Genomic DNA, 1153433 nt, shown 5'->3' with positions numbered 1-1153433 from the left:
CACAAATAACTGTTGAATAGGAGGAAGGTCCCCGCATGGGCTGTGCCTGTGCGCGGGGACCGAGTTGCATTGGATTTTGATCAAGTACTGCACCGTGTAATAGTTTATTATTATTTTTAAGAAGAAAAATAAACATACACATATATGTTCACATATGCATGTATAGACCTACACATACAAATGCATACCGTACATACATAGAGAGAGAGAGAGAGAGAGAGAGAGAGAGAGAGAGAGAGAGAGAGAGAGAGAGAGAGAGAGAGTGAGAGAGAAAAGAAAGAGAGAGATAAGAATATAAGGATAATGAGGAAATTAATGTAGAATAGGATCTAAAATCTGAAGAGAAGATATAATATTATAGAACTGAGAATACAAAGATAAAAATAAGATTGGAGATCATTGAAGATAATATATCAGAAGGGAGGAGAAACTATAAAATGTATTTTTAAATATAAGTGGTGTGGGCTGACCTTAACATATTTTTAGAAGATTCTCTACCAGTTTGAATTAGCCATGAGGTAAGCATTCTTTTGTAGATATTTGTGCTTGGTAAAACTGTACGCAAATCTGTTGGGATATTCTGGTAGATAATATGGATAAGATGGTGGGGGTTGGATGCTGATGCAGATCTATTGATAGGGGGGACAGTTATGCCGACATTAATTCTATATCTAGTTGGATAAACATGGTTCACAGGTTGCAACATATTGACATTTCTTTTAAAACCAAACAAAAGCAGGCTCTTGATGAAAAGTTGTCTCAGGTCCAGCACTTTAAATGAATTGAACAACGTTATTATGCAATGATGCATGCAATTAATAACTGAAAGTAACATAGTATGGAGACCTTTCTCCGCTTTTAACTTGGGCTGACCTGTTGCCAGTATGTCTTGAAAAAGTTTAGCTCTTGATGTTAGCATTTTTGATACACCAGCCATTAGCCGTTTTCACACTGATATCTCGCCGAACGACATAGAGACGGAAAGTAATCTGATGGACAGTAAGTATAAGAAGATGCTGTGGTTTATAACTGTACGAGGTCTAATTCAAATTCTTTTATTGTTGTGAACATTGATACAATGTATATCAAAGTCATAGAAACATAGTATAATAAAATATGAAAGTATGAGAACAATACATAGATAATGAGATCAACATAATAAAATATAAAATATCACACTGTTCACTGTATCACTATGTACTGTTCACAGAACTACTAGCTATGAAATTATTGAAAAATATAATTCCTTGCTTAATAAAATATAAATGATTATTTTAAACGAGAATGAACAGTTAATATTACATCAACAAGCCCGTATCAGCTACCGTCTATAGAAGGCATTAACAAGACAAAGTATCGGCAACATTGACCTGCTATCTTTCACCACCGTTATTATAACGTGGACCTCACTATAATTCTGACTCTTTTCAAGATGGCGGATTTGGTACACGAATTTGTTTGATTCTTCCATCTATATGATATATGTTCTGTGGTCTCGTCTCTTGACTTGTCAGACCGGTTGTTCACTCTTGTCTTCACTGTTCATTGGTTCATTCAGTTTCAGTCATAGTTTTCGTCTCAGTGCTTCGGTTGATGTATTCTGCATGCCAAGTTCAGTTGATTTTTGGCTTCCTAACCTATTTCAAGTTGAAAATACTGTTATAAGAATATCTGCCGATAGCATTTCGAACAGTGTTCTTTAAGGTTATAAAATACGGTACCGGTAGCATTAAAGTGTTGTTCGTAATGTAGGAATTTGCAACTCAAAAACTTTTTCACAAATAAATCTGAACAGTTTTGGTTTTTGCACATAGAAAGGATATTTTTGCAATTGCATTGGTAAGTCCGTTTCAGCTCTTATGTGTTTTTGCAGATCATTGTTTAATTGATATTTGAAACTTGGCAATAATAAATTGTATTTGAGTGTTTTTCATAAATCTAAGAAGTGAATCAGTCCACGTTTTAATGGCAGTTGTGGAGAAAGATAAGGGAACAGAGTTGCCGACTCTCTGCCTTGACACTGTCTTCTGTTGAGGATAGCTTATACTAGTAATGTGATGTAATATTAATACTGTTTATTATTCATGATTGAAATAATCAATTATGTTTCATTCATCAAGAAAATATCCTTTCATTTCAATGATCAAAGTAATGAATTTCCATATTGAGATGATATATTTTGTTAGACTAGTTAATTATTTTCCTACATTGTTTAAAAACGATCGGGCAACGTCGAGGAGCTAGCAACGAAAAGGATAGTGCTATCTTCTTTGTTGAATGATAGACAAGAATAGCAACACCAATGTTAATCAAATACTGCCATTATAGGTATAACGTGGACCTCGCTATAGAGTCGTCGCTTAGGAATTGCATCTTTTAAGCAAGACAAATTCAACTGTACAACACTGTAGACGTTTTTATAGGCAATCGGAGAGCTTGCTGTACCGACCAAATAAACGCCTCTTGTGGCTTCACCATTAGCGACGAATCTAGCCGCGCGGCTCAAGCGTTAATGTATGTCAGAATAGCAGGTAACCCGTGCTCCGCAAGGGTATATTTTGAAACTTGGTAAACTGAAAACTTGACGTAATGAAATCTTGAAGGGTTTGAAATATGCTTAGAACTATCCTCGGTTAATTAAAAATCTATATGCGAAATTTCAAGTGGTTTCTAGAGACCCCTACCTGTGCACATCTTTACTTGTCTACTTGACTACATCTTCTAATCGCAGTACAATGTACAAGATTATGACTAGTCGTGGTAATAAACCTCAACAGTCAGTGATCTAGAAAGACAATTGTACATTGTTTCCAGGCACTTATCTTTTCCATGTACATTTTATTACCTCTCAAGTCACTTTATAAGAAGTTGGTATGGTACAGTGTCTATTCTCATCCAGTTGATGAATTAAAATGGAGTTGAGCCGAGCGCTCGGTGTGACTAGACGTGATTCTGTAGCTCTTCAAATTTTCAAATAATATCAGTGTTTACTCACGTTTAAATAATATTTTATTAGGTGTGTTGAGTTCCCGTATGTGTGAGTGTCACTTACATCACCTAATTCTGCTGGAGCTGTGAGTATAAGGAAGTTATGGTTGATTTTTAGTTTCTTCTTTTTCGTGAAAGGGCTAGAGGTTAGACAGTTCCATTGCTTGAACTTGTAATCAACCGAAGTATTGGAGTGAGAGAACCGTAGATTGAAGTGAGAAAAAAGAGAAGTCTCTATCTAATCTTCGACGATTTTTCACTTGTCAAAGTGGTCGTCCTTAGCAACTGAAAGGCGTCCTTAGCTACGATACTTCTTGTCAAAGTGTGCATAGCCTGCTTGATTGGAATTGTTTGACAGAGTCTGATGTTATCATTGTTTGATATTATTGTTTAACTGTGCTATTTGAAAACAGCTGCGAAACCATAAGCAGTCTATAAGCCGCGCCAAATTCAATTTCATAGCTCTTCAAGTGCATCACTTTCATTCTTCTTTTGGTTTAGTAACAACGTAGTGCAATACTTCGGAATAATAATAATTATCATTGACTGCTCTAATATTAGTGAAAATCCTATTCTTAATCCATTTTCCTTATTACAGGAGCTACCCTATCACTTCCTGCCTTGATAGCTCTCTAGGCATTTCCACGCCCTTTCTAAATTCCCATTCTCATTTTTCACTAAGGCTTATAAGAAATAAAAATGACTAGAACGCGAAGCGAGTTTGAGAAAGCGAATTATTCAGCACAGCAAAGTCTAAATAATATTAAAAATGACCTGATCCACCAGGAAGTAGCGGAGATTGCGGTGAATATTCACGGTATCCTTTCTGTGATTTGTTGCAAATATTCGAGTGACGCGATAATCGATTTGGTGCCTGAAGTCACATCATTACTCAATAAGTATGATTCCGCTATTAAGGTGAACAACGACTTACAGGTCTCTGTAGCTAATATACTTGAAGAAAATAAATTATTAGTAAAATCCATTGAGTCAGAGAAGAACAAGAGACGAATTGATTTTGAGGAGTCTTTGCAATGTGAAGAGGTAGCGGAGGGTGAAATCAAATCTTTGAAGATGGAAATTGAAGAGTTTAAAATGAGTCTGCTTGTATTGAAAAAAGAAGTACAAGACAAGGATACAATAATCGATCTACTCCGAACTGACTGTGAGAAACTTTCTTCCACAAATGAATCGACAAATTTTAATTCCGGGACCGAGTTTGTTTTACCCAGACACACTGCCAAACCAAAGAAGTGTGACTCTAACCTGACAATACCGACTAAGAACAGATTTTCCATATTAGAGAGTAATGATTCGCATGACATGCAACCTGCCAGGGAAGATGTTCGGAAGCAAACTAGTTTTCAAAAAGAAAATTCAACACCTTCTGCTGTAAAGCAATCACGAAGAAAGATGTCGTGTAATGTTCGTTTATATGCTGACAGCCAAGGCAGGGATGTTCACAGGAGCTACAAGGGTGACAATAATAACTTCACGGCCATGATCAAACCAGGAGCTCGCTTCAGGGATGCTGTGGAGGAGTCTGGTCAATTGAACGACAATGATGTCAATGTCTACTTGGCTGGCTCAAATGACATAGCCTGCAATGAGAGAGAAGAGCTGCATTCTGCTCTGAGAAATAAACTGCGTGATCTGCAAAACCGGAGGGCTGGCAAAGTGATTGTGTTTTCTGTGCCTCACAGGCATGATCTTCCACGATGGTCTGTAGTCAACAAGGAAATTCGGAGGGCAAATAAGGAGAACTCGAACTTGTGTAAACATTTTAGAAATGTCACTTTCGTGGATATCAGCAACTTGGGTAGGAGATTCCACACATCGCAGGGCTTCCATTTGAATTCTTTGGGGAAAAGATACGTGAGTGACAGGATCATGGACGTGGTGTGTGAGCTAGCTCAACAAGAAAAAACATCTGACTCAATCCCCCTCAACTATTACACTAACTCTTTTTTAGGAGTGGATCGAGTTCTGTAGGATTGTCATGCTCTGAATACCAAAACATTGTTAGTGATGCGGAACAGGCAGACCCGGAATCACAGGTTTTGCAGTCTGATTTTGCAATGTTTCATTGGAATGTGCAGGGTGTCATGAACAAAACTGATGAGTTGGGTGATTTGATTAGAGAGCATAATGTCAGCGTTTTGGGTATTTGTGAACACTGGTTGAAAGCTTGTGAGATAATTGAGGTTGGTTTGACTGGCTATAGATTGGCTAGTGCATACAGTAGACCTATAGAACGGAGGGGTGGTACGGCTATTTATGTAAGAAATGATCTAGAATACTGTGAGCTTACTTACTTGAAGGAAATGTCAATAGCCAGTATATGTGAAGTTTCTGGGGTTCTTGTTTCGAAATGGAATGTGATTTGTCTTGAGGTGTATAGAGTACCAGATAGGTGTAATTTTGATTATTTCATTGAGACGCTTCACGTTGTTTTGAATGTTGTATCACAGAAAAAAAAGTCAAATGCATCCATTATTCTCAATGGAGATTTTAATGTTGATTTACTGGTGAATGATGTACATAGATCTATTTTTGTCAACTTATTAAATAGCTTCAATCTTAATTTAACTGTGTTTGATGTGACAAGACCAAGCAGGATATGTATTGACAGAGGAACATGTATAGACAATATGGCTACTTCCATACATAAAGATAGAATTAAGTCTGTGTCTGTTATACCGACCTTAGTATCAGATCATCACTCATTGCTTGGCTTATTCACGTTGTCTGGTGGAAATGACTTGAAGCAGAGTGATAATGTTTCTCGAATCATTCGTCCGATTAATAATAGTTGTAATAAAAAGTATTTCACTCTTCTACTGAGCAAAGTTAATTGGTTGGATGTATATGCAACAGGCAATATTAGTGAGAAATTTGAGTACTTTTTGAACAAATTCCTAAGTATAGTTGATACAGTTTTTCCTCTAAAAACGGTCAAGTCCTCCAAATTGAAGAAAACCCCAAAGTCTAGATGGTACACTGATAATTTATCAGCTCTCAAAGAGGAATGTTTGAATATGTATAGTCTTCACAAGTACACGGGTCTGGCTTACCATTGTGAATTGTATAAGATATTGAGATCCAGGTATAAATACATGGTATTTCATGCTAAGCGTGAGTATTATTGTAATAAAGTATTGCAGACTAAAAATAAATCACATGCTATTTGGTCAGTCATAAAAGAGAATTTGAATGTTAACGATAGAACATCGGTACCACAGGTAACTGATCTCACAAGTGATAAATTTAATAAATGCTTCCTTGATAATGTAGAGTCAACAAAACAAAATATCCAACAATCAAAACATGATATGCCATATTATTTGAATAAATTTGTTCATGCTAGACAGAATAATATCAACTCTGTTTTCTCAGTTGGCCATTTCAGTGTTGAAGAGGTCTATAACGCCATTTTTTCTCTCAGTAATAGTATGAGTTTGGATATGTATTGTTTGAATTCTGCTCTTTTAAAACTTGCTGCACCTTATATAGTGGAGGTATTGTCATATTTATTCAATCAATGTGTTAAAGAGGGTGTAATTCCTGTGTGCTTGAAATTGTCAAAAGTTATTCCACTGTATAAGAGAGGTACTAAATCTGATTGTAGTAACTATCGACCAGTGTCAATCATACCAATTATTGCGAAGGTTTTTGAAATATTGCTGAATACTCGACTAGTTAAATATTTTGAGGGTGAACAGCTTTTTTCAGATAAACAATATGGTTTCAGATCCAAAAGAGGAACCAATACTGCAATTCGTAATTTTGTGAAAGCTTGTGTGGATGCTTTAGATAGTAGAGAAAAGGTCATGGGGAGCTGGTATGATATGAGTAGAGCATTCGACACAATATCCCATGATATATTGTTATATAAGTTGAAATACTATGGCTTTGATCGGTCTGCTTTACAACTTTTTAAAGAATATTTGTCAGGGAGGTACCAATCGGTTTATTTTAACGGGTCCTTTTCAGCATATCTGCCTCTCAAATCAGGGGTACCTCAGGGATCCATATTAGGACCCACATTGTTTATAATATATGTTAATGACTTACCATTAGCGATAGGAGACGATAGAGTGAATACATACATGTATGCTGATGACTTGGCAATTCAGGTAAATAATAAATGTTTAAATTCAGTTGAACGTTTTATAAATGATGCAAATACTGTTATAAAAGACTGGACAGCAGCCAACTCACTTAGTCTGAACAGCAACAAAACCCAAACGATGAATTTTTCCTTGGCTAATTATTCAGAAAATGGGGAGGTGAAGTTTCTGGGTGTGACGTTAGAGTCAAACATGAAATGGGGCATACACATTGAAAATATAAGTAAAAAAGTTGCTAGGGGTGTATTTCTCATCAGGAAATTTAGACCTTTTGTCAATGTTGATGTATTGCTGTCAATTTACTATGCACACATTCAAAGTCATTTGTCATATGGCATAGTGGTTTGGGGACACTCGTCTGAAATGAAAAAGCTCATGATTTTACAAAAAAGAGCTGTGAGAGCTATTTTTAATGTCCACTGTAGAACTCATTGTAAACCTTTGATCAGAGAGCTAAGAATACTCACGGTTCCATCTCTTTTTATTCTTGAGTGTCTGTTGTATGTAAAAAGTTACATGCATGAAATGCAGACAAATAATTACATTCACAATTATGGAACACGCCAGAAGACATTGTTGCATAGAAGTCAATGTAACTTACAACTAACTCTGAACAGTTTTCATGAATTTGGTAAGAAAATTTATAACTTGTTGCCAACGGAAGTCAGAGAATTAAATATGAGCAGTTTTAAAAAATGTGTGAAAGATATGTTGTGTGAGCTTTGTGTCTATAGTGTTAATGAGTTTGTAGAATGTTTGACATTTGATAACACATCTATAGACATATAGAATATTATTGTTCTTGTCCTGTTTTTATATTGTTGATTTGTTATTACTATTATTATTGTTAGTGTTACAAAACGTTACCATACTTATATTGTATTGATGAATGAAGAATGTTATATTGTGAATGTACCTGACCTTGTTATACAATTTGTTTTGTAATGACAATAAACAATTTTGATTTTGATTTTGATTTTGAAATAATATTTAATAAATCGAGGCATAATAATATTAAACAAAATTTGATACATTACCAAATGGAGGCAATTCTATCCCCATCTATTCATTTTCGAATCCCTTCTGAAATGTATAAATCTATTAATCGCATAAAAACTTATCAAGCCTTTTATTCTCCAGTATTTTGGAGTTGTGGTCTAAGCATTGTTATTATCAAATATTTATTATTTTTATGCTGTGTCATGGAAATATTCAATTTGCTTTATTGCTATGTCAACTCCTTTTACAAAACTCAGGGCTCACAATGATTTAACTTGGAATTTCCATTTTTGGTGCTGAACCATAGAGAGAATTGAATTCAATCAAATACTGCACGGAAATTAATATGAGTTTATACGACCTGTGGGAGTTCATATTCGTTCAATTAATTCAGCTTAGGCTATTGTATAATAAATTGAAATTTAATCCAGTATAACGAAAAATCCAATCTAGAATGAAATGAATCAATGCTCTCCACAATGCTATTGTTAAATGATTCTAGTTTCCTCCAATTGATTTGATATTGCAAAGATCAATTACAAATGGAATCGTATTAAAATTGAAAAATTATTAAACATTGATTAGACCAACGATTGGATTGTATTAATTACATCTGAACTTTACACAAAATATCTAATGCCACCAATGAATTAGAGAGGTTGAAATTGTTTCTAGCATTAATTGTTTCAGAAGCTTCAATTTCAACTTTTCATTTCCACTATGAGATTAACAACATATTTCTATCACCTCGTCACCTCATTATTTAAGAATCAATATGAAGAATTTCAAGTTAATTAGTCCAGTAGTTCAGACGTGATAATGCGTCAAACGTAATTTCCCTATCCGTATTATAGGACGGGATATTATATTATGCTTATTTTCCTATAAACCAGTTCTGTCTTTTATTATAGTCATATCGGGGGACCGAGCTTTGCTCTGGAGTGTAAAAGCATGGAAAATTTGTAACGAAAGATTGAATTTATAGTTTATATTTATTTAAGTTATTCATTTTCTCAGTCGTACAATTATTTTTACAGTTATATGAGGAGGCACAACAGGCTTATGCCCAAAACTGTCCCTTTTCAAATTTATACTACAGTCCAAATCAAAATCTAGGTTAAGCTACTATCACTCATCAAAATAACAATTTATTCACACTTCAAAAAACAAATACATCATCAATTACAAATAGATATACTATGAATTCGATTTAGGGCTAAAGTGCACGTCCAGTGCCAACATACCTGTCATAAAATTGTTGGTTGGGATCGATTTAATATGTTATTTTGAGCACAAAATCACAAAAATTAAACGGCGGTCACTATTTTTTTAAAGATAAACTAAGTTCAAAGTAGCACAACTTTACATGCATTTAACCTATAAGTAGCTAAGGTTAGGAAAAGCTTTAGGTTAGGAAAGCTTAGGTTAGGAAAAGCTTTGGGTTAGGAAAACTCAGATTAGGAATATCATAATTTGATGATTTTAATAATCAAAATGGCTGCTACTCATAGGTTAGTTAAATGCATGTAAAATTGTGCTAATTTGAACTTAGTTTATTTTAAAAACAATAAGTGACCGCCGTTTAATTTTTGTGATTTTGTGCTCAAAATAACATACTAAATCGATCCCAACCAAAAATTTGATGACAGGTATGTAGGCACTGGACGTGCACTTACACCCGATTTAGAATAATATACTATGTTTGCTACAATATTTGTTAATATACTAAGTATCACTAATAGCATCTAGCTACTATTTTGGATTTTCTAAAGTAAACATGTTTTCTAAAAAAAGATAAATGAACGAAAATAAGTTTCTCTTGCTGAATCTTTCTTCTTGTGAGATCAGCTGGATGATCCCACACACATGCACTTGTTCACTCTCTTCCATTACGGTATCTACAGACGACAAAATTTCCAGCTTTTTCTCCAAGGACGTATTTATCCTTTTAATGTTCCTCAGCGAGTTATCCAAGGATTGAGACCTAGTGCAATCGAATTTTCATATCATAAACCTACTTTGTTCCAAATTTCGTGAAAATCGTTATAAATATATAGGTCTACCCATATAACCATATATCCAGATAACCACATAACCATATAAAAATAAATATACAGAAATTGTTCGCTTAATATTATAGGATAGATAGATATAGATATGAGTGCTTTTAAATCCGTGAAAAAACAGAAGTGATTGAAGGGCTGTAATTAAAAAAAAAAACAAAAAAACAGCTGTCATTGATTATAATCAATGGAGGATCTTTTTCTTATCATACCAAGAAGACACATGCATTAATAAAGAGTATGTTTGAATGCAGAAAACGCAATTTGCATCAGGTCATAAGGTTTCGCCCTTGAAACTTCACTAAAAAACTGACATTGGTTGTGAATTATGATCAAAATTTTGAACTCAGTGACAGAAATTTCACTAGTCTATGAATGTTGTTCAATCAGTTATCATTGTTCAACTGAAATGGCTTTGTAATTCATTTTAGCTGACTTTTGGCCTTTTCACTGTATAATTCAATTTTGCCAATAGGCTACACATGCAAAATCTTTGGCTGAGTAGTAGGCCTATGTAGGCTAACATAGACTACGTCTTTGATAGACATATTCTTTGTCGGCTATGATTGTAATGGATGGTGCATTATGAAATGAGAGATAAAATGAAATCAAATTTTATCCCTTCCTAAAAATGAAAGAAAAAAAAATATCAAGTAACTTGAAAAATAGTGAAAACTTTAACGTAAATTGAGAAGCTGCTATTTTGAGGTATTGGACATATTTTAGTATCTTTCTGATTTTTCACACGCCGTCAAATCAAATCTAATATGAATCAGATAAATGAGTTCCATGAATCTTGTTCTCATACTTCAACCTATTTAGGAATAAATATAATCTTGAATTTATGTAGCCCCCCTCCGATCATTCAACAACCTATCGGCAGAATTGAAGCGAATCGATTATAGGAAACATTTTAAAAATGAAGTAAAAGCCTGGCTTCTATTACAAAATGATGTGTGGAGTTTATTTTCATGCCTAAAATAAATATGAATTTGCGGGTTTCATTGGATGAATGGATGTCTTATTTCACTCTCGGAAATTATATGAAGATACATTCATTATTATTCAAGATACATGAGTTGTTTTCGTATAATGTTGTATGGAGGGAAATTTATAAAAAGAAATATGTATATGAGGCTGCTTAATTACTTGAAATGTGCATCTATTGTTTGTTATTTTTCTAAATGAGGGAAAGTGGATTGAAATGTTAATTTTATTATCTAATTTGAAATTCCTTACCCTGTCATATTATGCAAGCTCCGGTTCGGCATGATAATTCTTTGTTCCTTTTTTTCTTAATTAAAAATATGATAGTACCCCAAACAGAACTGTTAGTCCTCGGGGTACTTGAAATGATTTATTCTTCTATTGATGTAGATGAGCTATTGGGATTTCTTTGAACAACGTGTAATTGTATATTTTATTATCTTTATTTATTTTTATAATTTGCAATATTGTTGTGATATACTCTACTTTTAATAATTTGTTATTATGTGTAATGTATCAATCGGGAGAATAAGTTAATTTATTACTACTATTATATAATAATAATAATTATTAGTCTATTATTATGTTTCTCAGTCATAGGAGGTGAGATGTTCAAGAATACTTTTCTTCTGCTCTTATAGTTTTTTCGGATTATCCCATTTAGAGAAAGAAGCCTTCTTGTTTATAACTATAACTAGACATAGTTGTGATCATCTATAATATAATCAAGTAAAGAATTAGCTTATACATGTACGGTATAGGAAGTTCACGAATGACGCATATCACGTCTGACCTACTGAAATGATTAACTTTAAATTTTGCATACAGATTCTCAATTTACCGAGAATGGTTGTAGGCCTATTTTGAATTGTGCAAGATCTCAGTAGGTACGTCAAGTTTTCAATTAGACTCTTACGGAGCACGGATTACCTGCTAGTTATAAATATAAATAAATTGAAACAATGTAAAATGCAATGTCACCAATTTGAAGACATAATCTCATATAATGACCTTGAACGTGCTAAAGAGAGAGAGAAAGACGATGAGAGAAAACTTTAAAAAACGTCCGAACGTGAGTTAAAAAGTTTGAAAATAATGTTGAGAGGGAGGAGTGAAAATAAAGATGAGAGGGTCAGAAGAAGGAGAGGCTATGGGAGAGTGAGTGAGAAGTATTGAGGTACAAATTGTTTGGCCAGTCTATCTTGTGTTGCTTCAGTCAGAGAGTTTAGAAGGGAATCTCAACCTACCGATTGCGCTCAGCGGTCAGAATGTGTTTGGCCACTCACATATTGATTTATTTATTAGGTTAGCAAAAACAATATTGAACGTAACAAAATGAACGTCAGTGACGTCATCATGAGTAACGTCATTTCGCTCTCACTATCAGCCGACATTATGTGTACCCCGACTGAAGGAGCGAAATTCAAACTCACTCCAGTATCCTAAGGAAACTTAAAACAAAACACTACTGTATTATGACAACATATTAGCCAAGTTAATGAGATACAGATTTCTATCCTATAAATCCATTCTAATTGATATTAAACGATTGGGCTAGAATCATTCATTCTTTAAGATCTTGAATGAATGATCTCTGTCAAATTGGTTCTAGCAAAAACATCGTCTCAATCACTTCTGAATTTGTTTTAATGAGTGATATATATAGATATTATATATATATATATATGTTATAAATTATAACCTTCAAAAACTAATAACTTCGAACCTCTGTCACTTTGCATAGCAAACATATCACCACTGTTCATATTCTCACTCATGGTGACAGACTGAAAGAGTCGAAATGTGCTGATTATCGGAAAGTTGACGGGGTGGTGCGGTTTCGACAAACCGGGGGATTCCCGGTCGGTAACAGCTTCGACATACTGTCAGAGCTGTAAATTCAATGTATTTATGATTTCAAAATTCTTCAGAAGTTTAGTCGAGATAAATCAATGGAACACGGAAGGAATGGTCGTTATAAAGCAGATGGTTATCGGAAAGTATACATTAATACCGTTATCACTTCAACAGAGAGAGATTGATTGAGTACTTTATTTATGTAGATTACAATATATACTGGCTTATACACTTATATACCATAGCTTACAATACAGCAAAATTATAGATGGAATTTACATAATATAGACTAAGAAAATAATTATTGAACTGCATATGATATGAAAAAAGCAATTGGTAATAGCTATAGATAATATTGTTATGCATCTACATAAATTGGCGGAGTTTGGACGTATCAATGTCCATTCTTCGGAAAGAATATACAATGTAGAATGTAGAATGTCCAGTGTCTTCTCGCTGTAGTTTTCATCTTCTTTTTCTCCTTTTCTCCTTGAATTACTTGTAATTGCCGGTTACCTGCTCAGCTCTAGTCTCTGGTCATCGAGAATCGCCGAAGAAAAGAGAAAAGTGAGCGAGAAAAAGAGTGTGAGAGAGCAAGTATGTGTGTGAGGTTGAAAACAGAGAAGAGGATCGTCAGAATGTGTCGGATAACCGGATGAACCGTTACAAAATTTGTCTGAAAGCTCTAAAACTGCAAAATTGTCTCTGGTCCATTAGTTTTGAAATTAATGCAAATTGATTGAAATCCTGCCGTTTCTAGATCTAGCATAGAAGAGTTTGCTCATCTTTGCTTAACCTATTTCGGACTATATGTAACCTTATCTCAATTTGGAAGAGGAATAGCACAATGTTACCTTATGCTTACTCTCTCTATCATTTTAATGATTTACTTATTGTATGAATCAATTGTATACTTTTTTAAGAGAAAAAATTTCCAACTTCTCTAAATTTCTCTTTATTGTACTTTATCAGCTGTTAGATTTTTTCTTCTTAGTTTTTATAGTGCATAGTCACAGTCTCCTTCTTTCTCACATATTCTCCTTTTCCTTCTCATGTATTTTTCTCTAGCTTTTTCTTTTTTGCCTTCTTTTCTTTTGTTTCCTTCCTTCGTTAACTCCTCTTTTTTCTCTCAACTTCTTCACACTAGTCTTCTTTCTCCTTTTATTCCTCTTTTAAAGAAAGAGATAACGAGAAGTCTTCTACATCTTCCTCCTGTCTCTACACACTTTCTTCTCTCCTGTCCTTGTTTCATTCTTCTTTCATCACTTTTTCTCTCGTCCTGCTTATTATTCTCATTCGCCCTTTTTCTTCTTTCTTCTCGCATGTCTTTGTTTCATTCTTCTTTCATCATTTTTCTCTCGTGCTGCTTTTTTCCAATTCGCCCTTTTTCTTCTTTCTTCTCTCGTGTTTTTGTTTCATTCTTTTTCCATAATTTTTCTTTCGTCCTGCTTCTTTTTCTCATTCGCTCTCTTTCTTCCTGTATTTTTCTTCTTCCTTCTCTCGTGTCCTTGTTTCATTCTTCTATTATCATTTTTCTCTCGTCCTCCTTTTTTTCTAATTCACCCTTTTTCTTATTTCTTCTCTCGTGTCCTTGTATCATTCTTCTTTTATCATTTATCTCTCGTCCTGCTTCTTTTTCTCATTAGTCCTCTTTCATCCTGTCTTTTTCTCCTTTCTTCTCTCGTATCTTTGTTTCATTCTTCTTATATCATTTTTCTCTTGTCCTGCTTCTTTTTCTCATTCGCTCTTTTTATTCCTGTCTTTTTCCTCTTTCTTCTCTCGTGTATTCATTTCATTCTTCTTTTATAATTTTTTCTCTCGTCCTGCTTCTTTTTCTCATTCGCCCTTCTTCCTGCTACTGATTCTCCTCTTCCTCTCTCCGCTCTCTGGAATAAATGAGTGATCTGACCAAAGAATTGGAAAAAAATCAATTGCCTCGTTCATTGAAAACTGAGTGAAAATGTTGTTACTGAGAAATTTAAACAATGAATCATTGTTAACAAGTAATTGATATTGTTGCACACAATGTCATGGATTTTGATAATAGTACAATGAATACAATCAATAATTGAAGTTATTTTGCAATATTTGGTGATTAGTCTGGGGTCATTGTGCAAACTCCATTGTAGTGACATTCACTCACTGCCAGCAAAGATTTAACGGGAAGCATTGGTGTTATCAATAAGGGATACTGACAGTTTGAAGTGAAACACTATACTGGGTTTCAACAACCTCGAGAGCTCAATGAATTAATTACATGCCAAATTATTAGCTATTCATATTTCGATAAGCATGTATGGAAAAGTAATTATGCATTTGAATGATTCTGATTATAGTGGAATATCAATATTATGAACGTTCTTGTGTTCCAAAGTTGGTGAATCGATTAGATTATCTGATAAAATTCATTTACATGTATTGAGAACAGATATCTAGTTTGTGTAGAAAACTTCTTTGGATAAACGCATGTATTTATTCAATCTTCTCAACCAAACTTTTGATCAATTCAAAAATTCTCCCCAACTCTGATGAGTTAGTAGCCGTACAGTTCACTTTCTATATAATGAAAAGTCAATCTTGAAATAAATTTATTTCAATTATTATAAAAATATAAAGAAATGAAAATTGTATTCAAATCAATAAATTTCATCTCATCAACTTGCACGTTCATTCTACAATTTCTTGGAGGTAATTCATATGAAACAGTAAAACTCAGCCCGCTTGATGGGATCACCCTGGGGACTTAGGCTCAACTCACACTTACGCAACTCAAGTCGAGAAGAGACTGCAACTGTAGTCTTTTCTCGACGCAGCATGTGTTTTCAAATGGAGACGTCGCGGAGACGAGAATCGACTGGTCTGAGTGTCACCATTTGAAAACACACGCTGTGTCGAGAAGAGACTAGAGTCGCAGTCTCTTCTCGACCTGAGCCACGTAAGTGTGAGTAAGGCGGGATGCACACCGGAGAAACGCGTTTCGTGAAAAAAGTTTCAGGAAACGTGAAACGAAAGTTGCTCACAATCGACTGAAACGCAAGCGCAAGTGAAACGGATTGCATGAAACAAGTTTAATGAAAGATGGCTTCACGAAATGCGTTTATACGGTGTGCATCCCGCCTTAGGCTCAACAGTTCGGTCCTGCTGAGCGTTCGATCAGCGGAGGGTCACTAGAATACAATACTACCCGTTCAAAGACATCATTTTTGAAAATATCTTTCCATAAGCAATAGATGCTCTTTTGTATCTTCACAAAAGCAACGTGTTGCATCCGAATAGATACACAAGGAGCTTTATTCTATCTTTCCATAAGCAACAGATGCTCTTTTGTATCACCTCAATAGTAACGTGTTGCATCTGAATGCAACAAGGTGCTTTATTGTATCTTTCCGTAAGCAACAGATGCTCTTTTGTATCTTCACAAAAGCAACGTATTGCATCTTCATAGATACACAAGTAGCTTTTATGTATCTTTCCATCAGCAACAGATGCTCTTTTGTATCTTCACAAGAGCAACGTGATGCATCTGAATAGATACAGAAGGAGCTTTCATGTTTCTGTCCGTAAGCAACAGACGCTCTTTTGTATCTTCTCATAAGCAACTTGTTAGGATACAAAAAACGTTTATTGAGTAAAGAAGCTACCTTAAGCGAACCACAAAGAGGCTGCTTGACAAGGTTCCATTTTATACAAAACATGTAAATTCAAATATAAATATTATATATATCAGTGAACGTTATTTTTACAAGAATTTATATAAAAGTCAATTTTATCATGATATTAACTAATTGTTGCCTCAGCTCTCAAAAATCTTCAAAGTGTTATAATGTATAGTCAACCTGAACTAACTTACATACAAAAAAATTAATAATAATAACAATAATAATACTGATGGTCTTGCCCATATAAGCTCTTAGGCTTGTGCGTGGGTAATGAGTGAGAGGGATGATGATGAGAGATGACTACTACTTTTTAGGTAGTCGGGACCGACGACCTATCGTCTCCTCCGAAAGATGGTATTATTTCTATATATTTATTTTTTTATTTACAAAATGCATACAGGTATGGGAACAACAGGCATTATATCCCAAAACTGTACCCGATTCAATATCACAAAGTTCTTCATAAGTAACATGAGAAAAAAGTTAATGAAAAATTGAAAATTAGTACAAATAATAAATAAAATAATAGGGAATATTAGGAATAATGTAGGATATGAGTACTAATATCAGAAATAATACACAAAATAATTTAGTTATGAATATGAGAGGACAATAAAACTGAATTTTGTTTCACTCCAAAGCAGCACAGTTAAGAGGACAAAAAATACTGATGAGAAAAAAATCATAATATGTTATACTGTTGTAATAATAATTAAACTACCATCAAGAGACAGGCCATACAACTCATGCTTCACCGACCACATAGGAGCCACCCTACTTGGACAAGCGCACAAGCCAATTTTTTATATAAATTTCTGTCATAGATAACTTGTACGTCCACTACCCCTCCATCCCATAGAAAAATCTGATATGATTTGCATCAATACGCTGCATGAGAAGGGAGTGTTTCGGCCTTTAATAATCATGTGTTAGCCTTCAGATAAAAGGACTCATTCAATTGAGCCCAATTCATCTCTAAGTCAGGTTCAAGTTATAATGACAGTGTTTGATTAGCAATGGTATTGCTATCCTTGTCTATCATTCAACAAAGCGGATAGCGCTATCTCTTTCTCGATTTGCTATGTTGCCAGATCGATAATAAGAATGTAGAATTAATAATTAATTAACAAAATATTCCCTCTTAATTATGAAAATTCATTATGAAACTATTGAAAAATATAATTGATTATTCTAAACAAGAAAGAACAATTAATAAACTTGTATCAGCCACAGTCTATAGAAGTCATTAACAAGACAGAAGATCGGCAACGTTGTTCTTCTATCTTCTCCACTGCCATTATAACGTGGACCTCACTATAGTGATCGCATCCCAAATAAGTGCAATGGAATAGAAATAAGTTAATTATATCAATCGACCATCAAACATTCTGATTTGACCTATATTGCTCAATTAATGTCAATAAAAATTATTAGATCTTTGATATACAGTTTTTCTGTATTCATTCTTAATAGAAATGCTTTTAGAGGGCCGGTTTCCGAGCTCGGGATTCACAAAGCTCGAGATTTTGAACAGCTGGAGTCAGAAAATTTGCTCTCTGTAAAGGGCGTAGTCGTAGTCAACGTTTAAATTAAATTTCGAAAAACTAGAAAATTGAACACAGAATAAAATGAAGAGAAAATAATGTAAAGTTTCAGCTATTTTGAATTATTTAGGAATGTTTCATTTCGTCAAGGTAAAACGTTTCCAATTATAGAAATGAGAAAATAAGGATTATCATAAAAACTACGTCTACACTGGTTTTGGAAAGCCTATTTTCTGGCTCCAGCTGTTTAAAGTCTAGAACTTAGCTAAATCCCGAACTTGGAAACCGGCCCTTAGACATTAATCAATGAATGATGGAGCCAATCTGGAAAATTCGTACTTTTTACTTTGGAAAGTATTGCTTTCCAAAAGAAATTAAGGTACTCAAATTTATAAATTTCTATACGTTTCAAGGTCCCCTGAGTCCAAAAAAGTGTGTGTGTGTCCCAATCTCGTCTCCCAATCAACGGAATAACTTGAAATTTGGAACTTAAGGTTATAATATAAATATAAATATCCACTATAAATATACTATAATATACACTATAAATATCCGACACGAACAATTTCATTCATATGCAATTCATGATGGCGGCTAAAATGGCGAAAATGTTTTGAAAAACAAGGTTTTCTGCGATTTTCTTGAAAACGGCTCCAACGTTTTTGATCAAATTTATACCTATAATAGTCATTGATAAGCTCTATCAACTGCTACAAGTCCTATATCTGTAAAAATTTCAGGAGCACTGCATCATCTATGCAAATTTTGATTTTAGATTTTCAATTATCAGGCTTCAGATACAATTTAAACAAAAAATTTCAATTGGAAAAGATTGAGCATGAAAATCTCTACAATTAATGCTCAGTAACATTTTCACCAAAAATTGAAAATAAGCTCGAAATTAGAGAAAATAAGATTATTGAATTGCAAACTGTTGGCAACTGTTGATTCTATTAAATCATTCACCATGGAGAGATAGTAGACCTCGTGTGTCTCCAGCGTTATAGTCCTGTCAAAAGCTCGCTCAGATCTTAGAATAGTACACTTGAGATGCGCGTGAACACTAGCGTCAGGTGATCAATTTTCATAACGGCAAGGAAAGTTGTGTGAGTGCGCCACTCTACTACAAACCAATGTTAATCACTTTTTGTGTAGTTGTGAATTTGATATTGTGGTAATTATTTATATTAAATATAAATAAAAATCGAGCCTCAAATTTTGACCTTCAATAACGTTTTATTTGTGCACCGATCTTGATTATTCTTTTTTAGTTGTGTTCGTTATGTTCAGGACCAGGTTTATGGCCTATCAAATCTATCATCCGACTTCAGGACTCTTTCCTACAGTCCTTTAAAGTTTGCATGTAATCCTAAGGCTAGGGCCACACGAGCGTACAAAGTGCACCCGTTGCAACTTACTTTTTGACGTCCGTTGTAGAAATGCATAGAAGTGAATTGGTGACAACACACGAGGTACGTGTGTACCAAGTAACGGAAGTCGTAATGGACGGTGATTTTTGAACTGCGCAGAAATGCTACAACGCACGTCGAGCAATGCTAAAGTTATTGCTTCGTCTGTCCCATGATTGGGGTGATGTTTTATTCAGTAATGATGTCAACTATAAATTTGATAAATTTCTTGAAGTCTTTGAAAATTACATTGCGTGTTCAAAAGTGAGAGTCGAATCTCAAATAAATTCAACAAATTTAAAGAAGCTTAAACCATGGATAACTGATGGTCTATGTGCAGCAATCCACTCGCGCAATAAATTATTTAAAAAAATGAAAGCAAACCCAGAAAACCTAAGGATAAAAAATAATTTAAAAACTTATTCTAGAAAAATAAAAAATTGGATTAAAATTCAAAAACAAAAGTATTATTCTACATTAGATCAAATGCCCCCTCGGAAAAAATGGCTAGTTCTAAATAAACTGTGTGGAAATCCGAGAAAAACTAGATCTCATGATGAATTGAAAATAGAACACAGGAATGAAATTGTAACGGATCCAAAAACAATAGCAAATCTATTTAATGATTTTTTTGTTAACATTGGCAGAGACGTTTTAGCTACTTCTTATGGTGCAGCTGATAATGAAAATGACTATCATAACACCTTCAAGGAAAGAAACCATCAAGCGTCTATGTTTTTTGAAGCTGTCACCTATGATGAACTGTTAATTTACATAAAACAATTAAAAAATGGTACTTCTTCTGGAGATGATCTTATATCTTCTAGAATTTTGAAGGATGTTGCTCTGACCATTGTTCCCATTCTAGTTGATATTTTCAATTGCAGTCTATCTACAGGAATATTTCCTTCTGGGATGAAGCTAGCAAGAGTGGTGCCAATCTACAAATCCGGTTCTAGATTCAAGTTGAACAATTATAGGCCTATATCTCTGCTGTCTGTCTTCTCAAAGATATTGGAAAAGATAGTGAAAAGAAGACTTCTCAATTTCCTCAACTCATATAACTTTTTCTATAATAAACAGTTTGGCTTTCGTGAACGCATGAATACTGAAATGGCTCTTGAAAGACTCATGTCGGTTGTTTTCTGTGGCTTCAACTTCAGGCCAGCGCGCTGTGTTGCAGGACTGTTTTTGGACATCAGAAAGGCATTTGACACGGTTAACCATTCAATCTTGTTGAATAAATTATCTAAGGCTGGTATCAGGGGCATGGTTCTGGATTGGTTCTCTTCATATTTGAAGGACAGGCAGCAATATGTATCTATTGGGAGAGTGAAGAGTGAGGTTCAGGGAGTGGACTGTGGTGTACCACAGGGTTCCGTCCTTGGACCAATCTTGTTTCTCATCTTTATAAATGATCTCTACCGGTATTCGTGTGAGTTCAATGGTATGCCTGTGTCCTTTGCAGATGACACTGCCTTGGCATATTGTGGACTGGATGGCCCCAACTTAGAGAGAATGATGCAGGATGATTTGGATAAGCTATTGCTTTGGTTCAGGCACAATAGAATACAGCTCAATCTTACAAAAACAAAATATATATTGTTCACATTAACAACACCATGGACACTGCCTTCTGCACTGAAGTTTCATGGTGCCTGTGATCGGAATGACTGTGACTGTGAGGTCGTTGGTCAGACCAATGCCATTAAATATTTAGGTGTGATTGTTGATGAAAAGCTTAACTGGTCTCAGCATATATCTATCATAAAAACTATCTGTTACTCGTCCTGCGAAAATTCTATTTCTTGAATAAATTTCTCCCTTTAAATGTTCTTAGGCAGTTATATTTTGCATTTGTTGATCCAAAAATAAGTTATGGTATTAATTGTTGGGGCTCCACCTATATTTGTCACTTGAAGCCATTGATAACGGTGCAGAAATCGATAGTCCGTGTTATAAATAGAAAGGGTAGATATGAACATTCTTTTCCTCTATTTCAGTGCCTTGGATGTTTGCCTCTTAGATATATGTATGTGTTTAAGGTCCTGTATATGTTCTTTGTAATGTCTGGAAACGGTGGTCATACGTTGCTCAGGGATGTTCCCAGCTATCAAACTAGGAGAGTGACAGCTGATTTACTGAGACTTCCCAAATCGTATACCACTTGTTTCCAGAAATCGTTTGTATTTCTTGGCCCCAAGTTTTTTAATAACATCCCAATTGAAATCAAGAGGCTTCAAAATCAACTTGTTTTCAAAAAAAGAATTCTTAGATGGCTCAGAGGTCTTATGCCTGACCATTTAGAATCCTTATTCAATGTTATTTCGTAGTTAAAATGAAATTTTGGTGGCTGGCAATAAGCATTAGTAAGATGAGCTGTTATTGGAAAGTGTGCAAGGTGTGTGAATGTGAGAGTGAATGGTTGCTAGTCTTTTCTTTCTCTTTTCTTTTTCTTTCTCCTTTTATTCATGCATTTAAAATTAGTTGAAGTGATATTCATTCCTGCTTGCAAACGTGGAGTATTGTATACTTCCAGCAGGTAGTATTTTTTATTCCGATTCACAAATTTACCGTATATCTAATAAAACATACCAGTATTTATTTTATTAATCTTCCATTAATTATTTTTTATCTTACTGAGCTGAGTGTTTTGTTTTTCTTATTGATTCTGAATGTGAATATTGTGAGTTTGAATAAATAAAATTTGAATTTGAATTGTATAAAGCCAACTGACGTTGACGCACCACACTCAACGCTCGTGTGGTGTCTTTGGCGACGGCCGCAAAAAGTAATTGCAACGGACTCGCTTTGTGCGCTCGTGTGGCCCTAGCCTTATGGGAGAAGATTTGTGAGCTGGCCACAAACAGAAATAAAAATCAGCTGTTATAATCATTTGCGTCATCCAACAGCCATTGATAGATCTGTTTCAAAATTTTATTTTTACTGATTCACAAAATTTTAATTTTTACTTTCCTTGCCCTATTACCATGGGTAAGGAAAGTATTGCGTTCCGAAAAAAATTAAGGTACCCCAATTTCATGTTTTCTATACGTTTCAAGGTCCCCTGAGTCCAAAAACATGATTTTTGGGTGTTGGTCAGTGTGTGTGTCTGTGATCACAATAACTCCATTCCTAATTAACCGATTGACTTGAAATTTTAAACTTAAGGTCCTTATACCATGAGGATCCGACAATAAGAAATTCAATAAAATTCAATTCAAAATGGCGGATAATGGCTAAAAAACCATGTTCTTCACGGTTTTCTCAAAAACGGCTCTAACGATTTCCTTCAAATTTATACCCTAAATAGCTATTTATAAGCCCTATCAACTGACATGAGTCTCATTTATGGGAAAATTGCAGGAGCTTCGAAATATTCCTGAGAAAAATGAATTTTCGCCACACTGCACAGAAAGCAGCTGTTTTCCAGTCCCTACGTAGATCTGAAAGACCTTGTTTGCAGACGACGTCAGAAAAGGGTTTCTTTTCCGGTCTAGGCCAGAAAGTTGTCTCTTTCCAGCCGCTTATGGCTGGAAACAACGCGCTAATTATTATTAATAAGTCATCCGCTAGATCGGGCGAGTGTCCACTTTCATAATAAGCTGAAGTCGCCATGATTTTACTTCCAGTTTCGAATCAAACTAATTCGCTTCGCAACCAGTTTTATTCAATTATTTATTGTTGATTAGTGCATTCCGAATTTTCAAAAATGCTTGAAGATGACTGTGGTATTCCAAGTGAAATTTTAAAAGAATCTGAAATCCTGACTGCAAATCTTCTACCACTAAAATCAAGAGATAGGTACGATAGCTTAACGAGTATTCTTTATTTTGTATTCTTTATTTATTTTGTCAGCAATACCTGTAGTGTGGCGAAAAATATCGTTCGCACCACGGGCAAAAATGTTTTTCCAGCTCTCAATCTTTTCTAGTCCTCGGCCTACGGCCTCGGACTTGAAAACCGATTTCGAGCTGGAAAAATCTCATTTTCTGCTCTAGGTGCGAAATATACTATTTGTTAAATTTCTATCACGATTTTCTCAAAAATGACTTGACCGATTTTTTTCAAATTCATACCCTGTATAGTTATATATCAGTTATATATAGTTATATAGTAATATATCTATTAACTGGCATGAGTCTCCTCCCTGAGAAATTAATAGGTGGTCCACCCCATCCTTGAGAAATTTACTTTTCCTACAGTTACGTTGAAAAGTGGCCATTGCTGCACTGATTACAGAACGCAAAGAATCACTTTTCCGCTCTAGTGCGGGAAAAATTTTTCTCCACTCCAGATTTGCAACATGGCAACGCAAAATACTTAGTAGGTTATATGGAGTAACAGTGCAGCAAAATCAAAATGAAGTTGGTAACAGTGACTGGGCTGCTATAGTGAGCAGAGGTGCAACGAAGCACAACGCGCTAATTATTACTATTATATATTATAACGAGGACAGCAACAGCACAGTGCCACCACAGCACACACCACACAGTCGCCTCGCCATTCAAACACTACTAAGTTATTTGATGGATTTCAGGCAATTTTACCCATAATTACCCACTTTTCATATTCAATGGTAACTGTAGGAAAAACTTAATGTGAAATACGTGCGCAAAGTTCCTCTGCTGCACTCAAGAAACCATTCCGCCCTCGCCTACGGCTCGGGCGTAAACGTTTCTTTCGGTGCAGCAAACTGTCACTTTGCGCACTAGTTGCACAAATAACTATTGTAACCTCCTTCCCGAGCGTGAGGTAGGTAGGTAGAGCAGTTTATTCAAAAGAACACATGTCGATATTTTATTTGTAGAACAGCTGTTTTGACAACTTTTAAAAAATCCTCAAATTTCATAATTCAAACAAAGGAAAATGTACTCTGAACACAATCACAATAGTATAATCGTAGTTTCAATTATTTAGCCGCCAATCGGCATAATGTTATTCCCTAAATTATCCTCGTTAATGAGGCTTATAGATCAATGAGCAAGGAAAGTTGTGTGAGTGTACCACACCAGATTTTTAATAATGCCGCGGTACGAACGTTGTCCAAACTTGGGTCGTAGAGCTGGAAATGCTGTAAATTTAGAATATTCACGAGAAAATCAGCAGCAAGGAGATATACCATTCAATTCCCAGCAAGCTGCATTCAACTAAATCTAAAAATACAAACTGCTGCACAACTAACTAAGCACATAGGAAGTCCTTATTGAATTATAAATGTAAATACTGATTGTTGCATAATTTTTATAAAAATATAGTGCATCAGATTAAGCTAAGGCTAAGCACACTTGAGGAAGAAGCGCGGCTTGGTGATACAAAGTGTTGATCTTATGGAGATTGCCTTATCCCACCGTTCCACACGGTGGAACGTCCATTCAAACGAATAAGCAAGAAGCACCTGGATGCAGAATGCCGCATCGCGCCTCCTCAGGTGTGCATCCAGCTAAAGTTTGTCATGAGATGCATTAACTATTTGGCGGTACGAAGTTCGCCGGGCCAGCTAGTATTATAAAGTCAGTACCTGATTAACATTGTATTAAATAAAAAGACTAAGAAATTGTCAAAAACCACAGATGGTCAATGGCAGGCGTTCAAGCCCTTGACCAATAGCAGTACTCGCCTACTAGTATAAATTCTTCTGCTCTTGTATTTAGTTTTAGTTTATCAGATATTGACAATGGTGTAACAACCGTAACCGGTCTTTCAATAAAATCTGTGGTTTTTGACAATGTCTTAGTCTTTTTATTTAATACAATGTTAATCAGGTGCTGACTTTATAATGTGAAACCAAATGGAGGTAAAATTTCGAAGTTAGTATGAATGTATATTTACTTGTTTTTCTTAAAATGTATGAGTTTAGGACCTCTTTCTTTTATTTATAAAATATAATTATAGTAGTCTTTGGAATTAATAAAATCATAGATTAAGAATACAAATGACGACAACTAATTTCAGTGTTCACACCATCGTCAGGTTATGAAAATAAATTTCAAATAAACTTTTGATAATAGTTTTATCTTCAAAAAGTAGTTTAATAGTTGATAATTAAATTTTTTCTTGCTTTTATCTCCAAATTGCTCAGGAAATTACAAGTTTTATGCGATTCAAAACACATGTGGGTTTAACTGGATGCTGTCCATAATCTAGTTTACTTTCCAATTTTATTTAAAGGATTTTATGATTTCTGGTGCAGAGCCAGACGTTTCTTGTATATTTATTTCCAGGAATACAGTATATTTATACAACATGCAATACACTAGAACTTAGCTGAACCGACATATCGGTTAATCTAACCCTATTGGCGGGTCAATATGATCCTTCCTCTTCTTTTTATATCAGGCTTCTTCTTCTTCTTCTTCTTCTTCTTCTTCTTCTTCTTCTTCTTCTACTACTACTACTACTACTACTACTAATACTACTACTACTACTACTACTACTACTACTACTTCTTAGATTTACTTTTTAGATTTTTGAGAGCTGAGCCAACAATTAATTAATTAATATCATGATAATTTTAACTGTTAAGTAAATTCTGTAAGTAAATTTGACAGTGTAATAAACTGATAAGTGAATTTAACTGTTAAGTAAAAATAAAGTTCACTAATATATGTATAATCATATTTGAATTTACATGTTTTGTATAATAGTACCTTGTCAAGCAGCCTCTTTGAGGTTCGCTTAAGGTAGCTTATTTATTCAATAAACGTTTTTTCTATTCTATTCTTCTTCTTCTTCTTCTTCTTCTTCTTCTTCTTCTTCTTCTTCTTCTTCTTCTTCTTCCTCTTCTTCTTCTTCTACTTCTTCTTCTTCGTTTCTTTCTTTTTCTTCTTCTTCTCCAGCTTCAAACCATATAAGTCTTTCTATAAATCGCATAATATGGTGATTTTCTCGTTATACACGTAAGGTGTGTGGTGATGATAGGAACGCAGTGCTACAATAATTTCTCCATTCCCACTGCCTTCTATAGTAGGTAGCTGTGATTCAAGTTATACCGATAAATCTGATCTGAATCACACCTTTTATTCAATCTTAACCTATAATCTATATTATAATAAAGGAAAGAACTGGCTTACGGGATAGGAAAATTATGTTTGACGCATCATCACGTCTCAACTACAGGACTAATTAACTTGAAATTCTTCATATAGATTCTTAAATATCGTGGGACCAATCGTTGCTCTGAAGTGTAACAGCATAGACAATTTGTGAAGAAAGATTGAATTTATAGTTTATATTTATTTATTCATTTTTTCAGTCGTACATGCGCTATTATTTTTACAGTTATATGAGGAGGCACAACAGGCTTATGCCCAAAACTGTCCCTTTTCAGATTTATACTACAGTCCAAGTCAAATTGTAGGTTAAACCACTATCACTCATCAAAATAACAATTCATTCACACTTCAAAAAACAAACACATCATCAATTACAAATAGATATACTATGAATCCGATTTAGAATGATATACTATGTTTGCTACAATATTTGTTAATATACTATGCACTATTCTACACTAACAGCATTTAGTTACTATTTTGGACTTTCTAAAGTAAACATGTTTTCTGAAAAAAGATAAATAAAAAAAAATATTTTTGCTGGATTATTATTCTCGTGAGATCAGCTGAGAAATAACCCACACATGCACCCGCTCACTCAGTTCCATTAAGATATCGAGAGACGACAAATTTTCCAGCTGTTTTTCCAAGGACGTATTCATCCTTGTAATATCCTTCAGCGAGTTATCCCAGGGTTGAGACCTAGTGCAATGGAACTTTCATATCAAAAACCTACTTTGTTCCAAATTTCGTGAGTATCGTTAGAGCCGTTTTCGAGATCCGGTCACATACAGATATATATAAACATCTAAACAGAAATTGCTCGTTTAATAGTATAGGATTAACCGAGGATGGTTATAGGCATATTTTCAATTCTCTATTTGTTGAGCAATCTCGTTATAATAGCAGTGTTTGATTAGCAATGGTAGGCCTATTGCTATCTTTGTCTATCATTCAACAAAGCGGATAGCGCTATCTCTTTTTGCTTTGCTCTGTTGCCAGATCGTCTTTTAACAATGTAGAATTAATAATTAATCAACAAAATATATCAAATATATATCATCTCAATTATGAAAATTCATTATTCAATTATTAAAAAATATAATTCCTTGCTTAATAAAATATAATTGATTGTTTCAAACGAGAATGAACAGTTGATATTACATCAATAATCCTATATCAGCTACCGTCTGTAGAAGGCATTGACAAGACAGGATCAGCAATGTTATTCTCCAATCTTTCTCCACTGCCATTACAACGTGGACTTCACTATAAATAAAGCTGAGATTAAAGATATCTATAGCAGTTCTATGGGACGCTCAAACTCTCAATCAAATACATAATATTAACCCTCCTCTGGTCAGTGTAACATGTTCATTGCTCATTGTTATTTATATGGGGATTAACGTGATGGAAGTCTGTTTATATGAGTAAATAATGGGGTCTAAATAGAAGATGATGGGTTATTACTTCATTTGGACCTTGCCTCAGCTTTGTTTACATGCTTGGATTAACATAATGATAGTGATTGTGTGAATATAAGGCATGTTTGTTTGTTCTCTTCCTTTATTGCTATAGATTTTGATATGATTGATTATCGTTTGAAATGGATGCTGGAGTGTATGTAGAATTTTTAGTGGGGTTTGTTGATTAGAATTTTGCTGGTATGTGATTGTTTTTTGAGATGGAAACCCATTATTGCCTAAAGAAGGAATAACAGAGGTTATGACTTAGAGAGGCAGTAATGAGATAATATTTTTTGTGTTGATTACTTATGTTGATTGCCATAGATGCAAAATAATGATTAATAATGTTGATTGCCATAGATGTGGATGATTACTTATGAATCTTGATTGCCTTTGAAGCAAAATATTATTGATGTTTTGAATGATTTCTTGTTTAATGATTGATAGTAAAGTTTTGTCATGAAATGTAGTTTGTGTTTAGAACATTGAAAAGTCGAAATAAACTATAGTATCCAACAAACAATGATTAATAATATTAAATAATTTGCTTTTTATACAATATTTGAACAAAAATTAAAATGAAAATTTATAAATGTGTCCACATAAATAATTTTAAATCCCTGAATGATAAATCATAAATGTGAAATGGATTGAAATGTTATACTAAATGATAATGAAATGCAGATATATTGTATTATGAAATGATTGTGAATAGAAGACCAATTGTCTGAAATTTATTGAAATATGTATTGAAATTATTTTTGTTGTGATGATCTGATGTTTTTTACAATTTTGATAATGATACAGGGTGTAATGAAATTTATGTAACATGTATTTGTTTATGTTCTAAATTTTGAAGAATGGATTAAATTTTGTTATTTGAACAGTGAATAAATGGAAATGAAATTTTTTTTATTAAAATTTTGTAATTGATGTCTCCAAATTTCACAATTTATGTATTGCTGACTGTATAATTTCATTTTTATATTGATTATATACTTAGAAATAATTTTCATGTGTATTTGATTGTATTGGTAGCCTAATAAAAATTTTCTTTCTAGTTTATAAGCATTTTAAGATAACAGGTACAGCGTGGACATTAACATCGAAATAATTATCACATGAATCTCGAAATCAGCAACAAGTGAACACTATGAAGAGTGTTAAGAACATTTGGGTGATTTTCGAACTAGTGTGACTCATTAATTGACTATCAACGCCAATGTCGATGCCAATGTCAACGCCAATAACTACACCGATGTCTACGCCAATGCCTGCGCCAATGTCGATGCCAATGCCACACCAATATCTACACAAATAACTACGCCAATATCTACGCTGATGCTCATGCCAATGTCAACACCAATAACTACACCGATGTCTATGCCAATGCCTGCGCCAATTTTGATGCCAATGCCAATGCCAATATCTACACCAATAACTACACCGATGTCTACGCCAATGCCTGCGCCAATGTCGATGCCAATGCCAACACCAATATCTACACAAATAACTACGCCAATATCTACGCTGATGCTTATGCCAATGTCAATGCCAATAACTACACCAATGTCTACACCAATGCCTGTGCCAATGTCGATGCCAATGCCAACGCCAATATCTACGCAAATAACTACGCCAATATCTATGCTGATGCTTATGCCAATGTCAATGCCAATAACTACACCAATGTCTAAGTCAATGCCTGCGCCAATGTCGACGCCAATATCCACACCAACAACTACGCCAATATCTACGCTGATGCTTATGCCAATGTCAACACCAATAACTACACCGATGTCTACGCCGATGCCTGCGCCGATGCCAATGCCTGCGCCAATGTTGATGCTAATGCCTACAACAATGCCAACGCCAATGCCGACACCAAAGCATACGCCAATGACAATGCCAACGCCTATTGCTGACCATGTAACTCAAACCTCAACACTACCACATTACCTGGAGGTAATTGCCATCCATGTTCACGTTCACAAGTTTGAATTCAGAATAACAGTCACAGTATCATGAAAGAATTGATTCAAAAAATCCTCTCCTAAATTATTCCTGTATGCAGAACTCTAAACCTTGAAATCTGAAAATATCAAAAAACCAAACGTTACCTAAATTGATCCTCACCTAAGTTAATCCTGTATGCAGCATCTATCTCTTTTCCAAAAAAAAAAAGAATTACTTTGCCATTTCAAGCCTGAAATGTACATTGTATAATTATATGATACAAAATTTACGTGACTCTGTATCGAGTTTGGTATGCAGCCGTCTACTACAAGCATGAGGCAATGCTAACTGAGATGTCACCTGTATTGAGTTTGGTATGCAGCCGTCTACTACAAGCATGAGGCAATGCTAACTGAGATGTCACCTGTATCAAGTTTGGTATGCATCAGTCGACTACAAGTATCAGACCAACACTATGAGTATTTGGATCAGCCCAACACTGATGTCATCACACTGGAGTCACACTTAACTGAAATTCATACTGAGTTCCTTAACAGACTGTTTTACAAAATTTGCATCGATAAAATCAACCACATCAATAGTGAAAGAAATGAACATTTTTTGATTTATTGAAATTTTATGTGAAAATTAAATGTAACAATTCATCAATTCATTTAAAAAAAAATTTTTGTTCAACATACAAATTTTTTTTTATGCAATAAAAAATTGAATTTTTTTATCTTTTAAATTTATGTGCAATTTCAAAAACTATTCTTTATATATATATTAAACTTACCATTGAGATATTTTCCTTTAAATTATAAAGCTAAATCAAAAGTAATTTTGATATTCTAAACTTTGAAATATTGTTCGGAAACGTATAACAAATGCTATTGATGAAATTTTATAATAATTTTCAATTTTAGTTGACATGTAATGTTTTATAGAAAAAATTGTTACTGTTCTCAAATTTAATTTCAACAATTTCCATTTGTTTCAATGTAATTTTTTTTCTTTAAATTCTCAAACAGTAAAATGTTTTATGTCAAGAGGGGGGTATTTGTAATATTACATTTTTTCTTGATTAAAATCGAATCTTCAATTCGAGATCTATAAAACTTGATAGTAAATATCAGAGTAATCGATATGCGGACAACTTTTTAACTGAGAATTTATTGTAAATAATTGTGTTGCATTCCATGGTATCACCAAAACAGAGAAACAGAATTAATAGATTATTATAAATATAGAGGATATATAAATTTAAAATAACAGTTTCGAAATAAAGTTTTATTGAGAACAAATGTAAAATGTAAATTCTAAACTTGTAATTTATAATTTTTTGGAATTTAATATCGGTGACATGTTCATGAAGTCATCACTGATTTTGAGGTGTGGTTTTTGCTCTGACTTGTAGTGTCTTCTCTAAAAAATGATGGTTGGCTATGTGTTCTAATTTTGTGCTCTCTGAATATTTTTCTGTTTAATTGAAATTTTAATGTTTTAAATTGAGTTTTGAACAGTTGTATAGTGTTCTAAGTTTGTGTATTTTGATTTGTGTGTCTACAAGCCTATAGCCATTGTTTTCAACTATATAAGCTGGATAAGTATTTTAGCTTGTAATGATGCTAGGATGTTTAAGTGTGTAAGGTATTGTTTTGTGGATTTCTGTTGTATATTGCCAAAATTCTTCTGAAGATTATAAGTTGGTTTGCTCTGAAAACTGGATTTCTCATTCATAGGCTATAGATCCATTCATAGTTTATCAAGAATCTACCACTTTGGAGCCGATAACTTCCTGTAGGTTAATAGGTGTGAAATGCTATCCAACCTATTTAGGAGAAATTGGTAGCACGGCATACTACTACTACTACTACTACTACTACTACTACTACTACTACTTCTTAGATTTACTTTTTATATTTTTGAGAGCTGAGCCAACAATTAATTAATTAATATCATGATAATTTCAACTGTTAAGTAAATTCTGTAAGTAAATTTGACAGTGTAATAAACTGATAAGTGAATTTAACTGTTAAGTAAAAATAAAGTTCACTGATATTTATTTATAATTATATTTGAATTTACATGTTTTGTATAATAGTACCTTGTCAAGCAGCCTCTTTGAGGTTCGCTTAAGGTAGCTTATTTATTCAAGAAACGTTTTTTCTATTCTATTCTTCTTCTTCTTCTTCTTCTTCGTTTCTTTCTTTTTCTTCTTCTTTTCCAGCTTCTAACCATTCAAGTTTTTCTATAAATCGCATAATATGGTGATTTTCTCGTTATACACGTAAAGTGTGTGGTGATGATAGGAATGCAGTGCTACAATAATTTCTCCATTCCCACTGCCTTCTATAGTAGGTAGCTGTGATTCAAGTTATACCGATAAATCTGATCTGAATCACACTTTTTATTCAATCTTAACCTATAATCTATATTATAATAAAGGAAAGAACTGGCTTACGGGATAGGAAAATTATGTTTGACGCATCATCACGTCTCAACTACAGGACTAATTAACTTGAAATTCTTCATATTGATTCCTAAATATCAGGGGACCAAGCGTCGCTCTGAAGTGTAACAGCATAAACAATTTGTAACGAAAAATTGAATTTATAGTTTATATTTATTTATTCATTTTTTCAGTCGTACATGCTAATATTTTTACAGTTATATGAGGAGGCACAACAGTCCAAATCAAAATGTAGGTTAAACTACTATCACTCATCAAAATAACAATTTATTTACACTTCAAAAAACAAACACAACATCAATAATTACAAATAGATATACTATGAATCCGATTTAGAATGATATACTATGTTTGCTACAATATTTGTTAATATACTACTGTATGTACTATTCTACACTAACAGCATCTAGTTACTATTTTGGACTTTCTGAAGTAAACATGTTTTCTAAAAAAAGATAAATAAACAGAAATAAATTATTTTTGCTGGATTATTATTCTCGTGAGATCAGCTGAGGAATAACCCACACATGCACTCGCTCACTCACTTCCATTACGGTATCGACAGACGACAAATTTTCCAACTGTTTTTCCAAGGACGTATTTATCCTTTTAATGTCCTTCAGCGAGTTATACCAGGGTTGAGACCTAGTGCAATGGAACTTTCTTATCATAAACCTACTTTGTTCCAAATTTCGTGAGAATCGTTAGAGCCGTTTTCGAGATCCGGTCACATACAGATATATATAAACATCTAAACAGAAATTGCTCGTTTAATAGTATAGGATTAACCGAGGATGGTTATAGGCATATTTTCAATTCTCTATTTGTTGAGCAATCACGTTATAATAGCAGTGTTTGATTAGCAATGGTATTGCTATCCTTGTCTATCATTCAACAAAGCGGATAGCGCTATCTCTTTCTCGCTTTGCTCTGTTGCCAGATCGTCTTTTAACAATGTAGAATTAATAATTAATCAACAAAATATATCAAATATATATCATCTCAATTATGAAAATTCATTATTCAATTATTAAAAAATATAATTCCTTGCTTAATAAAATATAATTGATTGTGTCAAACGAGAATGAACAGTTGATATTACATCAATAATCCTATATCAGCTACCGTCTGTAGAAGGCATTGACAAGACAGGATCAGCAATGTTATTCTCCAATCTTTCTCCACTGCCATTACAACGTGGACTTCACTATAAATAAAGCTGAGATTAAAGATATCTATAGCAGTTCTATGGGACGCTCAAACTCTCAATCAAATACATAATATTAACCCTCCTCTGGTCAGTGTAACATGTTCATTGCTCATTGTTATTTATATGGGGATTAACGTGATGATGGAAGTCTGTTTATATGAGTAAATAATGGGGTCTAAATAGAAGATGATGGGTTATTACTTCATTTGGACCTTGCCTCAGCTTTGTTTACATGCTTGGATTAACATAATGATAGTGATTGTGTGAATATAAGGCATGTTTGTTTGTTCTCTTCCTTTATTGCTATAGATTTTCTAGACAGATTGAACAATAACCTCTGCAGCGGGGGGGGGGAGGGGTTGTGAGCGAGAGAATGAGGAATGAATGAGAGAGATAAGATTAGACTTATTTATTCATTTATGTATGTTACAATATTTACTGGCTTATACACCAATTTACATTAAATGATGGTAAAGCTAATTATTCAACGAATTTTACAAGGTATAACAAATTAATCAATGAGAATAAAGATTGAATACAGTTAGAATATTTTTTTTTTATTTAAAAAATCGGCGGTTTTTGAACAAATAATTGTCGATTCTCTGAAAAGGATATGAAGTAATACCAACAAAACACGACTGGGATAGTGAGAGAGAAATAAATGATAGAGTGACGGGGGGTGAAGGAGAGTGAGAGAGGAATAAATGAGAGAGATAAGATTAGATTTCTGTAAGTTACATTACATGCTGGCTATGAATAGTAAATGGCAATGTAATTTTGTAATTTATTAAAAATTTCCAATGAATTTTGAAAAGTATGTAGTATTTGAACATTGAATCAGAATGAACATTGAATACAATTTCCACTTATCTACAATGTTTAAAAGGAAAGAATTGGCTTATACATTTTGGGGATAGGAAATCCACGAATGATCACATCATCACGTCTGAACTACTGGACTGATTAACTTTAAATAGAGATTCTTAATTTACCGAGGATGGTTATAGGCCTTTTTCAAACCTCAAGATTCCGCTCGGTCAAGTTTTCATTTTTCAGTTTTAAAATAGACCCTTGCAGAGCGTGGGTTACCTGCCAGTCAATAATATAATAAAGGAAAGAATTGGCTCATACATGTAGGGGATAGGAAATAATTCACGAATGGCGAATCATCACGTCTCAACTACTCAACTGATTTACTTGAAATAACCTAATTGTTAATTTACCGAGGATGGTTATAAGTCTATTTCAAACCCTTCAACATTCCAGTAGGATCAAGTTGGACCGATTTCTCCTATGCTGGATTCATTTTGGGTATCAATTCTCGTACGAAAACGTGAGTTATGTGTGAGTGTAGCCTAGGTCTAAAGTAGTCCTATATAGTGAGGTCCACGTTATAATGGCAGTGGAGAAAGAGGTGGCATGCCAAATGACCGATTCCCATTTGGTCGAAATTATTATTTTGTCGCAAAAGATCGAAAATTGAAGAATCCCAAATGATAGAATTGAAACTTTTACTCTCCCAAATGGTCGAATACCAAATGATCGAAAAGTTTCAATATTAATCCCATTTGGCCGAAAATCTCAGCTGTCGCAAAACGTCGAAGATTTGATTTTCCCATCTGACCGATTCTCAAACAGTCGAATCCCATTTGATAGGAAAAAGTTGTAGTTCGTCGCAAATGGTCGAATCCTATTAGGTAGAAGAGTTTTGTAGTTTGTCGCAAATAGTCGAATCCCAAAAGGTCGAAAGTATACTTTCCCATATGGTCGAATCCCATCTAGCCGATGAGATTCGATCATTTGCGACGAACTACAACATTTTTCTACCAAATGGGATTCGACTGTTTGAGAATCGGTCACATAGGAAAATCAAATTTTCGACCCTTTGCGACAGTTGAGATTTTCGGCCAAATGGGATTACTATTAAAACTTTCCGATCATTTGGGATTCTTCAATTTTTAATCTTTTGCGACAAAATAATAATTTCGACCAAATGGGAATCGGTCATTTGGCATGCCACCAAACTTGTACTTTCCCAAATGGTCGAATCCCAAATGATCGGAAAGTTTTAATAGTAATCCCATTTGGCCGAAAATCTCAACTGTCGCAAAAGGTCGAAAATTTGATTTTCCCATCTGACCGATTCTCAAACAGTCGAATCCCATTTGATAGAAAAATGTTGTAGTTTGTCGCAATTGATCGAATCTCATCGGCTAGATGGGATTCGACCATATGGGAAAGTATACTCTTCGACCTTTTGGGATTCGGTCAGATGGGACCCCACGGAGAAAGATAGGAGAAAAAAGTTGCCGATCCTCTGTCTTGTCAATGTCTTCTATAGACGGCATCTCATAAAGGTTTATTGATGTTATATTAACTGTTCATTCTCGTTTAAATTCAACCAATGCTGTCATTTTGAAGGAAACCTAATCGCTCTAATCTGTCAACCAGTTTTCTGGATAAATATATTTATTTGTTTAAAATAATAAATTATATTTTATCAAGCAAGACATTTTCAATAATTTCATAATGAATTTTCATATTTAAGATGAAATATTTTGTTAATTAATTTCTAATTCTACATTGTTAAAAGACGATCTGGCAACATAGCAAAGCGAGAAAGAGATAGCGCTAACCGCTTTGTTGAATGATAGACAAGGACAGCAATACCATTGCTAATCAAACACTGCCATTATAACGTGGACCTCAGTATAGTGAAGAGTAGAGTGAGTTAAGTTTTGTGCTAGGGAAATAACTGAATCGCCCACCAAACAATGCAATGCAGAAGACACACATGCAAGACGCTGCTTCTACCCTCCTAAATCCGGACATTGACAATTGTTCATTTGATGACAGTGCTAGGCTGGCCATGGCCTCCATTAGAAAACGAGAGAGAGAGAGAGAGAGAGAGAGAGAGATCGTATGAGAAGGAAAGAGGGACAGAGGAGAAAAAGAGGAAGAGACAGACAGTGAGAGGTAGTGGTGAAGCGTTAGTGAGGAGAGACAGAGAGAGAGAGAGAGAGAGCGAGTGAGTGAGTGAGTGAGAAAGTAAGTGAGTGAGAGTGATGGAGAAAGAGAGATTAGATTAGATTAGAGCTATTTATTTATTTTATCTCTTTTTTTATAGGGCTACTTTTTAGAGAAATAGAAAGAAAAATAAAAATCTAAGTACCCTTATTGAATTATTTAATCACAACATGTTTCGGACATTGATGCCATTTTCAGGCTATAATTTTACAGATATAAATTCCAATATGAAAATACTAAATTATGGTAATAAAAGTGAAAAACTGAATGTTAAAGAAGAATTTCATATTTATAAAGCGGCAAAATTAAACAGATAAAATAATAAACTTAATTCAATTAGACACTTTAGGCAATAACCCCATTTTTGATAGAATCATGGGAATTTAAATCCACAATTTATAGTTTTAGTTCATAAAATCATATGAATACACTAACATATGATCAAAATAAGAATCTTCCAGCAGTATTAATTTATTTACTTCATATCACTTGAAAATGGCATCAATATCCGAAACATGTTGTGATTAAATAATTCAAAAAGGGTACTGAGATTTTTTACTTTCCTTGCCCTATTACCATAGGTAAGGAAAGTATTGCTTTCCGAAAAAAATTAAGGTACCCCAATCTCTATACAGTATTTCTATACGTTTCAAGGTCCCCTGAGTCCAAAAAAGTGGTTTTTGGGTATTGATGTGTGTGTGTGTGTGTGTGTGTGTGTGTGTGTGTGTGTGTGTGTACACGATATATCATCTTCCAATTAACGGAATGACTTGAAATTTGGAACTTAAGGTCCTTATACTATAAGGATCCGACACGAACAATTTCGATCAAATGCAATTCAAGATGGCGGCTAAAATGGCGAAAATGTTGTCAAAAACAGGGTTTTTCGCGATTTTCTCGAAAACGGCTCCAACGATTTTGATCAAATTCATACCTAGAAAAGTCATTGATAAGCTCTATCAACTGCTACAAGTCCATCTGTAAAAATTTCAGGAGCACTGCACCATCTATACAAAGTTTCATTTTAGATTTTCAATTATCAGGTTTCAGATACAATTCAAACAAAAAATTTCAATTGGAAAAGATTGAGCATGAAAATCTCTTCAATTAATGTCCATTAACATTTTCACCTAAAATTGAAAATAAGCTCGAAATTAGAGAATAGAAGATTATTCAATAATTGCAAACTCTTGTCAACTGTTGATTCTATCAAATCATTCACTATGAAGAGATAGCAGACTTCGTGTGTCTCCAGCGTTATTGTCCTGTCACCAGCTGGCTCAGATCTTAGAATAGCAGACTTGAGATACGCGGGAACACTAGCGTGAGTTGATCAAATTTCATAACGGCAAGGAAAGTTGTGTGAGTGCACCACACCAGATTTTTATTTTTCTATCTATTTCTATTTATCTATGTATGTGTCAATATTTAGTATCGTTCATTCATTTATTTATAATTTGATAGATACAATATCTTTCTCAACTGTGAATGATTGGGAAAGGAACAAAAGGCTTAAAGCCCAAAACTGTTCCTTTCCCAAATTTGGATAGAAATTGTCCAAAAATAGGTTATGTTTATCACTTCATAAGGCTTGTCTAATTTACTGGCAATACATACCCTCATTAACATTAAATGACGGTAGGCTATTGTTAATTATTCAGCGAATTTTAGAAAGTATGAAAAATTAATCAATGAGAATAAAGATTGAATGCAATTAGAATAACGATAATATAATATTGTGATGTACCTTCATAAATCGGCGGTGTTTCAACAAATAATTTATTGTCGATTCTGTGAAAAGAATATGAAATAATATCCTTCCCATCAACACACGACCGGGAAAAGAGAGAGAGAGAGAGAGAGAGTGAGGAGTGAGAGATTAGATTAGATTTCTTCATTTATGTATGTTACAATAGTGGTAGTGAGGAAGAGACAGACAGAGAGAGAGCGGGAGTGTGTTGAAGAACCCTGTCAAACGAAAGATCACATGTGTTACCACAGTATTAGATGTAGGCCTATCATTCTTCAATCCAGCCCCCCTCTCTTCCTGTATCCGACCGTCTTCCTTCATACCTATTTTTTATATGATTGACTTTTCTTCCTTATTTGCTTAAGAATCTTCTCCCTCTTCTTTGAACCTAATCATGTACATCCTTCCCTGTCTTCAGTTTTATTCCATTTATCATAATATGTCTCCTTCTGTTCCTTCTTCTCATTCCATTCACCACTCTGTTCCAGTTGCACATAGGCCTGTTAAATCTTAATCATGATTAAATGATAGTCACTGTAATGATAGCCTCAAGACGTCACAGTGATTAATTGCATTATTACTTTATCATATAGAATCGTAGTACAAAGAAGAAATATAAATTTACGACCAAAAATAAACAATTTTAAAAAGGGTACTCAGATTCTTTCTCTCTCTAGTATGTAGTACTCTTAAGTTTTGTCTTTTTTCTGAGCCTTTGCGAATTTTGTATACTAGGTATGATACTTTCTTTAGCATTTCAAAAATTAAATCATAGATTACTTCGTACTTGACCGGAATTGAAGCGGAATAAGTTAACTGCAATTCATTGCCAACACACACGGAATCTTATGTTGACAGTGCTAAATATTACGTTGATAATATTGTTATACTCAAGTTGCAATCAGTGTCTATTTGTATTGTATACTCTTGTAATTATATTGTACAAATATTTATATATTTGTGATTTTTGGCTATGCATTCGATTCAATTAGAAAAAAATGCCTCGAGAACCAATCAGGGAAGCCTTATTTTCTAAAACGCCTCCTTTGATTTATTCTTGTGGCATTCAATCTTGATTGACTCATAAATCATCCCGAAGACTTCTGCTACTGCAAATATTGACAACAGGATTAACAGCTAGATGGAAAGACTTTTGGATAGTAGCTCTCATCGAATTTCCATCTAGCTGTGAGCATCTGTTGCTTATGGAAAGATACATTTTCAAAAATGTTGGATGTTTCAGTTATAAAAGTTTTATATAAAAGTTATAAGGATATTTTAAAAGTTATAACTTCTATTATTTAGAAGTTCATATAAGTAATATAGAAACAATAACTAAATGTTGTTGTCAATATTCACATCAATAGAAAAAAATACAGTTTATAGAGGCTAACAGCTTTATAACAAAAAAAAAAACAAGCCTCATTGAAAATCGATTGTTTCACTGTATATTGTAACATACATAAAGAAATCTAATCTAATCTGCTATTTTAGTCCAGTCACTATATACATTGGTGCATGCAATTTATATTGTAGCTCTGATTTTTTAATATATTATTTGGGTACATAAAAGAAGTCCAGAACCAATTTCTTCATGCAGAATTTCCTTGTGCTAGATACAGGTGGCCCAAAAACCTTGTATTTTCGGCTCATTTTCCAGTTTTCAGCTATTTCTGCCAAATCTTGTAATCGGACTGAGTTATGATTTTTCAAAAATGAGTGAAATTTGAAGGAAAATCAATTATTGATGAATTTTAGATTTTGATCAACAATATCTTCCAATTGTTACCATTTAGATGTATAATTCAAAATCCCTCTGGGCGTATTTTTGTGCTCTACAATCTGAGATCAGGTAGAGATCTCTATCTCATATAGATTTCCAGGTACTCCTGACAACAATGCTCCTTGTATTGTGAAAACACCTAATTTTCAGCTTCAACCATCATCACCAACTACATAGTCTTCACATTGATATTTCGCACAACGACATAAGCTCATAAGATTATGCTCTATGAGAATCATTCGTTAGATGCATTTTATTTCAGTATTTCGTAGTGGAGAGGCGCGCTTAAGGACACCTCAAGGATCAAAATATCAAACACTTATAACTTCTGACACAATGCTCACATTCCACACTTCATTCTTCTCGGCTCGTCAAGGCGGTCCAAAATCATGCATCATAAGTCAAATTCGGGCGAAAAATTCATTCTTAAACAAAAATCGGTCACTGCCACATCTAGTTGGTGCTATAGCTCGTTGGTTTTTAGTACAGTGTCTGTCTGGTTTTACAGTTGTTTATGAGTGTGCAGTGCAGTGTGTATTGTTTGTGTGTGCGTGAATATATACAGGGTATATGTGTGAATGTGGAGAAAACCGGCGTAATAAAAATGCATCGTAATTGTGAGTACACAGTTTTTCGTTTTATTTCTGTATTCGCTCGTGGCCTAATTATTTCCCGTCGGCTTTTTTCTAAAGTACTTGTCTGCGCTTGGAAAGAGAGGGTTGCAGATCAGTTACAGGACAACTCTAATTTGTGAGGTTGGCAACAAAACCATGGCATAAGTCGATGCAGTGCTACAAAGACTGTATTTCTGAAAGATGAGTGGGTTAAGAACTTAGAAAGATGAGAGTCTCAGTTCGTCAGATTATCGATCATCAAGTACCTATTTTGGCCATTTTTTGACATACTTCAACTAGGGATGGGTATCGAAAGACAAAACATCGATGTTTTTTTCATCCTAACATCGATAAGTGAAAAACATCGATGTTTTTAAACATCGTTTATCGCCCTACGTTTTTATGGATGATACTATTAGTCCAGTCAATATAGACATAAAAAAGGGGGTGTGGTTGCAATTTATATTGTAGTTCTGATTTTGGGTACATAAGAGAAGTCCAGAACCAATTTCTTCATGCAAGATTTCCTTGTGCTAGATACAAGATAGCCCAAAAACCTTGTATTTTCGGCTCATTTTCCAGTTTTCAGCTATTTCTGCCAAATCTCTCCCAGATTATATAATTCTGAAAAAATAAGATCACTCGGAACTCTCTATCTCCAATGAGTACTTTGTTATAATTTTTCAAAAATGAGTGAAATTTGAAGGAAAATCAATTTTGATGAATTTTAGTTTTTAATCAACAATATCTTCCGATTGTTACAATTTAGATGTATATTTCAAAATCCCTCTAGGCGTATTTTTGTGCTATACAATCTGAGATCAGGTAGAGCGCTCTATGTCATATAGATTTTCAGGTACACCTGACAACAATGCTCCTTGTATTGTGGAAAACACCTAATTTTCAGCTTCAGCCATCATCACCATCTACTTTGTCCTCACATTGATATTTCGCACAATAACATAAGTTCATGGGTAAGAATCACCCGTTAGATGCACTTAATTTCAGTATTTCCTAGTAGAGGCACGCTTAAGGACACCTCAAGGATCAACATTTCAAACACTTATAATTCACTTTGACACAATGCTCAGATTTCATCGTACTACACTTCATTCTTCTCGGCTTGCCAAGGCGGTTCAAAATCATGCATCAACAGTCAAATTCGGTCAAAAAATAGAAAATTTATTGTTGAGTGTAGGTACTTATTCATATTCAATACATGAGAAATGGCCAATTTCTATATTCAAAGCTATGTATCTCGGTAACCCCTTATTATAAAAATTATTACATGATCTTGGAATCTACAATAGAATTTTCTATTTCATCTACTGTAAACAATTCATGAAAAAATATGTTCGTAAAGTGAGATTTGATTGTTGAAAAAATCCGGAAATTGTAGATATTTTTCTCATATTAACGGTTTTGGCAGTTCTATGATAGCGAAAAGTGATTCAAGATGGACTTTAGGCAACTGAGCTCGTAGAGGATGAATTTATCTACAATTTGTAATCAATCGTAAGTTTCTATGATGTATCAGACTCGTTTTAGAAACTCTTGATCACCAGTAAAATTACGAAAAAAATGTAAAAACTGAAATCGCCATTTTTAAAATCTTAACTTCCAAATTGTTTTGGAATCGAAAGTATTATTTATTGGAGTGGGTAGAGGGGGACAATTTTCACATTCTCACTAGATTTGGAAATTTTATCAGAAGTATTTCACAAGACATGCAACTTTGAATATAGAAATTGGTCATTTTCTGTGTATTGGAATATGGGCTTAAGTGTACACTCAACAATAACTTTTCCATTTTTCCACCGAATTTGACTTATTATGCTTGATTTTGAACCGCCGTGACGAACCGAGAAGGATGAAGTGTAGTACGATGAAATCTTAGAATTGTGTCAAAAGTTATGTGTTTGAAATTTTGATCCTTGAGGTGTCCTTAAGCGCGCCTCTCCACTAGGAAATACTGAAATGAAGTGTATCTTACGGGTGATTCTCATAGAACATAATCTCAAGAACTTATGTCGTTGTGCGAAATATCAATGTGAGGACAATGTAGTTGGTGATGATGCTTGAAGCTGAAAATTAGGTGTTTTTTACAATACAAGGAGCATTGTTGTCAGGTGTACCTGGAATATGAGATAGATCGCTATACCTGATCTCAGATTGTAGAGCACAAAAAGAGCTTCTAAAGTGACTACAATTTTATCTGGAGCTATTGTTCCAATATTTCAACAGTTACTAACTGGAATCACAGCAATTTTGGACTTGTGGTATTCAAGTAACAGTCTTTCGAATAATTAAAGTCAGGTTGTGACTAGAAAGATACATCAACTCTAGTTCACAAGATTTGTCATCTTCATGGTTTAGTCTGAAACCTCTCGGGATATCCTTGAGGATTCGGTCTTGAAATTTCACCCTAAGCTAATTTTAGCAATCATTGATACTCATATCGTATTCATTCAATACTTGATAGATTTTTTAGGAAATGAAAATGGATTAAGTTTTTTTATATGGATATCTGCACTCCTTACAATACGAGGACCTCTTTTCCAGAGCTAGATTAATTAGTGTTAAACACATGTTGAGGAAATAATTGTAGTAAGAAAAAACTCTTTCTTCCTAAGAAACAAAGAATCCGACCTCTTATTCGATTCTAAATTCAATTCTAACTATCTAACCTTGACACGGGCCACAGAAGTAATGTAAACCGTCAAGAGTATCCAACAGTCTCACATAAAAATACAGAGAGCCTGATTGAAAAATAAAAATAGCAATCTGCAGGAAATCAAACTTATGCGAGATCTTTCACAAGAGTGATCTATATTCACAAAAACACTAAACAGAATACTACACTAAATATGATGAGATAATGATTGTAATTCTGTTACTATTGCTTATTGCTCTCAAGATAATCCTCTTCAAACAAAAAAATAAAAAAAAAAACTTGTATCAAATAATTAAAAAATTAGAATTGTTTTTACTTTTTAGTTGGGAAACACATCGAATGACCGATGTCTAGGTAAAACCATCGATAAGTGAAAAACATCGAACAGTAAACATCGTTGTTAAAAACATCGATGTTTGATGTTGATACATCGATGTTTTTAAACATCGATGTAGCGATACTCATCCCCAACTTCAACAAGTGAGCCTTTCAGTCCGTCAAGTTTCACGGCATCAAGTGTTCGTTGCAGGCTGATACACAGTCAGCTACATGCTTCACCGTTGCATACTACAGTCACAAAATAGATACAGAATGGAAACTCGGCTAGTACCCTGGCACAAAAATCCGCCATCTTGTTAGAAAGTTCAGTATTGTAATAGCATAAATGGGAGGTTTGGATCACTTTACTGATCCGGATCAATCGGTCTCGTTCACTGCCGCGAGCAAATCAAAATACAGGATTTTAACCTCTAACAAGATGGCGCAGTTACGTGATCTGTCAAGTAAATTTGTGACATGTAAAAAGCATAGGTTGGATAGGCGTTTCATTGACAGTTTCATTCTGTATCTATTCTGTGCTACAGTCTCGGACTCATGGAGTCACTGACACTATTTTGGACATCGCATCTAGGGGGGCGCGACAGTCGAGGCCTGCGACCGAAGAGGACTGTTTTCCTGTCCTCTACGGTCGTAGGTCTCGATTGTCGTGCCTGTACAAAAATTTAAGAGGTCTCAACTGTCATCTAACGCAGACGACATTTGACTGTACGGACTGTCGGGCCTGTACAAAAATTAGAGAGTCGCGCTTGCAGCAGATGACAGTTGAGGACACATCCTACTGCGAAACCTGTACTAATGGGTCAATAGTGCATCTTTATCTAGTGTATGAAATACACTTTGTTATGAAATAACATTTTTAAACAATTCATTCCTTTATTATTTATAGATTTGTAATCTATAATGTACTGAGAATTTGACAGCCAAGTATCAAGAAGGTATTCACGAGTTTGAAAATTTCGTTTTTTATGAAGAAGCATCTAAAGTATATTATTACAGTTGTAAAGTTGCAATACTTATTTATAAGATGGTAGGAATAATGGGATATAATATATTACTAAATTACTGGTAAATCCATACTAATTAAAATGATAACTCTTTTGGTGCTGTCTGTCAGTCTGGCTTAGCGCAGGCCTAGAGCCTAGCGCAGGCGACATTTGAAGAATCTTATTTCTTATTTCTTAGGAGTCCTCTACGGTTGCAGGTCTGTACAAAAGTTAAAGCGGCCTTAACTGTCGTCTAACGCAGGTGACATTTGAGGCCTCTTTTTCAGGAGTCCTCGACGGTCGCAGGGCTCGACTGTTGGGCCTGTACAAAAATTAAAAAGGGCCACAGAGAAGAAAGAAGAATTCCTTCTACTTTGTAAAAGGCATCAACTGTCGCCTTACGCAGGCGAAATTTGAGGCCTCTTTTTCAGGAGTCCTCTACCGTCGCTGGCCTCAAATGTCGCAGGTCTCTACCGTCGCTGGCCTCGACTGTCGCAGGACTCTTCTGTCGTTTGCCTCGTTTGACATCGATCCCATCTAGCCTCGGAGAGACATCTAAGGAGGACAACAAAGTGAAAATAATACTTCATTAGTCTAAATTGTACAGTGTGGGTCCTGTAGCTTTGCCTATCGGTGGAGAGCCACTAGACTACAATACTACCCGTTCAAAAACATCCAACATTTTTGAAAATGTATCTTTCCATGAGCAACAGATGATCTTTTGTATCTCCTCAAAAGCAACGCGTTGCATCCGAAAAGATACACAAAGAGCTTCAATGTATCTTCCCATAAGCAATAGATACTTTTTTGTATCTGCTCAATAGCAACGTGTTGCATCCGAAAAGATACACAAGGAGTTTTAATGTATCTTTCCATAACCAACAGGTGCTCTTATCTTCTCAAAAGCAAAGTGTTGCATCCGAAAATATACACAAAGAGCTTTAATGTATCTTTCCATAAGCAACAGATACTCTTTTGTATCTTCTCAATAGCAACGTGTTGCATCCGAAAAGATACACAAGGAGTTTTAATGTATCTTTCCATAACCAACAGGTGCTCTTTTATATCTTCTCAATAGCAACGTGTTGCATCCGAAAAGATACACAAGCAGCTTTTTGGAGTTAAGTCCTTGCAGCACAACACAGCCTATCAGCTGACATTTGTTCAACATGCTATTTCCATTGTTGGTGTTACATTGCAACTCTCTCATTCATGAGGAATCTGTGTGTAGGAAGCTTCCTCCATCTAGGGATCTAGCGTCTCTGAAGCCTGGTGTTTTTGCAAAGCCATGAATATTACCAGTATGCCGTTTGCCGTTTCAAAATAATGGAGTCAAAGCTAATTTTATGTGAGTGTAAATTATTGGCATTCTAAGAAACTAATATCATTATTGTAATTATGATTATTATTAATACTATTACTATTACTGTTGTCAGTGTATTTTTGTAGGTGTGTGCGGAAATTTGGTGTTGAAAATATGACGAGGGAACTTTTAGACTTGTGTGGTAATTTTGTGTGTGTTGTGTTGGCAGTGATGAGCGGTTGTCCGAAGGCAATGGAGTAGCCGTTTCGGCGTCAGTCGTCAGTCGCCATGTGTTCGGCGTGGAGTGATGACGTGGACCCGCTAGCATGCTGCCGTCTCGACTCCCGGTGCACGGGCTCAATCGTCGTCCTCGGCTGTCATCCTCGGAATGGCTGCACGCAGGTCTAAGCTGTCCTGGGCCTGTGGCCTCATTCTCGGACTGGCTGCCGGCCTGGTCATCCTCGGCGGACGCCCCGGATCCGGACCGACAGTCTCCCGGTGTCAAGGCGCCGACGAACAGGTAGGACCAGTTATGTATAATAATGAAGGAAAGAATTGGCTTATACACGTAGGGGATAGGAAATTCACGAATGAGACATTACGTATCAACTACTCAACTGATTAACTTGAAATTTTAAACAGATGGTTAAAATTGGTAACTGAATATAACCAGTCCAATTTTGTCAGGTTGGCATTAAGTTGAGGAAGGTTTCTAAACAAGATTTGAATTCTGTCATTTAATTATATTGTTAACAATTTGAAGAACTTATCTATACCAAGTTATAATAAAGGAAAGAACTGGCTTACACGTACGGGATAGGAAAATTATGTTTGACGCATCATCACGTCTAAATTACTGGACTGAAATTAACTTGAAATTTTGCTCATAGATTCTTAATTCACCGAGGATGGTTATATGCCTATTTTAAATTCTTTGTGATTTCAGTAGGTCATGTTTTCAGTTTGTCAAGCTTTTAATTAGATCCTTGCGGAGCACTAGTTACCTGCTAGTCAATAATTGATTATTGATTGATGTTAATATCAGATAAGATAATTTTTTGAAACATATTCAAATACTTAAAATTGAATATTAACATAAACATAAAGATTCTGAAATGTTTCGCTTTCTCTTTGTTTGGGAATTAAATACAGAAGTCAAATTGTGTCAACGCAGGTTCGAATCTATTGATAAGAAGACATCATATCATCATCATCATCATCATCATCATCATCTTGACTGACGACTTTTAATCAGTGATATTTTGTCAACTGAACTGGTTTGAGGACCACGATGATGATGATGATGATGATGATGATGATGATGATGATAGCAATAACTATGTTAAAGGTGCTGTAGTAATGTCCACGTTATAATGGCAGTAGAGAAAGATAGGAGAAAAACGTTACCGAACCTCTGTATTATCAATGCCTTCTATAGACGGTAGCTGATACAGGTTTATTGATGTAATATTAACTGTCCATTCTCGTTTAAAATAATCAATTATATTTTATGAAGCAATGAATCATATTTTTAATAATGGATTTACATAATAATTAAGATGAAATATTTTGTTAGTTATTAATTCAACATTGTTAAAAGACGATCTGGCAACAGAGCAAAGCGAGAAAGAGATAACGCTATGCGCTTTGTTGAATGAAAGACAAAGATAGCAATACCATTGCTAGTCAAACACTGCCATTGTAACGTGGACCTCACTATAGTGTTTTGAGGACAGGTGAGTATATTGATTTGTCAACAGAGCGTTGTCAAAATTCGGCAGCCGGTGTGATTGTGACGAAATAAGACGAGAACTTTTTTATTGCCTGTTTTCGCCCCAAAATCACCGATGAAGTTAGCAACATGCCTGACAACTTTCATCGCCGTATCATTGAATAATGTCATTCGCCATAAAATATCCGGTTGACTAATGAGGTGGTAAAATTTGTATGTGCCCACACTTTCCAAACAGGAGCTATTCGTTTGATAAGAGTAAAAATAGGCATACAAGCCTGTGAACATAAAACGCTCCACCACGTAATAATGGCAGTGGAGAAAGATAAGAAAAACAACCTGGCCGATCCTCTGTCTTGTCAATGCCTTCTATAAACGGTAGCTGATACAGGTTTATTAATGTAATATTTTAGTTCATTCTGTTTGAAATAAACTCTTTTATTTTATTGTACAATAAAATAATTTCATAATCAAGATGAATTATTTTGTCGATGAATTATTAATTCTACATTGTTAATAGAAGATCAGGCAACAGAGCAAAGCGAAAAAGAGATAGCGCTATCCGCTTTGTTGAATGATGGACAAGGATAGCTATACCATTGCTAATCAAACACTGCCATTATAACGTGGACCTCACTATAGTATAGCCATCCTCAGTAAATTTACAATCTTCATGCAACATTTCAAGTTGATCAGTTAATTAATCAATAAATTTATTAAGCCTAAATATACAATCGTATGTAGGCCTATATTAGGCTACGACACAGAATATTTTATAAAATTACAATACATAATCAAGTCATAATTACGTCTCAATACATAATGAAACAATAGGAATAAAAATATAAGTATCCTTTTTTAAAAATTGTTCACTTACGACATGTTTTGGTTATGATGCTATTATCAAGTAATTAAAAAATAAAATGACAATAAATATCTATTTTTTCAATTACTTGATAATGGCATCATAGCCGAAACATATCGTATGTAAACTATTTTAAAAATCTGGTGTGGTACACTCACACAACTTTCCTTGCTCATTGAACTGTAAGCCTCATTCTTAAACGAGAATAATTTAGGGGAAATTGTGAAATTCGATGATTTTTTTTAAAAGTCGTCAAAACAGATGTTCTACATGTGAAATATATCGACTAAGTGTTATTTTTATAAACTGCTCTACCTACTTACCTCATGCACGAGAAGGAGGTTACAAAGTCCATTTCTCAAGGATGGGGTGGACCCCCCATTAGTTTCCCAGGAAGGAGACTCATGCCAGTTGATAGAGCTGATAAATAACTATACAGGGTATGAATTTGAAAAAAAATCGGTCAAGTCATTTTTAAGAAAACCGTGAAAAACATGGGTTTTTAGCCATTATCCACCATTTTCCGCCTGTTTGAATTTAATTTTATTGAATTTCTTATTGTCGGATCCTCATGGTATAAGAACCTCAAGTTTAAAATTTCAAGTCAATCGGTTAATTAGGAATGGAGTTATCGTGTTCACAGACATACACACATACACACACACACACACACCACACACACACACACACACACACACACACACACACACACACACACACAGACCAACACCCAAAAATCGTGTGTTTGGACTCAGGGGACCTTGAAACGTATAGAAAACTTGAAAATTGGGTAACTTAATTTTTTGGAAAGCAATACTTTCCTTATCTATGGTAATAGGGCAAGGAAAGTAAAAAGGGGTACCTAGATTTCTATTTTTATTCCTATTCAAGAGTTGCCCTAACGAAAAAATACACCATAAAATGATTTACTTACTTTTATGAAATGAATAATTGATTTATATTGTAGGCATTCGACAGCATGTACCCCGTGGAAGAGGACCCGTTCGCGGTGATCGGACTGGACGCTGAGGGGGGAGAAGGAGACCCGCCCAGCCGGGGTCCGACAGACCCCCGTCGCTCGCTGCTGTTTGTCGGCGTGATGACCGCCAAAAAGTACCTCGCAACACGAGCGGTCGCGGTCCACGAGACCTGGGGCAAAGAGCTGCCCGGCAAGATCGCGTTCTTCTCGTCGGAGGGGTCCCGCAGACCCCCCGGGCATCCACGGCTGCCTCTGGTCGCTCTGAGGGGCGTGGATGATTCGTATCCCCCTCAGAAGAAGTCGTTCCTCATGCTGCAGTACATGTGGGAAAACTATGGTGACCGGGTAAGTTTTCCAATCTTCTATATAATAAGGCCCAAATTCACCAAAAACGAAAACTAGGTTTGAGCGGCAGTTTGTTCTAAGTCAGATGATTTTGAATTGGTTCTGTCATATTATTTTTTGTTCATTTAGAATCAACTGACGCTCAAACCAAGTTTTCGTTTTTGGTGAATTCTGTCCTAAGAGAGAGCAGGGTTGTGTTTGTTTGTTCGCATCAAAAAATGTCAAATTGTGGATTGCATACCGGAAAAACGGGAATGATATAGATCTCCAAATTCTGCACATCGATTCTAAAAATATCAATCTCGTGCCCCCCGAAGCTCAAATTTCAATTTTCCTTCCAGATTTTATGTTCAAATTTCAATCATGGGACATGAATACCTACCATATAGGCCTATTATGTTATAATATAGAACTATAATCTAGAGAGACTACCTCTTCGAAACAGATGGTTAAAATTGGTATAACCAGTCCAATTTTGTCAGGTTGGCATTAAGTTGAGGAAGGTTTCTAAACAAGATTTGAGTTCGGTCACTGTATCATGTTAGTACAAAGCTGAAGAACTTATAAATAAAAATATAAATCTCATTACCCTTTCAAATCATTTTGTCACAACAAAAGTGATCACTTGAAAATGGCGTTAATGTCCGAAACATGTTGTGACAAAATAATTGAAAAGGGTACTGAGATTTATATTTTCATTCATATTAAAAGTAGCCCTAAAGGAAAAAGACAATGAAGAACTTATCTATACCATAATAAAGGAAAGAACTGGCTGGCACATCCTCTGTTATCGACAGACTACGAAATTATCATCTGTTTTTCCAAGGATGAATTATCCTTTTCATGCCCTTCAGCGAGTTTTCCAAAGGATGAGACCTAGTGCAATCGAATTTTTATATCATAAACCTACTATGTTCCGAATTTCATGAAACGCCGTTTTCAAAATCAGTTGGACATAAATAAGAAATATAAATAACCAGCAAATATAAATAAATAATATCGAGCTTCGCTCGTTATTTTCATTTATTGATAAACAGAACACAATTCACTAAAGGTGTGTTTTCGTAACTGGCAGACGACAGAATTCACTTTAAATTAACATTGGTTCTTATGGGAGTGTTCACCCATCGGCAGAAAGTTGAGCAGAAAAAAAGAACTGTTCAAATCAGAGACGAACTGTCGTTCATTTTGTCGTTCTTTATAAGGCCTATCAACACAATGCTATTTTGCTTCGACCGATCACTGCGCGTGAACCGTTTTGTCGAAAAAGAACTAATTTCGGAATTCTGTCGACGAGAACAGACAGCTTCGAATTACTTTTCTGCTCTGATCACGTGACACCGGCAGAATAATCTTTCTCTGGATCAGACGCCATGTTCTTTTTAACCTCAATCTTTGATTGTTGGATGGTTTGTTTTGATATAATTTTGCTGTTGGTTGTCAGATTTCGGATTGCTACTATTATTTACTGTTAAATTAATTTGCAGTGGAAAATTGAAGTATAAAATATTTCTATTGGTTTCTTTATTCTTATAATTTTTACAAGAGAAACTGAAAATGGATTTACAACAGAAAGGCGTGAAATTTTCAAAGTTCAAAGTTTTGTACTTTCCAGACCTGCACAACGAATTACCTATTTGAAAAATAGAATATGGTTAAAAATTGCTGATGTAATAGAGGATTCAAGTAAGTACACTTAAATTTCTCATAATAAAGTAGGCTAGATCTACCGTACACAATTATTAGATATAAATTTTATAAGTAGCCTACTAGAATGTTTACAATTTTTATTCAGGTAGCCTACTGTAGTAGGCCTTTAATAGCCTAGTCTCTAGGTCTAAATTGCTACCTTTTTCATTTTTTAAGAAGTTAGAGGTTGACAAAAGTTTATTTATTTATTATTTATTTATTTAAAGTTTAATTTCTAGTATTTAATAATAATGTAAATCCTAGACTAGTTAGTTTGTGTATGGTAGAGAATTATCACAAGAAAGAGAGAAATCTAATCAATGATTAGATTTAAACTCATTCAAGATTGATTAATTAGAATAACATTAAATGATTAGATTCAAAACATTATTCAACCAAGATAACATTTAGCATTTCATGATAAGATAGCATTTCATGCTAACAATCTTTTACACTTTCATTGAGTTGGCCTAATCACAAAATACATTTTTTATAATGCAGCTAGTAGTTTTCACAAACAGATTTATTGAAAATAACATCATAAATTGACTTAGAATTTATGTCATTACATTCTAAGTCCTAAACTTCCATTATCCTTGTTGCATCTCAAAATATTGTAAACCCATAGTTTATCAATATAATATCAAAACTAACCTGACTATTAGAACATTTACTTTGTCTTTAGTACCTATCTATGAATTAATCTTCTTTTAATCTATAATTTAAAATTACTTGGAAACAATATTAAATAGATTGTTATAGTAATAACTTGATCAGAGTCAGTGTAATTGAATATTGAAAGACTGCCATTAAAAAAATTTAAAATAGGTAGGCTACTATTTTTCTGGTTGACCATTGCTACCAAACTCATTTAAAACTATAATAGTAATGTATTTGAAAAACTTATTCATGCTCTATTGATTAATATATTGCGTGATGCCAGGTATATCAATGTGAATAGTATAAATTAAAACAGGAGACACACAACATAGATAGATTAAAAACACTGAAAAACTTACATTATAATCGGAAATTTTCGAGGAAATCTGTCCCCTTTCTTAACCGAGCAGAGAGTGTAATGTAAGTTTTTCAGTGTTTTTAATCTATCTATGTCGTCTGTCTCCTGTTTTAATTTATTTTATAAAACTTTAAAGTGTTTTCTGTTATGTGCTACGAATGTAAGTATATACTTATAGTATGTATATCTAATGTAAATAGTTTATTGAGGCCCAGTTCACTTCTAATTTATTCAAAGTCCAAACTATGTCTTATCATTGATGATTAACTTCACTTTATCTCCAAAATGAATATGTTGAAAGATTATGTTTCTTTTTTCAGGTACCATTTACAAACAAAAATATTGAAGAGAATGTGCTCAAAGGAAATGCATATGATTTCTTTTTTGTTGACCAGGATGGAACAATTCTTTGGGACCATAGTTAGAATAAGTTAGTTAGGTAAGATAAAATTCCACTCATTTTTTAAACTTTATATAGGCGATGTACAGTTTTACAGTATTTATAAAGTTCCCATTTTTTTAAAAAGTTTATCCACTTCAATGTTTTATTATCGATTTGATGGTAGATATTCTAATAGTAAGACTTAACTAGGGTATGTGACTAAAATAATAGAAAAACTGACTGAATTTTGAAATCATTAATAGCTTACAGGAAATCTTAATATTTCGAAACTACGTGAAATCACATGAGATCAAGATGAACAGTTGAGAAGAGTGCTTAAAAAACAATGTATTCACTTATCATTCAGGGAATAGAGTTATTCATAATATTTGGGATTCCTTCCATGAAGAAATAATTTATGTAACATTATCTAATAATGTGATAACATTACATCAATAATTTGATGTTAAAATTGTTTTTAGAACACTCTTCTCAACTGTCCATCTTGATCTTGAGTGGATGTTGACTTTATAAATGATCATACATTAGAACTATGAATAGATGACTTCAAAATTCACCCAGCAAGTGCTGGTAGAAAACACTGAATAATAGCTTTTAATGACAGTGATTCCACCTTTGAAAATTTATGATTAAATTCATGAATGAAATACCTGCATTGTTTTAAGAGAGATTTATGTATTTACAGTTTGGTATTCATTTTCAAATCACTTAGTTCTACTTATAATGTTGTAGATAATCATCATTTCAGATCAAGCAATTAATTGATTATATTTCCATTTGTTTCATCAAACTTGTTTCTCTAAATATAGAACCAATAATTACTTTATGCAGTACATTTTTGAAGAGTCAAGTAAACCAAACGGTCGAGAAGTAGGCCTACTGACCACAGAAATGAATGAATTGTTCATGGTATCCAAAAATATGTTGTTCACCAACAAGTTCTTTTGACCTTGGGACACACTGATCAATCCCAATTCCTGCATGGAGATTGATGCTAATAATATTTCAACTGATAGTTGGAATTTCTCATATAATATTACTTTTCATTATTGGGGGTTCTTTGCCAAGAAATATAATTGAAAACTTATACAGATTACAAACAATCAATTTCAGAATTCACTTTGCAAAGTTTTTTATAATGAATAATAAATTATAACTTTTTGATTTCAGGCCTAGTGGTGTACCAGCCAGAAGTAGAGGATGACAAAGAAAATCAACTATGAATAATATTCCATGGATATAATTCATGTATGATGTAGTAGCCTAGTAGCCTACAGAAGAAAGAGCTGGACTAATCTAAGAAATATATTAATTTTTTCAGTAAATCTTGATGTGTTTATTTCATGTTATTCATAATAATATCCTCTTTGGGGGGGTTGGGCGATCGCTCCTGCTAACTGCTTCAATTCAGGTAGTTTAAAAAAACAGCAAGTGACATGAAGCCAATAAAATTAGTTTTGATGGTTTATACTTGAGGGATTTTTATACTATATTCAACGCAACAGCATCGAACTCTTATTAACAACTTTATTGGTTCTGTATGGCTTCTGCTTCTTTTGGAAATAATAAAATTATGTAACATTGCTGACTGGCAAATGCTATAGGTAACATGTAAAATAATAGACTTGAATTTGATATAAAATAGGGTAAGCTATCACAATAATTATGTATTGCATTAAGAATTAAATAATAGTACTTATATACTGCATTGAAATGGTAATAATTCTTTGAATATGAAAAATAACTCAAGCAAAAGTTGAAAATATTATGTTCCAAGCCACATCAAATACAATTACTTTTAATTCTACCTTCTAGACTATATTTCCAAGGTTTTGATTAAAATTGATAAGCTTTTAGAACATTATAGTAAATAAGGAGTTTGAATGGCTACTCTAATTCTAATGAATATCTAATAAAGTATTCATTTTAATAGGGCAACTTTAATGTTTAATTATGAGAAATAACAAGTAGGCCTACCCTAATATATTCAAAATAAGCATGACCAGTTTCTAGTTATGTCATTGTCAAGAGAGTCCTTATTGAAAATGTCAAAACTAATCATTATTCATTTTGGAATATCACAAGGGTACTACTTACCTTCTATAATCAATAGATATTTATTCATTTTAAAATAGGCTATGTGTTATTTAAAGTACCATAACAGAACCTGTTTATTCTAGCAAGATATAGTTATCTCAACAATAATTATTAGAATTAGTTCGCCTGTTTGAATACACTTTGTACATGTCATATGTGTACAGTAATATATAATAATAATTTTTAATATTCGTATAGCTTTTACTGGTGAGGAGTCCCCAATTGAACCTTGCCTGAGAAGGCATATTGATTTAGGCAGTCAATGGGCCTCACGATTCTTATTTAAGTATATCAGCCGGGACCGTACCTATCCAATGATCAAAAAGGGGACTGCTAAAATAAAATTGCCTAAGAAACGTTTACAATATTTATTTCTCTTGGTGTAATATAACCCGTAGATTCCAAAAATGCCAAAAGTAAAGCACTTATTTATTAATTTGAATTTTTTTCGATAGAGCTTCAATAGGCCTTTGAAGTTGAATACGGTACTCATACAAGTAGGTAGGCCTACCTATAGACGATGTGATTCAAAGAACATGCATTGACTCTGAAGGCAATTGATTCTAGTTAATAAAATAATATAATATCTTATTAATAATGGAATGCTTCTAGTTAATAAAATAATATCTTATTAATAATGAAATACAATTAGTACTTCAAATAATTTACCCCTACAAATTTCAAGCATAGGAAATGAAAAGTTAACTCATTGATTGACATGCCTATAAAGCATAAAATTTAGCATAATTGAAGTAACTAATAATTGTGGAAAAGTTATCTTAGTTATAAAAAGCAATTAATTCACTTTATTGAATCAAATATCCAATAATCATCTTAGAATTACCTTTTGAACAACCCAAAAAGTTCATTACCCATAACACATAAAGCAAAATTCATGTCAAAGAACTAGTTCTTTGAGTATTACTGTTTCTGCCCGCTTGGGTGCGCTGCAATCGATTCTGCTTCTGCCCGTTACGAAAACACAGCTTAAAATGATCATGTTTATATTTCACAGCTGGCTATACGTCATCTTATGAATTTCGGGGATGCGATATTTTGATTTTTCTCATACTCACTTTTTTACTATCTACAGCTGTTTAAGCCAAGGATGAATTATCCTTTTAATATCGTTCAGCGAGTTTTCCCAATGATGAGACCTAGAGCAATCGAATCTTTATATCATAAACCTACTATATTCCAAATTTCGTGAAAATCGTTACAGCCGTTTTCGAGATCCGTTAAACATAAATAACCAGATATAAAAATAGCCAGATATAAAAAGATAAACAAAAATTGCTCGCTTATTGACCGAGCGAAGTGAGGCCTAAGATTCAAGTCGACGGTTTGGCATTTCTCTTAATGTTTAAATGTTTAAATTTTTATATGTTTATATGTTGCGCATTTACGGCGAAACGCGGTTTAAATTGCGCGTCGACATATACAAGGTTTTTTGAAATTTTGCATTTCAAGGATAATATAGAAAGAAAAAGGAGCCTCCTTCATACGTCAATATTAGAGTGAAAATCAGACAATAGAATTATTCATCATAAATCAGCTGTCGAGTTGACTATAAATTGCATGCCATGACGCATGCAATTCAATATCTCAATGTAACTTGGTAAAAAATTAGCAGCTGTGTAGACTATAAATTGCATGCCTCATTGAATGCATTTTTCATGCACTATTAAATAGGATTTATTTTAGCACTTTATAACAGCTCGTCTGGGCGCCTAGATGTCTTCTGGTTTTCTCGCGCTAAATTCCGGAAAGCGTTATATGATAATTAAATCTTGTGTAAGCATGATATGATCAAATAAATAGTTAGTGTATCAGTGTGGATGTGCTTATGGTTTGGGACGTCGTTATAACCGCGCGAGGTCTACTGTTCACAGAACTACTAGTATAATAGGATTGTTGATTCATTAGCATCCGAATAAATACAATATCTCAGTAATTTTCATTTATAAAATTCATTTAAACATTCAACTGTGAATACTCTCCACAAAGACTTGAGTCTGTGAGTGGAGAGTGAGTTCTCTCGAATGTGCGTGTGCAACCTGATCCCTCTCGCATGTTTGTCAAGCTATCAAGTCGACTCACCCTGTTCATAGAATAGCGAACGATCTATTTCAATTAAAAAACAAATTTGGCGACATTTTGTGTCTCCGAAATGGATTCTTTTGAGTAGTCAAACACTAGATTAGCCAATCTTCTTGTCTATTAACTCCTCTCATAGAGAAACGAAAGCTATATTCGTTCATCTCTGTTACTCCACTCTACTTCATTATTTTTTTATATTCCTCGTCATTTTCTTCTATTCTTTCTTCTACCCGTACCATGTTGGACATACACGGATAGCGCCCAGCGGTCAAATGGGAGTGATACATGGCACCTATACACACGTACACTGTTTACGTAGTGACGTCATCATCACTGCTAGTAAAAATATAAATTATTTGTCCCGCTCACTCACTCTCTCTTTGTTGAAGTGATAACGGTATATATACTTTCCTATAACCATCTGGTTCATAACGACCATTCCTTCCTATTCGACTCCATTGATTTATCTCGACTTGTGGCAAATTTTGAAATCATGAATAAATGGAATTTCCAGCTCTGACAGTATGTTGAACCGGTCAACGACCGGGAATCCCCTGTTAGTCAAAATAACACCTCCCCATCAACGTTTCAATAATTAGCACATATTGACCCTCTCAGTCTGTCACCATGAGTGAGAATAAGAACAGTAGTGATATGTTTGCTATGCTGAGTGACAGAGGTTCAATGTTATTAGTGTTTGAAGGTTTCAAGTTTTCAAAAATTATACATCTATATCTATCACCCACATTGTCTTTGTCATTTAAACAAATTCAGAAATGTAAAGTCAAAACATCAGAATGAATTATTGAGACGATGTGTTTGCTAGAACCAATTTGACAGAGATCAAAGATGACTGAATGATTGATCGTACAATCATGGTTTTAGCCCAATCTTTTAATATCAATTAGAAAGGAATTTATTATAGGATAGAAAACTGTATCTCGTCAACTTGGCTAATATGTTGTCATAATACAGTAGTGTTTTGCTTGAAGCTTCCTTAGGATACTCGAGTGAATTTGAATTTCGCTCCTTCAGTCGGGGAACGTAATGTCGGCTGCTAGTTAGAGCGAAATGACGTCACGGACGTTCACTTTGTTACGTTCAATATGTGAGTGGCTAAACACATTCTGAACGCTGGGCGCAATCTGCAGATTCCCACCATGTTTCCCCTCTTCATAATCCTCCGCTTTGTTTGTGCTTCCTTTTATTCTATCTTCCTCTTTCTCTCATTCCATTGTCGTTCAAAGCTATCTTGATTTTTTCTTCATCTCATCAATATCCACCTTTCATGTCCTCCTGTTCATTCCACCCGTCTTGTCTTGTCCTGCAGCCATTTTCCACTTTATCTTTTCACTTCATCATCTTGCATTGCTCTTTTTTCTCCTTCTCTTCTCTATTCGCCATCCTCCGTGTTCTCTTTTTCCCTCTTATTTTACATGTCAATCCTCTTAATCTTTGCACATCCTGTTCTCCTCACGTTTTCTCTATTATTTTTCTCATCACACCTTCGCCTTCTACTATTTTCGCTTTTATTGAACGAGCATCAGCGAGTTCTCACTTTCGACTTACTGAAGGCCAAAGTCGTTGTCCGTCTGTTTGTATGTTCTACGAGAATTTTAGAAAGAATTGATCAATCAGCTTCATATTTTGAACAGGTCAAGTTCGTTGGACAACAAAATTGACTCATTCCTTCGTCCTTTTTCAGGATATAAAAATAAAATAGAAAGTGCATAAGAAAAAAATAGTTGTGATTTATCATTAAGTCAGCTGAAGAACTCATTGCATGCATACTAAAGCTTTTCCATTCATTCATTCATTCATAGCTTCAGCTGAGGCTATCTGGGAGCTATCACAAGACAGTCAATCTCTCATGCACTGGCACATGATTTCAGCTAGTTAATATACAACATAACAAGTGATACGTGTTAAGGTGCGGTTTTCGCCATTGAAACTCTGTATCGTAAGCATGTTTCACATAACCACATTTCCATTCAAAAAAATAAATTTTAACTCATATGAGGGACAAAGATGTTGAAGCGACAGAGTATTTTTTTATTTCAAAAAGGATCCCTAATGAAACCTACTGTCAAATTATTCTTGTAAAAAAATTTAGCTGTTTTCAACATTTTCACCAACTCTGTGTAAATAGAAAATGCGGGCTTCAAAGATTGCAATACAATAGTTCATGAGCGAGCTCTCCAACCCAGGTGGTCACTACCACTTCTCTCTTCAATATATCTCTCTCTCTCTCACTCTCTCTCTCTCTCTCTCTCTCTCTCTCTCTCTCATCTACTGCCGTGTCGTATCTTCCTCTTCATTTTCCCAAGTAGCCTATACAATGCACTATTTTCATTATTCTGTTTCCCTCTTGATTTACTTTTATTGTCTTCTTTCGCCTCATCTGAACTCTCTCTCTTTCTCTCTCTCCCCCTCTCTCTCTCTCTCACACACACACACACACATACACTCAGTCTCCCTATTCTTCATTTCCCCTTATTCAATTTGCTCTCTCTTTCTCTCTCTCTGTCTCACACACACTCAGTCACCATATTCTTCATCACCCTTTCTGTAATTCAAGTGCAATGAGTTATGAGTTAAATTGACCACAATCATCTTTAACAGCGTTCTTGATTGCCGATTGCCTTGAGGGTGTGCCTGAGTCGGCACGGCGTTGAAAAAATCAATTCACATCCAGCAAACCCAGCAGACTGTGGGTCTCTAGCACGCTACGTTACGTGTCTGTACATTCCGGGTCCTGTAGCTTCGCCTATCGTCGGCGGAGGGCCACTACACTACAATACTACCCGTTCAAAAACATCCAATATTTTTGAAAATGTATCTTTCAAACTTAGTAACTTATTAATGTATCTTTCCATAGGCAACAGATACTCTTCTGTATCTTCTCAAAAGCAACGTGCTCCATCCGAAAAGATACACAAACAGCTTCAATGTATCTTTCCATAAGCAACAGATGCTCTTTGTATTTTCTCATAATCAACGCGCAGCATCCGAAAAGATACACAAGAAGGTGACAGTGATCGATACAGCAGTGCTTAGTCTCACTTCAAGGAAGAAAGAAAAAAGTATTTTTTGTTGCTTTGTCAATTATTCAAATTCATCATTTGAAATGAAATTAGTATATCTAATAATGATTAGATATTCTAATGGTTAGGATTGCTGATTTTATAAGAAGAAAGCATAGAGAAAAGATATCATAATGATCTTCACTATACAGGGTGGGTGAAAAGTCCAAGAACGGCTTAATATCTCATACACAAAGGTAATTTCACGGTGGGTGTGATTGGGGATCCTATTCAAATTGAAAATACTACTTTACTATGACTAAAAAAATCTGGTCCGCCATATTGGATCCGACATATTAAATGCAACTTTATTTTTTTAAATAGGAAGGTGGTCTTGCGATACATGATTTCGATACAAAATTTCAAGAAAAAATGAATAGTGGAAACCGCATATCGATATCTCAAACCGTTCAGAAGATATTCACATCATTAATCAATATCATGCATATCAGAAATGAAATACATAAGTGATATTGATTAATAATGTGAATACTGAATATCTTCTGAACGGTTTGAGATATCGATGTGCGGTTTCCACCATTCATTGTTACTTGAAATTTCGTACCGAAATCATGTACCGCATGACAACCTTCCCATTTAAAAAAATAAAGTTGCATTCAATATTGTGGATCAAAGATGTCGGACCAGATTTTTGAAGTCATAGTAAAGTAGTATTTTCAATTTGAGTAGGATCCCCAATCACACCCACCGTCAAATTACCTTTGTGTATTAGATATAAAGCCGTTCTCGGAATTTTCACCCACCCTGTATGTTTATTTTTTCTCCATGATGAAATTCACTAAAGAGATTACTGTTGTATATCTATAATTATTATTTAACGGAAATCCAATCCATTTTTTCATAAATACAATAGCTCAGTAGTTTCCATCTGTAGACTGGCTAGCCGCTGGTATCCAGAGATTGTCAGTTTGGTGTAAGGGTAAAAAATCCTAACTGGCAATTAGGAGGCACCGGGTTCGATTCCCGGTCTGACAAATAATTTTTGAATAGTAGCGTTTATCGAATTTCCATCAAATTCATTAGCGTAGTCGAGTGGATCAGATGCTGGCTTTATGATTCAGAGGCCCGGGTTCACATCCCGGCCCGGGCAAGATATTTATCTCGGGCCACTCCCGTTTTTCGGGTGGACACTTTAAGTCATCGGTCACGGCTGCTTCGTTAGGTCATGTCAGAGGCCCTGAAATTGATCAGTTGCGACCTGAAAACTCTGACACCAGACCTGAGCCAGCCAGTTCACTCGATATTATTATTATTATCATCATCATCGAATTTCCATCTAGCTATTTATCCTGTTGTCAATATTTGCAAAAGCAGAAGTCTTCAGGTTGATTTGGATTTTTGTTTAATAATAATTATCAATTCATTTGTATTTGGATAAATGCAATATCTCAGTAGTTTCCGTCTGTAGCTGTGGTAAGTTTGTTTAATAGCTTGAATTGTTTGTTTTCCAGATTTGAGTGGTTTGTTCGAGCAGATGACGATGTTTACATGCGACCAGATCGCCTGGCTGCCTTGCTTCGCTCAGTTGATTCTTCGCGGGCCTACTTTGTGGGTCAGGTGAGTGTTAAACTTAAATATTTTTTCGCCACACTTGGATGTAATGAGCTGGTTTACGTGCGTCATATGGAGGCCGAAAGTGATTGTTTTCCGACCAGGCCGGTAAAACTTTACGGCCCTAGGGCTGTAAAATGACCTTGAATAACAGCTGATCGTGTCCGATCTCACAAAAATCATAGAGAGATAATCTCATAACGATTGTAATAATCTATATAATTATGTATCGTGAATCGCGGTATTATGTCTATAATATATTTTATAAATTACTGTTTCATAATTTAATATTTGTTATTGTGTTTTTGATATCAAACAATAGAATACGATGATATCTCCATAGCCTCAACAATATACTTGATGTTGGTTGCATTGTCCATTGTCAGAAAGGTACGTATCGCAAGTATTTAAAAGTGAAGAATCGAATTTGAAATCAAAGTACAATAATTGTATTAATATTTAAAAGTGAGGTAGAGTAATAATTGTTTCTTTTTTATTGTCGAATTCCACTTCTTAATGCAATACAATCAACAATAATACGGTAATAAGAAAATACAGCAGAGATCTGAAGTTTAAGGTAAGCCTACTGGTAAAACTCAGCCTTGACTGAAAAATTCCTAGTAATTTTTCTGTAATTCATTATTAAAACTTTTAGATAATTTTTATTCAATATTAAACCATATAGAGAAAACATTAGGCCCACTCAAGATTGAATCTTCGAATGTTTTCTCTATGATTTAACTATTTTCAGAGCAATATTTTGTTGTGGAAATGCCGGCAAACCGGCTAAGTGTTTCAGTCAGGCCCCCTCGTTCAACAATACGGAATGGCCGAGAGCGTAAAGGCGTAATACATCAAACCTCAAAGCTCAGTGAATAACAACAAACATATGATCTAGGTTCGAATCTCGGTCAATGACATTTTTTTTTGTCGATGAATTTCGACTTTTATTAGCTATTTTTTATATTAGTTACCGTAATTTAAATTTCAATAAATTTTTTTGATATATTTTGAGACAAAACTGTGAAATATGCAATTATATTTAATTTTTCACATTATTTCAAAATAGTAATAAAAATTCTATTCATCCATCTATCCATGAGATATTGCACCGGGCGCAAAGCGCGAGCTATAAAAATTCAAACAATTATTCGAAATATTAATAGTATAAAAATATGGTCACTATTGTAAATTATTAATTAGTAATATTGAAATTAATTGACAGTAAAAGTTGTCATAACCAAGATTCAAACTATCAAAATAGGCTGTTTGAATTTTATTTATTTTTCAATTTCTTATATATTGGGAAGTTTTTTTTTGGTGTGGCGAAAAATAGCGTTCGCAACACGGGCAAAATGTTTTTCCGGCTCTCGAACGCTTCAAGTTCTCGACTTCGTCTCGAACTTGAAAACCGCGATCTCGAGCCGGAAAACGTACATTTTCGACCCTAGGTGCGAAATATACTATTAATCATTCAACAGCACTTATTTTACAGTCCGGTTCCTGTAGCTTTACCTATCTGTGGAGGGCCACTAGACTACAATACTACACATTCAAAAACATCAAACATTTTCGAAAATGTATCTTTACATAGGCAACAGATGCTCTTATGTATCTTCTCAAAAGTAACGTGTTGAATCCGAAAAGATATACAAGGAGCTTTTTGGAGTTACATCCTTTTAGCACAACACAGCCTATGAGCTGACATTTGTTTAATATGCTCTTTCCATTGCTGGTGATACGCTGCAACTCTCATTCATGAAGAATCTCTGTGTGTATGGAGCTTCCTCCATCTAGGGATATAGAGTCTCTGAAGCCTGATGTTTTTGCAATGCTGTGCGTAATACCCCTCCAACCATACCTTGCCTATAAGCCGTTTCAAAGTCACGGAGACAAAGCTACGGGACGTGTAGTGAAAACGCCCCTTAAACAATGGTGTTGTTCAAAATGAAAACACTGGGATATTGTCAGAAATATCATTAATTTATAACATACCAGTGTTTTCGTTATGGATAGATATCACAACATCTCACCAACAACATTGGTGAGGTGTTCTCTATCTTACACTATATCTGAAGTGTTCTTTAATTTGAGTGGATGGGGAGTTGATGTTTGTTGCATGGTGACAGGTGACAGGCAGCACTGGCTACATTAACTTTCTTTCAAGATGGCTGATTTTGGCGACACGATTCTATAGTGAGGTCAACGTTCTAATGGCAGTGTTTAATTAGCAATGGTATTGCTATCCTTGTCTATTATTTAACAAAACGGATAGCGCTATCTCTTTCTTGCCTTGCTCTGTTTCCAGGTCGTCTTTAAAAATGTAGAATTAATGAGTAAAAGAAACGAGACGGAGCCGCGCTACCTGTACCCTGGGCTGTTGTTCCAAAAATGTTCATCCTCTAACTCTTGACTAGCATACTTTATTGTCCTCTGATTCTGCTTCATTGCCTTCATTAGTGGCTCCGTGTGGTTTCTTGAAGGCAATTCTAGCCTCTAACATATCTATTACTTTGCACCGTACAACTGTACTTGTATTTTCTACAATTATTGAATCTAAGTCATTGATCCAGTACTTGTAATTGTATTATTCCCAATGGTTCATTTGATGGAACTCAACTTGCTCACTAGCTGTATACAGACCAACTTGAGTTGCATACAATTCGATACTTATTGAACGTACGATTTTTTGGGGTCCTTTTAAATTCTATTAGGTTGAATATAACTTGGCAAACATATGATGTGTATAATGTGTTTGTAAAGTTCCATTCAATCTCGTAGAATGTATAAGGACGGCAAACAAATGTATGTCCAAAAATCGATGTAGGCTTCACACACACCATGTACGTTTGACTAAATTTGTACTCATCATCGATAGTGATGTGTGTGTTTATCCAATCATGAAGGCTGCCACTGGTTTACAGCTGAAAGTGCCTTTAAGTAACCAGACTGGTCCACCAATATATTCCCTGGAGTGGAATAGACCACGAAAATGTCGAAATTCAATAACAATAGGCGACCACTAAAGGGTCACTGGAACTTCTACCTGGCCATCCATTGTTTTCGGCGGCCCAGAGTTAATAATTAATCAGCAAAATATTTTATTTTAATTATGAAAGTTCATTATAAAATTATTGAAAAATATAATTTCATGCGTAATAAAATATAATTGATTATTTTAAACGAGAATGAACAGTTAATATTACATCAATAAACCTGTATCATCTACCGTCTATAGAAGACATTGACAAGACAGAGGATTGGCAACGTTGTTGTTCTTCTATCCTTCTCCACTGCCATTATAACGTGGACCTCACTATAGATTACCTTTCTTTCAAGATGGCTGATTTTGGCGACATGATTCTAGCCGATTTTCCATTCTGTATGTATTGTGTGGTTGATTGACAGGCGGGTCGGGGTAACCAGGAGGAGTTCGGTTCGCTGTCTCTGGAGTACGACGAGAACTTCTGTATGGGTGGCCCTGGGGTGGTACTCAGTCGGGAGACGCTGGCTCGGGTGGCCCCCCACGTCAGGGCGTGCCTCGGCAACCTCTACACCACCCACGAGGACGTCGAACTGGGTAGATGTGTGCGTCGCTTTGCCCGTGTTTCCTGCACCTGGTCTTACGAGGTAAACTACTCCATTCAGTTCCTAAATGCTCTAATAGTCTCTTCAAACTTTGCTATACTACGCTGATGTATAACCTAAGAGGGTCGCCGTCTAGTTGTCACCCCGACTACTCGACACCTGGTCATTTTGGCCATAGGCGACTACTTGTACCCTCGTAAAAATATACCATTGGCGTCAAGTTGTCACCCCGACTACTTGACACCTACTGGACCTGAGGTGCCAACTAGTCATGACCGAAAACGACAACTTGACACCTCGCACCCTCGCGTCAGGGTGTCCCACCGACTAATTGTCACCTCCTCAGAAAGGAGACAAGTAGACGGGTATGGCTCACGTCTACTTGTCCTCTAAAAACCGATTTTAAAATGGGACAAGTAGTCGGGGTGGCACCTAGTCGCATTCCCACCAACTCAACCTAACCCAAATCTATCATAACTTACAGCTACACTTCTTTTCTAAGCGCTATAGACCTGGGTGGACCTTGGCTTTCTCAACTATTTGCCTCCATTCATCTCGCACCACCGCTTTTCGTCTCCAGCCTTCCACTTTTACCTCTCTTCCTTTTGCCCAGCATCCTGCCTTCTGTTTCTGTATTCTATTGTCGCTCATTCTGTATACATGTCCAAGCCAGCTGATTCTCCTGGATTTGACAAAACGTAAAATATTGGCTACTTGAGAAATTCTGTCATTTTCTTCATTGGATCTTATTTTAAATTCTCCATCGTAATATACAGGCCCATATATTTTCCTAACAATTCTCCTTTCGAATATTCTGAGGACATTGTCTTTAACGACGGAGAGTGTCCATGTTACAGCTACACTACGCTACCATACAACTTATACTAACCTAACTCAAACCTAACCTAACATAACCTATCTCCCAATGTTAAATCCAAGCTACAAGTTTGTCTCATTCACATCAGCGTAGTGTAGCTTTCAATATTGAGAAATAGGACGGCTACGTCTTTCGAAAAGTATTTCATCTTAGTGTAGCTAAGGGCCGGTTTCCGAGATCGGCATTTAGCTAAGTTCTAGACTTTAAACAGCTGGAGTCAGAAAATTGGCTTTCCATACGAGGCGTAGCTCTACCTCCGTAAACAAAACCGTTGTGCATTCGTGTGACGTCAGCACAGGTAGGGCTCCTACACCAATAAAAACACTAGCTGATAAAGATCAGCTGAAATCAACGAATTTTTATTGGTGTAGAGACAATACCTACTATTACTTAATAAGTAATAGCTACTATTACTTAATAAATGTTAACCTAGCGTCGCAGTGCAGGATGGTTTCTTACAGCTTGGCGTTGTTGTCATTCGAGATAGGTGTCTGGCTTGGAAGTGTTTCGGCCGCATTGCAGGATGACTGTTAACGGTTGCCGGAAGATCAACAGCTGGACTTTTTTCGTTATTTTTCGTGATAGAGAAATTCTGATTGCAGATTCGTTCTCAGCGACCCCAAGTTTAGCCTAAAGGCTCAGAATGACAACAATGTTTTTAAATAATTAAAAATCATCATGAAAAGTCATTAATATGGTAGTACACCACGTTTCTGGTAACTTTTTACTGGTGACTGGAGTTATTATTGACACAAAAATCAAAATAATCGTGAGAATCAAATCAAAATCAAATCAAATCAATTTATTCCTCTTTATAAATACACATTACAAAAAATTATAGAAAGCATTATAGGAAATTCTCTTCACATGGACTATGATGCCTGTGTCCGAAGAAGAGTCCGAATCATTTAATATATTCATTTTAATTCAGAGGAGGAAACAAGAGGAAAAACTAACTAAAGAGAGAGAGAGAGAGAGAGAAAAAAAATGGAAGAAGGGAAGAGAAGGGGAAAGAAAGAGAGAGTAAAAAGGAGACAGATAGATAGAAAGAGAGAGATAGTAAGAAGAAAGTACAGAATAGAAAAGTTTTAATTTGGGTCGAGGATCATCCATCAGGGCCGCCAGGCAAGCACATGCCAGAGACGGACATAGCAAATTAAAAACAGATTATTATTTTCAAAAAACCTTCTAGAAATGGTAAGCAGACCGCAATAACATCTCCGATGTTTCTCTACTCTGTTGGAACAGCCAAGAGAGCAACTTTTTCTTGTATGCGGCATTACTGTATGTGTTAAAGATTGACAACTGAACAGGCATGTTGCAACACAAGCGATGAGCAATATAATAGGGGCATCGGGATGAGGCCAGACTCGTCAATCCTTAGAAAGAAAACTGCTGATGAACGCGAATAAGACCGCCACTCCATTGTTCTATTGTCTCGGCTGCTTGGCTGAGCCTGGCTGGAGGGATAAACAAATAACCGACTGGTTTGATCTTTCGTCTGTCCACCAGGCGGAACTACGCCGACCATTGCTGGGTGGAAGATGTTACTGCGGCCGCTCGCATTCCCACCAACGCTGCTATTATTTGCTGTCTCAGCGCCTAGTCCGATTCAGCCAAGCAACCAGCCTGCACTGCGGAGCTAGGTTTAGAGACCCTATCTGTGCTGACGTCACACGAATGCACTACGGCTTTGTTTACGGAGGTAGTGGGCGTAGTCGCAGTTCTCATGATAATTTTTATTTTCACATTTCTATAATTGGAAAAAGGTAAAATATTAAGGTAAAATAACGTTTTTCCTTGACGAAATGAAACATTCCTAAATAATTCAAAATAGCTGAAACTTTACATTATTTTCTCTTTATTTTATTTTGTGTTCAATTTTCTTGTTTTTCGAAATTTTATTTACAAGTGGGCTGCTTCTACGCCCCGTTTCAAAAAGCCAATTTTCTGACTCCAACTGTTTAAGGCTGTGCTCCGGCTAAAAATAAACTTTCTACTGGTGATATTTTTCAAAGTTTTTCGATTTGTAAATCATCAAGCTATCAAAATGAAAAAGTTTTCACAGGAAAACATATTTTTCCAATCATTACTTTTTGAGATATGAGCGCCTAAAGTTTAAAATTTTGGGACAGGACATTTCAAATTGGAGATAAATCTGTGAAATTCAGAGGATAAATTCTTCATGTTATTATTGTTGATTGAATAAAATAAAGATTTTCTGAAAATATCAATTTTTGAGAAAGTTATTCAATTTACTAAAAATTACTCAACTAAAAGTTATTTTTGATAATTTTTAGTAAATTGAATAACTTCCTCAAAAATTGATATTTTCAGAAAAAAATGTTTTATTCAATCAACAATACTATGAAGAATTTATCCTCTAAATCTCTTGGATTTATCTCTTACCGATTTTAAAATGTTCTGTCCCAAAAATTTAAACTTTAGGCGCTCATATCTCAAAAAGTAATGATGGGGAAAAAACTTTTTCCTAAGAAAACTTTTTCATTTTGATAGCTTGATGATATACAAATCGAAAAACTTTGAAAAATATCACCAATAGAAAGTTTAGTTTTAGCCTTTGCACAGCCTTTTTAGCTGAATCCCGAGCTCGGAAACCGGCCCTATAAATTAGTTGAACACTTGTGTTGGGAGTTTTTTGACATGATGGATGACTGACATGTATCCAACACATGTGCTACCAACAACACCCCATCTCTTGGCTTTATGAAAGAACACTTCACAGCCAAAAGATAAGAAGGGTCTGTCATTATAGGGGTTGGAACATTCCGTGGGAGTCACTTTTTCTTCCTTCTCTTCTGTCTCCCTCGTCTTCATTTTCTTTCTCTTTTCTGCCAGTTATCCACTCTTATTTCTCTACTTCCTGTTTTCTTCATTATCTGACTATTTATATACCTTTATTATATTCTTAAAATTTATGTATTATGTATGTATTAAGGGCTACTTATTATTTATAAAATATAATATTATAGTACCATTTTGAGATCAATATAAAATGATAGATTCTAAACATAAATTATAACAACTAGTTGAGATGTTCCACATCATATTCAGGTTTTAAAAAATAAATTGCAAATAAATTTCTATTTAAAAGAATTTATCCTCTAAATCTCTTGGAGATTTATTTATTTCTTACCGATTTTGAAATGTTTTGTCCCAAAAATGTAAACTTTAGGCGCTCATATCTCAAATAATAATGAAGAAACCTGAAAAACCCTGAAGATATTCATGAGAACCTGAAAAAACCTGAAAAAATGATGTGGAACAACTAAAAAATTTATTTGAAATTTATTTTTTAAAACCTGCAAATGATGTGCAACAACTAAAATAGTTGTTGTAATTTGTGTTTTTAATCTATTTTTTTATATTAACTTCTGAAATTTAAAGAAAATTTACTTTTATAAAACTGAAAATGATGTGGAACATCGAAACTAGTTATTATAATTTGTGTTTCTAATCTATTATTTTTTATCAATTTCAAAAAAGAATACTATAATCCTATTTTATAAATAAAACCTTTATAAATCTAATAAGAAAACAAGGATATTGTCAAATTTCACTTTTTTAGTGAAATTTAACAATATCCTTGTTTTCTTATTATGGAGAGATTTCACTACATCACCATCAATTTTACTAATTTTACTTTATAAATCTATTTCTTCTCCGTGTTTCTGCTCTGTTCTGCTCCATTTTAGCTTCAATACTCATTTTTTGACTTCTCTCCTTTTCGACTCCTCAATCTTCTTATTTTTCTCATACCATTTCCCCTCTTCTAGTAGTATTGATGTTCTATTAACGTATTCTATTACTATTCATTTATTTTTATCTCATTTCTTATTCTCTTACCTACCATAATTCTGCACCTCCCTATTCCTTCCATATTCTTTTTCGTTTCTACTTCTTCTACCTTTTATTCTCCTCCCTCCTCTCTCAATCTCTTTACTTGTATAATATTGTAATATAAATTTTATATATTTCACTTTATTCTTCTCATTTTCCATTCCATTCATTTGTTCATCCATCATACATTTCAATTTCTTAGTTATTCATAGACAAAAGAAAAATAGAATCAATTCGTATTTATAAGTAAAAGATCAAAACGGAATGATCAGCTCATAACCTTCTATTTTCATTATCATCATCATCATCATCATCATCATCATCATCATCATCTTCTTCTTCTTCTTTTTATTTTTTCTTTTTCTTCTTCTTTGTATTTTTCTTTTTCTTCTGTTTTTTTTTCTTCTTCTTTTTCTTCTTCTTCTTCTTCTTCTTCTCCTTTGTCTGTTTTCTTCTTCTCCTGTCTTCTTCTTTTTCTTCTTCTTTTTCTTCTTCTCCTGTCTTCTTCTTTTTCTTCTTCTTTTTCTTCTTCCTCTTCTTTGCCTTCTGTATTATTTTTCTTCTCGACTCTGCATTCCCCCAGAATGATGTATTAGTTGTAGGCCTGTCATTTTGAATGATATACATTTCAAGGTCACGCATTCGTCCCTCGCGCTCTGTTAGGGGTTGGCTTCATTCATGATTCATCTCTATGTTTTCTCACTCCATCTCACTCTTGTACTATTTCTTCGCCTTCACCATCTTCCTCTTTTTCTTCCTACTGTATTTCTTCTCAGTTACTTTTATCAAGTTGAATACTTTTCGAGATATGTGCGTTCCAAGTTGATATTTTTGGATAGATCATTATTTTATGTCCTATGGATGATTCCATGACATTTTTTAAAAAGGTTCATTTTAAGTTCGACTCATGATACATAATTTTAAAGGTCGTGAAACAAACTATAACATTAGAATAGAATATATTTTATTCCTAAGTTTATATAGATTATAGAATCGGAAACGTCACAAAATGTTCAAATTATACAAAAATCAAAATCACTGACTGATTGATTGATTTATTTATGATTGATTTAGCTCATACATAAATAATGTTACAAGCATATATATAATTCAAATATATTCTCATACACTAAAATTATCACCAATCTAATATTAATGCATTATGGAACGTATAGTTAAAAATAATTACTATTATAAAATAATAAATCTATTTCCTTAAAAAAAATACAAACAAGCAATTAAAACATAAAAAGTACAAAATATCTAAAATACAATACAATAAGTCTATAAAAATATGGAATTCAATTTGATTGGAAATTAACCTACTCAACTATGGGAAACCCATGTAGCCTACTAGAGTAGGTGATATATATATATTTTTCTTATATATATAATATATATATATATAATATATATATATATATTATATATATATATATATATATATATATATATTATATATATATATATTATATATATATATATATATATATATATATATATATATATATATATATATATATATATATATTCCTATCCATATCAAGAAATTCCGACAGTGAGTAAGAAGATTTCTCTGTCAAAATAGTTTACAATCTAAGTTTAAACAAAGAAGCAAACATGGCTCTCACTGAAGCATGAAACTTATTGAAGATTTTCAAATAAATTAGCTTCAAATTCATCTGCACTCTATTCAGCTGGGTTAACACCAAAGTTATTAAAAAAATGTTAATAACTTAATCCTTATAGATTCTATTAGATTGAACGCAACTTGACAAACACATATGTTTATCATGTGTATGATAAGTTATGCTCAATCTAATAGAATCTATAAAGATAAAGTTATTAACATTTTGTTAATAACTTTGGTGTAAACGCAGCTTAATTAATTTGCTGTCTATTTCTTGTATTATAGTGATGAATGTCCTCCCTACATAGAAAAGATTCAATATTTTCTCTTAAATTCAGTGACAGCAAAAAGTCGAACAAGCTATAGACAGCTGGCATTTAGGCTGTAAGAAACATTTTTCTTGAAAAACGGATGCGTAAACTTTTATTAGACAAAATATGAAGTTATGAGGTGAAAATTTCCTGATTTTCTTGCTCCAATCTAGGGTCCAGGGTAGAAATCGCATCTCTTTCTAAAAGTATATATTTTTTTATGGTGATCAAAGGATTTTACAGTGTAGAATAATTTACTATAATTAACTTTCATGATTCTATTCTGAAGATTCATGTAGACTACTGTATATATCCCAATACATGTTTCATGTTTGATTCAATTTGTAATTTGACGATACTGTATTTGATAACCAATTGACTTGTATGAGGATGAGTAAAAAAATAATTTGATTCATTCTATGTTGATAGATGATGGGTAATTTTAAGGTAAAATAAAACGATATTGTCAGTTCCACATAATTTGGAACTACTAATATTGTATATTGTCATCCACACAAAATTATGTGGAACTGACAATATCGTTTTTATTTCACCTTAATGTGGAGAAATTCCACAATGTCTCTGTTCATAGTTGTTATGTTTAGGTTTTTATTAATAAACACAAAGTTTCACACGAATTATTTTATTGAAGCACTACAACAAGATACAAAAACTTGAAACCTGACATCTTCTAGTAAAGTATCGATATACAAACTATCATACTATCGATATTACATCATCGATATACAAACTATCACACTATCGATATTACATCATCGATAAACATAATATTATGACAATAGTGTAAATGAGTATTTTTTTCAGATGCAGACAATTCTCTATCATAATTCTAGCGGTAAGGATGCATTTACAGGCAGTCTAAAAATGAAGGAGGTACATAGAGCGATCACTCTGCATCCCATAAAAAGGCACAACCACCTCTACCGGATACATAACTACATGAAGGCAAGTTCTTCATATTGGTCTATCAAAATAGGCATGGACGTAACGTAAAAGTAGAGTAAAGTGCGGTGAATAAACCCACTCTGGTTTTCACTAGTAGAGTTGGTGGTCGAGTAACTGGCATACTAACTCTACCGAGCTAACTCTACTCTACTTACTTGGTCGAGTAACTGTTTTTACTACAATTGAGAATAGTAGGTAAAGTGTGTTGTCTAGTGAACAGAACTAACCTTAAAATGACAATACGGAAAATCATTAGCTCTACTCTACTAGCTCGAGACTGTTTTCATTAGCATAGTAGTGGTAGAGTAGAGTGAGAAGCGGTGGTGGGGGAAGGCAAGTGGTAGATTATTATCCCACTCCACTCTACTAAAAACTGGTGCTCTACCAGGAGTCTTCTCTACCATGAACTTTTTCATTGGGAGATAGATATTGTTTATTGTTTTTGAAGGGACGGATTCAAGGATCCAAAGGTTCAAAGAAACCTATACGTCAACCGAAGCTTATTGTGCTCCCAGTAGTATGTTAGTTAGGCAAACCAATACCTATGTTCTTTACAAGAGTAAAGAGTTTTCCCTATACTAACATCGCATTCATCACCCGGTTGCTTGTTGCAATCCAGTGTGATATGCTTTGTAGTCTCTTCAGACTGATTAGTCCTCGTGACCTATGTGAGTTCCACTCCTGGTCTTTTAGTAGGTCCTTCCGCTGAGAGAGGGGACGCCAAACTGCCTCTAGGGCGCCCGGCCACCCTCGACTCAGCCTCTTGACCCACATTTGTGCCTGGAGTTTCACCCATCTCTGGTCTCTTGGGTTTTTCTTTTTGCCTCACTGAAACTCTGCAGGTTCAGAAGCCTCACTCTCCCAAGAAGTTTTGCCTGAATGGCCGCCCTTCTCTGTGCAGTGGTGTGTTTTCGTCTCTCCACCCACAAACTCGTGACCAACGTGAGTTCCACTCCTGGCTTCTTTGTAGGTCCTTCCGCTGAAGGAGGGGTCGCCAAATTGTCTCTAGGGCACCTGGCTACCCTCGACTTAGCCTCTTGACCTACATTTTTGCCTGGAGTTTCACCCATCTCTGGTCCCTTGGGTTTTTCTTTTTGCCCCTCCGAAACTGCCCTGATGGGGCAGATCCCGTGGGTTTGAAGGCAAGGCAACTTCTGGAGTTGCCTTGAGGTCCATTTTAGTCGCCTCCTACGACAAGCATGGATACTGTGGGTGAATTCTGGTTTTCAACACATTCTTGAGTACGATGATCGACTCAAAGCTCCCCCAACCCACAGGGGGCTGGGAGATAGATAGATACAATAGATAGATAGATAGAAAGCCTATTAATGGTACTATTAGTGGTACCGTGGTACAAGATACGAACGGATACAAAGGGATTCCGTAATGCCCAAATCGATACCTATCCAGATAGATATTCAATCCATTCAACACAGTGTACTCATTATTACACAAGCAAACAGTTGAACGTCGTCAAATTATTGCAAATATGAATATAGTCTACTAATTAAAATAGTAGCGATCCCTTCAATGATCCTTCAAATACTCCTGCACCGTGTAGTAGGCTTTGTCTATAAGATATTTTTGAAGGTCGGTTTTAAATTTTTTAAGTCGAATGCTGGTGGATGCACGCTTTAAATGTAAAGGAAGCTTATTATAAAATTTGCGGCCTGAATAACTAGGCTTAGCCTCAAAATGCTTCCTCCTATAGTGAGGTCCACATTATAATGGCAGTGTACGATTGACAATACTGTTGCTTTCCTTTTCTATCATACAACAAAACAGATAGCACTATCTCTCTCTCTCGCTTTGCAATGTTGTCTATTGGCCAGAATATTCCATATTTACTTTTGACAGTGACTGTACAAAACTGAACAAACCATATTCTTAGGCGCCATTTTTTTTCTTCATTCTATCAAATACTTGAGTACACAAGTCGTATAATTGATTTAAAATGTATTTTTGAAACAATGAAATAATTTTTAAACATTACCTTATGAGAAACACAAATTGAAATACCTGAAATGACATTTTAAAAGTTGATAACTAACCATCCTAGACTTCATCCTTGCTTAAGTTAGCCTACCCTTTTAGTTAGATCCACTCGTACCGGTATAAATAATGTTGAAAAGTTATTTCAGAATTAATCCATTGAAATTACTTATTTTTAAATAGGATTTCTATTTTTCTATTATTTTTAAAGGAAATTGGAATAGAATACCTACCAAATAACTCAATTTCTGTTGTTTTGAAATTCAGATTGTTGTATCACAGCTTTTTAAATTAGCCGCCATTTCAGGTTTGTATAAAAATAAAATCTTATCTCAGTTATGGAAGCAAATTTTTGAATCAAATTATGAAAAAATATATTTTCTTGATTAATTTGACATTAAATTGATTATTTTATCAAGGAATTATAATTATTATTAGATTAAATTTAATGGGATGAAGTGAGTAACAGCTGTGTACAGTCAGTGACAAAATGGAGAGACTTGGCAACGTGTTTCTCCTATCTTTCTTCACTGTCATTATAACGTGGACCTCACTATATGCGGCTGAATCGCAAATTTTGTCTCTGCCTCTAGTGTTGTAGGAGTGCATATCGGAGATAAGTGTCAGGTCCATTCTATTTTTTACAGTATGCATGACCATTCTAAACATGTAAATCGAAGGCACCTTCAGCAACGACAATGATCTGAACGCATCTCTAAGGGGTGATTAAACCCAAGGCCCGCTATATACCGTATTGCCCTCTTTGCAATACAAAGACCCTCTGCATATGGGAATCTGCAACTTGCGCCCAGCGGTCAGAATGTGTTTGGGCACTCACAGATTGAACGTAACAAGTGAACGTCCGTGACGTCATCACGAGTGATGCCATTTCGCTCTCACTAGCAGCCGACATTACGTTCCCCGACTGAAGGAGCGAAATTCAAATTCACTACAGTATCCTAAGGAAGCTTCAAGCAAAACACTACTGTATTATGACAACATATTACCCAAGTTAATGAGATACATATTTCTATCTTATAATTGCATTCTAATTGATATTGAAAGATTGAGCTAGAACCATGATTGTACGAACAATCATTCATTAAGATACAGTCATCTTGAATGAATAATCTGTTTTCAAAATTCATCGTCTCAATCATTCATTCTAATGTTTTGACTTTTCATTTCTGAATTTTGTTTTAATTACAAAGAGAATGTGGGTGATAGATAAATATATTTTCTTTGAATACTTAAAACCTTCAAACACTAATACTTTGAACCTCCGTCACTCAGCGTAGCAAACATATCAACATTTTCATTTTCTCACTCATGGTGACAGCCTGAAAGAGTCAATATGTGCTAATTATCGAAAAGTTGATGAGATGGTGTGGTTTTGACAAACCGGGGGATTCCCGGTCGTCAACCTTTCCAACATACTGTCAGAGCTGGAAATTCGATGTATTCATGATTTCAAAATTCGTCACTAGTCGAGCTAAATCAATGGAACACTTTTGGAGTCCAATAGGAAAGGAATGGTCGTTATAAAGCAGATGGTTGTCGGAAAGTTTATATGCCGTTATCACTTCCAGTGAGAGAGAGAGACAGACAAATAATGTGACTGGCAGTGATGAAATCACGACGTAAACAGTGAACGTGTGTATCGGAGCCATGTATCACTCCCATTTGACCGCTGGGCGCTACTTGTGTATGTCCCTGCATATTTTCCTTTGTGGGACATACTTCGTAAGATTTCTTAAGAGGAAGAGACTTTCACTTATAGAGTTGGTGGAAATTATGTTAACAGCTAAATATTTCTTCTGCAAGAATAATTATAGACAGTAGGTTTCATTGGGGTTCCTATTTGAAGTGAAGAATAACTCTTCAAAAATTTCTTGTCGCTTCAACAACGTTGTCCCTCATATGAAACCAAAATCATGATACAACATGATTTCGATAGATAGTTCCAAGAGAAGATGAATGATGAAAACCGCGCTTTGATATCTCAACCCGTATCTGTTAATGTAAAATTTGTAAATAATTATGTTGTATATTAACCAACTGAAATCATATGTCAGTGAATGAATGTCTGTCTGTGTGACATGAATATTCATTATATTCATATGTCAGTGAATGAATGTCTGTCTGTGTGATAGCTTCCAAATAGCCACAGCTGATGTTATGAATGAATGGGAAACCTGTTGCATGCAATGAATTCTTCAGTTGACTATAGTCTGTGTAAAATAAGTTGAGACTTGGCCTCCATCCCAAGAAATCACAGAGTTGCCAAATCGTGTAAAATTGCAAATTTCCAATTCAACGTCAGAATTGGATGTATAATATCATCCCCGATATCCTAGTAGTGTTAGAAAAGATCCAGTGTTGAAGGATTAAAAGGAAATTTAACTCTTATGATAAAATTGGAAACATCGCGAAAATTTGTTTTTCTTCTGAATAGCACTTCTCTCAGATTCATGGGGCGGAGTAATGCGTAATAATTTTATATCAGATTAACGGGGAGAATGTGTCCTTTCTATTGGTGTCTGAATGATATCCGACCTATAGTTGGTTATTTTTTAATTAATGTTTATGTTCGTCAATGTCGAGACATTTCGAGCAGAGAACATAAAATTTTCGACATGCTAGAAACCTTTTTCTTTCGAAAGATAAGTAGGTGGTGAAAGCGAGGAAAGTTTCTCAGAAATAATTGAGATTATTTTTCCAATTGTCAAACGTACTCGGAAGAACGTATTTTTGCCTCTCAGGAGTTTCACAGTCAAGGATAGCGGCTGAATGATGTGCCACCATATGCTATCAATAGCTGAGATCAACAAATTCGAAATGAAGATTGATTGAAAAATTCAGCAACTGCAAGCCAGATGATCATAATAATAGTGAAAATGACAACCTCGCCTCGAATAATCCAAGCAGTGTTTCATTGCAGCCTTTCTAGAGGCAATCAGCTGCTTAAGTTTGAATTAATTCAGTCAAATATCACGTAAATTGCCAGCTTTTAGCATACAATTTGGTACACAATGCATACCATGCAGCCGCTCTCCTAACTTTAAAATTCCTTGGAGACCAAAATACGATCTTCCGACTACTTTTGACAATTGAAAAAATAATTTTAATTATTCCTGAGAAACTTTCTCGCTTTCACCACCCATTATCTTTTGAAACAAAAAGTTTCCAGCATGTCGAAAATTTCATGATTTCTGCTTGAAATGTCTCGACATTGACGAACATAATCATTAATAATGAAAAATAACTATAGGTCGGATGAAAATTATCCACCAATAGAAAGGAAACATTCTCCCTGTTAATTTAATATAAAATTATTACGCATTATTACGACGCCCCATGAATCTGAGAGAAGTGCTATTCAAAAGAAAAACAAATTTTTGCGATGTTTCCAATTTTATCATAAGAGTTAAATTTCCTTTAATCCTTCAACCCTGGATCTTTTCTAGCACTACTAGGATATCGGGGATGATATTCTACATCCAATTCTGACGTTGAATTGGAAATTTGAGGAAGTTGCAATTTGACACGAACTGGCAACCTTGTAATATATTTCTTCGGATGGAGGGCCAAGTCTCAACTTATTTTACACAACCTATAAAAAATGATAAATCACATTAAATGTTTTTTCTTATGCACTTTCCATATTTTCATATCCTGGAAAAGGACAAAGGAGTGATTCAATTTTGTTGTCCAACGAATTTGACCTGTAAAAAGGTTCGAAGAATACGTGTTAAAAATTTGAAGCTAATTGATCAATTAGGGAGGGTATTTCTTAATTTATTGTAGAACATACAGACGGACAACAACTTTGGCCTTCAGTAAGTCAAAAGTGAGAACTCGCCAACGCTCGTTCAATAAAATTTGTAAAATGCATTTTATTACTTCCTTACCTTATGATGTGCGCGATTTTTCGATTACTCTGTATAATATTATGATTTGTCGCAAGGTCTATAAATACAGGTCATGACACATAAATGAATAACTAATTTAACACATGAAGGATAGGATTATTCCCAAAATTCTCTCACGGATTTTGATAGTAATGCTAATATTGTCTAAGTTATGGTATATTCTCAGTGATGATAATTATTTTGTATGCAACAGGGTCTGAAAATACATGACGCTCAGCAGAGAATTCTGCAGCTGCATCGAGACTTGGCGGCCATGACAGCTCTGCTGGGGCGTCCCATTAACCAAGTGATCTCCGAACGGCCGTTCCATAGCAAACTGATTGGGGACTCGTCAATGCTAGGTGAGTTGGTGGCTCGGAACACACCTTAAAACTGGATTGACACATATCAGTGTCAGCGAAAATATCCTTTTCATGAATTTTGATGGAACTACTTTCACTATGGCTTGATGGGTATAGTCCCATTAGAACACATGGGAGAATATTTTCACTGAACCGGACGCAAACACTGATACTGATTTGAAATTTGAAATTTATTTGCCAAAAAATTCATGCATTACAAAAATTTTATATAGACAAGTCCAACAAAAACACAATATCTTAAACTAAGAAATAACATAAAATAGAACTTGACTAATCATGAAAACTTAAGATAAAAGTAGAGTTTTTTAGGCGCCACCAGCAAAAGAAAAAAACATCTTGCCCGCTGGTGGGAGTATTTGTATGAATAAATAAAAACAATAACTTGAAAAAAGTTCAACTAGAAAGAATAAAGTAGCCTAAATATATAGATAGCTTAAAACGATGAAAAACAAAATTGAATGAGAAAAAAAGAAAAATCAAATTGACATTACCACCATTCCGCTCCCAGTGAAAAAAGAACCTATCCTTAATCCAGGTATCAATCATTCTATCTCGGACTTTTAATTCAAAATCAAATGGTAAAATATTTATAAATCTAGTGCTCATATGCATGATCTATCTTCTTATAAAGCTCAACCTTGAATCGTGAATAATATATTTCAAAGATGTGTCAGGTCTTAAGTTATAAAACGGTTTATCAGTTCTGATAAATGTTTCTTTGTTTTTAACAATATGTTTAAGAAGTCTTTTGAAATAAAGTCGCCTTATTGTCATTACATTAAATTCAACAAAGAGGGATTCACATGGATATAACCTAGGTTTTTTTAAAATTGTCTTAATTATGTACTTTTGTATTAAAAATAAATTAAAAAGGTGAGTGCCATAGGCTCCACCCCATACAATTAAACCATATTGAATTAAAGACTGTACAAAAGCATAGTATATCATCCTAAGACTTTCCAACTTGAAAATGTTGTTAATTTTGTAAAATTTATAGTTTGCTTATATTAGTTTATTGCAAAGGAAAGTTATGTGCGGACTCCATCTCAAATATTCGTCTATTATTACACCCATATATTATTAATTCAACTTTTTCAATAGATGGGCAGTCACAGGACATTTATGGGAATATGTTTCTCACATAGTGTCAGCGTCCGGTTCAATGAATAGATTCTCCTCAGGAATTCTGATGGGGCTATTTGGAGAATATTTTCACTGAAACGGACGCTTGCAAAGACATCATGCAAACGAAGATGCTTGCAAAATCATCATGCTTTGGTGGTGGGAAGTATGCTTCACTAAGCACGTTGGAACACTGTAGGGAATGGGCTATGATTATTCAGTGGTTATGTTCATTTGAATTCAATATTCGAAAATGTATATAGATTAATCACACTGCATTTAGCTAAGATAGATTGCAAAAATGTGTATACCAGCTTTTACTTGATATGGCAGATGCGAGTTGCGTTACAATCATGGAAACCCATTGTTGGCAACAAGGTATTTTTCCTTCCTTTTTTTCAGCACACTACACTATTTGGCCGTTTTTTCTATTGTGTCTGTTTTTATTGTACAGTAGCCCCGTAGCTTCGGAGCCTCGGTGACTTTAGTCGAAATAATCAATAGTCAAAATTCTTTATTCTTCAAGAACAGTAATTGTTGTCGAAAAAATGCTACAATTGTTTGGTAACTACAAAGAGCATAATTCATTATTAATATTTGTTGCTTCAAAAATATATTTAGTATATTTTTTCACTGCCAGTCTGAATCTCTTGTTTCAAGAAATTCACATACTTCATACATGGGACTTCCTTTGAGAAACTCAAAAACTCTCCTTTGAAACGGCAGATAGGCAAGGTATGGTTCGGGGGGTAATATTCACGGCTTTGACAAAACATCAAGCTTCAGAGACCCTAGATGGAGGGAGCTCCCTACACACAGAGATTCGTCATGAATGAGAGAGATGAACGTATCACCAACAATGGAAAGAGAATGTTGAACGAATATCAGCTGATAAGCTGTGTTGTGCTGAAAGGAAGTAACTCCAAATAGCTTCTTGTGTATCTTTTCGGACGCAACACGTTGTTTTTGAGAAGTTACAGAAGAGCATCTGTTGCTTATGGAAAGATGCATTAAAGCTCCGTGTGTACCTTTTCGCATGCAATACGTTGCTATTGAGAAGATACAAAAGAGCATCTGTTACTTATGGAACGATTCATTTTCAAAAATGTTCTATGTTTTTCAACGGGTAGTATTAGGCTAGCTTCACAAACATTCGGTTTCATTCGGTTCGGTTCGTTGCCGAAAACGAATGAGACTTTCATACATAATCAGGTTTTAATTCGTACGGTTGTAATTTGCTTTTTTCTTCTCAGATACAGCTGTGTTTGGATTTTCACAATATTCATGCTGGTATTAAAATAGTAAGATGTGATTTCTAAGGCGGGCTACACACTGGTGTCGTAGACATGATGTCTACGACAAATCTCATGTCCGAAGTATGTCGCATATGAAACCAACCTGTGTTGTAAAATCAGAGCTTACTCACTGCTTGCGACATATGTTCGAGGCATCGCCTGTGTATCGGGCAGGTGTCTCACGGAACCGGTTAGCCGGCTCCATGCGACACATGTGTGAGACATCACTCCGCGCATGCGCTCTAGCCACTGTTTACTGCCAGCACTGAGCACTGTTTGTCACTGCACATGCTCAGTTTGTAATACAGCTTTGTAACAACCGAAAATCACAAGACATGCGACAAGCGACAGAGAAATGCAAAAGACATCCATGTCTCATGAAATTTGATAAGACAGGACAAGCGTCTTGAGACGCGTGTCTTGCCACACCAGTGTGTAGCCCGTCTTAAACTACAAAATTTTAAAGTTAATTCAAAATTGTGGACTCTTTGAATAGTTTCTTTTTGTTAATTTTGGACGTTCAGAGTGATTAGTTTTTAAATCGAAATTTTTTATCTTGTTTTTACAGATGGTACATAACCTTCATCTTTTCTCTCCATCAATGAAATCATATAATTTTCATGGAGTAATAAAATAATAATAAAAATTCTCCCTGAGTTTTAATTCAGCTTCATATTTTTCTAGCAAACTATTAATTGAGATAAAAAATCCTGCAGTGAACCAACTGAAATGATTCGACCATTATGATTTTGACATAGATAATCACGATATCAGGCCAAAATAAAAATAAGAAACCGAGCGTGTGTGAAAGACATAGCAAAGAATTCGAATATGATAATATTCCTATTACATTATTATATGATAATATTCCTAAACCTATTCGTGTCGAGGAGGTGTTCGGTGCGATGCCGTTGCTATTCGCAACCGTATTCAAACCGAATCACCCTTCCTCACTTATCGGAATTGGCCGAAAACGAACCGAACCGAATGTGTGTGAAACTAGCCCAATTGTAGTCTATAGTGGCCCTCCGCTGATAGGCAAAGCTGCAGGACCCGGACTGTAGCTGTTCTATTTTTATTGTTTTGTGTGTTAAAATAAATTTAATTGATTTTTGTGTTTAGGATTGAAACCCAGCCTTCACAAGTTCCAGCCGCGCGTGGAACAGGACGTTATAGAGTGGGACTTCATCTATCGGTCGCTGTATTCCAGCTCCAACTTGAATCCGAGGCGTCGGATGGAGTCGGCCCTTCGCGAGGGCTTGGACGATGTCATAAGAGAGGTCATCAACTTTTCAACATTAAGGCTCAACTCACACTTACGCGACTCAGGTCGAGAAGAGACTCGACTCTAGTCGAGAGCATGTGTTTTCAAATGGCGACGTCGCGGAGACTAGAATCGACTGGTCTGAGTGTCACCATTTGAAACACATGCTCTCGACTAGAGTCGAGTCTCTTCTCGACCTGAGTCGCGTAAGTGTGAGTTGAGCCTCCCTGTCATTATCATATCATAGAGTGGCCGTAGTCGAGTAGATTAGATGCTGGCTTCATAATTCAGAGGCCCGGGTTCAAATCCCGACACGGGCAAGATGATTTTTTCGGGTGTCGTATGGACACGTCAAGTCGTCGGTCCCGGCTGCCTAAAAATCAGTCGTTAGGTCATGTCAGAGGCCCTGAAATTGATCAGTTGCAACTTGGAAACTCTGATACCAGACCTGAGCCAGCCAGGTCACTCGATATTAAATTAAAATACTAAGAAATTGTCAAAAACCACAGATTTTATTCAAAGTAGAAAGACCGGTTTCGGTTGTTACACACCATTGTCAATATCTGATGAACTAAAACTAAATACAAGAGCAGCAGAATTTATACTAGTAGGCGAGTACTGCTATTGGTCAAGGGCATGAACGTCTGTCATTGGCCCAGCTAGACAGTCTCCTCCCTTCCAACGGTGCATGTAATAGATACGTCACAAAATGGCGGTTTAAGCAACAGACTCGCCATGATAACAAAATTTACTTACAGTACAAAATAATAAAACCAAAGAAAACAAGTAAAATATAATAAAAAAAATATGTAAATAGAAAAACTATCGACAATGTATGTTAACAAGATTATGATAAAACTAAATTATTAGTGCTGTGTTGGTTGAAATGAATTTTTGTCATTTAGACTATACTGGGAATTGTCCTAAATTACTCTTAGTATTTTTAAAGTCTTTAGAATATTCAAAAATCTGCCTTTGTTAGTTACCTAACATGCGGAAACACAACATTCTTCTCAACTGTGAACTTGTAATTATTTGTTATCAAATGTTCCGCAAAGTTAGTGAGTTCCATGTTATAATGGCAGTTTTTGATTAGCAATGGTATTGCTATCCTTATCTACCCTTCAAAAAAGCGGATAGCGCTATCTCTTACTCGCTTTGCTCTGTTGCCAGATCGTCTTTCAACAATGTAGAATTAATAATTAATTAACAAAATATTTTATCTTAGTTATGAAAATTCATTATGAAATTATTGAAAAATATAATTTATTGCTTCATAAAATATAATTGATTATTTTAAACGAGAATGAACCGTTAATATTAAACCTGTATCAGCTACCGTCTATAGAAGGCATTGACAAGAAAGAGGCAACGTTTTTCACCAATCTTTCTCCACTGCACTTCCTTATCTTATGATGTGCGCGACTTTTCGATATTAGGTGTATTTAATGTTAATTAATTTTATGACGGTTCAGGTGATGGACATGATCAACCAATATTCGAGGCAGCGTGGTCGTGTGATCGATTTTAAGGAAATTTTATACGGCTACCATCGCATGAATCCCGTATTTGGAGCTGACTACATTCTAGATTTGCTGCTGGTCTACAAAAAGTACAGGGGCCGGAAAATGACTGTGCCCGTGAGACGTCATGCTTATTTGCAACAGCAATTCACAGGTAGGTACCGGTAATATATTTACAAAAACGACTTATACTTTTCCAATACAGTAAATTGTGTGTTTGAAAAACGGCTCTATACTCTGATAAAAAACCAGTATCGTACAAACAATATTGTAATCAATTATAATAATACAGTGTGTACAAAAAAGAATGACCCGATTTTAAATAGCCATATTTATTAGGAAGAAGGATTTAAAACTAACAAATTTCATACTCAAATACTCAAAAAATATTGGGTTTAACGAAAATCTATATAAATAAAAATCGAACCTCAAATTTTGACGTTCAATAACTTTTTTTATGTGTGCACCGAATTTGATGTTTTTTTTTAGTTTTGTTCGTTATGTTCAGGACCAGGTTTATGGCCTATCAAATTTATAATCCGACTTCAGGACTCTTTCGTATGGTCCTTCAAAGTTTGCATGTAATCCTTATGGGAGAAGATTTGTGAGCTGGCCACACACAGAAATAAAAATCAGCTGTTATAATCATTGCGTCATCAATGACAGCCGTCGGTAGGTCTGTTTTTCAATTTTCTTTCCACTGATTCACAAAATTTTCATTCTAATAATAATGCCGCGGTACGAACGACGTCCAAACTTGGGTCGTAGAACACGAAATGCTGTAAATTTAGAATATGCACGGGAAATTCAGCAGCAAGGAGATATACCATCCAATTCCCAGCAAGCTGCATTCGAATATAACTTAAAATACAAACTGCTGCACAACTAACTAAGTACATAGAAAGTCCATATTGAGATAAAAATGTAAATACTGATTGTTAAATAGTTTTCATAAAAATATAGTGCATCAGATTAAGCTAAGGCTAAGCACACCTGAGGAGGCGAGACTTGATGATACAAAGTGTTGATCTTATGGAGATTGCCTTATCACAGCGTTCCACGCCATGCCCGATTCAGTGTGTGTGAGTTCTTCCATTCAAACCAATAAGCAAGAAGCACCTGGATGCAAAATGCCTCCTCAGGTGTTCATCCAGCTAAAGTTTGTCATGAGATGCATTAACTATTTGGTGGTACGAAGTTCGCCGGGCCAGCTAGTACATCATAAATGTTCAATATGTCCTCCATTGGCTGCACGGACAACATCTAGTCTGTAACTTAATTCATCCCAAACTGAGCGTAAGGTGTTTTCTGTCTCTGAGGCTACAGACGCTGATATTCGGGTTTACAGTTCATCAATGTCACGAGGTAAGGGAGGAACGTAAACATGTTGTTTAACATATCCCCACAGGAAACAATCGCATGGTGTTATGTCAGGGGACATAGCAGGCCAAGAGTGTAAAGCTTGGTCTCGCGCTCCTGTACGCCCTATCCAACTTTGAGGCAACGGCAGATGTCGTCCGTGCAGCCAATGGAGGACATATGGAACATTTATGATGTATTTTCGTAAACTCCAATATTTTGTGAGTATTTTAGTATGCAATTTGTTAGTGTTAAGCCTTCCTTCCTAATAAATATAGCTATTTAAAATCGGGTCATTTTTTTGTACAGACTGTATATTATAATAATTATGAATATGTTTTATCAATAAACTCCTCTAGTTGCGATTCATTGCCAATCAGACAAATTATTATTAATTATGATCTTGTTTGTTGTTAGTCGCTTATCTACAAGATGTTGGGCGATACAATTATCCCATTTCTTCCTAGGTCTTCCCCTCTTCCTTGTGCCTCCGTTATCTACAGTAGGCATCCCGTAGCTTGGCCTCGGTGACTTTGAAACGGCACATAGGCAAGGTATGGTTCGCGGGGTAATATTCACGGCTTTCCAAAAACATCAAGCTTCAGAGACCCTAGACCCTGAGATGAAAAAGAGATCCTAGATCCCTAGATGGAGGTAGCTCCCTACAGAGCTCCCTTGAAGCTCACTACACACAGATTTTCTTCATGAATGAGAGAGTTGCAACGTATCACCAACAATTGGAAGAGCATGTTGAACAAATGTCAAATGATAGGCTGTGTTTAACTGAAAGGACGTAACTCCAAAAAGCTCTGTGTATCTTTTCAGATGCAACACGTTGCTTTTGAGAAGGTGCAAAAGAGCATCTGTTGCTTGTGGAAAGATACATTTTCAAAAATGCTGGATGTTTTTGAATGGGTAGTATTGTATTCTAGTGGCCCTCCGCCGATAGGCAAAGCTACAGGACCCGAACTGTAAGTGGTCGATCGGTTTTCCCACTTAATCGTCCTCCCTTCTCTCCACATGTCCGTACCACTGCAGTCTTGTATTCTCTTTGATATTTTTGTATAAATTGATATCAGCTGAGCTATAATGTTCAGAAGTTTCTGTTTCTTTCATGGTTCCAAATTCTCTTAAATATCTTAATATTATATCGTTACAAGTGGTAATTGATTGAAATATTTCCAATTAATTTTTACTTTCCTTGCCCTATTACCATAGGTAAGGAAAGTATTGCTTTCCGAAAAAAATTAAGCTACCCCAATTTCTAAATTTCTATACGTTTCAAGGTCCCCTGAGTCCAAAAAAGTGGTTTTTGGGTATTGGTCTGTATATATGTGTGTGTGTGTGTGTGTGTGTGTGTGTGTGTGTGTTGTGTGTGTGTGTGTGTGTGTGTGTTGTGTGTGTGTGTGTGTGTGTGTGTTGTGTGTGTGTGTGTGTGTTGTGTGTGTGTGTGTGTGTGTGTGTGTGTGTGTGTGTGTGTGTGTGTGTGTGGTGTGTGTGTGTGGTGTGTGTGTGTGTGTGTGTGTGTGTGGTGTGTGTGTGTGGTGTGTGTGTGTGTTGTGTGTGTGTGTGTGTGTGTGTGTGGTGGTGTGTGTGTGTGTGTGTTGTGGTGTGTGTGTGTGTGTGTGTGTGTGTGTGTGTGTGGTGTGTGTGTGTGTGTGTGTGTGTGTGTGTGTGTGTGGTGTGTGTGTGTGTGTGTGTGTGTGTGTTGTGTGTGTGGTGTGTGTGTGTGTGTGTGTGTGTGTGTGTGTGTGTGTGTGTGTGTGTGTGGTGTGTGTGTGTGTGTGTGTATGAGTGTATGTGCGTCTGTGTACACGATATCTCATCTCCCAATTAACGGAATGACTTGAAATTTGGAACTTAAGGTCCTTACAATATAAGGATCTGACAATTTCGATCAATTGCAATTCAAGATGGCGGCTAAAATGGAGAAAATGTTGTCAAAAACAGGGGTTTTCGCGATTTTCTCGAAAACGGCTCCAACGATTTTGATCAAATTTATACCTAAAATAGTCATTGATAAGCTTTATCAACTGCCACAAGTCCCATATCTGTAAAAATTTCAGGAGCTCCGCCCCATCTATGCAAAGTACGATTTTAGATTTCCAATTATCAGGTCTCAGATATAATTTAAACGAAACATTTCGAGTGGAAAAAATTGAGCATGGAAATCTCTTCAATTAATGTCCTGTAACATTTTCACCTAAAATTGAAAATAAGCTCAAAATTTGAGAAAATGTAATTATTCAATTGAAAACTTTTGGCAACACTGTTGATTCTATTGAATCATTCACTATCAAGAGATAGCAGATCTCGTGTGTATCCAGCGTTATTGAACTGTCACCAGCTGGCTCAGATCTTTGACTTGAGATGCGCGTTTACAATAGCGCCAGGTTATTAATTTTCATAACGGCAAGGAAAGTTGTGTGAGTGCGCCACACCAGATTTTTTCATTTAAACCATCTAAATTTAAAATTTATATTGTCCATGTTTATTTTTGTGTAAAATTGTATGGGTGAAATTCTAACCTTATCTTGGACTGTATGTATCATCACCTATATATTATTTGGATGAAAAATAGCACAAGGTCTACCTTATTATTTTATGCAAATTCAAATTCAAATTCAAATTTGTTTTGTCAATCAAAAAAATTACAATTTCAAAGAAAATAGTATAAATCACAGAAAATATAATCAGAAAACTCCTTAATAGTCAAAAAATGAAATAGAATTAATCATATAACATGAGCTTAGTTTATCAAGAATGTATAAATAGGAAAATATATATAAATGTATACAATAATATTTATAATTTAAAAGATGATTTGACAAATTTTACTGATGTTATAACATGACGTTATGATGTTACATTGCATGATGTTATGACAAATTTTATATCGTAAATAAATAAAGGATAATGCATTCCAATTGAATTTGCAGGACTGGAAATACGTGAAATGAAGAATGGGGCGGAAGTAGTGCAACCACACGACGAGCCAGTGGGTGAAGGCACAGAGGACGACAATGAAGGAGTTCAGGGCCAAGAAGAGGCGGGAGGTCTACGGGAGGGACTGCTACGTTTGACTGAGGGCCTCATGATGTCGGCCACTAACGAAAAACAGCCCGAAAAACTCATCAACTTCATCCTGCCACTTGCCGGACGATTCAGCACATTCCAACGATTCGTGAAAAACTTTGAAGAAGTGTGTTTAGAGCCTCGTGAACGTGTTTCACTGATTGTGGTATTGTTTCCCAGTGAAGACGACAGTAGTGTGGAGGAGACATTCACACTGGTTAAAGCTCTACAGAGCAGACATGTGTGGGCCAGAATTGAAGTGATCCCAGTGTTTGATGGTTTTGCGAGGGCTAATGCGTTGCATCTGGGCGCTCAACATGTCAGCTCGCCGGTTGATGATCTCCTACTGTTCATCGATGTAGACATGGTGTTTGACGCGTCAGTGTTGAGACGTGTCAGACTGAACACAGTGCGCGGCAAGCTGGCCTACTTCCCGATTGTGTTCAGTGAGTTCGACCCGGGTGTGGTGTATGCTAATGGCACGGCAATCAGTCACTTCCACATCGACGAGGTGACGGGCTACTGGAGGCAGTATGGCTTCGGCATAGCCAGTGTCTACAAGAGCGATCTCATTCAGGTAATATTAAACACAATAAATAGAAGTTTAGGGCCGGTTTCCAAGCTCGGGATTTAGCTAAGTTCTAGACTTTAAATAGCTGGAGTCAGAAAATTGGCTTTCCGAAACGGGGTAACTTAGTCGCAGTCCACGTTTAAATTAAATTTCGAAAAACTGGAAAATTGGAACACAAAATAAAGATAGATAGATAGATACATTTCTCTATCCATGCATCTATAGATGCATAAGATCACGTAAAATTGAAAATAAGCTCAAAATTTGAGAAAATGTAATTATTCAATTGAAAACTTTTGGCAACACTGTTGATTCTATTGAATCATTCACTATCAAGAGATAGCAGATCTCGTGTGTATCCAGCGTTATTGAACTGTCACCAGCTGGCTCAGATCTTTGACTTGAGATGCGCGTTTACAATAGCGCCAGGTTATTAATTTTCATAACGGCAAGGAAAGTTGTGTGAGTGCGCCACACCAGATTTTTTCATTTAAACCATCTAAATTTAAAATTTATATTGTCCATGTTTATTTTTGTGTAAAATTGTATGGGTGAAATTCTAACCTTATCTTGGACTGTATGTATCATCACCTATATATTATTTGGATGAAAAATAGCACAAGGTCTACCTTATTATTTTATGCAAATTCAAATTCAAATTCAAATTTGTTTTGTCAATCAAAACAATTACAATTTCAAAGAAAATAGTATAAATCACAGAAAATATAATCAGAAAACTCCTTAATAGTCAAAAAATGAAATAGAATTAATCATATAACATGAGCTTAGTTTATCAAGAATGTATAAATAGGAAAATATATATAAATGTATACAATAATATTTATAATTTAAAAGATGATTTGACAAATTCTACTGATGTTATAACATGACGTTATGATGTTACATTACATGATGTTATAACAAATTTTATATCGTAAATAAATAAAGGATAATGCATTCCAATTGAATTTGCAGGACTGGAAATACGTGAAATGAAGAATGGGGCGGAAGTAGTGCAACCACACGACGAGACAGTGGGTGAAGGCACAGAGGACGACAATGAAGGAGTTCAGGGCCAAGAAGAGGCGGGAGGTCTGCGGGAGGGACTGCTACGTTTGACTGAGGGCCTCATGATGTCGGCCACTAACGAAAAACAGCCCGAAAAACTCATCAACTTCATCCTGCCACTTGCCGGACGATTCAGCACATTCCAACGATTCGTGAAAAACTTTGAAGAAGTGTGTTTAGAGACTCGTGAACGTGTTTCACTGATTGTGGTATTGTTTCCCAGTGAAGACGACAGTAGTGTGGAGGAGACATTCACACTGGTTAAAGCTCTACAGAGCAGACATGCGTGGGCCAGAATTGAAGTGATCCCAGTGTTTGATGGTTTTGCGAGGGCTAATGCGTTGCATCTGGGCGCTCAACATGTCAGCTCGCCGGTTGATGATCTCCTACTGTTCATCGATGTAGACATGGTGTTTGACGCGTCAGTGTTGAGACGTGTCAGACTGAACACAGTGCGCGGCAAGCTGGCCTACTTCCCGATTGTGTTCAGTGAGTTCGACCCGGGTGTGGTGTATGCTAATGGTACGGCGATCAGTCACTTCCTCATCGACGAGGTGACGGGCTACTGGAGACAGTATGGCTTCGGCATAGCCAGTGTCTACAAGAGCGATCTCATTCAGGTAACATTAAACACAATGAATAGAAGTTTAGGGCCGGTTTCCGAGCTCGGGATTCATCTATGTTCTAGACTTTAAATAGCTGGAGTCAGAAAATTGGCTTTCCGAAACGGGGTAACGCAGTCGCAGTCCACGTTTAAATTAAATTTCGAAAAACTGGAAAATTGGAACACAAAATAAAGATAGATAGATACATTTCTCGATCCATGAAACATCTATAGATGCATAAGATCACGTCAAAACACACACACACATGATAGAGTACAAGTCAAATTATTATGCCTTTATGGTTTCAATGGTTTTTATAGCATTACAGGTCTATGCTGGATTCAGGCAGCTGTAAAAACTTCAAACAGCTAAAATTAAGAGAAAATCGTGTAAAGTTTCAGCTATTTTGAATTGTTTCATTTCGTCAAGGTAAAATGTTTCCAATTATAGAAATAAAGATTATCATAAAAACTGCAACTACGCCCCGTTTTGGAAAGCCAATTTTCTGACTCTAGCTGTTTAAAGACTAGAACTTGGCTAAATCCCGTGTTCGGAAACCGGCCCTTAATCTATTATAAGTAGAGGTATACAGAAATCACTTACATTTTTACAACAGATGCTCGAAACGGCCCTGAGTAATAGAATTGAAAGGGCTGGAGTAACCCTTGCTTCACAATAGTTCTTGAAAAACACCAATATATTGAATTACTTAATAAAGCCCCGGTTAAATTTTTATCGTGATCAATTTTACTAGAACCAATCAGAGAAGGCTATTTCGAAAAATAGGCTTCTCTGATTGGTTCTCGTGAAATTAATCACGATTAAAATTTAACCGGCTTTTGTGCAACCGGCACTAGGTATGGTAATAGAGTAGAATGAGCAGGAGTAACCCTTGTTGATGTTTGTATTTCCAATTTTTTCATGTTTATGTTTTCTGCGCTGCTCTATTTGAGGTTCAATGATTCAATGATTTATTTCAGCCAAAAAAATACATTAAGTACATTAGGGTAGGTAAATTTACAGATAAGTCATACTATTACAATAACAAATTTATTATCACAGAATGCACTAAACTTAGTCTTTGAAAATATAATACATGCAAAATAGTCTTAAGTTTGCAAAGTTAGTCATGCAAAAGTTTTAATCCTCAGAGATGAAATTAGTATAGCCTAAAAATGTAATGTGGTTAACTTGCGAATATAATAGGTAGATAAAATAATTACAGTACAGATGAGCTGGCAATCATCGAATTGAGGTTGGCCTCCCTGAATTCATTAATAGAATAGAAGTTGTAGATCAACCATGACTTCAACCTTCTATTGAAAGTCTCAAGGGGCAGGCTTCTTATTTTGTTAGGTAGCATATTGTAAAACCCAATACCAGATGAGGGGAAAGCTTCTACTTGTTTGCTCCAGTCTGACTCTTCACTAGAATATATTCTGGTTTCTCCTTGTTACATGACCATGATTTTCATTAGATGAAGTGAATGAATTTTAAAGGTTAAATTATTTTTCTATCATTATAATTTTTAATTTTCCAGTAATTTATTCATTGTTATTAGTTGTTGTATATTTTATATTCAACCAATCATGTTCTACCGTTGGTGACCAGCCTTAGTTTTTAACACTATAGTCCGAGAGATATTACTTTTTTCTTACTCAAAGACAGAGAGGCCCGTTACTCTTTCCTTCACTGATCACTTCTATACTACCTAACAGCATTCCCCTACTATTGTGTCAGCATCCAATTGTGTGCAGCATGCTTACTCCTCTACACAACCCTTTCGTGTGATGATGGGAATGATATTATTTTATATCCTTTTCAGAAAATCGACAATTATTTGTTGAAACACCGCCGATTTATGAAGTTACATCACAATATTATATCATTGATATTCTAATTGCATTCAATCGGTATTCTCATTAATTTGTTATAGCCTACTTTGTAAAATTTGTTGAATAATTTAGCAATTAGGTCATTTAATGTGAATTATTAGTGTATAATCCAGTAAATATTATAACATACATAAATAAAATCTAATCTATTCTACTCTGTCCATGTGGAACAAGAAACTGGTTTGCGCTCTTCATGTTAAAAGTTATACAGAGTGAGTCATATTAAACTTTCCGGTTTTGGAAGGGCGTTGCACGAAGAAGGGAAGGAGCAGAAGGGTGGGGATGGTGTCATTAGACGCGCCATGACATTCAGTTTTAGTGTGAGCAATGGCTTGGTCGGGTCAACATCTTGCGTTCGTAGTTTGAGAGTTTATTAAAAATGGCGGCTCCGTGATTACAACACAGCGTGAGTTCCGTTTACATTTCTCTATTGGTCGACGTGATCCCATTCCCACTGGACCAACAATCAGAAATTGGGTATCAAATTTTAGAGCAACATTATCAGCATTAAAAACAAGACCACAAGGCCGAATTAAGACGTCAACATCAGCGGAAAACGTGGATAGAGTGCAGGCTTTAATTCAACAATTCCCTCGGCGTTCTGTTCGGAAACATGCCGCTTCACTAGGATTATCTTTCAGTAGTGTCCGCAGGATACTGCATAAGAGACCTTAAATTTCACCCATACAAGATTCAGGTAGTGCAAGAATTAACAATTAAAGAATTAGACACACGAACAAATTCATGCCGTGACATTCAGCAGATCCCCCGCACTGCTGTTTTGATCTTCAGTGATGAGGCACATTTTCACCTCGCCGGAACTGTTAACAAACAGAATTTTCGATACTGGGCTGAGAATAACCCATGAAACCTACACAAACGACCACTCCAAAGCCCTCGTGAGACAGTGTGGTGCGCTATTGCAGAGTTTGCTGTCTGGGGTCCCTATTTTTTTGAAGAAGATGGTCAAGTCGCACGCTGTGTTGTGATCACGGAGCCGATTACACAGTAGTCCGATTGTAGTTTCAAATATGCTGCCGCCAATCTTCATTATGTTATTCCTCTAAATTATTCTCGTTTAAGAATGAGGCTCACAGTTCAATGAGCAAGGAAAGTTGTGTGAGTGTACCACACCAGATTTTTAGATTATGTTGTAACACATTGTTTGGTCACGTACGTTTTTAAAAATTATTTTATTTGCAGTTTTTATAAAAATGTTGTGTATATCACGAGTGAAAGATGTTTTTTCTCCCTCAGGAAAATTGTTGCCCTCGGCTTCGCCTCGGACTTCAAATTTTTCCCTCATGGAGAAAAACATTACTTTTCACTCTAGATATACAAATAACTATTAGAATTGAATTTGTGACGCAGGTGGGTGGCTTGAACGTGTCAATCCGCGGCTGGGGGAAGGAGGACGTAGACCTGTTTGACAGATTCGTGGCAGACGCACGCCTGCATGTGATGCGCGCGCCAGATGCGCGTCTGGTGCACGTGTGGCACACGGTCGAATGCAGCAGCCACCTCAGCGAGCAGCAGACGCGCATGTGCTGTGCGACACGCGCCGACACGTATGCTAGTGCCCGGCAACTGGGCTCGCTCATCCTCGACTCGCCGTCCAAAGACACATGGCTCAGCTTTGCACGTGCTAGGAATGCCATCACTACAAGCTGACATCACCACTTACACCCATCACTACCAGCTGACATCACTGGGTCCATACTTTACTTTACCTCACTCTACTATACCGTACAGTCCGGGTCCTTTTGCTTTGCCTATCGGCGGACGGCCACTAGACTACAATACTACCCGTTCATTGAAAATGTATCCTTCCATAAGCAACAGATGCTCTTCTGTATCTTCTCAAGAGCAACGTGCTGCATCCGAAAAGATACACAAGGAGCTTTAATGTATTTTTCCATAAGCAACAGTTTAGTTTTATTGTCGAAACTTGCCTTAGTGGTTTTGTATTTTGTTTTGGTTTTGTATATGTTTGGGCTTTTTAACATCAAAAAGAACTTTATTTAGAAGTGAAAAGTGTAAATTTAAAGTATTGTGCTCACTATAACCTTAGTGTCCGGTTTCTCATTAGGGAACTTTGGACTATATAGAATATAATAGAATTTTATTGGTCATAAAATATTCACATGAATACAAGGACTTCGTCAATTTTTTTATCACTAATGTAAGTCAAAACAAAAACAAAAACACTAAGATCAGTATCAGTACAATACAATAAAATATGAATGACATAAATTCATTAATTCAACAATTTTTTCAAACTCTGATGAGTTGGTAGCTGATGTTGGTGATACGTTGCAACTCTCTCATTCATGAAGAACCTCTGTGTGTAGGGAGCTTTCTCCATCTAGGGTCTCTGAAGACTGATGTTTTTGCAAAGCCTTGAATATTACCCTGCAAACCATACCTTGCCTATATGTCATTTCAAAGTCACGGAGGCAAAGCTGTGGGACGCGTACGGTGGATTAAATCAATACTCTAGTGTTATTCACAATGTTCAATAACGGCTGAACGGTTGTGCTGAGCTAAGAATTCTAAAGGGGACTCTAGACGGTCAGTGCTTTTATCAAAATTTTGAATCGTCTCAAGGTATAGTATCTATTCACAATGTTCAAATTACTATACTAAAAAAAATGTATATATTTTTTTCTTTTATTCCATGTTATTCAAAATATCAGCCAACGAATATTACTTATTAACTAATCAAATTTGAAACGGGAACTTCATCATAGCTGTAGTTTTGGCTGCCATGTTGTTACAACTTTAGCCGACAGATAGTGCTGTCGGAGGAGAACTGTGATTACAAGTTTTTATAAAAATGTAGGTGGAGGAAAAATGTTGTGTATATCACGAGTGAAAAATGTTTTTTCTCCCTCAGGAAAATTGTTGCCCTCGGCTTCGCCTCGGGCTTCAAACTTTTCCCTCAGGGAGAAAAAACAGCACTTTTCACTCTAGATATACAAATAACTATTTAAATTGTGTGCATGTGAGTATATACGGCGAGGTGTAACTACCCTTGGGTATCCCCACCATTGAAAGCCATACGCTAATAATAATAAGCAACAGATGCTCTTCTGTATCTTCTCAAAAGCAACGTGTTGTATCCTAAAAGATACACAATGAGCTTTTTAGAGTTACGTCCTTTTAGCACAACACAGTTTACTTACAGTCCGGATCCTGTAGTTTTGCCTACCGGCTTATACTTGGAAATTTTCAGTGGAAGCTCATCAGCAGACATTCGTTCAACATGCTCTTCCCATTGTTGATCGTTGGTGATACGAAATTGTTTTTAATAAACGCAAGTATTTATTCAATCTTCTCAACTAAACTTTTCATTAATTCAACAATTTTTCCAAACTCTGATGAGTTGGTAGCTGATGTTGGTGATACGTTGCAACTCTCTCATTCATGAAGAATCTCTGTGTGTAGGGAGCTTTCTCCATCTAGGGTCTCTGAAACCTGATGTTTTTGCAAAGCCGTGAATATTACCCTGCCAATATGCCATTTCAAAGTCACGGAGGCAAAGCTGCAGGACGCGTACGGTGGGTTAAATCAATACTCTAGTGTTATTCACAATGTTCAATAACGGCTGAACGGTTGTGCTGAGCTAAGAATTCTAAAGGGGACTCTAGACGGTCAGTGCTTTTATCAAAATTTTGAATCGTCTCAAGGTATAGTATCTATTCACAATGTTCAATAAGCTGAAGTGTTGTGCTAAGCTTCGAATTCTGAAGGGGACCTTAGGCGGTCAGAGTTTTAGATCAAAATCGATCAATATCGAATCGTTGACCTTGATTGAATCGATTTATTTGGTGCTAGGAGCTTCGGGACGAACAACTTTTACGGCTAAACGGTTCCGACATAAGAGATGATGGTTCTACGCAGGTAGAATCAGTCTCCAACAGGTGGATGGACATTGTTCTTCAACACTTTGGCCCGGTTGCACAAAAGCCGGTTAAATTTTAACCGTGAATAATTTCACGAGAACCAATCAGAGAAGGCGTTTTTGAAAAGATGACTAAAAAAATTTATTGAAATTGATTTTATTTCTTCTTCGATTACAGAATACAATATTATCTACAATATAAATTGTGAAGAAGGCGGTGTCAATATCAATTGTGAGGAGCGAGTTCCAAATACAATTGAGTATTCTATACTTATAAGAGTAAAGACAAATCAAAAAATAGTAAAGATTTCAACTTTTAGAGTTATTGATAAAGAACAAGCGACAAAATACTTATTAAAAAAATACATATATTCTAAATACCTATAAGTAGTATAATTCAGTATCTTTTCAAGTAGGTACATTTTTCAAGCATCGACAAAGATGGATGCCAACATGCACTCCGAAACACACGAGCACACACACACACACACACACACACACACACACACACACACACACACACACACAACTTAAACAATTCATAATCTAATCTAGACTTCTATGATTGGTTCTCGTGGAATTAATCACGATTAAAATTTATACGGGCCAAAGACGTTTATCACATATACTACTTACTTACTTACTGCGGTGGCCACTCGTACCCCAGTCGGTACTTAGCCTCATCAACTAGAAGTACTAGCCTAAGTACTAAGTACTAGGTACTTAGCCTTTCCAGAAGTTTCGGTTACCCGCATCCTCCTCATATCTTTCCGGACCTGGTCCCACCATCTAGTTTATGGCCTTCCAGCTGGTCTCCTTCCTATAGGATTATTCCTCAGTACACTGCTTGTCAGAGCGCTTTCTTCTTATGTAGAGCGCGTTCATCACATATAGAATCAGCAATTCAGTTGCAGGCCTATCGATCTATTGAACATTAATTTATATATTTTATAATAGAACTTCTATTGATTATGAATTTTATTCCACCGATCCCAGCCGAGAAAGCGTAGTTACACACACATCGATTTTTGGATGTACAATGTTTTGCCGTCCCTCTATTAGATTGAATATAGCTCGGCAAACAGATGATGTGTTTGCCAAGTTCCGTTTAATCTGTTAGATTTTATAAGGACGGCAAAAAATCGAACGTCCAAAAATCGACGTGTGTAACTGGCTAAAAAGATTGAAGATTATTCTCTATTCTTTATCCATTTATACAATAAGTACATTATCAAAATGATTTGATCAAGAGATTGGGTCAAAGGCCTCATTAAGGTTGATTCAATGATTTGATCAAGCCGATTCATCGTACTGTGTCTCCTTGAATTGTTGTATTATACTCTGAATTAATCAATTAATAAACGCCTAGATTTATGTAAATAAAGTGAGTAATTCCATATCTTCTTAAAATGTATGAATTCAGGGCTACTTATTTTTATTTATAAAATATAATTTTATTACCCTGTTTTTGAAATTTAAAATACAATTTTTTTATTTTTAATCTATTATTTTATTAATTTCAAAAATGGTACAATAATTATATTTTTTAAACTTGAGTAAATACTTCCATGGCAAGAAGATGTTCCTAAATTTGCAAGGTGGCCCGATCACAGACCTTTATTCGACAAAAATTAGATGTAAACAAGAAATTTTGCCTCAGTTATTAAAATTATCAGTTGCAATTGAATTTCAGAGTATTAGATGATAATTCTTATCTTTATATTAATAATAATAATATCGAGTGACCTGGCTGGCTCGGAGTTTTCAGGTCACACCAGACCAATTTCAGGGCCTCTCACATGGCCTAACGATTGCTTTTTAGGCAGCCGGGATCGACGCATTAGCGTGTTCATCCGATACATAGGAGTGGTCCGAGAGAAATATCTGGGATTCGCACCCAGGCCTATTTATTTGAAAATAGGCTACCAAATCATTAGTAGAAAAATAATGAAGTTAACCTGGATGAAAAACAAATTTGTGTAATCAATCAAAATTCTATTGACAATTCAAACAATAATTGAGTGTCCTGCCAAACCCAAATGTTTTTCGGCGGGTGACCAGTTAGAGAAAAACAAGTTACTACAGTTGAATAAACTTACAAAATAAATATGACACTACAAAGAGTTGTTCAATTTATTGTAACTGACTAAAAAAACTACTCAGTAACATCAAGTCATAACGAAATTAAATTGTGGATGAATCAAATTCAGCAATCTCCAACCGTTTTATCTCTATAACAAAATTTATTTTGCATCACGACTATAAAAAGTTTTGACACCCATCAAAATTATTTTGATGGGTGTCAATACTGTAGGCTTTGGAAAAAATGGAAATTTTTTATATGCTACATGGAAGGAGTATTGTATTCTAGACTCTTGAGACTTATAGTATGTCGAAAACTTAGGAAAATTACTATTGCATGTATTACAAAAGGTTGTAACATTTCATAGTTGAAATAATGTCAAAGGCAGCTGAAAGTATATTGATTAGGCTACTCACATTACACTAAAAAAGAATCTCATATCTTTTCCATTCGATTTAGTTTTTTCTTATATTCTAATTTAATTTATGATTATGCTATTGGGCCAATCATCTCTTTATTTTTAAAATTAACTCTTCCTCTACATGAAATTTGTAAAGCAAACAGTATATCAATTTGTTTTTGATGATAATTATTCATGATTTGCCCATAGAAATTGATAATCCAAGTTACAATTTTTCAACAGCTATCAACAATAATTCATATAGGTCCGGCCACATAGAGAGCAATCATATTATATTTGTGTCTTTATCGATATATATCAAAGTCAAGCACCATAGGATTGTTGCACCCTTATTTCATTATCAGTAAACCGTACCATGAATAAAGTTCATAATTTTTCGTTCCAAGCTTTTATTATTTGGCATAGCTTTGTATAATTATGTTACTGTGATGCTCTCTAAATGTATTTCATTTTGTGTCTTGTTGAATTATTGTCATAATCACGTGCTATGTATCATTGAATATTAATTATTAGTTGTGATTAAACTTATTTTATTATAAAATTCAGTAGATGAGACATTTAGTATTATTTATAAAGTTCTATTTAGAATAAGGAAGAGTTGTGCCTTATCAAGCATCTGTGATTAGACAATTTATGTGAAGAATAAAATTATATTTTGAAAGAAAAGTAGTGTTTTTCAAGCAAGGTACTCTCCAATCTTGTAGACTTTGACTTTTTATAATGATATTGATTGGTTTTTTGTGATGTATATCTGAATTGGCCGAGTGTCCGACTTACTACGTCGAGTGAGAAAACAAATGATTTCAAACGTGTAGGGACACATACTACCGCACCGCGTCAGCACCGTCACCGTGTTTGTTGCTTGAGCAGTGCCCGCGCCGTCACCGACTAGTTCATTTTTCTTTTTGTCAGTGACGGTGCTGGCGTCTTTAACATAGAGAGAGAAAAACTTATTAGAGATACGGAAATTTCCAGTTTTGTAGGATGAAAGTGATGAGATATATGGAAAACGGAAAAATAAGTTGAACCAAAAGTAAAAGTATAACCAAATAATAAGTTAAGCCGAAGGTATAATAGACGTAATAAAATAAACAACAAAAAGTATAAAAGAAGGAACCCGGGACTGTGTCTTAAATTTTAAAAGTAAAACTAATCACGTTTAGATACATAAGGCAGAAGATAATAATTTCATTTCTGATATATATTTACGATACTGATTGTGGTATTGTTATACACCGAAATAATTTATATACCAGCACTATGATTCTCATCTTCTGTGTCTACAGGTACCTAAAGGTTTAAAATTGAAAAATATCAATTTAAATCGGATGTAACGAGCTTTAATAGTGTTATATTATTAATAATAGTTGAACACATTCATAAATCAGACGACAGTAGCACTACAGAACTGAGACTCGGCTGTCGCACGGATATGTGTGTTCTCCTACCACCATCACCGTGTCGCGGGCGTAGAGACTTGCCCGACGGAGTATGTGCAGGAGCATACATATAGTCACTACACGGGACGAACGGGGGACCAACAAGACTAACGCGAAAACCCCATCGAAGGGAAGATATCTGACGATTCCCCGGTCACCAGACTGCGGAGAAGACTGGACAAGTAACAAGTAAGTACCTCGTCTTTACCTCGGCACGGTTTCGGTGCGGTTATGTGTGTCCCGACCTTTAAGAATAGTGATGCGCCCCCAATCAGTGTCTACAAAGCAACTTGTAAATTGATTTAAACGTTTTTCGTGTTAGGCTAGTTTCACGTACATTCTGTTCGGTTCGTTTCGTTTTCGGCCAATTCCGATAAGTGTGAAACGGTGATTCGGTTTGAATTCGGTTCAATAGCAACCGAATAACGCCCCCTCGACACGAATAGGTTTTATCAAGGTACCTAGAATACATGTATTCTAGATACATTGGGTTTTATCATATTCGAATTCGTTGCTAAAAAACAGGAAACAAAAACAAAGTCTTTCACACACGCTCGATTCTTTGTTATTATTTCAACATTATATATTGAGATTATCTGTTATAAAATATTCTATGTCAAAATCATATGATGTCAATTCATTTCACTTAGTTCACTGGAGGATTTTTTCCTCAATGAATAGTTTGCTAAAAAAAACCTGAAGATAAAATTAAAACTCGTGAGAATATTTTATTTTTCCATGAAAAACACATGATTTCATTTATGGAGAGAAGATGTAACATGTGTCAAAACAAGAAACAAATTTTCAATTTTAGAAAACAATCACTCTGATGAACGTCCAATATAATCAACATAATCAAAAAGAAACTATTCAGAGTTCACAATTTTGAATTAACTTGAAAATTTTGTAGTTGGAGAAATCACATCTTACTATTTGAACACCAGCTGTTATATTTTAATACCAGCATGAATTGTGAAAATCCAAACACAGCTGTGTCTGAGGAGAAAATACTGAATTAGAACCATACGAATTGAAACCTGTTTATGTATGAAAGTCATTCGTTTTGGCAACGAAAACGAACCGAACCGGATGAAACCGAATGTGTGTGAAGCTAGCCTTAATGATGTTTGAAACCCGTTCAAAATTCTAAATTTAACACCCAAATAGTAGTATTACTACATTGAAAGCGGACTGCAATAAATCTCCAGAGCTTTTAACTGGAGTGGTTGGGGGCTTAATTCCTCCACTTCTTCTAGGTACTTCTTAAGGTCCATTTACATCTGAAGTGTTTTCCTCAGAGTTTTTAAGGCTGTGCAAAGGCTTAAAATAAACTTTCTACTGGTGATATTTTTCAAAGTTTTTCGATTTTTATATCATCAAGCTATCGAAATTGAAAAGTTTTCTCAGGAAAACATTTTTTCCGATCATTACTTTTTGAGATATGAGGGCCTAGTATAAATTTTTGAGACAGATCATTTCAAATACAGTAAGAGATGAATCCATGAGATTCAGAGGATAAATTCTTCATGGTATTGTTGATTGAATAAAATAAAAATTTTCTGAAAATATCAATTTTTGAGAAAGTTATTCAATTTACTAGAAATTACCAAAAAAAAAACTTTTAGGTGAGTTATTTTTGGTAAATCGAATATTTTCCTCAAAAATTAATATTTTCAACAAAAAACGTTTTATTCAATCAACAATACCATGAAGAATTCATCCTCTAAATCTCATGGATTTATCTCTTACTGAATTTAAAATGTCCTGTCCCAAAAATTTAAACTTGAGGCGCTCATATCCCGAAAAGTAATGATCGAAAAAAAATGTTTTCCTGAGAGAACTTTTTAATTTTGATAGCTTGATGATATACAAATCGAAAAAAAATGAAAAATATCACCAATAGAAAGTTTATTTTTAGCCTTTGCACAGCCTTAAATGGTATATTTTCGACTTTTTCATTTTTATCTAAATCGGTTGCAGTAGGAAAACTCAGTGATACACGGATGGTAATGATTAATGAAAGTCATGAATCTCCTGAAGATAATGATCAATATTATCTTCATTACTCTCCTCAATGATCTCCTAAGACCATTGGGATCATATTGAATGTTTCATGTCCTTCCTGTGCTCTGAAATCATGTCCCTGCAAAATCAAACGATAATACTACTTAGTTGATAGGCCAAGGAAACACATCTATAGTGAGGTCCACGTTATAAAGGCAGTGTTTAAGGCCCGCCGCAAAGTAGACCCACACTAATCCACTAAAAGCAACCCACGCCTTGGGATGTTTTGAAAATCATTGCTAGGCTACCTCTAGACATCTGTCTAACACATGCAGTGAATCCACTTGTCAGCTGATTGATCTATATATAAAAGGCGAAATGGCACTCACTGACTGACTGACTGACTCACTCACTCACTCACTCACTCACTCACTCGCAGAACTAAAAATCTACCGGACCAAAAACGTTCAAATTTGGTAGGTATGTTCAGTTGGCCCTTTAGAGGCGCACTAAGAAATATTTTGGCAATATTTTAACTCTAAGGGTGGTTTTTAAGGGGTTAAAGTTCGTCTTTTAACATGTATATTCTTCTTCTCCCAATCTCTTAATTATAATTGAAATTTCCATATCGTATATCATATGTTACTATAGAGCTATAATCTAGATAGAGTACCTCTTCGAAACAGTTGTTAACTGGCAACTAAATTAATAATTTTGTCAGGTTGGCATTAAGTTGAGTTGACTTTGTTAGGTTGGCACCAAGTTGAAGATTTAAATGCATTTATCGCGGAAAAATTGATTGGGCACTGCTACTTCAATCCTGGAAATATTATATTACTAGCCGTCAGGCTCGCTTCGCTCGCCATATCCGTTTAGCCAGACGTTTAGTCTGGACCCCGACTGGATTGTCCTAACATATGATAAAAATGCTCAAATGAAAAATGCAGGCGAGCGAAGCGAGCCTGCTGATCTCATTCTTGGACGATCCAGTCGGGGGTCCAGGGGGCGGAGCCCCCTGGCTAGACGGATATGGCGAGCGAAGCGAGCCTGACGGCTAGTTATGAATAATTCTATAGTAATGGTTTACAAAACATCTCACGGCGTGGGTTGCTTTTCATGGATTAGTGTGAGTCTACTTTGCGGCGGGCCTAATTAGCAATGGTATTGCTATTCAGACAGTTAATCTGTCTACTAACGTTGGGTCTATACCTCTTTAAGGTCTTTGGTTAAAATCAGCTATTCCTGTACTATGTCCAATCTAAATTTTTATGAAACAGTCTCCAGATTTAAAGTCAGAAGTCTATAAAAATAACTATCCAGAAAAAAATGCTGATCATTCAGTCGTTTATCGTCGTTGATCATCATAGAGTAAGCTGTTTAAATGTTTTCACAGTAAAGTGAACTTCTTACAGTAAAATTACACAAGTAAACTTTATCCAGTAAAGTTTCAAAAAGTTGAAGTTTTTCACTCTCCATTTTACACGACAAAAAGTAAACTGAACTAGTCGGTGACGGCGCGGGCAACAAACACGATCACGGTGCGGTAGTATGTGTCCCTACACATTTGAATGCATTTGTTTTCTCACTCGCCGTAAGTACGTCCGACACTCGATTGACCGTACGTCGGCGCGGGCTCGGTGCAGTTATGTATTACTTTTTGGCCATTACTTTTTGACGGTGCGGCCTCGTGTGACATGGTGAGTGAAAAACTTATTGAAGAGGTAAGTTTCATTTTTATAATTTTCCAGTTTTGTACGATCAAAGTGATGAGAAATATGGTTGAACGGAAAAAATTAGTTAAAACAAAAGTAGAAGTATAATCAAATAATAAGTTAAGCCAAAGGTATAATAGACGTAATGGTAATATAACAAATAATAAAATAAAGTAAATAGTATAAAAGAAGGAAACCCTTGACTGTGTCTTAAATTTAAAACTAACTACGTTTAAATACATAAGGCAGAAGATAAAAATTTTATATTTTCGATACCTGATATGACTGATTGTTATGTGGTATTATTGTTATGCACCGAAAATATATACGGCCTCCGCAACCTCAGGCAGAGGTTGCGTAAAATGAATTATGCTTTTGCACAGCTGGGAAGGTTCCTGAGTCCTGGCCACTGTCGTTCTGTCTACTATGCATATGTGCAGACATTGCTTGAGTATGGCATCTTGGCGTGGGGCGGTGCCTCCTTGGGTGTCCTGCGTCCTGTCGCGGTCTCACAGAGAGCACTTATTAAAACACTATTGGCCAAAAATCATAGATATCCAACACATTTACTTTTCCAAGAATTCCCTGTATTAAATATAAAACAATTATTTATAAAAACTTTACTTCTCTTTATAAAAAAAGTAACTTTGTCTTCAATGAAATTCAACATTATTATCCCACTAGAAACAGATTGCATATAAATATTCAATTTCCCCGTTTAAGTAATTCAATTCACTTGAAACTGTTTTCATTTAGCCCAGGCTTTTACCGTATGTACCGGCCGAGATTTCAACTACTGAGGGGTTAGCGTTGCCGTCTACAAGCGAGAGTGACCGGTGCTGCTCTGCATCGGTTCAGATGCTGCGGAGGCTCTTCTACATTCTCCATATAGATGAATATTTCTAGTTCTGAACACAGAAAACATTCAAATATTACACACAGTACCACGCTAATAAAGCTATATTACTCCCAACTCAGCCCTTTAAACGCCGTCGAGCTGACACTTTTATTTTATTTATTTATTGTTTTTTTTTTCTATCTTTAGTTTTAAAATTTATTATTAAAATAAACTCTCTTATTATTCTTTCAAATTTATTTATTATTCATAGTTTGTAATTTATTTTATAATTGCTAGTGTTTGCCATCTGTCTGATAATTTGCGACTCCTCCCTGCACACGGACAAATCATCCAGGCAGGGAGAAATTTATTCATGTAATTTATAACACTTTTATATTTTGTGAATATGTAATATTTTATGAATAAAACAATTTGAATATACCAGCACTATATGATTCTCATCTTCTGTGTCTACAGGTAATTAGTTTAAAATTGAAAAATATAAATTTAAATTGGATGTAACAAGCTTTAATAGTTTTATATTACTAACAATAGTTTAACACATTCAGAAATCAGACCACAGTAGCTCTACAGAAGTGAGACACTGCTGCCGCTCGGCTGTCGCACGGATATGTGTGTTCTACTACCATCATCACCCGTGTCGCGGGCGTAGCTCGGCCGTACGTCGGCGCGGTTATGTGTGTCCCGGCCTTTACCTGTGCTTAAAATACCTGTTAAGAGTTGCCGTTTTAAATAAATACAATATTATAGTTATACATTATAGTTTTTCACGTCCACTATTCGTGACCATGGTAACAATAAGAATTCGTTTATTATCCTCTATAAAATCGATATTATCTACTTTAAATTCGATATTTCCTCTATTATATCAATATCATTCTTTATTTTGATATCGATGTTCCAACTCGACACCGGTATTATAGTCAAAAGCTTGGCGCTAATTTTGAAAAATAATAAATTAGTTTTTCCAAATATTATAAAGTGTAGCCAAATTAAAAAAATATCTTCAAAAACTTATTCTATATTTTACCATAAATAAAATACCGTATTCTCTCACATTGATTGTAATATTTTTAATTTAGTTTGAATAAAACTTACTAACTTAATTATTGTGAATAACATGGTAGACCCTGTGATTATTGAGACTGTTATACTGTTGCCATGGTAACCTTTGAAGACTAGAATACTGGTGTTTGATAAATTTACAACTTTTCAATATTGTTTTTATAGTATAGGCTTTTATTCAACCTTGCAAATGACGTCAGGAATGAGTTATTCGTCAATAAAAATAGCTCATCAAGTTAGAGAGTTTGTAAGTAGGTCATTCAAGGGTATTAATCATTTATCTTATAATTATATTGTTACAATACCTTCCACTATGCTGATGCTCACAATAAACCAGCTCTATGAAGTCAGTTCTCATTATATTGCTTGTATAAATTTATTATAATCATAAGATATAGAATTAACTCATATAATGCTAGTAATAATCTTCAAAATTTTATTTAAATAGCCTATCTTGAAATCTTAGATACCGTGGGCTACCAGAATTGATTTTGCATGAATAAAAGTTGTGCTTTCCGCAATTAAAATCTAGTAGCATATTCTAGATATAACTTACACTGCTTCATATCCATAAGTTATAACTGTCAGTAGAAAAATTAACAAATTGAATTTTCAAAAAAAGGTACAAATAATTCATTTTAGAATATAAAGGTTTCAAAACCGAAAAAATCAAGAAAAAATAGATATTTGCATATTGCATGATTAAGCAATTTAAGTTTATGTAATTATAGACAAGCATAAAATTTTAAAAAATCTATAATAACAATTTATTCTAGGTTTTATCTTTAAAGTTGAGCTTAATACTCAAGCAATAATGATTGGAATTATTTATGTATATTTGAAGAGTAGAATAATAATTCTTTATTGTATGAATTTGTGATATAATGATTAGGTAGGTATTCCACCTATAGTTAGGTCAACGTTATAATGTCAGTAGTTGACTAACATTGATGTTGCTATATATCCTTGTCTATCATTCGACAAACAAATAAAAAGCTATCCTTGTCTAGCTCCGCAAAGTTGCCAGATCGTTTTTGAGCAATGTGGAAATAAATTATTGATCTCATTCATGAAAATGTTTCATCTAGTACCGAAACTAAAAATAGTTATTTGTGCAACTAGTGCGCAAAGTGACAGTTTGCTGCACCGAAAGTAACGTTTACGCCCGAGCCGTAGGCGAGGGCGGAATGGTTTCTTGAGTGCAGCAGAGGAACTTTGCGCACGTATTTCACATTTAATTTTTCCTACAGTTACCATGGAATATGAAAAGTGGGTAATTATGGGTAAAATTCCCTGAAATCCATCAAATGTTTTTCTGTGTAATTTTATTATTAATAAAAACCTCAATTTATTGTCAAATTGAATAATGTAGTGGTGTTTGAATGAAGGGGCGGCTGTCACTCATGTCGCTGTCCTCGTTGTCCTTAATATTATTATAACGTACACCATAGTCATTGTTACCAACTTCATTTTGATTTTGCTGCACTGGTGCTCCATATAACCTACTAACTATTTTGCGTTGCCATGTTGCAAATCTGGAGTGCAGGAAAAATTTTTCCCGCACTAGAGCGGAAAAGTGATTCTTTGCGTTCTGTAATCAGTGCAGCAATGGCCACTTTCAAGGTAACTGTAGGAAAAAATATTTTCTTGACGAATAAAAATTCAAAACGAAGAGTGAAGTCGTCAGTTAATAAAAACAGGTAGGCCTACAAAGTCCAATCAATTTGTGTATTATTTTTCAATTAATCTTTTCATTAATATAATTGATTATTTTTAACAAGAATGAACAGTTGAAATTAGTTTACATCAGATGTACCGGTTAGCTATCTTCTCTATAGAACAGTAGAAAGTCAGAGAATCGGCAACACTGTTTTCCACTGCCTCACTATAGTCGTTTTTCATTAGAAGGCTAGGACCTTAAATTAGACTTTTTCTAAAGAATTAATCAAAATATCGTGTAATTTGCTATTAATGTACCTATATTTTAAACAAACAGAAAATTATAAAACCTTATGATATGACACGTTCTATAACTTGATTTATTTCTGAAAATCTATAATAATTTTCAATTATCAATAAATGTAAATAGCAAGATACTTTTTATTAGTGATTTTTTCAGGCTAGAAATATCAACAAAAAGAAGATAAACCAAATTTGCTTTCACTGTTATTCGCTTCAAATTTGTGTGTATGTTCTTATGATTGTGTTTCAGGAAGAAAAAAGATCGCAAGATCGAAAACGAAATTTACTTTGTTTGATTCATCAGTACCTACTTGATGAAGGGTGAGTTGTTATTTCTAAAATTAAGCAAATAATAATTATTTATTTATTATAAATATATTTTCTGTGATGCTTATGGGAGCATAGGCTACCTATAATTTATTTGTAGTATTTTTATTCTTAAGAAGTGTTTCCAATGAAAAAGAAAAATAATACCATTGACTCTTGAATTCCCTGTGCTTTATTGAATGTATAACATAACCATAATAAGTTGTGAATAATTATATTGAAGAGCCACTTGAAATTTTCACTCGTTTTGGAAAAAAAATAATATACAAGTTTCGGTTGTTACACACGATTTTCAATTTCTAGAAAACTAAAACTGCGTTTACACCATAGTTATTAACAAAATGTTGATAGCTTAATCCTTTCAGATTCTATTAGATTGAGCATAACTTATCAAAATGTTAATAACTTAATCCTTATAGATTCTATTAGATTGAACGGAACTTGACAAACACATATGTCTATCATGTGTATGATAAGTTATGTTCAATCTATTAGAATCTATAAGAATTAAGTTATTAACATTTTGGTAATAACTTTGGTGTAAACGCAGCTTAAGAGTTTCAATATTGAATCAATTCGATGATTGCCAGCTCATCTGTACAGTATATTATCCTATCTACCTATCATATTCGTAAGTTAATCACATTAAAATTTTTAGGCTATACTAATTTCATCTCCAAGGATTAAAACTTATGAGTATTTTGCATGCATTATATTTTCAAAGACTAAGTTTTTTCATAGAGAAACAATAGCATAAGTAGATATCCCATGGTATAGGGCGTTTATGTCGCAACTTTTACTGTTATCTCAAGCTTATAGTCCACGTACTTCTTCCCTGTGAAGCTTTATGACGCTGGTAGTCTCTCATATTGTGCCGTTCATACACTCTTACCCAGTCAAAGCAGTAAAAATCGACAGTAATTGGCTCGAGATAACAGTAAAAGTTGCGACATAAATGCCCTATACCAAGGGATATCTACTTATGCTATTGTATCTCTATGGTTTAGTGCATCTGTGATGACAATTTAAGTTGATAATATGCATGTTATTGTGGTGATATGACTTATATCTGTAATGACCTAGCCTATAGTGTGCTTGATGTGTTTTTTTTGGCTGAAATAAATCATTGAATATCAGAGTATAATAGAATATCAGAATATCATATTTGAGTGGGCCCAAATCTCATAAACTATCTACATAAGGCATCTTGAACTAGTGCAGCTGATAGACTGTGTTGTGCTAAAAGAACGTAACTTCAAAAAGCTCCTTACCTTTGTGTATCTTTTCGGATGCAACACGTTGCTTTTGAGAATATGCAAAAGAGAGTCTGTTGCTCATGGAAAGATACATTTTAAAAATGTTGGATGTTTTTGAACGGGTACCGGTAGTATTGCAGTCTAGTGGCCCTCCGCCGATAGGCAAAGCTACAGGACCCGGACTGTATATATCTTAGAAGTTTTCTCTCTCGTAGTCTGGAACTGAATTTCTCTTACAACTTAAGGCTGTGCAAAAGCTAGAAATAAACTTTCTACTGGTGATATTTTTTAAAGTTTTTCGATTTGTATACTATCAAGCTATCAAAATACTAATAATATTAATTAGCTTTCTAATTAATTTGTTAATTTAAGCCATCTAAATTCAAAATTTATAGTTTCCATGTTTATTTTGAACTAAAATTGTATAGAAATTGTACACGTGACATTCTACCCCTATTTTGGACAGTATTATCACCTATAAATTTGGAAGAAAAATAGCACAAGAGCAACCTTTTTTTATCAACTAATGTTATATATATAATATCAGTTTTATCTGTACCGTAAATTAATAATAAATAATAAAATAAAAAAAGCTTTCTCAGGAAAACATTTTTTCCGATCAATACTTTTTGAGATATTAGCGTCTAAAGTTTAAATTTATCCTCTGAATCTCATGGATTTATCTCTTACCGAATTTGAAATGTTCTGTCCCAAAAAATTAAACTTTAGGCGCTCATATCTCAAATGTAATGATCGAAAAAATGTTTTCCTTAGAAAACTTTTTAATTTTGATAGCTTGATTATAAACAATCGAAAAACTTTGAAAAATATCGGCAGTAGAAAGTTTATTTTTAGCCTTTGCACAGCCTTAAACAGTATTTTTCTCTAGACTGAAGAAATTATAGTAAATATTTTGTAAGTCGAAACATTTCTATCTCAATTTTTCAACAAATAATAAGTCATGATTGTGACATTTAATTTATAGCTGTTCTATTTAGAGTATTTCATATCAAAATTTCTGTTTTTGATTGACTTTCAGATACCATTTAACAGCAGAGACATTCGATAATGAATCACATATTACTAAACAGCTAACAGTGTGTGATAACATAGACTTATCAACCGTTCTCCAAGAATACGAGACTTATTATTTTCTGCGATTTCAAAAGTATCCAAAAATTTGTAGAAAAACAACGGCAGCTGCAAGTGGCAATCCAGTGGTGGAGAAAGTAAGCCGTTCAGTGCGAAAAAACTTGGAAGCATCCAATACTAATACTACTACGTTGGAAGATTCCTCGACTGCAAAGGTGAAACTTATAGTCTACTTATTTTCATAAATCTCATTCAAAAGTTGACTTTCCCTTTTTCCATATAATATAAATGAATCATTAATAAAACAATACGAAAACTTGTAGTACCCTTTATTATTTGAAATGTTACAACGACTAGTTTCGTCCATAGCTTAGGTCATTTTCAAGTTGAAATCTTCAGGTTGATATCAACTTGAAAATGACCTAAGCTATGGTCAAAACAATGGCATTGTTAGCCTTATTGAAAAATAATAATAAATAACTTGAGAACAAAATTATGATGAATAATCTCTCATCAATTCTATGTATTCAAAGATGGTTCAAATAATTTTTTATATCAGATTTATTCATTCTCAATCTATTAAAAAAATCATATATCCTACATATACGGAGTGTTTACGAACTCCCTACGAATACTCTAGGGCATTGTTACTGGGTAAAAAACATATCTAAATATCATATTTAAATTGACCGGAAGTCTTCAGTTACTCACACAGCGGCCATTTTGCTTTTTCACTTATATTATTTTTTTCTAAATAAGGTTAAATATAAGGAATTGAAACTTTGCACAATCATTTACAACAACTAGACAAAGCTACAAAAAATTATGATAATTTTCAAATTCATAAAACAAAATAGCGGCCATTTAAAATGTTGTTTCTCAAATAATTCAAAACCGTTGGTTTTTCAAAAAAATTACAAGAATAATTTTTTTTTAGTAAATTTAATTACCTATCGATTAATTCCCGATGTTTTAAGATTGGACCAATATTAACTGAGATATGACAGCTTTAGTGATAGGGGGCTAGTTGCAGTGCATGCCAAGGCATGCAGCTAAAGTCTGCCACAACATCGCAACAGTCTCCGTCTGCTTTGCATGCCATTTGTAAGCTATTTTATATTATTTGAAACAAATAATGTTACATAACCATCATGGTCTTGGCATAAGTTTTAGCAAAGCTGCCATATCACAGTTAATATTGGTCCAATCAGGTACAATCGATAGGTAATTAAATTTACTAAAAAAGTTATTCTTGTAATTTTTTTGTAAAACCAACAGTTTCTGAGTTATTTGAGAAACAACATTTTAAATGACCGCCATTTTGTTCTATGAATTTGAAAAACTATAATTTTTATGTAGCTTTTGTCTAGTACGTTGTCATAAATTATTGTGCAAAGTTTTCAATTTCATATGTTCAACCATTATGGAAAGAAAATGATAATTGAAAAAAGCAAAATGGCTGTAGTGTGGGTAACTGAAGACTTCCGGAGAATGTATGATATTCAGTTATGTTTTTTACCCAGGAACAATGCCCTAGAGTATTGGTAGGGAGCTCATCGTAAACCGAACACTCTGTGTATGATGAATCATCTAATTTAACAAATGTTATCATGTTAATGTATGATGTCACTATAGGTAGAATAAGAAAGGACACAATTAAATAAGGAGACTGAGACTGTCAAATAGTCAAGAGAAACATTCAGGCTTGAATATATTTTTATATTTTAGTACATGTGTTGTGCTTGTAGGCCTATATAAAAACACTAGCCATCAGGCTCGCTTCGCTCGCCATATCCGCCTAGCCAGGGGACTCCGCCCCCTGGACCCCCGACTGGATCATCCAAAAATGAGATCAGCGGGCTCGCTTTGCTCGCCTGCTTTTTTCATTTGAGCATGCTTCATTCCATCAGAAAGTCAAAGTCAATGCTGAGCTTCTATATATAGTAAATTTGAAATTTTCTGTTCGTTTGTTCTCGATAAAGCTGAGAAAACGCAAAAAATGCAGATTTTGGGCGTGTCTTTGGCGTTATTGCGAATTCCTTCTAACACAACATTATTACACCCTAGCTGAGCTTCTGTACTGAATTTGAACATTTTCTGTTCATTTTTTCTCGATAAAGCTGAGAAACCGCTAAAAAAACGCTGGAAAACGCAGATTTTGGGCGTATCTTTGGAAATTTTACCAAATCCAAGTTCTTAGTGCGCCTCTAAAGGGCCAACTGAACATACCTACCAAATTTGAACGTTTTTGGTCCGGTAGATTTTTAGTTCTGCGAGTGAGTGAGTGAGTCAGTCAGTGAGTGAGTGAGTGACATTTCGCTTTTATATAAAAATATAGATGAATGAACAATCAGTGGTAAGGAACAGTTTTGGGCTGTGCCTGTTGGACCTTCCCCAATCAGTGTTCTGAATTGTGTTCTGTGTATCATCAAATAAATAAATATAACATTAGATATCCCGATATCAGCTATATCTTCTGAAGAAGGCAGTGGCAAGGCAGAGAATCAGCAACGCTGTTCTCCTATTTTTCTTTACCGCCATTATAACGTGGACCTCACTATAGTGTATTCGAATTGAGTAAAATAAATTAAGTGATCGTTGCTGATTCTCTGCCTTGCCACTGCCTTCTACAGCTGATACCGGAATATCTACTGTTGTGATATTAACTGTTCATTCATATTAATACTTGTAGGTGTATGGTTGAATATGTAAAGTGTTTGAATTTTAAAAACACTTAGTGCCGGTTGCAGAAAACCCAGTTAAATTTTGACCGTGATTAATTTCACGAGAATCAATCAGAGATGCCCTCTTATTATAAAGAAGCCTTCTTCGATTGGTTTTCGTAGAGTTAATCACGGTTAAAATTCAACCGGCTTTCGTGCAACCGGGCCTTATGAAGTGAAAATGCACTTACTATACCAACAGTGTGACTATAGTGAGGTCCACGTTATAATGGCAGTGGAGAAAGATAGGAGAACAACGTTGCCGAACCTCTGTCTTGTCGATGCCTTCTATAGACGGTAGCTGATACAGGTTTATTAATGTAATATCAACTGTTTATTAAAATAATCAATTATCCTATTATATTAAGCGAGCAATTTCTGTATTTATATATCTGGTTATTTATGTTTAACGGATCTCGAAAACGGCTCTAACTATTTTCACGAAATTTGGAACATATGGTAGGTTTATGATATAAAGATTCGATTGCACTAGGTCTCATCCTTGGGAAAACTCGCTGAACGACATTAAAAGGATAATTAATCCTTGGCTGAAACAGCTGTGGATAGTAAAAAAGTGAGTGAGCGAGGGAGTATGTGGAAAATCAATATATCGCATCCCCGAAATTCATAAGATGACGTATTATAGCCAGCTGTGAAATATAAACACGACCATTTTAGAGAATTGTGTTCTGTTAAACAATAAAAAAAGAATAACGAGCGAAGCTCGGTGCCCCGATATTATTTTATTAGGAAAGAAATTATATTTTTCAATTAACTCATAATGAATTACTTCATAAGGTAATGAATTTTCATAATTAGGATGAAATATTTTGTGATTAATTATTAATTCTACATTGTTAAAAGACGATTTGGCAACAGAGCAAAGTGAGAAAGAGATAGCGCTATCCGCTTTGTTGAATGATAGCAATACCATTGCTAATCAAACACTGCCATTATAAGGTGGACCTCACTATTAATATACCAATATAGTAGGCCTAAGTGCATTTTCACTTCATGAGTGTTTTTAAAATTAAAGTTTTATTTCATTAGTAAAAAATTATGGGTATGCATCAGAGAAAATTTCACATTCAATGTAAAGTGTGTTTACTTCCAATAAATTTGAATTTGGTACTTTTTCAGATACCGCCATCATCGTTACCCTCTTCATCTAGCAATTTGAGCCGGGCGAACACCAGGCCAGCCAACGTTGCCCGTGCCAAAGCCAATGTGGGAGCCAGGTGTGCCAACCTAGAGGTGATAGTCACTCCTCTCACATCGGCTCTGTCGGAACAACAAGAGGTCACCTCCTCTACTCATAATACTGCTCCAGAACGATTGGCCAAGCCCTACAGCTCATGCTACGCTAGCTTGGGAGCTGAATGGAGGGAATACATTGACTCAATCTCCAAGGTATTGCAGCGAAATCGATTGACAGAATCACTTTAGTCGGAAACACGTTATAATGCCAGTATTTGAATTACAGTCAGAGTCCTGTAGCTTTGCCTATCGGTGGAGGGCCACTAGACTACAATACTACCCAAACAAAAACATGCAACATTTTTAAAATGTATCTTTCCATGAGCAACAAACGCTTTTTTGTGTATCCTCAAGTGTTGCATCCGAAAAGATACACAAGGCAAGGAGCTTTTTGAAGTTATACGTTTAAAAACATGCAAAATTTTTGAAAATGTATCAGTAGATGCTGACTTTATAGAGTGAATTTCACTATACAGTATAGTCTTGACCATAATATATAAGTGAACGTCACTATACAGGGTGTTTTCGAACTCTGGGCATTGTTCCTGGGTAAAAAACATATCTAAATTTATCTAAATTGTTCGGAAGACTTCAGTTACTCACACAGCGGCCATTTTGCTTTTTTCATTTTTTTTAATTAATGGTTGAACATACGAAATTGAAACTTTGCACGATCATTTATAACAACTAGACAAAGCTAGGAAAAAAATAATGATAATTTTTCAAAGTAGGTATTAGAAAAAATGGCAGCCATTTAAAATTTTGTTTCTTGAATAACTCAGAAACCGTTGGTTTTACAAAAACTTTACAAGAATAACTTTTCTTAGTAAATTTAATCGCCTATCTATTGGTACTATATTTTTCAAGATTGGACCAATATTAACTGAGATATGGCAGCCTAAGTGATAGGTGACCACTGATAGTTTGTTGCAGTGCAAACCAAGGCATGCTGATAGAGTCGCCTCAATGAAGCAACAATCTCTATTTGCATTGAATGTTAATAGTAAGCGAATTTAGGTCATTTCAAACAATAAAAAACCGTTACATAACCCTCTAAAGGTGGGTCACCAACCACTAAAGCTGCCATATCTTAGTTTATATTGGTCCAATCTTAAAAAATCTGGTGCCAATCGATAGGCAATTGAATTTACTGAATTTTTTTTCAACCAACTTGTTTCTAAGTTATTTGAAAACAAAATTTTAAAAGGCCGCCATTTTGTTTTATGAATTTGAAAAATTATCATAATTTTTTCCTAGCTTTGTCTAGTTGTTTGATCGTGCAGAGTTTCAATTTCGTTTGTTTAACCATTATTTGGAAAAAATAATAAGTGAAAACAAAATGGCCGCTGTGTGAGTAACTGAAGACTTCCGGTCAATTTAAATATGATATTTAGATATGTTTTTTACCCATTAACAATGCCCTAGAGTATTGGTAGGGAGTAGGAGTCTGTATAACGGAATATTATATTGTTTATTATACTACTATTGTTACGACGACAATCTAATGGTCGAATGTGGTGCATTTTATTATTTATTTATTATATTTCACAATCACAATATCAAATTCTCCCACCGATCCCACAAACACAATATCAAGTTAATGATTGGGAGAGAATCAAGGATAAACACAAAACTGTTTCTCTCCCTAATTTTGATGAAAATAGTCCAAATTAGATTATGTAAACACTTTTAAAAATATCACATAAATGTACAGTCCAAATATACATTAAGCTTATACTAATAATTTTGTATCTGGGTTAATCAGAAAGATGGAATAAATAATTATTATTACACTTGAAAAGACATTCATAAATTGAAAAACATTAAAAAAACTCGATAAATTTTAAGCCAGAAAAATCACAATAACATCACATTTTGATGTTATTATGAGGAATCTCTCTGCTTAAATAAAAACATTATCAATATCGTATTTCATAAAACTTCAAAGTGGAAAGACATTCACATTCTTTGATGTGGCGACGTCCGTTTCGTGCTACTGGTATTGCACATTTTCAAGCCAAACAGAAACTGAAATAATGTGAGTGTTTTTTCACTTTGAAGTTTTATGAAATACGATAGTAATAATAATAGTGGAAACAAGATGGATAACCAACAACGAAAAACTTAAGGTTGTGAATGAAGTTTTGTGGCAGGGTACATACGAGAACTTGGCGGCATAAATTCAATAATCAAAACACACATCATCCTGGCGGCATATAACATGAACATTAATTTATGTTTAATAAAACAATAAATCTACTGTACAGTAATGGAATCATTTATCTCATTTTTTGTATTATTTTTGAGGGTTATTATCAATAGTTGTTCTTTCACTGAATTAATTTGTATTACCTTACCCATCGGTTTCATTTTTAAAACAATGTGTCTTCACGTTTATCATTTACAAATAGTCTTTGTTTATTTTTAATTTTCCAATTTCTCATAAAATGTTTTATTTTTTCAAGGAAATATTTGTTGAGAACACAGGCGTAGCATGGAATGACGTGAAGGGTGTGGAAACTGCTAAAGCACTGCTGAAAGAGGCGGTTGTATATCCAACAAAATATCCTGAACTTTTTAAGAACATTCTGACTCCATGGAGAGGTTTTCTGCTGTTTGGGCCTCCTGGTACAGGTAGCTTACATCTATTCAAAATGAAGTTCTTCACCATATAAATTCATAACATACAACTTGGATTCCAGACTTCCTGATTAAGTTGAAAACGTAAATCTAGTGATAAATTATCATATTATTATTATTCTTATCGCAATTGTCCAATTACCTCAAGGCAATAATTCTTCATAGAAATATACTCGCCCACATAAAGCAAATAGAACCTCTCTCAACATTTTCGTTTGTGCGTAAACTTCCGCAGTCGACGACGACAAGCATTGTTGACATCATATATTGTCCAAATTTCAAGTGTGATAAGACAGCTGATCAAATAACTTTTCATTATTTGTGTTTTTATTATTCAAGAATAAAAACATTTCCAATAGTCTCAACATTTTCCATTTAAAAGTAGCCTATAGAAAAGTATAAACTCAACCTACCTGATTGAAACATAATATGGAACATAATATTTAAGGTTATTTAGACAAATTGAAAAGCTACCCAATGTGAGATCATCACCCTGTCGTGGTTGACGCCGGCATTTACGCACAAACCAAAACCCAGCTTTACAAACAATATTTAAATATGTGGCTATTTGAAACCGGCAGGGATGCCGCCGATCAGCTCATCTACCTCCTCTTACCGATTTTAATAAGATGTTTATATTTTTCTTATTTTCATCACCTAAGATATTGCTCATAATGCATCATTCTTTAAGTATTACATTTTTATCTTGTGCCTTGTTAAAGCTGTAATATATTGTAATATTTTATATTGTGCTACTCCAATTCAAACATATATTTCCTTCTCTAAATTTAATTAACTTTTTATATTAAGTTCAAGTGTAAATATTTATTATTTTCTTTTTAGCACCAAGTTATGTTCCATGAGAATTCTTTCCCACTCACAGACTTGTCTATGTGGGGAAAATTCACAAGTGTTAAATATTTTTTTATTATGTATGTACTGAATTTGTGAATAAAACTTTATTTGATTTGAATAGATGAGGTAAATCGCCTTACCAGCCAGAAATTTGACCAGCTGGCTCGTCTTGCTATAATGAAGTGAGGTCTGCATTTATCATTTGAGCTTGCTTCCTCCTCTAAATGGACCTACCACAATCAAAAACGTTGAGAGAATGATGAAAACGCCGATTTTAAGAGTTAGGCTTGGGGAATTTTGATGCTCTTCACTAATTTTCTGGACTCTAGTTGAATTTCTGTATCAAAATGACAGCTTCTCCTCCTGGAATCACTGATGGGCATTCACTTGAAATTCAAACTGTTTTGTAGTTATATACGTGTTCAAAAAATCTATTGTGAGGTCCACGTTATAATGGCAGTGGAGAAAGATAGGAGAAAAATGTTTCCGATCCTCTGTCTTGTCAACGCCTTATATAGACGGTAACCGATACAGGTTTATTGATGTAATATTAAGGGTTCATTCTCGTTTAAAATAGCCAATTATATTTTATTAAGCAAGAAATAATATTTTTCGATAATTTCATAAGGGATTTTCATAATTAAGATGAAATATTTTGTTAATTAATTATTAATTCTACATTGTTAAATGATGATCTGGAACAGAGCAAATCGAGAAAGAGAATAGCGCTATCTGCTTTGTTGAATGATAGACTAGGATAGCAATACCATTGCTAATTAAACATTGCCATTTTATAACGTGGGCCTCACTATAGCATTTTTATTATCTTGTTTACAGGCAAAACTTTACTTGCCAAAGCAGTTGCTACAGAGAGTCAATCAACATTTTTCAACATATCTGCCAGCTCTATTGTCAGTAAATGGCGGGGGGAGTCTGAAAAATTAGTTAGGGTGAGTATATAATATATGGTACAGTACCATTTGCGATATTATACTAGCAAGGAGGCGCAGGACACCGTGCTACCCTCTTAATAACAATTACAATTATAAAATGAATATTAGAACCCACATAGACTATTACGTCTTAATGGTCTCTATTATAATATACGATAGTGGTCAATATTAATTTTTGGTTAGGGCTACTCTCAATAAGAAATAAAAAATCCAAGCACCTTTTTGAAAATTTTATTCACTCACTTGAAAATGACTTCAATGCTGAAACATGATGTGAGTAAAAAATTTGAAAAAGGTACTTATTGATATATATTCTTGATATATATATCAATTACTATCTTTTTCTTGGTATATATTAGTCAATATGAATAGTTCTTTCTTATATCAATCATACCACTGAATTCATATCATAGGTATTGTTTATTATCTATGTTAATCGTTTACTGTAATATACTTATATACAGTATAATCATTACAATACGGTATACAGAGTGTATAAAGAAGGCCACTAGACTATAATACTACTATGTTTTCAAAAACATAGAAAATTTGTGAAAATGTATTTTTCCATTAGCAGCAGATGCTCTATTGTATCTTCTCAAAAGCAACCGAAAACATACACAAGGAGCTTTTAGGAGTTACGTCTTTTCAGCACCACACAGCCTATCAGCTGACATTCGTTCAACATGCTCTTTCCATTGTTAATGATACATTGCAACTCTCTCATTCATGAAGAATCTCTGTGTGTAGGGAGCTTCCTCCATCAAGGGTTTCTGAAGCCTGATGTTTTTTCAAAACCGTGATTATTACCCAGCGAGCCATACCTTGCCTGTATGCCGTTTTAATGTCACGGAGGCAAAGCTACGGGATTCGTACTGTACTACTTTATTTCATTGTGTTTGGCAGGCGTTGTTCGAGGTGGCAAGACAACAGGCACCCTCCATCATATTCTTTGACGAGCTAGACTGTGTGGCCAGCAAGAGTGACGCCGTGGAACACGAGGCATCTAGACGACTGAAAAGTGAATTGCTCGTCCAATTGGATGGTTTGGCTGACACTGGCGACCGTGTTTTTCTTCTGGCAACCTCCAATAAGCCATGGTCAGTTCATATATTTGGTCTTTTTCATGCAGAAAATTCAATGACAGCGACTGTTAATCCGTTCTGAGAGCTATATGCCAATAGAAATGAATCTTTAGTCAGGCAAGTTGTGTACTAATAACCTCTATTCGCATTGCTGCACCCTTTTGTACATAGTAGTCTCTGTTGAAAATTTGTTTATATTTCATCATGAGAGGGTTGGATTCTAACCTTATCTTGGACTGTGTCATCACCTATAAATTTGTAAGAAAAATAGCATAAGGTACCTTATTATTTCATTGCTGTTGCTTTCCATGACGAAACACTACCTATATAATATATTTTGTTGTAGCTTAGACACTGTTACATTTGTAAGTATCAGCTTCAAGAGGCTGATGAAGCTCCTCCTCAGGAGTGGAATGCATAGGCCTACCTCAAGAAAAGTAGGTGTTTTTCAAATATTTACAAATGTAACACTATATCTAAACTACAACAAAGTTATTATTTAATCTACCAATGTTATTACATCAGTGTCATTTGTATTGTTAATAAATTATGAATAGTATTACTTGAGGGATGAATTTACTCTTCATATAGTTCGTACTAGAAGACAAATCTTCTGTTTGAGAGTGGGCGTATATTTTCATTTCCAACCAATATAAAAATGAAATGTAGTCAAATATTAAAATCTATTCTTTATTGTCATGAGCATTTATACAAATACATATGGACATCGTCAGGTACATGAGAGCAAATATCACAAAAACAGTCCTATATATTTGGGAAGGAAACAGTTTTGGGGTTCAAGCCACTTGTTCCTTTCCCAATCAATCAGATTTCATCAGCTGTTAAAAGGCCTTAGTACTTCAAAAAGATCTAGCCTATATTCATAAAGCTTCTAAATTTTCAATTACCGACTCATCAACTTATACGACGTATATATTAAGTTATACAGTGGTATTTAAAATTTTGAGCAAATTACATAGATGGGTTGAAAATAAAATAAATAAAAATAGAATAAATAATATATTTATTACCTTTTGATTTACAATAAACATTGGTCATTGTCACAAGTGTACAATCAACAATACAAAAGTCTACACAGCTAAAACACAATTACATCTAAAATTTACTTCTTAAACAAGATTACAAACTATGTTTACACAGCCTAGATCATACACAATAGTAACAGATTTACATAGATTGTGAAATTTTATAAAATTCAGGTACCTTGTAAAGTTCACCTCTTATTAGGCCTTTCCTAACTCTATCTTTATATTGGGTGGCATCTAGGTCTCATACCAATGACGGAAGGGCATTATAAAATCAGAGAGATTGGGCCCTGAAACTTCTCAATGATGCGCTGGAAGAGCACCATTCGACACCTATATTACTTGCCCCTCTTGTATTGTATGTATGCCTATCAGAGTTGAGGCTTAATTTATCCAGGCTCTTTTTGACATGACACAGACATTCCAGGACATACATAGAAGGAAGAGTCAGAATTTTATTCTCAATAAACAATATATAGTCTACAATGACTACGTGGCTCTTCATTGTTTAATATTCTAATGGCTCTCTTCTGTAGCAGGAAAAGTTTACCAGCCAAAGGACTATTTCCCCACAAAATTGTACCATAGGCTAGGTGACTGTGTATAATCACAAAGTAAACTGTTTTCAAGACCTCTATTGTCACACTTCCAGCCAACCTTCTCAACATAAAAAGCCCTCTTAGTAGTCTATTATAAATATTTCCTAAATGGGTATACCATTCAAGATTAGATTGCAAAAAAACTCCGAGGAACTGGGTAGATTCAATGTTTGGGCTGTTGGCTAGACTGAAACTTATAGTAGTGTTTTTTTATCATTATATAATAGCTAACCTATTTGCCTTACTCCAACTGTCAATCAAAAGATTACATTGTTCTAAATTGGACTTTGCATCTGTCTGATTTCCATCGCTAATAATAACTGCCAGGTCATCTGCATATAAAAATATTCTTCTTCCATTGCCTTCCAAGTAAGTAGGTAAGTCATTAATATAAATTAAGAACAGTATTGGTCCCAGTATAGATCCCTGAGGTACCCCTCGTTCTACTGATAAGGAATCAGAACTCAGACCACAATGGTAAACTGACTGGAACCTCCCCTCTAGATATGTTTTGAAAAACTTCAATACTTTATGATCAATATTGTAGGCAGAAAGTTTTGTTAATAGTATTTCATGCGAGACCGTATCAAAAGCACATGAATGATCGTACATTCTGGCAACATTGCTCTTATTGTCCTCAATTCCGTTCATTACAAACTCCACAAACTCAGATATGGCAGATGTTGTGCTCAAATCACCTCTAAACCCAAATTGACTTGAACTAAAAAGTTTATTCTCTTCAAAATACTGTACAAGAGGTTCACTAACTAGGTATTCAAAAGCCTTACCAAAAATTGGAATGATGGTTATGGGTCGAAAGTTTCTGACGTCACTTTTAGAGCCTCTCTTATGTATTGGTAATACTTTACTATATTTTAGGAAATCTGGGTAGATGCAGTTATTTATACATTCATTGAACAGGTAGGTGACAATTTCCGCTATGTAAGGGGCTGCAATCTTTATTATTAATGATTTTAAACCATATACATAATATGATTCCCTATTTTTCAACTTCATCAAGGTATTGTACACTTTGGTAACTGTGAATTCTGGGAACTTGAATTTTTCACTTATACATCTATTATGATTAAAAAGTGGCACATCATTTCTACTATTACACTCAGAGACATTATAATTTATATTGTGTCTATTTACAAAAAAAAATATTGAACATATCTGGAGATATATCTCTTCCTGCCGGCTCTTTCTTATCTTTCCTATTCAAAGAGTTATTTATTATATCCCACATCGCCTTAGCCTTATTATTAGAACTACCTTTTGTTGTTTTCAAGCTTAGTATTATGTATTGCAGCTCTATATTTTTTCTTATAATATTTGTATTCTGCATTCTCTATTCCAGTATCTCTATACTTTCTATACAATGTCAGACACTGAGTTCTAAGCTTCTTTAACTCTGCATTATATACCATCTGTTTATTTGACCATTTAAGCGTCCCTTGCACTTTATTTTTCTACTTGGGAAGGCTACTTCAACCTGTTGCATGAAATGATGGAAAAAATACTCTACATTTTCAGTGATTGTTTTGAAAGTATAAATTGGCAACCAATTGAAGTTATTCAATAAATGACAGAAATGTTGACAGTGGGAACTATTTATTACTCTAAGAAATCTATATGATGCAACAGGGCTTGGTACTTGACCATCTTTGTTAATTTTCAGCACAACTGCATCATGATCATACATGACTGTATGCAGAACCGATGAGATGCGATTCTCCTCTTGAATTGTTGTGAAAATGTTTTCTATGCATGTTCCACTATTATCTCTTCCTGGCCTGGTAATTTCAAAGGTTACAGGGGAGTAAGTTAAAGGCTTCAGTTGGAGCCAGTAAACTCCTTGTAATTCTATTGCCTTCTTTGATATTGATATTGAAGTCTCCTGACACTATCAATGACTTATTTCCCAGTGGCGGCTCGTCCTATGTGTTCAATGGTTCATTGAACCCCCAGAATTGAATCAACTTCCTATACAATGATGAATTTGCAACTCAAATAATTATATTTTTATTTTATTCTCATTAAATTACATCACAACATTTTTCATCTACGTAAACTTAACGTTGATGTTTTGCTGCCGGTGCTTGAGATCCCGGAGTGGCTTGCTTGATACAGCACCGAATGGGGATGACGAGACGCGTGGAGGTGGAAGGCAGTGTTCATTCCCCGATGTGAACCCAAAAACAGGGCTGGGTGAGGTAGTGGAACGGAGGAGGGGAATCAGTTTGCTAGCACGGATTTGGTTCACAATCCAGTCTGAACCAATTTTGCACGAGTTCATCCGAGAGTAGCCGAACCTAGCCGAGGCAAGTGAAGCATTCGGTAAACCTCGGAATGAATCGTGAATATTCGTGATACGGATTCAGTAGCAGTGCCATCTTGAACATAACCAATAAATTCAAATTTGGTGGCAGTAAACAGTAAAAAAGCGGTAAACAAGAAGTAGAAAGCGTGACAGTTTTAAGGTTATACGATATGATTTCGGGTATATATATTATACTGTATACAGTTGTGATAGATTTCACTGCATTTTTCGTTGTATAAATTGTTTTTGCGTGTAGTAATATATGAGAATATAGTAATTTCTAGTGTGTTTCGTGTATTCGTGAGTATTTCTAGTGTGCCCATTTTCTTTTAGTGAGAGTGTGAATATAATTTATTGTGTCACCGTAACAGCATTTTGATGAAGAAATATGAATAAGGTTCAGTATTTGTTAAATACAAACAATATTGATATTGAGGGTAGGTGTAAAATAAAACATAATGGTGACCAACTCCCGAAGTAAAAATCAAACAAGAAAAATATGAACAGGACAAAAAATTTATATTATTGTAGAAAATATGCTCAATCTTTGGGGTGTAATTCCTTAAAATTATTATTGATCACCTTTACACTTGATTATACTCAATACTCTATATCCTCTTGACCTTTCTCTCCAATAGATCATGAGGTTGAACCCCCAAGCTGGAAGATCACGAGCCGCTACTGTTATTTCCTCAATTTAGCAAACATAATACATCATCAAACACAGAGAAGAACAACTAAAGATTAGTGTCAGGTCTGTATATGGACAAACATATTACATTAAGGATAGGAATCTCAATAGCTGATATTTCACAAACATGCTCTACAGATAACTCATTAATTTTATAGTATCAAGACAATTCTTAACTATAATTATTGTTCCTCCTCTAGGCATATTGGCTCTATAATAGTAACTTGCAATCTTATATCCAGGAATACCCATAGACTCAACCTCAGCTCTATTTACTAACCAATGCTCGCTTATACATATTATATCGAATGAACTCTCCTTTATCAAACATGTCAGTTCATCATAACTACTATTAAATCCTTGAGTGTTCCAACCAACAATAGAGATATACCTTTTACATGATTCAGTTTTTTTCTTATGTACCGTATGTTGTTCAAGTTTGCTCGTGAATTGTTATTGGTAGGCCTGGAGATATGAGATAAAATGCTCAAATCTTCACACAATTATATTGACGTTGAATTATCATCTTCTTTATATCTACACCCATTATCTGATATCCAAAATTGATCATATTCAACATCGGATAGCTCTCCTAGTTTTTTAGAATTATCGGCTCCCTACTACAGCTAGCAACTGAATTATATATGATTCAGCTCATTTAAAATACACTTGACAATATATTCTTTACCCCAATAATTCAGGTGCAGACCATGCTGTGTATGAAACTCGATTCCAAGCCCACTCAACTTGAAAACTGTAACATTTTTAAAATGCTTACTTATTTTATCAATCTCTTTATTTGTCCACTTAATAGCTTCATTCACACAAGACCATTTAGGAAGATCATATCTGTAGGGGACATCAAAGACAAAAACTCGTGTATGCCTCATCTCTTGAAGCCTTCGACGCAGTGTTGATATGAATTCCTTGGCTTCATTCCTAGACACATCAATTGTCTCCGCTACGAATACAGGTACATCTCTTGGTCCAAGGTTAAAACAATCAGTTATAGATTCTTTGGTTACATCCTGAAATTTAGCGCCAGGCTTTAGAATACTTCTAATGTCTGAATTATTACTTTTATTAATTAGTTTATTAACAACATTTCTGCCCTGACTATCCATGTACAGCCTGATTTTTGTTTTGGGTGCTGATATTTTTGTTGCTGGTGTTGTGGAAGAAAGAGGTTGTTTATTTGGTTGACTAGGCTTTGAATTTATCTGACTCCTCCTCTTCTTAGTAGGCTCACTACTCAAAGTCTGTGAAAAATTGTTTCTAGTTTCTAGGCGGGTTTTGTTTGTTACCGTACACTAATTTTGGAAGGCACTGAGGCATTTACTGATATTATTGGGAGTGCCATATTATAGCTATTTTGAGGTTTCAAGTAATTACATATTATCTTCAAGACATGCCATCTATACATATTAGTGTCAAAATTATCAAACTTAATAATCTTATCAAGGCAGCTATTCTTATCTTCAGATCTAGATTTTACATAACTTTCGAGGTGGAAGAGAACAAAAATTCCACAATCATATGAATTTGTCTGCTGCAAGCAAGTCACATGAGTCACCTTTTTTGTATCAAAAAATGGGATTCAGTCTTTCCACTAGTGCATTCAGTGTTCGCTTATTAAAATTCGATAGTGAGTCAAAATTATAGAAGGATTTGTCAACATAATCATAAATAACCAGGCTCCAATGTGTGCCGTTCCACCTAAAATTTGAATCAACAGAACAATGTAAAATCTGACAAAGCATTTATTGGAACGGTTCCACTTTGTTACTTGTTCTGTTACTACGTAGATGTCATGTCGTCATTTTGTCCATCTGCGCTGTCTGGTGACGTCACAGTCAAGGTTCCACGTCACTGCCACAATCAAGTTTGTTTTCTATTATTCGTCGTTTCAATTTTAATATTTGTATTATTCAATTTTTTGGAATTTATTTTGTCCTTCAAGGCATCTTACTTTCTAGATATTTGCCACTTTTCAACAAACATTTGTAAACGTTTTACGTATGTGGCTGACATTTCCGCCTTCCTTTTTGTTGCTAGCGCCTTTAGCTAGCCTTTTGTCTTTCAATGGATTCTAGTCGGTGAGTGCACATCTCCCTCCCGGTCTAAACTTTTCATCCAAATTCATCTAGTTTACGGAACGTTTTTGAAAGTGAATTATCCCTTCAAATTAATTCGTTTACTCTATTCTTCAATTGTGATTCAATTATTCATCAATTTCTTCACATATTTACGCTGATAAACTTTGTCAAGTTCACAACCTCGTGTTGGCGTCTATCGCCATTCTCTAACAACTGGCTTCACCACTTGAAACTCAAACCTTCAATTTCATCATCTCTACCGTTTGGAATTCAATCTAAAAATTCCACAACTCGAAATTCGGATTATTTGTTTGGAATTCTACATGCTCCTGCTCATATTTCCACTGGGGGAATTGCCTACTGTGTTGGACGCTTCCATTCTTGTCATCGCATGGCCAGATCACATCGTCGCTTGCTGATGTCCTGTTCTTTTGGGTACCGTGGATTCCTTGCCTGTCTGCCTGGCTGCATCTCTTCTTCAAAATTTTATTCAGGTTACGTAAATCGTTCTAATCAACTTTCATTTACGCATGTATTACATAACTGTTAATGAAAATGCTACAGTGTGTTGATACTGGACCACGTTGTTCTCTATTTCTAATTCAAACATTCTTATGTGCATTCATATGATTTTCGTAGCTATCATTCAACCTTTTCGGCAATTAAAAACATTCAATTGTCCATACCTTTGACAATCGAGCCTATGTACATGAATTCAATATGTTACAGTGTATGTCTCATTGAGAGCACTGTCCTACATAATGTCAAGGTTATAATATGTACTTCATTCAATTTTGTTGATAGCTACCCTTGGCTTTACAAGCGTATTAATGTCGACCAAGGCATTCAATTTTGATAGCTACCCTTGGCTTCATAAGCGTATTAATGTCGACCAAGATATTCAATTTTGTTGATAGCTACCCTTGGCTTTACAAGCGTATTAATGTTGACCAAGACATTCAATTTTGTTGATAGCTACCCTTGGCTTGCAAGCATATTCCCATATCTGAGTTGTTCAATTGATGTCTAACTTGACATTCAATTCACTGAAGGCCCATGTCGCCTGTATTCAACATTGACAATTTTTACATTGTATTTGATAGCTACCCTTGGCTTGCAAGCGTATTCCCATATCTGAGTTGTTCTATTGATGTCTATCTTGACATTCAATTCTCTGAAGGCCCATGTCGCCTGTATTCAACATTGAAAATTTTTACATTGTATTTGTCAGCTACCCTTAGCTCATAAATGTTATTTTAAGGCCACTGACACCTATTAATTGTTCTATTGATGTCTATCTTGATATTCAATTCACTAAAAGCCCATGTCGCCTGTATTCAACATTGACAATTTTTACATTGTATTTGACAGCTACCTTTAGTTCATAAGTGATATTTTAAGGCCACCGACGCCTATTTCAATGTGTATGACAAATTCATTTCTGAACTTATTTGTGTTAATGTCGACCAAGGTATTTTAATTTCTGAATTTACTTACTTGTGTTAATGTCGACCAAGGCATTTTCATTTCTGAATTTACTTACTTGTGTTAATGTCGACCAAGGCATTTTCATTTCTGAACTTACTTACTTGTGTTAATGTCGACCAAGGCATTTTCACTTCTGAATTTACTTACTTGTGTTAATGTCAACCAAGGCATTTTCATTTCTGAACTTACTTACTTGTGTTAATGTCGACCGAGACATCCAATCATTCTAAGATTATTTGTGTTAGTGTTAATCAACATTTAACCATTTCTATATATAGAGCATTATCTACATCTCATTGTCATTTGTTACTATTCCTTTTTAAGAATCATCAAGATTGAATTTTTCAGCAGTAACTTTATCATTGCATCACCTAAATTGTCGATTTTCAATTCAGGTATCATTAATAATACTTTTTCAATTATTGTCAGGCTTCAATGATCATTAGTGTCATTGACCTAATTTCATTTAAATTTTGTATTTTTTCTAACGGTTTTATTACATGTTGTAATTAAATTTCTAAAGATTTTATTCGATTTAATCTTACACTTGTTTTTGTATGTGGCCATCTGCCTATTATTTTATTATTATTATTAAATCTCATCTTGTTGACTCATTTTGTCTTTTATTGGCGTACTTACCACACTTCAAGCTATTAGTATTTTTATGCACAGAATTCAGAAATTTTTTTTGTAGATATTAATACCAACTATCATTCAAAGTCCACTGCCCTGACTTTGGATTCTGTCAACAATAATAATTGTCATTAAGTATGAAAGCAACATTCTTGTTGACATACAGACCTGAATTGAAAAAAGAGTGAGCATAGTCACCATCGTTAATTAAGAGTGTAACCACAACCGGGTCCACAACAACTAGGTCATATAGCTAGAGAACAATGATTCAGTATAAACACTTATATCGGTCATCACTTAGCCATTCCTTACTGATAAATGAAGACAACCGTTTTGTCATTGTGCCATCTTGGGCTTTGGCGGTGTGGGTATCAGCATCAGTTTGAGTCTCTGTATCCTTGGCACTTACAGCATCAATATACGCTGCAAGCGTTGGAGATCCAGCTCAATGGACCGATTCAGGGCGGCATTCCCGCTGCTCCTCCATCTCCCGAACGAAAGAATATCAAACTATTACACCTAGAATATCATGAGTGATAAATGTAGCTCATTCATTACAGTATCCTTTCTCAGTAACTATTCTCAGTAACTTTCTCAGTTCACTACAGCAACTGACCTTTCTCTTATGAATAAATTTCTCAATGACAGGAACCTTCTTCTAAATGGGGGGAAGTCAGTCGTAATTTCATTTTCGACGAATCAGAGAAAAAATGAAATTTGCCCAAATGTCCTTATTAATAATGAAATGTTGGAATTAGTAAACGGTACACGATTCCTGGGTTTAGAAATCGACAGTAATTTATCCTGGAATAGTCATGTTTGGCAGGTAGTCAAAAAAATCTCCCCTGGGCTGTATGCTTTAAGACAAATGTCAAATAAATGCAGTCTTCCAACCATGAAAACGCTTTATCATTCATTGGTACACTCCTATCTGGCCTATGGTTTATGCATCTACGGAGCCACGACCAAAAGCAATCTTGATAGAATTCTCATTCAACAGAAAAAAGCACTCAGAATAATGATGAATCTAAAAAGAATGGACTCTGTAAAACTGGTTTTTTCGCAGCTTGGCATTCTTACAGTTTACGGACAATATTTATTTGATGTAATCATGTATATGTTAGGAATTACCCTGTAGAAGAGCTACGGAATGAGACTCATGGGTACAATACTAGATTTGGGAGGATAACGGAAAGACATAGGTTAGAATTTTTTAAGAAAAAGACGCACTACATGGGAAGGAAATACTTCACAATGCTGCCTTTAGAATTACAGGCAATAGAGAACATTAAAAAATTAAGTATAAAACTCAAGGAGTTTTTAATATCATTGTGTCTGTACTCCCTGCAGGAGTTTGCAGATAGCACTTTGCGTTTGTAATTGTTGAATATCGATTTTTGTTTATTTATATAGGAGGTTTTAAGACTTACCCTTCTACTACATTTTATGTTCATGTTGTTTGTGTATTGACGCTGTTCCTAATGTACCTGTACATGTTTATGAATAAAGATTTTTTCAATTCAATTCAATTCAATATCCACACATTTTTCTACCATGAAAAATCTGATATGGCGCACTCCCACAACTTTCCTTGCCATTATGAGAATTGATTACCTGACACTAGTGTTCCCGCGCATCTCAAGTCTACTATTCAAAGATTTGAGCCAGCTGCAGACAGGGCAATAACGCTGGAGACACACGAGGTCTGCTATCTCTTCATAGTGAATCATTTAATAGAACCAACAGTTGCCAACAGTTAGCAATTGGATAATCAAATTTTCTCGAATTTCGAGCTTATTTTCAATTTTAGGTGAAAATGTTACTGAACAAGTTATTCCGTTAATTGGGGGACGAGATATCGTGTACACAGACGCACATACACTCATACACACACACACACACCACACACAACACACACACACACACACAACACACCACACACACACCACACCACACACACACACACACACACACCACACACACACACACCACACACACACACACCACACACACCCACACACACACACACACACACACACCACACACCACACACACACACACACACAACACACACACACACAACACACACACAACACACACACACACATACAGACCAATACCCAAAAACCACTTTTTTGGACTCAGGGGACCTTGAAACGTACAGAAATTTAGAAATTGGGGTACCTTAATTTTTTTCGGAAAGCAATACTTTCCTTACCTATGGTAATAGGGCAAGGAAAGTAAAAATATAGTATAGAAAGTAGTAAATAAGTGCTACGAATTTCTATTTGTTTATTGGATAGAGCAAACAGTACAATAGTCAGAAAAGAAAAAACATGCTTCTCTTTATTGATTCTTACAATAATAAGTAGCCTACATCATCAAAAATTATAGGGAGAGAAAAAATAAAGTAAAACAATTCTCCCTTTCAAATTAAGTTTTATTATATACGGCTCTACTTTTGATGGCTCTAATTTGTTGTATATTTTTTTCTTTTTCAAAGGGACTTGGACCCAGCCATGCTAAGACGCCTGGAAAAAAGAATTCTGGTTGATCTTCCAAATGTGGAAGCGAGAGAGTTGATGATTCGTCATCATTTGCCACCAAAAATCATTGAAGAATCCAATACAGAATTAAGATGCGAGTTGGATTATAATTATTTGGCAGAGGTTTGGTCTTCCATGATATATCAAATCATATATTTTTAGTACATAACAGAAAACACTTTACAATTTTATAATACTAATTAGAACAGGAAACACACGACACATATACATTAAAAACACTTGGAAACTTACATTTTTTTGGAAATTTTGGTGGCTTTGCCAACCTTCTTCAACAAATTAGAGTTGTAGTGAGTGGTCTCATAGTTGAGGAAGGTTGGCTAAGCCACCGAAAATTTCGAAAATAATGTAAGCTTCCAAGCTATTTTAATCTATCTGTTTCGCGTGTTTCCTGTTTAAATTCATATATTTTGTTTTACTAAATTTGAGTTAAATCATTATAGACCGAACGAAGTGAGGTCTATAGGTGCGTACAGATATACGCGCCGCGAACATGAGGAATTCACATTTAATCAGCTGATTATAACTATATTTTCACAGAAACGGTAAGATAACTTACAGATATAAAAAGTTTGGCATCAACTGATTAAAAGTGAATTGCTCATGATCGCGGCGCGTAAATCAGTACGCACCTTAAGATTCAAGTCGACGGTTTGGCATTTCTCTTAATGTTTAAATGTTTATATGTTGTGCATTTACGGCGAAACGCAGTAATAGATTTTCATGAAATTTGACAGGTATGTTCCTTTTTTAATTGCGGGTCGACGCATATACAAGGTTATTGGAAATTTTGCATTTCAAGGATAATGTGAAAGGAAAAAGGAGCCTCCTTCATACGCCAATATTAAAGTAAAAATCAGACTATAGAATAATTATTATTCATCATAAATCAGCTGACAAGTGATTACACAGATGTGTGGAGAAGCTAGTCTATTACTGTATTTCCATAAGGTCTATAGTTTCAATCAGGTACATGTGGATGAGAATACTGCGTGAGGTCTACTGTTCACAGAACTACTAGTAATAGTTGAAAATTTTTGACGGGCCCATATAATTTTTATATCATACCTCATGAATATAAATTTATAGGACTATTTTGAAAAGTAGCTTATGTACCGTCCAGCCCATTACAAAATGTACGGTATTGTAATTTTCTTCTTTCATTCTGAATTTTATAATCTGTACAGTATACTGATAACTAATTATTATTATGGTTATTTATAAACTGCTGTGTACTTTTACATAACACAGGCGAGCCTATATTAATGGTAGCTCATATATATATGCATAATTCGTGATATAATAATCCTAACAGGATGGGTGCGGAGATTGCATAAAAATATTCCTTTTTAATTCATTGGAGAGTGATGATTGAATTGTAGAGTAATAATAATAATTTTTTATTATTTTTTTTTTCAATTAAAACTCTCACATTACTTGAATGATAAGTTTCACAAATTGAATTAATCATTATACAGGGTGATTCATAATTATGGTAAAATAATCTAATACGTGATAGTAGAGGTAAAATAAGAAAAAAATTTCCTATGAACATATATCCATAAACGCTTCATTAACGAGCTATACAGGATGAAAGATTTCGCCCGGAATTCAGTTCCTCTGGTGAAATACACCGATGCTGAATTTTTTGGGGACTAGTTTTTGAAAAACTTATGGTGGATTCATATGGAAAAATGTCTGAAAAATTGAATAAAACTATTCCGGTAGCTGTAGTGTGAGTAGATTTCGAGAAAAAAGTTGAAATATGCAAAACATCTAAGTAGAAAAACACAGACTTCTAAGTTTGATGCCCAATAACTTTCTTTAATGACCAGTAAACGAATAATTTTTTTGCAATAAAAATTGTAGAGAATTTAATTCTGAAAAGAATCATGTAAGCTGTGTGAACTAAATTTGAATAAAAGTTGAATAAAATGTATTCTTATGTAGTTCATTACACCACAAAAATTTGCTGTCTTATGAGAGAACTAATAACTCTTATAGGTTGTAGCTGATTGCAAATAAAACATGCATTCAAGTAACAGCTGTTCCGAAACAGCTGATTCATTTTGTTCTAAATAAGAAACTATTTGAAAGAAACTATCAGCTGAAAATTATTTTCAGAAATATTTTAGCTCACTGTTGAACAAAACAACAAACTGTAAGATAGGCTTACTGTAGCCGCGCTGTGTATTTTGTTTAATCTATTAACCAGTTATTTGTAACCATTTCACTTTGCTTTTGTGTTAAGTGTTAGATTTTTGAAAAATGGCAGGTAATTTCAGACATTATTCATACTCCGAATCAGCTGACATGCATTTAATGTATGGGATGGGACACTGTAATACTGTAGTGCTGAAGCAAAACGTTTGTATCAAGAGAACTTTCCTAACCGAGTATGTCCAAGTTCAAGATTTTTGGCCACTATTCATCAACGTCTGTCAGAAACAGGCTATTTGATGTCCAGAGAGCACATTCATGCAGGCAGACCACGATCTACTATGACTGTTGAGTTGAAAGTTCTTCATGAAATTTATGAACATCCAGAGAAGAGCAGGAGAGAATTGTCAGTGCAGTTTTATGTCAATCAATCTATTATTTGGAGGATACTAAAAGAGCAACAATAACATCCATACCACCTCCAGAAAGTTCATACTCTATTGCCACAAGACTGTATTCCCCGTGCTGGCATTTGCCGATGGTTTTTAGAAAAAACTTGTTAACCCACACTTTTTAACAACCGTTCTATTTACTGACGAGGCACACTTTACAAGAACAGCTATCGTTAACGTCCACAACCAACATATTTGGGCAGCTGAGAATCCTCATGCCATCAATCCTAATCATCCACAACATCAGTTTTCAGAAAACATTTGGGCAGGAATCATAGAGATCATCTACTTCTGTTCGAGCTTCCTCGCAGGTTTAATGGCATAATCTACTTAAACGTTATGAGAGAGGAGCTATTTATCTTACTTGAAGATGTACCTCTTCAGTTGCACCAAAACATTTGGTTTATGCAAGATGGAGCTCCAGCACACTTCAGTGTTGCTGTTCGTGAACACCTGAATCACAGCTTTCCAAATCAATGGATAGGCCGAGGTGGGCCAGTACCATGGCCAGCTAGGTCACCACACTTAAATCCTTTGAATTTTTATCTTGGGAACACTTGAAAACCTTAGTTTACAATACTCCGATTGATATCATTGAATAAATCCGATTAAGGATTTTGAATGGAATAGAAATGATAAAGCAGACTCCTGAAATATTTGAACGGGTCCGACAATCCATGAGAAGACGTCTGAACATATGCATTAAGAACAACGGAGGTCACTTTGGACATCATCTTTAATCTTTTGGTATAAGTTTAATGTCATTTAGATATGTTACTTTCATATAAAAATAAAACTCTCAATAAAAAACCGAATATTTTATTTGCAATCAGCTACAACCTATGAGCACAGAGGAAAGAAACACTACTTTATGCTTATATGCTTATTCCGTGCTATGAGTTATTAGTTCTCTCCTCATGAAACAGCAAATTTTTGTGGTGTAATGTACTACATAAGAATACATTTTATTGAACTTTTATTCAAATTGAGTTTACACAGCTTACATGATTCTTTTCAGAATTGAATTCTCTCCAATTTGTCTTGAGAAAAATTATTTGTTTACTGGTCATTAAAGAAAGTTATTGGGCATCAAACTTAGAAGTCTGTGTTTTTCTACTTAGATGTTTTGCATATTTCAACTTTTTTCTCGAAAACTACTCACACTACAGCTTCCGGACAAGTTTTATTCAATTTTTCAGACATTTTTCCATATGAATCCACCATAAGTTTTTCAAAAACTAGTCCCCAAAAAATTCAGCATCGGTGTATTTCACCAGAGGAACTGAATTCCGGGCGAAATCTTTCATCCTGTATAGCTCGCTAATGAAGCGTTTATGGATATATGTTTATAGGAACTTTTTTTCTTATTTTTACCTCTACTATCACGTATTAAATTATTTTACCATAATTATGAATCACCCTGTACATATATCATCTTATATCTTTCATACATCATCATAGTGAGAATCTATTAAAATTTTCTTATTATATTTTTGTGGCTGCCCCATGAAGCTAATTTTAGCTTATATTGAGGCATTGTACATACTCAGAGATATTTTTGTAAGATTTGAATTTATGGATGGAAATGTTTTAGGAAATACAAATTTGTAGATGTGTTTATTTCGTGGTAATAATGTAAGAGTGATATTTTTATCTAGTGAATTGTGGAGTAGTAATTTTTAATATCTATTTTCACTTGTCTGTAAGTGTCTAGATGTTGTAGATGATTCGGTAAACTATTGAGAATGGATGGTACAAAATATTCTGGTACAGCTTTTCCTATTTCAGTGAAGTATTCTGGTGTTCTATATTGTGTGTGTCTGGTGTTGTATCTGTTTTCATTGGTACGTCGATAAGCATTTTCAAAATAGTACTTCAGCAGTATTATATAATTGTACAGGTTTCTGAATGAGAGCAGTTTTAAAGTGTTTTTATCCACTCCTTGGAAAAATATTCTTTTGATTCTGTTGATTAGCTGACTTACTGGGTTCAATATATAATTGGGTGCATGTCCATAGACAGTTATACCATATCGTATTTGAGATTCAACCAAGCTGAAGTAGACTGTTCGTTTTGCTTTCAGAGGCAGTAATTCTCTCATTTGGTAACACCTATGTGCTATGTACCTCAGTTTTTTTGCTAGCATCTGGGAATGATGGGTGTGCCACTTCATGTTTGAGTCAAAATTCAGTCCAAGATATTTTACTGTATCTGAGTGTTTAATTTTCTTACAGTTGCATGGATTGAAAGTGGTGAAGCATTTATAGTTATGACTTTTATCTCTATTGTTTGGGTCAAGGATGTTTATACTCATTTTTGGGGTTTTAAATACCATTGTTTTTGTCTTTGTACTGTTTATATGTATATAGTTGTTGTGGAAGTATTTTGTTATTGTGTTCAAATCTTTTTGTAAATTTTCAGCTGCAGTTGTTAAACTTTTACTTGCAAATAGCATAGTGGTATCATCCGCATAGTTGTATACTTTTCCCTTGAAGTTGCAGTTTTTAAGATCACTTATATAAGTTGAAGAGTAGTGGTGATAGAGGGGAACCCTGAATGACTCCAAATGTTTGGGATTTTGGTTTACTAATATTGTTTCCAATTTTCACCATTATTTCTCTGTTACTGAAATAATTCTTCAATAACTCTAGATCCATTCCCAATACTCCCATCTTGCTCAACTTCTCTATCAGTATTTCATGCTGGATAGTATCAAATGCCTTGCTCAGATCCAGTAGTACTGCAAGGGTTGTTACTCTTTTATCTATATTCTTATTTATTTTGTATGATACTTTTTCTAGCAGTTGTGTTGTAGATTTGCCGGGTACAAAGCCATATTGGATTTCATTCAGCAGATTGTTTTGTGTTGAATAGTTGAGTAGGTCTTCGTGCATAATAAACTCCAGTATTTTCATTATAATGGAGATCGCACCTATGGGTCTATAGTTTTGTATATCTTTTTTCTGTCCATTTTTATAGATAGGTTTGAGGATCGTTGTCTTCATTTTTGATTGAATTTTTCCTGTTTTTATTATGGTGTTGTATAAGTGTAATAGGATTTCTTTCAAGTTTTCAAAGTGATCTTTTATATGTTTTGGTTTAATATTGTCTATGACGGGTGATACTATATTATATATAATAATAATAATAATAATAATAATATAATAATAATAATAGTAGTAGTAGTAGTAGTAGTAGTAGTACCTAGTATAGTTGACACAAAACACTTCGAATTCAGATTTATTCATTAAAAAAACATCCACAAAATATTAGTGTAACAATAATATAAATAATGGATGATTTGTTGGTGCGCAGGGAGGAGTCGAACTAAATCAGGTAAAGTACACTGGATTGAATTCAGGAAATAATGATACTTAAACATAGCTTGGAATTGAAAGTAAAATATTTAAAAAATATTTATATGATTGTAGTATACACATACAAATTATAATAATAAATTTCAGATCAACGGCGCTTGAGGGTTTCACTCAGCAGTCATTATTTTAATATTGTGTGAGGAAAAATAAAAAACCTAATAATAAGGATGAATATGTGAAATAACATGCTGGCATTTTCAAAGGAAATACTCATCTATTAGGCGAATTTAGGAGAGCCTCCGAAGCCTCTGCCCCAATGTAGAGCAGCCACCTGCTCACTCTACGCTTGTATAAGGCAACGTTGCCTCTACCTTGGGAGAAGGAATTGTCTTAGGTCATAGGAAACTCTGTATAGATTAGACCCAAAATATGGATATTCCATGACAATCTATCATCCACAACTAATCCAAGATATCTTATGGACTGATTTCTTTTCACAACAGTAGAGTTGCACTGCGATCAATTTAATTATAGAAAAGAGGCACATCCAACATGAATTATGACAAAGAATAGGTCAATTAATTTGCTTTTGCAGCATTCAGTTTCAATTTATTGTAATCAAACCAAAGGCAGAATGTATCAAGATCTTGCTGTGTCATTACTTTTGCAGTTCATCTTGTTCCTGATTATGATTGATGATCTGAGACTGGAAGACTCAAGCCTTCTCTTTGCAGATGATACCACAATCATCGGTAGTGGCGGTGGAGCCACAGCGGCAGGATTGGGAGCACAGCCACAGTATACATACTGTATGGAAACTTGGCTAGTACCCTGGCGCAAAAATTCGCCATCTTGTTAGGAAGTTCCGCATTGTAATAGCATTGATGGGAGGTTCGGATCACTTCACTGATCCGGATCAATTGATCTCATTCACTGCCGCGAGCCAATCAGAAGACCAGGATTGGAACTTCCTAAGGTCACGTGACATGTCTAGTATTTGTGCCATGTAAAAAGCATTGGTTAGATAGGCGTTTGATTCACAGTTTCCATTCTGTACCTATTCTGTGGCACAGCAACTCTTTGATGAGACAGGGACTGGTTCTCAGCGAATAGGCTCCTTCTCAATGAAGGAATACCCCAAAAGTGATGTGTAGGCTACACAGATCTTAACCAGGCACCAGTCAACCTCCTTGGTTTCAATATTGATCCAAAGCTGACCTTATTCTTTAAGTGTGCAAGAATAAGCCGTCAAGAGTCTTATATATCTTCAGGAAGCTGAGAAGGCTGCTAAGAATTGAGCGATTGTTGATGTACCATACCTATCGCTACAGTTTTTGGTAGCCACATAAAAAATGTGTTTTTTATAAAAAAACACAGTTTTGATAAAAAAATGAGTGAGCGAGTGAGTATGTGAAAAATCAAAATATCGCATCCCCGAAATTCATATGATGACAATAGCCAGCTGTGAAATATAAACATGATAATTTTAGAGAATTGTGTTCTATTCATCAATAAATAAAAATAACGAGTGAAGCCAATACCTACTACTGTATTACTTAAGTAATAGTAGGTATTGGAAAAGCTCGGTTCCCCGATATTGGTTTACTGATCTGAGGTCATTAATTTATCATATGCCAGAGACATTCTACTGCTTCAAAAGAAAGCTCTTAAAATCATCACATACGGTATATAGCTTAGCAAATATGATGCACATTGCTAGTCATTATGAACATTAGTGTATGCAATTTTTATTGCAGTTCTGATTTTTCAATATATTTTTTGGATACATAGGAGAAGTCCAGAACCAATTTTTATGCAAAATTTTCTTGTGCCAAAAAATTATTACAATTTCAGTTCATTTTCCAGTTTTCAGCTATTTCCGTCAAATCCAGTCATCGAAACAGACAGAAAAAATCGCTCTCGCCTTTTTTACAATATTGATTATAAAATTTTGAATAGAATGGCATCATTCGGAGCTATTCATTGAGTGAAGTAATATTGTAGAGTTGAACATTTTTAGGTTGAGTATATGAGTTTAAGAAAAACATCAATTTTGATGAAGTTTTCAACATTTCCCAAGTGTCATTATTTGAATGTATAATTAATTCAAAACCCTCTGGGCATAATCCTGTGTTCAACAGCCTGAGAACAGGTAGATCGCTTTATCTTAATATATAGATTTCCAGGTAATCAGGTATACTTAATAACAAAGCTCCTTGTATTTTGAAACGTACTTTCTAGCTTTATCCATTATCATCAACTTTATTGTTCTCAAATTGGGAATTCACACAATTTTATAGTTTTATAAAAGATCATGTTCTAATCAAAATTACCAGTTAGATGCACTAAATTTCAGTAACCCAGTTCCTAGTGGCAAGGCGCGCATTGCCATGTGCGCATGTGCTATGAAATGAACATTCTTTCAAATACATTGTACTACGGATAAATTTTATAACGGAGAATTATTGATTCACATTTGTGACGTCTAGCTTCATGAGATTCGCTAGATTCAATCATACGAGATGTAATCAAATTATTTTCACACAATGTTTTTCATTATATAAAATCATATTCCAATAACAATAAGATTCGACCCTTGTATAATTCTTTACATGTTGTGTTTGAGTGTAAAAGTATACTGTTGGCTGCCTGCAAAATTCAGTGAATTATTAGATCAGCGCATGCGCAGTATTCGTTATTCTGGATTTCCAGAGTTCTTTCTGTAAACTTAATCAGCTGTTTACTTTGCCCTCGGCCTTGAGCTATTGAAAAATTTGGCAGTGGTGGTGATTCACGTTTTGAGGTTCGGTTCGGTTCAATTTTTTGGTGAATTTAAAAATTTACCTACTAACAATAATTAGTGTATCAGTCTGTGTGTATTGTTTGTGACACTGAAAATTTGGTACGGTAAGAATTAAACTGTATTAGTTTTTAGAATTCTGTCTGTGAATAACCTTCACGGACCTATTATGTCTGTGTAGACTGTGGCTTTGTTGGTGCTTTCATACAAGTTCACATTCAACCAAGTGTTAAATTTCAAAGTATTTTGTAATTATGGAAGCTCTTATACCAGTTACCAACAAACTTCAAGATGTCTTTAATACAGTCGGCACCGATATTATACAGCTTCCTCAAATAGTTGTAGTTGGCACACAAAGTGCTGGTAAAAGCTCTTTGATTGAGAGTGTAGTCGGAAAAAGTTTCTTGCCGAGAGGAACAGGAATTGTCACCAGGTGTCCCTTGGTTCTTCAACTTCATTACTGTCCTAAAGACGACAGCGAAAAAAGAAATATTGATGATGGAACGTTGAACATTGACGAATGGGGTACATTTTTGCATAGGAAAGGTAAAGTATACAGTGATTTCACTGAGATTCGTAATGAAATTGAATGCGAAACAAACAGGAAAGCCGGAAATAATAAAGGAATTTGCTATGAACCGATAGTGTTGAAAGTATTTTCACCTCATGTACTGAATTTGACGCTGGTCGATCTTCCTGGCTTAACTAAGGTTCCAGTGGGCGATCAGCCCGAAGATATTGAACAACAAATAAGAAAGTTGATTCTCAAGTACATTGGCAATCCTAATTCTATTATACTTGCAGTTATTACTGCCAACACCGACATGGCTACTAACGAAAGTATAAAAATAGCAAAAGAAGTTGATCCGGACGGGCGTCGAACGCTAGCCGTGCTCACCAAGTTGGACTTGATGGACGCTGGAACAGATGCCAACGATATTTTGTGCGGACGTGTCATTCCAGTCAAACTCGGAATAATCGGTGTTGTAAATCGCTCTCAGAAAGACATCAACGAAAACAAATCTATAAAAGACTCTTTGAAAGATGAAGCAAACTTCATACAAAGGAAGTATCCGACGTTAGCTACACAAAACGGTACTCCGTATCTAGTCAAGACACTGAATCGACTGCTGATGCACCATATAAGAGAGTGTCTGCCTGAACTGAAGGCCAGAGTTAATGTGCTAGCTAGTCAGTATAACATCCTTGCCAGTTCTTATGGGGAAGACATATCGGACAAGGGAAAGACACTGCTACAGATAGTCACTAAATTCTCGACCGCTTACTGTTCGACAATAGACGGCACAGCAAAGCATATTGAAACGTCCGAGTTGAGTGGAGGTGCTCGCATCTGTTATATATTCCACGAAACATTCGGAAACGTTCTGAAAAATATCAATCCTCTGACTGGTTTGAGCAAGTTTGACATATTGACAGCGATTCGTAACGCGACTGGACCGCGGCCGGCGCTATTCGTGCCCGAGGTCTCGTTCGAGTTACTCGTCAAGCGCCAGATTCGCCGCCTCGAAGACCCCTCGTTGAGGTGTGTCGAGTTGGTGCACGAGGAGATGCAGCGCATCATTCAGCATTGCGGAGTCGAGTACCAGCAGGAGATTCTTCGCTTTCCCAAGCTGCACGAGAACATCATGGATGTGGTGACAAATCTGCTGCGACAATGTCTGCCCACTACAAATCGTATGGTGGAGAATTTGATAGCGATTGAGTTGGCGTACATCAATACCAAGCACCCCGATTTTTGCAAGGAGTTTGCGTTGGTTACAAACATGTTGAATCCAGCTAATTCGATACGTTCGAACCTCCAGCCGACCACCAATCATAACGATAATGCAGGTCAGTTGAAGCGAGGAGGGGGACAACGATCTCAACCTCAACGTGATGACGAAGGGGAAAATGCAGAGGGAGGAGTGATGGTGAACGGTGAGGCGTCGACAAAGCCCTCTCCCGAACACGAACAAACCACACCGACACCTTCCAGCTTCATGACAGACACCACTCGACGCATGACCGACAAGGAGCTGCGCGACTGTCAGGTGATCGAACGTCTCATCAAGTCCTACTTCTACATAGTGCGCAAGTCCATCCAGGACAGTGTGCCCAAGGTGATAATGCACTTCATGGTGAACCACGTGAAGGAGAACTTGCAGTCTGAGCTGGTGACTCACCTCTACCAAGGCGACAAGATCAATCAGCTGGTGATCGAGTCGCCGCACATAGGCCAGCAACGCAAGGAGGCCGCCGAAATGCTCAAGGCCCTACAGAAAGCGCATCACATCATCAGCGAGATCAGAGAAATACATCTGTGGTAGTTGGCCTACTGGTGAGTGCTCACTTTGATGGAAAGTCCATATTTATAACATCAATATCGATATATTCCCTGCTTGATTCAAATCCAAATTCAATTTTATCAAGCCAAAACACTTAGTTTATATCTACCACTGTTACAATATAATATGTATAGAAATGATTACAAAAATTATAGACATGATTACAAAAAGTATATAATCTACAATTACTTACAAAGTATTAATACAATTGGTTGATTATTTGCTGATCTAAGAAAATGTGGCCCCCATTACATATGAACATGTTTCAGGATGCCAATAATTTTGCTATTGTTTAAGATTTTATGCCAAAAGTAAAAAAAATCCAATAAAGATACATCTTTCGAGTCATTAGAAGTTCATGAAAACCACATTTATATAGGCCTACACAAATTTAAAAAAGAAAACTGATAATTTAAGATGTAGAAATTTTATATAAAATTTAACATAAAAAACATTTATAATACTCATGGGAAAAATCATTAAAATGAAAAAAATAAGAGTGAAACAGTATGGAAATACGGTAAATGACCGTATGGAAATACGGTAATGTAAATAGAAGGTACCGTAAGCTAAGAATATTCAAAGTAACAAAGGCCTGAACTCTGAACTATGTATGGACTTGTGAAGGCTTTGTACAACTGGACTACTGTAGTCCATACGAACAAATCCATACATAGTCCAGGCCTTTGTTCCTTTGGATATTCTTACCTTACATTCTATTTACATACCGTATACAAATTATTAATTTTCATCCACATCTATATCTCGAAACTGGTCACAAATGCAGAAGTACACAATAATTATAACACTATAGTGAGGTCCACGTTATAAAGGCAGTGTTTAATTAGCAATTTTATTGCTATCCTTGTCTATCATTCAACATAGCGGATAGCGCTATCTCTTTCTCGCTTTGCTCTGTTGCCACATTGTTTTTTAACAATGTAGAAATTTAATAAATTAACAAAATATTAAATCTTGATTATGAAAATTTATTATGAAATCATTGAAAAATATAATTTCTTGCTTGATAAAAAATAATTGATAATTTTGAACGAGAATGAACAGTTGATATTACATCAATAAACCGGTATCAGTTACCCTCCATAGAAGGCATTGACAAGACACAGGATCGGCAACGTTGTTCTCCTATCTTTCTCCACTGCCATTATAACGTGGACCTCATTATAGAAGTAGAAACAAACTAGCTTTAATACAGTATAGGTTGAAACTTTATGAGAAAATTCCTTCTTACATTGGTGCTAAATGATACAATAAATTGCCTGCCGAGTTGAGGTCCAAGTCAAAGAGCGTAAGCTCATTCAATAAGAGAATATACAGCTTTCTTGCTGCAATGGCTTACTATAGAGTGAACGATTTCTGTAATACCTAGTACAGGCACTGTAATACAAGTATATGCACTTTATTTTAACTCTCTCGGTTCAATCTTGTTCTCTAATTTTATATTTCATAGATGTGAGGGTTCTTTTAATAACCTATTCTAGTTTAGCCTATATTTCTTTGACGATGTTCAACTGTTTATTATATTGTACTGTATGATATACTGTGCTGGATAAATGGATATCTTATCTTATCTTACAAAATTCCTTTGACTTGGAGCAGATAAATGGAGGGAGATCAGCCAATCACAGTGATGAATAGAGTCATAGGTAGAAGCGCAGTTGCCAATTATTTTTAGACTTAGTTGACTCAGTGCTTTCAGAGAGGAAACTATTCATGTGTGTCATGAGCACTTGAAATTAGAGAACGCTGGCCGGTTTAGAACGGTAACATCGCCGCGGCTGTAACCATACAGTACGCGTCCCGTAGCTTTGCTTCCGTGACTTTGAAACGGCATATAGGCAAGGTATGGTTCGCGGGGTAATAGTTATAGCTTTAAAAAAACATCAGCTTTAGAGACCCTAGATAGAGAAAGCTTCCCACAGATGTTGGATGTTTTTGAACGGGTAGTATTATAGTCGAGTGGCCCTCCGCCGAGAGGCAAAGCTACAGGACCCGGACTATACCTTTCTCTGCTGCGCATGTCCCTCCAAGTCAAAAGTAACTTTATTTATTCAATCATTCAAAATTATACAACTTACAGAAAAGTACTACAGGCTTACGCCCAAAACGGTTCCAATTCTAATTTATACAACAGTTAGTATGTACTATAGGTGTATTTCAGCTGGAAAATGAGGTGAATAGTTTTGTTGATTATGAATGAGTGAGTGAATGAATCAGTTCAACTTTGCTTTTAATAGATAAGTTGATGTTGAATAATGTTTGTTTCAGGCGTTAGAAGGCTATTCCGGTTCGGACATAAGACTGGTGTGCAAAGAAGCGGCAATGTGTTTAATGCGGAAAGCCTTTGCTGCTCTCGAAACTACCCAAAAAAGTAAGCTCCAACTTCTTATTTTTAATTTCAGGAATTATTCCTGATTTAATCAATCGTTGTTTTGTGTTCTATCACAGCCATCTGTACAGCAGTGGCGGCTGGTGATTGAAAATACTGGGGGCTGCTGTTTTTACAATATAATCTTCAATAACTGGTACCTTAATTGACACGCGTCTGATGTGTGGGGAGGAGGTAAGAATTTAACTTAAATGATTAAAACAAATATTTATTCAATTTGTGATTCTATCTTTACACAGCAATAAAAGCCCATCCAAACAAAACATTCTCCAAGTGAAACCATGGCGTAATTGGCAGCTGAGAATTTTCTACTCTGATAAAGATAAACAATGTAATTTTTTACAAAATGATAAATAATTATTCTATATTTCATGGTTCCTGGACAAATGGAAGATTGCATATTATGACACAAAATAATTCAGGACAGTCCATTTTTTATTGGACCAACTTGTTTTGTTTCGAAAATATCAAAACAATTGAACAAGATATTTATTATAATGTTATTTTATTAAGATGATAAATTATTACATCATGCTATTGAGGCTGTTATAATATTATAATAAAGCCCCATCAAAAGATTATATACTCATGGGAGAGCAGATAGCAGACTCACATTCATCAGAATCTGGTACGGGGTAATTTCACATCTAGTGTGGTATGGACTGCTAGCGACTCAAGCGGATGGTTGCAGAAAAATTGCCACCACATTGGTCTTATGGGCTCGAGTGGAGAAATATATCACACTACTAATATACATAGTAATAGTGCGCGTACATGAGTGGTTGCAGGAGGATTGCTACCTCCAATGCTATATTCAATATTCAGTTCCACCACAGCGTCTGATTTCGCGTGAAATGCGTGCACGTTCTACAGTTTGCTGCTCTTATTATAGGATTATGATGAAATTGCGAAGCTAATATCAGTAATTGAGATAATAATAGAATTCACTTATAAATTCACTTAATTTACTCCTAAAAAATATTTCATTTATTGTCATCAAAATAAAGGAGGTTGTGCAACCATGCATCCTTAACACGAGCCGCCACTGCTGTACAGTGAAATTCACCTTATTCTATTCATTCATTAATAATCCAATATCGGGGGACCGAGCTTCGTTCTGGCGTACAAAAGCATAGACAATTTATAACGTAAGAGGAAGAGCCCTTTATCGGGGGACGGAGCTTCGCTCTAATTAATTTCCTGCCGGATATTATTTCTGAGATTATGAGATCAGCGGATTGAATGAAATAGTTCAACTTTTAGTTGAGTTATTTTTGGTAAATTGAATAAATTTCGAAAAATTGATATTTTCAGAAAACTTTTGTTATATTCATGGAAAATGTATCCTTAAAATTACATGGATTCATCTCTTACCGAATTTGAAGTGATCTGTCCCAAAAAATTTAGGCGCTTATATCTCAAAAAGTAATGTTCGGGGAAAAAATGTTTTCCTGAGAAAGCTTTTTTTTTTTATTTTGATAGCTTGATAGTATACAAATCGAAAAACTTTGAAAAATATCACCAGTAGAATAGTTATTTGTGCAACTAGTGCGCAAAGTGACAGTTTGCTGCACCGAAAGAAACGTTTACGCCCGAGCCGTAGGCGAGGGCGGAATGGTTTCTTGAGTGCAGCAGAGGAACTTTGCGCACGTATTTCACATTTAATTTTTCCTACAGTTACCATTGAATATGAAAAGTGGGTAATTATGGATAAAATGATGGCTGAAATCCATCAAATGTTTGTGTGTGTGATGCTGTTATTAATAACTTTAATTCATTTAAAAATGAAAAATCCAATTGAAGTTGAAAATTCTCAGCCAAAGTTCTCATCTTTATTCATTCAAGAATCAGAAAAAATACAGATATAACAAAAAATTCGCATTCAAAATACACGCCAACAGCCATGACTGCAGAATGGCTGAACCGACAAGCGCGCGACCTAGCGGGAAGAATCGTACCTAACTTCGTTTCATCCAACTAAAAACAGTATTCAGATATTTAGACATGGTAAACTTACTAAATTACCGAAAAATAATATAAGTAAACTAAAAAATATTTATAAAATAACATAGACAACAGAAAATATTTTATTGTAGTATATTCTAATATTTTATTAATTTTATTGACATGGATTTCGAACGGTAATTATTTAACCTGAAAATTCGAGTTTCATAATGTGTGTTTGCTACATTTCTCATTGCTTATAGTTGAAATAATTATTACTATCAATAGAAAATAAACATTATTTATTATTAAATGATGAGAAGTTATTATTCAATTATGATTTAGATAAACATTATTCTTGTTTTGGATCTCTAGATTGGGATCTTATCATAAATGTAAGGTAGCCATTGAAATGATTCTTATCTAAATCTAACCACAGTCATTGTTACCAACATAATTTTTGTTTTCGTGCACTAATCCTCCATATAGCCCACCAACTATTTTGTGTTGCCATGTTGCAAATCTGGAGTGCAGGAAAAATTTTTCCCGCACTAGAGCGGAAAAGTGATTCTTTGCGTTTTGTAATCAGTGCAGCAATGGCCACTTTTCAAGGTAACTGTAGGAAAAGTTATTTTTTAGTCATTGCACAGCCATAATTTCAGGAGCTACTGTCAAACATCTGTTTTATTGTTCAAATCCTCTCGCTGATGACAAAACATGCATGATGAACATGTGTGTGTGTTTGTGTCTATATGTTTTTCATGCATGTCATACCGTTAGTGGCCAGCCTTATGTGCACCTGTTGTATGTGAACTGCAAATAATTACAGTAGGCGTCCCGTGGCTTTGAAACGGCATACAGGCAAGGTATGGTTCGCGGGGTAATATTCACGGCTTTGCAAAAACATCAGGCTTCAGAGATCCTTGATCCCTAGATGGAGGAAGCTCCCTACACAAAGAGATACTTCATGAATGAGAGAGTTTCAATGTAACACCAACAATCTATGGAAAGAGCATGTTGAACGAATGTCAGCTGATAGGCTGTGTTGTGTTGAAAGGATGTAACTCCAAAAAGCTTCTTGTGTGAACTTGACGAGATCCATATATATTTCAATATTTGTTGATCAATAAAACTATTCTATTCTAGTAGCCGATAGGCAAAACTAAAGGACCCGGACTGTAATTGACGTTATTTGTCTATTTTTTTTTACTTTCCTTGCCCTACTACCATAGGTAAGGAAAGTATTGCTTTCCAAAAAAAATTAAGGTACCCCAATTTCAAGTTTTCTATACGTTTCAAGGTCCCCTGAGTCCAAAAACATGATTTTTGGGTATTGGTCTGTGTGTGTGTGTGTGTATGTGTGTATGTCTGTGAACACGATAACTCCATTCCTAATTAACCGATTGACTTGAAATTTTAAACTTAAGGTCCTTATACCATGAGGACCCGACAATAAGAAATTCAATAAAATTCAATTCAAGATGGCGGAAAAAATGGCGGATAATTACTAAAAAACCATGTTTTTCACGTTTTTCTCGAAAATGGCTCTAACGATTTTCTCCAAATTTATACCATGGATAGCTATTTATAAGCCCTATCAACTGGCATAAGTCTCATTTCAGGGAAAATTTCAGGAGCTTCGTAATATTCTTGAGAAAAATGGCGGATAATGACTAAAAACCATGTTTTTCACGGTTTTCTCGAAAACGGCTCTAACGATTTTCTTCAAATTTATACCATGGATAGCTATTTATAAGCCCTATCAACTGGCATAAGTCTCATTTCAGGGAAAATTTCAGGAGCTCCGTAATATTCTTGAGAAAAATGACAGTTACTAAAAAACCATGTTTTTCACGATTTTCTCAAAAACGGCTCTAACGATTCTCTGCAAATTTATACCATGGATAGCTATTTATAAGCCCTATCAACTGGCATGAGTCTCATTTCTGAGAAAATTGCAGGAGCTCCGTAATATTCTTGAGAAAAATGGCGGATAATGACTAAAAAGCCATGTTTTTCACGGCTTTCTCGAAAACGGCTCTAACGATTCTCTGCAAATTTATACCATGGATAGCTATTTATAAGCTCTATCAACTGACATGAGTCTCATTTCTGAGAAAATTGCAGGAGCTCCGTAATATTCTTGAGAAAAATGACAGTTACTAAAAAACCATGTTTTTCACGATTTTCTCAAAAACGGCTCTAACGATTTTTTCAAATCTATACCCGTATAGTTATTTATTAGCTCTATCAACTGACATGAGTCTTTTTCCTGGGGTACTAATGGGGGGTCCACCCAATCCTTGAGAAATGTACTTTGTAACCTCCTTCTCGTGCATGAGATAGGTAGGTACACGGTTTTTACTTTTTCTTCTTCCATATACCGTGGGTACGGTAGGTAGAGCAGTTTATAAAAAGAACACAGTCATAGTCAAGATATTTCATCTGTACAACAGCTGTTTTGACGAATTTAAAAAAAAACATCGAATTTCACAATTTACATAAAGGAAAAAGTACTCTGAAAACAATTGTATATACACATATACAGTAGTCTGATCGTAGTTGCAAATATGTTGCTGTCAATCGTCATTATGTTATTCCCCTAAATTATTCTCGTTTGATAATGAGGCTTATAGTTCAATGAGCAAGGAAAGTTGTGTGAGTGTACCACACCAGATTTTTTAAGTTTGATGAAAATTAGCTATGATTTTGTTGATTTTGTCAGGTGATGAGCTGGATCTGGACATAATGACCACAGCTGATGTGATGGAGGCCATTCAACGAACCAAACCCTCTGCATGTGATCTGGTGCAGCGCTACCGTGCCTGGTTCCAGCAAAGCGGTTCTGCTTAGATTAGGTTAGAATCTGCGCAAGCGCGGACTGTCACGAGCAAAATATTGTTGTTGTAGTAGTTGCCTACAAACAAAACTTTCTAGCCAAAAAATGCTTTTTAAACCGTTTAATTTTTGTAAATTTCTAAGCCTCAAATGTTCTCTGTGTATTATTATTGATTCGAAATCGTTGGGTATAAAATATTGACTATACAGGGTGTAACAGCCATATATACTGCATGGATTTAGCAACAAAAAATGTTTAGTAAAATTTTCATATATAAACCTTAGTTCTCGAGATATATTAATTTTAAATATATTAAATAAAAAGACTAAGAAATTTTCAAAAACCACAGATTTCATTGATAAAGACCGGTTTCGGTTGTTACACCATTGTCAATCTCACAATTGTCAAGACAGATTGACAATTGTGTAACAACCGAAACCAGTCTTTCTAACTATCAATAGAATCTGTGGTTTTACACAATTTCTTAGTCTTTTTATTTAATATGAATAATTACCACAATATCAACTTCTCAACTACACAAAAAAATATATACATTTTTGGATATTTATGAAAAATGTCATTAACAAGAAAACTATCAGTCAAAATCTAATTTTAAGGATATTTTTGGAAAGAGGGTGAAATTTTTAATAAGATTCGTGTAATTTGTTTCTTTGTATGACGTTTTTGAATTTTATATGAGCGTTCAAACTGTTTGAAATTTGGCTTTGAACTCAACGAATGTACTTTGTTCAACTTTGAGCTCCCATAAAAAATCCAGAAACTTCAATCTAAGAAACAAATCATAGGAATCGTGTTGGAAATTTCTTCCTCTATCCAATCATTTCCTTAGAATACGATTTTGACTGATAGTTTTCTAGTTATCGACGTTTTTCGAAAAATCGATATATCTTGAAAACTAATGTCGATAAGAGAAAATTTCACTGGGCATTTTTTTGTTGCAAATTGAGTGTAGAATCTATGGTCTTCGGCTTTTACACCTTTTGTCGGACACTCTGTATAGTGGGAATCACTTTAGACTGGTAGTATTGGTTCTTCTAGGGTTGTGTGGCAGAGAGTACCTAGTGTCCTAACTCCGCCCTTAATAAAGGAAATAATTTAATTCTCTTTCGAAAATGTAGCACAACCAGTGTGTTTGTTAGAATAATCTGTATCCTAACGTCGACTTGTAAAGCCCTGCTTTACAGTGAATTTCTGCTCTGCTGGACGGACTGGGATACTGGCTGTTATGGGAGAGTTCAGAAATTTCCATTCTACGAATGTGTGAACTCTCCCATAAGAACCAATGTCATTCTAATTCTGCCCAAGGTATTAGAGCAGAGCGCGATCAACTTTAGTCTGGGATCACCACATTCATAAGCTGGTATGATCAGCTAATAAGATGAATGAAACCCATCCTAATCACATTTTTAGTCATATTTTGTTTTGTTTTCCCTGATGTACGGTGGGTGCATATAGGGTGCACTGTTAAAAACGTTGATAAATTGCTTGAATTTAGAATACAGGTCCAGTCAGTTGTTCGATAAGAAGATGATACCAGTATTGAGAAAACTACCCTAATCACATTTTTAGCAATATTTTGTTTTGTCCTGATGTACGGTAAGCGACATAAAATTCCAATGACTTTCCACTTTGAGGTTATCAATCGTCATCACTGATCATTTCAAATGAATTCTGATCATCAAAAATGTTTGTCATTATCGTTTGAGATCATTATCATAGTTTGAATCTCCATGAACGTCCATTTATCTATGTACTTACTCTATATGCAATAACCTTTTTTTGTTAGGGCTACTCTCAAATATCAAGAAATCAAAATATAAGTACCTTTTTTTAATTGTTTACTTACGACATGTTTTGACATTATCCATCTATATAGAATGTATGATTCATAATCTAAAGACTTAGTATGAATGGACTCGCATAATAGATAAAACTATGAATACTGTTTGAGGCACCTTTTTTGCACATTGATCTATCAACTATATTCATCATGTTTCTGTTTAGTATTGAAAGTGATATAGTAATAGTTATCGATAATAAAAATAATTATTAAGGATGTTAATTACTTGATTTATTACGAACTGCGATGTATACACTACAATTGATTACAGACATGCGGTTATCAATTTTATACTTGAGGCTTTCCCGGTTTCCGAGCTCGGGATTTAGCTAAGTTCTAGACTCTAAACAGCAGGAGTCAGAAAATTGGCTTTCTGAAACGGGGCGTATTCTTAGGCTAGGGCCACACGAGCGCACATAGTGCGTCCGTTGCAACTTACTTTTTGACGTCCGTTTTAGAAATACATAGAAGTGAATTGGTGACAACACACGAGGTACGTGCGTACCAAGTAACGGAAGTCGTAACGGACGGTGATTTTTGAACTGCGTAGAAATGCTACAACGCATGTCGAGACATGCAAAAGTTATTGCTTCGTCTGGTTCAATTGCGTAAAGCCAACTGACGTTGATGCACCACACTCAACGCTCGTGTGGTGTCATTGGCGACGGCCGCAAAAGTAAGTTGAAACGGACGCACTATGTGCGCTCGTGTGGCCCTAGCCCAAGTCCACATTTAAATTAAATTTCGAAAAACTAGAAAAATGATCACAAAATAAATAGAAATAGTGTAAAGTTTCAGCTATTTTGAAATATTTAGGGATGTTTCATTTCTTCAAGGAAAAGCGTTCCCAATTTATTATAGAAATGAGAAAATAAAGATTATCATAAGAACTACGACTACGCCCCGTTTTGGAAAGCCAATTTTGTGACTCCAGCTGTTTAAAGTCTAGAACTTAGCTAAATCCCGAGCTCGGAAATCGGCCCTTAGTGACTGCTGAGATTTTCATCAAACTCCAGTCTGTAAATAAACGAATTGTTTTCAATGTTGATATTAGTGACTGCATAAATCGGAATTCAAGCGAAAAATTGTGAGAATCAGAACAATCCAACCTTGTTGGAATATTGAAAAGTCTGTCTTCACTGAAACACCATGATCAATCGACTACCCCTTTTCCAATTTATTGTATTTGAGAAAGTATCAATAATTGTAATTGAGAATAGTCATTTGTATTTGAGTATAGTGAATTCTATTTGAGAAGTCATCACATGTAATTGAGAATAGTAAATTCTATTTGATAAAGTATCAATTTAATTCGAGAAATTATTATTTAAAATTGACAAGTTGTCAATTTGTACCAGGTGATCGTTTTTCTCATTTTCAATTGATATCTTCTTATTTACATTTGACACTTCTCAAATACAATTCACTGTTCTCTATTACATAATATGATGAGTTAAATACAATTTACTACTCTCATTCACATCTGACATATATTCTCAATTACAAGTGACTAGTCTTAAATACAATTGGGAAAGGTGTAGAACTATAAATATTATCAGAGCTTGAGAAGTTGGAGTTTACTAGATTTATAATGGTTTAACTAGCGGAAATAATTTATACTTTTCTAAACAAATTTTTGGTTTTTTATTCTATTCTAGTACTGGTCAAAAGAACAATATGATTACACAGTTGATTTAAGCTGGATTCTCACGTATCAGTGAAAGTGAAAGTTTTTAGTACAGTGATAATTGTATTCCTATAAATTCTATGGGACTATTCAGACTTGCTCTGCGGGGAATACAAGGTCTATAAATGGGTAAATAGGTTTTTATAGACCTTGGTGGAATAGTCTAATTAGTGCTCATGGGAATTCTGTTTTCACTGATAGTGTATGAACTAGATATGAGCAGGGAATCCAACTTTATGACTGGAAAACTTTGCTAAAAAACTTGTAATAACATGCATTTATTTATTGAGAATAGGTCTACATTACATGAAAATAATAATACAACTCAAAGAGGTTTTGTACCAATATAATATTTTGATGAGCCATTGAGTCGAATAACAGAATTGCCCCCAATATACAGTAATTAGTTTTAAGAAACCGTGTTGTGAAATTCTTTGAGTCTGTAGTATAACCATATTTGATACTTTTTAATTGAGACCTTTCAATTCAAAAAATGGCATCATTTTAATTCATTCAAGACTCCCAGGGTAATTGTATTGTACAAAAGATAACTCGCTTTCCTAGATTAATTTGGGAGAGCAATAACGATTTTTATAATCTGGTGTAAGTTATATATCAGAGTGTAACAGTATTCTTCATTATTACCTACAATAATTACATCATTTAAATGATCGGGAGAGGAAAAATAAGGTTACCGTACATTATTACGATACTACAACTTTTCAATTTTATTTGAGAAAATATCAATTGAGTTTCAGAAGATGTCAAAATTGTATTTAGTCATTTGTAATTTAAATGAACTTGGAACACAAGATGTAAATGTGAACAGCTAATTTTATTTGAGAAGTAGGATCTCATGCAATTGAGAAAAGTGATTTCTAATTATTTCGAAGCAGTCAATAAAAAGTTATCAATTGAAAATTAGAGACTTTAAATCCTATATTTTGTATTTCAAGTTGTGAACAAGATCAGCGGGGTTTTCAGTTGGATTTCTCAATAATTATATTACAACTGACTTCTTTTTCTCGATTACAAATGATAATTTCTCAAATATAGTCCGGGTCCTGTAGCTTTGCCTATCGGCGGAGGGTCACTAGATTACAATACCACACATTACTTCCCGTTCAAAAACATCCAACATTTTTGAAAGTTTCAAAGTCACGGAGGCAAACCTACGGGACGCGTACTGTCCACTATTCTCAATTACAAGTGATACCGTAACTTCTGTAATACAATTTGACTGTTCTCATTTAAAAATGAGTATTTTGAATCACGGTCGATACTTCTCAAATAAATTGGAAACGTTTTGGTATTTTTGATCCTAGTATGATGAGGAAATGAGAAACATTGTGATGAATAGATTAAAGATGATGGTTTCTCGATCCATTCCGAGCTGCGATGTATTAACACACTTTTTTCTCGTGTGAAATATACATAAAAAGTGTATGAATAGATTTTTTCTAAAGTCTTCATCCTAACTTTACTGTTGATAATTACTGAACTTTATGAAGCACTTTTTCACTTTCACAATAGTAGGCTAATTTCAACTTATTGTTCAATGCAGTGCTGAATATTGGATCCATCGCCCTGAAACCTGTCCTCCTCCCTCACAAAATAAATTGAAATTTTACTATTGTAAAAGTGAAAGAATGCTTTATAAAGTTTAGTAGCAAATAGATTATAATTTAAATAAAATGTATTTTGCCGCAGTGCCATGAAACTGGTCAATCAGTGACAAAACTTCAAGTGCTGTCGTAATTTGGAAAACAAATATCAGTTTATTATCATACATCCAACATGAAAAGTTCAAAAGGTTCTGCTATTCCATGTTTTTTCTAGTTGAAAAGGTTTTGCTATTCCATGTTTTTTTCTAGTTTCTAATGTCTGTTTTGAGTTGGCACTAAAATTAATCGAGGCCGACATTGTAATTTGTACGTAGAAAGAGGATGTATTCTATTATAATTACCTAAAGTGTTTAAATCTAGAAGACTTATTATGTGAAGCAAAATGTTGAAATACTCTGTTGATATTGTAATCCTTGAAAATATAGTTGTTAAATGAGACTGTTGTAACTATTTTTAATTTCCATGCTGACGCACTGACTTTGAATCTGTTTTCAAATTTGTAAAAAGAAGGAATAAGATTAATTTACTGAGGATAGTATTCAGGTAGAACAAAAACTTGAGGCTTCAGTTTGATGAGTAGCCTAAGGCTAGGCATACACCAGTTAGTCAAGAAGACATGATCAGACACAATACTTCACATAGTTGCTTATGAAGACATGTCTAATTGCAATGACTAATCAGTGTGTGTTGCTTCATAAGCAACTATGTAAAGTATTGTGCCTGATCATGTCTTGTCTTGACTAACTGGTATGTGCCTAGCCTTATATGACTTGATCACAGTCTGAAGGCCTGTGTACAGACGGACGTATGCAGAGAGAAAAAATCCTCTTCTGGTTATCGAATGCTGCATCGCATACAGAGGTCAGTCTTTATGCTTATGTATGCAGGCAGCCATTTATACAGACGTTTGATTTTTCCTCAGTCTGTCTGTTGCTGTGTACGTTGGTTTGAAGGGAGAATAATTCTAATAATATTGGTAAAATATTGCTGTCACCTGCTGGTCAGCCCAAGTTGGAGAAAAGTCGAAAACATGTGAACTCTACGAATGGAAGTACAGTATCTGATTAACATTGGCGTTGGTATCCTTGTCTATCACTCGACAAAGTATAACGCTCGATAAAGTATTAACGCTTTTCTACCTTGGCAACGTTGCCAGATTGCTTATCAACAATTTTAATTATGAGAATTTAAGCTAGGTATTATTTAATCATTGGACAATATATTTTTCTTCTCATCCCAATTATAATTCTATAAATCTATTTGAATATTTTTAACAAGAATAAACAAATAATATTTCATTAGATATACCGGTATCAGCTATCCTCTATACTATAGAATGCAGTTGCAGGTGAGAGAATTGGCAACGCTCTCTCATACCTCTATCTTCTGCCATTATAACGTGGACCTCACTATATAGGCCTACCCAAGGAGGATTGTCCTTGGGTCTACCTATGATGAGGTCCATGTGGAAAGTGGAGAAAGATTGGAGAACAACGTTGCCGATCCTCTGTCTTATTAATGCCTTCTATAGACGGTAGCATCCATTGTCAAGTTAACAATAAAGTTAACATAACCTCATTCTTCATTTTTGAGTCTCACTTCAGAAATTCAAACTGTTTTTTTTTATGTTTTAATTAGTCTTTCAATATAAAATTCATTGAAGCAACACCTATTTTCTCTTCTTCTTTCATCAGAAATAAAAATTGAGTTGATACCTTCAAAAATAGTTGATACTAATATATTTAGAATTGTCCTTTCTTCAAAATAAGGTTAGTTTTGAAACAGCTATTTCTAATATTAAAATCAAACTAAATTGTATAAAAATAGGCTAGCACGCTTTATTTTCGTCTCCTCTTTCATTTAAAAAAATTTTAGTCGATATCTTCAATTGGATGATTGGTGTAGAATAGCCTAAATGACACATGACATGACACAAACATTTCACTGTTACAAAATGGACTGTATTACGCACGAAGATCAATGAAACAAAAGATCTTAAAACTACGAGTGTTTCGCACTTTCACTTATTACACAAGAAATCAATGAAACAAAGATCTTAAAATTATGAGTGTTTCACACTTTCACTCAAAAATAGTCAATTGTCTGTACTTCATTTCATAGTTCACAACTCATCACCAACTCGCCAACACCAAGTTCATGCGTAGGCAGCATGGCCAGATGGGTTTACACAGGAAGCTCTTAACCGAGCGCTCACAAAATGATACAAAACGGCGGTAACATCAATAATAACTGAGATAACAGGGGGAGCTCACCGGCTAGAATTTTGCCAAAATTTTCAACATCTTGCTATGCTTGTTCAGCTAATCCTTAGAAATCGGCAACAATGTAACACTTGAAATGTTTTTACCTCCTCTACTATCAATATGAAGGTCTGAATGCTGCTGGAAGCTAAACAGCACATATTATACAAAACTGCAGCCAAGAAAATAGGGCTCTGCAGTAGTTAAAGCCGGCCATAATTCAGTAAAATAATTAGGCCAATTTTTTACAGTTATTAGTAAGCACGTTATAATTGGAATTAAATAAACTCTTATTATTAAAGTTTATTTTTGAAAACGCATAATGTATGAAATTAATTTTGCAAAATAGCTGATAGAGGTTTATTGATGTGATATCATCTCTTCATTCTCGTTTAAAATAATCAATTATACTTTGTTAAGCAAGAAATTATATTTTTCAATGATTTTTCATATTTAAGATGAAATAGGCTATTTTGTTAATTAATAATGATTAATTATACATTGTTGAAAGACAATCTGGCAACAGAGCAAAGCGTAAAAGAGATAACGCTATCCACTTTGTTGAATAATAAACTACAATATTATAGCTAATCAAATACTGCCATTATAACGTGGACCTCACTATAGTTCAAGATGCTTTAAGTTGGTAATTGCATGCATTGCAATCAAGTCAGATTATTGATTTGTTTTTTGTTTAAACATTTATAACTTGGTGCATTCCCTCTGAATAAGTTAAATGGGAAGCATTTGGCGTAATTTATTCTTATTTGTTTAGGATGATGCCCTCATGAGCTACAGGCTTGTGTGTGTGTGTGTGTGTGATGAGACGGGTGCAAATTAGAGATGATTGCGTCTTTGGCTACAAATCTCATGAATGAATCTGGTCTTTAAATATTTATACCTGAACCAATTATCAAACAGTTCAGAAAACGGTCACTCTATAATCGAGCAATTGTTATTTATGAGTTGGTGAAATCCATACAAAGAGGGGATGACTAAAAGGTCAGTTCGTTCCTTTCAATAAAAAATATGCGTACTCTAGATATCTAGTGTCTAAGCTCATGTGATGTTCTGCAAAATGCAAATTGTAACCTCAATCAACAGATGATTTTGTTTTATGAAAGGTAAGGTCATGACAATAGTCTATAATATTATAATTATTATTGAAATTGAATTAATAATAATTGTAAGTTAGAACAAATTTCAAGTGATCATGCTCATGGTTTCAAAATTTTAATTTTTCCTCTGCAACAATATTACAATCTGCAATAGATAACGTATGCTTAAAATTACAGGAAGTAAAATCTGTTTTATCCAAGTTTTTATAGGTACTGTACTATTTATTATTAAGGTATTTTATTTTTACCTTGAGAAGTTATTTACTACTTTAATAGGTGAGTTCATATTAGAGGATACTACCATTCCATGACTCTAAAAAGAAAACAAAAATATTGCTACTCTGTCAAGGAAATGGAATAGTCAATGATTACCATAACCTCAAAGTAACTGTCTGTTGATAGTCTGTTTTTGATAGTCTGATGGAAAAATATTAGTTGAGATATGTTAATAATTATTTATATTCTCCCTATAATTTTTTATAAATTGAAATGATTTTTAAAGAAATGAACTAGATAAATGTAAAAGTATTCCCTTAAAGGTGCATTTTCGTTTGTGCGTAAATTTCTGCATTCAACGACGGCAAGCATTGTTGACATTCATATTGTCCAAATTTCAAGTGTGCTAAAACAGCTAATCAAATAACTCTTCATTATTTCTCTTTATTATGACGCAATCTATCCAGCAAGTGCTGGGCATGGATGGAGAAAACTGAATTACCGAATTAAACAATTAAACATTTCTAATAATATCTAAATATTGCCATTTAAAAGTTTAAAAAAGTATAAGCTCAAACTGCCTTATTAAAACATTATTGAACATAATCTTTTAGGTTATGTAGACAAATTGAAATCTTCCCAATCTGAGATTCTCAGCCTGTCGTGGTCGACGACGACATTTACGCATAGACGAAAACACAGCTTTAGGTGTTATTTTTTGTTCTAGTCTAAGTAAACAATTTGTTTAAAAAAATGTACGGCTAAACTCTTAGTTTTTATGTCTTGCTGCACTGAAGTATGTAGACTATGGTTTTTAGATGCTTAATGATTGGGGTAGAACAAACAAGCACAACCCTAAACTGTTTCCTCCCCGAATAGAATATAATATTCATAGAATATTATAAAAACATTTTGTGTGGTTTTCAGATGCTGAATGCAAACTTGTCAAAGTTTGTAAGTGGACTTGGAAAAACAGTTTGCGATAAGAGTAATGGGTGGACGTTGGCCGTTCGTGCAGGTAGCAGCAGCTCCAAGCTGGCCAACAGCTTCAAAGTGGTGACAAAACGCGCCGACCCCCTGGAAGAGTTGAGCTCGGGATCCGGCCGGCACCTGGCTGCAGTCAATTCCAACTGGGAACTGCTCGATCCCAATGGATACAGTTTCTTTTTGCCGGGCAGTATCGGCCTCGCTTGGACTGAACCTAACCACATCGATGTGCTAAGTCAGGTAGATGCTGCCAAGATCATAGTTATTAGTTTACCTATTTTGCTACTGTACCTAACCATATGATGAATTGGAGTTAGGATGCATAATGAAGTGCTAGGATGGTAGACAGAACTCCGTTCTTTGGTCTGGAAATTGACTGTCATTCATCCTGGAATAATCATTTTTGTCGAGTAGTTGAAGAAATCTCACCTGAGCTATATGCTCCAACACAAATGACAAACATAAGCAATGTTCAGACTATGAAATCACTATGTAGGCTACCATTCATTATTACATTCCCATCTCGCTTACGGACTCTGCATTTTATAGTTAAGTCACTATATGCAATGGTGCATGCAATTTAAATTGTAGTTCTGTTTCTTTAATATATTATTTGAGTACATAAGAGAAGTCCAGAACCAATTTCTTCATGCAAAATTTCCTTGTGCTAGATACAGGTTGGCCCAAAAACCTCGTATTTTCAGCTATTTCTGCCAAATCTCGTAATCGGACAGAAAAATTTGCTCTCGCCTTTTTTTAGATTATAAAATTCTGAATGAAATGAGATCATTCGGAACTCTCTATCTTCAATGAGTACTGAGCTACAATTTTTCAAAAATGAGTGAAATTTGAAGAAAAAATCAATTTTGATGAATTTCAGTTCAACAATATCTTCCTATCCTTACCATTTAGATGTTTAATTCAAAATCTCTCTGGGCGTATTTTTGTGCTCTACAATCTGAGATCAGGTAGAGCGCTCTATCCCATATAGATATCCAGGTACACCTGACAACAATGTTAGTGTATTCATATGTTAGTGTATTCGTATGATTTTATGAACTAGGACTATTTTGAATATAAATTCGCATAATTATATCAAAAAAGGATAGAATCATGCGAATTTATATCCAAAATTCACAGTCCTAGTTCATAAAATCTATTGAGAATACATTACATGAAAAAATGCTCCTTGTATTGTGAAAAACACCTCATTTTCAGCTTCAACCATCATCACCAACTACATTGTCCTCACATTGATATTTCGCACAATGACATAAGTTCATGAGATTATGTTCTATGAGAATCACCCGTTAGATGCACTTCATTTCAGTATTTCCTAGTGGAGAGGCGCGCTTAAGGACACCTCAAGGATCAAAATTTCAAACACTTATAACTTACACTTTATAACACAATGCTCAGATTTCATCGTAATACACTTCATTCTTCTCGGCACGTCAAGGCGATTCAAAATCATGCATCATAAGTCAAATTCGGTAGAAAAATGGAAAATTTATTGTTGAGTGTACTTAAGCCCATATTCCAATAAACAAAAAATAGCTGAAAATTGGGAAATGAGCTAAAAATACGAGGTTTTTGGGCCACCCTGTATCTAGCACGAGGAAATTTTGCATGAAGCAATTGGTTCTGGACTTCTCTTATGTACCCAAATAATATATTAAAAAATCAGAAGTACAATATTAATTGCAAGCACTCACTTTATAATGGCAGTGGAGAAAGATAGGAGAAGAGCGTAGCAGATTCTCTGCCTTGCCACTGCCTTCTATACAGTATAATACTATTTGGAGATTGAAATCCAAGTACTTTTTCTTAAAACTCTTATTCACAACATATTAATGCCATTTTTGAGTGTATAAAATAGATAACATTATTTTAACGTTATCAGTTCAGGCCAGTTTCATTGTACAGTAGTTTCAGTTTTCCATTATCCGCTAATATAATGTTGAGAAGGAGATTTTGTCTTGCTATTTCGCTCCCACTACTTGAGCCATCCCCTCCGCTCGAGGCGATTGCAGCCTGGGGTTCAGCTCAGTTGAAAATCGTCGACAGATAATTATTGTTCTTTGGATCCAAGAATTACCAACTCATATTCATTTAATTTTGTTATTATGTAATATAACATTGTGAGGAATTCGGTCCAATAGTTTTGTAAATATATGTAATCATTTGTACAATATTTGTAATCGTTTCAAGTACCTGGGTTCAAGTGTACATAGAGATGGAGGTCTTGATTCAGAAATACAGCATAGAATAAATTGTGGATGGATGAACTGGAGGAAATGAGTGGTGTTCTTCGTGATAAGAGAGTGAATTGTCGAATGAAGGGAAAGTGTATAGATCAGTTGTGAGGCCAGCTATGCTGTATGGAACAGAAACATGACCCATTTCAAAAAAACAGGAACGAAAGATGGAAGTGACAGATGAGAATGTTAAGATGGATGTGTGGGGTTACAAGAAGAGATAAAATAAGAAATGAATTGATCAGAGGCACTGTAAAAGTCCTTTCCACTGGGAAAGAGAATGTAGAAGACAAGGATGAGGTGGTTTGGGCATGTACACCGACGGGAGGAGGATTATGTTGGACGAAGAGTGCAGGATTTGGTTTTGGATGGTGTGAGAGGACGAGGTAGACCTATGATGAGTGGGGAGATAGAATAGCGGCTGACTTATGGGAGAATGGTTGGAGGAGAGAGGAAGCATTCTGGATAGGGCTTTGTGGAGAGGCAGACTAAGAGAAAGGAATGCCGACCCCATTTAAATGGGATAAGGCACAGCCAAATGATAATCGGCGTCGGGGTTGGAGATCCCATCGCCCAGTCGCTTCATGGCGGCTGCAGATACCCGTTCCGGAGCCTTTCTTCCCAAATCATTTCTTCTCTTCCTTTTGCTACCGGAGACTTTTCATCCTAGGACGGCTCTTTTTCCATTGACTTTGCTTTTGAGCCGCCCTCGCTTTTGTGCTTGGCTTGTCGGATGGTGAGCGCCCCGTGTCCAATCACACCCTTTCTTTTCTATCTGCCTTTCTTGACAAACTCTCCTTTTACTTATTTTCCTTTACTTTCTAGCAGATTTTCATCAGCTAAGGGAAGGAAATCCTCTGGTCCTCCTGGTAGGGGGTTGGGGCGCAGGGCCAACAACCTTGCCCCGGAAAAAAACAAATCGTTATGAAACCAACACAACGGCCTCGGATCGGTATTAAGATAGGTACATGGAATGTACGGACAATGATGAAGCCTGGGAAAATGAAAGAGATAATGAATAAGATAGAAAATGCAAAAATAGATATTGTTGCGCTCCAGGAAATGAGATGGCAGAGACAAGGAAGGATTGATAAAAGGGAATGCTCAATTATGTACAGTGGTTCAGATGAAAGCAAAGGAATTTTAGGCACCGGATTCTTGATAAGCAAGAGTGTGAAAAGGAGTTTATTAGGAGTTGAGCCTGTAAATGAGAGAATATGTAGATTGAGAATTAAAGGTAAATTCCGGAATATTTCATTAATATCGGTACATGCTCCTACAGAAGATAAGGGTGAAGAATAAAAACAGCAATTTTATGATGGGCTTGAAAAAGTGTGCAATGGAATTCCTAGGTATGATATACTGGTGGTCCTAGGAGATTTCAATGCTAAGATAGGAAAAGAAGATGAATTGAAAGGCATTGCAGGAAAAAATAGCATCCATGAGATAACAAGTGAGAATGGATGGCTATTAGCAAATTTCGCGGCCAGGACAAATATGTATATTAAGAGCACACACTTCCCTCATAAGAGAATACATCTTGGTACATGGAAATCGCCAGATGGTAGAACGATCAATCAAATTTATCATGTGGTAATAAGGAAAAGATTCACATCCTCCATAATAGACACTAGGAGCTGTAGAGGGCCAAATTGTGACTCGGATCACTATTTAGTGAAGGCAGTCCTCAGAGAGAAAATAAGTGACTGTAGGAAAAATAAAATACAGCCCAGAAAATGGAATTTAGAGAATTTAAAAAATTAAAGGTACAAGGAAATATATAGAAACAGAATACATGAGGAAATCAGGAGTAGAGGTGAAAGAGAAAGCGTAGAAGAGAACTGGAAAGTCATAAAAGAATCGGTAAATGAAGTGGCAAAGGAAATTCTAGGGCAGGTGAATAGAGCAGGTAGAACATAATGGTTTGATGATGAGTGCAGAGTAGCTATAGAAAGAAAGAACGCTGCTCGTATGAAGATGATACAAAAGGAAACCACAATGAACTTTGAAAATTACAAGAACGAAAGGAGAATGGCTGATAAAATCTGTAGAAGAAAAAAGAGAGAAAAAATGAAGCGCAATTAGGAATATATTGAGGAAATGAGTAGAGTGAGTGAAACCAAAAAGTTCTACTTGGCGTTAAATAAAATGAGGAAAGGATTCCAACCAAGAATGATGGTATACCGTGGAAAGGATGGGAAAGTGGTTAGTGAAGAAAGCATGATGTATAGATGGGCGGAATATTTTGTAGAGACTCTGAACCGTGCACATATTAAATATATTGATGATAATGAGGATGAGATACAAGGACAAATAGAAAACGATGTTACTAATCCTCCAACAATCCAAGAGATAATGCAGGTGGCAAAACAAATGAAAAATGGTAAGGCACCAGGAGAGGATGCTATCATGGCAGAAATGATCAAAGAAGGAGGACAAACTCTTTTCGAAAGTTTGCATTACCTGATAGGTCTAATATGGAGAGAGGAAGTGATGCCTGAAGAATGGAGAGGGGGTGTTATTCATCCGATTTTCAAGGGAGGAGACAAAATGGAGTGCCAGAATTATAGAGGGATTACCCTATTGAATGTTGTATATAAGATTTTCTCTGCAATCATAAGAAAAGGACTGGAGCCATATACAGAAAATATACTTGGTGAATACCAGTGTGGCTTTCGCAGAGATAGGGGTACAACTGACCAGATTTTTGTAATAAAACAAATAATAGAAAAATTCTATGAGCATGGAATAGATGTGCACTGCCTTTTCATTGATTTTAAGCAAGCCTTTGATAGTCTCATCAGGCCTAAGCTGTGTCAGATACTCAAGAGTTTTGGTATTCCGAGTAAGCTTGTTAACCTCATCACAATGATAATGGCTGCTACTACAGCCAAAGTGAAGATGGGAAATAGGCTGAGCAGAAGCTTTCATTTTAATGCTGGTGTAAAGCAGGGTGATGGGCTCTCAGCAGTACTGTTCAAAATTGCTCTTCAGAAAGCTATTGAAAGGGTGGATCAGAGAGGTACCATATTCAACAAGATGCATCAAGTATGTGCATATGTGGATGACGTGGTAATAATGGCTAGAAGTGTGGCATGCTTGAAAGAAGTTTATAAAATCCTGGAAATTGAAGCACAAAAAGTCGGACTGGTTGTAAATGAGAACAAGAGTAAATATCTGTGTGTGTCAGCAGTCAAGTCCAGAGTACCAAGAAATATCTATGTGAATAACAAAAAGTTTGCAGGTGTAGAGAACTTCAAGTATCTCTAGGATGCCCAATAAATGCCACAGGTAATAATGCTTATATAAAAGAAAGGATTCAAGCAGCTAATAGGGCCTACTATGCCAATGTTAGGTTATTTAAAAGTAAGTTGGTCGGCAGGAGCACCAAGATAACAATATATAAAACATTGGTGCGTCCAGTGGCAACATATGCGGCAGAAACTTGGGTGATGAATATGGCTGATGAAAATGCGTTAAAAATCTTTGAAAGATCCATACTAAGAAGAATTTACGGTCCCATTCAGGTTAATGAGCAGCAATGGCGAATAAGAAAAAATGAAGAATAGAAGCATTAATAAAAGTAGAAAATATAGTACGCTTCATTAAGGCCCAAAGAATACGGTGGTTGGGGCATGTGATGAGGATGAGTGAGGCTAGAATGCCAAAAATAGTTTTAATAGCAAGTTGCACAGCAGACGAAAGAAAGGTAGGCCAAGGAACAGGTGGGTGGACCAAGTGATGGATGACCTGAGAAAGATGGGGGTGAGAGAATGGAAGGAAAGAGTCATGAACAGGGAAGAATGGAGGCGTGTTGTGAAGGAGGCCAGAGCTCACCTAGGGCTGTAGTGCCGGATAAAGAAAAGAAAAGAAGGCACAGCCAAAGAAGAAGAAGAAGAAGATTTGTACAGTGATTTGAATGATTATAACTTGTGCTTGTGGGAATATATTGAAAGTGGAGCTAACGCCCTAAATCTTTTAAATACTTTGAGTGAAATATATCCAGTCAGTACAACCATAGAGAAACAATAGCGTAAGTAGATCCCATGGTATAGGGAGTTTATGTCGCAACTTTTAGGGCCGGTTTCCGAGCTCGGGATTTCGCTAAGTTCTAGACTTTAAACAGCTGGAGTAAGAAAATTGGCTTTCCAAAACGGGGCGTAGTCGTAGTCATTGTCAAAGTCACGTTTGAATTAAATTTCAAAATAGAAAATTAAACACAAAATAAAATAAAGAGAAAATAGTGTAAAGTTTCAGCTATTTTGATTTTTTTTTTGAAATGTTTAATTTTGTCAAGGAAAAACATTTCCAATTATAGAAATGAGAAAATAATAACTGCAACTACTGTTATTAAAACTGCGACTATGCCCCGTTTTGGGAATCTAATTTTCTAACTCCAGCTGTTTGAAGTCTAGAACTTAGCAAAATCCCGAGCTCGGAAACCGGCCCTTACTGTTATCTCAAGCCGATAGTCAACATAGTTCTTTTCCGTGACGCTGTGTGACGCTGGTAGTCTCTCATATTGTGCTGTTCATACACTCTCACCCCAACAAAACAGTAAAAATAGACAGTAATCGACAATAATCAGCTTGTCGACAGTAAAAGTTGCGACATAAACGTCCTATACCATGTGATATCTACTTCCACTATTGTTTCTCTATGGTATAACAGTGTGAGGACTAAGGACCCAGGAGCGGATCACACACCATCACAGTTGTAACGTTATTTTCTCTATAACGTGTGCTCTGCTTGGCCGCAGTTGGTAGAGCAAAGATTTGGATAATGTACCGGGTGATTACAAATGAAATAGACAACTTCAATAGCCTGTACAAAATTAAACTGGTGTATTTCAACATAGTAAGTGATATAGGTTTGTAGGGAATTTCTTAAAGTTTATGTTGGTAGAACTGTTGCTGGCTATTGTTGGCTGCTCCGTGTTACAACAGCCAGTTTAGTTTAGCAATATGGCTACTACTCAAGTGGTGAAAACTTATTGTGTTCTTGAATTAGCCAAAACAAACTCTGTTACTGTTGTGCAATGTCATTTCAGAACAAAATATGGTAAACCACCACCAACAAGGCAATCAATTTATGACTGGTATGAACATTTTGAAAGCAGTGGATGTGTGTGTAAGAAGAAGAGTACTGGAAGACCTTCTGTTACAGAAGAAAAAATTGATAGTGTTTGTGATGTTTTTGTACGAAGTCCAGGAAAATCGACTAGATCAGCGAGTTTAGAATTGCAAATTCCTCAACCTACTGTGTGGAAAATTCTGCGGAAACGTTTGAAAATGACACCTTATAAATTGCAGTTAGTACAAAGTTTAAATGACAATGATAAAGTTGTACGTAAAAATTTTTGTCAAGAGATGCAACATTGTCTTGAAAATGACGACACATTGTTTAATCGCCTAATTTTCAGTGATGAATGCACTTTTCACATTAGTGGAAAAGTTAACAGACATAATGTACAAGTATGGGGAACAGAAAACCCAAGAGAGACTGTACAGCATATACGCGATTCTCCTAAAGTGAACGTGTTTTGCGCTTTATCTTGTGAAAAGGTTTACGGGCCTTTCTTCTTCCAAGAACCATCAGTAACCGGAAGAATTTATCTGGACATGTTAACCGAATGGTTAATGCCTCAACTCCATGAAGATAGTTGTAACTTCATTTTTGTACAAGATGGAGCTCCGCCTCACTGGTACTCAGACATCAGAGGGTATCTGGATGAACATCTTCCTAGACGATGGATCGGCCGTGCAAGTGAGGAAAACGTTGTGTTTCAGCCGTGGCCACCTCGTAGTCCGGACCTAACGCCCTGCGACTTTTTCTTGTGGGGCTATGTAAAAGACAGAGTTTTCGTACCACCGCTTCCTGTTGATATCGATGATCTTAAACAACCAATCACAAATGCTCTTGCTACAGTTAACCGTGAGATGCTTAGTCGTGTGTGGTCAGAATTTGACTACCGTGTTGATATCTGTCGTGTTGCAAATTGTGCACACATTGAACATCTGTGAATTTTCAATAAAAACTTCAAGAATTCTTCTATGTAATCATGTAAGTAATGATCTAAACTTTTAAATAATAAATTCTCTACAAGCTATTCAAACTGTCTATTTCATTTGTAATCACCCGGTATAATACTTTTTGTGATTCCTGGGAAAATAATAGTACCAGTTTCTTACCAGCTCTTCCAGGAGCTCAAACAGTTCTCTGCTCTCGCTGGCTGCAAACGTCGGCCGCTTTAACAGTTCACAGTTCTTGTGACTGATTTGGTGTACTCCACAAATATAGATGCAGTAGAGATAGATAGATATAAGGGCTCTGATTATCGTACTAGATGATGCGGTATCGCAACTAATGCCACCCGCCACCATTCGCCAAAGTGGTCAGCAATGAAAAATGATACTGGGCGGAATCAAAGGCGGCACTCTATCAGAATACCTTATAAATTCTATTAATTTATGCTGCTGCAACTTAATACTATGACCTTTGAGATTCTTCAAATTAGATGTGTTGGTACTGGATAATTTGTATAAATCTCAGGAACATATTATTTCCAAAGATTTGATAATCAATGCTGTATATCGCTGCTTTATCAAACTTATTGGGTGAAGAATATAGTTGGTTGGTAATCTTAATAATATATCAATACTGGTAATAAAATAGACTATAACAAGATTGGTCATGCATGGAGATAGGATAATAAATAAAAGGGTACACCATTCAAATAAAGATACAAATATAATTACATAAAATATCAATGAGCAAATAAAATATAGAGCAACAAGTATAAAAATAATAGGAGAACAAATATATATTGAAAAATATCACAGATAGCTCACTTGACTTTGCTTTTTAGCACGAAATATTACCATGTGCTTCATTAATCAGCAAATATATATTTTTAAAATATACAGCTCAGTTATCGACTTGATCTTGCTTGTCGAATAAAATTTATTAATTGTAAAAACTGCGACTATGCTCCGCATCAATTCTTATCATTTTGTACTTCCAAAAAATATGAGAAATATGAATATCATAAAATATCTCAAGGCTAGGGTTCGGCCTCTGGTGGAAATCAGATAAATCAATTTATTATATGAACTTGAGCTTCATAAAAATCTTTATAATTTACTGATAAAAAGATGGTTAAGTGAGCATATAATATGATATCAAAAAACTAATAAATATTTCATCTGCGCATACTTAAATGTGTAAATCTTATAGATTGTTCTTAATAATATTCCCTTTACGTTTTATGACTTGCACAAGTTTTGATATTAATTTCAATATATATTTAAATTACCTTTGTCGAGCTAGTTTTATTCAATCATGATTTATTTGAAGCACTGAGGGCCCCCTTAATAACTTTTCAATTAAACTCACGTGTTGATTTTCACAAATTATGATGGCGATCCAGATTCTTTTCGATGTCCTAGGCCTTTCTGGTGGCTGCTGTCATCTTCTCCAATGGGTATATTTAAATTAAGTGACTCATGTCTTACTACGACCTCACTGAGTCTTATGAAATTAATTTTTAATTATTCAAACTTAGATTTTTTGAAACATACAATTATTTAAAAGGGATCTTGTGCTCTATAAATTGATGGCTGTTCCCAGTGACCTCTGGCAAGCAAGTGGGCTTAGATCTACCATATCATTTAAATATTCACTCCGATTGGAGCTGTTCCTAGCCTCACTACTACACAATAATATGATTCAATATAGTCCATGCTAATCTGCTAGGTTACCACATAAAGAGCAAATATTATAATTTTAAATATTCATTTTTTATCTGTTACATAAACTGGGTACTGTATAGTTTACAAATTCTTATCATTTATATAATAAATGAAGTATATTTTTGAATTAACTCGCTTTTACCGCCGGTCAGTTACTGTATTTTGATTGGCGTATTCTAAAATTACAAATGTATTCATGCACTGAGTAAGATATACCACATTTTCTTAATATTTTCATTTATTTTACACATTTTGTCCATGCTCGTATGACATAATAAATATTTTGTACAGGGTGCGGCAGCGAATCAGGCGATTTTAAAATAAGTGTGAAAAATTGATGATGTTGTTTTAAAAAAAATTATTAATACCATAATAATGTACATAGGAAAGCATTTATGTTTCACTAAACTAATTCAATTTTTGAAAATTACGTCGGCAAGGTGACGTCCTTCTCTCATCAGGCATTCGTCAAGCCGCCGATGAAAACTGTTCATAACGTCCCGTAACATTTGCTGTGGTATTCGTGCAATCTCTTGACGAATATTTTGTTTCAGTTCATCCAACGTCGTCGGCCGTTGCTCGTAGACTTTACTCTTGAGGTAGCCCACAGAAAAAAGTCACAGGCCGACAGATCGGGCGAACGTGCGGGCCATGGAATCGTCCCGTTTTGAGAGATTAAACGATTAGGAAAAACGCCGTTCAGAAGATGCATACTCACTCGGGCTGTATGACTTGTTGCTCCGTCTTGTTGAAATAATGTTTCATTGTTCATCCCGTACTGGCGTAGTTGAGGAAAGAAAAATGTGCGTAACATTTCTGAATACCGCTCAGCATTAACAGTCACAGTTTCTCCATGTTCATTTTCGAAAAAAATGGTCCGATAATGCCTGATGAAGACATGGCACACCAAACAGTAACCTCACATGAATGAAGAGGTTGCTGATGGAGTTGACGAGGGTTGGTGTCACTCCAGTAACGGAAATTTTGTTTGTTAACATACCCAGACAGGTGAAAGTGTGCCTCGTCACTCATCCACAAATTATGCACGATGTCTTCATTTTCTTGAATCATAACCAAAAAACGTTCACAAAAACACCGGCGGGCTGCGAAATCATTCTCATTAAGAGCTTGAACAACTTGCAGTTTATACGGATGATTGTGCAAATCTAACTTTAAAACTCGTCGAACTGTCCTGTCAGAGAGTTGGAGTACGACGCTGTGACGGCGAGCGGAACGACGAGGGCTTCTTCCAACTGCAACTCGCACACGTTCGATATTTTAAGGAGTCCGGGCTGATCTCCTACCACCACCTCTTCTTCTGTTTGTTGATGCAGTGGCTTCAAAATTTGCAACCCACAACTTTATTGCATGTGGTGTAGGCACTGGCCGATTACGATGTATCGCGAATTGTGTTCGAAAACGGCGCTGGGCAGCTGCATAACTACGGGTTTCGTAATAAGCCTTTACGGCGAACGCACGTTGTGGGTTAGTCCAACCATCCATTGTTACTGAAATGCTTTAAACCGGGGAACGTGTTCGTGGCCTTGGCTACCCCCACCTTTCCATTACCAGCCCACACTACCCCCTCCATAATCGCCCGATTCGCTGCCGCACCCAGTATTTTCTAAAACGTTTTTTATTTTACATTGACATGTCATGCTTGTTACCAACCCTCTGATCACATTTTAGGCGAATGCTATTTGTATGCAACTAAATTTGCCACAGGTGTCAGGCTAATTCTCAATTTATACGGCTTGACCAATTATTTAGGTTGCCGACCAGTAAGTACCAAAGAACTTAACCTCAAAATTTATTATTTTATATTATTAAATAAATAGCAATAATATTTTTCTTTTCATTTGGCTGTTCAAAACTGTAGCCTGGATACCCTTTATTATCTAATCTCGAGTTTGTTGACATCGTATCTAGTGATAGCAATACCCATTAGTATTCTAAATGTAATAAGTAAAATTTTTGAAAGAGTAGTTTTAAATAGGCTATTGATGCACCTGGAAGAAATTAATTTCATATGTGATGAACAGCATGGGTTCCAGAAAGGGAAATCTACTAAGACTGCAATAGTATCCCTTGTTGAAAGACTAATAGATATAATAGATTCAGGTGAGAAGGCAGCCGCAATATTTCTTGATTTATCCAAAGCTTTTGATTGTGTGAACCATAGAATATTATTGGAAATACTAAAAACTGTAGGTGTGAATGGTATAGAACTAAAATGGTTTGAATCATATCTCATAGGTAGAAACCAGTGTGTTGAGCTTACCAAGGTGGATGGGAATGAAATAGTAAAAATTAAATCTCAAAAACTGGAGGTCCAGGCTGGAGTACCTCAAGGCTCAATTCTGGGTCCCTTACTGTTTCTGTTGTATGTGAACCAATTACCAAAAGAGTTAAAAGATCACAGAGCTCTGTTGTTTGCTGATGACACATCGCTTATCTTTAACAATTATTTATTAGATAGTCTTGAAATAAATGCTTTTACTGGAGTACATTCAATTGTCCAATTCTTGAAGCAAAGGCAATTAACAATAAATAGTAAGAAATGTCAATTCCTACAATTCAAAAGTAAATATAATTCAGTAGAGGATAGAGAAATAAATGTGTTTGTAGAGGAAATGAATTAGACCAAGAAGAGAAAGTAGCATTCTTGGGAATTTTATTGGACAGGAAATTAACATGGCATCCTTACATTGAGAGGATATGTAATAAGATATCATCTGGGGTATTTGTCCTGCAGCAGCTTGCTAGGCTGAATGATAAAAAACTACTGTTAACTGCTTACCATGGACTTATACTATCTCATATTAGGTATGCTATTTTAGTATGGGGTAATTCATCTCAACAAAATATGGACAGGGTGTTTAAGATTCAAAAGAAGGCACTCAGATGTATAGAGAAAGTGAATAGGTTAGACTCTTGTAGGCCTTTATTTAAAAAGCTTGGTCTATTAACTGTGCCATCTTTGTATGTATATGAAGTTGTAATGCATGTGAAAACGAGTGGTGTGATCCAGAATTCAGATGTTCATGAGTATAATACGCGAAACAGAGCAGATTATCATATAATGGGTCACAATAGTAGGTTATTTGAACAAAAACCAGATTATATTGGTAGGAAATTTTATAACAAGCTACCTCAAATCTTGAAAAGTAATGATGATTTGAAGATTTTCAAAAAACAAATTAAAAAATATTTTAGTTGATAGAGCTTTTTATAGTGTACAAGAATTCCTTTCAAACCTAAACTAGGTTGAACTACTTAGTGTTAGAATTATTATGTAATAACATGACTTGTCTTATACTCCATGACTGGAGTCTTTAGGACGTAATCTTAAAAAAAAAAAAAAAAATACAGCTGTTTGCTTGAGACCTATAAATTCTTTCCATTCTATGATTTTGATAACTATTCAAAATTATACTCTTACACAGTATAATGTCGATTTGTTTTACCTATCTGTCTACTTCATATATTCCTTCCAATTCACCATCTGAAACCCTGTTTGTAACAAATCGGTATCATTACATCATAGTTGGGATTGGGGTAAATGATTTTTCTATTTATTTTCATGAGTCGAAATACTAGTTTGTTGAATTAGATATACAGGGTGTTTACGAACTCCCTACCTGTTCTGTAGGGCATTGTTCCTGGGTAAAAACATATCTAAATATCATATTTAAATTGTCCGGAAGTCTTCAGTTACTCACACAGTGGCCATTTCGCTTTTTTCACTTATTATTTTTTCTATAAATAATGGTTGAACATACAAAATTGAAACTTTGTACGATCATTTATAACAACTAGACAAAGCTAGAAAAAAATTATGGTAATTTTTCGAATTCATAAAACAAAATGGCGGCCATTTAAAATTTTGTTTCTTAAATAACTCAAACCCTTGGTTTTACAAAATCTTTACAAGAATAACTTTTTTTAGTAAATTTAATAATAAGCGATTTTAGGTCATTTCAAACAGTAAAAAAAACGTTACATAACCCTCTGAAAAGAATAACTTTTTTTAGTAAATTTAATTGCTTATCGATTGGTACCAGACTTTTTAATATTGGACCAATATTAACTGAGATATGGCAGTTTTAGTGATAGGTGACCACTGAAAGTTTGTTGCAGTGCAAAGCAAGGCATGCTGATAGAGTCACCTCAATGATGCAACAATCTCTATTTGCATTGAATGTTAATAGTAAGCGATTTTTTTAGGTCATTTCAAACAATAAAAAAACGTTACATAACCCTCTGAAGGTGGGTAACCAACCATTAAAGCTGCCATATCTCAGTTAATATTGGACCAATATTAAAAATTCTGGTACCAATCGATAGGCAATTAAATTTACTAAAAAAAGTTATTCTTTTCAGAGGGTTATGTAGGCTAACGTTTTTTTTTTTTTGTTTGAAATGACCTAAAATCGCTTATTATTAACATTCAATGCAAATCGAGATTGTTGCATCATTGAGGCGACTGTATCAGCATGCTTTGCTTTGCACTGCAACAAACTTTCAGTGGTCACCTATCACTAAAACTGCCATATCTCAGTTAATATTGGTCCAATATTAAAAAGTCTGGTACCAATCGATAGGCAATTAAATTTACTAAAAAAGGCTATTCTTGTAAAGATGTTGTAAAACCAAGGGTTTCTGAGTTATTTAAGAAACAAAATTTTAAATGGCCGCCATTTTGTTTTATGAATTCGAAAAATTACCATAATTTTTTTCTAGCTTTGTCTAGTTGTTATAAATGATCGTTCAAAGTTTCAATTTCGTATGTTCAACCATTATTTATAAAAAACTTGATAAGTGAAAAAGCAAAATGGCCGCTGTGTGAGTAACTGAAGACTTCCAGACAATTTAAATATGATATTTAGATATGATTACTCAGGAATATATTTTACTCAGGAACAATGCCCTAGAATCCTAGATTATTGGTAGGTAGTTCGTAAACACCCTGTATAGATGTGTTTGAGAGCAAAGAGTTTGTATCATACAGTCCAACCTTAAAAACAGAGGTAACAAGCCTACGGATTTGTAGTTTTTTTAACATTATCTATTTTATTCACTCACTTGAAAATGGCATTAATATTTTAAATAATAGAAGGGTTTATAAAGGGGACTTGGATTTTCAAGTTCCAAGTAAATAAGTGTAGCTAGTCATCACCAAAAAGTCAGTATAATACTAGTCTATAACAGTACAATTTAAATAAAGATTCAAACAATACAACACAGTAGGAATCTCGTTCATCACAAAAATCCTTGATTATTCTGGCTACATCTGTAAGGTTATTTTTAAGAAAAAATATTTAATTTATATGTTGAAAGTAAGTATTTGAATGGCATTTTAGTTTTGAAAATTGTATTGTATGGCAAATAAATAATTTTGTGTTTCGACTCTGAGGTAGTATGGGCACCAATGGCTTAATTAATTATTTTGTTATGGAAGCAATTCTCGGGTGAAATCCTGTATGCTCCCATGTTTTCATGAGTAAATAGATGAATATTAATGTGTCCATTCATAACTTGCTATCTTGTAGTCAAATCATAACAATCTGACTTGTAAATGGATTTATTTATCACATTGCAATACAATTATTTTCAAAACTGAAACTTTATTAAACAACGAGTTTCCTCACCAAGCCAGTTAGTTACTCATGTTGGCATTATACAATACGAATTCACCTTAGCATTCATGTTTGCATTATACATTACAAATTCACCTTTTTCATTAATTTTTCTGAAATTTTGTTTCAATTTAAAATTGAAATCTGTTTTGTTTTCTTGTTTCTAGTTTCTTGGAATAGACAGTTTCAACCTGGAATGCTCAGTCCAGGACTGTCCTATCCTTCTCCGTCAAGGTAAGTTAATTCACGAAATTGTTTCAAATTATGAATATGGTAGATGTGTAGTAAAATAACAATTGCAGTGTGACACAAAAACATCTGGGTGGCTCGTTGGAGTAAGTGATAATGCACCGGTCTAATAATCAAGAGAACCTGAGTTCGAATCTTGACCGGTGCAACATTTTTTAACCACAGCACAATCACATAGATACGGCCACCCCTTTCGGATGAGATGGTGAGCCGTCGGTCCAGATTACCTAAAAAGAAGTTAAAGACATTCATATTGTCCAAAGTAGGGGTAAAGTGAGAGTTCTGAAGAAAAGATGGAGAAAAGCTGCCCCCAAATCTGCCCCAAAGCTGATTCTTGGTTCTAACCTTGCCCAATCCAATGTAATCTGAACTAACTTAACCTAGCCATACTCCTAATCTCACAATAAATCTCAAATGAAGATCCCCATTCCCACTTTTTTGGAAAAAACTAGATCCAGCTTTTTTTTATTTCTTGAATAACTAAGAAACCGTTAATTTTACAAAAAAATTACAAGAATAACTTTTTCCAGTAAATCTAATAAGGAATCCATCGACACCCCATTTGTCAAGATTGAACAGAAAATAAGGATCTTATGGAAAAAGTAGATACAATTTCTTGAATAACTAAGAAACCGTTAATTTTATCAAAAAGCTACAAGAATAATTTTTTTCAGTAAATCCATTTGTCAAGGGATCAGTCCAACCCAACTCAACTTTTTCTGAAACTCAGCAACAAGCACTCAGAATCTCTAATGATATTTTTATGTTTAGACCTAATGCTCCCACAGACCCACAGACCTTACAGACCCACAGCTCCCTTTCTTAAGGAACACCAACCTCAGCACTAAACCACATTTACCTGAATTTCCACAATTACCTGAAACTACCAATCTTCAATGGACAGTTAAGACAACTTGGAACATATTAAAACCTAGATTCATTATTCTTGGATTTCAAAAGAATAGAAAAAATGTTATAAGTGCTAACAGGTCACATTTTGATTTCTGTAATCTGAACAATGTTAATCTCCATTTAAATGCTCAATCATTCCCCTAAGAAAATATTGCTGGTAATAAACATTTATTGTATCACATATATTAGATTTGTATATCGAGTATCAATACCGAACATTGTAATATCGATAAGTCATATCATACATTTATATCAAATGTGTACTATCGATTGTTGTTGTTCCAAGCAAGATGGCAACCAAGAAATTCTTATGTTGTAATGCTCCTAAAGTTTTTGCTTTTTATAAAATAATGTTTTTCCAAATAAATAGTGATGAAAAGTTTAATAGTGTTTATTTCAATTTCCTACATGGGAGCAGGCCATTGGTTTGAAAGATTTTAGTGAACAGAAACTCTGTTTGAAGAAGAAATAGTCTATGTGCAACGTGGCTGAAAGGAAGGAGCTTCAACATGGCCGAAGGCAACATGAATATTCCTATATTCAATGGACAAGAATACTCTTCATGAAAGAGACGATTAATTATGTTCCTAAAAATGAAAAAGTGTGACACTGTTGTAACTCGACCTAAACAAGAATCCGACAAAGACAGCAAATGGTTAACCATGGACATGAAAGCTATTAACTACATTTATAGTGGGATCACGAACAAGCAACTTGATTTTATTAGCGATATTGAAACTGCTTACAATATAATACGGAAATTCGACCAGATGTATCTCAAACAATCAACCGCTCTTCAGATAATGTGCCAGAATAAACTTGACAAATTTAGATTGAGGGACTACAGTGATGTAACTGAATCCTTCAGCAATTTTGAGAAGACAGTAAACGAACTTAAAAGTGCAGGTGTGATGGTCACGGAAAAGGAAAAACTCAATTATATGTTGATAATGTTACCTGACTCTTACTCATACATCAGCAATTTAATTGACGTTTTAAAAGAAGAAGACCAGACGGTGGACTATGTGAAAAACAAAATTACCCTGATGAACACTAAAACAAGAGACAATCAACCGAACTTGAACGTGTATAAAGTGGAACATTCTGGACACCCGAAATCATTCAAGAAAGAAACAAGGACCTGCTTCAATTGTGGAAAACAAGGACACCTGAAAAGAGACTGTAGGGAGAAGAAAGACAACAACTGGCAGCCGAGAAGAAGGCCTGGCTCATCCTACCAAAAATCCCATAAAACAGGAATGAATAACTTCAATGTAGAAGTACAAAATACAAAACTTGAAAACTACCAAGTAAGTAACTCACTAGGTAAGTTAAAAATAGAGTGGCTACTGTATAGTGACTGTACTGATCATTAATAACGAAAAATATTTTTATGAGAGTATTGAATTAAAAAATCCAATTGATGTCAAGGTAGGTGATGGTAGAATTCTAAAAGCAACAAAAGTAGGTACTGTAGTAAGTGATTTCAAAGTTTTCAATAGAGAGGAAAAGATTAAAATGAAAAATGTGTATTATATCAAAGGCATGAACAGAAATCTAATTAGCTATACAAAGATTACCAATAAGCATAAAATTATTTCTAATAATTTTTTTTTAATATAAGTTTTTTTTTTGTTTTTTTTTTATTTTGTGGTAATAATTCTAAAATATTCAACCAACGAAATGTTCTAATAGCTATTGCCTGGAAAGTTGACAATTTGTATAAGATGACCAGTACTATTAAACGTAAAGAGAGTAGAGTAAATAGTTCAGAAGTTATTGACAAAACTGTAGATTCAAGTTTAAAAGGAAAACTGCATCGTTTGATAGGACAACTTTGTAAACTTTATTTATCTGAAAAACATGTGTGAAAATCAGATGGTAGAAGGTTTGCCTAAAGATTTGGGTAATGAATTCATGAAATGTACGATTTGTATTGAAAATAAAATGCACAATTTGCCTTTCAATAAAAGTAGAACTAGAGCTAATGAAATACTAGAAATAGTACATACTGATTTTAATGGACTACATACTACTACTGGATATTGTGGTGCAAAGTACTTTCTTACTTTTATTGATGACTACAGTAAGCTAGGTAGGGTGTATACAATTAAGTCTAAGAGTGAAGTGTATAATTGTTTTGTAAGCTATATAAATGAAATTGAAAACCTTACTGGTAAGAAAATTGAGAAACTAAGATGTGACAATGGAACAGAGTATATTAATTCCAAAATTTTTGACTTGGCTAGAGAGAAAGGTATTGTAATAAATGCATGCCCTCCATATGTACTGCCGTGCTACCAATTTTTCCTTAAACGGTTGGATTAGCATTTAACACCTATCACCTAAGGAAAGTTGTCGGCTCCAATAAAATAGATTCTTGATAAACTGTGAATGTATCTATTGCCTATGAATGAGAAATCCAGTTTTCAGAGCAAATTAACTTATAATCTTCAGATGAAAATTTTTTGCAAAACACAGAAATGTACAAAAAAAAACAATAACTTACAAGCCTAATGATTTCAGAATTATTACGAACTAAAAATACTTATCTAGTTTACAGTTGAAACACAGTGGCTATTGGCTTTACTACACTAATAGCGAATTTTGCACAAAAATTTATATAAACTTCAATCTAAAACATTAATAAATTCATTTAAACAGACAATAACTCAGAGCACAAAATTATACAAGCAACAGCCAGCCATGTTTTTCAGAAGAAGGTCCAACAGGAAAAAACAAGTTGCCAGTCACGAAAGACAACGCCCTCTTCAATATCGATCTTTACAGACACGTCAACACAAAATTATAACTTATAAATTTAGAATTCACATTCTACATCTGTTCTCAATAAAACTTTAATTTGAAAATGTTATTTTAAATTTTTATACATATATTCTATTCAAATAAACGATTTATTTAGTAATTTGTTAACCCTACCTCGGTGACATTATGGAACAATGCAACAAACATTTACGATAATAAATTCTCCGTCAAAAAATTTGTCCGTCTATTGATAACTCTGACATTTACTATAAAGTTCCATAGATCTCGAATTGAAGATTCGATTCCAATGTGAGAAGAAAAATGTAATATTACAAATACCCCCCTCTTGACATAAAAAAATTTTACTGTTTGAAAATTCAAAGAAAAAATTTACATTGACCCTAATGAAAATTGTTGAAATTTAAATTTGAGAACAGTAACAATTTTTTCTAGAAAAACATTACATGTCATCCAAAATATTGAAAATTATTATAAAAATTCATCAATAGCGTTTGTTATATGTTTCCAAACAATATCTCAAAATATAGAATATCAATATTACTTTTGATTTAGCTTTATAATTTAAAGAAAAATATCTCAACAGAAAGTTTAATATGTAAAGAATAGTTTTTTTTTTTTTTTTTTTTTTGAAATTGCACATAAATTTAATAGATAGAAAAATTTAATTTTTATTGCATAAAAAAAATTTTAGTATGTTGAATAAAAAATTTATTATTATTATTTTTTTTTTTTTTTTTAATGAATTGATGAATTGTTACATTTAATTTTCACATAAAATTTCAATAAATCAAAAAATGTTCGTTTCTTTCACTATTGACGCGGTTGATTTTATTGATGCACATTTTGGAAAACAGTCCGTTAAGGCACTCAGTATGATTTTCAGTTAAGTGTGACTCCAATGTGATGACGTTAAGTGTTGGGCTGATCTGGATGCACGTATTGTTGGGCTGATACTTGTAGTCGACTGCTGCATACCAAACTCGATACAGGTGACATCTCTGTTAGCATTTCTTCATGTTTGTAGTAGACGGCTGCATTCCAAACTTGATACCGGTGACATCTCAGTTAGCATTGCTTCATGTTTGTAGTAGACGGCTGCATTCCAAATTCAATACAGATTCACATAAATTTTGTATCATATTTGTAATTATACAATGTACATTTCAGGCTTGAAATGACAATGTAATTTGTTTTTTTTTTGGAAAAGAGATAGACGCTGCATACAGGATTAATTTAGGTGAGGATTAATTTAGGTAAGTTTGGTTTTTTGATATTTTCAGCTTTCAAGGTTTAGAGTTCTGCATACAGGAATAATTTAGGAGAGGATTTTTTTTTGAATCAATTCTTTCATGATACTGTGACTGTTCTTCTGAATTCAAAGTTGTGAATGTGAACATGGATGGCAATTACCTCCAGGTAATGCAGTAGTGTTGAAGTTTGAGATACAGAGTCAGCAATAAGCATTGGCATTGCTATTGGCGTATGCTTTGGTGTCGGCTTTGGCATCGGCGTTAATATTGGCATTGGCGCAGGCATTGGCATTGGCATTGGCGCAGGCATTGACATCAGCACAGGCATCGGCGTTGATTTTGGTATCAGCATTGGCGCAGGCATTGACATCAGCACAGGCATCGGCGTTGATTTTGGTGTTGGCATCAGCATTGGCGCAGGCATTGGCGTAGCTATTTGCATTGATTTTTGTTGTTGGCATTGGCGCAGATTTTGGCATTGGCGTAGCTATTGGCATTGGCGCAGGCATTGGCGTAGCTATTGGCATTGATTTTTGTTGTTGGCATTGGCGCAGATTTTGGCATTGGCGTAGCTATTGGCATTGGCGCAGGCATTGGCATTGATTTTTGTTGTTGGCATTGGCGCAGATTTTGGCATTTTGGCGTAGTGATTAGTGTTGGCGCAGGCATTGGCATTGATTTTTGTTGTTGGCATCAGCGTTGGCGCAGGCATTGGCATTGATTTTTGTTGTTGGCATCAGCGTTGGCGCAGATTTTGGCATCAGCATTGGCGCAGATATTGGCTTCGGCGCAGGCATCGGCGTAGATATTGGCGTTGGCACAGGCATTGGCGTAGATTTTGGCGTAGTTATTGGTGTAGGCCGCAGTGTTGATTTTGGCGTAGATATGTCACACTAGTTCGAAAATCACCCAAATGTTCTTAACACTCTTCATGGCGTTCACTTGTTACTGATTTCGAGATTCACATGATAACTATTTCAATGTTAATGTCTGTGCTGTACCTGTTATCTTAAAATGCTTATAAACTAAGAAGAAAAACTTGATTAGGCTATCAATACAATCTAATACACATAAAAATTATTTTAAGTATCTATGAAATTGAAATTTGTTAACATCTTATTATACAGTCAGCAATACATAAATTGTGAAATATGGACATATCAATGATAAATTAAAAAAAAAAAAATCATTCATTTATTCACTGTTCAAATATCAAAATTTAATCCATTCTTCAAAATAGAAATATAATTTCATAACACCCTGTATCATTATCAAAATTGTAAAAAACAAACATCATAACAACACAACAAAATTTAATTTCAATACATATTTCAATAATTTCAGACATTTGGTCTTCTATTCAATCATTTCATAATATATTTGCATTTCATTATTATTTAATATAACATTTCATTTATAGCATGTTCATTTCACATTTATGATTTATCATTCAGGGTTTCAAAATTATTTAGTTTTAATTTTGTTCAAAAATTGTATAAAAAGCAAATTATTTAATATTGTTAATCATCGTTTGTTGGATACTACAGTTTATTTCGACTCTTCAATGTTCTAAACACAAACTACATTTCATGACAAAACTTTACTATCAAACATTAAACAAGAAATCATTCAAAACATCAATAATATTTTGCTTCAAAGGCAAACAATATTCATAAGTAATCATCATTTTGCATCTATGGCAATCAACATTATTAATCATTATTTTGCATCTATGGCAATCAACATAAGTAATCAACACAAAAATATTATCTCATTACTGCCTCTCTAAGTCATAACCTCTGTTATTCCTTCTTTAGGCAATAATGGGTTTCCATCTCAAAAAACAATCACATACCAGCAAAATTCTAATCAACAAACCCCACTAAAAATTCTACATACACTCCAGCATCCATTTCAAACGATAATCAATCATATCAAAATTTATAGAACAAACAGTTTTAAAATTTAAAAAAAAATATCAATTACAAAACACTTATTTCAATTAATAATATAACAAAACGTTTTAAATTAAACCAATTATTTTTTAAAATAATTTAAAATTTAAAGACTGTATAATAAGTATAAACATTTCAAGATTATGATACAAAGATGATCAAGATGAAATACTGGGTAAATAAGTTCCCTAAAAAATACAAACAAGAGAAAAAGAAAACTGGGTAAATAAATTCCCTAAAACAATACAAAGAAGAGAAAGATTAATTAGAGCCTATCCTACATGTCAGTACTGAACTTTCATGAGGAAGTATATTAATAAAATATACTACTATGGAATTTTGTAAATTCCAAGTATGACTCTAATTTGTTATAATTGTGAGCTATCACTCCCACAAAAACAACTGGTGAAGGAAAAAATATGTTGACTATTGTGACTGGGTGGAAAGTTCCTAGATGTCTGTAAGGCAATGTGATAGCAGACTCTAGTATCGGACCACAAAAACAAAAGTATGCAAAAGGTTTTACAAACATTTGTTGTTGCAGTCATAAGGTTTTTATATCGCAAACAAGTAGGTCAGATAATCGAGTCCAGCCGTATGTGGTTCACGCCCACACCTCTAAAAAAATCACACCTACTTGTCTACCAAAAATCCAAAGTATTGGACAGCAAAGAAAAAATAAAATGCAAAATGGGTTAAAAGCCCAGAAGAAAACTATAACCTAATTACATATGGCTTATGGCACAATATGCAATGAAAGATGAGAACATGGGACAAAATTGCTCTGAAAAACCTAATTACCTAATATGATACCTAAAAAAAAAATAGACATGATTAAAATATGTAATACATGATGAAAAAATATACCGCAAGCAAACAATTATTTACACTACAATGGATAGATTTTAGAAAAGTTAAGTTTTATCAACAATTAAAGATTAGGAAAATAAGCTACTATTTTAACTTCTAAAATTATTTCAGAAAAAATACAAATTTAAATGACTATGGACAAGATTGGTTAAGATATGCTTCATAGAAGAAATTTACTGAATATTACACAAAGACAGGAAAGAATTGAAATTTGAAAAGATCAAGGGCCAAGAAAAATAGGCTATAGGAAAGAAAAAAGACACAATTATGGACTCTTACCATACACTGTGTAGCGATTATGCTATTCTGAATCCCGGCATAACACAGGATTCCTAATCATTGTGTGTTGGGGAATACCCTTTCATCATGTGATTCATTGTCATCATCTTGTAAATAAGCAACTTGAAACAACCTTTGAATACTAATACATCAATGGAAACTTTGCGTTTTGTTTTCTTCAATAGCATGATTTATTCATGGGTTCATTTGTTTCAACAAAGCAATTTTGCTCACAAAAGTCAATCATGCTCACTTGAGAATGCATTGCATACACCTTTTCAATTCTCAGTTGAAAGTTGAACTCATCAACTTGACTCAAAGCAACATTCATTTTGTTCACATTGTTCCTAACCTCCACAGAAACCTGTCTCATGTAATCATTCATTTTGTTTACAATCTTCCTAACTTTTGATGTAGTAATCTGATCCATAGAAACATTTGATTTGTTTACTGTTTTCCTAACCTTCAATGTAGCAATAGTACTTTCTTGATAGTTGACTTTCAATGAAGACAACTCCCTACCTACTTCTTTACTCAATTCTACACTTTCACTATGGTTGACTTTTTCAACAACAGTAACTAGGCCTACATTTTCAGAAACTTGAATGAGTTGATCTTGTAACTTAACACTACTATCATCCTGCTTCAATTTGTTTTCATCTTCATCTTCATCTTTCAATGTTTCATGTGCACTTTTCAATAGAAGGTTTATACTAACCTGCTCTAGTCTTATATTAGTACATTCTTGCTTCATATCATCAAACCTAGCATTAAACTTAGCATTTTGCTCATCAAATCTAGCATTTTTTTCATCAAATCTAGCATTTTGCTCATCAAATCTAGCATTTTGCTCATCAAATCTAGCATTAAACTTAGCATTTTGCTCATCAAATCTAGCATCTAGCTTATCAAACCTTTGTGTTAAGAATGCTATAAGATTCAGATCATTTTTAATGTTTGCCATTTTGTAATATGCACTGATTCATTAAAACTTGATCTCTCTTGAACCGATTTCCCACTCAGCAACAAACCATTCATAACCTATCAAGATATCTATCTACTAATAATTTCTATAACCAGGGATTTCATGGTGTACCATTTGGGACATATTTATTTTGTAATTCGGTCCCACCACAGGGGTAACATTTGCCGTGCTACCAATTTTTCCTTAAACGGTTGGATTAGCATTTAACACCTATCACCTAAGGAAAGTTGTCGGCTCCAATAAAATAGATTCTTGATAAACTGTGAATGGATCTATTGCCTATGAATGAGAAATCCAGTTTTCAGAGCAAATTAACTTATAATCTTCAGATGAAAATTTTTTGCAAAACACAGAAATGTACAAAAAAAAACAATAACTTACAAGCCTAATGATTTCAGAATTATTACGAACTAAAAAATACTTATCTAGTTTACAGTTGAAACACAGTGGCTATTGGCTTTACTACACTAATAGCGAATTTTGCACAAAAATTTATATAAACTTCAATCTAAAACATTAATAAATTCATTTAAACAGACAATAACTCAGAGCACAAAATTATACAAGCAACAGCCAGCCATGTTTTTCAGAAGAAGGTCCAACAGGAAAAAAAAACAAGTTGCCAGTCACGAAAGACAACGCCCTCTTCAATATCGATCTTTACAGACACGTCAACACAAAATTATAACTTATAAATTTAGAATTCACATTCTACATCTGTTCTCAATAAAACTTTAATTTGAAAATGTTATTTTAAATTTTTATACATATATTCTATTCAAATAAACGATTTATTTAGTAATTTGTTAACCCTACCTCGGTGACATTATGGAACAATGCAACAAACATTTACGATAATAAATTCTCCGTCAAAAAATTTGTCCGTCTATTGATAACTCTGACATTTACTATAAAGTTCCATAGATCTCGAATTGAAGATTCGATTCCAATGTGAGAAGAAAAATGTAATATTACAGTACACATTAATTGAATGGGACAGCTGAAAGATATAATAGATCTATCATGGATATGGCGAGATGTTTGTTATCAGAAGCTAGAGTTCATAAACGATTTTGGCCAGAAATAGTTTGTACTGCTGCTTATCTCAAGAATAGGACATTGGCAGACACAATATTGAAAAAAGACCCCATATGAAATAGTATTTGGCAAGAAGCCAACTATTCCATATTTGAAATTGTATGGTAGTAGGGTATTTGTTAGAATCCCAGAAGCTAAATGCATTTCAAAGTGGGACAAGAAAGCTGAGTTAGGAATACTGTTAGGTTATAGTGATGTAGGATATAGAGTTTTACTGAACAATAAGATCATAGTTGCTAGGCATGTTGATATAGTCAAAGAAAATGTAAAATGTATTGATTTCAATGATGAAACAGAATCTGTAGAAAGTAAATGTGAGGATAATGCAGTTGAGGATAATGTTGCAGATTCTACCTCAGTAGAAACCAAACCTCAGAGAAATAGAAAACCTCCAGTGAGACTACTATGTATATAATAATTCTCTTGATTTATACTTTTGCAGTATTGGCCCTGTTAGTTATAGTGAAGCAATAAATTCTGATGAGTTGCAAAGCCGGATTAAAGCAATGAATAAAGAGATGCAATCATTAAGTGAAAACAAAACCTGGATAATGGTTGACAAACCAGAGAATAAAAAAATACTTGATGTTAAGTGGGTATTTACTAAAAAATCAGACAATAATTTTAAGGCTAGACTAGTTGTTAAAGGATTTCAACAGAAAGAGATAGTGGATGATATATATTCTCCAGTTGCTAAAATGATGTCATTGAAAATATTAATTTCCTATTGTTGTAAACTAGGCTTATTTGTAGAACAAATGTATGTTGAAACTGCTTTTCTAAATGGTAAAGTTATGTCAGAAATATATGTAAATCAACCTGATGATAATGAAGATGGTACTGATAAGGTATGTAATTAGAGAAATCTTTGTACGGTCTCAGGCATGGTATGAGTGTTTTGATGGTTTTATTAGACATATTGGTTTTGAAAGAAGCAAGCATGATTACTGTTTATATGTTATGGATAAGGATAACGTAAAGATTTACTTCATTATGTTTGTAGATGATATCTTGATTTGTGGCTCTGACAAACAAGAGATAGATAATGTCAAACAATTACTGTCAAATAGATTCAGGATGAAAGATATGGGTAAAGTAAAAAACTATTTGGGGATTAATATTGAGTATGACTACAATGAAATGAAACTGAATCAAACTTCATATATTGAACAATTGGGAAAGAAGTATAACATTGTCAATTTCAAACTGTATAGTACTCCTATGGAAGCTAATCTCAAATTAGAGAAAGCAGATGAAAATACTGATTCAAAGTACAGAAATTTAATTGGTGCTCTGTTGTATATAAGTTCAGGTACAAAACCAGATATAAGTTACAGTGTGAACTATTTGAGTCGATTCCAAAACTGTTGTAATGAAACTCATTTCAAATATGCATTGAGAGTTTTGAAATATCTTTATTTGACTAAGAATCAAAGTCTTACTTTTAATACGAATAATGAAAATGATGATTTGGATTGTTTTGATGATGCCGATTGGGCAGGAGATTCTGTAGATAGAAAGTCAACTACTGATTACATTATTAGGTTATATGGAAACATTGTATTCTGGAAATCAAAGAAACAAGGTAGTGTAACTAAATCATAACTAAATCATTACGTTTGTTGAATATGTAGCTTTGTCTGAAGCAGTAACTGAATTGAAATTGGTGATTGAGTTAGTTAGTATTTTTCAAGATGTTGAAAAACCAGTTAAAATCTATGAATCGACAATTCTGGTGCTGTGGCCATAGCCAAGTATGGTAATTTTACTAAAAATTCATAATATATTGAAGTACATTATCATTTTGTACACGAAAATGTTTCTAATGGAACTGTAGAAATTGTGAAGGTTAGTTCTGAAGATAACATAGCCGATATCATAACAAAGGCTCTTACTCATGTAACTTTCAAATAATTCAAGAAGTTGATTAATTTAGTGGATTAGTAATTTGATAAAATTTTTTGATGAATATTAATTTTGTATTCTCTTTGTATTCTGAATATTTCTTTTGTAATTGATATCATTGTATTTGTTTGATTACTATATAAATGTAAGGAGGGGTATTAGATTTGTATATCAAGTATCGATACTGAACGTTGTAATATCGATAAGTCGTATCATACATTTATATCGAATGTGTACTATCAATTGTTGTTGTTCCAAGCAAGATGGCAACCAAGAAATTCTTATGTTGTAATGCTCCTAAAGTTTTTGCTTTTTCTAAATGTTTTTCCAAATAAATAGTGATGAAAAGTTGAATAGTGTTTATTTCAATTTCCAACAACATGTTCTCTGAATTCCAAAATGAATACTATCCTTATAACAGCAGTACATCAATTGAGTATAAAACATTTGATGAATATGCACCATTGGTTGTTATAGACTGTAGTAAGCAAAATTAACTATTGAAATCTGGTGCAATAGACAAAGTTGACATTGGAAACAACAAACAATTTTTCAGAAAAAACCAGTGCCTACTGTTTAATCCTCTATGATAATGAGTTTGAATATACACCACTGAGCAGAACAGTAAAAAGAGTATTATAAATTTGAAAAAATCTTCTATGAAATAACAAAAAATTTGGTTAAAAACTAGACAATATTCAAATCAAAAGTATTAATCTCCCAACCACTTCCACACTCTACAAATGTATCAATATTCTACCTTCAGTATCATCCCATTGATTTATCATTAATTTGTAGAATTGTTCTTGTCTTCCCATAGAATGATCTCCAACCATTTTCTTCAAATTTAATTTTAAAGCATTTTATATTATTATTTGATTTATCAGCTTCTTTCAAAGCACAAGATATTCAAATACTGACTGTGATGATATAGTGTCAAATTTGCACCATCTATATGAGCTTAGATTTTTCAAATTAATTTATTTCATTAAAGTTGAATAATGTTCTTGGTCTGGGTAACCAAACCTACATTTTTTTCTGGGTTTACTCACCTACATCTACAATTTCTTCCTGGGTGTACTCACCTAAACCTAAGATTTTTCACCTATATTTATTACATTTTTTTCATATCATTCTTCAAAAGAGATTCCAGAAGAAAGTGAGAATTGTTGGATTAAGTTTGGATCAGTCATATACTTCCACTCTTTTTCATTATTGAGATTGATGTTTGGTATGGAAGTTGCAGCTAATGGTATGCATTGTAAAAAATGGAAAAAATTCTGAATCAAATTTTTGATATCAACATTAATAATCACTATTATTATCTCTATCATACAAATATCGACCAAATTTATCAACACTCCTGATCTATTTTTATAATAAATGTTTAATACAACCTGAGGTGAGTTTTCAAGTAGTTCAAACTTAGCTGGTTAAAGACAGAGGGTCATCCCCCCCACAGGGGGGGGGGGTTTAGTGCTGAGGTTGGTGTTCTTAAGAAAGGGAGCTGTGCTAGGTCTCAACATAAAAATATCATTAGAGATTCTGAGTGCTTGTTGCTGAGTTTCAGAACAAGTTGAGTTAGGATCCCTTGACAAATGGATTTACTGAAAAAAAAAATATTCTTGTAGCTTTTTAATGGTTTCTTAGTTATTCAAGAAATTGGATCTAATTTTTCCATAAGATCCTTATTTTCTGTGCAATCTTGACAAATGGGGTGTCGATGGATTCGTTATTAGATTTACTGGAAAAAGTTAATCTTGTAAATTTTTTGTAAAATTAACGGTTTCTTAGTTATTAAAGAAATTGAAAAAAAGCTTGATCTACTTTTCCCATGAGATCCTTATTTTCTGTCCAATCTTGACAAATGGTGTGTCAATGGATTCATTATTAGATTTACTGGAAAAAGTAATTCTTGTAATTTTTTTGTAAAATTAACGGTTTCTTAGTTATTCAAGAAATAAAAAAAGCTGGATCTAGTTTTTTCCAAAAAAGTGGGAATGAGGGTCTTCATTTGAGATTTATTGTGAGATTAGGGGTATGCCTAGGTTAAGTTAGTTCAGATTACATTGGATTGGGCAAGGTTAGAACCAAGAATCAGATTTCGGGCAGATTTGGGGGCAGCTTTGAGCCAGCTTTTCTTCAGTACTCTCACTTTACCCCTACTGCGGCTTGTAAAGTGCATCGCTGAAAACAGCCGTCACCTGTCAGATATTGTTTTTAAACATTAATTTTATAAAATTGTAAGATAATGTGAATATTGTTCTGTAAATAAATGTTTTTTATGCACAGGTAACGACATATTACTTTTTTGAAAACCGTTCATCCTTTCTGCCGCACTTTGTATGATGAATCATGCTACTCTTACTGGTAATAATTTTTAACGCTAGAACGTAAGTTGAATTTTGTTTTGTTAAACACATGAATAAAGGAATCTGAATCTGAATCGGGTTCCTCATTTTGTTGAAAATATTATCGCTTTGCTTGTTTTGCAGGTGTGATAGACATCTTTCCGGGAGCAAAGCTGAACAATGGATCCTTGACTGTGATGACACTAACACACAATCTAGCAAAAACAAATAAAAATAGAAAGATGTCCGAGCAGGAGTGGGAAAAAATCACCAAATTGGTGAGTGATGAGGAAAATTGATTGTATTGGCAAGATATAAAAATATGCAACGCCAGTGTCAAGGACTGCAGAAAGAGGTCTATAGTGAGGTCCACGTTATAATGGCAGTGTTTGATTAGTAATGGTATTGCTATCCTTGTCTATCATTCAACAAAGCGGATAGCGCTATCTCTTTCTCGCTTTGCTCTGTTGCCAGATCGTCTTTTAACGATGTAGAATTAATAATTAATTAACAAAATATGTCATCTAAATTATGAAAATGCATGATGAAAAATCTGGTGTGGTACACTCACACAACTTTCCTTGCTCATATTTGAAACTACGATCAGACTTCTGTATATGGTGTATATATAATTGTTTTCAAAGTACTTTTTCTTTGTGTGAATGTGAAATTCGATGATTTTTTTAGTCGTCATTTTTTTAAAGTCGTCAAAACAGCTGTTCTACAGATGAAATATCTCGACTATGTGTTCTTTTTATGAACTGCGCTACCTACCTACCTCATGCACGAGAAGGAGGTTACTAAGTCCATTTCCCAAGGATGGGGTGGACCCCCCATTGGTTTCCCAGAAAGGAAACTCATGCCAGTTGATAGAGCTGATAAATAACTATACAGGGTATGAATTTGAAAAAAATCGGTCAAGTTATTTTGAGAAATCGTGAAAAACATGGTTTTTCAGTAATTATCCGCCATTTTTCTCAAGAATATTACGGAGCTCCTGCAATTTTCCAAGGAAAGAACTCATGTCATTTGATAGGGCCTATGAATAGCTATCCATGGTTTAAATTTGAAGAAAATCGTTAAAGCCATTTTCGAGAAAACCGTGAAAACCCTGGTTTTTTGGTCATTATCCGCCATTTTTCTCAAGAATATTACGGAGCTCCTGAAATTTTCCCAGAAATGAGACTTATGCCAGATGATAGGGCTTATAATAGCTATCCATGGTATAAATTTGAAGAAAATCGTTGGAGCCGTTTTCGAAAAAAAACGGTGAAAAACATGGATTTTTAGTCATTATCCGCCATTTTTCTCAAGAATATTACGGAGCTCCTGAAATTTTCCCAGAAATGAGACTTATGCCAGATGATAGGGCTTATAAATAGCTATCCATGGTATAAATTTGAAGAAAATCGTTGGAGCCGTTTTCGAGAAAACGGTGAAAAACATGGATTTTTAGTCATTATCCGCCATTTTTCTCAAGAATATTACGGAGCTCCTGAAATTTTCCCAGGAATGAGACTTATGCCAGTTGATAGGGCTTATAAATAGCTATCCATGATATAAATTTGAAGAAAATCGTTAGAGCCATTTTCGAGAAAAACGTGAAAAACATGGTTTTTTAGTAATTATCCGCCATTTTTTCCGCCATCTTGAATTGAATTTTATTGAATTTCTTATTGTCGGGTCCTCATGGTATAGGGACCTTAAGTTTAAAATTTCAAGTCGATCGGTTAATTAGGAATGGAGTTATCGTGTTCACAGACATACACACACACACACATACACACATACACACACACAGACCAACACCCAAAAATCATGTTTTTGGACTCAGGGGACCTTGAAACGTATAGAAAATTTGAAATTTGGGTACCTTAATTTTTTTTGGAAAGCAATACTTTCCTTACCTATGGTAGTAGGGCAAGGAAAGTAAAAATATAATTTCCTGCTTAATAAAATATAATTGGTTATTTTAAACGAGAATGAACCGTTAGGCTAGTTACATACACATCGATTTTGGTCGTACGATATTTTACCGTCCTTATAAATTCTATTAGATTGAACAGATGATTTCAAACATATGATGTTTGCCAGTTCCGTTTAATCTGATAGAATTCATAGTGACGGTAAAATATCGTACGACCAAAAATCGATGTGTATGTAACTAGCCTTAATATTGCATCAATAAACCTGTATCAGCTACCGTCTATAGAAGGCATTGACAAGACAGAGGATTTTCTCCTATTTTTCTCCATTGCCATTATAAGGTGGACCTCACAATAGATTTTTTGAACACTCATATAACTACAAAACAGTTTGAATTTCAAGTGAATGCCCATCAGTCTTTACCAGGGGCGGATCCAGTAGAAGAAGCTGTCATTTTGATACAGAAATTCAACTAGAGTCCACAAAATTGGTGTAGAGTAGGCTTCAAAATTTCCCAAGACTAACTCTTAAAATCGGCGTTTTATGCATTATCTCAACGTTTATGATTCTGGTAGCCTATATTGAGAGGAAAATATAGCTGAGGGAAATAAAGATAGGAAAGGGAGAGTTCTGCTACTGACGTCCAGTCATGGACGTGATTGCAGTGATCTCCTTGATAAAAGATTAAAAAATAAATTTGATGTCCAATGTTTTTTCAAGCCAAGTGCATCAATTAATGCAGTTGTAGAGTCAGCTAGGGAACAAACTAAAGATTTTGATGAAAATGACTATCTAATTGTACTGGGTGGCTCAAATAATATAAATGAACCTAACTTGAATCATCTTCCTCAAGTAACAGAAAAAATCAAGGAAATTGTGCCACTCAGCAAAAAAACAAACTTAATAATAAGTACTATTCCTAATAGGTTTGATAGGCCAGAATTAAATGAAGCAATCAACTCGACAAACAAATCAATCCATAATACAATCAACAGCCTAAAAAATAAGAATTCTAAACAACTGGGGATTTGTTTTCTAAATGAAAGGCTGAAAAGACATAACTTCACTAATCATGGGTTGCATCTAAATCGATCTGGCAAAGTAATCTTTTGTAATAGATTGGCAGAGCTGATTGAAAGCCGTTTGCAATCCTCTGGTTTAAAAACAGTCAAAAAAACAAATAACGATTTTTTAGTAAATTGGCTCAAAACAGGGAAAGGGAAATAGCTACAAATGCTAGAGATAGAGTAGCACAAGATGGTAAGGTCTTTAGTATTTATCATCAAAATATTCAGTATCTTCGCAACAAAATTGACAGATTAGAAGTATTTCTTAAACAGGAGGATCCTGATATTGTTATTTTCACAGAGCATGGCTTAAAAATAAAGGAAATAAATCAAGTTAGGATTCCAGGCTATTCACTGAGATCAGAATTTTGTAGAATAGCTCATAGAAGTGGTGGTGTATGTATATTCACTAGCAATGCTAAACATACCAAACTTATGAACTGGATTTTGTTAAGAGATTTTCTGTTGAGATGGATTTAGAGGTGACGGGACTAAGGTTAAAAATTGATGATCGATTTGAGGTAGCAGTGTTAGGTATCTATAGGTCACCAAATGGATACTGGCAAAAATTTTGTGAGCTGCTCCATACACTTTTGGAAATTACAACCGCTCGTTTCACAAATGTTATAGTAGTAGGAGATTTCAATACCGATTTTGCCAGGCAGGATAAAATGACAGAGGACATTAGAGATATTATTAATATGAATAATTTAGAAATTAAGGTCCACGAATATACAAGAGTAACTCGAACTTCACAGACAATTATTGATAATATCCTCACAAATATAGAAGGGTGTAATGTCAGGTTAGGTAGCTCAGATCTGTCAGATCATAACTATCAAATTTTAGATGTTAAGCTGCAGGGCCAGAATCCCAGCAGAAAAAAAACTTTTGTGAAAGAAATTCAGCAATATGAGCTAGGAAATATAAATTGTTTGAAGCAGGAACTGCTTCAAGAAAATTGGAGTAGTGTTTATAACAGTTGTAACCTAAATTACAAATATAAGCAATTCATTGATACTCTAAGATTTCACATTAGTGTATGCTGTCCAATAAAAAAAGTCAAAGTAAAAAGTAAATTAAACAAAGTAGATGAATGGATAACTGAAGATATTCTTACTCAAAGAAATATTGTTAGGGAAGCTTATGAGGAATTTAAATTAGTGAGGGATGTTCCGAGTGAAGTCAAATACAAATGTCTAAAGAAAAACTATGCAAAAGAAGTGAGGAAAGCTAAGTGTAAGAAAACAGCTGAAATATTAACAACTAGTACCAATTTTAACTCTGCTGTTTGGGAGGTAATTAATAGAAATAGGAGAGCAGCTCAAAAAGATACAGTTACTAATGTCCCTAGGATAATCGATGAACATGGAATTTATATGGATGATAGTATAGACATTTGTAACTTTTTCAATAAGTATTATCAACAGGTTGCATATAATCTCCAAAAGTCACTGAACACTAATACTTATAATACAACTACATTAAATGCTGAGCCAATTGAAAAGGTATTTAAATTTCATCCATTATCAAGAGATGAGTTGTCAAGAATAATAAAAAATTTGAATAACAAAAAAACAGTAGGATTGGATGGGGTCTCAAGCAAAATTTTAAAAGAATGTGAAAATGAATTACTGGACCCTTTATTGCATCTCCTTAATACTTCACTAGAGCAGGGTATTTTCCCTGATGATCTGAAACAAGGAAAAATTTTGCCAATTTTCAAGAGCGGTGATTCTGAAAGAGTTGAAAATTATAGACCCATTAGTATTCTAAATGTAATAAGTAAAATTTTTGAAAGAGTAGTTTTAAATAGGCTATTGATGCACCTGGAAGAAATTAATTTCATATGTGATGAACAGCATGGGTTCCAGAAAGGGAAATCTACTAAGACTGCAATAGTATCCCTTGTTGAAAGACTAATAGATGATTTGTCCAAAGCTTTTGATTGTGTGAACCATAGAATATTATTGGAAATACTTAAAACTGTAGGTGTGAATGGTATAGAACTAAAATGGTTTGAATCATATCTCATAGGTAGAAACCAGTGTGTTGAGCTTACCAAGGTGGATGGGAATGAAATAGTAAAAATTAAATCTCAAAAACTGGAGGTCCAGGCTGGAGTACCTCAAGGCTCAACTCTGGGTCCCTTACTGTTTCTGTTGTATGTGAACCAATTACCAAAAGAGTTAAAAGATCACAGAGCTCTGTTGTTTGCTGATGACACGTCGCTTATCTTTAACAATTATTTATTAGATAGTCTAGAAATAAATGCTTTTACTGGAGTACAGTCAATTGTCCAATTCTTGAAGCAAAGGCAATTAACAATAAATAGTAAGAAATGTCAATTCCTACAATTCAAAAGTAAATATAATTCAGTAGAGGATAGAGAAATAAATGTGTTTGTAGAGGAAAATGAATTAGACCAAGAAGAGAAAGTAGCATTCTTGGGAATTTTATTGGATAGGAAATTAACATGGCATCCTTACATTGAGAGGATATGTAATAAGATATCATCTGGAGTATTTGTCCTGCGGCAGCTTGCTAGGCTGAATGATAAAAAACTACTGTTAACTGCTTACCATGGACTTATACTATCTCATATTAGGTATGCTATTTTAGTATGGGGTAATTCATCTCAACAAAATATGGACAGGGTGTTTAAGATTCAAAAGAAGGCACTCAGATGTATAGAGAAAGTGAATAGGTTAGACTCTTGTAGGCCTTTATTTAAAAGCTTGGTCTATTAACTGTGCCATCTTTGTATGTATATGAAGTTGTAATGCATGTGAAAACGAGTGGTGTGATCCAGAATTCAGATGTTCATGAGTATAATACGCGAAACAGAGCAGATTATCATATAATGGGTCACAATAGTAGGTTATTTGAACAAAAACCAGATTATATTGGTAGGAAATTTTATAACAAGCTACCTCAAATCTTGAAAAGTAATGATGATTTGAAGATTTTCAAAAAACAAATTAAAAAATATTTAGTTGATAGAGCTTTTTATAGTGTACAAGAATTCCTTTCAAACCTAAACTAGGTTGAACTACTTAGTGTTAGAATTATTATGTAATAACATGACTTGTCTTATACTCCATGACTGGAGTCTTTAGGAGGAAGCAAAATCAAATGAAAAATTCAGACCTCACCTATATAGCAAGGCGAGCTTGTTGGTTTCATTTCTGGCTGATAAGGCGATCTATCTCTATTCAAATAAAGTTTTATTCACAAATTTAATACAGATATTCGCTGTGGCTACAGTTACGGTAACTGTAACTCCAGTTCGCGTTCCGGTAAACATTTGCGCATGTGCGGCTACCGCTATTTACATGTTTATTGTGGTGGTTTTTGGTCACATGGTTATGATTTCTAAGTAACCTATCGTTTCAATGTTTCAATCATGAAGTTTACATCCTTCAAGGATTTAAAAAAATATAGTAGTGAGGAAGAAAAATGAAGGATGAGCTTCTTTATTATGAATTGTAGTACAAATGTACTCATGGTGGTATAATGAAAAGTAAGTCCAAGTCGACTAAAAAAGTAAGTTTAAGGAAAAAGCTATATGAAGAGCCTTTAAATAAATCATTATTCATTATAGACCTAAGCTATTTATTACCTAAACTCCCGATTTTTTTTTTTGGTTGGTTAGAGGGGGGTGTAGGGCGGTTCTGTACCCGAAACCCCGAAAGATAGATTAGGAAACAACTTCAGAAGTGATACTTTCAGTTTCAGTTGGTGTTCAATTTTCAGCTGCTCTAATATAATTATGCTCTATTCAGATATGCCACACCATACATCCGCATATATACGCATTAAGCTCACCTTTTCTAAATACATCATTGTAATGCGTATATGGATATATAATAATAGGCATTACAATGCTGTATTTAGACAAGGTAAGCTCCGGTAATGAGTGCTGTGACAAACGAAGTTTGTTGGCGCATGCGCAAACGAAGTCATAACTTTACTAGAACGCGAACTGGAGTTACGGTTACCATAACTGTAGCCACTGCGAATAATAGTCAGAGTGGCAAATAGAAAAACAGCACTAACTGTCTATCATGGCTATTTCATGTCTCACATCAGATACAGTATCTTATTCTGGGGCAGCAACCAGACAAACCTTCAGAATATGTTTCGTAAGCAAAAGAAAGCAATCAGGGTTATAAAGGGAGCCGAATCTAGGGTTTCTTGTAGGCCAATTTTCAAAAAACTCAAATTATTAACAATTCCAGCTCTTTATTTTCTGGATATTGCATCTTTTGTTTACAGTAGTAAGCAGAAATTCATGGAAGATAACATTTCACACAGATACCCCACAATACAAAGATGTTTACCCTCCAGTACCCCACTCATAGACTTTTGCTCTTGGAGGGGGGACCACATTATGATGGGCTTAAAATTTTCAATTGTTTGACGGACGAACTTAAGAGTGTTGACAGTCTAGGTAAATTTTATACAGCTCTCAAAGATACTCTTGACTGAATGCTGCCCGTATTCATTAAGAGAATGAATGCCCGTACATGCTGCTCGTATTCATTATATCTTCTCATTGAAATCCTAGAAATCAGAAATTATCCAGACGATTTTGTAAAATGAAACACTTTTCCTCAATTGAGGGAAACCATATATTTGACATGTCATACACCGTTTGAGCTGTGCTCATCAAGTGCGGTTTTATACGATGAAATAACAACAACAACAATAATCCTTTCCTTTCCTTTTTCCTTCGTCCTGGTACCCCCAGAAGAAGGGAGTTTATTATAGAAAATATAACAAACAAAAATGAAAAATACACTTATAAAAAGAAATCTTACAAACAAAACAAATAAAGAATAATAAAAAAGCAAGAATGACAAACGATAAGAAAATTCCTTTTCAGTGGAAAATTTCAAATGTTATAAACCAGACGAAATATAAATTCTCCAAAACCTTCTAAAGAAGGTTTGACTGGAGGAGTCAAGTTTTACATTATATTAAAAAAATAGTACATTGATATAATCAATCAGTGATCTCAAAATAATAATCTTCAATTCAAATCATATCAAAAGAAAAATAGTTGTCAATCTTGAGTAGAAAAAAGAAAATTAATTGATACATTGATAATAATTCATTTAATTGTATTGTGTAACAATATGAAGCAATAATATAATAATAATAATAATAATAATGAAAAGGTCTCCAAGTACCTTCCCTTGGTTGCTGATATCAAGGATGTCTGGATGCAAGAAAAGGTCACAATTGTTCCTGTCATTATCTCCATGGTTGGATTTGTAACTAGAAAAGTGTCAGCAAATCTTTGTCAGATGGGAATATCGAAACGTGTAAAATATGCCATGGAAAAAGCACAGCATCCACTGTGAGATCATTTTTGAACATTTCAGTTTAGTAATGCACCTAAGTCTTGCCAAAGGCCGACTTTGACTGCAATAAACACTCACTTGTCATGTGATGAATGAAATGATAATAATATTATTATTATTATTATCATTATTGTGTGATTCTTTTACAGTTTGTGATGGTGGCGCAGGACATTTGCATGAAGCTGAAAATGGCCAACTATTGGGCGGACTTTATCAACCCGTTCTCGGGTCTGCCCTACCTGAACGCCTACTATAACCCCAAGGTGACCGACTCGGACAAGCAGCTCGCGTCAGCCGGCTTCTCAGTGCGCCACGCCAACAACTGTCGCGTAATCGCCAAATCGGCCAAACCGAGCACCAGCAATGTTGTCGGTCAGTAAATGGTGTTACTTTTACACCCTTGCTTGTTTTTCAGTTTTTTAGTTCCGGGGGCGGAAAGGTGATGCTTTACTATAGTGAGGTACACGTTATAATGGCAGTGTTTGATTAGCAATGGTATTTCTATCCTTGTCTATCAAACAACAAAACGGATAGCGCTATCTCTTACTCGCTTTGCTCTGTTGCCAGATCGTCTTCTACAGTGTAGAATTAATAATCAATTAACAAAATATTTCTTCCTAATTATGAAAATTCATTATAATAAAATACAATTTATTTATTTATTTAATCATTCAGAATTACACAACTTACAGAAAAGTACCACAGGCTCATAAGCCCGAAACAGTTCTAATTCCAATTTATACAACAGTCCAAATGTAGCTAGGTTATGTGTCACTAAACACTCATCAATTACACACTCAATTTACAATTCAAAACTGACAAAAATCATTTTTAAATTGAAAAAATACTTGATTATACAATTGATTATTTTAAACGAGAATGAACAGTTAATATTACATTAATAAAGCTGTATCAGCTACCGTCTATAGAAGGCATTGACAAGACTGAGGATCGGCAACGTTGTTCTCCTATCTTTCCCCACTCCTACTATAAAGTGGAACTCACTATATGTTCCAGGGAGTACAGTCTGGGTCCTGTAGCTTCCCCTATCGGCGGAGGGCCACTAGACTTACAATACTACCCGTTCAAAAACATCCAACATTTTTGAAAGTGTATCTTCCCATAAGCAACGGATTCTCTTTTGTAGCTTCTCAAAAGCAACGTGTTGCTCCCATACACAAGAGCTTTAATATATCTTTCCATAAGCAACGGATGCTCTTTTGTATCTTTTCAATAGCAACATGTTGTATCCAAAAAGATTCACAAGGAGTGAAAATGTATCTTTCCATAAGCAACAGATGCTCTATTGTATCTTCTCGACAGCAACGTGCTGCATCCAAAAAGATACACAAGGAGTGAAAATGTATCTTTCCATAAGCAACAGATGCTCTTTTTTATCTTCTCGACAGCAACGTGCTGCATCCAAAAAGATACACAAGGAGTGAAAATGTATCTTTCCATAAGCAACAGATGCTCTTTTTTATCTTCTCGACAGCAACGTGTTGCATCCAAAAAGATACACAAGAAGCTTTAATGTATCTTTCCTCAAGCAACAGATGCTCTATTGTATCTTCTCAAAAGCAACGTGTTGCATCCAAAAAGATACACAAGAAGCTTTAATGTATCTTTCCTTAAGCAACAGATGCTCTATTGTATCTTCTCAAAAGCAACGTGTTGCATCCGAAAAGATACACATGGAGCTGGGTCCATTTAGAACAACACAGTTTACAGTCCGGGTCCTCTTGCCTACTGGCTTATGCTTGAAAATTTTGAGAGGAAGTCTATCAGCTGACATTCGTTCAACTTCTGTAGGTAGCTTCCTCTATCCAGGGATCTAGGGTCTCTGCAGCCGTGTTTTTGCAAAGCCGTGAATATTACCCCGCGAACCATACCTTTCCTATATGCCGTTTCAAAGTCACGGAGGCAAAGCTACGGGACGCCCACAGTATTTCCATAGCCACCTCTAACACAAGGTCCTGGCCTACGATATTGAAACGTCGTAGTGTAGGCATAGAATCTAATACATGATTGGTGAAAAAGATTTAAAAAAATACCAGCTGATCTTTTTCACCAATCATGAATTATTGATTCTAGGCCTACACTGCGACGTTGCAATATCGTAGGCCGGGGCCTTGAATTAGAGGTGGCTATGGTATTTCTCCACACTGCCAGACAAAAAAATGTTATTAGTGAATCTACAAACAGTGAGCTGAACCAGCCTCTTAGTGACCATGCTTGCCTATACTATTGTGATATGACCAAAATAGTACACCAGATCTCATTCATGACGGTTGTCATCTTCATGACAACATGCATGAAACGGAACCCGTCAGACTCACCTCAACTACATGCCAAGATGCCGTTTAGCAAGGACTCAGAAGAGAGTTATCCTTTCATTGCATTCAAACTGTTCAATAAGCAGGCACAGTGGGTCAAGGATAGTGGAAGTGATAGACAATTCCGAGCAGTTTTGAAATCTTTCTTGGTGGAACATCCATTATAAAGCCTGAGTGAATTTCTTGATTGTGAGATGACAGTTTTTTTTTTGACAGACAGACAAAAGATATTTATTAAAAAAAAAAATTCAATTTACAAAGCAAAAATCTTATGTACTCATTTTCAATATAAAACAACCTCATATATGAGTACACTAAGCCAAATAAATCTTTAGAAAATGGTCTGCATGGGCAGAAAATGCCTGTGCGCAAACCAGAGTTGCATATTACAAGTTTTACAGAGAGAAAGGAAACACTAATGTTGATGCATTCAGAATCTTATTGAATATTATTATTACATACAGTGAATAAATTATTGAATAGCTAAAAAAAAGATTAGTGTAATGGTGCATACAGAGTTCAAGAACAGTAGACAGGTTGTCACCACCAGCGAATTTATCAGTCAAGGTAGGTATTATAATTTGTTGTGATGATGTTTTTTTGCATTGTCCACTCCCAGCTGTATTAAAAATTTCTTCAAATTCAATTTAAATAAAGATTTCGAGACGGCCTGAAATACTATCTGATGTGGGAAGTGACGAGCAAAGTTATGATACAGAACACGTGAAATATAGAAGGAATTGGTTTGTGTAAGAGATCTCTGTATAGCTGTAATACCAGTGTTTATAGCAAATCGCGTTTGATGCATATGGCCCAAGGATGTTCATGTTGGAAAATAAATGTATTATACGTTTTTTTAATGAAAATTTTGAAATTTTTTAATTACATTTTTTTCTGATTATTACTTTTTGAGATATGAGCTCATAAAGTTCACATTTTTGGGACAGAACAATTCAAATTCGGTAAGAGATAAATCCATGAGATTCAGAGGATAAATTCTTCAAGGTATTGTTGATTTAACAAAACAAAAATGTTTTGAAAATATTAATTTTTAGAAAGTTATTCAATTTACTAAAAATGACCAAAAATAACTCAAAAAAATTTATTTTTGGTCATTTTTGGTAAATTGAATAACTTTATCAAAAATTGATATTTTCAGGAAATTTTTGTTTTATTCAATCATGAAGAATTTATCCACTAAATCTCATGGATTATCTCTTACCGAATTTTAAATGTTCTGTCCCAAAAATTTGAACTTTATGCGCGCATATCTCAAAAAAATGATCGAAAAAATGTTTTCCTGAGAAACATTTTGATAGCTTGATGATATACAAATCAAAAAAAACTATTAAAAATATTACCAGTAGAAAGTTTATTTTTAGCCTTTGCACAGCCTAAAATGCACTTTTCTGTGCATTTGGGTTGGCCCGGCCCACTTGGTCCTTATGGAAGCGCCGCCACTGGAACTAAACTAAAACTTGGTTAGGTCGAAAACTTAAACATCAAACTTTCCTCGTCTATTCATTGGAACTCTTATGTTTACAAATGGAATTGTTATTTTCAGGTGTTATCTATACATCTTCGCCTACTAACAGCCCGGTGGTCCAGGACGTTACTGCGTCTCAAATGATGTCTTTAAGAGATTTCGAAATTCGTTAGAAAGACTTGATTAAGTGAAATAGGTCTGTACTATATTGTGAGATATTAAGTTTAAACGTTAGAAAAATTGTATTGTTTCAAAAAGAGTCTTAGGAAACTTAATCAGAGAACATTATATTTGTTTGTTAACCGCCAGTAAAAAATCATAAATGTCACATGTATTCATTTCGAAATAATCCCGAATTATAGTTTTAAATTGGAGTTCCATAGAATTGATCAATGACTTGAATGTTGTAAAAGAGAATTTATTAAAATTGTCGATGAAGAATGTTTTTGTTGGTATTGATTAAGATGGAATAAGTATTTGCTTGTTTAATCAGTGCCACACTTGAGGCCGATTTCCGAGCTCGGGATTTAGCTAAGTTCTAGACTTTAAACAGCTGGGTTCAGAAAAACGGCTTTCCGAAACGGGACGTAGTCGTTGTTTTTATGATAATCTTCATTTTCTCATCACTATAAATATCGGGGCACCTAGCTTCGCTCATTATTTTTATTTATTGATAAACAGAACACAATTCTCTAAAATGATCGTGTTCAAATTTCACAGCTGGCTATACGTCATCTTATGAATTTCGGGGATGCGATATTTTGATTTTTCACATACTCACTTTTTTACTATCCACAGCTGTTTCAGCCAAGGATGAATTATCCTTTTAATGTCGTTCAGCGAGTTTTCTCAAGGATGAAACCTAGTGCAATAGAATCTTTATATCATAAACCTTCTATGTTCCAAATTTCGTGAAAATCGTTAGAGCCGTTTTCGAGATCCGTTGAACATAAAGAACCAGATATAAAATAGCCAGATATAAAAATCTGGTGTGGCACGGGTCGATGTCAAACGAGGCAAACGACAGAGGGGACCAGCGACAGTCGAGACCAGCGACGGTAGACACCGCCGACATTCGAGGCCAGCGACGGTAGAGGACTCCTGAAAAAGTGGCCTCAAATGTCGCCTGCGTTAGGCGACAGTTGAGGCCACTCTAATTTTTGTACAGCCCCGACAGTCGAGACCTGCGACGGCAGAGGACTCCTGAAAAAGAGGCCTCAAATGTCGCCTGCATTAGGCGACAGTTGAGGCCTCAAATGTCGCCTGCATTAGGCGACAGTTGAGGCCTCTCTAATTTCTGTACACTCCCGACAGTTGAGACCTGCGACCGTAGAGGACTCCTGAAAAAGAGGCCTCAACTGTCGCCTGCGCTAGGCTCTCCAGAATGGTAGACAGCACCAAAAGAATATTATCATTTTAATTTGTATGCATTTACCAGCAATTGAATAATATCTCATTATTCCTTCCATATTATGAATAAGTATTGCAACTTTACAACTGTAAATAAACTTTAGTTGCTTCATCATAAAAAACGAAATTTTCAAACTTGTAAATACCTTTTTGATACTTTGATGTCAAATTCTCAGTTCATGATAGATGTAGGATATTATTCTACGAATCAATATCCTGTTACAAATCAATAACTTTATCAATTTCACACATTCACATTTTACATTTTCTTGATCTCTATAATTATACATTGAGCTTTTCTCATAAAAACTAAATTTTTGATTTATTTCATTAACGATGTTGCTTATGGAATTAATCACATGATTACTTTCATATGATTATAACATCATATGTATAAGTTATAATATAAGTTATAATCATTATAAAATGTATTTTGTCTGGAATCGCAGTAGGATGTGTCCTCAACTGTCGCCTGCTGCAAGCGAGTCTCTAATTTTTGTACAGGCCCGACAGTCGAGACCAGCGACATTCGAGGCCAGCGACGGTAGAGGACTCCTGAAAAAGAGGCCTCAAATGTCGCCTGCGTTAGGCGACAGTTGAGGCCACTCTAATTTTCGTACACTCCCGACAGTCGAGACCTACCACCGTAGAGGACTGTAAAACAGTCCTCTACGGTCGTATGCCTCGAATGTCGTCGGTCTCGACTGTCGCGCCCCCTGTGGTACACTAATACAACTTTCCTTGCTCATTGATCTATAAGCCTCATTAACGAGGATAATTTAGGGGAATAACATTAGCCGATTGGCGGCTAAATAATTAAAACTACGATTATACTATTGTTTGTGTTCAAATTTGAGGATTTTTTAAAAGTTGTCAAAACAGCTGTTCTACAAATAAAATATCGACATGTGTTCTTTTGAATAAACTGCTCTACCTACTTACCTCAGGAGAGGCTCGCTGTAGAAAATAACAAAAATTGCTGGAGCAGTTTGTTACCCATTGACTCTTATGGAAAATACATTGCACAGTTTCAATTTCTATTTTATTTCTATATTGTATGTCTTATTCCATGGAAGCGTTATTTTTCCTTTATTAAGCAGTTCATTGTTAACTTTTTGAGAGCAAAAATAATGGAATAGGTTGAATATGAATAAAGAAAATATTTTTCATTTGTGACTGCAGTAGTTTTAGTATTGTCAACTTTTCACAAGCAAGGGAATAACTTTGGGCCAGATTTCAGAGAAGTGTATCATCTATTTATTTTTATTCATTTAACAAGGACAAATATAAACTGTCATGAAATGATTGGGAATGAAAAAACAGGCTCATAGTCCTTATTATTCCAATCCCGAATTTTGTTCATACACAGTCCAAAGGAGGGCTGTGTTTAATTGAAACTATTAAACACAGTCTTATGTTTATTTTGATAGGATATACTAGTGTTTTTTGGATTATATGATTTATTGTTATTGTTAAAGGAAAGTTTCATGATTTATTGTTCAAAGAAATATCTCAATTTAATAATATAGGCCTACTTACAGCAGGCTATGAATGTAGAATTATGTAGGTGTGCATTGGTGTAATTTCAAATCATGTAAGAGTGGGAGTTTCAGAAATGAAGCAAATAACGAAGAAACATTTTATTATATTATATGACTATGATAAGCAAACAGTAAAATATGCTACATAATTACCAGAGTGAAATGAACAATTTGAAATTGAAAGGTTTCAAAAATTAATTACAATTCAGCTGATAACAATCTTATATTTTTCACAATAGGAGTACTGTAGGTGAATAAAATGAATTATGTTGACTCATGATGATTATTAAATATGATGATTATTAACACAGGATTATTGAATATAAATGATAGCAATGCACTAGGTATTCTGATAACATTTCAAATAATGTAAGTGTGGGAGTTTCAGAAATGATGCAAAGAAATATATGAAGAAACATTTATATAATTGTATTATAATTATGACCATTTATGATAAGCAAACAGTAGAATATGCTAAATAATTATTATAATATTGTAAATTGAACGATTATTTATTTGAAATGGAAATGTTTCAGAAATTAATCACAATTCAGCTGATAGCAATATCATATTTTTCAAAATAAAAGTAGTACTAAAATAAAGTACCTAGGTACCTAAAATAAATTATGTGATCTCATGATGATAACACAGAAATTATTAATCATTTGTATTTATTCTTTTTTGAATAAGGATTTATTTGTTCTTCAACTATGTTTTTTTATTTTAGATGCTAATAAAGTAGGCCTAAATTTTCAATTAGCTTAGAACTATTGCAGTATACTAGGAATAAAACCAAATTTGTTGTTTTATTTTTGGTCAAATAAACTGATCAATATAGAAAAAAGTATTGGAAATGCATGTTAAACAAAAAGGTTTCTTCAAATTAATTAATAGACTAAAATGTTTGACTTACCTGTGAAATGGTATTTCATTTCCTTTAACATGCCCATTCTTGCATCCAAATGCAACACATCACCATTTTTTGGTCGTATTTTTATTCAATTCTACGCATTTTACAACAAATACATCACAATATTTAAGAGAAAAGGTTATGATATAATACTGATAGCCCTAATACTCATTCAAATCCATTTTTCAACTTTAAAAATGAAAAATCGTACTCAAGAGCTGCAACAACCTGCTTAAATGTATGAGTACGAGAGAGAAGGGAATCCCACACGGTATGCCTGTCTCACTCACTCCGCCTTACACACTTTCAGCTGTAGCTTAGCATTGGACAGCCCGTTCCAATGTTCCGTTTACAAAGTAAATTTCTCAAGGATGGGGTGGACCTCCTGTCAATTTCTCAGGAAGGAGACTTATGCCAGTTGATAGAGCTGATATATAACTATACAGGGTATGAATTCTAAAAAAAATCGGTCAAGTCATTTTTGAGAAAATTGTGATAGAAATTTAACAAAATTCATTCTTCTCAGGAATATTACGGAGCTCCTTCAATTTTCCCAGAAATGAGACTCATGTCAGTTGATAGGGCTTATAATAGCTATCTAGGGTATAAATTTGAAGAAAATCGTTAGAGCCGTTTTCGAAAAAACCGTGAACAACATGGTTTTTTAGCCATTATCCGCCATTTTGAATTGAATTTTATTGAATTTCTTATTGTTGGATCCTCATGGTATAAGGACCTTAAGTTTAAAATTTCAAGTCAATCGGTTAATTAGGAATGGAGTTATCGTGTTCACACACACACACACACACACACACCACACCACACACACACACACACACACCACACACACCACACACACACACACACACACACACACACACACCACACACACACACACCCAAAAATCATTTTTTTGGACTCAGGGACCTTGAAACGTATAGAAAACATGAAATTAGGGTACCTCACATTTTTTGGAAAGCAATACTTTCCTCACCTATGGTAATATAGGGCAAGGAAAGTAAAAATAACCAGATAAAAATACAGAAATTGCTCGCCAAATATAATAGGATTGGAAACGTTTTTCCTTGACGAAATGAAACATTCCTAAATAATTCAAAATAGATGAAACTTTACACTTTTTCTCTTCATTTTATTTTGTGTTCAATTTTCCATTTCTTCGAAATTTAATTTAGATGTGGACTGCGACTACGCCCCATTTCGGAAAGCCAATTTTCTGACTCCGACTGTTTAGAGTCTAGAACTTAGCTTAATCCTGAGCTCGGAAACCGGCCCTTATCATTCAGCTTCCCAATCCAATCATATAATATGATCAGTGATACCAACGACACATTGATCAGTCCCACCACCACACAGGAATATTGGGCATGATTAGGAGCGGATCGCTGCATGATGAAGCTCTACTTTTATTCATCTGGAAATTAAAAATCCAAGCACCCTTTTTTTAAACTTAATATTTTAAAACATTTTGTACATAAAAGTTTTAGTAGTAAAAGGGCACTTGGATTTTTAATCCCCAGATGGAAATAGTCTGTGAAAAAAGTTGAGACTTGGCCCTCCATTAGAAAAAACCCTGCCCGTGCATAACAGTCTAGAATGAGAGATTGATTGATTGCCTTTATTAAGGGCGGAGAGAGAGAGAGAGAGAGAGAGAGAGAGGAGAGAGAGAGAGAGAGAGAGAGAGAGAGAGTTATGAGAAGGGAGTCGGCTGCGCGTGTCATACAGTGACGTCAGACGTCAGGCGATCTTTACATAGACGGTCGTTCTCTCCATAGGTACTCTCTTCTCCACTATAGTAAACGCAAATTGGAGAGTCGGGTGATGGTGGCTCCATCTAATAAATAATGATAAACATTATTGCCAAAAAAATGCATACAAAATAATACTCAATCATTTAGAGCTTAAACTAATAATAATAAATAATGAAATTATGATATTATATACTTTTTGTGTAGTTGAGAAGTTGAAATAATTGTGGTAATTATTCATATTAAAAGAAGAAGACTAAGAAATGGGGAATCTAACTTTGCAGAACATTTGATAACAAATAATCACAAGTTCACAGTTGAGGAGAATGTTGACGTTTTGCATGTTAATAACAAAGGCAGTTCTTTGAATATTCTAGAGACTTTAGAAATAACAAGAGGAATTAAGGAAAATTCCCAGAATAGTTTAAATGACCAGATTCATTTCAACCAATACAACACTACAAATTTGGTTTTATCATAACATTGTAAGCATACATTAGTCAATAGTTTTTCCATTTACATTTTTCATTTTATTATCTTTCACTTGTTTTCTTGGTTCTTATTTCGTACTGAAAGTAAATTTTGTTATCATGGCGAGTCTGTTGCTTTAGCCGCCATTTTGTGACACCGTTGAGTGGGAGGAGACTGTCTAGCTGGGCCAACGGCAGGCGTTCATGCCCTTGACCAATAGCAGTACTCGCCTACTAGTATAAATTCTGCTGCTCTTGTATTTAGTTTTAGTTCATCAGGGATTGACAATGGTGTAACAACCAAAACCAGTCTTTCTAAGTATCAATAAATCTGTGGTTTTTTGACAATTTCTTAGTTTAATATTATATACATTTAACTTTTTTGACAATAAATACTCTCATGCAAGGGAAGCTTCCCTGTAGGCATGGTCAAGTTGCTGCAGACCCTAAAAACTCTCCTATAGTTGAAAAATAAATCGAATGTTTATCGAATACCTAACATAATAATAATGTATCCAGTAATTAGAATTGAGATACAAAAAAGTCATATAATAAAATTGTTGACGCAGATTGAATTTAATGGAGTTTCGTGCCTGAGTAGTTAGGTTCAATCTTCCCCATCTACTGGCGCACTCTAGTGCATAATTGTTTAATTGTTTGTTCTGTAGTTTTCAAGTCAGTTGGTTGGAAAACCTGCCTTCGTTGACAGGATAGCTCGACTCGTTCATTGATTTGTTTGTATTTCTATCAGAAATTATTCATTTTAATTCTTTGTCTCTGATCATAGGGAGTAATAATTGAATTTAAAGTACATATGTGATAATTTGAGTATTTTTTATATCGAAAGTAGTAGTGAATTAATACCTAGTAAAATTGAGAAGCAGAATTCCATACATGATTCAACAACTCTCTGCAGTGCCTGGCTACATCACAAATCATCAGAGTCAAGTGATCTTATTTACATTTTTCTTTTCCTTAATTCTTTCCTTCACCTTTTTACCACTCAAACTAATGAATTCTGATGAGAATATTAGATTTTAATTTCAGTAGTGAATAAGTGGACTGTATAAAAGTGGACTGTAATAAATAAAGATGTTGAGAGCTACAATAATATGTAACACTTCATTTATCACCATCAGAATTCCAACATAAAGAATTGAGATTGAATTGTAGATTTGTTGAACACACAAGATATACTAATCCTTGTGGACTGACTCCTGGAGTATGGACCGATAGATAATAAAACATACACAGAAATAAAAAAAAGGGCCGACTGGTTAAATGCGAACCACAGCTTATAAACTAGGTATTGCTATTGACCAACTGGTTAAATGCGGACCAACACTTAACCTACAACAACAGTAGACAGTTGAATAACAACGAGAATAAATCCAAGTAATTTGCCAATTTAATGAGCTGTCTTTTGACAATAATATGTTTGAAAAATTGTATTCAGTTTGAAAATAATTAGGTTGTGATGACAAGAAACACATGAACAGTCATACAGATCAAATAATGTGAGTGAAAATAATTTTGTTAAATCAATAGTGATGATTCAACATGTAACAAAACAATAAATTATGCAATTGAAAAACAATAATTGAAGTTTGAAAATCCCAAGAACAAAACAATGAATATGAATCATAAAAAATAATCAATTGATTATTCAATGAGTTACAATAAATTTAAATTTGTACTAAGTTAAGTCACTTGAAAACCTGATGCAAAAAAAATGCAGGTCTCAAAGAGTATTGAAACAGATTATAAAAATATGAAATTGATTAAAAAATAGTTGATATTGATTTAGTTTTATCACCTCGTATAGATGAACATATGATAATGTAAATTAATTACACCAATACTAAATAACCAGTTATTTCATACGAAAATATCTAATGCTGAAAACATAACCTAACTTGGTAGTTATATTCAAATGTAAATAATGGAGTGGAAAACACACAATGTTAGAATGAGGGGAATGACCTCTGAATAAGGGACAATGAAATAATTAAATGCAGTGACATTTATATTCATCTGAAAACATATGATGGAGCCAGGCCTTGTCCAAAGTAAGGCACAGGAAAGTGAAAGAGATCCACGATGGATCCGAGACCGGCGACGATGAGGTAACTGGTTGGTAGGAGTCAGACACACTCCTTGACACCCAAGCTCAATGAAGCGGCGAAGACCAAGATGACGACCCAAGACCAATGTTCTGCGACGTCCTCAATGGAGCATCTAGGTGATGATATCCCGTCTCTGTTACTTACATGAATTATTAGAATTATAGTGGAAGCTCATATGGGCCTATAAAGATTTTCATGAGACTGTATCTTGAAAAACACGACCTAATTTTCATAATTATTAAAATATTTCATGCTCTACCGACTGATGCCAAGCAGGAGGCTAATCGTTATTTAACTATAAAAAATAACGTGACATTATTTGTATATCTAGAGTGAAAAGTACGACTTTTTCTCCCTGTGGGAGAAAAAGTATTTTTGGCTCGTGATGTACACAACATTTTTCCTCCATCTACATTTTTTTATAGAGACTGCAAATAAAATCATTCTAATAACTTACGTATCGGTGACAATGATTCCTAACAACATAGCCTGAATCTAAAACCTAAAAACCGGTTGTCTGATTAGCACTGCTGATTGCGCTATCTATCAGCAAATGTTGTAACAAATTGTATAAATTTTTATTGTCTACTAATATTAAGAATATAATAATTATCATACAAACATATATTTCATGAGTTGATCAAATTTCTGGTTGTGGTATTGAATTCAGTTGACTCAATGACAGACACCTCTATTATGCTTTCTCATCTGAGCTTAGACCTTCTAACCTATTACAATGTAAGTTTCAAAATAGGAATGCTCCCCATGTTATTTAAATGGAGTCACTTTCACTCCCTAAGCTGTATGTCCAGTATTCATTTTCAACAAAATAGCATGCATTTATACCACATACCATTATAATAATATTCAAAATAATTATTTAATATAGTTGTTTACTTTGTGAAATTTAAAGTACACATTTTATATACATCTAGTTGGACTACAAATGGGTATAAAAGAACCAACGAGAGACAAACAATCTAATAATGATTGTTATATTTATAGTTAATTGAATTAGATAACATTCCTTAGCACCAAACAATATATATTTGCACAATAGAATTTCATAGTTATTAGTAAGTAAATGAATTTAGTAGCTAGTAAAAGGCTATAGTAGGCTACTCATTAAAAATTATTCATTTTTATGAGTTTTAGTTAAATAGTAGGCTACTCAGTTCAACAAAACATGTTCATAATCTATTAAACTGGGTTTACACCAAAGTTATCAACAAAATGTTAATAACTTAATCCCTATATATATATATTCTATTAGATTGAACATAACTTATCAGACACATGATGAACATAATATGTGTTTGTCAAGTTCCGTTCAATGTAATAGTATCTATAAGGATTAAGCTATTATTTTTGTTATATCTTTGGTCTAAACCAGCTTTAGGCTATAAACCAAATCAAAATCCTTTTTTTTTCAAAGACAAATTACAATTTGTATAGGCCACTTCATGAGAAAATTACATAAATTATTACATAAAAAACATATACCGTAATCATACCACATAAAACAAGAAATCATCACATTAACGTCTTACAAATTCTCCATATTAAGGCAAAATATTCATCATTAGTATAAAGACAGGTTTCTTATTAGAAAATCCTTTATTTTAAGTTCATATTCACTCACCACTAAGCCTCTTTATATGTAACGGTAATGGTTATAAAACCTAATTGCACAAGCCCTAAAACTCATATGACTAGATTTATACCGACAATATTCGTTTCTAGGTTCAATCTATTTCTTGTGTTGTGCGAATAAACATCAAAATGACTAGAGAATGAGAGCAAGTTAATCTTTATAAACATTGGAAAATAAAAATACACGGCAAACACATAATTCTCAATCTAACAAATAGCGGTTTGCAGTGCTTAAGGGGAGGAACATTACCGTATACATGGTTCTTATTGCTCTTTTTTGTAACACAAAACGTGAATGGAAATCACTACAATTGGCCCATAATATTGCTCCATACAAAAGGTGTGAATGAACGTAACTATAGTAGACATTTACTAAAAAATTTTGATACACTATTTCCTTTTATCTTCTCAACATAAAAAACCTCTTGTTACCTTCCGTTGGGGATAGTGCAGTCAATAAAATAATGGCAATATATAAGAACACATACCAAAAAGATTGTGACTGTGGGAACTTTTTGTATGATGAATGATTATTATAGATTACTGTAACACATATGACATATACAAAGTGTATTCAAACAGGCAAACTAATTCTAATAATTATTGTTGAGATAACTATATCTTGCTAGAATAAACAGGTTATGTTATGGTACTTTAAAAAACACATAGCCTATTTTAAAATGGATAAATATCTATTAATTATAGAAGGTACCTAACTAGTACCCTTGAGATATTCCAAAATGAAACATGATTAGTTTCGACTTGTTCAATAAGGACTCTCTTGACAATGACATAATTAAAAACTGCATGCTCATGCTTATTTTAAATATTTTAGGGTAGGCCTACTAGTTATTTTCTATAATTAAACATTAAAGTTGTCCTATTAAAATTAATACTTTATTAGAGTATTGATTAGAACTAGAGTACGGTAGCCATTCAAACTCCTTATTTACTATAATGTTCTAAAAGCTTATTAATTTTAATCAAAACCTTGGAAATATAGCCTAGAAGGTAGAATTGAAAGTGATTATATTTGATGTGGCTTGGAACATAATATTTTCAACAAGAGATCCTCTTCTCTGTGGGCAGACTGGCTCTTCTTGAAATCTTGCCTCTCTCTGTCATGGCTGCCCTGTTAGTTGGCCGTGTAACACATTGAGAGCGCTGTAAGCACACCAACAGCCGCTCTATAGTTTACTATAATAGCTCGTTGCGTGGTATGGATTATGAATTTTTCAGCTAGAACAGTTTTTTGAGACAAAGTGCTAGATAAACGTCTATAATATTTTCATCAATGTTGTATCGGCAATATGAAAACACATGCAGTTAATAATATGTATTTGAATAAAGGTGTTGATATTTACATAAAGAAATTATTCTCTTCTATTTTTATTAAATTAAAATTCCAAAATTATTCGAGCCCTGATAGAATGACTGACTCACTGTACAGTCAGTCAAAAATTTTAATATTGGAATGAGGGGAATTTTGGCAAGCTGAGCAAAAAAATAAGGTCATATGCACCTTTTCGTTATATATCTTCAAATGAAAAATGAGTTTTGTGGGTTGTCAAAACTCCCTCTGAAAGGGAAACTACTCAACTTATTCTATCTTTTAGTAACATAACAATGATCATCCATCCATCTATCATCTTCTATACTATAATAAAGGAAACAACTGGATTATACACGTATACAGGTGTTAAGTATCCTATAGGAAAATTATATTTGACGAATCAACACGTCTGAACTACTGGAAATGTTGGATATAGATTCTTGCTTAACCGAGGATGGTTATAGACCTATTTTAAATTCTTCAAGATTTGATTATATAAAGTTTTCAATATTATTTGTCATGATTCCAGTTGTTGTATGGAAGCAGCAGAACATTTCTCTTAAAAGGGAAATTATAAGATAGGTATGATTGGGGATCCTTTTCGAATGATAAAAACAGATTTTCCGTCACACCCAAGTTTTTTCCGCCATTTTGGAACCGCTATTTTGAATCCAACTTCTTTTTTTTAATTGTAATGTGGTCATACCCCGATACAGGATTTCCAGAGAAAAGGTATGGTGAAAACCGCACATCGATATCTCAAACCTTTCAAAATTTAATCTCATTCATTTCATCTTGTAGGGTTGTGTGGTAAAGAGGACCAGGAGTCCTAACTCCGCCCTAATAAAGGCATATAATCAATCAATCAATCAATCTTCTATACTATAATAAAGGAAAGAACTGGCTTAAACACGTATACACGTGTAAAGGATAAGAAAATTTTGTTTGACGCATCATCACCTCTGAACTACTGGACTGATTTACTTGAAATACTGCATATAAATTCTTAATTAACCGAGAATTCTTATTAGCCTATTTTCAATTCTTCTAGATTTCATTACGTCAAGTTTCAAAATACCCATTGCGAAGCACGGGTTACCTGCTATAGTGAGGTCCACATTATAATGGCAGTGTACGATTGACAATACTGTTGCTGTCCTTTTCTATCATACAACAAAACAGATAGCACTATCTCTCTCTCTCTCGCTTTGCAATGTTGTCTATGTGCCAGAATATTTTATATTTACTTTTGATAGTGACTGTACAAAACTGAACAAACCATATTCTCCGCCGCCATTTTTTTCTTCATTCTATCAAAATACTTGAGTACACAAGTCGTATAATTGATTTAAAATGTATTTTTGAAACAATGAAATAATTTTTAAACATTACCTTATGAGAAACACAAATTGAAATACCTGAAAAAGTTGATAACTAACCATCCTAGACTTCATCAATGCTTAAGTTAGACTACCCGTAAAGGTTAGAACTACTCGATAAATAATAGACTATTGATTATAGTTAGTTATTTCAGAATTAATGCATTGAAATTACTTCTTTTTAAATAGGATTTCTATTTTTCTATTATTTTTAAAGGAAATTGGAATAGAATACTTACCAAATAACTCAATTTCTGTTGTTTTGAAATTCAGATTGTTGTATCACAGCTTTTTAAATTAGCCACCACTTCAGGTTTGTATAAAAATAAAAATTTGATCTCAGTCATGAAAGCAAATTTTTGAATCAAATTATGAAAAAATATATTTTCTTGATCAATTTGACATTAAATTTATTATTTTATCATTGAAATTATAATTATTATTAGATTAAATTTAATGGGATGAATTGAGTAACAGCTGTGTACAGTCAATGGCAAAATGGAGAGACTTGGCAACGTTTTTCTCCTATCTTTCTTCACTGCCATTATAACGTGGATCTGACTATAGTAGACAATAGTTTGTAATAGTATTCCAGGAGTTTGTAAAAACAGGCTTTTGCCCAAAACGACTTCAAACTTAATCAATATTATAATAATAAAGGAAAGAATCGGCTTCTACATTTATGGGATAGGAAATTCATGAATGACCTTTCAACTACTCAGCTGATTTTAACTTCAAATTTTGCATAATTATAGATTCCTGATATGACCGAGGATTGTGGTTTGTCAGGCATATTTTAAATCCTTAAGATGCCTTAGATTCATTGTAGTGGAATTAAATCATACGTATTTAAAGCAAATGTATGGATGAAGGAATACGATTTCAGTAGAAAAGTTTACACATTGTCGTGGTTGAATTAATAAGACCGTTGGGGAGCACGGGATATCTTGAAGTTATAATGAACATGACTTTACAATCATTTCATAGTCATGTCCTCCAAAAAAACTATTATTTTCTTATGGGATTTTTGAGAAAAATATCGTTACATTGTATATTTACAATACAATAATAACAATATTACAATAATAACAATAATGGGAATAGGATTGGTTAATCATAGAATGTTCACACAAAACTCTGGCGAGAGTTACGCAGAAAAATGCGATTCCAAGTCATTTTTCCCAATAATTATTGACCTTCTCACTTCTGAATAAGTGGGAAATACGTTTCATCAACAGTTAATAGATGCAAAACATTGATTACTGGTCAATTATATTGATAAAGTAGTGAAAAATCGTCTTTTCATTTTTTTTAAGTTTGAGCTGGAAGAGCTTACACGATTGGCTAACAGATGCCGCTGGTAACATCTCAATGTGACAACCCTCCATCACCCCTGGTTAAATTACCCGACCGGTCACATCGAAAGATCTGATAACGGGAATCGAACAGCTCAGAATTCCCAATGCTTCCACAGAGCCACGCCTCAGTAAGAGCAATGATATCATAATCACATTGACTTAGAGACACATAAAAATCATTGACTTTGGTGCGCAAGCCCCTCACGTTCTGATAATAATTATATATGAAATTCAGAAGCACTCGTCATGGCATAGAAGATATATATATTTAACGACAGGAATTATGATGAAAGGAGATGATGAAAAATTGTGACTTATATAATGATGAAATACAATATAATATAGAAATAAAAATTAATTATTATTACACCACCAGCCGCGCCTAGCAGCTCAAAAAATGCATTATAAGCGCCATTGATAATCACAACACTACTCCAGACTGCAAACATGACAAATTATTTTTATCAAGACACCCAGATCTTCTCCATTCTCAAATATAAAAATAAGCACATTAAAATAAGAGCATTAATAGTGGAAAATTGGGTAACCATAAGTTGAATTTGAAAAATGCAAATGAATTAACTATAATAGCTGTTATTAAGTTAAGCAGTATTGCAAGAGAAAAAATATATTGAATTAAATAGCCATCTTATAACCTTACTATGATAGAATAAAATATACTTCACTATCAGAATGATAATTTACAGTAGACATTTAGATTCAATTAAATCACAGAATAAAAGACTGAGTACATAAACACCTATTATTGAATGACTAACCAATTAAGCATAGGCATCCAATTAAGCATGATACAAGGCTTCTCAATTACCCAACATCCCCTTAGGAGAATGCTCTCCATACTTGAGAAAAAAACTAAAAATTTCACAGATAAGAAACCCATCAGAATGCTATGGCATGATAATAATCCACAAAATTGAAAATGCGGCTTCCTAATCTGGATTATGGGTGGACGCTATTCTAGAGAATTGATAAACGTCGACTTTTTGATGAAAATTTATCATTAATCTAGCCAACTTGCAAAGAACTAGACACGTACTTATACGTACTACTCCTTCACACTTATCTAAAAAAATTCTCTTTGCAACTCCTATTATTTTCCTCATACATAAAAATAATTAATGCAGTTGAAGAAATAATTAAATAGTAGATAATGGCTCAAGCAGCAACGTAAACTCATTCACATACAAGTTCAAATGATCCGTTTTCAGAAAAAAATGATGAGGTATTAAACAGTGTTATCAGTACGATTAGTGCACTTATCAGAATTATTCATATCGGTGCCAACTGACTCGAAATTACACAAATCCTCGTCGGAGTTGATAGTGTACATTGTATCACCTTATTTTCTCCTAATCATGCCAGCGTTATCGACCCAAACATATCGGAAGTCCTTATCTCGCTGTAGCTTCTTGGCCTTGGCGAACAGCACCCTCCGCTTCTCAGTGAGCGACCTATTGATGTAGACGGGCGTCGCCTCCCCTGCTATGCCAATGTGTTGCGTATTTAGATTGCGTTTGATTCTGCGTTTCTGAAGCAGGGCTTCCGCGTCACCTCTGCGTACAAATTTCACAATTATTCCAGCAGAGGGACGGTTATTCCTTTTTTTGAATCTGTGACACGCATCAATGGATTGCCTTGAAATATCGAAACCCACAGATTTACATACATTAATAACAGCACCTGTCACATCTTCGTTAGGAACGGATGGAATGCCAAAAACCTCTAGAGTAATCCTTCTTGAGTACTGTTCAAGATTATCCACCAGCAATGAAACATCATCCTGTCTTTTACGAAGAATTTTGTTTTCAGTCGTTAGTTCATCAATAATCCTTTTCTAGCCTAGGATAAGTTCAGCCTGTTCGGACAAGGCCTGATAGTTTTTATCTATTTCCACAGTGCATGGAACGAGAAATATCCTCTTGTAATTTCTGATTACTTGTGGTAATGAAGGTTTTCAGTTCATCTAGTGAAGTATTTAGAGTTTCTCGCGTAATAAAAGAGCTATCACCCATGTTAATAGTACAACTAGCTCGTACCGGTGTTGAATCACTTTTGCTACGTTCCACCCTGAATTTATTGAGACAAATATCACACTTCCACCGTGCAGGTCTACTAACCAGTTCCTCAATCTCCACCTCTCCAAGTCTCACACACTTTCCATGGAAGTAGGAGTTACATTGCCCACAAACGATCTTATCCCTACTATTCCTATTCACGGACAGCTTACAATCACATGTACTCATACTTGCTTAGAGTAGGATAGAATGAAACTCAAAACCTCGCAGGTCCTATTAAAACTCTTTAAACCTTGAATATAATGCAAATCGACGACGTAAACAAATGCGGCGCGGCTGAAAGACAGTAGAATGTCAGTCCATTGCTTGCAGGATTTCACAGAATACCGATAACATCGGAGCACAACACAAATCAACTGCTTCCTTCAGCGGCTGAGCACTAACTCCTGAGATTTAGTTTCCTACTAGGAACTGGATTGTTGATTTTTAGATTTTATTGACCAGGAACTTTGAACTCTATCTTTTAACTGTTTAGCGAGGTTATCCTCGCTATTTTTAAATCTTCAAGATTAAAGTAGGTCAAGTTTTCACTTTGGTTATAGCCTTCTTGTACTCTCTAGTGAGGGCATTCATACGTCAAAGATTTGGGGGTGGGATGCGACTCAACACTGGGAGCCATTCCACAGGGGTAGATTTTAGAACACCACCTATCATTCTCATTGAGTTTTTCAACTGAACATCAACCTTATGAACATGAGAGCTATTCATCCAGACTGGAGCACATTACTCAGCAACTGAAAAGACAAGGCTTAGGGCTGTTGAGCGTAATGTAGAGGCTGAAGCTTCCCATGAGGTTCCGCAAAGTTTTTGCGTAATTTATATTGTTTCAGGAATTAGTTTTTCTGCTATCTTTGATTTTTAGACGTGGAAAATTAACATCGAAGAAAAAATTTGGAAGAAATTTTGGGGGAGGGCGAGTTCACCTGGAAGTTTACCATCTTTACAATTCGTGATTCTTAAGTGGGTGAGATTGAGCGACCTCGCCCTCCCCCAAAATTTCTTCCAAATTTTTTCTTCGATGTTAATTTTCCACGTCTAAAAATCAAAGACAGCAGGAAAACTAAAAACCTGATACAATATTATGCAAAAACTTTGCGGAACATCATGGGGAGCTTCAGGCTCTACATTACGCTTCTACCTATCACTCTATTCATCACTGTAATTGGTTGATCTCCCTCTATTTCTTTGCGCCGCATATTCCTCCAAGTCTAAAGTTAATTTGTACAGAGTATAAACTACCGATTTCTCCCCAAGAGTAAGACTGGAAAGAATCATGCTTCAGCCTGGTTGGAATACCGTTTACGTCTGTCTGTTCCATGGGCATACAGTCTATACACAGCAGTTCCAGTTGTTACAGTGAGGTCCACGTTATATTGGCAGTGTTTGACACTTTAATTTCGGGACACTCTGCATACCAGTACATGTTTATCAAAGTACTAAGTTACATTACATCAGGAATAGCTACATGACAAATATTTTAATAGGATATTAAAAGTTGAGTATATAGGCTTTGCCTTTCAAATGTTAAGGTTACTTAAAAAAAGTAGAATAATAATATCATTGATAATTCTTTATTGCAAAAAAAATATTGCATAGCAACTTTGGTAAACATTCATACAATTTATGAAAAATTTTATTCAAGCAATATAATTATAGTCCAGTCAAATGGTCGTCTTTCAGGAAATAGCCCCGAAAGAATTTTTCTTGACGGTTCTATATGTATTTTGGGGCGCTGAATCCGAAATTTGCTGACACACCAGAGAGCTCATCCCCAAAACCCCCCAAAACCCCCAAAATTTCGGACTTTTTTCGAATTTCTCATTCAATCTCGAAAACCTTGAGTTTCTCAAGATAAATCATTCTTGACAAAATTAAAGAAAATAGAATTTCGAATAAAGTGAGTGGTCGCGCAGGACTCTACCGTTTTTGGTTCCGGAGCTACGAATTTTCAAAAAAGGTGTATTTTTCAAGGGTTTTCCAAAATTAAGCAACGTAGCTCATAGAGCATGTAGATCTCTTTCATTTGAGACCAATCGCAAGTTTCTATCATGTATCTTACTCGCTTTAGAGACTCTTGAATATCAGTGAAATTGTAGAAGAAATGAGAAAATGAAAATAATCATTTTTTCAATCGGTTGTAACTTTTGATCTGTATCAGAATCAGAAAAACGATTCATAGGAGCGAAAAGAGGATAAATTTTCTACAACCTTGACTACTTTTTGGATTTTTTATTTGAAGTATTCCACAAAATACGCCACTTTGAATATGCGGGACTGTGGGAATGATTAACGTATCACTAATTTTTCGCATATTCAAAGTGGCGTATCTTGTGGAATATTTCAGATAAGAAATCAAAAATGTAGTCAAGGTTGTAGAGAATCTCCTCCTTTTTCCGCTGTTATGAATCGTTTTTCTGATTCTAATACCGTTCAAAAGTTACAACCGATTGAAAAAATGATTATTTTCATTTTCTCATTGTTTTCTACGATTTCACTGTTATTCAAGAGTCTCTAAAACGAGTAAGATACATGATAGAAACTTGCGATTGAACTCAAATGAAAGAGAATTGCATGTTCTATAAGCTACGTTGCCTCAATTCCATCTTGCATGACTGTTTATAATCGAAAAACTGTCGAGACTGTAAAAATGAGGAAAATATCGCAAATTCCTTGATTTTTTGAAACAAACGTATCTTACTTCACGATTATATTTTTACAAAATTCATCTACCTTAAATGAAAGAGGAGATTCTGTTACATTTTTTATCATTTCGGGGTACCGAGATATACAGTTTTGAATATAGAAATTGGGCAATTTTCTGTGTATTTAAATATGGGCTAAAATACACAAAAAGAGGATTTTTTATTTTTTGATCAAATATAAGTTATGATTTTGAACCGACTTGACGAGCTGTGAAGAATGAACTGTAGAACAAGAAGATCTGACCATTCTGTCTAAAGTTATAAGTGTTTAAAGTTTTGATCCTTGACGTATCCTTATGGGTGCCCCCCCACCCGGAAATAGTGGAATTTAGTGTATTTAACGGGTGATTCTCATAGAAAATAACCCTCTTCTGATGATTTCAGCCGAAATATGGTTTTTTTTTGTTAGGGAGGCCTTGAAAAGGTATTATAATGAAAAATTTGTATTTTTACTGAATGATTTGTTTTATATTTTTGGGTGTCCCTCTCCTCAACCTCCACTCAATCTGAAAATTCCTAAGTAATCCTGTTCAGAATTAATTGCTCTTTCACGTGATGTGTGATTTTTCATCATAACTAGTGAAATATCCAAGTTGTATAGGGTGAAAGTGGTAAGTTTGCTTAATTTTGAAAAACCCTTAAAAAATACACCTTTTTTCAAAATTTGTAGCTCCGGAACCAAAATCGGTAGAGTCTTGCACGACCACTCAATTTATTGGAAATTCAATTTTCTTTAATTTTGTCAAGAATGATTTATCTTGAGAAACTCAAGGTTTTCGAGATTGAATAAGAAATTCGAAAAAAAAGTCCGAAATTTTTGGGGTTTTGGGGGGTGTTGGGGGTGAAGCTGCCCTCTGGCGTATCAGCAAATTTCGGATTCGAATTCAGCGCCCCAAAACTATTACATTATAAAATGTCGGCAAGTTTAGGTATTGTAAATTATCATAAATTTGGAACAGGTTGTTTTGTAGGTTGTATCTACTTTTACATTACAAGAGTTAATAACAAAAATCGAACAAAATTTATCATTAAATGTTTTGGTTTTTGGAATGAAGATATAATCTGAACAATTAAACTCTGTAAATTCTATCAATACGAGTACCAATAACAACTTATACAATAAAGAAAAAAGTAATGAAACATTAAAAAAATAAATTCATTACTGTGTGGTGAATAGGGCGAAAATTTGAAAGATTAAAATTGGCTTCATTTGATACTTTTCTTAAATTTTTGACAAAAGGAGTTTTTTCTCCTGCCAAATTCACTAGAATTTGCGATGTTGTTAATGATTTCGTTCTCATTTCAGAGCCATTGATATCATCATGAAACGCACTCTTGATTAGAATAATATCTATTTCATATATCTACACAGAGTGACACATAATTTAAGTGCCAAACATCTTAGGTTCTATGGGTCAAAACAAAGAGAAAATGTGGAATATTTTTTTTCCTAAAGCGCTTCAAAGTTTTCCAACTGATCGCTATAAAAATCGGTAGGTATGTTTAAATAAATAGATAGATAAATGTCTTCTATTTCCACTTTATAACATTACAAAAAGTTATGTGGGCGAAGTTGAGGCAACAAGAGCCCCCTATTCCACTTAACCCACAACATTAACCCATGGATCCTACTACTGTAATATCATACTTGCAAAAGACCTCAGAGATCAATACAACAGATCATGAGCGAGTTAACCCAGCGGGTCTCTCGAGACCCAAGAGAAATAAGAGAGATGAACTGTAGAAAAAAATTCAACTTTGTTCAATTCGAAAATTCAAAATGGCGGCCATTTTAAACTTTTCATCCAAAATTGTGGGAGAACGGCGATAGATAGAGAAATTTACCAAGAACAAATCTTTTTAGGAAATTTCATTTACAATCAGTCAACACAAAAAAATGAATTCTAAGGGTAAAAACATAGTGGAGCGGCGAGTCAAGAGTCAAGCGGCGAGTCAAGCAGCGCGTTTTCGATTCAAGATGCAAGCGTCGCTTCACACGCACATAGTGGAGCGGCGAGTTGACTCCCGCGACTGGGAGGAGAAAAGAGTTTAGTCGACAAAATGCTATCAGATAGTGATGACGAGTATTTATTGGAGAACAGTGCCCTCAAAGTTTTATGAGTTAAAGGTGTTAGGAGTTGTGCTGTGCATCCATTGAACGAAAAACGTGATACTTTAGGTGAATACCATCACCTATTTCCCCAATTAAAGGAGTATCCTGATCGGTTCTTTCAATACACCAGGATGGAGTACAGTACCTTTCAGTACATTTTAAACCATATTCAACCTCAAATGGTAACAAAATTCACTAATTTCGTCAAGCAGCCTATTGAACCTGAGGAGAAGCTGGTTATAACATTGAGGTAAGAAACTGTTTATATCATGAAAAACTTTATGAAAAAAAACTTAAAACCACATTTTGAAAAGACAAACATTTTTTGACTCTAAATCTAAAATGTTACTGTTCTTGTGTTAAGGGTTAAAACTTTGTTTCCACTGATCTAAATCTAATAAGCTGTTGTCTTGTTGGGGTGTTAGTGATGTACTATTTTGAAGAGAGTGGTCTGAAGGCACAAATGACTGATGAATGGAATAGTTACTAGTAGATGTAGACGGTCTAGAAGAGTCTATTTTAGTACTAGATTTGTAACTTCATTCCGGAAAAGTAGTTTTTCAGCTCCATTTATATTTTTCATGTGAGGCAAAAGGCTTTTAAAAAACATCATGTCGTCATTTGGCTTTTCTTCTCTTCGAGTCCGCTTTTCTTCTAAAAGTGCCATCTTCTTTTCCTCAATCTGGATCAGTTTCTTCAATTCAGGATTTTGTGCCCTTCTCTTATTAAAATTATTTTGGTGGACAAGACCTTCATTCATAGTTTTTTCATTGGCACTTGACAGACGGCACTTGACAGAAGCTGAGGTACTGACATTGCCGACATCGTTGCCACCCTCAGTAACTTGTGATTCACTTGGATAATCTACACTTATATCGTTTGCGTTGTCTTCAAGATTTGCCTCTTCAAAGTTTGTGCCTGTCGTCTGCTCCTCCAAATTTTCAAATTTTTTCTTGATATTCCCAGGTCTAGTCTTGAATTGTGATCTCAGAAAATCTAACATCAAAAAATATGGCCAATTAGATTTGTACAGCGATTCTGCGCCGGATCCCGATCTTTCTTCTTGCATTTTTCTTACTTCCTTCCTGTAATAGTCTCTTAATGACTTCCATTTGCTTTGAGCATCTTTTACTGAAATGAAAAAATAAGTATTACATTTTGCTGATGTTACATATTAATCTATAATGAAAAAAAATAGTTTGGTTCCCATCAAATCAGACAAAGCTACTCTAGACCATTTTTAAATTCCTAAAGAGTGCCCTAAATAAGACCATGTAAGTTTGATAAGACCTTTGAGGTGAGGTGAGATAAACGTTTGACAGACTGAAACCTAAACAATTCAGGCAGTTTTACATCAATTCTAGGTTCTAGGTTTACACATATATTTTATTGTTGCAGATACTTGGCGACTGGATCTTCATTCAAAAGTTTATCATTCTCATTTCGTATTGGTGCATCTACAATTAGCAAGATAGTGAAAGGAACTGTCATCGTTCTTTGGAATATCTTGCAGCCTTTACATATGCCGCCTCCTTCAAAAGAATGCTTCACACAGACAAGCAAAGAATTTTGTAACTTGTGGAATTTTCCCAACTGTATGGGATGCATTGATGGAAAGCATGTCAGAATTTCTTGCCCTCCACATTCAGGCACAATGTTCTATAACTACAAAAAATTCTACTCCATTGTTTTACTGGGAATTTGTGATGCAAAATACAGATTTCTTGTAATCGATGTAGGAGGATTTGGAAAACAAAGCGATGGAGCCACTTTTGCTTTCTCTGACTTCTATCGAATGATAAAAAACAAAGAAATTGCCATTCCGGATGATGCTTGTTTGCCTGGGACTAATTTTACAACGCCATTGGTATTTCTCGCAGATGAAGCCTTCCCCTTGTCCGTAAATGTACTAACACCTTACAATGTAGAAAATCTCAATGAAGAAAAAATCGTCTTCAATAAAAGACACTCAAGGGCTCAAAAATGTATTGAGTGCACGTTTGGAATCCTGTACTCAAAATGGAGACTTTTGTCTAAAAATATTGAAACTGACCATGAAACAGTTGACATGATAATAAAAGTTATGTGTGTCCTTCAAAACACTATAATAGATAGAGAAGGATTTGAGAGGCATTTGACAGATGTTAAGACAGTTGAACCTAAGAACATTGAAGTTCCAAGAAGACAACGTCTGAGAGGATGACAATCGAGTGATGCTCTTTTTGTGCGGGACACATTCACAAGATATTTCAATGAAAATATGATCCACTTTGCAAGAGACTGAAAAGCAGTTTAGTTACATGTTTTGGCTGGTTTTGCTATTTTAAACCTTGGTATCTCATTTACAAATGACAGACATTGACAAATTTATTATTATTGTTATTATGAATTATGTGTCCAGTAGCATTTCAAATTCATTGTTTTATTATCTTTCACTTTTCATGTGTGTGTTCAAATATGTTGGATACCATTCTGTTCTGAGGTTTGCAAGATGTTATTAGGACGATCTTTTCAGACAACTTGCTTACTGGCCTACTGAAATGCAAAGAAAAAATACATCATACGTATAAGCAAACATACCTGGGCAATTATTTTCTATCCCTACTTCCTTCCATAGTTTGTCCAACGTAAATCGATTATGGTGGTCATTCATCTGTTGGTTCCATATCGGTTCACGGTTCCGTATTGACGAAATCAACAGTTACAGGTTCATTTTGTGGTATAAATATGATGCACTGATGAAAATATTAATCAAACAGATGGAAATACTGTACAACAAACAACCAATTACACGTTCAAATTATATACACAACCGACTGCACGGGAAGACAGGAGTCGATCTACTGGAGCAGCGCTTCAAAGAAATCGGGGGTCATTTCACGAGCGGCGAGTCAAGATTCATGTCGATGCATGAAGCGCCGCTTGCCTCGTCACTATGTCCGTGCCTACTTGATTGTATGGAAGATTTAAAAACGCGCCGCTAGACTCGCCGCTTGACTCTTGACTCGCCGCTCCACTATGTTTTTACCCTAACACATGTGGAACATTTGTTGTAAATTTGTTGTAACTTTCGAAAAGCTGTCTTGTGTTAGAACTCAATTTTGTTCTTTATAAAAAAAAATTCCAATAGCTTAGTCTACTATGATGTACTCATGTTTTGCTGCCTCGTAACACACATTTCATTGTACCTCTGTTAAGCCGGCTCCAGACATGCGTCATTCAGCAAACACCGTGCAGCGACTCGCCGAATCGCTAGTAGTGTGAATTGATAATCGAGCAAATGCTCGGCAAACCACGCAAGTGAGTAGATGTCTGCTCGTTAATCGGCGAATAGCTAGGCGAATAGTTCGCCGAACTCTGAACATTCGGTGCTTGCCTAGTGAGGCAAGTCTGGAGCCGGCTTTATGCTTTGTCCGATTCTCAGTTTTTTTGGTGTTGACTGATTGTAAATAAAATTTCCCAAGATAATTTGTTCCTGGTAAATTTCGCTATCTATCACCGTTCTCCCGCAACCCGCATATTCTGAATTATCATAAATTTGGAACAGGTTGTTACTGATGTTGTCTTGTAGGTTGTATCTACTTTTACATTACAAGAGTAAATAACAAAATCTAACAAAATGTATCAATGAATGGTTTAGTTTCTGTAAGTATATCAAAAGTCCTCACCCCTACGACCTGTGCTAAGGTGATGGGGGTGGTTTGAAAGTACCATATTTTGGTTTTTTGCATTTATTTCGAACAATATGCTTCTTTTGGAAATTTTTGTCGAATACAAAATTAAAGCTTACACATTAGCCTACAAGTTTCATTTGTAACATTTTTCATATCTGTCATAGTTTTCTAGATATGAGCTCTTGAAGGCGTCACAATTTAAAGAGAAACCCTTGCGCCCCGATTTTTTCCTCCTTCTGGCCTTATAACTTTTTAACAACTGATTGATTTTACACTCATCACTATAACGGCTGCAACAATCGTAGGGAAATGGGTAATATAATGAAATAATACATGAGATTTAAGAGAATATGATACTCTATGAGCTCATGATTAGCACGGGTTTTTTCAATCAATCGTTGAAAAGTTATAAGGCCAGATAGATGAAAAAATCGGAGCCGCAAGGGTTTCTCTAGGGAAGGTACTATGGGAAACAAGAAATCACAATGAAAAGACTGGGAATATCCACAGAAAAACAAATTTTTTATCATAAAGGTATCATATATTTTGGAAAAACACATGCAAATATCATTCACTGATATTGATAAAGGTTATTAGTAGTTCCATTTTCTCAGCATTCCAATACGAAATGTGTGCATATAGAAGTATTCCAATAATATTTACTATAACTTCATGTAATAAAAAATGATTAATCGATAGAAAGCTCAATTATATGTACCAATAATTATCAATTATGATGATATTCAATGATTATCATGTGTTATTTTCAATAATTACATAATGGTTTGATAGAAAAGTTGGATTTTATAAAATGCGTCTTTATTTTGTTCTGTAGTTGAAACAAGTCATTTCATCTTCAGAAGCTGGTTGATGAACGAAATATCATCAACTCTCCACAGCAAATTAAGATGACATTAAAAACAATCGAATGTATCCCTACCATCAATATTTTATAATATTTCCCGCATCTGTCACAAGAATGAACATCCATTAAGGCTATCATCATTAGGCTACAACATAATAATACAGAACCATTATATATGATATACTATGATTATACAATGAAAATTGAAAATTATTCTTCTATAATCACTGCCATTCATAAAAACTATTTTTGAGAATGAACACCGATTCTGTTGTCAGCAAAAACCAAGAAATATACAAAACAAGAAATACTGTAGGTGATATTTACAATATCCTTCATTATACAGAGTGAGTCATATGTATGGGAACCCTTTAATAAGTTGGAGACTGTTGTAGATATAATACTGTAAATTTCAGGATAAGATATTGGTCAAATACTCTACCTTTTTACATAGGTACAACTGAATTTCAACCCCACATAAGGGGGTGACTTTGGGGTTGAAACTAGAATGTTTTAAATGTAAACACCCTTTGTGTTATACATCATTTTAAAGGCATTTGTAGAACAAGAAAAATGTTTTATGATACTTGAATCCAAAATGGCGGCTGATTGAAGTTTTTTGTTTTTTAAGGAATAATTAATAAATTTTAATCAGCCGCTATTTTGAATAAAAGTATCACGGAGCATTTTTATTGATGTTATCATTCTAGTTTTGAAAAGGCCTTCAAAATTATGTGACACACAATGGGTGTTTAAGCTCAAAATATTTGAGTTACAAACCCTCATTTCTTTGAAAACTAAATCTTCAACCTGCCGCTATTTTGGACACAGGTATCATAGGAAATTTCTGTCGATGCCAACTTTCTTGTTTCAAAAAGGACTTTAAAATGATGTACCACACAAAGGGAATTTAAATTTTAAATATTCTAGTTACAACCCCTTAGTCACCCCCTTATGAGGGGTTGAAATTCAGTTGTACGTCAAAAAGTAGAGTAGGTATTTGACTAATAACTCATCCTGAAAGTTACAGTATTATATCTACAACAGTCTCCAACTTATTGAAGGGTTTCCATACATATGACTCACTCTGTATTTATGATTTTTGATGTAAATAATTTACACATTATATTGTATGTGTTATAAAATGATAGTGACACATTATGGTTTACAAAAAAGAACAAATCTCGCACAATCATCTTACTCTTTGCTCAAAAAATATTTTATTGTATAAATGATACTATTCTTCTTCAATGTAATATTTCATTCATATTCATGATATTGCACTCTTCAATATACTGGAAAGCAATGATTAGTAATTTTGTTTGTGATGAATTTTTGTATTTTCAAATCACAGTGGAATTTACTCATGATAATTTATTATTATTCCTGGCATAAATTATATCATTATTAGCTGAAACGTAGCCGAAGCAGGATCTTCTGTCTAATCTTTTGTTCAAAAAAGATAAGTTGGATATTGTTATAGCCTACACATACATTTCTTGGATTGCGTTCAATTATTCAATATCAGTGTATTGGAAATATTAAGATTTGAAAATTCAATACACTAAAGGAATCTACTGATCAAAATATTTCTGAGAATGTCATTTCTCCAGTACATAGTGGATGAGTTTCTTTAGATTTCAAGAAAGATTCAACTAATTTGAAAGTAAAATAATTATTGCAAAGTTTGTTCCTTTATCATGATGTATAGAATATACTAGGTCTCCTTCAATTGATTATGATCTCAAACAAGAACTGTTTGAATAAAAAATAAAACAAGACATTTTCGAATATTCAACAATAATTGGTAATATCCATTAACAACAAATGAAATAATAAATTTTATCAAGAAAAAAATAACAGAGCACCATGTTAATCGATATGTGGCAAACAGTTAGTACATTTAACTGTGATATCTTTAAGATAATGATTAATTATACAATTAAGCGATAATTATTATAAGAATATCATATTATACTGTACAAACAATTCAACCGTATTATTTTATATAATAACATTTTGTGGCTCAGTGTCAACATATCATACACATTCATTCCTTAAATATTATGTTCAAAACCGAGTTAAGCTGCGTTTACACCGGAGTTGATAACACGAGTTATTCATAGAAAGTTATCAACTTGACTGAATCGTCAAACATTTCTCTCAACAAAAGTTAATAAGTGATGTTTTAACAGAAAACTCCTTGTTATTAACAAGATCAATGTTATCAATACAATTGACTTCCATTTGATTTCAATATAACAGCCGGGAAAAGAAAAAAATATCACTTTTTTGGAATCAGGGACCTTGAAATGTATAAAAATTCAAAAATTGTGGTACCTTAATTTTTTTCGGAAAGCAATTACCTATGGTAATAGGGCAAGGAAAGTAGAAATGTCTTCAAAATAATTTAAATTGGAACAGGAGTGATCATGATTCAGATGATCTTCATCTGATCTAATGTAAACAAATTATTTTTGTTATTACCTGATGTTAATAACATAAGTCATTAAAATATGTTAACATTTTCTTCTGGCTGCTAGTTTTGTTATCAAAAAAAGTTAATAACTTTGTCACGTGTTTCGTCAGCTGCTGTAGTTGGTAGGGAACACTAGCGCGATCTGTTTAGCAAGATGCAGGGCGAGGGGGTTGCGGGGAAGATAGGAACCTGTTATTAACAAAAGTTTATGCGCTAAAAGAGGCTATGTTATCAACTATTGTTAATAACATCACATTTCCTTCGATATTTACTGACTCTCGATGGATAACATAAATTTTGTTAATAACAAGGAGTTTTCTGTTAAAAACATGAGTTAAGAGAAATTTGTGTAGATTCAGTCAAGTTGATAACTTTTTATTAATAACTCATGTTATTAACCCCGGTGTAGGCGCAACTTAACATTATGTTGATGACTTTTGTAATTAACATCAGTTAATAACAAAAATGTTAAAAAATTGTGTTATTAACTCCGGTGTAAACGCAGCTTTAGGCTTATATATTTCTATGGTGAAACACTCCAAAATGTTATCATTGGTCAATGATGTCATTTGTATGAAATGCTAACAGTTCTAATTAAGTTATTAGAACATAATTTAAACAGTTTTGTTGAGGAGTTCAGCAAAAATATGATGTCACCAAGCTGAATCAAGCAGCTGATGGATGATAATTATTTGATCATGATTGGTGCAACCTTATAGCTTTCCAATGAAGTAACAGTTATTCCATCATTCCACTTTCTTTTAAAATGACATATTATCTTAGCTGGTAACTGTTGCTCCAGATTGATTACTGGAGCAATATTACATTGTGAAGTATGTCAGTTACTGTTATTCCACTTCCTATCAAACATTGAAGCAAGAAGAATAAAAAAGGTTACTTTCAACTGTTACCCTCAAATAACCACTAACTTACTACTTCCATCACCCTATTATCCAGCTGTTACTGTGGAAACATCATCTCTCATTATAGCCTCAACCGTTTCAATCTTCTACCATAAAAAATTATTATAATGTTATCGTTAGTATACTATTATTCTGCTTTTACTGCAGTTTTCCAACTTGTTGCAGAACAAAATAAATCTTACTTCTAGACATTATAAGAAATATAAATTACATAATATTTATATTATATAATATTGTATTATAAATTTATACGCTTTATTTACATGAATTGGAGAAGACACCGCAATTATATCAAGACTTTTCAAAAATTATCTTTATTTATAATATATCGATAGGTAGCTATCATTAACGAACGATAAGACACACAACACTAGGAATAGTTTTTTATTATCATCGTGAAAATCCTCCCACAAACTATTTCATCTCTTATTAATTATACATAGTTACTTATTGAACAGAGTTTTAGGCTAGAGATTTTCTGAGAAAGTTTAGATGGAATATTCAGTAGAAGAGCAACAAAATTACTGTATTATTTTTCAAAGTCGATTGGCTGATTATTTATTTCTCGTAAATCATTGGAGACCTGAATTGATGATAAAGTACTATGATTAAAATTCGAAATACAGTTTAATAACTCTTTGTTACCTTGAAAAATGAGAGTCATATTTGATCAGAAGACATCAATTATTATAAAAGTTACACATGGCTCAATGTTGAAAAAAAGTGTAACTATATTAACCCTAAAATAAAGAGACACACTGGGGTGTTTCACACCCCAGGGATTTTTTTTCTGTTCTTCAGTTGACAATATGAAACAGATGTGAATTTTTGACCAGTCAAAATTAGGTTTGTAGTATTGGCAACTACTCTCCACTACTTCCAGTCAGTAATAGCATTCTACAAGGTCACCAGCTCATCTTGTTCTTCGTTTGGGGTGTCTAACATCCCAGAGTATCTTTTACGTAGGACTTTTATCAAACACTTTTATTACAAAGATTTACTTGTATTGTCACTACGAATGTGGTATGGGATGATGGATCAGATTGGAATGAATGCTATGATTCTCTACAACTTGAGATTCAAAACAATAAAATGAAGAGACGTGAGTTTTTGATGAAGTTGTCATTGGCAATGAGTCGTTCAAACCGGATTAGGAGCTCCAACACTTAGGCAGAACATACGTACTTCTAAAATTAGTATAAATATTGATAAGCAGTGCTTTACTTTCGATTTCTGTATGCACTTGGAACAAAAATGATTAAGAAATCATGTGTATGGGTTAAGTACTTGTTTTTCTTCATATTTTTCAAAGAAAAATGCAAAATTAAATTGGAGTGTTCAACACCCCAGTGTGTCTCCTGTGTTAGCATAAAGTAAGTGTGTCTCTGTAGGGTTAATAACCAACCAATGTCAATTAGAGTTACCTTTATTCCACCCTCCATGAGTGTGTTGCTACATAGATTTTTTGCCGAGAAACGAGATTGATAGAATGAAAGAAAACTGAAGGAAGAAGTTTTAAAAATTTGTAATTGGTGAAACTTGATCATTTTCTGCCCAAATGGATAAAAAATGACCACGTATTGGAACGAGTTACAAACACACCATACAACTCCATTCAGAGAAAATAGTTGGAAGGCCGTATGTTTAAAGATCCTCCGACTTTCTGAGTTTCTCTGCATTTTGAGTTCGGTTATTTGACTCCATGGAATAGATTCAGGATACAAAAAATGATAATAGAAACAGCAAAGTTGGTTTATTATCCAGAGCTAATGGAAATATCTCATTGCACCTACAGTTCGCTTAGACTACACAGTATTCTGGGATAATACTGAGTCAAGCAGCATTGGCAATTGAAGAAATATCGTTGGATCAATCTCCAACCAAAATCAATTATTAATTTTTCCTTTAATACAATTATTACGAGATTCTCTCATAAGAGACATCATGGGAAATGATCAAGCTTGATCAAATTTGCTAAAGTAAAGATTTTAAAAGTTAAATATCCCATTCAATGGAAGAATCATGAATATAATTTTAAATAAGCTACGATTGCTTCAAATCAAATTATTCCAGTTTGTGCAAATTATTCACAAATTAGAAATTGATTGAAATGAATCCATTCCAATTTACTCTCATATAGATAAATAAGTATTTCTATTAGATTAACTCTATACATCACAAAATACTATTACAATATAAATTTATGCTATTCATGAAAAAAACAATCGTGCGTTTCTTAATTCTATCAATTATGAAATGTTCTGTACGTATTTGTTTGAGATACAATATTATTTGAAACATCTAAGAATTTATTGCATGTTCTCATAAATCTGATTTATATAAGTTACACAAGTAGAAACTCAACATAGGATTAAAAAGATAACATTTGTGAGTATTGGAGAGTTTTGGATTTCAGAAATAATCGACAATACTTAGGAGTTGATTTTTTTCAAATTCATCTAAATAAAGATAACGAAATTGATGTCTTTGGAAACTAAGGTAACATTTTTAACGGTAAAGTTTACGGTCTAGTTCTTACACAGAACATTGATAGTCAGTCTTAGAATTGAAAAATATTACTTTATAAAGTCAACAATCTGGAAAAACTAGAATTTTCCACAATATATCATACATTGATATAAGAGCTTATATTGAAACCGACACTCTTTATTGTACAGAAAAATAGGGCTGGAATGAAGATTGAGAGTTCTCAAAGTTAATTGAAAAAAATATCATTTGAGGTTTCCGCAGGGTTCCACATTATTTATCCGAATACCGTTACTATCACTAATTTGATGGACTTCAAGTTTAATAGCACGCTACTCGCTGGACATTAGAGGACAACATTGCTTTTTGGATTGCAAATTCGGGGATACCTTATATACAATTTCGAGTAATGCAATCCATAATATAATGGAGATAGTTTTATCCTGATCATAACAATAGCAACAGCTTCACGATGACACTTTCCAATGGAAAAATAATGCATTTGACAACAACAATATTCGTTTAATTTACATTAATAATGAAAAATAGGCTGCTTGTTGTTCCAATGACCTGAAAAGCTATGCCGGCGGTAGTTCAACTACCGGTAGGGCCATCCTAGCCGGACAGGTCGGCAGACGAAAAAGTACTCCAATGCAGCTAAGTCAGGCCTAGCAAGTCAGCAAGTCGGTAGTAGAGATAGAAATCGCTTTCAGAAATAATAACAAGCCTCGGAACCGGACTGGATTAGCGTATAGAAATACTGAAACGCCAAACAAAAGAATGGATTACGGAATACTTTGAACGACTTGAGAATAGGAGCAGTGAATATTCTAACGTTGAGGGCCAGGGTCACACGAGACGGCAAAACTGCCAGACCGGCTGTTTCCCCGGATCCAGCGCCGGTTGAATACCAGACCACACTGCAACTGCCGTTCGACGGTCGCCGGGCACGGCAGCAATAATAACCGAATATGTTTTTCATAAATATGTACTCAGATGTTCTCAGTCGTGATTATGACATGGTACTGTCGAGAACTAAGAAATAATTTCAAATTATTTCGGCGGCGAAACAGCCGGCCGGCGAAGTAGAGAATAGCCGTGAGTGCCTCCGGCTGATTTTCTCGCCGGATCCGGTTTTTCGCCGGCCGGCTGAAGTGTGTTTTTCTCCATGCCTTCCTGTGTATTTTGCACTTGGTCCGGCAAAAAACCGTTCGTGTGTCCCCGTGTGGACGAGCTGACAGATATGTTGAAAGAGAGGAGACTGACAGTACTGGGATTGAGCGAGACAAGGGAGAGGACAAGGTGGAAAAAAATTGAGGGATGTTGGGAAAGTATTCCGGAGTGGCAATGAATGAGGCAGAAGGAATGGAGTTTCAGTAACGGTTGAGAAGAGTTTACTGGTATGTTTAGATGATGACCACTCATCTCTAAAAGAGCTTGGAATATATTTCCTGTATATCTCAGATTTGTTGATTTCCATAAAGCTTTTGACAGTGGTAATCACTACAAAATTTGGAAAGCCTTGGGAGAGTCAGGTGTTGAGAGAAGTACTAAGAAGATCATTATGAGAAAAATTAGCAAACATTTCTGTAGGCTTCAATATGTAGAAATAATTAACTACTATAACACTTTTCTCCAATTTATCATTAGATCATAAACCGATTTACTCTCTTGATGAATGTGATATGTTTAAGATACCTTTAATCATAATAACAAGATTTAACAATAAATGCTAGATCAGATGAATTGGGATAAATGACATCTATCGATTGTAGAATGAAACGTGGCTAGTCTTCCTTCAACTTGGAAACGTGGATCTCATTACATGACTAATAGAAAATTGATGAATTTCGTTATTACGTTTTTTCAAATTTCCAGAAACAAAATTTTCCCAACTGCACCAAATTCATGGGAATTTCTCAAATGGTTGTCATATTATTCCTACGATATAGTACTTGGTATTTATGTAATGCATTGCATCACACAAAACGCCAAACAATGATGCATGTTTGTTTACTTTTTATCAATATGGCAAAAAGTGCATGTATTTGAATAGGTTTGAATGTGAACATCATACAAATACAGTATAGCATTCCCATCAATATTTTCTAGAAATGATGGATAAGCTTTGGAGAAATAGGTCTGAATCATGGAAAGTGAGAGGTGCTCACAAACTAAAGGTACTTTTTGGAGAAGAACTAAGAATTAAAAACAAAAGAGCAATGGAACCTATTTTGAACCATTGAAGACGAAACTGGAAAAAAGAGTAGAGCACTTATTTCAGTAGACACATTAGAAAAAATGGAGCAAGTATTATCCATACAATCCAACATAATTCAAGAATCCAAGTTAAAAAAAATTAAAGTTCAAAAAATCTCAAATGATATGTTGGAAGAGCTTCTACATACAGATTTGGTGATAACCAGACTATGGGAGCGGCTTGTTTAACAAGTTAGGATTATACGTCTATAGTTTTGTTTGGAGATCTCACTCAAATTCAAAATACTATTTTTTTGAGAGTTCAAGATTTGGTACTCTATCTTACATACTCCATTTTGAATGTCAGTCTACTTTTCAAATAGGAAGGTGGTCATGAATGGCAAAAGTCCATTGATATATCACACCGTTACGAAGATATTACCAACCGAAAACTAATAAATAGAGCAAGAATAGAATAAATGAGTAACCTATATTTGGAATATGTGCAACATTGGAAACATATCGAACTTCACTGTTAAAGTTGTTGAAGAGCTACTGATATTCAACATAATTTGATAGTTCAGATTTTTAATGAACCAAATCAAATTAAATTGGTTTTTATTATCCGTGGTAACAGGGTTCAAAGATCCAAATCATACAACAACGCTACATCTTCTGCAACCAAATAATCATAAATAAAATTGACAGTTGAACTTGAATAATTGATCATAATAACTGAATCTAACTGCTATTATATCGTAGTTACAGAAAATATAAAATTATTTCTAATACACTTCATGAAAACCCTCCACAAAGGCAAAGCCTGTCATTCATTCAATTCACTGAATTCATTCAATTTTCACTTGAGTTATCAGTATTTTCGTATGTGAATATCATCGTTACAGTTCAAGATCTCGATGCGCGGTTATCTTTTAGAACGCTGTATTCAAATATCAATGTATTTGTATGATTTTTCCATTTGATAAATAATGGTAATTCATTCAAAATGGTGAATACGAGATAGGAGACCAAAAAAACACAGAAAATAAGTATTTTGAATGATTCGAGTAAGTTCACCAGGGTAAGATGATTCGTTGAAAGATCCTTGTGTAAGAGATGTTTTAATAATTCTTACCAATACTGTATATACTGTATACAATATTTTAGAATATGTTCAAGAAAAATCTGAGAACCTCCATACTGTGACAATTAATAAAAAAATGCAATAATACGGATACACTTAATGCAAATACTCTAATCTGGGGGTGCATACAGTGGAAGGGGTAGGACGCATATTTCTTCTTTTGCTACGCCTTATCCCAATCATGGACATACACAACTTGCGCCCAGCGGTCAAATGGGAGTGATACATGGCCCCCTTGCACAAGTACACTGTTCACGTAGTGACGTCATCACTGCCAGTCAAATTATTTGTCTGTCTCTCTCACTCTTTCTCTCTGGAAGTGATAACGGTATATAAACTTTCCGACAACCATCTGCTTCATAACGACCATTCCTTCCTATTCGACTCCAAAAGTGTTCCATTAACTTATCTCGACTTGTGATTAATTTTGAAATCATTAATACATCGAATTTCCAGCTCTGACAGTATGTTGAAAAGGTTGACGACCGGGAATCCCCCGCTTAGTCAAAACCATACCACCCCATCAACTTTTCGATAATTAGCACATATTGACTCTTTCAGTCTGTCACCATGAGTGATATGTTTGCTACGCTGAGTGACGGAGGTTCAAAGTTATTAGTGTTTGAAGGTTTTGAGTATTCAAAAAATATATCTTTATCTATCATTGTCTTTGTCATTGAAACAAAATTCAGAAATGAGAAGTCAAAACATTAGAATGAATGATTGAGACGATGTGTTTGCTAGAACCAATTTGACAGTGATTATTCATTCAAGATGACTGTATCTTATGATAATGATAATGACTGTTATCCAATGATAACGTACAATCATGGTTATAGCTCAATCTTGAAACATCAATTAGAATGGAATTATAGGATGGAAATATGTATCTCATTAACTTGGCTAATATGCTGTCATAATACAGTAGTGTTATGCTTGAAGCTCCCTTAGGATACTGTAGTGAATTTGAATTTCGCTCCTTCAGTCGGGGAACGTAATGTCGGCTGCTAGTGAGAGCAAAATCACGGTATATAGAAGAAGACGGTAGGTGTCACGCGCATGTTCGTACTGAATTTCCGGTGTCGCTGACGTCATTTTATATGCAATCACCTGTTTTTAACAAAAAAGTTTCGTAAATTGCCAATAGGTGTTGAAAGCCTCGGTTGGTGGCGGTGACGCAATCTAGCTGGCTGGCCACTGCGCACACATTTCATGACCCCTACCGTTTTCATCTAAATACCGTGAGCAAAATGACATCACTCGTGATGACGTCACGGACGTTCACTTTGTTACGTTCAATCTGTGAGTGGCCAAACACATTCTGACCGCTGGGCGCAAGTTGCAGATTCCCCCCAATCATATGGGGCGGCATTTTCCTCTTCCAGCCGTCCCCTCAACAATATAATGTCCATCTCCTCCCCGTGTCTCCAAACCCTATATTATATTGTGATATATATTGTAATCTACATAAATAAAGTACTCAATCAATCAATCAATCAAACCCCTCTCCTGCAGATCAGCCTCCACTCTGTCTCTCCACCTCATCCTTGGCCTTCCCCGCCACCAAGGTCCAAATAGAAAGTCCACCCACGTGGATAAGACGCGTACAGCATCATTGAAATTCTTGGTAGGTTTCACAGTTCATAAACAATTCTTGGATGGTCCGAAAAAAGGTTAACAGTGTTTAAAAAACCGACTGTAATCGGGGGGCTGTTACTAAAATAAAATTTGGAATATTTAAGGGTGGGCACTCCTATCCAATCTAATAGTTACTGAATAATATACAAAAACTTAAACTCGATATGCATGCTACTTCGCTCAGTACTTATTCATAATGACTTCATGAAAAAATTGATGAAATCAATTCACAATGTTGGTAGGGAAAGATTTATCCCTTACTTTTGCAACAGACAACGGACACTACAATACAATACAATTGAAATGTATTTATAGAGACATGTTCAAGTTTCAAGAGATAACTTAGCTGCAAGAACATCTATCAGATTTAATTCATCATTCAACCTATAGATTCAATGGTCATTTGAACTAAATAAGTGTCATAGAGACCGGGCATTGGACTGATGGTTGATGCTCGAATCACTCGAAAATAGCCTGGATTCAACACATAAAATTAGAAAAGACATTGCAATAATTGTCAAGCAAGATCCTAAAGTCCGATTTATGTAACTTGGCAGTATGATACAAGAGAGAGTAGGTTCTGCTAAGTTCCATCAAAGAAATACTCTTCAATCAGCTTAAGGCAAGCTGTTCCTTGATCAGACTAGTTTTGCACATTTGAACAATATTGATAATTGCTTCTATACAACATTGGGGGGGGGGGTCATATTACATGATTAATATTACCGAATACCATAATATTACTTCTCTAAGCTATTCATTCAAGTCAAAGATTGTGTTTTTACAAAAATAGCCTAAAAACGATATTGACCGCTATACAAAGATGGATTTTTATTTATAAATTTTCACACTCCATTCATGAACATTACAGAGTAGAATCAATTTACACACTCTTCAAATATTGTCATATAACGATAATTAATACAGCTATGGAAACCACAATTGAATAAGCACATATGGATGTTGTGGAACTAGTTTAATACAAAATATGGTTACACAATGGAAGCAAAATAGCTTACAGAACTAGTTCCTTTTTTGAATTGATTCAAACTCGTTTCAAGAAAATGCATTGATTTCAAATCTCGTATGGAACTAGACAAAACTAGTTGACACTTCATGAAAATAGTTCCTTTGCAATGATTCAAACTCATCTAAATTTAAATGCACTGAGTTATGAAATTATACAAATAGTTCTCCACCCACAGTTCCAGTTTGACAGTTCAGACTCAGTTCAAATGACTCAATACATTGACTCCACTCCTCATGAAACTATACAAAATAAGAGCAAAGAGATTAATTCGAAAAACGCAACCAGATTATTGAACAGTCACCTTCTTTGGAAGTATACATGTGTAATAATTGAGAAGGCTTCCCAAAAGCGGGTTCTCAAAGTTAGGTATTTGAGGTGGCTCTACAAAATAGAACACAAAAAATCAACAAATGGTTGATAGTCCATAGTGTTTTTATGGCAGAAGAAGGCTATGCGATGCATAGGGGGATTGAAATTCAACGAATCGACCCTGGCTAACATGTACATTTACAGCAATGTGGTTTTCATGGAAGAAAATGAAAAATACTTTATTAAACAATCTGAATCTCATGAACATGATACCAGGAAAAAGTTCGATTTGGTAAAGCCCACCATAAGACTGCACAAATCCCACAAGATCCATAAATATCAACAGTTCGTACTGTTCAATAAACTGCCCAAAAAATAAACTTCCAAAAGATATGTTCAAGAAAAAAGTGAAGGAGCTACTAATAACTAGGGTGCTCTATACATTAGAGGAATACCTCAGCAGCGAATTTGTTACCACATAATAAATTAATTGTAAAGTAGTCTTGATATGGCCAAGTTTTTTCATGTTATCTTATGCTGCTTCATGTTATCTGACATTGTTTTATATTGTACCGTAGCCTACTTAGATGAGTTACTACATCTATGTGAATGTCTATCACTTTCCTTTGTACCTGACCGACGTGACGAGATCCATGTATATGTTATACGTATATTTTTTGATCAATAAAGTGTATTCTATTCTATGTGGATATAGCATATAGCCTAAATGGAATAAGTGAAGACTTGAACTTCCAGCTAACCAAATATTATGGGGATTACTAGATTTAATGGAACCCTGTAAAAGTGTCACATTGAATATATTCAGCAAATGAATATAAATATATCCATATATAATTTGAATATATTCAAAGTGACTCACATGGGAAGGTCGAGATTCCACACTATCTTGCAAGGCTAGAGTTCGAATTAATCAATTTTAAAATCACAGGGATTATTCAAACATAACTGAGAACTTAAATATTCCATGTATTTGCCGAAGTCTGTGTGTAGGGAAGAGTTGCATCATCACAATATTAAATGCTATAGCCAACTAAATTAGAGGATATTAGATAGAGTACATAAGTGGAAATTATATAACTAAATACAAAATCAGAAGATGTATGCTTTCATAACCAAACCTCAATGGAATAAATCCATAAGAGATCATTCTTCTTCTGGTGCCTGAATGTTAGCATCATCCTGGAAATTATAACTTTGTTGACAGCTAGTCTGAAAAGCTCTGACGTGGACACTGGAATGTTCTCAAATTCTTCAACTATAAGAGATAATATACAATTGAAAATCAACCCGAAAGAATATGAATTGAGAAAATGGAATGATTTGAGTTGTGTTTCTAGGAGTAAGTTCGTTTTTCGGTTCTGGCTCGAAATTTTCTCTAATAAGTGAATATTTTCTTTTCTAAAGATAACAGAATGGTATTTCAATTATAATATTGGTATTTGGAAAATCCTTATTCGAAAAAGTGGTCTGCTTGACTATTTTTGGACTGAACATTTTGTGAAACCTGAGATAGCCTTATTTCGGATTTTGTCAATATTAAGCTATGTGAATTTGGGAGAGAAATAGTACAAGGTATCCTGAGTTTCGTTCTCCCTAATTGTGTTTTTTTTTCAAATGGATGAATGAAGGAATGATGATAAGAGGAAATAGCGTGATGTGTTGGACTGATAATTGAGAGAAAGAAGAAAGAGCAGAAGGAGAGAGGTTGAAGATTGAAGAAAGCTGTCAAGCCAAGAACGCACAAACAAGGTTACTGAAATCTTGGCAGTTTTGAGAGCAGTGTAGTGACATTGCCTTGCATGAATGAGAAAGTCTCAATTCAACACAATCTGGCAAAGTTGGTATTCGATTGGGATAGGGGTTGAGCCTCAACTCATTCCACTGGGTTAGGTAATCAATAGTTATTTGTATAAGCTATCTAGAGTGAAAAGTATTTTTTTTCTCCCTGAGGGAAAAGTTTGACCCGCGGCGAAGCCGAGGGCAACAATTTTCCTGAGGGAGAAAAAACATTTTCTACTCCTGATGTACACAACATTTTTATAAAAACTGCAAATAAAATAATTTGTTAAAAATTACGTGACCAGTAAAATGTGTTACAACATAACTCGAAAATTAAACAGCTGTCTTGTGATCACACAGTTCACCGCCGACAGCGCTATCTGTCGGAAAAAGTTGTAACAACAATGGCCGCCGACTCGACTACAACACTATGATGAATATCCTGTTTCAAATTTGATTAGTTGATGAGGAATATTCGTTGGTTGGTATTTTGAATAACATGGAATATAAAAAAATATTTATACATTTTTATAGTATACTGATATGAAGTTTGTGATAATTTTAGCATGAAATATATATTTCATATATTGATCAAATGTCTGGTTGAGGTATTGAATTTAGTTGGTTTAATGACTACTCTATATGCTTCCTCATCTGAGCTTAGACCTTCTAATCTATTTCAAATGCAAGATTTTGAAATAGAGATGCTTCTCATGCTATTCAAATGGAGTTACTTTTATGCTCTAGGGAGTTTTTCTGTTTTTTCTACCGAGAGAAAAAAGTGACACTTCAGTATTATGTTTCAGGGAGTAAAGTAGGCTCTTTAGACAGTAGGTAGAGGAAAAAGTTATTTTCAAGGAACAAAACAAGTCAACCTACCACGGTACTGAAGTAGGCTACACAATCTAAACTCAATATGCAACCACCAATAATAACAAAATCGCGCAACATAAATCTCCCAGTGTGTACAGTACGCGTCCGTAGCTCTGCCTCCGTGACTTTGAAACGACATTATAGGCAAATTCGCGGGGAAATTTTCCTCTTGTTTCAAGAACATAATATTACATACGCTCCAGAGTACCTGAATCCCTAAATAGAGGAAGCTCCCTAGAGACATTCCTTGAAGGAAGCTCTCTACACACAGAGATACCTCATGTTGAGATCTGATACGATGCTGTACAGATGCAACAGATCAGTTGGCAGTCTACTGTTGGCTAGCAAGTAGCAAGCAACTGTTGAGCTTTAAATGTGTATCTTTTCGGATACAACACGTTGCTATTGCGACGGTACAGAAGAGCATAATGCTTCTTATGGAAAGATACATATTCAAAAATGTTGCATGTTTTTGTTTGGGTAGCATTATAGTCTAGTGGCCCTCCACTAATAGACAAAGCTACAGCATCCGAACTGTACTAGGCTTTATAAGGCAACTTAAGTAAGACAATTTAAAAAACAAATTTTCTCTTGAAACTGATTTGATCCACTTGATTTTCAAATTCTCATAGAACTAGTTAGAGGATACAATAATTGTAAATACAAGTTTCTTGAAACTGGTTTGAGCCACTTCATTTCCAGATTTTCATACAACTAGAGTGAGGTCCACGTTATAATGACAGTATTTGATAAACTTTGATGTTGCTATCCTTGTCTATCATTTGACAAAGCAGGTAGTACTATCTTTTTCCAGCTCCGCAACGATGCCAAATCTGTTTTTGATAATGTATGAATATATAATTAATTAAGGCAGAGGACAGGCAACGCTGTTCTTCTATCTTTATTCACTGACATTATAACGTGGACCTCACTATAGTTAAATGATACCATTCGAAAAAAACTAGTTAATCATTGAGTTGTTTTCAGCCGTATACCAGTGAATGAGTTTCATCTCACGAGACCGGTGGGATGGGATTCTCTTGTCTGATGTCCGATTTCAGTTTGACAAATTCTTTGGCCACCTCGTCATTGGTGCGTTGTGACAGAATGCGCAGAATCGTCCAACCGGTCTCGTCCATTTGGATGCGCTTGCCTAGGGACAGCCATGTGGCACACGAACCCTGCAAACAGCCACATTGAAATTGTTGAGCAACAAATAACAAACAACAACAACAACAACAACAACACAACAACAAACAACAACAAACAACAATAAACAACAACAAACAAAAACAAAAACAATAACAAACAACAGCAATAATAACAACAACAACTAACAAAGTGGAGAGATTTGCAGAAGACTTTAAGCGTGATAACATTCACATATTGCTATTCAAAGTAGAAGTAATGTTTTGAGTATTCATACTTAAAATTATACAGATGGCTTTTATACGGAGCCATAGCGGTCAGCCATTATACATAAAAAATCTGGTATGGCGCACTCACACAACTTTTCTTGCCGTTATGAGAATTGATCACCTGACGCTAGTGTTGTCGCGCATCTCAAGTCTACTTATAAACAAAGATCTGAGTCAGCTGGTGACAGGACAATAACGCTGGAGACATACGAGGTCTGCTATCTCTTCATAGTGAATCATTCAATAGAATCAACAAGTTACCAACAGTTTGCAATTGGATAATCAAATTTTCTGGAATTTCGAGCTTATTTTCAATTTTAGGTGAAAATGTTACTGGACATTACTTGTAGAGATTTTCATGCTCAATCTTTTCCACTCGAATTTTTTTGTTTAAATTGTATCTGAAGCCTGATAATTGGGAATTTGAAATCAAATTTTGCATAGATGGGGCGGAGCTCCTTAAATTTTTACAGATATGGGACTTGTGACAGTTGATAGAGCTTATCAATTTCTATTTTAGGTATTAATTTGATTGAAATCGTTGGAGATGTTTTCGAGAAAATCGCGAAAAACCTTGTTTTCGACAACATTTTCGCCATTTTGGCCGCCATCTTGAATTGCATTTGATTCAAATTGTTCGTGTCGGATACTTTTAGTGTAAGGACCTTAAGTTCCAAATTTCAAGTCATTCCGTTAATTGGGAGATGAGATATCGTGTACACAGACGCACATACACTCATACACACACACACATACAGACCAATACCCAAAAACCACTTTTTTGGACTCAGGGGACCTTGAAACGTATAGAAATTTAGAAATTTGGGTACCTTAATTTTTTTGGAAAGCAATACTTTCCTTACCTATAGTAATAGGGCAAGGAAAGTAATAAATTAGAAATTGCACATGTTCAAATGCTAATTAATGAATAATAATATTGAACGAAAATCCTAATTAAATGCTGTCAATCACCCCGAAGACTTCTTCTACTGCAAATATTGACAACTGGGTTAGCAGATAGGGTGAGGTCCACGTTAACAATGGATGTGAGGTCTTTAGCAATGTAAAAATATAAGTAATTAACAGAATATTTTATCTTGGTTATGAAAATTCTTTATGAAATTATTGAAAAATTATGTTTTTTTTTGCTTGATAAAATATAATTGTCCATTTTAAACGAGAATGAACTGTTAATATTACATCATTAAACTGATATCAGTTACCCTGCATAGGAGGCATTGACAAGAAAAAGTATCGGCAACGTTGTTCTCATATCTTTATCCACTGCCATCATAATGTGGACCTCACTATAGATGGAAATGCAATGAGAGCTACTATCCAGAAATTATTATCCAGCCGGAAATCGAACCCGATACCTTCCAATTGCCAGTCACTAATGCTTACACTTAACCAAACTGACAATCTTTGGATAGCAGCGCTCATTCTATGGTTTCTACGAAACCATAGAGGCCAGCCAGTCCACAGACGGAAATAAATTAGAAATTACATTTGTCCAAATGCTAATGAATTTATGAATAATAATTATTACTAGTAGTTCTGTGAACAGTAGACCTCGCGTAGTAATAAACCACAGTCTCCTCTAATACACAGTCCATCAAAGTAAATTCTGTCCTGTCCTGTCGTGTCGGCGAGATATCAGAGTATAAACGACTAATGACTGTTTGGGTTGTGTCGATAATGGTAATAATTTGATGTTAACAGCTATGCTACTATCATCAAAAGTTACATTGAGACATTGCATGCGTTATTGCATGCAATTTATAATCCACTCGACAGCTGATTTATGATAAATAATTTTATAGTCTGATTTTTACTCTAATATTGGCTTATGGAGGAGGCTCCTTTTCCTTTTATATTATCCTTGAAATGCAAAATTTCCAAAAACCTTGTATATACGTCGACGCGCATTTTAAAAAGGAACATACCTGAAAATTTCATGAAAGTCAATAACCGCGTTTCGCCGTAAATGCGGAACAAATAATATATGAACATAAAAACATATAAACAAAATGTGGTGTGGCGCACTCACACAACTTTCCTTGCAGTTATGAAAATTGATCACCTGGCGCTAGTGTTCCCGCGCATCTCAAGTCTACTATTCAAAGATTTGAGTCAGCTGGTGACAGGACGATAACGCTGGAGACACACGAGGTCTTCTATCTCTTCATAGTGAATGATTCAATAGAATCAACAGTTGCCAACAGTTTGTAATTGAATAATCACACTTTCTGGAATCTCGAGATTATTTTCAAATTTATGTGAAAATGTTACTGAACATTACTTGTAGAGATTTTCATGCTGAATCTTTCTCACTTAAAATTTTCTGTTCAAATTGTATCTGAAGCCTGATAATTGGGAAACTAAAATCAAACTTTGCAAAGATGGGGTGGAGCTCTTGGAATTTTTACAGATATGGGACTTGCGGTAGTTGATAGAGCTTATCAATGACTATTTTAGGTATAAATTTGATCAAAATCGTTGGAGCCGTTTTTCGAGAAAATCGCGAAAAACCTTGTTTTCGACAATATTTTCGCCATTTTAGCCGCCATCTTGAATTGCATTTGGTCGAAATTGTTCGTGTCGGATCCTTATAGGTGAAGGATCTTAAGTTCCAAATTTCAAGTCATTCCGTTAATTGGGAGATGATATATTGTGTACACAGACGCACATACACTCATACACACACACACACACACACACACACACACACACACACACACACACACACACACACACACACACACACACACACACACACACACACACACACACACACATACCGACCAATACCCAAAAACCACTTTTTCGGACTCAGGGGACCTTGAAACGTATAGAAATTTAGAAATTGGGGTACCTTAATTTTTTTTGGAAAGCAATACTTTCCTTACCTATGGTAACCTATGGCAAGGAAAGTAATAGTGAGAAATGCAAAACCGTGGACTTGAATCTTAGACCTCACTTCGCTCGGTCTCTCTCTCTCTTCCAGCTCAATCGTTTGATTGGTTGGCAGCCTTATATCTAAATCTGTCCATTGGTACTCTCTTCCATTGTTCATAGCTCATAGCACCCAGATCCTTCGTCATTTGTCTTAAGTACTGTAGCCGGGGTCTCCCACGACCCCTTTGTCCATCAACTGTACCTTCCAGAATACTTGACGTAAATGCGTCGTGTCTTATTATATGTCCAATCCAAGAATGTCGTCTGGCCTTGAGAAAATTCAGAAGAGATCTTTTTTCTGCCGCCCTCTGGAATACCTCCTCATTCGTAACTCTGTCTGTCCATTTTATTTTGAGCATACGCCTCCAACACCACACTTCAAAAGCATTCAGAGTCTTTTCCTCAGCCTTACCAATAGTCCACGTTTCAGACCCATAAAGAGCTATACTCCAAATGCAACTCTTTATTAGTCTCTCTCTTATTCCCAAGGTTAGACTATATGAGGAAAGAAGCTGCCTTTTACTAATAAACATACCCTTAGGTTCTCTGATTCGGCGTTTTATATCCAGTCTATCTTTCCCATCTTCTGATATAATGCTTCCAAGATATTTGAACATTTTTACTTGCTTCAGGGCGTGATTATCTAATTTAATGGACACATTCTCTGTGACTTTCGAGCAGACCATTACTTCTGTCTTTATCTTATTTATCTCCATATCATATTTATTTCGTAGAATCTCATGCAAGGTGGTTAGAGCTCTTTCTAAACTTATTTTATTATCCGCTATTATAGCTATATCGTCTGCAAAACGAAGCATCTGAATCCGAACTCCATTTACCTTGATGCCACTACAGCACTCCTTGCATTCATTAATAGCTTGCTCTATATAAATGTTGAATAACAATGGTGACAAACTACAGCCCTGTCGCACTCCTCTCCTTATAGCAGCCTCTCTCTGCTGCTCACCTATCCTTAATAATGCTGTTTGATCCTTGTACAACTCTCGAATGATCCTTCTATCTCTATAATCTATTTTGATGCCCTTTAATACTTTCATAAGTACATTCCAATTCACCCTATCAAATGCCTTAAGCAGATCTACAAAAGCAATGTATACCTGCTTGTTCACCTGAAAGCTTTTCTCCACAATATTTCTGATACACAATATTGCTTCTCTTGTGCCCTTGTTCTTTCTGAAGCCGAATTGATCATCCGCGAGATTTGCATCAATTTTCCCCTCAATTCTCCTCAATATGATATTCGTAAGTAACTTCGAGGCATGTGCTAGAATACTTAATGTTCTATATTCTTCGCATCTTATTGCCTTGTTCTTCTTTGGTAAGAGCACCATCAGACTCTCTTTAAAATCATCTGGGATTTCTCCAGTGGTATAGATTGAATTTATGAGGACAAATAACAAGTACCTAATATCTTCATCCAGTGCTTGTAATAGTTCTGCCGGTATATTATCTGAGCCATATGCTTTCCTTGATTCCTTGATTTCAGCTCATGTAAGGCTTTCTCAATTTCTGGATAAGTGATTGGTGGTCCCAGCTCATCATGAGCTCGGTCAATTAAACTAAAAATCATAATTTAGGGCCGGTTCCGAGCTCAGGATCCAGCTGAGTTCTAAAAAGCTGGAGTCAGAAAATTGGCTTTCCGAAACGGGGCGTGGTCGCAGTTATTATGATAATCTCTATTTTCCCATTTTTATAATAATTGGGAACTTTTTTCCTTGCGAAATGAAACATTTCTAAGCAATTAAAAATATTTGAAACTTTACACAATTTTCTTTTGAGTTCAATTTATTTTTTTGTTCAATTTTCTAGTTTTTAGAAATTTAATTTAAACGTGGACTACGACAACGCCCCGTTTCAGAAAGTCTATTTTCTGACTCCAACTGTTTAAAGTCTAGAACTTAGCTAAGTCCCCAGCTCCCCTAGCTCGGAATCTGGTAATAATTAACTCGGAATGCTGTAATAATTATTCATCATTTAGCATTAGGGTAACCGTACACTGGAACCGTATCCAACCGATCCTTTCGGCCGTTAGGTCGAACGAATCTGCCGGCCGTTAATTCAGCCGAATATGTTCGTCCATTGGAAACGTTCACGTCATTCTAGTTGCCAATTATTGAACTACTATCATAGCCACCAAAACCTTTCATGAACAATGATTATATTGAGATTTTGAAAATTGAATAAACAAATATCCAATAAATAGTTATTTATTACAATAATTTTACCTTCAACAAATATCCACTAAATTCATTATTAATCAATCTTTGTTCACATATTCCTTTGAACATCACGACGATGATATCTTTTGTCTTGCATATCCCATAATGGAACATGCTCTAGAACCAAACTGTGAAACAATTTTAGGTCAGGAACAATTTGTTGTCCCAGCTCGACTAGTTAGTTCGGACGGATAGAGCCGGAAAATCTCATTCAATTCGGATCGAAAAATTGATCGGCCGGAAACGGCCGTATGAACCTGTTACAATGGACGAGCATCTATTCTTTTCTTTGTTGGGGGATCGTTCGATCGCGTTCGGTAGTTTTCGGCCGATGCTAGTTCGGACAAAACGGTTCTAGTGGACGACCCACCTTATTTGAACAATTTCTATATTGGATTCATTGCGTTGGAAATTGAATTGAACCGACCTGATCGACGATGTTCCTGAGCTGCAAAACGGCGACACCGACAAGTCGGTCATCCCTGGCGAAGCAGTAGTCCTTGATGCAGATGTGCAGCTCGAAGCACTCTAACTGTTCCTCGTTGCCAATTATGAAGTGGAACGACTCGTTGAACTTGGGCGACCAGTTGTTCGACCGTGTTTTGGTCGACTGTTTGCGCTTTTTGTCGGCAAGTTGGGGTCCGATCAGGTTGACCTCGACGAACGGCCGGAACATACCCGTCGTGATCCATTTCAGGTCGTTAGCTGCCACCACTGTAATTCACAGAACAGTGAAATTAATAAGGGAGAGGCGATTATTATGGAAGAAAAGGAGGAGGAGTTCCTTCTATGGGCTTGATGCACTCAACAATAAAATTTCCATTTTCCGACCTACAATTTCATTTTATGATGCATGATTTCGAACCGCCTTGACGAGTTGAAAAGAATTAAGTGCAGTACGATGAGCATTATGTCACAAGCTATGAATGTTTGCAATTTTGATCCTTGAGGTGTCCTTATGCCTTCCTCTTATCTTGGAAATACTGAAATGAAGTGCATCTAATGGGTGATTCTCATAGAACATAATCTCATCAGCTTATATCATTGTGCGAAATATCAATGTGACGACAATTTAGTTGGTGATGATGGTTGAAGCTAAAAATTAAGTGTTTTTCACAATACAAGGAGCATTGTTGTCAGGTGTACCTTGAAATGTATATGAGATAAAGCGCTCTACCTGATCTCAGACTGTAGAGCACAAAAATACGCCTAAGGGATTTTGAATTATACATCTAAATGATAACAATCGGAAAAAATTGTTGTCAAAAACTTAAGTTCACCAAAATTGATTTTTGGTGACTCATTTTTGGAAAATTATAACTCAGTATTCATTAGAGATAGAGAGCTCCCAATGATCTCATTTTTTCAGAATATTTTGATCTAAAAAAAAGACTAGAGGAAATTTTTCTGTCCGATCAACGGTTTTGGCGGAAATAGCTGAAAACTGGGAAATGAACAGAAAATACGACGTTTTTGGGCTACTCTGTATCTAGCACAAGGAAGTTTTGCATGGAGAAATTGGTTCTGGACTTTTCTCATGTATGCAAATAATATAAAATTAACTAGCCAGACCTGGCTAGTACCCCATAACCGACTCTTCCATGAACAGCCGTTAGACCTTCTGGCACACTGACGTGGAGAGGGGTCCAGTCGTTAAACAACCGAGTTACGGAGAAGATCAAAAATAATATTGCAAAAAGTTGAGTTATTTTTCCGGCATCATGAGTGTCCTGTGTTCTGGGATTATCAATGGGAGTAATAGATGCGTGGGTGAGTATCAAAATTCTAGCTCTTTATAAAAAAATTCAACTGACCGAGTTACTAATATTAGTAACCATTTTGTTGTAGTAAGATTCATGAAGTTGGTAGAATCTTATTGGCAGGTAGTTTCTGTAGGAATAATATTTTGATAAAGTTTACTGCATATTTCGTCTTCACATAATTTCAAGTAGTATAATAAATGAGAAATTCATTAGGTAATACAATTTTTGTTGTTAATCAAGTCTCATGACTCGTCCTTTAGAATTCAGAGATCTCTCTACCTCCATCTGGGGCGGTTACAATATGATCATATTATGATGAGTGATTTCGAGACAGAATTTGATACAGAAATTTGGTGACGTTATTTGAGAACATTGCATGGCTCGAACACATCTGAAAGAATAGGTTTTTGCTGGCTTTGTCTAATTAACCTTCCGGTAGTCTGGTACTCACTACTCAATCACACGAGCAGTCGCGTGTTGTAATTTTTACAACATTCAATTTTCCAAGTGTTATGTACTATGTTTACTGTCAAAACATATTAATTAATTGTATAATTACTATTTTCATCTTATTAGATTACTTCACGCCTAAAAACATTTGGATGATTACCATTTCGTAGCCCAATAAGAAACACCAAGCAAAGCCATCAATTCTGTGTTATTGGTTCGTTTATAGTCCCCGTGTACAGTCTTTCCCTATCATACTTATACACTGTCGCGACTAAATGGCACCTGAAGACTGAACCATTGCTCGGTTGATACTGCAACTCAGTGGAGTGATGGGGAGAGAGTTTTGGAATACTTAGGTGATTCATTCACTGACACCACCACTTGTACTTTTTACAACAGCGCGACTGCCGTAAGGTTAAAAACTTGTTATCTATCAATTCAAGAATTCATGTGTTCATTGGAATCTCAGTGTGTATAATGAAAGTGTGTTATTAAAAAATCCATTATCCATGAATCATACATTATATTCGTCTATATTGTTTTCAATTTGATTGAATGATTTGGAATTTGAAAGAAGTAGTTACAGATAGCAGCTAAATTACCTTCAAATAATACAAGAGTTGAAAGTGATGTTCATATTTTTATACGCAGACAAACAAGACAAACACGCTATTATTAATACACGAGTGAATACTTAAGTAGTTAATTCTAATGAAAAAAAAAAAAAATTATACATGCATAAATGTACTAATGGGCCAAAAAAGAGAAACATCCGAAGATAGTCAATAAATTTTTTGGCCTATGTAGCCGGGAGACATTGCTGTGTTCGGCCTGCAAAACCTGAGCTTCGAATTGATAATTCAAAATCCACTCGTTACCCAATTCACAATAAAACACTTTAAGGTTGGAATCTATTCGTGATCCTGATTCTGAAATTTCTAAATCAAAAATTCACATTCAAAAAATTGAGATATGAAATCATGGAAATCAGTTCAGTAGTTCAGACGTGATGAGGCGTTACTCATGTTTTTCCTATCCCGCCCATGTATAAGGCGATTCTTTCCTTTATAATATTTTGAATTACTGAACAGCAATCAATGTTTTATTTTAACCTTTTGCGCTCTTATATCCAGTATAGCTGGATACTGCATTTCTCACTATAGCTCTGAACATAAAAGACGGGTGCCTGCGCGTCAGCTCTCACACCCTCTTTTCCTGCTACAGCTCTCTTCAGAATTTTCATAGTTTGCCGTACAGCTCTATCACTTGCACAGTAGAAACTCTCAAAATCTATCAAACTGCAGTATTTAGTATCCAAATATTTAATCAATCTTTAATCTACAAAGCTCAATTTTACTTCATCATATTGTTCATTTGCTCTATTTCATGTTTTTTGATAAGCCAATACAAAAAAAATCCCCATTCTTATTAAATACCTCTTATATAAGCTCATATAAAATTTTCATTTCCTGGATAAAAAACGTGTTTATAATTCTATAGATGAATTTCTCTGATTAATAAATCATTATTTATTGAAATTGCACATATTTTATGAAAATCTTCATCAATAGAGGTCGATTTACATTAAAAGAAACCTCATAGTTCTTCCTCAACTCATCACTTGCTCAAGTTCATCACTCGTATTTGGTAGCTATCAGCTCTCTAAAATACGTCTCAAACAAAATCAGTGACTAGTGATTGAGTAAATACATCAAACTCTGCTACATAAAAGAATAATTCACTACTTTATGCTGGGGAAAATTGTGTGTTTGATCTAAAGTAGGAATTGCAGTAATCTGTGCTACTGCACAACTCAAAACAGCTGTTATGTTTGCTCAATGAAGACATCTTTCAGTTTTTATTTTCAATCACTAAATTAATAATATAATATAATTAATATTGAAAAATAACGTCTATTTGCAACCATGTCAAGCAATGGTTATCATGAGCTGGAAAAAAGCTTTTTCCTACAGATACCCTGAAAAGTGACCATTTGTGCACTGATTGCAGGCTGCAAAGAATACTTTTCCGCACTAGTGCGCAAGTGAGTACTTTGCGTACTCCAGATTTGCAGCATGACAACGCAAAATAGTTAGTAGGTTATATGGAGCACCAGTGCAGCAAAATCAAAATGAAGTTGGTAACAGTGACTGCTGTGGCTGCTATAGTGAGCAGAGGTGCAACGGAGCACAACGCGCTAATTATTAAGTAGATATTATAACCAAGGACAACGACAGCACAGTGCCACCACAGCACACACCACACAGCTGCCCCCCGCCATTCAAACACTACTACATTATTCAGGCAATTTTACCCATAATTACCCACTTTTCATATTCAATGGTAACTGTAGGAAAAATTTAATGTGAAATACGTGCGCAAAGTTCGTTTGCTGCACTCAAGAAACCATTCCGCCCTCGCCTACGGCTCGGGCGTAAACGTTTCTTTCGATGCAGCAAACTGTCACTTTGCGCACTAGTTGCACAAATAACTATTTTAATAATATACACATTAACAACATTTTGCAATGAAAGAAGTGATTCTATAGATTTATGTAGTTGTTCTGAACAAAAATCACAGCTGAAGTCATCCATCAATCCTGATTTTATTAAAAACTAGCAGGTAACCCGTGCTTCGCAAGGGTCTTTCTTAAAACTTGACGTGATGAAATCTAGAAGAATTCAAAATAGGCCTATAAGAATCCTCGGTTGATTAAGAATTTATATGCTGTATTTCAAGTAAATCGGCCACCTTCCAATTAAAAAAGAAGTTGGATTCAAAATGGCGGAAAAAATTTGGGTGTGACGAAAAACCTGTTTTTATCATTTGACAATTCTTGTGCATTGTAGGATTTCATGCATGGCAATAATCAGAGAAGAAGTATTTCATGATGAACTATGCAACTGGACAGCTTGTATTCCTTTGTAAAATACTCACCTGTTTTTGTTTCGAACAAAATAGCCCACATAGATACCATAACAAAAACAACACACATGTATTTCAAGAAAACAACAATCAAACATTGCAAACGGGACAATAGAAGAAATAAACAAAACTTGTGAATTAATATTGAAGACTGTGACATTCATACCAAACGTGGTAGAACACATTTCACAAAATGATAATGTGATGCATCATTGCAATCAATAGAGGATTAAATTCAAAATGATCATGCAAAAACACAGAATAATCTATCAGTTGAATGGTATTGATGCCATCCTAATAACTCCAAGACAAACAGATAAAAAAATACTCAACAAGCAATAATGATTGATGAAATACTCACTCTTACAAAATGCAGTTGAATATTGTATTCACAGTGTGAGTTAGGCTTCTTGTGATAATGTGTTTTGAGAATTTTGTGGATGATTTTTATCTTTTTTCGAAAAACTAATTTATTTGTGGATTGAAAATAATCATTGATTGGGTGAATTCAATGTAGGTTTGGTTCAATTGACAAGATTAGATTCATTATTTATGATTCGAAAAAAGTTATTCTATGAGAGTATGTTATTGGTAATACTCTGTATGACATGAAAAAATTTTTGAGAAGAATGATAATAGAATATTATTATGGTTTTTTAGGATAAAGTTTTGAATACAACGGTGTCAATCATAATCCAAATAGGATTCTGGAATCTAGATTCATCATTCTGGGAATAAGAAAAATGTTTGATGTAGTAATAAAAGGATATAAAAATGTGTAGTTTGATGAAGAAGTCATATGATTTGGAGGTCATTCAAAGTAGTATACTTTCACCATCCTTTTTCAAAAAAGTGGAATATATTGTTGAGGTTGCAAAGAAAGTAAAAACTTTTGGATCATTCGTTGTGAGAATTATAATATTACTATTATTAAATCAGCACTCAAAACAGTAGAATTAGAAGATTATATTGAAAAATAACGTCTATTTGTAACCATGTCAAGCAATGGTTATCATGAGCTGGAAAAAAGCTTTTTCCTACAGATACCCTGAAAAGTGACCATTTGTGCACTGATTGCAGGCTGCAAAGAATTACTTTTCCGCACTAGTGCGCAAAGTGAGTACTTTGCGTACTCCAGATTTGCAGCATGACAACGCAAAATAGTTAGTAGGTTATATGGAGCACCAGTGCAGCAAAATCAAAATGAAGTTGGTAACAGTGACTGCTGTGGCTGCTATAGTGAGCAGAGGTGCAACGGAGCACAACGCGCTAATTATTAAGTAGATATTATAACCAAGGACAACGACAGCACAGTGCCACCACAGCACACACCACACAGCTGCCCCCCGCCATTCAAACACTACTACATTATTCAGGCAATTTTACCCATAATTACCCACTTTTCATATTCAATGGTAACTGTAGGAAAAATTTAATGTGAAATACGTGCGCAAAGTTCGTTTGCTGCACTCAAGAAAACCATTCCGCCCTCGCCTACGGCTCGGGCGTAAACGTTTCTTTCGATGCAGCAAACTGTCACTTTGCGCACTAGTTGCACAAATAACTATTTTAATAATATACACATTAACAACATTTTGCAATGAAAGAAGTGATTCTATAGATTTATGTAGTTGTTCTGAACAAAAATCACAGCTGAAGTCATCCATCAATCCTGATTTTATTAAAAACTAGCAGGTAACCCGTGCTTCGCAAGGGTCTTTCTTAAAACTTGACGTGATGAAATCTAGAAGAATTCAAAATAGGCCTATAAGAATCCTCGGTGATTAAGAATTTATATGCTGTATTTCAAGTAAATCGGCCACCTTCCAATTAAAAAAAGAAGTTGGATTCAAAATGGCGGAAAAAATTTGGGTGTGACGAAAAACCTGTTTTTATCATTTGACAATTCTTGTGCATTGTAGGATTTCATGCATGGCAATAATCAGAGAAGAAGTATTTCATGATGAACTATGCAACTGGACAGCTTGTATTCCTTTGTAAAATACTCACCTGTTTTTGTTTCGAACAAAATAGCCCACATAGATACCATAACAAAAACAACACACATGTATTTCAAGAAAAACAACAATCAAACATTGCAAACGGGACAATAGAAGAAATAAACAAAACTTGTGAATTAATATTGAAGACTGTGACATTCATACCAAACGTGGTAGAACACATTTCACAAAATGATAATGTGATGCATCATTGCAATCAATAGAGGATTAAATTCAAAATGATCATGCAAAAACACAGAATAATCTATCAAGTTGAATGGTATTGATGCCATCCTAATAACTCCAAGACGAACAGATAAAAAAATACTCAACAAGCAATAATGATTGATAAAATACTCACTCTTACAAAATGCAGTTGAATATTGTATTCACAGTGTGAGTTAGGCTTCTTGTGATAATGTGTTTTGAGAATTTTGTGGATGATTTTTATCTTTTTTCAAGAAACTAATTTATTTGTGAATTGAAAATAATCATTGATTGGGTGAATTCAATGTAGGTTTGGTTCAATTGACAAGATTAGATTCATTATTTATGATTCGAAAAAAGTTATTCTATGAGAGTATGTTATTGGTAATATTCTGTATGACATGAAAAAATTTTTGAGAAGAATGATAATAGAATATTATTATGGTTTTTTAGGATAAAGTTTTGAATACAACGGTGTCAATCATAATCCAAATAGCATTCTGGAATCTAGATTCATCATTCTGGGAATAAGAAAAATGTTTGATGTAGTAATAAAAGGATATAAAAATGTGTAGTTTGATGAAGAAGTCATATGATTTGGGAGGTCATTCAAAGTAGTATACTTTCACCATCCTTTTTCAAAGAAAGTGGAATATATTGTTGAGGTTGCAAAGAAAGTAAAAACTTTTGGATCATTCGTTGCGAGAATTATAATATTACTATTATTAAATCAGCACTCAAAACTATGAAACAGAATCTAATTATCGATGAATACAATAAAAATTGTGATGAATTAGAAGATTATATTGAAAAAGCATAAAGTGCATCGGTATTTGGGAATCGATTCAGGAGTTATAGAAACTTTGCTAATAAGAAGAAGATTTTGGTAGCAAAAATTATTAATACATACAATTAAAATTGTTATGAATTGGAAGAGAATATTGGAAAGGCATAAAGTGCATCTGTGTTTAGAAATCTATTCAGGAGTTGTAGGAACTTTGCTAAAAAAAGGAAATTATGAGATTGAATAATTCAGATGCAGGAAGGTGATGATGAGATTATTCAAATATTCTCGAAAGTGGAAAAAGAACTACAAAAATGTGTTTTTCAGAAGGTCCAATTCCAAGCAACGTATTCTACTGTGATTCAGACAGTAGAATACAGTACAATACTGTATCCGACTGTATTCTTACTACTGCTGTAGTCAACTAGGCCACTACCTCATAAAGAAAGCCGTAGTGCATTCGTGTGACGTCAGCATAGGTAGGGCTCCTACACCAATAAAAATACTAGCTCATATGGATCAGCTGAAATCAACGAATTTTTATTGGTGTAGGAGCCCTACCTGTGCTGACGTCACACGAATGCAATACGGCTTTGTTTACGGAGGTAGTGACTAGGCTCACTGTATATCAATTGTATCTATATTATGCCAGCTGTAGAAGCTATAACAGCTTATAGCAGTTAATACAGCGTGACTTTAGTAATTATTAGTTACTATATAGTTAACTGTAGTCACTGAGGAATCGGACCTTCAGGCAGCCGGTCTGTGACGTGCTACATAATTATGACAAATTATTGTTCGACTATTCAAGATATTGCAAATAAGCTGAAAGATATCGTATCTGGATTCCCACGTATCAGTGTCCGTATTCGGTTCAGTGAAAATATATTTCCCATGAGTTCTGATATGGGACTATTCATACCTGAGTGGAAACAGCCCCATTTAAACTCATGGGGATAATATTCCCATTCAACTGGACCACGACACTGACACCAAGCTGTGGCTCTCTCCCACTTCTCAAATTTTAGTTATTAAGAGGTATTGGAATTATTCAAACTAGTGGAAGCAGAAAATGACTAGGCCTACACTACAAGTGGAGAATTTTCCATATATTTACCGTCCATTAATTGAATATCTGTAGAAAGAGATAAGAAAGAATGAAATCGATAGGAAGAAGAAAAATAGAGATTAGCATTATACCTACAAAATATACAATTTCAAGGGAACTGTGAATAATAATATAAGAGAACTGTTATTTATAATGATAGAATATCAAATATTGAGTATGGAGGTCAATAGGAAGCAAATCAATCTACTCACGTTCTGCTTAAGAGTGAGTCATAGGTATGGGAACCCTTCAATAAGTTGAAAACAGTTGTAGACATAATACTGTAACTTTACGGATAAGTTATTGGTCGAGTACTCAACCTTTTAACGTGCAACAGAATTTCAACCCCTCATAAGGGGGTGAATCAGGGATTGTAACTCGAATATTCAAAATGTAAACCCCATTGTGTGATACATCATTTAAAAGGCCTCTTCAAAACAAGAAAGATGGCATGAATGGAAATACTCTATGATATCTGTATCCAAAATGATAGCTGATTTAAATTTACGTTTTTACTTGAAACTTCAATCAGCCGCCATTTTGGATACAAGTAGCATAGAACATTTTTATTGATGTCATCTTTCTTGTTATAATAAGGCCTTTGAAATGATGTACCACACAAAGGGTGCATTTAAAATATTCTAGTTACAACCCCCAAGTCATCTTAAGTCATTGCTGATTGAAATTTAAGTATTTATTTGAAACTTCAATCAGCCGCCATTTCGGATAGAAGTATCATAGAACATTTTTATTGATGCCATCTTTCTTGGTTTGAAAAGGCATTGAAAATGATGTACCACACAATGGGTGTTAACATCTGAAATATTCGAGTTAAAACCCCTGAGTCACCCCCTTATGAGGGGTTGAAATCCCGTTGTACGTCTAAAGGTAGAGTATTCGACCAATAAATTATCCTGGAAGTTACAGTATTACATCTATAACTTATTGACGGGTTTCCATACTTATGACTCACTCCGTATTATGTATATGCACAAAATATTGTTCGAACAAAAATCGATGTGTGTGTGGGGCTTAAGAAATAGATAAAGTAACAAGTCTATTGAAATTCACTAGTGACTTTGTGAAACTGTGAGACTGTCGTAAAACGGGAGCCAGGTGAAATTTTTGGAATGAGATAATAGTAAGATCCACGTTATAAAATCAGCATGATTAACATCGGTTCGCAATTATTCTTGTCTGTCATTGAAAAAAGCGGATAGCTCTATCTTTTCCTACCTCCACACTGTTGTCAAATCGTTTGTTGATAAAAAGAAAATATTTTATCCAAATTATAAAAATGATATATAGAAAATGTATTTCATTCACAGATAAAATAAAGCGTATTTGAACGAAAGAGATAGCTCTATCGTTTTCTACCTCCGTACTGTTGTCAACTCGTTTATTAGCTAAGGATATTTTATCCAAATTGAAAAAATGTGATATAGAAAACTTATTTCATTGACAAATAAAAAATGCGTATTTGAACAAAGTAGATAGCTCTACAGTTTTCTACCTTTGCACTGTTGTCAAATCGTTTGTTAACTATGGATTAATAACGAACAAAGAAAATATTTCATCCAAATTATAAAAATTTTATATAGAAAATTTATTTCCTTGCAAATAAAATATAGCGTATTTGAACGAAGCAGATAGCTCTATCGTTTTCTAAAGCTGTACTGTTGTCAAATCGTTTATTAGCTAAGGATATTCTATCCAAATTGAAAAAATGTGATATAGAAAACTCATTTCATTGACAAATAAAATGAAGCGTATTTGAACAAAACAGATAGCTCTATCATTTTCTACCTCCGCACTGTTGTCAAATCGTTTGTTAGCTATCGATCAATTACGAACGAAGAAGGAATTTTATCCAAATTATTGAAAATGTGATATGGAATTTTGATAGAATTTATTATCTTGGCGGATAGAATTTAGCGTATTTGAGATGATATCATTATCATCAAAAATCAAAAATTGACACTTCATTATATTGACTCGAACAAATTGAATCATTGCTTTATACTACAGAAGACAGTGATAAAAGAGAATCGGAAACTCTGTAGTTCTATTATTACCACAGACTTTATAACGTGGATCCAACCATAGTGAATAGGCTATGCAGCTTTTGAATCAGTGTAGATCAGTGTACAGTAGGCGACCCGTAGCTTTGCCTCCGTCAGTTTGAATTGGCATATTGGCAAGGTATGGTTCACTGGGAAATATTCACGGCTTTGCAGAAACATTAGACTCCAGAGACGCTAGATCCCTAGATAGAGCTCGCTAGACACAGAGATTCTCCATGAATGAGAAAGTTGCAACGTATCACCAACAATGGAAAGAACATGTTGAAAGAATGTCAGCTGATAGGCTGTGTTGTGCAAAAGGACGTAACTCAAAAAAGCTCCTTGTGTATCTTTTCGGATGCAACACGTTACTTTTGAGAAGATACAAAAGAGCATCTGTTGCTTATGGAAAGATACATTTCTGGAAAGATCCTTGTGTATCTTTTCGGATGCTACAAGTTGCTTCTGAGAAGATACAAAAGAGCATCTGTTGCCTATCGAAAGATAAATTCTTGAAAATCTCCTTGTGTATCTTTTCGGATGCAACAAGTTGCTTCTGAGAAGATACGAAAGAGCATAATAATTATGTTGCTTATAGAAAGATACATTTCTAAAAAGCTCCTTGTGTTTGTAAACATGGAGGCTTTTCGGATGCAACGCGTTGATTTTGAGGAGATACAAAAGAGCATCTATTGTTTATAGGAAGATACATTCCAGGAAGCTCCTTGTGTATCTTTTCGAATGCAACAAGTTGCTTCTGAGAAGATACGAAAGAGCATCTGTTGCTTATGGAAAGTTACATTTCTAGAGAGCTCCTTGTGTATCTTTTCGGATGCAACAAGTTGCTTCTGAGAAGATACAAAAGAGCATCTATTGTTTATGGAAAGATACATTTCTGGAGAGATCCTTGTGTATCTTTTCGGATGCAACAAGTTGCTTCTGAGAAGATACAAAAGAGCATCTGTTGCTTATAGAAAGATACATTTCCAAAAAGCTCCTTGTGTTTGTAATCATGGAGGCTTTTCGGATGCAACACGTTGCTTTTGAGAAGATACAAAAGAGCACCTGTTGCTTATGGAAAGATACATTTCAGGAAAGCTCCTTGTGTATCGCTTCGGATGCAATAAGCTGCTTCTGAGAAGATACGAAAGAGCATCTGTTGCTTATCGAAAGATACATTCTTGAAAAGCTCTATGTGTATCTTTTCGGATGCAACAAGCTGCTTTTGAGAAGATACTAAAGAGCATCTGTTGCTTATGGAAAGATGCATTTTAAAAGATGTTGGATGCTTTTGAACGGGTAGTTTTGAAGTGTGGTGGCTTTCCGCTGATAGGCTAAGCTATAGGACCCGGTGTGATGGAGGGTGAGTGAGTGAAAGAGTACCTTGACTGGATTCGCGTCGCTTCTTGGCTTTGAGGGGCTCCTCTAGCCCCCCCTCCACGGAGTCATCCTCTCGTTCACTCGACATCGATCTCTGTCTGAATGTCTTCTCGCTGTTCAGAGGAACTGCAGATTGCAAGGAGAAGAGACAAGGCATGGGCAAGCAGGCAACGCAAGCAGGGATAGAACAACACAACACAATAGTAGGGTGAATGGGATATACCAGATGAAGATAGGAAGTGGAGATTGTGAAGGAGACGGAAGAGGAGAAGAAGAAGGAGGAGGAGAAGTAGGAGGAGGAGTAGGAGGAGGAGGATGGGAAGGAGGAGTAATAGGATGAGGGGGAGGAGAAGATGGGATGGTGATGTTGGAGGGGGAGGAGGATGTGATGGAGGAGGAGTAGAAGGGTGAGAAGGAAGAGAAGAGGACCAAGAGAACAAGCAGGACAATAACAACAAGAAGAAAATATGAAGTGAAGAGAGACAAAGAAGAAGAGAGGAGAAAGGAGAGGAAATGAGAAGAAGATAGGAGGGTTATATTGAGGAGGAGAAGGAGAAGAACCAGAAGATGGAGAATTGAGAGGAGGAGGAGGTGGAAGAGGAGGAATAGAAGAAGGAAGAGAGAAAAGAGGACGAGGTGAACAAGCAGGACAAGAACAACAAGGAGAAAATATGAGGGAGAAAGACAAAAAAGGAAAGGAAATTAGAAGAAGATAGGAGGGTAAGGTTGAGGAGGAGAAGCAAAAGTATCAGATGATGGTGAAGGGCGGAAAGAGGACCAGGAGAACATCAGTACAAGAAAATAAAATATGAAGGAGAGACAAAAATAGGAAAGGAGATAGGAGAATGGATGATTACAGAGTTGAAGAGAAGGCAGAATAAGCAGAGAAACAGGTTAAAGTGTTGGTGAAGGAAAAAAAGAAGAAGAGAAGATGGAAGAGCAGGGAAATCGGTGGAAGAAGAGTTGAATAGGAGAGAGTAGAATAGAGAGAAATAGATAGAAAGGAGAATTATATGAATGGATTTGGAGAAGAAGTGGAAACGAAGGAGGAAAGATGATCGGTGAACGGTAGAAATGAAAATCGAATACGAAATAGTGTAATAAACAGTTGAATTTAGAATGGGCGGAAGAAGTTTAAAAGGATTACAGGAGAGAGTGAGATGAAAAATGGAGAGAAATGATGACAAACGAAAAAAAAACAGATCGAATGAAGATAAGGGAAAGTGGATAGAAGAGAAGAGAAAAAGGATGGAAAACACGGAAAAGGGGAGGGATGAAAACGTAAAATATGATTGATGAGAAAGGAATAAAAATAACACAGAGAAATAATTAATTTAATTGAGTTGTAACACGAAAATAAACAACAAGCAGGCAACACAAACATTGAAATCAAATAAGTAACGGTGTGAAATAATTGTGTGAGAATAACGAACAAGGAGTGAAGCAGGAGAGTGCGAGAAAAATAGGAGAGAGAGAGAAATACACATCCATGAGAACATATATATAAAGATAGAGAACACAGATTCAAGAAAACACCAATGCAACACTTAGATCTTGGACTTCCTATTTACAAAAATAATAACATTTTATGTAATATAATAAAGATTTTATAGAATGGCAAGCGATATAATAACTAATTTACTGTCTATTTCTCTGTTCAAATCAAATGTTGTATTTTGGAGGACAGAAATAAAATTTCTATTCCAATTATCATAATAGACAGACTCATTTCCAATTATGACTGATTGGAATACGATTTCTCATTTTTTATTTTCCTTTTTCTTGAAGACATAAAAAATTCTGTATTTCTGGTTTTTTTTTTTTTGATCAGTATAGAATCGGTACATGAAATTCAGTTTTCAGTATAATAAGATATTACTCTATAATATTATATGAATTCATCATTATTATCATGTATGATATAATGTTGAGAATCCTATCATTGAATTCCTTCTATTCATAATTCAATGACTATATCAATTATGGGGAAAATCTTTAGTAAAACCTTCAAGAAGGCTTGGAACAAAGAATTCCACGTTTAAAGGTTTATCAAAACGTTCAAGTAATACTGGATCCGAAATAAGACTCGAAATGGATATTGTTCAATGACCATATCCCATTTGTATTTCTCAATCAGTTACATTGCAATATATTCAGGAGATTTTTGGAGAATATATTCGATCAAATTTTGGAGTTCACGACTTGACGGATAAGATATCAAACTGTATATGAATATCAATTATATTTTCATCAGTAGAAAGCAATGCGAATCTTAGGAGAGAATTCGCAGTCATGAAAAACAGATACAGGATAATATTGATACTTGATATAGAATACACCAAATTATCATTCAAGCCAACATAAAGACAGCGAACGAACATCCAAGATTTTTTCCACACAACACATAAAAGATAAATAATTCATCCTTTTTTCCAATCATGCAAACATTTTCAACATCGAGAAACACGAACAAAATATAGCACAAGGTATTTACAAAGCACATGAATGATAGAAAAAATTGTTACACTGATTAATTATATCAATGTACTATTTCTGTTTCTTTTAATAGAATGTAAAACTTGACTCCTCCAGTCAAACCTTTTTTAGGAGGTTTTGAAGAATTCATATTTCGTCTGGTTTATAATTTTTGAAATTTTCCACTGATTCTCTCATCATTTGTCATTCTTGCTTTGTTTATTATTCTTCATTTTCTGTTTGTAAGATTTCTTTTTATAAGTATATTTTTCATTTTTGTTTGTTATATTTTATATAATAAACTCCCTTCTTCTGGGGGTACCAGGACGAAGGAAAGAGAGAATAAAAAATTATATGTTGATTCTGTATCAATCGTTAACTCCATTGTGTGTTTTTGTGAAAGAAGAAGCTAATATATATGTCGAATGGATACAGTGGCAGAGACAAATAATAATAGAAAGAGATGAAGATAATTAAACAATTCATACAAGTAGTTTCAAGTTTTTGAGCCAGAGAGAGATTTGGCCTCGTCATCTGCTACATGCAATTTCTGTAGCCCTCCCTGGAATCTTGACAAAGAACACTCCGTAATGATGTGGTTCATGCTTCGCTCCTCACCATATTCACAGAGAGGGGAAAAGCTAATGAATGAATAAGACACGCGGTTATGAATGAATGAGTAATACAAATGTACGTATCCATACACACAAGAATGGACAGATAAGCTAATATGTGACACATACAATAGATAGAACGAGACCATCCACTTGACACTTATTCGAACACAACGGGAATGAAACACATACGAGCAATTGTGTCTGTTCACACCTACCTTCGTTAGTCTGCGACTGAACAAATGTCTTGATGAGCGTGTCTGTAGTTTGCGTGTAAAGTGACAACGCGTAGCGCAACGACTGCAGCTCTGCACTTTTTTCGAGGAAGTTCTTTTTGAGACCATTGCCTCCGGCATGGAAGTACTGTTTGATCGTGTCAAGGGCCACTTCAAGGACGGCGCACTGTTTGGGCGATAGGTTCTTCTCGACCTCCTGCGAATTCAAGAGATACATTTGAAATACCGGTTATACTGTTATACTGTGGACCGGGTCGCCGTCTACGTGTCACCCCGACTAGCTAACACCTGGTCATTTTAGCCATAGGCGACTACTTGTACCCTCGTAAAAATATACCATTGTCGTCAAGTTTTCCCCCGACTACTTGTCACCTACTGGACCAGAGGTGCCAACTAGTTATGACCGTAAACGACAATTTGACACCTCGCACCCTCGCGTCAGAGTGTCCCCCCGACTAGCTGTCACCACCTTAGAAAGGAGACAAGTAGACGGGGATGGCTCACGTCAACATGACACCTTGCACGCTGGCGTCAAGGTGTCACCCTGACTACTTGTCACCTAAAGAGCACCAGTTGGCACGACTTACACTCCTGCGACGTGTGGAGGGGGGATCAAGCAATTTTCAAGGTGCCAACTAGTCATGACAGTTTTGGGCATAAGCATGTTGTGCCTCCTCATATAACTGTAAAAATAATTGTACGACTGATAACATGAATAAATAAATATAAAACTATACTCAATCTTTCCTTAACATTTTTCTGTGCTTCTACACTTCAGAGCGAAGCTCGGTTCCCCGACATTATTTTGTTACAGGGGTAGCAGAATACAACATTTTCCCAGAGAAGAACAGAAATCTAACAAAGTTAAAAAAAAAAATTGTACAAACTCAAACCGAAGAAAAGATAATCAGCAAAAAAGACAAGGAAACTTTAGAGAAACAGAAAAATGATGCAAAAAATATTTAACACAAAAATCATACACAGAAAAAAATTATGGTGAAACAGGAGAACATAAATTATTTATTAACACTGATAAAAACCCAAACAAGCCAACCAATATCTCATGGAATCTGACTGATCAAGCAAACACCAAACTTCAGTAGTAAATAGGAAAGGAGTGAAACCAAAACAAAATAAATTGAAATGAACCAAATGATAATAGAAAAGAATGGAATAACTGTTGAAAATAGAAACAAAGCTTGAGTGGACGATAAGGCAGGTTGCAGACGAACCACTATCGCATGTGGGATGTGGGAGCTACCATTTTCCTTCTGTGGTACCACAAACCCAGAGCATATGGAATGCATTGGCAGGCATGGCAGTGGCACTGATACTTCCACAAGAAGTTGCGCGCTGTGGTAGAAACCTTCAGCAAGCTTAATTTTACCTGCGATCGAAGTACCACTGGTTTGAGCACTACGGTTTGAAGCACCCTAGTTTCTGTACCACAATCACAGTCGCTGTGACTTTAAAAACAGCTGTATGATAAAAGTACCTGATAGAAACATCAGGGTATGATACAAACATCTGATAACTGTTGCACTAATGCGCGTTTTCTCGAATGCAGTGTGAAAGTCTCTCTGCGTTAGGCCGGTTGCAGACGAGCCACTATCGCATGCGGGATGTATACATATGACCGACATACCACTGAACAGTATGACTAACGCATAGAGTCTTTTACACCACGGTATATAGAAGAAGATGGTAAGTGTCACGCGCATGTTTGTGTTAAATTTCCGGTGTAGCTGACGTCATTCTATATCCAATAGAATAGAATAGAATAGAATATTTTTATTTGTCCAAGAACAATTACATGATTGCATGAGACATTGTCAATCATCTGTTTTTAACGAATAAGTTTCATAAATTGCCAAAAGGTGCTGAAAACCTCGGTTGGTAGCAATGACGCAGTCTAGATTGCTGGCCACATTTCTTGGCCCCTACCGTTTTCATCATACATCATACGTTTCACACTACATTCGAGAAAACGCACAATGGTGCAACAGTTTTCAGATGTTTGTATCATACTTGGGTGTTTCTATCAGATGTTTTTATCGTACAGCTGTTTTCAAAGTCACAGTGACTGCGATTGTGGTACAGAAGCTAGGGGAAGCGTAGTGCTCAAACCAGTGGTACGACAATTGCAAGAAAAATAATCGCAAACTGCAGCGCGCAACGCCATGTGAGAGTATCAGAGCCACTGCCATGCCTGCCAATGTATTCCCATGCCTGCCATATGCGTTGCGTTTTTGGTACCACAGATGGAAAATAATCGCTCCCACATCCCACATGCGATAGTGGTGCATCTGCAAAAGGCCATTGAATTAATCAAAAGTAACAGAACACAAGAATGAATAGCGAATAGGAAAAGAGCATGATGAAGAATATTTTCATTTCATCAGTGAAAAGAGTAATTATTTGAATTATAATAAATTACCTAATAATCTTACATTTGTACAACAGTACTCATGATTTTCTTGATTGTCGGACACGTTTCGTACATACCTACACTACACATCTTCAGCGTACAAGGAGTAGCTAGATAATAGAGTATTCTAGTGACTCCTTGCTACTCCTTGTTCGCTGAAGATGTGGTTCAGTGTCACGAAACGCGTCCGAAAAGCAACAAAATTGTAAGTACTGTTATGAAAGTATAAGATAATAACAGAATCTATTGTAATTAATATCAACAGTTCAAATAGAATGAAGACAAAAGAAGAAAATATTCGAATGTTGAAATTCAATTCTCATAGAATACTGTGAAATTTGTGAAGAGTGTTGCTATATACAGAGTATGTCATATGTATGGGAACCCTTCAATGAGTTGGAGACTGTTATAGATATAATACTGTTACATTCAGGATACGTTATTGGTCAAATACTCCACCTTTTGACGTACAATTTCAACCCTCATAAGGGGGTGATTTAGGAATTGTTACTCGAATATTACAAATGTTAACACCAATTTGGGGTACATAATTTTGAAGGCCTTTTCAAAACGAGATACATAACATCAATAAAAAAATGTTCTATTGTACTTCTATAAAAAATGGCGGCTGATTGATTTTCATCAATTATTTCTTTGAAAACTAAAAATTCAATCAGCCGCCATTTCGGATACAAGTATCATAGAACATTTCAATTGATGTCATCTTTCTTGGTTTGAAAAGGCATTTGAAATGATGTACCACACAATGGGTGTTAACATCTGAAATATTCGATTTAAAACCCTTATGAGGGTTCGAAATTCAGTTGTACGTCAAAAGGTAGAGTATCTGACCAAAAACTCATCCTGAAAGTTACATAATTATAATATGAACAACAGTCTCCAACTTATTGAAGGGTTCCCAAACATATGACTCACTCTGTATAAAACGACAGTACAGATACAGAAAATCATGAAATAAACGAACAAAAATAATGAAATCTCTTTCAGGTTATGAAAACAGTCCCAAAAAGAAAAGAATCCTCGAAAAGAAAAACTACATACATAAAACGATCGACGGTCAGTTTGCAAGCTACAAGGTTGAACTAGATTAATGGAGAATTGCTCCTGTCTGCTGCGCCTCCTATTAGCAAAACGCAGTGTTGCAACCAATGTGCGAGTCAACAATACTTTGGTCGCACCATTTGCCTTGCAACTTGTTGCAACAGTAGTCTTGCAACCTGTTGCACCACTTGTCTTGCAGCTTGTGGCAACGCTTGCTGCACTGCTACTGAGTTGACTGCTTGAACTGAGTGTGTCAGTGGTCTGTAAAATCCAAGTTTGAGAGAAGAAACACAACAAACAGAAATGAAAATTGAATAAGAAACTAAAATAAATAAAATAAGAAATTGAATAAGAAAATTGAAAGTATGAAGTAAATGGAGAAACAATCCTCTTGAAAAGATAGAGTGGAAAGATACTTGAACAAATGAACAGAGCTTGATAAAAAGGTATGAGAGATCTGAGGAAGTATATAGAGAAACAATAGCGTAAGTAGATATCCCATGGTATAGGGCGTTTATGTCGCAACTTTTACTGTTATCTCAAGCCGATTACAGTCGATTGTTGTCGATTTTTACTGTTTGACCGGGTAAGAGTGTATGAAAGGCACAATATCAGAGACTACCAGCGTCATAGAGCTTCACGGGAAAGAACTACGTGGACTATGGGCTTGAGATAACAGTAAAAGTTGCGACATAAACGCCCTATACCATGGGATATTTACTTATACTATTGCGTCTCTATGATAATAGTTTCAGGACTCTGATAATAATTGGCATGATTTTCAATTGCATTTGTCAAGTTCTCTTGATTCAAAATTCCACATAGGAATTCACTGCATTTCTTCAGTCCAGATTATCTGTTATATTAATTTCAACTCAGCTCAGACTGTCAGCTCTGCAGAAAATCTTCAATTGCTCATTGAGTATCGGCGTTGATGTGAAGGATGTTAAACTGTTAAACCCGCAGAAGATAAATTTGGCTCGGTCAAAACGGAGATGGATCAGCTTTTGGTGTAAGTCTTGAATGATACACATAACAGTAAATGCAACTAAGCCTAAGAGTTAAACATAGAAGGTGTATAATATGAACCTCAGAAGTTGAATTTGAAAGTAAAAATCTCATCGACTACAGCTATATTGTGAATATTGTAAAACTCTCAAGTAAGAAACAAGCTGAAAGACATGGGAATGCCCCATTAAGGACAATATACACTATCTACGTTTAGCGCTGAACTGAGTTATGATTATGACCGCATTTATCCGCGTTGCATTAAACCAATAGCTGGTTTGATTAGGAAACATTAAGGGTCGGTTTCCGAGCTCGGGATTTAGCTAAGTTCTAGACTTCAAACAGCAATTGGCTTTCCGAAACGGTGGGTAATCGCAGTCCGCGTTTGAACTAAATTTCGAAAAAACTAAAAAACTGAACAAAAAATAAAATAAAGAGAAAATAGTGTAGAGTTTCAGCTATTTCGATTTAGTTAGGAATGTTTTATTCCGTCAAGGAAAAACGTTTCCAATTATAGAAAATAAGTAAGATAATCATAAAAACTGCGACTACGCCCCGTTTCGGAAAGACAATATTTTCTTACTCCAGCTGTTCAAAGTCTAGAGCTAGCTGGATCCCAAGCTCGGAAACCGGCCCTGAAATGAATGCAACCATAGCTTGATTAAATTTCAGATTAATTTCAACTCAGTTTAGACTGCTTTCGAGCATAACGGCCTGCAAACAAGTCTTTGAACGATCTCAAAAAACTAGGGGATCACAATATGATCTAAAATTTATCAGGACAATAAATTTGCAATTTCTGAAATTTAAAAAACAGATTGGGAAGGTATGAATAGATTCGAAATTCTTCCCCGAGAACTTTTGAAATAACTTCTCAAACGTAGCTCCTTATGAACTCTTAGAATCTTCTACCTATGGCGTTATGTCTACTCCAAACAACCGCACGTTTGAAGAAGGTATGAATAAATTCTAAATTCTCCGTCGAGAACTTTTGAAATAACATCTTGAACGTTACTCCTTATAAACTTAATATCGGGGCACTGAGCTTCGCTCGTTATTTATTTATTGATAAACAGAACACAATTCTTTGAAATGATTGGGGAAGGACTTACAGGCACAGCCTAAAACTGTTTCTTCTCCGAATTTTGATTTATACACTATAAATATTCCAAAAAGTAGGTTATGTTCCATAGCCTACACTTGCATTCAGGTCCAATTTCCAGTCCAAACATAATAAGATAAGTTCTCATTTAGATTGCTTACATCCCACATTAAATAAAAAAATAACACTCACTGATAACTAGGAACTGTAAAATAATGATTAACTTTGAAAATTATGATATACTCTTATTTAGAATGATATACCATGTCATGTCAACAAATCAGATTATTTTGATCAAATTGATTAAAATTTCTAGATGAATATTTCTCGTGAATAAGCTGATTGATTGCAAATAATTGAACAGCTGAACATAATTCTGTCTCTCTTCCACACAGGCACTCACATCGACAGACGACGGAAATATCATGTGTTTTTCCAAGGATGAATAATTATTATCCTTTTCATGTCCTGCAGCGGGTTTTCCCAGGGATGAGACCTAGTGCAATCGAATCTTTATTTCATAAACCTACTATGTTCCAAATTTCGTGAAAATCGTTGGAGCTGTTTTCAAGATTCGTTGGACATACATAACCATAAATACAGAAATTGCTCGCTTAATATAATAGGTTAGAATCTACTACCTATAATGTTATGTCAACTCAATCCAATCAGCAAAAATAGTTGAATTTGACTCCTCATGAATTCATTATTATTTCAAGAATTGTATGAACTCACCATCACACCACTTAATGCATTCTTCACATCCTGTTTCCCCACCATATGGTTTTTGATCAGTCTTGACATATCTTCTATTTTGGCGTTGGCTGCCAGATTTTTCGCGTTGTCGGTCAGATTTTTCAGAATCATCTGTAAAAAGAATTGATTAAATTAATAATCTATATCTATATTTATATAAATGAATGTCTGTTTATGTGCTAGTTTGTTTGTTCCCTATAGACTCGAAAACTACTTGACAGAACGGCATGAAACTTTGGTTATATGTTGTGTGATGTTGTGTGAATACTGGGTATGGTTTCTGACAAAAAAATTTAATAGGGGGACTGATAATAATTATTTATTAATCCATTTTAAAGACCTATGTTTTCGAAATTTTCGGCCGAGCGGCTACCGAAGAACAGAAAGATGATCATGATTCAAGATCATGTTGTGATAATATGATTTAGCATCTGAACTTACCAGCTGTAATAAACATGTCACTCTGTGATAAATTGTTTACTGGTATTAAAACGGTAGAGTTGAAGTTAGTATAGTTGATTGGTACCAGTTGTAGATAATTTTTGTTATCTGTATTATTTCTTTTTGCATAAGTATTTCTCTAATTTGTATTTTTTTTATCATTTGAATTTGTAAGATTTTTATTGTAAATGAGACATATTTGAGGAAACCCGTTGTCTCCATTGTGAATAAATAGATAAATAATCATTCCTTAGAATACCTATACAAATATTTATCACTCCCCTATAATTGAGAAACTGGAAAAAATCATTCACCTCATGGAAGAGAATGAGGGACTTGAATTGTTCATATTGCATTCATTAATAACTGAAGAATGAGGGACTAATTTACTTTTTTCTCAATTCAGCTTAGCTTATATTCATCCTAAAATGGAAGATGAAAAGAATATAGAATTCTGTGTAATTCATCGTATATCGCATATTTCCTGGACCATCTATTGACAATCAACAACTATGAAAACATTAAATTCATCTTTGAAACACTGATTTAACCCATCAATTTTCATTTGATTTAACACTTTACTGATGGATATTACTACCAATTGATTGAGAAGAATACATTTTCGGAATAATAAATGCTGCATGACTAAGCACACAGGAAGTCCGTACTGTATTGAGATGTGAATGAAAATATTGATTGTCAGATAAATTTCATGATCACCAAATAACGTCAAGTGCGACATGAGATACATTGACTTTTTGGCGGTATGAATTCGCCGGGTAAGCTAGTGATAGATAAATTATTGTCCTCATCCAATAATTCAAGAGACATTTGGAAGAATAGATTATATTGAAATATAGGCGATCCATTCCATGGCTGAGATTTGTCTGGGAATATGGAAAGAATGAGTAAAAATTTAAAATTTTTACACTCTGCTGAGGAAAGCGAAGAAGGATACAAGGATTTTCAAAGATGCAGAAATTTCTGCTCTGCTGAGATTATAAAAGTGGGGTAGACTGACTACCGTTCACGTTATATGGTCAACATCTGATAAACATTTATAGCTGACCTTGTCTGTCATTGAACAAACCAGATAGCTCCATCCTTTTCCAACCCCCAAATCGTTGCTAGAAATATGATAAACAACCAGAATATTCGATCTCGATTACAAAAATGAATTAGTATATCATGGAAATATATACTTTCATGCTGAATATAGAAATTTAAGATATTATTGGTCATTACATTTCAAGAACCAACAATGGATATTGAATCAGATTTATTATGAGTTGAATCAGAGTTAATCACAATGTGTATCTTCTCAGAACAAATGATAATTATTCATTATGACGATGATAAGGTTACAAATCAGAATGTTTGGGACCTAGCAGAGTTAAAATCTATCATAGAAACACAGCCTACATTACAAATGCTCATATAGAACCTCTCACAAATTCGGTTTATTATTATTATTCTTGTATGCATGATGAATAAAAAACTGTTATACACGTCTCAACTTTGAATTTAACTTCCAAATTACAACCAAGCCGATACTGGAAATAGAACTAATGTCAATTGAATCTAAGATTAAAGTTTACGTTTTAAACGTGAATTTACAATGAAAAGTTTCTATTCAGCAGACAAGATTCTATTTATCTATCAATTGTGAACATCCGAGAGGGAAATTGAAAGCTTGACTCAAAGGCACACCGATACATTGAAAGAACCTTTGTATAAAATTTTAGTTTTCAATAAATATTGTTTTTGTTAAACTCAATACACAAATTCATAGACATTCCCAAATCACACCTAAAATCACTCACCATAGAGATCAGCTTCTAGTAATATTTATGGAGTAATATTTTACTCTTCACTTACACTCTTATCAGTCATGGGCGGAAGAACAACGGCTTTCTCTAGTATTCTCATCACTATTTTCCAGAGCTCCTTCAGCAGTCTTTTCAGAACAGTCTTTTCGCATGATTGTGCGTACAATGACAGGGAGCCTGAAATACACAATAAAACACAAATTCAGAAGGAACAATGATTATATATATATATATAGCAGTGTTCCGCAATAAGTGGTCCACGAAAGTTCTGGTAGTGGCCCGCAAGTAGCCAGAGTAGAGAAAAATTGATGTTTCAAGCTTATTATAAGTGTTTTAAACTTTAATTTTAAAAAACTTTTGATGTGAAAATGCACTTACTTTTTGTATAGTGACGATCGTTTCGACCTGTTGTCGATCATCATCAAACAGTCTGATGATGACCAACAACAGGTCGAAACGATCGTCACCACCAATGTAAGTGCATTTTCACTTCAAAAGTTTTTTAAAATTAAAGTTCAATTTTAACAGTGAAAAAGTATCGATATACAACAGAGTGTTTTAAAATTATCTTTCCCTCCACCTACTGTCTAAAGTACTTACTTTACTCCCTAAAACATAATACTAAAGTGTCACTTTTTCGCTCTCGGTAGTAAAAAACAGAAAAACTCCCTAGGGAGGAAAAGTGACTTCATTCAAATAACATGGGAAGCATCTCTATTTTAAAACTTACATTGTAATAGGTTAGAAGGTCTAAGCTCAGATGAGAAAGCATGATAGAGGTGTCTGTCATTGAGTCAACTGAATTCAATACCACAACCAGAAATTTGATCAACTCATGAAATATATGTTTGTATGATATTATATTCTCAATATTAGTAGACAATAAAAATTTATACAATTTTAAAAATATTTTATTCTATTCAAAATACCAGCCAACAAATATTTTTGATCTGCAATTCAAATCTGAACCGCGTGATCTTGAGACAGCCATTTTAGGTAGACGCCCAGCTGATATAATTGTTACAACTTTTGCCGATAGATAGCGCAATCAGCAGTGCCAATCAGACGACCGGTTTTTAGGTTTCAGATTTTAGGTTATGTTGTTAGGAAACATTGTCACCAATACATAAGTTATTAAAATGATATTATTTGCAGTTTCTATAAAAAAATGTAGATGGAGGAAAAATGTTGTGTACATCACGAGCAAAAAATACATTTTCTTCCTCAGGAAAATTGTTGCCCTTGGCTTCGCCTCAGGCTTCAAACTTTTTCCCACAGGGAGAAAAAGTTGTACTTTTCACTCTAGATATACAAATAACTATTATTGGTCTATATCAAAGTGGGCCTATAATCTACTTCCCTTTCAAAACGCTATACCGAACTCATCTAAGTTCAAAATGTGTTTCCAATCGGCAAAAGAAGTGATGAGTTCAACATTTTCAATGCAATATGATAGGATTATAAATCTTGTTTGCAATCTTAATGGCGGTTGAGTCAATTGATGATATCGATACCATGTGATCGAGGTAGCCAATCAAAAGCGTGACAGTCAATGGCCATACTGAGGTTTGTATAGTTGGGTGTAACCTAACCTGACGTGGCTTAACCCAACCTGACCTAGCCACTCACCATCTAACAAGTCCATGAGTGGCCTGAGCACCTCATCAGCCTCAGCAGCCACCGCGTTGCGTTGAGAGGGTTGATTGAGTGCCCCGGCACCCCCACCACCTTTCACTGCCAGCAACAGATCACCCAGCTCCCTCACGCTCACCGTGATACGCGGCTCCAGGCTGCAACATTCCATCAATTGAATTCAATACAGGATGATCGATCAGATTTGATACACAATGATCAATTGGTTTTGATACAGAATCTATCAGGTTTGATACAGAATGATGGATTGAATTTGATACAGAAAGATCGATCAGGTTTGATACAGAGTAATTGATTGGATTTGATAGGGAATCATCAATTGGATTTGATACAGTTTGATCGATCAGATTTGATACAGAATAATCAGTTAGTTTTGATACAGAATCTATCAGGTTTGATACAGAGTAATTGATTGGATTTGATACGGAATGATCGATTATATTTGATAAAGAATGATCTATCAGAATTGATACAGAGTGATCAATCAGTTTAAATACAGAATCTACCAGGTTGGATACAGAATGATTGAATGAATTTGATATAGATAGATCTATCTGGTTTGATACAGAATAATCAATTAGTTTTGATACATAATAATTGATTAGTTTTAATATAGAATTGATCAGGTTTGATACAGAACCATTAGGCCCAATTGGATTTGATACAGAATGATCGATAAGATTTGATACAGTATGATGAATTTCAATCAATGATAGATCAGAATCGATATAGAATCATTGATAAGTTCTGATACAGAATGGAAACACTCTTATCGTTCTACTGTATTGATTTGAAATTTATAACAGAGAAAACTCACTATCTGTAACAATCTTTCTGAATAGGAGGGATTCTACTGTGGATATCTGTATTATAATGTTTGACTTCATTTAACTTGTACAGGAACATGGAATTCTTGTTATACTTGTAATCTACATTTATATAATAAATGAAAGAACTGGTTTATACACGTACGGGATGGGAAATTCATGAAAGACGCATCATCACTTCTGAACTGGGTACTGGACTGACTAACTTGAAATTTTCTATATAGACTCTCATTTTACCGAGGATGGTTATAGGCCTATTTAAGTACCTAAATCAAGTTTTCAGTTTGTCAAGATTTTAATTGGACCCTAGCATGGGTTACCTGCTAGTTGAATAATGAAATATTATTTTTGAACATGTGGTATACCTAATAGCGAACTGAGTTGCTAGATCATCTAGAGCGGTGTTGAGGTTTTGTTGCAACTCTTTGAGAATGTTAGCAGCGTCCTCCTCCAGCTTCTCCCCTCCCATCGATTCGAACATTTTCTCCAGTTGCACTCTCAGCTGCTGAATGTTGTTCATCAGAATACATGCCTACAAGTACAAAACAATATATAATCGTAGTGTACAATAGTAACAATAGAATTTCGCAATGGTTACAGTTTGAGAGACAGAAAATATTCAACATAATAGTATCTTATGTTACATGGACGGGAATAGGCCTTTTGCAGGCGAGAATGATGATTCTAGTTGAGGCGTTAGCCGAGACTAGAATTTCATCCGAGCACTGCAAAAGACATTCAAGTCCAAGTAACGTAAACTATTTTTTGTCATAGTCATTCAATTTCCGCTGTTTTACATCCATGAAATCAAGCCGGAAAACTGCTGATTGTAGAACAAATAAACATATGATTCTCATTACAGCATACTATACTGTAATAAAATCATATGTTCTCTTTACAGTCGAGTATGCTTCCTAGTTCCGAGTTTGGAACAGCAAAACTGCTGCCTTTTAGCGCTCCAGATGGATGTTTTGTCAATTACAATAAAGAAATTCCTGATTCGAAACTTGTAAACTAGGTTATGTTTATAGAATGCATTTAGTAATGTCAGCACAAGAAGGTAATGTTTTGTGTTTCTTAATTATTCTTTTCTAGATTATTATGACAAAAAAAGTGTAAGCTACTTGGACGTGAATGTCTTTTGCAGTGCTCGAATGAAATTCTAGTCTCGGCTAACGCCTCGACTGGAAACATCATTCTCGCCTGCAAAACGGCCCTTCCCGTCCTTGTGACTTAAGATACTATTGTGTCATAATAATCCAAAGAATAATAAAAAGTTACTAGGTACATGCATTCTATAAACATAACCTAGTTTACAAATTCCTAATCAGTAATTTTGTGGAAGTTGACAAAACTTCCACCTGAAGCGCTTAAGGTGGTTTTTTGTAGCAGTTTTACTGTTCATATTTCGGAACTAGGAAACATACTCGACTGTAAAGAAAACATAATATGACATGGTTTCATTACAGTAGAGTATGCTGTAATGAGAATAATATGTTTTTTATTCTGCAAACAGCTGTTTACCGGCTTGATTTCATGCATGGAAAAAAGCTGAGATTGAATGACTATGACAAAAATATAGATGTGCATGTGTACACTTTCACAAGCGAATACATAACTCCCAGTGTGAAGTGTTGCTTTCTCCAAAAACGTTGGAAAAAAATCCAGTTACCATCAGGTAACTCAATTAATTGAAGCAAGTTTTAATGAATGCGACCATACAATGATCGAACGGATTCAATGGTTGAATCAACTTTGGAGAACGCTAACTCAAGAATGGAATATGTAAATTTAATTGAACGAGCGTTAAGGGGTTCTCACTTTTGACTTACTGAAGGCGTTGTCTGTCTGTAGGTATGTTCTACAATGAGAATTGATCAATCAGCTTCAAATTATGAACACGTATTTCTCGAACATTTTTACAGGTCAAGTTCGTTGGACAACAAAATTGACTCACTCCTTCATTCTTTATCAAGATATACAAAAATATCATTAAAAGTGCATAGGAAAATTTTTTTGTGATTTTTTATCATTCAGTCAGCTGAAGAATTCATTACAAGCATTTACTACAGTTTCCCCGTTCATTCATTCATAACATCGGTTGAAGCTATTTGGGATTCAAAACATCATTTGAAGTTATTTGGGAGCTATCACACAGATAGTCCTTCATGCGCTGACACATTACTCCAACTGGTTCATATACAACATAATTCACAACTTTCACATCAACAAACTGATACGGGTTGAGATATCAATGTGCGGTTTTCGCCATTCATGTTCTCTTGGAACTATGTATCGAAATCATGCATCACATGACAACCTTCTTATTTTCCATTCATTCAGTCGTATGGTCCGACGCTAACATCAGCCTAGAAATTCTTTTCTGGGAATAAAATTATAATCAGGTCTTAGACCCTCGTCTCCAAAACATAATAGGCCTAGCCTGAAAAAATATATATTCAGTTCTTCTTCCAGAGTCACTAATAGTTCTATTATGAAAAAAGAATTTGGATTAATGTGACGGTCAAAGATGTTCCAGCGACAGCGTAATTTTCTAAGAGTAATTTTTCATTTCAAGTAGGATCCTCAATGAAATCTACTGGCTAATTATTCTCCTGAAAAAATATATGTTTACATAATTCTCACCAACTCTGTATAGTTAAAAGTTTCGGGATTTCGGTACGGTAGATGTTGAGGCATTGGGCCATATGAATAAAGTTGAGCATTTGCTTCAAAATATGGAGCATTTGCTATGAATAAACGTGAGCGAAACATTTTTCCCATGCTCATCAAAAAAATAGTTTGAGCATTATTTGCTCAAAAGTAAAAGCTTATACTCAAAATTGTATGAATAAACTAGAGCATTTGCTCAACTTTTGAAGCAAATGCTTCAAAAAAGGTGAGTCTAGTCCAGAGCAGCTTATCACCTTTTGCTCATAGTGAAATGGCTCAACTAATTCGTATGAGGAAGAGGAAACTATACCAGATACGATCACAACCAATAGTTGAGAACTATAAAACTCTTTTCAGATTCAAGCATGATATATATCACCATTATTCCTACAAAAGATATCAGATACCTGATATAAAGATAGCCATCACAAAATAGGAAATAGGCATTCAAGAAGATGAGAGTGTAGACGATTATAAGAAGGCTATTGATATTATAAGAATATGCTTAAGATTATTATAGAGATGACATTTTTTCAAAATTCTAAACTCAACTAATCTAAAACTCAATTCATGAATAGAAAACAGAGCAGACGACGCAAACACAAGCGGTGCCCCCTACTTGCATATTTAGCGCTTTCGTGAGTTATAAAAACAAAGTAAGGCTACAAAAGCGAATCAGCTGATGAAAAATATTTAAAAAACGTGATCATTTACTCCAGAGTTCAGGAGCATAAGGTAAGAGTATAAGCTAAAACTTATTCATATAAAAATTAGCAAATGCTTTTGCTTCTACATTTTGCTCATGAGCAAAACCTTATGCTCCATGCTCTTGCTCATGAGCATTTGCTCTGGTTTTATTCATATGGGCCATTGAGTACATTATAATCATATGATCATTAGATAGTCTACTCACAATGCGTTCCTCAATCATGTGTTCGGGGAACTCGAACTTGACGATGTCTGCGTAGGCGATGAGCACCTTGACTATGGTTTTGGCGAAGCGCTTCATGTAACGCTTCCAGATCTCTGGGTCGGGACACTCCAGTTTCGACACCACGTCGAAGCACTGCGTCAGCTGCGTGAACACGTCCACCACCGAATTCGAGAACAGCGCATGCTCCGAACTACGCTGGAACTGTCATCACAAAACACAAACGCCGTCGATTATTGCTGCATCATTCATTTTATTCAAATTCAATCTATTTGCCATCATATCAAAAAGAATCAAGTAGAGGGAATCCGATTAAGTTATGAATTATTTATTTATTTATTCAATCATTCAGAATTATACAACTTAAAGAAAAGTGCCACAGGCTAACTTACGCCCAAAACGATTCCAATTCTATTTTTTACAACATTATTATTGATACATGAATCAAGAATACAAGGAGAAGAATGAGGAGGGGGTTGTAGTAGGAGGAAGAGGAGGAGTATGATAAGTAGGATGGGGAGGAAGAGGTGGTGGAGGAGGAGGAGGAGGAGGATGAGGAGGAGGAGGAGGATGATGAGGAGGTGGAGGAGTGGGAGGAGTAAGAGAAGAAGGAGAAGAAGAGGGGAAAGAAGAAGAAAGAGAAGAAGATGAAGGAGAAGAAGGAGAAGATAAAGAAGGAGAAGAAGAAGAAGAGGGAGAAGACCTTATAGAAATGGACACGGCTTCTCCAGACATCTGTGTCAGCTGATTAATTATGAATAATATTCTATAGTCTGAAATATGCTATCTACAGAGTAGATGATATATAGTGATATCAGAGTAATGAGGAATTCCTTTTCTTCTCATATATCTATAGATAACAATCAATGTATTTTTGTGTGTTAGTTTGTTTGTGTGTTTGTTAGATTGTTTGTTCCCTATAAACTCGAAAACTACTTGGCAGAACAACATGAAACTTTGGGAATATGTTGTGTGAATATTTGGGATGGTTTCTGACCAAAAATTTCAATAGGGGGGCTAATAATATCAATAATAATTATATATTAATCTATTTTACAGACCTATGTTTTCGAAATTGTCGACCCTGCGGCTAACGTTGAACGGGAAGATCATCATGATTCAAGATCATGTTGTGATAATATGATTTAGAATATGAACTTACCAGCTGTAATGAACACGTCACTCTGTGATAAAATTGTTCACTGGCATTGAAACGGTAGTTTTGAGCATATAAGAAGTCCGTATTGAGATGTAAATGAAAATATTGATTGTCAAATAAATTCCATGATTAACCAAATAAAGTCGAGTGTGACATGAGATAAATTGACTTTTTGGCTGTACGAAGCTCGCTGGATAAGCTAGTTATCTTTAAAAAGCAAAATTTCAAAAAATCTTGTGTATACATCGACACGCAGCTGGAAAATAAATATTCCTGTCAAATCTCATCGAATTCGATGAGAATTACGCGTGGCCGTAGCTGCGTTACATACATACAAATAAAAGAAAATCATACAGATTCTGTATTCATACAGATAAAAGAAAATCCGAGTTAAAATATAGTGATATATATTATATAATGATGAATGTAGATGTGACAAAAATAAAAATGTGTTCTCCCAATAATGATGCTATATAAGTGAACTGAATATAAGTTTAATGAATATAAGTGAACTTACAGCTCAAAATGTATTCCGAATCATCGGAGTGCGAACAAGAGTGAAATATTCACTATAAACTTTGATTTATCCTCTCCTACTCACCCCATCTTTTTTATCTCTCTCGAAGGCACTTTTCAGATACTCCAGTGATACGTCATCGTTTTCATTCAACCACTGCATGACAAAAGGCTCGAACCATGCCGGATACTCGGGCACCGAGCCCTTGTAAGGTGGCACATCTTTCACGTAATTCGTATGGAGCCATTTCACCTGAAAATCCATTTCATCGATTTATTCTCCATCTGTCATAAAACCCATCTCAGTTTATTTACTGTAAATATAGTATCATAAGGCCGAAAGTAAGTTTTATTCTCATATAGGGGTATTCACAATGTTGGAGTTAGCTGGCTAAGTCGAGCTATTCGCTATCTCCAGCTATCTCCTAAGTCTGTGTTAACTCAATGCTATAGTGGTACGTTAGAAAAAAATTAACAGACGAGATAGCAGATAGCGCAGGTTTGAGTCCGCTAACTCTAGCTATCTCTGTTAAAAGGCTGTCATATGTTTATAATCTTACTTTTTAACTTTAAGTTACACAAATTATCCGCTTGGATCGCCACTTCAGTTAGCTAATAGCAGATGGTTTTAGATGGGGCGTTCACAATCCAGAGTTATCAAATAGCACTTCAGCTGGCTAAAACAACATTGTGAATACCCCTACTAGTTTCCTTGAACTATAATGTAGCATTCTACTGTATTTTGAACAACAACAGTCTATTGAAATCAAATCTAAATAAATGGGAATGAGTACATAAATTGAACACTAATCTGAAATAGTTAATTCCATTGACAATCCACAAATCAATATTGCAATAATATGATTGGAAGAAGACAACAGCATAGAACACCCAAAACTGTAATTCTCCCAAATTTTGATGAATGGAAGTTTTGAGAAGGGATTAAGATTATGATTTCACTTTTTACTTTAAAGACCAATTTTCACTATTTCCACAATTATGACGCCAATATCATTGAAACATAGGTTGTGTGAATTTAAATGGAAGAGACAACAAATTAATATATTCTTGTATTCGAACTTTAATTAATTTGTTATGATATAAGTGGAAGGTTAAGGAATCACAGTAGCACTAGAAGATACCGTGATTGAAGTTTCTAGTGAAAACCAACACTTCAATCAGCCGCAATAAGTATCATAGAACATTTTTATTGATGTCATCTTTCTTGTTTTGAAAAGGCCTTTGAAATGATGTACCACACAATGAGTGTTCACATTTGAAGTATTCGAGTTACAACCCCCAAGTCACCTCCTTATGAAGGGTTGAAATTTAGTTGTACGTCAAAAGGTAGAGTATTCGACCAATAACTTATCGTGAAAGTTACAGTATTATATCCACAACAGTCTCCAACTTATTGAATGGTTCCCATACATTTGACTCACTCTGTATATTTCCAATGATTTGAAACGTATCAAATTAAATCTGCTAGAGAAATAGTTTATAGGGTTTTCCTCCCAATCACTTCACTGATAATTATTATCAAAAGGTCAGGGGGATTTATAGGCAACCCGCAATGCACATCCTTTTCAAACTATTATAATGAAATAGTTATTTGTATATCTAGAGTGAAAAGTACTGTTTTTTCCATGAGGGAAAAGTTTGAAGCCCGAGGCGAAGCCGTGGGCAACAATTTTCCTGAGGGAGAAAAAGCATTTTTCACTCGTGATAAACACAACATTTTCCCTCCACCTACATTTTTATAAAAACTGCAAATAAAATAGTTTTTAAAAACGTACGTGACCAAACAATGTGTTACGACTACAAGATAATCAAAAAAGTAAACAGGAACAGCTAGCTTGTAATCACAGTTCTCCGCCGACAGCGCTATGCTCTATTGACGGCAAAACTTGTAACAACAATGGCCGCCACAACTACAGCTATGATGAAGTTCCCGTTTCAAATTTGATTAGTTGATGAGGAATATTTGTTGGCTGGTATTTTGAATAACATGGAATAAAAAAAATTATACATTTTTTTGGTATAGTGATATGGAGTTTGTAATAATTTTAGCATACAAACATAAATTTCATAATATAGTGAAGCAAAATAAGAGTAAAAATAAGAGAAACATTTTAACTCTAAATGCTTTCTCATCTGAACTTAGACCTTCTAACCTATTTCAAATGTACGTTTTTAAAATAGTGATGCTTCCCATGTTATTCAAATGGAGTTACTATTCCTCCCTAGGGAGATTTTCTGTTTTTTTTTAGTACCGAGAGCGAAAAAGTGACACTTTAGTATTATGTTCCAGGGAGTAAAGTAGGTACTTTAGACAGTACCAGGAGGAAATATCATTAAACGTTCCAGGGGGTCGATTGGCACCCCACAATGAACTTCCGTATTGCTTGTATATTATCGGAAAAACTGAAAGGGTTTTCTATAAGTTCTTTCTCTAAAAAAACGGTTCATCCAGAAATTCGGCCATCTGCAATGACCCTCTGCCTAATAAAACCGGGAATTAGAGGTTCAACTGTATTTTCATATCTAGATTGGACCAACATGATTCAGATTGAAAGATTTACCTTGAAGTGAAGATTCATGTACTCAGATGATTTGCACCTTCTGTGCTGTTCGTGTTCGTCCAAGGCATATTTCATGTCAGTGGCAAACAATCCCCACATGGTCAGGGCTGACTGTTGACCGATATTCAGTTCCTGCGGAAAAACAATGGTAAATTATGGCAAGTCATTAAATAAGGAGAGAAACATCGAAAAGAGTGGTGCTTCAGCACAACCATCCATACTAGGCTATTTGATCAAGCATCGTGAAATCCTGAAAGAATAGTTATTTTGTAGTTACATTTAGGGTAAGAAGTAAGAGTCCCGTACTGTTTTCTCCGTGACTCCAAAACGGCATGAAGTGAAGGTACGCGATAATATTCGCGGCTTTGAAGAACATCAGGTTCAACAGACCCTAGATTCTTGGATGAAAGGAAGCTGGATGATGTAGGGAGCTTTCTTCCTTGAAGCTTCCTCGAGAGCTTCCTTGAAGAGAGCTCCCTACACACAGGGATTCTCCATGAATAAGAGAGTTGCGACATATCACCAACAATGGAAAGAACATGTTGAACGAATGTCTGATTTAAAAAGCTCCTCGTGTATCTTTTTAGATGCATAATGTTGTTCTTAAGAAGATACAAAAGAGCATCTGTTGTTTATTGAAGAATACATTTCCAAAATGTTCCATGTTTTTGACAGGCTTCAGGCTTCAGAGACCGTGTATTCCTAGATGGAGGAAGCTCCCTACTGAGCTTTCTTTGAGGAAGAAGGGATTCTTCAAGAATGAGATAATTGCAACGTATTACCAACAATTGGAAATCAAACGAGGGGTTCATCAGGGCTGTGTGCTTTCACCACTCCTTTACAACATTTATTCCGAAAGAATCATCAGCAAGGCCCTAGAAGATGAGACTGGAGGTATAAGAGTTAATGGCACACCTTTCAATAACCTAAGGTATGCGGATGACACTGTACTGCTGGCACAAAATATGGAAGATCTCCAGAGGATGCTGAACAGTATCATTATTGCAAGCAAAGAAGGTGGTTTGAGTCTGAATTCTGAAAAGACAAAGTACATGATCATCACCAAAGACCAACCTCCTATCGGGGATCATTTCACTGAAGGAATCCGTTTGGAGCGGGTGGATTCCTACACATACCTTGGGACTCGGGTAACTTCCAATGCTGATAACTGCTCAGAACTCAGAATAAGAATGGAGAAAGCACGTTCCACATTTATCAGGATCAAGAATTTACTGACATCAAGAGACATTAAGCTTGAATTACGAATGCGTCTCCTTAAATGTTTCGTGTTTCCTGTACTATGATATGGTGTGGAAGCATGGACATTGAATAGATCGGGTGAGAAGAAAATACAAGCCTTTGAGATGTGGACATATCGCAGAACGCTGAAAATCTAATACACCGATCATGTTAAAATTGAAGAGCTTCTCAGGAGAATGAGTAAGAAACTGCAACTCATTGGTGAAATCAAGGAGCGCAAATTAAGGTACCTGGGTCACATAATGAGAGGACACAAGTATGGAATATTGCACCTCATTATGCAAGGCAAAATAACAGGTAGGAGGTCAGTGGGGCGAAGAAGGATATCTTGGTTGCGCAATTTAAGGGATTGGATCAAGTGCACCTCAAATGAACTTTTCAAGTCAGCTGTAAGCAGGGTGAAAATTGCCATCATGATAGCCAACCTCCGCCATGGAGACGGCACATGAAGAAAAAGAAGACCAACAATTTGAAAGAGCATTTTAAACGAATTTCAGCTGATAGGCTGCGTTGTGCTAAACTCTAAAAAACTCTTTGTGTATCTTTTTGGATGCAACACGTTGCTTTTGAGAAGATACAGAACAGCATCTGTTGCTTATGGAAAGATACATTGGAACACCTTGTGTTTCCTCTCGGATGCAAAACGTTGCTTCTGAAAAGATACAAAGGAGCATCTGTTGCTTTTGGAAAGATACATTTAAGCTCCTTGTGTTTCTTCTTGGATGCACAACGTTGCTTCTGAAAAGATACAGAGGAGCATCTGTTGCTTTTGGAAAGATACATTTCAGCTCCTTGTGTACCTTTTCGGATGCAACATGTTGCTTTTAAGAAGATACGCAGGAACATCTGTTGCTTATGGAAAGATACATTAAAGCTTCTTGTGTTTCTTCTCGGATGCAAAACGTTGCTTCTTGAAAGATTCAAAGGAGCATCTGTTGCTTTTGGAAAGATACTATAAAGCTCCTTGTGTACCTACCTTTTCGGATGCAACATGTTGCTTTTAAGAAGATACGCAAGAACATTTGTTGCTTATGTAAAGATACATTAAAGCTCCTTGTGTTTCTTCTCGGATGCAAAACCTTGCTCCTTGAAAGATTCAAAGGAGCATCTGTTGCTTTTGGAAAGATACATCTAAGTTCCTTGTGTACTTTTACGGATGCAACATGTTGCTTTTAAGAAGATACGCAGGAACATCTGTTGCTTATGGAAAAATACATTAAAACTCCTTGTGTTTCTTCTCGGATGCGAAACGTTGCTTCTGAGACGATACACAAGAACATCTGTTGCTTATGGAAAGATACATTAAAGCTACTTGTGTTTCTTCTCGGATGCAAAACTTTGCTTCTGAGAAGATACAAAAGAGCATCTGTTATTCTTGGAAAGATACATTTTCAAGAAAGGTTCGACGTTTTTGAACGGGTAGTATTGTAGTCTAGTGGCCCTCCGCCGATAGCTAAAGCTACAGGACCTGGACTGTATTTTCAAATTTTGTGTCATTATAGTCTTGTGTAGGTATGGTACCTGTGGGAATTGGTTGAGAACAGGCGCGTAGCTATTGCGATCCTCTTCTATGACAGAGACGAGGAGAGCGATCAACTTGTGCCAGAAGTCGAGCGAGTCCAGCTGGGGACCATGGTCATCGGGGTCACGTTTCGGCTCGTTTGGATCCACCTGCACAAACATACAATCATTTTATCATTTTCTCAATTTTTGCAGTTTATCAAGTTTATAAATATGAAAATTCTATACAAAGACACATCAAGATAGTGATTCCTTATAACAATGAAATGTAGGATTTGGATACAAAGGAACAAAAAAATTATTCATTTTCTGATATACTTGAATCATACTTTGTTTTGCTGTTACTCAAAAGCTCATTTTATCAACTTGACTCACTTCTCTCTTGGTAGCATATGGACAAAATTAATAATGAAGATCTCCCCTTAATGCTGATAGGTTCTATGTTCAGAGAATTCATTTCTCTTATCAATCTTATGAATGATAAGCTTATCTCAAAAAATATGCTCCAGGGTTAACTCAGCTATTTTCTCACTGCGAGTGCTCAAAAACACATTGAACTTAGAGCCCTAATAGTGATATATAAAGCTGCGTACAGATATACGCGCCTCCAACCCGCTACGCGCACGCTCCGCCCTCGTTCCCCATCGCTCCGCAATCGCTCCGCCTCCGCTCTGCATTCGCACCGATCATGAACATTACGGGAGATGTTAGATCTTCTCGCGTTCCACTCTTGCTCCCCGGTCAATCATCAATCGCTCTGCTCGAGTGACGTTTGGTTGCGGAGCAGAGTGAAAGTCTGTACGCAACTTTACGGTCATCTTTCTCCTTTCCTCAAGTATGGCATAACCTCGTCGGTAAGTTCAAAATTCTTCATCCAAGTATCTAGATCTCAGAAAAAGGCATTAGGAATTATTTCCAATAAACCCCCAAGATAGACCTGTCGGAAAATTTTGCTTACTCACACTGCCGTCACTATATATCTTGGAGATATGTGAATATACTCACGAAAACCTACCAAACACCACCCGCAATAACGAAATCCACAGCCACAGTACAAGGCACTCAGCCTCCCGATCAGTGGCTGCTCATAGAACCGCCATGTTTGATAAATCTCCACCCAAAAATATATGATAGGCTCCCTCAGGATATCAGAGACATGGCGGACTTACAAAAACTCAGAGAATTGTTGATGAGGCTGATGTTTGAAAAGTCATACTATTAAGTGAATAAATTTCTGCAGGAGTGATAAATTGTTCCTTGTCTTTGATTCAACCCAGGCCCTTGAACATAGGTTGTTCTGACTGACTGCGTTTTTAAAAAATATATTTTTTATGACTATTGTATAATTACAGTATTTTACTAATGTGATTGTTTTATGTGTTGAGAACCTTCCCAAGGTTGCTCTTTTTTGACTCATCCTCTGTCTGATTATCAGATGTCTAGGATACCGCTTTAAATTAAAATTGAATTTTATTGAAATGGAACAAAAAAGATTGATATTGTGACATTTTGAACCGACCTGGAACTCTCTACTGTAGAGCTCGTAACAGTTCTCGAACAGGAACTGATAAGTGGAACTAAGGCACGCTTTGACACAGTCTTTTACCACTGCACTGGCTCTCGGAGGACTTGTCAGCTCTTGCACCTGGAAAATACACATAATCGACAAAGTATTAGCAATAAAACACGAAAAGATGAACACGGACATGGAATCATTCACAGTACAATCCTAGGTCTACTTCCGTAGTTCATAGATCTAGATTCTAACTATTCCAGATTAAATTTATCAGGATATTAATATTGAATAACTTTGTTGTAGTTTAGACAATGCGTATCTTCCGTATTAGTTCGGACCCGGTGTATTCAGTTTATACACTGTGTACCTAACAAAGATATACAATGTCAAATCTACAACAGAGTGTCTAAAATAAATACACAGGGACTAAACTTATACGAATGATATCCAACAAAGATACGCATTGTCTAAACTATAATATTATAATAACTTTGTTGCAATCCAGAAAACAGGACAGTCAATGTTATGGATGTTGTTTTCCATGACGAAACATACCATAGTATTATAGTAACTTTGTTGTTATAATAGAGACAAAGTTATTATAATATTATGTTTCGTCATTGAAAACATCTATAACATTGATTGTCCCGTTTCCAGGATTGTAACAAAGATATTATAATATTATATTTCGTCATCGAAAACAACATCTATAACATTGACTGTCTCGTTTTCAGGATTGTGAAAAGAAATGAGAAGTATCTTTACGTACTAAGAGTTCATTTAACATTAGCAAGTATCAATAGTCCTATTAGAACTAATAGTAAGACTGAAATTGATAGTTTCTTCCGTTTGAAACGATGACATGATGCCATAGAGAGAATATAGCACAATATATCTTATCAATATCTTTCTCCAAGATAATAATAATAATAATATTAAGTGACATAGCTGGCTCAGGTATGGTGTAAGAGTTTTCAGGGTCACAGATGGTCGATTTCAGGGCCTCTGACATGACCTAACGACTGCTTTTTAGGCAGCCGAGACCGATGGCTTAACGTCTTCATCCGAAACACGGAAGTATCACGAGATAAATATCTCTTTGATGATACTAAGTTTATTCTGTGTGCCCGCGCCCAAGGGCATTATAATAATAATAATAATAATCTTTATTTCCGTATAAAAAAAACAAAATAATTACAAAATTGCACTTGCAGAAATTTCACATAATATACAGAAATATTCTACCATGCAAGTGACTAAGTCACGTCCGCATGGAGGAGCATCAGAGAGACAGAAAAAAACAATATTTATTGAAAACGAAAACGAAAGAGAGAAAAATATATAACTAAATAAAACTAAGAACTATCTAAAATAGTGTATACAATACCTATTTTCTTTAAATGAAAAAATACAATAAGAATAATAAATTAATTAATTTGAGATGAATTGATAAAGACAGAAATACATAAATCAGCAAGAGTGGAAAATTCTATGCATAAAATAAAATAACAACAAGCTCAAGATAAGACATGATACGCAAATCTCAGACAAAAGTCAAAATTAGCAAGCACAATAAGGTAGGGGTTTGAAAAATTTAGAATACCGAAACCACAACATACATAATACAACAACAACCATATATAAAATGGCTCGTAGAATAATAATAAATATATAATATATAATACATACATACATATATATATATATATATATATATATAATATATATATATATATATATATATATATATATATATATTTTTTTAATTAAACAGTACTCAAATATCATTTAGAATAATCAATTCAATTACCATTGGATCCTTTGGGACTGTAATACGCAGTGTACAAGGAAATAAATGAACAGCCTTTGGAACTATATAATAAGAGAGAGTACCGTCAAACCGGCTAACTTGGGACAGTTTTCAACTTTGACTTGAAATTTAGTTCCATTATTATTTTAATAGTTTATTTCTCCTGTGCTCAAAACTTAGGTCTTTAATAATACTCCAAATATATACATCCAATTCCATTATTATTCCAACCTGTTCTGAAGAAAAATTAAAAAATATGGTGTCCCAAGTTACCCGCAGAGGTTGGGTAATTTGGGACACCAATATAATTTGCCTAAAATGAGAGAATTGAATGGTTGAAGGCTAGCTCGGGATATTGGATTTTGAATAATGTTTCATATTCATAATAAAAATACCTTAACTGTAAAATAATTGAATAATTGATAAAATAATTGTGTGTAATAATTGAGTGTTCACAACAGAAGTTATTAAAGGCTCAATTTCTAGGTTAGAGATAGTAGATTGTTATGACTGTTAAAAAAGTATCTTAGCTGTTGATCAGAACGTTATTGGATATTTTCAATGATATGCTCCCAACAAATCCACAATGCCAGAAGTCGGAATGAATTGCACAGGCAGCTGGTAAGTTGGAATTGGAGGGAAGGGGTTAAACTGTCCCAAATTAGCCGGTTTTACGGTAGGGTTGTGTTTGTTCGTGTGTTCGTTTGTTCGCATCAAAACATGTCAACTTGTGGATTGCATACCGGAAAAACTGTAATGATTCAGATCTCCAAATTTTGCACATAGATTCTAAAAATATGAATCTCGTGCACTTCGAAGCCCAAATTTTAATTTCCCTCCTAGATTTTCCAGTATTGATTTTCAAATTGAATTAATGGGACATGAAATGATATTATATAGTTGGAATGTCCATAGCATATTATTTTAAAATAAATATAATCCAAAATGAACAACGAAATAGTTGTTAGGGTTAATATTGGCAACAAAATTGATCAATAATCTGATTTTGTCTGGTTGGCAGTAAGTTGTGGATGGTTTCTAATCAAGATTTGAGTTTTGTCATTTTATAAGGTTAGCACTAAGTCGAATAACTTATTGGATATACATTTATTCAAGAATAATTTGATTGGGCACTGCTGCTCCTATCATGGGAATATTGTTTGAGAGCTGGTAAAGGAAACATCATTTGTTTGGGGTATGAAATCTGGGTTTAAAACCCATTTTTATATTATATTCATTTAGTAGTTATAAGGGCCCAGTTAGTTTTTTATGAGTCACTTCTCCTTTGTAAATGTAGTATTAAGACCTTGAATGATGGGATATATACGATTTCAATGCAAAATCATTCTTGTACTTTGGGCTAAAGACTCCAGTAGAATAAATACTATTATTGGAATCAATAGTTGTTTGTCTTACCGAACCTCCAACACCATTTCTATTACATTATATAACAATAAGAATCATTTTCCCGAACTAAATGGAACGTTTCAGAAGTACCTAAATGGTAAGTGTTTGGGTCAATTGCACTCGGTATTGTGAAAGAACTAGGTTCGGAAGAGCCCAACAACAAAGGGCCATTATAATAGTACAATAATAATATTATTAATGTTTCAGAAGCAACATTTTATGACGGAAGTTAATTTCTCATCCTCGTAGCGAAGCACGGGTGACCTCCTAGTAAGAAATGATATTGATCATGAAATTAAAAAGGAGTAAACCAACCTTCATTCTGAAAAAGGTGATGCTAGTCAACAAGTCGACAGTACTCTTGAGATCCATCAGCTTCTCCTGGCTGCTAGCGGGGAAGTTGTTCCTGTACATGCTGAGATCTATACGCAGTGAGTTGTGAAGTTGATCGAGCAGCTTGACAAACTTCTCCTTGCCGAAGTTGGAGGCGGCGAATCGATCGCTGGCCGAGACCGCGTTGGAGGCGGTCGTGTGCGCATAGTATGCGTTGATGTTGGCCAGTAGTGTCGACATCACGGCTGGCACTCCGGGACACAGGTATTTCGTCGACAGGCAGTGGAAGTGGCTGCAAAACATTCACACAAGTTATGCCCGGTTGCATAGTCGTCACATAAATATAAAGAAAATAAAAATCTCAGTACCCTTTTTTTAAAATATTTTATCACAACATGTTTCGGTCATATATCACTTGAAAATGGCATAAATGACCAAAACATGTTGTGATAAAATATTTTAAAAAAAGGGTACTGAGATTTTTATTTTCTTTATATTTATATTACAAGTAGCCCTATACAGGAAAGAGATAAATAAGATCGTCATTTAATAGAATCAACAGTTGCCAACAGTTTTCAATTGGATAATCACATTTTCTCGAATTTCGAACTTATTTTTAATTTTAGTTGAAAATGTTACTGAACATTAATTGTAGAGATTCTCATGCTTAATCTTTTCCACTTGGAATTTTTTGTTTAAATTGTATATGAAGGCTGACAATTTGAGAATCTAAAATCAAACTTTACATAGATGGGGCGGAGCTCCTGAAATTTTTACAGATATCGGACTTGTGGCAGTTGATAGAGCTTATCGATGACTATTTCAGGTATAACGATTGAGAAATCGTTGGAGCCGTTTTCGAGAAAATCACGAAAAACCCTGTTTTTGACAACATTTTCGCCATTCTAGCCGCCTTCTTGAATCGCATTCGATCGAAATTGTTCGTGTCGGATCCTTATATTGTGAGGACCTTACGTTCCAAATTTCGAGTGATTCCGTTAATTGGGAGATGAGATATCGTGTACACAGATGCACATACACTCATACATACACACATACAGACCAATACACAAAAACCACTTTTTTGGACTCAGGGGACCTTGAAACGTATAGAAATTTAGAAATTGGGGTACCTTAATTTTTTTCGGAAAGCAATACTTTCCTTAACTATGGTAATAGGGCAAGGACAGGCAGCAAACTCATTTACGAAAACATAAATTCACTTTCCGTTGCACAGATGTCAAAGTAAACTATATGGCACCCATAAAACTGAAAGAGCCCGATTACACACATGATTTCTTTGAACAGTCGTCAGACTAGGAATAAGAGCTTATTCATGTTTCCAATAGCTTAAAACGGTCTTTTAAGTTATGGGCCCGAAGTCGTGCTGTTAAATCTAATTACTACTCCCGCCAAATGCATTTTAGTGGTTGTGATAGCTTTTTTTGAAAGATGTTCACTAAAAACCATCTGTATATAAGCATAGAGAAACAATAGCGTAAGTAGATATTCCATGGTATAGGGCGTTTATGTCGCAACTTTTACTGTTATCTCTAGCCGATTACAGTCGATTGTTGTCGATTTTTACTGTTTGACCGGGTAAGAGTGTATGAAAGGCACAATATCAGAGACCACCAGCGTCATAGAGCTTCACGGGAAAGAACTACGTGGACTATGGGCTTGAGATAACAGTAAAAGTTGCGACATAAACGCCCTATACCATGGGATATTTACTTATACCATTGTATCTCTATGATAATAGTTTCAGGACTCTGATAATAATTGGCATGATTTTCAATTGCATTTGTCAAGTTCTCTTGATTCAAAATTCCACATAGGAATTCACTGCATTTCTTCAGTCCAGATTATCTGTTATATTAATTTCAACTCAGCTCAGACTGTCAGCTCTGCAGAAAATCTTCAATTGCTCATTGAGTATCGGCGTTGATGTGAAGGATGTTAAACTGTTAAACCCGCAGAAGATAAATTTGGCTCGGTCAAAACGGAGATGGATCAGCTTTTGGTGTAAGTCTTGAATAACAGTCATAACAGTAAATGCAACTAAACCTAAGAGTTAAACATAGAAGGTGTATAATATGAACCTCAGAAGTTGAATTTGAAAGTAAAAATCTCATCGACTACAGCAACATTGTGAATATTGTAAAACTCTCAAGTAAGAAACAAGCTGAAAGACATGGGAATGCCCCATTAAGGACAATATACACTATCTTCGTTTAGCGCTGAACTGAGTTATGATTATGACCGCATTTATCCGCGTAGCATTAAACCAATAGCTGGTTTGATTAGGAAACATTAAGGGTCGGTTTCCGAGCTCGGGATTTAGCTAAGTTCTAGACTTCAAACAGCAATTGGCTTTCCGAAACGGTGGGTAATCGCAGTCCGCGTTTGAACTAAATTTCGAAAAAACTAGAAAACTGAACAAAAAATAAAATAAAGAGAAAATAGTGTAGAGTTTCAGCTATTTCGATTTAGTTAGGAATGTTTTATTCCGTCAAGGAAAAACGTTTCCAATTATAGAAAATAAGAAAGATTATCATAAAAACTGCGACTACGTCCCGTTTCGGAAAGACAATATTTTCTGACTCCAGCTGTTCTTCAAGTCTAGAGCTAGCTGGATCCCAAGCTCGGAAACCGGCCCTGAAATGAATGCAACCATAGCTTGATTAAATTTCAGATTAATTTCAACTCAGTTTAGACTTAGCTAACAGGCTCATAAGTTTGGCGACCATTGCAGAGAAACAATAGCGTAAGTGGATATTCCATGGTATAGGGCGTTTTTGTCGCAACTTTTACTGTTATCCCAAGCCGATTACTGTCGATTATTACTGTTTTGACCGGGTAAGAGTGTATGAACGGCACAATATGAGTGACTACCAGCGTCATAAAGCTTCACAGAAAGAATTACATGAACTATCGGCTTGAGATAACAGTAAAAGTTGCGACATAAACGCCCTATACCATGGGATATCTACTTATGCTATTGTTTCTCTATGATATACGTAAATCACTTTTTCTTTCCCTATGTTTCTTCAAGTTGTTTATAACCTCCAAATCGCTAAATATAGTGAGAAATCTCGCCAAAAGCCAAAAGTCGCTATACTGTTTATCAATTTTATGTGAGGTTTTCAGGTCTGTTCACAGTGATGTCGATTGAAACTTTGCCCGATGCCAAGACATTGGTTGGATAGAAGCATGTACGGAAATTTATGGATAAAAGTGAATAGAGCTGCAGTGTGACTTATGTGTGATGCTAATTCGAGATATAGCTAAATGGGCTTCGGCAAACGACTGTGCAACGAACAACCATTTATGTGAGTGATTTCAACTATGTCTCACATAGCTATCTATGTTTGATTTTATGTAACGACTCTGCAACCGGGCATTAGCCGATTTTCATGGTTACGTACCCCATAAATATGTATACAGTATGCCTCTCATAGTTTTGCCTCCGTGACTTTGTAACGAGGTATGGTTCACGGGGTAGTATTCACAGCTTTGCAAAAACATCAGGCTTTAGAGACTCTAGATCTAGATCCTTGACAGTTTGAAATGGATCTTACTGGAATTAAAATTTTCCATAGCACTACTTGTCAGTGTTGTAAATGTTTCATCTACGACCATTCTATAATGTGAAAATTACAACATTACAATCAATTTCATAAGAGCTTCCTTTTTGCAATGGATTTCCATAACAATACTTTAAACTTCTCATTATGCCACGGTTTTATATTACGCAACAGGATATCGACCAATCGCAATGCAGGATAATCCAAAAAGTGTCGAAAACTTTTGAAATCACCTGATCGAATATAAACAGGCTTGTCGGCCATAACCAGGAAGCTCGATATGCATCGTTACAGCCATTAAGGCTAGAGTACATAACTTATAAATTCATCAGATTCGACGATTAATTTGATATGAATTGTAAAAGCAATATAGTAGCTAACACTTTCAATTCATTAATTTTGTATTAGTAATTGAATAGACTTAGAACGTTGTCAAAAATCCACTTTAATTAAATAAAAATCAAAAATTAATATTTGTATTAGTGGTTTGTTATGTGGCCAAAAGTTAGTCATGCTTAAATAAACAGTAAGTACAAAGTTCAATTTCACAAAAAAAATTTTCGCCATAACAGTCATACAACATGAAAATTCAATGAGTCATCAAATCTGATGAATTTATGGGCTATGTGCTTTAGTCATGCGGCTATAACGTTGCATAACGAGCTTCCTGCTTATAGCCGACAATCATTGGGCCCGTTCTGTGTACATGGAATGTGGTAAATTGTCCTATTCACAGTTTACCAAGTAAAAAGTTCCACGTTCCATGGGAGGAATTTTGACAGATTCTGTTCCTGCTCCAATTTTCTGCCCCACAGTCGAAGTGTTGTAAATTGTCCGACCTGGTACAGTTCCTATAGGTTCCAACTATCTGAGCTCTCATTGGTCGATCATTGTAGTCTGCTTGCTTCTCTGCGCATGCGCTGATAGTTTGTTTACCATAGCATAGAATACATAACCAACAATATGATGTTTGATAACCATTCAATAAATGAATTTTTCTCGATAGAAAATTTGAGAGTAATGGAATAAAATAAATTTACACGTTTCTAGACGGTAGGTTTGTAAAACAGCCTTTCTCCATTCACGCAGCTAGTAAACGACACATTTTAGTATAAATCAACTTTATATGTGCGTGCCAAAAGCTTGAACCAACGATTTTGAAATGGCGTTCCATGGGAACATTTTGGACTAGTAGTTACGTGATGGAACAATTTACGATTGGTACTGGAACAATTTACTGTACACAGAACGTACACATTATTTTCTCTAAAAGGCCACTTAGTTTATTCCTAACCTAATAAATTCAGGAATTTGATACCCTACTGTACTTCGATTGTGTGTGGTCGTAGTGTAGATAAAAAATAGTGTATACAACAGAAGGCTGTGCAAAGGCTCAAAATAAACTTTCTACAGGTGATATTTTTCAAAGTTTCTCGATTTGTATATCATCAAGCTTTCAAATTAAAAAAGTTTTTTCCAGGAAAACATTTTTATTCCGATCATTACTTTTTGAGATATGAGCGCCTAAAGTTCAAACTTTGGGACAGAACATTTCAAGTTCGGTAGGAGATACATTCATGCAATTCAGAGGATAGATTCTTCACGGTATTGTTGATCTGAAAGATAAAAATTTTCCAAAAATATAGATTTTTGAAAAAGTTATTCAATTTACCAAAAATAATTTAACTAGAAGTTATTTTTGGTCATTTTTATTGAATTAAATAGCTTTCTCGAAAATTGATATTTTTGGAAAATTTTTGTATTACTAGATCAACAATATCATAAGGAATTTATCCTTCAAATCTCATTGCTTTACCTCTTACCGAATTTGAAATGTTCTGTTCCAAAACTTTAAACGCTCATAACGCTCAATTTAGGCGCTCATATCTCAAAAAGTAATGATCGGGAAAAATGTTTTCCTGAGAAAACTTCTCAATTTTGATAGCTTTATGATATAGAAATCGAAAAACTTTGAAAAACATCACCAGTAGAAAGTTTATTTTTAGCCTTTGCACAGCAATTTCCTCAGCACTCGTGAGATGTTCAAGACACGCGACGCTCACTTTTTGTGTCTTAACTTTACAGTTGAGAGTAAGTGTAAAGCTCTTGTGTCTCAACTTTACAATTTGTCTTCAACTTTTGCGTTAAATACCCCTTTTATGAAACCGTTGTACAAACTACTATTGACATTGAAGGAAGCTATACTGATGCTAGGCCTCACTCACGTCATAGCCTGGTAGATGCTCTCGATGCCGTAACGCATGGCAAACTCGTCGACTATCTCCTGGCCCGGTTCATCGAAGTAGATCTTCCAGGCGTCATCTCCCTTCGTCTGCGGCAGACTCACAATGCCGCAATTGTTCTCGCAAAGAGAGTGGAACAGATTTTCATGAAGGCACGTGTATTGGACATGGTAGGGCGCCACCTAATCACAAACAAACGAATCATTCATCTATTTATTCATTCCATTGATAATCACAAATGATTATTACATTAAAAAATGATTTGGAGAAGACAACAGGAATAACCCAAAATTGTGTCTCTCCCAAATTTTGATGAGTAAAAGATTCAAGACAAAAATGAGAAACTAATTTATCAGAAACTAATATACTACGCGTCCCGCAACGCTAGTAGACAGTCTATCTATTAACTTTGCGCGTCCCGTACCTTTCACTTTAAAACGGCATAGAGGCAAGTAAAAGATAAAAGAACGCAACTACAAAAAGCTCCTTGTGTATCTTTTCAGATGCAACACGTCGCTTTTGAGAAGATACAGGAGAGCATCTGTTGCTTATGGAGAGATACATTAAAGCTCCTTGTGCTTGTGGGGTCGCAACCAACCTGTCTCCTTGACAGCTAATCTCCTCGCTATCATTGCGAATAATTTCGCTATCCTTGTGTATCATTTCGGATGCAACACGTTGCTTTCGATAAGATACAAAAGAGCATCTGTTGCTTGAGGAAAGATACATTTTCAAAAATGTGATCGATGTTTTTGAATGGGTAGTATTGTAGTCTAGTTGCCCTCCGCCAATGTACAAACCTACAGGACCCGGACTGTAACTCCAAAAAGCTCCTTGTGTATCTTTTCAGATGCAACACGTTGATTTGAGAAGATACAAAAGAGCATGCTGCTTATGGAAAGATATATTTTCATAAATGTTGGATGTTTCTGAACGGGTAGTATTGTAGTGTAGTGGCCCTCTGCCGGTAGGCAAAGCTACAACCTACAGGACCTGGACAAACCCGTTAGCTCTCAACGTCTCATGCTGGGACGCTCAAAATGGATTATTTATTCGAGGAGAGAAATAAATTGATTATTATTTTTCACAGAACTTCACTCCGCTTGGGGAAATGATCAATGATCTAATAAAAAAGCAATGCTACACCCTAACTATAAAGATTCACACCAAATGCTCAATAAATGCTTAAACCAAATTCAATCAGCTGGTGACTTAAAATTGAAATGTACCAATCTATAACGAACGAGGTTTGTTTGTTTCAAATTCAGTTCCAAATGAAATTCACTTTTAACTGATCTGTGCAAATGACACTATGTAATGACTTTCGCATCAAACGATGGGCTTGAAAGTGATAAAGTCTGCTTATGAAGAATTTTTCTACTATCAAAGCCGTGCTTTCAAACTTTATTATTGTTGAATATTGATTACATGATCTTGAATCATAATTGTAATTCATAATTTTTTTGAAATTTGTCAGAAATTTAGAACATTATTGATTTTGGATTATGTAGTATATGATAGATATTGTCTACTGGACTTATTCCGATATGATAGATATTGTCTACTGGACTTATTCCGTTTCAACATGGAGACATTGATAGACAAAGATACAGGTGGTTTCAAAACTGAGCACGATTATAAAAATAAAATTCAATTTCAATTTTAATCGATTTCGATTTTTCCATATTTTTCCATATTCTTCCTTCCTATCCTTTCTCAGTTACCCTTCTGCCTAGCATAGGGTAGTTTAAGGATTCCTCGGCCCACTTACTTTCCCTGTATATTGTAGCATACATAATTATTCTATGTGAAATAAATGAGAATATTAATCTGAGTATTCTTTGGTACTTTTTTGGCTACTAATGACAGATAAATAAAGAACTCTAATCTAATCTAATCCTCTGCCATTTTCTTAGTTTGCTGGAGGTTTTTTACATATTTTTCGAACGCAGTTTTGATTTTCAAGAGGCTATTCATCACGCGAGTAGTGGCACGGACTTGCAGAACGTCAGTGGTCTCGCGTGAGCATTTTGCTCACACTCACCCTTATGGCTCCCTAGACTATAAACAGTTGGTTTTGACAATGCTCTTTCAATATTTATTAATTTCAAACCTTTCTCAACGTGTTCTATGTTATTATATATTATTTAATAGTATATAATAACATAATACATGGAGGAGATTCCAAAAATACATACTGCAAATTTATCGTTAGAATTTATAATTTTTATGGGATAAAATAATCTACTCATGAATGGAATGAATATACCATCTCTATTTGACTCATTTTTCGACATCTAGATAGAAAAAAAAAGATTTCAGAAAAAAAATCAGAAGATGGAATATAAAATAGGAAGATAATACCTATATATTGAAATTAGTCAACGTTCACTCTGTCTACCTCAAACTGTTTAAGATTGTCTAGAGGACTGTCACAGCGAGGATTACATGAGCTGCCAACCTTGGAAAACAAAAATTCCCAAAGCTACATATAAAAGTTACAATTGTGCGGCAATTTGCCGCGGGCGCGACTGTTTAAAGACCAGTACAGGTAGGCATGCCTATACCGTGGGTTCAGAAGAAGATAAAATTGGATGAATAACATACCTTTTCCTCTCCCTTGATCTCGACACTAATGTGCAGCCGGATAGCTCCGCTGACGGCCGACTTGTCAGTTCGCTTCTCCAGGTTGTACCAGACGTCCATCTCGCCGGACAGCGTCCGCACCTCGATGATAGTCTGACCGAGGAAGTCGTCCGACTCCCGCGTCAACTTCTGACGCAGCTTCGACTTGAGGTCATTGTCCTCGTCCCACACTCGCACCTTGATGCGGTCTGACGAGTTATGACACTCGCTGTCATCAACAAAAGATAAATTTATCGAAATTACTGGGATATTGCAATTATGCGAATTCTTATAGATTTAATATTATTTTTAAGCGAAAATCCAAATTAAATGCTGTGAATCACTCCGAAGACTTCTGCTACTACGAATATTGACAACAGGGGAAACATCTAGATGGAAATTCGATGAGCCCTACTATTCAAAAGTCATTTGTCAGCCCGAGAATTGAACCCGGTACCTCCTAATTGCCAGTCTGGAATGCTTACCCTTACACCAAACTGAAAATCTCTGGATAGCAAGATCGCTTTTATAATTGAGATTTTGCTAGTTGATGTCACTTTGGTGCAAGAGTAAACATTCCTGACCGGCAATTTGGAACCGGGTTCGATTCCCGGGCTAATAATTTTTGAATAGTAGCGCTCATCGAATTTCCATCTAGCTGTCCACCCTGTTGTCAATATTCGCATTAGCAGAAGTCTTCGGGGTGGTTTACAGCATTTATATTGGATTTTCACTTGATAATAAAAATTTATCATCGTATTAAACATCAATCGATCAATGACTCTGGAATACCAGTGTTGATAAGGTCCTGACTCATAATGTCAGGCACATGCTCATATGAAGAGCCAGCCTTCTTCACATTTGATTATACAGGGTGTTCTGAAAAAATGTGCCCATAAGTCAGGGCGTGATTTCTCTAATCAAAAGAAGAAAAAAGTTTCGATTAACATAGGTCCGATAATACTTGGTTACCAATTTATACAGGTCGAAAGATTTCGTCTGAATTTCAGTTCCCCTGATGAAACGAAGCCCTACGGGTATTTGTTGGCTGTTAATTAAGATGTACAATTTAGCGTATTTTATGTAAAATGAACTGTAAAATTGGATAAAATCATTTCCAGACCTGTAGCTACAGTAGTTTTTAAGATATGTGACGAAATACGCGAAACTTGGTCCCGAAAAACAAGTTCCTTTGAAGTTTGGAGAAGATTTACTATGTTAAATGTACAATAATCACAAAATATTTTTTTTTCAGAGCATGTGGAAAATTTAATTTTGAAGAGAAATATGTAGAATATGTCAATAATAGACAAACGCCATCTTAGAAAAATAATTCATAATTACATACAAAACGCATGAAAAATAGAGAGCCTAACAGATGTTGTCTATTTTTCACGACTTTTGTATGTAATTAAGGATCCTGAGGTTTCGTCTGTCTATTATAGACTTATTCTACATTTTTCTCTTCAAAATTAATTTTTTTACAAGTTTTGAGGGAAAATATTTTGTTTTTATTGTACATTTAACATAGTAAATCCTCTTCAAACTTTAAAGGAACTTGTTTTTCGGGACCAAGTTTCGCGTATTTCATCACACATCTTAAAAACTCCTGTACAGTGTACCTACAGGTCTGGAAACGGTTTTACTCAATTTCTCAGTTTATTTTACATAGAGTACGCTTAATTGTAGTGTATCTTAATGAACAGCCAACCTAATACGAAAGAAACTACCTATAAAGAAACTTCTCTACTATGCATGGATGAGGAAGGATGAATTTACAGTGAATAATAACGTTTCTATGTATAACCTGAGAGTTACATCTCATTACATTTATAATATAAACTATTCAGATTTGACAATAGTGCGAAGACAATTGGGGTATCTTAGCTCAAAAATAATAAATATCATGCCAAATGCATTGTCAGAATCTCTTTCTAATAGGGGTAGACAGAGGATGGAACAGATAAATAAGTGGGTGATAAAAATTTTTTTTTTCGACATCAGTCAAATATTATAATTACTAGTAATTAGTTGTTAACTTCGATTTTTTGTAGCTTTGATTATTAGTAAATAAATTTTTATATTGTCTAAACAGCTGATACTCTCACTCAGCGTTCAGGGTTTTGCCCTTGCTGGGTGGTGCCATGTAATTTCAATTTATTTGTAAAATAGCATAATATTATAATCTAGAATATTTCTTTTGTAAGTTTTTTATTTTGTATTTTGTTTAATGGGCAATGAAGATGTTTGAAAAAAAATACCCGTAGAGCTTCGTGTCAGCAGGGGAACTGAAATTCGAACGAAATCTTCCACTCTTTATAACTTGGTAACTATACTCCGTACAAATCTTCTTCAGACTTGGAGGAATTTGCGGCGCAAGGAAATGGAGGGAGATCAACCAATTGCAGTGATGGATTGAGTGGTCATAGCATAGAGACACAATAGCATAAGTAGATATCCCATGGTATAGGGCATTTATGTCGCAACTATCGCTACTGTTATCTCAAGCTGATAGTTCACGTAGTTATTTCCTGTGAAGCTTTATGACGCTGGTAGTCACTCATATTGTGCCGTTCATACACTCTTACCCGGTCAAAACAGTAATAATCGACAGTAGTCGGCTTGGGATAACAGTAAAAGTTGCGACAAGAACGCCCTATACCATGGAATATCCACTTACGCTATTGTTTCTCTGCAATGGTCGCCAAACTTATGAGCCTGTTAGCTAAAATAGCATTTATAAATCTTCTAGTGAGCGACCAACGAATATTAGAATAAACAAAGTATCTTTATTCCCTATAAAGATACATTTCTAGTGTTGAAATCTACTTATCTCATAGCAAGAAGTATAACAAAAGTTGAAATGTACATTTCAATGAGAGCAGAGGAACTGTTTTTGGTCATCAAGTATTTTCTTGATGTTTCGAGTGTACGTTGTAGCCACCATCCTGATGCAGTTATCCAATTGTTCATCAGTCAGTCTGTTCCTATAACGATTTTTTATGAATTTCATACTTGAAAAAGATGCTTCTCACAAGTAGGTAGAGCTGAACATAGCTTTCAACCTCAATGCAACTTGAATAATATTTGGATATTTTTCTATGGGGACTTGAGGCCAAATATTTCCAGTTGTAGAAAGTGATCTGAGAGACAGATCATTTTGAAAATTCACAAATTCCATTTCAATTGAAGCCTGATCTCCACCAAAATGTTTTACAACACAAGCTGCATAGATCTCTACAAAAGAGAGTTGATGAATTGTATTACCATACCATATTAGATATGCTTTTAAAATCTTTGATCAAACTGTTGTCTCAAGTCTGAAAAAAATTGTAACATATTCTTAGTTATTTCTGCGGTGCTGAGGAGGATTTTTCTCGTCATTGATTTTCTTCAGACCGGGAAGGTGTATATATTCAAACTGGACGACATTCTTTTGCACGAGCGTTTCTATTAGCTACCAAAAACTACCCCACGAGCTACCGGTAGCTCGCGATCGACTGTTTGTGACCACTGCTATATGGTCATAGGTGGAAGCGTAGTTGTCAATTTGTCGAGTCAGTCGAGTCTGTGATTGCAGAGAGGAAACTTCTTTCCTGTTGTCAAGGATATCCGGAGAACAATGATTGTTCATTAGAATAATGATAAGGTAACGACTTACAAGTAGAACTTTTCCTGCCAGACGGGATTGAGCTCCTGAGGCATTGTCCGGGTCCTCTTCTTCACCTTGCCGACCTGCACCGTCACATACGGATCCGACGTCCCACTCTTGTCTTTTGCTATCAAGCCTTGTGCGCAGATAACTGCTCAAACACAAAACACACATTATTAGATCAAATGCAAGACAACGTGTTGAGTGGATACGATTATGATTTAGCATCTAAAGACGTTAGAGATTTGGAGGGTTCAACTGAATAAGTTGTTTTCAACATTTTTAATTTGAAGAAACTTGAGATATTGCCAAAAAATCCACTTCATTTTATTCTTTCACAGGGGCATGCGTTTGTGTGTCCATGCTCACACAAACAAAATCAATTGAAGTAGACTAGTGGTGAACATTGATGATTTAATGTAATTGAATCAGTTCTATTCTTCAAATTTTGAATCCCAAGTAATATTCAACAATTAGACTCCTAGTCTAGAATTTAGCATGTATGATGGGGAAATACATTGACTGTGTCCTATACATTTATCATTATTTCATCTACTGAACCACTGACGTCTTCAATTTGTCATCAATTCTTCACATTTTGAATTCAGATTAACATCTAATGAAACTACTGATAATCTAAAGCTTCTCAGACATTTATGTTCAAATAAGGTCTACTCTTCCGAAATTCTAAATTCAAAGTTATATTGAATTAGATTACTGTTGATTAGAAACTGGAGAATCCAGAGTTTACAAAATACTGATTGATTCAAATTCAAAATCAAATCATTTATTTCGCCATTTAAAAAAATGAAACAATCATAAATAAAGAGCAAATCAAAAATGATGAACAATAAATTTAAACAAAATACAAGTGTATTGAATAGAATCTATCCATCAAATTCTCCAATTCAAAGTCGGATTGTTTTTATTGAATTTAGAGTTATATTGCATAAGATTACTGATAATTAAAAACTGGTAATTACTAGTTAATCCAGAGTTTACTAGATATTGATGATTGAATAAGTTCTATCCATCAAATTTTTCATTCAAAGTAGGTTTAAATGGGACTAGGTTACTGGTAAACTATATTACACTAGAAATTGATCACACTATAGCAGCCTAAAAATTACTTATTTGTTCAAATGACTGAGACTGTTATGAGATAAACTTATTTCGGTTTTTGTTTCCTTCTTAATAATATCAATGATCGAAATTGCTTGTACAGAATAGTGGGAAAGTAGGCTGAATAATATTTTTTCCACAACTGCACGTAAAGAAAGAATTTACATACTCAATTCTCCTCGTAAAATAGCTTATTTCTGAGGAGAATCGACTTTTTCGCTCGCTAACCATCTGCGCATGAGCAGTAGATTTTCTTTACGCTCGCAAATCATTCGCGCATGCGCAGAAGAGTTTCTTTACGCTCCCTAATCAGCTGATGATTAGCAGCTCGCCAAAAGACAAACCACTCTCGATCAGATCTTAACCTAAAAAGTCGGTATTTGTACCGATTCTACAGCCATGATGGATATCAGTGTAGACGAATTATTAGCCTATTAACTCCGCCAGATATAAGTGATTTATCAGGTTTGTGCAGTTGTAGAAGAAATTTTGTATGTAATTCGCGCGTAATGCTTCTTTATCACTCTTGCAAAATTATCACGCTCCGCTTCGCGTCGCGTGATAACTGTTTTCCGCGAGCGATAAAGTCGCGCATTACGCTTTTAATACATAAATAGCTATTTCCAGAGTGATGAGTGATGCAGATATACAGAGTGGCCCATAAGTCAGTTGACAAATATCTGTTGAATGAAATAATATATAACAAAAATTGTAATACATGTCCATTATTGTATTGGAATGATGTATTTGAGGTCCAATGCGGGGAGAATATTCTCATTTTCAAATCCTCAAGATTATTATTATTATTAGCTTATGGCTTTGAATGGTGGAGAGACCCAAGGGTTGTTCCACCTCGCCGTATATAATCCAAAGTTCCCTAATGGGAAACCGGACACTAAGGTTATAGTGAGCACAATACTTTGAATTTACACTTTTCACTTCGGAATGAAGTTTATTTTGATGTTAAAAAGTCCAAATATATACAAAACCGAAACAAAACACGAAACCACTAAGCCAAATTTGGAAAATATTGATTTTAGACAATAAACTTAGATTGAATGAAAAAGACTAAGAAATTGTCAAAATAATCATTCAATATGAATAATTACCACAATATCAACTTCTCAACTACACAAAAAATAAACTTAGAGCCGAAAATTCATAGCACACTACAATTTTGCCATGGCAACCATATCCTCAAGATATAAAGCTGCGTTTACACCAAAGCTATTAACAAAATGTTGATAACTCAATTCTTATAGATTCTATTAGATTGAATATAACTTATCATACACATGATGAACATTCATGTGTTTGTCAAGTTCCGTTCAATCTAATAGGATCTATAAGGATTAAGTTATTAACATTTTGTTAATAACTTTGGTGTAAACCCAGCTCAAGATTGCTTTAAACTGAGTGATTTGGTTTGTAACAACAGCTGACTTTGAAAATTGCAAGCGTCAACTGACTTACAGGCCACTCTGTATATACAATGTTATAATAAATTAATACAAATTTTCCAGGATCATACTACTGTTGGAAATCCACAATAAGGGACAAGATAGGCATTCCGCATTGTTTTCAAGGTGAATTATCACATATCAGTGAACCTGTCCGTTACAGTGAGAATAATATGCCTATAAGTTTTAATGGAACAATTCACACTCGCTCGACCGAGCTGAGTGAAAATAGTTCCACTAGAACTTCCATTGAAGTTGAAGAGAGCTTGAACTCCTCATAAAGTGACTGTGTTGAAGAAAATTCAATATTTTAATATCCAAATGTATGGGAAACAGATTTGGAGCTATTTAAATCATTATGATCGTGATAATCTATCTATTTTAAATCCTAGTTCCATCATTGCTGTTTGAGTCATTAATGATTCGAAGAATCTCAAAATACTGGTACTAATAATAATGAAAATGATAATATTGAGAAAATGGCGTTTAATTCATCCACTTATTCTTGAAAGACCAGACTAGAATCAGGGACACGAATAGTAGCTTCTAAATTATAGATGAAATAAAATGCATTACCTTACAAGCTTCAATATCTTATGGAAATTGAATAATTGATAGTGACTTTTGTATTAATTGAAATTCAGAATTTGAAATCCTGAGAAATTATACGAACGATCCTTCAATCAATTGTAAGAATTAGGGTGAAGCCTCAGGACTGTTTGTATAATAAATTTGGCGAATTGTCAATGAGTCAAATATTTGCTAGGCAATATTCCTTTATTCGTGGATAGAATCACAACCATATAAATATGATTAGGAAGAACAACAGTACAAGCTTGGCCCAAAACTATTCCATTCCCATATACTCTTCAAATATTTTTTCAACTATCTCATCTATCGAAAGCTTAAGGTGCGTACAGATATACGCGCCGCGAATATGAGCAATTCACTTTTAATCAGCTGATTTTATCTGTATTCTTACAGAAACGGTAAGATACAGATATAAAAAGCTTGGCATCAGCTGATTAAAAGTGAATCGCTCATGTTCGCGGCGCGTAAATCTGTACGCACCTTTAGAGACGAAGAGAAGAGATGGAAGATCATGGAAAAAGTATAATAATTCCCCCCCCCACCACAAATCAACTGATTCCAATCCAGAATAAGAATTAGTGGATGAACAGTTCCGACTAGCATACTCAGATCGGTAGAAAAACAATTGAAAATACACACTTTTCTACATATTTACAAATAAATGATACTGAAGAAAGTGAGAAAAAGACTACAACCGCTATAAGAAAACAGTGTAATAATTAATATTGAAGACAAATTTCATACAGAAGACAACATTGAATATCATAGCAATAATGCACAAGAAACAGAGTGTATGAATAGATATCGTGTACGCTCACTAGTTACAAGAAAATAGAAATACAATACATTTTTACGAAGAAAACAAATCCACCTGAAATACCTACATATTGCTTACTACAGTAGATTTTACATGTGGCAGCTAGCAAATCCGTGTGTTCATCTTTTTTGCTTCGACATAATGTCCTGTACTCTCGATAGACTAAGTTGAGACTAAACGTCCAGACGACCATATCAGCGTTGCCAGATCGAGTGAAAACAAGCTTTCTCATTCATGCACATCCAATAACGCTGGACATGCAGCATCGACTGTATTCTGTCACAAAGGCATGGAAAAGTTTCATCTTCATACAATCTGGCAACACCACAATACTTGGTGGTCCTGGAGCTCGAATATCAAACAATTTCAATCCTACACTACTTTTCAAATTTGATGATCTTCCATTCTAGACTAGACTACTTTATATCTAGACATTTATGGGCGATACCTACACATTCTACCTGTGAAGATATGTTTCAAATCCACTGATCAACGAGCTATCAAAGTATCCAATAATTATTGATTTCCATCGAGTAAGCACTTTAATCTATCGTAACTTCTAGAAACACAAAATAATAACTCATCCCACTATCTCAAAAAACATTATGTTGTAAGCTTTGTATTCAACTACGTTGTATCCAACGAATGAGTTTTTACTATTAAACTGCAATTTAAACTGTGTGAATTGAAAGCTCCTGGTTTTCGATTTTCTATCAAGGGGCAAGATAGGCATCCCGCATTGCTCCGTCTCTTTCATGGAGAAAAATAAATAATGGTATTCTCTATCAGACTGTAAAATAATGTACATAGTGGGGGAGAAGGAATTTTTCAGTATATATCATATTATCTTAATCATAGAAATTCAATTTGGATGATTTTCATCGAAAAACTATTTCTATAAATAATTTTTACATCAAATTGCAGCCTACTTCCATCAAGACCTAATTTTCAAACAATAAAACACTACTCTACAGGAGTTCCTTATTACATATACAATAACAAGTCGGATGAATTTCTCGAGCCAGTATCTTAGAAGAGCTGAATGATTGACTACTTTGAAAGAAATACCTACGTAGATAATACGAAGAGAGTGCTAGATAGATCAAATCTACAAAGAGGAAGTTAAACAGAAAGTTATTTACAAGTGAATTAGAAATATATAGAGAGAGAGAACAATATGGAGAGAAATACATGGAGAGAAAAATTAGAATATTTACAGTTTGAATTGGTATGTATATGATGTGTGGATGATAAAATTCATAGCAGTATAATAATATTTCGATGAAGTTTGCATCATATTCATGTAAGTTACAGTAATGTACAAGAGGTTGGGTTCAACTATACACGAGGTTTATAAGTGGTTTAGTTTAATGATCCAGGCTACAGTAACTGGTTTGAGAATTATTTCACAGAAGCAGTTTCCAATCGTTCAACTGATAGGAACTGTCCCATCTGGGATCAACGGGATCAATTTGGGTCAATTCCCAAACGGGAATTGCAACTGTCTAGCAATATATGGGTCGAAGAAGTGTGATATAGAGAAAAGTGTGCTACACTATAGAGAAAGAGTGTGCATCACGGGGAAAACTGTGTTAATAAATTTGATGATAAATTATTAATATTTTTAGATGCTTCATAGTTATTTCAACGTGAATCATTTGATTTGTTATATGTCATGTTTGAGAGGATATTCTGAAACAAAAATGAAGTGAGATCTTGATGTGGAGAAATTTTGAAAATTGTGTGATTACGTTTTCCAATTTTCAAAATACGGTGGACTATAGCTGTGGACTTTATCAAAGAAGCTGAATGATCTTTCTGCATAGTGTGAGATAAGCTGGAATAATTCAGCATAGATTTTAGAAGAATAGTAAATAAGAAGAGTCGATAATCAAGTCAGTGGATAATTTTCATTGAAGCATAATACTATATAAGATTAGGAGAAAATAAATGTGAGTTTAAAACAGGAATCATACCTCAAATATCACAGAAACGAAAGAGGTTTTAAAATTGTGTATCTTCCACATTTTTTGAAAAGTGAATTAGGAAGGTGGAAGGTGGAATGATAGAGAGAGAGAGAGAGATAGAAAGACAGAGAAAGCTAGTGAGAGACTGAGGAGCGACAGAGAGTTTGAGTAAGTTGGAAATGTGATTAATTATCCGAATAAAATGCAGTAAGTAGTTCTACAATGTCATATGTCTACCGCTCTAATGGAAAAAACGTGTACTAGAAAGAAGAACCTGCTCATGTCTCGTATATTTGTCGGTTTTCATATCATGAAAACTATTATGGTTCATTAGAAATAACTATTTCTAAGAGTTTATCTATTATTATTCTAGTTTTTACAAGAAAGCACTGAATGGGAGAGAAAAATTAAGGATACTCCTTGTACTATTTCTCTCCCAAATTTAGATAACATTTTAGAAGTCCAAAATTAGTTTATGATTCCACTTTTCTGAAATTTACTCCTTATTCACTCAAAAACAGCAGAAACTAAGTACTTTGAATTTTGAAGGTTGAGAAACTGGATAGAAAAAAGGAATATTACACTCAAAAAACGGGAAACCTTTTTTAACTTATAAAACAAGAGCAAATCTTATTCAAACTGCTCAAATTCAGTCAATTGAAGTGACAAATCAGTAATGGAGGTTAAATTGAATAAATACTATATAGTGTATTGATAAGGTTACTTAATTCTACTTTGTTTTGTAAGTTTCCTTATAGCCTTACATTGTATATCCCTCCATACATTGGGTTGCCTTTCATTGAAACAATGATCAGGAGATAAAAGACAGGCAAAGTAATTCAAAATTACATCCCTTCACAATGTATAGTAGAGAATAAGGTTGAAGGTTAAATTGACACATTCACAGAACGGACTATAAAATGGATAGATTCATAGAACTTTCCAGATCGTAAAATAAAGCTACAAATTGATATCTTATTGAGTGAATAAGTGGAACAGGGTAAAGTTGATTAATCATATGAATGTTCTTGCCGACTCTGTTCGACTGACATGGAAAATCTAAGTTGAATTTGATCGATTTCTATTCAATGATCTACGTGTGATACTAGTGTTTAACAGAGCAGCTTTTCTCAGCAAATCAGGTGGAATTTCTTTCAATCTATCAACTCTGATTGCGATTCCGTTTTTTAATTAATATGGTTCGGTGAAGTGAGGATGATAATTATGGAAGTTGCCTTTTAGGTCGGTTGCACTTCATATAATTTCAACTACGTTCACGCTTGTTTTGTATTATTTTCATCCTTCTCGGTTTTCAAGCTGATTAATGTGATTTTAGTGTTATTTTCATTTTTTATTTCAAACCAACTAAATAACTAAATTCTGAATTTTAATTTGTATATTTCTGGACTTGAAATTTGATCAAGGTGAAGCAAAATAGCCTACGTTTTAGACATACTTGTAGCAAAATTCTATCAAATTAAGTCGATGTAAAGTAGGCTCAGCTATCAATATCTATACCTACATAACCAATACTCCAATTGTGTGCGAATTAACTTATCAGTTTTGAGTTTCGTAAGTAACATAACCTCTAGACTGTGTATTCCAAATTAAGGTTTGAAGCAGTTTTGAGTAAATGCCTTTTGTTTCTACCTGCATTGTATTTGCATATGAATGAATAAATAAATATGTAGCGGACTTGAACGAGAATTATTAAAGATATATTCAATTAAATTGAAGAAAGATTTATATCATAATTGAAGGGAACAGTTCTCGGCTGAGCCTGTTGATCCTTTTCTGATCATATGATATTGATTTGTGTATTGTGAAATGTAAATGTTGCTTCTCAATTCAATGTATATGAAACATCATATATGGAAATATTTCAATAAAAACAATATAAAAATCTTGTAGTACCCTTTATTTTTAACGGTTTAAAACGACTAGTCGTTGAACTATTTTAAAGTTTTAAAAAATAAAGGGCACTACAAGATTTTTATATTGTTTTTATTAATTTGTTCAAAAGTAGCTGATGTGAGTGAAGTGTTTTTAGGAACTATTTTATTATCCTATGAATGATATGAATATGATTGATGGAATTCCTCATGAACCATAATCTCTTCACAATCAAAACCGACAAACACAGGCGCTTCTGTTTCAATGCTGATAAACTATTTCCTTATACAAGGCGCTGTCAAAAAGTTGGTGCTCTCAGTCGGCACAAGCAGTGTTGCCAAGTTTAACCTGTAATGGCGATCTTGCACGACCACTTGGATGTGCCCTCTAGCACGATCGCCTCGGCCTGGTCAATTGTGTCTATGTGCGTGTCAGCGTCCATTGTAAACGTAGTTCTGCGCATGCGCCGGGCAAGAACACACAAACACATAGATAGGTAGATAGTAGAGTGGTCCAGCAACACAGAGGATGAGACAGTAGAGTGGCCCATCAACCACATAGTAGAGTGAGGCACACAGAGTTGATGACAGAATGAGCGTAGAGTCAGTAGATACATGGAGTGGTAAGCAAGTCAAGATAAAGTACACAGACAACATCAAACATAACAATTTGTACATACATAAAAGCGAGTGATGAAAACTGGAATCACTTTACTCAAGCCAGTATCAATAATAATGATAAAACTTGAAAGATTCCTGAGGACCAAGTTTCACAATTAGCTGGTAAACTATACTGACAGTAAACTAACAGGCTGTGCAAAGGCTAAAAATGAACTTTCTACAGGTGATATTTTTCAAAGGTTTTCGATTTGTATAGTTTCAAGCTATCAAAATGAATTATTTTCTCAGGAAAACATTTTTTTCGATCATTACTTTCTGAGATATAAGCGCCTCAAGTTTAAATTTTTGGGGTCGAACATTTTAAATTCGGTAAGGGATAAATACAATTCATTGTATTGTTAATCTAGAAAAACAAAAATTTTCTGAAAATATCAATTTTTGTTTTGAGAAAGTTATTCAATTTACTAAAAATGATCGAAAATAACTTTTAGTTGAGTTATTTTTGGTGAACAGAAAAACTTTCTCAAAAATTGATAGTTTCAGAAAATTTGTATCTTACTATATCAACAATACCATGAAGAATCTATCCTCTAAATCTCATAGATTTATCTCTTACAGAATTTGGAATGTTCTATCCCAAAAATGAAACTTTAGGCGCTCATATCTCAAAAAGTTATAATCGGAAAAAAATGTTTCCCTGAGAAAAATTTTTCATTTTGATAGCTTGATAGTATACAAATCGAAAAACTTTTATAAATATCACCAGAAAAAAGCTTTTTTCAGCCTTTTCACAGCCTTATGATAACTTGGAACACACTAATAATTTTGTTCAAAAATGTGTTTAAACTATTCCAATGGACGGTCAAGTTACTAGGCAGGTTACTAGAAGAGATTTGAACTACTGTTTCATGGACAGATCACGGGTTCTAGTAAGCGTTGACAATATTCGAGTTACATGCTCCAGTCTTGTAGAATTGAAGAAATGAGGACCATATGGTTTCATCTGTTGATGCTATTATTATCAAAAATATATATCAGTACACAGATACAGTAAGATACAGATATGATAAGCATATCAGCTGATTGATAGAGTGAAGTGAGAGGGTTCTTGGCGTGTTACTCTGTACCTAGCCTGTCATAGGTGGGCGATGTCATTTATTTATTTATCCTTCCAGAAGTCGCGCCCTACTCAATCACACGAGCTTGTTATGTACTCAGTTTACTTTAAAAACATATCAATTCATTGTATTTAGTTTATTGAGTACTCAGTTTATTGAGTACCCATTGAGTACTCAGTTTACTTTAAAAACATATCAATTCATTGTATAATTAATATTTCCATCTCATTGGACTAAAATAGTCTATGAACATTTGCATGATTACCATTCCATAGCCCAATAAGGTACATCAAGCAAAGCCATCAATTCTGTGTTATTGGTTCGTTTACAGTCCCCGTATACAGTCTTTCCCTATCTTATGCACAGTGCGACTTATGCACTGTCGCGACTAAATGTCACCTGCAGATCGAACCATTGCTCGATTGATACTGCAACTCAGTGGAGTGATGGGGAGAAATTTTTGGAATGCATAGGTGACTCAGACACCACCCCATTCAATAGTTTCTTGCAGCAAAAAACTGACACTGTTGTACTTCTTACAACAGCGCGACTGCCGGATGGTTAGAGTAAACAATACAGTAGTCGGAAAAGAAAAAAACAGGCTATTGCCCAAAACTTTCTCATTTTCCCTAATTTTGTCTTGAATTGTCATGAGTGAAATTTGGAAATAAAACAATGAGAGTTGAAACCATAACAGTACTGCAATAGCTCACTGGAGATGTGAAGCTTCAATTGCTATATGGAATGCAGTAGTAAGTTAAGTAGTTACGTAGTTAGTATACTTCAGCTGCATTCAACGATCTAACGTGCCGATAAAAACCACGATAGTGACCTTGCTAGAACTTTCTGTCATAACTGGGATCGAAACTAGCTACTCTTGACTGCTAAACAAGGGCTTCATCTTCTGGTGCATGATAACTCATCCATAACAATCATGAATTCATATAAGAGGAGTAATCAGGCCTAAATTATAGGCGAATTTTCAAAAATGTTGGTTGAAAATCTGGTCAAGTCAACTCAGTCTCATCCATTGCTTAAGCAAGTGTGATTCCAGTTTACAACAACAATAATACGGAAGCAGAAGTGGCATGAAGTTGAAGTTTTGTGGGAAGATGTTTTCTCCACAATATAGAGAGAGTAACAGATAGGAGGAGATCCAAGGACATGAAGTAGTGTAGGATATGAGAAAGTATGATGAAGGATGTGGAAGCAAGGGAGGAACTTAGGTGGAAATGAAATGAAAAATGGAATGAAATGAAAAAAATTCATTATTAGGCGGAGTTAGGACTTTTATCTAGTGAAATGGTGATATCTGAAACAAGAAGATCAACTGGGAAGTGAAGAGAGAAATCAAATCAAATTGGATGTGATTGAGAATTGGAGATGAATACATACAAAAATATAATGACTTTAAAGATAGAGGAATATTAGAAAAGTCGAATGAATCCAACATAATGGTTTGACATGTAAGCATATGATGAAGTGGAAGGATATGATGGGATCGGATACTTAAGAAATGAAACGCAAAGAGAAATATCAGTCTGAGAGGTTTGAAATGATTTGAAAAGGATCTTCTAAAGAACACACAAAGCATCTACACAAATAAAACACAAAACGAGTTTCAATACACATCGAAAAACGAACATTGAACTCAAATATTATACTATGTGCAATATTGGAGCAAGTTTAAGGTGACGAACACAAATAACAAATAATACAGCATAACAGTACACAAGAAAGGAACAGAGCAAACATCAAAACAAAATGCAACATTTAGATTAGAAAGACAGTGATAGGAAAAATATAAAGGAAGGATAGAGTGAGGGTGAGTAAGGGAGAGAGATATCGATGTGCAGAGGAAGGAGTCATAAAGAAAAAGGATGAGTAATTATTGAGACCTTGGTAGATGGAATTTGAAATAAATTTCCATTAAATAAGAAACTGTTATGATATTGTGAAGGTCAAAACTTCAACTTCTCTCCTAATAGGAAAAGGATAATTTTTCAACTATTCTGTAATATTATAGATGAAATTAGAATAATGACAGTTGATTATCATAGTTGAAATAAGTACTAAAATATAGTACTAATTCGTACTTGGAATTATCTATAATTCTAATTTCAACTAAAATATTCCGGAATAGTTGAAAAGTTATCCTCTTCATATTAGGAAAGAAGTTTTCACCTCCACAATGCCTTAACAGATTCTTATTTAATGAAAATTGATTTAATAATTGATAATTAATTGATCAATAATTTATTAAACCTTCTTAAATTTATCCAGAATATTTTTAAATTGAGTTTCCATGATAAAATATGGGATGGTAGGAAAATTACATCACAATAATATGAAGAAAATCCAAATAGAATGTCAGCATCCAATGTGGATTCTCGTTCAAAAATTATTATGAATATTCGTCACCATCTGAACCAATGCATTCTCACATTTTCATAATTTGTGAATTTTATATTGTTCAATTGCGTTATACTACCAAGTCCTCAATCAAATCAAACCAGTAATTTTGAGCGTTGAACGTCAAGTGTAGCACAACATCAAAACTGGATACATTTATAATTAACATCAATAAAACAGCAGCCAACATGAATACAGCAGGGGAAACACTCATTCAACATCAAAAACATTTAAATCACAAACACTTAGTTAAATTCAAAACAAAAAAATAACGATCAGAATTCAAGTTTTCATAAATAATGGTCACAATAATAAAAAATAATAAATGTCAAAGACAGAATCAGTCATAAAAAATTGCACAGAGAAACACACACAAAAAACGCAGATTAGTAACATTTACAAACATTCGATAAAACAGTCACAAATTTGAACGATCAAATTCGGAAATAGAAAGTAACGGTCACCTGTGATGGCGATTTTCGCCGACCATTTGCTTGTGCCATCTAACACCGACTGATTGACGGCCATCATGTGACCCACATGACTCTTTTCCTCAATGCTGAATATCGCCCTGGATTTGTTCATTCAGAATTGATCAGTATACACAATTTCAGACAAAAATACATCAAATCAAAGAGGCTCAATTATATAATATTATTAATTTGTGGGGAAGGATAAGTGAATAATGATTGTGAATACAGAATACTAGATGTTAAGGCTGTGTGGTTCACTTTTTTCTATTTAAATTGGATAATTTTTTTCAATATAATAATTATGTTAAGATCATTATAAGAGTGAGAAAAAGTGGTGACTGAAATTTTTAAGTGGTCTAACAAGCGAGTTATGGGAGTTATGGGTCGTGCTAACTCCGTTTCCTTTCCAGATCATAAACGGCTTCGACTATCTCTTGAAAAATCAAGAAATGTATCTTTTTCTTCAACTACGCGTGAAAAAAGAATTTACATACTTAATTCTCCTCGTAAAACAGCTTATTTCTGAGGAGAATCTACTTTTTCGCTCGCTAACCATCCGCGCATGAGCAGTAAATTTTCTTCACGCTCGCAAATAATTTGCGTATGCGCAGAAGAGTTTCTTTACGCTCGTCAATCAGCTGATGGTGAGCAGCTCGCCAAAAGGTCAGATCTTAACCTAGAAAGTCGGTAATTGTAACTCAGCCGATATAAGTAATTTAACAGGTTTGGGCAGTTGTAGAAAAAATTTTGTATGTAATACGCGCGTAATGCTTTTTTATCGCTCGCGCAAAACAGTTATCACGCGACGCGAAGCGGAGCGTGATAATTTTGCAAGAGCGATAAAGTCGCGCATTACGCTCTTAATACATAAACAGCTATTCCAAACTAGAACATTTTATTTCCCATATCGTTCATAAATTAAAAAGTAACATTTCTTGTACATTCGATAACTTGTTTATTTTGGCATAAATCGCGAAAAAACGCATATTAGAACAAAGCCAATGATATACTGAATGAATTAAAAAAAACTCCAATGATAAATTCGAAACCGTTTATGATCTGGAGACAAAACTTAGTTAGCACTTTCAACAACCCATAACTCGCTAATTAGACCACTTGAAAATTTCAGTTACCACTTTTCTCACTCTTTTAATGATCTTAACAATTATATTGAAAAAAGATTATCCAATTTAAATAGAAAATAGTGTACAAAACAGCCTTAATGTAAATTATGTAAGAGAAGAACACGGGATGGGAAACTGGAATATAAGGCCAATTGGCACTAGAGCTCTCCTGTATGCTGAAGATATTTTCCATAAATTTGCGACAGATAAGGAAAATTACAGCAGTCTGTAACTGAATGGGCAGAGGTGTTGAAATTGATGCAAATGATTTTCAATGTAGTTATAATTAGGATCATGGTTGCGTCAGAAGGAATGAGAGATAATGTGCAAGTTATGGTGGATAAGGAGGTGCAGTGTTTTCAGAGGATAGGAGAATAGATAGGGAGGTGCTCAACAGAGTGAGAAAGGGAGCTGCACGCCTGAGAGATTGTATATTTGGAAAAAGAGAACTTGATAAAAATATTAAGAATCAAATATATTGGACAGTTATTGAACCTATCTTGCTGTATGGAAGTCAAATCTGACCAATGAAATCATCTCATGGGAACAAGATGAGGACAGTGGAAATGAAGTACCATAGCAAAACTGTTAGGAAGACAGTAAGGAATACTAGAGTCAGGGAAGAAGTGGGCTCGATAGATGTCAGTGGAAGGATAGGAATGAGGCAGTTGAGCTGATGTACAGCTCATGTACAGCAAATGGGGGATAATTGCAAAACAAAACAGTATATGAATGTGAGAGTGCACGGACGGAGAGAAGTGGGACGTTCAAGGTATTCATATGAGGATCGGTGGACGGTGAAGAGGAAAGACTGTTCCAGAGATGAAGAAAATGGCGATGAATGGGGAATCATTGAAAAAATGGACTGAGACTACCCCAAAGCTTTAAAAGCACACTGAAGAGAGACAAAGAAGAAGAAGATTTCAATGTTGATAGTGAATCAATCATTTTGTTGCTATGAATAACTGAAAAGTTGAGAAGTAGCTCATGTTTATGTCAACAAATTGATAATGATGAGAGACTTGTATGAACTGAGAAAAACCGATTCTTATCAATTAATAATTAATTATAGATTATAAATTATTTCTTCTTCCATATAATGTTACACCACTGATAATGATGGTAGATTGGACTGTCCAAACTTCAACATGTCAACAAAAAAGAAAGTAATTCAACTCTATTTTCAATAATCGTCAGGTAATTTTAATTATCAGTAATCGTTTATAATAATTATCTATATAATAAGAGAGAGTAGGGTTGTGTTTGTTCGTGTGTTCGTTTGTTCGTTTGTTCGCATCAAAACATGTCAACTTGTGGATTGCATACCGGAAAAACGGGAATGATTTAGATCTCCAAATTTTGAACATAGATTCTAAAAATCAATCTCGTGCACCTGGAAGCCCAAATTTCAATTCTCCTTCTAGATTTTTTCAGAATTAATGTTCAAATTCATCTATGCTACCGTAGGCTACATGAAGTTCCATAGCCCAAAGTGTGTTTTTTTATGAGCAGGTTATAATGGTGTTATAAGACTATCATTTACGAACGTCTATGTAGCGCAGCGGAAAACCGCTTGCTTACGGAGCGATAGTTCCTCGGATCGAATCCCCGATGCTTCCCAATTTTTTTGTTCTTAATTTTTTCCCTCGAATCGTATTATTATCAATTATTTTTTGAAGGAATTTGTTTTCATTACTATTGAACTTGGATTTTATCAAATAATTATTTTTAATGTAAAATTTTGCCACCAGTACAAATGAATTGGACATAGTCTTCATGCTGTAGGCCTATAATTGAATTTCATAAGAAAAACATGAATAGATCACAATAAAATAAGTAATAATTTATATTATTCAGTTATAATGTACTATCAGAATGAATTCCCAGTGAAACGAGTATTTTAGGTATTTTGTTTGGAATTGGGAAAACAAAAGGCTGCCTGATTCAAATTGAGGAGGATCCTAATCGAACTAAAATTTATTGATGTATTAGAAAAATCAATATGATTCTATGAGGTTTTCAAGTATTATGTATTCTTCAGTTTTCTATACTATAATAAAGGGAAGAACTGGCTTATACACGTAAGGAATAGGGAATTATGTTTGACGCATCATCACGTCTGAAATATTAATTTGAAATTTTGCATAGAGATTCTTCATTAACCGAGGATGGCCTATTTTCAAATTTCGAATTTTTTATTACGTCAAGTTTTCATTTTGCAGTTTTAAAATAGACCCTTGCGAAGCACGGGTTACCTACCAGTATAATAATAATTTATAAACGCTAGTTGAAGAGGAGTAAATGAATGATCTTCAGTACTTGACGATTATTGAGAAAAAGGTTGAATTACTTTCTTTTTTGTTGACATGTTGAAGTTTGGACAGTCCAATCTACCATCATTATCAGTGTAACATTATATGGAAGAAGAAATTATTTATTATTGACAACAAATCATCAACTCGAAAAATGAATAGATGAGCATTTTAATTTCATTGTTGCAATGTACTGATTCGAGTGATAAATTATCAGATGGAGTGAATCATTGTGAGTGGATGGTGAATAACTAAAACTGAATGATTGTGAAGTTTGAATTGAGTATGAGAAAATGATTGATTTATGAGTATAGTACAGAGTTGGGCAGGGAGGTATGGATGATTTGAAATAACGGTTGCACACTAATTTTCAAACGAAGCTCAAAATTTATTATTTTAGTGTGTACCTTGGATTTTACAATTATAAAAATTGAAGAGGAAAGATTAAAACATTGATTATGTACGAAGAATAACATGTGTTAAATGCTGTCCGTTTTTGTCCATACACTCCTGAAGACGTTGTGAGAAGTTATCCATACTCCTCTGTAGCATTGCACGTGGTACCGCTCGAATTTATTGTGTTATTGTTTCACTCAGAGCTTCAAGGGTTTGTGATTTGTCTATTTATACACGTGCTTTCAGGTAGCCCCATGAAAAATGGTCACAAGGTGACTGGTCCGGTGACCAAGGAGGCCAGACCACATATCCACGCCACGAAATGAGGCGTACAGGAGTTCGAGCGGTACCACGTGCAATGCTTCAGAGTATGGACAGTTTATCACAACGTATCCAGGAGTGTATGAACAAAAGTTATTTTCCGTACATAATCAATGTTTCAATTTTTTCCTCTTCAATTTGTATAATGGCATTGTACAAGGTACACACTAAAAATATAAAATTCGAATTTCGTTTATAAATGAGTCTGTAACTGTTATTTCAAATCATTCATTCCTCCCAGTCCAACTCTGTATAATAATATGAAAGCTAATGTAATATCTAATCAAACTCGAATTCGATTCATAATTGGATGATAAGAATGAAGAATCGTGGAAACACATTAATAGGATATTAGAAAATCAATTCATGAGGAATTGAAGGTGAAGAGTGCTGGGCTTTGATGGATGTAATATGTATGTTCGAAGTTGTACAGGTATGTGGAAAGTGAAAACTAATATTGATGGAGGATGGTTGGCGAAAATCATGTCCAATATATATGCAATTAACATTACACAAGAGATGGATATGCCAAATTAGTTATGAAATGAACTATAAAACTATACATCAGAGTTTTTTTGAAGATAGTTCCTACCAAAATTGTTTACTCTTTAGATCTATAACAATATTATCCATTTCCTTTCCTCATTGAGAGGTTTTCAAAGTGATTGTTTATTATATTCCCCGTATAGAATAAGATCATGTTCTGCTGTACTCTTCATTTGGATCTATTTGAATAAAAGTTTCAAGTAATCATGTAGTTGGATATTCTGTATGGATTCGCATAGTGAAAAATCGATTCTCAATCAAATATTATAGGCCTATGCTATGGTTGGCAGGAAGTTCAAGTCCAAACTATTTAAGTATATTAGAATCATTATACTAGATCAGTGGTTCCCATTCTTTTATATTTGGCGACCCATCGTGTGGATGTTTTCACATGCTGGCGACTCACTGAATCTCTCCAGTTTTGGGTTTATCCTGTTGATTCTCTCCCAGTCATTTATTTGTTATTGTGATTGTAAAATGAAATAAAAATGAATAATTTCATGCCTGAAATTAGTATTGTCGATAGCAATGGAGTGAATTGAAAAAGTTACGTATCTCTCTCTTCTCTCCTAGTCCCTCTCCACAAACATTTATTCTTATTATTAGTAAACGAAAATCAAAATTAAATGCTGTAATTCACCCCGAAGACTTCTGCTACTGCAAATATTGACAACAGGGTAAACAGCTAGATAGAAATTCAATGAGTGCTACTATTCAAAAATTAGTAAAAATTCAATAATTTTTGAATAGTAGAGATCATCGAATTTCCATCTAGCTGTTACCCTGTTGTCAATATGTGCAGTAGCAGAAGGCTATATTAATTATTAATTCATAAGCACTTGAATAATTGCAATATCTCAGTAATTTCCATCTGTTAACTAACATTTATTCTATCGCAAACTAATATTATCCTATTATATTAAGCGAGCAATTTCTGTATTTATATATCTGGTTATTTTTATATCTGGTTATTTATGTTTGATGGATCTCGAAAACGGCTCTAACAATTTTCACGAAATTAGAAGCATAATAGGTTCATGATATAAAGATTCGATTGCACTAGGTCTCATCCTTGAGAAAACTCGTTGAACCACATTAAAAGGATAATTCATCCTTGGCTGAAACAGCTGTGGATAGTGAAAAAGTGAGTATGTGAAAAATCAAAATATCGCATCCCCGAAATTCAAAAGATGACGTATAGTGGGATATAAACATGATCATTTTAGAGAATTGTGTTCTTTTTATCGATAAAAAAAAAAAAATAACGAGCGAAGCTCGGTGCCCCGATATCTATGTCAAAACCTACTAAAAACTAATAATTTTTAAACCTCCCAAATATACCTATTAATGATTTATGTTGAAATATTTCTATTTTATTCATTTATATTTACATTGATAGATGGAATATCATTCTCAACTATGAATGATTGAGAAAGGAACAACAGTCTCAAAGCCTGTTATTAATAATATAGATTGATTAATACATTATAATCAGTGTGTTCATTCAATTTTCAAGATACACGCCACGACCGCCACGACCATGATCGGTAGATTAGGAACCACTGTACTAGATAACCCTGAATAATAGAAACTGAGCAGAATCGAATATGTTAAGACAGTATCATGTCTCAAGTAGTTCTGAACCTTGGACCTTGGATTCACATCGAATAGGATCTTAACGAACAATTCCTACCCTCTTACCTTATCAATTCGAATATTTCCGGTTTTTCTATCTCCCTCTGCTTCATCCTATCCTTCATAGCTGTTATTATGCTGTTTGCCTTGTCCTCAGCACCATGCTTCGAGCTTTTCTCAGCAGCACCTGTGGATATTCATCAAGAAAAGTGGAATTGAAAAATTTAAATATATAAATCAGGGATCGTTTATAGAATAAATTTGAATGAATTCAAATTCCTCGTCAGATAATTTTCATTGCTATAATAGTTTTTCATTAAAATCGATCCATGACAAGACTTGATGAATTATTCTGCTGCTATATTTAGGAATTCCCTAACCACTGATACAGTTTTGAGTATCACTGTCTTTTGCAACAAGTAGATCGTATTTCTTGAGGCATCCATTCCAATAAGGTTTGCAGTCACTTTTTTTCCATCAATTCAACAGCAGATATTATGACTGGAACGATTTCTACTTTCTCTTGATGCCAGACTACCCTCATCTCAGCTGCCAGGGAGATATACTTGGAAATCTTCTCAGTTATGGTCTGTAAAAAGTTACTTTTGACTTGGAGGAATATACGGCGCAGAGAAATGGAAGTAGATCAGCCAATTAGAGTGATGAGTGGAGTCATAGGTAGAAGCGCAGTTGCCAATTTGTCGATTAGACTCAGTCGTCTCAGAGCTTTCAGACAGGAAATTTCCTATGTGGAGCATGAGCACTAGAGCACTCAATAGGAGTTAGAAGACTTTGGCAGGTTTAGAACGGCAACATCGTCGCCGCTGTATCGCCACCTTTTTCTGCTGCGCATGTCCCTTCAAGGTCAAAAGTAATTTTGTATCGACTATAGTGTTCCATCATAGCCACCTCTAATACAAGGCCGAGGCCTACGATATTGCAACGTCGCAGTGTAGGCCTAAAATCTAATACATGATTGGTGAAGAAGAATTAGAAAAATACCAGCTGATCTTTTTCACCAATCATGTATTAGATTATTGGAATGCATTTGCATCAGTTGTCCGAAATTTCAATGAACTGATGGCTTCACAGTGTTGTCAATAAAATTGTACCGTTCAAAATGTTCCTTTTACGAGAGCCAGGGTGACTGGTATTTCATAAACATGAATAGAACATTCGATTATTTGTATTATAATAAACTCCATGCCATTTCTTATTCTATTCCAACACACACCTCAAGTTCATGTTCATATTCCACAAATCTACGAAAAAACCAAAGCATATCACACATATCACATTTATATATTATCAATCGTAATAGTCTCAAATAATACACATCGAGTGCTTCAAAATCATGAACATCGGTGCAGTATTAAACAAACTTGATCTCAAACTCATGACAAATAACATTTTTTAAAATATATATAACTTGAAGAAAATGCAGAAGAGCCTTGAAATTAATTTATGAAAAAATATATATTTTCAACTAGGAAATCGGCTGGATCAGGGAATTGGATTTACATCATGATGGATTCAATTTCGAGGGAATCACAGGAATTATGTTACATTATTATAATTATTGATATCATAATAACAGAAGCGTAGAATAAATGATAATTCACTGAAAAAAAGAAATGAGTCATGTAATAGCGTTTCTGAAGTGAAGAATAAAATTTTGGTATTTTACGTAGCAGTAAAGAGAATTATATTCTTCCTACAGTTACCTTGAAAAGTGACCATTGCTGCACTGATTACAGAACGCCAACAATCACTTTTCCGAACTAGTGCACAAAGTAGTCTATTACTTTGCGTACTCTTAATACTGTGCGTATTATCTTGCAGCCATCCCAATCAGCTGTTGACGTTGTTGGCGTGTATTTTGCGAATTTGTTCTATCTATATTTTTTATGATTTTCAAATAAATAAAAATGAGAACTCATTGAATTATTATTACTCATTATTTCAAATAATATTTTTTTCATTCATACATTGATTGGTTGAAAAATCATTTAGAAATTAAGATTTACTCAAAATTATTCAAATTTTTTAATTAAAGGGATTAATTTAATTTTCAATTTTAATAAATTATCGATTATTAATTTTCAATTCGATTATCAAGTTTAAAATAAATTAAAGTTGTTATTAATAACAAAATTATACAGACAAACATTTGATGGATTTCAGCCATCATTTTGCCCATAATCAACCACTTCTCATATTCAATGGTAACTGTAGGACAAATTTTCTGCGGAATACGTGCGCAAAGTTCCTCTGCTGCACTTTAAAGCTGGATTTACACCAAAGTTATTAGAAAATGTTAATAGCTTAATCCTAATAGATTCTATTAGATTGAACGGAACTTGACAAACACATAATATGTTCATCATATATATGATAAGTTATGTTCAATCTAATACCAGTGTTTATCGAGAAGCCAAGGAGAGTGGTCGTTCTTTTCGTAGCTCCGTTATCTGTTAAGAGATAAAGTGGAAGTTACTTTCTTACTTTCGTTTCTATTTCAATGCTGTTTGTTCGCGTAAACATGCATAAATACTGATTTTCTTCTTCTTGTGTGTTGGACCCACTTTATTAATTACGTGAGTAGATTGATAACAATTAAATTATTTTTCGTTCTTGTTGTGTGCGTGCTCCCTTATATTAACTGTTAATATGGCTGACTGCTGTAAATGTAATTCAAGTTTTGCTAATGCTGGAGAAAGCATTAAGTGTAATAAATGTGCGGGTCTGTTTCACGCGAGTTGTACAAGACTTGGAACAATTGATAAGTTCAAAAAGATGAATTCTCAAGCAAGATCAGCCTGGAAGTGTGATGAGTGTATTAACGGTCCTGATAATACTAGTATAGACGCCAAGTTGAATAAAATATTGGACTCTATTACCGAACTGCGTACTGAGCTTATCAATTTGTTTGAGCCTAAGATTGTTGCACTTAGAACTGACGTCGATTCTTTGAAAAAGTCCAGTGAAGAAACCAAATCAAAATTTGAAAAACTCTCTGCGGATCACGATGAGAAGTGTATCAAGTTGGAAACGGCCATTGCAGAGCTTGAAAAAAGCAATTCCCAGCTACGAGAGGAGGTTAATTTTCTACAGCAGAGGTCGAGGATTGAAAACTTAGAAATTGGGGGTTTACCACGAACTGAAAAGGAAAACATTTATGAAATATTGGGGGCTGTTGCTAAGTTGATCGGGGTCTCATTTAAACAGGAGGACATTGCTATAGCTCATAGAGTGCCAAACGCTAGGGGTGGTAGTAATATCATCGTTAAATTTGTTGCAAGAAGAGTAAAGTTTTCGTGGCTTGAAGCGGCGAAAAAGAAAAAAGATATTAATGCAATCGATCTTGGTTTGGGGCTCCCTGGATCTTCTATATACATCAACGATCATCTGTCTCCTTACAACAAACAGCTTCTTGGAAAGGCTAAGGAATTGAAGAAAAGGGGAAAACTGGAATTTGTTTGGGTCAAGAGTGGAAAAATTTTCGTTAGGAAGGATGCTGCGTCCCCAGCCAAGCAAATAGTGCGAGAGGCTTCTTTGGAAAAGCTTAGTCAAGGATAAAGTTGTTTGAGTGTACTGAAAATGATAAACTGTGAGTAAGAACATTATGAAGTTATTTATTTTTCCTTCCATTAAGACTATGATATGTTGGTTCATTTATTTGTGAATCGGTAGTTTGAACTATAGTTGCTTTGAGTCCTCGAGGGGGAGGTGTTTCTGTTGTCATTATTTTTTCATTGAAATGTTAAGGAATCTTTTTTTATTGGTTTTCGTATATTTGTTTCTTCAACTCTAATTCAGGTTGTTGCTGTTCTAAGTACTTTATTCATAAAATGAGAGTTTTATTTTAGGTATTATTGATTTTGAATATATATTTTATAATTATGCTTATCACGATCCCTTTCTAAAAGATAAAATGTATACATTGCATTTTTTGGTCATTCTCTCATTCCGGTCGTATATTGACAAAAATACTTTTCAACTGAGTTTTATTCTAATAATAAATTAAACACAACACCTTAGTCTGTGTGCTGATTACAGGTGAAAGAAAACTTTAACGCCAATATTCAGTGGTGAATCTTATGATATCATAAATAGACAAGTAGGTCTTATAAATGAATTTATTATAATTAAATAGGCAAATGGATTACGATATCACTAGATAAATGGTGTAACTTATAATTTTTAATTTTATTATTATTGTTCTCAACGTTATCAAAGCAGTATCGTGTTTTTTTATGTGATGTTTCTCCATGCGAATTAGTCATTTTAGGTCCTTCCTAGTAGTTTTGTTCAGTACTACATATAGTGTATTATTTTTTAATTTGAATTTATATTCTTAATTTGTAATTAATTATAGTGAGTTGAATTACTATGATAATCTATGAATGATATGTTAATATATCTAAATTTATTGTGGGTTCCTACACGCTAGTTGAGGAGAATCAATTTCTCTATTTTCTATTTCTTGTTATCTTTTTTATCTTTCATTTTCGTTTTCTTCCCATATATGCTCTTTTCTATCTCTTTTTTTAATTGTGTGTATGCGAGTGTGAAAGAAGTTCCAATGAAGCCATGTGAAATCTATACTGATTTTCAATTCCTGATATGCCACCTAGTCATTAATATAAAATTTTGTATATTATATCCTATCAATTATGATGGAGGATGAAAATATATGTGTTCTATTGAGCTCTGTTGATGAAGTTAATGATTCACATATTTCATCAAGTCATAATTTTACGATCCTTCATCAAAACATTCAAGGGATTAGCAGCAATTTTGATAAGTTTGTTACATATATTAACTGCTGGAAAGTGAGGCCAGCGATAATAGCACTGACTGAGGTGTGGTTGGATACAGATGAGCAGGTGTCCCAGTATTATATTGATGGCTATGAATCTTGTTCAAGTGTTTCTTCTTTCACGAGAGCCACTGGCTTGGTTGTTAATTATTCCACTGAATTAGTTGGTTTCAACTGCAGTGTGACGGAATGTAGGGTGGAGGGTGCGGATATTCTTTATCTTCATTGCACCTTATCAAACTACAAATTCAATCTCATTGTGCTTTATCGATGGCATGGCTTTGAATGCGATAGATTTCTTACTAGTCTTGATTCTATTTTAAACGTTCCTTCTGCCTGTGACACTGTTATAATAGGTGACGTCAATATCAACATTTTGGGGTCTGGTGATAACAAAGTTGATGATTATTTAGAAATACTTAGCTATTACGGCTTCGAATCAATAATAGATATACCTACCAGAGTGACTGAGACCACATCATCCTGCATTGATCACGTATTTATCAGATCTCGAAATTTTTCTCATTTTGTAAAATGCGCAGTTATTGAGGATTTAATTGGCGATCATAGAGCTGTTTCATTGACAATTCGAGCTAACTTAGAGAATAACTTGAGGAACTCTTGTCAAGATAAATATAAAATAGATTTTGATAAACTGAATAATTTCCTGCTGTCCCATGATTGGGGTGATGTTTTATTCAGTAATGATGTCAACTATAAATTTGATCAATTTCTTGAAGTCTTTGAAAATTACATTGCGTGTTCAAAAGTGAGAGTCGAATCTCAAATAAATTCAACAAATTTAAAGAAGCTTAAACCATGGATAACTGATGGTCTATGTGCAGCAATCCACTCGCGCGATAAATTATTTAAAAAATGAAAGCTAACCCAGAAAACCTAAGGATGAAAAATAATTTAAAAACTTATTCTAGAAAAATAAAAAATTGGATTAAAATTCAAAAACAAAAGTATTATTCTACATTAGATCAAATGCCCCTCGGAAAAAATGGCTAGTTCTAAATAAACTGTGTGGAAATCCGAGAAAAACTAGATCTCATGATGAATTGAAAATAGAACACAGGAATGAAATTGTAACGGATCCAAAAACAATAGCAAATCTATTTAATGATTTTTTTGTTAACATTGGCAGAGACGTTTTAGCTACTTCTTATGGTGCAGCTGATAATGAAAATGACTATCATAACACCTTCAAGGAAAGAAACCATCAAGCGTCTATGTTTTTTGAAGCTGTCACCTATGATGAACTGTTAATTTACATAAAACAATTAAAAAATGGCACTTCTTCTGGAGATGATCTTATATCTTCTAGAATTTTGAAGGAGGTTGCTCTGACTATTGTTCCCATTCTAGTTGATATTTTCAATTGCAGTCTATCTACAGGAATATTTCCTTCTGGGATGAAGCTAGCAAGAGTGGTGCCAATCTACAAATCCGGTTCTAGATTTAAGTTGAACAATTATAGACCTATATCTCTGCTGTCTGTCTTCTCAAAGATATTGGAAAAGATAGTGAAAAGAAGACTTCTCAATTTCCTCAACTCATATAACTTTTTCTATAATAAACAGTTTGGCTTTCGTGAACGCATGAATACTGAAATGGCTCTTGAAAGATTCATGTCGGTTGTTTTCTGTGGCTTCAACTTCAGGCCAGCCCGCTGTGTTGCAGGACTGTTTTTGGACATCAGAAAGGCATTTGACACGGTTAACCATTCAATCTTGTTGAATAAATTATCTAAGGCTGGTATCAGGGGCATGGTTCTGGATTGGTTCTCTTCATATTTGAAGGACAGGCAGCAATATGTATCTATTGGGAGAGTGAAGAGTGAGGTTCAGGGAGTGGACTGTGGTGTACCACAGGGTTCCGTCCTTGGACCAATCTTGTTTCTCATCTTTATAAATGATCTCTATTCGTGTGAGTTCAATGGTATGCCTGTGTCCTTTGCAGATGACACTGCCTTGGCATATTGTGGACTGGATGGCTCCAACTTAGAGAGAATGATGCAGGATGATTTGGATAAGCTATTGCTTTGGTTCAGGCACAATAGAATACAGCTCAATCTTACAAAAACAAAATATATATTGTTCACATTAACAACACCATGGACACTGCCTTCTGCACTGAAGTTTCATGGTGCCTGTGATCGGAATGACTGTGACTGTGAGGTCGTTGGTCAGACCAATGCCATTAATATTTAGGTGTGATTGTTGATGAAAAGCTTAACTGGTCTCAGCATATATCTATCATAAAAAACTATCTGTTACTCGTCCTGCGAAAATTCTATTTCTTGAATAAATTTCTCCCTTTAAATGTTCTTAGGCAGTTATATTTTGCATTTGTTGATCCAAAAATAAGTTATGGTATTAATTGTTGGGGCTCCACCTATATTTGTCACTTGAAGCCATTGATAACGGTGCAGAAATCGATAGTCCGTGTTATAAATAGAAAGGGTAGATATGAACATTCTTTTCCCCTATTTCAGTGCCTTGGATGTTTGCCTCTTAGATATATGTATGTGTTTAAGGTCCTGTATATGTTCTTTGTAATGTCTGGAAACGGTGGTCATACGTTGCTCAGGGATGTTCCCAGCTATCAAACTAGGAGAGTGACAGCTGATTTACTGAGACTTCCCAAATCGTATACCACTTGTTTCCAGAAATCGTTTGTATTTCTTGGCCCCAAGTTTTTTAATAACATCCCAATTGAAATCAAGAGGCTTCAAAATCAACTTGTTTTCAAAAAAAGAATTCTTAGATGGCTCAGAGGTCTTATGCCTGACCATTTAGAATCCTTATTCAATGTTATTTCGTAGTTAAAATGTAATTTTGGTGGCTGGCAATAAGCATTAGTAAGATGAGCTGTTTTTGGAAAGTGTGCAAGGTGTGTGAATTTGAAATTAATAGAATCTATGAGGATTGAGTTATTAACATTCTGTTAATAACTTTGGTGTAAACCCAGCTTAAGAAACCATTCCGCCCTCGCCGACGGCTCGTGCGTAAACGTTTCTTTCGGTGCAGCAAACTGTCACTTTGCGCACTAGTTGCACAAATAACTATTTCCAATGGTAAATATCAGATTCTCCAGATTTGGAACATGTTTCACAGATCAACCTCTCTTGAAACGGTGGTTCAAGGAAACTCCATAACTCACTCGCTCATTATAGACTATTTTCCAAATCTTTTTCTATTAATTTCCACAAAACTCTCTATTTTTGATTCAAGATTTAAGTGTATTGATAATTTGAAATTGAGAAGCATAATAATCACACTCAAAACGAGACTAAACGGTTCGAAAATATTATTTGTGATTTAAATATTTGAAAAGTCTCTTATTGAATACATTTATCGAATTGATTGGAGGAGGATAGTGTCTTGATACTCAGTGATCCGATCAATAAGTTATCATTCTGTTCTCTGCTTTTACAATGTTGCCAAATCTATTATAATGATGAAATTCCCTATTCATTCGTATTTATTCATTGATTATCAAACACTACTCATAGAAATATTAATACACATTTTGATAGCTTGTTTTAATCATTGTTAGTCACAGATCGATTCAATGAACAAATAAATCGGGCATCGGTCGGGATTTAGTTATTTGTGCAACTAGTGCGCAAAGTGACAGTTTGCTGCACCGAAAGAAACGTTTACGCCCGAGCCGTAGGCGAGGGCGGAATGGTTTGTTGAGTGCAGCAGAGGAACTTTGCGCACGTATTTCACATTAAGTTTTTCCTACAGTTACCATTGAATATGAAAAGTGGGTAATTATGGGTAAAATTGCCTGAAATCCATCAAATGTTTTTCTGTGTAATTTTATTATTGATAAAAACCTTAATCCTAGAATCCTAAAGTCCTCGTTGTCCTTGTTTATAATATATACTTAATAAGGTGCGCGTTGTGCTTCGTTGCACCTCTGCTCACTATAGCAGCCACAGCAGTCACTGTTACCAACTTCATTTTGATTTTGCTGCACTGTTGCTCCATATAACCTACTAAGTATTTTTCCTACAGTTACGTTGAAAAGTGGCCATTGCTGCACTGATTACAGAACGCAAAGAATCACTTTTCCGCTCTAGTGCGGGAAAAATTTTTCGGCACTCCAGATTTGCAACATGGCAACGCAAAATACTTAGTAGGTTATATGGAGCAACAGTGCAGCAAAATCAAAATGAAGTTGGTAACAGTGACTGGGCTGCTATAGTGAGCAGAGGTGCAACGAAGCACAACGCGCAAATTATTACTATTATATATTATAACCAAGGACAACATTTTTATTCAATTTGACAATAAATTAAGGTTTTTATCAATAATAAAATTACACAGAAAAACATTTGATGCATTTCAGGCAATTTTACCCATAATTACCCACTTTTCATATTCAATGGTAACTGTAGGAAAAACTTAATGTGCACAGTGTATATAAATCAAAGAGCAAAATAGCTATTATTGAGGATTAAAACTATCATTCGTTTTATGAGAAAGTTTTTCATAGATACAAATGATTCATAACAAGATATCAGAAGATTTCTTTCCATGCTTAATAGAAAACTCCTGCCCCAGACAGTAATTTGAAGAAATATATATAATGCAAGAATAATTCGGATAATTCAACAATACATAATTTTTTATGTTCATTAGCATTTTTTGTCGCGAGAAGGCAAAAATTTAAGTATTGCATTCCTAGCTTGTTTTTTGTCTCAGCAGAATAGTAAAGAGGGCGAATTCATACTGGCTGAATTGACAGTTCATGCAGATTAATATCCTTTTTAGAAATTTATTGTGTATATTCATGATTGTATGATCCATATTAATTAACCAAAAGAGGAATGTTCAAAATGAGGATCAGATTTTAGAAAAATTTCTGAGACGAAGTCATGGACATTTACGAAGAATTGTCATGAACTATGAAAGAGCAGGAGATATTTGGAAAATTCAATTTCTTTCAAGATTAATTGATGATGTATGAAGAGCTTTAGTAGTTTGGATGAAATTTCTCACTGAATAATGCTAATATAAAATCAGACTTGCGCAGGAATAATGAGAGGTGATTGATGAATGGTGCTGCAGCTGCAGGTCTTAAATTTTTTGCGTGAACGAACATCTTGAGCTACGTTAACACTATGTAGCTGGAGAGATATATAGCTCTGCTATATAGCAAAGCTATATAAAATTTGAGCTACATATAGCTCTGTCAGCTACATATAGCTCTACTAGATGTAGCTCTGCTATGAGTAGATGTAATGCTTATTTTTGTATTTTACATTAAAATTACATGTCAATTTTTGTTTATAGCAGAGCTAGATGTAGCTGTTTGCAGCTGTTTAGTGCCTGCTGGGTTTACACCAGATATACTGTACTCATTTGTTGTCAGAGTGCTAGTAGGTTACTGCGCATTGCAAGCATTTATTTTTGATTAATTATTATTGTGCAATGATGGAGAGTGAATTTTACTGGAATAGAGACAAAATTATCCAATATCTTCTTTTTCTTCTCAGTGATGCCATTACTTGTAGCATAGCTACATATAGTTTGTAATAAACCAGTATTCACTGCTCAGTTCCCAGCCAGATGCCGAAGAAGAAGGTAGTTCTTGCAGCAGCCGCTGCTTTCGCCGCAGCTACTGTGATATTTTCAACACAGAGAAGAGAAAGAAGCTATTGGGTGATTTTGTCTCTATTCCAGTTGAATTCACTCTCCATAATTGCACAATTATATATAAATCAGAAAGAAATGCTCACAATGCACAGTAACCTACTAGCACTCTGACAACAAATGAGTACAGTATATGTGGTGTAAACCCAGCAGGCACTAAACAGCTGCAAACAGCAGTAAACAGCTGCGGCAGCCTTCCTTCAAGGACAGAGCAGCTACATCTAGCTCTGCTATGAACAAAAATTGACATATGTAGCAGAGCTACATATAGCTCAGATGATCTCTTTGATGTTTACCGAAAATTTCTGATAGCTCATTTTCTGCTATATAGCTGAGAAAAAATAGGCTTAAAACTGCTATATAACAGATCTGCAGTGTCACTTTTTGAACATGTAGCAGAGCTATATAGCTGAGCTGCATATATATTCAATAATGGTGTAAACTAAATTTTAAGAGCCTACTTCAAATTTGAAAATTGAAAATGTTCAGCATATTATTCAACTGAGCTACTATAGTAGCTCACAAATTCGTGTGTAACTAACAAATTCAAATTATTAAATTCTCTTATTTATGAATCATTATTGAAGCATGTACAATACAAGTATTGCTTATGTTTAGATTGATATCTATCAATAGTAGCAGCAATAAAAGTATGGGAATAGTTTTTAATATTTCAAGTATGTTAATTAATTAAGGCGGATTTCCACCTTATATCAGTATCGATCAAAATGTCCGCCACAGTGAGAATATTTTCCCTCATGAGCTCTGATGGGACAATTCATGCTTGCTGAACCAGACTGAGTGGGAATATTTCCATAAATAAATCATGTTTTCACCCGACCAAAAACGCTCTCTGATACTGATTTATGTGGGAATTCAGCTTTATACTGTTTATTATGACAAATTAATTAACTAAAAGTTATTCCTAATGCATGATTCTCTAATCTCAATCTGAATGGATTCAAAATAATGATAGCTATTCATCCTTTAACGTTTTTCAACACAGTTGAGGTTGTCCCATTGACCAATATCTACACCTTTTCCCATTTTATTTGAGAAAGTATCAAGTTAATTTGAGAAAGTATCAATTGTATTTGAAAATAGTCACTTGTTATTGACAGAATGTCAGATGTAGATGAGAATAGTCAATTGTATTTGGGAAGTCAAAACATGTAATTGAGAATAGTGAATTGTATTTGAGAAATCGTCAAATGTGAATGAGAAGATATCAATTGAGAATGAGAAAATTTCCCCATTGACATTTCGTGACTCTTCTGTTGCCTACAGTACAGGTTTGATTTGAGCAGGAAAGGATACTGTACTACGTACACAGTATTCCAATTACTATCATATTTATTTATTTATTTATTTATTTATTCCTTGAAAAAGCATTACAATAATTCACAATTTAGAAATATAACAACAAAATGAATCAATAGGAAATACAAATAAACATAAGGAACTACTTCCCCAAAAGAGCAAGCTCGAGCTTGGGGAAGGAGCAGCCGTACTTTGACTACTTACTTATTATTAATTAACATTACAGTATATACATTAACAACTAAAATCAAATCCTTTCAATAAACAAGATAAATCAGTGATGCTATAATAGATCAATATATTTACATACAATATGTGTTAGATGCAACAAAATTTGTAAATTATAATAAATTATAATAATGACCTGATATTGCCTAGCCTAGTGTATAACATGATATAAGATGTGGTACAAAATGAAATCTATTCAATTGGAATAATTACTATACTAATGTAATCCAGAAATTCTCGGCACTATCCCAGCCATGAGAGCTAACCAGATACTTTTTCAAATGTAGTCCAAAGTTTTTTTGGGCGAGTAAACCTCTCAAATTACTTGGAAGAATATTAAAAAATAATGGAGATAAATATATGAAGCTACGCTGACCAGCAGTAGTCAATAATCTAGGAACAGTAACCAGACCTGACTCCTCCCGTCTTGTAATAGCACAATCCGTTCTATTAATGAAATGAAAAAGTGATAGCTTCTTATAATATAATATGATGTGTTTCAGGTATATCTGTCTAATCGGTAGAACTGAAAATTCCAAAAAAGCCAATCTTGTTGAATACATTCTATTCTTTTTCAGAATAATTTTTAATATTAAATTGTATTGTTTTTACTGGTTTTAGAACATTTGTATATGCACCACCCCAACCCACAATACCATATTGGAGCAATGACTGTGCCAGTGCATAATACACCATCTTCATGACTTTCATAGGCAAAACAGAACGTAATTTCACAAATAAATAAATAAGTTTTCTAGATCGTGTAGTAAGCTGCGACAAATGTACATCCCACTTTAAATGCTGATCAACCATTACTCCAAGATATCTGATACTGCTAACCTTCTCTATTTTATTACAATTAACTGAACACCCTAAATCTACATGACTAAGACAATTTGGAGAATGCAAAACAAGTGACATATTAACTGGCTGATTCTGTATATTCAAGGAAAAAGAGATGTATTTTGTTTTGGACAAATTCAGAGTCAGTTTTCTTCTATCAAGCCATTTTTTTACTTCTCCCAGTCCCCTAGCAGCTGAGTCATATGTGCTAGCCCAGTTTTCTTCATGAAAAATTAAAACTGCATCGTCTGCAAATGACAATATTTTCCCATTGATTAAATTAAGGTTACAAAAGTCATTAATATAGATCAGGAAGAGGCAAGGTCCAATCACTGTTCCCTGCGGGATTCCCATTTTAACAGATTTATATTCACTAACAGTGTTATTGACTCTAACACATTGTTGCCTATTCTTTAAATAACTGCAAAACCATCCCAGTGCCACATCCTCAAGACCAAGGCTACGGAGACAATCAAGTAGACGATCATGGCAAACTGTATCAAAGGCTTTTGCAAGATCAAGAAAAATAGCTATTTGTCTCCTACCTACATCCAAGTTTAAGATTGTTTCTTGAACAAAAGCAGCAATTGCTTCCTGTGTTCCCATCCCCTCTCTAAAACCAAATTGATTTTTTGACAGAATATTATTCACTTCCAAAAATTTATGTAGCTGTCTCTTTACACATTTTTCAATTATTTTAGCCAAATTCGAAAGTAAACTTATAGGTCTATAGTTGGTAATTTTCCTTTTGTCTTGTGATTTGAATATTGGTTTTACTACAGTTGTTTTAAAAGAATCTGGAAAAATACCTTGTTCAAAACTTACATTTTATTTCTATGTATGTAATGGCTACTGTACTACGTACACAGTATTCCAATTACTATCATAGGCTTTGCATGTGGAAAAATTAATATTTTCAATGGTGAAAGTATTTCCTCTGTACTGTTTACGAATGATTAATAAAAGTATTATTTCTATGTATGTAATGGCTACTGTACTACGTACACAGTATTCCAATTACTATCATAGGCTTTGCATGTGGGAAAATTAATATTTTCAATGGTGAAAGTATTTCCTCTGTACTGTTAACGAATGATTAATAAAAATATTATTTCTATGTATGTAATGGCTACTGTACTACGTACACAGTATTCCAATTACTATCATAGGCTTTGCATGTGGGAAAATTATATTTTCAATGGTGAAAGTATTTCCTCTGTACTGTTAACGAATGATTAATAAAAATATTATTTCTATGTATGTAATGGCTACTGTACTACGTACACAGTATTCCAATTACTATCATAGGCTTTGCATGTGGGAAAATTAATATTTTCAATGGTGAAGTATTTCCTCTGTACTGTTAACGAATGATTAATAAAAATATTATTTCTATGTATGTAATGGCTACTGTACTACGTACACAGTATTCCAATTACTATCATAGGCTTTGCATGTGGAAAAATTAATATTTTCAATGGTGAAAGTATTTCCTCTGTACTGTTTACGAATGATTAATAAAAGTATTATTTCTATGTATGTAATGGCTACTGTACTACGTACACAGTATTCCAATTACTATCATAGGCTTTGCATGTGGGAAAATTAATATTTTCAATGGTGAAAGTATTTCCTCTGTACTGTTAACGAATGATTAATAAAAATATTATTTCTATGTATGTAATGGCTACTGTACTACGTACACAGTATTCCAATTACTATCATAGGCTTTGCATGTGGGAAAATTAATATTTTCAATGGTGAAAGTATTTCCCCTGTACTGTTTACGAATGATTAATAAAAATATTATTTCTATCTATGTAATGGCAATGCGACTTTTGTCTTCATACATTTTGTGAAACATGTCACTTGATTAAGATCAAATTCTCTATGTTTACGACGCAATTGAATTTTATCATCAATCAATTGAATCTCTTGATCAAACAATTCGGCAATTCAATGGATTTTGGGGCTTGAAAATAATGTTATATTCAAAAACAAAAATTGTTCTCATTTTAAATTGATATCTTCTCATTTATATTTGACGATTTCTCAAATACAATTCATTATTCTCAATTACATGTGATGACTTCCCAAATACAATTGAGTATTCTCATTTACATCTGACATTCTCTCAATTACATCTGACATTCTCTCAATTACATCTGACATTCTCTCAATTACATCTGACATTCTCTCAATTACATCTGACATTCTCTCAATTACATGTGACATTCTCTCAATTACATCTGACATTCTCTCAATTACAAGTGACTATTCTCAAATACAATTGATACTTTGTCGAATTAACTTGATACTTTCTCAAATAAAATTGGAGAAGGTGTAGAAGTCACTTATCAATAATTAACTTTTTTCTACCGAATTGAGTCTCAGATTTTCCGTCGGTAAAAGATGAATGGACATGGAAGTGATTATGATATTATGACGTTGAGTGAGAAGTCCAACAGCAATGAAGTTGAGATCAATAATCAAACAAAATGCAAACCACAGATTGTGAATGTGTGAACAGTGTGAATCACACGCAGTTAAATGGAGTATGTAGGCATGGATCCTCTTCCATTGTAGTGAGAGTGACGATGATGATGATTGTGCTAGATATCATTATTGGATGAAACCACTTAAAATTGTTACAACCATTTGCTCACTCACTTATAAGAGAATTTTCAATAAAATATTTTCGAATGCTATATTACTTGGTCGAGCAAAGAAATATTGATAATTCGAAGTAGCAGTTACACACTCATTTACAAAAGAGCATTATTTTTTTCTTGTAACTTCGATGTTGCCATTCTGATAATATTGTAGAGGAAAAAATGTAGTGGAATTGATTACGTACGAGGAATAACTCCATCAGTAAAATGTTTTCCGTTTCTGTCCATACACTTCTTTAGAAATTGCAAGATGTTATATATAGATCGCTCGTCTTGAAAGCATTGTTTTGAGTGTCTTTGTTTGGTAGGAAGTTTAGAAACACCCCCTGTGTTTAGTTCCGCAGACGTTCCAATAGATACTAAAATATGAATCTTCATAGTGGAGCACTCTGTCAATTTATGATGACAGAATAGTGTGACATTCGAAGAAGTCACTTGTTGCAAATCTTGAGATTTGACACTCAAAACTAAAACTGCTGCAACAGTCGTATGGGAATGCGTGAGATAGTCGAATCATACATGAAATGGAAGATAATTTAATGCTCTACAATCTCGTGATTCCTGTCTCATCAATTGTTGAAAAGTTATAAGACTTGAAAGAGCAATAAAATATAAGAAAATATTGATTCTCGAAAATACATAACTTTAGAACATGTAGCCTATATCTTGAAAAGTATCGGATTTATCGAAAATCTCTACTGAACAAAACTTGTAGAAAATTTATTAAGCTTCACTTTTACGTTGTTATGTCAATAGAATACATTGTTTCCAAGATATAAGCATGTAAGTTATAAGTGAAAAATGCAACTTTCAAACCATCCTCATCCCTTCAGGACATGATGAAGGGGTTGAGATTTTTGATAAGCTCACCTCCAAACTAGTCTCAACAAAGTTGCAAAGTCGAAAATTGTGTTCCAAACATTCCCTCCAAATTCCATTGTCAACTGATCTACTGTTGCTGAATAGAAAATTTCACTCTCAACACTAAAACTGCTGCTACAGTCGTAGTGAAATGCGTAAGATAGTGAAAATATACATCAAATTGAAGGTAATTTGATGCTCTATCAGCTCATAATCAGCACGGATTTTTTTCATTAATCGTTCAGAAATTATAAGACCGGATAGATTAAAAAATTGGAGGCAAAAGTGTTATTTCAAAAAATGTCTCATTTTCAAGAGCGGATATCTCAGAAACCATTAGAGATATGGAAAATATGTAGAGTACAAAACTTGATGGTAATTTTGTAAACTACAATTTTTCACTCAATATTAATGTTTATAAGATGTATGGTTCCCGAGATATATTAAAAAAATGAAGAAATAATACTTTCAAACCACCCCCGCCCCTTTAGCACAGGGGTAGGGGTGAGGACTTTTGAAATGTTAATCCTCTTACTATCCTTAAAAGAGCTGTGGAGTTGAAAATTGTGTTCCATACTTTTCCCTCTATAATCTTTCGTTCACTGGACTATCTTGCAATTTCTAAAGAAGTGTATCATGGACAAAAACGGAAAGCATTTAACTGATGAAGTTATTCCGCTCGAATTGCTTGTATCATCATCTCGCCCGGTATTTAAATTGTACGAGCATTAGCAAATATTATTCAACTTGATTATTCAGTGTATAGGTACATTTTTCATTTTTCATTTTCTCATTCATTTCATTTTAGTATCATTTATTAGTACCCTCAAAATAATGTTGAGATCATTGAAACGGTTTGAGATATCGATGTGCGGGTATCGTCATTAATTTTCCTTTGAAATTCTGTATCAGATCTATAGTGTCAGAGTTTTCAGTTCCCAACTGATCAATTTCAAGGTCTCTGAAATGACCTAACGACTGCTTTTTAGGCATCCGGGACCGACGATTCAACGTGTCCCATCCAAAACACAGGAATAGCCCGAGAAAAATATCTTGCTCGGGCCGGGATTTGAACCCGGGCCTCTGAATTATAACGCCAGCATCTAATCCACTGGACTACAGCCACTCTTAACTTCTCACAATATCTATAGGAGTGTATTTGGACAAGAACGGACGCCATTTCAGAGATATTTGCTCATAAGTAATTAATTTTATTTCAAGTTTTTTCTTCCCAGTTATTGGAACGGTAGAATGACTATGTCTTGAGGAACACTTTGGAACAGAAGATTTTTAGTTTCATTGGAAAATAAGTGAGTAACTGCTCTTTCAAATTTTCTATATTTCATCGCCCAACCCCCCTGTGTCATCAATCTTAAGTGAAATGAGAGCTTGAATATCGAGCAGTAGAATAAAGCCTATTTGGTTTGAACAAAGCCACATGATTGGTCATTGATTGATCGATCTATCTAGGTTGAGGGTAATTTTTATAAAGATACTAGCTGGTAACTGGAGGAAATTGAGTTGTAAAATGCAATTTATGTCCAGGAAGTATCAAGAAATAGAATTATTATTATTTATTATTTTGTCAAAATTACATGGATAATCTTTATCAGAGTTGAAAATTCACAGAAAAAATGAGTTTGATAGGTCTCGAACTTGATTCATGAACTACGCGTGCTACCAATTGTCCTACGGAACAATTGTCCCTGTTTGGTTCGGCTTTCATAGTTACGTAACATTGATTCACAAATTGAATAAATTCGTTTCGAATATTTCAATAATAATTTATTGATTATTAGCAATGAAACTAAGCCTATATACATCCTCGGTAATTTCAGCATCTCCATGTAAAATTTGTAGATAATCAGTTCGTTAGTTCAATAGTGATAATGTATCATTCTTGTATTTACAGATGGAATTGAATAGAGAATGCATTTATTCAAATGCTAATTAAAATATAATTATTATTTAACGAAAATCACAGATAATGCTGCAAATCACCCCGAAGACCTCTGCTACTGTAGACATTGACAACAGGGTTAACAGCTAGATGGAAATTCGATGAGAACTACTATCCAAAAATCAGTTGCCAGCCCGGGAATCGAACCCGGTACCTCACAATTGCTAGTCAGGATTGTCAGTAAGGGTAAGGGTAAGCATTCCTGACTAGCAATTGGGAGGTACCGGGTTCGATTCCCGGGCTGGCAACTAATTTTTGGATAGTAGTTCTCATCGAATTTCCATCTAGCTTTTAACCCTGTTGTCAATGTCTACAGTAGCAAAGGTCTTCGGGGTGATTTGCAGCATTATCTGGGATTTTTGTTTAATAATAATTATATATTAATTAGCATTAGAATAAATGCATTCTCTATTTAATTCCATCTGTAAATACAAGAATCGAACCCGGTACCTCCCAATTGCTAGTCAGGAATGCTTACCCTTACACCAAACTGACAATCCTGACTAGCAATTGTGAGGTACCGGGTTCGATTCCCGGTTGAATTTCCATCTAGCTGTGAACCCTGTTGTCAATGTCTGCAGTGACAGAGGTCTTCGGGGTGATTTGCAGCATTTATTTGGGATTTTCGTTAAATAATTATTATTCTTGTATTTCTTATCCCGGACATGTCTAAGCCCTCCTTTCCAATATAAGCCCTCCTTTCACATAGATAAGACTTGAAAATGACCTTATGAGATCAAAGATGTCGTGTTCATGGAAAGTCAAATTTAAGACTGGTAATTTGAGAATTATCGAATATAACATCTATCGCTTTTTGACAATTAGTTTACTTCTTTAAGATGGCTTCCTCCTGAACGAATACACTCTTGGAATCTGTGTTGACGATTCCTCATTGATCGCTGCAACATCTCATCTGGGATATTGCGGATTTCATTTTGAATAATGTTTTAATTTTTAATCAATTCAAAATTATTGATGAAATTGTGAGCGAAATCCACTCTGCATTCAATGACAACTATGCGAGTGAGTATTGTTTAGTAACCTTGTAATCTCACAATTAGGTTGCGTTTCCTGGTCCCATGATCTGCGATTTTCTGTTTGTTGAGGTATCTCAAATCAAACGTTTCCACAACTTGACCAATAACTGTGGTTGAATCGTAACAGACAATTTGAAATGGAATTAACAATATCCCAGCTGAAATGTTGCAGCAATTGATAAGGGATCTCAACAAAGATTTCAAGAGAGTGTATTTGTGCAGGAGGAAGCCATCTTGAAAAAGTGATAGATGTTATTGAAAACAATTCTCAAATGGCAAGTCTTGAACTTTACATCAGTTTGAATAAAATTATTTTTGTCCTTCCCACTAATGTTTCATGGCGTTTTTAAAAGTTATTGTTATTCTATTTCACCCTATAACAGAGGATTCAATTTGATTGGACTAGAATTATTATAATATTGAGAGTGAACAATCATTCAAACTACAGTATTAACAGAACACTTAATAAGGAGACGCAAGGCTTTAGTGAAGGCAGTGAATGATCCAGCAATAATTGTGGATGTGTGTAGTCTCAATCAATGAAGAACCTTCAACTTGATCAAGAGAATATCAATATGGCTTCATTCATATTATATAATTCTGCTGCTTTTGTTTTCGAATGGTTCGACTCTCAGTTCACTGATGCAAAGGCTGTTCGGTATACTTTTTTTAATTGAATAATCTTTTTCAATATAAATTATTGATTATTATAAAAGTGAGAAAAAGTGGTGAGTTAGAGGTTGTTGAAGTGCTAACTCCGTTTTATCTCCAGATGATAAACGGTTTCGACTATATTAACAGAACTTCTCTTAAAAATTAAAAAAATTTATCTTTCCAAACTAAAACATTTTATTCCCAATATCTTTCATAAATAAAAAAGTAACGTTTTTTTGTAAATTCGATAACTTGTTTATTTTGGCATTAATCGCAAAACAATGCATATTAGAACAAAGCAAATGATATACTGAATGTATTAAAAAAAACTCCAATGGAAAATTCGATACCGTTTATGATCTGGAAAGAAAACGGGGTGAGCACTTCAACAACCCATAAAGTTTCAGTTGCCACTTTTTCTCACTCTTATAATTATCTTAACAATTATATTGGAAAAGATTATTCAATTTAGATAGAAAAAGTGTACCGAACAGCTAATGGTGTCGAAGCAAAATTTAGTTTAAAGTTTAGTTAAAAAATTTTAATAATCAATTTATGTTTGTAACAATTTTGAGCAGTTCAACTCAATAGGCATATACGACTTTTGAAAGTACGTTCAAAAGCTATTTAATGTTCTGATCTGTGTGGTGCGATGATATTCAAAACATTATAAACCTGGAATTTCTGGTTCCTTAAACCATGAATGATAGAGTATGATTTCACACACAAACTAACAATCCTCAAAATAACCACAAGGCACAACGTTTTTAAATAATCATCAAAAAGATCAAACGATAGTAAATAAATATTAGAGAGGTACTAATGTTTTTATTTATACTATTATTATTATCATTAATACCCTTACCCAATAAATCTGGTAGGCAAGAAGATAAGGAAGGAAAAGAATAATACAGAAATTAGAAACTATATTAAAAGCAGACTAGTTTTCAATACTTTTCTATGAAAAATGCTTCTTTGATGCTTTCGAATATGCAGTTTAATATTACTCTGTACTAGGAATGACGAGATTCTGTAAACAAATGAATGTATAGATTAATGAATAAAAAATGTAAGAATGGAAGAGTATACAATATTCAAACCCGTAAACATGAGAATACCAGAACCACAACGAAGGAGAGAGGTTGAAAGGTTCATTTCTTAATATTTAATATTTTTTATTTTCCCATTTCTCTCATTTCATTCATTCAATTTTGTTATTCAATCTCTCTTCATTTTTTGTTGTTAAATGGCTTTCATAACCACATTATTTGGAATACTTGGGCGTGTCTCTAGTCTCGGCCAATGACAGAGCTCAACCTTGATTGGTGATCAACAGCTATGGGTAAATTGTAGGGCTGAATCAACGATGTAGGCTCAACTCACACTTACGCGACTCAGGTCGAGAAGAGACTCGACTCCAGTCGAGAGCATGTGTTTTCAATTAAATGGTGACGTCGCGGAGACTAGAATCGACTGGTCTGAGTGTCACCATTTGGAAACACATGCTCTCGACTAGAGTCGAGTCTCTTCTCGACCTGAGTCGCGTAAGTGTGAGTTGAGCCTAACTGTTGACTAAATATTCTTCTGTCCAATGTTCAGGTTTTCTGTTAACTTGATGATGGTGTAGCAGCCGAAACAAGTATATCACATATTTATAATCAATTAGTGGTTTCTAGAATAATAATGAGACGTTTTCATTCACTAGGCATACAATTTCTAAGAATTCAAATATTCATAATGAACATAATCTGACATTTCTCAGATACGATCAGATGGAAGATGCCTATAATTTGTTCTACGATTATTTGAATTACTTATTCTGGAATGAAGGTTGCGCACTCACTGCGAATCGCTTAACACAGCGACGGAAGTGAGAGAGTTTTTTTTAAGCCATGGTTGAATCTTTTGTATCAAGTTCAGATGATACTGTATCATATTGGTTTGATACTGTATCTTATTGGTTTGATACGGTATCATATTGTGTTGATAATGTATCATGTTGTGGTTGTTCTTGTGAATCAACGATGTATATATACTTGGTATATAGAGAATAGAGATGGTTGGGTTGAATGAATGAATTTTTCGCCGTCGCTGGCGGTTCATGCGATTCGCAGAGATTTGCGCAAGGATTCGGATTGAGTTCTACTTTATTCACTCTTTCAAGTTGAACAGCGCAGCGTAATTTCAATCCCCCTGTTGTCAATGTTAATTCACATTTTTATGGGGGCCCCTCACCATGACAAAACCATTATGACATGAAGTATCAAAAAACATATTAAGTCGTTGATAATTAGGGAGATGATATAGCAGGAATGAAACCAATGAATACAATATTTCTGACACAAGCAATACTGATCTGCATATTCAAAAGACTCAGAAAGCTCTAGACTATAAAATAACTAAAGTTTTATTAGTCTACTTGAACTCTAATAGAATCGTATTATCTCCTGTCGATATGTTTTGAAGTGAATAGAATAATTTATAAAAGCTTTTTCATACAGAGGAGATATAAGGATAGCACTAAGAAGGAGATAAGAGAGATCTATTTTGAGAAATATTGATTATTACAAGCTTTCCATGATATTCCACACTACCAATACGTTAGAGTGAGGAGATAGTACCTGGATTAACCCGAACCATCAGAAAAATTATTTACAATAGTTGATGATGTGGAATATTATATAAGACTTTAGTACGGAATAAACAATAAAATGAGAATAATATTCAAACAGAAATAACAAAATTGAATTAGCAAAAGCAATAACAATATGTTTGTATCAGAAACATAATTCATCAAAGCAACTCCGCATGCTTAGAAGAAATTTTACAATTTTATGTGAGATATTTGTTAGTTCTTGTGTTTATCATATATTTTTATTATTTACAAGGGAATTCGAGCGAGTTTCCCTGAGAGATTGCGCTAATATATTCTTCTAAATGATTATGAAAGGAGTGATGATTATTCGAGCATGAAGTGAGAGTGTCAGCTATGTTTGTCTGTCATTAGACAAAGCATATATCTTCATCATTCTCCAACTACATATTCTTATCATATACATATCCTACAAACATAACCTCGCAATTTGGCAATGTTATTGGAAAAGGATGCAGTTTTATGTCATGACATACTAAGGTAGCAAAACAATGTCAATCAGATACTGACTTGAGAATTACTATGGTAGCAATCTAATTCACGTTAAACTGTAAAATATTTGATAAATTATCATAGTATTTCACGATAAACTGTAGAGTATTTCATTAATAGCAACCAAACAACGGAAGGATTACTCTGTTAATGAGCTCAATTTAAAATAAGTGAGTATCATACTTGAAAGATTCGTGAAGAACCATAATTATGTCGCATAATTATTATAGTGAGGTCCAACTTAAAATGGCAGTGCCTTCTTTGGAGGATAGCTGATATTGCTATAATATCATTCTGTTTCACTATTATTATCAACTGTTCATTCTTGTTCAAAATAATCAGTTAGCTCATGTTTTATTCATCAAGAAAATATATTCTTCTATGATTAAATAATGAGTTTTCAAAATTGTAATCCAAAATTCCGTTAATTAATAATACTACTACAACTATAGAACTATAGCCAGCTGACGGCAGAACCTCCACCACACTCATTGCAGTGTTGTCATTTTTTGACCATGGAATCCTACTGTGCAAACTTTAGATTGCAGCATTGCTCTAACATAGTACAGTGCTGCCATATTTTCACATAATCCAGAGATCCTATAATCTAATAATTATTGTGTCCGAATAAAGGCGCTCTTGAATTCCAGGAAATACTCGCTCAAATTCTGCATTTATTTTTTTAAAGGTGTTTTTCAATATCTGATTTGAATATCAAACTCTAACATTCTTTAGATCATAGTATGATTAGAAGTTATCGATGTGCATTTGAAATTATTGTTCAAATATTATGCGAATAGTTAGCTAATACTGAAAGCTTAAAATAAAAGGTAGGTAACAAAAATTTGCAAAATTAACATTTTTCAGAAAAAGCACAAAAATCATACAATGTAAGCAGGCGTGACAAATATATAATAATATCAATTTATGGAATGCTGCTCTACATTTGATGTTGAATAAATTGAGTGTGTGATCATTTTTGGTCGTTCCAAATTTTATGTACAATAGGCTGTTGTTATATTGTATTGGATAGTGAATGAACGTTAAAAAATCATAACAAACATGCCTCCAAAATAAATAAGTTATTATATAATCAACAGCAATGCGAATCTCATGGCGACATTTCAAATAATAATGCTCAAACTCATTCTCTCCACCAGTTATTTAAACTATTGGTGCCAAGTTATTTTTCAATATAGAGTAAACAGTTTCTCTAGTAACCAAGACTTCAGTTTTCATACACTAGTGCCCGATTGCAGAGTCGTCACATAAGGTTAAAATAAGATATTTAACTTATTTATGAAGCCGTAACTCCACTTTTCGTTGCACTAATGTCAAAGTAAACTATAGCTCCCATAAAACTAAAAACGTCCAATTAGACACATGATTTCGTTGCACAGTCGTCAGAAAGAGCTTATTTATGTCTCCAATAGCTAAAAACGGTCAGTTAAGTTACGGGCCCGAAGTCGTGCTGTTAAATTCAATATCTACTCCTGACAAATGCATTTTAGAGGTTTTTTTTGAAAGATGTTTACGAAAACCACTCTGTATATGACTAAATTATTTTTTCTCTCCCTATGTTTCTTCAAGTTGTTCATAACCTACAAATCGCTAAATATGGTGAGGAATCTCGCCAAAAGCCAAAAAAAGTCGCTATATTGTTTATCCATTTTTTGTGAGGTCTTTCAGGTCTGTTCACAGTGATGTCGATTGAAACTTTCCCTGATGCCAAGACATTTGTTGGATAGAAGCATGTACGGAAAAAAGTGAATAGAGCTGCAGTGTGACCTATGTGTGATGCTAATTCGAGATATAGCTAAATGGGCTTCGGCAAACGACTGTGCAACAACCAACTATTCATGTCAGTGATTTTAAAGTATGTCTCACATAGCTATGTTTGATTTTATGTAACCACTCTGCAACCGGGCATAAAACCTATAAAGCTGTTAAGTATGTGTCTACACGGTTCTTGTACCATCCAGAAAGTATGCAAATTCATATTCAAATTTGAATTTGTGTATAAAACTCAATTTGAATACTTTCTCTAACTAAAACGTCCACTAAAATCAGGACTTGGGGGTGCAGTATGAAAAACTTGAACAATGAATGAAATTGCCCAATCAAGCGTTTCTTCAATAATTTGAAAAGTTGATTAAAGCTTTCTCTTTTATCGGGTTGTTCTGACTTGTGAATGTTCTTGAAATTAACTCCAGATATAAGTAAAACCACAGAGACTATTAGTGAGGTATCTCTCATTTGTGTACCTATCTACAGTAATCTCATCTATCACAAATCTACGTGAGTTATAATGAAATTTCCAATCTATATTATTCCTATGACTGAATGATTACTGAATATTCTTTGATAGTAGACGCCGATTGTTGAATATCAATTTCCCTAGGCTGAGAGGGTGGATCAGAAACTTTCAATTCTATGAATATTTGATATTGGTATCATCGAACCTCTTATTTCAGAGCTCAACGAACATACAATGGTTTCAAATATGAATGTTTCAATCGCAGGGGTTTTCAAAATTGAATAATTACTCATTGACTATTTTAATAAACTTAAATTATTCGAATTGTATTGTATAATTTAAATTATAGTAAGTTTTATAATGTAATTTTGTTTTTGGCAAATAAATTATTATTATTATTATTATTATTAATAATTAGCGCGTTGTGCTTCGTTGCACCTCTGCTCACTATAGCAGCCACAGCAGTCACTGTTACCAACTTCATTTTGATTTTGCTGCACTGTTGCTCCATATAACCTACTAAGTATTTTGCGTTGCCATGTTGCAAATCTGGAGTGCAGAAAAATTTTTCCCGCACTAGAGCGGAAAAGTGATTCTTTGCGTTCTGTAATCAGTGCAGCAATGGCCACTTTTCAACGTAACTGTAGGAAAAATTATTTTTTCTCTCCCTATGTTTTTTCAAGTAGTTGTTTATAACCTACAAATCGCTAAATATGGTGAGAAATCTCGCCAAAAGCCAAAAGTCGCTATATTGTTTATCCATTTTTTGTGAGGTCTTTCAGGTCTGTTCACAGTGATGTCGATTGAAACTTTCCCTGATGCCAAGACATTGGTTGGATAGAAGCATGCACGGAAATGTACGGAAAAAAGTGAATATAGCTGCAGTGTGACCTATGTGTGATGCTGATTCGAGATATAGCTAAATGGGCTTCGGCAAACGACTGTGCAACAACCAACCATTTATGTCAGTGATTTTAAAGTATGTCTCACATAGCTATGTTTGATTTTATGTAACCACTCTGCAACCGGGCATAAAACTTATAAAGCTGTTAAGTATGTGTCTACACGGTTCTTGTACCATCCAGAAAGTATGCAAATTCATATTCAAATTTGAATTTGTGTATAAAACTCAATTTGAATACTTTCTCTAACTAAAACGTCCACTAAAATCGGGACTTGGGAGTGCAGTATAAAATACTTGAACAATGAATGAAATTGCCCAATCATGCGTTTCTTCAATAATTTGAGAAGTTGATTAAAGCTTTCTCTTTTATCGGGTTGTTCTGACTTGTGAATTTTCTTGAAATTAACTCCAGATATAAGTAAAACCACAGAGACTATTGGTGAGGTATCTCTCATTTGTGTACCTATCTACAGTAATCTAATCTATCACAAATCTACGTGAGTTATAATGAAATTTCTAATGTATATTATTCCTATGACGGAATGATTACTGAATATTCTTTGATAGTAGACGCCGATTGTTGAATATCAATTTCCCGAGGCTGAGAGGGTGGATCAGAAACTTTCAATTCTATGAATATTTGATATTGGTATCATTGAACCTCTTATTTCAGAGCTCAACGAACATACAATGGTTTCAAATATGAATGTTTCAATCGCAGGGGTTTTCAAAATTGAATAATTACTCATTGACTATTTTAATAAATCAATGTTTGTTGTAACGTGTGATCTATTTATTATGATTGTAATAATATTATAATATTTGATTTTTTCTGCTTTGATGGGAGGCCGAAAATCAATACATTTTCAATGTTATAATCATATTTACTCTAGCGATATCCACTCAGAAATTTATTAGCTGGCAGCTATGATAAATGAACAGTTATTAGATTTATCATTCTGTCTAACAAATTATAACAATTAATGAGGGAGTTCCAGTTGCACATTTTATAGAAACATACTGATTTTCTGACAATGAACTTCAATATGAAGAGGGTCATCGAATCGAATAAGAGAAGTGTGATTTGAAGAAAAAATATTATTTTTGGAAGGGAAAAGTTCAGTGTTGAAGATTGATTTTGGGATGCAATGTTTAGGCAATGTAAATGATGAAGAATATTTATTGACCTTATTGACCAATTGATTTTATGATATCCAATGATCGATGTCAGTAGAAGTAAATTTTTCTATATTGTCTGAAAACGTATATATTCAAGGCTACTCAATTCCTCGTTCCTAAAATAACACCTTTGTACCATTTTTGAGAAGTTCTTGATGTAAAATGAAATAGAAAAATAAATAATACAATATGATAGGAAAATGGCACTATGATATCACTTCACAAATAATATCTATATTGATACATGCTTGACCTCACATCAAAGCAGATATATCCTCATTTTCGCAAGTTTTTTAGGAGGCTGGGTTTTATTTCTCAACAAGACCAGTTCAGATTGAATTCTGGAGAAGTTAGACAAACCAAAAAATGTTTTGTGAGGAACCATTCACAACCATTATTATATTGTTGTAAACATGTTGTGTTCTAATCTTTTGACGTGATCGAACTGTCTAATGAAATCGTCTTCAGGGTGTTAAAAACGCATTTCGTCAAAAATATCCTCACTCGGCGTCTAGTATAAAAGAGTACTCACATTTATATTGATGGTGAAATCTATCTAAAATACTATTCAACTTTATCTAGTGTATTACTGGATTTGGAGTATTTTGGTGGGCATGTCATTACTATAAATGTCATTACAACTGTAACTTTACTAAATTCCGAAAATTCTCCAATCAAATAATTCTAACAGTGGAGAAATTTGGAGTATTTTGATGGGCATGTCATTACTATACTACATTTTTGATATTCTCAAATCAATTAAGTTTAGAATGGAGGTGACCATGAACCGTGACTATAGAAGGCTTTGATTCTAAGTATTGCACACACTGTAACAAATCGTGTGCGGAACGCGGGATCGCCATAATGGCAGAGAAATTATTTCTATATTTTGTTTAAATGGTCTAACGTTCCAGAGTTCATACTCTGGTGATGTATAAGTGACTCTATAGTCACTGTAAATTCAATCCTACCATCTAGCAACAAGTACCGGCTAAAGAGAGGCCACTCACGTAGCCTGAGTACTCCCTCAACAAAGTGTCTGATAAGTCACTCCCTATTTTTATACAGCTATAATTTCTTTATTCATGAACCAATTCTGTTAGAACTACATTTGTTAGATAGAGCACTCCTTGAGGTTGCGTTCAGAACCAATTTTCATTGGTTTCAGTTTAAAAATGCCCCCTCTCTTGACTGTGGAAGAAAAAGCCAAAATAGCAGCTCGTTATGAGGTCTGGGGATCTGTGGTGCAAGTACAAAGGTGGTGGAGGGCTAAACGAGGGATCCATGCAAAACTGGATACAAAAACTGTTAAAAATTCTCATTCCAAATTACTAACAACAGGGAGTGTCGCAGATGCAAGACTATCAGGTAGAACATTAACGTCAAGGATAACAGAGGATGTTGACAGAGTTCGTGAAATGTTCATGAGGAGCCCTTAAGGTGCGTACAGATATACGCGCCGCGAACATGAGCAATTCACTTTTAATCAGCTGACTAAATCTGTATTTTCACAGAAAGTGTAAGATACAGATATGAAAAGCTTGGCATCAGCTGATTAAAAGTGAATTGCTCATGTTCGCGACGCGTAGATGTGTACGCACCTTAAGAAATCACTCCGTCAAGGATCTCGTGGAAGTGGTCTTTCACGTTGGGTACTCTGTTGCAACGATTCTTAGGAGAGATCTCAGTGTTTTTGCAACCAGGGTTGCATGGATCCCTTGTCAGCTCTCCACCATCTTTGTACTCGCACCACAGATCCCCAGACCTCATAACGAGCTGCTATTTTGGCTCGTTCTTCCACTGTCAAGAGAGGGGGCATTTTTAGACTGAAACCAATGAAAATTGGTGTTGAACACAGCCTCGAGGAGTGCTCTATCTGAGAAATGTATTTCTAACAAAATCGGTTCATGAATAAAGAAATTATTAGCTGTATAAAAATTGGGAGTGACTCATCAGACACTCTGTATAGTGACTGTAACTGCAACCCCACCATCTAGGAGCAAGTACCAGCTGAAGAGAGGCTACTAACGTTACGAGAGTAGTCTCTCTATAGTCTCTGTAACTTCAATCCTACCATCTAACAACAAGTACCGGTTGAAGAGAGGCTACTCACGTTGCAGACAGTCGGCATTGAGGAGATCTTTGCACTTTTCGTGACACTTGACGCCGCACTCGGTGCACCGCACCCCCTGGCGAGCAATGCCCCACAGCAAGCCTTCACACTCATAGCAGTAGGTCGGCGAGGTTGCTGTCCACATCACGAACTTGTGTGGTGTCGTGCTAGAGATCGGATAGATCAGCGCCTGCAGCGTTTTCTTGTAGACGTGCATTTTCTGCAATTCAAGACAGTGTTATGATTAGTTTTTGAGAATCGAGTGGGTTCAGTTATATAGATTACTAACTAGTCTACAAATTAGTAACAGTTCAACCTAGCTCAACCAAAGTTCTGGTACAACACCCATAGTCCATACAAAATTACTATAGACTTAGAGGGACATGCATGCGAAGCAGAAAAAAAAGTAAATTCATATGGCTTTTGTTGGTAAGGAGTCCCTTGCGGGAAGGTCCCACCGCCTGAATATATAATCTAAGCCGTCAATGAGCCTTATGACTGTCATACTTCAGCCGGAACTCTGCGTAGCAGAGAAAAGTATAGTGAAAGATACAGGGGTGCGATGTTGCCGTTCTGAACCGGCCAGCGTTCTCTAATTTCTAGTGACTATTCATGTGCTCATGCTACACATGCGAAGTTCCCTGTCTGAAAACACTCAGTCTACTGATTCTGATCGACAAAGTGGCAACTGCGCTTTTACCTATATGACTCTATTCATCTTTGTGATTGGCTGATCTCCCTACAAGTCAAAAGTGATTTTGTACGGACTATAAATCACTGGTACAAAATCTGGAATACAAGTTCAACCAAGTAACAGTATTCAACTGTTAAGAATGAAGCTCATATCATCAATATTTATCACTTCTAATAAATCTTTGGTAAATCTACCAATTATGATGAAAAATTTCAATATTGATGTGAGGATTTTCACACCATCAATTCTCTAAACCATTACATCACGTTGGATTATCACCACCAAGCGCTCATAAAAAGTTAAAAAACTTCAAAAACGATTGTTGAAGATAATAAAAAATCTTTCTTTCATTATATCTTATTCTATCCCAATTTCATTTCATGAATCATTTTTTTCCAATTAATAAATTTTAGTACTTACAAGATCTTCATCATTGAGTGTTGCCCTTGGTACAGCCGATGTCAAGCCAGCATTGCGTTTGGTTGCAGCCATAGTCTGAAAATCATAACAAATTTATCATGAATATACATAATATAGAAAATCACAGAATTCATCAATCATATTATCATACTATGATCCATTGTAGAAATATATTTTCAGATTCACTCTAAACTGCCAGCATGAGAAGTATTAAAGTTGTTAATACTTCTTGCCTCAGAGTTGTTGATAATTGCCTAGTTGTTAATACTTATTCTTGCCTCAGAGTTGTTAATAATTGCCAGAGTTGTTAATCGCCTAAAGTTGTTAATAAGGCTTGCCTCATGCCTAACTCCTCCACTACCTCTGTAAACAAAGTCATAGTGCATTCTGGTGATATCCTGTCAGCACAGGTAGGGCTCCTACACCAATAAAAATTCGTTGATTTCAGCTGATCTATATCAGCAAGTGTTTTTATTGGTGTAGGAGCCCTACCTGTGCTGACGTCACACGGATGCACTATGACTTTGTTTACGGAGGAAGTGACTCCTCTCAATGTGAACATCATATTCAAATTAGTTTATTTATAAAAAATACATATTTACAAAATACAACAGTGTTATTATTACATCAATATTGTCCCTGTATGAATGATTTGTCCGTGTTCAGGGAAGAGAATATATAGGTGCGTACAGATATAAGCGCCGCGAACATCAGCAATTCACTTTTAATCAGCTGATGCCAAGCTTTTTATAACTGTATATCACCGTTTCTGTAGAAATACAAGAAGGTATTGAAAAGCTTGGCATCAGCTGATTAAAAGTGAATTGCTCATGTTCGCGGCGCGTATATCTGTACGCACCTTATGATCTATTATGATCATATGTCATTTAATCGTCTGACAGATTTGCGTCATGTCGAGTCGCGTATCAACATGCGGCTACCCTCATAGTTTTACTAACATCTTGAGTGATTTTCCTTGTACTCCATGTTCAATCTGATCTATGATTATCAACTGTCATGATTAGTTTGAAATGAAACATAGAAAAACAGTCATCTTCAGTGGGATTGCACGCTCAAGAAGCTGGCAATGCTGTCATACCAGGACTAGATTCAGCTGTGAGCTGGTCAAGTCTATACATCAAAGTTATCATCAAATCTTCCCAACTCATTCATTCCAAGTCTCCTTACTTTTTCAATCCCATGACTGATACTGACCAGCTAGCTAGGCCCGCCGCAAAGTAGACCCACGCTAATCCACGCCACTCCAACCCACGTCGTGGGATGTTTTGTAAACCAGTGCTATAGTAAACGCGAATTGGTGAGGCGGGTGATGGTGACATCATCTCTGAGTGAAATTGATAAATCGAAAGCTTTAAATTGCATATGCTATTCTAATGGTGCGTACAGATATACGCGCCGCGAACATGAGCAATTCACTTTTAATCAGCTGACTATATCTGTATTTTTACAGAAACGGTAAGATACAGATATAAAAAGCTTGGCATCAGCTGATTAAAAGTGAATTACTCATGTTCGCGGCGCGTAAATCTGTACGCACCTTTAAATATCGGAGCACCGAGCTTCGCTCGTTATCTTTATTTATTGATAAACAGAACACAATTCTCTAAAATTGTCATGTTTATATTATCACAGCTGGCTATACGTCATCTTATGAATTTCGGGGATGCAATATTTTGATTTTTCACATACTAGCTCACTCACTTTTTTACTATCTACAGCTGTTTCAGCCAAGGATGAATTATCATTTTAATGTTCAGCGAGTTTTCCCAAGAATGAGACCTAGAGCAATCGAACCTTTATATCATAAACCTACTATGTTCCAAATTTTGTGAGAATCGTTAGGGCCGTTTTCGAGATCCGTTAAACATAAATAAACAGATATAAGAATATCCAGATATAAAAATAGCCAGATATCAAAATAACTAGATATAAAAATAGCCAGATATATAAATACAGAAATTGCTCGCTTAATATAATAGGATATTGGATATGTCTCAATCATATGACAATTTTTGAATCAGGTTCTATTCATGTTTTAGAAAAAAAACAAATACTCGTCACTTGTACAATTACAACGGTTTAGTGAAGGCTGGAATTGGTGCTTGAAATTTTGATGTCCATTACAAATTATTCAGTTAGCATAAAATGTACGACTGAATTTGAAAAATCTTGAAATAAAATATTTTCAATAAGAAGTCAGGTTATGATGACATTTAAATGTAAACAAACAGAACCAGAAGAATTTTTTGAACTATTCTACTGCTTGAAATTTACCAATTTCACTCATAGATGGAGCCAACATTACCAATTTTCATTTACTATAGCAATGTTTTACAAAACATCCCACGTCGTGGGTTGGAGTGGCGTGGATTAGCGTGGGTCTACTTAGCGGCGGCCCATTGTTTCTGAGGCAGAAAACTTCATTCAGGCCACGGATAACTGTGATGAGTGATGAGAGTCTAGTTCAGTTGAAAAACTGTTCAATTCCATGAAAAACAATCTCAAAATTTCAAAAGAGTATTCAATTTTGAATAAAGTAGCCTTATCTCAATAACAAACATTATTGTGTTTGAATAAAAGGAGACTTGGACAAGATATCCACATTGCCAGATTGTGTAAGCTCATGCAAGCCTATTTGGTTTAATGCCTAATTTTACAACACAGTCGATTCAGTGTTGTCTCATTTGGAAGGTTTAAACAATCTGGATTGTTTAAACAATCCCAGCCAGATTAAACAATCTGGCAACGTGGATATTCCACACAGGTTCAAAATTCTCGAAGTACTTATAGTGAGGTTCACGTTATAATGGCAGTGAAGAAATATAGCAGAACATCGTTGCCGATCCTCTGTCTTGTCAATGCCTTCTATAGACGGTAGCTGATACAGGTTCATTAATGTTATATTTAGGTTCATTCTAGTTCAAAATAAACAATTATATTTTATCAAGCATAAGTTATATTTTTCAATAATTTCATATTGAGTTACCATAATATTAAGATGGAATATTTTGTTATTCAATTATTAATTCTACATTGTTAAAAGACGATATGGCGACAGAGCAAAGCGAGAAAGATATAGCGCTATTCGCTTTGTTGAATGATAGACAAGGATAGCAATAACATTGCTAATCAAACACTGCCATTATAACGTGGACCTTACTGTAGTACTTAACACATAGTAGTAGCTACACAACAATATGTTAGAAACTGTATAAAACATTATAGGATAGATTTTAATACTGTACCTGACATGAGAATATTAAACTGATTATTAGAGCACATGGAATAAATAACGAACGATGGATATGAATAAAACTCATTCTATCTAATCAATCAACACTACTTCCTATTCTACAGTGCACACAATATCCATCTATTTATTCTTTTTAAAAGTTTTACAGTGAGTCATATGTATGGGAACTCTTCATTAAGTTGAAGACTGTTGTAGATATAATCATAGAGAAACAATAGCGTAAATAGATATCCCATGGTATAGGGCGTTTTTGTCGCAACTTTTACTGTTATCTCAAGACGATTACTGTTGATTATTGTCGAATTTTACTGTTTTGATGGGGTGAGAGTGTATGAACGGCACAATATGAGAGACTACCAGTGTCACACAGCTTCACGGGAAAGAAATACACGAACTATCGGCTTGAGATAACAGTAAAAGTTGCGACATAAACGCCCTACACATTGGGATATCTACTCATGCTATTGTTTCTCTATGATATAATACTGTAACATTCAGGTTATTGGTCGAATACTCTACCTGTCCTTATGATGTACAACTGAATTTCAACCCTTCATAATGGAGTGACTTAGGGGTTGTAACTAGAATATTTTAAATGTGAAAACCTATTGTAAGGTACATAATTTTGAAGGCCTTCTTGAAACAAGAAAGATAGCATCGATGAAAATTTACTATGATACTTGTATCCAAAATGGCGACTGATTGAAGTTTTAGTTTTTAAGGAAATGAGGGGTTGTAACTCAAATATTTTGAATGATAACACCCACTGTGTGATATATCATTTCAAATGCCTTTTCAAAACGAGAAAGATGTCATTAATTAAAATGTTCTAAGGTAGTTTTATCCAAAATGGCGGCTAATTGAACTTGTCCAATTATTTTATAAAAGCTAAAGCTTTTTATAAGAATATCACAGAGAATATTTATTCATGTCATATTTCTTGTTTTTGAATGGTCATTGAAATGATGTACTACACAATGGGTGTTCACATTTAAAATATATGATTCACAACCTCTCATTCCCTTAAGAACTAAAACTTCAATCAGCCGCCATTTTGGATACAAGTATCATACAACATTTTTATCGATGTTATCTATCTTGTTTTGAAAAGGCCTTTATAATGATGTACTACAGAATGTGTGTTTACATTCAAAATATTCGAGTTAAAACCCCTAAGTCACCCCCTTATGAGGGGTTGAAATTCAGTTTTACAGAGTATTATTTGACCGATAACTTATCCTGAATAGCAATCATATATATAATGATTATATAATAGGTAATAGGTAATAGGTAATGATCATACCTATAATAATGACATTATTATATCTACAGCAGTCTCCAACTTATTGAGGTGTTCCCATACATATGACTCACTCTGTATATAAATCTGTATTGTAATAAGTGTAGCATCATTCTATCAAACTGTCAACTACATACAAGTAACCTTTCATTCTAGGGTTATTATTTAATAGAAAAAAATGAAATTCAAGTACCCCAATGGAATTTCATTCACTTGGTAATTACATAAATGTCGAAACAAGTCCTAAGTAGACAATTTTTCAAGAAAAGGTACTCAGATTTCCATTTCTTTCTACCTTCAAGTAGTCTCAATTTTTTTCAAAAACCAAATCTACAATATAAATTTGTGATAATCCATCAAGATCTTACAAGAAAATTATCTGTCTTGTAGAGTGTGAATTGTGTTGATTATTGTATTATGGGAGAGGGTTGACGTAATGGAAGTGATTCGATATTTTCTACTAAGATGAAAGGAGCGATGGGAGAAATTGTGTGATGGTAAGGATGACAAATGAAGGTAAGGGGGGCAAATAATTGAGGATTGGTGAGAGATGGAAAAATTTAATGGATGAAGTGTAGTTTCAAAGTAAAAAAGCGGTTCCAAAACGCAACGAACACAATGCAACGATGTTTGCAACAATGCAACATGCCATATTACATAATCAGCACTAAAGCCCCCGCACATACACACACACACACACACACACACATCGATTTCAGTTCGTACGGTATTTTGCCGTCCTAAGCTGTGCAAAGGCTGAAAATAAACTTTCTTCTCGCGATATTTTTCAAAGTTTCTAGATTTGTATACCATCAAGCTGTCAAAATGAAAGAGTTTTCTCAGAAAACTTTCGATCATTACTTTTTGAGCGCCTAAAGTTAATAGTTTTGGGACAGAACATTTCAAATTCGTTAAGAGATAAATCCATGAGATTCAGAGTATAGATTCTTCATGGTATTGTTGATCTAGTTAAAACAGAAATTTTCTAAGATATAAGATATTCAATTCACTAAAAATAACGAAAAATAACGTTTAGTTGAGTTATTTTTGGTAAACTTGAAAACTTTCTCAAAAATTGATATTTTCAGAAAATTTTTGTTTTATACTAGATCAAGAATACAATGCAGAATTCATCCTCTAAATCTCATGGATTTATCTCTTCCGGAATTTGAAATGTTCTGTCCCAAAGATTCAATCTTCAGGCGCTCATATCTCAAAAAGTAATGATCGGAAAAAATGTTTTCCTTGAGAAAACTTTTTAATTTTGATAGCTTGATGGTATACAAATCGAAAAACTTTGAAAAATATCGCGAGTAGAAAGTTTATTTTTAGCCTTTGCACAGCCTTAAGATCAAACAGATGGTTCCAAACAGTTGATGTTTGACATCGTCTGTTTAATGTGTTAGAATTCATAAGGACGGCAAAATATCGTACAAACAAAAATCGATGTGTGTGTGCGGGCTATAGTGAGGTCCACGTTATTATGACAGTATTTGATCAACTTTGGTTTTGCTATCCTTGTCTATCATTCGACAAAGCCTGTGGTACTATCCTTTTCTAGGTCCACAACGATGACAATGATGTTTTTGACAGTGTAGAAATATAATTAATTGATGCAGAGAATCGGCATCGCTATTCTTCTATCTTTATCCACTGCCATTATAACGTGGATTACACTATAGCTACACACACATCGATTTCGGTTAGTACGTTATTTGGCCGTCCTTATGAATTCGATTAGATTAAACAGATGATGTCAAACATATTATATTTGTCTAGTTCCGTTTAATCTGATAGAATTCATAAGCACGGCAAAATATCGTACGAACAAAAATTGATGTGTGTGTTACTAGCTCAACTCTACTAAACAATCAAATACAAGTTTTCATTCCATGCAATAATTTTGCAAATAAACAATGTTCTATTGCTCTAACCCATTCATCGCATAGAAAGAGATGAGAAGATGAGAATATATAATATGAGAGCCACCTTGCATAGACCGACCCACTCCATCAGAATACAATGAAGCCAGGTCATTGTTCAGCAATGAGGTCACTTGTTGAATCCTGCTCCTACATACAGGAGTTATTGGTTTGCAAAGAATAGGGAGACGGAATGGGGCAGAAGAAATAAAGTGGTGAAAGGAGGAGGAGTGGAAGGGGTCGAACGAGGAGGTGGAGTAGAAGGAGGAGTATTTTGAAGAGGAGTAGTAGCGAGTTGGGTGTTCGTTGGGGGGAAAGAGGAATAGAAGAATGATGAGGAGGAGGAAGAGGACCCGGTGACGACTGAGAGGTGGAGGAGGGGAAGAGAATGAGGTGTAGGAGAAGGTAGTGGAGAAGATGATGGAAAAGAAAGAATAGGGAATGGAGAAGATTGAGGAATTGGAGGTGTAGGGGATGGAAGAGGTGTATGAATAAGTATTGGAGGAGGAGGTGATGGTGCAAAAGTAGGGAGAGGAGTAAGTGGATGAGAAAAAAAACAAAGGAAAATAGGAGAGGAGCGATTCTTTTATGACTAGGCACCTGTTTCATAAAACTGAAAGGTCGCCCAGTTTTCTGCACTGTTTATCCCCCTTTGGAAAACTGTTATGACAATTTCTTTCAATGGAATTCTCATCATAATTTTTTACATCTTTTCAAAACACAATCATGAACTTAACAATGAACTTGTATTTGGAGAATAGTATCCGCATCCAATGAAATTGTAACAACCAGTTCTTGGATCTCTTCCTAGAAGTTGATGAATTAACAATAAACTGGTACTCTGCCTTGACTGTGACTGACGGGTATATCTAGTAAGGATAGAATGAAATTCTATATTTTTCAATTTTTTTAAATTCTTTTACATTCTATCTCACTGTCATTATTGAGGAAAAACGCAGAGACAACAGCTATTCAGTCATATTTTGCTTGAAATGAGAAATTGTGATTATGTTTATTCATTTGAAATACTTTGTACAGAGGCTCTCAGAAAATTCAATGTAGAGTATTATTGCCATAATAACTATTATCATTTATAATGTGAAATAATGAATTGAATTGAATTGCTGCATTTATCTGAGTCCCGTTGTAGAAAGATCCTCATCTATGAGGATGATGCATATCTATCATCATCGTCATTCAAGGATTAGGCTCTGTTGGCCTGCTCCGGCATCCATTTCTTCATCGGTCGTCCGACGCCTCTTCTCCCATCAGGTTTGTAGTGCCAAGCTTGAATTGGAAGTCTATTTGATGGCATACGAAGTAGATGGCTAGACCAATCTTCTCTACTTTTCTTCAATATTTGCAATAAAGACTCTACATTCAGTTCGGTTCTTATTACGTCGTTTCTTATGTGATCCAACCTAGTATAACCTGTGACTGCTCGAAGGAACCTCATTTCGGCTGCTTGAATACGGGACTAAGTTTCTTTCATTGACACCAAGGCTTCGCTTCCATGAGCTATTATTGGTACAGCCATTAGTCTGTAGAACTTCATCTGAGTGGCTTGTCTTGTTTTCTTCCCTATTGTTCTACATATTGCACCACACACAGCACTGAATTTTGTCAATTTCTCACTTACATCAGCTTCTCTGTCAAATGAGATAGGGCATCCCAAGTAATTGAAGCATTTAACTTGTTCCATAATTTGGTTCTCAAGCACTATCTTGGATCTAACTGACCACTTTCCTTTAAACGTCATGACCTTGGATTTTTGTGGTGCGATTATCATGCCAAAGTCCATACCAATCCTATTTAACATGAAAAGTGCATATTGAAGTTGATCTTCTGTGTTGAACATAATTACAGTATCGTCTGCATATAGTAATGAGTTTATGTGTACGGTATTGCTGAGCTTAATTCCTGAGTCCACAAATCGATTCCAAATATGAAGAATCTCATCTGTATATGATGCATAACTATAATGATATAATTACCCGTTTATCTATCATGTTTGAGATTTTTGAGAGCTGAGCCAATAATCAACTAGTTGATATCATGATAAAATCAACTGTTGAGTGAATTCTTGTAAAATAACGTTCACTTATATACAGAGTGACAGAGTGACTTATATACAGGATAACGGGAACTTTTAAAAACGCTTTAAAACATTAGTGGGAATGGCAAAAATGATTTTATTCAAACTAATGTAAAGTTCATGACTTGCCATTTGAGAACTATTAATAACAACTATCACTTTCTGACAATTACTTCTTCAAGATGGCTTCCTCCTGAAGGAATACACTCTTGAAATCTGTGTTGAGATTCCTGAACGATTGCTGAAACATTTCAGCTGGGATGTTGATTATTATCATTTCGAATTGTCTGTTATGATTCAACCATAATTATTGGTCAAGTTGTGAAAATTTATGATTTGAGATAGCTCCACAAACAGAAAATCGCAGGTGGACACATCATGGGACCAGGAAACGCAGATGTTGCAACGATCAATGAGAAATCGAATCGTCAACACAGATTCCAAGAGTGTATTCGTTCAGGAGGAAGCCATCTTGAAGAAGTAATATTGTCAAAAAGTGATAAGGTGCGTACACATCTACGCGCCGCGAACATGAGCAATTCACTTTTAATCAGCTGATGCCAAGCTTTTTATATCTGTATGTTACCGTTTCTGTGAAAATACAGATATAGTCAGCTGATTAAAAGTGAATTGCTCATTTTCGCGGCGCGTATATCTGTACGCACCTTTAGATGTTATTAATAATTCTCAAATGGCAAGTCTTGAACTTTACATTAGTTTGAATAAAACCATTTTTGCCATTTCCACTAATGTTTATGGTGTTTTTAAAATTCTCCGTTATTCTGTGTCAATGTGTATGTATATTCGAATTTGCATATTTTTGTATGCAAGGTACATTGTCAAGCAGACTCTTTAAGGTTAGCTTAAGGTAGATTACTTATGCAATAAACGTTTTTTCTATTCTATTCTTTTCTAATAGTTTTATTGTATCATACACAATATTTATCTCAATTTATGAATGATTGGAAAAGGAACTCATGGCTATCACCGTTTTCAGAATTTGATATGAATAATTTTGAAAAAGACGAGTTTATTGATGTTCCATCAATGTATCGAATTATTATAACAATTTCATCTTGTTTAAAGCCACAAAATATGAAGAACAGTGTATCAAAATAGTATTGGAAATTGAGTTCCTTTCTATAGTAGTTCAAAGTTTGTAGTATAATATGATTGTATGATTGTATGATTCATTAAGGCTGTGCAAAAGGCTAAAAATAAACTTTCTACTCGTGATATTTTAGAAAGATTTTTCGATTTGTATATCAGCAAGCTATCAAAATGAAAAGTTTTCTCAGGAAAACATTTTTTTCCCGATCATTACTTTTTGACATATGAGGGCCTGAAGTTTGAATTTTTTGGGACAGAGCATTTCATATTAGGTTGGAGATAAATCCATGAGATTCAGAGGTTGGATTCTTCATGGTATCTAGTAAAACAACAAATTTCTAAAAATATCAATTTTTGAAAAAGTTATTCCATTTACCAAAAATAACTCAACTAAAAGCTATTTTTGGTTATTTTTATTTTTTTTTGGGAATCTGTCCTCTGAGTCACATAGATTTGAAATGATCTGTCCCAAAAAATTCAAAATTTGGGCGCTCATTTCTCAAAAAGATCGAAAAAAATGTTTTTTTAAAAAATCTTCATTTTGATAGCTTGATGATATACAAATAGAAAAACTTTTAAGAATATCGCGAGTAGAAAGTTTATTTTTAGCCTTAGCACAGCCTTGATAGATTTTCATTAATTTTTCACTGTATCTTGTTTTATAAAATGGACAAAACCCACATAATATTTGAACAATTATTTGAAACAAAATTTGAAAATTGAAGAAGTTTTGGGTAATAGACTGTTTTTTCTTTTTGATTATAACTGTATTGTTTGCTCTATCTATCTATCCATCCTCATTTTCATAAATTAGATCTAGTTGTTATAATTAAAGCCAAGGAAAGGAGCAATAAGCAATCAGTTTTTGTTAATCTATTTCTATTATTATTGGCCTAGAATTCAAGATAAAATGTTTTCAATTGTTTCATGTGTTAATATTATTGTATGTAAATGTGCTTGAATAGCTCATGCTTTTAAGCTACAGCTGTAGAAAGTCAACTTGTCCTTTTCTTGTATTGTACCTATTGACTCCTCTAAACACGGACTCGTTCCATATTAGAGAAGTAGCTCTCAGGAAAATTTATTGTGAAATGTAGGTCCTACACTTTCTGAAAATAGAATGAATTAGAGAATAGTATGTTAAGTCACAAGGACGGGATGGGGCCTTTGCAGGTTAGAATGATGTTTCTAGTCGAGGCGTTAGCCGAGACCAGAAATCATTCGAACAATGCAAAAGACATTCATGTCCAAGTAGCTTACACTATTTTTTGTCATAATAATCTTGATAGGAATAATTGAGACATGGAAAACATTACCTGCTTGTGCTGACATTACTACATGCATTCTATAAACATAACCTAGTTTACAAGTTTCAAATCAGGAATTTCTTGATTGTAGTTGACAAAACTTCCACCCTGGAGCGCTAAAAGGCCAGTCTGTTATGCTGTTCTAAATTCGGAACTAGGAAACATACTCGACTGTAAAGAAAACATATGATTCTATCAAGTATAGAATGCTGTAATGAGAATCATATGTTTATTTGTTTTACAATCAGCTGTTTACCGGATTGATTTCATGGATTTAAAGCAGCTGAAATTGAATGAGTATGCCAAAAACATTTTTAGTCAAGGTCATTCAATCTCAGCTGTTTTCCATGCATTAAATCAACCTGGTAAACATCTGTTTGCAAAAACAAATAAACATATGATTCTCACTACAGCATACTCTACTGTAATGGAACCATAATCGAGTATGTTTCCTAGTTCCGAAATAGGAACAGAAAACTGCTACAAAAAAACCACCTTCAGCACTCCAAGTGGAAGTTTTGTCAACTTCCACAAAATTCCTGATTCGGAATTTGTAAACTGGGTTATGTTTATAGAATGCATGTAGTAGCTTCAGTACAAGCAGGATATGTTCTCTATTTCTCAATTATCTCTCTTTAGACTATTATGACAAAAATAGTGTACGTTACATGGAAGTGAATGTCTTTTGCAGTTCTCGAATGAAATTCTAGTCTCGGCTAACGTCTCGACTAGAAACATCATTCTCGCCTGCAAAAGGACCCTTCCCGACTATGTGCCGTAAGATACTATTGAATTATTTTGTATGCTGTAATGCTGAATGCGATATAACATGAGGGCCTGTTGTTTCTATGTGTAAATGGATGCAGGAAACCCCAAATGAAATTCAAGTGGAGAGAAGTCGTATTGAGATGAGAAGCCCGAAAGCAGACTCCAGTAGGAGAGTTGATAAAGTTCACTGATTGCATCACTATAAACTGTCTGCTGAGGCTACCCCTTGAAACCTATGCTGGCATTATAAAGTGATGCCCACTGCAAGTGATATTAATTACAGAACAATGAACGAGCAACGGAGAATTCTCACTACACAATAAAACTATGGAAAATGGAGCTGAAAAAGTTGTGGAAATAAGAATGTGTGAGACGGTATCAGACTCTCTTCCTCTATCCATTATCTTGATGAGTTTCCTTCCTCTTTCTAGCGCTTTCTCTGTTTTCTCTATGTTCCCTCCACTATTGATTTGCTACTTGTTCATCTTCTCCTCCTCCTCCTCCTCCTCCTCCTCCTCCTCCTCCTCCTCCTCCTTCTTCTTTTTCTGTTTCTTCTTCTCCTTCTCCTTCTCCGTCTTCCTCATCCTCTCCTTCTTACACTTTTCCCTCATCCTCTTTTTCTCACTCTTCCTCTTCCTGTCCTCTTTCTTCTCCTTCTTCCTCTTCTTCTCCTTCTTCTTCCCCTCCTTTTCCTGCTCCATCTCCTCCTCCTTTTCCACCTTCTTCTTCTTCTTCTCCTTCTCCTTCTGCTTCTTCTTCTTCTTATTCTCTCTCCCCCTCACCATTACCTTCTTACTCTACCTATTCCTCATTCTCTCCCTTCCAACTCTTCCGTTTCTTCTCACTCTTCCTCTTCCTCTTCTTCTTCTTCTTCTTCTTCTTCTTCCACTTCTTCCTCTTCCTCTTCTTCTTCTTCTTCTTCTTCTTCCACTTCTTCCTCTCCCTCTTCCTCACCATCTTCTCATCACCCTTTCTATTCCTCCTAAATTTCTCTTCTTCTTTTTGCAACTCTTTCATGAGTGGTCTTTCTCCTTTCTTTCTCAATTTTCCTCTGTTATTTCTTCTTATTCTCCTTCTCCTCCTCCTTCTCCTTCTTCTTCTTCTTCTTCTTCTTCTTCTCATTCATCTTCATTTCTTCTACTTCTTATTCTTCCTTTTCGGCTCTTCATATTCCTCACTTACCTCTCGTGGACGGTTCATCATGTTTCCAACCCCATTCAAGTTCTTGTACTTCTCTTCTTATTTTGCTTGCTATGCAAAAAAGTTTCACCGTTCTGTGTGAATAACACCTTTTCCATTGTCTGCTTTTCCAAGTCGAGCGACTAATTATTACAAAACTATGAAGACACTTTTCCAAGGCTTCCCGACAATTTCCCCGTATTGTTGTCTCTTTTCCGGGTTGATTCATCTGAGATTTTTCCATTGAGAAAATTCTCCCTTCCGACTTCCTTTCACACTGTTAAATAGTTTTTTCCTTGTTTTTTCTACCGGTTTATATAATATTATTCAGCATTCATTAAAAACAACCATTACCTTTGTAATATTTAAAGAAATAATTTATTTCAAGGGTACCAGTTATTTTCTATAATTTATTAAGCATTCAGGTAGCCCAATCGGAATACTCCAATCTCCAATACGTATTTTCAAAAATATTGCTGAAATTCATAAAATATTTAGCTTCATTTATGATCTCAGACTACTTCGTTCTCTTATAATATGATTATGTTTCTATCTCCAAAATCATTTTATTCCATCTCTTCCTAATATGTCGTAATATTGTTTCTCATGCAACAAAGGCCGATCAGCTGCCTTTCTGATATTCCATTATTCAAATAATTCAGTACAATTTTTAAATTCCTTTAATAGTCCAGACAATAAATCTATCAATATGCGAAAATTGTTGGCTCAAAGGGATCGATTCAAAGTAGTTATAGGATTATTGGTGAGAGGATCTTTTAAAAGTCCAAAAACCTGAGTGTTGAGTGTAAGCATACGATTGGAGTGAAGGAGGGGAGAAAAAGCTACAGTTTTCTGTTCCCTCTCTGTATCTGAAGAATGGTTGACATTGAGAAAAATGCTTGAATACAGATTGACTTAATGGGAATTCATATTCTTCCAATGGAGTGTTAACTATCACAGTCCAGTCTACAAATGGAAATTGATGAGTAGCCTGATTGCATTTATTCAAGTGCTAATTAATAGGCAATTATTATTCATATTGTTATCAATATCTGCAGTAGCAGAAGTGTTCAGGGTGATTTACAGCATTCGATTTGGATTTTCTTTGGTAATAATTATTACAGCCCATTTCATCAACTCATGAAATGTGTGTCTCTCAGATTATTCGGCCTACACTCAATTGTAGAAGATAACTTCTTCTAAAATCGTGAATTCTATAACACCTTCGTTTCATTTTTGAGAAAACCTTTCCCTTGCAAGTTACTCATATTGTGATATGTTGAGATTGAATGAAATAAGAATTTATACGTGCAATAAGATATTACAGAAAACTGTGCTGCATACTCTTTAAAATACATAAGAAAGAATAAGACTCATGCAACAATCAAAAATAATTCTACTTAGAGCAAGAGAGCATTCATTAATCTGAAATATCAGAAGAAGGGAAGAAAGAATGAGTGAAAGAAGAAGGAGTAAAATATATACCTTGAGAACCTTCGGACGGAAAGCACAGTAACAAATAAGAGAAATTAGTCCAAAACATGATATTCAATTCAAGAAAATCGCTGTTTAAACACACAACAACACATAAACTCTGAATACATACATATTATATGGTATATACATGGTGGTCCGTAAGTCAGTTGACGCTAGCAATTTCTAATGTCAGCTTTTGTTACAAATCAAACCGTTCAGGTTTGTTTCTTACAGCTGTTCACAACAGGTTTTGAGGTAGTCTGTGATACAGTGTTCATTGTCATTCGATAAATAATCAATGTATAGTTAAGGAACAGAACAGCGTGTCAACTTACTTATGGGCCACTCTGTAGTTTGAACATGAACATACTTAAGCAGTTTTCACAAGATGGGAATCATATACAGAATGCCACTCAACTATTTCATCCTGTGTCGAATTCATCAGAATGAGGATGAAGTTTTCTATAATGCTTTGTTACAAAATTTGAAGCTATAATATTTGTATCAGTATTCCAGTCATTCAGATAGATGATGTTTCAAACATTCCTAATCTATCAAGCATTTAGATCAGCAATAGAATTGTGAAATTATGAACTACAAATAATGTAGTAATCGAATTTGGTTTATTCCAGGCAGCTTCAACTCAATTTTCATCCTAAATTTGATGTATATTCATTCTATCTGTTGTCGATGTTATTGCAGTTGTAATATTACACTGAAATTAAATCTTCAGGACATAGAAATAGGGATTGAAAATATTATCATATTGATAAACATATACAACATTGAATTTTGTTTGAGTATATGCTGTATAATCGATTTTATTCTGACTTCATAAATATGACAGTCACTAGAAGTATTCCCAAGTATTTTTTAAAATGTATGAATTCAGGGCTAGTTTCTTTATTCATAGAATAGAATTATAGTACCCTTTGAAATAAATCGAATAATAAAACAAGGATTCAAATTGTAACGTAACTACTAGTTTCGGTGATTACACCATCGTCACGTTATAAAACAGTACTTCAGAAGCAGCAACAGCCGTGTTATAAAACCGGACGATGGTGTAATCACCGAAACTAGTAGTTACGTTACAATTAGGATCATTGTTTTATTATTTTATTAATTTTAAAGGGTACTATAATTCTATTTTATAAATATTCCCAAGTAGTTTGATGCTCTATCAAAATATGAATTATAATGATTTTCATTTATGTTTCATATGAAATCATTGATAATGATTAAAATGATGATAATGATTGGAATCATATTCATGACCACGATGATGTTCAGATACATGAAGATGAAAATGATGAGGTAGATAAGACAAAGCTTTGAAGAATAAAGCTCTTCTATTATTCTCCATGTTATTGAATTCTATGCTTTGAAGATATTCCACAATTCAAATCCTTCCATTGCAGAGTTCATTTAATACCATTGACGGGATTACTATGATCAAATCAAATTCCAGGTAGAGCAGAACAAACCAGCATTGTGTTCAGGCAGAGCTATTTCTCAATATATCAGACAATAGGATTGGTAGAGATTTTTTTCAAATATCCGAATAAACCATTATTCGGATATTTGAAAAAATGACAATCAGTCATATCTATCAATTTTGTCAAAAAACACAATGGCAAGAGAGATTCGTACCGAAATCCTGGGAGTTGTCGATTTCAGGTTTCTTTTTTAATTTCACCAGTACTTTTCGGATATTCCTGATAATACTCTTCTCAGTCCTGTAATCTTTTTCAATGTTCTTGATTTGGTCGATTTGCTTTATGAATGGATGATGAGTTACAGCCACTTCACTGTAATATGAGTAGATTTTTGAAATCTATCTACAATAATTCACAAATAATGAATGAGTCTATTCTTGAATATGAACTCATTTGTCAATCTAACAAAATAATATGAGTGATTAGTTTATACTTATTTTACAAATGTATGGAATAATAAAAATGGAGTGAATGGAGAAAAATATAAATTATACTGTTCTAGTCTCACATCTCTCCCAAATCCGAATGGATAATTTCACGGATTAATTGTCGACAAGCTATTCAATTTGTGTTCGAATCTTGCCGCCAGCAGAAGTTTTTTGCTGTATTTCAACTTGATTTGTCGGGTTTTTTCGGCTAAGATACTTTTATTCCATATTTAAAGAGAATTTGATTGGTTTTTCTCCATTCCTGCAAATGGAATAGTACTACTAAAGAGTAATCAAAAGTTTATAGTAGTCTAGATTATTATTAATAGTAGTCTGGATTATTATTAGCATTAATTAAAATCATTGTATCATTGCAATACTCAATTTAGTCAGAAAAATTCATTCATTTATTTTATAAAACACTATAATCATAATACAATTATGACATTGGAGGAAAAACTAGGCTGAGCCTCTACTATTTCTCTCAAAAAAAAAAGATAGAATGTTGTTAATGTTGTCCAAAATTAAGGTTATGTAATCACACACTGCTTCGTCACTGGAATTCGGTCCAGGAATAATGAATTGGAAATTTTGAATTTTGAAGGTTGATTTTATACTCTAAATGAATCACAGAATGTATCACAATATATTAAAAATTAAAAAAATATTGCACTCACTTGAAAAATTTGAATACAAAATCAAAAACTATATGTTATATAAAAAAAATACTCCAATTCCGATTCATGAATCAAATTTTTTGAAAAACGTCTCGTTCCAATACTATAGCATGGAAAAGAGATTGAAATAAGGGTACAAGACTTCTATTTATAATACTGTTCATCTAAATCACTGGAATAAGGATCAACCTCTAGCAATCCAGTAGGCGCTCTGTGAATTACAAATCCTTATTTGAAATTTATTATTCTAAAATGATGAAAATAATTATTCTGGATAATACTAATATATTATTATTATTCCATATTTGAGTACTGAAGCATAACCCTAACAAAACACTACATACTAACCCTATTAACCCTACATAGGTGCTCCAGCCCATCTCTAACAATATTAACTAACCTCCTTCCACTAACTTCCCCCAAACCTTGATTGCATGATCCATGATTTGATCATCATCCGTTCGTTCTCTTATGGTGGTGGTACTGATAATAAATGTAGGATTTATTAGATGGATTTTATGAATATTGGAACATCGATATGGATGATAAAGCCGTGCCCACACTGAACAAATGTTCGACAAAAATGTTTGTTGGAAAAGTTTGGGCAAATTTTATTATGTTTGACAAACAATGTTTTCCCGTGGCAAGTGTGGACGCGTCACCAAACAAAATATTTGTAAGTGGGGAGAACAGGTTTTATGTTATACAGCTGTCAACACTGGAAATGTTTGGAAAAACAGTAATTTTTTGTTTGACAAACAATGACTTTCCAAACTTCTTAACCTCCTGGTAGTCGCGCCCTTCTCAATCACACGAGCAGTCGCGTGTTGTATTTTGTACAGCATACAACTTTCCAAGTGTTATGTACTCTGTTTACTGTCAAAACATATCAATTAATCGTATAATTACTTTTCCATCTTCTTGGATTATTTTACGCCTATGAATATTTGGATGATTACCATTTCATAGCCCAATAAGGTACATCAATCAAAGCCATCAATTCTGTGTTATTGGTTCGTTTGCAGTCCCCGTATACAGTCTTTCCCTATCTTATCCACTGTCGCGACTAAATGGCACCTAAAGACTGAACCTTTGCTCGGTTGATACTGCAACTCAGTGGAGTGATTAGGGGAAAGTTTAGGAATGCATAGGTGGCTCATCCACTGACACCACCCCATTCAAATAATTTTGTTAATCAAAAAAACTGACACTGTTGTACTTTTCACAACAGCGCGACTGCCGGAAGGATAAAATGTTTGTCCCTGAGGTCCTCAACAAACATGTTTGCCGAAACATTTGTTCAGTGTGGACACGGCTCTAGTCTGTGAACATGATGAGTATGTGCCATTTAGAAATATTTTCAAGTGAAATTTAAATATAGTGAGTGGAAGAGATACAACATATATGTAGAGAAACAAGCAAACACACAAAAACAATCGACACACATTTTGGGGGGAACGTAGATGAAGTGGATGAATAAAAATTGAATTTATATGAAAAAGTCAATAAAAAATTGTAACGTTCAACAAACACATTGATATTTCAGAGAGAGATTTGAATGGTGATTGTGATAGAGAGGTATTTTTCTTGGAGTTTTTTTTTGACTTCAAGAATGGTCTCTCAGTTTGATGCACAGCCTTATGGGACACTCATGATGAATTTTATCATGAGTGGGAGGAATCTTATTACAATTTGTGAAGGAGTAATGAAGAAGCTTGGGTAGAGATACAAACGATTGAATACTCATAACGAATAAACAAGCATACACACAAAACAATCACATTGAACACCAACACACATTTTTGAAAATAATTATTTACAAATGAATTTTTGGAATTGTAAGGATGCATTTTTCAGGATATTGATGATCGAATGACATACTTGATAACTCAGAATATCAACTTTGAAGACTATAACCATAGAGAAACAATAGCTTAAGTAGATATCCCATGGTATAGGGCGTTTATGTCGCAACTTCTACTGTTATCTCAAGCCTATAGTTCATGTAATTCTTTACCGTGAAGCTGTGTGACACTGGTAGTCTCTTATATTTTGCCGTTCATACACTCTCACCTCAACAAAACAGTAAAATTCGACAATAATCAACAGTAATCGGCTTGAAATAACAGTAGAAGTTGCGACATAAACGCCCTATACCATGGGATATCTACTTACGCTATTGTTTCTCTATGCTATAACACAATTTGAGTTACTTGCGTCAAATAAAGTTCTAAAATGTATCATGAGTAGAAGGCACTCTATTGCAACTTGTGGAGGATGGATGATTAGGAGAAAAAGGAGATACAAACAATTGAATACATGTAACAAGTCAACAAGCATACACACAAAACAATCACATTTAACATCAACTCACATTTTTGAAACAAAATAATACACATATCAAAGTTGAGTAATGATAATATGTAATGAGTAATGAAACTATATGAAGTTGATGAGGAATTGCATAGTGATACGATGATAAAATCGTTGAACATTCAATAAATCATCAATATCTTTGATTATCTTGAAATTTTCTATGAAAAGGAAGTATCTTACATCAAAAGATGGGAAGGTGAGTGGATGGATTAATACAGGGTGTCTACGAACTCCCTACCTATACTGTAGGGCATTGTTCCTGGTTAAAAACCATTTCTAAATATCATATTTAAATTGTCCGGAAGTCTTCAGTTACACAGCGGCCATTTTGCTTTTTTTGCTTCTTATTTTTTTACTAAATAATGGTTGAACATAAGAAATTGGAACTTTGCACGATCATTTAAAGCAACTGAAAAAAGCTAGAAAAAAATTATGATAGTTTTTCAAATTCATAAAACAAAATGGCGGCCATTCGAAATGTTCTTTTCTTGAATAACTCAGAAAATGTTGGTTTTATAAAAACTTCAAAGAAATAACTTTTTTTAGTAAATTTAATTGCCCATCGATTAGTACCAGATTTTTTTTGATCAGACCAATATTAACTGAGATATGGCAGCTTTAGTGGTATATCAATCAACATAAATTTTTGGGAAGGGATTAGAAATACCTAATAATAATGAGATTCACGTAGATTCCAAAGGATGATAGCTTACGTGCTAAGTTTGCTTTTTAGAATTTCATAGTAGATAGTAGTGATTCAAGACATCCCGGTACATAATATGATCAATCTAATACTAGAAGTTCTGTGAACAGTAGACCTCACGCAGTTTTCTCATCCACAACTATCTGATGTCACCTGTTTGAAATGTTAACAAACTCAGTTCATGTTTGAATTTGTATTCCATATCATATAATTCATCCAGTTCCGTGATAATCTTTCCATCTGATGAGAATATAGTATATTTCGCACCTAGAGCAGAGAATGAGATTTTTCCGGCTCGAAATCGGTTTTCAAGTCCGAGGCCGTATGCCGGAAAAACATTTTTGCCCGTGGTGCGAACGATATTTTTCGCCACACTACAGGTATTGCTGACAAAATGAATAAAGAATACAAGATAAAGAAAACTCGTTAAGTTATCGTACCTATCTCTTGATTTTAGTGGTAGAAGATTTGCAGTCAGGATTTCAGATTCTTCTAAAATTTCACTTGGAATATCACGGGCGTCGTCATCTTCAAGCATTTTTGAAATATCGGAATGTGCTAATTAACAATTAATAATTGAATAAAAATGTTTGTGAAGCGAATGCTGGATTAGTTTGATTCGAGAATCGAACTGAAATAATTGCAACTTCAGATGAAGAAAGTTGACACTCGCCTGATCTAACGGATGACTTATTAACTACAGACTTCCATGTTAGCGGCTGGAAAGAGTACGTTTTCCGGCCTAGGCCGGAAAGAAACTTTTTTCTGATGTCAGACGAGAGTCGTCTGCAAACAAGGTCTTTCAGATCTACGTAGAGAATGGAAAAACAGCTGCTTTCTGTGCAGTGTGACGAAAAATTTTTTACAATCAAAAATATTATAGTTTCTTCAGCATTATTCGGGTTCATTTTATTATTTTTAATCACTTGTCAAATTAGTTTTTTTTTCAAATTTGAGAATATTGATTGATACTGATGGGCAAGCATAATAATACCATGACTGCAAAACAAAATATTAAAACCAAATACCTTAAAGATACATAACTCTTTAACGAGTTATTAGTATAAGGGCAGTTTGCACAGTGACAGTTTTAACATGTGACACAATGTGATTAATTGATAAATTAGTGATTAATCTCACTATAATTATTGGAGAGAGATTGCCTGCAAATAGGTCTATGATATTTGAAATGGAATAACTATTATTATTTCATGAAAGATAGAAAATTTTTAATGAATAGGTGATTTTTTCTTGGCAGAAGAAACAATTGGAATTTTTGGGGTAGCCTAAGTAGTCAATATTCACACTTTCAAATCATTCCTAAGCCAAGTTTCATGAGTGGGAAATTCCGGCAAAAAAAGTAGAAGAAGAATAAACAGGTGAAGATGAAGAAGAATGATGAGGAGGGGGAGGAGGAGGTGGTGAAGAAGAAGAAGAAGAAGAAAAGAAGAAGAAGAAGAAGAAGAAGAAGAAGAAGAAGAAGAAGAGAAGAAGAAGAGAAGAAGAAGAAGAAGGAAATGAATGAGAAGAAATGATTATAGCATTTTTAGGATTTTTAGCATTTTAGCATTTTAGAACAATTATTATTGAAGGTGTTTGATAATTAATTAATGTAGGAAACATTTGCTCGAGAGTGCCATTCATAATCGCTCGGCTATTATTTTCAAAAAGATAGAAATCTTTGCAACGATGCTTAAATGCAAATTTTCACCCACATACTTCATAATCTAGCAGCTGTACTGAACTGTCTCACATAAATATTATTGTGTTGCTCCACTTTGAATAATAATGAGCAGGTTGTCCTGGAATTGTATAGTTTCAATAGCATTCTATTATTGTCTTGCTGGAACAAATGAATAATGTTCTTAGGGGAAATAACAATTTTCCTCCTAAATGCACCCGTTATGAATCATTTTCCTTCTCCTGTGAGGATGAAACCAACATTTAAGTTATCTGAGAAAAATTTTGCAGTTTGAATGTGTCAGTTAATCCTATGATATTTGAATCATTTACTCTGAGGATAGGAGTAATCTATATATATAAATAAAAGCGGAATGGCACTCACTGACTGACTGACTGACTGACTGACTGACTGACTGACTCACTCACTCATTCGCAGAACTTAAAATCTACCAAACTAAAAACTTTCAAATTTGGTAGGTATGTTCAGTTGGCCTTTTAGAGGCGCACTAAGGAATCTTTTGGCAATATTTAAACTCTAAGGGTGGTTTTAAGGTTTTAAAGTTCGTCTTTTAGCATGTATATTCTTCTTATTCCAATCTCTTAATTATAATTGAAATGTCCATACCATATGTTATTATAGAACTATAATCTAGAGAGAGTACCTCTTCGAAACAGTTGTTAACTGGTAACTGAATTGATAATTTTGTCAGGTTGGCATTAAGTTGAGTTGACTTTGTTAGGTTGATACCAAGTTGAAGATTGAAATGCATTTATCACGGAAAAATTGATTGGGCACTGCTACTTCAATCAGAGCTATTATATTACTAACCGTCAGGCTCGCTTCGCTCGCCATATCCGTTTAGCCAGACGTTTAGTCTTGACCCCCGACTGGATCGTCCTAACATATGATAAAAATGCTCAAATGGAAAAGGCAGGCGAGCGAAGCGAGCTTGCTGATCTTATTCTTGGACGATCCAGTCGGGTGTCCAGGGGGCGGAGCCCCCTGGCTAGACGTATATGGCGAGCGAAGCGAGCCTGACGGCTAGTCAGACTATAAAATTATTCATAATCAAGTGGATTATTCATCGCATGCATTTGGCTACACAGATGTCTGGAGAAGCCGGTGAACAGGTGACACCAGATACTTGCGAATGAGGAAGCTGCGTGAGGTCTACTGTTCACAGAACTACTAGTTTACCAACTGGGAACCCATTTTTTCACAACATATCACTCCGTCGCTTTGCTGAAAAGACAATAAATTATTGACTAGAGACTCCCTGGGTTGGAGAACTCGCTCATGAACTGTAATTTTTGAAACCCGCAACTTTTAATTATACAGAGTTTCTGAAAATTATGGGAACACCTGAATATTTCTCTCACAAGAATAATAATTGATTTGACAGTAGGTTTTAAGTGATTTGAAATGGAAAATTACTCTGTCGCTTCAACATCCTTGCCCTCATATTAATCCAAATTTTTTTTTTTAATGAGAAAGTGGTGAAGTGGTCAAATGATACATGATTTTGATACAGAGTTCCAAGAGAGAATGAAATAGCTAAAACCGCATATTGGTATATCAACCCGAATCAGTTTGTTGATGGAAAAGTTGTAAATTATTTTGTTCAACTGAAATCATGTGTCAGGCGTGTGATATATATATCTCCCAAATAGCCGACGTAATGAATAAATGAATGGAAAAGCTGTGCTGCATGTAATGCATGTAATTGCATGTAATGAACTCCTCAGCTGACTAAATGATAAATCAAAACACATTTTTTTCGTATGCACTTTCAATGTAATTTGTTATATCCTGAAAAAGGACGAAGGAGTGAATGAGTTTTGTTGTTCAACGAATTTAACCTGTAAAAAGGTTCCAAGAATACATGTTCAAAATTTGAAGTTGTTTGATCAATTCATTGTAGATTATACAAACAGACGGATAACGACTTTGACCTTCAGTGAGTCAAAAGTGAGAACTCGCTAGAGCTCGTTCAATTATTGAATGAATTTGTTGTATGGGAATTTATACTGTGAAATTAATAAGTTTGGATGTGTCGAATATGAATGTCTTTTTTCAGTTATGAATGGATAGTGTTATTTTGAGCTATTCACTATTTTCACTGGCCGATCATCTTTCAATTACGATCCTATCCCCGTTCTTCTACTTCTCCATTTCATCTCCATTCTTCTCCCACTCCTACCAACACATATTCTCCTCACTATTCGTAGTTTCTGAATTCTCAGCATTCCAGTCCCTTCACAAGAATGTTTAAAGCGACTGTTCATCTTGATAAAACTGGCATTCTATCTCGCTTACTCAACCCAGTGACAGGAACGTTCCATCTCGCTTCCCCAACCCAATAGCAACTACTATGCCGCATAGCAGCATACCAGAATCTTGAAACTGAAATAAATAACGTTTGAGCTCACGTTGAACCAATTTTATTGAAACAGTGCAGACAGATGGCTACTGTCATACGTGTCATGTGAGTACAATCATAGTATGAAAGATCTATAAAGTTTTCTCTGGTACAATTAAAAGTACTGTATGACCTGTATTAAGATCAGGAAGTTGAAATACTTTGGGCACATTATGAGAGGACCTAGGTACGTAATTCTGCACCTCATAATACATCAAGGTAAACTTGTTGGTAAGCGTTCAGTGGGACGTGGAAGAATGTGTTGGTTGAGAAACGAGAGGGAAGCATTCAACTGCTCGTCACAGGACCTCTTCCGATCAGCAGTAAACAAAGTAGGAATCGCCATGATGGTAGCCAACCTCCGTAATGGAGAAGGTACCTAAAGAAAAAGATTGACCAAAATGTATCAGGCCCGATTGCACAAAAGCGGGTTAAATTTTAACCGTGATCAATCCCATGAGAACGAATCAGAGAAGGCTTCTTTGAAAAGACGGCTTCTCTGATTGGTTCTCGTGAAATTAATCACGATTGAAATTTAACAGGCTTTCGTGGAACCAGGCCCGAAGGGACCTAGTTCATACAGGAGTGGCGGCGTTTTCACTTGTATAGACGTGGCGTAATATCTCTCTTGTTTTCCTGTGACATTCAGTGAAAATATTCTTTCCTTGAATTCTGATAGGACTATTTCTAGCCAGCCCACCGAATGCGAATTAATAATATCATTAGAATACAGCTTGCAGTTTCATAACTCAATTAGTATGTGAAAACTTTCGAACGCCCTGTATAGTATGGGTTTGAAATTTGATAAAAACAATAACGATTATATTGATAGACCTCACAAGTAATGGACTGATTCAAAGACATTCATGAATATAGTGGTGGAAGTATACAGAGTGAGTAATATGTATGGGAACCCTTAAATAGATTGGAGACTGTTGTAGATAATTATAATACTGTAACTTTCAGAATAAATTATTGGTCGAATAATCTACCTTTTCAAATACAACTGAATTTCAACCCCTCATAAGGGAGTTACTTAGGAGTTGTGACTTAAATAACCTATTCCAAATGTAAACACCTATTGTGTGGTACATCATTTTAAAGGCATTTTAAAAACAAGAAAGATAACATCAATAAATATGCTCTATGATACTTGTATCCAAAATGGCGGCTGATTGAAGTTTAAGTTTTTAACGAATGAATTTGTAACTCAAATATTTTAAATGTAAACACCCATTGTGTGGTACATCATTTTCAAGGCCTTCCTAAAACGAGAAAGATGACATCAATAAAAATGTTCTGTGATACTTCTATCCAAAAAGGCGGCTGATTGAAGTTTTTGTTTTTAAAAAATAATTGATAAAATTCAATCAGCCGCCATTTTGGATAAAAGTACCATAGAAAATTTTTATTGATGTAATCATTCTCGTTTTGGAAATGCCTTTAGAATGATGTGTCACACAATGGGTGTTTACATTCCAAGTATTTGAGTTACAGCCCCTCATTTCTTTAAAAACTGAAACTTCAAACAGCCACCATTTTGAATACAAGTATTATAAAACATTTTTATCGATGCCATCTTTCTTGTTTTAAAGAGGCCCTTAAAATGATGTATCATACAATGGGTGATAACTTTTAAAATATTCGTGTTACAACCCTCAAGTCACCCCCTTATTAGGTGTAGAAATTCAGTTGTACGTCAAAAGGTAGAGTATTTCATCAATAACTTATCCTGAAAGTTACAGAATTATATCTACAATAGTTTCCAACTTATTAAAGGGTTCCCATACATATGACTCACTCTGCATTATTATTATGGAGAGTTGAGACATGGAATAAGAAGGTTTAACATATAAGATCGGATGTTACTCGAAAAACATAGATGGAAATCACCCAATAAATCTCATTATTTTGTGATTCTTGTTAAAATGATCAATTATTATTGAATACCAAATAAATGTGTCATTCCGATCAAGAGAATATCTATTCCCATCATTCAATAGTATATATATTTGCATGATCCACTCAGTCTGAAAAACTCCCTGATATTTGGCAAAGGAGTTGATGATGGATGAAATTACCAGTCCTTCTTTGTTAGGGCTACTCTTGAATAGAAAAAATAAATGAAAATCGAATTACCATTTTTTTAAATTTATTATTTTCGACATGTTTTGGTCATGATGTCATTATCAAGTATTTGAAGAATTGATAGAAAGAATTAAAAGTCAAAAGTGATAACTCGTTCAATTGGAACAACTGGAATAAAAAATGTCACTTGATTGATTCATTATTCATTATTAATTTTTTAATTACATATCACATACATATTATTCATTCTTGTTCAATCCATTTATTTTTTTATTGGAATTTTTATATTGAAAATTGATAGGTGATTTAAAGGTGATAAAATATCTAGTCATACATCAGATGGATTCAATGATTTTTTTATTGACAGTGTAGATAAAAAATTGCGTTCAATAGCAGATCCTGTCCATGACGTTTTTCATTATCTTGACAATTACAAAAATTCATTGCCAAACTCTTCAAGTTCAAAACCATCTTTCTCTTTTAATCTTACGAGTGTTGAGCAGGTTCATAGTGTAATACTCTCCTTAAAGAATAGTGCTTGCCTTGATGTGTATTGCTTGAATTCTCATTTGTTGAAACTGGCTTCTCCTCATATTTGTGAGGTACTAAGCTCTCTGTTTAATGATTGTATTCTTGATGGCGTTTTTCCTAATAGCTTAAAATTTGTCAAAGTAATTCCTCTTTTCAAGAAAGGTTCTGCAAGTGAGTATAATAATTTTAGACCAATTTCTATCATTCCAGTTATTTCTAAAATCTTTGAGGTTATTTTGTATTGTCAGATTGTTGAGTTCTTTGAAAATAACTCACTGTTCTCCAATAGTCAATTTGGTTCAGACCTAATAGAAGCACTAATACAGCTATATCTGAATTCATGGAAAACTGTATCTATTCCATTGATGAGAGGTGTAATCTGCTAGGCAGCTTTTATGACATGAGCCGAGCTTTTGATACAATATCTCATCCCATCCTATTACAAAAGCTCAAATTTTATGGTTTCGATGATATGTCAACCAATTTAATTGCCTCTTACTTGAGTGATAGATATCAAACTGTTTTTTACGATGGCTGTTTTTCTAATTATTTAAAAGTATCATCAGGTGTTCCACAGGGTTCCACACTTGGCCCTATCCTCTTCATTATATACGTTAATGATCTTCCTGCAGCAATCAGTTGTGAAAATGTAAAACCTTTTATGTATGCTGATGATTTAGCTGTTCAAATAAAAAATAATAGTCTTTCTGGTAGCTTGCATACGGTTAATGAGATAATTGAAGATTGGACAGCTTCTAATTCATTGTGTCTTAATAAGGACAAAACTCAACTTTTGGAATTTGGATTTAGATTACAACCTGACAATGCAAAGTTTCTTGGTATAACAGTTCAAAGCAATTTAAAATGGGACCTACACATCAAAATATTATGTGGCAAACTATCGAAGGGAATTTTTATATTGAATAGATTGAAGTTCATTGTTGATAAGAGTGTTTTAATTTCAGTGTATTTTGCTTATCTTCATTCTCATTTGTATTATGGTGTTGTTGCCTGGGGTAATGATACGAATGTAAAGAAACTATTTGTGTTACAGAAACGAGCAGTAAGGGTTATTGCTAATGTGAATAGTCGTTTTCATTGTGTGGATTTATTTAGTAAATTCAACATTTTGACAGTACCAGCTATTTACATTCTTGAATGTCTTATGTATGTGAAAATTAATTTAGCAAGTATTTCTGTAAATAGCAACGTTCACAACCATTACACAAGAAATTCTGAATCTCTTAGAGTGAACCAGTGCAATTATGCAAATACATTGAACTGCTTTAAGGAGTTTGGTATAAGAGCTTATAATAAGCTTCCTGCACATTTGAAGGAGCTAGAAGTGGGTAAATTTAAGAGAACCATGAAAAATATTTTAATAGAAAAATGCCCGTATAGAAAAGAGGACTTTTTAATTTGAGGGTATTTTTGTTTGCTGTTTGTATGCTTGTGTTTGAATTTTTATTTCTATGAATGTAAATACCTTTTATTTACCATGTTAAATTTATTATGACGATGCTATGCATTTGTATATAAATGTTTTTCGCAATAAAGAAATCTTGAATCTTGAATCTTGATATCGATACTCGATGTCAGCACTCAAACTTCGGTTTGGCAGGCAGCGCCAAACATGTTATTTTGTTAAATGAAAAAAACTAAGAAATTGTCAAACACAGATTTATTGATACTTAGAAAGACCGGTTTCGGTTATTACACGATTGTCAATAATAACCGAAACCAGTCTTTCTAAGTATCAATAAATCTGTGTTTTTTCCACAATAAATGTCAAAAACCACAGATCTATTTCTTAGTCTTTTTCATTTGATATGAATAATTACCACAATATCAACTTCTCAACTACACAAAAAAAATTTATTTTTTTACAAAGTTATTTTTTGTGTATATTTAAATATTGATCAATGAGTTTTTCTCAACTTTGTATTGAGGATTATTATTTTTATTATGACGAGATAAAATTTGATTCGATTTGAAAAAAAAACTTGATAATGGCATCATGGCCGAAACATGTCGTGAGTGAACAATTTTGAAAAGGGTACATGGATTTTAATTTTTATAAAGTTATTAATTATGCCCAATGACAGACAAAGATAGAAAATGAATATCAATCTGATGATAAACATGAATCTCACTACATAAAAGGTTTGGACAAACAACAAAGGATTGAAGGATTTAATAATAGTCAGATTCACTTGAAACTGCTGGTATTCGTCAATGCTCCACCTCCACATTCGAGCCATATTTACAGCCAAGTGAATCTCACAACAAAAAATAATCAGTCAAGGGTTGATGATGTTGACGACAATCAAACAGAATACATTCATTAAATCGATTGTCACATTCATTGGATGGAAGTATCAATACTCACCAGTTCGGAGACCAAAGGTATCGACTTCCTCCTGGGTCGAATGTCAGGCATACTATCGATATTGCTGTAGAATGGATTGTCACCGGGATGTCTGCAAAAACAAGAGAGGAAATTAATCAATGCCGAGAATAACCAATGTGGAACAGATACCTCAAAAGTCGGTAGAGGTGTATTTGTTTGTTTGCTCGCAAACATTCATTTGTGGCTGAGCTTCCAGGAAAGCTGGAGTAATTTTGAAACACAGAATCACGCAGCTTCGTCGAATAATACCTCGAAACTGAATTCCAATTCCACATAAAAAGTTGATTAAAAGTCGTATCATTGGAGTTCAGCGTGCTGGACTATGTGAATGGACAGGATGTTTGTCTTCAACTATTCAACTATTACATGTCCTTTGGTATAATAAAGTTGGTTATGCATGGATGGATTGTGAGGGTACTTCAAAGAGAATGAAACAATTAGTTTGTTCATTGCAAAACAGAATTCATTTCTATTCTCTCTGTGAGGCGTGGACTTCAATATGGTCTATTTCAATAAGAAATTAACATTTGTATATTGGTCATTTCAATGACAGGATATTCATCTACAACTGCTATCTATTGTGACGGAAAGGTTTAATTGAGAAGAATTTCTGGCTCTTCTGCCGTTTACAATGATTTTGAGCATTTGAATAGTTCGCGCTCCTTAGCCTTGTCTGACGTCACAACAATATTTTGTCATTTTCTCAACAGCTGACTCCTGACTGTTATCCATCCAGCTAACCTAAATTTTGAGGTTAGTTGAAGAATCGTCGTCGTCTTCCTACAAGGATTAGGCAATTTGCCTGTTCCGACTTCAAACTCACCATCACATCCATATTTTACGGGGTCTGCTCACACTTCTCCTTCCAACCGGGTTATACAACATGACTGCCCTGGGAATCCTGTCGCTCTCCATCCTTTCAACATGCTTTTTCCAGTTTTGCCGATTTTCTCCAATCTTCTGCCATATGGAGATTATGTTGAGCTCGCTTCTTATATCGACATTATGAAGTCTATATTCCCTTTTGCACCCTTTTAATGCTCCAAAAAACCTCATTTCGGCAGCCTGTAACCTACTCCATTCTTTCTTCCTAGGTATCCAAGATTCAGAGCCTTATAAGAGCGTTGGAATAGCCATAACCTTAAAGAATTTAAGTTTTGTCTCTCTCCTGGCTTTGTCTCTCAAAGTCCTATTTATTGTTCCACAAATGGATTGGAATCTATTCAATTTTAAACTCAAGTCTTGGTTCATTTCATAGGTTATATCACAACTCAAATACTTGAAGTGTGATACTTGTTCCAGGACTTTATTATCGAGGACTATTTTAGATCTTAATGGATATTTTTTCCTGGAAAGCCATCACTTTCATCGACCTACTGGTGAACTTCAAACAGCCTCGGATAGGACCGGAAAAACGGATAAACAAAATAGTTGAAGAATCAAACATGAAACTAAAAACAAATCAGAAATAATGTAAGTAAGACCAAAAACCATTTTGTATTATTCATTGAAAGTACTTGAATTCAATTAAAATTTAGCCATAAGATTGCTCTCCATACTATAAAATATTCTTCATTGTTACTTAGGTTAGATTATCAGATATTTGGATTTTGACACTTGTATCACATATGCCATCCAGTCTAAATGCTTGCAGCTCATTACTGATATGGACAACTCGAACAAAATGGGTTTCAGGTGATTTCATGGCCTTGATTAAATATTTCTTATTTTCATGTCAACGTGGTTGTGTGTTTTTGTATTTTTTCTCCCGTCAAGCAACAGCCAGTCGAGCTGTCGAATTAATTTGAAATTTATTATTTCTAAAAATTATTACATTATACCAAAAACATTGCTCATTCCTCTCCCTTCTTGCATGTGCAGTTTTACAGCCTATTTTTATGTTTTGTTGCTACAATACTCTGTTACACATTGCTGAATTTGGCAGTATATTTGGCTATTTAGCCCATTATCAATTTATTATTTAGGCTGTGGAAATTCTTCTTCCTGAAGAAGAACTTCCTCACTGACAGAACAGAAGACTTGCTACTGATAATCTCAAGGAGAAAGGAGACCTTCAATCAATTTGTCCACCAGCAGCCAACCATACGTACGCGTGAGTGAATAATAATATAGTTTCAAGTCCTGATCAGGCACAAGTGCCATAATAGTGTGCGAAAAGGCCAAAATCAATAGTGCATCACCTAATATCTCGACGATTCATCACATACCCATTAAAAATTGTAAATATCGTTCAAAAATCATCATATGAACTCAAATACTTTTCATGCAGAAATTGCTAATAGTAGCCTATTAATAAGAAATACTATTTTATTATTCCAAATGAATGATCAATAGTATCATATTAAATCTGATTCTATTAATTGGCATCATTTTATTGAGTACTGTCTTGTTAATAAATGTTTGATCTTTCATAAACAGTCGTTCTAAATTTCAATTCCTTGCTTCGAACTGTTATATTATAAGTTATCTTCCAGGTTCTTCAGCTTGCCAATCAACCTTAATTATAATGTATCACCTACAGAAGAACCTGACTTCCCCTATCGCTCTCATAGAATACAGAGAATTCTGGGTTTATGTTAGAGATGGTGGATGCGTTTCTCCTGTTGTGAACCTTTCAATTCAACAAAAGCCTACTTTAATATCTCAATGTAACTTGGTAAAAAATCAGCTGTCGTGTGGACTATTAATTGCATGCAGTGAGGCATGCAATTTATAACTCGAAGTGGCATAGTATTTTCTTCTGACTTTTCTCTGCTTTCAACTCAGTAAGCGTTTGATGATAGTAGCATAGCTGTTCAAATCAAATTAACAACATTGTCGATTCAACAAACCAGACAGCCATTAGTCGTAGCTGTTCAAATCAAATCAACAACATTGTCGATTCAACAACCCAGACAGCCATTAGTCGTTTATACACCGATATCTGGCCGGCATGATAGGACAGGACAGAATTTACTCTGTTGAACAGTATTAGAGGAGACTGTGGTTTTGTATCTGCGCAAGGTCTACTGCTCAAAGTACTACTAGTCTACAAGTGCTATATATTCTATTTATTATAAGCCACCCGGGCTGAAGAACTCACTCATTAACTATTCTACTGACTTCTAAACCCGCAACTAGTAGGCTCATCTGAAGAAGATTTTTGAACTGGGAACGATGTATTGAAGAAATTATGCTAACTACGGTGACTGTACAAGTACTAGTAGTTCTGTGAACAGTAGACCTCGCGCTCAGTAAGTTACATTGACCTGTTGTAATGTTTTCTCAAAAAAAAAAAAAATTTATCAATTTGATATGTCTAGAAAAAATCCTAAATAAACATAGAGCTTTCTGTCCTATCGTACCGTGACGTGCCGTCCCGGAATGTGAGTGTGAGCGCTGTTATGAGGTCTGGCTGCCGTCGATACGCCAATCCAATCAACCCATCAGAGAACATTCTGTGTTGTCGTGTTGGCGAAAAATCGGTGTGTTAAAATTAACAAAATGAATCACCATAATGTTGATTTCCTACAAACTTCATTTCTCACTTTTCATGATTTTAGAAATCAATTTCTTTTCAATAATATTTGTCTACTAACGTAGATGGACATTTTCAAGATGTTCGATGTTTTTGAACGGGTAGTATTATAGTCCACTAGACAGCTGATCTATGATGAATAATTCTAAAGACTGATTTTTACGGTAATATTGGTGTTCAAAGGATACTCCTTTTCCTTTCGTATTATCCTTAAAATGCAAAATTTTGAAAAACCGTATGTATACGTCGACGCGAAATTGAAAAAGGAACATACCTGTCGAATTTCATGAAAATCTATTGCTGCGTTTCGCTGTAAATGCGGAACATAAAGTGAAATGCGAAACCGTCGACTTCAATCTTAGACCTCACTTCGCTTGGTCAATTATAAATGAAACCTGAGTTGTCACATGCAGTATTTAGATGGAAATAAATTGGAAATTGCAATTGTTCAAATGCTAATCAATGAATAATTATTATTAAACGAAAATCTTAATTGAATGCTGAGAATCTACATGTAGTATTATCTATTGCTCGTTTGTAAGGCTGGTCATCAACGGTAGAACATGCATGCACATACACAGCCGACATACATTCTTACAGTTGTGATTACAGCTACCCCCAGATAGATAGGTGGTGTAATTAAGATCTCTAAATTCTAAAGAGCGAGTCATGGGACTTGATAAACAACAAACTTTGTCTTTCTATTTAACTTGTAAAATGTTATTGAGTGAATTAATCTAATTAGAATTAGATTACAACGAATAATCTATATTGTTTCACTGCACACTCTAAAATCAAGAAAACTGCCTGTAAGATTCTGCTATCTGTTTGTCTGGAATTCTAACTGTTTACGATGGTTGCGTGTACATTACTCATATCTCTACTTCAAATGAATAATTGGGGACTCGGTCAATATAGGGATTTTAACATGAGCTAGAAAATATGATGGCACTCACAACAATTCAATTTATAAATCCATCACTATTGGAATTTTTACTACACTAATTGAATATGACACTAATGTAATTTTGACTCCCTAATATCAATCTTCAATAAACATTCATACATCAACTTCGTAATATCGGGGACCGAGCTTCGCTCTGAAATACGAAAGCATAAAAAATGTATTACGAAAGAAGAAATTATAATAATATTTATAGTTCATACAGAAATGTTCTATCTAATCACAGTGAATTGAGATTAATTCCCAGAGGAATGCAAAAATTTCGCTCACAAAGGCCGGTTAAATTCTAGTCCTGATTAATTTCACGTGAACCAAATCAGAGAAGACCATTTCAAAAAGATGGTTCTGCTGCAATTAATCAGGATTAAAAATAACCCGGCTTTTTTGCAACCGGCACTTAGTACCTGATTGAATGATTACAAAAGTTCAACAGCTGAGTCATAATTTTGACACAGTCCCACACACAATGCAGTCGCTCACTCACTTCCATCATCAACAGACGACGAAATAATAATTCTCCTTGGTTTTCTAAGGATCAATAATAATCATCCTTTTAATGTCCTTCAGTCAGTTTTTTCAGGGATGAGACCTAGTGCAATCGAAATTTTATATTATAAACCTTCTATGTACTGAATTTCTTGAGAACCGTTTTCGAGATCCGGTGAAATACAAACATATAAACATGTAATTATTCAAACATCTTAACATATAAACAGATATTGCTCGTTAAATTGTATAGAATAATAATTGGAAAAAAACGACATCAACATAACTCACATTTTTTAACAGGAAAAAATTTTTCTCACGATAGAAATTCACACAAAAATTCAACTAAAAAACTACTAAAGTCTCATTATTGTTAGAGTCCCAATTCTACTCTTTTTTGAATGAACCCAATCAATAAATCTATTCCAATATCATAACCATTACTCAGCGAGAAGCTTCCAGCCTAATATATTGTGGTTGGGTTTTCCTATACGTTGTTTTTTTTTCTTCGCTGCTCTTTTTGAAGTTGAATTATTCTTCTATCTTTATAATTTGTGATTTTTCAGTGATTGGTTGTTAATTTCATTTTTCAAGCCTCTCGCTGATGACAGCTGTGATGACACAACAATGTAAGTCGACTGTGTATGTGCATGCATGTTCTACAGTTACTGGACAGTCTTACAGACAGACAGACAGATAATCGACGACAATGAGAAAATCTGTGTAAGAATATCTCCCGAATTTATTATTATTTTTTATGAAAATCATCATCTCTATTGTTTATTGTCTATTGTTTTTGAAGGGACGGATTCACGTACCAAAGGTTCAAAGAACCCCACACGTCAACCGAAGCTTATTGTGTTCCCAAGTAGTATGTTGGTTAGGCAAACCAATACCTGTGTTCTTCACAAGAACCAGGAGTTTTCCCTATACTAACATCCCATTCATCACCTGCTTGCTTGTCGCAATCCAGTGTGATATGCTTGGCAGTCTCTTTAAACTGATTAGTTCACGTGACCTACGTGAGTTCCACTCCTGGCCTTCTTTGATGGTCCTTCCGATGAGAAAGGGGACGCTAAACTGCCCGGCAAGGGCGCCCAGCAAATTATTATTATTTTATGAAAATCATCATCTCTAACTTCCACAGATGATGAAAAACACTTAATTAAAATAGATAGATGATGGAAAATACTATGGTTATTTGGAGAATGAAGTATTGCAAGAAATTGATAATCCAGCTGGATAGTTGATTTGAGCTCAGCAATGATAAACTACAACAATTATTTTCCTTATCACTTTCAATGTAATCTTATCATATCCTCGAAAAGGACTGAAAAGTAGTCAATTTCGTAGGCCAATTTCGAACCCGGTATTTTCTATTCGAAATCTGTACATTCAGCATGGTCCTCAGCACGATATATAGAAGAAGACGATTGGTGTCACGCGCATTTTTGTGCTGAATTCCCGGTGTAGCTGACGTTTTTAACAAAAGTAAGATTCATAAATTGCCAATAGGTGTTAAAAACCTTGGTTGGTGGCGATGACGCAATCTAGCTGGCTGGCCACTGCGCACACATTTCGTGACCCCTACCGTTTCCATCTATAAATACCGTGGCTCTTAGAATATGTGTTGAAATGTTGAAGCTGATTGATGTAAGCAATCGAAAGTTATCGTCGAACATAGAAAAATACTCACAAACAGACACCGACTTGCGCCCTTAGTAGCTCGTCAGAACTCGCTAGGATCGTTTTATTGGAAATATCCTTTGATGTAGAGTTGGCACATCGATAGATTGTGAGGTGGCATCAGAGAGAAAGGGTAAATTTAAGAACTATTCTCAATGGGTGGCGTGGACATCTATACAGTAGATTCTAATAAGGAATCTGGGGGAAAATGCGAGCATTTTCGAACATGCTAAGATTCTTCTACAAACTGCTCCTTTTTTGCGCGAGGTCTACTGTTCACAGAACCACAAACTACTACATTAAGATTTAAGTTATGAAGTCAGTAGGAATGATAGAACTACAGAGTTGCCGATTTTCTATTACCACAGCCTTCTACAGTGCCCGGCATAAAAACCTGACGATTTTTGAGGGATGATAATTAAAGTGTTCTTCGTGCAATTGAATAATGAAATATATCAAATTAGAGATCAAATTTTGCAATTTATAGTGAATTACATAGATTACTCACAAAATTTTTTATTTGTAGATTATGTCATCCAAATGATGTTACTTTTCACACACTTACTCAAACTAATCCTGAAATTTGACATTGCTCGCTCAATCATCACTTGTGGAATTGCTTCAATTTCTCGTTGAATGCCTTTCTTTAGCTCTGTGGATTATTGGCTGCTTGATTACGGCGATTTTATTCATTCACAAATCCCGAAAAATGAAAATGTTCCTCGTCACTTGAAAGAATAACGGCATCCTAGTGGAAATTTTCGAGAATGATCTCGCAAGCGGCTTTGCAATATGCCCAATAATTCGTTATTGCGTTGAGTTGTTACACTAACATTATCTTATACAGATGGAATTTTAGGTCGGAATGAAGAATTCGTCGTAAACTTCGATCAGAAATGGCTAGCGCAACAGCATGTTTCGCTGCTGAACGTCGTGGACACCGTGTAACAGCTATTCAGGTATTTTTGAGGCGTTTTCACGGTTCGTTTTCGTCCTGGAACGACAACGTGTTCTTGGAATTCTTCACCCAAAACAAGATCTTATTCGTACTGGGAACAGGCGCGTGTCGATTTAAATTATTGAAATGTCTGCGACCTAAACGCTGTGTGATTATTTTTAAAATAAGTTTCAATCACAATCGGTTGATGTTCGCTTGACCCCGACATACTGCATACTGGCTACTGAAATGGCAAGAATAGACCTGTCGATGTACAACATTCCCGCCTTTTCAATGACAGTGGTTCAAACATAACAACTACTACAAAATCGTCAGATCAATATGCCGGTCCCTGTATATTAGATAACTGTGATTCTAGTTTTTCCTATTCATAGATCCGATGTAATCTATACGTATGACTCATGATTCACGTACAGGGAGTGAGGACATAATATAGAAGCTGGGAAAACGATCAAAATTTCAAAGATTCTACATTTTTCTTTATCACTCGCATAAAAAAGTTATGATGGGTGAAAAATGAGAAAATGTTCGTTAGAGTTTTGGAAGGCAACCCTATTATATCAAGCGAGCAATTTCTGTATATATCTATATATTTGCTTATTTATATGGTCATATATTCATGTCCAACGGATCTCAAAAACGGCTCTAACAATTTTGACGAAATTTGGAAAATAGTAGGTTTATGATATGAAACTAGGACAAAAAAATGATAATAATTATTCATCCTTGGAAAAACAAATGATAATATTTCGTCGTCTGTAGATAATGGAAGATGCGAGTGCGTTTATGGGAGTGAGACAGAATCATGTTCAGCTGTTGAACTATGTGCAATCAATCAGTTTATCTCACAAGAAATATTATCTGGAAATTTCAATCGACTTGATCAAAGAAATCTGATTTGTTGAAATGACATGGTAATATATTATTCTAAATTAGAGTATAATATCATAACTTTGAAAGTTAATCATTATTCCACAGTTTAAAGTGATTGGTGAGTGTTATTATGTATTCATTTTGGCTATTAAACAATCTAAATTCGAACTTTTCTATTTTCAAATGTATCGTCTGAAAATTGGACCTGAATTCAAGTGTATGGAACATAACCTACTTTTTGCACTATTTATAGTGTATAAATGAAAATTCGGGGAAGAAACAGTATTGGGCTGTGCCTGTTAGTCCTCCCTCAAACATTTTAGAGAATTGCGTTCTGTTTATCAATAAATAAATAACGAGCGAAGCTCGGTGTCCCGATATTTAAGAATGAAACAAAAAAGGTAGAAGGCATAGAAAGGAGGAAAAAAATGAAATAAAGAAGAATGGAAAGAGAGGAAGAAATAAGCTGAAAGAAGAATGGAATGGAGAAGAATTGATTGATTGATTGATTGAGTAATTTATTTATGTAGATTACAATATATACTGGCTTTTACACTTATATACAATAGCTTACAATACAGCAAAATTATAGATAAATTTACATAATATAGACTGAGAAAATGATTTTTGAACTGCATATGATATGAAAAAATCAATTGGTAATAGATACAGAAAATATGGTTATGCATCTACATAAATTGGCGGAGCTTTGGACATATCAATGTCCATTCTTTGGAAAGAATATTCAAAATATCCTTCCTACTAACTCTCTACCAGAACGTTAATTTCATTAATTCAACTAAGGACTAATTTGTAAATGAAAATATTGTAAAAGTTTTGATCAATATGAAGATTTGAGAGAAAAAAAAACTGAAAATTGATAAAGTAAAATAATTATACACGTAAATAAGATCAAATCAGCAAATAAGAATTGGAAGAGAGAAAGAGTGAGCGAGAAATGTGCTGAAGGGTGAGAGCAAGATAGAAAGAAGGGATAAGATTTGAGATGAGACAGCAAATGAAGGTCAAAAGGGGAAAAAGGGAAATAAAGAGAGGAAGAAGATTTGTAGAGTAGTAGAGGGAATTCAATTATAGTGGAGGGGGAATGGGGAGTGAATGCGGAGGGGTGAGCGAAAAGGAATGGAGGAAGAAAGATGATGAAGGAGAGGGTTTAGACTTGTAAGCTGATTGAGGTTGGAAGAGGAGATGCCTCGTTAGGCTAACTTGATCAACGTCTTTACTCAGAAGAGTCCTAGCGTACTATCAGAAGAAGAAGAAGGAAAAGAAGAAGAAGGAGAGGAAGAAGAAGGAGAAGAAGAAGAAGAAGGAGAGGAAAAAGAAGATGGAGAAAGAGAATGTTGATGATGACGAGGAGGAGTGGGAGCAGGAGAAGGAGGAGGAGGAGAAAAAGTAGGAGGAAAAGGAGAAGGAGATGAAGGAGGAGGAGAAGAAAGAGGAGGTGGAGGAGAAGGATGAGGTTGATGAGTAGGGGGTTGTGGAGAAGGAGAATGAGAAGGAGGAGGAGAAGGGGAAGGAGAAGGGAAAGAAGAAGGAGGAGGAGAAGGGGGAAGGAGGATGATGAGGAGAAGGACGAGGAGAAGGAAAAGAAGGAAAAGAAGGAAAAGAAGAAAAAGAAGTAGAAGAAGGAGATGAAGAAAGAGAAGGTGGAGAACGATGAGGAGGAGGATGATGAGGAGAAGGATGCAGAGGAATAGGAGCAGGAGGATGAGTAGGAGGAGTAGGAAGAAAAGGAGCTGGTGGTGAAGGAGGAAGAGGTGGAGGAGAAGGAGGAGGATGAGAAGGAGAAGAAGAAGGAGAAGGAGAGGAAGTAGAGGAGGAAGAAGAAGAAGAAGAAGAAGAAGAAGAAGAAAAAGAAAAACAAGAAGAAGAACGAGAAGTGTAAGAATAAGATAGTGAAGAAGAAGGAGGAGAAGAAAAAGATAAAGACAGTGAGAAAAAAACAGAAGGAGAAATACAAAAATAACTAGAATAATAAGAGTAGAATAGGAGAAAGATGAGAAGGTGATGGATGAGGTGGAGGAGGTGGTTTGGGAAAGGAGGAGGTGGTTTGGAGAAGGAGGTGGTGGTTTGGGGAAGGAGGAGGTGGTGATGAAGAAGAAGGAGGAAAAGGAGAAAACAAGATAATATTTAATATTTATTAATTTATTTACAACAATATGGGAGCATACGGGAAAACCCAAAAATCGCTCCCCAATCAAAAAAATTACAATAAACACTTCACAAAAAAACTTCGAGAGAAAGACATAAGGAAAAATTTGTGAAGAGGAAAAAATGTGATGGGGATCTAAATATACTGAAAACTTAATATACTAAATACTAGATACTATACTATTATTATACTGTACTAGAAACCATTTACAATATGAGAAAATAATGAGAGGGGAATCAAGAAAATACTAATAACATTCCAATAATGAGATAAATGATAACAGAGCTGAGAATGAAAGGAAGACATCTACTAAATTTGGTACTCTATGTAAGTTGATGAGGTCTAGCGTGGGAAAAATAGGTGTCACATTGGGTGGAGCCGCTTACATGCCTTCTTGAACTGACTGGGATTCATATGAAAAAGGTCTAGGTGAAAACTATGGTAATTATAAAGATTCATCATACGGTTGATTGGAGAATTGAAGTGACTATTGGAGCTGCATTGGGGAGGAAGAAATCTGAAGCCGGAACGCCGTGAAACTGAAGACACATATATATTCAGCAATGAAAGGAGGTAGGTTGATTGGACACGGTTATTCAATATATTATATAGGAACAAAAGCAATTTACAGCGCCTAGATTCTTCCAGGGTTTGAATATCAAATATGGCTCTTACGTTAGCTGTGGGAAAATTGAAAGGACAGAACATTTTAAAACGCTTGAAATATACAAACCTTAGAAATTTACTTTGAATTCTTTCTAATTCCAGCTTATGAGAGGCGAGATATGGATGCCATACTTCAGAGCAGTAGTTAAATAAACTTCTGATAAGTGTCTTATATAATAGAATAAGAATATTGTGATTATCAAATTGAGAGTAGGTTCTCCGAATGAATCCAATCTGTTGACATGCTCTGGAACATAACTTCTCACATGATGATTGAAATTGAGCTCAGGATCAAAAATTACACCAAGGTCTTTAAAATGGTCCACTCTCTTAATAATTATTTGGTTATTGATTCTATAGATGGGAATTTGCGGATGTCTTTGTCTTGTGAAAGACAGCGTAGCACATTTACCAATATAACTCTGAGCTGATTTCTCAAGCACCAATCAAAAAACTATCTACATTACTTTGAAGCAGCTGACAATCAGTTTCAGACCTAATCACCCTGAAGATCTTCACATCATCTGCATACAGCAGACAAGACGAATGCTTTATGACAGCCGGCAAATCGTTTATGAATATTATGAAGAGCAAAGGCCCCAAATTTGAACCCTGTGGAACGCCTGATGGGCTACTGAAAGATCTGGAATGAAGACAAGAAGAAGTAAAAGAAAAAAAGAAAAGAAAAAGAAGAAGAAGACAGTGAGAAGGAAGAAGTAGAATAATAAGTGAAGTAGAAAAAGAGACAGAAAAGTAAATCTGTAGTTGACTGAAGATTGTTTGAGTTTACTCTCCTATTCGGAGTTGAACTTCTGTTTAAGTAGACTCTGGTAACATCAATGCTATTTGGAAACTAATTCATCTGAAGCGTTGTTCAACAAATGAAAGGTGGTGAGAGGGAATTCTCTTGTTTTAGTTATACTCAATGAAGATAATTCTCAGTTTTTAAATCAGCTATGGCTGGAATAATAAGCATCATGATGAATTCTTGAATATTTTGTAAAGTTTGCATTATTTATTTGAAGTGCGGTCACAGTTGTTGAATGATGAGTTTTAGTTTAGTTTTCATCTATTGCTGTATTTTTGACTCCAGATACTGTTGTTGGTGAGATGTTGTAATATCTATAGAGAGGTCCACGTTATAATGACAGTATTTGATCAACTTTGGTTTTGCTATCCTTTACTATCATACGACAAGGCCGGTGGTACTATCCTTTTCTAGGTCCACAACGATGCCAATTATGTTTTTGACAGTGTAGAAATATAATTAATTAATGCAGAGAATTGGCATCGCTATTCCCTTATCTTTATCCACTGCCATTATAATGTGGACCTCACTATATCCATTATGAGAACACTAGGAATATCACTAATTTAATATTTTATACTAGCTGGCCCGGCGAACTTCGTACCGCCAAATAGTTAATGCCTCTCATTTAGCTGGATGCACACCTGAGGAGGCATTTTCCATCAAGGTGATTCTTGCTTATTGGTTCGAATGGAAGAACTCACACACACTGAATCGGGCATGGCGTGGAACGGTGTGATAAGGCAATCTCCATAAGATCAACACTTTGTATCACCAAGCCGCGCCTCCTAAGGTGTGCTTAGCCTTAGATCAATCTGATGATTTATCACTATATTTTAATGAAAGTTATCCAACAATCAGTATTTACATTTATATATCAACTATTTGCTTCCTATGTGCTTAGTTAGTTATTTTTAGTTATGGTTGACTGTATCTAGCTGGAAATTGGATGGTATATCTCCTTGCTGCTGATTTTCCCGTGCATATTCTAAATTTAGAGCATTCAGAGAAGTTTGGACGTCGCTCATACCGCGGCTATATCAAGAATTATAATTTTGTGAATCAGTAGGAAGAAAATATTGAAAAACAGATCTACAGACGGCTGTTGGTTGACGCATGAATTTTCCCGCTGATTTTTATCTCTGTGTGTGGCCAGCTCACAAATGTTCTCCAATAAGGATTACATGCAAACCTTGAAGGACCGTAGGAAAGAGTCCTGAGTCTGATTATAAATTTGATAGGCCATAAACCTGGTCCTGAACATAACGAACAAAACTAAAAAAAAAAATCATCAAATTCTGTGCACACATGAAAAAGTTATTGAATGTCAAAATTTGAGGCTCGATTTTATTTATACCTTATATATTGTGAAGCTTTTCCTGGGGGAGTCACTCTCACCTCCAAGGATAAGTCGATACACGTATGGTGAATCTTGCACTGAGTCAATGGTGTTGAGGTTATAAATTTTGTAACTGCGTGCGTGGACGCTAAGTGTACACCAGACTGATTGATTCACTACAAGACTCAATACAATTGTCGGAATCGCAGGAGGCCTAAACGCTCGCTCACCCTTGATTCTTCTTATGACAGATTGTATGGTGATGAAATTTTTATAAGTAGTGTAGCGGACGCTAAACACTGAATACGGATACCTTAAAATTATTACCTGTGAAGAATGAGCATACAAAATCATACAGGTCGAGCAAAAATCCCGATGTAGATAATTTACGGGACTGCATCTCTAATAAGTTCTGAAGGATTAAAATACGGTACTTGGACCAAATATCGTTCAGAATATATTTCGAGAACAGAGTCTTGTCGGGTTTTAAGCTCTATTGTAGGAAATTATATGATCTCTGGCTGCATCTGCTGTACTGTTGATGTATTCGCTCCTAAGTCGAGGTTGGTAACAGATAAAAGCCGATATATGAGCAGGTAAGGACAAAGAACAAATATCTCGATCTGACCCCACTCACTACATCCACTTAGACCTGTTCCAATATCCAGCTTAATTCAATTATTGCAATGATCGTATTCGATCGGTTCTTGATGATATAGAACGTATCAGACACAATAATTGACAGGCTTAAGAAATAATCGAACTCAGAAAACGAATTAACAAAATTGAAATATATTATAATAAAATATATGATCATACAGTGCAGATTCAGAATTTGATTTACAGGTTGATAATAATTTAGCATTAACAAAAGAGTTAAAAATTTTCTTGTGCTTGCATGACACCATGCATGATTGACAGAATTTTATAATTGATAAAATTTAACAGTTTGTGAAAAAATGGTGAGAATAAATTATAAAATATTTTAAAAAGTTTGCTCGGGGTCGTGGTTCTGGCAGCGGAGGATAGTTAATCAACTACAAGTTCTTATAAATTCTATAGGAATAAATTCTAGGCTCTTAATAACTAAAAGCGCTTGTCGGCGTGGCCAATAATTTAACGAAGAAAATTTTATATTTTTCTGCACTGAAATATTTTCGAAGCGTAGATTGGGGCCCCTTTAAACTTATAACTCACGTGAAATTCCTTGGCGGTCGTGGTTTTCTTCTTTGGATCAAAATCGTTTGATCGGCGGCGATCCAGGCTTCGGCTCAGCACGTGGGGAATTTTAATTTAAATATCTCCTTCACCAAATTAATTAAGGGATAATTTAACTTAAAACTTTTGATTTATCGATTGATGAAAGTAATTTTACAAATAACAATTAGAATAGCCTAAGAATATTGGCTCACAAATCTATATATATAAATCTATATATATAAAAATGTTATGTTGGTTTGTGTGTAATGCAAAAACTCCAAAAGTACTGGACCAATTGAGTTGAAATTTTAACATGATATAAAATCTGCATCAAGGATGGTTTTTATCTACTTTTTACAATTTTCAGGGGCGCTACGCTCGCCCGAAAATTTTTAACTTTTTTGTTTATGGATTTTTCCGATTTTTGACTTCACATTCGGGGTCAGCTCGCGAAAATAAGTCGATTAAAAAAAAAAAATTGACCGGGCTCGCAGGGTGGCCCGGGGGGAGGGGGTGAAACTTTGGCCATTTTTGGCCAGATTTGAGCTGAGCGCTGCTGCAATCAAAGTGCAAAATCTGACCGCTAGATAGCGCGCATGTTTCAAAACGCAGCTTCAACAGGTTCGTGAGATATAGAGTACCGGTAAACTACACTCTTGATTACCGTATGTTTTCCGGTACAATTATTGGATTTCAATTACTTTTGCAATTCAGAACAAAGAAAGCATACCGATGCTTTTTTTTCGATAATAAATTCGTGTTTCAGTGCAAATAATCATGTTATACAATAATATTTTTACATATATATTTACAATAATATATTACACATAACACAGATGTTCATAATTTATTTAACAAGCATAATATTTGTGGTTTCCCAACACATATTTTATATATAGTGGGGGCCACAGAAAAAAAATAATAACATTCAATCACAATGTGCCACTGCGAAGCGTGGCAGGGTACAGCTAGTAAAACATATAAAATCGAACGAAAATCTTACAAATAGGTCTTGGTAACTTTAACGAGGTCTGAACAGTGAGGATTTCAAAAGGGAAGTGAAGACCTTTTTCTAAGCTTCTTGGCTAGAACCTTTTTTCTGAGAATCTCGGTGTAATAAATTTGCATGAAAATTTGCCATTGGTAGAACGATTGTGACGTAGACGTGACGTCAGTGGCAAGCAGTAGAATATAGTTCTTTTAATTACAATAATAACTCAATTTATATAATTCTTAAGACTGCTTAATCTCCTAGACATAGTTCTTCTTATACAATGTACATGTGCTAGCGTATATGATGAGGCAGGTTTGTTGTCTGATAGTAGATTAACATGTGTTGTTTTCAAACGATCACCTTTTTGGTGCTATTTCTATGCACTATGATTGGCTTAGACTTGCCAAAGAGGTTTAATCACCATGTGGTTCAGTTGAAATAATAATTGATAAATTAATATTCTTATACAATTTTTATTATGTCTGAGATTGTTATAATTAATTTCTGCTGTTTTTATCAATAATATAATGTTCATGCTATGACCTAGTTAGTTACAATAATACTTGACATTATAATATAATTTCTTAAATAATAATAATTTCAACAATAATACATACATTTTATTTTTTATTCGAAATTCTTGGTCCTTTATTGATAGTTTTTTACTTTTTAGAAATAGTATTATAGCTTGCATGAATCTGGCATGACATTATTAAAATATGTTGAATCAGTCAGCTGTGTTTGAGCTGCTTTAAAACATCTGATCGATAGTAAACAAAGTGTAACCTCAAAATTCAATGAGCAATTCATAAATGATTCGTGCTTTATTTGCAGAATAATTACAATTTTATTAAATAATTTTCTAGAAAATATTCAGTACAGAACGGTACTCTTATCTAAGGGTGCGTACACAAAGAAAGCTGGTTGCCGGCGCCGGAAAACCAGCCGCTGTAAGCGCGTCCCGGCTTGAGAAGAACTTAACATGGTTTCAAGTGTGCCCGTACACAGTAAACGCCGGTGCCGGCTCAACAAGCGCAACAAGCGCGAGCTGCCGGCGTCAACCGGCAAACAAGTATGAAGAGAACATTCTTGTAGCCGGTTTCCAGCAACTGGCTCAGTCTGCGAGTGGTCTCTGTACTGTGCGTACAGTTAGTCTCCGAGATTGACATCCCTAGAAGACTTCAGAAATCAAAAGTGAACAAGTTATCCACCTTATAAATATGGATAACTCTTACCTCAAAAATATGACAAGACGCTCTTCTGGTTCTATTGGTTGTTTATGCCAGTTTGACCACTTTTTAATCAAACGTCCTTCAATGTTTCTTAATATGTAATCGAAAGTCGCTAGCTCCATTCTCATGTATGTGTAGAACCGTTGTGGGTCACCTTTTAGTTGCGGAAACAAGTGATGGTATTCACCAAGTTTCTTCCTATGTCTATTAATAACATGAACACCGAATTTCCTCCTTTACAATAATTTTAAATGAACACTCTCCGCCAAAAACACATCATCACTAGACGAAGACATCTTTGACACTGCTCAAAGTGAACTGACTTGTCGCGCTTGTTACCAGCTTTCTTTATGTACGGCTTCAAGCTTTTACCGCGCTTATAAGCTCGAGGAGCAAGCTGCTGGTTTTCCGGCGCCGGCAACCAGCTTTCTTTGTGTACGCACCCTAATATACAGTTACTGATAAGTAAGCTTTATCGCTCGGTCGCTGACCATTCCTTTGGCAAATTCTTTCATTTTAAAAGGTAATCACAATTTTTCTCTCTTCTCATGAGGTCTATTTAAAAAATTCATCACAATATTTATTATAGAAGTTATTCAGTTATTGTGAGAGATATCGAATTGGTTTTACCACCAGCGTATCCAGAATTAACCAAACTATGATGTTCGAGAGAATCATCTCATTTCGACCACTCTCCATTATTTATTTAACTTCAAAAACTTGAAACATATTTTTTTTTTATCAGTTAGACCGAAGACCTTGAAGAGGTATAAACTCACAATGCCTATGCCTTCCCAATGCTCTTCCTTGAAATTGGAGGCTGCCATTGAGATATTCTATTGCGAGTTATTATATAATATATATTTTTTTGTAATAGGCCCATTATAGATTACAAAGATCTTTAGTATGTAATAATCTTCGTGGTTGTCCCCTCAATGGCCGATTTCAATTGCAAGTACAGTAGCGCTGCATGTGAGTCTATGCATCGTTCAACGACCAAACAGTGCTTCGTTCAGAGCCACGTTCACTCACCGATCAGTGGCTTTGAACTCAACCAACTAGAAATTAAATCGACTTGATCAAAATATCTGATTTGTTGACATGACATGATATATATCATTCAAAGTTAATCATTATTTTACAGTTTTAATTGATTAGTGAGTGTTATTTTGTTATTCAATTTGGTATGTAAACAATCTAAATTGGAACTCTTCTGTTTTCAAATATTTAGACTGGAAATTGGACCTGAATTCAAGTGTATAGAACATAACCTACCTTTTGGACTATTTGAGCTGCATTTACACCAAAGTTATTAACAAAATGTTTATTACTTAATCCTTATAGATTCTATTAGATTGAACATAACTTATCATACACATGATGGACATTATGTGTTTGTCAAGTTCCGTTCAATCTGATAGAATCTATAAGGATTGAGTTATTAACATTTTGTTAATAGCTTCGGTGTAAATCCAGCTTCATAGTGTATAAATCAAAACTCGGGGAAGAAACAGTTTTGGGCTATGCATATTAGTCCTTCCCCAATCATTTTAAAGAATTGTGTTTTCTCAATAAATGAATAACGAGCGAAGCTCGGTGCCCTGACATTGAGGATTAAGTTATTAACATTCTGTTAATAGCTTTGGTGTAAATGCAGCTTTATCTATACTATAATAAGGGAAATAACTGGCTTATACACGTACGTGATAGGAAAATTATGTTTGTCGCATCATCACGTCTGAACTACTGGAATGATTAACTTGAAATTTTGCATATAGATCCTAAATTAACCGAGGATGGTTCTAGACCAATTTGAAACTTATCAACATTCCACTCAAGTTTTCAGTTTGTCAAGTTTTTCAGTAGACCCTTGCGGAGCACGGGTTACCTGCTAGTATACAATACTAAATGAATATCATGAAGAGTAAATTCATAGCAGGGAATGAAATTTTCAATATCTTCACAAACAGTTATCAAAATGATTAGGAGAGGGAAAAAAGAAATCCTTCCCCTGAAAGTTTCTCTCCCTGCTTTATATTTTCACATTTAATATCGTAGTTACCTTCATTTCGACGTTTTGACCGGTTATATCATTCATAAATTTTATTCAATTATCAACTGTAATCAATCCATTGGACCGGAGTATATTGTAACCTATATAAATGAAGATATCTATTCTAATATAATATTATCTCTCTCTGACACAGTCTCTCTTACTGACAAACCCTCTCAGATTGTGTCATTCACTGGCTCTCTTCCACAACCCTCAACCCCATATCGCTTTCTCTCTCCATTTCATCCCTCTGTGGATTTACTTCCCAGTCACAGTTTGCAATCAAGTTCGTGAAGGCAAAGAGCGGTTTATTCAGTTACCGCACCTCAGCGGTGGAATATCTCCCTCGAGAATACGGCAAACATTGAACAAGTACTGTTTGTTAGCTAGACTGTGACCCAATTATTATTTTGCGGTTCGCAATGCTCAGTATAAACACAAACACACACATACAGTAATTAAAAACCCAACTCTATTGTTCCAGTAAGTTTTATTGTTATAGTGTTTGGGAGTGATGCTTGAATATTCCTCATATAGTTCGATATTGTAGTTTCAAGTATTAACAGCGTTAACTTCAAGTGTACTTGAAACTTCATTCACAGTCCAATATAACTGTAGCTTTTAGAGAAGTGTCCATACGAAAGTTGCGGTTTTAATGGTAATGAACCTTCTGATAATATCATACATTTGAGGTAATAATTATACAACTTTGTCTTCATTCATATTCATATATTATTCTATAACACAGTTTGAATCCTACTTGATATTCTGCTCTCTTAAAATCCCAACCTAATGCCTAACTGTGTTAATATGGTTACAAGTTAACCGTGAGTATATAGTTTTCGGAGTTTAACCTGATTTGATCATTGATGATGCAAACTAGTTTTGAACCATAGAGAAAAGGATGCCATACGCTGACATTTCTGGAAGTTATGAAGATAAAATGGCATCAATGTCCGAAACATGTTGTGATTAAATAATTTAAAAAGTGTACTGAGATTACTATTTTTCTTTCTATTTCTAGCTTATTCTATCTTTCTCTAGCTTATGGTTGGAAGTTGATATTGTTATTTCCAGATAACTAGTAGTTCTGTGAACAGTAGACCTCACGCAGTTTTGTCATCCACAAGTATCTGATGTCACCTGCTCTAGTTGATTCAGTTGAATCACAATTTATTCACAGTTGAATCATATTTACTCTTAAAAACTGTTAATTGTTTTCTCCAAGATCAAAAACTCACTTATGTTGATAAACTCAGTTCACGTTTGAATTTGTATCACATATATGATGATTTATCTAGTTTCGTGATAATCTTTCCATCTGATAGAAATATTTCTCAACTATTTTAAGATTAATTTTTTCAATCAAGAATATTATAATTTCTTCGGCATTATTCAGTTCATTTAATATTTTTCTATTTTATTTCCAATCACCTATTACATTTTTTTACTTTCCTTGCCCTATTACCATAGGTAAGGAAAGTATTGCTTTCCAAAAAAAATTAAGGTACCCCAATTTCTAAATTTCTATACATTTCAAGGTCCCTTGAGTTCAAAAAAGTTGTTTTTGGGTATTGGTCTGTATGTGTGTGTATGAGTGTATGTGCGTCTGTGTACACGATATCTCATCTCCCAATTAACGGAATGACTTGAAATTCGGAACTTAAGGTCCTTATATTATAAGGATCCGACACGAACAATTTCGATCTAATGCAAATCAAGATGGCGGCCAAAATGGCGAAAATGTAGTCAAAAACAGGTGTTTTGCGATTTTCTCAAAAACGGCTCCAACGATTTTTATCAAATTCATACCTAAAATAGTTATTGATAAGCTCCATCAGCTGCCACAAGTCACACATCTGTAAAAATTCCAGGAGCTTCACCACATCTATGCAAAGTTTGATTTTAGATTCCCAATTATCATGCTTCAGAGACAATTAAAACCTAGAATTTCAAGTTGAAAAGATTAAGCATGAAAATCTCTACAATTTATGTTCAATAACATTTTCACCTACAATTCAAAATAAGCTCGAAATTCAAGAAAATGTTAATATTTCAATATTGCAAACTGTTGATTCTATTAAATCATTCACTATGAAGAGATAGCAGACTTCGTGTGTCTCCAGCGTTATTGTCCTGTCACCAGCTGGTTTGGATCATTGAGTAGTAGACTTGAGATGCGCGAGTACACTAACGTCAGGTGATAAATTTTCATAACGGCAAGGAAAGTTGTGTGAGTGCGACACACCAGATTTTTTCAAATGTTACAATGTTAATACTGATTGGGGACGCATCATAAAAAACCCTACCTTATATAAATAGACACGGCCAGAAATCTGTGTAATGCATACAATGAATAATACACTTGTCAGCTGATTGATTATGAATAATGCTATAGTGTGATTGATCCTATCTTCAAAGTAGATATTATATATATATATAGTGATATCAGAGTATGGAGGAATTTCTTTTCTTTTCATACTATCCCTAAAATGCGAAATTTCAAAGAGCCTTGTGTAGGTTCCACGCAGTTGAAAAAGGAATATTCCTGCCGAATCTTATCAAATTCTTTAAACGCGTTTGCCCGTAATCGCGTTACATACAGACAGACGAAAACAAATCGAGTTGAAAATAGACCTCACTACGTTCGGTCGAAAAGTGAATACTTCTGAATCGTAGATGAACTTCTAACATATTCAGTATCGATAATGAGATTTTTACGTTATAAAGTTAGAATCTCATTGACATAGATTTGCTATTCCCTTCTAAATCAGTGGACACAGCAGATAGCACAACCCTTTTCTAAATCAGCACCGTTACCAAATTTTTAAGAAAGTGGTCTATGTAGATCTATAATGGACTACCAGAATATTTGATGTAATTATGAAAATTTATTTTTCAATCATGAAGATGTAAATGTTTTCATGAAAATTATTCAATTGGGATGGAATTTATCATTATTTGATTTAAGATCATATGTACTAAGACGTCTTGAATCACAGCTTCTAAAGGTGCGTACAGATATACGCGCCACCAACCGCTCCGCAATCGCCCCACGCACGCTCCGCACTCGCTCCGATCATGAACGTTACGCATGAACGTATGTTAGCTCTTCTCTCGTTCCACTCTTGCTCCCCGGTCGATCATCAATCGATCTGCTCGAGTGACGTTCGATTGCGGAGCAGAGCGAAAGTCTGTACGCACCTTATGAATGACAGTGAAGGAGGGAACATGCAACTCCAATATTCACTCCAATTCTCCAATCAACCGCATGATGAATCTTTATAATTAACATAGCTTTCACCTAGGAATTTCCCATATGAATCCCAGTCAGTTCAAGAAGGCATGTAAAGGTGCGTACAGATTTACGCGCCGCGAACATGAGCAATTCACTTTTAATCAGCTGATGCCAAGCTATCTATATCTGTAACTTATCGTTTTTGTAAAAATACAGATATAGTCAGCTGATTGGAAGTGATTTGCTCATGTTCGCGGCGCGTATATCTGTACGCACCTTAAGCAGCTTCATTCAATGAAGGTAGACACCAATGCAAGACCTCATCAACTTACATGGAGTAACTTACATACTGGAAGTGTGACTTCTTTTCATTCTTAGTTCTCTTATCATTCATCAAATTATGCCTGTACCTGTTAACTTGCTTAGCCTGCTTCTATGCTCAATTGTACTATTTTTATAACTTATTATCTTCTTTCTGGTTTTATTATTTGTACTTGGATTACTTTCAATTAATTATGCTTTCCTCATTGTTTTCTTAAGTATTTGTGGATTGCATGTAATGTATCTCTTTTTTATAGTAACTTGCTCAATATGATTGTAAATTGTAGTGAAGGCTGTTTTGGACTTAATGCCTGTAGTCTTCTTTGTTCTGTAATAAAGAAATAAATTATTTTCGTAATTCTCAGCATCTAATTCATTAATAATTAATGAATTATTAATTATTATTAACTAAGAATTATTCTTAGAATCTTATTTATAATTTCTTAATTCCTCTCTTATCATTTACTCATATTGTATAATATGGCTTCTAGTATTTTATAGTATAGTCTCCGGTATTTAGCATATATCTAGTTTTTCATAACATTTTTCTTCCTTCAAGAGTTTTCTCCCTTGTATTTATTTCTTTCTCTCAATCATCAATATCTTTGTATAGTGATTTTCTTGATTGTATAGCAATTTTTGTGATTTTCCCGTGTGCTCCCATATAATACATGAATGTCATGTACGGTTGTACGCACTCAAAACGGAATTTTGGGTCTCAGGGAAAACAAATCCTTAAGAAATACTTAGAATTTTCCTTAATTCAAGCCTCTATTCCCTTCAAATCTACTCTTCGATTAATATCAAAAATGGAATTATATTAATAAATCTATTGCTCATATACATCAACTGTCTTCTCAACATGCTCAACTTAGAATATTGAACAACGTACCTCAGCGAACTGTCTGGTCTCAAGTTGTAAAATGTTTTATCAATCCTACAGAATTTTTGACTAGATGTTTGAAAAGTCTCTTGAAATAAAGTTGTCTTACTGTCAAAACTTTGAATGTAAAGTATAGAATGTGGAATTAAATTCTATAATATCTGGTCGAAGCATAACATAATGCTACTGACGTTACATGATTGTCAAAACGTAGAATGTGTTACATCGTTGTATTGGTCATTGGAATTGTACGTGATTGTATACTTTAGTCACGATAAATAAAACGTAATGAATTAAAAAAAAAAGATGAATAATCTCAATTTGATAATAATTGTTTAATAAGCACTCACCCATTTGTTCTGCCGCCACTTTCAGTTCCAGCTGTTCCATTCTGGAAACAAACAGAATATACAAAATCAATAAAATATCAAATAGATGTAACAATATTAATATACTGTATAATCATTCATTTTTGATGCGATAAAGAGGTATAGACACAAGAAGAAGAAGAAGAAGTAGAAGAAGAATAAGAGGAAGGAGGAGGAGGAGAAGAGAAAGAAGGAGAGGAAGAAGAAGAAGGGAAGAAGGAGGAGAAGGAGAAGATAAAGCGGAAGGAAAAGAAGAGGTTCAAGAAGAAGGAGATAAAGATTGAGAGGGAGAAGAAGAAGAAGATGGGGTGGAAGAGGAGCAGAAAGAAGAAGATGGAGAAGAAGAGGAAGAAGAAGAAGAAGAAGAAGAAGAAGAAGAAGAAGAAGAAGAAGAAGAAGAAGAAGAAGTAGAAGAACAAGAACAAGAATTAGAATGAAAAATGTAGAATGGGAGAAAGGAGGCGGTTGAGGAAGAATCACATTAAAGAACCAATGGAACAGAAAAATATAATCATTTTTCACCGAACTGTGAAAGTTTTAAAATCATCTAGCCTGTTGCTTCTCCCAGAAAAATTATTATTGAAAGGAAATTCTACCCTCGTTACGTGACTCAGTCACGCGATGCATTCCGGAAAACTGGTGGAAAACCTAGGTGACTTTCGACTGTGGTTGATTGGTTCATGAAAAATCACTGTGTAGATAAATTTAGTTGGAGAACTGCGATTTTTCCGGGAAATGTCAGAAAGTTTATGTGTGGAAAATGCAAATAATGTCGATTCGTCTGGGAGGATTATTTTTCCTCACTCGAGATAAAGTCACGCTACACTGATTCATCCTGAAAAAGTTTTAAATGTGAATTGACATTCATGGAAGACTGTGGATTAGTTTAAGCCATAAGGAAAGATGCTCCGATTCAACGAATTCTTTATAGAGTACCTTTTCCCTTATTTGAAAGATTTTTAACAGCTTGAAAGTCCTTCCATTAGTAACATTTCCAAAGTACTAGATAATACTATTCCTCTTTCGAAAGGCTTATTCTGAGGAAATGAGTATGTCGTTCAATAGCTCTGTGGACAGTAGACCGCACACAGTTTTCTCATCTACAAGTACCTGATTCTACCTGTGTTGAATGTAAACAACCTCAGTTTACGTTTTATTTTGTATTTCATCTATATATATATATATAATATATATATATATAAGAGCGAAATGGCACCAACTCACTCACTCACTCACTGACTGACTCACTCACTCACAGAACTAAAAATCTACCGGACCAAAAACGTTCAAATTTGGTAGGTATCTTCAGATGGCCCTTCAGAGGCGCACTAAGAAATCTTTTGGCAATATTTTAACTCTAAGGGTGGTTTTTAAGGGTTTAAAGTTCTTCTTTTAGCATGTATATTCTTCTTATTCTCTTAACTATGATTGAAAAATGTCCATACCATATGTTAATATGGAACTATAATCTGGTGAGAGTACCTCTTCTAAACAGTTGTTAACTGGTAACTAAATTAATAATTTGTCAGGTTGGCATTAAGTTGAGTTGACCTTGTTAGGTTGGCACCAAGTTGAAGATTGTAATGCATTTATCGCGGGAAAATTGATTGGGCACTGCTTCTTCAATCAGAGCTATTCCTGGGAATATTATATTACTAGCCGTCAGTTTCGCTTCGCTCGCCATATCCGTTTAGCCAGACGTTTAGTCTGGACCCCCGACTGGATCGTCCTAACATATGATAAAAATGCTCAAATGAAAATGCAGGCTAGCGAAGCGAGCCTGCTGATCTCATTTATGGACGATCCAGTCATGAGTCTGGGGGGTGGAGCCCCCTGGCTAGACGGATATGTCGAGCGAAGAGAGCCTGACGGCTAGTATGATATAATTAATCCAGTTCCGTGATCATCTTCCCATGTGATGAGAATTAATTTTTTACAATCAAAAATATTATAATTTCTCCAGCATTATTTAGTTAATTCTATTATTTCCAATCAACTATCAAATCAGTTTCTTCGAATGTGAGAATATTGATACTGATGGGCAAATATGATGATAGAAAGATGCATACCTTTTTGAAGTCTTTGATTGAAACTATAGACCTCATAGAAATATACAAGGCTTCTCCACGCATCTGTATAATCCACTTGTCAGCTGATTGATAATAATTCTATAGTCTGATTAATCCTATCTTCGAAGTAGAAGATATATTGGAGTATGGAGGAATTTCTTTTCTTTTCATATTATCCTTAAAATGCAAAATTTCAAAAAAACCTTGTATATACATCGATGCGCAGTTGAAAAAGGAATATTCCTGCCAAATCTCATCGAATTCTATCAACGCGTTTGGCCGTAATTGCGTTACATCCATACATACATGCAGACAAAATAAAATCCCAATTAAAGGATTTAACCTCACAATGTTCGGTCAAGAATATCTCGAATTATGTATCTTCATAACGTTATGAATTTTAATTCGCTGTCAGTTCTGAGATGCCTATTCTATTTGAACTTTGAGAATTCAGGAAGTAAAATGTGATTTAAGGAAAATTTTCCCTAAAAAACTCCAATTTCAGTGAATTAGTAGTATTAAAATAGAAGAAAATTACAAATAGAATATGTCACTGGTTAAAATGGGGTTTGAATGAAGGTTAAAATTTCTAAATTATGTTGAAAAAAATTGGAGTAGAAATTATTCAGTGCCTCGTTGGGAGGAAATTTTTTATTCAAATCAAGAAGGCAAAAGGTATCAAAGATAAGAGTGTAGGGAGGCAGAGTGGGAGGAGTAAGATAGGAAGGAAGAGGAGAATAAGTGAGATGTCAGGATGTAGGATGATGTCAGGATGTAGGATGATGTCAGGATAAGGGAAGAACAGCGAGTGAGACAGCTAGCAGAAACTTTTAATGTCGATCAAGAATCGCAGAGTCAAGAGTACACTGTCACCTACATTCTTTCATCAACTTCTTCTTTATGTTTCTCCTTCTTCTTCGTCTTCTCATTCTTCTCTTTCTTCTCCTCCTTCTCCTCCTTCTCCTTCTTCTCCTTCTTCTCCTTCTTCTCCTTCTTCTCCTTCTTCTCCTTCTTCTCCTTCTTCTCCTTCTTCTCCTTCTTCTCCTTCTTCTCCTTCTTCTCCTTCTTCTCCTTCTTCTCCTTCTCCTCCTTCTTCTCCTTCTTCTTCTTCTTCTCCTTCTTTTCCTTCTTCTCCATCTTCTCCTTCTCCTCCTTCTTCTCCTTCTTCTCCTTCTCCTTCTCGTTCACATTCTTCTTCTTTTTCTTTTTCTTCTTCTTCTTCTTCTTCTTCTTCTTTTTCTTCTTCACCATCTCCTTCTCCCTCTCCATCAACTCCTTCTTCTGCTTCTCCTTCTTCTTCTTCGTCTCCTTTTTCTTCATCTCCTTCCTTTTCTTCTCCACCTCCTTCTTCTGCACCTTCTCCATCTTCTACACCTTTCTCTTCTTTTCCTTCTTCTTCCTCTGCTTCTCCGTTCTTCTTCTAAATATTCTTCTTCTCACTGTCTTCTTCTCTTTCTCCTCCTCCTTCTCCTTTCTCGTTCACATTCTTCTTCTTCTCCTTCTTCTTCTTCATCTCCTTCCTCTTCTTCACCTCCTTCCACTTCTTCATTACCTTCTTCTTCTTTCTCTTTTTCTTATTCTTCTTCTTCTTCTCCACCTTCTTCATCTTCTCCACCTTCTTCATCATCTCCTTTTTTTTATTCTTCTTCTTCTCCTTATTATTCCTCTTCTCCTTTTTCTTTCCCTTCCATTCACTTCTTCTTCTCTCTCGATTCGACTGCTCTTGCAGCAGCATCTATGTCTGCCGACAGCTCTATAAAGAGGGTGGCTCATAGAAACAGGTCAAGCGGTTCTCGGTCGAAGTTCAAGTAGGTGTCACTCACCCAGTCATGCTCTCTCACTCTATCTAACACTCTCTTTCTCTCTCTCTTCTCCTTCCATCACTTCACATATCAGTTCATCTCTCACACCAGTCGATCCCACACCATATAATGAACGACTTGCTAAACATGAAATTGATCAAAGAGGTTCATAGTATGAAATATGCGTGATGCTTTCAGAAACTTACCTTTCAGATCAAGTCACTTCTTGAGTGACTTATCAAATCGATACAAGATTATTCTGAAATTGATTTTGTGATATTCTTTCCCACCTAATTGTCACTTCAGTTTTTTCATATTTTTTCTTCCTTCTCCAACGCACAAATAAAGCTCCAGTTGATGAATTATTCTGTCAGGATTGTATCTAGTGATCCCCTGGGTTGGAGAACTCGCTATAGAACTGTTGTATTGTAATTTTTGGAACCCGCGAATTTAATTAAACAGTTAGTGAAAATCATGGAAACAGATAAATATTCTTTTTCACAGGAATGATGGGGCTATTGGATATGAAATGAAATAATACTCTTAAAAAATAATAATCACTATTGTCGCTTTACTCTCAATATCAGGGCACCGAGCTTCGCTCGTTATTTATTCATTGAAAAACAGAGCACAATTCTTCAAACTGATTGGGGAAGGACAAACAGGCACAGCCCAAAACTGTTTCTTCCCCGAATTTTGATTTATTTAGACTATAAATGGTCCAAAAAGTAGCTTATGTTTCATACACTTGAATACAGGTCCAATTTCCAGTCGAAATATTTAAAAACTGAAAAGTTCTAATTTAGATTGTTTACAAACCAAATTGAATAACAAAATAACACTCACTAATCACTTAAAACTGTAAAATAATGATTAACTTAGAATATTTTGATATACTCTAATTTAGAGTGATAAACCATATCATGTCAACAAATCAGATTATTTTGATAGTCTATTAAAATTTCTAGATATTTCTCGCGAGATACGGTAAGCTGTTTGAATGATTATACAGCTGATCTCCCACACAGGCACACACATCTTCTGTTATCGACAGACGACGAAATATTTTCTTCCAAGGATGAATTATCCTTTTAATGTCTTTCAGAGAGTTTTTCCAGGGATGAAACTCAGTGCAATCGAATCTTTATATTATAAACATACTATGTTCTGAATTTCGTGAGAATCGTTTGAGCCGTTTTCGAGATCCGGTGAAATACAAACATAAAAACATCTAAACATCCAAACATATGAACAGAAATTGCCCGTTTAATAGTATAGGATATGAATCCAAATTCATTTTTCTGAATGAGGAGGTGATCATCAAACTCTGACAGAGTTCCAAGAGAAAATAAATGGCGAAAACCGCACATTGATATCTCAACCGGTATTAGTTTGTTGATGTAAAAGTTGTAGATTTTGTTGTATATTAACTAGCTGAAATCATGTGTCAGCGCATGAAGGTCTGTTTGTGTGACAGCTTCCAAATAGCCTCAGCCGATGTTATAAATTGATGAATAAATCAAAATTTTTGTAAGTGCATGCAAATTTTCAGCTGACTTAATAATATATCACAACAATGTTTCCCTTCTTATGTAAATTGAATGCTATTTCTATATCCTGGAAAATGAAGAAGGAGTGAGTCAATTTTGTTATCCGACGAACTTGACCTGTAAAAATGTTGGAAGAATATGTGTAAAAAATTTGAAGCTGATTGATCAATTCTTTCTGAAGTTATTATAGAACATACAAACAGACGGACATCGACTTTGGCTTTCAGTGAGTCAAAAGTAAACTCGCTAACGCACGTTCAACTAGAATCTCAAGCTTATTCAATTCACCTCTAGATAGGTTCCGTTCAGGTACATTGTCACCATACTATGTACCGTACATATACAATACTGTACAATACAACAGCTGTGAATAGAATGATGTCATTGTACACTGTTCATGCTCAAACACATTGTAATAGTCCATAATAGAGATTCACAAGTATTATAATACGTATAATAATACACAATGGAAAGTCACTCGGGAGGTAATCCAAAGTATTGATTAATGAAACATAATATTAATTATTTTCTTATCTGAATCCTACACTATTAAACGAGCAGTTTATGTTTAAATGTTTAGATGTTTGGATGTTTAGATGTTTAAATGTTTAAAAGTTTAGATGTTCAGATGTTTAGATGTTTAGATGTTTAGATGTTTAGATGTTTAGATGTTTAGATGTTTAGATGTTTAGTAGTTTAGAAGTAAAGATGTTTAGATGTTTAGATGTTCAGATGTTTAGATGTTTAGATGTTATGTTTAGATGTTTGGATGTTTAGATGTTTAGATGTTTAGATGTTTAGATGTTTAGATGTTTAGATGTTTAGATGTTTAGATGTTTAGATGTTTAGATGTTTAGATGTTTAGATGTTTAGATGTTTAGATGTTTAGATGTTTGGATGTTTAGATGTTTAGATGTTTAGATGCTTATATATCTGTATATGACCGCACCTCGAAAACGGCTGTAACAATACTCACGAACTTTGGAACAATGTAGGTTTATGATAAGAAAACTCGATTGCACTAGGTCTCAACCCTGGGATAACTCGTTAAAGGACATTAAAAAGATAAATACATCCTTGGGGAAGCAGCTGGTGATCTTGTCGACTGTCGATACAGTAATGGAAGTGAGTGAACGAGTGCAGATGTGGGATAATTCAGTTGATCTCACGAGAAGAAAATTCAGCAAGAAAAACTAATTTTTGTTTATTTCTCTTCTTTTAGAAAAAATGTTTACTTCAGAAAGTCCAAAATAGTAAGTATATGCTGTTGGTGTGGAATAGTACATAGTATATTAACATTATATTGTAGCAAACATAGTATATCATTCTAAAACCAATTCATAGTATATCTATATGTAATTGTTGATGTGTTTGTTTTTGTATGAATAAATTGTTTTTTGATGAGTAACTTAACCTATATTTCGATATGGACTGTAGTATAAATTTGAAAAGGGACAGTTTTGGGCATAAGCCTGTTGTGCCTCCACATATAACTGTAGAAAAAATTGTACGACTGAAAAAATTATAATTATAGATATAAACTATAAATTCAATCTTTCGTTACAAATCTCTTATGCTTTGACAGTCCAGAGCGAAGCTTGTCCCCCGATTTTTAGGATAATAATCAATGATAATCGTCAAAATATTATCGAAATAATAGAAAAATATCATGCAAGTTTGCCAAAAATTTATCATAGAACAAAAAACCTGAGATTGTACTAAAATTTCAATAGAAACATTTCTTATCAACTTCAATATAGGTTTAATACGCAATTGGTGGTGTGCTTGGTGATAAAGAATGGCATAGGTTCAATATGGGTTCTCAGCTTACTAACTTTTTTATGTTATTCTATTGCAATTTTTTTAATCTCATTGTCCACCAAATCCGTTTTTTTAAATGGAATTCACTCAACTCAATAGATTGTATCTATGAATCATTGGACGAGCAGAAACCTGCAAAAATATTGTAGATGTAAAGGATAAATATTCATACTAATTCACGTTGATCTTATTCCACTTATCCAGCTTTTTTCCTTCTCTCCTTGATCTTCTTTATCCATATCACCATCCTTCTCCTCCATCTCCTCCATCTCCTCCTTCTCCTCCTTCTCCTTCTCCTACTTCTCCTCCTTCTCCTCCTTCACCTCCTTCTCATCCTTCTCCTCCTTCTCCTACTTCTCCTCCTTATCCTCCTTCTCCTCCTTCTCCTCCTTCTCCTCTTTCTCCTCCTTCTCCTCCTCTCCTCCTTCTCCTCCTTCTCCACCTTCTCCTCCTTCTCCTCCTTCTCCTCCTTCTCCTCCCTCCCCTCCTTCTCCTCCTTCTTCACCATCATCAATTATCAAATTCTTCCATCCTCCTCTTCATCACCCTCCCTCCTCCATCTCTTCCGACACATAGCAGTGAACAATTAATCAAAAATAAATACAGGAACTTGAAAGACCGTCACGAGAGCCCATTCATCAAAGCCAGCCTGTCAAAATATCTCAGGGCAAAAACTATTGGATATGGTAAGGGAAAAACTTCGGCGTTAGGTTGGCAATATACACTACATAGCTTATTAGCATTTTTATAACGTTTCCAGTCGCCTTGTCAATATTATTTATGGCATGCAAGAAGTGGACGAGTTGAATGATTTTGGGAGATAACTTAGATAAATTTATGGCTTGAGATCGAGATAATTTTCTGTTCAACAATGGTTCCTTGAATGCAATTTTTCCCTGATCACTGAATCACACCCCAGGAAGCAGTTGCTCTACTCAATACAGCCCTATAGAACCTTGCTCTACTGCTCTACTGCATTTCACAATTCTTGTCTTCAATAATCGTAATCGGCAAGAGTTTTCAATCCGTAGATGTAACACGGTTGGTCATTATTACTCACCAATGAATCGTAATCCTCGTATATTCCTCTGCTCTGATGGTCAGGTGGATCTCTTCTCCTTGTCTAAATGTAGCTTCAGGAGAAAAATGTCACCATTATTCGATTGAAGAGTAATATAGACCTGTTGCTCTTAATTTACTCTGGTTCACAACGGCCTTTTCTTTCTTCTCTCCATGGTCACCATTTTTCCACTAACTTTTAATATTTTTCCCACTTCTTTTTCTTTTCTTTAGTTCTTTTATCACTGCTCTTGGAATTAACCATATGTAATAAGTAGGTCATATTTTGTTATTTTATCTATATATATATAAAAGCGAAATGGCACTCACTCACTGACTGACTGACTGACTAACTGACTGACTGACTGACTCACTCACTCGCAGAACTAAAAATCTACCGGACCAAAAACGTTCAAATTTGGTAGGTATCTTCAGTTGGCCCTTTAGAGGCGCACTAAGAAATATTTTGGCAATATTTTAACTCTAAGGGTGGTTTTAAAGGGTTTAAAGTTCGTCTTTTAGCATGTATATTCTTCTTCTTCTCTTAATTATAATTGAAAAATGTCCATACCATATGTTAATATTGAACTATAATCTAGAGAGAGTACCTCTTCGAAACAGTTGTTAACTGGTAACTAAATTAATAATTTTGTCAGGTTGGCATTAAGTTGAGTTGACTTTGTTAGGTTGGCACCAAGTTGAAGATTGAAATGCATTTATCGTGGAAAAATTGATTGGGCACTGCTACTTCAATAAGAGCTATTACTGGATCGTCCTAACATGATAAAAATTCTCAAATTAAAAATGTAGGAGAGCGAAGCGAACCTGATGATCTCATTCTTAGACGATCCAGTCGGGGGTCCAGGGGTCGGAGCTCCCTGGCTAGACGGATATGGCGAGCAAAGAGAGCCTGACGATTAGTGTGGTTATAATTGATCTTATTGGATAATCAAAACTTAGTTTTATTGATTACCATTAATATTAATCTTTTCTTCCTCCAAGTAGCTATAGTACTTTTTTCTTGTCTGTTTTTCACATGTACCATATTTATCATTCTCTTTTATTACTCTTCTAGTATTCATATATAATATATTTTTTAAAATAATTTTTAATTATGTATTTCCTGTATTCATGAGTGCGTTTGGGCTGTTATTCTTGTTGCACTCCTAGATTTTTGTAAGAATAAAGAAATAAATACTCAATACATTAAAAAAAAGTTGTTAAAGGAGTAACAAAAACTTCCGTAAAAACATGAAACAAACATTAAATTCACAAAATGAAGAATAAAACCACTTAAATTTTGAGCTCGAAAATTTCACGTTCACCTTAGCTACATAACAGCTGTTAATCAGGTGCTGAATTTATAACGTGAATGACTGTCATTGGATTGGATTAAGCAACGACCAATGAGAACATCGAATCAACACTCCATGAAACATGCGATAAGTGACACTGACATCTGAAATAGAGACAATACTCTACAGTTTTCAAATTCAAATAGTGCATTTTCCGACAATTGTTCTGTACAGTATCTCATTGGTTGCAAACCTCTTTTGTTGGCTTGGAATGAGAATATGATGAATCGAACATACCAGTCGTCTATTGTGTTGGAATCATTCACTCATATACACAATTCATACGTGACCACTATTCATACATAGGTCCATCAATAATTTCCTCTCTATTCATCTCTCAACTTTTTCTGTCTCATCTTCCCTTTCATTGAAAGAGAGGAAAAATTCTCTCATATGTTAGAGAGTTAGTGGGAAGGATATTTTGAATATTCTTTCCGAAGAATAGACATTGATAAGTCCAAAGCTCCGCCAATTTATGTAGATGCATAACAATATCTATAGTTATTATATTACAAATTGCTTTTTCATATCATATACAGTGCAATAATTATTTTCTTAGTCTATATTATGTAAATTCATCTATAATGTTGCTGTATTGTAAGCTATTGTATATAAGTGTATAAGCCAGTATATATTGTAATCTACATAAATAAAGTACTTAATCAATCAATTGAATATATGGTCCACACTCTATCAGTCTGACTTCTATTTATATATTCTCAACGATTCACTCTCAATTTATTGTACTCACCAATTTGACAGAGTTAGCATATCTTACAATACAGAAGATAGAACATTACATAGTCTGATAAATAATTTATTATAGAATAGAAACTATCTTAACAATACAGCAAAGAGAGCATAACATTAGTTATAAGAGAATTTACCACACAATGGATGTTTTGAAATATCCGAGTTTTAAAATTTTGAAAAACCATACGCATAATTATATATACAGTATACGTTGACGCGAAATTCAAAAAGGAATTTACATGTCAAATTCCATGAAAATCTATTGCTGCGTTTCGCCGTAAATGCGGAACATGAATATAAACATTATAAACATATCCTATTATATTAAACGAGCAATATCTGTATTTATTTTCATATTCCATTATTCATATTATTATTTATGGTTATTCATGTCCAACGGATCTCGAAAATGGCTCTAACGATTTTCACAAAATTCGGAATAGGTTTATTATATAAAACTTTGATTGCACTTGGTTTCATCCCTGGGAAAACTCGCTGAAGGACATGAAAAGGATAATAATTATTCATCCTTGGAGAACAGATGATAATTTCGTCGTCTGTCGATAACAGAAGATGCGTCTGCCTGTGTGCGGGAGATCAGCTGTGTAATGAATAAGATTACTATAATTATCTCACGAAGAATATTTTCTAGAAATTTCAAAAGACTTGATCGAAATAATTTGATTTGTTGACATGACATGGTATTTCATTCTGAATTATAGTATATCATAATTTTCAACGTTAATAATAATTTCACAGTTTTAAGTGATTATTGAGTGTTATTCTGTTATTCAATTTGGTTTGTAAACAATATAAATTAGAACTTTTCTATTTTCAAAAATATTTGGACTGAAAATTGAACCTGAATTCAAGTGTATGGAACATAACCCTACTTTTTCTACTATTGATATTGTATAAATCAAAATTCGGGGAAAAAACAGTTTTGGGCTGTGCCTGTTAGTCCTTCCCCAATCATTTTGAAGAGTTATGTTCTGTTTATCAATAAACAAATAACGAACGAAGCTCGGTGCCCCGATATTAAATTCAAAGATAAATTCAAAACCCTCACTTGAATCTTAGATTCCACTTCTCACTGCAATTAATTGCAAGTGATTAGTTATGCAATTGATAACTCGAAGTAGCATATTATTTTCTCCCGACTTCTCTCTGCTTTCAACTCGTTAAGCTTTTGATGATAGTAGCATAGTTGTTTACAACAAATTATCAACATTGTAATGCTAATAATTATAACTAATATTAATAGTTATTGGCTATACAACAACTCAAACAGCCATACGTTGTTTACACGCCGATATTTCGCCGACACGTCAGGACATGACATAATTCACTCTGTCCATCAGTATCAGACGAGACTGTGGTTTACAACTGCGCGAAGTCTACTGTTCACAGAACGACTGGTAATAAATTCGTGATATTTCAAGAAAATACTCTAGTGTTTAGAATATTAATCATTGTCATTCGATGACAAAAAATCTGGTGTGGCGCACTCACACAACTTTCCTTGCCGTTATGAAAATTGATCACCTGACGCTGGTGTTCACGCGCATCTCTAGTCTACTATTCAAAAATCTGAGCCAGATGGTGACAGGACAATAACGCTGGAGAAACACGAGGTCTGCTATCTATTCATAGGGAATGATTTAATAGAATCAACAGTTTCCAACAGTTTGCAATTGAATAATCACAATTTCTTGAATTTCGTGCTTATTTTCAATTTTAGGTGAAAATGTTTCTTGATAACAATTGTAGAGATGTTCATGCTCAATCTTTTCCACTTGAGATTTTTTGTTAAAATTGTATCTGAAGCCTGATAATTGGGAATCTAAAATCAAACTTTGAATAGATGGGGCGCAGCTCCTGAAATTTCAACAGATACGGGCAGTTTTTAGAGCTTATAAGTGACTATTTTAGGTATAAATGTGATCAAAATTGTTGGAGAAGTTTTTGAGAAAATCGCGAAAAACCCTGTTTACAACAACATTTTCGCCATTTTAGCCGCCATCTTGAATTGCATTTGATCGAAATTGTTCGTGTCAGATCCTTATATTGTAAGGACCTTGAGTTCCAAATTTCAAGTCATTCCGTTGATTGGGAGATGAGATATCGTTTACACAGACGATCATACACTCACACACACAACACACACACACACACACACACACACACACACACACACACACACACACACACACACACACACAACAGACCAATACCCAAAAACCACTTTTTTGGACTCAGGGGAACTTGAAACGTATAGAAATTTAGAAAGTGGGGTACCTTAATTTTTTTCGGAAAGCAATACTTTCCTTACCATAGGTAATAGGGCAAGGGAAGTAAAAAGCAGAAGTGCAAATAAGTGTAGTAAGGCAAGAGCAGAAAAATATTTGCAATATGAACAGAAATACACAATTACCACGAGTAATAATTGTCCCACTCTCGAATAATTACGATTTGCAGATAATATCCCTGTCGATATGATTTCAATATCCCTGTGTAGGATTTTCACTTACTGACAAAATCATGTTTTCAAATTGCTCAGGATCAGAAGCACCTTGTTACCTTCCGTTGTGAACTTGTAGTGCTCCCTGATTGTAAACAGGAGCCTATCTACTATTCCAATATAAAGATCAGATATTATAATATGCTGTCGGATCTGACGTTCCGCTTATTGCCAAAGCACTGTCTCCATTTTACTGGGTGAACTGTAATCTCCTGTTTTATATTGTAATCTCCTATGCATTGAACTATAATCTCCCATCCATTCTATTGTGATATCCTACTCCAATATGGAGTTGTGAACTTGTAGTGCTCCCTGATTGTAAACAGGAGCCTAGCTACTATTCCAATATAAAGATCAGATATTATAATATGCTGTCGGATACGACGTTCCGCTTATTGCCAAAGCACTGTCTCTATTTTACTGGGTGAACTGTAATCTCCTGTTTTATATTGTAATCTCGTATGCATTGAACTATAATCTCCCATCCATTCTATTGTGATATCCTACTCCAATATGGAGATCGGATATAAGATCCTATCGGATATGAACTTGCTCTCATTGCGAATCCACTGTCTATATAGGATTGTCTGTCACTGTCTGTAGGATTGTACTGTATGTTTATGAATATTCTCAATAATAAAGTCTTGATGAGAAAATAAGGCACTTCACCTCTTATATTGTGTTCAAGATCCATTCTGGTAATCAATATTCTGACTTCATCCTCTCTTTATCATTCCCGATCTTTCTATTTGTTTGTCATAGGGGACCGCAATAAGGAAGCAACATGCGACAGTAAGGTGGGTTTCCGTTTGTACGTAAACTTTCGCAGTCGACGACGACAGGCATTGCTGTCTGAAGACATTCATAATGTCAAAATTTCAAGTGTGCTAGAGCAGCTGATCCAATAACTTCTCGTTTTCTGTGTTCATCATCCATGAATCAGAACATTGCGAATAATATCAACATATTGCAATTTAAAAGTAATATCGGGGAATCGAGCTTCGTTTCGGAGTACAAAAGCATAGTTTATTTTTATTTATTGATAAACAGAACACAATTCTTCAACTTACAGGCACAGCCCAAGACTGTTTTTCCCCCGGAGTTTGATTCATACACTATAAATACTCCAAAAAGTATGTTCCATACACTTGAATTCAGGTCCAATTTCCAATCCAAACATTTTAGAACAGGAAAGTTCTAATAAATTTGAATTGTTTACAAACCAAATTAAATAACAAAATAACACTCACTTATCACTTAAAACTGTAAAATAATGATTAACTTTGAAAATTATGATATACTCCAATTCAGAATGATATACCATAATCATGTCAACAAAACAGACATTTTAATCAAGTCGAATAAAATTTCTAGATTATATATTTCTGAAATTAGCTGATTTATTGCGATAGTTCGACAGCTGAAGATAATTCACTCACTCCTACACACGCACTCGCATCTTCCATTACCGACAGACGACAGAAGTCTCAGATGTTTTTCCAAGGATGAATAATCATTATCCTTTTCATATCCTTCATCGAGTCTTCCCAGGAATGAGACCATGTGCAATCGAATTTTTATATCAATGACCTCCTATATTGAGAATTTCATCAAAACCGAGAGATTAGAGCCGTTTTCGAGATCCGGTGGACATAAATACATGCACATGACCATATAACTACATACCCATATACCCAAATAAATTGATATGTATACAGAAATTGCTCGCTTGATATAATAGGATAAACTTAACCTCCCTTATTGAAACAATATTGAACATAACTTTCTAGGTTATTTTGACAAATTGAAATCTACTCAATGTAAGATTCTCACCCTGTTCTGGTCGACGACGGCATTTATGCACAAACGAGAACGTCCCCTTAAAGGTAGAAGGGAACGTCCCCCGTCATCGGACGGACGGCACGCATCGGACGGATCGGACGATTAGATTTGATGCATCATTTTCAATTGGAGTGCGCATACCTATCCGCATCGTATTATAGGCATGCGCACTCCAATTGAAAACGATATGGATCAAATTTAATCCTTCGATCCGTCCGATGACGATCTGTGTGCGCCTAGCTTTTGAGGGCATTCAAAAGTAGTCCACTGGCAAGAGTGGAGAAAAAAGAATGTGTCATGTCACTAGTAGAGGTGAACGTCGATTGACTTTTGGAAAGCCTCATGTGACATGTGTGTAAGACCTTAGGTACTTGGGTATAATCAAGTGATTAGGCATCAGAAGAAGTCCAATAAGCTAGACCCATCAAGCAGAAACCAGAAAATTGACAAGAAAAACTTTGGGCGTTGTAGGGTAAATCAGATGCTGACTTCATGACCTGAATCACATTATAGTTCCTTTATAGATCATTGGATGATTAGCTGACCTCTACATACTCTCCATGGACTAAGTGACCGAGCGAAGAGAGGACTAAGATTCAAGTCGAAGGTTTGCCATTTCTCTTAATGTTTAAATGTTTGAATGTTGAATGTTTAAATGTTTATATGTTGCGCATTTACGACGAAACGCGGTTATAGATATTCATGAAATTTGACAGGTATGTTCCTTTTTTAATTGCGCGTCAACGTATATACAAGGTTTTTGGAAATTTTGCATTTCAAGAATAATATAAAAGGAAAAAGGAGCCTCCTTCATACGCCAATATTGGAGTAAAAATCAGACTATATAATTATTCATCATAAATCAGCTGACAAGTGATTACACAGATGTTGTAGAGAAGCCAGTCTACTACTGTATTTGTATAAGGTCTATAGTTTTAATCGAAGACCTTAAAGAGGTATGCATCTTCAAGCTGGGTTTACACCAAAGCTATTAACAAAATGTTAATAATTTAATCCTTATAGATTCTATAAGATTGAACGGAAGTTGACAAACACACATCTTCATCATGACGTGTATGATAACTTATGTTCAATCTAATATAATCTATAAGGATTGAGTTATTAACATTGTGTTAATAACTTTGGTCTAATAGCAGCTTTAAGGTATTTGGTTTCAATATTTTGTTTTGCAGACATGGTATTATTATGCGTGCCCATTAGTATCAATATTCTCACCTTCCAAAAATCTAATTTAAAAGGTGATTAAAAATAGACTAATGAACTAAATAATGCTGGAGAAATAATAATTTTTTTGATTGTAAAAAATTAATTCTCATCAGATAGAAAGATTATCACGGAACTGGATGAATTATATCATATGGAATACAAATTCAAACGTGAACTGAGTTTGTTAACATTTAAAACAAGTGACATCGAGTACTTGTGGATGAGAATACTGCGTGAGGTCTACTGTTCACAGAACTACCAGTCAGATTATTAGCTGACCTCTACATACTCTCCATGGACTAATAATAATGCAACATACAATATAACATTACTCACATGGACTAATAATAATGTGAAATATATTATAACTACTCAATATATGCCACAGTTCAGCATGACATAAAGCCAATAAATGTGTGCGGTTCCTTTGATCAACCTTAACCAAAGATATACCTCAACCTAATTCAATTATAGATCTAATTTTCTCTTTGTATTTCATCCAAAAGTAAGTTCCTGAGAGTGACAGCTCTAACGCTTCACATAATATAGCACTTTCTCCCTTGCACCTCGATTCTCAGTTCTATCACAATATAATTTGATCATCATATCCATTTTCTCTTTGTATGTTCTATATAAAAATATAATCCTCGTGAGTGGCGGCTCAACCACTCTCTGTTTTTCTCTCTCACTGATGCTTTGTTCTAGCAACCACCCCAACGTCCTCTATCTCTCTTCCTCACTAGAGTAGCGGTGATTGTTCACACCATTGACAGCGGATATTAAAGCAATTTTCCAGCTAATGTTTCGAGCCGAGTCATGGGCGAATATCAAAGGAACATGGTGTGAGGCCTGTTAGTCTCGTCGATGCATTTTATCATTCAATTAATATCGGTTTGAGGTGGCGGAGGCGAGGGCTTTGAAATTAGTACAAAGGTATCCTGCAGTGCTGCTGGACATCGAGCTTGTTAAAACAATAAAGATCGGTTAGTGACGTTATTGTACGTGAAATAGGCTAAAATAGAGGCTTTCAGACGCTCAATTCATATAGACGTGAGCAAGCTCCACTATTGAAAAATCACTATCAAAATTACTGAATAAACTTGATAAAATAATCTTGTTTTGAAAAAATTCCAAGATGGAATTACTCCATACTCCAACTATAAAATTCCTAATCTATAGTTTACTTTCTCTGTGCTCTCTCACAGTTATCTAACACTTTTTGGGCCGGTTTCCGAGCCCGGGATTTAGCTAAGCTCTAGACTTTAAACAGCTGGAGTCAGAAAATTGGCTATCCGAAACAAGGCGTAGTCGTAGTTTTTAGGATAATCTTTAATTTATCATTTCTAAGTAAAAAGGTGTTATGTTTCTAATAATTGCAGCCTCTTCTAGTGAACTGAATTTCTCATTGAAAAACGTCTCAAAAATCAAGGTTGCATAGTGGTCCACTCAAATGATAATTTTTCAGAAAACAGCTCCGAAAGGATTATTTTTGTCAATTTGTATGTATTTTGTGACGCAGAATTCGAATCTGAAATTTACTGACACGCCAGAGGGCGGCTTTACCTCTGAAAACCCCTAAAGCCCCCAAATTAAGGGACTTTTTTCAATTTTTCACTTTATTTCGAAAACCTCCGGTTCTTAGAGAATTAATATTAGATAAAATAATATTTTCAATGAACTGAGTGGTCGCCCAGGATTAAATGATTCCTTGTTTTGAAGCTAAAAATTTCTAAGGAGTATTTTTCCAAGTTTTTTATTGGAAATCATGGAAACTCATTACAACGTATACATTATAGATTTATTATAATGAAAAATCACATGTGTGGAAGTAGAATAATCAATTCTGAACAAGATTCCTCACAAATTTTTAAATTTGGTATAGTAGGGAGGGGGAGTACTAGCGAGAATAGAAAACCATGTCCTACTACCAAAATACAAATTGTATTATTTGTTGTATTTTTTTGTTGGTATAGCTTTAGAGGCCTTCCTTACTGATGAAATCTATATTCTCGATCATATATGTTATGGAAGAGTTATATTCTATCAGAATCACCCGTTAGATGCACCCAATTCCAGGATTTCCTAGTAGGGTTCTCCTGTATCTAGCACAAGGAAATTCTGCATGGAAAAATTGGTTCTCGACTTCTGTTATGTATCCAAACAATGTATTGGAAAATCTGAACTACAATATAAAATGAAAGTATCAATGTGATTGGACTATTAGCATAGAGAAACGATAGCATAAGTAGATATCCCATGGTATAGGGCGTTTATGTCGCAACTTTTACTGTTATCCCAAGTCGTTAGTTCACGTAGTTCTTTCCTATGCAGCTGTGTGATGCTGGTAGTCTCTCAAATTGTGCCGTCCATACACTCTCACCCCAACAAATCAGTAAAAATGGACAATAATCGACAGTAATCGGCTTGAGATAACAGTAGAAGTTGCGACATAGATTCCCCATACCATGGGATATCTACTTACGCTATTGTTTCTCTATGCTATTAGTATTCCACATTAATGGAAGATGGGCTCGCCAAAACAGCTGTTCGATACGATGACCAGCTATAATAGTCTAACCCTTCACCATAGTTTCTACTATACTGCATTATACATTTAATTAACTAGAAGTTCTTTTGAAGTTATATGAGAGGATTAGTAAGAATAGAAAGCCGCCTGCGCCCTTACTTTGACCTTCAAAGCTAAAATAGAAACAGGCAATCGATCAATGGTAATTGTGTGTTCAAACATAACATCAAAACAATATGATTTGCTTGAATCTACAGTATACCAGTGTTCATGCATGAATTAGTTCACTTAACTATTGTATTTGGTATTTGAAGCACTCGTGGGATATTTGATACACTCTCCCTCGAAACGTTCGTAATCTATTTTAGTCCACACGTGCTCTAAAGATTCTAGGCCTATGCTGCGACGTTGCAATATCGTAGGCCGGAGCCTTGTATTAGAGGTGGCTATGCTATCATTCTATTATATTAAGCGAGCGATTTCTTGTATATATATTCATCTGGTTATTTTTATATCTGGTTATTTCTTTAAGTCCAACTGATCTCGAAAACGGCTCTAACGATTTTCACGGAATTTGGAACATAGTAGGTTTATGATATATAAACTAAATTGCACTAGGAACAACTCGCTGAAGGACTTGAAAAGGATAATAATTATTCATCCTTGGAAAAACAGATGATAATTGCGTCGTCTGTCGATAACAGAAGATGCGAGTGCCTGAGTGGGAGAGAGACAGAATTATGTTCAGCTGTTCAACTATTTGCAATCAATCAGATTAATCAATCACTGCAATGAATCATTAATAAATCAATTAATGCAATCAATCACGAGGAATATTAATCTCGAACTTTCAATCGACTTGAACAAAATAATATTATTTGTTGACATGACCTGGTATATCATTCTAAATAAGAGTATATCATAATTTTCAACGTTAATCATTATTTTACACTTTTAAGTGATTATTGAGTGTTATTTTGTTATTCAATTTGGATTGTGAATAATCTAAATTAGAACTTTTCTGTTTTCAAATGTTTGGACTGAAATTGGACCTGAATTCAAGTGTATGGAACATAGCCCACTTTTTGGACTATTTATAGTGTATAAATCAAAATTCGGGAAAGAAGCAGTTTTGGGCTGTGCCTGTTAGTCCTTCCCCAATTATTCCAAAGAATTGTGTTCTGTTCATCAATAAATAAATAACGAGCGAAGCTCGGTGCCCCGATATTGATATTATTATATGGAAACTGCAAAGATCACTTTCACTATAGTCGTATAGACTACTTTCACTATATTATTTCATCCAGTGGAAGGAACTGATGGAATTGGTATTTGTCATACCACAGAGATGGAGGTGAAAGTGCAAGTGCAAATAAATGTGAATGAATAATAAGTTCAGGAGGTCACGACAAATTATTGCAAGTGGCTGAGCAATGCAAATCAATATACGTTGACAAATAGGTCACGCCCCTATTTCATCCCTCTTCTACGTCATTCACTTTTTCCTTCTCATCACCCACCTGCCACCAGACCCCCACCCCCTTTCTCACCCCTACTCTCTTATCTCTTCGTTCACTTTCACTCTCATCGTTTCCATCTTTATTCTTCCATTTGTTCCTGTATCACTGTATTATAACGGGTGACCCAGAATAGCGGGAACTTTTTAAAAGACCATAAAATATAAGTGGGAAGGGCAAAAATGATTTTATTCGAACTAATGTGAAGTTCAAGGCTTGCCATTTAGGAATTCTTAATAACATCTATCACTTCTTGACAATCACCTCTTTAAGATGGCTTCCTCCTGAACGAGTACATTGTTTAAATCTGTGTTAACAATTCCTCATTGATTGTTGCAATATCTCATCTGGTATATTGCGGATTTCATCTTGACTTTGTTTCAATTTTAAATTAATTCAAAATTATTGATCAAATTGTGAGCGAAATCCACACTGCAAGGCAGTTAATGGCAACTGTGCTAGTGAGTATTGTTTGTAACAGTGTAATCTCACGATTAGGTTGTGTTTCCTAGTCCCATGGGTCTTCATGGTTCAATTTCGCATTGTATAATATTGTAATGAATGAATGCAATAGGTTTTACAAGACCTGGCATGTTACAAATGAATCAATCAATCAATCAATCTTGTTTCCTCCTTCTTTCTCATGCATATCCATACTCTTTTCCTCTTAATTTTCTCCTTCTCATTAACTTATTCCCTTCTCTGTCTCTGTTTCCTCTATCTCTTCCCTCTTCCTTCATCTCCCGATCGTTAATGAGAACGATATTTTATATCCTTCTAAGAGAATCGACAATTATTTGTTGAAGCACCGCCGATTGATGAAGTTACATCACATTATTATATTATCGTTATTCCAATTGCATTCTATATTTATTCTCATTGATTAATTATTCATACTATGTGAAATTCGTTGAATAACTGGCATTATCGTCATTTGATGTAAATTAGTGTATAAGCCAGTAAATATTGTAACATACATAAATAAAGAAATCTAATCTAGTCTAATCTAATCTAATCTCATCCTCGCAGCAATGCATTCACTGAAAAAATTACAAGATGTCCTTCCTTGAAGTATACGATTATTACTGGTCCAATCTCTGATTTTTCCACATTTCACGTACTGCAACTCTGTCCTCAGTGACATGCAAGTTACACTCAATGATAAAATGCTGCGCTGCCAAAATTATTGTCTACGTTTTGTTTACTCTCTTGAACGCCATATTTCACCCCAGCACACATTGCTAGTTCTACCCTGAAGCTTCCCGATCAGAGACGTTTTAGAATAATCAAACTTGTTGGAGATGCTTTAAAATATGGCAATACCAATTATTTCAAAAATTATTTTTAATTTGCTTCCGATGGAAGGAGGATAGATGTTTCCCATACTAGAACTGGTGCAAATACTCTTAGGATACCTGATTACCGAACTACTAACTATCCCAAATCGTTCCTTGACAGTGCTTGTCGTGAATGGAATGAACTTCCCAACTCTATTAGATGCATTGAGAGCCGAGCGGGCTTTATCCTGTATTTGAAAAATCTGGTGTGGTGCACTCACACAACTTTCCTTTCCGTTATGAAAATTCATCAACTGACGCTAGTGTTCCCGCGCATCACAAGTCTACTTTTCTAAGATCGGAGCCAGCTGGTGACAGGACAATAACGCTAGATATACACGAGATCTGCTATCTCTTCATAGTGAATGATTTAATAGAATCAACAGTGGTCAACAGTTTGCAATTGACTAATCGTATTTTCACGAATTTCGAGCTTATTTTCAATTTCAGGTGAAAATGTTACTGAACATTAATTGTGGAGATTTTAATGCTCAATCTTTTACACTCGATTTTTTTTTGTTTAAATTGTATCTGAAGCCTGATAATTGGGAATCTAAAATCAAACTTTGCATAGATGGTGCAGTGCTCCTGAAATTTTTACAGATATGAGACTTGTAGCAGTTGATAGAGCTTATCAATGACTTATCTAGGTATGAATTTGATAAAAATCGTTGGAGCCGTTTTCGAGAAAATCGCGAAACCCTGTTTTTGGCAATATTTTCGCCATTTTAGCCGCCATCTTGAATTTCATTTCATCGAAAATGTTCGTGTTGGATCCTTATAGTGTAAGGACCTCAAGTTCCAAATTTCAAGTCATTCCGTTAATTGGGAGATGAGATATCGTGTACACAGACGCACATACACTCATACACACACACACCACACACACACACACCACACACACACACACAACACACACACACAACACACACACACACACCACACACACACACCACACACACCACACACACACACACACACACACACACACAGACCTAAAAACCACTTTTTTGGACTCAGGGGAACTTGAAACGTACAGAAATTTGAAATTTGGGTACCTTAATTTTTTCGGAAAGCAATACTTTCCTTACCTATGGTAATAGGGCAAGGAAAGTAAAAATATCTTATAGAGAAAATGACGGAGTCTGTCCAACCCTAGAGCACTGCATGACAAATATTCTAATCTCCCTTCCTCTCCATTCTTCATTCCATTCATCCATCCATTTTCCACATCCCATATCTATTTTGAATAATACAAAATTATTCATGATCACATCTTAGAATTTTCTGTTTTTCAGTATTGTATATCGTCAATATTACTCTATCAATTTCTAAACTTTCAATTAAACCCCACCAAATAACGTTTGTTCCATTTATTTAATTTAAATTATTAATGCAATATTGTATTCACTATTACTCATTCCAATATAATTCATTCATCACATAATTCTAAGATTCAAATAGTTCTTAACTTATTAAGTAGAGTTTCTTATTTAAACATTACTTCGAGATATAATTCCCAACAGCTCTATTCCATCACAACTCGGTCGTGTGTTGATGGGAAGAATATTATTTTCCTACAATACCTTGGAAAGTGACCATTCCTGCACTGATTACAGAACGCAAAGAATCACTTTTCCGCTCTAGTGCGCAAAGTATTACTTTGCGTACTCTTAATACTTTGCGTATTACCTTGAAGCCATCAAAATCAGCTGTTGACATTGTCAGCGTGTATTTTGAATGCGAATTGGTTCTATCTATATTTTTTCTGATTCTCAAATAAATAAAAATGAGAACTCATTAAATTATACATTACTAGCTGTCAGGCTCGCTTCGCTCGCCATATACATCTAGCAAGGGGGCTCCGCCCCCTGGACCCCCGACTGAATCGTTCAAATATGAGATCAGCGGGCTCGCTTTGCTCGCCTGCATGTAGACCTCAGCGGAACCTCTGATTTGAACATAAATTATGTCAATTTGATCTCGAAAAAAACCTGTTACCATATCGGCTTATCTTTGGCGAACAAAATTCTTCCACCTCAGCTAAACCTGTGTACTGAATTTTCTAAAATATATTTCCATCAATTATTATTAAAAAAGGTGAAAAAACGCAGAAAAGCTGAGAAAACGCTAATTTTGGGCGTATCTTTGGCGTTATTTCAAATTCCTTCTAACACAACATTATTGCACCCCAGCTGAACTCTTGTATTAAATTTGAACATTTTCTGTTTACTTGTTCTCGATAAAGCTGGGAAAACGCTAAAAACGCAGATTTTCGGCGTATCTTTGGAAAGTTTTTCCAAATCCGTTCTTATTGCGCCTCTAAAGGGCCAACTGAACACACCTACCAAATTTGAAATGTTATGTCATACTTTTATCATATGTTAGGACGATCCAGTCGGGGGTCCAGACTAAACGTCTGGCTGAACGGATATGGCGAGCGAAGCGAGCCTGACGGCTAGTAATATAATATTCCCAGGTATAGCTCTGATTGAAGTAGCAGTACCCAATCAATTTTTCCGCGATAAATCAGGACCTCCTTAATAGGTATTTAGGAGGTACTGGATAAATTGGTATTTAGGAGGTCCTGGATAATACATTTTCAAATTAAACTTCAAATCTTCAACTTGGTGCCAACCTAACAAAGTCAACTCAACTTAATGCCAACCTGACACAATTTTTAATTTAGTTACCAGAACAACTGTTTCGAAGAGGTACTCTCTCTAGATTATAGTTCTATATTAACATATGGTATGGACATTTCAATTATAAGTTTAAGATATTGGAATAAGAAGAATATACATGCTAAAAGACGAACTTTAAACCCTTAAAAATCACCCTAAGAGTTCAAATATCACCAAAAGATTTCTAAGTGCGCCTCTAAAGGGCCAACTGAACATACCTACCAAATTTGAACGTTTTTGGTCCGGTAGATTTTTAGTTCCGCGAGTGAGTGAGTGAGTGAGTCAGTCAGTCAGTCAGTCAGTCAGTGAGTGGCATTCCGCTTTTATATAATTATATAGAAGAAGAAGATAGATTCATTATTTCAAATTTTTTTTTCATAAATATTGATTGGTTGAAAAATTATTCAGAAATTAAGATTCACGCAAAATTATTCAAATTTTCAATTAATTGGATTAATCTAATTTTCAATTCGAATAAATTATCGATTTTTAATTTTCAATTGGATTATCAAGTTTAAAATGAATTTAAGTTCTTATTAATAACAAAATTATACAGACAAACATTTGATGGATTTCAGTCATCATTTCACCCATAATCAACCACTTTTCATATTCAATGGTAACTGTAGGAGAAATTTAATATGAAATACGTGCGCAAAGTTCCTCTGCTGCACTCAAGAAACCATTCCGACCTTGCCTACGGCTCGTGCGTAGACATTTCTTTCGGTGCAGCAAACTGTCACTTTGCGCACTAGTTGCACAAATAGCTATTTATATCCTTCTTGGAGAATCGACAATTATTTGTTGAAACACCGCCGATTTATGAAGTTACATCACAATAATCATCATACTATCGTTATTCTAATTGCATTCAATCTTTATTATCATTGATTAATTATTTATACTTTGTAAAAATCGTTGAATAACTAGCATTACCGTCATTTAATGTAAATTAGTGTATGAGCCAGTAAATATTGTAACGTACATAAATAAAGAAATCTAATCTAATCTAATCTAATCTTATCCTTCTCCACCTCTTTTCTTACTTCTCATAACCTTCGTCTCCTCCTCCACTTCAACCCACTCAACCTCTCCCTCCCCCTGATCGACCACCTGCTTTCATTTCCCCCTTCCCACTCATTTTCGTCAGGTCAGTATGTGACAATAAATGAAAGGTCAAGGTTCAGATGTGCGGCAGGGTCAATGGAGGTCAATCGAGGTCATCCAAGGTCACGCACTGCGATTACGGGATATTTATCTACGAACGAAGTTCAGGATCTGCTTCTGAGTCGGGCTTACAGACCAAATTCACCAAATTCATGTAATTGATGGAATTCATGAAAAGTTAATGTAATGTTATCTGATGTAATCGAACAAGATGAATAATTCGTGAGTTATTCATGTTCAAGAGAGTTGTGAACAGAGTTCTTCTTTTAAGGTTCTATCAAAGTTCAAATATTGTCTTTGGAATATAATATTAAATATCGGGGCACCGAGCTTCGCTCGTTATTTTTATTTATTGGTCATAAAGATGTAGTTATAGAATTTTATTGGTTATAAAATATTCACATGAATATATGGACTTCGTCAATTTTTTAACACCAAGTAAGTCAAAACAAACACAAAAAAACTAAGATCAGTCAGTATATCAGTACAATACAATAAAATAATAGGTCTATGAATCACATAAAACGATTCCAATCTATTCTAAAATAGTCATGTACGGTGTACAAACATTCATCAATTAACACTGCTTTCAATATTTTCTTAAATTGTGTGCATGTGAGTACTTTCAAGTGGTCAGGTGTGGAGTTATATAGTTTGATAGATGTGAAATGCCAGTTTCTTTGTGATTTAGCATGACTGTACAACAGAATTCTCTAATAGTCAACAGAACACAATTCTATAAAATGATCGTGTTTATATTTCACAGCTGGCTATTATGTCATCTTATGAATTTCGGGGATGCGATATTTTGATTTTTCACATCCTCACTCGCTCACTCACATTTTTATTATCCACAACTGTTTCAGCCAAGGATGGATTATCCTTTCAATGTCGTTCAGCGAGTTTTCCCAAGGATGAGACCCAGAGCAATGGAATTGTTATATCATGAACCTACTATGTTCCAAATTTCGTGAAAATCGTTAGAGCCGTTTTCGAGATCCGTTGAACATAAATATATACCCATATAATCATATAGCCAGATAACCAGATAGCCACACAACCCTATAAATATATACAGAAATTGCTCGCTTGATATAATAGGATTGTTATAGAGGAAAGATTGAATATCTAAGTCCAATCATTGAGGGGTTATAGAGGGAAAAGGTGATTTTCACCCCTTAGCACTGTTCAGGGTACGGGATAGTATGGAGGTAAACATATCTCAAAAGTCTCCACCCCCACCCATTGTGCTGAGGGGATGAGGTGGTTTAAAATGTCATTCACTGTTTTTTTGCATAATATTATCTAGAAAACAATGAGTTCACGGAAATGACTATTCTATGAGAAATATCATAGTTTACATCCTCAGCTGGGTGGAACATATGTTCCAATACATCATGTTTTCAGTTTGACGTTTCCAGTCCATAAAGCTCTCAGTTTATCAAGGTTTCAATACGTCGTGTTTTCAGTCTGTCAATTTCTCTATTCGTCAAGTACTTAGTTTGTCTTGTTTTCAGTATTTCAAACTCACTATCAACTCTCTCTGATTGGCGTTTTACCTGTTGGTATTTCAATCTTCTAACCATAATACAGGGTGTTCTGAAAAAAGTACCCATAAGTCAGGGCGTGATTCCTCACATCAAAAGGAGGAAAAAAGTTCTAATTAACACAGGTTCGAAAACTCTTAGTTAACAAGTTATACAGGCTGAAAGACTTCGTTTGAATAACAGTTCCCCTGCTGTAATGAAGCCCTACGGGTATTTGTTGGCTGTTAATTAAGATGTACTATTTAGCGTACTTTATGTGAAATGAACTGAAAAATTAAATGAAACCGTTCCAAGAACTGTAGCTACAGTAGTTTTCAAGATATGTGACGAAATACGCGAAACTTGGTCCCGAAAAACAAATTCCTTCAAGGTTTGAAGCAGATATACTATGTTAAATGTACAATAAACACAACATATTTTCTTACAGAACTTGTAGAAAATTTACTTTTGGAGGGAAAGATGTAAAATAAGTCTATAATGGACAAACGCAACCTTTAAAAAAATAATCCTTAGTTACATATAAAACGAATGAAAAATAGACAAAACTGTGAAGCTCTCTCTGTTCATGCGATTTGTATGTGATTAAGGATTTTTGAGACTTTTCAACTCTACATCCAACTCGTGCATATAAGACCCTCAGTATAAAACTGTCAATCAATGAATCATTTATTTCTTTCCAAAACATACATGAAAAAGTCAAAACTAAAAACTAACTTGAAGCTAAAGAGAAATAGTGACTGTTTGAAATTCATTTTTTCACAGTGAACTGGTTTATACTGTAGCCTGCTAGATCGATCAAATATGCTCTCAGCAATTCCTTGAATTTTGATTTATCAGGTTCATGTCTTATGCAACCTGGGAGACAACCAATAAACTTTATTCTCATGTACGTTGGACTTTGTTTATATTTTTCCTTATTGTGTTTCTTCATTGTAAAATTATTTTTTCCTCCACCTACTGTCTAAAGTACTTACTTTACTCCCTGAAACCTAATACTAAAGTGTCACTTTTTCGCTCTCGGTAGTAAAAAACAGAAAAACTCCCTAGGGAGTGAAAGTGACTCCATTTAAATAACATGGGGAGCATCTCTATTTTGAAACTTACATTGTAATAGGTTAGAAGGTCTAAGCTCAGATGAGAAAGCATAATAGAGGTGTCTGTCATTGAGTCAACTGAATTCAATACCACAACCAGAAATTTGATTAACTCATGAAATATATGTTTGTATGATAATTATTATATTCTTAATATTAGTAGACGATAAAAATTTATACAATTTTTAAAATATTTTATTCTATTCAAAATACCTGCCAACAAATATTTTTGATCTGCAATTCAAATCTGAACCGCGTGATCTGGAGTCAGCCATTTTTGGTAGCTGCTCAGCTGATATAATTGTTACAACTTTTGCCAATAGATAGCGCAATCGGCAGTGCCAATCAGACGACCGGTTTTTAGGTTTTAGATTTAGGTTATGTTGTTAGGAATCATTGTCACCAATACGTGAGTTATTAGAATGATTTTATTTGCAGTTTCTATAAAAAAATGTAGATGGAGGAAAAATGTTGTGTACATCACGAGCGAAAAATACTTTTTCTCCCTCAGGAAAATTGCTGCCCTCGGCTTTGCCTCGGGCTTCAAACTTTTTCCCACAGGGAGAAAAAGTCGTACTTTTCACTCTAGATATACAAATAACTATTATTTCTTGTGTTGTAATTATGTATATCTACTTGCCGTGGGTATCTAAATTTGTCAGTTTTTATATATAATATTGTCCAATAGATGTACAGGCTGTACACCATCATTAACTTTAACTTACTGAAGAATGGCTTGCATGATTGCTCTCTATCAAGATCTAGAATTATTATTCTTATTGCTTCTTCTTGTAATAGGATTATTTTATTTAGGTTTGAGATTCTTGCTCCTTAATATATTTCAATTCCATATGAAATGTGGGAGTATTTCATTGTAAATTACACTGCTTTTAACGTTCCCAAGTTGGACATTTTTGCTAGTCGTCTCAGCGCGAAAATTCCTGAGCTTAATTTTTGTATGTAAACGGACCAACTAAGTGTGTTTCCAAGATATGGACCTAAGAATTTAATTTCTCCCTTATTATTTCCGGAATTAAGTTGTTCTACCTCTGAATTTCTACAAGTAAAATGGAGGAACTTTGTTTTGTTATCATTAAGTAGCAGAAGTCTGTGATTTGGAAACTTCTCAATTGATGATATAGAATTGTTACATTCAATTTCTGTTGTCTATGAACGACATTGAGATCAATCAAGAGTCCGCAGCTCTTCATGATTGGCTGTGAGTATCTCCTCCAATCAGTCGACATGTCCTCCCATTGGTTGAAATCGACGTATTATATGTAACGCTGAGAATATTGGGGCGAAATTTGAAATGATCGATTTTGGTTCTCATTAGAAGAGGGGGATCAGTAATAATAATTAATCATGTTAATTGGAACGGTTGAAAGAAGTGATGGATGATTCGTGCATGCGTGATTTTGACTGAGTCTTTCCAGTGAGTTACATCATGTGATCCTGATCCAATTAAAAATAATGCTGGCTCGACGAGTTGATCATAGAAAATTAATTCCACTTTTAACTTGTAGTAATTTATTCACAAATCACAAAAATCATCTCTCATATCATGGGGGATTGAACTGGAATCTGACACATTGAGAAATAATTACATCGTTGTGATGAATAATTACCGTTTCACAACGCTTCACTGCAATGTAGTCACATGAGCTTGCATGAGACATTCGCACCACTTCAAAATATTTTTTCGGTTAGTAGCTAAAGTTCTATTTGATTCTATTTGTTTAATAAATCTGATACTGCAGTCATTATTCTTGGTGCCTTACCCAACATTCATTGTACGGTACTATCTATCTGTGAAGTCGAAGCCACATCTAATAAATAATGTACAACGGATTTACAAAAGTGCCAGAATTCTATTACATATATTAAGCACACAATTTCTGTATAATATTTATATATTTGGTAACTCATATGATTATATATTTATGTCCAACGGATCTCGAAAACGGCTCTGAAGATTTTCACGAAATTTGGTACATTGTTAGTTTATGATGTGAAAATTTGATTGCACTAGGTCTCATCCCTGGGGAAACTCACTGGAGTACATAAAAAGGATAATAATTATTCATCCTTGGAAAAACAGATAAAAATTTCGTCATCTGTCGATAACAGAAGATGCGTGTGTGGGAGAGAGACATAATTATATCCAGCTGTTGAATCAATCAGCTTATCTCACGAGAAATATTATCTAGAAATTTTAATCGAATTTCATTCGACTTGACCGAATTATCTGAATTGTTGACATGACTTAAACAGCTGTGCTAATAGAGAAGTTGTGTTTCTTTTCTGGCTCAAAATTTTGTGAAATGAATCAAAAATTTCCAATTTGTAAAGATTTGAGTGAAATATTTTTGTTGCAAATTAGTTTTAAAATATCTAAATTTAAAATGTTTAGTTTAGTCATTAGTTTCGAAGTGTAAATTGGACTTTTTGAAGTGAAAATTGAAATCTAACCTCATTCTTTTCTGAAACTTTTATTTTTGGGTGTTCTGAACAAAGCTCAGGCTAGAGCTACCAGTGGACTGTAATTTACTATTCAAATCATCAAATACAAACAAGGAGCAAAATTTAATCTTCAATTTGAGCCAGGTTATTGGTACAGTTAAACTCTGCATTAATGAACAATAAAAAAGAGCAAAAACTCACCAGATTTAATCCAATTTTGTCTACTTGCCCTTTGAAGCCTTTATTAGGTGTTTTGGTCAGATTAGAGGTGGGAAGAAATCTGGGAAAAATATAGGTTTTCGCTTCCAGGCTGTTTTTCCGTGTTCAACTTGCAGGCTCTGTATTGTGATTTGAACAAAGCTCAAACTGGATTCTTTATAAATTCAAATCTGATTCAAATTAATTCAATTTAACACTATTTACGCTATTATACTCAATTCACACACACGACACTCAAGCAATTATTTACAAGAAATTTCCAATCGAAATTACATGACAAGATACAAATTTGATCTTGCACAACAACGGGGTGACAAGACAAAGCAAACTGAACGACTAATGGACGACTGACGAAACAAAAACTGAAAGTTAGGATGACAAGGCAAACAGCTGGACGATCGACACTAGCGCAAACAAGCCTGCTACGGGCAGAACTGTAGTCTGGGATTTGGCGCTACAATTCGAATGCTCTGGCCAAACCATACCCCCGCCTCTGAAAAACTATTTTTCAGCCAAGTTACAAAACTGAAAAAACCGAAGAAAGGAAAAAATCCAGACATGCCAAAAAGAACAAAAAAAAAACCAACACCAAAAAACAACACAAGGAAAAAATGCAACAAGCACAACAACTATTGAGTTGGGAGTGGATACAATTTTGTTACTGGTCTTTTATAAATACCAGTTTTTAGGCGAACACTCGCCACTCGGACCTCGCCGTCACTTCCCGGAAACACTTGCTCAATGACACCCAGTGGCCACTGCAATGGAGGTGTGTTTGGTTGATCCACTACCACAACCGTTCCCACACTGATAGAAGTGGGTGATTTCAACCATTTTTTATGACTTTGAAGTTCGTGCAGGTACTCTCTTCTCCATCGGTTCCAGAACGATTGAATAAGTTGACCAATCAATTCATACCTGGTGAGACGATTCACAGGGACACTGTCCACGTCCCGCATGGGAAAAGATTTCAATGGTGTTAGAGTCAAAAAGTGCGCTGGGGTTAAAGCCAGCGGTTCACATGGATCCTCACTCAGTACACACAGTGGGCGGGAATTCAGGACACCTTCAATCTGCACCAATACAGTGTTCAGCTCCTCATAGGTGAGAAGTTGATTGCCAATTACTCGGAACAGATGCAACTTTACAGATTTGACATTTGCCTCCCACAGACCTCCAAAATGCGGTGAACCAGGAGGAATGAATTTCTATTCAATTTTGTGTTCGGCGAGTTGACTAGTCAATGTGGTTTGAAACTCGGACGAGTTCAAAAGTTGAGATATCTTTCGCAACTGTTCCTTGGCACCTACAAAATTAGTACCACAATCGGAATACATCACACGACAGGGTCCACGACCTGACAAAAAACGACGAAACGCAGCTAAAAACATGGGCGTTGATAGATCCGATACCAACTCAATATGTACCGCCTTTGTTGCCATACACACAAACAGACAAATGTAGGCTTTCAAAACACAAGGATTACGACGTCTCGTCATAGTAATACGCAAAGGACCAGCATAATCCACACCACAATTTTCAAATGGTTTGCATTTTGACACTCGACAAGCAGGCAGGTCACCCATTTTTGGAATAATTGTATTATTACTAGGTCGAACACGGAAACAACGATTACACTTAAAAACACAAATACGAATAATAGAGCGAGCAGACAGTATCCAGAATTTCTGTCTGATCAAGGACAACAATAACGAAGGTCCAGCATGACAGTTCTTCTTGTGATGATAATCAATCAACATCGATACGAAAGCGTCGGATTTTGGTAAGATCACCTGATGACAAGTCTCAAATTCCAGTCCAGCATGAGACAAACGACCGCCGACGCGAATCACACCTTTATCAATGAATGGAGACAGGCGACGTAGGCGCATAGAACAATCTTCTCCCTTCTCCAATTGCACAAATTCAGATGAAAAATGTATCTTCTGTACCACTTTACATAGATACCTCTCAGCAACATCGAAATCTGATTCTTCTGATTGGGGTAAGATTCGTAAGAATTTGAGAACAAGAATTACAATTCTCAAAAGATGACCATTATCCGAACAACGACCAATCAATGAATATACTGCATTGCTGTTACAATCAGGAGATTTTGTGACTGTCAACACTGACGGTTTTTTCGCCTCTGGTGGATCCACTATCTCTTCCATTTGAGTTCGGACGGGCCAATCGCATTCGTCCTCTGCTATCCATGATGGACCTGAGAGCCACAACTGAAAGTTCACAAGCTCAACTGGTGATAAACCTCTAGACAAACAATCAGCGGGATTTTCAATTCCGGCAACATGCATCCACTCCTGTATACAAGAATCCTGTATTTTTGCGACATGATTACCAACAAAAGTTTGCCATTTCGCGGATGGAGCATTAATCCAACACAAGGTGACTGTCGAATCAGAGAGTGCGACAATACGAGACACATGACAACGTTCACTAATAATAGTGACAACTGAATTCATGAGTTCTGCCAACAAGAGTGCCGCACACAACTCTAAACGAGGTATTGAAACAACTTTAGATGGTGCTACCTTGGACTTTGAACACAATAATACAACTCTTGGCTCCTCGCTCTCCTTCTGCGACTTCACATAGATAACTGCACCATAACCAGACAATGATGCGTCACAAAACCAATCAAACTGATGTGAGAATCCTGAAACAAACCAACGTGACGTGGAACAGCAAATTTCAATAATAGAGGCAACTCTTTTTGACAATTCTCCCAAAGAGTGCATATAGACTCAGGCGGCTTCTCGTCCCAATCCACTCCTAATTTCCACAGTTTCTGGACAAGACATTTGAGAAATAATGTAAACGGTGACAAGAGACCAAGTGGATCATAGATACGAGCCATCACTGACAGAATAGAACGCTTAGTAGCGACGACCTCACCACTCTTGACTGAAAACTGAAACAGATCAGTACTAGGTTTCCAATTCAATCCCAAGATAGCCAAGGAGTTGTCTGCTTCGAAATCCTTGTTCGAAAACGATTTCTCTTCCTCCTTGAATTTCTCCAACATTGATGGTGAATTTGAAGTCCACTTTGTGAGCGAGAAACCTCCTCCCTCAAACAGCTGCTTGGACTGACGATACAGCTCCGCGGCCTCTGACTCTGTGGCGACAGATGTGACTAAGTCGTCCATGAACATGTCTCTTGGTATTCTCGCCTTGGCTGCTGGAAAACGATGTCCTCTACAAGCTGGTGGACGGTGCGAAGCGCCAAATATGAAGAGCTTGAAACACCAAAAACAACACAATTGAGCTGATAAATTTCGATTGGATCCTCCGGCGAAAATCTCCACAATACACGCTGATAACAACGGCAGGAATCCTCCACTAATATCTGTCGATACATTTGTTTAATGTCGGCAGTTAGTGCGATTGGGAACAAACGAAAATTAACTAACAAAACAAAAATGTCAGTCTGCAATTTGACACCAGCATGAAGAACCTGGTTCAATGACAAACCCGATGATGTTCTGGAACCAGCATCAAATACAATACGGATGGGCGTGGTAGTGCTGCTTGCTTTCACGATGGCGTGATGCGGTATGTAGTATTCACCTCGGTCTGTCTGATCTGCTACAAACGACATGTGACCCTGACGTAGGTAATCGATCAATATTTCATGATATGAAATACGAGTATTGCTGTCAAGCTCTAATCTTCTCTCCAAAGTCAGCAGTCTGCGTTCGGCGACAGCATACGAATCTCCTAAGCTGCTGGGCAGCTCCGCAAATGACAAGGCAACAACAAAACGACCAGAATTCACACGATGTACAGACTTCCGAAAATTGACCTCACACTCCAACTCTTCCGGTTTCAGTTGACAGCTTGGTGCAGGGCACGATTCCAACTCCCAAAAACGTTCCACAAAACTATCCAACGATAGACTACTAACGAATGGACTACAGATGGCTGTAAAACAATTCGACACATTCGTTGTTGAAGTGAGAATCGGCGCTCTCCCCATCAGAATGTGACCAAAGACACTATTAACAGTCATCAATTCGTGCGATTCACCTATACTAGGACTCCCACGTAGCAAGTGAGGAACTAACTCCACACCAATGATGCCATCTATTCTACTAGGAAGGTAGAATTTGTCGTCAGCCAGTGTGAGATTTTCAAGATGATGAAGTTTGGATCTGTCGATTTCACAAGAAGGCAACTTGTCGATGATTCTATCTACCACTGTGGCATCCATCGAAAACTTGACGGTAGGATCCAACTTTGACTGAATCGACACACAAGTACGACCTCGAACTTCACTAGTACCACCACCGAATCCAAGAACAACTGTTTTCATGGGCTGGAATGGTAGTCTCAAACGCCGACACAATTTGGCTGTAACAAAATGACACTGACTCCCGGTGTCAACCAAGAAACGAACATTACAAAGCTGATCATGACAATCTCGAACATGTGCAGTAACGGTCGACAACACAACGGTCGAATTTTGACAACAACTAATAGGTGATGTGCCACCTGCCTTGGAGTTCGACGAGGATGCAACACCTTCATTGGAACTTGATCTGGAAAAGTGCAATAAAGAATTATGAGATTCTCGACATTGAGCACACTGAGTTTTACTACGACAATTTTTACTCAAATGATCCACATCAAGACAATGAAAACAACAAAACTTTCCTTTAATCAAACAATAATGATCCCAAGTAGTCATTTTCAAGAAACTAGCACAATCTACTAACCGATGACCCGGTTTTGAGCACTTCAGACAATTGGGCTTTTTACTAGATGCATCGTTAGATGAATCATTAGATTGAACCACAAACACCTTTGATTTATTATCCTTTTTGTGCCTCATATTAAACGATTCAGTCTGTTTCTCATCAGAAGGAAGAGTCTTAATTTGCTTTTCAATGAATTTGACATAATCGGCATAAGTTGGCATAGCCTTGTCACGTACGGCCGATTCAAAATTTCTACGAGAACTTGGATCCAGCAATCTCAAGCCATGATAGAGGAATATCGAGTCTGACAAATCAGTGAGTCCCAATCTCTTCACTGCATTGATTGAACTGCAAAACCCATCCAAAATCGCAATACAACCTGCCTTTGATTCTGATTTTATTGGACGAAATTCAAAAATTTGTTTGAAATAGGCATCGACTTGCGCCCGTGGATCGTTATAGCGGGTCAATAATGCCTGCCAAATTATTTGATAATTATTAGCCAATGGTGGCAAATGACGACAAATATTTGCTGCTTGTCCAGTAAGTCTACTTACAAGATATTGGACCTTCTGCTGATCGTTCAAACTCTTGTTGTCATGTACCAATGCCTTAAATAATTCATTAAACACCGACCATTGAGTCTGGTTCCCATCAAATTTTGGAAGGTCGGTTTTGGGCAGTACTGACTCAGACACGACCGGCTGTGCACTAGCTGCTGAAGCTGCCGAAGTTTGAGCAATAGCATCAGTCGCCTCTCTCTGTTTGAGAGTGTTAGCCGCTACTTCAATATACTGAAACAGATCTAGATGTGAGTCGTTGAATGCTACAACATAGTCTTTATTCAACTCAAGTTCCAACTCTTTAACCACTAATTCTGTCTTTTCATAATCTGAAATGGTCTGAGACATCCGAGGATACAACACTAAAAATTGCTCAGCAACTTTTGGATCAGAGACATTTTTAGACAGTTCATAAATCCTTTGCAATCTGGCATACAATTGTTCCAGTTTAGCGCGATGAACCCTGATTTGTTTCTGTAATTTTTCCTCCATCTTGAACTCATACACAAAACAATTCAGCCCCGACAATACAAACAACAGACAAAAAAAAAAAAACAAGAATGAGTTCAAAACTAAATGGAAGGAAGAATCACGACTAGTAAGTTATCAAAGTTGAACTTTGATTATCAATTCACAAGATAAGTTACTGCTGAAGACAAAACTATATGATTAGATAATGTTCTTCCAACAACTCACAAACAAACGATAACTTGTTGAATTGAACAAACAAATTCATGCTGTGATTAACCTTCACTAACATGTATAACAAAATGGACAATACAAAATTCCAACAAACAAATTCCCGAAAAAGAGCACAATGAGCCTAGTTTCAGGAAAATTACAATTTTAACTGAAATAAATTTAATTTCAGACAAATACAAATTGACAAGAAACCTTGCTCTTAGAACAAGGCTACAACAAACTAAAGTTGAGCATAGATCAGACCATTCTGAACATGCCAACACTGGACAAATACGAAAACTGCTTAAATCCAATGTGTGTGAATTAATCAATAAATTACAAATTTAAATTCATCACGGTTTGGAGGATCAAAAATGTTCTGAACAAAGCTCAGGCTAGAGCTACCAGTGGACTGTAATTTACTATTCAAATGATCAAATACAAACAAGGAGCAAAATTTAATCTTCAATTTGAGCCAGGTTATTGGTACAGTTGAACTCTGCATTAATGAACAATAAAAAAGAGCAAAAACTCACCAGATTTAATCCAATTTTGTCTAATTGCCCTTCGAAGCCTTTATTAGGTGTTTTGGTCAGATTCGAGGTGGGAAGAGATCTGGGAAAAAGATAGGTTTTCGCTTCCAGGCTGTTTTTCCGTGTTCAACTTGCAGGCTCTGTATTGTAATTTGAACAAAGCTCAAACTGGATTCTTTATAAATTCAAATCCGATTCAAATTAATTCAATTTAACACTATTTACGCTATTATACTCAATTCACACACACGACACTCAAGCAATTATTTACAAGAAATCTCCAATCGAAATCACATGACAAGATACAAATTTGATCTTGCACAACAACGGGGTGACAAGACAAAGCAAACTGAATGACTAATGGACGACTGACAAAACAAAAACTGAAAGTTAGGATGACAAGGCAAACAGCTGGACGATCAACACTAGCGCAAACAAGCCTGCTACGGGCAGAACTGTAGTCTGGGATTTGGCGCTACAATTCGAATGCTCTGGCCAAACCATTGGGAGAAGACAGTTTTGGGCTATGCCTGTTGTCTTCTCCCAATCATATTTTAATTATGATTTGTGAAATAATTATAGCATTCTAAATCAAAGTATGTCAGAACTTTCAAAGTAATTCATTATTTTACTGGACTTTGTCCGCGAATAGGAGTCAGATACAAAGTGTTATAAGTAAGATTATTTATTTTATAAATTGATATAGTTTAAGATTTAGTAGGTCTAGGAAAAGGAGTTGGGAAGAAGAGAGATTTAGAATTTAAGTATGATGTAATGAAGATGAAATGAAGATGATTGAGTGCAAGCTCGCACATACATACAAAACAAACATTTTTAGTATCATTTACCATTATAAATTAAAAATTACACCTATTTGTAGAGAAAGAGCGATAATACCTATCAATCTACAGAGAAATAATATAATTAAAATAACAATCAATTCCATAGTGTAGTATAATTCAAACAGAAAGACAGTTATTAGTGACATCATCGAGACAAAAACGTATCACACAGAATAAATTGATGGACTATGTAGTAGTCAATACAAGGTTGACTTGATTTGTGGATATATATTGAAACTTATTAACTTAAAACCTTAAAGAAGCCTTCCACCTCGACTGGCGAATGAAGCCATAGCCAAAGCTTAGTTTTATTCATGAAGTGTTTATGGGTATTTATTCTTCTCAAATCAGGTGGTAGTAAGTTATAAAATTTCGGAGCAAGAAAAAGAAAACACCTCTGGAACGTGGTACAGTTCGATTTTGGAAGCCTAACAATCATTTGAGTAGTTTGCCGTGTTACAACAGAAATTTCATCATCGTTGTTATATACTGAAACAGATCTGTTACCACTTAATTGATAAAATAAAGACAGAACCTTCAGCACATAAGTGTGTCTCAGTGGTAGAATATTCAATGCTTTGAAAATTGGAAATGTATGTGACCTCCTATTAACTCCCTGTATAATCCTTATTACAGACTTCTGTAGCACTACAAGCCTTCTATAATGAGAAACAAAAGTGGATGCCCAACAGGAAATTCCGTAAACAAGCTTAGAATGAAAAAATGCATAGTACATAATCCGTAGAAAATGTTTAGGGAAAAACTGCTTCAAGTGATAAAATCGTCTTATCAAGAACATGAAATACATCTTTATTTTCTTTATGTGGGAGTCCCAAGTTAATTTATAATCAAGAATCAAACCTAAGTATTTTATTGTATCAGATTGATTTATCTCATCACAGCTACATGACACAATTTGTCCAGAAATTCTTATGAAATAATCGTTGAATTTATTTGCCAGAACCTGTTCATCCAAAATCACAGAGTCATCAATATTCAAAGATATTGGCTTTTTCTTAGAGGATGACTGACCACAATAACTATTAATAATCTCCCACTGTCGCTTGGGAGGGTAGGCTTTCAAATTAGAAAAATATTTCACCTTCTGCTCCTTAATTAATTTGACTATTTTATTTTTAGAAGTTATAAAATCATTTTTAAGTTGGACATTATGAGGGTTTTTAGAAAGTTTTTTATAGAGTTTGTCTCGATTCTTTATTTCCGAGCACAAACTTTTCATCATCCATGGCTTTAGAAATTTATAATGCTTTTTCGATTGCAATTGTGAAAATTGAGAAGTAGCATCGTCTATGTAAGAATTAAGCACATTCATGAAAGCAGAAAATTTTACATCAACATTATCATAGGCGAGAATACGCCTCCAGTCATGCTTTAATAGTAAACTATTTAGTTTCTTATAATCTACTTTTTTCCTAATTTGTGGAACCATATCATTATCATTTGTGTTTTTAATAAGGGACAATGAAGCTGATACAGCTCTGTGATCAGTGATATGTGATTCAATTACCGCACTATGTATTTTATTAGCGTTGAATTTTGATTTGAAGAAAATGTGATCTATACAGGTAGAACTTACATTAGTCACTCGAGTGTCAATGTTGACAAGAGATTCGAATCCATTAGAGCTCAGCATTTCCAAATATTCGAATGCCTTATCATTGTTTATGTCATTAATATTTATATTAATATCACCTAAAATTATAGAGTTATTGCTGCCTTTGTCATTCTCCAAGAAGCCACCAGCAAGGTCATTTAAGAAGGTATCAATACAAAAAGCTTGCCATCTATATAAACTTAAAACATTAAAACAGTAGTTAGATATTTCGAATTTCAACAAAATGGAATCAGCACCCTGAATTTCCATATCTAATCTTGAGCAATTAATCCCCTTATTGGTTGATACGAAAACTGCAATTCCAGAGGCTCGTGTTACATTACTTCCCGCAAAATAGCCAATGTAGCCATCAATATTAAACGGAGACGTGTCATCAAGTGGCTGAAACCACGTCTCAGTCAATACTATTATGTCAGGTTTCAATTTCCAGCAATTAATGTAAGCAATAAATGCATCAAAATTTTTATTAAGACTGCGAATATTTTGGTGAATTATCGTTAGATTATCGGCATCAGTAACAAAACACGAGTTTATCTCGGTAATGTCAATTAAATATTTACATTCTTCCATCATTTATAGATCCAAATAAACTTAGAAGAGATAATAGAAATAGGCTCCGAAGAAAATTGTTTACATGTACCAACAATAGGTCCATACTAGTTACATCATTCACACCACAAGCACTCAGATGAAAACAGATGAAGGGATATGTAAGGAAACGTATATGAGTGAAGAAAGAACAGGAGATAGAATTGAAAAGATGAAAGCATTTCAATATGATTAAATTCATTGACAAGAAGTAATACGCTTACTAAAGGGGTTCAACGTCAATGAGACTCATACAAAAAGTAATAAATAGAAGATAAATGAATAATGATATAAATAATAATTATCAGCAATGTGTTCTGACAAAATTGAAAAAGTACTATTAGAAATTAAAAATATAATCTAGGATCTTCATAAAGCGAAAAAAAAATTGTTTTGATACTTTCAAAAGTAGTGAAAAAATGATAATAATAATAATCAATAAATGAAAATAAGACCCTGCCACCTATATCATAAGGAGAGAAGAAAAAAAAACGTACGACTTTCAAGAGATGAGAGCAGGAAGAGCCAGATAACATATAGGCCTACTATAATTAATACAAAATCAAATTATTGTTCATGATGAAGACATTTCATAATAGATAGTTCAAAATTGAAGATCAGTTCAAATATAATTCAGTTCAATGCAATTACATAATATTCATTCATGGTTGTAGATCTTCACTTGAGCTCACAATGACAGGTTTGGAGTTGGTGTCCTTTTTAGTGTAGATTCGCCCATTCTTAAACCAAACGTATTGAAACTTTCCGGCCTTTTGCATTGTTTTAGCAGTTTTAAAGAGGCTACGATTCAAAGGTGACATAGTTTCATTCACGTAGATCATCTTAGTCTTGTCAGCGAAGCCTAGATCAGCCAAAGTGAGTCCCTTATTATTTTTGAAGCAGTTCATGAATTTATTCTTGTATGTAAAACCAACGAACTTGACTATAATAGGAGGCTGCATTATGCCTTTATAACTGGAAGTTGATGGTAGCCTATGGCAGTTGTCAATCATAAAGTCCTTCAACTGAAATCCCACAGCTAGAGAAATTCTATTCAAGATAGCAATCAAATTCTCATTTTTATCATAAGGAACACCTATCAAATCAATGCAGTTTTTTCTGAGATATTGATTTAAATTATTATTCTCAACAGAAAGTTTTTGAAAGTTTTTATTCAACTGCACATTACAAGTTTGAATCGAATCAATATTTTTGCAGCATTCATTAATATCAACTTTATTTTTTTCAATCGCGGCAGCATTATCGTTGTTCAGTTCAAATAAATGTTCAATAGACTTTATGATGTCCTTCTGTTCGTTCTTAATAGTGGTTATATCAGTCTGAATCGTATCAACCTTTCTGATAAGAATATCTATTTTCGAACTAAAAGTTTCACTGAGAACACCACCAGTTGTTTGTTGCGACAATAATTGATTATGACTATCAACTCCTGCACCCCCACCGCCATCCGCTCCACTGCATCCCCTCGCCGGCACTGAACCTCTCCCATCCCCACCATCTCCACAGCCACTTTTCGACTTAGAGCCCTTCATAATGGAAGAGCTGCTCTTTGTTAAATATTTCACACAATTTATCGAAAGAATGAGAGTATTATGAATGTATAGGAAATTATTGAACTGTAGAATACTTCCTGTGCCAATATCCTTCACACTTGTACAATTTCACAGCCAAAACACACTTTAAACTATTTCAAAAATACAACAAAATAACAGAGTCTCGCCGACACGTCTTCTCACCTCAACATTCCGATCGCAACAAAATATCTCATCTTAATTATGAAAATTTATTATGAGATTATTGGGAAATATGATTTATCGCTTGATACTATACAATTGATTATTTTAAACGAGAATGAACAGCTATTATTACATCAATAAATCTGTATCAGCTACCGTCTATAGAAGGCATTGACAAGACAGAGGATCGGCAACGTTGTTCTCCTATCTTTCTCCACTTAACGTGGACCTTACTATAGTGTTCCCGGGGAAGACTCGTTGTCAGGCACCGTTACAGAGCATGAAGAGAGAGATATAGAGGAGAAAGTAGAACAGAGTTCCAAGTTTGATTGACCGAGCGAAGTGAGGTCTAAGATTCAAGTCGACGGTTTGGCATTTCTCTTAATGTTCAAATGTTTGAATGTTTGAATGTTTGAATGCTTGAATGTTTGAATGTTTGAATGTTTGAATGTTTGAATGTTTGAATGTTTGAATGTTTGAATGTTTGAATGTTTGAATGTTTGAATATTTAAATGTTTATATGTTGCGCATTTACGGCGAAACGCGGTAATAGATTTTCATGAAATTTGACAGGTATGTTCCTTTTTTAATTGCGCGTCGACGTATATACAAGGTTTTTGGAAATTTTGTATTCCAAGGATAATATAAGAGGAAAAAGGAGCCTCCTTCATATTAGAGCCAATATTAGAGTAAAAATCAGACTATAGAATTATTCATCATAAATCAGCTGACAAGTGATTACACAGATGTGTGGAGAAGCCAGTCTATTGCTGTATTTCCCAAAGACCTTAAAGAGATATAGACCCACAATGCCTATGCCTTCCCAATGATAGCTCTTACTTGAAATTGAAGGCCGCCATTGGGGTATTTTAGCACGAGATATTATATACATATATTTGTAATTCCAGGGATTACAAAGGTATTGGTATGTAATAATCTTATGGGTTGCCCCCTCAATGACCGATTTCAATTCCAAGTAAGACACTAGCGCTGCATGTGAGTCTATGCATCTTCAAGGTCTTTGGTATTTCCATAAGGTCTATTGTTGCAATCTGGTACTTGTGGATGAGAATACTGTGTAAAGTCTACTGTTCACAGAACTACTAGTACTGTGCAGCTTGAGGAGATTGATTGATTGATTGATTGATTGAGTACTTTATTTATGTAGATTACAATATATACTGGCTTATACACTTATATACAATAGCTTACAATACAGCAAAATTATAGATGAATTTACATAATATAGACTAAGAAAATAATTATTGAACTGTATATGATATGAAAAAGCAGTTTGTAATATAATAACTCTAGATAATAATCATATTGATATGCATCTACATAAATTGGCGGAGCTTTGGACATATCAATGTCCATTCTTCGGAAAGAATATTAAAAATATCCTCCCCACTAACTCTCTACCAAAACGTTAATTTCGTTATTTAAACTAAGGATTTATTTATTAATGGAAATATTGTAAAAGTTTTAATCAATATGAATATTAAAGAGGAAAAAAACAGAAAATTGATAGAGTAAAATAATTATATAGGTAGATAAGATCAAATAAATAAAATGAAGTAGGCTGAAAGTAGATCAGGGTTATCGACTTTCAGTAATAAACAGCATTATGCAGTGGATAATTGAAATAACATGAGTTTATATAATATATATAATATATACAATTCGTTCTATAACATGGTTTAAAGGTTTGTATTTGTGGGATGGGTGGGGGATGGATGTCATGTGATCGTTCTAGGGCCGGACAGTTTCAGTCATTTGTTCCAAAAGATGTTTTTTTAAAGTTAGGATGAAGCTCGCTCGGCTCTCGATGGACCTGATAGAAACAGGAAGTGCATTCCATGCACGACAGGCACTGACTAAGAAGGATTTTGTGAAAATAGTAGTTCGATGATTGGGTATCCTTAAAGTACTTTCTCCGGTTCTAGTATGTGAAGCATCTATCCTCCTACCTTCAGAGACAAATTTGAAATCATCTTTAAAATAGTTCGGATTACCGTATATCAAGATATCTCTAACAAGCTTGACTATTCGAAAAAGCCTCTGATCGGGAAGCTTTAATGTTGAACTAGCAATGTGGGCTGGGGTGATATGATCATGGCGTTGGAGAGAGTAGACGAAACGTAGACAATAATTTTGGCAACGCTGTAGTTTATCATTCAGAGTGACTTGCATATCGTTAAGAACAGAATTACAATACATTAAATGTGGGAAGATGAGAGATTGAACCAATAATAATTTAATGTTTCTAGGGAGGATATCGTGCATTTTCTTCAATGCATGCATGGCTGAGAATACCTTTTTACAAGTTTTGTTCACTTGTTCTGACCAGTCAAGAGTATTATTCATAATAATGCCTAAATTCTTAACTGAGCTATAGTAAGGAATGTCATTACCGTCTACACTAATTTTGTGAATCGATTCAAGGTCAATATTGTTTATAAGACGAGAATATCCAATTATAATGGGTTGTGTTTTGATGGGATTAAGCTTAAGGCCATTTTTCTTTGTCCATTCCACTATCGAATTGATATCCTGATTCATTATTTCAACTGTTTCATTAATTTTTGTTATGGGACAGCTTGAATAGATTTGAAGGTCGTCTGCATAAGTATGGAAACTGGAGAATTTGATAATGGAAGAAAGGTCATTAGCATACAAAGTGAAGAGGAGAGGGCCTAAAATTGAACCTTGTGGTACTCCATGCATAACGTTTTTCCAAGTTGACTTTTTGTCACCGACAGATACACATTGTTTCCTACCTAATAGATAGGATTTAAACCAAACTAACGAGTTGTGACTGAAACCAAGAATAGCCAACTTATTCAGAAGGACTGTATGATCAACAGTATCGAATGCTTTAGAAAAATCAAATAGGGTGAGGATGGTGCATTTTCTTTGGTCCATAGCTAACCTTATATCATCAGTGACACGAAGCAGAGCTGTCTCAGTTGAATGGAATTTTCTAAAGCCTGATTGAAAGTTATGAAGCTTACTATTGTTGTCTAGAAATTTTACAACTTGAGCATGAATGAGTCTTTCTAGCACTTTGGACAATGCAGGTAAAATACTGATTGGTCTAAAATCCTCAACTTTATTGGGTGATGGAACTTTATTTAGAGGGCGAACCAGAGCAAACTTCCAGTTTTCAGGGAAAATGCCTTCTTCAAGTGACTTGTTGAAAATGTATGTAATGGTTGGTAAAACAGCAAATAACATCTTCTTGATAAATTTAATAGGAATTTTGTCTACACCCGTAGCATTACTATGAATACGTTGAATTGCTCTGAAAGTGTCTTCTTCTGAGATTGGATGGAAATGAAATTGATCAGTGATTGGTAAATCTAAGTTTGTAACCTGCTCTTCAAGATCATTGATGTGATTAGCAATGACAACTTCGTCGCGTTGGTTAGAGTGTGAAACGAAATGGTCATTTATATTATTCAATGGTAAGTCAATTTAGGTCAAATCAACTGAGAGGGAGAATGGGAGAGAGTCTGTGTGGCTGTGTGTATGAGTGAGAGTGAGGGGATTGAGAGTGAATGAGGGAGAGAGATATTGATTGATAGATAGCCTTCATTAAGGATCAAGTTAGGACTCCAGGTCCTCCCTGCCACACAGCCCTTTACATTTCATACAAATGAATAACAAAGTCAAGATTATAATAACAATTTTTAAAAACGAACTGAAAATCGAAACTTCGAATTGATAACTAATACAAAATATATTTTTACAAAAATGAACTTTGAATAAAGATTCAAAACTATGATAACAAAGAAATTTAGAAAGAGATTGATTGATTGATCAACCTCATCATTAGCACAAATATTGATTCTTTTAGTCTGTCACCATGAATGAGAATAAGAACAGTGGTGATATTATGTTTGCTAAGCTGAGTAATTGATTGATTGATCGAGTACTTTATTCATGTAGATTACAATATAATACTGGCTTATGCATACACTTATACAATAGCTTACAATACACCAAAGTTTTAGATGAATGTACATAATATACACTAAGAAAATGATTATTGGACTGTATAATGAGATGGGAAAAGCAATTTGGAATAACTATAGATAATATTGTTAGGCATCTACATAAATTGGCGGATCTTTGAACATATCAATTTCCATTCTTCGGGAAGAATATTCAAAATATCCTTCTCACTAACTCTCCACCAAATGATTGATTGATTGAGTACTTTATTTATGTAGATCACAATAAATACTGGCTTATATACTTTAATACAATAGCTTACAATACAGCGAAATAATAAATGAATTTACATAATATAGACTAAGAGAATAATTATTGGGCTGTATATAATATGAAAAAAGGAATTTGGAATAACTATAGATAAAATTGTTATGCATCTACATAAATTGGCGGAGCTTTGGACATATCAATGTCCATTCTTCGGGAAGAATATTCAAAATATCCTTCCCACTAACTCTCTACAAAGAGAGAGAGAGAGAGAGAGAGAGAGAGAGAGAGAGAGAGAGAGAGAGAGAGAGAGAGAGAGAGAGAGAGAGAGAGAGAGAGAGAGAGAGAGAGAGAGAGAGAGAGAGAGAGAGAGAGAGAGAGAGAGAGAGAGAGAGAGAGAGAGAGAGAGAGAGAGAGAGAGAGAGAGAGAGAGAGAGAGAGAGAGAGAGAGAGAGAGAGAGAGAGAGAGAGAGAGAGAGAGAGAGAGAGAGAGAGAGAGAGAGAGAGAGAGAGAGAGAGAGAGAGAGAGAGAGAGAGAGAGAGAGAGAGAGAGAGAGAGAGAGAGAGAGAGAGAGAGAGAGAGAGAGAGAGAGAGAGAGAGAGAGAGAGAGAGAGAGAGAGAGAGAGAGAGAGAGAGAGAGAGAGAGAGAGAGAGAGAGAGAGAGAGAGAGAGAGAGAGAGAGAGAGAGAGAGAGAGAGAGAGAGAGAGAGAGAGAGAGAGAGAGAGAGAGAGAGAGAGAGAGAGAGAGAGAGAGAGAGAGAGAGAGAGAGAGAGAGAGAGAGAGAGAGAGAGAGAGAGAGAGAGAGAGAGAGAGAGAGAGAGAGAGAGAGAGAGAGAGAGAGAGAGAGAGAGAGAGAGAGAGAGAGAGAGAGAGAGAGAGAGAGAGAGAGAGAGAGAGAGAGAGAGAGAGAGAGAGAGAGAGAGAGAGAGAGAGAGAGAGAGAGAGAGAGAGAGAGAGAGAGAGAGAGAGAGAGAGAGAGAGAGAGAGAGAGAGAGAGAGAGAGAGAGAGAGAGAGAGAGAGAGAGAGAGAGAGAGAGAGAGAGAGAGAGAGAGAGAGAGAGAGAGAGAGAGAGAGAGAGAGAGAGAGAGAGAGAGAGAGAGAGAGAGAGAGAGAGAGAGAGAGAGAGAGAGAGAGAGAGAGAGAGAGAGAGAGAGAGAGAGAGAGAGAGAGAGAGAGAGAGAGAGAGAGAGAGAGAGAGAGAGAGAGAGAGAGAGAGAGAGAGAGAGAGAGAGAGAGAGAGAGAGAGAGAGAGAGAGAGAGAGAGAGAGAGAGAGAGAGAGAGAGAGAGAGAGAGAGAGAGAGAGAGAGAGAGAGAGAGAGAGAGAGAGAGAGAGAGAGAGAGAGAGAGAGAGAGAGAGAGAGAGAGAGAGAGAGAGAGAGAGAGAGAGAGAGAGAGAGAGAGAGAGAGAGAGAGAGAGAGAGAGAGAGAGAGAGAGAGAGAGAGAGAGAGAGAGAGAGAGAGAGAGAGAGAGAGAGAGAGAGAGAGAGAGAGAGAGAGAGAGAGAGAGAGAGAGAGAGAGAGAGAGAGAGAGAGAGAGAGAGAGAGAGAGAGAGAGAGAGAGAGAGAGAGAGAGAGAGAGAGAGAGAGAGAGAGAGAGAGAGAGAGAGAGTGTTGAAGCATAATGAGAAACCAGGACGGTGTATTCAGGGTGAAGTATACTACATAGGGAAGAAATTGAATTATGAAGGACGGATGGAGGATGCAGAGGAGCTGATGAAGAGGAGTGGAGAGATAATTTATGATAGCTGTCATTGGAGTGGAACAGCTAGCATAGATCAGTGGGCGCGATAAACGTTGCAGCAGTGTAGCAGTTTCTCTTGATATTCTGCTGAGTGTGTATTAATAGCAGATCGGTGCTCTAGCCATTTCGCTTCAACGATGGAACCAGCCTGTTCCCAAAACGATGTTTCGGTAAATACAAGATGAATTTCAAAGTAAGTCCCATTAAGAGAAATTACAGACAAATTAAAGATACTCCTGTTTTTGGATAACCCCAACAGCCATTAGCCGTTTTCACACCGATATCTCGCCGACACGACATACAGACAGGATTCATCTCTTTTCTGTATAGGGCTACTTGTAATATAAATATAAAGAAAATAGAAATCTCAGTACCCTTTTTTTTGAAATATTTTATCACAACAGTCATGTTTCGGACATTTATGCCATTTGTAAGTGATATGAAGATTCTTATTTTGATCATATGTTTATTATTTTATCTCTGTTCAATTTTTCTGCTGTATAAATATGGAATTCTTCTTTGACATTCAGTTTTTGACTTTTATTACCATAATTAAGTATTGATAGATACAGGCCATAATTTTACAGATATAAATTCCAATATGAAAATACTTAGGCCTAATTATGGTAATAAAAGTCAAAAACTGAATGTCAAAGAAGAATTCCATATTTATAAAGCAGCAAAATTGAACAGAGATAAAATAATAAACTTAATCCAACTAGACACCAATAACCCCATTTTTGATAGAATCATGCGAATTTAAACCCAAAATTTACAGTCCTGGTTCATAAAAACATATGAATACACTAACATATGATCAGAATAAGAATCTTCCAGTAGTATTTATTTATTTACTTCATATCACTTGAAAATGGCATAAATGTCCGAAACATGTTGTGATAAAATATTTCAAAAAAAGGGTACTGAGATTTTTATATTCTTTATATTAGACAGGATTTACTCTGATAGACAGTATATGAGGAGGCTGTGGTTTATAACTACGCTAGGTCTACTGTTCACAGAACTACTAGTATAATCTGACTGCTATATCGTAATTCAGTTGCTCAAAAGTGATTTTGTTTTAGATCTGCGCGCTAGTTCGTGCATGAGCTCACGTGCACTTACGTGCACATACGTGCATCCAATTTGATCATACCCTTAGCGAATGCTAGGTCTAGCAGCTGTTGCTAAGTCAATTATTTCTATCCGCAAGCATTGCTAGGTTGCTAGAGCGACCGGAATTCAAATTCAACCTTGACCCAGCTAGAGCAGCAGGCGTTGATAGAATTCGCTGACTCCATGTTAAACTGCCGTATGAATCAAAACTGCTTTGATCATATGGTATTGATTCATATGGCGAGTCAGTGAATTCCGAGTTGGCCAATTCTATCAACCCAGCAGCAGCTGTCATGAAAATTACTTGGAACTAGTAGTTCTGTGAACAGTAGACCTCACGCATGAACCACAGTCTCCTCTAATACTGTCAATCAGGGTAAATTATGTCCTTTCCTGTCGTGTCGGCGAGATATTGGTGTGTAAACATCTAATGGCTGTTTGGGTTGTTGTACCGACAATGCTAATAATTTATTGTAATCAACTATGCTACTATCATTAAAAGCTTACCGAGTTGAAAGCAGAAAAATCTGGTGTGGCGCACTCACACAACTTTCTTTGCCGTTATGAAAATTTATCACCTGACGCTAGTGTTCCCGCGCATCTCAAGTCTACTATTCAAAGATCCAAGCCAGCTGGTGACAGGACAATAAGGCTGGAGACACACGAAGTTTACTATCTCTTCATAGTGAATGATTTAATAGAATCAACAGTTGCCAACAGTTTGTAATTGAAATAATAACATTTTCTCGAATTTCGAGCTTATTTTTAATTTTAGTTGAAAATGTTACTGAACATTAATTGAAGAGGTTTTCATGATTAACCTTTTCGACTTGGAATTTTTTGTTTAAATCGTATCTAAAGCCTGATAATTGGAATCTAAAATCAAACTTTGCATAGATGGGGCGGAGCTCCTGAAGTTTTTACAGATATGGGACTTGTGGCAGTTGATAGAGCTTATCAATGACTATTTCAAGTATGAATTTGATCAAAATCGTTGGAGCCGTTTTCGAGAAAATCGCGAAAAACCCTGTTTTTGACAACATTTTCACCATTTTATCCGCCATCTTGAATTGCATCAAATCGAAATTTTGTTCGTGTCAGATCCATAATTATATTGTAAGGACCTTAAGTTCCAAATTTCAAGTCATTCGGTTAATTGGGAGATGAGATATCGTGTACACAGACGCACATACACTCATACACACACACACACACACACACACACACACACACACACACACACACACACACACACACACAACACACACACACACCACACACACACACAACACACACACACACCACACACACACACACACACACACACACACACACACACACACACACACACACACACACACACACACACACACACACACACACACACACATACAGACCAATACTCAAAAACCACTTTTTTGACTCAGGGGACCTTGAAACGTATAGAAATTTGGAAATTGGGGTACCTTAATTTTTTTCGGAAACCAATACTTTCCTTACCTATGGTAATAGGGCAAGGAAAGTAGAAAAGTCGGGAGAATATACTATGCTATTTCGAGTTATCAATTGCATGCCTCATTGAATGTAATATCAATAGTACACACGACAGCTGATTTTTTACCCACTTACATTGAGTTTATTGCATGCAATTTATAATCCACTCGACAGCTGGTTTATGATAAATAATTCTATATAGTCTGATTTTTACTCCAATATTGACGTATGAAGGAGGCTCCTTTTCCTTTTATATTATCCTTGAAATGCAGAATTTTCAAAAACCTCGTATATACGTCGACGAGCAATTTAAAAAGGAGCATACCTGTCAAATTTCATGGAAATCTATTACCGCGTTTCGCTGTAAATGCGGAACATATAAACATTTAAACATGAAGAGAAATGCTAAACCATCGACTTGAATCTTAGACCTCACTTCGCTCGGTTAATTAGTAATCGCTTACTCAAATCCAACCGACCGATTGCGAACAATCAAATAGTCATTGTGCTTGAGGCAAGGCATAACAGATTCATCCTCAAAGTATTTCAATCCAAATGCTCAGATACTGCTGTCAAATAATGAAGTTGATGGTACGTCTGGAGAATGCCAAAATTTTCAAGATATCGATATAGGTCTCGCGAGCAACATATCGATGACAGAAGATATCATTAGTGTTCCCAAATTACAGAGTGTTCTGAAAAAAGGTGTTCATAAGTCAGGGCGTGCTTCCACACATCAAAAGAAGAAAAAAAATTCCAATTAACATAGGTCTGATAATGCTTGGTTACCAAGTTATACAGAGTGAAAGATTACGTCTGAATTTCAGTTCCCCTGCTGAAACGAGGCCCTTCGGGTATTTGTTGGCTTTCAATTAATATGCACAATTTAACGTACTTTATGGTAAATGAACTGAAAAATTTAATAAAACAGTTCCAAACCTGTAGCTACAGTAATTTCTAATATATTTACGAAATACGCGAAACTTGGTCCCGAAAAACATGTTCCTCTAAAGGTGCGTACAGATATACGCGCCGCGAACATGAGCAATTAACTTTTAATCAGCTGACTATATCTGTATTTTCACAGAAGCAGTAAGATACAGATATAAAAAGCTTGGCATCAGCTGATTAAAAGTGAATTGCTCATGTTCGCGGCGCGTATATCTGTACGCACCTTAAGGTTTAAAACAAATTTACTATGTTAAATGTACAATAAACACAGAATATATTTCACTTGACTTGTAAAAAATTCAATTTCGAAAAGAAAGATCTAGGAAAAGTCTGTAATAGACAAACGCAACTTTTAAAAAAATCCTTAATTACATACAAAACGCATAAAAAAATATACAATCCATTAAGCTCTCTTTTCATGCGTTTTGTATGTAATTAGGATTTTTTTAAGGTTGCGTTTGTCTTTTATAGACTCATTCTACATCTCCCTCTTCGAAATTCAATTTTCCACATGTTAATTAAGAAAATATTTCGTGTTTATTGTACATCAAAATAATTATTAGCATTGTCGATACAACAACCTAAACGGCCATTAGTCGTTTATACACTGATATCTCGCCGACACGACAGGATAGAATTTACTCTGATGAACAGTATTAGAGGAAACTGTGATTTATAACTGCGCGAGGTCCACTGTTCACAGAACTATCAGTGAATAAGTATGTTAGGTTTTGATGATTAACTATTATACCAACAAAAGGACGATGAGTGAGAAGTGGGTCAATTTCTTTAGCCAACGAACCAGATTAAAGAATATCGGAAACATAATGGTTCATTTGAATATAATGGTATTCTATATATTTTTTATAATAGTTCAAATGATTTAGAATCCTTTTGGTTGGTTTCAACACTAAACTGCAGTCCTGTACAAAAGTATAATAAATGTGGATGTGACAAAAATAAAACTGTGTATTTTATGGAGAAATTCCACAATATCAATTCTCATTCAACAAAGAATATTTGTTGGAAATTTGTAGTTGATTGATGCTGGAAGCAATCGAAAGGTATCGACGAACACTCAAGCCTCGAGTCATCAGTAGGCAGCCTACTCGCTTAGCTCATAATAAATGTTTTCGATGTGAGTCCATATGTATCTAGACTAGTGACTTCCTGGGTTGGAGAACTCGCTCATAAACTTGTTGTATTGTAATACCAAAAGTCTGATACCAAAAGCTTTTAGTTATACAGAGTAGGGGATAATCATGGAACAGTAAAATATTTCTCTCACAAGAATAAATTGACAGTAAGATTCGTTGGGTAATGAAAAATTACTCTGTCGCTTCAACATTTTGTCCCTTATATCAATCCAAATTCGTATTTTTTGATGAAAAGGTGGGCATGAGAAACATGATTTCAATACAGAGCTCCGAGAGGAAATGAATGGCAAAAACCGCACGTTGATATCTCAAACCGTTTCAGTTTGTTCATTGTAAATTATGTTGCAAATTAACAGCTGATTTTACAGCCTCAGCAGATTTTATGAATTGAAATACTGTAGTAATAATTATTGCCAAAGACCTTAAAGAGATATAGACCCACAATGCCTATGCCTTCCCAATGATAGCTCTTACTTGAAATTGAAGACCGCCATTGGGGTATTTCAGCACGAGATATTATATCTATATATCTGTAATACTATAGATTACAAAGGCATTGGTATGTAATAATCTTATAGGTTGCCCCCTCAATGGCCGGTTTCAATTCCAAGTACGACACTAGCGCTGCATGTGAGTCTATGCATCTGTAAGGTCTTTGGTAATTGCATGCAATTGATTCCAACTGACTAAATGATTCATCAAGACAAATTTTTTTCTAATGCACTTTCTATGTTATTTTTATATCCTGAAAAAGGACGAAGAAGTGAGTCAATTCCGTTGTCTAAAAAACTTGACCTGTAATAGTATATTTCGCACCTAGAGCAGAAAATGAGATTTTTCCGGCTTGAAATCAGATTTCAAGTCCGAGGCCGTAGGCCGAGGACTAGAAAAGATTGAGAGCCGGAAAAACATTTTTGCCCGTGGTGCGAACGCTATTTTTCGCCACACACAAAAATAAACAATATATGAGAATAGTTGTTTACTAAGTACTTCCGGAAGCAGAAGTGGAAGGTGATAGCTCTAGCAAATCTGAGGTAATCTTAATATCAGGAAATTGTCCAAGTTTTTTAATTTTTATTCTGATTTGTCTAAATAACCCAAAAGATGATGTTCAATTATGTGGGAGGTTGAGTTTATACATTTTTATTCTTTCAAATGACAATAAGTTGATATTATTATAAATGTTTTAATTATTGAATAATGAACTCAAATAATGAAAAGTTTTTTGATCAGCTGTTTTTTGATCACCTTTCCTAGTTCCATGTTAGCGGCTGGAAAGGGTCCGACCTAGGCCGGAAAGAAACCTGTTCTGACGACAGACGAGAGTCGTCTGCAAACAATGTCTTTCAGATCTACGTAGGGACTGGAAAACAGCTGCTTTCTGTGCAGTGTGGCGAAAAAGAGTTTGAGGAATACGTTTTCAAAATTTGAAGCTGATTGATCAATCCCCTCTGAAGTTATTGTAGAACATTCCATCAGACGGACAACGCCTTCAGTAAGTCAGAAGTGAGAACTCACTAACGCTCGTTCAAAAATACTACAGCTGGAATTTCTTTTCACATATGAATGGAGCTCACTACAGAGTATTATCCGCAATCTTTTCCAGAGCTTCGAACTTAGTAGACACTAAAAGTCGAAATGGCGTAGTGAGCAGTAGCTTGGAGGAATCCAGTCTGCCGTTAAAAGTTGACGATCACTGCATAACAAGGGTTCCATCGGATCTGAAGTTTTGCTATTCTACATCTTTTTTCTGCACTTTTTTCTCATTTCCAATTCTGCCATCACTTTGTTTCTTATTTTCCACTTGCCAACATGACACGACTTTTCTCCAATGACTCCGACAAGTATTGAGTCTAGTCTTGAATGATCATGAAATATGCACTATTGTGGAAAGGAACATCTGCCATAGAATAGAGAATATGATTTGTGTGGAACGAGGAGAAAGAGAGTGTGAGAGAGTGAATGAGAGAAGGGAAAGAGAGGACGAGAAAGAGGAGAAGGTAGAACAGGAAGAGGCAAAAGAGGATTACAATAACAATTGTGAAAAAGGGGTGGAGGGGTATGGTGTGGAGATGATGGAGTATGAGGAAAAGGAGATGGAGGATCAGGTAGAGAAGAAGGTGTAGAGTGGTGAGGAATCGGAATATTGGAAGTGAAGAAAGAGGGTAGTGGTTGGAAATAAAATAGAGAAAGAGGAGTAGGTGAATGAGTAAGAAGAGTAGAAGATGGTCGATGAGAAAGAAGAAAGAGGCAGGAGGAAGAAGAATATGAGAGGGAGGAGAAAGAAGATGATGATGAGGAAGAGGAGTAGGGGAGAGTGGATGAGAAGGAGGATGAGTAAGAGAAGGAGGAGAGAAAGGTGAGGAAGCAGGAAAAGGATGAGGAGAAGAAGGAGTAGAAGGAGTAGAAGGAGAATGATGAGGAGTAGATGTGCGAGCAGATGGAGGGAAAAGAGGAGAAGGAGGAGAAGAAGGAGAAGGAGGAGAAGGAGGAGAAGGAGGAGAAGGAGGAGAAGGAGGAGAAGGAGGAGAAGGAGGAAAAGGAGGAGAAGGAGAGAAGGAGGAGAAGGAGGAGAAGGAGGAGAAGGAGGAGAAGGAGGAGAAGGAGGAGAAGGAGGAGAAGGAGGAGAAGGAGGAGACGGAGGAGAAGGAGGAGAAGGAGAAGAAGGAGAAGAAAGAGGAGAAGGAGGAGAAGGAGGAAAAGGAGGAAAAGGATGAGGAGAAGAAGGAGTAGAAGGAGGATGATGAGGAGTAGATGTACGAGCAGATGGAGGGAAAGGGGAAGAAGGAGGATGAGGAGGAGAAGGAGGAGTAGGATGAGAAGGAGGGGACGGAGGAGTAGGATGAGAAGGAGGGGACAGAGGAGTAGGATGAGAAGGAGGAGAAGGAGAAGAAGGAGGAGAAGGAGGTTGATGAGGAGGAGAGGGAGATGTACGAGCAGATAGAGGGGAGTTTTTAGGAGAATATTAAGTTCATCGGGTGAGAGACTTACGGAGAAAACGAAGAAAATAGGAAAGATGACAATGTGAGGGAGGATGGATGGAAGTTGAAGGAAGAAAAAATGTGGAAGAAGTAGAGAAATAACGTGAAAGTTTTCTAGCGGAATTTCTTGGAGGGAAAAGCTCTCAGTGGAAGATACTGTTCCGCTTTTACTTTGAAAATCACCATTTGATCCTCTTTTTCCTCCCTCTCCCTATAATTTTTTTCTTCTTTTTCTTCCACTTTTTCTCCTTCTCTTCCTTTTCTCATTTCCCTTCATCTCATTTTCCCTTAACATTTTCAAAACTCAGTCCAATTTCCATGGATGATTATGAATTTTTTATTGTATCAAATGGATGATTGATAATCCAATAAACAAATTGATTCGAACTTACAATATTCACAGCGCGCTATAATTCCCTCTTACAATGATTGAGAAAGATTCCTGATCCCTATGGTATTCCATCAAATCGTTTGTGACAACTCTGATATTGTATGAATCAAAAAAGCAACTATTGTATTTCCATGTGAAACTTCTTTCTAATCAATTAATTGAAGAGTATTACTTTGTAGATGAGCCTTTAATGAACAATATCGGGGACCGAACTTCGCTCTGAAGTAAAAAAGCATGAAAGATTCATTACGAAAGAAGAAATTATAATAACATTCATACAGGAATGTTCTATCTAATCACAGTTAACTGAGATTAATTCCCACAAAGGCCCAGTTGCACAAAAGCCGGTTGAATCCTGATTAACTTCACGTGAACCAAATCAGAGACCATTTCAAAAAGATGAATCTACTGGGATTAATCAGGATTGAAAATAACCCGGCTTTTTTGCAACCGGCACTTAGTACCTACCTGATTGAATGATTACAAAAGTTCAACAGCTGAGTCATAATATTTTGACACAGTCCCACACACATGAACTCACTTCCATCACCAACAGACGACGAAATAACATTATTATCATCTGTTTTTGCAAGGATAAATAATAATTATCGTTCTAATGTCCTTCAGCTAGTTTTTTCAGGGATGAGACCTAGTGCAATCGAATATTTATTTTATAAACCTACTGTGTTCTGAGTTTAGTGAGAATCGTTAGAGCCGTTTTGAGATCCGGTGAAATCAAATCAAATCTTTATTTGTCCCGAAAACATAATTACAATGACAAAAGTGGTTTTAAATGAAAAAAGTAAAATACAATATGAAATGAGAAAGAGAAATACCATTAATAGGATTATACATAACTATATTAAAAACGGGAAGTCCCTGCAAAGTTCGATGAACCTGAGCGCAGAGGCCGAGTGTTCAATGCTTAACAGTACAAGGAAATAATAATGGGATATTATTAAGAAATAGGGAAAAGAAAAATTGAGTGAGGAAGGGAAGAGAAAACGCAGAGTGAAGGCATAGAGGAAAGTAAAGAATAGTTGAAAATAACATAAAAAACATGAGAAGTCTTTATACTAAGCTATGAGGAAATTACATTGTTCGAGATTATCCATGTATGAATTCCAATTAGCAGTTTTCCATTCAATTTACCAGTGATGAGCTTTGATACCTGATATGAAAATTGTTATCTACAAATTGATAAAACAGTATCTGTAATTTGAGAAGTAATAGATGAGGGACGGAGGTTATACGGTGAAACACGCAGGTTGAAAAGATTCATATGTTTATTTATGTAGATGATTACATTTTTTATGTAAAGCTGCCTGACAGTTAACACATCTAGCTCACTGAACAGGTACTCACTTGGATAGAGTCTGGGTTTTCTCAATATAGCTTTTTCCAAGTGGTTTGAGTATGTTCCACCCCAAATTTTTATTTCATATTGCAGAAAATGATTGAAATACAAACATATAAACATCTAAACATCCAAACATCTAAACATATGAACAGAAGTTGCTCGTTCAATAGTATAGGATTGCATTCGAAGCATCATGCAACTATTTGACTCTATTACCAGCCCTCTATGTTGCAATCCTGTCTCTTAGAATGAATGAGTTTTTTCACCCTAACAAGCTGCTTCAATTAGAGAGGGATGCACAATTGTGCAGGAGGAGGGGGTGTATTTTGAGGAGGAGGCTACCCAGACGATTTCGGGTGAAGAGGGGGAATTGGGAAAAAAGGAGGGTAAATTTGACAGAGACCAGACATTGGCTGGATGCCAGAACTCCGATAACCTCACATTGTCGAGTGAAGTGGATTTCCATCCTTAAGCTATTGACGGTTTCGGGAAATTCAGTTTCGTCTGATTCAGCATTCTAATAGGCCGATGTACTACAGAAGTCTTTGGATTTTGAACACAATCAGAGAAAATAGGAAAGGAATAGGAGAAGATGATGGAGAAGAAAAAGAAGAAGGATGAGCGATCCACCTGTTATAATATTGAACTGGTTCCCACTTTTCACTAGAGGTTGGAGCCGTTCTTAGTGTGTGGTTTTTCATGTTTGATGCTGATGAGTTTCGAATCTATGAATCTGAATCCTATTATATCAAGCGAGCAATCTCTGTATTCATATATCTGGTTATTTTTATATCACGATATTTTTTATCTGATTATTTATGTTTAACGGATCTCGAAAACGGCTCAAACGATTTTCACGAAATTTGGAACATAGTAGGATTATGATATAAAGATTCGATTGCTCTAGGTCTCATCCTTGGGAAAACTCGCTGAACTACATTAAAATGATAATTCATCCTTGGCTGAGACTGCTGTGGATATAGTAAAATAGTGAGTATGTGAAAAATCAAAATATCGCATCCCCGAAATTCTTAAGATGACGTATAGCCAGCTGTGAAATATTAGTATTTCAAAGAATTGTGTTCTGTTTTGTCATCATAGACAATTTGATCAATTTGATCAACATTGATTTGTTGACATAACATGATAATCCTCCTAAACTATAGTATATCATAATTTTCAAAGTTGATCATTATTTGACAGTTTCAAGTGATTAGTGAGTGTTATTTTGTTATTCAATTTGGTTTGTATATAATCTGAATTATAATTTTTTGTTTTCAAATGACTGAACAGAAAATTGAACCTGAATTCAGGAGTATGGAACATAACCTACTTTCTAGACTATTTATAGTGTATAAATGAAAATTCTGGAAAGAAACAGTTTTGGGTTGTACCTGTTAGTACTTCCCAAATCATTTCAAAGAATTGTGTTCGGTTTATCAAAAGTCAATAAATAAATAATGAGCGAAGCTCGGTGACCAGTATAGTCAATATAGACATAGAAAAAAGGGTCTGCTTGCAATTTATATTGTAGATCTGATTTTCTAATAAGAGAAGAGAAAAGAAGATGCATAAGAGAAGTCCAAAACCAATTTCTTCTTGCAAAATTTCCTTGTTCTAGATAAAGAGTGGCCCAAAATCCTCGTATTTTCGGCACATTTTCCAGTTATCAGCTATTTCTGCCAAATTCAGTAATCGGACAGAAAAAATTGCTCTTGTTTTTTTTTTCAAGATTATGGAATTCTGAATGAAATGAGATCATTCGGATCTCTCTATCTCCGAAGAGTACTGAGTTATAATTTTTCAAAAATGAGTGAAATTTCAAGAAAGAAATCAATTTTGATGATATTTAGTATTTGATCAACAATATATCTCAATTGTTACAATTTAGATATAAGATTAAAAATCTCTCTGGGCGTTATTTTGTGCTCTACAATCTGAGACTAGGTAGAGCTCTCTATCTAATATAGATTTCCATGTACACCTGACAACAATGCTCCTTGTATTGTGAAAAACACCTCATTTTTAGCTTCAACCATCATCACCATCTATATTGTCCTCACAGTGTTATTTCGCATAATGATATGAGTTCATGGGATAATGTTCTATGGAAGTCACCCGTTGGATGCACTCAATTTCAGTATTTGTTAGTGGAGAGGCGCGCTTAAGGACATCTCAAGGATCAAAATTTCAAACACCCATAACTTTTGACACAATGCTTGGATCCCATTGTAGCCTATCAACCTTTATTCTTCTCAGCTCGTCAAGGCGGTTCAAAATCATGCACCACAAGTCAAATTCGGTCGAAAAATGAAAATTTCATTGTTGAGTGTACTTAAGCCCATTTTCCCATACACATAAAATGGCCATTTTCTAATAGAAGCTATTAAATTTACTTTACATTTCCCCGACACTGTTTTGTTCTCACTCGCACCTCCCACCCACTTCTCATGCAAATCACCCCGATCGGGAATGAACTAAATTACAGATATCAGGGCATTTTGTCGAAGCCAGGCTGTGCGTGTCACGGTAATAATGTGATCTTATCAGTTCTTTCCAAATTGTTTCTCATGTCTCATACTCCTATCCTCTGCCACTCTTTCTCTTAGTATCCTTCCTTATTCCAGAATACCCTACCAGCCCTTTCACTCCATTCCCCCTCGGTCATAAGACATAGGAAAGATCCACGACTTAAATCCAACATCATAGTACAGGGTCTATCAAGAATGCTAAAATCAAAAGCTTATCTCCTCCAATACATACTGGCAACAGGTCAGCCCGAGTTGAAAGCAGAGAAAGGTCGAGACAAAATACTATGTTACTTTCAGTTAATAATTATTGCATGCGTTATTGCATGCAACTAATAATCCACTTGTCAGCTGATTTATGATGAGTAATTCTACAGTCTGATTTTTACTTTACTTGCCCTATTACCATAGGTAAGGAAAGTATTGCTTTCCAAAAAAAATTAAGGTACCCCAATTTCTAAATTTCCATACGTTTCAAGGTCCCCCGAGTCCAAAAAAGTGGTTTTTGGGTATTGGTCTGTATGTGTGTGTGTGTGTGTGTGTGTGTGTGTGTGTGTGTGTGTGTGTTGTGTGTGTGTGTGTGTGTGTGTGTGTGTGTGTGTGTGTGGTGTGTGTGTGTGTGTGTGTGTGGTGTGTGTGTGTGTGTGTGTGTGGTGTGTGTGTGTGTGTGTGTGTGTGTGTGTTGTGTGTGTGTGTGTGTGTGTGTGTGTGTGTGTGTGTGTGTGTGTGTGTTGTGTGTGTGTGTGTGTGTGTGTGTGTGTGTGTGTGTGTGTGTGTGTGTGTGTGTATGAGTGTATGTGCGTCTGTGTACACGATATCTCATCTCCCAATTAACGGAGTGACTTGAAATTTGGAACGTAAGGTCCTTACAATATAAGGATCCGACACGAACAACTTCGATCAAATGCGATTCAAGATGGCGGCTAAAATGGGGAGAATGTTGTCAAAAACAGGGTTTTACGCGATTTATTCGAAAACGACTCCAACGATTCTGATTAAAGTTGCACCTGAAATAGTCATCGATAAGCTCTATCAACTGCTACAAGTCCCATATCTGTAAAAATTTCAGGAGTTCCGCCCCATCTATGCAAAGTTTGATTTTAGATTCTTAATTATCAAGCATCAGATACAATTTGAACAACAAATTTCGAGTGTAATAGATCGAGCATGAGATCTCTACAATTAATGTTCAGTAACATTTTCACCTAAAATTAAAAATAAACTCGAAAATCGAGAAAATGTGATTATCCAATTGCAAACTATTGGAGCTGTTGATTCTATTAAATGATTCACTATGAAGAGATAGCAGACCTCGTGTGTCTCCAGCGTTATTACCCTGTCACCAGCTGGCTTAGATCTTTGAATAGTAGACTTGAGATGCGCGGGAACACTACCGTAGCGTCAGGTGATCAATTTTCATAACGGCAAGGAAAGTTGTGTGAGTGCGCCACACCAGATTTTTATGATAATATTGGTGTTCATAGGAGACTCCTTCTTCTTTTGTATTATCCTTGAAATGCAACATTGAAAAAACCTTATATAAACATCGACGCGCCTTGTTTCAAAGTACTTGTATACCAAATTTTATCCAAATCGTACAATCTCTGCGACCGAACAAACAGACAAAAGTCGATCGAGTCAAAACTGAGTTATCTCAGCTTCGCGTCGTTCAATAACTTGCGTTTCCCACATGGCACATAATTATTAGTCTCAAGACCGGAATATCTCATATTTGAATAGTTTTTTATCTCTTTCTTTGTTATTAATTTGGAAATTCCCATAATTGGATACAATTATTTAATGATATTGTAGTTCTTCTAGAACTATTTTTCCAATAATTATTGTATTGTATGTGTGACATTTGTTGTGTATTGAGATTGAGACGAGGGTAATAACCTAACCTAACCTAACCTTAGAAGCGGTTACAATAAAACTTATTCTATAACTTCTTAATATGGATTCCATAGCCGATTCATACCCCAGCAGTGATAAGTGTTTTTCATTAATTAAATCTGACTTCATCGTCCAGTAAGGAACTACTGACAGCAAAGACTCGCGCACACACAATCATTGATAGTTACTGCTACCAAGGTCAGAATTCTATGGCGTTAGCTCAGAAGTACGATGAGGCCATGCATAGCAAGCCTTGTAATAATTTAGACCATTGAGCACCTTATATACAGGAGGGGCAGTGACATGCATCACATCTCATCAATGTCCTTTATTTCATGAAAAAGTCAGTATGGATGGAAATAGATGGGATGTGACACAATATGGAACTCAAGGCAACAGTAACTGGCCGTCTTTTCTCTATCTGGGGTGCCCCACAAACTATCATTTCGATAACTGAGAAAGCTTCAATATCTGTCGTTATGTCATACATAACGACATGTCGTTATTGTATCATTGTAACATCTATCATCATTGAATCAAGAAAAGAATAAATAGAAATTCATAATTTTTTCCCTGAGGATGATGCTCGAATGAGCTCCAGGCTTGTGTGTGACTACAAAATGGACTGTATTGTGACCTACAAAATGATGTTATATCTTATTGTACCTACAAAATGTGACTACAAATGGACAAAATTGTTGATGATGATAGATGAGTGAGCCTACAGCTTTAAATGGGACCAAACAACCAAGAAACGATTCAGAAACTCTGTATTTTTGAAAATAATTATATTCAAGGAGTCAGCGCTCCAAGTTGCGAAAACTTTTGACGGGAGTAACAAGCACACGGATTTCACTTATCTCATCAATAGCGACCCGATTATCTCATCAGTGCGACCAAAGAGCCAATCACTTCCTCATATAGTTATAAATTATATTTTTCTCGCTAGGGCTACCATACTCTCGAATAACCTTGAATGGGAGAAATAAATACTACAACGGGCTTCTTATTTCCGATCACATAAATTACTATCGGGTAACTCGTGCTTTGCACTGGGGAGAATTTTATGTTGTAAGATGCATTCAGCTCCAGAAAGCATAAAAATATAACTATTATTTACTGAAAAAGTGATTCCTAGTCCTTGAAGTAGAATTTAAGATTGATATCCTAGAAGAGGATTCTTCATTACATCTAGAATCAGGTACGGCAATGAGAAGTGTTAGTTAGACAATGCAACACGGAGTAATAATAAAAGACATGATGGTTATTCTAGGAGAGGAATTTCCATTACACCTGAAATCAGGTAGTAGATTAAGAGGCATGAGGAATGTTAGACATGGGAATGTTAGTAGATATTGTACTCACAGTTGTAGTAGTGGTGGGAGTTGATGAAACAGCAGCACTTGCAGCCTCTTGACTCTTCTCCTCAGCTTTCCTCTCCTTCAATGCCTTTAACAGCTTCCACTTGCTGCCCAGTGGGCCACCGTCCCCTTTGCTTCCTCCCTGGGCACCCCCCGCTGCATTCTGTTTTCTCTGAGCATCCTCCTCACCATCCCCCGCCGTCGAAGCTGCTGTGGGAAACATGAGACGAGGTAGTGATGGAGTCCCCGGTGGACCATCCTGCGACAATGACCGCGTGTTCGATTTGCGACCATCATCCTCCCAACAGATGTCCAGGGACAGCTCGCTCGGGGGAACACTCATCGACTCTTCCCTGGATACTGTCCCAGCTGTAGCACTGGAGCCTTTCCTTATCATTTCCAGTTCCTCCTGGATAATATCCTCATTCTCCTCCTGCTCCTCGCCACTCTGCTCAGGACTGTCAGGACCACTAGTCTCTCCTGAGCTGCCCCCTCTCTCTCTACGCTCCTTCACCTCCTCCTCGTCTTCCTGGTTCAACTCATCATCTGCCTCAAACCCATCAGACCGTTTCATCTCCATTGACACCATACGCTCCAAATCATCCAACTCAGTTTCATAGGAGTTTTTTCGGTGACTTGCCATGGCTCTCAAACGTGCAGTATCTAGTTCACTTCCAGGATACCTCTCAAAAGATGGTCGCCGCTCTTCAGGTCTCTGTTTTTGTGGTAACCTGTCAATTGAAGCTTGCCGTGAGTTGTATCCACTCCTAAACTCAGTTCGACAATTTTGCATCTGCATGAACTGATTACTGTGATCATTGGCAAAGTTTCTCTCCTGTTGATCAATTGTAGAGTATTGTTGTCCATAATTGAGAGGCTTTTGTTGGTCAAAAGGGATTGGAGTTTGTTGATTGGAGAGAAGTCTTTGTTGATCGGATGCATGCCCTTGTTGACCTGGTTGATGTCTTTGAGAATCGAAGCTGGGTCTCCTTTGATCAAATTGATTTCGTGACTGATCAAAAGATGGTCGCCTTTGCTGTTCCAAAGAGGGTCTTCTCTGTTGTGCTGGAGGTGGCTCAGCTTGCCTAACTTTAGCCTTCAACTCATGCAACACAGATGACATCTGTACTCGGGTCTCCTCACTTGGCTCATACCTCTTTTTCTGCTCCTCCTCCTCTAGCCTTCTCTCATTCTCAACAATTGATTGCCTCTCCAGTTCCTCTAGTTTTCTCAGTTCATAGCAGTACCACTCATCCTCACTATCTATACTGTCCTCAGTGCTTTGTCGCCTGGATGAGACACGTGACGTACTCCTCCAGGAATGCATGCTACGGTTGTCATCATCTGTGTCACCAGACCCACGGCCTCCCCAGGGTATTTCCAAACTCTGCTGGTGTCTGGGGGGCATATGCCTACCACCTGACAGACTAGAACCTCTACTGTTAGAGTTGCTCAGTCCATGCTCAATATAACCTGTATGATGGTCTTCTTGTGCCTGGCTTTGTAGCTTTCTATTCTCCTCAAAACTGATCTTCTCAAAGATCTCATTTCTTCTAATCTCTTCCTCCTCCTCATCTCTTGTGATAATTGGAAGGATATCATCCTGCTTTAGAACAGGCTGAGTGACATGATAAGTGTTCCCTATTTCCTCACCATTCGAAGTTGATGTCATAGCTGCAGCTGGTGAGTCCTCAGTTAAAGATTCTGATTGACGTCTTCTGTATTTGCCTAGTGCTCTGGACACAGCAAACTCTCTTGATGCACTTCCCAGCGTGACTGGTGGTAACTGAACATTCTCATCTTGTTCATCGCTCATAGAAGAAGTTGATCCTTTCTTTATCTCACCCACAGTCAAAAAAATACTGTTTGAATATGAATTGTCTTCAGAACTTCTTCGTTCATTGCCACTTTTACTCTTCTGTGAGTCACTAGAAACATGACCAGATAGTTCATGAGGACTCAAATCTTTACTTGATTTGGCACTGGGAGATAATTCAAACCTTCTGTTCTGATTCTGACTTATAGAAAACTGATCTTCATCCATACTCTGTACATTTTGTTGTTGCTGGTTCTGTTGCAAAGCTTGCGAGTGATTTTCATCAGCCTGTTGCTGGAATAATCTATCTTCAAACTCTTCCTGCTGCTCATACGGATTTTGCATCATCTGATTTTGCTGTTGCTGCTGCTGCTGTTGTAGTTGCATCTGTTGCATTTGATGTTGGAATTGCTGCTGTTGCTGTTGCTGTTGTATCTGTTGCACCTGTTGCTGATGATGTTGCATCTGTTGAAACTGTTCCAACTGTTGTTGTTGCAACAGCAATTCTTTTTCTTGCTGCTGTTGTTTCTGTTGTTGCACAGCTTGATTGTGTTGGAACTCATGCTGCTGTTGCATCTGATATTTTTGTTGCATTTGTTGTCTTTGTTGCATTTGTTGCTGTTGATGGAATTGCTGTTGTTGCAACTGCTGTTGCTGAATTTGCTGTTGAACATGTTGCTGTTGCATCTGTTGTTGCATTGAAGTTGTGGAAGGCATTGATTGGGCAGTTCTATGAGACATTCTTGAGAAACCACTCATTTCAGATTGTGCATCAGAGTACATACTTTCACCACTGTCATCATACAAGCTACTCCTAGCAGTCACCCATTCTGAGTCAGAATGCTCAGGATCTGATAAGGAATGTGCATGACTCTGACTACGCCATTTTGCTCTTTGTAGAATATTTGACATGGATGACATAAGAGGTAGCTTCTTCTTTCTCACACCAGAATTTCCATTGCTGGACTTCTTTGTAGCGCCACGGCTCACGTCTTTGGAGAGTATTAAATCTTCTTTTCTCACACCAGTTGGTAAGGAATGTGACCTATGACGCCTGGACAAATGCAAGTCTGGTAACCAGTTACTAACAGAGCTCATTGCTGCTCTCAGACTTCCAACTCTTCTTGGCTTTTTCGCCTTATTATCGCCCAGATCTTTTATATCAGTTGATATCGATATGTAACCAGATTGAGACACAATAACACTGCTAGGGTCATAATAATTGGCTTGACTCTGTCCATTTTGAACATTGGATGCTCCCGCTGTGCTAGCTCTCAGTCTATCATCTACACTATATTCTACTGGTTGATCAGTCCATGAGTCATTGAATGAATCTCTCAGCCTTGTACCGAAATATGCTTCCATAGCATGGTCATACCACCTCAGATTACTACTGTAAGTGGTAGGTGTGCTATTACCCATTGAACTAGATATAGAGTCGTCTCTGTATATCCTGGGTAGCCGTTCTGTTGTGCCTGTGCTTACCCAATGATCTTCCTGATAGCTTGAGGAGCACTGTGCACTGGTGTAAGTGTTTGATGTGGGATAATACGTTAAAGCATCGGTTATTTCTCCAGTGGGAAACATAGTTCTATACATTGCTGTTCTATAACTCTCCAAACCTGAAACATTTGGAGCTGTTGTTGGCACAGAACCAGTAGAATGCACTCTAGTCAGAGTCTTTTTCGATAAATGCACTGGTGATGTATACGTACTAGTGGAATGGCTTCTATGTTGCACAAAGTCTTTATGTTTTGTATGTGGTCCAATCAAATCTGGCACTGTTGACACAGTTGTACTGGGTGGAAAGCTAGCTCCACTCGTATAAACAGATGTGAAATCATGGGGTCTATTACTCCCTGCTACTGAGTATATTGTCTCTTCATCTCTATGGTACAAAAAGTCTGGTTGGTTTGTGGATAACCGTTGATTATACTCTGATTGATAGCTGTAAGATTGCATAACTGATTCTGATGGTGCAGGTGCAGGGGGTGGTACAAAATAGTTACTATCCATATGAATGTTCGTGGGAGTTCTCACAGTTTTGAATGACGATGTCCTGTGACCACCAGGCAGTAGATCTTGAACCTCACTGAGCTCTGTATCACGATACAAATTTGAATTAGATGATGACAGATTCGCAGAATGATGTTGCTGGATACGGGAAGATGATATAGGATGTTGCTGGGTTATCCTACCAATATGCTTCAAGTTATCAGTGGCGTGTGTCATGGGATTCCTTGTCATCGAGTAGCTTGTTGCTGAGCTTTTTGGTGAGACAGGTGACTTCTCCAAACTGGACCAACCTGATAATGAATAGAAGCCGGAATCTGACTTTGGTGTTGTGATACTTGATGAAGATGATTTCTGGAGCTGTTTTGGTGAGCTTCTTGGTGATTTTGGTGAGTTCATATTCCTAGGACTCAATCTACCATGATGGTCTGATGTCAAGGAAGTTGCAGATGTCGATCTTGCTCCTCCTGTTACATGCCCAGTGGTAGCATGATCATACATTGGCACTGGACTTAGCCTTGAATAGAAATCACGTGACTTGCTATCATTTTGTGATGGCGGGTACAAATGATCCATTCCTGTATCTTGTGGAGCAGGAGGTGGAGGACTGCAGGACCCTGTTGATCTGAAATCATCATCATTTTGCATATCCAACTTTGTAGAAGATATATCTTCATTTGATCCCACATAACCATCTTGTCTTGTACGTAACTGGAGGCCATGCCCAGTGCTTGGAGATGATTCGATATTGGAAGAAATCATTGAAGGTGAGAGTCGAGAGCTTGTGAGGGCATTCACGTGGCCGTAGGCAGAAGACTTTGGTGACAATGGAAGAGAACGTCTTGATGCATTCAATTCTGAGCTCATAGTAACAGTTACATGCAGTCCACCTGTTGATGCATACCTCCTGCAACCTGCAGGTGAATCAGTATGCATGAACTTACGTGGTGAGGTGGGAGTCGAGGAGATGTTCCTAACATACTTTGAAGTTTCATCAGTCATTTCATCATCTCTCTTGATTTTTGGAATCTCAGGTAGCTTTCTGTGATGTACATATGATCCAGGAATAGGAGTTTGAGGCCGGCACGTCCATGAATGGCTACCATCACCACCCATTGATTCATTGTATAGTTTACGTATCTGTTGATCAATGTAATCAGCGTCAGGCTCTGACACACTGTACTCTGTCACATTTGTAACAGTTTCCAACCGATCTTTATTTTGCATTGCCATAAATGTGCTTTGAATTTTTCTCAAATTTTGTGAATCCTTTTTCAACTTTGTTGACAACGAATCCAACTCTCTTAACTTTTGTAATGCGGCTTGGTCAATTGTTGATAGTTCTGATGCTTGAACAAGATCTTGTTCACTGATACAGGGTGAGTCTGCCCGGTACTCCCGGTAATCCAACGCAGTGAATACTTCCTCTCTGGACCGTTTGACACCGCCTCGCCTACTTGCTCCATTTGCAGCACCATTACTGTCCTCCTCCGACTCCTCATATATCATGCCCAGTTGTATTGCCCCTGTACCCCCGGCTGCAGCTGTGCCTCCATACGTGGAAATCAGATCATCCCGATAGGCAGAGTTGAGACTACGGTAGAATGACTCATCAGTACCACCTGCCTCACCATCCATCTCTGATATTGTCACGTCCGTAGCTTCAGTCCCGGTAGGGTTCGAGAAGTAGTTCAATGGTCTCACAGGTCGCATTCCCATCTCAGCCAAGGTTTCTTGAATGATAAGGCTTTCCTGGCCATCTACGGATGAGTAGAATTTGATCAACTGAGAGATTACAGACTGTTGGTCGTATAGCATGTCTTCCAGATGCTCCAGACGCTCCCAGATCTTGGTGTACTCTTGGGAAAGTACCGTTAGCGCCCTCCAGGCATGCTGGAGCTCTCCTTCAACCAACTCCAAACGAGATCCTAGCTGTTCAACATAATCAAGACGCACCAAGTCGACGGGGTGATGGTCAGATGGGATTGGCGAGGCGGCAGGTGTGTCCGCCGCATCTGTCCTCGCCACTTCCATCTTCTCCTACTTTTCTTCCTCGCTCCTGATTATTATTTCTCTCCTTACCTTCTCTTCCTTCTTCCCCCTTCCCTCACTACACTACAACTACCTTTCAACTTCCTATAACTTGATCCTCTGAGAACCTTTCTTTGTCGGCTACTTCCTCTCTCATCATCCGTGGTTTTTGAGGACGGTTTTGAATGGACTGAAGCTGTCGACTGTGGAAGTGGTGCGATTGCATACTCGAGCAAAGCTGTGCATCGTCGTTTGCTGGTGAGGCGTTGCATTTTGGCCTAGTTTGGGGATGGCGACGGGGAAGTGGGTTGCAGCATCTGATGGGACCTGGAAAGAAGAGGTTCATGTTTAACCTAACCTAACCACCACGAGGGTGGGTTTGCCATAATCGTACGCCTCTCGACTGAAAAAATAATCGAATATAAATCCTTAACTGGTTTTGAGCTTGATATTCGGAGAAATCTTTAGTTTGGTTTTCAGGGACGCGATGGTATTATTTTCGAAATATATCATTTATTCACAATGCATATAACACTTATGTAATAACATTGGTAGATGAAATATTGGTAGATAGAATAATAGAATTGGTGAGTTCGAATCTAGTGATTTTGAATTGAAATGTCATGGACTTCATTCAGGATCATTCGAAGATTGACGTATGAAAGATCAGATAGTTCAAATCCAAAATCTAAAAAATAGAAGTTCAAACTTTTAGAATATTAAGTTTGTTATTCAGTAATTATCCAAAATTATATTTTCAATATGTGAATATTCCCTATTCTGGTTACATTAATGTGAAATATTTCTTCTATGTTTAGTTTTAAAGCATCTTAATTTGAAAAACTACTTTTTGATAATACTCCAGAACGGAAAATTTGTGAATTGAAGAGCTACGAGACTCAAGCCTTATAGATTCTATTAGATTGAACATAACTCATCATACACATGATATTTATGAATGTGTTTGTCAAGTTCCGTTCAATCTAATAGAATCTATGAGGATTAAGTTAATAACTCTGGTGTAAACGCGGCTTTAACCTATTTCGTACTATGTGTTATCTACATTTGGGAGAGGAATAGCACAAGATGACCTTATTTCACCTCTTCCTATCATTTTGATGATGTACTTATTGTATGAATCAATGAATGAATGAAGTTAAAAAAAGTTCAAATCTAGTGAGTTCGAAATATCATGGACTTCATAGGGGATCATTCGAAGATTGACGTATAGTAAATTAGTGTAGAAGGTTGAAGCTTCGGATACAATTCCAAACGAAAAATGTTAAGTGGAAAAGATTGAGCATAAAAATCTCTACAATTAATGTTCAGTAACATTCTCATCTACAATTGAAAATAAGCTCGACATTCGAGAATATGTGATTTTTTCAATTGCAAACTGTTAGTTGGCAACTGATGATTCTATTAAATCAATCACTATGAAGAGATAGCAGACCTGGTGTGTCTCCAGGTTTATTGTCCTATCACCAGCTGGCTTAGATCTTTGTTTATAAGTGGACTTGAGATGCGCGTGACTAGTGACGCGGTTCAGGTGATCAATTTTCATAACGGCAAGGAAAAGCTGTGTGAGTGCGCCACACCAGATTTTCTTGATTAACAACTCACTGTTCAATTTGCGTTTAGTGCAAATTATTTGAAGAGGAAGAGATGAATTGAATAAATTCATAACAGCATGACCAAATACTTGAACAGAGAACGAAGCACGCTTTGGTGACCAATTATTACTGGCTAAACAATCTCTCACTGGTGTTTGAAGCGTGCTTGGCTGAAGATACAAATAACAAGGATCTTCATCGGAATATTCTCCTTATGAACACGACCCGCAATATTTAATGAGTAAACTCTAATGAGAATCACGTTTCAATGACTGTGTATTCCATAGTGAAGTAGGCATTAGTCACGTATTCGTTTCCACAACTCAATATAATAGTATAGTACAAAGCTGTAATTATTCATCTCGTTGAAAATCTCCTAAATGGGTGATTCTCTTCAATAATATGGATTATAAAATGATTCTCTCTAAAACCTTCTCTAGAACATGGTACGCCATAGTGGAGTCGGTCAATTTCCACATAGAAAACATGTATAGGACACATTATAAAGTTGCGTTTACACCAAAGTTATTAACAAAATGTTAATAACTTAATCCTTATAGATCCTATTAGATTGATCATAACTTATCATACACATGATGAACATATGTGTTGGTCAAGTTCCGTTCAATCTAATAGAATCTATAAGGATTGAGTTATAAACATTTTGTTAATAACTTTGGTGTAAACCCAGCTTAAGAAATTCTTCATAAGTAACTATTTTTGTAATAATTATGAACTGTCTAATATTTTCTGTGATAATTGATGTAGTAGTTCCAGTTTTTTTGGTAAATAAACATTTATTCATTTATTTAATACAGTAACTTCTTTATCAATCCCATCCCGAATATCGAACTTATTCTTATTTAACCATCAAGAATAATCTATAATTAAGGTAAGAATTGGCTTATACACGTACAGGTCAGGAAATTCACGAATGACGCATCATCACGGCTAAACTACTAGACTGATTAACTTGAAATTTTGCATATAGATTCCTAATCTACCGAGGGTGGTTATAGATTTTATAAGGTCAAGTTCTCAGTTTGACAAGTTTTTTATTTCACCCTTGCGGAGCACGGGTTACCTGCTAGTATAGTAAGTTATTTCCATGATTTGATAATAAATCATACTTAAAAAAAAAGCTGGTGTGGTACACTCACACAACTTTCCTTGCTCATTGATCTATAAGCCACCTTCTTAAACGAGGATAATTTAGGGGTATAACATTATGCCGATTGGCGGCTAAATAATTTTATTAAAACTACGATTATACTATTCTTATTGTTTTTAGAGTACATTTTCCTTTGTTTGAATTATGAAATTTGAGATTTTTTGAAAGTTATCAAAACAGCTGTTTACAAATAAAATATTGACATGTTGTGTTCTATTGAATAAACTGCTCTACCTACCTACCTCACGCACGAGAAGGAGGTTACAAAGTAAATTTCTCAAGGATGGAGTGGACCCCCTGTTAGTTTTTCAGGGAGGAGACTCATGCCAGTTAATAGAGCTGATATATAACTATACAGGGCATGAATTTGAAAAAAGCGGTCAAGTCATTTTTGAAAAAAATCATGATAGAAATTTAACAAAATTCATTCTTCTCAGGAATATTACGGAGCTCCTGCAATTTTCCCAGAAATGATACTCATGTCAGTTGATAGGGCTCATAAATAGCTATCTAGGGTATAAATTTGAAGAAAATTGTTAGAGCCGTTTTCGAGAAAACCGTGAAAACATGGTTTTTCAGCCATTTTTTCCGCCATTTTGAATTGAATTCTATCGAATTTTTTACTGTCGGATCCTCATGGTATAAGGACCTCAAGTTTAAAATTTCAAGTCAATCGGTTAATTAGGAATGGAGTTATCGTGTTCACAGACACACACACACACACAGACACACACACACACACACACACACACACACACACCACACACACACACACACACCCAAAAATCATGTTTTTGGACTCAGGGGACCTTGAAATGTATAGAAAACATGAAATTAGGGTACCTTAAATTTTTTTGGAAAGCAATTACCTATGGTAATAGGGCAAGGAAAGTAATTATTTAAAAGATTAGTTGCCTGAGTGGGGCCTCTTGAAAGTTGATTTCCACTTTTTCATAAACTTGGCATCTTCCCGGTAAGACATCTGTATGTATATAGGGTGCTTTCCATTTTCTATATACGTGGGAATGATGACGTGTCAATAGATTATAGTGATACTAAATGACAGACCCTCATCGACAAGGCAGGCTGATGAGGTTTTTATCCGGAGTATTAGGCCAAGCTGCATTCTATTTAAATAACCGTTTATTTTCCTGACACATAAATTCTTCAATCTATTACTTTCTCCTATAAAATATTCATACAATAACAGCAATAGAATACATCAAATAAAAAGGGAACCTGAAAAAATGGCTTTACAATGTTGCTGTTTAGCAATTTCAATTTTTAACCGCGTGTAGATGAGCAATTAGCCTAACTTAGTCCCAGCATAAATGTAATGTGTTTCTGACAAAACAATTGAAGTAATATCTGGAAGAGTAAAATAGAACAATTAAAATTTAAACGAATATTGCAAATTAATACAAATTAAACATACATTTCATTGAAATAACTGAGTTCAATGAATATGATGTCCAATAAGATTTTCAACATATCATCCAAAATCAAATATAATATAAGCCAGAATTATAGTACCCTTGAAAATTGATAAAATATAAAAAAATACAAAATTGTAATGTAACAATATAAATATTATATTTTGTTTTTCAATATTTTATCAATTTTCAAGGGCACTATAATTTTATTTTATAAATACAAGAAAGTAGCCCTGACTTCATACATTTTAAATAATATACGCTGATAATTTATCAAAATATTCTTCATTGAATGATGTAATTCAATCTATTATTCAGAGCCAGAATCCAGAATTATTGTGAGTCCAGCAAAGATGCAGGATTCTGTGTATGTTGCTTGGATGTCGATTTCACATTCATATATTTGCATATGTCATAAAACCACTGGATTTTTGACCTGACAAACCGTCAAATCTAAGATTCAAGTCAACGGTTTGGCATTTCTCTTAATGTTTGAATGTTTAAAAGTTTGAATGTTTACTCACTTATATCAGTGATTTAATTTTTGTTATTAGGATTAGGTCACTGCTGGGTCGATAGGCTATGTGGATGAATATGAGTACCTGGGTCAACTTCTATCTTTTGAGAATCGGACAGGGAAGGAGATAAAGCAGAGAATAAACAAGGGATGGAAGAAGTATTGGATCCTAAGGAGAATATTCGAAGGAGACTTCTCGAATGAATTAAAAGCGAAAGCCCTCAGAAAATGTGTCTATCCATCACTGTTGTATGGGGCTCAAACTTGGACACTGACAGCTGAACTTGACAAAAGATTAGAGACAACTCACACAAAAATGTCAAGAGGTATACTCGGGCTTCGACTGCAACAGAGAGTTAGGAACACGGAAATTTTGAAAATGATCAATGAGAAGTATCTGCAACGGGAAGCTCATCTAATCAAGTGGAGATGGACCGGTCACGTGGCAAGGATGGAAGCTGACAGATGGGCGAAGACATGCACGCAATGGATACCACGGGACAGGACCAGAGGAAGGGTTCGACCAGCACTCCGGTGGAGGGATGAACTTTCACAACGAGTTGGAGATTTGTGGCTGACCGGAGCTAGAGACAGGAGAAGATGGGCAAAAATTATTGACAGACTCTGAATTGAAAAATGAAAAATTTAATAATTTAAATTAATGTGAAATTGTATTTGTTGCCAACCACATATATACCTCATAAGAGAGGCTTTTGTTCTCTCAAGAATGTAGATAAAGCTATTATTATTATTATTATTATTATTATTATTATTATTAGGATTAGTTTTTGTATTCCTGTTAGTGCTGAACCGGATTTCAGATTGTGAAATTTTGTTTTCTCTATTTTTTCTGGTTTCATTACTTATGACTACTTTTGAAGAACATTTTCTATTCATTGAAGCTCCTGTAATGCGTACAAGACCTTGTTATCAAGGTCATTTGCTTACAGTGTTTTATTTCGTATAATATTCTTTATTTATTCCTTTTATTATTCGTATATTACTTTTCATTTCTGTGATTATGTTTGTATATTTCAGTTATCATTGTATTAATCATTTGGAATATTTTTTTTATCCATTATTCGTATATTATTTTTCATTTCTGTGATTATGTTTGTATATTTCAATTATTTTTGTATTAATCACTGGGAATATATATCTAGTGATTTTGTATTTTTTATTCTGGCGAATAGAGTTTCTTCTTTCTTAATAAAAAATTATCATGATTGTGATATATATCCTATTAGCTATTCATATTATCTCTACACGATATGTCCTATACAAACTCCTGGCAATTTGTAGAAAGTGCGGAGTTGGAAGAAGATGGAGCATTTTCTGATAAGGACAGCAAATCAATAGTAATCGGATGCTGAGGTGAAACTTGCTCAACAAAATATCATATTTATAATAAACTAAAGTTCATACACTGCGAGAAACGGAAGGTGTTGAAGGAGGGAAGGAAGTAGCGGAATAGATGAATGAAAATAAAATGACTAAGAAATGGTTACAAGGTATGGTGGAGAAGAGTGCGATCGACGGTGCTGGAATTGCTTTATCCATTGAATGTGGAAATTGGTATCTTTTCATAACGAGAGCCGACAGTTCAGATGGAAGAGAGTGAAAGGAGCCAGACGTCTTTAGTGAGATCCGCTCTATACTATACAGTAGACATCCCCATTTCTCATATGCTTCCCAGTCGAGCAAAGCTGACTGTATGAAATGAAGCGCACTGCCTATATGCTATTTCTCCTATTTCATCTCAGCTCTTGCTGTAGTTTCTTCTTCCATTTTCCATCATAAACCAACTCACTTTCACTGTAGTGCGATCATTCCAAACTGTCGGCATTTCTTCAGATATCACACTAGTGACCCCCTGGGCTGGAGAGCTCTCTCAAGAACTGTTAAATTGTAATCTTTGAAATCCGCAACTTTCAATTATACAGAGTTGGTGAAAATTACGGAAACAGCTCTATATTTCTTCTACAAGAATAACCTGACCGGTTTCATTGAAATGAACAATCGCTTCAACATCTTTGTTTCTCCTAACCGGTATCAGTTTGTTAATTATCCTATTATATTAAGCGAGCGATTTCTGTATTTCTATATATCTGGTTATTTATGTTCTGAAGTATGACTGAAGCTATTTTGTAAATCGTTGATTGATTTCCACAAAAGTTATCACAATGTAAAAAAGTTATCACGTGGGACATAAAATTACACCATAGGAGCTATAGGTAATCCTAGTATTTGACCTGAAGTACAAATATCTTTGATGTGTTAGTAGAATTTTCGAGGGACCGAAATTCGCTCTAGAGTAGCGAAAGAGGAAATTATTATTCATAGTTCATAGAGGAAGGTACTGTCTAATCACAGTGTATTGAGATTGATTCCCAGTGGAATGCGAAAACCTCTCTCACAAAGGCCCGGTTGCACAAAAGCCGGTTAAATTTTAAACCTGATAAATTTCACGTGAACCAAATCAGAGAAGACTATTTTAAAAAGAAGGCTTCTCTTATTGGTTCTCCTGGAATTAATTAGGATTAAAACTCTACCGGATGTTGTGCAACCGGCACTGAGTACCTGATTGAATTATTACAATATTTCAACAGCTGAGTCATAATGTTGTCTCAGTCCAACACACAAGCATTCATTCGCTCACTCACTTCCATTACTGACAGACGACAAAATTTCCAGCTGTTTTTCCAAGGAGGTATTTATCCTTTTTAAGTACTTCAATCCTTTTAAGACCTTGTGCAATCGAATTTTTATATTATAAACCTACTATGTTCCAAATTTCGTGAGAATCGTTAGAGCCGTTTTCGAGATCCGGTGACATACAAACATAAATATAAAATACTAGTAGTTCTGTGAACAGTAGACCTCGCGCAGTTATAAACCACAGTCTTTTCTAATACTGTCCATCGGAGTAAATTCTGTAGTGACAACGAGATATCGGTGTATAAAGGACTAATGACTGTTTGGATTGTTGTATCGAAAATGCTTGGAAAGCAGTAAGTTAAGCATCAAAAGCTTACCGAGTTGAAAGCACAGAAAAGTCGGGAGAAAATACTATGCTGCTTCAAGATATCAATTGCATGCCTCATTGCATACAATCGATTGTCCACACAACAGCGTGCTGTGTTTTCAATAAGTTACATTGAGATATTGGATTGCATGCGTCATGTCATGCAATTTACAATCCACTGATTTATGATGAATAATATTCTATAGTCCGATTTTTACTCTAATATTGGCGTAAGAAGGAGGCTCCTCTCCCTTTTATATTATCCTTGAAATGCAAAATTTTCAAAAACCTTGTATATATGTCGACCAGAAATTTACAAAGATATAGTAAGTAGTTCGGAGAACAGTAGAACTCGCTACACTCACTAACATCACTACTCCCACACGCTCGCCTATTCACACACATACACACATACAAATTGGTTTTCAATTATGATGATAGATATATGCAATAGGATGGGTGGAGGACGCTGAGAAATAGAAGCTCCTTATACTTTTGAGCTAGGATGCACGGTTGAAGAGATAAAAATCTGAAACTTGAAAAGTGGGACTGAAAAAATTATCGAATTATAAAAAATTCAAAATTTTCAACATATGATGTATGAAATAAGACCGCCTTGGAACGCTGGAAAATGAAAGTTTCTTACACTTTTGATCTAAGATGCACGGTTAGAGAGATAAAAAATCTTAAACTTGAAATTTGTGACTGATTGTGGGGAGGGGGGGAATTATAGAATTCTAAGTTCTTTTTTTATTTTTAGCATGTGATATATGAAATGAGACCACCTTGGAGCAAAAATTGGAAATTTTGAACATGAACAAATACCGCTTTGAAGCGCTGAGAAGAATGAGCCCAATTTTGACCTGATCGGATAAAGTAATAAAAAGTTAGGTTGATTTATAGGGTGAAATTTCCGAATAGAGGGCCGCCATCTTGAAACGGGGATGAATTAAAAAAATGTAAATATATACGTTCCTGCGCCTTGTTTCAAACTACTCGTATACCGAATTTCATACAAATCGGTCCATAAATGCGACTGTAACTGCGGTACAAACAAACAAACAGACAAACGCCGATTGACTTGAATCATAGAATTCGCTTCACACATTCAATAAATTTATGAACAGAAATTTCTCTTCTAATAGTATAGGATTCTTCAGTTGAAAAGGAAAGAATTCTTTGTGATCCAGATGTTTCAGTCACGATAAAAGCTTGAAATTGCAGGGAAGCGATAAAAGGAGAAATTATTCTCGTGACTAAATCATCTACGACAAAAATTCAATTCGGTTTGTTGGTAACCGACGAGTGAAAGGAGCAACAACTACTATTCATGACAGGAAAAGTTTTGATATTGGATAACTTTACTGTATGTACGGAATGTATTGAATGCCGGTTTTCCCCGTCTATCAACGTATGACCCAAGAATGTATTACATACATTTCATGTATTCCGTGTATTCTATGTATTTCATACATGATAATGTACTACATGTTCTTCATCTATTTGATGTAATGCGTGTATTGATAGATATGTAAGTAATGCTTGAGTAAAGATTGATTGAATTTCCGTGGATTATTGGGAGGATAAGACAGTGATATGGAGGAGGAGGTGGACTCGAGGTGAAGGAGTTAGAATATAGGAGGATGATAATGAATAGAAGAGAGAAACGGATAGATAATATGAGAATTGGGAAAAAGAAAGGGGAGATGTATAGTGGTGGGAGAATGATGAGGAGGACAATGAGGAGAAGTTGGAGATGGAGGAGAAAGACGTGAAGGCGGAGGAGGGAGAAGTGGTGCGAGGTGGTGAAGGAGAATAGTAGAAGGAGATCTTTGAGAAGGAGGAGAATGAGGAGAAGGAGGAGAAGGAGGAGGAGAAGAAGGAGAAGGAGGATGAAGAGGGGAAGGAGGAGAAGGAGGAGAAGGAGGAGAAGGAGGAAAAGGAGGAGGAGGAGGAGGGGGAGGAGGAGGAGAAGGAGGAGAAGGAGTGAAAGGAGGAGAAGGAGGAGAAGATGGAGTGGGAAGAGGAGTAGATGGAGGAGGAAGAGGAGAAGAAGAATGAGAGGGAGGAGGAGGTTTTGGAGAGAGGAGATGAAGGAGAAGGAGGTGAAGGAGATGAACGAGGAGATGGAGGAGGAGGTGGAGTAGGAGGAGAAGGAGGAGAAGAGGAAAGAAGTATGAAAAGGAGAAGAAGAAGGAAAAGAAAAAGGAGAATAATCAGTTGAAAGAAGAGCAGGAGGATGTGGAAGAGTGGAAAAATAATGTTGGAAAGTTGCGATGAAAAAGAAGGAGAAGTTTCTAGAGAAGAAGGAGAAGATGAGAGGAGGAGTGCAGGGTGAAATGAAGAAAAGACTAGAGAAAAACGATAAAATGAGTACATAAGATTTCTTAGAATTCTTGGCAAAGACCTCATACATTGTGAAAGAAAAACTATCCAAAGAAAAAAACGGAGAATCGTAACGTGCTTTGGCCTATTCGTTCAGTTGACCAAGCATTTGGCTCAACGAAAAATGCTTTAAGAGAAGATAAAGATTCATATTTTTGTTATTCTCATATTCTAAGGTTGAATATTCTAAGGTTGAATAATCATCCACATATTATACCATTCACAGATACCAGTTAGTTCCACGTTTTAAGCCAGCAACTGATTAACATCCGTTTGCTAACCTTGAATATAATATTACCTGGACCTTCAGTTTCCAATATTGTTGCCATGAAAATGCAAGTCATAGTGAAATCCAATGTTCCAAAACACAAGAATGGAAGTGGATTTTTGCGAAACTAGGTCAGAAAGAGACATCGATTAGATCTTCCTTAGTTGTTGTATATGTATATTATATTAGTCTTGTAACAGCATTAGTCTTATAACCTCCTCATAAAAAGACACACTTCTGAGCTGGAACAATGTAGCCTATGGAGCTTCATGTACGGTAGCATAGATTTGAACATTAATTCTGAAAAATCTATAAGGAAAATTGAAATTTGGGCTCCCAGGTGCACGAGATTGATATTTTTAGAATCTATGTGCAAAATTTGGAGATCTAAATCATTTCCGTTTTTCCGGTATGCAATCCACAAGTTGACATGTTCTGATGCGAACTCACGAACAAACGAACACACGAACACACTCAACCCCACTCTCTCTTATAATATAGATGTATTTTTGTATCTGGTTGAGTGGTTATCTATGTCCACCGGATCTCGAAAACGGCTTTAACGATTTTCACGGAATTTGGAAAATAGTAGGTTTATAATATAAATTTTCGATTGCACTAGGTCTCATCCCTGGGAAAACTCGCTGAAGGACATTAAAAGGATAATTCATCCTTCGAAAACAGCTGAGACTTTAGTCGTATGTGGATAATGAAAGTGAGTGAGTGAGTGCGTCTGTGGAAAATCAAAATATATCTCATCCCCGAAATTCATAAACTGACGTATAGCCAGCTGTTAAATATAAACACTACCTAAAAGATAAAGAAACCTTTTTCTCAGATCATAACCTACTTTTTGGACTATTTATTTCAAAAAATGTTTTTAAAATTAAAAGTATTTTTTATTTCTAAAAAATACTTTTTGGACTATTTCATTCCCGAATTTAGATTGGGAGCTAGTCCAGGAAAATATTAAAATGCAGTCATATTTGTGTTATTCTGTTTATAGTGTATAAATCAAAATTCGGGGAGGAAACAGTATTAGACTGTGCATATCAGCCCTTCCCCAGCGAAGCTCGGTGTCCCTATATTTGTATTGAAATCCATCCAATCAATACCATTTCTAACGTCTAGAGATAAGTAGATGGAGTGATTTGCACTGATATCTTTCAAATTTGACTATCTCCTATACTTTCTTACAGAAATGAATTATTGTAATTTGCTTGTCTTGATTCAAGAATACCGTTAGTAACTAGGCCGAGTCTAATTGAATCGGTCTGAAGAGAAAGGGAACATGTCAAAAATCAGAATTTTTCAGGGGAGAGAAAAAGCTGAATACAGATAACCCAACAATAACATAAAAATCACAACTGACAAACAGCTAATTTTCGAATGTTCGTCGTTGAAAGGGAACATGTGTGTCATGACTAGTTCCCTTTCACTCCAGTACAGCGAAATTACGATATCTGTTTCTCGTATAAAGAGAATGCTGACATGTTCCCTTTCAACTCTAATCGATGTATCCCACAGTAAACAACTCTAAAACCATAAAAGGAAAATGAAAAATTTCGACATGTTCCCTTTCTCCTCAGGCCGGTTCAATTATTATCTTCCCAAATTTTTTATGAAAGATATTTATTTATTCAACAATCATGAACACAATCATAGAATGATTGAAAATGGGAAAACAGGCTTATAGCCCTCACTATTCTATTCCCGAATTTCGATTGAGAACTAGTCCGGGAAAAGATTAAAATGCAGGCATATTCTTGTGTTATTCTGCAAACAAACAAGCATCTAAAACAACACATTCTTTCCTGCAGGATAACAGCTCTAATTAAATCTTGTTATTGAATTAGAGCAAATAATCTGCTTTATTGAGTAACTTTTTCACAACACTGCTTCGTTACTGCCACTTGGACGTGAGAGGGATTTATCTGAATGAATTAACTCTCGAATCAACCGTTTTCATTATTTTTCTCTCTGGCTTTTCTCCCAGTTTTCCTCTTCCAACTCCCACTCCACCTCATCCACCTCCTCCTACGCCTCCGCCTCCTCTACTACTCCTCATCCTCCCGCCATTCCACCTCCTCTTCTCACCATTCTTCAACTTTTCCTCTCTTCACATTTTCGCATTCGCACGTGAAGCGAAAAATTGGATTACTCAGGGAAATTTGTGCACAAGAGATAAAGTCCAGTTTTGTGCGTAAGCTCTCGTAAGGATCAAAGCCGTACTTTTTATCCATAGTTTCTTGCTTTACTTTTTGTTGAGTTTCATCCATACAGAATATTGTTGAACTAATAAGTATTTTCCGTAAAATATGATTCAATTGGGTACGAAAAAAGGTTAACATATGGAATTATAGGAGTGTTGCTGGTGGGGTGGATGTTCTTTTCTGACAAAATCCCAGTATTTTCAATTATCATTTTGTTGATCATTACCAGTAGATTTACAAGCTCACGTCAAGCCTTTTTGCTTCCCTGAACAAATAGATTCTATAATGGACTGCTGTGAAATAGTAGACTGAAGGGATTAATGATTCTGAGTCAAATTGCAAAATGTGTTCATTTATGATGTTAACATAATTGATTCAAAAATATTCAACTCTATCAAGCGTGTTAAAGCATTAATAATTCCCGATTGGAATAGTGAATACGCATAATAATCGAGAAGCATATCCTCGTTTGGACTATTTTTTTTTCTATCAAAATTAGGGAGAAAACAGTTTTGGGTTTATCCTGTTGATTCTCTCCCAATCATTTATTTGATGTTCTGATTGTGAGAATGGAGATAAATAAACAGATGAAAAATAATTCAGGAAACTAGAGTTTATTAACAGAAGAGTACATACTTACTCAACTACTCAGTACTAATTATCATTATTTTTTTCTCAATTGTATAAAATTTGTCATCAGCTTTGATGGAGTATTCTCAATTGTATTGATTGTCATAAGTGACGGTTTGTAGGTCTCATGAGATCTTTCATTGTAGAATTTATCAAAACGTTAAACTATAGTGGACTAAAATAGTATCTCACGTCACATGGACGGGAAGGGGCTTTTTGCAGGTGAGAATGGTGTCTCTAGTCGAGGCGTCAGCCGAGACTAGAATTTCATTCGAGCACTGCAAAATGCATTCACGTCCAAGTAACGTACACTATTATCTGTCATAATCATCTAAAAGAGAAATAATTAAGAAATAGAAAACATTACCTTGTTGTGCTGATGTTACTACATGCATTCTATAAACATAACCTAGTTTACAAATTCCAAACCAGGAATTTCGTGGAAGTTGACAAAACTTCTACCTGGAGCGCTGAAGTTGGTTTTTTTTTGTAGCAGATTTGCTGTTTCTATTTCGGAACTAGGAAACATACTCAACTGTAAAGAAAACATATGGCTCCATTACATTAGAGTATGTTGTAATGAGAATCATTTATTCATTTGTTCTGCAAACAGCTGTTTACCGGCTTGATTTCATGCATGGAAAACAGCAGAGATAGAATGAATATGACAAAAATAATATTATTACAGACTAGTGCTCTGTTTAGAGCACTTGACAACTGAAAACTTGACGTACTGAAATCTTGAAGAGCTGAAAAAAGACCTATAACCATCCCCCGTAAATTAGGAATCTTAATGCAAAATTTCAAGTTAATTTTAAGTTGAGTAGTTCAGACGTGATGATGAGTCATTTGTTTATTTCCTGTCCCGTACATTTTCAAGCCGATTCTCCTCTTTATCTATCTATAAAAGCGAAATGGCACCCACTCACTGACTGACTGACTCACTCACTCATTCGCAGAACTAAAAATCTACCGGACCAAAAACGTTCAAATTTCGTACGTTTCAGTTGGCCCTTTAGAGGCGCACTAGAAACGGATTTGGAAAAATTTCCAAAGATACGCTCAAAATCTGCGTTTTTCCACCGTTTTCTCAGCTTTATCGAGTACAATAATGAACAGAAAATGTTCAAATTAAGTACAGATGCTCAGCTATGGTGTAATAATGTTGTGTTAGAAGGAATTTGCAATAACGTCAAAGATACGCCCAAAATTAGCGTTTTTCCAGCGATTTTTTGCGTTTTCTCAGTTCTTTCAAGAAGTTATAGACAGGAAAAGTTGAAATTTGGTACAGAGGTTTAGCTAAAGTCAAAAAATTCTGTGATGAGGGGACTTTAATATTTCATCAAAGATACGCCCAAAATCAACGTTTTTCTCAGATTTTCTGCTTTTTCTCAGTACTTTGACTTCCTGATGGAATGGAGCATGCTTGAATGAAAAATGCAGGCGAGCGAAGCGAGCCCGCTGATCTTATTTTCGGACGATCCAGTCGGGGGTCCAGGAGGGTCCAAATTTTCATATCATAAAGATATGAGTATCGTATTTTTGTAGCATTAAGTAGTAGTTCGAAACTAATAATAGGTATTCATGTCTATTTGATGAGTTGTGCTAGAATAGCCCACTATTATAGTATTATATTGTTCATAGATTACAGACAGCAATTTGATTGTCGTCAAATATTCATTTGACGTAATTCTACCATCACTTGATAGCAGAGAATAAAACAATCTTATAAGTAATCGATTGTATATGTTTTCTCTTCTCGATAGGTATTAATTAGTAGCAGAAGATAGTATCATTATTGATTGTTGGGACAATATAACGCTTTGGATGTTCGATTCATGGCTTAAAATGTCGATATCATCAGATATTAGACCATTTTTATAGTTGAGATGTTTAAACGATAGATTTATGATGATCACTTTGACTTTCAGTAGATATTTCAAGCAAGTAAAAAAATTACTTATCCAAGCACAAGAAAATCATAATTTGATGTTAATACAGATTGCTAGGCTTCCTTGCTATTTACAACAAATTTATGTTTTGCTGCCTCGTAAAACACATTTCATTGTATCTCTGTTATACTTTTTCCGATTCTCATTTGTTTTGAGCTGACTGATTGTAAATAAAATTTCCTAAAAAAATTTTTTCTTGGTAAATTTCTTTATCTATCACCGTTTTCCCGCAATTTTTGATTGAAAGTTCAAAATGGCCGCCATTTTAAATTTTTGAATTGGACAGATTTGAATATTTTTTCTACAGTTCATCTCTTTTATTTAAACATACCTACCAATTTTTATAGCGATCAGTTGGATAACTTGGAAGAAAAAGAATATTTTGTAAAAATTTCAAAATGGCTAATATCTCATAAACGAAGCGTTTCAGGAAAAAATTATTCCACATTTTCTCTTTGTTTTTACCCATAGAACTTATTCCCGAAGTTTGGTACACTACTTTCGAGACACTCTGTACTCTTCCAATAATATTCAAACTGAATATTCGTTCCAGTACAGAGACTGCTCAAGTGCTTGTTCCAGCTTCCCTGCTTGATTTCTTCAAAAACTAATAGGTGCTCTCATACATTCTCATTCTACTGTTAATGAGAGAACAATTCTTCGTTCTTTATATTCATTCATACAATCAGTACATTATTAAAATGACAGGGAGAGGAAAAATAAGGTAACCTTGTGCTATTCCTCTCCCAAATTTAGATAACACATAGTCCGAAATAGGTCAGGTCTTGTAGTTCTTCAATTCACAAAATTTTCAGTCCTCAAGTATTTTCACAAAGCGGATTTTCAAATTTAGATAATTTAATTGACCGAAAGTAGTGAGGTCTATGTTTTAGCTCGGATTTTCTTTTGTCTGTCTGTATGTAACGCGATTACGGTCAAATGCGTCGATAGAATTCTATGATATTTGGCAGGAATATTTCTTTTCCAACTGCGCGTCGATGTATACACAAGGTTTTTTGAAACTTCGCATTTCAAGGATAATATGAAAAGAAAAGGAATTCCTTCATACTTTGATATCACTACATATATCATCTACTTTGAAAATAGGATAACTCAGACTATAGAATTATTCATAATCAATCAGCTGACAAGTGGATTATTCATAGCATGCATCACACAGATGACTGGCCGTGTCTATTTCTATAAGGTAGGGTCTCAATATTTTTATGATGCTTGCTCATCAGTGTCAATATTATCATATTTTAAGAACGAAATTAATAGGTGATTTGAAATGAGTAAATTAACTGAGTAATGCTGAAGAAATTATGATATTCTAGATTTGAAAAAAAATTTGAAATATTTTTATCAGATAGAAAGATTATCACGTAACTGGATAAATTATCAAATTGGATACGAATTCAAACGTGAACTGAGTCTATAAACATAAGTGAGTTTTTTATCTTGGATAAAACAAATAACAGTTTTTAAGAGTAAAATATGATTCAACTGTGAAATGTGATTCAACTGAATCATCTAGAACATGTGACATCAGATAGACTACTTGTGGATGTGAAAACGGCGTGAGGTCTTTTGTTCACAGAACTACTAGTTAATTCAAACCTTCCGGTAGTCGCGCCCTACTCAATCACACGAGCAGTCGCGTGTTGTATTCTCTACAGCATTCAATTTCAGCATCCAAGTGTTATGTACTCTGTTTACTGTCAAAACATATTAATTAATTGTTTAATTACTTTTCCAATCTTCTTGGATTATTTTACGCCTATGAACATTTAAATGATTACCATTTCATAATAAGCCCAAATAAGGTACATCAAGCAAAGCCATCAATATTCTGTGTTATTGGTTCGTTTACAGTCCCCGTATAAATAGTCTTTCCCTATCTTATGCACAGTGCGACTAAATGGCACCTAAAGACTGAACCATTGCTCGGTTGATACTGCAACTCAGTGAAAATAGAAAATGTGATGGGAGAAAGTTTTGGAATGCATAGGTGACTCATTCACTGACACCACACCATTCAATAGTAATTGTGTGCAGCAAAAAAACTGACACTGATGTACTTGTTACAAAAGCGTGACTTCCGGAAGGTTAAATAATCAATTTTCAAATTAATGCTATAATGTGGGAAAACTTCCATAAGGTACATGTACATAATATATTCTGACCAGCCGATTAGAAATAGAAAGCTGCGCATGACAGTTCAACTCCGGAAAACTTTGTGAATGAGGTCTGTTCAGGGAAAATCGGACTCATCACTGTGAGGTGACTGAACTATTCGACTATTTTCGTTTGTTCTGATTCAAAGCTGAGATGCATTCTCGACTTTGAGAGATTGATTGATTATTTATTTCGTGTCCGAGGTCTGAAGAGACCCATTGCACAATAGAACAAAGAAAATACAAAGCATGTTATACAATTAATAAAATAAGAACAAAATACAAAGCAAGATAAGTATAAGTATCACATCATTAGATATAGTTCGACACCTGAATTAATCGAACGTTATTACAAATTTCACTAAGATTAACAATAAAAAATAAAACTGCAAAAACTGATAGGAAAAAAATGAAGAATGGATAGGTTACATGATAAAATATTAAGACAAAAACTTATAGGAAAAAAACAAATTATAAAGAAAATGAAGATGAGAGAATGAAGAAAGCCAGAAGAGGGTTGAAAATGGAGAAAGACTTGTCAAGTTTTGAGAGAGAGAGTGTGCGAGAGAGAAAGAGAGAGAGTGTGTGAGAGATAGGGTGAGAGAGAGAGTGAGAGAATAGAATTGAATCGCTGCATTTATTAAAAACCTAGGAGGGTGAAGTTGGGGCGCAGCCGGCCCTCTCTTGCACTTGACCCTCCACATAATTCTAAGTTCACACTCAATACAGAGAGAGAGAGAGAGAGAAGACTGGAGACAGAGAGAGCGAATAAGTAAGTAATGTGAGAGAAAAAGGCTAATGAAGAGTGAGCGAGTGAGGGGGAATAGAGAGCATTTAAAGGGGAGGTGTTGTGCACATGTTTGTTTGCGCGGTGTATATAAATTTGCCAGTAGCCGTCAATAATTTAATGGGGTTGGATATTGATCTGAACTTTCAACCAACGCTCCCCTTACCAAGAATATCGAGAATAAACTTTCCCAGAGGGGGTGGTAATCCTGTCCTTGGAGGTGGAGCCCATCCACAGTGGTATATGTTTGAAAGGGGGGGGGGAGGAGAGAAGGCATGTTTGCAAATATGTATAGTGAGGTCCACGTTATAATGGCAGTGAAGAAAGACAGGAGAAAAACGTTGCCAAGGCTCTCCATTTTGCCACAGAGTGTACACAGCTGTTACTCAATTCATCCCATTAAATTTGATCCAATAATAATTATAATTTCCTTGATAAAATAATCAATTTAATGTCAAATTAATCAAGAATATAATTATATTTTTTCATAATTTGATTCAAAAATTTGCTTCCATAACTGAGATCAGATTTTATTTTTATACAAACCTGAAATGGCGGCTATTTTAAAAAGCTGTGATACACCAATCTGAATCTCAAAACAACAGAAATTAAGTTATTTGGTAGGTATCCTATTCCAATTTCTTTTAAAAATAAGAGAAAAATAGAAGTCCTATTTAAAATAAGTAAATTCAATAGAAATAATTCTGAAATAACCTTTCAATATTATTTATACCGGTACGAGTAGGTCTAACCTATATGTGTAGGCTAACTGAAGCATCGATGAAGTCTAGGATGGTTAGTTATCTACTTTTAAAATGTCATTTAAGGTATTTTAATTTGTGTTTCTCATCTGGTAATGTCTAGAAATTATATTTTAATTGTTTCAAAAATACATTTTAAATCAATTATACGACTTGTGTACTAAAGTATTTTGATAGAATGAAGAAAAAAAATGGCGGCTGAGAATTCTTTGTCTACTTTTGTACAGTCACTGTCAAAAGTAGAAATAAAATATTCTGGAAACAGTCAAATCACGAAGCTAGAGAGAGGTAGCACTATCTGTTTTGTTGTAAATGATAGAAAAGGACAGCAACAGTATTGTCGATCCTACACTGCCATTATAACGTGTACTTCACTATGGTTTGAATGAGTGTGTTGAATGAAATACCCTCCACAAGCATGTTCTAAGTTATAAATTCGGTAAAACTTGTCTGGTATTAAAGTTTAATATCGGGGCACCGAGCTTCGCTCGTTATTTATATATGGATAAACAAAACACAATTCTTCAAAATTATTGGGGAAGAACTAATATGCACAGCCCAGAACTGTTTCTTTCCCGAATTTCGATTCATACACTATGAATAGTCAAAAAGGTAGGTTATTAATTGAATTCAGGTCCAATTTTCAGTCCAAATATTTGAAAAAAATGTTCTAATTTAGATTGTTTACAAACCAAATCGAATAACAAGAAAACACTCACTAATCACTTTAAACTTTAAAATGAATATCAACCTTAATATTATGATATACTCCAATTTAGAATGATATACCATGTCATGTCAACAAATCAGATTATTTTGATCAAGTCTATTAAAATTTCTAGTTAATCTATTTCTCGCTAGATACGGTAAGCTGATTGATTACACAGCTGATCCCCCACACAAGCACACACATCTTCATCGACAGACAACGAAATTATCATCTGCTTTTCCAAGGATGGATAATTATTATCCTTCCCATGTTCTTCAGCGAGTTTCTCAAGGATGAGACCTAGTGCAATCAAGTTTTTATAGCATAAACCTTCTATGTTCCAAATTTCGTGAAAGTCGTTAGAGCCGTTTTCGAGATGCGTTGGACATAGATTACATAAATAGCCAGATTTTATAAAACTAACCAGATATAAAAATATATTTATACAGAAATTGCTCGCTTAATATAATAGGATAGGGATTTGTAATTGCTTCTTGTTTCTTCTCTTGTTCTTCAAGAAGAAGAAGAAGAATAAGAATAGAGAGAGATAGAGATTAGATTATATTAATCTAAGAGAGAGAGAGATAGAGAGGGAGAGAGAGAGAGTGAGAGAGATAGAATAGAATAGAATCGCTGCCTCCTTTTTACCCAGGAGAGCGGAGTTAGGGCGCAGCCGGTCCTCTCTTACACTCAACCCTCGCTCACTCTCTATCACTCACACACTGACACTCACTCTCTCTCTGTTTATTCTTCCTCTACTTCTTTTTCTTCTTCTTATACAGAGAGAGTATGATTCATAAAGATACATATCATGCGATTCAGCAGTTGAGAATGACAAAGATTTGTTCCAACCAACACAATCAGTCAGACTAGAAGACAAACACAGCACAAAGCGAGTATGTAGTAGCGAGTATGCTGATAGCGATTATAGCCTTATAATTGGATTATAATTGGGAAGCCATTGATGTCTGTGTAGTTGTGAATGTCAGAGGTAAGTGAGTGATATGTTTGTAACTGATCTGTCGTCTAGCTATATCACTAGGCTATATGTCGCTAGCCAGCAGATAACTTTAGTCACAAAGCCAGTCAGTGCCTCCGGCTTTATGCATTCAAGTCAAATCCATCTGATATCAACTGATTAGATACTGATAACGATACAATAAGATATGGAATTGATTCAGGGCGTATTCAAATACAATTTCAAGACGTCGTGAGCAGTCCCACTCACTATTGCAACATACATGACGAATTCTAATCTAATTCAATCTCATCTACTAACTAGTAGTTCTGTGAACAGTAGACCTCGCGCAGTTTTCTCGTCCACAGGCATCTGATGTCATCTGTTCTAGTTGATTCGGTTGAATCACAATAATTCACAGTTGAATCATAATTCACTCTTAAAAACTTTTATTTGTTTTCTCCAAGATAAAAAACTCAGTTCACGTTTGAATTTGTATCCCATATGATAATTTATCCAGTTCCGTGATAATCTGTCCATCTGATAAAAATATTTCACAAATACTTCTTGATCACATAATAAACACCACAAATCTTCCTAACCGTCAAAACATTTCCGGTCTGACTGTTGAAAATGATCGCTAGACGGTAGGAAGTACTTCAGTCAGTAAGTAAAAGTTTTTAATTATTTACTTAATAAATTGACTGCATGTCGTGTTCAAATAATATATGAAAAATTGTGTAAAAATATTCCTCAATTATTGTAAAATTAATTTTTTTCAATCAAGAATACTATTATTTCTTCAGCATTATTTAGTTTAGTTTATAATTTTTTATTTATTTTCAATGACCCATTAAATCTGTTTTTCGAATGTGATAATATTGATACTGATGGGCACGCATCATAAAAAATATTGAAATCCTACCTCATAGAAATAGATACGGCCAGACATTGCATGTTAATAGTAAGCGATTCTAGGTCTTTTCAAACAATAAAATAACTTCACATAAACCTCTGAAGGTGGGTCACTACCCATTGAAGCTGTCATATCTCAGTTAATATTGTTCCAATCTTGAAAAATCTTGGACTATTCGATGAGCAATCAAATTAACTAAAAAAAGTTATTCTTGTAAAGTTTTTGCTGAACTAACGGTTCCTGAGTTATTAAAGAAACAAAATTTTGAATGGCCCCCATTTTGTTTTATGAATTTTAAAAATAATCATGATTTTTTTTGTAGCTTTCTCTAGTTGTTATGAATGATTGTGCAGAGTTTCAATTTCGTATGTTCAACCATTGTTTCAAAAAAAATAATAAGTGAAAAAAGCAGATTGGCCGCGGTGTAAGTAACTGAAGACTTCCTGACAATTTAAATATGATATTTAGATAGTTTTTTCACTCAGGAACAATGCCCTAGAGCAGGGCTCTCCAACCTATGGCCCGCGGGCCACATCCGGCCCGCAGATAGATTTTGTCCGGCTCGCCGAGAGTTATTGCTACAGATTTTTCAAAATATATATTTATACACATTTTTGACACTAACTGTCAGTTCAGTACTCTTCTCTTACTAGCCACTCCATTTCTTAATAAGTGTAAAATTAGCTGTAAACAAGCAGCGATCAACCATTGCGAGATATTAGCAAATGGTCTGCACGGACTGTGTATATGTCTCTCCCAGAAAAATACTCTAAAAACATGTAAACCATGTTCAAGCTATGTTTTCTGTTTTTGGATCTACCTACAAGTGTGAGCAGACATTTAAAAAGATGAAGTTTGTTAAATACAGATACTTCCCTATCAGATGAACATTTTAAAACAATTTTAATGATCGGAACCACAAAGTTTTATGGGCGGACATTTCAAGTGGAAAAAAATGCAATCTTCTCACTAAAAATAACTATCCTCTTTCAGCTTGGTAACTCTTTGTAAATTCGTGTATTGTCAAGTTGTCTTATCACTATAGAAAAAATATTATCATTTTGTTTAACTTGCTAAATTCATGCAGTGTCAAGTTTTTTTATGACCTTTTTATACTCAATAAATTGGACTTTGTATTGAACTGGAATGAATTGGTTTGTTTCTTCCTGTGTTTCAATTAAACCTAATTAAAACTCATCATATTATTTTAATGAAAAAATATATTTCTACACCCCCCAAATCCCCCGTCGAGTGTGTCCCCACAAGTCAAATTCCACGTAAATCCTTGTTTTTTGGTCCTCTAAGCCTCCCAAAAATTAACAATGTGGCCCTTGGATAAAAAAGGTTGGAGACCCCTGCCATAGAGTATAGGTAGGGAGGTCGTCAACTCCCTGTATATTGTAATGAATAGTTTGATTTAATTTTATTGATTGATAAATAATCAATTTCTTCGACCCAACCTCCACTATGATCTGTCAAATTCAAATACATTAATTACTCATTTACTTTGTGATACTTCCAGCTTCCCTCTCTGATAGACTCTATCATCGCTGCTCCACTATACATTCATTATAGGCCTATCTTTCGACATTGATATATTTTTTCAATTCATCTGATAATATCGGGCAGTTTTCATCGTGAACACAGTATTATGATAATAATAATAGACAAACAGTGATGATGGATGTATACAGTCATCAAACCCTAGACAAGTCAACAAGTGGTTTACTCCAAAGTGCACCAATTACTTGTCGTTGAAATTTCGTGCCTCGAAACAATTATTGGTGAAAACCTTTTTCGCTATTCAACAAGAATAAGCCTTGCTAATCTCCTCTAATTTGTAACTTACCAATCTTCTTTCAATAATTCTCCCTCTTCTTCTTCATAATTCTCCTTCTTCTTCTTCATAATTCTCCTCCTTCTTCTTCTTCTACTTCTTCTTCTCCTCCTACTCCTTATCAGTCTCCTCCTCCTCCTTCTTCTTCTTCCTCTTTTTCTTCTTCTTCTTCTTCTTCTTCTTCTTCTCCTTCCTCATCCTCTTCTTCTTCTTTTTCTCCTCTTCCTCAACCTCCTCCTCCTCCTCCTCCTCCTCCTCCTCCTCCTCCTCCTAATCCACCACCTCCTTCTCATATTCCTTTCCCTTCTCCTTCTCCTTCTCCTACTTCATCTCCTCATTCGCCATATACCTCTTTTTCTTCTTCTTCTTCTCCATCTTCACCTCCTTCTCCTACTCCTTCACCTTCTCATTCTTCATCTCCTTCGTTTTCTGCTACTCCATCTTCACCATCACCTTCTCCTTCTTACTCTCCTCCTCCTCCTTCTCCTTCTTCTTTACCTTCCCCCTCCTTTTTCGTCTTTCTTTCTTCTCCATCTTCTTCTTCCTTTCCTTCTTCTGTGGTTCATCTCGTCCTTCCGCTCCTTCCTCGTATCTTCCTTATTCACGTTCTTCTTACACTACTTCTATAATGAATTTACAGCTATACCTCACCCCTTCTCTCTTGCTTTCATCCTCCACAAATTTTGCTACTTCTCATCCTTCTTTCACATCATATTTCTTTTATGTCATGCTTTACCCAAATCAGCAAAGACTCTCCAACAGAGGGGAAGTTAGATCGTCTAGTTTTAGGCAACGTCTTCATTCATCAGAGGTCAGGCACGCAAATTGTCTATAATACCAGACCTGATGAAAATTGTATACGAATTACATTCAATTACTTAATTATGATGGTGAACTAAACAGCAGCTCAATATTTTAGAAATAAAGTTCTACTTATTATTTTGTTTACTCGATAGAGTTTGCCACAGTGATTTGTTTCATAAATCCTATTATATTAAGCGAGCAACTCCTGCTATATATATATAATATATATATATATATATATATATATATATAATATATATATATTTATTCATTTATTTATTTATCTATATGATTATGTGGTTATATGGTTACATATATTAAGTATAAATTTTATGTTCAACGGATCTCGAAAACGGCTCTAACAATTCTCACGAAATTTGGAACAAAGTAGGTTTATGATATGAAGATTCGATTGCACTAGGTCTCAACCCTTGGATAACTAGCCGAAGGACATTAAAAGGATAAATACGTCATTGGAAAAACAGCTGGAAATTTTGTCGTCTGTCGATACCGTGATGGAAGAGAGTGAACGAGTGCATGTGTGTGGGATCATCCAGCTGATCTCACGAGAAGAAAAATTCAGCAAGAGAAACTTATTTTTCTTTATTTCTCTTTTTTTTAGAAAACATGTTCACTTCAGAAAGTACAAAATAGTAACTAGATGCTGTTAATGATACATCTACAAATATTGTAGCAAACATAGTATAATATCATTCTAAATCGCATTCATAGTATATCTATTTGTAATTTATGATGTGTTTGTTTTTTGAAGTGTGAATAAATTGTTATTTTGATGAGTGATAGTAGCTTAACCTAGATTTTGATTTGGACTGTATTATAAATTTGAAAAGGGCCAGTTTTGGGCATAAGCCTGTTGTGCCTCCTCATATAAATGGAAAAATAATTGTACGACTGAGAAAATGAATAAATAAATATAAACTATAAATTCAATCTTTCGTTACAAATTTTCTATGCTTCTACACTCCAGAGCAAAGCTCGGTCCCCCGATATTTATTATTCACATGAGTATACTAATAATGAAATACAAAATAGTCCGCTTTGTGAAGATGATTTATTAACAATTATCATAATTTTGTGTTGTTAGACAAATGTCTAACTGTGTTGTTAGACATGTCATTCACTCGTTCCAGTAGAGCTTTCAGATATTTTATAAGCATTCTCTCACTAGTAAGACAAAATTTACAGAGACTTAAGCAAAACTTACTCATAGACTACAATAATAATCTTTCAAAAACATGGAACATTTTTGTAAATTTACCTTTCTATTAAGCAACAGATGTTTTTTTCTCTCAAAAACAACGTGTTGCATCCGAAACTATACACAAGAAGCTTTTTGAAGTTACGTCCTTTCAGCACAACACAGCTTATCAGCTGACATTCGTTCAACATGCTCTTTCCATTGTTGGTGATACGTTGCAACTCTTTCAATCATGAAGAATCTCTGTGTGTTGGGAGCTTTCTTCAAGCTCGGCAGGGAGCTTCCTCCACCTAGGGATCAAGGGTCTCTGAGGCCTGATGTTTTTGCAAAGCCGAGAATATTACCCCGCGAACCATACCTTCATATACCTTGTCTATATGCCGTTTCAAAGTCACGGAGGCAAAGCTACTGTACCAATATATTTGGACATTCATTCATTCATTCATTTATTCATAGACAATAGGTACAATGCAGGTAAAAACAACAGGCATTCGCCCAAAACTGCTTTGGATTGTACCTTACTCTGGAATAGCTTGTCCTCATTTGCGATTATTGGAGGCATATCTAGCTTCGAACAAAAACCTCTCCCATCGATGTTGCAACAATACCTTTTGAACTATAGTAAGCAGTAAAACAATAAAAGAGCAGGAAATGATTGAATTCCGAAAATGAAGAATTCTGCTGCTTGTATGACTCTACGATTCAGGTGGGGAAAAAACTCATAACTGTTCGTTTTTCTATCAAATTCAAGCGCGGTTAAGTGACGTCATCCATCTAAAGTGATAGAATTGCAATGACGTAACATCTTGAACGTGTCTAAATATTATGGAGCTACATGCAAATGAGCCTTGTATTTGAAATTGTAAAGAATTAACGCTTTAACGTTTGAATAATACATCGAATAATCAATCACCTAACAATGTGTGAAGAGGATGAAAAAGCCTTGAACAATAAACTCTGTATTTATTGAAATATACATTCTGTTGAACATGGGAAGTGTCATATTTGGTTACTACTAGCAGTTTACTACTGACCCATGCTTCGCACGCGTCTCATTCAAAACTTATCTAGGTACTGAAATCTTGAAGGATTTCAAATAGGCCTATAACCATCCTCGGTTGATCAAGAATCTTTATGCAAAATTTTAAGTCCAGCAGTTCAGACAATCCTAGGGTTGTCAACTTTTATTTCAAATTTTTATATCTTTCTTTGTTATTTTGTATTATGTTTGTTTGTGGAATAAATGAATTGATTGATTGATTGATCCCGTACGTGTATAAGCCTGTTCTTACCTCTATTATTATTAATGACTAGCAGGTAACCCATTCTTCGCAAGGGTCTAATTGAAAACTTGACAAGCTGAAAACTTTACCTTCATAAATCTTGAAGAATTCAAAATAGGCCTAGAATCATCCTCGGCATAAATGGAGAGTCTATACATGCAAAATTTAATCAGAGTGCAAAGTTAATCATGCCAAGTTAATCAGTCCAGTAGTTCAGACTTAATGATGCGTCATTCATGTATTTCCTAACACGTAACCGTGAAAGCCGATTCTCCTCTTCATTATGATTACAGATTACCAGTTCACAACAAAATAAGGAAAGATAATAACTAGTAGTTCTGTGAACAGTAGACCTCGCGCTCAGTAAGTTACATTGACCTGTTGTTACATTTTCTCAAGAATTGATAAATAATTTATCAATTCAAAATGTCTAGAAAAAATCCTAAATAAGCAAAGAGCTTTTTGTTCTATCGTACCGTGACGTGTCGTCCCGGAATGTGAGTGTGAGCGCTGTTATCAGGTCTGGCTGCAACTGTCTACAACGTTGATGGAAAGATACATTTTCAAGATGTTCGATGTTTTTGAACAGGTAGTATTATAGTCCACTCGACAGCTGATTTATGATTAATAATTCTATAGTCTGATTTTTACTCTAATATTAGCGTATGAAGGAGACTCCTTTTTCCTTTTATATTATCCTTGAAATTTCCAAAAACCTTGTATATACTTCGACGCGCAATTTAAAAAAGAACATACCTGTCAAATTTCATGAAAATCTATTACCGCGTTTCGCCGTAAATGCGCAACATGGAAACATTTAAATAAACATTCAAACTTTCAAACATCAAGAGAAATGCCAAACCGTCGACTTGATTCTTAGACCTCACTTCGCTCGGTCAGTAATTGTTTCTTACTCCGTGCTATACTGTAACTAACAGACACAAACAACACTGAAGCATATAGGAAAAAATAGCATAAGCTATATTTTCTCTATGGCTTCAGATTTATGATTGTGTCAAATATAAACGAGAAACCCATTGGGAACAGCATTGTTGAGATTGTTAATCTGTGATAGTACCGTTTCTAAGTAATCCGTTCTATAAGCTACACCACAACACGATCAATAAAGGCTTTTCCACCTCTAATGGAAACGTGAAAAATCCGTTTTCCTCTCTCGATTGCGTCGGGAAAACTGTGAATGGAAACTGCAACGTGTAACACCATTGAAAGAGCAGCTACGAGGAAAAGTTTCCTATTTTCTCTTCATCCGATACTGAGAATTTTCACGTGAATGAGAAGCAGGGATTACGGCTGAAAATAGAAATTACTCTCACAAATTATCGTACTTCTAAATGAATGAGACGACTAGCGTGGATGTTTACTACAATGAAATCAGCTGATTTTATAGTAGCCAATTCACGTGGGAAACACTTCAGAATAAAATGAATTGATATCCTGTACTATTAAACGAGTAACTTCTGTTTATATGTTCATATGTTTAGAAGTTTGGAAGTTTAGATGTTTAGATGTTTAGATGTTAAAGTGTTTAAATGTTAAAATGTTTAGATGTTTAGATGTATGGATGTTTAGATGTTCAGATATTTAGATATTATACTATACTATACTATACTATACTATTAAACGAGCAGCTTCTGTTTATATGTTTAGATGTTTAGATGTTTGGATGTTCAGATGTTCGGATGTTTAGATGTTTATATGTTTGTATTTCACTGGATCTCGAAAACGGCTCCAACGATACTCACGAAATTCAGAACATAGTGGGTTCATAACATAAAGATTCGATTGCACTAGGTCTCATCCCTGGGAAAATTCACTGAAGGACATTTAAAGGATAATTATTATTCATCCTTGGAAAAACAGCTGATAATAATTTTATTTCGTCGTCTGTTGGTGATGGAAGTGAGTAAGCGAGTTCATGTGTGTGGGACTGTGTCAGAATTGTTTCTCAGCTGTTAAACTTTTGTAATCATTCAATCAGGTACTTAGTGCCAGTTGCAAAAAAGCCGGTTTATTTCCAATCCTGAATTATTTCAGTAGATCCATCTCTTCGAAATGGTTTTCTCCGATTTGGTTCACGTGATGTTAATCAGGATTTTGTGCAACTGGGCCTTTGTGAGGGTAATTTTTCCATTCTTTGGGGAATTAATCTCAATTTACTGTGATTAGATAGAACATTTCGGTATGAATGTTATTATAATTTCTTCTTTCGTTATACATTTATTATGCTTTTGTACTCCAGAGCGGAGCACGGGCCCCGATATTTGCTTCAAGCAGAGCAGTATTGCAACCACCGGATTCACAGTTACTATAGAGAGGATTGGTGAAAATTATGGGAGCAGACTTTGATATTTTCTGTACCATATTGATAGTGGATTTTATTGGGGATTCTTTCAGAATAAAGAAAACCACTATTCTGTCCCTTCGAAATTCTGGTCAATAAATAATATATGTCCACTGACACTTGAAGAAGTATGATTGAATTAGGTAATAAAAAGGGTTAACATAGTTTGTTGAAAATCTCCAGTGAATTCCCAAGCTTACTTGGAGCCTTTTCGCATCCAATCAATCAATTATTTTATCAAATAAATTTCATTCAAATGAAATCAAAATTTTCATCGCAATACAAACAATTGAGGGTTCTGCCAAACCTGAAGGTTTTTTCGGCGGGTGCCCAGTAACAAAAAAACGAGTTACAAAAGATAAGTAATCTTAGACAAAATAAATATGACACTTCAAAGATTCAAAGTATAAGATGAAAGAAAATAAATACAAAGAGCAAAAAGAATATGAGAAATATACATCAGATTTTGATAAATAAAATAAAATTGTTTGATTGATTAAAGAAGGGGAATGATAACGAAAATTTATTATAAAGAAATGGAATGAAAAGGAAAAGTGAAAAATTGTTTCACACAAGTAATAAATAATACATTTTTATCGTTTAAGGCAGGCGACAATAAAAGTAAAATTTTGAAACTTCAGCCAGCAAAAATTGTGAAATCCTAATTATGAAAGCATATGCTGTCATTTTTTTTAACATGTCGTTTATTAAATTATGTGTACGTTTGTAATATATTATTAGTTTATAAATTGATTGTGCTGTTATTATTGAGATAAACATTACATCCTTCTTAGAGTAGTCACGAATTTGGAGTGTTGAATAAGTGGGGAATTACATTATAATGTAGGGATCTTTTACAATAATATTATTGAATCTGAGTTCTACATTTATCGACGGAGATCTTGAATTGTAGGGTGAGGGAGGAGCAAGGAGTCTATAGTATAAATTGTCTTCGTGGAGTATTACAATTTTGAAAAGGTAGAAATGTCTGGGCGATAAGGTACGATAGAATAATTATTTGTAAGCTACGTGGGTTATATGGATCAATATCACAAAATTGGTCATGGTTAACCTAAATAGATTTTACTTTTGCTTACAATTAATGGAACACCAAAATATAACGATATGCTAACTTTTAACAATAAACTGAGAACATTTTTCCATTATATTTGAATGAGAGTTTAGGATTTTGAGAAGGAATACGAGGACACTTGGAAAGGTGATATTTGATACTTTTGATTTTTTATGATTCATTCAGTATCTTTCAATGTGAATATCTTTTGAGATATCGATGTGCGTTTTTTGTCATTCATTATTGATTTCTTGTAATACTCTATCGGAATCATTCATCATATGAGCACCTCACAATACAAGGAGCATTTTCATATGACCTTTCACAATGCAAGGAGCATTGATGTCAGGTGTACCTGAAAATCTATATGAAATAGAACGCTCTACCTAGTCTCAGACTGTAGACCACAAAATTACGCTCAGATGGATTTTGAATCATACATCTAAATGGTAACAACAATCGGATATATTGTTGATCAAAAACCATAATTAATCAAGACTGAAATTTTACTCATTCTTGAAAAATCATAACTCAGTACTCATTTAAGATAGAGAGTTCCAAATGATTCTATTTTGAAGGTGATGGTTTCTAGATCCATTCCGAGCTGTGATGTATTAACACGCTCCTTTCTGTGTATTTCACACGACATGCAGTCTTATTTGAGTGTGGTTCTATTTTATTCAGAGTTTTATAATCTGAAAAAATACGAGAGCAAATTTTTTCTGTCCGATTACTGGATTTGGCGGAAATAGCTGGAAAATGAACCAAAAATACGAGGTTTTTGGGCCATTCTGTATCTAGCAAAGAGAAATTTTGCTTGAAAAAATTGGTTCTAGACTTGTCTTATGTATCCGATCATTAAACTGTATTTGTAAATCTGAACTACAATATAAATTGCAAGCACCAGTGTATATAGTGTATATATAGACCGCGCATGCGCAATGCGCAACTATTGGTTAGTTCGACCTAGGAACTTGCCAAGCTCCACGTGCCAAGCTCTGTTCGCGTCCACTCTTGCTCCACCAGCGATCATCATTCGATCTGCTCGAGTGGCGTTCGATTGCGGAGCAGAGCGTATGTCTGTACGCACCTTAATATAGTAACTTTTTAGCCAACAGTAAAGTGATAATACTCTTTAAGAAATTGATTGATTGATTGATTGATTGATTAGCTGCCTTTATTAAAAACCTAGGAGGGCGAAGTTAGGGCGCAGCCGGCCCTCTCTTACACTTAACCCTCCAATACAATTCTAAGTAAAACTAAAACACTATACAACAAAGATTATAAGATAAAATAAAACAATTTACAAAATAATAAAATTTTCAAATAGCGAATGAAAGAAAGAAAAAAAACAAAATTTCTTTCTAATTTGAATCAGTGAAAATAATACAATGAGAAAAGAGAAAACTGAAAAGTGAAAACGGAAGAAACGTCAGTTCAAAATCCATAGATCATTTCGATAGAGAAAAAAGAAGAAGAGAGGAAAAATTAAAGAAGGAAGAAGGACACACACACACACACACACACACACACACACACACACACACACACACACAAACAAACACACACACACACACACACACACACACACACACACACACACACACACTAACACACACGTTAAGATTTAGTGAACATTCCAGCCGAGTCCACCACCTCTGATCCACCGCAAGACAGCCGCACCGAACCGACGATGTCCCTCAACAAGCCTTAGCTCAGCAGGCAGAGAATTCCACAAACTACAGGCTGTCACAAGGAACGACTTGTTGTACATAACAGTCCTATGTGTTGGGACAGCCAGCAGATGGGATCCATGCCGCGTTCCTCCACGACCAAAGTCACCCAAGTAACGGTACTCTACTGCCAGATACTTAGGGGTTTTAGTTTTCAATATCTTATAGAGGAAGCACAAAGCATGATGTGATCTACTCTCACGCAGCTTCATAAGTTCAAGTCTGTTAAAGTATTCTGTTACATGGTCGTCACGTCTCAGGTTAAAGATAAAGCGAACACAGTAATTATGTGCACGCTGCATCCTCTGCAGAAGTTGAACTGTCATGTCAAGAGTCACAATGTCACAGTAGTTGAAGATCGGGAAGATCAGAGTCTTGACCAACATAACCTTCGTTGAAAAGGGAATGAAGTCAGAGATCCGTTTCAATGTCATAATCCCCCCAATGACCCTGTTACAAGTCTGAGTCACGTGGCTGGTCCAGTCAAGAGTCCTTGTCATTGTAAGTCCTAGATTTTTCACGTCAGAACTGTATTGCAATTGTATGTTATTCAATTTTATAAATGGTCCATTAGTTATGTCAAGTGTGTTTAAAAGTCTTGAATAACCTATGACTATTGATTTTGATTTAGTTTCGTTAATTTTCAGTCCATTATTCTCAGTCCATCGTACCAAACGAGTCAAGTCAGCATTGACTTCATCAACTGTGACGTCGAAGTCATTTTTCTTGCAGTGCCGGTATACTTGCAAGTCGTCGGCATACAGGTGATGTCTGGTCGTGAGTAGAGTGCTTGTCACGTCATTTATGTAGATGCTGAACAGCAGAGGACCCAATACCGAACCCTGAGGAACTCCTCTGTTCACTTCACGCCACCGTGAAGAGGCATCCCCGACTCTCACACACTGACACCGACCCTGAAGATAGGACCTCACCCATGCCACAGTGGAGTTGGAAAAACCTAAGTTTCTGAGTTTATAGAGTAAAGTGGGATGGAAAATGCTATCGAATGCCTTACTAAAATCTATTAGGACTAGAACTGTTAGCTCTCTACCATCCATAGCCCTACGGATGTCGTCAGTGACTCTCAGGAGTGCAGAGGTGGTGCTATGACCACTACGGAACCCCGACTGAAAGTCACCAATCAATCCAGAACCATGGACAAATGAGCTTAATTGGGAGTGAACGATAATTTCCAGAACCTTGGACAAAACGGACAATAAGCTTATAGGCCTGTAATCGGATGGAGAGAGAGGGTTAGGGATCTTGTTCAAGGGAATCACTATAGATAGCTTCCAGTCATTAGGAAAAACAGACGTTAAAAGTGAGGTATTGATCAAATGGGTGAGAAATGGGAGGATAAAAGGAAGAATAATTTTGATGAACTTAATCGGGATACCGTCTGCACCAACAGCATTACTCTTCACTCGAAGAACAGCCAAGAAGACCTCTTGCTCCGTGACATTGGAGAAGTAGAAGTCCTCATTGGGATGAAAATCAGGCAGAGAGTCAAAGTGAGCACGAGCTTGGTCCAAACCCACAGGGATGTCAGTGAAGAAGTCATTGAGATCATCCAGCGAGTGAGCTACAGTCGGTACCTGCTCTCCTTGCCAGCCCCAATCTCCCTCAGAGCACGCCAAAGAGATGAAGTTGATGATCGCTTTGAGGAGATCAAGTTACGATAGAATGTAGCTTTCGCATTTCTAATTGTTTGCTTGCAAGAGTTCCTCAAACGCTTATAATGATTGAAATCATTGGGGCTTTTTGAAGCTCTTGCAATTTTGCACCAATAATCTCGATCCCTCATTAGCTGGCGTATCTCATCTGTGAGCCATGGAGCAGGATCTCTGGTTACTCTGCGATTTTTTAAAGGAACATGTTTTTCAAAAAGAGAAACTATATTGTGGTTAAGAATGTCCAACATAACATTAACATTGTTAGTTTGGAATATCTGTAACCAGTCAAGGTTAATTGCATCATTGAACAAATTGTGGTAGTTTATATTCTTATAATCTCTATAAGTGATTATTTTTGGTTTAGGTTTAGGCCTCTTAATATTATAAACTAGGAATATCATATCATGTGCAGAGAGGCCTGGAAAGGGGATCTGCCCATGGCACACAGCTGCTCTCACATCGGCAACTGCAATAAGATCAAGCAAGTGTCCGAAGTGGATGTATGGTGCGTAGCTTGGAGAGGCAGCAAGGTCATACCATTCGCAAAAAACATAGTGGTCAGTTGTATTTTGTCATGAGTATCAGGTCCAAGTAAGTCAGTATTGAAGTCACCCATGATAGCCACATGTTCATAGGGCACCATCAGCTCAAGTAGTGCTTCCTCAATTCTGACATATACCCAATATGAGGCGGCCTGTAGCAAACTGCTATTAACATTTTAACTCCGTTACACTTAACCTCAATAAACATGTATTCAGGTCTAGCTGCACGGGAGGTATCAGAGGAAAACTTATGAACAGGCAGCAGAGAACGCTTGACAAACGCGGCAACCCCTCCCCCATTCTTGTGTAGCCGGTCATTCCGAATGAGCACATAATCCTCGAGTGCAACAAGTCGATTAGGGATTGTCGGTTTTAGCCAGGTCTCGGATACAAGAATGATGTCACAATCTTTGCCCTCGAAAGTGTGCCTAAATTCATCTATATGACAGAGAAGGGATTGCGCATTAACATGAGCGATCTTAAGTCGATCCGGGAAAGGAGAGAATGCCCGCTTGAGGGAATCGCCGACACTCAGCGCGGCCGCGCCGTCATCCTGCTGTATAGACAAGGTGGCTGCGACGAAGCAGCAAGGCAGAAGAGGGGGGTGAATCGGCGAAACAATGAGAAGCTACAAAAAAGACACCACATTCATACTGACACACACACAAAGAAGGAAATGATAGAAGAAATATAGAAATCATAAGAGATAGAAGAAGAAAATAATCAAGTGAAGAAGTCGAGCGCTATGAAACGATAAGATAACGCTATATTAAAATGGAGAGATAAAAAACAAAGTAATGTACAGCAGTAAGCAATGAGTCGGAACGCTAGCTACAGGCTTGAGCTGTTCGGCTCCTAAAAGATAAAATTGAGGTTCTAATTCGGTTTTTGTGATAATAATTGTGAAAGAGAAAACGAATGACAGATCAAAAGTATTTCAGTTCAAGATTAGATACACAGTAAACTAGAAGACTGTAGGATGTCGATCAATGCGAGAGTCAAACGGAATAAAAGATAGTGTGAACCGAGTCCACTATTACAGATAGTAGATAAGAGCAATCACGACAATCCTCAGGTAAATAGAATAGATTGGGAGCAGAAAAAATATGAAAATGTAGTGTGAGAGAGTAGAAGAGAGAGAGAAGGAGAAAAGGAGAGAGATCCAATAATATATTGATAATTGAGAGCAGAAAAGTAATGAATAATAGTGGGAAGATAAACCACATGAAAGATAAATCAGATAGAATCTGTAATTATTTTAGGCTATAAGAGTATATCATCTAAGTTGTGAGAAAATTGTAGACAGATTACTATCTACCTATTCTTGTGTTTTAGAAAAATAATTATCAATCATTAAATCGTACAGTATTATGGCAAACAAAGTATTTCATTATGGCGAACAAACCCAACTTTGATCCGATAAACTGTGTTCTGTCTTGTAAATGTGTTCTGTCTTATATAAGACAGAACAAATTTTTACTCGATAATTTAAAATTTCAGAAAAATATAAAATTAATAAGGAGAACAAAGAAAAGTAATAGATAAAAATATTTCAAAAAAAAAAAATAGTGAAAAATGGAAAATGAATAAAATAATAATAAACCAATGATAAGTCTTTCACAGAAACATAGATACTACGATTTCTAAATTCAATTTCATAGTTCAGCTTCTACTAAATTTATCAGAAATTTCTCCGAACATAATTCTATCCCCCTCCCTCCACTTTACCGTACCATCAACAGTCCAGGCGTTTGCTTGGCCCACACGAGCAGCCACCTCGCGATAGAAGCTGTTCCGCTTCCGAGTGAGGTCCTCACGGATGGTGATCGAGGACCCCTTCAGCTGCCGCCGCACGGAGAGAACGGCACGTTTTGTCTGATAACTGATAAACTTTACCAGTATCGGACGCGGCCTAGGCCGCGGCTCGCCGGGCCTTGGATCGACAACACGGCCGGAGCGATGGCATCGGTCAATCAGTGCAGGGTCTATATTAACGTTGAGCTTGTCGCGGCATATTTCAGTCACGATGGCTGTCACGTCCTCACCCCTCACCTCCTCCACGCCAAAAATTCGCACATTGTTGCGCCGCTGGTACTGCTCCTGGTCATCGATCTTGTTTTCGAGCAGCACCTGACGGGCCCTCGCGTCCTCGCGAACGGCGACAACCTCAGCCGCAAGAGACTCCACTCTCGCCTCCAACGCCGACAGTCGCGGTTCAAACGCTTGGATAAAGCGCGCGGAGATGGTATCTGCCAGTCGATCGAATAGATTATCGGCAACTTTATCCGCTAGCCTGGTCAGGAACTCGTCATCGGAGAGGAATGCCGAGAATTTCTCTCGAGCCGCTCCTCCCCCCATCACCGTATCGCTTCCACCTTTGGACGAAGAGGCAGAGGGGGCCGAACTCGACCGTTGATTTACTGGCACGGCTGGGCGCTTATCTCCTGCAGCAGCCTTATCAATCGAAGCCTGCGCCTTAGAACCGCTTCGTAGAGCTTTTGGCGATGGAAACATGTTACTTTGATTTGAAAATTTCTCAATTGCGCAAGATATATGAGGTGGATCGCAACAAGATTCGGTGATGAACTTGATAACACTTTCACACACTATATATGAAAGAATCACGCTGATTCAATGAGAAAAACCGACTGAAACGACAATAGTTTTGAGGAGCCGAAACGAGACGCGTCAAGCTGCTTTCATAACTCTTATCTCACTCCAAATTGGTGAGACTATGGAAGCGAAATTGAAGTTCATAAGCAAAAAGTTTGAAGATGATCAACCGACTCTAAATTCTCCTACAATACAATTTCCTACCTCCATTTTCTCCTCTTTGTTCTCTTTCATTTACTCCCCTTCCCACGTTTTCAGTTTCATCCCTTTACAAATTGAGATATCGGCTAAGTGACTCTAATGGCCGAATCGCATGTTCAAGCAATTCCCCAATATCAGGCACTCAGGAACATCACAAAATCCTTTCTTTATACATTTCTTTGTACATCGATATTCTTCATCCCATCTTTTATCACATTCTTCAAACGTTTTTCTTCTCCTCGACACCTGATTCTCTTAATTTGTGCACAGATATACACGCGCCATGAACACGCTCCGAACAAGAACGTTACACGAGACGTTACGCGAAAGGTTCGCTAGATGTTCGCAAGATGATCGTGCTTGTCTTATTGATGACTTCAATACGCTGTGATAATAAATGAATGAATGAAACATTCAATCGAGCTGATCGGGCGACAAAACAAAATAAAATATTCTGATCAGGATTGAAGGGTAGCCTAATAAAAACCTTATGTTTATTCTATTAGTTATATAAAATAATGAACATTAATGAATTAATAAATTGATCTATCAATGATAAAATATTACATTCATGTTAATTTCTTATTATGGAGGTCAATGTTTCAAAAGGAAAAAGTGTCTGTTGGGAGTTCGTCTTTATGCCTTCAAATGTCAATATGCTGCTATTACTAGTAGCTCTGTGAACAGTAGACCTCACGCAGCATTCTCATCCACAAGTACCTGATTGACACTATAAACCTTATGGAAATACAGCGATAGACTGGCTTCTCCACACATCTGTGTAATCACTTGTCAGCGAATTTACGATGAATAATATTCTACAGTCTGATTACTCTGATATTGACGTATGAAAGAGGCTCCTTTTTCCTTTTATATTATCATTGAAATGCAAAATTTCCAAAAACCTTGTATATACGTCGACGCGCAATTAGAAAAGGAACATACCTGTCAAATTTCATGAAAATCTACTACCGCGTTTCGCCGTAAATGCGCAACATTTAAACATTAAGAGAAATGCCAAACCGTCGACTTGAATCTTAGACCTCACTTCGCTCGGTCAATTAGAAATGTTTTGATTTCTATATTATATTATTTTGATAATTGATCTATTAATTATTGATTCTGATAATTTTATACTAAAACAGAGATCGTGACTGATCCAAAGAAAACGTTAACCGCGAATGCGCAGCTATTAACTAGTTCGCCCTATACATTAGTCAATAAACACTTTGCAAATCATAATACTTATTATTGTAAATTAAATTCTAGCAACTGTGTGAATGAAGTATTATAAAATCTTGTTTGAAGACTTTTCAGCATGATTTTTATGAATAGAGTATCATTCTTGACTTGCAATAATTATAGTATTCAATATGGAGTCAAGCTCAGTATAATGTACCTCAGTGGATATCAAATTAATAGTACACAAATAAAGTGCCAGAGAACGAATGGATATGAAGGTATAATATCAAATTAGATTTATATATTTTATACATCAACTCTACAGAATTCTAACCACAATGACCCATATGAATAAAACCAGAGCAAATGCTCATGAGCAAGAGCATGGAGCATAAGGTTTTGCTCATGAGCAAAAGGTAGAAGCAAAAGCATTTGCTCATTTTTATATGAATAAGCTTTACCTTATGCTCCTGAACTCTGGAGCAAATGCTCACGTTTTTGAAGATTTTTCATCAGCTGATTCGCTTTTGTAACCTTAGTTTGTTTTTATAGCTCACGAAAGCGCTAAATATGCAAGTAGGGGGCACCGCTTGTGTTTGCGTCGTCTGCTCTGTTTCCTATTTATGAATTGAGTTTCAGGTTAGTTGAGTTTAGAATTTTCAAATAATAGCGTGAAGGAATGCCATCTCTAAAATAATCTTCAGCATATTCTTATTATATTAATAGCCTTCTTAAAATCGTCTACACTCTTATTTTCTTAAATGCCTATTTCCTATTTTGTGATAGCTATCTTTAGATCATCTTAAATGCCTATTTCCTATTTTGTGATAGCTATCTTTACATCAGATATTTGTATTTATTCTTTTGTAGGAATAATGGTGATATATGATATTATCATGGTTGAATTTAAAAAGAGTTTTATAGTTCTCAACTATTGGTTGTGATCGTATCTGGTATAGTTTCCTCTTCCTCATACGAATTAGTTGAGCCATTTTACTATGAACAAAAAGATGATAAGCTGCTCTAGACTAGACTCACCTTTTTTGAAGCATTTGCTTCAAACGTTGAGCAAATGCTCTATTTTATTCATACAATTTTGAGTATAAGCTTTTAATTTTGAGCAAATGCTCAAACTATTTTTTTATGAGCATGAGCAAAAGGTTTTGCTGACGTATATCCATATAAAATGAAGCGAATGCTCCATATTTTAGAAGTATAAGCAAATGCTCAACTTTATTCATATGGCCCATTAAGTCATCTTATAGAATAAAATATTGGAGATGCTGAGTGAGAGTAGTGGAATTTATGACCTGACTAAGTAAATAAAAATCTCAATTGAAATGTTCCTTTCTCTTATCTTTCTTCTTCTACTCCTCCTTCTCCTTCTCTTTCTTCTTCTTCTCGTTCTTGTTCTTATTTTTTTCTTCATTTTCTTCTTCTTCTTCACTGATGAATGTTCTCATTTTGACGCAATCGCGCTTCTTTTTTCAACCTCTTTTATCTTTTTTATCTCCATCTCTCTTGTCAGTCACTTGTCAGATCACTTTTTGTAGGTGTGGAGCACAAACGCGAGGATTTATTGCACTGCTGATTGAAATTCAAGACCTTGTTCTTGTGTGCTGTAATCCAATTTTGTCCAGAATATTGGTGAGCATCCTTTCAATAAGATTGTGGCCTTGAATATTGGGCTGAAAAAAAGAATTCCAACGTCATATTCACTAACATACTAGTGACCCCCTGGGTTGGAGAACTCGCTCATAAATGTTGTATTGTGATCTTTAAAACCAGCAACTTATTATACAGAGTTTGTGGAAATGATGGAAACAGTTGAATATTTCTTCTACAAGAATGATATGGACAGTGAGATTCATTGGTTTCATAAATTCTATCTAATATTATTGTAGAACATACAAACAGACGGACGACTGTGGCCTTCAGTAAGTCAAAATTGAGAACTCGCTTACGCTCGTTCAATAATTATTTACTAGTACTTCTGTGAACAGTAGCCCTCGCGCCTCACTCCCCTATAAACCACAGCCTCCTTTAATACTGTCCATCAGAGTAAATTCTGTCTGTATGACGTTTCGGCGTGAAAACGGCTTATGGCTTTTGGGGTCGGTGTATCAAAAATGCTAACATCAAAATCCAATCTCCTTCAAGACATACTGGCAACAGGTCAGCCCGAGTTGAAAGCAAAGAAATCGGAGAAATACTTTTTTATTTTAGTAATTAATTGCATGCGTCACTGCATGCAAAATTGATAGTGCATAAGAATTGCATGCAATGACGCATGCAATTAATAGTTCACACGATAGCTGATTTTTTCGAAGTTATATTGATATATTAATAATTGCATGTGTCAGTGTATGCGATTTATAATGCACTCGACAGCTGATTTATGATGAATAAAATTTCATATAGTCTTATTTTTAAGGTAATTCTGGTCTTTTTCTTTTTGTATTATCCACAAATGCAAAAGTTCAAAAAACTTTATATACGTCGACGCGAAATTCAAAAAGGAACATACCTGTCAAATTTCATGAAAATCTATTGCGTAAATGCGGAACATACATATAAGCATATATATATAAACATTATGAGAGATGCAAAACCGTCGACTTGAATCTGAAGCTGGTCACACACCGATTAGTCGAGACAAGACTAGTTACGTTTAGTCACAATACTTCACATAGTTGCTTATGGAGCCATGTCTAATTGCAATGACTAATCAGTGTGTGTTGCGTCATAAACAGCAATGTAGAATATTGTGACTAAACGTGACTAGTCTTGTCTTGACTAATCGGTGACCTTAAAATGTTAAAATTCCCTATCAAATTTAGTGCTGAACTGAACTGTTCATAGGCTTAGAGTGCTAGATTGCAGCTAGATTCATTAATAAAAAGTCAGGATAGGTCTTGCTACAATTTTCAATACAACAGGTCTTGTTCCTTGAGATGCATTTCTATAAATAAATTGAATTCATTTCCACCAATATAAACCATTTACAAATAAATGCATGAAAATTATGAAATCAACTGGCCACTTTTTCCTGTAAGTGTGATCAGTGTACATATTAAAGCAAATTAACAATTACAATTAGGCTATCAATGTTTTCATGTCAATACTGTATTCTTTGGACATCTTATTTTTCATGCGAAGTTTGTGGGTTGTAGTGGAGGTCATATTGTAGAGAAATTGATTTGAAAGGGGTTTGAAATGATTGGTCAGTCAGGATGAGTCTTTTCACAATTTCCAATATTGCAGTTTTTCATCTTGGATGACGCTTTACGATAATAGTTGAGTTTTCGTCTAGATATTGTATGCTTTCTACGTCTTATAGCTGAAGTAAAGAGAGACGAGATTCGAATGGGTTGTTGAAATGATTGGTCGTGCCCAGTGACCCATAGTGCAATTTTTCTCCCTTGAAATAAATTTTCAAATATAGCAGTCTTCGTTTGATTGTTGTGTATTTTCTCCATAGTATAGTTCGTTCATGTGAAGTGTGAATAACTGTTTTGTAGAACTTGATTTGAAAGGCTTTTGGGATGATTGGTCGTTCGGGCTACATCACTCACGTTATTGATAATATCTTGATGTGTGACTGCTTGACCACTCACATCAATTTATTGGTAGTGGTTCCAGGATGAGTAGTTACAATTTTCAATGTTGCAGCAGATGTCCACCTCGCAAGGTCCATTAGAAAATGCATCGCCAGAGAATTCGAAAATAGCTATTTTCTTCAAGATATTGTAGTCTTCCTACATCATATTATTGACGTTACAAAGTCCAGCCACCATTTCCAATATTTCAGTTCTACCTTGAAATACATTTTCGAAAATATTGGTTCTCTGATATTTTTCTACAATCTATTCCTCAGAGAGGTGTGGAGAATCGGTCATACTAGATTTGAAAGAGTTTCTGAAAGATTGGTGAATCAGGATGAGTACTTTTACGATGATAAGAGCAATATGAAAACTTGTAGTACCCTTTATCACAAGTTTTATTCGATCTTAACTCAGGCCATTTTCAAGTAGAAAATGACCTAAGTTATAGTCGAAGCTAGTCGTTGTATATTTTAAATAATAAATTTCAAGTTGAGAATGACCTAAGTTATGATCGAAACTAGTCGTTGCTATATTTCAAATAATAAAGGGTGCTACAAGTTTTCATATTGTTCTAATTGATTTGTAAGAAAGTATCCCATTCAAGTGAAGCGTTTTAACTGTTACGATGTTATGTGAAAATGGCAACGAATGTTCAAAAGAGGGTATAGAGGGAGGTGTCGTCTGATGAGTGATCAGGGAAAAAGTAGTCCACTGATCGATCCATCATTCAGAATAACAATAAGGATAGACAGATAGCTTGTAGATGTGCATTGCTTCAGATGTGAAGTTGATCTTGAATCTTCTTGATATCTGTAAGATACTTTATACTCATCTATTTGGAGTAGTTCATTCACTTGAAGAAATGAAGATGATTGATAATAACTTGTTGGAATTGTGAATATTGGAATTGAACTTGTTGAATTTTATACATAAATATACTAGTAGTTCTGTGAACAGTAGACCTCGCGCAGTTACAAACCACTGCCTCCTCTAATACTGTCTATCAGACAGTATTCAGCCCACTTCAGTACAATTTCAGCCTACAGTATTCAGACACTTTCAGCCTACTTCATTTTATTGAATCAATAATTTGATCTCATCTACCTATATAATTATTTTACTTCATCAATTTTCTGTTTTTTTCCTCTTAAATATTAATATTAATTAAAACTTTTAAAATATTTCCATTAAATATTTGGTAGAGAGTTAGTGGGGAGGATATTTTTAATATTCTTTCCGAAGAATGGACATTGATATGTCCAAAGCTCCGCCAATTTATGTAGATGCATAACAATATAATTATCTATAGGCTAGTTATTATATTACAAATTGCTTTTTCATATCATACACAGTTCAATAATTATTTTCTCAGTCTATATTATGTAAATTCATCTATAATTTTGCTGTATTGTAAGCTATTGTATATAAGTGTATAAGCCAGTATATATTGTAATCTACATAAATGAAGTACTCAATCAATCAATCAGAGTGAATTATGTCCTGTCCTATCGTGTCGGTGTTGGTGTGAAGTTATTTATAACTCTACAATTGAAAAGGAAAACAAAAAAAAATATATCGCACTTCATTAAATATTCATAACGATTCAGTATAACTAATAAGATTAGAAAAGAAAGATATTTGAGTTGGATTCAGGAAAGTTAGTGAAGGTGTAAAAAAAAGCGGTATGGAAAATATGTATAAACAAATACAATTGATAAAATTAAGAGTTAATGGTACTTTCAAACCACTCCCATCCCCTTGGCATAGGAGGTGGGAGTGAGGACTTTTGATATGTTTACCCCTTACTATCCTTAAAAGAGCTGCGGGGTCAAAAATTGTGTTCCAAACTTTTCCCTCTATACCTTTTTTTTGAGCATTCGTTGCCTGGACTAGATGGATAATATCCTATATTAGTCTGATTATTACGGTCATAATGGTGTATAAAAGAGGCTCTTTTACTTCTATACTAGTAGTTCTGTGAACAGTAGACCTCGCACTCAGTAAGTTACATTGACCTGTGGTTATGTTTTCTCAAAAATTAATAAAAAAATTTCTCAATTTAGAATGTCTAGAAAAAATCCTAAATAAACATAGAGCTTGCTGTCCTATCGTACCGTGACGTGTCGTCCCGGAATGTGAGTGTGAGCGCTGTTATCAGGTCTGGCTGCAACTGTCTACAATTTTGATGGAAAGATACATTTTCAAGATGGTCGATGTTTTTGAACGGGTAGTATTATAGTCAACTGTCTACTAACGTTGATGGAAGGATACATTTTCAAGATGTTCGATGTTTTTGAACGGGTAGTATTATAGTCCAGTAGACAGCTGATTTATGATGAATGATTCTAAAGACTGATTTTTACGGTAATATTGGCGTTCGAAGGAGACTCCTTTTCCTTTTGTATTATCCTTAAAACGCAAAGTTTCAAAAATCCGTATGTATACATCGACGCTAAATTCAGAAGAAGGAACATACCTTTCAAATTTCATGAAAATCTATTGCTGCGTTTCGCTGTAAATGCGAATCATAAAAACATAAAGAGAAATGCAAAACAGTCGACTTGAATCTTAGACCTCACTTCCCTTGGACAATTATTTTAAGAATGCAAATTTTCAAAATAACTTTGAATATACGTCGACGCGACATTCAAAAAGGAACATACATGTCAATTTCATGAAAATCAATTTCCGCGTTTCTCCGTAAATGCAGAACATATAAACATGAATACATAAAGAGAAATGCGAGACCGTATACTTGAATCTTAGACCTCACTTCGCTCGGTTAACTAATATCTTACTCTAGTATTGTCTAGTGTTGAAGACATCAATATCATGATAATATTGATTCTCGTTATTATATTGATGTTGTCCATTGATAATTAAGAAGAGAATTGCAACGCATCAATATGTATTTGTTATCTATATCGACGTTTTATTTATTTATAATACTTTGATGCATACAATATCATTCCCAACTATGAATGATTGGGAAAGGAACAACAGGCTTGAAGCCCAAAACTGTTCCTTCCCCAAATTTGGATAGAAATTGACCAAAAATAGGTTATGTTTACACTTTATGATTTTTGTCGAAGTTTGAGTCCAGAATATTTATAAACTAGGAATTTAGAATCTAGAAATGTTGAAAACCAAATTTTAAATTGCATTGGAAAGTTTTCAATTCGTATTTGAGAGGAACAACAATTTATAATATAATATAATTCATGAATATTTTGTGTTTTCAATATAATACCTATAATTTCGAATTTAGAAATCCTAACTATTAGAAACCGTGAATTTATTTATCTATTCAATCATTCAACTTAACACAACTTACATGATATTTGGGCGTACGATTATGGCATTAACCCATATAATACAAAACACAATGAATTATACAAAGTCAAACAACAATACACAAATACTGATACTGTATAAATTTTACAAAGTAGCATTTCATTCAATTTTTGTTACATAAGAAATATCACTCATTTAACAAATCATTGAATCCAAGGAGTACTTGATCCATGAGTTGAAGATTGATATCCAGGAATTTTCATTGAATTATTTAAACAAGGTTTAAAATCATGATTAATGAATTGTTTTTAGGACACAATAACAAGAAAGATAACAATGGTTCCAGTGGAGATAATCAAACTTTTATTAAGTAGTCAATTTTCAATTGAAATTCAAACGATTGATCAAACTTAATAGGTCCTAATAAGTCAACTAATACATCACGTAACTTGAATAGGTGACGTACCCGTGGGACTCTGTTGGAAGGGTGACTACTTGAAGCCAGCTGCACTGTCAGTTTTGAGCATCAGTATTTTTTTATAAATACCAGGTGGAATGGTTCATCAAGTTTTCATCATATTCTGCATAGAATTGTTCACTTTTTGTGCAGTTGAGAAGTTGATATTGTGGTAATCTCTATATAAAAGTGAATGTCTGTTTGTGTGTTTGTTTGTTTGTTTGTTCCCTATAGACTCGAAAACTACTTGACAGAACGGCATGAAATATGTTGTGATTTTTGGGAATATGTTGTGTGAATATTGGGGATGGTTTCTATCAAGAAAATTTAATAGAGGGCAAATAATGATTATTTATTTACCCATTTTACTAATTTTTTATTAATACATGTTTTCGAAATTGTTGGCCCGAGCGGCTTATGTGGAACGGGAAGATCATCATGTTGTGAAAATATAATTCAGCATATGAACCTACCAGCTGTAATAAACACGTCACTCTGTCATAAAATTGTTTACTGGTATTAAAACGGTAGTTTTAAGCATATAGGAGGTCCGTATTGAGATGTAAATAAATATATTGATTTTCATAAAAATTCAATGATTCACCAAATAAAGTCAAGTGTGACATGAGATACATTGACTTTTTGGCGGTTCGCCGGGTAAGCTAGTATTCAATAAGGAGACTAAGAAATTGTCAAAAACCACAGATGTATTGATATTTAGAAAGACCGGTTTCGGTTGTTACACCATTGTCAATCTCTGATAAACTAGAACTAAATACAAGAGCATCAGAATTAATACTAGTAGGCGAGTACTGCTATTGGTCAAGGGCATGAACGCCTGCCATTGGCCCAGCTAGACAGTCTCCTCTCACTTAACGGTGTCACATAATGGCGGCTTAAGCAAAAAACTCGCCATGATAAAAAAATTTACTTTCAGTACAAAATAAGAAACCAAGAAAACAAGTGACAGATAATAAAACAAATATGTAAATGGAAAAACTATTGACTAACGTATGCTTACAATATTATGATAAAACTAAATTCGTAGTGTTGTATTGGTTGAAATGAAACCGATCATTTAAACTATACTGGGAGTTGTCCTTATTTGTAAAGCCTCTAAAATATTCAAAGATCTGCTTTTGTTATTAACGGGCAAAAACTCAACATTGTCCTCAACTGTGAACTAGTGTCTATTTGTTATCAAATTAATGTTCTGAAAAGTTAGATTCCCCATTCTGTTTATTCCAATCTCTGATGTGTTCTTTAATTCTACTTTTGAAACTTCTTTTAATTCTTCTTTATTATTACTTCTTCTTTTCTTCAGTCTTTTTATTTGATAACATATTATCTAGGTGTCTTTATTATGGTTAGAATCTTCTCACAATTGATAAATGTAGAGGATCTTTATATGGATTCTTGACAACTTAACTCTTCTCACGAAAGTTGGGGAATTTTTCGTCTGAGAGTTACTCATAATTGGCGATTGATTTATTCATCATATTTAGCATGAATTGATATGATATATATATATATATATATATATATATATATATTATATATATATATATATATATATATATATAGGTGTCTATGATATTGTTATTGGAATCTTCTCACAAATGATAACTATGGGGAATCTCTATAGAAAATCTTGACAATTAAAATATTTTAACGAAATTTGTCTGAGAGTTACCCAAAATTGAAGATTGTAGCTTTCCATTGGCGTACAACAAATTTAAATCCTAGTATGAAAGCCTAGCAAAGAATTTGTAACAAACAGAGAGCAGCTCGGAATCCTTGATCTGTGATTGTTTAAAGACTTGGATTGTGGGGAGGAATCATACAAAGAACACGGCTTCATGACTTTTAAGACTTAGAAAACTCTCCAATATAGGTTTTGGATTCAATTTTCTTTTAACATTGTTGTTCCTGTTTGAATATTATAATATTTTGGGATCTCAATATTTCTTTAAATTAATTTATCAACTCCAAATATTTTAGCTATTCCCTAGTAATAATATCGAGAGAATATTCTATATTTTGGAGCATTAGAATCTAAATCCTTCATCCTTCTCTCGTCATCCTAATACGTCTTCCACTCTCAATTCCAAAGTTTTCGCAACTCCCTCTCAAATTCATTTTATTATTATCCCTCTCAATCCTTTTCTCGTTTTCCCTCCATCGTTTCCATATCTTACTAATCCCAAAATATATCTTTCTCCGTGAACATCAGTCAGTATCATGTAATGAATTATCTCCTATATCAAGGAGAATGTTGATTTTTTTCATAGAAATTTCAAGTTTCTCATCAACTTGGAATATTATTTTCTCTAAATACATTTTCTCGGAAATCAGAAATCTTTCACTCCTGATTGATTTTCACTGCAGGTTGAAAGCAACACATAGCTACTTTTCTCCTATAAGTGCAGTTTGCACAGTGACAGTTTCAACTAAATATCATTCTGAACTAGATCAAATAATCTATATCAAGTCTCGTTCGGTATAATGTGGTCCATTTTGATTCTAAGCCAAAAGTTGATCAAATCCAGTTTAATCTTCGACTGTGCAATCTGACCTAAGTATAGTAATATATTTTTCTTTTTACAATGCCTGTTTCGACTCACATTTAGTTGTTATTTACAATTTGTTATGTAAAATAAAATTCTATTCAAATATCCTATTAAAAGGTCAATATGAAATTGATATTATTGTCATCTTTTGCGTGGTCTGCCAACCTCTCTCTTGCCTACTGTCGTATTGAATTTTTCTTAAGGAAACTTCTCAGCAGGCATTCTTTTGACATCATCCTTTCATTTGTGCAAATACTGCGCCACTCTCTCATTCAGACTGAAGATATTTAACTCACTTCCAATATCCTCATTCCTGATATGATCTCTTCTATTACACCCCTTGGTTCTGCGAAGAAATGTCATCTCGGCTGCCTGCACTCTACACTCAAGTGGTTTTGTTGTCACCCACGATTCACTGAAGTAGGAGCTGCCATTAGGTTTGGTCGTAGGGTTGGAGTTAGGGTTAGGATAGGCCGTAGGATTGGAGCTGCCATCACTCTATAAAATTTCATAATTGTATCCTAGCTTCTTTGCCCAAGGTCCTGCTGATACTTCCACAAATCATCTGGAACTTCCCTATTTTCTTCCCAGTATCCAATTCTTCTTTTGTCACATCCTAAATATGTGGATTCAGACACTTGTTCCAGCACTTTATTGTCAATCACGATGTTTGATCTTATAGGATATTCGCCTTTAAAAGCCATTATTTTAGTTTTCTGATTGGATAATATATTGGATTGAATAATATTTTCTGATTGCATAAGTATATACTCGTATATTTTTACCTTGAATACAATCATTATATCTATATCGATTCTCCAATCAAACATCTATATAAAATTGTGAATCTTATCACGACTTATTCATGTACAGCGGGTGCTATAGTCTTTCAAAGATAACGTGACAAGTAAACGATCCAGTTTGAATGATTCAGCTCATGTGAATCAAATGGGAGATATGATAGAAATTGATGGAATAAGTTGAGAGATGAGCCACAACAGGTCATTCATTAGGAAGAATGGACTCATCGATTCCAACAGCTGACAGATGCAGTGACTAGAGAAGTTGGAGAAAATCGTCGATGCTATTATACCTCACGATGCTCTCCACACTCTTCCTGAATCAACCTCTTGATCCATCACTGATGATATTCATTTGTTCTCTTCCCAATACTACTTCTTCTTTTTCTTCTCCTACTTTTCGATTTTTTGGTTAGTCCGAACTCTCAACTCTCTTCACACGTTCTGAATGAACTACCCATTTTCTCCTCCTCTGCCAACTAATCATTTCCTCCCCACCCCTTACACTCGCCAATCATCCTCACTCCCAATCACATGAATGAGCCTCCACATGAATCATTCATCATCATCTTCGTTCATCCAAAGCCGTCATCTTAAATCTAGCCACTAAATTATTTCGCCACTTCTGTGGCATCCACAACCTTCATGATACTTCATTTCTCAAATCGATATCTTCAACTTTCATTATTCTAATATTCTCTATTTGTTGTACTGTTTGATGCATCAGTTTTGGCTGTGCAATGGCTGAAAATAAACTTTTTACTTGTGATATTTTTCAAAGTTTTTTTGATTAGTATATGATCAAGCTATCAAAATTAAAAATTTTTCAGGAAAAAAATTTTTTTCCGATCATTACTTTTTGAGATATGAGCGCCTAAAGTTTCAATTTTTGGGACAGAACATTTCAAATTCGGTAAGAGATAATTCCATGAGATTTAGAGGATGGATTCTTCATGGTATTGTTGATCTAGTGAATCAAAAACTTTCTGAAAATATTAATTTCTAAAATTGTCATTCAATTTACTAAAAATAACTTTCAGTTGAGATTTTCTGGTGAATTGAATAACTTTTCCAGAAAAATTTTGTTTTATCAGATCAACAATACAATGAAGAATAAATTCCTCTAAATCTCATGGATTTATATCGTACCGAATTTGAAATGTTCTGTCCCAAAAATTCAAACTTCAGTCGCTCATATCTCAAAAAGTAATGATCGAAAAAAATGTTTTCCTGAGAAAACTTCTTCATTTTGATAGCTTGATGATATACAAATCGAGAAACTTCGAAAAATATCACGAGTAGAAAGTTCATTTTTTACCCTAACTAATCATAGATAAGTTGAATATATTATACAATAATCTAGAATACAATAATACAAGTTGATCAAATCCAGTTTAAGACTGTGCTGCAATCTGCCCTAAGTATAATAATATTAGAACTCATATTTTCTTACCTTGAATACATACATTATATCTTTATCGATTCTCGAGTATTGAAATTAACTCAAAATAAGAATTTAATGTATTTGGGATGTTTTACTTTTTCTTTTTGCTAGATATTTGACTTGATTCAGTGGAACTATCAGGCCTTGGCTTCTGCGACTGCAGGGGTTCCGTCTGTACTCCGGCCAAGGAGAAATACTTACAATAGAAGCAGACAGTGTGTGAAAACTGTTGGATTATGTAGTCCCATACAAGGCCCAGTTTATAAACTCAGTTTATAAACAGTTTATCAGAGATTGACAATGGTGTAATAACCGAAACCGGCCTTTCTAAGTATCAATAAATCTGTAGTTTTTTGACAATTTCTTAGTCTTTTTCATTCAATATGAATAATTACTACAATATCAACTTCTCAACTACACAAAAAACATATGTTCATCATGTGTATGATAAGTTATATTCAATCTGATAAAATCTATAAGATTTAAGTTATTAACATTTTGTTAATAACTTTGGTGTGAACGAAGCTTTACTGATAACCTTCAATGACTTGGCCTCTACCAAGGTAATCAGAGACCGATTATACCTGAAAATATCATCGTTCAGAAATATAATATTCATTAGATCATATCATCAGTTCCTATTAGCTATGAGGAAGGTGGTGAATTCTCCTGCATGTCAAGATTTCCTGAATATCAAATCTTCAACTCATGTTTAGTACACTTGAAACATTGGAATAGTTTGGAATGATATTACTATTAGAAAAAAAGCATCTATATTATAGATTAGGAAACTTGAGAGCAATAATTGATAGTCTAGAATTCATCTGCAGTTTTCGAAGTGATTTATGCTTTAATTCTCATATATATCGATTAATATAATTACGAACCATATACAGTAATATAGGTAATTAAGACTGGGAGACTAATAGCCTCAGCCCACAACTTCTACTTTCTGAAATTCAGTAACCAGTAAAATTTCTAAAAGATTGGTAGGTGATATTCGACTCCAAAAAATGGCAGTCCGATTCTCTTTGTTCCAATCAAGTTTGATATTCAATTATCATTTCAAATAATCACAGATGATTCCTCTTTTGCTCCTTCATTTCCAAACAATTTTATAATAATTATTGGTATGAAAAGGAAATATTCACTTACTTGTATACTGTAGATGTTCCTTCATGGGAGTATCATTGTATTTCCGATTTCTTCATCAAATATGGATTGAACACTTGACACTTTTTAAACACTAGAACACACTTTTTCACATCGAATTTTTTTTAGTCATAAATTAACACTCACTTTACACTTTCAAAAAAAAAAGAATATCTGGGATTAGTTGTGAATTTGAAGAGGTTGATACTCATCAAGTACTAAATTTGAATTTTTGAAATTTAAAAGGAGTCATAAGAATGATAGAATTGAGCTTCTTCTTGATAAAGTTGAATCGGAGTTGTCAGATTGTGTGTAATAGAAACTTTCCTATGCTAGCGAATTTGACAACGCTGTCAGCATTGAGGAGGTTGAAGTTTCACACAATCTGGCAACGCCGATGTTTTGAAAGGCTGTCAACTCAAATCTGAAATGTTTTACACTATACAGAGATATAAAATACATTTAAAATTTGAAAACTATTCCAAATATTATAAAACTCATCTAAAAATATTTTGAAATTCATGAAAATGATAACATCAACAAATTCCACAACTATCCCAAGTACCTGATAATTTACAATTCATAAGTCACACCAAAAGCGTAGATATCGCGGAAATAGTTATCACACATATAGAGATAGGTAGCACACGTAGAAATATTTAACCGTTATTATTTTTATAAAAATCTCACAACTGAAAAATACGTTAAAAAATACTCGAATCAAAAAGCAATCCTGTTAATGTGTCTTGATATCATATTACATTCTATATTGGCTTTATTATTATAACCCTCAAACGATAATTTGACTATTTTGAGATCATCATTGATTTGATTGGGGTTCAAAAGGAGATTCCTGTCACATTTTCAAGGTTATATTTGGAGCAAAAATGAGATATCCTCAAGTTTGATGATATAATGTTTGTTTATATTTATGTTATTGGAGGGAAGGATTCAAGGATCCAAAGGTTCAAAGAACCTCTCACACGTCAACCGAAGCTTATTGTATGTCCCAAGTATGTTAGTTGGGCAATCCCTGTGTTCCTTTGAAAGGTCCAGGAGTTTCTTCCCTATAGCAACATCCCATCCCTCACCTGGTTGCTTGCAGCCAAACAGAGCCCTTTTTCTAGCCCCTAGTCTTTCGCAATCCAGTATGATATGCTTGGCAGTCTCTTCAGACTGATTACAGAGCCTAGACATCTGACTTTCATTTCTGAGTCCAATTGTGTGGAGATGTTTCTTGAATAATGTATGCGATAACCTATTTGTTCTAACATGTTATTGATATTATGTGATTTACAAGGTAGTATTTCCAGCGAAATTGAGATATCCTTAACAGTTTAATGATATATAATAAATAATTCCATTATCATCGATTAATTTTGACCTAATGATGATATTCATGATTAGTCAATTCATTCTCATGAGAAAAAAAATGAATATCTGGAAAATAATATATTCAGGAAAATAAGAGTTATCAGACTCATGATTCACTCATGTTGACAAAGCTTAGACATTCAATTATTTATTTTCCCAAGAATTTCTTTGTGTTTTTGAACATGTAATTTGTTATACTGTAATTATATTCATGCTAGAGGATTGAGAATGAAGGATGAATATTATCGCGACTTCTCGAAATATTAATGAAGAGAATCATTAAGAGATCTCCCCGAAATGTTTTGTATTTCTGGTCATGTGTTATCTTGAGGAGGGAATGAATTAATTCATTTGGAAGGAATGGATTGTTAAGAACAACTCAATGAACCAATTTGTGAAAAGAAGTGTAAGCAGAAACGATAGCAGAATCAGAAGAGAGAACCTATCAAAAACCAATAGAAAATAAGTGTAACAATCAACAATCTTGATGAAGTGGATTGGAAAGAGCTTCACAATGTCTCTCATTTGTGAGATGAAGTGGAAGAAGCAGAAGAAGGAGACAAGAATGAGCAGAAGAGAGAAACTATCACTGGCCCTTACAATAAAAGTGTCACATTCACAAGAAGTGAATTGGAAATAGTCTAGTTTTCTCTGTGTGTTATTTCAACTGGAGAAAACAAGGGACATGAACGAGTGCTTCGACAAGGAGAGAGAGAGAGTGTGAGTGTGGAAGAGGTGCTGAGGAAGAGTCAATCATGAATTGGAGTGTGAAGAGTTGAAGTGCAACCATATTTTGTAAGAAATGAGAAGATAGAAACTATAAATCGATGGGAATATCTGGTGACTTGTAAAGAAAGCCTTAACAGCTGTAAGTACTCATGATTTAAGCTCTCAACATCCAGTGAAGAGGAAGAGAGGGGTAATGAATCAGAAAATCTTGTAGAGGGATGAGAAAAGTGGAGAAAATATAGGAGAGGGAAAAATTGGTTGTAGAATAGAGGAATAATGAATGAGAAAATCATGTGGAGAGATAAGTAAGGTAAAGGAAATATGGGAGAGGGAAATATTGGTTGTAGAATAGAAGGTTAATCAATGATAAAATCATGTGGAGGGATAAAAAAGGTAAAGGAAATATGGGAGAGGGAAATATTGGTTGTAGAATACAGGGATAATGAATGATAAAATCTTGTAGAGGTATAGAAAAGGTAAAGAAAATATGTGAGGGGGAAATATTGGTTTGTAGAATACAGGGGTAATGAATGATAAAATCATGAGGAGGTATAGTAAAGGTGAAGGAAATATAGGAGAAGGAAATATTGGTTTGTAGAATACAGGAGTAATGAATGAGAAAATCATGTGGAGGGATAGAGAAGGTGAAGAAAATATAGGGGAGGGAATTATTGGTATGTAGAATACAGGGGTAATGAATGATAAAATCATGTGGAGGGATAGGAAAGGTACAGAAAATAATTATAGGAGAGGGAGATATTGGTTGAAGAATAGAAGGTTATTTCATGCGAAAATCATGTGTAGGAATAGGAAAGGTATTGAAAATATGGGAATGGGAAATATTGGTTGTAGAATAAAGTGTTATTTAATGATAAAATCATGTGAAAGGATAGGAAAGGTAAAGAAAATATTGGAGAGGGGAAAATTGGTTGTAGAATAGAGGGATAATGAATGATAAAATCTTGTGGAGTGATAGAAGAATAAAAGAAACATAGGAGGGGGAAATATTGTCTGCCGAATACTTGGGTAATAAATGAGAAAATCATGTGGAGGAATAGGGAAGGTTTAGAAAACATAGAAAAGGGAAATATTGCTTGTAGAATTAAAGGTTAATTAATGAGAAAATCATGTGGACGGATAGGAAAGGTATAAAAAATATTGCTGCGGGAAATATTGGTTGTAGAATACAGAAATAATGAATGAGAAGCAGATAAGCTGGTGAATAGGGCTGGACCAGTTTACAACACACTTCAAACTGTTAGCAAGCCCAACAGAAATAGCAATGCTCCCCATCGAATCAGTATTGTTAGTTTAAAGTAAATCACAATACAGTTGACTTAACACAGGAAATGAATGGAGAAACGGGTTGAGCAGGAAAATAGGCAAAGGGAGAAGAGGGAGAGAGATAGAAGATGAGGAATGAGAGATGAGAGGAGGACAGAGAGAGAGAAATAACTATTCCACAGAAGTGGAATGTATGTAGTATGCTCACTATACTTACTACTCTGAAGAAATTCGATTCGTCATAGTATGAACAAGTTGAATGAAGCGGAAAATTCATAGAGAATGAAAGAAGAGGAGGAGGAAAAAGGAGAAAATGGTTGGAAAACTGGAGAGAAATACATGTTCATTTCAACTAGAATTTGCCACATGAACGACTAAACCACTTCAAGCAACTATCGGAGCATTCGTGTCCAATGAAACGGCATCTGTTATAACGATGCAACTATATTTCTGAAATCAATTTATCATTGTACAACAGCGTGATATAGTGAGAATCACGTTTTCAAGTCAGTGAAAATGATGTGGAGGCATTTTTATCACGTTCCCATTTTCATCGCAATCTCCAGTATTTATGGATACAGATATCGATGGATGCCATTCGATTGAGAGGATTTGGAATGATGCGATGTTTCAGAATTAAGAGTGATATTTTTGGAAAATACTTCATTTATATCTCCAACTAAGAATGTAAATAACTTATGGTTCTAGCTGTGAGCGATTCGATGGGGTATAAAATGATGAAGCTGAACGATGGAGTTAAAAACTATGAGGTAGAAGGATAAAATGTTTGAAAAATATTCGAGTATCGCTCAAAATGTACTTCACTCGTATTTATTTAGTCTAGACACCCACCATTCTATCAGTTCTCAACGGAGATGGAATAGAATTTTCAGGAAAAACGAGATAATACTGCTGTACTTCCAATGTACAGAAGGTACAGTAGAGGAAATGCGAGAAATTTAAAGGACCATTTTTAAGGGAAACGTTCACTCATTCAAGATGAGAGGGTTGGAAAAGAGAAATGTAGAAGGTGAAGCCAGTTACACAAACATCGATTTTTGTTTGTACGATATATTTTGCCGTCCTTATGAATTCTAACAGATCAAAAGGAACTTGACAAACATCATCTGTTTAATCTGTCCTATAGTAATCGAGCAATTTCTGTTTATATGTTTGTATGTTTAGTTGTTTAGATGTTTGTATTTCACCGGATCTCGCAAACAGCTCTAACGATTCTCATGAAATTTGATACATAGTGAGTTCATCCTATACTATTAAACAAGCAATTTATGTTTATATGTTTAGATGTTTTGATGTTCATGTTTGTATTTCACCGCATCTCGCAAACAGCTCTGACTTTTCTCACGAAATTTGGAACATATTAGGTTTATGATATAAAAATTCGATTGCACTAGGTCTCATTCCAGGGAAAACTCGCTGAACGACATTGAAAGGATAATTTATCCTTGGAAAAACAGCTGAGACTTTCGTTGTTTGTGGATAATGGAAGTGAGTGAGCGAGTGCGTCTGAGGAAAATCAGAATATCTCATCCCCGAAATTCATAATCCGACGTATAGCCAGCTGTAAAATATAAACACGACCTAAAAGATGAACAAACCTTAACGGTTTGAGAGGTCAAATTATTCATAATTAATGAAAATGAAAACATATTTTCGCGATGTTTTCCAATTCATCATAATCTTCAAAGTTAATCATTATTTACAGTTTTAAGTGATTAGTGAGTGTTATTTTGTAATTCAATATGTTCTGTAAACAATCTAAGTGAGAACTCTTCTGTTTTCAAATGTTTGGACTGAAAATTATACCTGAATTCAAGTGTATGGAATATAATTTACTCTTTGGATTATTTATAGTGTATAGATCAAAATTCGGGGAAAAATTTTGGCTGTGCCTGTTAGTCCTTCCCCGATCATTTTAAAGAATTGTATTCTGTTTATGAATAAATAAATAACGAGCGAAGCTCGGTGCCCCGATATTAGAATATTTATAAGGACGACAAAAATCGTAAGGAATGTTAGTGTTAGTTAATGTAAGGAATTTCTATAATTTCGCCTTGATTATTTTCCTTACAAATATAGATGTTCATCTATTCAGAAACCATATAACCTTGAGGGGATCATTAATGTTTGGTAAGAGCGTTAACTTTGTGTGTACACTATACAAATTGGTCAAAATTTCTTGGCACTTGGCCAGTTGGCCTATCACGTAGACATAGTCTGGGGTACTGGACACTCTGAAAACATTGGGCGACGATCAGCTAATAGTATTCTCATTGTTGATCCTAGTTAATAAAGATCAACTCCATCCCAAATATATCATATTCGACGAAAAAATATAATATTTTTTTTCAGATGATTTGAAATAGATTTCCATTAATTGATAATTCAATATATTTCTTCATACTCAGTTAACTATTTGGCAACGATGTGGAGCTAGAAAAATGTATATTTTTTCGAATGATTCACAATTAAGTTCCATAGTTTGATAATTCAATATATTTAAATAGAAATAGAAATCTCAATACCCTTTTTGAATTATTTTATCACAACATGTTTTAACATTTATGCCATTTTCAAGTGAAAATCACTTAAAAGTTACATAAAAATGTAATCACTTGAGAATGGCATAAATGTCGAGACATGTTGTGATAAAATAATTAAAAAAAAGGGTACTGAAATTTTCATTTCTATTTATATTACAAGTAGCCCCATACAGGAAAGAGACAATTCAATATATTTCTTCATATTCAACAAACTATTCGGCAACGATGTGGAACCAGAAATATATATATTTTTTCAAATAATTTGAAATAGAATTCTATACTTGATAGTTCAATATATTTCTTCAAATTCAACAAACTATTTGGCAACGGTGTGGAGCTAAAAAACAATAGTGCTATCTGCTTCGTCTAATGACAGGTAAGTATAGCCAATAAATTTTGATCAGGTGCATGTTTTATAACATGAGTCTCACCATGAAATTCTTAATTGTTTATTTATTTATACATATTTATTTTCTTATTCTTTTTCTTCTTCTTCCATACTTCATCAACCTTCTGTTCCTCGTTCCTCTTATCCACTACCCCCTTGCTCCCTTTATTTTTCTTTCCTTTTTCCTCTTCGACCATGTGGTCGTTAGACCACGGAATAAGCTACTCTACGGCTATATGCGACCAACATAATACGAAATAATCTACCAAAGTCGAGTTTTGAGTACACTGAGAAAAAATACTGGAATAGAGAGAAGTCTGGACAGAAGATTTTCTCTCCTTAACCTTCTTTTAGAGTAATATAACCATTGTACTTTGTGTTGAGCATTAGAGAATAAAATAAGCTGTATTTCTCAGTATTCCTCCAATTCCGTATCATCATGAGCACCTCTGATCACTCATAGTTCTTTTCTAACCGCAAAACAGCATCAGAAATTTTAATTTTTCAAGCACCTACTCATCTTTTAAAAGTATTTCAACCATTGTACATCGTATAATGGATTAGTAGAAAACATGACCTACATTTCTCTGTATTCCTTCAACTCCGTATCATAATGAGCACCTCTGATTACATAGTTTTCATCTACCTCCACCGCATCAGAAATTCTCATTTTCAAGCACCTACTCAGAACAATAGAGTTTTTAAGCTCCTGCCAAAGCAATTTTTGTATGCAAGTGATAATATTATGCACTTGGGAAGGAGCATTATAAACATCTACTTGAGTATGCTCATTCCGTACCATTTCAATTACGCAACGATCTTGAAAGAGAGGATTCATTCAAGGTAGTTGACTTGATAGCAAACATAGATATGAAGCAAACAGACTTCTTGAATAAGCTGCATGCCATTCATGTGCGGAGGGGAAGAGTTGAAAGGGAATCATGGAGAGAGATGTGATAAGAGAGGAGATTCTGGCCGAGCAAACTGTATTTCAGTGGAGAATCATTAAACACGAACGGCTGAAAATCTGAACAGAGATTCTCATATTAAGGTGTTTACAGATATGCGTTCCGTAGTTTTATAAGGTGCGTACAGACTTTCGATCTGCTCCGCAATCGAACGTCACTCGAGCAGATCGATTGATGATCGACCGGGGAGCAAGAGCAGAACGCGGGAAGAGCTAACATCTCCCGTAACGTTCATGATCGGAGCGAGTGCGGAGCGAGGGTGGAGCGTGCGCGGCGCGTGTAGGAGGCGCGTATATCTGTATGCACCTTCAGGTTTTCCAGAATTGGATTGGACTCTCACAGACTCGAACTCAAATGATCAACCTTGAGTTTGAAGAGTAAAGCAAAAGGAGCATTTCGTTCTGTTCTGTTCGTTATGTTCTCAATATAGATTCTATACTTTTTCAGAATTGGACAAGACTCTTGAAGCCTAGTTCAACTCTAAATCGATGGAGATCTCAATTAGAAATCTCATCTATTATATTATGACGGAAAAGAAATCGGAGGTTATCGAATTGAAAATAAATGAAATGGAAAACTTGTAATTGGAAATTGCAAAATGGAGCCTGAAAATTTCGAAAATTGAGTTGTATGAGTATTTGTGAGGGGTATTGTTTTTTTCCGTGTTTTTTCGCTAGCAGTTGACCCGTGCTCTGCAAGAGTCTAGTTAAAAACTTGACATACTGAATACTTGATCAAGTTAAATCTTGATGTATTCGAAACAGGCATATAACCGTCCTCGATAAATTAAGAATCTTTATCAAATTTCAAGTGAACCAGTCCAGTCATTCGTGAATTTCCAATTGCGTACTTGTATAAGCCAATTCGTACCTGTATTATATTATTGACCGAGCGCAGTGAGGTCTATGTTTCAACTCGGATTTTCTTTTGTCTGTCTGTATGTAACGCGATTACGGCCAAACGCGTTGAAAGAATTCTATGAGATTTGGCAGGAATATTCCTTTTTCAACTGCGCGTCGATGTATACACAAGGTTTTTTGAAGTTTTGCATTTTAAGGATAATATGGAAGGAAAAGGAATTCCTCCATACTCTGGTATCACTATATATATCATCTACTTTGGAGATAGGATTAATCAGACTATAGAATAATTATTCATAATCAATCAAGTGACAAGTGGATTATTCATTGCATGCATTACACAGAATGATGTCTGGCCGTGTCTATTTCTATAAGGTGGGGTTTCAATATTTTTTATGATGTGTGCTCATCAGTATCAATATTCTCACATTCGAGAAACAAATTTAATAGATGATTGAAAATAAAATAAAAAATGATTAAATGAACTGAATAATGCTGAAGGAATTATTGATTAAAAAAATGATTATCAAATATTTGAGAAATATTTTTTTCAGATGAAAAGATTAACACGGAACTGGATAAATATTATCATATGGGATACAAATTCAAACGTGAACAGAGTTTATTAAAATAAGTGAGTTTTTAATCTTGGAGAAAACAAATAACAGTTTTTTAAAATCCTATTTTATTAAACGAGCAATTTCTGTTCTTATGTTTAGATGTTTAGATGTTTGTATTTCACCGGATGTCGAAAACGGTTCTAACGATTCTCACGAAATACAGAACATAGTAGGTTTATGATATTAAGATTCGAATGCACTAGGTCTCATCCCTGGAAAAACTCGCTGAACGACATTAAAAGGATAGTTCATCCTTGGAAGAACAGATTTCGTCGTCTGTCGATAACAGAAGATGCTGTGCCTGTGTGGGAGATCAGCTGTGTAATCATTCAAACAGCTTACCGTATCTCGCGAGAAATATTATCTAGAAATTTTAATAGACTATCAAAATAATCTGATTTGTTGACATGACATGGTTCATCACTCTAAATTAGAGTATATCATAATATACAAAGTTAATCATTATTTTGCAGTTTTAAGTGATTAGTGAGTGTTATTTTGTTATTCAATTTGGTTTTTCAAGCAATCTAAATTAGAACTCTTCTTTTTTCAAGTATTTTGACTGAAAATTGGACCTGGATTCAAGTGTATAAAACATAACCTACTTTTTGGACCATTTATAGTGTATACATCAAAATTCGGGGAAGAAACAGTTTTGGGCTGTGCCTGTTTGTCCTTCCCCAATCATTTTGAAAAATTGTGCTCTGTTCATCAATAGATAAATATCGAGCGAAGTTCGGTGCCCCGATATTAAATTATGATACAACTGTGAATTGTGATTCAAATGAATCAACTAGAACAGGTGACATCAGATACTTGTGGATGGGAAAACTGCGTGAGGTCTACTGTTCACAGAACTACCTGTATTATAAGTAGATAAAATGGAGGATAATACTACAAAAGAGTAGAGGATTTGAAACGGTGAGAGAGAGGTGAGGAATTGTGTGAGAGGGGGTGTGTGAGCGAGCGAAATGGAGAAAGTGTAGTATAGGTGTGGGAAAGTGAGTGAAGTGAATGGCAAGCTGGTGCATTCAGACAACAGTATGAATAATGTGTAGTAGTTCTCTCTGAGGGTGAAAATCGATAGAACGGCCTTGTTCCCTCTCGCAGGGCTTTTGAAGGGATCCTTAGATGGGGTTGGAGCCTCCCCCTTTGATGGGAGGGGTGCCTTGAACCCCTAGGGGGGCCTACTCTCCGTTTCAACTCGTACAGTTTCGATTGTTCTCGCTGTAGTAATATTTTCACGGCTAAAGCTTTTCGCTTCTTTTTGTCAAACAGCGAGCTTAGGCTACTGACCCTATTGTTTTGCGTTCTTTTCTTCTCCACATCATCATTCCTAGAGTCTCGTTTCTGTGTTAGTTTTTCCATAACCATCTATAACGTCTTGTGAGAGTCAATTTCACAGTGACAATAACATTATGAAGTCTTGTTTTTTTATTGCGACTCTGCTGATTTCTGTTTCAATTCTTCTTCTAATGCTATCAAATTTATTCAATTAATTTCAGTTTTCAGTTTGGTATTTCTCCGAATTCTGACCTTTTATAAATCATCAATATAGGTGTGAATTATTCTACTTTGGACCACATTTTCAAAGTATATTTTGTGTCTCTACTTTTGTTATAAAGCTTTTCATTTCAATTTCTAGTTATTTTGAGGATTTTTTTAAGTAACTCTCACCAGCGGGCAAAGATTTTTCTTTTTGCTAGTGATGCCTAGAAATTTTATAGTTGTTTTTTTCTGCTCTCATGTATATGCATGTATGTGTAATATTGTATTATAAACAATTTATTTTCATTTTTGCTCGTGTATGTATGTGTATGAGTAAATTATTGTTTGTTTTTTGGCAATAAATGAATTTGAATTTGAAAAAAAAATTAAAATGAGGAGGACTGGGTTCGATTCCCGGGTTTACAAATAATTTCTGTATAGTGGCGCTCATCGAATTTCCATCTAGCTGTTTACCCTGTGGTCAATATTAGCATTAGCTGAAGTCTTCGGGATGATTTACAGATTTAATTAGAATTTCGTTTAATAAGCCTAATTATTCATTTATATAGCATTTGAATAAATGCAACTTCCAATTTATTTCCATCTGTAATTTTAATATGATTGGAATTAGATTATTTTCTTGTAATTTTCCCACTCAATCACGTTTTACAACAATGAAATGATTCATTCATTTATACAAATGATACATTATCAAAATGGTAGAAGAGGATAAATAAGTTAACCTTGTGCTATTCCTCTCTCAAATTTAGATAACACATAGTCCGAGATAGGTTAAGTCTTGTAGTTCTTCAATCCACGAAATTTCCAGTCCTCAAGTAAAGTAGATTTGCTAGATAATATTAATGCTTTGAGAAATCCAGACTCTCTAAGAAAACTATTCTATCTTGGACAAGAACTGTGGATTTTCAGTTGAAAGTTGACAACCTCTCAATCACGTTCATAATACAGTTTCCTTTGACACAAAAAACTTAATAGTTCATATTCATGGACCATGTCAATTCTGTTTTTACTTCGACTTCATGTTTCAAAATATAAAAAACTTCATAGTTTGTCTTAATCATAGACTATGTCAATCCTGATTCAACTCCGACTACATGTTTCAGCTCAAAATATAATTTTTTGCCACAGCTGACGGTTATGACACTAGAATCTTAAACAACAAAGGAACGATAGTGACAACTTCGATTTTGAGATTTTGACATCTTAAAAAGTACGAAAGGTGATATGATAAGAGTGCTGTGTGACATATCTGACAATGAAATGTGTAAAGGATGTCGTTTTGCGTGCAAAGAGCCTTCAAGTAACTCTGAGATTTCACAGGATATATTATAGAGTGTGCTAGTGTACCGTAAGTGCGCTAGATATTGAGCTTCGTTTTACAGATCTTGTTCACAAAAGCTGTCATTTCCTTGGTTAGGTTGGAGACTTTTCAAACATCCCTCGTAATATTGTAGAAGCCTGCAAAACTTTTTTTACAAATTGGTGGGCACAAAAAAACGAATCTGTGGTAGAAAAGGATGCATAATAAATCAATCCCTTTCAGTCATAGTTCCTCACTCTCTCACAATTCCCTCCACTCTCCTGTAACACATCAGGCGGGGATCAATTCACAGCTAATAAAGGGAAAAGTGGCAACACTGTATATGAGGGAATGAAGCTATAAATATACCTGTGAAGGGTCGAAGAGGGATTGACCTAGATCAGGTGTAGTCTATACCGTACACGTCGGAATGAGCAGTGGGGAAAGTAAGCTGGTATTGCAATATATCCGCATACAATAATACCAGAATGTATATATTTATCTAACATATATCAACGAAGCATCGAGGAACAGGAAAGGGAAAGTGATAATTATATAGGTGCTCCTATATGAAATAAACGGGAAAAGATTCTTGGAAATTGAAACATGTTCATTTGTAATCATCTTCAAGGAACATCCTTTCTTTATCTCCTACTATTTATTATCTGTGAAATTTTTGAAGTGTTTTTGAAGGACTCATTCAAGAAGTCTGCCGTTGTTTTATCACACCAATGCATGGATTGGCGCAAGTTTAACAAATATGACTGGAAAACTTGTAAGGGTATCACTTTTATTTGTAGAAGTACTGGGTATGTGAAATTCGGTACATGTAACTTTTCAAGAACTTCTAGTCATTCTCAATGTCGTTCTAATTCTAAAAAGAAAACATATCAACATGTCTCTGTTAAGTAGGCTAGAAAGATTTTAAGGTATCATTTCTCACACACTTCTTCCGCGTAGAAGTTTGTATCTGATTTCGACACACATATATGTCACTTTCTATAATAATTATTCTGGAAATTTTACAAGTCATGGTCGGATCGCATTATATGAGAGTATATATATGAATACATGAGAAATCATTCGATTCCTCAATTGTAGAGCCAGAAAAAACGCCATGCTTAAATTTTAGTCATGGCGATACCTATTTCGGAAGTAAGTCGAACTATAGTGTATAAGTGATCGAATCATGTCCTGAGAATGCCACAAGACCGTTTCTCATTGAGAATGCCTTACTCTACAAGCCAATTGGTGGAAGAAGTATTGATAGACCAATGAAGAGATGGACGCCGGAACAGGCTTGAAAAGCCTAATCAATGACGATGATGATGATGATGATGATATAAATGAGAAGTTTCATTACAATGAAGGCTTCACACTACACAAATAATGTTGGTCGCTCTTATTTGGTACATGTTTACTGTTGTGAGAGCGTTAAACCGGTAACAGAAACAGGGAATACGGAATACGGAATACAGAGAAGGATAGAACTCTCACAAGAGGCGCGAATGCCACACAAACGCAGTGAGTATAGAATGTAATTACATTCATTCGTAGTGAGTATAGAATGTCATGAACTGCACAAACGTTCTGCAATCAGTCCTATTGAGAAACTGCAAACTAAGATATTCACAGATTTTTGAATCATCTATGATTGGATCAAAGCTGGGATTAGAACAACCGACGATTACAAAGATTGACAATAATTAATTGTATGAATGAATCAAACCCGATAATCACACCCGATAATCACAGAGATCGAAAATAATTATCATGAATTAATTGTTATTACGTTTAGGTGTTAATGAGAGATAGATTTGGAAGAATCTCGTGGTCGAAAATTATTTGAATCAGAGAAAACCATGTATTATTAGGAGAATGGATAGCTCTTCACACATCATTTTTAGTTCGTACTATATCTTGCCGTCCTTATTATTCCTATTGGATTAAACAGATGATCTCATAGAGATAATGTTTTTCAAGCTCCGTTTAATCTGATAAGCCCCGTACAAACACATCGATTTTTGTTCGTACTAGTAGTTCTGTGAACAGTAGACCTCGCGCTCAGTAAGTTACATTGACATCTTATGTTCTCTCAAAAATCAATAAATGATATATCAATTTAAATTGTCTAGAAAAAATCCAAGATAAACATAGAGCTTTTTGTTCTATCGTACTGTGACGAGTCGTCCCGGAATGTGAGTGTGAGCGCTGTTATCAGGTCTGGCTGCAACTGTTTACAATGTTGATGGAAAGATACATTTTCAAGATGTTCGATGTTTTTGAACGGGTAGTATTATAATCCACTAGACAGCTGATTTATGATGAATAATTCTATAGTCTTATTTTTACTGTAATACTGGCGTATGAAGGAGGCTCATTTTTCCTTTTATATTATCCTTGAAATGCAAAGTTTCCAAAAACCTTGGATATACGTGGACGCGTAATTTAATAAGGAACATACCTGTCAAATTTCATGGAAATCTATCACCGCGTTTCGCCGTAAATGCGCAACATATAAACATATGAACATTCAAACATTTAAACATTAAGAGAAATGCCAAACCGTCGACTTGAATCTTAGACCTCACTTCGCTAAATTCCTATTAGATTGAACAGATGATTCCATACAGATGTTTTCCGCTACACTGCACAGAAAGCAGCTGTTTTCTAGTCCCTACGTAGATCTGAGAGACATTGTTTGCAGACGACTCTCGTCTGACGTCAGAACAGGTTTCTTTCCGACCTAGGCCGGAAAGAATACCCTTTCCAGCCGCTAACATGGAACTAAGAAAGGTGATCAAAAAACAGCTGATCAAAAAACTTTTCATTATTCAACAATATTAAAACATTTATAATAATATCATCTTATTGACATTTGAAAGAATAAAAAAATATAAACTCAACCTCCCACATAATTGAAAATCATCTTTTAGGTTATTTAGACAAATCAGAATAAAAAATAAAAATACTTGGACAATTTCCTGATATTCAGATTACATCAGATTTGCTAGAGCTATCACCTTCCACTTCTGCTTTCGGAAGTGCTTAGTAAACAACTATTCTCATATATATATATATATATATATATATATATAATATATATATATATATTATATATATATATATATATGTATATTGTTTATTTTTGTATGTGGCGATAAATAGCGTTCGCACCACGGGCAAAAATGTTTTTCCGGCTCTCAATCTTTTCTAGTCCTCGGACTTGAAAACCGATTTCCAGCCGGAAATGCTCTAGGTGCGAAATATACTATTTCAAGTTCCCTTTAATCTGATATAGTTCATAAGGACGGCAAAATATCGTACGAACAAAAATTATTGATGTGTGTGTGCAGGGATTAACAAGTCCTAATAAAATCATATTTCTAGTAATCATTCACAACAGATGTCTGATCTATGAAATAATCTCCTTAAAAAATTGTATGGATATCAATTAAAGCCTCCACTCAGCGAGCAGCAAGCAACAAAATAATATCAGATTAATTTCCATCAGACTTGACATTTAGATTGGAATCCTTAATTCTCAAACATCTTGTTGTCAAGATAGAAACCGGGATACATGAGTAAAACTATTCATAGATATTTATTTGTATGAGATGTGATCCAGATTAATACCATGGAAACATGAAATTCTAATTCCATTCTCATTCAAAGAAATGACTGTTGTTTCAGTTGACATGCAACAGATGAGTTCCTGTCCTCTGCTATCATCGTTCCCACATATTACAGACGAGAAAAGTCATGAGATGAGAGAGAAAGCTGGTGGAGAACAAATGAATGACGATATTACTAGTGACCCCCTGGGTTGGAGAACTCGCTCAAGTACTGTTTTATTGTAATCTTTGGAAACAGCAACTTTTAATGATACAGAGTTGATTGAAGTTATGGAAACCGCTGAATATTTCTTTCACAAGAATAATTTGACAGTAGATTTCATTGGGGATCCTATTCGAAATGAAAAATTACTCTGTCGCTTCAAGATCTTTATCCGTCATATGAATCCAAATTCTTTTAAATGTATAAATTCAGGTACTCTCTTGTATTTATAAAAAAGAATTATAGTACCAAATTCATTTTCAATCCAAATTTATTTTTTGAATGAGAAGGTAGTCATATGATACATGACTTCGAGTTCCAAGAGAAAATGGCGAAAACCGCACCAGTATCAGTTTGTTGATGTGAAAGTTGTGAATTATGACGAGTACTAACCAGCTGAAATCATGTGTCAGCTCATGAATGACGACTGTCTGTGTGATAGCTCCCAATGCTCCCAATGATAGACTCAGCTGATATCAATGAATGAATGGAAATACTTCAGTAACTGCTTGCAATGAATACTTCAACTGACTAAATCACAAGAGATAGTTTTTATGCACTTTCAATGTTATCTCCATATCTAAAAAAATACGAGGGATTCTGTTTTTCAACGAACTTGACATGTAAAAAGGTTTGGAGAAAATTTGAAGCTGTTCGATCAATTTTTCTCAACTTATTGAAGAACACACAAACAGACGGGCAACAAATTTGGCTTCTAGTAAGTCAAAAGTGAGAACTCGCTGACGCTCTTCAATTATTGGTAGAGGGAACAAAAATGGAATGCATGTCTGTCATGAACTGAGAAGGTTGAAGATTTTGAAGGACGAATCTTTATCATGTTCTCCTTTTCCTCCATCAACGTTGAATCTATTCATATCGTTATTCAAACAACTGAAATGGAGATGGAAATGAAAATACGATATTATATTCCTATTTCCTATAAGATGAATAATCAGGACTTTCAGGTATCTTCTGAAACTCAACATGCAACAGTCCATGCATCTCAAATTCTATTCCTGCTCCCTCATTCACAGATAGATTGGAAGCTAACAACCGCTATCAGAGATTGCATGAGTACAACCGCCCTTCGTGGAATTTCAATTGTTAATGGATATCATTTCCTAGAATAAACGTTTACCTTTTCAAACTGAGCCGATTCATGTGAACGCGGAACAATGTGTTATATCATCGTTAAATCGACTTGGACTTCGCCAGTTGATAACTTTTCCAATAATGAAAGAGAGTATCAAAATAATTTATACTCAACAGAATCTCCTGATTACCTGCTCTAGCCTCGCCTATTATTTATGTTGATGAAACACATTGTTTTCGCATCGCGATTGATTATTTTCCAATAATGAATGATTATCATATGCTCTAGCCTCGCCATTTATTCATGTAGATGCAACACAGTGTTTCATTATTTTCATCATCGCGATATAAATTGCATTTCGTATCCATGTTGTTTGAAAATTCATCAGTTCATAGTTTGTGAAGTTAATCGTATTTATTTATTATTCAGTCATGTACAATCATCATACTTATGTGAGAAGGCACATATGCTTATGCCCAAAACTGTCCCTTCTCAAAATTCTACTTCAGTCCAAATTAAATAATTGAAAGTTGAGCTACTATCACTTTAAAAATAACAATAATTACACTGCAAAAAACTAACAAATCTTCAATCAAGAATAACTAAATCTCTCAGAACTAGAAACAATAATTATCCAAAAAGTTTAAATTCGAATAAGACTGGAGAATTTTGAATCAAAAAACCGAAATTTGTATTGTTAGCTACATTGTTAGTTGTTATGACAAAGTATTCTAGGAGCTTCAAAAAATATATTCACCAAATTTTAAACATGATATCTTACTTATTTTTCGACTTCAATGATATTTACGCCTGAATTTGTTCGTCCTTCATCTTTTCTTTTTGATGAAGAAAGAATCTCTTAACGATCCAGCGGTTGGAAACCGTTGCCTTCAAGTAATAAGTTCACTGTTAAATTCAATATGAAAAGGAGATTGAATCCATTATTATTTATTCACTGTTGAATTTATAAGATTCAATGTTGTTTTTTTTAATGTTGGTTCAAGGCTCATGTAAATATTTCTTATCAATTCGCGATCCTATTATATTGAGCGAGCAATTTCTGGATATGGTTATATGGTTAAGTATGTCCAACGGATCTCGAAAACGGCTCTAACGATTTTCACGAAATTTGGAACATAGTAGGTTTATGATATAAAAATTCGATTGCACTAGGTCTCATCCCTGGAAAAACTCGCTGAAAAACATGAAAAGGATTATAATTATACATCCTTGAAAAAACAGATGATAATTTCGTCGTCTGTCGATAACTGAAGATGTGAGTACCTGTGTGGGAGAGAGACAGCTTATCTCACAAGAAATATCATCTAGAAATTTCAATCGATTTGATCAAAATAATCTGATTTGTTGACATGACATGGTATATCATTCTAAATAAGAGTTTATCATAATTTTCAAAGTTGATCATCATTTTGAAGTTTTAAGTGACTAGTGAGTGTTATTTTGTTATTTAATTTGGTTTGTGAACAATCTAAATTAGAACTTTTCTGTTTTCGAATGTTTGGACTGAAAATTGGACCTAAATTCAAGTGTATGGAACAAACCTACTTTTTGGAATATCAGTCCCCTATCATTGAGAAACTGGAAAATGTTGAAAAAAAAATTATTCACCTCGTGAATGAGAGTTGTTCATATTGCATTCATTAATTTCTGAAAAATGACAGAATAATTTACATTTTCTCGAATTTAGCTTAGCTGATATTCATCCTAGAATGGAGGATGAAAAGAATATGGAATTCTTTGCGATCATTCATCGTATATTGCATATTTTCTGGACAATCTATTAAATTCTTTTTTAAAACACTGATTTAACCTATCAATATTTTTTTATTCAACACTTTACTGATAGATATTACTACCAATTATTGAGAGAAATATGTTCTCGGAATAATAAATGCTGCATGACTAAGCACATAGGAAGTCGGTATTGATATGTAAATGAAAACATTGATTGTCAGATAAATTTCATGATTCAACAAATAAAGTCAATTGTGACATGAGATACATTGACTTTTCACCGGTACGAAATTCGTCGGGTCAGCTAGTACTTTTATACAGGACTGCAGATTCTAGTTGAATTTAACACTATAAATTACAATTCATAAATTATAATTTATGGTGTATAAATCAATATTCGGGAAAGAACAGTTTTGGGCTGTGCCTGTTAGGCCTTCCTCAATCATTTTAAAGAATTGTGTTCTGTTTATCAATAAATAAATAACGAGCGAAGCTCGGTGTCCCGATATTAATCCTTGATTTGGACTAGTAGTAACTCTTCAGGTTGCCATCTGAATTGAATCACAGATTGATTAACGTTTCAACTTGAACAAGGATTGATTCAGCTTGGGCCTGCTCGAAACTATAGCAAACTTCCACCTTTAACAACCGTTTGATTATTAATTATCATTGATGGTCGATTACGCAATCAATGATTGGGGTTCGATCCCTGGTTGTCACCTATGATTAATTTGCAAGCCCTTTGTTGCTTCCTATCCATCTCATACGTACTATTAGGCCTAATCTATTCAGAGCCTCTAATTAAAATTGAATGTTAGCATATAGGATATTGTTCACAGTAATAAGCGAACATAGTCAGCTCTGAGATGATAGGAGATTCGCGTTTCAAAGTCCGCAGCTGATCCTCCATCTCACTTTGTCTGTCATTAAAGAATGCAGAGAGCTCTTTGACAATCTTTTTCCATCCACGCACCGTTGCCAAATTGTTTCCCAGGCAACCTAGGAATAATATAATGAACTACCAGAATATTATCTTATCTCAATTATGAGAATATTTGTTCCAAATTGAATGAATATATATTTTCTATGAATGCAATTTATATTTGAATTGGAATCTCAAATTATTATCTAGAATAGAATACGTTAAACAAGAATTAATTTTGTGGAATTTTTCCATAATTGAAAAAACAAAGTTTTATTTTTGTCACATCCACGTTTATTATCTGAATATATAAAAATGAATGTCTGTTTGTTTGTTTGTTAGTTAGTTTGTTTGTTTGTTCCCTATAGTATTAAAAACTACTTGACAAAACAGCATGAAACTTTGAGAATATGTTCTGTGAATATTGGGAATGGTTTCTGACCAGAAATTTTAATAGGGGGGCTAATTATTATCAATCCATTTTACAGACCTATGTTTTGGAATTGCCAGCCGCGCGGCTACCGAAGAACGGAAAGATGATCATGATTCAAGATCATGTTGTGATAATATGATTTAGCATCTAAAGTTACCAGCTGTAAAAAACAGGTCACCCGTGCTTAATACGGGAATTTGGAGTTGATTGGTACCAGTTGTAGATAATGGTACTTTAGAAGACCTATAATACAGATAATTTTTATCAGTCTCCTATCATTGAGAAACTGGAAAATGTTGGGAAAAAATTATTCACCTCATGAAAGAGAGTTGTTCATATTGCATTCATTAATTACTGAAAAATGACAGAATAATTCACAATTTTTTCGAATTAACCTTAGCTGATATTCATCCTTAAATGGAGGATGAAAAGAATATGGAATTCTGTGTGAATCATTCATCGTACATCGCATATTTCCTGGACCATATATTAAATTCTGGAACGCTTCAAATTCTTCTTCGAAACACTGATTAAACCAACGTATTTTTTTATTCAACAGTTTACTGATAGATATTACTACCAATTGATTGAGAAAAATATGTTTTCGGAATAATAAATGCTGCATGACTAAGCACATAGGAAGTCTGTATTGATATGTAAATGAAAACATCGATTGTCAGATAAATTTAATGATTCACCAAATAAAGTCAAGTGTGACATGAGATACATTGACTTTTTTTTTAAGTTCGCCGGGCCAGCTAGTACTTTTATACAGTGCTGCAGTTTCTAGTTGAATTTAACACATCATCTACCTCTTCAACACGGAACTGAAGTCCTGTATAAGAGTATAATAAACGTGGATGTGACAAAAATGAAACTGTGTTTTCTCGAGAATAGAATACTAATGAAAGATCAGATTATTATACATACCAAGATGACTTGGATCACAACTATCTATTGATGAAGAAGGCGATGGGAGAGAAATCCTGACAAGAATGCTTTCATATGATCGTAAACGTTAATCTCACTAGTTGAGTCTCTGTACAACAAAGTTGATTATTCTGAGAAAAATTCTGTAGAAATCTATCCATTATGACTGTTGTGTGAAAAATACTGAATATTACAAATTATTATAAAAGTGCAGCAAAATGATAATGCTCAATACATTATTATAAAATACCCTGTTTGACAAACTCATTTAAATACTCCTCCATTAACCACCAAAACTCCCCTCCACCCCAACCAAATTTCACCCTCATAACCTTAAACACTTCAGTTCCTGTTTGGCTTGAAAATGTGCGATACCAGCACGAAACGGACGTCGCCACATCAAATAATGTGAGTGTTTTTTCACGTAAAAGTTTTATAAAATTTAATAGTGATAAAATATAACATCATCGAGAAAATTACAAGTAATACACATTAGAAACTACAGTAAACATTATTCCCCTGTATCTAAAAATTTAGAATCTCAAGAATTGCAATGTTTGTATATTCTCTACCTGGATGGATATTCTATCTAATATCATACTTAGCATGTGACATTATTATCACTTATTATGTGATATATTTTTAGAATTTTCTTCAAAACATATATCAATACGCTTAGAAAGATCCTAAAGCACACTTCATGTAATTCCCATTCTGCAAGTAAACTTCTATGGCTACATAACAATATATCAACGATTCATTCCAATTCAGACTAAATCTGAATCATCTATTACCTACAAAATATGTAATCGAAAAGAGTCTATAGTAGCAATGAGTTATAATTATTTTATTCTATATAATACCGGAGAAATTCTACTTAAAAATTATAAGTGAATGTAAAATCTAATCTTTGAAAAAGTAACAACGTGCGTGGAAATGTGCTTGAAATATATAATATTTGATATTTTTAGTTTTGTCTATGAACGCCTCATGTGTTGTTCATCATCCAGAGAAAAAGCTTTTTTTTCGTCAGACTAAATTCAATTCGAGCAATGATTCAGAAAATTACAGAAACTATCAAAATTTATAACTTTACTGAAGAATTAGACTCTCAAATATATTATTAGACATCCAAAGTTACCTGTCTTTCACTGGGTTAAGATATCCATATACTTATCAACACAAAAACACTAATAAGATTCAAAATCACCCACAATAAGGAATATTTTTCTATTAGGCCCAAAACACATCAACAGGAATGCTTATAATCAATATTTCACGAAATAACATCTATTTTTTTCAAATATTTTTTAGTTTTTATCCAATCACAAATAACACGTAGCTTATATTTAGACTTATGTAACACGTAACATTTAGTTTCAAGATAGACTATTAACGGATATTTCACGGATTAACATCAATTTCACGAGATAAAATTATTTTTTTATATATTTTTCGTAGACAGAGTTTGGAAAGTACCACATCTACTCTATTACATATTATAATTGACACCATAGATTATCATTGAAATGTATTTAAAACACTATTAGATCAGGTCACAAGTGATATTCAAAGTTAGATATTTCAAGAATTTTTTTCGGACACTTAAATCTTAGAATAATTATGACTATTATTTTATATAATATATTTTCTCTTCTAAACGTGGATTATTTCCTCGTGTTAATATATTTTCACTATCGTAGAATTGTTCCCACACCGCGATAAAAAAAAATAAATTTGTCCACTTTTCAGAAAACTAATCGGAGCCCCCTAGAGAGTTTTTGATCTCTTTTTAGAAGTTAGCCCGGGTTTAGGGTGTTTTTCTCTTATGAGAGAGGATGGAGAGTAAAGCTCGCGGACCTATCGCTTCGCTCCGCTGCTGATGACTGAAGGCTTTCGGTGGATGTTGGCTAGAGCCAGGGGTTGGTTTCAAGTGTGATGCCAACCTGACACACGAAAAACTCCCTGCACGAACGGAAAATTTCCCTATGTAACACCGTGGTTTACTTGTTGGTTCGATACAGGCTGGGTAGGTGGTATGATAGGCAATGAAGTGGGGATGGATTCAGAAAGAGAGGGACAAGAAAGTGAGCGGTGGAAAAGGTCCGAGAAGTGGGGGGAGAAGGCTGTGAAAAAGGTGGTGAGGGAAAATTGTACATGTGTGTAACCTGTTGTTCCACGCGATACGAACGGGAATCATAGTTTTGGAAGAGGAACATGAGAAAGGGGAAGAAAGCAGGAGAACAGAAGGAGAATTGGAAGCAAAAATATATTTCAATCCTTTTCTACCTCTTCTTCCTTATATCCGTCGCCTTCACCTCCTGACACCTTATTCTTCGTCTTGTTTTTTCTTCTCCACCTTCTTCTTAATCGATGTACGTTTTGATGTCAATACAGAGGCTACCAAAGAATGTTTACAGTCGTCGTCGTCGTCTTCTTCTTCTTCTTCTCCTTCTTCTTCTTCTCCATCTTCTTCTTCTCCTTCTTCTTCTTCTTCTTTTTCTTTTTTTTTTTTTTCTTCTTCTTCTTCTTCTTCTTCTTCTTCTCCATCTTCTTTTTCTTCTTTTACTTCTTCTTCGCTCTCACAATCCGTTTGAAACCTTCGTACGTAGCTTGAATAACGTCTTCTGAGATATCTCCAAATTTTAATCACTCTTAATAATTATTATTAAACGAGAATCCAAATTGAATGCTGTAAATCACCCCGAAGATGTCTGCTACACCAAATATCAACAACAGGGTGAACAGCTAGATGGAAATTCGATGGGCACTACTATTCAAAAATTATTTGTCAGCCCGGGAATCGAACCCGGTATCTCCTAATTGCCGGTGAGGAATGCTTACCCTTACACTAAACTCACAATCCACCGGGTTCGATTCCCTAGCTGATTAATAATTTTTGAATAGTAGCGCCCAAATTCATTAGCATTTGAATAAATGCAATATCTCAGTAATTTCCATCTTCAATCAATCACTGTTCATTTCTGAAATAATGGAAAAAATTATTTTGGTGTGAAATGTTCAGATCTGAAAGGGCCTTGAAGCTTTCGACGGTCTGAAACGGCCTCAGTTTGCATGCGGTCTACTCATGCTACACTATCTCTTGACAAAACATTTTACCACAATACAACAATACAGAGTGACATTCATAATTTTATGTTGTACTTCTCTCTTAAAGTTCACTGTCAATAATAATTAGTGTATACAGAATAGATGGAAATTGAAGAAACAGCTTGATATACCTCATTCAAATTGATAATTTGACAGTTGGTTCCATTTGGAATCCCACTCCAAGAATAAAAACTACATTTCTGTCGCTTCAAAATTCTGGTCCACTTTTGGAATCCAACTCAATATTTTTTTCAATGGGAGGATGATCATTCGATACAGAATTTCAAGAGAAAATGAATGGCGGAGACCGCACAATGATATCACAAACTGTAACAAAGCTATTCACATCTTACTATAATAATAAATCATACTAAAATGGAATAAATGAGTACATAGGAAATCTTAAAATAATTTTAATTATCAAATTTCACTCCCTCAATTGTTAGTAAGTATGGGAGTGAGAAACTGGAGACAGTTGTGTCAGGATCGACCGAGATGGAGGAGAATCGTGGCGGAGGCCAAGGCCCACAGAGGGCTGTAGCGCCATAGAGTATGGTAATTGTTAGTAAGTGTGTACACTCATAGAATATCTACTCACATGTTTAACATTTTCAACAAAAAATAATTAATTAGTATGTTTTTCAAGGTACTTAGTATTGCATTAATCTGTATAATTCATGTATCTTTTAATGTGGATAAATTTATACTTTAGAACGGTACGAGATATCTATGTACGGTTTCCACCATTCATTTTCTCTTGGAATTCTTCACCGAAATCATTTATCATACCTTTATCATACCAAATCATTTATACCTTTCACAAAATTCAAGTTGGATTCAAAATGGCGGATCCATGATGGGATTCCAAAATTTTTAAGTGAAAAATATTTTTTTAAATTCAGATAGGATCCTCAAGGAAACCTACTGTCAAAACATCATGTAAAAGTAATATTGAGCTGTTTCCATAAATTCCACCAAACCTGTATGTATTTTTTTGGATCCCTCTGTAAATGGTTATTCCGATATAATTAGTCTTTCTTCTGTTATGCCTCCGGTCTCATATAGGGACGGATTAGCTCTAATGTTTAGCTGGAAATTATATCACCCCATTCTAGAATTCAAAATTTTAACGTCGCTAAACGCACTATGATATTGGGATAACTTATAGAAAAGATTCTCCCGAAAATGTATTCTTTTTTTAATTTCAAAATGACATTGGGAGATAATCTAGACTGAGCCTGTACTATTTCTCTCCAAAAATTTCAATAAAATGTTAATGTTGTCCAAAAGTTCTGTAATCACACACTGATTCGTTGCTTGATTTTCGGTCCAGGAATAATGATTTGAGAACTTTGAATTCTGAAGGTTGACGTAATACTTTAAATGGATCACAGAATGCATCACAATGAATAAGAAACTTTGGAAATATTGCACTTATTAGAAAAATTTGAATACAATTATATTGGATAAACATGTCCTCTTAAAATGTAGGAGTTCAAGGCTACTTTGAAAATTAATTTTACAACCGGACGATGGTGTGATCACCGAAATTATTCTATACTATTAAACGAGCAACTCCTGTTTATATGTTTAGATGTTTAGATGTTTAGATGTTTAGATGTTTAGATGTTTAGATGTTTAGATGTTTAGATGTTTAGATGTTTAGAAGTTCATATGTTTATATATTTGTATTTCACCGGATCTCAAAAACGGCCCTAACGATTCTCACGAAATTCAGAATACAGTAGGTTTATAATATAATATAGATTCGATTGCACTAGGTCTCATCCCTAAGAAAACTCGCTGAAGGACATTGAAAGTATAATTATTATTCATCCTTGGAAAAACAGCTGATAATGATTATTTCGCCGTTTGTTGGAGACGGAAGTGAGTGAGCTAGATCATGTGTATGGTTCTGTGTCAAGATTATAACTCAGCTATTGAACTTTTGTAATCATTCAATCAGGTACTTAGTGCCGGTTGCAAAAAAACCGGGTTATTTTCAATCCTGATTAATTCCAGTGGATCCATCTTTTTGAAATGGTCTTCTCTGATTTGGTTCACGTGAAGTTAATCAGGATTGAAATTCAACCGGATTTTGTGCAACTGTGCCTTTGTGAGGGAAATTCTTGCATTCCTTTGGGAAATAATCTCAATTTACTGTGATAGGATAGAACATTTCTGTGTGAATGCTATGATTGTTATTATAATTTCTTCGTTCGTAATAAATTTTTCATGCTTTCGTACTCTAGAGCGAAGCTCGGTCTCCGATATTTAGTTGTAATTTGCATTCTTATTCTATTATTCTATTAATTTCAGGGTACTATAATTCTATCCATTCATGTACTTATTTTCATTTAGGGTACTTATTTTCCATTCATGAAGATTACCATGCATATAATACCAGGAACAGTAGAAACATTGTAGCACCACAAATAAGACTTAGACTACTAAAACTATGAGAAGCCATACTTTCCAACAGTGTATATTGTATAATAAACTGCCTCAAACAACCAGGAATCTGCCCCCAAACAAATTTAAGAAAGTTATAATACAGTTATCTGAAAAATAATGCCTTTTACTCACTTGAGGAATACCTGAATACCTGAATTGAATGTAATATAGGTATGCTTTATCAGGTATGATTTTCTGTTCAATTGTTTGTAGCCTACTATTAAAATGTATATATTATGACTTGCCTAATGCTATGATTGTAGCCTGATGGTTAATAGAACGAATCTTGAATCTTGAATATTGAATCTATCTTATAAATTGGACGAATAACAGTACTCAAAAATCTGTCAATAATGATCTACGTACATCAATACGGCTGTCACCACAATACTATATTCACGCACAACTACCCTTCAACAATTCCATTGAAATTTGAAATCAACATCGCAATCTCATCAATATTGATGTCTGAAATGGGATTGGAGTGTCTCTTGGACAAGTAGTAGTCGTGGGCTTAGCGACGGAAGCCTATTGTTCGGCTATTGTGCACTGCCTGAAATATCCTGTACGGAAACAGTACGGATACGACACGGAAACAGAACGGATACAGTACAGTCAAGACACAATCACTGAACAGAGTCAGGATTCTAATGGAAATACTCTGGTCTCGGAACGGATGGCAATACAAAATGGTTTCCGAATAGGTTGATGGTACTAAATATCGAGACAGAAGGTTTCTATGGAGAGTATCAATCAGTCATTCTAAATAAACAAAAATCTTGATATTATTGGAGAAAATATTCTAAAGTTATTGACCGAGCGAAGTGAGGTCTAAGATTCAAGTCGATGGTTTGGCATTTCTCTTAATGTTTAAATGTTTGAATGTTTATATGTTGGAGAAAATATTCTAAAGTTATTGACCGAGCGTAGTGAGATCTTAAGATTCAAGTCGATGGTTTGACATTTCTCTTAATGTTTAAATGTTTATATTATGTTGGAGAAGATATTCTAAAGTTATTGACCGAGCGAAGTGAGGTCTAAGATTCAAGTCGATGGTTTGGCATTTCTCTTAATGTTTGAATGTTTATATGTTTATATGTTACGCATTTACGGCGAAACGCGGTAATACATTTTCATGAAATTTGACAGGTATGTTCCTTTTGCGCATCGACGTATATACAAGGTTTTTGGAAATTTCGCATTCCAAGGATAATATAAAAGGAAAAAGGAACCCCCTTCATACGCCAATATTAGAGTAAAAATCAGACTATAGAATTATTCATCATAAATCAGCTGACAAGTGATTATACAGATGTGAGGAGAAGCCAGTCTATTGCTATATTTACCTAAGATACATAGTTTCAATCAGGTACTTGTGGATGAGAATACTGCGTGAGGTCTACTGTTCACAGAATTACTAGTGATAAATATATTTGTCTATAAGCTTTGTCTATTGTATCTATATGTATCTTTGTATCAGCATTGTCTATCAGTGGAGGGCCACCAGACTACAATACTACCTGTTCAAAGACATCCAACATTTTTGAAAATTTATCTTTCCATGAGCAACACATGCTCTTTTGTATCTCCTCAAAAGCATCGTGTTGCATCCGGAAAGATACACAAGGAGATTTTTGGAGTTAGACCCTTTTAGCACAATACAACCTATCAGCTGACATTCGTTCAACATGCTCTTTTCATTTTTGGTGATACGTTGCAACTCTCTCATTCATTAAGAATCTGTGTGTGTGGGCAGCTTCCTCCATCTAGGGATCCAGGTACTCTGGAGCCTTATGTTTTTGAAAAAAGTTGGAATATTACCCCGCGAACCAAACCATGATAATACAGAGTGATATACATATGCTTGTGAACCCTTCAATAAGTTGGAGACTGTTGTAGATATAATACTGTAACTTTCAGGATAAGTTACTGGTCAAATACTCTACCTTTTGACGTGGAACTGAATTTCAACCCCTCTTAAGGGGGTGACTTGGGGGTTGTAACTCGATTATTTTGAATATAAACACACATTGTGCGGTACATCATTTTGAAGGTCTTTTTGAAACAAGAAAGATGGCATCAATTAGAATGTTCTATGATATCCAAAATGACGGCTGATTGAAGTTCTACTTTTTAAAGAAATGAGGGGTTATAACTCAAATATTTTGAATGTAAACACCTATTGTGTGAAACCTCATTTTGAATGCCTTTCCAAATCGAGGAAGATGACATCAAAAAAATGTTCTATGATGCTTGATCCAAAATGACGGCTGATTGAAGTTTCAGTTTTTAAAGAAATAATTATTGATAAAGTTCAACCAGCCGCCATTTTGGATGAAGGTATCATAGATTTTATTGATGTCATCTTTCTCGTTTTTAAAAGTCCTTCAAAATGATGTATCACACAATGGTTGTTTACATTCAAAATATTTCAGTTACAACCCCTCATTTCTTTAAAAAGTAAAACTTCAATCAGTCGTCATTTTGGATACAAGCATCATAGAACATCTTTATTGGTGTCATCTTTCTCGTTTTCAAGAGTCCTTCAAAATGATATATCACACAATAGTTGTTTACATTCAAAATATTTTGAGTTACAACCCCTCATTTCTTTAAAAAGTGAAACTTCAATCAGCTGTCATTTTGGATACAAGCATCATAGAACATTTTTATTGATGTTATCTTCCTCGTTTAAAAAATGCATTTGATATGACGTCTTACACAATAGGTGTTTACATACAAAATATTTGAGTTACAACCCCTCATTTCTTTAAAAAGTAAAACTTCAATCAGCTGTCATTTTGGATACAAGTATCATAGAACATTTTTATTGATGCCATCTTCCTTGTTTTAAAAAGGCCTCTCAAATGATTTATCTAACAATGTATATTTACATTTTCAAAATACTCGAATTACAACCCCTAAGTCACCCCCTTATGTAGGGTTGAAATTCAGTTGTACATCAAAAGGTAGAGTATTTGATTTATAACTTATCCTGAGAGTTACAATATTAAATCTACAACAGTCTCCAACTTATTGAAGGGTTCCCACACATATGACTCACTCTGTATATATACCGTTTCAAAGTCATGCAGGCAAAGCTATAAGAAACGCGTAATGTAAATGACTCTTATATTATGATAAACGAAGAGAATGAACAAAACCATTCGAACTTTATCCAGTTCGGAAAAAGTATTATTGTTGTGAAGCACAAACTTAATTTGTTTACATATTAAAAAAAAAAATTCTTTATCAAAGGCATTTGACAGATGTCAAAACGCAAAAAAGCGTGTTTGTCATACGAAGCATTTCAATCTCATGAATTCAACCAAATAATATTGATACCGTACGCAGAATTCTGGGAATGGTTGAATGGAATTAACAGCTTCCCTACTCCCTCTGAGAACCCCTGTGTGAGTCGATTACATGGATTTTCAGTTGGAATCTGTGTCACTGGGTATCTCGGTAATACAGTAATATTCATGTCTATGGAATTAGAGTTTAATATTGGGGACGAACTTCGCTCTGGAGTACAAAAGTATAAACAGGTGTTATTGCGTTAGAAAAACAAATACAATTTAAGTTTGACATTTTAGAGTATTTCGCAATAATTTTGAATTTTTAATAAAAAATCAAACTGCTTTTCTTATCAAATTGGGATTCCTCCCTTATATATTTTTTATATTCAATTTCTGGAACATATTACAGGAATAACAATACTAGTGGTTCTGTGAACAGTAGACCTCACGCAGTATTCTAACCCACAAGTACCTGATGTCACTTGTTTTAAATGTTCACAAACTCTGTTCATGTTTGAATTTGTATTCCATAATCATGATATAATTCATCCAGTTCTGTGATCATTTTTCCATCTGATGGAAATTAATTTTTACAATGATAAATATTATAATTTTTTACAATCATTTAGTTCATTTGATTATCTTCAATCACCTTTCAAACTAGTTTTTTTCGAATGTTAGAATATTGATACTGATGGGCACGCATAATTTCCATGACTGCAAAACAAAATATTGAAACCAAAGACCTTAATGATGCATACCCACTTTGATTGAAACTATAGACTTTGATTGAAACTAGAAATACAGGAAATACTGGTTTCTCCAGACATCTGTGTAATCACTCGTCAGCTGATTGATAATGGATAATAGTTCTATAGTCTGCTGATTAATCCTATCTTCCGAGTAGATGATAATTATATAGCAATATCGGAGTATGGTGGAATTCCTTTTCCTTTCATATTATCCTTGAAATGCAAAATTTCAAAAAACCTCGTGTATACATCGACGCGCAGTTGAAAAAAGAATATTATTCCTGCCTAATCTCATTGAATTCTATCAACTCGTCTGGCCGTAATCGCGTTACATACAGACAGACAAAAGAAAATCTGAGTTCAAACACAGACCTCACCACGTTCGGTCAATTTGAAATTTATTTTTCCTACAGCTACCTCGAAAAGTTGCTGTTCCTGAACTGATTACAATACCCAAAGATTCACTTTTCCGCTCTAGTGCGGGAAAAATTTTTTCTGCACTCCAGATTTGCAACACAAAATAGTTGGTGGGTTATATAGAGGATTAGTGCACGATAACAAATATTAAGTTGTTTACAATGACTGTGGTTAGATTTAGATAAGAATCATTTCAATGGCTATCCTACATTTATGATAAAATCCCAATCTAGAAATCCAAAACAAGAATAATGTTCATCTAAATCATGATTAAATGATCATCATTTAGGAATATTCTCATCATTTAATAAAAAATAATAGTCCTTTTTTATTGATAATTATTATTTCAACTACAAGAAATGAAAAAAGTAGCAAATATACATTATAAAATTCGAATTTTGAGGTTAAATGATTTCCGATCAATATTCATATAAATAAAAATAATAAAAAACATAACAATACTATAATAAATATTCTCTGTTGTCTATGTTATTTTTATGAATATTTTTCAGTTTACTCTGAGCATTTTTCTCGGTAATTTGAGCAAAAGTCTAAATTTCTGAATCCTGTTTCAGTAGCTGGATGGAACAAACTTGGGTACGATTCTTCCCGCTAGGTCGCGTACATGTCAGTTCAGCCATCTTGCAGCCATCCCAATCAGCTGTTGGCGTGTATTTTGAATGCGAATTTTTTGTTCTATCTGTATTTTCTCTGATTCTTGAATGAATAAAAATGGGATCGTTGGCTGAGAATTCTCAACTTCAATTAGATTATTAATTTTCAAATGAATTAAGGTTGTTATTAATTACAGCATCACACACACACACAAACATTTGATGGATTTCAGGCAATTTTACCCATAATTACCCACTCTTCATATTCAATGGTAACTGTAGAAAAAATTTGATGTGAAATACATGAGCAACGTTCCTCTGCTGCACTCAAGTAGCCATTCCGCCCTCTCCTACGGCTCGGGCATAAACGTTTCATTCGGTGCAGCAAACTGTCACTTTGCGCACTAGTTGCACAAATAACTATTTTGTATTTTGATTTCTCTCATGTATATTGTGTTGAATTGAATGAAATTATTGATTGATTATTATCACTTCAACCTTCTTAACTCTTAGCATAACTCTCGATTATGTGAAGTCACTCAGTAAATAAATTGCTTGAAGGGGTTCTCAAAGTGTGAGACAAGATCTGTGGTTGTCCTGGACATTGAGAATGTTGTGAGAACATTGAGATAGATTAAGAATACATCTATCTTGGGTGAGAGAGGACAGACAACCTGCCTGTCACACGTAGTATGTGAGTGTATAAGAGAGGAACAATGATGAATGGATAGAGTGCGGCGAGGGGGATACTGAGAAGGAGGAGGAGGAGGTGTAGAAAGGGATGAAAGCTGGGAGTATGTGAGAGGAAGAGTGTATGAGAGAGGAATGATGAATGGATAGAGGGAGAAGAGAGGAAAATTCAGAAGGAGAAGGAAGTAAGGAGGAGGAGGAGTAGAAGGAGGAGGATAATGATGATGAGGCGGGGGTGAAGGAGAAGCTAGAAGGAGGAGGAGGAGGAGTGGTGGAGGAGGAGAAGGAGAAGAAGAAGAAGCAGAAGAAAAAGGAGAAGAAGAAGAAGAAGTAGAAGAAGAATAAGAAAAAGGAGAAGGAGAAGGAGAAGGAGAAGTAGAAGAAGGAGAAGAAGAAGAAAAAGAAGGAGGAGAAGGAGAAGGAGGAGGAAAAGTAGAAGAAGGTGAAGGAGAAGAAGTAGAAGAAGAAGAAGGAGAGGTAGAGGTTCTTTCTTCTTCATGACTTATTTCACTGTTCAAATTTGATTATAGGCTATATCTATTTCAAGTATTCATGTAAAGAACTCATATATTTTGTGGAAGCTCAATGTTATGTGTGTTCAGACTTCATATTGATTAGTATGAATTGCTTTATTCTGTATTGATGAGTATGTAGACTATTTTGTATTTTGTATTTTGTATTTTCTTGATGACTATGTATATTGCAGTATGTATTTAATGACAATGAAGAATTCTATTCTAGAGGTAGTAGAAGAAGAAGAAGAGGAAGCAAGGAAGTGTTGGAATGTAAGACGACTTTGAATAGTAGCTAACGAAAAGAGTAATGGAAGAAGAAGAAGTAGTGGAGAAAGTGAAACGAACGAGTATAAAGGTGTAGGGAAGTTGAAGGAGATGTGTAGGAAGAGGTTTAAAAGAAGATGATGAACTATTGAAGAATGAAAAAAGTACGATGATGATGATAATTATTATTGAAGAAAGGAATGAATGATTTTTTTTCCAATGAATTATCATTCTCATAACTATCATCATTATCATAATCATGGAGATACTATAGAAAAGAGCCACTCCATAAAACTATAAACCTATCAATAGTACAGAGATAAAACTATTCTATAGTACAAGGGAATAATAAGGTGATAATAGAAAGAGGTGAAAAACAAGAATGTAAGTAAGAGGGGATGAAAATGCCGAAGAAGAAGAAGAAGGAGAAGGAGAAAAAGAAGAAGAAGAAGAAGAAGAAGAAGAAGAAGAAGAAGAAGAAGAAGAAGAAGAAGAAGAAGAAGAAGAAGAAGAAGAAGAAGAAGGAGATGAAGAGAAATAGGATGATGATGAAGAAGACAACATCATGTCGTTAGTCAGGAAAGCAGCTGACTTTTTTCCTAAGCACGAAAAAACAGGCTGTCTCCAACACAGGCAATTTAGTATCAAGTTAAATTGTTCGTTCAGTGTCAAGAAAAGATTCTTGTTCTTTCATTGCTCCGTTTTCTCATTTGCTCGATTTCCTGGCTCTTTTCTTTCGATGCCTAATTACCAATTGTAATTTCTGCTAATCGTGCTGGATTGCTTTCTATTACTATGAATCAGGATGATAGAAATTGGAGTGAATTTTTTGTGTTTTCTGGGTCAATAAACATAATTCAATGATATATTATCGATTATATCATTTATTTAATATTTAATCATTAATATCAATTAATCAGTAGCTACTTTTTAGCGCTAGTTTTGTAATAATTTCTTATATCACCATCTCAAACAGGTCTAGTACCTTGAGATGCAAATACTAATTGGCATTTCATTTTATTTTGTAATAGTATTTTCCCATGTTGTAGAATTTCTATTGCTTTTATCATGTATTTCTTAAGGTGCGTACAGATTTACGCGCCGCGAACATGAGCAATTCACTTTTAATCAGATGATGCCAAGCTTTTTATATCTGTATCTTACCGTTTCTGTAAAAATACAGATATAGTCAGCTGATTAAAAGTGAATTGCTCATGTTCGCGGCGCGTATATCTGTACGCACCTCAAGATGTTGTAATTTCTTATTTCTGCCAATAGAACATTAATTAATTGAGTGTCAAATATTCAATGGGTGAATAATATTGACAATAAACGATGAGATGAGCCGGCAGAATGTTAGCACTGCCTGGTTCGTAGCTTCAAATCCAAGAATTTTTCATGGGCCACAACGTATTTTGGATGGTCAAGTTAAGCCATTGGTCCCGGCTGTCTAAAAACAATCGTTAGGTCATGTCAGAGGCCCTGAAATTGATTAGGTGCGACCTGGAAATTCTAACACCGGACCTGAGCCAGCCAGATCGCTCGATATTATTCAATTTATTTTCTTGGGCTACGACGGTATTTTGGATGGAAACGTTAATTCGTTGATCCTGGCTGTCAAAAAACAATCTTTAGGTCATGTCAGAGGCCCTGAAATTGATCAGGTGCGACCTGGAAGCTCTGACACCAGACCTGAGCCAGCCAGGTCACTCGATATTATTTAATTTATTTTCTTGGGCTACGACGGTATTTTGGATGGAAACGTTAATTCGTTGATCCTGGCTGTCAAAAAACAATAGTTAGGTCATGTCAGAGGCCCTGAAATTGATCAGTTGCGACCTGGAAGGTCTGACACCAGACCTGAGCCAGCCAGGTCACTCGATATTATTTCATTTCACAATTACACCATCAAATTGATAATCATTACTCAACAAATCTCATAGATTTTATTTTTCTGAGGATGATGCACACATGAGCTCTAGGCTTGTGCGTGAATTATGAGATGAATGATGTTGAGAGATACAGCTTGAGATGGATCTCGACCCACACCAATATTAGTTTGCTATCTTTGTCTAACTGTTGTATTACACTTTGAAACCCCGCAACGTCTCATTATACAGAGTTGATGGAAATTATGAGAATAGCTGAATTTCAATCTTACAAGAATAATTTGACAGTAGGTTTCATTGAGGATCCTATTTGCAATGAAAAAATAACTCTTCAAATATTACTCTGCCGCTTTAACATCTTCGAACCTCATATGAATTCAAATTCATTTTTTTAAATGAGTATGTGGTCATGTGATTCATGATTTCGATACAAAATGGCAAAAACCACACATTGATATATCAACCCGTATCATTTTGCTGTTGTAAAAGTTGTAAATGAATCCTATTATATCAAGCGAGCAATTTCTGTATTTATTTATGTATATGATTATATGGTTATCTGGTTATGTATGTCCAAAGAATCTCGAAAACGAGTCTAACTATTCTCACGGAATTTGGAACATAGTGGGTTTATGATATAAAAATTCGATGGCACTAGGTCTCATCCCTGGGAAAACTCGCTGAAAGACATTAAAACCTTGGGAAAGGAGATGATAATTTCGTTGTCTGTCGATAACAGACGATGCGAGTGCATTTGTGGGAGGGACTCGCAGAATTATGTTCAGCTGTTGAATCAATCAGCTTATCTACGAAAAAATTTATCTGGAAATTTTAATCAACTTGATCGAAATAATCTGATTTGTTTACATAACATGGTATATTATTATAAATTGGAGTATATCATAATTTTCAAAGTTAATCATTATTTTACAGTGTTTAGTGATCAGTGAGTGTTATTATGTTATTCAATTTGGTTTGTGAAAATTCCAAATTAGAACTTCCCTTTTCTCAAATGTTTGGACTGAAAATTGGACCTGAGTTAAATTATATGGAACATAACCTACTTTTTGAACTATTTATGGTGTATAAATCGAAATTCGGGGATGAAACAATTTTTGCCTGTGCCTGTTAGTCCTTCCCCAATCATTTTAAAGAATTGAGTTCTGTTTATCAATGAATAAATAACGAGCAAAGCTCGGTGCCCCGATATTGTTGTATATTAACCAGCTAAAATGATGTGTCAGCGCGTGTGATAGCTCCCAAACAGCTGAAATGTTTTTAATGAATCAAAATGAAAAACTGTGGTAATTGCTTGCAATGAATTATTCAGCTGACTAAATGATAAATCATAACACTTTTTCTCTAATGCACTTTCAATGTTATTTTTATATTCTAAAAAAGGACGAAGGAGTTAGTCAATTTTGAATCAATGAGTCAATTAAATGTTCAACGAACTTGACCTGTAAAAAGGTTCGAAGAATACGTGTTCAAAATTTCAAACTATGTATTTGATCAATTCTATTTAGAGTTATTGTAGAACATACAAACAGACGGCTTTGGACTTCAGTAAGTCAAAAGTGAGAACTCGCTAACCCTTGTCAATGAGTAAATTGAAAATCTAAATGAAATATCACTTCTTCTAGTGTTAGTGAACAATACATTATCTTCTACTCACATATTGAACACTTTTATAAGGGAAGTTTGGTCTGTCAATTTTTTAATGAACTCATTTATTTCATTTTATGTACTCATATAATAATCATACCATACATTTAACTACAGTAACTATATTACCCACAATATGGCCATTGACAGTCACGCTTCTGATTGGTTAGCTCGGTCACATGGTACAAATCCGCCATTAAGATTCCAAACAAACTTTCAAGTCCTATCTTATAGCATTAGACATTTGGAACTTATCACTTATTTTACCGATCGAAAACATAATATTATGAACTTAAGATGAGTTTGATATATAATTTCCGAAGAGACATCGATTATACTTTAATATAGACAAAAAAGATAACTTTAAAAAACACTAATAAAGCTTAAAACATCAATTTTCCTTCCCTCGGACTCCTCACGGACCACTTCTAGAGCTTTCGCGGACAACTTCTTGGGAACCATGAAATATTTAACCTTGATTAAGTGCTGATTAAAGACGTCTTGACTTCTCTGATTGATTCTCTTCAGTACTGAGTACCCTACCCCTAACATGTTGGTACAATAGCTATTGATATGATTTTCGAGTTGCATTACCACGAGCAATGGTTAAGATTAGAAATATCACTAAATATAAACAATAATGGTTATGTGTGTTATTTTTCAATTTCTTGCTAGAATAATTGGCTCTTCCAGAGTTTATATTCAATGTTGTGCTTCACAATATTTTCGTCAGACTTATTGGCTGAATAAAACAAACTATTCAAATGTTATGGAATCTATTGTGATGAGAATTCCATCATGCTTCTAGGAATAGATATGTGAATTCTATTATTTGTCAATGGAACAAAATTTATTACAATATCATGACACATTTCAAAAGTTTTATGGTATTTTTTTGGAAATTCACCTTTCAGGTTACGTTACCTACCTTTCATTATTTTTACTCGCTATTATCTACGATTTACTATTTCAAGTTCCAAAAGTATATTGGGAATATCGAAAAAAACATGAAAGAAATTATATCGAAGTTAATAGTCACAAAAATATACTTTAATAAGTAGAAGCAAGCGATTTTACTTATAATCCCATATAAGCTCCATTGTAAAATTCAAGTATTTGGAATCTTCATGGCGGCGGCGGGAAAAAAATTCCAATGGCCATACTGTGGGTAATATAGTTACTGTACATTTAACGAGTATCATTGAGCAACTTTGATTGTTGAACAATGAAACGTAAGTTGAACTCAATAATTGTATTCCAATGATGAGAATTTATTCAAGGTTTCAAAGATTATTCATCCTGCAAATTACATGAGCGACTCAAATAACAGTTCCTAACTTCAAGGATCATTCTCCTTACGATATAATATAACCGACTGAAATTTCACTTTGAAATTTCCACCACGATTTAATCATTCTCAAAGCGGATTTAAACATGGTAAAAAGCGTCACAATAATGGTTAGATTATCAGTTGCTTGGTTTCAAGCTTGACTGTTTGTTGGCACAATAAGTCTCAGAACAAGATAAAAGCAATTAAGATTAGGAGAGGGAGTAGAAGAGTATAGAGGAAGGTCGAGTAGGAGGATTGGTAATTGTGGGGGGAGGGGGTTAGAGTGAGAAGGATTGAGTGAGGGAGTGGAGCAGGAGGAGGAGCAGGAGAAGACATGAACAAAATAGAAGGGAGTGAAGAGTAGCGAAAACTACAGCAAAACGGGAATCCGCATCTTGCGCCCGCGGTCATAATGTGTTTGGGTACTCACTGATTGCACGTAACAAAGTGAACGTCCGTGACGTCATCACGAGTGATGCCATTTCGCTCTCACTAGCAGCCGACATTACTTTCCCCGACTGAAGGAGCGAAATTCAAATTCATTACAGTATCCTAAGGAAGCAATGCTTCAAGCAAAACACTACTGTATTATGATGACATATTAGCCAAGTTAATGAGATACATATTTCTATCCTATAATTACATTCTAATTGATATTGAAAGATTGGACTAGAACCATGATTGTACGAACAATCATTCATTAAGATACAGTCATCTTGAATGAATAATCTCTGTCAAATTGGTTCTAGCGAACTCATCGTCTCAATCATTCATTCTAATGTTTTGACTTTCATTCCTGAATATTGTCTTAATGACGAAGACAATGTGGGTGATGAATAAAGATATATTTTTTGAATACTTGAAACCTTAAAACACTAATAACTTTGAGCCTCCGGCTCTCAGCGTAGCAAACATATAAACACTTCATTTTCTCACTCATGGTGAAAGCCTGAAAGAGTCAATATGTGCTTATTATCAAAAAGTTGATGGGGTGGTGTGGTTTTGACAAACCGGAGGATTCCCAGTCGTCAACCTCTTCAACATACTGTCAGAGCTGGAAATTCGATGTATTCCTGATTTCAAAATTCGTTACAAGTCAAGATAAATCAATGGAACACTTTTGGAGTCGATAAAGCAGATGGTTGTCGGAAAGTTTATATACCGTTATCACCTCCAGAGAGAGTGGAAGAGAGTGAGATACAGAAAAATAATGTGACTGGCAGTGATGACGTCACGACGTAAACAGTGTACGTGTGTATCGGAGCCATGTATCACTCCCATTTGACCGCTGGGCGCTAGTTGTGTATGTCCCATCAAAACAGTCACAGAGAAAGAACATACACGGATTGCGCCCAGCGGTCAAATGGAAGTAATACATAGCTCCCTTACACACGTACACTATTTACGTAGTGATGTCATCACTGCTAGTCACATTATTTGTCGAAGAGATAACGGTATAGTCTGTATTTACATCAAATTATGATTTTTTTTCTATCCAAATACAAGAAAATCATAATTTGATGTTAATACAGACTGCTAGGCTTCCTCGCTATTTACAATGAATTGATGTTTTGCTGCCTCGTTACACACATTTCATTGTATCTCTGTTATGCTTTGTCCGATTCTCATTTTGTTGGTCTTGACTGATTGTGAATAAAATTTCCTTAAAAAATTTTTTCCTCGTAAATTTCTCTATCTATCACCGTTCTCCCGCAATTTTGGATTGAAAGTTTGAAATGGCCGCCATTTTGAATTCTCGAATTGGACAAAGTTGAATATTATTTCTACAGTTCATCTCTCTCATTTGAACGTACTTACCAATTTCTATAGCGATCGGTTGAAAAACTTTCAAGATAAAAATGATTTTGTTAAAAATACAAAATGGTGGATATCTCGTAAACGAAGCGTTTTAGGAATAAAATCTATTCCACATTTTCTCTTTTTTTTGACCCTTAGGACCTATTCCCGAAGTTTGGCACTCCACTTTTGGGACACTCTGTATATTGTATAATACTTTCCGATAACCATCTGCTCTATAACGACCATAACTTCCTTTTCGACACTGAAAGTGTTCCATCGATTTATCTCGACTAGTGATGAGTCTTGGAATCATAAATACATTGAAGTTCCAGATGTGACAGTATGTTGAACCGCGAATCTCCCGGTTTGTCATAACCCCACCACCCCGTCAACTTTCCGATAATCAGCACATATTGAACCTTTCAGTCTGTCACCATGAGTGAGAATAAGAACAGTGGAGATATGTTTGCTATGCTGAGTGACAGAGGTTCAAAGTTTTCAGTGTTTGAAGGTTTCAAGTTTTCAAGAATATATCTGTATCTATCCCCCACATTGTCTTTGTCATTGACAAAAATCAGAAATGATAAATCAAACATTAGAATAAATTATTGATAGTGTTTGCTAGAACCAGAGCTTATTTTGTGCCGGAACGCACCGGATCGGCGTTCCGGTACCTCCCAGGGCGACCGGAACGTAACGTAGTTGCAGCTAAAAATACCAAAACTCGCGTCCACACGCATGTGAATGAGTAAATATGACTGGCAATTTAAAGTATTATCCTTTACCATTTAATTTGATCAAATCCGTATTTGTTTCACGTTTGAAACTGGGGTCTAAGGCTAAATTTAGATAATCTCCCCGGACCCCCTTCCACTGGGTGGGGTATTCGAAACCCCCTGTAGTCGGGCCAGCCAGAGCTCCGGCACCTCGAAATAAGCACTGGCTAGAACCAATTTGACAGTTCCTAGATGACTGTATCTTAATGAATGATTGATCGTACAATCATGGTTCTAGCCCAATCTTTCATATCAATTAGAATGGAATATTATAGGATAGAAATATGTATCTCATTGACATGGCTAATATGTTGTCATAATACAGTAGTGTTTTGCTTGAAGCTTCCTTAGGATACTGGAGTGAATTTGAATTTCTCTCCTCAAGTTGGGGAACGTAATGTCGGCTGCTAGTGAGAGCAGAATGACATCACTCGAGATGACGTCACGGACGTTCACTTTGTGAGTGCCCAAACACATTCTGACCGCTGAGCGCAATCGGCAGATTTCCCAGAGAAGAGGATGATGATGAGGAGGAGAAGTATCAGAAGGGGGAGGAGGAGAAAACAGGAGCAAAACAGCTCCTAAAGGGGTGGGAGAACAAAGTAGAAACCAAGAGAATAATCCAAGCCGTGGTACTTAGTCGAAACTATACATCCAGCGGATAATGTGTTTGATAAGATCTACCTATGTTTTTCCTCCCCTAGAACTCAACCTCTGCGTATTTTTTCATGTTACCTCTCTTCATTTAGCTGCTATTCCTCTTTCTCTTACAATGCCTTCTATAACAATACAGTAGCCTATTTGGTACCTCAATACAGTATTGTATTACTAGTGACCCCTGGGTTGGAGAACTTTTTCATGAAATGTTGTATTATGACAAGTAACTTTTGATCAATTATACAGAGGGGGTGAAAATTATGGAAGCAGCAAAATATTTCTCCCAATAGAATAATTTGACTGTAGGTTTTCATGGAAAAATACTCCGTCTAACGCATGAACGCATTAAATTCATCTTTGAAACACTGATTTGAAACCTATCAATCCTATCCTATACTATTAAACGAGCAATTTCTGTTTATATGTTGAGATGTTTGTATTCCACCGGATCTCGAAAACGGTTTTAACGATTCTCATGAAATTTAGAACATAGTAGGTTTATGATATAAAAATTCGATTGCACTAGGTCTCATCTCTGGGAAAACTCGCTGAAGGACATTAGAAGGATAATTATTATTCATCCTTGGAAAAACAGCTGATAATAATTAATAATTACTTCGTCGTCTGTTGATGATGGAAGTGAGTGAGCGAGTTCATGTGTGTGGGACTGTGTCAAAATTATTACTCAGCTGTTGAACTTTTGTAATCATTCAATCAGGTACTTAGTGCCGGTTGCAATGAAGCTGGGTTATTTTCAATCCTGATTAATACCAATAGTTCCATCTTTTTGTAATGGTCTTCTCTTATTTGGTTTACATGGAATTAATCAGGATTGAAACTTAACCGGCTTTTGTGCAACCGGGCCTTTGTGAGGGAAATTTTCCAATTCCTTTGGGAATTAATCTCAATTTACTGTGATTAGATAGGACATTTCTGTATGAACTTTGAATGTTGATAAGATTCATTCTTTGGTTATAATTTTTGTATGCTTTTGTATTGCAGAGCGAAGCTCGGTCCCCGATATTTGTTTTTTAAATCAACACTTAACTGATAGATATCACCACCAATTGATTGAGAAGAATAATGTTTTTGGAATGAAAATTGACTAAGAACATCAGAAGTCCATATTGAGATGTGAATGAAAATATTGATTGTCAGATAAATTTCATGATTCACCAAGTGTGATATGAGATACATTGCCTTTTTGGCGGTACGAAGTTCGCCGGGCAAGTTAGCTATTATAATAAACTTTTATCTTCGCCTATTCATACATCGTGTTATGTTTCTTCCCCTTTTTCTCCATTGTCTCCTCATTCTTCTCATTTATTATTTCCACATCATTCCCCCTGTTTACGGAGTAATAACTAGTAATTATTCCACCTCACTGACTAGCTTGCTGCTAGAGTTCTAGCAGCTGGTCTAGTCTCTGTTCTATTTCCTTTCAATATATAAGTAAAATAGTACAGTAATTAATTTTCTTCTTGGCTCTGCTGTGGATAATATACGGTGAATGAGAACAGCAATAGCGAGGTCCACGTTATAATGGCAGTGTTTGATTAACAAATGTATTGCTATCCTTGTCTATCATGCAACAAAGCGGATAGCGCTATCTCTTTGCTCTGTTGCCAGATTGTTTTTCAACAATGTAGAAGGATAATTAATGAACAAAATATTTAATCTTGATTATGAAAATTCATTATGATTGAAAAACTTAATTTTTGCTCGATAAAACATAATATTGATTATTTTAAACGAGAATGAACAGTTAATATTACACCTTTTCCAACTATATTTGAGAAAGTATCAAATGTAATTGAGAATAGTCAATTGTATCTGAGAAGACATCACTTGTAATTGAGAATAGTGAATTTTATTTAGAAAGTATCATTTTAATTTGAGAACATAGGATTTGGAAACGAGAAATTGTCAGTTGTAATTGGGAAATGATTTTAAAAACCAGTAATCCCAGTACTTATATTTTTTATAACTTTACTCTTATAAAATAATATGAGAATATATTCAATATTCTAATTAAACGTTTAGTTTTCGAAAAAAAAATTCAAGTCCACAAAATCCATTGAAGAATTGCCGAATTGTTTGATCAAGAGATTCAATCGATTGATGATAAAGTTCAATTGCTTCATAAACATAGAGAATTTGATCTTCATCAAGTGCAATACATCACAAAATGTTTGGAGAAAAAAGTCAGGTTGCCAATACATTCATATGAATGATAACTTTCTCATCAAACATTCGTAAACAGTACAGGGGAAATACTTTCACCATTGAAAATATTAATTTGCTCTCATGCAAAGCTTATGTAATTGGATTACTGTGTACGTAATCATCCTGTGCACAATCCTTTCCTGCTGAAATCAATCCTGTACTGTAGGCTACAGGAAAGACAAGACGTGTCAATTGGAAAATCTCCTCGTTTTCGATTTATATCTTCTCATTTACATTTGACGATTCCTCGAATACAATTCACTACTTTCAATTACATATGATGACTTCCCAGATACAATTGACTATTCTCATCTACATCTGACATTCTCTCAATCACAAGTGACTATTCTCAAATACATACTTTCTCGAATTAACTTGATACTTTCTCAAATAAAATTGGAAAAGGTGTAGAATGAACCAGTATCAGTTCCACTCCATAGAAGGGATTGACAAGATAAACGTTGTTCTGCTATCTTTCTCCACTGCCATAATAACGTAGACCTCACTAAAGAAAAAAAAGGGGAAGAGAGAAAAAGGAGATAAATTTAAAACAAGAGCAGCAGACTGCTGTAGATGACGAGAACAAGTGGCACAGATGTGGAAAGGATTGAAAATGGAGTTGATAAATGAATGTGAACAGGAAATTTTGAAACATTTAGTGACTGGGGGATAAGTAGCCTAGTGGGAGGAGGTGATAAAGAAGAAAAATAGGAAATTGAGGAGGAGAGGGAAAATGAAAAAGAAGAACTTCATCTTGATGATGATGATTATGATGATGATGATGATGATGATGATGATGATGATGATGATGATGATGATGATGATGATGATGATGATGATGATGAGATGATGATGATGATGATTATGATGATGATGATGATGATGATGATGAAGAAGAAGAAGAAGAAGAAGAAGAAGAAGAAGAAGAAGAAGAAGAAGAAGAAGAGAAGAAGAAGAAGAAGAAGAAGAAGAAGAAGAAGAAGAAGAAGAAGAGAAGAAGAAGAAGAAGAAGAAGAAGAAGAAGAAGAAGAAGAAGAAGAGAGAAGAAGAAGAAGAAGAATAAGAAGAAGAAGAAGAAGAAGAAGAAGAAGAAGAAGAAGAAGAAGAAGAAGAAGAAGAAGAAGAAGAAGAAGAAGAAGAAGAAGAAGAAGAAGAAGAAGAAGAAGAAGAAGTGGATATCGATGACTAAAAAGGAAGAGCTCCATGAATGAAAATACAGTTGAAAAAACCCCAAAGTGGTTGAAACATCTATCATTGCATGTAACACTAGCAGATGGTGTCAAGTACTGTGCGGATATGGACTGTAGAGAAGAATGAGGAGTAGAGAGAGAAAGAGGAAGCGAAGAAGATGGAGTACGAAGCAGATGGGAAAAAGGAAGAAAAGGGATATTGATGGGTGGAGAGGAAGGAGTAGAAGGAGGTGGAGGATCCAGAAGAAGCGGCAAGAGAAGGGAAATGTCACCGAATAAGAAGTGTAGATACAAGAAAACTACGATCCAAGAGCTGACAAGTGATAAATGATGTTGGTAGTGTTCGATGGAGGGTGCAAAACTAAAATAAAAGGGGCAAGAGAGGCAGTGAGTGTGGAGAGAAAAGATTAAAAACTGAGAGAGTTCAAGATAAAATATCAGAGATTGCGAAGAGCCCACTTACTTACAATCATTACGTGCATCTTAGTAAAATGAAGTTCACAAGATTCAACCAGAATTTCTTGAGTGTTTCACTAAATTTCTATGAGTACGTAAAGGTGCGTACAGATATACGCGCTGCGAACATGACCAATTCAGCAAATCAGCTGACTATAACTGTATTTTTACAAAAGCGGTAAGAAAAAAATATAAAAATCTTGGCATCAGCTGATTAAAAGTGAATTGCTCATGTTCGCGGCGCGTAGATCTGTACGCACCTTTACTCTCAATTTTCTTGGTTCCATTGTGTTTGCTTCATGGCATATAGGAAGAATTAAGAAAAGTATTAAGGTCTGGTTGCATAGAAACCGGGATTGGAGTTATAAATGAAAGTAATAACGAAAATTTTGAGAAAAAAATGAAATAAAATAAATGTGAGGAAGAAAGCAATGAGAAGATAGAGAATGAGAGAGGAGGATTTGATTGGATTGGATTCATGCATTTGAATATTATGTTCATCTTAATATGTGTTTCCTCATGATACACCATAATAATGATATAGCAAATCAGTGTTCCTCAACATTCCATGTTTGAATAGTCACATTCATTTGTACTCGTATACAAGTCAAACAACTTGCTTCTAAATATGTTGTATATTTACAAGCTGGAATCATGTGTCAGCGCATGAAGGACTGTCTGCGTGATAGCTCCCAAATAGCCTCAGCTGATTCTATGAATGAATGAATGGGAAAACTGTAGTAATCGCAAGCAATTACCACTCCAGCTGACTAAATTATAGATAACAACAATTTTTTTTCTCATGCACTATATCCTGAAAAGGACGGAGTAGATAAATTTTGTCGTCCAACGAACTTGATCTGTAAAAAAGTCAGGAAATATGTGTTCGAATTTTGAAGCTGATTGATCAAATATTTTGACAGTAATTGTTGAACAAACACACCGACGGACCTGACTCGGTAACGCTCTTTCAAAAAATAGCCTCATTAATTTTGAAGACAATGACTCAACATTCCTCTCAAACACTTCTTTTGCCATTTCAGGAGCCGATATAATATCAAGAGACATCAAGCTTGAATTACGAATGCGTCTCCTGAAATGTTTCCTGTTTCCTGTACTATCATATGGCGTGGAAGCATGGACATTGAATAGATGGAGTGAGAAGAAAATACAAGCCTTTGAGATGTGGACCTATCGCAGAATGCTGAGAATCTCATACACCGATCATGTTACAAATGAAGAGGTTCTCAGGAGAATGGGTGAGAAACTGCAACTCATTGGTGAAATCAACGAGCGCAAATTAAGGTACCTGGGTCACATAATGAGAGGACACAAGTATGGAATATTGCACCTCAGCAAAATAACAGGTAGGAGGTCAGTGGGGCGAAGAAGGATATCCTGGTTGCGCAATTTAAGGGATTGGTTCAAGTGCACCTCAAATGAACTTTTCAAGTCAGCTGTAAGTAGGGTGAAAATTGCCATCATGATAGCCAACCTCCGCCATGGAGACGGCAAATGAAGAAGAAGAAGAAGATAATATCAATAGACAATATATGTGAGATGGAATCATTCTAGATAATTTTGTATGTTGCTCGCTTACCTTTAGGCTGGTGGGGTCGTGGAGTAACTTGTCCCCAGAAACGGTTTGCTCATTTGCGTTTGGATCAAGCACTAGCAGCACATCACGTACGATTAAAGCCTTTTCAAAACTCAGGCTCTGTTCGCGGCAAACGTTTTTCTCTATTGTCACTCTAATTTGCTCGCAGTTTTCTTCTTCAGTGTCGAATTTTCTCGCAGTGTTTTCCAGTACCTTGGGGGACCTGAGGAAGATGACGTTCTCCTTAGACGGAGTGTCAATCGGTGTTGGCGGCCAACTCATCTTCCCTTCCGAAAACTTCGCCGCTTCTGCATACAAAATTGGTCTGCATTGATTTCTTGTCACCTCGCTCGTGAGACTCTCCACACTCTGTTCCAAAGAAGAAATTCTTCCAATCATTTCATTTCTGTTGCTGGTTACATTGTACTTCACATCTGTTCTCTCAATGAGTAGCGTCAGTTCATTGCACAGTTCTAGGAAGTTTTCATAATCTTTGCGCGAAATTTTTTTCTTGGTGAAAGTTCCACTCCCCCAATCAAGAAGCTGCTTGTTTATGTTTCTTAGCGAGTTCAATTCGTAGGTGATGTCACTGCTGTCCCTTATTTCTGGAGAAGAAATCAATTCCATTACATCCTCCTGGTCATCCAGCAGGCTTCGCGAGCCTTTTCGTGATAATGGATCCATTATTAAAGATAGTAGTTCTCAATCATCTACCCTGAATTCATAATTTTCGATAGAATAACCTCAGGATAAGACGAGGAAAGTCGATGTAGGCAGCTGTAGATGTTGATCACTGTTTCAAAATAAAAAACCGAGTAAAACCGAACCTCCCAGAAAGAATAGAACAATATGATTCCTCGAATTCCCTATTATTTCCCTCTGGAATCACCTCACAATGTCGTTGAAATGTTAATCGTCAACTTCAAAGAATCACTGAGACGTTTGTTTAGTCGACTCTCTCAAATTTTGTATTATTTTTCTCTTGAATCATATTCCTCTCTCAGCCCACATCACATACTTGAATTGCAAACCTATCGGGAATCTGATGTGGATCTCATCACACTCTCCAACTAATTTCTCTCTTTGTTTATTCATCATCTATCATATTCGTTCTATAGAATCTCCTACCCAAACAAAATCAGAAATCTTCTCTCTTCATTTTCTCCCATTTTCTATTCCATTGATTTCCTGGTTTATTCTCAGTGTTAACACCATTTTGTAAGTTTTTTAAGCCGTTGAGCTTCCTCACCAAGCCGGATCCCCGTTTGTTCAGCCAGTCACACAAACGTATCGACTCTATCAGATTGGACGGAGCTTGGCAGAAACATAATGTGTGCAGATATATGTGTTATGTTTGATCAAGGACGGTGAAAAATCGCACCTACAAAAATCGAGATCTGTAACTGGCTTTCTGGAGCCTTCCAAACGGATTCCCGTCAGCTACTGTTTCAAAAAGCTGGATAATATCAGATTAGAAAACGGAAATAATTAAGAGCAATGTTCCAATTTGGAAAAAGGGCTGAAACAGGCATTTCGTTCTTGCGTGTTTCGGACGCTATTTTCCAACCGATAATCATGAAAATGGTACCAAATTGTTCAAAAAGATTTGGACATCTCACGCTTTACCTCCAAATTTTGATATCACCTACCACAGTAGTGGTTCTCAAAGTGTGAGGCGTGACTTCCAAGGGGTGAGTGATGAATGCTCTGGGGGGGGGCGCAAATCTTGGTTGGAAAATTATATAAATTTACTTCTAAAATAATTACGATGAGCAATCATTCTACTTTTAAAATTCTACTTGAAAATATTTTAATGAGAACTTGAATGGTTTGGCATGGATTTAAAACCCATTCAAATTCTCAATCAATGATTGCTCCCTCAACATGATAGAGAAGGAAAACCGCATTGATCTCCAAGGTGACTTTGCGCTTAAAATGGAGTTTGAAGAATATTCTATCACATCCTTCTGGATTGGTGTGCAAAAGAAACACCCAATTTTGAGTGAAAAGGCATTGAAAATATTGACTCCATTTGCGAAAACTTATTCCTGTGAAACTGGGTTTTCTTCTCTAGCTGCCATGAAAAGTAAATTTTCGCCACACTTGGATGTAATGAGCTGGTTTACGTGCGTCATATGGAGGCCGAAAGTGATTGTTTTCCGACCAGGCCGGTAAAACTTTACGGCCCTAGGGCTGTAAAATGACCTTGAATAACAGCTGATCGTGTCCGATCCCGATCTCACAAAAATCATAGAGAGATAATCTCATAACGACTGTAATAATCTATATAATTATGTATCGTGAATCGCGGTATTATGTCTATAATATATTTTATAAATTACTGTTTAATAATTTAATATTTATTGTGTTTTTGATATCAAACAATGAATACAATGGCTGCATTGTCCATTGTCAGAAAGGTACGTATCGCAAGTATTTAAAAGTGAAGAATCGAATTTGAAATCAAAGTACAATAATTGTATCAATATTTAAAAGTGAGGTAGAGTAATAATTGTTTCTTTTTTATTATCGAATTCCACTTCTTAATGCAATACAATCAACTATAATAACAAGAAAATACAGCAGAGATCTGAAGTTTAAGGTAAGCCTACTGGTAAAACTCAGCCTTGACTAAAAAATTCCTAGTAATTTTTCCGTAATTCATTATTGAAACTTTTAGATAATTTTTCTTTAATATTGAACCATATAGAGAGAACATTAGGCCCACTCAAGATTGAATCTTCGAATGTTTTCTCTATGATTTCAGAGCAATATTTTGTTGTGAAAATGCCGGCAAACCGGCTTCAAATTAATATGCCGCTATACACTATATTATAGTAGCCTACATACGTTACCTGACTTAATTCAGAGTGAAAATTTTATTGTGAAACAGATAATAATATTAATTTTAATAATATAAGTCATGAGCCAAAGTCTGTTGTACCTTTGACTATAGAAAGAACCTTCTTCTATAGAAAGAACAACCTTCTTTCTATAGTCAAAGGTTGTACGCTTTTTAGGAGTGAAGTAAACTTTTTTAGAAGTCTAGTTTACAGTATTACGTGTATGTTAAGAGTTATCAGTCAGGCCTTTTCCTTCAACAATACCCAATAGCCGAGAGCATAAAGGCGTAATACAACTGAACTCAGCTCAGTGAGTAACAAACACGATCTAGGTTCGAATCTCGGTCAATGACATTTTTTTTTGTCGATGAATTTCGACTTTTATTAGCTATTTTTTATATTAGTGACCATAATTTAAATTTCTATCAATTTTTTAGATATATTTTGAGACAAAACTGTGAAATATGCAATTATATTAATTTTTTCATCACATTATTTCAAAATAGTAATGAAAATTCTATTCATCCATCTATCCATGAGATATTGCACCGGGCGCAAAGCGCGAGCTATAAAAATTCAAACAATTATTCGAAATATTAATAGTATAAAAATATGGTCACTATTGTAAATTATTAATTAGTAATATTGAAATTAATTGACAGTAAAAGTTGTCATAACCAAGATTCAAACTATCAAAATAGGCTGTTTGAATTTTATTAATTTTTCAATTTCTTATAAATATTGGGAAGTTTTTTTTTTTGGTGTGGCGAAAAATAGCGTTCGCAACACGGGCAAAAATGTTTTTCCGGCTCTCGAACGCTTCAAGTTCTCGACTTCGTCTCGAACTTGAAAACCGCGATCTCGAGCCGGAAAACGTACATTTTCGACCCTAGGTGCGAAATATACTATTACATCAAGACTGGATGTGACCCATGAACTTAGAGTAGCGTAATCAGAGCTGACTACTATTTCCAACAAACTCTGTGCGAAAAAAACAAGCTCATCCTCCACACTGAAGCTCTTTTTATTGTTAATTGCTATGATGAACAAAAGTAACAACTATGTACTATAGTGTGTAGCTATAGTACCTGAATAAATTATAATTGTTTGTATAGAATTTGTTGTTATATGTCCGGCTTACAGCTGAATTATGCTGGGGGGCTCGAAGTGGAAAGTTTGAGAACCACTGACTTACCAAATTTTCTCTATTGTACTGGGAATTTTGTGAAGTGAACAACTACAAAACTTAACCTACTTCGGACTATGTGAAACCTTATCTAAATTTGGGAGAGGGATAGCACAAGGTTACCTAAATTTTCCTCTCCCTATCATTTCGATGATGTACTCATTGTACAGTATGAGGAATCAATGAAGAAAAAAGAAATTTTCACGTGAATTCAGGTGAAAAGTAATATCTCAGATTTTGCAGCGATCGATGAGGAATTTTCAGCAACACAGTTGTAACACTATTCATGCTGGAGAAAGCCATCTAAACGGTGTGATTATCAATTGATGATAAAAAAATCTGGTGTGGCGCACTCACACAACTTTCCTTGCCGATATGTAAATTGATCACCTGACGCTAGTGTTCACGCGTAGTGATATCAAGTCTACTTATAAACAAAAATCTGAGCCAGCTGGTGACAGGACAATAACGCTGGAGACATACGAGGTCTGCTATCTCTTCATAGTGAATCATTTAATAGAATCAACAGTTGCCAACATTTTGCAATTGGATAATCACTTTTCTCGAATTTCGTGCTTATTTTCAATTTTAGTTGGAAACGTTACAAAACATTAATAGTAGAGATTTTTATGCTCAATCTTTTCCACTCGATTGTTTTTGTTCAAATTGCACCTGAAGCCTGATAATTGGGAATCTATAATCAAACTTTGCATAGATGGGGCGGAGCTCCTGAAATTTTGACAGATATGGGACTTGTGGCAGTTGATAGAGCTAATAAATGACTAGTTCAGATATAAATTTGATCGAAATCGTTGGAGCCGTTTTCGAGAAAATCGCGAAAAACCCTGTTTTCGACAACATTTTCTCCATATTAGCCGCCATCTTGAATTGGATTTGATCGAAATTGTTCGTGTCAAATCCTTATATTGTAAGGACCCTAAGTTCCAAATTTCAAGTCATTCCGTCAATTGAAGGATGAGATATCGTGTACACAGACACACATACACTCATATACACACACACACACACACACATACAGACCAATACCCAAAAACCACTTTTTTGAACTCAGGGGACCTTGAAACGTATAGAAATTTAGAAATTGGGGTACCTTAATTTTTTTCGGAAAGCAATACTGTACTTTCCTTACCTATGGTAATAGGGCAAGGAAAGTAATAATTTTATCCGATGTTGTTTTCCATGAAACAGTATATAATAACTCTGTTGACGCTTAGACATTGTATATTTTTCAATAATCAAAGAACGTTAACTGAAAACACCTGATTCCATCATAAATAAGAGTAAGTGTTTTTTATTTAATTTTTACAAAGTTACACAGTGTCTAAACTACAATAAAGTTAGTGAATTTATGTTGAGTTTTCAAGTTTTCATTGTCGTATTTCTCTTTCTCACTCTTGTTTCATGACGTTTTTAGAAGTTCCCGTTATCCTTTATCCTGGAAGTTATCCTTTATCCTGTTTTTAGAAGTTCCCGTTATCCTTAGTCTCTCTCTATCGCCATGGAAAACTCCTATGTGTACGATGAAAATGTAATCCAACAAGAACAGAATGAGTTTGTGATATCAATTACTAGACTCGTACAGTTTGTGTATCGAACAAGGCAGCCTTCGATTGCTGGACCACATGTCAAAGACTATTTCAAACTGTAGCCATCAAAGGCTATCATCACACATCACCAATTATACTCAGCCACTACAACCCAATTACTCCCTTATAACGGCTATTAAGTAGTTAACAGGTGCCACATACAACCGACCACAGATACATAATATACAACATATCATCTATGTATAACATCTGCATGATACAACATTATCATCTATGTATAACAACACCATGAACTATGTATGGAGTACATGGTATCCGTTCAAAAGCTCTAAAACTACAGGCACACAGGGAGACCAATCCAAGAGTGCATTGTTTGATGGATACAGGAATATATAGGTAGTTGGATAGTTATATATATACTTACACTGATACTTATTCGTCGATACATGTTCAGCTGGATGGTTATATGCGGAAATACATAGTTATGCAAGTGGATCGTGAACATTCCTGGGCTTGGGTGGAATTGAGGTCATTGATTATACCCTCTTTGCATAAAACTGACTATCGAAATCGTTTAAGATTAGTTGGTTCATTGAATGGCCAGTCTGAAGTGTTAAACACCGCTTGCTCTGCTGAAATTCGCTTCTTGTTCTCAAATTCGACCTCAACGTTCTCAAATCTAGCACTCCTCGAGAGCATGTGTTTTCGAAACCTACATCACGTAAAATTTTATATGGATGGGAAATTATTTTTTCATAATTAAGATCCCATTAGAGAATAGAATAGATGGGTATCAGAGAAGAGCAGACTCTCTTGGTCCTATATTATGAGACTGAAAGCAAAGGCTCAACTCACACTTACGCGACTCAGGTCAAGAAGAGACTAGACTCCAGTCGAGAGCATGATAATAATAATAATAATATATTTATTATCATTTGGTTTACAATAAACATTGGTCATTGTCACAAGTATACAAAATAATACAAAATAATCAACAATACAAAAGTCTACACAGATAAAACACAATTACATCTAAAATTCACTTCTTCATGTGATTTCAAATGGTGACACTCAGACCAGTCGATTCTAGTCCCCGCGACTTCACCATTTTTTAAAACACATGCTCTCGACTAGAGTCGAGTCTCTTCTCGACCTGAGTGTCGTAAGTGTGAGTTGAGCCTAAGGCGGGATGCACACCGGAGAAACGCATTTCGTGAAGCCCTCTTTCATGAAACTTGTTTCATGCAATCCGTTTCACTTGCGCATGCATACAAAAGAAACGTTCCCTGCTTAATCTTATCAGTCGATTGCGAGCAACTTTCGTTCCACGTTTCCTGAAACTTTTTTCACGAAACGCGTTTCTCTGGTGTGCATCCCGGAGCCTTAGGTCCTAAAAGTACAGTCGAAAATCGACGAGATAACATCACGATAATTTTTCCAACTCAAGTTTGTGCACATACTCTACAAAAATTTTCACACATAATATTTTCTGAAGTATTTCTATACATATTATGATATCAAGTTATCAAAATTGTACAAATTTCTGAGGAAAATTAGAGCGGTAGAATGGACTTGAAAGTCCTTTCTCGACCTAATAGAGAATTATTTCATTTCATTTCAAATTTTTTTTTCATTTCAGTTTTCGAGATACAATTTGAGCGCACAAAGTTTTAAAAATTTCAGAATTATTGGTAACTAATAGGCCTACATTTATGAAATTTTCAGGCACAAAGTTTAAATAATTTCAGAATTATTGGTAATAAATAGGCTTTCATTTATGAAATTTTCAGGATTAATTCTTCAAGGCATTTTTCATGATAAAAGTATTAGATAAGTATGCCTAAAGTTGAAATCTTATCAATATAGAAAGCATATGAGTTCATGGAATTTTTGAGATACACTCTTCAATGTTTTGTTTATGGAATGACTTACTTCTCAGATAGCCAGTTCTAAAGATTCTCATTTCATTTCTGAAAAGTAACCTATTTGGACTAGTTTGATAAATTAATTGATTAGGTAATTGGGCTAATTGATTTCAATTAGCCTGCATTTTTTTATTGAGAAATAATCAAATTGGCTACTTTTCAAGAATGAAATGAATATCTTTAAAACTGGCTTAGATCTGATAAATAATATTAAAGAACATATTTCAAAAATGCCTGAACTCATAAGCTTCTAATTATTATGATATTGATAAGATTTCAACTTTAGGCATTCATATCTCAGGAAATCAAAGAAGCGAGCATGCGGGTTATATGATAAGTTTTTCATAGTTCAGCAGCGTTCGTCAAACATTCTACAAATGGTACTCATTGTGATTGCAGCGGACCAAAAATGAAAGTTATGATTGGCGAATAGTTAGAATAAAAATTTTTATTCAACAAAGCATAACAATGCTATCCTATCGGAAACGTTTGCTGCGTTCGTTAAACATTCTACAAATGGTTTGCGAATATTTTACAAATAGTGATACACATTGTGATCGCAGCGGACCGAAATGATAAGCGAAATTTTCAGCAGCGTTCGTCGAACATTCCAAAAAAAAATGGTTCGCGAACAGTTGGAAAATGAGTTCGCAAGATGACTGGAGGCACGGTTCGCAGAGCAGTCCGTTTCATGTGTGGTGGTACATGGAAGAGTGCAGTGCTAAATAGAATTGGGGACATTATTATCCACCTGGCAGGCACCCTTTGTAACTATTATAACGATTACGGTTATGATTATTATTATCATTAGTATCAGTGAACATGACTGCCAGTGTATTAGGGCTTTGGCAAACGGCCAGCAGAGGGCGCATGCACTCGGCACACACCAGCAACAGGACACGCACTTCTTCATCATGTTCTTCTTCAAATAGCACTTCTCCTCCACCGCCGACACCACCTCCGCCGTCTTCTCCACCTCCGTCTCATCATAATCTTGCTCATATTCCTTCAATCATCAACATAATCGTCATCATCATCATCATCATCATCATCATCATCATCATCATCATCATCATCATATAATTTCTCTTCTACTTCTCCGTCTTCTTCTTCTTCTTCTTCTTCTTCTTCTTCTTCTTTTTCTTCTTCTTCTTCTTTTTCTTCTTCTTCTTCTTCTTCTTCTTCTTCTTTTTCTTTTTCTTCTTCTTCTTCTTCTTCTTCTTCTTCTTCTTTTCTTCTGGTTAACACTCGCGAGGAGTATGAAATGCTTTCAAAGTTTCCAAAGTGAAATGGACTCTCAATTGTTAGAGTTTAATATAACGTACCTTGTGTTGTGTTTTGGCAATCTGTCAGTCACCCATGCGTCTAAGTCAAGGTCACATGGTAGATTTTTATAAGAATGGAACTGAGCACCTTTTAGTCGAACGGATGCTAATGCTGCTTAAGGCTGTGCAAAGGCTAAGAATAAACTTTCTACTGGTAATATTTTTCAAAGTTTTCCGATTTGTATATCATCAAGCTATCAAAATGAAAATGTTTTCTCACGAAAACATTTTTTTCCCGATCATTACTTTTTGAGGTATGAGCGCCTAAAGTTAAAATTTTTGGGACAGGACATTTCAAATTCGGTTGGAGAGAAATCCATGATATTTAGAGGATAAATTCTGCATGGTATTGTGATTGAATAAGAAGATAATTTTCTGATAATATCAATTCTTGAGAAAGTTATTCAATTCACTAGAAATAACCAGAGCGTGAATGACCATTCAGGAAATAAATTTGATAGGAATTAAGTCAAGTCGAGTGACCTGTGATAGAAAGTCAACAAAATCAATTTTTCTGTGGCGGAGTTTGTGCTATTTAGCAAGAGATGAGACTCATTACAGTTGTTGATAAACTCTTGAATTTTGGTATTTGGTTATTCTGATAAAACCGTGTAAAACACCATTTCTGACTTAATATCAATTTGTCATCATTTATTGCATTCTATTTGATTGATTCGATTCGGATTCAACTGGTAGAGGAGCATTGTTTTTGAAATCTAGATTAATCCGTTGTCACAATTTCAACCACTGGCCAAAATCAATTTCTTTGGACTTGGAGAGAAAGCACTTTCTAGGATTATGGACCTTGAAATATATGAAACTTGTGGAATCAGGTTATCTTAGTTTTTGGAGTATACAATACTTTCCTCACCCATTGTAGTAGATAGGGCAAGCAATGAAAAACGTGTTATTAATTACAGCGGTTCATTCGAATCAACCCTGACTCAGCTGGAATAATGTGAGTATGAACCCCTCAAATTCGTCTGCCCTCAGGAATCACATAAAAATGCCCCCCGGTCCACAAGACCTCCAAAAACCAGAAATCCACGCCTTAACGTAGTAACAGTAAAATGATGTCGTTCTATTGATCGTCGGGGTTTGGTGCTTCGTCCAGCTACGGCAATCTTCGGTAATGATCGGCTATCTTCGGCAAAGTTCGTATGCAAGGTCGGTTGCCCAGGCTGGCCTAGGCGGGAAAAAGCCGAGCGTACTACTACAACTCATATGGTTTCCAGTTAGGAGTTGAATTTGTGATACGCGTTGCAAATTGGATGACATCTGTTGCAAACTGAATGATACGTGTTTCAATAGTAGTTTATTATATAAGAATATCGGGGGACCACGCTTCGCTCTGAGCTACTAAAGCATAGAAAACTTACTAGTAGTTCTGTGAACAGTAGACCTCACGCACTATTCTCATCCACAAGTACCTGATTGAAACTATAAACATTATAGAAATACAGCAATAGACTGGCTTCTCCACACATCTGTGTAATCACTTGTCAGCTGATTTATGATGAATAATTCTATAGTCTGATTTTTACTCTATAGTCTGATTTTTACTCTTATATTGACGTATGAAGGAGGCTCTTTTTTCCTTTTATATTATCCTTGCAATGCAAAATTTTCAAAAACCTTGTATATACGTCAACGCGCAATTAAAAAAGGAACATACCTGTCAAATTTCATGAAAATCTATTACAGCGTTTCGCCGTAAATGCGCAACATATAAACATTTAAACATTCAAACATTTGAACATTAATAGGAATGCCAAACGATCGACTTGATTCTTAGACCTCACTTCCCTCGGTCAATAATGAAATAAACAGAAAAATTCTTCACTATATTATTGGAAATATCCATGATACGTACACATCTAAGTAAGAATATTAATGTTGAGCGTATAGTTCCGCGAGAAAGTACGTACTTCTCATACATCAACCAATTCCTAACCGACACATCGCTCGACGCGCGTCGGTACATACACTCTAACATGTATTGTCAGAGTAAATGATTCAGATATCCTATACTATTAAACTGTTTATGTTTAGATGTTTATATGTTTGTATTTCACCGGATCTCGAAAACGGCTCTAACGATTCTCACGAAATTCAGAACCTAGTAGGTTTATAATATAAAGATTCGATTGCACTAGGTCTCATCACTAAGAAAACTCGCTGAAGAACATTAAAAGGGTAATTATTATTCATCCTTGGAAAAACAGCTGATAATAATTATTTCGTCGTCTGTTGGTGATGGAAGTGAATGAGCGAGTTCACGTGTGTGGGACTGTGTCAAAATAATTAGACTCAGCTGTTGAACTTTTGTAATCATTCAATCAGGTACTTAGTGCAGGTTGCAGAAAATCCGGGTTATTATTTCAATCCTGATTAATTCCAGTAGATCAATATTCTTGAAATGGTCCTCTCTGATTGAAGAGAAGTTAATCAGGATTAAAATTTTACCGGCTTTTGTGCGGCTGGGACTTTGTGAGGGAAATTTTTGCATTCCTCTGGGAATAATTCTCAATTTATTTTCTTTTATTTATATATCTATTTATTTGTTGATATAATCACAAATCATATGATTATGATCGGGATAGACAGGCATAACCCAAAACCATTCTGTTCCCAAATTTTGATAGATGATAAAATGTCCGAAAAAATAGGTTATGTTCTTACTGAGGAAAGTAGACTAAGTTCTGTCCAAAAATATATATATATATGAGCTAGAAATTTTAAATTTACTGTGATTAGATAAAACATTTCTGTATGAATGTTATTATAATTTCCACGTTCGTAATAAATTGTTTATGTTTTTGTACTCCAGAGTGGAGCTCGGTCCCCGATATTTGTTTCTCAGAGATCATGTTGATCATCACATAATACTTCTCGTGAGATAAGCGGATTGGATGCAATAGTTAAACAGATGAGACATAATTTTGTCTCAATCTCACTCACTCACTTTCATTATCGACAGACGACGAAATTTTCAGCTGATTGAATTATCCTCAGCTGCTTGAATGATCCTAAGGATGAATTATCCTTTCAATGTCCTTCAGCGAGTTATCTCAGGGATGAGACCTAGTGCAATTGAACCTACATTTTTCCAAATTTCATGGAAAAATATCCAGTTAGTGCATTGAAGACAATATAGAACTTTTGTATACACTATTTTATCTACGACCACTCAAACAGAGTACATTACGATATCAAATTCCTGACTTGCTAGGTTAGAAATCAACTAACTAGCCTGTTAGGAAAATAATTGAAATAAGCAATTGTTTTGTAAATACAATTTAATGTTCTTGTACTTGTTGGACGTTCTTACTTCTCATGGTACTTTGGCAAGACATCTAAATAATATATAAAAATTAATGTCCGTGTATTGTTCCCTATAGACTTGAAAACTATTGACAGAACGGCATGAAACTTTGTTAATATGTTGTTTGAATAATGGGGATGGTCTCTGCCCAGAAATTTCTAAAGGAGGGCTAATAAAAATTATTTATTTATCTATTTTATAGACCTATATTATCGAAATTGTCGTCCGAGAGGCTACCGAAGAACAGAAAGATGATCATGATTCAAGATCCTGTTGTGATATGATTTAGCATCTAAAGTTAACAGCTGTAATAAACAGATAAATTGTATACTGGTATTAAAACGGTAGTTTGGAGTTGAAGTCTAGTTGATTGGTACCAGCTGTAGATAATGGTTCTTTAGAATACCTATATACAAATAATATTATTACTCCCCTATTTATTGAGAAATTGGAAAATGTTGGAAAAAATTGTTCACCTCATGAAAGAGAGAGTTATTCATATTGAATTCATTGATTACTGAAGAATGACAGAGTAATCTACAGTTTTTTTGAATTTAGCTCAGCTTATATTCATCCTAAAATGGAAGATTTGAAGAATATGGAATTCTGTGTGATTCATCGTATATTGCATATTTCCATGACCATCTATTGACAATCAACAACTATGAACACATTAAATTCATTTCTTAAACACTGATTTAACCTATATATTTTTTTCAATTCAACACTCTACGGATAGAAATTGATTGAGAAAAATATGTTTTCGAAATAATAAATAGACAGATTAGAATGGAACAGAATGACTGCCTTTATTTTTGACCTAGGAGAGCGAAGTTAGGGCGCAGTCGGCCCTCTCTTACACTCAATCCTGCAATACAATGCTAAATTATAATTTAAAAACGATACTCAGTAGAAGAAATAAAACAAAACAATAGTTTAAATGAAAAATGAACTGCTCTACCCACCTACCTCAAGCACGAGAAGGAGGTTACAAAGTAAATTTCTCAAGGATGGGGTGGACCCCCTGTTAGTTTCTCAGGGAGGAGTCATGCTAGTTAATAGAGCTGATATCTAACTAGACAGAGTATGAATTTAAAAAAAAAGTAAAAATAATAATAATAAATGAATTGAATTGAATCTCTGCCTTTATTAAAAACCTAGGAGGGCGAAGTTAGGGCGCAGCCGGCCCCCTCTTACACTTAACCCTCCATACAATTCTGAGTTACAACTAAAACAACATCATAAACCATGAACTGAAGTAAAAGAAAACAATAACTTAGAAACAAATAAACAAGAAAAAATATATAAATATAATAAAAAAAAAAATGAGAAAACTTGAACTCCTTTCGAATTTAAGTACGTGAAATGCTGCATGACTAAGCACATAGGAAGTCCGAATTGAGATGCAAATGAAAATATTGATTGTCAGATAAATTTCTTGATTCACCAAATTAAATCAAGTGTGACATGAGATACATTGACCTTTTGGCGGTACGAAGTTCGCCAGGCCGGAACCCAATCCTGACTTTGATATTCATGCTGAAACAATACAATTCTTGTCAACCCCTTGAAGATTCCCACAACTTCAGATAGGCCTGAGTCTTTATTATGGAGAATTTTGAATCTACTACGCTATTATAGGGCATAAATTACTTTGATTATTCACACTATTTATTATAATCATTATAAATTGATTATAATAACCTATCTTCCTTGTAGAGCATTTTGGAATATTGCCATTAACAAATTCTATTGGAATGAAATTTGATTTTATGGATTATATCTCGTTATAATTATTAGAACTATAAGCAATTTGAAACTGGAAAAGTGTGACTTCATCTCATTTTCACTCGTTGAATTTTCTCAATTTTCAACTTTACGAAATAAAAACTCAGAAAGTCAAAGTTCAAATATTTATTGGGAAAACATGAAGAACCCAAAACATAATCTATGAACTTGAGTGTTGATAGGAAATGACATTGGTTAATACGGCAAGGCTGAACATCCAAAAGGATCTCTCTCCCGATAAAAACCATGAGAATAGTCTAAATACATTCATACAAATCCATTTTATACATATTATACAAAGCCATAAAAAGCACATTTTCGAATCTATGTTAATTGGACAGTTTCTACCATGAACCTATGAACGCTCTACCTTCTACTTGATTATAGTGAGAAAGTTATTGGAGTAGAGAGCTGAGTAGTATCATGAAGATACCGTTCAACATTGATTATTTAATCAAGATACCCTTATTTGTCTCTGGTAGTATCTATTTACACATAATTATAGTGGATTGCTTATATAGTTCATGATTCAATAATTGGTGCACAGTAAGGTGTCATAATCACGGGCACACCACGAGGAAAGTGATTGACAGGACCAGTATGAGTACTGCTGTAACCGTTACACAGTAACCGTTACACTTCAGAATGTATATAAGTGAAAACATGATGTGGAACATTATCGTAACGACGTCTATAAACTTCTGGAAGTTCAAGATGGATCATGGCAAAGTAAAAAATAATATGAAGTAGATGACGTGTTTGATAACTCGATATGATATAGTTCAATAAAACAGTGGTTATAGGTTATAACAGGAAATATCAAGGTACTAACTCCAATTATTTGTCCCAGCTTATGAGGAATTATACAGAATGTTCTAAAAAAAAGGTGCCCATAAGTCAGGGCGTAATTCCTTACATCAAAAGAAGAAAAAATTTCTAATTAGCATAGGTTCGAAAATGCTAGATTACCAAGTTATACAGGATGAAAGATTTGGTATGAATTTCAGTTTCCCTACTGGAACGAAGCCCCACGGGTGAAAGATTAATTAAGATTTGCAATTTAGCGTACTCTATCTATGAACTGAAAAATCGAATAAAACCGTTTCCAGACCAGTAACTGAAGTAATTTCTAAGATATGTGACAAAATACGCGAAACTTTGTCTCGAAAAAACAAGTTCCTTCAAGGTTTGAAGCAGATTTACTATGTTAAATGTATTATAAACACACCATATTTCTCTACAAAACTTGTAGGAAATTATATTTTGAAGAGGAAGATGTGAAATAAGTCTATAATAGACAAACGAAACCTTGAAAAGATAATCCTCAATTTATTACATATACAAATGCATGAAAAATAGACAAAATATGTTCTCTACAAATTTAATATTAAGGATTAGTTTTTTAAAGGTTGCGTTTGTCTATTATAGACTCATTTTATATCTTCTTTCACGAAATTAAATTTTCTACAAGTTCTGTATAATATTTTATAAAAATCTGTAAAAATATTTTGTGTTTATAATACATTTAACATAGTAAATCTGCTTCAAACCTTGAAGGAACTATTTTTCGGGACCAAGTTTCGCGTATTTTGTCACACATCTTACAAACTACTGTAGCTACAGGTCTGGGAACTGTTTTTTTCAATTTTTCAACTCATTTTACATGAAGTAAGCTAAATTATACATCTTAATTAACAGCCAACAAATACCCGAGGTGCTTCGTCTCAGCAGGGGAACTGAAATTCAGACGAAATCTTTCACTCTGTACAACTTGATAACCAAGCATTTTCGGACCTATGTTAATTGGAAATTTTTTTTCTTCTTTGGATTTGAGGAATCACGCCCTGACTTATGGGCACCTTCTTTCAGAACACTCTGTATATTTTGGTGGAGAGTTAGTGGGGAGGATACTTCAAATATTCTTTCCGAAGGATGGACATTGATATGTCCAAAGCTCCGCCAATTTATGTAGATGCGTAACAATATTATCTATTCTATCTATAGTTATAACAAATTGTTTTTTTTCATATCATATACAGCTCAATAATTATATTCTTGATTTATATTTTGTAAATTCATCTTTAATTTTGCTGTATTGTAAGCTATTATAGGTGTAAAAGCTACTATATATTGTAATCTACATAAATAAAGTACTCAATCAATATAAGTCAATATTATGTTGTTGTTAGAACACAAGTGTTGTTTTCATATTCGGAAACTTTCTATAGTTGGAGACTTGGTGATTAATCCTTCATTTATGGAAAATATGAAATGAATTGGTTAGAACACCTGAATTTGATTGAATTCCCAACAGGAGTGTTAGATTGTGATTGTAGCACGTCGCAAAAATTTAACAGAATGTCTTGGGAATACCGGACACATAGTTTCTCAAAAATTCTTCCACTCCAACACAGGTTCAACAGTTTAACAAAACATTGAAAATATTTCGAATCGAGACAATAGATTGTAATAGTTCTTCTTCTGTCAACTTGAACACATTATTGTTCATTTTTCAATATGTTCTTTCAACGCTCCAAATATCGAAATACCTGTCGTTCATTCGATCATATCAACACAGAGAGAAATTCTAGAAGATGAACATTGTCTCCAATTATTTCTAGTATTGTCTGGCAGTCTCAACATATCTGAGATTCCATCGCCTTCAGTATCGTAGACTGGATAAAGAATTCTTTCTCTATTCTTTATATCAGCACAAATCATCATCCAATGGCGAAGACCATCATTCTTTACCCATGTGTTCTGTGGAAAATTCCTCCTCCGAATAAAATACAATAGTTTCAAAAACAATAGGAGTGTATAGGAACATTATATGAAGCAATTACTCACTCGTATGAACACAGGAATGAAATAGTTGACAACTGGTTACTCACCTGTGAAAAAAAATCATGATTAGACAAAACTTCTTGTTGCTAAAGGATGATTTTCTTAGAGGATAATGCTTACAAGGATCAGTAAATCCCATTATAACAATAATATAAGTCCTTCATTAATTGGAATTATCTTCATTCTTCTTCTTAGAAAGTACAAACAATATACAGTATACATATACAAAGCTTGAAAAAGGTTCCTCACATGGGAAAGCCTGTGTGCAAGGAACGAGTTCTCTACAATTCTATATACTTAAATATACAATTATAGTAGATATAAAAATGATACAATACAATTGAAAAACAAAACAATTTCAACCAATAATAGGAAATAAACTATAACATATCAACAAAACAAAAGAAACAGAGCAATAATAATTATTAAATTATTACAAGATATATTACCTATAGACGTAAAATGATAATTAATGGTATTAGGATACTGCAAGTAATACAAGTAATTTATTGAAAATAAATTATGAAAAAATCAAATAACGTCTTTTTATCTAGCAAAATGGCAATGATTATTAAATTTCAACTATTCTTTGTTGTCTATTTTCTTATACATATGTACGGCCATAACTCAACAATCTACGTACAAAAGCCATATTATCATGAAAAAAAGCGAAGCGTCTGTCTCTACTTGAATTGTTTCTTTTCCTTCTTCGCTTATTCTCGTAATTCTTATTTGAAATACACAACTTTTTCATGAATAATCTCATTCCAAAATAATGTTGTATAATAAAATCCCGGCCAACCGAGAGGGTGAAGAAATATTTCGGATAACCTAATGTTTGAAAGTCTATTGAAATACAGAGTGTTTGAGAAAGAACTCCCTAGTTTTGATATGTCATAGAATCTGTAATAAGAGATATACACTATTTTAGTTTGTGGTGTTTGATTCAGCAACTGTCAAAGTTTTGTCCCCCCTGCAGTTGGCAGACTTGCTTGACCTTAAAATGGCGCCAGGGAACAGTTCCTTCAGTTGATACTCGCTTTCCGGGAAAGTGGATAGGAAGAGCTCGCCCAATTGCTTGGACACCAGGAAGCCCGGACTAAACCCCTCTGGACATTTTTTTGGGGGGGGGAAACAAAAAAATCTTGTGTACAGTGAAATAATCCGAAACTTATACAATTTACGAGAAAGAATCGTCAAGGTGGTTGGACAGTTACACCTGATATATTGGTGAATACATGGCGAGAACTTGAATATCATCTCGTGGTGTGCAGGGCAACAAATGGATCCCATGTTTAAGTGTACTGATGTTGAACAAAACTTGAAGGTTCTCTCTTTCATTTTATGTACTTGTTGGTGAAGTTTTCCATTAATTTATACATTAAATTTTTACCTAAAACTGGGAAGTTCTTTTTCGAACACTCTGTATTATACAGTGTTTCAATTCAGCTACAAAGAATCTAGAAATGATAAAGATAGTAGTATAAACTGGACACCTCAAGTTACTGAAGAATTAATTATTGTATGCATCGCATATAATGTAACAGAAATTGGTGTTTTTTGTTCACTTCTCAACTATAGTTTTCAAAAAAGTTTACTAAGTTTTTACTATATAGTTGGTTACTAATTTTCAACCATGTATAGTTGGAATTTTGTACTATGTAGGTCTCATCTATTTTATTTCTTTATAATTTTTACAAGAGAGGACTGATCGGGAGGGAAAAACTAAGAGATACTCCTTGTACTATTTCTGGCATAAATTTAGATAACATTTTGAAAGTCCAAAATAGGATATGATTTCACATTTTTCAAATTTAGTAAAAATAAATTTGAATTTCGGTTGTCCCGAGTTTCCGATAACACGATTCCAGTTCACTGTACTTCAAATAACCTCATTTTCTCGTTTAGATTTTCACTCAAATGAGATTTTTTGGGAACACAGTTCAGGAATTGGGGAGGAACATAAAAGTGTGTGACATAGAGAGAATGTGTGACAAAGAGGAAGGAAAAAGAAGAGAGAGCAACGATAGCAATTGTCCCACTCAGTGAACAAGAGTGAAGTGTCATCGTCACTGTGTGATCTGGACATGTTACTGACATGTTGGCGACTCCTGACATGATTTCAGGTCTGTGAATCACACGGATTTCATCTCACTTCAACCGATGCTTTCACAGGAGAGCATTGTACATGATTTCCAACTCAAGGGTGTCTCCGTGCATCACCCGATCACTCAAAAGTCATTCGAGTGAGTTTTGAAATTATCATGATGGGTGCGAATTTCATAATTGACCGAACGTAGTGAGGTCTATGTTTCAACCCGATTTACTTTCGTCTGTCTGTATGTAACAAGATTACGGCCAAACGCGTTGATAGAATTACATGAGATTGAGCTGGAATATTCCTTTTTGAATTGCGCGTCGATGTATACACAAGGTTTTTTTAAATTTTGCATTTTAAGGATATAATATGAAAAGAAAATGGATTCCTCCATACTCTGATATCACTATATATCTACTATCATCTACTTTGATGATAGAACTGATTGATTCTATCATCAAAGTAGATGATAGTAGATATATAGTGATATCAGAGTATGGAGGAATCCTTTTTCTTTCCATATTATAGAATATACTATAGAATTATTCATAATCAATCAGCTGACAAGTGGATTATTCATTGCTTGCATTATACAGATGTCTGGTCATGTCTATTTCTAGATGTCTGGTAGGGTTTCAATATATTTTATGATGCGTGCCCATCAGTATCAATATTCTCACATTTGAAAAACAAATTCAATAGATGATTGAAAATAGAATGAATAATGATTGAATGAACTGAATAATGCAGATGAAATTTCAATATTCTTGATTGAGAAACAATAATTTTAAAATAGTTGAGAAATATTTTCATCAGATGGAAAGATTATCACGAAATTGGATAAATCATCATATGGGATACAAATTCAAACGTCAACTGAGTTTATTAACATAAGTGAGTTTTCGATTTCGGAGAAAACGGATAACAGTTTTCAAGAGTAAATTATGATTCAACTGAATCAGCTAGAACAGGTGACATCAGATACTTGTGGATGAAAGAACTGCGTGAGGTCTACTGTTCACGAAACTACTAGTAGATGCGAATTTCATTATATTGGTTAAGGATCGAGTGCTAACGGCAAGTTTATTTTCTGGTCTCTGGGACGCCCATCTATCAAATTGAAGTGAAAATTTCAGTCTATAGAGCATTCTTCAACTTTAATGATGCGAACAGAAAGTAGGCAAAGTATCGCATTCACGAAAATCATACGGTGACGTATAGCTAAACTATATAACACAAATATTTTCTGACATACAAGCTTCCTGTTTCTGTTCTACAATATTATCAATGCATTTGAATAATTCAACCATTTTGCCACTTGAAAGCAAAAACCTTTCCCCCCAACCAACCCTTTCACCTTTCATACACTTAAGGTATCTTCATCTTTTAGGTCGTAGGCCCATTCTATTTATACTTGTGAATTCTTTTTTTCACTTATGCTTGTAAATTCCGGGGGTGAGATATTTTGATTTTTCGAACAGAAGGAGTGGGTCGCGGCTATTATCGATTACACTGAACAACTGGGCAATGATCAATGATAGGAACATTTGGATTCATTGATATAGTCTATAGTAGATAAACAGGGTGGGTGAAAATTTCGAGAACGGCTTAGTATCTCATACAGAAAGGTAATTTAACGGTGGGTGTGATTGGAGATCCTAGTAAAATTGAAAATACAACTTTACTATGACTTCAAAAATCTGTCCTCCATCTTGGATCCGCCATATTGAATGAAACTTCGTTTTTTAAATAAGGAGGTGGTCATGCAATACATATTTTCGATACGGGATTTCAAGAGAAAATGAATGGTGAAAACCGCATATCGATATCTCCCACCGTTTCGAAGGAAATTCACATTATCGATCAATACTTTTTTCAATTATAATTTTTGTTTCAATGCGGAAGTAGTTGTGAAGAATTGAAAAGTCACACATAACCTTTATTTGGACAATTTATTTTATTAAATTGGGATGAAAAGAAGTTTTGGACTGTAGTCTGTTTCTTTGTCCTAGAGTTGATTGTAAATGATGAATAAACAAATGAAATAGATATATAAATATATTAATACTATTCATAGCAGGAAGGGAAGAAAAGAGTATGAGAACGGCTTGGTATCTCATTGGAAAATGTTATTTCAAGGCAAGTGTGGTTGGGGATCCTACTCATATTGAAAATAGTACTTTACTATGAATTCATAAATTTTGTTCGCCATCTTAGATCCGCGATTTTGAATGCAAATTTATTTTTTTAAATAGGAAGGTTGTTATGCGATACATGATTTCAATACGGAATTTCAAGGCAAAACGAATAGCGAAAACCACATATCCTTATCTCGAACCGTTTGAAAGATATTCACATTATAAATCAATACCATAGAATCAGAAATGAAATAGATAAGTGGTATTGATTAGTAATGTGAATATCTTCAAAATGGTTTGAGATATCGATGCGCGGTTCTCGTCATACATTTTGTCTTGAAATTTCGTATCGAAATTATGTATCGCATGACCACCTTCCTATCTAAAAATACAAAGTTGCATTCAATATGGCGGATCCTAGATGGCGCACCAGATTTTTGAAGTCATAGTAAAGTAGTATTTTCAATTTTAGTACGATCCCCAAACACACCCACCGTCAAATTACCTTTCTGTATGTGATATTGAGCCGTTCTCGGACTTTCCACCCAACCTACGAGTCATACATGGCTCGTATATGGATACAGAAGAATGCTACGAGCTAAAATCTTCATGTCGACCTGTCTGTTATGTTCGTACCCCAATGGAGCTTCAAAGTATTCATTCGTATAAGTAAGTACTATTCGATAATACACTAATAATATAATATTGTGATGTTGCCTGAGTGAATTGGCGGAGTTTCAAAAAATAATTATTAAATTGAATAATAGTAATTATTGCCAATTCTTGGAGAGTGATATGGTAAGTAGAATATCCTCTTCATTGCTCACAACCAGATGAGAATTCATTCATTTACGAGATCATAGGAAAAAGTACTGCTCTTCTCAGAAAACGGGAAATAAGAAGGAGAAAATGCAGATGACAGAGAGAGTGAAAGATAAGGATGGAGGAGAAGGAGGAGAGAGTGATAAAGAGAACCGAAGAGGAGAAGAATGTGTTGATAGTGAATGTTTTTGTGATTTTTGTGGTTTCAAATGTATGAAGTTTTTTTATATTTTCCCATTATTGCATTTTTAAGTGTAATAATATTATTCATCGTTCCACCTTTCTGATTAGCCCAGATACACACTGTTTAGATACTAGATTTGAAGTCTAATTTTTTGTGTAATCATGATAAGAAGTGTCTACAAAACCTATTTTTATTGAAACCATGGAGAGAAACAGTTTTGGGTCCATTCTGTTGATTCCCCAATGATCATTAATTTGATGTTCTGATTTTGGAATGGAATGAAAGGATTTTTGCCTATGACCGACAGAGTTCCAAGAAATATCCAATGATTGGAATATTCATTCATTCATTTATTGTATAAAATACTATAATCATAATAATAATAATGACATTGGAGGAAAAACTGGGCTGAACCTGTGATATTACTCTCTCCAAAAATGTTGATGTTAATGTTGTCCAAAGGTTAAGGTTATGAAATCACACACTGGTTCGTCACTTGATTTCTGGTTCAGGAATTATGATTTAAAATAATTTTGAATTTTGAAGGTAAGAATAATTATATTAATTGACCGAGCGAAGAGAGGTCGAAGATTCAAGTCGACGGTTTTGCCTTTCTCTTTATGTTTATATTTTTGTATGTTTTTTGAAATGTATGAATTCAGTGCTACTTCCTTGTATTTATAAAATAGAATTATAAGTTTATATATTTATACGTTCCGCATTTACAGCGAAACGCGGCAATAGATTTCCAAGAAATTTGACAGGTATGTTCCTTTTCAAATTGCGCGTTGACGTATATACAAGGTTTTTTTTTGAAATTTCGTATTTTGAGGGTAATACAAAAAAAAATCTCCTTCGAACGCCAATATTACTGTAAAATTCAGACTACAGAATATTATTCATCATAAATCAGCTGTCGAGTGGATTAGTAATTGCAATGACACATGCAATTAATATCTGAATGTAACTTATCAAAAAAAAATATCTGTCTTGTATACTATTCATTGCATGCAATATCAATAACTGAAAGTGAACATAGTATTTTCTCTCAAACTTTCTCTACTTTCAATTCGGGCTGACCTGTTGCCAGTATGTCTTGATTGATTGAGTACTTTATCTATGCAGATTACAATATATACTGGCTTATACCCTTATATACAATAGCTTACAATACAGCAAAATTATAGATGAATTTATATTATATAGATTGAGAAAATAATTATTGAACGGTATATGATATAAAAAATCAATTCGGAATAACTAAATAATATTATGATATTGTTATGTATCCACATAAATTAGCGGAGCTTTGGACATATCAATGTCCATTCTTTGGGAAGAATATTCAAAACATCCTTCCCACTAACTCTCTATCAAAAAATAGATGGAGATTATCTTTTGAAGTTAGCGTTCTTTAATACACCATTCCCAACAGACATTAGCCGTTTTCACACTGATATCTCCTGTTGAAGGACAGGATTCACAGTATAAGAGGAGGCTGTAGTTCATAACTGCGCGAGGTCGACTGTTCACGAACCACTAGTATTGTACTGATGAGATTCTCTGTTAGTCTTTATAGATAGTTCACATCGAGTAATCAATCAGGGAATCAGGGAAAATGATTGTTCCATAAGCGTTGAAAAAACAGTAGAACTGAAACATCAAGTTTGTCTGAGTTTCAAATGATTCGTTTTGTTTGCCGAACCAAGTTAGTCCGCTTATGCGTGAACTCTCTCATAAGGGACAATGGAATAATTTTTCAGCCCAGCAGAGCAAAATGGATGAGCAATGTAACATGCAATCTAGATTTGACACAGGTCACCCAGAGCAGAGCGAAATTTGTAAAAGCGACAGATTCAGGATATCTTTAGGAACCAGGATAGGATAGTACTCATTGTAACAATGGTCATACTATTGTTGTGAAAGCTGCTTAAATACTCATGATGTTGCATTTCGTAGGCCTATCTTATCTCACAACCATGCACTGCTCACTAAATTAATCCCCTCTTCTACAATGAATCGAGATTACCTAAATCTTTTCGACTCGTACTGTAATCATAATGCGGAAATGATAGTTTCCAAACTTGAATTCAGTTTTCATTCATTCTATTGCTTATATCCATACATTTTCTAAACCCTCATTGGAATCATAATGCGGAAATGATAGTACTGGTAGTTCTGTGAACAATAGACCTCGAGCAGTTTCCTCTAATACTGTTTATCAGAGTAAATTCTGTCCTGTCCAGTCGTGCAGGCCAGATATCGGCTGTCTGGGTTTTTGTTTTATAATTCGACAAAAGCAGCTATGTAGTCCAGTCACTATATACATTGATGCATTCAATTTATATTGTAGTTCTAATTTTTCAATATATTATTTGGGTACATAAGAGAAGTCCAGAACCAATTTCTTCATACAAAATTTCCTTGAGCTAAATACAGGGTGGCCCAAAAACCTCGTATTTCCGGCTCATTTTCCAGTTTTCAGCTATTTCTGCCAAATTTCATTATCGGACAGTAAAATTTGCTCCCGCCTTTTTTCTAGATCATGAAGTTCTAAATAAAACGAGATCATTCGGAACTCTCTATCTCCAATGAGTACTGAGTTATGATTTGTCAAAAATGAGTGAAATTTGAAGAAAAAATCAATTTTGATGAATTTTAGTTTTTGATCAACAATATCTTCCGATTTTTACCATTTAGATTTCTAATTCAGAATCCATCTGGGCGTATTTTTGTGCTCTACAATTTGAGATCATGTAGAGCGCTATATCTCATATATATTTCTAGATACATCTTACAACAATGCTCCTTGTATTGTGAAAAACACCTAATTTTCAGCTTCAACCATCATCACCAACTACATACTCTTCACATTGATATTTCGCACAACGACATAAGTTCATAAGATTGTGTTCCATGAGAATCACCCGTTAGATACACTTCATTTCAGTATTTCCTAGTGGAGTGGCGCGCTTAAGGACACCTCAAGGATCAATTTTCAAACACTTATAACTTCTGACACAATGCTCAGATTCCATCGTGCTACACTTCATTCTTCTCGGCTCGTCAAGGCGGTCCAAAATCATGCATCGTAAGTCAAATTCGGTCGGAAAGTGAAAAATTTATTGTTGAGTGTACTAGCCTAAAGCCCATATTCCAATACACAAAAAATGGCCAATTTCTATTCTATAGTCCAGTCGCTGGACTATCACGTTTTTGCTTATATTCATACATTTTCTAAACTCTTATTGGAATCATAATCCGTAAATGATAGTACTAGTAGTTCTGTGAGCTATAGACCTCGCGCATTTATAAACCACAGTCTCCTCTTATACTGTTCATCAGAGTAGTCTAAATTCTGTCCTGTCCTGTCGTGTCGGCCAGATATCGGTGTATAAACGACTGATGGCTGTTTGGGTTGTTGTTTCGACAACGCTAGAAGTTTGATAAAAGCAGCTATGCTACTATCATCAAAAGCTTACCGAGTTGCAAGCAGAGAAAAGTCAGGAGAAAATACTATGCTACTTCGGGTTATCAATTGCATACCTCACTACATGCAATTAATAGACCACACGAAAGCTGATTTTTTACTAAGTTACATTGAAATGATAGATTGCATGCGTCATTGCATGCAATTAATAATCCACTCGACAGCTGATTTATTTTGAATAGATCTATAGTCTGATTTTTACTCCAATATTGGCGTATAAAGGAGGTTTTTTCCTTTTATATTATCCTTAAAATGCAAAATTTTTAAAATTCTTGTACATACGTCGACGCGCAATTTAAAAAGGAACATACTTGTCAAATTTCATGAAAATCAATCACCGCCGTAAATGCGAAACATATATAATTAAAAATAAAGAGAAATGCAAAACCGTCGACTTGAATATTAGACCACACTTCGCTCGGTCAATAATGCGAAAATGATGGTATTCCAAACTTGAGTTGAATTTTTCATTCAATTGTTTTGCTGATATTCATTTATTTTCTAAACTCTTACTGGAATCATAATGCAGAAATGATAGTATTACAAACTTGAATTAAGAGTTTCCATTCATATTCTTGCTGATGATATGTTGTAAAATGTGACAAGTTGATGTAAGCTATGTGATACTTACAATAATGAGGTTTGACGAGAAGGAGAATGATAGGGTGGATGAGATGAAGGAGAGAGAAATGGAGGTGGAGATGAAGAAGAGAAAGAGGGAGAAGGAGGAGAAAGAGAAGAAGGTTGAAGAATGTACTGAGAAGATCAGAGATTCAATAGATGAGAATCTCTCCATCCTATCAAAAAAGATAGGCCATCCAAACAAGAAGTGGAGGAAAAGCGACTGGAGAGGAGAAGAAGACATAAGAGGAAAAACAATAAGAAGAATGAGTAGAAGAAAAGGAAGAAGAATGAAAATGAGAAGAAGAGGAAGAGGAAGGAGAAGAAGAGAAATCTAGTTTGAAGCCCTGAATAAGATTACAGATCAAACGACTTATCAAATCGAAACCATCATGTAATAGTCCATAAAAGTTTCGTCGTAGAAACATTCTGAAGCTCACAAGAAAAATATTTATTGCCTTATAAAATTCTGCTGACGCTCACGTAGTAATATGAGGCATATCATTATACAAGCATAATATTATACTATAGTGGACTATTAAATCATTCCAAAATCTGGAATCAGGAATTCCTTCATTGTGTAGTTAACAGATTATTACAGAATATTATAACGGTTCATTACATACTATCAAGGAGAGTTTCACAGAGCTTCACCTTGCAATTTTGGACATACACAACTAGCGCCCAGCGGTCAAATGGGAGTGATTCATGGCTCCGATACACACGTACACTGTTTACGTAGTGACGTCAAAACTGCCAGTCACATTATTTGTCTGTCTCTCTCACACTCTCTCTGGAATTGGTAACGGTATATAAACTTTCCGACAACGGTATATAAACTTTCTTTATAACGACCATTCCTATCCTATTCGACTCCAAAAGTGTTCCATTGATTTATCTCAACTTGTGACGAATTTTCAAATCATGAATACATCAAATTCCAGCTCTGACAGTATGTTGGAAAGGTTGACGACCGGGAATCCCCCGGTTTGTCAAAACCACACCACCCCATCCACTTTTCGATAATTAGCACTCATTGACTCTTTCAGGCTGTCACCATGAGTGAGAAAATGAACAGTGTTGATATGTTTGCTACGCTGAGTGACGGAGGTTCAAAGTTATTAGTATTCAAAAGTTTTAAGTATTCAAAAAATATATCTTTATCTATCACCCACATTGTATTTGTAATTAGAACAAAATTCAGAAATGAAAAGTTAAAAAATACATTACATTAGAATGAATGATTGAGAAGATGTGTCTGCTAGAACCAATTTGACAGGGATTATTCGTTCAAGATGACTGTATCTTAATGAATGATTGTTCGTGCAATCATGGTTCCAGATCCAGCCCAATCTTTCAATATCAATAATTAGAATGTAATTATAGGATAGAAATATGTATCTCATTAACTTGGCTAATATGTTGTCATAATACAGTAGTGTTTTGCTTGAAGCTTCCTTAGGATACTGTAGTGAATTTGAATTTCGCTCCTTCAGTCGGTGAACGTAATGTCGGCTGCTAGTGAGAGCGAAATGGCATCTCTCGTGATGACGTCACGGACGTTCACTTTGTTACGATCAATCTGTGAATGGCCAAACACATTCTGGCGCCGCTGGGCGCAAGTTGCAGATTCTTTGGGCAATTTTTTGGGTAAAGAGAGAGAAAGATAAGTTTTTATCATCATCATTCATCATGGACTAGGCTTGTAAAGCCTGTTCCGGTGTCCACAGCTCTCTCGGTCTTCCAATGTTTCTTTTCCCATCCAACTGCAACTTCCAAGCTTGTAGTGGGTGACATGTGACGCAGGTGATTTGTCCACTTCAATCTGTATTTTTTATGATTTCTGTTAGTTGCTGCACAGTGGTTGCAAGGATAAATCTTATCCTCTCTTAATTATCCTGCCGTGATCTATCGGACAGAAGCTTAGACAGATTTATTCTAGTTTATCCACAAGTGTTTTATTTGGGTCTCATCTAGAAGGAATAGTCGAGCAAATGAAATCAAGGTTCGAGTCTATAGCTGATTTTCTCTCATATGTTCTATGACTAGTGACCCCCTGCTTGGGGAACTCGCTCATGAACTGTTGTATTGTAATCTTTGAAACTCGCAACATTGAATTATACAGAGTTGGTGAAAATTATGGACAGATATGTTTGTGGGACGAACATGAAGGTCTGTTTGTGAGACGAACAACGACTTTGGCCTTGAGTAAGTCGAAAGTGAGAACTCGCTAACGCTCGTTCAATAACGCTTAGTTGATTATAAGATATCAACCTCTTCATTGAAGCAGGTGCGTCTGTGTAATACATACAAAGTGTAATACATACCCTGTCTGTAATACATACACTGTCATAGCACTTTGTCTGTATGTGATACATAGGTGTACGTGTACATACTTGTACATACGTATGTAATACAATATGTATTACATACAGACAACGTGCTATTCTGTTTTGTTCCCAAAATGTAACATGGAGAAAACTTTTTAATGTCATGCTGCTTGTCACACTGCCTTGGACAAACACGTTATAGCATTTGACTGTTACATCATTTTTAATTATTTTTACTTTCCTTGACCTATTACCATAGGTAAGGAAAGTATTGCTTTCCGAAAAAAATTAATGTACCCCAATTTATATACGTTTCAAGGTCCCCTGAGTCCAAAAAAGTGGTTTTGGGGTATTGGTCTGTGTGTGTGTGTGTGTGTGTGTGTGTGTGTGTGTGTGTGTGTGTGTGTGTGTGTGTGTGTGTGTGTGTGTGTGTGTGTGTGTGTGTGTGTGTGTGTGCGTGTGTGTGTGTGTGTGTGTGTGTGTGTTGTGTGTGTGTGTGTGTGTGTGTGGTGTGTGTGTGTGTGTGTGGTGTGTGTGTGTGTGTGTGTGTGTGGTGTGTGTGTGTGTGTGTGGTGTGTGGTGTGTGTGTGTGTGTGTGTGTGTGTGTGTGTGTGTGGTGTGTGTGTGTGTGGTGTGTGTGTGGTGTGTGTGTGTGTGTGTGTGTGTGTGGTGTGTGTGTGTGGTGTGTGTGTGTGTGTGTGTGTGAACGGAATGACTTGAAATTTGACAATTTCGAACAATTTCGAACTGATGCAATTCAAAATGGCGGCTAAAATGGCGAAAATGTAGTCAAAAACAGGGTTTTTTGCGATTTTCTCCAAAATGGCTCAACCATTATGATCAAATTCATACCCAAGGATAAGCTCTATCAACTTCCACAAGTCCCATATCTGTAAAAATTCCAGGAGCTCCGCCCCATCTATGCAAAGTTTGATTTTAGATTCCCAATTATCAGGCTTCAGATACAATTTGAACAAAAAATTCCAAATGGGAAAGATTGAGCATGAAAATCCCTACAAGTAATATTCAGTATCATTTTCACCTAGAATTTTAAATAAGCTCGAAATTCGAGAAAATATTATTTCAATCGCAAACTGTTGGCAACTGTTGATTCTATTAAATCATTCACTATGAAGACTTGAGGTGCGCGTGAACACTAGCGTCAGGTGATCAATTTTCATAACGGCAAGGCAAGTTGTGTGAGTGCGCCACACCAGATTTTTAATCTTTAATTGAATTTAGATTATTTTTGTACTGGAATGTTCTAGAAAGTTACAACTGAATTCATGCAATTGAAAAAAAAACTGAGTAGAAGACGAAGATAAAGAAGATGAACGTAATCATTCCTACTTGCAAACGTAGAGTATTGTATACTTTAAGCAAGTAGTATTTTTTATTCCCAATTCACAAATTTCTTTCGAATGAAACATACCAGTATTCATTCATTTTATCAACTTTTAATTCATTATTATTCATCTCACTGAACTGTATGTTCTTGTTTTCCTATTGATTATGATTGGAAATATTGTGAATGCCACTAAGTAAAATTTATGATGAAAAGGAAGAAAAGTTCTCGAAATACGGGAAGAGCCACCGTTCCTAACACACTGGAAAGGAATGGAGAATAATTTGTGAGGGTGGGAAGAGGATGGGAGGTAATTTTGAAAAACAGAAGATGAAAGAAAAGAGGATTTGAAGAGAATTTTCTAATCCCGACGAAAGCGGTCCGATTCCATTATTCATTGAGAGATTAGCATTTAACTAGTGCTCAGTTGAGATTGTGTATGACCAGAGTGGATAAACTTGATAAAAGAAGAACAAGAGGGAATTGAGAGAGTAAGAGAGAAAAATGATTGAGACCGGATGAAGGAGGGAGCGAGCAGGGATGAGGAGTAGAAAATAAATGACTCCCAAAGTGAACCCAAGTCAACTGGATAAAAGCTAGTGATAGTTGAGAGACTACAGTAACACTGTCACGTACTTTTCTTCCACACATACTGTTTTTATTGTCCTCGACTCTTCTTCTTTTTTCTTCTTCTTCTTCTTCTTCTCCTTCTTCTTCTTCTTCTTCTTCTTCTTCTTCTTCTCTTCTTCTTCTTCTTCTTCTTCTCTTCTTCTTCTTCTTCTTCTTCTCTTCTTCTTCTTCTTCTTCTTCTTCTTCTTCTTCTTCTTCTTCTTCTTCTTCTTCTTCTTCTTCCATGTCTCCTTTTTTTCTGCTTCTCATATTCCCGATACTATCTCTCCTTCCATAGTCACAATCCAATGCTTCTTTGGCTGAATTCACACTTACGCGACTCAGGTCGAGAAAGACTCGACTCTAGTCGAGAGCATGTGTTCTCAAATGGTGACGTCGCAAAGACTAGAATAGACTGGTCTGAGTGTCACCATTCGAAAACATGTGCTCTCGACTAGAGTCGAGTCTCTTCTTGACCTGAGTCGCGTAAGTGTGAGTTCAGCCTTTGCTTTGAGTCTGATAATATAGGATCAAGAGAGTCTGCTCTTCTCTGATACCCATCTATTTGTAATATTCTCTAATATTCTATTCTGTAATGGAATCGTCATTATGAAAAAATAATTCACATCCATATCAAATTTTACGTGGTGTAGGTTTCGAAAACACATGCTCTCGACTAGAGTCGAGTCTCTTCTTGACCTGAGTCGCGTAAGTGTGAGTTCAGCCTTTGCTTTGAGTCTGATAATATAGGATCAAGAGAGTCTGCTCTTCTCTCATACCCATCTATTCTATTTTTTAATGGAATCTTCAGGAAATATAATTCCCCATCCACATGAAATTTTACGTGATTTAGGTTTTTGATTATGCATGTTATAAATGTAAAATACGTTTGAAAGTCCAAAGCAGCCCACAGAATCAGCTAAGTATGTCAGCAACAGAACCTCAAGCTCATTTTCTGAATCATCAACCTTTTACGATTAAAATATTATCTGAGAACGAGTTTCTCTGAGAAGCAGTCTTGATTAGATATTTAAGAACAACTCTTCTGTGTCAGCTCTACAGAAAACCATTTATCGTATAATATTGTGGTTAGTTTGCATTGAACAAATTAACATCCAAAGTAATCAACTGAGAATGACATCTTGAAAGCTGAAGTACCGTCTAGCAAAATTGGAAAAAAGAACTGATTGAGTTTGAAAATTGACGATTTTAATTATTTCCATAGGTTTCACAAACAGAACCAATCTACTCGTGAGTTGGAGTTTGTAGGATGGTCGCATCGAATGAATTAACTTTCGAAGTAATTATCGTGAAGCCGATAAATACCGTCTACAAAGTTGAAAACAATTCTACTTGATATGACGGATGAGGACTACGGCGGCTATCTATGTGGAGAGCAGAACCAATCAGGCGGACAAAGAGAAGTAATTTGGAAGTTTCAACACAGACAGACTTTACATTTCAAAATGATTTCCAGAAGTTCCATCTGTAGAGTGAAAAACAATTTCTACGCTTTTCTGGTTGATAGTTGAGGAAACATACAATTTGAAATCCATGCAATTAGAGATTTCAGATGACATGAAAAAGCTGTACCAATCGCACAGACAAAGAAAATCAATTTGTGAGTACGGAAAACATCCATTCAATCTTACAGGCATGATTAAAGTTTTATAATTACTCTAGGATAGCTCTGAAGTACATGTGCATCTGATGGCTTGATTTCCAATGAAATTCATTGAAGTCTCTCAGACCAATCACGGTATTCAAAGTTTGGATAAATAGGTTAAAGCCATCGGCTGACGGTCTGTACTTGATTTGAAAATTGCATTTATTGTGCTAAATCTGATCAATGGAGCGGCCATGATAAGAATAGTGCTGAGCTGAGTTTAGAACAGAGAAGGATTGAATAGAAAGAGAGGGAAGAGGGAGTCTATGAGACTGGGGGTGGATGGAGACAACTCGTTCGATTTAACAAATTAAACTTCCTGCTCTGAGTTGGAACAACTTTTTAATCGTTCCCTCTCGATGCAAATTGTTCAACAGACTTCATTCCAATCCTTTTCACACAACATCCACTCTACTTTCAAAACTTTTATTCGTCTATTTAATTTTCTTCTCTTACTGCCTCCGATGCACTTGAATTTCTAGATCTTCTATTTCTGTTATGCAGAACCAAGATAGCAGTGACAACCATAAAGATAAACGAAAGGAGAAAACTGTTTAGCTGCGTTTACACCAAAATTATTAACAATTAAACTAATTTATTTATTCTTCTCATGTTATATATTTACTATACAGATGGTTAGGTACTTGAAGATATTATATATTGTCTCCTGGTCATATGGGACATATATATGATTCATATATCTATCTCATATTGATCAGGATTTTAGAGTTTTAATTTACGAAAAGTTTAATGAACGGTGTTTCTGCCTTTGAACAGTTTTGTCATCGACAGAAAGATTGTTTATTTCACTTGTTATCAAATTATTGTAGCTTCTCTTTTGTTTTTCATAACAAACGTGCTCGCTTGTGCGACTGATAAAAATATGTATTTGAAATGGCTTCATGTTTGGCATTGACTGAGTTATATATTAATACCCAAAATTTTACTTGTGTGGTGTGTGAGCTCGTTCGTTAGGACTGTGAGTAAAGTCCGGCTGTTCTGGTGAAGGGGATAGATTTTGTTCTTGTTTTATAATACAGTTTTCCTGTCACAGTTCGGGCAGTTTAAAGAGAATTGTATTATTGAATAAGAGGGGATCTGAACCCACTTCATTAGATCAGTTTTTTATTTATTTTTCATTATTAATTAACGTCGCGATTAACCAGTGGATGCCAAATTGGAAGCCATTTTCATTAAGGTAGGTGACTACTGAGTCATTGTTTTAAATTTTCCATAACCACAACAAATTTAATCTTCACTAGCAGCCAAGCGAGTAGCCTAGAAATATTCATCTATTTATTGTTATTTCATAATTTCTAATTATAATTCTAAATTTTGTACTAATAATTTATTGTTTTGTTTAAATTATCAAAACTTGCTCGTTCATTTCTTGTTTTTCATTTTCCCACCCTTACATACTCGGTGAAGGCAGATCTTGTTTACATATTTGGTGGAGGTTTATCTTGCCATCCACATATTGCTTACATAATTGGTGGAGGCGCCGGGTACCTTGTAATCTTATAACACTTATAACACTTGTTTTCATTTCCCCACCTTTACATAATTGGTGGAGGCACATATTGCTTACATATTTGGTGGAGGTTTATCCTGCCGTCCATATCGTGTTTACAATATTTTGTTTGTTTCTTTCAGGTTTTATTTTTTTAATTGTGCTCTATTCCTATCTGTGTGAAATTGACAAAGACTTATTATTTTTTTTTAGTTATCAAAATTGAGTGACTGTCTCATTCATATGATTATGTAGGCAACAATAGAGTAGAACTTCAACCACAGCTCTTAAGCTACTGAAGTTATTTTTTTCCATCATGTGTTTTTCTATATTGTTTCTATACTGTATAATGATTGCATTATAAAAATATTTGTAAAACATGTCAGTGTTATGAATAAATTTCAGTTTCGAATTTCAAAGTGTTTTTTTCCGTCCTCATAGATTCCATTAGATTGAACGTAACTCGACAAACATATGCTCATCATGTGTATCATATAATATTAAGCGAGCAATTCCTGTAGGTATGTATATATATATGGTTATGTGTGGTTATCTGGTTATGTGGTTGCTATCGGGGACCGAGCTTTGCTCTGGAGTACAAAAACAAAAAAAATGTAAATAGAAAGAAAAATAAAAAACTCAGCACCTTTTATCTATCTATATTACAAGTAGCCCTTCACAAAAAAGAGATGAAGAATTTATCACGAAAGAAGAAATTATGATAACATTCATACAGAAATGTTCTATCTAATCACAGTAAATTGAGATTAATACCCAGAGGAATGCAAAAATTCCCCTCACAAAGGCCCAGTTTCACAAAAGCCGGTTAAATTTTAATCCTGACTAACTTCTCTTGAACCAAATCAGAGAAGACCATTTCAAAAAGAAGGATCTACTGGAATTAATCAGGATTCAAAAAAACCCGGCTTTCTTGCAACCGGCACTAAGTACCTGATTGAATGATTACAAAAGTTCAACAGCTGAGTCATAATTTGACACAGTCCCACACACATGTACTCGCTCACTCACTTTCATCACCAAAGTCGAGGAGATAATTATTATCAGCTGCTTTCCCAAGGATGAATAATAATTATCCTTCTAATGTCCTTCAGTGAGTTTTCCCAGGGATGAGACCTAGTGCAATCAAATCTTTATATTATAAACATGCTATGTTCTGAATTTTGTGAGAATCGTTGGAGCCATTTTCGAGATCCGGTGAAATACAAACATATAAACATCAAAACATCTAAACTTCTGAACATCTAAATATCTGAACAGAAGTTGCTCGTTTAATAGTATAGGATATGGTTATATGGGTATATATTTATGTTCAACGGATCTCGAGAACAAAGTAGATTCATGATATGAAGATCCGATTGCACTAGGTCTCAACCTTGTATAACTCGCTGAAGGACATTAAAAGGATAAATACGTCCTTGGAAAAACAGCTGAAAATTTTGTCGTCTGTCGATACCGTCCGTAATGGAAGAGAGTGAACGAGTGCATGTGTGTGGGATCATCCAGCTGATCTCACAAGAAGAAAAATTCAGGAAGAGAAACTTATTCTCGTTTATTTCTCTTTTTTAGAAAACTTCAGAAAGTCCAAAATAGTAAATAGATGTTGTTAGTGTAGAATAGTACATAGTATATTAACTAATATTGTAGCAAACATAGTAGATCATAGTAAATCGAATTTATAGTATATATATATATATATATATATATATATATATATATATATTTGTCATTGATGATGTATTGATAGTTTCTATTTTGAAGTGCGAATAAATTGTGATAAATTTTGATGAGTGATAGTGGCTCAACCTAGATTTTGATTTGGACTGTAGTATAAATTTGAAAAAGGAAAGTTTTGGGCATAAGCCTGATGTGCCTCCTCAAATAACTGTAAAAATAATTGTACTACTGAGAAAATAATAATGAATAAAATGAACTATAAATTCAATCTTTCGTAACAAATTTTCTATGCTTTCACACTCCAGAGCAAAGCTAGGTCCCCCCCTATTCATAACTTATGTTCAATCCGATAGAATCTATAAGATCAGAGAATAAACAGTTTATTGAAAACTTTGGTGTATACGCAGCTTTACAGCTCTAATTGTTGCTATTGATACAGTTATTGATAGCAACAATTAGAGCTGTAAAGCTGCGTATACACCAAAGTTTTCAATAAACTGTTTATTTCTCTGATCTTATAGATTCTATCGGATTGAATTGGATTAACCACAGTAACCACATGTACAACCATCTACAACAAAGGTTATATAGTTAAGCTGCGTTTACACCAAAGTCATCAACAAAATGTTAATAACTTTATATTTTCTATCCTATTAGATTGAGCGAGCAATTTCTGTATGTCTGTTTATATTTTTCTATCTGGTTATTCATGTTCAACAGATCTCTAACGAATTTCACGAAATTTGGAATATAGTAGGTTTATGATATGAAAATTCGATTGCACTATGTATCTATCCCTGGGAAAACTCGCTGAAGGACATTAAAAGGATAATTCATCCTTGGAAGAACAGATGTGTGTATAATTTCGTCGTCTGTCGATAACAGAAGATGCGTGTGCCTGTGTGGGAGATCAGCTGTGTAATCATTCAATCAGCTCACCGTATCTCACGAGAGATTATCTAGAAATTTCAATAAACTTGTTCAAGATAATCTGATTTGTTGACATGACAAGGTACATCATTCTAAATTAGAGTATATCATAATTTTCAAAGTTAACCATTATTTTACAGTTTTAAGCGATTAGTGAGTGTTATTCTGTTATTCAATTTAGTTTGTAAACAATCTTAATTGGAACTCTTCTGTTTTCAAATATTTCGACTGAAATTGGGCCTGAATTGGAGTGTATGAAACATAACCTACTTTTTGGACCATTTATAGTGTATAAATCAAAATTCGGGGAAGAAACAGTTTTGGGCTATGCCTGTTCGTCCTTCCCCAATCATCTTAAAGAATTGTGTTCTGTTTATCAATAAATAAATAACGAGCGAAGCTCGGTGCGTCGTTATTTATATTGAACAGAACTTGACACACATATGTTCATCATATGTTGATAAGTATGTTATGTTCAATCTAATAGATTCTATAAGGATTAAGTTATTAACATTTTTTTAATAACTGTGGTGTAAACGCAGCTTCACTGTAGTTATTGGCTGAGTAGGCTGAAGCATAGTTGAGCATTTTTCTGAACAAGAATGGGTGCAGGAATTAATTCTGCTCCTCCATAGAAAATGATTTCTTCATAAAACATCGGACATTAATAATTGTTGAAATTGTTGAAAATGGATGCTCGCCGTCCTGAAATACTCTAATCAGTAAGTGAACAATTCTGCTTATTCACTTGAAATAATTGATTGCACGTCGTGTAAAATACATAGAAAACGGCGTTATGGATCGAGAAACCATCATTGGAAATTGAACGTTGTTCATTACTCCGTGCTTTCACTGTCAATAGCGAGTGGGGACCAGTGCAAAACTCTGTATAGAATGTAGAATTATTACATTCTATAGTCACTGGTGGAAACCCATCTTCAATTATGCTTCAGTTTTAATTGGAATTTATATGAGGTCATCGTATCAAACGAGAAAATTATTATTCCAAGAATACTGAAACAAAAAACTGGACAAAGGAGCCACATAAGCTCATTGGACCTGCTGCTTCAACCTCAATCAATAAGTTCCTGCCAATGAGTATAGAATGTGATTACATTCCATATAATTACATTCTATTCTCACTGGTTTCAGGTCAGTAATTAGAGTGGTCCCAAATCGTAATAATGAGACAAATTTGTCAGTTGATATCACAAGTTGTTTCACAGCCCAGATGGTCACACTCTGGGTTGGAGAACTCGCTCAAGAACTGTTGTATTGTGATCTTTTAAAATCACAACTTTTAATTATACAGAGTTGATGAGAATTATGGAAACAGCTAAATATTTCACTTACAATAATAATCTGACAGAAGGTTTCATTGGAGATCCTTTTTGAAATTACTCTTCATATATTACTCTGTCGCTTCAACCTCTTTGACCATCTTTATATGAATCCAAATTTAATTCTTTCTTCAAAAGAGATATTCATTTATTTGTTTTCTATTATAATATATCTTACGTTGCCAGGTCTGATAAGACATAATTAATTATGGCAAACACTAAAACACGATTAGCAAGGAAATATCAACATAACAATGAGAAGGTGGTCATGTCATACATGACTTCGATACAGAGTTCCAAGAGAAAAGAAATGTCGGAAACCGCACATTGATATATCAACACAACTTTAGTAGACAGTCTACTAACTTTGATATAAACCCATATCGTTTTGTTGATGTAAAAGTTGTGAATTATGTTCCATATAAACCAGCTAAAATCATGTGTCAGCGCGTGTGATAGCTCCCAAATAGCCTCAGCTAATATTATGAATAAATGAATAGGAAAACTGTAGTGATTGCATGCAATGAATTCTTCGGCTGATCAAAATGATAAATCTTAACATTTTTTTCTTATGCGCTTTCAATATCATTTTTATATCCTGAAATATATCCTTTTATATCCTTATACACGAAGGAGTGGATAAATTTTGTTGTCCAACCAACAAGACCTGTGAAAAAGTTCGAAGAATACGTGTTCAAAACTTGAAGTTGATTGATCAATTCTTACTGAATTTATAGTAAAAGATAAAAAACAGACGGACAACGACATTGGCCTTCAGTAAGTCAAAAGTGAGAACTCGATAACGCTCGTTCAATGATATCAGCTGGATATTTCAAATGCAAGACGAGTGGAAATGTTTTCAGTTGGGAAATTTTCTCAGTTCCAATTGAATTTAACGGGAACAATATCCATCTTATTGACCGAACGTAGTGAGGTCTATGTTTTAACTCTGATTCTCTTTTGTCTGTTTGTATGTATGTAACACAATTACGGCCAAACGCGTTGATAGAATACTAAGAGTTTTGGCAGAAATATTCCCTTTCAAACTGCGCGTCGGTGTATACACAAGGTTTTTTAAAATTTTGCATTTTAAGGATAATATGAAAAGAAAAAGAATTCCTCCATACTCCAATATCACTATATATATCATCCACTCTGAAGATAGGATTAATCAGACTATAGAACTATTCATAATCTTTCAGCTGACAAGTGGATTACACAAATGTATCGAAAAGCCAGTCTATTTCTGTATTTCTATAAGGTCTATAGTTTCAATCAAAGACCTTAAAGAGGTATGCATCTTTAAGGACTTTGGTTTCAATATTTTGTTTTGCAGTCATTGTATTATTATTCGTGCCCATCAGTATCAATATACTCACATTTGAAAAAAAAACTAATGTAATAGGTGATTAGAAATAATCAAATAATAAACTAATAATGATGCTGAAGAAATTATAATATTTCTGATTGTGAAAAATTAATTTCCATCATATGGAAAGATTATCACGAAACTGGATGAATTATATCATATGGAATACAAATTCAAACATGAACTGAGTTTGTTAACATTTGAATCAGGTACTTGTGAATAGGAATACTGCGTGAGATCTACTGTTCACAGAAATATTAGTCCAATTAGTGGCATCTCGACACATCTTCTATCTATATATATAAAAGCGAAATGGCACTCACTCACTGACTGACTGACTGACTGACTCACTCACTCACTCACTCACTCACTCACTCACTCGCATAACTAAAAATCTACCGGACCAAAAACGTTCAAATTTGGTAGGTATGTTCAGTTGGCCCTTTAGAGTCGTACTAAGAAATCTTTTGGCAATATTCTAACTCTAAGGGTTGTTTTTAAGGGTTTAAAGTTCGCCTTTTAGCATGTATATTCTTCTTCTCCCAATCTCTTGATTATAATTGAAATTTCCATATCATATGTTACTATAGAACTATAATCTAGATAGAGTACCTCTTCAAAACAGTTGTTAACTGGCAACTAAATTAATAATTTTGTCAGGTTGGCATTAAGTTGAGTTGACTTTGTTAGGTTGGCACCAAGTTGAAGATTTAAATGCATTTATCGCGGAAAAATTGATTGGGCACTGCTACTTCAATCCTGGGAATATTATATTACTAGCCGTCAGGCTCGCTTCGCTCGCCATATCCGATTAGCCAGACGTTTAGTCTGAACCCCTGACTGGATTGTCCTAACATGATAAAAATGCAGGCGAGCGAAGCGAGCCTGCTAATCTCATTCTTGGACGATCCAGTCGGGGGTCCAGGGGGCGGAGCCCCCTTGCTAGACGGATATGGCGAGCGAAGCGAGCCTGACGGCTAGTATTCATATATATAGTGGGGCCACATTTTCGCAAATCAGAAAATAATCTATCTATTGTGTAGTATACTTCGTAAATAAATAATCGTAGCATATATATATATATGCTACGATTATTTATATATTCATGCTTGTTGTGATCAACATGTCTATAACTCCTCTGGTCGTGTTGTACCCTCGACCACAGAGATTATTATTTTTATTATTATCAATTCTAAAGCTCTATTTATCTTTGTTTAGTTTTACAAAAATCCTCTCAAACTAGCTTAGAGCAAATAGTAGAGAAATTATGGGAAAAAATTACTGCATCAACAAACAAATACAAGAGACAATAATTTAAATGAGAAATATAAAAAATAAATAAGAATAGTGCACCAAACGACTTGCAGTAATCACTCAGTGTTTCTATAAATCTGATCCCAGCCACCCTCAAGTCCAATTAATAATCGAATATCTCATTCAGAAAAATGAGCTCCAGATTTGAAAAAAATGCGCTCTTATTTTTGAACGCTCGATTTAAGCCAGATAAATAGGTGAGGATCATACGTGTTTCTACGAATCTCCGCTGTTATGAATACAAAAGAGAGAAAATTATTCAGAACTGAAACTGCGAGAATTTTAATTGCCGGCTATTATTTTGTGGATCAGATCGTATTGTCTCTCTCCATTCCAAACATTCATTATACTCTTTCTCACCACCATTGTCACTTCCTCTCTCTCTTTCTCTTGTCATTTTACTGCTATTGGTATTAACTTTTAAACGCTAGAACGTAAGTTGAATTTTGTTTTGTTAAACACATGAATAAAGGAATCTGAATCTGAATCTTTTTCTTCCTCTCGCACACACACTCTCACTCACCCTCTCTCTATCATTCTCTCTCTCTCCCATCACAACCCGGTCGTGTGTTAATAAGGAGGATATTCTATATCCTTAGAAAATCGACAATTATTTGTTGAAGCACCGCCGATTTATGAAGTTACATCAAATTATTATAATATCGTTATTCTAATTGCATTCTATATTTATTCTCATTGATTAATCATTTATACTTTGTGAAATTCGTTGAATAACTAGCATTATCGTCATTAAATGTAAATTAGTGTATAAGCCAGTAAATATTGTAACATACATAAATAAAGAAATCTAATATAATCTAATTTAATCTCTCTCTCTTTTTTCTTGTTATCTTACTGCTATTTGTATTCACTTTTAACGCCAGAACGTAAGTTGAATTTTTTTTGTTAAACACATGAATAAAGGAATCTGAATCTGAATCTCTTTCTTCCTCTCTCACTCTCTCTCACTCACTCTCTCTCTCTCTCTCTCTCTCTCCTTCTCTCTCAATCTCTCTCTCTCGCTCCCTCTCTCTTTCGTGGGTTAAGTGGAAGAGGGGGCTCTTATTGCCTCAATTTCGCCCACATCACTTTTTATATAATAGAGTGTAAATAAAAGGCATTTATCTATCTATCTATTCCTCAGACTGTATAGTATTTTTGATATCCTGTTGAACAATATCGATTTTCTGCCAATCTATATCAATGTAACACAGTATTTCAATACTCGGATAATTGAAGAGACTTGAAATGTTGTCAAAAATCCACTTTATTTCAATAAAAATTAACATTTTACAGGAGCATGCTTTCGTGTGTGCTCACACATCATCAGCTGTAAGTTACATTACAGTTGAGATCTAGATAGATTCCAACCTAACAAAAAAAAGCAAGAGCTACTTGATCATTCTGACTAATTATTATTTCTATTTTTAAAATCATATATATCAAAAATAGGAATAATAATTCGTCAGGATGATCAGGTAGCTCTTGCTTTTCTTTTTGTTAGGTTGGAATCTTTCTTCTTCCCAACTGTACTGTAACTTACAGCTGATGATGTGTGAGCACACACTAAAGCATGCTCCTGTAAAATGTTAATTTTTATTGAAATAAAGTGGATTTTTGACAACATTTCAAGTCTCTTCAATTATGGAAGAGTTCCACAACATCAATATTCACGCTACAAACTCTGATAAAGTTTTAATCTCAAATTGTTCAATAATTCTTTAGTTTTTCCTTCCAAAACTGTTTGTATTGATAGTTAGAATAAAGACTTAGCATAATAGTCTCATCTCCATGATAGTACCAGAGAGGATATAGAGGGGAGAGAGCAGGAGATATGCACTATTCACGTCCAACTAATCTACTATTACAAGGAGATATGTCAAAATGATTTAACGAGCGTGAGCAAGCTCTCGCTTTTGACTTACTGTAGGCCAAAGTTGTTGTCCACCTGTATGAATGTTCTACAATAACTTCAGAAAGAATTGATCAATCAGTTCCACTCGCCTTGCATTTGAAATATCCAGCTGATATTATTGAACGAGCGTTAGCGAGTTCTCACTTTTGACTTACTGAAGGCCAAACTCGGTGTCCGTCTGTTTCTATGTTTTACAATAAATTCAGTAAGAATTGATCAATCAGCTTCAAGTTTGAACACTTATTCTTCGAACCTTTTTACAGGTCAAATTCGTTGGACAACAAAATAGACTTCATCGTCCTCTCTCAGGATATAACAAATATTATTAAGCTGCGTACACATATACGCGCATCCAACCCGCACCGAGCACGCTCCTCCCTCGTACCGTCCTCGTGCCGCCTTCGTTCCTCCATCGAACTACAGTCGCTCCGCCCACGTACCCATCATGAACGTTACGGAAGATGTTAAATCTTCACGCGTTCCCCGGTCGAACCACTGTTGATCCCCGGTAGATCATCAATCGCTCTGCTGGAGTGACGTTCGGTTGCGGAGCAGAGCGAAAGTCTGTACGCACCTTAAAATGTGCATGAGAAGAAATTGGTTTTGATTTATCATTTAGTCAGCCGAAAAATACATTGCATGCAATTACTACAGTTTTCCAATTCATAACATCAGCTGAGACTATTTGTGAGCTTTCACACAGACAATCCTTCATGCGGTGACACATGATTCCAGCTGGTTAATATTCAACATAATTTAAAACTTCTACATCAACAATAGTCACATCAACTCATAGAGGTTGAGATATGAATGTGCGGGTTTTGCCATCTACTTTCCCTTGGAAATCTGTATCTCATTTCAAGAAATTAATTCGATTCATATAAGTGTCAAAGATGTTAATGTGATTTTTAAGAGTGATTGTTCATATCAAATTTTTATATTGATATTTTTCATATCAAATAGGATCTCCAAAGAAACATACTGTCAAATTATTTTGTAAAAGGAATATTTAGCTCTTCCATAAACTACACCAACTCTGTACAATTGATTAGAAGTTGTAGGATTCAAAGATTATAATATTCAACAGTTTCTGAGCGAGTTCTCCAACCCAGGGTGTAACTAGTTATAATCCCATACTATTAAACGAGCTACTTCTGTTTATATGTTCAGATGTTAAGATGTTTATATGTTTGTATTTCACCGGATCCTGAAAACGGCTCTAACGACTCTCACAAAATTCAGAACATAGTAGGTTTATAATATAAACATTCGATTGCACTCGGTCTCATCCCTGGAAAAACTCTCTGAAGGATAATTAATCCTTGGAAGAACAGATTTCGTGTGCCTGTGTGGGAGATCAGCTGTGTAATCATTCAAACAGCTTACCGTATCTCACGAGAAATATTATCTAGAAATTTTAATAGACTCTATCAAAATAATCTGATTTTTTGACAAGACATGGTTTATCACTCTAAATTAGAGTGTATCAAAATATTCAAAGTTAATCATTATTTTAAAGTTTTAAGTGATTAGTGAGTGTTATTTTGTTATTCAATTCGGTTTGTAAACAATCTAAATTAGAACTTTTCTGTTTTTAAATATTTTGACTGAAAATTGGACCTGAATTCAAGTGTATGAAACATAACCTACTTTTTGGACCATTTATAGTGTATGAATAAAAATTCGGGGAAGAAACAGTTTTGGGCTGTGCCTTTTTGTCCTTCCCCGATCATTTTGAAGAATTATGCTCTGTTTATCAATAAATAAATAACGAGCGAAGCTCGGTGCCCCGATATTGTGTTCTATTCCTGACTTGAGCAAACAGCTGATATTTGAATCAAGATGGTTCATCCGGTAATTATTGTCATCTTGGTAATGGTAATATGATGATAGGACTTGTTGAAAAAATTATGACTGTATCATCCAGTAGCCTGGAATTGAAAGATGTTCCTAGATTCCCTCCCATCTTTATTTGTTATTTTCCTCCATACAAATTTGAAATACTTTCGATCGCCAAAAATGAGAGAGTTTTTGGAGCAGTGACATTTTGATAGATACCCGCTTTGAATGATAATGATTATTTCACTTTGATTGGCAAGAATATCTAAGTTTGAGATCATTCCATCAAGACAAGACTAGAGTGAAATCTCGAGCTATGACTGACTATCGGAAAATCTTTCTTGAAATCCAAAAAATAGTTTCTAAAGAAATTAGTCGTCAAGTGTCTTGCAAAACGGTAGAATTAACAACACTGTTGTTACCTTTGACAGGGGTACCATCAGCTAATTCACTATTTCTCTGTGAACGAGGCTTGAATACACAGTTCTCACACTTGAATTACATTGACTGCAAATCACTTTGTCCCTATCTAAATGATTAGTGGGAGACTCGCATCTGGTACAGGAACTCATTCTGGTGACCAGTTAAAAATATATGCAATAAAACTACTATTGGACGAATAATGTAGACAGTTCTAGCAGAATCAAATTATCAAAAGGCTATTATTCCATCGCACTGATAAAAATCACCATAAGAGAGCTTCAATAAAAGCAACCTTTCTCTGCGAAAGCTACTTAGCTACTGCTTTCCTACTACTAACTGCTTCAAACATTCTATCAAAGTGAACGAGTCTTATAGAAAAGCCTATAAACAACTAAACAAGTACAAAACACAAAATTGAACAAAGAAGAACCTTATAGAAGATTCAAAGGAAAATACAAATCTGGGAATCAGACCACGCAAACAAGATCAATCCCTCTCTAATAACTTCTATGAAACGAGAATACATAAAAATACGTTCCTCTCGACCTCTTTTGTTGTATCCTACACCTTACAGGTAGGTAATAGCCTATTATATTGTTTTGACTTGATATGGGATTTACTCTTAACTCTATTAGCATAGATTTCAAGGGGAGCATTTTGTTATTATTGGAGATGCTGACATTTGAAAGTGAGATTACTATTATATTATGTAAGCCTATTATTCATAATGACATGTTACCAGTTTTGTCATGCAAGCAAATCTCAGTGCACCAGTATAGTTGCTCTTTCATTTCCCTCCTCCTCTTCTTCTTCACCATTCTATTATCTTTCATTTATCCGCACAATAAGTACATCATTAGAATGATAGAGAGAGAAAAAAAAGGTAACCTTTTGCTATTCCTCTTCCAAATCCAGATAAGGTTAAACAACGTCCAAAATAGGTTGACTTTTGTAGTTCTTCACTTCACAAAATTTCCTGTCCAAAAATATTCTCACAGAGCGTTCTCGTTATTTATCAAATATGCTGACATTTCAATGTGGGATTTCTGGATGTGAGCCTATTATTCATAACAAGCAGGTAGCCCGTGCACCGCAATGGTCTGTCTGAAGCACAAATAGATTAAGTTTGGTTTTATAGTTTCATGCTGATATTAAAAGCATTAATAGATGTATTAATATACAATAGAAAAATGAAATAAAACACACATAGTATCTCAAATTCTACAGTCTTATTTGGTACAGGACCTTAGTTTCGTGAGCACACAAGTCAAATAAAACTGTACCAAAAAAACTGTTGAATTTGACGATATATGTGTGTTTTTAGTTCATTATGGAACGGTTCTATAACTTCGACAGTGACTCAATCAAATAATTTTTAATTGATCGAGCGAAGTGAGGTCTATAGGTGTGTACAGATATACGCCCCGTGAACATGAGCAATTCACTTTTAATCAGCTGGTTATATCTGTATTTTTACAGAAACGGTAAGATATAGATATAAAAAGCTTGGCATCAGCTGATTAAAAGTGAATTGCTCATGTTCGCGGCGCGTAAATCTGTACGCACCTTAAGATTCAAGTCGACGGTTTTGCATTTCTCTTTATGTTTATATGTTTATATATTCCGCATTTACGGCGAAACGCGGCATTAGCTTTCTATGAAATTTGACAGATATGTTCCTTTTTAAATTTCGCGTCGACGTATGTAAAAGGTTTTTTGAAATTTTGCATTTTAAGGATAATACAAAAGGAAAAGGAATCTCCTTCGAACGCCAATATTACCATAAAAATTAGACTGTAGAATTATTCATCATAAATCAGCTGTCGAATGGATAATTAATTGCATGCAATAAAGCATGCAAATATCTCAATTCAACTTGGTAAAAAATCAGCTGTTGTGTGGGCAATTAATTGCATGCTGCATTTCATGCGATTTTTATGCAAAATAGTATAGTATTTTCAAATAGTTTAGCATTAGTACTATATAATATAGTATTTGCAAATAAAATAGTATTTTCTCTTCACCTTCCTCTGCTTTCTACTCGGATTGGCCTGTTGCCAGTATGTCTTTAGCTTTTGATGTTGGCATTTTTGTTACACCAACCCCAACAGCCATTAGCCGTTTTCACACCGATATCTCGTCGCCACGATATACAGACAGGATTTACTCTGATGAACAGTATAAGAGGAAGCTTTGAACTATAACAGCGCGAGGTCTACTGTTCACAGATCTACTAGTAGAAAAATGATTTGATTGTGTTGTTATCCTACATAAACTTTGTACCACAGATTGGAGAAATCTGTTTCAATTATTTGAATTATAATTAATTGATCAACAAAAATGTAAATAGCCCTATAAACAACATCGGTAAGTTTAAAATCTACAATATAGACGTGATGTGTTTCGTGAAGAATGCATGGATCAACTCTGTTTACATTCATATGATAGGTCATCAATTCAATATGGCCGATACCTAACGCACTCATCAATTCAATATGGCCGATTCATAACGCACTCTTGAAGAGTTTCTAGTTTTTATTATTATTGTCCCTACATTTTAATTATTTTCATTCAAGTGGGTCACAGTAGAGTTGAAAAATAAGCAAAGTATGGATTGAAACTGCCTACTCTACCTCCTCACGCAATACTGATAGTTTCTAGAACAGATTTATGATTTTGGAACACGCATATTTCACCCTCTAATAACCATTGTGTACGCCTAGTAGAAGAGGTATTTCTCCATCATTGCAACGTTTCATTCAGTTTATCGTTCTGTTCAATGTCAATTTCGAATTTTTGCTCTTCCAATTCATCAGACTCCAACATCAAGACGAAATCTTTCATTCAAAATATGACGATTCATTATCAAATCTTGGGGAAATTGGCCTTTATTTTCATGACGAAAAAAATACTTGAGATGGAATTGATCATTATAAGCAGCAACACTCCATATTCCTATTATATTGAGCGAGCAATATTTCTGTATATCTGTATATATTTTTAAATTGTTATATTTGGCTATTTATATTATTTATTTATGTACAACGGATCTCGAAAACGGCTCTAACGATTTTCACGAAATTTGGAACATAGTAAGTTCATGATATAAAAATTCGATTGCACTAGGTCTCGTTTTTGAGAAAACTCGCTGAAGGACATGAGAAGGATAATAATTATTCATCCTTGGAAAAACAGATGATAATTTCGTCGTCTGTCGATAACAGAAGATGTGTATGCCTGTGTGGAAAATCAGCTGTGTAATCAATCAGCTTATCGTATCTCACTAGAAATTATCAAGAAACACTAATAGACTTGATCAAAATAGTCTTGTTATAGAGTCTTGCATAGATTTGTTGACATGACATGGTATATCATTCTAAATTAGAGTATATCATGATTTTCAAAGTTAATCATATTTTACAGTTTTAAGTGAGTGTTATTTCGTTATTCAGTTTGATTTGTGAACAATCTCAATTGGAACTTTTCTGTTTTCAAATATTTGGACTGAAAATTGGGCCTAAATCCAATTGTATGGAACCTAACCTACTTTTTAGACTACCTATTGTTTATAAATCAAAATTCGGAGAAGAAACAGTTTTGGGCTGTGCTTGTTAGTCCTCCCCCAATCATTTTGAGGAATTGTGTTCTGTTTATCAATAAATACCCAACGAGCGAAGCTCGGTGCCCTGATATTTAATATTAATAATGAATGATGATTGATATAAAGATCAATATTGCTTCTTCATATATATTCCGAATCATAGCTGACGATCATAAAGCGGAAGTGGCTAGAATGCCTTCCTGGAATTTCCATTGACTTCAAAACATGAACCTCCTCATAAAGTAGTTCAAAGTAGTTGTATCACAATGGAATGAACGAGAGTGGATTAGTGGGATAAGTAGATTAGAAAGGGAGAATAGGATTTGAAAACGCGAGAGAAGTGGGAAGTGGAGAATGAGGTGGGGATGTTTGCGAGGAAAGTTTTGGAATTTAATTGCCAGGAATTACCTTGATTGGATACATTGGCGTTCCGAGCGTTAAATTTAAAGTACCTCTATGGTTTGAAATAGATCGGCTTACACTAACTTGTAACTTGTAACTTGTTATATTGTTCTTGTGTCATTTGAAGTTGGACAGACTATCCCGTAGCTTTAATGAGAGTAATAGGTTTTTCAAATTAAAAAGAAGTAGCTACTTTTGCTCATTCAGAGATGAGTGTACTCAAAGAGTTGTAGTTATACTACTTAATCAAAGTTTGAATAATAGCGATTGGGGTGAGCATGTCCGAAGTCGGAAAGATGTCGAAAAAATCGAAAAATTGATCTAATTACTTCGTTCAATGACAGACAAGGATAGAAAATCAGTTTTCATCAGATTCTAATTTCATAACCCGACAAAGTTTTCTATCTTCCTGTTTTTCCGTTTCAGTTCCAATCATGATTGCCATGAGTTCAATCATTTCATGATTGAGTTGTTTTGTCATTGTCATGTTGTTGAATATAATAATAATAATACCATACAATACCGTATATTCTACTTTAAACATATTATCATTCTAGAAAGTTCAAAACAATAGTATACAATTATTGGTTGATGAGCAAAGTAAGACAGAACATAAAAAACATCATTTCAAACCACTCATATTTTCAACAACTGAACAACTAATCCTATACTATTGAACGAGCAAATTATGTTTCTATGTTCATATATCTGAATGTGACCGGATCTCGAAAACGGCTCTAACGATTCTCACGAAATTTGGAACAAAGTGGGTTTATGATATGATAATTTGATTGCACTATGTCTCAACCCTGGGACAACTTGCTGAAGGACATTAAAAGGATAAATACTTCCTTGGAAAAACAGCTGAAAATTTTGTCGTCTGTCGATACCGTAATGCGTAATGGAAGTGAGTGAACGAGTGCATGTGTGTGGGATCATCCAGCTGATCTCACGAGAAGAAAAATTCAGCAAGAGATACTTATTTCCGTTTATTTCTCTTTTTTTAGAAAACATGTTTACTTCAGAAAGTCCAGATTAGTAACTAAATGCTGTGAAGAAAATAGTACATAGTGCATTAACAAATATTGTAGCAAACATAGTATATAATTCTAAATCGAATTCTTAGTATATCTACTAATCTGCATGTCGAATGCAGATTAGACTTTAAAAGATTTATCTGATGAGATATTTTTGTAATTGATGATGTGTTTGTTTTTTGAAGTGTGAATAAATTGTTATTTTGATGAGTGATAGTAGCTTAACCTAGATTTTGGTTTGGACTGTAGTATAAATATTTGAAAAGGGACAGTTTTGGGCATAAGCCTGTTGGGCCTCCTCATTTACCTGGGAAAATAATTGTACGACTGGAGTGAGGGTGACTGATAAGTACGTATATTCGTTGGTGTTTTCGCTGTCCGAATTATCAGCTATTTAAGTTGTTTATTGCTAAGTGAGGGATCTAAAATTCTGCATACCGGTTTGAATAAGTGAACAATTGTGTTAAGTATATTTGCGATTCCTAGAGTATTGACTGAGATATAGCGATTTTCTCAATACGATCACTTTGTTCAGAAACACAAGGATTGAAGAAGCCATCATTTTCGTTGGTGATTATCTTATCTTCGTTTTACAGAGCTATGAGTGGGTGAGTAGAGGAGCTTCGTTTTCTCACCCTCCTCCCAAACTGCCGAATTCTACTAACGGTTGATTACAGCAACCAGCTGCTGTTTGCGATTGTAACGCTATCTCGCTCCAAAAATGGTCTGTAGACTCTGAGCGGAAGTTTTGAATTTTTATTTGAGTACTGTTTTGTAGATGGGCACTGTCGTCTTAGATAAGTTACTTTGCTTTAGAATACAACACTTATTCCTAGCCTCTCTCACACCTTTCACCTTTGCCGGTCATCTCAGGAGCTTCCTATTTCTTCCCAAAAAGCCTTGAAAGGTCTCTTGGCTCTCCCCTCAGCTTCCTTTGTCACCTACCGGTAGTCCTATTTTTTACGCTGAGTTGTGATTATCAATTGAAAATTTCACAAAGTGCTTCATTTGCAAATAATTAACGGATACAAATATTCTTAGCTATATCGTATTGAACTAAATTCAGGATGGCATAAAACGAGAAAGTTATGTTTGCAATGCTGGAGAAAATGAAAAATGAGATCAACGATAATACGCTCACAATCATTCAGCAAGTGATTAGTGAATTGAATATTCCATCGTTACTTGAAGAGCAAAATAAAAGAATGGATAAGCTGACTGAGGAGAATGATAGATTGAAGATCGAGGTATCGCGGCAACGGGTAGTAATTGATTCCATGCGTAGAGGGAAAAATCTTATATTTTATGGAATGGAGGAGAAAGAGGGTGAGAGGCGTGATCAGATTATGGAGAAGATATTGATAATGAATTTGAGTGATAGTGTAATGAAAGTCGATCTGAAAGGGACAGATATAGATTTTGTCAAACGATTGGGAACTGCTGGCCTCGGTGTCAAACGCCCAATAATGTTGTCATTGGTATCGAACATGAAGAGACAAAGTATTATAAATAATGGTGCAAGATTAAAAACCTGTGAGCTATCTGTGTCTCCAGACTATGACAAGGAAACGAGAGAAAAGAAGGAGAAGAAGTTATATCCAGTCCAAAAAGGAACTGCGGGATGCTGGCTATGACGTTGAAATCAAGGGAATCGGACTTCTAATCAATGGAAATTATACAACTTGGGATAATTTAACATAAGATGCACTGAAAAAGTATTTTGAGAAGGCCTCGCAATCAGCATTCTCTGCGTCGCGTAGAAGTAAAGGAGCCGCCCATCAGAAACAGGACGCTGCGACAACTGGAGGGACCATAACTTCATCTCTTCGTAGAAAACGCGGCCAGCCAAAGTAGAGGAAAACGTAAATCAGGAAGATAATACTATACGGAATATACAATAAATTATATTGATTTGAAGTAGTTTTCTTACAATTTATGGATTCATTAGTAGAGTTGACAACATAAATAAAACGTTTAAAAACACAAAGACCTTTTAATTTTTGAGGAAAAAGTGATAGTGTTCTTACATGGAACGTTTCCACTGTATGAAGCAACATCTAAAGTAAGCATTTAAGAGTGAAGTAAAAAAATAGGGTGCTCACTCCTGCAAAAAAACGGCATCGAAGAATTGGACATTTAATGATCCAGTGAAGCTCTGCTCCCTGTGCAACTGAGAGAAGAAGAGCCACATCCTCTTCACTTTGTGCGTAAACCAGAACAGAGGCTTGCTAACATGGAAGAAGCTGAGTACCTGAATGGCAGCAGTTGGACAGACGTCATTTGCTTTCGTTGGGCGACTTGGCAATATTGATTTCCAATAGTTAAGGAGTTGTATTCTGAAGTAATCTTGGTGAAAGACAATTCACAAATGTATTGTTAAATTTCAAGTTTTTTTCTCTAACTCTTTATTTCTAACTGAAAAAGAATGTCAACTTTATTTGTTTTCAAATCAAATATTATGTTACTTACTCCTCTCCCCCGGACGGATTTAATCCATGGGGTATTTCGCCGGCAGAATAATATTAACGTTTTGGAAGTGCACTTGCGTGTAATGTATTCGAACATCAATGAATGCTTTATTATTATCACCATTATCATCATTATTATTATTATTATTATTATTATTATTAATAATAATTATTATAAAAATAATTTGAAGAAATGAATAAATTGAAATTGAAATTGAAATTAATATTATTATTATTATTATTACTATTATTATTATTATTATTAATTGTCTGCAAGGTTGAGCACCGATTTAGTAGAATATAGAGTGACTAATGTTGTAATTCAAGTGGTAGAAATTAGAACTTAGAATATCAAATCCCAGATAGAAGCTATAATAAACTTTTAATTCAATTTACTGAACACTTTACAAGAATTTTCATTTGTAATATTATTATAGAATGTACAACTATTATGATGTAGTATGAAATTTGAATACTCCTCAATTAGCTCTAAGCTAGAGGAGCAACAAAACACTGTATGTATATGATACTATGTAACTTTGAATGAAATAAATTGAAATTGAAATTATTGAAAAATTATTATTATTATCAATTGTACGACTGAGAAAAAAATAAATTAATATAAAAATTAAATTCGATTTTACGTTACAAATATTTTCTATGCTTTTACACTCAAGAGCAAAGCTCGGTCCCCCGATATTGACTCAATAAACAAAAAAAACAAACAAACAAAACCTACTCTGGAACATGGTACGCCATAGTAAAGTAGGTCAATTTCCATACAGAAAACACTAAGCATGTGAAAGTCACATTGTTTAATATTCCTGAAATTAACTATTGTATGTAAATTATACATTATCTGATATTTTCTGTAAGAGTGGATTGAAATTTTTCATTGTTTGTTACAGATATATCGATAGATGGAAAATGATATGAATAGAATTTGGTACTCTGAACAATGTTAACATGTTTGCAGCTCGCGATGTTCATGTACTGCCGCTGGAATATTTTTTCATGAACTGTGGTCTGGTGATTTTGCATTTTTTCTGGTAATGAAATCCGATAACTTCAAAATTCCTCAGATTACCAGACGTTATCGGGAAAATATATAGTGGAATTATTCTCTTTAACCTGTCAGCTTATGTTATGAATAACAACAATGCTCCACGATCAACCATTGAAGACAGTTTGAAATTGTGACTATGCGAAAATAATTGTTCGCTGTCATCATTTTTTGTGGATGGAAATTTTTGAGGTTCCCATCATTGATATCGTCATGAGGTTTTAATAAAGGTTGCGTTGTTTACGATCAGAATCAACAAACCGCAACAGGACGCATCGAATATTCATTCAGTCAGTCTAGATGGCTTGAGTTCACTTCAAATTTTGACGACATTTTTTGTATTCTAGTTTGTAGCTGGGACTTGATGAACAATATTTCTACAATATTCATTTATTCAGTGGATAGAGCAAACAGTACAATAGTCAAAAAAGAAAAAAGCGGCTACTGCCCAAAACTTTTCCTATTTCTAAGTTTTGTCTTCAATTGCCCAATATTGTCAATATAATAACGTAATTCAGACTATTTTGAATTGTTTTCAAACTATCAAGTCCCAAAGACAAGATCTATTCCAACCCCCTTTCAATTTTCTCTGTTTTTCTCATACGCAATTCTTATTATTTTTTTCATTCTTAATTCTCATCCCATTCTCCTGATTTTCCTGCTCTTCTCCTGCTCGTTTCCCTGTTCTTTCCTTTTTCCCCTTCTTTACCATCCCTTCCTCCTCCTCATCCTTCTCATCATCATCCTTTATTCAAAAAAATAAATAACAATCAAATACATTCCAACAAGCAAATACAATATTGTTTCCTAATTTCTAATGTGTTCCCCATAGGCTACCTTGTGTGTGACACTTGAATATATATAATAAAATATTAGTATTCAATTCATCTCTTTCCTGTATAGGGCTACTTGTAATATAAATATAAAGAAAATGAAAATCTCACTACCCTTCTTTTAAAATATGTTCGCACAAATGTTTCGGTCATTTATGCACAGATGCACAGATGCATAAATGACCGAAACATGTTGTAAGAAAATATTTTAAAAAAAGGGTACTGAGATTCTTATTTTCTTTATATTTATTGTTATTCAAATTCGAATATTATAACACGAAAAACATAATAATTGAATATGATATTATATTGAAATAATCAATATGTCAATTATAATCATTCTTGTACACATCCTGCTTCCCAATTATTATTTTTCTTCTGTGTAATATTTGCTGTTCTATGTTTTAATGTGCGATGGGTCTTTCTAGACCTAGCACAAAATAAAAAAAATTTCCTCCTCCACCACCTCTGCATCTACAACTACTTCTTCTCATCATCCTTTTTCTTGAAAATAACTATGGTTAGTCACTCAGACTATTTTAAATATCAATTAATACTAAGAGTTCTGTGAACAGTAGACCTCACGCAGTTGTAAACCACAGTCTCTTCTGATACTGTCCATCAGAGTAAATTCTGTCGTGTCCGCAAGATATCGGTGTATAAACGACTAATGACTGGGCTGTTGTATCGACAATGCAAATAATTTGATGTGAACAGCTGCTATATGCTACTATCATAAAAAGCTTACCGAGTTGAAAACAGAGAAAAGTCGGGAGAAAATAATATGCTGCTTCAAGTTATCAATTGCATGCATTTAATAGTCCAGACAACAGCCGTGTTTTCAATAAGTTACATTGAGATGCGTCATTGCATGCAATTCATAATCCACTCGACAGCTGATTTATGATGTATCAGAGTCTGACATTCTGACTTTAAGAGTCTGACTTTCTGACAATCAGAGTCAGAAAGAATTATAGTCTGACTTTTACTCTAATATTGGCGTATGAATGAGGCTCCTTTTCCTTTCATATTATCCTTGAAATGCAAAATTTTCAAAAACCTTCAATATACGTTGACGTGCAATTTAAAAACAAACATACCAGTCAAATTTCATGAAAATCTATTACCGCGTTTCGCCGTAAATGCGGAACATAAATTTAAACATAAAGAGAAATGCAAAAGCGTCGACTTGAATCTTAGACCTCACTTCGCTCGGACAAAGAAACTCTACGATTCTTATCTTACTCTACAGAGTCAGACTCCGATTCTTCCACAATTTACAGAGCATGCTCCCTTTTTACTTTTCTTGCCCTATACCACAGGTAAGGAAAGTATTGCTTTCCGAAAACATTAAGGTACCCCAATTTCTAAATTTCTATACGTTTCATGGTCCCCTGAGTCCAAGAAAGTGGTTTTTGGGTATTGGTCTGTATGTGTGTGTGTGTGTGTGTGTGTGTGTGTGTGTGTGTGGTGTGTGTGTGTGTGTGTATGAGTGTATGTGCGTCTGTGTACACGATATCTCATCTCCCAATTAACGGAATGACTTGACATTTGAAACTTAAGGTCCTTACAATATAATGATCCGACACGAACAATTTCGATCAAATGCAATTCAATATGGCGGCTAAAATGACGAAAATGTTGTTAAAAACAGGGGTTTTTGCGATTTTCTCGAAAACGGATCCAACGATTTTGATCATTTTATACATAAAAAATTCATTGAAAGCTCTATCAACTGCCACAAGTCCCATATCTGTAAAAATCTCAGGATCTCCGCCCCATCTATGGGAAGCTTCATTTTAGATTCCCAAATATCAGGCTCCAGATACAATTTAAACAAAAAAAAATCAAGTGCAAAAGATTGAGCATAAAAATCTCTACAATTATGTCCAGTAACATTCCCACCTAAAATTTGAAATGAGCTCAAAATTCGAGAAAACGTCATTATTCAATTGCAAACTGTTGGCAACGGTTGATTCTATTCAATCATCCACTATGCAGAGATAGCAGACCTCGTGTGTCTCCAGCGTTATTGTCCTGTCACCAGCTGGCTCAGATCTTTGAATAGTAGACTTGAATAATAGGGATGCACGTGAATACTAGCGTCAGGTGATCAATTTTCATGACTGCAAGGAAAGTTGTGTGAGCGCGCCACACCAGATTTATCAGACTCGACTCGAGTCTTTGACTCGTTTCACCCTGACTCACCACAGCCCTCTCAAGTAGCATTATCATATTAATCCTGGCTGCAGTGGAGCTAAGTCACCTTCGAGTGTTATTTCTCAAGCGCTCTCGTTCCTCTCCTCTCCACACACTCACAAAACCGCCAAACATTCAAAATTAATCCGATTATTAATTTTGCGGCTCTTTGGGGTTTCCACTTCACTTCCCCACACTTTATCACCCATTCTCCCCTCTGTTTTGTTCTTCAGAGTTGAGGCAGTCAGAATTTAATTTATCTACATTTCATCAGTGCCTATATCTCTCCTATATGGATATATCGTTTGTGATGTATGTATTGCTTGATACATGAATCCGTAATTAAATGCACAGTTTCCCGGGATGCTATGAAAAATAACAAGTCCTCGAAATAATATCTCATTTTCATATCCATAATCAACCATGAACAACATTCTTCTTCAAGAGTTCCCTGTATAATGAACAACAAATCAAGAAGCGTTCATCGGATAAAATCCACATTGTATTGTCTGAATGTACGGATTGATATGGATTCATTCACGTCATTGTCTGAATGTATGGACTCATTGTGTACGTTCTGTGTACAGTAAATTGTTCCATCACGTGACTAGTGCAAAATGTTCCCATGGAACGCCATTTCAAAATCGTTAGTTCAAGCTTTTGGCGCGCACATATAAAGTTGATTTACACCAAAATGTGTCGTTTACTAGCTGCGTGAATGAAGAAAGGCTGTATTACAAACTTACCGTCTAGAAAAGTTTGAATTTCTTTCATTTCATTACTCTCAAATTTTCTATAGAAAAAAAATTCATTCAACGAATGGTTATCAAAAATCATTTTGTTCGTTATGTATTCTATGGCTATGCTATGGTAAACAAAAAAACTATCAGCGCATGCGCAGAGAAGCAAGCAGACCACAATTCAATCGACCAATGAGAGCTCGGATAGTTTGAACTGTCACAATTTACCAGGCTTCGACTGTGGGGCAGGAGCTTGGAACTGGAACTGGTTTCTGGTACAGAATCTGTCAAAATTCTTCCCATGGGACGCGGAACTTTTTACCTGGTAAATTGTGAATCGGATAATTTATTTACATCATTGTTTTGTTTTTCATTTCCTTTGTAATGTTTTTTGGAAATACATTTTATTCCATTTCATTTCGTTGACCAACAACCTAGATCTGTTGAATGAGTTTAGAGTTGATTTGATTACAAAAAACATACGAAAAGAAAACAAGTCTAAACTGAAATTCACTTTGTTCATTCAGTTATTCCTCTTAATTTGTCAATATTTTAGATCGTGCTTGCACAATGTAATTCAAAATTCCCATGAAACAAATTGGTTATAGTGAAGTTCAAAGTATAATGACAGTGGAAGAAAGTAGAAGAACAGCGTTACCGATTCTCTGCCTTGTCACTGTCTCCTATAGGGGATAGCTGAAACTAATATATCTGAAGTGATATTAACTGGTTATTGTTGTTTAAAATAATCAATTGTATTTGATCCGCCAAGAAAACAAAATTATATTCCTAATGATTCAATAGTAGTGAACTTTCATAATTGATATAGGATATTTTGTTAATTCATTATATTTTTACATTGTAACAAATTGAATTGGCAACGTTGCTGAGTTTGGGAAGAAGAGTGCTTTCTGCTTTGTTGAATAATAGAGAAGGACAGCAACATCAAAGTTAATAAAATACTGCCTTTATAACGTGAACCTTTTTATAAAGAGGGTTTCAGAAGTAGTGTCGAAAATTTAGAGTATTGTTCCTGGATGATAGGAGACCATAAAAATGTCGTATTTGAAGTACCCAAAACTCAGCGGGTATCCTTATAGCTATCATTTTGTTTTTTTTCATTTGGGAATTTTTATCTCAAGAACGAAAAAATGTATTGATCTGAAATTTGGCATGAATATTATTTATGCTTTAAAGAATCAACTTGAAAAATATGGAATGAAAACTTTCCAATGTAAATTTCCGAAATGGCGGCCATTTTGAATTTTTGATTGCTAATTTCACGAAAACCGTTCACTTGACAGAAAATTTACAAGAGATAAAAAAGTAAGAATAAAAGAGAAATTTATTATTTTCCTATTGCATGCATGAAAACTTTTCACAATTTAAACATCAATATTACATTTTTAATTCCAATTGTATTTAAGATAAAGCTCTGAAACTCGTTATGGCTCCATATGGCCATCCAGCTGATTTTACAATGTATTTCAGATATTGAATATCTACCATTTTGAACATGTACATCGAAAATTTTTTATTTTATTTTTTGAAGTTGAGTCTTTATAGCATAAATATAGATGCCAAATTTCAGATCAATACAACATTTTGTTCTTGAGATAAAAACTTTCAAGTGAAATAAAAAACAAAATAGCAGCTATAAGGATAACCGCTGAGTTTTGGACACTTCAAATACGTCATTTGTAGTCTCCTATCATCCAAGAACAATATCCTAAAATGCTTGACACTACTTCTGAAACACTCTGTAGAATAGGCCTACGAGACATACGCGCTTATTGAATTTATTGAATTTATTAAATTATCACAAATCATTGGAATGATCAGGGAAGGATCGCCAGGCACACCCCAAAACTTATCCAAAAACAATCCTCAAGAACGTTATTCATAAAGAGTTTTCAAGCCATTTCAGAGCTTCTATATATACAATGCTATTAAAGTTCTAAGCCAAGCATACCCTTATGCCTTCTTCTGTTTGGGCTACTGTTAAAGGGTGCTTTGATTTTTATTTATTTCTACACTAGTGTTGCTCTATTAAGTTCGATAAGTTTGATCGGCTCCTGTCATTGATTGCTCGGGTACCGGGCGTAGTTGACAGAAAAAGTTCCGAAGAATCGTTCATGAATACGGCTCGGAGTGTTGTGTTGGAGTGTCACCATTCGCATGCAAATCTCTGGGGAAACTTTAAACGTAATAGGGAGGTCATATTTCATCAGAGAAAACAGTTTCGAGACTAAGTGATCCTTGGAGCTTTCGCTGTATCCTTATCATTGCCTAGATAGCTTGGCTGCTACTTAATCAAAAAACTACTTAAACAAAAAACAGTTCATCTTTGAAATTTACACGAGAAAGCAACTAATTTGATACTGTAATCTCATATTTTTCTTGATAAACTTTCGAAAAATAGAATTATAGAGAAATAGCACAGGGTAATTACCTTCTTATTTTATCTACCAATTTATTAACAACAGTGTCATTTGAAGTACTGAAATTAGAGCTCAATGGTGGGGAGGCTTATTCTTTTGCTGATGACACTGTGTTGTTATTTGGGGGCAATACATGGCATAACGTTTATGAAGCCGCCACAAAAGGCTTCTCCACATTAAAGAGATGACTGGAATTCCCTTAGTCTCAATATGAAAAAAAACAAAGTACATATCATTTTCAAGAAACATTACTGGAGATGAAATCACAAACTGTCAACTTAGATTACACATGAATTGTAATGTTGACAACCATGTAGTATGTGATTGTCCTGAAAAGGGGTTGAAATTGAGAGAACAAGTCACTTGAAATACCTAGGGGTAATAATCGAGGAAGGTTTCAAATGGAAAAGACACATAGATTACTTATGCAATAGATTGAAATTTTTATCATATAAATTCTTTTAATAACTATCAGTATTGAAGGTAACTGTGATTAGAATGTTATACTTTGCTATAGTTTAGTCGATACTGCAATATGGGTTAATAGTTTGGGGGGGACTTCAACTCACACCTCTCTACACTATTTATCATACAGAAAATGATTGTCAAGCCAATTTTAAATAGACCAATATTATACTCTCCAATGAGTGCATTCAGTAATAAAAAAATCAATGCATTCAGTGATCTGAAAGTCATGACTATCCGCCAATTGTATGTGCTCAACATCCTCAAATATTTCAATAGATATAACAACAACTTTAAAAAAATCAATAGCGAATCACATAAAACAAGTTATAATAAACATAAATTTGAACGCTATGTTCCAAAACTTACTTTAATTCGAAAACAACTGATTTATATTGCACCAAGAATAATAAATAGTATCCCAAACAATCTCATAAATCAACAAATAATAACGAAGTATATTACATTAAAAATAAAAAACTGGATAATCCAAGAATACTATTTTGATATCAAAATAATATAGCTTCCATTTTTAAAGTCTCTTGCAAAATATATATATATTCTTTTCTCATATTGTTGAAGGATGCGTATGATTAGAATTACGTATGTTTAGAAATCCTCGAGTGCAGCATTAATTTTATTTTTATTCTTCATTCATTTTTTTCCTCTCTTAGTATTGGGGTGCTACTCCTACTGGCGGACAAGTTCTCACTTATGCCAGTAGATTTCCAATTTTCCACCAAGCTTATGCTATTTGAAGTATTGAATAAAAATGTAATGATGATCCTCAATCCATTCAGTTTGATTGTGCATTATAACTCTTAATAGTTAGGAATAGAAGTATTATTGCCATTATTGTTCAATTTATGTTTTTTTAGTAAGGAATGTTATTTATTTGAATTGATTGTGGTGATTTGCATTTGTGTTTTATAGTTAAATTTCTGCACCTACTTTGTAAAAATAAATTAATTTGAATTTGTATCGTAAATGAATAAATAAAATAGAAATCCATCATTCACATGCGAATATTATCCTCATTATAAGAACGTGTTATATTTCTATGTAAAAATTCTATCCATGTACAGTATATTATCTATTCTACCCATCAATCTATTCTTACAGTTCTTGATGAATTCACAAAGGCTGGTTGAATTTTAACCGTGGTTAATTTCACGCTTTTTCAAGGCTTATTGAAAAAGACGGCTTCTCTGATTTATTCTTCTGAAATTGATCACGAAGAAAACTTGAACTGCTTTTGTGCAACCAGGCCTATGTCCTATAATATCATAATGTGGTTGGCTGGGATCTTTGTGCTCATCAAAGACGAATAGATCGAATATGGCTGTCAACCTCACACTGACATCACTTCAAACATTTGGCATTCAATATATGTGGTCAAGGTATGGATTCGATCAGGATCAGCCAATGAACAATCAAGTAGAATAGAATGAGATCCTCTGTCATTCTCCCTCATGAATGTCCCATCAGTTCTGAGTGGATCAGGATTTAAAACCAATTAACGTGTTCGTACACTGCAAAGGATGCTAACTACTTTGATCTTCAGTTTTAGTTCTATTGTAATTAGTCGAGGCTAGGCTATCTGTAATATAGCCTACGTCAAAGCTCAACCACTGTTTGCCCTATTGTGATGCTTTTACGCATGACAGCGTTGAACATCTTATTTTGGTATAATAGAATGTGTGTACAACTAGATGATCCAGCTAAATTGATGATCCTATATTGTGAGACTAGCTTTGTTGTTCAACCGTGTTGTATACAGAAACTATATTGTTAAACCAGCAGCTTTGGTTCGGATTGGATGCTATTCTGGAGAAAAGCTGCCATTTCAAAATCAATGATAGTAGGAAGCCACAAGCCCACAAACCAGCATGAAGTCAAAGCATGTCATGCATCAGCTAGCTTGCTCAATAAAGCTGATAGATTCATAATAATGATGGCTGGAAGCAGGCATTACCATAGCAAGGCTCCAAACCGCAACAAAGACAAACCTATGATTCACGATTCCAATTTAATGAACGTTTTAATTACTTGAACCAGTCCACTGGAAGCATGTAGCTTGAAACGTGTAAATATTAGTTGACCGAGCGAAGTGAGGGCTAAGATTCGAGGCCACGGTTTTGCATTTCTCTTTATGTTTATATTTTTGTTTATATTTATGTTTCACATTTACGGCGAAACGCACAGAGATTGAAAAGTGTATTACATTCTATCCTCACAGCTCACTGGAAACGCAGCAATAGATTTTCATGAAATTTGACATGTTTCTTTTTGAATTTCGCGTCGACTTATATATAATATAGGTTTTTTGATATTCTGCATTCTAAGGATAATACAAAAGGAAAATGAGTCTCCTTCTAAGGCCAATATTAACGTGAAAATCAAACTATAGAATAAATTATTCACCATAAATCACCTATTACCATAGGTAAGGAAAGTATTGCTTTCCGAAAAAAATTGAGGAATTTCTAAATTTCTATACGTTCCAAGGTCCTCTGAGTCCAAAAAGTGGTTTTTGTGTATTGGTATGTGTGTGTGTGTGTGTGTGTGTGTGTGTGTGTGTGTGTGTGTGTGGTGTGTGTGTGTGTGTGTGTGGTGTGTGTGTGTGTGTGTGTGTGTGTGTGTGTGTTGTGTGTGTGTGTGTGTGTGTGTGTGTGTGTGTGTGTGTGTGTGTGTGTGTGAGTGTATGTGCGTCTGTGTACATCATATCTCATCTCCCAATGAACGAACTGACTTGAAATTTGGATATTAAGGTCCTTGAACTATAAGGATTCGACACGAACAATTACGATCAAATGCAATTCAAGATGGCGGCTAAAATTGCGAAAATAATGTCAAAAAACAGGGTTTTTAGCGATTTTCTCAAAAACGATTCCAATGATTTCGATCAAATTCATACCTGATATAGTCATTGATAAATTCTATCAACTGCCACAAGTCCCATATCTGTGAACTTCCAGGAGCTCCGTTACATTGTATGCAAAGTTTGATTTTAGATTTCCAATTAACAGGCTTCAGATACAATTTGAACGAAAAATTTCAAGTGGGAAAGATTGAGTATGGAAATCTCTACAGTTAATGTCCAGTAGCATTTCCACCTAATATTGAAAAGAGCTCGAAATTCCGATAAAATGTGATTATTCAAATGCAAACTTAATGAGAGACGCAACTGTTGATTCCAATGTACCAAGAATGTATTCTAGATACCTTGGTTGATTGTATTAAATCATTCACTGGAAGAGATAGCAGAATTGATTTCGTCAGCGGATTGATTTTAAATTATAATGTAAATTTTCATAACGGCAAGGAAAGTTGTGTGAGTGCGCCACATCAGATTTTTTATACTAATGCCCTGTTGCAGAGTCGTTACATAGAATCGAACATAGCTATGTGAGTCATAGTTTAAAATCAGTGACATAATTGGTTGGTCGTTGTACAGTCGTTTGTCGAAGCCCATTCAGCTAAATCTCGAATTAGCATCACACATAAGTCACACTGTAGCTCTATTCACTTTTCTCCTTACATTTCCGTACATGCTTCTATGCAACCAATGTCTTGAAATTGGGGAAAGTTTCAATTGACATCACTGTGAACAGAACTAAAAGACCTCACATGAAATTGATAAACAATATGGCGACTCTTCGCTTTTGGCTAGATTTCTCACCATATTTAGCGATTTGGAGGTTATAAATGAAAATAACTTGAAAAAACAGATGGTTTTTCATCAACATCTTTCAAAAAAAGCTATCACAACCTCCGAAATGCATTTGGCAGGGGTAGATATTGGATTCACCAGCACGAACTCGGTCCCATAACTTACTTAACTAATCGTTTTTAGCTATTGGAGACATAAATAACTCTTTCTGACGACTGTGCAACGAAATCATGTGTCTAATTGGGCATCTTTAGTTTTATGGGAGCTATAGTTTACTTTGACATCTGTGCAACGAAAAGTGGAGCTATTAAATGGCTTCTTAAATGAGTTAACTGCCTATTTTTAACTTTATGTGACGACTCTGCAACCGGGCATTAGAGTCACTTTTTCAAATTGACAATTTGAAGTTGAAGTTTGACATTTCCAGTTGACAATTCTATTGACTGCGGTGAAGACCTAAAAAACAGAAACTGAACTGAAACTGAAATTTTCATTGTAATTCTCTTACATGGTAGTATTTAATGCTGTCCCCCTCACTGCGCAGCTCCATTTCAGCCAATCGCTTCGTCAGCAGCCATTTGTTGATGAAGATGGACTGCTTCATGTGTGCAGTAGATGGATCGCTCTCCTGTGTTGAGATTTCCTTCTCCCCCTTCTCGAACCTCCTCGTGAATTTCACGATGATAGGCGGTGAAACGCTGTCTCCTTGTGTGGGAAGAGTATGACACACATGGTCTATCTGTTCTCCCTCAATAGTGCAGTTAAGAGATTCCACCACTGCTCTTACAATATCTTCAACACCTTGCTTCTTCTCCCTTGGTACATTGTGAATTTCCAAGCGGTTGAATGCCGTATAAGTTTCAAATTCGATCAGCCGACTCTTCAATTCTAAATTTTCCTCCTTCATTGACAATATTTGTAGGTGCTGTTTATGAATGGTTCCAAGATATGATTCGAATTTTTTGTCCTGTTCAATTTTTTCCATCATGATTTTCTGGATTTCATAATGCATTTCAACTGAGGTTACTCCAAGATCGGCATCCATTTTTCTCTGATTCTGTACAATTTTTTTCAATAATTTCACAATGGCTATCTCAAAAGGGGACATCTCTTCCTCTGAAGCCACATTTCCAGGAACTATGTTTCTCCTCCTACACTCTTCACATTTCCATATCACATGGGGAATTTCTTGAGAGAAATCCACTTGTGCGGCTTTCAAGTTCACGCAAACTATATGAAATTGTTTACAACATACACCGCATTTGATGTGAGAATGATTGTGCAATGATCTTTGACATTTAGTACAACTCATTTTCAGATTCGTTACAATCGGACAAACTGGTCACAACAACTATAATCACGATGAAAACGAAAAATTGAATTAATTTTGTATCAGTGTATCACAATTCCTATAGTGAGATCCACGTTTTAATGGCTGTGGAGAAAGATAGGAGAAAAACGTTGCCGAATCTCTGTCTTGTCAATCAATTCCTTCTATAGACGGTAGCAGAAACAATTCTCCAGATAGAAATTACTGATATATTGCAATATTATTCGAATGCTAATGAATCCTATACCATTAAACGAGCAACTTCCGTATATATGTTTAGATGTTTAGATGTTTAGATGTTTAGAAGTTCAGATGTTTAGATGTTTAGATGTTCAGATGTTTAGATGTTTAGATGTTTAGATGTTTAGATGTTCAGATGTTTAGATGTTTAGATGTTTAGATGTTTAGATATTTAGATGTTTATATGTATGTATTTCACCGGATCTCGAAAACGGCTCTAACCATTCTCACGAAATTCAGAACATGGTAGGTTTATAATATATAGATTCGATTGCACTGAGTCTCATCCCTGGGAAAACTCGCTGTAGGACATTGAAAGGATTATTATTATTCATACTTGGAAAAACAGCTGATAATAATTATTTCGCCGTCCGTTGGTGATGGAAGTGAGTGAGCGAGTTCATGTGTATGGGACTGTGTCAAAATTATAACTCAGCTGTTGAACTTTTGTAATCATTCAATCAAGTACTTAGTGCCGGTTGCAAAAAAGCCGAGTTATTTCCAATCCTGATTGATTCCAGTAGATCCATCTTTTTGAAATGGTTTTCTCTGATTTGGTTCTCGTGAAGTTAATCAGGATTAAAATTTAACCGGCTTCTGTTCAATTGGGCCTTTGTGAGGGAAATTTTCGCATTCCTCTGGGAATTAATCTCAATTTACTGTGATTAGACAAAACATTTCTGTATGAATGTTATTATAATTTCTTCTTTCGTGATAAATTTTTTATGCTTTTGTACTCTAGAGCGAAGCTCGGTCCCCGATATTTAATTATTGTTATTTAACGAAAATCCGAATTAAATGTTCACCCCGAAGGCTTCTGCTACTGCAAATATTGACAACAGGTTAAACAGCTAGATGGAAATTCGATGAGCGTTACTATTCAAAAATTATAATTTTTAATTATATAACTATTAGATAGTCTGGCTGGCCGATATGGCTCCGTATAAAATGAGCGCTGCTATCCAGAGATTGTCAGTTTGGTGTAAGAGTAAGCATTCCTGACCGGCAATTAGGAGGTACTGGGTTCGATTCCCGGGCTGACAAATAATTCTTGAATGGTAGCACTCATCGAATTTCCTCTAGCTGTTTACCCTGTGGTCAATAGTTGGAGTAGCAGAAGTCTTCCGGGTGAATTACAGCATTTAATTTGGATTTTCGTTAATAATAATAATTGGATACAATTCTATTGATGTAATATTAATGGTTCATTCTCGTTTAAAATAATCAACAATATTTTTTAACCCTTTTCTACCAACGTCTTTCACATACACGAAATACCAAGTAGGGTAACTGGGTAACCCCAACAAGATTTCTGTTTTATATAATTATTTTATATTTTTTCAATCAATTCATCAATCAAATGCATGACAAAATCTATTAAGATAATTAAAAATAAGTTTTTCCGGTTGATAAGTAGGTTTTCAATTAAAAACTGACAGGCCAACAAAATTGAGCAGTCTATTATATTGTTGTAGGGGAAATGTTGTCAAATAATTAAATTATGGTTATAGCGAAGCAATTTTTTCTAATTTAGATTTCAAGTGATCATTATGAATCAGGTTTGGCAATAGAATAAAAATTTAACATTTAATTTATATCTTATGTATTCTGGTAATGGATGAGATATACCAAAAAATTGCATGGAATACCAAGTGGGGTAATAGAGTTACCCGAAGGATATATCTGATGATAATTCCAAAAATAAAAGGATTGAAATAATTATAAGAGATAGAATAACTAAAGTAATATATTTTTATCAAGTACTCAACGTTTCAATGAAAAACATCAACATTATCTACAAAAAAATAGACAAAATGCGGGTTGGGGTAATCCAATTACCCTCTTGGTAGTAGAAGGGTTAATAATAATTTCATAATGAATTTACATAATTAAGATAAAATATTTTGTTAATAATTATTCATCAATTCTATATTGATAAAAGACAATCTAGCAACAGAGCAAAGCGACAATGAGATAGCCCTATCAGCTTTGTTGAATGATAGACAAGGATAGCAATACCATTGCTAATCAAACACTGCCATTATAACGTGGACCTCACTATGGTATTTTATATTTTTCTTCCCATAATCATTCTTATTCCGAATTTAATTCCTATTCTTATTGTTTATATTAATTTTTCTTTCCCTTTTTATTTCTATGTCAAGAGAGTCAGACAGATATGAAGGAAGTTGGACAACAAATTGATGGAAACTTCAACACTTTGAATCACTTAAAATATGGGAGAACAAAGAGACCACGATAGATGATCAACGATTCAGGTTGATGCACTCTGCCATACGATCATTAATAACGAACACAATATTTGATAGCCGATTCTAACTCCAAGTCACTGAAACTGTGGAACATGGAGCTCCAACGGTCATGAGCTTCACTTGCCAACTACGATTAACAACTGGAACTAGAGTACTAATAAATAGTCTACCAGAATTGTAGTGGGAGTACATCTATTCTATGATAAGAAAAGAAGGTAGTTCCCTCTCTGCGATTAAAACCTAGTTGACAAACCAGGCGAGAAATCGCGGAAAACTGATTGGCTTAGAATCGGAGTTAGAAGAATAATTGAATGAGATATAGGCGAAAAGCAATAAGTGATACAGATTGATCAATGAGGACTCATCAGGAGGAAAATTGTAAGGTTAGTCTGGGTGTGAATTGAATCAGAAGAAAGAAGGTCTGTAATTGGTTGAGATCTGAGACGGGATGAAAAATTCATGGAAGAAATGCAAAATAGGGAGAACAAGAAGAAGAAGGAGAAGAAGAAGAAGAAGTTGGGGCAGGATCAGAAGGAGAAGAAGAAGTTGGGACAGGAGAAAAAGAAGAAGAAGAAGAAGAAGAAGAAGAAGAAGAAGAAGAAGAAGAAGAAGAAGAAGAAGAATAAGAAGAACAAGAAGAACAAGAAGAAGTAATTGGTCACTGTGCTCGTTCTAGTACACTGTTTTCTTCTATTATTTCTTTTCCAACTTATTATTATAAGAGATTGATATTCTTAGAATCTACGTGCAAAATTCGGAGATCCAAATTATTCCCGTTTTTCCGGTATGCAATCCACAAGTTGACATGTTTTGATGCGAACAAACGAACAAACGAACAAACGAACAAACGAACAAACGAACAAACGAACAAACGAACAAACGAACAAACGAACAACGAACAAACGAACAACGAACAAACGAACAAACGAACAAACGAACAAACGAACAAACGAACAAACAACAAACGAACAAACAACAAACGAACAAACGACAAACGAACAAACGAACAAACGACAAACGAACAAACGAACAAACGAACAAACGACAAACGAACAAACGAACAAACAACAAACGAACAAACGAACAACGAACAAACGAACAAACGACAAACGAACAAACGAACAAACGAACAAACGAACAAACGAACAAACGAACAAACGAACAAACGAACAAACGAACAAACGAACAAACACAACCCTACTCTCTCTTATCGTACATAGATGAGTCGTTTCTCCTTTTTAAAAATGCTTATGTGATTTCATCCTGACCTACTATATTTGTTTAGGTTACAAATATTTCCCATTTGAACTTCAGCATTTTTCTCTTCTCGAAACATGCTTACGATCGGACATTCAGTCTTGTGATCTTCAAGTTCTTTCTCAGTTGATAATCCATTCATTTCATATATGTTGATAATTCATTGTTCTCTATTCAAAATTCATCTATTTAGTTTCTCAAACAGGTAATATATCCTTGTTCCTTATTGTTTCTGAAGTATATGATACTTTTCTCTATGTATTTCACATGACATGCAGTCGAAAATTTAAGTAAATAATGAAATTCTTTTATTTCTGGACTGTAGTACTTTCTAAAATTGTGTTAATACATCGCAGCTCGGAATCAAGAAACCATCATCTATAGGATAATATATCATTTAGTGCATTTCTCATGTATGTAAACTTAATGGATAATACAGAAGTTTCTAAATCAAATGTTATTCTTGTTGATTGTCTATGTCTAGTGTGGCGCACTCACACAACTTTCCTTGCCGTTATGAGAATTGATTACCTGACGCTAGTGTTCACGCGCATCTCAAGTCTACTTTTCAAAGATCTGAGCCAGCTGGTGACTGGACGATAACGCTGGATACACACGAGTGCCAACACTTTGCAATTGAATAATCACGAAACTGAAATTGTTACTCATAGGGAACTTGAGACTGTTGATATAGCTTATCAATGACTATTCTAGGTATGAATTTTATTGAAATCTTTGAAGCCATTTCTGAGAAAACCGCAAAAAACCCTAGTTTTGTCAACATTTTCGCCATTTTAGCCGCCATCTTGAATTGCATTTGATCGAAATTGTTCGTGTCGGATCCTTAAAGTGTGAGGATCTTATGTTCCAAATTTTAAGTCATTCCGTTAATTGGGAGATGAGATATCGTGTACACAGACGCACATACACTCATACACACACACACACACACACACACACACACACACACACACACACATACAGACCAATACCCAAAAACCACTTTTTTGGACTCAGGGGACCTTGAAACGTATGGAAATTTAGAAATTTGGGTTCCTCATTTTTTTTCCGAAAGCAATACTCTCCTTACGTAATTGGGCAAGGAAAGTAAAAAATGAATTAGAATTAGAAGAAGACACAAGTAGACAAAAAATCACAATCCGGGAAGAAGTCAGGGATGACAAAGAAGAAGACAAAGAAGACAAAGATGAAGTCAAGATGACAAAGAAGTCACAATCCGGGAAAAAATTGAAATCAAAGATGAGAGGAGGTAGACAAAGAAGAAGTTTCACAACAAAGGGGATGGAACATAGGATAGGTTTTACTGAGATAGAGAGAGAGAGAGAGAGAGAGAGAGAGAGAGAGAGAGAGAGAGAGAGAGAGAGAGAGAGAGAGAGAGAGAGAGATTGATTGATTGATTGATTGATTGATTGAGTACTTTATTTATGTAGATTACAATATATACTGGCTTATACACTTATATACAATAGCTTACAATACAGCAAAATTATAGATGAATTTACATAATATAGACTAAGAAAATAATTATTGAACTGTATATGATATGAAAAAGCAGTTTGTAATATAATAACTATAGATAATAATCATATTGTTATGCATCTACATAAATTGGCGGAGCTTTGGACATATCAATGTCCATTCTTCGGAAAGAATATTAAAAATATCCTCCCCACTAACTCTCTACCAAAACGTTAATTTCGTTATTTAAACTAAGGATTTATTTATTAATGGAAATATTGTAAAAGTTTTAATCAATATGAATATTAAAGAGAAAAAAAAACAGAAAATTGATAGAGTAAAATAATTATATAGGTAGATAAGATCAAATAATTGATTAATAAAATGAAGTAGGCTGAAAGTAGATCAGGGTTATCAACTTTCAGTAATATACAGCATTATGCAGTGGATAATTGAAATAACATGAGTTTATATAATATATATATATATATACAATTCGTTCTATAACATGGTTTAAAGGTTTGTATTTGTGGGATGGGTGGGGATGGATGTCATGTGATCGTTCTAGGGCCGGACAGTTTCAGTCATTTGTTCCAAAAGATGTTTTTTTAAAGTTAGGATGAAGCTCGCTCGGCTCTCGATGGACCTGATAGAAACAGGAAGTGCATTCCATGCACGACAGGCACTGACTAAGAAGGATTTTGTGAAAATAGTAGTTCGATGATTGGGTATCCTTAAAGTACTTTCTCCGGTTCTAGTATGTGAAGCATCTATCCTCCTACCTTCAGAGACAAATTTGAAATCATCTTTAAAATAGTTCGGATTACCGTATATCAAGATATCTCTAACAAGCTTGACTATTCGAAAAAGCCTCTGATCGGGAAGCTTTAATGTTGAACTAGCAATGTGGGCTGGGGTGATATGATCATGGCGTTGGAGAGAGTAGACGAAACGTAGACAATAATTTTGGCAACGCTGTAGTTTATCATTCAGAGTGACTTGCATATCGTTAAGAACAGAATTACAATACATTAAATGTGGGAAGATGAGAGATTGAACCAATAATAATTTAATGTTTCTAGGGAGGATATCGTGCATTTTCTTCAATGCATGCATGGCTGAGAATACCTTTTTACAAGTTTTGTTCACTTGTTCTGACCAGTCAAGAGTATTATTCATAATAATGCCTAAATTTTTAACTGAGCTACAGTAAGGAATGTCATTACCGTCTACACTAATTTTGTGAATCGATTCAAGGTCAATATTGTTTATAAGACGAGAATATCCAATTATAATGGGTTGTGTTTTGATGGGATTAAGCTTAAGGCCATTTTTCTTTGTCCATTCCACTATCGAATTGATATCCTGATTCATTATTCCAACTGTTTCATTAATTTTTGTTATGGGACAGCTTAAATAGATTTGAAGGTCGTCTGCATAAGTATGGAAACTGGAGAATTTGATAATGGAAGAAAGGTCATTAGCATACAAAGTGAAGAGGAGAGGGCCTAAAATTGAACCTTGTGGTACTCCATGCATAACGTTTTTCCAAGTTGACTTTTTGTCACCGACAGATACACATTGTTTCCTACCTAATAGATAGGATTTAAACCAAACTAACGAGTTGTGACTGAAACCAAGAATAGCCAACTTATTCAGAAGGACTGTATGATCAACAGTATCGAATGCTTTAGAAAAATCAAATAGGGTGAGGATGGTGCATTTTCTTTGGTCCATAGCTAACCTTATATCATCAGTGACACGAAGCAGAGCTGTCTCAGTTGAATGGAATTTTCTAAAGCCTGATTGAAAGTTATGAAGCTTACTATTGTTGTCTAGAAATTTTACAACTTGAGCATGAATGAGTCTTTCTAGCACTTTGGACAATGCAGGTAAAATACTGATTGGTCTAAAATCCTCAACTTTATGGGTGATGGAACTTTATTTAGAGGGCGAACCAGAGCAAACTTCCAGTTTTCAGGGAAAATGCCTTCTTCAAGTGACTTGTTGAAAATGTATGTAATGGTTGGTAAAACAGCAAATAACATCTTCTTGATAAATTTAATAGGAATTTTGTCTACACCCATAGCATTACTATGAATACGTTGAATTGCTCTGAAAGTGTCTTCTTCTGAGATTGGATGGAAATGAAATTGATCAGTGATTGGTAAATCTAAGTTTGTAACCTGCTCTTCAAGATCATCAATGTGATTAGCAATGACAACTTCGTCGCGTTGGTTAGAGTGTGAAACGAAATGGTCATTTATATTATTCAATGGTAAGTCAATTTGTGGATTCGATTTCTCTTTGCCAAGCCCGAATTCTTTTATTCCCTGCCAAAGTGATTTAGAGTCTTGTCTATTGTTTGTCATAAACGAATTCAAGTACCTAATCTTTGAGTTCCGTAATTCCTGTTTAACCCTATTTCTAAGGCTCCTATACTCTATCAAACTGTCCAAGTCAAATGTCTTTTTAATTTTCTATGTGCTTTGTCTCTACGTCCCATCATCTTAAGTATGTCTTCAGTCATCCACGGTACTCGTCGTTTTCTATTAATCCTCCTTGTCACATAAGGTGCATGTTTGTCATACAAAGTCAAAGTCCAATTCTCGAAAGTCTTGACCATGTCATCAACTGAGGGTAATGCTTCAATTTGATGCCATGGAGTCTGAGCCACATCAGTCAGGAAGGCGGCTTCATCAAAGTTTTTGAAGTCTCTATAAGTGATAATTTTCTGTTCTGGCTTGGGTATCTTATGGGAAAGTACACAGTAGATCAAATCATGTCTAGAAATAGCTGGGACTGAGATTTGGCCTGCTTGAACAACCTCATTGGGATCACTAACAATGAGAAGGTCAATGAGTGTGTCTGATTCATTAGTATGATGAGTTGGATCGAGAGGTAAAATAGTCATGTTTAGGCATTGGAAAATTGTAGTCAGTTGAAAGTAGTCAAAGTTACGATTTGTCATGTTCAAGTCGGTGTTCATATCCCCCATAACTAGTATACGGTTATAACAAGGCATAAGAGAAAGCAAGGCACTTTCGAAATCTGTGAAATGACCTATTTTTGGTGGGCGATAACAGATACCAACGAGTAATTTATCAGTACTAGATAAGGATAATTCAAGTAGCATAAACTCTGGTCTGGAACAATACTCTTGTTTAGATGTGATTAAAACTTTTGTTTTGATACCTTCTTTCACATAAATTGCTACACCCCCACAAGCTTTATTTAATCTATCATTCCGGAAAAGATTATATCCAGGCAATGCAACAAAATTTGATGAAATACTAGGCTTCAAAAATGATTCGGAAATTCCGATTATATTGAAGTCCTGAAAACGGAAGATTGCTCTGAGTTCATCAATGTGGCAACTGAGGGATTGTACGTTAAGGTGAGCAGCCTTGAAAAGTTTTTTGAAAGAGTGGAGCTTATTTGCTAGAAACATACCTGCGTCATTATTACTATTATTGAAATAATCATACCTACTTGAGGGCGAGCGAGCTGACGTGTCAGTGAGAGGCATCATGGAAGCAGCAGACCAATCGTGAACCGACCTCAGAACAACACATGACGGGGAAAATGGGGATGAAACTGATAAAACTTAACCTAAATGAAAAAGTCTCTTGATTCGAGTGCATTCAGCATGCCTTGACAGTTCGGCTCCCTTCACTATTTAAAGCACTAGTTCAAAACAAAATTCACTAAACACAATAAGATGTAGATGTGTGGAGTTCCGGTGATGAATAATCCTAATGGTGAATAAGACGAAGATTGAGGAAGAACTGGTAGTGGGAGATCTGGTCCAAGTGGAGATAGAGCGAGTAGGTATCCAGTAGTGGAAGAATCGGGTCCAAGTGGAGGTAAGCGAGAAGGAATCCAGTAGTGGAAGATCGAGTCCAAGTGGAGACAGAGAGAGATGGAATCCAGTGGTGGAAAATCGAGTCCAAGTGGAGATAGAGAGAGATGGAATCCAGTAGTGGAAGATCGTGTTCATGGTGGAGATAGAGCGAAATGGGATCCAGTAAAAACTGAAAAAGAGAAGAAAAAGCCAGCAGAAAAACGAAAAATCTTTGAAGAAAGTTATCAATTGAGAAAGATACATAATACAACTGATAATGAATAATATCCCCATAAATTGAAGAGGAATAGTATGATTCAATGTGGGAAAGAATCGAATATTATATGGATAAATATATGGATATTATAATATAATATATGGATACTAGTAGAAGGTAATCAGATAGAAAGAGAAAAGGTAGGAAGATAAATAGATATAGAAAGAGAAATAAACATTTGAACATGCTGGATAGCTAGTGAAAAAATCACAGGGAAAATAATGATAACAATGGGGAAGAAAAGAAGAGAAAGAAGGAATGTGCACAAATTGAGAAGAACTTATGAAACTGAACTATAGAATAAGAAATAGAACATCGTATTGTGATCTTGAATTAATCAAGGAGAGAAGAAGAAGAAGAAAGAAGAAGAAAAGAAGAAGAAAAGAAGAAGAAGAAGAGAAGAAGAAGAAGAAGAAGAAGAAGAAAGAAGAAGAAGAAGAAAGAAGAAGAAGAAGAATAGAAAAGAATAATAATCATCATCGCAAACAACAATATTCAAGTAATCATTATAAATATAAGATCAAGAAGAGAAATTAGAAAGAAAAATAAGAAGTAGAGGAGACGATGGAGAAAGTGCTAGATTATTTTAGATGAGTTTTAAATAGGATTGAACGGTGAAGTGTGAAAAATATTATATAGTATTAGAAGTATAATTAACTATTGGGAGTTGCAATAACAATAAAAGTAGTAAATTGAGAACTGTAATATTTTAGTGATGAATGTCTAAGATAACATTAAATGAAACACAGCCCCTATATAAGCATATGAACAGACTACCCACCCCTCCGTTCTATCAATAATTCTTCACACATTTGCTTCTATTGCTCGAGCTGTGGCAACAGTAGGAGATATCATTATGTACACCTAATATAGAAGAGATTACTATCTTTACCTATAGATTACATCCATATCTATAACGTATGTTAATCATCCAATTTATTTGAAATTCAGCATTTCGAAAATTATTAATTATGGAAATAATTTTGGTAAGAGATGTAATAATATTAGTAAGAATAGAGATAATGATTCTCTAAGTACCCTCTGGAGTATAGTAGTTGATGCATTGAACGTAGTTTTGGGAATTAATATCAAGATAAATTATTAATCAGTATTAACAAATGTGGATCTCCTTAGTTTGAAATAATTGCCTCATACATAATCATAAATAGCAGTGGAAAGATTCATTTATAGAACAGAAAGCCAGCTCATGAAAAATGCCAAGGTATATCTATTGTGAAATGTTTTAATACGAATTTCCTATTTTTGTAGTGAAGGGCACCTTAGTAATCGAATCCTGAAATGATTTAATTTACCTTTATTTTTTGAAGGTCGGTCATCCTCTCGACTGTGTGGACCCTCTTGGATCCTCCCTCGCCGATAGAGATCTTGATCCTCCCGTCCGATGACCAGACATTCCTATGCCCATGACGGTCGGCCGCAGCGTTGAGGATCTTGAGGCGCTCCGCAGTCAGATCCTCGCGAATGGTGACGCCGGAACCCTTCAGCTTCCTCTTAGCGTCGAAGATCATCTTCCTGGTCCGGTAGCTGCAGAGTCGAACTATGATGGGTCGGTCCTTGGGTTTAGCTTGCCCTTGTTGAGGTGGTTGACGCCTTCCAACGCGATGCGAGCGGTTGACATCCGCCAAAGTCACGGGCACGTTCAGCTTCTTGTTAAAGACATCGAGCGCCAGCAGGTCCGTGTCTTCTTTGTCACTCTCCGGGATCCCAAAAATACGTATAGAATGTCGGCGCCCATATTGCTCGAGGTCGTCGACCTTCAGGTGACAAGACACCTCCAGCTCACGAATTCTATCGTGCAGCTGTTTGTTCTCCTCCTTCAATGCCTGAAGTTCCTCGAAAATAGATTTCACAGCCATTGATACAGCACTGTGGACAGACTCTTCGATTTGCTGTCGAATAATGAGGAGGGTCTCTTCGGACAATGCTCCAGAAATAGCTGGCTTCGGAGCATTGACCTCATTCTTCGGTGTGCCTCTATTCGGTCGAACCATCGTGTACCGTTAGGTGGATTTACACTTTTATAGGCGAGAAGGTGAACTGAAGATTTAGGAATGTTTTTTCAAGATAAATAAAAAGAGTGTGAGTTAATCAAAAATATAATTTCACTATTGAATTAAGCTCGAGAAACTGAATAACTAGATGTATAATTTGAAGTGAATTGAACTGTATAACCCTACGAAATATCTGTTAGAAGACGGAGCCGAACTGACACACGTTTACTCACAACAACAACAACAACAAGAAGTAATTGGTCACTGTGCTCGTTCTAGTAGACTGCTTTCTTCTATTATTTCTTTTCCAACTTATTATTATAAGAGATTGATATTCTTAGAATCTATGTGCAAAATTCGGTGATCCCAATTATTCCCGTTTTTCCGGTATGCAATCCACAAGTTGACATGTTTTGATGCGAACAAACGAACACACGAACAATCGAACAAACGAACAAACGAACAAACGAACAAACGAACAAACGAACAAACACATTACTACTCTCTCTTATCGTATATAGATGAGACATTTCTCCTTTTTAAAAATGCTAGTGTGATTTCATCCTGACCTACTCTATCTGTTTAGGTTACGAATATTTCCCATTTGAACTTCAGTATTTTTCTCTTCTCGAAACATGCTTACGATCAGACATTCAGTGTTGTGATCTTCAAGTTCTTTCTCAGTTGATAATCCATTCATTATCATATTATGTTGATAATTCATTGTTCTCTATTCAAAATTCATCTATTTAGTTTCTCAAACAAGTAATATATCCTTGTTCCTTATTGTTTCTGAAGGATATAATACTTTTCTCTTATGTATTTCACATGACATGCAGTCCAAAATTTAAGTAAATAATGAAATTCTTTTATTTACTGGACTGTAGTACTTTCTAAAATTGTGTTAATACATCGCAGCTTGGAATCAAGAAACTATCATCTATAGGATAATATATTATTTAGTGCATTTCTCATGTATGTAAACTTATGGGATAATACAGAAGTTTCTAAATCAAATGTTATACTTGTTGATATTATGTGATTGCAGGCTATATGTATTGATTTGTACAGAGAAAAATCTAGTGTGGCGCACTCACACAACTTTCCTTGCCGTTATGAGAATTGATCACCTGACGCTAGTGTTCACGCGCATCTCAAGTCTACTTTTCAAAGATCTGAGCCAGCTGGTGACTGGACGATAACGCTGGATACACACGAGTGCCAACACTTTGCAATTGAATAATCACATTTTCTCAAATTTCAAGCTTATTTTCAATTTTAGGTGAAAATGTTACTGAGCATTTATTGTAGAGATTTTCATGCTGAATATTTTCCACTCGAAATTTCCAGTTTTAATTTATATCCGAGACCTGATATTCGGAAATATAAAATCAAACTTCGCATAGCTGGGGCGGGGCTCCTGAAATTTTTACTCATATGGAACTTGAGATAGTTGATATAGCTTATCAATGACTATTCTAGGTATAAATTTTATTAAATCGTTGAAGCCATCTCTAAGAAAATCGCGAAAAACCCGGGTTTGGTCAACATTTTCACCATTTTAGCCACTATCTTGAATTGCATTTGATCGAAATTGTTCGTGTCGGATCATTAAAGTGTAAAGATCTTATGTTCCAAATTTAAAGTCATTCCGTTAATTGGGAGATGAGATATCGTGTACACAGACGCACATACACTCATACACACACACATACAGACCAATACCCAAAAACCCCTTTTTTGGACTCAGGGGACATTGAAACGTATGGAAATTTAGAAATTTGGGTTCCTTAATTTTTTTCCGAAAGCAATACTCTCCTTACGTAATTGGGCAAGGGAAGTAAAAAATGAATTAGAATTTGAAGAAGACACAAGTAGACAAAAAATCACAATCCGGGAAGAAGTCAAAGATGACAAAGAAGACAAAGATAAAGTCAAGATGACAAAGAAGTCACAATCCGGGAAAAAATTATAATCAAAGATGAGAGGAGGTAGACAAAGAAGAAGTTTCACAACAAAGAGGATGGAAAAGGATGAGGCGATGAGAATATGGAGAGGATGGGATAAATGTTGGGTAAGAAGTGTAAGAGGAAAATAAGGAGCATTCAATTGAGTGACAGAACGAGGAGTAGAAGTGTGGAAATAAGATTAGGAAAACTCTGATTGAAGAAATATAGGACAAAGTGAATGAAAAAATGAGAAATGTAGGGAAGAAAATGAACCTGAAGTAGGACACCGAGGTGTACCGGGAGGAGGAGGAGACGGAAATAGAGAGAAAGAAAATTAAATTGCGTGCTGGATGGAGAAGTGTGGAAAGGAAGTAACCTACAGTCAATGGTACAAGATGGAGGATGTCATAAATTTATTCCCCATTGGCTCTTGGAGAGAGCAAATTGTATTTTCACGCTGAAAGCTTCGGCAAAGATGCACTTATTTTGCAAGAGTGCATTCTTGAAATGCACTTCCATTGCAAAGTGCATTTCAATAATTGCATTCTCGGAAAGTATGCCTGCAAGGTGTAGATTATTCGTGGAAGTCGGCAAGGAACTCAATTCTATTTGAAAAATGGAGGTAATAACTCAATCACAGGTTTTATTAAATGTTTTGTGAAAGCTAGCGGAAAAAAATCAATTCAAAATGATCTGAGATACCTTTATGAGCGCTCGCCTATCGAACTGAATGAAATTCATAGACAAGAAAAAATATATTGAAATCGAACCAGACAACAAAATGAATTCTTTATTGCTCCAATCCAGAAGCAAAGCATTGTTTGAACTTAACAGTTGAGATTAAAAACGAGGAAAGAGGAGGATATCATTCAATTGTTCTATTTACTCAGTATGATCCTTGATATCTTTAATAAAAATTGATTTGAATTTCCACTTCACTCGCAATAAAAAGGTGTGCTTGATATCTGTAATAAAAATTGAAGATGAATTGATTACAAAAAATTGTGATCTGTCTGAGTCTCTAGATGAATTTCCACAGTGAGATTCACGTTTAAAGTCAGCACATAATCAACATTGGATAATTGTTGTCCTTGTCTGTCATTGGAAAAAGTAGATTCTTCCATCTTCTCTGAGTTATAAAGATTTACAATCTCGATTATGAAATTGAATATTGAAGCATTGAAGAAATGTTTTGTTGAGGAATTGAAAATATTTCAGGTAGAATTTATCATTAACTAGCAGAAAACACGTGCTCCGCAAGGGTTTATTTTGAAACTTGATTAACTGAAAACTTGTACTTTAGTAATGAAAGAAGGCCTAATAACATCCTCGGTCAATCAAGAATCTATAAGCAAAATTTCAAGTTAATCAGTTGAGTAGTTCAGACGTGATGACGCGTCAAACATAATTTTCCTACCCCGTTCGTGTATAAGCCAGCCATAAATATACTAGTAGTTCTGTGAGCAGTAGACCTCACGCAGTTAAACCACAGTTTGCTCTAATACAGTCCATCAGAGTATATTCTGTCCTGTCCTGTCGTGTCGGCGAGATATCGGTGAATAAACCACAAATGGCTGTTTGGGTTGTTGTATCGACAATGCTAATAATTCGATGGAAACAGCTACGCTATTATCATCAAAAGCTTATCAAGTTGAAAGCAGAGGAAAATCGGGAGAAAATACGATGCAACTTCAAGTGTTATCAATTGCATGACTGAGTGTTTGTAATTAATAGTCCACAAAACAGCTGTTTTTCAACTAGATTACATTGAGATATTGAATTGCTTGCGTCATTGCATGCAATTTATAATTCCACTCGACAGCTGATTTATGATTAATAATTCTATAGTCTGATTTTTACTCTAATATTGGCGTATGAAGGAGCCTCCTTTTTCATTCGTATTATCATTGAAATGCAGAATTTCAAAAAACCTTGTATATACGTCGACGCGCAATTTAAAAAGGAACATACCTGTAAAATTTCATCAAAATCTATTCCGCGTTTCGCCGTAAATGATACGGAACATATAAGCATAAAGAGAAATGCAAAACCGTCGACTTGAATCTTAGACCTCACTTCGCTCGGTCAATGAAATCAGAAATACCGAGATAACATGATTCACAGCTGTCTACTGAAGAAGGCTATGTTAAAGAAACGTCACATCAATGCTGTCCTATCATTTCAAGTTATTTCAAAACGTGAATTCCATTGTAGAAATGAACTAATAGTGAGATTTTATACAAACTGTGATTATTGATTGAATGAAATGCATTTATGTCATGAATTGAATTGAATTGAATCACATTATGAGGAAAGCAAAGTAGGGCGCAGTCGGCCCTCTCTCATACCTGACAGATCGATGTGAATCCCATTGTTAGTATGGATTACCATTTCCCGAGGAGAACATTAACCAAATACTGCTCTTGGGATTTCTAATTGAATCTTTCCGAAAAGTGTTAAGTTTTGGATAACTTCTCGCTCTTAGAACAAAACTTTGCTTTCAAAATGAGAATATTTTGTATTACTGGTTCCAGCTAAAGGCTGAGTACAAACAGGAAAAAGATGGAATACAATAACGGATGCATGAGGAAAACAGAGCTAAATTCTTTAAAGTTTAATGGATCGGCTAAAACTCTTCAACCTGCCTTTTCTAATGTACGTCTTATTTTTATAATTTTTCATTTAGCTGGTAGTGCAGAAATCAAGTGAATGTGTCATCTTTTATTCTTATTATTGATTTTTTTTTAATTGGTAATGAACTTCTATCAAAAGTATTATTTTCATTGTAGATACTCCCATATGCGGTCAAGATTTAAAGCTTTCATATGTGTAATTCAATCCGAAGGACTCATTAATATTATTAACTTTTAATTGTTTATTTTTGTATTGTATTATTACAAAAATTGTATTATGAGTTTTTCTGATAAATAAATTCATTATTTCACATAACAAAGAGTTTCATGAGGCAGAACCTATGGATATGATAGATATAGATTGTTTTTTAAATGGTTCATAAAAAATTGAGATTCCTATATCCTCCAATGCATAGAAGATATGACATATTGATTTTACCAAAATCATGACGTAACCACAAAAGAAAAAAGAATTCAGGAATAATACAGTTCTCCCCTCCGATACTTGATTCAGCCTGGTTCTAACATTGCTTTCCATTAGAATAATATATATTAAACTACAATAATGTACTTTATGAAGTATTCAACTAAGTATGTGCACAGTATCATAACCATAAATCACTTTCCATATCATCCGGTTATAACCTCAAAATGATCGAAGGAATTAATCAATTTCTTTGGCCATCTAACTAAGGTTGTGCCGATTAATGATAATAATAATAATAATAAAGTCTCTGGTCGAGGGTACAACACGACCAGAGTAGTTTATTCAAATTATAGACATGATTACAAGAAGTATATAATCTACTATTATATACAAAGTATTAATACACTTGGTTGATTACTTGCTGATCTTAGAAAATGTGGCCCCCACTATATATTATGAATTGTCGGGATGCCACTAATTTTGCTATTGTTTATAGATTTTATAGAATTCAGATTGTTATAGAATTTTGTTATAGATTTTATGCCGAAAGTAGAAAATTCTAATAAAGATACATCTTGGAGTCATTAGAAGTTCATGAAAATCACATTTATATACCGTACACAGATTAAAAAAAGAAAATTGATAACCTAAGATGCAGAAATTGAAAAAAAAATTATCATAAAAAACATTTATAATACTCATTGGAAAAAATTATTAAAAGAAAGAAAATAAGAATGAAACTTTAAAAAAAAAGAATGGGAAATTTTTTCCTAGAACTAATTGTTCTCCATGATATATTCTATTGGACAGGAGCCAGTTTTTTTCGATTTGAATGAATTGATTGTAACTGTTTCTTCAATAGGTATTGGCAGTTTATTGAGAATGTTTGGTCCTAAATATGTGGCTGACCTCTGAGCAGCTGATGTTATCATCCTGGGAATTGTCAAGTCCATGTTCCTTCTGCGTGTTCCTTGTTGGTGATTCAAATTGATGAAGAATTGTGGGTTCTTTCTGGTGAATGTTAGTCGTCTGTGAATGTAAATCTGTCTTACGCTGAGGATTGCACAAAAGCCCATTAACGAGAAACAATCAGAGAAGGCCCTCTAAAAAAGACAGGTTTTCTGATAATTCTCGTGAGATTAATCACAGTTAAAATTCAACCAGCTTTTGTCCAACCGGCACAAATTCTGTCCAAACGTTTAGTATTCCATTTTTCTATGGTCCAGTGGTTCAGAGAATATGTGTTGAAAACTTTAAGTTATCGATGTAAATGGTGTTACTGATGGAAGCAATCGAAATTGATCGTTGAACATACCCATGAACGAACCTCCAAACATGCAACGACTCGTCATTGAAACACGCAACACGCCACATGTCATCATTGAAAACTCACTAAACTTGTTCAATGAATATCAATCCATGAATGTACTTTATAAAATCTTTAACTGATTTTTTTAGTATTTTTATTTGATTCAACTGAGTTGCATTGAATTGAATAGAGATAATTCAATTTCATCAAAATTGAACACGATTGTAAAATTTCAAACGGGGAACAATAATGCTTGCAGCACAACATAAGAACAGAGTAAAATAAAACTTGAGACATCATGATATTTGAAGTAATATGATGTAGTTATATAATAATCGAAAAAATTCAATAAATGTTATCATTTTTATATGAAATAATGAAGATTGATATTCATAAATCAACATTGATATAAATAAATGGTTTTAGGCTATTTTATAGTTAACATCTGAGTAAAATTGCACTGCTTAGAAAACATTCTGTACCCAAATTATTATAATTATAAATATCGGGGCACCGAGTTCCGCTCGTAATTTTTTTTATTGATAAACAGAACACAATTCTCTAAAATGATCGTGTTTATATTTCACAGCTGGCCATACGTCATCTTATGAATTTCGGGGATGCGATATTTTGATTTTTCGCATACTCACTCCCTCACTCACTTTTTTACTATCCACAGCTGTTTCAGCCAAGGATGAAATATCCTTTTTAGGTCCTTCAGCGAGTTTTCCCAAGGAAGAGACCTAGTGCAATCTAATTTTTGAATCATAAGCCTACTATGTTACTAATTTCGTGAAAATCGTTAAAGCCGTTTTCGAGATCTGTTAAACATAATTTACCAGATATATAGATACAGAAATTGCTTGCTTAATATAATAGGATTCCCTAATGTACCCTTCACTATACTACCAGAACATGAATTCAAGATTCTATCTTGCAATGAATGAACAAATAATAATATCGGGGGATCGGGCTTCGCTCTGGAGTGGGAAAATATCTATGATTCATACATTTGAGTAAGAATATTAATATTGGACGTGAATTTTCGCGAAAAAGTACGTATCTACTTTTCATCCATCTACCAATTCCCCACATCGCTCTAACAATGCATTGCTAGGAAAACGATTGTGAATTTTTATTCAGATATCATATCGATAATCATGTCGATTAATTTATTGCCGGATAATATTTCTCGTGAATCAGAGGATTGCAAGCAATAGTTCAACAACTGGGGCATAATTTTGTCTCACTCCCACACACGCACTCGCTCACTCGTTTCCATTATCGAAAGACGACGAAATTTTCAGTTTTTTTCAAGGATGAATATTATCCTTTTAAAATGTCCATCAGCGAGTTGTCTGGGACTGAGACAAAATTATGATTGAGCTGTTGAACTATTGCAATCATTCAATCAGATACTTAGTGCCGGTTGTTTAAAATCCGGTTAAATTTTAATTCTGAATTATTCCAGGAGAACCAATCAGGGAAGCCATCTTTTTAAAATGGTCTTCTTTGATCTGGTTCTCGTGAAATTAATCAGGATTTCAATTTAACCGGCTTTTATGCAACCGGGCCTTTGTGAGAGAGATTTTTGCATTCCACTGGGAATGTATCTCAATCCACTGTGATTAGATAAAACCTTTCTGTGTAGACTATAAACATATTTTAAGGCTGTGCAAAGGCTAAAACTAAACTTCCTACTCGTGATATTTTTCAAAGTTTTTCGATTTGTATATCATCAAGCTATCAAAATGAAAACGTTTTCTCAGAAAAACATTTTTTTCCGATCTTTACTTTTCGAGATATGAGCGCCTGAAGTTTGAATTTTTGGGTCAGAACATTTCAAATTCGGTAAAACATAAATCCATGAGATTTGAAAGATAGATTCTTCATGGTATTGTTGATCTAGTACAACAAAAGTTTTCTGGAAATATCAATTTCTAAGATAGTTATTCAATTTACTAAAAATAACCAGAAATAACTTTTAGTTGAGTTATTTTTGGTAAATTGAAAAACTTTTTCAAATATTGATATTTTCCGAGAAAATTTGTTCCACTAGATCAACAATACCATGAAGAATCCATCCTCTGGATCTCATGGATTTTTTATCTTACCAAATTTGAAATGTTCTGTCCCAAAAATTCGAACTTCAGGCGCTCATATCTCAAAAAGTAATGATCGAAAAAAAATGTTTTCCTGAGAAAACGTTTTCATTTTGATAGCTTGATGATATACAAATCGAAAAACTTTGAAAAATATCACGAGTAGGAAGTTTAGTTTTAGCCTTTGCACAGCCTTAATTTCCTCTTTTGTAATAAATTTTCAATGCTTTTGTACTCTAGAGCGAAGCTCGGTCCCCCGATATTGAACATAAGAACAGAAATTGCTTGCCAAATATTATAGGAATGACTGGGAATTACCCCATGAAACAGCATTATTCTCCCTTTTCGTAATCAAAATATCAGCTGCATCCAGTCAAAGGAATTCACTTGCTGTGAGATCCCAGTTCAATGGAGGCGTCGAAAATATTCACGCCTAGAATATTCTGTAGGGAGCTGAATTTATTGCCAGTTTCAGTTTGTCAATTCTTAGGCGTAGATTGCAAGTACGGAGGAAAATTGCTCTAAACTTACTGGAGTAAGATCAATCTTGATGATCTATATATCAATCAATCTGGATGATGTATATAGCCTTGGGTGAGTCTGTTATGAGATATGGATTGCAAGGGTGGGGATTTGCTAGCAATCTTAGGAGAATATCTTCGGTACAGAGGAAGATTTTACGTTTGGTCAGCAATTCTCAGGGAGATATTTCATATGAGAACCTTTTGGATAGATGCAAGGTTTTGAATATAAAAGGTATATTTCTGTTTACTTTGATTTTAGAAAATTACTTCTGCAAAAAATATTTAGTTATGAAAGTTAATCGATATGATTGAATGAGAGATATGTTGTACCATTTACTTCGAATAATTCAGCCAGAAACACCTTAATCTACATTGTACCAAGAACTTTCAATGATTTACCCGATAATTGTGCTGAGTTTGTTAATATGCGCCTGTTGAAAAGATTTGGTTGAATAATTACACTTTAGATGTAACATAATGTAACCCATTATTAATTAATTGTATCGTTGTAATTCATTCTGTTCTATTTTTTGTATGTAAGTTCAGGTTGACTATATATTATAACACTCTTTAGACTTTTGAGAGCTGAGCCAACAATTAATTAATTAATATCATGATAATTTTAACTGTTAAGTAAATTCTGTAAGTAAATTTAACAGTGTAATAAACTGATAAGTGTATTAAACTGTTGAGTAAAAATAAAGATCACTGATATATGTATAATTATATTTGAATTTACATGTTTTGTATAATAGTACCTTGTCAAGCAGCCTCTTTGAGGTTCGCTTAAGGTGGCTTATTTATTAATTAAACGTTTTTTCTATTCTATTCTATTCTATCTGTCAGCTTGATGAATTGATCCCTTTATTATCAACAATGCTCCTCATTCAACCAATGCTGACAGATATGTTCATCCTACTATATCCAAGAGGGGACGAGAATCGCTTTCTTCAATAATTCATAGCAGCCATCTAGATGAGGAAACTAGATACTAGTAGCCCCCTGGGTTGGCGAGCTCGCTCATGAACTGTAAATTGTGATTATGGAAATGTACAAGATTATATAAACAGATAAATATATATTTGCACAAGAATAATTTGACAGAAGGTTTTATAGATGATCCTTTTTGAAATTAGAAATTACTCTTCAAACCTTACTCTAACGCTTCAACGTCTTTGGCCCTTATATGATTCCAAATTAATTCTTTCCAAATGAGAAGATGGTCATGTGATACATGAAAGTTCCAAAAGAAAAAATCTGGTGTGGCGCACTCACACAACTTTTCTTGCCGTTATGAAAATTGATCAACTGACGCTAGTGTTCACGCGCAAGTATACTATTCAAAGATCTAAGCCAGCTGGTGACAGGACAATAACGCTGGAGACACACGATGTGAGCTATCTCTTCATAGTGAATGATTCAATAGAATCAACAGTTGCCAACAGTTTGCAATTTAATAATCACATTTTCTCGAATTTCAAGCTTATTTTCAATTTTAGGTGAAAATGTTACTGAACATCAATTGTAGAGATTTTCATGCTCAATCTTTTCCATTTGGATTTTTTTGTTTAAATTGTACCTGAGGCCTGATAATTGGAAATCTAAAATCAAACTTTACCTAGATGGGGTGGAGCTCCTGCGATTTCTACAGATATGAGACTTGTGGCAGTTGATAGAGCTTATCAATGACAATTTCAGGTATAAATTTGATCAAAATCGTTGGAGCCGTTCTTGAGAAAATCGTGAAAAACCCTGTTACTGACAACATTTTTGCCATTCTTACATTCGATCGAAATTGTTCGTGTCGGATCCTTATACTGTAAGCACCTCAAGTCCCAAATTTCAAGTCATTTCGTTGATTGGGAGATGAGATATGGTGTACACAGACGCACATATACTCATACACACACACACACACACACACACACACACACACACACACACACACACACACACACACACACACACTCAGGACTTTGGACTCAGAGGACCTTGAAACGTATAGGAATATAGAAATTGGGGTACCTTAATTTTATTCGGAAAGCAATACTTTACTTATCTATGGTAATAGGGCAAGGAAAGTAATAAATGTCGAAAACCGCACATTGATATCTCAACCTGTATCAGCTTGTTCATGTGAAACTCGTGAATTATTTTGTATATTAACCAGCTGAAACCATATTATGTCAGCTCATGAAATACTGACTGTCTGTGTTATAGTTGTTTCATGCAATGAATTCTTCAGCTGACTAAATGATGAATCATAGCTAATTGTTTCCTTATATGCACTTTCAATGCTTTCTTTATATCCTGAATAAAGACGAAGGAATGAGTCAGTTCTGTACAACGAACTTGAACTGTTAATGGGTTTTGTTCAAAATTTGAAGCTGATTGATCAATCCTTTCTAAAGTTATCGTAGAACATGCAAACAGACGAACAACGATTTTGGTCTTCAGTGAGTGAAAAGTGAGAACTCACTAACGCCACTAACGCTCGTTCAATTATGAAGTTGATTGAGTGAAAATTATGATCAATGAAAGTGAGAAAAAGACGAAAACAGGGTGGATACTTCTCAGCAGATTCCTAGATGAGAAATCTAGATATTATAAACTTAATTGAGAAAAAATTATGATCAATGTAAGTGAGAGAAAGTCGAAACAGGGTGAAAGAATGTGGAAACGAGAAAAAGAAGTTGATGCGGAAGGAAGTAAAGTAGTAAAATATTTACAACGCCCAAGAATAGGCATTTTATAGTGTCTGTTGGTTGTTTCCAGCATAGATGGGATTTAGTTTTAGGGTCATTTTGAAAAGTCAGTGTACCGGAAAGGAGTTGAGTTCCGGGTCAAATTTTTCTTCTAGTGTGGGGTCTGTTAGGGAAATAGTGGTTTAAATGTCTGTTTGGGTCAGTCGGTTCTATTCTGGTTTTAATTGACAGCGAACCCTGTAAATCCAGCCAACTGTAAATCCAGTTTCGAAATTCGTCATTAATTTTGTATTAATTGGTTGTTAGTGGTCACAGTTCAACACAAATTAATCCTCTTCTTCTTCTTCTTCCTCTTCTCCTTCTCCATCTCCTTCTCCTTCTCCATCTCCTCCTCCTTCTTCTTCTTCTACTTCTTCATCTTTTCCCTCTTCCTTCACCTCTTCCACTTCCTCTACCTCGTCCTCATCCTTTTCCTTTTCCTTTTCCTCTTCCTCTTCCTCTTCCTCTTCCTCTTCCTCCTCCTACTCCTCCTCCTCTATCTCCTCCTCCTCCTCCTACTACTCATCCACCACCTCCTCTTCATCCTCCTTCTACTCATCCACCATCTACTCCTACTCCTCCTCCTACTCCCCCACAACCACTCACTCCTCCTCCTTCTCCTCCTCATCCAAATCCTCCTTCTACTCCTCCTACTCCTCCACCTCCTCCTTCTCCCCCTCCTCCTACTCCTCCTCCTTTTCCTTCTTTTCCTCCTCCTCCTCCTCCTCCTCCTCCTTCTTTTTCTTCCACTTCTCCATCTTTTTCCTCTTCCTCTTCCTCTTCCTCGTCCTCTTCATTTTCCTCTTACTCTTCCTCTTCCTCTTCCTCTTCCTCTTCCTCACCATCTTCCACTTCCTGTACCTCTTCCTTTTCCTCTTCCTCTTCCTCTTCCTCTTCCTCTTCCTCTTCCTCTTCCTCTTACTCCTCCTCCTCCTCCTCCTCCCCCATCTCCTCCTCCAACTACTCATCCACCACCTCCTCTTCCTCCTCCTTCAACTCATCCACCATCTCTTCCTACTCCTCCTCCTACTCCTTCTTCTCCGCCTACTCCTCCTCCTCCTTCTCCTCCTCCTCCTACTCCTCCACCTCCTCCTTCCTTCTCCTCCTCCTCCTCCCCCATCTCCTCCTCCAACTACTCATCCACCACCTCCTCTTCCTCCTCCTACTCCTCCTCCTACTCCTCCTCCTCCTCCAACTCATCATCCACCTCCTCCTTCGCCACCTACCCTCCTCTCCTCCTTCTCCTCCTACTCCTCCTCCTCCTCCTTCTCCTCCTCCTCCTCCTCCTCCTCCTACTCCTCCTCCTCCTCCTCCTCCTCCTCCTCCTCCTCCTCCTTCTCCTCCTCCTCCTCCGCTTCTCATCACCTCTTCATCATGGTTATTCTTCGAGTAATAAGTGATTCGATTCCCTTCTTCAACTTCTCTCTTCCTGTTGCTGTTTTCCTTTTTCTCCTATTTTATTCTTGTGTTGTTTCCTTCTCCTTCTTCCAATTGTTCTATTCTAAATCTTTCCTCTTGTTAATCCCTTCCTGTTTGTTAATGGAGAGGATATTCTGTGATATCCTTATCCAAAAATCGACAACTATTACTTGTTAAAAAATATTTTTCCTCCACTTTTTAAAAAAAATAGAGATAAGTGATGGAGAACTGCACAGTAGCAACATTTGGAGGAGAAAAGTTCGATTTTTGTGCACAAGAACTGCTTCTCTAAGTTGAAAAGCAACAGTCACCATAATACTTCAAATTTTCAAAACATTCTATTCTTGCTCTCCTGAAAAATCACTTTATTCGAGTTGTGTCACTCTTCTTTCACGGGGGCGATATTGTGAAAAAATACTCATTGTGGAGCGGTATTTGATGGCTTCACACATGTAGGTGAATCTTGTACTGAGTCAATGGTGTAGAGGCTATAAATTTTGCAATGCGTGTGTGGACGCTGAGTGAACACCAGACTGATTGATTCACTACAAGATTCATACAATTGTCGGAATCGCGGGAGGCCTAAACGCTCGCTCACCCTTGATTCTTCTAATGACAGATTGTATAATGATGAAATTTTTATAAGTAGTGTAGCGGACGCTAAACACTGAATACGGATACCTTAAAATTATTACCTGTGAAGAATGAGCATACAAAATCATACAGGTCGAGCAAAAATCCCGATGTAGATAATTTACGGGACTGCGTCTCTAATAAGTTCTGAAGGATGAAAATACGGTATTTGAACCAAATATCGTTCAGAATATATTCGAGAACAGAGTCTTGTCGGGTTTTAAGCTCTATTGTAGGAATTTATATGATCTATGGCTGCGTCTGCTGTACAATTGATGCATTCGCTCCCAAGTCGAGGTAGGTAACAGATAAAAGCTGATGTATGAGCAGGTAAGGACAAAGAATAAATATCTCGATCTGACCCCACTCGCTACATCCACTTAGACCTGTTCCAATATCCAGCTTGATTCAATTATTCCAATGATCGTATTCGATCGGTTCTTGATGATATAGAACGTATCAGACACAATAATTGACAGGCTTAAGAAATAATCGAACTCAGAAAGCGAATTAACAAAACTGAAATATATTACAATAAAATATGTAATCATACAATGCAGATTCAGAATTTGATTTACAGGTTGATAATAATTTAGCATTAATAGAATAGTTAAAAATTTTCTTGTGCTTGCATGATACCATGCGTGATTCAACAGAATTTTACAATTGATAAAATTTAACAGTTTGAAAAAATAGTGAAAAATGAATTATAGAAAGTATTTTTTAAAATGCTCGGGGTCGTGGTTCAGGCAGCGGAGGATAGTTAATCAACTACAAATTCTTAGAAATTCTACATGAATAAATTCTATGCTCTTAAATGCTAAAAGCGCTTGTCGGCGTGGCCAATAATTTAACGAAGAAAAAATTTATGTTTCTGCACTGAAATATTTTTCGAAGCGTAGATTGGGGCCCCTTTTAAAACTTATAACTCACGTGAATTTCCTTGGCGGTCGTGGTTTTCTTCTTTAGATCAAAAATCGTTTGATCGGCGACAATCCGGGCTTCGGTTTCAGCACGTGGGAAATTTTAATTTAATATTTCCTTCACCAAATTAATTAAGGGATAATTTACTTTAAGCTTTTAATTTATCGATTGATGAGAACAGAAATTTACGAATAACAAATAAATTGGCCTAAAATATCGGCTCACAAATAGAACATTTAAAATCGAACAAGAAATTTTCACAAATAGGTCTTTGGTAACTATAAAAAGAGATCTGCACGGTGAGGATTTCAAAAGGGAAGTGCTGTCTTTTCTCTAAGCTTTTAGGCTAGACCTTGCTTCTCAGAATCTCGATGTAATAATTTGCATAAAAATTTGCCATTGGTAGAACGCTTGTGATGTAAACATGACGTCAGTGGCAAGCAGTAGAATACAATTCCTTTAATTACAATAATAATTTAATTTATGTAATTCTTAAAACTGCTTAATCTTATAGACATAGTTCCTCTCATACAATGTACATGTGCTAGTGTAACTGATAAGGCAGGGTTGGTGTCTGATAATAGATTAACATGTGTTGCTTTCAAACGATCACCTTCTTGGTGCTATTTCTATGCACTGTGATTGGCTTAGACCTGCCAAAGAGATTTAATTACCATGTGGTTCAGTTGAATTAAATCGTTAATGAATTAATACTCTTGTACAATTTTTATTAGGTTTGAGATTGTTATAAATAATTTCTGCCATTTTATCAATAATATAATTTCATGCTATGACCTATTTAGTTACAATAAGACCTGACATATAATATAATTTCTTAAATAATGAATAATTTCAACGATAATACATACATTTTATTTTTTTATTTGAAATTCTTGGTCCTTTATTGATAGTTTTATAATTTTTAGAGATGGTATTATATTTTACGTGAAGCCAGCGTGACATTTGATGATACTTTGAATCAGTCAGCTGCATTCGAACTGTTTTAAAAACATCTGATCGATAGTAAATAAAGTGTAACCTCAAAATCAGTGAGCGATTCATAAACAATTTGTGCTTTATTTGCAAAATAATTATAATTTTATTGAATAATTTTCCTAGAAAATATTCGGTACAGAACGGTACTCTTATCTAATATACAGTTACTGATAAGTAGCTTTATCGCTCGGTCGCTAACTATTCCTTTAGCAAATTCTTTCATTTTAAAAGGTAATCACAATTTTTCTCTCTTTTCATGGGATCTATTTGAAAGATTCATCACACAAAAGCCCCCTGGATATTTTAAATAGGTAATTGGGAGACGAGTCGAAACAATGACTATTTGAAAAATCCGATATTGTGATGAATACACTATTTCATCTCCTTACTTCTACGAAAACTCCACACTTAACACTAAAAATAATATATCGTGCACTTTTGGCTACGAGAAAATAAATAATTGATTGTTCCTTTCATTGGATACAATCGAAATACAATAATTAATGAGGTCTCTTTGGATCCTTCATTAAAACAACTCCACAACTTCCATTCACGGGTGGCTTATGAGCAGACCCATAACTATAACAAATATACAAAATTTCACATATTACTTCTTAAGATTTGAATAGTATTTGCAACAAATATAGATTTCCATCATTTTTTCATGGTTATTACAGGTTTCGACTCTTTATTCTGGCTTTTACATAAATTGGGTGAGAGTGTGATTTTACTTCGGTGACATGACAATCGTCTACCGTTTGACTCGAGCAATTTCTTATCTGCGCTTAGTACGTTGCGTACAAACAGGGTTACACTTGAAATGGCTTTCTTGATTTTTATCAATGCTGGTTACAAATATTAAGTCTTCAAGATTATATTTATCAATTTGAATTACAATTCATGATCTTTTGATGCAACAGTAATAAATTTCACGTTTGAAGGTAAGAATTTCATTTTCTTTTTAGCTTTTTTTAGCAATACATTTATATGACATAGAACATGCGCATTTCGTGCAAATTAACATAAATATATATTTTTGGTTGCGTTTTTTACTTATAATTCCACATTAAATAATAGGTTACATTAATTAACAACGATATTGCTTTGATTCCTATACATTGACTCTATGATTTCACACACATTGGTTGGTGTGACGAAGAAAATTATCGAACAGGCTTGGTTCTGAGTAGATTTTTCTATTGATTCTGTATTTCGAGGTTAGATTTACACATTTTTTCAAATAAACTTTGTTTATTTTCTTTCCTCCTGTTCACTACTAACTTCATGTTATTTCTAATTTATAATTATTTTCTGTGGATGATATAATTCTTGTTTCTGTTTTTCAGTTGTGTAGCTGATACTAGGCGATTTTTCCTGTGATGATTGTAACATGAGGCAGATGGCTTGATCAGGTTGGTAATTTTTAGAGTTATTTCGTAGTTTTAATTTCTTGATTTAAAGTTGATAATAATTTCTTCATTTAAAGTATATTGATAATATTTCCTTATTAGCTGAGATGCGGCGAAGTTTAGGTTATGTTGATTATGATTAGGCTGCAGTAAAAAGATGCCAGTATGCAAGGATATGATTTGATGGGTAGGCTGTGACTATGAAGAAGTTTGATAGCTGATGTACTTCACAAATGTAGCTTCCAATTGATTAAAAGATTATTATTTCCTCAAGCCCCCATCTAAATTTGATTTCTGATTTATTTCAAAGTTTCCATTCCAATTTGCAACTATCCGTTTTATCAAACTTGGCTTAAAACGAATGTGCCGGTGGTGTAGATCGATTCTTACAAACTCGTTTCCTCTTTGTTGGCCGGTAATATGCAGTTTGATATCCTTAAATCTGACATGCCGGTGGTGTCTGTGTGTCTTTCCAAATGATATTTTCCTTTTTTGCATGCCGGTGTACAGTCTACTTGATTCTAACCGGACATGACTGCGGTGGTTGTAGGTTCTTCTTGATATGGTTTTTCTCCTATCATGCATGCTTGTAAAAGATTTGATGTACGATTTCAGCCTAACATGACAGCGATGTAGATAAATTTTTCTTGAGACCATTTTTCTTTTCCGTGGAGCTGCTATTTTACTTGTGTGTTGTTTTGATTTAGAGGTTTTTATTTTCAGTTGTGATTTCAATTTGTTGTAGGTTTCTGTTTCATTTCTATTGTTTAGGTGACTATCTTCATGAATATTGGGTTTGTATGTTGCAGGCGCTGTCTTCGGTGGATGGGAGATGTGGGCGGTCGGCGGTCCGGGCTGCTCTTCTACTCGGCGGGCAACGTCCTTGAACTCCTGGTGGTCTGCGCGCGGTGGTACGAGCTGTCCCTCTATGCCACGAATGATGTCCTCAGCTTGGCGGGCGATGTCGACTGGTTCCTCTCGGCGTTCGGCGGGGTGCGGCGCGACTTCAGTCTTGACATTCTCGGTGGGTTGGTTTTCCATACATGTGTCATATTCGCTTAACTGTTTTATGTCCTCTCCTTCGATTATGTCTGCTTCCGCATGCATGGGCTCAATCTCTGGTCCAATATTGATTTCCATTGCATGACACTTCTCCTCAATTTGCCGTGTTACCGTCCTGCTTTCCTCTACTGCTTCCTTCAACCTTTGTTCCGGTTTTTCAAAATCCTGTTCATATACTTTCTTTAATTCTTCATTTGTTTGTTTGGTATCTTCAATTATTTGGTCGTAGTTCTTATCTATATTGTTTAGTGTTTCATTCATTTGTTTCTTTCTTTCTTTAGTTCTTCTCTTGCTTGTTTGTCGGCTTCCCTTGCCTGTCTGATTTCTTCCCTCCACTGTCTATTGTCTTCTTTTAAATCATTTATTGCTTCATTTGTTTTCTCATTCATCTTGATTATTGCTTTCAGGAGGGTATCCATATCCATGGCGGGATCGGGTGTACATCTAACGGTCATCCGCTGGTTCTTCATCCGAGCAACGGTACGAGAAATGGGAGTTCCTGTCTCGGGGGCGTCGTCGTCCGTATGCTCTCCCGATGTTTCGTCCTCCGGCTCTTGGGCTGCCGACGGATCTTCCACTAGGATGCAGCTCTCCTCCACCTGTGTCGAAGATAAATCATCCAGTACATTGGGATGGAAATCGGCGGATGCGGTGGCAGATGCGGATGGCGGCGAACAATCGGGTGAGATGTCCTCAGTGTCCGACAGACTTGGGTTGGCCTGGTCGTTTCCTGCCATGGTTTGTGAGAAAATAATGCGACGAACGTGTGCGGTGAATAAAAAACGTGAAAGTGTTGAGATATACAAAATAATTGGTAAGGAATCCAATAGAAATTGTGATAGCTTCGTAGTGAGTGAAATACAGAAAAAGTGGTTTAGCAATGTGTTCAGTGATAAAATGAGTCAAGTTAGCAATATCGTTAACATAAAAATGACAAGAACACACAGGATACACAGTGAACACTTATGCGGTAATACAGGTACGCCTCTTATAATTTATTATTACTATTATTATAAATATCTTACTTTTATAATTTCTTGCCGCAATTCAATATGTAGGCTAGTGTTCTTTGCAAAATTTTATATAAAAGGGGCAGTGTTTTGTTTGAATTATTCCGCAATATATCCGTGATTTAATTTTACTTCCCTCTTTATGTTTTAAAAAACTTTTAAAAATGTAAATAACTTCAATCCTCTTTTCTGTAAATATTTATAAATTGTTTCAATATAGACCTAATATTCTTCAAATAATATGACCTTTCTTATGATATCTCTTATACCTATGACTTATAGTATGACCAATTTTCGAATAACACGATAATAAAATTCTGAGTTCGATTTTTTCTCTAAAAATTCATCAATCGATAAATTTCTTTTCCGTTCAAAAATTGGGTATGGTACTTCTTGTTATTTTATATAACAGTGAACAGTCAATATTAAATTCGAAAAAATTCACAACCATAATTTTTTCAAAAAATTTTCCCGTTGTCAGCGCTATAGTATACTGAGCAACTAAATAATCCTCGTAGTCGATTATCCACCTCTTCAATGCCCCACGTTGGGCGCCAAATCATGTGGAGCGGTATTTGATGGCTTCACACATGTAGGGTGAATCTTGTACTGAGTCAATGGTGTAGAGGCTATAAATTTTGCAATGCGTGTGTGGACGCTGAGTGAACACCAGACTGATTGATTCACTACAAGATTCATACAATTGTCGGAATCGCGGGAGGCCTAAACGCTCGCTCACCCTTGATTCTTCTAATGACAGATTGTATAATGATGAAATTTTTATAAGTAGTGTAGCGGACGCTAAACACTGAATACGGATACCTTAAAATTATTACCTGTGAAGAATGAGCATACAAAATCATACAGGTCGAGCAAAAATCCCGATGTAGATAATTTACGGGACTGCATCTCTAATAAGTTCTGAAGGATGAAAATACGGTATTTGAACCAAATATCGTTCAGAATATATTTCGAGAACAGAGTCTTGTCGGGTTTTAAGCTCTATTGTAGGAATTTATATGATCTATGGCTGCCTCTGCTGTACAATTGATGCATTCGCTCCCAAGTCGAGGTAGGTAACAGATAAAAGCTGATGTATGAGCAGGTAAGGACAAAGAATAAATATCTCGATCTGACCCCACTCGCTACATCCACTTAGACCTGTTCCAATATCCAGCTTGATTCAATTATTCCAATGATCGTATTCGATCGGTTCTTGATGATATAGAACGTATCAGACACAATAATTGACAGGCTTAAGAAATAATCGAACTCAGAAAGCGAATTAACAAAACTGAAATATATTACAATAAAATATGTAATCATACAATGCAGATTCAGAATTTGATTTACAGGTTGATAATAATTTAGCATTAATAGAATAGCCTAATTAAAAATTTTCTTGTGCTTGCATGATACCATGCGTGATTCAACAGAATTTTACAATTGATAAAATTAACAGTTTGAAAAAATAGTGAAAAAATGAATTATAGAAAGTATTTTTTAAAATGCTCGGGGTCGTGGTTCAGGCAGCGGAGGATAGTTAATCAACTACAAATTCTTAGAAATTCTACATGAATAAATTCTATGCTCTTAAATGCTAAAAGCGCTTGTCGGCGTGGCCAATAATTTAACGAAGAAAAAATTATGTTTCTGCACTGAAATATTTTCGAAGCGTAGATTGGGGCCCCTTTTAAAACTTATAACTCACGTGAATTTCCTTGGCGGTCGTGGTTTTCTTCTTTAGATCAAAAATCGTTTGATCGGCGACAATCCGGGCTTCGGTTTCAGCACGTGGGGAATTTTAATTTAATATTTCCTTCACCAAATTAATTAAGGGATAATTTACTTTAAGCTTTTAAATTTATCGATTGATGAGAACAGAAATTTACGAATAACAAATAATTGGCCTAAAATATCGGCTCACAAATAGAACATTTAAAATCGAACAAGAAATTTTCACAAATAGGTCTTTGGTAACTATAAAAGGAGATCTGCACGGTGAGGATTTCAAAAGGGAAGTGCTGTCTTTTCTCTAAGCTTTTAGGCTAGACCTTGCTTCTCAGATGTAATAATTTGCATAAAAATTTGCCATTGGTAGAACGCTTGTGACGTAAACATGACGTCAGTGGCAAGCAGTAGAATACAATTCCTTTAATTACAATAATAATTTAATTTATGTAATTCTTAAAACTGCTTAATCTTATAGACATAGTTCCTCTCATACAATGTACATGTGCTAGTGTAACTGATAAGGCAGGGTTGGTGTCTGATAATAGATTAACATGTGTTGCTTTCAAACGATCACCTTCTTGGTGCTATTTCTATGCACTGTGATTGGCTTAGACCTGCCAAAGAGATTTAATTACCATGTGGTTCAGTTGAATTAAATCGTTAATGAATTAATACTCTTGTACAATTTTTATTAGGTTTGAGATTGTTATAAATAATTTCTGCCATTTTATCAATAATATAATTTCATGCTATGACCTATTTAGTTACAATAAGACCTGACATATAATATAATTTCTTAAATAATGAATAATTTCAACGATATACATACATTTTATTTTTTATTTGAAATTCTTGGTCCTTTATTGATAGTTTTATAATTTTTAGAGATGGTATTATATTTTACGTGAAGCCAGCGTGACATTTGATGATACTTTGAATCAGTCAGCTGCATTCGAACTGTTTTAAAAACATCTGATCGATAGTAAATAAAGTGTAACCTCAAAATCAGTGAGCGATTCATAAACAATTTGTGCTTTATTTGCAAAATAATTATAATTTTATTGAATAATTTTCCTAGAAAATATTCGGTACAGAACGGTACTCTTATCTAATATACAGTTACTGATAAGTAGGCTTTATCGCTCGGTCGCTAACTATTCCTTTAGCAAATTCTTTCATTTTAAAAGGTAATCACAATTTTTCTCTCTTTTCATGAGATCTATTTGAAAGATTCATCACATCATCTATACTATAATAAAGTAATGAAATGGCTTATACACGTACGGGAAAGGAAAATTATGTTTGACGCATCCTCACGTCTGAACTACTGAACTGATTAGCTTGAAATTTTGCACATAGATTTTTAATAAACTGAGGATTGTTACAGGCCTATTCTCAATTCTCCATGATTTCATTACGTCAAAATTTCAGTTTGTCAAGTTCTCAAATTGTTCTGCTTGCATTTGTTTTATGGAAGCAGCTGAACATTCCATTCAAAAAAGAAATTAGTAGATAGGTTTGATTGGGGATCCAGTTCGAATAAACATAACTGCTTTTCTGTCGCATAAAAATTCTGGATCACCATCTTGGAACCGCCATTTTGAATCAAACTTCATTTTCAAAAATGGAAGGTGGTCATATGATGCATGATTTCGATACAGAATTTCAAGAGAAAATGAATGGTGGAAACCGCACATCGATATCTCGAACTGTTCAAAGCTTTTTTTCATTCAAAGATACTGATAAATCATCCATCTATCCATCATCTGTACTATGATAAAGTAAAGAACTGGCTTATCCACGTACGGGATAGGAGAATTATGTTTGTCGCATCATCACGTCTGAACTACTGGACTGATTAACTTGAAATTTCGCACATAGATTCTTAATCAACCGAGTATGGTTTTTAATTCTTCAAGATTTGATTACGTCAAGTTCTAAAATAGATCCTTGCGGAGCACGGGTTACCTGCTAGTCACTGATAATCAACTATACTGTTACTTAATATGATTCAGTATTATTATGAACCATCATATATATTCCAACTCACATGAGTGACTGAGCGAAGTGAGGTCTAAGATTCAAGTCGACGGTTTGGCATTTATCTTAATGTTTATATGTTGAGCATTTACGGCGAAACGCGGTAATAGATTTTCATGAAATTTGACAGATATATTCCTTTTTAAATTGCGCGTCGACGTATATACAAGGTTTTTGGAAATTTTGCATCTCAAGGATAATATAAAAGGAAAAAGGAGCCTCCTTCATGCGACAATATAAGAGTAAAAATCAGACTATAGAATTATTATTCATCATAAATCAGCTGACAAGTGATTACACATATGTAGAAGCCAGTCTATTACTGTATTTGTATAAGGTCTGTAGTTTCAATCAAAGACCTTAACCCTTATAGATTATATCAGATTTATTTATTTATTTATTTACTCAATCATTCAGAATTACACAACTTACAGAAAAGTACCAAGTAGAAGTAAAAGTAGATTGAACGGAAGTTGACAAACACACATCTTCATCATGTGTATGATAAGTGATGTTCAATATAATATAATCTATAAGGATCAAGTTATTAACTAACATTTTGTTGATAACTTTGGTCTAATCGCAGCTTTAAGGTCATTGGTTTCAATATTTTGTTTTGCAGTCATGGTATTATTTGCGTGCTCATTAGTATCAATATTTTCACATTCGAAAAAACTAATTTAATAAGTGATTAAAAAACAAATGAACTAACTTATGCTGGAGAAATTATAATATTTTTGACTGTAAAAAATTAATTTTTATCAGATAGAAAGATTATCACGGAACTGGATGAATTATATAATATGGAATACAAATTCAAACGTGAACTGAGTTTGTTAACATTTAAAACAAGTGACATCAGGTACTTGTAGATGAGAATACTGCGTGAGGTCTACTGTTCACAGAACTACTAGTCTATTCTAATCCTTCTCAAGAATAATAATCATTTATTTCAAACAACCGATGGATGATAGACCAACAGATCATAGTTATCTGTTGCAATGAGATCCACCAATTCAAACTGACAGAATTTTCCATAAAAAACATCTACGCATCACACTAAACAATGCTGTCATTTTGATGTGAATTATTCACAACCACAGCAATGTTTTCATTCAATGAATAGTTGCAGTGTAGACTCACTACACAGTGCATTGTGACCACCGCAAAAACAGTCTCCTCCTGTTGTCACAAATTGGAATTTATCGGTTGTTTTCAAGCATTTTCATGTCATGTGGAATGTGTTTGTCTGACTTTGAGTACGAAATATGTGCTGACTTCACACGTCCGTGTATTATCAGAACACAATATATGTGAACAATATGTATCAGAACAACATACGATCGTATTTACTTCGTGCGCTTGCAAGGATACAGTGAGAACATCATGTATGTCATTTCAATTATCAACTCTTCATTCTATCATTTGTTCTCCCCATCGTATTGATTCCACTCAAATCAAGAGCTAGAGATAACACAGATTGAGGCAGCATCGGTTAAGAGCCGGTCTCCGAGCTCAGGATTTAACTGGATTCTAGAGTTCTAGACTTTAAAACAGCTGAAGTCAGAAAATTGACTTCAGAAAACGGGTGTAGTGGCAGTGTGCTTAAAGATTAAATTTTAAAAATCTGGTGTGGCGCACTCACAAACTTTCCTTGCCGTTATGAAAATTGATCACCTGACGCTAGTGTTCACGCTGATCTTAAGTCTACTATTCAAATTAATAAAGATCTGGTGTGGCGCACTCACACAACTTTCCTTGCAGTTATGAAAATTGATCACCTGACGCTAGTGTACACGCGCATCTCAAGTCTACTATTCGAAGATCTGCCAGCTGGTGACAGGACAATAACGCTGGAGACACACAAAGTCTGCTATCTCTCCATAGTGAATGATTTAATAGAATCATCAGTTGCCAACCGTTTGCATTATTGAATAAACACATTTTCTCAAATTTCTAGCTAATTACCAATTATTTTAGGTGAAAATGTCACTGAACATTAATATTGTAGAGATTTTCATGCTCAGTCTTTTGCACTTGAAATTTTTTGTTCAAATTGTATATGAAGCCTGATAATTGGAATCTGAAATCAATCTTTGAATTGATGGGGCGGAGCTCCTGAAATTTTTACTGGTAAGGGACCCTTGACCTATGGTAATAGGGCAAGGAAAGTAAAAACTGTAAAATTAAGAGAATTTAATGTATATAATTTTCATAATTGTTTTATTTTTATTTTAATTAGTTTATGCTCTAGATGATTGAGTATTATTTGGTATGCATTGTTTTTGGCAATAAAATTTGTTATTATTATTATTATTATTATATTATTATTATTATTATTATTATTATTAATTGAACACGAAATAAAATGAGGTGGAAATAGTGTAAAGTTCCATCTGGTTTGAATTATTTAAGAATGTTTTATTCCGTCAAGAAAAACGTTTCCAATATTATAGAAATGAGAAAATACAGTTATCTTAAAAGCTGCGACTAAGCCCCGTTTCGGAGAGCCAAATTTCTAACTTCAGCTCTTTAAAGTCTAGAACTTTTAGAGCTGAATCCCAAGCTCGGAAAGCGGCCCTAAGTATTTTATGCCGCTTTAATTCATTGCTTCGCCATCCATTATCTCTTGCAAGTCTGTATAGAAATCATTATGATTGAATGAAGCTTATTATCATGCAAAAAATGGAGTTGTATTCAAGATGAGAGACCAAAATCTTTAAGCCAAAGAATCGAACTCTCTAAAACAATGATTTTTTTAATCTCAAATGAATTTTCTGAATCATTCTTTAAAAAAAATATTGACCTTTTCTCATAATCTACACCATTTCTGTACGATGAGATTCAAGTTCTGAAAAGTCAGTGAGAATGAGAATAAAATCTTGGACCAACTTGCACAAAAGCCGGTTAAATTTTAATCGTGATTATTATCATGAGCACGAGATCCAACCAGAAAATACTTTTTCTTTGAGATAACTTTTATAATCTAGTTATCCCTGTTGTTCAGACGTTATATCAATGTTCACCTTTGTTGTCTGGCGTTGTGTGGTGGAGGGGGCAATTGAAGGGTGACGCGCATAGCATAATTATTGCGCCAGTTGCCGACTGCCAGTCAATCGAACAGCTCACTTCTCGTAATGTCGATTTTTTGCAAAGTGATCTATTGATTTATTGTGATTTATTCCAAGTGTCGTCTCGTCTCGTATCGTGATCTGGACCCGGGATCCTAGAAGCAAGGAGGATTTGAACATGAAGGTGGGCCTATGTTATTGTGCACTTGGCCATTTAAATTGTTCAACTTGCTACCCGACGCCAGACAACCCCAAAAAGTTCTCGATGTAATTGATACAGTCCACAAACCAGAGTGCTGTTTGAGCCAGCCTCTGTCGAATGAACACCTGTATTTTAATGATTGGTCTGATATTTATAATGTTTTATTCCTGTTGATAATGCTCAATTGCATCTGAAATATATCCTATTCGTCAAATAAATAATGTACATTTTACATGATTTATAATCAATTTTCTCAATTGGAATTGACTATTATATTGTTTAATTATTCTTCTACATGTCCTACGTGGCTACGTGGCATGATTCTTGTACATTCATACGTGGAAGAGCGGTAGAATTACTGTAAAAAGTAGCTACATTTTATTGAAAATGTCGTTTTATTCTATTCTAATCTACAAACAATGTAACAGAGGCAATAACTCTTATGTTCACACAATTATGTGTGTGAAAGAAAATCTTGGAAATATTTTGACGTTAAGACATAATCATAGGTACAGCACTAGTAACAGAGATAATCTTTTACATTTGCAAAGCCATAGACTTGAGTTCTACAAGAAGAAGCCCACATACATAGGAGCCAAGTTCTATAATAAGCTACCGACGCGATTCCAACAAGAGCCGGATCCCAATAAATTCAAATTGGAATTAAAGAGATATTTAACAGAAAGAGCTCTTCATCGAAGAATATCTGAATGAATGAAATCAGCTCCTATGAGTTGAATTGTATTGTATGTTTGTATTGTTGTATTCTGTAGATGTCTTATTTGATTTGTATTTTATTTGAAATCGTATCCAATCAAATATATATATATATATACTTTTTTTTTGACACTATTCATTGTGTACACTGTACAAATTTATGAATAAAGAAATTATGAAATGAAATGCGGAGTTAGAAAAGGATATACTTTGTCTAATGACAAATCAATGTTTATCGGATTCTTCATCTAAAACGTGAATTTCACTATAAATGACTATGAGCTATTGTTTATCTGAATCGAATAACATACTAGACTGATACGTATTATACGCTCTCCTACACAATTCACACAGGAGTTTCATATTTAATATCGGGGCACCGAGCTTCGCTCGTTATTTTTATGTATTGATAAACAGAACACTATTCTCTAAAATGATCGTGTTTATATTTTACAGCTGGCTATACGTCAACTTATGAATTTCGGGGATGCTATATTTTGATTTTTCACATACTCACTCGCTCAATCACTTTTTTACTAACCACAGCTGTTTCAGTCAAGGATGAATAAATTAATTATCCTTTTAATGTCGTCCAGCAAGTTTTCCTAAGAATGAGACCTAGTGCAATCGAATTTTCATATCATAAACCTACTATGTTTCAAATTTCGTGAAAATCGTTAGAGCCGTTTTCGAGATCCGTTAAACATAAATAACCAGATATTAAAATATATTTACACAAATATACAGAAATTGCTCGCCTAATATAATAGGATAGCAAATTATAAAGATATTGCGATTGGATCATTCATTGGAATTGATACTAGCAGAAATGTCCCACGTTTAGTGATCTGATCCATTAGTTTTTTGCAATTTCATGGAGGTTTATTAGCAAAATCAGTAGATACAGTGAGCAAGCAATGGTGTTTGCTGAGTGATCTGATGTACTTTGATTCGTTAATTTTTTGCTGTTCCATGGAGGATTATTAGCAGAATCAATAAATACTGTGAGCAGACATGGATCCTTTTTCCGTACCAATCAGAGAGCAGCTAGCAACTGCTTGCTGAAAAAAATATATGAGCTGTCTTACGCTGAAAACTCCTATGAGACACGTTCCACAACAGTAATCGTCCTTATCTCTTATCAATATTTTTGCGTTATCACTCCTAATGATTCATAAGGATATGATTTATCAATCTTATCAATTCCTTGAGATATATCTCCTATAATGATCCATTATACGATGACTTTTCTCATTCTTCGATCATGTTCCTCCAATTCCTTGGTAGAAAAAAACTTGAGTAATTTTCTAACTACAGGGCAGAACTAGTAGCAAAAGCCTTCAACACTTCCCAATGAAATATCAGTGTATAAACCAAATCCAATAATTTTAGTTTTAAAAAGAATAATGGATTTAGATGGAAATAAATTGGAAGTTGCATTTAATTGGGATTTTCGTTTGATAATAATAATGGATTCATTCACGTTCACATGTTAACAAGTGTCATCATAATCTTAATTAGCCACATGATCTTGACTTTAAGCCCTCCATACCTTCTCTAGGATCACTCGCACAAACCGGTATTGAAATCTCTACATAGTATTATTATTATTTGTAGTAGTATAAGTAGAATTTGTAACCGTAAACTATAGTAATTTTGTACAATGAATATTTTTCCCTATTTTCTCCACTACATATCTCCACTATTATTAATCCTATCAAAAACGAGCATAGGATATTTTTTGTAGAGAATTTTACGTAGATTAATGACAACCTTTTTCCTCGACGCCATAGTTTTTGAGTTATTCGCAAAAAACCGAAGAAAATGCACCTTTGGAGCCCCCTCCTCCCACCATAGCAACGCCACCCACCACAGGTCAGTATTTTCAGTATGTTGTTTAAGAAGCCTTCCCCTACAACTGTACCAATTATGGCTTATACATGATTTTTTCCCCTATTTGCATTTTTTTGTCTTCGTTGCCTGGACTATAATCTACCACTGGTCATAGCAGTATTTATGGAAGATTTATATGAAAAAAATGGAAAATTCAATACAGTTGATTAGATCCCGATCTTTCTTGTTTGGCGACTCTCCTACGGATGTTTTACAATTTTGGCTAACTTGGTATTATTATAAAATTTTCCCACAAGTTGGGCTACAATCCATCATGAAGAGATTCATGAGATATTATAGTGATGTTTTATGGGATCACTTCAAAATAGTTGAAATTTATCAATTTCAGTCACAATAACTCAATCGATCGATTATTTATAGAAGCAGAGTAGAGTAAATAGCTCTCACATTGGATCAATTTGTGATAGTGTGCCTATAGTGAGGTCCACGTTGTAATGGCAGTGAAGAAATATGGGAGAGAAACGTTGCCGATCCTCTGTCTTGTCAATGCCTTCTATATACGGTAGCAGATACATGTTTATTGATCCTATCATATTAAGCGAGCAATCTCTGTATTTATATATCTGGTTATTTTTATATCTGGTTATTTATGTTTAACAGATCTCGAAAACGGCTCTAACAATTTTCACAAAACTTGGAACATAGTAGGTTTTTGATAATTATAAAGATTCGATTGCACTAGGTCTCATCCTCGGGGAAAACTCGCTGAACGACATTAAAAGGATAATTCATCCTTGGAAGAACAGATATTTTGTATAATTTCGTCGTCTGTCGATAACAGAAGATGCGTGTGCCTGTGTGGGAGATCAGCTGTGTAATCATTCAATCAGCTTACCGTATCTCGCGAGAAATATTATCTAGAAATTTTATAAAAATAACCGATTTGTTGACATGATATGGTTTATCACTCTGAATTGGAGTATATTATATCATAATATTCAAAGTTAATCATTATTTTACGGTTTTAAGTGATTAGTGAGTGTTATTTTGTTATTCAATTTGGTTTGTAAACAATCTAAATTAGTACTTTTCTGTTTTTGAATATTTTTACTCAAAATTGGACCTGAATTCAAGTGTATGATAGAACATAACCTACTTTTTGGACTATTTATAGTGTATAAATCAAAATTCGGGGAAGAAACAGTTTTGGTATGTGCCTGTTTGTCCTTCCCCAATCATTTTGAAGAATTGTGTTCTGTTTATCAATAAATAAATAAAGAGCGAAGCTCGGTGCCCCGACATTGATATATTAACTGTTCATTCTCGTTTAATATAATCAATTATATTCTATTAAGCAAGAAATTATATTTTTCAATCATTCCATGTTGGGTTTCCATAATTTATCAAGATATAATATTTTGTTAATTATTTATTAATTCTACATTGTTGAAAGACGATCTGGCAACAGAGCAATGCGAGAAAGAAATAGTGCTCTCCGCTTTGTTGAGTGATGAACAAGGATAGCAATACCATTGTTAATCAAACACTGCCATTATAACATGGACCTCACTATAGACTTAAGAGTTATCTCTCGAAATCACTTATTTCAATATCAGAATGTATCGGACCAAGTTGGTTGAAATCGAGTATCGATACTCAAATTCGATAATATAGATTACACTCGTTTACTCAAAGGTTTACTGGTTTCCTTTCTACTTTGTTTTTCAATTTTTATTTTTGACTAGCTGGCCCGGCGAACTTCGTACCGCCAAATAGTTAATGCATCTCATGACAAACTTTAGCTGTATTTACACCTGAGGAGGCGCGATGCGGCATTTTGCATCCAGGTGCTTCTTGCTTAATGGTTTAAATGGAAGAGCTCACACACACTGAATCGGGCATGACGTGGAACGGTGTGATAAGGCAATCTCCATAAGATCAACACTTTGTATCACCAAGCCGCGCCTCCTAAGATGTGCTTAGCCTTAGCTCTGATGCACTATACTTTTATGAAAATTATCCAACAAACAGTATTCAAATTTATATATAAATATGGACTTCCTATGTGCTTAGTTAGTAGTGCAGCAGTTTGTATTTTTAGATATAGTTGGAGAAGCTAGCTAGTTGGGAAATTGAATGTTATATCTCCTTGCTGCTGATTTTCCCATGCATATTCTAAATTTACAGCATTTCGTGTTCTACAACCCAAGTTTGGACGTCGTTCGTACCGCGGCATTATTAAGAATTTAAATCTTGTGAATCAGAAAGAAAATGGGAAAACAGATCTACCGATGGCTCTTGGATGACGCAATGATTATAACAGCTGATTTTTATTCCTGTGTGTGGCCAGCTCACGAATCTTCTCCTATGAAAATTACATGTAAACTTTGGAGGACCGTAGGAAAGAGTCAAGGAGCCGGATCATCAATTTGATAGGCCATAAGCCTGCTCCTGAACATGACAAATACAATTAAAACAATCATCGAATTTGGTGCACACATAAAAAAGTTGTTGAATGCCAAAATTTGAGGCTCGATTGTTATTTATATAGATTTAAAATTATTGTAGGCTTCTGCTACTGCAAAGTAAAGGATGATTTATTATGCATATTACGATGAAGAAAATAACTGGCTTAAACCAGTACCTCCGTAAACAAAGCCGTAGTGCATTCGTGTGACGTCAGCACAGGTAGGGCTCCTACACCAATAGAAACACTAGCTAATATTGATCAGCTGATATCAGTGAATTTTTATTGGTGTAGGAGCCCTACCTGTGCTGACGTCACACGAATGCACTTATGGCTTTGTTTACGGAGGTAGTGCTTAAACACGTACGGGATATGAAAATTATGTTTGACGCATCATCACATCTGAACTACTGGACTGATTAACTAGAAATTCTCTATATAGATTCTTAATCAACCGGGAATGGTTATAGGCCTGTTTCCAATTCTTCAAGATTCCATCACGTCAAGTTTTCAGTTTGTCACGTTTTAAAATAGACCCTTGCGGATCAAGGGTTACCGGCTAGTCATAAATAATGATAAACTATTGAACTTCTTTTGAAATACAACAAGAGGTACACCCAACATTTTGATTACTATGGTCGACATGTTCTGACTGGCATACATCCTATTATAATTAAGCGAGCAATTTCTGTATATATTTTTATATTCGGTTATTTCTATTTATGGTTATTTATGTCCAACAGATCTCGAAAACAGCTCTAACGATTTTCACGAATTTTGAACATAGTAGGTTTATGACTTATAAAAATTCGATTGCACTAGGTCTCATCCCTGGGACAAGTCGCTGAAGGGCCTTAAAAGGATAATAATTATCCATCCTTGGAAAAACAGATGACAATTTCGTCGTATGTCGATAACATACGATGCGAGTGCCTGTGTGGGAGAGGGACAGAATTGGGTTCAGCTCTTGAATCAATCAGCTTATCTAATGAGAAATATCATCTAGAAATTCTAATCGACTTCATCAAAATAATATGATTTGTTGACATGACATGTATATCATTCTAATGTGGAGTATATGATAATTTTCAAAGTTAATTATAATTTTACAGTTTTAAGTGATTAGTGAGTGTTGTTTTGTTATTCAATTTGGTTTGTAAACAATATAAATTGGAACTTTTCTGTTTTTAAATGTTTGGTTTGAAAATTGGACCTGAATTCAAGTGTATATAACATAACCTACTTTTTGGACTATTTATAGTGTATAAATCAAGATTCGAGGAAGAAACAGTTTTGGGCTGTGCTGTGTTAGTTCTTCCCCAATCATTTTAAAGAATTATTGTATTCTGTTTATCCATAAATAAATAACGAGCGAACCTCGGTGTCCCGATATTCTAATATTAAATAAATTTATTCAACTTTGAAGACATAAAACTAGCTTGATAATTTTTGTGTACAATAAAGTGATTAAAAATAGGGCCTCAATTCTACTGTCACCTATAATTCATTTTGACACTTATTATGCCATATATTGATACTCAAAATAATTAAAAGTGATAATCCAAGTCTAAGCTCATTATTATTCGAAGTCCACAACAATATCCATCATCAAAAATTTATATTTGACATGATCATAATTTTCCTCTCACCATTGTTTCAGAATGCAGAAACCTCTTTCAACGAGATGAAATTGATCAGGTTATGAGAGCTTGAACACCTTTTCCGCTTTAAGCCGGTCAAAGTGGAGTGGCTGAGTTTTTTGCTGTTATTTAATTGAGAAAATAACGCGCGAAAAAATGTCAAGGCGTCGACAAGAGGTAACGGAGTTTTTATTTTTTATTACTTAGTACTCATTGTCTTTCTTCCACTTTTTTTTCATCTCACTCCTTCGCTCTTTTTTTCGAGCGCCTCTGACAAGATGAGTTTAATGATTCATTATTCGTTATAATGTTCCGAAGTCTTACTCCTTTCTTTGTCCAGTCTCGCTATTTATGATACCGTAGCACTCTTCAATATTTTATAGACTGTTAAAATCTGGGTCAAATTGAGTTGGGTAATGTAAACACAGCTCTTCGATAAAGATCCTTTATGATTGTAGTTATGTAGTTTTATAGTCTGATGTTTTGTATTTGAGGGACGTGTTCATGAATGTCGTGGATACATGGAATACGTGTCAAGTTTAAAACATGCAATATTGTTGATGATTGGGAATTTGAATAGAAAGTCATGAGGTCGTCATAGAGTCATAGTTATAGCTAAAAAATTTGAAAGTGACAAGATACAGGTCTCGGTATCCTACATGCCTGTGATAGATCGATTTTAAAATTCTTAAAATAGAAACTCAGGAAATGAAAGTGCAAATTTTCAGTGAGACATCATGGAGAACCCAATATAATGTATAACAATGTATAATGCATGATGTATAATGTATAATGAAAAATCTGGTGTGGCGCACTCAACAACTTTCCTTGCCGTTATGAAAATTTATCAACTGACGCTAGTGTTCACGCGCATCTCAAGTCTACTAGATCAGAGCCTGCTGATGACAGGACAATAGCGCTGCAGACACACGAGTCTGCTATCTTCTCATAGAGAATGATTTAATAGAATCAACAGTTGCCAACAGTTTGCAATGGAATAATCTTATTTTCTCGAATTTCGAGCTTATTTTCATTTTAGGTGAGAATGTTACTCGAAATTAATTGTAGAGATTTTCATGCACAATCGTTTCCACTTGCAATTTTTTGTTTAAATTGTATCTGAAGCCTGATAATTGGGAATCTAAAATCAAACTTTACATCGATGTGGCGGTGCTCCTGAAATTTTTACAGATATGGGACTTGCGACAGTTGATAGAGCTTATGAATGACTTTTTCATGTATGAATTTGATCAAAATCGTTGGAGCCGTTTCCGAGAAAATTGCGAAAAATCCTGTTATTGACAACATTTTTGTCATTTTAGCCGCCATCTTGAATTGCATTTGATCGAAATTGTTCGTGTCGGATCCTTATAGTGTAAGGATCTTAAGTTCCAAATTTCAAGTCATTCCCTTAATTGGGAGATGAGATATCGTGTACACAGACGCACATACACTCATACACACACACACACATACACACACACTGAAATTGGGGTACCTTAATTTTTTTTGGAAAGCAATACTTTCCTTACCTATGGTAATAGGTCAAGGAAAGTAATAATATATAATGTATACAATGTATAACCTATAAACTTGAGTGTTGATAGGAAATGAAATTGGGTAATACGGCGAGGCAGAACATCCATAAGGATCTCTCTGTCAATATTAGCCATGTGATTGAATAGACTTAAAACGTTGTCAAAAATCCACTTTAATTAAATAAAAATTAATATTTTACAGGAGCATGCTTTCGTGAGTGCTCACACATCATCAGCTGTAACTTACGAAAGCATGCTCCTGTAAAATATTAATTTTTATTTAATTAAAGTGGATTTTTGACAACGTTTTAAGTCTATTCAACTATGGAAAAGTTCCACAACATCAACATTCACGCTACAAACTTGATTATAAGCCGTGTGAATGAATGATAAATGAAATAAATAGATTGATTATAGAAAAATACAGAACAGCATCGATTATCCGGACTAATTGATGCATGACAGTGTCTGGAAAACTGAAAATCCGGATAATCGATTTCAAATCTTGAACCAAAGTAGTGTAAACTAATTAAAACTCTTCATTCAGGCCCACTTTGTGTTACGTTTTCTATGTGATATTACTAGTAAACAATTTTCGTTCATTCACATATGTGCATAATAATATAAACGAAGGAATTGGCTTATACTGTATATGTATGGGATAGGAAATACACAAGTGACGTAGGCCTATCATCACGTCTAAAATACTGAACTTATCAACATGGAATTTTGCATGAAGATTATTGTTTACCGAGGATGTAAATAGGCCCATTTTCGGTTCTTCAAGTTCTCAGGACATCAAGTTTCCAGTTTGTTCAGTTTACTGTTGTAACCGATCAATGATCAAATTTCATCAAAAGTTTCACTTTCTTGTGAATAGATCCATAGAATGACGGTAGAGAAATACAGAAAAAACTCCATGGTAAATCATATTTTTATTTCAATTTCCACCCTGTGTTCCTCCAACACTTCAATTCCTTTCATTGTTTGATATTCGGTCAAGAATAGAATAGCAGAAGATTGTTTCCTCAATATTTCTGTATTCTCTCCTAGGGTCTTCCAATCTTCCAGTTCAGGAGATTGAAGGGTCGGAAGGGACTGATTCAGAAGGGATTGAAGAGTTCCTTCAGTTCTCTACAATGAATCACAAAAATCAATCCTCACATATGATTGAAAATACAAACGTCGTTTATTTGAAAAGTACAACTGCTGCTAGTACCATTTTTTTCTATTTAGGAACTGCTGCTAGATATTCTCAAGTTATATATTATACTAGCCGTCAGGCTCGCTTCGCTCGCCATATCCGTCTAGCCAGGGGGCTCCGCCCCCTGGACCCCTGACTGGATCGTCCAAGTATGAGATCAGCAGGCTCGCTTCGCTCGCCTGCATTTTCCATTTGAGCATTTTTATCATATGTTGGGACGATCCAGTCGGGGATCCAGACTAAACGGATATAACGAGCGAAGCGAGCCGGACGGCTAGTAATATAATATTCTCAGGGATAGCTCTGATTGAAGTAGCAGTGCCCAATCAATTTTTCCGCGATAAATGCATTTCAATCTTCAACTTGGTGCCAACCTAACAAAGTCAACTCAACTTAATGCCAACCTGACAAAATTATTAATTTAGTTACCAGTCAACAACTGTTTCGAAGAGGTACTCTCTCTAGATTATAGTTCTATATCAACATATGTTATGGACATTTTTCAATTATAATTAAGAGAATAAGAAGAAGAATATACATGCTGAAAGACGAACGGCTTTAAACCCTTAAAAACCACCCTTAGAGTTAAAATATTGCCAAAAGATTTCTCAGTGCGCCTCTAAAGGGCCAACTGAACATACCTACCAAATTTGAACGTTTTTGGTCCGGTAGATTTTTAGTTCTGCGAGTGAGTGAGTGAGTGAGTCAGTCAGTCAGTCAGTCAGTCAGTCAGTCAGTGAGTGAGTGCCATTTCGCTTTTATATATATATAGACTCGAGTAGCTTTAGTCAGTTTTCAAGTATCACTATATTATTCCTGTAAAGTTGTTTGGAGAGCAGAAGCAAGTATTTACTCCGCTCAAATCACTTCCAATAACTGTTCATATATAGAGGCCTATATAATAATATGAAAGGTAATAATAATAATAATATAACATATTAACATAACATATTGATATGTTGATATAAAAGAGGCCTATTTTATCAGTTCCTATTCTTTAAAGAGAGTGAGTCATATGTATGGGAGCCCTTCAATAAGTTGGAGACTGTTGTAGATATAATACTGTAACACTCAGGATAAGTTATTGGTCCAATACTCAACCTTTTGACGTACAACTGAATTTCAACCCCTCATAAGGGGATGACTCAGGGGATGTAACTCAAATATTTCAAATGTAAACACCTATTGTGTGGTACAACATGAAAGGCCTTCTTAAAACAAGAAAGATGAGTTTGAAAGAAATGTTTCATGATACTTTCATCCAAAGTGGCTGCTGATTGGAGTTTTAGTCTTTAAATAAATGTTTGGTAAAGTTATGAAACTTGAAACAACATTTTCTTGAATGAATAAAGAAACATATTGAAAAAACTGGTTATTTATTTGATAATTTGTCTACTACTATTCAATTCATTTAATATCAGTAGTATTATATATTAATAACATTTCATTTCAAAAGATGCTCGAAATGCCCTCCTTCTCTCGTTTGATAGTGTGCCAGCCTGTCATGAATGTGAATTAAATGTAGATAGTAGTATGTAAAAATGTAAAAATAACAAAAAGTTACAGTATTATATCTACAACAGCTCCCAACTTATTGAAGGATTTCCATACATATGACACTCAGTATCATATTATCAAACTTTGTCACGTAATCGAAAGGGAAGGTTCTATTCTACGAGTATTTCATAAACTTAAGTTTTCATGGATTTTTCTAGCTTGGAAAATGTTAATACTATTTGCCACTTTGCAATGCTCATAAAATAACAGCTTTCTTAAGCTTTTGCCTTTCTGACGGTGTGACTTATTTCTGGTGAAATCCACCCTTGCAGAAGCATACCCATACTACGCTGAGAAAGCCCCCGAAAAACGTGTCCAGGAACGACTCTTCCAGTTTATATTTTCTTGACTTTAGGGGAAAAGCAATTGAAGCCATTACATATAATGACAGTACTCACGTGAATCCAATCAGAAATATAGGAGGTACTCACCTGCAAAAAAAAAAAAAAACAGTTATCAGTTAACATATCACATACATCACAATCGGAAAAAGACAGGTGATTCAAGTTGATAATTTAATTTTCCACTTGCTGTTAATAGAATTCCGCTACTTTATCATTAAATAAATAGAATAAATAAATAAAATAAATGTTTTATTGTAGCAGCAAAAGAGAACATCAAATGCATTACAACGTCAAATGGTAACAAAAGTAGACACATAAAAAATAAATAGAACTATTAAATAATATATAAGTCACAATCGCACATAGGTAAATCATTACAACTAATTCTACACCAAGAAATTTTTCTCTAATCTCAATGTAACAATCAAGTAATAAGGCTATTCCACTTCAAGATTTATTTCGAAAAATTCATCTATTTTATAAATACAATTTTCTGACAAAATTCCTTTCAATTTGTTTTTAAATTTTTCAATCTCTTGGTTCCTGATTGAAGGAGGTAAAAAATTATATAATTTTATCGTCGTATACATGAATGTTTTTTGAGTCCTGGTGTAATTGAACCTGATTAAACTCAAAGTAGCCCTATTCCTTGTTCCATATGAGTGATATGAACCCAAAGCATCATATAAATAGATATTTTTTTATATATATAGTAGGCTTTGAAAGATAAACAGTGCAGGAACCGTCATCACACCAAGACGAACAAACCCCTCTCTACAATGAGCTCGGGAAGGGAGTCCACAAATTAGTCTAATGCATGTTTTTTGCATCCTCAGTAGCCTTACACTAGAAAATTTATGACCCCAGAGTAAGGTACCTCGACTCAAATGACTTTGGATGAATGAAAAATAGACCGTTCTCAGTACCTTAGAACTTACACACAGTCTCAATCTGCGTATCAGGAATATGCCTACATTATTTAACTGATAAAAGCAACACTTTACGAATCTTACGTTATTGCTAATAATATGATGATGGAAAGTCCTGGTTTATTTATTTATCCATTTATTTACATTAACCAATGCACAAATCAAATAAATGATTAGAAAAGGACCAACAGGCCTAGCCCAAAACTGTTCGCTTTCCGAATTTTGAAGTAGTAAGCCAATGTCTAAAAGGTAGGTCATGTTGCTTCACTTTGATCAAATTCCGAGTCCGGGAATATACAAACCAAAATTTAGAATTTAATTAGATTGGAAACCGAAAAGAATGAAAATATTGCACCAAACTGTAGAATGTAAAATTTTCAAAACTTAAAAACTATACACGCACTTTCCTATACATGTACGGAATAGGAAATCCGCAAATGACGCATTATCACATCTGAACTATTGGACTGATTAACTTGAGATATTGCATATCGATTTTTAATTCACGGGGGTGGTTATAGACCAATTTAAAATTCCTCAAGAATTCAGTAGATCAAGTTTTCAGTTTGTCAAGTTTTAAAATAGACCCTTCCCGAGCACAGGTTTCCTGCTACTCCATAATACAATAAAGGAAAGAATTGGCTTATCCGCTTGATAAATGTTTAATAAAACCTAAATGGAAACCATCTTCTGCATGGGAGTTTCAGCTTTTTCATATGATACAGTTGATATAACTTGTCTCCTTATATTTCTGTATGGATGGAGTATTCATGATGTCTTTAACACAACACTATCCCCACACTTTTATATGATGCATTGGTCATCCCACTCTTCAATGCACTAAGATTCAAGTTCATAGAATTTGTGTGAGCTAGTTCGAGTTTGCACTCAGAGCTTGGGCTCTGCTCTAAACTTTGCATTTACTTCGATTGGATATGCGGTTTCCAGTTAATTACGCTCTTGAAATCAGGAATCAATAATGAATGCTATTTGAAATTGGGTTCTGATCTCTATTACATTATTCACGTAAATAACAGGAATATCACAAAGACTTGAGCTCATAAAAAACAGGAAGCCCAACTGATGTCAATGTTTTGATGGATGTTCAAAGTAAATAGTGATTTTAAAACCGGTTTTGTGGTGCATTACATTTGTTATATTCAACGAGAATAAAAATCTGTTGTGGCGCACTCACACAACTTTCCTTGTCATTATTAAAATTGCCATTATAATTTTGAAACAATCAGCTGACAAAACCAATTCTGCTATCTCTTCCAGTGAATGATCTAATAGAATCAACCAAGTTATCTAGAATACATTCTAGGTACATTGGAATCAACAGTTACCTCTCTCATTAAGTTTACATTTGAATAATCACATTTTCTCGAATTCCGAGCTTATTCCAAATATATTAGGTGAATATGTTACTGAACATTAATTGTAGAGATTTCCATGCTCAATCTTTCCCAGAAAAAATGTTTCTTAAATTGTGTCTGAAGTCTGATAATTGGTAATCTAAAATCTAATTTTGCATAGATGGTGCGGAGCTCCTGAAATTCTTACAGATATGGGACTTGTGACAGTTGGTAGAGCTTATCAATGACTATTTTTATAGATCAAAATCGTTGGAGCCGTTTTTGAGAAAATTGCGGAAAACCCTGTTTTGTCATCATTTTTGCCATTTTAGCCGCCATCTTAGATTGCATTCGATCGAAATTGTTCGTGTCGGATCCTTATAGTGTAAGGACCTCCAGTTCCAAATTTCGAGTCGTTCAGTAAATTGGCAGATGAGATATCGGGTTCATAGACATGCATACACTCACACACACACACACACACACACACACACACACACACACACACACACACACACACACACACACACACACACACACACACACACACACACATTGAGAAATTTGGGTATACCTTAATCTTTTCGGGAAGCAATACTTTCCTTACCTATGGTAATAGGGCAAGGGAAGTAAAATAGGCCTACTAGTACAAGAGTAGTATAAGAATAGTAGTATTATATAGTGAGATCCATGTTATAATGGCAGCATTTTATTAACTTTCGTGTTGCTATCCTTGTCTATCATTCGACAAAACACATACCATTATCGTTTTTCAGCTCCACAACGTTGCCAAATCCGTTTTTAACAATGTGTGAATATAATTAATCAAGGCAGACAAACGACAACGCTGTTTTCCTATCTTTATCTACTGCCATTATAACGTGGACCTCACTATAGTTATATACTATCCTTGCAACTAGTGAGCCCCCGGGGTGGAGAGCTCGCTTAAAATGCATCTGATATTCAGCCAGCTGTTCTATTGACAGCAGTGGAAAGTCGATGGGAATATTTTTCAAAGTAGAGTTTAGTTATTGCAATTTTCATTGCGTTAAGTTGAAAATCCAGTTGATTTACTCCTATGAATTGTACTCACAACTACAATTTATTTCGTATCCACTTTCAATGTTATTTTGTTATATCCTTACAAACGATGGAGAAGTCAATTGCTCTGACTAACAAACTCGATCTGTGGGCCTATGAAAAATGTGTCTAGAGTTTGAATAGAAGTAATAATTGTAAAGCTATCGTTGAACATACACACTAATTTGTAAGGCATATCAAAAAGGTATGGTTCGTGGGGTAATATTCACGGCTTTGCAGGTACATCAGACCGTAGATCCCTGAAGACATAGAGACATCATAGAGATTCTTCATATTTATGAGAGAGTTGCAACGTATCACCAATAATGGAAAGAGCATGCTGTACAAATGTCAGCTGAAAGGCTTTGTTATGCTAAAACGTCAAAAAAGCTCCTTGTGTATCGCTTCAGATGCAACATGTTGCTTTTGAGAAGATACAAAAAAGCATCCGTTGCTTATGGGAAGATACTTTAAAGCTCCTTGTGTAGCTTTTCGGATGCAACGTGTTGTTTTCAAGAAGATACAAGAGAGCATCCGTTGCTTATGGGAAGATACTTTAAAACCCCTTGTGTAGCTGTTCGGATGCAACGTGTTGTTTTCGAGAAAATACAAAAGAGGGTCTGTTGCTTATGGGAAGATACATTAAAGCTCCTTGTGTAGCTATTCGGATGCAACGTGTTGTTTTTGAGAAGATACAAAAGAGCATCTGTTGCTTATGGGAAGATACATTGAAGCTCCTTGTGTAGCTTTTCGGATGCAACGTGTCGTTTTCAAGAAGATACAAAAGAGCATCTGTTGCTTATGGGAAGATTCATTCAAGCTCCTTGTGTAGCTTTTCGGATGCAACGTGTCGTTTTTAAGAAGATACAAAAGAGCATCTGTTGCTTATAGGAAGATACATTGAATCTCCTTGTGTAGCTTTTCGAATGCAACGTGTTGTTTTCAAGAAGATACAAAAGAGCATCTGTTGCTTATGGGAAGATACATTAAAGCTCCTTGTGTAGCTTTTCGGATGCAACGTGTTGTTTTCAAGAAGTTACAAAAGAATATCTGTTGCTTATGGGAAGATACATTAAAGCTCCTTGTGTAGCTTTTCGGATGCAACGTGTTGTTTTCGATAAGATACAAAAGAGCATCTGTTGCTTATGGGAGGATACATTGAAGCTCCTTGTGTAGCTTTTGGGATGCAACGTGTTGTTTTCGAGAAGATACAAAAGGCATCAATGGAAATACATAATTTCAAAAATGTTGGATGTTTATGAACAGGTAGTATTGTAGTTTAGTGACCCTCCGTCGATAGGCAAAGCTACAGGACCCGGATTATACATTGTGGGTTACTGTGACGGTGTTGGAATCAATAGTTGATATTACATCATTAATTTCAATATTTTTCCAATGCTTGATAACTGGAATAGTCAGCAATAATCATCAGCAAATCTGACTCAGCAAATAACAACATGAATGTTCAAACATGGTAACGCCCTTACAAGGAGAATAAGAAGAGGATAGTACACTGATAACATCCTATAATGAAGTGACAGTGGACAGGAAGAAGAAGAAGAAGAAGAAGGAGAAGACGACAGGAGGAGAAGGAGGAGGAGGAGGAGGAGGAGGAGGAGGAGGAGGAGGAGGAGGAGGATGAGTAGAGAAGAAGAAGAAGAAGACAGGATGAGTAAAAGGAGATGGAGATGAAGGAGGAGGAGGAGGAGGAGGAGGAGGAGGAGAAAAAAAAGAAGAAAAATGAGAAGAGGAAGACGACAGGAGAAGAAAAAGCAGAAGAAGGAAGAGGAGGAGGAAAAGAGAAAGAAGAAGAAGGATAAGAGGAAGGAGAAGAAGAATGGGAGAATGAAAAATGTCAGATGGGAATGAGGGAGAAGTAAAAATGAATATGAATTATTATTGTAAAGAGAATTGAAAGTAGAAGAAGACTGGGAAGTATGAGGAAGAAATAATGGAGGAGAATGGAGTGGTGAAGAAGGAGAAAAGAAGAAGAAGGTGGAGAAGAGGAAGAGGAAGAAAAAGGATAGGATGTCGAGGATGAGAATGACAAGTTATTGATTTATCAATTAATTTATTGATTTGATGCCTTCATTAAAAACTAGGTGTGTGGAGTTAGGGCGCAGCCGGCCCTCTCTTACACTCAACCCTCATAGAAGGAGGAATAATACAAGTGAAGGAGGACAAAACCTCATCACAGATTCTGTCTTCTGGTTGAACAGCAGTTGTGGCTTCTATGGTTCAACTAATGAAGAAAGGAGAGAAGAAGATGAACAACACATAGAAGATAAAGAGGGATGTAGTGAGGAGAAAGGGCGAGAGGATAGGCGAGGGAGGTTCTTCTGCATTATTATTAATATTGATAAGCAGCAGAAAGGCCTTGTTGGACAGAATATGAGGCGCGCCTTTTGTCTGCCCTTATTGGTCGAGAGAGGAATGAGAAGGAGAATGAAGGAATGAAGAAGATGAAGAAGGACGAATGGTGGAGAGGAAGGAGAGTAATTGATAAGATTGATTTCTAGCCCGTTGATCATTCAAATACAAAAACATTCGGAATTCAGCAAATCAGGTCTTAGGATCGCTCATGATCATGATCGCTAGTGGAATTCAAAGATATTATACAATAATATTCAGGTCTATACACAGAGTGTTTACGAACAACCTACCAAGGTCTATAAATACAGGTCATGCCACTCGTGTTCCTCATGGAGCGGCCATTATGTGGGGTCTTTATGGCGGTACATTTGAAATATACCAATCTTCTCATAATAAAATCATGCATTATGCTTTTTAAAAACAATATTCTGGTTCAGATAATATGTGAATTTAGGTTTTAGATTTTTTAATAATGAATTTCAATAATAAATAGTGGTTAAATGATTAATTTTTTACTTTCCTTGCCCTATTACTATGGTAAGGAAAGTATTGCTTTCCGAAAAAGATTAAGGTAACCCAATTTCTAAATTTCTATACGTTTCAAGGTCGCCTGAGTCCAAAAAAGTGGTTTTTGGGTATTGGTCTGTATGTGTGTGTGTGTGTGTGTGTGTGTGTGTATGAGTGTATGTGCGTCTGTTTACACGATAACTCATCTCCCAATTAATGGAATGACTTGAAATTTGGAACTTAAGGTCCTTACACTAGAAGGATCCGACACGAACAATTTCGATCAAATGCAATTCAAGTTGGCGGCTGAAATGGTTGAAATGTTGCCAAAAACAGGGTTTTTTGCGATTTTCTCGAAAACGGCTTCAACGATTTTTATCAAATTCATACCTTGAAAAGTCATTGATAAGCTCTATCAACTGCCACAAGTCCCATATCTGTAAACATTTCAGGAGCACCCTGCATCTATGCAAACTTTGATTTTAGATTCCCAATTATCAGGTTTCAGATACAATTTGAAACAAAAATTTCAAGTGCAAAAGATTGTGCATAAGAATCTCTACAATTAATGTTCAGTAACATTTTCACCTAAAATTGAAAATAAATTCAAGAAAATAAGATTATTCAATTGCAAACTGTTGGCAACTGTTGATTCTATTAAATCATTCACTATGAAGAGATAGCAGACTTCATGTGTCTGCAGCGCTATTGTCCTGTCAACAGCTGGCTCAGATCTCAGAATTAGTAGACTTGAGATGCGCGAGAAAACTAGCGTCAGGTGATCAATTTTCATAACGGCAAAGTAAGTTGTGTGAGTGCGCCACACCAGATTTTTATTATTAGAATTTATTCTCATTCTTGTAACTTGTTATGATTCATAAGGCATTGGGACAAAAGGCCAACCTCAAAAAGAGTTTGAAGTTCCCAATCTAGAGGTGCGTACAGACTTTCGCTCTGCTCCGTAACCGAACGTCACTCCAGCAGAGCGATTGATGATCGACCGGGGAGCAAGAGTGGTTCAACCGGGGAACGCGAGAAGATCTAACATCTTCCGTAACGTTCATGATGGGTGCGACTGCAGAGCGGGGGCGGAGCGACTGCGGTGCGATGGAGGAACGAGGGCGGTACGACGGCGGAACGTGCTCGGTGCGGGTTGGAGGCGCGTATATGTGTACGCAGCTTTAGAATCAACAATTCAGTTCTTAGTTGGAGTCTATTATTATTCTGTGGGAAGAATTAATTTTAAAATTCAAAGCCAAGCAATATTCCGTGAACAATCTAACAAAATAACACATTATGTTGTTCAATTTATAATGATAACAGCAGATAAATTTGAAAATTGATGAACTAGAACCCCATAAAATGGCGATTTGGCAATGCATCACGGGACTGTGTCATGACCTGTATTTATAGATCTTGCAACCTACCATTCCTGGGTAAGAAACATGACTAAAAATCATATTCAAATTGTCCGGAAGTCTTTAGCTACTCACACAGCGGCCATTTTGCTTATTATTTTTTTCTAAATAATGATTTAACATACGAAATTGATACTTTGCACAATCTCTTATAACAACTAGACAAAGCCACAAAAATTTATGATAATTTTCCAAATTCATAAAACAAAATGGCGGCTATTTAAAATGTTGTTCCTTAAATAACTTGGAATCCGTTTGTTCTACAACAAAAATTACAAGAATAACTATTTTAAGTGAATTTAATTACCCATCGATTGATACCTGATCTTTCAAGATTGGATCAATAGTTCACCAATTTTCAAATCTATCAGCTGTTATCATTATAGATTCAAGCCCTAGTGGTTTGTGACTTTCAATTGAAGGGTTATGCAACGTTATTTGATTGTTTGAAATAACCTGAAATCGCTTACTATTAACATGCTATGCAGAGATTGTTGCATCATTGAGGCAACTCTATCAGCATGCCTTGGCATGCACTGCAACTATCCCCCCCAGTGGTGTACTCACTGAAGCTGCCATATTACAGTTATAATATTGATCCAATCTTGAAACATCAGGTACCAATCGATAGGTCGCCTAATTAAATTTACTAAAAATAGTTTTTTTTGAAAATTTTTTGTTGAAAAACTGTTTTCAAGTTATTTAAGAAACATTTTAAATAGCTGCCATTTTGTTTCATGAATTTAGAAAATTCATAAAATTTCTGGAGCTTTGTCCAGTTATCATAAATGGTTGTGCAAAGTTTCAAGTTATTATGTTCAATCATTATTTAGTAAAAAATTGTAAGTGAAAAAAGCAAAATGGCCGCTGTGTGAGTAACTGAAGACTGCCAGACAATTCTAATTTCAGATATGTTTCTTACCCAGGAATACATTTGATGGATTCCGTTGAATTCTACCCATAATTACCCACTTTCCATATTCAATGGTAACTGTAGGAAAAATTTTATGTGAAATACGTTCGCAAATGTTTCATACCCTACCTAGAGTATTGGTAGGGAATTCGTAGACACCCTGTTTAATACAATGATTTTATGATTTTAATACTAATATCCATGTAACAATAGTTATTTGTGCAACTAGTACGCAAGGTGACAGTTTGCTGCACCGAAAGAAACGTTTACACAGAGCCGTAGGCGAGGGCGGAATGGTTTCTTGTGTGCAGCAGAGGAACTTTGCGCACGTATTTCACATTAAATTTTCCCTACAGTTACCATTGAATATGGAAAGTGGGTAATTATGGATAAAATTCCCTGAAATCCATCAAATGTTTTTCTGTGTAATTTTATTATTAATGAAAACCTTAATTTATTCAAAATTGAATAATAATAATTTAGTAAATGAATGAAGGCGGCGGCACATGTGATGAATGAGGTGGCTGCTGTCAACCACTGACATCATTGTCCACTGCCCCCATATTATAACCACTATACCACAGTCACTGTTACCAACTTAATTTTGATTTTGCTGCACTGGTGCTCCATATAACCTACTAACTATTTTGCGTTGTCATGCTGCAAATCTGGAGTATGCAAAGTAATACTTTGCGCACTAGTGCGGAAAAGTGATTCTAGGTATCTGTACGAAAAAAAATTATCACCTAGACACAGTAAGAGAAGTAAATTCATCAATCATGTCCTACATTCTAACATTTTTCACTTGTAATTCTTACAGTATTTTCATATTGATCTAAGATTCAAACTTCTTTTATAACCTTTGTCACGTGGTAAATTAATACCACCAAATATTTTTAAAATGAACCAATGAAATATAATAGAACTATAAAATTGGAAAGAAGGTTAGACCTAGTCTAAATAAATCAACTCAAATCAAGTATTATTAGCGATTAGGAGTAATAGCATTATCAATAATGATAAGAAAACATGTATAATTGTGATTTAATAATTATGAGAACCCATTGGTAAGATCAAAAAATTATAAAGCGGCTTACTTAATATTGGCGGATAATAAAAAATAAAATAAGGTTAGAGTTATTTGTTTACATTTTGAAAAGAATTAGTCGATCTTGGATAAATCGATGATTATTAGAATCAATACTGAGCGAATCAGCTGATTATTCGATCAACCCATATGACAGGTTGAATTATATAAAATTTACTCATAAAGGATATATTATGTATACTAAAGGAAGTCGATGTATAGAAATACGAACACCCATTATTTTTGTATAAATATTTATTATAATCTAAAAAAGCATGATAAATCAAGAGTATACAAAACTCATATAAAAACTAAATGTATTAACATCGCATGTTAGGATTTATTTATGAAATCAATTTAAGATAAACACTCCATACATTTGTATAAAAATTATTTTTTATTTAATTTTTTCTATTATAAAGCCAAGGAAGCCCTGATTCCCAAGGCAACCAATTGTATTGAGTCTATTAAATTGAAGGCCAATCAGAGAGTAGCTTACGGAATTATTCGTGGAAGAGACAAATTTTTCTAAAAACCTCCTTCTTCTGGCTTAAGATCCCGACCTGAGAGGATGCACATGGAGTTTAGGGTTCTTTCTTCTTCTTTTTAAAATTTTAAAACTATTAAGCCAAACCCTTTTTTAATGTAAAGTATTTGTATTAAATGTCAATTATCTGTGAACTCAGTGCTGTCAAAGAGTTTGTAATTTGTAAAGATTCCCATAAAAATAGCTTTAATTCGAAAGAAACTTATAAAAATCTGGATCACGCGTTAGCCCAGCAATGACGAAAAGGAGCCTACCTAATTAATTATTGGAAATAATTAATTCAATCCACGAGACCGTCTAGAACTTCAGTTCAGTGAGTGATAAGTCAAACGAGCTCGTTTCTTCTACGTTCAGTGGGGTAATTAATAAAAAAGCGCTATTCAAATTAACTTGAATTAAATAAAAAGTCACCACGTGTTGAATAATATCACATAGTTCATAAGAACATTTTATAAATTTATTTAATATATGTAGGAAGCTTACTTCCACGCACGGCCCGAATTCATACAAATCCCTGAGATCTCATGTTTGAATATTGATTTATTAATTATAATTTTGTTAATTGACCAAAGTATATCATATCAAACTTATAGACCGAACAGGTTTTTATTTGCAGATTTTTGTATTAATCGGAAGTATAAGTATCAGTATTAAATATAATATATTTATGAATTTGAAACTCACTATTGTGAATATTAGCAAAGCCTGTGATAATTATTCAGATTTTAGAAATAGATTATTTAAGTGAATTATAGATATATCGAATATTTTATGCACATCTTTTTTATGGGAATATATTTTGTGTTTTGTGTCAGCATACAAACTCATAGAATTTTTTATTATATCCTAACTCATCTCGTGATATACAGTTTGAGCTGTTTTAATACCAACAAATATTTAGCAGCACCTAAAATTATTGAATCAAGTAATATTAATCTTATTCAGAGCACTCAATATTTATCATCCTTTGATGATATTCATCTCATCTACCAAAACAAGTATATTAAGAAATTATATTAATAAGGTTCCAGTTATATCATATAAGGATCCAGAGAACTTCAAGAACTGGCGTTGTAAGTTCTAAGGAATTTCGGAAGGGTATATTGGTGAGTACTTGTATTCGCAACGAGCGTTTTAAGAATCAACTAGAAACAACTATAGTTGGTCCTTATTATTCTCTAGTGATACATGGTTACTGATAATCAGTCATCAAATATTCTTTTACTTTCCTTATTGGTATTCTTCAAGAACTTCATAGAAGCAGCGGTAAGAATTATCAATCACCGGTCACTGAACCTTATGGTGATTATTTGTATTTATAAAATTCATGTTTCTACCACTGAGCTAGAGCTGAGTTTGAACCCAGTAATTTTGCGAGCCGGACGGCCTTAATTTTTTGTGAATTTATTCGCAAAAGAGGGAATTTAGAGACTGCTCTTATAAATACTAATATCATCGCTCTATCATGAGAGGTAACCCTCCAAGGGCACAGAGCACAATCTCACACCTTTTGAGATAATTTTTTTTGAATCGACCCGTTTTCTGGCAAAGCAGAGGTTTGTGAGACTTCATTTACAGATGAATTCTATTTTTAGATCTATTTCTTCTTTTCCTTCTTCTTCTTCTTCTTCTTCTTCTTCTTCTTCTTCTTCTTCTTCTTCTTCCCTTCTTCTTCTTCTCCTCCTTTTTCTTCTCCTCCTCCTCCTCTTTCTTCTTCTACTCCACCTTATCCTCTCTACTCCTCCACCCTCTCTGGAACTAGTCAAATTTTATCATTTTCTTCACTGTCCTTGTTCTTTGCTTTCTTCCACTCCCTCTCCATTCCACTTTTTCCTCTTCCCACTCACCAACCCTCCATAACTTTCTCTCTTCGACAATATTGTCAGCATTTAGCACAGTCCCTCATGCTGTATGGGATTCTACAGAGGCTGATCATGAGTGTCAACAAACAGAAGCCTCCACGCTATTCGTCAAACCAGCTATTCAATGAGTTTGACGTGATGGATCCAAGACAGCTTTACTACAAGGGGATACTATGCAGATTACACAAGAACCCAACAACATTTCAACCCAGAAACCACAACCACAACACCAGATACAGAAATCTTCTCATCACCAGTGTTGCAAGGAAGGCACTTTACCAAAGACATTTAAATCATTTAGCACCAAAAAAATTAATTATCTACTTCCTGCATACTTCAAACAGATTTATAATCATCTCAAAAAGTTCAAAACAATAGAACACAATTGTTTGATGAGCAAAGGAAGAAAGAACATAGAAAACATTATTTCAAACAACAAATTAACCACCTAATGACTTAGTCAACATTAACTAATTTCAAATCCACACAAAAAAACAAAACAAAAACAAACAAAATCTACTCTAGAATATGGTATGCCGTAGTGGAGTAGGTCAATTTCCACACAGAAATCACCAAACACGTAGAGGACACTATCATTATGAAAAATGTTTATTGTAGCTAACTATTGTATGTAATTTTAATGTATCTCATATTTTCTGTAATTGATGTAGTAGTTTTAGTTTTTCGGGAAATAAACATTTATTTATCTTTTGATTTCTACCTCCTCTTCCTCACCTGAAATTAACAACCCATCTTATCTCCATCTTTCTCCACCCTTCTCCCTCTACATTTTGGTAGAGAGTTAGTGGGGAGGATATTTTTAATTTTCTTTACGAACAATGGACATTGATATGTACAAAGCTCCGCCAATTTATGTAGATGCATAACAATATAATTATTATCTATAGTTATTATATTACAAATTGCTTTTTCATATCATTTACAGTTCAATAATTATTTTCTTAGTCTATATTATGTAAATTCATCTATAATTTTGCTGTATTGTAAGCTATTGTATATTAGTGTATAAGCCAGTATATATTGTAATCAACATAAATAAAGTACTCAATCAATCAATCAATCAATTTCCCTCTTTCTTGTCCTTCTTTATCCTATCCTGTCTTTTACCCTTCTCCTAGTCTCTTTTTCCATGGAGATCACCTCATCCCAATCCATCCCTCCTCTTCTCTTCTCACAGTTACTAAATCTCACACATCATCACCACTTCACAATATGAATTCCACTATTCTCTTTCTCTTTCTCCTCCCACTCCTCCACAACCTTATTCTCCTCTTTATCATTCTGCTTCTACTCACCGTCGATCACGTTTCTATCACTCTCTCTCTCTTGTATTGTATTATAAAGTTTAATATTTCATGGTATACTTTCATGATAAGTTTCATTCCACATGGATGCAAATAACAACTTTTCTTTCCTCAGTATTGCTAATGTGATCTAGTATAATGTTGATGGCTTAATATATACTATATTATTTCCTTTGATATTTGTAATTGATTGATACTGATGCAGAATTGTTAAATAATTATTTATATCTTAAGTTTTCATTTAATTTTATATTGTAAATTTTTACTTTCCTTGCTCTATTACCATAGGTAAGGAAAGTATTGCTTTCCGAAAAAAATTAAGGTACCCCAATTTCTAAATTTCTATACGTTTCAAGGTCCCCTGAGTCCAAAAAAGTGGATTTTGGGTATTGGTCTGAATGTGTGTGTGTGTGTGTGGTGTGTGTGTGTGGTGTGTGTGTGTGTGTGTGTGTTGTGTGTGTTGTGTGTGTGTGTGTGTGTGTGTGTGTGTGTGGTGTGTGTGTGTGTGTGTGTGTGTGTGTGTGTTTGTGTGGTGTGGTGTGTGTTGTGTGTGTGTGTGTGTGTGTGTGGTGTGTGTGTGTGGTGTGTGTGTGGTGTGTGTGTGTGTGTGGTGTGTGTGTGGTGTGTGTGTGTGTGTGTGTGTGTGTTGTGACATCTTAAAACTATTGAGACCATGAGATAAAATAAATCTAAGTAATAGAAGATATTATTATTGTCAGAGGCTAGGAAGAATATCAAATGTACTGTTACCTGATAACAATGAAGATTATAGGCCTACTTATCGACAGTTGTGACTGAGATAAGAGCATCGATCTATACGGCATATTTTGGAAGAATTATTTATTGAAAATTATGATTTATTGCAAATAATTTGTAAATTGTTTATAGTCAACCATCAAATTTGGAGGTTACAACTTTGTTCATGTTAGTGAACAGCTGTTTTGAATGCAGTCAAGAAATTAGCCTGAATGAATTATTTGTACTGCTGAACTTACGTTTCAAAACGATGATATAATTACTTCTAAAAACCAATAATTATTGTAATAAGGATAAGAGTTTCAAAATAAAAATATATTTATTATTGTTAAAATAATTTATTAATGGAAATATACAACATGTTAGATATTATAAAAGCAAGCATGGTCATGATACAAGCATTATTATTGATTAGAATTATAATATTCATTTTCTTTCATTTACTAATATAATAAGAATCTCTTTTATGAAATACTAATATATAATAATTATTATAGAATCAACCGCATGGACTGATGTAAAAATCTCTGTAGGCCAATCATAGGTCAGAAAAATGACACCAAAAAGGGATGATATTCTATTTTTGTTATCAGCAACTAGAAAAGGCCTTATCATATGAGGAGGTGAGAGTCAAAACTCACATGTTCCAAAAAATGCGAAATTGAGATGGCACTGTCATCTTGTTCTTCTTCTTGAGCTAAACATTGCTATGCTATTGGTTTACAACAAAACCAGCTTGTTCTTATTCAAATTTAATGACAAAAAGTGAGGTTAGTAGCAAAACTCACATGATCCAAAGGAACATGTAAGTTTTGATGCATAACGGCTACTAGCAGGTCATGTGATCACTTTCGACCAATCGTGCGCCAGCTATCTGCTCTTTGTCCGTCTGTCGTCTGCTTTGAGTGGGATACAAAGCTGATAGTTTGTGATTGTTAGCAGTAGTTATTGATAGAATTCTTCTAATTTCTACTCCATTCTACCAATTATTAGTTCAGTAATGGAAGAGTTTGTAGTTCCAATCAAAGATGGTGAAAAACCAACAAAGAAAACTCCTGACAAAAGTACATGGAAACGCACGAAAGAAAAGATTGCCAGGTAGGTCTAACCTCACTTTTCTTATACTGTTTTAATAAAATTTAATGTTGAGTTATACACTGTCAAAACTGATCAGAAGGAAACAATTTTACAAGAAGGTAAAATTTGTTTCTTTCTGTTCCAGACACAAGCCATCACAGATGCCAGAATTCCCCAAATGCAACCACTTTACTGGGGCATTCCAGTGCCGCACATTAACAATGAGAGACGTACAAAAATTCCATGGTTTATTCTACAAACGCCCGGAACGCCAACACCAAAATAATTTTTTCTCGAAATGTGGAAATAAAGAACGTTCAGAGGAGGAGATCAAGAGAACAAAAACTAAAGAAAAATCACAACTACTGAGGACTACAAAATATTTCGTCAAAACTACAGCAGGAGATAAAGTGCCAGTCTGTATGAACAGTTTTTTATCAATTCTAGGCGTATCCCGATTTCGTGTCATAATATCACAAATGAGTTGAAAAAAAATGGTGAAGTAGTTGAAAGAAGAGGAGGGTTCGCAAGAAAGAGAAGTACTCAACACAAAAAATCAGTATTATGATTTTATCAACACATTGAAATGTGTTGAATCTCACTATTGTAGGGAGAGAAGCTGCCGAAAGTATCTTCCCAGTGATCTTAATGTAAAAAAACTATGGAGAATTTACTCATCAAAAAATAAAAACTTGGCAGTAAAACTATCCTTTTTCCGAAAGATTTTCAACACACAATACAATATTGTTTTGGCACGCCAAGAACCGATGTATGCTCTACGTGTTTAAGCCTCAGAGAGAAAATCAAATGTGAATGGATGCTGTGAAGAAAAATGAGCTCTTAACAGAAAAACGGGTACATCGTCTGCGCTACAAAGCATTTTACAAAAAACTTCAAGAAAAAGACAATGACATCTTAATATTGTCATTTGATTGCCAAAAAAATTTGGCACTTCCTAAGATACCCGATCAATCAACATACTACAGCCGCCAGTTCTATTTTCAGAATTTTACAGTTGTGAAGGGACACAGCAGAGGGCCATTGAACCCTTCAACAGTAACGTCCTACTGTTGGACTGAGAATGAGTATTCAAAGGACTCCAACCTTATTTCATCATGTGTCTTTGACTGTCTGCGAAGTACTGATTTGACCTTATATAAAAAGTGAGACTGATCTCTGATGGTTGGGGGGTCAAAATAAAAACTCTATCCTTGTAGCCATGTGTCACTCATGGCTCTGGTGTTTTGCACCCACAACATAGAAGAAGTTGAATTGGTTTTTCCGGTAACAGGCCATAGCTTTTTACCCCCAGATAGAGTTTTTGGAAACATTGAACGTAGAATGAAAAAGATTGAAGAGATCATCAAGCCTGAGGATGTCGTGAAAATAATATCCGAATATGCAATGGTGAAGAGAGTTGGTATTGACTGTGAGGTGGGGGACTTTCGTAAATTGGCACGGTCACAATTTAAAAACCTAACGAGCTGGAACTTCCAAATTTCTCAATCCAAAAGAATAATTTTCAAAAAGGCAAAACGCACTCCCAACATCTCACAAGGGGAGAAAGTACTTACCGGACAGATTTGGGGAAGAGCCAGGTCCTTACAAAGAAAGGAGTGTTAATGAATGGATTGAACCCTGACATAATCGAGAAGAAGAACTTGGTGTCACTAGAAAAAAAGAAGGATGTTGAAAAACTCCTTACAAATCATTTTGGAGCGAATTGGAGAGAGAATCAACAACTTGAGTTTTACCGCAGCATTATTGATAACACCTCTGCTGAACCTGTTCCTGAAGAAGAAGTTTGTGAATTGTGTGGATGGGTGTTCTAATTTGATAATCTGAATTAAATACTGGAGAAAATTACTAAACCAAAATGATTTTATCAAAATGACCAATCAATTTTAATCAAAATAATTTTTCATGATGATTGTCATCATAAACACTATTTCTATTATTGTGAATCCTTTTATCTAGCATTTTCCACTTTTATATTAAACTTCATAATAAACAAGCTCAAATTTTTTGTCTAGGTTTATTATTGTTATTCTAAACCCAAAAAATTTCCTCTGAGATGTTTTGGCAGTGTATAAAAATATATAAATAGTCCAAAATTGGTTGTCTTGTTCTTCACTTCTCAAAATGTTCAAACATACAGATTTTGAAACATATTTCCGCGAAGCAGATTTCGCCGCTTGTTTCAGGGAAAACTTCATCATTATTTCAATCACGTGTTTTCCTCATAGTTGAAAGTCTTGGACCTGATTCTGGGAAATGCTGATCTCACAGAGGGTTCTTGTTCTTTGGCAAGTGTAACCAATTGCCATTCAATCAAGTATATACTTGGAAATGCAACACTGCTGAACCAAAATTTGATCAACAATGACCAAATAAGTGAGATTCTGTACCATAAGCGTCGGTTGAATGGGAAGTTTAGATGCTATTCATAAGGAAAGTTTGCTATTCATCAGGAGAAATGCTGAAAGTCACTCACTCACTCACTCACTCACTCACTCACTCACTCGCAGAACTAAAAATCTACCGGACCAAAAACGTTCAAATTTGGTAGGTATGTTCAGTTGGCCCTTCAGAGGCGCACTAAGAAATCTTTTGGCAATATTTCAACTCTAAGGGTGGTTTTTAAGGGTTTAAAGTTCGTTTTAGCATGTATATTCTTTTTCTCCCAATCTCTTAATTATAATTGGAATTTCCATATCATATGTTACTATAGAACTATAATCTAGATAGAAACGGTTGTTAACTGGCAACTAAATTAATAATTTTATCAGGTTGGCATTAAGTTGAGTTGACTTTGTTAGTTTGGCACCAAGTTGAAGATTTAAATGCATTTATCGCGGAAAAATTGATTGGGCACTGCTACTCCAATCCTGGGAATATTATATTACTAGCGGAGCCCCCTGGCTAGACAGATATGGCGTTCGAAGCGAGCCTGACGGCTAGTATAGTATATATTAAGCCATCAACATTATACTAGATCACATTAGCAATACTGGAGGAAAGGATATAGAATAAGGATTTAGGATAAGGATATAGGATAAGGATATAGGATAAGGATATAGGATAAGGATATAGGATAAGGATATAGGATAAGGATATAGGATAAGGATATAGGATAAGGATATAGGATAAGGATATAGGATAAGGATATAGGATAAGGATATAGGATAAGGATATAGGATAAGGATATAGGATAAGGATATAGGATAAGGATATAGGATAAGGATATAGGATAAGGATATAGGATAAGGATATAGGATAAGATATAGGATAAGGATATAGGATAAGGATATAGGATAAGGATATAGGATAAGGATATAGGATAAGGATATAGGATAAGGATATAGGATAAGGAAACGGATATAGAATATAGGATAAGGATTATATCATAGTTTTTATTTACATTATGATTTGTCCCGCTGCATCCATTTTTGATTCCACAATAATCTGAGAGCTTTCTTGATTATATTTCTACATTGTTAGAAAACGATCTGGCAACGCTGCGGAGCTATGGAGAGAAAGCGCTATCTGCTCTGTCAAATGATGAACAAGGATAGCAACACCGATGATAATTGGACACTGCTATTATAATGTGAACCTCACTATCATAATTTTCATTCACATTATGATTTGTCTCGCTGCGTTCATTTTTGGTTGATGGTTCTACAATAATCTGAGAGATCTCTCTATGCAAAACCAGTTTTTCCCTCAGGATCCATGCTACCAAACAAAATAATGTAAGCTGTGCATGGTCCATTACTCTGGAGAGGGTGCAAAATATGTATAGAGAAGCCGTTAGAGTACTCGGCCTGTGGAGTGGCCACTCTATAGATCTACTTGTTCACTCTAAGCCGAGTGAAATGTTCTGCTACACTGTAGAGAAATATTCGAGAGAGTTTTTCCTTTTTCTCATAGACTTGCATTTATTTACTCCCCCGACAACTCTCTAGAACTCTCATTTTACAGTCAGTATTGTTTGAATGGAGAGCTCTAGTGTTATATATAAAGGATGCTGACACATAATAATGAATCTCAATCTGGAGCATTCACTCTCTCACTTACTCTTCCACCTCCTGTCACTCTCTCTCACTCCTCTCTCTTGCTCTCTCTCTTTCTTTCTCTTTCCCGGTCGTGTGTTGATGGGAAGGATATTATTTTATAATTATCCTTCTTGATGAATCGACAATCCGAAACACCGCCGATTTATGAAATCAATCAAGCAATCTCTTTCTCTATCTTTCCTGGTCGTTTGTTGATGGAAAGGATATTATTTTATATTCTTCTTGAAGAATCGACAATTATTTGTTGATACACCGCCGATTTTGAAGTTACATTACAATTTTATATTATCGTTATTCTAATTGCATTTAATCTTTATTCTCATTGATTAATTATTTATACTTTGTGGAATTCGTTGAATGACTAGCATTATCGTCATTTAATGTAGATTAGTGTATAATCCAATAAATATTGTAACATACATAAATAAGGAATCTAATCTAATATAATCTAATCCCTCTCTCTTGCTATCTCACTCTCTCTCTCTCTTACACTCTCTCTGTAATCTCTCTGTCTCTTACACCATCTCTCACTTCCACAAGTTCACCCTTCTCTAGGCATTTGTTTCAAGGGTGATGCGCACATAAGCTCTAGGCTTGTGCGTGAGTCAAAACTTGTAGGCGTATGAGAGATACGTGGTATGTAGTTTTACGAAATCATTTTTTCATGAATCGTTTACAGTAAGTGGAAGAGAAGATCGTATTCTGCAATTGAGCATCAAGTTACCTTTATAATAACGGTTTAACAAGATATATATTATCACTAATGAACTATTCTTTTATACAACCATTAAATAATAAATATTTCAAATTGGAAAGAATTTGATGATCTACAAACCTATGATAAGAATTAATGCATTGTTGGATAATTATAAGCCCTGAACGAGCAGAAATTTCGATAAAATATTTCAACAATTCCACACTTTCAAGAGAGAATATATCGGAAACTGTTGGAAATATCATTAAACTCTACTGAACAAAAATATCAAGCTCTATGAATAGTTATTAATGTTAGTGGTGAAGCAAAAAGCTGGGAAATTCGTCTTTAAAACGACCCTCATCCATTTAGCACATGGGTTAGGAATGATGACTTTGAATATGTTATCCTCCTAACCAGACTCAATCGGTTGCTCCTCTGCATGAAAGAATTATACAAAACCTACGCAACTGATGGATTCATTTGAATAGAATTCCATCTGGGAGAATGCTACTTGAAGTCTAAAACTATAGACGTATGGGAAAATGATATTCAGGAGGGCCCAGAAAGAGATGGGTACCGGAATAGGTTGATTAACAAACCTAATCCCTGAAGTGAAGATGAAGATGACGAGTTTCAACGAAACTGCAGAATCGAAAATTGTGTTTGAAACATTCCCTCCGAATCCCTTTGTCGATTGGTCTTTTGTTGCAAGACTGGAGATATCACACTCAACACTAAAGCGGGTGCAACAGTCTTAGGGAGATACGTAAAAATGTGAAATTATACATCAAATTGGAGAGAATTTGATTCTCTATGAGCTTATAATCGGCATAGAAGTTTTTTATTGATTTAAAAAAAATTATCAAGAATTGGAGGTGAACGTGTTTTTTTTCAAAAATTTCATACCTTCAAGAGCAGATATTTCGAAAACTATAGAAGATATAGGATAGGCTGTGAAATGAATATTGTGAGAACTTATGTAAGCTAAAATTTTTTTATTGAACAGTCATGTTCGTAGAATACATAGTTTTCTTTTTATATGCGAGAAACCAAAAAATGGTACCTTTGAAACACCCTCACCTCCTTAGCACAGGTGGTAGTGGTGGGGATTTTTTTGACCGAGCAAAGTGAGGTCTAAGATTCAAGTCGACGGTTTTGCATTTCTCTCTATGTTTATATTCTCGTTTTTATGTTCTTATTTTATTTTTTGTACTATTGATTGCTTGCAATTAATTATTAATAACTAAAATAACAAAGTATTGTCTCTCGACCTTTTTCTGCTTTCAATTTGGGCTGACCTATTTCCAGTATGTCTTGGAGGAGATTATTTTTTGATGTTAGCATTTTTGATACACCAACCCTAACAGTCATTAGCCGTTTTCACACCGATATCTCGCCGACACGACACACAGACAGGATTTACTTTTATGGAAAATACAAGAGACGGCTGTGGTTTATAACTGCGCGAGGCCTACTGTTCACGGAACTAATAATATATGATTACCTCCTTACTATTAATTATGATTACCTCCTTACTACCCCGAACAAAACTGCGAGGGCAAAAATTGTCTTCCAAACTTTTTCTCTTTCACTTCCTTGACTGGAATACTACAGATGCAAATCATTGAATACAGAGGAATCATATTATTATCATTTGAATTAATTTGTTGACTCCTACCCCACACACATGTTACGACAAACAGGTCAAAGAAATGAAACGGGGGCCGCCGAAAACAATGAATGAGCAGGTAGAAGTTCTAGAGACCCTTCAGTGGTCACCTATTGATATTGAATTTCGTGATTTTCGTGGTCTATTGTTAAGGTTTTTACTCCGAGCAATATATTGGTGGACCAGTGTGGTTACTTGAAGGCACTTCCAGCTGTAAACCAGTGGTAGCATACAGTGATTGATTAACACACACATTACTATAGATGACAAGTACAAATTTAGTCAAACGTAAGTGGTGTGTAAAGCCCACATCGATTTTTGGACGTACATTTGTTAGCCGTCCTTATAAAAGTAATAAAATTCGTATGGCTTTTGTTGGTGGGGTGTCCCTTGAGAGAAAACGAAGCCAGCGCGCATGCAAAAGTTCTGTCAAGCTGTCGGGAGGGTAAATCAGTGAGGTGCAAAGAGAGCGCGCTCTGAAATGATGCGCGCTCTTTTCGTACCTCTACGATTCGAGTTTGACAAGTTAGTGTTCACAAGGGTACAAAATTCAGGCTGATATATATAGCTTTAAACGTAAGTCTCTACATTAGAACGAGCGTTAGCGAAGTTCTCACTTTTGACTTACTGAAGGCGTTTTCTGCCTGCTTTTATGTTCGACAAGAACTTTAGAGAGAATTGATCAATCTTCAAACCTTTTTACAGGTCAAGTTCGTTGGACAACAAAATTGACTCACTCCTTCAGGATATAGAAATGACATTGGAAGTGCATAAGATAAACAATTGTTATGATTTTATATCACACAGACTGTCAGACGGACAGACTTTATGTGCCAACACATGATTTCAGTTGCAATAATTTGAACATCATAGAAGTCTAAATTACTTCCATGTTGTTGAAATTATTGCAGATTTTAAGCAGCTTTGAAGTAATTCAGCATAATCGTACTCCTGTCAAAAAATAAAATTGAACGCAAAAATATAATTAACAGTTAACATAAATCGAAGTCCACTGGAATTCATATCAATAAATTCGGCTTTAATCAAATCACTTCAATACAATAATAATTGGAGAACACTAACAGAAATCTACAATATTCATATTTCTCAATATTCACCATTCGGTCCTCAACACGTCGATATTTGTTGAAGGGGTTTATTGAAGAAAACTAGAAAATAAGTATAGCATGTATATATATATATATATAATATATATATATATATATATTATTATCAGGGAGAACAAAGAGCTGTCAAGCTGTGAGAAGGGTAAATCAGTGAGGTACGAGGAGAGCGCGCTCTGTTTGTACTCTCACGAAAATGATTTATGACCAACCTTCAGCCAGGTAGGATGCGCATCCTCTTCGTACTTTCATACCTTGCGGGAAAGTCCCACGGCCTGAATATATAATTTAAGCCGTCAATGGGCATTAAGACTGTCATACTTCAGCCGGGACCGACAATATAACGTGCCCATCCGACAAGACGGGAGTGATCTGGTTAAAACACTTGAGCCGTCCTTAAAAATTCTACGAGATTGGATGAGACTTGACAAACACATGATACACATCATATGTTTGCCAAGTTGTGTTCAACCTAATAGAATTTGAAAGGACGCCAATAAATCGTACGTTCAATGAGTATCGAATGTATGTAACTCAAGTTAGTCTGTATACAGCTTGTGAGCAAATTGAGTTTCATCAAATGAACCATTGGGAATAATACAATAATTACAAGTACTTGATTACTGATTTATACATTCAATAATTGCAGAAAATACAAGTAACAGAATATGTAAGGTGCAGAGTAATAGATAAGTTGGTGCGACCAGCTACCAGCTGGAATTGCCTTCAAGAAAGCACACGGGGCTACTAATGAGAGTAATGGAGCGGAATCAGAGGACAATAAAGTGTGATACTACTAGTCAAGTAATTTGATCATATTACATTGCATCATTCGAGCCAGTGCTGTATGAAGTGGTGCTTTATTATGGCAGAATGTAATTTTGTAATTGACTTGGAGGTACAAGCTATGCGAGTGCACAATGTTGATTACTGAGTGGGTTAATCAGCGCTACACAGGAGTCTAAGGGCGGGTTGACATGCCTTCAAGTGATATAGTAACATTCACGTCATCATGTCAGTATTCCTCTATCAATAACATGGATGCCTCTTATTCAGCAATTGGTGACTGTTCTAATTTATTGCTTCCCACTCTGGCAGATCAGCGCTTCATGCTACGAACTACAAAATTTGTACCATCTATTAATAGAGAGCAGTGTTAGAGAGCAGTGATATTGGCAGAATATTGCTAATCCGACACCCGCTAATGGGATTGATATGATCATACACCATACACCATACATTCGGGCCAGGAATAAGGAAATTCTTCTTCTTCTTTTCCTACATCTTCTTTTCCTCCTACCTCCTTCTCCTCCTCCTTGCTTTACTCCTTGTTCTACTCCTCCTCCTCCTTCTTTCCTTCACCTTCTTCTACCTCCTCATCTTCTTCTTCTTCTTCTTTTTCTTCTTCTTCTTCTCCTTCTTCCTCTTCCACCAATTCCTCGTCCTCCTCCACAACCTCCTCCTCCTCCTACAAATCCTCCTCCTCCTCCACCACCACCTCCTCCTCCTCCTCCACCTCCTCCTCCTCCTCCTCCTCATCCTCATCCTCCCTTTCCTTCTCCTTGTTATGCTCTTCCTCCTTGTTGTTCTTCTCCTTCCTCTTCATCTTCTTTTTCTTTTTCTTCTTCTTCTTCTTCTCCTCGTCCTTCCACCTCCTCCAATTCCTCATCATCATCATCATCCTCCTCCTCCAACTTCTCCACCACCTTCTCCTTCTCCTTTTCTTCTCCTTTTTCTTCTCCTTCTCCTCCTTCTTCTTCTCCTCCTCCACCTGTTTTGGTAGAGAGTTAGTGGGAAGGATACTTTGAATATTCTTTCTGAAGAATGGACATTGATATGTTCAACGCTCCGCCAATTTATGTAGATGCATAACAATATTATCTTTTTATCCATAGTTATTACAAATTGCTTTTTCATATCATATACAGTTCAATAATTATTTTCTATGTAAATTCATCTATAATTTTGCTGTATTGTTAGCTATAATTGTAAATAAGTGTATAAGTCAGTATATATTGTAATCTACATAAATGAAGTACTCAATCAATCAAAACCTCATCCTCCTCCTCATCCTCCTCCTTCACCACCTCCTCCTTATCCTCCTCGTTCTTCTACTTTTTCATCTTTTCCTTCTTCTTCTTCTTCTTCTTCTTCTTCTTCTTCTTCTTCTTCTCTTCTTCTTCTTCTTCTTCTTCTTCTTCTTCTTCTTCTTCTTCTTCTTCTTCTTCCTCTTCTTCTTCTTCTTCTTCCTCTTCGTAAAAAAATTGGAAGGTCATAATTCACTATTAGGGTAGTTTTCACCCACCCTCAAGTTCATGTTGCACAATCTTTGCAAAACTCATGAAATTACAGTGATGAATACTATTAAAAATCCTAAAACCTGCTACTGGTTAGTATGAAACACTACTAGAAACATGATAAATATAAATGAGGTCATATGAAGTTCACTTTAGGGCAGGTTCAGTATCCCTGAGGTCACATAGATTCCTTGGACTTGAATTTACATGGGTCACAAAATACAGTAAAGCGAACGAAAGCAAAATTAAAACTGAAACAAGAATTTTCTGAGTCCCTAGGACCCAGGGTCACGACTAGGAGGTTTTAACCAGCATCTGATGAACATTGATCTGTTCCACTTGTCTGTCATTAGACAAGGAGATAATTCTATCCCTTTTCAAACTACACACACTTGCCAAGTTGCCAAGAATTTTTGGTGGTTATGTAGAATTATAATCAGAATTATACTACCAGAATATTCAAAATAAATCACTGTGAATTATTGAGGCTCGATTTTACCATAACGGTACCAACTAGATTCGAGCGACAGTAGGTTCTAAACCAACGATAAATGATCACAAAACCAATTGAAAATCATCTGACTGGATTCAAATGCCAATCAATCCTAGACTTTGATTCTGATGAAATCGGGTCATGATCAAATCAAATCAAATTGTTATTCTCACAATTTACAAATAATACAGTACAGTTACAGTACATTTATATATACCCTTACGTTATGAGAGACTCACAGCCTGTTTTTGTGAGGGCCTGGCGTAATTCGCTGAATTTAAAATCGATAAACCTTATTATGAAAATTGATATTATATTAAACTAACGACGCATTTACATCAAGTATTCTGGAAGGTACAGTTGATGGACAAAGGGGTTGTGGCAGACCCCGGCTACAGTACTTAAGACAAAAAAATGACGAAGGATCTGGGTGCTATGAGCTATGAACAATGGAAGAGAGTAGCAATGGACAGATTTAGATGGAAGGCTGCCAACCAATCAAACGATTCAGCTGGAAGAAGAAGATTAAACTAAATTGAGAAAAATACAGATTGAAAAAAGATATGAGTAAATGTTGATATTAAAGAAAGAAAACAAATAATTGGCTGCAGAAACAGCCAGTTATAATTAATGACTAAAATGTTAAGAGAGCTATTTTAGTCATGAATGTAATAATATTGAGATACATTAGAGATGAAATTATTTGACCATTATCAGATTACATAGTGCTTACCAGAGATCGATAATGTTGTAACGACTGAACCCAACATCAAACTGGAGATAAGCGTTACAATAGAATAATATCGGGACACCGAGCTTCGCTTGTCATTTATTTATTGATAAACAGAACACAATCCTTTAAAATGTTTGGGGAAGGACTAACAGGCACAGCCCAAAACTGTTTTTCTCCGAATTTCGATTTATACACAATGGATAGTCCAAAAAGTAGGTTATGTTCCATACACTTGAATTCAGGTCCAATTTTCAGTCCACACATTTGAAAACAGAAAAGTTCTAATTTAGATTGTTAATAAACCAAGTTGAATAACAAAATAGCACTCACTAATCACTTAAAACTGTAAAATAATGAATAACTTCGAAAGTTAAGATATAACCTAATTTATAATGATATACCATGATTGTCATGTCAACAAATCAGATTATTTTGATCAAGACGATTGAAATTTCTAGATAATATTTCTCGTGAGATAAACTGATTGATTCAACAGCTGAACATAGTTCTGTCTCTCTCCGACACAGACACTCGCATCTTCTGTTATCGACAGACGACAAAATTATCAGCTGTTTTTCCAAGGATGAATAATAATTATCCTTTTAATGTCCTTTAGCGAGTTTTACCCGGGATGAGACCTAGTGCAATCCAATTTTTATATCATAAACCTACTATGTTCCAAATTTCGTGAAAATCGTTGGACCGTTTTCGAGATCCGTTGGACATAAATATATAACCATATCTATAAGCATTTAATCATATAACCATACATATACATATACATAAATTGCTCCCTTAATATAATAGGTTTATGATTGTATAGTAGTGACAATTTCTATCAGCTCATTCAATGTAGATGATTATCACATTATTGATTTCACTAGTAGATATAACTGAAAACGCAGAGAAGCACATCAAAAGAGTGTGTAAGTTCTGTTTTTGATATCCTTCTCCTTATACTATTCACATCACAAAAGTTTTAGTATTCATCATTCAATTACCCTGCTTTTCTGAAAGCTGGAAACATCAACGGAAATATACTTTCTTACTCCAACTGTCCGCTTGCTTTCTAATCGATTTGATGGCGTCATTCATGAGAGTATCCTACTTTCTAAGTTAACATGACATAGAGAGAACATATGTGACAAAAGTTTCAAGTTCATATTTGTACGGCTACATAACCCATAACCAGTAGTCTTTTGAAAAGTTGACAGCTGCTGGAAAAACATTCGGTCCTGGGAATTCATACGGTCTGGGGGATTACCTTCAAGAAAGTTTTTCTTGCTTCGAGAAGAAATTTTTTCTGCTTGTTTGAAATTTGCAGCTGACCGTCCTAAGACCAGATCTATACATGGAGTGTATTTATTCTTGATTTCTTATTGATTGATGGTGTAGTTTCTATCTTCATATTCATACACTGTCTTCAAACTACAATACTTCTTCTGTGAACAGTAGTAGTGGACCTCGCGTACTTGAATAATTCATACTAGTAGCTCTGTGAATAGCAGACCTCGCAAAATTAAAAACCACAGCCTCCTCTTATAATTTTTTATATTATATTACTTATTATTCCATTCGAAATATTATTTTCTTATGTTGTGGTGTGAAATGGCTAATAGCTGTTAAGGTTGATGTATCAGAAATGCTGACATCAAAAGCTAATCTCCTTCAAGACATACTGGCAACAGGTCAGCCCGAGTTGGAAGCAGAGGAAGGTCGAGAGAAATATATGTTATTTGGTTTATGTTAGACCCTTTTGAGAGGTCTATGTTATTAAAATTATTCATTGTATTTAATTAATAGTACATAAAAATTGCATGCAATGACACATGCAATTAATAGTCCACATGACAGCTGATTTTTACCAACTTACATTGAGATATTAATTTCATGCGGTCATTGCATGCATGTAATAATCCACTCGACAGCTGACTCATGATGAATAATCTATAGTCTGATCAAACCTATCTTCAGAGTAGAATATCGGGGCACTCGTTATTTATTATTGACTTTTGTATACCGGACCCAATTCTTTTAAATGATTGGGGAAGTACTAACAGGCACAGCCCAAAACCGTTTTTTTTCCCTAATTTTGATTTATACACTATAAATAGTCTAGAAAGTGGGTTATGTTCCATAAACTCGAATTCAGGTTCAATTTTCTGTTCAAACATTTGAAAACAAAAAATTCATAATTTAGATTATATACAAACCGAATTGAATAACAGAATAACACTCACTGATCACTTGAGATTGTCAAATAATGATCAACTTTGAAAATTATGATATAGACTACTCTAGTTTAGGAAGATTATAATGTCAAGCCAACAAAAATCAGATTATGTTGATCAAATCGATTGAAAATTGTCTAGCTAGATAAAATTTCTCGCTGATTGATTATGATTACACAGCTGGAAATAATTATTCTGTCTCTCTTCCACACAGGCACACTCATCTTCTGTTATCGAGAGACGACGAAACTATCATCTGTTTTCCAAGGCTGAATCATCCCTTTAATGTCGTTCAGCGAGTTTTCCAAAGAATGAGACCTAGTGCAATCAAATCTCCATATTATAAACCTACTATGTTCCAAATTTCGTGAAATCGTTAGAACAGTTTTCGAGATACAAAAAACATAAATTAATAACCAGATATAAAAATAGCCAGAAATGAAATAACCAGATATATACAGAAATTGCTCGCTTAATATAATAGGATATAGTGATATCAGAGTATGGAGGAAATTCCTTTTCTTTTCTTATTATCCTTGAAATGCAAAATTTCAAAAAACCTTGTGTATACATCGACGCGCGTTCGGTCAACTACTATGATTTTTTTGTCAAAATTAATTCTCAGAACAAGAATAAGGACCAAGCCACATAAGTCGTCTTTTCATTCGTTACAACAGACTGAAAGCTCTCCGATTGGCTGGACTGGAAACCAATCAGCTGGACTACCTACCATTCGATACGCTACACCAATCGGAGAGCTTTCTGTCTGATGTGCTGACTCAAAAGACGACTCGTTTGGCTTAGCCCTTACTATTATAAAAATAGTTACTACTATACTTACCATTAAATACTACTAGTAGTTCTGTGAACAGTAGACGTCGCGCAGTTATAAACCGCAGCCTCCTCTTATACTGTCCATCAGAGTAAACCTTATCAATGTGTCGTGTCGGCGAGATATCGGTGTGAAAACGGCTAATGGCTGTTGGGCTTGGTGTATCAAAAATGCTAACATCAAAAGCTAATCTCCTTCAAGACATACTGGAAACAGGACAGCCCGAGTTTAAAGCGGAGAAAGTTCGAGGGATAATACTATATTAATTTTGTTATTAATTGCATGCGTTATTGCACGCAATCAATAGTTCAATTAATAGTGCATAGAAATTGCATTGAATGAGGCATGCAATTTATAGTCTACACAGCAGCTGATTCTTTAGCAAGTTACATTGAGATATTGAATTGCATGCGTCATGGCATGCAATTTATAATCAACCGACAGCTGATTTATGATGAATAATTCTATAGTCTGATTTTTTCTCTAATATTGGCATAAGAAGGAGGTTTTTTTCCTTTTATATTTTCCTTGAAATGCAAAATTTTCAAAAGACTTGTATATACGTCGACGCGCAATTTAAAAGGAACATACCTGTCAAATTTCATGAATATCTGTTACCGCGTTTCGCCTTAAATGCGCAACATATAAACATTTAAACATTAAGAGAAATGCCAAACCGTCTACTTGAATCTTGGACCTCACTTCACTCGGTCAACTAAATACCTACTATTATAGTTATTGGTCTGCGTAGCATCCGGCTCGTTTCAGCGTTAGGTTGGGTTAGGTTAGGTAGGGTTAGGAATAGTAAACAGAGGGAAGCAGAACTTGAATGCTCACACACTGTGTGAGCCAGAGAATAGGGTAAGAAAAAAATCAAGTTCCAAACTTATTTTGAATCGTAAAGTGATGAATAATAGAAGCCTGGATTGCACGAATGGAAACCTAATAAATATTTATCACCATTTCCTCTATCTACTCCAAGATGTGCATCTCTTATTCCCTCATTTTTTCTATCTCTTTCGTTGTCATACTTGCTATCTCTATACATTTCCCTATCTCTCTCGAATTTATCCAATTCAATTACTCCAGCTCTCCTCTCAAATTTCCACCATGAAAATTTCTCATCTTACCTACTTTTGAATTTCCTACATCCATTTCTTCACGTTATCTGTCTATTGTTACTCCAATTTCACCATAGTTCATTTTCTTCGCTTTCCTGAAATGAATTGTATCTTATTCGGGAGTGAGAACGTTTCAAGACATTGATAATTATCATCAATCGAACGTTTTGTCACCTTTCAAAAAAGTCCATCAGCTGTTTAATATTTGTAAGTTTCAACACAACATTCAAACAATCCATCAAGCCAGTTACACTAGTACCTCCGTAAAAAAGTCATAGTGCACTCTGGTGACGTCAGCACAGGAAGGGCTCCAATAAAGATTTGTTGATTTCAGTTGTTCTATATCAGCTTCTGTCTTGATTGTTGTAGAGGTGAGTACAGATATACGCGCCGCGAACATGAGCAATTCACTTTTAATTAGCTGACTATATCTGTATTTTTACAGATACGGAAGATACAGATATAAAAAGTTTGGCATCAGCTGATTAAAAGTGAATTGCTCATGTTCGCGGCGCGTATATCTGTACGCACCTTAAGAGCCCAACCTGTGCTGACGTCACCATCAACCACTTGTCATCCACTATGGCTTTGTTTACGGAGGTCTTCAACTCACGATTTTTTGCCTCATTCTATCAGATTCAATGAAATTCTGCAAACACATGATCATATGTTTGTCAAGTTATGTTCAATCAAGAAGAATTTATGAGGACGGTAAAAAGTAGCACATCAAAAACTCGATGTATATGTAACTACAGTGAAGTCCACGTTGGAATGGCAGTGTAGAACGTCGCCGATCCTCTGACTTGTGAAGGCCTTCTATAGACGATATAGTTGATACAGATTTGATGATGTAATATCAACAGTTCATTCTCGTTTAAAATGATCAATTATCCTATCATATTAAGCAAGCAGTTTCTGTATTTATATATCTGGTTATTTTTATAACTGGTTATTTTTATATCTGGTTATTTTCATATGTGGCTATTTTTATATCTGGTTATTTATGTTTAACGGATCTCTAAAACGGCTCTAACGATTTTCACGAAATTTGAAACATAGTAGGTTTATGATATAGACATTCGATCGCACTCTTGTTCTCATCCTTGGGAAAACTCGTTGAACGACATTAAAAGGATAATTCATCCTTCACTGAAACAGCTGAGGATGGTAAAAAAGTGAGTGAGCGAGTGAGTATGTGAAAAATCAAAATATCGCATCCCCAAAATTCATAAGATTATATATAGCTAGCTGTGAAATATGAACACGATCATTTTAGAGAATTGTGTTCTGTTTATCAATGAATAAAAATAACGAGCAAAGCTCGGTGCCCCGAAATTATTTTATCAAGCAAGAAGTTATATTTTTCAATATTTTCATAATTTTCATAATTGAGATGTAATATTTTGTTAATTAATTGAATTTCTACATTGTTAAAAGACGATCCGGCAACAGAGCAAAGCGAGGAAGAGATAGCGCTATCCGCATTGTTCAATGATAAACAAGGATAGCAATACCATTGCTAATCAAACACTGACATTAGAACGTTGACCTCACTATAGACTTATGCTCACTTCCTATTATTCACTATTAAATTATTATTATATAGGGAGATTAACATTTCAAAGTCAGCATGTGATTTATATTTTTTGCCAGCCTTGTCTGTCATCAGACAAAGCTGATAAGTCTATGGTAATGCATACATGATGGAACGGATGATGATGATGATGAGAAAGTGAGCCTACAAACAGGTTAAGGTGAGCTCTCAAGCACCGCGTAGCGGCTTTCAAACTTATAAATCGCACAGTGTTCTACTATGGTGTGAAAAACCAGTGTATTGAGCAGATTGCGCTACAAGAGTATATTATTAGAAAATCAAAGAGCTGTGTCAATTAGAATTAGAATTTATTCTTGTTTTCGGTGACAGTTCCATAGAAATTATTATTCCTTAGAGAGATTGGTCTCACTAGTGATGAATATCCAGAGGAAGGTGATTCACGAAATACATAAAAACCTACTTTGAATAGTATCCTATCATTATTAAGCGAGCAATTTCTGTAAATAATATTTTTTTATTTGGTATATTTGGTTTATATGGTTATCTATGTCCAACGGATCTAGGAAACGGCTCTAACTATTTTCACGGAATTTGAAACATAGTAGGTTAATGATAAAAAAAATCGATTGCATTAGGTCTCATCCCTGGGAAAACTCACTGAAGGACATGAAAAAGATAATATTCATTCATCCTCGGAGAAACATATGATAATTTAGTCGTCTGTCGATAACAGAAGATGCGTGTGCCTGTGTGGGAGAGAGACAGAATTATGATCAGCTGTGCAATCAAACAGCTTATCTCACGAGAAATATTATCTAGAAATTTTGATTTATTTGATCAAAATAGTCTGATTTTTTGACATGACATGGTATATCATTTCAAATTAGAGTATATCACAATTTCCAAGGTTAACCATTATTTTAAAGTTTTGAGTGAGTGCTATTTTTTCTACAATTTGGTTTGTAAACAATCTAAATTGAAACTTTTCTGTTTACAAATGTTTGGAGTGAAAATTGGACCCGAATTCAAGTGTATGGACCTAATTTTTACTTCCATTTCTCTATTACCAGAGGTAAGGAAAGTATTGCTTTCCGAAAAAAACTAAGGTACCCCAATTTCTATACGTTTCAAGGTCCCCTGAGTCCAAAAAAGTGGTTTTTGGGTATTGCTCTGTATGTGTGTGTGTGTGTGTGTATGAGTGTGTGTGCGTCTGTGTACACGATATCGCATCTCCCAGTTAAAGGAATGACTTGAAATTTGGAACGTATGGTCCTTGCACTATAAGGATCCGACACGAACAGTCTCAATCAAATGCAAACCAAGATGGCGGCTAAAATAGCAAAAATGTTGTCAAAAACAGGGTTTTTTGCGATTTTCTCCAAAACGGATCGAACGATTTTGATCAAATTCATACCTTGAATAGTCATTGATAAGCTCTATCAACTGCAACATGTCCTATATCTGTAAAAATTTTAGGAGCTCCGCCCCATCTATGCAAAGTTTGATTGTAGATTCTCAATTGGCAGCCTTCATATACAATTTAAACAGAAAATTCCAAGTGGAAAAGATTGAGCATAAAAATCTCTGCAATTAATGTTCAGTAACATTTTCACCTGAAATTGAAAATAAGCTTGAAATTAGAGAAAATGTGATTATTAAATTGCAAGCTGTTGGCAACTGTTAGTTCTATTAAATCATTCACTACGAAGAGAGGCAGACCTCGTGTGTCTCCAGCGTTATTGTCCTATCACCAGCTGTCTCATATCTTTGAATAGTAGATTTGAGATGCGCGAGAACACAAGCGTCAGGTGATAAATTTTCATAACGGCAAGGAAAGTTGTGTGAGTGCGCCACACCAGATTTTTGAACTATCATTAATGTATAAATCAAAATTCGGGGGAGAAACAGTTTTGGGCTGTGCCTATTAGTCCTTCCCCAATCATTTTAAAGAATTATTGTGTTCTGTCTATCAATAAATAAAGATAACGAGCGAAGCTCGGTGGCCCGATATTTCCACTGAAGAGACGTCACCAGCAAGTATCTGAACAACACCGTATTGTGAATGATCTTTTGTGGTGGCTCCTGCCAAACGGTCGACATTGCTTGAATGGAAAGCGCTGATGACAATGCTGATACGCAGTGCTGATAGTTTATAGTGAATCTCTATCGCCTCTGGAGATTAGGAAACCATTGATATGCCGCCTGAGTCAGCTGGGCTTAAATAAGTTCCCAGTTCGAGGTGCTTAATGCTCAACTTGATACTTTCTCAGCTTGAGTTGACACTTCGAAGCTGCAATGCTTGTCTATCATGAGATGTTGCTTGAACTTGCTACGCAATTTAACATCTATCATGTTGTAGTTGATCGTATTCAATCAGACTATTGAGTTAATCAGACTGCAGTTTTCTTTCCCAAGTGTTGAACAGAATAACATTCAACCATCCGAGTATTTTCAGTATTGAATGAAAACGTTTCAATTCTGAGTAAACCAATTAATTATCCATTTAGAACAATTTGGGATACTAGTTTCGGCTCTGTCAGTTTTTCTCCGACACCACAACACAAAGGATTTGTTTCTTCTTCTTCTTCTTCTTCTTCTTCTTCTTCTTCTTCTTCTTCTTCTTCTTCTTCTCCTCCTCTTCTTCTTCTTCTTCTTCTTCTTCTTCTCCTTCTTCTTCTTCTTCTTCTTCTTCTTCATTTTTTGTTGCAAATTTTATGTAGAATCTATGGTTTTCGGCTGTTACACCTTTCGTGAAACACTATGAATAGTCAGCTACAAAGTGGCGGGAATGGGTGAAGTATAATATTTATAATATTGAGTGACCTGGCTAGCTCAGGTCTGGTCACGGAAAAAGGTATGGCGAATGTTTAACATCTGATTTTTAACTTTATGAAATATGCTCATGTTCGCTGAAAGGCCCGAAGTTCAGCGGAATGCACGGTTTGCTTCGAGGTTCGGTTCAGCATGTGTGGTCGCACCTTTAGATGTTACAGGACATTTATACAGATCACAGGCCAAAGCAACATAATACTCTATACTAAAATAAAGGAAGAACTGGCTTATACACGTACGGAATAGGAAAATTATGTTTGACACATAATCATGTCTTAACTACTGGACTGATTAACTTTAAATGTTGCATATAGATTATTGAATAATCGAGGATGGTTATATACCTATTTTTGATTTTTCAAGATTTGATTACATCAAGTTTTCAGTTTGTCAAGTTTTCAAATTGACATGCTTCTAGTTGTTGTATGGAAGCAGCTGAACATTTATTTTAAAAGGGAAATCAGAATATATGTATGATTGGGTATCCTATTCGAATAATAAAAAGAGGTTTTCCGTCAACCCAAATTTTGTCCACCATTTTTGAACCGCCATTTTCAATCCAACTTCATTTTTTTCAATTGGAAGGTTGTCATATGATATAATGATTTCGATAAAGGATTTCAAGAGAAAATATGTTGAAAACCGCACATCAATATCTCAAACCTTTCAAACGTTTTTCTAATTCAAAGATACTGATATGTAATCAATCTATCTATCTATCACATTCTATACTATAATGAAGGAAAGATCTGACTTATACACGTAGAAACAAATGTAAAAGATAGGAAAATTATGTTTGAGGCATCATCACGTCTGAACTACTTGACTGATTCACTCGAAATGTTGCATATAAATTTTTGACCGAGGATTCTTATGGACCTATTTTAAATTCTTCTAGATTTCATTTCAAGTTTTCAGTTTGTTAAGTTTTAAATAGACCCTTGCGAAGCACGGGTCACCTGCTAGTAATATGATAAAGGAAAGTATTGACTTATACATGTAGGGGATAGGAAATTCAGGAATGACAATGACGCATCATCACGTTTCAACTACTCAATCGATCAACTTGAAATTTTGCAAATGGATTCTTAAATTACCGAGGATTGTTATATGCCTATTTAAGTTCTTCAAGATTTCAGTACGTCAAGTTTTCAGTCTGTCAAGCATTTTATTAGATCCTTGCAGAGCACGGGTTACATGCTGAACATAATTATGTTGAACATAAATTGGCTACGGTATTTATAATATGAAGATCGTGAAACGCGACTTTATCGCTTCACTACGTGTCGCGCGATAATTTGGCGTAAAATTGTCTTACAAAGAGCGTACAAAGCCGTTTCAGCATGGAAACAAAACCAAGAGGAAAATATAGAAACAAAAAACTTAAAAAAGAGAAACTTTCACCATGCTAGATTTCCACCGTCAACGAAACAATGTTGTTAAAACTTGCAGAATACCGTAGTGTAAATAATGAGCTCTCCTCGGGACAAGACTAAACAATATGCAACCCTTGGATGCAAGTAATTATCTCATCAGGACTCCTCTTCAACTCACTAATTGATGATACTAATTTTGCAATTTGCTGCATACAAATTGCAATTTCGATCTGATCTCTCTTATAGCTTATCCAGACATGTCAGCAATAGATATGCACATGTCTATAGATTCATCTATATTATACCTATATCATTCACCTAGTATTTATAGATACTAGGTCTATAGCTGATTGGGATTGACTTTCCACAGTCAGCATCAGTTGAGTGATTAGCATTTGAGTCATGTAAATGGAATACTGACAGAATGAACTGAATTTCACTCTAGTCAGTTCAATTAACCACCTCTGTATTAATTAACAAACAGCGCACATAGCTATAACATAGCTATAGTGAGGTCCCGTTATAATGGCAGTAGAGAAAGATAGAACAGCGTTGCCGATTCTCTGCCTTGCTACTGTCTTCTATGGAGTATAGCGATACCGGTATATTCGATGTATACTAACTATCGATGCATATTAACGACTTATTGAATGAGCAAAGCGAATTCTATGTTTCAAGTCAATCGGCATTTGTCTGTTTGTTTGTACCGCAGTTACAGTCGCAGTTATGGACCAATTTGAATAAAAATTGGTATACAAGTTCTTTGGAACAAGGCGCAGAAACGTATATATTTACAATTTTCAAATTCATCCCCGTTTCAAGATGGCAGCTCTTTAATAGGGAATTTTATCCTTAAAATCAACCTAACTTTTCAATACTTTATCGGATCCGGTTCAAATTGGGCTCATTCTTCTCAGCGCTTCAAAACAGTATTATTTCATGTATTACATGTTTAAAATCTTTTAACTTTCAACCGTGCTTCCGAGCTCAAAAGTGTAGAGGACCTTTATTCTTTGATCTTATTTCATTTATTACATGTCTAAAATTTTAGAAAATTTGGAATTCGATCATTTTTTCCAAGTCCCAAATTTCAAGTTTTAGATTTTTCATCTCTTCAACCGTGCATCCTAGTTCAAATGTGTAAGGAACTTCTATTTCTCAGCGTCCTCCACCGATCCTCCTATTGCATATATCTTGATTCTCTAAATCTAATTTGTATGTGTGATGAAGTGATGTGAGAAGTGAGAGAAGTGATTTTGAGAGAAGTGATATTCAAAAGAAAAACAAATCTTCACGATGTTTTTAATTTTATCATAAAAGTAAAATTTCCTTTTAAAACCCTTTCGGTCATGGTGGTCGTTATAAGGACCATCTCTTGGTACAATTTTTTTAAGTCACAAACAACTAATTTCACCCCGTCAAGTCATATTGGTCGTTTGAACGAACATAATAATTATTCGTAATGGATATATGACATGTGATGAGCTCTAGCGGTGAAAATACGAACTTGTTGAAGACTTCTGTATGGAGACTGTCATTGTTTCACAACACGCAAATTTCAATTTAGCATACCAGCTTCATTTCAAGATTTATTTGGACAAAAAAAATTGATTTACATCAATAAAATGTTGGAATTGAAGAATATGATGACAGAAAAAATTACTTAATTATGAGAACCGAGAATTGGCCCTTGAAAGTGTTGGCCGTTTTAACGTCCAAGATTACATAGTGGGTAAGTGTACTGTTGGTCCAAATGAAATCTCAAATATCAAAATCAGCTGATAGTCCAGTCAACGAAAGATTTTCCCAACGAGGGAAAAGTTTGGAACACCATTTTCAACACCACAGCTCTTTTAAGGATAGTAAGAGGATTAACATATCAAAAGTCCTCACCACTACCCCCTGAGCTAAATGGGTGGGGGTGGTTTGAAAGTATCATTTTTTCATATTTCGCATATATCTCGGAAACTATGCATCTTATGAACATTTATATCTCATGCAAAATTGAAGCTTACAAAGTTACCAACAGTTTTTAATTTACATTTTTTCCATATCTCTCATATTTTCTGAGATATCCGCTCTTGAAGGTGAGAAATTTTTTGAAAAAACACTTTTGCCTCCAATTTTTTCATCTTTGTGGCCTTATAATTTCTGAACGATTGATGGTAAAAATCCGTGCTGATTATGAGCTGATAGAGCATCGAATTATCTTCAATTTGATGTATACTTTTTTACGTCACTATTTTACGCTTCCCTACGACTGTTGTAGGAGTTCTAGTGTTGAGAGTGAAATTTTCTATTCAGCAACAATAGATCAGTTGACAATGGAATTTGGAGGGAATGTTTGGAACACAATTTTGGACTTTGCAGCTTTGTTGAGACTAGTTTGGAGGTGAGCATATCAAAAATCCCAACCCCTACATCATGTGCTGAATTTGTAGAGATTTTTATTGTGGCTATGGCTCTATGCTTTTGTGGATATCTTATATTCTATCCTTCTATCATGAGCGGTTATAAACTAAGTGATAAAGACGTGGAAGACCTACTTTTTGATGGAAATTTATCGGATTTAGAAGATTTGATGAACTTAGATGACAACTTTCAAGATAGTCAACCATACGAAGGTAAGTTACTCATATTAATTTTTCTTTTTGGCTTATGTAATCTACATGTCTTTTTTCTATGATTACTACTTTATTTTCACGTAAATTTGTGATTTATTCTATTGTAAAGATATGAAAAAGATAGTGAGCCCATTACCATTTCACAAACATTGAAATAGCATCCACTTTTTTTTGATAGTTTTTTAGCTTTTAGGTTAGGTTAGGTTTGTAGGCTTCATATTATATTACTGCATAATATTATACAGTATATAATTCAATTCAATTCAGCATCAATTAGTTATTCTTGAGAATCTTCCGTAACAACTAGTAGATTATATGCTTCTGCTTTATTTATTCCCAGATGCTGTGCTACAACAAACTGATGAAGAAGACAATCCAGTGCGACAATTGTTTGAGGCAGATCACATATTTCCTGATCTTTTTGAGAACGTGGGAATCCAAGATGAGAAATAATAAATGACGGGCAACCCATCGGAGGAGTTCACGGTTACCAGCAGTCCAACGACCTGGTACTTCTTCCGAGGTAATGGCTCCAAGCATTGTACAGCAGGTGAGGAATGATCATACCTATCAACAAAATGATACTACTGCACAACACACAAATAATGATGATGAAATCAACCTGGAAGCTGTCTTCGAAGTGTATGACTGAAAAAGAGGCTTTTCAGTTCTACATGTTAGACAACGAATTGAGCAACAACAAAAAATGTGAGCTGGAAACACGGAACATTCTTGACTACAAATGCAGACTGGTATTCACCACCTCCTTTGGATGTGGTCAATATGGGAACGCCAATCCATTACTTTCAATGATGACCTACTGAAAATTATGGTGGATAAAACGAACTCATATGGGATGCATGAGAATCCCAATTTTCTCTGTACAAATACCAGTGAAATGAAAGTGCGTCTTTATTGGGACCCACTATTCCGCATACCCTTGATTGCAGACAATATGCAAATAAACCGGTTTTTCAAGCTTCGTCAATCACTGCATGCCACTGGGTGTGAAATACCACCCAAAGCTGCATAAGACAAACTATGGAAGGTCAGGCCTATTTACGATTGCATTGAAAAGCGCTGTTTACAGCTTCCAATTGAAACTGATATGTGCATTGATGAACAAATGGTGCCCTTCAAGGGTCATGTTAGCATCAAACAGTATGTGCCCAATGAGCCAACCCCTTGGGGTATTGAACTCTTTGTATTATGTGGGAAGAGTGGCACAATATAGGATTTTATTATTTATCAAGGAGCAACTACTGAATTTGACTACTTCTGCTCCAAATTTGGCCTGGGTGCAGGAACAGTTATGCATCTATCCAAGAGAATAAATGTTTCCAACTGTAGATTGTATTTTTATAACTATTTTACTTGATTTCATCTTCTAGAGTGGTTGCACAAGAGGGACATTTTTGCAGAGGGAACTGCTAGAGCTGGTAGATTTACGAAGCCACCTCTGAAAACTGATAGAGATATGCAAGTTGAGGGTCGGGATACATCTGATGAAGGAGAAGAAGAAGAAGAAAAGTGAAGGAGAGATAGTGGAAGTATATAATTATAGACTGTATTTTGCATGAGGAATGTTGCTTTCTATACAACCAACGCGGACAGATCGATGTCAATCGAACTATAGAAGTCAATTACGAATAATAATCATCCTCATCCCTTTGAATTCATGCTCTTAGGCTCAAATTAATTTTGATCATAATATAAGCAGTAATGTAGCCCACCACAGGGGTGGATAGGATACATCAGGCAGCCTGTGAATACATTCCATAATAGTGTAGACAATTATTCGAGACTTGTTTTCTATTGACTGATCACTTCGGCGGCCATATTGATTCATAGTTTGCATGATATAACATTGAAGCAGGATGTATTCCATTCACTGATATGGATAGAAGTATTTACTATCAATTTTTCCTCTGAATTGTCTATGACAATAGCTATGCGATCATCATTGGAATTTGGGTTTTGAATTATTCATGATATTATGGGGAGAATAATATTGGCTCATACAATTACTCATCCTACTATTAATCGTGCAATTTCTGTATTTTCATATCTGGTTATATATTATGTTCCACGGATCTCGAAAACGGCTCTAACGATTTTCACGAAATTTGGAACATAGTAGGTTTATGATATAAAAATTCGATTGCACTAGGTCTCATCCCTGGGAACACTCGCTGAAGGACATGAAAAGGATAATTCATCCTTAGAAAAGCAGATGATAATTTCGTCGTCTGTCGATAACAGAAGATGCGTGTGCCTGTGTGGGAGATCAGCTGTGTAATCAATTAGCTTACCGTATCTCGCGAAAAATCTAGAAATTATGATTGACTCGATCAAAATAATCTGATTTGTTGACATGAGATGGTATATATCATAATATTCAAAGTTAATCATTATTTCAGTTCTAAGTGATTGGTGAGTGTCATTCTGTTATTCAATTTGGTATGTAAACAATCTAAATTAGAACTTTTATGTTTTCAAATTTTTGGACTGAAAATTTAACCTGAGTTATGGAACATAACCTACTTTTTGGAATATTTATAGTGTATAAATCAAAATTCGATGAAGAAACAGTTTTGGGCTGTGCCTGTTAGTCCTTCCCCAATCATTTTGAAGAATTGAGTTCTGTTTATCAATAAATAAATAACGAGCGAAGCTCAGTGCCCCGATATTTCATAATGATAGAGGAAAGGATTGGTTCATACAGATTGAGTCATATGCATGTGAACCCTTCAATAAGTTGGATACGGCTGTCGATATAACACTGTAACTTTCAGGATAAACAATCTTGGTCAAATACTCCACTTTTTGAGGTACAACTGAATTTCAACCACTCATAAGGGAGTGACTTAGGAGTTGTAACTTGAATATTTGAAATGTTAACACCCGTTGTGTGGTACATAGTTTTAAAGGTCTTTTTGAAACAAAAAATATGACATCAATAAAAATGTTCTACGATACTTGTATCCAAAATGGCGGCTGATTGAAGTTTTAGTTTTCAAAGAAATGGGAGGTTGTAACTCAAATATTTTGAATGTAAACACCCATTGTGTCATATATCATTTTGAAGGCCTTTTCAAAACAAGAAAGATTACATCAATAGAAATGTTCCATGATACTTGTATCCAAAATGGGGATGATTGAAGTTTTATTTTTTTAAGAAATAATTGATAAAGTTTAATCAGCCGCCTAAAGCCACCCCGTCATGAGGGGTTACGTCAAGAGGCAACAATATTTATTTAACCGATAGGTTTTTTCAAAATTCAAATTCATTTATTGCCAAAAAAAGCAAACAATAATAATTACTCATACACATACATACACATTTGACAACTAACTTATTCTGAAAGTTTCAGTATTACATCTACAACAGTCTTCAACTTATTGAAGGGTTCCAATCTTCCAATACATATGACTCACTCTTTATATGTACGGGATATGAAACAAATAAATTTGTAATTTTAATAAAGATTCAACGAGGATGGCTATAGAGGTTTTTTCAGCTTTTCAAGATTTCAGTTCAAGTTTTCAGTTCGTCAAGTTTACAATTCGTCAGGTTTTTAGTGTTCCTGTGTGTAGGGCGCTCAAGAGATATTAAAAACAAGAGGGTTCATCGTGTTCTCTTTCCTGACAAAAATTAAACGAGTTGAAAATGTTTTTTCCTAGAAAAAACTTCGCATGTATCTCAAGCGACTGTACTTCCATCTTTTTCAAGAGAGCAACAAGTATAGTCCAGGTAACAAATGCTCAAAAAAAGGTATAGAGGGAAAAGTTTCAAATCAAATAAAATTTATTGCCTCACAAAATATTTTCACAATTAAATACAGATTACAAATGTAATATTCTAGAATGAGTATAATTTTTAACATAATAATTTACTAATTCGGCGAAACCAGAAAAACCACAGTTTGAGTGCCGGTGACGAGTACCAAAACAGAAAACGATACTATTACTTCCAATAGAAAAACTTTGATTCAACAAGGTAAGCTAAACTATAATATTGTTACTATACAATTCTCATATTATATTCCTGAAATATTTTTATTCAATTTACCGTATGTATCTTGTACTCATAGCTCAATATTTTTTATTGTAACACAGCTAATCTTGAGTACTGCTCCCACACACGGACGTAATAGTCTATGTAGATTCCAATATTCATTTTATAATTGTAATTGTGTTGTTAAAATTGTATGATACATGAATAAATTGAAACTGAAAAATTGAATTGGAATTGTTTCAAGCTATCATCCTATCATCTTCCAAATAGATTTTAAATGGTTCTACTATAATTTATTATCTGACCTGCTTGTGCTTATCGATGACGGCCAAGTGTGAACACGCAAACTCTTCATTCTCATCTTCACTCAAGTCACTCGAAGCAATGTCAACCACAAAGAGTGTTATTGTATTTGTATCAAACTCCTATTAATAGCTGAATTATAACAACTTTATAATGTTCACAGTTTTCAAACGATTCCCAAAATCCACTAAATGATTTATAGAACAATAAATTGAGGGTTGGGGATTCTCTCTACTAGTGTATTATAGGCTATACATAATTTGTTTGGGATGAAATTGTATTTACAAAACAGCTATGGAATAATAACACAGAACACTGATATATTCTTCTTACACTTCCAATTTTGTATACAGTGCATTAAATTTTTATGATTAAATTTTTCCTCAAGAAATTAATGAAGTTTCATAATGTGTGATGGCTCTGAAATAATCATACACAAAAGCCTGTCAAATTTCAATCGTGATTGGAACGATCAACCAATCAGAAACACGAGATCCAATAAAGAAAATTGTAATTTTTGATCATGATTGGAAATTCAACAGGCTTTTTCACAACTTGTGAGTTCCTTGTTTCTGAGTAAACACACAATTTGGATAGGATAAAATAGTATTTCTAGTCAGATTTATCAAAGATTGGCAAGTTTTTCATACACAATATTATGCACCGTAAGATATTTCATTCAATAACATAAAACCACAATCATTGAATAACCTCCAAACGCTAATTTTCGAGGATAATAATTTGAGAGTATTTTGTTCTCATGAACCGGTAACTACACAAAATTGAATAGCACTGAGCTAGTCTCTGATCACTGATGATATTATTTACAAATGAATTGAACCAAGCAACTCAATTGAAAGGCTGTGCAAAGGCTAAGAATAAACTTTCTACTGGTGATATTTTCCAAAGTTTTTTGATTTATATATCATCAAGCTATCAAAATGAAAAATGTTTTTTCAGAAAAACATTTTTTCCTATCATTACATTTTGAGTTTTCAATTCAATTCAATTTATTCAAAAACGTTATTCATTACATAGTATGCAAAAACGAAGTAAAAGCAATATATTAGATTGTAACATTATTATGAAAAACAAGTAAAAAGTAAATGAATAACTCCATGCTTGGACGATAAGTCCGTGTGCATGGAGGAAACTTTATGAGGAAGTTATGAGCGCCTAAAGTTTAAATTTTTGGGACAGAACAGTTCAAATTCGGGAAGAGATTTAGAGGATAGATTCTCCATGGTATTGTTGATCTAGTGAGATAAAATGTTTCTAAAAATAACATTTTTTGAGAAAGTTATTCAATCTACTGAAAATGATCGAAAATAACTTTTTTTTTGATAAATTGAATAACTTTCTCAAAAATCTTCATTTTCAGAAAATTTCTCTTTTACTAGATCCAACAATACCATGAAGAATTCATCCTCTAAATCTCATGGATCTATCTCCAACCAAATTTGAAATGTTTTGTCCCAAAAATTAAAACTTTTGGCGCTCATATCTCAAAGAGTAATGATCGGAAAAAATGTTTTCCTGAGAAAACTTTTTCATTTTGATAGCTCGAATCGAAGAACTTTGGAAAATATCACCAGTTAAAAGTTTATTTTTAGCCTTTGCACTGATTTAAAGCTCACTAATGAATTACTTGGGATAAACTATTTTTTGAACACTTTAACCCGAAGCGTCGAACTAAGGATTTTGTATTATTATTATTCCTATTTATCAATGTTAATAAAGACTCCATTATTCAAATAAATGAAAACAACATAAAAACATTATTCATTACGATATGAGAATTCTCCAAGTATTGAATGAATCATGAAGGCTTTTCACACACTGTTGAAGATCTCGCGTGGAGGAGCACTGACTCCTAATAACACTACACTGTGGCTCTGGTTCCATTCAGTCTTACATTACTGATGATTTACTTTCTCACTCACTGTCTCTTTCTCACACTCTTTGTCGCACACTACCATTTCCTACTTTTTAGCTGAGGATACGAGAGTCCCTCTCCCTCACACGATCATTCTCTCTCTCTCACTCGCTCTCTCACACTCTCTCTATGTAGCACTATCATTTCCTCTCTACCTCATTATATCCCCTCTCTCTCCGATTCCATTCTACAGCTAAGGATACGACAGTCTCTCACACGCTCTCTCTTAATCTCTTTCTCAATCTCTCTCTATCTCTCTCTGTCACACTATCATTTCCTCTCTCCATCATTATATTCCCTCTCTCTCCGATTCCATTCCAGAGTTAAGGATACAAAAGTCTCTCTCACTCACTATCTCTCTCTCCCACACACACACTTCCTCTCTCACTCTCTCTCTATGTAGCAATATCATTTCCTCCCTACCTCATTATATTCCCTCTCCTATTCCATTCCATTCCACAGCTAGGGATACGAGAGAGAATTTGGAGGAAGAATATATGGCGAACAGGAGATGAGAGGAGACTGGTTCAATGTCAAAAGATTCAATCTTCTACACAATGAATGGAGCCTTGATAGTGGGGGAGAAGTATCAGAGGGATTGGAGGGACAAGTGTGAGGTGAAGGTGGGGTCCTCACAGGCTTTGCCCAAATGAGGAACCTTCTTCAAGTTTCGTATAAATGTATATTGTTTGTACTTTCTAAGAAGAATATATTGATAATTTGAAGACAATATGAAGATAACTTCAATTTCAAACATATGAAGAGTTTTGTAAGAGGGAAAAGGACAATCACAAGGAAAAGACGGTGGAGGGGAAGAGAAGAAGAAAAGAATAGAGGACATCATAAGAAGCATATATCATGCATACGCTCACTCCTTGTTTCAATATGGAATAGAATTATGGGGGGATACTTTTGACACGCAATTTAATAGAATATTTACCCTGCAAAAGCATTCAATTAGAGCCGCTCTAAGACGGCCCAGACTGTATCCTAGATGGAATTTGTTTGTTGAGTTTGGGGTTCCAACGCTACGACAAGTTTTTGTAGGGAAAATAATTAAACATGCCAATAGAAATAAGCAGCATCTTACTTTGAATAGACATTTACACAACCTTCGTCCGTCTGTACTCAATCTTTAGGCTCGAAACTCTACAAGATTAACTATAAATAGAATAGAATAGAATAGAAAAAACGTTTATTGAATACATAAGCTACCTTAAGCGAACCTCAAAGAGGCTGCTTGACAAGGTAGGTACCATATACAAAACATGTAAATTCAAATATAAATATACATATATCAGTGAACTTTATTTTTACTTAACAGTTAAATTTACTCACAGAATTTACTTAAGTTGAAATCATCATGATATTAATTAATTAATTGTTGGCTCAGCTTTCAAAATCATCAATAAACATTAATAATAATATCGAGTGACCTGGCTGGCTCAGGTCTGGTGTCAGAGTTTTCAGGTCGCAACTAATCAATTCAGGGCCTCTGACATGACCTAACGACTGCTTTTTAGGCAGACGGCTCAGCGTGTCCATCCATAACAAGGGAATGGCCCGAGATAAATATCTATAAACATCAATTCACATACTTCATGAAATACTTTCCTAATATAGTCCCATATCACTTCATAAACAATAACAAAAAAACAAAGTGGTGGAATAGATGAGTGGGAAAAAGCTAGAGTTTATTTCAAGATAAGTGTATGAGATGATAATTTTGTAATAACTTTAAGAACATAGTGTATAATCCGTCTATCATAATACCTTCCTTTCTTGATTCTGTTACGACTTGTATTACAGTATATAACCACTTTCAGTTTTGATTCATGTTATAATATTTGTATTTTTGAATCACACTCACTACTGACGAACAAGTTCCACTTATGCCAGTAGTGCCTTTTTACATGTATTAATTTATTACTACATACTTCAAAATCATGTATTATTCATAGTATCTATTATATTTTTAATATAAGTACTCATTGTAAATGTAGAAGAAGAAGAAGAAGAAGAAGAGATGATGAAGGAGAAGAAGAAGGAGAAAGAGAAGAGGGAAGAAATAGAAGAAGAGAAAGGAATGTGAAAACAATATCAATAAGAAGAAAAAGGAACGGATGTGGAGGAAAATAAGAATTAGGTGAAGAAGGAGCTCACATTCCTAGTCTCGTGAAAGCCCGGAGCCGAATTTCAATTTTGATGTCGAATGGAATGAAAACGTGATACAATACATTGAGGAACAATATTCCATACTTTGAACGAATAAGTGGAGAAGAGCGAGAAGAATCATAGAAAGTTTGCGTTCCCAAACTTTAGAATTGTACTAGGAGACGATCCACTCCAATAAAACATAAACTCTGATCCGATCCACTCCAACTGAACATAACTATAGGGTTCCAGAATGTGCGAGTTAGTTACATCGATTTTTGGACGTACGATTTTTCGCCGTACCTATGATTTCTATTTGTTTAAACAGATGATTTCAGACATACAAATGATGTTTGTCAAGTTTTGTTTAAACTGATAGAATTCATAAGGACGGCAAAAAATTGTACGTCTAAAAATCGATGTGTGTGTAACTGGCTTTAAAAGCAAGTGAAGTAAGGCTTCAACCCCAGATTCTTTCAATTCTCCAGTACAATCTCTCAAAAATAGTCCATTCACTTTGAGCATTTGTTGTCTGGACTGCGAAACTATTTTCATCAGAGTGATCTTCAATATTATATTTATATTCCCATCTATCGAATATTTTGGTTTTTATAACAATATCATAATATGTCAGAATTGTATCACTTAACTTCTTTCTAGGAATTGTGTAAAAAATGAACAGTATAAATAAGGGAGAAATAATTACTATTAATGAACGAAAATCAAAACCAAATTTTGTCAATCACCCCAAAGATTTCTGCTACTTCAAAAATTGACAACAGGGTCTAAACAGGCTGGATGGAGATTCCATGAGAACTACAATCCAAAAACTATTTGCCAGCCCTGGAAATGATAATCATTATTTTATAATAATTATTCATTGATAAGCATCTGAATGGATGCGCTCTCTCATTAATTTCCGTGTAATGCTGCGTTTAAACCAAAGTTAATGACAAAATGTTGATAGCTTTATCCTTATAGAATCTATTAGATTGAACATAACTTATCATACACATGATGAACATAACTATGTATTTGTCAAATTTCGTTCAATCTGATTGAATCTATAAGGAATAAATTATTAAATTTTGTTAATAACTCCGGTGTAAACCCATCTCAAGAGTGAAAAGAAAGAAGACTTATTCTGATAGATTCCTGGGGACGTTTAAAGCTTGTGTTGTTTCTTCTGGCATAATTATATTGGTAACTCAAGCATCAATGTTTACTGAAACTTCTTCCTTTTGTTTGTAGTTGGAAACCCACTCTCAGAGTTTATCGGTCTACTTCAGAAACATTCTTCATATAACAATATAGCTCATAAAAATTTGGTCAGGGATACTCTTTATACTATCAAGCAATGAAAATGGAAAAATTTCATTACCTTTTCAAAAAATTCTCACAAGTTTCAATATCAATGTCATTGTCAAGTGAGTGAATATAATAAGTGAATTAGAAAAAAGAGTACATAGATTTTTTATCTCCATTTCTTGATAACGACATACCTGTATATGAATCATATATATCACTTAACAGATAAATTGTTGGAAAAGAGCCCAGTAGCATATACTCTAATCTTTCTAGACAAACGACATAGTTCTAGAAAAACCTTCATCAAAGTTCGATTAGCTTTTCGATATTTTGATAATCTTCAACCGTTTTATCGATTTTCCAGTAACAGATTCTACTAGTAGTTCTCTGTACAGTAGATCTAACGCAGTTTTCTCATCCACAAGTATCTGATGTCACCTGTTTGAGATGTTAACAAACTCAGTTCATGTTTGAATTTTTATTCCATTTATGATAATTCATCCAGTTCCGTGATAATCTTTCCATCTGATGAAAATATTTCTCAAATATTTGAAAATTATATTTTTTTCAATCAAAAGAATTATTATTTCTTCAGGATTATCTAGTTCATTCAATATTTTCAGTCAACTATTAGATTTGTTTTCTTAAATGTGAGAATATTGATACGGATGGGCACGCATAATAATGCCATGAATCCAAAACAACATATCGAAACCATAGACCTTATAGAAAGGACATGGCTTTTGCAGACATCTGTGTAATGCATGCAATGAATAATCCACTTGTCAACTGATTGATTATGAATAATTCTATAGTCTGATTATGCCTATCTTCAGAGTAGATGATAATATATTGTGATATTGGAGTATGGAGGAATTCCTTTTTTTAATATTATTCTTAAAATGCAAAATTTCAAAAAACCTTGTGTATACATCATGTGGTAGAAGATCTCCGTGTGCTAGGTGTGGCAAACTGGCGGAAGGGAGCACAAGAGCGGGATGTATGGAGGCGTCATGAAGAGGAGGTCAAGGTCCACCCAGGACTGTAGAGCCCGATAAAGTAAGTAAGTTGTGTATACATCGACGCGCAGTTGAAAAAGGGATATTCCTGCTAAATCTCATCGAATTCTATCAACGTGTTTGACTGTAATAGCGTTACATACAGACAGACAAAAGAGAATACGAGTTAAAACATAGTACTCACTACGTTCGGTCAATGATCTATTTCAAAATTGATTAAATCACGCTAGCTTCTTCGAATCGCACCACATATATCATTTTTAGGAGTTGTAACACTTGCATACAAAATATTACAAAACTCCATGAAGTGCTGTGAAATTTGACCCAGCGTCAATGAGGCGATTTGTATTCATGAGTGGGAATGCCAAGAATGTTCATTAATTTGGACACCAAAACAGTTTTGAGAGGAATGGAGGAATTATTTCACGAATTGTATTCTCGCTGAAGGAACGGTCCCCTCTCAAACTGAAGTTGCACTTAACATAATAAGAAATGCGTTCCCATTTCTATCTAGATTAATATACAAAGCCAGAAAATTATCAATAAATAACTATTAAGCAACCAGGGATACAGTAAGGTCCACATTATAATGGCAGTGTTTGATTAGCAATGGTATTGCTATCCTTGTTTATCATTCAACAAAGCAGATAGAGCTATCTCTCTCTCTCTCTCGCTTTGCGGCAATGTAGAATTAATCAATTCACAAAACATTCCAATTTAATTATGAAAATTCATTATGAAGTTATTGAAAATTTCAATTTCTCGCTTGCTAAAATATAATTGATTATTTTTAACGAGGATGAACAATTAATATTACATTAATAAACCAGTATCAGCTACCATGGAGAAGGCATTGACTAGACAGTGAGGATCGGCAACGTTGTTCTCCCATCTTTCTCCACTGCCATTAAACGTGAACCTCTCCGTAGAGAAATTGCTAAAAATACAACTACTAGTAGTTCTGTGAACAGTAGACCTCACGCAGTAATCTCATCCACAAGTACCTGATTGAAACAGTAGACCTTATGGAAATACAGCAGTAGACTGGATTTTCCACACATCATTCTGTGTAATCACTTGTCAGCTGATTTATGATGAATAATTCTATAGTCTGATTTCCACTCTCATATAATTTACGTATGGAGGAGTCTCCTTCTCCCTTTTATATTATCAATGAAATGCAAAATTTCCAAAAACCGTGTATGTACGTCGAAGCGCAATTAAAAATGGAGCATACCTGTCAAATTTCATGAAAGTCTATTACTGCGTTTCGCCGTAAATGCGCAACGTATAAACATATGAACATTCAAACAAATTAACATTAAGAGATATGCCAAACCGTCGATTTGAATCTTAGACCTCACTTCGCTCGGTCAAAAATTGCTAAAAATACAACTACTATTCTGTCATCTGTTTCATTGGAAGCAGTGAAAATACAAGATAAATACAGAGTGCGGCATCATAACTTCCTATTTTAAAATGTTCACTGTTCAGTTAATTGATGACAAAGCGGAATGCTCGTTGTATCTCCTGATGAAGATGGGTTTAAAGTATTGTTCTTGCACAGTCCAGTCGCCATTATGCGTTGTAACAGCGAGGAGCGTACGTTCCCTGTTGAGGCCTACTTTTCGAGTGACTGTTCAGTGATTGCATCACAGCAACAGCACCCCTTTCGAAATCGGTTCAATTCAGCCCCGTTCCAGACCGCAAAACAATAATTGTTCCATGGATTACTACATTTAAAAACCCCGATTAGTCCAGCAAAAGGAAGATCTAAAGCTCCACGGCCTATTGGATCAAATGAAAACTTCAAGACGCAGTGGGAGATTCAATTTTGTAATCTCCAAGGCGATAAGCACGTATAGCCTATATGAGTCTGCCATTGGAGTTTCCGATCGTTCTGTGATAAGAATTCTCCACGAAGACCTTCAGTTATATTCATATGAGATGACTGATTTAAAGTAACTCCCTAGAATGCCTTGAGTAAACTCAATCATTGGCCATTACAACCGGCTCGATCTTCTGGTTTGCCCCCGTGTGATTTTTTTGAGAGGTTTTCTATATCCTATATGTTTGAACCGGCCAAAGACCTTCAAGGATTAGAAGTACAATATACATGAATAAATTGCCAAAATTATGCCTGCAATGCTTGGAAGGGTGATGTCAAATACTAGAGATAGATAAAATCACTCCACTTATATAGGCGATTTTATTAAAATTAATAAAAAAATATGAATCATTGTAGTGCCCATTTATAAAAAGCTTTAAAATATTCTAACGACTAGTCTCCAGCATATAATGCCCAATGGTCAAAACTAGTAGATGAAATAATTCAAGTTTCTAATTAAAGGCTACCAAAAGTTTTTATTAATTAGCGATAGGTAGTCTAAGGCTGAACTCACACTTACGTGACTCAGGTCAAGAAGAGACTCGACTCTAGTAGAGAGCATGTGTTTTCATATAGTGACAGTCGCGGAGACTAGAATCGACTGGTCACAGTCTCAAGAAGAAGGAGAGGAAGAAGAGAAGAAGAAGAAGAAGAAGAAGAAGAAGAAGAAGAAGAAGAAGAAGAAGAAGGAGAAGAAAAAAGTGAACCTCTTTGTAATTAACAGTGAACAAAACAGATTGTTTTTACTCACATGATGCCTCGCCCGGACTATGAGGACAGCAGACGGCCGTATTTGCCTTTGGATTAGCAGTGACAGCTTCTGAGTGCGCTGATAGGAGAGTAGCGGCATCACAAACCGGCCGCCATATTGGTTTGCCTGACCGCCATGTTGGATTCTGTGGCCGCCATATTGATTGAAGTGTCCTCCATATTGGTTCAATGAATCACTAGACTTCGCTGTGTTCATACGATTCATTAGATCACCTATACTGCCATAATGACAAGTTCCACTCACTTGCTCCTCTATTGTTGTGACGTCGTTGTGCGTAAGGGAAGAGCATAGACAGAGAGATTGGTAGAGTGGTCGTTTGATATGAGGGTAAAGTACTGTATTTCACTCATCTATTACATAATACTTCAATTAACGTCACTGGCGAATATAGAATATTTTTTGGCAAGGTTAATGTAAGGTTAAGTGATTTCAAGTAAACACCCTATGATTCTTGATATCAGTTTTGAATATGAGCAGATTCAGAAGGTAATTTGCACTGAATGCATTTTTACTTTCCTTGCCCTATTACCATAGGTAAGGAAAGTATTGCTTTCCAAAAAAATTTAAGGTACCCTAATTTCATGTTTTCTATACGATTCAAGGTCCCCTGATTTCAAAAACATGATTTTTGGGTATTGGTCTGGGTGTATGTGAGTGTGTGTGTGTATGTGAAAACGATAGCTCTATTCCTATTCAACCGATTGACTTGGAATTTTTAACTCAAGGTCCTTATACCATGAGGATTCGACAACAAGAAATTCAATAAAATTAAATTGAAGATGACGGAAAAAATGGCGGAAATTGCAAGAAACTATGCTATTCACGCTTTTCTCGAAAACGGCTCTAACGATTCTACTGACTAGAGTCTACTGACTCTATAACACGAATCTCACTGTAGGCTCGTATGTGTGTCTCATGATAATTACGATTCATTAATTATGGCTCATAATAATCAATGAATTTTTATTATAATGTAATTAAAATAATGCCAACCTATCCTGTATCAGATGACTATCTCAACAAATAGTTATATTATAATTTTCAATATTTAATATTGGAAATATCATTTGTGTTTTTATTTTATTTATTCGTTTATTCTGTTTCTAATATTATGTTTTGAAAGTTATATTTTCTCTTGTTCTGTTGGGGTGTTTGTGTTGATTATCGTCTTCCCTAAATTTTCAGTTCACAAGTAAAAATTGTTTTCTTAAGGCTGTACGGCACAATTTTTCTCAATGGGTTAATCTTTTTCTATATAATTTTCAAAATCATTATAAGAGTGAGAAAAGGTGGCAACTGAGATTTTTAAGTGGTCCAATAAGCGAGTTATGTTTTGTTGAAAGTGCTAACTCCGTTTGCTTTCCTTATCATAATCGGTCTCGAATTTTCCATTGGAGTTTTTTCAATACATTCAGTATATCATTGATTATTTTTAACGAGGATGAACAATTAATATTACATTAATAAACCAGTATCAGCTACCATGGAGAAGGCATTGACTAGACAGTGAGGATCGGCAACGTTGTTCTCCCATCTTTCTCCACTGCCATTAAACGTGAACCTCTCCGTAGAGAAATTGCTAAAAATACAACTACTAGTAGTTCTGTGAACAGTAGACCTCACGCAGTAATCTCATCCACAAGTACCTGATTGAAACAGTAGACCTTATGGAAATACAGCAGTAGACTGGCTTCTCCACACATCTGTGTAATCACTTGTCAGCTGATTTATGATGAATAATTCTATAGTCTGATTTCCACTCTCATATAATTTACGTATGAAGGAGTCTCCTTCTCCCTTTTATATTATCATTGAAATGCAAAATTTCCAAAAACCGTGTATGTACGTCGAAGCGCAATTAAAAATGGAACATACCTGTCAAATTTCATGTAAGTTTATTACCGCGTTTCGCCGTAAATGCGCAACGTATAAACATATAAACATTCAAACAAATTAACATTAAGAGATATGCCAAACCGTCGACTTGAATCTTAGACCTCACTTCGCTCGGTCAAAAATTGCTAAAAATACAACTACTATTCTGTCATCTGTTTCATTGGAAGCAGTGAAAATACAAGATAAATACAGAGTGCGGCATCATAACTTCCTATTTTAAAATGTTCACTGTTCAGTTAATTGATGACAAAGCGGAATGCTCGTTGTATCTCCTGATGAAGATGGGTTTAAAGTATTGTTCTTGCACAGTCCAGTCGCCATTATGCGTTGTAACAGCGAGGAGCGTACGTTCCCTGTTGAGGCCTACTTTTCGAGTGACTGTTCAGTGATTGCATCACAGCAACAGCACCCCTTTCGAAATCGGTTCAATTCAGCCCCGTTCCAGACCGCAAAACAATAATTGTTCCATGGATTACTACATTTAAAAACCCCGATTAGTCCAGCAAAAGGAAGATCTAAAGCTCCACGGCCTATTGGATCAAATGAAAACTTCAAGACGCAGTGGGAGATTCAATTTTGTAATCTCCAAGGCGATAAGCACGTATAGCCTATATGAGTCTGCCATTGGAGTTTCCGATCGTTCTGTGATAAGAATTCTCCACGAAGACCTTCAGTTATATTCATATGAGATGACTGATTTAAAGTAACTCCCTAGAATGCCTTGAGTAAACTCAATCATTGGCCATTACAACCGGCTCGATCTTCTGGTTTGCCCCCGTGTGATTTTTTTGAGAGGTTTTCTATATCCTATATGTTTGAACCGGCCAAAGACCTTCAAGGATTACAAGTACAATATACATAAATAAATTGCCAAAATTATGCCTGCAATGCTTGGAAGGGTGATGTCAAATACTAGAGATAGATAAAATCACTCCACTTATATAGGCGATTTTATTCAAATTAATTTAAAATATGAATCATTGTAGTGCCCATTTATAAAAAGCTTTAAAATATTCTAACGACTAGTCTCCAGCATATAATGCCCAATGGTCAAAACTAGTCGATGAAATAATAAGTTTCTAATTAAAGGCTACCAAAAGTTTTTATTAATTAGCGATAGGTAGTCTAAGGCTGAACTCACTTACGTGACTCAGGTCAAGAAGAGACTCGACTCTAGTAGAGAGCATGTGTTTTCATATAGTGACAGTCGCGGAGACTAGAATCGACTGGTCTCAGTCTCAAGAAGAAGAAGAAGAAGAAGAAGAAGAAGAAGAAGAAGAAGAAGAAGAAGAAGAAGAAGAAGAAGAAGAAGAAGAAGAAGAAGAAGAAGAAGAGAAGAAGAAGAAGAAGAGAAGAAGAAGAAGAAGAAGAAGAAGAAGAAGAAGAAGAAAAAGAAGAAGGAGAAGAAAAAAGTGAACCTCTTTGTAATTAACAGTGAACAAAACAGATTGTTTTTACTCACATGATGCCTCGCGCGGACTATGAGGACAGCAGACGGCCGTATCTGCCTTTGGATGAGCAGTGACAGCTTCTGAGTGCGCTGATAGGAGAGTAGCGGCATCACAAACCGGCCGCCATATTGGTTCGCCTGACCGCCATGTTGGATTCTGTGGCCGCCATATTGATTGAAGTGTCCTCCATATTGGTTCAATGAATCACTAGACTTCGCTGTGTTCATACGATTCATTAGATCACCTATACTGCCATAATGACAAGTTCCACTCACTTGCTCCTCTATTGTTGTGACGTCGTTGTGCGTAAGGGAAGAGCATAGACAGAGAGATTGGTAGAGTGGTCGTTTGATATGAGGGTAAAGTACTGTATTTCACTCATCTATTACATAATACTTCAATTAACGTCACTGGCGAATATAGAATATTTTTTGGCAAGGTTAATGTAAGGTTAAGTGATTTCAAGTAAACACCCTATGATTCTTGATATCAGTTTTGAATATGAGCAGATTCAGAAGGTAATTTGCACTGAACGCATTTTTACTTTCCTTGCCCTATTACCATAGGTAAGGAAAGTATTGCTTTCCAAAAAAATTTAAGGTACCCTAATTTCATGTTTTCTATACGATTCAAGGTCCCCTGATTCCAAAAACATGATTTTTGGGTATTGGTCTGGGTGTATGTGAGTGTGTATGTGTGTATGTGAAAACGATAACTCTATTCCTAATCAACCGATTGACTTGGAATTTTTAACTCAAGGTCCTTATACCATGAGGATTCGACAACAAGAAATTCAATAAAATTAAATTCAAGATGACGGAAAAAATGGCGGAAATTACAAAAAACCATGCTATTCACGCTTTTCTCGAAAACGGCTCTAACGATTTCCTTCAATTTCATACTCGGATAGCTAGCTATTCATAAGCCCTATCAACTGACATGACTCTCATTTCTGGGAAAGTTGCACGACCTCCATAATATTCTTGAGAAGAATGAATTTTGTTTAATTTCTATCATGATTTTTTTCAAAAATGACCCAACCGATTTTTCCAAAATAATTAATACCCTGTGTAGTTATTCATCAGCTCTATTAACTGGCATGAATCTCCTCCCTGAGAAACTAACAGGGGGTCCACCCCATCCTTGTGAAATTGACTCTGTAACCTCCTTCTCTTGCGTGAGGTAAGTGGATAAAGCAGTTTATTCAAAAGAACACATAGTCGATATTTTATTTGTAGAACAGCTGTTTTGACAACTTTTAAAAAATGCTCAAATTTCATAATTCAAACAAAGGAAAATTTACTTTGAAAACAATAACAAAAGTATAATCGTAGTTTTAATTATTTAGCCGCCAATCGGCATAATGTTATTCCCCTAAACTATCCTCGTTTAAGAATGAGGCTTATAGATCAATGAGCAAGGAAAGTTGTGTGAGTGTACCACACCAGATTTTTTACTTTACTTGCCCTATTACCATAGGTAAGGAAAGTATTGCTTTCCAAAAAAATTTAAGGTACCCTAATTTCATGTTTTCTATACGATTCAAGGTCCCCTGATTTCAAAAACATGATTTTTGGGTATTGGTCTGGGTGTATGTGAGTGTGTGTGTGTATGTGAAAACGATAGCTCTATTCCTATTCAACCGATTGACTTGGAATTTTTAACTCAAGGTCCTTATACCATGAGGATTCGACAACAAGAAATTCAATAAAATTAAATTGAAGATGACGGAAAAAATGGCGGAAATTGCAAGAAACTATGCTATTCACGCTTTTCTCGAAAACGGCTCTAACGATTCTACTGACTAGAGTCTACTGACTCTATAACACGAATCTCACTGTAGGCTCGTATGTGTGTCTCATGATAATTACGATTCATTAATTATGGCTCATAATAATCAATGAATTTTTATTATAATGTAATTAAAATAATGCCAACCTATCCTGTATCAGATGACTATCTCAACAAATAGTTATATTATAATTTTCAATATTTAATATTGGAAATATCATTTGTGTTTTTATTTTATTTATTCGTTTATTCTGTTTCTAATATGTTTTGAAAGTTATATTTTCTCTTGTTCTGTTGGGGTGTTTGTGTTGATTATCGTCTTCCCTAAATTTTCAGTTCACAAGTAAAAATTGTTTTCTTAAGGCTGTACGGCACAATTTTTCTCAATGGGTTAATCTTTTTCTATATAATTTTCAAAATCATTATAAGAGTGAGAAAAGGTGGCAACTGAGATTTTTAAGTGGTCCAATAAGCGAGTTATGTTTTGTTGAAAGTGCTAACTCCGTTTGCTTTCCTTATCATAATCGGTCTCGAATTTTCCATTGGAGTTTTTTCAATACATTCAGTATATCATTGGCTTTGTTATAATAATTCGTTTTTTTCGCGATCTATGCCAAAATAAACAAGTTATCGAATTTACGAAAAATTTTACTTTTCTATTCATGAACGATATGAGGAATAAAATGTTTCTGTTTCTTCTGGTGAATAGTGGACTGTATCTCGTTCATCAAATTTTAATCTAACCTCGTTTTCAAAACGGAGACTGACAAACTCATGAAACCAAAAACTATCACCTCAACAATTCTATCTCGCTATCAGCATACCAAATCTGAGTATTTAGGTAATAGGAAAGGGAAGAAACAACAGTTTCAGTTTGAAAAGATACATCTTTTGAATTACAAGACAAGTTCTGTTAATATAGTCGAAGTCGTTTCTGATCTGGAAAAAACGGAATTAGCACTTCAACGACCCATAACTCTCTTACTAGACCACTTGAAAATTTCAGTTGCCACTTTTTATCACAAGATCATTACTTAACAATTATATAGAGAAATATTATCCAATTTAGATAGGAAAAAAAGTGTACCGAACAGCCGAGTTCTACAAGTGTACTTGTAGAATGATATTTCTTCAGTAATAGTATTGGCTCACTCAGGACAATCAGTATCCCATTAAATAATTACGTACCCTGTATCAAGCGACCACTCTGTTGACCACTTCTCTTTTTCTGCAAATCTTCCAAATCAGTCAAACTTGACCTCCTCCTCCTCTGACCAACCCCTCCTCCTCCTGCTCTCCCTCTCTTCCCACCCATCGGAGCGTTCATTAGTCCTTTGTGCACCACTTCCCCGTCTACATCATCCTGACCGCTATGTTGAATGTCCCCACCCTGTTCGCTCTTCAGGAAATAAGCGCAAGAAGCTTTCAAAGGGAAAAGGAGTGCATGCTGGGCTGTTGTTTCCCCAGTTACTGAGTCCTCCATCTTGGATCTGTTAGTTCACTTGAAAATATAACTTTGTCATCCTTGAAATCTCACATGATTTATCTAAAATTTCCCCTCTAGTTTCTAAGTTCACATCAATCATTTCATATTTTTGGATTCTAAAATATATGAATATTCATTCGTTTCCTTGGAGACGAATATTCATAGATTAATATAATGTCTCATGAATGAAATTAATATAATGTTTTTAAATAATGTTTCATGAATTTTTCTTCTCAAAAATTTATTAGTCCATGTTAAAATTTTAAATTACTGCCGATTTCTCATCCACTTCCATGGATTTTGAGGAATTTCTTGGCCTCAATTAGAGCTGTATTATTATATTGTTGTTGATTGGATGTGGCTGGAAAGCTCGTTTTGTATGAATGTTTCACGAAAAGTATTCAATTGTTGCAAGATTGGAATAGTCTGATATTGGGTCTACAATCCCACCAGTTTCTTTGATTACAGTTATGGATAAGCTCATAAAGTTTGATTACATACAATCATGGATATTTCGTGTTTTTTTATAATTGGGCTTCATTTTCCAACAAATTGTGATGGAAGTTGTAAGCTATGGCTGCTGATGGCTTAAATTGGAGGGAAAACATACTAATCTTCTATGATCTCTTATAGCTATGAGCTTTCTAGTGACTTCTATTCGTTTTTCAAATAATAATATGCCATGTTATAGTTACAAAAGAAAAAATACCCAAAAACATACTCTTCCATTGACAACAGAAAAATTTCCATAATTCTATCAAATTTCCCCTACTTCTCCTAGTTGATGATTAAAATGTAGTGGCGTGAAATCATTGTTACAGTCACTTTTTCAATATTATGTACAGTATACAGAAACGGCTTTGAAATCTGCCATGTAATATAACTATATTTCCGAAAAATGCCCAAAAACATACTATTCCATTGACAACGAAAAATTTCCATAATTCTATCAAATTTCCCTTATTTCTCCTAGTTGATGATTAAAATGTGGTGCCGTTGAATCATTGTGACAGTCACTTTTTCAATATCATGTACAGTATGCAGCTCTAAAATAATAAAGATTCATACTGTTGTGATCAGTTTGGAATTCGGCATCCTCCTCTCAACTTTAAACTTGAATGGATGAAAAAATGAACTTGTGAATAATTAATGTGTATTCGTCTCCGTTGAGTGATTCTAAACAGTTCAGTCTATGATATACGACTCATTAATAATAATTAATATATTCAACTCTCATTCATCATTATATAACAATGTTCGTCACACAGAATAGTAATCTGTGAGAGATTAAACGTCAATGAACAACTCTTTGAATTATTATTTAAATTCAATTCATATTATCTTAGTTGGTGAATTGTTGTATAAAATGTATTTACTTTGAAAGTTACCACATCACTAAGTCAATAGAATTTCATAATTTTAATTCAGTTAAAAATATTGTTGAATTGTATTTATTCAGATTGAGAGAAGGAAATCAATAACTTGTACTTGAAAAAATATAATTCAGAAGATACTAATGTGATACTGAGAGAGGGGAGACAGGACAAAACACTTACTTGTATCACATCTATACCCTCAAAACAACGTTTTTCATCCTCCAACGAAAGCCATCATCAACTTATCAAATTCAAGACTATAGTCCGATTTTTGAAATCATCCTCACACAACACTTGATAGAACAAAGGTTTTCCACAATTTCGAACAGTTCCAGTGATTGATTCGAACAATTTTCCCACGTGTTCTAAAACACTAATAGCCCCTGCCAGTTCACAGACAAAAATAGTTAAAATTTGCTGCAATCAAGCAATCAACCGCATAAAATTTCCCTCACTTCCTATGAAAACTTCAACTAATAAAAAATCGGGAATTTAAAAATAATGAATCACGATGTTCGAAATTTTGAGACCCTTGAGGCACAAGTTTTCAAAATTCATACACCGGTTCGGAGAATGATTGAAATCAATATTATCAACTAGTGAAGGTATTTTCGAGATGATTCAACATTAAAAGAAGATCACATCGCATTATAAATTCGAAAATAATAAGACACAACACTTTTCCAGATAACTCTCCACGTTTCTAGACCTGCTCTCATACAGAAATCACTCGGGGAAAAAGAAAATTAAAATCTTGATACAATATCTCCACTTCTCCAGAGATGCCTTCACGCACATAGAAAGAGAAGTCACAAATTTTGTGAATTTTTGCACACTTTTCCACTGACCTACAAAATGATTGCATAAATAGGGAAGAAGATCACAATATTTTAACAATTTTTTAAATGTTCACTATTTCGGAGACAATTCCAATACTGATTACAATAGTGTACGATTGGATTGGACAGTTCCCACCGTTACAAAACTATATCACAGAGACAGATCACAAACTTGTGACAATTCACCATTTCGGAGAAAATACAATACCGACTCAAATTGTACGATGGATCTGTTTAGGCAATTTACACTGACACGAATCTATATCACAGAAACAGGTTCGTTCCTATTTCTCAAGACTTCGACAATTCTCCGTAAATTTTATTTAGTATTTCGGAGAAAATATCCACCGACAAAACTTTTCTTACACGTATTCCAGTTTCAAAAAATGCCATCACGAAACCAGGTCGACACCTGTTCACGGAAAACCGAAGTTGAGCCGATAGCGTCGAAGGAGACTGTTTATCGGTCGCTATCCAAGTGACACTGCGACATGGCCGATACTCTAGTAAAGCAGCTGAGAGGGGAATAGACAATGCGGGCTTAGCTGTATGTAAGCTGGTGCTTGCGACTTAAAAGCAAGGCCTAGACCGCATGCTGGCGAAAGGAAGTGGACGATAGTGTTATCCATGTTATCAGCTTTTGTTTTCGCTTTCAATATGTTGTGCGTGTGAGGAAAACGTACGAGGAAGAGAGGGCGAGAGAGAGAGTGAGTGAGAGTGACTGAAAAAGTGTTTGTAAGAGAGAATAAGTGAGAGAGAGTGAGTGTGTATGAGATAGACTGGGTAAGCAGAAGAGGTGGAAAGAGGGTGATGATAAATAAGGGAGAGGGGATAAAACACAAGGGAAAGAGTGATTAGATTAGGGTTCTATATTCATGTATGTTACGATAAATACTGGCTTATACACTAATTGACCGAGCGAAGTGAGGTCTAAGATTCAAGTCGACGGTTTGGCATTTCTCTTAATGTTTGAATGTTTAATTGACCGAGCGAAGTGAGGTCCAAGATTCAAGTCGACGGTTTGGCATTTCTCTCAATGTTTAAATGTTTGAATGTTTGAATGTTTGAATGTTTGAATGTTTGAATGTTTGAATGTTTGAATGTTTGAATGTTTGAATGTTTGAATGTTTGAATGTTTGAATGTTTGAATGTTTGAATGTTTGAATGTTTGAATGTTTGAATGTTTGAATGTTTGAATGTTTGAATGTTTGAATGTTTGAATGTTTGAATGTTTGAATGTTTGAATTTTGAATGTTTGAATGTTTGAATGTTTGAATGTTTGAATGTTTGAATGTTTGAATGTTTGAATGTTTGAATGTTTGAATGTTTGAATGTTTGAATGTTTGAATGTTTGAATGTTTGAATGTTTAAATGTTCATATGTTTTTATGTTTTTATGTTGCGCATTTACTGCGAAACGCGGTAATAGATTTTCATGAAATTTGACAGGTATGTTCCTTTCTTAATTGCGCGTCGACGTATATACAAAGTTTTTGGAAATTTTGCATTTCAAGCATAATATAAAAGGAAAAAGGAGCCACCTTCATACGCCAATATTAGAGTGGAAATCAGACTATAGAATTATTCATCATAAATCAACTGACAAGTGATTACACAGATGTGTGGAGAAGCCAGTCTATTGCTGTATTTCCATAAGGTCTATAGTTTCAATCTGGTACTTGTGGATGAGAATACTGCGTGAGGTCAACTGTTCACAGAACTACTAGTTTACATTAAATAACTGTATTGATTATAATTCAACGAATTCTACAAAGTATGGAAAACTAATTAATGGGGATTGAAGATAAAGATTGAATGCAATTCAATCACGATAATTATAATATTGTGAAGTAGTTACATAAATCGGCGGTGTTTCAACGATTAATTCTGTCGATTCTCTGGAAAGGATATGAAATAATAATATCCTTCCCATTAACACACGACCGGCAGAGAGATTAGATTTCTTTATTTATGTATGTTACAATATTTACTGTCTTATACTCTAATTTACATTAAATGACGGTAATGCTAATCATTCAACAAATTTTACAAAGTATAAACAATCAATCAATGACAATAAAGATTGAATGCAATTAGAATAACGATAATTATAATAATGTGATGTAACTTCATGAATCGGCGGTGTTTCAACAAATAATTGTCGATTCTCTAAGAGGGATATAAAATATCCACTCCATTAACACACGACCAGGACACACGTCACGAGAGAGAGAGAGAGAGAGTGTGTGTGAGTGAGAAAATAATGGTAAGGGAGTGAGAGAGGATGTGTATGAGTGAGTGTTGAGATTGATAGAGTGAAAAGAGGGAGAGAGGGTGAAATACAAGGAAGAGATTGATTGAGTACTCTATTTATGTAGATTACAATATAATATACTGGCTCATACACTCATATACACTAGATTATAATACAGCAAAAGTATAGATGAATTTACATAATAAAGACTGGGAAAATAATTATTGAACTGTTCACGAAAAAACAATTTGGATTCTAGCAGATTAAACGAAACTTGACAATCTTTATCTGTTTGACATCATTCTCTCTTTAATCTTATAGAATTTATAAGGACGGCAAGAGATCGCGCGAACATAAATTGATATGTGTGTAGCTAGCCTAACCCTGGAGCACTCAAGTGAGTAAGTGAGGTGGGAGAAAGAGAAGGATTAATATTAATGTTTTGGTTGGAGGACTCAAAGTGATTAAAAGATAAGTAAGTTCTTTCGAAAGTTCTATTCGAATAATATCAAATATCGAGAACCGAGCTTCGCTCTGGAGTACAAAAGCATGAAGAATGTATTACGAAAGAAGAAATTATGATAACATTCATACAGAGATGATGTTCTAACTAATCACAGTAAATTGAGATTGATTCCCAGAGGAATGCAAAAATTCCCCTCACAAAGGCCCAGTTGCACAAAAGCCGGCTAAATTTTAATCCTGATTAATTTCACATGAACCAAATCATAGAATAAGATCATTTCAAATAGATGGATCCACTGGAATTAATCAGGATTGAAAATAACCTGGTTTTTTTTTAACCTGGCAATACAGCAAAATTATACATGAATTTACATAATATAGACTAAGAAAATTATTATTGAACTGTATATGATATGGAAAAAGCAATTTGTGATAACTATAGATAAAATAGATAATATTGTTATGCATCTACATAAATTGGCGGAGCTTTGAACATATCAATGTCCATTCTTCGGAAAGAATATTAAAAATATCCTTCCCATCAACTCTCTACCAAAAAACTCTCTTCCCACTAACTCTCTACCCAGTGAGGGAGAGAGAGAGAGAACGGAAGAGAAAAAAGATTGTGAGGCAGTAAGTTGGAGTGTTAGTAAGTGGGGGGTGAACATGAGAAGGACAGACTGATAAATAGTTGAGAGCATAGCCTACTCGTACATCATAGTGACTATCAACTCTGTTCCACTTATTCTAGAGTAACTCACTTGTGTTATCAGACTGTAACACTTTGTAACGCAAGGACAAAATGAAGTAGGTCACTAGCATTCACTGAATTTTGAATTCACATTCCCCTTCTCCATCGTTCCTCCTCCTTCCGTTTCTTCTCTCTCTGACTAGTGACCTCCTGGTTTGAAGAACTCGCACAAGAATGTATATTGTATTGTAATCTTTGCAACCCGCAACTTTTGACAATACAGAGTTGATTAAAATTATGGAAACATCTAAATATTCCTTTTCTATATATATAATATAAAAGCGAAATGGCACTCACTCACTGACTGACTGACTGACTCACTCACTCGCAAAACTAAAAATCTACGGGACCAAAAACGTTCAAATTTGGTAGGTATGTTCAGTTGGCCCTTTAGAGGCGCACTAAGAAATCTTTTGGCAATATTTTAACTCTAAGGGTGGTTTTTAAGGGTTTAAAGTTCGTCTTTTAGCATGTATATTCTTCTTATTCTCTTAATTATAATTGAAAAATGTTCATACCATATGTTAATATAGAACTATAATCTAGAGAGAGTACCTCTTCGAAACAGTAGTGTTGTTAACTGGTAACTAAATTAATAATTTTGTCAGGTTGGCATTAAGTTGAGTTGACTTTGTTAGGTTGGCACCAAGTTGAAGATTGAAATGCATTTATAAAATTGATTGGGCACTGCTACTTCAATCACAGCTATTCCTGAGAATATTATATTACTAGCCGTCAGGCTCGCTTCGCTCGCCATATCCGTTTAGCCAGACGTTTAGTCTGGACCCCCGACTGGATCGTCCTAACATATGATAAAAATGCAGACTGCTGATCTCATTTTTGGACGATCCAGTCGGGGGTCCAGGGGGCGGAGCCCCCTGGCTAGAACGATATGGCGAGCGAAGCGAGCCTGACGGCTAGTACAATGATAATTTGACAGTTCCAATGACAATTATTTGACAGCTGAAATTTTGAGAACAGCTGAATATTTCTCTCACAAGAAAAATTTGACAGTACGTTTCATTTGGGATACTATTTGAAATGAAAAATTACTGTTCGAAAATAATTGATGCTTCAACATCTTTGTCCCTCATAATATAAATCCAAATTCATTTTTCTAAATGAGGTGGTCATGTGATACATAAATTCGATACAAGGTTCCAAGGAAAAAATTAATGGCAGAAACCACACATTGATATTTCAACCCTTATCCGTTTGTTGATTTAAGAGTTGTAAACTATAATAATAATATTCGTATGGCTTTTATTGGTGGCGAGTTCCTGACGGAAGTTCAATCTCGCCTGAATATATCATTTGAGCCATCAATGGGCCTAACGACTGTCATACTTCAGCCGGGATCGACAATTTAACGTGCCCATCCGATAACACGGGAGTGACCTGTTCAAAAACTTTTGGCTCTGAGTGGGTTTGAACCCGGATCTCTAGGTTGCTACGCAAGCCACTGGACCACGGTACACTCCAGTTTGTAGATTATGTTGTATATTAACTTCAATCACGTGTTTGCGTATGAAGGTCTGTCTGTGTTATAGCTTCCAAATAGCCTCAGCTGATGTTATGAATGAATTAATGGAAAAATGCATGCGATGAATTATTCTTCAGCTGACTGAATCAAAACAATTTTTCTCTTATGCACTTCTAATCTTATTTGTTTTATTTTAAAAAAGGACGAAGGACTGAGTCAAATTTGTTGTCCAACGAATATGACCTGTAAAAAGTTAGGAGAATACGTGTTCAACATTTGAAGCTGATTATTCTGATAAATTATTTCCAAAGCTATTGTAGAACATACAAACAGACGGAAACGAGTTTGGCCTTCCGAAAGTGAGAGCTCACTAAAGCTCGCTCAAATTATTATTATTATTATTAATCAATCATCCATTGATCGCCCATGGAGGGGGCATGCGGATTCGTCAAAATTTAAGTCCATTATCTAACTAGTCATATTTTAATATTTTTTAACCCAACTTCCCAAACGTTGTTCATGATGAGCAATAAATTCCTTCCTTGAATATGGAGATTCATCCAGTAGCTCCCTCTTCAATTGAGCTCTTAACTCCCTACCTGTGATTTCCTTCAGAGGTCGTGGTAATATATTATATAATTCTATACCAGAGGTTTTTACACCTCGCTCATGTAGAACCGTATGATGGGCATCATCCCTTAAGTTTCGCCTTTATCTTGTCGAAATATGTTATCCATCGTTTCTACCCATTATACTCTCTCAAATTCATTGAACGAGGAAATTTAATTTCATTCATCCTTGATATTCTTCCGTTTGTTTCACGAAAACTGGAGAACTCCAAAATCTACGAGGATGTAAGTGTATGCAATAAATGAATATTATATTATTCCAGTACGCAAATGACTTAGTTTGCATATTAGTTTATAACTCAAACTACACTCAAACGATGGAAGTTACGATCACGTTGTAGAGAACGATCAAAAGGAAGCCTTTGAAATCAATTCCATTCAAATATTTTCATGAGAACGTGAGATATAACTGATTTACGTAACGATTGCAAACGTGCAGTATGGAAACTTTAGAATCCAAATATATAGAAGCGAAATGGCACTGATTCATTCACTCATAACCAACAGAGCCAAAAATCTGACCAAATACGTTTAAATTTGGCAGGATTGTTCAGTTAGAAATCTAGAGGATTTGAAAAAAATTCGAAAGATAAGCCCAAAATCTGCGTTTTTCCACGGTTTTTAAGCTTTTTCAATAAGCTTTTTCTTGGATTTTCCGGTTCTATCCGGCCCAACTAACTAGTTGAGCTCAGACAACAAAGTGTTCCAAACCTAAAATTGTTTCACAGTCTGGATTGTGTTGATCTGCTCTATAAAGTTGTAACTATGGACAATGAGAAGTTGATAAGTTTGGTTAAAGAGCAAGTTCCATTGTGGGATATGCGAGACAAAAGATATCATCGTCGTGATGTTCAAAGGAATCTGTGGATGAAGATTGTTGAAGAATTGGCTCTGAAGGTAAGGTTATTGTGATGAATAACTTATTTAGTGGATATTTGTTTATTCAATTTTGAAAATCTCACAACAATCATTGTTTATGAAGAATTTTAGTAGCTGTGATAGTAGTTAATTCAATAATATTGGTAACCAGCCAACTACTGAACTAGACTGACGTAAACGGTTCCAATGGACGACCATATTCGGCCGAATTAACGGCCGGCAGATTCGTCCGATCCAACGGCCGAACGGATCGGTTGAATACGGTTGCAGTGGACGTTTACCCTAAAGACTCTTGCAACCCTGCGCCTCATAATACAAAGAAACTGGTGATTGAATCGAGCCTGAAAGTCTCTTTTGACGGAAGAAAGAAAGCTGAAATGAAAAATAGAGGCGAGCGATGCGAGTCTATTGATTTTATCTCTGGATGATCCAGCCGGGGGTCCAGGGGGGCGGACCAGACGGATAAGGCGAGCGAAGCGAGCCTACAGGCTAGTCATATAAAGTGGCAGCACACTACACATTGGTAGATAGGGGATAAGAGCTCACTCCCGTTTTGGGTGAAAACACAGTGTAGCGGTGAAGGTAGCTTCAAACTTGAGAGTGTTGTGGAACCCTGCATTCGGATTGGTCGAAACATGCCCATCCACTTTGTGCGTCATCATTCAAAAACATGCATTACAGTCCGGGTCCTATAGTGAGGTTCACGTTATAATGGCAGTGAAGATAGATAGGAGAGAAACGTTGCCAAGTCTCTCCATTTTGCCACTGAATGTACACAGCTGTTACTCAATTCATCCCATTAAATTTGATCTAATAATAATTATAATTTCTTCGATAAAATAATCAATTTAATGTCGAATCAATCAAGAATATATTTTTTCTCATAATTTGATTCAAAAATTTGCTACCATAACTGAGATCAGATTTTATTTTTATACAAACCTGAAATTGCGGCTATTCTACTAAGCTGTGATACACCAATATGAATCTCAAAACAACAGAAATTAAGTTATTTGGTAGGTATTCTATTCCAATTTCTTTCAAAAATGAGAGGAAAATAGAAATCCTATTAAAAATAAGTAATTTCAATGGAAATAATTCTGAAATAACCTTTCAATATTATTTATACCTGTACGAGTAGGTCTAACCTATACATGTAGGCTAACTGAAGCATGAATGAAGTCTAGGATGGCTGTTTATTCACTTTTAAAATATCATTTCAGGTGTTTCAATTTGTGTTTCTCATACGGTAATGTCTAAAAATTATTTAATTGATTCAAAAATACATTTTAAATCAATTATACGACTTATATACTAAAGTATTTTGATAGAATGAAGAAAAAAATGGCGGCTGAGAATTCTTTGTCTACTTTTGTACAGTCACTGTCAAAAGTAGAAATAAAATATTCTGACAACATCGCAAAGCTAGAAATAGATAGCGCTATCTGTTTTGTTGTATGATAGAAAAGGACAGCAACAGTATTGTCAATCCTACACTGCCATTATAACGTGGACCTCACTATATCAGTGGAGGGCCACAAGACTAAAATACTACCCGTTCAAAAACATCGAGCATTTTTGAAAATGTTTCTTTCCATAAGCAACAGATGCTCTTTTGTATCTTCTTGAAAGCAACGTGTTGCATTGAAAAGATACAGTTGCAATACTAGCTCAGAAATAGCGATATCAGCTATAATCGATTATTATTTCAAACAAGAATGAACAGTTATATAAAGCGGTATCCTCTATAAAAGGCAGTGGCAAGGCAGAGATTCGGCAACGCTGTTCTCCTATCATTCTTCACTGCCATTGAAACGTTGATCTCTCTGTAGTATTTATATATTAACAGTATTTTTCACAAATAACCCAAACATTACTAATCTAGACATTCAACCAGCATATTAATACATTCATTAACACACTATTTCCAGCTGTGATAAGTTCTGAATAGTGTGTTTGTATTTTCGCTCTCAAAATTTCATAGTTTTTTCCAAAGTTTGGAATCTTCTAATCATAATTTGTAATATCGATTCAAATCATTTTAAAATTATTTCTCCAATTTAGGGATGATTTTTGTGTTGGTATATTGTAAATTTGAGAGTGTAATTGAAAAATGTTGAGATTACATAATTAGAAACTAGCTACATTCGGACTGTTGTATAAATTGGAATTGGAACCGTTTTGGGCGTAAGCCTGTAGTATTTTTCTGAAAGTTGTGTGATTCTGAATGATTGAATGAAAATAAATATCACGTGAAACACAATACCTTGGGAGACTAGCTTTTCCAAAAAAGAAGAAGAAGAAGATGAGGAAGAAGAAGAAGAAGAAGAAGAAGGAGAAGAAGAAGAAGAAGAAGAAGAAGAAGAAAAAGGAGAAGAAAAAGAAGAAGAAGAGGAAGACGAAGAAGAAGGAGATTGTGAATCAGAAGAAGAATGAAGAATGTAGCTTCGGATGTAAATCAGAATTTGTCTTCTCACCCTTAATGCATACACGCTTTTTCACACTCATATTTCCTTCTCCATCTCCTTTCTCATGCTCAGCAGAGTATGAGCTTCACTTTCACAGCCCTCGACAATCAATTCCCATGTTTAATATACACCCGTTTCACACATATATACACCCCAAGCTATTCACATAATATCTCTTTTTCTGGGATGCTCGTGTGTCTACTTGTAAAAATATATGCTTCTAATGATGATTTCTTTCTCCTTCCACTTCACCTTAGCCTAGCTACCCACACATTGATTTTGTTCATACGATATCCTTTTATATTGAGCGAGCAATTCCTGTATATACCTGGTTATTTTTAAAAAACACTTATTCAACTATTTTAAGTTTTTTAATAAATAAAGGGTGCTACAAGTTTTATTTTGTTTTACTGGTTATTTTCATATCTGGTTATTATTATATCTGGCTATATTTTATTTCATTCATCCAAACCCAGCTATAGTAAACGCAAATTGGTGAGGAGGGTGATGGTGGTATCTCGAAAACTGCTCTAACGATTTTCACGAAATTTGGAACATAGTAGGTTTATGATATAAAAATTCCATTGCACTAGGTTCAATCCTTGGGAAAACTCGCTGAACGACATTAAAAGGATAATTCATCCTTGGAAAACAGATGATAATTTCGTCGTCTCTCGATAACAGAAGATGCGAGTGCCTGTTAGGGAGAGAGACAGAATTATTTCCAGCTGTGTAATCATAATCAATCAGCGAGAAATTTTATCTAGCTAGACAATTTTCAATCGATTTGATCAACATAATCTGATTTGTTGACATGATATGATAATCCTCCTAAACTAGAGTATATAATAATTATTTTCAAAGTTGATCATTATTTGACAATTTCAAGTGATTAGTGAGTGTTATTTTGTTATTAAATTTGGTTTGTATATAATATAAATTATAAATGTCTTGTTTTCAAATGTTTGATTAGAAAATTGAACCTGAATTCAAGTGTATGGAATATAACCTACTTTCTGGACTATTTCTAGTGTATAAATCAAAATTCAGGAAAAAACAGTTTTGGGCTGTGCCTGTAGTAGACCCTACTTCCCCAATCATTTTAAAGAATTGTGCTCGGTTTATCAAAAGTCAATAATTAAATAACGAGCGAAGCTCGGTGCTCTGATATTCTAATCATAACTCAGTACTCATTAGAGATAGAGAGTTCCGAATCTAATTTCATTCATCCAAACCTAACTATAGTAAACGCAAATTGGCGAGGCGGGTGATGGTGGCGCCATCTAAGAGTGAAATTGGGAAATTTCAAGCTTTAAATTGCATAGGCCCTATGTTATTCTAAATATTGGAGATGTGTCAATCATTTATGACAATTTCAAAATCAGGTTTTATTTATGTTTTAGAGAAGAACAAATAAATACTCATCATTTGTTCAATTACAACGGTTTAGTGAAGGCTTGAATTGGTGCTTGAAATGTTGATGTCCATTCCAAGTTATTCAGTTAGAGTAGAATGTATGACTGAATTGGAAAAATCTCGAATAAACATATTTTTAATGAGAAGTCAGGTTATGATGACATTTCAAATGTAGACAAACACAAAGCAGACGAACTTTTTTTACTGCTTGAAATTTACCAATTTCACTCAGAGATGGAGCTACCATCACCCGCCTCGCCAATTTGCGTTTACTATTATAGTGCTGGTCAACTTTAAACAAATCAACCGTTTCTGAGAATGAGCAATCGCTGACCCATATCATAAAGGAAGTAAATTGATATAGAGTGGCAATGGCAAAGTTGACATAGTTCCACCTTTTGCAACCAGTCTCGCTTGAATCAATTATTACTTCTGTGCCTATATTCAACCGAAACATGATTTCCAATCAACCTTTGATGCTTTGATCAACATTTCTCAGAAGCTTTCAAGTAGAATACACGATATACATTCAGTTTATGAATGTAGGCTCTGATGTGGACCCCAACGAGCTCTGATGAAGTTTGCATCTTGCCTGGAAATAGACAGTTTCGATGCGATACGCTGTCCAATAATTAAATTGTGACAAAGAGGCCTAGGGACTGGTATGTGTAAGTTTTAGAAGATGGAACAAAGGAACAATGTCTCGAGCTGACTATCAGCAGCCACGCTTTCTCTCACTCCATCCCTCTCCCACTCATCAACTAATAGAAGGTTCTGGACATATGGACGATAGGAGAGCATTCTTTGGAAATTTGATTGACGGGTAGATAGAAAACAAGGGAGCGTCTCTGGAATGGTCTAGAAAGTTACACTCTAGAGGGACAACTTGAACATGTGAGTTAGTGTTGAGTATGGAGTTCAAAGTGAACGGCGAATAAAATATGACATTGATTATTTCCAACAAGTATGAACAGTTAATTGACCGAGCGAAGTGAGGTCTAAGATTCAAGTCGACGGTTTTGCATTTCTCTTTATGTCTATATGTTCCGCATTAACGGCGAAACGCGGCAATAGATTATCATGATATTTGACATGTATGTTCCTTTTTTAATATCGCGTCGACGTATGTATAAGGTTTTCTTTGAAATTTTGTATTTTAAAGATAATACAAAAAGAAAAGGAGTCTTCTTCGAACGCCAATATGATCGTAAAAATCAGCTGTCGAGTGGACTATAAATTGCATGCAATAACGCATGCAATTGATATCTCAATGTACACTTACTAAAAAAGCAGCTTGTTGTGTGGACAATTAATTGCATGCAATCAATAAGGGATCAGAAGTTCAAACACTAGCGCTTCCGTGTATGAACTAATTGTGAAGAGATCAGATGAGGCCTGATTTTAAATTTGAAAATAGTCTCACTTTTAATTTTTTTTTGACATGAACACGAACACTAGCGCTCGCATGGAGGAGATATAAACTTATATTCGGGAATATTTTGCCACCAGAGATCGCGTATGTTGATTCTTCAGCCAACTTCTGTTCCCCTATACCTGAAAGTAATATAGTAAGTTTTTTTCTCTCGACCTTACTTTGCTTTCAAGTCATGTGCTTGCATCAGCTCACGTGCATCCAGTGTGGTCATACGCTTACTAGCAGCTGTTGCTGCTTCAAATTTCATTCACTTGCGGTTGCCAGGGTGACTGGAATATTTCTAGTTCCAACTAAATTTAGCTATAGTAAAAGCAAATTGGTGAGGCGGGTGATGGTGACACCATCTCGGTGTGAAATTGGTAAATTTCAAGCTTTAAACTACATGAATGTTATTCTAAAAAATGGAGATGTGTCAATCATATGACACTTTTGAAATCAGACTTCATTGAACGAGCGAAGTGAGGTCTAAGATTCAAGTCCTTGCATTCCTCTTCAAGTTTAAATGTTTATATGTTGCGCATTTACGGCGAAACGAAGCAATAGATTTTCATGAAATTTGACAGGTATGCTCCTTTTTAAATTGCGCGTCGAAGTATATACAAAGTTTTTGTAAATTTTGATTTTCAAGGATAATATAAAAGGAAAATGAGCCTCCTTCATACGCAAATATTAGAGTCAAAATCAGACTATAGAGTTATTCATAATGAATCAGCTGTCGAATGGATTATAAATTGCATGCCATGACACATGCAATTCAATATCTCAATGTAACTTGGTGAAAAATCAGCTGCTATGTGGACTATCAATTACATACCTCATTCAATGCAATTTTTATGCACTATTGAATGAACTATAGATTGCATGCAATAACCCATACAATTAATAACTGAATTAACATAGTATTGTCTCTCATCCTTCCTTTGCTTTCAACTCGGGCTGATCTGTTGCCAGTATTGTCTTGAAGGAGATTAGCTTTTGATGTTAGCATTCTTGATACACCAACAACAACAGTCACTAGCCGTTTTCACACCGATCTCTTGCCGACATGACATACAGACGGGATCTACTCTGATGGACAGTATAAGAGGAGGCTGTGGCTTAAAACTGCGCGAGGTATACTGTTCACAGAACTACTAGTATTACATCATATATACAAGAATCATCCACCCTCTGTAGAAGGCAGTGCCAAGGCAGAGAATTGGCAGGGCTGTTCTCCTTCTATCCTTCTCCATTGCCACTATAATTTACATCACTGTAGCACGGATTGTGATGAGTGGATAACCCGCATTATAAGTTGAAAGCTAAAAATATCATCGTTGTTCAATAATCGATAGTCATGTTGCAAAAATACTTGTATGGGTCAAAGTTATTAGACAGAAGGTTGGTCATTCATCTAGTGTATTGGAGTTGAAATGCAATTGGAGTGGGGGAACTGCAGCCGTGACGTAGGCTGTAGTACAATAGTTATTTGTCCAACTAGTGCGCAAAGTGAACTAGTCCAACTAGTCCAAAAGTGCGCACAGTTTGTTGCACCAAAATAATCGTTTACGCACGAGCCGTAGGCGAGTGCGGAATAATGGTTTCTTGAGTGCAGTAAACGAACTTTGCGCACGTATTTCACATTAAATTTTTCCTACAAGTTACCATTGAATATGAAAAGTTGGTAATCATGAGTAAAATTCCCTGAAATCCATCAAATGTTTTTCTGTGTAATTTTATTATTAATAAAAACCTTAATTCATTTAAAATTGGATAATAATAATCAAATTATAATGATAATTGATTATATTGAAAATTTATCTGATTGCTTGAAAGGGGTTTATCTTATGTAAGCATTGAAATGACTATAGTGATGTCCTCGTTATAATGACAGTATTTGATAAACTTTGATGTTGCTTTCCACTTTGAATCTCACACCTGTGAGTGATCAACCTTCTGTCTATAAACGTTGTGTGTGGGTTACAGTTGAAGCCGACTTAATTGTTCTTTCATATAATATTGGAATTCATATTTCATTTTTAGATTGAACAAACTACAATATTGTGAGGGTGAAATTTCCTCAATCAAGTTTCTTCAGACTAGATTGCAAGGAGAAGTGGAAGAAGTACAATAAAATACAATCTTATAGCTTGCTGTAGTATATATAATTATCAGTTGTTTTGTCGGCCTTCCATTCCTCATGACGGTCCACCATATTCTACGTCTTGATATTGATAATTTCCTTATCAATTCATTTTATCTTATTATTCTAGATCTAGAACCTTTTCTCTTTGAAAGGACATGAAATAACAAAGTGATGCAAGAATAGTTTAACAAAGGTATCATATTAAAGAGAAGAGGAAGAAGGAGAAGATGTAAAAGAAAAAGAAGGAGAAGAAGAAGAAGAAGAAGAGGAAGAAAAAGAAGAAGAAGAAGAAGAAGAAGAAGAAGAAGAAGAAGAAGAGGAAGAAAAAGAAGAAGGAGACAGGAGAAGATGAAGAAGGGGGTATGAGCCGAAAATGAGTACTTATTAAAAATAAATAATACCTAACAGTATAGCAGCCTTATCTTGTTGGAACACTGCTCTTGGTGAAAATATCACAATGCCTACTCTCCAACTTTCTCTCTCCAAGTATTTCTTCCACTCAGATTCAGTCACACTCTCTCTTACTTATTCCATCTTGTTTCCCCTCTACGCAGCCCTCTTGTTATGAGACATAATAAATGGTGTACCAAATTCGTAGCTTATTTATTTATAACTTGATTCTTAATTCCCTGCTTTTCGCACACTGATGCAACATTTTGAACACAGGACTCGGGACGACTTCAGTTATTTGCTTTATTATGACTGTTCGGTACACTTTTTTATTAAAATTGCACTGATGCAATTTTCTAGTGGACTCACCATTGTTAACTGGGTCAATTTGCGATTATGTTCACGAGATACGGTGAAACAACTGATCGGATGTCATCGCAAGGTTGCCAACTTCATGTCCTGAAACTTTCATATGGATCGAATTAGCCTTTTTTGAAAATATTAGTAAATTGTCCCGTTACTTATTGAATGACCCTCGTACATGAAATAAGATGAACACATACATAAAGAGGAATGCAAAACCGTCGACTTGAATCTTAGACCTCATTTCGTTGATCAATTAAGTTTCGATTCAATTCAATGATTTTTCTATTTGAAGCTGTTCGGTACACTTTTCTTATTTAAATTGAATAATCTTCCTTAATATAATTATTTGAGCCTTCTAGCAACGAATTAAAGCCTGATGGAATTTATTAGAGTCAAGTGGGCGTTCGGTTCTATGCGGTTTCTATTCGGTACCGAATTCAAACCGGATTAACGTTTCACACTTATCGGAATTTGCCGAAAACAAACCGAAAACGAAACGAACCGAATGAGTGTGAAACTAGCCGACAAAGGAGCCTCCTCCATACGCCAATATTAGAGTAAAAATCAGACCATAGAATTATTCATCATAAATCAGCTGACAAGTGATTACACAGATGTGTGGAGAAGCCTGTCTATTGCTGTATTTCCATAAGGTCTATAGTTTCAATCAGGTACTTGTGGATGATAATAGTGTGTGAGGTCTACTGTTCACAGAATTACTAGTATCTTATAATCTATGAAAATGGAACTTGTATATTTTGGAAGTGAATTTGTATTGTACGAGTATTTGAAATTTGATAGAATCCAATCACACTCTCTGATACTCTCCCGTTCATCTCCCTATTTGAATGATTCTAAGATGACATGTCTCCAAAATCATCACGATCAGCATACTGTTTACTCTAGTCAAGTCTAACCCGATTAACAGCTGATTCTAGACTCTAGTTAGAAGTGAGCCGCAAGCTGTGTTCACTAACAAGTAGGCCTACTCCTACTTCTTCTCCAGCTTCTTAGTTCTCCTGTCACTCTCTCTCTCTCACTCTCTCTCTCTCTCTATTTCGTTGCTACTCTCCTCATTATTTCTACCCTTTCCTATTTCTTTCTCTTCTTTCCCTCCTTCTTCTCCATTTACACATAATTTTTCGATTGAAATTTTCTTTCTATATTTTTCTTCATCTCCTTCATTTTTCGACTTCTTCTTCTTCTTCTTCTTCTTCTTCTTCTTCTTCTTTTTCTGTTTTCTGTCTTCTTGTTCTTTTTCTTCTTCTTCTCCTCTTAATCCTCCTCCTCCACCTCTCTCTTTTTTCTTTTTTCTCTTCTTTCCCTCCTTCTTCTCCATTTTCACATCATTTTTCGTTTGAAATTCTCTATCTATATTTTTCTTCATCTCCTTTATTTTTCGACTTCTTCTTCTTTATCTTTTTCTTCTCCTTCTTCTTCTCCTCCTCCTTCTTCTTCTTCTGTCTTTTTGTTCTTGTTCCCGAGTTGGGATCGGACTTCATTCGGTTATGAAGTATTCGGATAATTAGAGTTTCCATTAAAAATATACAGAGAATTTATCACTCCAATATTATAAACGGAAAATATGGTACTGGATCGAGTATAAATTGAACTTTGCTAAAAGAGTATTATATCGTTCCTTGAAAATATCTTAAATTCGCGAGAATAAGCGGATGTTCCATGTAATTCTTATTAAAAGCGATAAATGGATAATGCGAGCTTGTATATTTGCAGGTCTACTGTAGGCTATCTGGAGCGTACTCCAGATAAATATCATGAATTCAATATTATATCATATTCATTTCAAATCACTGTCACGACACTGTTTGTTATCACAATAATTGCAATTATTAATAAATTTGCATCCTATTGAATGCTATCTATGAATTAAGTGACCTAGTAAATGAATATACATTTTCGAAATTGTGTCATCTACAACGTTGTCAGAAGCGATTTGAATAATAGTTCATGATATTACATGGAATTTCTTGCAGTAAGCGAAGAAAATTCACATAATTTGTTAATCTGACAGTTGTTCGACATTAGTTAACGGTTCTGGATAATTTATTAATCTGCACACGATTCAACGCCATTTCACAACCAAAGTTCCTATAGTGTATCTCTCTTCAAACTGACATCATATGTTTGCATTGGGAGCATTGAAGTTATCTACCAGAAGAGTTGACAGTTTGAACGAAACCTGATCATAGAAAATTTGCTGATCAAACCGCAAATCGATGCTTATTCAACATTAATGAGAATAAAAGACCACTTTTACAATAAATCATCAGTTGGTATACAACAGACCAGTGACATCACGGTCAATTGAGTGTGATAATCCACTTAACACTCAATTTATGGAATCGGTTTCTCGTTGCTAAGTTGAACATAATAGAGGAAGGAATTGGCTTTCACATGTACGGGATAGGAAATATATGAATGATGTATAATCACGGTCGTCTGAACTACTGACCTGGTTAGCTAGAAATTTTGCAAAAAAATTACGGAGGATGGTTTTAGACCTTTTTCAGTTCTTAAGATTCTAGTACGTGAAGTTTTCAGTTTGTCAGAAACATATTTCTGATACGCTAGAAAGAGTAACTCATTGAACTAGATGACACAAGCAGTTTTTTCATTTCTATAATATAATTGTCATACAGAAAAAAATTCTATCATTTACAATCAACTTTTATATACCGTATATTATTTTTCACATACAGTAAGCAGGAATTAATTTAGTCTTTATTGGATTGAAAATAACTGATCAAAAATGGAGGACGCATGCAATTTCCTTCTTTTTTATATTATCAGTATTTATTTATTTTCACCTTCTCAGCAACAAGTTAACTAATAGTTATTCGTATATCTAGGAGTGGAAAGTACTGTTTCTTCTCCCTGAGGGAAAAGTTTGAAGCCCGAGGGCAACAATATTTTCCTGAGGGAGAAAAAACATTTTTCACTCGTGAAGTACACAACATTTTCCCTCCACCTACATTTACAGAAACTGCAAATCAAATAGTTTTAATAACTCACGTTATTGCTTATTGGTGACAATTTTTTATTTTACAACAATACAACATAACCTGAAATCTGAAAACTAAAAACCCGTCGTGGCACTGCAGATTGCGCTATCTATCGGCAAAAGTTGTAATAATTATCAGCTGGCCGACAATCAAAAAGGGCTGATTCCAATTCGCGCGTTTCAGATTTGAATTGAAGATGAAAAATATCTGTTTGCTGGTATTTTGAATAGTATAATATATTTTGAAATATGTATACATTTTTATCGTCTACAAATATTGTTGTGGCCATTCTTGAATTGAGTGCGTTGATGTAGCGCTGTTCCGTGCGGTGCTGCCTCCTGGCGGTGGATTGTCGAAAGCTGTCGTCAGCCCAGGCTTTCTTGTCAGTCGGGAAAAAAACAGACTGAGTCAAGAGTGTACAAAGCCAAACCGTACCGGCTCACTTTATTTGTTATTTGTTATTTGTCTGGCCAGACATTATATGTCAATAATTGATTGAAGTGTTTAATGAATGTCATGAATATTTGGGAGAAGCAAGGAGCAGTGAAATTAATATTGCCCAGCAGCTTGTAATCATCCCCAGGCCACAGTATCAGAGTATCAGAAAGGTATTTCCTTTCCCAAAGGTATTTATCCTTCTCATTTCTATATTCCATCCTGTATTTCGATTCCAATACCTTATAATTGATAATTTGGCACATATAAAAATTACGACTGGTGAGTCTATTATCTATACTAATTTGAGACTTTCCATAGCTTTGCTCACAGTAAATATTTCTTTCAATTCCAGCTTGGCAAGTATTTTCATTAAATACAATAATAATTTAGATACAGTCCTCTCACTCTACAAAACAAATATTGAGTATGTAATATTAAGTTGCGTACAGATATACGCGCCGCGAACATGAGCAATTCACTTTTAATCAGCTGATTATATCTATATTTTTACAGAAACGGTAAGACACAGATATGATAAGCTTGGCATCAGCTGATTAAAAGTGAATTGCTCATGTTCACGGCGCGTAAATCTGTATGCACCTTTATACAAACATTATATTCCATGAGTTGATCAAATTTCTGGTTGAGGTATTTAATTCAGTTGACAGACACCTCTATTATGTTTTCTCATCTGAGCTTAGACCTTCTAACCTATTTCAAATGTGAGTTTTTAAAATAGAGATGCTTCCCATGTTATTTAAATGGAGCTACTTTTACGCCCTAGGGAGTTTTCCCGTTTTTTGGTCCCGAGAGCAAAAAAGTGGCACTTTAGTATTATGTTCCAGGGAGTAAAGTAAGCACTTTAGACAGTAGGTGGAGGAAAATCTGATTTTAAGTACAGTATGAATTGAAGCGAGTTAGCAGGTCTTGTCCTGGATACTTTTATATTCAATTAGAAGTAACCAAATAGCCTCGGGATGTTTCTCTTTTGTTTCCACTACTTTGTAATTATTGATCATTGTGTCAGCGACTATTGATTATTGATTATTCATTATGCTTTATATTTCGTTAGTTTCTTCACATTTATTTGTTGTTGTCACACTATCTATGTAGGTGTTTTTCTGTAAGTAGGCCTATTGGAAATAAAATTTGATTTGATTTGTCAAGTTTAAAAATCGTCAGGTTTCCAGTTTGTCTAGTTATCAGTTCTTTTTTCCATACGTCAAGTCATCATCTCTTCAGGTTTGCAGGCCGTCAAGTTTCTAATCCATCAAGTTTTCAGTTCGTGATACTTTTTTTGAATGCTCTCCTAAAATATTAGAAATGAAAGAATTCTCTTATCTATGTGCAGGAAATAGGAATTACACGATTAATGTATGATCACTGATTAACTTCCAATTTCATAATAGAATTCAGAATTTACCGAGGAGCGGGGTTGATTGGGAATATTTTCATTCATATTAATCAATAAATTTGGAATTAATAATCAGGCTACGACCACTATATTCAATCAGTGATTCAAAGTTTACGCAACAAAAGCCCAACCAAACAGATTCCGAAGTGATTCAAAGGAGTAATTGGTAGCAGACATGACTTATGAATGAATGGATGTGGAATCGAGACTGATGAAACTTATCTTTTCTGGGAATTTTCAACTTCAATGGAGAATACTATCATCGTAATTCCGACAAAATTATGAATTATATTTATAATGTTTCCTGGACTCGGACATTGCATTTTTAAATGAAGAATTTTCCCAGTGCAAAGCACTGGTTACCTGCTAGTTAAGAATGAATCCATAGAGAACGATCAATCGGAGAAGAATAAATAATTGATAATATTTTTTTCGTCCAATCATGTACTTTCTTATTTATTGCAATCAACCATAATTTTAATCAGAGTTCCTCCAATCACAACAAAAATACGGAGAGATAACCATCAATATAGCTTGATTACCACATATCAGGATCAGTGTCCGTCACCGGTTCAGTAAAAATATTTTCACTATGAGCTGTAATGGGGCATTTCATACTCGCACAGCCGGATTGGAAGGATTTATTCCCATTAGAACAGCTCATGGTAGGAATATTTTCAATAGACCAGACTCAGACACAGATTGATATGACTAAGAATACAACTTCACTGTTCAATATACTCAACCCACCACACTTTGGGTGAGTTTCACCAAAATTCACGTTAACGCTTCGCTTAGTGATCTCCCGCTAACACTAACTGAAGACATTAACGGAAGATTGAGAAATTTGATTTCAACAACGAAAACTAATGTTACGTTACAAAACGACAGTTTAGAGTGGATCAGGGTGACAGTGCACCGCCATGACACTTGTTTCACATTTTATTTATTTATTTCATTTATTTTATTTATTTTTTTATTTTTTTATTTATTTTTTTATTTTATTCATTTTATTTATTTTATTTATTTTATTTATTTTATTTATTTTATTTATTTTATTTATTTTTATTTAGTTTATTTATTTTATTTATTTTATTTATTTTATTTATTTTATTTATTTTATTTATTTTATTTATTTTTATTTATTTTATTTATTTTATTTATTTTATTATTTTATTTATTTTATTATTTTATTTATTTTTATTTATTTATTTTATTTATTTTATTTATTTTATTTATTTCATTTATTTTATTTATTTTATTTATTTTATTTATTTTATTTATTATTTATTTTATTTATTTTATTATTTTATTTTATTTTATTTATTTATTTATTTATTTATTTTATTATTTTATTATTTTATTTATTTATTTTATTTATTTTATTTATTTTATTTATTTTTTTTATTTTTTTTATTTTATTCATTTTATTCATTTTATTCATTTTATTCATTTTTTCATTTATTCATTTTATTTATTTTATTCATTTTATTTATTTTATTTTTTTTATTTATTTTATTCATTTTATTCATTTTATTCATTTTATTCATTTTATTCATTTTAATTCATTTTATTCATTTTATTCATTTTATTCATTTTATTCATTTTATTCATTTTATTCATTTTATTCATTTTATTCATTTTAATTCATTTTATTCATTTTATTCATTTTATTATTTATTTTATTCATTTTATTCATTTTATTTATTTCATTTATTTTATTTATTTCATTTATCTTATTTATTTTATTATTTTATTCACATCAATAGAAAAATTACAACATAATCTGCTATAATGTAAGCACAAATGCTATATGCTATACTAGCAAGAACCCGTGCTTCGCAAGGATCTATTTAAAAACTTGACAAAATGAAAACTTGATGTAATGAAATTTTGAAGAATTGAGAATAGGCCTATAACCATCCTTGGTTAATTAAGAATCTATAAGCTAAATTTCAAGTTAATTAGTTCAGTAGTTCAGACGTGATGATGCGTCAAACATAATTTTCCTATCCCGTACGTGCATAAGCCAGCTCTTTACTTTATATAATTATTATAGATATAGTTAACGACTGCAAGAGATAGGACTGTGGAACAGAATAGTGGTGAAACTATGATAGCGCCAGAAGTGTCTCAAACACAATAGTAGGTACTACATGAACTTTTTGAAAAAATGTTAAAACAACAGAACTGAATCCTTATCATTCTACCTTCATTTAGAGAGGCTTTTTTTGAGCCGAATGGAAATCTATTTATGAAAAAATGAATGTGTGTTTGTGTGTTTGTTTGTATGTTTGTTTGTTCCCTGTAGACTTGAAAACTACTTGACATAACGGCATGAAACTTTGGGAATATGTTGTGTGAATATTGGGGATGGTTTCTGAACAGAAATTTCAATAGGGGGGCTAATAATAATTATTTATTAATCCATTTTACAGACATATGTTTTCGAAATTTTCGGCCGAGCTGCTACTGAAGAACGAAAAGATGATCATGATTCAAGATCATATTGTGATAATATGATTTAGCATCTAAAGGAAATTTAGAGGCAAAATATCTCAAAATCCGTTCTCAGTGCGCATCTAGCATGTTTGAAGAATATTTGTGCAGAGTTTTAAGTCTGTAGACCAATTAGTTTGAGCTGTAGTGTGATTTTACATCAAAATTTTCGAAAAGTGCCCTCTCCTGAGCCCCCTGTGCTCCTGATTGGAATTTTTCTGCATAGATCTGATTTTTTTCGTACCTGAACGAAAAAGTTCCTCATGACTTTGCTGTGCAATGAACGGTTAAAAAGTGAAAATTTTGGGGGGCCCAGCTCCCTCAGAGGGGGGGCAGATTTCTGAAAATCCTTTTGTAGTGGATGTTTTGAGGCTACAATAAACAATTGTGCGAAATTTCAATAAGTTTTTAGGCTTTGTAGTTTGGGCTGTGGTGTGATTTCAGTTTGTCGGGGCTTAGCCTTTTAGATATAGATAGAAGGAGGAGAAGAAGCAGAAGAAGAAGAAAGAGAAGAAGAAAAAGAAGAAGAAGAAGCAGAAGAAGAAAAAGAAGAAGAAGATAGATTATTATGTTGCTTTGGCCTGTGATCTGTATGAATGTCCTGTAACAACTAAATGTGCGTCCACACATGCCGAACCGAACCTCGAACCTCTTGCCTTTCAACGAACATGAGCATATGTTTCATAATGTTAAAAAATCAGCTGTTAATCATTCGCCGTACCGTACTCCGCACCATTCGCCGTGCCGCTTGCCTCTGTTCTAACTGCTCGCCTCACCTCACTCCGAACGCTGAACTTTTCAGCCAATCAGAGCCCTCGATTACAATTCGCCGTGCAGCTCGCTCCACAATATTTTTGCTATCCATCACAAGTGGAAAACATGCGAACATGAATACAGAAGTATGGGCAATTTTTTATTTGATTAAATTCATGTTTTGAAGAATTAATTGTTACGAATGATAAATTGATAGGAGCTTATAAATATTTTGTAATTCAAATGAAATAACTTCTGAAAAAAATAATGATTGGATAAATACCAATATTGAATTATTGTTGACCAAGAGCTCAGTACATCGACAATTCATTCAACTAATTCTGTATTAATAAATTATAATCATTTTCTCTATTGATAATCAATTTCATCAACTAATCATCAACTAACTGAAAGAAGTACTTCAATTGCCATGAATTTATTAATAGAATTATATAAATCTAAAGTGTAGGTCATATCTAAATTCACAAAGAGTTCGATTCTTGTTGGCAAGATAGATGTTATTCAATGCAGAAATCATTGTTATTTTACTAAAAGATAGGATAAAATGAATTGTTCTCTTTCAGGGGGAGTTTTGACAACCCACAAAACTCATTTTTCATTTGAAGAAATAATATCAAAAAGGTGCATAGGACCTTACTTTTTTGTTCAGCTTGCCAAAATACCCCTCATTTCAATATTAAAATTTTAGACTGACTGTACAGTGAGTCAATCATTCTATCAAGGCTTGAATAATTTTGAAATTTTAATTAAATAAAAATGGTAGAGAATAATTATCATGTAGATATCAACACCTTTATTTAAAGACATATTAACTGCATGCGTTTTCATATTGCCGATACAGCATTGATAAAACTGTAGACGTTTATTTAGCTGTCTCAAAAAACTGTTCTAGCTGAAAAATTAATAATACATGCCACGTGTAGGCTTATACATTGCATCAGGAAAACGAAGTTCAAAACTATGGTTTTCTAAGCATATGTTTTTGAGATAATTTCTTTGATGCAGCTGTTTCACATTCACCATTATAAATTATACAGAGTTTGTGAAAATAAAAGTATTTATTGATTACCAAAACAATACTATTGTTATATTAATGATAATAATTATTAAAACAATACTTTTATTATATCAATGATAATAATATTATTTAACATATTTATCAATTATCAGAACAATATTATTGAGGTTGAGTGGAATCAGGTAGAAAGCAATAATAGAACATTTATGTTCTTTTTTGAATTTCTATCATATTTTGTTATTTCCAATGATTACAACATATGTTAGAATATCACATGTCAATAAATAAATTATCTCATTTCCATATGGCACTCACCTTACCATGTTCATAACCTTACTTAATAGGATCCTTTTTCATCCTTTGAAACCCTTAGAGGCAAAATATCTCAAAATCCGTTCTTAGTGCGCCTCTAGCATGTTTGAAGAATATTTGTGCAAAGTTTCAAGTCTGTAGGACAATTAGTTTGAGCTGTAGTGTGATTTTACATAAAAATTTTCGAAAAATGCCCTCTCCTGGACCCCCCTGTGCTCCTGATCAAAATTTTTCTGCATAGATCTATTTTTTTTTTGTAGCTGAGCAGAAAAGTTCCTCATGACTTTGCTGTGCAATGAGCGGTTAAAAAGTACAAAATTTTGGGGGGCCCCAGCTCCCTCAGGGGGACAAATTTCTGAAAATCATATCTTAGTGGATGTTTTCAGGCTACCATAAACAATCGTGCAAAATTTCAGGTTTTTAGGCTCAGTAGTTTGGGCTGTGGTGTGATTTCAGTCTGTCGGGGCTTAGCCTTTTATAAGTATAGAGAAGATTACATGCTATACCTATGCAAAATTACACATAATGTAAGCTGAGGCTTACAGCTTTATGCCGAAACAAGCCTCATTGGAAATCAATTGTTTACACATACAGAAACTAAATTATAAGAAAGAAAAAATGAATGAAAAATAGTAATAAAAAAGTTTGGAACAAACATTATAAATAGAAAACATCACAAGACACAATAGAAAATAGTCTGAAGAAAGAAAGGGAGAAAAACAAAATAGAATAACTGGAAAAAGAGATTATGTAACAAGTCCATTTTAAAAAGAAGAATTTAAACATTGTTAGCATGTAAAACCTAACCTAGAAAATCCAACTAGATTCCGAGAACACATGTTTTGTTCATTAAATTGAGTGGAGATTAGCCTACAAATTTTAGTAATTAATGATAATTATAGTGCAGTTTTCATAGTTGTATGATTTATAAAATTTAATTTAGACTGTAGCGTTCTAATAATATTGTTCTATAAATTATTTCCTTTTTGTGAATAAGTGAAATTTCAAATTTCACAGGATGTCTTCTTGCCATTCTGTCAATGTTGTGTTGCCTGAAGCTATCAAAATAAGAAGGGACTCAACATTCATGAACAGTGAAAGAACGCATCTTGTCAATCTCATTGAAAAATAAGTTGATTTCGTTCAAATTGTTAAAATCAACAACCCTTTCTCTTATCCATCTAAGTCGGCGAACAACATAATCATCAACACTGTCACTCAAAAATGCCGATTCGTATGCTCTTCTTCAAACATTATATTAAGCCTTTCCATATTGAAACAACAAATTATTTTTTTTTTAAATAATCCTAAAAACCGCGAATAAATAATAAAAAATAACCTCAACAAACTACTTTCAACATGACGGTGAAAAGAATGCCGCCATTTTTTCTTAACGACATGTTACAGAAGTTAACTGACTGAATTTGGCCAGTTAACTCTATAATGGCGCATTAGCTCTAACGGCGTGTGCTGGAATCCAATTTTGTCAGTTAAGGGCTAATCATTGGAGTTTACGCTCCCTCCAACGACACGTTTAGTTTCTGGTGAAGCCCGGCCTAAGTAAAACGAATGATTGATAAACCTAATAGAGACATTTATAGAATTATTCCGTCTGTCATTATCGGTGCATTACTCAATACTTTATAGGCCTTACAGCATTTCCAAGCTTGGTGAGAAACACAAACGAAATCTTCTCATTAGCTACTGTTTCAGAAATGATTTTAAATTTCAGCTCATTAACATCTATAGTTTTGTAAAATTTCAGCCTGGTGCTCTGACTGGCATTATTCTTCAGATTCCTATGTATTGTACAACATATATTTTGGGAGAGGTGTATTATTTCGATAGTATCTCTCCCTTCCCTGTAAGGCTCAACTCACACTTACGCGACTGAGGTCGAGAAGAGACTCGACTCTAGTCGAGAGCATGTGTTTTCAAATGGTGACAGTCACGGAGACTAGAATGAGTCTGTGTGTCACCTTTTGGAAAGACGTGTTCTCGACAAGAGTCGAGTCTCTTCTCGACCTGAGTCGCATAAGTGTGATTTGAGCCAAAGAGAAAATCACAGCCCAGGTAATTAAAATGTGATACCTGGTCCAGTATACTATCATTTTCAATACTATCTTGCTCCTTAGTGGCTTTCTCCCTTGAGAGTCATAACCTTCGTCTTTTGCTGTGATATTTCCAGGTCATATTCAGGCCAACTTGAAAATATAGCTCTCTTCACTGTTCTGTATTTGTCTTGTTGGTGATGTTGTCTTGTTGGTGATGTTGTCTGTTTTAATTATTTGGTCATCCTACAAGACAGTAGGCAAGAGAGACTGAGATCGTCCAAGAAAAGGATGGACAGAATTGGAAAAGGCAGAGACCTCTAAGCCCTGAAATTTAGAAGACGCTTATGAAAAGGTCTGAAATCATGTCCAGTGAGATTTCATCCTAGTTGTGCCAGAAACCAGTTATCATTCATACAAATCAAATCAAATCAAATCAAATCAATTTATTTGCCATAATATCGAAAATACAAATCAAAATAGACAATACAAAGTTTTACACATTAATTTAAACAATTCCTATAAGTACATAAAAATAAACTTTGATAATAAAACTTATTATATAGGCGCTGCCTGCAAAACCTCTAAGGTTTGTGTGCTGGCAGCGAGTATCAATAACAAAATACAACACTAACAAATTTATTGAAGTGAAAAAGAAAAAAAGAAATGAACTTGGACCTAATTACGTATTTAAAAAAAGTTGTTCAAAGTACTTCATATGTGTATAAAATGAGCTATGTTTATTGATTTGATCCAGTCTGCTATTTTTTTTATATTAGTTTTTGTTGTCTTACTTGTAATTAGGTTCGATGGTATTAAATTGATCAACCTATTGCTTATATATGTGAATTGTCTCCGGCATACAGTAAGGTCAGTTCTGTTAATTTGGAAATTGGATTGCATTCGAAAATTATAAGTTCTGATTTGTGGTGTGAATAGGTTTCTGTTTTTAATTATATAAGTATAATATTTTTCACATAAAGTTGTTTAACTGTTAAGACCGGGAATTCCGTAAAAATAAGATGTGTGGGGTATCGCCTGGGTCGACCAAGGGCAGCTTTTATTATATGTCTCTGAATCAAGGAAATTTTGTTGAAATGTGTGTCCAATGCTCCACCCCAAACCCTAATCCCATACTGAAATACAGACTGAGCATAAGCGAAATATATTATCTCAAAATAGATAAGTCTCCCAGACCGTTCAATCTGTAAAACTTGTGGATAATATGTTTCAATTTTGACAAGTCTTATTTATGTGCGTATTCCATTTTAGTTGAGAATCTAATATCACACCTAAGTACTTGGTCTCTCTCACTCTCTCTAATGATTGACATGCACAGTCTCCACCTCCCTCCTGTAAGCCTTCACTATGGTTATAATGATAGGCGCAGCAGTCTGAGTGAATTTTATTCCGTTACGAATATGTCTGCAGGTATGGACCTTTCAGATGGTGAGAAAATCATGAAAACACTTTTTCTTATATTTAAAGTTAGAGTGTGGTGATCTAGCCACATCTTAACTTGGGCCAGACCAGATTCTGCCAAACTCCTGACCTCTCGCCAGTTAGATGCTGTAAATATTAGGGCTGTATCATCAGCAAAGGAGATTGCATGACAACCATTCCTTTGGATCCTCAAAAGATCATTAATCGTCGTCGTCTTCCTACAAGGATTAGGCAATTTGCCTGTTCCGACTTCAAACTCACCATCACATCCATCTTTTACGGGGTCTGCCCACACTTCTCCTTCCAACCGGGTTATACAACATGACTGCCCTGGGAATCCTGTCGCTCTCCATCCTTTCAACATGCTCCCTCCAGTTTTGCCGATTTTCTTCAATCTTCTGCCATATGGAGATTATGTTGAGCTCGCTTCTTATATCAACATTATGAAGCCTATCTTCCCTTGTGCACCCTTTTACTGCTCTTAAAACCTCATTTCGGCAGCCTGTAACCTACTCCATTCTTTCTTCCTAGGTATCCAAGATTCAGAGCCATATAAGAGCGTTGGAATAGCCATAACCTTATAGAATTTAAGTTTTGTCTCTCTCCTGGCTCTGTTTCTCAAAGTCCTATTTATTGTTCCACAAATGGATTGGAATCTATTCAATTTTACACTCAAGTCTTGGTCCATTTCATAGGTTATATCACAACCCAATACTTGAAGTGTGATACTTGTTCCAGGACTTTATTATCAAGGACTATTTTAGATCTCAATGGATATTTTCCCTGGAAAGCCATCACCTTCGTTTGCTTAATGAGATCTTCATGTCATACTCAGCACTGAGGAGATTCAGATGGTATAATGCTCTCTGCAGATCATCCTCAGTTTCTTGCAATATTACCTGGTCATCAGCGAACCACAGTGAACTGAGAATCATTGTAGGAGATATCTGGATGCCTCTTGTATCTTTTGCTTCCAACTTCTACACAGATCATCAGCATACACATTGAACAATGTTGGAGAGAGCGGACAACCTTGTCTTAAGCCAACATTGGTGCAAATTTCCTGTGTTAATGAACCTGAACAATTCAATATTATAGTCGTTCCATGATACAAGCTCTTGATAACCTCAACTAGGTGGATTGGGAAACCTCTTCTTATTAATTTTTCAAATAATAACTGTCGATCTACTTTGTCAAACGCTTTTTCGTAGTCTACAAATGCAAGGTGTGTCTCTACATTAAATTCTACTCGTTTTGCAATTATCTGCTTTAATGAAAAAACATCGTCAATACAAGACCTTCCTTTTCTAAAGCCGGCCTGCTCTTCTAATAAAAGCACATCCGAGATTTTTCTGAGCCTATTGTTCAAGATTTTACTGTAAAGCTTATACACATTGATTCCTGAAATGAATCTGTCCCATGAGTCTTCATGTGCTTTCCTGACAATAGTTTTTGCTATATTGCGCTTTATTCTATAATTTTGTTTTGCCTGATCTGTTGGAGATTGTATTAATTGTTTGTAAGCCTTCTTCTTATTCCTTATTGCTTCAGAAATCTCTTCGTTCCAATTTTTAAACCTTTTTTTTTTTTTTTTATTTTTGCGTGCCAAGCGTTCGTAGGCTACATCTTTTAGCGTATCTCTTACAATGTTCCATTCTTCCTAAGATCATTAATATGATCAAAATAAAATCGGCGAGATTACTGTCCCCTGTGGAAGGCCATATTCTGACAGTGTACTTTACTAGAACCAAGAGTCTGGATTCTTTTACTCAAATAGCTTTTAAATAGCTTCAACACTGGTCCACGGAAACCTATTCTCTCTAATTTGTTCAGAAGGGTATTGTGTGGAATGGTATCATAGGCCTTAGCCAAGTCCAGATACACTGACAATGTTTTTTATTATTCTGGAAATTATCGGTCACTATTCTAACCAGTTCAGTCATAGCGTCTTCAGTGGATTTACCCTCCTGGAAACCGTACTGATTACCAGCTATAAATTGATATTTTTCTAGATATTTTATAATTCGTACTTTAATTATTTTCTCGAATATTTTAGATAGGTTACTAATAAGACTTATGGGACGGTAGTTCTCAGGAGCTTTTTTGGCACCTGATTTATACAGAGGGATTATTTTTGCAATTTTGAAATGAGATGGAAAATGGCCTATTCAAAACATTTGTTGAATATTATCGACAAGGGCTTCGCTATGTATTCTGATATATTTTTTAAGCATATATTCCTAGTCCATCCACCCCAGGAGAAGAATCAGTTTTTTTAAATCTTTAATAGTAAGCAATACCTCATCAGAGCTCGTTGGGTACATAAAAAATGAATTTGGAGTGTTAGTCGCATCACAATGTGAATTCTGTGAATGTATCAACTGCAATGTATCCCCAGTATCAATCCTCTCCGCATAAGTTCTTCCTACCTCAGAGAAATATTTATTCAGCGTTTCCGGGTCGATGTCAGGTGGTTTATACACACGTTTTCTGTCTAAAATTTCTCAATACATTCCCATGTCTTCTTACTATTACCTTTGGAAAGCGATATTTTATTTCTATAATAATCGAATTTAGTTTGTTTTATAAGTTTATTTAATGTATTTCTGTATGTTTTGTATTTATTCCGCAGTTGTTGATTGAACGGTTGACTATTTAATTTTTTATGCATTTTGTCTCTTTCCCTAATAGATCTAATAAGTCCTGGAGTGATCCAGTTTTTTAGAGGTCTATTCCTGTTTTTAATTTTTATTTGATCAGTGGAAGATTTTATGTAGCTAACTAGTTTACTGTAAAAATTATCAACTTTATCATCTAAATTCACATTGATTTCATTGAAGCAAGTTTCAGTTTCCCAGCTTTCCCCCTTCAACTTATCAATCAATTTCATGTAGTTAATTTTCTCAGTAAAGATCTCTCCACTCTTCTCTAAAACTGTGATTGGATTTCCCAAATGAAAAGTTGTACAAAAATGGTCCGTTATGCAGGTTTTTTGTATAGAGCTCAGTACATAACTCTCTCCAAAATGAACATTTTTCCAGAATATATGATCTATACATGTTTTTGTGTGACCTGAAATACGAGTAGGCTTATTTATCAGGGATTGCAGACCATGCATTTGCAGAAGACTGCTATATTCAGTTGATAAATTACTGTTACTTAAAATATCAATGTTTAAGTCTCCAATAAGAAGAACATTTTCGTTTTTATGAATATTAGACATATTCACATCTAAGTCATTTAGAAAAGTTTCTATGTTTGAGGATGGAGATCTGTACACTGCCAATAATGTGATAGGGTGACTAAAAGCTACTAATCTAATCGCAATAATATCTGCAGCCGAATTTTCAAAGTTAAGATAATGAACATCAAACGATTCTTTCACAAAAATACATAATCCATTACTATTATTCAGTTGCCCTGGCTTATCAATAACTGTATAGCCATCTATGCTATAATCAAAATTCTTATCTTTTGTCATCCAAGTTTCCGTTAGAATTATTATATCGTACTTTATTGTACAATTTTGCAAAATATAAACAAACTCATCAAAATTCCTATTGATACTTCTAATATTCATATGTATAATATTTAAAAAATCAACAGTATCTGTTATTTCACCATCTATACTAGAACGAAAATCAAAACTAATAATATCATCATTCTCTATCGTATCAAAACATTCCAAATTTATTACTTCATCGAAACTATATTGAGTATTCATTATTAAATTGAATGGAATTTAAAAAAATTATGTCCTGTAATGGTTGTTATATTCATGCTTAAAGTTTATGTTATCTTGCTCAAGTCCTTCTCGTCTCGAATATGTAGCACTTGTCCTCCCTCGACCTTCCTTAACAATATCTTGCCGTCCCTGATCCAGACAATTTGTATCCCTTGGTGGAGGCTTGTTGTTTGGCCTTTTTGAAGAGCTCCAGGAAGAAAAGTGGCAGGTGGTCGTGAGCCACAATACGCCCAGCTGGCAGCTTTTTGTTCACAACACTGGTCGAGATACCCGGACCAGTATACTATCATTTTCAATACTATCTTGCTCCTTAGTGGCTTTCTCCCTTGAGAGTCATAACCTTCGTCTTTTGCTGTGATATTTCCAGGTCATATTCAGGCCAACTTGAAAATATAGCTCTCTTCACTGTTCTGTATTTGTCTTGTTGGTGATGTTGTCTTGTTGGTGATGTTGTCTGTTTTAATTATTTGGTCATCCTACAAGACAGTAGGCAAGAGAGACTGAGATCGTCCAAGAAAAGGATGGACAGAATTGGAAAAGGCAGAGACCTCTAAGCCCTGAAATTTAGAAGACGCTTATGAAAAGGTCTGAAATCATGTCCAGTGAGATTTCATCCTAGTTGTGCCAGAAACCAGTTATCATTCATACCTATGCGTATCGAATGAATCCAGAACTGTAAAAAGTTATCACTTTTCAATTTATTGTAGATTGATAACTATTTACTGGAGAAACCTTGTTTGCATCAAACGCATCAAATTGTAGACTATTATTCCCATTCTTTTAAGGGTCGCTTCTTTCCAAAGTAGGTTTGACTATTAAACCCCTTTCATCAATGTATGGTTGTATTCATCATAATTTTCAATTATTGTATCCATCATATAGCTGTATTCATTATGAGTTTCAATTGTGTCAGCTGATGGTTTAAATCAGATATAATTTAATATACATTTCTGGAGGGAGTGAACCTTAATATAGTACAGAACAACTTCTTTCATCCGATTGATAGTTTGAAAGATATTTTGGGACATGTGAAAAAATTACCGAAAATTACCAATACTATGCCAACCAAAAAGCAATTTTCCGACATGAGTTAGGAATAATCTAGACCTTTCATCTTCTATTTTCTATCTATCTTTTTATGTTCCTATCTGGTGGATTCACGGAGGATCGGCAGCCTTGATTGCAGGTTGATTTGGTTTGTGCTTTCCTCCCCTTCCCCCTCTCCCAAAGAGGCAAGATAACCTCTCTCCCTCACCCATCCTTCATCCTACCCGTCACTTCAAGAAGTGTTGTCGAGAAGTCAACATCGTTTTTTGTTTTGTTCCGTGGCGATCGAGCTGAACGCAATTACCTCGTTTCGTTTTGTGATATATGTGCAATATCATATAGGCCTACGCATAAAGACAGGATATCGTCAGCAGTAACTTCTACACACGTGATACAGTCCACTTCCTCGCCAGTTCCAAGGTTAGTGCAAATTAAAGACTTACTTTTGGGGTTGTCGACGTTTTCGTGAATTAAATCTTAACTGTACCCCAATCCATAGGTTTGGGGACAGGACGGGATTACCACTATCATTAAATTTTTTCAATCATTTGGTTGTAGTCCTTGGACATTGTATGTCCATATCCTTGGACATGAACAACTTGAACTGTCAAGCTTCTTCCAGTTCTAAGCGCAGCCTGTAATTTGAATGTATTCTTGATCATTGAGATGTATCAGCTACTATTTCCAACTGGTATCATTCTTTATCCCACCTGAAACCTAGGATGTAAGAAAACATGCAGGATAATATTGGAAAAGCACTCACATTTAGCTGATTGATGATCTTGTTGTAGGCCCAATGCCAGCGCTCCTTCGGCGTCTTCTTGCGTTCAGCTTTGACCGGCTGCGTCACCATGGAACCATCAACAGGCACCATTTTGTCGGGCTCATCTTCCTCGAACGATACACTTTTCGCCTTGTCCGAAGTTGTCGGCTCCTCGATTGACTCCATCCTCTCACCGGCCACCAAATCCTCGGAGCCCAGCGAGTCCAGATTGCGCTGCTCCAGCTCGTAGGAGTCCTGCTCCTCCAGACGACCTTCAAGGTCTTCTTCATCGAGGTCTAAATCGAGCTCTTCGTCATCATCATAGCGTGATTGTGAATCGTCAGGGTAGCGGTGTTGTTCCTCTCCGTATCGCAATCCTGCTGGCCCTCCTGACTGGTGTGATGTGTGCGGAGCGTCCTCTGCATAACGGGGTTTATCCTCATATAGATGGCTGCCAGAAGCTTCCTCTCCATAACGATTACCATCTTCTGCATACCTGTTCAAAATTTAATAAATTTTATCAGAAGAAATAATAATACTCATTGATAACATGAGAAATACTCATTGATACTCATGATACTCATTGAAAACATACAGGTACGAGATTGGAAATTCACGAATGACGCATCATCACATCTAAACTACTGAACTGATTAACTTGAAAATCCGCATATTGATTCTTAATATACCGCGGATGGTTACAGGTCTATTTTGAATTCTTCAATATCTCCAAAATGCCACATTCAGATTGCAATTTTACCCTTATGGTTTACAGTGCTGCCAGATTTTAGTAAATCCAAGACCCAATGAGCTAATAGCGAGAGAGAGAGAGAGATAGCGAAAAAGAGAGCGTGGGCTTCTTATGAGAAGATCAACGGGAACAGTGTTCTCCTATTGTAACAATGCAATAACATTGACTATAAAACCACGTGCTGCAAACTGAGGTTTGCTCGAAGTATAGAAACTTTTGTTCATATTTGAGTTTGAGCGGGGGACATTGGAAAATTAATTGATCTGCTCATCAGAGCGGACGAAATCTGCATGCATTCTATTCATAGACACAAACGTATAGTCCAGTTCCTTTAGCTTTGTACCTCTGCTTATCGTTGGAGGGCCACTAGACTACTACCCCTTCAAAAACATCGACCATTTTTGAAAATTCATCTCTCCAAAAGCAACAGATGTTGCTCATTTCTCTTATTATTTCTCATTTCTTCTTTTTTATTTCTCATTTCTCTTGTTATTGCTCTTTTCTCAAAAGCATTGTGTTGCATCCGAAAAGATACACAAGGAGCTTCAATGTATCTTTCCATGAACAACAGATTCTCTCTTGTATTTTCTCAAATGTAATAATTATATTTTCTTTATCTTTTTCTCAGTTCAAAAATAAATTCATTTCGCACAACATAATATTATTAAAGAACATTGTACCGTCTAAAAATACAAAAAAGAAATACTAATGAAAATCCACTTTGAAAAACAGTGTTGTATCCATAAAGATACACAGCCTATCAGCTGACATTCGTTCAACATGCTCTTTCCATTGTTGGTGTTACGTTACAGTTCTCTCATTCATGAAGAATCTCTATATAAAGAGAGCTTCCTTGAAGGAAGCTCTGTAGGGAGCTACTCTCATCTTGGGATCTAGGGTCTCTGAAGGCTGATGTATTTGCAATGCCGTGAACTACCTCGCAAACCATACCTTGCCTATATGCCGTTTCAAAGTTTTATTTAACGTTTTGACTTTGAGACAACTCTACTTGAAAAATTTAACAAAATATATTATTAAGTATAAAGACAATTTTTTTATGATAAATGAATCTCATTACAATTTTAGGCCAAATACTATCAATAAATACGAAGTTTATTATACAAAATTTACACTAGTTAAGAGACAGTTGATATATTTAAGCAGCAAGTTTATAAATATATTACCTTTTAATTTAACAGATATAACTAGAGATACCAGTAATGATATAAAAAATTGGATAATTGCAAACTATTTCACTTCAATAGAAAACCTTATTTAAATTAAAATTTATTGTATCCCTCATAATTTATTTACTTTTATCTTTTTTTCATTCTCAGAAATGACTAAATGATGAGGATTTTTTTCTTATTTTAAATATTATTATACTATTTTCGATTTGCAACGGTCACCAGCGGGCAAAGTTTATTCTTTTGCTGGTGATGCCATATATAATAAGTAAATTATATTTACATATGTAAAGAGATATTTATGATTTTGTATTATTATTTTCTTATTTTTGAGTTAACACTTGTATTTTGTTTAAATTTATTATTCATAATTTTTTGAATTCGCTCTTTATTTGTGATTGTTTTTGTTTTTTTAAATGGCGAAATAAATGATTTGATTTGAAAAAAAAAGTCACCGAGGCAAAGCTACGGTGCGCGTTCTGTAACAATCTAACTATACTCTGTACAAAATAACTTCTTACTTCGGATGGACATGCACAGCAGAAAAAGCATACAGGAGGGAGGGATACAGAGGCGCGATGTCACCGTTCTGAACCGGTCAACGTTCTCCAACTTCTACACCTTTTCCAATTTTATTTGAGGAACTATAAAGTTAATTTGAGAAAGTATCAATATTTTATTTAAGAATAGTCACTTGTGATTGAAAGAATGCCAGATGTAAATGAGAATAGTCAATTGTATTTGGGAAGTCATCACATGTAATTAAGAATAGTGAATTGTATTTGAGAAATCATCAAATGTAAAATGAGAAGATATCAATTGAAAATGAGAAAATTTTCCAATTGACATGTCGTGGCTCTTCTGTAGCTCACAGTACAGGTTTGATTTGAGCATTTGAGCAGCAAGGATACTGTACTACGTACACAGTATTTCAATTACTACAATAGGCTTTGCATGGGGGCAAATTAATATTTTCAATGGTGAAATTATTTCCTCTGTACTGTTTACGAATGATCAATGAGTATCATTTCTATGTATGTATTGGCAACACGACTTTTGTCTCCAAACATTATGTGAAATATTGCACTTGATGAAGATCAAATTCTCTATGTTCAAGGCGCAATTGAACTTTATCATCAATCAATTGAATCTCTTGATCAAACAATTCGGTAATTATTTAATGGATTTTGGGGCTTGAAAATAATTTTTCATTGAAAAACTAATCGTTTCATTAAAATAATTATTAATATTATTTTTCATGAGTACAGTTATGAAAAATATAACCACTGTTTTTTTAAAATCATTTCCCAAATTTGCAACTGACATCTTCTCGATTTCAAATTGTATGTTCTCGAATTGAAATGGTTCTTTCTCAAATTAATTTCACTATTAGTGATGACTTCTCAAATACAATTGACTATTCTCAATTACAATTGATACTTTCTCAAATACAGTTGGAAAAGGTGTAGAGACTGTTCATGTGCTCATGCATGAGCATTGGTAAAGTACATTCGAAGTTTTCTGTCTGGAAGCAGTCAGACGACTGACAAATTGGCAACTGCACTTCTACCCACGACTCTATCAATCACTGTAATTCGCTGATCTCCCTCCATTTCTCTACGCCGCATATTCCTCCAAGTCAGAAGTAATTTTGTATGGACCATAGAATACAGTACCAATGTACTGCATTGTACTCCAAGAAGCTTCTGTAATCGATGATTTTTGAATCAATGATTATTAATCGATTGATTATAATGAAAATTATTATAATCGATTGATTATTGAAATCAATGTAGACGGAGTTGTACACTACCTGTGCAAGGCTCCATCTTCCGTGTAATTACTGTCAATCGACTCCTGAGGCCGCAGTGGCCCACGCTGTTGTTGCAGTTGCTGTTGTTGCAGTTGTTGTTGTTGTTGCAGCTGTTGATGATTTTGGAAGCCCATTGGAGTGGGAGACGGCGCCGCTGACCCCGCTGTCAGCTGCTGTTGCTGGTAGATTGTCTTGGCACTGCGCTCGCTTGATATGGAATCTCGTTCTTTGGCTAGTCTGTTAATGGGAAAATCAGTTGGTCATTCTTCAAATAAGAGAAATTTTTTCAGCATGGACTTGGATAAATCGAATAAAGGAAATTCACTGGATATAAATATTTGTGAAAATAAATTTCTCTTTGCTAGACTTTTAGTGTGAAGTGAAAGTTTTGTTTGTTCCAGATAATTGAATATGGTGTCATCCGATGAGCGATTTCCGATGAGCGATCAGGGGAAAAAATTAGTCCACTGAGCGATCCATTGTTCAGAATAGCAATAAGGATAGCATACGATATTAATGGTGGGATTTGGGTGTCATTAATCATCAAGGACAGTGACAGAGGCAGGCCACAAGCGTATGTGTATACTCGCAATATGATATTTTCGCATATGATGATGATGATGATGATTGAATCAGTACCTACCACCACCCGTAAAAATGAATCATTTGTTGTAGAATATTGTATCTAATGCAGATGGAATGTATCTAAAGAAATGCAGATGATTGATAGAGCTTGTTGGAATTGTGAATTTTTATACATAAATATATCTATTATCTATAGGTTATAATGGAGATGAATTTGAACTGTTCGAAGCTGAACGCAGTTCAATCTTTGCTTAATAATTGATTTCTTTTCATGGAAGGTGGTAGGTAGATTCAATCATCATCATCAATATCGTATTGTGAGTATAGGCCTACACATACGCTTGTGTCCTTCCACCGTAACTGTCCCTGATGATTAATGACACCCAAGTCCTACCATTCATAGCGTCTGCCTATCCTCATTGTTATCCTGAAAAATGGATCACTCAGTGGACTGCTAACCCCCAAAATCACTCATCGGAAATCGCTCATCGGAAGTAACCATTGAATGTAGTGAGTGAATTAATTGTAGACACTTTTACAAATATCGAACATTCTAATCTGTGTTCAGTTTTGGATTATTGTAGCTGACAAATTACAGAAGTCAAATTGTTTCCAGTACTCATAATGTTAGTCTGAATAATTAGCGCGCAAAGTCATCTGATTTTTCAATCAGACTAAGTGGATACTGGACTTCTTCATACAAGATACAAGCCAATTGAACCAAATATTCAACACTGCATTCAACAAATTTTCAAATTGCTGTTAAGAAAGCATTGGTTGGCCAATGCAGAGTTGCAACGTTCAATGGTTAAATGTATGATATCCAGTTCAATAGCAAGCCCATTCGTTTGAAGTCCAAAAAGGTGTCCACTCCAAGCCAGTTGTCCACGTACTTCTATTACGTCAATCATAGCTTCACACCAAACCATTAGACCACGTAGTTCTGTTACTCTATGCATTGGCCTGAATCTTTGCTTCAAGCTATGATTAGGCTGAACTCACACTTACGCGAATCTACTCTCAAATAAGTTACACAAAGTTCTACGAGCTTTGACTGCTACTTCAAGCCATATAGTTTTATTACTCAGAGGCTCAACTCACACTCACGCGACTCAGGTCGGAGAGAGACTCGACTCTAGTCGAGAGCATGTGTTTCCAAAATAATGGTAACACTCAGACCAGTCGATTCTAGTCTCCGCGACGTTACCCATTTGGAAACAAATGCTCTCGACTAGAGTCGAGTCTCTTATCGACCTGAGTCGCGTGTGAGTTGAGCCTCTGAGTAATAAAACTATGAGGACGACTGGCTTGAAGTAGAAGTCAAAGTTCGTAGAACTTCGTGTATTTGTAACAGCGAGAGTAGATTTCATTCCCTATTCCCTAGAGTACAACATATGCAACATTATTCCTGCATTCTACCAACAGGGAAGATCATATTTAGGGAAGAGCATGTGTTTCCAAAAAAAATGGTGATACTCAGACCAGTCGATTCTAGTCTCCATGACGTTACTCATTTGGAAACACATTCTCTCGACTAGAGTCGAGTCTCTTCTCGACCTGAGTCGCGTAAGTGTGAGTAGAGCCTCTGAGTAATAAAGCGAGAGTAGATTTCATTCCCTATTCCCTTGAGTAGAACAAAATGCAACATTATTCCTGCATTCTACCAACAGGGAAGATAATATTGATTGATAGACCATTGATGTTCCTGTTTCTGGAGTCATCCTTCAATATTCATAACCAATTAAAACTTTTCAGTAATTTGAAACGCTCTTTTGAGAAATTATGTTTCCAGCAGTTACCATATTTGTGCACTAAGCAATCGATATGAAATCAGCTTGTTTGTGTTTTTCATCTATAGGCTAGTTGAGGTTTGAAGTAGGTAATGATGGTAATTGTGATAAACAGTGTGATCACCAGTGATTGTTGAGTATTCGTTTATCCACTCAAATGAGACAAAATACAGCATTAACTTGATGTTATTAGGCCAGATCAGGTACCGTACTGAAGGTAAATATTACCTTGTCATTACCGATTCATTCAGTAAATGGACTGAAGTTTGTGAAGTGACATCCAGTTCTACAGAAGTAACACTGAGGAAACTGCGGGAGATTTTCGCGCGTTTTGGAGTTCCAAAAACATTGGAGACAGCTGATAATGGAGCCAATTTCACTTCCAGACAATTCAAAGAATTTTTTAAGTTTGAAATTATTATTAAACACATTACTACTCCTTCGTTCCATCCGGCTAGTAATGGGGCAGATGGAAATGCTGTGAAGACATTCAAAGAATCGTTATTAAAACATCTTATGGAGTGAGAGAGAAACAAAATTTCGACTTCTACAGCCATAAGTAGGTTTTTTCAATTATAGAATTTCCACCCATTGTACTACAGGAGAAACTTCAGCGGAAAGAACGTTTGGGCGGGAACTACGTAATAGGTTGGACGTACTAAGGGAAGACAGCCAAACACTTATTAGAAACAAGGGCAGAGAAATCGAACTGAGAGTGGGGGAAGAAGTCTATGTGAGAGACCACAAAGAGTCAGGGACGCGTTGATCAAGAGGATAGGATACAACATTTATAAGATTATACCAGAAGGAACAGAGCTTTAGTGGAGGAGACATAAGGATCAGATTTTGAAAACTTAGGAAGGGAGAGTTGTAATGTATTGAGGAATCATATTTTTAATTGGAGAACGTTACCATGGAATTTAGAATGAATAGTTAGTACTTGATCTGGCCTAATGGCATCAAGTTAATGTCGTATTCTGTCTTATTTAAGTAAATAAACGAATACATAGCAGACAGCAACATATTGTATCAAAATGGAGATAATATTTCTTGAAAGAAAGTTGAACCAACCTGTCACCCTTGAATCCCTCCATCTCCTTGACCGTCCTCTCACTACTGAACGAGTCCCGTTCCCCCACCACTCTAGTGTACAGGTTGTCTGTGAAATCGTTGCGGCTGGGATACACGATGCGTTCCTCGGGTGCCGGTTGAGGAGCAACTTCAGGTATACTTGTTACAACGGGCGCGGGTGGTTCGGAAGACCCCTTCAGTACACCACTTGTGGCACCAACGAACCCTTCGTACAACGATTTCACAACGGATCGGACCGGTTGCGGCATGGAAGAGCTCACAGAACTGACAGCCGTTTCAAAACTGTCCCTCAATTCGTCATCTCTGGACTCGAGGGAGTCAGTGTTCTGCTGCTGGAAGGTTTTCGGACTTTGTCTCACACCTGTAGCGTTCTGGTGTTGTCTCTTGAAAGTATCTCTTCCATTCAACGGTCGCTCCTGGTATGAGGTGGACGTTATTGTGTCCTGATATTGTTGGTTTGTATCCTGGTACAACTGGTTTGTATCCTGGTACAACTGGTTTGTATCCTGGTACATTTGATTTGTATCCGTATACTGTTGGTTTGTGTCCTGGTAGAGTTTATTCGTATCCTGGTAAGGATCCTGGTAGGAGGTAGTTGTGTAGGAGGTATCCTGGTATGATTCTTGATAGGCATCCTGGTAGGGATCTTGGTAAGTCTCCTGGTATTGCTGTTGCAGTTGGTATTGCTGGTATTGTGCTGATAGTTGTTGTGGAAGGATTGGTTGTTGCTGTTGGTACACCTGGTGGAAAGAAAAATATATATTTAGAATAACAGTCTGAAAAATTTTTGACATTCAACTTGAACATGATCAATGACAAATGTGACCGAAGTTTCAAACCAACTGGGAAAAATGTTGAAAAATTCTTAACTTTAGGATGTTTATCTCAGATCTTGAATTTTGGCTTCTTGGATTGCACCATGCATTGGAGAGATCAAGCTTTACTGTTCAATACATTGAAGATGTGAGTAGAGTTCACAATAAGTGTATGGGAACTTTTGATTGAAAATATAATTTGATAGTTCAGAATTTCAATGAGCCAATTATTTCATTCATTGATTTTCCTCAAATGTGAATATCATCCAAACGGTTTCAGGAGGCCTATTACCCATAAGGCATAAGGCATATTCATGTGCTGATGTAGTCAGAAATTAGAGATCCGTGATGACAGACAATCCTATCATATTGAGCGAGCAATTTCTGTATATATTTTCATATTCATGGTTATCTATGCCCAACGGATCTCAAAAACGGCTCTCACGATTTCCACGAAATTTGGAACATAGTAAGTTTATGATATAAAAATTCGATTGCACTTGATCTCATCCTGGGGAAACTCTCTGAAGGACATGAACATTAAGGACATTATTCAACCTTGGAAAAACAGATGATAATTTCAATGTCTGTCGATAACATAAGGTGCGTGTGCCTGTGTGGGAGAGAGACAGAATTATGTTGAGCTGTGTAATCAATCAGCTTATCTCACGAGAAATATAATCTAGAAATGTTAATCGACTTGATAAAAATAATCTGATTTTTTGACATGACATTTTATATCATTCTAAATTAGAGAAGCCCATATCATAATATTCAAAGTTAATCTTTATTTTACAGTTTCAAGTGATTAGTGAGTGTTATTCAATTTGGTTTGTAAACAATCTGAATTAGAACTTTCATGTTTTCAAATGATTGGACTGAAAATTGGACCTGAATTCAAGTAAATGGAAAATAACCTACTTCTTGGACTATTTATGTATTGTATGAATCAAAATTCGGGGGAGGAACAGTTTTGGGCTGTGCCTTTTAATCCTTCCCCTATCATTTTAAAGAACTGTGTTCTGTTCATCAATAAATAAATAACGAGTGAAGCTCGGTGCCCCGAAATTAATTTTGAATGGCAGAATAGTAGTATTTTCATTTCCAATTTGGACAGAATTCACAATAAAGAATACAGAGGTTGTTAACTCGTATCTGGTAGTAAGATTGTCCACAAAGCTATCATTAACAGAGCATTTTAGAGAAAAATCACTCTCAGCAAAGATGGCTATGAATCACTTCAATGATATCCTCCATAATGATGGGATACCATTCAAATCAAAGCTACAAATGTTCGATGCAGTAGGAAGGTCTGTAATTTCTTACGCAGCACAGGTGTGGGGAGGAAGAATCTATGATGTGGTTGAAAGTATCCAGCGTTTCTTCCTTAAGAAGGTATTTTGTCTCCCATCATACACCCCGAATCAGGCTTTGCTTCTGGAGACCGGAGTCTGTCCAATCTTCCTGCATACAATAAGGCTACACCTTCAGTTTGTAAAGCGATGTTTGAATCTGCATGAAGGAAGATATCCATGTATGCTGTTGAAATTGATGATTCGAAGAAGGCTATTTCTGTATGATGACTGGAGGATGCTGGATGACTTATTTGGCATTCCATGGGAGGAGATAGCAGCAGGTAGCTTGAACATCGACCAGACGATTGACAGGATTGGAAGTAAGCTGCGAGATCAACAGATGCAGCGGGTCGCCATGAGCCAGCGGTACACCATTCGCCGAGAGCTCAATCACTGGAATGATTACATTTCTCAAAATTCCAGCTTTCAATTTATCAAGTGGTTCTTCAAAGCAAGAAATGAATTGATCCGACTCAATAAGTATTCATTCAACGGGAACAGATTCTGCTCATTGTGCAATAGGAAGGAGGAGGAGGATGTCACGCATTTCATTGGAAAATGTCCCATACTCGTCGAGTTCAGATGGCAACACTTTGGCAGAGCAGCATTGTCACGGGATCTGAAGAACTACCTAAAAGGAGATGACTGGCTAAAGATAGGTGCATACTGTGTTGGTGCATGGAAATACAGACACTACTTGATTTCAGAGTTCAATGGATAGTGCGTTGTGAACTGTTGACTGAACACTAAGGGGAAAGTATTTGAAAAACAAGAATGTGTAATTCTGTATGGAGTCTGCTCATGACAAACCTCACCCTGACGGTCGTTGACCAAGGGTTTAATGCTTGTTATAACTAAAATTATGTTCTTGTTTAATATTATCTAGGAAACAATGTTAAAATAAAAGCAATTATTCATTCATTCATTCACAATAAAAAAATACAGTGGAAAAACCTCATGTAGATAATATTAAGCCGTTACCATGAACTCTATTACACTATTAGCCGGAATGTGATACTTTGCACAAAAATGTGATGTGACAAAAATAATATTATCACATTTTGTTGCTCGAAATGTGATACTTTGCACATTCCTTCTATGGCTGACCTGATTCTGTAAATTATGCTGCATAACAACAGCTTGTGCATCATGTTGCATTTGCTGCTGATTGAAGGCGGCTGTCTGATTGTGCTGACTCAGCACCTTTTGCTGGAGCTGGTCCGGTGTGGTCTGCGTTTTCTGTAGGAACTTGGAAGTGTCTGGAAGCGCTCTTTTGCCAGCTGGCTTCTCTGGCATACTACTCTCGTAATAAACCGACTGAAAATTAGACATTTATTCATATATTAGACAGGCATTTTCATAGGAAGTCACCACTATTTATATCGATACTAGAGTTTAATTTAACTGCAAATTAAAACTGAAAAGCGAAGGAACGAAGCCATCTAAATTGAAAATTCATAGTTTCAACGTTTATTTTGGACTAAAATTTTATAAAAATTGTACAAGTGAAATTCTAACCTTATCTTGGACTTTGTTACCTATAAATTTGGAAGAAAATAGCACAAGGACTACATTATATATTATTACATATTATTATATTAGTATTATTATATTATTTTATCTTTCAATGTTATTACATAAGTGTCATTACATTGTAAATAAAAAAATAACGTTAAAGAATCATTTGATCTAATTATATATTGGAATTTCGCTTTATCCAATTAATAAATGAATGAATGTATAAATAGATAAACTTGGTCATAGAGACAAGTGCGGTTGCCAAGTTGACGCACAGGTGCATTCGATGCAGTGCTACCACAGGGGAACTTACGTTTGTGTATCATGAGGAGTTGATTGTAATAGAACACTCAAGACTATAGATCACTGTCAGCTCGTCTAGCACCTTTACTTTCTCCCCTATTATTACATCTAACACTTATTACATCACTTTATTAATCATATGATTTGTTCTTAAATTTTCATATATATTTAAACTTATACAGAATTTTTATTTGCGAACAAATCTTTAGACGTATAAATGGAATTAACGTTCTTGGTAGAGAGTTATCAAGAAGGATATTTTTTATATTCTTTCCAAAGAATGGACATTGACATGTCCAAAGCTCCGCCAATTTATGTAGATGCAATACAATATTATCTTGTTTAGTTATTCCAAATTGTTTTTTTTTTCATATCATTGTATAGTTCAATAATTATTTTCTCTGTTTATGTTATGTAAATTCATCTAAAACTTTGCTGTATTGTAAGCTCTTGTATGAGTGTATAAGCCAATTTATATTGTAATCTACATGAATAAAGTACTCAATCAATCAACCACATATACCTACGAATTTGAAGTGGATGAAAAAAATGAATAGTGTATATGAAGTTGATATTCAGCAGCTCTAGATAGTTTATCGCGAATATTCATTAGGTCTAACAATAATTGTTTGTGGAATTTATTAGCTGTATAGTCACGCTGAGAATTGAGTTATCGATGTTATAAGTTTAGATTCATAGGTTTAACTATATTCAGTTTAGCATAATGGTAGCACCTGCCCTTCCTCTTACCACTTGAAAGCACTTTACCATCTAAAAGGGTTCAACACTTTAAAGGTGGAGAAAGTACAGCGCTTTGGAAACAGCTTTTCGGTGGTTCACACCCACCTCAGTCTGTTTCATCTCTTATCATCACCTGTCTCATTTTCCAGGCATAAACTTGAAGCTCATGAAGGCAACACCCAAGAAAATTAATAAAATTTACATATCAAGTCGAATTTCATGTTATGTATAAGGGCGAAAACACACGAGCGATTTTTCAGGCGCAGAGAGAAAGTTATGGTAGGTATGAACTGTATTTCTGGTAATAATAATATTAGCTTATACGTCATGACCATCGTTCCATTAGAATCGGATAAACTAGGTGCAAGTCAGATAATTATTTTAAATTATAAAGCCGTGTCCACACTGAACAAATGTTCGTCATACATGGTTGGCAAACATGTTTATTGTAAAGGAGCTCAAGGACATACATTTTGAAAAGTTTGGACAATCATTGTTTGTCAACAAAAAAATACTGTTTTTCAAAAATGTTCAGTGTTAACAGCTGTAAAACATCTGTAAAACACAAAACCTGTTCTCCTCACTTACAAATATTTTGTTTGGTTACGTGTCCACACTGGCCACAGGCAAACATTGTTTGTCAAACATAATGAAACTTGCCCAAACTGTGGACACGGCTTTGAACTTTTTTGTGCTGCATTATTATAGTGTAGAGAGTCTTACTTTTTCCCGATAAATTGAATTTACAATGAGCTTACCTGTTGATTATGCTGTTGAGTCATCAAATTATCTGTACTATCATAAGCGTAGTTGTAGTCTTCATTGTACTCTTTATAATCTTTTTTTGGTGTCTCTTGAGGGTAACCCCCATCATCCTGTTGGAAAAAATTAATATAATCAGCAATATTACAAGCTATAATAATGCAGGATCGAAAATGACTATGAGGTGCCAGTGTTGCCACCTTTGATGGTGGGGGTGAATGTTTTTTTTTGGTGTCTCTTGAGGAAAACCCCATCATTCTGTTGAGAAGAATTCATATAATCAGCAAAGTTACAAGTTATAATAATGCAGTATTGAAAAATGACTATGAGGTGCCAGTAGTACTACCTTTGATGGTGGGGGTGAATGTTTTTTGGTGTCTCTTGAGGAAAACCCCTATCATTCTGTTGAGAAAAATTCTTATGATCAGCAATATTACAAGCTATAATAAGCAAGATTGAAAATGACTATGGAGTGCCAGTGCTGTCACCTCTGAAATAGGGGGGGGGGGAGGCTGAAGGCACTTTTAGTACCATCATGATCACTCAGAGGGGGCAATGCATGCATTATTCCCTATCAGTATTCTCACCAAAAACCTGGAAATCAAAGTGGCAAAGAAATGTCATTATTCTATTGAACTCTTCCAATGAACTGGGGTACAAAAAATGCAATAATAATTATTGAACTCACATTCGATTTTCAGGCCCACATTCTACATTGTACTGGTTCATCCATCGGTGTTGTCCGATGAGCGATTTTGTTGGTTAGCAGTCCACTGAGCGATCCATTGTTCAGAATAACAATGAGGATAGGCAGACGCTAAGAATGGGAGGACTTGGGTGTTATTAATCATCAGGAACTGTGACAGAGGAGGGATAAATGGGTAGTGTCATGTGTTTACTCATACGATATATTGATGATGATGATTGAATCAGAACCTCGGAAACCACCACCTTCCATAAGAACGAGTTTTATTCTGTTATGTGAATCTGTATGGAATGTGTGGAATAGAATTTTGGAGTCAATTCGCTTTTATATACTGTACTATAACTATAACGATTGTAGATTGGCATGAAATTGAAATTTGTGATTGCTTATGAATCTAGATTGCTTTAGATGTGAAGTTCATCTTAAATCTCATTGATATCAGTGAGATACTTTATACCTTATATCTATTTGCAGTGATGTTACTTATTCACTTGAAGAAATGCAGATGATTGATAGAACTTGTTGGAATTGTGAATTTTTATATCTAAATATATTATGGGCTATAATGAAGATGAATTTGAACTGTTCGAAGCAGAAAGCTATTCGATCTCTGCTTAACAATTATTACTGATTCCTTTTTATGGAAGGTGATAGGTACTGATTTAATCATCATCAATGTATTGCGAGTATACACATACGCTTGTGGCCTGCCTCTGTCACTGTCCCTGATGATTAATGACACCCAAGACCTCCCATTCACAGCGTTTGCCTATCCTCATTGTTATTCTGAACAATGGATCGCTCAGCGGACTGCTAACCCACAAAATCGCTCATTGGACGTAACCTGTTCATTAGCGCATCCGACTTTGGAAAATGCCTCACCCTCAATGGAGATTATGTTTAAGAACAATCATAAGTGTGAGTGATTAAAGGGATAAGTGGAAAACTATACATGTATATACATTCACATTTTCTCATCAACCAACCTCCGACTAATCGGAGGTTGGGAAGAATGACCCTCGTTTATTCATGGATATTGTTAGGTATTGTACCAGTGTGTAAGCTTACGAGCTTACGAGGTTACGAGCTTACGAGCTTACGAGGTTACAAGCTTACCAGGTTGAAAGCTTACGAGCTCATTACGACGCAATAGCATTTTCCACACTTTTTCCCCCTTCTTTCCTCTTGATCTTTTGTGTACATTGGAAAGAGTTCCCAGTCTTAATCCGGATGCTTCAAAGATCACACGCATCCTCGTCGTCCCCTCACTGTTCAACAGCAATAAACGGGGTGTCTACGAACTCCCTACCAACACTCTAGGGCATTGTTCCTGGGTAACAAACATATCTAAATATCATATTTGAATTGTCCGGAAGTCTTCAGTTACTCACAAAGCGGCCATTTTGTTTTTTAACTTTTTTACTAAATAATGGTTGAACATACGAAATTGAAAATTTGCACAATCATTCATAACAAATAGACAAAGATAAAAAAATGTATGATAATTTTCCAAATTTATTAAACAAAATTGCGGCCATTCAAAATGGAATAATAAACAAACGCAACCTTTACAAAAATAATCCTTATTGTAGAGAGCGTAACAGATTTTGTCTATTTTTCATGCGTTTTGTATGTAATTAGGGATTATTTTTTTAAAAGTTGCGTTTGTCTATTAAATACTACCTATTTTACATCTTTCTCTTCATTATTGAATTTTCTACAAGTTTTGTAGGAAAATATTTTGTGTTTATTGGACATTTAACATAGTAAATCTGTTTCAAACCATAATGGAACTTGTTTTTCGGGACCAAGTTTCGCGTATTCCGTCACATATTTTGAAAATTACTTCAGCTAAAGGTCTGGAAACGTTTTTTTTTAAATTTTCCAGTTTATTTTACATAAAGTACGCTGAATTATACATTTTAATTGTACAGCCAATACATACCTGTAGGGCTTCGTTTCAGCAGGGGTACTGAAATTCAGACGGAATCTTTCTTCAATGTTGTTTTCCATCACGAACTGCTTATTATCAAATCACTTTTTGCTATTAGAAAAAACGACTAGCAGTCAGATATTTTACAATAAATGAATTAATCACTCACTGTGACAACGAGATCTTTCATTGGTTGTCAAAAGTGAGTGTATAATTCATTTGTAAAATATCTGACTGCTAGTCGTTTTTTTAATAGCAAAAAATGACGAAATCTTTCACTCTGTATAACTTGGTAACCATGCATTTTCGGACCTTAGTTGATTGGAACTTTTTTCTTCTTTTGATGAGACGAATCACGTCCTGACTTATGAGCACCTTTTTCTGAACACTCTGAATACATTTTTAAATACCTGAAATGATAATCGGAGCTATGATAATTAATAATAAATTGAGACGAAATCTTTCACTCTGTATAACTTGGTAACTAAGCATTTTCGGACCTATGTTAATTGGAACTTTTTTCCATTCTTTTGATGAGAGTAATATAGGAGAGGAATTTAGCACAACAGAACGGATACCAACACAGCCTGATCGACAAGCTAGTCCAAAAAATCAAAAATAAAAAACAAGAGGACAAAACTGAAAAGTTCATAACACTGACATACATAAACAACAGATCCAACAGAATAGGAAATATGTTTAGAAAATCTGGGTATAAAGTGGCATTTAGAACAAAAAATAAAATCTACAAGCAAATCAATAAAAGAGAGAAGATTCAAGACAACAAAAAACTTGAACTCCCAAGAGTATACAAGCTAAAATGCTCTGAATGTGATAAATTCTATATCGGACAGACTGGCCGTTCTTCCAATCAAAGATACAAGGAACATATCCAGGGACTAAAAACAAAAACAGAATCTACATTTGCCGACCACCTAATTCAAGAAAATCACAAACACACAAACATAAATACTGATCTACAAATCATACACATAAAAAACAAAGGACCAGAATCGGACACAATAGAACAGTTTGAGATATACACCCAATTTAAAAGCAATAGACAATGTATATTAAATGAACAAACCAACTTCAAATCCCACATCCTCTTTGATTACCTTCTCAGCCACAACAAACCCAATAGACACCAATAGACACCAACAGACACTAATCCAATAGACACCAACAGCACACTAAAAATTGCCATCCTATCATTCTACTTGTCTATGAGTACAACCAAGAAGATGGCGAACCTGCCGAAAGATCTCGTTGTCAAAGTGAGTCTCGTTGTCATTTATTGTAAAATATCTGACTGCTAGTCGTTTTTTCCAATAGCAAAAAGTGATTTAATAATAAGCAGTTCGTGATGGAAAACAACATTGAAGGAATATAGGTCTTGACTCATGGGCACCTTTTTTCTGAACACCCTGTATACATTTTAAGATAACTGAAATGATAATCGGAGCTCTGATAATCGGAGCTCTGATGATCGGAGCTCTGGTAATGGGAGCTCTGATAATCGGAACTCTGATAATTGGAGCTCTACTGTACCTGATACTCCAGCGAAGAGGTTCTCCTAGCTGTGACAGTCTTTCTGATAGGGGTTGGAGGTAGTGAAGGTGAAGGCTTTATTTTCGTTGTAGGGATTTCGGGCAGCTTCTTAGGCTTGGATGACTTGGGTGGCGGATACGAGTAGTCGGTGTACTCCTGGCTGGTGGCTCGCCGGTTGGAGAAGCCACGTCGACGGGTCGGTCCCGTCATGACTCGGTCCGGTTCCGAACCGTATTTGTGCGGCTGGTAGTTCTCTTCTTCGTAGCTCTGTTGTGGCGAGTAGAAGATCTGCAAAATTATTTTATTATTCATTTATTCATCTCCAAAAATTCACTTCATTTACTCAACAATGGAATAGATTCTGCTTATTTACTTTCTAAACTTATTATCTACATTTCATCCATAGCTCGTCGTTCTTCGTTTTCTTTTCTTGTAACACGCTCCAGAACAGAAAGTCATTATAACTCTCCAATTAGAAGAATCCAGAGGCTTTTCAATCTCTTTTCTGGGCGCCTAGACGTCGTTGAGTGCTCTCGTGGCAGCAGATTCTGCAACACTCTGAAGGGCTTAATTAAGGATAGATATTTGTGGCCAGGTTTCCGTATGACAATTCTCTTTCTTTTTTTATGACTCTTTTCTCCTCAGTGTTCACATGATTCTTTGTTCTGTATTGCATGGTTTGTACCCATGTAAGATATGTTAAGTGCATATTTTCCCACCTCTCATATTTTCTCTTGGAAAGTAGTTTCAGCAAGAAATATAAGATTGAATTTTCTCATAAAAAACACATATTTATATTGTTAAGACGCTTTTCTGTTAGAATTCATTTTGCTCTTATTTTATTCTCAGCTTGTTGTTTATTTTGAATCTAATTTTTGAATGAAGAATGTTGTAATGTATCAAAGAGAAATAAATATAAGGGCTTAACCTGTTGTCTCCATGTATGTATTTATGCAAATAAATAAATCTTTCGAGATACATTATTATTATTCATAATTTATCATCAAAGTTTCATTCCTGTATAGAAAATTATACGAATGATTTGTCACGGTTTTGTTCGTAACCTAGACCAATACCCTCAAGCATTGCACATACACATTGATTTTTGTTCGTACGATATTTTGCCGTCCTCACAAATTCTATTACATTAAACAGATGATTTCAAACAGATGATGTTTGTCAAGTTCCGTTTAATCTGATAGAATTCATAAGGACGGCAAAATATCATACAAACAAAAATCGATGTGTGTGTGGGGCTTTAGTCCAGTGTTACACACACATCGTTTTTTGAATGTTTGATTTTTTGTCATCTAATGGATCCCACCAGATTAAACGGAACTAAATAACAAACATCATCTGTTTGTCAACATCTGTTTCCTAATAGAATTTATTCATATGGACGGCAAAAAATCGTTCGTCCAAAAATCGTTGTGTTGTAACTGGCTTTAACTGTTTAATTCAACTGCCGCTGTTCAATCAAGTAATCGGATTGGAGAACGACTCATTAGGTGAGCTCATCATTCAACCGTAGTTGAATTCAATGTTGTAATAAGATAGACGTAGATGTTACCTATATTTAATAAATCATAGTTGCAGTAAAACGGCTAAATTGAAGGAGTTTCAGAGGTTGTAAATATTTGCCCTAGCAGTTTATGTATTATAATCATAATTCAGTGTGCACGATATTGCATACGAATTTCAACTCTATAATTCTTGAATATTCACATAAAAAGGATGTTTTTTGATAATAGGAATAAAGTATTATACAGGATGGGATGTTGTAATTTCCGTCTTACAAAGGGAGCCAAACAGGAATCAGTCTGTGTTCATATCACAATGTTGAAGTATGTGTTTTCATGGATTTTAATAAAAGATATGGATCAACAATACTGGTTTGAGCTCTTATATTAACTCAAAATTCAACTTCTGATCATGTAGCAGTGTCTATGAATATGATTGAAGAGACTTGAAATATTGTCAAAGATCTACTTTATTGGAAAAAAACTAACATTTTACAGGAGCATGCTTTCGTGTGTGCTCACATCATGATGTGAGAATACAAAATAATGTGCTAATTGATGTGTGTCACCTGGTCATATGGAACATATATATGAATCATATATTTATCTCATATTGTTCAGGATTTTAGAGTTTCAAATTAAAAGAGTTCAATGAACAGTGTTTTTGTCTTTGAACAATCTTCGTCATTGACAGAAAGATTGTTTAATTTCATCTGTTGTCAAAATTAACGTAGCTTCTCTTTTGTTTTCAATAACAAACGTGCCGCTTGTACGACAGATAAAAATATGTACTTGAAATGGCTTTCATGTTTGGCATTGACTGAGTTTATATTAATACCCAAAATTTAACTTTTGGCCAGAGAGCTCGTTCGTTAGGACTGTGAGTAAAGTCTGGCTGATCCAGTGAAAAAGGCTAGATTTCGTTTCGTTTTATAATACAGTTATTCTGTCACAGATCGGGCAGTTTAAAAATAATTGTATTGTTAAGGGAGACGGGTTCTGAGCCTATTCATCGGTTCAGTTAATTTTTGTTCTTTTAAAATACTAACTGTAAAGTCGCGATTAAACCAGTGGATGCCAAAGGGTGAAGCCATATTCAAAAGTTAGGTGACTACTGAAATAAGATCATTGTTCTTAATTTCCATTACCACAAAGATTGAATCATCATTAGCAGCAAGCGAGTGTTTTCCCCATTAATTCATATCAATAATGTTTTTATAATAAAATTAATTTTGTTTTGTTTAAATGTATACATATGTACAAACCTTATTTATGAATATTATTGAATGGAACATAATTATATGAATAATGATCAATGCAGGTGGAAAGTTGAGATCTGGTTAGAAGTAACCACAACTCTAAAAACATGAGATTCCGTTCTATGTTTCGATTGAAGTATTATTGTACAGTCTCAAAACTACTGGAGAAATCTGAAATGAATTTGAAATCAGTCTTGAATGAATTTGGAATGATTTCTACATTCTTGGAATGAAGTGAGGATACTGTCAAAACTAGTCCACTTGTCACTTCAATGGAAGGTTCAAAGATTACAATTTAAAATTACAATATTTCTCATGGAGATTCTACGTTGTATTCAATGGGGGTAGTCGCATTTTATGTTTATGGACAAAACATTGAAATGTAGATCATTCGATGTAGGAATTACGATAGTAATGGTGTAACAATTGGGGTCTACTGATGGATTGATGAGGGTTAACAACGGGTTCCTTCTTTTTATCTCAATACCTGACGTTTCGGCTGACTAGGAACGTTACGGCCGACGGTGAATGGTATATCAGGTGCCTCATACAAGAAATCACCCAGCTGAAAGCAACATTATCACTGGAATAAATATTATTCTTTCTTTCTTTCTCTCTTTATTGATACACAATTATCTCTCAAAATAATTTGGTGGAGGATCAACAGACACAGCCCAAAACTGTTCCTCTCCCTATCCATTAAAAATAGTCCGGATAATGGGTTATGCTTTCTTCACTTGAGAAAATTATTAAAGGTTTATGAATAGCCTATTTGGCTTAAGGCTGGTCTCACACCGATTAGTCAAGACAAGACTAGCCACATTTAGTCACAATACTTCACATAATTTCTTATGGTGTCATGTCTATTTGCAATGACCAATCAGTGTGTGTGGCGTCATAAGCAGCAATGTGATGTATTGTGACTAAACGTGACTAGTCTTGTCTTGACTAATCGGCGTGTGACCAGCCTAAGACTGATTAAATTTATTATTATTCTGTTTTGTAGAATCATGTTCATGTATGTATTCAAAATGGAAGCCTGAAATTGTTGTAAGTTCAGAATTAGAACTCATTGTATTAAGGCAGTTAACAAACTCATCGCATTTTGGTCGTTCGATTTTTGCCGTCCTTATGAATTAAACAATCAAATTGAACGGAGCTTGACAAACATCATCTGTTCAATCTTAGGCTAGGCACACACCAGTTAGTCAAGACAAGACAAGACACGCTTAGTCAAAATACTTCACATAGTTGCTGATGAAGACATGTCTAATTGCAATGACTAATCGGTGTGTGTTGCTCCATAAGCAACTATATGAAGTATTGTGACTAAACGTGACTAGTCTTGCCTTGACTAACTGGTGTGTGCCCACCCTTGACAATGATTTATGAGGATGGCAAGAAATCGTATCCTACGTCCAAAAATCGATATTTATTCATTCATTTATTCATTTATAAGGTTAGCAAAAAATACAAGAATCGGAAAAGAAAAAAAAGATATGTGTGTGTGTAACAAGCCTTCCCTATTTCATACGATTTGTACCAACTCGGAAGTTGAATTATATCGAATAGGGTAGAGTGATAGCAGAAAGAAGTTAGTACTTCCCTTATCAGAGAAGTGAGTTACCGTAGTAATTCCCTTATCTCTAGTGATAGCAACACAATGGAAACATTATATATATATATATATATTATAATTACATTACATTATATTATAAACATATATTACATCCCTGATTAAGCTGATTTACGACTCACACTGGCGCATAAAAGAATCTTCCTTTTGCCGGTGTTTTTGCCTCACCTACTGTACTTATGCACGTGAACATAAATTGAATCTTCATTTTATAACTATTATTTATAATATAAAGGATATCATTTCGTTATTATATCTAATAAAATAAATGTATGTATATTGGTTTAAGTGCAGTAGCATATACTTATATTTATTTTTTTAAAGCTTTTTTGTATTTTGTTTTTGGAAAATAAATTCATTAGATCTCTCGATCTTATAAATAAAATTCGATAATTGAAGCAGAAAGGAACTAGGCCTACTCGAGGTTTGAATATTTCAAAAATTCTAGCCAAGAATATTCATCATTTGAGTACGCCATTGGTCCTGCCTCAATCAAAACTTCAAAAAAATATTTTTTTCAAGAAGGTCCTATGTAAGCATCAGACGTGATGTTTCCCAAAGAGCATGCATGATAATTTTCAAATAGGCTACTTTAATTATGACAGCAGTCTGAAATCAGTCTGCTATGTGGTCATTAAAGTACAAAGTTTCAAAGTTTGAAAGTGATCATTATCAAGCCGTTCATAATGAAAAGAAACATTGAAGAGAATGCATGATTTGACTGTTTTTATATTGATCTCATCGGACATCAATTCAATATGGCAGACTGCTACTGCGTCCACTCATACCTAGTGAGTATAGAATGTGATTATACATGAAATTCCAAATGTTAGACCCAAACTATACGGACGCCTAACACAATGAACGTTTTTAGCTTGTTACCCGGACGCGTTGTCTCTTATAAGGTGAACTATTCGAGCGCTCCCCATAAGATACCATGAATTTCCTGAATACTCACGAAATTATCCAGCACGTACAGTCTGAGTCCTGTAGCTTTGCTGCCTATCGGCGAAGGGCCACTAGACCACAATACTACCTGTTCACAGTGGCGCTTCGTGGATTTTTGAACTTGTAGGAGTCTAAAAGTATAAGTAGGGCTACAACCCCCCTCCCCAGTATAGTCGCAATGGAAAAGATCACATTGACTTTTTCTGCCATAGACAAATTCAAATGTTGTATGGACGCTGGCATATAAAGGTGCGTACAGATATACTTGCCGCGAACATGAGCAATTCACTTTTAATCAGCTGATTATATCTGTATTTTTAAAGAAACGGTAAGATATAGTTATTAAAAACTTGGCATCAGCTGATTAAAAGTGAATTGCTATTGCTCATGTTCGCGGCGCACCTTTAGGCCTATATAAACACAACAACATGCAAGTTCACAACTCAAAATGATAAGTTACTCACATCATGGTCAAACATTTTGGTGACAGAGTCGTAGAATTTTGCTTCTGTCATCAATTTCTTGAAATACTGTTCTTCAATACACAGGGAAGCTAGTCCATTGAGTCGATTTTGATGGTTGAATTCCTAGTGTTTTTTTTATGCATTCAAGAGCCGAAAAGGTGCGTTCGGCAGAAGCAATTTGTAGCTGGGATAGTGAGCACTAGATGAATTAGTCTGCTTTTTCAATAAAAAAAAGTAAATTCGTATGGCTTTTGTTGGTGGGGAGTCCCTTGCGGGAAGGTCCCACCGCCTGAATATATAATTTAAGCCGTCAATGGACCTTACGACTGTCATACTTCAGCCGGGACCGACAGTTTAACGTGCCCATCCGATAACACGGGAGTGATCTGGTTAAAAAACTTTTGGTTATGAGAGGGATTGAGCCCGGGATCTCTGTGCTGCTACGCAAGCACTCTATCCACTAGACCACGGATCACTCCTGCTTTTTCAATGAATGTCCCTGTTAAATATTTGTCCACTAATTAGTCATTCAATTTAGAAATGCAGTTAATGAAGGAAGAAGAGGAGTAAATTACGACAACTCAGCCTCCAAACTATTTACATTGAAATATTGTCCGTATCCGTATGGAGACTTCATTAGGTCTTGCAGAAAGCAGAAACATTGTCGGCAAGTCAATCGATTGGATCAAATATCGATTATTTCGTTTCGATAATCCATGTGGTTGAGGAGCTACTTACAAAGGACCTTATTCAATCATTCATATACGAGTAGTTCCTTCCGCGTCCACTTAGCATGTAGCGCAACGCTAGTGTCGAATTGTAGGAATAGATGAGACTTCCTACAATGCTACAAGCCTTCTTATGTTGCAAAACCTTACTGCTCCGTATCTTTCAATTCCGTATTTTCTATAATATTTTGATAGGTATTCGCATGCTAATACCTATAGATGCATGCTAGTGTATAGATACACTATGAAGACATTATTATTATTATTCTGTATCAAAGTGTAGGAACTTCCTCACTTCCTACATGGAGGAATCGCCCTAGCCTGTTCAAAAACAACCAATATTTTGAAAATATATCTCTCCTTAACAGATGCTCTTTTACTTTCTCAAAAGCAACATGTTGCATCCGAAAAGATACACAAAGAGCTTCTTGGAGTTACGTCCTTTTAGCATAACACTGCCTATCAGCTGACATTCGTTCATCATACTCTTCCCAGTGTTGGTGATACGTTGCAACTCTTTCATTCATCTAAAATCTCCGGGAGGCGTATTGCTGAATAGTTGAAATTATTGATGGGCATCCCGTCGCTTTGCCTCTGTGACTTTGAAACGGTATGGTTTGCGGGGTAATATTCATGACTTGCAAAAAAACTAGCTTGATCCCTATATGAAGGAAGCTCCCTACACACAGAGATTTTTGATGAATGAAAGAGTTGCAACGTATCATCAACAATGGAAAGAACATGTTGAACAAATGTCAGCTGATAGGCTGTGTTATGCTAAAAGGACGAACTCCAGAAAGCTCTTTGTGTATCTTTCCGGATGCAACACGTTGCTTTTGAGAAAGTACAAAAGAGCATCTTATGCTTATGGAAAGAAGCATTTTGAAATTGGTTGGATGTTTTTGAACGGGTAGTATTGTAGTATCTGAGTATACTCAGATGTTCATGAGTATAATACGCGAAACAGAGCAGATTATCATATAATGGGTCACAATAGTAGGTTATTTGAACAAAAACCAGATTATATTGGTAGGAAATTTTATAACAAGCTACCTCAAATCTTGAAAAGTAATGATGATTTGAAGATTTTCAAAAAACAAATTAAAAAATATTTAGTTGATAGAGCTTTTTATAGTGTACAAGAATTCCTTTCAAACCTAAACTAGGTTGAACTACTTAGTGTTAGAATTATTATGTAATAACATGACTTGTCTTATACTCCATGACTGGAGTCTTTAGGACGTAATCTTAAAAAAAAAAAAAAAAAAAAAAAAAAAAAAAAAAAAAAAAGTATGGTGGCCCTTCACTGATAGGTGGTCCTCCACTACAGGACCCGGACTGTACAATACTACCCGGACTGAATAATTTCGGGAAGCCCATGTATTTAAAGAACTTTGTTGAAATTACAAGGTTCCACTATACCCGATGTGTTTTTTTAGTACGGTCATTATCCTAGACAATGATGCTTGAGGCTTGACTGAATTATTTCTGTATTTATGAAGAATGGATAGATTTTAGGAATAACCTCTTCGGCCTCAGGTTGGTCCAAGGAGTGTCCATAGCTGTTGGACTGGCGCCGACTGGAGTTGATGTTGTTCTCGTAGTGGTCCCGATGCGATTGGGGGGCCGGGGGGCCTGGACCCCCTTGGTAGTAGTTGACACTGCTCCCCTTTCGCATCCCCCCAGAGTCCCATTGTCGGTCCTCCTCTTCTTGGCCGTATCTGCCCAAACACAAGCTTATCAAAATCTTTTCAATTGAAAAAAAAAACACTGGCTCATTTGCCAACTGCACTTTCATTTCAAAATTATGAAGGAGTACCAAAACATCAGTACATATACAACTAATTTACCAAACGTGTTTTAAATTTTCAAAAACACATTTTCACTCAGATTGATAAATTCATTCACTATAGGATATTATCTTCCAATAAATCGATATTGATAATTTTGTTTTATGAATATGAAATAATTCAAATTGGTTTATTCATAAAATATTATATATTCACAAAATATAAAAGTGTTATAAATTACATGAACAAATTTTGTAAAAATAATAAGTCTTTCTCTTTTCATATGGATCTATCAAATTCGAAAAAATTCACATAGTCTATGCTTTCAAAAAAAAAAAAACTTTATTTCTTCTTAACCTTCCGGAAGTCGCGCCCTAGCCTACTTCAATCACAGGAGCAGTCGCGTGTTGTAATTTTTACAACATCCTATTTTTTATGTGATATGTAGCCTACTCTGTTTACTGTAGAAACATATTAATTAACTGTATAATTAATATTTCCATCTCATTATATTATTTTACGCCTATGAGCATTTGCATGATTATCTATTCGTAGCCCAATAAGGTACACCAAGCAAAGCCAACAATTCTGTGTTATTGATTCGTTGGCAGTCTCTTTCCCTATCATATTATGCACTGTCTATCATATGCACTACTTATGCACTGTCGCGTCTAAATGGCACCTAAAGACTGAACCATTGCACGGTTGATACTGCAACTCAGTGGAGTGATGGGAAGAAAGTTTTGGAATGCATGGGTGACTCATTCACTGACACCACCCCATTCAATAGTTTTGTGCGGCAAAAAAACTGACACTGTTGTACTTTTTACAACATCGCGACTACCGGAAGGGATTAACAAATACATCGACTGATCAAACATTGTTGAAATTGTTCCGTGCATGTCAATTCCATGAATATAATCTGTATGAAATGCATGGATTCTTAATTTATGGCGTATAATGAGATTTGCGGCTCATAAATTCATAACGCATGATGGGATTCGTGTTCGAAAGTCAGCGAATCTCATAGAAGAACACATTGTTGTCACTTTCCCACCATTATCTATAAATTATAGAGTAGGTAGTAGATAACTCAATATTGTAACTCAACTGTCCCTTTAAATTTATACTGTACTACAGTCCAAATCAAAATGCAGGTTCAGCTCATATGTGTGAATAATTACTATATTCTATAGTGTATTACATTTTTTTCTTTTTTATTACTAGTAGTTCTGTGAACAGTAGACCCCTCACGCACTTAAAAATCACAGCCTCCTCTAATACTGTCCATCAGAGTGAATTATGTCCTGTCCTGGGCGAGATATCGGGGTGCAAACAACTAATGGCTGTTTGGGTTGTTGTATCGACAATAATCTGTTGTAAACAACTATGCTTCTATCATCAAAAGCTTACCAAGTTGAAAGCGGAGAAAAGTCGGGAGAGAATAATATGCTACTTCGAGTTATCAATTGTATGCCTCATTGCTTGCAATTAATAGTCTAAACAGTTGAAATATTAATTGCGTGCGATGAGGCATGTAATTAATAATCCACTCGACAGCGGATTTATGATCAATAATTCAATGGTCTGATCTTTACGGTAATATTGGTGTTCGAAGGAGACTCCTTTTTCTTTTGTATTATCCTTGAAATGCAAAATTTTAAAAAAAACCTTATATATACGTCGACGCGAAATTCAAAAGGAAAATACCTGTCAACTTTCATGAAAATCTATTGCTGCGTTTTGTCGTGAATGCGGAACATATAAACATAACTATAAACATAAAAACATAAAGAGAAATGCAAAACCGTCGACTTAAATCATAGACCTCACTTCGCTCGTTCAATAATCAACCCTACAGAGACACACTTACTTTATACTAACACAGTAGACACACTGGGGTGTTGAGCACCCCTATTCAATTTTTCATTTTTCTTTGAAGATATGAAAAAACAAGTACTTAGACCATACTTCATAATTTCTTCATCATTTTTTGTTCCAAGTGCATACAGAAATCAAAAGTAAAGCACTGCTTATCAATATTTATACTAATTTTAGAAGTACGTATGTTCCGCCTAAGTGTTGGAGCTCCTAATCCGGTTTCAACGAATGGCTTGATCATTGCCAATGACAACTTCATCAAAAACTCACGTCTCTTCATTTTATTCTTTTGAATCTCAAGTTGTAGAGAATCATAGCATTTATCTGATCATATCCTATCTGATCCATCATCCCATACCACATTCGTAGTGACAATACAAGTAAATCTTTGTAATAAAAGTGTTTGATAAAAGTCCTACGTAAAAGACACTCTGGGGTGTTAGACACCCCAAACGAAGAACAAGATGAGCTGGTGACATTGCAGAATGCTCTTACTGACTGGAAGTGGTGGAGAGTAGTTGACAATTCTACAAACCTAATTTAGACGGGGCATAAATTCCCATCTGTTTGATATTGTCAACTGCAGAACAGAAAAAAAATCCCTGGGGTGTGAAACACCCCAGTGTGTCCCTTTAGGGTTAAAAATAGAGCTCACCTTTCATTTTCGTATCTGTAGGCTGTGGAACTGCAAAACTCGGGACTATAGGCACGTGGAGGACTATATGGTATACTGTGGAGCAGAAGGAAAATATTATTATCATTGATCTTCCTATTTTTTCATTCATTATTATAGAACCAATGCAAGAAACAGCTCATTCTAGAATAGGACTGAATTCAGTTTCCACAGAGAGAAAAGATATCATGATGAGATATCTCATGGTTTATCTTCCAAATTCCAATGTTAACTCAAGGTGATACTACGTTTCACCACGTTTACTTCTTGTAGATACGGTTGCATTCATAATAGTGTGTTCAAACGTACGGCGTTTGAACCAACAGCTGACATTTCTCCGTTTCAACCAAGTATCTGTATACGGGCTCGCTCTCACTCTCACCTCGCCAAAACAATAGTGATATAGAGTAGACGACAGTAATCAGTTAACAAGAAATCAGCTGGAAATTTGTAACATGAACGACATTATACCATGAGATATCGTCTTATGATATCTTTCCTCTATGGTCTCTCTATCAATTTCCAGATTTGGTTGTATTCAGGTATCTTGAGGATAGACAAATTGTTTAGTGCAAAATGAGACCCTTTGAAAGTTCCCTCAATAGAGAGACTCCTCCATTCTCAATAAAGGAAAGTCATTTGTACATGTATTCAAGTTTGCCCACATTGTAACCTATTTACATACGTATTTGTACATAATGTAAGCTGATGGTTCTCCCAGATTTTCTTTGTTGTATGTACCACTACATAATCTCCAGACTCTCCTCACTAGTAACTCTCCTCTAAAGAGCTACTAAAGCTATTGAAAAATGTGATTGAAGTTATCAAGTAATAAACATATCTCGAAACTGGTCACGAATGCAGAAGTACACGATCATAACACCAGAAGTAGAAACAATATAGCTTTTTAAGACAGCGTAGGTTGGATCTGTATGAGAAAGTAACTTCTTATATTGGTGCTAAATTATACAACAAATTGCCTGCAGAGTTGAAATCTAAGTCAATAAGCATTTTCAAAAGTAGTTTATACAACTTTTTTGCTGCGAAGGCCTACTACAGAGTTATATATTTCTGTGATAGCTAGTAGATATTGGCACTTACAAGTTGTATATTAGCACTTACAAATTATTGTATAAATACAAGTATAAGCGCTTTGTATTTATTATATCGGTATAATTTTCTCCAATTTTCATATTTCATTGTTGTATGGTATTTTCTCTGTAGCTTATTACAAATTATTCTCTATGACGATGTTCAACTGTTTATTGTATTACATGTATGATATACTGTGTTGAATAAATTAATATCTTCTTATCTTGAGTACCCGTTTCTAGTTTTTTTGATCATTGGTGATTCTATTACAACAACCAGATTAGATCACAGTATTGTCATATTCTACGTAAACACATTTTTAGATGAATATTTTAATCGCTTGTAAATTGATACAAAGATAATTGAATAACCAATATATCTCACCTATTTTCAGCGTCATATATTGTATGCTTATCACCATAATACATCGAATAGGAGTCATCATACAGTGTGGTCTGCCTCTCCAAGCTAGGCCTTCTTCCTGATGGTCCTGTCAAAAAAAGAAAACCCATAAAAAAAGTTTTTTTTGTGTAGTTGAGAAGTTGATATTGTGGTAATTATTCATATTGAATGGAAATACTAAGAAATTGTCAAAAAACACAGATTTATTGAAATTTAAAGAGACCGGTTTCGGCTGTTACAGCATTGTCAATCTTTGATAAACTCAGTTTAGGTATTTCTAACTTTGAATAAATCTGTGGTTTTTGACAACTTCCTAGTATTTTTATTTAATAAAAAATCTATAATAGTCAAGATATAATAGTTATAGTCTATTTATAATCCAAATATATCTAGTTTCCATCAGCACTGTCAATTGACAATTCAAATTTCCTCAACAAGTTTCAGATCTTTCAAAAATATCCATTCTTTCATTTATCAGGAATATATTATTTTTTATATATATATATATATATATATATATATATATATATATGGTGATAATATTTCATTATTTATATCATCATATAAAGAGATTCACGTTATAAATTAACCACCTGTTGAACATTGGTTTGTCTGTCATTAGACAAAACAGTCCTATTTTAAACCAGCACTGGTATATTATAGGCCTACCAGATTCAGCGGAAAGACTTGAGTTACAGGTAACTGCCATGAAAAGGGTGGAAGAATAAAAGTTTCAGCTATTATTTTCACTAAGTCCATTAAGTGGATTCCAGCATCTCACTATTCTTTGATTTGGAACTTCATGGAACGCGGAGCTTGAAACGCTCTATCGCTGTCTGTGTCACCTCACTATTCTATGAGGAATCTCTGTGTTAGCAAAGAAGATTTTCATTGTCGTTGAAATTTTAATTGAACTAATATGATGATTGTATTTTTCAATGGATAATTCTTTGGAATATTTATCAAGATTTATGCTTTGGAACCTGCTGTTTTTGTGAGTGAGGATTGAATACAATTCATTTTTTCATTTATGTTTATTTATTTGATACCCTGTGCTCAGGCTACTTTTCTCCTTTGGGAAGTGAAGGTAACCTTATTACAAACATGTTTGATAGAACTTACTCCTCAGTTAGTCATGGATTCTCGTATATTCTATCTTGTTTGTACTGATCACATTTTACTTAGAGAAAAATTGATATATTCTTTTAAATTGTGATAATTATTGAATCACATTTCGAATATAAGATGAATAAATAGATATTCCAAATCATTCAACTTGCATAATAAAATTGAATAATGAATCTGTAAAATGTATGAATGCAGGGTTACTTCCTTTTATTATTATGAAAATAAAAGTACCCTTTGAAATTAATGAAATAATTGGATAAGAATACAAATTATAACAACTAGTTTCGGTGTTCATATCATCGCCAGGTTATAAAAATGAATCTGAAATAAATAATATATTATTTTTCGCCACACTTGGATGTAATGAGCTGGTTTACATGCGTCATATGGAGGCCGAAAGTGATTGTTTTCCGACCAGGCCGGTAAAACTTTACGGCCCTAGGGCTGTAAAATGACCTTGAATAACAGCTGATCGTGTCCAATCCCGATCTCACAAAAATCATAGAGAGATAATCTCATAACGACTGTAATAATCTATATAATTATGTATCGTGAATCGCGGTATCATGTCTATAATATATTATATAAATTACTGTTTAATAATTTAATATTTATTGTGTTTTTGATATCAAACAATGAATACAATGGCTGCATTGTCCATTGTCAGAAAAGTACGTATCGCAAGTATTTAAAAGTGAAGAATCGAATTTGAAATCAAAGTACAATAATTGTATCAATATTTAAAAGTGAGGTAGAGTAATAATTGTTTCTTTTTTATTATCGAATTCCACTTCTTAATGCAATACAATCAACTATAATAACAAGAAAATACAGCCGAGATCTGAAGTTTAAGGTAAGCCTACTGGTGAAACTCAGCCTTGACTAAAAAATTCCTAGTAATTTTTCCATAATTCATTATTAAAACTTTTAGATAATTTTTCTTTAATATTGAACCATATAGAGAAAACATTAGGCCCACTCAAGATTGAATCTTCGAATGTTTTCTCTATGATTTCAGAGCAATATTTTGTTGTGAAAATGCCGGCAAACCGGCTTCAATTTAATATGCCGCTATACACTATATTATAGTAGCCTACATACGTTACCTGACTTAATTCAGAGTGAAAATTTTATTGTGAAACAGATAATAATATTAATTTTAATAATATAAGTCATGAGCCAAAGTCTGTTGTACCTTTGACTATAGAAAGAACCTTCTTCTATAGAAAGAACAACCTTCTTTCTATAGTCAAAGGTTGTACGCTTTTTAGGAGTGAAGTAAACTTTTTTAGAAGTCTAGTTTACAGTATTATGTGTATGCTAAGAGTTATCAGTCAGGCCTCTTCCTTCAACAATACCCAATAGCCGAGAGCGTAGAGGCGTAATACAACTGAACTCAGCTAAGTGAATAACAAACATGATCTAGGTTCGAATCTCGGTCAATGACATTTTTTTTTGTCGATGAATTTCGACTTTTATTAGCTATTTTTTATATTAGTTACCATAATTTAAATTTCAATCAATTTTTTAGATATATTTTGAGACAAAACTGTGAAATATGCAATTATATTAATTTTTCATCACATTATTTCAAAATAGTAATGAAAATTCTATTCATCCATCTATCCATGAGATATTGCACCGGGCGCAAAGCGCGAGCTGTAAAAATTCAAACAATTATTTGAAATATTAATAGTATAAAAATATGGTCACTATTGTAAATTATTAATTAGTAATATTGAAATTAATTGACAGTAAAAGTTGTCATAACCAAGATTCAAACTATCAAAATAGGCTGTTTGAATTTTATTAATTTTTCAATTTCTTATGAATATTGGGAAGTTTTTTTTTTGGTGTGGCGAAAAATAGCGTTCGCAACACGGGCAAAAATGTTTTTCCGGCTCTCGGACGCTTCAAGTTCTCGACTTCGTCTCGAACTTGAAAACCGCGATCTCGAGCCGGAAAACGTACATTTTCGACCCTAGGTGCGAAATATACTATTATGACCTGACGATGATGTGAACACCGAAACTAGTTGTTATAATTTGTATTCTTTTCTCCTTTGGGAAGTAAAGGTAACCTTATTACAAAAATGTTTGATAGAACTTCCTCCTCAGTTAGTCATGGATCCTCGGTTAATTATATCACCGAAACTATAGTGAAGTCCACGTTATAATAACAGTATTTGATCAACTTTGGTTTTGCTATCCTAGTCTATCATTCGACAAAGCCGGTGGTACTATCCTTTTCTAGGTCCACACGATAACATTTATGCTTTTGACAGTGTAGAAATATAATTAATTAATGCAGAGAATCGGCATCGCTATTCTTCTATCTTTATCCACTGCCATTATAACGTGGACCACACTATAGTAGTTATAGTTGGTATTTTTTTTCTATTATTTCATTAATTTTAAAGGGTACTATAATTATATTCATAAATAGATCTGTAATGGATAATAAATCTCTTATTGAATAATGAATAATAATAAACTCTCCAAGATCAGCTTTTTTGGCAACACATGCAATGAATAATAGTTGATATTTCAATATTTTAATTTTAGGAATTTGTTAAGAATGGATTTCTTCTATTTATGTAGATAGAAATGGAGGCAAATAATATGTTGGCTCTGATACTTCTTCATGATAACTAGCAATATAACCAACTATTCTAATGATTTAACAAAGTGGAACTCAAAAATGAAGTTTTGTCCTATTTGACATTATGAAAATAAAATCCAATAATGGTATCTACATGAATCATTGGAGCTTAGACTGATAACCTTCCTTTTTCTGGTGAAAGTGTTATCTGTACAAAAATTTATTCTCCATTGGCCCACTTTTTTCCCATCCTTTCCAATTTTCTATACCGAAAAAGTTTGTAGTGGAAGAGGTAGGTGGAGATGATAGTTGAAAAGGGAAGTCTATGGAAAGAGATGGAGATAATAGATGAATCGTTGACGTGATGGAGCAGGAGAGGTTAGGAGAAGGGGTTCAAGAGAATGAAACGAGGGATGATTGAAAGGGAAGGTGAATAATTGGGTCAAGGCCAGATTGATGGGAGTAACGAACTTTCCCGGGAAATCGCTTTCTGGTAGTTCCAAAAGCTGGCACTAGGTGACGTTGGCTGTTGGTGTTTGTAGTGGTGATTACTGTCTTTACCGCTAGATGTCGTGGCAAACGCAATAATTCAACTTTATCACTGTCAGTTTAACACTTAGAAAAGTTTTAAAATAAACTTTGTACTGGTGATATTTTTCAAAGTTTTCCGATTAGTATATCATCAAGCTATCAAAATGGAAAAGTTTTGTTTCTATAAAAATTTTTTTGTCATCACTTTTTTGAGATATGAGCGCCTAAAGTTCATAATTTTTGGACAGAGCATTTCAATTTCGTTAAGAGATAAATCCATGAGATTCAGAGAATGAATTCCTCATGGCATTGCTAATTGAATAAAACATTTTTTTTCAAATATCAATTCTTGAGAGAGCTATACAATTTACTAGAAATGACCAAAAATAACTTTCAGATGAGTTATCTTGGTGAAAATGAAAAACTTTCTCAAAAATTAATATTTTCAAAAACATTTTGTTGTATTCAATCAACAATACCATGAAGAATTTATCCTCTAAATCTCATAGATTCATCTCTTACGGAATTTGAAATGTTCTGTCCCAAAAATTTCTTCAGGCGCTCATATCTCAGAAAAGTAATTATTATCGGGCAATTTTTTACCTGAGAAAACTTTTTCATTTTGATAGCTTGATGATATACAAATCTGAAAACTTTTAAAAATATCACCAGTAGAAAGTTTATTTTTAGCCTTTGCACAGCCTTAAGCCGTGTGCACACGGACCAAATATTCGACAAACATGTTTGTTGAAAAATTTTGGGCAAGTTTTATTATGTTTGGAAAATAATGTTAGCCCGTGGCCAGTGTGGACGCGTCACCAAACAAAATATTTCTAAGTGGGAGGAACAGGTTTCATGTTTTAAGACTGAAAATGTTTGGAAAAACAGTAACTTTTTGTTCGACAAACAATATGATTGTCCAAGCTTTTTAAAATGTTTGTCCCTGAGGTCCTCAACAGACATGTTTGTCGAACATTTTTATGGCGAACATTTTTTCAGTGTGGACACGACTTTAAAGATCAACTCTAATCAAAACGACTTCAATTTTGAATTTGGTTAAGTTGCTGCTGAAAGCCAGCGTCTAAATGAGGGGTGATCAAGCAACGGCTTGATACCAGTTCATGCGGACGGCATTATAAATGCATTACGTTTCTCTCAAAAATTATAATGAAACTGCAAACAAAAAAATAAATTTGTTATCTCGAGTTGAATTACAACGCTGGGTTGACCATGTCACTTTTCTTGGATATGATTCCTTTCTTTCACCATCTCAGAGTGATGGGAAGCGTCAAACGCTGCCGTTTCAATTGCCGCGAAAGTTACATCGTGAACTAACCAAATAATCGTCTGTCTGATAATAGTTTGAAGAGAACTTGCGAATTGCTATGTCAAGCAGTTAACCTGATATTGACAAGCTTTTAAAAACAAACAGCGCAAGTCTCTCATGAGGACTACCACCCTTCTAAATTAGTTTGATGTTGAACCTAAAACAAACTACATGCTGTCATAATTAGCCTAATAATAATAATAGCCAGTGACCTGGCTGGCTCAGGTCTGGTGTCAAAGTTTTCAGGTTACAAATGATCAATTCCAGAGCCTCTGATTACTTCTAAGGCAGCCGGGACCGACGACGTAACGTGTCCATCCGAAACCCGGATTTTGCTACCATTGATGCCAGTATTAGATTATCTGGCCAAGTGAGGAGCAATACCTGGTTTCAGTTTCCATATTTTTTATTCATGGTGTGTATTTTTATATAAATAAATATCCTTTTTGATATATAGAATCCTAAAAATTTCCTAGGTTGAAATTATTTGAGGTTGGATCAGTTTCGATTTTCATTAGCGATATTGAGGTGGGGACAGAAAAATTATAATACATTTAGGTGCGTAAGCGTTAAGCTATATACCTTTCTCAGTTGTAATATCCCTCCACTTCCATGGGCTACTTTCGTACAAATCAATCAAAACAATATAAAAACCTTGTAGTACCCTTTATTATTGAAATCTTTAAAATATTTCAACCAAAGTATTTCAAAGTTTTTAATAATAAAGTGTTCTACAAAGTTTTTATATTGTTTTTATTCCTTTCTACTATATTCCAAGTGAATAAATACAAAAATATTGTTGGTAAATTTGACAGATGTAATTATTGTAATTTTCCACTGACCTCTATCTTGCAGCCGACACTATCCATTTCAAATCACATTATTGGGCCCCAATTTCCTAGAAGGTTGGGCACCCCTGAACTAACTGGTTTATAATGACTAAGGGCGGAAAATGGTAAAACGGCGAAGGTAGTTTCAAGCTTCCAATATCAATTAGATGAATGAGGATTGTTTTGGCGTTAAGCCGTAAACCTCTCTGAGACGTAATATTCATTTGTACTATATTTCAAGTACATGAACAGAAAAATATTGTTGGTAAATTTGACAGATACAATAATTTTCTGACCTCTACCCTTGGTCGTTGTGCTGTGTGGATAGTAGGGAGAGGCATCTTCGTAAACACTTCCCCGTTGAGAGCCTGTGTACTCATCACTGTACCACCTGAAAAAAATGGTGAAAAATTGAAACAAGACAAAACCAACATCACAAGGCTCGAGGAAGGAAGATACAAAGTATATCAACTATCCAGTTGAACAGAAACAGAATATTTCTAAAGTCAGCTCACTGATTTGTGAATTTTGTGAAATAGGGGTGTGCTGTCGGCCAATATTGTTATCTTAGCATAACATATCTATATTATATCAGTTTGTTACGTATTCATTGTGTACTATCGATGTAACTATCGATGAATACTATCGAGTTTGTGTAAATATCGATGTGTACCTACTCTTGGCTCAACAACATTCGGGTTACTTACTTTTATTGAGAATACATTACATGGACAAAGTACAACTCTAAGAGGTTTACAGCGTAAGAAGCTTACGCTACTTACATTACAGATTTGAAACAGATTCTTGTCCTTCCTGTTTAGATTGCAAACAACTGATGATGAAATACTCCACGCTCTTACAATGAATTTGGATCAGATTTTAATTGATATTGTTGAATCATAGTATATAATATAAATGTTTCAATGATTTGGGAAAACCTGATCCCCCAAGTTCACTGCAATTTCGAAGTTTTTCTAATGCTACTGAATCATCAGGGTTGCATAAGTGACAAGGTGGCCGAGAAGCTTAATTTCCGGTTCCACCAAGACGAGTCAGGTACACTTTTATAACGTGCGCACTGGAAGACATTCAAGATCTCACTTTCATTCAAGATATTCACTTATAGGTCCCTTGAGTTGTCATAGATAGAATAGTAGTATGAATTTTTATAGATAGTAGCAGTGATTGCGTTCGACTTCTAAAGCATTCAGGAGATACCTGGAACATGCAGACAGGAAAAACAGTAATTTTCACGATCAGCAAGTGCTAGAGGAGTAGCGGGAACGCGGAATTGGGAATGCCCAGAACTTACAAGTAGGCCTACAGTACAGTACAGTGGCATTTCCAATTCCGTGTTCCGCGGAAGCAACTGAAAGCTTTTAAAATACTATCATTCTTTAAACTACTAGTAGTTCTGTGAACAGTAGACCACGCGCAGTTAAAAACCACAGCTTTCTCCAATATTGTCCATCACAGTGAATTATGTCCTGTCCTGAGATGTCGACCAGATATCGATGTGTAAATAACTAATGGCTGTTAAGGTTGTTGTAACGACAATAATAATCAATATAAATTATGATTATCAGCATAACATTGCTAAAAATATGTCGCAATCAACTATGCCACTATCATCAAAAGCTTACCGAGTTGAAAGCAAAGAAAAGTCTGGAAAGAATAATATTATGCTTATTCGAGTTATCAATTGCATGACTCATTTCTTGCAATTTATAGTCCACACGACAGCTGATTTTTTACCAAGCTACATCGACATATTAATATTGCATGCGTCATTGCATGCAATTAAAAATCCACTCGACAGCTGATCTATGATTAATAATTCTAAAGCCTGATTTTTACGGTAATATTGGACTCCTTATCCTTTTGTATTATCCTTAGAATAAGGATAATCAACGTATCAGATGTTATCTATCAGATACCTTTCTTTGAAACATACACATAATGCATCAATTCTGCACATGCGCTGTGGCCCAGTTTTGGTGACCATTGCAGTTCAGCATCACTGAATAGTTTGTTTACTGTTTGGAATTCATAATTTTCGTTTTGTTTACCAACGTTTGGAAATTGAAGTCTTCAAAATATTAGTAAGTTAGTAAGTATCTAACAAGATTTTTCTTCTTGGTATTAGAAATATGGTGTTCTAGATTACTTTTCCATGAACCATCAGATACATTTCACTTGATAATTGTATTATACGTCATTTCATGAAGGAATCATGAATTTATCCTATGTAATCAGTGCAGTTAGATTGGCCCAGAATATCTACAAATATGTATCCGATTCCACAAATATTGAATTTCTTTTTGTCCAAGAATTTCTGAACAGAAAGTTTGTTGAAGGAGTGAATAACTACTATGTGTGAAATAATTCTATAGTCATTTTATGGAGGAATAAAGAATATATCCTATGTGATAAGTGCAGTTGGATTGATGCAGAAAATCTATAAATACGTATCCGAGTCCAGAAATATTGAATTTCTTTTCGTTCAAGAATTTGTTGAAGGAGTTGTGAACCATCACCCACCTAGACCTTTCGCTAATGCTCCGATCGTTGGGCCGACTGTTGTAGGACAGTGGTTCGTGGTCTATGTCACCTATTCCTCCTCCTCCGCCCCTCCTCAGGGGCGCCTCCTCTGGTGGTGTTGAGTACACGTCATCCCGCGTTCTCCTACTGCTTCTACCTCCACGAATTGGTCCTGCAAAATAAAGTCATCTTTAGCGAATTCAAATCTAAGGGTTTCATCATAAATAGTTGAAGAGACTTGAGAAATTGTTAAAAGATCCACTTTATTTCAATAACTATTAGTTCTGTGAACAGTAGACCTCACGCAGTTTTCTCATCCACAAGTATCTGATGTCACCTGTTTGAAATGTTAACAAACTCAGTTCACGTTTGAATTTGTATACCATATGATATAATTCATCCAGATCCTTAAAGCTGGGTTTACACCAAAGTTATTAGCAAAATGTTAATAACTTAATCCTCATAGATTCCATTAGATTGAACGGAAGTTGACAAACACATATGTTCACCATGTGTATAATAAGTTATGTCCAATCTAATATAATTTATAAGGATTGAGTTATCAACATTTTGTTAATAACTTTGGTCTAATCGCAGCTTAATAATCTTCCCATCTGATGAAAATCAATTTTTTACAATCAAGAATATTATTATTTCTTCAGCGTTATTTAGTTCATTTTTGATTATTTTTAATCACCTATAAAATTCGTTGAATTTTGATGCTGATTAAATGATGCCGGTGAAATGCCACCAGAACCAATCGGAGAAGCGGAAAAATTCTTCACTTGAAATTGGAAAGACCATGCAACCGCGAGATTCTATGATCCACTTTCAAAAGAGTATATTCACAACTCACGTGTTGACTGTGGATGCGTCTCATGGCACTAGACTCCATCTTCAGCAGGCAAGGAATAACTTAATACCGAGACTTTTAAAGCCGTGTCCACACTGAACAAATGTTCGACATACTTGTTCGGCAAACATGTTTGTTGAGGAGCTCAGGGACAAACATTTTAAAACGTTTGGACAATCAATGTTTGTCAAACAAAAAATTACTGTTTTTCCAAACATTCTAAGTGTTGACAGATGTAAAACAGCTGTAAAACATAAAACCTTCCTCCTCACTTACAATAGTATCTTACATCACAAGGATGGGAAGGGGCATTTTGCAGTCGAGAATGAAGTTTCTAGTCGAGGCGTCAGCCGAGACTAGAATTTCATTGGAGCACTGCAAGAGACATTCACGTCGAAGTAACGTACACTATTCTTTGTCATAATATCTAAAGAAGAATAATTGAGAAATGGAAAACATTACTTGCTTGTGCTGAAGTTATACATGCATTCTATAAACATAACCTTGTTCACAAATTCCGAATCAGGACAATTTTCACATCCTCACTAGATTTGGAAATTTTTTCAAAAGTATTTCAAAAGACATGCAGCTTTGAATATAGAAATTGGCCATTTTTTGTGTATTGGAATATGGGCTTCAGTACACTCTACAATAAATTTTTCACTTTTCGACCGAATTTGACGCATGATTTTGAGCCGTCTTGACGAGCCAAGGAAAATGAAGTGTACCTAGTACGATGAAATCTGAGTATTGTGTCAGAAGTTATAAGTATTTGAAATTTTTCTTAAAATGTCACTTATTTTTGAAAAATCGTAACTCAGTACTCATTGGAGATAGAGCGTTCCAAATGATCTCATTTTATTCAGAATTTTATAATCTATGAAAAGGCGGGAGCAAATTTTCCTGTTCGATCACGAGATTTGGCAGAAATAGCTGAAAACTGGAAAATGAGCCAAAAATACGAGGTTTTTGGGCCACTCTGTATCTAGCACAAGGAAATTTTGCATGAAGAAATTTGTTCTGGACTTCTCTTATGTGCCCAAATAATATATTAAAAAATCAGAACTACAATATGAATTGCAAGCACACCCCCTTTTTTATGTCTATATTGACTGGACTATATGACAAAAATATTTTTTTTTTTTTGGTGACGCGTCCACACTGGCCACGGGCAAACATTGTTTGTCAAACATAATAAAATTTGTCCAAACTGTTTCAACAAACATGTTTGTCGAACATTTGTTCAGTGTGGCCCCGGCTTTAGTTTCAGGTCGTTAGTAACACGAACTCAATCAGAGCTTACAAGATTCAGTATTAAGGTACTCCTCTCCTGCTGAAGATGGAGCCCAGTGCCCTGAAACACGTCCAGACTCAACAAGTGAGCTGTGAATGTAGTGAAAGTGAGACATGAAGGCTTTGAATTCGAAATGTATATTTAAGTAGTTTTATCATAAGGCAATATATTTCAGCAATTCAAAATACTGTAGACCTATACTCCATACAATTCAACTTCCAACTTGTGATGAACATGCGCAGCAGAGAAGGCATACAGCCGCAGGGATACAACGGCTGCTATGTTGCCGTTGTGTATCGGCCAGCGTTCTCTAATTTCCAGTGAGTATTCAAGCGCTCATTACTTAGGAAGTTTCCTCTCTGCAATCACAGATTCGACTGACTCTAATCGACAAATTGACAACTGCGCTTCCACCTATGACTCGATCCATCACTGCAATTGGTTGATCTCCCTCCATTTCTCTGCGCCGCAAATTCCTCCAAGTCTGAAGTAAATTCGCACGGAGTATAGAGCATAGGCACTGACTATTGGTTGTTATGGTGCGAGGATCACTACCCCCCCCCTCAATGATGTAGTGGTGAGCACTCAGCCACCCCCCCTAAAACGGCCTCATATTTACTGGATTTTATATCACCTTCCGGTACTCGCGCTGTTGTACTTTTTCAACAATAGCTCGTCTTCAGTTTTGAATAGGACGTGATTTTACTTTGAAGGATTTGCAGCTATTATGTATTTCTGTAACTGTATATCCAACAGCCACAGCATTTCCAACTGCATCTCAGGCAAGTGTTGGCGAATATTTTTATTGTAGTGAAACTTCCTATGCTGAGCTCGTTATGAATCATACAACAGTTCCTCATTATATAGCATGTTATTGTGGTTTAGTACTTCTTGATACTAGGAATACTCTGCAATTCAAATAAATCAGATGTTATCCGAACAAGGAGTGCCCACTATCCCCAATGCCATAGCTCATGGACGCACAACCCTCTTCAAATCTTCGAAATTCAGCTTCTACCCTGTCACCACTTACATTGGGTACCCAAGAATAGGGTGACAGCACCCCAGTCAGAATAGATAGATAAAATTAGATTGATTTATACATTGGACGGTATACATGAGAAAAAGGAAATGATTATGCTTGTGAAATCATAATAATTCATACATTCTCTCTTCATTTTTAATCTCATATTAAACGTATTAATAGTATGTTTCAGTACTGACAGCGAGTATCATATGCGAACAAAATCTGGTGTGGCGTACTCACACAACATTCCTCGCCGTTATGAAAATTGATCACCTGACGCTAGTGTTCACGCGCATCTCAAGTCTACTATTCAAAGATCTGAGCCAGCTGGTGACAGGAGAATAACGCTGGAGACATACGAAGTCTGCTATCTCTTCATAGTGAATGATTCAATAGAATAAACAGTTGCCAACAGTTTGCAATTGAATAATCACATTTTCTCGAATTTCGAGCTTATTTTCAATTTTAGGTGAAAATGTTACTGAACATTAATTGTAGAGTTTTTAATGCTGAATCTTTTCCAATTGATTTTTTTCTGTTTAAATCGTATCTGATGCCTGATAACTGAGAATCAGAAATGAAACTTTGCATAGATGGGGCGGAGCTCCTGAAATTTTCACAAATATGGGACATGGAGCAGTTGATACAGCTTATCAATGACTATTCTAGGTATAAATTTGATCAAAATCGTTGGAGCCGTTTTCGAGAAAATCGCGTAAAACCCTGTTTTTGACAACATTTTCGCCATTTTAGCCACCATCTTGAATTGCATTTGATCGAAATTGTTCGTGTCGGATCCTTATATTGTAAGGACCTCAAGCTCCAAATTTCAAGTCATTCCGTTGATTGGGAGATGAGATATCGTGTACACAGACGCACAAACACTCATACACAAACACACACACACACACACCACACACACACACACACACACACACCACACACACACACACATACACACACACAAACACACACATACAGACCAATACCCAAAAACCACTTTTTTGGACTCAGGGGACCTTGAAACGTATAGAAATTTAGATTTTGAGGTACCTTAATTTTTTTCGGAAAGCAATACTCTCCTCACTTATGGTAATAGGGCAAGGAAAGTAATAATGTAAGAGTCATTTGATCAGCTGTTCTTGCTTGTTTGAAATTTGGACGATAAGAATGTCATCCGAAAACAATGTCTGTCGTGGTCGACGTCGCTAATTTACAAACAAACCATACCCACCTTCAGAATGAATGAAATAACTTGATTGGATTGGCCCCAGGACTATATATCGTAAAATATAAGACACTTATCAGAAGTTTATTGAACTACTGCTCTGAAGTATGGCATCCATATCTCGCCTCTCATAAGCTGGAATTAGAAAGAATTCAAAGTAAATTTCTAAGGTTTATATATTTCAAGCGTTTTAAAATGTTCTGTCCTTTCAATTTTCCCACAGCTAACCTAAGAGCCATATTCGATATTCAATCCCTGGAAGCATCTAGGAGCTGTAAATTGCTTTTGTTCCTATATAATATATTGAACAACCGTGTCCAATCAACCTACCTCCTTTCATTGCTGATATATATATGTGTCTTCAGTTTCACGACGTTCCGGCTTCAGATTTCTTCCTCCCCAATGCAGCTCCAATAGTCACTTCAATTCTCCAATCAACCGCATGATGAATCTTTATAATTACCATAGTTTTCACCTAGACCTTTTTCATATGAATCCCAGTCAGTTCAAGAAGGCATGTAAGCGGCTCCACCCAATGTGACACCTATTTTTCCCACGCTAGACCTCATCAACTTACATAGAGTACCATATTTAGTAGATGACTTCCTTTCATTCTTAGCTCTGTTATCATTTATCTCATTATTGGAATGTTATTTGTATTTTCTTGATTCCCCTCTCATTATTTTCTCATATTGTAAATGGTTTCTAGTACAGTATAATAATAGTATAGTATCTAGTATTTATTATATTAAGTTTTCAGTATATTTAGATTCTCATCACATTTTTTTCTCTTCACAAATATGAAATAGTTTTTTCCTTATGTCTTTCTCTCGATTTTTAAGTTTTTTTTGTAAAGCGCTTATTGTAATTTTTTTGATTGGGGAGCAATTTTAGGGTTTTCCCGTATGCTCCCATATTGTTGTAAATAAATAAATAAATAAATAATAAATAATAAAATAGCCTGATCTATCTATGTTGAGGGAAATCTTTCGACTCTACCCTAACGACTCCTTATACACTCACATAACACAAGAAACAAGAAAAACCCATAATCTATAACCCATAGTCTATTGTAATGTATACACATAATAGCCATATTCATCTGAGCCTCAATCTTTTTAATAAATTACACCCCAGCTCCTTTACCGTCCTTCTAAATGAATCTAAAATAGTTTCAGAGACATGACTGAGAAAGAAAGCCTTCTTCAAAATCAAGGAATTCATTATTTCAGATATAAGTAAACTAAAATTTGTCTAAAACTAAGTAGACTAACTAAATCTGTTGATAAAGAGGTATAAATATATAGAGTATAAATGATATTAATCTTGATAAGATAATAGTAAGTAGTGTAATAATCCCCTTGGAGGATGAGGTTCATGTCCCCTCGGGAACAGGAAGACTATTATACAAAGGATGAATTAAATGAGAACAGCGTGATCGGTCTGGGAGGTGGGGGTCACTCCACGTTTGAATTTGCTGACAGCTGATCTTACAGATCCAGATAATAATTTGATGCAACAGACTGACGTGGGGTGTCTCTGAATCTCTCCCTTCGACTCTATCCCAAAGACCTCACAAAATTCAATGGGAACTCCAAGATAAAATCCAATCACAGGTGCATTGGAGAGTATCGTGACAGTAGCAAGTGCGTTCTTTGTATAGATACATCAGGTGATACAGGTTTTATTCCGCTCTCATTGTATATCAGCTACAGTGAGGTCTATGTTATAATGGCATTTCAGAAAGATAGGCGAACAACGTTGCCGATCATCAGTCTTATCAATGCCTCCCATAGACAGTAGCTGATACAGGTTTATTGATGCATTGATTAACGTTTAAATAATTAATTATATTCTATTCAATGAGAAGTTATATTTTTCAATAATATCATAATAGATTTCCCTAATTGGGATAAAATATTTTGTTAATTGATTATTAATTCTACATTATTGAAAGACGATCTAACAACAGAACAAAGCGAGAAAAAGATAGCGCTTTCCGCTTTGCTGAATGATAGACAAGGACAGCAATTCCATGACAAATCAAACACTGCCATTATAACGTGGACCTCACTGTGGGTACTCGTCCTCAGGTTCCATTTCATTTCATTTTCATAGCTGATCATAGTCTCTCTATTGATCCATTCATTAAATCATTTATTTTATTTATTTCATTGACAATCGCAGGTTAATCATAACAATAAAATATGATTGGGAGAGAACAACAGGCATACAGTAACCTAAAACAGTCTTCTCCCAAATGTTTACAAATAGAAGTTTAAAAAGAGAATGAGGTTATGATTTCACTTCTAACTTCAAAAGTCCAATTTCCACTTCAAAACTAATGAATAAACTGAAAATTTCAAATTTTGATATTAAAAAACTAATAATTGAAAACAAAAATATTTCACTCAGATCTCTACAAATTTGATATTTTCGAGTAATTTTGCAAAATTTTGCGCCAAAAAAGTAACACATCACAAAAATATAAACGTTTGTACGGTATTCTCACAGAATAGATAAGTTACAGAATGGAAACTAGCAATTGAGGCTAGGGTCACACGAGCGCACAAAGTGCGTCCGTTGCAACTTACTTTTTGACGTAGAAAAAGTTTGACGTTAGAAATACATAGAAGTGAATTGGTGACAACACACGAGGTACGTGCGTACCAAGTAACGGAAGTCGTAACGGACGGTGATTCTTGAACTGCGCAGAAATGCTACAACGCACTTCAAGACATGCAAAAGTTATTGCTTCGTCTGGTTCCATTGCGTAAAGCCAACTGACGTTGACGCACCACACTCAACGCTCGTGTGGTGTCATTTGCGACGGCCACAAAAAGTAAGTTGCAACGAACGCACTTTGTGCGCTCGTGTGGGCCCTAGCCTAAACGCCTATCCAACCAAGAATGTTTTTTACATGATTGTCTCGAATACTAGACACGTCACGTGTCTGCGCCATATTATTAGAGATTACAATCCTGGTCTTATGATTGGCTGGCGGCAGTGAACGAGATAAATTGATCCGGATCAGTAAAGTGATCCGAACCTCTTATCAATACTATTACAATGTGGAACTTTCTAACAAGAAGGCGGGTTTTTGTGCCAGGGTAGTAGCCGAGTTTCCATTCTGTCTCTATTTTGTGATATTAATTTTGAGGATAAAAGGACGCCAACATCCACTCTTCCGTTCAGTACTACTATACTCGGAGCTCAGCATCCTCAGCATGAGACAGATTTACATTCACAGACTTCTAACATTCACCAGAAAGAACTCACAACTCTTCATCGATTTGAATCACCCGCAAGGAACACGCAGAAGGAACGTGGACTTGGCGATTCCCAGAATGACAAAGTCAGCTGCTCAGATGTCAGCCACATAATTATTTAGGACCAAACATTTTCAATAAACTGCCAATAGCTATTAAAGAAACAGTTTCAATCAATTCATTCAAATCGAAAACAAATTAACTGGCTCCTGTCCAATAAAATTTATATCATGGAGAACAATTAGTTCTATGAAAAATTTTCCATACTGTTTCATTCTTATTTTCTTCTTTTCAATGATTTTTTCCCATGAGTATTATAAATGTTCTTATGTGTAAATTTTTATAAAATTTTTACATCTTAGGTTATCAATTTTCTTTTTTAAATTTGTGTATATAGATGTGACTTTCATGAACTTCTCGCAAGGTGTATCTTTATTAGAATTTTTTACTTTGAAAAATCTTGAACAATAGTGGCATCCCGACACATATTCATATAATAGTGGGGGCCACATTTTCTTAGATCAGCAAGTAATCAACCAATTGTATTAATACTTTTTGTAATTATGTCTATAATTTGAATAAACTCCTCTGGTCGTGTTGTACCCTCGACCAGAGACATTATTATTATAATTATTATTATTATCATTGATCCCCATGGGCATAAAATACTGGTAGAGAGTTATAGATAGATGAATAAGTTGGATACGGACCAGGTGCCAGACGATGCCCATGTTGGAGGGACGGAGGGCCGTGATGTGACGGAGGTTCATCTGTCTCATAGCTGTTTTCACGACTCGTCTCCGGTGTTGCCATCTGGTGGGCGGCATTGCGGAACTGCGACGCACTGCTGTTAGCGTGCTGACCCACCGGGAAGTTCAGATCCGACGTGTAGTCCGAGTCTTCCGAGTACCCCGCTAACAATTCAACACACAACATCAATTTCCACAGTATACAGGTGTCTTATAAAGATATAACCATAGATTCTCAATGATTGTCTTTTTTCTTTAGGGCTACTTTTGAATAATTTTATAAATCTATATAAATAAAAATCGAGCCTCAAATTTTGACACTCAATAACTTTTTTATGTGTGCACCAAATTTGATGATTTTTCTTTAGTTGTGTTTGTTATGTTCAGGAGTAGGTTAATGGCCTATCAAATTTATGGTCCGACTTCAGGACTCTTTCATACGGTCCTTCAAAGTTTACATGTGATCCTTATGGGAGAAGATTTGTGAGCTGACCGCAACAGAAATAGAAATCAGCCGTTATAATCAATGTGTCATCCAACAGCCGTTGATAGATCTGTTTTTCTATTCAATTTCTACTGATTCACAAAATTTCAATTCTATTAAGAATGCCGCGTTGAGAACGACGTCCAAGCTTGGGTCGTAGAACTCGAAATGCTGAAAATTTAGAATATGCACGGGAAAATCAGCAGCAAGGAGATATACCATTCAATTTCCCAGCAAGCTGTATTCAACTATATCTAGAAATAGAAACTGCTGCACAACTAACTAAGCACAGTCCATATTGAGATATAAATGTAAATACCGATTGTTGGATAATTTTCATAAAAGTATAGTGCAACAGATTAAGTTAAGCTTAGCACACCTGAGGAGGCGCGGCGTGGTGATACAAAGTGCTGATCTTATGAAGATCGCCTTATCACACCGTTCCACGCCATGCCCGATTCAGTGTGTGTGAGTTCTTCCATTCAAACCAATAAGCAAGAAGTAACTGGATGCAAAATACCGCATCGCGCTTCCTCAGCTGAGCATCCAGTTCAAGTTTGTCATGAGATGCATTAACAATTTGGCGGTACGAAGTTCGCCGGTCCTGCTAGTAAAATATAAATCTGAGTACCCTTCTTAAATTATTTCGTCGCAATATGTTTCAGCTATATAATGCCATTATTGAGTGATTGGAGAATAAATCATTTAGTAATGTTAAAAAAGTGGTTGTACACATAAATAATTTTATTCATCGAATGAATGAAATTTGTTGAATGAGAATCGATATTGTGGAATTTTTCCATAGTTTAAAAAAAACACTTTTTTGTTTTGGTTTCAACACGAAACTTTACAGTCCTGTAAAAAAGTATAATAAATGTGGATGTGACAAATTAAAACTGTTTTTTTTTCTCAATGGATGAATGAATTCATAAATCTATAAATTTGAAAATATCGCATTCTGTTTACGTCACCAGCTCTCAAAGTAAAGTTTTGCTAGTAACGTCAAATAATATTATAAAAATCAAGAAATAAACGATTTTTTCTCAAAGCGTTTATTCTAAATATTATTATATATTCTAAAATACGAATAATTTCGGATTATGTGTAAACCCATCCAGATTTGAGAGAGGTGTTACCTTATTTTCTCCTCTCCCACCATAAAGATGATGTACTTATTGTGAGAAAGAATAAAGGAAGAGTGAGTAGTAGATAATGATTGTGAAACAATGGAGAAGATGGGGAAGAGAAAAAACATAATGGAAGATGAGGAGAAGAAACAGCAGAATAAAAGGAGTAGGAAGACCAAGATTATGTGAAGGGAAGTGAAAAAAAGGAAACCTCTGATGATACGGTGTACAATATGAGATGTCTGTTGATAATGTGGGAATGAGAGAGAAAGAGAAACTGATAATTGGAAGAAATGAGCAGGTAGTAATGAATTCAAGAAGGAATGAGTAGCTCTGAGAAAGAGTTGATCTTGAGAGAATAAACTTAGAGTAGAGGAGGAATGAAATAAGATGGAGTAGAGAGAGGTGAAGAGAAAATGTCAATCTGTATTGTACTGTTTTGTGAGATAAATTGTTATTCGATTTGTAACATTAATTTAAATACTAGCAGTGTCTGAAATACTGAATGTATATTCTCGCTTGCCCTGCTCTGGTTTTGCTAGTAACGTGTTAATTAATTATAGAAGATCAAGAAATTAACCTTTTTTCGAAAGCGAGATTTTAAATATATCAGATATTGTCAATCTGTATTGAACTGTTTTGTGAGATGAATTGTTATTTGATTTGTTACATTGATTGAATAATTAATAACACTAACAGTGTCTGAAATACTGAATGTGTATTCTCGCTTGCTCTGCTATTGTTTTGCTAGTAACGTATTAATTAATTATGAAAGATCAAGATATCAACCTTTTTTCTAAAGTGTTTATTCTGAATATATCAGATATTGTCAATCTGTATTGAACTGTTTTGTGAGACTGTGATTTTGACGATTTTTTAAACTGTTTTTATTAAACTGTGTTATTCGATTTGTAATATTGATTGGAATACTAACAGTGTCCGAAATACTGAATCTGACGTCTCGCTTGCTCCGCTCTGGCCTCCTGGTCCATGATGTTGTTCAGAATCTCCAGCTTCCTCTGTAGGTCGGCTGCCTCTGTGTTTTCCGGATCTGAAATTGGAAGAATAAGACGCTGATGTTGTCGATTTGGTCGTACAACAAAAATGGTTTTCATTGAAAACCATATCAGCAAGAGTTTTCAACACTAGTCTTGCTAGTGAACCACTAGCTAATCGAACCACAACTATAGTGAACATTATGGTCTGTCCAAGCAGCCGTGAATCCTGAAGGATTAAGCTGACCGTCGCTACCCCACGCGCAGGCATACACGCCTGCCTACCTGCGCTATTGAGTCTTCCAGGAATGAACGAAGAGCAATCCAATTGAAACCAATAGATTGCCTGTGCTATCACCAAGTATTCCTTGTGCTGAGAAATTTCATTTCTCTAAATGTTAACTTTTCTCAATTTATACTCTAATTACTGAAATCTACAAATCATTCTTTTCAAAATGAGTCCAAACAACGTTCATTTCACTGGCCACCCCACCTATCCCAATGGCGATTTGAGCATTACACATCGTTTGTGCATCGTTTGTGCATCGTTTGTGCATCGTTTGTGCACGACCACTTTGCGTTTGTACAAACACTGTACATTTGTGGCAACTCTAAGCTTATGAAGAATTTATCTATTATATTGTAGCCCATTGACTATAAAACTGTTTAGAGTTGTCACAATAATTGTACCGTGTTTGGACTCATTTTGAAAGGAATAATTTTTAGAGTTCAGTAATTGCAGTACAAATTGAGTGAAGTTGACAGTTGGAAAAATGTATCTTTCAGCACAAGGCGAATCATACAAGAATCATTAGCGGGCAGGTATGCAGATAGTCCATTTACTCACACACACAAACGCAAACTGCGCTTATGTGTATGAGTAGTGGTGGGTCGGCCTAATCCTTCAGAGCTCACGCCTCATTGGACAGACTATAGTTCTCCAGTTCGAACATAAATTCATTGTAAACCATATATAAGCAACACGTTTCAACACTAGTTCTCGGTTTAGACTCCAGGAATTCGAGATTTGTATTTTCGGCAATAATTAGCAAACCTTAATCAATCAAACTAAACTGAGATTCACGTTTTAGAGTCAGTAGACTTCATAGGAGAGAATCGTTGTTTCGTTTCCTTTATCCCCGCCCACTACAATGACAGTTAACTCCACGTCCTTCTAAGGAACGTGACAGGATATACTAGATTTATGGTCATATCAACCATTCGAGTTCAATCCCAAACTAGATTCACAAAACACTGAGTCGCATTGATTATAATGGTTAATAATTGTTATTAAACGAAAATTTCAATTGAATGCTGTGATAACCCACAGGACTTCAGGTTCAACAGCTAGATGAACATTCGATGATAATGGTGTTAAATTCCAGTTTAAAACCAATTTCCCTTGACATTTGATACGTTACAAGTGGTAATTGAGTGGAATATTTCGAATTAATTTTTCAATTTAAGCCATCTAAATTCAAAATAATTGATAGTTTTAATGTTTATTTTGGACTAAAATTCTATAAAAATTATACAAGTGAAATTCTAACCTTATCTTGGACTTTGTCACCTATAAATTTGGAAGAAAATAGCACAAGGACTACCTTATCATTTTATCTTTCAATGTTATTACATTAGTGTCATTCGAATTGTAAATAAATAAAGAAAAAAATATCTAGCTATATGTGTAATGGACGAAATATTATAAAGACAAATTCAATTGGATCCTGATCAGACTCCATAATAGTTATAAAGGATATTCATGATTATACCAATGCTGATACTGACTTTAAAACGTGAATCTCACCCTAGGATGATGATGATGATGATGATGGATAAGTTATTTTTATCTATTTGAAATGGAAAATTAGTTGCCCTCAATTTCACAAGATTCAAAAAAAGATATTAAAATACAGAAGGCATAATTGTCAATAACGTAGCTTCGAAGAAGAACCACAGTTGAATAAATTAGTTGAAGCCTCAATTTCAAATGAATTTCAGCTCTACTGGGTAGAATGGGAAAACGATTGCTTCTTATGGGAGTGTTCCTGCTGGGTCGGCGTCCAGGTGTTACCTCGACAACCTGTCACCCCATGAGACAATCACCTTTTAACCCGGTTTTGAGGTGATGGGTTGACACCGACAACCTGTTACCATTCAAAATAGGTGGAACATCATCTTTTAAACACGGTTTTGTGGTGATAGGTTGACTCCGACAACCTGTTACCATAGGAGGAGAAATATTGACGGGGTGACACCTTGACGTAAGCGACCGAGGCGATACTTGGTTGAGTATGGTAATAACTACAGTGACTATATAACTGTATTCTGTAGCAATGAAAACCTGTCACCTATGGTTTCAGAAGGTGACGTGAGATCAGGGTGACACCTTGTCGCGTCTCCTTCACACATTGGCAGACTAAGGCCCGGCTACACAGCAAACGGTTACATTCCAATCGTGATTGAGGCTGTGCAGAGTCTAAAAATAAACTTTCTTCTCGTGATATTTTTCAAAGTTTTTCGATTTGTATATCATCAAGCAATTGAAATGAAAAAGTTTTCTCGGGAAAACATTTTTGTTCTGATCATTACTTTTTGAGATATGAGCGCCTAAAGTTTGAATTTTTGTGACAGAACATTTCAAATTCGGTAAGAGATGAACCCATGAGATCTAGAGGATGGATTCTTCATGGTATTGTTGATCTAGTAAAACAATTTTTTTTGAAAATATCAATCTTTAAGATAGTTATTCAATTTACTAAATATAACTTTTAGTTATTCTTGGTAAATTGAATGAATTTTTCAAAAATTGATATTTTCAGAAAATGTTTGTTTTACAAGATCAACAATACTATGAAGAATTCATCCTCTAGATCTCATGGGTTTATCTCTTACCGAATTTGAAATGTTCTGTCCCTAAAATTCAAACTTCAGGGGCTCATATCTCAAAAAGTAATGATCGGAAAAAAATGTTTTTCTGAAAATACTTTTTCATTTTGATAGCTTGATGATATACGAGTCGAGAAACTTTGAAAAATATCACGAGTAGGAAGTTTATTTTTAGCCTTTGCCCATTTGTTGAAGGCTCTTTTGAAAAGATGGCTACTCTGAATTGGCTCTCGTGAAATTGATCACGATTAAAATTTAATCGGCTTTTGTGCAACCGGAACTGGAAATGCATGAGCACATCCATATAAGAGTCATATATAACTTTTTAGATCAACAGAGCAGAAATTTCTTGAACAGAGGGTATTTATATCACGAACACACAAGTAAAATACAGAATAATATCACATTTTAAATAGCATGGCAACAGCAACATTTTATTTTCAGTTACTCAGTGCGACATTCACTCTATTCCATTGCAAATCTGAGTGATCTATCCATTAATAAGTGGGAGAGTGTGTATGAGATGCAAATTTATTCTACAAATTACACTACATTATTTTCTGTGTGGAGTGTTGTGGAAGTGGAAGTCATGCTAGCTTCTCTGCCAGTCATGTGGTGGAAGCGAAATCTTGCGATAATGGTGAAAATGGAAAACTGATTATTTATTATAATTGCGTGATATGGAGTTATGCAATAAAAAGTGAGCATGAAAAGATGCCGATGTGTCAAGTAGACTACAAAAATATTACATAATCCCATAGAATTTGTTGATAATGTGAAATCGAAATCTGCGTACAGATTTACGCGCCGCGAACACGAGCAATTCACTTTTTATGAGCTTATTATATCTGTATTTGTAACGAAACGGTAAAGGTGCATTTTCGTTTGTGCGTAAACTTCTGCAGTCGACGACCAGGGGCGGTCTGGCTCAGCTGGGGGCCCACTATGGCTGATTGTGGGGCCCCCACTGACTGGTCTGGGGGGTCTGGAATACCCCCCAGCAAGAGTGGTGGGGGGGTTCCCGGGTGCCCATCCCCGGACGACGACGACCAGCATTGTTTACATATTGTCCAAATTTCAAGTGTGCTAAACAGCTGATCAAATAACTTCTCATTATTTGTGTTTACTATTCAAGAATCAAAACATTTAAATAGTATCAACATATTGCCATTTAGAAGTTCAAGAAAGTCTAAACTCAACCTCCCACATTGAATCATAATTGAACATAATCTCTTAGGTTATTTAGACAAATTGGAATCTTCCCAATCTGAGATTCTCACACTGTCGTGGTCGACGACGGCATTTACGCACAAACAAAAACCTAGCTTCAGATACAGATATGAAAAGCTTGGCATCAGCTGATCAAAAGTGAACCTTGCTCGTGTTCGCGGCGCGTAAATCTGTACGCACCTTTATATGAGAAACAGTACAAGCTTATTGGGAGATGAATAGGTGATAGCGGAAAATAATATTGGTAGAATATGAATATAGATGTTTTTTGATAATGAATGAATAATATTGATTATTAGAATGTTTCTGTATATTCATTAGTTCATTTATTAGAGCAAACAATACTATAGTCGGAAAAGAAAAAACAGGTTTTTTACCCAAAGCTTCAATATCCTTATTTTGTTTTAAATTGTCCAAATATGATGTAGGTTATTTCGATTTCAATTGATATCTCTTCAGACTCATGAGTAGTCTATATGAGTAGACTCACTGACCAGTAATTTATTTTGATGAAAAGTAACAGGAAGATTATAAAAATAGTGTATATACAATTATTACGATAATAAATACGAGTCCATGCAGAGAATATAACGAGATGAGACTTGGAAAAAAATATTTTTTACCATTTTTTTTCGAATTGCAACATTCTCAATGAGACAACACATCTAACACAGGGTGTCTCATTGGATATATTCATTTATATGGGCTTGGATCTATATGAAAATCTCACAAATTTGCAAAATTTGTCAACGCGGATATTCTGTTTAAAGTCTCGACAAGAATCAATTGAGAATAGTCTAGATAAGCTTCGTTTACATCAAAGTTATTAACAAAATGTTAATAAATTAATCCTTATAGATTTTATTAGATTGAACATAAACTTATCATACATATGATGAACATATGTGCTTGTCAAGTTCCGTTCAATCTAATAGAATCTATGAGGATCAAGTTATTCACATTCTGTTAATAACTTTGGTGTAAACTCAGATTTAGCAGGCAAGTATAGTAAGCGGCCAGTAAATCAGTTGACGACTGGTTTATTTTACTTGCTACTCATGAACGAGCCAGCTATTAGATGAACCGAGTGTAAATAGAGTTGCGAGTTGAAATGTTTCAAGTAACAAGCCAGTTGTTGTGGAAATTCTCTTGAAAAAGTCTGCGAATGACAAACTATGTGGATGAACCACTATTATAGACTACCGCACTTAAATAGTCTGATGGAACAGATGAGTACAACGTCGCCAAATGATAGTTGATCAACGTTGTCCACAGCTGAAAATGGGGATCAATTAATATTTCCATAATAAACCCGATGAATTGGCAACGTTTGCGCGGGGATGTTAAGAGGGACTCAACTGTTACATCGGACTATTTTCGTTTTCTACTCAAGGGTAGGTGTTTGTGTACTACGGTTAGGTCTCAGTGAGCACAGGGTATTTTTATTTCCAAAGGGTAAGGGAAAATCAAAATTAAGATTCGATATTGTGATCAGAACATGTCTATGAGATAACAAGAAGGCTTTGAACAAGAGAGTGATACAGGTGGGTATAAGTTAAGGTTATTCAAAATGTATCATAATAATCAGGAAGTGTTTACTTTTTCTACTCAAGGGTAGGTGTTTGTGTACTAGGGTTAGGTCTCAGTGAGCTCGGGGTATTTTTATATGTTATTGCACGAATAAGGGAACGTTCCAAGCAGTACCAAAATTCACTTGTTTCCGCAAACTCCTGCTCAAATCTGTTCTCAAAAGTGCTATATAGGATAGTGGGTGAGCAAGCTCCAAAGAAATTATTCTCAAAAATCGTTTGCCAGACTCCATCAATACAGTGCAGCTCTAGAAGAGTTGTCAAGCTTCAAATAATTGAAGGTTTTTCAATTGCTGATCGGTTGGTACCTTCGATGTGCCCTTGAGACGCCATCTTGTTTTCTGGAATGGGGTATGAGGATTGGGAGGCTGGGAGGGGGGAGTTCCCCTCCCTTGCAGCCAATAGGACTTTCCAGCCTGTAGGAGGGTCGTAGGGTCCTAAAATAAACAGCACATTCAACAAGAGGGAGTGTAGGGTTCCAAAAACATTGTCAAATCGAACAAATCACTTACCTTGTATGTTATCATTTTAATTAGTTATATTAGGTGATAGAGCTCAATTGCCAAGACCAGGATCCATCATGTTCCGAAAATCTTTCTTGTTTTTAAGTCCAAAATTCTTCAATAACTTGCCTGACATTGTAAGATCTTGCCAATCGTACCCCTTGTACAATAGATTGATCGGGGAGTGGCTATTCGGTCTTCTTCCAGAGGCGGTCGAAGCTATGTTTTTTGTTGTTCAGTGAGATATCAGATTTCTCGAATTCTAAAAGTTATTTCACTTACTATTTTCTCTGTTGATAGCTTATTCTTTATTATATCTTAGCTTTAGCTTATTATATCTTATTCTTTATTTGTTGTATGACTTTTATTTTTTGTTTATCAAATCCTTGAAATTCATTTCCTATTTCTAATTACTGGATACATTGAGTAAGAAATTCGATAAACAAATTTATCTTTTCTACTATTTTCTTTTGAGTTTCTAGGGTCTACAGCAACTCGTCCATGCATACAGGGAAGCTTTTCTTGCCTGAGAGTATTTATTGTCAAGAGAATTGAATGTATATATTATTCATAATTGTATTATTTTTATTTTTTTTTGTAAGATTTCTTTTTATAAGTGTATTTTTCATTTTTGTTTGTTATATTTTCTATAATAAACTTCCTTCTTCTGGAAGTACCAGGACGAAGGAGGAAGGAAAAGGTAAAAAAGGATTATTATTATTATTATCAGTTTAGGCTCTAGATGATTGAGTATTATTTTGTATGCATTGTTTTTGGCAATAAAATTTATTATTATTAATTATAGGATTGGTCATGATCATAATACATAAGTCCTATAATACTGAGGTCATAATATCTCATCATGAGTCAGAGTCTGATGTTAGTTAGGCTAGCTTCACACACATTCAGTTCCATTCGGTTCGGTTCGTTTTCGGTTCGTTGCCGAAAACGAATAAGGCTTTCATACATATGGGGTTTCAATTCGTACGGTTCTAATTAGGTATTTTCTTCTCAAACACAAAGTGTTTGGATTTTCTCAATATTCATGCTGGTATTAAAATAAAACAGCTGGTGTTCAAATAGTAAGATTTGATTTCTTGAACAATAAAATTCTTAATTTAATTGAAAATTGTGAACTATTAATAGTTACTTCTTTATTATGTTAATTTTAGACGATCAGAGTGACTATTTTATCAAATTGAAATTTTGTTTCTTGTTTTGACATATGGTACATAACCTTCATCTTCATCTCTTCTCTCCATTAATGGGATCATGTAATTTTCGTGGGAAAAAAATCTCCCTGAGTTTCAATTTATCTTCATATTTTCACAGCTAACAACTATTCATTGAGGAAAAAATGCTTCAGTGATCTGATAGAAATGAATTGACAATACGATTTTGATATGGAAGATTTTGAAACAGATAATCACGCTATCAGGTTATAATAAAAAAAAGCAAGTGAGTGTAAAATACTTTGTTTTTGATTCCGGATTCCCAGCAACGAATTCAAATATAATAAAACGTATTCGTGTCGAGGGGGCGTTCGGTGCTATGTGGTTGCTATTCGGAACCAAATTCAAACCGAATCACCGTTTCACACTTATCCGAATTTGCCGAAAACGAAACGAACCGGACCGAATGTGTGTGAAAGTAGCCCTTTGATGGAAACGGATTTGAACTTGATGGAATTTATAATAGTCTATTGGACGTTCGATTCTATGTGGTTTCTATTCGGTAACGAATTTAAACCGAATTACCATTTCATACTTATCGGAATTTGCCGAAAACGAATGTATGTGAAACCAGCCTTATATGTCACATTACGAATTATATCAATTCCACCAAAATGAAATTTGGGTAATTTCCTCTTATAATTTATATGAGTTGAATAACATAATATGAAATTGATCCATTATTCCTGACTTGGATTCCAGAGTGAGTGAATATATTGTATTCTTATTATTCTGTAAGAGATATTGAATATCATTTAATGCTACATAGGACTGGTTTTCAGGATACTTGTTCAATATAATGAACTCTAAAATATATGATTTGAAAAGAATACTTGTTAAATCTAATGAACTAAAAATATAGGTTCAAAATTCAATTAGATTCAATAAGGGCCCTCAAAGTCATGCTTCAAGTATATTTCCATAGAAAATGTCTCTCAAAAGTGTACGCTTATTACTGCTCTCAGTATTCTACTTGCTGAAAAATTAAATAGCGTAAGGCAGGTCAGTTGTTTCAACGATAATGAAGTAATGATGGGATAATAATTATGGCTTGTGATAATGGAGTATCTTTTATAGACAATAATTACTGTTACGTCAAATAAGAAAAATGAAGTCATTCCATTATTTCACGGATTGAATCAGATAAGTGAGTGGATTGTGAATTTGAAAATCGAGGTACAACACAACAATGGAGATTGGGATCGCAGTTAAAACAGGGGAGTGTCAATCCATTGAAATTTTCCCTTGAAAAGTTTTGTTGGAATTGTCAATAAAGGTTCAAGGACAATATAATAATATTGTCATGTGAATCTACTCATTTAAAACAGTAGAATCTCGATAATCTGCCTATTAAGTAACAAGAGGCATAGTCAAAATAACAACAGAAAAGACGAATTATTTGGTGAACTAATCAATTACTATTGTTGTAAATTACTCTTGTAATTAACACTCCATTCATTTAAAGTTTACAATATTGAACAAGATAAAAATAAAATAAAACATTATCTTTGAACATCTCTCATGAAACTCACACTTGTTATCTTTTCACAAATTCGTTGCCAAAACAGTGACGACCGTGTTCACATGATAAGTATCCATGTAGGGCTAGCCTACATCAATATACATTATTTATTTATTTACTTATTCATTTATTTTTTTTATTCAATTATCCATTTATTTATTTATTCATTCTACTATTTATTATTATTTATTTTTTATTTATATATTCATATACAAATAAGGTACAATCATTTATGTAAAAATAAATCATTTATATTTAAATACAATATTCATGTGATAAATTGCATTATTAAAAAGGCTAGAGAAAGGAGAGAAAAAGAAGTAGAAAAATATGAGCAAGAGAACGGCAAAGGAAGATGAAGAAGAAGAAAAATAAAAAAAGGGGAGTAACGTGCTTTGCAGATTGCCTATACGGAGAGATATTGAAGGCGGAGATTATTGAAGGAAGGAAGATAATAGAGATTTTTTCCTCCCTATCAGTAGCCTACTATATTATGGTTCTGTCATAATTTACATGATTGCTCAACAAATTACAATATCTTGTTGATTAGAAGAAGAAGAAGGAGAAGAAGAAGAAGAATGATCTTAGCAAATATTATATTGAAAAAGATTATCAAGGTACTCTCACAGTACTGTATTTTCGTTATGCTAGCGATGATAAATACACCAGTATTTGGGGATTTTCCTAACTTTCTCCTTTTCCTTATGGTTCCCACGTGGAACGGTCAAGAGGAGAGATAATATACGTGGGAAGGCCAGTTCCATTCAAGCCGCAAACCAAAGAAAATTGGAAATCCAGAGGTAGCATCTAACTAGCCTCTTGAATGGGGCTTCGCCCACTCAGATTGTGTATTTTTGTGGAAAAGTTTTGATTGCAAGTAATAGTAAGAGATTTGCTGAATTTGAACATTGTTCCGCGCTATCCTATTATGAGGTTTTTGGCTAAATATGGAAATGAATGTGTCAATGTTTACACAGTCATTGTGATATATCACTTCCCACTGAGAAGACAGTGAGAAAACCGGTAGGCAGAATATCGCATTCCCGAAAATCATACCGTAACATATAGCCAAACACTATACAACACAAACTTGTTCTGCTATGCAAGCTCCCTGTTTCTGCTTTTATTATCAGAGCATTCGAATAATACAAGCATTTTCCCATTTAAAAGCCTTTTAACCTTTCAAACCCTTGAGGTTTCTTCATCTTTTAGGTCGTATTTATACGCTGCGTTTACACCGGAGTTAATAGCACAAGTTTTCAACATTTTTGTTATTATCTGATGTTAATTACAAAAGTCATTAACATCATGTTAAGTTGCGTTCACACCGGAGTTGATAACATGAGTTATTTTTCTTAACAAAAGTTAATAACTCGTTTTTTCAACAGAAAATTCCTTGTTATTAACAAAATTTATGTTATCCATCGAGAATCGGTAAAGATCGAAGGAAATGTGTTATGTTATAACAAAAGCCTCTTTTTTGGCATCAACTTTTGTTAATAACAGGTTCTTATCTTCCCTGCAACCCCCTCGCCCAGCATACCTATCCTACAACTACATATGTTTCCTAATAACTACAGCTGCAGACGAAACACGTGACAAAGTTATTAACTTTTGTTGATAACAAAATTAGCAGCCAAAAGAAAATGTTATTAACATAATGTTAAAAACTCCTGTTATCAACTCCGGTATAAACGCATTACAACTTATTTACATTAGATCAGATGAAGATCATTATGTTAATGATCAGACCTGTTTCAATTCAAATTATTTTGAAGACATTTTTTTACTTTTTATTCCGGCTGTTATATATATCATATGAATACTCTCGTTGAAAGAAATCATATGGAAGTCAATTATATTGATAACAAAATCTTGTTAAGAACAAGGAATTTTTTGGTCAATACTCGAGTTATTAACTTTTGTCACGAGAAATTTTTGACGATTCAGTCAAGTTAATAACTTCTTGTTAATAACTCGTGTTATTAACACCGGTGTAAACGCAGCTATACTTTACAGTTTGGCTATATGTCAGCGTATGATTTTCGGGAATACGATATTTTGCCCATAGAGAAAATCATGATATAGTGACAAGTTTCAAACATAACTTGTGTAGAATTATTGGAATGAATCAGACACCTGTCCTTTAAAGAGGACATCACAAGTCACAACAATAAACTAATCAATCGATAATACTGGTTGACCATTCGCACATCGGGTTGATATAAAAATCGTTCTAGAAAAGATATTGAGGAGTGTCGTACTAGGAAGAAGTACTTTAATGTACTTTTAAGTACTTCTATGTCGTATTTTAAATGTTTATCGACGTCTTCTACTTGTAGTTATCTACTATCCCGGGTGCATGCAAAGTTTTGATCGATTCACGGATAATGCTGAATCTCGACCTAAAACGAAATGATAAGTCATTAACTGTTCTTTAAAGAACAGAAGTTCTGTCGGTTCAAGCTATCATGATATTTTGATATTGTGGAATACTGGTTTGGATGGAGTATCATGGTACTGTTGTAATGAGTTATGGTAATGTCGAATGAATTATGCTATGGTTTTATAGATTAAAATTGTAAAATAAATAATCAAAATAGGTATAATTGTATTATTTTTTTATCAGAAATTATGTTATTTTCGACATTTTTCTGAAGATTTTTACACTCTAGACTTGCCCTTAGTATTGAAATTGGATTAAAATGACCCCCGTATTCAAATTTTTAGTATCACACTTGATAATGTTAGGGGGTATTATTATATATTTCATTTACTCTATTAATGACAATAGGAAAAAACGCACTTTTTAGTTATCATATACTAAAGTCCTTCTTTCCAGGAACATTGCGATTCATTACAGTATTCTACTCTATTCAGTGAATCTATCTCGTCTGCAACCGAATGTCTACTTTGTTTTACATGCAACTAGTTTCCTACATTCTAAATATAAATACAAGCGAAAAAAGGCTCTACATTGGATCCTCACTACTCATTATACAGATATACAAATTCATGGGGAACTTAGTTTCTTCATCACTCAACACAAAATATTACACAATATTACTCTATAATGTCCTCCGATTGGCTAATTCTCTCAACAGCTGGCTCTCAACCAATCGGAGGACATTTTGGTTGTCATGACGATAAATATCGACCAACAATCGGTTATTGTTAAGGTGCGTTCAGATTTACGCGCCGCGAACACGAGCAATTCACTTTTCATCAGCTGATTATATCTGTATTTGTACAGAAACGGTAAAATACAGACATAAAAAGCTTGGCATCAGCTTATTGAAAGTGAATTGCTCGTGTTCGCGGCGCGTAAATCTGTACGCACCTCTATAAGTAAATTTACTTACTATATTATTATCTACAATAATGATAGTAAATATATCTACTAATAACTAAATTCATCTACTTATAACATATATATACAATACGAAGGAAGTGTGGAAACTGTCATTGATGTTTTCGTCGGTTGTGTTTTTCCTGGAAGTTCTCCACAGTTTTCTTCAGAGAGAATTCGTTCTAGGTGAATACGTTCCAGCAGTCACTGGAGAATATTGCTTCAATTCATAAAGCCAGATTAAGAAGAGTATCACTTCCCCAAAACACAAGAGAGAGGTTTTCCACGTTAACAATGATCAATGAACAAAAACAAGATTTCATCATGAAATCTTATCCATGTAGAAAATACTTTGTAGGATAACGGAGACAAAATATCAACATATAAATCACTTCCAAATAGCTCAAGCTTTTCCAGTTTTATATTGAGGATGAAGGTTTTTTGGATAATTGTTTTCAATACTATGAACGTCAGTTATTCATAATATCATCTACTTCAATTATAAAATTTGTTTGTTATTTTGGAGTGTATGTTGATCTTTCAATAAGTGATGGTAGTTTAACCAAATATTTATTTCGACTTTAAATAAAATAGACATTTTTGGAAAGATAAATTTGAAAAGAGACAGTTTTGGGCATAAAATTGTTGCGCTTTCTCGTATAATGATATTATCTATTTCAAATTCGAAATTTGTTCGTTTTTTGGAGTGTGAATTCAATGACATACTGTATTGGAACATTGTTTCAATGAATCTATGATAGTGAATCAACCAGATTTCGATAACGACTGTGATATAGTTTTGAAGAGAGACATTTGTTGGCATAAAATTGTTGCGCTTTCTCATATAATATAAATAATAATATTGTACATGATACAATGAATAGACAGGTAAACCAGAAGAGGGATAGACTTAACAAAATGATAATGACCTTAAGGATATCATTTTATTCGATGATATTATCATTTATTTGAAATGATCTCTTTTCGAAATGACAGAGAATGGAATTTTATAATAATAATTTATTCGACCAATTAGAATATAGTGTTCAAAATATTTCGAAAAAGAAACATAACTGGTGTAGCAAACACTTTCAATGTAGCACAATACATTGTATATCAAAGTATTAATGAAACCTCTTAGGCAAGCTGTTAGGGGGCCTTCTGCAAACACTTATTTGCAATAGAGAAAAATATGTTTTTGGACTCAGGGGAGCTAGAAAACTTTAAATTAGGGAACCTTAATTTTTTTTGGAAAGCAATACTTTTCTTACCTATGGTAATAGGGCAAGGGAAGTAAAAATAGAGAAAAATATTTTTCCAAGGGTATATTTTGTTACACTTCTAATATTTTCGTCATATCTGTTGAAAATTCAATTTCCACAGGGTATTGTGAACAATATATTTTATCTCATATAATGTGCTTCAACTCTCAGTCTTATATATGTTTTTGTATTTATAGCCAACTCCCCCTGACGGATTTCATCCATGTGGAAAATTAGCTGACAATATTATTATTATTATTATTGTGAACATTCCTATTTGATTTTTTTGTTAAATCTGTATTGCATTGTATGGTACCGTGGTGATTGACATATTTTTGATGGATTTTCCACTTGATTCGAATCAAAATTTGAAAGAATTCGAGTTGATTTTTTTAATACACAACGATACATTGAATGAATCGATAGATCGAATATGGAGCGATAAATCGAATCCAATCTGATCTAATCTACTCACCGAATGGCAGCTCAAATCGACAGTCGACCAGCAGAGAATGTCCGGTTGGCGTTTTCGTCCCGACCACCTCCCCGTCCATCATCACCAGTTCTGCATCCAGCGACACCCATTCTCCAGCCCCCTCCTGCGAAGCAATCAAAAACCATCAGATAATCATCAAACAAAAATGAAAATCAAATTCTGTCAACCATCCTCGGAGACTTGTTCTGCTACAAATATAGACAGCTAGAAGGAAATTCAATGAGAGCTAACACTATTGAAATAAAAAAATCTGGTGTGGCGCACTCACACAACTTTCCTTTCCGTTATGAAATTTGATCACCTGACGCTAGTGTTCCCGCGCATCTCAAATCTACTTTTCAAAGATTTGAGCCAGTTGGTGAACGGGCAATAACGCTGGAAACACACGAGGTCTGCTATCTCTTCATAGTGAATCATTTAATAGAATCAACAGTTGCAATCAGTTTGTAATTGAATAATCACATTTTCTCGAATTTCAAGCTTATTTTCAATTTTAGGTGAAAATGTTACTGGACATTAATTGTACAGATTTTCATGTTAAATCTTTTCCACTTGGATTTTTCCATTCAAATTGTATCTGAAGCCTGATAATTGGGAATCTAAAATTAAACTTTGCATAGATGGGGTGGAGCTCCTGAAATTTTCACAGATATGAGACTTGTGTTAGTTGATAGAGCTTATAAATACTATTTGAGGTATGAATTTGATCAAAATCATTGGAGCCGTTTCGAGAAAATCGCGTAAAACCCTGTTTTTGACAACATTTTCGTCATTTTAGCCGCCATCTTGAATTGCATTTGATCGAAATTGTTCGTGTCGGATCCTTATATTGTAAGGACCTTAAGTTCCAAATTTCAAGTCATTTCGTTGATTGGGAGATGAGATATCGTGTACACAGACGCACATACACTCATGCACACACACACACACACACACACACACACACACACACACACACACACACACACACACACACACACACACACACACACACACACACACACACACAAACACACGCATACAGACCAATACCCAAAAACCTCATCGGACCTTGAAACCTATGGTAATAGGGCAAGGAAAGTAATAGTTACAGTACACGTACCCTAGTTTTGCCACCGTGACTTTGGAACGTCATTAAAACAAGGAATGGTTTGCGGGGTAATATTCACGGCTTTGCAAAAACAGTAGGCTTCAGAGACCCTAGATCCCTAGATGGAGGAAGAACAGAGATTCTTTACAAATGAGAGACTTGCAACGTATCACCAACAATGGAAAGAGCATGTTGAAGATGTCAGGCTGTTTTGTAGGGGAAGGTGGGGTAAGATGGGGAATGGGGCAAGACGGGGTAGGTCTATTTTCTTTACTGTCAGGTGCTGTACTCTGTTGATGAAGATCATAACTTGCTTAAAGGCAAAGGACAACACTACGAACAAGGCCACAACCTTTTTGAGTGAAGCGTTCATGTCCAGTGGTCTTATGTTCTTATATTCTTATGTTCAGCTGACTCACATTATAATATTCGGCACTTTCAAATTTGTGACAGGTGAGTTGTGTTGAAATTATTTTATATTTTATCAACATATCCTAATAGTATCTTTCCTTACCTACTATAATATGATATAGGTAATTGTTCTACTATTTCTAATATATAAAAATGATCAAAATTCAACTAAAAGCTATAACATGGGCAAGATGGGGAAACCTACTTTGGGGCAAGATGGGGATGACCCCATCTTACCCCATTAGTTTACTAACACGTTTAGACATAGACTCTCTGATGTTTGATGCGTGTTTGTTGCAGTGACATTTTCAATTCACTGGCAACTTTTTATTCTACTACTATTACTAGGCTAATATGGTTATGAATATCCTATTTACGTAAAAATGGTGGTGTTTTGAAAATGTATTTCATTTATTGAAACTTATAATTAGCCTATTCTGATTGAACTTCCGGCTCTGTCTAGCTTGACTTTTTCTAGATAATGTGTAGTAGACTGTTAATTTATTCAATGTCCAGCTGTATTGAATAAATTTTATTGAATGTTCCAGCTAACAATGATGCACAGCCTGGGTTTTCTCATTGGGGTCCAGCTGTACATGAAGTTGAAGAAAACGACATTATCCACAATGTAGGCCTAACAAGTAATTCTCAAAGTAATTTCACAATATCTCCTGAGCAAATTTTGCCTCTTCCTCATGTAGGACGAGCGAATGTTCAACAGACAAATCATAAAAAAGGTAAAACTGTTGTGGTAACAAGCTCTTCATACAAACATGAACTCATGGATCAAATTAAAGAGAAGCTCAACAAAAATGAACCAGCAGCCAAGAAATCACTAATTCAGCAAGTCAAAAGAAAATGTAAAGAAGACCAAAAACGTTGGATACAGAAATCAAAAGCGCAGGATCATAAAACAGAAAGAAAAAGAAGATGGAGATAGCAATACAGAGGATGAAGAAGAAGATGCAAACTGTCTCTATTGTGGATATTTTATATTTCCAATCTGATGAGAGGTGGGTTGCCTGCATTAATGCCATAAATGGGCACACTGTTCATGTCCTGGTGAAGAAGATGACGATGATGAGGTAAATCACATCTGCAAACTTTGTAAATAAATACTTTGTGAAAATATCAAATCAACACTTATTATAATAACTTACAGTACAATAAATTACAGATTTTGATACCAAAAAGCTTGTATATATGATGTTTTTTTTCAAATTTCCTTCAATTGACTTATCTAATATAATAAGGATTCTTTCCAGCTCTCAATATGGATATTTTGAAAAATTATTACTAGAGCACCATCTTACCCCACGGGATACCCCATCTTACCCCATATCGGGGGTAAGATGGGGTTTTTGTAATACTTTTTTGAAATTGCTCTATTCTTTATAAAAAGTTAGATATTCTTATGGGGATATTTTTTATCATAGTAAATGATCTACTGTAAACTTTGGTATAGAGTTTGATTTTTTAGGTATTCTGAAAAAGTTGTGAAAAAAAGAAAATCCTTAATGGCCCCATCTTACCCCACCTTCCCCTACTAAAATGGCGTACCTCCAAAAAGCTCCTTGTGTATCTTTTCGGATGCAACACGTTGATATTGAGAAGATGCAAAAAAGCATCTGATGCTTATGGAAAGATACATTTCGAAAATGTTCTATGTTTTAGAACGGGTAGTACTGTAGTATAGTGGCCCTTCGCCGATAAGCAAAGCTGCAGGACCCGGACTGTTAATTATGTCTAAGAATTATTATTTTAGAGTTAACTCAATCAAAGGTTATATATTGTTAAGATTCATGTTATTAGTCAGTTCCTGATCAACATTGGTTTGCTATTTTTGTCAATCCTTAGACAAAGCAGATAGTTCTATCCCTTTCTACCTCCGCAATGTTGCCAAATCATTTGTTGAATATGATCAAACATAATGATCATATTACATCAGAATACTGGGAATTCATTATCAAATGATAAGAAAATAATCATATTTTCCTCCACCTCCTGTCTAAAGTGCTTAATTCACTCCCTGGAACATCATACTAGAGTGTCACTTTTTCGCTCTCGGGAGGAAAAAATAGGAAAACTCCCTAGAGCGTAAAAGTGACTCCATTCAAATAACATGGGAAGCATCCCTATTTTAGAAACGTACATTTGGAATAGATTAGAAGGTCTAAGCTCAGATGAGGAAGCATATAGAGTAGTCATTAAACCAACTAAATTCAATACCTCAACCAGAAATTTGATGAATATATGAAATTTATGTTTGTATGCTAAAATTATTACAAACTTCATATCACTACTAAAAAATGTATAATTTTTTCATTCCATGTTATTCAAAATATCAGCCAACGAGTATTCCTCATTAACTAATCAAATTTGAAACGGGAACTTCATCATAGCTGTAGTTGTTGCGGCCATTGTTGTTACAACTTTTGCCGACAGATAGCGCTGTCGGAGGAGAACTGTGATTACAAGCCAGCTGTTTCTGTTCACATTTTAGATTATGTTGTGGCAAATGTTCTTAAAAATTATTTTATTTGAAGTTTTTACAAAAATGTAGGTGGAGGAAAAATGTTCGTATTACAAATTTATGATACTAGGGACTCAGTCATTTAAGGGTTTTTAGCATGAGCTAGAAAATATAATGGCACTAACAATCGATCAATTTATAAATGCATTACTATTTAGAAATTTTCACTACACTGATTACTCCCGTATAACTTACTAATTCAAACAAACATTGACATATTCACTTCAAATAATCAATAAACTACTTCAACTTGACTCACGGCGAAAAATAATACATATTAACAAACTTAAACAGCAAACAAATTCAACACACACATTAATTTTGAGCCCTCGAGGCCCGAGGCTACCTTTGGATTTTAAATGTGAATTCGGCCGCGGCTTGATTGGAACTGAACTATTCCACGCAAATTATGTTCCCCTTCCACCAACGAGACAACGGTCCACGTGGAGACGAGCATAATTCCGTGGGAAAGGAAAATAATGCAAGTTTGAAATATTCCCAAATAATCGTGTATTTTCCATCGCTAACGGAAATACAGTTCGGAGTGAGAATACCTCAACCCTGCATAAAATTGGAGTCTTCTCGGACGCAAGTTAGCAAAATCTTAATGTGAGAAAACTATTTTTCAACAGGAAAATAAATTTCTCACGATAAAAATTGACACACAAAATTCAGCTACAAGATCACTAAAGTCTCATTGTTGAAGTCCTAATTCTACACTTTTCGAATGGACCCATACTAAATTATTCATCTCTATGAAAATACAAACCCATAATTAATTTATTCATTTTAATATTATCACCATCACACTATCATTCATTCTGAGAAGAAACTCTTCCATCGCACTCTTCAATTTTCAACATTTTTTCTGGCCTGAAACATGACTAAAATTTCCGTAAACAATAACACCTGTCCCTCATTCTCCGTTTCCATAATGATTCTATCCCTGGCAGGCAAACAGACATAATTATGTACTCGTATATTACCTGTGTATATCACACTGTCCTAAGTATAACACCAGTGATGTGATATTATGTGAATTGAATTTGAACGAAAACCCGCAAGTTCAAATCGACTTAATATTGTCTATTACAATTAATTACAGTCCAAGGACTCTTTCATCCAGGGGAAATCTGTTGAATGAATTTGAATATCTTCATATAGCTGAGTGAGATGTTCCTCTCCATGAGAGAGTGGAGAAGATGAAGAAGAAGATGAAGAAGAAGAACAAGAGGATGAATAACGAAATAAAAAAGCAGTGAAAGAGTTAACTAGTAAGTGTGGTATGGGAAGATTGAAAAGCTTGATAAAAGCTTTCTATAGTTAGTGAAAGATGTTGTGAGGCGAAACCGGCCGGGTGGGGGGGGAGGAAATGAGATGATGGCTGGGGTGGGGGTGGTTTGGAAGAGTGCGCGTTGTGGAAACATTACACTCCAATGATGCAAGCCTTGAGAATAAGTCGCCATTATTTTATAGCGACACCATCAGAAAGGGAAGCCTGGTAATGAATATGACATTAATCTCACAAAAATATGCGTTTTATATCTGACTAAGTAGAATAATTGAACGAGCGTTAGCGAGTTCATTTTTGACTCACTGAAGGCCAAAGTCGTTGTCCGTCTGTTTGTATGTTCTACAATAACTTTAGGAAGAATTGAACAATTAGCTTCGAATCTTGAACACTTATTCTTTGAACCTTTTCACAGGTCAAGTTTGTTGGACAACAAAATTGACTCACTCCTTCGTCTTTTTTCAGGAGAATATAACAGATAACATTGAAAGTGCATGGGAAAAAAATTCAAACTTATCATTTAGTCAGCTGAAGAATATTGATTGCATACAATTACAAAAGCTTTCCCATTCATGCATTCATTCATTTAAAACATCAGCTAAGTTTATTTGGAAGCTATCACACTGACAGACTTTCATGCACTGACACATTATTTCAGCTGATTAATATACAGCACAATTTACAACTTTTACATGAACAAACTGATACGGGATGAGATATCTATGTGCGGTTTTCGCCAATCATATTTTCTTGAAACTCCGTCCACCTGCTTTGATACATTTCCTGAAACGGTTTCCCATTGAGTGGAAAATGTTCGCAAGAGGACGACATTTCGAGAAAATTATTTGAAGTTTGGCTATGTTTTCCAATCTCTGTTAATTGTATTCTTTCCTCTTTGTATTTTAATTTTTTTTCAGAATGTATTGCAGTTTCTGTATTAATGTAAATGAAAAGCATATTGTTAAAAAATATTTTCCTAATTTCTCTCTACTCAAGTGAATTGAATTACAGTTATTCTAAACTTATGCCAAGACCAATAGGGCTATGTAACATTGTAAAATAGTTTGGAATGATCTGAAATAGCTTACAAATGACATGCAAAGCAGACGGAGACTGTCGCATTATTGTGGCAGACTTTAGCCGCATGCACTCTAACTAACCATCAGCGATGTCCTATCACTAAAGCTGCCATATCTCACTTAATATTGGTTCAATCTTTAAAAGTCAGGTATCAATCGATAGGTAATTGAAATTACTAAAAACGTCTCTGTTGTGAATGTTTAATTGAACAAACGGGTTTGGAGTCATTTAAGAAACAACATTTTGAATGACTGCCATTTTTTAATCTCTTTTTGACGACTCTGCAACGAAATCATGCGTTTAATTGGGCGTCTTTAATTTTATGGGAGCTATAGTTTACTTTGACATCTGTGCAACGAAAAGTGGAGTTATGGCTTTATAAATAAGTTGAATGCCTGATTTCAACTTTATGTGACGACTCTGCAACTGGGCATTAAAGTATTATAATATTGTATATCACCATAGCCACCTCTAATACAAGGCCCCGGCCTACGATATTGCAACGTCGCAGTGTAGGCCTAGAATCTAATACATGATTGGTGGAAAAGATTTTTAAAAATACCAGCTGATCTTTTCCACCAATCATGTACTAGATTGTAGGCCTACACTGCGACGTTGCAATATCGTAGGCCGGGGCCTTGTATTAGAGGTGGCTATGGTGATATACAATATGGTGATATAGAGGTGGCCTTGATATCACTGTTCGATCAATTACTGTTTTGGCGGCCCAAATATAGACACTCGAGGTCTATATGGGCGATTATTCACTTGCTTATATACTGCATGCTCATTTTCTTGGATAAAGAACTTGAATTTGATTAATTTGTAATAACTAAGAAGCTTGTGCAGCTATAAAAGCTCCTCAGCAGAAATCTGAGTTGGAGGAAAGAAAAGCAGGGAAATTGAAAGAGCATCACAAATGATGTTGAACAAGGCGATGCACTGGCAGCTGTCCTTTCTTCAACCTGGCCTTGAATTATGCAATTGAATTGAAATACTGGATGGGGAGGATTTATTATATCTTTCAGACTGACTCAGTTGAGTACAAATGTGGATGATGTAGATCTTATAGCAAACTATTTGAAAGATTTATTTATTAACTTGGAGGAAAAAGCTCTGATGATTGGCCTAGAAGTGAATGACAGTAAACCGAAATATATGGAAGTGTCTGAAGATGTTTGGAGAGGAACACGAGGATAAGTGAGCGATTTGTTGAAGTTGGAAGTGAATTCTAATACCTTGATACATTCCTCGATGCTAGAAACAGTATGATTGATGGAAATTTAACACGTATTACAAATAATTGAACGAGATCTAGCGAGTTCTCACTTTTGACTTGATGAAGGTCAAAGTCGTTGTCCGTCTGTATGTTCTTCAGAAACTTCAAAAAGAATTGATCAATCAGAATGATTCAATGGTGAATGATCAAATAAATCAATAAATCAGCTTAAAATGTGCGGTATTCACCATTATTATCTCTTGGAACTTTGTGTCAGAATCATGACCACCTTCTAATTGAAAAAAAATATGAAAATTGATCACCTGACGCTAGTGTAAACGCGCATCTCGAGTCTACTATTCAAAGATCTGAGCCAGCTGGTGACCGGACAATAACTTTGGAGATACACAAGGTCTACTATCTCTTCATAGTGAATGAATTATTCAATAAAATCTACAGTTGCCAACAGTTTGCAATTGAATAATCACATTTCTCGAATCTCGAACTTATTTTCAATTTTAGGTGAATATGTTATTCAACATTGACTGTAGAGATTTTCTTGCTCAATCTTTTCACATGAATTTTTTTGTTCGAATTGTATCTGAAGTCTGATAATTGGGAATCTAAAATCAAACTTTGCTCACATGGATGGGCGGAACTCCTGAAATTTTAACAGATATGAGACTCAAGGCAGTTGATAGAGTTATCATTGACAATCTTAGGTATAAATTTGATCAGAATCGTTGGAGCCGTTTTCGAGAAAATCATGAAAACCCCTGTTTTTGACAACATTTTCTCCATTTTAGCCGCCAACTTGAATTGCATTTGATCGAAATTCTTCCTGTCGGATCCTTATATTGTAAGGACCTTGAGTTCCAAATTTCAAGTCATTCCGTTAATTGGTAGATGAGATATCGTTTTCAAACACACACACATATAAACCAATACCCAAATACCACTTTTTTGGACTCAGGGGACCTTGAATCGTATAGAAATTGGGGTATCTCAATTTTTGACGTGACAACGTCTTATAAATTGGTTTGCCAGGTGACACTTCAAGAAACTGCGTTACGTTCCCACGTTATGCGCTCACAATGAGAGCGAGTGAGAGCGTTCGTTTCGGTTCACGGTCGTCTGGAAAGAGCACGAATAGGAGCAGTGGCGAGCAACGCAACAGCAGCCCGAAGACATTCACCTGGAGAGAGAGTGAAACGGAGCAATCTCCTGCGACTGCGCCACTACTTAGTGAATAGGTTATGTGATTAAGTATAAGTGAATAGGTATAAGTGTAAGTATAATAGGTATAAGTGAATAGGTTATGTTGTAGTAATCACAATGTTGTGGTAGTTTTCAATCACAAAAGTAGTATAAATCGTTTCTCAACCAATAATAATTTGTTTAACTTGAAAAAATGAGCGCGAATTGCTATGTAAAAAATTTAATCGAGCACAGTCAGCCCGCCTAAGAGCGAGAGAGACAGAGTGATTTTGTTGAGGATGTGTGAAGGTAAAAATAAAATTTTGTTAATATGAAATTCAGTGCGAGATTCTTTGTATAAATTAATGTTTTTAATATAATTCTTTGTATAAATAAATGTTTTAAATAGTTACTATTATTTCATCCTTCTTCCTACTATAGGAATGAATATTCACATTAAAATTATTTTACCACTCAAAGTCGTTGTCACGTAAAACTTTCGCCTGTATACCAACTTTACAGGCAACTATGCAATTTTTTTTTCGGAAAGCAATACTTTCCTCACCTATGGGCAAGGAAATAGGGTAATAGGGCAAGGAAAGTAAAAATGAATTTGGATTCATATGAGGGTCAAAGATTTTAAAGCGATAGAGTGACGATATGTTGAGAGTAAATATCGGGGCACCGACCTCCGCTCTGGAGTACAAAAGCATATAATGTTTATATTTCCATAAAAGTATTATTTTATAATGTTTATTACGAGAGATGAAATTATAATATATTTATAATTCATACAAAAAGGTTGTAACTAATCACAGTGGATTGAGATTAATTCCCAGAGGAATGCAAAAATTTCTCTCATAAAAGCATGTAAAATTTTAATGCAAATCAGAGAAGACCATTTCGAAAAGCTTATCAGATTGGTTCTACTGGAAGTAATCAGCATTAAAATTTAACCGGCTCTTGTACAACCTATTTAAATAACGATTAGCCTCCTGCTTGGCATCAGTCGGTAGAGCATGAAATATTTTAATATAATTATAAAACTTAGGTCGTGGTTTTTAATAGGATACAGTCTCATAAAAATCCTTATAGGCCCAGATATGAGCTTCCACTATAATTCTGACAATTCATTAAAAAAAAAAAAATATATATATATGGTACTTATCCTATAGTATTGAGGAATTAAAATAAACTGCACACCACAAACAACCTGATACATATATTAACAAATATTGCAAAAATAGATCAGGGCAAAAATATAAAGAGCGATAAAAAATATACAATATAAAAATAGAACAATAATCGAAATCAGTAAAATATCACAGGCTAAATACTATTCTCTAAATTTATAGCACGAAACGTCACCATGTGCTTCTATTTTATAATCATATGCATCCCCTTGTATGCAGCTGCGATATAAGCCCGCTAATACCCGTCGACCCGGACAATTCCATTAAAAATAGTTTCCTTAAAATCAACTTGATAAATTGGCAACCAATAATCCAAATATATATATATATTAAATTCTATAGTATCTAATAGATTTCTTTGCAATGAACATATATTTTATCTCAGGGTGCAAGATTTGGCACTTGACGGAATTTATAGAGCAATTCATCGAGTGAATCAGAGCTACGACAAACTATCGCAAATTATATTGCAGAAATTAAAGATCATATGAATATGTATTACTAGCCTAGATTTTATACTTCTTTGATTTATAGAACTTCTGATATGTGGATTTACTCGTTATTCTTCTAATAAAATACCTTTAATACTACATTTACTTGCGCAAGTATTTTTTACTAAATTCTTAATTTATAAGAAAACCCTTTCGACGAGCTAGCTTTGATTATTATGTGATTTCGAAGCACTGAGGGCGCCCTGTCACTATTTCAATATTTCTCACTCACGTGTCGAAATTTTCTTATGAGCTGCTGAAGTCGATCCAACTCCTGGTGGTCCTGGACTATGGTAGCCGGAGTCGTCTCTTCCAAGGGGTTACAAAATTATTTAAAAAATGAAAATGACTTTTGCTTTATAAGAGCATCACAAAGTCTTATAAGAAATTTAATAATTCAATCTAACTTTAAATTTTTACAAGTTATAGCAAGGTATTACGCTCTATAATATTTAGGGACCTCTCATGGTGGCATTTGGCAGGCGAGTGTTGGTTCTCCTTTCTCAATTTTACAATTCTCATTTCCGACTTCCAAATTTACATAAAATTTGAATATCCTAGTCCTCCGCCATTCAAGGTTCAAATAGACCGTACTAAAATATTAAATTATTACTTATGTTGTATGTTTAATAATTTCTTTGCCTTCGGGCCATATCCATAACATAGACTATACAACAATTTTATACAAATTCTATTTATTTGTAGAAATATATACAAATATTTTTGAATCGGCATACTATTGCCGCCTATCAATTGCCATTATGTGATTGGTGCATGCAAATTGTTTCAGTATTCATGCGCTTGGTAACCTCCTATTTCCTGGATACATTTAATTATTTTTATTAGGTTTTTTAAATATGCCCTCTACATGCTAGTTAATTTTCTATACGTTATTATTTGTTTCATGCATCATAATAGTTAGCCACGTGAGACCTTTTGTTCCTCAAATTGCATACCGTTTTGCCACAATAAATTCTGCCAAGGTGTTTGGTCAGATTCTACGTTGCATGGCTCGGTCGATCGTTAGGTCGCCGATCACTAAATGTTTATGCCTAACCTCAACCTTCAATATTTTATATAATATTATATATTAGCAAAAAATTATTCCAATTCCTCTTAGGCTGTTGTACAGTTTAGCCAGGACAATCTGATATTATCTAATCTTTATGTTATCTCTTTGGCGATATTAGCCAGTTACTTTACTTAGACCTATTAATATTTCAGCTAGGGATTTTTATATCTATCCAAATTTCAATATGTTACATTATGTATGTTACCATATTATTTTTCCGCTTATACACTAATTTACATTAAACGACGGTGATGCTATATTCAACGAATTTAGAAAGTATAAATAATCAATCAATGAGAATAAAGATTGAATGCGATTAGAATAACGATGATATAATATTGTGATGAAACTTTATGAATGGCTGCCTTCATTTCATACCTAGGAGGGCGGAGTTAAGGCACAGCCGGCCCTCTCTTACACTCAACCCTCCAATACAACACTGAATAATTACTAGATTAAACAAATCAAATGAGGAAGAGAGAGATTGAGAGAGAGAGAGAGTGTGAGGGAGGAGAAGCGAGTATGGTGATTAAACATACTAAAGCAAACATGCGAGTAAGAAAGAAAACAACAAAAAGAAGATGACCCCATTTTTGTGGAAATTTCAGAGTGTTTTGTGGTCCCCCGAATTGAGAGCCGAACCTAATGGATGGTTTGAGGGTTTCAAGGCCTCTCAGGGGCTCCCCTCACCCTTAAAACTGAGGCTCTACGAAATTTTTGCCCTGTTTTTCGAAAAAAATCAACGCTCGAAAAATACGAAGGCCTTGTAATGGTTGAGATGGTAGGAGGTTGGAGTTGAAATTTATTTGCCCAAAGTCCCATTGAATGGGTAACAAAGTTCTGTAATCACCAATCCATTTTGTTGCAGTTATCCTCTTCTCTCCTCACTTCTTTTCTCTCTCTCTTTCCTTTCTCTTTCTTCTCTCTCCATTGACAACACATTGATCACATGACAACCATCCCTCACCCATCCCATCAATACAAACCTATAAACCTGTTATAGTATAAATTGTATATCTATATACATAAAACTGCCCTATAAACCCTAAAACTGCTTATCGGATGTACCCGGTTGATAATCTACCATATATATATAAACACATATTATTTCAATTATCCACTGCATACTGCTGTATATTACTGAAAGTTGATTACCCTAAACTTTCAGCCTACTCCATCTTATCTACCTATATAATTATTTTACTTTATTAATTTTCAGTTTTTTTTCTCTTAAAAACTCATATTAATTAATCAATACTTTCACAATATTTCCATTTATAAATAAATCCTTAGTCGAGTTTATGGAATTAACGTTTTGGTAGAGAGTTAGTGGGAAGGATATTTTGAATATTCTTTTCGAAGAATGGACATTGATATGTCCAAAGCTCCGCCAATTTATGTAGATGCATAACAATATTATCTATAGTTATCACAAAATGCTTTTTTCATATCATATACAGTTCAATAATAATTTTCTAAGTCTATAATATGTAAATTCATCTATAATTTTGCTGTATTGTAAGCTATTGTATATAAGTGGATAAGCCAGTTGTAATCTACATGAATAAAGTACTCAATCAATCAGTCAATCATTCTCTACTCTCTCCTTTTTTTCCGAAATCTCACCACTCTCCTTCTTCTTTCTCTCTTCTCTCTTCTTTCTTTTTCTACTCTTTTCATTCTTCATTCATCTTCCCACTAGTTCTTTATCGGCCGAGTTCTACTGGTTTTGAATGGAATGTTATTACTCACTCCATTCACAATTACTCTTATATTCAGTTGTTCTCAACCAAGCTATTTTTTTCTCAATACATTGAACGAAACTCTATCGTCCTTATTCCACAATCAATTCAGAAGCGATCAAGGGCAATAGTATTGCAGTGTAATATTTACGATTTCGGACAGATTTTTTTTCACAACAAACACGCGTTAATCGTGAACGGAACGCGGAGGTTTGCCATAAGTTCGCGAGATGATCGCGCGCTTGCTTGTCTGATTGTTGATTTAAAACCCACAAACATTGACAAGCTAAGAAGCTAACAACCCGTTTCTATAAGCAATACAGCACTAATCGAAGAGTACTAATAAGCTGTAATCAAAGAGTAATTTCCAAGCAGTGAGTATAGAATGTAATCTATACTCATTGTTTTCAAGCTATAACTAAAATTGTATTGAAAGATTCTGAAACTGTGTATTTTACTCAGTAAAATTAAAAACAAATAACTGTTTTCTACAGCATTTACTTGTTATTATTCTGAGACCGTGAATATTCTCATGTTTGGGAGTTTTGATGAAGTATGACCTTTCTTGGACCACTTTTCGATAAAAATTTGGCAATATAAGTAATAGTATCTTACAGATGGAATTAAATAGAGAATGAATTTATTCAAATGCTAATTATATATAATTATTATTTAACGAAAATCCTAAATAAATACTGTAAATCACCCCGAAGACTTCTGCTACGGAAATTCGATGAGAACTACTATCCAAAAATCAGTTGCACCGTTTGGTGTAAGGGTAAGCATTCCTGACTAGCAATTGGGAGGTACCGGGTTCGATTCCCGGGCTGGCAACTAATTTTTGGAGAGTAGTTCTCATCGAATTTACATCTAGCTGTTAGCCCTGTTGTCAATGTCTGCAGTAGCAGAAGTCTTCGTGGTGATTTGCAGCATTTATTTAGGATTTTCGTTAAATATTAATTAAATGGTATCTCACGTCACATGGACGGGATGGGGCATTTTACAGGCGAGAGTGATGTTTCTAGTTGAGGCGTTAGCCGAGACTAGAATTTCATTCGATCACTGCAATAGACATTCACGTCCAAGTAACATACACTATTTTTTGTCAAAATAACCTAAAGAAGAATAATTGAGAAATAGCAAACATTACCTGCTTGTGCTGAAGCTACCACATGCATTCTATAAACATAATCTAGTTTACAAATTCCGAATCAGGAATTTTGCGGAAGTTGACAAAACTTCCACCTGGAACGCTGAAGGTGGTTTCTGTAGCAGTTTTGTTGTTCCTATTTCGGAACTGGGAAACATACTCGACTGTAGAGAAAACATATGGTTTCATTGAAGTTCGGTCATCTGAAAAGATGATCATCTCCCTCAAAGACAGGGAATTCTCCCTGAAATAAAATTGATCATGAAATTCTGGAAGAATAGTCGTCACTGTCTCTGATGTAACTGATTGTAGCGTATCCTCAGATAATATGATCAATGACACCTGAGTCCTCTCATTTTCAGTCTGCCTTTCCTTATTGTTATTCTAAACAATAAGGTTCGCTTACTGGACTAATTTTCCCATGATCGCTCATTGGAAATCGCTCATTGGATGACACCAGAAATTTGACAGATACAATCACAGAATACATTGCTTTTTGTGTAGTTGAGAAGGTGATATTGTGGTAATTATTCATATTGGATGAAAAATACTAAGGAATTGTCAAAAACCACACATTTAATGATACTTAGAAAGACCGGTTTCGGTTATTACATCATTGTCAATCTCTGATAAACTAGAACTAAATGCAAGAGCAGCAGAATTTTATACTAGTAGGCGAGTACTGCTATTGGTCAAGGGCATGAACGCCTGCCATTGGCCCAGCAAGACAGTCTCCTCCCACTCAACGGTGTGACAAAATGGCGGCTTAGGCAACAGAATCGCCATGATAACAAAATTTACTTTCAGTACAAAATGAGAACCAAGAAAACAAGTGTGAAAGATAATAAAACAAATATGTAAATGGAAAAACTATTGACTAATGTACGCTTACAATTTTATGATAAAACTAAATTCGTAGTGTTGTATTGGTTGAAATGAATCTGGTCATTTAAACTATACTGGGAATTTCCCTTAATTACTCCTGTTATTTCTAAAGCCTCTAGAATATTTCAAGATCTGCCTTTGTTTTCAACATGCAGAAACTCAACATTCTCCTTAACTGTGAACTTGTGATTATTTGTTATCAAATGTTCTGCAAAGTTAGATTCCCCATTTTTGTTTATTCCAATCTATGATGTGTTCTCTAATTCTACTTTTGAAACTTCTGCACATTGCTGTGCAAATGAATACATTGCTGTATTCTGTGATACAACGTGCAACAGTGTTTCAACTAAACCGGGCACAGACATTGATTCTGAAATGTGAGAATTCATTTTTTTTCTCTATTTCATGTACTGTAGTATTATTGATAAGATGAATGATAGTTTATGACTGTCTATCAGTAATTTATTTTTAATGAGTGTAATCAATGAATTGAGTCTCCTCTTTCTCGTACTAGAACCCATTTTCCTCATTCTCTTTTCCCAATTTCTCTATCTCTCCCCTATTCACAGATTAAGTCTGTCCCCATTCTTTAGTCGTATGACAGAGGTTGGAACTTCACCAAAAACGCTTGTGGCGTGGGAAGGGCGGTGGAGACTATTCATTGATGAGAGAGAGTGTGTGTGCTCAAGCCACTCTACTCCCACCACCACATATTCTTCTTTATCATCTCCTCCTCTGTTCTTCTTCTTCTTCATCACCTCCTCTCCACTTCATCATCTTCTTCTTCATTCCCTTCTTGTTCTTCTCCTCCTTCTTCTTAGGCTTCTTTTTCCTCATTCGATGATAAGAAGGTGTCGTCCAATGAGCGATTTCCATTGAGCGATCATGGGAAATGTAGTCCACTGAGCGATCCATTGTTTAAAAAGAAGAAGAAGAAGAAGAGGAGAAGAAGAAGAAGAAGAGAAGAAGAAGAAGAAGAAGAAGAAGAGAAGAAGAAGAAGAAGAAGAAGAAGAAGAAGAAGAAGAAGAAGAAGAAGAAGAAGAAGAAGTATCTAAAATACCAACTTCTGCACAACCAACTAAGCACATGGGAAGTCGATACTTATTAAGATTCAAATGTGATTGTTGGATAATTTTCATAAAAATATAGTGCATCTGATTAAGCTAAGGCTAAGCACACCTGAGAAGGCGCGGCTTGGTGATACAAAGTGTTGATCTTATGGAGATTGCCTTATCATACCGTTCCACGCCATGCCTGATTCAGTGTGTGTGAGTTCTTCCATCCAAACCAATAAGCAAGAAGCACCTGGATGCAGAATGCCGCATCGCGCCTCCTCAGGTGTGCATCCAGCTAAAGTTTGTCATAAGATGCATTAACTATTTGACGGTATGAAGTTCGCTGGGCCAGCTAGTATTATATATTTTCGGACAAATTCTATCCAAAGCCTGTTGTCTCTTTCCCAATCATTCATAGTTAGGAATGATATTGTATCCATCAATGTACCTTATGCTAGGCCTAGAAAAAATATATTGCTCAACATCCCTTTTGTGAGAACTATTCATCACTATAATTTGTTTCTAATCAAAAGTCTAAGATAATACAATACTTTGAATGAACATATAGAACCGTTCTCGAACACATTTAATGTCTTTATGAAAAATTGTGAAATGAATTTATCTTGTAGCTCCTTTGAGTCATGGAATGTTATGAGCTCTGGCTGAAACTCTTTTTGTTTCCTTTATCTTTATTATTAATTTTTATTATTATTCAAATCTTTGATTTACTTTCTATATTATTCTCTTCTATAGTTTTTTCAATAATTTTTTCATCTTTTAAGTTTTCTTTATTATGTAGAAGGCTATGGTTATCTTTTGATTGTGTAAAAAAGGTTCTTCAAGGTATTGTCTGTGAGCCTTTATATGTATATGTATATCAAAAAATAAATTAATGTACAAAAATAATGGAGACATAAATGAATAAATAAGTAGATACAAACCGGTACACCAATCACAGCAGGAGCAGTGTGGGAGTGTGTGTCTCTAGCAGCTTCCATCTCCACCTCGAGTTGGCGTCGCTTCTTGAACACATCCGCCCAGTACGTCCAGCTACTACTCTGCATGGTCACTACAATCGACCCGGACCGGTTACTATCGAAGCTCGACGACACTATCGACGACGAAACATCGACTATGATGTCGCTGCGACTCGAGTCGCGACGCACCACGTCCAGAAAATCACTGCGACTGGAATCGCGTCGAATCGCGTCTAGAAAGTCGCTGCGTGACGAATCGCGCCGTATTGCGTCCAGAAAATCGCGCGACATCCTGCGACCGACTGCTTCGTAGCTGTCGAGTCGTCGTTTCAGTCGCGACACCTCCGACTCGAGTCGCGCGACTGTCGCCCGGGTGTTGAAGTTGTCCAGTTTGACACCCCTGACATCATCCAAGAGTCGCTGCGTGCATGAATTGAGTTCCTCTATCATTTTGGCCAAACTCTCCAAGTTCACACTTCGTCGCCGTGCCACCGTGACTCGGTCCACGTCGTCTGACGATGTCGATGTCGTGTCACTCTCGTCATCCGCGTCGTTCTCCTCTCCTCCTCCCACTATCCGTCGGATCTCCTCCTCATCGGTTTCCACGCTCATTCCAGACACCAGCGAGGAACTTCGACGCTTCTCCATTCTAAGCTTCTCGTTTTGATTAATTTTTCACAATAATTGTTGTCCCATGTTCCAATATCCCAAAATATCCAGTTCTAATCGACAGAGTGGTCCATAAGTCAGTTGACACGCTTTTCTATTGTTAACTTCACATTATACTCCGTACAAAATTACTTCCGACTTGGAGAAATATGCGGCGCAGAGGAATGGGGGGAGATCAGCCAATTACAGTGATGGATTGAGTCATAGGAGGAAGCGCAGTTGCCAATAATTTGTCGATTAGAGTCAGTCGACTGAATGCTTCCAGAGAGGAAACTGCGTAAGTTTAAAATGTGCGCTTAAATACTCACTAGAAATTGGAGAATGCTGGCTGGTTCAGAACGGTAACTTCGCCGTCGTTGTATCACTACCTCTGTATGCCTTCTCTTCTACGCATGTCTCTCCCAAGTCCCAGTAGTTTTGTACGGAGTATAACTGTTCATTGAATAACAATAAACACACTATCAAACAACCATCAAACATAACCTGGTACTAAACTGTAGTAAACAAACCTAAACAGCTGTGGTTTGGTTTGCAACAACAGCTGACCTTAAAAAATTATTGCTAGCATCAACTGACTCGATGGGCCAGTCTGTATTTAATTGTTTGCTTCATTCTAAACTAAGATTGATATGTCACGAATTTTGTCTAGTCTTATAATGGTCCGCGTCTATTTTTTTTTTTTTTAATCTACTTGGTTGTTTGAAATCTGGTATATAATCAGGAGGGGATTGAAAAAGTTAGATCTACGTTATAAATCTAGCAGCTGATTGGCATTGGTTTGCTACCCTTGCCTGCCATCAGACAAAATCAATATCACCCAATTTCTAAACCAATTTCTTCACACTACACTGTTGCCAAATTACCAGGAATTCTCTGTGAGCTATTTGGAAATAAATTTCGGAAAAGATGGCATTGATTATAAACTGATTATAAAATTAAAACAGTAGATGATAGTGATGCGTATGATGATAGTGATGTTATCAGATCAGATTTTATCAATGTTATTAGTTGACCGAGCAAAGTGAGGTCTAAGATTCAAGCCGACGGTTTTGTATTTCTCTTCATGTTAATATGTTTAAATGTTTATATTTATATTGATAATGTTCCGCATTTACGGCGAAACGCAGCAATAGATTTTCATGCAATTTGAAAGCTATGTTCCTTTTTTAATTTGGCGTCGACATATATGAGATTTTTTTTTAAATATTGTAGTTCAAGGATGATATAAAAGGAGAAGGAGTCTCCTTCGAACGCCAATATCACCGTAGAAATCAGACTATAGAATTATTGATCATAGATCAGCTGTCGAGTGCTATGAATCATTTGATAGAAAATCAGCTGTCATGTGGACCATTAATTGCATTCAATGAGGCATGCATTTGAGGACAGGAAATAATTTATTCTGATTGACAGTATTAGAGGAGGCTGTGATGGTTTGCAACTGCGCGAGGTCTACTATTCACAAAACTACTAGTTTATACATCTTTTTATATTTCATTTTTCAATTATAAGCTGAATGTGAGTCGGAACAAGCAATAGGCTAATCCCTGTTTGAGAGAAGAAAAAGAATAAATTTGAGAGAGAAATTATTATCATTTATAACAAGAAACAAGAGATTGAATCAAATATACTGTACTAGGATAACTTGAATCACAACCATCCAGGTATTTTAGAAATGTGAGAGGACGGTGAAAAAGGAAACGTGCCAATGCCAACTAGATTCTCCAAAGAAATTCCACTGACCTTGGAGCTTGAATCTCACTATGTGTCATTGGATCTAATTGCCGATTGCACGAATGTCTATTAAGTAATATAATAATATTGCGATTAATCAAGATTTGAAGACGTAGTTACAAGGCCGTTCCGTTTGTTTGTTTTATACTTCATTTTGGAATAGTTTTCATCGACTCCGGAGGAAGTCGGGGTACAGCCCCCAAATTTTCAATCGCTCTTACTCAAAAAGTTTTGATTTGGTGGTACAAAGTGAGAGAACAAGGAAGGAGACACAATTAAAATTTTATAAAGTTATGGCGGTACCAACATTATTGTATGGAGTAGAAACTTTGAAGAGCAAGAAGAAAACATTAAAGAGAGTTCAAGCAGCAGAGATGCGTTTTCTTTGAAGTGTGAAAGGTTGCACAAATTAAGACTGATTCCGCAACGATGACATTAGACATGATTTAGGGATATCATCATTAGCTGCACAGCTTGAAATAGAGAGATTGAACTGGAAAAACCATGTGGAACGAATGCGGAATGCCAGATACTAGGATTCCAAAGGCTGTCATGGAATATAGACCCTGTGGTAGAAGGGATATTGACAGACCTCTAAAAAGATGGTGAGATAAATAGTTATATCCTTTGAAAACAAAACAGGTGTGTACGCCTAATCCTGAAAAGAAGAAGAACTGGTACAAAATTATTGCATAGTTTACTCTTGATATCGGAAAGTCGGGGAACAGATTTATTGAGTTACTACTTACAGCGGTTGAATTTGATAGACAAATTGGAGATTTGAAATCAGATCATCAAAGTTTTGAAAGGTTAAAACCTGGAGAACCAGGAAAACTTGGAGTTTTGAAAGGTTAACACTGATCTCAGTCGCCATTTAAACCTCCTCGAGAGAAAAGTTTATCTAGTAGCCTGCTATTTCCAGTTCCTTCTTTGATATTATGATAAGAAAAATGATCCAATTATATTCCATACCTGGAAACCTGGCAATAGATAGTAGATATTTTTTTGTAGTGAATATTTTCCACTATTATCATTAATCTTCCACTATATTATTTTCAGATAGTTAATATCTAATATATTGACTTCTAATACTTGAAAAACTTGTTCAGAACACGTTTTAGATGTTAGGAGGATGTTAATAATATCAGTGACACGATTTTGTTTTTCTAATTTGTTTACAAGATATATAACAGGGTAGGTGAAAAGTCCGAGAACGGCTTAATATCTTGTACACAAAGGTAATTTGATGATGGGTGTGATTGGGGATCCTACTCAAATTGAAAATACTACTCTACTATGACTTTGGAAACCTCGTCCGCCATCTTGGATCCGTCATGTTGAATGCAACTCTATTTTTTAAATAGAAAGGAGGTCATGCGATACATGATTTCGATACAGAAATTCAAGAAAAAATGAATGGCGAAAACCGCATATTGATATCTTAAACCGTTTAGAAAATATTCGCATTATTAATCAATACTATTCAAAGCAGAAAAGAGAGGAAAAAGTATTAGAACGGCTTAGTATCTCATGAAAAATTTGATTCTAAGGTAAGTGTGATCGGGCATCCCACTGAAATTTAAAATACTACTTTACTATGACTTTGAAAATCTGGTCCGCCATCTTGGATCATCTTGGCGGATTCAAGATGGCGGACCAGATTTTCAAAGTCATAGTAAAGTGGTATTTTCAGTTTAAGTAGGATCCCCAGTCACAACCACCGACAAATTATCTTTGTGTATGAGATATTAAGCCTTTCTCAGACTTTTCACCCACTCTGTATATCTTGTCTTCCTTCTATGTTCTCAGGATCATCCATATAAGTTCTGTTCTTCGTTATGTATTTCGTTATTATTCATTATACCTGGTAGGGAAGAAATTCTCTTATTTATTCTCAATTGTACCTCTTTGGTCCCAAAAAACAATCTGTGTCTTCAGAATTCTTCTAAATTTATATGAATCGAACAAAACCTTGGCAGAACTTATCAAAATAGATGAAAATGGAATAGTGTATTCTACATTGCTGCTACCATTATACAATAATATTATTACCCTTGAAACAAGAATTCTTCATAATGGAGGATTTTATACAACGTTTCTACCTGTTCGGAGGAATATTGTGAGTATTGTAATAAAAACAATATGAAAACTTGCAGTACCCTTTATCATTAAAAACTTAAAAATATTTTAACGGCTAATTTCGACGAAGAGTTATTTTGAACTTGAAAATAACCTATGGTAGAAACTAATCGTTAAAATATTTTAAAGTCTTCAATGATTAAGGACACTACAAGTTTTTATATTGTTCTTATTAATTTGTACAAAAGTATCCCATATAAATGAAGTGTTTTTATGAGAGTATTTTTTATTCCCATCATCACCTACGGAATCCTGAAAACATTCCAACGACATTCACAGATTTTTTTTTCTAAAATAACTGACTTGGATGGAAATGGCTGAGATATTGCATTTATTCAGATGCTAATAGATCATTATTATCAAACGAAAATCCAAATTAAATGCTGTAAATCACCCCGAAGACTTCTGCTACTGCAAATATATTTACATCTAGCTTTTTACGTTGTTGTCAATATTTGCAGTACCGTAGCAGAAGTCTTCGGGGTGATTTACAGCATTCAATTTGGATTTTTATTTAATGATAATATTAATCACTGACTTATATTCACAGCTTCTAATTTTAATGGGAGTGTTGAGCCTGATCACTGGACCTCTTGTATTATTATTTTCCGATTATGAAATCAATAAAATGATTTGTAAATCAGTAATTATTCAAGTTGTTAAAACGGAGAAAAAAATTCAGCTTTAATAGAGCATAAGAAGAGTATTTGAGGATTTGTATTCCATCTCAATAATAAATAATTAATATCGGGGCACCGAGCTTCGCTCGTTATATTTATTTTTCGAACACAATTCTCTAAAATGATCGTGTTTATTTTTCACAGATAGCGTCGATGACAGATACGTCATCTTATGAGTTTCGGAGATGCGATATTTTGATTTTTCACATTCTCAGTTTTTTACTATCCACAGCTGTTTCAGCCAAGGATGAAATATCCTTTCAATGTCGTTCAGCGAGTTTTCCCAAGGATGTGAGACCTATTCAAATGAACAATCGAATCATTATAGAACTCTCGGGCCATTTTTTCTGTTCTGTCATGCTTGTCTGTTCTGCTTTTCCTGACTTGAATTTGTTATTTAAATTGTAGCCTTCCTCGCTATTCCTTGGTTTTCATCATCTTTTATTTCTAAATTTAAAGTTATTTATAATTTAGTTTTCCACTTTTTATATCCCTTCTTAATGCATGGGGATTATAGTTTCATAATTGGAAATTATTTTAATGTAGTTTAGATCTCTAATAAAAATTGAGATCTCTCTTTATAATTGTAGATAAAACTCATATTGTTATGATAACTCAAGCTTACGCACAGGCCTTTGTTGCCTATGTAAGCTCTTTCCTATCTGATACAAGAATAAAATTGTGATAGCTCAAGAGTTTTATTGTTTAGTATAGTTCTATATTCTGTTGTTTGTTTTTAGTAAGTATATTATATCGTTTCTTGAATTGTATAAACTCTATTGCTCAAGATTCTATGTAACTGCTTTGAATTGTATTCAGAAGGAAAAAATAAATTGAATTGAATTGAATTGAATATCATAAACCTACTATGTTCCAAATTTCGTGAGAATCGTTAGAGCCGTTTTCGAGATCCGTTAAGCATAAATAACCAGATATAAAAATATAAAAATAGCCTGACGATGGTGTAATATCACCGAAACTAGTGTTGTAAAACTATTTTAAAGTTTTTTTAAAAATAAAGGGTTCTATAAGATTTTATTTTGTTTTATTAAAAATAACCAGACTTATGAATACAGAAATTGCTTGCTTGATAAAATAATAGGATTGTAGTAGTCCTGTGAGGAAGAGTAGATATTGTTTGGGTTGTTATCATTCAATTTATCAGACTGTACAAATAACATATTACTCAAAAGCTGTACGTTACAAGTGATGTGAACTAATCCTCTCCAAGAGAAATGTTTGAATATTATTCCATCTGTAGAAAGCGCTGGTTGAACAATAATTATTAACAATGATGTGGGCGATCGACTGAAACCTTTCTGAGTATTGCACCTGATTCGTGATCCAGTCAACAGTGATCATATTGTTTTGTGAACGGTATCAAGAGCTTTTGCTGGAGGACCTGTTCTCTGAACTGAACGAAAACCCTCACCAGTACATCAACAATACATCGTATTATTTAATCCTTCTCAACCCTGTCTACACGTGTATGATATTCCTCTCTCTCTCCCTCTCTCTAATTAAGGTGGGTTGAGTGGAAGAGGGTGCTCTTATTGCCTCAGCTTCGACCACATCATTTTTTGTCATGTTATAAAGTGGATATAAAATACATTTATCTATCTATCTATCTATCTCTCTCTCTCCTCACTCACCTTCTCTTACTCTATCTTCTTTTCCACTGCCTACTTTTCGTATTTTCATCCATCAGCATACCATTTCCTTTTCCCTCTTTCACCACTACCTCTTCATCCTTCTTTATCAGCACCCCCTTCTCATCAACTCTCAACTGCACCTCCTCCTCATCAACTCTCAATTGTACCTCCGCCCACTACTTCTCCTACACATCCCTCTCTCTACTCATTCATCTACTCCTCCTCCTCATCCTCCTCCTCCTCCTCCCCCTCCTCTACTATAACCCACTCCCGATACTCCTCCTCCTCCTCCTTAACCACTCCTAATACTCCTCCTCTTCCTCCTCCTCCTTTTCCTCCTCCTCCTCCTTAACCCACTCCTAATACTCCTCCTCTTCCTCCTCCTCTTCCTAATACCACTCCTCCTCCTTCTCCCCATCCTCCTCCTCAATCCTCCTCCCACCACTACGCATTTCTTTTTTGGATTTTTGTTATTTTACTCCTTCTTCTCTTTATCTTCTTTCTTCGCCTTCTTCTTTCCCATCTCCTTCTCCTTCTCTTCTTTCTCCTCTTTCTCCCTCTTCTCCTCTTCCACCCTTAACTGCACCTCCTTCCTCTTCTCCTCCTCTTACTTTTACGTTTTTTTCCCTTCCACTTCTTTTTTTCTTCTCTTAATCTTCTTTTCCGCATTCTCCTTTCCCATATTTCTTCCTCATCTCACTCTCCCTCCTCCCACTCTTCCACCTCTCCTTCGTTCTCCTCCTCCTCCTCCTCCTCCTCCTCTTACTCTTACGAATTCTTTCTTGTGATATTTTTGTTTTCTACTCCCCTTCCTTCTTCTCGTCATCTTTTCCTCCGCTTTCTCGTTTCTCATCTCCTCATCCTCCTCCTCTTCGTCCTCCATCTCCTACCCCTACTCTACTTCCCCATTTCAACTATCCACCTTCTTTTTTATTCCTCTATCTTCTCAAACTCTCCTTATGGTACATCTTCTTTTTTCTCTCCTTCTCTCCTGACTTCTTCTTCCTTTCTCCTCTTCCTTCTCCTTGTTCAAAATGGTGTCCACTTGATTCTTAGCCCTTTGTCTTTTCCATTTCGATAAACTTGATATTGTTGTTAGAAAAAGACTGGAATCAATGCGCGTGAGAAGTCAGGTGTAAAATCCTGGTGTTTCCTCTTCAGGTCAAACAAATTTCCAAGTGGAAAAGAGGTTTCAATAACGTTTTTCCTGGTAGCTAAGTCGGTTCTGAATAATTGGCATCCATCGCTGAATGTGAAATATAGACAACAATGTTAAGGTTTGTATTGAGAGAAATCAGTGAACTGATAACTTGTTGAAGCCACGAGAGGATATAATACACTTCAGAGGATTTGGCATGAGAAGGGAAAGAGAGAGATTGAGGAAAATAGCAAGATAAAAAAAGAAGGGATGAGAATGTAAACGGAGTACGATGTAGAAGCAGTACTCAAATCAGCCACAATATAATTTTCCTCAACCTTCAGTAGCATGTATCTTATTATATTAAGCTTCAAGCACTGAAACAAGGAAAATGATTCCGTTCATTTTTCAGAATCTGGTCTCCATATTCGATAGATTTCCCAGAATTTGAAAACAGAGCTCTCCAGTTTTTCGAATGAAAGCGTTATTCTGTTACCTGGCTCTTCTCATAAGCATGGATAACTGGGAAAAAGCTGGAAAACATCCTTTCAATTGATGCTTCCTTTATGATACTCTAACAGGAAAAGGACCCTCAACTGATATCCTTTCAAATCTGTATTTGAATTACCTCCCCTCTTCCTATCCCTCTCATCTTTCTCCTCCTTCCCACTTTCAATCATCTTCTCCTAACTTCTTGATTCACCTTGAACTTCGACACCACATTCCTTTTCTGTATCATTCCTTCTCCCTTATTTCTATTCATTTCACCATCCTCCTATCGGCTTCTTTCTGTTCAAACCCACTCATTCTCTATTATTGACCGAGCGAAATGAGGTCTAAGATTCAAGTCGACGGTTTTGCACTTCTCTTTATGTTTATATTATGTTTTTATGTTCCGAATTTACGGCTAAACGCAGCAATAGGTTCTTATAAAATTTGACAGGTATGTTCCTTTTTGAATATCCCGTCGACGTAGGTTTTTGAATTTTTGCATTTTTGCATTTCAAGGATAATACAAGGGGAAAATGAGTCTACAGATGGAAATTACTTATATATTGCAATTATTCAAATGCTAGTGGATTAAATCAATACTCAGCTGTGCTGAATAGTGAGTTGTGTTTTTTCTCGCTCTAAATTTTGTAAAATTACTCAAAATTCTCCAATTGATGGTGATTTGAGTGTGATATTTTTGTTTTTTATTCTTTTTTCAACCGTGAAAATTTGAAAATCCTTGTTTTTGAGTGAAGTGAAGTGAAATCATAACCCTATTTTGGACTTTTCAAATGTTATTTAAATTTGGGAGAGAAATAGAACAAGGAGTATCCTAAGTTTTTCTCTCCCAATCAGTGCTTCTTTGTTAAAGAAATAAATATGTAAAAAATAAATAGATTATTATTGAACGAATCCAAATTAAATGCTGTAATTCACCGCGAAGACTTCTTCTACTGCAAATATTGACAACAGGGCAAACAACTAGATGAAAATTCCAGTTTACTAATTCTAATTTTTGAATAGTAGCGCTCATCGAATTTCCATCTAGCTGTTTACAATGTTGTCAATATTTGCAGTAGCAGAAGTCTGCGGGGGTAATTTGGATTCTCGTTTAATAATGAGAAAATGAGTCTCCTTGGAACGCTAATATTACCGTAAAAATCAGACTATAGAATATTGTTCATCATAAATCAGCTGTCGAGTGGATTATTATCTTCCTTCCCTTCATTTTTCACTGTTCTCTCCTCTTTCATTAATTAATTCATTCATTTATTGAATTATCAATGTATTTATTGATTCATCTGATTATTTATTCATTCACGATACAAATGACACTGATGTAATAACATTCTCTCCATCTACAATCTGATCGTTTTATCATTTTCTCATTCGATTGAAGCCTCATCAATAATCAAAATTTGTTTCTAATTTGAAAAAAAAACTTGGATTGTGTCAAAAACCGTTAAATTGACGTCAGGCCTGGGAAAAATCGAGAGAATATATAGTCTCATGAGACAAACGGTTGGGTAACATCATTGTCTTTCACAAATATTTGGATGAATGTAAATCATAGGTTTCCAAAAAATCGATGATATTCGTTTTCCACAATTACTTATAAAAAAGTACGAGAACAAAAAATTAAGTAATCAGAGCCTACTCATGTATCACACATATTTCAACATGGAATCAATATTTTCAACTGGATACCCTTGAATCCAGACTCATTTCACATCATAATTAATGAGACCAACACTAGAGTCACTGAGACTTGATGAATATCCATATTTTTCACTAGAAAATGACAGGTTTTCACTGAGTATCATTGAATTGGCCCATTTTTTGAGTTCAAGGGGAAAATCTGTTCACTATCGATATGATGAAAAATACAATTTTATGTAGAACTAGCCGTCAGGCCATATCCGTCTAGCCAGGGGGCGGAGCCCCCTGGTCCACCGACTGGATCGTCCAATAATGAGATCAGCGGGCTCGCTTCGCTCACCTGCATTTATCATTTGAGCATGCTTCATTCCATCAGAAAGTCAAGTACTTCCTCGCTCGATCCAATCACCGATTAATTTCAATTATTTTCAACAATTTGAACATTTTCTGTCTATTACTTGATGAAAAAATGAGAAAACGCAAAAAACCCGCTAATTTTGGGCGTATCTTTGGCGTTATTTCAAATTCGTTCTAACACAACATTATTACACCCTAGCTTAGCTTTTGTACTGAATTTGAACAATTTCTGTTCATTTTTTCTCGATAAATCTGAGAAAAAGCAGCAAAACGCTACTTTCGGGCGTATCTTTGACGTTATTCCAAATTCCTAACACAACATTATTACATCCTAGCTAAGCTTCTGTACTAAATTTGAACATTCTCTGTTTATTTGTTCTTGTTAGAGCTGAAAAAACGAAGGAAAAACGCAGATTTTGGGCGTATCTTTGGAAATTCTTCCAAATCCGTTTTTAGTGCGCCTCTAAAGAGCCAACTGAACTCACCTACCAAATTTAAACGTTTTTGGTCCAGTAGATTTTTAGTTCTGCGAGTGAGTGAGTGAGTCAGTCAGTCAGTCAGTCAGTGAGTGCCATTCCGCTTTTATATATATCGATAAAACTAGCAAGAAATTGAAGCTTCATGAGTTATCCACAAGCTTTGACATGAAAATGAGAGATTTTCTCTCCATAAATATCATAAAATTCAGACCATTTTTTCAAATCAAGTAAATCAAACAATCAATCAATTGAAAATTGATGAGCTTTCAACTGATTTATGTAATCGTTCTATGTGAACAAACCCTTGAGTAATCGCTGTTTGATGATTCAACACAGATCTTTACTGTGTACAAATGTTCATAAGATGCATAGTTTCCGAGATATATGAGAAAATGAAAAAGTGGTACTTTCAAACCACCTCCACTCCTTTAGCACATTAGGTAGGGGTGAGGACTTTTGATATGTTAATACTCTTACTATCCTTAAAAGAGCTGTGGAGTTGAAAATTGTGTTCCAAACTTCTCATTCTATAATCTTTAATTGACTGGACTAGAACAGTAACACAAAATATCTGATTAAACTCTTTTTATGTTCGGAACAGATACGGTACACAATAAGAAAACATAATTAAGACGGTAGTTCCAAATCAAGAGACTGCAACAGAGTATTGGGCCTATTTAACTTGCTAAGTAATCAAAACTACAATTGCTACAACATGAGTTTGTTCAACACACTTGTTCAATAAGTAGAATCGTCTGACCTTTGCATAGGAAAATTCCTTCTCCAGTTCTTCAAGATCTAGGGACTTAGCTATTTTATGTTCGCTAGACCACTCAGACGTTCCTGGGACATTGTTTATCTTAGATATATGTCTTCATTAGCTTGAGTTTGGAAAAGCTCCTCATAAAATTCCACTATTAACATTGAATTTATTATTTATTCGCATTTAAAAATTTTCCGTTCCTTAAAATTTGCTGCCCCCAAAATCTGCCGCCCTGTGCGGCCGCCCGGTCCGCTCACCCCTGGGGCCGGGCCTGATCCTTTCAAATCTGTATTTGAATGACCTCCCCTCTTCCTATCCCTCTCATCTTTCTCCTCCTTCCAACTTTCAATCATCTTCTCCTAACTTCTTGATTCACCTTTGGCCGAGCACTCTTTTCAATTCAGGCCTTTTCCCAAGTTATAATAGTAAATTTAATACGCAATAGACTAGAGCCATTATTGTAAGTGAGTTAGCGAAATAAATTATTTTCTCTCTCTGAACGACCATGACTTCGAGTTTCCCATGATAGATATTTAAAAATTGTGGCTCCGAGTCGTAGAGGAATGTAGATTATGGAATTATCTCTAAAACGTAGCCTTCCTGTTGCGACATAGAGTGCGATAAGTTGGAAAACAGCAAGCAATGAAATTAAAACAAACTACCGATTTTGCAGTTACTATTTGGTCCAAAGGCTCTAGAAGCCACGCGAGTTATACAGTAGTGGGGATTCACCTGCCGCGAGACCAGATTACGTTTTGAAGGACACTTTGCTAGGAGCACTACGAGAGTAAAGATGTAGTCATTATGTTTCGCCCTTTTTGGGCAAGTTTATAAGTTTATATAATTAGTTAATGTAGGAGCTAGTTTTATTTTTATTAAAGTTTAAATCTTCTAGTAGTGCCATGTCCTGAAAAGTTTAATTGTGTTTCTTCATCATGTACGAATAATTGTTTCTTCAAATAACCGCTAAGGTACGTAAAATGAGGTTAAAATATAATTTAGGGAATTAATTGATTGAAACTTCCATAAGAGTATTGTATTAACAAAGCCTGTTATTTTTCAAGTTGATAATATTGATTGAGAATAATCCTTTTGATTTTATTAGTGATGGAAGATACTTATAAATTTTTTCTAAGAAGTATAGAAAGTTTTCAGTTGCGTTACATTTGAGTTATTGTTTCTGGAGATATATTATCGTAGAGTATTGCTGAAAGTCAGGAAGATAGCCTTAAATTGGAATGAAATTTTTAAGATTATGTTCATATTGAGTTTATGACATTTTATAATTTATATTTTTCAGACTCTGTTTTCTTATGTCATTAAGGCTTTCGAATGATTTAGTAATTTTTTATGATAGAAATCTTAATAGACGAAGAAGAAAGTTTTTCTTCTCCATGAAATTAATATTAATGAATGTTCAAATTTTAATACAATTTAAATTATTTTCTATGTGTCCTACTAATTTTATTTAATTAAAGGTAAAAACTATCTACAAGATGAATCTTATAGGGCAAACATTATTTTTACCTTAAAGTGAAATTTTCAATATTTTTTTCTTTTATTGTGTTATAAAGTGTTTTGTTTTGTTTTGTGATAAATTCATAATTCTAGTTGATACTCGTTTTTGGACTTGTATTTGTAGGTAAATCAAATCATAAACTCTGGAATGTTCATTTTTAATTAAGGTTCTGAGCAGTTTTGGGCGGATGCCCGTTGTTTACACTTGGTTGCGTCCTATAGTTCATAAATAATAAATAAAATAAATGTTGGCTAGCGCACAAGTTTCCAACAATACTAGCCGAGCTACTATATGAAAAATTATATTTGATTTCGCAAACCAAACGAAAAATATCATATAAGTTAACATCATTTCAATCTGAATTATTCCTTTTCTAAGAGTATTATATCAATTTATATAAAAGTTAACATCATAATTAATGAATATTCATTTTCTAAAAGCATTATATTAATCTATTACGGTGTTTTCATAAATGTTGCATTGTATATTAATGACACTCTGGCAAGTAAATTCGTTTTAATTCAATCTTAAATTTTGAGAATGGAATCAGAACGTCAAGATAAAATCTAAATTAAATAACAGAATAAACTCCTGTTTTATCTTTTGATGAATTGTAGGAAGAGTTAGAAATTAATGCTGTAATACATTTATTTACAGCGGTTCATGTGTGTCCCCAAACCAACTTCATGTACCACCCCTTTGGTTCCGCAACTTTATGTAACACCGCTTAAAGACACCCGTTCAGACGACAGGTCTAGGGACGTAAGAGGACTTCGCCGTCAAGCCAAATTCAACCGGTAAGAGTTCACCGCAAAAACAAGGTACTGTAACCCCGACGATAAAGCAACGTACAGACCAACGAAAGTGCAGTGTAGTGAAACAAAGGTTCATTCGAGAATGTCAATCAAAAGTGGGGATTCAAAATTATTATAAAATGGGTTATATGGGTTACTATCGACGAAATTTCCTCCTCCCACCACTACGCATTTCTTTTTTGGATTTTTGTTATTTTACTCCTTCTTCTCTTTATCTTCTTTCTTCGCCTTCTTCTTTTCCATCTCCTTCTCCTTCTCTTCTTTCTCCTCTTTCTCCCTCTTCTCCTCTTCCACCCTTGACTGCACCTCCTTCCTCTTCTCCTCCTCTTACTTTTACGTTTTTTTCCCTTCCACTTCTTTTTTTCTTCTCTTAATCTTCTTTTCCGCATTCTCCTTTCCCATATTTTCTTCCTCATCTCACTCTCCCTCCTCCCACTCTTCCACCTCTCCTTCGTTCTCCTCCTCCTCCTCCTCCTCCTCCTCCTCTTACTCTTACGAATTCTTTCTTGTGATATTTTTGTTTTCTACTCCCCTTCCTTCTTCTCGTCATCTTTTCCTCCGCTTTCTCGTTTCTCATCTCCTCATCCTCCTCCTCTTCGTCCTCCATCTCCTACCCCTACTCTACTTCCCCATTTCAACTATCCACCTTCTTTTTTATTCCTCTATCTTCTCAAACTCTCCTTATGGTACATCTTCTTTTTTCTCTCCTTCTCTCCTGACTTCTTCTTCCTTTCTCCTCTTCCTTCTCCTTGTTCAAAATGGTGTCCACTTGATTCTTAGCCCTTTGTCTTTTCCATTTCGATAAACTTGATATTGTTGTTAGAAAAAGACTGGAATCAATGCGCGTGAGAAGTCAGGTGTAAAATCCTGGTGTTTCCTCTTCAGGTCAAACAAATTTCCAAGTGGAAAAGAGGTTTCAATAACGTTTTTCCTGGTAGCTAAGTCGGTTCTGAATAATTGGCATCCATCGCTGAATGTGAAATATAGACAACAATGTTAAGGTTTGTATTGAGAGAAATCAGTGAACTGATAACTTGTTGAAGCCACGAGAGGATATAATACACTTCAGAGGATTTGGCATGAGAAGGGAAAGAGAGAGATTGAGGAAAATAGCAAGATAAAAAAAGAAGGGATGAGAATGTAAACGGAGTACGATGTAGAAGCAGTACTCAAATCAGCCACAATATAATTTTCCTCAACCTTCAGTAGCATGTATCTTATTATATTAAGCTTCAAGCACTGAAACAAGGAAAATGATTCCGTTCATTTTTCAGAATCTGGTCTCCATATTCGATAGATTTCCCAGAATTTGAAAACAGAGCTCTCCAGTTTTTCGAATGAAAGCGTTATTCTGTTACCTGGCTCTTCTCATAAGCATGGATAACTGGGAAAAAGCTGGAAAACATCCTTTCAATTGATGCTTCCTTTATGATACTCTAACAGGAAAAGGACCCTCAACTGATATCCTTTCAAATCTGTATTTGAATTACCTCCCCTCTTCCTATCCCTCTCATCTTTCTCCTCCTTCCCACTTTCAATCATCTTCTCCTAACTTCTTGATTCACCTTGAACTTCGACACCACATTCCTTTTCTGTATCATTCCTTCTCCCTTATTTCTATTCATTTCACCATCCTCCTATCGGCTTCTTTCTGTTCAAACCCACTCATTCTCTATTATTGACCGAGCGAAATGAGGTCTAAGATTCAAGTCGACGGTTTTGCACTTCTCTTTATGTTTATATTATGTTTTTATGTTCCGAATTTACGGCTAAACGCAGCAATAGGTTCTTATAAAATTTGACAGGTATGTTCCTTTTTGAATATCCCGTCGACGTAGGTTTTTGAATTTTTGCATTTTTGCATTTCAAGGATAATACAAGGGGAAAATGAGTCTACAGATGGAAATTACTTATATATTGCAATTATTCAAATGCTAGTGGATTAAATCAATACTCAGCTGTGCTGAATAGTGAGTTGTGTTTTTCTCGCTCTAAATTTTGTAAAATTACTCAAAAATTCTCCAATTGATGGTGATTTGAGTGTGATATTTTTGTTTTTTATTCTTTTTTCAACCGTGAAAATTTGAAAATCCTTGTTTTTGAGTGAAGTGAAGTGAAATCATAACCCTATTTTGGACTTTTCAAATGTTATTTAAATTTGGGAGAGAAATAGAACAAGGAGTATCCTAAGTTTTTCTCTCCCAATCAGTGCTTCTTTGTTAAAGAAATAAATATGTAAAAAATAAATAGATTATTATTGAACGAATCCAAATTAAATGCTGTAATTCACCGCGAAGACTTCTTCTACTGCAAATATTGACAACAGGGCAAACAACTAGATGAAAATTCCAGTTTACTAATTCTAATTTTTGAATAGTAGCGCTCATCGAATTTCCATCTAGCTGTTTACAATGTTGTCAATATTTGCAGTAGCAGAAGTCTGCGGGGGTAATTTGGATTCTCGTTTAATAATGAGAAAATGAGTCTCCTTGGAACGCTAATATTACCGTAAAAATCAGACTATAGAATATTGTTCATCATAAATCAGCTGTCGAGTGGATTATTATCTTCCTTCCCTTCATTTTTCACTGTTCTCTCCTCTTTCATTAATTCCTTCATTTATTGAATTATCAATGTATTTATTGATTCATCTGATTATTTATTCATTCACGATACAAATGACACTGATGTAATAACATTCTCTCCATCTACAATCTGATCGTTTTATCATTTTCTCATTCGATTGAAGCCTCATCAATAATCAAAATTTGTTTCTAATTTGAAAAAAAAACTTGGATTGTGTCAAAAACCGTTAAATTGACGTCAGGCCTGGGAAAAATCGAGAGAATATAGTCTCATGAGACAAACGGTTGGGTAACATCATTGTCTTTCACAAATATTTGGATGAATGTAAATCATAGGTTTCCAAAAAATCGATGATATTCGTTTTCCACAATTACTTATAAAAAAGTACGAAAACAAAAAATCACGTAAGCAGAGCCTTCTGATGTATCACACATATTTCAACATGGAATCAATATTTTCAACTGGATACCCTTGAATCCAGACTCATTTCACATCATAATTAATGAGACCAACACTAGAGTCACTGAGACTTGATGAATATCCATATTTTTCACTAGAAAATGACAGGTTTTCACTGAGTATCATTGAATTGGCCCATTTTTTGAGTTCAAGGGGAAAATCTGTTCACTATCGATATGATGAAAAATACAATTTTATGTAGAACTAGCCGTCAGGCCATATCCGTCTAGCCAGGGGGCGGAGCCCCCTGGTCCACCGACTGGATCGTCCAATAATGAGATCAGCGGGCTCGCTTCGCTCACCTGCATTTATCATTTGAGCATGCTTCATTCCATCAGAAAGTCAAAGTACTTCCTCGCTCGATCCAATCACCGATTAATTTCAATTATTTTCAACAATTTGAACATTTTCTGTCTATTACTTGATGAAAAAAATGAGAAAACGCAAAAAACCCGCTAATTTTGGGCGTATCTTTGGCGTTATTTCAAATTCGTTCTAACACAACATTATTACACCCTAGCTTAGCTTTTGTACTGAATTTGAACAATTTCTGTTCATTTTTTCTCGATAAATCTGAGAAAAAGCAGCAAAACGCTACTTTCGGGCGTATCTTTGACGTTATTCCAAATTCCTAACACAACATTATTACATCCTAGCTAAGCTTCTGTACTGAATTTGATCATTTTCTGTTTATTTGTTCTTGTTAGAGCTGAAAAAACGAAGGAAAAACGCAGATTTTGGGCGTATCTTTGGAAATTCTTCCAAATCCGTTTTTAGTGCGCCTCTAAAGAGCCAACTGAACTCACCTACCAAATTTAAACGTTTTTGGTCCAGTAGATTTTTAGTTCTGCGAGTGAGTGAGTGAGTCAGTCAGTCAGTCAGTCAGTGAGTGCCATTCCGCTTTTATATATATCGATAAAACTAGCAAGAAATTGAAGCTTCATGAGTTATCCACAAGCTTTGACATGAAAATGAGAGATTTTCTCTCCATAAATATCATAAAATTCAGACCATTTTTTCAAATCAAGTAAATCAAACAATCAATCAATTGAAAATTGATGAGCTTTCAACTGATTTATGTAATCGTTCTATGTGAACAAACCCTTGAGTAATCGCTGTTTGATGATTCAACACAGATCTTTACTTGGGAGTGAAATATTTCCACTGAATATCATAGGATTCATATCCATTTCTTGAACAATGATAGGAAACAATCATTTGGACAATTGGAACTTGATAAGTGATTGAGTGATTTCTGCAATTGTTTCATGACACTAGAGTAATCATTACTAGAGTAATAAGTCATCACGTATTATTCCAGCTGGGGAATGATAGATTTCCACTGCATATCGTGGAATACAAAGCTATTAAACTGAGTCCCGTATTAAAGCAGCCGGAATGAGGTTCCTTCGAGCAGTCAAAGGCTACACTAGGTTGGATTACATAAGAAACGACGTAATAAGAACCGAACTGAATGTAGAGTCTTTATTGCAAATATTGAAGAAAAGTAGAGAAGACTGGTCTAGCCATCTACTTCGTATGCCAGCAAATAGACTTCCAATTCAAGCTTGGCACTACAAACCCGATGGGAGAAGAGGCGTCGGACGACCGATGAAGAAATGGATAACGGAACAGGCCAACAGAGTCTAATCCTTGAATGAAGATGATGATGATGATAATGAAAGCTATTAAAACTTTTCGAGATATTGGTTAGTTTTCAACTGATTCACAAACGAACACTTAAGTCATTATAGCTTGATGAGTTATCTCTTATTTTTAATTGGGAATTATCGTATTCCACTAAATAACGTGAAGTTTGGACCGATTCTTCGAACAACCAAAAAGAAAAACAACTATTTCAGCAATTAATTATCGAAACTTACAATACAGAGCTATTAAACCTTTTCAAGATAATGGTTACTTTTCAACTTAACTGATTCACTTTGAAACAGTAGAGTGATTGTTGCTATCACATAAGTTATTTGCACTTGGGAATAGCCGTATTTTACTGAATAAGATGGAATTCAGACTCATTTCTCAAACAATCAAGGAAAACTCCTATTTAAGGAATTTTAACTTACAATACAGAGCTATCAAAACTATTCGAGATGTTGGTTAATTCTCAACTGATTCACTAAAAACCAGTAAAGCGATCGTAGCTATCACATATTTTCACTTGGGAATTAAGGTATTTTACTGAATAACGTAAGATTCAGACCCATTTCTCAAACAACCAAGAAGAAAACTATTGAAGCAATTAAACTCACAAAACAGAGCTATTAACACTTATAAAACTACATAGTTTTTGAAACACAAAAGAATACATACGGTCATTTTGACCGATAAGCTCTTATTTAGACTTTCATAGCTTTTCGTCTGGTTTTGAAGACTTTTTTCATGAAATATATCATCAAGGATCAATGTAATTAGTAATACTGCTAGGGCCAGGGGTGCACTCATGCTGGAAAGCTGGTTTTCGAAAACAAATTGTACATCATAGGTAGCAAATTGTAAGCTGGTTTTCGTAACGTATTCGCTGGTTTTATTAACGTATTCCACTGAATAACGTTAAATTCAGACCCATTTCTCAAACAACCAAGAAGAAAACTATTGAAGCAATTAAACTCACAAACAGAGCTATTAACACCTATAAAACTACATAGTTTTTAAAACACAAAAGAATACATACGGTCATTTTGACCGATCAGCTTATATTTAGACTTTTATAGCTTTTCGTCTGGTTTTGAAGATTTTTTCATGAAAGATATCATCAAGGATCAATGTAATTAGTAATACTGCTGGGTTCCAGGGGTGCACTCATGCTGGAAAGCTGGTTTTCGAAAGCAAATTGTATAATGTACATCCAGGTAGTGTTTATCCCAATAGGTGGTAAATATAAAGTGGTAAATTCAGACCCATTTCTCAAACAACCAAGAGGAAAAACTATTTGAGCAATTCAAACCTACAATACAGAGCTTTTGAGACTATTCAAGATATTGGTTAGCACTTAACTCACGTACTAACACCAAAGTGATAGTTAGTTTCTATCACATATTTTCACTTGGGAATCACATACCACATATTTTCACGTATTTCACCAAGTAAGGAGACCCATTTTCCAAACAACAAAGAAGTAAAACTATTTAAGCAATTGAAACTTACAATATAGAGCTATTAAGCTATTTGAGATATTGGTTACTTCTCAACTGATTCACTAGAAAACAGTAAAGTGATTGTTGCTATCATATATTTTAACTAGGGAATTAACGTATTCTACTGGATAACGTGAAATTCAGACCCATATCTCAAACAACCGAGAAGAAACTATTCAAGAAATTGAAACACAGTTTTGAACTAGTTTATGTTTGGAAATTATATTTTTTCACTGAATATCGTTGTATCACATATTTCCACTTGGGAATTAACGTATTTTACTGAATAACAAAAGATTCAGACCCTTTTTTCAAACAATCGAGGAGAAAAACTATTGAAGCAATTCAAACTCACAATACAGAGCTATTAAAACTATTTGAGATATTGGTTAGTACTCAACTAACCACGAAGTAACACCAAAGTGATAGTTAGTTTTTATCACATATTCTCACTTGGGTATTAACGTATTCTACTGCATAACGTAGAATCCAGACCATTTCTCAAACAACCAAGAGAAAAAACTATTTAAGCAATTCAAACTCACAATACAGAGCTATTAAAACTATTCGTTACTTCTCAACCGATTCACTTAAAAACAGTAGAGTGATTGTTGCTATCACTTATTTTCAATTGGGAATTAACGTATTCTACTGAATAACGTAAGATTCAGACCCATATCTCAAACAACCAAAAAGAAACCTATTCAAGGAATTGAAACTCAGTTTTAAACTAGTTTATGTTTGGAAATTATAGTTTTTCACTGATTATCTTTTTATCACATATTTTCACTTGGGAATAGTCGTATTCTACTGAATAACTTAAAATTCAGACCCATTACTCAAACAATCAAGGAGAAAACAATTTGAGAAATTGAAACTCAGTTTCAAACTAGTTCATGTTAAAAACCATAGTTTTTCACTGAACATCGTTGAGTTCTCCAGAGCTGTCGGGGGAAGATGCTAACCACTGGACTGACCAATATGAACTGAGTTCAGTGTTTGATAGAACAGTCCATAACGTTAACCTTTTTGTCACAGTTGAATAGGCGACACAGAACAAAGCTGATGCTTTGAGGGGTGCCAACTCATATGAGGTGGTGAGTGAGCGAGATAATATTATAAAGAAGCAACAGTGGTTTGAGGAGGAGCGCTATATATGGAAGCTGTGAAAGCTATATGTGCCGATCGGGAGGAGGATGATGTGGCGATGAGGCGGTGAAAGAGGAGTGGAGAGGAAACAGAGTTTGTGGAGGGGAAACAGGAATGGTGGATCGAAAGGTGATGATGAGGTGGCCGAGGAGGAGAAGGAGGAGTAAAAAGAGGAGGTGGCGATGAAGGATGGAGAGGAAGAGGAGGAAATGGTGTTGAAGAGGAAGTAATTGTTGAAGAGTAACAGTGTAAGAAGTGTGTGTAAGAAAGGGTGAATGGAAAAAGAAAGAGAGACTATAAGCAAGTAAATAAGAGGAGGAGGAGGAAGAAGTGGAAGAGGATGATGAGAAGCAAGAATGGAAGAGGAGGTAGAGGAGGAAGAGGAGGAAGAGGAGAAAGAGGAGGAGGTGGTGAAAGGAGGTGGAGGTGGCGATGAAGGATGGAGAGGAAGAGGAGGAAATGGTGTTGAAGAGGAAGTAATTGTTGAAGAGTAACAGTGTAAGAAGTGTGTGTAAGAAAGGGTGAATGGAAAAAGAAAGAGAGACTATAAGCAAGTAAATAAGAGGAGGAGGAGGAAGAAGTGGAAGAGGATGATGAGAAGCAAGAATGGAAGAGGAGGTAGAGGAGGAAGAGGAGGAAGAGGAGGAAAATGAGGAAGAGGAGGGAGAGGATCAAGAGGAGGGAGGGGAGGGAGAGGAGGGAGGGGAGGGAGGGGAGGGAGAGGAGGGAGAGGAAGGAGAAGAGGGTGGGGAGGAAGAGAGGAATGAAAATAAATTTTCAAGTTGTGTTGATTCTAGTGGATGGAGATTTCAAATCTCTATGGGGTGAGAACTTGAAAGGTGGACACGAACACACGGACTGTAGGGAAAAAATTGGTTAGGGTAGAGTTGGAACATGACGTTAATGAATAAAACGACTAATGAGGAGAACGAAAATCAATAAAAGTTTGACGACTATATTATCATTCTTCCAATTTGACAAGCTTAAGAATAACGAACGTTGGTTGAGTATGTAATGTAATAGTGGTAGTTGAACAACAGTTATTAGGTAGGTTAGGTAGTTGAACAATTCATTTATTTATCAATTTAAGCAAACAATACAATAATCGGAAAAGAAAAACAGGCTATTGCCCAAAACTTCTTCGATTTCCTAAATTTGTTTCATTTACTAATTGTCCAAGTATTATGTAGGTAATTTCCATTTAAATTTCTAAACCATATTACTCATGGAAATTACTAAGATATTGCAATTATTCAAATGCCAATTAATTAATTATTATTAAACGAAAATCCTAATCAAATGCTGTAATATTCACCCCGAAGACTTCTGCTACTGCAAATATTGACAACAGGGTGAACAGCTAGATGGAAATTCGATGAGCGCTGTTCACCCTGTTGTCAATATTTGCAGTAGCAGAAGTCTTCTGAGTGAATTACATAATTTAATTTGGATTTTCGTTCAATAATAATAATTTAACCATGTAAATGAAACTGAATGATTAATAGACATTGAATGTTATCAATGCACTTTTTGTTAATGCATTGATTGATTGACCTGAATTGAGCAAAACAGTTTGTAGCAGAACCTGCAAACCAGCAAAAGCTGAATAGATAATAAAGTGAGCAAAACAAGTGGTAGAATGAGATAAAGAGAGCCTCAAGAATCATATCAAACATCTTGTTTTCCATCTCATTCTTCTCTATCTTCATATCCTTCTTGTCTAATTTTGAATGCCCCAAGAGTGATGAAACTCAGTTGAAAAGGCAGTTCTGATAGCATACAGGTGTCAACGGTTCCTGTTCTGGAATAGATCTGATATAGAACAAGAAGACGAGCAAGGGATGAAGGTGAGAAAGGAATTGAGAGGGGGAGACAGGGGAGAAAGGGAATTTTGAGGAGAAGAAGGTAATTGAGAGGGAATCTACAAATTGCGCCCAGCGGTTAGAATGTGGACACTCACAGATTGAACGTAACAAAGTGAACGTCCGTGACGTCATCACGAGTTATTCCATTTCGCTCTCACTAGCAGCCGACCTAGCTCCTTATATATTATATGATTACTAATTACAATTTATACCTACTGTATATATAACTATTAAGTGATGTTCATACCTTAAGTCTTAAACTTTGTTTTAAGTTTAAATATTACGTTCCCGGACTGAAGGAGCGAAATTCAAATTCACTCCAGTATCCTAAGGGAGCTTCAAGCAAAACACTACTGTATTATGACATCATATTAGCCAAGTTAATGAGATTCAGATTTCTATCCTATAATTCCATTGATTGTAATTGATATTGAAAGTTTGGGCTAGAACCATGATTGCAAGATACAGTCATCTTTGATCTCTGTGAAATTGGTTCCAGCTATCAATCGTCTCAATTCCATCGTTTTAATCAGTTCCAATGTTTTGACTTTTCATTTCTGAATTTGTTTAATGACGAAGACGATGTGAGTGATATATAGAGATATATTTTTTGAAAACTTGAAACCTTCACTGATAACTTTGAACCTCCGTCACACAGCATAGCAAACATATCACCACTGTTCTTATTCTCACTCATGGTGACAGACTGAAAGAGTCAATATGTGCTGATTATCGGAAAGTTGACGGGGTGGTGGGGTTATGACAAACGACAAACCGAGGGATTCCCGGTTCAACATACTGTCAGAGCTGGAACTTCAATGTATTCATGACTCCAAGACTCATCACTAGTCGAGATAAATCAAGGAACACTTTCAGAGTCGAATAGGAAGGGATGGTCGTCATGAAGCAGATGAAAAGTAATAATATAAGTATCATAAAGTTATCTGAAAGTATATAATATCGTTATCTCTTCGACAGAGAGAGCGTGACAAATAATGTGACTAGCAGTGATGACGTCACTACGTAAAATGTGTACGTGTGTAGGGGAGCTATGTATTACTTACATTTGACCACTGGGCGCAATCTATGTATGTCCAATTGTGAGGTGTATAAGGGAAATGAGTGGGAAAGTAGAGGGGTAGAAGGGAAATTCAAGGGGAAGGAGCGAGTTGTGAGGAAAAGGAGTGAATTGTGAGTGGTTGGGGACGGGAAGGAGGGAGTTTTGAGGGTAAGGATATGTGAAGAAGTGGGGAAAAAGGGAATTGTAAGGTTGAGAAGGAAATTTTAGAGGGGTGGCAGGAGGAAACAAGGCACGATGTTTATAAATACAACAGAGGTGTCCACTATTATGAGATACTCATAAGGGTATTGACAGGGGAACGAGAAAGGGTAACGATGGAGAGGTATAGGGGAAGAGTGAGAGGGTAAAAAGGGCGATAGTGAGCACGAAAGAGGTGCAAAAGAGAGAAAGGGAACAACAGGAGTTAGGGTTGTTGTCTATAAATAAGACTGGGCTAACTGGTCAGTAGGATTCATAAGCTTTATTCGATTCAATGATCAGGGGCAGAGTTCGATCGAATTCTCTGTTTCCCATTCCTGTCTCCGTTCTTCACACTCTCTCTCTCATAATATTTTCTCCTATATCACTCTCCTCATCTTAACCTTTCCTTTCAGATCCGCTCACACCCTCAGACTTCATTCATAGCACATATATATGCTCTTTGTTATTTATATGTTCATTTGTTATTATAGGCTATCCACAGATAAATGGATGAATATTCAGTTTGGATTTTGTTAACCGTGATAAGTGAAATAAACTGAGGGTGGTAACTAATGACAGGACAAGTGCGTTAAACATGTGTGAACACACATTTTCGTCAGACATGTAGTGTCATCAGCGAAAGGCATTGAACAAAATTTGTCAACTTGAGGGTTCTGTATTTTCGATATTAATTTTGTAGTTCGTTATTTTTTTCCCTGCTCTATTTGAGGTTGAATAATCATCATAATTTTCCAGTAGCTTATTACTAAATTTATTGTTTATTCATTTTATGTTAGTAGCTGCTAACGTAAATCCGGGTCCTGTAGCTTTGCCTATCAGCGCAGGGCCACTACCCGTTCAAAAACATCGAAAATCTTTGAAAATCTATCTTTCCATAAGCAACTTTTGTATCTTCTCAAAAGCAACGTGTTGCATCTGAGAAAATACACAAGGAACTTTTTGAAGTTACGTCCTTTCAACACAACACAGCCTATCAGCTGACATTCGTTCAACATGCTCTTTCCATTGTTGACCGAGCGAAGTGAGGTCTAAGATTCAAGTCGACGGTTTGGCATTTCTCTTAATGTTTTAATGTTTAAATCTTCAAAAATGTTTGAATGTTTAAATGTTTATATGTTGTGCATTTACGGCGAAACGCGGTTATAGATTTTCATGAAATTTGACAGGTATGTTCCTTTTTTAATTGCGCGTCGACGTATATACAAGGTTTTTGGAAATTTTGCATTTTAAGGATATTACAAAAGGAAAAAGGAGCCTCCTTCATACGCCAATATTAGATTAAAAATCAGACTATAGAATTATTCATCATAAATCAGCTGACAAGTGATTACACTGATGTGTGGAGAAGCCAGTCTATTGCTGTATTTCCATAAGGTCTATAGTTTCAATCAGGTACTTGTGGATGAAAATACTGCGAGAGGTCTACTGTTCACAGAACTACTAGTTAGTGATATGTGGCTACTCTCTTATTCATGAAGATCTCTATATGTAGGAAGCTCTGTGAGGAACTTCCTCCATCTAAGGATCTATTGTCTCTGAAGCCTGATGTTTTTGCGAAGCCGTGAATATTACCCCGCAAACCATAGCTTGTATTTATGTCATTTCAAAGTCATTTGGGCAAAGCTACGGGACGCCTACTGTACCAATATATTTGGACATTGATACTGTATTCTACATTGATTGATGTATTCTGGATTGGTACCTTACTCTGAAATAGCTTGTCCTCATTTGCGATTGTTGGAGGCATATCTAGCTTCGAACAAAAACCTTTTCTGAACAGTTGTTGCAATACCTTTTGAATTATAGTAAACAGTTAAAGAATAAAAGAGCAGGAAATGATAGAGAACTCCCCTCTACATTATTTTGTCAACCGACTAGTGAACTAAACTATTTGAGTTGACTTACTATTCTGAGAATCAATGAGATTCGTTAAAGATTTATCAGATTCGTGAACACTTGAATTATGGGAATTACCGGAAAAATAAGTCGAAATTATAATATTTTTCCAAGTTTCTTCTACTTCAAATTCTTTTCGATTAGCGATTATATTGCTAATCTGAGTATATATTATATTATTAAAATATAATCTGAATATATATTCTGATTAATCAGATAACAAATATCAGATGAATTCAATTCATATCATGATCATGAAATCATGTAGAACTGATAATATCGTTTTCATTCCACCTCAATATGGAGGAATTCCACAATATCTCTCTTCATAGAATGAATTTGTAGAGTAAATATTCAAATTGTGGAACCTTTCCATGAAAAATTCAAAAGACTTGAGAAATTTTCAAAAAACATTTCATTAAAAAAAATATATTATTTCACAGGAGCATGTGGAATAATTTACTGCTGATGATGTGTGAGCACACATGAAAGCATGCTCCTGTTGGAATAATTGTTGACCGAGCGAAGTGAGGTCTAAGATTCAAGTCGACGGTTTTGCATTTCTCTTCATGTTTATATGTTTATATTTTTGTTTGTATTTTTGTTTACATATTTGTTTATACTTTTGTTTATATTTTATGTTCCGCATTTACAGCAGAACGCAGCAATAGATTTTCATGAAATTTGACAAGTATGTTCCTTTTTGAATTTCGCGTCGACGTATACATACGGTTTTTTGAAGTTTTGCATTTTAAGGATAGTACAAAAGGAAAAGGAGTCTCCTTTGAACGCCAATATTACCTTAAAAATCAGACTTTAGAATATTATTCATCATAAATCAGCTGTCGAGTGGATCATAAATAGCATGCAATTCATATCTCAATATAACTTGATAAAAAAATCAGCTGTCGTGTGGACTATTGCAAGCGATGAAGCATGAATTGACAACTCGAAGTATCATATTATTTTCTCCCGACTTTTCTCTGCTTTCAACTCGGAAAGCTTTTGATGATGGTAGCATAATTTTTTACAATAAATTATTGTTGATACAACAACCCAAACAGCCATTAGTTGTTAACACACCGATATGCCATCAAGTAATGCCGTTGATGATTTTGAGATTATTTGAAATAATGTATTGAGTTATCTTTATTTTAAAAAGTATAATACTTTTTATCCAATAGCTTTTTCCACTTAAACTCCGAGGTCAACATTTGAAGTCCAAAAATTAAGAACCACAAGATCCATTAGAGCATCAATGTTATTTTATGAGATTCTAAAAAATAATATATTCATGTCATATTCCATCAATTTGTGAAATTTTCATGCTCCATGCAATAAACCAAGACTTAATAAGCTATTTCAAATACTGTTTGTGAGAGCCCCTCACCATTTCAATTCCTTCCTAAATAGAACAATAGACTACACCCATTCCTTGATCCCCCTCTCCACATTCTATGACCACTACAATACATTCAAAGAATATTGTGGAAAATTATGCTGCTCAATTGATGATTGAATTATTATTATTTTTGAGCTCTACTTACTCTTTTTTTTCAATTGTTTCTTCTTTCTTTGTATTTATACATATTTTTCATACCCCTTCACTAACTTTCCTGAATCTAACTCAAATATCGGTCTCTTTTAATCTTATTAGTTACACTGAATCGTTGTGAATATTTAATTAAATGCGTTATTATTTTCTCTTGTTCTCCTTTTTAATTGTATAGTTATATATAACTGTATACCGACATTGACACGTCTGGACATGACATACTTCACACTGATGGACAGTATTAGAGGAGGCTGTGGTTTTTAACCGTGTTGTTCACAGAACTACTTTTATTGAAATGAAGTGGGTTTTTGGACAATTTCTCAAGTCTCTCCAATCGAACATAATGTAAATTTTCAAAATATGTAGTTGAGTTGTAATATCTGTTTGGGAAGCGGGAAAAAACAATCTACTGAAATTTGAAAAAAACTCTTAAAATTAAAATCTTACTACAATTTCCAATTATTGTTGATGAGCTGAGCCATTTCCCAGTACTACTAATAATCACAAATAGCACTTCAACAAAACATCAATTTCACAGGGAAACAAAAGAGACACTATTCTGCTCTGATTCTTCTTGAATGGAAGAGGAAAATGAGAAGGAGGAGAAAGAAAGTATACATTCTCCTTCCTTGTACAGTTTGTCTATGGACAGAACATTTCCTTCCCATTGTCACATGAAACTGGTAAAGCAATAGTACATTTCTGAATTCCTGCTATTTTTGTAACCACTCTCAGCTTCTTATCAATTTCCTTAATAGTTTTCTATTTTTATTGTCTTTTCATGCTTCTATCCACTTCAATGAACTATGTCACCGCATGAAAATATCTCCTAGTGGTTATCAGTAGGCCTACTTTTAGCTGAGCAGTTTTTCGATGATAATATTATTGTATACTTCGAGCAGACAAACATCATACTGTATAACAAGTGAAAGTCGACACGCGTATGAAATCAATTTGAATTAAATCAAATCAAATGAAAATTTTTATTCACAATACAAACAATAGAGGGCCCTGCCAAACCGGAAGGTTTTTCGGAGGGTACCCAGTTACAGAAAAAAAACGAGTTGCAAAAGATAAACAGATATTACACTTCAAAGATTTTAATTATAAAATGAAAAAAACTATTAGAAAATGCAAAAATAGAATAAGAAATATACATCAGATTTTGATACATAATTAATAGAAAAAGGAAAAAAACAAAAATTTATTAGAAAGGAATGGAATAAAAAGGAAAAGGGAAAAATTTTAAAACTTCAGCCAGCAAAAATTGAGAAATTCTAATACGTTTTTCAAAACGCCGAGAATGATTACACTAGTTCTCAGCTTTTGTAATTTAATTATATATGAAAAAAAATGTAATCTGTCTTTCATCACAATGCCTGTTTCGTAGCCATATTATACATAACAGGTTCTTATAACACTTATTCAAAATAACTATTTAAAAGATGTTATTCATGTCGATTTTGGATCAGAACTGGTATTTCATACGATTGAAGTACCATTTCATACATTGAGCATTCTCCAGACCAATGCAACTCTATATTACTTCCATCGCAAAGCTTCAGTCCCTTTGCATTGTCTTACAATAGCTTCAATTTCAATGATGATGCTCTTATAATATTAGAGCAATGCTCTCATAATATTAGAGCTCTAATGATATCAGAGCAATTGGATTCGTTGAAACTCTATGGCACGGTTGCACGAAAGATGTTTGAATTTTAATCGTGATTAATTTCACGAGAACCTATCAGAGAAGGCTTTTTCGAAAAAAAGGCTTTTCCAAATGGCTCCCGTGAAATTAATCACGACTGAAATTTAACCGGCTTTTGTGCAATCGGCATTATGTGGGTCTTAATGCCGGATGCAATTGAATTAGAACGTATCAATATCAAATTGCCACAACAGCCACTGCAGTTTTTGGTTACTAGTCTCATATCGGTATCTTTGACCAGAGGGAAGATAATATGAAATTTTATTACGTGCCGGCATATCTGATTGAAATTGGTTTGATATCCTTTTCTGTTTGAAGACAAACCAGATCTAAGTATCCTTTTCCATATCGATATACTTTTAAACCGAAACATGAGTGTAGGCTACGCCTGATTCTAGAGAGAAGAAAGAAAAGGAGAAGAGAGAAGAAGAAGAAGAAGAAGAGAAGAAGAAGAAGAAGAAGAAGAAGAAGAAGAAGAAGAAGAAGAAGAAGAAGAAGAAGAAGAAGAAGAAGAAGAAGAAGAAGAAGAAGAAGGAGGAGGAGGAGAAGAAGAAGAAGAAGAAGAAGAAGAAGGAGCAATAGAGAGGAAAAGGGTGAAGAAGTGGATAGGGTGAGTGAAATGTAAAGGGGTAATTCGAAGTGATGATAATAGTAACTTAATTGAGTTTCAATCTATAAGCTCGATACATGCACATAATTGAGTATAAAGTACAATAATTGAGTACATAATTGTACGTAGAGTAATGAGCATAATAATTGATCTGAATCCGACATTCTATGGAATCACACTCTGGAGTAATTGAGGAGCAAACTGAAACTTAATCATAAAGCTCGGCGGAAAATGAGCGGGAAAGTCAAATTTCCAAATTCGTCATGCAAAATGTGATGCACAAATAAAATCTGTGATCAAAAATCATTGTAATTATTTTTTCCTCCAGCTACTGTCTAAAGTATTCACTTCACTCCCTGAAGCATAATACTAAAGTGGCACTTTTTCGCTCTCGGTAGTAAAAAACAGAAAAACTCCCTAGGGAGGAAAAGTGACGCCATTTAAATAACATGGGAAGCATCTCTATTTTAGAAACTTACATTGGAAATATGATAGAAGATCTAAGCTCAGATGAGGAAGCATAATAGAGGTGTCTGTCATTGAGTCAACTGAATTCAATATCACAATCAGAAATTTTAACAACTCATGAAATATATGTTAGTATGATATTATATACTTACTATTAGTAGACGATAAGAATCTATACAAATTTTAAAATATTCTATTCTATTCAAAATACAAGCCAACAAATATTTTTCATCTGCAATATTCAAATCTGAAACGCGTGATCTGGAGTCAGCCATTTTTGATAGTCGCCCAGTTGATAATTGTTATAACTTTTGCCGATAGATATCACAATCGGCAGTGCCAATCAGACGACCGGTTTTTAGGTTTTAGATTTTAGGTTATGTTGTTACGAAACTTTGTCACTAATAACGTAAGTTATTAAAATGATTTGATTTGCTGTTTCTAAAAAAAAATGTAGATGGAGGAGACATACTGTACTTTTCCTCCCTCAGGAAAATTGTTGCCCTCGGCTTCGCTTCGGGCTTCAAACTTTTCCCCACAGGAAGAAAAAGTCGTACTTTTCACTCTAGATATACAAATAACTATTTTCGTTATGGAATAATTCGTATCCACTCATGAGGTTGAATCAAAAAGAAAATTGAATGAAAACATACTATTTCGCTACCTTCTTCTCAGAGTAAATGCAGTTCCTCTGAGCTATCATTATCATTTATAATTCAATATCAGGGCACCGAGCTTCGCTCCGGAGTACAAAAGCATAAAAGCATATAAGTTTATATTTATCTATTGATGAACAGAACACAATTCTTTAAAATGATTGGGAAAGGACCAACAGGGGCAAATATCAAAAATGAATTGATATTCAAAATATTTTAAACCACTAAAGTCCAGTGTTGACGTTATCCAGAAGCATTGTGATACATACGTGGGTTTGATCTTCATTACCTCTCTGTGTTTGTATTTATACCACCATGTTCTGTCTATATCAATTAAACGGCTTGTCTACTCAAGTATATTATTAGAATGAAGAATAAACATGGCGGCTGAGGATTGTCTGTTCACATCTGTACAGTCACTGTCAAGAATGAAAATAAAATATTTCTGGCAAACTGACAACATTGCAAAGCTATAAAGGGATAGCGCTATCAGCTTCGTCGAATGATAGAGAAGGATAGCGACACTATTGCCAATCAAATACTGCCGTTATAATGTGGACCTCACTATAGCAACGGGCATTCAGTAAGCTCTCAATTAAAGAAAGAAAGAAGAGAGATTATGTGCATGAAACAAAATTTTAGCAAACAGTTTCAAAGAAAACGTGATAGATGAGGTTGACAATAATTTGTTGGAACACTGTCGATGTATGTACATTACAATATTTTAACGAAATTGAAATTGCATTCAAACTTAATTCTGGTTAATGATTCTTCATACTTTGTAGAATTCGTTAAATAATTAGCCAATATCGGGGCACCGAGCTTCGCTCGTTTTTATTTATTTATTCATAAACGGAATACACTTCTTTAAAATGATTGGGGAAGGACTAACAGGCATAGCCCAAAACTATTTCTTCCCCGAATTTCGATTTATACACGATAAATAGTCCAAAAAGTATGTTATGTTCCATACACTTGAATTCAGGTCCAATTTTCATTCCAAACATTTGAAAAGTTCTAATTTAGATTGTTTACAAACCAAATTTAATAACAAAATAACACTCACTAATCACTTGAAATTGTCAAATGATGATCAACTTTGAAAATAATGATATACTCTGGTTAAGGAGGATTATCATGTCATGTCAACAAATCAGATTATGTTGATCAAATCGATAAAAAATTAACTAGCTGGATAAAATTTCTCGCTGATTGATTATGATTACACAGCTGGAAATAAGGAAATAATTCTGTCTCTCTCCCACACAGGCACACGCATCTTCTTTTATCGAGAGACAACGAAATTATCATCTGTTTTCCAAGGATAAATTATCCTTTAAATGACGTTAGGCGAGTTTTCCAAAGAATGAGACCTAGTGCGATGGAATCTTTATATCATAAACCCACAATGTTCCAAATTTCGTGAAAATCGTTAGAGCAGTTTTCGAGATCCGTAAAACATAAATAACCAGATATAAAAATAGCCAGATATAGAAATAACCAGATATAAAAATGACCAGATATATACAGAAATTGCTCGCCTAATATAATAGGATAAATAGTTTGAAAAGTAGGTTATGTTCCTACACTTGAATTCAAGTCCAATTCTCATTCCAAACATTTGAAAACAGAAAAGTTCTTATTTAGATTGTTTACAAACCAAATTGAATAATAAAATAACACTCACCAATCACTTGAAACTGTAAGATACTGAATAACTTTGAAAGTTTTGATTTACTTCTATTTAAATGAAAAAATGATGGATCTCGAATGAAATCATATCGTTGGTCATGTTAACAAATCAAATACTTTGATCAAGTCGAATGAAATTTTCTGCCAGATAATATTTCTCGTGAGATAAGCTGATTAATTTCAATAGGTCAACAGCTGAACATTATTCTGCCTCACTCCCACACACGCACTTGCATCTTCCATTACCGGCAGATGACGAAAGTCTCAGCTGTTCTTCCGAGGATGAATAATTATTTTCCTTTTCATGCCCTTCAGCGAGTATTCTCAGAAATGCGAGCATGTGTTTCGAATTTTTATATCAAGAACCTCCTGTATTGCAAACTTCATCAAAATCGTTAGAGCCGTTTTCAAAATCCGTTGGACATGAATAAATACCCAAATACCCAAGTAAACAAATACATAGATAAATGGATAAATATATAAAGAAATCGCTTGCTCAATAATCGGATATATAAAGGGATTGCTCCCGTAATATAATAGGATTTCGGGTTGTCCAGGAATGAAAAGATGCGAATATAAAACCGTCTTTTAACCAGTTGTGTTGTATGGAGAAGAGACATAAGTCTTCACAGAGAAGGATGTATGAAGATCTATTAAATATTTTGAAGCGAAAGTTTTTGAGAATGATTTTTTTTGAGCCCAGTATATGGTGAATTGCTAATGCGATCAAATCCAGAGCTGCGTGATCTGTACCAGAAATGCCAAATTGTTGACGATATAAAAATGAGGTGGCTGGGACACGTCGAGAGGATGAGTGACTCAATAGTAGTAAGAAAGGTCTTCAGAAACAACCGAGGAGGGAGAAGGCTGAGAGAACGTCCGCGAAAGCGTTGGCTGAAGGATGTGGAGGACGATATTAGGTAGCTGGATGTCAGGTGATGGAGACGTAAGGCTGCCGATAGAGACGAATGGAGAGGCTTTTTGAAGGATGTCAAGGCTCTGAATTAGCTGTAGCACCGAGGAGTAAGTGAGTAATCCATTTCGGGTTTATTGCACATGAATGAACTACATTCTGAAGTACTAGAAAAAGTTTGTTTTCTCCTTTGGTAATTTCTACTCCTCCTGGTGGACAAGTTTTACTTTTGCTAGTAGTAATCCACAATGAACTTTCTCAAGTGCAGAAAGAATGAAATTATCAAACAATGAATAATGTTATAGTCACTTTGTATAGTATTCCAAGAATTAAATTTTTCAAGGTTTTATTTATCGATTTGCATAGGCTACTTGCCCTAGAAAAATTTAAACATAGAGAAAGTACAGGGCCCGGCATATGACGATTTTCGAGGGATAAATAACTGAAGTGTGTATCGTACAATTGGATCAAATTGAAGATCAAATTTTGCAATTTTTAGTGAATTACATAGATTACTCACAAAGTTTTTTATTTGTAGATTATGTCATCTGAATGATTTCCATTACTTTTCACACACTCACTTAACCCAATTCTGAAATTTGCCATTGCTCGCTCAATTATCACTTGTGGAATTGCTTCAATTCCTCGTCGAATGACTTCCTTTAGTTCTGCGGATTATTGGCTGCTCAATAACGGTAATTTTGTTCATTCACAAATCCCAAAAAATGAGAATGTTCCTCATAACTTGAAAGAATAACGGAATCCTGGTGGAAATTTTCCAGAATGAACTCGCAAGCAGCTTTGCAATGTGCCCAATAATTTGCATTGAGTTGTTGCACTAACATTATCTTCTACGGATGGAATTTCAGGTCGGAATGAAGAATTTGTCATACACTTCGATAAGAAATGACTAGCGCAAAAGCATGTTTCGCTGCTGAACGTCGTGGAGACAGTCTAACTCAGCTACTCAGGCGTTTTTCAGGCGTTTTTTCACGGTTCGTATTCGTCCTGTTGGTTTCGTTTTTAAAGCGGACAACGTGTTCCTGAAGTTCTTTACCCACAACAAGATTTCCAGTATCCCTACTGGAAACTGGCGCGTGTCGATTTAAATTATTGAAATGGCTGCGACATAAACGCTGTGTTAAAATAACTGAGTCATTATTTTAAAAATAAGCTTCAATCACAATCGCTTGATGTTCACTTGACCACGACATACTGGTTACCGAAATGGCAAGAATAGACCTGTCGAGGTACAACATTCCCGCATTTCCAATGACAGTGGTTCAAACATAACAATTACTACAAAATCGTCAGTTTAATATGCCGGTCTTTGTATAATAGCACAAGAATATATCCCATGGTATAGGGTGTTGATGTTCCAATTCTCACTGTTATAAATAATAATAATAATTCTCACTGTTAACTCAAGCTGATACTTTGATGGTTAAGTGTAAGAGAGGGCCGACTGCGCCCCAACTTCGCTCACTTTGGTTAAAAATATAGGTAGTCATTTTATTCTATTCTATTCTAGTAGTTTTTCGTGAAGCTATGTGACGCTGCCAGTCTCTCATACTTTGCCGTACTTACACTCCAAGCCATTAACCGTTTTCACACCCATATCTCGCCGACACGACATATAGAAAGGATTTACTCTGATGGCCAGTTAAAAAGGAGGCTGTGGTTTATAACTGCGCGAGGTCTACTGTTCACAGAACTACTAATAGACAGTAGTCTACAATAATGGTCTTGAGTTAACAAGGAGTTGGATTGAAACTTATAACATGAACCAACTATACCATTGAATATCTTCTTATGCTATCTTATGCTATTCTTAGGCTATTCTCTTCTCTGTAAATTACATAGAGATTTTCTTCCATTTGAGAAAAAACCAGACATGAGTCACGTTGTTCAATCGAAGAAATAAATTGAGTTACAATAATAACTTGAATTTGAGTCATTATAATTGAGTTTCCAATAGTTGAAGTGTGATAATGCGTCAAACAGCTAATCCAAATCTTCGATTACCACATCAAATTACGTGGGAGAACAAATTACAACTTTGCATAGAAACACGGAGTAAATATAAATAGACAACGTTTCTCTTTTCTGTGATATAAGCCAGCAAATAATGTTGTTATCTGCATGAAGAAATCCAATCTGTTTTTTTCTCCTCTATCCTTATTCTTCGCCCTCTCTTCTTCATTCTCACAATTTTCTGTCTTTCCCTCTTCCACTGTTCCACGCTTTCTCTCTCTATGTTTTTTCCTCTGTAACTTGTTCTGTCTCCAACAGAATAAATAGATCTTATCGAATCTCCTCCCCTTATCACCACGTCTTTTTATTTCAATCAAGTCTGAATCTTCTCTCTTTTTCCTATACTTTATCTGTATCATGTTACTCCAATCAATAAACTTCATCAAAATCAATGATAGAAGAGAATACGCTGTCTGCTGCATAACTGTACAAAGTATTGAAATTCAATACACTTACTTTTTTAGTGGAATCTTTCATTCACTTCTATGATAAATGTGCATTGTTGATTACAAGAGTATAAGATTATACCTTGCAAATCCCCTCACATAGAACCACTCTGCTCAATAATTTTTTTTCGTGGAATCTGCCAACAATGCTTGAAATCTTTTCTCGTTAGAAATAAGCGTGAATCAATCGGTAGAATCAATTACGACATCCCTGCGATCACGTTATATAGTAGTCTAATAGTCTGAGAGTTTAAGGGTAGTTGATTTAATTTTTGATGTTTCAATTATTCGGAATGAGACCTGTAAATTTTTTCTTTGTGTCTTTGAATTTTCCCCTTTGTTTTTGATTTGTACATGAGCTTTAAGAAGCTATTAATAATATTCCTCTTCTCCAGTCTCTACGAATTATCATTACTTGACTCGGTTTTTTAAAGAATTCTTATTATGAAGACGCTATTGTAGAGTTATTCTTTTAATTCAGTTTCCCCAGCTATCCAAACAAGTATTTTTCTTCTGTGGATATGGGTGAGAAAAAAGCTCTCCAACTCTACCAATATCTACCAATATCGGGAATGTAATAGTAAGGGCTATAATCCTGTTTTTTTCGTTTCCAATCATTTTATGATTTAGTTGTTCTGTGATTGTTGTTGGATGAATAAATAAATGAAATATCTAGAAAATAGATCGATTCATTGATCCGTAAATTTTCTCTCTCCACGTGGTCCTACTCTTTCTCACTCGCTCACCCTCACTCTCTCCAAATCCCACACTCTGTCTCCCCATCCCGACTGCTTCCCTCCCAAAGGACGTGTCACACATTCAATGATTGGCTTGTCCCCTCTAACCTGATAGATAACAATACACTGTGGCCAATCTCTCATAGCAGGGCTTATTAGATTAGATCACATCAGATTTCATCATCAACTTTGCTCACCATATTTTCAGGCTTGTATTCTAGTCTGAAATACTAGTGACCCCCTGACTTGGAGAACTCGCTCAAGAACTTTTGTGTTGTAATCTTTGAAACCCGCAGCTTTTGATTATAAAGAGTTGGTGAAGATTATGAAAACAGCTCTATTTCTTTTACAAAAGTTATTTTAAAGTAGATTCCATTGAGGATCCTATTTGAAATGGAAAATTACTCTATCGCTTCAACATCTTTGTCCCTCACATGAATCCAAATTTATTTGTTTTAAATCGGAAGGTAGTCATGTGATACATGATTTCGATACAGAGTTATACAAGAGAAAATGAATGGCAAAAACCGCATATTGATAACTCAAACCCTATCAGTTTGTTGATGTATATTTGACCAAACGTAGTGAAGTCTATGTTTTATTATTATTATTATTATCATTAGCGTATGACTTTGAATGGTGGGGAGACCCAAGGGTAGTTCCACCTCGCCGTATATAATCCAGAGTTCCCTAATGGGAAACCGGACACTAATGTTTCAACTATGTTTAACTATATTTTAATGTTTCAGGTCTATGTTTTAACTCGGATTTTCTTTTGTCTGTATGAACAGGTAAGTAACGCATTTACGGCCAAAATTTGTTGAAATAATTCGATGAGATTTGGCAGCAATATTCCTTTTTCAACTGCGCGTCGATGTAGACATAAGGTTTTTTGAAATTGTGCATTTTAAGAATAATATGAAAACAAAAAGGAATTCCTCCATACTCTTATATCACTGTATATTATGATATATTTTGAAGATAGGATTAGTGAGACTATAGAGTTAATCAAAATCAATCAGCTGACAAGTCGATTATTTATTGCATGCATTACACTTATACAGAATGTCTGGAGAACATCTCCCACACCGTGGGAGTCCGTCTCAAAGTTTGACAACAGATAATTAAGTCAGCCCCATGAGCCAATCATTTTCAAGTTATCGTTAAAGCTCAGGTTATCACTCGAATATCTACAACCTTACATCTGATATCCTTGAAACTACACGAATACATGATGATTTCAAATTGGTTACCTAACTCGCAATGTCTATCTGTAAATCAAATCAAATCATCGTTTATTGCCATAAAACATACAATATGTTGAGACAATCGTCATTATTATTCAAAAAATGAAAATACGAAGAACTCAACTATCACAGATGAAACTTATACTACACACTACAATCCATTTGATTTGATACGAATCTAGGCTATAGCTGGTAGCTGTAGTTGGAACCCTATCAATATATCTTTTGTGAGTAAAATAGGTTAGATTTTCGTAGTTCATTTTTATAAATTTGGGTTATAATTAAAAACTACTTTACATCAAAAATACAATACTCACATAAACTTCCTGATCCATTAACGAGCCACAAGATACCGGAAATATTCGTTAGAACGGCGGTCAGTTCCACTTGAAATTCGCGACGCGACTGATCAAATCAAAGGTATAGGTGACCGTCAAAATTTGACAAGTTATGACACAGCGACCTGCCTACTTGCTGGCCGGTAGACTGTTTATGGCTGCCGCGTGCCGTTTACCGGTCGCCATGGTAACGGCGCTTGGCGGCACATTTGAAAATTACTGCTGACTGAGTTTCTACACATGTAGAGAGTTATATTGTTGAGCATTGTTGAATGATGATTTGAATGCGGAAGAAGAAGATGAAAATGGAGAAAAATGAAAAAGAGAAAGTGATAAGTGAAAGAAGAAGTGATTAGAAATTGTATATTTTTTGTGAAATTGATAATTGTGACTGACCTCATTGCTGTAGTGTACTTTGGGCAGAGGCAGCCAATGGTATCCTATGGCCCGGTCCCAGATCATGCCTTTGTTCCAGACCTCGATCAGCAGGCCAGTCCTCACATCATTCGTCTCACTGCAAAATTAATCTCAATTAGAATCCTTTAACAAATGCATTATAGAATAATATAGTGCAAATCATTATGATAACGTATTTCTAGACACGTGTAGCTAGATGTCTCAAAAACTGTGATGGAATATAAACCTTAAGTAGAAGAGATATTGGTAGACTTCTAAAAATATGGTAATTGTGCAAGTTATCCTTTCATATTAGGCGAGCAATTTCTATATGTATTTTTATAACTGGTTATTTATATAGTTATTTGTGTTCAACGGAACATAACGATTTTCACGAAATTTGGAACATGGTAGGTTTATGATATAAAAATCCGATTGCACTAGTTCTCATCCCTGTAAAAAATCGCTGAAGGACATTAAAAGGATAATTCATCCTTGGGGAAACAGATGATAATTTCGTTGTCTGCCGATAACAGAAGATGCGTGTGCCTCTGTGAGAGATCAGCTGTGTAATCAATCAGCTTACCGTATCTCGCGAGAAATATTATCTAGAAATGTTAATAGACTCTATCAAAATAATCTGATTTGTTGACATGACATGGTTCATCATTCTAGATAAGAGTATATCATAATATTCAAAATTCATTCATTTATTGTATAAAATACTATAATCATAATACAATTATGACATTGGAGGAAAAACTAGGCTGAGCCTGTACTATTTCTCTCCAAAAATTTTGATGAAATGTTAATGTTGTCCAAAAGATAAGGTTATGTAATCTCACATTGCTTCGTCACTTGATTTTCGGTCCAGGAATGATGATTTAAAATGTTGAATTCTGAAGGTTGATTTTATACTCTAAATAGATCACAGAATGTATCACAATAAATTAAAAACTTAAGAAATATTGCACTTATTTAAAAAATTTGAATACACAATCAAAAACCCACTCACTATTTGTTATTTACAGCTGTCTGTAATGATCATTGATTTATTGATCATTACATAAAATTGATCATTATTTTACAGTTTTAAGTGATTAGTGAGTGTTATTTTGTTATTCAAATTGTTTTGTAAACAATCTAAACTAGAACATTTCTGTTTTCAAATATTTTGACTGAAAATTTGGACCTGAATTGAAGTGTATGAAACATAACCTACTTTTTGGATAATTTATAGTGTATAAATCAAAATTCGGGGAAGAAGCAGTTTTGGGCTGTACCTGTTAGTCCTTCCCCAATCATTTTGAAGAATTGTGTTCTGTTTATGAATAAAAAAATAACGAGCGAAGCTCGGTACCCCGATATTATCCTTTGAAACTGGGACAAGTCTATACGCCTAATCCTGGAAAGAAAGAAGAAGAAGACCGTTCAAAGACGTTTTCGTTTAGAGTTTGGTCGTGAGAAATAAGTTGTATGCAAAGAAGTTATGTCATATTGATGAAATAAAACGAAGAATTAAGCCATAATTCAGGACATCACTCCAGATCGACAATGTATGACGTGGAATTGAATATCTTCTAGATATTTTATGTGAAACAAAAAGGGCTCAAGTAGAAATTTTTTGAACTTGTTATAGATAAGACTACTTGAAATTTATTTTTCAATGAATATAGATTCATGTGGGTACATTTGGTAATTGGTTATTTTTCTATTTACCTAAGAAATGTGTACAATAATTTATAATTATGCTCACCCTGTACTTCTACCTAGCCTACAAAAACTTTGTAAAAGGTGTGGAGTTTGAATAGGATAGAATTTTATGCTTTGTCCAATGATTAACATTGAATATCGGGGCACCGAGCTTCGCTCGTTATTTTCATTTATCGATAAACACAACACAATTCTCTAAAATGATCGTGTTTATATTTCACAGCTGACTATATGTCATCTTATGAATTTCGGGGATGCGATATTTTTATTTTCCACAGAATCACTCGCTCACGTCTTACTATCCACAGACGACGAAAGTCTCAGCTGTTTCAGCCAAGAATGAATTATCTTTTTAATGTCGTTCAGCGAGTTTTCCCAAGGATGAGACCTAGTGCAATCAAATTTTTATTTTTATATCATAAACCTACTATCTTCCAAATTTTGTAAAAATCGTTAAAGTCGTTTTCGAGGTCCGTTGAACATAAATAACCGGATATAAATGATTATGAAAAACCAGATATAAAAATGCAGAAATTGCTCGCCTAATATGATAGGATAGCAATCCGATGTTAACCAGATGCTCACTTAAGAGCAAGAAATCCACTATTCTGTAAAGTAGATGAAACTTCCTAGGAGATAACACTTTATACAGACTATGTAAAATTTGTTATTTTATCCTCAGCTTGAGAGTACAGTTTATAGTTTTATAGTGAGGTCCACGTTATAATGGCAGTTGAGAAAGATAGGAGAACAACGTTGCCGATCCTCACTGTCTTGTCAATGCCTTCTTGACGGTAGCTGATACAGGTTCATCAGTGGAATATTAATTGTTAATTCTCGTTTAAAATGGTCAATTACGAGTATTTTATCGAGCAAGAAACCATATTTTTCAATATTTCATAATGAATTTTCATAATTGGGATGTAATATTTGACTAATATATTATTAAATATCGGGGCACCGAGCTTCGCTTGTTATTTTTATTTATTGACTAGCTGGCCCGGCGAACTTCGTACTGCCAAATAGTTAATGCATCTCATGACAAACTTAGCTGGATGCACACCTTAGGAGGCGCGATGCGGCATTTTGCATCCAGGTGCTTCTTGTTTATATTGGTTTGAATGGAGGAACTCACACACACTGAATCGGACATGGCGTGGAACGGTGTGATAAAGCAATCTCCATAAGATCAACACTTTGTATCAACAAGCCGCGCCTCCTTAGGTGTGCTTAGTCTTAGCTTAATCTGATGTATTATATTTTTATGAAAATTATCCAACAATCAGTATTTTATATCTTAATATGGACTTCCTATGTGCTTAGTTAGTTGTAAAGCAGTTTGAATTTTTAGATATAGTTGAATGCAGCTTGCTGGGAAATTAAATGGCATATATCTCCTTGCTGCTGATTTTCCCGTGCATATTCTAAATTTACAGCATTTCGAGTTCTACGACCCAAGTTTGGACGTCGTTCGCACCGCGGCATTATTATTAGAATTGAAATTTTGTGAATCAGTAGAAAGAAAAAAAAATAGAAAAACAGATCTACCGACGGCTGTTGGATGACACAATGATTAAACAGCTGATTTTTATTTCTGTGTGTAGCCAGCTCACAAATATTCTTCCATAAAGATTACATGTAAACTTTGAAGGACCGTAGGAAAGAGTCCTGGGAGTCTAATTATAAATTTGATAGGCCATAAACCTGCTCTTGAACATAACAAACACAACTAAACAAAAATCATCAAATTCGGTGCACACATAAAAAAGTTATTGAATGTCAAAATTCGAGGCTCGATTCTTATTTATATAGATAAACAGAACACAATTATTCTCTAAAATGATCGTGTTCATATTTCACAGCTGGCTATACGTCATCTTATGAATTTCGGGGATGCGATTTTTTGATTTTTCACATACTCACTTTTTTACTATCTATAGCTGTTTCAGCCAAGGATGAATTATCCTTTTAAGGTCGTTCAGCGAGTTTTTTCAAGGATGAGACCTGGAGCAATCGAATCTTTATATCATAAACTACTATGTTCCAAATTTCGTGAAAATCAGTAGAGCCGTTTTCGAGATCCGTTAGACATAAATAACTAGATATAAAAATAACCAGATAGATGAATACAGAAATTGCTTGCTTTATATAATAGGATTATAGTTCAATCAAAATCAATCGATAAATAAAATGGAAAAAAGTCTAAATCCATCCTCGGTAAATTCAAAATATTCATGCAAATTGAATAAGTTTAGTAGTTCAGATGTGATGAATAAACAGTGTATTTCGTATCTCGCACATGTATAATCAAATTCTTTCCTCCATTAAAATGTAGATAGATTGTAACCTATGTTATATGAAGAATGTCGAATAAAGCTAGATAGACAGAGATACTATTAACTCGTGTGCAGTATCATATCAGCCCTCACATTTATTCCAAAGCGTCGGAATCATTCATGAGTTTTCCGCAAGAATTAATTAGTCAAAGCAATTTTCATATTCTCACGGTATGCATTGTGAGTGATTCCTGATTTGAATCAAAAAGGTTTCAGGTTGGAATTCCAGTTTAATTTGTTCGATTCCAATGCATTCCATTCCAATTTTAAATGGAATGTAGTGAAATTGATCATATTATAGAGGCTATCGCAGGAATTCTCTCTGATATTGAACATCCACTTCCACAGAAAATTGTAAGAGGATGGAATTTTCCATGGAAAAAACTCAAGTTCAATCTTAAAGTACTTGGAGAAAGAAAAAGATTGAAAGAGATAGATATGAATCGAGAGGGATATAATGTAGGTGGTAGGTAGGGAAAGATGGAACAATAAGGCACACTATATTGTGATCTGTGAGCTTCATAAATCTATAGATATATATCACGTATCTACGTTCCACAGTTCAATTTTCAAGTCACCATCATTGATTGAGAGGGTATGCTTTCAATACCGTTTTTTTTAGACAGTCATCTCTGTCAGCCACTCAACTTTCTGCCATATTCTGTTCAATTATTATCTAGTGACTACTTTTAAAGTGAGTGCGTTTTAAAATGCACGTCATCTCAAGCAATCTTCAAAAGGCTATCACGATTGTGACCTCTCTGATCTATAGTGGTCAGAATTACTCTCAACACTGGATGTCAATAAGCTTACAAAGCTCCAACATAGTCATGAAATATATTCATAATTTTGTTTTATTGGAGGGTTCGGTTGGCTATGGCTATAGCAACACTGTATCTTCTGAACTGAAGACTTATATCATAAGTAATAGATTCATAATTTTCTTTTACTGGAGTTTTCAGTTGGCTATGGCTATAGCAACACTATATCTTTTGGACTGAAGCCTACATATCATAATTGGGACCGTTTTGGGCGATTAAATCTCATACACAGAGGTAATTTGATATGTGTATTAAAAACTTGAAGAAAGGGGTAGCACCAGGATTTGATGGAATTTTTTCTAAATGTCTGAGTTCAAATTCTCGCATAATTTCAGTTCCTCTGGCTCATGTAATAAATTTATGCTTTTTGAATGGTGTTTTCCCCGATGAGTTGAAAAAGGCCACTGTTATTCCTTTGCATAAGAATGGTAACAAAAGTGATCCAGGGAACTATCGCCCAATTTCTCTGCTTTCATGTTTGTCAAAGGTGATTGAGAAATGTGTTAAGACTCGTTTGGTCGATTTCTTGGAAAAATATGAAATTTTATCTAATTGCCAATTTGGTTTTCGTAAGGGTGTAAGTACTTCTGATGCAGTATATAATGTTACTAAGAGAATTATTGAAACACTGGACAGGGAAGAAAATGTATAGCTGTGTTTTTAGATCTCCAGAAGGCTTTTGATACAGTGGACCACAATATTTTATTTAGAAAGTTAGAAGGTATTGGAATTAGAGGTGTTGCATTGGGTTTCTTCAAAAGCTATCTCAGTTGTAGATCACAGGTGGTTAGTGTTGATGGTATAATGAGCTCAGAATTAGAAATTACGATGGGTGTGCCACAGGGAACAGTTCTGGGTCCAATATTATTTTTGATTTACATTAATGACTTACTCAAGATAGAGCTTGAGAGCTGTTCTTTGTTTTCTTTTGCTGACGACACTGTTGCTATTTTCTGTGCATCAAAATGGGAAGATGTTTTTGTAGAGCTAATGAGGGTTTGAAAGTTATAAAAAACTGGTTAGATTTCAACTTAGTTAGTTTGAATATAGCAAAACTACTGCAGTGTCATTTTCTTTGACCTCAGCAGGTCAGCCAGATAACCAGGGGAGTTTGGCTTTTCATGAAACTGGATGCGATGATAATAGTTGTCAATGTCCTATAATAATATTTAAGAACAGCACCAAATACTTGGGAATAATCATTGATAAGCATTTGAAATGGAGAGACCATATTTCATATTTATGTTCTAGGTTGAGGAAGACGCTGTATAAGTTTGTTCAACTGAGAAATATTTTTACAGTTGAGCAAATTAAAATGGTTTTCTTTGCGCTTGTGCAGTCAGTTGTGCGATATGGTATAATTGGCTGGGGTGGTTGTGGTGTTACCGTTCTTAAGCCTCTTATAGTATTGTATAAGAAAATTATTAAAATATGCTTGAAAAAACCGGTTAGATATCCAACAAATTTGCTCTATAAAGAATTTAATGTTCTCAGTATTGAGCACTTGTATGATCTTGACCTAGCTAGTTTTGTCTATTCGTGGCCCAATAGATTCCCTATAGCCCCTCATGGCGGCTATGTTACTCGTAGACAATCTGAGAGATTTTTGCTAGAACCACCTTGTAGAACAGCGGCTGCCAGTGCTCATGCAGCGTATTATGGTCCTAGACTTTTAAACCGTCTGTTGCTTGAAGTTTCTGGAGCATCCCAATGTATACCAATTTGTTATTATTCTTTCACTTTCAAAACTTTTAGGCAGTATCTTCGACACTACTTATTAGGGAGACAAAATGAAGACTAATTTTGATTTATTTCTCAAATCTGTTTGTAAATCTCAATTCTATTCTTAAAATACATATCTTACTTAGTATAACAGAGCAGAAGAGAATTTGTTGTTTTATTTTTAAATATTGGTGATCTTTATCTTTGATGTAGAACATATAGTTGAATCTCAATTAGGCCTATACTGATTACAAGAGCAACATTTGTATGAAAATAGCATAAGAGAATGGAATTTTCTTTTTTTCTTGATATTGTAATGTAAAATTATAAAATCTAATTATGTTATTAATATTACGATGTATATTAGTATCTTATGCTATCCAACATTCTAGAGATACACCATCCCTCATCACAAGCTTTGCTTAAAGAGGGATGCAACAATATTATTTAGAATATGATATATTATATTCATTATTTTATAAAGAATTTGTATTTTATGTTTGTAAGTATGAATTGTATATTAATTTTTTGTTGACATTAATAAATTGAATTGAATTGAAATTGCTGATTTTCCCGTGCATATTCTAAATTTACAGCATTTCGAGTTCTACGACCCAAGTTTGGACGTCGTTCGCACCGCGGCATTATTATCAGAATTGAAATTTTGTGAATCAGTAGAAAGAAAAAAAATAGAAAAACAGATCTACCGACGGCTGTTGGATGATACAATGATTAAACAGCTGATTTTTATTTCTGTGTGTAGCCAGCTCACAAATATTCTTCCATAAAGATCACATGTAAACTTTGAAGGACCGTAGGAAAGAGTCCTGAAGTCTAATTAAAAATTTGATAGGCCATAAACCTGCTCTTGAACATAACAAACACAACTAAACAAAAATCATCAAATTCGGTGCACACATAAAAAAGTTATTGAATGTCAAAATTCGAGGCTCGATTCTTATTTATATAGATAAACAGAACACAATTATTCTCTAAAATGATCGTGTTCATATTTCACAGCTGGCTATACGTCATCTTATGAATTTCGGGGATGCGATTTTTTTATTTTTCACATACTCACTTTTTTACTATCTATAGCTGTTTCAGCCAAGGATGAATTATCCTTTTAAGGTCGTTCAGCGAGTTTTTTCAAGGATGAGACCTGGAGCAATCGAATCTTTATATCATAAAACTACTATGTTCCAAATTTCGTGAAAATCAGTAGAGCCGTTTTCGAGATCCGTTAGACATAAATAACTAGATATAAAAATAACCAGATAGATGAATACAGAAATTGCTTGCTTTATATAATAGGATTATAGTTCAATCAAAATCAATCGATAAATAAAATGGAAAAAAGTCTAAATCCATCCTCGGTAAATTCAAAATATTCATGCAAATTGAATAAGTTTAGTAGTTCAGATGTGATGAATAAACAGTGTATTTCGTATCTCGCACATGTATAATCAAATTCTTTCCTCCATTAAAATGTAGATAGATTGTAACCTATGTTATATGAAGAATGTCAAATAAAGCTGGATAGACAGAGATACTATTAACTCGTGTGCAGTATCATATCAGCCCTCACATTTATTCCAAAGCATCGGAATCATTCATGAGTTTTCCGCAAGAATTAATTAGTCAAAGCAATTTTCATAGGAGAACTCACGGTATGCATTGTGAGTGATTCCTGATTTGAATCAAAAAGGTTTCAGGTTGGAATTCCAGTTTAATTTGTTCGATTCCAATGCATTCCATTCCAATTTTAAATGGAATGTAGTGAAATTGATCATATTATAGAGGCTATCGCAGGAATTCTCTCTGATATTGAACATCCACTTCCACAGAAAATTGTAAGAGGATGGAATTTTCCATGGAAAAAACTCAAGTTCAATCTTAAAGTACTTGGAGAAAGAAAAAGATTGAAAGAGATAGATATGAATCGAGAGGGATATAATGTAGGTGGTAGGTAGGGAAAGATGGAACAATAAGGCACACTATATTGTGATCTGTGAGCTTCATAAATCTATAGATATATATCACGTATCTACGATCCACAGTTCAATTTTCAAGTCACCATCATTGATTGAGAGGGTATGCTTTCAATACCGTTTTTTTTAGACAGTCATCTCTGTCAGCCACTCAACTTTCTGCCATATTCTGTTCAATTATTATCCAGTGACTACTTTTAAAGTGAGTGCGTTTTAAAATGCACGTCATCTCAAGCAATCTTCAAAAGGCTATCACAATTGTGACCTCTCTGATCTATAGTGGTCAGAATTACTCTCAACACTGGATGTCAATAAGCTTACAAAGCTCCAACATAGTCATGAAATAGATTCATAATTTTGTTTTATTGGAGGGTTCGGTTGGCTATGGCTATAGCAACACTGTATCTTCTGAACTGAAGACTTATATCATAAGTAATAGATTCATAACTTTCTTTTACTGGAGTTTTCAGTTGGCTATGGCTATAGCAACACTATATCTTTTGGACTGAAGCCTACATATCATAATTGGGACCGTTTTGGGCGATTAAGCCTGTGGTATTTTTCTGTAAGTTGTGTAATTCTGAATGATTGAGTGAATAAATGAATGATTGAACATCGTATTATACAGAGTGGGTGAAAAGTCCGATAACGGCTTAATATCTCATACACAGAGGTAATTTGATGGTTAGTGTGATTGGGGATCCTACGCAAATTGAAAATACTACTTTACTATGACTTCAAAAATCTGGTCCGCCATCTTGGATCCGCCGTATTGAATGCAACTTTATTCTTTTAAATGGGAAGGTGCTCATGCGATACATGATTTCGATAGGGAATTTCAAGAAAAAATGAATGACGGAAACCGCATATCGATATCTCATACCGTACAAAAGATATTCGCATTATCAATCAATACCACTTATGTATTTCATCCACTCTGTAAACGTGGGGGATATACGAGTAAGCTATTATCATAATACTTGAGCAATTTATGTTTCTTCATCTTTTGAACGTACAATTTCTGTACGTATGTATGTTTACGAATATGCATGTTTGTGAATATGCTTGTATATCAGACGGATCTCGGAAATTGGGTGAGAGATTCTGATGTAATTCGAAGATCGTTTGTTTAAATTTGGTTTGTGATACAAGAGTTCATCATTTTCCATCGTACCGACGTAGATTCTGTACATGATTCCTCTACAGGCTCTCCCCGACGTAGAATCTCTATAAAAGACCGGCTTGTAAAGATTCAATGATTCGTTGAACATCTTAACAGGGAGTGAAAGCATAGGGAAACGATAGCATAAGTAGATATCCCATCGTGTAAGGAATTTAAGTCGCAACTTTTACTGTTATCCCAAGCCGATAGTTCAAGTAGTTTTTTCCTATGCAGCTGTGTGATGCTGGTAGTCTCTCAAATTGTGCCGTTCATACACTATCACCCCAAGAAAAGAGTAAAAATTGACAATAATCGACAGTAATCGGCTTGAGATAACAGTAAAAGTTGCGACATAAATTCCCTATACCATGAGATATCTACTTATGCCATCGTTTCTCTATGGTAAAAGCATGTGAGCAACAGTACAGGTGATGAAAACGCAACGCAAATTTGAATTTTAGTGGAAGTAATAATAGTCAGGTCATAGCAATGCGACAAAATGTCAAACGAGGAAAAGTTCCCAACAATGAGGCAGTACTGTTTTTCGTAATATATTACTCCAGAACACTGGAGTAGAGCTCATAAACGTTTAATATTTAACAACATTGAAAAACATCGAAAAAACTTATTAATCGCTTCTATTCTCTTCTCAATATTCATAATACCTCCATACTACGAGATACACGATACTGAAGTTTCACAAGGATGTTATAATTAAGTTGGCGATGAATTGAAATTTATTAAAATTTTTCCCTTCTGAATTCTCATCCTGGTGCCTTTGTACTTTCGAGCAAAGCTCGTCTCCTCTGATTAACTCACGATATGAAAAACAATTTGAATTTCACAGAGCTTGACTCAAAAACGCTTTTGAATGATACAGAAAACATGAGATTGAACGTGAATCCGTCCTTTTTCTTCTACTCTCAAGGATTAGGCATTTTCCGATTCACAACTCTGATAATACATAGATTGTTGAAATGACTATTTGCTCAGTCATGATTATTTTATAATAATTTTATGACTATGTCTAGTAAAAAAAGTAAATTCGTATGGCTTTTGTTGGTGGGGAGTCCCTTGCGGGAAGGTCCCACCGCCTGAATATATAATTCAACCCGTCAATGGGCATTACGACTGACATACTTCAGCCGGGAGCGACAGTTTAACGTGCCCATCCGATAACACGGGAGTGATCTGGTTAAAAAACTTTTGGTAATGAGAGGGTTTGTACCCGGGATCTCTATGCTGCTACGCAAGCACTCTATCCACAAGACCAGGGATCACTCTATGGATCTCTCCACTATGACTAGTGACCCCCTGGGTTAGAAAACTCGCTCAAGAACTGTTGAACTGTAATCTTTGAAACCCGCACTTCTCAATTATACAGAGTTGGTGAAAATTATAACAGCTAAATATATATTTTAAAATATTAATTCGACAGTACGTTTCATTAAGGCTCCTTTTTGAAATGGAAATTGATCTTCGAAAATAACTCTGTCTCTCCAACAGTTTTTTCTCTCATATAAACCCTATTTTTGATGAGAAGGTTGTAAAGTAACACATGATTTCGAAACAAAGTTTCAAGAGAAAATAAATGGCGAAAACGCCATCGATATCTCAACCCGTATCCGTTTTTTTATGTTAAAGTTGTAAATCCTATTATATTGAGCGAGCAATTTCTGTATGTCTGTTCATATTTTCATATCTGGTTATTTATGTTCAACGGATCTCGAAAACGCCTCTAACGATTTTCACGAAATTTGGAAAATAGTAGGTTTATAATATAAAAATTCGATTGCACCAGGTCTCATCCTTGGGAAAACTCTCTGAACAAAATTAGAAGAATGATTCATCCTTGGCTTAAACAGCTGAGACTTTGTCGTCTGTGGATAGTAAAAAGTGAGCGAGTGATTCTGTGGAAAATCAAAATATCGCATCCCCGAAATTCATAAGGTGACGTATAGCCAGCTGTAAAATATAAACACGATCATTTTAGAGAATTGTGTTCTGTTCATCAATTAATAATAATAACGAGCGAAGCTCGGTGCCTTGATACTTATGTTTTATATTAACCAGCTGAAATCATGTGTCAGCGCATTAGTGGAGGTCTTCCATTGTGATAGCTTCCAAATAGCCTCAGCTGATGGTATGAATGAATGAATGGGAAAACTGTTGTAATTGCATGCAATGAATTTCCCAGCTGACTAAATGATAAATAAAATAATATTTACTCCCATGCACTTTCAGTTTTATTTGTTGTAACCTGAAAAAGGATGAAGGAGTGAGTCAATTTCACCGTCCAACGAACTTCGCGAACTTGAAAAAAGTTTCAAGAATATGTGTTCAAAATTTGAAGCTGATTGATCAATTCTTTCTAAAGTTTTGTAAAACGAACAAAGAACGGATAACGACTTACTTTGCCTCCAGAAATTAAAAAATAAGACTTCGCTAACGCTTGTTCAATGATTCTATTACTATGATTATAGATTATTTGTAATGCCTTCAACGTCATCTCTCAAGGTGCGTACAGACTTTCGCTCTGCTCCGCAATCGAACATCACTTGAGCAAATCGATTGATGATCAACCGGGGAGCAAGAGTGGTACGCGAGAAGAGCTAACATCTCCGTAACGTTCATGATCGGAGCGATTGCGGTGCGTGCGCGGAGCGTGTTGGAGGCGCGTATATCTGTACGCACCATCATATGGTCTTCTGAAATCTATTTTTCCGCTCGGTGAAATGGAGTTAGTAGTGGAATTCCTCCTGGTGACATTCTTTGAATGAGATCCTTCCGAAAACGACGGTGCTGGTGAACCTTCTCTTCCAAGCAATATATTTCGAGCTCTGCCGGATATCCTCGTTTTTGATGTGGTCTCTTCGATCACAACCTTCTATACACAGTAAGAACTGCATTTTACGCGCCTGCACTCATTTTTCTGTGGTTGAGTAACGATCCAAGATTCACTTCCATAGAGGATGACTAGCACAGCCATAACTAGCACACAGTATGAAATTTTCTGAATATTTGTAATTGATTCAATTCAATTTAGAAGTATTTTTTCAATCTAAAAATTATTCTTGTGTGTTTTTAATTGTAAATTGAGTGTGTAATACCATAGAGAAACGATAGCGTAAGTAAATATCCCATGGTATAGGGAATTTATGTCGCAACTTTTACTGTTATCCCATGGGTAGTTTTTACCCATCCAACAGTGTGACGCTGGTAGTCTCTCAAATTGTGCCGTTAATACACTCTCACCCAAACAAAACAGTAAAAACTGACAATAATCGACAGTAATCGGCTTGAGATAACAGTAAAAGTTGCGACATAAACTCCCTATACCATGGGATATCTACTTATGCTATTGTTTCTCTATGGTAATACTAAAGAATGTTAACTGAAGAAAGTTACACATAAACTAGCTACATTTGGACTGTTGTATAAATTAGGATTGGAACCGTTTTGGGCGTGAGCCTGTGGTACTTTTCTGTAAGTTGTGTAATTCTGAATGATGAAATGAATTGATGAATAACTATGAGAAAATTTATCATCATAAGCCTCCTTAGGCGGGATGCCCACCGGAGAAACGCGTTTCGTGAAAAAAGTTTCAGGAAACGTGAAACGAAAGTTGCTCGCAATCGACTGATAAGAAAAAGCTTCTTTTGTATGAATGCACGAGTGAAACGGATTGCATGAATCATATTTCATGAAAAGGGCTTCACGAAATGCGTTTCTCCGGTGTGCACCCCGCCTTACTTTTTTGCAAGGGTTCGTGTGATATTGCCGCATATCCACTGAAATTCACCTTTTTTTGTCATCCATATCCAGATCTCCCTTGAAGCTGATGCCACAGCCGTGATACTTGAAATGTGTCACCTGTTCCAGCACTCAGTTATCTACAACAATCTTTGATCTGACAGGATACTTGTCTAAGAATGCCATAATTCCCTGCTTAACAGGGACATAGCTGAACGAGCATCAGCGAGTTCTCTATTTCGACTTATTAGAGGTCAAAGTCGTTGTCAGTCTGTTTGTATGTTCTACAATAACTTTTAAGACAATTAGTCAATCAGCTTTGAATTTTGAACACGTATTCTTAGAACCTTTTTATAAGTCAAGTTCTTCGGACAACAAAATAACAGAGGTTGAACACTTCTTCGTCTTTTTTCAGGATATGAAAATAAAATTGAAAGTGCATAAGAGAAAAATTTGTTTTGATTTATCATTTTTTAATCAGCAGGAACTAATTGTATGCTATTTCTGTAAATTTTCCACTCATTTAAAAAAGCTGATGCTATTTGGGAGTTATCATACAGACTGTCCTTTATGCGCCGACACATAATTCCAGTTGAATATTACACAACATATTTAATTCATGAGTTATATATAATAACTTGCTTCCGTTAACGTATGTCCGCCTGTCTATTGTCTGTCTGTAACATAGACTACACGAAATATTAATAATACTACTTGTGATAGCAGCTGCTATGACAATTTTCCTTGTTCTAAGTTTTAAACTTGAAAGTAGAAGCTACTGCAATCATTTATTAGTGTCTTTGAATGTTGAGATCATTGTAAGAGTTTGAGATATCGATGTACAGATTTCACCGATTTCACCATTAATTTTCTCTTGAAATTCTGTATCAAAATCATGTATTACATGACCACATTTCCATAATGAAAAAATAAAGTTGAATTCAAAATAAAGCTAGATTCCAAATAGAGTTTAATTATTCACATGACGGTCAAGAGTTTTGAAGCGACAGAAAAGTAGTTTTTTCAATTCGAATAGGATCCCCATGAAACCTATTGTCAAATTATACATGTAAAAGGAATACTCAGCTGTTCTCAGAATTCTCACCAAATCTGTCTAATTACAAGTTGTGGATTTCAAAGATCAATGCAACAGTTTATAAGCGAGTTCTCTAACCCAGGGGATCACTAGTATCAATATTTAGAGAAAGGTGGGAAGATGTGAGTGTATAATACTAGATATAGATCGCTAAACATTGTATGACGTGGGTTGGTTGATAAATATTTTGAACATATATACTGTGAGATATAAGCAGCTCCATATCATATCCATCCATTCAACAACTAATTCTATGTTAAAGCCCTGCTGGCATAAGATATGCTTCATGACAGTATTGTGATTAAGGGCGGCAGCTTTGACCACTGGAGATTAGATAGGTCACATTGAAGCCCTTCTCAATAGTCGTGCATTTTGATATTTATGTTTATCTCCCAATGAGAACGCTACCATGCTTGCTTTTATACTCGGTGATGCAATGTTCTTCTTATCTCTCCCATACAATAATGCGTCGGTTGTGATATGCTATATTCAGTATATAAAGCACTTTGTGGGAATTCATCAAATATGTGGCTGATGATCACGATACTCGTATATCGTTGCTTGCAGGCTCTCCATGTTTCCCTTTGAGAGGCCTGTTTTCAATTAATTCCTGGCGCGGTGGTCATATCACAAGGCGACACAGCATCATTAGCCCTTCACACACATTGGAATTACAAGATTCACAGACGAGTCAATGTTTCTGACGTTCATCGAAAACCTTTTGAAAATAATTTAATAAAATGACCTTTTGAAAATAATTTCTGGTCAGCCATTGACGTTGAGGTTCACCACCACAAATTGACACCTGGTGAGCCACAGAGTGTGACAGTGAGTGAATGACAGACGAGGAGAGCAAACCAATTTCAAGCAGATGCTGACTTTAGTAGATGGATCTCATTAAAGGAGACGTTGGGAAAAATATTATCAAATAGAGCACGTGTATAATGGAGAGGTCTTGCAGTTAGCCTTGCACAGGGATCAAGCGGTGATTTTCAATGGGAAGCTCATGTTTCAATAGAACGTACCTTGATTAATCCGATGGTAAGATGAAGAAGAGACTCTTTTTCTTTGATCTTCTTCTTTTCTTCCTACTCGTCTTCACTCTTATTCTCCTTATACGACCTCACTCAATTCATTGCGACCTCTCTATCATCTTTCTTTCTTTGTACTTCTCAAGATTTATCCATCCTTCTCATTCATCTTCATCCCCCGGTCCTTCATTATACAACTTCTTCTTCCACCCAATTTTTATTCTCTTCATTCGACTTCTTACATTTTCTCTTCTGTGCATATTTTCATACATTTTCATTTCATTTAATCCATTTATTGTACAAAATACTACAATCATAATATAATCATGACATTGAAGGGAAAACTAGGATTAATAACGAAGTCTTAATAACTTAATCTTCATAGATTCTATAAGATTGAACATAACTTATCATACATATGATGAGAATTTGTGTTTGTCAAGTTCCGTTCAGTCTAAAAGAATCTATAAAGCTGCGTTTACACGGGAGTTGATAACACAAGATTTTAACATTTTCGTTATTAACTGATGTTAATTACAAAAGTCATTAACATCATGTTAAGTTCCGTTTACATCGGAGTCAATAACATGATTTATTAATAAAAAGTTATCAACTTGACTGAATAGACAAAAATTTCTTTTAACAAAAGTTATTCTAACAGAAAATTCCTTGTTATTAACAAGATGTATGTTGTCCATCGAGAGTCGATAAAGATCAAAGGAAATGTGTTAATTATGTTAAAAACAAAAGCCTCTTTAATCGCATTAAATTTTGTTACTAACAGGTTCCTATGTTCCCCGCAACCCCCTCGCCCAGCATCCCTACCCTACAAGTAGAGCTGTTCCCTAAAAACTACAGCTACAGACGAAACACGTTACAAATTTATTAACTTTTGTTGATAACAAAACTAGCAGCCAAAAGAAAATTTTATTAACCTATGTTAAAAACTTTTGTTATCAACTCTGGTGTAAACGCACTATAATTTGTTTACATTAGATCAGATGAAGATCATTATGTTAATGATCACACCTGTTTCAATTTGAAGTATTTTGAAGATATTTTTTTTTATTTTTATCCCGGCTGTTATTTATGATATGAATACTCTCGTTGAATGGAATCATATGGAAATCAATTATATTGATAACAAGATCTTGTTAATAACAAGGAATTTTCTGTTGAAAACACGAGTTATTAACTTTTGTTAAGATAAGTTTTGACGATTCAGTCAAGTTAATAACTTTTTGTTAATAACTCGAGTTATTAACTCCGGTGTAAACGCAGCTTAAGGATCAAGTTATAAGAACGTTGTTAATAACTTTACTGTAAACGCAGCTTTTACCCTTCAAAAATTTTGATAAAAAGTTGATGTCCGAAGGTTGAAGTTAAGATATCACACACTGCTACGTCACTTGATTTTTGGTCCAGGGATAATGATTTGAAGATTTTTAATTTTGAAAGTTGACATAATACTTCAAATGAATCACAGAATATATCACAATGGATGAAAAACTTGAGAAATATTGCACTTATTTGAAAAATCTGAATAATCACAAACCTACACACTATCATATATCTCCATAGTAACGTTTTCTACTAGACAAACTAGACGAAATCAAACCATCTGATTTTCTTGAATATAAATTTTAAAATCATTATTTGAGAGTTGGAAATCCAGTCGCGGATTTAATTATCGAATGTGGTTGATAGAGCGACGAGATCTCTCCCTGTTTTCCTCTCTTGAATTTTTTGTACTCCTTCTCTCTCATAAATTAATAATTTCTCATCCTCTTATTCAATTATATTCATCTTCCATCGTTCTTCTTCTCATACTCATTTTTCTTCGATTTTGTTCTCATTCGTACTCTCATGAGTACTGATCTGATGTTCTCTACTTTTTCATTAATCTCTTCCAGTCACATTACTTCTCTTCTTCTCTCCAACTCCTTCCTTCCAATCCTTCTCTATTCCCACCTATTATTGGATTCTTCATCCTCTTCTTCTTCTTCTTCTTCTTCTTTTTCTCCCTATTTTTCTTCTCAATCTTCTCTTCTCAATCTTCTCTTCTTCTTCTCCTTCTTCTTCTTCTTTTTCTTCTTCTTCTTCTTCTTCTCCATCTTCTTCTCCTTCTTCCTGTACATCTCGCCTCACTCTCTCTCGCTCTCTCTCTTTCTTTCATTACACTAAATGAATTTGTGTTGCAGGGTTTCTATTATCCTTTGAAATTGAATTACCTGATCAATTTTCTCTCATTTTGCGACCGATGTGATCAATCCGCTCGGAAATCCATAAAAACGCTCGTGACATATATTGCTTGATCAACCTTCATCATCAAATTACATTTTTTCCTCGACATTACACAAAGGCTGTTTGAAATGTTACCGACCCAATTATGAAGATGACAGCCTTTGTGAACAGAAATCTGGTGTATGTTTGCGGTCATATTTTAATATACTTCTAATAGCCTACTGCTCATATTTTTCCAGTAATCCAATAAGAATTAAAATTCTATTAACTGTCGTTTTACTAAGTTAATTTGAACTTTAATTGACCGAACGAAGTGAGATCTAAGATTCAAGTCGACAGTTTGGCATTTCTCTTAATGTTTAAATGTTTATATGTTTATATATTTATATGTTGCGCATTTACGGCGAAATGCGGTAATAGTTTCTCATGAAATTTGACAGGTATGTTCCTTTTTAAATTGCACGTCAACGTGAATACAAGGTTTTTGGAAATTTTGCATTTCAAGGATAATATGAAAGGAAAAAGGAACCTCCTTCATACGCCAATATTAGAGCAAATATCAGACTATAGAATTATTCATCATAAATCAGATCTGTGTGATAACACAGATGTGTGGAGAAGCCAGTCTATTACTGTATTTGTATAAGGTCTATAGTCTCAATCAAAGACATTAAAGAGGTGTGCATCTTTAAGCTGGGTTTACACCAAAGTTATTAGATTGAACGGAAGTTGACAAACACATATGTTCATCATGTGTATCATAAGTTATGTTCAATCTAATATAATCTAAAAGGATTGAGTTATTAACATTTTTTTAATAAATTTGGTCTAATCGCAGCTTTAAGGTCTTTGGTTTCAATATTTTGTTTTGCAGTCATGGTATTATTATGCGTGCCCATCAGTATCAATATTCTCACATTCGAAAAAACTTATTTAATAGGTGAATGAGAATAAACAAATGAACTCAATAATGCTGAAGAAATTATAATATCTTTGATTCTAAAAAAATAATTTTCATCAGATAGAAAGATCATCACGGAACTGGATGAATTATATCATATGAAATACAAATTCAAACGTGAACTGAGTTTGTTAACATTTAAAACAGTTGACATCTGGTACTTGTGGATGAGAATACTTCGTGAGGTCTACTGTTAACAGAACTACTAGTGTATTTATGCATTCAAATTTCATCTGAACTAACGAATTAGTGACAAACCTCAGATTTATTTGCGCTAAACAGTTGAAATTGAACAAGTTTTGATGTGAGCAGATGTAGCATCTGCATCAACTTACTGAAACGGCTGTAACATAAATACTATGCTTCCAAAGTGGCCAAGATTTCACTGTGAGTGATAAAAGTATAACAAGAAGATACAACAGATCTTAATCTCGAGTGTTGTGATCTAAATAGTTGGGTCGGAACTTTTCAAATTACCGTCGTAGAAGTTGAACTTTCCTTTAGTATGTTAAGATACGATATTATTTGTACAAGTAATATTACTAGTAGTCCTGTGAACAGTAGACCTCACGCAGTATTCTCATCCACAAGTACCTGATTGAAACTATAGACCTTATGGAAATACAGCTATAGACTGGCTTCTCCACACATCTGTGTAATCACTTGTCAGCTGATTTATGATGAATAATATTTTCATAGTCTGATTTTTACTCTAATATTGGCGTATGAAGGAGGCTCCTTTTCCCTTTTATATTATCCTTGAAATGAAAAATTTCCAAAAACCTTGTATATACGTCGACGCGCAATTAAAAAAAGAACATACCTGTCAAAATTCATGAGTCTGATTTTTACTCTAATATTGGCGTATGAAGGAGGCTCCTTTTCCCTTTTATATTATCCTTGAAATGAAAAATTTCCAAAAACCTTGTATATACGTCGACGCGCAATTAAAAAAAGAACATACCTGTCAAAATTCATGAAAATATATTACCGCGTTTCGCCGTAAATGCGCAACATATAAACATTTAAGCATTAATTTGAACATTCTAACATTAAGAGAAATGCCAAACCGTCGACTTGAATCTTAGACCTCACTTTGCTCGGTCAATTATAAATAGAATCTGATATTGGATTATTTGTACAGAAGTGATAATATTATTATCAACAGATATTGGAATGAACGGTTCAGTGACTATTTGCAGAGAATTTGATCACAAAAATCACAAGTTCAAGCGAAAAATAATTTTGATAATCTACATCACGATAACAAATTGATGCAGTGACATGAACATTAATTTAAGAAATTTTGGAAATTATAAGGGTAACGGGGAAGAATTCAAATTAAGCCTACAGATTCCCACATATCAGTATCAAAATCCACTTCAGTGGATATATTCTTCCCTTCAGTTCTATTAGTAGCATTCATACCCCAATAGTCGCAATATTCACACTCATCTCTGCCGATCTGTTAAGAAAAAATGCATTGGGTTTCATGCGAAAAATATTTTCATTGAATCCGACAAGGTATCTGATAATACGTAATTCTCGTACCCTTCCTAATTCGTAGTAAACGCTTCGTCCCGTCAACTTCGAGTTTTAGAGGTTCCACTTTTTTTAATATATCTATCAATATGCACTCATAGGCCAATATAAAAATAAAAAACTTCAAAGAGTCAATAAATTGGTTGGCTTATGTAGCCGGGAGACATTGGTGTGTCCGGCCTGCAAAATCTGAGCTTCAAATTGAGAATTCAAAATCCACTCATAATGTAATGCACAATAAAACTTCCATTTTAAGGATGGAATACATTCGTAATTTTGCCTTTGAAATTTCTTAATGGAAGATTCACTTAGAAAAAAAACGTTCTGTTCTTGAACCTTTAGAACCATTTGATACACACATATAAAACATAAAATTTGTCCTAAAAATGAGATAGGCCAAAATATTAAATTTTGTTATAAAACTTGGAATTAAAAATTTTTGAACTCTGTTGCTAAGGCAAGTTGTTGTTTTTTTTTTGTATGGCGGTATTGAAGCTATTTTTTCTGATTTTGAGGGGGTTGCACAATATGGATCATTACGGAAAACTCATTTTAAAGTACTCGATTAGGATGAAGCACATGATATTCTAGCACCATTGCATTCTGATAACTCAAAATCCCTGACTTGACACAAAGAACACAGAAGTGATTCTCTCTAAGGGGTATATCATACAGATAACGCGAAAAATAGTGGATGAATGAATTTCATTCTCCAACAATTCTCATCTACAGAATGGTTTCAAGAATATAGAAAAAATACAAAATATAGACATAAAAACACTTCACTTATATGGGATACTTAATTCAAATTAATGAAAACAATATAACAGCCTGTAGTACCCTTCATTTCAAAGTTTTTAATAGAGGGTACTACAAGTTGTTATATTGTTTTTATTAATTAGAATACAGACAATACAAGAATATAGAAAAAAGAATACAGAGAAAAATGATTGTCTCGTAATTCCACATACACATGCACAGTAAAGGAGTGAGCTAATTTAATGGGCCAATCAACTTGATATGCGGTATGGTTTCAACAAGTATATACTAAAATGTTCAAATTTCAAAGGTACTATACTTCAATAGGCATACTTCTATCAAAATTCGGAAAGGAATCATTGGGCTAGGCCTGTTGGTCCTTTTCTAATCATTATATTTGATTTGTGTATTATGGAATGTGAATAAATTAATCTTCTCCTTCTTCTTCTCACAAACAAGGATTAGGCTATAACCTGTTCCGATTCAAATCTAGCGAATTATTCAAAAATAAACATGAAAAAATCCTATTATTGCCACCACTTGCATGGTCTGACAACATTTCTTTTGCCTACTGGTTTATTTATAAATAAATGAATGAATATTGATCAACTACTGACTTGGGATACATACTATTCCCTATTTCATACTTATCAGACTACATTTAATCGGGAGATTCATGAAATAAAGTGTAGATGATTCATAGTCTAACATTCAAACGTAGAATAAAATTGGTTGTAAACTATGGAGCCCTCAAGCAACCGCAATTCAGTAATAAATGGATTGAGCTCCTTTCAATTGATTACTCATTTTGAATGATGAATATTATAATAAATGGATTTGAAGAATTGAATAACTTACAAGAGGAAGTCCTGCTCCCAGCATGGATTTGGTCCCTTTACAGTTACCGTGGTCGATTTTACATTTTGAAGCTTCAAGGTCACATAGGTGTTGTACTGGACAGGCTCTGTAAAAAAATAGAAGATTTTCCATTCAATGAGATGAGAAAGTATGATATTAAATTAGTGTACCTACATTATACCAATGTAGAACTCCAATTCATGTTGTTCTGTCTATTTACGTATCATTTCGAAATTAAGAGATAGTATGTTATCAGTGCAGAAAACATGATAAATCACTCAACAATTATTGTGAATGACAGTTTGCTGAGGTGGATGACAGTTCAAGATTCTAAGTTGAGCATGTTAAGAAGACAGTTGATGTATATGAGCTCTACATTTATTGATATAATTTCATTTGATATTCATCAAAGAGTAGATTTGAAGGGAATAGAGGCTTGGATTGAGGAAAAGTATTCCTTTCCCCTGGGACCTGAATGGTGGTAGTAATAGCCTATATTTTTTTAAAAAGTTATCTCCATTTTATTTTTTGTAATTCCTGAGACCTGAATGGTAGTCATATTTTTCTATCTCTGTTTTATTTTAGTTTTTCCTTTTGGAATTTTTTTTCTCTCTCTCTCAATATTCGTTATCACTCTTTTGTTTTTTGCAGTGAAGTATTTTTTTTTGTCATCAACTTGATTCTGTATTGTAATTTGTATTTTGTTTTTAGTTTTTATTTTAAATTGGACTTTTTGCGACTCCCACCAGCGGTCAAAGACTTTTCTTTTGCTGGTGGTGCCTGAAACTATTTTTAGATTATTTAGTTCTATAGTCAATTCCATTTAATTTTCTTGTAATAACTGTTTATTATCCTCGATTTGTTGCATTGTTGAACTCTGGCAATAAAGAATTGAATCGGATGAAACTTAATTAAAACAAACCCTCGAACGTTTACAAGTATAATTTATTCTCCATCAGATCCTTCAAGCCTTTACTTGCACTTTTAAATACTTAAATTACGACATAGCAGTCTTATTGAGAACTATTATAGCTTCTACTCACTGTTTTCTGAAAAGGGCCTTGCGTCCGGCAGCACTCCACAAACGTGAGTAGGAGCTAATAGTTTTCAATCAAAGAAATAAGGCTGCTATGTCGTGATTTGAGTATTCAAAAGCGATCATCAACAAGCAGTACGTAATGCAGAGAAACATTGAAGAGCTTTTATTCTCTTGGAACTATCAAAAAGAGTAACTACTATAACATTATTACATGATATGTATCACACAAATAGTTAGTATCTATTAATTATGTAGCACATAACAGAAAACACTTTACAAATTTATAATACTGGTTAAAACAGGAAATACACAACACGGCTAGATTGAAAACACTTAGAAACTTACATTATTTTCGAAAACCTTCTTCATCTAGTGATGTAAGTGTTTTAAATCTATTATTAATATTATATATATGTTGCAGATACATATGCTACATTGCCGCGTCCAATCACTACCTCCGTAAACAAAGCCGTACCGGTAGTGCATTCGTGTGACGTCAGCACAGGTAGGGCTCCTACACAAATAAAAATTCGTTGATTTCAGCTGATCTATTCCAGCTAATGTTTTTATTGGTGTAGGAGCCCTACCTGTGCTGATGTCACACTAATGCACTACGGCTTTGTTTACGGAGGTAGTGGTCTAATAAACAAGATTTCTGGTATGATAAGTCTCCGAAATTTGAGATGATTAGTATAATTGGATTACCCGGTATGATCATTCATCGTTTTTACATACATTGGCTCACCAATCATTAGAGTCAGAGAAAGAAGCAATTAAAACAAAGAAAACTACATTTTGTAGAATTTCAATATGAACTCTTTTCAAATAATTCAAGGAATCGAGTGGATATTAAGATAATTAATTTTAATTAGGATAAGTATTTTCATTTGAGCTCATAGATAAGCATTTTTAGTTGAGTTCTGAATGTATTTCACTCCTGTTTGCAGACAAGATTTTTCTTAAGCGAACAGTATTGTATTCAATGATCTGTAATATCATTTATATAATGGAATTTGTCATGTGAGTGATATCATTGAATAAAACTTGATTTGATTTGAATTTGAGTGGAATCTTGTAGATTTTATGTAATAATACGAAGTAAGGCATCAAAACTCGATAGAACTCATTGTAAGAATCAGAAAAGTGTTATTTCATTCTCGGAATAGAAGTAGGTATTTAAAGTTCGTTTTCATGCAGTTTGAGTAGATCATAAAGTTGAAGTATCTCACTCTGAATCTTAGAGTACCTATTTCTAGTATTTGTTATTACCATAGAGAAACAATAGCGTAAATCCCATGGTATAGGGCGTTTTTGTCGCAACTATTACTGTTATCTCAAGTCGATTACTAACGATTATTGTATATTTTTACTGTTTTGGCCAGGTGAGAGAGTATGAACGGCACAATATAAGAGACTACCAGCGTCACACACCTTTTTGGGAAAGAAATACGTGAACTATTGGCTTTAGATAACAGTAAAAGTTGCGACGTAAACGCCCTATACCATGTAATATCTACTCAAGCAATTGTTTCTCTATGATATTACCTTTTCAAACATTGCATGCATAATTTTGGCAATTTCTTTCTTCATGTTGTTCTTTGAATCTTGGAAGGTCTCTGAACGGTTAACATAGACATATAGGATATCGAAAAAAATCACAGAAAAAATAACCCGGGGGCGAATCGAGCCATAATCGGGTCATTACAAGTCGCCTCTGATTGAGATAAGGCATTCTATGGAGTGTTACTTCAAATCAGCCATTCCATATATTATATTCATTTCGTATCAATGAAGGTGATGGTTTTTGGTGAGAATTTTCCGCACCGAAAAATCATAAAGTCCAAGGGCAGTCGCATATTTGCGTGCTGACCTTGGAGATTACAAAATTGAAGCTCCTACTGTCTCAATGTTTTCACGTGATCTAATGGGCTGTGGAGCTTTAGATCTCCGTTCTGTCGAACTACGCGTTTTTTTATGTAGTAATTCACAATTGATTTCCGGCCTGAAACACAGACAAACTGAGCTAAATTAAACCGATCCCGAAAGGCGCGCTGTGCTGCAATCACCGAACAGCCAATAGAAAAGTAGGCCTCAAAGGCAAACGTACGCTTCTCGCTGTTCCAACGCATAAGCCTGTACAAAGGCTAAGAACAAACTATCTACTGATGATAATGTTCTAAGTTTTTTGATTTGTATATCATCAAGCTATCAAAATTTAAAAAAAAATATCAGGAAATATTCATTTGTATATCTAGAGTGAAAAGTACTGTTTTTTCTCCCTAAGGGAAAAGTTTGAACAATTTTCCTGAGGGAGAAAAAACATTTTCCACTTGTGATATACACAACATTTTTCCTCCACCTACATTTCTATAAAAACTGCGAATAAAAAAATCTTTAAAAACGTTAGTGACCAAACAATGTGTTATAACATAATCTCAAAAGTAAACAGCTGGGCTGGCTTGTAATCACAGTTCTCCGCCGACAGCGCTATGCGCTATCTGTCAGCAAAAGTTGTAACAACAATGGCCGCCACAATTACAACTATGATGAAGTTCCCGTTTCAAATTTGATAAGTTAATGAGGAATATTTGTTGGCTGGTATTTTGAATAACATGGAATATAACAAAATATTTATACATTTTTCTAGTATAGTGATATTAAGTTGTAATAATTTTATCATACAAAAATAACTTTCATGTATTGATCAAATGCCTGGTTGAGGTATTGAATTCAGTTGGTTTAATGACTACTTTATATGCTTCCTCATTTGATCTTAGACCTTCTAACCTATTTCAAATGTACGTTTTTAAAATAGAGATGCTTCCCATGTTATTTTAATGGAGTTACTTTCACGCTCTAGGGAGTTTTCCTGTTTTTCCGCCCGAGAGCGAAAAAGTGACACTTTAGTATTATGTTTCAGGAAGTAAAGTGAGCACTTTGGACAGGAGATGGAGGAAAACATTTTTTTCCGTTCATTACTCCTTGAGATATGGGCGCCTGAAGTTTACATTTTTCGGACAGAACATGTCAAATCAAGTGAGAGATAAATCCATGAGATACAGAGGATGAATTCTCCATTGTATTGTTGATTGGATGAAAATAACATTTTTGTTAAATATCAATTTAAATGGACAGTTATTTCATTTTAAATGGACATTCGATTTCAAGCTGCAGAAATGAGATTTCTTAGGAGTGTATTCGGCTGCATTAGAGTTGATAGATCAGAAATACTCATATAAGGAAGGTTTTATCGGTTGCTCCTCTGCATGAAAGAATTATACAAAATAGACGCAACTGGTGTAGTCATTTGGATAGAATGTCACCTGGAAGAACGCCCCTTGAAGTGCAAAACTATAGGCCTACTCGAAAGAAAGATGTAGGGAGGCCAAGGAAGAGATGGGTACCTGAGCAGTTCAATCAATAAACCTAATCCCTGGAGTGATGATGTTTATGATGATGAATGTTATTCAATTTACTAAAAATGACCAAACATAACATTTAGTTGAGTTATTTTTGATAGAGTGAATAACTTTCTCAAAAATTTATATTTATATATTTTTTTTGTTTCATTCAATCAAGAATACCTTGAAGAATCTATCCTCTATATCTCATGGATTTAACTCTTACCGAATTTGTAATGTTTTTTCCCAAAAATTTAAACTTTAGGCGTTCATATCTCAAAAAGTAATAAACGGAAGAAATGTTTTCCTGGGGAAACTTTCTCATTTTGATAGCTAGATGATATACAAATCGAAAAACTTCAAAGGAAAATATCACCAGTAGAAAGTTTATTTTTAGCCTTTGCACAGCCAACTGGACTGAGCAAGAACACAACTTTAAAGCAACCTCTCTCGAGATTGACTACTAGCATTCCACTATGTCATCAACCAACTGAACAGGAAGCATTTGAAAAATCATGTTTTTGGATTCAGGGTACCTTGAAACGTATGAAAAACTTGAAATTAGGGTACCTTATCTTTTTTGGAAAGCAATACTTTCCTTACCTATGGTAATAGGGCGAAGGAAAGTGAAATAGTTATTTGTGCAACTGGTGCGCAAAGTGACAGTTTGCTGCACCGAAAGAAACGTTTACGCACGAGCCGTAGGCGAGGGCGGAATGGTTTCTTGAGTGCAGCAGAGGAACTTTTCGCACGTATTTCACATTTAATTTTTCCTACAGTTACCATTGAATATGAGAAGTGGCTGATTATGGGTAAAATGATGGCTGAAATCCATCCATTGTTTGTCTGTATAATTTTGTTATCAATTACAACTTTAAATTATCATTAACTTCATAATCCAATTGGAAATTATTTATCGATAATTTATTCAAATTAAAAATTAATTGATCCAATTGATTTGAAAATTTGAATAATTTTGAGTTAATCTTAATTTCTAGATCATTTTTCAACCAATCCATTTATGAATGAAAAATATATTTTTTGAAATAATTAATAATATCCAAAATGTATAATTCCATGAGTTCTCATTTTAATTTATTTGAAAGTCAGAAAAAATATAGATAGAACAAATTTGCATTCAAAATACACGCCGACAATGTCAACAGCTGATTGGGATGGCTGCAAGATAATACGCAAAGTATTAAGAGTACGCTAAGTACTTCAATATACGCTAAGTACTTTAAGTAATACTTTGCGCACTAGAGCGGAAAAGTGATTCTTTGCGTTCTGTAATCAGTGCAGGAATAGTCACTTTTCAAGGTAACTGTAGAAAAAGGAAGTTTTGATGCCGCACTCTGTATTATCTGGTGTGTACCGCGCATCAGGTCATGTGGCATATTACCATAGAGAAACTTACGCTATTGTTTCTCTATGATATTACTAGCTAAATCTACCTCATTTTAAATTCAAAGACAATAGTATTGGATTGAAGTCGCATTGTTTTCTCCTATATGTGATATTCTTGTATGATAATTTATTGATAAAATTTGGAAAAATTCAAGAATCATCATGAATTGAATATGTATTTTATAATTTTTATACGATTTGATATTTAAAATTTTTAATCTAACGTCATGTTCATAAATAGTGCGTGAATTTTTCACTTCAAAATTTCTCAGTTTTATTCGGAATTGAGATGTTATGGATAATTGTTTCTAATTCTGTGAGATTTAGTTTTACATAAGATATATTTATGATTAAAGATTTGTTAGTTTTTTGAATTGTAAATTCTCATTTTGGTAAGTGATGATAACTTCACCTAAAATTTAATTTTGACTGTAGTGGAAATTCAAGAAAGAACAGTTTTGGGCATAAGCCTTTTCACATAGATGTAATAATAATTGTATATGACTGAATAATGAATAAATGAATAAATGTTATAGTATAAAATGTAAGCATAAATAATAAAATATGTAATAAAACTCACGTTGAGCTGCCACATATCGTGCCTTCTTCACTGTAACAAACAAAGAAGAAACCATTCATTAGTATAATATATTATATAAAAATGAGTAAATTCTCCATGATATTTTATCATTAAATCACATTGAATGAAAAACTCAAAAACAGGTAGAAAGCATTAAGAAAAATTCTGAATAAGATACAAAAGCGATGTAAAAGATTTTAAAGCCTCTATAACACTATGTCCTATTAATATTATTCTCGGTAATCTATAATAATTATTCGGTGATTATAAGAAACGAAAGAACTGGCTTATACAAGTACGGGATAGGAAATTCACGAACGACGCATCATCACGTCTCAACTACTGGACTGATTAGCTTGAAATTTCGCATATAGATTCTCAATTCACCGAGGTCGGTTATAGGCCTATTTCGAATTATTCAATATTTCAGTAGGTCATGTTTTCAGTTTGTCAAATTTTCAATTAGACCCTTGTGGAGCACGAGTTACCTGCTAGGAATTAATAAACCAAAAATCAAGTTTTACTTACTCTCCTTGCTGCTGTGTTTGTAAAATTTCGTGGACACAAAATTAACAGAAGCAACAGTTTTTTAATTGACCGAGCGAAGTGAGGTCACTAAAAAAGGGAGGTCACAGCAATATTCGAGTCGACGGTTTTTCATTTCTCTTCATGTTTATATGTTCTGCATTTACGGCGAAACGCGGTAATAGATTTTCATGAAATTTGACAGGTATTTCCCTTCTTAATTGTGCGTCGACGTATATACAAGGCTTTCAATAATTCTGCTTTTCAAGGATAATATGAAAGGAAAAGGAGCCTCCTTCATACGCCAATATTAGAGTAAAAATCAGGCTATAGAACTATTCATAATAAATGTTGAGTGGATTATTAATTGCATGCAATGACGCATTCAATTTGATATCTTAATTTAACTTGGTGAAAAATCAGTTGTTGTGTGGGCTATTAATTGCATGCAGTGAGGCATGCAATTGATAACTCGAAGTAGCATAGTATTTTTTTCCGACTTTTCTCTGCTTTCAACTTGGTAAGCTTTTGATGATAGTAGCATAGCTACTCACATCAAATAATTATTAGAATTGTCGATACAAGAACCCAAACAGACATAAGTCGTTTATACACCGATATCTTGCCGAAATGACAGGGCAGGACAGAATTTACTCTTTTAGACAGTATTAGATGAGACTAATGGTTTAGAACTATGAGACTTATGGTTATAACCATACCCATAGGTTATGGTTTATAACCTCAGGAGACTTATGGTTTATAACTGCGCGAGGTCTACTGTTTACAGAACTACTATTATCAAGATTGAAATATCGGCTCTATTTTATTAACATTCAAATGATTTTTTTTCACTTTTCTCCATCTTCTCAGGGCAGTATGCATAATTTAAGTTAAACACTAATATAATATGATAGCTTGGTCGCACTTATTTTATACAATTAGGTCACCAACAGAGTATAGAATGTTTTACATTACATATACTCTTCATGCTCCTATTACATAGGCTTTTCTCCTCACATCATATATCATACCATCTCAGTTTGTGAACCGACCACTTTAATAGATCTACATCTATATATATGAGAATGAATGTCTGTGTTAGTTTGTTTGTTCCCTATAGACTTGAAAACTACTTGACAGAACAGCATGTAACTTTGGGAATATGTTGTGTGAATATTGGGGATGGTTTCTGACCTGAAATTTTAATGGGGGGGGGGGTAAAAATAATGATTTATTAATCCATTTTACAGACCTATGTTTTCGAAATTGTTGGCCGAGCGGCTACCGAAAAACGGAAAGTTGATCATGATTCAATATCAAATATATCGTGATAATATGATTTAGCATCTGAAGTTACCAGCTGTAATAAACACGTTACCCTGTTATAAATTGTGTACTGGTATTAACACGGTACTTTCGAGTTGAAGTGTAGTTGATCTACCAGCTGTAGATAATGGTACCTTAGAAGACCTATACAAATAATTATTATCACTCCCCCATCATTGAGAAACTGAAAAATGTTGGAAGAAATTATACACCTCATTCATGAAAAATCAGTTGTTGTGTGGGCTATTAATTGCATGCAGTGAGGCATGCAATTGATAACTCGAAGTAGCATAGTATTTTTTTCCGACTTTTCTCTGCTTTCAACTTGGTAAGCTTTTGATGATAGTAGCATAGCTACTCACATCAAATAATTATTAGAATTGTCGATACAAGAACCCAAACAGACATAAGTCGTTTATACACCGATATCTTGCCGAAATGACAGGGCAGGACAGAATTTACTCTTTTAGACAGTATTAGATGAGACTAATGGTTTAGAACTATGAGACTTATGGTTATAACCATACCCATAGGTTATGGTTTATAACCTCAGGAGACTTATGGTTTATAACTGCGCGAGTCTACTGTTTACAGAACTACTATTATCAAGATTGAAATATCGGCTCTATTTTATTAACATTCAAATGATTTTTTTTCACTTTTCTCCATCTTCTCAGGGCAGTATGCATAATTTAAGTTAAACACTAATATAATATGATAGCTTGGTCGCACTTATTTTATACAATTAGGTCACCAACAGAGTATAGAATGTTTTACATTACATATACTCTTCATGCTCCTATTACATAGGCTTTTCTCCTCACATCATATATCATACCATCTCAGTTTGTGAACCGACCACTTTAATAGATCTACATCTATATATATGAGAATGAATGTCTGTGTTAGTTTGTTTGTTCCCTATAGACTTGAAAACTACTTGACAGAACAGCATGTAACTTTGGGAATATGTTGTGTGAATATTGGGGATGGTTTCTGACCTGAATTTTAATGGGGGGGGGGGTAAAAATAATGATTTATTAATCCATTTTACAGACCTATGTTTTCGAAATTGTTGGCCGAGCGGCTACCGAAAAACGGAAAGTTGATCATGATTCAATATCAAATATATCGTGATAATATGATTAGCATCTGAAGTTACCAGCTGTAATAAACACGTTACCCTGTTATAAATTGTGTACTGGTATTAACACGGTACTTTCGAGTTGAAGTGTAGTTGATCTACCAGCTGTAGATAATGGTACCTTAGAAGACCTATACAAATAATTATTATCACTCCCCCATCATTGAGAAACTGAAAAATGTTGGAAGAAATTATACACCTCATTCATGAAAGAGAGTTGTACATATTGCATTCATCAATTACTGGAGAATGACAGAATAATTTACATTTTTTTTAAATTTAGCTTCATTGGATTTACTTATATTCATCCTAGAATGGAAGATGGAAAGAATATGGAATTCTGTGTGATTCATCGTACATCGCATATTTCCTGGACCATCTATATTGACAATCAACAACTATGAACACATTAAATTCATCTTTGAAACACTGATTCAATCTTCTCTATTCTTTTCTAATTCAACACTTTACTGATAGATATTACTACCAATTGATTAAAAAGAATATGTTTTTGGAATAATGAATGCTGCATGACTAAGCATATAGGAAGTCCGTATTGAGATGTAAATTAAAATTTTAATTGTCAGATAAATTTCATGATTTACCAAATAAAGTCTTATTATTATTATGTATTTACATAAATCGGCGGTGTTTCATCAAATAATAATTAGAATTGTCGATACAAGAACCCAAACAGACATAAGTCGTTTATACACCGATATCTTGCCGAAATGACAGGGCAGGACAGAATTTACTCTTTTAGACAGTATTAGATGAGACTAATGGTTTAGAACTATGAGACTTATGGTTATAACCATACCATAGGTTATGGTTTATAACCTCAGGAGACTTATGGTTTATAACTGCGCGAGGTCTACTGTTTACAGAACTACTATTATCAAGATTGAAATATCGGCTCTATTTTATTAACATTCAAATGATTTTTTTTCACTTTTCTCCATCTTCTCAGGGCAGTATGCATAATTTAAGTTAAACACTAATATAATATGATAGCTTGGTCGCACTTATTTTATACAATTAGGTCACCAACAGAGTATAGAATGTTTTACATTACATATACTCTTCATGCTCCTATTACATAGGCTTTTCTCCTCACATCATATATCATACCATCTCAGTTTGTGAACCGACCACTTTAATAGATCTACATCTATATATATGAGAATGAATGTCTGTGTTAGTTTGTTTGTTCCCTATAGACTTGAAAACTACTTGACAGAACAGCATGTAACTTTGGGAATATGTTGTGTGAATATTGGGGATGGTTTCTGACCTGAAATTTTAATGGGGGGGGGGGTAAAAAATAATGATTTATTAATCCATTTTACAGACCTATGTTTTCGAAATTGTTGGCCGAGCGGCTACCGAAAAACGGAAAGTTGATCATGATTCAATATCAAAATATATCGTGATAATATGATTTAGCATCTGAAGTTACCAGCTGTAATAAACACGTTACCCTGTTATAAATTGTGTACTGGTATTAACACGGTACTTTCGAGTTGAAGTGTAGTTGATCTACCAGCTGTAGATAATGGTACCTTAGAAGACCTATACAAATAATTATTATCACTCCCCCATCATTGAGAAACTGAAAAATGTTGGAAGAAATTATACACCTCATTCATGAAAGAGAGTTGTACATATTGCATTCATCATTACTGGAGAATGACAGAATAATTTACATTTTTTTTAAATTTAGCTTCATTGGATTTACTTATATTCATCCTAGAATGGAAGATGGAAAGAATATGGAATTCTGTGTGATTCATCGTACATCGCATATTTCCTGGACCATCTATATTGACAATCAACAACTATGAACACATTAAATTCATCTTTGAAACACTGATTCAATCTTCTCTATTCTTTTCTAATTCAACACTTTACTGATAGATATTACTACCAATTGATTAAAAAGAATATGTTTTTGGAATAATGAATGCTGCATGACTAAGCATATAGGAAGTCCGTATTGAGATGTAAATTAAAATTTTAATTGTCAGATAAATTTCATGATTTACCAAATAAAGTCTTATTATTATTATGTATTTACATAAATCGGCGGTGTTTCATCAAATAATAATTAATTGTCGACTCTCTAGAAAGAATATGAAATAAATATCCTTATAACGACCGGGAAAGATAGAGAAAACGTGTGGAAGAGAGTATGGGAAAGGGAGTGGACGAGTGAGTGAGAGGGTTTCAGGACAGGGAGCGAGGTTTAGGGGAGGGAGAAAGGATGTAGTGGGGAAGTGAGGAAGTGAGAGTGCAAGAAAAGGGAGAGAGAGGATGTATTTGTATGTGGGGAAAAAGGAAAAAAGAAACAGAAAACTTGTAGGGAATAGCATCGGCGGCGCGAAATAGTTTTAATTGGTGACAATAAATCGTCGCTACGGACGGCGAGAAGAGCAACTAATTGCTGTGAGAGCAGGAAATTGTGCTCTCCAATGCTCTCTCGCTCACTCAATCTCTCTCACTCTCAATTGTTACATCTCGCCCCCCCCCACCGCTTCTTGAATTCGATGCTTCATTTTCCAGTCTTCCTTTAATCTAGTACAATAATATTTATTCATCTCTGTAACCTACCTCCTGCATCCACCACAAATTTCAACTTGGTAAGCTTTTGATGATAGTAGCATAGCTGCTTACATCAAGTTATTAGCATTGTCGATACAACAATCCAAACAGACATAAGTCGTTCATACACCAATATCTTGCCCAAATTACAGGGCAGGACAGAATTTACTCTTTCAGACAGTATTAGATGAGACTAATGGTTTAGAACTATGAGACTTATGGTTATAACCATACCATAGGTTATGGTTTATAACCTCAGGAGACTTATGGTTTATAACTGCGCGAGGTCTACTGTTTACAGAACTACTATTATCAAGATTGAAATATCGGCTCTATTTTATTAACATTCAAATGATTTTTTTTCACTTTTCTCCATCTTCTCAGGGCAGTATGCATAATTTAAGTTAAACACTAATATAATATGATAGCTTGGTCGCACTTATTTTATACAATTAGGTCACCAACAGAGTATAGAATGTTTTACATTACATATACTCTTCATGCTCCTATTACATAGGCTTTTCTCCTCACATCATATATCATACCATCTCAGTTTGTGAACCGACCACTTTAATAGATCAGTGGTTCTGATAATATTAATACGCTTTCTTCAAGAATCATATACAATCTACATCTATATATATGAAAATGAATGTCTGTGTGTGTTAGTTTGTTTGTTTGTGTAGTTGATCTATTATAGCCGAGCGGCTACCGAAAAACGGAAAGATGATCATGATTCAATATCAAAATATATCGTGATAATATGATTTAGCATCTGAAGTTACCAGCTGTAATAAACACGTTACCCTGTTATAAATTGTGTACTAGTATGAACACGGTACTTTCGAGTTGAAGTGTAGTTGATCTACCAGCTGTAGATAATGGTTTCTTAGAAGACCTATACAAATAATTATTATCACTCCCCTATCATTGAGAAACTGAAAAATGTTGGAAAAAATTATACACCTCATTCATGAAAGAGAATTGTACATATTGCATTCATTAATTACTGGAGAATGACAGAATAATTTACATTTTTTTTTGAATTCAGCTTCATTTTTATTGGATTTATTTATATTCATCCTAGAATGGAAGATGGAAAGAATATGGAATTCTGTGTGATTCATCGTACATCGCATATTCCCTGGACCATCTATATTGACAATCAGTAACTCTATGAACACATTAAATTCATCTTTGAAACACTGATTTAATCTATCTATTTTTTTCTAATTCAACACTTTACTGATAGATATTACTACCAATTGATTAAAAAGAATATGTTTTTGGAATAATAAATGCTGCATGACTAAGCATATAGGAAGTCCGTATTGAGATGTAAATTAAAATTTCAATTGTCAGATAAATTTCAGGATTTACCAAATAAAGTCTTATTATTATTATGTATTTACATAAATCGGCGGTGTTTTATCAAATAATTAATTGTCGACTCTCAAGAAAGAATATGAAATAATATCCTTATAACGACCGGGAAAGATAGAGAAAACGTGTGGAAGAGAGTATGGGAAAGGGAGTGGACGAGTGAGTGAGAGGGTTTCAGGAGAGGGAGCGAGGTTTAGGGGAGAGAGAAAGGATGTAGTGGGGAAGTGAGGAAGTGAGAGTGCAAGAAAAGGGAGAGAGAGGATGTATTTGTATGTGGGGAAAAAGGAAAAAAGAAACAGAAAACTTGTAGGGAATAGCATCGGCGGCGCGAAATAGTTTTAATTGGTGACAATAAATCGTCGCTACGGACGGCGAAAAGAGCAACTAATTGCTGTGAGAGCAGGAAATTGTGCTCTCCAATGCTCTCTCGCTCACTCAATCTCTCTCACTCTCAATTGTTACATCTCGCCCCCCCCACCGCTTCTTGAATTCGATGCTTCATTTTCCAGTCTTCCTTTAATCTAGTACAATAATATTTATTCATCTCTGTAACCTACCTCCTGCATCCACCACAAATTTCATCACTTCTTAATTCACATCTCTTCCAAACAAATAAACTATAGTGAGGTCCACGTTATAAATATTACAGTGTTTGATTTTCAATGGTATTGCTATCCTTGTCTATCATTCAACAAAGCGGATAATGATTGTGTTCGATTAGCAATGGTATTGCTATCCAAAGTTTCTAGCATTGCTTTGTTGCCAGATCGACTTTCAACAATGTAGAAATGATAATTAATTGACGAAATATTTCCTCTTAATTATGAAGTTATTGAAAAATAAAGTTTTCTGCTTGATAAAATGTAATTGATTATTTTAAACGAGAATGAACAGTTAATATTACATCAATAAACCTGTATCAGCTACCTTACATAGGAGGCATTGACAAGACAGAGGATCGACAACGTTGCTCTCCTATCTTCCTCCACTGCCATTATAACGTGAACCTTACTATAGATGAAAGGCCATTTTGAAAACCGGACTGAAAATAAAAAAGGTTATGAAAAAAATTTAATCACAGAAGCTAAAATGAAACTTGGAACTTGTATCGCGTCTATCCTACAATCTTAGAGGATATACTGGGAGTGAAATTCAAGTAATATTAAAAAAAAATATGTTGAATTTGTATTCAAACACAAAAAGGCACAAACTAAAAAACAAAAATCGCTCTCAGTGACTCACTTGTGATGTTATTGTAACGTGCTAGATAGACTCTATAACGAGAGAAGGTTGGCCCATTCAGGACTACTTAAAAACTATTTTTTTAAATGATGGAATGACTAATAAAATTCTACTCCATTCCATTCCATTTGTTAGGCAATGCAAATTCATAGGCCTATGAAATTTTCAAGGGGAAATCGGAATAATATGTGGTCTACTGAACAGTTCTGAAGTAGAAAATGCGCCAATTCACACCAAATGTAACGTTTATTTCAAAAATGGTTTTTTTCTGGTTTCGCCACTAAACTGACTCACTCCGTTGTCATTTATTGACGATACAAAAGAATAGCATTGAGAACTTTGTAGTTCAATATTTATATCGGGGCACCGAGCTTAGCTCCGGTGTACAAAAGCATAGAAAAATAAAAGCATAGTTTATAATATTTATTAATTGATACACAGAATACAATATTCTTTCAATTGATTGCGGAAGAACCAACAGGCACAGGTCAAAACTGTTTCTTCCCCGAGTTTTCATGTATACACTATGAATACGGTAGTCCAAAAAGTAGGTTATGTTCCATTCACTTTCTAATTCCAATTTTTAGTCCAAACAGTAATTGAAAACAGAAAAGTTCGAATTTAGATTTTCCACAAATAACAAAATAACACTCACTAATCACTTAAAACTGTAAAATAATGATTAACATTGAAAATGTTGATATAGGTACTCTTATTTAATTAAAAAATAATGGACCTTGAATAATATCATATCGTTATTCATGTCAACAAATCAGATAGGTTGATCAAGTCGGTTTATCTACAATTGCCAGATAATACTTCTCATGAGATCCGTTGATTGATTGCAAAAGTTCAACAGCTGAACATAATTCTGTCTCTCTCCCACGCAGGCACTCACATCTTCCGTTATCAACAGACGACGAAATTCACAGATGTTTCTTCAAGGATGAATAACTATTATTATCCTTCTTATACCCTTCAGCGAGTTTTCTCAGGGATGAGACTCAGTGCAATCGAGTTTGAATATCAGAAACCTACTATGTACCAAATTTCGTGAGAATCGTTAGAGCCGTTTTCGAGATATCCGTTGGACATGAATATATAACCATATATAACCATATATAACCATATGAATAACCAAATATATAAATATATACAGAAATTGCTCGCTCAATATAATAGGATTGACAATGTAGAAATTTCTTGTTTCAAGTGTTTGGTCAGAAAATTAGACAAAAATCCATATAATGGAGGAAACATAACATATTTTGTAGACTATTTTGATAAATTAAAATTCGGGGAAGAAACTGTTGTGACCTCCAAATTATTTTCAAAAATAATTGTGTATCATTGAATCAATAAAATAATTAAGGAAACATTATCAATTAACAAAGAATTTTCTCTCATTTATGAAAATTCATTATTTAATCATTCAAGAATATATTATCTTGACGAATGGAATACATCAAAATTTGAAACCGTTACAGTCATCCGCTATAAAAGGCAGTGTCTAGGCATAGAATCGGCAGCCCTGTCCCGCTATCTTTCTTAACTAACGTGGACCACACTATAGTTACAGATTTAATCCACGATACAGAAAAGATGCACAGTGCTCTCTTTGTTGAGTTATCATGCAAAAGATGGTGGCTGTGTAGTCATTACTCGTATCGAACGAACGGTTCTTTTTGAACGAACGACAGCTCTAAGCGATTTTTGATCACTGTGAGCAGTCAGGTCGGGTCAGGCACCTGAGACTGAATTTGAATGTGACAAATTCTCCTCTCACCCTTCTCCATCACGACTACTCTATCACAAGCTTTTTGTGCAAATCTTTCACTTCTCCACATCCATAGCGAGATTCTCGCTTTTATTATATGAATATCGGGGCACCGAGTTTCGCTCGTTATTTATTTATTGATATTATTGAGAAACAGAACACAATTCTTTGAAATGATTGGGGAAGGACTAACCGGCACAGCCCAGAACGGTTTCTTCCCCGAATTTTGATTCATACACTATAGTCCAAAAAGTAGGTTATGTTCCATACACCCTTGGATTCAGGTTCAATTTTCAGTCCAAATATTTGAAAAAAAAGTTCCAATTTAGATTGTTCACAAACCAAATTTATTAACAAAATATCACTCACTAATCACTTGAAACTGTAAGATACTGATTAACTTTGAAAGTTTTTATTTACTTTTATTGGAATGAAAAAATAATGGATCTTGAATAGAATCATATCGTTGGTCATGTCAACAAATCAAATATTCTGACCAAGTCGATTAAAATTTTCTGCCAGAAACTTCTTGGAGAGGTTAGGCCCTGCAGAGTTTCGGAGGGTCAAACCCAAGAGACCAGAGATGCAGAGATGGGTGAAACTTAAGGCACGAATGCGGGTCAAGAGGCTGAGTCGAGGGTGGCCAGGTGCCCTAAGGTAATTTGACGACCCCTTCTTCAGCGAAGGACCTACAAAAATACCAGGAGTGAAACTCACTTAGGTCACGAGTTTTGGGTGGAGAGACCAAACCTCACCGCTGCTCAAAGAAGGGCGGCCATTGAGGCAGAACTTCTTGAGAGAGGTGAAGCTTTCGACCCTGCAAAGTTTCAGAGGGAAAAAACCCCAAGAGACCAGAGATGGGTGAAACTCAAGGCACGAATGTCGGTCAAGAAGCTGAGTGAAGGGTGGCCGGGCGCCCTAGAGGCAACTTGGCCACCCCTTCCTCAGCGGAAGGACCTTCAAAGAAGGCCGTGAGTTGAACTGACGTAGGTCACGAGGGCTAATCAATCAGAAGAGACTGCCAAGCATATCACACTGGATTGCGACAAGCAACCAGGTGATAAATGGGATGTTAGTATAGTGAAAAACTCCTGACTCTTGTAAAGGCCACAGGTATTGGTTTGTCTAACATACTACTTGGTAACACAATAAGCTTCGGTTGACGTGTGGGATTCTTTGAACTTTTGGATCCTTGAATCCGTCCCATCAAAAACAATAAACAATAAGGCATTGAGGGATAAGACTTTGACGATTACCACAAATTTCTTGAACATTTTGAAGTTCACCCTAGTTTCGCCCGCATAATTCCGATGTTATTATCCACGATCATTACTGTCATTATCATTCCTAAGTGATTTCCAACAATATTAATAAAAATTGAAAATTATCAATGGTTACTGAGTAATAAACGCACTTCCACTGCAAATGAAGTGGTCTTACTTCCAAGTATTAGGCATGAATTCAGCATCGACAAATTAAACGTTCAATTTTCCAGTACTGTTCCCTATTTCGTCATTCATTATTCAGGCTCTGTAGCTGAGAACTGAAATATATTTATATATATTTCTGACTAATATACATGTCGTAATCCATCCACCCATAAATAGCTCAGTTTGCGTGCTCGAAAACTCAAATCTGATTTGTTTGCAGTCATTGATTTCGTCCTATTTTTGCGTTCTTATAACGATCACTGTGAAATACTGAATGAGAATTTTAGGACATTGTACAGAGTGTGCCATAAATAGACTGCCAGTATTCAATTCTCAATCAATGTACAGATTTTAAAGGTGAAACTAGAACGATATTTCAAAGGTACAGGAATGAAACGATACAGCATAGTAGTTGTTTGTACTTCTAGGGAGCAAAAAGAGAATTTTTCCACCTCGTGGGGAGGAAAATTCATTAGTTTGGAACTAAAATTCAGTTTGGAGCTTACGGTAAAGTAAAGGGTGACAATTTCAACGAGGGAGAAAAGCAATTCTATTTCCTCCATATAAACAACATTTTCACTCCACCTACATGTTTATAGATTTTTCTCAAACTTCATTTCACAGTACAAAAGCTTGTTCAAACTTCAAACACCACCTGAGATTATTTTCATTGAAAAGTAACCTTTTCTTTTTTATTCATTCGAGACTAGTTTTTAACTCATTAGAGGAATTTCCAATCATAATTGGAATGGAATAAACATCAATATTAAATTGTGATTTTGAAATTTAGGAAATGTACTTGATAGCTTTTATAGTATTCCAATATTTTGAATAACCCTTCAGAGAAAATCAAGCACTCACTATGATATTCTAACTCGGTATTCTATGATATTCTATGTTCTAACTCGGATTTTCTTTTCTCTGTCTGTATGTATGTAACGCATTTACGGCCAAACTCGTTGATAGAATCATGTGATATTTGGCAGGAGTATTCATTTTTTAACTGCGCATCGATGTATACACAAGGTTTTTTAAAATTTTGTATTTTGAGGATAATATGAAAGGAAAAGGAATATCCTCCATACTCCGATATCACAATATAAAAATAATATCATCTACTTTGAAGGTAGGATTAATCAGATTATAGAATTATTCATAATTAATCAGCTGACAAGTGGGTTATTCATTGCATGTATTACTCAGATGTCTGGAGAAGCCTATTTATATAAGGTAGACATATTTTCAATATTTGGTTTTGCAGTCATGATATTATGATCTGTGCCCATTAGAATCAACATTCTCACATTTGAAAAACAAATTAATAGGTGATTGAGAATAAAATAAAAAATGATCAAATGATTCAAATAGTGCTGAGCAAAATATGATATTTTTGATTGAAAAAAATTAATTTTCAATAATATTTGAGAAATATTTTCAAAAGAGGGGAAGATTATCACGGAACTGTATATATTTTCATATAGGATACAAACTGAAACGTGAACCGAGTTTGTTAACATAGGTGAGTTTTTGAAATCAAATAACAGTTTTCAAGAGTGAATAATGATTCAACTGAATCAACTAGAACAGGTGACACCAGATACTTGTGGATGAGAAAACTGCGTGAGTTCTACTGTTTACAGAACTACTAGTATATATAATATAGGCTTATGCTTCATGGGCCAGCATGTGGAAGCGTCAGAAGTGACTTGTCATAATTTGAAAAACACTAAACAAAAATTACAATAAAAATGTACATAGAAGGACAATATGCTATAATGTAGTATTACTGCATATTTTGGAATCTATTTTGCCTCTATGGGTCTTTCTCAAATATCAAATCTCTGCAATACTCCTTCGATCCATCTAAGTCCCACATCACTTGCCGCACGAGAGCTACTAGTAGTATAAATACATCCGCATAACAATATTGCAAAATATTTTACTATCCCACGTTCTATGCATGCAAAAAGGCCTACACGATTTGTGAAAGTAATCGAAAAAGCTCAATATTTTTTTTCCAATAGTTATTTGTAAATCAAGAGTGAAAAGTACTGTTTTTTCTCCCTGAGGGTAAAGTTTGAAGCCCGAGGCGAAGCCAAGGGCAACAATTTTCCTGAGGGAGGAAAAACATTTTTCACTCATGATGTACACAACATTTTTCCTCCACCTACATTCTTATAAAAACTGCAAATAAAATAATTAAAAAAAAAACGTATGTGACCAAACAATGTGTTACAACATAATCTAAAAAGTAAACAGAAACAGCTGGCTTGTAATCACAGTTCTCCGCCGACAGTTGTAACAACAATGGCCGCCACAACTACAGCTATGATGGAGTTCCAGTTTCAAATTTGATTAGTTAATGAGGAATATTCGTTGGCTGGTATTTTGAATAACATGGATATAACAAAAAATTTATACATTTTTTAGTATAGTGATATGAAGTTTGTAATAATTTTAGCATACAAACATAAATTTCATATATTGATCAAATGTCTGGTTGAGGTATTGAATTTAGTTTTTTTAATGACTACTCTATATGCTCCCTCATCTGAGCTTAGACCTTCGAACCTATTTCAAATGTACGTTTTTAAAATAGAGATGCTTCCCATGTTATTTGAATGGAGTTACTTTTACGCTCTAGGGAGTTTTCCTGTTTTTTCCGCCCGAGAGCAAAAAAGTGACACTTCAGTATTATGCTCCAGTGAGTAAAGTAAGCACTTTAGACAGGAGGTGGAGGAAAAGATAATTTTTTAGGAGGTTTCACCTAAGACACTTATTTATTTATTTATACATTGATGGATTCAATATCGTTATCTGAATGATTGTGGAAGGAAGAGTTTTGGGGTTCAAGCCTGTTGTTTGAATACGAATTGTTCAAAAATAGGTTATGCTTATCACTTCATAAGTTTTGTCCTTTTTTCACTATTATCGTCTTTGGTTATCAACATGGACGGTTATTGGAGAATGCGAAAGTACTTGCTTTCTGTCCTTGCAGTTTCATAGAGATGTGAATTTCCCCGTGGCCCGATCATAGTTGAAAATACTGTATTGTAGCACTATACCGCATGTATATCTCAGAATCATTTGCTTTGTATTCAGAGCCGTATTGAAATGTAAGGGGAGAGAAGCTGAGAAGAAGCAAATGATGTGGGAGGGAATACTCTGGAAGCAATGAGTGGGTGCACTCTGAAGAAGGGAAAGAGGATAACGAAGAAGGTGGATGGAGGAGGAGGGGTGGAGAGTGATGATGACGAGACGGGGAGGAGTAGGTGGAAAGGAGGATTTATCCAGAATAAGTACGTGGGAGATTCAAGGGAAGAATAATAATACAGTATCATGTGGCATGGAGATGATGATGATTATGATGATGATCATCATCATCCTATAATATTAAACGAGCAATTTCTGTATATATTTGGATATTTAAATGGCTATTCTTATGGTTATATGGTTATGTATTTATGTTCAACGGATCTCGAAAACGGCTCTATTGATTTTCACGAAATTTGGAACATAGTATTATGATATAAACCTATCATTTATGATAATATGTTATAAAAATTATATCATAATATCATTATGATATAAAAATTCGATTGAACTAGGTCTCATCCATGAGAAAACTCGCTGAAGGACATAAAACGGATAATAATTATTCGTCCTTGGAAAAATAGGACGAATTCGTCCATATAAACCTATCATTTATGATATTATGATAAATGGCTCTAAAACGGCTCTAATGATTTTCACGAAATTTAGAACATAGTAGGTTTATGATATAAACCTATCACTTATGATATCATGATATAGTAATTATATAATAATATCATTATGATATAAAAATTCGATTGAACTAGGTCTTATCCCTGAGAAAACTCGCTGAAGGACATAAAATGGATAATAATAATTCGTCCTTGGAAAAACAGGACGGATAGAATAAAACAGGACGAATAATAATTATTCGTCCATGTAAACGTATAATTTATGGTAAAAATTATATCATAATATCATTATGATATAAAAATTCGATTGCACCAGTTCTCATCCCTGCGAAAACTCGCTGAACGACAATAATTATTCGTCCTTGGAAAAACAGATGATAATTTCGACATCTGCCTATAACAGAACATGCGGGTGCCTGTGTGGGAGAGAGACAGAATTATGTTCAGCTTATGTTGAATCAATCAGCTTATCTCACGAGAAATATTATCTAGAAATTTTAATCGACTTGATCAAAATCATCTGTTTGTTGACTTGACATAGTCTATCACTCTATATTAGAGTATATCATAATTTTCAAACTTAATCACTATTTTACAGTTTTAAGTGATTAGTGAGTGTTATTTTGTAATTCAATTTTGTTTGTGAACAATCTAATTTAGAGCTTTTCTGTTTTCAAATGTTTGGACTGAAAATTGGATCTGAATTCCAGTGTATGGAACAAAACCTACTTTTTGGACTATTTATAGAGTACAAATCGGAATTCGGGGAGGAAACCGTTTGGGGCTGTGCCTGTTAGTCCTTTCCCAATCATTTTGAAGAATTGTGTTCTGTTCATCAATAAATAAATAACAAGCGAAGCTCGGGGCCCCGATATTATTGATGATAAGTGTATGAACATGTTGTATGAACCTCTTTTTTTTGTTGTCCAGAAACCATCTCTCTAGACTGAGATTCTGGTTATAAAGTCAGCATCCTATTGAACTAGCACCAGTTCTCACTTTTGACTTACTGTAGAACAAAGTCATTGTCTTCCTGTTTGTATGTTCTACAATAACTGAACAAAGAATTGATTAATCAGCTTCAAATTTTAAACACGTATCCTTCGAACCTTTCATCAGGTGGAGTTCGTTGGACAATAAAATTGACTCACTCCTTCGTCCTTTTTCAGGATATAAGGAATAAAATCGGAAGTGTATTATAAGAAATGTGTTTTGATTCATTCAGTCAGCTGAAGAAATTATTGCATGCAATTACAACAGTTTTCCATTCATCCATTCATGACAACAGCTGAGGCTATTTGGAAGCTATCACATAGACAGATCTTCATGCGCTGACACATGATTTCAGCTGGTTAATATAAGCTACAACATTATTTACTTCTTTTTCATTTAGCAAACTGATAAATCTGGAATTAGCAAAAAAATGATAAATCATTTAGCAAACTGATAACTCTTGGAACTCTGTATCAAAATAATGTATCTTTATACAATTATTCAATAAAGTACATTATGATGAGGAGAGGGAAAATAAGGCAACCTTATGCTATTCCTCTCCCGAATTCAGATAACACATAGTCCGAAATAATGTAGGTCTTGTAGTTTTTCAATTCACAAAATTTTCAGTCCTCAAGTATTTTCACAAAATATCTCGAATTTCGATTCATATGGAGGGAGGACAGATAAATAATTATGTTCAAGCAACAGAGTAATATTTTTCAATAGCAATCAACTTCTTTCCACTCCAATTGAGCTCAGTATAAAAAAGGAAGAAGAAAAAGAAGAAGGATGAGGAGGAGGAGAAGGAGGAGGAGGAGGAGGAGGAAGAAGGAGGAGGAGGAGGAGGAGGAGGAGGAGGAGGAGGAGGAGGAGGAGGAGGAGGAGGAGGAGGAAGAGGAAGAAGAAGAAGAAGAAGAAGAAGAAGAAGAAAGAAGAAGAAGAAGAGAAGAAGAAGAAGAGAAGAAGAAGAAAGAAGAAGAAGAAGAGAAAAGAAGAAGAAGAAAAGAAGAAGAAGAAAAGAAGAAGAAGAAGAAAAGAAGAAGAAGAAAAGAAGAAGAAGAAGAAGAAAGAAGAAGAAGAAGAAGAAGAGAAGAGAAGAGAAGAAGAAGAAGAAGAAGAAGAAGAAGAAGAAGCAGAAGAAGAAGAAGAAGAAGAAGAAGAAGAAGAAGAAGAAGAAGAAGAAGAAGAAGAAGAAGAAGAAGAAGGAGAAGAAGAAGATAGGAAGAGAAGAAGAAGAATAACAAGGAGTGTTCGTAGGAAAAAGAGGGAGATGAGCATGAGAAGATTAAAAGAATAATGAAATAAAGTTTCGTGCTTTGCTGGTAGCCTATAAGGAATCTTGAAGGCGGAGAATGTTGAGAGAAGGAATTAGATTTATTTCTATCCGAGCTGTAGCCTACTACGGTTCTGTCACAATTTACATGATGACCTATCAATTTATCCCATTTTGTTTACATATTCTATGATTTGGATTGAACCTATTGATGATTGGCTCACATGAGGCCGTGATATTACATAATTAATATCAGTGGACGATAAAAATGTTTACATATATTTAAATATTTTATTCTATTCAAAATACCAGCCAACAAATATTCTTCATCTGCGACTCAAATTTGATATGCGCAAATTGGAGTCAGCCATTGTTGTTAGTCGGCCAGCTGCTAATTGTTACAACTTATGCCGATAAATATTGCAATCGGCAGTGCCAACCAGACTGTGAGCTACGTCAGCAACAAGTAACTTATCACGAGCCAGGAACGTAAAATAAAAGATTTAGTAGAAATGCTACTGATATTAATTTATTAGTTGTATCCAAACATACAATTATCGGTCATGTTTGAAATTCTGTTACATCGAATCATAATCTTCACTGTAACCACTCCGGTTATTTATTCAATTACTTGTTTCAAAATTACATTAAAAAAATAATTTCAAATAATATTTCTCAAATTAAGACTTCATCGCAATGATTAATAATTGATATTTAGACAAGAATTTGCTAACTCAATCTACAGTAGATTTAGGGCCTCGGTCAATTTATCTGGTCAATCTATTCGAGCTTAATAAAATAATATTGGCACTCACCATGGAATCGAACATTCAACAAATAAATCGGCACTCACAATCACTCACGTTCACATTTTTCAACTACGGTACTATTTTTCAGACTACATGCTTCCAATTTATACAAAATAAAATCAACGATATTTTCCATCCAAATAGGCCGAAGCCTAATTTAGAGGCCGAGACTTGTTCTGTGACTACCTCTTCTAGCAGTGACAACTCCATTAGAACTGCCGCTCTTCCACTCAAATTTTCCAATTTTCAAGAAAACATTTGAGCGCCCGGCCTAATTTCAGGTAGAAACGTTGTGGGGTCGCACGGTTCAAATATATTTCTAAATACGTTTGCATTAATTTCTTCGAAGAACAAGAACAAGGTTCATCAGAGTTCATATTGAAAAATTTAGTTGAATTTTGATCAGTTCAACAATCTGAAAGGAAGGCACAGAAAAAACTACAATACAAACCTCTCAATATTCTCCATATTACATTTGTATTGTTATCAAAGTTTTTGTGAATGGATATTATTCTGTGAAGAAGTTTGGCATTTGTGGGTTTTGTAGACTACAGCGCTTTCAATAGCAGTTTGCAAACTTTGCAAATGATAATAATTATCAGACAGAGACACCCCACTCACAGGAAACACACAACAAGGGCATGATTGATAAGGTACTGCCAGTAGTTGAAAGTTAGTTAGTTGGTCATTTGAAGCTGGAAGTTCATAAATTGGAGTTGATAGCGGTGATGAGTTGAAACCACGTGCAGTATGACGAACAATGAAGCTGCCTTGGTCTGATTACACGGGCATTACATGTCCCCGTGTTTCAGAGGGACAAGCTCTCCAGTTTCAACTACTAATTATTAGTACGGGGCAGATGCTTTTCTAATTAGCTATGGATCGCTCACTGGTGGTGACAGAAATTACACTATCATAATTTGCAATGATTTAACACTATCATCGTTAACCACTGACACAAGTTATCACACTCTTTGTTCTGCTCATTGAAGTTTTTTTGCTGAGGGTGATTCCCACATGAACTCTAGGCTTGTGCGTGGGTAATGCGGTCGATGATAAAGATAAATGAATGGACCTACAGTTTTAGGTGGACTCAGAACCACCGGTAAGCGATTTGACAACTCATGAATCATATTAAGAGAAGTTGGCTGAAGCGGTCTCCCTTTTAAAGAGGACGCATGATTCTTAACTTATCTAAGCGATAGCTTACCAGCGCGACCACTGAGTCAAACCGTTCTTCGAATCAGAAGAGAAAAGTTGAAAAATCTCATGTGGTGTACTGGCACAACTTCCCTGCCGTTATGAAAATTGATCACATGACGCTAGTGTTCACGCGCATCTCGAGTCTACTTTCCTGTCGTTATGAAAATAGATCACTTGACGCTAGTGTTCACGCGCATCTCGAGTCTACTTTCCTGCCGTTATGAAAATAGATCACTTGACGCTAGTGTTCACGCGCATCTCAAGTCTACTATTCAGAGATCTGAACCAGCTGGTGACATGACAATAACGCTGGAGACACACGAGGTCTGCTATCTCTTTATAGTGAATGATTCGTTAGAATCAACAGTTTGCAACTGAATAACTGAATCACATTTTCTTGAATTTCGAGCTTATTTTGAATTTTAGGTGGAAATGTTACTGAACATTACTTTTAGAGATTTTTCTGCTCCTTTCCACTTGTAATTTTTTGCCTGAGTCCTGATAATTGGGTATTCAAAATCAAACTTTGCATAGATGGGGCGAAACTCCTGAAATTTTTACAGATATGGGACTTGTGGCAGTTTATAGAACTTATCAATAACGGCAGGAAAGTTTTAGGTATAAATTTGATGAAAATCGTAGAATTTACAGGAGAATTACGGATAATAAAGTAACCTGGATCTTCGGTGGGGTTCTACCACTCTAGCACCTTGGGTTGTTGAGATGCTGGGACTGGTATTCTAGACTGGCAGCAACTTGACAAACTAGTTAGTTTGATGAGATTGATGGAGTAAAGTGGCTGAAGATCCAAGAGAATAGAATGAATTAATAGGAAAACGAGTGAGAATAGTGAATAGTGAATAGTACGCAGAGAAATGAAATTAACATTAGAACAAACAGGACAATAGCTAGGTCACCATCAAGTAGATATTTAAAAAGATTCCTCTTGAGGCAAGCCAATGAATTGGATTGGATAAGGTGGTGGGGCAGAGAATTCCATGCTCGGCAGTTGGATTTGAGGAAAGATGAGTTGAAAATAGCAGTTCGATGAAGTGGTATTTGGAGTGTGAGGTGATAAGACCTAGTGCCACGCTCCACGAGGAGTGTGGAGAAGTCTCAAGGATGGCCAGGATCATCTCTCCTTACAATTAGCTTGAAAGTTTATACCAGAACCAGAAGGACCACAATCGTTCGCATGATGGTGACAATTCTAATCATTCAACCGCAGTTGAAGAATCTTCCCGCTTCCATCATCGTCGTGCGATACGCAGTGTGGAGCACAAGAAACCATTCGAACTCACTTTTTCATATTCTTCGTCCTGTTGTCTTAGGTCTACAATAGTATATTTCGCGCCTACGGCCTCGGACTAGGAAAGATTGAGAGCCGGAATAGTATATTTCGCACCTAGGGCCGAAAATGAGACTTTTCTGGCTCGAAATCGGTTTTCAAGTCCGAGGCCGTAGGCCGAGGACTAGAAAAGATTGAGAGCCGGAATAACATTATTTTCTGCCCGTGGTGCGAACGCTATTTTTCGCCACACAGAAAAATAAAACAATATAAATATATGAGAATAATTGTTTATTAAGCACTTTCGAAAGCAAAAGTGGATGGTCATAGCTCTAGAAAATCTGAGGTAATCTGAATATCAGGAAATTGTTCAAGTATTTTTATTTTTTATTCTGATTTGTTCAGATTTATACTTTTTTATTCTTTCAAATGACAATAAGATGATATTATAGATGTTTTAATTATTGAATAATAAACACAAATGATGAAAAGTTTTTTGATCAGCTGTTCTAGCACACTTGAAATTTGGCCAATCTGAATGTCAACGTCAACAATGCTTGTTGTCGTCGACTTCGGAAGTTTAGAAGTTCTATCCTACTCTGAGAATCGAATTTGAATAGTTTATAATATATATCTTATCTGTATTCCATTCATCAAAATAAAATGACAGTATATTATTGCAGAATACTTTGTTCAATTCTAGAAGCATGAACTGATTCCGTTTCATAAACTATTTTGTAAACACGTTCACAGAGAGTTTCTTCAAGAAACTTGAAGATTCAGAAGTGTGTGGTACTGTGGTCGAGTATCAGACCACTCTCGATCATCTACGAGGGATTCATAAATAGTGAAGAAACTTGAAGATTCAGAAGTGTGTTGTACTGTGGTCGAGTATCAGACCACTCTCGATTATCTACGAAAGATTCAAAAAATAGTGAGAAAATTGAAGATTCAGAAGTGTGTAATACTGAGGTCGAGTATCAGACTACTCTCGATTATTCACGAGAGATCATAAATGGTAAAGAAACTTGAAGATTCAGAAGTGTGTGGTACTGTGGTCGAGTATCAGACCACTCTCGATTATCTACGAGGGATTCATTAATGGTAAAGAAACTTGAAGATTTAGAAGTGTGTGGTACTGTGGTCGAGTATCAGACTACTCTCGATCGTCTACGAGGGATTCATAAATGGTGAAGAAACTTGAAGATTCAGGAGTGTGTGATACTGTGGTCGAGTATCAGAACACTCTCGATCATCTACGAGGGATTCATAAATGGTGAAGAAACTTGAAGATTCAGAAGTGTGTGGTACTGTGGTCGAGTATCAGACAACTCTCGATTATCTACGAAAGATTCATAAATGGTGAGAAAACTTGAAGATTAAGAAGCTTGTGGTACTGTGGTCGAGTATATCCTCTCAATTATCAGACTTCTGTAACAGCCAGAAGCAATGAATGCAACGTTGAGTGGAAGGAAGACGAAATGCACTAAGAGAGCTGCTTGGAGAGGTTTTAGCGCCCATCACTCTCAATACAAATTAATTACCACTATCGTCGACTTGAGATGGTTCTAATTGGAAGCAGTTACTCTCTAGTGAGGCAGATTGAGAGCCATAACACCTACTCCAAGTGATACTTGTAGAGGGAATCGGGAAAACATCGACATATTTTGTTAATTGCTTGATGAATATACACTCAGAAATAATACTCATGGGTTCAATATGGCCTCCGGCTGCTGCACGGCAAACATCAACGCGGTAGCCAAACTCGTCCCACACGCGAGAAAGTGTATCTGGTGTTATTAAGTGAAACGGTTCCGCAGATCGTGCAGCAGCGGAGACCATATTGAACACTTGTAAGGTATTAAAAAAAACTTTGAAACTTTCTCTTTCCTTTGGTATAAAGGTTGTCCATTTCGCATTCTTACTTGAATGAATACCAATATTTGAAAATGGGTTCATCATTTAGAAAGACCCTATAGTGAGGTCCACGTTATAATGGCAGTGTTTGATTAGCAATAGTATTGTCTATCATTCAACAAAGTGGATATCGCTATTTCTTTCTCACTTTGCTCTGTTCCCAGACCGTCTTTCAACAATGTATAATTGATGAAGAATTAACAAAATATTATTTCATCTTGATATTATAAAAATTCATTATGGAATTATTGGAAAATACTATATTTCTTGATCAATAAAATATAATTGATTATTTTAAACGAGAATGAACAGTTCATATTACATCTGTAAACCTGTATCAGCTACCGTCTATAGAAGGCATTGACAAGACAGAGGATTGGCAACGTTGTTCTCCTATCTATCTCCACTACACTATAGAGTCATGAATGAGTTGTCAGTTATGCTCTTGGGGAATCGGTTAGTACTGAATATTGACTAATAATGGTTGCTTAGAGATTAATACAGACTTTGAAAATGGTCTTATCTCCAAAATGGATTTCTATGAATATTTTATTGCCGACTAAAAGGTAACCCATGTTCGGCCAGGGTCTAAATAAAAAACTTGACAAAATAAAAATTTGACCTAATGAAATCTTGAAAACTTTATAATTGGCCTATAACCATCCTTGGTAAATTAAGAAATATCGGGGCACCGAGCTTCGCTCGTTATTTTTATTTATTGATAAACAGGACAAAATTCTCTAGAATGATCGTGTTTATATTTCACAGCTGGCTATACGTCATTTTATGAATTTCGGGGAAGCGATATTTTGATTTTTCGCATACTCACTTTTTTATTATCAACAGCTGTTTCAGCCAAGGATGAATTATCCTTTTGATGTCGTTCAGCGAGTTTTCCCAAGGATGTGACCTAGTGCAATCGAATCTTTATATCATGAACCTACTATGTTCCAAATTTCGTGAAAATCGTTAGAGCCGTTTTCGAGATCCGTTAAACATGAATAACCAGATATAGAAATGGCCAGATATGAAAAAAAAACAGATATAAAAATAACCAGATATATAAATACAGAAATTTCTTGCTCAATATAATAGGATATATATGCTAAATTTCAAGTTAATCAGTCCAGTAGTTGAGACGTGATGATGTGTCATCCATGAATTCCCTATCCCTTACGTGTATAAGCCAACTCTTTCCTTCATTTTATTGAGGATGATACCCACATAAGACTTTTACTTGTGTGTGAATAGTGAAAAATGTGAATGGCTTGAACAAATGATCATACATCCAGGCCTAGCTTCTGGTGGAATCCGAACCCAAGACTAACTAGCGTTAGCAGACTGAAGGGTACAATGCCTTATGGTGTTTCCACCATATTCACGTTAACGCTTCGTTTAGTAATCTCCAGTAAACACTAATTGATGATTTTAACAGAAGATTGAGGAATTAGATTTCACCAGCGAAAACAAGTTAGAACTGATACCGCGTTCCTAAACGAGAGATTACAACAGTGACAACAATGACCGAACAGAGTGAAAACAAGTAAACATAACGTAGAAAATAATTAGTGTTTGGGAAGATAGAGAAATCTTTAGATAAGGATACAAATATATAATGAAGCTTTTTTTAAATACAATAATTATTAATTTTGAAGTAGATTCGTGCAATGTCAAATAAATTACATGAACTCAAATTTACTCATATTTTGAATATAAATGAGTTTATTGAACATAGTTTAATTATCTATCTAGGTTGGTGATAGGTTATTGATATATAGATTATTATCATTATCAATAATAAATATTCAATATAAGCATACAACAGACGACTCTCGACTCAAAAGTAAACAAGCTCACGCCATATTGTCATATGTTTCCTGAACGAAAGATTACAGAGGTTAACTGGCCAGGATTGGGCAGTTAACTCTTTAACGACAAGTTAGTCAAAAGTAGCTCTAACGGCGTGTGGTGAAATTTTGTCAGCTAAGGGCTAACTGTAGTTTACGCTTCCTCTAACTCACGTTTAGTTCCTCAAAGAAAATAATAAAGGCCTATGTTATAAGATTTGAGTATTGAGTTCTTATAACTTGAAACTTATTGGATAAGTTCTAATAATATTTGGGTTATTATAATAATTACTCAGATGTTATTAGAACTCAGTGAACAGTGCTTCCGAGAGCTATTTTCTAGAAGACTGAATGAGGCACACACAGTTAAGCTGAGTTTTCGTTTGTTTATAAATGCCGTCGTCGACCACGACAGGGTGAGGATCTCACATTGGGTAGATTTTAATTTGTCTAAATAACCTGAAAGATTATGTTCAATTATGTTTCAATGGGAGAGGTTGACTTTTTCTATACTTTTCTATAATTTTGATTGGCAATATGTTAATATTTACAGAAATGTTTTGATTCTTGAATAATAAACACAAATAATGGAAAGTTATTTGATCAGCTGTTTTAGCACACTTGAAATTTGGACAATATATGAATGTCAACAATGCTTGTCGTTGTTGACTGCGAAAGTTCACGCACAAACGTAAATGCACCTTGAGAAATTTGAATCTGGAACAATTTGAATGGAATAAGAAACGTATTCAGATGTTTTCTGATCATAAGGTCATGAAGGTAATCTTCTCACTAAAGTTCTCAACAGAAAAAAGTTCAAATTGATGTTACCAATATTGCAACAAGGTCTATAAATACAGGTCATGACACTCGTGTTCCTTGTGGAGCGGCCATTATGTGGGGTCTTTATGGCGGTACATTTGAAATTCTAATCTGCTCATAACGAAATCATGCATTATGCTTTTTAAAAACAATATTCTGGTTGATAATATGTAAATTCAGATTCTAGATTTTTCAATGATAAAATTTCAATAATTAATGGTTCAATAATTATTTTTTTTCCATTATTAAAAATAATTGTTCTTATTCTTGTAAAACCCGGCCTGAGTTGTCTCAACTATCTTAACCATCAGTTGTTAATGAGAGAGAATTTTCAACTATGTAATATGATTCGGAGGGTCTGATGCCAAAGTGAACCAAGTCGTTTCTTCTGTTTTTTCAGTATTGATTGTTGTAAGTGAAATCCATTTTATAAATTCAATATTCATGGTATATTCATTTTGAACATTTATAAGCAATTTATACATATTTCTTCCAAGAATGAGCAAGGAATTTCAATTCAGGGACTTTGCATGTTACTAGTGAAGAAAAAAATATGTTTAGAAAACCGATCATGTAGAAACAGGTTGTATTATCTAGCTGTAATATTTCAAAAAACTTCTTTTGCCAGAGTGAACCAAGTACATTTTTCCATGTCAATCTCATAATAAAGCAATGTTGCCAAAACTGGCATGTGGGAAGGATGTAGTACTTTGTTTACTAACATTCTTTTATAATAGTTGACATGTAATTCTACAGGTAGCGCCACAATAAAATCATTTGTAGTTCACTTTGGGAAATGGAAAAAATAGAATGCATTCCACATAACCTCAAAATAATGAACACGAGATGAAAATGTTTGATAGAGTGAACTATTCTTATCTTCACTTTCAGAAGTTGAGGAACTTGGAATATAATCGTCACTGGAATGATCTGCAGCATCGAAATCACTTTCTGAATTATCTTCCATGTCATTTGATTTGAAGCTGCCTGAACCAAAATCTGAGTAGACACCATTTTGAATGATAGTTGGTTCTGTCTGCCAAGAGAATTAATACTAAATTTCCTTCTTTGCAGAATAAAAAGCTGAAAAATTTCCCTTTATAACAGCTGTTGGACTTGGTTCATTGTGGCAAAAGAAAGATCTCCTGATTGACTAAGTATAGATCAGAGTATTACAAAAATTCAAATTTTGGAGTTGGTTCACTCTGGCATTAGACCCTATTTCAATAATGTGATTAGAATGTCTACTATCAATGGCTTGATTTGATTTCATTATATGCAGCAACATTATAAATCTACGCGTACACAAAGAGCTGTCAGGAGTTCCATGTTCCAGACGCCTTGGGAGAATAGAGCTATAGATCCAAGGGTCAGCGGTCAGCCTTAAGGCTGTGCAGAGGCTAATAATAACTTTCTACTGGTGATGTTTTTCAAAGTTTTTCGAGTTGTATATCATCAAACTGAAAAAGTATTCTCACGAAAACATTTTTTTCCAATCATTACTTTCTGAGATATGAGCGCCTGAAGTTTAAATTTCTGGGACAGAACATTTCAAATTCGGTAAGATATAAATCCATGAGATTTGGAGGATTGATTTTTCATGGTATTGTTGATCTAGTAAAACAAAAATTTTCTAAAAATATCAATTTTTTAAAAAGTTATTATATTTACCAAAAATGACTGAACTAAAAGTTATTTTTGGTTATTTTTAGTGAATTGAATAACTATCTTAAAAATTGATTTTCTTAGAGAATTTTTGTTTTACTAGATCAACAATACTATGAAGAATCTATCATGGAATTATCTCTTACCGAATTTGAAATGTTCTGTCCCAAAACTTTAGGCGCTCGTATCTCAAAAAGTAATGATCAGAAAAAAAATGTTTTCCTGAGAGAACTTTATCATTTTGATAGTTTGATGATATACGAATCAAAAAACTTTGAAAAATATCACCAGTAGAAAGTTTTTTTAGCCTTTGCACAGCCTATCGGGGATGATATTCCACATACAATTATGTGGTGGAATGAGAAATTTGAGAATGTTCCAATTTTACACATCTTGGCAACACTGTAATTTCTTAGGATGGAGGACCAAGTCTTTTCTGATACAAACAACTATAATCAAAACTTCAAATAAAACGCACTTCTCTAAACGCTTCAGAAGTCTTCATTCATGATTTCAAATAGCGAGAATATTCTTAGCCTGGATCAGTAACTTGAATAACATTTTCATGCAGCGAAAACAATTTGAATTTGGAATTGAATTCCAACATATAGGCACAGAGTCTAGTTTGATGTCAATGACATATCTCACAACAGAACAGGGTGTTTCATGATAGGGTTTCCAACCCAATCAAAGAGCTGTGACCTTTTGAGCTCGCACAACACACTGTATCGTGAGCTGTGAACAAATCGATTCACGTTTCACCAAGTATGATTCATTTATGTATGACGTATGCCAACAATATCCGAAAATATCGAAACACGTGTGTGTTCCCCAAATCTCCCCTCACAAACAATGGGGAAGGAGCTTCCTGTCCCTAACGAATTTCCACAAGGGAGGCTCCTATCAGTAGTCGCTGTATGCTGTATCACTAACCGAGTTAAATCCTCTCTCTGACTCCCCATCTAACCCAATATTGTCTTCACTCTTCAGTTTTCCTTTCTCTCTTGTTACATGTTCATCTACTATTTTCATCTTCTTCTTTCAAATTATATTCTTTTGCCATAGAATTACAATAAAGTAGACAAAATGCAGTGAAGTATGAATAAATCCATGAACATATTATTATTGCTTAATAATAATAATAATAATTTATTTGACCTACCAAAAATGAAGAAAGCCCAACGAGACATATTTATGTTGGATATTATAAACACTATATGTACGTTTGATTGATTAGTTTGTCTATATGTTGTTGTTTGTGTGTTTTATTAATGAACTGGGCCTGAAAAAAGCATAAGCATATATATTGCTTAATCATAATAATCTCGAAATATTTAACAATTATTAGAAGTATGGGATAATAATGGGCAACACTTTGCGAAAGTTCGGTAACGATAATTTACCGCATGAGTATTATTGTTACTGCCCGAAACGTAGTGGGCAGAATCATCATACGAATGCTGCGGTAAATACGTTACTGTACAAGTTACGTACAATATTTTTGTCATACTTATCCAAGGAAGAATAATGTTGCTGAGAAACAGAAACCATCACCTGCTGTCGCTTGAGTTACTGCATTCCATAAGTATGACCTAGTTCATAACAGACAGACCCATCGAGCTCAAAGAAAATAATTAAGGCTTATGTTATAAGATTTGAGTTGAGTTCTTATAACTTGAAACTTATTAGATGTGTTCAAATAATATTTGAGTTATTATAATGGTTACTCAGATGTTATTAGAACTCAGTGAACAGTGCTTCCGAGAGCTATTTCCTAGAAGACTGAATGAGGCACATACTGTTAAGCTGGGTTTTCGTTTGTGCATAAATGCCGTCGTCGACCACGACAGGGTGAGGATCTCACATTGGGTAAATTTCAATTTGTCTAAATAACCTAACAGATTATATTCAATTATGTTTTAATGGGGGAGGTTGACTTCATACTTTTTTATAATTTTGATTGGCAATATGTTAATATTTACAGAAATGTTTCGATTCTTGAATAATAAACACAAATAATGGAGAGTTATTTGATAAGCTATTTAGCACACTTGAAATTTGGACAATATGAATGTCAACAATGCTTGTCGTCGTTGACTGCGAAAGTTCACACACAAACGTAAATGCACCTTAAGAAATTTGAATCTGGAACAATTTGAATGGAATAAGAGACATATTCAGAGATGTTTTCTGATCATAAGGTCATAGAGGTAATCTTCTCACTAAAGTTCTCAACAAAAAAAAGTTCAAATTGATGTTACCAATATTGCAACAAGGTCTATAAATACTGGTCATGAGACTCGTGTTCCTTGTGGAGCGGCCATTATGTGGGGTCTTTATGGCGGTACATTTGAATTTCCAATCTGCTCATAACGAAATCATGCATTATGTTTTTTAAAAACAATATTCTGGTTCAGATAATATGTAAATTCAGATTCTAGATATTTCAATAATAGAATTTCAATAATTAATGGTTCAATAATTAATTTTTTCCCATTATTAAAAATGATTGTTCTTAATCTTGTAACTTGTTATGATTCATAAGGCATTGAGACAAAAGGCTAACCTCAAAAACAGTTTGAAGCTCCTAATCAATTAATTAATATAGAAATCAACAATCCAGTTCCTAGTTGGAATCCAAATATTATTATTCGTTTGGAAGAATTTTTGTTACAATTCAAAGCCAAGCAATATTCCTTGAAACATATAACAAAATAACACATCATGTTGTTCAATCTATGATAAAAGCTGATGAATTTGAAAATTATTGGTGAACTACAACCCCATAAAATGGCGATTTAGCAATGCATCACGGGACTGTGTCATGGCCTGTATTTATAGACCTTGTATTGCAAGTGAAGACTATACTGCTACCTGCAGGTAATTTTGCGAACTATTTTGGAATAAGGTATTTTGGGGTTGTTATTGACAAAGCTACCACCTGGAGTGCTGAAGGCAGCTGTTTGAATGGTTCTATTTCGGAACTAGGAAACATACTCGACTGTAAAGAAAACATATGATCTCTTTACAGTATAGTATGCTGTAAAGAAATAGTTATTTGTATATCTAGAGTGAAAGTACTGTTTTTCTCCCTGAGGGAAAAGTTTGAAGCCCGAGGCGAAGCCGAGGGCAACAATTTTCTTGAGGGAGAAAAAACATTTTTCACTCATGATATACACAACATTTTTCCTCCACCTACATTTTTATAGAAACTGCAAATAAAATAATCTTTAAAAATGTACGTGACCAAACAATGTGTTACAACATAATCTAAAAAGTAAACAGAAACAGCTGGCTTGTGATCACAGTTCTCCGTCGACAGCGCTATCTGTTGGCAAAAGTTGTAGCATCAATGGCCGCCACAACTACAGCTATGATGAAATTCTCGTTTCAAATTTGATTAGTCAATGAGGAATATTCGTTGGCTGGTATTTTGAATTACATTGAATAAAGATAAATTATACATTTTGTTAGTATAGTGATATGAAGTTTGTAATGATTTTAGCATACAAACATAAATTCCATATACTGATCGAATGTCTAGTTGAGGTATTGAATTTACTTGGTTTAATGATCACTCTATATGCTTCCTCATCTGAGCTTAGACCTTCTAACCTATTTCGTACGTATTTTGTACGTGTTTTTGAAATAGAGATGCTTCCCATTTTATTTTAATGTAGTCACTTTTACGCTCTAAGGAGTTTTCCTGTTTTTTCCTCTCGAGAGCAAAAAAGTGACACTTTAGTATTATGTTCCAGGGAGTGGAGTAAGCACTTTAGACAGGAGGTGGAGAAAAACACATGTTTGCTTGTTCTGCAAACAACTGTTCACGGGCTTGTTTTCATGTCTGGGAAACAGCTGAAATCGAGTAAGTATGACAAAAATACCTCCACGTATCATTATGGTCTATTCATCTTGGCTTGACTAGCATGAGATGAAAATTCTCCGCTAGCCTATAGTAGTTAATGAATAGTGTAACGATTTTTATTAAAGTCACTTTTCGGTGGGCTGTGTGTAACGATTTTATTACTGTTTCCTGTTTTAGGGGACATGTGTACTGGACTTGGCTCTATCTGTTTCTATTCTACTTAAAACTTGTTGCTCCGGATAGTCATGTGTAAGGATTTTATTTTTATCAAAAATATAACTCATAAACTTTTTTTTAAGAGGAGGTTATGTTGAGCGGAATAGGGTTTATTTTCAAAATACCGGAAAATCTAATTAGGGAATTTTGTATTATTCGGGATGATGATGAATAAATAATTAATATTTTTAATTCCACGAAAATTGATCATTACAATAGTTATGAATGGCAGATTATTTGAGTACAGTACAGAAGAATAAAAGTGTGAGGAAATTCTAGATGAACTTGAGAGTTTTTGTTAAAAAATAAGAATGAGAATGAGATAAATGTGATGGTCAGGAATTGGAAGTGGATACAAAACCAGATATATTGAGACTGATCAGCTTGGAAATAGGAATGAGACAGTATTTTACCCAACTGCGACTGGTTACAATTCACAAAATGAACTAGTGTTAATCAATAATGACATGATATAGCAAGTAAAGAATAGAATAGAATAACTTGTTTATTTGTTGACGTGGTGAAGTTTGGGCAATAATGTCCACTCTACTACTTAACCAAGTCGTTAGCAAACAAAACAATACAAAATATGCAGAGATAACAAAAAAATTGAAGCAAGAAATGGAAATGAAATGTAATTAATATGAAAGATCAATATTTAATAATAAAAGTCTTAGAAAATAAGCTCAATCACTTCACTGCTGAAAGAAGAAGCAAGAAATAAATTAAAACAAAATAATAGACAAGTCTCTGAAAAAAATTAATACAATAAGAATTGGAATCAAAGATGAATTTTTCGATTTCATGTATAGTGGATATGGATATGGAATGGGAGAGTGAGGAAGGTCAATTAGGAGAAACTCTTACAAAAAGTACAACGTTAGAGAGAGAAAAGAAGGAGAGAAAGAAGAAGGAGGAGAAGAAGAAGAAGAAGAAGAAGAAGAAAAAGAGAAGGAAAATACAAAGTAAACATAGGGTAGAAACGATGACCGAAATACCGGGAGAATTATTGAAGGAGCTGAAACTCATTTAGTATACCAGCAGTTAACCAAGTGAGTGTACTGAAATAATAATTTCAGACGTCAGAAATTAATTCAAATAACAAACTGCACGTAGAAGAAAATCATAAAAAGTACAAAACATTAGAGAAGGAGACTAAGGAGAGAGAGAGAGAAGAGAGAATAATGTCAGTATAAGCAACTGAAATTTATTCATGAATTCGTTGGAGAGTATAATTTATAAATATCATGAGGGTGAGCTATTCCACCCTTGTTATTAATTTGCTTTCTTTCTCTCCACTTCCTTCTTTCTTCTTTCTCACTCTCACACTCTCTCTCCCCTCTCTATTTTCTACTCCTTCACCTTATACTGTCTCTTTTCCTAGCAAACCAGTAGTATACTATCTATGCCACTTTTTCAGAGCTACTATACTAGAGCATACTAGCATAGAAATACTACTAAATACTGAATAGAAACAACAAATGTTATGTATCCTACATTGGATGATACTCTATCTCCTGTTATAACCTCTATTGGAATCCTCTATTATATTTCTCCATCGACTATATCTAGTAGTTATGTGAACAGTGGACCTCGCGCAGTATTAACCACAGCATTATCCGTTCATACTGTTCATCACATCAAATTCTGTCCTGTCCTGTCGTGTCGGCGAGATATCGGTGTGGAAACGACTAATGACTGTTGGGGTAGTGTATCAAAAATGCTAACATCAAAAGCTAATCTCTTTTAAGTCATACTGGCAACAGGTCAGCCCGAGTTGAAAGCAGAGAAAAGTCGAGAGAAAATACTATGTTACTTTCAGTTAATAGCATGCGTCATTGTATGCAGCTAATAATCCACACACCAGCTGATTTTCTACTAAGTTCTATTGAGACATTAATTGCATGCGTCATTGTATGCAATTAATGCAATTAATAATCCACTCGACCGTTGATTTATGATGAATAAATCTATAGTCTGATTTTCTCGTAATTCCTTTCCCTTTTGTATTATCCTTAGAATGTGAAATTTCCAAAAACTTTTATTAGCCCAGTCAATAAAGGTTTTTTCGATCCGAAAATTAAATAAAAGCTGAATCTTCTACCATCGATAGAAACCTCACAGAGGGTCATTCTCCCAAAAGTCCCAAGAAATCCCCTTGGAGCTTTCCCCCCTAGCCACCCTCAAAGTTGAAAAATGCAGGTAATCACGGAGAATCAATTATCTCTGTACCCATTGATCAGAAACAGCTCTATTATATGCCATTCGATTTGTTACATTATGGACTACAATATTAGTTATATTCATTTTTCCAATAAAATTAACAGTTTTCTTGATAAAATAATATATATGTAAATATTTAGGGGGTTTGCGATTTGATTTTTTTGTTTTCTTCGATTAACTTCGAAGCAAGTAGTTTTAAAGAAAAATGAGCCGAATAATTAATGTAGCCACACTTATTGCAAATCCATTGATGTATATTGTTAAGTATTTGCGATTCGATTTGACGCCGTGGAAGGGGAAACAGTCGACGCGGAACGGCGCGGCTGACTCTCTTAGCCATAGTAAACAGCAAACTGGAAATCAATTATCTCTGTAACCATTAATCGGAAAAAAATCTATCATGTGCCATTCATTTCGTTAAATTAAGGACTACAATATTAGTCGAATTCATTTCCTCAATAAATCAAACAGTTTCCTTAATAAAATAATATAATGTAAAAATTTAGGGGTTTTTCGATTTGATTTTTTGTTTTCTCCGATTAACTTCGAAGCAAGTAGTTTTAAAGAACAATGTGACGAATAATTATTGTAGCCACATTCATTGCGAATCCATTGATGTATATTGTTATGTATTTGCGATTCAATTTGACGCTGTGGAAGGGGAAACAGCCAACGCGGCTGACTCCCTTTACCATAGTAAACAGAATAATACTGCTGTCTACATTGCATCTCATTTACAGTATGTTGCTCGAAACAATCAATCTTGTCTATTGTTTTGACATGCGCTGTATATAGATTTTCACTTTTCAATACTCTTAAAAAATATTACAATTTTCATGATTTAAACATGCTCATGATAAAAATCAGGATTTCGTTGTTTTCTCACAGAATTTATTATATTAATTTGAAGTGTGCCTTCTCCATACGAGTCAGAGGTAACACAATTTGATAACTCTAGTTTCAGATATTGATGTTTTTCAACGAAGTTTCATGATATATTATGTGTCCGACTCCTTCTTCTCATCCTTATTTTGTGAAAAATGAAGATTCAAAATTTATTTTCGTAGCTTTTCTCGTGTTTTAACTTGTTTCATCACTCTTTATAATTTAAACACTTGATAATGGAATGAATATCATCAGATCACGTGAACAAAAAAATTTTCAAGCTGAAAGTAGATTAATTTGTTGCACATTCGGTTCAAATATTAACAAATGTTACCAAATATTATCACATATAGTGAGAACGAATTATTCTGAAGCTTACTATTCTCACTGAACATGAAGAGGCAATACCAAGCCAGAATCGCAGTTCCGTTCAAATCATTATTATCAGAGCTTTCAAATTGATGCTATGTAACTATGGATGTTATCCCCATCTCACAATTTCCCTATTTATCCTCATCCTGATACAGAATAAAGTAGTTGATCTCTATAATCACAAAAATCAATGTACAGTACCTATAATAAATAGTAAAAATAACAAAATTTCTAGTAATAATGCAACATTTTCTAGGTATGAATTTCAAGGCTCATAAAATGACTTTTTCTCAATCACAGGCAGAAATTCCAATGATTATCATAATAGTAATTTAATGAAAACTGTTTATATTGTACATTGTTCGACGTAAGATAAGCTACATCTTTAAGGTAACCAACTTATTTAGGATTATCATGTTTATGAATGAAAGCGAGACTGTGATAGAAGATTGATCAAACTGGAATATAAACATTATAGACAATCCATATTTCTGATCAAATATAATTATACATAATGATAGTATCAAGCCGTAATGAATTGAGCAACTGAATTTCAAAGTTACTATCCACTGTTCAAATCGCACTGTGATTTCCTTTTACTTCCAAATGGATTGAATTGCCTCACTCTTCAACGCAACAATTATTGAAAAAAAACCAGTGGAATGTGAAAGTCATCCAAGTAGCATTTGAATTTCAATTTTCAGATCATGAAATTCATAGAAAACTAATTCTTGAGAGAATAGTGATGAATTGCAAACAGTGCAAGTAACATTGATACAAAGCGATACAATGAAAGTCAACATCGATTAATTTAATATTGGACTTATCAAATTTATTTTATTTATAAAGCTTATGAAATGTAAAACCAATATTTTAAATTTTCTCTACTGGAGTAAAACATCGATAGAAAATGAAGAAGAGCCAATCATAAGCACAATATACTTGTGTACTAGAATTCACTTGAACCAACTCATCACTTCAACCCTTCAATGATCACAATGAACTAGAATGGTATAAAAACCATGGAATTGATAATCAGGTACATTTTTCAAATAGCTTCACCCAACTAAATCTGTGAATGCTGAGTCATAAGAAATCATGTTCGGTAGATTCAATTTGAATGCTTCAAATAGAAAATGATCTATTCTTTTGGTGCCCTCAAAATCAAAATCAAATCAAAATCAATTTCAATCAACATTAATCGACATAAAGAAAAGCTTCTGCCAACCTTGTATAGTGAATGACAAGATGCGAGTGGAGGTGAAACATCGATATGTTAACAAAAATAATAGAAGATGATGAATCGTCTTTCAATTAATCTTATACGGTAGGGTATTTTGTGGTTAAATGTGAAACACTTTCATGATTTCCCTACCTTTTATTATGCATGCTTACTCTTCCTTAATTTGTATGTTTGCATGGCTTTCATCTTTAGAATCTACTGAATTTTCATATTGGACTGTCTAAATAATCTAAATTCAACTAGTAAGAACGGAAGATAAGCTACTTTACAGAGAGAATCATAGAAAGTTTCGACTTAACAAGCCCAATGTATAATTTTTTTATGCCTCAGCCGTCATATATATTTGGCTCAACTGACGGTATATTATCAACCTGGCCTGAAGAATAGTAACTGTAGAAAACAGCAAACACTGCTCGCTATGATTTTTCAGGAAATTGCCACTGTTAACACTATTGTAATCTATGATTTATCTCAGTTTTTGACATAACTTATGATAAATTTTAGCATAGAATTATGATCATACACACATATTTTAAATATGTATTATATTATGTAATAGTATGAATATTTTATCGGTTGCAAACAATATCTTTGTCTGTCATAAAAGTCATGATTTAGCAGATCTATAACAACAAAATGATTTTAGAGAATTTAGAGAATTAAAATGTGAAAAATTAGTTTCATCACATATCAAAACAATAGAAAAAATTTATTGTTTCGAGCGCCATAGTGTGAATAAGATGCAACATAGACATACTTATACTTTTTATGTATATATTATTTTATCAAGGAAACTGTTTGATTTATTGAGGAAATGAATACGACTAATATTTTAGTCCATAATGTAACGAATCGAATGACATATGATAGATTTTTTTCCGATTAATGGTTACAGAGATATTTGATTTCCAGTTTGCTGTTTACTATGGCTAAGAGAGTCAGCCGCGCCGTTCCACGTCGACTGTTTCCCCTTCCACAGCGTCAAATTGAATCGCAAATACATAACAATATACATCAATGGATTTGCAATGAGAGTGGCTACATTAATTATTTGGCTCATTTTCCTTTAGAACTACTTGTTTCGAGGTTAATCGGAGAAAACAAAGAAATCAAATCACAAACCCCCTCAATTTTTACATATATATTATTTTATCAAGAAAACTGTTAATTTTATTGAAAAAATGAATATAACTAATATTGTAGTTCATAATGTAACAAATCGAATGGCATATAATAGAACTGTTTCCGATCAATGGTTATAGAGATAATTGATTTCCCGTGTTTACCCGCATTTTTCATGTTTTAGGGGGTTGGGGCGGAAAGCTCCAAGGGGATTTTTTGGGACTTTTGGGAGAATGACCCTCTGGGAGGGTTCTATCGATGGTGGGAAATTCAGCTTTTATTTAATTTTCGGATCGAAACTGCTTTTTTGGACCTTCATTGACTGGGCTATTTTATATGACGACGCGAAATTCAAAAAGTAACATACCTGTCAAATTTCTTGAAAATCTATTGCCGCGTTTCGCCGTAAATGCGGAACATATTAACATGAAGATAAATGCAAAACCGTCGACTCGAATCTTAAGCCGTGTCCACACTGAACAATGTTCGACAAACAAGTTTGTTGAAAATTTTATCATGTTTAACAAACAATGTTTGCCCGTGGCCAGTGTTGACGCGTCACCAAACAAAATATTTGTAAGTGGGAAGAACAGGTTTTATGTTTTACAGCTGTTTTACAGTTGTCAACTCTGAAAATGTTTGGAAAGACAGTAAGTTTTTGTTTGACAAAAAATGATTGTCCAAACTTTTCAAAATGTTTGTCCCTGAGCTCGTCAACAAACATGTTTGCCGAACATGTATGTCGAACATTTGTTCAGTGTGAACACGGCTTTAGACCACACTTCGCTCGGTCAATTATCATCTTTGATATCCTATTATATTAGGCGAGCAATTTATGTATTTTTATATATTTATATCTGGTTATTTATGTTAAACGGATCTCGAAAACGGCTCTGACGATTTTCACGAAATTTGGAACATAGTAGGTTTATGATATAAAAATTTGTTTGCACTAGGTCTCATCCTTGGGAAAACTCGCTGAACGACATTAAAAGGATAATTCATCCTTGGCTGAAACAGCTGTGGATAGTAAAAAAGTGAGTGAGCGAGTGAGTATGTGAAAAATCAAAATATCGCATCCCCGAAATTCATAAGATGACATATCTAGCCAGCTGTGAAATATAAACACGATGATCTTAGGAAGTTGTGTTCTGTTTATCAATAAATAAAAATAACGAGCGAAGCTCCGTGCCACGATATTTAGCACAATATTACCAAAATCCTCAAGTCTCAACTCTGAACTCGCTAAGCCTGATCAAAAACTGGGTGGAAATACTTCAACAGCTATACTTTGATATTATTATCACTTCAACAGCTCATATTTCCAGTGGAGTTCTCCTGAAATTCAAAGTTACAAGATCTCTTAACTATGTTCAATAATATGAAGGCCACTCATTGTTGACAGAATTGCAATATGATACTATTGTAACAGTGTGAGGGAGAAAAACCACTCAATGTTTGAGAATATGATACAGTTCAAGTGAGCTTTCTCATTATGAACGGTGAGTGTCTTATTTCCAAACATCAAAGATAACTTCCAAGACTTTGCGTCCTTGAAAATAAAACTACAGGGACTCTTGAAAGAGTTAGCTTTGTACCAGTAACTTTTCATGTGTAACAAACACTAATATTGGCACAAAAGAAGGAGTCAAGTGTATTTGACAACATTTTCCTCTCTAAATATATGGATCACATTCTGTTCTTTAGTTTTGATTTTATAAGTAGATATATACGCCTAAATTTTACATTATTCATGACATATTCTGAGGCATTCAACGTATTCTGTCCCATCTTCCCATCACCCACGCACAAACAGAATGCTTATGTGGGGATCATCCGCGTGAGGGTGGGCTGTCCACTAGAACCGTTTTCGTCCGAGTCGTCCATCTACCGAACGAACTACCGAACGCGACCAAAGCATCCCCCAACAAAGAAACGAATAGATGCTCGTTCAACCGAAGAGCTCCATTCCAAAACCTGCTAAGTCAAAAACATAATTTGTTGGCGAATTGGAAAAAACTGTTGCTGAATCACTGTATGCTCTCTGCCAATGAATTCTCGCTGGAAGTTAATTCATCATTAGAAGAACAATTTGTATTATTTTCAAAGTTGTTATTCAATTCACCAAACCATTTTTTGTAAAAATAAAACTGCACATGCGCAGAAACATGGCATGAATTGGAAAAACGACTAGTTGACTTGACAGGTTTTGGAAAGAAATTAATGTTCGAATGGTGATTACAGCTTTAAAGGTGCGTACAGATATACACGCCGCGAACATGAGCAATTCATTTTTAATCAGCTGATGCAAAGCTTTTTATATATGTATCTTACCGTTTCTGTAAAAATACAGATATAGTCAGCTGATTAAAAGTGAATTGCTCATGTTCGCGGCGCGTATATCTGTACGCACCTTAAGAAGCAGGTTTTGGCAAGAAACACACTAGCAAATAATGACAAAGTCATATGTTTTGATGAGATTTAACCTGAAAAACAGAAATCGGAAAAATTGACTTGAAATGAGGTTTTGAAATGAAGCTCTTCTCCATTGCAACAGCAATGTTCATACGGCCGTGAACGGCCGTCTCCGGCCGATCGATTCTTTGATCCGAATTGAATGGAATTTTCCGGCTCTATACGGCCGAACTAACCAGTTGAGCTGAGAGAACAAAGTGTTCACAACCTAAAATTGTTTCACAATCTTGTTTGTTTTGTTTTTTGAAGTTCAATGAAGTTGTAACTGTGTAACTATCGACAATGAAAATTTGATAAGTTTGGTTCAAGAGCATGTTCCATTTTTGGATATGGAAGACAAAAGATATCATCGTCGTGTTGTTCAAAGGAATGTGTGAACAAAGTTTGTTTTCTAATTAATAACTAATTTAGTGGATATTTGTTGAAAGTAAGATTATTGTTATGAATAACTAATTTACATCAAATGCTCCTTGGAACTCGTTTTGTGTGAGGTTGTTCAGCTGTGCCAGCGAATTCTCTTGAATTTCTGGTACACCTTGAAAACGGCGTCCTTTTGAGGTGGATTTTAGTTTCGGAAATAAGAAGAAATCTGCTGGGGCCAGATCTGTGGAGTATGGAGGATGTGGAGAACAGCTGTTCCGTTTTTAGCCGAAAATTCGCGAACTAACAGAGACGCGTGACTTGGCGCGTTGTCGTGATGCAAAATCCAGTTCTTGTTTGTCCATAGTTCAGGCCTTTTCCGTCTCACATTTCCCCATAAACGCCTTAAAACATCCAGGTGAAACTCCATGTCAACTGTCTTACCTTGTGGTAAGAAGTCGTGATGAACAACTACACAACAATCAAAGAAACCAATCAACATCGTCTTAATGTTTGAGCGACTCATGCGTGCTTTTTCGGACGTGGTGAATGTTGACCAATCCATTGTGATGATTGTTCCTTGGTTTCAACATCATATCCATAGACCCACGTCCCGTCACCTGTGATTACAGTTTTGATAAAGTTTTCGTCACTGTTAGCACGATGAAGCAATCCTTGGCAAATGTTGATACGATTTTATTTTTGTTCGCTTGTGAGCAGTCGGTACCATTTTCGCAGAAACGCGATGCATGCAAAGTTTTTCCGTTGAAATCTCGTGACACGATCCCAGGCTGATCCCGACTCCTTCTGCAACCTCCCACACAGACACAGTTGAACGACGATTTCCACGAATCATGAATCGAACAGCATCAATTTTTCCATCATTTGTTGAAGTTGATGGTCGTCCTAGCCTAGCATTTTCGTCGGCCGATGTTCTACCCGATTTGAAACGCGTGTACCACTCATAGCATTGTGTACGGCTAATACAGTCATCCTTATGGGCCTCCTGAAGCAATGCCCACGTTTCAGAAAAAGATGTTTCGATGTTAAAACAAAATTTAATGTTACAACGTTGCATTTCAAAATCCTTCATTTCCACTTTTTCGCAGAGCGCTGGTTGTACGTGTTCACTAAACTGGTTCTCACTGCTAACTGCTTGATCGCTGTGATGCGCGCGACGGCTCGTTTTGTTTCTAAAGAATCCTGCTAGGCTAGCACGCGCGCGCGACTTCAAACTATAACTCATTTTGTAATGATTATTATTTAACGAAAATCCTAAATAAATGCTGTAAATCACCCCGAAGACCTCTGCTACTGCAGACGTTGACAACAGGGTTAACAGCTAGATGGAAATTCGATGAGAACTACTATCCAAAAATTAGTTGCCAGCCCGGGTATCGAACCCGGTACCTCCCAATTGCTAGTCAGGAATGCTTACCCTTACACCAAACTGACAATCTCTGGATAGCAGCGCTCATTTTATACGAAGCCATAGCGGCCAACCAGTTACAGATGGAATTAAATACAGAATGCATCATTTATTCAAATGCTAATTAATATATATTTATTATTTAACGAAAATCCTAAATAAATTTAGTGATATTTTAAAAAGTTCGGTCTTTTTTTGAACAGCCCTCGTAGTGCATATTTGTTCATTCAATTTTCAAAATCTCAATATAATCATTATTTATGGAACATTCTGGTGGCTACAAAAGTAGTTAATCCAATAATTGGCAACTAGACTGACGTAAACGGTTCCAATCGACAAACATATTCGGCCGAATTAACGGCCGGCAGATTCGTCCGATCCAACGGCAGAACGGATCGGTTGAATACGGTTTCAGTGGACGGTTACCCTAAAAGAATATCATCATCAGCAGTAAGAGATTCTTCTTAATCTCTGTATATTATAATAATCATCATACATACTATTCATTTATTTATTCATCATTTACAATCAACAAAGAAAGAGACTACAGTCCAAAACTTCTTTTCACCTCAATTTCATAAAATAAATTGTCCAAATTAAGCTTATGTGCGACTTGCAATTCTTCACTAATTTCCACATTGAAACAAAACACAAACACTTGAAACAATTAATTTCGAATTTAGAAAGATTAAGATCCGAATTGATAACAAAATTCCTTCTACTTAGCACTCAAAACTATGAAATAAATATTTATTTGAAATATTTTTGTTCCGAAAAGACAGGGTTATAATTAGATAAACAGGGAATATACATATATATTCAGGATATACATTTATGCATTTATTTATCGCTGTGGCTACAGTTACGGTAACCGTAGCTCGTATCGAGTTCCGGTAAACATTTGAGCATGCGCGGCTATCGCTATTTACATGTGCATTGTGGTGCTTGTGGTTTTTGGTCACATGGTTATGATTTCTAAGTAACTAACTAACTTCATTATTAACTAACTTATTTCTAACTAACTTCATTGAAACGATAGGTTATCATAACCATGTCACCAAAAACCATCAACACCACAATGCACATGCGCAAATGTTTACCGGAACGCGAATGGAGTTACGGTTACCGTATCTGTAGCCACAGCGTTTATCTATACTATACTTCATACGTCAATATTAGAGTGAAAATCAGACTATAGAATTATCCATCATAAATCAGCTGTCTGGTGGACTATAATACTACCCATTCAAAAACATCGAACATCTTGAAAATGTATCTCTTCATCAACGTAAGTAGACAGTTGTTCACTGATTCTAGTTTGGAGTTTGGAGTTATTGATAGAAAACATTTTTTTTACATTTTTCTTTCTTAATCTGATGATTAAAATTGCAACAAGTATTATTGAAAAGAGATCGATTTCTAAAATCATGAAAAGTAAAGAATGAAGTTTGTAGGAAATCATCATTATGGTAGTTTATTTTGTTAATTTCAACACACCGATTTTTCGCCAACGCGACAACACAGAGTGTTCTCTGATGGGTTGATTGGATTATCGGCGTATCGACGGCAGCCAGACCTGATAACAGCGCTCACACTCACATTCCGGGACACCACATCACAGTACGATAGGACAGAAAGTTCTATGTTTATTTAGGATTTTTTCCAGACATTTTAAATTGATAAATTATTTATTAATTTTTGAGAAAAAATAACAACAGGTCAATGTAACTTACTGAGCGCGAGGTCTACTGTTCACAGAACTACTAGTATATTCAATATAGCTCTAGAATGGAATATCGATATCTGGTCTAAAAGTATACAGTTGAGGTCAAACTTTGACGTCAGCAGTCAGCAGATTGTCGGCAGACAGCCCTCAGACCCCGTCGGTCTGCTTGACAGACAGTTCTGTAACAATACACGTAGTAACTCATTGAACAAGCGAAGCGCCAATAAATCTCTGGCCCGTTAATTATTGTCGTGGCCACATTCAGTAGTTGACTAGCCTGAAATGCAGGGGGACCAACATTGCAATAATGTCGCATCAACCCGGCTCACACTATTTATGGTGCAACCAACCAATCTATTGCATGAGAGCGTCGCTTTTGAAATGTTCCAATACAAGTACAAGATTGAACATTTCTTATGATCAAGATCATTTCAAGATTATTTCAAGACCTGTAGTATGATACTCTTTGTGGTGGTTGTAAGGATTGGAGCTTCCAGGCACAAGCCCCCTAAAAATATTTCTATAAAAAAATGTTTGACAGTTTTCAAACTCCAAATCAAAAGACCAGATGTCTTGAGAGTTCCCTGATTGGTTTGTTTGTGTGTGTGTGTGTGTGTGTGTGTGTGTGTGTGTGTGTGTTGTGTGTGTGTGTGTGTGTGTGTGTGTGTGTTGTGTGTGTGTGTGTGTGTGTGTGTGTGTGTGTGTGTGTGTGTGTGTGGTGTGTGTGTGTGTGTGTGTGTGTGTGTGTGGTGTGTGTGTGTGTGTGTGTGTGTGTGTTGTGTGTGTGTGTGTGTGTGTGTGTGTGTGAGAGAGAGTGTGTGTGTGTGTGTGTGTGTGGTGTGTGTGTGTGTGAGTGTGTGTATGAGTGTATGTGCGTCTGTGTATACGATATCTCATCTCCCAATTAACGGAATGACTTGAAATGTGGAACTTGAGGTCCTTACAATATAAGGATCCGACACGAACAGTTTCGATCCAATGCAATTCAAGATGGCGGCTAAAATGGCAAAAATGTTGTCAAAAACAGGGCTTTTCGCGATTTTCTCGAAAACGGCTCCAACGATTTTGATCAAATTCATACCTAGAATTTTCATTGATAAGCTCTATCAACTGCCACTAGTCCCATATCTGTGAAAATTCCAGGAGCTCCGCCCCATCTATGCAAAGTGTGATTTCAGACTCCTAATTATCAGGCTTCAGATACAATTTGAACAAGAACTTCCAAGTGGAAAAGATTGAGCATGAAAATCTCTACAATTAATGTCTTGTAACATTTTCACCTAAAATTGAAAATAAGCACACAATTCGAGAAAATGTTATTATTTCAATTGCAAACTGTTGGCAACTGTTGATTCTATTAAATCATTCACTATGATGAGATAGCAGACCTCGTGTGTCTCCAGCGTTATTGTCCTGTCACCAGCTGGCTTGGATCTTTGAATACTAGACTCGAGATGCGCGTGTACACTAGCGTCAGCTGATAAATTTTCATAACGGCAAGGAAAGTTGTGAGTACGCCACACCAGATTTTTTTGTCATAATAATCCAAAGAAGAATAATATAAAACATTACCTGCTTGTGCTGAAGTTACTACATGCATTCTATAAACATAACCTAGTTTACAAATTCCGGATCAGGAATTTTGTGGAAGTTGACAAAACTTCCACCTGGAGCGCTGAAGGTGGTTTTTTGTAGCAGTTTTGCTGTTCCTATTTCGGAACTAGGAAACATACTCGACTGTAAAGAAAACATATGGTTTCATTACAGTAGAGTATGCTGTAATGATAATCATATGTCTATTTGTTCTGCAAACAGCTGTTTACCAAATTGATTTCATGCATGGAAAACAGCTGAATTGATTGACTATGACAAAAAATAATTTTATTTGAAAACACATTAGCATGCGTACTTATTCAACTCGCTCTCTCTGTTGAATAATACTAATGGATAATACTAATTCTACTTATTCACTCTGGATATTCGATTTAGTATGATTTTTCTTCTAAGATGTATAAATCCTATTCAATAAATAATTTATTAAGCTTTATTGACATTATTTGAAGAGCAAAGGAATCTCATACGATGTGAATAATAGTTTGCAAAATGACACAATACAAAATGTATCTACATACAATTTGTCGACCTATCAATAACATAAGAATATTCTTGACCAGCAGGTAACCCGTGATCCGCAAGGGTCTAGTCAGAAACTTGATAAACTGAAAACTTGACCTACTAAAATCTTGGAGAATATTAAAAATAGGCCTATAACCATCCTTGGTAAATTAAGAATCAATATGCAAAATTTCATGTGTAACTTGTGATCTACAAATTACTTGTTTGACACTTAATTATCACATATGATAATTAGTTATCTTACTTATAATATACTAGCTCGCTTCGCTCACCTGCATTTTTCATTCGAGCATTTTTATCATATGTTAGGACGATCCAGTCGGGGGTCCAGACTAAACGTCTGGCTAAACGGATATGGCGAGCGAAGCTAGCCTGACGGCTAGTAATATAGTATTCCCAGGAATAGCTCCGATTGAAGTAGCAGTGCCCAATCAATTCTTCCACGATAAATGCATTTCAATCTTCAACTTGGTGCCAACCTAACAAAGTCAACTCAACTTAATGCCAACCTGACAAAATTATCAATTTAGTTACCAGTTAACAACTGTTTCGAAGAGGTACTCTCTCTAGATTATAGTTCTATATTAACATATGGTATGACATTTTTTCAATAATAATTAAGAAAATAAGAAGAATATACATGCTAAAAGACGAACTTTAAACCCTTAAAAACCACCCTTAGAGTTGAAATATTGCCAAAAAATTTCTTAGTGCGCCTCAAAAGGGCCAACTGAACATACCTACCAAATTTGAACGTTTTTGGTCCGGTAGATTTTTAGTTCTGCGAGTGAGTGAGTCAGTCAGTGAGTGAGTGCCATTTCGCTTTTATATATATATATATATAGAGAGAGAGATAGATTTAATTATACTTAATATGTGTCATGATTGTCACAAATATTCTTTAATGCAGCTTTATTGTTAACTATGCAAAATTCTGTCATGTCCTTGAAAATGTATGTCTGCAAAAAATTCCCTCCATGACGCAGAATATCGACGTTTTTAAAATCACCCATCTATGTGCTGACAGTGAATAGATTATAACCCGGTCTCTTGTGATATAGGAAGGGGTGATTGCAGACAGTACATTAATAATTCCCATTAATAATTATTGATAACCTTGTAATATGTCAGCTTGACTGTGGATCAAAGGCCAATCACCACACTGGCACCATACAAACACAGGGCAAACTAGATTGTTCCCCCATTAGATACACGAGTATTAGCTTTGAAGTTACCACCCACAACGTATTGGAAAATGACCTTAGCCAAGACATACTAACATGGAGAAACATGAACGGTACGGTATATAGCAAACAGCTGAAGAAATAATTTATTCTTATTTACATGAAAATAAAATATCATCCATGATATCCTTTAAAATGGTTTTGTCAAAATGAAACTAATCATGATGTGGAAAACTATTCTCAGTAGAAAATGATCAGAACTGCTGTCATCTCCTTCAAAAAACACAGGAAAGTGGGAATTTCGAAAAAAATTCAAGAAACGTAGTCTAATAGTTGATGATTATAAATAATAATATCGAGTGACTAGGCTGGCTCAGGTCTGGTGTCAGACCTGGTCTGACTGATTCTTTCAGGTCACAACTCTTTCAGGTCACAACTGATCAATTTCATGGCCTCTGACATGACTGCTTTTTAGGCAGCCAGGACCGACGACTTAATGCGTCCATCCGGAGCACGATGATGAAACAGTTGAGATTGATAATTGTTGAATACGGGTCTATTGTAGGCCTACTCACGAGAAAAATTGCAAATTGTATTTAGTTCTTATACCTATAGAGATTCCGAGTCTCTCTTGTATTACTGCAAAGATGTTGTGTGGATTTCACTTGAAATTCTGTCAATTTTAGAGTAAATTGGATCCATTTTTCAAATTTAAATTATAATAATTATCATGATTTCATTCATCACATGACAAGTGAGTGTTTATTGCAGTCAAAGTCCGCCCTTGGCAAGACTTTGGTGCATTAACTGAAATGTTCAAAATGATCTCACAATGGATGCTGTGCTGAGAACAACTGCTTTTTCCATGGCATATTTTGCACTTTTTGATATTCCCATCTCACAAAGATTTGCTGACACTTCTCTTGTTACAACTCCAATCGTGGAGATAATGACAGGAATAGTTGTGACCTTTTCTTGCATCCAGACATCCTTGATCTCAGCAACCAAGGGAAAGTCCTTTAGTCTAGTCAAATGGTCGTTTTTCAGGAAACAGCACTGAAAGATTTTTTCTTGACGGTTCTATATGTATTTTGGGGCGCTGAATTCGAATATGAAATTTGCTGACACACCAGAGGGCGGCTTCACCCCTAAAACCCCCTAAAATCTCGGACTTTTCTAATTTTTCCATTTAATCTCAAAAACTTCGAGCTATTGGAGAAAAATCATTCTCCACAAAATTGAAGATAATAAAATTTCCAATGGATTTTGTGATCGCGCAGGATCCTACCATTTTCGGTTCCGGAGCTACGAATTTTCAAAAAAGGGGTATTTTCAAGTGGTTTTCAAAATGATGCAAACCTACCACTTCTACCCTATACAACTTAGATATTTTTTAGTATAGATAAAAAACCACACATAACGAGAAAGAACAATTAATTCTGAACAGGATTCGTTGGGAATTTCCGAATTTAGTAGTGGGGGTAGGGGAATACAACCAAAAATAGAAAATCATGTCCTACAGCCAAAATAAAAATTTTTCATTATAATACCTTTTCAAGGCTTTACTAACAAAAAATACATATTTCGGCTAAAATCATCTCTCGAGGGCTATTTTCTATGAGAATCACCAGTTAGAAACATTCAATTCCAGTATTTTCTAGTGAAGGATTACGTCATAAGGATACGTCAAGTATCAAAACTTTAAACACATAACTTTCGACAGAATGATCAGATTTCCTCGTACTACATCTCATTTTTCTCAGCTCGGTTCAAAATCATGTATCACAACACTATCAAAACTTTGATGGGAAAATAATAAAATCTTCTCCTAGTGTATTTTGGCCTATATTTAAATACACAGAAAAATGGCCAATTTTAATGTCCAAAACTGTGTATATCGGTAGCCCGGAATGATAAAAAATGGTACTTGGTTCTAGGAACAGAATCTCCTCTTTCATTTGAGGTGAATGAATTTCGTAAAGTTATAATCATAAAGTAAGATACGTTTGTTTCAAAAACTCAAAAAATTGCGATATTTTCCTCATTTTCACAGTCTCGACAGTTTTTCAATAATAAACAGTCATGCAAGATTGATCTAAGGCAACATACCTTATAGAGCATGTAATTGTCTTCCATTTGAGACCAATCGCAAGTTTCTATCATGTATCGTACTCGCTTTAGATACTCTTGAATAACAGTAAAATCGAAGAAAAAATAATATTGAGAAAATAAGAATAATCATTTTTTCCAATTGGCTGTAACGTTTGAACGGTATTGTAATCAGAAAAACGATTCATGGAAGCGAAAAGAGGAGAAAACTCTACAACCTCGACTTCTTCTTGGATTTTAAAAACCTCGCAAAAACCGTGTATATACGTCGACGCTCAATTAAAAAAGGAGCATACCTGTCAAATTTCATGAAAATCTATTACCGCGTTTCGCCGTAAATGCGCAACATATAAACATTAAGAAAATTGCCAAACCATCGACTTGAATCTTAGACCTCACTTCGCTCGGTCAATAATTCAAATAAGCCGAATATCATGATACTATAGAAACACTTCTCTCACATGGGCTACGTTTTTAATTGATGAAAGCAATATGAAAATCTTGTCGTACCCTTTATTTTTTACAAAACTTTAAAATAGTTCACCAAGAATTTGATATATTAAAAGTATGATAAGATGTTCATATTATATAGTATCAACTTGTTCATTTATTTTCTAAATTTCAACTTGAAAATGACCCAAGTTAGGGTTGAAACTATTTGTTGAACTATATTAGAGTTTTAGAAAAATAAAGTGTACTGAAAGATTTTTATATTGTTTTTATTAATCATGATTGAAGTTAGATTTTATAAAGCGACTAGACAGTATACAGTTGGCGTAAAATTTCTTTATATTCATTCTGAACCTAATGATTTGTGAGATGGTGGAGGGGGTGGGTTTGTCAGCCTAGTTACGTTGGGTGGGGGGTGGACTATTATGGTAGGGGGAACTGAGGATTGATCAGGGTCTGCCCAGACCAGGCATTTCGCCAAAACCTGCCATTCTTTCTCGCACACCTTATATTCTTCTCACTTCTCCACTCTAACAAACGGGAATCAACGAATTCCGCCCCGCGGTCAGAATGCTTATCACTTACAAAGTGAACTTTAGTGACGTCATCACTCGCTTACATCGCTCTCATACTTATGCCAATACCTACTATTACTTCAGGCCCCACAGCTAATCAATGACGTCATAACATGTAGATTGATTCTCCCTAGAATCACAGTAGAGTTTGTACTAGCTGATCAATGTATGCAACATTTGTTGCTGTATTTTTTATTGGGTGAAATACTATCTGAACTCCAGATTAAAGACATTTGTATTTTATTGAAATAAGAACACTTTATTAGGTTAAAGGTTAAGCACTTGTTGTTAACCTATAACCTAATAAAGTGTTCTTATTTGAATTCGAAAAAATGTGTTTATTCAATTGCATACTGTTGGCAACTTTTGATTCTATTAAATGATTTACTATGAAGAGATAGCAGACCTCGTATGTCTCCAGCGTTATTGTCCTGTCACCAGCACCCTCAGATCTTTGTTTATAAGTAGACTTGAGATACGCGTGAACACTAGCGTCAGGTAATCAATTTTCATAACGGCAAGGAAAGTTGTGTGAGTGTGCCACACCAGATTTTTTAGTTTTATAGGATCTATAGTTTACTTTGACATCTGTGCAACGGAAAGTGGAGTTATGGCTTCATAAATAAAATGTCCGATTTCAACTTTGTGTGACGACTCTGCAACCGGGCATGAAAGAGTCGGGATGTACTAATCATCGAGAATTTGATGAGATGGTGAGGGTTTGACAATCAAGGAATCCCCTGTCGTTAACCGGTTCAACTGACTGTCAGAACTGGAAATTCCATTCATTCATGATTTGTAAATTCTTCACAGCTCAGAAGTCGAGATAAATCAATAGAACACGACTGACTTCGACATCTGTGGCTACTATTATTCTGTTATGATTTATTTTTGAATCCTACACAACTAAATGAGCAATTTCTGTTTATATGTTTGTATTTCACCGGATCTCAAAAACGGCTCTAACGATTTTCACGAAATTTGCAACATAGTAGGTTTATGATATAAAAATTCGATCGCACTTGGTCTCATCCCTGGGAAAACTTGCTGAAGGACATAATACATTGTTGTGAATGTTGGGCTACATGTTTACTCTAAAAAGTTCAAAATAGTAACTATATGCTATCAATTTAGAATGGTAGCCTACATAGTATATTTACAAATATTGTAGCAAACATAAGTAGGCCTATATCATTCTTAATATATACTATAAATATAATTTTCTCTTTTGTTATAAATTCTCTAAGCTTTTGTACTCCAGAGTGAAGCTCTCCCCCGATAATTATATGATAATACTATCAATTTTCAAAGTATATAAAATCATATTCTGAGACTATTATTTCAATTATTGAACGAGCGTCAGCGAGTTCTCACTCTAGACTTACTGAAGGCCAAAGTCGTTGTCCGTCTGTTTGTATGTTCTACAATAACTTTAGAAAGAATTGATCAATCAGCTTCAAATTTCGAACACGTATTCTTCAAACCTTTTAACTGGTCAAGTTGACAACAGAATTGTCTCCTTCATCTTTTTCCAGGATATAAAAATAACATCAAAAGAGCATAAGAAAGTGATTTGTCATTTAGTCAGCTGCAATTAATTGCATGCTTCTGTAATTTTCTTGTTCTTCTTCTTCTTCTTCTTCTTCTTCTTCTTCTTCTTCTCCTTCCTCCTCTTCTTCTTCCTCTTCTTCTTCTTCTCAATATTTTCCACGTCATGTTCAGTGCCGGGAATGTGGTGGAAGAGTGGTAAGCATAAAAGGATTATCAGTAAAATGCAATATCCGTTTATGTGTGCCAGCTGTTCAAAATATGGAAGGGGGAATAGAAGAAAGGGGGTGAAAGGAAGAGAGAGATGAAAAATGAACCATATCTTTTCTCTTCTTCTATTTCTCACAGCCTGTCCTGGATACTCATCAGCCTGTATGCTGCACGCACACCGTTTTCTTTCACAGCAATTTCCGTTCCCATTTCTCCTTTTTCTCTCCTTCTAAGTCTACTTCTCCTGTTAGGGTGGCCGTCCACTGGAACCGTATTCAACCGATCCGTTCGGCCGTTGGATCGGACGAATCTGCCGCCTGTTAATTCGGGCGAATATGTTCGTCCATTGGAACCGTTTACGTCAGTCTAGTTCAGAAGTTGGCTGAACTATTGAATATTGAATAAATATTGAATTAACTACTATCACAGCCACCAACATTTTTCATAAACAATGATTATATTGAGATTTTGAAAATTGAATAAACAATATATCGCTTACCACCTCTTTTCAAGTCTTCAGCTTGATTCATCCTCCCGCATAATCTTCTTTTTTCCTCTTCTTTGTCCTCCTGTAATCCTCCATTATCCACTAAATTGCAATAATATTACCTTCAGATCCTATTCGTTTAGTAATCTTTGTCTACAGATTCCTTTGAACATCACGACGATGATATCTCTTGTCTTGCATATCCCACAATGGAACATGATCTTGAACCAAACTCATCAACTTTTCATTGTCAATAGTTAACACTTTATAAAACAGAACAAGTTCAAAAAAACAAAACAGACAAGACTGTGAAACAATTTTAAGGTTAGGATGATGTTGTCTCAGCTCGCTTCGGCCGGAAAATCCCATTCAATTCGGATCAAAAACTTGATCAGTCGGAGACAGCCGTGCACGGACGTATGAACCTGTTGCAATGGACGAGCATGTATAGCTTCCTTTGTTGGGGGATGGTTCGGACGAGTTCGGTAGTTTTCGGCCTCTGCTTGTTCGGACGAAATCGGTTCCAGTGGACGGCCCACCTTAAATCGTTCAATTTTTCCTCTCATTCTTCTGCTCCTCCTATGAACGGGATAGGAAATTCATGAATGACGCATCATCACATCTGATCTTCTGGACTGATAAACTCAATTATTATATTTGAATTTCCATGTCTTGTTAAGGTTTGGTATATGTATTATTGTCAAACAGCCTCTTTAAGGTTCGCTCAAGGTAGCTTATTTACTCAATAACCCTTTTTTGTATTCTATTCTATTTAAATTTTGCATACAGATTCCTTATTCACCGAGGATGGTTATAGACCTAATTCAAATTCTTAGAGATTTCAGTAGGTCATGTTTTCATTGTGTCGTGTTTAATTGGATCCTTGCGGGTGAGCACGGTTTACCTGCTATATAGTTATAAATACTATTATAGAAATACAAATATCCTCTTCTTCTTCTTCTTCTGACTTTCACGGTAAAGGCATTGATTTATTTTGTGAGTATTATTATATTTATGGCTGCGATATCAATTAAGGAAAATATCATTAAAGTACTGATGAATGAGGGCGTGTCTTATGTTGAGAGAATCAGTTCTAAAATTTTCAAAGCTGATCTGAAACTCAGAACGATTCAAAATACACCAAGTAAATACTCTAGGCTAGCCAGGATAAGAGAGCTGATGGAGAACCGGTCGTCAAAACCGCCAGATTATTTACAGAATCAAAGCCCATGCCTCTAATCTCAAGCCTATTATCGAGACAATAAGCGATAAGAAAGTAAACAATAATATTTGGATTCATGGACCTACCTGTCAACAAATACGTACCAAACAAACACCAGGCAACACACTTATTTCGCAGACGAGTATCCACTTCGAATAACAACACCTGAAAATAAAGAAATAAAAAATTTAGAAACCATTTTTAACACCTTTCTTATTAATGAAACAAAAGAATAAATAACTTCTAATGTTAAAAGCCAACTTACCTTCATGTAGCAGGAAGAAACATCAAGATGGCGACAAGTGACAAACCGAAGCCAACGTAAACCAGCTGTACACTACGAAAACCAGAGTAGTCAATGCCTATTAAATCATCAAAGTTGATACCCCGAACAAGAAGATCAAGTGTCATATAAATGTGAATTGCATGTAGAGATATTATAAAGATATTATATTATTATTATTTATGTATAAACTAATTAAGAAAATCACTAAAATTATCCGCCAAATGATCAAACCGCATAGTTACCACCAAAAGCATTAAGCCAAAGTCTCAATGTATTAGATGAATAAGAAGTTCTTGTTGATAAAACCTACCAAAGATTATCCTTAAAATATCCATTATATGAAAACAAAGCCCAATTTCTGCAAGAGAATGAAATGAAAATGTACAAGTCACTGTTCTATGTTGAGGGAGAAAATATGTTATACTCTGCAAGTCGGAGAATTATCAGTTTGTTAGGTTGGCAATGATTTTGCACCAACATTCAGATGTGCTTCTGGCCTGAGGGCAGAGCGTGGATTAGAAAAAGATTTATATTATGTATGGAGGAGGAGATAGTTTATATTGTGTATTGTGTGTAGAAGGAGATTGGCCGATGTAAGGCGTATGTATTTGAATTGAATTTATTTATTGTTGTATATGTTGTTGAATTGTTAGGAGGTAGGATTCTCAGTAGAGTTATTAGCAGACTTTGTAACATGTATGATTTCTGATCCAAAACCACTGGATCATAAAATTTATATTATATTCTCGAATTGTCGTTTTAAATCAGAAATCAGAGGCGTTTTGTGTCACGTGGTAATTTGAAACCACCAAATATTTTAAATGAGCCAATAAAATGTAATAGAACTATAAAATTGGAAAGAAGGTTAGACCTATCCAAAGAGTAAATCAACTCAAATCAAGTATTATTAGTGATTAGGAGTAATAGCATTATCAACAACGATAAGAAAACATGTATTATTGTGATTTAATAATTATGAGAACCCATTGGTAAGATCAAAAAATTATAAAGCGGCATAATTATTATTGGCGGATTACAAAAAAATAAAATAAAATGCATGAACATTGAGGTTAGAGTTACTTGTTTACGTTTTGAAAAGAATTAGTCGATCTTGGATAAATCGATAATTATTAGAACCAATACTGAACGAATCAGCTGATTATTCGATCAACCCATATGACCGGTTGAATCATATAAAATTCACTCATAAAGGATATATTATGTATACTAAAGGAAGTCGATGTGTAGAAATACAAATAACTATTATTTCTGTATAAATATTTATTATAATCTAAAAAAGCATGATAAATCAAGAGTATACAAAACTCATATAAAAACTAAATGTATTATCTATTAAAATCGTATGTTACGATTTATTTATGAATTCAATTTAAGATAAACACTCCATATATTTGTATGAAAACTTCTTTTATTTAATTTTTTCTATTGTAAAGCCGAGGAAGCCCTGATTCCCAAGGCAACCAATTGTATTGAGTCTATTAAATTGAAGGCCAATCAGAGAGTAGCTTACAGAATTATTCTAGGAAGAAGCAAAATTTTTCTAAAAACCTACTTCTTCTGGCTTAAGATCCCAACCGGAGAGGATGCACATGGAGTTTAGGGTCTTTTCTTCTTCCTTTTAAAAAATTTTTAATGAATTATTAAGCCAAACCCTTTTTTAAATGTAATGTATGTTTGTTGAATGTTAATTGTTTGTGAACTCAGTGCTGTCAAGGAGTTCGTAATTGTAAAGATTCCCATAAAAATAGCTTTAATTCGAAAGAAACTTATAAAAATCTGGATCACGCGTTAGCCCAGCAGTGACGAAAAGGAGCCTACCTAATTAATTATTGGAAATAATTAATTCAATCCACGAGAACATCCAGAACTTCAGTCAGTGAGTGATAAGTCAAACCAAATGAGCTCATTTTTTCTACGTTCAGTGGGGTAATAATTAACCCTCCAGTAGGCGCGCGGGGTACAGGTGTACCCCATACAGTTTTGATTACTCAGTAACTTTCTCAACCTGTCACCAGGGGAAGGTGTGCATTACAGTACCTTCAAACCAAATCTTCAGTTACAAGATACAAACGACTAGAAATGTAAACAGAAATTGATAGCTGAGTAATTATAGATTGAATTGATCTGGGGTACAAGTGTACCCCGCGCGCCTACTTGTGTTTTGGTTTGGGGAAACGAATAATATGTGTAATTTACTCATCAAAGGAATGTCTCAAGATGAGTCATCAGATGATGACTAAATTTTTATGAAAAATGACAATAATGGTGATTGAAAAGATATTGTGATATAAAATATTCAGTATTTCAATGCAGAAGAAGCACTTCACAACCTTATGAGCTGATGATAAGATTCGGACATGTTGAAGGGGATGATGATGTCGTTTTTTGCATATTTATACTTGGTGAGAGACAAGGATAGAAATGTTATGAGATGAAGAAATGAAATTCACTTCAAAAAAATGTGTAAAAAAACATTAGTCAGATTCCTGGACCTGAAAGAGAGAATAGGGAAGTGGTTTTCGGAATTGAATTTTTCAATTTATTCATGTATGAGAAATTGATCCGACTGATAGTAACTTTAGGCTAACTGACATTTCCTATTCTTATGAGGAAATGCTAAATCAATTGATAATTCAAGCCATCCAAATTCACAATGTATAGTTTTCATGTTTATCTTGGACTAAAATTTTATATTAATTGTACACGTGAAATTCTAACCTTATTCTGGACTGTGTCACCTATAAATTTGGAAGAAAAATAGCACAAGGACTACCTTATTATTTTATCTACTAATTTTATCACATTAGTGTCATTAGCATTGTAAATAAATAGAATGAGCCATATAAATATGATTTGAACAATATTTTGTAAAGCGGGAATGAGTCTATATGTTGCATATATATTATTTTCTTGCATGTTCCCATTGCGAAAAATCACCTAAATCCAATAAATTTAGCTCAAGAAATGAATAATGAATGGAAGTAATTATTTGTTACTTTGAAGAAAAAATTAGTTCTAGAAGCCTAAAGATTGAAAAAAATTCTAGACACAAATTTATTAAAGATCACATTTTTAAACTTTGTACAATATGGTCGTAGCTAGTTTCTTCATTGGGAACATAATCACACATAGTAGTTCAGAAAAGGTGTATAAATGACCTCTTTATGTCATATTGAATCAAAATTCAACTCAAAAGATGATAAATCAATATATTTATTGTGGGGTACTGCTGTACCCCGCGCGCCTATCCACGTTATGAGAAACCACGCGCCTACTGGAGGGTTAATAAAAAAGCGCTATTCCTATTAATTTGAATTAAAATTAAGAGTCACCACGTGTTGAACAATATCACATAGTTCACAAGAACATTTTATAAATTTATTTATTATATGTAGGAAGCTTACTTCCATGCACTGCCCGAATTCGTATTAAAAGCCCTGAGATCTCATGTTTGAATATTAATTTATTAAATATTAATTTTGTAATTGAACCAAGTATATCATATCAAACTTATAGACCGAACAGGTTTTTATTGGTAGAATTTTGTATTGATTGGAAGTCTAAGTACCAGTATTAAATAGAATATATTTATGAATTTGAAACTCATTATTGTGAATATTAGCAAAGCCTGTGATAATTATTCAGATTTTAAAAGTAGATTATTTAAGTGAATTACAGATTTATCGAATATCTTATGCACATCTTTTTTGTGGGAATATATTTTGTGTTTTATGTCAGCATACAAACTTATAGAATTTTTTATTATATCCCAATTCATCTCGTGTTATATAGTTGAACTGTTTTGGTACCAACAATATTTAGCAGCACTTAAAATCATAGAATCAAATAATATTAACCTTATTCAGAGCACTCAATATTTATCATCCTTTGATGATATTCATTTCATCAGCCAGAACAAATATATTAAGAAATTATATTAATAAGGTTCCAGTTATATCATATAAGGATCCAGAGAGCTTCAAGAACTGGCGTTGTAAGTTCTACAATAACTTTAGAAAGAATTGATCAATCAGCTTCAAATTTCGAACACGTATTCTTCAAACCTTTTAACTGGTCAAGTTGACAACAGAATTGTCTCCTTCATCTTTTTCCAGGATATAAAAATAACATCAAAAGAGCATAAGAAAGTGATTTGTCATTTAGTCAGCTGCAATTAATTGCATGCTTCTGTAATTTTCTTGTTCTTCTTCTTCTTCTTCTTCTTCTTCTTCTTCTTCTTCTTCTTCTTCTTCTTCTCCTTCCTCCTCTTCTTCTTCCTCTTCTTCTTCTTCTCAATATTTTCCACGTCATGTTCAGTGCCGGGAATGTGGTGGAAGAGTGGTAAGCATAAAAGGATTATCAGTAAAATGCAATATCCGTTTATGTGTGCCAGCTGTTCAAAATATGGAAGGGGGAATAGAAGAAAGGGGGTGAAAGGAAGAGAGAGATGAAAAATGAACCATATCTTTTCTCTTCTTCTATTTCTCACAGCCTGCCCTGGATACTCATCAGCCTGTATGCTGCACGCACACCGTTTTCTTTCACAGCAATTTCCGTTCCCATTTCTCCTTTTTCTCTCCTTCTAAGTCTACTTCTCCTGTTAGGGTGGCCGTCCACTGGAACCGTATTCAACCGATCCGTTCGGCCGTTGGATCGGACGAATCTGCCGCCTGTTAATTCGGGCGAATATGTTCGTCCATTGGAACCGTTTACGTCAGTCTAGTTCAGAAGTTGGCTGAACTATTGAATATTGAATAAATATTGAATTAACTACTATCACAGCCACCAACATTTTTCATAAACAATGATTATATTGAGATTTTGAAAATTGAATAAACAATATATCGCTTACCACCTCTTTTCAAGTCTTCAGCTTGATTCATCCTCCCGCATAATCTTCTTTTTTCCTCTTCTTTGTCCTCCTGTAATCCTCCATTATCCACTAAATTGCAATAATATTACCTTCAGATCCTATTCGTTTAGTAATCTTTGTCTACAGATTCCTTTGAACATCACGACGATGATATCTCTTGTCTTGCATATCCCACAATGGAACATGATCTTGAACCAAACTCATCAACTTTTCATTGTCAATAGTTAACACTTTATAAAACAGAACAAGTTCAAAAAAACAAAAACAGACAAGACTGTGAAACAATTTTAAGGTTAGGATGATGTTGTCTCAGCTCGCTTCGGCCGGAAAATCCCATTCAATTCGGATCAAAAACTTGATCAGTCGGAGACAGCCGTGCACGGACGTATGAACCTGTTGCAATGGACGAGCATGTATAGCTTCCTTTGTTGGGGGATGGTTCGGACGAGTTCGGTAGTTTTCGGCCTCTGCTTGTTCGGACGAAATCGGTTCCAGTGGACGGCCCACCTTAAATCGTTCAATTTTTCCTCTCATTCTTCTGCTCCTCCTATGAACGGGATAGGAAATTCATGAATGACGCATCATCACATCTGATCTTCTGGACTGATAAACTCAATTATTATATTTGAATTTTCATGTCTTGTTAAGGTTTGGTATATGTATTATTGTCAAACAGCCTCTTTAAGGTTCGCTCAAGGTAGCTTATTTACTCAATAACCCTTTTTTGTATTCTATTCTATTTAAATTTTGCATACAGATTCCTTATTCACCGAGGATGGTTATAGACCTAATTCAAATTCTTAGAGATTTCAGTAGGTCATGTTTTCATTGTGTCGTGTTTAATTGGATCCTTGCGGGTGAGCACGGTTTACCTGCTATATAGTTATAAATACTATTATAGAAATACAAATATCCTCTTCTTCTTCTTCTTCTGACTTTCACGGTAAAGGCATGATTGCCTTTAAAATAACCTTGGAAATTAAAACTTATAAAAAATATAATTGAAATTCAACTTTATAATCGTGTCTAGTTTTGAGACCACTTTTCCTTGGTCTCTCTCTTACATCTCTCTTACCTGCTGGCTTATAGTTGAGAGCTTTCACAGGGATTCTACCGGTTGGCATTCTGTCGATGTGCGTTTTCCATCTATTTCGAAATCTTTTAATTTCTTCATTTAGTGGCTCAACCTTAAGCTTCTCTCGAATGCCCTCATTTCGGAGTAGATTTAATCTTATGCATCCCTATACACTCATAGAAAGCGCATCTCAGCCGCTTGGATTCTGCTGATTTCTCCTCTACCTAGAACTAATGATTCGCTTCCATAAGTCAACACTGGGATAGCCATGGTCTTGTAGAATTTCAGCTTTGTGACTCTCCTCACTTTATTATTCAATGTCCTATGAATTGTTCCAAAAATAAATTGTATTTTTTTGTAACTTATTGAAAATATCTTCATATTTCCGTAGGTGAGAGTACAACCCAAATAAGTGAAGGCTGAAACTTGCTCCAAGATTAAATATCCAACCACATTTTTTGTTCGGACTGACCATTTTCCTTCAAAAGCCATGACTTTTGTCTTTGTAGCTGAAATTCGAGGGCACATTCCACACATATTTTTGTCAGTTGATACATAGAAAAATAAAAATGAATATTGTATCAAGCAGAAGCCACCTCGCAGAAGCCCTATTACCATAGGTGAGGAAAGTATTGCTTTCCGAATAAAATTAAGGTACCAAAATTTCTATACGTTTCAAGGTCCCCTGAGTCCAAAAAAGTGGTTTTTGTGTGTGTGTGTGTGTGTGTGTATATGAGTGTATGTGCGTCTGTGTACACGATATCTCATCTCCCAATTAACGGAATGACTTGAAATTTGGAACGTGAGGTCCTTACACTATAAGGATCCGACACGAACAATTTCGATCAAATGCAATTCAAGATAGCTGATAAAATAGCAAGAATGTTGTCAAAAACAGGGGGTTTCGTGATTTTATCGAGAACGGCTTCAATGATTCCGAACTTATACCTAAAATATTCATTGGTAAGCTCTATCAACAGCTACAAGTACCATATTTGTAAAAATTTCCTGAGCTCCGCCCCATCTATGCAAAGTTTGATTTTAGATTCCCAATTGTCAGGCTTCAGTTACAATGTAAACAAAAAATTTCGAGTGGAAAAGATTCTTCTTCTTCTTCACGTGCCTGCTCGTTTCGGATGTTGGCGATCATAATGGCTATCCTGATTTTGTCGACGGCGCTACGGAACAGCTCTGCAGATGACTGGTGAAACCATAGCCTCAGATTTGCCAGCCATGAAATTCTCCTTCTGCCAGGTCTCCTTTTTCTGTTGATTTTTCCTTTAAGGATCTCTTGCTGAAGTCTGTATCTTGAGCTATTCCTCATGATGTGGCCGAGGTATTGGAGTTTTCTACTTTTAATGGTATCCAGGATCTCCGGTTCTTTATTCATTCTCCTGAGAACCTCTTGATTAGTAACTTTTTGCGTCCAGGATATTTCCATCATTCTTCTGTACAGCCAGAGTCCAAAAGTGAAAAAGATTGAGCATGAAAATCCCTACAAACAATGTTCAGTAACATTTTCACCCAAAGTTGAAAATAAGCTCGAAATTAGAGAAAATGTGATTATTCAAATGCAAACTTAAGTGAAAGGCAATGAGCGAGAATCATTCACTCAGAGATAGAGAATTGATCTCGTTAGCTGATCCATTTTGGATTATAATGGGAATTTTCAAAACGGCAAGGGAAGTTATATGAGTGCGCCACACCAGATTTTTTCTGATCTATTCCATTGAAATTTCGCATACAGATTCTTAATTCACCGAGGCTGTAGTTATAAATACAATGGTTGAGTTCAAAGCCACTGATCAATTCCATCGGTTTTTCTTACGTTCAGTAAAAAACCTGATCACAGATGAACCACAGAATTGAAAGTCGGCTAGTATCTTGACGCCATAATCCGCCATCTTGAAAGAAAGTGTAGAATTGTAATACAGCAATAGTTTTAATTTCTAACAAGATGATGCAATCATGTGTCGTGGTCTTGGTGCACTCAAATCTTGGTTAGATTGATACCTTCCATTTTGTGTGTATTCTGTGGCTGAACGGTTGCTCATGAGTCGTGACTGACAGATGTTTCCCATGTTGATCATATTTTGTAAACAAAACTAGAACTTAACCTATTTCATTGTAATCAATTAAAATGGAAAACCATCAGGTGATTGGAGTAGTTTTAAATGCTTTGTAAAATATTATAAATGTTATTGAATTTATGTAATCATGCATTTCTCTGCTCCCAAATACATTATAATGGAGTCCATCATTTGTAAACAACCTCATATTCAGCCATGTATGTTTACGTTCAGCTACTCTATTTACGTTCTTTTCCATCGGTGGAAAAGTACGATTAACTGATCAGTGAACGAACCGGATATGACGTATTTTTTTTCTTATCAGTTATACCAAAGACCTTGAAGAGGTATAAACGCACAATACCTATGCCTTCCCAATGCTAGCTCTTACTTGAAATCAAAGGTTCCATTGAGGTGTTTTAGCACGAGATATTATATAATATATATTTTAAGTAATATTATAGATCACAAAAAGCTTCAAGATCTTTAGTATGTAATAATCTCCCAGGCTCTCCCCTTAATGGCCGATTTCAATTCCAAATAATCTAGCGCTGCATGTGAGTCTATGCATCGTTCAACGACAAAACAGTACATCGTTCAGAGCCACGTTCACTCACCGATCTCATCGTTCACTCACCGATTAGTGGCTATGAACCGGATATGACGTATTTTTTTTCTTATCAGTTAGACCAAAGACCTTGAAGAGGTATAAACGCACAATACCTATCTAGCGCTGCATGTGAGTCTATGCATAGTTCAACGACAAAACAGTACTTCGTTCAGAGCCACGTTCACTCACCGATCTCATCGTTCACTCACCGATCAGTGGCTTTGAACTCAACCAATAATTATAAATATTGTATTGATATAAATACAGTTGCGGAAATACTATATTGTATTTTGGAGCATGCAAGTGTGGAATAGTGAAGTTTTGCAATATGTAACTTCGTGAGCAAGTAGTTGTATCACTTGAGCTTTGCTGCTCTGAGAGCTCCAACTCAAGTAGTAGGTACTTCGCTTTGCTACTGCAGATATCACCTCACACCTCCCTTTCAAGCTTTTCTCCTCCTTTCTACTCCTCCTTCTCCTCCTCCTCACACTTCACCACCATTATGCTCCTCCTCCTCCCCAACTCACTTCTCCTCAATGATACTCCCCCTCCTCCTACCCTTTTTATGCTTCTTCTACATCTTCTGTTTCTGCTTCGAGCACACACGCACAGTCACACACCTGCTCTTCAACTGCGGACGTTATCTCCCTCATCCTCCCTCATCGTCCATCTCCTTCATCTTATTTCCCCCCCCCCGCCTCACCTTATCATCTTTTTCTGGAATCTCATCCTCTCCCTTCTTCGCATTCATCATGTCCTCCTTTTTCCCATCATCGGCTTCTCCCTTTTCATCTTCCACTCCTTCATAGTTCATCCTTCTTCTCCTCCTCATCTTCTTCTTCTTGTTTTCTTCTTATTATTATTTTTTTCTTCTTCTTCTTCTTGTTTTCTTTTTCTATCCTTCTTCATCTTCTTCTTCCTCCTCCTCCTCCTCCTCCTCCTCCTCCCACTTCACCACCATTATACTCCTCCTCCTCCTCCCCAACTCACTTCTCCTTCATAATACTCCCCCTTCTCCTACCCTTATTATGCTTCTTCTACATCTTCTGTTTCTGCTTCGAGCACACACGCACAGTCACACACCTGCTCTTCAACTGCGGACGTTATCTCCCTCATCCTCCCTCATCGACCATCTCCTTCATCTTATTTCCCCCCCCCCGCTTCACCTTATCATCTTATCATCTTTTTCTGGAATCTCATCCTTTCCCTTCTTCGCATTCATCATGTCCTCCTTTTTCTCATCATCGGCTTCTCCCTTTTCATCTTCCACTCCTTCATAGGTCATCCTTCTTCTTCTCCTCCTCATCTTCTTCTTCTTGTTTTCTTCTTCTTCTTCTTCTTCTTCTTTTTTTCTTCTTCTTCTTCTTCTTGTTTTCTTTTTCTATCCTTCTTCATCTTCTTCTTCCTCCTCCTCCTCCTCCTCCTCCTCCTTCTTCTTCTTCTCTTCTTCTTCTTCTTCTTCTTCTTCTTCTTCTTCTTCTTCTTCTTCTTCTTCTTCTTCTTCTTCTTCTTCTACTTCTTCTACTACTTCTTCTTCTTCTTCTCCTTCATCTACTCACGACTTACCTTATCTCACTCCCCCCACCCAACCTTTTTTTGTCCAACGATTCTTCTTTTATTCATTCACCAACGAGGCACCCACCCCCACCCCGACTGAATCGTTGAACTTTCGTGAGTCCCGCGCTACGAACATCCAACATCCAACAGCCAACAGCCAACAGCCAACATCCAACAGCCACTGTTCACATCACACACCTCTTTTAAATCTCTCTGTTTTTCACACCATTCTTCCCCTCGCTGGGAATCCACTGATTGCGCCCAGCGGTCAAAATTTGTTTGGCCACTCACATATTGAACGTAACAAAGTGAACGTCTGTGACGTCATCACGAGTGACGTCATTTCGCTCTCAATTGCAACTCACATTACGTTCCCCGACTGAAGGAGCGAAAACTTTTAAGCTTTCAACTTTTTATGTTTTCTCTCTCCTTTTTGTTGTCATATTTCTCTTATTGACCGAAGCGAAGCTGAGGTCTTAGTTTCGTCTCGATCGGCTTTCGTCTGTTTGTTTGTACCGCAGTTACAGTCGCAGTTATTGTCCGATTTGGATGAAATTTGATATACAAGTTCATTGAAACAAGGCGCAGAAACGTATGTGTAACGATTTTTGATAAAAGCTCTGGTTTTTTGTAATATTTAAAAAACCAAACTAACCTCAATCCAGAAAGGATGTGTCTTTGAAGATACAGCGATTGATTGCCATACTTTTTCGCACTTATTGTTATGAGCACATGGTGGGCGAGTCGGTTAGACCATGGTCTGTCACTCTGTGGGACCCAGGTTCAATTCTCGTTCCTGCCAGGTTTTTTTTTGCAGATAATACTAATATTGTTTCATCTCATTCTAATAATATATCATTATAATAGTTATTTGTATATCTAGAGTGAAAAGTACGACTTTTTCTCCCTGTGGGAAAAAGTTTGAAGCCCGAGGCGAAGCCGAGGGCAACAATTTTCCTGAGGGAGAAAAAGTATTTATCGCTCGTGATGTACACAACATTTTTCCTCCATCTACATTTTTTTATAGAAACCGCAAATCAAATCATTATAATAACTTACGTTATTGGTGACAATGTTTCCTAACAACATAACCTAAAATCTAAAACCTAAAACCCGGTCGTCTGATTGGCACTGCCGTATGCGCTATCTATCGGCAAAAGTTATAACAATTTTCAGCTGGGTGGCTATCAAAAATGGCTGACTCTAGATCACGCGTTTCAGATTTGAATTGCAGATGAAAAATATTTGTTGACTGGTATTTTGAAAAGAATAGAATATTTTAAAAATTGTATAAATTTTTATCGTTCACTAATAGTAAGTATATAATATCATACAAACATATATTTCAGACATATATTTCAAACATAATATATAGAGTAGATCAAATTTCTTGTTGTGGTATTGAATTCAGTTGACTCAATGATAGAAACCTCTATTATGCTTTCTCATCTGAGCTTAGACCTTCTAACATATTCAAATGTAAGATTTTAAAATAGAGATGCTTCCCATGTTATTTAAATGGAGTCACTTTTCCTCCCTAGGGAGTTTTTCTGTTTTTTACTACCGAGAGCGAAAAAGTGACACTGAAACATAATACGTTTCAGGTAGTGAAGAAAGTACTTTAGACAGTAGGTGGAGGAAACATAAATTATTATGATGAGATAGAATAATTAAATTGAATCACCTTATTATTATTATTATTAAATTGATTTAACAAATTAATTGGATAAATTATTTTAAAAAAATCTTTATTGTATAGGAGTCAAATTCTTCAGTTGTAGAGAAAAATGTGTATGTAAAGGTATAAAGGTAAATTTTTCCCTATTTGTGTAGTTGAGATGTCTGTTTTGTGGTAATTATTAACATTAAATTATAAAGACCAAGAAATTGTCAAAAAACCATAGATTTATTGATACTTAGAAATACCGGTTTCGGTAATTACACCATTGTCAATCTCTGATAAACTCTGATAATGACCGAAATCGGTCTTTCTGAATATCAACAAATCTGTGGTTTTTTGACAATTTCTTAGTCTTTTTCATTTAAAAGGTATGTATTCGATATAAAAGTACTCCTTGATAAGTCCGGTGTCCCTGGAAACAGTGTCTCTAGCACTTTCAATGGAGAAAATAATAGATGATAATCATGGCTAAATCTTCACAATATACTGTACTTACTGTACTGGCCCTTTTCATCAGATTGAAAGTTGTATTCATGAGCGAGGTCTACTATTCGCAGAACTACTAGTTATCCTGCTTCCAATTCCCCCTTATTCTTCCTCTTTACTCTTCCTACACTTACTCTCCTGCTTCTCCATTTCTTTTCTCCTCCAAATTTCTACCCTTTCCATCATCTCTTCCTTCTTCTTCCTCTTATTCTTCTCTTTCCATCTACCTTATCTCTACCCCACCGCCATCTACCTCCTCTCTACCATCTCCATCTTGTACTCGTCTCTCAGTTCCACCTCATTTCACATAATATTACCACTAGCACCACTGACTACTTCTTGTAACCAATTCAATTTGGTATGTGATAAACAACTCAGTGCTACATATATATACATATAAACCCACCTATATACTTAACTCAACATGAGTATTTTTACACTCTCGTTACTCTGCTCTCATAACGTCTTCATCCCAATTTCCGTTCTGTATTTTTCTCTCTTCAACAGACATGCGGGAATCCTACTGACAGGTAAAGTTTGTTATGTTTCCAATTTTACTCTGTCATTTTCTCTTCACTTCCTCTTCTTCGAAATGAAGTGATCTTTTCATCCGCTCCAATCATGAAATGTTGAAGCAAGGGAAGTTGGATGTACGGTTGGGATGTCTGGTTGTCAACTGGTCATCTCGACAGACTACCTATCAACAACTTTCAAAAGAGGTTATAATGTGGACAAAGCCACACAAGGCGTTTCTCAGACGAGTTGGCAGGGCTGAAAGCTCTCTGATTGGTTGATTATTAGCTAATTCCCAAACGCCAACCCAATCAGATTATTGATACAATTTGCCTGAACCAATTTTTAGTTTTTAGTTCTCGTTAATTTTATTCAATTCTCTTGTAATAAGTGTTGATTTATGAACCTTGATTTGTTGCATTGTCAAATTGAGGCAATAAATAATTTAATTCAAATTTCGTCTATTCTTTATTATTTATCGAGGAAAAAATATGAGCATCATAGAAACAACACCCCTTTTCAGGCCATATTTGACCGAACGTAGTGAGGTCTATGTTTCAACTCGATATGCTTTTGTCTGTCTGTATGTAACGCGATTACGGCCAAACGCGTTGATAGAATTCGATGAGATTTGGAAGGAATATTCCTTCGTCAACTGCGCGTCGATGTATACATAAGGTTTCTTAGAATTATGCATTTTAGGGATAATATGAAAAGAAAATGAATCCTCCTTACTCTGATATCACTATAATTATAATATATATCATCTATTTTGAAGATAGGATCAATAAAACTTTAGAATTATATCTATCATAATGAATCAGCTGACGAATGGATTATTCATTGCATGCATTACACAGGATATCGGCGACCGAGCTTCGCTCTGGAGTAAAAAAGTATGAAAAATTAATAACGATAGAAAAAATTTTAGTAATATTCATAATTAATACAGAAATGTTCTATCTAATCACAGTGAATTGATATTAATTCCCAGAGGAATGCAAAAATTCCCCTCACAAAGGCCCGAATGCACAAAAGCCGATTAAATTTTAATCCTGATTAATTTCACGTGAACCAAATCAGAGAAGATCATTTCAAAAGGATGGATCTACTGGAATTAATCATGATTATAAATAACCCGGCTTTTTTGCTACCGGCACTAAGTACCTGATTACAATGTTAAAACAGCTGAGTCATAATTTTGACATAGTCCCACACACATGAACTCGCTCACTAAATTCAATCATCAACAGACGACGAAATAATTATTATCAGCTGTTTTTTCTAGGATGAATAATAATTATCCTTTCAATGTCCTAAAGCGAGTTTTCTCAGGGATGAGACCTAGTACAATCGAATTTTTAAATTATAAACCTACTATGTTCTGAATTTCGTGAGAATCGTTAGAGCCGTTTTCGAGATCCAGTGAAATACAAACATATAAACATCTGAACAATTGAACATCTAAATATATAAACAGAAATTACTCGTTTAATAGTATAGGATGTCTGGCCGTGTATATTCCTATAAGGTGGGGCTTCAATATTTTTTATGATGCATGCCCATCAGTATCAATATACTCACATTTTAAAAACAAATTTAATAGGTGATTGAAAATATAATAAAAAATGATAAAATGAACTGAATAATGCAGGAGAAATTATAATATTTTCGGTTGAAAAAAAATAATTTTAAAGTTGTTGAGAAACATTTTTATCAGCTGATGGAAAGATTGTCACGAAACTGGCTGAATCATCATCATATGGGATACAAATTCAAACGTGAACTGAGTTTATTAACATAAGTGGGTTTTTGATCTTGGAGAAAACAAATAACAGTTTTTGAGTAAATTATGATTCAACTGTCAATTGTGATTCAACTGAATCAACTAGAACGGGTGACATCAGATACTTGTGGATGAGAATACTGCGCGAGGTCTACTGTTCACAGAACTACTATTATTGCTTTTGTACATTTACCTACAATTGAACTCCAATACATATTGAATCCTATTCATTTATCAATTTACTTAATGTTTTTTTTACTATAAATATGCTTTATGAGTACTCTGTGATATATATTAACTATTGACACGTTGCTTATAGCTTGATTGTTCCATGGCGATAAAATGTAATTCATTTTATTTATTTATTAATTCTCGCTCTCTTTCTCCTTCCCTTCTCATCAAACTTGTAAACTTTCCTCCTTTATTATTGTTATCAACATAATGATAATTAATTTGTATTTGCCGTTGTTTATATTTCTAATCCTACTAACATTATTATAAGTTCCACTTTTCTGTACCTATGGAATTATTTTGTATATATTTTTGCTCTGATGCTATAGCATTGAAGAAATATTCAAATCAGAAACCAATACCACTTTCGCTTTTGGTGTGATATATGTAACAAATATGTTTTTATTGGGTCTCGAATAATGAATATTGACAATTGAGTTTAAAATGCGAGTAAAATAGAATTTATATTTTATCAAGTACTCAATAACGGTTTTTATAGTCTATAATTGAAATATTGTCACTACCTCAAAGTTACTAGAGATCATATTGGTTGGATATCATTCATATTTGATAAGAGTAATAATTCAATTATCAGTTACTGCGTTAAGGATAATTCAACAATATGACAGTTGAAACAAACCACCAAATAGCTATATTATTCTTAATAATTGATTTAACTAGAGCATGATATTATATAACATTTGCAAATTCTTTTCATTACAATTTTGTTTATTTGGTAGGATTTGTAAGATGAATAACTTATTCTTCTACATACAGACTTTATATGTACATCTTCGTCCTACTTCAAATAATTATGATTCCCAAGTGATAATAGTGAATTTTTATTTTACTTGCCCTATTACCTTAGGTTAGGAAAGTATTGCTTTCCGAAAAAAATTGAGGTACCCAAATTTCCAAATTTCTATAGGCACGGTGTGTGTGTGTGTGTGTGAGTGTGTGTGTGTGTGTAAGGATCAATTTCGATCAAATGAAATTCAAGATGACAGCTGAAATGGCGGAAATATTGTCAAAAACAGGGTCTTTCGTGATTTTCTCGAAAACGGCTTCAACGATTTTGATCAAATTTGTACCTAGAATAGGTATTGATTGATAAGCTCTATCAATTGACACAATTCCCATATCTGTAAAAATTTCAGGAGCTCCGCCCCATCTATACAAAGTTTGATTTCAGATTCCCAATTATCAGGCTTCAGATACAATGTGAACAAAAAATTTCAAGTGGAAAAGATTGAGCATAAAAATCTCTACAATTAATCTTCAGTAGCATTTTCACCTAAAATTGAAAATAAGCTCGAAATTCGAGAAAATGAGATTATTCGATTGCAAACTGTTGGCAACTGTTGATTCTATTAAATCATTCACTATGAAGAGATAGCAGACTTCGTATGTCTGCAGCGCTATTGTCCTGTCACCAGCTGGTTCAGATCTTAGAATAGTAGACTTGAGATGCGCGAGAACACTATCGTCAGTTGATCAATTTTCATAACGGCAAGGAAAGTTGTGTGAGTGCGCCACACCAGATTTTTAGTTCTGCGAGTGAGTGAGTGAGTCAGTCAGTCAGTCAGTCAGTGAGTGAGTGAGCGCCATTTCGCTTTTATATATATATAGATGTACGTCCCACTTCAGATGATCATCTGTATTATGATTCCCAAGTAATAATAGTGAATTTTTCACAGTGGGAGAATATAATAATCATTCTATAGCTATGTGAGTATAATAGATTTAGTAGAGTTGAGTTCTGGAATATATTCTCATATAACTAGCACTGGTCGAGCAGGTTCTAGTATGTACTGATGCAAGAATGCTGACAATGTGCTTTTCATGACATTCTATAGAATGTGCGCTGTTTATAAGCGAGTTATGCGTTCACGGATGGCGAGAGCCAACTTTCCGTTGTCAGTCAACCGTTTGCTGCAAAAGTTTGTTTCCCAGGCTGAAAGTTGCTGTCAGAAGTGTGACAGCCATTTTGTCACTACAACAACAAACGCTAAAAGTTTCATCACACCAAATATTATTAATATAACGTTTGTTGCAATAGAGTGGCTTATAAATCTCTGCAGAACTCTTCAGAGCTGATTATATAGTTCCAGTTCTATATTGAGGTCCACGTTATGATGACAGCATTCGATTAACATATATGTGTTGCTATCCTTGTTCATCATTTAACAAAGAAAATGCCCTTTTCTAGCTCCGCTAAGTTCTCAGATCGATGAGAAATAGAGCGGAGCTAGAGCTACAATACTTAGCGGAGCTAGAAAAGGGCATTTTCTTCGTTAAATGATGAACAAGGATAGCAACACATATATGTTAATCGAATGCTGTCATCATAACGTGGACCTCAATATAGAACTGGAACTAGATAATCAGCTCTGAGAACTGATTAGTTCAACGATGTAGAAATACAATTAACTAACAAAATATTAAAGTATTAATGAAAATTCATTATTAAATCATTGAAAAATATATTTTCCTGACAAATGAAATATGATTGATTGTCTAAGGCTGTGCAAAGGCTAGAAATAAACGTTCTACTCCTGATATTTTTCCAAGTTTTTTTATTTGTTTATCATCAAGCTATCAAAATGAAAAAGTTTTCTCAGGAAAACATTTTTCTCCGATCATTACTTTTTGATATATGAGCGACTGAAGTTTGAATTTTTGGGACAGAACATTTCAAATTCGGTACGATATAAGTTCATGAGATTGGAAGGATGGATTCTTCATGGTATTGTTGATCTAGTAAAACAAAAATTTTCTGGAAATATTAATTTTTGGAAAAGTTATTCAATTAACCAAAAATAACTCAACTGAGAGATATTTTTGACTATTTTTAGTAAATTGAATAACTATCTTAAGAATTGATATTTTCAGAAAAGTTTTGTTTGACTAGATCAACAATACCATGAAGAATCTATCCTCTAAATCTCATGGATTTATCTCTTACCGAAATTGAAATGTTCTGTCCCAAAAATTTAAACTTTAGGCGCTCATATCTCAAAAAGCAATGATCAGAAAAAAAATGTTTTCTCAAGAAAAATTTTTCATTTTGATAGCTTGATGATATACAAATGAAAAAACTTGGAAAAATATCATGAGTAAAAAGTTTAGACTTTGCACAGCCTTAAAACAAAAATGAACAGTGAATATTACAGATATAACGAAATCAGCTATTCAGTAGAGAATCGGCAAAGTTGTCCTATCTTTTCCACTTACATCATAGGTCTAATAATGGTATAATAAGTAAATTACACTACAGTCTGTGTAAGTTGAGACTTGGCCTTCCACCCGAAGAAATACAAGGTTGCCAATTCCAATAATATTGCAACTCTATGAAATGTCCAATTCAATGTCAGAATTGGATGTAGAATACCATCCCCGATATCCTAGTAGCGCTGAAAAAAGTTTCAGGGTTGAAGGATTAAAAGGAAATTTAACTTTTATGATGAAATTGGAAACATCGAGAAGATTTGTTTTTCTTTTTAATATCACTTCTCTCGGAATCATGGGGCATCGTGATGCTTAATAATATTCTATATCATTGGAAGAATAAGACGTTGAAAATATCGTCAATATCACTCTATTTCATTAAAAAATTATTTCATATCACAGAACCAGGTTTCATGGTGACATCTACAGTGGCTATATTACTGTAATATAGTCACTGTAGTGACACATACTAAATCTTCAGCCGAACAAATGTGTTTGTTATTGTTGAAGGAACAGGAGAATTTCAGAAACCTTCACATTAAGGTTTTGAATTATTATGTTGAATATTAACCAGCTGAAATCATGTGTCAGCGCATGAAGGACTGTCTGTGTGATAGCTCCCAAATAGCCTCAGTTCATGTTATGAATGAATGGAAAAACTGTAGTAATTCTTCAGCTGTCCAAGGGTCGTATGCTAACACTGAGTTTAACGCTGAAACACGTTTATTTGTAGATGGTTGCATTCATCATGATGTGTTTTATATGATATTTAAACGAACAGCTGACATTTTTCCCTTTAGTAAACAGAGTATCTGAAAACGGGCCTTAATGATAAATCAGAATACATTTTTTCCTATGCACTTTCAATGTTATTCCTATATCCTGAAAAAGGACAAAGTAGTGAGTCAATTCTGTTGTCCAACGATCCTGTTAAAAGGGTCGAAGAACACTTGTTCAAATTTGAACCTGATTGATCAATCCTCTCGAAAGTTTTTGTTATACAAACAGACGAACAACGGTTTTGGTCTTTAGTAAGTCAAAAGTAAAAACTCGCTGACGCTTGTTCAACTATGTTGAAAGAGGATAAAGAGAGTGAGAAGCATAAAGAGAAGGAAGGGAACGTTTTACTCAGTTATTGTTTCAACTCGACATAGAATGTGGAAGCCTTACTAAGGTGGGATAAGTGGAGCCATGTTGAGTGGGATTGAATATGTGTAATTCAAATGGAGTGTTGTCTTACTTCCCTACCCCAACAGTTCACCACCACCAAACAGTCATGCTTTCATCATCTCTTTTCCCAACGCATCCATTCCAGACGTTGTGTGTTGATGGGAGGGATTATTATTTTATATCACTTTCAGAGAATTGACAATAAGAGAGTTGAAACACCGCCGATCTATGAAGTTACATCACAATTTTATATTTTCGTTATTCTAATTGCATTCAATCTTTATTCTCATTAATTAACTAGTAGCTCTGCGAACAGTAGACCTCGCTCATGAATACAACTTTCAATCTGATGAAATGGCCAGTACAGTAAGTACAGTATATTGTGAAGATTTAGCCATGATTGTCGTCTATTATTTTCTCCATTGAAAGTGCTAGAGACACTGTTTCCAGGGACACCGGACTTATCAAGGAGTAATTTTATATCAAATACATACCTTTTAAATGAAAAATACTAAGAAATTGTCAAAAAACCACAGATTTATTGATACTCAGAAAGACCGGTTTCGGTCATTATTAGAGTTTATCAGAGATTGACAATGGTGTAATTACCGAAACCGCTATTTCTAAGTATCAATAAATCTATGGTTTTTTGACAATTTCTTGGTCTTTTTAATTTAATGTTAATAATTACCACAATATCAACTTCTCAACTACATAAAAAGGAAAAAAATTACTTTTATACCTTTACATACACATTTTTCTCTACAACTGCAGTATTGGACTCCAATACAATAAAGATTTTTCTTAAATAATTTATCCAATTAATTTGTTAAATCAATTTAATAATAATAATAATTGAATGATTCAATTTAATTATTCTATCTCATCATAATAATTTATTTTATAAAGATATATTATTAGAATAAGATGAAACAATATTAGTGTTATCTGCAAAAGAAATCTGCTGGCAGAAACGAGAATTGAACCTGGGTCCCACAGAGTGTCAGACCACGGTCTAACCGACTCGCCCAGCATGTGCTCGTAACAATAGATGCGAAAAAATATGACAATGAATCGCTGTATCTTCAAAGACACATTCTTTCTGGATTGAGGTTAGTTTGTTTTTTTAAATATTACAAAAACCCAGAGGTTTCATCAAAAATCATTACACATACGTTTTTGTGCCTTGTTTCAAAGAGCTTGCATACCAAATTTCATCCAAATCGAACAATAACTGCGTCTGTTACAGCGGTACAAACAAACAAACAAACAGACGAAAGCCGATCGAGTCGAAACTAAAACCTCAGCTTAGCTTCGGTCAATTATTTATACTTTGTGGAATTAGTTCAATAATTAGCAATACCTTTATTTAATATGAGTTAGTGTCTGAGCCAGTAAATATTGTAACATACAGAAATAATGAACTGTTATCTAATTCCTTAACCATCCCTTCGCTCCTAAACATTCTACTGTTGTACTTCCTTACAGATGATAAATGTGAATTTGTAAGGATATAATTTTCTGAAATAGTATCTCAAGTCACAAGGACGGGAAGGGCCGTTTTGCAGGCGAGAATGATGTTTCTAGTCGAGGTGTTAGCCGAGACTAGAATTTCATTCGAGCACTGCAAAAGATACTGTCATAATAATCTAGAAAAGAATAATTGAGAATCAGAAACCTGCTTGTCGTGATTTACTACATGCATTCTATAAACATAACCAAGTTTACAAGTTTCGAATCAGGAATTTCTTGATTGTAGTTGACAAAACATCCACCTGGAGCGCTGAAAGGTGGCAGTTTTGCTGTTCCAAATTCGGAACTAGGAAACATACTCGACTGTAAAGAAAACATATGATTTTATTACAGTATAGTATGCTGTAATGAGAGTAATATGTTTATTTTTTCTAGAATCGGCTGTTTACCGGCTTGATTTCGTGGATGTAAAACAGCTGAAATTGAATGACTATGACAAAAAAAATGTTTTGTCAAAGTCATTCAATCTACAAAAAAACACCTTCAGCTCTCCAGGTGGAAGTTTTGTCAACTTCCACAAAATTCCTGATTCGGAATTCGGCTCAGACACTAAATTGAATGACTGACAAAAAATAATTTTTGTCATAGTCATTCAATCTACAAAAAAACCACCTTCAGCGCTCCAGGTGGAAGTTTTGTCAACTTCCACAAAATTCCTGATTCGGAATTTGTAAACTAGGTTATGTTTATAGAATGCATGTAGTAACTTCAGCACAAGCAGGTAATGTTTTCTATTTCTCAATTATTCTCCTTTAGATTATTATGACGGAAATAGTGTATGTTACTTGGACGTGAATGTCTTTTGCAGTGCTCGAATGAAATTCTAGTCTCGTCTAACACCTCGACTGAAGAAACATCATTCTCACCTGCAAGAGGCCCCTTCCCGTCATGTGACATAAGATACCATTGAATTTTCTTTTCTATTGTTCTACACTGATATTAAACAGTAGTTATTCAAGTACTGTAGAGATGAGGATAGTAGTCATCAGTATTCATCTAATCCTTGCAAATAAATATTCCAGTGAAAAGCGAAATCACTTATACCCAAACCTTATTATTCTACACCTTTGTACAATGAAAATAGCAAGAAGTCAAACGTATAATTCCCGGACATTTTAGTGGTGAAACCTATAACTGTACATATTGGAAAAATAGGAACTGCTGATGAGTTTATTTTTATGTTTTTCTAGAATATGTTGATAATCCTATTATATCAAGCGAGGAATTTCTGTATATATTTATATGGGTTATATGGATAAATGGTTATTTATTTATCCAACAGATCTCGAAAACAGCTTTAACGATTTCCACGAAACTAGAAACATTGTAGGTTGATGACATAGAAATTCTATTGCACTAGGTCTCATCCCTGGAAAAACTCGCTGAAGGACATAAAAAGGATAATAATTATACATCCTTGGAAAAACACATGATAATTTCGTCCTCTGTTGAAAGTGACTGTGTAAGAGAGAGACAGAATCAAGTTCAGCTTATGTTGAATCAATCAGCTTATCTCACGAGAAATATTATCTGGAAATTCTAATCGACTTGATCAAAATAATCTGGTTTGTTGACATGACATGATATATCACTCTATATTACAGTATATTATAACTTTCAAAGTTAATCATGATTTCACAGTTTTAAGCGATGAGTGAGTGTTATTTTGTTATTCAATTTGGTTTGTAAACAATCTAAATTATGAATGGTAATTTTTGATCATCGGATCTCGAAAACGGCTCTAACTATTTTCACGAAATTTGGAACATGATTTATGATATGAAAATTCGATTGCACTAGGTCTCATCCCTGGGGAAACTCGCTGAAGGACATGAAAAGGATAATTATTCATCCTTAGAGAAGCAGATCATAATTTCGTCGTATGTCGATAAAAGAAGATGCGTGTGCTTGTGTGGGAGATCAGCTGTGTAATCAATCAGCTTACCGTATCTCGCGAGAAATCTAGAAATCTTAATAGACTTGATCAAAATAATCTGGTTTGTTGACATGACATGATATATCACTCTATATTAGAGTATATTATAACTTTCAAAGTTAATCATGATTTCACAGTTTTAAGTGATGAGTGAGTGTTATTTTGTTATTCAATTTGGTTTGTAAACAATCTAAATTAGAACTTTTCTGTTTTCAAATGTTTGGACTGGAAATTGAACCTTAATTCAAGTGTTTGGAACATATAAACTACTTTTTGGACCATTTATAGTGTATAAATCAAAATTCGGGGAAAAACAGATTTGGGCTTTGCCAGTTAGACCTTCTCCAATCATTTTGATGAATTGTGCTCTGTTTATCAATAAATAAATAACGAGCAAAGCTCGGTGCCCGATGTTAGGTATGATGTTAGGCATTAACAATCTAAATTAGAACTTTTCTTTTTTCAAATGTTTGGACTGGAAATTGGACCTGAATTCAAGTGTATGGAACATAACCTACTTTTTATAGTGTATAAATCAAAATTCGGGGAAGAAACAGTTTTGGGCTGTGCCTGTTAGTCCTTCCTCAATCATTTTGAAGAATTGTGTTCTGTTCATCAATATAGTTATTTGTGCAACTAGTGCGCAAATTGACAGTTTGCTGCACCGAAAGAAACGTTTACGCCCGAGCCGTAGGCGAGGGTGGAATGGTTTCTTGAGTGCAGCAGAGGAACTTTGCGCACGTATTTCACATGAAATTTTTCCTACAGTTACCATTGAATATGAAAAGTGGTTGATTATGGCTAAAATGATGGCTGAAATCCATCAAATGTTTGTATAATGTGGTTATTAATAACAAATTTTATACTTGATAATCCAATTGAAAATTAATAATCGATAATTTATTCGAATTAAAAATTAAATTGATTCAAAAATTTGAATAATTTTGAGTAAATCTTAATTTCTAAATAATTTTTCAACCAATCAATTTATGAATAAAAAAAATATTATTTGAAATAATGAATAATTAATAGTATTCAAAATGTATAATTTAATGAGTTCTCATTTTTATTTAATTGAAAATCAGAAAAAATATAGATAGAACAAATTTGCATTCAAAATACACGCCAACAATGTCAACAGCTGATTGGGATGGCTGCAAAGTATTAAGAGTACGCAAAGTAATACTTTGCGCACTAGAGCGGAAAAGTGATTCTTTGGGTTCTGTAATCAGTGCAGGAATGGTCACTTTTCAAGGTAACAGTAGGAAAAATAAATAACGAGCGAAGCTCGGTGCCCTGATATTTTATTGATAAACAGAACACAATTCTTTAAAATGATTGGGGAAGGACAAACAGACACAGCCCAAAACTGTTTCCTCCCTGAATTTTGATTTGTACACTATAAAAATAGGTTATGTTCCATACACTTGAATTCAGGTCTAATTTTTAGTCCAAACATTCAAAAACAGAAAAGATCTAATAATTAAGATTGTTTACAAACCAAATTGAATGACAAAATAACACTCACAAATCACTTAAAACTGTAAATTAATGATTGACTTTGAAAATTGAAATATACTCCTATTTAAAATGATACACCATGTCATGTCAACAAATCTGATTATTTTGATCAAGTCGATTAGAATTTCTAGATGATATTTCTCGTGAGATAAGCTGAACATAATTATGTCTCTCTCCTACACAGGCACACACATCTTCTGTTATCGTTAGACGAAGGAATTATCATCCGTTTTTCAAAGGATGAATAATTATTATACTTTTCATGTCCTTCAGTGAGTTTTCCCAGGGATGAGACCTAGTGCGATCAAATTTTTATATCATAAACTTACTATGTAGGTTTCAATCGTTAGAGCCGTTTCCGAGATCCGTTGGACATAAATATATAGCCATATAATTAACCAAATAGATAAATATATACAGAGATATCTATCTAAGTCTTTCTGAAAAATATACATAACAGAAAATTTAAACACAATTTTAGATAGCAGAAAAAATAAACACAGCAAATAATAAAATGAAAATATGAAAATGAAATGAAATGAAAAAAAAAAGTCTCTATGATTAAACAGAAGTCATTCTAGGAAGAGAGAGAAAAAAATAGTAACAAGAGGAAATAATTAAACACACAACTTAAGGAGTAGTAAAAAGCAAAGAGATCACTGTCACAGAAGACTTTCTCCAATCAAACTCCAACCATCAACGAGGGATTGACCTCAGCAACCCACTCCTCACCTCTCTCTCTGACCCAGCAAGCTGAACATTCAAACTCAATTTGTTCATCAATCTCTGCACTCTTATGAAAGGTGAGAAAAAATGGTGCACCATTCTGCACCTTGGAGCCGCAAACAAGTTAGCATTCCGCCTATTGAATGCTGGAACACTGATATTCAGCATTGCAAGCAAGGTAGGAGAATTTACAGCACCATCCAACAATGCCCAAACAAACAAGACAGATGTTTTATCTCGACGCTGACGTAGAGAATCCAATAGGAAAAGATCCCTCAATTGCTGAGTCGGGAACCCCAGGGGAAACGACCCACCAAACCTTCTGAAGTATAAGAACCTCATCAGCTTGTTCTGTACCCTTTCAATGACCCGAATGTTTTGGTCTGAGTGAGGACTCCAAACCATGGATCCATACTCCAAAGTGCTTCTTACCAAGGCATAATAGACACTCAATATTGCCACAACATCGCTGAAGTCAGCTGCATTTCTCAGGACAAACCCCAGTAATCTGTTAGCCTTGGAAGACACAAATTCAATGTGAGAGGAGAAAGTAAGTGAACTATCAAATATGATTCCCAGGTCCTTGCAAGTGTTGACTCTGTTAAGAACCGCTTCACCAATCCTGTATGTGTAAGCAGAAGGACATCGTTTTCTAGAGTAGGTGATACACTTACATTTAGAAACATTAATTTCCAAGCTATTAGCATGACACCATGCAACTATGCGATCAATATCCAACTGTAATTGACAGCTATCATCCTGGCTACCAACCTCTCGGAATATCTTCATGTCATCAGCAAAAATCAGACACTTAGATGACTACTGAAGTGGAAGTTCATTGATTACCAGCAAGAAAAGGAGCGGTCCTAAGTTACTTCCCTGAGGAACCCCAGAGGTGCTGTAGTAATGGGGGGAATCCATCCCCTTGACAGTCACTATATTTGGCCTGTAGAGTAAATATGATCTGAACAAATTGACCAGAGAATCACTGAAGCCAAGACTAGAGAGGCGATACAGCAACACACTATGGCTTACTCGATCGAATGCCTTTGCAAAGTCGGTATAAACCACATCAACCTCTCCACCTGAGTCCAACACACTCGAAACAAACATTGTAAATTCGAGAAGATTAGTCAGCACAGACCTACCCCTCAAAAAACCATGTTGACAGTCAGAAATCATAGGAGTTACATGCCAAAACATCTTCTTATATAGTATCTTTTCAAATATCTTAGAAAATACAGAAAGTAAACAGATTGGACGATAATTCTCTATTAGATTCCTTTTCCCAGATTTGAAAATAGGGATAATCTTGGAGATTTTCCATTCACTGGGGAAAACACCCTTACAAAGAGATAAATCAAGCAGATACTTGAGGGGGGCCACCAAGAGCTCGCTGCAACCCTTGATAATGAAAGCTGGTATACCATCAGGACCCGGAGCTACTCTCGGCTTGAGGCTCTTGATTGCTTGACGTATGTCATCCTCAGATACTGAAGAAATATTCAGAGCACTATTGGAGCCCTCACCATAAAGTCCATTGTCCTCATCCATCTTGTAACAAGCCGTAATTGGGGTATAGACAGACTTGAAAAACTTTGCAAAACCAGAAGGAATTTCCGAGCCAGTAAACTCTTCATCTTTGAAAAGCATGGTCTCACAAAAGTCTCCCGAGCCTCGCTTATTATTAATAAATTTCCAGAATTCTTTGGAATCGAAACTGACTGAATGACTGGACTCTATCAACATAACTCTTATAAGCTGTTGAAATTAAAATTTTCAGTTCTCTACGCAAGGCAACATATTGATTGTTATGGAAACTGGAGTAATTCTTCTTTCGAGCGCACCTATTCTTTCTTTTGAGCTTTTGAATAATCTCTGCAGTAAACCATGAGGGGTATTTGGATGTTTCATTTGTTAGTGTCTTCCTAGGTATAGTGGCCTCAAAACACCTGAATATCTCACCATAGAAAAAGTTGACATCATCATCAACATTGCTCAGCAGATACAAACCACTCCAATCTACATCTCGCAACATCACAAGTGATAAATAGTCAGCCCTTCTGAAATCAAAAATAGAACGCATTCCGGATTGCAAACGTGGCTCCCTAGGAGAATCAATAATCAGTTCCATGCACAAAGCAGGATGGTGATCTCGATCCTCAGGTACCAAGGGCACAGGGTCATGGGCGACCTCCACAACGGGCAGGCTACATAGAATCAGATCGAGAGTACGAATGTTGGCATTTTGAACACAATTGAAAAGATGCAAGTTATAAAAACTAGAGAGTTCACCAAGTCTTCTAGCGGCCACCGAACCTGACCTGAGCTCAAAATTGTTATCAGAGATCTCAGGTGGGTGAAGTCACCCACAATAAACAACCTCTCTTTAACTGAATGACATTGACTTTCCAGGCAATCACAATAGATGTCATAATCATTAGCATTTGCAGAAATGTAGAAATACACAAGGTTAAGATAGACAGGGCCCTCCTGCGACACAACTCTAATCATTAAGCTCTCAAATCTCCCATCAGTGAGCAATAAGTTGATACCAACACACTCATCAGACTGGATATTTTTCCGAACCGCTATAATAAGACCACCACCCCGACAAGAATCACTATTTTCACGATCTCTTCTATAAACAACATATCTTCGATCAAAGAGTTCACTGCTGGAGAAGCCAGAGTTAAGCCACGTTTCAGTCAACAATATCACATCATAATTCGATGCAGCTATTGACCTCGAAAAAATGTGAGTCTTTGTCCTCAGACCTCTAACGTTCTGGTAATAGACAGTTAAACCATTCATCATAGACCGTGACATGACTGAAGCTAATTGTTGCTAAGAGAAGTAGGCCACCACTTTCAAACAAAGACGAAAATACAAACAACAACAAAAAAAAAAAGAATGAAAAGTAAGACTATTCACTACAAAAATTCTTGAAAAATGAAAAACAATGACTATTGTATAATAAAGAAACAGTGTAAAATAAAAAAATATATATAAGAAATAAACTCATAATAGTCAACCTAAACCAGCCGCGATCAGGAAACAATAAGTCAATTGATAAGGTTAATTTGAATCATATAAATATAATACCCACATTCAGAGAGTGTAAATCCCATTCACACCTCACACATCACTCAACAATCAACTTGCATTAACAATCATCATAATCATTATCATCAACGTAACTGTAGAGCTACAACGTTAACAAAAACGTTTCAACTAACAGAAAAATACACTATCAACCAACTCGAAACAGACAGTACCTATCGAGAATGGTTTATCAAAGTACCACCATCGATCCAAGCAACAAAGGCAGTAAAACCAGCTATGGATAGCATTGCGATACCAAGCCGAGATCTGTGAACTTGCCCCACCGCCTTATCACAAGAACAGATAAGCACAATCTCTAGATCGACGTGCACTTCAACTAATCTACAGTGATTGGCAATGAAAGCCAGTTTTCACAGAACAGCTGACCCGAGATGACATCAACAATACAACTATGACTATATACTATCACAACATAACAAAGAATGATGTAATGAGAAGGAATGAGAAAAGAAAAATGAGTGAATGAAAAGAGGAAAAAACAAATCAAAAACTATACAAGGTAGGTAAGCAAAGTCCAATAAGTATTAGAATAGTAGGTACTCATAAGTCAATTATCATGATAAGGTTTCACTCTATTCATTTCGCCCTAGTCCACTCACTGATAAGTTCTGCAGATCGTCCTCTGAGTTGATAACAATAGCTCTGTCCCCCTCCCTGAATCTAATCCTCACTCTCCCCGCAAAATCCGTCCAAACATATTTGTAACCTGCATCATGTTGGAATTGTTTAACTTTCGCGAACAACTTACTCCTCTTCGCCGTCAGTGATTTGTTTATGAAAATAGGAGCCACCTCACCAGTAAAACCGATATGATTAGTTATTAGAAGAATCACGCTTCTTCTTTCTTCTTAACAGTAGATCCTCTGCATCAGTGCGACGAACAAACTTGACAATAATTCCGGAAGTAGGTCGATTGTTTCTCTTCTTCAGCCTATGGCATGCATCAATCGAATGCTTAGATATGTCCATGCCCACCGATTTGCATACATCAAGCACAATTTTCGATACATTCTCCCCCTGAGTAGTTGGGATTACTACACTTTACTCCAGGTTTATGAGTCTCACTACAGTGATACAGTTCAGAGGTAATGGATAGATGAATAATTCAATCAATGAATTGAATGGAAATAATTGATTGATTTATTGATAAATACATCGATTGATAGATGAATAACGAGTGAAACTTACCGGTCACACTGAGCAGGGACATGACGTCGGATGGTGGCTCCGTCTTGTTATCGGTAACGGCTAGCTTCTTCTATCAAGTCTCCTCTCCATCGGATCACGCATGTTTATCACAATTCTGTAAAAAATAACGAAAAATTCTATGAAAATTTGTGCATATTCCGTCTATTTTCATATGTAATATCGGGGACCGAGCTTCGCTCTGGAGTACAAAAGCATAACAAATTCATTACGGAAGAAATTATAATAACATTCATAAAATTCATACAGAAATGTTCTATCTAATCACAGTAAATTGAGATTAATTCCCAGAGGAATGCAAAAATTTCCCTCACAAAGGCTCAGTTGCACAAAAGCCGGTTGAATTTTAATCCTGATTAACTTCACGTGAACCAAATCAGAGAAGACTATTTTAATAAGATGGATCTTCTGGAATTAATCAGGATTGAAAATAGCCCGGCTTTTTTGCAACCGGCACTAAGTAGGTACCTGATTCAATGATTACAAAAGTTCAACCGCTGAATCATAATTTTGACACAGTCCCACACACATGAACTCACTCACTCCCATCACCAACAGACGGCGAAATAATTATTATCAGCTGTTTTTTTTTTCAAGAATATTATCCTTTTAATGTCCTTCAGCGAGTTTTCCCAGGAAATGAGACCTAGTGCAATCGAATCCTTACATTATAAACCTACTATTTTCTTAATTTCGTGAGAATCGTTAGAGCCGTTTTCGAGATCCGGTGAAATACAAACATATAAACATATAAACATCCAAACATCCAAACATCTAAACATATAAACAGAAGTTGCTCGTTCAATAGTATAGGATAATATCCTTCATTACAGAGAAACAGATTATATGGGGTGTTTTCTGGGCAAAGGATAAACAACTATTTAATAGAACAAATCTAATAGGGAAAAAATCTATTTGAAAAGTTCAGTGATTTGAATGAACTTGAAAATTTTGGAGTCCAAAAAGTTACATCTCACTATTGGAACACCACCATGTGTATTTGAACACACCATGTTATATTCTATTACCAGCATGAAATGACGTTTTTTTACATTGTCACGTTATTTTTCATAGTTAAGTAACGATTAGCCTCCTGCTTTGCATCAATCGGTAGAGCATGAAATATTTTAATAATTATAAAAATCAGGTCGTGGTTTTTTATAGGATACAGTCTCATAAAAATCTTGATGGGCCCGGATATGAGCTTCCACAATAGTTCTGATAATTCATTAAAAAATATATATATAATAATAATCCTATAGTATTGAGGAATAAAAATAAATCGTACACCATAAACAATTTGATACATATATTAACAAATATTTCAAAAAAATAAATCAGAGCAAAAATATATAGAGCGACAAAAATATATAATATAAGATGAAACAATAATCGAAATCAATAAAATATCACAGGCTAAATACTATTCTTTAAATTTTATAGCACGAAACGTTACCATGTGCTTCCATTTTTATGATCATATGCATTTATCTGCATGTAGCTGTGATATCAGCTTGCTAATACCTGTCGACTTGGATAATTCTATTTTAGACTAAATTCTTAGGTCAGCATGACAAATTGACAAGCTAGTAATCCAAATATATATATTAAATTCTATAGTATCTAATAGATTTCTTTGTAATAAATATATATTTTATCTCAGGGTGCGAGATTCGGCACCTGAAGGAATAAATAGAGCAATTCATCTAGTGAATCAGAGCTACAATAAACTATCACAAATTATATTGCAGAAATTAATGATCATATGAATATTGTATTAACAGCCTAGATTTTATACTTCTTTGATTGATAGATCTTCTGATATGTGGATTGATTCGTTACTATCTAATAAAATACCTTTTATACTACATTTACTTGCGCAAGTATTTTTACCAAATTCTTAATTTATAAGAAACCCTTTCGACGAGCTAGCTTTGATTCTTATGTAATTTCGAAGCACTGAGGGCGCCCTATCACTATTTCAATATTTTTCACTCACGTATCGGGATTTTCTTATGAGCTGCTGATGTCGATCCTACTCCTGGTGGTCCTGGATTATTGTAGCCGGAGTTGTCTCTTCCAAGGGGTTACAAAATTATTTAAAAATTACTTTTGCTTTATAAGAGCATCACAAAGTCTTATAAGAAATTTAGTAATTCAATTTAACTTTAAATTATTACAAGGTATTACGCTCTATAATTTTTGGTGACCTCTCATGGTGGTAGTTGGCAGGCGAGTGTGGTTCTCATTTCTCATTTTTACAATTTCCCGTTTCCAATTTCTGAATTTACATAAAATTTGAATATTCTATTCCTCCGCCATTCAAGGCTCAAATAGACCGTACTAAAATATTAAATTATTGCTTATGTTACATATTTAATAATTTCCTTGCCTTCGGGCCATATCCAAAACATAGACTATACAACAATTTTTTACAAATTCTTATTATTTGTAGAAATATATACAAATATTTTTGAATCGGCTCACTATTGCCGCCTATCAATTGCCACTATTTGATTGGTGCATGCAAATTATTACAGTATTCATGCGCCCAGTAACCTCCTACTTCCTTAATACATTTAATTATTTTTGTTGGGGTTTTTAAATATGCTTTTTACATGCCAAGTAATTTTTTATAGATTATTAGTTGTTTCATACATTACAATAATTAGCCACGTGAGACTTTTAGTTCCTCAAGTTGCATACTGTTTTGCCACAATAAATTTCTGCCAAGGTGTTTGGTCAGATTCTACGTTGTATGGCTCGGTCGATCGTTAGGTCGCCGATCACTAAATGTTTATGCCTAACCTCAATTTTCAATATTTTATATAATATTATATAGTTGCAAAAATTATTTCCATTCCTCTTAGGCTGTTGTACAGTTTAGCAAGGACGTCTGATATTATCTAATCTTTACGTTATCTCTTTGGCGATATTAGCCAATTACTTCACTTAGACCTATAAATATTTCAACTAGGGATTTTTATTTATCAATCCAAATTAAATATGTTACAACATTTTTACAGAATTGGCGGAAATTAAAACAAATCATGTGTTTGAAAGAGAATACAAAACCTAATAAGAAATGTGTGACAACCTTGTGTGTATGAAAGTGTGTTGCATCGAAGTCTGTTAAATTTCAATCCCGATTAAATGCCACGAAATCCAATCAGAGAAGCCTTGTTTTCAAGTAAAATTTCTCTGATTGGTTCTCGTGTTATTTGATCATGATTAATAAATTCAACTTTTTTGTATAAATTCAATTAGCTATTGTGCTAGCGGGTCTCATTTGGTTTCGCCAAAGAGCATAAAATGAACCTTATATGATTGTGTGAAACAAGTCTAACTGTTGTTCTTAGCTGAAGTGTGAAGGTCGTTAGGCCCATTGGCAGCTTAAATTATACAGTATACAAATAGTTATACTTTTTCCCAATGTGGGAAGTTAAACATGTAGCCTAATGCAGAATATTATAGAATAGTGGGCGTTCAGCACTTTTTCATATCAGGATAGTTCATGCTACGTCTGGATTTGACGTCATCGTTCAAAGAATATTAATCTCTCGAAATGTATATTGATTATATCGATGTATCGATTTTTTCAATTTTATTATTACAATCAACAATCAATAGTTTATAACTTATTTTTCTGTATGTATAAGCTTATTAGCTATCTATAACCGCGTTAATAATGCTATTCACCAACTAACTTCTCTGTGTTTGTCAAATCTTGCACTTTCATTTTTTTCAAAAATTATGTGAGTTATTTTCTTGTTATTCAATTCTAAAAAAATAGGCCTACATGTTAATCGATATCGAGATGTAGTCGACAGTTACTAGCTTGGAGTAGAGGCAGAGATTTGAGGTTACCTTTGCTAAATAATTTCGTAGTTTTTGTCTTTGTAAGTTCAGGAGTTCTAAATCAGGACTGAAGTTCCTTTTTCTTAAGTTGGGAATGGTCAAATAAATCTGAACAATTAATTATAATAATTCCAAGAACAAATCGATACATCGATAATCAATATACATCTCGATAGATTAGTACTCGTTGAACGATGACGTCAAATCCAGACGTAGCATAAACTAATTTATGTATTCATTCATGTATTTATGTATTTATTTATTTATTCAATCATTCAGAATTACACTTACAGAAAAGTACCACAGGCTAAGACGCCCAAAACGGTTCCAATTCTAGTTTATACAACAGTCCAAATGTAGTTAGGTTATGTATCACTTCAAAATTCTTCAATTTACAATTCAAAACACATAATTCAACTATCCTGATATGAAAAAGTGCTCACCCTAGTGGGCAAACCATGCTCCGCAAGGGTCTATTTGAAAACTTGACAGACTGAAAACTTGACCTACTGAAATCTTGAAAAATTTAAATAGGCCTGTAACCATCCTCTGTGAATCAAGTATCTATATGCAAAATTTCAATTTAATCAGTCCAGTTATTCATACGTGAGTATGCGTCATTTTTCAATTTCCTATCCCTTACAATAATTATAAGCCGATTCTTTCCTGTATTATATTAGACATTAGAGATAGATAGATCTCTACTCAAACAAACTGGGAACTTGACGAATTGAAAACATGATGGACTGCAAACCTGAACTGATAACTTGACAATCTGACGTGCCCATCCGATAAAACCAGAGTGTCTGCGGGAAGACAGAGGGAATTTTGACAATTCCCCGATGCCCGGTCTATTGACCCGGGTGAAGACCTATAAAACTGAAACTGATCTGGCTAAAAATGTTTGTTCATATTCTGGGTTGAAACACGGGACTCCTAGGCTGTTTCGCGAGCACTATATCCACTAGACCACGGATCAGTCCCGTACTCAAACGTATAGCAACCTTGTGAATCTTGGTAGGCAAAATATCGCATTCCTGGAAATCATACCGTGACGTGTAGCCAAATTAATATCGGGGATCGAGCTTCGCTCTTTAGTGTAAAAGCATTGAACATTTGTAACCAAAGATTGAATTTATAGTTTAGCCATATTTATTTATTCGTTTTCTCAGTCCTACAATCATTTCTACAGTTATATGAGGAGGCACAACAGGCTTATGCCCAAAACTGTCCATTTTCAAATTCATACCTACTACAGTCCAAATCAAAATTTATGTTAAGCACCTACCACTCATCAAAATAACAATTTATTCACACTTCAAAAAACTAACACATCATCAATTACAAATAGCTATATACTATGAATTCGATTTACAATGATATATCATATTTGCTACAATATTTGTTAATATACTATGTACTATTCTACACTAACAGCATCTAGTTACTATTTTGGACTTTCTGAAGTGAACATGTTTTAAAAAAAAGATAAATAAACAAAAATATTTTTTTTTGCTGAAATATTCTTCGCGTGAGACCAGCTGAGGAATAACCCACACATGCACTCGCTCACTCACTTCCACGGTATCACCAGAAGACAAAATTTCCGGCTGTTTTTCCAAGGACGTATTTATCCTTTTAATGTCCTTCAGCGAATTATCGCAGGGTTGAGACATAGTGCAATCGAATTTTCCTATAATAAACCTACTTTGTTCCAAATTTCGTGAGAATCGTTAGAGCAGTTTTCGAGATCCGGTCACATACAGATATATAAATATGAAAACATCTAAACATAAAACATATAAACAGAAATCCGGTCACATTCAGATATATAAACATAGAAGCATCTGAACATCTGAACATAAAAACATATAAACTGAAATTGCTCGTTTAATTGACCGAGCGAAGTGAGGTCTAAGTTTCAAGTCGACGGTTTGGAATTTCTCTTAATGTTTAAATGTTTGGATGTTTATATGTTTATATGTTGCGCATTTACGGCGAAACGCGGTAATAGATTTTCATGAAATCTGACAGGTATGTTCCTTTATTAATTGCGCGTCGACGTATATACAAGGTTTTTGTAAATTTTGCATTTCGAGGATAATATAAAAGGAAAAAGGAGCCTCCTTCATACGTCAATATTATAGTGAAAATCTGGTGTGGCACACTCACACAACTTTCCTTGCCGTTATGGAAATTGATCACGTGACGCTAGTGTTCCCGCGCATCTCAAGTCTAGTATTCAAAGATTTGAGCCAGCTGGCGACAGGACAATAACGCTGGAGACACACGAGGTCTGCTATCTCTTCGTAGTGAATCATTTAATAGAATCAACAGTTGCCAACAGTTTGCAATTGGATAATCACATTTTCTCGAATTTCGAGCTTATTTTTACTTTCCTTGCCCTATTACCATAGGTAAGGAAAGTTTTGCTTTCCGAAAAAAATTAAGGTACCCCAATTTCTACATTTCTATACGTTTCAAGGTCCCCTGAGTCCAAAAAAGTGGTTTTTGGGTATTGGTCTGTATGTGTGTGTGTGTGTGTGTGTGTGTGTGTGTGTGTGTGTGTGTGTGTGGTGTGTGTGTGTGTGTGTATGAGTGTATGTCAACGTATGACAGCTTATTTATGATGAATAATTCTATAGTCTGATTTTTACTTTCCTTGCCCTATTACCATAGGTAAGGAAAGTATTGCTTTCCGAAAAAAATTAAGGTACCCCAATTTCTAAATTTCTTTACGTTTCAAGGTCCCCTGAGTCCAAAAAAGAGGTTTTTGGGTATTGTTCTGTATGTGTGTGTATGAGTGTATGTGCGTCTGTGTACACGATATCTCATCTCCCAATAAACGGAATGACTGAAATTTGGAACGTAAGCTCCTTACAATGTAAGGATCCGACACGAACAATTCCGATCAAATGCGATTCAAGATGGCGGCTAAAATGACGAAAATGTTGTCAAAAACAGGGTTTTTCGCGATTTTCTCTAAACTGCTCCAACGATTTTGATTAAATTCATACCTGGAATAGTCATTGATAAGCTCTATCAATTGCCACAAGTCCCATATCTGTAAAAATTTCAGGAGCTCCGCCCCATCTATGTAAAGTTGGATTTCAGATTCTCAATTATCAGGCTTCAGATACAATTTAAACAAAAAAGATCGAGTGGAGAGGATTGAGCATAAAAATCTCCACAATTAATGTTGAGTAACATTTTCACCTAAAATTGAAATTAAGCTCGAAATTCGAGAAAATGTGATTAACCAATTGCAAACTGTTGGCAACTGTTGATTCTATTAAATCATTCACTATGAAGAGATATCAAACCTCGTATGTCTCCAGCGTTATTGTCCTGTCACCAGCTGTCTTAGATCTTTGTTTATAAGTAGACTTGTGATACGCGTGAACACTAGCGTCAGGTGATCAATTCTAATAACGGCAAGGAAAGTTGTGTAAGTGCGCCACACCAGATTTTTAATTTTAGGTAAAAATGTTACTGAACATCAATTGTAGAAATTCTCATGCTGGATCTTTTCCACTCAAATTTTTTTGTTTAAATTGCATCTGAAGCCTGATAATTGAGAATATTAAAATAAACTTTGCATAGATGGGGAGATATGGGACTTGTGGCAGTTGATAGAGCTTATCGATGACTATTCTGGGTATAACTTTAATCAAAATCATTGACATACACTCATATACACACACACACAGACACACACACACACACACACCACACACACACACCACACACACACACACACACACACACACACAACACACACACACACACACACACACACCACACACACACACACACACACACACACACACACACACACACACACACACACACATACATACAGACCAATACCCAAAAACCACTTTTTTGACTCAGGGGACCTTGAAACGTATAGAAATTTACAAATTGGGGTACCTTAATTTTTTTCGGAAAGCAATACTTTCCTTACCTATGGTAATAGGGCAAGGAAAGTAAAATCAGACTATAGAATTATTCATCATAAATCAGCTGACAAGTGATTACACAGATGTGTGGAGGTGGAGAAGCAAGTTTATTGGTGTATTTCCATAAGGTCTATAGTTTCAATCAGGTACTTGTGGATGAGAATACTGCGTGAGGTCTACTGTTCACAGAACTACTAGTAGTATAGGATATAACACAAACATGTTCTGACATGCAAGCTTTCTGTTTCTGCTTTACAATAATTATCAAAACATTAGTATTAAACAAAAATAAAGCAAAAACCTAACTTCCTATCCTACCCTCTCACCTTTCAAACCCTTAAGTTCTCTTCATCTTTTAGGTCGTGCTTATATTTTACAGTTTGGATATATGTCAGCTTGTGATTTCCGGGGATGAGATATTTTGTCTTTGATATTTTTTCGTGAATCTTGTAGCCCAGTCGATTTGATTGAGCATTCCAAAATAGTCTGCCATTCAGTATTAATTTAGTGCTATAAGTAAATTGTAATTATATTACAGTGCTTAATCTAGGTCTCATCCGAGTAGGGTGTTTTTCAAGAGAAGGGGCCGAATGGGGACCTGATCGCGTGAGTTAGCCGAAGATTGATAACATAAGTTGAAGCCCTGTTTTCCAACGTTCTATAACACAGAGTAGGTTGGAAAAACATGTTTTGTTGTTGTTATAGAGGAGAATGCGTGAGGTTGTCGCTGTTTGTGTGTGACTGTGTGTGTGCCAAAAGTCGATACTTTTATTGTCCTCTATCAACAGAGTCGCTTGTGTTAATAGGATTTTCCATTGTTTTTCATATTAGAGAATTTTTCAATATGGATTCCAGTATGCTGATGGATAGGGGTTTTAATGCTTTAAAGTGGTAGTACAACAGATTTACAGAGTAAGTATAATAAGGATATAAGGATGAGAATACTATTTATAAAAATAAGGATAATAAGGATAAGAATACTATTTTATTAAATCTTTTCTGTATAGGGCTACTTGTAATATAAATAGAAATAGAAATCTCAGTACCCTTTTTTGAATTATTTTATCACAACATGTTTCAAGTTGACTTGAAAATCGCATAAATGTTGAAACATGTGACAAAATAATCCAAAAATGGGTACTGAGATTTTTATTTCCATTTATAAGAATACTATCCTATTATATTGAGCGTGCAATTTCTGTATATATTTCTTTATCTGGTCATTCTTACTTTCCTTGCCCTATAACCATAGGTAAGGAAAGTATGCTTTCCAAAGTATTGCTTTCAAAAAAAATTAAGGTACCCCAATTTCAAGTTTTCTATATGTTTCAAGGTCCCCTGAGTCCAAAAACATGATTTTTGGGTGTGGGTGTGTGTGTGTGTGTGTGTGTGTGTGTGTGTGTGTGTGTGTGTGGTGTGTGTGTGTGTGTGTGTGTGTGTGTGTGTGTGTGTGTGTGTGTGTGTGTGTGTGTGTGTGTGTGTGTGTGTGTGTGTGTGTGTGTGTGTGTGAGTATGTCTGTGAACACGATAGCTCCATTCCTAATCAACCGATTGACTTGAAATTTTAAACTTAAGGTCCTTATACCATGAGGATCCGACAATGAGAAATTCAATAAAGTTCAATTCAAAATGGCGGAAAAAATGGTGGATAATGACTAAAAAACCATGTTTTTCTAGGTTTTCTCGAAAACGGCTCAAACGATTTTCTTCAAATTTATACCATGGATAGATATTTATTAGCCCTATCAACTGACATGAGTCTCATTCCTGGGAAAATTGCAGTAGCTCCGTAATATTCTTGAGAAAAATGGCGGATTATTACTGAAAAACCATGTTTTTCACGATTTTCTCAAAAATGACTTGACCGATTTTCTTCAAATTCATACCATGGATAGCTATTTATAAGCCCTATCAACTGACATGAGTCTCATTCCTGGGAAGATTGCAGGAGCTCCGTAATATTCTTGAGAAAAATGGCGGATAATTACTATAAAACCATGTTTTTCACGATTTTCTCAAAAATGACTTGACCGATTTCTTTCAAATTCATACCCTGTTTAGTTATTTATCAGCTCTATCAACTGACATGAGTCTCCTTTCTGGGAAACTAATCAGGGGTCCACCCCATCCTTGAGAAATGGACTTTGTAACCTCCTTCTCGTGCATGAGGTAGGTAGGTAGGTATGTTTTCTTTTTTAATTGTGCGTCGACGTATATACAAGGTTTTTGGAAATGTGAGAATATTGGTACTGATGGGCACGTAACATAAAAATTATTGAAACCTTACCTCATAGAAATGGACACGGCCAGACATCTGTGTAATGCATGCCATGAATAATCCACTTGTCAGCTGATTGATTATGAATAACTCTATAGTCTAATTGATCCTTTCTTCGAAATAGATGATATATATAGTGATATCAGAGTATGGAGGAATTCCTTTTCTCTTCATATTTTCTTTAAAATGCAAAATTTCAAAAAACCTTGTGTATACATCGACGCGGAGTTGAAAGAGGAATATTCCTGTCAAATCTCATGTAATTCTATCAACGCGTTTGGCCGTAATCGCGTTACATACAGACAGACAAAAGCAAATCGAGTTAAAACATAAACCTCAATACGTTCGATCAATTAACTTGGCGTGAATTCACAATAGAGAACTATTATACTATTTTAATCATTGGTTGTTTGTGAAAATGGACCAACTTTGCACTTCGATTATCAACATCGATATCTAATCGAACCTATAATTGAACGAGCGTAAGCGAGTTCTTACTTTTGACTTACTGAAGGCCAAAGTAGTTGTCCCTCTATATGTTCTACGATAACTTGAGATAGAATTGATCAACCCCCTTAAAATTTCGAACAAGTAATCGTCGAACCTTTCTATAGGGCAAGTTAGTTGGACAACAAAATTGACTCTCTCCTTCGCCCTTTCTCAGGATATTGGAAATACATTGGAAGTGCATGAGGAAAAAAAATTGTTGCTATTCAGTCAGCGGCTTTCGCCATTCCTCTACTTTGGGAACTCTGTATGGAAATCATGCATTACATGACCACCTTCTCATTTAAAACACTGAATTTGGATTCATTTATGAGGGGCAAAGATGTTGAAGCGACAGAGTATTTTTCAAAAATGATTTTTCATTTCAAATAGCATCCTCAAAGGAACCTTCTGTCAATATTATTCTTGTAAAAGAAATATTCAGATTTTTCCATATTTCCACAAACTCTGTATAACTAAAAGTTGCGGGTTTCAAAGATTACAATACAACAGTTTTCGAGCGAGTTCTCCAATTCAGGGGCTCACTAGTATGAATAATAGTTGAAGGACTAAAATTCATTGAAATATCTCAATTATCGACGGAGCTAAACTTGATGGAGATTATTAGTATCCTCACTCCGAAACCGTCTCATATTAATTGAATGAGAAGGGTTGAAAATATTCACATATTTTGAACAGCTGTGCTAATAGTGAAGTTGTGTTTCTTTTCTGGCTCAAAATTTTGTAAAATTACTCAAAAATTTTAAATTTTTAGAGATTTGAGTGAAATATTTTTGTTTTTAATTAGTTTTAAAATATCAAAATTTTTAGTTTAGTTATTAGTTTTGAAGTGTAAATTGGACTTTTTAAAGTGAAAAGTGAAATCTAACCTCATTCTTTTTTGATACTTTTATTTGTAAAAAATTGGGAGAAGACAGTTTTGGGCCATGCCTGTTGTCTTCTCCCAATCATATTTTAATTATGATTTGTGATTGTAAATAAAATAGATAATATCCATCATATGAGGTTTTAAGTTTATAGATATGAATGCCAAGTAATAAGTAAATAACAATATCAAATCTTGGGCTTTCCATTTTGCCTGCAATGTGGGATTATTTTATCTTATTGGAAGAGCTGTTCCAAAACTAGAACTTATCACCAGTTGTCTCTGATAGCGTTCAATGTCTCATCAGCTCAACGTAGAACAATGAGATGGATCTCGAGCCCTATTCCAAGAATTTGTCAAATTGCTTAAAGCTTCGTAAGAGCTTGCTGGCATTTCAGTTCCAACATTCAATTCAATTCAATTCAATTCAATTTATTTCCACATGAAATTACAAATTTGTAAATATAGTTAAGTTACAATGAAACAATAAATATAAAGATAAATTACTTTACTATTTTATTTAAACTTGTAACATTATTGAAAAGTGGAATCCCCCAAGAAGACTATACATCTGTGAATGGGGGAGAGTTCCTATGAGCAAGAATATAACAAAAAGTAAATTAAGTTTGAAATAGTTATAAGCAAAATAATATACATTCATAATACTAAGTTAACCTAACATATATGTTAGTATGATAGAGTGCAATCTACAGACTATTGCACTTCCCTACCACTGTTTTTGTAACCATTTGTGAAGAGTGCTTAAATGGAAAGAAAGAGCTAAAAAAAAGAGCAAGAGGATTCAAGACTGTGACAATTTATTTATTAAATTGTAGAGATTTAAGAAGCATAGGAATGAAGTAAGCCCTCGGTTCCAGCCCAACCTATGCCAATCAACCATTTAAACAGCTTCCTCTTATACACCACATCGCTGCAGCTCTCAGCCTCCCTGATATCATTGGGCAAATTTCTATAGACGATTTGTGCTAGATAGTGAGGAGACCTAAGTTCTATTCCGTGATATAATTGAGGTGTTGAATATCCATGGTTATTTCTGTGTCGAGTTTGATAGTTATGTTGAATATTGCTGAGTAGTTCTATTTTGTGTTTCCTGATATATGTGAGAAGTGTTTTAATATACAGTTGTCTTAAATTGAGCACAGGGAAGTCCGAGAACAACAGCGACGTGGGATATCTGGGTTCTTTTTCAAGAATTTTTTTTATAATGGTGCGCTGGGTAACCGAGAGAGGCTCCAGGCTAGCAGATGACACCCCTCCCCAGACAATGATACCATACTGTAACACTGACTGTGCATAAGCATGGTATACTCTTTTACTTAATCTGGTATCAAGTACTTGGCTCAACTGAGATAGACCATACAGCATCCGTCGTAGCCTTTGCTTGACACACTGCATATGTGGTGCCCAACTCAGCTGATAGTCAAAAATGACCCCCAGATATTTATATTGATCCACTCTGTCAATTACCCCGCAAGCACATGATAAAGATCCAACATCCCCACATGAGTGCATTTTGATGCCAAGCTTTTTATATCTGTATCTTACCGTTTCTGTAAAAATGCAGATATAGTCAGCTGATTTAAAGTGAATTGCTCATGTTCGCGGCGCGTATATCTGTACGCACCTTAACATGAAAAGGACCAAAATATCTCTTACTAATTTACATGTTTCCAAGTGAATTTTCATAGTTTCCAGTACCTAGGTTGTGACAGGTGTAGAGATTTTGATTGTCAATTTAAATTATTGATAAGTCTCATCTATTTCAAACTATGTCATCTATGACAAACTACTAGTTAATAATTCGTTTTGAACTATTCTTGATGACACTGCAGTCTTATTCTTGAATAATAGTTATAAAAAAGGAGTGCTGCACACGTGAATTCTAGTTTTTGATAATATTATTCAAAGATCAGACTGTAGTGTCGTCAGAAATAATTAAAAGCGGATTGATAAGTGTTGTTTTGTTGGTGTCAAAAACTTGTTACAATAATCTACTTCTGAATTAGACTCCTGTAGAACTCTAGTCGGGATTCATGTTCATGTTCAAGTTAATATTCATGTCCATGTTCATTTTCATGTTCATGTTCAAAAGCTTCATGTGATCGGGACCATGACATGATCCTCAAACTAATTCAAGTGACATGGATTTCAAATTTGTTCCTTGTATCATACCTAACATCGGGCATCGAGCTTTGCTCGTTATTTATTTATTGATAAACAGAACACAATTCATCAAATTGATTGGAGAAGGACTAACTGGCAAAGCCCAAATCTGTTTTCCCCCGAATTTTGATTTATACACTATAAATGGTCCAAAAAGTAGGTTATGTTCCATACACTTGAATTCAGGCCAAATTTTCAGTCCAAATATTTGAAAATAGAAAAGTTCCAATTTCGATTGTTCACAAACCAAATTAAATAACAAAATGACACTCACTAATCACTCAAGAATGTAAAATAATGATTAAATTTGAATATTATGATATACCATGATATGTAATGTCAACACATAAGATTATTTTGATTGAGAAGCTGATTGATTACATAGCTGATCTCCCACACAAGCACACGCATCTTCCGTTATCGATAGACGACGAAATATCATCTGTTTCCCCAAGGATAAATAATTATCCTTTTCATTTCCTTCAGCGAGTTTTCCCAGGGATGAGACCTAGTGCAATCGAGTTTTTATATCATAAATCATGTTCCAAATTTCGTGAAAATAGTTAGAGCCGTTTTCGAGATCCGATTATCAAAAATTACCATTTAAATAACCAGATATGAAAATCACCAGATATATAAATATATACAGAAATTGCTCGCTTAATATAATAGGATGTATCACATCTATGGAATGGATCAACCAAGCCCATCTATCTCATCATCAGTCTAGAGGCTACTTTCCTGATAAGTCTGAACCCCATTCCTCTCAAACGTCTGAAGACTAATAACATGCTATGCAGTTACAATTAGTTCTCCAAGAATCAAAATCATTTATTATTCAAAAAATTAGTTCACAATACAGTACTGTACATATACAAACTGGTTCAATATGATCATTTTTTGCAGAACGTATAATTTGTTAACAATGAGAAGAAAAAGTCCCTGCAGAGGTTTAAAAACTTGAGAGCAGGAGGTAGTCGCTATGAATTCTTATCACCATAATACCAAAAAATGACAGGAAATATATAATACAGGCCGTCAGGCTCGCTTCGCTCGCCATATCCGTCTAGCAAGGGGGCTCCGCCCTCTGGACCCCCGACTGGGTCGTCAAAAAATGAGATCAACGGGCTCGATTCGCTCGCCTGCATTTCTCATTTGAGCATGCTTCATTCCATCAGAAAGTCAAAGTACTGAGATAACGCAGAAGAGCTAATAAAAACGTTGGAAAAACGCTGGTTTTGGGCGTATCTTAGATGAAATATTAAAGTCACCTCATTACAAAATTTTTAGACCCTAGCTAAACCTCTGTACCAAATTCGAAAATTTTTTGTCTATTACTTGATTAAAGAACTGAGAAAATCAAAAAACCGCTAATTTTGGGCGTATCTTTGGCGTTATTTCAAATTCCTTCACAACATTATTACACCCCAGCTGAGCTTCTGTAGTAAATTTGAACATGATCTGTTCATTTATTCTCTATAAAGCTGAGAAAGCGCAAAAAAACGCAGATTTTGGGCGTATCTTTGACGTTATTTCAAATTCCTTCTAACACAACATTATTTCACCCTAGCTGAGCTTCTGAATTTGAACATTTTTGTTCATTTGTTCTCGATAAAGCTGAGAAGACGCTAAAAAACGCTGGAAAACGCAGATTTTGGGCGTATCTTTGGAAATTTTTCCAAATCCGTTTTTAGTGCGCCTCTAAAGGGCCAACTCAACATACCTACCAAATTTGAACGTTTTTGGTTGGGTGGATTTTTAGTTCTGCGAGTGAGTGAGTGAGTCAGTCAGTGAGTGAGTGCCATTTCGCTTTTATATATATATATACATAATACCAATGACTAAAGGCTGAAATAACCCAGTTTTTCGGCATCAGAAACAATCCCTAAATATATCTAAAACAGTAGCCCTGAATCTAATTCAGATTCAACAATCATAAATTGGTCGAGAATATCAGATAATTACTGAATAAATAAGGAGATCAAAATATCAGATAATAACTATATCAGTCAATCTCTCATAAAATTGAATCTCTCCAGTAAATGGGAATTGTATTTTTTTAATATCTCTCGAATAGCTAAAAGACAGAAAGATTAAAATATATATGTGAATTGTATTCATTGTGAATTGTATTGTATTGAAATAAATAAATAAATATAAATTATGTCTAACTAGCTAGAATTCCTGCTCCGCAAGGGTCTAATTTAAAACTTGAAAGAATGAAAGCTTGACGCAATGAAATCTTGAAGTTGAAAATAGGCCTATCCTCGGTGAATTGAGAATCTATATTCAAAATTTCAATAATAGAATAGGATAGAAAAAACTTTCATTGAATAAATAAGCCTCAAAGAGGCTGCTTGACAAGGTACCATATAAATATACATATATCAGTGAACTTTATTTTTACTTAACAGTTAAATTTACTTATCAGTTTATTACACTGTTGAAATTACTTACAGAATTTACTTAACAGTTGAAATAATTATCATGATATTGATTAATTAATTGTTGGCTCAGCTCTCAAAAATCTCAAAAGTGTTATAATATTATAGTCAACCTGAACTTACATACAAAAAATAGAACAGAATGGATTACAACAAGACAATACATTAATGATTAATTACATTATGCTATATCCAAAGTGTTATTATTCAACCAAATCTTTGAATTTATTTTCAACAGGCGCATTTAAACAAACTCAGCACAATTATCGGGTAAATCATTGAAAGTTCTTGGTACAATGTACATTAATGTGTCTCTGGCTGAATTATTCGAAGTAAATGGTACAACATACCTCTCATTCCTTAAATCATATCGATTAACTTTCATAACTAAATATTTTTTGCTGAAGTAATTTTCTAAAATCAAAGTAAACAGAAATATACATTTTATATTCAAAACCTTGCAAAAGCTAATCTGTCCAGTAGTTCAGACGTGATGATTCGTCATTCGTGAATTTCCTATCACGTACGTGTAGAAGTCAATTCTCTCTATAATTTATTATTTTATAGATTAGAGAAGATATAGGAATTGTAAAAAAATATATTGATAGGAGAAGATTGAGAGATTACAACCGTTGAATGCACTATTTTTTCTATGACGTAATGATACGTCATTCGTGAATTTCCTATCCCGGTACGTGTTTAAGCCAGTTCTTTCCTCTATTATATAGTAAAGATTTTGTTCTAATAAATCAGATAAATCTCAACTGAAGAATATTATATTTAATAGTAGAGGTTGTGTTTCTATCCTCAGTGCTGCAAGCTCAATGTTAATGTTCGTTTTCTTTTTGGCAATAAATAAATTTGAATTTGAATGTCAAGATCAGTATTGAAAATAAAGGCTCATCGATAACAAAAGCTTGTAGAGCAATATTCTCGAACACACTCTCATATAGCACGTATCATACACACTCACACATATTCATGCACATATGGGCCTGTGTAAACAAAATAATTCAAGGGCATGCTTCAACAACAATGTACTGTGTTGCCAATGACAGGGCTATTGTGATACGAGACTGGCTGCAAAGTCAAAATAGAGCAGGGCCGTAATACCCACCTAAACTCTGATTGATATGATCAAAGAACATTTTAATAAGAGCGTCTCTACTGTGTGTCGTTCAATTAAACCTGGATTCGAAATCAAAATCAAATTCATTTCCACAAAAAAACCAATAGCATTAGCCATAAACTAAAACCAGAGAGTATTAGTACAACAAATAGTTTTTAACCTTCAAATTTAACACGTATGAAAATGATACACTCAAATAAATACACTCATTCTTTTGAATATCTATGATTCTCGAAATTGTTCCTACAGATCTTCTCTTTGTTATATTTGATGGCCTGATACCAGTTTCATAGTAACAAAAATAATCTTGTATAAGTTTTTTCTTGGGTTATCTCTGATCATTGCTCTTTTAACCGCAAAAATGTTCTGGTTATGGAGAATTATTTTAATTTAATTCATAATTTTCCCTTTTTATACGATACATATTTCTTTTTTTTTATAGAAATTTCACTTTTTTATCTTGTTGTTGCTGTGCTGTCTAGTTTTATCCTGCACAACTTCACTGTGAACATTGTTATACTTATATTTCAATAGTATACTTACATTCAACTGTATTTCATTCTATTTTTTTCATTCTTCTTATATTTTACTTTCTAGTTATTAAAGTTAATATATTACATAATTAAGCTAACGAATGGACTCATGTCTTGTGAGCTTTACATTCTCTTGTACTTTGATTTTTTACATTGAACATGTCAATTTGTTTATTTTTGTAATATTGTACAAGGAATGAATGAATTTGATTTGGTTTTCATATTGATTTACTTATGAAATTCTAAACTTAACTACATTAAAAAAAATAATTTCATCTAATATTCATGCAAAAGAGATAGGATTAAAGGTTTCCACCTCACAATGAACATTACATTCAAATATACTCTATACTAGCCGTCAGGCTCGCTTCGCTCGCCATATCCGTCTAGCCAGGGGGCTCCGCCCCCTGGACCACCGACTGGATCGTCCAAGAATGAGATCAACAGGCTCGCTTCGCTCGTCTGCATTTTTCCATTTGAGCATTTTTATCATATGTTAGGACAATCCAGTCGGGGGTCCAGACTAAACGTCTGGCTAAACGGATATGGCGAGCGAAGCGAGCCTGACAGCTAGTAATATAATATTCCCAGGATTGAAGTAGCAGTGCCCAATTAATTTTTTCTCGATAAATGCATTTAAATCTTCAACTTGGTGCCAACCTAACAAAGTCAACTCAACTTAATGCCAACCTGACAAAATTATTAATTTAGTTGCCAGTTAACAACTGTTTCGAAGAGATACTCTATCCAGATTATAGTTCTATAGTAACATATGATATGGAAATTTCAATTATAATTAAGAGATTGGGAGAAGAATAATATACATGCTAAAAGACGAACTTTAAACCCTTAAAAACAATCCTTAGAGTTAAAATATTGCCAAAAGATTTCTTAGTGCGCCTCTCAAGGGCCAACTGAACATACCTACCAAATTTGAACGTTTTTGGTCCGGTAGATTTTTAGTTCTGCGAGTGAGTGAGTGAGTGAGTCAGTCAGTCAGTCAGTGAGTGAGTGGGTGAGAGCCATTTCGCTTTTATATAATATAGATTTGGGAAGATTAATTCTAGATTACTCCAAAGACCTTAAAGATGCAGCGCTAGTGTCGTAATTGGCATTGAAATCGGCCATTGAGGGGGCAACCTATAAGATTATTACATACCAATGCTTTTGTAATCTATAATATTACAAATATATAGATATAATATCTCGTGCTAAAATATCCCAATTGCAGCCTTCAATTTCAAGTAAGAACTATCATTGGGAAGGCATAGGCATTGTGGGTCTATATCTTTTCAAGGTCTTTGGATTACTCTGCTTTGGCGGTTACCTCGCCAAATTCAATCTTTCATTTGTTGATCTTTTCCACTTGCTCAAACTCTGTCTCGTTTTCAACAGACTATGTCGATCCGCTGCTACTTAAAGACCTAAATAAGAGGAATAAATCCTCTTTTAAGGACCTTCAGCTAGTTTTCCAAAAGTTTTGACAAGAAGTACCATCATCACGGACCTATTAAATTCTAAATTTCATCAAAATCGTTAAAGCCGTTTTCGAGATCTGTCCGACATAAAAACATAACTTACATACATACAGAAATCGCTCGCTCAATAGAATAGGACAAGCGTAATATTTTCAAATGTGAAGCTTGATTGGAATAGATCGAGAACTTAGAATCGTATGAAACAGAGAAGTTAAAAAATGAATCATCTCATTGATAATGTAGAAGGGATTGATTTTGTCAATTTGAGGGCATGTTATTATTATACAGCTGTCTCACCCACTGTAATCCGACTCATTGATGGTTGTTGTTCACCAATAATCGACTAACCAAACCGTCAATTAAATCAATGAAGTAAAGTAACCGTCGATTAGATGAATCGAGTTAAGTAAACTTCGATTAAGTATAGGCTTTGTAATTGGAGCGTAATGGTTGAAAATGAATGGTTATTACACAAGGGCACTATGAAATTCTCATTGAGTTGGTCTTAGTTTGTGTAGCGGTACAATATTCAATACAAGATTCTCAAAGTCCAATTTACATTTCTCACGAGACTATACTTATCCCATGCAGCGCAAAGGGGAAATTGCTTTATTTGAATACTGTAAACAATTGAATTAATACATTCACAAAAAAAACCCATGACACTGGGGGTTACAATTACATTTTCCATAATTGGCATGATATCAGAGACTCTGGTGATAATAATATTATTGGAAGTGAATTAGTGTAACACTATCGAAAAATACTAAAATCAATAACTTTTCAATTGATCGATTAATTATTGAAATAGATTCATGAGAAATGTGATAAAAAAGACGATACATCTTGCTATGTCTACAAACATTTTGGTGAAGTAACAAAGTTGGTAAAAGTCGTATGCGTAGCCTACTTATATATCATGGAATCATTTATGATTACTAGCTTCAATATTTGTAATCTTTTATTTCCACACATCTATCCTATTTTGTTTTGTAAATTAACTTGAAAAGTATTCTTGTTTTATAAAATTGTATTCATTTTGAATTGTTCTCATGCCCATAATCATGAAACTGTAGCCTATCTTGTCTCGGCCAATGACAGAGCTCACTCAACCTTGACTGGTCAACACAACTAACGGCCAATCATAATATTAGACTTCACCTATTATGTACAATGTATATGATATATGCTGTATATGATATTCAGTTTACAAGAATGATAATGGTATGTCAAATGAAACAAGTTTCTGAAATTGTTTTTGAAATTAAGACTCATATCAGTGCTTTTAACAACATCAAGTCGTTCCTATTCAAAGAACCTCAGTGGATTGGTCTTGTTGCTAAGCCCACTTCCCTAGTAGAAAATGTAATTGAATTGAGATTGGAATAGGGTTTGGCGTTTTATTACAGTTGGTATCTTGTTGATAATAATAATAATAAATAGATCTATTTGAAAACGAGTAATCTCGTTTGAAGCAAGGAGTTTTTAATATTTCATCAAACTCATCATATTGAGTGATCGGATGATTTGTGGACAATGATTTATTATTGTCAATTGATAGTTTGAATGATAATATAATAGTGACCACCTGGGTTGGGGAACTCGCTTAAGAACTGTTGTATTGTAATCTTTGAAGCCCGCAACTTATACTTATACAGTGTTGATGAGAATTATGGAAACAGCTGAATATTTCTCTTATAAGAATAATTTTACAGTGGATTCCATTGGGGATCATATTTGAAATGAAAAAATACTATTCTAATATTACTCTGTCGCTTCAACATCTTTGACCCTCATTCATTTCTTTAAACGAGATGATGGTCAGGTAATACATTATTTCGATACAGAGTTCCAAGAGAAAATAAATACTCTTCAATGTTTCTTCCCATCACGAACTGCTTGTTAATGATCACTTTCAAATACTTATTACGACCATTGTATAAAATGTATTCTAGGTGCCTTGATTACGACGAAAATAAATGGCGAAAACCGCACATTGATATATTAGAACAGTCACTATAATACATTGGTGCATGCAATTTATATTGTAGTTCTGATTTTTTAATATATTATTTGGGTACATAAGAGAATTCCAGAACCAGTTTCTTCATGCAAAATTTTCTTGTGCTAGATACAGAGTGGCCCAAAAACCTCGTATTTTCGACTCATTTTCCAGTTTTCAGCTATTTCTGCCAAATCTCGAAATCGGACAGAAAAATTTGTTCTCGCCTTTTTTTAGATTATGGAATTCTGAATAGGCAGAAGAAGTATTGATAGACCGAGGGAGAGATGGACGCCGGAACAGGCTTGAAAAGCCTAATCCATGACGATGATGATGATGATGGAATTCTGAATAAAATGAGATCATTCGGAACTCTCTATCTCCAATGTGTACTGAGTTATGATTTTTCAAAAATGAGTGAAATTTCAAGAAAGAAATCAATTTTTATGATATTCAGTATCTGATCAACAATATATCCCGATCGTTACCATTTAGATGTATAATTCAAAATGCCTTTGAGCGTATTTTTGTGCTCTACAATCTGAATTCAGGTAGAGCGCTCTATCTCATATAGATTTCCAGGTACACTTGACAACAAAGCTCCTTGTATTGTGAAAAACACCTAATTTTCAGCTCCAACCATCATCAGCAACTACATTGTCCTCACATTGAAATTTCGCACAATGACATAAGTTCATGAGATTACATTCTATGAGAATCACCCGTTAGATGCACTTCATTTCAGTATTTCCTAAAGGAGAGGCGCACTTAAGGACACCTCAAGGATCAAAATTTCAAACACTTATAACTTCTGACACAATGCTCAGATTTCATCGTACTACGCTTTATTCTTCTCGGCTCGTCACGGCGGTTATATTGTTGATATAACACGTATTTTGTTTATGTAAAAGTTGGAAATAATGTTGTAAATTGACCAGCTGGAGTCATGAGTCAGCGCGTGTGATAGCTCCCAAATAGCCTCAGCTGATGTTATGATTGATTGAATGGATGGAAAACTGTAGCAATTGCATGCAATAAATTCTTCAGCTGACTAAGGGCCGGGTTCCGAGCTCGGGATTTGGTTAAGTTCTAGACCAGTGGTCGCCAAACAGTCGATCGCGAGCTACTGGTAGCTCGGGGTAGTTTTTGGTAGCCCACAGAAATACTCGTGCAAAAAAATGTCGTCCAGTTTTAATATAAACACTTTCCCAGTCTGAAGAAAATCAGTGACGAGAAAAATCCCCCAAAGCACCGCAGCAATAACCAAGAATACGTTACAATTCTTTCAGACTTGAGACAAAAGTTTGATCAACGATTTCAAGGTTTTAAAAGCATATCACTATGATACAATTCATCAACTCTCTTTTTGTAGAGATCTATGCAGAAAATTTTACAGCCTGTGTTGTAGAACATTTTGGTGGAGATCAGGCTTTAGTTGAAATGGAATTTGTTGATTTTCAAAATTATCTGTCTCCCAGATCACTTTCTAAAACTGGAAATATTTGGCCTCAAGTCCCCAAAGAAAAATATCCAAATACTATTCAAGTTGCATTGAGGTTGAAAGCTATGTTCAGCTCTAATTTATGTGTGAAGCATCTTTTTCAAGTATGAAATCCCTGAAAAATCGATATAGGAACAGACTGACTGATGAACATTTGGACAACTGCATCAGAATGGCGGCTACAACGTACACTCCAAACATCAAGAAAATACCTGATGACCAAAAAGAGCTCCATTGCTCTCATTGAAATATACATTTAAACTTTTGTTTTACTTTTTGCTATGAGATAAGTAGATTTCAACACTGGAAATGTATCTTTATAGCCAATAAAAGATACTTTCTTCAGTCCAATATTCCTTGGTAGCTTACTAGAAGTTTTATAAATGATATTCTAGCTCACAGGCTCATAGGTTTGGCGACCATTGTTCCAGACTTTGAACAGCTGGAGTCAGAAAATTGGCTTTACGGAACGGGGCGTAGTCTTAGTCATTGCCATAGTCACGTTTGAATTAAATTCGAAAAACTAGAAAATTGAACACAGAATAAAATGAAGAGAAAATAGTGTAAAGTTTCAGCTATTTTAAATTATTCAGGAATATTTGATTTCGTAAAGGAAAAACGTTCCCAATATATAAATAATGAAATAAAAACTGCGACTACTGTTATAAAAACTGCGACTACGCCCCGTTTTGGAAAGCCAAAAATAGGCAGTTTTCAGTTAAGTGTTCTAAGCTATTAGAAAATGGGATGGGGTGTTCCAGGATGACTTTCATTGAATGATTATGAATTTTTTTCATGGATAACTGAACGAGCGTTACCGAACACATTTGACTTACTGAAGGGCAAAGTCGGGTCGGTCTGTTTTCATTTTCTGCAATAACTGGATCAATCAGCTTCAAATTTTGTACACTTATTCTTCGAACCTTTCTACAGGTCAAGTTCGTTGGACAACAAAATTGACTCATTCCCTACTTCGTCCTTTTTCAGGATATGAAAATAACATTGAAAATGCATAAGAAAACAATTGTTAAAGAAAATAATTTTCTTTATCACGCGAGTAGTCGCGCCCGCGGCAAATTGCCGCACAATTGTAACTTCTGTATGTAGCTTGGGAATATTCGTTTTCCAAGGTTGGCAGCTCATGTAATCCTCGCTGTGACTGTCCTCTAGACAATCTTGAACAGTTTGAGTCCTTGAACAGTTTGAGGATGACAGAATGAACGTTGACTAATTTCAATGTATAGGTATTATCTTACTATTTTATATTCCATCTTCTGATTTAAACTTTCATTATCTTTTTATTCTATCTAGATGTCGAAAAATGAGTAAAATAAAAAAGGTATATCCCTTCCATTCATGAGTAGATTATTTTATTCCATAAAAAATGATAAATTCTAACAATAAATGTGCAGTGTGTATTTTTGGAATCTCCTCCATGTATTATGTTATAATATATTATTGAATAGTATATGATAACATAAAACACGTTGAGAAAGATTTAAAATTAATATAATTGAAAGAGCATTGTCAAAACCAACTGTTTCTAGTCTGGGGAGCCATAAGGGTTAGTGTGAGCAAAATGCTCACGCGCGACCACTGACGTTCTGCAAGTCCGTGCGTATTAAACACTACTCGCGTGTTAGTCTAGAACTTAGCTAAATCCCGAGCTCGTTAACCGGCCCTAAATGATAAATTATAACAATTGTTTCTTATACACTTTTAATGTTATTTTTATATCCTGAAAAAGGACGAAGTAGGGAATGAGTCAATTTTGTTGTCCAACGAACTTGACCTGTAGAAAGGTTCGAAGAATAAGTGTTCAAAATTTGAAGCTGATTGATCAAGTTATTGTAGAACATGCAAACAGACCGACCCGACTTTGCTCTTCAAAAAGTCAAAAGTGTTCGGTAACGCTCGTTCAGTTATCCATGAAAAAAATTGATAATCAATCAATGAAAGAGTCATCCTGGAACACCCCATTACATTTTTTTAAAACTTGGAACACTTAACTGAAAACTGACTACATTTTTTTGCGATGGGGGGGGGGCTGAAAAGCGATGTCTTTTCACGAATTCAGACTGTCACGTAGCGTAATGTTACGTCTGTAGCGATGTTACTAATTGTAAAATGTAAATACTTCCCAATCGTCATCTGAATATCAATCAAATATAAATACAAAAATACGATATTCTATTTTATAACAGATAAATTAAGAATAATGATAGAATGTAACATAAAAACTGTGAGTATAATAATTTGTTCTTACCTGAACCGTTATCCACATGACCCATCACTGATTGTTCGTGAAAGCTACGAAGATTTCCACTTTTAGACCGATTGTATTAATTCTAAACTATTCTACCTTCAAATTCTAGTGCGCTTAGGTTCATAACTATACTAATAGCAATTTTTCCGTACAAAATAACAAGGGCGGATTGGAGGTAGAAAATTTTTCAACTAAAAACATTGTAATCGAGAAAACATATCACATCAAAATCAAGTTTTTCACTTAGTAGAACAACTATAGGCCGTTTCATATTAATCTATTTATGGTCGCAAAAGTTCAGCAAAACATTACACGCTAGATTTCTCGGAATTTCGCTGGAGATTTATCTCGGAGTTTTCCAAAACTGTTCGAATCACTGTAAATATTTTCCTCATGAGTTTTCCATCAAATGCACCAGGTCTATCAATTTCGACGGTTGAAATTGATTTTTGTTGAAGCGGAATGAGTTTTCCACGTGATAATTAACTTTTCATGTTTCAGTCTAGCTCTAGGAGGGAAATTCGCTATTTTTTTCGAGGTCATGATACCAATCCAGGAAAAACAAGAAGCGGTTAATTATTTCTGTATTTTGTTGACATTTTCCGTAGCAGACAGGGGAGAATAGAATACTTTTTTAACAAGGTTGTCAATAATCGATGAGAAACGGAAAATTGCAATTGTTACAGTTCTTGTTTTGACACTTGAATGTCAATTAATACTCAATTATTCCTTCCCGAAGCTACCAAACAATTCTGCGCAGTTTTGTTGAAACATAATACCATCTCTTTCTATCTTTCATCAAATTCTCCATTTGATGTTAAATAAAAAGATAGAAACAGAGAACCGCAAGGTAGAGAGCTCAAATTGCGTGATGTAACCAAGGTCAGTATATAAATAAGAAAGGGTACCTAGAGTTTCATTTTTATTGCAGTAAAAAAACATCAAAGGTAGCCCTATAATTCGAAACAAATTGAATACTCCTATTATGCATATACTAGCTAGATAATATACAGAGTAGTACACTGTATTTATATACAGTGTCTAACGAAAGGTATATCAGCCAAAGACCATAGATTCTATACATTGCAACAAAAACTGTCCAGAAGAATTTTCTTATATTGACCTAAGTTTTCGAGATTCATCGATTATTTCAATATTTTTGAAAAAAGACAATAGCTAGAAAACTCAGTTAAAAACTGATATAAAGGATATGGTTGGAAAGCGGAAGAAATTTTCATCAAAACTAATTTAATTTGTTCCTTTTATTGACGTTTTTGAACTTTTTATGAGCGCTCAGAGATGAACCTACATTCGTCAAGTTCAAAGCCAAATTTCGAACAATTTTTAAAAAATTTACTGCACAGTTTTTGTTGCAAATTTCATGTAGAATACATCGGCTGTTACACCTTTTGTGTGACACTCTGTATAATTATACAGTGTGGACGCTTCAACTGCAGCGATGTATATGAGAAAGGGCAGAGAATGAATGGTTGATTTTAGCTTGGTCATCTTACATTAGAATAGTCATAAATTCATACAAAATTTATAAATTATTATTCGAAACAGAGAAAAATGAAAAATGTGAAAGAATGTTCTTACTATTGTTATTGTCCTGCTCGTGCGAGATATATTCTCCACAATAAACGATTCCATGAATGTTGAGTGATGTTTTTGAATATCGAATCACGATTCTGAATCTGCTTGTCAACTGCATTTAAGAAATTTAGTCTAAATAATTTTGACCTTATTTAAACTTGCCGAATCACGATTCTAAATCTACTTGTAAACTGCATTTTTGAGAAATTCAGTCTAAATAATTTTGACCTTATTTAAACTTGCCGATTGTTTTTTTGACTATCGAATCCAAAGACCTTAAAGAGATATAGACCCACAATGCCTATGCCTTCCCAATGATAATTCTTACTTGAAATTGAAGGCCGCCATTGGGGTATTTTAGCACGAGATATTATATATTATTTATTTGTAATACTATAGATCACAAAGGCATTGGTGGCATTGGTATGTAATAATCTTATGGATTGCCCCCTCAATGGCGGATTTCAATTCCAAGTACGACACTAGCGCTGCATGTTAGTCTATACATCTTTAAGGTCTTTGATCGAATCACGGTTCTGTATCTACTTGTCAACTGCATTAAAGAAATTTAGTCCAAATCATTTTGATCTTATTACAAGCTCCATTGATTCACTTTATTTATTACTAACAACCCATTTTATCAGCCACATTCAAAACCTTTTTTTTAGACAGAAAAATTTCAAGAATTTGATTATTCTAGGTCATTTCGATAAAAAATTTGTTAATTTCAGGTCAGACTCTTAAAATTTTAAACTCGGCATTGGAGCATTTCCAGACAACAATTTTCAGTGGCGTTGAACGCAAGCATCATCTCCAGATGTACAAGAGTTATTCCAATTAATCAATAAGGCCGGAATTAATGATTAAGTCAACTTGCTCTACACTAACCTGCTTCATGATTCATTCACAACATTACTATTTTGAAGCGGGGTATAAATAATATAATATTGTGTTTAATTATTGATGATGAAAACAACAAGAATATTCGACATCTTTAAAAAATTCTAGATGACGGTCATCATTGACAGAAATTGTAAGAGGTATCTGATTGATTTTACCAACAAAGTGTTTAGTAAAAACCAAAATATAATATTCGAGAGAATCGTCTCATTTGTAATACTCTTTCCATCCTATATTATTAAACGAGCAATTTCTGTTTATATGGTTATATGATTATCTAGTTATCTTGTTATGTATGTCCAACGGATCTCGAAAACGGCTCTAACGATTTTCACAAAATTTGGAACATAGTAGGTTTATGATATAAGAATTCGGTTCCACTAGGTCTCATCCCTGGGAAAACTCGCTGAAGGACATGAAAAGGATAATTCATCCTTGGAAAAACAGCTGAGATTTTCGACGTTTTTGGATATGAAAAGGAGTGAGCAAGTGCGTCTGTGGAAAACCATAATATCTCATCCCCGAAATTCACAAGCTGACGTATAGCCAAACAGTAAAATACAAACACGACCTAAACGATGAAAAAACCTTGAGGATTTGAAAGGTGGAATTAATTATTATTAAACAAAAATAATAATCATATTCAAAATAAAAACATATTTTCGTGATGTTTCCAAATTCATCAAATAGTTAAATTCGCCTTTTAATTCTTCAACACTTAAACTTTTTTTAGCAGATGCAGACAGCTGTTGATTGGCCTTCGCATGAGTAGTATTTTGTTTTTAAAGTGATGATACATAGTATTAGCAATGACTATTTTCAGTGTTCATAGTGTATGAATAACATTTATATTTGGATAGTAGAATTAGAAGTAATTCTCAAGTTAGTGAAAACTTCATCATATGGTTGTGAATGTTGGGCTGAATTTGGACTCTAAAAAGTCCAAAATAGTAACTTGATGCTATTAGTGGGCTAATGAATATTAGGATGAATGGTAAACTAACAAATATTGTAGCAAACATAGTATATCAATATCGGGGCACCGAGCCTCACTCGTTATTTTTATTTGTTGATTCAGAACTCAATTCTCTAAAATGATCGTGTTTATATTTCACAGCTGGCTATATTGTCATCTTATGAATTTCGGCGATGCGATATTTTGATTTTTCACATACTCACTCGCTCACTCACTTTTTTTCTATTCACAGCTGTTTCAGCCAAGGATGAATTATCCTTTTAATGTCGTTCAGCGAGTTTTCTCAAGGATGAGACCTAGTGCAATCGACTTTTTATATCATAAACCTACTATGTTCCAAATTCCGTGAAAATCGTTAGAGCCATTTTCGAGATCCGTTGAACATAAATAACCAGATATGAATATATAAAAATACAGAAATTGCTCGCTTGATATGATAGGATTTCATAAACTATAAATATATATTACAATTTCCTCTTTCGTTATAAAATTTGTATGCTTTTGTACTCCAGAGCGAAGCTCGGTCCCCCGATATATTGTAATAAACCTTTCATATGTTGACTTCTGATGAGAAATCTATCTGGAAAAAGTAGCCTACATTCCATGATGTGATAGTCTGATACATCGGATCAATTAATGTGATACTAAAACACTGGGTTGTTGTCCAAATATCACTTATTTATTTTAAAAAATCACAAACATGTTTCAATGGTGTCATCTTCAGTGTGAGAAATTGAAAACTTTAAACTTCCAAGTTTGAAGTTGACACCATTGGTGTTGGAACATGTTTGTGATTTTTAAAAATAAATAAGTGATATTTGGACAACAACTTAGTGTCTTTATTGTGGATTGATATTTCACAATATCTCACCATCAACAGTAGCTAATGTGATACTACTATGAACATTAGCAGTAGAACCGTATCGAAGAAAATGCGCTCTGATGATGCTTAAAATGAGTGTGAGACTTCTACTTGGGTAGTTTCAGGTTTTTAAATATCCATGTTCTAGTACTAGTAGTTCTGTGAACAGTAGACCTCACGCAGTATTTCTCATCCACAAGTACCTGATTGAAACTATAGACCTTATGGAAGTACAGCAATATACTGGCTTCTCCACACATCTGTGTAATCACTCTTGTCAGCTGATTTATGATGAATAATTCCATAGTCTAATTTTTACTCTAATATTGGCGTATGAAGGAGGCTCCTTTTTCCTTTTATATTATCCTTGAAATGCAAAAATTCCAAAAACCTTTAATTAAAAAAGGAACATACCTGTCAATTTTCATGAAAATATATTACCGCATTTCGCCGTAAATGCGCAACATATAAACATACAAACATTTAAACATTAAGAGAAATGCCAAACCGTCGACTTGAATCTTAGACCTCACTTCGCTCGGTCAACGAGATTAAGAAGAGGAAAAGTGGTTAGAAATAGGAAGATTCAGCTCACTGGAACTTAAAAAAGTAAAGAGAGATTGAGAAAACTGAAATATTATTATTTCATAAGCTGTAGGTTTTTGACCAACCTAGGGCTCCAAGAAACTCCCTATTTATAACCACTTTTTCTTTTCTTGGTAATGTGATACTACTATGAACATTAGCAGTGGAACCGTATCAAAGAAAATGCGATCTGATGATGCTTAAAACGAGTGTGAGACTTCTACTTGGGTAGTTTCAGGTTTTTAAATATTTATGTTCTAGTACGAGATTTAGAAGAGAAAGAGTGGTTAGAAATAGGTAGATTTAGCTCACTGGAAATTGAAAAAGTGAAGAGAGATTGAGAAAACCGAAATATTATATTTCATAAGCTGTAGTTTTTTGACCAACCTAGGGCTTCAAAAATCAATAAGCGACTTGTAATTTGTAGCCCGTATAGATAACGACTAGAATATCAATGAGAGTAGACTCCTCCACTTGGCAAACTATCCAGGTCATTAACCACTCTTTTTAAGAGTGAGAGGAGCATCGATTCGAATTTAATGTGGATAAAAAATCAGGGGGAGATAATGTGAATGAACAAGCAATCATTATAAGTGTGACCTTTCAATTCATAGCTTAGGTCCACCTCACATGATTTCAAAATTTCTCAATGATATTCATCATGAATGAATTTTCTACCATGAATCCCACCTCACATGACTTCAAAATTTCTCAATGATATTCATCATGAATGAATTTTCTACCATGAATGTGTAGTTTGAATCTATTACTGCAGAGCCTCTGCACCACCTCAACATAATGATTGAACTCTAACCTAACAATTGCCAGGAGGTAACCCTCCTAGCCAATTACAAAATTTGAGTCTCAGATTGACTTGAACTCGTGCTTTGCTTTACACAGACATCTTAAGCAACATCTCTCCTAGCAAAATAACGGAAATTATCGGGAAATATGTCATCCACACTCTCACACCAGATCTAAAGTCAAGATAAAGGTTAGACTCCCACGGACCATGCAGGGAGTCCCCTCCTCCCCATTACTATTAAATGAATTTCACAAATAATGAATGATAATCAACTCCCGTAACTTTATGAATTGTGGAGCTTGAGGATTCGAAACTAAACAGCTCTATAACTAGTTGTTGTAACCTTGAAAATTGCTACAATGTTTTTCCTCCAACAAAAATCAAAGTCACCCAGACATCACTACTCAGTTACTCATACTCACCTTCGTAGTACTTGATAAACCTGGTTCATTCTAGTCGTAGATTATCAGAAATAGTAGAAATAGAATAGTAAGAGTATTATCACAGATTTCATAGAAGATAAATATTATTTTGTACAGTTGAAACGATATAAAGTTGCATGATAGTTTCAGAAGAGATTTGTATTTTAATTAGAGGGTTTCTCGCACACCTAAACTGAAACCTGAAGTGAACACTTTAACTCGATGAATGGGAACTTTTGATCGATGCAGTTAAAACAAAATAATACTGAAAAATAAATGTTTGAAACAAACGAATTTTGTTTGAGGCGTTGGGTGGGTGGAATGTGACAATGGCTAAGCACCCGTACTGTGAACTTGTGTCACGATTGTTGGCTGTAACCAGCTGACAAGCCTAGATGCATGCTTGTGAGTGACAACACACGATGGTGTTGTGGGGCAGAACGGACGAGCGGATGCCTCCTGACTGACACTCACACCGTGAGCGTGACTGACTGAAGTTGTAGCTTTGGCCCGCGAGCTGCGCTTTGATCAATATAGGGGAAAACTGCGATGACGTCATAGCAGGCGTTTGCCGCCACATCTGGTGGTGAAAAGTGAAACCAGTCTGCCACCACCGGCCGGTCAGGAGAATAAAAATATCGCATCCCCGAAAATCATAAGCGGACTTATAGCTTAACTGTATGAAGCTATATATAGGTCCACTTTATAATGGCAGTGTTTCATTAGCAATGGTATTGCTATCCTTGTATTTCATTCAACAAAGCGGATAGCGCTATCTCTTTCTCGCTCTGTTGCCAGACGTCTTTTAGCAATGTAATTAATAATCAATAAATCAAATCAAATCAAAATCGTTTATTTATCCTTAATAATAATAACATCAACAGAGAATCAGAAACATAGAAATAGAATTACATTAGAATGATGTATTACAGTATAAAATTAAATTATACAATGAATATAAGGAAGGTCCCCGCAAGGTTAAAGAACCTGTGCGCAGGGGCCGAGTGTAAAAATCTAGATATTTTAAATTTCAGGATAAAAGATAAACTAATTAATAAAAAATATTAAACTAATTACAGTGAAAGGAAAAATAATAACTGATAGAAAAATATTAAACTTCTTAAACTTGGAAAAAAAGTTACTTAACTTAAAAAGAAAAAAGAGAGGAAAAGGAAGAAGGAAAAGAGAGAACAGAAAGGACAGGAAAGAAAGAAGAGGGATACCTAATAGAATTAAATTAATCTATTTCTCAAGAGATAAAAATGGATAAAATTGGCTTAGTTTTAGTAGCAGATATTTAAAAACTAATGTCATTCGAAGATAACCATTCATTTATATCTCTTACCAGCTAACAAACAAAAGCTAATAACAAAATATCTCATCTTAATTATGTAAATTCATTATGAAATCATTGAAAATATCATTTATTGCCTAATAAAACAAAATATGAATATCGGGGACCGAGCTTCGCTCTGGAGTTCAAAAGCATAATTTTTTTTACGAAAGAAGATATTATAATAACATTCATAGTTCATACAGAAATGTTCTATCTAATCACAGTAAATTGAGATCAATTCCCAGATGAATGCAAAACTTTCCCTCACAAAGGCCCGGTTGCACAAAAGCCGGTTGAATTTTAATACTGATTAATTTCACGTGAACCAAATCAGAGAAGACCATTTCAAAAAGATGGATTTACTGGAATTAATCAGCATTGAAAATAACCCGGCTTTTTTGCAACCGGCACTAAGTAGGTACCTGATAGAATGATAACAAACGTTCAACAGCTGAGTCATAATTTTGACACAGTCCCACACATATGAACTCGCTCATTCAATTCCATCATCAACAGGCGACGGAATAATTATTATCAGCTGTTTTTCCAAGGATGAATAATAATTATCCTTTTAATATCCTTCAGCAAGTTTTCCCAGGGATGAGACCTAGTGCAATCGAATTCTTATATTATAAACCTACTATGTTCTGAATTTCGTGAGAATCGTTGGAGCCGTTTTCGAGATCCGGTGAAATACAAACATAATATAAACTTTTAGACATCTAAATATCCAAACATCTAAACATATAACAGAAATTGCTCGTTTAATAGTATAGGATTGATTATTTCAAACAAGAAAGAACAGTTAATATCACATCAATAAACCTGTATCTGCTATCGTCTATAGGAGGCATTGACAATACAGAGGTTCGGAAACGTTTTTTCCTATCTTTCCCCACAGTCATTATAACGTGGACCTCACTATACGGTTATACTATGTCGCAGAGCTACATGTGGCACAGCTATAGCTCTGCTACAAGTTCAAAGCTATTAATATAGTCATCTGAAGCCTATTTTCTCTGATATGTAGCAGGAAATGAACTATCCAAAATTTTTGATAGCATATAACAGAATGTCTTTCTTTCTTCAGGGCTACTCTTAAATATAAATAAAAATAGAAATCCAAGTATGTTTTCTAAAATTGTTTAGTCACTACATGTTTCGGCTATATCAGTGGTTCTTGAAGTGTGGGGCGCGACCCCCAAGGGGTGCGCGATGAATGCTCAGGGGGGGCGCAAAACTTAGTTGGAAAATATTTTAAATTTACTTCTAAAATAATTACAATAAGCAATCTTTTTCTTCAAAATCACATGTGAGTAATTTTTACTTATAAAATATTTATTTTAACCGTATTGTAAATTCAAATTCTCAATCAATAAATGCTCCCTCAACATGATAGAAAAAGAAAACTTTATTGATCTCCAAGGTGACTTTGCGCTTAAAATGGCGTTTGAAGAATATTCTCTTACATCCTACTGGATTGGTGTGCAAAAGGAACACCCAATTTTGAGTAAAAGGACATTGAAGATATAGACTCCATTTGCTACAATTTATTCGTGTGAAACTGAGGTTTCTGCTCTAGCTGCCATGAAAAGTGAATGTAGACCAAGACTGGATGTGACCCAGGAACTTAGAGTAGCGTTATCGGAGCTGACACCTCGTTTCAACAAACTCTGTGCGAAAAAGACAAGCTCATCCTTCACACTGACGCTCTTTGTATTGTTAATTTCTATGAGAAACAAAAATAGGAACTATGTACTATAGTAGCTGTAGTACCTGAATAAATTATTGAATGAGCGAAGCGAATTTTATGTTTCGAGTCAATCGGCGTTTGTCTGTTTGTTTGTTTGTATCGTAGTTACAATCGCAATTATGGTCCGATTCGGATAAATTTTGGTATACAAGTACTTTGAAACAAGGCGCAGAAACTTATGTATTCAAAATTTTTCAATTCATCCCCGTTTCATGATGGCGGCACTTTATTCGGAAATTTTACCCTAAAAAACAACCTAACTTTTCAATACTTTATCAGATCAGGTTCAAATTGGGCTCATTCTTCTCAGCTCTTCAAAGCGGTATTATTCCAAGTATCACATGTTGGAAATTTTCTAATTTTAAAAGTCCCAATCCAAGTTTCAGATTTTTTATCTTTTCAACCGTGCTTCCGAGCTCAAAAGTGTAGAGGACCTTTATTCTTCAGCGCTCCAAGGTGGTCTTATTTCATATATCACATGTACAAAATTTTAAATAATTATAATACGAAAATTCCCTCCCCCCTTTTATCACAAATTTCAAGTTTCAGATTTCTTATCTCTTTAGCCATGCATTCTAGCTCAAAAGTGTAAGAAACTTTTATTTCCCAGCGCTCCAAGGCGGTCTTATTTCATACATTACAGCAAGTTGAAAATTTTGAATTTTTTATAATTCAATCCCCCCCCAAGATCCACATTAATTTCAAGTTTCAGATTTTTTATCTCTTTAACCTTACATCCTAGCTCAAAAATGTAAAGAACTTTTATTTTTCAGCATCCTCCACCGATCCTATTGCATTTATATCATCATACTCTAAATCCAATTTGTATGTGTGTTTGTGTGTGAATAGGCGGGCGAGTGTCAATAGTGATTTTAGTGAGTGTAGCGAATTCTACTGTTCTATGAACTACTAGTAATTTATTGTTTGTATAGAATTTGTTGTTTTATTATGATTGAAACTATTGCAACATTGGGTTATGTATAGAATTTATTGCAATATTACGTATACGTATATGTACAACATGTATAGTAGTCTATGCTTATTATTATGTAGGGGGTCCGGCTTACAGCTGAATTACGCAGGGGAGTCTTGAAGTAAAAAGTTTGAAAATCACTGGTCTATATTTATGATGCCATTATCAAGTCTGGATAATGATCATAGTGATCGAGATCATAGTGATCTATAGTGAGGTCCACGTTATAATGACAGTGGATAAAGATAGGAGAACAGTGTTGCCGTTTGTCTGTCTTGATCAATTATATTTCCACATTGTTGAAAACAAACTTGGCAACGTTGCGAAGCTAGAAAAGGATAGTGCTATCTGTTTTGTCGAATGATAGACAAGGATAGCAACACCAATGTTAATCGAATACTGCCATTGTAATGTGGAGCTGACTATAGTAATCAAGTCTTGATAATAGGCATCATATAGCCGAAACATGTTGGAACAAAACTATTTTAAAAAGGGTACGTAGATTTCTATTTTTCACATACTAGTAGTTCTGTAAACAGTAGACATCGTGCTCAGTAAGTTACATTGACCTGTTGTTATGTTTTCTCAAAAATTAATAAATAATTTATCAATTTAAAATGTCTATAAAAAATCCCAAATAAACATAGAGCTTTCTGTCCTATCGTACAGTGGCGTGTCGTCCCGGAATGTGAGTGTAAGCGCTGTTATCAGGTATGGCTGCCGTCGATACGCCAATCCAATCAACCCATCAGAGAACAATCTGTGTTGTGTTGGCGAGAAATCGGTGTGTTGGAATTAACAAAATAAACTACCATAGTGCTGATTTCCTACAAACTTCATTTCTCACTTTTCATGATTTTAGAAATCAATTTCTTTTCAATAATATTATTTTGCAATTTTAATCATTAGATTGAAAAAGAGGAATGTAAAAAAATGTTTTCCATCAAAAACTCCAAACTAGAATCATGGCCTCAGCTTATGGAAACACAAAGTTAGTAGACAACTGTCTACTAACGTTGATGGAAAGATACATTTTCAAGATGTTCGATGTTTTTGAACGCGGGTAATATTGTTAGTCCACTAGACAACTGATTTATGATGAATAAAAAAGTCTGATTTTTACGGTTATATTGGCATTCAAAGGAGACTCCTTCTCCTTTTGTATTATCCATGAAATGCGAAATTTCAAAAAGCCGTATGTATACGTCGACGCGAAATTCAAAAAGGAACATACCTGTAAAATTTCATGAAAATCTATTTTGCTGCGTTTCGCTGTAAATGCGGAACATAAATATGAACATTGTCACGTTATTCTTTATATTTAAATAACGATTAGCCTCCTGCTTGGCATCAGTCGGTAAAGCATGAGATTTGATATAATTATATAATTAGGTCGTGGTTTTCTAATAGTATTCAGTCTTAAAAAATCTTGATAGGCCTAGATATGGGCTTCTCCTATAACTCTTGTAATTCAATAAATAATAAATATATATAAAAATGATACTTATACTATAGTGTTGAGGAATAAAAAATAAATTGCACACCATGAACGTTCATACATATATTAAACAAATAATGCAAAAAATAAATCGAGGCAAAAAATATATATAGAGCGATAAAAAATATAATATAAAAATAGAACAATAATTGAAATCAATAAAATATCACAGGCTAAACTTTATATTCTAGATTTATGGCACGAATCATTACCATGTGCCTTTATCTTAAAATCATATGCATTCTGTTGCATGTAGCTGCGATATGCGCTTGCTAATACTTGTCGACTTAGACAATTCAATTAAAAATGTGTGCTTTAAGATCAGCTTGATAAATTAGCCACTAATAATCCAAATATATATATATTAAAATCTCTAGTACTTAGTAGATTTCTTTGTATCGAATATATATTTTTATCTCAGGGTGCAAGATTCGGCACCTGACGGAATAGGTAGAGCCATTCATCTAGTGAATTAGAGCTATAATAAATTATCGCAAATTGTATTGCAAAAAATTAAATATCAAATGCATATGTTTTAATAGCCTAGATTTTGTACTTCTTTGATTTAATAGAAATTTCTGAAATATTGATCTATATTTTTCTTTCAATGAAATACCTTTAATACTAATTTTACTTGCGCAAGTATTACTCTTATTAATTTCTTAATTTATAATAAAAACCCTTTCGGCGAGCTAGCTTTGATCATCAGATTAATTCGAAGCACTAGGGCGCCCATCACTAATTCAAATTTATCACTCACGTGTCGAAAATATTCTTGTAAGCCGCCGATGTCGATCCAACTCCATGTGGTCCGGGAATATGGTAGCCGGAATCGTCTCCTCCAAGGGGTTATAAATTTATTAAAAATGAAAATGACTTCTGCTTCACAATAGCATCACGAAGTCTTTTAAGAAATTTAATAATTTACTTTAACTTTAACTTTTACAAAATCATTAGTAAGGTACTACACTCTAAAATATTTGGGGTCCTCTTATGGTGGCATTTGGCTGGCGAGTGCTGGTTCTCCTTTCTCCAGTTTTACAGATCCCATTTCCGACTTTCAAATTAGCATAAAATTTAAATATCTTAGTCCTCCGCCATTAGGTTCAAATAGATCTTACAAAAAATGCCAAAATATTGCTTAGATTGTATGATTAATAATTTCTTTGCATTCGAGCCATATCGATAACATAGACTATATAACAATTCAACATAGATTCCGAACATTTATAGAAATATATATAAATATTTTTGAATTGGCCTACAATTGCCGCCTATTAACTGCCGTTTTACTATTGGTGCATGCAAATTTTATTCGGTATTCATGCGCCTGGTACCTCTTATTTCCTGAATACATTAAATTATTTTTATTTGGTTTTTTATTTATGCTCTTTACATGCTAGCTAATATTCTATACATTAATATTAATTCCATGCTACTTAATAATTAGCCACGTGATCAGGTGTTTTTTCACATTGCACACCATCTGATTGCAATAAAGCTCTGCCAAGGGGTTTTGGTCAGATTCTACGTTTCTCGGTTGATCGATCTCTAGGTCACCGATCCGTGAATACATGTACATAACCTCAATCTTCAAATATTTTATATAATAATCTATTTATGAGCAATAAATTCCTTCAAATCCTTTTTAGGTTTTTGTACCATTTAGCCAGAACAAGCTGATGCTATCTAATCTTAGTTATTATCTATTGGCGATATTAGCCAGTTACTTTATTTTCAGACCTATTACTGTTTCTGTTAGGGCTTTTTATCTACCCAGATTTAATACTTTACACGCGCCCCTGGGTTTGAATTCAAAATATTGAGAATCACAATGTTTTTAATGAAAACCCACCCTTCAATACATCGATATACACTATACTTTATTTATAAATTATACTCTCATACTTCTATCACAGTTCGCAGACATATTTGCTGCATCTCCTTTATACCTTTATCAAATACAATAACAAATTCTCCTCCTCAACACACATAAAATATCATAAATATAAACTTCTAAACGCACTCCTCCTGACAACACTTAAAACATAGTAATTTTTAAATTCGCCGCTTGCAGGGCCGCCAACCTAACTACACACATTTCATAATTCTCATAAATGATTCCTTTTAGACAATAATTTCGATTCACAAAACTTCTGGGCTTATATCTTATAGTATTCTTAGGTCTTAATATAAATAATTTTTTATACATCAGGTACAATACTTTTCCTTTGCTAATGGCTCTTGGTTTTTTGGTAGCTTGTATTCACTTTAAGTCTTTTCAGGTAACAAACGTGGCATAATTAAAAGTAATAAATATAAAACATACAAATAAATATACCAACATTAATAAATATGATAAATAACAATAATAAATAACAATGATAAATAACAATTTTCGGGGTAACCATACTTTTTTATAATCATATGTTTGCAGGCATTACATATTTGATTCAGGTGGCCTTGCCCAGCTGGTCACTGATTCTACAGAATTTGCTGTCGAATTTCATAATTAACCTAACTGCTGCATTTTTTTCTCTTTAAAGGTAATTTACAAATTTTAAATATACTATCCTCGCTTGTGTCCTTTTTTAGTGGATGTAGCTAATTTAATTACACATTTAAAAATTATTCTTTTTCTTATTGCAGGCTTCTAACGGCTGGAAGGAATTAAAACATTGGATTGTTGCCATGCGGTCCTATGCCAAGATTAAATTTATTAAGGAAGGTTAGTAATCGGTTTGATAATAATGTTTTCCTTGATTTCTTATCATATTTATTTCAAATTCTGTGATATGGCTTAATATTGGCTACATTTTCCCACCAAACAATGTGCGTGTTCTCACTCTCTTGTAACTGAACTGTGTTATGCTGCGATATGGCTACTATAGTGAATGGCCCTGAATAAATTAAAAAGAATTTGCGAGTTACTTTCTCCAAAGCATTTGATAACCTGTGGCTCTTTACTAAGACTTCATCTCCAACGTTATATGAAAATATTTTATATGCTCGGTCGTGGAATCTCTTTCTGCTATTTGCCTTCTGCTCTAGTTTTAACCTTACGAGATGATGGATATTAGGGTTTGTTAACTTATTCACTGCTGAGCTTGGAAAATCAATTAATTTTTCGATAAATGTATTATTCCTTTTACCGAATATGATTTCGTAAGGCGTACGACCGGTGCTTTCATTTAGACTATTATTATAGCATTCTTCTAAAAATGGTATATACCTAACCCATTGTTGGTGTTTTTCATTACAGTACGTCCGCATAAAACGAGAGATCTCTGCCATACGTCGCTCTACCGGATTAGCGCTGGGGCTGTAAAGAGATGTCCTCGACCATTTAATATTAGCCAGGTGAAGTATTTCTTTCCACTGCTTGCTACAAAAATAGGTTGCGTTGTCTGATAGTACTCGTTTGGGCTTTCCTACTTCACTTGTCCATCTTTCCGTTATGCATCGGGCCAAAACTTCTCCGGTCAATTTACCTATGGGAAATAGCATGGTATATTTTGAAAAAACACATGTAAGCACGAATATGTATTTTTTTCCGTATTGTGCCATGGGCAAGGGACCATATATATCTGCTGATATCAATTCCAATGGTGCGCTGGGGAGAATGGGATTCATTTCACCCCTGATATGGTATCGCGGGTATTTGGCTTTCTGGCATATATCGCAAGCTTTCACTATTTTGGCCACTTTTTTATGCATGCTTTTAAAATAACAGCTTTCTTTTAGTAGGTGGAGGGTCTTCGTAGTTCCAAAATGTCCAATGCGTTCGTGAGCTTCTTTTATCAAATCTGTTTCCATATTAGCGGGGATGATTAGGCGCCAGTCGTAAGTATTTTTAGCCGGTCGGTGAACATAAATCCTTTGTAGCGGGTATACTGTCGCAGGTAGTCGGGCGGTTCGGCAGCTCCTTCTTCCATCAGTTCACGGATCCGGGACAGTCTTGGGTCTTCATATTGGGCGATACGGATTCTTTCAGGTGTTAACATGGCAGTATGAATTCGTGGTTGGATGTTGGGAGGATATGGTATGCTTTCTCCACTCTTTACGGCGAAACATCTCAGGTTGGTATCTTGACAATATGTAGCGTCTATTTCTCTGGATAGAAAGTCGGCGGTCTGATTTTTCTTTCCTGGCAGATGGGTCAATTCGATATCGTATTCTTGAAGCGCAAGAAACCATCTAGATAAGCGGTTGTGATTCAGTTTGGCTGTTTTGAAAAATGTTAAGGCTTTGTGGTCGGTATTGATAAATATCTTATTGCCGAGTAACAATGTCCGGTACTTAATACATACTTCCACAATACTCAACAACTCTTTTTCGGTCACAGAATAACGACGCTGTGCTGGATTGAGTGTCTTACTGAAAAATGCCAACACTCCTTTCTCTCCTTGCTCATCTTCTTGGAAAATCTCTGCGCCTATCGCGTAATCTGATGCATCGACATTCAAGAAAAAAGGTTTCTTTAGGTTAGGGTGTTTCAACACGACGGAATTTAGGAAAGCTTCTTTTAGTTGCTGGAATATGATCTCTTCTTTGTTAGTCCAAATCCAAGGCTTGGTACTAGACAGTATATGACTGAGTTGAGCAGTGTAGTGTGACATTTGTTTATTAAAACGGCGGTAGAATTGTAAAAATCCAATAAACTTTTGTAATTGTTTACGATTGGTTGGTGATGGAAATTGTCTGATGGCTAATAATTTGTCCGGGTCCTGTGATATGCCAGTAGGTGTGATTATGTGTCCTAGATATTTCACCTCTCTCGCAAAAAATTCGCACTTAGATAGTTTGAGTTTCAATCCGCAATTTATCAATCTATCAAATACTATATCTAAATGCTGGCAATGTTCACGTATATTCTGTGAGGCTATTAATCCATCGTCCACGTATAATGTACAGTAGTCTCTGATATCGTCTCCTAGCGCCTGTCTCAAACATCGTATGAATATAGCCATAGCATTTCTTAATCCAAACGCTAAACGAGTGAACCTATAATTGCGTCCATTAAACAGGAAGGATAAATAATCGCGCGATTCCGGTGCTACTTGGACTTGCCAATATCCTGCGCTCAGATCTACCGTTGAATATATGGTCTTGCCATGGAAAGTTTGCATAACTTGTTCAATTTGGTCTGGTCCTTCTCGGTCATCATCCAATATGCGGTTCAAGGCGCGAGCATCCAGACAGAGTCTCACTGTTCCATCCTTTTTGGCTACACACACAATCGGCAAACTATAGGGTGCTGTGGATTCTTCTATAATTCCTAGTTGTTCCATGCGAGATATTTCTGCTATGGCGGCGGATCGATAGGTGAAAGGTATGGGGTATGATTTGCGGTAATACGTGTCGTGTGGTTTAACGTTGAGTGAACATTTGAAGTGAGTAGCTAGGCCAGGTTGTTCGGAAAAAACGTCTGCATTTTTGCGGAATACTTGAATTATTTCTTGTCTAGTGTCAGGGTGCCAATCGGTACGTTGATGAATTCTGTTTATCAGTATCTCTAACAATTCTTCGGTACTAGAGTCGGCTCTTGACGGTGCTCGGTCCTTCGTTGTTAGGCTTAGTACCTCCATACACTCCATAGCATTTTCCATTCCGTGGATACCCCACTCCCTCGGCACGCCTTCCATGTAGTGAGCGAAATGTACCTCAGCGATTCCTTCAGTGCGTTTCTTCAGATCAAGGGGTACTATAACTTCGTATGCTTCGGTTTCGGTAAATGCATGAAATTTCGAGGTTTGGAAATTTAAACAGGCCTGGAAGTGTTGTAGAAAATCTGTACCTATTATTATGTGCGGACCGGAAACAGGTAATACAAGAAATGTATATGCGAATCGTTGTTGTTGAAGATTTATTTCCAGTAAACATTGAGTAGTTATATGTATTCGCCGTCCTGGACTGATACCTGATACATATACGTTGGTTAACGGTAGAGTAGCTAATTTTGTTTTTTCTTTCAGACGTTGAAATAAGTCTGTTTGTATGAGGCTACATTGTGAACCACTATCTACTAATGCTTGAACCTTCATTCCGTATATTTCTATATCGATATACGCTTGCATTTGGATATCCGGTAGCCTGCTTTCTTTTTCCGTTTCTTCTAACAAAGTCTCCGGTAAATCATTTCTGAATGTGGTGTATGATGTTGAAATATCCTGCTTTTCTTGGTTTGTTTCACTTGAGCTTGTGCTTGCTGTATCGGGGGTATCATATAGTCATGGTTTATTAGCTGTAGTTTTCTGTATATCTGGTGGCGGGTCGTTGGGTGTTGGGTTCCGGGTTTTTTGTTGATTCATTCCTATTGCATGTGCTAATGTATAATTTGTACTTACTTGTTGAGGTGGCGGTTTATAATTTCTGTTGTAATTGTTTTGTGTGTGATTATTATGTGAGTTTAATCGATCACGGCCATCATAGTGATTCCTACGATTGCTCTGCTGGGCATAGTGGTTGGTTGTGCGATTTTGAAATTTTTCATTATTCCAGTTACCATTTTGCCTGTGCTCATAGCGGCGTTCAAATTGAGGAGCAGATCGGTAGCGATCATATGATACCGGTTCATAATTTTGGCTGTTATACTGATTAAATTTTGAGTTATGTTGATTTGGTGCGTATCTCTGGTCTGAACGGTGGTTTGATATTGCCATTGCAGACTGTATGCCATATAAATGATTTATCAGCTGCTTACAATCAGTAATGGGTTGTGTGGCGAGTGCCATTCTAACTTGATACGGTAGCTTCTTTAAAATAATACTTGCTAATGCCGATTCATTAATGGGCTCGCTCAATTGAGAATTTTTAAACTGTAGGGCAGTGACGAAAGTGGTACATGCACCGTCTAAGTTAGGGTTGAAATCGCATGATATAATGTCCGCTAGCACGTCCAACTGTTTACTTCTGCTCCAATACTGTTCCAGGAAGACAGCGACAAACTCATCCAATGATGTAAATTCATGGGCTCTACTCCGAAAGAACATCAGGGGTTCGCCAATCAATAAATTAGTCAAACGAAGACGCCAAAAATTCCAAGAGGTAGGTGCAAGAGTTTGTACTAATTTTATCTGATCAATGAATGGTTGAGGTTGCAAATGGCGATCAGTATTATCAAATTTTCCCAGTCCTTGTAATATACTATGTACGTTGAGGTTGTCTGTTTGAATCCCTTGAGGTCGTTGTTGAATATGATTTTCTAATGCTATTATTTTTTCCTGTGTTATCTGCCATTGACTATTATGTGTAATTTTATTTGCGTTTATTTCTTGATTTAATTGAGTCAGAGTGGATTTTTGAATTAGTAGAGTTCCGTTTAAAGCTTTACAGGTTTCTGTGTTTTGATTTATGCTACCTTGCAGTTGGTTCATTTTTGTGGACATATTAATCTGTTTATTTTGTATTTCTTTAATACTGTTAATATTTTTGTCAACTGTAGTTGTTAAGGTTTGATTGGCAACGGTAATTTGTTTGTGGATTTCTTGGTGGCAATCGGCCTTAATGTTATTTGTTATATCCTGAATGGGTGTAGTGATTTGTGTGGTTAGGTTATCTATCCTTTCATTGAGTTCACATGTAACCGTATCCAACCTTTCCGATAATCCTGCCGTAACTTTATCCTGACTTTCTTTTTGTAGGGTTATCATTGCTTTTAATTCTTCCCTATGATTCTCTACTTTAGTTTCAATATTATCCAACCGTTGTTCTACTGATTTTATAGCGCCTGCGGTCTCTTTCATGCCCTGTTCCACTGTTTGTTTATTTTCCTCTTTTACTGTAGCAATCTCTTTTTTAATCTCCTGCATCATATTATCCATTGTTTTTTGTAACATAATATTGAAAGTACTGCTAGTTTGTTCCATTATTACCTTTTGAAGCGGATCTAACTCTGTGATTGAAAATATACTTTGTTTGCTCAGGTGTGACTCGGCCTCCGGCGATGCGGGTTCTGCAGGCTGCTCCTCGCCCCCTTCAAAGTTGATCTCTACTATCCGTTGATTCAATGGTGTGTCAGCGGCGTCGATTCGAGTGGATGATAGAGGTTGCAGACCTGGTGGATCGAAGACTATCGAACCGACGCTTCCTGGTTCCCTTTCTCGTGGCGTATTGGCATCTACCGTGGTGGGGTTTGATGTGCTTGGAGTCGACAAAGTGGGATCTGTGCAACCGCCGTACATATATGAAACTTCAGAGTTTGCGGGAGTGTGATTCATTATATCAAATATGATAAATGCTAATTAAACAGTGATAAAAATGATAAGCGAAAATGCTTAAAAAAGAGACACAAACCGGGACTTACAGTGAAACAGTGATGTGTAAAGTGTTTGGATACTCATACAACAAGGTATTTATACTTAAGTTTTTTATAATGCTCTAGCGCCCCCAATGTTTTGTTTTAATTTATTCTTGGCTAGTTTACAGGCTGTGACTTATTTTCCAACCGGCTTAAACACATAATATATTTTTGACTAGAAAGTAATAGCAGTTTAGGCTTATAAAATATAATCTCTCTCTATAAACATGTATTTTTTTTTTTTTTTACAGTACTAATAATATAAAATTTTCTTTAAAACATATAATTTCTCTTATTTAAAGCTATTGATTCCCCAAAAAGTAATACAAATTTCCCTTCGCCAGTTTTCCTCAAACTCGTATAAGTTATCTATAATTTTCAATATGGTTATTGACTTAATTTCAAATAATTATTCAATGAGCTTGGCTCTCATCATCAGTCCCACGTTGGTACGGCATGTCTTTATGTCACGTTATTCTTTATATTTAAATAACGATTAGCCTCCTGCTTGGCATCAGTCGGTAAAGCATGAGATTTGATATAATTATATAATTAGGTCGTGGTTTTCTAATAGTATTCAGTCTTAAAAAATCTTGATAGGCCTAGATATGGGCTTCTCCTATAACTCTTGTAATTCAATAAATAATAAATATATATAAAAATGATACTTATACTATAGTGTTGAGGAATAAAAAATAAATTGCACACCATGAACGTTCATACATATATTAAACAAATAATGCAAAAAATAAATCGAGGCAAAAAATATATAAGAGCGATAAAAAATATAATATAAAAATAGAACAATAATTGAAATCAATAAAATATCACAGGCTAAACTTTATATTCTAGATTTATGGCACGAATCATTACCATGTGCCTTTATCTTAAAATCATATGCATTCTTTTGCATGTAGCTGCGATATGCGCTTGCTAATACTTGTCGACTTGGACAATTCAATTAAAAATGTGTGCTTTAAGATCAGCTTGATAAATTAGCCACTAATAATCCAAATATATATATATTAAAATCTCTAGTACTTAGTAGATTTCTTTGTATCGAATATATATTTTTATCTCAGGGTGCAAGATTCGGCACCTGACGGAATAGGTAGAGCCATTCATCTAGTGAATTAGAGCTATAATAAATTATCGCAAATTGTATTGCAAAAAATTAAATATCATATGCATATGTTTTAATAGCCTAGATTTTGTACTTCTTTGATTTAATAGAAATTTCTGAAATATTGATCTATATTTTTCTTTCAATGAAATACCTTTAATACTAATTTTACTTGCGCAAGTATTACTCTTATTAATTTCTTAATTTATAATAAAAACCCTTTCGGCGAGCTAGCTTTGATCATCAGATTAATTCGAAGCACTAGGGCGCCCATCACTAATTCAAATTTATCACTCACGTGTCGAAAATCTTCTTGTAAGCCGCCGATGTCGATCCAACTCCATGTGGTCCGGGAATATGGTAGCCGGAATCGTCTCCTCCAAGGGGTTATAAATTTATTAAAAAAAATGAAAATGACTTCTGCTTCACAATAGCATCACGAAGTCTTTTAAGAAATTTAATAATTTACTTTAACTTTAACTTTTACAAAATCATTAGTAAGGTACTACGCTCTAAAATATTTGGGGTCCTCTTATGGTGGCATTTGGCTGGCGAGTGCTGGTTCTCCTTTCTCAAGTTTTACAGATCCTATTTCCGACTTTCAAATTAGCATAAAATTTAAATATCTTAGTCCTCCGCCATTAGGTTCAAATAGATCTTACAAAAAATGCCAAAATATTGCTTAGATTGTATGATTAATAATTTCTTTGCTTTCGAGCCATATCGATAACATAGACTATATAACAATTCAACATAGATTCCGAACATTTATAGAAATATATATAAATATTTTTGAATTGGCCTACAATTGCCGCCTATTAACTGCCGTTTTACTATTGGTGCATGCAAATTTTATTCGGTATTCATGCGCCTGGTACCTCTTATTTCCTGAATACATTAAATTATTTTTATTTGGTTTTTTATTTATGCTCTTTACATGCTAGCTAATATTCTATACATTAATATTAATTCCATGCTACCTAATAATTAGCCACGTGATCAGGTGTTTTTTCACATTGCACACCATCTGATTGCAATAAAGCTCTGCCAAGGGGTTTTGGTCAGATTCTACGTTTCTCGGTTTGATCGATCTCTAGGTCACCGATCCGTGAATACATGTACATAACCTCAATCTTCAAATATTTTATATAATAATCTATTTATGAGCAATAAATTCCTTCAAATCCTTTTTAGGTTTTTTGTACCATTTAGCCAGAACAAGCTGATGCTATCTAATCTTAGTTATTATCTATTTGGCGATATTAGCCAGTTACTTTATTTTCAGACCTATTACTGTTTCTGTTAGGGCTTTTTATCTACCCAGATTTAATACTTTACAACATGAATATAAACAAAAAAAATTAAAAACAAAAATATAAACATGAAGAGAAATGCAAAACCGTCTACTTGAATCTTAGAGCTCACTTCGCTCGGTCAATAAAATATCGGGGCACCGAGCTTTGCTCCTTATTTATTTAGAAATATTTGACTGTTAGCAAAGTAAAGAAACTGGAAGCAGGTCGAATTGAAAACTTGACGATATTAAATCTTGAGGAATTGGGAATAGGCCTATAGCCATCCTCAGTAAATAAAGAGTCTACATGCAAAATTTCAAGTTAATCAGCTGAGTACCTAGTTCAGACGAGATGATTTGTGAATTTCCTATCCCATACATGTACGGTATAATGTGGAATATCAGGGCACCGAGCTTCGCTCGTTATTTATTTATTGATAAACATAACATAATCATTCTTAAAAATGATTGGGGAAGGACTAACAGGCACAGCCCAAAACTGTTTCTCCCCCGAATTTTTATTTATCCTATTATATTAAGCGAGCAATTTCTGTATTCATATATCTGGTTATTTTTATATCTGGCTATTTTTATATCTGGTTATTTATGTTCAACGGATCTCGAAAACGGCTCTAACGATTTTCACGAAATTTGTAACATAGTAGGTTTATGATATAAAGATTCGATTGCACTAGGTCTCATCCTTGAGAAAACTCGCAGAACGACATAAAAAGGATATTCATCCTTGGCTGAAACAGCTGTGGATAGTAGAAAAGTGAGTATGTGAAAAATCAAAATATCGTATCCCCGAAATTCATAAGATGACGTATAGCAAGCTGTGAAATATAAACACGATCATTTTAGAGAATTGTGTTCTGTTAATCAAGAAATAAAAATAACAAGCGAAGATCGGTGCCCCGATATTACACTATAAATAGTCCAAAAAGTAGGTTATGTTCCATACACTTGGATTCAGGTCCAATTTTCAGTCCAAAAATGTGAATACAGAAAAGTTATAATTTAGTTTGTTTACAAAGTAAATTGAATAGAAAAAATAATACTCACTAATCACATGAAATTGTAAAATAATGATCAACTTAGAAAATTATGATATATTATTCTAAAGCTGCGTTTACATCGGAGTTAATAACACGAGTTATTAACTTGGCTGAATCGTCAAAAATTTCTCTTGACAAAAGTTAATAACTCATGTTTCTAACAGAAAATTCCTTGTTATCAACAAGATCTTGTTATCAACAACATAATTGACTTTCATATGATTTCATTTAACGAGAGTATTCATAATATGATATAACAGCCGGAATAAAAAGCAAAAAATTGTCTTCAAAATACTTTGAATTGAAATATGTGCGATCATTAACATAATGATCTTCATCTGATCTAATGTAAATAAATTATAATGCGTTTACACCAGAGTTTAAAACAAAAGTTTTCAACATAAGTTAATAACATTTTCTTTTGGCTGCTAGTTTTGTTATCAACAAAAGTAATAACTTTGTCACGTGTTTCGTCTGCAGCTGTAGTTACTAGGGAACATCTGTAGTTGTAGGGTAGGGATGCTGGGCGAGGGGGTTGCGGGGAAGATAGTAACCTGTTATTAACAAAAGTTAATGCGATAAAATAGGCTTCTGTTATTAACATAACACATTCCCTTTGATCTTTACTGACTCTCGATGAATAACAATTTAATCTTGTCAATAACAAGGAATTTTCTGTTAAAAACACGTGTTTTAACATGATGTTTCAACACATGTTTAACATGATGTTTTAACACATGATGTTTCAAAAACACGAGTTTTAACATGATGTTTTAACACAACTTAACATGATGTTATTGACTTTTGTAATTAACATCAGTTCATAACAAAGATTTAAAAATCTTTTGTTATTAACTCCGGTGTAAACGTAGCTTAATTTAGAATGATATACCATGTCATGTCAACAAATCAGATTATTTTGATCAAGTCCATAAAAATCTCTACATATTATCTCTCGTGAGAAGAACTGATTGATTCAACAGCTGAACATAATTCTGTCTCTCTCCCACACAGGCACTCCCATCTTCCGTTATCAACAGATGACGAAATTATCATGTGTTTTTCCAATGATGAATAATAATTATCCTTTCCATGTCCTTCAGCGAGTTTTCCCGGCATGAGACCTAGTGCAATCGAATTTTTATATCATAAACCTACTATGTTCCAAATCTTGTGAAAATCGTTAGAGCCGTTTTCGAGATCTGTTGAATATAAATAACCAGATATGAAAATCACCAGATATATAAATATATACAGAAATTGCTCGCTTAATATAATAGGATGTATTACATATATGGAACTGATCAACCAAGCCCATCTATCTCATAAGTCTCAAGGCTGAAAAGTCTGAATCCCATTGCTCTCAAACGTCTGAAGACTAATATGTTCCAAATTTCGTGAAAATCGTTAGAGACGTTTTCGAGATCCGTTGGACATAAATATATTATAAACATATGAATAACCAAATGTATAAATATACACAGAAATTGCTCGCTTAATATGAAAGGATATTACTTAAATTGTTTTGATAGATGAAAAGCAGAAAGCATGCATCTCAGAACATGTTAAGTTGAATAGTTTGGATATACGTCACCGTAATATTTTTGGAGGTGCGATATTTTGCCCAACCCGGTCAGCATTCGGCTTTCATGTTCACACCACTAGTGCTGACACTTTTCAAGTGAATCTCAATTTACGGTCAGTCATTGGTGCAATAGGAAGCATGTATGTGTTCAGAAGAGGCGCTGACATCATTAAATGAATATATACATTTGTGTGGTGAGTGTGTGAGTAGTAGGGCGGCCTTGGTATAAAAGTGCGTACAGATTTACGCGCCGCGAACATGAGCAATTCACTTTTAATCAGCTGATGCCAAGCTTTTTATATCTATATCTTATACCGTTTCTGTAAGAATACAGATATAGTCAGCTGATTAAAAGTGAATTGCTCATGTTCGCGGCGCGTATATCTGTACGCACCTTCAGTGTATTACTTTCCTTGCCCTATTACCATAGGTAAGGAAAGTATTGCTTTCCGAAAAAAATTAAGGTACCCCAATTTCTTAATTTCTATACGTTTCAAGGTTCCCTGAGTCCAAAAAAGTGGTTTTTGGGTATTGATCTGTATGTGTGTGTGTGTGTGTGTGTGTGTGTGTGTGTGTGTGTGTGTGTGTGTGTGTGTGTGTGGTGTGTGTGTGTGGTGTGTGTGTGTGTGTGTGTGTGTGTGTGTGTGTGTGTGTGTATGTGTGTGTGTGTGTGTGTGGTGTGTGGTGTGTGTGTGTGTGTGTGTGTGTGTGTGTGTGTGTGTGTGTGTGTGTGTGTGTGTGTGGTGTGTGGTGTGTGTGTGTGTGTGTGTGTGTGTGTGTGTGTGTGTGTGTGTGTGTGTGTGTGTGTGTGTTGTGTGTGTGTGTGTGTGTGTGTGTGTGTGTGTGTGTGTGTGTGTGTGTGTGTGTGTGTGTGTGTGTGTGTGTGTGTGTGTGTGTGTGTGTGTGTGTGGTGTGTGTGTGTGTGTGTGTGTGTGTGTGTGTGTGTGTGTGTGTGTGTGTGTGTGTGTGTGTGTGTGTGTGTGTGTATGTATGTATGAGTGTATGTGTGTCTGTGTACACGATATCTCATTTCCCAATTAACGGAGTTACTTGAAATATCTTTCTTTAATCAAATGCTTACTGAATGCCCGTTGCTGTAGTGAGGTCCACATTATAATGACAGTATTTGATTGACAATAGTGTTGCTATCCTTTTCTTTCATTCGACCTTAACAATGAAGAAACCTTGGGTCATATAAATAAAGTTGAGCATTTGCTTATACTTCTAAAATATGGAGCATTTGCTCAATTTTCTATGAATAAACGTGAGCAAAACCTTTTGCTCATGCTCATCAAAAAAATAGTTTGAGCATTTGCTCAAAAGTAAAAGCTTTTGCTCAAAATTGTATGAATGAACTAGAGCATTTGCTCAACTTTTGAAGCAAATGCTTCAAAAAAGGTGAGTCTAGTCTAGAGCAGCTTATCACCTTTTGCTCATAGTAAAATGACTCAACTAATTCGTATGAGGAAGAGGAAACTATACCAGATATGATCACAACCAACAGTTGAGAACTATAGAACTCTTTTTAGATTCAACCATGATATATATCACCATTATTCCTACAAAAGAATAAATACAAAAGATAGCTGTTATAAAAATAGTCATCACAAAATAGGAAATAGGCATTTAAGAAGATTAGGGTGTAGACGATTATAAAAAGGCTATTGATATTATAAGAATATGATGAAGATTATTATAGAGATGACATTTTTTCACGCTATTATTTAAAAATTCTAAACTCAACCAACCTAAAACTCCATTCATAAATAGAAAAAAGAGCAGACGACGCAAACACAAGCGGTGCACCCTACTTGCATATTTAGCGCTTCCGTGAGCTATAAAAACAAAGTAAGGCTACAAAAGCGAATCAGCTGATGATAAATCTTCATAATTGAATTGGAGCATTTGCTCCAGAGTTCAGGAGCATGAGGTAAGAGTATAAGATGAAGCTTATTCATATAAAAATGAGCAAATGCTTTTGCTTCTACCTTTTGCTCATGAGCAAAACCTTATGCTCCATGCTCTTGCTCATGAGCATTTGCTCTGGTTTTATTCATATGGGCCAATGTATTAGCAATAACCATTCAATGACCATAGTGTATGAATAACAGTCCTTTTTTGGATAGTGAAATTAGAAGTAGTTCTCATATAATATATGATGAAAACTTCATCATATAGGTGTGAATGTTGGGCTAAATTTTTACTCTAAAAAGTCCAAAATAGTAACTAGATGCTATTAGTGTAGAATAGTGAATTAACAAAATTGTAGCAAACATAGTATATCATTCTATAAACTAAAAACATATTATTATTCCCTCTTTCGTTATGAAATTTGTTACTTTTGTACTCTAGAGCGAAGCTCGGTCCCCCGATAATGATTAATTTAACTTGAAAAGCTTGAAACATACATTTTTCGGAGACAATATTCCACTTTCCACCCTGTTAATGTATTCGCAGTAGCGAATTATTGTTGGCACAGTGTTGTAGAATATTCTCGAAGCTTCAAAATGACATTTGATTGAAGGCTGTAAGTCTATATTTAACAGCTGGAGCGTCATGGGAAAATGAGTGGAAAGTACTGTTTGCAGTGGAAAACACACTTTTCCCACCATCTTATGCCAAATCCAGCAATAATAATTAGGAAGGCGTGTATTTCATGACTCCTTCAAGGTACAGACTTGGAAATGGTATCAATCTCTTCGTAATGATGTGTAGAAAGAGAAGATTCATCACGGCAATCTCAAATCATGATAAAAAACAAGATGGCGGCAAAAATACGTCGGTTTCTACAATAGCCTATTGCCTATTAATGTAAATTTTGAGGTACCGTACCGTAATCGGGATTTCCTATCACAGAAGTGTTCATTGAACCTGACTTTTGAACTGAATGGAATGAATCTGGTTTATATGCTCGGTTCTATGCATGATTTCCACCATGGTCTGATGCATTATTCCCACCATGTTTTTATGCATGGTTTCCACCTTATGGAAAATTTCATGTTTCTGCTCGAAATGTCTCGGCATTGACGAATATAATCACTAATTGAACCATAACTATAAGTCATATAAGAATAATTCAGATACCAATAGAAAGGTGACATTCTCCCCGTTATTTTGATATAAAATTAATGCTTAGGCATTACGACGCCGCATGATTCTAGAAGTGATATTCAAACGAAAATAGCTACTTATGTATTAAGACTTTATAGCTCGCACAAAACATTTATCACACGACGCGAAGCGGAGCGTGATAATTTTGCAAGACCAATAAGGAAGCATTACGCGCGAATTACATACAAATTTTTTTCTATAACTGTCCAAACCTGTTAAATTACATATATAGGCGGAGTTACAATTACCGACTTTTCAGGTTAAGATCTGACCTCCTGGCGAGCTGCTTACCATCAGCTGATTGGCGAGCGTAAAGAAACTCTTCTTCGCATGCGCGAATGATTTGCGAGCGTAAAGAAAATTTACTGCGCATGCGCGGATGGTTAGCGAGCGAAAAAGTAGATTCTCCTCAGAAATAAGCTGTTTTACGAGGAGAATTGAGTATGTAAATTCTTTTTTTCGCGCAGTAGTAGAGAAACATATTTTCGCGAAGTTTCTAATTTCATCAAAAACGTTGAACTCCCTTTTAATCCTGCAACCCTATAACTTTTTCAGCAATACTGAGATATCGAGGATGATATTCTACATTCGATTCTGACGTTAAATTGAAAATTTGAGAAAGTTTCAATTTTACACAATTTTGTCAACCCTGTAATTTATTTGGAGACCCAAGTCCCAACTCATTTTACACAAACTATAAGCTTGCTTCCTCCCCTCAAATATAGTCAAATCAGACTCTCAGGCACTCTCCAGCTAGATAAAACCTCCGAGTTTGGGCAGTTCTTTAGCATTATTCTACTTTGTTCCAAATTTCGTTGAAACCGTTTTCGAGATCCGGTGACATATACAAACATATAAACATAAATACATAAACAGAAATTGCTCGCTTAATATTGTGGGATGAGGTTCACTTTATAATGGCAATATTTGATTGACATTAGTGCTGCTTTCCTAGTTTATCATTCAACAAAGCAGATAGCGCTATCCTTTTCTAGCTAAATGAGAGAGAGAGAATAAGAAGATGATAAGAATAGAATGATATGTACTGAATGTGGTATTCATTAATCGAGATGATGATGATAATAATATGGAACTATTTCTTGAGGTGGAATAAAAATATGTTGTCAATTCCACAAAATAAATATCTATTTAAATAAATAATATTACTATTTCGAGACCATCTTTCCCTTGGTTTCCATCTCTCCTCCATCTCTCCACTAGCCTATAATGAAGAGCTTTCAGAAGTATTCTACCGGTTTGCATTCTGTCACTCATATGCATAATATCGGGGCACCGAGCTTCGCTCGTTATTTATTTATTGATAAACAGAACAAAATTCTTCAAAATGATTGGGAAAGGACAAACAGGCAGAGCCCAAAACTGTTTCTTCCCCGAATTTTGATTTATACACTATAAAGTAGGTTATATTTCATACCCTTGAATTCAGATCCAATTTTGAGTCAAAATATTTAAAAACAGAGAAGTTCTAATTTAGACGGAGTGATCCGTGGTCTAGTGGATAGAGTGCTTGTGTAGCAGCATAGAGATCCCGGGTTCAAACCCTCTCATTACCAAAAGTTTTTTAACCAGATCACTCCCGTGTTATCGGATGGGCACGTTAATTGTCGGTCCCGGCTGAAGTATGACAGTCGTAAGGCCCATTGACGGCTTAAATGATATATTCAGGCGGTGGGACCTCCCCGCAAGGGACTCCCCACCAACAAATGCCATACGAATTTACTTTTACTTTTTTCTAATTTTGATTGTTTACAAACCAAATTTAATAATAAAATAACACTCAATAATCACTTGGAACTGTAAAATAATGATTAACATTGGATATCATGATATACTCTAATTTAGAGTGATAAACCATGTCAAATCTATTATTTTGATAAAATTTCTAGATAATATTTCTCGCGAGTAAGCTGATTGAATGATTACACAGCTGATCTCCCACACAGGCACACTCATCTTCTGTTATCGACAGACGACGAAATTATACAGACATCTGTTCTTCCAAGAATGAATTATCCTTTTAATGTCTGTCAGCGAGTTCTCCCAGGGATGAGACATAGTGCAATCGAATTTTTATATCATAGACCTACTATGTTCCAAATTTCGTGAAAATCGTTAGAGCTGTTTTCGAGATCCGTTGAACATAAATAACCAGATATGAAAATAAACAGATATAAAAATACAGAAATTGATCGCTTAATATACTAGGATACCGTGTGAATGATGATAAAATCAAATCAAATTTACTGCCAAATTGATATAAATTTACAAAACAATTTCAAAACACATGATCAAAATAGTTTTGCAAATTAGGCAGAAGGAGCAGGAGGTTCAGGGGGGTCAGGAACAGTTTTCCCCGCCGCAGCCCTGCAAGTGGTCGCATCAGCCAATAGAAGCGCTGGTAACATCAGCAGTAGCATCCCTAGACGAATCTGCCAACAAACAAAAATACAAACTGCAATGAACACTGTTAACAGAGGTTTTGTACGGGTATTTTGCTCTGTAATCTATTTGTAACACAACTATTGTCAGGTACCGTACACGTTATAATGACAGTATTAGACTAGTAGCTCTGTGAACAGTAGACCTCGCGCTTAGTAAGCTACATTGACCTGTTGTTATGTTTTCTCAAAAATAAATAAATAACTTATTAATTTAAAATGTCTAGAAAAATTCCTGAATGAACATAGAGCTTTCTGTCCTATCGTACCGTGACGTGTCATCCCGGAATGTGAGTGTGAGCGCTTTTATCAGGTCTGGCTGCAACTGTCTACAACGTTGATGGAAAGATACATTTTCAAGATGTTCGATGTTTTTGAATGAGTAGTATTATAGTCAACTCTCCACTAACGTTGATGGGAAGATACATTTTCAAGATGTTCGATGTTTTTGAACGGGTAGTGTTTATTAGACAGAGGCTGGCTCAAACAGCACTCTGGTTTGTGGACTGTATCAATTACATCGAGAACTTTTTGGGGTTGTCCGGCGTGGGGTAGCAAGTTGAACAATTTAAATGACTAAGTGCACAATAACATAGGCCTATCTTCATGTCCAAATCCTCCTTGCTTCTAGGATCCCGGGTCCAGATCACGATACGAGACGAGACGAAACTTGTAATAAATCACAGTAAATCAATAGAACACCTTGCAAAAATCGACATTACGAGAAGTGAGCTGTTCAATTGGCTCGCAAACGGCAACTGGCGCAATTATGCTTTGCGCATCACCCTTCAATTGACCCCTCCACCACACAACGCCAGACAACAAAGGGGAACATTGATATAACATCCGAACATTCCGCCCACCTTGGAAGAACTTCCAATAACAAAAAAAAAACAAAAACCACACATATCGAACCCTACCAAGGAAACTAGGAAAAAAAAGGAAAATATATTCACTCCGCAGGGGCCATTGAGGAGACTTATACAAAAGGAGTAGGAGGCCCACGGAAAGGAGAGGATGGGATGAGAAATAATGACTATATACAACCACTATAGATAAAAAACAAGAAACAAAGTAACTTGGGAACCTTTCCCACAAGTAAAACGGGAAAATAAAAAACTATCCACTAAACTTATTGAAGTTCCCTTCAATAAGGCCTAATCTCCATTAATAGGGAGGAGACATACCCTATTGACAGCCCTAGTGAGACTTCTTTTGGCAATCTCACCTCCACCACTCTCACAATTCCATCCTGTCCAGGGAATATCTTTGTTATTCGACAAAGCCTCCAGTAAAGAGGGAGTAGGTTACTTTCCTTTAAGAGAGCCATACGTCCAATGTTAACATTACTATGTTTTCTGTACCATTTTGTTCGGGTTTGCAAACTAGATACATAATCCAATTGCCAACGTTTCCATAACGAGGATACAATTCCTTTGAGTAAACTCCATCGATTTCTCAAGTTTACCGATTGAATTGATTCCTCTGAGTCTTTACTCTGTGTTGCTGGAGTAATTTTTCTTGCTTCCAATTCAATCTGTTTGGTATTTTCATCATCATTACCGTGGGTTTGGTGTGGCCGGCACTCCAGTGGTTTGTCTAACCAATCAGAACCATTCCACCACAGAGAATCACCAATTAATTCATTGAGCAATAGTCCTCGACTAGCACAATCAGCTGGATTCCATTCGGTTGGCACATATCTGAATTGCTCTGTAGACAGGTGTTCCTGTACTTGACTTACACGATTCGCCACAAACGTAGCCCAACGATGAGGTGAAGACCGAATCCAACTCAATGCCACAGTTGAATAAGTCCAAGCTGCAATATAATCTATGTTTATAATTTTTGAAAGCACTTCTTGAACTTCTTGTAATAATCTAGCTCCTAGGACAACCACACAAAGCTCCCATTTCTTCACTACCTCCACGGATGCTATATCATTCCAGTCACATCCCGATTGCCATAGATATCGAATTATACTCTTGAAGGTAAGCATGAAAGGTGTCAAATATCCTAATGGATCAAAAATTTGTGATAAAGTTGATAAAACATTTCGTTTTGTAGCTAGACTGGATGGAACCTCCACCCTGTAGAAGAGGTAGTCACGGATTCGATTGGAAGCCAAGAATTTCAGTGGTTTTATCAGACTCCAAAGTGAAATCTTTTGCACCAATAGCGCAATGCTCTGGAGGAAGATTTGATAGAATGGTAGAATGATTGCTGGCCCACTTCAGCAATTCAAATTTCCCTTTGCTTAACAATTCAGTAAGCTCAGACTGCAGTTGCTTGGTTGCTTCCATTGTTGAGACTGATGTAACTATATCATCCATGTAAGTAGAAAACCGTAAGGCTTCAGAAGCCGCAGGGGACATTTTTTCTTCATCTTCAATAAACTGATGCATAGTACAAATAGCAAGAAATGGTGATGATGATACACCATACAACATAGTTGTTGTTAGAGTTTACTCTTTCATTTCTTCTCCCCTTTCGGATTTTGTCCATTTTATTTCAGCATTATCCTGTCTATCAACATCTAACTCTCCCAACTTTCGTTTCCCCTTTTCAAAAACATCTTCTCCAATTTCCCTTTTCGGTATGGGTCTTCCCATTGGTTTGATTTCATGTGGACTATGAATCACTTTTAACTCTTTCCCTAAATTACCGTTGATCGGTAAATAACTGTTGAAGGCTATACCTTGTTTGCCTGGAACTTCTTCTAAATTATCTCCCAATTCTTCTTCTCGAATCATGGAAACATTTTCTCCGACATTAGTTTTACCTTCAAGATATCCCGATATCTCACTCGTATTTGTTTCCTTGGATGGTAATTCTACAATGTATCCACCAGTATTCAAACGACAAACAGTTGATTTGTATATCTCCTCACAAGCCATTCCACTTTCCAATATTTTTTTTTGTCCTAGGTGGCTCTTCTACGACCCAAAATCGCTTCACCAACTCTTCCAAACTAGCATTGGAATAGATGCACAGATTATTTGAGATAGTAGAACTCTCATCTGATACCTTACCCATCAGGCAGTAGCCCCATACAGTTTCTAGGGCAGATGGTGTACCCGCTGGACCAATCACCTTTCTTCCAGTCAGAATGAAGGGGAAGTATTCAGCACCCAATAAAATATCAACCTCCTCTGAAAGGAAAAATTCAGAATCTGCTAGCTCCAGGCCTTCAATATGTGCCCAGTACGCATTTTCTATCTGATTTGTATCTGCTATTTTGTTGACTCCCAACGCGGTAATTTTTAATGAAGAGGAATTCGGTGTTTCAAATTCACAGTTAGTAATTTCATCTGTAACTTCCACTTTAGTATCAGATAATCCATAGATTGGCAAACTATGTGTTTTCTGTACCACTAAGCCCAGTTTTTTCATGCATCGCCTTGTAATAAATGACTGGTGCTTGCACTATCTAATAATACTTTGACCCTATGATGATTGCCTTGGTTACCTCGAACTCCCAATTTAACAGTTGGTAACAATACTAAGGAACTATTTACATTCGAAAATACTTTCTTAGCTGAGTCAGTAACAAATGTTTGATGGCTTTGATCAGCGACGTCGTGCACATCTACCCTGCTTATTTGTTTATTACCGGCCAATGTGTTGGTGTTTTCAACAGGCGGCTGTCTCGGCTCTAAATGGAGGAGCGAATGATGACGCGAATTACAGTGACTGCACGGCTTCCTTCTTCTACAATCTCTAATAAAGTGCCCTGCAATAAACAGCATATACATAGTTTCCATTCTTTTACACATTTTAATCTATCACACAGTTTGAGATTCAAGAACACTTCACAATTTTCCAGTTCATGAGAATTATTACATTCAATACATTTCAGCTCGTCTGATTTTGATTTAACAATCATAGCTGAAGCTTTGTAATTTCCCATAGTGGGTTTCAATTTCCCAAACTGTTTACATGAGGAGACTTCTGACAATGTAGATGACCCCAATAAATCAGTGGATTTGGTAGCCTCTAAAATAACAGCTTCATCATTCAAAAATATTTGGAAGTTTTTCAAATCAGATACTGTTCCATTTCTTAGCAGTCTCTGCCCCTTCTCTCTCAATTCTTCAGTCAGTTTTTTACTTAGGACAAATAATAATGGAATCGACCAGTCATTAACTGAATGACCAATTGGTTTTAGTGCTGCAATATACTCAGCTAAATGAGTGATGAATTTTCATAGCGAGTCTGGTTGCTTATGAACTGCTGGCATATAAAAAATTGCTTGCAAGTATGTGTCAGTCAGCTTGTAAGAGTCATTGTAGCAATTCAATAATATTTTCCATGCCTCAGCATAATGATCACTTGTCAATGGGACTACAGAAATGACTGACAGTGCATCGCCTCTCAGTACAGACCGAAGATACATATGTTTTTGTATGTCAGCAATTTGACCATTATTATGAACCGTGGCTTCGAATAAATCTTTAAATTGACTCCAAATTTTCAAATCGCCGTCAAAAGTCATTTAAGGAAGCTTAGGTAGGGCAACTGACGAGATATTTCCAGTTGTAGGTAAAGAAGCTCCATTGGAAGAACTAATATTCAAATTTGTTTGAGTGGATGGTAAGGTTTTGAGAATAGCCTTGACATTGAAATAAAACTCATCAAATTTGCTCATCAGCATTTCAAGTTCAGTTGTTTCCAATCGAGAATTTTGTTTGCTATAGAAGCTCTGCATCTTATCTATTATATCATTGAACTCCACCTGGTGGTGATTGATATGCTCACCCATAACTTTCAATAAATTCTTCATTTTTTTATTTCTCGGATCCTTTTCGACAGCTTCGGCAATTTCATTAATCAGTTTTATTTTACGAATTAATGCATCTCTTTGAAACGTCAAGTCTTCGATAACACCCATAGTGAGGCGATAACAGTGAGCGCTTGTCGAGAGAGAGAGTGAGACAAAGAACCAAACAAGAATAAAAGGGAAAACATGAGAGCAGGCGACACAAAGAAGTAGCCTACTGTAACGAACAATGGCTAGCTTATCTAATCATACAAGCCTAGCCAGCACTTCAACTTATGCTCGGTAGAGAATGATCGGTTACGAGGCTAATAATACCGTATCGATACTCATTGGAACAAACAATAACTGCTATTAATAACGAAGTAACGACAATAATCAATGCAAATAACTGCAAGTATCCTTTGAAAAAAGTAACAGTTCGAGTTACTGTTACAGCTAGACGACATATAAGTCTTTCTCTACTTATTGACATGAACTTGCCAGTCCAGCCTTGTGGCGCCAATGCAACAATCTTATGCAATAATACTACAACACAATTATTTACGAAAATATTACTTGTTCTACTCAATTTCCAACTTAAATTGAGCCCAAATTTCTTGAGAATACCACAAATAAAGCGTATATTCATCTATGATGACAAAAACAAGCCATATACACAGAAAAACCAAGAATAAAATAGGCATAAAAAACGACAAACCTATTAGACGATATTTCAAACTTATTTCCTATTCAAATTTGATTAACAAATCAATCCAGACGGTTGGACCATGTTTATTCGACAGAGGCTGGCTCAAACCGCACTCTGGTTTGTGGACTGTATCAATTACATCGAGAACTTCTTGGGGTTGTCTGGCGTCGGGTAGAAATTTGAACAATTTAAATGGCTAAGTGCACAATAACATAGGCCCACTTTCATGTCCAAACCCTCCTTGCTTCTAGGATCCCCGGTCCAGATCACGATACCAGACGAGACGACACTTGTAATAAATCACAATAAATCAATAGATCACCTTGCAAAAATCGACATTACGAGAAGTGAGCTGTTTGATTGGCTTGCAAACGGCAACTGGCGCAATTATGCTTTGCGCATCACCCTTCAATTGCCCCCTCCACCACACAACGCCGGACAACACAGGGGAACATTGACATAACGTCCGAACAGGTAGTATTATAGTCCACTAGACAGCTGATTTATAATGAATAATTCTATAGTCTGATTTTTACTCTAATATTGGCGTATGAAGGAAGCTCATTTTTCCTTTTATATTATCCTTGAAATACAAAATTTCCAAAAACCTTGTATATACGTCGACACGAAATTTAAAAAGGAACATTCCTGTCAAATTTCATGAAAATCTATTACCGCATTTCATTGTGAATGTGCAACATATAAACATTTAGAGAAATGCCAAACCATCGACTTGAATCTTAAATCTCACTTCGCTTGTTCAATTGAAATTGGTGTTGCTCTCCTTGTCTATCATTTGACAAAGCAGATAGCGAATGATAGCCGTGCAGATAGCAGATCTGCAGATAGCCCTGCCTCCGCAATGTTACCAAGTTAATTTTAACATTTCAACAATGCAGTAATATAATTGATTAACAAAATATTTAATCTCAATCATGAAAATGTATTATGTGATTGCTTATTGGAAAATATACCATATTCTTGGCCTACTTTGAAGGTCCTTCCGCTGAAGGAGGGGTTGCCAAATTGCCTCTAGGGCACCTGGCCACCCTCGCTTGACCTTCATTTGTGACTGGAGTTTCACCAATATCTGGTCTCTTGGGTTTTCTTTTTGCCCCTCCGAAACTCTGCAGGGTAAAATACCTCACCTCCCCCAAGAAGTTTTGCCTGAATGGCCGCCCTTCTCTGAGAAGTGGTGAGTTTTGGTCTCTCTACCCAAAAAATCGTGACCTACATGAGTTTCACTCCTGGCTTCTCTATAGGTCCTAAATAGTTCTCTAAACTCTTTCCGCTGAAGAAGGGGTCGCCAAATTGCCTCTAGGGCACCTGACCACCCTCGACTTAGCCTCTTGACCCACATTTGTGCCTGGAGTTTCACCCATCTCTGGTTTCTTTGGTTTTAGTTTTTGCTTCTCCAAAACTCCGCAGCGTCAGAAGCCTCACCTCTCCCAAGAAGTTTTGCCTAAATGGCCGTCCTTCTCTGAGCAGTAGTGAGTTTTGGTCTCTCCATCCACAAACTCGTGACCTACGTGAGTTTCACTCCTGGCTTCTCTATAGGTCCTTTCGCTGAAGGAGGGCTCGCCAAATTTCCTCTAGGGCACCTGGCCACTCTCGACTTAGCTTCTTTACCTACATTTGTGACTGGAGTTTCACCCATCTCTGGTCTCTTGGGTTTTTCTCTTCTCCCCTCCGAAACTGTCCTGATGGAGCAGATCCCGGAGGTTCGAGGGCAAGGCAACTTCTAGAGTTGCCATGAGGTCCATTTTAGTAACCTCCTACGACAGCATGGATACTGTGGGTGAATTCTTGAGTATGATGATCGACTCAAAGCTCCCCAACCTACAGGGGGCAATATAGGATTAATCAAACTAGAAAATCATTCTTATTCAATCAGCTGACAAGTGGATTATTCATTGCATGCATTACACAGATGTCTGGAGAAGCTGGTGAACAGGTGACACCAGATACTTGTGGATGAGAAAACTGCGTGAGGTGTACTGTTCACAGAACTACAAGTAATTTTGGACAGTTATCTTTTATCCACGGGAGGCAGGAGTTATGAAAGTACTCCTATTACAATGTTCACTCTCAAATTCACTAGAGTATTATTACCAAGAAGAGAATGCTGGTCGATTCTTAGCATGTTTACAATCATCAATAAATCAATAATACAACCGATATATCGAAGAGAATCTATGTCTCGAAGTAGAATCAATATTCCTCTTCCCAACTAGTATAAACATCAGCTGATTGGTTGATAGACAAGGCAAAAAAAATAGAGAAAATCAGACGTCCATATAACAGACGTTAGCACTCCATGCACAAATTGGTGACGTCCTTATATACGGACGTTGGCCTTGACAGGGTGCCACACGAGCGCACATAGTGCGTCTGTTGCAACTTACTTTTTGCGGCCGTCGCCAATGACACCACACGAGCGTTGAGTGTGGTGCGTCAAGTCAACGTCAGTTGGCTTTACGCAATTGAACCAGACGAAGCAATAACTTTTGCATGTCTCGACGTGCGTTGTAGCATTTCTGCGCAGTTCAAGAATCACCGTCCGTTACGACTTCCGTTACTTGGTACGCACGTACCTCGTGTGTTGTCACCAATTCATTTATATGTATTTCTACAACGGACGTCAAAAAGTAAGTTGCAACGGACACACTTTGTGAGCTCGTGTGGCCCTAGCCTAAGGAGGTTAGGAAGCTGAAATTTTCCCAGAATATTCTAAGAACCTACTTTGTAAACTGTGTGAAATTTGAAAAAGTTTGGTGCATAAATGGGCATGTGATATAAAATTAAACATGTAAACTCCTTCATGGGACAAGGTGTATTTATTGAAGATGCCTGCTACAATCATTGATGATAGTATCAGCTTCATTCAATTGCAATTCATGGCTGTTCTCGCACCTACCCCAGGCAGTATGGAGTGAAGAAATTTCATTTTTTTTTGAGGAATTCTCAATTTATTATCATATTGATTCAGTTTGTTTGAATAATAATTATATTTTGCATCCTTCACCCATCGTCTTATATTTACATTATTTTTCTTGACCAAAACATTTTTTTAATCATCAGATTGTTTGGTTCTTTCTATGTTGTTTATAGAGTCTATCCCTAACAGCAATACCATAGTTGAACCAGGACTCATCCAAGGTTTCAAAACTTGAGGCTGGGGTTGTATGTAATGCGATTAGTAGCTAAAATCATAAAATCTGTAGAATGCCTCATTTGTATAATTTATCCCATATACAATTTGCCAAGCGGTACTGCCTTAATATTTCCCTTGGCAAATTATAGTCGATTCTATTAGCTTCTGATACGGTACCTGTATCTTTTGTTCACTTCCACCATCCGGTAATACACTCGTTATGGCCTGAGACCCGTGATAAAGTTTTCATGGCAACTTTTTTATTGATGGAGGGTTAAGTAATATGCAGGTTGAGGAGACGTTGTTGACTCAAATGTTTATGTCAATAAGCTGCTCTAGACCATGACTATTCAAGCATTCTAAATATTCCTATGCAATAGCATGATTCAAGGAAACATCTAGATTAAAATCGCTAATGCAAAAAAATGTTCAGCTTTTATCGTATCAAGGACAGAAATTAAACTATATATAAAAGATAGACAATCACCAGAGTTCAACCTAGGCCTATATAATACACGGCCTATATAAGTGTGAAGTTAAGAGAATAGAATAGATATCTATACCATCAAAAAAATTATGAAATACAATAGTTAGGTACACTAATCACCAATTAAATGACAATAGAAAGTACCATACAATAATTACAATATTTTTCTAAAGCAATTTCATAATGGAAGTCTATAAAAAAAAATATAAATCTAAGAACCCTTTTTAAAATTATTTATTCATTACATGTTTCGGCTATATGATGTCATTATCAAGATAATTATTAGATTATGGATTATCAAGACTTAATAATGGCAATATATAGCCGAAACATGTCGTGAATAAATAATTTTAAAAAGTGTACTTGGATCTATATTTTTATTTATATTCAAAAGTGGCCTTGAAGGTAAACGACATGATGGGAGTCTCTATAAACAGTAAATTACGAAAAATATTAATTTATAGAAAGTTTTTTGACTATGATAATATAACAAGACTTTCAATAATAATTGAAATTCTAGCATTAAAATAAATTAAGAGATTATTATTATACTTTATAAATGAATTACCGTAATCATTCCAGGCACAATACTATTACCATTAGCCACTGTATTGAATTAAGAGAGAGAAAAAACAAAATGAAATTCTGATAAAAGCAGCTTAGCATCAATATATCACAACTTGCAATAACGCATTTTTGCAACACAGCACTTATGGATTTAATACAGATCAATATAAATTAATTTGGTTGCACTTATAGCAACCAATTCCACTATAGTGAGGTCCACGTTATAATAATAGTGAAAAAAGATAGAAGAATAGCGATGCCGATTCTCTGCATTAATTAATTATATTTCTACACTGTCCAAAACATAATTGGCATCGTTGTGGACCTAGAAAAGGATAGTACCACCGGCTTTGTCGAATGATAGACAAGGATAGCAAAACCAAAGTTGATCATATACTGTCATTATAAGGTGGATGTAATAGGATAAGTATTTAATAGGTACCTTAAGAAAGGTTTTTAATAACTTGAACTATACAGGTTTCGAATTGGAATGAGTTTGTTTGGAGACTTAGTAACAGTAATAACAAATTCAAAACATATGTTGTTATACTACATTCTTCCCACCAAAGAGTTAATGAATGTAGTCATTCAAATAATTAGGAGGTCTTCTATTTCTAAAACTTCTTGGATATGTATTTTGATTTTCTTGTCCAGTAGTCTGTTGTCTAGGTTGTAAGCTCTCGGCAGTAGTACTAGTTTCGTTTTCTTGGTTTTGGGTTGCTTGAGGATTATGGAAGTATTCAAGTTCAGGTTCGGAAGTTGGTAATTGAGAATTTTCATCATTTTCAGAATCGGTTTGTTCTTCGTGATCTCTGTTTTCGTACTCTCCAACTGGAGCAAGATGACGTGTTGATACTGTGGTTTCTCTTCCATCAGGTAGCTTTACATGTGCATACTCAGCATTTCCATGTACAAGTTGGACCTCTTCAACAAGTGGCTCATATTTAGATGTTCGATTGAATTTTTTTAAATAGACAGGGCCGGAATTGAGAAGCCAAGAAGGAGCTGAAACACCATTGTTTCCAGATCTACGTGGGTGTAAAAACATACGCTCATGAGGAGTTTGATTTGTGGCTGTGCAAAGTAATGTTCTTGTTGAGCTAAGAGCATCTTCTAAAACTGACTCCCATTGATTTATTTCTAAATTAAGTGATTTTAATGCTAGCTCAATCGTTTTCCATAGAATACCATTATATCTTTCAACCTGTCCATTACCTGCTGGGTTGTAAGCAGTGGTTCTGCTAGTTGCAATTCCATGCGAGTTTAGGTAATTTTTCAAGTCTTGACTCATAAATGATGTTCCTCTGTCTGAATGTATGTAACTAGGAACCCCAAACGTAGAAAACAGGGTTTTCAGTTTTGATTTAACTGTAGATGATGACATGTCTGGACATGGGAAAGCAGAAGGGAACCGTAAAAACTCATCTACTATTACCAATAAATAACGATTTTGACTTGATGAAGGCAGAGGGCCTTTGAAATCGATATTTAGCCGTTCAAATGCAGAACTGGCTTTAATCAGAGTCCCTTTGTGTTTGAAGAATTTGGGCTTGACAGCAGCACACACTTTGCAGGAGTTTGTTATACGTCTGATTTCATCAATTGAGTAGGGTAAGTTTTTACTCCGAACCCAGTGGTACAACCGTGTTATGCCTGGGTGGCATAGAGACTCATGTAAATCAACTAATAGATTTTCCTGATTTTGGATTGAAGAACATACTCTAGACAGAGCATCAGCAGTCATATTATCTTTGCCGGGTCTATATACAATATTGTAATAAAAACAAGACAGTTCCAGTTTCCACCTCATTATCTTTTCATTTTTCACTTTACCATGACGGTTGTTATCAAACATAAAAGCTACCGACCTCTGATCAGTAATTAGCTTGAAATGTTTGCCAACCAAGTAGTGATGCCATTTTCGCAGTGCTTCTACAATGGCTTGTGCTTCTTTCTCAACACTTGAATGTCTTTGTTCTGCTGGTGAAAGTATCCTTGAGAAGAATGCAACTGGACGGTTTGATTGAGTCAAAGTAGCAGCAATGGTGCTCTCAGATGCATCAGTTTCCACAATGAATTGTGCTTCAGGGTCAATGCAGCTTACTACAGATCCAATTATTTCACTTTTTATAGTTTCAAACGATTGTAACCCTGCTTTAGACAGGGGAAATGCAGTACGGGCAAGAGGAATCACCTTAGTGGCATAATCTGGTATTAGTGATGCATAATGTGAAAACATACCAAGGGTCCTCCTCAGCGATGCAGTGTCTCTAGGCGGAGGTAAATTTTTCAGTGGTTCCAATCGGCTGGGGTCAGGCTTGATAGTTTTGTTAGATATATGATAGCCCAGCAAGTTGATCGATTTCAGTGAAAATGAAGACTTCTCATTATTGATAGTTAGGTTGTATTTGTTTGCAGCATTGATAAACTTTTTCAAGTTTATATCGTGTTGCTCCTGTGTTTTGCCACAGATTGTGGTGTTACTGGCTTCTAGTAAACGCTGGCGAATTGTAGGAGACTTCATTCCAGCAATAAATGTGTCACGAATATTATAATCATCCCTATTTCTTTCAGCTGTCACAGCTTTAAACTCACAGTCCTTACTTAATAGTTTTAAGGCATGAAGATATTGATCAATAGTCTCATCTGGCTGTTGTTGACGTGCAGATAGTTTATGTCTTGAAAATATTTCATTTACAGGTTTTACATAGATTCTCCTTAAAATAGATATAGCATCATTATACGTACCACTTTCGCTTATGTACTCATAATTATCTGGAGTGATGAAGTTGATAAGTGTTTTGAGCTTTTCAGAGTCTGATGATTGTGGTGCGATACTGGTAATGAAGTTCTGAAAAGATTTGTGCCAATGTGTCCATTCCTTGCTTGCAGTTGATAAGTTTGGATCCACACTAAACTTGTCTGGCTTCAATATCGTATTCATTTTACAATATCAAGTTATTAAAATTGTAATAGGAATGAGAGTAAACACGACATAAGTATTTAATACCTTAAGAAAGGTTTTCAATAACTTGAACTATACAGGTTTCGAATTGGAATGAGTTTGTTTGGAGACTTAGTAACAGTAATAACAAATTCAAAACATATGTTGTTATACTACAGTGGACCTCACTATAGCTCTTGATTGCGGATTGAATAATGAAAAACTTTCATACTGATCGATTTGGCAAATAACATAATATTTATAATTCAACCATGACTCAGTTAGCATGATTATCATGAGGCTTTTTGTTTAAACCGTTGGGTGATAACAAGAATGCATTTAGATTAGAATTTTAACTACAATTATTCTGATAATATAAATATAATTAAACCAGTTAAGCCAGACAAAGTTGAGAAGTGAACATTAACTCCCTCAACAGCACTCAATAATTCAGCAACCCTCATATAAAATAGCAAATCCTCCATAGTCAAGATAGTCAAATTGGTTGAACCAGTTTTTAGGGGTGCCAGAATTCCAGCAACTCTTGTCTTTTACAAGGAATGAGTTTCTTTGTCCAATAGTTTATAAAACACTCACCTGCAGCTCTGTAAATCCGTATATTTTCAAAATCATATCGAAACGATCAAACTCCACTACATACAATTCTTTGTTCCACTTGGAAGGGTGATCTAAGAGGGAACTTCTTCGGAAATATTACATTCCGTAGATTTTTTAACAAAACCAACTTCTAAACAAACAAATCATGATATTACAATTATTATCAATTATTCCAATAATTATTGTCAGAAATACAGTCTTTCGAATAATGCATATTGAATATAATGAATGCAACAGCTGATCGGAATACTTCTCTATTTATCTTGTCAACTAAGGTTCTGTAGAATACTAAGCAGATAGCAGAAGCTATAGTTTATTCCTCGTTTATGGATGACAAATTCTTGAATAAGTTGTAAAGATTTACTGCATTTGACTAGTGTTTCTGAATTTGTTTGTTACTGCGTGAATTATTACTATTTCAGTTGTTACATCGTCCCTACGTTGTGGAAGTTATCGTATAGAGGAATATCAGTGAAATTATAGTGAAGTCTGAAGTGAGTTTAGTCTCTTCGACATACCTATTTTGCAAAGCGGTTGACCACAACTACGTTAGTGTGTTGTTTATTGATTTGATCATATCTTTCTCTATATTTATTAGAAGTGAAGATTAAAATTATTTCTCAGAACCAGAATAATAGTTAGTGACCAAGTACGTGTTTTATAGCATCAATCTGGGAAACACAATTTCAGTGAATACAACGATCCTAGTTACTTTTATCTCAAAAATAAATCTTAGTTCTTTTGAACTTACACCGTACTCTCTTTCTTCACCAGAAACATTGTACCTGTTGTACTTATTTTACAACTTGTACAAATAAAACTTTTTATTTAGATATTTTTATCTATTTTTTAGTGCTGTGATGAGGACTTGTCCTGCTAAAGAACGTTTTAACATAGGAGGTTTATTGAGTAAAAAACGTTGAATCGTCTCTTTTAAAAGTATTTTACAGAAATCAGAGATAAAAACCCAGTTTTCAGTTATTGAGATTCTACCTACGAACTACAACTTCACAATTAAGCGTATTTGTGACCAGAACTTACATTAAAAGCGTCGATTTATTATTGAGTAACATTAAATTATTTCGCCTACTTCATAGTTTGAAGTAAACATTGATTGAAAACTCAATATTCCACTTCAAAATGCTTCTATTTTTCTTCTGAATTGCTACAGAATTTTGTAGTTGAAAAACTGTTCCAAGCATTGCTTGCTATTTAAAATCAATCGGTTTCAAATGATTTAGACTACGTTAACATTCACCAATCTTCACTCAAATCAGAACAAAATGATCCACATCTGCTAATCCATATTCTTTCCTGACATACAAGTCAACTTGTTCGATCAATAATAATTATATTATTCTAGAACAAAATGTACAACTACCAGAGTTGTATTTCTTAGATCGCTCTGAACTTTGATCTATTTTCAAACAAATAAAGCAAACTCGGTATTTTTCCTGGTTTGAAATACCACAACGGAATAGACGCTTGCTAGACAGCAAGTGTTGGAATACAAAGATATCAGGTTGGGTAAAATCACGAGGAGAAAACCTTGAGCTCTCAATATTATCTTCCTGAAACTCCACAACGGAGCTCTATAAGGCTACAATAGTTGTAGCCCACTTGCCGTTGCTAGGTTGGGTGAAATCTCAGCCTAATTCTCGAATAGAACAGGCAAACTCAAGCTACCAACATTTTTCTCTTAAAACGCAACAAAATGACGGAGTACAAGCTAGTGGTGGTGGGAGCGGGGGGCGTGGGAAAAAGCGCCCTCACAATCCAACTAATTCAAAATCATTTCGTAGACGAATATGACCCCACCATCGAGGACTCCTACAGAAAGCAAGTGGTGATCGACGGAGAGACGTGCTTGCTGGATATTCTAGACACGGCCGGCCAGGAAGAGTACAGTGCCATGAGGGATCAGTACATGAGAACCGGCGAAGGCTTCCTGATGGTGTTTGCTGTCAACAGCGAGAAATCGTTTGAGGATATCGCAACGTACCGTGAGCAGATCAAACGAGTGAAGGACGCCGAAGATGTGCCCATGGTTCTAGTGGGCAACAAGTGTGATCTCTCGGCTCGCGCCGTGGATATGAACGAGGCGAGGGAGGTGGCCAAGCAGTACGGCGTGCCGCTCATCGAGACGTCGGCCAAGACCAGGATGGGAGTCGATGATGCGTTCTACACGCTCGTGCGCGAGATCAGGAAGGACAAGGAGCAACGAGGCAGGGAGAGGAGGAAAAATATGAAGGCAGCCGGTTCGAAGAAGTGCTGTTGGTTACTTTAATTCCAATGCATCCATTGGTGAGTGGATTATATTCATTCATATTCTTACAATAACTCTATATAAGGTCCACGTTATAATGACAGTATTTGATCAACATTGGTGTTGCTATCCTTGTCTATCATTTTCGTTGGCTATAATCCTTGTATCATCTTCCTAATATCGGGGGACCGAGCTTTGCTCTGGAGTGTAAAAGCATAGAAAATTTGTAACCAAATATTGAATTTATAGTTTATATTTATTTAGGCCTATTCATTTTCTCAGTCGTTCAATTATTTTTACAGTTATATGAGGAGGAACAACAGGCTTATGCCCTAAACTGTCCTTTTTAAATTTATACTACAGTCTAAAACAAAATTTAGGTTAAGCTACTATCACTCATCAAAATAACAATATTTATTCACACTTCAAAAAACAAACAAATCATTAATCACAAATAGATATACTAGGAATTCGATTTAGAATGATATAGGCTAAAAATAATAGCCTATGTTTGCTACAATATTTGTTAATATACTATGTATACTATTCTACACTAACAGCATCTAGCTACTATTTTGGACTTTCTGAAGTAAACATGTTCTCTAAAAAAAGAGAAATAAACGAAAATAAGTTTCTCTTGCTGATTTTTTCTTCTCGTGAGATCAGCTGGATGATCCCACATATTCACTCGTCCACTCTCTTCCATTACGGTATCGACAGGCGACAAAATTTCCAGCTGTTTTTCCAAGGACGTATATATCCTTTTAATGTCCTTCAGCAAGTTATCTCAGGGTTGAGACCTAGTGCAATCGAATCTTCATATCATAAACCTACTTTGTTCCAAATTTCGTGAGAATCGTTAGAGCCGTTTTCGAGATCCGGTCACATATAGATAGGTAGGCCTAAGTTATATAAACATATAAACAGAAATTGCTCGTTCAATAGTATAGGATAGTGAGGTCCACGTTATAATGGCAGTATTTGATCAACATTGGTGTTGCTATCCTTTTCTATCATCATCGTACCATCTTTGTAGGCTTTGATCCTTGTATAATCTTCTATCATCTACCTATTATGAGGTCCACGTTATAATGACAGTTATTTGATCAACATTGGTGTTGCTATCCTTGTCTATCATCTTCGTATCATCTTTGTAGGCTATGATCCTTGTATCATCTTCGTATAGTGTCCACGTTATAATGGAAGTATTATGGTCAACATTGGTGTTGCTATTTGAACGTGAACGTGATATTTTCGAGTGAACATTTTTGTGTTTCATGGAATTATTTTGTGAATTTGAAGTTTGTTTTGTGTTTTTACGGAAGTTTTATTATTAATCTATCTAAATTTAAGATTCTTTGTTTTATTCTGATTTGTATAATCAGATTGATGATTTAGTGTAGCCTAGTATAAATTTAAATGGATATAACCTACATAATATTTGAAGAAGTTTTGGGCAGTAGCCTGTTCTTTCTTTTCCGGCTACTGTATTGTTTACTCTATCCAAAAAATAAATAAAACATTGGTGTTGCTATCCTTGTCTATCCTCTTCGTAGGCTATGATCCTTGTATCATCTTCGTATCATCATAGAGAAACAATAGCGTAAGTAGATATCCCATGGTATAGGGCGTTCATGTCTTAACTTTTACTGTTATCTCAAGCCGATTACTGTCAATTATTGTCGATTTTTACTGTTTTGTTGAGGTGAGAGTGTATGAACGGCACAATATGAGAGACTAGCTGTGTGTCACACAGTTTCACGGGAAAGAACTATGTGGACTATCGGCTTGAGATAACAGTAAAAGTTACGACATAAACTCCCTATACCATGGGATGTCTTCTTACGCTATTGTTTCTCTATGGTATCATCTACCTACATTGAGGTCTACGTTATAATGATAGTATTTAATCAACAAAAAATTTATCATAATTAGGCTACGGTATAGTGTTTCGTCATGGAAAACAAAACATATTTTTGTTTGAAAGTGCTGACGAATCATAACCTCTTTTGGACTGATTGACAATTTCAAATTAAAAATATTTGCTTCTGTGCTAAATCAATTTAAATCAGGTTAAGCGTATTATAATTTCATCTCCTACTCCCACTAGCGAACAAGAGTAATCTTATGCCAGTGGTTTTTTCACTTACCGTTTATTATTATTACACTTTGGTTGGATTGTATTGTCATGTTGAGCTTTGTTTGATTCATGTATATTCATGAGTGTGGAATAAATAAATTTGAAATTTTAAATTGTCAATCAAAATTTGGTAATTGAATAATAAGGCATATAAGCCTGTTTTCCATTTCCAATCATTTTATGATTGTGTTTCTGTCTCTGTTGAACATTGGTATTGCTATCCTTGTCTATCATCTTTGTATCATCTTCCTATAGTGAGGTCCACTTTATAATGGCAATATTTAATTAACATTGGTATTGCTATCCTTGTCTATCATCATTGTATCATCTTTTTATTGTGAGGTTCTCCTTCGAATTGCAGTAGGCCTATTTGATGAACATTGGTGTTGCACTCGACAAAGCAGATAGCGCTATCCCTTCCCACCACCACAACATTCCCAGATAGCTTTTCAACAATGTATAGAAATATTATTACTCAACAAAATATTAGAATAGAAAAAACGTTAATTGAATAAATAATCTACTTTGAGCGAACCCTAACCTCAATTAAGAACCTTATTTAATCTTAATTGAGTAATTGAAAGAATAATTCGTTGATGTTGTCAATACCACTATATTTGTTCAAAAATTTCTTCACATTACAGAACCAGGTTCAATGGTAACACCTACCACATCTTCAGCTGAATGTGAATCAATTTTTGAGCAAATATAGTGATTTTGACCACGTCAACGTTTTATTCTTTCAATTATGGAGATATACCACTAAATCTCATACCATACAATCAAATTATTAATTGAGTAAATTTATCATTTAAACAATTATTAATTGAGTAAATTTATCATTTAAACAATTATTAATTGAGTAAATTTATCATTTAAACATGTCATATTATATTTTGTAAGTGTGTGATCACAATGAATGAATTTATGTGCAAGTTGAATTATGCATGAGTCGAAAAACAAAATTTGGATGTGACATTGAAACACGTTGTGACTTGCATGAAGCTGCTCACACTGAACGTACCAGCAAGTGCAAGCGTTCAGTTCAGTGTGAGTGTTCCTATTGCTCTTGCCAGATTTTGTTTCTCATCTGCAAGCTTGGTCATGCATAACAAAGCGTTCACTTGAACATAATATACACATCCAATGTGATCACACACTAGGCCTACTCCTTTTCCAACTGATTAACCAATGTTAATCAAGTAGGCCTACTGTCATTACAACGTGGACCTCACTATAGTTTTTACTACACCTTTTCCAATTGTATTCGAGAAAGTGTCAAATGCAATTGAGAATAGTCAATTGTAGCCTATTTGAGAACTCATCACTTGTAATTAAGAATAGTAAATTTTATTTGAGAAAGTATCATTTCAATTTGAGAACATACAATTTGAAATCGAGAAGTTGTCAGTTGTAATTAGGAATGATTTTAAAAAACCCAGTAATTCCAGTACTTATATTTTTTATGATAATATGAACCCCTACTGGATCGTCCAGAAATGAGATCTGCGGGCTCGCTTCGCTCGCCTGCATTTTTCATTTGAGCATGCTTCATTCCATCAGAAAGTCAAAGTACTGAGAAAACGCAGTAAAGCTGAGAAAAACGTTGAAAAAACGCTGATTTTGAGCGTATCTTTGATGAAATATTAAAGTCACCTCATCACAAAATTTTTAGATCCTCACCTCTGCACCAAATTTGAAAATTTTCTGTCAATTACTTGATGAAATAACTGAGAAAACGCTAATTTTTGTCGTATCTTTGGCGTTATTTCAAATTCCTTCTAACACAACATTATTACACCCTAGCTTAGCTTCTGTACTAAATTTGAACAATTTCTGTTCATTTGTTCTCGATAAATCTGAGAAAAAGCAAAAAAACGCTAATTTTGGGTGTATCTTTGACGTTATTGCAAATTCCTTCTAACACAACATTATTACACCCCAGCTGAGCTTCTGTACTAAATTTGAACATTTTCTGTTCATTTGTTCTCGATAAAGCTGAGAAAGCGCTAAAAAACGCTGGAAAAATGCAGATTTTGGGCGTATCTTTGGAAATTTTTCCAAATCCGTTCTTAGTGCGCCTCTAAAGGGCCAACTGAACATACCTACCAAATTTAAACGTTTTTGGTCCGGTAGATTTTTAGTTCTGCGAGTGAGTGAGTCAGTCAGTCAGTCAGTGAGTGAGTGCCATTTCGCTTTTATATATATATATATATATATATATATATATATATATATATATATTCCAATAAAACGTTTAGTTTTTGAAGAAAAAATATTTTCAAGCCCCAAAATCCATTGAAGAATTACCGAATTGTTCGATCAAGAGATTCAATTATTGATTGATGATAAAGTTCAATTGCACAATAAACATAGAGAATTTAAACTTCATCAAGTGCAATATTTCACAAAATTATTGGAGAAAAACGTCGCGTTGCCAATACATACATACTTAGAAATGATACTCATCAATCATTCGTAAACAGTACAGGGGAAATACTTTCACCACTGAAAATATGAATTTGCCCCCAAGCAATGTCTATTGTAGTAAATGGAATACTGTGTACGTAGTACAGTATCCTTTCCTGCTCAAATCAAACTTGTACTGTATGCTACAGAAGATTCACGACTTGTCAATTGGAAAATTTTCTCATTTCCAATTGATATCTTCTCATTTACATTTGACAATTTCTCAAGTACAATTCACTATCCTCAATTACATGTGATGACTTCCCAAATACAATTGACTACATCTGACATTCTCTCAATCACAAGTGACTATTCTCAAATACAATTGATACTTTCTCAAATACAATTGGAAAAGGTGTAGCAGAAACTATAGTGAGGTCCACGTTGTAATGACAGTACTTGATTAACATTGGTGTTGCTATCCTTGTCTATCATTCGACGAAGCAGAAAGCGCTATCTTTTTCTAGCTCCGCCAGATCGTTCTTTAACAATGTAAAAATATAATGGATTAACAAAATATTAAATCTCAATTATGAAAATTCATTGAAAAATATATTTTCTTGGCGAATAGAGTACAATTTATTATTATAAACAATAATGAATCCTTAAGGCTGTTTGGTACACTTTTTACTATTTAAATTTGATAATATTTCTAAATATAATTGTTGAGATCATTATAAGAGTGAGAAAAAGTGGCAACTGAAATTTCTAAGTGGTCTAATAAGCGAGTTATGGGTTGTTGAGGTGTTAACTTTCCAGATTCCGTTTTCTTTCCAGATCATAAGCGGTTTCGACTATATTATTAGAACTTCTCTTAAAAATTCAAAAAATGTATCTTTCCAAACTGAAACATTTTATTCCCAATATCGTTCATAAATAAAAAAGTAAATTTTTTTGTAAATTCGATAACTTGTCTATTGTGTCTATTTGCCACTTTTTCTCACTCTTAATAAGTCAAAGAGAAAAAGATTATCCAATTTGAATAATAAAAAAGTGTACCAAACAGCCTTAATATTACATCAGATATACCGGTATCAGCTATCCACTACAGAAGGCAGTGGAAGGAAGAGAATCGGCAACGCTGGTCTCCTATCTTTATTCACTGCACATTATAGCGTAGACCTATACTATAGTTTATTTTACTTGATATAGACTAGAATTATTTGCGCTCTAATAGCCAATTTTATTTATTCATTCAAGAAAACAGGGAAGCAATGTATTTATAGACATCAAACTACTATTCGGTTGATACTAAGAGAAAATTGGTGCTTTCACGCCCACCGATTGTCGGCCGACACTTAGAATCGGTAGCGTGGCACTTCTGCGTTTTCTACGACCCCATTAAGCTTGGCGTTTCATACGAACCAAAATTCAATTAGACTTGAATCTGTTACTGTTTTTTCCAGAACTCTGTTATATTCCCATTCAACGAGTTTATAGTATTTGGTATTAATCAGCTGCATGTTCGATCCTTTCTCATGTACATCTACAAGAATAAACCAGACATATTCGCTCAAGTCTACATGACTTCACAACTTGGATCTCGATGAACATTGGCATTGTTATTCCTAGAGTATCCAAATCAATCAATACAACAGATTCCTTCTATGAAGCAAATATACTATAATAATAATAATAATAATATCGAGTGACCTGGCTGGCTCAGGTCTGGTGTCAGAGTTTTCAGGTCGCAACTGATTAATTTCAGGGCCTCTGACATGACCTAACGACTGTTTTTTAGGCAGCCGGGACCGACGGTTAACGTGTCCATCCGAAACACGGGAGTGGCCCGAGAAAAATATCTTGCCCGGGCTAGGACTCGAACCCGGGCCTTTGGATTACAAAGCCAGCATCTAATCCACTCGACTACGGCCACTCCCGTAAGCTACCCCAAATTGAAGCATGGTCCATAGGTGTCTACAATCGCCACATTAATAGGTGGTATTGGATGTTGGTAGGATGAGAATTTTAGAATTTCTAAAATCAAACAATACTTTTTGATACGACTAGCCTCAATGCGGTTGGTCATTGTTCTAATCCGTTTCTCCTGTTCTTGGCTTGACAGTGAGCTTTCTGCCTCTCATTCATTTTCTCTCTTTTCTTCTTTACATACTTCATTTTCCCATCTCTCATCTCAATTGATAAACTGAGTTTATCAGAGATTGACAATGGTGTAATAACCGTAACCGGTCTTTCTAAGTATCAATAAATCTGTGGTTTTTGACAATTTCTTAGTCTTTTTCATTCAATTTGAATAATTACCACAATATCAACTTATCAACTACACAAAAAGTCTCATCTCAATCTTTTTCATAATTCAATTCTTGCTTTCACAAATATTGTCATGTTGTCATCATGTGAATAAACTATTGAGACTGCTGCCGTACTCTTTCCTGAACACGCATTTTTCCCATGCGTGGAAAAAATTTTTGTATTTTTATTTGAAATGCATTTGCTTTGTAACATGGGATAAATAATTTAACTGTTACTGTTATTTGTATGGAGCAGATGGATGTACTCTCTTATGGTGAAACTTCTTACAAAAGACTTAGGATGGCATATCTCATTAACAATGCATTATTTTCTAAATTACTGTTCTGTTACCTTTACGATCAGCAGCAGCCTATATTTTGAGGAATATACTAGTTGTGATGTTATGAAAATAAAAATGAATATTAGTATATTATATCATATTATAGCACACTTATTTATTTCCAATTTCATTGTCAAATTGGCCATTAGGCTTTACAATAGAATACAGTAACCTATTTTATAATGCTTGTATAAATATCACCTTTTCATTGTTAGTAGAACTAGAAAATAGTTTTCTAGAAGCTTTGGTATGTCTTGCATAGAATAATCAACCAGTCACGGACTCCCCATGGGCGCTATACCTTTAACGTTTCAAAATGGACAGGATGTTCATTTCCACATGAAAAATTCTTATGGATTCCCCAACCGACTCTCTCACTCACCCATAGATGCAGAATAGTAACGGAAAATGACCTCTATACAGATGCAACACAGACAAATAACAGTAACAGATTCTTCAAGACACAAGTTACTGTAACAGATTCAAGTTGAGTACAGGTAACAGTTATCCGAAGGAAAGTCTATGATTGAATTCTGGTTCATAGGAAACGCCACCTTAGGAAGTGCCACGTAGCCTCATAATCGTCCTGCTATTGGCTGAGACCTGCTGTTGATGACATTTTGCCAATCATATGATAATCCCGATTATCGGCTTAACAATTAATATGATTATTATCAAATCATCTGTTACCACCATTAAAATTGGTATGTAGATTCGTGAATCAGTCTAAACGCTTCAGTCTAAATTTATCTAATCAGTTTTAGTTGCTCGCAATGAGCCTTAAATTCCGCAGTTGAATATGCCGAGACATTCAATAACTCATTTTTCATCTTTGTTTTATTCTTAGAGCATTGAACAATCTTATACCAGCGCTTTTCAGAATTGTGTGATGAACATCGTCTCTCAAGTTTTGCCTGTACCGAGTTTCGTAATTGTGAAATACCTCTCCTGTATTGAACTCATGTTGGTGTTTCTACATGAAACAAAGTGTCTCGAAAATGCAAAGACTAGGCAACGGAAGGATTTTAAAATCTTCAAAAACCGGCCGACAACTGGTTCTTCTTGTTTCTCCTGTCATTACTCTCAATGCCCATTTCTGCAGTCTGAATAAATAACTCCATAACACCACTCGAAATGTCCCAGAAAATAATACCTAATGCCAAGAGTGAATGAAATATTGTTTGGCTAAAATAGTTATCTTGGTAAATCTTGTAAATATTGTAAACACTCAATAGAGTGATAATGTTTCATCCTTGTCAAGTTCAATTCAATGGAAATGTATCATTTTTTGCAGGCTATTATCGCCATCCAAGAGCCAAAATTTCTGTTCGGAAGTCTTCAGGATGGCTGTAACAACTCGAAGCGAGCAGTGCTACCAACTTCACAATTCTCTTCTGCAGTTGCGACGGTGGAGAGGCAAGTAATAATAGGTATTTGTCCCAAAAATTCAGCTCAGTTTTCAAAATTAAAAAAAAATTAGTTTTTTTATGTATTGAGAAGTCGACACCTACTCGACGATAATGCAAAGTGTCTACTGATATTTGAAAATCTGGTAAATTTTTGGGATTGTGATCTCATTTGTTGTAAGAGGATGCCGTGTCCAATTTGACACAGTTTCAATGGAAGAGTCTTCAAGTACTCGACTAATAACCAAAATTGCGTGGGCCACCTGCAGTAGAAGTCGTCAATCCAATGCTACCAACTTCAGCGTAAATAATATCAACATTGACTGCCAACTGTTGCATGACTCAGTGCTGTGATTATTGATAGTTATTATTCTAAGGGCTGGTGGCATAAACGTTGATCAATTTACTGATATAAATTTTCAAGGCATTTAATAACTCGAATCAGTTGAACAATTGGATACTAGCCCACTACCAAAATATCAATTTAATTGGAAATGATTATTGAAAAATAATCATTGAAAACTGTAAAATAAATTGTTATTCAATAATAATTATTACAGTGGAACTTGGTTATAGCCCAACGTCATTTAAGGGACCACACATTCAATGACGTGATATCAGTGTGACACTATGAAACAGGTTTCAAAATCTTAATTTTAAACAGAGGAAAAATTAAAGTAATATTGTTTTATATGGAAAACACACTTTTAATAAACGTGATCCAGGAAATACATACTTCACTACAGTATAACTCAATCTTATGAAAAAAAAATCAAGTTTAAAAATCAAAATATCTGTCTGGCTATGTTGCCTTCTCAGTTCTCGGCCCAATGTACTTGACGTTATATAAAAGGTTTTATAATTCACTGATGATAAATCCGAGGTTTTCACAATTATTCATTTATATGGCTTTTATCGGAAGAGAGATCCTTTTGGATGTTCTGCCTTGCCGTATTACACAATGTCATTTCCTATTTACACTCAAGTTTATAGGTTATATATTGAATTCTTCAAGTTTTATCACTACAAATTTACACTTCCACTTCCTGTGTTTCTATTCTATAAAGTTTAAAATTGAAAAAAAACTTGAGTTATTCCTAAACACAAATAAATAAATGTTCTCAATTTTTAACTTTATAGAATAGAAACACAGGAAGTGGAGGTGTAGATTTTTAGTTATATAACTTGAAGAACCCAATATATAACCTATAAGTTTGTACTTTTCACAATGTGAAGTACTTATAGTTTGGGCTACCTATAAATAAATGACGACGTTATATGCGTGTTGACGCTACAGCCGAGGCTGCAATAACCAAGTTAAATCAGTTTTATACTCTGAATAAAATTGGTTGAGGTGTGAACTTCCAATCTGCATAGACAGATGGTGTGAAATTGAGACTTTTCCGTGCATTTCCAGTGTGACAATCCTGTATATCGGCTAAAGCCAGCAGTGCTATATCGCATTAAATATACTCTGTCATTCGGGCTCGCTTGATAAAGTCTCTACATTTCACACTATGTAGCAGTGTAACACTCCAATCATATAAGTCAAGTCAATTTATATAATCGACTTCAATTCAATTGAAGTCAAGTATTAAAAACTTGAGATGTATACTAACCGGGAAGCGATTTGGTTTCGTGGTTGCGCTGATAAGCTATCGATAAGATAGGTTAAGCTCCATACGCCTGCTACTTCGGTTGTAAGGGTGATCACTTCCACTCTATACACCACTGAATGGTGCTGTATACAGAGTTCAAAAATCGCTTCCCGGTGGTATGGAACCCACTCATCTCTCATCATCATCAGTTTCATTACCCGAGCACAAGCCTAGAGCTCATGTGGGCATTATCTTCAGCAAAAATATTAAATATTATATATTTTTTTGTAAAAATACGCTATTGTGTATATGACTGTTGTAAATGAGTGCACTTGAACTCCAAAGTACTGCAGTCACTTAGGGTCGTTTGTACAGTATATATTGCTAAACTCGATTAAGTTAATCGAATTTAAGTTAATCTGAAAGTTTAAACTTGAATCGGTTTTCTCAGTGCATTTACTAATCAAGTTTAAGTTAAACTAGTTCAGCGTTAAGTTGGTAATAGAATGTCATCGTTTATAATATCAGGAAGGGTCATTTTTACAGGAAATTTGCTATCTGCTTACAAACCATCAGTAAATTGAGGTTATGTAGCTACTATTTCCTGGTTCAAAATCCACAGAGGTGTAAGCTGTACGGTAATAAAAGTGAAAAGCGATCAAGGAACTCTTCAAAAAATGATGAAATGCTATATTACTATTAGAAACGAACTTATATTTAGTTGGCACTAAAAAATATAATCTAGAATGTAATATAAAAACCTTATTTTGTTATAAATATCTACTTAAATCTACTACGGTCTTCCTCGTTTATTAGAAATCTCTCGAAAGCAAAATATCTCAGCTATGTGTTATTAAAAACATGTTTTCTAATCAAAATGATAAAAATTCTTATTTTCAATCAACTGGCTTATTTAATCAAACACTAAATTGGCACTTGCTCTACTCAAGCAAAACCGTTAAAAAATTCTCTATCATCCCAGAAATTTAAATGATTCGTTTTTTGCCCAATTTTTCTCAGTTCCAATATTTCTTCGCAGTCATCTCTATCAATCGCATTAAAACTTCTATCAATTCCTGTCAATTCTATCAATAATGATTCACTATAACCTAAATAATTATCGTCTTCAGAAGCATTAAAAACAAACGTCGAAAAAAATTTACTATTAGCTGTTTCCCCATCAAATTTTACAGATGTCTAGTTAATCCAAATTATTTGGTTTAAACTTTCCCATAGTTTAAACTCAATACAGAGTTTGAACTGATTCTGCGCAGACGGAATTCTAGTTTAAACAAAAAAAAATCCAGATTCGGTTTAAGCTTTAGTTTAAACTTACACTGTGCAAACGCCCCTTAGTGAACAAAACCAACTGTTCTCACAGTTAAAATTAATAATGACCAAATAAATTGTATGCAAATAAGTGAAAAATCACAAGTTAAGTGATTCAAGTTACATGTTTATGACATTGATCAAGGTGATAGATTCAATATTTCAAGTGCTCAGAAGAGTTTAAAATTGGAATGTTTGTCAATTCTCTCTTTCTAAAATTAATCTTTGTTAGGAGTGGATCCTCTGATCATGAGTCCTTGCTATCAACGGATCTTCGAATCAACGTTTTTTTTATAATATTGATCAACGATTATGCAACCAGTTGTTCATGAATGGATTTGAAGTGTTCACAGAAAACTGTCAGAATTCTTATTACGATTTATCATTAGTATTAATTAATAAACTGTAATTGGCAATTACGCTTCTTTAATCAAAAGTCTAAAAAGTATAGAATAGAATAGAAAGTAAGTCGAGATGGGTTTCAAGAGATTCGTGGTATGTTTGCTGGATATCTGATACCGACTGTCAAAGATAATTATAAACAGGCTTTCCAATAATAGCAATATTTTACCCTTCTGATCTGCTTTCTGATTTTTTGAGACTACAGCTCCACCCAATGTATCTCTTAAGATTTGTAGCTAATGGAAGGAAGCAAGTGCAAACGGAAAATGCAGGCGAGCGAAGCGAGCCCGCCGGCTAGAAGTCAATATATTCAAAGCTGAGAACAGTGGTCTGCCTTCTCTCTCATGACAGTAACTTCACAGCCTTCTTTTGCAGCAGCAATATTTATTTTCTTTGTCTCAACTGCATAGCCCCACAGTAGAATTGAAATGTAACATTTTACTTTTTGTGAATAAAAACTTTTTCATTCATTCATAAATAGTGTTTCTCATACGCTAATATATGTAAAAACTATTCCATTTATTCAAAAATAAATTTTAAATCAAGTATTTGACATGTGTACCGAAGTATTTTGGTAAAATTAATAAAAAAATAGCGGCTGAGAATTGTTTGTTTACATTTGTACAGTCACTGTCAAAAGTAAAAATGAAATATTTCTGGCAAACTGACAACATTGCAAAGCTAGAGAGAGATAGCGCTATCTGCTTTGTTGCATGATAGACAAGGACAGCAACACTATTGTCAATCGTACACTGCCATTATAACGTGGACCTTACTATAGTGTTATGAATTTTTAATGTAAATGACATTTCAATACCCAGCCTTACCCTTTATGTAAACAATTTTCAACATACATTAGAAAATTCTTTAAAAAATAGATGGAAGGCTGAGGTACCTCAATCTGTGACTGTGAACTACCTTCATGAGTTGTTATTTAGCTGATTATTTTTCTCAGACCATACGGTTATCAGCCTACAAATTTTCCCAATTTTCGACACGACTAGTTTCGGATGTTTATCCCATTACCATATGTATCATCAAGAATGAAGATTAAATTAATATTTTAACATCCCTCTCCTGACACTAAGTATTGACAGCCGGTTTCAGAGGGATGACTTGGCTAACCTTCATCAAATTTCGACAATTAGTGCTTACAAGTAAACAAGTATATCATCCCAAATCTGAGGTAGGCCTATTATCAAATGTCCATAACCAAATTGGCACGTTAAGAGTTCTGATCGATAGTGATTAAGATTGGATATGTCCAGTGAGACATTGGAACTTCAATCTCATAATTAGGTTTCAATCGAAATCCTTGAATGAAATAGTGAGGGCTATAAGCCTGTTTTTCATAATTTTTATTATGATTATGTATATCGTTGTTAAATAAATAATCTTTAATGCTTTTTGATGTAGGTTAGCCATGGTTTTGTAGCATCATGTAGCATAGATTTGTTGTTTCTGAAAACAATCCTTGAAACCCGTAACTACTACACAGAATGACTGTTTTTATCAAAAATATTTCTAAATGTGATAGACGATAGAGCTATATTAATTATTAGTATGTTCAATTCATTTTAAAATGAATGTTTTGAAAAGTATTCGATATTTCTTCAATAAAAATGAACATAACCATATTTTCTACGACATCAAGAGTTTTTGAAATTTTTGAGAAAATATTATTAGTGGTAGTGCATAATGCCCAGGATAAACGTAACATTTCAAAACTCATTTCAATTTAATTTTGTAACATCCACTGAACGCCTATTAAGGGGTATATGGATTTGTCAATAATTTTAAAACGTTTCTATTGTTACACTGCATCACTCATAATGAGCATTGAATTCGTCAGAATGACTCGCAAACTTATCAAAATTTTATGACATCACGGCGTCAGTTCTTATCATTACTTTCATAGCGGCTGTTATGAGTAATGATATATATTGTTGCTGTTACGTCATTATGAACTCAGAACAGCTGATGAATATTCCGTCTTTTATCTGTAAAACTTGTAGAATAGATACACCCACGGATACTAAAATACAGTATCTAGTATCCGTTGATACTCCTATTGATAAGAGTTAATACTTTATAACTAATACAATTATTTCAGTTATTGATTGATGTAAATGGAATAACTAGATTTTATTCATATTTAGCATACTATCGAGTTGTATACTAAATACATACACTTTTCTAGTAGAACAATCCTATATATTATTGTTTTAGTAGAACACAATAGACTTTCTGTTATACTATTCTGATGCCTGATGTCTTTTAGTTAACTACAGCTTGACAATGGTTTAGTAGCCAAATGAAAATTGGTTCCTTATTCTGTTTTAAACTTTTCAAACTTCAATTTTTCAACAATATTCATTTGGTTATGCCTCTGTTCTAATGAAGAAATTGATCAGTTCATTTGAAACAAATATTTTTGTCTGAACTATATTTGAAAATATTGGTAACAACTCTGTAGTATTTTAAACTTCTATACTATTCTTCGATCTTGAATTCAGATTGCCATGACTTTTCAAGATTGTTTTCCTAGTTCGACTATCAAGTAACATGTTTGAAGTTTGCTAGTTTTACTATTTCATCCATATCAAATCGAGCATTATAGTTGGTTGTTGAGAAATGGATATCTTTATTCATATAAATAATAAGAAGTAGTTTTTTCAACGATTTTAGACCTTAGACCTAATTCGATTTTAGACCTAATGTTCTTTAATACCTAACGATAGGAATTCTGTGAATAAAATTTTGTTTGGTATTCTTTCTCAAAAAAAGTTGAAAATATTGTACAGTTACAATTGCATAGTATATAATTCAGGAAGATTCACAATATTGTTGTTTCATTTTCTATTATCATAATTTCGTTGAGAATTTTTGATTTTTTTTCACAATTCCTGACAAAAGTAATGTTTCATAAAATATAATAATAACATTGTCCAATAATCATATCGAATAAAATAATTGATTCAAGAAGCTAGTGATTCAAAAGTTAGAAACAACGATCTATAATAAGCAAGATCCAGCATTCTTTACGAGTAACATCAGTTCAGCCGATGCTGACACTTTTGAGTGAATCTCACCAGAGTGAAAACAAGTGGAGAATTATGAGTCTCTGTATTTATTACGCTTAATAGGTTTTATGAAAAAAGTGATAATTACATGCGAAGCTTTAATGATAACAATTCAATTTTGAGGAAGAAAATGTTCGTTTGTATTCCATGAAATATTCATATTTATGAATATTTATTCATATATGAATAGTCCATGAAATATTGTGACTTCTATTGTATAGCTCACTATCCATAGTGGCCCATTATCATGCCTCATTATAGTATACAAGACATAGGGGTGCGAATTTAGGTATACAGTTCTAGTTGGTTGGTAATTTTTATATCCTGAAAAAATGAAATGAAATATTATACAAGCTAGCCACCTGATAAGCTGTTTAATACGATTATTAACAGTCTGTACAACATAACTTTTGACTTGCGCGACATGCGCAATGCGCAGCAGAGAAGACATACAGCCGGAGGGATGCAGAGGCGCGATGTTGCCGTTTTGAACCGGCCAGCGTTCTCCAACATCTAGTGACTGTTTATGTGCTCATGCTACACATGCGAAGTTTCCTGTCTGAAAGCAGTCAGTCAACTGACTCTAATCGACAAACTGGCAACTGCGCTTCTACCTATGACTCTATTAATCACTGTCATTGGCTGATCTCCCTCTATTTCTCTGCGCCGCATATTCCTCCAAGTCAGAAGTAATTTTGTACGGGCTATAGGTTTACAGTGATGAATTAGGCCAATTAGCCCAAAGCCTCAACCATACGAGCGTTCTGCGTGATACATTTATTTCGCGTGTCTTCAGAAAATGCATGGTCTCTTATGGGGAGCAGAGGTTCATATAGTTTACCTTATAAGAGACAATGTATTCGGTTAACGAGCTAAAAAAACGCTTCAGCGCATTCAAAACGCCCGTATAGTTGGGGCTGAGAGGTGGGGTTTGATTCCTACGCCATTAACGACAGGCATTGTTGTAGTGTGACATTCAGATAGTCCAAATTTCAAAAATAGCTGATCAAATGAATTTTCGTTAATTATGTTTTTATCTAAAAGTATCAATACATTTCAAATATTACCAACATATTTTTTGTCATTTTAAAGTAAAAACCTCACCTTCCCCCTTTAAAACATAATTAAACATGTAATTTTTTGGGCTATTTGGACAAATTGAATTCTAGCCCATCTAAGATCCTTCTTCCAACTTAATGCACAACATTATAATATACAATTACGCTCAAACCAAAACCCACCTTCAGTTCAATACAGCTCTCTATTTGAACATCTAGCTACAGGAAGATGATAATTCTGAAAAAAATGAAATCACTTTCCCCAAGTTAAATTTACAGCTTTGTATCTAAACTGCATAGAGAAAACAAATCTGAAAATTTTTTGTAGTCTCGTACTTAAATTATATTCAAAAATATTTATTGTGGAATTGAAATAAATCAAATACATTTCACGTCCATAAAACAGCTAAAAAATAGGTTCAAATCATGGAAAAAACATATACACTATTCTTATTCTATGGTAACAACTTTCAATCATTCCCTTTATAATTCACTATCAATGTTCTTATTACTGTATGATCGGTAGGTACAGCTTTTTATGTTGAGAGCATTTTACAATCAAACTTTAGGGTTATGTAAACGAATGTTTACAACATTTCACAAAGTTGTAAACATCATTTTTGGTTGGTCAAACCATAGTCTAATACATGGAATAATGACAATTTCGGAACTGTCCTGTAGATTTGTAGTTCCAATGAGAAATTAGGGTGAAGCTTAAAGTTGAACTTTGACAGGGGCCTAGAGCCAAACTTCAACTTTGTTCACGATTGATAGTTCCTGTAAACAGCATTTTAAAGATGTTTTGGTTGGTCAAACCATATTAATACAAGGAATAATGACAATTTTGGAACTGCCCTGTAGAATAATTGTAGTTCCAGCGAGAAATTAGGGCGGAGCTTAAAGTCGAACTTCGACAACTGTGGCTTACAGTCAAACTTCGACTTTTTCACAAATAGATAGTTTCCGTTGTGTTATCAAATCAGCAGTGATCATGTCATTTTCTCTTTTTTTCATCACTTGTTACAATAATTTTTTAGTACAAATTAAGTTTATCTGTAACTTGCTGAATGGTATCCATGGACATCTTTTCTGAAATCTTGGGTTTACTTTTGTGGTACTTGACTCCTACTTTTTGTCTCACTTAATGCCGGTTGCACAAAAGCCCGTTAAATTTTAATTCCGCGAGAACCATTCAGAGAAGTTGTCTTTCCAAAAAAGCCTTCTGTGATTGGTCCTTGTGGAATTAATTACAGTTAAAATTCAACCGGGCCTGACAGGGCTGACAGGGCTTTTCCACTGATTCTCTCTTCTATGAATAGAATAGAATAGAATTTTATTGGTCATAAAATATTCACATGATGTGAATCCACCTTTAGTACTTCTCCAGATTATAATGCGATCAACTGAATCATAATTTTTTGTTCATTCTACTCCATAGTTTGGTTGAATACAATATAGCTTACTGGAGATATCTATTCTACTACACCAGGCCATTGCTCCTTCTTATTATTTTCGGTTGGCAAAATTCTTCATTCCTGAATACGATTTAGGTGCTGATAATTTTACCGGGTTGTCTGTGAAATCAGAATAAATGTAATTAAACGAGTGTAGTGAACTCTTAGTTCGTAGTTACCATGGTGGAAAGAAGGGGAATCAGTCCTTCCCCCTTGATTTACACTCCAGGATTCTGGCGTTAGTATGTTCGTCAGTAACCACCAAACGCTTTGATCAATCAACTTCAAATTTCTCATATTCTTGGTCATACCATTCTACAGATATTAAGGCTGTTCCCTACACTTTTTTTATTTAAATTAGATAATCTCTTTCAATATAATTTTTAAGATCGTTATAAGAGTGAGAAAAAGTGGCAACTGATATGTTTAAGTGGTCTAATAAATGAGTTATGGGTTGTTGAAGTGCTAAACTCCGTTTTCTTTCCAGATCATAAACGGTTTCGAATTTTCCATTGGAGTTTTTTTTTAATACATCCAGTATATCATTGGCTTTGTTCTAATATGCGTTTTTTCGCGATTTATTCCAAAATAAACAAGTTATCGAATTTACAAAAATGTTACTTTTTCATTTATGAAAAATATTTGGGGAATAAAATGTTTTAGATTGGAAAGATACATTTCTTGAATTTTTAAGAGAAGTTCTGTTAATATAGTCGAAACCGTTTATTATGATCTGGAAAGAAACCGGATTTAGCACTTCAACAAACCATAACTCGCTTATTAGACCACTTGAAAAATTTCAGTTGCCACTTTTTCCCCACTCTAATAATGATCTTAACAATTATATTGAGAAATATTATTCAATTTAAATAAAAAAGTGTATCGAACAGCCTTAAATACATTGGTCAATGAAATTGGCTCACCTCCTCGAACACGTATGGCTTGGCAACACATAGGGCAAGGAACACCTTGGCTTACCCCCTCAAACACATATTCTTGGTCGTATCATTTTACAGATATTCAATTCGTTGGTCAATGAAATCGGCTCACTCTCTCATACTTTCGAGGGTAAAAAATATATTCAATGAATTTAGTAAATTATTACATTGTTAACAAGTGGAGCATCATTGATCATAGCATACATTTTTTCTCAAAATCCATTTTTTTTAACCAATTATGAAAATATTACAATGCTGGTGTAATCATTTTTACCAATCGGAATCACCCCTCAATATATAGACCACGGAGTGATCCGTGGTCTAGTGGATAGAGTGCCTGCGTAGCAGCATAGAGATCCCGGGTTCAAACCCTCTCAATACCAAAAGTTTTTTAACCAGATAACTCCCGTGTTATCGGATGGGCACGTTAAACTGTCGGTCCCGGCTGAAGTATGACAGTCGTAAGGCCCATTTACGGCTTAAATTATATATTCAGGCGGTGGGACCTTCCCGCAAGGGACTCCCCACCAACAAAAGCCATACAAATTTACTCTTTTTTACCCCTCAATTTCAATTTTTTTAAATAATCTCATATATTTTTGGTGATTTTTATAAATGATTATAATAATGTCCTTCAAAATTCTAAATTCACAGTCCATACAGTTTTTGTGAGGAGTGAAGTCTTTGGAGAAATTATAAAAACAAAATTATGTGTATGAGAAAGTGAATAAATAAATATTTTCACAACTATTATATCGATCGGCTTTTCTGCAACTGTCCAAATATGAGTTTTATATACAATCAATAATGTAATTTACTTTTTATTTCCTAGTTCATCGACTAGGAGCTTATAATTTACAGAAATTGTAATTTCTTTCAAATTTTGTATTGTAATGATATATACATTAAAAATGAGCCAGGGCATTTAATACAAAATAATCAAAACGAGGAAATTGATATGAATAGAAATAAATATAGGACGAACATTCCTATTGACCGATAGTCTACATCAATGAGGATTTCATTAAAGCACCGTTATTAATTCTAAACATTTGAAATTTTTGAAAAAAGTAGCTATATCTCTCCTATATTATATTCATAATATATCAGTGTTAGTCTACATATTTTTATTAATTTGTTGTTATGGTAATACAGTATATTGTTCTAAAGTTGCATCTTATACAGATCAACTTGTCTGTTAGAGGTAATTTATACTAGTAATAAGAAATATTGCACTATGATACGTTGTAACAACAAAATAACACTTAAGAGCTAGAATAAATATAAGGTATCGTTTATGAAATTTTGAGGACCTTGTGTAAGTTTTATACATAATTATTTATTATTATTATATGTCATATGAGAGCTACTATATACATATGTTATGTCATATATATGTCTTGAAACAATACAAAATTACAACAAAATTATTCTAAATGAACCTTTTCAGAAAAATTATTGCTTGCCTTTTGAAAGATTTCCAGGATGTAGTTGGTAAATGTATAATTGCTAGGTGATTTATGCATAGTGTATAAATTTCTTTGCTAATAGTTTATAGTAAGTACGCTTTCAATCTGCACATATCTCAGTCTAATAATTGGCATTGTTGTGATTAGATCGTCTCTAAATATATCAATAATTCTAATTTTCAAATACTGTACATCAAAGCAATATTTTCCAATAGTGAATATAATTATTGTTCTCATAAAAACTCCAATCATCATTAAAGCAATGTTCTCATCACCTTAACTTCATCTATTTTTCTATGGTTTGTGAATTTGATCGAAATTAATTTTATTAACAAATGAAAACGAACTAGTGTAAGACTCAGTTTCTCAGTTGTTAGTTGAACCATTCTTTAGCTCAGCCAAGTGTCCATTGGTCAAAATATCAAATACATTAATTTTAAAATACATATGTGAGCACCAGGGTAATCTATATAAATAAAAATCGAGCCTCAAATTTGGACATTCAATAACATTTCTATGTGTGCACCAAATTTGATGATTTTTTTAGTTGTGTTCGTTATGTTCAGGACCAGGTTTCAAATTATTCAGGATCAAATTTACAATCCGACTTCAGGACTCTTTCCTACGGTCCTTCAAAGTTTACATGTAATCCTTATGGCAGAAGATTATTTGTGAGCTGGCCACACACAGAAATAAAAATCTGCTGTTATAATCATTGCGTCACACAACAGCGGTCGGTAGATAGTAGACAAGAGTGTGTTCTGTTCCATAACCGCCCATTATTATTCTAAACGCCCCGACTAAAAACAAAATAACTGTTTTGTGTGTAACCATCCAGCAGTGCGGCCTCAGGTTAAAGACTTACATGCTCTAAAGACATTGCTTTGTTTCAAATAATTTGTGCTGTCTTCGGTGTTCAGAATTAATATTGTTTTTTAGTAAATTATTTATTTTGCAGTTGGAAAATTATCTATATAAATAAAAAGCCGCATCGCACCTCCTCAGGTGTGCATCCAGCTTAAGTTTATCGAGAGATGCATTAAACTACTTGGCGGTACGAAGTTCGCCGGGCCAGCTAGTATCTCATAATAATTGTTGTATACCAACGGCTTTGCCAGATTGACTGAATATAAAAATAATATGTGTCACTGCTGCATCAGCCAATGTCTACTGTTTCACGTTGAATAAACGAAGTCATAACTTTACCGGAAAGCGAAATGGATATATGGTTACCGTAACTGTAGCCACAGCATTGAATAAAATATCCATCTTACATTTAATATTTAGTTGGTGTTGTATGAGAAACTCTAAACTAGACACAATTTGGCTATGCTGATATTTGGTTTACTAGAAGTTCAAGCACATAATACATACAGAATAGAAAGTATCAATCCAATCAATGCATTTTCCATGACGCCAAGACTTGAGTGAACCACGTCACGTGACTGCGCCATCTTGTTGACCGAACGTAGTGAGGTTTATGTTTTAACTCAGATTTTCTTTTGTAATAAATTAAAACTACCGCTACTATTACAATGCTAGACTTTCTTTCAAGATGGCTTATTTTGGCGTCAGGATAATAGCCGAGTCAAAGTCAAAATATGTTATTGCAGTAGCTAATTGAGAACATCAATTGCTTTACAAATGTCAATGATAGATTGAATCATAATTACAAACAAGAAATCATTACATTAAATTATAAACATGAAAATATACTTATTTCCATAACAATATAAGTAAAACATAATCATATTTCACTCATAAGAATACCTAGTTGCTAATCAAGCATATTGTCAACTACGTCATAGAATTCTTCTATTTCATAAATTAGATTAATCAACAGAAATCATTCAACTCTTCTCGTGAATATTTTTAATGGTAAAAAGTGAAGTAAATTCGTATGGCTTTTGTTGGTGGGGAGTCCCCTGCGGGAAGGTCCCACCGCCAGAATATATCATTTAAGCCGTCAATGGTCCTTAAGGCTGTCATACATCAGCCTTACTTTTTAATGGTAATTTTTTATTTTCTGAGTTTTCTAAAGTTTTCAAGACTAGTTTATTCTTTGAGTTCTTCTAGTTTATTATCTGACTTTTCATTCTGTATGTATTCAGTGTGGATCAAGTTTCAACTTATTTTATTCAGAGTACCGGAACGTTCATCTCTCTCATCAACCTGGAGTCCTAACTCCGCCCTAATGAAGGCAAATAATCAATCAACCCAAAAATTGTACAGGGAATTCAATTCGGTAATTTTTGCTACCTTACAACTCTAAAGAACTAATTTAAAAATAACTCAGCAACTTTGTGTGATTATTGTGAATAATAATAATTATAATAATTTATAATTTGTGTACGGTTTTTTTTAATTGCTTTTTATTGGTTTAACAATTCGAAATCTTGATTATATGAGTTTAGAAGGCCAATAACAATGCTACAGTGAGGTCCACGTTATAATGGCAGTGTTTGATTAGCGATGGTATTGCTATCCTTGCCTATCATCCAACAAAGCGGATAGCGCTATCTCTCTCTTTGCTCTGTTGCCAGATCGTCTTTTAACAATTCAGAATTAATAATTAATTAACAAAATATTTCATCTTAATTTTGTAAATTCATTTTAAAATTATTGAAAAATATAGTTTATGATTTAATAAAATATAAAGGAGAATGAACAGTTAATGTTACATTGATAAAGCTGTATCAGCTACCGTCTATAGAATGCATAGACAAGACAGGATTCGTAACGTTGTTCTCCTTTCTTTCTCCACTGCCATTGTAACATGGACCTCACTGTAGGTTCAATGAACAACTGAGAAATAAAGGTAATCACGAATAATTTTCAGTTCACTTCCAATAGACTTCAGTAATTATTCGGATTGAATATTCTCTTCAAATTTATCTATTGCTATTAGCATAGTTGATCCAATTCGTGGGCTGTGTATGGAATGTAATATAAATCGTAAAATGCAAATTGATTTACAATGTTTTGTAATTTTGTATTAGGTGCTTTTGCGTTATGCGGACAAACCAAATAAAGCTGGAATCCCACGTATCAGTGAACGTGACAATATTATTCCCATACGTTTTAATGGGACTATTCATACTCGCTTCGCCGGGCTGAGTGGAAATAGTCCAATTGAAACTCATGGGAATTATATTTTCACTGATGTGGAAATCCAGCATTACTATCAATCTACATGTAGAAATGGCTGGGGCTCTCATTAACTTCACAAATATAAAATTCAATTTTGAAGAAAATCGAATTATTCAATCAGTTCACTATACCGATCACGGGTTCGATTAGCAGTTGATATGAGATTTTCTGTGGGTCATTCACCTCCGGTATTTTTCACGCACAAGTCATACCCTTTTGTGGGCATCACAAGATATTCACCAAATGTGTTTTTTTAGCAGCTTGCGCTATCCAAGTTTAACTTTAATCAGCTGATCAGCTGGTGTATCAAATCGAGCCATTCTTATTTAAACCATGGGCCCATAGCTGATCAGATTTATGGCCGGTTGCAGAGTCGTTACATAAAATCAAATATAGCTATGTGAAACATTGTTTAAAATCGCTGACATAAATGGTTGGTTGTTGCACATTCGTTTGCCGAAGCCCCCATTTAGCTATATCTCGAATTAGTATCACACATAAGTCACACTGCAGCTCTATTCACTTTTTTCCGTACATTTCCTTACATGCTTCTATCCAACCAATGTCAACAATCAGTGAACAGACCTGTGAACAGACCTAAAAGACCTCACATAAAATTGATAAACAATATGGCGACTCTTGGCTTTTGGCGAGATTTCTCGCCATATTTAGCGATTTCGAGGCTATAAACAACTTAGAAAAACATAGGGAGAGGAAAAATTAGTTACTTATATACAGATGGTTTTTCGTGAACATCTTTCAAAAAAAAGCTATCACAACCTCTGAAATGCATATGGCGAGAGTAGATATTGGATTTAACAGCACGACTTCGGGCCCATAACTTGACTGACTGTTTTTAGCTATTGGAGACATAAATAAGCTCTTTCTGACGACTGTGCAACGAAATCATGTGTTAAATTGGGCGTTTCTAGTTTTATGGGAGCTATAGTTTACTTTGACATCTGGGTAACGAAAAGTGGAGTTATGGCTTCTTAAATAAGTTAAATGCCTGATTTTAACTTTATGTGATGACTCTGCAACCGGGCATCAGTTGAAGCTTTCATCTCAAACCGCCCTAAAACTGAAAATCACTTCTTCAGTACAATATTATTCCTTGAAACATCTCAATGACAAAAGTAAATCATCAACTTGCCATAAACTTATTTGCACTGTTAAATTTGAATTAGGGTTCAAAGTAGTTTCTGGTTATCATGCATTGTCTGAATGACAGTTACAAGCGCAGTTAAAAAATCATAATCAGTCTCAAATCTTTGGTGTCACATCATCGATGGTCATTCTGTTGAATGGAAAATTATATTGACTTGTATCTTACATCTTGATTCTGCTTCTGCCATTGGCTTTATCAGCACAATAAATTTTTTCTTCATTGAATTTCTGTAAAGATGAACCTAACCAACTCGGTAGTGTGGATTTTGGTATCCGTACAGCACAATATTTCCATAGAGAAAAGATACTAGTGTAAGTTGTATCAGTTGTATTTGATAGTACCTACCTTTATTTGTAGTATTTATAATGTATGTTTATTGTATCATAATATGTGATCTAGGAATTAAAAAAAAAAGATTATAAGATTTTAAGAATAGTTCAATATTGTAGGTTTGTAAAAATTTATAATAATGTTTACGGTTAGTATGTAACATAAGTTTGCCTTGATTTGTATGTTTTATATTGCTTTGTAATTATCAACTTCAAATTCATTTACCAAAAATATTCAGTTTTCGACATCGAATGAGTATTATTTTATTGCTTGTTCGTTCGTTTTGAAATTTTATAGTTTCGAAACAACATTAAGCTGGGTTTACACCAAAGTTATTAACAAAATGTTAATAACTTAATCTTTATAGATTCTATTAGATTGAACGGAACTTGACAAACTCATATGTTCATCATGTGTATGATAATTTTTGTTTAATCTTATTGAATCTATAAAGATTGAGTTATTAACATTTTGTTAACGTAAACTTAGCTTTTTCGCTGGTGTGTTGATAAGCCGTCACCTTATGATAAGCCCTCATATATTAATTTTGCTACTGTATGAGAAGTAGAAAATAAGTATGGATAGAAATCTTGTTTTATCCACAAATATATAGCAATAGTATGAATTCTAAATTTGTGAAAATTTTCCCAAATTTTACAAAACTGTGTGTAAATAATGCTACGTGAGACGCTTAAATCAATTGTGATTGATGAGAAATGTAATCGAGTCATTGTTAAATTGTTTTTAATTTTTTTCAATACTGTATTAGGCCTATATCCGCATCGTAATAAATTGTATTAAAATTTTAATAATAGAGTTGGGAATGAAAAGATTTCAATTTTTCCACATTTCATGGTTTTCAAAAGACAAAAAATGCTGAACTACAAATAAAATTTTCCAATATTGTAAAATCTATTTGATTTAGTTACCTATTCGAGCAATATCATCAATAATATTCAATGAATGACCATGAAATAAATAAGATTTTTAATAACTCAATTTAGTGATGACATGTTGTATTAACACCAAATTTATATTGTAATAATTTTCTTGTCATTGTTTGGCGAACATTTTTTGATAGTAGTTGGTAGAATAATAATAATAATTATTGTGACACACGATATTATACAACTATTCCTTTGTATATTATCGTCAGTTTATTGGATCAGTGTTTACTAGTATACACCAATTGATTAACAATAATAGAGTACTGTAGTAGATTAAGTTCAATGTTAGTATTGATGTATTTGCCGAATTTAAATCTTATGAATGTTACTGTGGTTTATCAAAGAAACTGTTTTGAAAAATATGTATCGTATTTTTTAGTAGCTACTTCTCCTACCACCGCAATTAGTAGGTGATAAATTATTCCCAAGTAGTGGTTGATGTAGTTTTATCTCCTCAATGCATTTCCTAGATTGATGTTTTATACAATCTCTTGATTTATTTTCGATTTATCTCGAATTTTTCTCCATGATCATCCAATTTTGGTTTTCTTCTCCCACTTTATACATTTTCCCATCTATTAGCCTTACCCCTGGTGAAAACCATCTTGAAATAATATTACCTAACTTATCAATATTTTATCAAAGGTGAAGTATATAGTGACAAGAATGCCCCCCCCCCTTCTATCAATAATTCTAGTTTTAATAATGTTGAAGAGTTGATAGATCAAAGCATTACCCTGCTGAAAAATATCCACAATTTCCATGATAAATTATTCTTGATTATTTTCTAGCCAAGAGAAATCTTGTTGATTAGCATAATGTAGCCGCCGTTCTTATAGTGTGTTGTGCAATCAATACGTGCGTCGTTAGGAATAATTTATAAAATCGGCTTCAAGTTTATATTTACATTTCATATTTGTGACAGTAGTACCCCGTCATTGACGACCATGGAAATTGATCAATGATATATTAAGATTTTCACTGTTCAGTGTGTCTTATATGTGTGTAATAATAACATGAATATTTTTGGCTATAGTATTTATTGTATGATATGAATAAATTTAAAATTATAATAATATGATTGTTGCAATCAAAAAACGATAACGCTTGTTTTTTATTCTATTTTATCATATATACATTCATATAAGCTATATATTATACATATATATTTAATGTTACGTTGTAAACTTAGAATAAGCTTTTATCCTGGTATAAGTGTAAAACATGTATGTATTCGATGCTCTTGGGTTGCATGTAAACTTTTTCATTGTTTACTTGTAATTAAAGGAGATGTTCAATATTCATGTTGTTTCATTTTCCAAGATTCAACTCCATTTGTACTTGAAAACGTAGCTTAGTTCAAAATTCCTTCTCTCTTCACATTAAATATCGAAGCACCGAGTTACGCTCGTTATTTATTTATTAATAAACAGAACACAATTCTTTAAAATGGTTGGGGAACGACTAAAGCTGCGTTTACACCGGAGTTAATAACACAAGTTTTTAACATTTTTGTTATCAATTGATGTTAATAACATCATGTTGAGTTGCGTTTACACCGGAGTTGATAACATGAGTTAGTAATAAAAAGTTGTCAACTTGACTGAATCCACAAAAAATTCTCTTGAAAAAAGTTTATAACTCGTGTTTTCAACAGAAAATTCCTTGTTATTAACAAGATTCATGTTATCCATCGAGAGTCGGTAACTGTTGTTACTATCTTCACGGTAACCCCCTCGCCCAGCATCCCTACCCTACAACTACAGCTGTTCCCTAATAATTACAGCTGCAGACAAAACACGTGACAAAGTTATTAACTTTTGTTGATAACAAAACTAGCAGCCAAAAGAAAATGTTATTAACTTAATATTTTGAAAACTTTTGTTTTAAACTCTTGTGTAAACGCATTATGATTTACTAGCAAGAACCCGTGCTTCGCAAGGATCTATTTTAAAACTTGACAAAATGAAAACTTGAGGTAATGAAATTTTGAAGAATTGAGAATAGACCTATAACCATCCTTGGTTGATTAAGAATCTATAAGCAAAATTTCAAGTTAATTAGTCCAGTAGTTCAGACGTGATGATGCGTCAAACATAATTTTCCTATCCCGTACGTGCATAAGCCAGCTCTTTACTTTATATAATTATAATAGATATAGTTAACGACTGCAAGAGATAGGACTGTGGAACAGAATAGTGGTGAAACTATGATAGCGCCAGAAGTGTCTCAAACACAATAGTAGGTACTACTACATGAACTTTTTGAAAGTGATTTGAAAAAATGTTAAAACAACAGAACTGAATCCTTATCATTCTACCTTCATTTAGAGAGGCTTTTGTTTGAGCAGAATGGGAATTTATTTATAAAAAAATGAATGTCTGTTTGTGTGTTTGTTTGTATGTTTGTTTGTTCCCTGTAGACTTGAAAACTACTTGACAACGGCATGCAACTTTGGGAATACGGTATGTTGTGTGAATATTGGGGATGGTTTCTGAACAGAAATTTTAATAGGGGGGCTAATAATAATTATTTATTAATCCATTTTACAGACATATGTTTTCGAAATTTTCGGCCGAGCGGCAACTGAAGAACGAAAAGATGATCATGATTCAAGATCATATTGTGATAATAATAATATGATTTAGTATCTAAAGTTACCAGCTGTAATAAACATATCACCCTGTGATGAATTATTGTGTACTGGTATTAAAACGGTGGTTTGGAGTTGAAGTTAGTGTACTGTAGTTGATTGGTACCAGCTGTTGATAATGGTTCCTTAGAAGACCTATACAAATAATTATCACTCCCTTATCATTGAGAAACTGGAAAATGTTGAAAAAAATTATTCACCTAATGAAAGAGAGTATATATATTGTATAGTATATATGTATAGTATTCATATTGCATTCATTAATTACTGAAGAATGAAAGAATAATTTACATTATTTGAATTTAGCTTAGCTTATAGGCTATTCATCCTAAAATAGAAATAATATGGAATTCTGTGTGATTCATCGTACATTGCATATTTCTTGGACCATATATCGACAATCTACAGCTATGAAAACATTGAATATTTTTCTTTGAAACACTGATATAACCTTTTAATTGAAAACTTTACTGATAATATTACTACCAATTGATTGAGAAGAATAATATGTTTTCGGAATAATGAATGCTGCATGACTAAGCACATAGGAAGTCCGTATTGAGATGTAAATGAACATGTTGATTGTCATATAAATTTCATGATTCACCAAATAAAGTCAAGTGTAACATGAGATACATTGGCGGTACGAAGTTCGCTGGGTAAGCTAATTGTAAATTAAGCTTTATTATTAATAGACAACGCTGAAAAAGACAGGCTCAATCACCAGGAATACTATAAATCTATGAGGGACCAGTAAGCCATTAATTTTGAGTAGTTCAATTACTTCCATTATGGACACTGGATACATTATGGACAATCAATACGTATGAAATTTATTAGCTACTGTACAGAATAAAAAAATTTTGATTGCCGCGACCCCGACTACTGTATTATGAATAACCATTCGGATCAAATATAAGGAATTACTTGCATCTCTCATCAACTCGTAATTTTTATTCACAAAATATTAACAAAAAATATATAATTATATATTAAGTTATATTCAATAAACTCACGGCTAGTACTCAAGTTTGTCTTTTTCTGGCCGTGCTACAAATAAATGTAGCTATATCTTTGACATTTTGTTTCTGTAATCTTGTTGTCTATTAAGAAAGTTTTCAATGTGATTTTTGAGGGAATTAAATTTGAAAAAAGAATTATCAACAAACTCCTAATCAAAGAAAACCTTTGTGCTCTGTTCTAATCGGAGTGTATGAGACTCCATATACAGCTGATAGAAGGCGCAAACCGAAATGGCCAAGCATACAACGATGGAACAAACACGTGGTAAGCTCGCGCTCTCAATCAACGCAAAATCAATTCGATCAGCTAATTGATGAAATTGTTTTAAGCTTTCCAATGATCACAACATAATGTTAGAATATCATGTGTCAATTATCTCAGTTCCATATGGAGTTCACCTTACCATAAGCTTACTTAATAGGATCATTTTTCATCCTTTGAAATCCTTAGAGGCAAAATATCTCAAAATTCATTCTTATTGCGCATCTAGTATGTTTGGAGAATATTTGTGCAAAGTTTTAAGTCTGTAGGCCAATTAGTTTGAGCTGTAGTGTGATTTTACATCAAACTTTTCGAAAAGTGCTCTCTCCTGAAACCCCCTGTGCTCCTGATTGGAATTTTTCTGCATAGATCTGATTTTTTTCGTACCTGAACGAAAAAGTTCCTCATGACTTTGCTGTGCAATGAACGGTTAAAAAGTGAAAATTTGGGGGGCCCAGCTCCCTCAGGGGGGGCAGATTTCTGAAAATCCTTTTGTAGTGGATGTTTTGAGGCTACAATAAACAATTGTGCGAAATTTCAAGTTTTTAGGCTTAGTAGTTTGGGCTGTGGTGTGATTTCAGTTTGTCGGGGCTTAGCCTTTTAGATATAGGTAGAAGAAGAAGAAGAAGAATAAGAAGAGAAAGAAGAAGAAGAAGAGGAAGAAGAAAAAGAAGAAGGAGAGAAAGAAGAAGAAGATAGATTATTATGTTGCTTTGGCCTGTGATCTGTATAAATGTCCTGTAACAACTAAAGGTGCGTCCACACATGCCGAACCGAGACTCGAACCGCGCAGCGAACCGTGAATTCCTCCGAACATCTTGCCTTTCAACGAACATGAGCATATGTTTCATAATGTTAAAAATCAGCTGTTAATCATTCGCCGTACCGCACTCCGAACCATTCGCCGTGCCGCTTGCCTGCTCGCCTCAACTCATTCCGAACGCTGAACTTTTCAGCCAATCAGAGCCCTCGATTACAATTCGCCGTGCAGCTCGCTCCACAATATTTTGGCTATCCATCACCAGTGGAAAACATGCGAACATGAATACAGAAGTATGGGCAATTTTTTATTTGATTAAATTCAAGTTTTGAAGAATTCATTGTTACGAATGATAAATTGATAGGAGCTTATAAATATTTTCTAATTCAAATGAAATAACTTCTGAAAAAAATAATGATTGGATAAATACCAATATTGAATTATTGTTGACCAAGAACTCAGTACATCGACAATTATCCATTCAACTAATTCTGTATTGATAAAAATTATAATAATTTTCTCTATTGATGATCAATTTCATCAACTAACTGAAAATAGTACTTCTATTTCCATAAATTTATTAATAGAATTATATAAATCTAAAGTGTAGGTCATATCTAAATTCACAAAGAGTTCGATTCTTGTTGGCAAGATAGGTGTTATTCAATGCAGAAATCATTGTTATTTTACTAAAAGATAGGATAAAATGAATAGTTCTCTTTCAGGGGGAGTTTTGACAACCCACAAAACTCATTTTTCATTTGGAGAAATAATATCAAGGCTTGAATAATTTTGAAATTTTAATTAAATAAAAATGGTAGAGAATAATTATCATGTAGATATCAACACCTTCATTTAAATACATATTAACTGCATGCGTTTTCATATTGTCGATACAGCATTGATAAAACTGTAAACGTTTATTTAGCAGTCTCAAAAAACTGTTCTAGCTGAAAAATTAATCATACATGCCACGTGTAGGCTTATACATTGCATCAGGAAAACGAAGTTCAAAACTATGGTTTTCCTGAACATATGTTTTTGGAATAATTTCTTTGATGCAGCTGTTTCACATTCACCATTATAAATTATACAGAGTTTGTGAAAATAAAAATATTTATTGATTACCAAAACAATACTATTACGGTATTATATTAATGATAATAATTAATTATTAAAACAATACTTTTATTATATCAATAATAATAATATTATTAAACATATTTATCAATATTATCAGAGCAATATTATTGAGGTTGAGTGGAATCAGGTAGAAAGCAATAATAGAACAGATGTTCTTTTTTGAATTTCTATCATATTATTCTGTTATTTCCAATGATTACAACATATGTTAGAATATCACATGTCAATAAATAAATTATCTTATTTCCATATGGCACTCACCTTACCATGTTCATAACCTTACTTAATAGGATCCTTTTTCATCCTTTGAAACCCTTAGAGGCAAAATATCTCAAAATCCGTTCTTAGTGCGCGTCTAGCATGTTTGAAGAATATTTGTGCAAAGTTTCAAGTCTGTAGGACAATTAGTTTGAGCTGTAGTGTGATTTTACTTCAAAATTTTCGAAAAATTCCCTCTCCTGGACCCCCCTGTGCTCCTGATCGAAATTTTTCTGCATAGATCTAATTTTTTTTCGTAGCTGAACAAAAAAGTTCGTCATTACTTTGCTGTGCTATGAGCGGTTAAAAAGTACAAAATTTTGGGGGGGCCCCAGCTCCCTCAGGGGGGCAAATTTCTGAAAATCCTTTCTTAGTGGATGTTTTCAGGCTACCATAAAAAATCGTGCAAAATTTCAAGTTTTTAGGCTCATTAGTTTGGGCTGTGGTGTAATTTCAGTCTGTCGGGGCTTAGCCTTTTATAATTATAGAGAAGAAGAAGATTTATATTAGATCAGGTGAAGATCATTATTTTAATGATCACACGCATGTTTTAATTCAAATTTGAAGACAATTTTTTGCTTTTTATTCCGGCTGCTATATCATATGAATAGTCTCGTTAAAGGAAATCATATAGAAGTCAATTATATTGATAATAACAAGATCTTGTTAATAACAAGGTTTTTTCTGTTAGAAACATGAGTTATTAACTTTTGTCAAGAGAAATTTTTGATGATTCAGTCAAGTTAATAACTTTTTGTTAATAAATCGTGTTATTAACTCCGGTGTAAACGTAGCTTAACAGGCACAGCTCAAAAACTGTTCCTTCTCCAAATTTTGATTTATACACTATAAATATTCCAAAAAATAGGTTATTTTCCATACACTTGAATTCAGGTCTAATATTCAGTCCAAACATTTGAAAACAGAAAAGTTCTAATTTAGATTTGTTTACAAACCAAATTGAATAGCAAAATAACACTCACTAATCACTTGAACTGTAAAATAATTATCAACTTTGATATAGCCCACTCTTATTGAGAATGATATTATACCATGTCATGTCAACAAATCAGATTATTTTGATCAAATCAATTAAAATTTCCAGATTAATATTTCTCGTGAATAAGCTGATTGATTGCAAATAGTTGAACAGCTGATCATAATTCTGTCTCTCTTCCACACAGGCACTCACATCTTCTGTTGTCAACAGACGTTGATCATCTGTTTTTCCAAGAATGAATAATTTCTATCCTTTTCTTGTCCTTCAGCGAGTTTTCCCAAAGATGAGACCTAGTGCATTGAATTTTTATATCATAAGGCTACTATGTTCCAAATTTCGTGAAAATCGTTAAGAGCCGTTTTCGAGATCCGTTGGACATACATAACCAGATATCCAGATAGCCTACAGAAATTGCTCCCTTAATTGACCGAAGCGAAGCTGCTGAGGTCTTAGTTTCGACTCAATCGGCTTTCGTCTGTTTGTTTGTTTGTACCGCAGTTACAGTCGCAGTTATTGTCCGATTTGGATGAAATTTGGTATGCAAGTTCTTTGAAACAAGGCGCAGAAACGTATGTGTAATGATTTTTGATAAAACCTCTGGTTTTTTTGTAATATTTAAAAAACCAAACTTACCTCAATCCAGAAAGGATGTGTCTTTTAAGATACAGCGATTTATTACCATACTTTTTCGCATCTATTGTTACGAGCACATGGTGGGCGAGTCGGTTAGACCGTGGTCTGTCACTGTAGGACCCAGGTTCAATTCTCGTTCTTGCCAGATTTTTTTGCAGATAATACTAATATTGTTTTATCTTATTCTAAAAATATATCATTATAAAATAAATTATTATGATGAGATAGAATAATTAAATTGAATCATCTTATTATTATTAAATTGATTTAACAAATTAATTGGATAAATTATTTTTAAAAAATCTTTATTGTATTGGAGTCCAATACTGCAGTTGTAGAGAAAAATGTGTATGTAAAGGTATAAAGGTAATTTTTTTCCTTTTTGTGTAGTTGAGAAGTTGATATTGTGGTAATTATTAACATTAAATTAAAAAGACCAAGAAATTGTCAAAAAACCACAGATTTATTGATACTTGGAATTTATTTTATTTATAAATACCGGTTTCGGTAATTACACCATTGTCAATCTCTGATAAACTCTGATAATGACCGAAACCGGTCTTTCTGAGTATCAATAAATCTGTGGTTTTTTGACAATTTCTTAGTCTTTTTCATTTAAAAGGTATGTATTTAATATAAAAGTACTCCTTGATAAGTCCGGTGTCCCTGGAAACAGTGTCTCTAGCACTTTCAATGGAGAAAATAATAGATGACAATCATGGCTAAATCTTCACAATATACTGTACTTACTGTACTGGCCCTTTTCATCAGATTGAAAGTTGTATTCATGAGCGAGGTCTACTGTTTGCAGAACTACTAGTATAATAGGATAATAATATTCAGGGCTGGTGAGAATTAAGGAAACAGCTTAATATTTCTGTGTCAAGGACAATTTGACTGTTTGATTGGCGATCCTATTTGAATTAGAGCTACTCTTATGTGGATTCAAAATGTTGTCAGTCATCTTGGATCCAACATTTTAAACCCGATTTCATTTTTTCCAATGGGAAAGTGGTAATGCGATACAAGTTGTGACGTTATTTTTGGCATAGCATGTGCCCAGCTGGCAGTAGTCGTTAGAGCAAAAGATTTTTGAATACTATTAGTATTTTTACGCCTCCTGAAAGAGAAATACCATAAATTTCTTACCAGCTCTTCAAGGACCTCAAGTAATTCTCTGCTTCCAACGGCTGCAAATGATGGCTGCATTATTAATTTGTAGTTCTCTCGACTGATCTGGTCGACTCCGCAATTATAGATGTTGAAGATATAGATAATATATAAGATAATATATCTATATAAGGGTACTGAATTTTGTACTAGACAATATGTTATCGACACCAATACCACTCGCTACCATCTGACAAAGGGGTCAGCAGGTGAGATGATACCGAGTGGAATCAAAGGCGACACTATCAGAATACCTTATAAATTCTATTAATTTATAATGCTGCTGCACTTAATACTATGACCCTTGGTTTCTTCCAAATCGGCTGCGATGGTTCTGAATAATTTAAATAAATCTTGAGAACGTAATATTTCTGAAGATTCAATGATCAATGCTGTATATCGCCGATTTATCCAACTTATTCGGTGAAGAATATAGTTGGTTGATAATTTAAATGATTTGTCAATAATAGAATTAAAATAGACTAGAACAAGATTGGTCATGCATGAAGACAGGATTATAAATGAAGGGTACACCATTCAACAAATAAAAATATATAATATGCATGAAATATCAAATGATCAATAATAAAAAATAGGAACAATAAATATAAAAATTATATGAGAAAATATATATTGCAAAAAATATCACAGATAGCTCACAAAAATGTTTTACTTTGCTTATTAGCATCAATTGATAAATCTCATGCTTTTTTAATCAGCATATATTCTGTCTAGTTCCATAGCTCAGTTATTGCTATTAATAGCAGTTACTGCTATTGCTTGTTGAATAAAATTCATAAATCTTACTTCCAACAATATGAAAAATTAAATATTAAAATATCTCAGGGCTTGAGTTCGGCCTCTGGTGGAATTTTGATAAAATAATTTATCTTATGAACATGAGCTTCAAAAAATTCTTATAAATAACTGATAAAAAAGATTAATAAGTGAGCGTACATATAATAAATCAAATATCAATAAATGTCTACTCTGTTCATACTTAAATATTGAATTCTCATGAAATGTTCTTAATAAGACTTTCCCTTAATTTTGAATATTTGTGCAAATTCCGATATTAAGTTTGATTTTTAAATAAACCTTTGATGAGCTAGCTCTATGTAATTGTGATTGATTCGTAGCACTGAGGGCCCTCTTAAATAATTATGAACTCACATGTAGATTTTTCACAATTTTTGATGGTGTCCTCTCCAGTAGGGATATTTAATTTAATAACTCATGTCATACAGCAACATCACTGAGTTATATGATTTTATTTTTAATCACATAAATCAAAACTGAAACTTTGGCAAAAAATTAATTAATGTACAATAAGTGATTCAGTCTAATGCTCTTATAATTGGTGGGTGTCCCTGGTGACCTCTGGTAAGCAAGTGGGATTGATCTCTCTTTTTATCCTTGATCGTACTTCCTCCTTTTTTAATTTGCATAAAATTTAAATATATTCTATTGGTGGATTTCAACAAATCCGCAATGACGTTAATTTAACCTTAACAAGTAGTTCCCCATACAAGGATATATTATTTTATAAAGAACAAATAATTTTGGGCTCAAATCCAACCTCATGCAAGTTACATTTAAATACACATTTTACACTGATAATGAGTTTTTATAAAATTTAATAAATACCACGTGGTGGCTTTTTGAAATATACATTTTTAGTGCCTACTAAATACTGTATTATGATTGGTACATCCCCAGACTGTAATATGTATTAATGCACTCAGTAGAAATAAATCCAATTTCCTCTATCTTTTTATTTTGTTTTTATAATTATTTTTTGCCATTAATTTTCTCATAAAATTCTGTATCAAAATCATAGTCCAATCAATATAGACATGAAAAAGGGTTTGTTCTTTCATTTTATATTGTAGTTCTGATTATTTTATATATTGTTTGGATACATAAGAGAAGTCTAGAACCAATTTTTTAATGTAAAATTTTTTTGTGCTAGATACAGCAGAGTGGCCCAACAACTTGGAATTTTCGATTAAGACTGCAAAGGCTAAAATTAAACTTTCTACTGGTGATATTTTTCAAAGTTTTTCGATTTGTATACTATCAAGCTATCAAAATTAGCTTTCTCATTTTTTTGTTCATTTTTTGAGATATGAGCGAGAACATTTATGCCAGAACATTTCAAGTTCGGTGAAAGATAAAACTATGAGATTTTAAGGATAGATTCTTCATGGTATTGTTGATCCAGTAAAACAAAAATTTTCGGAAAATATCAATTTTTGAGAAAGTTATTCAATTTACCAAAAAAGACCGAAAATAACTCAACCAAAAGTTATGTCAATATTGACATGAAAAAGGTGTGCTTGCAAAATAAATTGTAGTTTTCATTCTTCAAACACCTCATAAGGGGGTGACTTAGGGGTTGTAACTCAAATATTTTTAATGTAAACACCCATTGTGTTGTAAATCATTTTGAAGGCCTCATTATTAATGTCATCTTTCTTGGTTTGAAAAGGCCTTCAAAATGATGTACCACACAATGGGTGTTTAAATTTAAAATATTTAAGTTACAACCCCTGAGTCACCCCCTTATGAGGTGTTTGAAAAATGAAAACTACAATTTATTTTGCAAGCACACCTTTTTTCATTTCAATATTGACTGGACTATGGCTATTACAACAGTCACCCCCTTATGAGGGGTTTAAATCCAGTTGTACCTCAAAAGATAGAGTTTCTGACAAATAACTTATCCTGGAAGTTACAGTATTATATCCACAACAGTCTTCAACTTATTGAAGGGTTCCAATAAATATGACTCACTTTGCATATAGATAGATATCATATTGATGTATATCTATGAAGTGGAAGAAGTCTATGCGGTGAGAGGGTAGGAAGACAACAATGGGATAGAGGTGTATATATTTATACATAATATAAATCAACAAATCAGACTTGTTTTTTATATTCACTTATCAGAGATAAAAAATAACATTCTTTTTTCTTCTTCTTCTTCTTGTGGTTCCTATCCGTTTCAGATGTTGGCAACCAGCATGGCAAGCCTAATTTTGACCACAGCCATGCGGGAGAGTTCAGCTGATGTTTTTCTAGTCCACTTTCTAAGGTTATGCAGCCAAGATATTCTTCTCCTTCCAGGACCTTTTTTTCCATCGATTTTTCCTTGGACGATTGTCTGGAGTAAAAAGTACCTGGAGTCGTTCCTCATGATGTAGCCCAGATATTGCAGTTTCCGGATCTTGATAGTGTTCATAATTTCCCTTTGTTTATTCATTCTTCTCAGTACCTCTTCATTAGTGACATATTCAGCCCATGATATCCTTAGCATTCTTCTATAAAGTTGCATTTCAAATGCTTCTATTCTCTTGGATATGTTCTCATTGAGTGTCCAAGATTCTGCTCCATACAAGAAAACAGAAAAGATGTAACATCTAAGAAGTCTCACCTTTGTTTCAAGAGTAAGATCATGGCTTCTGGAGGGTTTACTCATTTTGTTAAAGGCGGCTGTGGCTTTGGCAATTATTCGTGATTTGATTTCTTGAGTTGTATCCCAGTTCTCATTAATGCATGTTCCCAGGTATGTGGTGTGTTTTACTCTCTCTATTGACTGATCGTTGATGAATAGCTGGACGTTTTCAATCTTGTTTTTGCTGATAACCATAATTTTGGTCTTTTGTATGTTCATGTCCAATCCATATTCCTTACTAACTCTCGCTATTTTGTTTATAAGTTGTTGCAGTGCTTATGGGCTATCAGCAAACATGATGGTGTCATCCATATATCTCATATTACTCAACTTCTTCCCATTTATTGAGATTCCTTCCTCTTCCTCCTCTTCTTCATCTAGTGCTTCTTTGAATATCTTTTCAGAGTAGATATTGAATAGCAGAGGGGAGAGCACACAGCCTTGCCTCACTCACTCCTCACATTATTTTGACGGCCACAGTTTTTCACTGCCAACTCTCATTGTTGCGGACTGACCCCAGAACAAACTACCTATGATATTCAGGTCCCTGGTATCAATACCTGTATTCTTTAGTATTTCCATCATTTTGTCATGTTGTACCCGGTCAAATGCCTTAGCATAGTCAATTAAATAGCAGTAAATGTAACAGACAACGTCCCTGCATCTCTGGACAAGAACATGATCAGCAAAAGTGCTTCCCTGGTTCCCATTGCCTTGACAAACCCGAACTGGTTCCGGGAGATTTGGTTCTCGCATCGATTGTGTATTCTGCCATGTATGATTTTAAGAAAGACTTTCAGCAGGTGGCTCATGAGACTTATTGTGCGATACTCTTCACATCGTTTTGCACCTTATTTCTTTGGCAGTGCAATAAACTCTGAAACTAGTCATTCTTGTGGTATTTTACCTGACTTGTAGATGTTATTGAAAAGGTTGGTGATCTTCTTCAATCCATCCTCATCCAGAAGTTTCAGGAACTCTACCTGGATGTCGTCCAGTCCCACTGCTTTACCTTCTTTGCTCTGCTCTATAGCTGTCCTCACCTCTGATTCAATTATTTCAGGTCCACTATCTGCATTACTCTGGGGATCTGGGGGATTCTCTCTATTATCTTCAAAAAGGTGCTCCATGTACCTGGTCCACTTCTCCTTTTTTTCCTGCATGTCTACAATGATGTTCCCATTGGCATCAACTAACTTTCCGAAGAGTGTTTTGCTTCCTCGTCCAGTAACTTCCTTCACCTTCCCATGAACGTTGAAGTAGTCATACTTCAACTGCAATGCCTCTATCTTCTCACAGTTCTCCCCCTGTTACTTCTCTTCAGCTATTATTATTTCGTTCCTTATGATATTGTTCATCCTCCTGTATTCCATGGTGTTACCATTGTTCAATCTTCTTTCTTCCATTAGGCTTAATATATCATCCATCATCCAGGTCTTCCTCTTTCCTCTTAGTCCATGCTCCTTTAGAATAGTCTTCTTATTGTGTGCTACTTTATTTTTCAGGTGATTTAAGTGTTCTTCTACTGGGCTATGCTCTCCAATTTCCGCCATTGCTGCGTTCAACTCCCTCTTCACACATTCTTTGACATGTTTTTTAGCTGTCAGAGGTCAATTTTTAATGTAGGCTACCAGTTTTCTTAATCTTCTTCATAACCACTGTGAATTTTCCGATGACTGGTACGTGGTCTGTTCGCATTATCTGCTCTCGGGAAGATTTCATACTTAAGCAGCTGTTTCTGTATCGCTTGTTGATTAGTACATAGTCTATTTGGTTTCTGACTATCCTCCCAGGTTTATCAAGGGGCGATCTCCATGTGTATAAACGGCGTGATGGTTGTTTGAACTGTGTGTTGAGGACCACAAGACCGTGTTCGTCTACAAATTCCTCGAGCATATCCCCTCTCCCATTTCTCTCTCCCAGACCGAATGACCCTATGAGCTCTGTTTTTCCCCAAAATTCTTTTTTTGGGAAGGTTCAATTTTGGAGAGTCATCAATGAATTTGCCAGTATAAAATTGAATTTGGGGACGTTGAAATATTTTGATCAAGTGACAGATCTAGCAGAACTATTGACGACTATGATAAGATTCAAAACAATAACATACCATACTTATAACAACATAAACCAGCAGAAGAAATATCGTAAGTATAAGCTATTCTTCATTGAGGTTTTTAAATCTGTAGAATGCCAATTTCTTCAAATGCTCAAATATAATCATTTCTCTCTTCTAACAACGGATATTCTATTCTTTCTATTTCAAGCTAAAGAATTTGAAACTTTCAATGATCTTATTGGAAAATCTCTTGAGAAGACTTAGAAAATTGTGAAAATGTTCGGAAACTGATTGTTGAACCATACCATATAGCCCAGTCAACGAAGTGTAATAGAGGGAAACGTTTGGCTTGATAAATTCTCTACAATGTTTGTTCTGTGGTGATTTGTGATATCCCCAACAGTTTTCGAGATATACGCTCTTAAAAGTGTAAAATTTTTAAAATAACAGCTTTTAATCCTATTTTTTCATGTTTCAGGGCCTACAACTCTCCAACAATGCATTGTAAAAATGAATGCTCACCGTAGATTTTGAGAGCTTTGTTTTCTCTTCAATTTGATGTATTATTTCACTACTTAATGTTTTCCTTCTGTTGTTATAACAGATTCAATGTGGGGGGTGAAATTTTAATTTTGTAACAATTGATCACTTGAACGCACTGTTGTGACGTGGTGTTGTAGCACCATAAAATATTTTTGAAATAAAATAACTGAGCTTTAATAGAGTTGTAAAATGGAGAGAATAGATAGCCTAGTAAAGTACCGCTCAAGTAAAATCGAATGTTATTTATGATAAAGATGATTACTCTTTATTTATCTATTAAGCGATAAGAGAACCATGCAAAATTGTAATTAAACAATAATGAGAATTCTTTGGCAGTAAATAAAATTATAAAGCGGCTTGTTTATTATTGGTAGATTATAAAAAATAAAAGATTGCATGTACATTTTGAGGTTAGAATCACTTGTTTTGATTTAATACATCAATTGATCTAGGATAAATCGACAGTTTTTTGAATCAATACCTAACGAATCAGCTGGTTGCTCAATCAACTATTACGAATTGAATTATAATTTTTTACTCATAAAATATATATTATATACTAGGGAAGGTTTATGTAAATAGATAAGGACAACTATTATTGTTACACGAGTATTTATTGAAATCTAAAAAAGTATGAAAACCAAGAGTACACAAAGCTCACATGAAAAATTAAATGTATATCGTATTATAGCATTATATATCGAGATTTATTTATTGGAATACTCTCAGACTATTACTTAATTTATTTATTTAGAAACTTTTATTTATCTTTGTATAACAAAGTTAGGAAAACCCTGAATCTTAAGTAACCAATAACATCATGTCTTACTAAGATTAGAAAGCCAATCAGAGGAACGCTGATAAATCGTTTAAGGAAGAGATGAAATTTTTCTTAAAATCATTCTCTCTGGCTTGTGATCTCGACCTGTGAGGAGCACATGGAGACTAGGGTTCTTTCTTCCAATTAATTTTTAAAAGCATCAAGCCAATCCCCTTTTTAAATGTCAAGTATATGTAATTAATGTTTGATTATTTGTGAACTCAGTGTTGCTAAAGAGCTCTTAATTGTAATTTATTCCCATAAATATATTTTAATACTGATAGAAATTTATAAGAAATCTGGACCATACACGAGCCCAGCAGAGACAAAAAGGACCTGCCTAATTAATCATTGGAGATAATTAATTATTCTATAAGAACTACAAGAACATCATTACTGTGAGTGTATTAGTTCTAATGAGCTCATTAGCAGGCCTTTATCAGTGAATTGGGGAATTGATCAAAGCGCTATATAAATTTATTCAAGTTTAAGAAATTTGCAACGTGTTGAATACTATCATATAGTCAAAAAAAAAAAAAATCAAATCAAATCAAAATCAAATTTTATTCACAATTTCAAAAAAACAATTTAGGGTCCTGCCAAACCTGTAGGTTTTTCGGCGGGTGCCCAATCACAAAAACAATATTAAGAACATAATTAGGTAAGTTTACTAGGAATTTTTATGACATTCGAAGTTCGAAATAAATAAAGAAAAAGACAATATGTAATGTAATAAAAACAGGAAAGTATAAACTAAAAAAATAACTTTACAAAGTTTGTTGAATAAGAAAAATCAACTGAAAAGTATGAAAAAGAAGAAGAAAAATAGAAAGAAGGATTGTTTCACACTATCTTGATAAAACATTTCATCGCTGAGGCAGGCGGCAGTGTCAACAATGAGAAAAATAGAATTTCAGCCAGCCAGAACTTAGAAATAATATAAAAACTCGCTGGTAATTGTGTAGCCAAATAATAGTAACAATAATAATAATATATATTATAGATAATCTAAGTATATAATAAATTATAAGTTTAGTGTGTTCGCATTAATATTAAGATACATCATTATGTCCTTTTTAGTGTAGTCTCGAATATTTTGGGGAAGTCTACTGAATAAGTAGGGAAGAACATAGTGGAGGGATCTTTTGCCGTATACATTATTGAATCTGGGGACTAGGAATATTAATGGAAATCTCAAGTTGTAAGGTGCGGCAGGAGCAAGAAATCTATACTGAAAATTACATTTAAAAAGTGTTATAAGTTTGTAAAAGTAAAAATTTCTGGGTGATAGGGTATGGTAAAATATATAGATGTTTTGTAGGTTGTTAGGATCAATATTAAAGACAGGGATTCTGGTTGTTATACAGTTTAATGTTCTCAGTTGGATTCGCTCTATTCTTTTTAAAAGATAATTTGCTGCACTTCCCCATGTTTCAATTCCATATCTAACAATAGGTTCCATCAGTGACTTATAAATTAGATACAAGCAGTCGGGAGTGATGTTTCTATGCAGATAATAAATTTTTGCATTTAGCGCTTGAAGTCTTTTTGCTATGTGATCGATATGAGGATTCCATCTCAGGCTACAATCAATTATAATACCAAGATAACGGGTGCTATTCACTAGATCTAGAGGCGGACATTTGCAAGTTAGAAAAGCATTTGAATAAAGGCAATGGCAGTCATGACTTGATACTGTTGGTATTTCATTGCATCTCAGATGGGGAGACTTGAAGTGCATTAATACAGTTTTTTTTTCTATTAACAATTAGATGTCTGTCGTGGGACCATCTTAGGATTCTGTTATAATCCAGTTGGATCAATTGCTGGGCTGTTTTCAAATCTCTATGTCCAACTATCAGAACAGTATCATCTGCATACGTTAGTACTTCTCCATGACTAATTACACTGGAAATTGAATGTCTATAAGAACATTTTTATGAATTTATTTGATTTATGTAGGAAGCTTATTTCCATGCATGGCACGAACTCATAAACCCTGAGATAGTAAATTGTTATTTTTATTAATTATCATTTTGTTCATTGATCAAAGTATGTCCTGTTAAATCTACAGACCGAACAGGTTTTAAGTTGTAGAGTTCTGAACTGACTTGAAGTCCAAGTATCAGTATTAAATATACAGATATATATTTTTACAGCTCACAACACTGTGAATGCTAATAAACCTTGTGATAATTATTCAAATATTAGAAAATTTATTTATTTGAAGAAAATTATAGATATAAGTATACTTTATATATATTATTTTATGGGAATATATTTTATGTTTTATGTCAGCATACAAAGAAGTTTTTATTATTTCCTTATTCATCTCGTGATATACAGTTTGAGCTGTCTTGGTACCAAGCAATGTTCTTCTGCAGCATATCAAATCAGTGAATCAATTAATATTGATCTTATTCAGAGCATTTAATACTTGTCATCCTTTGATGATAGTCACACTATTCAGCCAGAAAAATCTTACTGATAATTATATTAATAAGTCTACAGTATATCATATAAGGATCCAGAGAGCTTCAAGAACTGGCATTGTAAGTTTCAAGGAATTTCAAAGGGGTAGTAGATTGGTGCATACCTGTATTCATGACAAGCGTTTTAAGAGTCAATTAGAAAAACCATAGTTGATTCTCATTATTCTCGATTGAATATATAGTTACTGATAATCAGTCACCGGCTATCTTTTTGACTTCCTTATTGGTGTTCCTCAACAACTTCACGGAAGCAGCGGTAAGAATTATTGATCACCAGTCATTGAACCCTGTAGTGATTAAATATATTTGGAATATTCATGCATCTACTACTGAGCTAGAGCTGCGGTTTGAACCCAGCATATTTGTGAGCCGGACGGCCTTAACTTTTTGCAAATTCATTTGCAAAATAGGGATTTAGCAGCCGCTCCAGTACATATCAAATTTACCGCACCACATATGAATGGTTGGCAATTCACCCCTTTACACTGTCCATGAACTTTAGAAAACATACAAAACTAAATCACTGTCATCCATAAAGATTTGCTACTGTATAGATCTAGAGTTTACATAACAGGGTTTGAACGCTGAATGTGAGCGAACTTTTCTGATTTTATCTTCGAAATCACAGAGGCTCCATTAATAATTCACGGTTCCCTTTCAACCTGCACTACTTCGTATTTGAATTAAATTCATCAGTACATTCTATAGAGTCGTAGAATGAATGTTTATGAATTATTAATTAACATTTTACTTTGACAGAACGGTAAACAAGTTATGGGTAAATTACATCTCAAAGCAGGGCAGAGTGGAAACTCTTAAATACTTTTCCTCTCTTCTCTTTTAATTTTATATTTTCTCCTTCGATTTGTTAATTTTTTAAAATAAATTAGGTAAATTAATAAATTAGTTTATAAATTTAGCGTTGTGTTCGACGGTTGAGTGTAAGAAAGAGTCCGCTATGCTCCAACTCCTTCCTCTCCCAGACGAATTGCAGTGCAAAGGCAAAAAAAAATGTACCTACTCGTGATATTTTCCAAAGATTCTCGATTTGTATATCATCAAGCTATCAAAATGAGAAAGTTTTCTCAGGATTTTTTTTCTCAAATCATATTTTATTCACATAAAATACAAGAAAATTTACATAAAAGAAACGGAATATGAATAGGCTCCCCGCTTGGATGACAGGTCTGAGTGCGTTGGTGTATTTTATCTGAATTCTGATTACATTTTGAGATTTGAGTGCATGAAGTTTACATTTTTGGGACAGATCATTTTTAATTCAGTAATAGATAAATTCAAGAAATTCTAAGGAGGATAAATTTTTCATGGCATTATTGATTTTATAAAACACTAATTTTCTAAAAATATATATTTTTAAGAAAGTTATTCTATTTACTATAAATGACCAAAAATAACTTTCATTCTTGATCATTTTTGGTGAATCAATAACACTTCATAATTGATTTTTCAGAATTTTTTTGTTTTATTCAATCATCAATAACATGAAGAATAACATGCTCGATATTTCATGAATTTATCCTTTACCAAATTTAAACTGATCTGTCCCAAAAAATTAAATTTCAGGCGCTCATATCTTGGAAAGTAATGATCGGAAAATATGTTTTCCTAAGAAAACTTTCTTATTCTGATAGCATAGTAGTATACGATTCGAAAAACTTTGGAAAATATCACCTGTGGAAAGTTTTACCAGCCTTCCACAGCCTTCAAGGAAGAGAATCTGTTAAATTTTTTTTCCGTTCCCATGATTATACAATTGGATCAGTAGAACTATTATGTGACTATTACATCAGTTTATGATTTAGTTTCTACTCTGTGGATAGAACTATCTGCTCCTCGAAGCAGTATAGAACTATAAACTCCTCAGATTTATTCCCTGATTAATTTTTCAGCTGTTCTGCTTTCCCTTTTTTAGTTGGATATACAGGGTGATTCTTAATCATGGTAAAATAATGTTGAATAACGGAGTTCTTCAATGGTTTGGTTATTGATTTATCCATGATGGAGCTCCAGCACACTTCAGTGTTGCTGTTCGTGAACACCTGAATCACAGCTTTCCAAATCAATGGATAGGCTGAGGTGGGCCAGTACCATGGCCAGCTAGGTCCAAGACTCAAATCCTTTGGATTTTTATCTTTGGGGACACTTGAAAACCTTAGTATACAATACTCTGATTGATGACATTGAAGAACTCCAATTAAGGTGCCATGCTACCAATTTCTCCTAAATAGGTTGGATAGCATTTCACACCTATTAACCTACAGGAAGTTATCGGCTTCATAGGCGATAGATCCATTCATAGTTTATGAATACCAATTCCTCCTAAATAGGTTGGATAGCATTTCACACCTATTAACCTACAGGAAGTTATCGGCTCCAAAGTGGTAGATTCTTGATAAAATATGAATGGATCTATCGCCTATGAATGAGAAATCCAGTTTTCAGAGCAAACCAACTTATAATCTTCAGAAGAATTTTGGCAATATACAACACAAATTGCCATGCTACCAATTTTTCCTAAATCGGTTGGATAGCATTTAACACCTATTAACCTAAGGATAGTTATCGGCTCCAACGTAATAGATTCTTGGTAAACTATGAATGGATCTATCGCCTATGAATGAGAAATCCAATTTTCAGAGCAAATGAACTTATAATCTTCAGATGAATTTTGGCAATATACTACATAAATACACAAAGAACAATATCTTACAAGCCTAAGCATTTAAAGTTACTACGAGCTAAGTACTTATCCAGTTTATAGTTGAAAAACAGTGACTATTGGCTTGTATACACAAATAACAATATGTAGACAAAATAGAACACTATAAACTGTTTAAAACTCAATTTAAAACATTAATAAATTCACTTAAACAGAAAATTATTTAGAGAGCACAAAATTACAACACACATCAGCCAGCCATGTTTCAGAGAGAAGAAAGCACAGGAAAAACCTAGCTACCAGGAAGAGAGCAAAGCTTCTAGACACCTCCACGTTACGGACACGTCACCAAAAAATTATAAATTACAAGTTAAGAATTCACATTTTATATTTGTTCTCAATAAAACTTTATTTTGAAACTATTATTTTAAATTTTTATATATCATCTCGATTTAAATAAACCATTTATCTATTAATTCTGTCAACCCAGCCTCGGTGACACCATGGAACAATGCAACAATCATTTACGATAATAAATTCTCCGTCAAAAAGTTTGTCCGTATATCGATGACTCTGATATTTACTATAAAGTTTCATAGATCTCGAATTGAAGATTCGATTCCAATCAAGAAAAAATGTAATATTACAAAATCCACAAAACAATACCTTACACACTTAAACATCCTAGCATCATTACAAGCTAAAATACTTATCCAGTTTATATAGTTGAAAACAATGGCTATAGGCTTGTAGACACACAAATCAAAATACACAAACTTAGAACACCATACAACTGTTCAAAACTCAATTTAAAACATTAAAATTTCAATTAAACAGAAAAATATTCAGAGAGCACAAAATTAGAACACATAGCCAGCCATCATTTTTAGAGAAGAACCTACAAGTCAGAGCAAAAACCACACCTCAAAATCAGTGATGACTTCATGAACACGTCACCGATATTAAATTCCAAAAAATTATAAATTACAAGTTTAGAATTTACATTTTACATTTGTTCTCAATGAAACTTTATTTCGAAACTGTTATTTTAAATTTATATATCCTCTATATTTATAATAATCTATTAATTATGTTTCTCTGTTTCGGTGATACCATGGAATGCAACACAATTATTTACGATAATTCTCAGTTAAAAAGTTGTCCGCATATCGATTACTCTGATATTTACTATCAAGTTTTATAGATCTCGAATTGAAGATTCGATTTTAATCGAGAAAAAATGTAATATTACAAAGGATTTTGAACGGAATAGAAATGATAAAGCAGACTCCTGGAATATTTGAATGGGTCCGACAATCGATGAGATGATGTCTGAACATATGCATTCAGAAAAACAGAAGACACTTTCAACATCATCTTTAGTCTTTTGGTATAAGTTTAATGTCATTTGGGGATGTTACTTTCATATAAGAATAAAACTATTCTTCAGCTACAACCTATGAGTTATTAGTTCTCTCCTCATAAAACAGCAAATTTGTGTGGTGTAATGTACTACATAAGAGTACATTTATTGAACTTTCATTCAAATTAAGTTTACACAGCTCACATAATTCTTTTTAGAATTAAATTCTCTACAATTTTTATTCTGAAAAATTATTTGATTACTGGTCATTAAAGTATGTTATAGGGCATCGAACATAGAAGTCTGTGTTTTTCTACTTGGAGTTTTTGCATATTTCAACTTTTTCTCAAAAACTACTCACACTACAGCTCCCAAACTAGTTTTATTCAATTTTTCAGATATTTTTTCATTTGAATCCGGCATACGTTTTTTAAAAACTAGTCCCTAAACAATTCAGCATCAGAGTATTTCACCAGAGGAACTGAATTCCGGGCGAAATCTTTCACCCTGTTTAGCTCGCTAATGAAGCGTTTATGGATATATGTTTATGAGAACTTTTTTTCTTATTTTTACCTCTACTATCACGTTTTAAATTATTTTACCATAATTAAAAATCACTCTGTATAAGCTTGAAATCATAGAAGAATGATCAAGAGCTGAAAGTACTCAGAAGGCAAGTCAAAGAGATTAGATCCATAGTTAGAACTGTCATTCTTTTTTCCATATTGTATTTCGTTACTCATGTGAATTACTCATGCATTAATCTACAATAGATAATCATAAATATCGGGACACCGAGCTTTGCTCGTCATTTTATTTATTGATAAACAGAACACAATTATTTAGAATGATTGTGTTCATATTTTACATCTGGCTGTAAGTATGTCAGCTTATGAGTTTCAGCGATGAGATATTTTGATTTTTCACAGACGCACTCGCTCACTCACTTTTTTATCATCCACAGACAATGAAAGTATCAGCTGTTTTTACATGGATGAATTATCCTTTTAATTTCGTTCAGCGAGTTTTCCTGGGGATGAGACCTAGTGCAATCAAATTTTTATTTAAATTAACCCAAATACAGTAGAACGTCAATAATCCGGATTAATTGTGACCAGACCCCATCCGGATTATCAAATTATCCAGATTATCGAAATTACGTTAAAAAAATTGTTAGCACGCACTATTCAAGAAACAAAGCTGTTAAAATTGCATATACAGTATTCAATTATTGGTAGGTAGACCTCCACCTTCGACAACCACCTTTCTCCTCGCTTCGCACCATTCTCCCGTTGCCCGCTCTAAAGTAAGGAGCTTAGCACCGAGGGCAGAAGGTACAAAAATTTTATTACTTGCCAGAGACAAATCAGGATTATTGATGGTCCGGATTTTTGACGTCCAAATTATCGATGTTCTACTGTATGTTCCAAATTTTGTGAAAATCGTTAGAGCCGTTTTCGAGATCCGTTAGACAAAAATAATCAAATAAATATAAATATATACAAATAACTAAAAATAAATATATATAACCAAATAAAAAAATGTATGCAGAAATTGCTCGCTCAATATAATAGGGTGAAAAGTATGATCGATTAAAGGGACGTGTACATTGGTCAAGTTTAATTGAATTCAGGTTTTGTATAAAATGAATGTATTTTTCAAATTTGAAGTTTACAAATATAGAAAATTTTTCAGTAGTTTACTATTAATTTAGAATGATAGAGTAGTTCAATACAAAAGAACTCTTTTTATTAGTTTACAGAACAGAAACATGAACAATTCACTATACCAATGTAGACCCTTCTTCAAGTTTTGTAGATGTTGGACATGCTTGACTTTGGATTCAACTTGAATCTTGAAGGTACAATCCTACCTACGAATGGTCCATGGTTTAGTGAAATCAATACTTTCCTTACCTACGGTGGGTGATAGGGCATGTTTCCTTACCAACGGTAGTAGTGAGGCAAGGGAAGTAAGAAGCAATATATTTTTCCTACAGATACCCTGAAAAGTGGCCATTTCTGCACTGATTGCAGGCCGCAAAGAATCACTTTTCTGCTCTAGTGCACAAAGTAATACTTTGCATACTCCAGATTTGCAGCATGACAACGCAAAATAGTTAGTAGGTTATATGGAGCACCAGTGCAGGAAAATCAAAATTATGTTGGTGACACTGACTGTGATGCACGTTATAATATTAAGGCAGTGAACAACAGTGGATGACAGCAACAGCCACCACATGAGTGACAGCCGCCTTCATTCATTTACTAGCGGTAGTACATTATTCAATTTAAAAAAAATTAAGGTTTTTATTAATAATAAAATTACACAGAAAAACATTTGATGGATTTCAGGAAATTTTACCCATAATTACCCACTTTTCATATTCAATGGTAACTGTAGGAAAAATTTAATGTGAAATACGTGCACAAAGTTCCTCTGCTGCACTCAAGAAACCATTCTGCCTGAGCTGTAGGCTCGGGCATAAACTATTCTTTTGGTGCAGCAAACTGTCACTTTGCGCACTAGTTGCACAAATAACTATTTCCTACAGGTACCTTGGAAAGTGACCATTTTTCTGCACTGATTGCAGGCCGCAAAGAATCACTTTTCCACTCTAGTGCGCAAAGTATTACTTTGCGTACTCCAGATTTGCAACATGGCAACACAAAATAGTTGGTGAGTTATATGGAGGATTAGTGCACGAAAACAAAAATTAAGTTGGTAACAATGACTGTGGTTAGATTGAGATAAGAATCATTTCAATGGCTACCCTACATTTATGATAAAATCCCAATCTAGAAATCCAAAACAAGAATAATGTTCATCTAAATCATAGTTAAATAATCATCATTTACGAATTCTCATCATTTAATAATGAATAATAGTTATTTTCTATTGATAATTATTATTTCAACTACAAGCAGTAAGAGAAGTAGCAAATATACACTATAAAATTCGAATTTTGAGGTTAAATGATTACCGTTCGATATCCATATAAATATTTTTGTACAGGCCTGACAGTCGAGACCTGCGACGGAAGAGGACTCCAGAGAAAGAGGCCTCAAATGTCGCCTGCGTTAGGCGACAGTTGAGGCCTCTTTTTTTTGTACAAGCCCGACAGTCGAGACCTGCGACGGTAGAGGACTCCTGAGAAAGAGGCTTCAAATGTCGCCTGGGTTAGGCGACAGTTGAGGTCTCTTTAATTTTTGTACAGGCCCGACAGTCGAGACCTGCGACCGTAGAGGACTCCTGAAAAAGAGGCCTGAAAAGAGCAAAATGGCCGCTGTGTGAGTAACTGAAGACCTCCGGAAAATTTAAATATGATGATATTTTGATTTTTTTTTTTACCCAGGAACAATGCCCTAGAGAATTGGTAGGAAGTTCATAAACACTCTGTAGATTCTAGTGGAGGAATTAAATTCAATTGTGTATTTTATCAATGAATGATAAATGTATTCAAGATAGAATTGTTCATTTTTGAGAGAACCAACAATATTTATATATATGAGATTGGATGTAGGGATCACAACTACTGTACTCTGAAGAAGGCGTTGCAAAAGAGAATTGCAACTAAGTATCCTACCATGAAATTATTTAAAAAAAAAAATTTTTTAAACACACAAAACAAAATGACAAAGGATTACAAAACAAATAAAATACAATAAAATGTTACAAATATAAAAAATCCATGACCTCAAAACTTGAATCCCACCACCTGAATAAGTCTCATCTCCTCCGCAAATAAGATGTTTTTCCATTGTTTCTTTTTCAAGGGCGCCACATTCCTCAGAATAGTGAACGAATTGAAAGGAAAAACGGAACTGTATGATGTTGAGTACTATGCCAACTTGCAGCTCTACAGCAGAGTTATCCGGGTTTCTCAAGGATCGGTGAATCTTATTAAAATCAAATACACTTCCTTGGATAATTCACAAGTTTATAAATACGGTGAGAGTGATATTATACACCGGGTCCCACAAAGAGGCTTACACGTTTCATTTTTGACCGAAGCGAAGCTGAGGTCTTAGTTTCGACTCGATCGGCTTTTGTCTGTTTGTTTGTACCGCAGTTACAGTCGCAGTTATTGTCCAATTTGGATGAAATTTGGTATACAAGTTCTTGAAACAAGGCAAAGAAACGTATGTGTAACGATTTTTGATAAGACCTCAGGTTTTAATATAAATTGTGCCGCTCTAAAATGTTCTGTATTGAATGAATGGTATCGGTGGAATGCTATCGATAAAGGACAAGAGTTGTCAGCGGTGAACCTTGAAACGTCTGAGCCGCTCCACAGAGAAGAGATCCTCTTCTCTGTGGCCGCTCCAAATCTCTCACTTGATTGCACCATTTCTTCCCTTTTCAACACGATATTTCCCTGTTTCATAGATGAATAGTTTCTAGACCTACCGAACCGGCCGGAGACATCACAGATTAGTTGGTTAGCTCTTGTTTTTGTTTTAGTATGAGATCGGAAACCGACTTGTGAGCATAAACATTCTGCATAGGCATAATAACATTGTTATGCCTATTATGTTTATTATGGCACAAGCTGCCATAACATTGAATCCACTTTTCATGAAAAACATTATTAGCAACCTCCTGTCATTGTCACCAAAAAACCCATCTTATTTAGAATCATTTTCCGTCTCACTATCGTCTGTGAGACGATTCATCGCCTAATTGCCTACTGCATATTCCATTTTTCTATCAGTTGACAGATTTCTTATTATTGATTGTAAGAAAAGTTGTAATATGGGGACAGTATGAAGGTACCTCCTTGAGAGACATTTATAAGTCCGGTATCCCTGGAAACAATGTCTTTAGAACTTTCAATGAAGAAAATGATAGATGACATGGATAAATCTTCACAATATACTGTACTTTCTTGATGGCCCTTCTCATTAGTTTGAAAGTTGTAGGCTATTCATGAGGTCTACTGTTTGCAGAACTACTAGTATATTGAATGCCCATTCATGTACCGAACTTTTTTAAATTCTACACAGTTCACAAAGTAGGTTTTAAAAATATTCTGGGAAAATTTCACTCTCTCATCTTCGTAGAAACAGAATGGCGGCATATTGAAAAACGATCCTTTATAATAATTGAAAAGTTGTTTATGGTTTTATGAAATATTTTTATTGTTGCACTTTGGGGCAATATGACTTTCAAATGAAAAAACTAGAACATAGCCTAAAAACCTAAACCTGAGGTCCAAAATTATTCAAATTGGAACCCATCCACAGCAACACACGATAATAGTGCTCAAGAATTGATTCGTAAGCTCTTACAAAGAAACTCCGTGGTATCCGGAGAAGTTCCTCTTATATTGATATTTTCAGTTTCACATCATTATTGGAGCTATGGGTATCCTTTTCCTTCAAGTAACCCCATTAGGAGGTTTCTCAAACAGTTAAATCTGGTGATGGGGGTGGTTAGCTAAAAAAATCACTTCCACGACCAATCCAACGGCCATAAAATTTGCCATTTGGTAATTGCTTGACAATGATTTGCGAAATGAGATGGAACACCATCTTGTTGGTATATTGCTTGATCTATTCCAAATGAGCCAAGACTACCGCAACGTGGTAAACAAATCAGATAATAACTCATGAAAGTAGTTTTTATAGGAAGCGAATGGTGAGGTACTATGTATGAGCGAGGGGTAAGGAGCTCAGGTATCCGGATGTACAACTTATTGCCATCTCACATAAAAGAAAAGTCGGGTAAAGATTTCAGATTTTTATTAAAAAAATCTTGTGTGGCGCACTCACACAACTTTCCTTGCCGTTATGAAAATTTATCACCTGACGCCAGTGTTCCCGCGCATCTCAAGTCTACTATTCAAGCCAGCTGGTGACAGGACAATAAGGCTGGAGACACACGAAGTTTGCTATCTCTTCATAGTGAATGATTTAATAGAATCAACAGTTGTCAACAGTTTGTAATTGAAATAATAACATTTTCTCGAATTTTTAGCTTATTTTCGATTTTAGGTGAAAATGTTACTGAACATTAATTGAAGAGATTTTCATGCTCAATCTTTTCCACTTAGACTTTTTTTGTTTAAATTGTATCTGAAGCCTGATAATTGGGAATCTGAAATCAAACTTTGCATAGATGTGGCGGAGCTCCTGAAATTTTCACAGATATGAGACTGGTGGCAGTAGATAGAGCTCATCAATGACTATTTTAGGTGTGAATTTGATCAAAATCGTGAGAGCCGTTTTCGAGAAAATCGCGAAAAACCCTGTTTCTGACAACATTTTTACCATTTTATCCGCCATCTTGAATTGCATCAGATCGAAATTGTTCGTGTCGGATCCTTTTATTGTAAGAACCTTAAGTTTCAAATTTCAAGTCATTCCGTTAACTGGGAGATGAGATATCGTGTACACAGACGCACATACACTCATACACACACACTAGTAATAAAATAGGGGAGGAAAGTAAAAAAGTACGGTACATGAATTGGCACGTAATATGAAATTAAACGCGTAAACCTCTTTGTGGGACACGGTGTATAAGGAAATAATGCCAAGTTGAATTAATAATTATGTTACTGTCAAAACTTTTCTGTGTTTTCGAATGCTTATTCATTATTTATATATTGGAAGGGTGCTCTAGATTGCTACAACTTTCACAAGGTTTTTGTTATTTCAAAAACATCAATTGTTGTTTTATTGATTGTTAGTGAGTAGAAATGTTTTCCATAATAAAACCATTCGCACCCTGTCAATAAAACCGATTCAACACTATAATAATTATTGATGTACTCACTTATAGCAACTAAGAAATGTTGCAATACTGCAGAGATCTTACAATAAATTATTCTGTGGGTTTCCGCAATTTGTGCAAATTGAATGTTTTCTTCTTCTTCTACTTTTGTCCCGTAGATGACGGATCACCAAGGTTATACTCGTCTGTACCGAAATACTATGAAATTCATTAATTTATTATTTGTGCATTTCCGTTGTTGCACTATGCAAATTGGTACCGTCAATTATTTTGTTTGAAATGTGACGGCAAATTGCATTGCACTGCTCAATCCATTTTTGGCAAAGATATAGGCCTAATCATTTCGATTTAATCGAGATATAATCAAGCTATTCGGGCCTTCGCAAGAAAGTCCATTTTTGTGTCAACTGTTCCATCAAAAAGTGCAATTATCCCCAAAAGAAAGCCCCCCATTCTGTTAAGTTTGGTTGAGGTGTGGAACTATTTCTTGATCCAATTTTACTGGAAAGAATCAGCATGAGCCCATTCTAATAGAAGAGTGGTAGTATTAGCTAAGTTGGGCCTATCTAGAATCTAGAGCAATAATCCTTCTTCTCGCTTCTTCTTCTTCTTCTTCTTCTTCTTCTCTTCTTCTTCTTCTTCTTCTTCTTCTTCTCCTCCTCGCTTCTTCTTCTTCTTCTTCTTCTTCTTCTTCTTCTTCTTCTTCTTCTCTTCTTCTTCTTCTCCTCTCTTCTTCTTCTTCTTCTCTCTTCTTCTTCTCTCTTCTTCTTCTTCTCGCTTCTTCTTCTTCTTCTTCTCCTATCTTCTTCTTCTCGCTTCTTCTTCTTCTCGCTTCTTCTTCTTCCTCTTCTTCTCCTCTCTTCTTCTTTTTCTTCTTCTTCTTCTTCTTTGAAATTACGTGGATAACATTAATTTATAAGATTTAACAAATTCTAGAAAAAAAAGAAGTTACATAGGTTTCGAACCCGCAACCTCTGATTCATGTGCCATTCATGATTCATGTACAAACTGTGCCTCCCCATTTTAGGCTAGATACCTTTGGGAGTTTGCACTGTTTGCACACAGTCATCTGATAAGAGTGTTTCTTTTTTCAGAGGGAAAGGTTAAGCTGAAATCTACTACATAACATCAGCTGAGGCTATTTGGGAGCTATCACACAGGCAGTCCTCCATGCGCTGACACATGATTTCAGCTGATTACTGTTATTATACAACATGTTATACAACATAATTCACAACTTTTACATCAACAAACTGATACGGGTTGAGATATCAACGTGTGGTAACTCGGTATGCCTAATGAAATCAACACGTGACCACCTTTCTCTTCAAAAGAAATGAATTTAGATTCATACGAGGGTCAAAGGAGTTGAAGCGACAGAGTAATTTTTCATTTCAAATAGGTTCCCCAATGGAACCTACTGAAAAATTATTTATTATTATTAATTAATTTCTTCCACAATAATAATTTTTCAGTAGGTTCCATTGGGGAACCTATTTGAAATGAAAAATTACTCTGTCGCTTCAGCTTCTTTGACCCTCATATGAATCTAAATTCATTTCTTTTGAAGAGTAAGGTGGTCATGTGTTGATTTCATTAGACATGCCGAGTTACCGCACGTTGATATCTCAACCCGTATCAGTTTGTTGATGTAAAAGTTGTGAATTATGTTGTATAACATGTTGTATAATAACAGTAATCAGCTGAAATCATGTGTCAGCGCATGGAGGACTGCCTGTGTGATAGCTCCCAAATAGCCTCAGCTGATGTTATCCTATTATATTGAGCGAGCAATTTCTGTATATCTGTTTGTATTTTTATATCTGGTTATTTATGTTCAACGGATCTCGATGATGGCTCTAACGATTTTCACGAAATTTGATACATTGTAGGTTTATGAATAAAAAATTCGATTATTTGATAATAATTCATTTTTTAAATTCGTTTTATTTGATAAAAAAACTCGATTGCACTAGGTCTCATCCTTGGAAAAACTCTTTGAACGACATTAAAAAAATGATGATTCATCCTTGGCTGAAACAGCTGTGGATAGTAAAAAGTGAGCGAGTGATTCTGTGGAAAATCAAAATATCGCATCCCTGAGATTCATAAGCTGACGTATAGCCAGCTGTAAAATATAAACACCATCATTTTAGAGAATTGTGTTCTGTTTATCAATGAATAAAAATAACGAGCGAAGCTCGGTGCCCCGATATTGAATGAATGATAAAAAAATTCGATTGCACTAGGTCTCATCCTTGGAAAAACTCGCTGAACGACATTAAAAGGATAATTCATCCTTAATTGAAACAGCTGAGACTTTCGTTGTCTGTGGATAATCCATTTTTTCAATGGTTTCATTTTGTGAAGAATTTTGACAATGAAAGAATGCTTCTCGATATAGTAAGTCACCTGTTGAAGAATGTGTCCACCAGGGAATCAATATCATCAGTACCGCTGTTTCATTCGCATCTTCCCATGTTTCATTCTCAAGTCGGATATGATACTGGACAAATTCATTTTAGTGACATTACTTAGGACTGGCTTTTACTTTCCTTGCCCTATTACCATAGGTAAGGAAAGTATTGCTTTCCAAAAAAAATTAAGGTACCCTAATTTCATGTTTTCTATACTTTTCAAGGTCCCCTGAGTCCAAAAACATGATTTTTGGGTGTTGGTCTGTGTGTGTGTGTGTGTGTGTGTGTGTGTGTGTGTGTCTGTGAACACGATAACTCCATTCCTAATTAACCGATCAACTTGAAATTTTAAACTTAAGGTCCTTATACCATGAGGATTCGACAATAAGAAATTCAATAAAATTCCATTGAAAATGGCGGATAATGGCTAAAAAACCATGTTTTTCATGGTTTTCTCAAAAACGACTCTAACGATTTCCTTTAAATTTATACCCTAGGTAGCTATTTATAAGCCCTATCAGCTGAAATGGGTCTCATTTCTGGGAAAATTGCTGGAGCTCCGTAATATTCTTGAGAAGAATGAATTTTGTTAGATTTCTATCACAATTTTCTCAAAAATGACTTGACCGATTTTTTTCAAATTCATATCGTTTATAGATATTTATCAGCTCTATTGAATGGCATGAGTCTCCTCCCTGGGAAACTAACAGGGGATCCACCCCATCCTTGAAAATATTGACTTTGTAACCTCCTTCTCGTGCGTGATGTAGGTAGGTAGAGCAGTTTATTCAAAAGAACACATAGTCATCATGTACAAAATTTCATTTTTGTAGAACAGCTGTTTTGACAACTTTCAAAAAATCATCAAATTCCACGATTTTCAAACAAAGGAAAATGTACTCTGAAAACAATAACAATAGTATAATCGTAGTTTTATATATTCAGCCGCCAATCGGCATTATGTTATTCCCCTAAATTATTCTCGTTTAAGAATGAGGCTCATAGATCAATTAGCAAGGAAAGTAGTGTGAGTGTACCACACCAGTTTTTTTGAGAAAGGTGTCTTCAAAAATAGACATCTAATCGAGGGTGAACTCGGAGGAGAAACAATCGATTTCACCTGTACAGACGGCCAAGTGAAATTTGGTAGCCTAGCTCTTGGAATCAAACTGCTCTACTTAGCATAATAATAGGAGAGGATCCATCTGTTCTGATAAAAGTTGGCATCAAAGAAGACATCGTAGAGTGAAGTATTCATTCATAATATTGGGGCACCGAGCTTCGCTCGTTATTTATTCATTGATAAACAGAACACAATTCTTTGAAGTGATTTGGGAAGGACTAAAAACAGGCACAGCCCAAACCTGTTTCTTCCCCGGATTTTGATTTATACACTACTAGTAGTTCTGTGAACAGTAGACCTCACGCAGTATTCTCATCCACAAGTACATGATTGAAACTATAGACCTCATGGAAATACAGCAATAAACTGGCTTTTCCACACATCTGTGTAATCATTTATCAGCTGATTTATGATGAATAATTCTATAGTCTGATTTTTACTCTAATATTGGCGTATGAAGGAGGCTCCTTTTTTCCTTTTATATTATCCTTGAAATGCAAAATTTCCAAAAACCTTGTATATACGTCGACGCACAATTAAAAAAGGAATAATTATACCTCTCAAATTTCATGAAAATCTATTACCGCGTTTCGCTGTAAATGCACAACATATAAACATTTAAACATTAAGAGAAATGCCAAACCGTCGACTTGAATCTTAGACCTCACTTCGCTCGATCAATTAATAGTCCAAGAAGTGGGTTATGTTCCATACCCTACTTGAATTCAGGTCCAATTTCCAGTCCAATCATTTGAAAACAGAAGAGTTATAATTAAGATTGTCTACAGACCAATTGACTAACAAAATAACACTCACTAATCAATAAAATATCAATTAAACCGTCCTGTAAAATAATGATTAACTTTGAAAATTATAATGAATTTGAAAACATCGCGAAAATATGTTTTTATTTTGAATTTATGATTATTATTTTTCATTAATCCTATTATATTAAGCGAGCAATTTCTGTATTTATATATCTGGTTATTTCTATATCTGGTTATTCATGTTTTACGGATCTCGAAAACGACTCTATCGATTTTCACGAAATTTGGAACATAGTAGGTTTATGATAATTATAAAGATTCGATTGCACTAGGTCTCATTCTTTGGAAAACTCGCTGAACGACATTAAAAGGATAATTCATCCTTGGAAAACAGTTGATAATTTCGTCGTCTCTCGATAACAGAAGATGCTTGTGCCTGTGTGGGAGAGAGACAGAATTTTCACGAAATTTGGAACATAGTAGGTTTATGATAATTATAAAGATTCGATTGCACTAGGTCTCATTCTTTGGAAAACTCGCTGAACGACATTAAAAGGATAATTCATCCTTGGAAAACAGTTGATAATTTCGTCGTCTCTCGATAACAGAAGATGCTTGTGCCTGTGTGGGAGAGAGACAGAATTATTTTCAGCTGTGTAATCATACTCAATCAGCGAGAAATTTTATCTAGCTAGACAATTTAATCGATTTGATCAACATAATCTGATTTGTTGACATGACATGATAATCCTTCTAAACTAGAGTATATCATAATTTTCATAGTTGATCATTATTTGACAATATCAAGTGATTAGTGAGTGTTATTTTGTCATTCTATTTGGTTTGTATATAATCTGAATTATAATTTTTTTGTTTTCAAATGTTTTAACAGAAAATTGAACCTGAATTCAAGTGTATGGAACATAACCTACTTTCTGGACTATTTATATAAATTATATAAATTGATTTATAGTGTATAAATCAAAATTTGGGAAAGAAACAGTTTTGGGCTGTGCCTGTTGATAATTCCCCAATCATTTTAAAGAATTGTGTTCGGTTTATCAAAAGTCAATAAATAACGAGCGAAGCTCGGTGCCCCGATATTTATGAATGATTTGACCTTTCAAACCCCAAATGTTTCTTCATCTTTTAGGCCGTGTTTATATTTTACAGCTGGATATACGTCAGCTTATGAATTTTGGGGACGAGATATTTTGATTTTCCACAGACGCACTCGCTCACTGACTTCATTATCCACAGACGACAAAAGTCTCAGCTGTTTTCCCAAGGATGAATTATCCTTTTTATGTCGTTCAGCGAGTTTTCCTAGGGTGAGACCTAGTGCAATCGAATTTTTAATTTTTATATCACAAACCTACTATGCTTCAAATTTCGTGAGAATCGTTTGGAGCCGTTTTCGAGATCCCGTGGAATACAAACATATAACAGTAATTGCTCGTTTAGTAGTATATGATTTATCCATTGAACGAGCTTTAGCGTGTTCTCACTTTTGACTTTCTGAAGGCCAAAGTCGTTGTCCATCTGTTTGTTCTACAATAACTTTAGTGAGAATTAATCAATCAGCTTCAAATGTTGAACACTTATTCTTCTAACCTTTTTACAGGTCAAGTTTATTGGACAACAAATTGACTCATTCCTTCATCCTTTTTCAGGATATAAAAATATCATTGAAAGTGCATAACAGAAAAATTGTTTTGATCATTTAGTCAGCTGGAATTAATTGCAAGCTATTTCTGTAATTTTTCCAATCATTTTAAAAAGCTGATGCTATTTGACAGTTATCACACTGACGACTGTCCTTTATGCGCCGACACATGATTTCAGCTGAATAATACACAACATATTTAATTAATAAGTTCGTTATTAACTTGCATCTGTTAAGCCTGTCTATTGTCTGTCTGTAACATAATTTCCTGTAAAAGTCAGCCTTCCTGATATTATAAACGATGAAATTCTATTACCAACTTAACGCTAAACTAGTTTAACTTATAAACTGGATTAGTAAATGAACTGAGAAAACCAATTCAAGTTTAAACTTTCAGATTAACTTTAACTCAATTAGCTTAATCAAGTTTAGCAATCTACACTGTGCAAACGGCCCAAAGTGATGAATATTTGTGTGCTACTTTTCTCGTCTTCGAATCTGAACTGGACCCGGGATCGTGAAAGCAATGAGGATTTGGACATGAAGGTAGGCCTACGATATTGTGCACTTAACCTTTTATTGTCTACCTTGTCATCCGATGCCAGACAACCCAAAATGTTCTTGCTTGTAAATTGATACAATCCACAATCCAGAGTGCTGGTGCCAGCCTCTCGAATAAACATATCGTAGATTAATATTTGTAGGCACCTGCAGTAAAATATGTTTAGGTTTAGCGGGACCTATTACTTTCCTTGCCCTATTGCCATTGGTAAGGAAAGTATTGCTTTCCGAAAAAATTAAGGTACCCCAATCTCTAAATTTCTATACGTTTCAAGGTCACATGAGTCCAAAAAAGTGGTTTTTGGGTATTGGTCTGTATGTGTGTGTGTGTGTGTGTGTGGTGTGTGTGTGTGTGTGTGTGGTGTGTGTGTGTGTGTGTGTGTGGTGTGTGTGTGTGGTGTGTGTGTGTGTGTGTGTGTGTGCGTATGTGTATAAGTGTGTCTGTGTACACGATATCTCATCTCCCAATTAACGGAATTACTTGAAATTTGGAACTTAAGATCCTTACACTATAAGGATCCGACACGAACATTTTCGATCAAATGCAATTCAAGATGGTGGCTAAAATGGAGAAAATGTTGTCAAAAACAGGGGTTTTCGCGATTTTCTCAAAAATGGCTCTAACGATTTTGATCAAATGTATACCTAAAATAGTCATTGATAAGCTATATCAACTGCCACAAGTCTCATACCTGTAAAAATTTCAGGAGCTCCGCCCCATCTATGCAAAGTTTGATTTTAGATTTCCAATTATCAGGTCTCAGATATGATTTAAACGAAAAATTTTGAGTGCAAAAGATTGAGCATGAAAATCTGTACAATTAATGTCCAGTAACATTTTTACCTGAAATTGAAAATAAGCTCGAAATTCGAGAAAATGTGATTATTCAATTGCAAACTGTTGATTCTATTAAATCACTAGCCGTCAGGCTCGCTTCGCTTGCCATATCCGTCTAGCAAGGGGGCACCGCCCCCTGGACCCCCGACTGGATCATCCAAAAAGAGATCAGAAGGCTCGCTTCGCTCGTCTGCATTTTTCATTTGAGCATGCTTCATTCCATCAGATAGTCAAAGTACTGAGAAAACGCAGAACATCTGATAAAAACATTGAAAAAACGCTGATTTTAGGCGTATCTTTGATGAAATATCAAAGTCACCTCATCACAAAATTTTTAGACCCTAGCTGAACCTCTGTACCAAATTTGAAAATTTTCTGTCTATTACTTAAAGAAATAGCTGAGAAAACGCAAAAAACGCTAATTTTGGGTGTATCTTTGGCGTTATTTCAAATTCCTTTGACACAACATTATTACACCCTAGCTTAGCTTTTGTACTAGATTTGAACAATTTCTGTTCATTTGCTCTCGATAACGCTGAGAAAACGCTAAAAAACACTAGAAAAATGCAGATTTTGGGCGTATCTTAGGCATTTTTTTTCAAATCCGTTCTTAGTGCGCCTCTAAAGGGCCAACTGAACATACCTACCAAATTTGAACGTTTTTGGTCCGGTAGATTTTTAGTTCTGCGAGTGAGTCAGTCAGTCAGTGAGTGAGTGCCAATTTGCTTTTATATATATAGATAGATAGATAAATAGATAGAAGATTCACTATGAAGAGATAGCAGTAGATCTTGTGTGTTATCCAGCGTTACTGTCCTGTCACCAGCTGGCTCAAATCTTTGAATAGTAGACTTGAGATGCGCGTGAACACTAGCGTCAGGTGATCAATAATTTTCATAATGGCAAGGAAAGTTGTGTGAGTGCGCCACACCAGATTTTTTTATAATGCATTTATTGAATAGAATGATTGATCGAAGTAATTTTGTACCTACTAAGGAATGAATAAATGGTTGAATATGTAGTACAATTCCTACCCAGCCCGGCCAAGCAAGTATAAATAGTCCAATTAGAATTGGAAGTATGTAGGTATATTTTTACTGAACTAATTACTGACTCTGATACTGACATGGTGGGAATCTACCTTCATACTATGATTAAAGCAAGTTGAGACTCAAAGCAGGTTTTATTCGATTCGGTTCGGTTTGGTTCGTTACCGAAAACGAATGAGGCTTTCATACATGTCAGGTTTTAATTCGTACGGTTCTAATAAGGTATTTTCTTCTCAAACACAGCTATGTTTGGATTTTCACAGTTCATGCTGGTATATTTAAATATAACAGCTGGTGTTAAATTGTAAGATGTTATTTCTTGAACAACAAAATTTTAAAGTTAATTAAAAATTGTAAATAATTATTTGAATACTTTGTTTTTGATTATGTTAATTTTGGATGTTCAGAGAGATTATTTTTCAAATCAAAAATTTGTTCCTTGTTTTGACACATGCTGGTATATAAACTTCATCTCTTCTCTCCATTGATGAAATCTGCCATTGATAAATTCGTGCCTAGGAAGAAAGTAAAAAAGAAGGAGAGCCAATACCCTCCTTGGTTTACAGCTAATATCATTCGTCTGATTAAGAGGAAAAACAGATGTGCTAGAAAGAGAAAGTACTCTCGATTTCATGATGATGAATTTAAAAAGTTGAGATCAGATTTGAAGTTAATAATCTCGAATGCATATAGTGACTATATCAATAGGTGCCAATTGCAAATGGATGGAAAAATAAAGGGTTTCTGGAAATTTGTGAATTCCAAAAGGACAACCTGTTTCTCTGAAAAGGTAATGAAATGGGGGGATGCCACATATACAGGAATGAATATACCCAATGGATTTGCTGATTTCTTTTCATCAGTTTACAGAGATGCTGATTCTGCAGGCATTGAAATTGATGATACAGCTACTGATAATTTGCATTACCCCTCTGTTAGTCTTGAAGATGTACTAAATGCAATAAATAAATTGAGTCCATCGGGATCTGGGGGCCCTGATGGGGTACCAGCATTCATTATTAAGGGCTGCTCTAACATACTTGCTGAACCTTTAAAATTCCTTTTTAACCTCTCCCTTGAATCAAATATTTTCCCTAATAAGTGGAAGGTATCTAGAATTGTTGCAATCTTCAAGTCTGGTAATAGAAATCTTGTCAATAATTATCGTCCTAATTGTATATTGAACTGTTTTGCCAAAGTATTCGAAATGATTCTCTATAATTACATATTTAGTCATGTTCGGAGTAGAATAAGTGACTTTCAGCATGGATTTGTTCAAGGTAGATCAACCACCACCAACTTGGTTGAATTTACTCAGAGAGTCTCGTCGATTTTAGATGTTGCTGGTAGGGTTGATGTCGTTTACACTGACCTGTCAAAGGCATTCGACTCCGTGAATCATTCCATATTGTTGAAGAAACTATCCCTATTTGGTTTTAGTATGTCCCTACTCTCCTTTTTCGAGACTTACCTTGTTGGGAGAAGGCAGTATGTACATATGCTGAATTACCGGTCACACTGTTTTGTGAATACTTCTGGGGTTCCTCAGGGATCGAACTTGGGACCATTGCTTTTTCTGTTATTCATTAATGATTTGCCTAATGTCATAAAACACTCTAATGTTCTATTATATGCCAATGATGTGAAGCTGTTCAGAAGAATAAGTGATATTGTTGATTGTGAGCTCTTGCAGAGAGATGTGGATGGTCTGTGTGGGTGGTGCGTGGATAACGGATTGGATGTGAATGTGGGAAAATGCAGTGTCATGAGGAATACCCGTCAGAGGAACATTACATTGAACAACGCTCTGTATCATATTAATGGCATAATTATTAAAGAAGTAGAAAATTTCAAAGACTTGGGAGTTGTTTTCGATCACAAGCTCAATTTCTCTCTGCATGTTGAAAGTATTGTGAATAAGGCATATCAGCAGCTTGGTTTCATCATCAGAACATGCTCACATTTCAACAGCATACAGACTCTGTGCTATCTCTTCAACACACTTATTCGTAGCGTTCTGGAGTATGGTTGTGTGATTTGGAACCCATACCAGAATTCACTGATACATCCTTTGGAGTGTGTTCAAAACAGATTCCTTAGATATTTATATTTTAAAAAGTTCAACAATACATGCCCCTTCGACTTTCCCACATCACAACTCAGAATGATGTTCGGTGTGGAATCATTAAAATTGAGACGTGATTTTAATATGCTTTTGTTCGTTTTTAATGTATTCAATGGCAGAATCAGCTCAATGTTTTTGCTTTCCCAGTTAAATGTGTACATTTCTGCAGTGCCTCGCCGTTCCAATTTTAGATTATTTATACCTTATTGCAACACTTTAAATTATCAGAACTCTCCCATATATAGATCATCATTCATTTTCAATTGCTTCTCTGATCATCTTGACCTGTCATTCGGTTACAGTCGCTTCCGTAGGGATTGTAGGCGACTTCTGCGAGTGTGTTAATGTGTCTCTTGTCTGTTGAGTTGATGTTGTATGTTTTTTTTTCAAATCCACTTTTGTACTAGTCCTCAAGGGTATGATTAGTACTGATTCGGTTTTTTTTTGTTTTGTTCATTTCTTTTTTTTCTATTATTTTTCCTCTTCTTTCATTGTAATTTTTCAATATTCTTCTTTTCTGTACTCTTACTATGTATAATGAACTATTGTAATTGTGTTGTTATGGAAGCAATTTTTGGGAGAAATCCTGTATGCTTCCATGTTTTTCATAAATAAATAAATAAATCATGTAATATTCTTGGAAAAATTTTAAAAAATAAAAATTCTCCCTAAGTTTTAATTTATAACTTTCATATTTTTTCAGCAAACTATTCATTGAGAAAAAAATCTTTCTGTGAACTAACAGAAATGAATTGACCATATGATTTTGACTTGGAAAATTTTGAAACAGATAATCACGATATCAGGTTAAAATAAAAACGAAAAAGGCAAGCGTGTGTAAAAGACTTTGTTTTTTTCCTGTTTCCCTATAGCAACGAATTCGAATATAATGAAACCGATTCGTGTCGAGGGGGCGTTCGGTGCTATGCGGTTGCTATTCGGTACCGAATTCAAACCGAATCATCGTTTCACACTTATCAGAATTTGCCGAAAACGAAACGAACCGAACCGAACCGAAAGTGTGTGAAAGTAGCCTTTCGCTAGCAATGAATTGAAACCTGATGGAATTTATTAGAGTCAAGTGGGCGTTCGGTTCTATGCGGTTTCTATTCGGTACCGAATTCAAACCGAGTTATCGTTTCACACTTATCGGAATTTGCCAAAAACGAACCAAAAACGAAACGAACCGAATGAATGTGAAACTAGCCTTACAATACTCCGTTTTTCATTCTAAGGCGCGGTTGCATGGAAACTGGTTAAATTTCTCCTTCTTCTTTAGATACCTTCTTCATTCTGGAGGTTGGCTACCATCATGGCAATTCTCATTTTGTTTACTGCGGCCCGGAAGAGGTCCTGTGACGAGCAGTTGAATGCCTCCCTCAGGTTTCTCAAGCAAGACATTCTTCTACGTCCCACTGAACGCTTACCAACAAGTTTACCTTGTATTATGAGGTGCAGAATTACATACTTAAATTTCAATCATGATTAATTCACGAGAACCAATCAGAGAAGCCGTATTTTCAAAAACGCCTTCTCTGATTTGTTCTCGTGAAATTAATCACGATTGAAATTCAACCGGCTTTTGTGCGAGTGGGCCTAAGCATTGTTTTTTCAACTTTAATATTATACTTCGTTTAAATTAACTTCGGACTTCGGATGGACATGCGCAGCAGAGGAGGCATACAGCGGTAGGGATACAACGGCGGCTATGTTGCCGTTGTGAATCGGCCAGCGTTCTCTAATCTCCAGTGAGTATTCAAGCGCTCATGTTAAACTTTACTAGTAGTTCTGCGAACAGTAGACCTCGCTCATGAATACAACTTCAACAACTTTAAAATTGATGAGAAGGGCCATTATGAAAGTTCAGTATATATTGTGAAGACTTTGCAATGTCATCTATTATTTTTCCAGTGACAATGCTTCCAGGGACACGGGGCTTATAAATGTCTTTCGAGGAAGTACCTTCACATCGTTCCCATATTTACAATATTAACCTATATAACAACTTTTTTAATAATTAATTATAAGATATTGGTCAACTGACGGAAAAATGGAATATGCAGAAGGCAATTTAGACGATGAATCGTCTCACAGACGATAATAGTAAGAGAGAAAATTATTCTAAATAAGATGGGTTAGTTGGTGTCAATGACAGGACGTTGCTAATGATGGTTTTAATGGGAAGCGGTTTTAATGTTATGGCTTGTTATGCTATGCAGAATGTTAAATGCTCACAACTCGGTTTCCGATCTCATACTAAAAGGAAAAACAAAAGCTAATAGTTTTCCAGAAACTATTCATATATGAACCAGGGAAATTTCGTGTTGAAAAGTGGAAAAATGTGCAGTCAAGTGAGAAGAGAAGGTTTCTACAATTAATAAATACAGCACATTTTAAAGCGGCACAGGTTCTATTATAAAAATTATTTGAATTACTTGTTTTTACTTATATTTATTTTGGGAAAGATTCACTCTTAACGTATTGTAAATACAATGATCTTTCATTTTAAAAAGAATAAAAATTGCTGTATCTTGCAAGATAACGGCGCTACATACGAAGAAGTAACTTTCTGGAAGGAGATTGTTCTGTGGTTTTTCAAATTACAAAAAAACCGGAGGTCTTATCAAAAATCGTTACAATACGTTTCTGCGCCTTGTTTCAAAGAACTTGTATACCAAATTTTATCAAAATCGGACAATAACTGCGGTACAAACAAACAAAAGCCGATCGAGTGGAAACTAAGACCTCAGCTTTGCTTCGGTCAATTAGGAAGTTTCCTCTCTGCAATCACAGACTCTATTCGACAAATTGACAACTACGCTTCCACCTATGACTCTATTCATCACTGCAATTTGCTGATCTCCCTCAATTTCTCTGCGCCGCAAATTCCTCCAAGTCTGAAGAAGATTTACACGATGTATAAATGAATTCTCACCAGGCTTGATTTGGTGTCCACTTTCAATCAGTGGCGAGGTGAGCGGTGCTAAGAGAAGTCATTAGTAAAGCACAATATAGTAATTCCTTGTTTAGGCTCGATTGATGAATGGATGGAGAAGGTATCTAAGTGATGACAACATTTCCTGTAACCTTGAACATTTTCAATTTCCAATAATATGAACGAATTAAAACTTTTAAAACAAATATGTTCCTGAATGACTTCAATACTATTGTCTAGTATACATTATTGCACTAGACATCAATCTCTCAAGCAATTGATCAATGAAAAATTAGTGATTTATTAATTATTAATTCATAAGCATGTTGTATTCATATTATGTGTGATAAATTCATAGGTGAAGTCTGGAGTCTTGAGGTTGATTTCATTTTCAAGATATTTTTATAATTTCTAGAAACAGGTACAGGATAAAGTTATTGGAGTACCTATTTGTCTAGTGAGTGGTAGCCTATAAAAAGACTTCTGAATTATAATGATACAGTGTAACATTTTGTAACTTGACTTGAAAAATATACAGGAGTTTTATTATTTTAACATAGAAAATAATAGTACTAGTTCTGTGAACAGTATACCTCACGCTGTATTCTCATCCACAAGTACCTGATTGAAACTATAGACCTTATGGAAGTACAGCAATGGACTGGCTTCTCCACACATCTGTGTAATCACTCTTGTCAGCTGATTTATGATGAATAATTCTATAGTCTGACTTTTACTATAATATTGGCGTATGAAGGAGGCTCCTTTTTCCTTTTATATTATCCTTGAAATGCAAAAATTCCAAAAACCTTGTATATACGTCGACGCGCAATAAAAAAAGGAACATACCTGTCAAACTTCATGAAAATCTATTACCGCGTTTCGCCGTGAATGCGCAACATATAAACATTTAAACATTAAGAGAAATGCCAAACCGTCGACTTGAATCTTAGGCCTCACTTCGCTCGGTCAATTAAAATTTTTCAATAATCTACTTACTTAGTTTCAAAAATTAGACTGTAGTGACGTTAGTTCAAAACAAAATAATATGAGGTACAATGTTCCATAAGATGAATAATATCTTGGAGAATGTATCTTCAAAATTTAAGCAATTTATAATTATGCTCCTCATTCAGAAAAGGATCACCCAAAACATTTCAACTTGAGGCGATCTATTCTTCATATGATGATAATAAAATAAATAATATGACATATTATCGCGAAAATTGAAATGAAAATAAAAGTTTTTCTTTGGAAATTTGTTCTATTTCGGTAACTTGATAGTATCCAAATTGAAATAGAAATAAAAAGGTGTACCGAAAAGCCTTAAAGGAGCCAGAGCCCCCTTATAGAGTTAACTGCTTAGTTGAAATAGGCTATACCCTTCTTATGGACTCTGCTAGGTGCTTACTGAGTAATG

General features: G+C 34.8%; 7 protein-coding genes across 17 annotated transcripts; 5 read left to right on the top strand and 2 right to left on the bottom strand.

Annotated features, from left to right (window-relative positions):
* The first annotated feature begins 1537 nt into the window (after positions 1 to 1537).
* On the top strand, positions 1538 to 95261 carry LOC111064355 (chondroitin sulfate synthase 1). 3 transcript variants are annotated; one of them, XM_039435501.1, is made up of 11 exons: positions 1538 to 1839; positions 46499 to 46789; positions 49834 to 50189; positions 62053 to 62158; positions 65561 to 65782; positions 73245 to 73385; positions 79503 to 79650; positions 83211 to 83368; positions 84828 to 85029; positions 90856 to 91568; positions 94820 to 95261. In XM_039435501.1, the coding sequence occupies exons 2-11, from the start codon at positions 46658 to 46660 to the stop codon at positions 95117 to 95119; spliced, it is 2478 nt and encodes an 825-aa protein (XP_039291435.1). In that variant the 5' UTR covers positions 1538 to 1839; positions 46499 to 46657; the 3' UTR covers positions 95120 to 95261. The 3 variants fall into 3 exon arrangements, with proteins under 3 accessions (XP_039291435.1, XP_039291436.1, XP_039291437.1); XM_039435502.1 differs by lacking the exon at positions 90856 to 91568 and adding an exon at positions 89174 to 89886; XM_039435503.1 differs by lacking the exon at positions 73245 to 73385.
* Positions 95262 to 104958: 9697 nt separating this feature from the next.
* LOC111064368 (katanin p60 ATPase-containing subunit A-like 2) lies at positions 104959 to 156403 on the top strand. Of its 4 annotated transcripts, none has more exons than XM_039435500.1 (10): positions 104959 to 105020; positions 109148 to 109218; positions 111520 to 111787; positions 115436 to 115705; positions 118018 to 118186; positions 119885 to 119997; positions 120907 to 121100; positions 132465 to 132630; positions 145889 to 145991; positions 150679 to 150917. In XM_039435500.1, exons 1-10 carry the CDS (start codon positions 104994 to 104996, stop codon positions 150804 to 150806), a joined length of 1509 nt encoding a protein of 502 aa, XP_039291434.1. In that variant the 5' UTR covers positions 104959 to 104993; the 3' UTR covers positions 150807 to 150917. The 4 variants fall into 4 exon arrangements, 3 of the variants coding, with proteins under 3 accessions (XP_039291434.1, XP_039291433.1, XP_039291432.1); XM_039435499.1 differs by lacking the exon at positions 104959 to 105020 and adding an exon at positions 107042 to 107182; XM_039435498.1 differs by lacking the exon at positions 104959 to 105020 and adding an exon at positions 107078 to 107281.
* A 2806-nt stretch (positions 156404 to 159209) lies between these two features.
* LOC111055573 (cobalamin trafficking protein CblD-like) lies at positions 159210 to 203458 on the top strand. Of its 4 annotated transcripts, none has more exons than XM_039435494.1 (6): positions 159210 to 159350; positions 160488 to 160787; positions 176363 to 176429; positions 190981 to 191114; positions 199348 to 199570; positions 203099 to 203458. In XM_039435494.1, exons 2-6 carry the CDS (start codon positions 160488 to 160490, stop codon positions 203191 to 203193), a joined length of 819 nt encoding a protein of 272 aa, XP_039291428.1. In that variant the 5' UTR covers positions 159210 to 159350; the 3' UTR covers positions 203194 to 203458. The 4 variants fall into 4 exon arrangements, with proteins under 4 accessions (XP_039291428.1, XP_039291429.1, XP_039291430.1 ...); XM_039435495.1 differs by having other exon boundaries at positions 159326 to 159554; positions 203099 to 203351; XM_039435496.1 differs by having other exon boundaries at positions 159339 to 159620; positions 203099 to 203351.
* A 20216-nt stretch (positions 203459 to 223674) lies between these two features.
* LOC120353040 (protein ANTAGONIST OF LIKE HETEROCHROMATIN PROTEIN 1-like) lies at positions 223675 to 226369 on the top strand. The gene is made up of 2 exons (XM_039435492.1): positions 223675 to 224127; positions 225276 to 226369. Exons 1-2 carry the CDS (start codon positions 224009 to 224011, stop codon positions 226078 to 226080), a joined length of 924 nt encoding a protein of 307 aa, XP_039291426.1. The 5' UTR covers positions 223675 to 224008; the 3' UTR covers positions 226081 to 226369.
* Positions 226370 to 238898: 12529 nt separating this feature from the next.
* Positions 238899 to 250659, bottom strand: LOC120353039 (protein unc-13 homolog B-like). The gene is made up of 2 exons (XM_039435490.1): positions 250342 to 250659; positions 238899 to 244479 (listed from the first exon to the last, which is right to left on the bottom strand). The coding sequence occupies exons 1-2, from the start codon at positions 250588 to 250590 to the stop codon at positions 244312 to 244314; spliced, it is 417 nt and encodes a 138-aa protein (XP_039291424.1). The 5' UTR covers positions 250591 to 250659; the 3' UTR covers positions 238899 to 244311.
* Positions 250660 to 258923: 8264 nt separating this feature from the next.
* LOC111055574 (protein unc-13 homolog B) lies at positions 258924 to 1044448 on the bottom strand. The gene is made up of 47 exons (XM_039435489.1): positions 1043956 to 1044448; positions 1037810 to 1038185; positions 1012785 to 1012899; positions 930356 to 930385; positions 923929 to 924034; positions 901940 to 902057; positions 845244 to 845367; positions 837209 to 837337; positions 831132 to 831248; positions 828548 to 828751; positions 820167 to 820338; positions 817922 to 818016; positions 811191 to 811296; positions 809697 to 809771; positions 806896 to 807091; positions 802082 to 802159; positions 798816 to 799103; positions 794622 to 794738; positions 792409 to 792618; positions 789111 to 789871; positions 785665 to 785901; positions 781914 to 782409; positions 407434 to 407474; positions 383654 to 383744; positions 368869 to 368877; positions 354429 to 354503; positions 353315 to 353534; positions 344582 to 344590; positions 323714 to 323834; positions 317305 to 317411; positions 304850 to 304991; positions 301171 to 301417; positions 298546 to 298745; positions 292716 to 293025; positions 289187 to 289312; positions 287668 to 287817; positions 284887 to 285018; positions 282390 to 282557; positions 280612 to 280833; positions 277391 to 277557; positions 276175 to 276335; positions 274595 to 274722; positions 272255 to 272386; positions 269410 to 269670; positions 265902 to 266115; positions 262598 to 262720; positions 258924 to 259178 (listed from the first exon to the last, which is right to left on the bottom strand). The coding sequence occupies exons 3-47, from the start codon at positions 1012804 to 1012806 to the stop codon at positions 259126 to 259128; spliced, it is 7290 nt and encodes a 2429-aa protein (XP_039291423.1). The 5' UTR covers positions 1012807 to 1012899; positions 1037810 to 1038185; positions 1043956 to 1044448; the 3' UTR covers positions 258924 to 259125.
* A 37530-nt stretch (positions 1044449 to 1081978) lies between these two features.
* On the top strand, positions 1081979 to 1094389 carry LOC111057721 (GTPase HRas-like). Of its 3 annotated transcripts, none has more exons than XM_039435488.1 (3): positions 1081979 to 1082176; positions 1082536 to 1083986; positions 1092445 to 1094389. In XM_039435488.1, exon 2 carries the CDS (start codon positions 1083397 to 1083399, stop codon positions 1083967 to 1083969), a length of 573 nt encoding a protein of 190 aa, XP_039291422.1. In that variant the 5' UTR covers positions 1081979 to 1082176; positions 1082536 to 1083396; the 3' UTR covers positions 1083970 to 1083986; positions 1092445 to 1094389. The 3 variants fall into 3 exon arrangements, with proteins under 3 accessions (XP_039291422.1, XP_022200872.1, XP_022200871.1); XM_022345180.2 differs by having other exon boundaries at positions 1081979 to 1082230; XM_022345179.2 differs by having other exon boundaries at positions 1081979 to 1083986.
* Positions 1094390 to 1153433: the final 59044 nt, after the last annotated feature.

This window comes from Nilaparvata lugens, chromosome 9 (genome assembly GCF_014356525.2).
Source record: "Nilaparvata lugens isolate BPH chromosome 9, ASM1435652v1, whole genome shotgun sequence".
Lineage (NCBI taxonomy): Eukaryota > Metazoa > Arthropoda > Insecta > Hemiptera > Delphacidae > Nilaparvata > Nilaparvata lugens.
Note: the sequence above shows the minus strand (reverse complement) of the source record. Positions and strands in the feature narration are given on the sequence as shown.

Excerpts from the sequence above, each read along its gene's own strand:
- LOC111055574 (XM_039435489.1), bottom strand. The coding sequence starts at position 1,012,806 with ATGTCCCTGCTCAGTGTGACCG. Across the intron at positions 811,297-817,921 it reads CACAACGACCAAGGGTAGAG|GACCATCAGGAAGAAGGCCT; the intron begins GTCAGAAAATTA and ends TTTTTTTGACAG. Across the intron at positions 353,535-354,428 it reads CACTCAATGATGAAGATCTT|AAAATGCACGTCTACAAGAA; the intron begins GTAAGTACTAAA and ends CTTGAATTGCAG.
- LOC111055573 (XM_039435493.1), top strand. The coding sequence starts at position 159,359 with ATGACAATAGTCTATAATATTATAATTATTATTGAAATTGAATTAATA. Across the intron at positions 191,115-199,347 it reads GGGAAAAAATCACCAAATTG|TTTGTGATGGTGGCGCAGGA; the intron begins GTGAGTGATGAG and ends ATTCTTTTACAG. Across the intron at positions 199,571-203,098 it reads GAGCACCAGCAATGTTGTCG|GTGTTATCTATACATCTTCG; the intron begins GTCAGTAAATGG and ends TGTTATTTTCAG.
- LOC111057721 (XM_039435488.1), top strand. The coding sequence starts at position 1,083,397 with ATGACGGAGTACAAGCTAGTGGTGGTGGGAGCGGGGGGCGTGGGAAAA.
- LOC120353039 (XM_039435490.1), bottom strand. The coding sequence starts at position 250,590 with ATGTTCCGGCCGTTCGTCGAGGTCAACCTGATCGGACCCCAACTTGCC. Across the intron at positions 244,480-250,341 it reads TCAGGAACATCGTCGATCAG|GGTTCGTGTGCCACATGGCT; the intron begins GTCGGTTCAATT and ends GGCTGTTTGCAG.
- LOC120353040 (XM_039435492.1), top strand. The coding sequence starts at position 224,009 with ATGGAGTACAGTACCTTTCAGTACATTTTAAACCATATTCAACCTCAA. Across the intron at positions 224,128-225,275 it reads AAGCTGGTTATAACATTGAG|ATACTTGGCGACTGGATCTT; the intron begins GTAAGAAACTGT and ends TTATTGTTGCAG.
- LOC111064368 (XM_039435498.1), top strand. The coding sequence starts at position 107,126 with ATGACGTCAGGAATGAGTTATTCGTCAATAAAAATAGCTCATCAAGTT. Across the intron at positions 107,282-109,147 it reads CAATAAACCAGCTCTATGAA|GAAGAAAAAAGATCGCAAGA; the intron begins GTCAGTTCTCAT and ends ATTGTGTTTCAG. Across the intron at positions 111,788-115,435 it reads AAGATTCCTCGACTGCAAAG|ATACCGCCATCATCGTTACC; the intron begins GTGAAACTTATA and ends GTACTTTTTCAG.
- LOC111064355 (XM_039435501.1), top strand. The coding sequence starts at position 46,658 with ATGGCTGCACGCAGGTCTAAGCTGTCCTGGGCCTGTGGCCTCATTCTC. Across the intron at positions 79,651-83,210 it reads TGGGGACTCGTCAATGCTAG|GATTGAAACCCAGCCTTCAC; the intron begins GTGAGTTGGTGG and ends TTTTGTGTTTAG. Across the intron at positions 85,030-90,855 it reads TTTGCAACAGCAATTCACAG|GACTGGAAATACGTGAAATG; the intron begins GTAGGTACCGGT and ends TTGAATTTGCAG.